This window comes from Triturus cristatus, chromosome 5_2 (genome assembly GCF_964204655.1).
Source record: "Triturus cristatus chromosome 5_2, aTriCri1.1, whole genome shotgun sequence".
Classification (NCBI taxonomy): Eukaryota; Metazoa; Chordata; class Amphibia; order Caudata; family Salamandridae; genus Triturus; species Triturus cristatus.
Window position 1 is genome coordinate 27,319,177 of NC_140588.1, and position 1,153,433 is coordinate 28,472,609.

Below are 1,153,433 nucleotides of genomic sequence, written 5' to 3' on the forward strand. Positions count from 1 at the left end.
CCTCTCCCTCAACTGGCTGAAAATGAGTTACTTTAACTTTAGCACGATATTTCTCTTGCTTCTCCACTAGGTATTCCAGTCTGTAGAAGAATCCCAAGGGAACGTCTTCTATCTTTTCGTTCAGACAATTGTTGGGGTAACGAAGAAAGGCAACCTTTGTAGCAAATAACTAACAAAGTGAGGGGAACGAAAATGGAAAATACAGCCCTGTGTGGTTTTCTTAAACAAGCCTATCTATGTACCATCGTAATTTAATTATATAAAACCTGTGCAGGACTGACTGTGTGATAACCCACAAACTGTCTTGTTTTGCAAGTTTCACCCGGTTTCTGGCCTTAATAAAGTACAGAGGGGAACACCTTTCAATATATTAATGTAAGGAGTTGCATCCGGGTGTAAAAGTAGCACATTCCCCACACACAATTGAGGGTCTTCGTCCAAAGCTAAAGATGAACTGTTATGACCTTCTAAGCGTCTTATTTGATGATAGATGTTCCTGGGCCCCCCAGAGGAGGGCAAAGAGAAACGCCATGGCACGTTCCTCAGGTGTAGTACTCGATTTTGCCCAGAGGCTGGTTGCCAAACCAATGCAGGCAATGATAAATATATATAAATCTAAGTGTATTACCATTGCTAATTATGGATCTGATATCTGGGGGTATAAAAATTGTACAGAGCTTCAAATAGTGGAAAACACATTTTTAAGAAGTCTGCTTTCAGTCCCCCCAATCAACACCCTCGTACATAATCCATGAAGAACTGGGTATTGGCTATGTGACTGACCTAATTAAAATGTCCCCTTTTCTTAAATGGATTCCGATCTGGTGTAACCCAGAATTAGTGTTAAACCAAGAGTTCATCCGAGATTGTATTGCACTAGACAGGGCTAACGGTATCCCATGGCTTAGTCATGTGAAAGGAATAGCAAGGGTGCTAGGCCGCCCTGAGGTCTTTGATAACCCCAAAATAATATGTAAAAAAGATCTGGGGTGGGCAAAGACTTTGTATTTGCGTCTTTCATCTGTAGAAAGAGAGGCTATAGAGCTATTAAAACCAACAGTCCGTGCCCACCAGATCTTAAAAACCTCCTGTCTGATGGAGCCTTATCTGGATATAGTTACTAAGCCTCAACATCACTTTCTCTTGACGAGATTGAGGTTTAACCTTTTACACTTTTTATTGGTCGAACCCTTGGGCTGGAGCAAGCCAGAGGATCTGGGACCTTGTTCCTGCAACAGTTTTTCGAGGCAAGATACTCTGCATTTTGTAATGTTCTGTGACCACTATCTGCAGATTCAGAAGAGTTTTATTTTGCCAATTTTAAAAGACAAAGGTTTTTTGCAGGTTAGGCCAACTTTAACATATCTGCAGATGCTGAATAGCCCTTGGGAACATTTTAATATCTCTAGCTTTTTAGTTGCAGCAGTTAGAGAACGGAGAAAAAGAAATTACATTGTATGCGTTTTGATTTTATAATCATGATGGTTTTTTTTCCATCCCACAAGTATCTTATGTAATAAGATTGTTTGTTTCTCTGCGTAACATATTCTCCCTTTTATAATATGTATTGTACATTATATTGTTGAATTTTTAGATATGTATTTTTATCAATGATGGATTTTGTGTGTTATATAATTTTTATGTGCTGGGTATTTTAACATGCTTTTATGATTTTGAATAATCGAATAAAGTGATTTTGACTGACTGACTGACCTTCTATGGTTGTCATCATCACATCTGGACAAGTAGGGAGTGAGTTGGGTCTTTTCTTGGTTAGTTCTATACCTTTGCTACAATACATTGATTGTAGCAAAACACATTTGTGGGGTCACTTTTTGGAATGTTTCACTATTTATATTACCCCTCTGTCCCATATTCTTGTGTGTTCATAACAACTCTGCAGACCCCATGTTTTGAGCATCACAGTCATTTACAGTGAAGCCAATCAATATGGGCTTTAATGGAATTTTTTAGAGTAGATTCAATGTCTTCAAGTTTGCTCCTCATGGCATCTAATGTTATTTTGACAGAGTGCTCCAACAAATCAAATTTATTTGAGCCCAACTTTGCAAAATTAATCAAAATCCATGCCCTTTGGTTCTATGGGGTTCAACACATCCGGTTTAGCCCTCAATCCAAACCTACCCTGTAATTGACCCGGGCCAGGCAGTGATTTTTTGTGGGTGTGGCTCTGGCTTGAGCTTTCTTCCTTTCGGCAGGAGGCTGTGGGAAGGGAAGTAATAATAATGCTTAACGGGAAGTGTGATACATAGGGGTTAGCTGTCAATTGATTGGTCTCTGAGGCTTGATGGGCAGAAAACCCCAACCCCCTCCACTTTTCAAAACATCTATAGAGGGGTTTACTATAGTCTCATTTACTGCACACTGGGTAGCTACAAGCCTCTCCTCAGCTTGTATTTCATCATTTATCAAGCCCATGACCAAGGATAGGTAATTGGTGATTGAATTGGAAGTAATGATCATCTTACCAGAAAGGGTCCTCTGAATTCCTTTCCTCTTGCACATGGTAAACAGTCTTACTGTGTTTAATGTTGCAAAAGAGGGGTAGCCCAGCCTGGCCTCAGTCAGCCGCTGACGGGCACAGATGGGCATGCTCTTAGGTCGATCTTTGCCCGGGTGTATCCTCGGCTGCGGTGAACACCTGCTAATTCTATGCACCCAGTCGGCACAGGAAATGCTAGCTCTGCCTGATAGCGGTAAGGAATCCTGGGGCGTGTAGTCCTGCCCTAATCCATGCAAAATGTGCATCCCGCACCACGGTGAACATCCGCCGATTATGTGCATCTGGTCAGCACAGGGAATGCTGGTTCCGCCTCCTGACAGCAAGGAATCCTGGGGGGTGTAGTACTGCCCCCAATCCTGGCAAAATGCACATCCTTCACCGTGGCCAACACCCACTCACTATTTGCACTTTGTCGGCACAGGGAATGCTGGTTCTGTATCTCAACAGGAGGGAATCCTGGTTCACATAGTCATGCCTCCATTCCTGGTAAAATGCGTGACCAGGACTGCAGTGAACACCTACTGATTATATGCGTATGGTCAGTGCAGAGAATGCAGGTTCTTCCCTCTGGAGACAAGGAATCCTGGGGTGTGTAGTCCTGACCCCAATCCTGGAAAAATGCGCGGCCAGCACTGTGATGAACAACCACTGATTATATGTGTTCAGTCAGCGCAGGGAATGCTGGTTCTGCCTCCTGGCAGCAAGGAATTTGGGTGTGTGCAGCAATGTTTCCTCTAATTATGTTCCTCTATATACAGCAATGAATGGTCTCTGTGCACTGCAGCCATAGATATGCCCTATTCCATGGATCTAACAGCCGATGTCACAGGACCTTCTCCTCTTATCAGAGGTCACTTTCTTACACCATTTACAAGTAGTTGAAGAAGAAAAGCCTAAAGAGAATGATTACTGTTTTAGGCTGTCAACCTTAGCCCCTGAGATGGGGTAGAGAAAAGTAAAAGGGAGGAGAATCTGTGATCCATATTCAAATGCTTTACTTGGTTTTAATGTGTTCTAATGTGATTTCAAAGCTAGTGTGAAGTGGATAAGCCGAGCTCCTACTCCTTTACTTACATTGAGCCTTAAATCCCAGAAAAGGGTTATGGTCTACCTAATATTCATTGTACAAATGTCACAGCAGTGATATTTATTAGTGAACTCAATTGTTGTGAATGACTTGTTTGCATTGCATAGACCCAAAGGGCAGGGTTTTAAGCTTTAAGTAAGATATGTTTAGCTCGGAGGCAGACAGGAAACAGAACCACCAGCGCTTCAATTGGGATCAAAAAAGGTGTGAGTGGAGAGGTCTGTAAAGGGGCATTGCCAAAGAAGCATAACTAGGAATCCCTATCAAGGGTTTAAAACATGTGAAATAAAATACTGTTTTTCACACACTGTGCCACTTGACCTTTATTTGGCATCCTTTCTGTTAGTTTTATTTTATTGCATCCAGATATATAACACAACAATAATCAAAAGTGAGCCAAAACTTTTGATAAATGAGTAAAGACTTTAATTTGCTTGTCAATTCTGAAAATATTACACTGAATTAAAATGTAATAAGGTGAGTGGAAGGGGTAGTGGCCTTTGAAGTGTCACGTTCACTTCTTTTCTCACCTTCACATACCTCTGTTGTCTCTCAGTCAGATACACCCTTTTTCTCCCCAAATCTTTCTCACAAATCACCTCATTCTACTGCATCATTGTATTTTCACCTTCACCATGCCCTCTCTTTTTCACACTCACTTTCTCGCTCTATCACACAGCATTTTCTTTTCCTTTGGTGCTGTCCATATTTCAATAGCTGTGTACCTCCTTTACACACTTTCACACAAAATGTAAATTACAATTGGAACTTGTGTGAAAATTGCTATCTGCACTATGCAGAGACACCAAAGATTATTCAATGCAAACACTTTTATTCACTGACAGACACTGTAAGATTTTCATACTTCAATCAGTGTCAATTCCAGATCTCACAATTGGACCCAGACATGAAAAGCCATCCATAACATAAACAAACTCAACAGCTAGAAGGGACTCAGTATGCTGTATACACTATACAACAGATAATTGTTACATAAAAAACCCACAGAAACACTTTTGATAAACAAGTACTCTTTGACCCTTATTATGAGCAGCCTGATTAATTGCAATATGTGCAATAAGTGCTGTTACTGCACATATCACAATTATGAGTGTTGCAATACATATCAGCAGGTCAAATCTCCCTATTGGGGTTCACTATTTTTTGGTATTCAAAACTATGAGTGTAATTTTACTACCAGTAATTTTACGACTTCGGAGATGGAACACATTGTTTACAACGCACGCGTTACAACTCGTGTTATTACAACTAACTTTTCACAATGTGAAATTCATTACAACGCATGTCATTACATCGGATAATCCATTACAACACATTCCCCAAAGCAACACCCCAGCGGAGTTAGAATAGTAATTGCGTTGTAATGGATTATGCGTTGTAATGACATGCGTTGTAATGACATGTGTTGTAAGGGATTTTGCTTTGTAAAAATTAATTGTAATGACACCCGTTCTAACGTGTGCGTTGTAACGTGCCCTATTCGCGGAGACTCACCAGTCGGGTCAGAGAACTCCACACATAAATAGATAGGCGTGGCCTATATTTTTATGTGCGGAGATTTCTGCCCGACTGCGGAGTCTCCACAGTCATAAAATTACTGTAGTTTGTGAATACCAAAAAAGATACAAAAGTGTAAGCATACCTTTGTGATTTCAAACCTGTGAAATGCAAACAGGAAAGCATTGCTGACATGGCAGCATCAGACCCAGTTAAAGCCCTCGGAACTACCCATTTTATATAGTTTTTTGGAGGGAAATCACAAACACTGTAATACCTGTCTCTGTGGCAGTTGAGATTAGGATCATGTAAGCTGGACTCTTCTTTCCATCAATCAATTTTATCAGCAGAACGAAAGTTAAATTTATAAACAAACCATTCTTTCTTTTTTCTACAATGCACTTTGTGACAGAGCTTTGCATCAAATAATGAACACACTCAGTTGACTAAAAAAACTCACTTTAGTTTTCAGCAAAGCTTCCCTGCAGGTGTCCTATAAATCACACAGAAATGTAGGAAGTAGAGCACTGGCCTTTGCCTTCTTTTGCTTTGGGGCTGCTTGTACAGCAGCTGTAAAACCCCCACAAGTAAAAATCTTCACAGTGGCGGACTCACAGGTTAAAAAGGTGCGGAAGCATGGCACCATTCATCTTGCATTAAATAAAGAAAGTGAGATGCGTTCTTAAAGTGTGGGTCCCTGCCCGATGCAAATATAATAAATAACTACATTGCAAATTTAAGTTTTATCTCTGTAAGCCCTGAAAGTTTCGTACTGCACGGCATGTAGAGGGAGGCTGAACAGACATGCAGGCACACATCTTAGAGGGAACACACCTGGTGTGTAGACCTTCCCCAATCCTGGCAGAATGTGCATTGTGCGCCGCGGTGTGCATCCACTGACTATATCTGCCTGGTCACCACAGGGAATGTCGGTTCCATTTGGCGGCAAGAAATCCTGGCAAAATGCACATCCCACACATCGGTGAACATCCACTGATTATATGTGCCTGGTTGGCGCAGGGAATGCTGGATCCACCTCCTAATGGCAAGGAATCCTGGGGCATGTAGTACTGCCCCATATAGGAAAGTGCCCCTTTTTGACATGGTTACCCTCACTATTTGACCTGGTACTGCTTTATGACTGAATTGCACTAGGTCCATGCTAACCTGGTCCCCAGTGCTATTTCATGTAACACTTACAGCCGAGGCAAACCCCTAAGGTTGGCCACCTGAAGTGGACAGCTGAAGAAGGGTTTTACCATTATGAATGTGGTGAAATTAGGAATTCTGGGTCAGGATTATGCCCACTCTCTACAGGAAGTGGTCATATAGAGGGTTAAGTCACCCCAGGGGTAAGTAGGCCATTGGCTTCTACCCTACACTCTCCTTAACACACCTAAATTCAGTATTCATCAACACCAGATTAATCTCCCTGGGAACAGAAGAAGGACAAAAAAGATCAAAAACCACAAGAACAGAGGACCTGCTCTGAAACTGGCGCAAAGCCCTGCCTGGCTGCAGGTACCTTGACAACTGCAAAGACCCAACTTGTCCAAAAGCTGTCTACACTCCTAAAGCCTGGAGGACTGTCTAGCACCTCGACAACTAAGGAGCATCTCCCTTGGGGTGTATGAGTCACTCCCCGCATGCTGCAGGCCCTGACAGCACTTGTCTGGTACATCGTCTTTCTGACCATTGGGTCCAACGAGGGTGCATCACAACAGGAAGAGGTCCTCATGGTTCTAGGATGTCAGATGCATCTTCCTGCAAAGTTTGGAGACAGCAGGCCCTCCAGGAGCTGCCCAGCACCAATACCCTGGGTACCGGAACAGTTGCAGCAACCAAGGCTTTTTGAGTGTCCAGTCCAGACACCACCAATGCCAACTGATGACCTGTTGAAGAGGGACTTCAGGAACTATGAGAGCCTCACCAAGAGTAGTCCTGCAGTCCTGTTTAACAACCTTCTCCAGGTCAACCCAAGAAGTGAGAGCTAACTCAAGAGGCTCACTGGCCAAAACACGCCCACACACAAGCCCCACAACCTGAGTTCGAGTAAACCGATGATGTTCACTTGATCCAGGACCCTCAAGAGCCGAGCAGAGCCTGCCTTTGGGTTCTGCCGGACCTGTCCTCAAGTCCCAACTTGTAGCCTTTCTTTTGCAGGTACTTTTCCCATTGATTTTAATGTGTAGAGCTCGAGGCTACCAATGCGACAATCACCACTGCAACTGGACACACCAGGGCAGGTAAATACAAACTGATGGTGGTTTCTTAGACCATGGGCTCCTGTGCACCTTAAGCCTCAAAAGGTACCCTAAAGAACCACTTGCAAGTAACTGTATGCAGTGTGTGTTTCTCCCATAGGACAACATTACTGCATACTAGGGTCATACCTCAAAAACCATTATTTGAGTATTTTATTGTAATAATTCAAAATCTGTATCTCTAAAAGTACTTACCTGATTCTAATGTTTTGGTGTCTAAAATTATATAAAAATCTTTAATACATTGAAAAACAGTCTTTTTTGTCTTTCACTTAAGACGCCATTTTGCTTACCGCGCATAATATATACGATAGTTTTTCTTTTCCTATTTCATTCAGTGGCGGTCACTGCAGAGGACAGAGGTTGGTTAGTGTCCATTCAAATCAGGTAAGGTTCATTTACAGTTCTATTAGTTTAGGTTTGCGTGTGGGAGTTTTCTTATCATTTTAGATCTAGTATGGTTTTCATGTTTAGAAATCATTTTATTGAGTTCACATAGGCTTTATTATGCAAGAATGTTAGCATTACTTTTAGTTTTACTATAGGTATGCTTTACCTTGTTTAATTAGGTTAGGTACTATTGTTAATGTAATTTAATGTGTTTTTTTGACAGGGATGAGAATGTATTTGTTGAGGTTATTTTAGAGGACAGATGAAGACTTCATTCAGGTTAATGTTTTCTTGTTGCACCCCATTTGTTGTTGCTTTTTTTAAATGAATTATGTTAGGTCTATATTTCTAAAGTAATTCCTTTTTTTGATTTGTGTTATGCAGTCGAATCAATCACAATTTTTTCAGGTTTTAAGGGTTATTTCCACTAAATAGATGGATGGTCTTTATGGATGGATGTTTTTTTTAAGTATTTGGATTGTATAATTTCTTTGGGTAACTTTTTTGGATTAATGGCTGTTATAAAGGATTTTTTAAATACACTCTACTGATAACGTCGGGGCAGGATGAACTCTGCTCCGCTTATGGAGTTTGTGGAGATTCCCGCACTCCGCGTTATGCGGAGCTCGCGGAGTTCTGAAAAACTCCGCTTTGCATAGCAGAGCTGAGTTTTTTCCCTCGCTCTCGTTTGTCAAAGTCAAGTTGGCGAGCTTGAGTGAGGAAAATCCACCTCCCGGTAAGATTTTTCCTCGTTCGTGATCGTCAGCATCAAGTTGGCGAGCCTGAGTGCGGAAAATCAACTTCCCAGCAAGATTTCTCCACGCAGGGGGTCAGATTTCTGATTGCGAGTGGTTGCGTATGCTCACGATCGATCGCATTCAGAAACTGTCTGCTCGCATTGAGAAAGCTACTGCTCAAGTAAAAATCTACTTGAGCAGCCTAAAGGAAGCAGCGCCTGATTGCGCTGTGCATGGTGCCGTTCGCGAGGATTGCACAGTGCAGACAAGCACTGAAAATCACCCCAAACAGCATTTATCCAATGCACTCCGTTGCTTGCGGAGCTCCGTGTAGTGTGGCGGACTTGTTTTTGCACTTCGCAGCGTTCCGTGTAGCAGAACTCCACTACCTCCACCCAGGCTTAAGATACAGGTTTGGAAGTATCATAGGTTTTATCTAATATTTATGGGAGGGACTGTTTAATTTGTGTTATGTTAACCCTTTCGATGCTAGGTCTTTTCCCCCCTGTGCTAAGCCTTTTTTTTGGCTATTTGTGGTTAGTCCCCTGTAACTTTTTGTCCACATAAGATATCCACGTCAAATTTGAGTCCTTTTCTTCCAACATCATGGTGATTTTAAAGGTACCCATGGTTTATGGATTATCTTGGAGGGGACCCAGAAATTAGCCAAAATATAGCTACATTTTGGGATAAAAGTTCTGCAGAAGAAAGCGTCTGTTTTTATCCCTGCAAATAGTATCAACAAAAGGTTTGTGGTGCTGAAATCACCATCTTCCCAGCTTTCAGGGACAGGCAGACTTTTGTCAGAAAACCAACATTTTTTACACAGTTTTAGCATTTTACTGGGACATAGCCTATTTTTGCTACTTTTTGTGCTTTCAGCCTCTTTCCAGTTAGTTTTAGAAATGGGTGTTAAAGCAATAATGGATCCTGGAAAGCTATACATTTCAGAAACGTAGACACTTCAAGGTTTTTTATAGAAACTAACAGTTGAAAATAAGAAACATTTAAAATGAGTTAAAGAAAACAGCAATTTGTGCCAATGTTTTCACCTGTAACTTCTTCTAAGTATGAAACCATTATACTGTTACATCTGCTGGTCCATTCTGGTTGTGGGGATATATAGGACTTGTAGGTTCACTAAGAACCTGAGGAACCCAGAGCCAATAACTGAGCTGCGTCTTCCAATGGTTTTTCTATGAGCACCAGAACTATGTAATCACTGACTGCTTCCCAATTTAATTTTTTGTACTTCTCTTTTCTCCCATTTTCCTATTTTTCCATGTACTCTTTAGTCACCACAGGCAATGGTTTACAGGCATAACATTGATAATGTCCTGATGATGATCCTGTATTTTCTGTAAGGATCGAAACGCTGTCGACTTGTTGTCCACCCTATACACTTTTTTTTTTGTCAAAGATATGTTTATTAAAGTTTTGCAACATACAATCCGAGACAATGTTAACACAACATCACACGCAGGGGAAATAGACTAAATCAGCACAGTTAGGCGGCGTAGAAAGGGTGCAATATTCAACACACTGAAGCTCCATCCTTAGAGAGCAATCTACTTAACAGATACAGCGTCAAAATGTAAGGGAGCTAGGAAGCTGTCCATGCTAGTCCGCTTTGAGAACGAAAAATTATATAAAGAAGTCAACCTTCCACTGCAACAATAGATGCGCCATGGCATCTGAGTGGCATGTGTTACGTGAAACAAGCATAGAATCATGCAGAATCAAATCTCAGATAAAAACGAACAACAAAAACAAAAACAAAAACAAAAAAAAATGAAAATATCAAAGCTTCACCCAAAACCCACCCCCACCCTCCCCGTGGTGGCAGCAACAATCATAACATGACGGAGGCACTTGACACAAGAACTCTAATCAGAATTGAAAGAGGTGAAGGGACCGTATGGTGGAAGGACAGACAGCAGCTGGAAGGCCGCGTGAGAGGAAGGAGACTAGGGGGCCCTACCTGAATTCAAAATTCTTATAGTCATCCCTGAAGATGTCAGCCATGCGCTCCAAGCTAAGCAACTTCCATAGTCGCGTGTGCCAAAGGGAGATAGACGGAGCCTCCTTCCTCTTCCAAGCAGCAGCCAGCGTAATTTTAGCTGCTCCAATACAAAGCCACATGATCTTCTTATCTGCCCGAGTCTGATGTTCAAGGGAAGAGTCACGAAGCCCCAAAAGGACCCCAGCCATGGTATTGGGGATAGGATAACCCAACATATTTTTTATGTCTGCTAGTATTTCCTCCCAAAAGGGCCGAATAGTTGGACAGTCCCACCATATGTGCGAAAAGTCTCCAAGGAGCCCACAGCCCCTCCAGCATCTGTCAGAAGTGGCGGGAAAAATCGGTCTCAATTTGGAAGGGTGCAGATACCAGTCCATCAAGGTCTTCAAGTGCGCCTCCCTGAGTTCTACAGACTGGTTAAAATGGGTAATATCGGACCACACCTGTACCCATTCGACATCTGATATAGGACGGTGGAGCAAATCTTCCCACATGGACATATAGCGGGGGCGCGGGGCCAGAGTAGTTTTAAGCAGAAAGCTATATAAAAAGGAAATAGCCCCTTTCATGGAGCAAGTCTTAGTGAGGAAAGCTTCAAATTTTGTGAGGGGTCGAGTGGCAGCCTTCCGTACATGAGGGACAAGGGCCCAATGCATCAGTTGAGTAAAGTGGAAGTGTTCTGTAGCCGCTACTCCATAGTCCCGTTTACAGGTGTCAAAAGTGAGAGGTTCGAAGTTATAGAACAGGTGCATCAGAGCTAAACAGCCTCCCGTTCTCCAGGTGTCAAAGGGTCCCTCATGCAGGCCCGGGGGAAATGCCGGATTGAAATGGAGCGGCGTGAAGGGGGAGGGGAACGACGTCCACCGGTCATCGCCCGAGACGGAATCCCACACCTTCAGGGTGGTGCGCGTGGTAGTGCTGATGTATGTATTTTTAGGCCTATCCCGTCTGGGGCGCCACACTAGATCCCAGATAGTCCTCCCCGTCACACTGCGATCCATGTGTAGCCAATGCTTTTCCGATTCCCCCTTCGACCACTCTACCAGAACTCTCAGCTGTGCCGCTTTGTAATACAATTGCATATCGGGGAGTCCAACTCCCCCCTCTAGACGTGGGCGACGCAGGAGAGAGTAAGAGAAGTGGGCCCACCCCCCCTGCCAAATAAAGTGCAGGATCATGGCCTTCACTTTCCGGAAAAAGTCACGGTCGATCTCGATAGGCAGGGCCTGAAATAGGTAAAGGAGCTTAGGTAGCAGGGTCATTTTCATGGCGTGTATGCGTCCCAGCCAAGACAGGAAAAATGGTTTACATTTCGTAAGATCCTCTTGGATACTCGCAAGGATGGGTGTAAATCGGCGGCATAAAGCCCCTCAATCCTGGGCGTCAGGTGGACACCCAAGTAGTGGATGGAGGAGGTAGCCCACGACAGTGGAGTGAGAGACTGGAGTTTGTGATCCTCGGTTGGTGGAAGGGTGAGGTTGAGTATGTATGACTTGGTCAAATTTATTTTAAAGCCAGACACCTGCTCAAAGCGTGCAAGTTCTGACTGTAAGTGAGGGAATGATGTAGCGGGCTCAGAGAGGGAGAGTAAGACATCGTCCGCAAATAGGGAAATTTTATGGGTCTCACCGGCGAACGGCAATCCCAAAATGCCGGGGTGGGACCTAATCGCTAGCGCTAAGGGTTCGATACTGAGGGCAAACAGCAAGGGCGAGAGTGGACACCCCTGTCTAGTGCCTCTCGAGTGGCGAAAGGAGGACGATTGCACCCCGTTCACAACCACCCGGGAGTGAGGGTGGAGATAATTGGCTCGAATCATGGTAAGAAATTTTGAGGAAAAACCAAATGCCGTAAGAGTGTGGAAAAGATAAGGCCAGTCGACCCTATCGAAGGCCTTCTCAGCGTCCAAACCAACCAGCACCGCAGGAATGTGGCGCCTGGAAGCCTTTTCGATCAGGTGAATAATTAGACGGGTGTTGTCATGTGTTTGCCGACCCTTGATGAAGCCCGACTGGTCAGGGTGGATGAGGATGGGCATGAGGTCATTCAGGCGTTTGGCTAAGATCGAGGAGTATAATTTGGCGTCCAAGTTAAGAAGGGCAATTGGCCTATATGAAGCAAAGTGTTGGGGGTCCTTCCCTGGTTTAGGTATAACCGAGATTAAGGCTTCTGACATGGTGCCAGAGGAAGTGCCTTCTTCCGCCATAGTATTGAAGAGGCGGGAAAGATGAGGGCTAAGGTCTGGGGCGAATGCCTTATAAAAGAGAGCCGTGAAACCGTCCGACCCAGGAGCTTTGTGGGGTTTCAAAGCTTTAATGGCTGCGAGGACATCTTCTACTGTTATAGGAGCAGTAAGCAAATCATTCCACGCAGTTGACACCCGGGGAAGGGGCAGCGAGAGGAGGTAATCCCGTTGAGCGGTCGAGTCCAAGGTGTCCCCAGTATAGAGGCGTTCATAGAAAGAACCAAAGAGCTCCGCTATGTCCTCCTCTTTGTGCATAAGGTCCCCCATGAGACCCCTAATACCACCAATATAATCGCGCTCCCATTTCGTTTTCAACTGTCGGGCAAGGTGTTTACCTATTTTATTGCCCTGGGTATAGGAAAGATGTCGCAGCTTAAGGAGGGTGAATTCTGCCCTGTTAGCATATATAGCTCTGAGTTTGCCGCGAAGCGCCGTGAGGTGGCGCAGCATTTGTCTAGTGGGGTTTAATTTATAGGCACATTCGGTAGAGGCCAGTTCCGCCTCCAAGGCCTCTCTCTCGCGCGCACGCTGCCTATTCAATGCCGCGTTGAGGCCGATACACTCCCCCCTAATGATAGATTTAAAGGTATCCCAGGTGATGAATTCAGATGTGTCCGCCGGTCTATTAAGAGCAAAGAACTCAGTAATGGTTTTCCGCAGTTTGGTACAGGACTCCCTATCTCGAAGAAGTGATGGGTGAAAATACCATCTAGAAGTAAGCGGGGCAATCCCGCACCTGGTAAGGCTTATAGAGACTAGGCTATGGTCCGACACCGATAGGGAGAAGATCTTGGCATCCTGTAGGGCACCTTGCAAGGATTGATGAATAAATATATACTCGAGTCGAGAGTATGTACGATGGACATGGGAATAGAATGTATAGTCGCGTGTCTGCGGGAAAAGCGTGCGCCAAGCGTCTAAGAGGCCCAGATCCCGGAAGCGCTGTTGCATGTCCCCCGTGAAGGAGCCCAGACCGGAATGCTACACATGCGTGCTATCAAGGTCAGTCTGCCAAATCAAATTAAAATCCCCTATAAGGACTAAAGGCCCCTCCACAAACTCGGTCAACTTCCCCAAGAATGTATGTAAAAAAGCCGTCTGACCAGTATTGGGAGAGTATATTACAGCGAAAGTGCAAAGTTTCCCTCTCAAGCGCCCCTTAAGCATAAGCCATCGACCATCTTTATCACTCTGGACCCCCAACGGTTGAAATTGCATGGAGGCGCGAAACATGAGAGCCACCCCTCTGTGCTTCGTCTGGGCTGAGGACCTGTAAATGAGTGGGAAATGTTTGTGCTTGAGGCGCGAGTCCTCAGGTCTGGCTAAGTGTGTCTCCTGTAACGCCACAATATCGAGGTGGTGGTCGATAATATATTTCCAGACTTTGTGACGCTTTTGGGGAGAATTAAGGCCCCTAACATTCCAGGTACCAATAACAACTGGCATATCCCAAGAATAAAGTACTACCGCGTTCATCAAGCGTCAACAGCCCTCCTAGAACCATGGCCCCAAACCATCTGCCCAGCCACATGATATACCAGAGCTCGCCAAGTGTATCCCTTCGAAAGTCAAAAAGACCCTCCAACGTAGTCAGTAAAAAGCTGCCACCACTACCCTCCCAGCCCCACCCAATATTCCCTAGCAAAAGAAAAACAAACATAAACAAAAAACAATACCAACACTGCCGGTGTACCCCTATGGGGTCAAACAGATCCTTCAGGGATCAGGGAGGACAACAGGTCCGAGGACCCCATCCACGCCCACCCCGGTGAATGGTTCAATCAGAAGCATAATTGTGCGGCTACCTAAACAGATGAGAGAAGGCAGGACATACTACCAGGTCCAGTGGAGGCGAACACCGCCGCACGGAACAGCAAGGAGGAAGAAGACATATATCAGCAGTATGAACCACAACTTGTACTGAGAAGCAACACAACCCTCTCCCAACCAACATACTGCAACATAGAGAAGAGAGAGGAGTGGTCATTCATCTTACATCTGGAGTCCACAACGTCCACAATGTCTCTGCATCCTGCACCAGCGGCAGAAGCCACAAGGGCAGGCGGAGCAGTGGGGTTCCAAAGCGGAGCTGACTCAGTGCATCCGGAGGCACCAGCCCCCGTCACAAGACTTCCAGAGTCCCAACGGCGTCCGTCACCTTGGCACCCTGACAGAGGATTGAGGGGCGCAGATCATAGAAGAGACGGGGCGAGAATTATCTATGACTCCTGCGCGACCCAGCGGACCACGCATGAGTCGACGTAGGGCCTCGGGAAGATACTCCAGTCTTGCTCTGGGAAGGGGCACCCTCCTCAGGGGAGAGGCCCAGAAGATCCAGCCCTTCCTTTAGATCAGTAATGTGGCGCCGTTTGTTTTGAAATTCAAAAGAGAGACCAAATGGATAAGTCCATCTGTATCGAATTTTGTCGTTGCGGAGTTTAGTGGTAATTGGCCTAAGATGTTGTCTCCGTTCAAGAGTGGCTGGTGCGACATCCTGATAAATGGCGCAGGAATGGTTTTGAAAGGAGATGGAGTCCTTCGCCCTAGCGGCCTGAAGAACAGCTTCTTTAACTTTATAGGAATGAAATTTTGCAAGGATGTCGCGGGGGCTCTTCTTCTCTCCATGTTGCAAAGCCCCCACCGATGCTCCCTATCTAATTTTACGTGGAGAGACTGTGGGGCCAGAATTTCGGAGAAGAGACCCACCACAAAGGCCTCCAGATCAGGCCCTTCCGCTCCCTCCTCCAGGTCCCTGACCCGTATGTTCTCCCTCCGTGCCCTATTCTTGAGATCCTCCATCTTTAGCTGCGCATGCTGTAGTTGGTCCTTAAGGGAGCAGACCTCCTCTCGTAGGTCAGAGGAGAGTTGTGCGTGTTCCTGTTGCTGCGTCTCGAGGTCAAGGACCCTGGTGCCCACAGCGTCCACATCGTGCTGTAGGGAGGATAAGCGTTCTGACAAATCGGAGCGTAGCTGCTCCATAGAGGTTTTGATGTCATGACTGAGGTTGCTACGCAGTTCCGCCTTGAAGTCTTTGAACATGGTGAGAAGATCTGCTTTCGTGAGGGCCATTGCGGGAGGGTCGGCGTCCCCGCTGAACGTGGATTGTTTATCCGAAGTCGTAAAGAAGTCCGAAACCTTGCTTGGTGTCCTGCCTGTCGTCCTCTTAGGCGGCATAGGGCTTAGATCCCGGCGGTGCGCAGTTGGAGCCAAGGTATGGTAATTATGCAGGTGCCCCGTGAGATTGCGGCAGGCAGAGGCGCTTTAACTGGGGACCCTGGCACCATGAGCAGCATTCACCGCAAAAGCTTGATGATTCTACGTCCTGGGGAGCACGGCGATGCAGGCCACCGATGTGGCCCCGCTGGAAGGAAGTGAGCAGGCCTGAGCACCTCCTCCAAGGGGCAGAGGAAGCCTCGCAGCAGGACTCCCCCAGTCCGCAGCGATCCGGCCAAGGAGCCCCCAATGGTCACCGCCAAACTTCAAAGCAGGAGTGGAGCTGCCACAGCAGAACGAGAGGGGGAAGGGTGCAGGCACAGCACCAAGGCAGACACAGGCAGGGGCAGTATTCTTGGCGTACAATGCAGTCACATTACGGCACCCAATCGAAATACTCCGCAGGGCACCGCCCCAGCCATAGCCCTAAAGGTAGTCTCCACCATGAGAGGAGTGGGTAGCTCCGGGCGCAAAGACAATACTGCCAGCGGGAACCACCGCGAAAGGCAGTACGGCCACCATATTGAAGTCAGGCAGGCATAGCGTTATGGAGCCTCATCCTCCTCCACATACCAATCTCGCCGTCACACCTGCTCCCTCCGCAGCCGCTATGCCAAGAAGGAAGGGGTCCGCACCCTGCAGATGGGCCTCCGCCACCGCCGGATCGCAGAAGAGGCTCCGGGCTCCACACCGCTCAATCCGCCATGTTAACCGCCGCGTACCCTGCACACACGGCAGCCCGGAGACGAATCCGAAAGCTTCCGGGCAGCTCAGAGTCCTGCAGCCGCCCTGGAGATGCCCCGCATGTTCCCCCGATCGTCCATGCGATTCGCGGCACGGTCCGAGGCCGGTGGCCGCCTCAGTGTTCACCAGGACAGCGCATGGACCTGGAGCCGAGTCGGATTACGACCACTCTTGCCCGGCCACCCCCCCCACCCTATACACTTTTATTCAAATCCAAATACGGGTAATGGTGGCTCTACTATAAAAGGATAGTGATACCGTAATTGTTTTATACAAACTGCCGCACTTTGCCTGAGCATTTTCATTTTGTTTTTCCGTTTTATGTTATGTGAGCTTGGACGCAGGCTTGTGTCCCACTGTAAATATTTGCTTTGCAACTCACTCTTATACTTATTTCACATATTGCATAATAAAATTCCCCTATCCGACTGGATAGCGGCTAAAATATAGTACTGATTGGGTCTATATTGATTTACTCTATACATTCTCTCTATGTCTAGGGACCATTGTTTTTTTAAATAGTTGACTACACAAGGCCCCTGACGGGCCACAATTGGGTTCCCTTGTGCTTTTCACAACATGTATTATTGGGGGAGAAAAGGCCCTTGCCCATGGGGCCACTCCTCGGTCCCTGGGGCATAGTTGGTGGACTCCTGCTTGGGGAATGCCCTCCTGGGGCGATCCCCAAGCAGGGATCCGCTAGGGAAGGGTGCCATTGGAAAGAGGAGATTCTCCCCTTTCCAACGATTCCTCTCCCATGTGTTTTGGTGCTCGGGCTGAGATAGCCTCATGAGCACTGAAACAATGAAACTGAAACTAAGTTTCAGTTTTGTTTTCAGTGTAATGACATCAGTGCGCCATGTGCGCGATCGTCATTACAAGGAAAACAAAAAATCTGCCTCTGGAGGTTGAGGAAGCTCTTCCCATCTCCCAAGGCAAAAAAGAAAAAAAGGAAATACCTCTGCTGTTTACAGCAGAGGGGTTGTGTGCAAGTGTGCTCATGATGGAATGGTTCTGTCATAAGCAGATGAGCACTTGTGCTCATGATGGAACCATTCCATCATGCGCACTGGAGGGGTTAAAAGTCTTAGGTTGTTAATGTTTTAATTAGATTTGATTTTATGCATGATTCATTTGCATTTTGTTTAAGTAGTGTTATGTTTCTTTATGTTATTTATTGATGTGATATGTACTTCTTTACATTTGCAGAGATGTTATAGTTAGTAAATAAAATTTAAAAAACCTTAGGAAGACACTGTAAAAAAAAACAAGGTTATAGTTACCTGACCCATCTATAACTTATGCCCACACAGTGCATTGCTTATGACCTCACATATTACATTTCTCACTACAAGGTCAGTGACATCACTGATGACATCTCAAATGACATCACTGATGACATACGTGATGACATCATCCCTTGAGTGTATTTCATAAACATTTCTGAGACTCGAAGATATATACTAAGCTACAGCATAAGTTAACCTACTATTCTTTATGCACTAGCAATTAGCCATACTATTGACACTATTGACACTGACTATTGACACTAACTGTGTGGTTGTGTGGTTGTCTGTATCAGTGTGTGAGTAGATATCTGAGTGGCTGTATGGGTGCGTGATTGGGTGAGTGAATGCCTGTATGGATGTGTTAGTGGGTATGTGAGTAGCTGTGTGGGTGAGTGAGTGGCTGTACAGGAAAGTGAGTGGGTATGTTAGTAGCTGTACGGGTGCATTGGTGGCTGTGTGAGGGGCTTCATAGGTATATGAATACGTGTGTGAGTAGCTGTATGGGTGACTGAGTGGCTGTGTGAGTGATTGAGAAGGTGTGTGAGTGGTTGTAAGGGTTTAATATTGGTTGTGTGTCTGTATATCATTATAACTGTTTGTGTGATTGGCTGTATTGGTGAGTGAGTCAGCACATGAGTAGCTGTATGGGTGGATTTGTGGGCATATGATTGACAATATGAGTGAATTGATGTGAGAGTGGCACTATCAATGAGTGATTTATTATGTGAGTACTGCTATGGATATGACTGAGTGGCTGTGAGAGTGGCTGTATGGGTAAGGGTGAGGCTGTGTAAATGGCTGTATGGATGAGTGAGTAGCTGTTTCAGTGTGTGTATAGGTAAGTGAGTGGGTGTGATCAACTATTAGTAGCTGTATTGGAGAGTGAATGTCTGTGTAAGTGGCTTCAAAGGTGAGTGAGTGGGTGGTTGTATGGATGTGTGCATGGGTATATAAGTGGTCCTGTCGGTGTGTGAGTGGATGTGTGAGTAGTTGCATGGGTAAGTGAGTTGGTGTGTAAGTATCTATATATCTCTATAACTGCATGTATGAGTGGCAGTATTGGTGAGTGAGTGGGTGCATGAGTGGCTGTATAGTTGGGTTTGTGGGAATGTGAGTGACCGTGTGAGTGAGTTGATGTGAGAGTGGATATATGGATGAGTGATTGGGTATGTGAGTACTGGTATGGGTATGACTGAGTGGCTGCGGGAGTGGCTGTTTGGGTGAAGGGGAGGATATGTAAGTGGCTATATGGGTGAGTTAGTAGATACTTGAGTGTGTGTATAGGTAAGTAAGTGGGTGTGAGTGGCTATGAGTAGCTGTATTGGAGAGTGACTGTCTATGTAAGTGGTTTTAAAGGTGAGTGGTTGTATGGATGTGTGAATGAGTAAGTAAGTGGTTCTGTGGGTGTGAGTGAGTGAGTGGTTGTATGGGTGTGGAAGTGGCTGTGTCAGTGGCTGTATGGGTAAGTGAGTGGGTGTGTAAGCAGCCATATTAGTGAGGGAGTGGCAGTGTGAGTGGCTGTATGGGTGAGTATGAAGGTATATGAGTATCTGTTTGGGTGAGTGGGTGGCTATGTGATTATCTGTGTGGGTTACTGAGTTGGTGTGTGAGTGGGTGTAAGGGCGTATGAGTGGGTGTATAGGTATCTGTATGTCCGTATAACTGGATCTGTGAGTGGCTATATTGGTGAGTGAGTAGGTCCATGGGTAGCTATATGGGTGAGTTAGTGGGTGTGTGAGTGACAGTATGAGTGAGTTGATGTTTCAGTGGTTCTATGGATGAGTGATTTGTTGTATGAGTACTGGTATGGGTCTGTGGATGGGTATGTGATGGATTGTGTGTGAGTGGGAGTGGATGTATGAGAGGTGTTATGGGTGTGTTAGTGAGATTGTGAGTTCTATGGATGATGCCATTAGTGTTGTAATTTGAGATATCATCAGTGATGTCTATGTCATGAGTGATGAAATATGTGAGGTCATAAGCAGTACACTGCGGGTGAGTGAGTTATAGTTAGCTCAGGTAAGTATAACTGCTGAATTTCTATGGTTTTGTCCAAGTGAAATCTGAGCCTAACTATAACGTCCTTGTAACCTTTGTTTTTTTCATTAACTTTCTAAGGATTTTTAATTCTATGTCCTAACTATAACGCCCCTGTAACCTTTGGTTTTTTAAGTGAATTCCTAAGGTTTTTTTCATTGTATTTCTTAACTGTACCCTGTAAGCTTTGAGAGTGGGTGTGTGAGCGAGTACATAGATGTCTCAGTGGGTGTGTGAGTGAGTGTGTGAGTGTCTCAATGGGTGTGTGAGTGATTGAGAGGTCCTGGGAGTAGCTGCATGAGTATCTCACTAGATGTGTGAGTGGGTACATGGGTGCCTGAGTGAGTCTGTGAGAGGGTACATGAGTATCTGGGTGGGTTTGTGAGTGCCTAAATGTGTGTGTGAGACAGTCGCAAGTGCATGAGTGTCTGAGTGGGTCTGTAAGTGAGCGCATGAGTCTGAGTAGGTATCTAAGTTGGTCCATGAATGTCTGAGTGAGTGTCTCAGTGGGTTTGTGATAAGCCTGGGCAGTGAACTCCACTCTATTCATGGAGTTTGCAGAGTTTTTTGCACTCTCCACTCCGCGGAACTCGCGTAGTTCACAAAAACTCCACCCTGCGGAGCGAGTTTTTTCTTTGCTCGCACTGTCTAACGGTAAGTTGGTGAGTGAGTGAGGAAAATCCAGTGCTAGACTGCTTCCCAGTGAGATTTATAAACATGGGTGCTTGCAGATGGCCGCTACCACTTGCGTTGAGAAACCAGTTCCCATCGAGGAAACTGCAGCTCGAGTAGAACTTCTAATCAAGTGGCTGAAAGAAGCAGCACCCTCTTGCACTGTGCATGATGCCCTTCGCGTGGATTTTACAGCACGCGAAAAACACCCAGCGCTAAAAATCTGCATGAACGGCACAAGGTAACTTACTCCACTGTTTGCAGAACTCCATGTACCTTGGCAGAGAGTTCTACCAAGTCCTAGTCTGTGCGTAGGTGTAAGAGTCTCTGAATGGGTTTCAGAGTGCCTCCATGAGTGTGTGAGTCAGTCTGTGAGTGAGTGTCTGAGAGAGTCTGTGTGTGGATGCATGAGTATCTGAGTGGGTCTATGAGTAAGTGTATACGTTTCTCAATAGGTCTGTGAATGAGTGCATGAGTGAGTCTGTGGAGTGGGTGTGTGAGTCTGAGTGGGTCTGTGAGTGGGTATGTGAGTATCTGAGTGGGTATGTGAGAATCTGAGTGGGTCTGTGAGTAAGTGTCTGAGTTTCTGAGTGAGATTGTGAGCAGGTATAAGGGTTTCTCATTGGGTCTGTGAGTGGGTGCGTGAGTCTGAGTGGGTCTGTGAGTGGGTGTGTAAGTGTCTGAGTGGGTCTGTGAGTGGGTGCCTATGTTTCTGAGTAGGTTTGTGAGTGGGTATATGAGTTTCAAATTGAGTCTCTGAGTGGATGCATGAGTCTCTGAGTAGTTCTTTGAGTGGTTGTGTGAGTGTCTGAGTGCTGTCTTGTTTTCCCTCTTCTGTTCTGTTTTGCCTTTCTGCTTGTTTTTCTGCCCTCTGTTTTTCGTTTCCTGCTCATTTTCTCCCTTCTGTTTTGCCCTCTTCTGCTCTATTTTGCCTTTCCTGTTGATTTTTCTACCACCTGTTTCGCTTTTTCTGCTCTGTTTTGCCTTTCTGCTCATTTTTTTGACCTTTGTTTTCCCTTTTATGAGCCGCATGGACCAAATATATGATGTTACGATGCATACTTTTACCTCGCAGTTTTGCAATGCAAATACCATTACAACGCATACCATTACAATGCATGTTCATTGAAATATATTAAAACTACCATTACAACGCATTCCATTACAATGCATACTAATACAATGCATACCATTACAACGCATGATATGCTTTCATTGTTTATTAATAAAATTTCAGTTAGTTAATTTTTTTGCATCCATCTCCTAGGACAGGATGCAAGGAAAATAGGGGGTTTGGATGGGGTAGTGTTTTAATACACAGGTATTAATTTTGATACTCTGGTATTTTTATAGTACCTATTCATTAAAATACCTGGGTCTTAATAATAAAATCTAAAATGTATTTGAGAAAACTGCAAAACTTACACATATATTTACATAATTCTTTTTAAAATAAACAAAAATATCAGAGTCAAAAATATACATACTTTCAATTGGAAGCGCATAAAACTGCAGTCCTTCAACTATTTTTATTACAGTCCCTGAGCCAGCATCTACTCAAAATGGCTGACATTCTGAGAAGGAATGTCTAAACGAATATTTTTCCACATGACAAAATAAATATACATTCTGTCAGGTTGTGAATCACTTGAAAAAACTGCTACCAAAACATATTTTCTTTTAAATTCTCATTTACCCCCAAAACATTTATAAAAGAAGCCGTTCACCATTTTGTGCTCAGTTGTAAACTGACTCCCATGGTGACCACACACACAGAAGGAGTAGTAGGATAATTTTGCCGGCTTTCCAGTTGAACACTGCTATCTACAGACCAAAGTAAGTGTACGTTTCTAAGAAAACAGCTTACAAGTAATAACACCTAATTCTCAAGTACTTACAATATATTTGTAACTTATAACATTTACTGATTTTGAAAATCAGCCCCTAATCTACAGCAGATATTCATGAAATTATCTTTCCTTTGAAATGGAAGTGAATAAAAAGAACAGCATGTTTTTAAGAATAAAAAGCCCATAAGCAAAAAAAAAAAGATTAATAAAATGTTCATTTTGATATTAACAGAGATTGGACACACAGCAACACCAAATACCTACCTAGAACAAACAAACCTTTCCAGAATCAAATGTAAGTAAACTGTAAAAAATGATCTGAACAAAATAAAAACTTTATTGATATCAGAAATAATATATTAGCAGACACTGATCAGTGATATGTTTTAAAATTACTATTTTAACACCTTCATGACTTTGCCTCAGGGAACATGCCCAGGGAAAGTGCTGGATGGTGGTGGGGGCAAATGTACTATTTCTACCCCGACAGGTGCTTGCCTCAGGGAAAGTGCTGGATGGTGGTGGGGCAAATTTACATTTCCAACTCTGACAGGTGCTTGCCTCAGGGAAAGTTCTGGGTGGTGGTGGGAGCAAATCTACTATTCCTACTCCAACAGGTGCTTGCCTCAGGGAAAGTGCTGGATGGTGGTGGGGGCAAATTTACTATTCCTATTCTGGCAGGTGCTTGCCTCAGGGAACGTTCTGGGTGGTGGTGGGAGCAAATTTACTATTCGTACTGCAACAGGTGCTTATCTCAGGGAAAGTGCTGGATGGTGGTAGGGCAAATATACTATTACTACTCCGACAGGTGCTTGCCTCAGGGAAAGTGTTGGATGGAGGTGGGGGGAAAATTGATTGTACTTAAATGAGAATTTTAAAATTTTAACTGTAAATTTCACATTTTCATTTCTGCTTTTTGTAAAGCCTGCAATCAAACAATTGTCTTTCTTTACAATTCTCAACAATTCTCAACAGGTCAAATCATATAAACCAACCAGAGTAGAGGAACACATCCACAACTTACAATAATCAAAATAAGCCCATCAACACTGGGGAAGCCAAAGCATACAAGGTAAAAATGTTATCCAAAACCCCAATTATTTTGCTATTGTTGCAGATTTCAAGTAAAGAAGCATTTTATTTGAAAAAGTATTACTGCATTAAAAATTTGAGCCTCACAAACAAAAGCAAAATGACTTTTTTCTAGTACATAATAATCCATTTCTTTGCAGGCTATTTGCAAAACCGAAAGTTTTCAAGCAAAAAACTTATAACATTTCTTCACTTTTTTCAGAACTAAAGTTTCAAAAGCTCCAAACACCACCTAAAGAACAACTGAAAGAACAACCCAATGAAAACCAGCATCTACACCAGGACTTTCTAACCACATAACAGAAAAACCTAAAAAAGGTAACCTTTTTTATTCTGTCAAGTCTATCCAAAATTAACATTTTTTCATCAAAGGTATCAAAGCAGCAAGCAATTCCAAACCAACATTATCAAGCCAAAGCAATTAAATTCTGGTACAATTTTGTTAAATAAAAATGTAAAATAATTAATGTATACTAACCTTTTCACTTGCAGACAAAATATTTTTAAATGCAACCACAAACAAAATTACTAAAACATTTTTTTTCTCTTTTTCTTCTTTCCACAGAGAATGGTTGCAAGAAAACAAGCCAAATATTTGTAATCAAGCAGGGGAAATAGACTATTAAGTTACAGTGGCTACGTTTATTGTAAGGGGAGATATCAACTGAGCCCAGGTATTATTGGAGGTGTGTGCAGTATTACTCATCCCATTGCAAAGGCAGATCGGTTACTCTTGGTGACACTGTTGAAAGGACCACCAAGCATAACCACTCTGACTCTGCAATGCAGATAGAGGTAAGAGGTAATATAAATGAAATGAAAGCCATGGCATCCACCTCAAATGAACCCTGTGGCTCAGTTTTGAGGGAGTTATCACAAAACATTCCCACACATGTAGCAAGTTGTATGCCCACAATTCCCAGCCTATACAGAATTATTCAGCATAAAAAACAGGCAAGTAACCCCCACGTGTAACACCACAAACCTTCTCTGATATTAACCTTCCACGTGAACTTACTGTAACCGTTACCAATGAAACCTTTCTTTTGCATGACAACAAAAACCCTCTTAAAAGAATTCTAATCTTTAGCACACCCCATAATCTTGTTAAGTTAGAGAGTAGTGATATCTGGATGATGGATAGAATGTTTAAATCCACACTCCATCCATTCACCCAAATATACACTATTCAAGCCTACATTAATCATAGAGTAGTGCCCTTAGTGTACAGTTAACTCCCTAATAAACAAATCTCAACATACACTGAATTGTTGTCAGTGATAAAAGCTAAAACCATGAACAAAAGTCCTAGAAAAGTGTTAATTGACTTTGAATTACCTATGATTAACACAATTACCAAAATGCACACGGATACCCAAATTCAAGGATATTTTTTCCACTTTTCACAGGCTTTTTGGCAAAAAATTAAAAAAACATCCTTAGTTGAGGATTACATATCAGACAGTAAACTGCAATTTGAATTGAAGAAACTAACAGCACTTTGCTTTGTTCTTACTGACAGTGTAGATGAATACTACAAATCTATTACTGAATCTGACTATTTTATTGCAAATGAGGACAAATTGGCACCACTCCTAAATTACTTTGAAGACATATGGATTGGCCATCTAAGCAAGTCAGGTCGCAGGAGGAAGCCACGTTTCCATGTGAAGTGGTGGAACAGCTACTCGACCTGCTTAGAGGGAGGAGCAAAAACAAATAATGCCATAGAAGAATGGTACAACTCCTTCATCAAATCTATAGGTAAACCACATCCTAACTTCTATCATTTTTTGGAAACTTTAAAGACGGAGCAAAGTTTCCAAGAAATTAGAATTGTGCTATCATTAACTGGTAGTCTGAATCCACGAATTTCAAAAAGTACAAAAGAAATGTCTGAGCGACTATTGGGTGCAATTCAACAATTTTCATTGATGGTGGCTTCAGACTACCTAGATAATATTGCACACATCCTACATTTCTAATCTACAGTAACTCCTAAACCACCTTACTTGCCTGTTTTGACACAAATTTCCCTAATTCAATTGGCATTTTTCTAAAAAAAAATAATTATAAATTAAAAGTTGGTATTCTTACCTTCAGTTGTCTTCTTTTTTCAACTCTTGGACTTGCATAAGATCCCACATTTCACCAAGAGTCTTGAGCAGTCCTTTAATCCATAGTAAATAATCCATAATCCGTGATGTAAACCATGACCCAAGTTAAACTAACCAAAATGGACACAGGTTGGCAAAGCCATTATTTACAGCAAAAATTATGCTGAAAACTGTACTTTGCTCACCTACAAATAACGCATCCCCCCAAAAAAAAATCCCGAAAGAGAATACTTGTTCGGCAAAAAACGCAACAAGAAATCCATCGATGAAATCCTCTCTCGATCGAAATTCAGCATAAGTCGCAAAAACCATATATCCATGTTTTAAAAATATCCCAGAAAGTATTACTGCAATCCATGAAGTCTGTGTCCATGTTCCTTCATCCTATGCGAAAAAACGCAAAAATGCAATAACTTAATTTCAAAAACCTGTTGCATCAAAAACAAAAACAAAATATTGCTTTCATAACACTATTGTTTAATAGAAAAATAAATCACTCTTTAAAAATAATTTTATTAAACAAAAAGTGTTACAAAAGCAATCAACCCGACGTGGGCCTACAACTGCCACCTATTTAGGAAAACTTGTGTAAATTAAAATATACAAAAACATCAAAATACCAATACCCTACAAGCTCCCTTCTCTCTCCTTACAATAAGCTATGCCACCCTTAATCTATTTGTAATAATTAAAATTTGCCTTACCTGGACGCAGCTCTTCCTTGCTTCTGATCTGGACTGTGATGATCTTCGCAATGACGAAACTTACATACAAGCGGCAACGTCATCTCTTTTCGCAAAAAAGGACAATTTCTCTCATTCACTTCAAACAGAAACCGTGGGAAAACCTACAATAAAATATAAATCATATGTTACAATACAGTTTAAAATCTATGTTTATTTTAAATAATAATACAACTATTAAAGTTTTTCAAAAATTTTTTTTGATTATTTTATATAACTGTATCATATTTTTTTATTGTAATAAAATTACCTACAATACTATTAATGTGTCAATTGATTTTATTAACTATTACATTCTTTATTACTTACATTTATGTGTTTAAACATTATCAATGTCTATTTATGCAAACTCATGTTGTACATATATGCGTTTTTAATTTTTAAACTAAATTAATATACTTTGTTATGTTTAATGATTTTATTAAATTAAAAATAAAATATATATTAATTTTTCAATTATAGCTTATAATTAAAACTTTTAATCAAATCTCCCTCCTACCCAGAAACACCATGTGTTTGTCTGCATATCACTTTTATTAATGTTAATACCAACAATTAATTTAACAATTTTATAATAAAAAAATTATAAATTAAGTAATAATTAATACTCAAGTCTTAAAAAGAATACCGGAGTATTAATACACTCCCCTACCCAAATCCCCTGTTTCCCATGCATCCCATCCCAGAGGATAGGTGCCAAAACCTTTTTTTATAAATTTATAAGAAAATTATTTTAAAATATTTCTATCAATACAACTAAATATCAAATCTCAAATTTTAAAATGAATACCTGAGTATTAATACACTCCCCCACCTAAAACCCCTGTTTCCCAAACATCCCATCTCAGGGAATAAGTGCAAAGCACATTTAATACACATTTTCATGATACTTAAGTTTTATAAATAAAACCTGGGTATTAATACATTGCCCAACCCAAAACCAATCCCTTTTAATTCCATTTTTTTAATATATACCTTTTTTTTAAACTACAAACTTGTAAACTAAATATTAATTAATTCACAAAAATTAAATTGAATACCTGAGTATTTATAACACACCCAGTTTCCCAAGCATCCCATCCCTGGGAATGGGTGCCATACCCTTTTAATTAATATTTGGGATATATATTCATTTTATAAAAATAAAAACAACTGATAATAAAATTTTAAAATGCTCCCCCACCTAAAACCCCAATTTTAAACAGTACTTGGATAATAACCAAATATAAAAAATAATCACAAATAAAAATTTTCCTCACTTACCTACATTGCTCACCTTACAATGCGTCGTAATGGCATGTGTTGTAATGGCACATGCATTGTAATGGCATGCGTTGTAATGTCACCTGCATTGTAAAAGTCGTGTTGAAAAGGCATTACTATGTAATACCTGCACTGTAATGGACGTTTCCCACAGGGACCACCACCTCCCAGGGCTTTAGTGTTATTAAGCAGGGGGCCCGCTGAGACCCCCTTTATTGAGCTCCAAGAACCCCGGTGACTGCCACCTGCACAGGGCTTTATTTTACCCAAAGTAGGGGGGGGGCACACAGACCCCCCCCCAGGCTTTCATATGTCCCGGGGACCACCACCTCCCCAGCAATAACTTAAAAATTATGTGGGGCCTGCTCCTACCCCCTGGGCCCCAGGGAAACCACCTTCCCAGAGCCAAATACATTCTTTAAAGTTGGAGGGTGGCTGTGTGGCCTCCCTCTATGGCCACATTTAGCCCGGGAACCCCACTCCTCAGGGCCCAGCCTTAACTCAATAGGCCCGCATTGCTCTCACAGACAGGAAGCTGCTATACATGTAGCTCCCTGTCTGAGAGGGCAATTGTTTTATCTCTTTCCCTACCCGCTTCACAGCAGGCAGGGAAACAGACAAACCTCCACTCTCTGCAAGTGGGAGTAGTTTCATAGCTCCCACTTGCTGAGAGTGGAGTTTGTGTTTGCTCTGACTTGATGGGAGCAGTCAAAACTACTGCTAAGTCAGAGGAAACAGCTATGTCCTGGGATTGGCACCCCAGGACATAGCAGGAGGCAGCCCTTGGGGGGGGGGGGGTGGTCTGCAGTGCCATATATGGTCCAGGAGAGGGGCTGCTTGGCCCCCCTCCCTTCAGTAAATATTGTGTAGGTTCCGGGGTGGTGCTGGGCCACCGGGGCATAGAGGGTCTGTGCGGCACCCCATGCATTGTTGGATTTATTGCCCTGGGGAGATTGTGGTTCCAGGTGCTTGTAGTATGCCCAGAAGAGGGGTCTGCATGGCCCCCCTCCAAATTAAAATGAAAGCCCGGGGCGTTGGTGGTCCCCAATGCTTGGAGGTAGCCCAGGAGGGTCCTCATGACCCACCCCATTATGAAAATAAAGCCTCAGGGAGTAGGTGGTCCCTGTGGCTCTAGAAGCCTTAGGAGGGGGATCCATATGCCCCCTCTTCTTTTTTCTTAAAACCCCCAGGACATGGCCTACCTGGGGTCTCATTTCAAAACAAGCACAGGATCCCGTGCTTTTTGTTTTTTAAAATTTTCACCGGATTCGCAGATCTGCCATTATTTTCAGCGAAAAATTAAAAATATTTTTTTTTTGCCCTGGCAGGGACCCCAACACCAGAGCTAAGGGGTCAGGGTATTTCTACCCTTCCCCTTTTTCTTTATTTTCTACCTTTTTTCAGGGAATCAGCTGAAGCAGAGTTCCATGATGGCTGCCAAGATGGTACTTATAGTTACGACCTTGTTTCGTTGGGAAAAGCATTTTTTGAGTTGCCTATTTCTTTGGCACCGTTGGACAAATCTTAACAAAATCTTACCTAAAAAGTACCCTGGTGATTCTAGTTGTGCATGGAAGTTTTTAGGCCTGTCCATCAAGATGGAACTGAGAAAAAGGGGGGAAAAAAAGGGAGTTTCCACTGTTAATTATTATAGAGATTTTGAACACGACTACTGCACGAACCGCTGGACAAAACTATACCAAATTTGGAAGAAAGCTAGCTTTTGGTCCGGGAAGAATGATTTTTGTTATTTGGTTTAAATCCATTAGGTAGTTTTAGAGTTATTGAAAGAAGTCAAAATTTGTATAAATAGGGACGCGGACCCTTCACAATGCCTACGCGGAGCTTTGCGACCCCCCGCAGCTAGGCCATTTCAAGTAATGTCCAAATTAAGAAAACCCAAGTCCCTGTCAAAGTCACTCTTTCCAGCAGTGTCTATGGCCCAAATAACATAGCTGTGATCCACAATCCACACTCTAACCATTTTTAAGGAAGGAGCCCTACCACACAGGAGAAGACTGCACCTGAATGTGACAGTTGGTGAAATGAAAGGCAGTTAAAATGGAGTAGTGGACCTGGTTTAAGAAAATGGCATATTTGATAAGGTGGGTAGTTATTTTAGTAGCTAAAAATAGGTAGTGATTCTTTAGTTAAAGTTAATAAATCTGTGATTGGCTCTGGATAAAAGTAAGGGAAGTTATGCTATTGTGGATATGCTTATATTTTCAAGCGGTCAATCGCACTTGCTACAGTTGAACTTGAAGCTGGTATGCTCCTGTTAGAAAGGGCTGTGAACATCTAACTTACTGGTACAGTAGAGTGTTTGAAATGAGGGTTGCTATGGCAACTGTAGTAAAATAGTTTGGGGGAAGGTTTGCAAATGCACTATTGTTTGAAACTACAAAGCAGAGTAGTTTAGAGATAGCATATGTGATGAAGTGCAAATATTCTAATTCTGCACTATCTTAGAATTTGAAATATAGGTAAAAAATGATAGTGTTATCATTGGAAATGCTTTACCAGACTATGGTATGGATTCTCGATTCCGTTGCGAAGTTACATGGGGACCCGATCTGGGCGTCGCAATGGAGTTACGAATCCACCCACAGACACTACCAGATTGGGCTTCTCATCCGGAGACTAATAAAGGAAGAAAAAAAACCAATGAAAAGTAGTATAAGAACAGGAAAAAATAAAGGGAATGTTTTTATTTGCTAACTACACCAGTATCACTGGGAAAGGAGAAGGAAAAATTGCCATTACTGCTTCTTTCCATAAGAAAAAATTTGAAGTGAGAGTGTGTTAAGATTTGAGGATCAACAAAGTAAATTTTCAGGTATGATAATAATGGGGTGTTAGAAGGTGGTTCTGAACATCTGAGCCGCCCAGATGATTTTTTGCTTTTTGAACATTTATTTGTTGAGCTTTTACTGTGGGAGAGCCTCATAAGTTGGGACTCACTCACAGTGAACTCATGATGAGAGACACTGCATGTGGATTTTACCGGTGTCCCCCTGGTGAGAGTAGGCCACTGCTCTGCAGCCGGAGTACGGGGCACCGGGCTGGTTACATGCAGACACATGTGTACATGCATGTGCACAAGTGTAAGGGCTGCGCAGGGGAGATTCCTGGCGTGTGTAGCCCAGGAACAGCTACAGATTGAATGATGTGGCAAGAATTATGCAGAACTGGGTGGTGTCATGGAATAGGCTTTATACAATGGGAAGAAACATGTAAAGGAAAGTCAGTGTGCTTTACTGTTTTCACTGAAGGACCACTCCATTATTCTATGAGGATGGGGATCACATGGGATAGTTTCACTTCCCTATGGCATACAAATTCCAGACACGCACTAAAGTCCACTGTAACATAGGTGAGAAGAAGTATTCTGCTGAATTCAAAACCATAGGTGTACTGCTTATGGATCATCCCGAAATGTCATATTCCTCTGACTCAGCTTATAACCAGAGCCTGGCTGGGGCTGAACCTGCCAGGCTGGATTAATGACCTTCCTCCCCAAGCTGTAGCATCAGAGGCCTAGCCTTTCACGACAAACATTCCAAGGGCGAAGGTCTCCTCTCCAAAAGTGAGAGAAGATGGGTGGAGCTTCACGGTTATCCGTCAGCAGCTGTCACCTGGTGCAAGGCATCAAGCTGCTGTGGAGAGAATGCAGTAAAGGTGGAAGGGGCTTTCAGAGACCATGTGGCATGAGACCCCTGGACGACGCCATTTTGAACTAACCCAGAGGCCTGGGCAGGAAGGAAGGAGCAGGGGCAGAGAGGTGAGGTGTCGCTGTTTGATAGGGCAAGGAGAGACTTCCTGCCAACCCCCTCCAAATTCTTTTAAAAGAGCTTGCACAGTAAGAGGAGCTCTCTCTGAGGTGTGGTCAGCTGAGGAAGACTGGTGCTGGAGCCTGCGTCACAGGCAGTTGGAAGGGAAAACCTCCAGACTGGCCCAGGACCCTGACTTACACCACAAGGGGAGACCAGTGAGCAGTAGCCTGGGCCTCTGTGCAAGGAGAAGAGAGGCCCAGGAGGAGATCCGGGTGAAAGGCTGCGCAGGGAGCCAGTGAAGACCGTGCCCTGATGAATTCACACTCCCTGAGACAAGAAGGGTGAAAGAAAGTTCTCCCAGTGGCTCGGGAGCACCACCAGGAGCAAGAAGAGGCCAGAAGGAAGTTGATTGGCCGCCTGGGGGCCGAGATACGCCTCCCAGAAGGTAGGCGACCTTTGACCTCGGCGAGGACGGATGACAAAGCGCGTGTGGCTCTGCCACCGGTCCAAGATGTGCCCCTGGGGTGGGTCAGGTCCCGGGGTCTGCCCCCACAAGAAGCAAAGTCGGGGAGCACCATCGCACACCCCGTGAAATGGCCTAAAAAGGGGTGCCAGGAGCCCACCCTGGCCCCCGGCAGTTCTGGTATACAGGGGAGTGCTGTCGCACCCTTTGGGGAGAAGCTAAGCCGGGGAGCACCGTCACGCACCCCTATGAAACGGGCCACGTGGGCTGCAAAGAGCCCACCCTGGCTCCTGATGAAAACGGAGACAGGGGAGCACCGTCGTGCCCCCCTGGGTAACGTGAAAGGGGCCCGGGACCCGCAACTCCAGGCCCCAAAAGAGCAGAAGTCGGGGAGCGCCTTCGCACTCCCCGTGAAGGATTGGCCTGGGGCCCGGGAATCCATCTCCAGGCCCTGAATTGAAGGCGGAAGAGGGAGGAGTGCCGTCGCACTCCCCCATGCCAGTGGGAAGGCGGAGGGAGTGCTATCACACTCCCCCAAAGACCCGCCAGGTAGGAGGTAGCCTCATGTCTGCCCGCAGGGGTGGGCAGACCTGAAGTGGAGTGCCAACTCCTGTGGCAGCACACAAGGGTGCCTGCCAGACAGGGAGCCAGCGGGAGCCGCTCAGGGGTAGGCTCCCCGAGCAGCTCCCCACCAATCCGGCAATGCGGGGTGCCCGGGTGGGACCGGGCCCCCACGAAGAGAAGAGCGGCCAGGAGTGGGCTCCCCGAGTTGTGTACTCTTACCTGGCACAGGAGGGGTCCGGGTGATACCGGGACCCCCTAAGGATCCAGAGTGGCGTGAGGTTGACAACCATGGGGGCATGGCTCTCTCCAAGCAGTGGGGGAGCTGCTACTATGTTATGTAAGCGCCAGGAGCGCTTACATAACATAGTAGCAGCTTCGCCCCATAATGCTTTGCAGGTTCGGACCGGACTGCAAAGAAAAGAGGGTGTTTTTTTGCGTGTGGTGACCACAGGAGGATGCGGTCACCACCAAATGAGTGCAAAGGTACAGAGAGAGCTGCAGGAGCAACACAGTCTCCCCCAGCACAAAGAGAAAAGTCCCCCCCAAGTCTCTGGGGGCTCCAAAGAAATAACCCCTCAAGGGCTCAGCCAACAGTCAAAGCATCCTGAGGCTGGAACTTTTGTTCTACAGCTGGGGGTGCTCAGGGGACTGCACCACGTTATAGAGCGCTGAGCTGGGGATGTCTGAAGAAGGGCATCACCTGGAGGTGAAGAGGTGCAATTGCACAAGAAGTGCTTTTACCAATGTTATTTCTTTTTGAGGGACTGAAAGTCACATGTGTTATGTGAAGTACCTATGTAAGGTGAAGGCATAAGCCAAGTGGGGTTATGTTGCTGGTCATTCCTGCTAGGGTGTCTGGCTGTATATTCTTAATCCTGTGATTTTAACTGTTACGCCTTTACGGGCTTTAACTGCAATGCATTGTAACTTTTATCATCTATGATGAGTACTGCCATCCTAAGTGATGCCCAAACATGTATTCTTGCTAATGTGTTAGGTGAAGAACAATCCAGACTGTTGGTGACTAAGATGTAGAGGTTTATACTGTACGATCAGTATGAGATGCTCAGTCAGGGTTATGTGTCGCCTGGGCATAAATGGGAGTGGTGGTACTAGACCTCACCCCCCCTGCAGGAGGGGTGGACATGTTATGCAATGTCACAAAGTAATTCCAACAGCTTATGTATATTTGTAAATTGGTGCATAGTATTGAGTAGTGTGTGTGTTTAATAAATGTACTCTTACTTTTATAAAGCAAAGTACAGACTGGAAAATCAACTATTGAGTGTGATTTCTGCGTACTTGCAAATGGCCTTAGACTGCTTTGCAACGCAACCCTCTGAGAGTCAAGACCTACAATGGGGTGTTTGGGTCCCAGTGAAGGACAAATGTAGTCATGTTATTTTTGCAGGCCTCACAGATACTGCCTCATTTTCCAACATTGGGACATTGTGTTATATGGCCATTAGGGTCATGTAGACATTGATAAGTTAGCATGAGCTTTGCTGCCATGATGCTGCTTTTGTGCACGATACTACATGACTTTATTTTTGCAAGACTCTGTTTATGCCTTTCACATGAGAACTGTCTGCCTTTCACGTTCTCTACTGAGTCCCTGGAGTTTAATCTAAACACTTTGTGCAAGGTTGAGAGACAATGCCCCTTGTTACTCTGTTCTGGTCAGTCCCTAGTACCTAGACATAACATGCTAGACACAGCTGCACAGCTGGAGACTCGTGCGTTGATATTACGGGGATGCATGTTGTTTTAACATACACTTGGAGAGAGCCCTTTACATGGAGAAGAGCTATGCTGGTCCAATTATGTAAACCTTATATCTTGGCTTTAAGGTATGGGGTCTTCTGACAATGCCCAGAGATCTTCTTTTATATAAATACACTTCTTCCAGTCAAGGGGAGGGTGGTTAGGCCTTATAGTCCTTTATCCACAGTTTTTATATAATGACTTCCCCCTTTGTACTCTATGGGATTGTAACAATGCTAATTGTTTTGTGTTTTTACATTGTGCTGCTAGTAGTGGCTCGTATACTGTATTGTAGAGCACGATAGTTAAAATAAAATTTTTGAACTATTACAGTGACTCTGCCAATTCTTATTGTGGACAAGTACAAGTGAGTGAGTGAAAGGGTATGTAATTCTACCGCGATTCCTGAGAGAGTCAGGGGTGTTGTGTTCTGGGTTATCTAATCATTTGTAGCTTTGTGATATTGGAGGAGAACGAATGAGACACTATAGCTAGTCGGTTTTGTGATTTGGGTGGGTACTAAGGTGTTAGGTTGGTACACCCCTATACACTGAGGTCCTGTTTTCCTGTGCATAGTTCTGTGTAGGTGCAGAATCCCCGCAACATGGCGCCGCCAACGTTTGGTCTGGTTCTTATCTGTGAGACTCTTGAGTAGTGCTTGTGCTTGTCCACAGTCCCCTCACTTCTGTTTCCGGAGACAGCTGTGACGGTGTAACCTCCTATATTGATGTTTTATAGGTTCTTTCAAGCTTGACGCTTTAAAAGGCCATTTCTCTTTATTCTTAACCTGCTATTGCGCTGCCACCCTTAAGGTTGTCATTCTTTGTTGTTCATTATGGCCGTTGTAATTACTCCACCGAATCAGGCAGCAGTCACAGCTTATTTGACTCAAAATGGAGTCCTAATGCTGGTGTTTCGCTCATTTTTGTTGTTATAGAAGTGATTGCAGCTTACCGCTTCAAAGTGTTTTATTCTTGGGTCACCTTTCCAGCGGTGGATAGAACAGATAATTTGTTTCATGAATATACTGCCATGGCCTTTCCTCAAGTTTATCAGCCTTATAGGGCTCTCAAAGTTCCGCTAACGGCTTGCCAACACCAAATATGGTTTAAAGGCGCCCTTCCTCACCCAATACCGCCGGTCCGTTTTGGCCCTTTATCGATAGATGGGGCAACGTGGCCCGTTTTGGGTGGGTATACCCCACACCCAAGATATCTGACAACTGTAACGCTTGCAGAACTCCACATATTACATACTTCCTTGATACTGCTGCATAGAGCTGTTATACAGTTCACGTCTCGCAACTTTCAGGTGAGACCACCTGGTGTTTCTGTACAATCCGCTGGACCTGGTGGTGTAACCATCAGTCCCCTTATGGTTAATTCAGTGATGGGCAAGCCTCCTCAAAATAAGGATGAATTCCCTTATTGGCTTGCTAAGAAATTTGGACACACTCCTTTAGAGAAACACAGGATCTTAACAATAAGTTTGCCTAAAGACTTAATTCCTGAATTAGCTGTTTGTAACACCAGGGGCAAGGTGTTTGCAGTGGTGTATTCGAAGTGTTCTGGCACTCCCTCCATGACCGTCCTCCCTTCCATGATAAAAAGGGTTCAAGATGAACACGGAGCCGAAGCGGCTCTGAATTTGGGGATGAGACTGGTGGGGGTGTTCGATGTGGTGGCTGATATGATCCTTGCTAATGTCAAGGGTGATGCTGTAAGCTTGCAAGTGGCAAACCGCTTGGAGGCTGTCGCAGATGCAGACAAGCAGCGCGAATTACCAAAGATTATTGCACAGGCTTATAAAACTATAGGCCGCAATAGTCTGGGAGTTAAGTCTTTTACTCAAACGCAGCCGCAATCTAAAACTCAACAAAAAGCCCAGACTGATAAAGACGGGCGGCCGTTCTTTCCTAAAAAGAACTGGATAAATAAGAAACAGGGGCAGCAACAGCAGAAGCAAGGTTCGCATGCTGGTTCACCTACACCTGAGTCTTCTGAGCGTACTTATGATTTGCGCGACCGCAGAAAAATTAAGACTCCTGATCGATTTCAAGTCCCTGATCAGCTCTCTCCTTGATCTTTGCAAGACACATCGGCCTCTCACGGTGGTGGTGGGGAGTGCCAGGATTGTGGCAAAGGTCCAACCACTCAACAGGGACGAGATCAACCTCGAAAGTTTGAAGTTAAAGTCAAACAAGAGGACCTGCCTCGTTTTCGACACCCATATCAGAATAAAAAGGTTGTCGCTTTAACAGTGAGCTATGCCTCAGACGGTGAGAACGCGACTCCTGGACTGGACGTGGGCAGTGACTCTGCTTGACAGCGCGGCAGAGGTTACCATAGTGCGTGAAGCACTGCGACCCTGTCTGGAAGCGACAGCAACTGATACATTCATTATAGTAGAAACAGCAGATACCCGGGTTGCCCCCCTGGGTAGACTCTATGAGATTATTTTCCAAATTGAAGGTGATATACTGCGTCCAATCAAAGCGGTTTTCTGGGCGAACCTCACCTCCTCGTATGACATTTTGTTAGCGGAGGCTGATTGGCCTCCACCCTTTGTGTTAGACGCTTCTCGAGGGGAGGACGTGATACTTCTGAGTTTTTCGAGTTACATCCCTCGGGAACATGCAACGGCTTTCGCAGGTGAGTGGGCTTTGGCCCTTGCCCAGGCGGTGTACCGTAATCAGGTTGGCTTGGATATTGATTCACCAGCACATGAGATACCTATACGATCTATGCCACAACCGCAATATCCAATCAGACGTGAAGCTAAGGCTCACGTTTGTGACATTCTAACACAGTTACAGTATCAAGGTGATTGAATCATGTACATCACTGATGAATAATCCTCTCTTCACGTTATCAAAGCCTGACGGTTCATATCGCATTGCAATAGATTACCGAAATTTGAATAGTCATTGTCGCACTTTTGCAGTGCAAAACACAACCAGCTCTGCCCTGGTGAAGAATCTTGTTCATAAAAAATACAAAACTACGCTAGACATTTCCAATGGTATCTACAGTCATAATCTCTCTCCTGAGAGCCGTGACTTGACCACATTTACCGCCATCGGAAATCAGAAAAAATGTACGCGTTTGCCTATGGGGTACAAGAATAGTCCCGGGGCATTTGCTGCACGTGTTGTGTCTTTTTTGCATGACATAGATCCAGATACCTTCTCGTCCGTTGATGACATTCATCTGATGGACAACGAACTTATGCCGCATCTTGTCTGAGTAGACAGAATCATTTTATCATATGCCGACTATGGATACAAGTTCAATTTTGCTAAATCACACATCGCTCATTTGGCGGTACTCTTTTTGAGCTATGAGCTCAATAATGAAGGTAACGGGTTAGCCCCCCACTTCCTTGAGAAATGTGCACAATTGCAACCCCCTTCTACACTGACGAAACTTCAGTCTTTGCTGGGATTTTTTAATATCGGGAGGACATACATTCCCGATTATGCTCAGTGTAGCAAACCACTTTATGCGTTGATACAACCAACCTATTCTTCTGCCATCTGGCTTCCGGAACATACCTCTATCCTACATTCTTTGCAATCTGACATGCTTGCAACTAACTACTTGCTGACACGTGATAACCCCACGAACCTGGTGATACATATAGTACCAGGGGTGGTGGGTTTCACTTACTTGACATTCAATGAGGGAGACACAGTACTTATTGCATACAAATCACATTTGTACACTGCAGCTGAAATGCTTTTTTCAAATGTTGAATTTTTTTTGACAGCGGTCCAGATGGCGGTTCTGAAAGAACGCTAACTGGCGCAAGTTAAACGCATTCTTATGGTCACGCCCTTGCCTGCTTTGGATGCGTGACTAAGGCAAGTGTACCTAACTCTAAGGCACTACTTCCCCGTTGGATACAATGGGCTCCGTCATTGACATCCTCTGATTTCACATCTATCTTTGACCCTGTATTACAGACACAGGAGTTTTTACAGTATGAACATGTTCATCCTCCTCAGTTGTCGTTGCTTCCTTTGGATGAGTACAAATGTATCATTTATACCGATGGCTCGGCTCAACTGGCCACCGGCTCCAAACACGCTTATTCAGCGTCTTGCGCAATCGCTGCTGGCTCAATTATCAATGGAGAGTTTGTCTCCCATAGTGCATACACAGCACTTGGGGACTGTACAGCACAATTGGCGGAGCTGCGTGCTCTTGTTCTCGCTCTGGATTTTGCTGATCCTAATGTGAATACTCTTATTGTGTGCGATTCTTACTACTGTGTCCAGTCTTTTAATTACAACTTATTCTTTTGGTCTCAGAATGACTATCGAGACTCTAAAGGCAGCACAATTAAGCATAAAATGCTTTGGGTTTGAGTGGCAGATCTTAAACAACGTCTGCCTCTCACACATGTTATACATACTCTTAGCCATCAGCATGTGGGAGCACATACTCTTGTTAATTCTTTGGCTGATGAAGCAGCCAAATCTGCAGTAGCCACGTGTTCCATTGCAGCAGTTACAAGGTCCATGACTAAAATAGATAATGATATTCTGGCAGCGGTAGCTGCTACGAGGGAGGGAACTGCTTATCCTCAGGGTTTCCCTTCAAAGTACTCTTATCATACATCTCCTGAACAAGTACCTTATGCTAAGATTCCTTTAGTTGGGTATCAGCTGATTCCCAACTTGGACCGCAGACTTGCTTTGATCGGAGCCGCACAAGAGGGTGCTGGAGCCTGCGTCACGGGCAGTTGGAAGGGAAAACCTCCAGAATGGCCCAGGACCCTGACTTACACCACAAGGGGAGACCAGTGAGCAGTAGCCTGGGCCTCTGTGCAAGGAGAAGAGAGGCCCAGGAGGAGATCCGGGTGAAAGGCTGCGCAGGGAGCCAGTGAAGACCGCGCCCTGATGAATTCACACTCCCTGAGACCAGAAGGGTGAAAGAAAGTTCTCCCAGTGGCTCGGGAGCACCACCAGGAGCAAGAAGAGGCCAGAAGGGAGTTGATTGGCCGCCTGGGGGCCGAGATACGCCTCCCAGAAGGTAGGCGACCTTTGACCTCGGCGAGGACGGATGACAAAGTGCGTGTGGCTCTGCCACCGGTCCAAGATGTGCCCCTGGGGGGGGTCAGGTCCCGGGGTCTGCCCCCACAAGAAGCAAAGTCGGGGAGCACGATCGCACACCCCGTGAAATGGCCCAAAAAGGGGTGCCAGGAGCCCACCCTGGCCCCCGGCAGTTCTGGTATACAGGGGAGTGCTGTCGCACCCCTTGTGGAGAAGCTAAGCCGAGGAGCACCGTCACGCACCCCTATGAAACAGGCCACATGGGCTGCAAAGAGCCCACCCTGGCCCCTGATGAAAACGGAGACAGGGGAGCACCGTCGTGCCCCCCTGGGTAACGTGAAAGGGGCCCGGGACCCGCAACTCCAGGCCCCAAAAGAGCAGAAGTCGGGGAGCGCCTTCGCACTCCCCGTGAAGGATTGGCCTGGGGCCCGGGAATCCATCTCCAGGCCCTGAATTGAAGGCGGAAGAGGGAGGAGTGCCGTCGCACTCCCCCATGGCAGTGGGAAGGCGGAGGGAGTGCTATCGCACTCCCCCAAAGACCCGCCAGGTAGGAGATAGCCTCGTGTCTGCCCGCAGGGGTGGGCAGACCTGAAGTGGAGTGCCAACTCCTGTGGCAGCACACAAGGGTGCCTGCCAGACAGGGAGCCAGCGGGAGCCGCTCAGGGGTAGGCTCCCCGAGCAGCTCCCCACCAATCCGGCAATGCGGGGTGCCCGGGTGGGACCGGGCCCCCACGAAGAGAAGAGCGGCCAGGAGTGGGCTCCCCGAGTTGTGTACACTTACCTGGCACAGGAGGGGTCCGGGTGATACCGGGACCTCCTAAGGATCCAGAGTGGCGTGAGGTTGACAACCATGGGGGCGTGGCTCTCTCCAAGCAGTGGGGGAGCTGCTACTATGTTATGTAAGCACCAGGAGCGCTTCGCCCCATAATGCTTTGCCTGTTCGGACCGGACTGCAAAGAAAAGAGGGTGGTTTTTTGCGTGTGGTAACCACAGGAGGATGCGGTCACCGCCAAATGAGTGCAAAGGTACAGAGAGAGCTGCAGGAGCAACACAGTCTCCCCCAGCACAAAGAGAAAAGTCCCCCCCAAGTCTCTGGGGGCCCCAAAGAAATAACCCCTCAAGGGCTCAGCCAACAGTCAAAGCATCCTGGGGCTGGAACTTTTGTTCTACAGCTGGGGGTGCTCAGGGGACTGCACCACGTTATAGAGCGCTGAGCTGGGGATGTCTGAAGAAGGGCATCACCTGGAGGTGAAGAGGTGCAATTGCACAAGAAGTGCTTTTACCAATGTTATTTCTTTTTGAGGGACTGAAAGTCACATGTGTTATGTGAAGTACCTATGTAAGGTGAAGGCATAAGCCAAGTGGGGTTATGTTGCTGGTCATTCCTGCTAGGGTGTCTGGCTGTATATTCTTAATCCTGTGATTTTAACTGTTATGCCTTTACGGGCTTTAACTGCAATGCATTGTAACTTTTATCATCTATGATGAGTACTGCCATCCTAAGTGATGCCCAAACATGTATTCTTGCTAATGTGTTAGGTGAAGAACAATACAGACTGTTGGTGACTAAGATGTAGAGGTTTATACTGTACGATCAGTATGAGATGCTCAGTCAGGGTTATGTGTCGCCTGGGCATAAATGGGAGTGGTGGTACTAGACCTCACCCCCCCTGCGGGAGGGGTGGAAATGTTATGCAATGTCACAAGGTAATTCCAACAGCTTATGTATATTTGTAAATTGGTGCAAAGTATTGAGTAGTGTGTGTGTTTAATAAATGTACTCTTACATTTATAAAGCAAAGTACAGACTGGAAAATCAACTATTGAGTGTGATTTCTGCGTACTTGCAAATGGCCTTAGACTACTTTGCAACGCAACCCTCTGAGAGTCAAGACCTACAATGGGGTGTTTGGTTCCCAGTGAAGGACAAATGTAGTCATGTTATTTTTGCAGGCCTCACAGATACTGCCTCATTTTCCAACATTGGGACATTGTGTTATATGGCCATTAGGGTCATGTAGACATTGATAAGTTAGCATGAGCTTTGCTGCCATGATGCTGCTTTTGTGCACGTTACTACATGACTTTATTTTTGCAAGACTCTGTTTATGCCTTTCACATGAGAACTGTCTGCCTTTCACGTTCTCTACTGAGTCCCTGGAGTTTAATCTGAACACTTTGTGCAAGGTTGAGAGACAATGCCCCTTGTTATTCTGTTCTGGTCAGTCCCTAGTACCTAGACATAACATGCTAGACACAGCTGCACAGCTGGAGACTCGTGTGTTGATATTACGGGGATGCATGTTGTTTTAACATACACTTGGAGAGAGCCCTTTACATGGAGAAGAGCTATGCTGGTCCAATGATGTAAACCTTATATCTTGGCTTTAAGGTATGGGGTCTTCTGACAATGCCCAGAGATCTTCTTTTATATAAATACACTTCTTCCAGTCAAGGGGAGGGTGATTAGGCCTTATAGTCCTTTATCCACTGTTTTTATATAATGACTTCCCCTTTGTACTCTATGGGATTGTAACAATGCTAATTGTTTTGTGTTTTTACATTTTGCTGCTAGTAGTGGCTCGTATTCTGTATTGTAGAGCACGATAGTTAAAATAAAATATTTGAACTATTACAGTGACTCTGCCAATTCTTATTGTGGACAAGTACAAGTGAGTGAGTGAAAGGGTATGTAATTCTACCGCGATTCCTGAGAGAGTCAGGAGTGTTGTGTTCTGGGTTATCTAATCATTTGTAGCTTTGTGATATTGGAGGAGAACGAATGAGACACTATAGCTAGTCGGTTTTGTGATTTGGGTGGGTACTAAGGTGTTAGGTTGGTACACCCCTATACACTGAGGTCCTGTTTTCCTGTGCATAGTTCTGTGTAGGTGCAGAATCCCCGCAACATGGCGCCGCCAACGTTTGGTCTGGTTCTTATCTGTGAGACTCTTGAGTAGTGCTTGTGCTTGTCCACAGTCCCCTCACTTCTGTTTCCGGAGACAGCTGTGACGGTGTAACCTCCTATATTGATGTTTTATAGGTTCTTTCAAGCTTGACGTTTTAAAAGGCCATTTCTCTTTATTCTTAACCTGCTATTGCGCTGCCATCCTTAAGGTTGTCATTCTTTGTTGGTCATTATGGCCGTTGTAATTACTCCACCGAATCGGGCAGCAGTCACAGCTTATTTGACTCAAAATGGAGTCCTAATGCTGGTGTTTCGCTCATTTTTGTTGTTATAGAAGTGATTGCAGCTTACCGCTTCAAAGTGTTTTATTTTTGGGTCACCTTTCCAGCGGTGGATAGAACAGATATTTTGTTTCATGAATATACTGCCATGGCCTTTCCTCAAGTTTATCAGCCTTATAGGGCTCTCAAAGTTCCGCTAACGGCTTGCCAACACCAAATATGGTTTAAAGGTGCCCTTCCTCACCCAATACCGCCGGTCCGTTTTGGCCCTTTATCGACAGATGGGGCAACGTGGCCCGTTTTGGCTGGGTATACCCCACACCCAAGATATCTGACAACTGTAACGCTTGCAGAACTCCACATATTACATACTTCCTTGATACTGCTGCATAGAGCTGTTATACAGTTCACGTCTCGCAACTTTCAGGTGAGACCACCTGGTGTTTCTGTACAATCCGCTGGACCTGGTGGTGTAACCATCAGTCCCCTTATGGTTAATTCAGTGATGGGCAAGCCTCCTCAAAATAAGGATGAATTCCCTTATTGGCTTGCTAAGAAATTTGGACACACTCCTTTAGAGAAACACAGGATCTTAACAATAAGTTTACCTAAAGACTTAATTCCCGAATTAGCTGGTTGTAACACCAGGGGCAAGGTGTTTGCAGTGGTGTATTCGAAGTGTTCTGGCACTCCCTCCATGACCGTCCTCCCTTCCATGATAGAAAGGGTTCAAGATGAACACGGAGCCGAAGCGGCTCTGAATTTGGGGATGAGACTGGTGGGGGTGTTCGATGTGGTGGCTGATATGATCCTTGCTAATGTCAAGGGTGATGCTGTAAGCTTGCAAGTGGTAAACCGCTTGGAGGCTGTCACAGACGCAGACAAGCAGCGCGAATTACCAAAGATTATTGCACAGGCTTATAAAACTATAGGCCGCAAGTCTGGGAGTTAAGTCTTTTACTCAAACGCAGACGCAATCTAAAACTCAACAGAAAGCCCAGACTGATAAAGACGGGCGGCCGTTCTTTCCTAAAAAGAACTGGATAAATAAGAAACAGGGTCAGCAACAGCAGAAGCAAGGTTCGCATGCTGGTTCACCTACACCTGAGTCTTCTGAGCGTACTTATGATTTGCGCGACCGCAGAAAAATTAAGACTCCTGATCGATTTCAAGTCCATGATCAGCTCTCTCCTTGATCTTTGCAAGGCACATCAGCCTCTCACGGTGGTGGTGGGGAGTGCCAGGATTGTGGCAAAGGTCCACCCACTCAACAGGGACGAGATCAACCTCGAAAGTTTGAAGTTAAAGTCAAACAAGAGGACCTGCCTCGTTTTAGACCCCCATATCAGAATAAAAAGGTTGTCGCTTTAACAGTGAGCTATGCCTCAGACGGTGAGAACTTGACTCCTGGACTGGACGTGAGCAGTGACTCTGCTTGACAGCGCGGCAGAGGTTACCATAGTGCGTGAAGCACTGCGACCCTGTCTGGAAGCGACAGCAACTGATACATTCATTATAGTAGAAACAGCAGATACCCGGGTTGCCCCCCTGGGTAGACTCTATGAGATTATTTTCCAAATTGAAGGTGATATACCGCGTCCAATCAAAGCGGTTTTCTGGGAGAACCTCACCTCCTCGTATGACATTTTGTTAGCGGAGGCTGATTGGCCTCCACCCTTTGTGTTAGACGCTTCTCGAGGGGAGGACGTGATACTTCTGAGTTTTTCGAGTTACATCCCTCAGGAACATGCAACGGCTTTCGCAGGTGAGTGGGCTTTGGCCCTTGCCCAGACGGTGTACCGTAATCAGGTTGGCTTGGATATTGATTCACCAGCACATGAGATACCTTTACGATCTATGCCACAACCGCAATATCCAATCAGACGTGAAGCTAAGGCTCACGTTTGTGACATTCTAACACAGTTACAGTATCAAGGTGATTGAATCATGTACATCACTGATGAATAATCCTCTCTTCACGTTTTCAAAGCCTGACGGTTCATATCGCATTGCAATAGATTACCGAAATTTGAATAGTCATTGTCACACTTTTGCAGTGCAAAACACAACCAGCTCTGCCCTGGTGAAGAATCTTGTTCATAAAAAATACAAATCTACGCTAGACATTTCCAATGGTGTCTACAGTCATAATCTCTCTCCTGAGAGCCGTGACTTGACCACATTTACCGCCATCGGAAATCAGAAAAAATGTACGCTTTTGCCTATGGGGTACAAGAATAGACCCGGGGCATTTGCTGCACGTGTTGTGTCTTTTTTGCATGACATAGATCCAGATACGTTCTCGTACGTTGATGACATTCATCTGATGGACAACGAACTTATGCCGCATCTTGTCTGAGTAGACAGAATCATTTTATCATATGCCGACTATGGATACAAGTTCAATTTTGCTAAATCACACATCGCTCATTTGGCGGTACTCTTTTTGAGCTATGAGCTCAATAATGAAGGTAACGGGTTAGCCCCCCACTTCCTTGAGAAATGTGCACAATTGCAACCCCCTTCTACACTGACGAAACTTCAGTCTTTGCTGGGATTTTTTAATATCGGGAGGACATACATTCCCGATTATGCTCAGTGTAGCAAACCACTTTATGCGTTGATACAACCAACCTATTCTTCTGCCATCTGGCTTCCGGAACATACCTCTATCCTACATTCTTTGCAATCTGACATGCTTGCAACTAACTACTTGCTGACACGTGATAACCCCACGAACCTGGTGATACATATAGTACCAGGGGTGGTGGGTTTCACTTACTTGACATTCAATGAGGGAGACACAGTACTTATTGCATACAAATCACATTTGTACACTGCAGCTGAAATGCTTTTTTCAAATGTTGAATTTTTGTTGACAGCGGTCCAGATGGCGGTTCTGAAAGAACGCTAACTGGCGCAAGTTAAACGCATTTTTATGGTCACGCCCTTGCCTGCTTTGGATGCGTGACTAAGGCAAGTGTACCTAACTCTAAGGCTCTACATCCCCGTTGGATACAATGGGCTCCGTCATTGACATCCTCTGATTTCACATCTATCTTTGACCCTGTATTACAGACACAGGAGTTTTTACAGTATGAACATGTTCATCCTCCTCAGTTGTCGTTGCTTCCTTTGGATGAGTACAAATGTATCATTTATACCGATGGCTCGGCTCAACTGGCCACCGGCTCCAAACACGCTTATTCAGCGTCTTGCGCAATCGCTGCTGGCTCAATTGTCAATGGAGAGTTTGTCTCCCATAGTGCATACACAGCACTTGGGGACTGTACCGCACAATTGGCGGAGCTGCGTGCTCTTGTTCTCGCTCTGGATTTTACTGATCCTAATGTGAATAATCTTATTGTGTGCGATTCTTACTACTGTGTCCAGTCTTTTAATGACAACTTATTCTTTTGGTCTCAGAATGACTATCGAGACTCTAAAGGCAGCGCAATTAAGCATAAAATGCTTTGGGTTTGAGTGGCAGATCTTAAACAACGTCTGCCTCTCACACATGTTATACATACTCTTAGCCATCAGCATGTGGGAGCACATACTCTTGTTAATTCTTTGGCTGATGAAGTAGCCAAATCTGCAGTAGCCACGTGTTCCATTGCAGCAGTTACAAGGTCCATGACTAAAATAGATAATGATATTCTGGCAGCGGTAGCTGCTACGAGGGAGGGAACTGTTTATCCTCAGGGTTTCCCTTCAAAGTACTCTTATCATACATCTCCCGAACAAGTACCTTATGCTAAGATTCCTTTAGTTGGGGATCAGCTGATTCACAACTTGGACCGCAGACTTGCTTTGATCAGAGCCGCACAAGAGGGCATGGCTTCAGCTTATGACAGTGTGTAAGCGACAGTCTCAATTTTACAGCAAAGTTATTGGTGGCAACGTTTATATAATTATGTACTTTCTATGGTCGCGCACCCACCTCAAACACAGCTGTGTATTTCTAATCAGCCATTTGGCTGTGTATATCTTGAGCGCTGCTGTCCATCCTCTTCTGATACTGAGTATAAATATACATTTGTTGCAGTTGATTCGTGCACTAGACCTTTAGTTTGGCCACAACGCAGTGCTGACGCTCAAGATGTCATCAGGGATTTCCATTCTAAACAAGGTCCAGCGTTCACCTCTAAGGTGTACAAGGATGTGATGAAGTCCATGGGGGTACTGGTGCAGTTTTTGTCTCCATACAGGCCTGAGGGCAATTCAATTGTGGAGCGAATGAACCGTGCCTTAAAGCAATCCTTGACAGCTAGAGTCTTAGGTACTGGCAGGAACTGGCTGGCCCATTTGTATGGTGTTCAACGTGCACGCAATAATCTCCCTAGAAGACCCTTGGGAGGGCGAAACCGATATGAAATGCTCTTTGGCATTAAGATGTTTGTGCAAGACCTTGATGGTCCAGACATTGTGGCGGCTGCCGCAACTTTTGATGTTGATAATTATTCTACTATGTCACAGGAGCTACAAAAGACCCGCGACAGCTACGCAACTGAACATTTACCCTCTTCCAATGATGCAGCATTGCTGATTCCGGTTGCCAGTTGACTTCCCAAATTGGAGATCTGGTAAGAGAAAAGCTGGAGAACAAAAAAAAATGTGGTCCCTCTTATCGTGCACAGGTTCCGGTACTTGGATTGAAGGGTACTCGTACAGTTATTTTACCACCTTTACGAGGTTGCAAAGACAACAGATACATCTCAGTGGACAATGTCAAGTTATACCGTCTGGCCAATTCTGAATAGTGTAACACCTACTGTTTCCTGCAACACTATTTCTTTGAATCCGGTGGCCTTAGCAGAATACGTCAATTGGTGTGCTCAGACAAATTATACCATCGATGCTTTACAGGCATTGTTTCGAAATTACACTTTCAATGTCTCTGAAATTGATTCATCTGGATGGTTGGTGTGGCAAACAAATTCAAATGCATGTCAATTGTGTTTTTATAATGTAACACCTGATTTCACACAGACTAGACCGGATCTCTGTTATCCACTTACACATTCAGTCACCACATACTCAGTGGGTAAATGATGCCAACGGTGGTTAGAACATTCCACCTTATCATCAGTCAAACAACACCTCACACTCTTGTCGAGTGACATCAATTTGGCTGATTTCATCTTAAGACCTAGGACTCTAAGAGATTTATTTATGCCGCTTACAAAGAAATTTGCAAACTTTCGCATATTGAGGCTGCTCTTCGCCTCTGCCAAATTGATCAAGCCAATTTAGAAAAAGTCCTTGCCGTGGGCGACAATATCATCAATACACTTTCATCACGCATTTATACATTGGATAATATTGTTTCATCTGTTATTGATATTGTTCAAAGTGAAGCATCTGTGTTGTTTCATGGGCAAAATCAATTACGATCAGTTATGCAGTCTGCATGGACATTACAGACTCTCAAAATAGGAAAAGTCCCTTGGAATTATTTGAATGCTTCTGCTTTATTTTTTACCATTCAATCTGAGTGATAAACAGAGATTTATGTCCATGAAAGATGCTGCACACACTGTCACGCATTCAGCAATTGGAGTCCTTGCCATTCTGTGTGGTAGAAACAGATTCTGCTGTTTGGTTAATTCATGGGGTTATCTCTCTCCCTTTTTTGCTGTTTCAATTTAAATCATGCATGCAACATTTTCCGATTAGCCGTTTTGAACCACTGGGTGGTGCATTTCTCCATGTATTATGGTCCCTACCTTTCACTTACAGATGTCAGTGGGAGGATAAGGAAGTTTTTTTAACAGGGGAGGACTGCGATTCTATGGTGGGACATTCCCTAGCTTGTAAACACGTTAAGTTACACAGCGCTTGTAATGTATCACCACATAACTCCAGTCCCATCAATAATTCCCGCTTTTACCTTGGTTATTAACGGCAGTTAACTTATTGTGAACAACCAAGACTGCCGTGGTTTACAGGCAGGAATTCCGTATTTAATAAAAGTCTCACAACGTGTTACTTGTTGTAGCAATGTGCTTTTTCCGCCACCGCATGGGAGTGTAGATAGTTCCATTTGGCCTTCCATTCCGACTTTGAAAACAGATTTCAACAAATTAAGCAGGCTGAAAGCGCTATTATTCCAACAAGAAGTGGCTCTCACTTCAGCTTGAGAGACCTTTGAGTTACAGGTGGGTAGAACATCTTGCGAGATTCAGTCACTTCTGAACACCAACCTCCCACTTCATTTTGGGGACCTTATACATCGAATATTTAATGCATCTGAGACTAAAGGCCTTGCACATTTTTTTAAACATGTGGTATCCCGCCTTGTGACTTCCTTTCAGGCGATATTTGGAGTAATACCGGCTTTTATTCATTCTATTTTTTCCAGCGTCTTCAGAGGATTTCCTTTGTTATTAGCGTTAGCTGGTGGAATCCTGCTTCTTCTGTTCCTGCTGTGCAATGGATGCTCATCTTGTGGTAATGCACAGACCAGGCCAATTGCAACTGTACTGTGATCGAATACAACACATTTTTGGATGCTTGCCATTAGCAACGCTTGGCGTGAGTTATGGATTAACTTTTCCCTTTGCCTACTATTCTTGATTTCAAGCAGTGTTCTACTGTTGATGGTGCCCCTTCTATTGGGCTATGGATTTATATCTCTCTAATATGTCATGTCCAGTCCCAGATTTTATGTGTATTATACAGAGAGAGACCCCTTTTACCTGACCAAAGGGATAAGGTACTCTTAACAAGTTGTAAGCAATTTCCCTTTGAAATGCACCTAAAAAACATATACACTATAACCACATTCAAAGCTAGTATAGCATTCATAGAATGAAATGTCACAAAAAACCTTTAAAACATCTTACACATCAATTTAAGAAGTACAAAATATTTCTTTAATAAAATTACATAAAAAGACCATAAAGTAGATCCAAGAAAATACATTAATACATTCCATATATTCCATGAAATCTCTTAAATATATATTGTATCATTATATAAACATAAAGGACAAACACATATACAAGAGAAAACACAATTCCAGACTCCTAAATTAGTCTTTTATAAAAACATATCATCTGAATCAGTGAAAATATGGTCTGGTTCAACTTCTACTTGTAAAATACCAAGACCATGTTCCCTTAGAGATTATGTTATCCAAATAGCGTCGACGCGTTTCGATGTTTTTTGTCAAAATTCTCCCATCTTTTTCAAGACATATAAGTTCATAAGGTTTTCTCTATCTCTTGTTTCATCATTATTAGAGATCCTTGTAAAGAGTCTTTTTGTTAACTTCGATTTTATATTAAAAGTCGAGAGGAAATCCCATATTGGTGTCCGGTAAACCCAATCTTAAAAAGCGGACCTTCCGCCTTATATCCTTATACCTCGTAGATAGCCTCTAATATTGAGCGCTATCATTATATTTTGGCTCCACTTGTTAATGAGCTGCTTGTCCCCTTTTGTTGCTGTGGGATTCAAAGGCACTAAAGGATGCGCAGTTCTTTGCACTTTCCCCAGGATAGGAGCGTGTGGTTTTTCCACGTATTCCTATCTCCGACAGAGAAGCCTTCATTTCACTCGATAACCATTGTTGGGTAATTCCTTTCGACAAAAGTCCCAGATTTTAACCAGTTAATGGGTCACTTAGAGACTCATGACCAGCCTTGTTCTGGGTATGGCTGTATGGCACGTGCGGCAGCACTTGGAGCATTGGCTGAATGGGATATCTGTGCGGCTGCGCAGAACATCGTGCATCAGAGTTTCATCGAATTTCACACAAGTTGCCCGATTATGCTTTTGGAAGCATCAGACTATAAGGAGCACGTTTCTGCCTTCGACCTTCTTGAGTGGATGGCATCCCTGTTCTCTACAAATGATAGGGTTGACCTTTTGGAGGTAATTGCATTCTTAAGTTCATGTACTTTGATAGATTTACCTCCTCCTTCTAATATCATTTTCCTGGAGACGAAACTCTTTTTACACGTAAAAAACTTTTTTCAACTTTTTTTTTTCTTCTCCAACCCTTTTGAACTCTGCTTGGCTTTTTGAACTCTGTTTTGGTCTTCTTTCTATTTCCTATGACCTTACCGAGGGGAGGGTGTTATATGGCCATTAGGGTCATTGACGACATTGCTAAGTTACCATAATCTTTGCTGCCATGATGCTACTTTTGTGCACGTTACTACATGACTTTATTTTTGCAAGACTCTGTTTATGCCTTTCACATGAGAACTGTCTGCCTTTCACATTCTCTGCTGAGTCCCTGGAGTTTAGTCTGAACACTTTGTGCAAGGTTGACAAACAATGCTCCTTGTTATTCTGTTAAGGTCAGTCCCTAGTACCTAAACATTTCATGCTAGACACAGCTGCACAGCTGGAGACTCGTGCTTCGATATTAGGGGGAAGAATGTTGTTTTAACACAGACTTGGAGAGAGCCCTTTCCATGGAGAAGAGATATGCTGTTCCTATTATGTAAACCTTACATCTAGGCTTTAAGGTTTGGGATCTGCTGACAAAGCCCAGAGATCTTCTTTTATATAAATAAAATTCTTCCAGTCATGGGGAGGGTGGTTAGGCCTTATAGTCCTTTTTCCACTGTTTTTATATAATGACTCCCCCTTTGTACTCTATGAAATTGTAACAATGCTAATTGTTTTCAGTTTATGCATTTTGCTGCTAGTAGTAGCTCATATAGTGTATTGTAGAGCACAATAGTTAAAATAAACATTTCGAACTATTACAGTGACTCTGCCAATTCTTATTGCGGACAAGTACGAGTGAGTGAGCAAAAGGGCATGTCTTGCTACAGCGATTCCTGAGAGATTCTAGTGTGTTGTGTTCTGGGTTGTCTAATCAGTTGTAGCTTCGTGATTTTGGAGGAGAACGAATGAGACACTATAGCTAGTCGTTTTGGGATTTTGGGTACTAAGGTGATAGGTTGGTACACCCCTATACACTGAGGTCCTGTTTTCCTGCGCATAGTTCTGTGTAGGTGCAGAATCCCCACAACAATTGATAATGTATATATATATTCACTGAAAAAACCATGTTTTTTTCTGTGAATTTCTAAGGTTTTTTAAATGCTAATTTCTAACTATAACGTCTCTGAAACCTATGGTTTTTTCAGTGAATTTCAAAGCTTTTTTAAATGCTAATTTCTAACTATGACGTCTCTGAAACCAATGTTTTTTTCAGTGAATTTCAAAGGTTTTTTAAATGCTAAATTTTAAGTGTAATAATAGTTATACCTACTTTTTTGTACTGGTTTTCTACAGTTTTTTAACTGTTCATTTATAAATATTTTATTCATTAAATAACGTTATATATTTTTCTGAAAACTGCACAAAAGTTTTTTTTAAAAATTAAAACTGAATATTGTATAATTTTCTTATTTTCTTATATTTATATTATTTTCTGCTTTACATTTTTTTTCCTAATTTTTTTTGCAGTCGCGCACCCTAAGCGTACACATCACGGTGGGTGCGCGGATTCTAGCCGCCAATTTAAAAACGTTGTGAAGGATCCGCTTACGGTGTGTGACGGCTGCGTGTTTTTCAGTTACGTCATATACATTTAATATTACGTGATGTGCGTGATTGCTATGCGACCAGTCTGCGACAGGAGGCACCACGTCCACAGAGGCCGGAATCTGTCGTGTGGAAATTCTTCACTTTTCCACCTGGAGAGAAGAAAGTAAATGCGAGAAAGGTGGCGTGCAAAATTTGTGACCGAGTCCTGTCAAGAGGCAGTAAAAAAAAATACTCTTGTGGCACTGCTTCTTTGTACAAGCATCTCCGGACCACACAGCCTGTCAATCTTGCTCAGGAGGAAATGAGGTGAGCTGCTTTGAACCCCTCACCTGCTGTGGCAAGTACATCTGGAGCTTCCTCAGGAACACCTGGAATGGACATTAGGCCAGAATTCGCCTTTCTCGAGCAACACTGCGTGAAGTGTAAGAAACGTATATGCTTCGGTGATGCAGTTTGTGCTGCGCAATGCAACCATCATTGTTAATTCTTTTGTTTTTCTGTTTTTGGAATGATAAGTAATTCCAAATGTTTCCTGTTTTATTCGTTCTTTTTTTTGTTCATTTTTTGAAAAAACACCAAAAAATACAAAATTGTTCCAATTTTTTTTAAAAAATACATAAGAAAAAAGAAGGAAAAAAAGTTCTTATCAGAACTACCTTATCTGGTTAAAGAAAGAACTATAATTGCAAGGTGATGTGTGAAAGTTTGGTTGAATATATGTATACAGCATGATTGACTGAAAGAATCCATTAGTAGTGTATGGTGAATTTATAGGTGAAGATTTATGAGGAAGTACTGCAGCGTGACCCTGCAAGCTCTTTAGCTGCACTGCACTGTGGCACTTCCTAAGCACAGGGCTGTAACATATGTACAAGAATATGTTGCAACTCTGTGCTTCCCTCTGCACTTCTGCACAAACTGCAGACATGCGGTGACACAGGCACCCTTGCACCATGGAGCAAGGATGTCTGTGTCATGTGGAGATTGTTTTTGTGCAGGAAGGGACACCTTCCTGCACAAAAACAGTCAGTAGAGGCATTTTCCTCTTTCAATGTATGCTGTGGAATGCAGCATGCATTGAAAGAGGAAAACATGAGATGAAATTAAAACAATTCTCCTTGTTGCGCCTTGCTACACCAACTCTAGGATGGCGCAGCATTCACACACATCTCCAGATTTACGATTTCTCATAAATCTGGAGATGTGTCTTGTTCTATGGGTGTTGTGTGGGAACACCCACAGCAAAACCTATGGGACGCCCCTTCAACGCAAAGTTCTGTGTATGAAGGGGTTGTATTTACAAGGAGAGGAAAAACCACGCAGGGTGGCTTTTCCTCTCCTTGTAAATATGAAGGAGTGCCTGGCGCCATCTCTACGTTACAAAAAGTGACGTTCTGGTGGCGCAGGGTGCTTGTAAATCTACAGCAAAAAATCAAAATGGGGGTGAAAATGGACCACTTGTCCTGTGTAGCCAGGGTCTTAAGTTGCGTGGAGACCGTCCTAAAAAACCCTCATATACGTACACAGGCAAACGGGCGGTATATCTTGATTCTCTGCCATGGTGTACTGTAACAGCATGATCATTGGGTCTTTCCTTAGTCAATATGCTGACCTCCGCCAGGAGGAAGACCAACTGGTTTATCAGTAGTGGTTAGAAATGAAAAGAGGGTGTGTTCGTGGACTCTGATAAAGTGAAAATAAAATTCCTCGTGTCGCTACTGATGTGGGTTTTATTAAAAGAAGAGTGACGCGGGAAATTAAAAAATGCAGTCGTGCATGTGTAGACCAAGTTACTGGTCTGGCGCACTAGTGTTGGTCAACATGTTTCAGTCTTTTGGATCCTCTAGAGGCTTTCGTCAGGACTGGGGTTTTGAAGAGTGCTTTTTGACTCTTAGTGGTTAGGTGGGTACTCGCCACATCAACGTTTGTGAGGTCAAATCCGAAGTAACTGTACCTGGAAGGAAAGAATGGACATTATCACAACCTCTCACTGTGCTCATTTCGCGTAGAGGTTGCTGGTGCTAGTACAGTAATAAGGTATTCAGTGGTTCAATATTAGTGGCCAAATACCTAAAAACGTTGTCTGTACGTTAAGAGTGTGGGATACATTGAGCAATATTCAGGTGTGTATGAGCAAGAGAGGATAGAGCTTAAGTGTTGGTTAAAAGCTATGGTGCTAGGCAGTCGATGACTCAATCTTTCAGTCTACATTAGGGAAATAATGTTAACTTTTGAATGAGAAATAAAGAGCGCCACAACATAATACACAGATAGGTTATTTTTCAAGAATTAAGTTAGTACGATTGTGGAATATTGATCGTTGATGGTTGTGCATTAGTCGTGCATTAAAAAGTTTTGCCGTGGTCATTTGGTAATCGCTTCGAAAAAGTTAAGGTTACACAAGGAAGCGGCTTGTGTGTTGTCTAACAAATGCGGATCCCTGCTATACTGACAAATCGCTATTCCAAAAATCGAGCGGTTGTGCTTCTGTAGAATAAGCAAATGAACTTTAGGGGTAAACTGTAGGAAACAAAACGTAAAGACTTCTTTACCTCTCTAGTTCTGAAAGTGAACTGCTTTGGGTTACCGGAGAGCTCTATCAAACTCAGATGCTGTAAAAATAAATGTTAGATTAGTCATCGCTTACTTTGTGATCTCTGGCGTCTAAGCGAGTCCCTCGTGTGGGCTTACCGGTTTGGACAAGTACGTTGCTTGTTCTAGCTCTGTGAACGGTTAACCGGGTGACGCGGGCCCATTTCAGAGCTGCTCTTCAACTCCAATGATGGTAAACATAGTAGGAGGACTACTCCCGGTTGGCTTGGTTGGCATCAGTTGGTTGGCATACTGTGTTAGTAATAGTGTATGCAAATCAAGCGATTTGTTTAACTTGTTCTTATATGTTTAAATCGTACATTAGCAATGGGAGACCTTCATTAATGGGGATACGAGCCATGATGATTGACACTCTGAGGTACGGCCATATATGGCAAAGAGCAAATCTCTAAGGAGCAAATCTGATTGATATTACAATCGTCTAAGGGTAGATGGTATGCATGTGATATTACAGTTGCATGGATATAGTTTGCCATGGTTTTAGTAAGCAGATCAGAGGTGACCTATCTCACATTTTGATTTGTAAATGTGTTTCAAGGTGTTTCTGTAAGCTAAATGCTCCTCATGTTGGATCTAAGAAGTGAGTTTATGCATTGCGCGCGTGCTCATTAGAGGCTTAGACAATTTTTGGAGCACAACTTGTGTAAGCACTGGCCATTCATAGTGGTGGATAAATAGGTGAATGGTGGCCTCAGCAGGTCATGATGATCATGCTAGAGAGCGCCACGGGATGTTATCATTTAAACCCTCTGTGTCAGTTTTGAGACAATGCACCCAGCGTTGTTCTTTTTCAAAAAGGATTCGCTCTGCATTATTGTTCCTTGTTTGTATAGTTTCAAGTATCACCCAATTAAGGTCATCGGGTAGGTGATCTCGGTCTATAAAATGTCTACTAATTTTTGTAGTGGCTCTTTTGCATGTCACATAGCTCCTGTGTTCTATAATACGTTGCTTGGCTTTGCGGCATGTCATTCCTATGTACCTCAGTTCGCATGGGCACACAATCATGTATATCACATGGGTTGTGTTGCAGTTTGTGTGATTGCGTAATTCCCAATTGAAGTTGGGTAGAAGTTGTAGACTCTTGGTTATTTTGGTCAATTTACAAACTGAACATGAACCGCATGGATAGTGACCTACTACTGGATCCAGATTACAGGCTGAAGTGATTGTTTCTTTTCTCGTTGTTGTTCTTGGTCTTGTGTGTACGAGGACGTCTTTGATGTTCCTTGTCCTTTTAGTGGCAAATCTTGGTTTTGGCCACTGTAAAGTATTAGATGTGAGGATCCTCCAGTTCTTGTCGATGATCTTTTTAACTGTGTTCGATGATGTACTGTATGTTGTCACACAAGTTAAAAGGTCCTCTCGTTCTTGGCGTGGCGTAGCTTCAAGTAGACTGTCTCTCGGTTGATTACGAGCTCTCTTCTGACATTTTTTTAGGATGCTGATGGGATAATCCCTTCTCAAAAGCTTGTGTTCCAAATCGTTTGCCTGTTTTTTATAATCCTCCAATTGACTACAGTTGCGTTTTACACGTAGAAATTGGCTGTAGGGTAAATTATCTCGCAAGGGACGAGGGTGGAAGCTGTTGTAAGACAGTATACTGTTTGTAGTACGTTTTTGTCTGTAATGTGTTGTTCTCTGTAAAGATGGTGACATCCAAGAAGTCCAATCTCTTGTTGTCAGATGTACAGGTGAATTTCAAACAGTTGTCTCTTGTATTGATCCATGTGAGGAAATCCTGTAATGCATCTTGAGTGTCTTCCCATATCATAATGACATCGTCTATGTAGCAACGCCAAAGTTTCATCTTCGTGATGAAGGGGTTGATCTGATTGTGTATGTGTTGCTGTTTGAAGTTGCTGACATACAATCCAGCCACACTCGGTGCGAATGTACTGCCCATCGAAGTGCCATGGCATTGTCCGAAAAATGTGCCCTCATTTTCAAAATAATTTTTAGTGAGGGCCAGTCTGCAACACTCAAAGACAAAGTGTCTGGGTGTCCTATAGTTCCAAACTTCAGAGAAGAGAATCTCTTTCAGGGTCTCCAAGGTCTTCTGTTGTGGGAGACTCGTATAGAGACTCTCCACATCAAGTCCAACTAGGAGCATCGTGGTTTCATCATAAAATTGTCCATTAAGTAGGTTCAGGAGGTCTCGTGTGTCCTTGAGGTAAGTTGGAGTCTTCTGCACTAGAGGTTTCAGGAACTGGTCAGCGAATTGGGACAGGGGTTTCAAAACCGAACCAATACCCGAGATGATAGGGCGTCCTGGTGGCGGAACTCTGTTTTTGTGCGTCTTGGGTAAAGAGTAAAAGTAGGGTACTTTGGGCGATTTAGTCCTGAGGAAATCGGCCTCATGTCGAGAGATCCACTGATTAGTTACAGCCTCATCTACCATTAATTCAACCGTTCTCTGCAGCCTTTTGGTAGGGTCATCAGTTAGTTTTGTGTAACATTTTTGGTCTGATAAAAGCTCTAGACATTGTTGGTTGTATCCTTGTTTTGTGAGGAGGACAATGGCACCTCCTTTATCTGCTGGTTTGATAATGAGGTTTTCGTTGTTGCGTAGCTCGTTCATCGCTCGTTGTTCACATCTGGTCAGGTTGATACACGGTCTCTTTTCTATTTTTCCCATGTTCTCCACATCTTTCATTATGGCATGTTCGAAGGCCTGTATTTCCACTGGTACCATGTGGGTCGAAATATTGTACCTGCACTTGTGTTAGTGGCTAGGCCATTCCTTAAGTATATGACTAATAACTGGAGTAATTTCAGCGTTGCAAAGAAAGTGCATGCTAAATTTATTAGTGCTTAGGTATTGGCAGAGTGATAGGATACGTAGGTAGTGCTGGATGGTTGAATGGAGAAGTGCCTGGGACAGAAAGAAGAATTCCTAGACTGCATAGGTACTAACTGAGTATTTAAAAACTGTATCAAAGCTATGTAGCTGATTAGAGGTCTGCATGCATAGTGCACATAATATTGTAGCTGTACTAGTATTGGTGTGTCTATGGTTTGTTTCGAGAATGGTAGTCTGTATTTTAGGGTGTGAGGAGGTGCATCAGATGATCACGTAGATGATGTCATCAGTGATGTAATTTGAGATGTCATCAGTGAGTCATCAGTGATGTCACTGACCATGTCATGAGTGATGTAATATGTGACGTCATCAGGAGTGCATTACTTTAATCCAAAAAGCTGGCGGACATGCTGGCCTGGTCACGATGTGAAAATTCAGGAATTGATACAATAAAGAAAAGAAAACAAGTGTTAATATGCACACAATGTCATTTCAGCATATCTTGCCCCGTGACCGCCATACCTGTATGTTCGTCAACGTGACTTATTCATAATAAACATACTTAGAATTGTAAACATCAACATAAACAATGGGCTAAACCTTACTTTAAAGTAAAAGGCTATCGGCCATATTAATCTGGGCACGTTGCGTATTATAATGGTTCTTACATGAAAGAAAAGGAAAAAAAGGGGTGTTAATATACACACACCATCCCTAAAAAAAGTTCTAGCGATTATAGTTCCATTCCATTCACAGCTCATTAGTGATGTCATGAGTGATGTAACTGACCATGTCATGAATGATGTAATGTCTGAGGTCATTAGCAGTACATTGCGGGGTCGTAAGTTATAGTTAGCTCAGGTAACTATAACTGCTGAATTTCACTGGTTGTGCATGAGTGAAATCTGAGTCTAACTATACCGTCCCTGTAATCTTTGTTTTTTTCAGCAAATTTCTAGGTTTTTTTTTCAACGTTAGGTAAGAAGAATATCACAATGGATGGTGGGGGTTTGGAAGCAGGGCCTGGCATTGTGCTGCCCCCACCCAAGCTTGCTGCTCCTGCCTTCCCTCCTCCTAGCCATCCATTGTCCAAGTCCATGTCCCTGCTCCCTTATTACAGCCCTGTGTGGCCGTTGTTCTGCAACTGGCCTTCCTGCCTTCTCTGAACAGTTAGCTTGCTGCCCCATCCACCTCCTCCCTATCCTCTGTTGTCTGAATCCATGGACTAGCCTCCTCCCTCCTGCCATGCATGGTCTGATGTGCTGCCACTGCCCTCCATTTAGCATGATGTACCAGTCCACTCCTCCTGCCCTCCATTGCCAAATTCTATGCCCCATCATTGACCTCCTTCTTAGCCTCTGTGCTTAGCCTGCTGCCCCTATTCTCCTCCCCCCTTCCCTCCGATGTCTTTGTGCATGCCCCTGCTCCATCCTTTTTGCCCACCATGTTCCATGGACCTGCCACTCTTATCTACTCAGAGTGTTCTGTTGAGCTGCCACTCCCCTCCCACCTGCCTAGCATTGTCAGATGACTATAACCTGTCCCTGCCACCTCCACCCTGCCTGTCAAATTCCATGCCCCTATCCCCTTCCTCCTGTCCTGCATGGTCCATTTTATTGCCACACCCTTCTGCCCTCCCTGGTCTGTTGTGCTGCAACTGCTTCTCCTGTTTGCCCCGCGTGGTCTGTTGTGAGGACCCTTCCGCTGAACTCTCTTGTCTGTGCCCAGGTCCTGACCCTCCCTTCTATCCTCCATGGTCCTTTGTGCATGCCCCTGCATCCTCCTTCTTGCCCATCATAGCCATTGTGCTGCCACTAACCCTCCTGCTTCCCATGCATGGTCTTCTGTGCTGCCACGGCCCCTCCCACCTTCCCGGTGTGGTCAGCTAGCTGCCCCTGACCCCCTTCCACCTTCCCTCCATGGTCTGTGTGTATGCCATCATAGTCTCACTGTTGCTCTCCATGGTGTGTCTTGCTTCTAGTGTCCATCCTGCCTGACCTCCATGGTCATCTTGCTGCTCCTGCCCCACCCCCTTGCCCCCAGCCCTCTGTTTCCATGTGAAGACCACTATTCCCTCCCTCCTGGCTTGTCTGTTCCATTGTAATGCCCCTGATCCGTCCCTGCTGCCCTTTATGGTCTGTTATGCTGCAGCTTTCTCTCCTGTCTATCCATTAAGGTCAGCTAGCTACCCTTGCCTCTTTCCCCTCTGTTCTCCATGTGCATGGTTCTGTCCCCTCCCTATTGCTTTCTATGGATTGTTGTGCTGCACTCCCGTCTCGCATGCCCTGTGTGGTGTATTGTGCTGCTGCAAACCCTGATGCCTGCCCTGTAGGGTCAGCTTGGTGCACCTCTCCATGTCCCTCCTGTCCTCTGTTATCCGAGTCCATGTGCCTACCCCAATTCCTCCTGCCTTCCATGATCCAATGTACCATACTTACGAACATTTTGAACTTGGTAAGAGGGAGATTTTGAAAAAAAACTGGGGTATTGATTTTCCCCTTTGAGTTACATTTAAAAAGAGGAGATTGTAGACAGGAGACAGATCAAATAAAGCCCATTTGAGCTTAAAAACATTGGACGTTTCCTGGCTGAATCGGGTCTGTTGGCATCTATGGTTGTACTACCACTGCCTCTTTCTTCTGCCCACAATGGTCTATTATATTGCCACAGCCTCTCTTGCCAGTCCTGTATTGTTGGTTTGTTGCCCCTGCCCCCCTTTCCACTGCCCTCCATAGTCTGTTGTGTTGCCACTGCCCTTTCTGCCTGCCCAGTGTGGTCAAATTGTTGCCTCTGCACCCTCCTACCTGCCTTCAATTTTCAGAGTCCGTGCCCCTGGCCTCTGCCTCTCAACAGTATCCTCAACGCTCTCTGTGCCCAGGACGCTACGCTGCTTTTGGGGGCCTTGGATCGCCAAAACAACGGGACTGCGAGGACCTTGGAGCATTGCGCTCCGCTTACTCTGCTCACCTGCTCCTCTTCCCGCTGGCCTCTCCACCCACGCCACGCCTCGCGGCCCCCGCTGCGCGGGAGCCGCTCGTAGGCTTCTGCATTTAAAATCTTGGGTGGGGAACTTCAGGCTGGGTTTCCTCAACGCTCTCTGTGCCCAGGACGCTACGCTGCTTTTGGGGGCCTTGGATCGCCAAAACAACGGGACTGCGAGGACCTTGGAGCATTGCGCTCCGCTAACTCTGCTCACCTGCTCCTCTTCCCGCTGGCCTCTCCACTTCAGGCTGGGTTTCCTCAACGCTCTCTGTGCCCAGGACGCTACGCTGCTTTTGGGGGCCTTGGATCGCCAAAACAACGGGACTGCGAGGACCTTGGAGCATTGCGCTCCACTAACTCTGCTCACCTGCTCCTCTTCCCGCTGGCCTCTCCACCCACACCACGCCTCGCGGCCCCCGCTGCGCGGGCGCCGCTCGTAGGCTTCTGCATTTAAAATCTTGGGTGGGGAACTTCAGGCTGGGTTTCCTCAACGCTCTCTGTGCCTAGGACGCTACGCTGCTTTTGGGGGCCTTGGATCGCCAAAACAACGGGACTGCGAGGACCTTGGAGCATTGCGCTCCGCTAACTCTGCTCACCTGCTCCTCTTCCCGCTGGCCTCTCCACTTCAGGCTGGGTTTCCTCAACGCTCTCTGTGCCCAGGACGCTACGCTGCTTTTGGGGGCCTTGGATCGCCAAAACAACGGGACTGCGAGGACCTTGGAGCATTGCGCTCCGCTAACTCTGCTCACCTGCTCCTCTTCCCATAGCCCCGCCCCCCCTCATTATTTATTTCCGGTTACGTATTTCTGCAGCGCGGATCGCAGCGCGGGCGAAGCCCGGGACAAGGGCGGGACCGTTGTAGCCCGTTCGAGCCCGCAAGAGACCGGACCGGGCTACCTCCCTTTCATCCACGGACTTGTGTGTAGGTTCTAACTGGGCTCAATATTTACACTGTTGCATTGTTTGCTGGTTGCCAGAGTTTAGCGGGTACAGTGGGAGTTAGGCATTGCATGACATAGTTGTGGGTGCTCTGACGCTTTTTCTCCCTATATTCTGATTTTAGCGCAATGGCTACCAAAGTGGGCAGGAATCTTGCTCGTAATGACAACCTCACGGGCACCTTAGATAATTTCATTATCAGAGCTAACTCAGTGATAGATCAGGGCATAGTTCTTATGGAACGCAGAGTTTCGCAAGAACTTGCACAGGCCAGACGTTCTTCTCTGGGTCCTCTAGCCTCTGTTTGTACCCCCCGAGCCATCGAGGGTACTCCCAACTGCCCAGGCGCCAAATCATCCATACTCCCACTGACCCAATTCATAGATGACACACCACAAAGTGACACTACGAGCTGTGATGAATTATTAACTTCACCGAAAGCTAGATCCCCCCTACCGCTGTGTTCAGGGCCCACCCTGCGAAATAAGAAGGATAAAACTTTGATAATGCCTCCGAAAAACAAATCCAAAGCTCCTAGTGGGAAAAGAACCTATCCTGGGGGTACTAAAACTTCAAAGCGCCGGAATAATCTAACCACTGAAGCTCCCATTATGTTAAGTGAAGATTCCGAGTCATGTACCCCGCACCTAGCTGCCCCTACTGTTACGGTTGATGCAAGTGCCTCTTCCAACATCTCGCTTCAAACTGAAGGAGTTGCAACAATGTTGCAACTTAACTCATTGCTGCACACCCTACTCGATCCTATTATTAAAAGGTTAGATAGCATAACAACCCACTTGGCACAGCTTGAGACTGATATCAATGGTGCATTTGGAAACGTCCACAATACCACACATTTGCAATGCTCCTGCCAATGCACCCACAATAGTAGGACGGATGGGATAACACTAGCTGCACCTCCAAACCACCCAAATACTCAGCTACTGTCTAACCACCCTGCAACAGATCAGGCAGCTTCTGATCATATTGCCAACCCAGCACCTTTCCAACTCGAAGACAGGCTCACTAACACCCAACTACCTGTTCCTATTATTCCAGCATCTGTTCCTGCGGCAAAAGGTAGTGATAGTGGAAGATCGTCAAGAAGGGGAGATCTGGGAGAGGTACTTGGGCCCACTTTGACAATTGATTTACCTCCCGAATCATGCCCCCTTGTGGTCGTTCTCACAGGCGTCCCTGAAATTAGTGAAGCTACCACAGAAGATTTTAATTCCCTAAAGAATAAGACGATGCAATGGTTGTGTATCCACAGGCCTCTGCCCCCCCACGCTAGTAGTGAGATTATTATGGTCAGAAGGGTGGGTTGGATAGGGCTCACCCCTAAAACTATACAAGGTGACTGCGTCATAGTCAACTTCAGGGACCCCAGAACAGTGGAGTACATTTGCAGGTGGGGATCCTCCCACCTTGAAACCAAAATCGCAATCGCCCACTTACTTCTTTTTACCCTAGTGAATCTGCGGGACGGCAAGAAACTGAATGGACCCTTGTACCCCATTCCCGATGGGGGCGTGGCGGGAAAACAAGGCGAGAAGCCCATACCTTGCCCCGCCCTTCTATCCCCCTCTACAACAGGTTCAGCCAGTTAGATCAGGTGGACTGACTGATTAGGTCGATAGATGGAACCCAGGTTTCCAATCAGATTGAGGTAACTCGCGAAGGCAATATGCTTCCCTGTATCAGGGAGGTTCCTTCTCCCCCTGGAAGGATCAGCTCTGGCCATTCCTTAGAGAGTATTGGCTGTAGTCTCAGTGAGCAACACCTCACAGAAAAATCAGCCAACGTTAGTATTGCTCCCACGGACCCCATTGAATCTAATCCACCGGAGAGTTCATCCCATTCGCCTTTTCTTCTATCTTCACCCACAAGCCACGTTCAGCACATGACTATAACATCCTGGAACGTGGCGGGAATAAGCACCAAACTCAAGTGCCCTGAATGGGGCACCTTTGTAGATACCTTCGATGTGATCTTATTTCAAGAGACTTGGGCCAGGGAGGGAGCCCACAGACTGGGGTTTGTGGCCTTTAACACCCTGGCGCGATGGGGAGGCATTGGGAGGCCGTCCGCTGGCCTGATCACGTGGGTTGGTATCCACCTGGGCTGCAAAGCAGAATTAATTCAGACCAACTCAGCTGACATCCTATGCGTCTTACTGATATGGCCATCCTCCTTCAAACTAGCACTAATCAATGTCTATTCCCGCCCTACAGCACTGGCAAGGGAATCCAACACCATCAGGGAACTTTCAGCTTTTCTCGATTCTTTGAATCGGGAAACTCAGTATATAATTGCAGGCGATTTCAACTGCCACTATGAGCCCTTATCAGGGATGAACGAGGGGGCCCTGATGGAAGAGGATGAGTTCTGGGGAATCCCTCCCTGCAACTCTGCTCCTGCTAAGGCTTGGTCTCCACTAGCCACACAGATTATGTCCCTTACCCTCCACAATTCAGTTAGGGCGGTTAATGGTAGGAAACCTTCGGACATCCCTTCTAGGTGCACGTACAATAAAAAAGATCACGAATCTCACCTAGACTATGTCATGGTCGAGACCAGGCTTTGGCCAAAGATCGTGGATCTGGAGGTACTGCCCAGGACTGACAGCGATCATAATGCTCTGGTGTTAAAGATGGCATCCCCCCTTGTTTCAAGGCGACAAACCGAAGTGCCAACTGACACTGGCCTTGTTTTATCCAATAATAGGCGGCGAGTCAAATGGGCGAAACTGCGAGAGAAGAGGGATGCACTCTCCAGCTTATATTCAACTATCCTCCCTTTTCTCACCATGGCAAGGGACATCCTGATCGCAGAAGAGCATCCTGTTCCTTCTGTGAACTTGCTTACTCTTCACAAGGATCTGGTGGATACGTTAGCCGATATTTTTAATCCAACTGTAACTACCAACAAACCCATGGTGCCCCGCCCTTCCTCCTGGTATAATGCTGCGTGCAGGAAGTCAAAAACCAAACTGGTAAATGCAATTAAGGATGGTACTGAGAGCTCAACTATTCATGCTCTTAGACGCTCTTACAAGGAAGTAATGGAACAGGCAAAAATTGCCTGGGACTGGGAGCGCTGGCACAATCTTGCCTCTGCACTTACTAGTAAGGAATCGCGGAGATTCTGGGCAATTGTGAATAATGGGACTGCTGAACCCTGCAATGCAATAGAAGTAAATCTAGATCCTGGGGTTTGGGAATCCCACTTTAAGTCTCTCTATGCAGGATCCTCCGACCTAGACGTTCTGCATTTATATTCCTATATACCTGGAGACGATGAGGATGAGACCCTGGTTTTTACCCACGAGGATATCACCATTGCCCTGGGAAAACTGATGTGGGGCAAAGCGCCAGGTTTAGATAAACTTCCCGGTGACATGTTTAAGGATCAGCCCCTGATTTGGGCACCGTACCTGTGCGCTCTATTTAATACTATCCTGCGAGGCGCAGAAGTTCCAGGCTCATGGTTGGGAGCAAATACTTTACACATTACCTTTGGGATAAGTTTGTCCGCTTGTGCCAAGCTACCCAGGGGGTGAGCAGGGGTTATCTAAAGTGTGTATCCTCCTTACCCTGACAAGAAGCAAGGGTCCCTATTTGGACAAAGGTACCTACCTCTACCAACTAGAGACCCATATTTCTAACAATACCCTAAAGGAATGGCTTCATGCAACACTGGAGCCATGTCATTTCCAAACTATGATCCAGTTATAAAGAGCAAATCAGGATGTGTGTCAGTAAGAAGGTCGTAGATGTAATGCTTGTTTTTTTGGAGTGCTCGAGCATTTATAAGTGGGCAGTTTAGAGAATATGTTTTGGTGATGGTGTGACTTTGTTTTGTAGAAGAGTGAGCAGTGTTTTGTAGACTAGTATCAGGTGTGTCCTTAGTGCTGGTATTAGCTGTAAGCGGATAGCAATAGTGTTGCTGTTCTGTATCGTATTCCTCGTCCAGCAGGCTAAGAAGGCATTTTGGTGGATCTGTGTGTATAGGTGGTGGAGATGGTGGTTGATAGTGAGTTGGTGAGCTGTGTTGTTTTTGTAGAGTAGCCTTGTTGGTCAATAGACATGAAGATATGAAGTTGTGAAGAGTGGCATGATGCTTATTTTGTTTTCAGCTGTTTAGGGTTGAAGGTGTATGAGTTAAGAGTGGTGGTGCTGCATGTGGGTCATGTTATAAGGTTCTTAATTGTCCAATGGTTGAGAGGTGGTTAACAGAGAGTTGCTGTGATGCTGTATATGTGTTTGGTGTAGGGGATGAGAGAAAGATTGACAGTGGAGTTGGTTAATGTTGTGTATTATTTGTGTAGTCAGGAGGGAGGGAGTGGGTGTATGTTTCCAGTTTGCAATGGGAAGTAATATGGAATGCAATGGAAAGTGTGTGTGAAATTTTATTGTGCTGATGTGTGTGTTATGTTTTGTTTTTGAGGAGTAGTGAGAGGAGGTCATTATACATTTGTTTTCTGAGAAGTATTTGTACGTAAAAGTATTGTTGGCGAGTGGAAGTTACAAGGTAAAGGGGTGGTGATGTGTTTTGGAAATGAGTGTATGTGGTGTGTGAAGGGGTGAACAAGAGTTAAGAATGTTTGTGGTAGAATTGATTTCTAAAAGAGGTAATATATATTGAAAAGTGGAGTGTAAGGGTTGTGTGGTTGTGTTTCTTTGGTAAAAGGAAGAAGGGGTGTTTGTGAATGAAAAGATGGAAGCCTAAGTATAGGTTTGTTGGTGACAGAAGAGGGTCTGTTTGGAGTAATTAGAGCAGGGAGTGTGTGTCTAGATGGGATAAAGTTACGTATGGTGTGGTTTTAAGTTGTGTTGGTGATGAGTGGATTGGTTAGTGGTTAGGCTAGAGTGGTATTTTGTGTGTGAGTAAGGGTAAAAATGTCTGGTAGTTGAGGTAGAAGGGTGTATAGGTGTTGTTTGTAGGGTTTTGTAGTAAGTGCAGAGACTTAGCAATGTGTGATGGGTTTGTTTGTAGTAAATGAGTAGAGTACATTTGCTGTGAGTATATTAACCTGGTTGTGGATGAGTTAAGGTGGGTGCAGATCAATGGGAAAATGGCGTCTGAGTAGCGGCTGCACAGCTCAGCTCCGCCAGCTACGCCAGTCCGACTTTCAGATGATCTGGAATTAAGCACTGCCTGCCTTACTTACTGCTACGTGCGAGAGATTGAGATTGAGATTTTGAGCTGATTCCCGGCACAAAGGGTGGACAACATAGCAAATAAGTACAAAGGAGCAAGAAGTCCCCGATAAATGATATATGGATCGGGTTAACTACCTGCTGGTCACGGTAACTGTTGCTCGAAGCCGGAGCAGGCCACATGGCGGGAGGAAAGATTCTGCCGATGTATCAACAGTGGCTCTGACATCCTCAACCGACTCTGCCCTGCGGCGTTTTCCCTCGTCAGCTTCAGTGAGGTGCTCTCTATCGGTCATCCGCAGTCTTCTGTCAATTACAGCTGCAGCAGCCGGGAAGCAGAGTGAGGTCTTCAAACACATACTGCAACATACGAACTGAGCGAGACGCGGTGAGCAAAAGATACATTGTTTCCAGGATCACGAAAAACAACCAAGTAAGGATGACGGGGCGAGGTGTAAAATCTTTAAAAAAATAAAAATGCACTTATGCTTGCCTCTGCCTCTGCCACAAATCAAGACATTCAACCTATGCCTGATCCCACAATGGAGGCGGACCAGAAAAGACCTGAGACACGAGTGGCCAAAATTAGGGAGCAAGCGGAAGGTCTCAACTCTGCTGAGGGGAGCGATCGTACTGTCAAACAGGGTAAAAAGACACAACCCAAAAGCACTAAAATTCAGAATATGCAGCCACTAATTTCTAACATATTCGGTGCAAGAGAAGGGAGAGTACAGTCACATGAGACTGATGTAGGGTCCGCATTGACTGATCAAACTGCCCGAACTGATATCACTGCTCACATTGCTGCACTTCCTAATGAGGACGAAGCTGCAGAGCTGTCAGTGCCCTCTGTGAGCGAGAGTGAACATAGACCGCCTATAACTGAAGCAGTAACTGAAGCAGTAACAGATCCGGAAAGCTCTACCGAGATTGAGACAGAAACGGCGACCGATACTGCTGTCACCAAAAGGAAAACCAGCCTGGGTGGTCTGGGTGATGCTATCGAGGACGAGCCAAAAAGCTCATCTGCACCTGGATGCACCTTATCTAAGAAACTGGATAACATGGGAAACCCGCATAATACATCAGAGGACTCAGAGATTTCTGATACCGGCACCTTTCTATCCAGTGAAGAATTGAGACTTGATGGGGATAGCAGTGTGTGCAGCAATACGGACTCGGGAGCTCGATCAAGAACTGCGGCACAAAAAAAACTATTGACGAAAAAATCCAACAAACACACAAGGGGGGATCAAGGTGGCAACAGGGGAGCAACTGGCAGTTTGAGCAATGAGAATCCTGGAAACTCAGACAAGAAGAATTAACCTACTCTTTTTGAAGTGCTCCATTCAATTAAAAGCTTTCAGGAAGAAGTCAAACAGGATAATCGACGATCACGTCTTGCCACGAAAAACTGAAAGGAACAATAAGAAAAGTGGGCAGAACTTGCGCTGAGATTGTCGATAGAATGGCTTCAGCTGAAATCGCACGGAACACCTTGAGAAAGATGTTTTGACCTTAAAGACACAAGGGGACGAGCATGAAGGTATTGTTAAGGACTTGATGCTCAAAGTCGAAGAGCAAGAAAGTAGACTCCGACGAAACAATCTCCACTTTCTGGGGATCCCGGAGGGAGTGGAAGGGAGTGATCCAAGGTCCTTTATGATCACGCTCCTCAAAGGTGCCTTTCCAGAACTACAATCTTGGGAAAGGAACAAAGAGGTACAACGGTCTCACCGGTACCCCCTGACACCGTCTAAACGCACTGTGTCGTCAACACAATATCCACATGCTATGCTACTATACTTTGGTAACTTCCTTCTGCACCAGCTACTCTATGATCTAGCAAGACCGACTAACAAGAGAGCATTCAATGGCACTACATTCTTTACAAGGCCGGATTTTGCCCATGCCACCGTTGAGCGTAGATAGAGGTTGAAACAACTTTTCGCTCCCTTACAACATCTAGGAGCCACTGTATACCTTCAAAACCCTGCCCGCCTAAAGGTTATATATAAGGGGGCCACGCGAAGCTTCACGTCCGAAATCCAGGCTCAGCTGTATTTACGAGAAGTTACCGATGCTGGAGGGGGTAAAGCTAAAGACTAAGAGACTAAAAGATAAAAAAACTGGAGAAAAAAAATGAATTGCTATTCTCCTTTTTCTAAATGCCGGGAAAAGGTCTATTGAAAATAAGTAGGAAATAGACATATGGCAAGGCGGGCTTATAATAAGATAAAACTAGGTGTGGTGATGGGGCGGCGGGGGGTTACAGGGTCCGATTGCTCAGATATTTTCAATCCTGGCTCTTGTGGAGCCAGGTAGCCTCAATAGTAGGTGGGGGGTGGCGGGTGGAGGGTGGGGACAGAAGGGGGGAGGGAGCAGCTGCGGGGGGGCAGGGGTTGGCAACTTTTGAGTTAGTTTTTTTGTGTGTTTTCTCTCTTTTATGGTTTTGATTATAGGAGCTCAAAAAGCATGCAAAAATATAATGAGTAAGCTAAGAATAGCTACAATTAGCGGCCTTAATGACTTTAAAAAAACGGCAAAATACTGTGGCAGTGCTTTGCCTACTTAACTGGAGCTTTGAACGCTCTTTACTTATGAACAACGAATACTGTACACATATGAGATTGTGGATTCCTCAATATTTTAGAGAGAATTTAGGGAGCACAGGGATAGAGGTAGTGTGGGATGCACTGAAAGCAGCAATACGGGGAAAGTCACTTAGGTTTTAATTGTATAATAATAAAGAGCAATATCAATTATTAAGTGATAAATAGATGTGCCTGGCGAGGGTAGAAGAAGAATTGATAACAGTAATGCAGGGTGGGGGAGATCCTACAGACTCGCTTGCAAAAATAATGGTAGCTAAATCATCCCTTATGGAGATAATAGCAAAAAAAGCAGCAGATAAACTAACGGCATGGAGACAGGAAGCTTATGAATGCAGTGAGCAGGTTGGTCACCACCTAGCGACTAAGGCAAGAAAAAAAGCCACACGGAATTCAATTGCAGCCATTAATGATCCCTCACAAGGTAAAATTACAGATCCAGAAGGGATTTGCAAGGTATTTTATATATACTATCAAGATCTGTACCACGAGACCAATTCTGATAACTTGAACGACATTAAGATATATCTTGATCAACTCCCAGCTGCGCAATTAACTCAAGACGAACAGATACAAATGGTAGAGGCCCCTCAATGGATTGATATCTTACTATGCATTAATAGCCTCCCTAGTAGCAAAGCCGCTGGCTTAGATAATATCCCAATAGAATTTTATAAGACATTTTCGACTGAATTTAAGGGAGTTATGCAGCAGCTAATCAAACCTGTATATAAAGGGGGGAGGCCGTCTGAATCTTGGATACAAGCAAAAATAATAGTTTTCCTGAAAAAGAATAAAACAGCTCTAGAACCTGGCTCTTATCGCCCGATAACGTTGATAAATGCTGATAGTAAAATCTACTCTAAGATTCTAGCTGTTCGCCTGGCGTTGGTAATTCACAAAGTAGTATCACCAAGACAACATGGCTTTATTCCAGGACGTGGTACTATAGATCACATTAGAAGGGCTATATCACTCGTTGATGCTGCAAATATTACCAGGGACCCTACTGCGCTAATTTTGCTTGACACATAAAAGGCCTTTTTACAGGGTCTTCTGGCCTTTTTTATGGGAGACCCTGGCAAGGGCTGGAATTGGCCAAGGATTTATACAGGCATTTAAGATGCTCTATTCTCAACTCACAGCAAAACTTTATATAAATGGAGAATTTACAGACTCATTTAATATAACAAGAGGCACAGGACAGGGATGCCCAAGCCCGCCGCTTCTGTTTGCTTTATACCTAGACCATTTCTTACAACAATTGGAGGCTAATCTAAACATCAGCCCTATTATCTCCCAGGGCTGGGAAACTAAAGTATTGGCCTATGCCGATGATGTCGCTATACTGACTGCTAACCCGGGAATAACTATGATCGAGGTTGAGGCAGAGGCGGTGAGATTTGGACGACACTCAGGATATTCTTTTAATAGTACCAAGACACAAATTATGTGTAAGAATATAGCCATGGATAATGACATTAGACAGGTTGATAAGGCCACATATCATGGAGTCAATATTATGACTAATATAGAAAATATTGTTGAAGATAATATTGATCCTTTGATAGCTAAATCTAAAACTGAGCTATTTAGGCTGCATAATTTACATCTATCAATTATAGGTAGATGCAATATCATCAAAATGCTTTTCCTTCCTAAATTTTTAAATTTTTAAGAGCAATTCCATTAGAATTTCGCATCAACTGCTTGAAGAAAATTGAAGATTTGTTTTCGCGATTTATTTGTGCATATGAAAAGCCAAGAAGGGCTTATAAATACTTATTTTTGCCAAAAAAAGGGGTGGACTGGCTTTGCCAAATATAAGATTATATTATTGGGTTATTACTCTCTTGAGTAATCTAACCCTTATCAGGGAAAAACCAAAAGAAAGATCTCTAGAAGATATACCAACACCGATTAAACTAATAATGGGCAAAGAGGCATGGGGATGGGCTTGGAGATTCCTGAATGATTGCCACTATAAGAAGGTGCGTTTTAAGACATTGGCTGGTGGATTTAAAGCTATGAAACTGGTTCGTAAAATGTTGGGATTTGGTCGATTAAATTGCTATACACCAAGCTGTAATAACCCTAATTTGCCAGTAATTTAAAAAACTCTATAGTTAAAAAGTGGCAGGGAAAAGGCCTATCCAAATTGGGGGATTTTTACTCAGTAACAGATATAGTGCCGTTTGAAAATCTGAGGGAAAATTATGACCTAGACAGGAGGGATTTTTATAAATACCTCCAAATACGGGACTTCTTAAGCAAAAAATGTGGAGGTCCGAGTGGTTTTGGTAATAATTGTATTATAGACAATGTGAGAAAGATTAAGTCATCACCTATTAGAGTTATTTATGAGCTATTTAACTCACTAATGCCAGATGATTTAGAAGCTCGTGCAAGAAAGTGGAAAGAAGAAATAGGAATCTCTGAAGATTTATTTATACACTCAACAGAACTAGCGCAAAACATATTAATCTCGGCCCGACTCCAGGCCCAGTACTTTAATTCTTGCTTTTTAATTTATTATACCCCAAAGAGAATAGCAAAATGGGGGACAGGGAAAAGGACTTTATGCCCCCGATGCTCACTATATCAGGCGGATTTAAACCACATGTTCGCTACTTGTAGAGTTCTAAATAATTTAAAACAAGAGATTTCAACTTTTTTCAAGGAAGTGCTTGGCAATGATCTTTTTCTCTCTCCATCTTTGATTGGACTAGGAGTAGATTTGGATCTACAAGGGAAGCCGGGAGAAAAACTGGTGTTTATTGGTATGGCTATACTGCGACTATGCCTGGCCTCTGCATGGTTGGATCCAACTCCCCCAGGTTTTCATCAATGGTTGTTAAGCTTGACAGCTAATTATCATTTTGAGAAAGCTATTTATGAAAAAGAGTAACACGGGCTTGGACGAAAGGGCTAAAAATGTGGAAATCAATTAAATGGCTTGAAAGATAGAGGACTCAGTCAGTGGGAGGACTCCACCATCCTTTTTGCTTCTTCTTTTTCTTATGCAATGTATCGTTAAATCAGAGATAAGGGATGGCGCACAACTTCTGCAGGGTGGGCGGTGGAGTAATGGGTAGGTAAAAATCAATAATTATGCATGATGATCTTTATTCGCAATTTATTGTTCTTTCGTTCTATTTTTTTTATTTGTTTAAGTGTTAAATTGCTATGGAATAACAAATATTGACTTTTGTAACTATGACATCATGCAGCAATAAAAAATATTTTTTTTTAAAAAGGGAAAATGGGCAGCATTTCTGGCCCTAGGCCCGGTCAGTTCCGAACAGACCCAAACAGGCAATTGCCCTTGTCCCTTCTGCCCTTAGCACCGACGCCCGGGCCGAGAAGCCCTGAGCCCTAAGCTTAAATAGCCCTAGTGATCAGGTGACTCCTTCAGCCAATGGGAACCCTAACCAATCATACCAGTAGTCCTAGGACCAATGGGAGACCAGGCCCTTACAACCAATTACAGCCATAGTCCTAGCACCTAATCAGAAACAAAATCCTAAGCTCTAGGTCCAATAGAAAAACTAGCCTGGGAACCAATCCAAAACCCTAGACCAATCTGTCAATCAGAACAGTAATCCTAAATCCTACATATATTAGAATCACTAACCCAGGAATCAACCAGAGCCCTAGACCTATCAGCCAATCAAAACACTAACCCTAAGCCCAATAGATACACCAGACACAGCAGCCACTCAGAGCATAGAATCAATGTCCAATTGCAAACTTATATTTTTATTAAACATAATTTTATTAATTTTACAAATAGTACAACATACGAAGGACGACTGTCAATATCAGTAGTAGGTGTGCATTACAAAGGGCAGTGGCAAAGAACACAATATCATTGTCTATATTAAATATATCTGCACATTTCCAAAAACAATAAAAAAGAGTCAGACATCCGATCAGCACATAATGACAATAAAATAAGAGAAACACAAATTACATATCATGAACATGTGAGAAAGGAAACAGTCTGAGCATAAACAAGCTAATTACAAACTTATATAAGGAGTGTGTGACCTCAGGCAAAGGCTGTTGGCTGGAGGGGGTATTAGGGGGTTTCCTCTGCTGGTCTAAGCACAGTGCAGGGAAAACTAGGAGAGAAATTCAACAGTCACAGTAAGAAAAACCAGCAGTTTTAGAAGTACAGATGGCACAGACACAAAGAGTTCAATTTCAAGCAGTCATGGATAGAAACAACACAGTAGTTTTAAAGTATCAAGAATACACAGTACAATGCTATGATCTTGCCACCTTCTCAGTTTTTTACTCACCGGGCTGTTTAGGGCACAGAGAGGCTGGGGCTACAAGTTGGAGGTGACTGTCTTGGAGTTCCCTACTCAGACCTTAAGGACCTACAGATGTGGGAGGAGGAGGGCTCAGGGTTGTTTGGGAGCTAGATGGCCAATCAGGAAAACACAGGCTGATGGCCAGAGGGCAGAAAGAGCTGCTCCTGAAGTCAGAATCTCCTTGGATAAAGACTGTCTCAACCCATACTTTTCATGTCTTGTTTTAGACAGCACTTACATTTTTACACTATTGTATGAAAGTGAAGTATCTGTTACCTCTTATGGTGTTGCACATATCATGCAAACTAGAACTGGGTTTACAAACCTAACAGCTAAAGAATTTCTCTAGAAGGTGAAAAACAATGACAAAAAACTAAAACAGAACTTGTTGAATATTATAGCATGTCAGCAAGGTACGAATTAACATTGATTTAGAAGACACGAAGAACTAAGATTTATGCTGAGAAATATATGATTGTCTACTTGCTTTGTCACTTTAATTTGTACTGAATATATATGAAATAATTTATACACATTTCTACTTGAAGCAAATGATAATCCTCAAAATGTTGTCTCCAAGACAACTGCTAAATTATGATCTTTAGATACAGCAAATGTTTGCTGATTATTCAACCCCAAATTCCAAACTATGCTTAATTATTTAATCAACAAAAATCAAAATCCCTTGAAGAGGTACTTGATTTCTTTTGGATAAAAGGGAATCAAGCAAGAGATATATTCATATGCTTTTGTGGATTAAAGATGCACCAAAATTTGGATATAACTCAGATGAATCAGTGCTACATTTTATAGAATAATATGTCACTTGTGAGACCTCCAGTAAAGAAGCCAATTAAAAAACTGCTTGAAAAAGCTGTAAAATGTCAGTCACGTAAGTGTGGCAAATACTGCTTAAGGAAATTTTAGAAACAAATCAAAACATTATTGTAAATGTCATTTTGGTTTCCTACGACCTGTTCTAAAAAACAGGAAGAGTCAACAATTTGATGTCAACAGGAAAGTCACCAAAACATACATATAATCAAAAAAGAGACCAAGCATCACATCAGATGAATGACTACAACTCTATAACACTGCATATGTGGAACTAACATGGATATACAATTTGCTGCTGATAACTCTACTGTGGTAGCATGTTACATTACTTCCTACATTACGCAGTCAGAAAAAATTGATATGAAGGAAGAGTGGGAAGAAATATCAGAAAAGCACTCTTAAACAAAAAGGACTATACAGATTTAGCCTTCAAATGATTTCTAATCAAGAGGTCAGTAGCTATGAAGCCTCTGACCAATTAAGCTCTTCCAGTTTATATAGTAAATCCCAAGCAATTACAAGGCTTAGTTTAAGATTGTCATCACCTTGATAAAGAGTTCTGAAAAGCCTACTTGAAATAGAATGCCTTGCTCAATTTGACCCAGATTACAGAGACGTTGTTAAAACAAATCTAATGGACATTTACTACCCAACTAGAAGCACTTTGTTAGATAGTTTATCAGTTTATCACTACATGAAGTTGTTAAATTCTACACTTTGCAATAAGACGTGAAGATATCAATGCTGGAAAGTTCTATGTACAAGATACAAACTGATGTTAAATCACATTTTATTTGTATGGGATCATTATAATCACACATGTAGAGCACACCCACATATAATCCTTTATTGTGTTAACATGACGTGTTAGAGTTGTGAAATGTATTAACTTGATACGTGATGTGTTTAGGACATTTAATTTAAAAGTAACAAGGAGAAAATTGAGGTGGAAAGTAAATTTAAGTAGCAGAAAACATCAGCATGAACTATTTGTGTTGCAAACTGACAATTATCCATGTACTAAATGTGTTTATTAGTTGTGTCATTTTTAATGTAGGTGAATGCATTAATTGAAAGTGCCTTCTTTCCTATGCAAATTTGTCAAGCTTATTTGATGTTTTCTTATGTTAGCTAAACTTTGTAGGCCTGAATCGTAGTTCCCTGAAAACTCTCACTTTAGATTTAACAGTCTGAATTTCGTGTGTGCTGTGGAATTTATTCTTTCTCAAGTTTAGTGTAGCCGATGAATGAAGCGTTCTTGTTAGCTAGATTAATAATGTCTTTGTTTTAATAGTCAGGCAAGGAGAGAAGAAGTTTCAATCATGATGCTAGAGTCAATAAAGGAAAGTTGTTGTGCCTCACACAGGAGAAGGCCTGGGAACAAGGACAAATGGTTGCGAGAGAAGAACTCGGTTGTCCCATGGGAAACTACCTTTAGTACCGTACCCAAAGCAGACGGCGAGACCCACAATGAATCTTGAGAAAGTTACCTGCAATAATGTGATGTTGGGAGAAGAGAATGTGCCCACTTCTTCTGCCTTCGTTGATGAGCATCTGAGAACAAGCTCTGTCTTGGTAGCTTTAGGCTACATGACCCATTAAGTGTGTGGAGACTTCTCAGGAAGACTCCACAGGTTGACGTCTTTTACCTTCTTTCCTGAAGATGCTTAAGAAGGGATGTCATTTTAGTGTTAGAGTAGGAATAGATTAGTTTCTTTCACTCACCAACCCTCGATACAGGGAAACTTGGACTCATGTTTTCTGATCCTCTGCATCCTGCTTCTTGAATTGATTGTTTTGCTTATGCTACATCATCTTAATTGTGTACGCAGATTTGGCTTTATGTTGATTCCGATGTACTTTTACACTCTTGTCTTGAGGTGTCTCTATGTTCAGTTATTTTTGGCTTTGAAATAAATCAAACTAACTGTACTTAGTTGTTTGTGGTTACTATGTGCCTAAGAGGATTCTTTGGTAATTGATTGGCTTAATAACTAATTTTCTCCCCTCTATGCTTTCATGCTGCTCAAAAGAACCACCGGATTGTGTCTCAGATCCAGAACTTATTGGGGCCAGCCCTTTCAATACATCACTCAAAAGCAACACTTATTAATCCGCAAACTCAGTTGTGAGAAAGCAGATAAAAAATAATTGTACTTATTAGCACGTCTACAGCTTTTTAAACTGTGGTATAAGGAGGAAGATATTATAGGAATATTTAAGTCCTATTCAGCTGCTTTTGATGCATATAAAAATAAAATGACTGTTCCCCAATTGCAAACATACTTAGGAATGTTGGAATAAGGGATATCAGAAAAAAAGTAAATTAATGCAGAACTACTAAGTGATAATGCAACAAGTAATAACTATTCCATTTTAACATTGACAGACCCACTTGGACAATCAAAAATTCACACAATGAGGCTACTGTTGCAATAGGTGAGGTTCAACTTGCTATGGACGAAGTTCAGAAGGATATACATAATCTTGACTACCTCATGTCGAAATTAAACTCTGAACAAGTTCAAATATACCAAATTCGACAATCTGTAGTACATGGACTTGCACATGATAATGGATTAAGTCAATGTGGTAAATATAATCCTACTTTGCAATATAGTTCAGGTAAAGCTGGAACCAGGAAAAGCTTCCTAATAAATGTAATACCTGCTTACATCCACAAATTTACCAATTAAAATGTATCAAGTATGGTTATTGCACCAACAGGATTAGCAGCACATAATATCAAAGGAAATACGTTACATCACCTATTACTACTACCTTTGGGGCATGATAATAAAATAGAACGCTTAAAGTTAAATACTGATACTTGTCAAGAACTGTGTTGAGTTCTAAAAACAATTACAAGTTTTGATAGATGATCTCAGCATGGTTTCCAACTTAATGTTGGCTTTTGTTTACTTACTGATTCAAAAAGGAAATCTTGTGACATTCTCTTTGGAGGGAAACATGTGATTAGTTTTGGAGACTTATTACAACTTACTCCTGTAAAAGGTGATCCAATTTTCATAAAAGTTTTGCAAAAATAAACTCAGAACTCTCTTGGCAGTATAGGCATCGTTAAAATTTCTCATACAGTGAACTGACACAAAATATGAGACAAGCTAGTGATGAAGATTATGCCAAAATACTACAAGATGTTCACCTTGGAATTTTAACATAAGAGGCTAAAAAATAAAATATGCTTTTGAAAAGAAATATTAGTATTTTATTTCCAAAATTCATTCTCCTGCACAAGTAATGCATTATCTTCTTTCATAAGCATTGCCTATCGTTTGTTTGACGCCAACTCTACAAGAACATTTTCAAATAAATATGGAAACTCTACTTCTTGAGAAACAAGAAATCGTACATCTACCTTGTAAAGATACCCTAGAAAGTCATGGAGTAAACATTCCTATTACTAAAGCACTGTCTACAAAATTACCAAATATAGAAAATTAGTTTCACATACAGTAGGATTGGAAAAAGATGTATCTAAAAACTGTTGAGTTATTTTATGCCACAATTTAGATATGGAACATGGACTTGTCAATGGAGCTATGGGATATGTCCTTGATTTTTTAACATATCAATATAATGAAGCTATTGAATTTATTGTTGTAGAATTTGACCATATGGAAAAACTAAAACAAATGGTCATGGATCTGCAAGGTTCCTACTTATCAAAGATTTAAATATTCACAAAGAACTGTTTCCGTTTTACATAGATTATGCCATTACAATTCACAAATTTCAAGCACTGAGTTTGGATTATGTATAATTTAACAATGGACAAACTGTTTAAAAAAAGGGTATGGCATACATTGCTTCACGTTATATCAGTGTCACAGCTATATATTATAGACTTTTACAACACAAGAATTAATGCTGACAGTTCTTGTGTTTGCAAATATGATCGTTTATGAAGAACGTACAATCTTTCTCGTGGTGAATATCCATTTGTTTCTAAACCTAACATGTTTTTTTCAAAAGGAAAAAGAATGAGGAAAGCAATGACCCTGACGTAAAGGAAGGCTTTTCTACAAAAATACAAAAAATACATTCATGGAAATAAATGGATATCAGTTTATAAATGACAATGCTATTGACTGTAATAGTTGTTGTACTGTACAAGAAGTAGTACAACAACATGTCCATACAATTTTCTGCAGAACATGAAGTACTCTTCATGGGCCACTTCAGCCACCAAAGCATGTGTGCCACTGTACTGTTGTTGTCAGAGATATTGTTGATGTGTGTGCAGGTAATATTCAGTTCTCAATAAATCAACAGCAAGATGCTCAAGAATTCTATGTAGCTGTTCAACAAATAATTGCTAATCAAAGCCAGCCAAATATAGACGATTTGTGGTGTGAGCTACATTTGAGAACATAAATGATTACATTGCTTGAATTCTACATGTACCACAACTAAGCTGAAAGATTTGTTTATATAATGCCTGCCCCCACCCCTGGCAATTGCAGACTGGAAAAAGCTTTTAATTGAATTGACTGGAGCAGAAAAAGCACATAAGAAGAGAAAGTGCAAAGATACAAAGGCAGCAGACCCCCTTTTGGCCTAGGGGACAATCACCAAGACTTTATCAGAGTCTTCAGGAATGGCTTCTGGTACTGGAAGCGATGGAGGTGAGCCAGAACGCGCCCCTGTTAGAATGGAGAAATGTATTTGGTCTTGGCTGACACACAATGGACATTTACTATAAAGCTCTAAGACATCTACTGGAATATCTACATGCTTGGTGATAGAGAACACATACCAAAACAGCTTATTATGTACCACTATACACTGAGGAAAATGGAAGCTAATGGGGCGAGGGATGTGTTGCAATTCTGTTTAAAGAGGGGTTCTATTTTAGTTTTTTCTCCTTGCCTTGCTCTTGTTACTTACGTTGTATGTTTGACTTGCAAAGGTAATGTAACACTATCCATGGAAATATATACAAATATCATCCCTTAATGTGAGGAATTCCATATTAATTTATATTCTTTGAACGTCAGGGTTATACCTGATACATCTTAACCTAGATCATTGATGGGCCCATGGCAAGCTGACAACTCCACGGTCCACATATACCTGGACTACACTTTATCAGTACAATGCTGCAGATCCTCCTATCTGGAGGTCCAAAAATACCTGGGGGACCCCGACATCCAATACTCCCTGCAATACCCAGCGCGCCTCCGCATTCACTATAAGAAGGGTACAGTATTCTACAACACACCTGAGGTGGTGTGAAACTAGATTGACCAGCAAGGCCTTGCACATGGACCACCCACAATATCGATGGACTCTCCCCAGGCCTGGAAACTAGTGGAGCCCCATAGTGGATGTGTCAGAGGTCGGATACGCCGTCCAACAAAGGCCTAGTTGGCCCAGGAATGTGCACAGGCCATCAAAACGGCGAGACACATAGGTAGCCCTACATCCTCCCAAAAACTGGCCTCAGACTCGGACACAACAGTGGATCGGGCACTGCCCATCACAGCTTCACAGCTCGAGGCGCTGTCGGGGGTGGCCCAGCCTTCACCCCGCAGACGCACTGGGCTGAACATTCCAGAAATCTACTAGGGCTGCCACTGCAAAGACTATATGTTATGAGCACGCAAGCTTGGTGCCAGGCCGGGCCATAAGAGGCGGCACCCAGGCAATGTCAACTAGTTCCAATGCACCCTCTTCAGTGAGCGATAAGTAGCTGATATAGCACTAATATTGTTTCTATTTGTTTTATGCTATTTCTTTGTCTACTTGCCCTGCATTTTAGTGTGAATGGCCATTTGCCCATTGGCAAACAGGCCTGGGGTGGGATGTTGGGGAATCTTCTTTATTATATCGAACTCTTTATTTGTCCACGTAAAGTTGGGGAGAGGAGTTGGCCTAACGGCTAGGGCGGTCTACCTCGAATCTGGGGAACCGGGTTCGAGTCTCGGCAATGTCGCTGAACATCCTGTGATTCTGGACAAATTACTTAATCTCCCCGTGCATAATTATTATTTTATTTTTTAAAGGAATGTGTCCTCATGTAACGCAACTGGTGTTCGTGTAAAGCGTTCCGATACCATCGGGTCAAGTTTGCGCTATATGAAAAACTCCGTAAAGTGGGGTTGTTTGTACACTTTTAGCAGTACGCGCAGGGGGTGGGCTACGGGCAAGGGAGGACTGGATGTTTGAGGCCTGTTTTGCATTGGACATCCTCCTCACAACTGGATAAATGGTGGCTGGAGATTATGTTTTGTTGACCTGGAACATGAGGGGCTTGCAGGTTGTGCTAAACGACACAAAGTGTATCAATATTTACACAGTAACAGGATCACGTTTGCATTATTACAGGAGACACATCTCACCGCACAAACACTTGCATCACTCTGCAAGAGCTGGCGGGGTACAATCCTGGGCACTGCATACTCGGGATATGCCAGGGGCACGCTCATTTGGGTGGCACCTGGGACCCTGCAGTAGGTCACACACTGCGCAAGGCAGTTTTGTTACCATGGAAGGCCTCCTGAATGGGTCCCCACTGGCATTGGTGTCTCTTTGTGCCCCTAACTCAGGCCAATCCTCCTTTCTGAAATCACTCACGCCGTCCTTACTCGTGGACCCCATGGCCCCCATGTACTGGGGCAGTGATTTTAATGGGTAACAGGAACTTGACCTGGACCGCTCCTGCCCCCCCCTTCTGGGAGCGCAGTCCATCTGGCTGGAACAACACATGATGGAGTGGGTATCTAACATGCAGGTGCATGATGCATGGCGCAGCAAACATTCCCTGACGTGCACTTATTCGCACTTCTCAGCATTACATGACTTATACACTTGGATAGACATTATATACTGCTCGAAAAATGCCCTACACAGTATACTGCAGGCAGACTATTTGACACGTGCGCTTTCAGATCATAGCCCGCTACAATTGAGTTTATCCTGGGGTGCGAGATGACCTGCGATCTCAACCTTTGTGACTGCCGTACGCCTCGCTTGCTGATTCATCCTACCGTGCCACCCTTTCGGACTCCATCGACTCGTATTTCTTGATGAATGCTGGCACTGCTTCCTCAATGGGGTGGAATTGGACACCTTTAAGGCTGTCCTTTGTGGACACGCCATCAAAACCACATGCGGCGCCCGAAGGTCAGTGACCGATGCGTTCCAGACTCACGAGTCGGAGATACAGAGATGCAAGCAGCTAATTTCCACTGACCTTCGGGTTGGTCTCTCTCTGGGCCAGGCCCGCCTTGCATACAAGAGCGCAATGGACAACCTCTGCGCATTAGATTACAAGACATACTTAGCACGCAGACACAAGGAGAGAGACAAGGCAGGCAAGCTCCTCGTGTGGCTACTGAAGTCCGATACTTCCCAACCCCCCATCACTGCCATACACACCTCTGCCAGGACTCTTGTGAGCACGCAGGAAGCCATTAATCAGTCCTTTTATGAATATTACATTGCGCTGTATGCGGCCCCTGCATTGCATGACCCTGCTTCCATACAGGGCTTCCTTGCAGGGATACAACTACCGCAAATTACACCAGCACATTGCTATTCCCTAGAATACCCCACTGTGGTAGATGAGATCACAGAGGCAATCGGACAGCTGGGGACATGGAAGGACTCCGGGAACAGATGGCTGGCCGTCGAAGTTTTACTCTACCTACTCCGAACAACTAACCTCTCGTGTGGCCAGTATGTACATCAAAGCCTTTGAGAAGGGTGAACTCCCGCCCACTCTGAGGGAGGCGACGCTAGTGATTCTACCGACACCAGGCCGTGACCTTCTCCAAATGGCCTCATATCGCCCTTTGTCAATGTTGAACATCGACTACAAGATCCTCTGGAAATTATTGGCAAATAGGTTGATCGGGGCTGTCCCCCTATTGGTCCATGAAGACCAGAAAGGCTTTATACCGGGGCGAAGCACTGGCCTGAATCTGCGTCAACTTTTTACATTGTTGGAGTGGGCGAGGGGAGAGGCGGCTATGTCCTGGATAGCATCCTTAGACATCGAAAAGGCATTTAACACTTTGAGCTGGGTTTATCTGCTGGAAGTGCTGACAGGGTTCGGCATCGGCCCTAACTTTATACGGTGGATACAATTGCTGTACTACAAACCACAGGCTTCGGTGAAGACGGGTCGCACATTCTCCTCACCTTTCTGGATGCTGCGCAGCACACACCAAGGTTGCCCCCGGTCACCGATTCTCTTTGCCTTGGCCATGGAGCCATTGGCATGTAGACTGCAACAACGGGTCACAGAATGGGGCCTACATGTGGATAGTTGGTGGCACATATTGTCGCTGTACGCGGACGATGCATTAATCTACCTGCGGGGCCAGAGTGAGGTACTGCAGTTGATAATGGACCTCTTAAATGAGCATGCAGGGGTCTCCGGACTCTGAGTCAATTGGTCTAAATCGGTGGTGTTTCCGATGACACCTGTGTCACCATCCCAAAGACAAGCGGCACTGAGCACCCTGCTGGCATGGGCGTTTGACACCCACGTGGAGGCGAAGCCTACTCATTCCTTATTGGGTGTCACGAAACGCAGCACTTCTCGTAAGGGCCTGAATACATTTCTAGACCTAGCCCTGGGCCTCGCCAAACGTAAAATAGCCATGGCATGGAAAGCACCACTGGGTCCCAAAATATATTTGTGGTTGCTTGATCTTCACAGGGCACTGGTATCGGAGCATACGAACTCGCTAGCAAAAGCAGCGCAAGCGTCAGCAGCCCTGTGACCGAATCCCACTCAATGGCAAGACTATCTGACATTGATTGAGGCCAAGTTAACCGTTGCACGCCCTCCCTCTTAGGCCCAGTTATTAGCACGGGACCCTTGGCTCTCTCAGCTTCATGGGACCCACATCTGTATACATACGTACACGCCTCTGGCTGTCGGGTGTGCTGGGCCCCTGCCTCCTTCTCCTCTCTCCTCCCTTCTCCATCCCTGGCCCTCCCCTTCCCCCACCCACCCCCTCGGTGCATTTTCCAACAGGCAGACCACTGCACCCAATCAGCTACCATTGTTGCCCACTGATATACTCCACTGACAGGTACACTCTGGGCTGTATCTACATATGGAGATCGATCTTTAGTTCTTCTTTTTCAAGTTATTTTACTTTTTTATTCATATACAATTTCATTATGGAATTGCTCTGTGTAATAATGACAGGTTTTCCTTTGGTTCTTATGACTTATGCAACTGTTCGTAAATGTACCATGCCACAAACATGTGCGACGGCACGACTAACAAAGTGAACTTTCTTGCTTACTGATTGAGATTCCCCTGGCATCCCGCCTATGCCATTCAAATTATTGTCTTTGCAATGTTAATGTTGGATTATGTCGTCATGCAGATGCTATTGATGTTACTTTGTCAAAATCAATAAAAATCATTTATTTTAAAAAAACCTGGATCATTGATGCTCTTATACTTGCCTATGATGTCCATTTGTGTTCACTGTGCGAAGATGCTTATGCAATGCCATTGCAATGTACTGTGTTGTATATTCTCAAATGGTAATAAAGAATTTTTTTTACAAACTAATCACTGATCACAAATCAGTGGCATTTAAAACTTTAATATGTAATGCTGTGCATTCAAACCTTTGTCATAACTGTAGATCACAGTTAGTGTCCTCACTTTGTGTCACTATGGTCACAAAATATATAATTACCAACTTCACTACCATTCAAATTTAAGTTTCTGGTCAGACTTTAATTTGTTGTGCCATTATTTTTCATCGTGGTGAAACAAGTTTCATGTCACTATACAATATATTTTTAAAAAACTACACAGGAAGGACAGAATGTGATGATAAAAAAGTTTTTTTAAACACATGCTGTCCAAAAAATTCAAATATTGATACCTACTAATTCTTTATCCTAAATTTTAATTTTACATTAGACCTTTTCACAAAGGTAGAAAGGTGTTGTGGAATAGGCCTTACATCAAACAGTAGATATGTTATGATGTGGCAGAGCTTAGTTCATGACTTTTGGGAAAAACCCACCGATAGTGTTAATATAGCTTTTTAGATAACATGTGTTATTATGAACAGTTGGACAAGCACATTGCTTACGTTTCTTTTCAAAATCTATTAGATTTGTATTTTTGCCCAGTGTTTCATTATGACTATATAATTATGCTCATCTTCTCCTCTGTAGGTGCTAAGTGGTGACATCATTATGTGAAATTATTGTTACTCTTGTCTGAGATACACAAAAATACCTTTTTGTTGCCATACCTTTTTTAATTATGTTGATATTCCAAACTACAGCTATATTATGTCTGGCAACTTTGAAATAACACCTGTTTCTACAACTTTCTTTACTACTTCACACATGAAAACATATGCACATTACAATTATTACCTTTCACTTACCTTTCTGTCCATTTTCTACAACACATATATATGTCATACCTGTGAAAAAAGGGTTAGTCTTGGCAACAGCTCTTCATTATTTAAAGAATGTGATTAGTTCCTAAGGTAAACTTTTTTCTTCTTTTATGTGTTTTTACATTTTTATTCTTAATTTTCAGGTCAACAGGACCAACAAAACAAACAGAGATTCCCTAGGTTCAAGGCACAAAGTGCAAAGTTGGGTAAAATGAAACAAACCTTAAGGGGTTTAGGGAGGACAACTATGAAATAAGTTGCTTCACAATGTTCAGGTCTCTCTCTTCAGTTACATTTACTATATGGAATAGCCGACAGTACGTAGCAGTACTGTCCAACTGCTCCGCTATGTCCCTGCCCTATGTCAACCTCTGTACAGGGATGGTACCAGCAAGTGGGAAAGAAAGTGAAGCCAATGAGGGCGCTGGTGGTACATTGGAGGCAGCAGAGATAGATGGTGTTGCAGAATCTCCCTCAGCCGCAGCAGACAATGTTTGGGCAGCACATTCTTGAATCTCCCTTTCTCTTGATCTTTGAGCTCGTTGCCATCGTGCATAGACATAAGGTGCTTCTTCATATCCATTGTCCCAAATGAATATTGATGCCTGATTCCACATTTTACAAAAGTTACATATTACAAGTGGGGCATTAACTTTTTCCAACTGGTGGGAGAGTAAAAAAACTGTCACACCACGGACTCACGCTGCCTCCTCCTTGTTGTTACTACTTCATCCTCCTCTGCACCCAGGACTTCCTCTTCTGCCTCTCTATCCTGCTGTCCCTCCTGATCAGCTCCATGTCCCTGATCAGCCATTGTCAAGCCTAGAGAGAAAACAGCACCTCAGCAAAGAGAATAACTCCTTCCACTTCAGTACGCTGGAGGGTCATTATAAAATCAGGAAATACATTTCCCGTTTACCTCCATTGGTTGCACTGGTAGATAACCCAATAATGTTTACAATCGAGAGGTACCACAGTTCCATCGCAATAGGTTTTAGGCAGTACCGCAATACCAGCAAACTTGAAAAAAATGTGAACTAATATTTTCAAACACAGACACAATAATACATAAACACTACAAAAGACATGGTTGAAAAATCCATTCTGTAATGTTAATATTTACATACAATTAAAGGTAAAACTGTAGTTAGATTTCGGCTACATACATAGCCAAAAATCAACCAGTTGTACAAAACAGTACCCAAAGAACCACAGAACTCAGGTCTAATACAGTTGTTTATTTGAATATGCCTTCTACATGTCACATGCACATTATTTGCATAGACTTAACGTATCTGCAATGCAAAATACACATACATATTTCGTAATTCTATGTGTTTCACATATATAACGCACTCAAACAGTAAAGCACCTTCATCCTTATATGTTTAAAAACACTGAAATTCCATAAAAAACACAGAGGTTAGAGATTAGTTATAGTTAGGGGAACAATACTTTATTACTTCAACACAACCCCTACTTAAACAAGACAAACATAAATTATACAAACCCTGAATGCAGTGGCTGCTACCCAGTAGGTGATGGAGAGTAAAATTGACAGTTTCTATAGACTTGGTCATACTCTGAGATGAGCACCATCGTAAACTTACAGATAAGGTGAAATGTAATGCAGAGAGTCTTAAGGAAGAGGATCCTGCAGTTAAGCGACTGCATACCAATGTGGCTGACCTACTGTGCAGAGTGGAGTTCCAGGGTTGTCGAGCCAAGGATGCACACAGGCACAGTTGACACAATAATCTGAGGATCGCTGGTCTGCCAGAGAGGGTGGAAGAACTTGACATGGTGGCCTTCCTCGAGACATGGCTGAGGAGGGAGGTTGCGCCCCAGGGACTGTCATCTTTTTTTGCCCTGGAAAGGGTGCATAGGGGGCTTGCAAGGCAACCACCGGGAGCACCTCCTTGTCCTTTCGTGGTCAGGCTGCTCCATTACTGGGACAGGGACTTAATGCTGCGGAAAGTCTAGGAGGTATGTACCTTCCACATTGACCAGGCCATCATGGCAATATTTCCAGACTATACTGTGCTGGATCAGCAACAGCATGCCTCTTTCATTGCTGAGAGCAAGGGGATGAGAGAGTCCAGAGCCAAGTATATGCTCTTGTTCCCTGCCTGCCCCAAAGTCATGCTAGGGGGAAAATGCTGTTTTTTAGCCACCCACCAATGATGTGGAACTGGCATGGAATCCTACAAGGCCAGAATGGGAGGAGAGCAGAGCATGGAGCTGCCCAAATGGAAATGGCGGCAGAGGAGAAGCTGGGCAGAGAATAGTGGATTGCGCCCAGACCGTAAACACATTGAGAGGGATAGGGTGGCCGTATTGGATGCGGCACCCTCTTTGTAAAATTTATCAGGCCGATCATCGAAAGAGGTCAGTGCAACAACTTCATCTGAATATTTGGACTCTGACACTTTACCAGAGGAGCTTACAGATGGGCCGCAAATCACCCCCAGGATGGCAGATGACGTTTAATGTGAAGGCAGCTGCCTTATTGTATTGCGTGTCTTGTGAATGCTTCCTCACCCGAGGGAATGACCCGTCATGTGGTGCTGCACACGGCAGTTACCTGAGGGGCTGCTCAGGCAGACAAACCTTTGCATTACTGAGGTGCGTTGGTTCTGGATTCATATGATCCTGCACCTTTTCCATGAGGGGGGTCAGTGGCGGAGAAGCTTCCCAGCCAGAATAAAATGGATCCACACCTTCCTGTAAACTCCAGTGCGGCATGCTGGCATTGGGAGTTTGGGTTGTGTCACTTGTATTGGCTGTTGGTTTTGGCCGGGGCACCGTTGCGAATCTGACTTGGGGAGGGTCATTGGGAACTCTTTACTTGTTTATGCTCAGTCTGTGTACATGGTTGCGGCTGTATTTCCGTGGGGGTAGTGGGGACTAGACACAGCCACTTGCACTAGCCATGACAGAGAGGCCAATGCTATATGCGTTTCTTAAATGGAATGTCAGGGCAATGGCCTTGGCCAGTAAAAGATACAAAGTTCTATCCTATTTAAAATGTTGGGGCATGGATGTGGCTTTCCTCTAGGAGACACACCTGAAACCATTAAGTTACAGAGAAGAAGCAGGTTACCGATTTTACCAACTAGTTACTCTGCTTTCTCTAGAGGGGTTTAATATGGGTTAAGTCAGGATCCCCTTTGGAGACACTGAGGACACATGCTGACAAGGACGGTCAGTATAGGATAGTGGTGGGGAGGCATAATGGGCTTAGGATATTGCTTGGCAGCATTTATGTCCCTAATGTAGTCTAGATGCAGTTTCTTGCTGCACCGTCCCGAGTCCTGTCGCAGAATCCTGATGCTCTGATGGGGCTGGAGGGTGACTATAACAGCGTAGAAAACAGTGTTTGACAGATATACTCCACCCTTGGCAGATTCCCTCTTGGTGAGACTGCCACAAAGCCTGCACGATTGGCAGGACCACTGGCTTTTAAGGGATGTGTGGCACAACCTTAGCCCACGACTGAGAGAGTATTCCTTTTACACACCAATGCATAACTTGCATGTCCAGCTGGACACAGTGTTATGCTTGGCGAAGCCTGCTGTGTAGTGAACAGTACTGAGTATTTCAGTTGGACACTGTCTGACCATAATTCCCTGCGGGTGGACCTGTAATGGGGGTGCTTTATAGCACCTATACCTACCTGGAGGCTCAAACCTGGCTCGCTATGCAAACCCACTTTTAGAGACCCACTGGCTGAGGTGATTGCAAACTGTTTTACAGTGAATATGTGTATGGTGTCCCATATGATTGGTGAATAGGATGCCTTCAAGGTAGTTGTTAGGGGGCATTGTATCAGCCAGTTGGTGGCATTGGGGCACTCACTTCGGGCAGAACTATCCACACTGGAGTTGAGTCTCCGGCGAATGGAGATTGAAAGCGTGACTAGTCTCGAGGCCCAACAGACCCTGAGATAGGAGCACTTGAAGCGGGAGCACCTCAATAGAATACATGTGGAAGGTGGGTGTGCTGGACGGCTGCTTGCATATCTCATTCAACCAGGAGACTGAGGAAGTCCTATTACACAAATCACTGACTCAACGGGGCCAGATTTTATTCTCAAGCAGAAATCCACAATCTATTTAGTGACCATTATAGGAATCTGTAGGGAGCGAGCAATCCAATCTCAGAGGATATGATGGATATATTTGTGAGCAGTGCAACTCTCACTCAGTTGCCAGAAGGGGAGCAGGAGGCATTGGGGGTCCCTATTGGAGAGTCTGAAATTTGAGCTGCTGTACAGGAACTGCCATGTGGGAAAACTCCAGGGACGGATGGTCTGACAGTCTAATTTTACCAAATGTATGTGTAATACCTGTCAGCCTTGGGGTGGTCTTCCCCCAAACTTTCTGCCTGCTTGCATCCAATTTTGCTGAATTTTGTTTTGTTGGCCTTAGGACTCTGCATTTTACTACTGCTAACCAGGGCTATGATGCTTGTGCTCACTCACCTAAACATGGCTTATAACTAACTAGCATATTTAATTTACTTCTTAGTCCCTTGTAGAGTGGTATACCATGTACCCAGGGCATGAAAATTAAATACAACCAGTGAGTCAGCAGAATCTACTGGACCACCTTCTAACTAGCACTCTAAAATTACATCAGGCCTGCCATTGCAAACTGAATGCAGTGTTATACTGCCATTTTAACTTGGCATTTAAAACCCCTTGCCAAGTCTTCAACTCCCCTTTTATTACATCTAAGTCACTCCTAAGGTAGGCCCTAGGTAGCCCATAAGCAAAAAGAAAAAATTATGAACGGAATGCTAACAAATCAAACATTCAACCCCAGTCACAGATCTGAATTTAATCCATTGTGTTTTTTGCGCACCACGTCACCCCAGTTTGGACCCAGCCATATGCAAATCAGTCGTAACCCTGCTCCCCTTGGGACCAGCCCTGCCCGAACCACCAGACCAGGTCCCCCCTGGACTGGAAACAAGCATCCTGAGACCAGTTTCGGGTATCACCCCTCATCAGCCAGGCTAGTTTGAATCCAGTGGCACAGTGAGCACGGGACCCACATCTAGGAGTACCCTTCCCACGTAGCGTGACTAAAGCAAAAAGAGCAAACAGTGGACAGAATGCTGAACAAATAAAACATTCAGCCCCAGTCACATTCTGGGTTTAATCCATAGTTTTTTGCACACTTTGCCACCCCAGTTTGGACCCAGCCATATGCAAACCAGTCTTAACCCTGCTCCCCTTAGGAACAGTGAAGTACTGGGTATTCCAGACCCAGCGGTGCAGGGGCACACACCCTATGACTTCGGGGTTTCACCCTGTTCCGGACCTACAGAAACACAGAGTCTTCTGGGTGAAGTCAAAGAATCGTTTATTGGCTGCAGACCAATGACAGGTATCCTAGAAGTACACCAGCGTGTATGTTCTCAGGAGACTGCTGAAAATCATAGGAACGGACTTCTCCTTAAGTACAAAATATCATGCTCCAGGCACACATTCCTTGGTTTACGATATGGTCATATAAAAGCATACATTACAAACGAAAAAGCAGAGTCATGATGACCATCCCACATTCCAGTTGGCCAGCCCACAATGATTTACACCGGAAGGTTCAGATCCCATGTTTGAAGTAAATAGACCCCCCAATAAACATGAGCATCTCCTGTTTTGGGAAACAAGTCATAAAGCAGGAACAAGCAGGTGTGGAAGAGATTAGCCGGGGGATTGTGTAGAATGAAAGGGTTTTATGACGGGTCAAGCCCTGATACGAATCACAGGTAGAGAGAGGAAGGGGAGCTCGTGAGACCGGTTTGACCCGGGGCAGCAGAGCCAGCTGCCCAGGTCACAGAGAAGTCAGAGGGAGAGCCCATGTACTGTGAGGCCCGTATTAACTCCATCATAGCCTATGTGAGGGCAATGACAAGATGGCCACTGCTTCCAAAATGGAACCCGCGTAGTTGAGCAGAATAACGTGTACACAGTGCATTCGTAGCTAGAACGGCACATAAAGCACTCGTACGTGCCGCATTTACCATTTGCGGTTCGCTAATACCAAGATAGACAAGGGTAGGGCCCTGTCCCCTACGCGGTTCCGAAGAGCAAAGTACGACAGACCCTCCTTTTGCCCTTACATAGGCAATCACTATACTCATCTTAATCCGAGTCTAGGTCAATGTTCACGAAGTCATGGAGATGTTGCTGTAGCATCATCCTATTGCTTAGCTCGTCCCTCGATACAGGCTTCCTTACACATAAGGTAGTACAGAGGCCACATATCGCAGGAGCACACTGTATGCATAGACAGAACAGGAAAAGAATGGCTAAGATCATTCCAATGACCATCAGAACTTTCCAACCCCAGGCAGATATCAATTCCCAGAACCATCCCATCAGTGACCAATCTCCCTTATCCACGTGTATGGCTTCAGATATTTTATGGAGTTTGGAGATGGCTTGATACACTGTTGGAGCATTATCTGGTATGAAAATGCAGCAACTGGATTGGATGACCTTGCATACCCCACCACGGTCTGCAAGAATAACGTCTAGGACCATGCGGTTCTGCAAAGTCATAAGGCGATCCGCTTGGAGCTCAGCTGTCAGATTACTAAGGGCACCAGCCGTTACATTGACGGTGGATTCAACCACACGAGTCAGCTGTCTCAGGTTCCTACTATTGACCATCGGTCCCCAAAACGGCAGGAAACCCAAGAAGAAGTCTCCTGCTTCCTGACCGGCAGTGTCCTCCTTACTAATCACACCTCTCACAACTCTGGTCTTGTGATAGTCAGAGGCGGCAGTAAATGTCGGCGGTAGCAAGTTCGCAATATAACATGTGCCCGAGAAATCAGGGGGCAACCATGTATATGCTCGATCATGACAGATGAAATATGTGCCCTTAGCAGCCAAAAACGCAGGGGAAAACTGTGACGGGAAAGTGTACGTTTCAGTACAGTCACTTCTTCCCAGTTGAGCCCTAGGGTTCTTACCATTACCCTGTAAGCAGAACCGACCCATGTGGGGTACGACCCAGATTGGAGATGAGATTTTTCGCTGTCTTTCACCCAGACTAGTACTATACCCCGTCGCGTTCCATCCTACATAAGGTCTCAGCTCTTCTTTGGGAATGGATGAGTATGCATTAATGTCTCTACTCATATCGGCAACTCCTTTCATCAAAGCCTTATTATTGGTGATGGGTCTGATGGAACGCGGTGGGCGAGGGGAGTATGTATCTAGAGCATAGAGAAACATGGTTTGGAATGCCCATGACGATCCATTGTAACTGTACGGTAGCACCAGGTAGGGAATACCCTTGTTAGTGGTATGTGGCATTAACCCACAGACCCAGCAATTGGTCGTATTCATTACCAGTTGGTGCTGGTGCAAGAGTTGGATAAACGAGTTATTTACGAACTCTGATCGTCTGGTCTGTTCGTGCTCAGGCAAAGGGTGAAAAGAGTGAGAGGAGGCAGTAAAAAAGAAGTATAGGCTGTTGAGTGGGTGCAATGGGCTTTGGAGCAGAGAAAAACACACATCCTACAATAAACATCATGATACTACACAGTGTAAAAAGGCACAAAAAGACAAAACATTTACTTTTGACAATTCTACACATTCTGGCTTGAAAGTTCATTTCCTCAATCGGTCTCTCCATCTTACAAAACTCCATCCTCTACTCGGGCCGCTCGCGGTGGATGAGTTTCTTCTGCTAAGGAGTACGCCTGTCAGTCCAGGGAAACGCCCTAGACCAACCAGAACCGTCGACCTAGCGTCTTCGGCCTGTACCCCAAAGTCTTGGCACCGCGACCCTGCGGCAGAACCCGGATGGTGGTTCGAAAAACAAAAATCAAGAAAGTCCTTCAGATGGGAGAGCAAAAAATGTCAAAAGGGAAATAATGAGGAAATCTTTATTTGTCCATGGGCCTAGGTCTCAAGTTATAGCGGAGACGGCCAGGTGCCGTTTGGTCTTGAAAAAGAAGTTCAGGCTCAGTGGTGTCCAGTCGATTCGATGGCGGCACAGCTTCCTGCAGAATATTGTCACTCTCTTGGACTGAAGCTGTGTCTTTTAAGCGTGCGTCACTGAATGGTACAAAGCGAGGTACAATGTCTGTCTCTGAGTCGGCGACACCCTCTTTGACCCACTGGTCATATGGCAGAGGCAAGGGAACTACCTTGCAGTGAGTACCATGAATCCAGTGCTTCTTCCCTTTCACTCGCACTGCTGATCTTGTCGAAAGAAGAACAAGATGAGGGCCAATCCAGCGAGGTTCGTCGTTGCCCTTACGCTGGAAATTCCGTACCAGGACCCACGAGCCAGGGTTGATGGGGTGTCCAGGAGGTTCAGAGGCTTGGGGAAGAGTATCATGTACCTGTTGGTGCAAAACACGCAGTTTAACAGTCAAATCATACAGGTAATCGAGCAGTACTGGATGCTCTATTTCACTGAACTTCGTAGGCCTTGGCACACCCCATACGTTGGCCGGGCGGCCAAAGACTACTTCATAAGGACTAAGTCCCACTCGTGAGTGTATCGTCATTCTGGTGGACAAGAGTGCTAGGGGCAGAGCGTCAGGCCATTTAAGACCGGTGCTCGCTTGGATTTTAGCCAACTTGAGCTTTAAGGCTCCATTGTAGCGTTCAACCAGTCCAGCTGATTGGGGGTGATTTGCAGCGTGAAATTTCTGCCTTATGCCTAAACCTTCACATACATTCTTCATCACTTTACCCACAAACTCACTTCCGTTATCACACCATACCATTCTCGGCATTCCAAACCTGGGGAAGAACTCCTTCACAAGGGCTTTGGCTGTGGATAGGGCAGTGTTATCTTTCAGAGGATAAGCCTCTACCCATTTGGAGAAAGCACAAACAACCACCAATACATATTTTAGGTTGTTGCACCTTTCCATGTGAATAAAGTCCAGCTGCAAAACTTCGAATGGACATGATGGGGGTGCAAAGTGACCGGCCGGAGTTGGGGTTCCCCTACCAGGGTTGTACTTCAAGCATACCATACAATTCTTGACCACATTCTCTGCACACTTGGGAATCCCAACATTCTGCCATACTGGAGCCAACAACTTACAGATACCTTTCGTACTGATATGTGCCATTCCATGCGCCATAGTAACCACTGGAAGCACGTATGCATCAGGCAACAACCATCGCCTATGTTCTGTCAGGTCAATCCAACAACCATTCTCATCCAACTTACCCATACTCTCTCTCCACTTGCTTAACTCTTCTTCTGTAGCTTCAGCCTGAAGCGACTTCACACTCTCTATTGTGTTCTCACACATTCCCACATCATTAACCCATCTTGCGGGGCCTGCAACATACATTCTAGTCTTCACATTCTGTGCGGTTTCTCTCGCGGTCTCATCAGCAAACGCATTCCCACGTCCAACGTCATCTGTGACTTTCCTGTGCGCACTACATTTCATGATCGCAACTTGCAAAGGTAGGGTCAATGACTCAAGGAGATCATTCACCAATTTGCCATTCTGAATTTTAGCTCCATGCGACGTCAGGAACCCACGCTCTTTCCACAGTCGCCCAAAATTATGAGCCACGCCAAAGGCGTACTGGCTATCCGTGTATATGTTCACTCTCATTCCTTCAGACAACACACATGCTCTCGTGAGGGCGATCAATTCTGCTGCTTGGGCCGAATTATGTGGCACTCGTGCAGTTTCCACGACCGTGTGCAAAGTCGTGATAGCATATGCAGCAGTCGTGTCACCATTAGGGAGCTTGAAACATGACCCATCTACCCATAAAGTGCCATCACATTCAGTTAGGGGAGTATCTTTGAGATCTACTCTCCCTTTCGTCTCTTCTTCTGTTCTGAAAAGACAGTCATGTTGCTCAATCTCATCCGAGTCTGCTGGAATCGGCAATAATGTGGCTGGATTCAGCGTATTGCATCTTTTTATGTGTATGTGATTCGCTAACAGTGTGAGTTCATACCCTGATAATCGCGCACTAGTCAAGTGTTGTGTCTTGGTTCTATTCAATAATGTGTCTACAGCATGTGGAACCATAACGATCAATGTGTTGTCCATTACCAGACCAGCAGATTGTCGGATAGACATCGCTGCAGCAGCTGTCGCTCTCAGACAGCTTGGCAATGCCCTCGCTACAGGGTCCAAGGTTGATGAAAAATATGCGCATGGGCGCGGTCTGTCGCCAAAAGGCTGTGTTAACACTGACAACGCACAACCATCTTTCTCGTGAACATACAATGTAAAAGGCTTACTGTAGTCAGGAGTGCCCAACACAGGAGCTGAACACAACGCATTGCGCAATTCCACAAAACTTTTCTGGCACTCTTCAGACCATGGGATAGGATTCGGTGTGTCCTTGCATGTTAAAGCTAACAAAGGTTTTGCCAATAAGGAAAAACTAGGGATCCAATGCCTACAGTATGAGGTGATGCCCAAGAAAGCACGTACTTCTCTCTGTGTCTTCGGCACACTCAACTGTGCAATGGCTTGAATTCTTTCTGGGGTCAGTCTCCTTCCCTCCTTCGATAAGAGATGACCTAAGTAGGTCACTTCTTGTCAACAATATTGCAGCTTAGAGAGAGACACTTTGTGATGGAAAGCGGATAAATGGCGCAACAGTGACAATGTGGCTTCTTTACAGATCTTCTCAGTATCCGCGGCGATCAGTAAATCGTCCACGTACTGGATCAGGATAGCGCCACCAGGTAAAACAAGTGCATCAAGCTGCGCTTTCAAAGCTTGACTGTATATGGATGGACTCTCGCAGTAGCCTTGGGGAGCGCGTTTGAAGCGGAAGCTTCGGCCTCCCAAACTAAAACCAAAAATGTCTCTGCTCTCTTCTGCAATTGGGATACTAAAGAAAGCATTCTTTAAATCGATCACTGAAAACCATGCAGCAGAGGCTGGAATCATCGTTAACAAGGCAGTTATATCGGGGACAACCGGAAACTGAGGCACAACAATCTTATTAACCTCTCTAAGATCAATCACAAATCTGTAAACAGGTGGCTGTGAAGGGTCAGTTCGCTTTAAAACAGGTAAAATCGGGCTATTGCAAACGTTGCCTCTTGTCTCTTCGATCACACCCTTATTAATCAAATCGCTGACAATATCTAACAATGCTGTCTGCCCTTCATTAGAGATCTTGTACTGGGGAATACGTGGCAGTCTGACATTAGCCTTTAGAGTCACCACATATGGTGGTATTTCCAAGAGGCCCACATCATTGGGACCAGTAGCCCAAAGGGCATCCGGAAGGGATGACAATTCAGGTGGCATCGTGTTTTTAGACAAATACATTGGGAAACCACTTTCTTGCCTAATGTAAGTTGTACTCCCGAAGGAGAACAATACAGTGTAGCGTGCAATCTTTTCAACAAATCTAATCCCAGCAAATTCTCACCACAACCTGTTGTCAGGATTAGGGGTGCTTTCAGCTCGCAAGGTCCAACAGAAAGTGACATGGGACTGGAAATCGGGTTCCTAACTGGGGCGCCAGAAAAACCTACTGAAACATTTATATCGCCAGACAAAGGTGCGCCAGGGAGTTTTGAATGCATGATTGAACTCTTTGCAGCACCAGTGTCTAGCAGAAAAGGCTCCGTTACATTTGCTGTAGTCACCTCAACATACGGTCCACTCTGATCCACTGGCACTGAAACAACTCCCTCTCTCTATGGCTATGGCTGTCCTAGTAACCATTATTTTCTGCATCACCGTCCTCTACATAATAATCATTATTGTAATACTGTGCCGTATTACCAGTCGCGTTAGCTTGCTGATCAAAGCTATTAATTGCGCTTTGAGGCGGAAGAGGACGCGCGTTTTGGGGAACACTTCCACGCCCTCTGCCTCTAGGAGCTTGCTGACCACCTCTACCTCTGGCGCCATACGTGTTACCGTTCCGTTGCATTAATTTAGGGCAACTGTACTTAAAATGACCTTCCTCTTTGCAGTATGAACATTGGTTGGGACCTACCGGGACACGTGGTTGATAATACCCATTCATTTGCTGGTTTGTCTGAAATTGTTGGGGTTGGTGATAGACACCTTGGGGTTGTCTATAATTATTACCACCGCCACGTGGTGGATAGGCCTGCTGTAAAAGGACCTTTGTCTTTAGTTCCTTCGTTTTCTTCTCCGTCCTATCTTTCTCGTCCTTATCTCTATTCTCATAATACTGTGCAGTAGCCAGTATTTGCGCTGAAGAGGAAACGGCCCAAGAACTCTCTGAATCTTTCAACTTTTTACACAGGTCAGGAAGTAAATTCTGCACAAGCTTATCCACAAACAACCGTTGGCCACCCTCAGTACCCATATCTTGCCCACTGTGGTCAATAAACGTTTCCTCAAACCTAGTAAAGAAGTCTGACACTGTCTCATCTTTCTTCTGCTTGCATGCCGATAACTTGTCCCAATTTACGCGCATCGCAGGCATTATTGTCTTCATATACGTGATGATTCTACCAGGCAATTCAGCTACTAAAGGTTCTGGTTTCGCACCACCCGTTTGTCTAGCATCAGCAGCAACAATGTTAGCCCATGTATCCCCTAGTTCTGCATTGTGATCTACATTACGAATTGATCCCCATAGAGGCTGTGGAACAACATTACCAAACAACATATCTATGTCGGCCAGATTCATAACGCATGACCCTGCCGTCTGTGACAACTCTTTATAATAACCTGCTGGGTTTTTACGGGGATCAGGCAATGTCTGCTTAAGTGCTAACACCTCAGAGCGCTTCCATGGAACATGCACCCAAACACGTTGGAAATGCGCTGGCACAGCAGGATTATTGCCGACAGCTGCAACTGCTTCTTTCCATACCGGGGGAACTTCTCTCATAGGGTATTGTCGCGCTTTTGCCTTATTCCCCACAAGGACCTCTTGTTCAAACAATGACTGTTGCCAATCGTCATTCCTTAAGGACAATACAATCGCAACTGCTTTATCTACTTCGCGGTCCACAATTATACCAGTTCCAAAATCGCACCTCACTCTACACAATTCCTGCGGATTTGGATTTCTACCACTATCCTCCAATTCTTCACAGAGAATTTCGCACATTTTCTCAAACACATATCTCTGTTTCGGGGCATCCCATTGATGGAAAGTGTTAACAACCGATTCCACATCATACAGTGAAGGGAAAACGATCCATCTACGCGCCATGTGATCTATTACCTTTTTCTCATCGGGGTTAGGCAATTGGCTGCGCAACTGCTTACGCTGTAAACCAGGAGTTGCACCAGATGACCCAAAAAGAGGCGACATTAATGTAGTAACCACATTAGCTAAACGCTGTCGCGCTGAAGGAGAAGCTGAGGCGAGAACAGGGGGAAAAACAGAGGGAAGAAAAGAGGATGTAGAGACAGGTACTGGAGTGGTGGAAGGAAGAGTGTTAAGGGAGGCAGTTACTGGATTAGGCAAAGTCGCAGGAAGTGCGGGGGTAGTTGGGAGCACTACTGGAGGCACTTGAGAAGACTGCGCTACAGGAATAGGAACTGGTTGCAAAGCAACTGGCGGTTGCGGCAAGGATTGCAGTATATGCACTGGAGGCGGCATATTTACAAGCTGGGGAGGCGCCGTGGCAGTTTGAGCATACGGGGGTGGCGAACTCAATAAATGTGACATCAAGGGATCTTTCTCCTTTTCTTCTGACTCATCCTGCTTAGAATATGGCAAAGCTGGGTAACATTTGTCAATCCCTAACTTACGCTGCCTGTGCAATTGCTCATTCATTTGCTCCTCTTCATTGTCTTTAAATTGTACAGCTGCTTGCATTACTGACATACCTCTCTCTCTCTTATTCTTCTTCGCTAGCTTAATTTCCTTCTGTTTGGCTTCCTTTCGCCATAAGCGGAAAGAGTCAAACATCGCCGGCCGGGCTTTCTTCTTAAACAATTTAACTTCCAGATTATCTAGAATATCGGTATCAAAACTACCATTTTGGGGCCATTTTAAAACACCGTCTTTCCTGGTGTAGTGGATCCACACTTCGTTATATGCAATGGGGCCTACGCCATGTTTCACATAGAGCTCATAAGTTGGAGTTCCAACCGGAGGAACCGGACATGATTCCTCTAGCTGGAAATCTTTTCCACAACCCAAACAGAATAATCTACCAAATAGTCTAGAACCAGGCATCTTCGCTCACTAGTCTAGATCCAAACGTCAGAGGATTATCGATTACGATAGCCTCGTGAATACACGAGTCCTCTGGCTTTGGGGTTTGCAAACACCAAATCACCAATTACCAAATCAAACCAAACGATCCCGAGGGATACCAAAACAAATGGGAGACGCTCCACTTATACTTAACTGAATATTGCTGATCGATGACGTCACCAGAAGACTCTCTCGATTGTTTCGCTCTCTCAAACTCGTCAAGGGTCCAAAACAGGTCGATTAATCAGGGCAGCAGTCCTTCGTAGCCGTCGGGACGCGGAGAACCTCGCAGAAAAGACTTTCGGACCACGTCGACATGCAGGGGTCGATGAAGTGGCGGCCTTCCTCCGGAATTTCCGCACGAAGCTCCTCACGAACCTCTGGCTTGGACTGGTACCGCTGAAATCGGCCCCACGTTGGGCGCCAAACTGAAGTACTGGGTATTCCAGACCCAGCGGTGCAGGGGCACACACCCTATGACTTCGGGGTTTCACCCTGTTCCGGACCTACAGAAACACAGAGTCTTCTGGGTGAAGTCAAAGAATCGTTTATTGGCTGCAGACCAATGACAGGTATCCTAGAAGTACACCAGCGTGTATGTTCTCAGGAGACTGCTGAAAATCATAGGAACGGACTTCTCCTTAAGTACAAAATATCATGCTCCAGGCACACATTCCTTGGTTTACGATATGGTCATATAAAAGCATACATTACAAACGAAAAAGCAGAGTCATGATGACCATCCCACATTCCAGTTGGCCAGCCCACAATGATTTACACCGGAAGGTTCAGATCCCATGTTTGAAGTAAATAGACCCCCCAATAAACATGAGCATCTCCTGTTTTGGGAAACAAGTCATAAAGCAGGAACAAGCAGGTGTGGAAGAGATTAGCCGGGGGATTGTGTAGAATGAAAGGGTTTTATGACGGGTCAAGCCCTGATACGAATCACAGGTAGAGAGAGGAAGGGGAGCTCGTGAGACCGGTTTGACCCGGGGCAGCAGAGCCAGCTGCCCAGGTCACAGAGAAGTCAGAGGGAGAGCCCATGTACTGTGAGGCCCGTATTAACTCCATCATAGCCTATGTGAGGGCAATGACAAGATGGCCACTGCTTCCAAAATGGAACCCGCGTAGTTGAGCAGAATAACGTGTACACAGTGCATTCGTAGCTAGAACGGCACATAAAGCACTCGTACGTGCCGCATTTACCATTTGCGGTTCGCTAATACCAAGATAGACAAGGGTAGGGCCCTGTCCCCTACGCGGTTCCGAAGAGCAAAGTACGACAACAGCCCAGCCTGAACTGCCACACCAGGTCCTCCCTGGAACGAAAACGGGCATCCTGGGACCAGTTTTAGGGTAGCACCCCTCATCAGCCATGTTAGTTTGAATCCAGTGGCACAGTGAGCACGAGATCAGCATCTGAGCATACCCTTCTCACTTAGGGCGACAAAAGCAAAAAGAACAAATTATGGACGGGATGCTGAGCAAATCAAAAATTCACACCCAAGGAACAGATCTGGGTTTGATCCATTTTTTTTTTGCTTTCCACGCCACCCCAGTTTGGACCCAGCCATATGCAAATCAGTCGTAACCCTGCTCCCCTTGGGACCAGCCCTGCCCGAACCACCAGACCAGGTCCCCCCAGGACTGGAAACAAGCATCCTGAGACCAGTTTCGGGTATCACCCCTCATCAGCCAGGCTAGTTTGAATCCAGTGGCACAGTGAGCACGGGACCCACATCTAGGAGTACCCTTCCCACGTAGCGTGACTAAAGCAAAAAGAGCAAACAGTGGACAGAATGCTGAACAAATAAAACATTCAGCCCCAGTCACATTCTGGGTTTAATCCATAGTTTTTTGCACACTTTGCCACCCCAGTTTGGACCCAGCCATATGCAAACCAGTCTTAACCCTGCTCCCCTTAGGAACAGCCCAGCCTGAACTGCCACACCAGGTCCTCCCTGGAACGAAAACGGGCATCCTGGGACCAGTTTTAGGGTAGCACCCCTCATCAGCCATGTTAGTTTGAATCCAGTGGCACAGTGAGCACGAGATCAGCACCTGAGCATACCCTTCTCACTTAGGGCGACAAAAGCAAAAAGAACAAATTATGGACGGGATGCTGAGCAAATCAAAAATTCACACCCAAGGCACAGATCTGGGGTTGATCCATTTTTTTATTGCTTTCCACGCCACCCCAGTTTGGACCCAGCCATACGCAAATCAGTCTTGACCAAGTTCTCCGTGGGAAAATTCCAGCCCAAACTGCCAGTCCAGGTCCTTCCTGGGCCAGAAACAAGCAACATGGGAACAGTTTCTGGGTATCCACCCTCATCAGCCAGGCTAGCTTGTATCCAGTGCCACAGTGAGCAAGAGTCCCATGTCTGGGCATAATCTTCCCACTTAGGGTGACAAAAGCAAAAAGAACAAATCATGGATAGTATGCTGAAGAAATCAAAACTTCACCCCCTGTCACAGATCTAGGTTTAATCCATTTTTTTAGTCACCACGCCACCCAGGTGTGGACCCAGCCATCAGCAAATCAGTCTTGACAATGCTTCTCATGGGAAAATTCCAGCCCGGTCCTCCCTGGACTGGAAACAAGCATCATGGGACCGGTTTCGGGGTAAATGTAAATGTAAATGTGCAGGAATTTATATAGCGCAAATCACCAAGCGGTCTCTAAGCGCTTACTTAGGGAACCCGTCCTGGTATTCCCCTGTGAGATAACCCGGCAGGGCATCCGCAAGGTGAAAGCCAGGCATCCCGCCGCGAGGGGCCCATGTGGAGATTAAGCAAGCTATTGCCCAGAGTCGCAGAGTGTGAACCCATGAGTCGAGTATGCACTGGAGCGAGAATTATCGAGTCTATGGACATTAATGGACTCAAGACCCAGCCGAGCCGGGAATTGAACCCTGGTCCCGGGCTGACCTCTGCTTCCAGGTCTGCCTCCTCTAACCAGTGAGCCACACTTCTCCATGAGGGTATCATCCCTCATCAAGCAGGCTATCTTGAATCCAGTGCCACAGTGAGCACGGAACCCACGTCTGGGCAGCCTCTTCCCACATAGGGCGACAAAAGCAAAAAGAACAAATGATGAACGGAATGCTAAACATATCAAACATTCCGCTTCCCCCAGTCACAGATCTGGGTTCAATCCATCGTTTTTTGCTCACCACACCACCCTAGTTCGGATCTAGCCATTTGCAAATCAGTCTTGACCCTGCTCCCCATGGGAATAATCCAGCCTGAACTGCCAGGACAGGTCCTCCTTGAAACAAGCATCCTGGGACCGGTTTCGGGGTATCACCCTTAAACAGCCAAGCTAGCTGGAATCCCATGGCACAGTAAGGATGGGACCCAGGTCTTGGCACCCCCTTCCCACTTAGGGAGACAAAAGCCAAAAGAACAAATGATGGATGGAATGTTGAGCAAATCAAACATTCACCCCCTGTCTGCCTGCAGCCTGTCTCTGATTAAATGACTGGGGTGGGTGACAGCAGCACACAGTAGGAGCTTGGATGTGAGTTGATGGGCCATCCTGGGAGGATGGGAGAGAAAAGCTGGGCTCCGCCTCGCAATTACACCTGAATAGTCTGTGTCCAGTTATAACGTACAAGATCCCACTAACCTGAACCAGTTTGTCTTCCACAGGAACAAAGAGAATGTCCCCACACTCCCCAAAAACAGTTCCTCCCTGAGACATGAACAATTCTCAAATAAGATCACTGCTCGGGGAGATAAGGGGAAGAGTAAAAACCTCCAACCACTTCACTCTTCCCCCAGTAGGTAAAGCAGGTCACTCCAAGAGACGTGGCAGGAACTGGGGCAAACTGAAAGGGAACCAGACTTAAATTAGGGCCTTCTAGCTCAGATTGATAGGGACTATTAGATCAATTATAGTGTATCCACTTACCAATAATGTATCTCCCTGGGATTTGAAGACATATAGTAGAGTTGACAGCACTCTAGATGAAGGGGGATGGTAAATATGTTGTTACCAACACGTGACTCATTTCATGGTTAATGAGGCAAAGCCTTGGAGTAGACCTTACAAAAATGTACACCAAGCATGCTATGCATCAGTAGGAACCAGGAATCAGGAGCTTGTACATAGAGGAGAGACTGGCCTGAGGCCCAATAGTGGTGAAGACTGACTACAGTCAGGAAGGGCGGCAGACGACTGAAGGGCTGAAGAGAATCTAACAAACAGAACAAAGAAATAAACGCGGGCGGCTGGAAAAAGAGCTTGCGCTACAGAGAGTCTGTGTTTAGCTAGCGTCAGCTGTCTTACAACAATGTAGCAACAAGTGGCGGGTTGGACTAAATGTTGAAACAGTCCGAGGTTAGTAGCAAAGTAGCCACAATCCGCGGTAATGCGATGTATCCAGTTTCCTCGTATCCAGCGTCTTTGTATCAAATGTGGCAATTGATAATGGATTAAGCGTCAGGAAAACTCGGTTGCAAAAGTTTTGGGTCTAGAGAGTAACAAACGGGTAATTCAAGAATAAAAAAAAGGGGCGTGGAACCAGTCAGGAACAGGAAGCCAAGCAAAGTCCTGTTACGATGACGCCGTATTTGAATCAACAAGAGGAGTCAGGATAAATGCAACACCTCTCAATGAGGATAGTAAGGGAGTCTCTCAAAAGAGGGATTCTCTTTATACGTGACATGCAGCAGGGAGCCTATTTTCTGTTCCAGCTTATGGAACAAGTGGCCTGATTCCTGACACCAGTCCACACAGAAAGGGCTACATACCCCACTGTTGTCAGTCTGGAGCCAGGGCATAAAGGAAGGAGCTCTGTGCACTTCAAAAACCCTTCTTTGTAGTCTCCCCCACTTCAAAGGCACCACTGGGTATAAAAAATTGACCTCAGATACTGCTACTTCAGTACACTTCTGAACCTGTGGATACTCTGCCGGGAGGAAGGTCTGCTGTGCTGCTGAAGGACTCTGCTGTAAAGGAAGAACTGCTTTCTTGCTGCGCTGGCCTGATCCCTGCTGCCCTCCTAGTCTGGGTGAGAAGGACCTGCATCGCTTGACCCGCAGATCCCAGAGTGACTCCAAGGGCCAGTTGGCTAGCCACCTGATTTGAAGTCTCAGGGACATAAAAGACTTCCAACTATCCTGCTTCTGCACCTGGACTCTGCCATCCCACGCATCCTCTCTCAAACTAGTACATGGGTGCCGTTTTGTGGATCTAAACCGGCACATCACCCCTGTTGAGTGACCAGAACCGGCACATCGCCTCTGTTGCATGGATCGACCTGATGAATCATCTTTGGAACCACCACTTTGGGAAGCTACTCCCTGCTCAAGGTCTTCACATCTCCATCAGCGGCAGTCTCGATGACAATGCAGAGAACTCTGCATTGCATTCCCCAACGCTTATCGAAGTCAAGGCATCACTGCTACCGTATGGATCAGAACAGCGCATCCCCCGCACTGCGAGGATTTACACCAACACATTTCTTCAACATCGACGCATCACTTCAGCTGCATCCCACATCCTCCTTGTGAAAAGGCTTTTCGACATTAACGCAACCTACACTAAAGTACTTTTGCTCAACCGGCCAAGCCTGGTCCCTATAGCCGGCCCATGCTCCATTACAGTCTGCCTGGGCACAGCAACCAGAGGTGATGATATTCTCTGTAGACATATGAGTGGCATTCAAAACATTGCAGTGGCAAAACTTGTGAGCCGTCATGCGCAGGGTGGCATTGGGGAATGGATCGAATAGATGGGTTGGGCTGCTTTACGTGGACGCATGGGCATGCACAGACAAGTGTATTTCTGCTGCATTTGAGGTCCATAGAGGCACATGGCAGGATTGTCCTCGCTCCTCCATGCTATTTGCAATGGCAGTGGTGCATTTCGCTTGTTTGCTTCGGGAGGAAGGTAAAGGGAGAGGGAGCCCATTGCATGACAGGGAACACACTGTTTAACTCTATGCAGATGACATGCTCATCTATTAGAGAGATGCACACTGTGGTATCCTGTGCAGTATCTCCTGCTTAAAGGACTTTGACCAAGTTTCAGGCCTGCAGAGGAATTGTTTGAAAGTCTTGTGCTTTCCCTGTGTCCCCTGGGCTTGTGGAGCCCCTCGAGGTGGTATTGGCTCTTGGACTAAAGTGGGAGCCTAGGGCCCTCAAGTATCTGGGGGTTATGGTATATCATCTGCAAGAGAACTGGGGCCCCTGTACATAGGATATATAAGCTCTGACAGGGGATAATCAATAACATGAAAAGACATACCTGAGCACGGTGAATAACAATTAATGCGGGCAAGAGAATTCTAGAATTGAGACATTAATAATGGCAATAATTGTCAGAACTCATATCAAAACAACATGTGTTTATTTTTTTATCTAAGTTTATCAACAAAGCTTTGTATAAATATACATTTTTGATACATATTGTAAATTGTTCAAGTATGAAATGAATAAAAGATTCTCAAAATCATTCTATGTTGTCATACTTCATGTAATTATACGTAATTATATATAAGGCAACAGTATAGACATATATACATTGTTAATGATCCACTTCATCAAAGATTACATGATCAACAGCCTAAGATAACAATATTACGATGATGTGCAAAGACTGGCGGTATGTTGTCAGGCTATGCGCATTTCTGCAAGGCCTTCGTCAGGACTCCGTCACAGTAATCACTGAATGAAGTAATAGACAACATCAATAGCTAGAATTAAAATGCCCGCTATTTTAAGTGAATACAAGATCCTCTGTTAAAAGAACAGATAACAAAAAAATTATGCTTTTGATAAGAAAATTGTGTGTCTTGTTGGTATTGGATCGGTGAAAATAGTCCAGGGGAGCCAGAAAGATTTATGAGGTAAACATGCATCAATGTGGAGATGCCTTAGAAACAAGAAAACGTGACACGCATGCAGCATAGCCATGAGAGGGTGATGAATACAGCATGAAAGGTGCAAAGTAAAAAGATAACTGGTGAAGACAGGATGAAAGGCCCCTTATATCCCTCCAAGTGCCCAACCAAACTAAACCTATGTCCCTAGAGTGTTGATTATAGAGGACATACCTGTCAATCGATCAATGGTTTTGACTCAGCAAGAGAATATAAGAATCGGGGTTCACGGTGCAGATGTGTAAACAGAATCACCCTTACTAAATGTATAGGAAAAGGAGATATATGTGAAGGGCACTATCAGTATGTGAACCCAAAAACTGATGGGGGATGATAATTTCAAGATAAGATTACCTTTCAGATCTAGGCGTAGTTGTTGATTTAGAGGCCCCTTTTCCTTCTTGTATATCGATAGGTCGAGTGAAGTAAATTAATGGGTAGGGGTACTTCAAAATAGATAGGGGTAAAAAGAAAAAGAGGGGTATATTAAAAATGAAAAATCACCATTGCCCTGCTATCAAGTGTTCATAAGAATATTAGGGTGATGGTGTGAATCATTACCTGTCCCGAAATGGCTAAGTCATACGGCAAGTGCAGCTGTCTGTGTAGAGAAGACAACTAATACTGGACCAGAAGAATATAATGAGCAGCCATACCCTGTGGATAATAAGATGATGTAAATGAAAACAATGATGGAGTTATGTCCATGTGTATGGATAGAGGGAGGGTCTCAATACTGACCTATACAATGGCTTCTTATCTAATTGTAGGCAATACGTCCAGCGTATAGTAGATTTCTTCCAAATTTATCTGGATCACAAGTTGATGCACATATAGCTTAAAGTATTTTTCTTTATGTGATCCCTCAAGTGGGGCCAACACCACCATGCGGCTGGAATAGATCGAAATGTCGGTATGAGTCATTGGGATTTGAAAAATCCTATATATTTACATTTATAAAATATATCTTCTTTAAATAGATGTTCCATCCTTATTACCGAGGGCTAAATAGGAATGCCCATATTATAGTTATCTGCATATTGGAGCTAGGGGACACTCGTAAATCAACCGATCGAGTTAAGGTGGCGAAAAAAACCCTATATCACCCCGATGGTGTGTCCATGTTAATGCCTCCCTCATATATTAGGAATGGAACACCCTTACAGACAGTAGCTGGTTCCTATGTTACATAATGCGCAGGCCTGCCTAGAAATACTAGTGCCCTCGTGCAAGTGCCGACCCGTTTCAGAACTAAATAACGTGGGGATTACTGTCCGTAGCAAACTGGAACACTTTCCTTCAGAGACACCGGTTCATGTCAGTGCAAAGTCCCTGCCTTTTTTATGCAGACGCGCATGCGGGAACCTCTACAGAGTGATTACTTCCGGTTTACGAGGTGGAGATAGAAATGTTTGCAAAAGGCAAAATTTGTCAGCGCCATTTTGGAATGGTTAACTTTGTGTTTATCCTGATGCTCCGCAATATGAAAGTATGTTTGTTTTTTATTAATGCAAACATGTGTGAGAGTTTCTAAATAGAAGTGGTATCAAACTCTGCAGCCAAAGAGCAGGTTTAGTACCATAGTATGGACTGAAATCAATTCAAAGGGATATATACCTACCAGAAGGAATTGAGCTGAATGAAAAAGATACCAAATAGGAATCAACCCAATAGGGAAAAATTGTGTAAAGTAAAAAGGGGAAAAAACGAAAATTTACAAATTCTTTACATTCAATGACATAATATCTTTTCTTAAAATATCTGGAGATGCCGCTACAATATTGGTAAATAGAATATTGCTAGGCTAAAAACCATTATGTAAGTGGAACAGGCAAGAACTAACTGTTCTAAGATAAACCATTAAGTAATGGATATGAGGATTTATGTGGGAATAGTCCCCCAAGGAATGTAGGGACTCTCTATTTCCGTATATATTTTCAATTTCCTATATGTTAATCTATTTAATTAAATAGTTCAATGTAGACAGCAAGTGACTGGTGATAGTAAAAAGAAATAACCTATTTAGAAGTTGTATTTAATTGCTTGGTCCCACGGTATTTCCTGGTTCAACCTTGTTTTTCCTGTTCCTAAAATGAAAATCCAATAGACCTACCTGCGTTTTCGTATTGGTTCACTAGTTAATCCAGGTTTACTCTGGATTTTTTCTAGAATGTACCATTGTATGATGTCCGGGGTGTGGTTCTTATCAGTATAGTGTTGTATTAGAGGAGCCGCAGTTTTTTAAGTTCTTATATATGATCTATGCTCAGTTAAGCGTATATTGATAGCTCTAGCAGTTTCGCCCACATATCCCAGATAAAATGGACATATCAACAGATAGACCACATCTTCCGTCTTACAATTGGTAAAGCAGGTGGAAGGTATATGGTGGCCTTTAATTTGGAGGGTAGAGGCTTCAATTGCTAATGCACAGGCTTTACATGTGTTACATTTATGATTTCCAATGACTGGTCGTGAACCATCAATGGTTCTTTGTAAAAAGGTAGTTTTTAGTTCTCATTCTGGAATGGACAACATGATCCTTAAGATTTTTGTTTGCCTATATGCAACTAAGGGTTTTGGTATCTTTTCAGGATTTTGTTTGTGGATGTTCAAAATGTGCCACCTAGAGCATACCGCTTGCCGTATTCTTTCGTTTAGCATGGAGTGGCATCTGACAAAGACTACCAAGGAGTTAGTTTAGACGGTAGTGTTGTTAAGCAGATGTTGCCTATCATAGTCATGGGCTCTTTTCATTGAGCCCCTGACTAACCTCTTAGGGTAGCCTCTCGCTAAGAATTTTTCCTTCATGATGATCGATTTAGAATAAAAGTCTTTGATTCTGGTGCAATTACGCCATAGGCGTAAAAATTGGCCAAACAGTATGCTGTTTTTTTGTGCAGAAGGGTGAAAACTTTCATATTGCAGCAACGTGTTGCGTGCTGTGGGTTTGGTGTAATGGTCCCCAGCTAATGAGCCTACCTCATTTTTTATAGTAACGTCTAAGAATTCAATTTGGTTCTTGCTGACATTGCTAGTAAAATGAAAGTTGTGATCGCACAAATTGAGCCATTCAAAGAATTGTTTCAGATTTTCAGTCATGCCAATCCAAATGAAGAAAATATCATCTATATATTGTGACCATTTGGTCACAGATTCGAAAAATGCTATCTCATTATAGATTAACTTCTTCTCAAATAGAGATATGTATATATTAGCTACAGTCGAGGCGCATGATGCCCCATACTTACACCCTTTGTCTGTTTATATAGTTGGTTATTGAACTCAAAGACGTTGTCTTCTAGGACAATTTTAAGACATTCCAGTATGAAGATCTTTGAGCATTTGATATTGTACGTAGTAATGAACCAACTAACTGCCTCCAGTGCACCCTGTATCGGTATCTTGCTATATAATGCTTCTATGTCCATAGTGACCATGAGCTGCGTATTGCCATGGAAGGTGGTATTTTCAATCAAATTAATAATATGCCTCGTGTCTTGAAAATAAGCAGGTGTTCGGGGTACATGTGGACATAAGATGGCGTCGATGTATTTCGAGAGTGGTTCTGTGATGAAGCTAATGGTGGTCACGATAGGTCTGTATGGAGGATCCACTTCACTTTTGTGTATTTTTGGGACTCCATATATGCTAGCCATTTTTGGATGCTCCACATTAAGGTATGTCATCATCATAATATTGTTATCTTAAACTGTTGATCATGTAGTCTTTGATTCAATGGATCATCAACAATGTATATATGTCTATACTGTTGCCTTATATATAATTACATGAATGTTTTATTCATTACATACATGAACAATTTACAATATGTATCAAAAATATTTATTCATAAAAACCTTTGCTGATAAACTTTGATAAAAAAATAAAAAAATAAACTCATGTTGTTTTGATATGAGTTCTGACATTTATTGCCATTATTAATGTCTCAATTCTAGAATTCCCTTGCCCGCATTGTTATTCACCGTGCCCAGGTGTGTCTTTTTATGTTATTGGTTATGGTATATCATTCAGATAGAGACATCAGTGAGGACAATCTGGGGGGGGGGGGGGGGGATTGCTGAGTTTTCTCCAAGGTAATCTCGTATTTTGGAGGACACTGAGGCTCCCAATCAGGACTTGTATAGCATTGACTAAAATGGTCATGCTGCCTTACTATTTTGTTAACATGCTTATCTGGATACCAAAGGCATGGTTTCAGTCCTTCAATAGATGACTTATAGAGCTGATCTGCATACCCGAGTGGCTCTTCATACACTCTAGAGACCGATTGCGAGAGTGATGCAGGACCCCTGACTTTGAGCTTTGTTATTATGGGGTGCAGCTGCAATGGATCGCTCATTGGCTAGCAGGGTTTATTTGACCAAACTGGGGGACAATGGAACTAGGCATACAGAGGGGGCATAACTGTCCATGTCGTTAGCAGTTAAGCTGACACCTTCCTGCCAGATGCAGCTCCTTCGTATAGCTCTCCGGTGTTGGGGAATTACTTGCAGCAGAGTGGGACCGGCTCTATCTTATGCCTCAGTGATACCGCTAGTAGGGTTCCTGACAAGTAGGGATGGGTATTTTACTGCCAAAAGACTGTCTGCCTGGATGGCAGAGGATGTGGAGATGTTGTGGGACCGTTATGCTGAGGGCTCCTTTCACACAATGGAGGTACTGGAGACCTAGGGTGGCAGACCGGGTGCTCACTCTTTGACATGCAGGGTACTGACAAGGACACTACAACAGCTGTACGGGGCGGTGGAGCCCGAACCCCCTGCTCATGACCTACTGGAGACTTTATTGACTTTTGGGTGGGGTCATCTAATCTCCTGGCTTTACAAAACTGCACTGTTCATGAAGACTGATGATCTTCCCTGTCTATAAGAAAAGTCTTGTTTGGCAGGATATTAGCTGGGAAGGAATGGGACCAAGCCTTAGAATGCTCTTATACATACACCCGCAGCATGCAGTTTAATTTCGCACAATTCCGTGAAATACATAGAGCGTAAGGCTGGCCATCCGTGTTTGAAACGTCAGTCCTCCAGACGCCATGGGGAGAAGTCAGGAGACAGTTATGCGTTTGCTGTAAATCTCAGTGAGTTTCTCTTGCCTCCATTGTTCCATTATTTATTCTATCTCCATGCTCATGTTATGAGCACTGTGTATATTGGGATGCAAGCTGCTGCATTGGTTCCATATAAGGATCATTGCCGGCCTGTGTAGGCACCATGAGGCTTATCTACCCAGCTGACAAAGGGCCATCCGTGGTTGCTACCTGTGCGCATATGCATGCTTGATTGTCTGGATGTCTGTGTATGCTCTTTTCTTAAGATTTTTTGGGCATAGTGTGTGTGTGGTTTTATTTGGGCAATAAGTAATTTATATTCTGTTTGGTCTTTCTTTCTAGATGGCTGTTAATTAAATTGCTGTTCTCTGAGTTTTTCGAGATTGATGTTACTCACAAATTCATCTTTGGTCTAGGCTGTCTCCGTCTCCCCCACTTGCTTTATTGCCACGTTCTTTATGTTTTTAGCGCCCTGAAGAAAGTGTGATCAATTTTGTGGGTCTCCACTGAAATGTGTGTCGGCGCACTGCCAGGAAACAAGATTCGAGGATTATGATACTCGCTGGATAATATATAAGTGAAAAAGTTAAGAAACAATTGTTTCTACATGTTTATATATAAAATAATTGAGAATCACTTGTTGTTTATTTCACGTTAAAAGATGGCCGCCATGAAATAAGGCCATAAGATCGTTTTTTAAATCTAATGTTGATCACATGACACTTAATGGGCTTGTACATAAACAAGGAAGTTGTTTGGAAACACTGACATCGAAAAAGGCTTTTACACCGAAATGCGCCTGTTGGTGCGTGGTTAGTCCACACAATAGTAACTGCAGAAAATGTATCCGTGAGTGCGTCCGTATGTAACCCGCATTGCGCTACTGTGGAGAAATCCATACATATATATATATATATGTTCCAAAAAAGCTCCGAGCTTTAAAGCAGCACTCCACAAAGGTAAGTTGAACACAACCTTTATTGATGAAAGCGGCGCGAAAATGGCCCAATTAATCCTTTTCCCTGACGCGTTTCAGTGCTTCAAGCACCGTAATCATAGGGCGGCAGCTGGCAAAACATGAGATGGACTTCCACGTTTATTACCCTTATGGCACTCACTTTCAGGTAGGCGATATGCCGGGAGTAGAGGTCCCAATTCTTCTATTCAGGTATAGTCATTAATATGCCAGCGATTTTTCTGCCGATTTTCAGTCACTTTAAATTCACAGCCCTCCGGTGGGCCTCAGGCCATTTCAACCGCTTTCCTTTTTTGCAAACCCTTGTGCTGCATGGAGGCTGCAGTCGAATACTCAGCCCCACAGACCTTGTCCAATTGAGGAGGCGGTGCTTGCTTCCACGGCCGGAGGCGCCGTGTCATCACTGTTCCAAAAAAGCTCCGAGCTTTAAAGCAGCACTCCACAAAGGTAAGTTGAACACAACCTTTATTGATGAAAGCGGCGCGAAAATGGCCCAATTAATCCTTTTCCCTGACGCGTTTCAGTGCTTCAAGCACCGTAATCATAGGGCGGCAGCTGGCAAAACATGAGATGGACTTCCACGTTTATTACCCTTATGGCACTCACTTTCAGGTAGGCGATATGCCGGGAGTAGAGGTCCCAATTCTTCTATTCAGGTATAGTCATTAATATGCCAGCGATTTTTCTGCCGATTTTCAGTCACTTTAAATTCACAGCCCTCCGGTGGGCCTCAGGCCATTTCAACCGCTTTCCTTTTTTGCAAACCCTTGTGCTGCATGGAGGCTGCAGTCGAATACTCAGCCCCACAGACCTTGTCCAATTGAGGAGGCGGTGCTTGCTTCCACGGCCGGAGGCGCCGTGTCATCACTGTTCCAAAAAAGCTCCGAGCTTTAAAGCAGCACTCCACAAAGGTAAGTTGAACACAACCTTTATTGATGAAAGCGGCGCGAAAATGGCCCAATTAATCCTTTTCCCTGACGCGTTTCAGTGCTTCAAGCACCGTAATCATAGGGCGGCAGCTGGCAAAACATGAGATGGACTTCCACGTTTATTACCCTTATGGCACTCACTTTCAGGTAGGCGATATGCCGGGAGTAGAGGTCCCAATTCTTCTATTCAGGTATCTAAAAGCTCGGAGGCTCTTTTGAAATGTTGTTGCACGGCTGCTCCCGCCGTGAGAGACTGCACCACCGAAAATACCGTAGATAGGTCTGTGAAGCCGTGAATTGTCACAGCTTGTTTCCAGCGCAATGGATTTCTAAATTTGGGGAATGGAGGCACGGACCTGAGGCCCACCAGAGGGCTGTGCAAATATTAAAATGAACATTGGCAGTAAAACTATGGTTGGAAAACGGACCCCACCGAAGGGGAATAATTGGGACTACTACTCCCTGCATGCTGTTTACTGGAAAGCACGTGCATGATGGGAAAAAGATGTGGCAGTCCATCACTGGTTTTCCTTCTTGCATTCCCTATGATGAAGATGCCGGAGGCATTGAAACGTGTCAGGGATTTTTACTAATTGGGTCTGTGCAACCGTTCTCTACCAATAAAGTTCAGTGAACCAATCCACTGCGGAGTGCGTCTCTAAAAGCTCGGAGGCTCTTTTGAAATGTTGTTGCACGGCTGCTCCCGCCGTGAGAGACTGCACCACCGAAAATACCGTAGATAGGTCTGTGAAGCCGTGAATTGTCACAGCTTGTTTCCAGCGCAATGGATTTCTAAATTTGGGGAATGGAGGCACGGACCTGAGGCCCACCAGAGGGCTGTGCAAATATTAAAATGAACATTGGCAGTAAAACTATGGTTGGAAAACGGACCCCACCGAAGGGGAATAATTGGGACTACTACTCCCTGCATGCTGTTTACTGGAAAGCACGTGCATGATGGGAAAAAGATGTGGCAGTCCATCACTGGTTTTCCTTCTTGCATTCCCTATGATGAAGATGCCGGAGGCATTGAAACGTGTCAGGGATTTTTACTAATTGGGTCTGTGCAACCGTTCTCTACCAATAAAGTTCAGTGAACCAATCCACTGCGGAGTGCGTCTCTAAAAGCTCGGAGGCTCTTTTGAAATGTTGTTGCACGGCTGCTCCCGCCGTGAGAGACTGCACCACCGAAAATACCGTAGATAGGTCTGTGAAGCCGTGAATTGTCACAGCTTGTTTCCAGCGCAATGGATTTCTAAATTTGGGGAATGGAGGCACGGACCTGAGGCCCACCAGAGGGCTGTGCAAATATTAAAATGAACATTGGCAGTAAAACTATGGTTGGAAAACGGACCCCACCGAAGGGGAATAATTGGGACTACTACTCCCTGCATGCTGTTTACTGGAAAGCACGTGCATGATGGGAAAAAGATGTGGCAGTCCATCACTGGTTTTCCTTCTTGCATTCCCTATGATGAAGATGCCGGAGGCATTGAAACGTGTCAGGGATTTTTACTAATTGGGTCTGTGCAACCGTTCTCTACCAATAAAGTTCAGTGAACCAATCCACTGCGGAGTGCGTCTCTAAAAGCTCGGAGGCTCTTTTGAAATGTTGTTACACGGCTGCTCCCGCCGTGAGAGACTGCACCACCGAAAATACCGTAGATAGGTCTGTGAAGCCGTGAATTGTCACAGCTTGTTTCCAGCGCAATGGATTTCTAAATTTGGGGAATGGAGGCACGGACCTGAGGCCCACCAGAGGGCTGTGCAAATATTAAAATGAACATTGGCAGTAAAACTATGGTTGGAAAACGGACCCCACCGAAGGGGAATAATTGGGACTACTACTCCCTGCATGCTGTTTACTGGAAAGCACGTGCATGATGGGAAAAAGATGTGGCAGTCCATCACTGGTTTTCCTTCTTGCATTCCCTATGATGAAGATGCCGGAGGCATTGAAACGTGTCAGGGATTTTTACTAATTGGGTCTGTGCAACCGTTCTCTACCAATAAAGTTCAGTGAACCAATCCACTGCGGAGTGCGTCTCTAAAAGCTCGGAGGCTCTTTTGAAATATATATATATATATATACATGGCTGGGTGCACGGGTTCGAAATAAATTAAACTGCACCATATTTGGGTTTGCTGTGTCTTTGTTCGAGGAAAAGAACGATAAAGTGGCATTTCATGTGTATATATATATATATATATATATATGAAGGCAATCCTACTACACACAAGAAGAGGTATGTACACGAGGCAGGTAAGAATAAGACTTATTTATTGAGCTTCAGGTCTCCCACGACGCCGCATTAAAAGAGAGACGCATTTCGCCAGTAGGTTATAGTTAGGACCAGGTTTCCATAGGAAGAGCATTTTATGTTTTGCTTATAACTTTGGCATTGTTTGATGAATCTTCATGACATTTTTCAAACTAATTATTTGTTCATATCAGCTTCTATGTGGGAAGTTTGGGGGTGATTCGTCAAGGGGGGCTGAGAAAAAAGGGGGGTCCCAAAACATGTTTTCTCCATGTTAGTTTCCATAGGAAACTTTAGACAAGGGTACAGGTCGAACGGGTGAGCGGAATTGCACCAAATTTGGCAGGGAGAAGGGTCTATGTCTAGAAAGTACACTTTTGTTTATTTGGTGTAAATCCGTTCAGTAGTTTTGGAGAGATATTGAAATTTACAGATATCGATATTTGGGAATTCTGACATCTGATTGGCTGAGGCGTTACGAGCACGAGCTTGCTGCTTATTGGTTTTGAGCGCTGCGAGCTGTTGCAACTAGGAAGTGTTGGCCGCCATTTTGTGATTCCATTGAAGCGAGTAAGGGGGGAAAAAGGGCGAAAAGAGTAGGAAACAGAAGGATAGGAGCACTGTAACCTCAGTGGGGGAGTGTGAATTGAAGTAGTTACACCTACCGGTCTGAAAGTGCGGTGTTGCTCAGAGTGACATGGTGCTGAGATGAGATGGTGCTACAGTCAGGTATGAAACCTAGAGCCTAAATCGGGAGGTCATTGCTGTAAAGTGATGTGCTCTGGTGTTTTTAGGATACCTGTGGAAGTGGTGTTAGCAGGCGTTTATACCATACGGGAGTGGGAAGTGAACTACTGAGCTCTACCGTGCATTTATACTATACCAGAAGTGGGAAGCGAAGTACTACGCCTACCGGTGTGAAGACTCAGGGATCAAACCGAGTTTATTGTTGTAAAGTGATGGGCTGTGGGCGCTGTAGCATACTGGCCGCTGTAGTATAACTGTAAGTAGTGTTAGTATGCGTTTATACTATACAGGGAATTGGAAGCAAACTACTCACCCCTACTGGTCTGAAGACTTGGGGATTAAACCGTGAGCTCATTGCTGTAAAGTGATGTGCTCTGTGTACTATTTCAATGTACACAGTCATAGTACAATGTTAGTATGTAATGATACTATAATGTAAGTATGTAATGTTAGAATGTAGGGCTGTCATGAGGGGAATCTTAGGGAGTTTGTACACGGTGCTAGAGAAGACGGATGCCTTGGTGTCTGATCCTGTTGGTGGCTGTTTAAGCTGTCTTCTTTTCCTGCAAAAAATCTACTTTTTTTGGTGAACCTGTTTCTACTCATCCCAGGGTCGTGTGCTGAAGACCCCTTTTCTTGATGAGTCTGTTTCTACTCATCCCAGGGTCATCGGTTGATCGAACTATGCGATCCTACCTCTGGTAGGATTTATATTTTTTGATTTTGGGCTTCCTCTGCCTCTTCACTACACTCTGGTTGCTGTACCACACGTGTGCAAGTAGTGTTAGTATGCATGTTTACTAATTCTGTAGTTATGCATTAAACAAAGCATCATGGTCCCATGGAGCGCCACCTCCCAGGCGCAGGTCATACAATGTCCCGGGGTGTGCAAGCGCGGGACATTTATGTTTGCTGTTACAGGGCGGGAGCATTGCGTGCACCCTGTGATAGTAAATTTCTTGTTTGCCTCGTAGAAGCGAGAGGAGGAAAACCTTGCATCGTTTCAATAAAGCGGAACCGGATGGTAAAAATTGAGAAAAAAAAATGAAGCCGGGTCTCACCCGTTCATTTAAATGAGCACACTGGTGGGTAATGTTCCGGAACCATTCCTATTATTATATTGCCGGGTCTCTGCAGCACTGGGGATCTTAATCTGACATGTTCATTAGGCGCGGGAGGGCACAGAGACGTTTCACAGACTAGGGGATCGACACCGCCCCAGGTATTGTTTACAAATTGTTTGGGGGGTTTCGAGGCCAACTCAAGACTGGGGATCGGCAACCTCCGGGGCTTTATTTAAATATGGAGGGTGAGCCTCGCCAGCCCTTGAAGCCTCGGTGGTCCTAGGCAGTGCCTTATTGGTTCTGAAATCAAACGGCTAGTACTCATGGTGTTATAAAGTGATACACTCATAGAACTCTTGCCGTTGTACAATTACCCAGGATTCATTTGTGTAATAGTGTGTTGGTTTATATTTAGTAGGTGCACCGGAAAAGTAAACAAAATTTCCTTTATAACCTACTATCAACCGCCGATTTTCACAATAAACTACAGACAAATGTTGTCAGAAAAAGAAGACCCATACACTATTAGTAAAAAAAAAAACTTTTATTAACACAACACAAATAAATGGAAATGTAACTTTATTAGAACAACAGTAAAACATGAAAGAAGTGGGTGGGACTCCTCCGGAAGCAGCGTACAAAACCTGCAAGACAAGAAAGAAACATAAGTATGTGTGCCATGTCTAAGAGAAAAAGAAAGGTAGTGAGAATGAAAGGAGGAAAGTGAGAATGGGACAGAGAGCGAGTGGGTGGAAGGGAGAAGGGGAGGGAGAGTGAATTGAACAGAGGGAGGAAGAGACAGAGCGCCGGCCTACTGCACCCAGCCCTCACTGTTCACCTCCCGTCACCCCTGTGTCTGGGACGCTGGGGTCCGTGAGAAAGAGTGCGGTCCAGCAAGTCCTTAAAATGAAACAGAGATATGAATGAGGCCAGAGATTACATTATTATCTATGGCAACATCACTTGCCTGCACCTGTGCACCCAGGCTGCTGCACCCCAGCCCCTTCCCCCGCACTGTGCTCAATTGCAGCTCCTATGCGCCGAGGCTTGACTGCTCACCTGCCACAACTGGTGTGTGCAGGAGGTGCCAGTGCGAGCTCCAACTCGGGGGTGCCGCTATCAGGGTGGCCCACCAGGTCTCCGGTTGGGGACGGTGGAAGGCATCAGAATGCCCAGGGCATCATCACGGGGTGAGCACCCGCTCCACCCATTTTGGCTCCACTAACCCAGTGTCTGAAAAGGGGGAAAAAATCAATGTTGGAAACGTCTTGAGGTAAAAGAAGGTTTCTTTCAACGTTAATAGAGAACACCAGTTGAGTGCATCCTTCCTTCTTGAAGTACGATCTTCGAACTGTTAGTGGTAATCGTGGTTCAAAGAGGAGTTGGAGTGCACGGGAATACACAAGGGTAAATAATAATATGTTATGCCAACGTTCACATACAAAGGAACAGAGCGCATGCTAAAAATATAATGCACGTGTGTAATGAAGTGGCGCAAGCCTGTGTGAATGTACACTTAGTAATCAGCTCACTACAGTGCCCCAAAAGCCAACGCCACGTGTCTGTAGGGCAGCGCTGCCCGCTGGCTCAGGCCTAGAGTCCAGTCCAGTAGGTCCTTAAAATGAGACAGAGATGTAACTGAATGAGGTCAGAGATCACATCGGTACGCAGGGTAACATCGGTTGTTCGCACCTTTGCACACAGGCTGATGCACCCCACCCCTCCCGCAGCACTGTGCTCAACACGTGTCTGTAGGGCAGCGCTGCCCACTGGCTCAGGCCTACAGTATGGTCCAGCAGGTCCTTAAAATGAGACAGACATGACTGAATGAGGTCAGAGAACACATTATTAAGCAGGGCAATATCGCTTGTTTGTACCTGCACACCCAGGCTGATGCACCCCACCCGCCCGCAGCAACACGCTCAATTGCAGCCCCTGTGCACCCAGGCCCCACTGCTCACCTGCTGTCATTGTTGTGTACCCAAACACGACGGGCAGCAGTGTTCACAATTCAGGTGCAGTGTTGATTGCGACGATGGTGTACGTCTCATGGATCCCTTTTTTTAATTGCGCATTTTGATATGCGAGGTGGATGTGGCCATATCACCTGAGGCAGTGTAGCAGAACTGGGACATGTGGCATTGTCGTTATCCTATTTATACGTACGCAAAGTGGGCTGGGCTTGCGTACGCCAGGCGAGCGTAGGGGTGTGAATAATAGTTCCGGGGACCTGGGCGTTGTTCAGTTCCTGCCTGGCCAGGAAGTGTACTTATGTGTGTTTCTGTTGCAGTTTTGACGTCGCAGAATGCGCAATTTACATTAATGTAGCATGTACCGGGATGGCGGTAACTATCGCTAATGGGATGCTGTTCGAAAACATTGAATGGCCAACATCACATGTCGCTGTCAAAGTTGTGGATATGTGAAGACACTCATGTGAATGGTGTGCGGTATTATTGAAAGTGTTGCTATCGCGAAGCGCACACATGTGAATGTGCTCAGATGAAGGGAGGATCAGCAGTGAGGCTACATCATAAATAGTGATAACGTTCATTATAGTTAAGCAATGCATGCCAAACGTGAATCTGAAAGTCTCAGATATGACACACTATACTGGTAAAGCCTGACAACAGAGAATACAGCAATACAAATGTACACATTACTGTTTACTGTTTGTCACATGTGATCTAGGATGTGCCCTCTGCCCGTGGCTGATGATACCCCTTTGGGCCAGCAATACCCAGGCCAAAAGGCAGCGCAATAATGTGCACACACACACACCAGGGGCATCGTGTAACACACATTTGATTTTTGATGTAACGTTTGAGATGCATGGCGATCAAACTTGGAAGGCTAATGTACAGACCATGAAAATTGATCAAGATGATCGTTGCATGTTGTGTGTAGTAGAAGATATGGGTACATAGCAAAAAAACTTTTCAAAAAAGCTCTCTAAGCAGAAGGGGTGTGTCTTATCAAACGCTGTAGAGAGAATGACTAAAGTGGGTGGGGTCCTCCAACTGTTACAATGGGAAATGTTATGAACTAATCAAATGCTTGTTTTTAAGGTGACATGGCAATTGCGGATCGAGGGCACAAGGAGGCCGCACCCGACAAGATTTTGAGAAAATATATTTATCATAATATAAGTTTATTACAGGTAGAAATATATAAATATTTAAAATATTTTAGATTATCGCTTGCTCTCATATACAGTTTAAAGTTATTTAGATATAGTTTTGAGACATAAAAAAAATGAGGGAATGGCATACCCAGCGCGACACCATACGTCTCTGATGTAACACAGGGCCTATTACAAAAATGGGATAACCCAAAAAGTCAAGGACCTGGGTGCAATGTAGTACAAAAAACAATGGTCCTAGACCTTAATTCAGAGGTAGGCTATAAGTCCTTACTTAGTAACATCATTCAAATATTCTGAGCTAAAAAGGGTCAATTTGGGTAGCTCTCAATACTCAATACAATATTTATCCTAGAATCAAACATGCAACAAAACAGCATCAAAAATTCATATAGCATTTTATTCTTTTTATAATTTTCTTTTGTCAATTCTTTTCATCAAGGTTGCTCCAAGAGGAACGTGCAAATAGTGAGGGTGTTTGAGTATGAAAAAGTGAAAAGAGAGAGGAAGTATTCAAGAAATTGTGACATAAAATACTTAGAAGAATTAAACACTGGACTGGTTGTCAATCACCATCCAAATGGAAAACCTGGTCACGTTTATCAGTTTATGCAAAAGATGAGTTAAACAATTACAAGGTCAATTGGAAACCAATTCCAATATAGCACGTGGGTAAATGAACGTATCCCAGGTTCATGTGTATTTGGCGTCGACGTTTCGATCGTCTTAGTAGACTAATGAGGGAGTTTGAACCTTGGCCGTGCGGATCTTCATCAGGACTGGGGGGCAACCTAGATAGGTACTGGGCCTTGTCGAGTGCCCGCTATCATGCGTGAAGCGATCATCCTTGTTATTAAGGTACAGTGGTGAACATCGTATGGCTGGACTCCATTTATGAGATGCCACTGAGTGGGTTTAATTAAAAGCTTAGTTAAGTGGTGCCAATCCCCTAGAGTTCTTGATCTTGTAACCACAGCTGGAGTAGATGCCAAACTGGTGCCGCTATAATCCGGCAGTCATCCGTAACGCGTAGTGCTCGTGTTCAAGTCACCGCGCACTGCGAGGACGCCTAGTAAAGTTAAAACGTCAGCGTGACGGTCAAGAACTCTAGGGGATTGGCACCACTTAACTAAGCACGGTGCGTTCACGGTGAAAAACCTGAAAAAAAAATGTATAAATACATAACTTAGCATTTAAAAAACCGTACAAATTCACTGAAAAAACCATAGGTTTCACACACGTTATAGTTACGAATTAGCATTTTAAAAACCTTGCAAATTCACTTAAAAAACCATAGGTTTCACACATGTTATAGTTAGCTGGACATTTCACTCGTAAAAAACCAATGAAATTCCCCCGTTATAGTTAGTGCAGGCAACTATAACTCACGCGACCGCAATCCTCTGCTGATGACGTCAGATATTACATCACTGATGACATGTGTGTCTTTATGAAAAATAAATATTTGTAATATATGTATAGCTAAAGATTAATGGAAGAAGACATGGGCGTTATAGTTAGCTGTACTTTTCACTCGTACAAAACCATTGAAATTCCCCCGAGACATTCAGGGTAGGAGCGGAGCGTAGCGCCCCACCTATTTTGAAAAATTCGCAAGGATTCGTCGACCGGCGCAAAAGTTATTCAAAATAGAATGTTGCGGATTTTCTATGGAAACCTGGTCGCCAGTAGATAGTTATAGTTAGGACCGAGTTTCCATAGGAAATGTCAAAATTCTATTTTGAATAACTTTGGCGCCGATTGCCGAATCCTCGCGAAATTTTCAAAACTAATGGGGCGCTCTGCTCCGCTCCTACCCTGAAAGTCTCGGGGGGATTCGTCAAGCGGGGGCTGAGAAAAAAGGGGGGTCCCAAAACGCATTTTTCCCATGCATTTTTCCATAGGACGTTTAGACACAGCTACAGCCCGAACGGCTGAACAGAGTTACTTGAAATTTGGCAGAGAGGTAGTCCTCAGGTCAAGGAAGTGCCTTTTGTAGGTCTGGTGTAAATCTGTTCAGTAGTTCCTGAGAAAATAGCATTTAAATCAATATATATATCTGTGGCAGCTTACGGTGCGCTTACCGTGCGCTTACGGTAAGCTTACCGTACGCGTACGGTGACGTGCGCGAGCGCGATTCTGATTGGCTGTTAGATCTTAGTAAACATTCAAATCGGTCGAAACCAGGAAGCGGCGGCCGCCATTTTCTCTCTCGCACTCTGAGGGGGGGAGGAAAAACAAAGGCAAAAAACATGTAAAGGGGCTGTTTAGACAGCTCCTAACCACCTAGCCTTGATGAAGGTGTCCCCAAAGAACTCCAAAGGCCAAAAATTAAATTTTTTTTTTTTTTAAATCGCCGCTTACGCTTACCGTAAAAATTTTGAAAAAAAAAAAAATTATCCACACTCTCCCCACCCCGTGTGCAAATGGTGCCCGATTGGCACCATTTGTGCATGGCATATATTATTACAAAAAAAATAAAAGAATCCCTTTCACAACGAAGCACATAATATGTCCTCCATGTGCGCACGGTGCGCGAAGCGCATCGTGCGCACATGGCCCATCCAGCGTAACGTGGGCACGCGGTGCGTGTAGCGCACCGCGTGCCCACCGAGCGTGCACGGCACTAACTGCGTAAAGTGGGCGCACGGTGCGCAAAGCGCACCGCGTGCTCACTGTGCGCGCACGGTGCGCGCACGGAACGAACTGCGTTAAGTGGGCGCGCACGCCACGAATGGCGTAAAGTAACTTAGCATTTAAAAAAACGGTCAAATTCACTGAAAAAACCATAGGTTTCACACACGTTATAGTTAGGAATTAGCATTTAAAAAACTTTGCAAATTCACTGAAAAAACCATAGGTTTCACACATGTTATAGTTAGCTGGACATTTTACTGATAAAAAACCAATGAAATTCCCCCGTTATAGTTAGTGCAGGCAACTATAACTCACGCGACCGCAATCCTCTGCTGATGACATATGTGTCTTTATGAAAAAAAAATATTTGTAATATATGTATAGCTAAAATTTAATGGAAGAAGACATGGGCAAATAAGTGTCTAAATACAGTATTAGCATCAGCAGAGGATTGCGGTCGCGTGAGTTATAGTTGCTGCACTAACTATAACGGGGGAATTTCATTGGTTTTTTATCAGTAAAATGTCCAGCTAACTATAACATGTGTGAAACCTATGGTTTTTTCAGTGAATATATATATATATATATATATATATATATATATAAATGGTCTCTATGTGTTTGAAAAATAACTATTTCCTCTTCAAGAATGATTTATACCATCAAATCTGTGGAACCGCGATGGGCACCTGCTTCGCCCCCAGCTATGCTAATTTGCATATAGGCTGGTGGGAGGAGCAGGTGATCCGGGTCGAGTTCCAACAAGAGTGGGAGGAGAATGTCCTACATTGGAGTCATTTTATTGACGACTTGTTTATTATTTGGAGAGGAACGGAGGAGTCTGCGAAAAGCTTTATTAAGAGAATACAAACAAACTCTTTAAATTTACAATTTACAAGTTCAATCAGCAGTACTTCAGTCAATTTTTTAGATCTGACTGTTTACATAGAAGACTCCAAATTGCACACTAAGATGTATCGGAAACCGACAGAGGGGAACACGTTGCTACATGCAACGAGTTTCCATCCGCAAAATTTTATCAAAAGCATTCCGTATGGTGAGTGTCTTAGGACCATTCGTAACTGTAGTGACCAGCAAATCCTAGAAAATGAACTTGTAAATTTGGAACGACGATTCCAATCACGAGGTTACAAAAGGGAATATATTCAGGCTTCTATTGAACATTCAAAAAAGAGAACAAGGGAGGACATTCTGTTTCATGACAGCCAGAGTAAGATCAAGAGAAACAGAACACAGAATAATCAAGTGAGAATGATTACCTCCTTCAACCGACAACATGGTCAAGTAAGGAATATTCTTAGCAAGCACTGGCACCTTATCAGGAATGATACAGTGTTAGGTAAGCTAGTACAAAAAAGACCAGCTATTACTTTTAGAAGAGCTCGATCTTTCAAGCAGATGCTAGTCAGTAACTGTTAGAGGGCGACCTCAGAGGGGCCCGGAGGGGGCCCTGACTGCCCTGAGACCCACCCTCGAGGTATCGTAGCCGGGCACTGGCGGGAGACTCCTCAGGGGAGGAACCTCGTATCTAGGATCGTACACTCGGCACCACATGACAGATAGACACCACACGAGGAGTTCTTAAGAGCAAATCTTTATCAGATCGGAGTGGTAAGATCTTTATGATCAGCAAGGCAAAATATATACAAGTAGAGCACGGCTCACAAAGTCTTGGAGGGGGTTTAGGGGGTAGCGGGACAGTCTTTTTTGGGGGTATGGATCAAATGCAGGTGCGTATCCGGCGCACAGCTCACAATCCTCGAGCTGGGGGATACGCTTGTCGTCGTGGGGTCCGGCGGGACCAAGGGAGTCTGTGGGTGCTGCGAGATACTCAGCAGGCTCGGGTACAAGTTCGGAGGTCTTACGATCTTCGGGGAGCCGCGAGTCACTCAGCAGGGCTCAAGCACAAGTTCGGAGGTCTTACGATCTTCAGGGAGCCGCGAGTCACTCAGCAGGGCTCAAGCACAAGTTCGGAGGTCTTACGATCTTCAGGGAGCCGCGAGTCACTCAGCAGGGCTCAAGCACAAGTTCGGAGGTCTTACGATCTTCAGGGAGCCGCGAGTCACTCAGCAGGGCTCAAGCACAAGTTCGGAGGTCTTACGATCTTCAGGGAGCCGCGAGTCACTCAGCAGGGCTCAAGCACAAGTTCGGAGTTTGACGATCTTCAGGGAGCCGCGAGTCACTCAGCAGGACTCATGTGTTTCCAAGGCGAATCTGCCGGACAGTCCCAGAGCACCCCTTGTTATAGGGCGACTCCTCTTTGATGTCCGGAGTCGGTGCAGGCAGGGGTCTTGTCACCTGGGGGTCGCTTGTTGGGGGTTTCCTGCCATTGTCCTTTGATCCTTTCAGGGCCGGGTCGGGAGGAGCCCCAGACACCCAGCAGGCGTGGAGCCAGCCCTCGGGGAGGCCGGCGGGTCGATCGAAACCCACCTTCCCAGGGAAGCGCAGAGGTGTGAGGGAAACTGCTCCTCCCTTTCTCATCCCAAGGGGAGCGCGATGTCCTCCAGCCGGAGTGGCGCCTGTAGGCTAGGGTCGCGCTGGGGCCGGGCGGCCATCTTGGTGCATGAAGTGGGCACGCGGGCCCGGGCTGGCCGAAGGAGGAAGGCCACGGACGGGGGAAGTCCGGGTCGGGTGTGTGTGTTCTGGTGGGAAGGATCGGCTAGGCCAGGGGCTCGGGGCTGGTGTGAGGTGCAGGGGTCAGGTCTGACTATGTTACGAGGGCCGGGTCTAACAGTAACATGATTCCACAACAACAAAATGTACAGATGCACACATGGTTAAGAAGGAAAGAAGGGTTTTTAAAATGCACAAAATGCAAAGCATGTAGTCATGGGAAAAATACTTTTTCTTATAAACCTGGACTCTCCAAAAGAGAGAAAAAGATCAAAGGCCTGTTCAATTCAATTCAATTCAAAGAACCTTTATTCGGGTTTCATAAAATCCATAAAAGTACAACAAAGACAATTCATTTACACAATAACACAATCCATAAAAACACCACAATGAAAACAATTCATTTTCAAAAGTGCAACTCTCATAAGACAATTTTCAGGGATTTTCCATCATTTTGCGTGCGCGTACTATTAATCTAAAAAAAGTGCTAGTGCGAAAGATTAATTCGTCTGTATCCAGGGAGAATAATAATGAGCAAGATTCCCCCAAAGAAAGGGGTCTTAATTTTCTAAAATAGGGAGTTAAAAACCAATTAATATATTTTAGATAAAATTGACAAAAGAATAGGAAGTGGATATCATTCTGTTTACTAGTGCCATCACATGGGCATGGGTTATATTCTACTGTATGGTGATAACCCAAAGGGAAGGCCAACAAAAATTTTACAGAACCTGCCCTTAAACGAAAGAGCAAGGATCGTTCCCAATTAGACATGGGGAGAGTGAGGTAGAGTGGTAATGGATACCTACACAAATCATTCCCCGTGTATGTGACAACAGAAGATTTGAGTGACTCCCTCCCCATTCTTTCTAAATTAAAAAGTGCATAGAGTGCTTGTTTAACCACAACCTTATCTTTAGGCTCAATTCTAGTTGGTTCGGAAAAAAGGTCGCCTTTATCCACGGCACGCAATGTATTAGAAACCTCAGCTAGCCAAGGTATTAACAGGCCGTGGTCACATTTTAGGCAATCTTTTATGATGTTTTTTGTTAAGGTCGCTGAATTATTTATCCAAATCCTAATCCAGAATAGGGCTGGTCTAGCTCTAATGAAGTCACAAACATAGGGGAGATTTAATTCTTTATGGCAAATGAATTCAGAAGCGGAGAAAGGTGCACCCAATATTTTCCTGCAAAAACGATTTTCCTCACGCTGAATCCCTGGATTTCTCCCCGAGCCCCAGACCTCAGCCCCGTACGTGGCTACAGGAATGCACTGTAGTTTAAAAAAAATTAAAATAGCTCTAGTGGCACCTATTCTCTTCGGGCGTGGGAGGCTCAATATAGAATTGGTGGCTTTCGAGAACTTACCCATGGCGTGGGCAGAGTGCCCACTCCATGAGCCGTTCGCAGCGAAAACCAACCCTAAATACGGAAAAGAGGTTACGGATTCTAGTTTATCCGAGCCTACATTTATAATATTAAGCTTCCTTTTCCCAGGTCCACAAGACATAATAAAAGATTTTTTTAAATTTACACGCAGGTCTAATGTCTTCATATGTTGGACAAAAGTTCCAACAAGAAAACGAAGAGCATTAGGGGTGCGGCCCATAAGGACCGCATCGTCTGCGTATAATAAAACTGGTAATGGGTTCCCCTGAATAATTGGAACATCTCTCGTCACTTGTTTCAAGGCTTTGGCAAGACCGTTAATATAGATAATAAATAGCAGAGGTGCTAAAACGCACCCCTGCCTAACCCCCCTGCCTATTTTTATGGGTCCAGATACATCACCACCGGACCCGATCCTGACTTGTGCTTTGAGGTCAGTGTAGAGGTAAGCCAGAAAATTTACAAGAGCTTCATCCAGACCATAGTTAGAAAGCATAACCCATAATTTGGATCTATTAACTAGGTCAAAAGCGGATGAGAGATCCATAAATGCGAGATAGATTGGACTTGATCGAGCAACAGTATACTTATCAACAGTCAATTTTAAGTTTAAACATTGCTCCACTGTGCCCACGCCGCTCCTAAATCCCATCTGGCACGAGTCTAGTAGGTCTGTGTCTTCAGTCCACTCTATCATCCTATTATAAATAACTCGTCCAAGGATTTTTAAAGTGTTATCCAAGAGCGAGATTGGACGATAGTTAGCTGGATCTGACCTATCGCCCTTCTTAAAAATAGGAACTATGGTACTAGTGGCCCAAGTTTCAGGCATAGGCGCCATTGGCAAGCTGTTAAAAACATTAAGGAGAATTGGTGCCCATAAGTCCGTGTTATGCTTAATAATATCTATAGGAAGTCCATCGGGGGCCTTGTTACCAAGGCTCTCTTTAATAGGTGTGACTACCTCAAAGAGGTCAATCTCGAGGCTGCATAACTGCTCCGAAGTAGAAATAATTACTTCTTTGGAAGGAGTGGCATATATTTTAGAGAAATGGGCCTCCCAACTACTGCTAGTTATGTTACAGCTGATTGGGGATAGGTGTTTCCCCATATCTCGCATCTTCCTAACAGCTGACCAGAAGGAGCCGCTGCTCTTCAAATTAGCGCTTTTGACCAGCGTTTCCCACTGTTCTGTCAACAGTGCGGCCTTCCTTTCAGTTGTTTTTAATTTATAATTTTTCCTGGCCAACTGTACCTCTAGTGTGCACCTTGGTTTAGAAGACAGTGCCTTACGTAGTTCCCTATTTGCCATGGAACAAGTGGAATCGAACCATCTTGGTTCTTTCTCTGTCTTTGGCACTGGAACTGACAACAATTTTTTAATTACTAGACACAGTTTGCCAAAATCAGTGATTATTCTATTGTTGTTTCCATTTAAGAGTAAACAAGAATTAATTAATTCAGGATAATCATTCCGCACACTTTCTAAAATAGCTCCGCTATCAATTCCCCTCCATTTTAGCCGCAGGCCATCACTAGATGGTGTGATGTCTCTTGCGCCATTAAATTTTGCATATACAGGGCCGGGGCCTAAATGCAAAGTGATTGTGAGGGGATTATGGTCGCCAAATGATGTCTTTATTACCTTAGATTCCAGCACGCGATCCACTAAATAGGGGGACATAAAAATAAAGTCAATGGTTGAGCAACAATCTCTCCCCCTAAACGTAGGGACATAATCCATACCAGGTGATTGACACACTTGCATGGCATTACTAAGGGTGTGCTCACTTAGTATGTTTGCCAATTCAAACCCCCTTTTTGCAGCTTGGTCTATAATATTATTAATGTCCTTAGCCCAACATTTCTTTGTAAATTTAGCGTTCAAGTCCCCCCCGATTAAAATCCCTATCTCCTCCTCTGATTTCAGATTTGTTTCCAATTTCCGTAAGGTCTTAGAGAGTGCTATATAGTTCACGTTGGGTGTAGAATGAAAATCATTATTATAAAAATTAATTATGTAAATCCTGGATTTTTGTTTCAACTCAAGAACCTGGATATTCGGATTCCCTTCTGATAAGTCTTTGATAGTGCCTCCCATCAATGTGCTAATACCTATGAATAATCCTCCCACTGCACGGCCAAAAATAGGCTTACTTGAAGTTACACTGAAGCAGTGGTAACCCTCAATAAATAAATTGCTAACAGCCCATGTCTCCTGAAACATAACAATATCTTTATCATCCAATAGCTTGACCCAATGAGGGTCAAGCAATCTTGGTTCCAGCCCAGCGACATTCCAACTAAGAATTGACAGTTTGGAGCGTCTTGGAGCGCAAGAGGTATTATACCCACTAAGCTGCTTAAGTTGGGTTGGTAGGGTAATTATGTGCTCATATGTGGCTGGGGATAAAACCGGAGCAACATATGGTGCCATTATCTCATTTTCATTGATTTGTGAAAAATGAGGATTTTCCCCGGTGAAGATAGATACGTCTTCACTCTCTCCATCTCTTTTCCCCAGTCAATCCTGACATTCCAAGTTGGAAAGAGCATATTCAAATCGATTATGCGTTGGTATATTATATGTGTACCTTGGCTCATTCTGGGGCATATTAAGATTTTGCTTGAGCCTTTCATAAGGTCTCTCCCTTGGGTTGAAATAAGAGGGAGTGGGAAGAGGTAAATATGACATTTGATGCGATGGAGGTATAATCCAATGGCCTATTAAGCGACCATTCCTAGGATTACAATTGAAATCCTGGTGGGGGTATCCATAACCATTCATAATGTTGTAGTTCGTGCCGAGTTGATCTACTAGAAAATTAGACCCAGGATTAGAATTAAAATCAATTAAATGTCGGTAAAAATACCCAAGAGGGAGCAGGGTAGTATTGAATTCCCATGGTGAGGGCAATGGGGCTTTTGAAAGTGTGGATTGTACCCATTGTGGAGATCTAAAGTTTATGATTATACAATCCCCTTCAAACTTTTTTCTCAGTGGGCCCACCCACCCTACTCTTTGAGTGTGGATAATCTCCCCTGCTCCTTCCATTGGAAAATTACAATTTGCAGAAAGCCAATGAAGAGTTCTGTTTCTTAAACTTGTATGGTTTTTCCTCTTGGTTTTCCCTCAGTTTTGGGACATTGGCTAAGACCAAGACATATGCTCCACACTCTGGGGGTAAACTAATGCGTGCCGGAATCTGTCTCGTATTAGTTACTTCAATTATATCCGGCTTGGCAATCGAGGGGTCTTGGTCAACATCATTCACTTGTGTCGTTGATGCCCTGTTACTTCTAGCAGTGGTTTGATCCACTCCTCCAGAACTAGCTGCCTTAGTTGTTTTGATGTTAAGTGCCTGTTTAGGTGGAAGTTCTGTGTTTAATAGGTCTTTACTTGTGCTCGGTTTGGGTGATAAAGGAGAGGCATTAGTGTGCGCTATACTTTTCTTGTTGGCCTTAGTATAATGCGATTTATCTGTGTTGGTGTTAATTATCCCAGGGTGTGGTGTAGTTGTAAGGTTACGCCCTGTACCTAGTTTTAACACATGATCATCTAATGTCCTCAACCTCTTGTCAATATTAAGGACTTGTTGATTAATTGGTCCTAGGAGGGTTGTTATCAGGGTCTCCATTCTCCCCCAAAATCCTTCGTTCCCCAACATTACATTAGTTACTGTGGTTTGTTCATCCTTCTTGCTAAGATAGACTTCGCTATTACCATTATTTTGCTCTACAAAGGTAGATGGCCTCCGCGATTGATGGCACCCACCATTGTCTCTACGTTTATTTACAGCTGGCTCTATTTGTTTCCCTTTTCGCTTTGCTTTTTGTTTTCTTGCTTTCTGTCCCCTAGTTCGCATTGGTATGCTATCGCTTTTCTCCCTGTCTATAATCGACACATTGGTATCTGAGCATAGTTCTATTCCTTCCGAATGTACCTGCTCGTTAACTGGGGGTGGAATGGAATCAGCGCTCCTGTTAACACTTGATCTTAACATAGTCGGGGTTAGCGAAAGTCTGTTATCCATCAGGCAATGGTTAGGGGATGCTGTGTCCACATTTATGCAGTTCTTATTAGAGTCTGTACCTGGTAACCCCACATAAGATGTTATGTGCGATGTGGCAAGCAGGGAGTCCAGTGAATTATCCTGCAACAAAAGTGGTGGCAAGCTCGATGGGAGCGAGAGACGTCTTTCGGTATTTTGAATAGCAGAAGCCACAACGCCAATTGTCTTCTAGAGCATTTTGTCAATAGCGGTCAAACTGGGCAATGGGGTCGGGGTAGTAGCAGTAAGTGATGAAGTTGGCTGCTTGCGATTAGTTTTAGGCGCAGGTGGAAGACTTTTCCCCATTTTCAATGTATATCCGGGTAGGCTACACAACGCTGGATAATTCCCAACCACAAGTTATAATAATATACTCACAGAAGTAGGGATCTCTTACGGCTAGACCCACACCTCATTTGGTCCAGGGGGGGTGGCCCGGCCCGACCTCCTTCGACCCCGGACGGCCACAGACGGCCCGCCCTTTGCCCGGGCTTAGCCCGCGCGCGAGCCCGCGACGCGGGTCGAGTGTCCGGTTTTTAAGCCCCTCTGGGCGCGGTAGATTGGATCACGCTGCTTCCGGGGTGGTGACAGCCAGGGAACCTGGGCAATGTAGTCTCTTCCTCCCTCCGCACTGCGGCCACGAGATTGCTAACGCGGCGGCGGGAGGGAGGAGGCGGCAGGCACAGCAGAAATGGCACCACACAAGGGGAGCTGAGATTAGAGGCAGAACCCAACAGGGGCAATCAGGAAACCATGCAAAAGTGACACCCGCTCCACAGGGAGAGTGTCCGGTTTTTAAGCGCGTCCGGGCGCGGGAGATTGGATCACGCTGCTTCCGGGGTGGTGACAGCCAGGGAGCCTGGGCAATGTAGTCTCTTCCTCCCTCCGCACTGCGGCCACGAGATTGCTAACACGGCGGCGGGAGGGAGGAGGCGGCAGGCACAGCAGAAATGGCACCACACAAGGGGAGCTGAGATTAGAGGCAGAACCCAACAGGGGCAATCAGGAAACCGTGCAAAAGTGACACCCGCTCCACCGGAAGAGTGTCCGGTTTTTAAGCGCCTCCGGGCGCGGGAGATTGGATCACGCTGCTTCCGGGGTGGTGACAGCCAGGGAGCCTGGGCAATGTAGTCTCTTCCTCCCTCCGCACTGCGGCCACGAGATTGCTAACGCGCCGGCAGGAGGGAGGAGGCGGCAGGTACAGCAGAAATGGCACCACACAAGGGGAGCTGAGATTAGAGGCTGAACCCAACAGGGGCAATCAGGAAACCGTGCAAAAGTGACACAAAGGCCTGTTACCTTGTAAGACAGAATATGCTGTCTACGTTTTGCAGTGCCCGTGTGGCCTGCAATACGTGGGCAGTACAATTCACCCAGCACATGTTAGAATCCTACAACACCTGAGAGCTATTAGGAATGGTGACAAGTCCTATCCAGTGGCACGGCATTTTGATCTATACCATGCCAAAAATGTACAAGAGTTAAGCTACTTTGTGATAGACTGCGTGCCCCCTAATATCAGAGGCGGTAACCGGGAAAAAAAGCTCAGGAGATTAGAATCGCACTATATTATAGAACTGAACACGAAAGCCCCTATGGGCCTAAATACGGAAGAGGATCTGATAACACATCTGTAAACCTGTAGGTACACAATTTGACAATTAAGTAAAGGAGATACATGCTAAACTTCTTTAGAATCTGGTTTTAACTATTTTCTTTATATTTTTAATTTTATTTCAAAGTTTTTTTGCACATTTATCAGGTATTTCACGGGTAGATACATACATTTAGGCTAGTAGCTGGATCGGAATAATTCATGTGCCACAGTGGCCCATATAGGCCGAACTGTGACTAGAATTTTGTCTAGGACATAAAGGTTAGTGTTGGGTATAGCATTAACAATAAAAAGATATTAAGAGCAGACGTCATTGTGATTTAATTAGGAACACGCACGCTTGGTTAATTGGATATAAGCTGTTTTTATAAAAACGTGCAGAAAATGGGTTTATGCCCACAGGGGCGGAATAAATTTAAAATTCAAAATTCAACTAAATTGAATGATAATTTTGCTACGAGACAGCAACAATTTAATTGACGTTTTCATTGATAATTGAATGTGTCATACCCACCAGGGTTTAAGTGTTTTTACTCGTTTTAGCTAGTTATACCCACTAGGGTTGAATTGTCTGTGCTAGTGTGATCCAATAAGTAGAGTGCGTGTGACTTATGCGGTTGCATAAAGTTTTATTGAAACCAAAAAATGAATTTCAAGAGTTAGTCTTGCGGTCTGCTCAATACTTTAAATTTGTATTTGTTAATGTATAAACAACTACCTTACCAATGTACAAATACATGTAATAATTTTTCATGAAACGATCAGCTGAGACTAGAGATGTTCGAGATTGAGAACTACTAGTCTGTTGTTTAACACACTGCAATTGTAGTTGTATCACGTGATAATGTATTCATGCACTGCGGCTTAAATGACCGATTTCAAAATGGTTAAACTATTGGTGAACAAGCCTGCTGGGCAGGCGAAACGCGTCCTTCCAAGCTGTCCCATTAAAATATTTGGCCAGAACACAGCGTCATCAATCTTTGTCGTTGTGAGAAGGAAAGAGAATATTACGGACCCTTCCTGGGTGGTCCTTTTCGACGACGCACCCGTTGATCTGGTGGGCGGCGGCTGTACCAAGGAAAAGAAAAGCGAATATACATATGTATATGTATGCACTCAATACACAAACGCCCACAGGTCTTAATATTGAAGAAGATTTAATCACACATTTGTAAAGGACCTGTATAAATACTTGCAATAATCCCCCTAGACAGTGTTTTAAACTTATGAGTTGCCTTTTTGGTTTTTTTTGTATTGTACACACATTATTGTTATTTAAAATTCTTTTCTTAGTGTTTGGTAAGACATGTCCAATAGGTATTTTGTTGGAAGTTTGGGGAATGACTGCCCACTTGGGCTTAATTGTTAATCATGCCAAGTGTAATGAACGTGCTATCGAAAAATGATAGTCTGTTGATTCGAATGACAACCATATGGAACTGCGTAATACACGTGTTGTCAACGTTATGACTACATCTGCCATTATTAGTTGCATCAATCAGGAATGATCAGGGCACTTGCCCGCAGTTATTTCTTTGAGGAGGTATGACATGAGATGTGCCTTCACGTTGTTTGCATTTAATAACACTACGATTTGTATGATCAATTGTATTAACGAACCAAGAGTTTTCTTTCCCGTTGGACTACGAGTCCGTCTTCCATTGCACTAGTGTTGTAGTCATGTCATGTGACTTGTCACGAGCACAAGAAATTATGTAAATAAGGAGTTTGAGTTTAAATGAATTGTTGGTGATCAAGCCTGCTGGGCAGGCGAAACGCGTACAAATCGGCTGATTAAATAATAAACTTTTCGAGCCCGGACACGGCGTCGTCATTCTTTGGATGTTTGCGGAGGATTGGGTGATGTATATATATATGTATATATATATATATATATATATATATATATATATATATATATGTGTGTATATATTATCTACTGGCGGTCGCCAGTAGATAGTTATAGTTAGGACCGTGTTTCCATAGGAAATCTCAAAATTCTATTTTGAATAACGCCGGTTGACGAATCTTCGCGAAATTTTCAAAACTAATGGGGCGCTCCGCTCAGCTCCTACCCTGAAAGTCTCAGGGGGGGGGGGGGGATTTGTCAAGCTGGGGCCGAGAAAAAAGGGGGGTCCCAAAATGCGTTTTCCCCATGCATTTTCCCATAGGACCTTTAGTCGAAGGTACAGCCCGAACGGCTGAACAGAATTACTTGAAATTTGGCAGAGAGGTAGTCCTCAGGTCAGGGATGTGCCTTTTGCATATATGGAGTCAATCTGTTTAGTAGTTCCTGAGAAAATTGCATTTAAAAGCACATACATATCTATAGCCCCGCACCGTGCGCGAGCGTAATTCTGATTGGTTGTTACATGTCAGTCAACGTTCGAATCGGTCGAAATCAGGAAGTGTCGGCCGTTATTTTGTTTGTTTTCAGTGCGAGAGTGGAAAAGGAAGGTGGCGAACGTGAAAAGGGGACAGGGTAGGGAGTTCCTGACCCCCTAGCCTTTGTCAGGGGGTCCCTGAAGGACCCCGAAGGCAGAAAAAAACATTTACATTTTTTTTTTTTTTTATCGCGGGGGTGCGCGCACGGTGAAAAAATATTTAATACGTAGTTTATTGAAAAATAAATATATATAAAAAAAAATACATACATAACTTAGCATTTAAAAAAACGTACAAATTCACTCAAAAAACCATAGGTTTCACACACGTTGTAGTTAGGAATTAGCATTTAAAAAACCTTGCAAATTCACTTAAAAAACCATAGGTTTCACACATGTTATAGTTAGGTGGATATTTCACTCGTAAAAAACCAATGAAATTCCCCCGTTATAGTTACTTCAGATAACTATAACTCGCGCGACCGCCACTCTATCACAAGGATGATGTCATCAGTGATGTCAAGAGTGATGCCACTGACCATGTCATGAGTGATGTAATATGTGACGTCATGAGCAGAGGATTGCGGGCGCGCGAGTTATAGTTATCTGAACTAGTTATCTGAGCTAACTATAATGGAGGAATTTCATTGTTTTTTTACGAGTGAAATATCCACCTAACTATAACATGTGTGAAACCTATGGTTTTTTAAGTGAATTTGCAAGGTTTTTTAAATGCTAATTCCTAAGTGAATATATATATGTGTGTATATATATATATTCACTGAAAAAACCAGAGGTTTCACACACGTTATAGTTAGCTGGACATTTCGCTCGTAAAAAAACAATGAAATTCCCCTGTTATAGTTAGTTCAGCTAACTATAACTCGCGCGCCCGCAATCCACTGCTGATGATGTCACATATTACATCACTCATGACATGGTCAGTGACATCACTCATGACATCACTGATGACATCTCAAATGACATCACTGATGACATCACTGATGACGTCATCCATGTGAAAAATGACCACATCTTCACACACCCTAATATAACCTTTGATACACCGACTAAAAATTTAAGAGTTCCATTCTCAAAACCATACATACTGCAATACCAATAACTACATACCCAATTATTAACTCTTAGGTCTACATACACCTCCACTCATTCACCTGTACAGTCACTCATACTTACAGTCACTCCATACAAAACTATCATATGCATTTATACACTTATATAGACACTCACACACCACCAATCATCCATAGAGGTACTCTCACACCTAGTCAGTCATGCAAATAATCCCACTCCCATTTACTCACCTATGCAGTGAAACACACTCAAGTTCACTTATTCATAAAATTAGTATCACATTCTTACACTCTTATAGAATCATTGATACAAGCACACTCTCATCCATACAGTCACTTTCACAATCACACACTCTCATATCTACTCACTTATATACTCTTACACACACATATACTGCCTTTCACATATGTAGTAAGTTACAAATGTACTACTGAGATATACATTCAATCCCTAACACACCCAAGCAAACACTCACTCAACCATATAGTCCATCACAGATGCAGTCTTAAAACCATGCACCCATAGAATCACCCACTCACACATCTATGCATAGAGTGACACACACCCTACCCACACAAACACTCATGAACCCATACAGATACTTAGACAACCAATCAATTACCCATATAGAGACTCATATAGCTGTTCTCAAAACCATGCAGCCACTTATACACCAACATACAGACACATACACACATTTACACAGTTTAGTCACTAGTCTGCAGTAAGATACATTTAATGACTAACTTAAAGAATCATGTTATGCACCACAGAAAATCATCCATTTACACACTTGTACACCCACTCATTCTTAAACAGGCCTTTCCCTATCTATATTAAACATATTGAAATTTTTTAAAAACACATACTCACTGGATGATGTCATCAGTGATGTCATCAGTGATGTCATCAGTGATGTCATCAGTGATGTCACTGACCATGTCATGAGTGATGTAATATGTGACGTCATCAGCAGTGGATTGCGGGCGCGCGAGTTATAGTTAGCTGAACAAACTATAATGGGGGAACTTCATTGGTTTTTTACGAGCGAAATGTCCAGCTAACTATAACGTGTGTGAAACCTCTGGTTTTTTCAGTGAATTTGCAAGGTTTTTTAAATGCTAATTCCTAACTATAACGTGTGTGAAACCTATGGTTTTTTCAGTGAATATATATATATATATATATATTCACTGAAAAAACCATAGGTTTCAGGCAAGTTATAGTTAGGAATTAGCATTTAAAAAACCTTGGAAATTCACTGAAAAAACCATAGGTTTCAGGGGCGTTATAGTTAGCTGGACTTCTCACTCGTACAAAACCATTGAAATTCCCCCGTTATAGTTAGTTCAGCTAACTATAACTCGCGCGCCCGCAATGCACTGCTGATGAAGTCACATATTACATCACTCATGACATGGTCAGTGACATCACTCATGACATCACTGATGACATCACTGATGACATCATCCAGTGAATGTGTGTTTTTCTGAAAATTACATATGTTTTATATATGTATATCTCAAGGTCGATGGAAGAATAAATGGGTATATAAGTGTCTAAATGGATGATTTGTTTTTGAAAAATTGATTGTATAACTGACTGATTAAGTGTATCTTAGTGAATACATGGCTTAGTGAGTAATGTTTAAATGTGTAATGTTTAAAAGTGTCTCTCACTTTGTGTATAAGTGGCTGCATGGGTTGGTGAGTGGCTACATGAGTGTCTATATAGGTTATTAGTTGGTTTTTTGAGTATCAGTATGAGTGTCTGAGTGTCTGTATGGTTCGGTGGGGTGTATTACGTAGTGCCTATGTGCATGAATGAGTGACTCACTGTTTGTATGTGTTGAAGACAGCATGTGTGCAGGACTGTATGGGTGGATGAGTGTGTGCATGGGTGTGTTAGTGAGTGATAGACTGTCTCAATAGTGTCTTTATGAGTAACTACATATGTTTTAAACTAGTATATGTGACTATTGGTGTATATAAGTGAGTATATGTGAGAGTGAGAGATTGAAAGAGTTCCTGTATGAATAAGTATGTGTTTCTATAAGTGATTGTTTAAAAGACTAAGTATGTGTAAGTTTCTGTAGAAGTAAGTGTGGTGGTGTGTGTATAACTGTATATGCAAGTAAATGGATGTTTGATTCTTTATTAGCATGAGTGACTATGTGTGTGAGTAACTCTATGGATGAGTGGCATTGTATAACAGGATGTATAGGTGTGTGAGTACATATGATGAGTGAGTACATGTATGAGTGACTGTATAGGACTGTTGGTGAATGAGTGGATGTGTATGTGGATCTTAGAATTACTGAATAGGTTGTTGTAACTGGTATTGGTATGTCCATTGTTTTGAACATTGTAGTTTCTATTTTTGAATGTGTGTATCAAAGGTTATATTAGGGGAAGAGGAGGTCTGCCACTCTATCACAAGGATGCTGTCATCAGTGATGTCATTAGTGATGTCATTTGAGATGTCATCAGTGATGTCATGAGTGATGTCACTGACCATGTCATGAGTGATGTAATATGTGACGTCATCAGCAGTGCATTGCGTGTGCGAGTTATAGTTAGCTGAACTAACTATAACGGGGGAATTTCAATGGTTTTGTACGAGTGAAAAGTCTAGCTAACTATAACGCCCCTGAAACCTATGGTTTTTTCAGTGAATTTCCAAGGCTTTTTAAATGCTAATTCCTAACTATAACGTGCCTGAAACCTATGGTTTTTTCAGTGAATTTCAAAGGTTTTTTAAATGCTAATTTCTAACTATGCCTATAGAGATAGGACATGTGAAGAAAGAAGAAAAGACGCACAGAAAGAAAAAAAAGAAATGCAGAAAGAAGCAACAGAAGTCCTCAAAGACAAAGAAAAGTGCAGGAAGAAGGATAATGTGAGCAGAAAAAAGCCTTGTTGCAAAATCATCCTGTCCCCTCAACTTTTTCAGACGGATACTGGTGGTAACAGAGTCTGACTAACCAGTCCTAGAGCCAGTGCTATGTTAAAAGACACTCAGAATACAGTGAAAACACCTACATACACTAGGGAACACTATGCGTTGGGGTCCCCCTGTGATCAGCATGACCTCCTCTGTAAACCCCTAGTAATTAATAGGGCAGGGGATTAAAACTACCTCTTAAAATGCGCCACAGGGCGTGTTTGCACACGTCACCTCAGGCCCCGTCCCCTCACTTCCCCACTGTGTAAACACGCCCTGTGGCCGTTTTAAGTTGGGAGATTAAGTCCCCTTGAATCCTGAGGGTCCCTAGGGTCCAACTAGACCACTAGGTACCTCTAGTAAGCGCCACAGAGCTGCGTTGCAGAGAGATGTAAAAAGGGGCACGGCCTAGACCACCTCTCTGCAACGCAGCGGAGTGGTGCTTACTGGGAGCACCTGGTGGGCTAGTTGGCCCCCAGGGTCCCTCAGGATTGAAGGGGAATTATTTCCCCAACTTAAAACGCGCCACAGGGCTTGTTTGCACACGTTAACTTAGCCCCGTCCCCTCCCTTCACCACTGTGTGAACACACCCTGTGGCCGTTTTTAGTTGGGAGATTCAGTTCATTTGAATCCTGAGGGTCCCTAGGGTCCAACTAGCCCACTAGGTACCTCCAGTAGGCACCACAGAGCTGCGTTGCAGAGAGGTGTAAAAATTGGCACGGCCTGGACCACCTCTCTGCAACGCAGCTCAGTGGCGCTTACTGGAAGCACCTGGTGGGCTAGTTAGCCCCCAGGGGCCCTCAGGATTGAAGGGGAATTATTTCCCCAACTTAAAACGCGCCACAGGGCTAGTTTGCACACGTTAACTCAGGCCCCGTCCACTCCCTTCACCACTGTGTAAACACGCCCTGTGGCCGTTTTTAGTTGGGAGATTCAGTTAATTTGAATCCTGAGGGTCCCTAGGGTCCAACTAGCCCACTAGGTACCTTCAGTATGTGCCACAGAGCTGCGTTGCAGAGAGGTGTAAAAAGTGGCACGGCCTGGACCACCTCTCTGCAACGCAGCTCAGTGGCGCTTACTGGAAGCACCTGGTGGGCTAGTTAGCCCCCAGGGGCCCTCAGGATTGAAGGGGAATTATTTCCCCAACTTAAAACGCGCCATAGGGCGTGTTTGCACACGTCACCTCAGGCCCCATCCCCTTCCTTCCCCACTGTGTAAACATGCCCTGAGGCCGTTTTTTAAGTTGGGAGATTAAGTCCCCTTGAATCCTGAGGATCCCTAGGGGCAAAATAGCCCACTAGGTACGTCCAGTAAGCGCCATTGCAGAGAGGTGTAAAAAGGGGCACGGCCTGCACCACCTCTCTGCAACGCAGAGCAGTGGCACTTACTGGAAGCACCTGGTGGGCTAGTTGGCCCCCAGGGTCCCTCAGGATTGAAAGGGAATTATTTCCCCAACTTAAAATGCGCCACAGGGCGTGTTTGCACACGTCACCTCAGGCCCCGTCCCCTCCCTTCACCACTGTGTAAACGCGCCCTGTGGCCGTTCTAAGTTGAGAGATTAAGTCCCCTTGAATCCTAAGGGTCCCTAGGGTCAAACTAGCCCACTAGGTAACCTCCAGTAAGCGCCACAGAGCTGCATTGCATAGAGGTGTAAAAAGGGGCGTGGCCTCAGAACACCTGTCTGCAACGCAGCTCCCTGGCGCACACTGGAGATACCTGTTGGGCTAGTTGGCCCTCAGGGACCCTCAGTATTGAAGGAGAATTAATTCCCCAACTTACAACTGGCCAGGGGGCATGTTTGCAGAGTGCTGCAAGGAGGGGGCGTGGCCTCCAGCGCGATGCTGGTCTTTTATTTATTTTATTTTTTTAAGAAGGAGGGCTGTGTGGCCCCCCTTCTTTTTCTAATTTACTGGCCCTGGGGACCCCATCCCCAGGGCCTGCACCCTAATTTTTTTTGTTGAAAAAAATTAATTTGGCCCTCCCAAGGCCTTAATCAGCCCCGGGGACCCCAACCCCCGGGTCATGGCCTTTTTTTAATTTAAATTCTTTAGGAGGGGGCTGCATTGCCCCCCTCCTCAGGCCACTTATGGCTCCGGGGACCCCATCCCCCGGGGCCGGCCTTTGTTTTTTATTATTTAAAAAAAATATATATTTATAGAAACACCTAGGACATGCTGGACAAACCGTATGTACCTATCACCATGATGATTTGCGTGATATTCATTAAAAGGCGACTATGCATAGAATGAATCCTCATGGAATGTATTTACACCGCTAGTGAAGCTCTGACGTGTCTGACGCCCTACCGTGCCTAATCCCGGCGCCCCCACCGGTGGGTACTCTCCAAGTAGACACCCTTGTCGTTTATTTATACAAACATGGGTAGCTATTGACGGGCACATTTAATATACACGCACCCCAAGCCATTCAAAGGGGATTCGACAAAAATTCGACCAAACTATGCAAGAAACCCCCCTCACGGTTAATAAAAAACACATCCACCGCCGGATGTGTAATACTTTTTATTTTACTCGCTGGAAAGGAGACGAACCTCACTTGAGAGTCACAGCATGCTCCTGGCTGAGCCCAATGCTGTGTTACACCCACCAGTGCCCGCCCTCACACCTCTGTGTTGTATTCCACCAGCTAGTGCGTATGCTATGACACTCTCTAGCCCATGTGCACTGTAACACCACCCCGTGAATATGTCATGCCACACTTGCCTTCGCACGGGTTATATTGCCCCATCTAACGTGCCTTCCTCGATGTGTATGTTGTAACGCACAGCGCTATGCCATACATATTACAATCTGGGATCCATATCTTTGTCATAGTGCATTTGCAACGTTACACTCCCCAGCACATATTTTATATTACAACTTTAGAGACTAGTTATGTTACACAACACTGCCCTGTGCATATTACACTCCAAGGCGCATATCGCATAGCACGCGCTAGTGCCTATGCTATCTCGTGCTCTGCAATGAATCTGTCATTGCGCACAATGTATTGCATATTATATTTCACGCCCCGGTTTATCTTATATCACACTTTTTGTTGCATAGTTTATACCATATACTACATCTAGTTTTCATTTTCAATCGTGCTCTCAGGACTATGTCTATATAACACTGCGTCCACCTACCCTTTTCACGGGCATTACATTTTGCGATGGGGGTGGAGGGTCAGGGGGTGTTTCAGCCAAGTGAGCCCGGAGTCACAGTCACAAACATCCTCTTCTTCCTGAATAAAAGTGAGATTATGCTGCATACTTGTTCATATTTTAAGTAGTTCGCACAGACACACATTTTAAAAACAATAAAGTTCCTAATACCCACCTTCTCTGAACAGTTAGCTTGCTGCCCCATCCACCTCCTCCCTATCTTCTGTTGTCTGAATCCATGGACTAGCCTCCTCCCTCCTGCCATGCATGGTCTGATGTGCTGCCACTGCCCTCCATTTAGCATGATGTACCAGTCCACTCCTCCTGCCCTCCATTGCCCAATTCTATGGCCCATCATTGACCTGCTGCTTAGCCTCTGTGCTTAGCTTGCTGCCCCTATTCTCCTTCCTCCTGCCCTTCGATGTCTTTGTGCATGCTCCTGCTCCATCCTTTTTGCCCACTATGTTCCATGGACCTGCCACTCCTATCTACTCTGAGTGTTCTGTTGAGCTGCCACTCCCCTCCCACCTGCCTAGCATTGTCAGATGGCTGTAACCTGATCCTGCCACCTCCACCCTGCCTGTCCACATGCCATGCCCCTATCCCCTTCCTCCTGTCCTCCATGGTCCATTTTACTGCCACACCCTTCTGCCCTCCCTGATCTGTTGTGCTGCAACTGCTCCTCCTGCCTGCCCCGCGCGGTCTGTTGTGAGGCCCCTTCCCCTGAACTCTCTTGTCTGTGCCCAGGTCCTGACCCTCCCTTCTATCCTCCATGGTCCTTTGTGCATGCCCCTGCACCCTCCTTCTTGCCCATCATAGCCATTGTGCTGCCACTAACCCTCCCGCTTGCCATGCATGGTCTTCTGTGCTGCCATGGCCCCTCCCACCTTCCCTGTGTGGTCAGCTAGCTGCACCTGACCCCCTCCCACCTTCCCTCCATGGTCTGTGTGTATGCCACCATAGTCTCATTGTTGCTCTCCATGATGTGTCTTGTTTCTAGTGCCCATCCTGCCTGACCTCCATGGTCATCTTGCTGCTCCTGCCCTGCCACCTTGCCCCCAGCCCTCTGTTTCCATGTGCAGACCCCCTATTCCCTCCCTCCTGGCTTGTCTGTTCCATTGTAATGCCCCTGATCCGTCCCTCCTGCCCTTTATGGTCTGTTATGCTGCAGCTTTCTCTCCTGTCTGTCCATTATGGTCAGCTAGCTATCATTGACTCTTTCCCATCTGTTCTCTGTTGTCCATGTGCATGGTCCTGTCCCCTCCCTATTGCTTTCTATGGATTGTTGTGCTGCACTCCCGTCCCGCATGCGCTGTGTGGTGTATTGTGCTGCTGCAAACCCTGATGCCTGCCCTGTAGGGTCAGTTTGGCGCACCTCTCCATGTCCCTCCTGTCCTCTGTTATCCGAGTCCATGTCCCTACCCCAATTCCTCCTGCCTACAATGATTCAATGTACCATACTTGCGAACATTTTGAACTTGGTAAGAGGGAGATTTTGAAAAAAAACTGGGGTATTGATTTTCCCCTTTGAGTTACATTGAAAAAGAGGAGATTGTAGACAGGAGACAGATCAAATAAAGCCCATTTGAGCTTAAAAACATTGGACGTTTCCTGGCTGAAACGGGTCTGTTGGCATGTATGGTTGTACTACCACTGCCTCTTCCTTCTGCCCACAATGGTCTATTATATTGCCACAGCCTCTCTTGCCAGTCCTGTATTGTTGGTTTGTTGCCCCTGCCCCCTTTCCACTGCCCTCCATAGTCTGTTGCGCTGCCACTGCCCTTCCTGCCTGCCCAGTGTGGTCAAATTGTTGCCTCTGCACTCTCCTACATGCCTTCAATTTTCAGAGTCTGTGCCCCTGGCCTCTGCCTCTCAACAGTATCCCAATGAACAACTAGATTGCTAACATTCTATATTTATTACAAAAGTGTGGAACGCCTGACGTCATCTTGATGTAATCAAACTGTAATACCTAGAGTATTTCCTTTAGAAATTACATATATGAGAGGGTCTTATTTGCATCAAAAGTATGGTTATTGCTCTAAAAAACTAAAATGAGGACATATTTTCTGAGTTTTCAAATAGCGACAAAGAACTTTTAAATTATTTGTAATCTTTATGTTTTTTTATCCAGTTGTCCACTTGATTACATGTTGCACCTTGGCGAGAGGATGTGGTGTTACTTCCAGAGCTGCAGACTTTGCAACTGGGGAACCAGGTTGGAGTTTCTACATCAGCTCAACATTCTGTGATTGTGGTCAAATCACTTAATCTCCCCATGACTACAACCAAAATAAATTTGATCTTGTGTGGTGTAACCAATTCTCATGTAAAGCATTCCAATACCTGACAAGTCTGCACTATATAAAACTGCAAATACACAAAAAATAAGTGTTTTGCACACTTCTGTCATTGGGCTACATGTGGACTACATCTGGGTGATATTTGTGCTGCATTAAGGCACTTTTGTGTCTGGTGGCCATCTTGGGAGATTTATTTGTTATGAAGTTTCCTAATTTCCTGCAGTCTCCTCAGTAGGAAATGCTTTCAGTTTTTTAGTTTGATTCCATCAAGAAGGTATTCAGATATGTCACACATTTGCCATAAATTCTGAATGTTAGCACTCTAGTTGCTCATTAGATCACTGTAGTAAAGCTACTGCTCACCACGGAAGTCTGCTGCTGGTATTAAAAGTGCATGTTTCAGTCTGCATATCAGAATTTTTTAATGAAATAGAAGAGGATTTGAGAAGTCACTCAAAATGTGCCCTAATTTTTCTTTCTGCAGCACTAATCATAATTTCTATGGCAAAATGAACCCCCTCATTGTGTTCCTTTTTAAATTAAATGTTTTAAATGTTACCAGTTTATTCCAATCAAGATGGCTTCAGGTGTGCCATACTTTTGTCATAAGTAAGACAGTAAGCGCTCTAGTTGTTCTTAAGAACACTCTGGAACATTCTGTCATTAGGCTATACTTGGGCTACATCTGGGTGATATTTGGGCTACATTTGGGCTCTTTTGTCTCTGGTGGCCATCTTGGGAGATTTATTTGTTATGAAGTTTCCTAATTTCCTCATTTACTGCAGTCTCCTCAGTGGGAATACTTTCAGTTTTTTATTTTGGTTCCATCAAGAAGGCATTCAGATGTGTCACACATTTGCCATAAATTCTGAATGTTAGCAATCTAGTTGCTCATTAGATCACTGTAGTAAAACTACTGCTCACCAGGGAAGTCTGCTGCTGGTATTCAAAGTGCATGTTTCAGTCTGCATGTCAGAATTTGTTTATGAAATAGAAGAGGATTTGAGAAGTCAAAATGTGCCCTAATTTTTCTTTCTGCAGCACTAATCATAATTTCTATGGCAAAATGAGCCCCCTCATTTTGTTCCTTTGTAAATTAAATGTTTTAAGTGTTACCACTTTATTCCAATCAAGATGGCTTCAGGTGTGCCATACTTTTGTCATAAGTAAGACTGTTAGCGCTCTAGTTGTTCGTTAGAACACTCTGGGACATTCTGTCATTGGGCTATACTTGGGCTACATCTGGGTGATATTTGGGCTACATTTGGGCTCTTTTGTCTCTGGTGGCCATCTTGGGAGATTTATTTGTTATGAAGTTTCCTAATTTCCTCATTTACTGCAGTCTCCTCAGTAGGAAATACTTTCAGTTTTTTACTTGGTTCCATCAAGAAGGCATTCAGATGTGTCACACATTTGCCATCAATTCTGAATGTAAGGACTCTAGTTGCTCATTAGATCACTGTAGTAAAGCTACTGCTCACCAGGGAAGTCTGCTGCTGGTATTCAAAGTGCATGTTTCAGTCTGCATGTCAGAATGTTTTTATGACATAGAAGAGGATTTGAGAAGTCAAAATGTGCCCTAATTTTTCTTTCTGCAGCACTAATCATAATTTCTATGGCAAAATGAATCCCCTTATTGTGTTCCTTTGTAAATTAAATGTTTTAAGTGTTACCACTTTATTCCATTCAAGATGGCTTCAGGTGTGCCATACTTTTGTCATAAGTAAGACTGTTAGCGCTCTAGTTGTTCGTTAGAACACTCTGGGACATTCTGTCATTGAGCTATACTTGGGCTACATCTGGGTGATATTTGGGCTACATTTGGGCTCTTTTGTCTCTGGTGGCCATTTTGGGAGACTTATTTGTTATGATGTTTCCTAATTTCCTCATTTACTACAGTCTCCTCAGTAGGAAATACTTTCAGTTTTTTACATTGATTCCATCAAGAAGGCATTCAGATGTGTCACAAATTTGCCATAAATTCTGAATGTTAGCACTCTAGTTGCTCATTAGATCACTGTAGTAAAGCTACTGCTCACCAGGGAAGTCTGCTGCTGGTATTGAAAGTGCATGTTTCAGTCTGCATGTCAGAATTGTTTAATGAAATAGAAGAGGATTTGAGAAGTCACTCAAAATGTGCCCTAATTTTTCTTTCTGTAGCACTAATCATACTTTCTATGGCAAAATGAACCCCCTCATTTTATTCCTTTTTAAATTAAATGTTTTAAGAATTACCACTTTATTCCAACCAAGATGGCTTCAGGTGTGCCATACGTTTGTCATAAATAGGACTGTTAGCGCTCTAGTTGTTCTTTAGAACACTCTGGGAAGCTGCAGTAGAACACAAAGGAATCATTTCATTTATTAGTCTTTATTATCGATCATAATCATCATAAAAAGACATTTACAAAATGAGCGTTTTGTACAGTATGAGAAATAAAAATACATACAGGACACAGGAGAAGTAAAAACATAAATAAGCACGGGTCAACTGGCTATTGCCTCCTGTTTCTAATAAACCAAACCCACCCCAAAAATTTAGCAACTGCTACTACAATACATTCTCCCGTGTTGAATCTTAGGATGTTAAGGGCCTCAAGCCCCTGTCTGGTACCCAGGGTTTGACAAATGGGTTTGAGCCATTTGGCCCGGGGAGCGGCGTATGCTGGACAAACAAAAAATATATGGCCCACAGTTTCAGCACAGTCTAAGCACCAGCGACAGGAATCGCCAGTCGCACCCTTCCAATTTTTAGTGAAAGAATTGGTGGGTAAGGTACCAACCCTCAATTGGTGGTAGAGCTTCCTGTCGCTGGGCTTTGTGATAATATCCCAGTAAGCTTCTAGACATGGGGCATTTTTCTCCACAAGAAACCTGCCTGACAAGGACTCTGCTGGAACTCGGATTTGATGTTTTTGGCAAACCATAGTCCAATAGAGACTTTTAAAGACTTTTTTGGGGGGGAAGGAGTTGGAAACTGGGTCAGTCCAGAGAGCTCCCAGGCCCATGGATTCTAAATGTGAGCTAACTTGCTTAAACCACAAGATATTTCCTGCGCCCAGGATGGAACGGACGTCCAGGAATGCCTTGGCGTAGGGCTCTAATTCCGGAACTGTCCATAATCTCCTCCAAAAGGACAGTGGTTTAAACCTGGCAATGTCATCAAAGGAATGACAGCCAAGATCCAGCATAAGCGGTTTCACAGGTGTCGAGCTAGGGAGGCCCGTTAGTAGCCTAAAAAATTTATGTTGAGCTTTAACCAGTGGGGAAAGGTCAGAAAAACCCCAGAGTTCAGCACCATAAAGGATTGCTGAGTTGATCCTAGCATTATAAATTTTAATAACAGGACGTATTGTTTTCGTCTGGGATTGTTTGTGTTCTTTAACTAGACACCCCGAAAGTTGGGCAAATTTCAGTGAAAGAACATCTATTTGTGGCTTCCAACTCAATTTGTTTTCAAGGACGATCCCCAGGTAGGTCATCACTTGTGTACGTTCAAGTAAGTCATCATTCATAGTTACTTGACCTTTCGTACCTTTCCCTTTGTTGAAAACCATGTATTTCGTTTTTGAAACGTTCACTGACAGATCGAAGTCAGAACAGAAGTTAGAGAAAACATTCAAAGCCGTCTGTAAGCCGGACATAGTCTGTGATAAAAGCAAGGTGTCATCGGCAAACATAAGGAGAGGGATTTTTATACCTCCCAACGAAGGGGCGTCTGTAGGAGTGGATAAAAAATACTTCACAACACTGTTAATAAATAACAGAAACAGAGTTGGTGCAAGGACGCACCCTTGCCTGACACCCCTATTGACGTTAAATCTGTCGGTGACCTGTCCTTGCTTCCCCCAACGAACTATTGCGATTTTTTTTTCGTGCAGCCTGATTACAATGTGCAGAAGATCGGCGGGCATCCCTAACTCTGCTAAGACCGCCCAAAGTTTGGACCTGTTAACCAAGTCGAATGCTGACCGAAGGTCAACAAAAGCGGCATACAAAGTACCACCGCAGACATAGACTGTTTTCCAGATGATCAATTGAAACTTGAACGCCTGGTTGATGGTCCTAGTACAGGGTCTGAAACCAGCCTGGAGGGGCGAGATGATATTCTCCTGTTCTATCCATGACTCTATTCTAGCCAGGATCATCCTTGCTATAATTTTTTGAACAGAGTCAATTAAGCTAATTGGGCGATAGTTCCCCGGGGAAGAACGATCACCCTTCTTAAAGATCGGCAAGATCTCCGCGCCCCTCCACGATTCAGGGATGGCAGCCCCCTTTGCTATTGCAGTTGCCAAAAGAGCGATATAGGGTACCCAATTAGCACGGTCTGATTTGAACAGGTCTGCGGGGACACAGTCTATACCCGGAGCCTTTCCACTTGGAACCCTGGATAAAGCCAACTCTACTTCTTTGCAGTCAAATTTAAGGTTCAACAAGGAGTACGTGGTCTGAGATAATATGGGAATGGTCACCTCATTCGAATTCAAATCCGAGAACTGCCGTTCAAAATGTGTAACCCAAGTGTCGGGAGATACGTGATTGGAGGGGGTCTACAAACATAGAGTGTTGCCCCATTTCACAATGTGCCAGAACAGGGTCAGATTTTTATGATAACTGGCATCCAAGAGATCATTCCAATGATCATTATCCCATGCTTTTTTAGCCTTGGTTTTAGCTAAGCTATAATTTTTCCTGCCAGTCTGATAGTCGCCGGGTTTTTAGATTTAATGGCGAACTTCAATTTGCTGTAGGACTCGCGACAGGCTTTATTATACCATGAGTTGGTTTTGGGAATATGGGATCTCTTGGCCGTACAAGGTTTGGTAAACAGAGACTTAAGGTCTGAGAATAGAGTGTCATGGATGAGTAAGGACTCACCAATATCGTCCTCTCTACTCTGAAGAGTCTGGAGGTCTGCTACCGCACACAAAACTTTAGAACTGATCGCTGTTTGTGTGGCGCTGTCCAAAGCTACCTTTTCCCAGCGCACTCTCCGTTTATTGTTAGTTAGTAGGGCGCCGGCTGTGGTGATCTCAGAGGGATTATTTCTGCGGTCAGTGCAGAACAAAAAGTCTAAAACTAGGGGATTGTGATCACTCTCGGGCATGTCCTGGATCACCATGTCGCTTAATGTAGGCCAGAACTCGACTTTAATCAAAGCGTAGTCGATTCTACTACTACGTCGACCATCAGAAAAAGTGACCTTACCAGACTTGTCCTGTCAACTGACAGTCTCTGCCCTTGTTGGATGTACATGTTTTACTGAGAATGTCAGACTTCATTCTCACATGACTGAGAAAGATAATGTGAATTTACAGAAAATATGCTATCAGTTAGCTTATAGATCACCTTCCAAACCTCTGTGGGAAAAGCATGAGAAAATAGTTTTCTCTCAAACATGATTCATGATATCATAGCAGAAGGCTTTTTCACATGGTAACATCACCTTAGAACACACCACAATTCCTAAAATGAGTATGGTACCATCAACAAATGATTTATAATGTAACTAAAGTCTTAAAACCTTCTATTAACTGCAATGCTTTTTAATGAGGTGCTATCATGTATATTGGTCCCAAGATGGCTGCCAACACTTCTTGGATGAAGTGCTGACAGCCAATCAGATCTCACGATGAGATGTGTGGTTAGGCTCTGCCCAGATATATATGTGATTTTACTTTTGATTTTCTCAGGAACTACTGAACGGATTTACACCATTTAAGCAAAAGGCACATGCCTGACCTGAGGACTACCTCTTTGTCAAATTTCAAGTAATTCTGTTCAGCCGTTCAGGCTGTACCTTCGACTAAAGGTCCTATGGGAAAATGCATAGGGAAAATGCGTTTTGGGACCCCCCTTTTTTATCAGCCCCCGCTTGACGAATCACCCCGAGACTTTCAGGGTAGGAGCTGAGCGGAGCGCCCCATTAGTTTTTAAAATTTCACGAAGATAAGTCAACCGGCGCCAAAGTTATTCAAAATAGAATTTTCAGATTTACTATGGGAACTCGGTCCTAACTATAACTATCTACTGGCGACCGCCAGTAGATAATATATATATTACCTACTGGCGGTCGCCAGTAGGTAGTTATAGTTAGGACCAGGTTTCCATAGGAAATCCGCAACATTCTATTTTGAATAACTTTTGCGCCGGTCGACGAATCCTTGCGAATTTTTCAAAATAGGTGGGGCGCTACGCTCCGCTCCTACCCTGAATGTCTCGGGGGGATTCGTCAAGCGGGGGCTGAGATAAAAGGGGGGTCCCAAAACGCGTTTTTCCCATGCATTTTTCCATAGGACCTTTAGACACAGCTACAGCCCGAACGGCTGAACAGAATTACTTGAAATTTGGCAGAGAGGTAGTCCTCAGGTCAAGGAAGTGCCTTTTGTAGGTTTGGTGTAAATCTGTTCAGTAGATTCTGAGAAAATAGCCTTTAAATCAATATATATATCTGAGCCAGCTTACGGTGCGCTTACGGTGCGCTTACTGTACGCGTACGGTGGCGTGCGCGAGCGCGATTCTGATTGGCCCTTAGATCTTAGTAAACATTCGAATCGGTCGAAACCAGGAAGCGGCGGCCGCCATTTTCTCTCTCGCACTCTGAGGGGGGAGCTGATAAACAAATGCCAAAAACATATAAAGGGGCTGTTTAGACAGCGCCCATGCACATAACCATGTTAGTTGAGTCTTCAAAGATCCCCCAAGGCAAAAAAAGGTAATTTTTTATTTTTCGAAAATTTCGCCGATTACGCTTACCGTACGCTTACCGTACGCGTACGGTAAAAAATTAAAAAAAAAAAAAATCCACACTCTCTCCACCCCGTGTGCAAATGGTGGGCGAAGGCCACCATTTGTGCATGGCATATAAGAGCACAGCATTTCCCCCAAAAATTTCAACAGATTACCTATCACAAGGAAGCGCATAATATGTCCTCCATGTGCGCACGGTGCGCGAAGCGCATCGTGCGTACATGGCCCATCTAGCGTAACGTGGGCACGCGGTGCGCTAACTGCGTAAAGTGGGCGCGCGGTGCGCAAAGCGCACCGCGTGTTCACTGTGCGCGCACGGTGCGCGAAGCGCACCCTGCGCGCACGGAACGAACTGCGTTAAGTGGGCGCGCACGCCACGAATGGCGTAAAGTAACTTAGCATTTAAAAAACCGTACAAATTCACTGAAAAAACCATAGGTTTCACACACGTTATAGTTAGGAATTAGCATTTAAAAAACCTTTGCAAATTCACTGAAAAAACCATAGGTTTCACACATGTTATAGTTAGCGGAAATTTTACTGATAAAAAACCAATGAAATTCCCCCGTTATAGTTAGTGCAGGAAACTATAACTCACGCGACCGCAATCTTCTGCTGATGACATATGTGTCTTTATGAAAAAAAAATATTTGTAATATATGTATAGCTAAAAATTTATGGAAGAAGACATGGGCAAATAAGTGTCTAAATACAGTATTAGCATCAGCAGAGGATTGCGGTCGCGTGAGTTATAGTTTCCTGCACTAACTATAACGGGGGAATTTCATTGGTTTTTTATCAGTAAAATTTCCGCTAACTATAACATGTGTGAAACCTATGGTTTTTTCAGTGAATTTGCAAAGGTTTTTTAAATGCTAATTCCTAACTATAACGTGTGTGAAACCTATGGTTTTTTCAGTGAATATATAGATATATATCATGGCTCCTAGATGACTGGTTAAGCATCCTTCAGTTATGGTGAGATATTCCACCAACTAAACAGACCAGGCACTGTTCTTTTGCCTTGTTGTATTTTCCCCTGCGTTCCTGCCTGGTACTGGTTATACAGGGACCCTGTTATTTGTTTGCCTTAAACTGGGTTGCTAGTTATGACATGTATATTTCTCTTTACTTTGTGAGAGTTGACAATATGGAGGAATGCATGGCAATCATGATTTAGGCAGAAATAGTAGATATTTTAACATGCTAACAGTGATGATCCATAAGCAGTGCACTGATAAACACCATCAGAGGGGGATGGATGCACTACATGCCACATAATGTAATTCCTGCCTGTTGGCAAATGATTCATAAGCCATATGACTTATTGCATGTACTTGGATTGGTATTAACAATGTATAAATAACAAAAACCATTAAGGAAAGTTCTAAAAACAAGTAAAAAAGAAAAATCTGTATGGAGGTGTGTGCCTTATAGTATCCTGAAAGTAGAGTGTAACTGAAAAATATAAGTGATAAGTATAACTGTATAATTCATAATATTTGTTATGGTTAAGTAGGGTTTGTGTAGAAGTAATAAAGTATTGTTACTCTAACTTTTTGTTTTTTTATGAAATATATATCCACAGCTGCACACGCACACATACACATACAAACCACACACACATATAGTGAGTGGGTGTGTAAGTACTGATATGGATCTGTGAATACATTTGTAAAAGGTTGTGTGGGAGTGGAAGTGGGTGTATGAAAGGTTCCATGGGGTGTGAGTGGGTACATTAGTGATTTTTTAGATGATGTCATCAGTTATGTCATTTGAGATGATATTAGTGATGTCATCAGGGATGTCACTGACTATGTCATGAGTGATGTAATATGTGAGGTCATAATCAGTGGATTACGGGGACGCAAGTTACAGTTAGCTCAGCTGAGCCTTACTATAACGTACTTGTAACCTTTGGTTTATTCAGTGAATATATACATTCACTGAAAAAAACAAAGCTTACAGGAATGTTATAGCCAGGCTCAGATTTTCCATGCACAAAGCCATAGAAATTTGACAGCTATAGTTACCTGAGCTAACTATAACTTACGCCTCCGCAATGCACTGCTTGTGACCTCACATTTTACATCACTCGTGACATGGTCAGTAACATCAATGATGACATCCCTACTGACATCTCAAATGACATCACTGATTATATCATACACTCACACACCCATGCAACTACTCACCTACATACTCATCCACAGAGCCATTCACACACCCACTCATTCACAAATTCAGCCACTTACTTACCCATACACTCACTCACACATTCACTTCCTCACCCATACAGCTACTCATACACCCACTCACTCACCAATACAGCTATTCAAACACTCAGACACTCACCCAAACCGCCTCTCAACAGAGGCACTTACACTCCCACACAATCAATTACATACCCATTCAAACATCTATACAAGCACGCCCATGCCTATTCAGTTACCCATGCAGCCATTCAACAGCCACTCTCTAATACAGCCTAACCTCCTTCATAAGACGCATGGTAAGATACTTCAGTTTTAGCAGAGTTTACCTGCAGCCTACAATGAATTAATGTAATCAAATGTATGATTTACAATAATGTATAATTGACAACAAAATTAACCACTGGATTAACCACTAATTTTGGATTACAGATTAGGGGGTTTCTCACCTAAAACACTTCAATGCTTCATCATGGGCGGTAAGCACTATATAAATGAATTACAATACAATACTAATGGGGATCGATGATTAGGGGCACTTCTAAAATAAAAGTAGACATACTCAGTACACAGTTCTGTGAAGTTCACTACATCACCCTTGGAGGGAAAAAAGGTTGAGTCAATCAGTCTTGATGGGTTTCGAGCCCGCAGCTGTCTTGTCAGCTCCTTATCGCACAGGGTTTAGTAACAGCATGGGAATGCCTTCCAGTTTAAAGCAGAAAGTATGCAGCTGTTTAAAGAAGCAATCTGCAGAAAGAAGTCTCTTGTAGGGGAAAGTGGACTTCTAGAGGCACAGATTAATGAACAAGCGCTACATGTTTAGCGCTTTGGTTGACTTCTTGTGTAGCACCAATGATTAGCCTTTCAGTGTCCTACACAATTGATACCCACAGGCCACACGTGTCCAAATCCTTTTTATATATGTATTTGTAATTAATGGTGCTGTTTGCAGGCTCAGTCTTATGCTCGAGTCATATGTTAACAGTTACCCCTAGGCCAGCACTGTAACATCAAAGTGAGTGATACAAAATTCATGGGTCACCCCCCTCTGATGCCCCCACTACCCCCACATCATCATTCCTACTCATTCTGCTTATCAGTGAGGTGGTGGGCATCCTCTTAGCATTCTTACCTCCAATTACATGCTTTATGCCAAAAACAGGTGAACTTGGTATACACTGGGTGAAAAGTGTCTATGTTTGTTGAACTTCTAGAGATTTCCACCTGTGATTGTACACTTACTCTCCTCCAGCCTGTTCAAAATCGCTCATTCTCAACAAATGGTTTTGGTAATTCCCCTTTTAAGAGTGGTTTTAAAGCCTATTTAGTCGTCCAGGATAAGTATTTCAACAAATTAAAATAAGTGCAGAAATAGAAGAACACATTCACAAATAAATACTAACAACTGCATGATTGTGATATTGACCTTTCGCTATCAGCATCTAGGACTATTAGAAATGAATGCCCCCTGGACTTGGCCCATCAGGGGGCTGTGTTCTAATTAAGTGCGGTAAACCGTGCTTCTTTTAAAAAAAAATATTGCCACAAAGTCATCAATCTGCAGGGATGTCTGCTGCAAAACTTTTTTTTTATTATTATTTTTTGGCCCTAGTAGGGTCCTTGGGGGACCCCAGCACTAGGCTTAGGGGGATAGGATATTCCTACCCTTCCCCTTAACTTTTTTTAATGTTTTTGTTTTGGATTCGAAGTCCATTTGAGAAGTTGGCCTGATATATGCTGTCCACTAGTTATAGTGGGCACCCTGTATCAGTCCAAACAACCCCTTATGGTGAATAGGTTAAAGACAACCTTTATTGAAAGCTATCCTAGTGGTAGCTATAGAGAGCAGCCTTCAGGCTAAGTCTTGAAGGAATGTAAAGCAGCTTGTTTTACCGGTCTATAATCTCTTAAATGACCAAATGAAAGGACAATCACACCAGGTATATATTTAAAATATATGTATTTAAGATAAAACACACCCCTCTAGTCTCTTTATGAGACTGGAGTTCGAAGTACTTTAGTTACAAGTTTGCAATCAACAGTAATAGCACAAATCCACGTTTGGGCCCTAGGGGCGTACCAAACCATATACCAATAAAGTGGTATAATAACCACGACTGAACTAGACACAAGGCCTAGAGCCTGTAGAATCGCTGCGACCCCAAGGAACCATCCAAGGTAGTGACACCGGTTATCCAGGGGGGACGCGTGCAGTGTGAGAACACAGCCGCGAATCGCCGTTTACTTCTATGGGGAATGTCGCGATTGGAAATTTAGAGTTTAAGGACACTTAGAAGATATCTACGAGCGAACCCTTTTGGACTTAGAGGTGTCTAGGGCCAACACCCACGGGAGCACCGGAGTACTCGAGTTACCTCACCCAGGGAAGCCGGGTGCATAGGTGTCAAATGGTGTCGGGTTGCATTGCTGTTTTCAATGGAAGTTTCTCAGGAAGTGCTGCTGCCGTGAAGAGGAGAAGTGTCCAGAGAGATCCAAGCCTGGATCTAGGATGGAAGGAACCTGAAAGCTGAGGGGACAGAGTCTGGGTCACTTTACCAGTGACCAAGGGCACGATAGACCAATGCCCACAGATGTCGGGTGCTTCAGGTGAGTTGACGGGTGTCTTGACTCTTCAGCCGCGAGGTCCAGGAGGTGTAGATGATGACCAAGAGCTGGATTCAAGCTGTCCCACAAAGTTTGTCGAGTGCTGCGGTGTCGGCGACCAGATTGGACCCAACAAGCCTTGGCAACGGCAAGTCACTTGGAATCAGAGAAAGGACGTCGGTGCAGACCAGCAAGGTCTGGGGGACTCACCCAGCGAGGGTAAGTCGGGGAAACTAGGAAAGCCCAATCAGAAGAGGAGTTGCCTTCATGGAGACCCACTAGCCAATGGGCTAGCGATCACGAAGGAGCCTCAAGCAGTCGCACTGGAAACTGGCCCACGGGTCACTCGTGGAGTGGAGGCCCGAAATCTTCAGTAAAGGAGGTTCTCAAGGCTGGGACTACTCAGAGTCCAAAGCACAACTTCAAGGAAGACCAGGAAGAAGATGGATCAGCAAAAGATCATGGTGTCCAGGGGTCACGGTTTCAAGGAAGAGCAGGAAGAAGATGGATCAGCAATAGATCATGGTGTCCAGGGGTCACGGTTCCACGTCACCCACGATAGCCATGGGCCTCAGCTTTGCTGTGGACTCAGGGTAGCCTCAGGGAAGTCTGGAAATCCACCTCTGGTGATTCAAAGACTTCGGCATCCGGCGGGAGCTTCAGCGATGCAGACCGGTCAGTTGCTTCTTTGGTGCCTGCCAAGCAGGGGAGTCACTCCTTGACCCCAAGGGAGATTTCTTCAGTGTTCTAAGCAAAGTAGAACATCGAAGGACCAGGATATATATTGCAGAGTTTCGTCCAGGATAATCTAAAGTTCCAAGGACTGGGTTCCCATACTTATACTAAGTTTGGGGGTTGGACATACTCTAGGGACCCACCTATGGGAGGGTTTGTGAGGAGGGGTGGTTACACCCATTTCCTTTGTCCAGTTTCATGCCAGAGCAGGGGCAGGTAGCCCCTGCAACTGGTTTGAACTGGACTATGCACAGGAACACCAAGTGTGCTCCCAGTGCAGGACTTCAAAGCACCAGAGAGTGCTCCCGCCCAGCCCCAACACACATCTGCCTGTCTGGAGAGGTGGTTACACCTCCCTGGGACAGGAAACCTATTGTCCAGGCCTCCCCTGCTGGAGTTTCGGTCAGCAGCAGGAGGCCAGAGCCGTGTCTGTGGCAGTGGCATCCATTTTGTGATGCCAGGGCTGTAGAAAGTCTTTACCGGGTTAGACCAGTGTGAACATGTCTCTTCCTCTAGAAGGGTGGAATGCCACCCCGCTGCCAGAACTGGTGGGTGGTAGTATTCCAAAACGTTTGACACCAAACACGACATGTTTCCATGCAGCCAGTCCAAAGTTAGCATTTACCGCAAGGTTATAATGCACTTAAGAGTATATGGTCAGGCTGCACCACAAACAGCATCAGAGGAGGTACTCTGAATGCTGCAGAGGGGCTCTGCTCATGCAGGGGCACCCTCTCGCATAAAAACCAAGCACTCTGCCTTCAGGATTGTTAAGGCCTGCCATAGGAGTGACTTATAGGTTTTATATGTGTGTGCAATGGTAGTGATATAGGTAGCCTATACCACTGCAAGGGGTGCAAGCACCACCTTACCCAGGTTGCAGTAGCAGACCTGTGGTGTATTTTTGGAGTGCTTCTCAGGGGTGGCATAATACATGCTTCAACCCCTGGTAGGCCTCTGAGGTACCTATGCCCTAGGTACATAGTATACCATATACTAGGGGCTTATAAGGCACTCCAGAATCCAATTAGAAATGTACCTAATGTACATGGAAACCATTTTAGAGAGGAAGCAGCTAGGCAGGGGTCCTGATTAGCAGGGCCACAGCCAGACTAAGGTCGAAAAACTGTGAAACACCAGCAGAAAGTGGGGCTACCCATGTGAAGCAGATCCTACTCTCCTACAGTCCAAGTCCCAAGATGGCTACTAACTCCTCCCGGTTGAAGTGTTAGCACCCAATCAGATCTCTGCATGAGATCTGGAGGATTCATGGAGGGCTCGCGTCCCTAGACATACAAATTTGTTTTTCATTTAATAACTCTAAAACTACTGAATGGATTTACACCAAATTACAAAAAAGGGCTCTTTCGGGGCCAAGAACTACTTTTCTGCTAAATTTGGTGTAATTTCGTCCAGCTGTTCGGGCTGTAGTTGTGTTCAAACTCCCTATGGGAATTATCATGGGAAACACACTTTTTTGACCCACACTTTTTCTTAGCCCCCACTTGAGGATTATCCCGAAACCTTCTATATACAATACTAGGTCCTAACTCTATATATATTCCCTGAAAAAAACAGAGGTTTCAGTGATGTTATAATTAGGAACTAACATTTGAAAACCTTGGAAATTCACTGAAAAAACACAGGTTTCAGGGACATAATAGTTAGGAAGTAGCATTTTAAAAAACCTTAAAAATTCACTGAAAACAAAAACACAGGGTTCAGGGATGTTATAGTTAGGCTGACATTTTAGCCGTTATAGTTATAACTCACGTCCCCGTAATGCACTGCTAATGAAGGCACATATTACATCACTCATGACATGGTCAGTGACATCACTGATTACATCACTAATGACCTCTCAAATGACACCACTGATGGCATCATACAGTGAGTGAGTGTTTCTAAAAAGTTTAAGAATGTTATATATATATATATAATACATATATATATATATATATATATAAACATCCCTGCTTTCGAAAGAAACCAGCACGCACCCAAGGACTGCAGAAACAAGGCTTTTTTTTAATGTAAAGGGCCTCTCAGGACCCAGCAACCAGGAGAGACGTTTTTGGGCTAAATCAACAGACTTTATCAATCTGGTGAGCGCCATTTTCCTCTTACTATTTATCGTGTCAGATTAATAGACATAGTAAAAACACCTCATGTATGAAACACAAACTTGTGCATAAATCTTCATTGCATTATTTGTGCACAAATCCATTGATACCTATTAAAAACAACAAATCGCTTTGCACTAAAACATGAAGTACAAAATAACATATTTCATCTTTTAAAAACACCTTCTATAAATTTGCTTTCAAGATTGCCACAAAACCACCTCAGGTGGCACAAGAGCTGATTGCACTTCCAACACTATGACAACGAAAAAATGCCTAAATTATTTTCATATTCTGCTTGTGATTGCATAGGCTACACATCATAAAGGCATCACAACTCTTTCTGCTGAATAAAATATTCTTCAGAGTTAAAACAAATTAAGTGCAATAATTAGCCTTGCAGGGTTATGCTAAGCGTGACAGTACTGCACGCACACATGTATACATTAGTCATCATTAGAGCGTTTTAAGTGCCATACAACTAGTTCAAGTCTCACGAGGGACTGCTGTTCCCATAATGCCACAGTGAAGCATTGCCGTAATTTCAAAATCAAATATGGAATGGAATAAACGGATTTGAAAATAACATGCTGTGCCGTTTTCGCTTTGCAAAGCTACGAATGTCCAGCAAGGTCAAATGTCATTGGGGCCAATTCACAGAACTAATCTGAGACAAAATACTAAACTGTCTACTTTTGGTATTCACAAAAGACATTTAGTAGTAGTAAAGTTAGGATTTTGACATAAGTTAGGATTTTGTCTTAAGTTAAACTTAAGTTTGTCTTAAGCTTTGGTCTTGAGACAAAATCCTAACTTTACTACTACTAAATGCCTTGTGTGACTGACTGTATAGGTGAGTGTTTGAACATGTCTTAGTGAATGCATGGGTGAATGACTAATCTTTGTGAATGTCTGTATCAGTCTGTCAGTTGATGTGTAAGTGGCTGCATGGGTTGGTGAGTAGCTACATGAGAGTCTATATGGGTTAGTGAACGATTGTCAGAGTGCCTGTATGGGTGCCTGAGTATCTGTGTGGGTGGGTTGGGGGGGTGTGTGACTTCTTGCATGGATGTGTGAGTGGGTAATTCATTGGGTGTATGGGTTCATGAATGCATGTGCAAGGGGCTGTATGGGTCAATGAGTGTGCATATGGCAGTGCTCGTGAGTGAGTGCATATCTCAGTGGTATATGTGAGAGTAACTACCTAAGTGAAAGGCAGTATATGTAAGTGTTGGAATATATAAGTGACTATATGTGTGAGTGAGAATTGTGAAAGTGACTATATGGATGAGTGTTTGCTTGTGTCAGTTATTGTATAAGAGAGTAAATATGTGTTAGTATCTGTATGAATAAGTGAGGTGGTGTGTGTATAACTGTATAGGTGAGTAAATGGCAATGTGATTGATTATTTGCATGACGGACTAGGTGTATGAGTAACTCTATGGGTAAGTGGGAGTATGTGAGTGTCTGTATGGGTATATGATTGCATATATCAGTGGCTGTATAGATGAGTGACTGGGTGAATGAGTGAATGCATGAGTAAGTGAGTAGATGAATCAGTGAGTGGGTATATACTAACTGGTATTGGTGTGTATATGGTTTCGATAATGGTAGTCTGTATTTTAGAGTGGGTGTATCAAAGGTTGAATTAGGGTGTGAAGAGGTGAATCAGATATTAAGAGAATGATGTAATCAGTGAAGTCATTTGAGATGTCAGCAGTCATGTCACTGACCATGTCATGAGTGATGAAATATGTGACATCATCAGCAGTGCATTGCAGGGGTGTGAGTTATAGTTAGCTCAACTAACTATAACGGCCACATTTTTCTGGTTTTGTACGAATGAAATATCAGCCTAACTGTAACGCCCCTGAAACCTGTGGTTTTTTTCAGTGAATTTCTAATGTTTTTTAAATGCTAATTTCAAAATATGCCTACATAGGTGGGACATGTGCAGAAAGAGGAAGAAAGGCACAGAAAGAAACAAGAGAAGTGCAGCAACACCAACCGAAGTCCAGAAAGAGGAAGAGAAGTACAGAAAGAAGCAAGAGAATTGAAGAAAGAACCAACAGAGATGCAGAAAGAGGCCTACTTTGACTGTACCTTCCAAAAGACTCATACAAAATAGTCTAATCACAAATCCTTCTCTCAAGATGTCTTAAAGCTCACTGTTCTCTTGAAGGTTTACTCTTAATCGACCGCTCAGAATGTTAGGCCTACCAAATATAAAACAGCAATCCTAAGCATATAACTGTTGTAAGTCTGGTCAAGTTTGTGAAGATATGCATGTGTGTTTCTACTTTTACCTACTGACATGTTACATAGAAATAAACATGCAAATACTTGAATACCTGTATTTCAAACAGCATAGTTTGCAAAACATGCCAATGTGCAGTTCCTAAATGTGAGGGAGTGTTCAGGTTTGTAATAAAGAGCCCTCACACACACCAGAGAATGTCATGCTTCATTATTGGGCCTGCTCCTGGTCGGGCCGGCGCTGCAATGCCCGACGGGCACCAGCGAAGAGGCTCTTTAGCGGAGATATTTTTGGGGGAAGCCGTTGGATGTGTGAGGGTATGTGGACAGGGTAGTGTCGTGAGTGTGCAGTGTAATTTAAAATAGGTCTAGTACAGCCCTTGTCAATAATTTTTTTCTGGGGGTGCACTAACCTAATTAAAAACTAAAAGCCCGGCCTGGAGATAATGGTCCTAAAGGGTCTGTCTGGTGCATGTGGTCGACATGTTTCTTGCCTAAAAAGCCCCTAGTGGGTCTGGTGGCAATTTATCAGGACCATGGTATATAGGAGAAGGTGATCTCGACTCTTACACTACCGCAATGCTGGTTCTTGACGTTGTGATGTAACCAGCGTTGCTGTTTAGCACCAGGTCGATTGGCCTGAGTTCTGAGACCCCTGTTCTCTGAGGTCGGAGATGATGGGGTTGTGCAGCAGAGCGTGTCGTTGCTCGTACCGTAGGGTGGTGTGGTGACTAGCTGTAGTCCTACCCTTGCTCCAGTCCTTGTAAAACAGCATACTCTGTAAATATGTGTAAAAAAGGTGTATGTATTTCTTTCTGCTCATAATCATAATACAGGGTACATGGATATTTAATACCATATTTGAGGGGCTCTATAACACCTATATATATAAGACGTGTCTGCCTTTACAACTAAATGACAGAGCAGAACTGAGAACATTTAACCACCTATAGGATAAGCTACCCACTTTTTAAGCTACCATCTTCAGATGCATTATTTCATGTGAGAAAACATATACAAGTAGACATACCTCAGTCACAAGAGCACGCAGACCTTTAAATTTGACAGCTTGCACTTCCCATTTGACCACAGAGAGAGGCGAGAGAAGTATAGAAAGAAGCAAGAGAAGTGCAGAAAGAGTAACAAATGTGCAGAAAGAGGCAAGAGAAGTGTAGAAAGAGGCAAGAGGGGTACAGAAAGAGGCAAGAGTGGTGTAGAAAGAGGGAAGGCAGTGGAAAAAGAGGCAACAGGGGTGCAGAAAGAAGCAAGAGAGGTACAGAATGAAGCAAGAGAAGAGCAGGGTGCCGCTCGCAGGCTGGGACATTGTTTGTTTTAGATAAACCTCTTAACCTTTACCATTACCGAGGAGCTGGCTGGAACAGCGGGGCGAAACTGACAGGCGCGCTCATCGCGGGAGGCTGCCACTGTGTAGGGACTGCGAGGACCAGGGTGCCTTGGGCTAAAATCATCTAACGCACCTGATCCTCTTCCCGGACACACCTCCCTCTGCCTCCAACTGCCATAAAACGCCTCGCGGCCCCCGCTTCGCGGGAGCCGCTCGCAGGCTGGGACTTTGTTTGTTTTAGATAAACCTCTTAACCTTTACCATTACCGAGGAGATGGCTGGTACAGTGGGGCGAAACTGACAGGCGCGCTCATCGCGGGAGGCTGCCACTGTGTAGGGACTGCGAGGACAAGGGTGCCTTGGGCTAAAATCATCGAACGCACCTGATCCTCTTCCCGGACACACCTCCCTCTGCCTCCAACTGCCATAAAACGCCTCGCGGCCCCCGCTTCGCGGGAGCCGCTCGCAGGCTGGGACTTTGTTTGTTTTAGATAAACCTCTTAACCTTTACCATTACCGAGGAGCTGGCTGGAACAGCGGGGCGAAACTGACAGGCGCGCTCATCGCGGGAGGCTGCTACTGTGTAGGGACTGCGAGGACCAGGGTGCCTTGGGCTAAAATCATCGAACGCACCTGATCCTCTTCCCGGACACACCTCCTTCCGCTACTTAATTGTCCTCAGTTCACGCGTGAGCGGGACGCGTGCGGGGCGTAGTCCGGGGCGAAGCCCGGGCAAAGGGCGGGCCCGTTTAAGCCCGTTCAAGCACGGTCAAGACCGGACCGGGCCCCCTCTCTTTCTTGTCTCGCCTGTGAGGAGAAATTATGCCTACACGGTCGAGAACACAGCTATCAACCTCAATGCTCTCAGGTACACTGGACAATTTTCTTATCAGGGCTAACTCGGTGGTTAACAATGAATTGGTAATGTTGGAACAACGACTCTCGGAAGGCATCGAAAGTGCCAGGAGATCCTCTCTTGGCCTACTTGCAGCTGCAAGAACCCCGGAGAGATTGGATAACTCTCATACTGCCCTAATGAACAGCATTGATCAAACGATTGATTCGGTACTTCAGGATTTAAGATCTAGCTTAACTGTGGCACCGGACGTACCTACGGACCTGGGGAAGGAAATACCTCTAATCGTAGCTCATGGTTCACGGGAGGGGGCGATACCCAAAAGGAAAAGTGTGAGGAAGTTGAAGGGTGGGAAAAAGCCCAGGCTAGATACTGACGCCTCACCTATTGAGTTATCAGGCATTATTGAAACCCAGACTCTAGCACCCACATTAAGTTGCAATCAAACTCCCCAACCCCCCTCAGCCCCCAACAGAGCTGCTGGATCAGAGCGAGAGAGTGATTTGCTTGTTAGCTCCTTAGTAAATGCGCTAAAAGTCTTAATACACCCCCTTTTGGCTAAATTTGATTCTATTAATGACACGCTTATAGAAATAAAAAAAGCAACTAGAACTATTACTAACTGTTTGTTAAACAAAGGCAGTTCTATCTCCAAAACGAATAATGATGCCCAAAAACAATTACCAGAGTCCTTGTCCCTTAGGGGGGAAAGTTTAGGTGCTCCACCCAAACAGGCAGGAGTGGGGGTGGTTACTGACCAACAGGTTTTGGCTCAATCTCAGAATCGCCAACAGACTTCTGTCGTGCCCCCCCACCCTATCCAGAACTGTTTATCTGCCCAATCTAGGCCTGTGGACAACGCTGAAGAATTGAATGCCTATAGTGTCACAACTGGAAACAACACTAGTGCGCACGGTAAGCTAAGTAGGAAGGATGTGATTAACTTACCCCCCGGGGCGGCCCCCTATGTACTAGTGTTGGCTGGAATTCCTAAGTATACCAACTCTGATGCAGAAACCTATGACTCTCTTAAAAACAAAGTCACAAGTTGGTTAAATACCCATAGGCCACTCCCGCCTTCTGTAACCACGGCTGTTTTGCTGGTCAGGAGGATTAATTGGTTGGGAAATTCACTTAAACGTTATAAGGGCGATTGTGTCCTGGTGAACTTCAGAGACCCTAATATAGTATCATATATCCTTAATTGGAGGGGAAAACAGCGAGAGACCTGTATTCAACCTTTACCACTCTCCTATTTTTATCCCCCCTTAAATAACAGTGTATATACTGAGAATGTAGAAGGATGGACAAGGGTGGGCTCTCTTTCTTCTGTTTCTCGTAACTGTGATAATTCCTGGCTATATCAGCCTACTGCTTATAATGTCCCATGCCATAATAGGTTTAGCCCACTCGAAGAGGTGGACTGACTGCAGGCTGGATCTACTCCTACTGTAGATGAGTGTGATTTTGTATTAGCGCAGACTGAGGAGATTCCACCAACTGATATTACTAACAACGACCTCCCACGTATCTCAGTTAACGTTGGTATATCTGCCGACCTCCCATGTCCTCGTTCATCATTAAAGATCCTTTCCTGGAATATAGCGGGTCTCCACAATAAGCTTGATTGCCCCAAATGGGGCCTTTTTATAGATCAACATGACATATGTTGTTTCCAGGAAACATGGGCTAGGAATAACTATCATCGAGTAGGATTTGCCTCCTTTTTTATCCCGGCAACCTGGGGAGGTAGAGGCCGACCGTCTGGTGGCCTCACCATTTGGGTGGCATCTCATTTAGGTTGTACCGTTACCGCCCTTAGTACTGGATCCGATGATGTTCAAACTATAATAGTGAAATGGCAGGCTAGGGTACAGATGGCCCTGGTTAATATCTATTCCAGACCGACTAATTTTTCTGCAGAATCAAGGGCTGTGGAGGTTTTATCAACGGTACTGGCGGAGCTACCAGAGGGTATCCCTCTTGTGGTGGGCAGGGATTTCAATTCTCACTTTGAACCCTTAGAGGGATTATTAGATGCCATAAATCAAGAAGAGGATGACTCTTGGGATATCCCACAAGTAGCTGGTCCTACAGTGAGATCATGGACCCCATTGGCACTTCAAATTACCTCTTTATCGTTGGCCCATTCCATCAGAGCATGTAACGGACGCTCCAAATCCGATAATCCCCCGAAGTCGACCTTTAATGTATCGGGCAGAGAAGCCCATCTCGATTACATCTTTGTTAAGTGCAAGGAATGGAATCGAGTCTTGGACTTTCTGGTGTTTCCAAGGAGGGAAAGTGATCACAACCCTTTAATCTTGGATTATGCTTTGTTAATTTTGGGTCCCATTCAACCCTTGTTGACTCCAGACAGAACTGAGAATCTTGCCCTTTCCAATAATAGACGGAGGGTGAAATGGTCGAAATTGGTCAGCAATCCGGAGGACATCTCCAAAGTTTATGGGAAGGTTAGTTCAACTTTGGAACAAATTGCCGACCTTATTGAGTCTCAATTAGTTTTGGATATTAATAGTGAGATTGCTGTACATAATGATGCACTCTATGCAAGTTTATGAGATATCTTGAATCCTGTAGTTCCCCTAAAAAAACACCAACCCAGGAAACACGCATGGTATAATCGAGCTTGTAGACTCGCAAAAGCTGAACTAATGACTGCATTAAAGGAAAATGCTGAGCGAGATCTAATCAAATACAAACGGCGTACGTATTGTTATTTGATTCACCATGCCAAACTTGAGTGGGCTAGTCAGAACTGGGCCGATTTAACATCTGCTTTGGCGGAACGAGATTCTTTTAGATTTTGGAAAATTGTCACTACCGGTTCCATTGATATGGTGTCTGCTATTAGCCCGAATATTGCCCCGCAAGTCTGGGAGGATCATTTTACCCTTTTGTACAATAATCCAGCCCCTAGCTTAACTCCTCTTTTATCAGAATCCCCACTGAGGGATGATCCCACTTTTAATCCAATCACTTTTACCATATCTGAAGTCCTGACTGCTATCGCTGCACTCCCAGCAGGGAAGGCTCCTGGCCTTGACAAGGTCCCTGGTGACCTTTATAAACATGAACCAGAAGTCTGGGCTCCTTATCTTTTAATTGTATATAATGGAATCGCAAGGGGCATGAAGATTCCTTTTACCTGGCTGGGTGCGGAGGTGGTCCCTATCTATAAGAAGGGATCGCCTCTCCTCCCAGTCAATTACCGGCCTATCAGCCTTATCGATGTAGCCCAAAAACTGTTTGCCAGACTGATTATCAATCGCATACTGGACTGGATTGATGAGGAGGAGATCCTGAGCCATTATCAGGCTGGCTTTAGGAAATCTGTATCTACTATTGACCAGATTTTTAGGTTTAACATGCTCTACTGGAAAACTGTCATGGTTGAGGGTGGATCCCTATACACAGTCTTTGTAGATCTTCGATCAGCCTTTGACTTGGTCCCACGTACCAAGTTATGGGCTGTTCTTCGTGAATTAGGAATTCCACCCTCCCTTCTTGACATCATAATCCGATTACATACTGAAAACTTTGCTAAGGTTAGATGTGGGAGAGAGGGAAAATTATCATCTAGTTTCCCTGTCAATAGGGGTGTGCGCCAGGGATGCGTCCTGGCTCCTACCCTCTTCTGCCTATATGTAAATGGAGTTATCCCCTATCTAAATAAGGTTCCAAACAGAGATGCCCCAAAGCTCGCTGGAGTGGGGATTTCGGCAATTATGTTTGCTGATGACACCTTGCTACTTGCCAAATCCCCTATGGGTATCCAGCGGGTATTGGATGGGTTTGTTTCTTTTTGCCAGGACAGGGGCCTGGAAATCAATACTTCAAAAACAAAATTTATGATTCTGAACCCCCCGAAAAAATCCCGGCCAAACCCAACCATTGACGGAGTTAGTTTGGAGAGAGTTCGGGTGTTTGAGTATCTGGGAGTGACAATAAATGAAAACTTCACATGGACTCAACACCAAACCAAATCCCAATTAAAACTAACACAGAAAATTGGGGCGATTGGCAAACTCTGGAAAAACTCCTACATAAAACCAATTGGCCCACCTTTAGAAATTTATAAGGTACAGGCCAGAGCGGCAGCAATTTATGGGGCGGAACTATGGGGCAATAATTGCCTGCAATCATTTATGGTCGTCGAAAATAATTTTCTTCGACAATTATCATCTTTACCGGCTAGCACTCCACTTCTTCCCCTCAGGCTGGACCTAGGAATTAGATCCATTAAGGAGGAATTAGCCTTAAAGCCTCTAACCTTTTGGCGACGTTTATGGGCAACCGCCGAATTTAACACCTATAGACAAGAACTTTTGGATTTACTGAAGTCCCAAATTATACAAAATCTTCCTTGGATAAGGTATATCAAGACAGAGTGTGATAGGTTGGGTTGCCCTTCCCTATGGAGTTCTCCAGAAACTGCATCTAAGGCCATATCACGTAAAGCCCTGGTAACAATGTTTTATGAAAGAAATTGCTCGGTCTGGTTGACCTCTGATAACCTGGGCTCCATGACAAGATCTTTCATTTTAATGAAAGATTATTATAGGTTTGAGATGGTCCTGGATGATATTTATCCCATAACTTTAAGAAAAATGTATCTACAATGGAGATATAATTCCCTTCCCATCCGCGCTCTTACGAATAGATGGCGCCCCTCCACTGATCCTAATTGTCCCTCTTGCACTATTCAGTCTGAAAATGACCTCCATGTAATTTTCTTTTGTCCGCTATATACAGAATCCAGGAAAAAATGGATTATTCCCCTATGCAAAAGATGGGGTTTTAGAAAACACATGGAGGCATACCGAATACTAAAAACGGATCCATCGCCTCTAACCGTTTTTGCTGTCAGCAAATTTTTAGACGCAATGTGGAAAACAAGGAGAAAGTACTGTAAACATGATACCATCTAGTTTTACATTTGTCTGTTAGGACGAATGATGCTAATTGTGTCTGTTAACGTGATTAGTGGCTTTTCCAATTATAAGTGCATGATGGATATATCCTTTTTCTTTTCTTTGATTGTAATAACTATGAAATTTTATGTCACTCTGTGTTACAACTGTGGAATTTATGTTATTTTGTGTTATCTTTTATGACTCATTGTAGTCGAAATAAAGATTATAGAAGAAGAAGAAAGAAGCAACAGAGGGACAGAAAGAGGCAGGAGAAGTGCAGAAAGAGACAAGAGAGATGCAAAAAGAAGCAATAGAGATACAGAAAGAAGCAAGAGAAGTACAGAAAGAAGCAAGAGAAGTACAGAAAGAAGCAACAGGGGTGCAGAAAGAGGCTAGAGGGGTGCAGAAAGAGGCAAGAGAAGTGAAGGAAGAAGCAACGGAGGTGCAGAAGGAGGCAAGATAACGGCAGAAAGAGACAAGAGAGTTGCAGGAACAGGCAAGTGAGGTATACAAAGAGGCAACAGGGGTGCAGACAAAGGCAAGAGAGGTGCAGAAAGAGTCAAGAGAAGTGCAGAAACAGACAAGAGAGGTGCAGAAATAGCCAAGAGAAGTGCAGAAAGAAGCAACAGAGGTGGAGAAAGAGGTAAGAGAACTGCAGAAAGAGGTAAGAGAACTGCAGAAAGAGGTAAGAGAACTGCAGAAAGAGGCAAGAGAACTGCAGAAAGAGGCAAGAGAGGTACAAAAAGAGGGAAGAGTGCGGCAGAAAGAGGCAAGAAGGGTACACCAAGAAGCAATTGAGGTGCACAAAGAAGCAATGGAGGTGCTGAAAGAAGCAAGAAAATTGCAGAAAGAAGCGACAGAGGTGTAGAAAGAGACAAGAGAGGTGCTGAAAGAAAAAAGAGAAGTGCAGAAAGGGGCAAGAGATGTTCAGAAAGAAGCAAGAGCAGTAGAGAAAGAGACAAGAGAGGTGCAGAAACAGACAACAGATGTGCAGAAAGAGGGAAGAGACATGCAGAAAGAGGGAGGAAGGGTACAGAAAGAAGCAAGAGAGGTGAAGAAAGAAGCAAAAGAAGTGCAGAAAGAAGTAAGAGAGGTACAGAAAGAGGCAAAAGGGGTGTTGAAAGAAGCAAGAGAGGTGCAGAAAGATTCAAGGGAAATGCAAAAAGAAGCAAGTGAGGTACAGAAAGAGGCAAGAGAAGTGCAGAAAGAGGAAGAGGAAGAGGAAGAGAGGTGCAGAAAGAGGGAAGAGGATACAGAAAGAGGTAAAAGAAGTATAGAAAGAAGCAACATAGGTGCAGAAGAAAAAAAGCAAGAGAAGTGCAGAAAAAAGCAAGAGAGGTTCAGAAAGAAGGGAGGTGCAAAAAGTGGTAGAGATGTGCAGAATGAGGCAAGAGTAGTGCAGACAAAGGAAGAAAGGTGATCAAAAAGCAAGAGAAATGCAAAGGGCTTTCCGCAACGTTGTAACACTTGTCGCTGCATTTTTGGTAACGTTTGAGTCGTTTATGCTACAAACAAGTTTTTTTTTCAAATCTGCAGATTATGCAGCAGATGGTGGATTATGTGGCAAATGCGGAAAATATTTAATCAAGCAAAAAATCGGTGCAGCCAAACAGTCGCATAATTCCAGTGGCCCTGCTCATATCTCCAACTGGGTCCAGAAGTGCTCCTCAGTGGTTCCTTCTTTTTTTTTGTCTCATTGAGTTCATAGTTTAGCTTCTATGGAAATGAGGAAGCCTAAACCTGAGGTTACCACTCCACAACACAGACTACCATACCACATAATTACTCTCCATACACATAACCCCACTCTAAATAATTTCTTTACACTAAATACCACATACTTTCTATCCACATAATTTCACTGTACAACATACCACCTAATTCCAATCCACACAACGTACATCTACTCCACTCCCAAAAACATAAGTAAAAAACTTTCACGTTTACAACACCAATAGCCATAACTTTCGCAAATGTGAGACCTATTACATTGCAAATGCTTCTGAAACTAGAAGTCGCATTTGCAGAGAAGTGGAGAAGGGGGCTGGGCCTCTAACCAGCATTAAGGAATTACGCAGCGTAGGACTTACAGGAGGTACCAGGAGGGCTTCTTGGTCCCCAAAGTCCCTAAGAAGTAAAGTGAGTTCATCCCCCAACCAGTAGTTTGCCAGGAGGAGCTTTTGCATAGTGGTGGAGAAAGGGGGGTGGCCTCCAAAGACCTCTTAGCAGTCCTACTGTGTGGGACTTACTGGAGGTAACAGGAGGGGTAGTTGCCCCCAAGGACATACTGGCAGGCCAAATACCCCTCCTATTACTGCCAGTACGTCCCATAAGCAGGATTGGTAAGTTCTCATAGCCTGCCACGCCCCCCCCCCCCCTTGGCCAACACTTTGCAAAAGCGCTCCCTGGCGGGATTAAAGTTGCCTTTGCTGCTGGGGGTCCTTAGGGGCGCACTAGCCTATCTGTTACCTCCAGTAAGCCTCATAGAGTGGGATTGCTGAGAGGTGGGCACAGGCCACACACCCCTTTTCCACCACTCTGCAAACATGCCTCCTAGTGCGCTCTTGGTTGGGGGATGAAGTCACCTTGCCTCAAGAGGGTCCCTGGGGGCCAACCAGCCCTCCTGTTATCTCTAGTAAGCCCCAAACAGCTGGATTGCTGAGAGTGTTCGGAGGACACGCCTCCTTTGTACACCACTCTGCAAACGCACCTCCTAGCGCACTGCTGTTTGGGGGAGGAAGTCCACTTTAGTCCTGAGATCCTCAGGACACAAGCGGACATCATCGCGTCAGCAGCAGTATGCCAAGAGGCACGTTTGCAGAGTTGTGCAAAAGGAGTGTGGCCTCGGACCACCTCTCAGCAATACCACTGTGTGGGGCTTACTAGAAGTACCTTGTGGGCTAGTTGGCCCCAAGGACCCTTAGGATTCAAGCAGACTTAATCCCCCAACCCAGAACGCGCCAGGAGGTGCGCTTGCAGAGTGGTGCAGGGAGGGGGCAGGGCCTCCAGCGAGATGCCGACTTATTTTTTTGTGGAAGGGGGCTGTGTGGCCCCCCTTCCCTTAATAACTTTTGGGCCATGGGGACCCCATCCCCCAGGGCCTGACCCATTTTTAAATAAAATAATTTTAAAAAATGGGAAGGTGCCACGCAGCAACCCTCCCGAGGCAGATTTAGGCCCGGGGACCCCATCCCCCAGGGCATGGCCACTTCTTTGGAGAAATAAGAAAATACCTACAATTAAAGGAGGGGCATGCACTGCCCCTCCTTGAGGCCATGTATGAACCCATAGGTATACATCGTTACGAACGAAGTCCAGTTTCTTCCCTCCATCCTCAATGATGCCCCCGGAAGTATTAGCTTTTGAAGATGCAGTATCAAATGAGATTGAAAATCTACACACGCAGGGCGGAGGTTTCGACAACATGAGCAAGAGGGAACGAATAGCTCTAAAACAACTAAGTACAAGACCCGATGTGGTTATTAAACCAGCTGACAAAGGTGGAGCAACAGTGATACAGAGCATTTCAGCATATAGATCAGCCTGTACCAACCTGTTAGCAGATACCAAATTTTACAAACCCATCCACAGAGATCCTACAGCTCGACTCAAGAAAACCATAAACACTCTTACAACAGAGGCACTGAAACAAAAGTGGATAAACAAGAAGGAGCAGGATTTTCTGAACTGTGATGATCCTAGAACACCCATATTCTACACAATACCCAAAATCCATAAAGGAAGAATACCACCACCAGGGAGACCCATTGTGTCAGGGATAGGTTCCCTGTTGGAACCACTGTCTAAGTACACGGATTGGTTTCTCCGTCCTCTGGTGACCCAAATAAAATCCTACATCCAAGACACAAAACATCTATTGAACGTCCTTCGGGATGTCACATACGATCCAACACAGAACATGTTGGTAAGTCTGGATGTTGAAGCATTATACACCAGCATTCCACAAGATGTGAGCATCAGAGTGATTGAAACATATCTACGGCAAGGAGAATGGACCTGGGATGCACCAATAAGCTGGGTTATCACACTCATGAGTCTGGCATTGAAAGAGAACTTTTTCAGATTCGAGGATCAACTATACCTGCAAACACACGGTACATCTATGGGGAGCACATTTGCTCCCAGCATAGCATGTCTCTATGTAGGGCATCTGGAGGAGGAACATATATGGACCACCAACCCATATACCAAGAATATCAAAGGGTGGTGGCGATATATAAATGATATCTTGGTAATCTGGGAAGGGAATACTGATACACTGACCAATTTCCACACGTGGATTAACCAACTCAACCCACATTTGAAATTTACTATGACATCGAACCAAAATCAGATATCTTTCCTTGATGTAAAGTTAAGTGCAAAAAATGGGGGAATCACCAGTTCTTTATTCTCCAAACCCACTGACAAAAACAGTTTACTGCTCTTCAATAGCGCACATCCTCGATCGCTCAGGGAAAATCTCCCAATAGGCCAATTTTTGCGTATACGCAGAAACTGTGCCGATCTGGATGAATACAAAGTAGAAGCGGATAATCTGGCGAAGAAACTATATGAAAGATCGTACCCCAGAAAGATTGTTGAAAATGTGAAGAAACGGTCTCGTAATACACCTAGAGAGGCCCTACTTGAGACATACCCGAAGGAAGAACCAGATACTCTCATATGTGTTACGACTTATAACAGATCATCCAACGAGATCAAAAAAATTATCAACAAGAAGTGGACAGTTCTCACGTCCAATCAACTGAAATATGAGAAGCCAATGTTCTCTTTTAAACGGAACAAAAGTCTGAGGGATTCTCTCGTTCATACAGATTTGAAGAAACCAAAGACACAATCCAGGAAACAGACAACACTATGGAATCTACCAATGGTCACTGGACATTACCCATGCGGGACTTGCGTGGTGTGCCCATTTACAGAACAAACTAGAGAAATAGATCTGGGAATGTCATACCCGTGGGAACAGCGATCACACACGAATTGTAATACTGATAATGTCATCTATCTGATAAAATGTCCCTGCCAACTTATGTATGTGGGAATGACAGGAAGAAAAATCAAAGTGCGTATATGTGAGCATAGGAGCACGATCAGAAGGGCTATCACATCTACCAAATTGACTGCACATTACATAGAACAGAAACACACAGATTCAGATTTGTGGTGGACAATCATTGAGAAAGTAAATGGGGACGGCGATATGTCTAAAACCCTATTAGAACATGAACAACGATGGGTATATAGACTTAAAACCCACATTATTGGATTAAACGACTCAATGCCGTGGAACCAACTTACTCAGAGGTAATACTCAGAATGAATAGTACAACCGAAACATAACCCCACATTCAAACCTCATAGATATAGCCATACCCTGACTTGTAACCAAAAAATAATGTATACTAGTGAGTGAGTAGGAGTCTGCCCTGTAGCAACCAATGGCTAGATCAATTGTTTATCTATCTTTATTTGAAGACCAATATCTTTTGCGCCTCCACCGACGCGAACAGGTTGGGTGTCGTGGGTGGTTATGTATTAGAGATATATACAAATATTGATCTAACAACTAGCCTCTTGACTGGATCATTGCAAAACCAGGTGGTGGCCCCCTACGGGTATCCCATGAGACATATTTCCGAACTTTCAACCAAACTCTCAAATCCGAGTAGCTCGAGACATATCGAGATTACACACTCTCGTCAGACAGTCCAGGCACATGGATTTATACTGATCATCTGTAGTTATAACAGGTAATTGCGCCGGCTATTTTGCCACCCATACCGCCTCTGATGCACTTAGGTGAAATATGTATCGATATTAGGAATCGGCAAACACACATCAGTATAGTGATAAAGTTTCGTTTGAAAAAACTCTTTAAGAAAATATCAACAGACACGCACCAAGCCCACAAACTACATTTCCCATGAGTCTCCAGGAGAGTCGACGGATTCGGAGACAGGATACGGAAGTAGGCGGGGCAACAGTCAGTAGCGAAGTGGTGATTAAAAGCGTCCAAAAGAACCTGAACAGCACTCCAAGCAGTGGAACCACCACCGAATAGGTTGTTACAAGGGGCAGGACCCTTGATGGCGTGAGTAAATGCTGCTGAGTGACCACAACGCTAAGGTATGAGAAGAGAGCTGGTCCCCTCGCGGGATCCAGCGCCGAACATGACTCTAAATAGACTCTGTCTTTTTGCTTGTGTTTTTGTGTGTCTTTCTATATGTACGCTCACTTGATGACCATCCCTTCATGACTAACGGGGATACTTACATCTCATTGGGGCTTTGATACTTACGCTTACGATCACGAAGTGTTTGACTACAGGGCTACCCCAATTACGGTAGTCTTCCACTTGGAGTTGATACCCCTCAAAAAACGGGGTAAGAATGCATGTATGAGAGAGTGAGAAAGCATATATGTATGTAAGAGCGCGAATGGTGAGCATGTCATCACGCGATCATGTTACATGTACAGAGATATATATATAGATGTTTATAAATAACCACGGCGTTTTTTGCACATTTTATAGTGTTTGTTCACAAGAGGATTACACGGGTGCTAGTACGTTATCTATAGACCTACACCTAGGAATAAAAGGAGTTAGGATGCGGCATATAGCCGCCACAAAAAACCGGGTAACACACAAATAAGTATGTGTGAGAAAATCAGAGTGTTTTTTCACCCACCACCCGGAACTGTCTGGTGTTTTCACCTTGATTAAGTTGAAAAGCACGCCTGCAGACATGAACTTACCTGGAACTCCATATGTAACTATATGTGGTGTCTCTTTTCCCTCCCCTTTTTTCTTTTCCTTTTTTTGTCTCCTTGTTTCTCTACCTAGAGGGAGTGAAATACAAGACCAATCAATCTATGAGAATAAATGAGGAGTGTTAGTCGCCCTCATCCTGAATAGTGCAGGGAATTCTTCTGCCTTAAACTAATCCAGGGGGCATTTTTTCCGCCCTGAAGAAAGTCCAGCACCCTTTATGGGGCCTAGCAGGACTGAAACATGTTGGCTATAGGGTCTTAGGACCATAATATCCCATCTTGACCCTAACATTGTATTTTATTTTCACCACTGACAGTTCCAAGAATAACAGGGATACTGGGAACTGCTGTGGCTTTTAATCTTTATCCCCCTGGCCAAAAAACATCTTCATAAGAGCTCCCTGAGATATGGTCGAGCCCACCTCGACTTATAGGGGTCGAGGTGTCCCGATGATGAAGCATGACACCACTAGGGTGTGTGAGGGAATATAAAACAAAAGGAGTTGCCTCCTTCCCCACTGAATAGTGGTGTCCAGTTCCAATCTTCATTTAGGGGTCGTAACATCTGAAAACTCTAGGTCTGTTCTAATTTAACTCATAATCTCATCTCTGAGTTAGTGGTGGGGAGTACTTTTTGGTAGAACAGTGTGTAACCTGGGAGGGTGTACTCCTCCCTATTTTTCCTCTCAGCCCCCCTGTAAGTTCGGAACCCCTTCCTGCTTACATCAGTATTTAACGTGAACCCGGGATCCCCATCCCCCAGGGCTTTGCCTCTTTTTTTATTTTCATTCTATATTTTATAGGAGGGGGGCCACGTGGCCCCCCTTCTCTGGGCCACTTTTAGCCCCACGGTCCAGATCCCCTGGGGCCTGGCCTCACAGTGGGGACCGGGGGGGAAACCCCAATGCCCCGCGGTCCCTGCTGCCTCCCCGCCTCCGGCAGGAGCCGGCATTGCTTTTGGACAAAGGGAGCTGCGAACATGTAGCTCCCTTTGCCAAAAAGCAAATCTACTTTGCTTCATGGAAGCAAGAGCAGTTTTCCTGCTCTCGCTTCCATGAAGTGAAGCAGAAGTTTGCTATGGAAGGGCAGGAGCAGTGCTCCTGTCCTGCCATAGCAAACAGCAATGTCCCTGGGGTGGGTACCTCAGGACATTGCTGGAGGCGGCCCTGGGGGGTGGCAGTCCCCAGGGCCATCTATGGCTCCAGGATGGAGGCCGCATGGCCTCCATCCCAACTGGTTTAAATCCCCGGGGAGGTGGTTGTTCCTTGGGGCATGGGGTCTGCAACAGACCCCCGTATTTGCATAAAGTGAGCCTCCCCACACTTAATTTAAATTATTGAAGCCCCGGGGAGGTGGCGGTCTGTGGGGTTTGGGGGGCCTGTGAGGCCCCCCACCCAAAATAAATAAAAGCCCAGAGGAGGTAGCGATCCCCGGGGCATCGTCGGGGGGGCAGGATCCCCCATGCATTTTTATACAAAAGCCCCAGGAGATGGCGGTTCCTGGGTCTGCAGGGGCCCCCGTGGGCCCCCACAACATAATTATATATTGCCCCTGGGGCCTGGCCCGCCCAAGGACCTAAAACAAACGTGGGAGCCTGCGCTTCATTAAAAAAAAGAAAAATCAGCCAGATTCACGTGCTGTTCGCAAATCCCGCCAATTTTGTTTTTAAAATGCTTTTTTAGGCCCTGGGGGGTAATGCTGGCCTAGGGGGTCGGGGTGTTTCTACCCTGCCAACTTATCTTGTTTTTTTACCTTTTTTCTTGTGACTCGGTTCAACCAAGTCACAAGATGGCTGCCAACACTTTTTAGTTTGGAGTGTTTTTAGTCAATCAGAATAAAGCTCATGATCGGGAGGGTTCGTGGATCTACAGCAGTCACCAGATATCTATATCTTTCTTATTTTTGAATTTCTCATGAACTACTGATTGGATTTACACCATTTTAAAAAAAGAACGCTTTCTGAACCAGGAGCTACCTTTTTGCCAAATTTGCTGTAATTCTGTTCAGCAATTTGGGCTGTAGCCGTGTCTATAGTTCCTATGGAAATTCACATGGAGAAAATGTGTTTTGGAACCCCCTTTTTTCTCTACGTGATAATCTTATGCACCCCATACCCTAATATAACCTTTGATGCATCCACTCTAAAATACAGACTACCATTTTTAAAACAATAGACACACCAATACCAGTTACTACATACCCACTCACTAATTCCTAGGTCTACACACACATCCCCTCATTCACCCATACAGTCACTCATATATTCAGGCACTCATCAACACAGCACTATCATATGCACTCATAAACCTATACAGACACTCACACACTGCCACTCTCCGGCAGAGTTACTCACACACCTAGTCATTCATGCAAAGAATCAATCATACTCCCATTTACTCACCTATACAGTTATACACACACCACCTTACTTATTCATACAGATAGTAACACATACTTACTTTCTTATACAATCACTGATACAAGCACACACTCATCCATACAGGCACCCTCACAATCACTCACTCTCACATATATTAATTTATATACTCCAACACTCACATGTACTGCCTCTCATATATGGAGTTACTCACACATGTACCACTGAGACATCCATTCACTCACCAACACACCCATGCAGACCTTCACCCACCCATACAGCCCTTCACAGATGCACTCTTCAATCCATACACCCAGTGAATCACCTACTCACACATCTATGCACAGAGTCACATACCCCCCACCTACCCACACGGACACTCAGGTGCCCAAACAGATACTCAGACAACCAATCAATAACCCATATAGACACTCATGTAGCTACTCACCAACCCATGCAGCCACTTACACACCAACTGTCAGACTAATACAGACATTCACACAGTTTAGTCACTAACCCATGCATTCACTAAGACACGATCAATCACTCACTTATACAGTCGGTCATGCACTTACTAAATCATCCATTCAGACACTTATACACCCACTCATTCTTCAATACACCTTGTTGTATGTATATATATATATATATATATATATATATATATATATATATATATATATATATTCACTGAAAAAACCATAGGTTTCAGGGGCGTTATAGTTAGCTGGACATTTCCCTCGTACAAAACCCTAGAAATTCCCCGTTATAGTTAGTTCAGCTAACTATAACTCGCGCACCCCCAATGCACTGCTGATGACGTCACATATTACATCACTCATGACATGGTCAGTGGCATCACTGATGACATCACTCATGACATCTCAAATGACATCACTGATGATGTCATCCAGTGACTGTGTGTTTCTGTAAAGTTTAAATATGTTTAATATAGATAGGGAAAGGCCTAAGGAAGAATGAGTGGGTGTATAAGTGTGTGAATGGATGATTTAGTAGGTGCGTGACTGACTCTATAAGTGAGTCATTAAACGTATGCTACTGCAGACTAGTGGCTAAACTGTGTGAATGTCTGTATCTGTCTGTCTGTTGCTGTGTAAGCGGCTGTATGGTTTTCTGAATAGTTACATGAGTGTCTATATGGGTTATTGATTGGTTGTCTGAGTATCTGTATTTGTGCCTGAGTGTTTGTGTGGGTGGCGTGTGTGTGACTCTGTGCATTGATGTGTGAGTGGGTGATTCTATGGGTGCATGGTTTTAAGAGTGCATCTCTGATAGACTGTATGGTTAGGTGAGTGTATGTATGGGTGTGTTAGTGATTGAATGTATATCTCAGTGGTACATGTGTGAGTAACTACATCTGTGACAGGCAGTATATATGTGTGTAAGAGTATATAAGTGCGTATATGTGAGAGTGTGTGATTGTGAGAGTGGCTGTATGGATGAGTGTGTGCTTGTATCAGTGATTGTATAAGAGCGTAAGAATGTGGTAGTATTTTTATGAGTAAGTGAACTTGTGTGAGTATAACTGGATAGATGAGTAAATGAGAGTGTGATTAATTATTTGCATGACTGACTAGGTGTGTGAGTACCTCTATGGATGATTGGTGGTGTGTGAGTGTCTATATAGGTGTATAAATGCATATGATAGTCCTGTACTGAGTGACTGTAAGTATGAGTGACTGTACAGGTGAGTGAGTGGATGTGTGTGTAGACCTAAGAGTCAATGAGTGGGTATGTAGTTATTGGTATTGGAGTATCTATGGTTTTGAGAATGTACGTCTCTAAAATTTTCATTGGGTATATCAAAGGGTGTGAGAAGATGCACTAATTTATCACATGGATGACGTCATGAGTGATGTCAACAGTGATGTCATCAGTGATGTCATCAGTGATGTCACTGACCATGTCATGAGTGATGTAATATGTGACGTCATCAGCAGTGCATTGCGGGGGCGCGAGTTATAGTTAGCTGAACTAACTATAACGGGGGAATTTCTAGGGTTTTGTACGAGGGAAATGTCCAGCTAACTATAACGCCCCTGAAACCTATGTTTTTTTCAGTGAATTTTTAAGGTTTTTTAAATGCCAATTCCTAACTATAACGTGCGTGAAACCTATGGTTTTTTCAGTGAATTTTAAAGGTTTTTTAAATGCTAATTCCTATCTATAACTTATCTCTAAAGATATCATGTTTAATGATTTTCATTGGATTTCTATATTTTTCAATTTCAGTGTGTCAATTTCATTAATTATCTTTTTTTTAATACTTTTTTATCACCATTTTTGTAACTTATTTTTTCAATTAATTCTTTTAAAATTAAAAAATATTATTTGTTTTTATTGGGGGTTTTTTAAAATATTTTTTTATATTTTTAAAAATATTTTGTAAACTATATTTTCAAAACTTTATTTTTTATTTTTCCCCATTTTTTTGGGATCCGCGCACCCTATGCGCACCGTTCTCGATCCCTACGTGAAAGCATCCGCGCACGGCATGCGTTGGGTACGTGTTTGATGCGCGATTGCAATGCGACAGGTACGCAACTCCAAGCCTATACGCGACACGTACGATGTACGTTACACGACGCTTGCGTGCTTCCGCGATGCGTCATATGCATGTATGACGCGGTGGGTGCGCGGATCCCGCGAAATATTTAACATTTAAAAAAACATATATATATGTATTTCATGTGAATAGTAATTGAAGACAAACTCTAAACTACTCTTAAAAGTAATATATTTTTACATCTAATCCTATATTCCTTTTAAATTCAATTTCGCGGATGCGCGCTGGGTGCGTGCTGCGTAAGCGCAGGGTGCGTGGATCCCATGTGACCTGCAAAAAAAGAGATTTGATTGGTTCATTACACTTCCTGTTCCAACTATAGAAAGACCTCACCCATTTCAATCATTCTTCTTTGACCTTCTTTGGAAGAGCATCTCTTTGCAGAGAAGAAGCTTTTTTGACTAAGTTTTTACTTAGCTCAAACTTTTTTCAGAACAAATAATGGCTTCAGGGCAGCAGGCATCTCCTGCATCTCCTCATACATCTGAGGATGATTTTTTGGAAGAGCCACCACGCCCACCACGTTTTTCATCTGTGGTTTGGAAATTTTTTACTTATCCTGAGGGGAAACAAAGACCAATGCCACCTTGGTGACGTGCAAGATCTGCCAGAAGTGCTGTCTCGAGGGGATCTTAACAAAAAATATTCATGCGGAACAGCTAGCATGATGAAACATCTAAGGACCCTTCATCCGCTAAATCTTGTTCGGGAGGAATGCCAAAGGATGAGAGTCGTTCCTGCTCCTTCCGACTCATCGCAGCCGAGCACTTCAAGAGTGCATCCTTCAGCACAAAATTTGGACATCCATCCACAATTCCAATTTTTGAAAGTACTCTGCATTAAATGCAATGCGACTTTATGCTACGGGGAGCAGTCTATCGATCTGATCTGTCGCAGGCATGAATGTCACCATTGCTAGTTTTTTTTTTTCCCCAGAAGTTCATTGTTTTGTTCCTCCTGTTCTGTTTTTTCCTATTTTTTTTCCAGAAAAACCAAAAAAAGTAAAAATTGTTCAGAAACCCCCCCAAAAAATATAAAAGAAGAAAAAAAAAGTTCTTCTAAGAACTAACTTTCCTAGTTTAAAAAAAGAGCTATATTTCTTTGTTAGTGTGTGAAAGTTTAGATGAATGTATGTGTAGTACGTAAATGACTGAATGAATGCATTAGTAGCGTATGGTGAATGTATAAGTGCAGAACTATGAGGAAGTGCTGCAGCATCACCCAGTAACCTCTTCAACTGCAGTGTGCTGTAGTACTTCTGAAGCACAGGGATGCAACATATGTACATAAATATGTTGCAAATCTATGCTTCACTCTGCACAGCTGCTTAAACTGCAGCCATGTGGTGACAAAGGCACTCTTGCACCATAGTGCAAGGATATCTGTGTCATGTGCTGTTTGTTTTTGTGCAGGAAGACACACCTTCCTGCACAAAAACAATGAGAAAACGCATTTTTCTCCTTCAATGTATGCCGAACATTTTAGCATGCACTGAAGATATAAAAATGTGGAGAAATGAAAACAATTTTCCTTGTTGTGCTTTCCTACACCAATTTTAGAATGGTGCAGCATTCACACACATATCGAGATTTATGATAAATCTAGAGATGTGTCTTGTTCTATGAGTATTTAGTGCAATCATGCACAACAACACTTATAGACCACCCTTTCAACGCAAAGTGGTGTGTATGATGAGCTTGTATTTACATGGAGTAGAAAAAGTGCACAGAGTGCCTTTTCCTCTCTTTGTAAATATGAAAGAGTGTCTTGCGCAATAACTATGTTACAAAAAGTGACATATTTCTGTTTTTAAAATTGCTTGCGAATGATAGAAGGTAAGCACAGAGTTTTGTCTGCAAAGATGTTCAAAGAAGAATGATTGAAATGATTGCGGTCCTTCAATAGGTACAATGGGAAATATTATGAACCCCTCAAATCTCTTTTTTTGCAGGTCACATGATATCCGATTACGGTCAGATTTCAAAACTACATAGGTATAAACAGAGTGTTTTTAAAAACGTGTTTAAACTTTGTAGCTTCTTGCAGATCTCTCCAGTCTGCATATTGATACTTAGTTAAACTTACCTTCACATTAATAGAAATAAAAAATGGTATACATTTTTTTCAGATTTTCTTTGCAATCTAAATTGATGTAAATTGCTTATTTTAAAATTTTGGATCTGTGAAAGAAAAGAAAAAAATAGTTATAACATGTAATAATAATTTTTTTACAACACAGCATAATTTCCACAAAGTAATTTGTTTGCCTTTTTTGCTGTTCTCAGAATATATTGAATTTCACTGGAAATAGTGATTTAAATCGTACTCATCACTTAACAGCGGGCAAAAAAAAAACAATCAGAAAGATTGTTAAAAAAAAACAACATGTTATTCTCTGTAAAATTCCAGAAAATATAAATCACACATATATGAAATGCTTACGGCTAACAAAATGTTATAACTTTACCTTATAAAAACTGTAAATGTTGCCGCTTTAAAATATTCACCGAATCAATGACCACCAAAAAGTCCATAATTCAAACATATACCTTTCCTTGAGGCCAAATGGTATTTTTGCACTCCTTATTTATGTAAATTGTCCAATGGTAGTCCTATTAAATTATAATAATAAATTCCTCAGAGAATAAATTACCTTCCTAAAACTTTGACTTTAAAAATATTAGGTAGGCATTTTGTAATTCCCTAGGCAAACGTTGTTTGAAAACCAACTGGGAATCATTACAAAGTGTCCAGAATTTTGTCATATTTTAGATAGGCAGTGTAATGTCCAGATGTGGTGGAAGGACCATAATGGAAAATTATAGCAATTGCTACAAAAGTCCTTCTAGATATTGATAGTTGTGCTGCTACAAATTGCTTTATTAAAGTATCCAATTTTCTTCCGTCAGCTGTACAACGTTGCATCATTAAAATTATGTATTTGCCATATTTTGTTAAAAATAATGTGGATAACATTTCTGATTTACATTGGCTACACTCCATGTTTTGATTTGCACCTTTCACCTCTTCTATGCCCATGACGAGATAGTCTCGTCATGGAGCACAGTTGCGCTGTGCCCATGACGAGACTATCTCGTCATGGACCCCGCCCGCTAATGAAAGGCCCGGCACAGGAGGGGGAAAGGGCGGGGCACTGAAGGGGTTAACCAATTTATTGAAAGACACTGACTTACAGTCTGGTAATGTTAAATACAGAAATCTCTCAGTGTCTACATTGGTGCTACATGTATACATGCAATTTTCACAATAATGTTCCCATTTGTAAGAAAGGCCAAAAATATTTTCTATTTCTACACCTTCATTTTCAAAAATGGTAAGCATATACATTAAAAATTCCTGAGCGAGGAGGAGCCTAGCGCGCAACCAAGATGGCCGCGTAGGTGCGAGGCTCCCGAGGACCTCCGCGACCTCTTATGAATATCCTGAACATATCCTGTCCCAGATGAGGGGACTGTGTTGGTGAGCCCGAGCTGAGGTGGCGCCCGTTTTCCGCTTCCAAATCGGACCTCGGACGCCGACTCTAGCACCGATTGAGGTTTGCGGCCTTCTCCTAGCCGAACCCCGGATTTGCGGTGTGGGGCGATCCAGTGACGAAGTGAATAACAGCGGCGGGCAGGGCTTGGTGGCTCGCGTAACCCGCACTTTCACTTTTGCTTTCGCACCCTCCTTGCTGTATATGCGAGGTTGGGTCGCGGGGCTTTGTGTGTTGGTGTGGCCTCGCTGGGGGACCCTGCCTGCCCGCCGGCTGTGATCCGCCCCGCAGATCTGGGGTGGCACCCCCCCGGAGCCCGTGGACCGGCTTGCCCACCCTTCACGACGTGGCTGGTGCGATCGGGAGACTGGGACCATGGCCACGAAACAAGATGGCGATCGGGCAAAGGTAAAATCGACCCGGCGTGGTGCAGCCCATCAGTCCAACAGCATGGATCGCTATACCCTCCAGAAGGGATCTCCTGAGGTGCCACGCAGGTCCCCTGAGGGCCCTACTGATGCCCCCGATCTGCCCACGGATCTGACTCTGCGGGATGTCATGGGCGCCATCGCCGAGATGAAGGCCTCTGTGGGCCAGCGTTTTGACACACTGGCGCAGAAGATCGACTCGGTCCTCGTAGATGTTGGCCTTATAAGGGCCGATCTCTCCAAGACCAACGACCGAGTCGATTCTTTGGCCCACACCGCATCGGGCCTTACGACAGATGTGGCGGCCCTGCAAACGGAGGTGCGCCGGCTTGCTCGGGCGAGTGCGCTGATGGATCGTCGCCTGGAGGACTCCGAGAGTCGGGCCCGGAGGAACAACATCCGTATCATCAGGGTGCCTGAGGGACGTGAGGAAGCGGCGGCGGACCTTTTCGTGGAAGACCTGGTTGTTACCCATCTCCAGCCACGGGGGCTGAGTAAATTCTTTGCTGTGGAGAGGGCCCACAGGGTTCCCGGGGGAAGGCCTAAGGTCGGAGCCGCTCCGAGACCTCTCATCGCCCGGATTTTTAATTTTCGGGACAGAGACGCTATCCTCCAATCCTCCAGACTACAGGGACCGATTAGACTTGACAATATGGACATTAATTTCTATCCTGATTTCACCCCTGCGGTCCAGAAGCAGAGACTGAGCTTCCTTGGTGTCAAGCGCCGTCTTCGGGACCTGAATCTCAAATACGCCATGCTTTTCCCAGCTAAGCTGCGAGTGGAGGTGGAAGGTCGCACACACTTTTTTGATCGCCCCGAAGCGGCCGGGGACTGGCTGGATACTCTGTCTGGAGATCGGGATCGGGGTGGCGGGGTGGAGCGGCCGGGGGAGAGGGCTCGCCGGATCAAGACTGAGGGACTAATATTAGGCCTCGCTCGGGACAAAAATGATGCCACTTTTGACTATACGTCGGATTGCTTAAGTTCCCCTCCTATGGAGGTTGTGTGGGGTCTCTTGGGGGTTCTCCCTCCTCCTCTGGGGGTCTAGTTAGTTTAACTATCTATGGGGCGACAGGCACACTGCACGTTGGGGGGGCTGTCCGGGCTCATGCAGGGGTGCAGGGAGGGGGGAGTTTTGTTGGGGTGGGTGGGCAGGGATGGGGTGTTGTTCGTTATTGTCACAAGGCAACCCTTTTTTCGTGTTGGTTCTACTGTGCTCTCGGGGGGACGAAGGATGGTTTCTGTGTATGATGGGGGGTAGGGAACTAACTTTGTTGTCTTGGAACGTCAATGGACTGGGGGACAGGATCAAACGAGGTGTGGTCCTGCAGTATCTGAAGCGACTCTCGCCTGATGTGGTCTTCCTGCAGGAGACACACCTTATTGGCAATTCCTTCTGCGCCATGAATCGGCGTGGCTACCGCCTCGTGGCCCACTCGGGCTTCACGTCAGGTTCGAGGGGTGTGGGTATCATGGTAAAGAACTCGCTCCCGTTGGAAATTGATGAGGTGCTCCACGATGACAGGGGACGTTACACTGTCTTGGTGGGGAGAATGGAGGGCAAAGTGGTTGTCTTTGTGTCAGTGTACGTCCCACCGGGGTTGCAGTCGACCACCTTTGCAGATCTGGGGCGCCTCCTCCTTGGCCTTCCGGGGGGGCTTCTGGTGGTGGGGGGGATTTCAACGCGGTGGTTTCTGGGACTGTGGATCGTCACCCCCCTAGGGACCTCCCCCGGGCACAGGCGTGGCTATCCGGCCTCTTGGATACACTGGGATTGGTGGACTGCTGGCGCTTAAAACATCCCAAGCAGCTGCAATACACTTTCCACTCGGGGGCCCACGGTAGTCTCTCACGGCTTGATTATCTCCTTGTCCCGGCGGCCCATGTCGGGAGGGTGGGGGAGGTACGCCATTTGGCACGGGGTATCTCGGACCACTCCCCGCTAATGTTGCATTTTGATGTCTTTCCGAGGGCTGAGAGCAGGGTGGTCCCAATCAATTCCTGGTACCTGCGCGACCCCACCATTCGCGCTGACTTGATTAAATCCCTCCAGCGCTATTTCGAGGAGAATGTGGGGTCAGTGCCTTCAGCTATCTCCCTGTGGGAGGCCTTCAAAACAGTGCTTAGAGGGGAGGCCCTATCCCTTATTTCCCACGCCCGGAGGCGCGAGCGGGAGGAGGTGACCCGGGTGGAGGCTGAAATAACTGAGCTGGACGGTAATCTAGAAGATGGGGTGACGGATGCTACACTGCATGTCCTCCAGCTCAAACAGGCGGCTTATAGGGCCCTCGTTACGGAGGCGGCCAGGGGCCTTAGTAGAGAGCAGCAGGGGCGACTGTATGATGTGGGTGATAAGGCTGGTAAACTAATAGCGTGGTTGGATAAAAAGGAGAGAGCGAATCGTGTGGTCCCGCTGATTGAGAAAACGAATGGTGTGTGTGTAACTGAGCCAGAAGAAATTGTCTCCTGTTTCGCGGAGTATTTCCGCGAGGTGTATTCCCCGGTCTCTTCTTGCTCGGAAGAGGATTCCCGTGCCCTGCTCAGGGATATCGCGCTGCCTTCCCTGTCCGGGGAGGACAGGGTGTCGCTGGACGCCGCTCCCACCTCCGACGAAATCGCCCTCGCCATACGCTCGGTCGCTTCTGGCAAGGCCATGGGCCCGAACGGTATCCCTATCGAGTTGTATAAGCTGCGACCGGATACATTGGCGCCTCACCTCCGCGCAATGTTCCTCGCGGCCCACTCGCTGGGCTCCCTCCCGCTTGACCAGCGTCTGGCTACAATCGTGGTGATCCACAAGGAGGGGAGACCTCGGGATCGGGTTACTTCTTATCGGCCTATCTCACTACTGAATGCGGAGCCCAAAATTCTCGCCAAGGTACTCGCCAATCGGCTGGTCGGTGTGGTGGGAGATCTGGTTCATCAGGACCAGTCTGGCTTTATTCCCCATCCCAACACAGCCCTTAACCTGCGGCGCTTGCATGGGGTGCTCGCGCACGTCCCATTTATACGGGAACCGGCCATTTTGGCGTCCTTAGACGCCACCATGGCGTTTGACACGCTTGAGTGGCCATACATCTGGGCGATGCTTGCGAAGTTCGGATTTGGCCCAGGATTCATCAGTTGGGTCAAATTGTTGTATGCGGGCCCATTGGCGCAGGTGGTTGTGAACGGAAGAGTATCGGCCCCGTTTGAGCTGGGCCAGGGCACGCGACAGGGCTGTCCCTTGTCGCCGCTTCTTTTTGCGCTTGCCTTGGAGCCCCTGGCGGAGTGGCTGCGGTGGGAGCCTTCCATCCGTGGTCTCCGTTGGACCCCCGAGTATGAGGACCGCGTATCCCTATACGCTGATGACATCCTTCTGTACCTAGCCTCCCCACGTAAATCACTTATAGTGCTAGTTGATGTTTTACACTCGTTTGGTCGTAACTCCGGTCTCGTCATCAACTGGGCTAAATCGTGTGTATATGTTCTCTCTGGGGAGGCTCCTATTCTCCCGCGGGGCTGTCCGATCCAGGTCGCCCCGCAGGGATTTCGGTACCTGGGTGTCTTCATTACTCTGGACCCGGAGGCCCGGTATGAACGGAATCTGCTTCCCCCCCTCCAGCGTCTGCGGGTAGATGTCGCACGCTGGCGGCGCCTGCCGCTTTCGCCGCTCGGGTGGGCGGCATTGTTCAAGATGATGTCTCTGCCGCGTTTTCTGTACGCTTTGCAGAACACTATGGACTTGGTCCCGGCGCGCTACTTCCGTGAGGTGGAGAGTCTGCAACGCCGCCTGTTCTGGGACGGGAGGCCGCGCATTGCTCTGGCTAAGCTGACGCTCCCATGGTTTGACGGGGGGATTGCCCTCCCGGATATTAAACGGTACTATTGGGCCTCCCAGCTCGCTGCCATTAACCATGGCCTCTACGGGCCCGCCTTAAACCCGGCATTTGAAATGGACAAGATGCTCCTGCCAGGTGGCGACTACAATCGAGCGCTCTACTCTAGCGCGCCCGACGCTCGTCTGACGGGCCCCACGCGTGTCATGGTGCAAGTCTGGCACACGGCCAATGCAGCTATGGGGTGGAAGGACCGTTTGACCCGGGCATCACCACTATACGCGTCTGAGCGGTTAGGTTCCTTGTGGACCTCTAAGGGCTTCGAGAAGTGGGACATAATAGGTATCAGTAAAGTGGGGGATCTTTGGACGAGGGGAGGATTTAAAACGTTCGATATGCTGCAGACGGAATTTCAGTTGCAGGGCAGTGAATACTTTCGGTATTTGCAGGTCCGTCATGCGCTGGGCTCCGTCTTCTCGGACGTCGCCTCCATCCCGGAATATTCCCCCCTGGAGGATAGAATGCTGGATGGGCACGTCCCGGACAGTACGATCTCACTTATATACAAAAAGCTCATAAACGACCGCTCGGGCCTGTTGACTGCCCTTCGTGCGGCTTGGGTTGCCGACGGGCTGGAGTTGGACGACGAGGACTGGACTTCCGCGGTGGCCTCCCCGAAGGAGGTGGCCATACCGGCTCGCCTTCGCTTCGTCCAGCTCAAGATACTCCACCGGGTCTACATGACGGGGCCAAAGCTTCTGCGTATGGGCTATGCTGGAGATGGGTTGTGTAAGCGTGGGTGTGGTGCTTTGGGGACCTTTATGCATATTTTGTGGGAGTGCCCGGAGGTAGAGGGGTTCTGGCGTGGTGTACATGAGGTGCTGCGACTGGTTACGCATGTGGCGCTGTTGCCTGAAGCGAGGAGATGCCTGTTGAATGTGTGGGAACCGACTGATTACTCGGCGCCGCAGACGTGGTGGGTGACTCTGGGATATATGATAGCCAAGCGTGATATTGCTCAACTGTGGGGATCCCAGAGGCCCCCGACGGTCTCGGCCTGGAAAGAACACATGGACTGGTGCATGTTTCGCGAAAAGGTGGTGTATGTGGCGAGGGGTAAGCCTGGGACATGGGTGAAAGTATGGGGCCCCTGGAACGCCTACCGAGGGGGTATCTGCGCACCACCGCTGCTGCCTGATGCCTCGCCAGCCCCATCCCCTTAGCCGACTCATTCCCCCGCTGCCGGGCATTGGGTTCCCCCAGTCCTCGCTCTGTTCTCTTCCCCCTCCTCACACTTCTGTGTATAGTTGGGATCCCCCCTCTTGGGGAGCACGTACTGCTATTTTTGATTGTGGGTTGCCTTGTGGGTGTGGTTTTAATTTTTGTTGTTCTTAATTTAAAATGAAACCGCATAATGGGGCCTGGATGATGTGGCTTTGACATTGTTACCTACTGAGAAATGCTCCTCCTGTAATACCACGTGTTCCATAAATGTATGTCGTATGTTCCTACTTTGCTAGCGGCCGGCCGGAAGGTTGTGGGCCCATACTTGTATACTTTTAAGACCTGTAATAAACGGTTTAAAAAAAAAAAAAAATCCTGAGCATCTTGTTGGATATTTTGTGAAAATTGTGTAGAACCAGAACACACATCCAAAAGACTACACATATCTGAAACAGATTGTATTTTACTTGTATCTGTTGTCAACTTTTCATAAACAGAATGCAACAGAGAACAAAATCTTTTTTGCAGATTCTGCATAATTTGTTCTTGCAAACCTTCAAGAGAAAAAACAACATTGACCACTACATTAGCATAGCAGTTGACACCTGAACTATTTTCAAACTGATAACCAACAATCTCTTCTACAGTGTCCAATTTCTTTTTACTTGCAATCACAACATTATCTTGTTCTTTTCCCTTCTCGACACCTTCAGAACAGATATTCTCAAACCTTCTCTTTCGACCAACCACGCGCTTTTCAAATACAGGATATTGACCTAAATTTGGAGCATTCACCCTTCTTAACCTATTATACTCTTTTACACAGTTTGCATCTGCAGTAACCTTTGTCTCATCAAAATCAATCAAAAACAAACCAGATAATGTTCTGACTCGCGACAAAGCAACATATGCCATACCCTCTTTAAATACGGTAGATCCAATGTTCACCAAAGCACTGTCTACACTTAATCCTTGCGATTTATGAATAGTCACTGCATATGCCAGAGAAAATGGAAATTGTTTCCTACGGACATATAAATCTTTAACAAGCAAAAAACGAACTGAACAACGACCAATTTCTTCAACTTCTTCAATCTGATCAAATTAAATTTTTAAAAATTCAATTCCTTCTTTTTTGTGATAATTAACAAAATCGACCACTTTACCCATTGCGCCATTAACTAAACCTTTCTCTACATCCAAATTATGCCTTAAAATTACCCGACATTTTACACACGCATATAGTGTCTTTTCTAAACCAGCTGTTTTAGATATTTTTTTTTCTAAACAATCCAGTTTTGTTTTCAACTTTTCCGTCAAAATAATAGTGATTTCTTCATGCTGTATTTTATCGATGGCTTCCATTTTTACAATTTCTTCATTTTCCAGTTTCAATAGTTCTTCGTTGAATATGGTACACTTGTGCAGTGTTGGCATTAAGCAAATCACTGATTTATTTTGAGCAATTTTCATGTACACTTTTGCAGGAACTGCATTTTCATTTGGAAACACATTGCAAAGTAATCGACTCTCCAAAGCTTGTTTGCCTTGTTTTGAAAGAATTCCAATTCTTATATCTTGGAGAATACTTCCATATTCAGCATCATTTGCCTGTTGCATATTTGTTGTCAGTTCTTTGTATTCAAAATTACTCCAAATGTTCACATTACCAACACTGCCAAGAGACTTTCTGGTATCTTCATGGGCAAGTGTTTTAAATACCGGTTGTCCTTTTACCGGAGTCAGTTGTAGTAGATCTCCAAAAACTATGACGTGTTTTCCTCCAAATAACACGTCATACTCTGTTTTAAGAATTTGCTGCATTCTTAAATGCACAAAGACAAGCATCAAGTTTAAAACCATGCTCACCTCATCAATAATGAGAAGTTTCATTTTCTTCAGGACTCTTGAAACTTCACAACAAGCTTCTCCAGATAGCTTGTGGTATTCCAATTTGTTTTCATGCTCTACTGGCAGCATTAGTAAACGATGTAAAGTAATTCCTTTAATGTTATGTGCTGCCAACCCAGTTGGAGCAGTGACAACACAAAACAAATGCGACTCAGTTGTTTTCTGTAGATAACTTGTAATTACTTTAATTAAGAAACTTTTTCCTGTTCCAGCTTGACCACTCACATACATTCGGATACGTTGAAATGATGTACATGAGCACCCTCTCTTTTCATGAAGTAATCCATGGTCAATCTGCTCTTTCACTTGCTGATATATTTGTTTCTGTTCAACATTTAGTTGTTCTTCCAAGTTTCCTAACTGCATTACATCTTCTTGAGCTTGAAACATTGCTGTTTCCACCTCAATCATTGCAATTGCTGCTTCATTTTCAACAATTGGTTGTCCTAGTGGATCTTGACTCAGTGCAGCAGAATTTTGACTGTCTTGAGAACTGTCTCTAGCAATCTCAGCTGCAGTTGTAGCTTCTTGATCAATTTCATCATTCAACATTTTCACATAATTTGAAAAAGCACTGCATTGTATGCAATCTTTAGACGCATTAAATGAATCTTCATAGCTGTGAAAGTCTCCAAGTAATTCCAGTTCTGAACGCCATGGTTTGAACATTTGCAAAAGGGCTAAATAGTAAAATTCCCTTTTGACAGCAGTGTTGCAACTCAGTTTCCTGTGATTAATTGAATTTCCTTTCCTTTGTTTCACCAGACATCCTTCGGAACCAATCACTGCATATTTTCAATCGTTGATGTTTTCTGTAGTATTCCGTTTAAAAGTGTAGTTTTGCAGCACTTCATAGAGACACATGCTCTCAAGATGATGACTTCTATTTGGGTAGTATATGTCCAACATCTTCGTTTTCAAAATCTCTGTACTTTCTGGTTCTTTTTCTGCTAAATATTCAATTTCTTGAACAGATTTCAGTACCCGATTTTGCATTCCTGCAAGACCTAGACTCACCCAAATGATTCTTCTACTTTTGGAATATAGACTTGCAGATGATAACCTATCTGAACATTCATATGCTCCAATTTCACGATGCGATAACATCTTCAAACTGAAACTGTATAATTTCTTACTTAGAGTCTTCTCGTGAGAAATCTCTTCCCACATTTCTTTCAATTCAGTCTTTTCTGATTTAGTAATGTAGGACGTTACATATCGAGCAACAGAAATGGAATTGTCCACATCATACTGAATATCCATGTTAGCGTTCCACATGGATAAAATAACTGGATTGTAGTCATTTATGTATTTCGATTCTTCGCTTCTTCTTAAGTTGTAGGTATTTTTCGGAGACTTTCTTGTGATGGTATGTCGCATAGCTGACATAAAACTGTTCACTCTTCCTTTGGATAATTCAGGACGTGAAAATCCAAAACGACATTTAGTATAGAACTTATCCTTTGACTTGTACTTTCGTCGACAGTATTTTCCACACCGGTGGCTTTGGAATCGTAAGACTTGTTGTTTTAAGTTTTTATCTTCTCTGCTATTGGGTACAGCACATGTAGCATAATCTTCAATGAAAGACAATACAGTTTCATCTGAATCTGTTCCAAATTTAGGGGCGTCCTTGATCCATAACAACATATGTATATGAGGAGCACCTCTTGCTTGATACTCCTTTCTCCAAAAGAAATCCACAACTTCGCCAAGAGGAGGATTCTTTTTATTGCAGATGAAAGACATCATAGCCTCAAATCTATGATTGAAATATCTGCATACATTGACAAGATCCAAAGAGCACTATTCTCCAGGTGACTTGTATTCAATATTTTTTATATTGGAATTTGCCTCTCGAAGAAATTCAAGTAAATCATCCCAAGCATACTCAGCACAGCTTAGTGTAACAAACCATGTAGGAGTTCCCAAGTTCCGTAGCATACATTTCAGTTCTCCATGTTGACGGTACCAATATTCATTAGTCCCACACTGACATGCCATCAGATTAATCAACTGAGATTCTAAATGATCATCTCTCTGATGCACTTTATTCATAAAATCCTTTGCAGTTACCTTTTGAAGATGCATTCCAGTTTTTAAAATGTGATTTACTGCATATGAAAGTCCAGACAAGTCACTGTCAAACAGAAGATGAAACATATAAGGGATACATTGTCGAAATCTTGGATCTTCTGCATATAATCTTGTTGTCCGATATTCAGATGCAGGAATCTGCACAGGACGTTCATCATATCGTCCACCTTTTCCTGTTGGAAACAACTGCGGGAAACAACGAGCTTCCAAGCTCTCTTCCCATACACTCATGGGACTTCCTGTTGCTTTTTTCATTTGAAACAACTCAATCGTATTCCCCATCACCTCTTTGGAATGAAGTGGATGTACACTGTAATGTTCATAGATTTCTTCACATCTGGACATGTCCACTTTTTCTATTTGTCCACTTAATGTTTCAGTATCTTCTGCTAAATCTATTTCTTCTTCTCCAACAAACACATTTCTATAGTACTCATTATTTTTTAACAGATACAATGACGCCTTTTGCATTTTCTAACATCCACTAACTCTTGCCAGATTTTCTTATTCTTAGTAGGAACACCATTACCTAGAATGACTAGTGGCTCATTTTCTGCATGGTCTACACCAATAGTTTCAATATTTTTCCTTAAAGCTAATGGTAAATACACAACTCTTCCTTTCAATCCTCTTTGCAAGTCTGATGGAGGTAATTTACCTGTTTTAGGCTCCATATGAACAATAGCCTGAAACGGGTGAACACATTGAATGAGAATAGACTTGTACGTATTTAAATCTATCAGCTCTGGAGGAATAGCAACCAACTCTAGATTATTATGAACAGCTCTAGCAGGCATTTTATTCTCATCTAATTTGGTATAACAATATTTACAAATACACTGCTCAGATCCCAAATCAAAACAATCCTCTACCAACAAATACGTTGTAAATTCCATCCACTTATCATTATCTTCTATTTCACTTTTTAAATACAGATTGAAACCCCTAGTCTGATTTTTATAGTGACTTCGCCGACAACAAATACAAGAAACATTTGGTCTTTCACCTGAAATTACCTTAAACTTTGTGATTTCATCCTCAAATTTATTTGTAATTATGGGTTCTATATTGTCTTCAACATTTTGTTCTACTAATGTGTCAGTTTCTGCACTCTCTTGCTGAGGACCAAAGTAACAAAACTCAATATCATTACAAACCTTCTTCACATCTGATACTGACCCACGCAAAAGAGCACTGATCAACTCATTTAACTTTAGTGCTGGACTTTTTGCATAATACAATCTTCTCACTAACTTCCGCATTTGAGTATGATGTACTGCCAGCATCCTGAAATAGTGAAAAACACTGACAAACTTTCCTAGAAAGACAAGCCAGAGAGTGACCTTGCAAATCAGTATTTTTTCTCACTCTGCAAGGGTCTAGTCCTTGCAACACCTTAATCTTTTGTTTAATACTTTTTTTAGTATATGCTCGTAAAAAACGACATAATTTTTCAATAGATTCCTGTCATACACTGCAAATACTACTGCAATCCCAAGTGTACACAGGGTGTTTAGGACGTCTCCCTAAAACTTCATCAGCTATCACTTCTTCTGCATTACTTTCAACCATTTTCTCTTTCTCAATTGGACAACCATCTCTAACCTCATAACCTCTACCACTGGTGTCAACCGCATACAATAACTTTTCACTCTGTAAATAACTCTCTTCATTAAAAAAAGGCTCTGAACTGGAACTGTGTTTCCATTCTCCCAAAAAAAATCACAAATATTTTTTTTATGAATTACTCTTTTCCTCCTACTTTTGGCCTTCATTACATGGATTGGTTTATCTAGTGATCAGATTCTGTTTAATACTAAAATGAATAGTTTCCTTTTTACTTCAAAAGCCTTTTCAATAATGTTTTCAATATGCTTCTTATTTTTATAAAATAGAGCTCTCTTTTTATATATCTTCACATCTTTCAGCAAATTATGCACTACTCTCTTGTAAAATATTTTTATGCGTAATTCCTTATACTGATTTTGCCTTCTTTTACCATACTTTGTCTCCTTTGACTGACCATTTGTTTTTTTGCTTTTCCTCTTATTTTGAATTTTTTTCTTAGTTGAAGCATTCTCAATAGTTCCAGCGTTCTGTACATTCTGTTTGGTCCTACAAACATATTTAATAAATTGCTTTGTGATCTTACCAGAAGATTTTTTCCTTTTAGCCACATTATCTTGTACATTCAATACTTGTGGTTGATTTTTCTTCAAGTAATCTTCCTGTCTCTGTTCTTTTCTTTTTCTTTTTTTTCTGGCATGATTTCTCTATTTTAACGTTGAAAAACAGCATCTGTAAAAAAGAATCACAAAAAAATGTATATTAATAACTTACAAATGTATGCTACTCTATTACTGTAGAAACACATTTTATACAAAAAATTACTAAGAAACTATAGCCCTGAAGCACAATTGGAACAATGGTAAAGACACTACATGCAAAGTGCATACTACTTTGAAGCAGTTCATGCCCTAAAGCCTACCTCACTAAAAGACTACATGCTAACTGACTGAATGATTACAGTACTATAAGGAGACAAACTGGGTGAGTGACAGGGTGTTTGCTAGAAGTGTATGAATACTGACATGGATATTGATGGTGTGAAACACAAGTGTGTAGGTGATTGGAGACCTACATGCATAGTGGACATGTGTTTGAATCCATCCATATGTTAAGGCCTGTCTCAGTTCAATAGTACTTGGATACTGACTGAATGTTTTGAGTATTGCAAGGAGAGTACCAGGATGAATTTATAAGTATTTTTATTTTTGTGCAGTAAATACATTAGTACATAGTGGTGAATAAGTCACTAGAGAAGTATAAGGGGAGTGACAGGGTGTTTGCGGGAACTGTATGAATACTATCTGGGTATTTGAAGCTTTGAAAGACAAGTGTGTAGGTGGCTAGAGACCTACATGCATACTGGATAGACATTTGAAACAGTCCATAGAGTAACACTTGTATCACTCCAAAACTACGTGGAAGTGCATGAATACTGACTGGGGAATTGAAGGTGTGAAAAACCAGTGTGTAGGTGGTTAGAGGACTGCATGCATAGTGAATAGGCATTTGAAGCAGTCCATGTGCTAAGGCCTGACTCAATGCATGAGTACTTGGGTACTGACTGAATGATTAGAGTACTGAAAGTGTATAGTATGTTAGAAGACTGCATGCATACTGCACAGACATTTGAAGCAGTCTATGTGGTAATGGATGGTTAACAACATGAGTACCTGGAAACTGACTAAATCATTAGACTACTGCTAGGAGAGTGCCTGGGTAAAACTTTTACATTTTCAGTTTTGGCGCAGTGAAGAGAATAGTACATGGTTCTGAATCAGTCACTGGATGAGTGAAAGATGAGTGACAGGATGTTTATTCAAATCTATAAATACTGACTAGTTAAGTAAAAAACTGAAAGACAAGTGTGTAGGTGACTAGAAGCCTGTATGCATACTGTAAAGGGGTTTAAAGCAGTCCATGTTGTAAGGCCTGGCTCGCACCATGAGTACTTGGATACTGACTGAATGATTAAAGTACTGCAAAGAGAGTGCCTGGGTGGATTTATAAGTGTTTTGGATTTGGCGCAGTGAATGGATTAGTACATGGTGCTGAATGGGTCACAAGAGGAGTGCAAGGGGAAACATAGAGTGTTTGCTAGAAGTGTATGTATACTGACTGGGGCATTGAAGTTGTGAAAGACAAGTGTGTAGGTGGTTAGAGGACTGCATGCATAGTGTATAGGCATTTGAAGCAGTCCATGTGCTAAGGCCTGGCACAGTGCATGAGTACTTGGGTACTGACTGAATGATTAGAGTACTGCAAGGAGAGTGCCTGGTTCAAATGCTTCTCTCACAATGGTTACCCTAATGCACACAGACTCACAGTGTGCTTCTAGACAAGCAACACTATCCCTAGGAGTTTACCAAAACTCATTCACTACTGTGGAAGGGGTAAGGGGACTGCACACAATCTACATATTTCAGTACTGCACTTTAGTGTCAAAGCCTGACTCACTTTATCAATGCATAAGCAAAGACTGGCTTGTAATGCTACTAAAACTTGACAACATGACAGGTTTCAAAAGAGATATCTGTCAGCAAATACATGATGTTACCAAATGCTTCTCTCACAATGGTTACCCAAATGCACACAGACTCACTGTGTGATTCTAAACAAGCAACACTATCCCTAGGAGTTTACCAAAACTCATTCACTACAATGGAAGGGGTAAGGGGACTGCTCACAATCTATATATTTCAGGACTGCACTTTAGTGTCAAAGCCTGACTCCTTTAATCAAAGCATAAGCAAAAACTGCCTTCTAATGCTACTGAAACTTGACAACAAGACAGGTTTTAAAACAGTTATCTGTCAGCAAATACACGATGTTACCGAATGCTTCTCTCACAATCCTTACCCGAATGCACACAGACTCACAGTGTGATTCTAGACAAGCAACACTATGCCTAGCAGGTTATCAAAACTCATTCACTACTGTGGAAAGGGTAAGGGGACTGCACACAATCTACATATTTCAGTACTGCACTTTAGTGTCAAAGCCTGACTCACTTTATCAATGCATAAGCAAAGACTGGCTTGTAATGCTACTAAAACTTGACAACATGACAGGTTTCAAAAGAGTTATCTGTCAGAAAATACATGATGTTACCTAATGCTTCTCTCACAATGGTTACCCAAATGCACACAGACTCACTGTGTGATTCTAGACAAGCAACACTATCCCTACGAGTTGGCCAAAACTCATTCACTACAATGGAAGGGGTAAGGGGACTGCACACAATCTATATATTTCAGTACTGCACTTTAGTGTCAAAGCCTGAATCATTTTATCAATGCATAACAAAAACTGGCTTCTAATGCTACTGAAACTTGACAACAAGACAGGTTTTAAAACAGTTATCTGTCAGCAAATACATGATGTTACCAAATGCTTCTCTCACAATGGTTACCCAAATGCACACAGACTCACAGTGTGATTCTAGACAAGCAAAACTATCCCTAGGAGTTTACCAAAACTCATTGACTATTGTGGAAGGGGTAAGGGCCCTGCACACAATCTACATATTTCAGTACTGCACTTTAGTGTCAAAGCCTAACTCATTTTATCAATGCATAAGCAAAGACTGGCTTCTAATGCTACTAAAACTTGACAACATGGCAGGTTTTAAAACAGGTATCTGTCAGCAAATACATGATGTTACCAAATGCTTCTCTCACAGTGGTTTCTAAATGCACACAGACTCACAGTGTGATTCTAGACAAGCAAAACTATCCCTAGGAGTTTACCAAAACTCATTCACTACTGTGGAAGGGGTAAGGGGACTGCACACAATATACATATTTCAGGACTGCCCTTTAGTGTCAAAGCCTGACTCATTTAATCAAAGCATAAGCAAAAACTGCCTTCTAATGCTACTGAAACTTGACAACAAGACAGGTTTTAAAACAGTTATCTGTCAGCAAATACACGATGTTACTGAATGCTTCTCTCACAATCCTTACCCGAATGCACACAGACTCACAGTGTGATTCTAGACAAGCAACACTATCCCTAGCAGGTTATCAATACTCATTCACTACTGTGGAAGGGGTAAGGGGACTGCACACAATCTACATATTTCAGTACTGCACTTTAGTGTCAAAGCCTGACTCACGTTATCAATGCATAAGCAAAGACTGGCTTGTAATGCTACTAAAACCTGACAACATGACAGTTTTCAAAAGAGCTATCTGTCAGCAAATACATGATGTTACCCAATGCTTCTCTCACAATGGTTACCAAAATGCAGACAGACTCACTGTCTGATTCTAGACAAGCAACACTATCCCTAGGAGTTTGCCAAAACTCATTCACTACAATGGAAGGGGTAAGGGGACTGCACACAATGTATATATTTCAGTACTGCACTTTAGTGTCAAAGCCTGACTCATTTTATCAATGCTTAACAAAAACTGGCTTCTAAAGCTACTAAAACTTGACAGCATGACAGGTTTTAAAACAGTTATCTGTCAGCAAATACATGATGTTACCAAATGCTTCTCTCACTATGGTTACCCAAATGCACACAGACTCACAGTGTGATTCTGGACAAGCAACACTATCCCTAGGAGTTTACCAAAACTCATTCATTATTGTGGAAGGGGTAAGGGGACTGCACACAATCTACATATTTCAGTACTGCACTTTAGTGTCAAAGCCTGACTCATTTTATCAATGCATAAGCAAAGACTGGCTTCTAATGCTACTAAAACTTGACAACATGGCAGGTTTTTAAAACAGTTATCTGTCAGCAAATACATGATGTTGCCAAATGCTTCTCTCACAGTGGTTTCTAAATGCACACAGACTCACAGTGTGATTCTAGACAAGCAACACTATCCCAGGAGTTTACCAAAACTCATTCACGACTGTGGAAGGGGTATTCGGACTGCACACAATCTACATATTTCAGGACTGCACTTTAGTGTCAAAGGCTGACTCATTTAATCAAAGCATAAGCATAAACTGCCTTCTAATGCTACTAAAACTTGACAGCAAGACAGGTTTTAAAACAGTTATCTGTCAGCAAATACACGATGTTACCGAATGCTTCTCTCACAATCCTTACCCGAAAGCACACAGACTCATAGTGTGATTCTAGACAAGCAACACTATCCCTAACAGCTTACCAAAACTCATTCACTACTGTGGAAGGGGTAAGGGGACTGCACACAATGTACATATTAAAGCACAAATGCTTATCACAGAATGATTTCTACATGCACACACACTGTAGACAAAAAAAGTACTCCCTGCACTTTACCAGGAGAAATACATTAGTCTGATTAAAATCAAAATACAGCACATACATCCCCTCAAAATTAAATAACTCACCTTTCAAGTTGTTTTGTAGATTATGAAGTATATCAGTCACACACCAGATTTTCTTATACAGAATCTCTGCACTGTGCACCTGTCAGCAAAACCAAAGAATGGCAAAGTTTCCCTCTCATTTTCCACACATATACATGTAAACATCAAATCACATTCCTTCCCACATAAATCCAAAACCAAACACACATTTCTATTGGTTAAACATGTCAACCCTTTCCAAATGACATAAATTTGAACCCTACCCCCAATCTGCCTTCTGCCTGTTACCATAGAAACAGGTCATGGAACACTGAACTGAGCACACAGGTCACAAGTTCAGCACACAATGTTGCTAATCAAAACAGCAAGTGTGCTTGACTTTTCAACATATCAGCTTATCATATATAATGTTCCTTTCATTCAGTTTTTGTTAACCAATAAGAATCATGCGTTTAAAAAACAGAAACAGGCACGCTACCTTTCAGTGTAGAAGGTTGTCAAACAACCAATGATTTCTTGTCTTTTTTCAAAACTGCATCTTAGCCACCATTTTAGAAAATTCTTACTTTCCAAACTGCCATTGCATTTACAGAGACCACCTGAGTGCATCCAGACCTCCCTTCAAGATGCTTACAGTGTGGATTGTTGGACACAGCTATATTTTCTGGCGCCAAAGGTATGCAGAAAACAAAGGCATTCACAAAGACCTAGGTTTGCCAAATGTAGACATTAAATGGATTGGACAGAGAGGGTTAAAGTGGCACCAATTGATGCCATTGGTCAAATCCTTCATGCATATCCAACAGCCTGACCTCATAATAGGGCGCTGTGGTGGCAATGACCTAGGCACTTTGACTGGGGTAGGTCTGGAAATGCTTATGAAGGACACCTTTGCAGAACTGATTTCACTTTTCCCCAAAACTGCGTTTGTGTATTCTAACATATGCCAAAGGCAGAAATGGAAGTGGTCCAATCATTTTTGTCCACAAATTGAGAAAGCTAGGAAACATGTGAATAAATCTGTTTCTGCTTTTCTCCGAGACTATAGACTGGGGTCCATTTTCAATAACAATCTGCGCTTTCATATGCAAGAGCTGTATAGGAGAGATGGAGTACACTTTACTGATGAAGGAAACAGAGTCTTCCTCAACAACTTTAGACTCTGTATAGGTACTTACTTATAAGTACCAAAAACTCTCAATGAACACAACGGCTCTTTTTAGAGCCACTCAACAACAAAACAATTAAGCTTGATGTTTATCTCCCAAAAATGTCAATTTTTTTCCTTGGATCCGCGCACCCAACGCGTTAGGAACCATGCACCCAACGCGATACAATGGGCGCACCCTGCGCGCATTTTGCCGTTTAAAAAAAAAAAAAAAGGGGGCCCCAGGGGGTCCATCTGGGACCCCCTAAGCAGCTCTAGAGGGTCAGAGTATTTCCACTCTGCCCCCTTTATATGTTTTACACACTTATTCCCCTTACTTCTTCAGCCTCGCTTCTACCAAGGCACAAAATGGCTGCCAACAGTTCCTGGTTTCGAATGTAGAGAGACACTCGACAGCCAATTAGCATTCAGCGCGTGATCGGGAGGGTGCGCATTTGGTTCGGGGAGGGTGCGCTTACAGTGCGGGTAGGGTGCCCGGATCCTCCGAGGCCATAGATATCACTAACTTTTTACCCTAATTTTCTCAGGAACTACTGAACAGATTTACACCATTTATGCAAAAGGCACGAGTCTAAACTGAGGACTACCTCTTTGCCAAATTTGGTGCAATTCTGTTCAGCAGTTCGGGCTGTAGCTGCGTCAACAGGTCCTATGGGAAATTGCATGGGGAAAACGTGTTTTAGGACCCCCCTTTTTTCCCCCTCTTGACGAATCACCACGAAACTTTCAGGATAGGAGAGGACCGGAGCTGGCCAAAAGTTTGGAAACTTTTGCGAAGATTCGTCAACCGGCGCCAGACTTATTGGGAATAGAATGTTGCGGATTTCCTATGGAAAATAGGTCCTAACTATAACTACCTACTGGCGATCAATCCTTCCTTGATTAAAGATTGCGCCAAGCCCCAATTCATTTCATTAGCGTGCTTTATTTAACACTGGGACAGTGTTTGTCATTGCTTTAAATAAAGCATGCTAATGAAATGAATTGGGGCTCGGCGCAATCTTTAATCAAGGAAGGATTGATCGTTTGTTCTGGATTTGAAGGGGTCGCGACCCTGCCGGCAGCCCGCCACCACTCAAGAGGCAGAGATCAACCGCGAAATAAGGTTTGAGTGATATATATATATATATATATATATATAAAACATATTTAAACGTTACAGAAACACAGTCACTGGATGATGTCATTAGTGATGTCATTTGAGATGTCATCAGGGATGTCATCAGTGATGTCACTGACCATGTCATGAATGATGTAATATGTGATGTCATCAGCAGTGCATTGCGGGGGCATGAGTTATAGTTAGCTTAACTAACTATAACTGCTGAATTTCTCTGGTTTTCTGTGAGTGAAATGTCCAACTAACTATAACGTCCTTGTAACCTGTGGTTATTTCAGTGAATTTCTAAGGTTTTTTAAATGCTAATTTCTAACTATAACGTCCCTGAAACCTGTGTTTTTTTCAGTGAATTTCAAAGGTTTTTTTAAATGCTAATTTCTAACTATAACATCCCTGAAACCTGTGCTTTTTTCAGTGGAATAGACATATAGATACATAGATAGATACTCACTGAAAAAACCAAAGGTTACAGTGATGTTATAGTTAGGCTCAGGTGCAACTCGTACGAAACCAGAGAAATTCAGCAGTTATAGATAGCTGAGCTAACTTTAACTCCTGCCCCAATGCACTGCTAATGACCTCACATATTATATCACTCATGACATGGTCAGTGACATCATTTTGACATTTCAAATGAAATCTCTGATGATATCTCAAATGACACCACTTATGACATCTTCCAGTGAATATGAATATTTTTTAAAAGTTTATTAGTGTTAAATATATATACCAAAGTATATTAGTTAATCAGTGGGTGGATGAGTGCCTGTATGGATGATTCGGTGGGTGTGTGACTGACTGTATAAGTCAGTGATTAGGTGTCTCAGTGAATGTATGGGTGAGTGATTAGGTTGTGTGAATGTCTGTATCAGTCTGTCAGTTGGTGTCTAAGTTGCTGTATGGGTTGGTGAGTTGGTACGTGAGTTGCTGTATGGTGAATGATCGGTTGTCAGGGTACCAGTATGGGTGAATGAGTATCTGTGTGGGTGGGTGAGGGGCTCTGTGACTGCCTGCATGTATGAGTGAGTGGATGAATGAGTCAGTGGCTGTATGGGTTAGTGAGTGCATCTGCAAGGGGCTGTGGAGGTAACTAAGTGTTTATATGGCTGTGTCGATGAGCAAATAGATGTGTCAGTGATATATGGGTGAGAAACTGTATATTTGAAAGGCAGTATAGGTGAGTGTTGGGGTATATGAGTGACTATATGTGGGGGTGTGTGATTGTGAGTGTGGCTATATGGCTGAGTGTGTGCTTGTGTTACTGACTGTTTCAGTGAGAGATTATGTGATAGTGTCTGTATAAATAAGTGAGTGGGTATATGTATAACTATATAGGTGAGTAAATGGCTGTGTGATTGAGTCTATGGGTGAGTGAATAGGTCTGCGAGTAGCTCTATGGGGAACTGACAGTGAGTGAGTAGCTGAATGGGTGATTGAGTAGATGTGTGTGTAGACCTATAAATCAGTGAGTGGGTTACAATTACTGGCATGGAAGTGACAATGGTTTTGAGAATGGTAGTGTGGAAGTTGAAGTGGGTGCATGAAAGGTTATATTGGGGTGTGGGTGGATACGTCAAAGAGTCTGTGGATGATGTCATGAGTGGTCATTTGAGATGTCATCAGTGATGTCAGTGACCATGTCATGAGTGATGTAATTTGTGAGGCCATAAGCAGTGTATTGCAGGAGCGCGAGTTATAGGTGGCTCAGCTAACTATAACTGCTGAATTTCTCTGGTTTTGTATGAGTGAAACCTGCACATAACTTTAACTTTTTTTTGCATCATTCAGAAACTCTGTCCATTACCACCCCCTTTTTCCCAAATCGATTTTATCCACACTCAGTGTGGGAGGGTATGCTCAGACGTGAGTCCCTTGCTCATTGCACCATCAGGATTCAGGCAAGCCGGGCCGACGAAGGCTGTGATGCCAGAAACCGGTCCCCGGAAGCTTGTTTCCTTCCCAGTACAAGAATTGGCTTGGTAGTTTGGTTTGCCCTGTTCCCATCATGCACTGGGACAGGTACAGACTAATTTGCATGTAGCCAGGTTCTGAGCTGGAATGGTGCAGTGAGCTAAAAAACGGTGATGGATTAAAACCATGATCTCTTGACTTGGTAAGAGTATTCTGCATCATTCAGAAACTCTGTCCATTACCACCCCCTTTTTCCCAAATCGATTTTATCCACTCTCAGTGTGGGAGGGTATGCTCAGACGTGAGTCCCTTGCTCATTGCACCATCAGGATTCAGGCAAGCCGGGCCGACGAAGGCTGTGATGCCAGAAACCGGTCCCCAGAAGCTTGTTTCCTTCCCAGTACAAGAATTGGCTTGGTAGTTTGGTTTGCCCTGTTCCCATCATGCACTGGGACAGGTACAGACTAATTTGCATGTAGCCAGGTTCTGAGCTGGAATGGTGCAGTGAGCTAAAAAACGGTGATGGATTAAAACCATGATCTCTTGACTTGGTAAGAGTATTCTGCATCATTCAGAAACTTTGTCCATTACCACCCCCTTTTTCCCAAATCGATTTTATCCACACTCAGTGTGGGAGGGTATGCTCAGACGTGAGTCCCTTGCTCATTGCACCATCAGGATTCAGGCAAGCCGGGCCGACGAAGGCTGTGATGCCAGAAACCGGTCCCCGGAAGCTTGCTTCCTTCCCAGTACAAGAGTTGGCTTGGTAGTTTGGTTTGCCCTGTTCCCATCATGCACTGGGACAGGTACAGACTAATTTGCATGTAGCCAGGTTCTGAGCTGGAATGGTGCAGTGAGCTAAAAAACGGTGATGGATTAAAACCATGATCTCTTGACTTGGTAAGAGTATTCTGCAACATTCAGAAACTCTGTCCATTACCACCCCCTTTTTCCCAAATCCATAACTTTAACTTCTCCATAACCTTTGGTTTTTTCAGTGGATTTCTAAGGTTTTTGAATTCCATTTCCTAACTATAATGCCATTGTAACCTTTGATTTTTTTTTGTGAATTTCTAAGTTTAAAAAAAAATGCTGATTCCTCTCTATAACATCCCTGTAAACTTTGTTTTTTTCAGTGAATTTCTATGTTTTTTTAACTAGTAGTCACGTTTGAAGAGTGGTAGAGAAAGGGGGCTGGGACTCCGACCAGCTCCCAGGAATTTCGCTGTGGGACTTACCAGAGATAACAGGAGGGGTAGTTGGCCCCCAAGAATGTAATTGGGGGCCAACTACCCCTCCTATTACCTCCAGTCAGTCCAACACAGTAGGGTTGCTGAGACCTGAAAGGAGGCCCGCCCCCTTTATCCACCACTCTGCAAACATGCCCCTGGAACATTACTAGAAGGGGGATGAAGCCTCCTTGGCTATTGAGAGTCCTTGGGGACCAACTATCTCTCCTGTTACTTACAGCAAGTCCCACCCAGTAGGTGTGCTAAGAGATTTTTGGTGGGCACGCACCTTTTCTCCACCACTCTGCAAATGCACCTCCTGGCACACTACTAGTTAGGGGATGAAGTCTCCTTGGCTCTTGAGGGTCCTTGGGGGCCAACTAGCCCTCTTGTTACCTCCAATAAGACCCACACAGGTAGATTGCTGATTGGTTTTCAGAGGCCACCCACCCTTTCTCCACCACCCTGCAAACACACCTCCTGGCATACTACTCATTGGGGAAAGAAGTTCACTTTAGTCCTGAGGCCCTCAGAAAGGAAGGCGACCTCATTCCCCATCAGCAGTACACTGGGAGATGTGTTTGCAGAGTGGTGGAGAAAGGGGGCATGGACTCCGACCACCTCTCAGCAATCCCACTGTGTGTGGGTTACTGGAGCTAACAAGAGGTCTTGTTGGCCCCTAAGGGCCCTCAGTAGCCAAAGGGGACTTCATACCCTGAACAGGAGCGCACCAGGAGGTGTTTCAAGAGTAGTAGAGAAAGGGGGGAATCCGGTGAGTTGCCAGCTTTTTTATATTTTAGGAGGGGAGCCACGTGGCCCCACTACCGGGCCAATTTCAGCCCGAGGACCCAATCCCCCGGGGCCTGGCCTTTATTTTAATTTGTTTTTGTAAATCAAAGGGTCGGAGATGAGCAGCCCCTCTCCCAGGTCATTATCAGCCCCAGGGACCCCATACCCCAGGCTTGTCTTTCTTATTTATATTTTTAAAGGGAGGGAGGCCAGGTGGGGCCCCTTCCCAAGGTTATTATGGTCTCAGGGACCCCATCTCCTTGGTCCAATCCTTTTTTTCCATCAAATTTTAATTAAAAGGAGGGGTGAGCAATGCCCAGGGGACCCCATACCCTTGGGCCAGGTCACTTCATCAGGGACCACGGGCAAGCCTGAAGGCTCCCACAGTGCTTGCTGGCTCCCTGCCCCTCCCGGACCAGTTTTGGCCCAGGGGACCCCATACCATGGGGCCAGGTCACTTCATCAGGGACCACGGGCGAGCCTGAAGGCTCCCACAGTCCTTGCTGGCTCCCTGCCTCCTGCAGGAGCCGGCATTGCTTTTGAACATAGTGAGCTCCTGACACGCAGCTCCCTGTGAATAAAAGCAAAGTGCTCTGCTTTGAGCAAGCAAGAGCAAAATGCTCATGCTTGCACAAAACAGAGCACTGTTTTCTATGGCATGGTGGAGCAGGGCTCCTGCCATGCCATTGCAGACTGCAATGTCCTATGGGGTGGGCACCCCAGGACATTGATGGAGCGAGCCCTAGGGGGTGGCATTCCCCAGGACCATGTAGGGCTCCTGTATGGGTGCCCCGTAGATCCCTCACTTTGTTCAAATTTGCACCAATGTGATGTTGGCCCCCAGGTCCAGGGGTCTGCAATAGATCCGCTTAATAATTGCATTTGTGCCCCGGGGCTGCAGGGGAGGCCATAGGCCCTCTTCTGCATTTGTTTTTTTAATAAAGTATGTGCCCTGGGGAGGTGGCGGTCCTGGGATAGCAGAGGAGGCCCTATGGCCTCTCCGTACTACTTAAAATAAAAAAGAATGGGTGCCCCGGGAAGGTGGTGGTCCCCAGGGCAGGGGGTGTCCGTGAAGCACCCCGACATAACTTTTATTAGCCCCAGGGAGGTGGTGGTGGTCCACAAGCCAGGGGGTCTGTGAGGCCAGAATAGAACAATAAGGAAGCATCAGCCGTGAGGACATAACAATCAGCCTCTTTTAAATGCGGCTCCAAGCAGATAAGTCAAGCTTTACTACTTCTCTTGCTCTTAATGTTATTTAACTGCCATTTATTTACATTATCAATGTCTTTGTTAGTATTATTCAATCGCTAGCTGATTCTCTCTTGCTACAATACTTTTACTGCCATAATGGGCTAATTTAAACCGTTTTTGGGTCTTCCCCCCCCCTTTCCTGCTGCCGGTTTACCAAGCTCCTATTTTGGTCCTTGGTCTTCCTCACCCCCCCTACTCCTATTGAAACTGCTTTTTGCTTCATTCTTTCTCCGCTTTTCTAGCGTCTTTGCCAGACCTTCCCTTATTCCCTAAGGTCTCCGAATCTAAAGGCAGTGCGACCCTAGGCCTCCACTTCGAATCGTTTGTTTTTTCACAATTTATATACATTACCGACACCGCTTGTTGTAGGGAACGCTCTCTTTTTCTTCTTTTCGCGTTACTCCGATCCTGGCTCCCTTAACTCGATAGAGAGAGGAAAGTACCTTGGCAACACACGCGCAACGTTTGCGCGTTGCCAGGGCACTTTCCTCTGTCTATTCAACAACGTTGTAACGTTGCAATGAGCTCGAGCTTTTTCTCATATCGCTCGTTATTTACAGGAACCGGTTAACCCCTACTCCTTCAATACCTCAGTATTTGATCAGCATTTTCATACTAAACCTTAGTTGTTACCAGTTTAACCCCCTTTGGAAGGCAAATCATTTGATTTTCTGAAGAGGTTACCCCTTGAATAACCTTACTATCTTCCTTTACAAATACATATATATAAAAAAAAAATTTAAAAAGTACTTTAGATTAATTAGACTTTATTAAAAAAAAAAAAAAAAGAGAGAAAAATATATATTACATAGAGAATATTCATATTTATTTATCAGTGATCATATTTTCAAGAGATCAGATATTTTCCTGATTCGTGTGTTCCTGATTAACATGTCTGATCTAGACTCGGATGAGGCTACTGCCCCCATCCCTAATTTGGAAAATGAGGCAATCAAAAATATGATTCACGACGAAATGAGATCTTGTATGTTGTCTACCTTATCAAAGGTGATTACTTCAAAAAGATCACTCCCCACTGAGGAGAATGAATCTCAACATACTTTTGGTGATGACGATCTCATTGAAATTCGGGGAAAAAGGTCTAAAAAGACTAAAAATATTGACTCTATCCCCAAGAGCACGAAGGGAGGTCTCAGCACCTCAAAAATATTGGGAGGTCATCGCACCTCAAATACTTCAGGTGTCCCTTGCGGCACAACTTTTAAAGGTGTCCCTTGCGGCACAAATTTTATGGGTGTCCCTAGCGGCACGAACTATCGAAGTGCTCACATATCTGATACACATCTTGAGCAAGATGATGATGATGACTTTATCGATGACGATGCCTCCGTTTTTCCTGATGAATATATCCTCGATCTAGATGAGGACGATGAGGATTTTAACTCTCAACCCTTAGACGATGATTTGCCTTCCTCTTCAAAGGACACCATCCTTGACCCTTTAGGCGGTGAGATGTTCTCTCCCCTTAACATTAAGCACCCTAGAAGCAACGAGTGGCTTCCTCAAGAGCACGTTAGTAAATTCATAACTAAGTGGCTAAGGAACACTCTGGAGAGAGACACACGTAGCTTACTAAGATCAGAATGCTCTAGACCCTTTATAGACAATAAGGTCTGCCAGACTCCAAATCTCGACCCTGAACTAATTAAATATCTTTTTAAACTTGGGCGAGATCCAAGGAAGGGCATGGAAAGATCTTTCAAAATTTGCCAAGATCGTTTATTAAACGTCCTCGGCCCTCTCGCTAAAATCATCGACGCCGCAGAAGATAGCTACCTTAATGGTTCAGTACTGAATACCGAGGCTATCCGAGGCTGGAGCCAGAGGGCACTAGTTTTCTTGGACAATGCTAATGCCAGCATCATTTCCGAGAGAAGGAGAATTGTTCTCACAAAAATCAGTCCAAAATTGAGCGACCTAGCGGATAAGGAGTCCACTAACAACCCTAAAGGGCTATTATTTGGCGAAGACATGATCAAGACCGTGAGCAAATACGTCTCTACCTTTACCGCTCTTGACAAGGCTAACCAAAACATGAAACGAGTTTTCAACAACTACAACCTTTTTGGCAGGGCCGGAAGAAGAGGCCAATCTTCCGGCCGTTTCAACCGAAGGCCATACTCCAGGTCCAGGGGTTTCGGAGGTAGAGGCTACCAACCCTCAAACACTCCTCAATTCTACCCCCCGAGGGGGAGGGGATTTCGCTCGAGAAATTTCAGAGGAAGAGGAACATCCACCGACTTCAACCCTCAAAGTGAGTACTCTTCCACCCAACCCCCCTTTCCCCTCTCCAAAAGGCTAATTGCAATTAGCCCCAGGGACGTGGCAGTCCCAGGGGCTGCGGGTGGGCCCACCTCCACTTCTAATTAACAATACCCCAGGGAGGTGGCATTCCCCGGGGCATTGAATAGCCTGAGGTGGGGGCCAGTGCACACACCTCCTATAATTAGCATACGCCCCTGGGACCTGGACCACCTGGCAGTTATTCCAAAGCAAGCGCGGGAGCCCGCTCTTGCGTTTGAAAAATATTTTGAAACAGATTTGCGGATCCAACGGCGAGTCTGTGGCAACATTTTACAAAAAACGCTTTTTACCCATGGCTGGGCCCCTCAGAGACCGCCCCCACCATATCTGGGGGGTCAGGGTATTCCTACTCTGCCACCTTTCCTTTTCTATTTTTACTTATTTTCTGGGACTCGGTGTATAAGTGGGTGAGTGAGTGGCTGTCTGGGTAAGTGAGTGGCTGTGTCAGTGGCTATATCAGTGAGTGAGTGAGTGAGTGAGTGAGTGAGTGAGTGAGTGAGTGACTTTGTCAGTGGCTGCATGGATGAGTGAGTGGCTGTATCAGTGGCTGTATTGGTGAGTGAGTGGCTGTGTCAGTGGCTGTATGGATGGGTGAGTGGGTGTGTGAGTGGCTGGGTGGATGAGTGGGTGTATGAATGGCTGAATGGGTGTATAAGTGGCAATATGAGTGAGTGGTTCTGTGAGTATGGGTCTGTGAATGGTTATGTAGGTGGTTGTGTGAGTGGGTGTATGAGAGGTTGTATAGGGGTGTGAGTAGGTATGTGAGTGGTTCAGTGCATGATGTCATCAGTGATGCCATTTGAGTGTCTGAAAAGTTTCAGCTCTCCGTCCATCGAGTCCTTGTGTTTGCTTTGTTCGCCTTAAGTTGGCAGGGTATGCCCAGATGTGGGTCCCTTGCTCATGCTCACTTTGCCACTGGATTCAAGCTAGCCTGGCAGATGAGGGCTTATACCCCGAAACCGGTCCCAGGATGCTTGTTTCCGGTCCAGGAAAAACATGGCTTTGCAGTTCGGGCTGGACTGTTCCAATGAGGCACAGGGTCAAGACTGATTTGCGTATAGCTGTGTCTGAACTGGAGTGGCAAAGTGAGCTAAAGAACGATGATGGATTCAACCCAGATCTGTGACTGAGGGTGACTGTCTGAAAAGTTTCAGCGCTCCGTCCATTATCTCCTTGTGTTTGCTTTGTTCGCCCTAAGTTGGCAGGGTATGCCCAGATGTGGGTCCCTTGCTCACTTTGCCCCTGGATTCAAGTTAGCCTGCCTGATGAGGGGTGTTACCCTGAAATCAGGATGCTTGTTTCTGATCCAGGGAAGACATGGCTTGGTGGTTCGTGCTGGACTGTTCCCATGAGGCACAGGGTCAAGACTGATTTGCATATAGCTGTGTTTGAACTGGGGTGGCAAAGTGAGCTAAAAACGATGATAGATTCAACCTAGATTTGTGACGGGGTGAGTGTCTGAAAAGGTTCAGCGCTCCATCCATCATCTCCTTGTGTTTGCTCAATCCCCAATGCATCATCCATTCTCTTACCTGGCTGCGTTATGTTGCGCTTGAGTTCCCGGTAAAGAAGGACTCGATTTGTCAAGCAGAACATCTGATACACTATTAAAGTCCCCAAAGAGGAGAAGTTTGCTGCTGCTAGGTCCGCCAAGGGAGCTGATAGCTTATGGAGGAAGGGGACCTGGTCCGGATTAGGAGCGTACACACTGCCATGTGTTCTCTCCCATCCCCAAAGTCGTACTGTTACCAGGAGATAATGGCCCTCCTTATCAGTGAGCGTACATTGGGGTTTAAATGGGACCCCTGCCCTCATCCATATTTGCGCCTGTTAGACCTGGCATCATTGGCGTGGATCTCTCATCCTCTCTACTCTCCCTATCTTTTATATTGGCTGGATTTAGATGTTCTGGGCGCCGTGCCACTGCTACTCAGTGCCACAGCGCAAATGCTCCCTGTATATAAATGACTGTATGAATAAGGATAACTATAATACCTACATCGTTGTAGCCTGTTTCAATAGTGAGTTACCTTCCATTTCACTGTCGCTACTGCGAAATGATCCATTCTCATAGGCCAGGATGGGCCGGTTAAAGATTTCTTTCTGTCATCCTATCGGGCCATAGGAACCTGATAGGACCCTCGAGTTTAATACGTATATGCTCAGGACATTGAGGGGCACCTTTTAGTAAGGACCGTTTATATATTGCATGTGTTGAAATACATTTTCTGAAAACGTGGTAGTTTCTTGCCTAAGCTTTACTGTAGGCCGTTGCACGTATGTGTATCGGCCGTCTGGTGTTGGAGCAGCAGGACCAGCTGGGTCAGATCTGGCTGGAGAGAGAGCCGCTGAGTGCCCGCCTGAATCGGAATTGAGACCTTCTAAACTTTTGCTAAACCTGTGCGGGCCGCTGCAGCTAAGAGAGAGCTGCCGCTGCTGAGAGCACGCCTGAATCGGAATTGAGACTTTCTAAACTTTCACTGAACCTGTGCGGGCCGCTACAGCTAAGGGAGCTGCCGCCTCTGAGAGCCCGCCTAAATCTGTATCTTCAAACCTTTCTCTGGATCCGTGTGGGCTGCTGCAGCTAAGAGAGAGCTGCCGCCACTGAGAGCCCGCCTGAATCGGCATCTTCGGACCTTCCGCTGAATCTGCGTGGACTGCTGCAGTCTAGAGAGCGCTGTGGCCACTGAGCGTCCTCCGTGGTACACGCCTGGTCCATTGCTGATCCCTCTCAGGTCGTCTCTCCCTGTATTTTTAGCCAACGCCTTTCTCATTCCTCTACTGGGCCTCGTGCAGCAGCAGGCTGGTGCTGGGCTGCATCCGGCTTTCCCATTCTCAGGGTCGACATAAGCCCATGTAGCGCCCTGCTCTCACGCTACGGTACCTGTCCTGTTGTAACACACAGGGGTAGCTTGGTTCTCGGTTGCAGCAGCCCGCTGGATTGACGTCCTTCACTTGGTCTGCTCCACGCTGCTTTCCTTCTCAGGGGCTTGCGGGTCCGCTGATGCAATGAGGCAACATGCCAGGCGCTCAGCTCCGCTCAGTATCTCTCCCATCCACGGGACAGCAGAAGGGCTTCAAACTATTACTGCAGTGCCCATAATCCCCGGCGAGTGCAAGCGGTGCTGCTATGTTGGAGCAAAGGCTCAGTCAGATAGGATTAGTGCAGGGCTGGCACGGAGCTATAGGCTCATGCGTCTGCCATCTTCAGCCGGTAAGCCACCTCCCCCTGTGTGTGCAATATAGTACTTTAAAAAAGCAATTTAAAATGCTTTTTTTAAATACCACATGGTTACCATTGACTATGAGTTGATGGTAATTGCATTTCCTAAAGGCCCAATTCACATTTAGGAAATCCTTTATACATGTGCTAAACAAATTGCAAATAGGAAATCCCTATTTGCGATTCCCTAAAGGCTATAGCACATATGAAAAGGTAGCTTTGCATTTCTTAATGGGGCAAAATTGCAATTTGGCCCATTAAGAAAAGCAAAAAGCCTTTGTACATCTGGCCTGTAACTCCTTCTCAGCCAAAAGGTAGCCTCTGGGCTATGCATTTTCCTGGCACAGCCAATACGCAAGGTATCCAGAAACTAACAGTCAACTTGTTCAATCCCAGAACTTGACACAATGCTGGGTATGCTTTTAGGTTTTAAAGGTTTAATTGTCCTTATATCTCTATTCATTAAAAAAGGAAAACAATATAGAAATAATCCATAAACATAATGAAGGAGTCGTCAGTTCTTTAAATGGAGCTGCGAGTGTCTCTCTAGCGTCGCTCGCACTATGACTGTCTTGTACGTGGAAGTTGTGCACTGAACAGACCAGCAAACCGACACACTGATGTCGGCCCCCAAAAGAACCTGGACTGGGGTTTGGGGAGAGAACCTCTACTGGGTTTATCTTTAGGCAAGACAGCTAGAGTCAAGTATAGCTCCTGGTCCGTGTTTAAGATAAATACATGTGGTGAAGGACTTTGTGTTATCGCTTATCATTTTTGGAGAGGCGACCACGCTGACATCTCCAGCTGCCATACCCCGTGCATTAAACAGATTGCGCAGCACTGATGAGGTGGTGGGTACATGAAATATGAGGGGCAAACATCACCTCTAGTCAAAAGTGCTAATTAAGTGCAGAATGATGCTGCTCCTACGTACAGCCCAGACTTGTGCCATCACTGTAGTGCACAACCCTTGATTTACACACATCTCGTGCCCCTGCAATGCATAGTTTTTTATCAATAATTTTACAGCAAATGTTGCACTAATATTATCTATGATGTGATGAATATGTCATGAGTAATGTAATATGTGGGGAAGTAGAAGCACATCGCGAGGGTGCATATTATAGTTACCTTTGGGCATAAGTTGCAGTTTCTTAACATAACTCTATAACTGCTGAATTACTATTTTTTACAACTATGTAAATACATTTTATTTTCACAATTATTATTAATTTACTTTCTAAAAGTAAAAAATCACAACTGAAGGTAATCTAATTTATGCACTGCCTTAGTAAATGCAATAAAACAAGCTTTGGCTGTATGGGTCTGTGAGTTGATGTGTGAGGGGTTTGTGGGTGTGAGTGGGTATGTGAGTGGATGTATGGGTCTGTGAGTGGATGTGTGAATGGTTTTGTGGGTGTGTGACTGGATGTTTGAGAGGTTTTCTGGGTGCGTGAATAGGTGTGAGAGTGTCTGTATGGGTTTGTGGGTGGGTGTCTGAGTAGTTATTTGAGTGGATGTATGATTGGCTGTAAGGGTCTATGAGTGTGTGTGTGTGTGGCTGTATGGGTTGGTGAGTCATGGTCTGAGTGGATGTATGGGTCTGTGAGTTTGTGTGTGAGTGGCTGTATGTATTGGTATATGGATGTCTAAGTGCCTGTGTGCATTGGTGAGTGGATATATCACTATGTCAAGGCACTTTGTACTCCCTGTATGACACAGAAAACAGGTGCACAAGGGAGCCTGGCGAAACCATGGCCCCAATGTAGGGTACAAAGGGTGTTACATGGAACACAGGTCCTTACTGCCCTTACTGTCTCAGCATAAGACATACAGGCCGCTCCATGAAGCAGTTTCCCAGCTCTGCAGTGCCGGAGCCTGGCCTCATTGGTGGCTGAAGCCCCGGACTCCACATCTGCTTCATATTTGAGATGTGATGGGTACAGCTCAACCAAACAGATTTGTATCTGGAGCTCAGTGGCCCCACTGTGGCAGATTCCAATCAGCAGGCAGACACTGACCCATCTGCTTCATCCTCTTTCTGTCTTTAGTGCCGGTCATGGTGCCTGTATCTCTCACTGCCTTCTTCATGCAAAATTATGACCTCCCCCCAAGTAAAGTGCCAACAAATGTGTCTATATATAGATCACAACTTAAACAAACCCCTTTCACCACTGTTCACTGAACAGGCGTGGGAGACCATGGTTGAGATGATTGTTTTTTTTCAGTAGAGATGGGGTCCTCGCTGAATCTGCTGCAATTATGTTTTTTTAAAACAATTTTGGCCCAAGTTGGGTCTTGGTGGGACTCCACCACCAGGCCAAGTGGGTGAGGGTATTTCTACCCGGCCCCACTAACTTATAATTTCTTTTGCCTTTTTCTTGGGCCTTTACTGAGTCCAAGTCCCAAGATGGCTGACAACACTTCCTGGTTGAAGTGTTGGGAGCCAATCAGATCTCACCATGAGATCTGTACTTAGGTTCTGCCCAGATATATATATTTATTTTTTCTTCAATAAATCCAAAACTACTTAACAGATTTAGAGTAACAAAAAATGATCTTTCTTGACCAAGATCTAGCTTTCTGCCAAATTTGGTGTAATTTTGTTCAGTGGTTTGGGTTACAGTCGTGTTCAAAATCCCTATGGGAAATTGAATGTGGAAAATGTGTTTGGGACTCCTCCATTTTCTTGTCCCCTGCTTGACGAATCACCTTCAGTGGACCTGGGAGATGGGCTGCATGCCCCCTCCCCCTTATTAATTGTGGCCAGGCCCCAGGGGGATGGGGTCCTCGCTGGGGCAAATCTGCCCTAGAGGTGGGCTGCATGCCCCACTCCCAAATTTTAATGTACTCAGGGGGATGGGTTACCTGGTGCTAAAATCAGCCTTGGGAAGGGGGCTGCATGTCTCCCTCCCACATTAACATAACAGTGGCCCCGGGAGAAGGGTTCTTGGGACCGAAATCATCCCAAGGAGGGGGACACTAGCCTACCCTCCCTAACAAATGAGCCAGACCTCATGAGATGGAGTCCCTAGGGTTGAAATTCACCCATGTCGGGGGACCCATATTCCCTCCCACTAAAAAAATGTGCCGAGGTCTGGGGGATGGGGTCCCAGGGATCCCTAGGGTCAAAAACAGCCCAGGGAGGGGGCCTGTGGGTTGGATGCCTTTAGGGAGTTGGCCAGGCCCTGTGCAGGGTTAGATGCTCACGGAAGACTGGTATAGCCAGGCCTTGTGGACAACCGCCCAGCCATGCGTGGTGGCAGTTGGATTAACATATGACAATAAAATATTACTTTACATTAAAAAAGACCCAGAAATTCACTGGAATAAACAAAGGTTACAGGGCTGGTATAGTTAGAAAGTAGCATTAAAAAACATAGAAAGGGGGCGTGGCCAACTAACATGGCGATCGGACATGTTCCTGATCGGCTCCGTCCCAGGCCCCGTTAAACTCCATCAAATAAGGCATAATTGCTGCATCCAGAAAGAGTATTTGCACTCCCCTGGACAGAGGGATGCCAAAGATCACCGGAGGAGCCGTGTAGCGTACCTGCGAGGGGAGGAAGCCACTTTGGAGAGTTGAAGGCTGTTAGAAATGGGAGTCTCTAGTTGACAAGGGCTTGCACCTTTGTTCAAATAGGGACCCTTCGTCCTAGTCAGGCTAAGGAAGTTATATTCCTAAAATAACCCCTGTCACCCCCTTGGTAGCTTGGCATGAGCAGTCAGGCTCATCTTAGAGGCAGTGTGTAAAGCATTTGCACATAACCAACAGTAATACAGTGTAAGCACTACAAAAGGACACCACGCCAGTTTAGAAAAATAGTCAATATTTTTATATACCTAAGACCAAAACGATAAAAATCCACAGTACAGTACTTTAAAAGTCTTCAGTTGTCACAGTATCCTTGAGAAACAGTTCCTTGATGTTGATAGCTCCGTCTGGGGCTATCACAGCGTCGTGAACAAACAAATCCAAACAGTTCTGGCTGACCGCGGCATCGTGGGTCAGCTACGGTGTCTGGAAGACCCGCAAACAGTACCTTTCAGAAATACAGGTCGTTGATGATCTCTCGTTGTCCCACATGTTGCAGGTCAATCTCCTCTCTGATGGAATCAGGAGCGCTGGCATCGGCAGGTGTCGGGTGCTGCGGTGCGAAGTGCAGCGGTGCGACGTGCGGTGCACTCAGGTCGCGGTGAGACCAGCAGCTCGGTGGTGGTGTCAGATGGTGTCGTCGGTGAGACCAGGGTAGCGGTGTGAGATGAAGGCGGTGCTCGTCATGGTGCTGGCAGGTCACGGTGCAGCAGTGGCGTCGTCGTTACTAAAGTACTGTCATCGACTCACGAACTGACGTTGATGGCACCGGCGCCGGTAGGCCAAGGCTGCGGTGCGGGATGAGGGCGGTGCGTCGTGTAACTTTTGGAGGGGGGCCCTCGAACCACAGTGCAAGCAGCGGCATCAGCAGCGTCGAGTCCGGCAGGGAGCAGCGACGTCGGGGATACCAAGGTGTCATACGTGAAACGAGGCGTTGCGGAGTGCGATGCCCACAGGTCGCGGTGCAAGGAGTGGCTCGGTGGCGGCGTCGACAGGCATCGTCGGTGAGATCAAGGCTGCGGTGCGGCATTACGGTGGTGCCCTCAGGACACGGAGTCGGCAGCGGCGTCATAGACGGCATCGGGCTTGAAGTCTTTGCTGTTCCTGAGACTTCTTGAACAGGGGGCAAGCTCTACCTCAAGCCCTTGGAGAAACTCTCAAAAGTAGATTGCAGAAAGTTCAATCCAGTCCTTTCACTGCTCAAGACACTGCAGGGCAACACAGCAAAGCACATAGGAAAGTCATAGTTCCTCCTCAGAGCTTCTCCAGCTCTTCTTCTTGGCAGTCTTCTTGAACCAAAAGAGTTGTAAAGTTCTGGGTCCCTCTTTTTATCCTCAATTTCTCTTTGTTCTCTGAAGGCAGAAAGGCCTTTGCCTAGTCCAAACCAGTTCTGGTCAGTCTTGGAACACTTTGTTGACAAGACTCCTTCTTTCCTTTCAAATTGTAGGCCAGGGACATCAGACGCACCACAGGAGGTGGAACCAGCATTGTGAAGGGAAGGCACAGCTCTATTCAGGCCCCAGGTGCAACTCCTCCCACCCATCTACATGTAGATTTTGCTATTCAGCCCTGTGCTTACTCACCCTGTCTCCTGGAATCCCGCAGCCCCTGTCACTCAAACTCCAAACAAGGTATTCACAACCTAGCAGAGGCAGGCTTGGATGGTTAGACAAGAAAATACCTACTTTCTAAAAGTGGTATTTTCAAACACAGCATGTTAAAACCAACTTCACTAAAAGATGTATTTTATCATTCTAAACTTGAATTTCTACCATGTTACCTGGGTCAGTTAGGATTATAGGATGTAATAATCAAACTGCCCATTCTGGCCTATGGGAAATAGGTAGCCTTGCAATAGTGAAAAAAGAAGTAGGCTCTAATTCACTATCAGGATATGCCACACATACCAGGGCATGTCCTACCTTTCACATACTATGCACCCTGTCCATGGGGGTACCTTGGGCCTACAAGAGGGGCGACTCTCATGTAGAAAAGGGAAGGTTTAGGGGCTCACAAGTGTGTGCACTTGCCAAGTCGACATGGCATCCCCAGGTTGCGCACAGGCTCTGCAATGGCAGGCCAGAGTTACACTTTACGGGCTGTTTGCGTGGGTGGCACAATCCAGTGCTGCAGCTCACCAACAGCATTTGATTTTAGGCCCTGGCACTCGCAGTGTACTTTACTAGGGACTGACACATACATCAAATAGGCCAATCATGGAAACACCAATCCATAACACAGTTTATACAGGAGCACTTGCACTTTAGCACTGAACAGCAGTGAGGAAAGTGTGCAGAATCATTACACCAGCAAAACAGAGGTCAGAAAGCAAAAAGTCAGGGGAAACACGTCAAAAGATGCCAAGTCTAACACATGTGCCCTCCAGCTGAAAGTAGGGAGAACTACCCAACCTCCTGGGAGTTCTCTTCACTAAGGCGGAAGAACCTGGACAGACCATCTGCGTTGGCGTGTTCTTTGCCAGGGCGGTGTTCCATCGTAAAGTCCATTCCCTGTAGGGAGATGGACCACCTCAGCAGTTTTAGATTCTCACCCCTCATTTGCATCAACCATCTGAGGGGCCTGTGGTCTGTCTGAACCCGGAAGTGAGTCCCAAACAGGTATGGTCTCAGCTTCTTCAGCGCCAAGACCACAGCAAACGCTTCCCTTTCCATGGCACTCCACCTCTGTTCCCTGCGGAGTAGTCTCCTGCTAAGGAAGACTACTGGCTGATCTAGGCCCTTTTCGTTCAGTTGTGAGAGCACCGCTCCCACACCATGCTCTGACGCGTCAGTCTGCACGACAAATTCTTTGGAGAAGTCAGGTGCCTTGAGCACGGGCGCCATGCACATGGCTGCCTTCAGGGCATCAAAAGCTTTCTGGCAGGACTCAGTCCAGATCACCTTCCTGGGCTGCTTCTTGGAAGTCAGCTCTGTTAAGGGGGCAACAATGGTGCCGTAGCCCTTAACAAATTTCCTATAATAGCCGGTTAGAGACCTAAGAAGGCTCTCACCTCTGTCTGGGTCTTGGGGAGTTCCCAAGCCGGAATGGTGTCAATCTTGGGATGTAGGGGCTCCACCTGGCCACTTCCTATCTGGTGTCCCAAGTACACCAAAGAACCCTGCCCAATCTGGCACCTACTGGCCTTGATCGTGAGGCCTGCACCTTGCAGAGCCCTCAACACTTTCTCAAGGTGCTGTAAATGTTCTTCCCAGCTGGAACTGAACACAGCAATATCATCCAGGTAGGCGGCACTGAAATCCTCCAGTCCAGCCAACACCTGATTGACCAACCTCTGAAAGGTGGCAGGGGCATTCTTCAACCCAAAGGGCATCAATCAAAACTGGTAATGACCTTCTGGGGTTGAGAATACTGATCTCTCCTTGGCTCCATCGGTTAAGGCAATCTGCCAGGACGAAGACGTTAAATCAAACGTGCTGAGGAACCGGGCATCTCCCAACCGATCAATGAGCTCATCAGCTCTGGGGATGGGGTGCCCGTCAGTCCTGGTGATGGCATTGAGCCCACGGTAGTCCACACAAAACCGGAGTTCTGGAGTGGCACCGGGTGTAGCAGCCTTTGGGGCCAAGACCACTTGGCTGGCCCAAGGACTGTTGGAGGGCTCAATCACCCCTAACGCCAACATGTTAGAGATCTCCTCCTTGATGCTGGCCCTGACCCGGTCAGTCAACCTGTACGTTTTCTGCTTTACAGGAGGGCTGTCACCAGTGTCCACGTCATTGGTACACCAGTGAGTAACACCTGGGGTCAGAGAGAACAGTGGGGCAAACTGTCCCAACAACTGGCAACAGTCCCCCTGCTGTTCTGGAGTCAGTGTAGGGGAGAGGATCACACCTTCCACTGACCCATCATGCTCCTTGGTAGACAGGAGGTCAGGGAGAGGCTCACTCTCCTCTTCCACCCCATCATCTGTCGCTAAGAGCATGCTCACTTCGGACCTCTCGAAGTGGGGCTTGAGGCAGTTCATGTGAAGGATTCTCAAAGGGTTCCTTGGAGTCCGCAAATCCACCAGGTAGGGGACGTTACTTGACATGGTCCTGTCCACTTGTCCTGCACGGCACAAGGTTCCACTGGGGCCATGACCCACACTTTTTGCCCAGGTTGAAACTCGACCAGAGTGGCTTTCTGGTCATACCACCTCTTCATTTCTTCCTGGCTTGCTTCTAGGTTCGCCTTAGCGAGTTTCCTGAAGCGGGCCGTTTGGTTTCTGAAGACCAGCATGTAGCTAAACACATCCCGGGGAGTTTTCCTGGGAGTTGCCTCTCAGCCTTCCTTTACCAAACTCAGAGGTCCTCTGACAGGGTGGCCATACAGGAGCTCAAAGGGGCTGTACCCAAGAGACTTCTGAGGCAGCTCCCTGTATGCAAAGAGAAGGCATGGCAAGAGGACGTCCCACTTATACCTCAAGGGTTCTGTTAGACCCTTGATCATGCCTTTTAAGGTCTGGTTGAATCTCTCCACCAGACCGTTTCCTTGTGGGTGGTAAGGAGTGGTGAACTTGTAGGTTACACCACACTCCTTCCACAGGGATGTCATATACTTGGATATGAAATTGGTCCCCCTGTCAGAAACCACCTCTCTGGGGAATCCCAAGCGGGAAAAGATCCCACTAATGCCCGGCCCACCACTGGCACCGTCGTTGTCCTGAGAGGGATTGCCTCTGGGTACCGAGTGGCATGGTCCACCAAGACCAGGATGTACCAGTTGCCCATGGATGTCTTGGGATCCAGTGGCCCCACAATATCCATCGCTACCCTTTCAAAGGGTGTTCCAACAACAGGAAAAGGTTGGAGGTGAGCTTTGACCTTCCTCCCACTCTTGCCACTTGCCTGGCAAGTTTGGCAAGACCTGCAGTGTCCATCTGACTGCCTTCGCATTTTGGGCCAAAAGAAGTGGATGACAAGCCTGTCAAAGGTCTTGTCCTGCCCCAAATGTCCTGCCAAAGGCACGTCATGAGCCAGACCCAGTAGGAAGGTCCTGAAGCTCTGGGGTACCACCAGCACACGGGCTGACCCAGGCTCAGCAACCTTAGGCTCACTGTATAGGAGACCATTCTCCCAGTAGATCAGATGTGACCAGGACTGATTACCAGCTGCCTGGTCTGCAGCCTGCCGCTGCAGACCCTCCAGAGCAGGGCACTCTTTCTGCTCATTGCAGAATTTCTCCCTGGTGGGACCCCCTTCTTGCTGCCAATGGGTCAGCTCAGAGATGTCTCCCAGTTCGGCTACCTGCTCCCCTGTAGGCAAAGGGGCGTCCCGATCGAGGTCCGCCTCCTCCCGGTCCGTGGGAACTTCAAACGCCGGTTTCCCACACCCCCTGCGCTTTCTCTTGGCAGGGACTTGGGCCATTGTTCCAGGCCCCACTCTGGCAACCCAAGCGAGACCTGAGCTCAACATCCTTCCATAAGGACTGCTCCAGGTCGTTACCTAGCAGACAATCTACAGGCATGGTAGTGCTCACAACCACCCTCAAAGGACCTGAGACCCCCCCCCCCAACTCAAAGGGAACCTGCACCACCACACACTGGCGCTCAGTTATCTACAGCAACTACTTGGTGGAATGCCCTTGGGACTACCTGCTTCTCAGAGACCAGGTGACACCGGACTGAGGTCACACTGGCTCCAGTATCTCTGAGAGCCTCTACCCTTTTCCCATTGATGGTCAGCCAGGTGCTATATTTCTTTGTGTTAGGGGACACCTGGTTTCCTGGGATCATCTCACTGTCCCCTAGTGAGACGAGGGTCATTTATGCGGGATCCCCACCCTCCTGTGGGCAACCCTCCTCCCCAAGCGCTACACTAGCCAACACCTTGGACTGTCCACCGGTGGATGGCTGTGTCCCCTTTGTGCACCTGGGGTCCCCCTTCAAGTGACCCACCTGGTCACATGCAAAACACTTGTGGAGGCCGGTCTCAACAGGCTTTTCTGTATAGACCCCTTTCTTCTTATCTCTTGGGGGATGGGAACCTTTACCCTGGGTACTAGTTTGGGGCCCTTTAGAGAACTCCTGTGCTTTACCCTTGTCCCCCCACTTTTCTGCTGGGGCCCCAGCCCACCTTTGGCTGAGTCTCCCCCAAATGCTTTCTTGTGGACCCTGGTACTCACCCAGCGGTCCGCCTCCATAGCAAGCTTCCTGGGGTCAGTCAGCTTACTATCAACTAGGTGCTGTAGAACCCCTGAAAATCTGTTACATTACTGCCCTTCAGCCAGCCATCCAGTGACCTACAGAACATATCTACACATTCCAACCAAGTGTTGGCCTTTTACTGGACCTAAACTGATCCCTGTACTTTTCAGGGGTGAATCCATACCTAGTGAGGAGAGAGTCTTTCATGTGAGCATAGGTGAGGTCCTGCCCCTTACCCAAAGCTATCAGAGTATCCCTAGTTTCTTCTGGAAAGAGAGGCCACAACCCTGCCCCCCAGTTCCTCTCAGGGACCCCATTCATATGAATAGACGACTTGTGCCCTTGAAACCACCTTTGTATGTCATCACCCTTTTTGTACTCTTTTCCTACATTCTTGGGGATGTGTACAATCCTGTCTGTGTGTGTTGAATGGTTGCTGCCACCATCTGAGCCGGTTCTACTCTTTAGCTCCAGTTGCTTGATCATTCTCTCATGATCTATTATCATCTTTCTTTCCTCCATGGCTATTCTTTTGTCTTCCCTCTCACTTTCTATTCGGAGTTTCTCCAACTCAAACTTCCTGGCTTCCCACCTGTCTTCCAGCTCCTCTGGGGACAAGCTACTGCTGCCTTTCCTGAGGGTGCCCCCCATCCCAAAAGCACATCCACCCTAGGAACGGGCTCCTCCACCTCTCCACTGAGAACACCAGATTGCCCACTGGCATGTCTGGCTGCTACCCAGGCCCTCAGTGCCTTTTGCAGCTCATCCTTCCTGGTGAGGCCTCTGACCTGGACTTTCAGAGTCTTGCAAATCGATTTTAACTCCTTTACAATGTAGGCCTCCAATCGATCCTCCTCAAAGGCAATTTCCATTGATACAATAGATAATGCAATTGATTCAGGCATGTTGAAGTAGCAAGTTCAAACTGACAAGATAAAAAATAGGCCAAAAAGAAAAAGAACCTGTATGTGGTACGTAATGGTCTGCGATATGGTAGTAGTGCACACCAATCACTGTAAGTCAAGTGCAAACACAAGTCCTATCCTCACCGCTGACAATCAATGTTAGAAATGGAGGTCTCTACTTGGCAAGGGCTTGCACCTTTGTCCAAATAGGGACCCTTCTTCCTAGTCAGTACACTCCTAAAATAACCCCTGCTCACCCCCTTGGTAGCTTGGCACGAGCAGTCAGGCTTATCTTAGAGGCAGTGTGTAAATCATTTGCACATAACCAACAGTAATACAGTGTAAGCACTACAAAAGGACACCACACCAGTTTAGAAAAATAGTCAATATTTTTATATACCTAAGACCAAAACGATAAAAATTCACAGTACAGTACTTTAAAAGTCTTCAGTTATCACAGTATCTTTGAGAAACAGTTCCTTGATGTCGATAGCTCCTTCCGGGGCTGTCACGGCGTCGTGAACAACCAAATCCAAACAGATCTGGCTGACGGCTGCGTCGCGGGTCAGCTACGGTCTCGAGAAGACCCTCAAACAGTACCTTTCAGAAATGCAGGTCGTCGATGACCTCTCGTTGTCCCACATGTTGCAGTTCGATCTCCTCTCTGATGTAATCAGCAGCGCTGGCATCGGCAGGCATCGGGTGCTGCGGTGCGAAGTGCAGCGGTGCGGCATGCAGTGCCCTCAAGTTGCAGTGCAAGCAGCGGCTCGGTGGCGGCATCAGACGGCGTCGTCGGTGAGACCAGGGTCGAGGTGTGAGATGAAGGCAGTGCTCGTCACGGTGCTGGCAGGTCACGATGCAGCAGCGGCGGCGTCGTTGCTGAAGTGCTGTAGTCGGTTGACGAACTGGAGTAGATGGCACCAGCGTCGGTAGGCCAAGGCTGAGGTGTGGGATGAGGGCGGTGTGTCGTGTAACTTTATGAGCGGTGCCCTCGAACCACAGTGTAAGCAGTGGCGTTGAGTCCGGCGGGGAGCGGCGGCATCAGGGATACCATGGCGTCATACGTGAAGCAAGGTGGTGCGGAGTGCGCTGCCCACAGGTCGCAGTGCAAGCAGCGGCTTGGTGGCGGTGGTGACAGGCATTGTCGAAGAGACTAAGGTTGCGGTGCGGCGGTGCCCTCTGCGGAGCCTTCAGGACACAGAGTCGGCAGCGGCATTATAGACGGCGTCGGGCTTGAAGTCTTTGCTGTTCCTGAGATTTCTTGAAGAGGGGGCAAGCTCTACCTCAAGCCCTTGGAGAAACTCACAAAAGTAGATTGCAGAAAGTTCAGTCCAGTCCTTTCACTGCCCAAGACAGAAGCAGCCACTGCAGGCAAACACAGCAAAGTACACAGCAAAGTGGTAGTTTCTCCTCACAGCTTCTCCAGCTCTTCTTCTTGGCAGTCTTCTTGATCCAAAAGAATTCTAAAGTTCTGGGGTCTGGGTCCCCCTTTTTATCCTCAATTTCTCGTTGTTCTCTGAAGGCAGAGAGACCTTTGCCTAGTCCAAACCAGTTCTGGCCAGTCCTGGAGCACTTTGTTGACAAGACTCCTTCTTTCCTTTCACAGTGTAGGCCAGGGACATGAGACGCACCACAGGAGGTGGAGCCAGCATTGTGGAGGGAAGGCACAGCCCTATTCAGGCCCCAGGTGCAACTCCTCCCACCTCTCTACATGTAGATCTTGCTATTCAGCCCTGTGCTTACTCACCCTGTGTCCTGGAATCCCCCAGCCTCTGTCACTCAAACCCCAGACAAGGAATTCATAACCTAGCACAGGCAGGCTTGGATGGTTAGACAAGAAAATACCTACTTTCTAAAAGTGGTATTTTCAAACACAGAATGTTAAAACCAACTTCACTAAAATATGCATTTTATCATTTTGAGTTCAGGCATACTAAACTCGAATTTCTACCATGTTCCCTGGGTCAGTTAGGATTATAGAATGTAATAATCAAACTGCCCATTCTGGCCTATGGGGAAAAGGTAGCCTTGCAATAGTGAAAAATGAAGTAGGCTGTAATTCACTATCAGGACATGCCACACATACCAGGGCAAGTCCTACCTTTCACATACAATGCACCCTGCCCATGGGAGTACCTTGGGCCTACCAGAGGGGCGACTCACATGTAGAAAAGGGAAGGTTTAGGGACTTGCAAGTGTGTGCACCTTCCAAGTTGACATGGCAGCCCCAGGCTGCGCACAAGCTCTGCAATGGCAGGCCAGAGTTACACTTTACGGGCTGTTTGCATGGGTGGCACAATCCAGTGCTGCAGCCCACCAACAGCATTTGATTTATAAGCCCTTGCACTCGCAGTGCACTTTACTAGGGACTGACACATAAATCAAATAGGCCAATCATGTAAACACCAATCCATAACACAGTTTATACAAAAGCACTTGCACTTTACCACTGGACAGCAGTGAGGAAAGTACGCAGAATCATTACACCAGCAAAAACAGAGTCAAAACAGAAGGTCAGAAAGCAAAAAGTCAGGGGAAACACGCCAAAAGATGCCAAATCTAACAAAGGCACTCGGCGCTCCTCCGGAGAAAATGGCGCCTCGCATCGCGGCGGACTCCGAGCGGCGCGCTGCTTAGGTCCCCGGGACTCCTGTTGCGGAAGCGAAGGACCAACCTGGCTCACCACAGCAGGTGAGGGCGCTCCCTGTGCAGATTGAACATTTTATTGCAACCCAAAGCTGTGGCGGAGGCGGCGGGAGGAAGCCCTGCTGCGGGAGCCCCAAATCTACAAAATGGCGGGCTCGGCCCGGTGAAGAAGAACAACCGGCGATGCACTGACCGCGTAACTGAGGACAGGCCGGCTCCTCGTAAGCAGGCCACACATCCCCTTCCCAGCGAGACACCATTAAGAAGCACACTGACGACAGACAGCAATGGGAGCCTGAGACTCCGGTACGCCGCTGCTGATGGAGGGCGAACCTCGTAGGCACCGATCCAATAACCCCCAAACGACAAGCGCAGCAAAAAGGGGGGGCAGATGTGTGTTGGCAGATGGGATCTAGCGACCGAGATGCAGTCACAGGGAGCATCGCTCTGGGTCCCCCATCCCGGTGAAAGTGAGGAGGCCTGTTGCCTGACCCTAACATGGCCACCAAGCTGGGGAGAAAAACACTCTAAAGAACAGCGAATGCACTGCGTGGGATGCTAGGCGGGTCCCCCTCCTTGCCTAGTATTGACAGGAAGACCCCAGAGCTATCCTAGGCCAGGGTACACAGCGAGGACGTTGAGTGGACCCACGGGGCAGATTGCGTGACTGCAGGAATGAAGACTGAAGAAGACCCCCTATGAGGCAAGATAGGCAGCTTGGGACTGTTCTATAAGCTCGGACGCTCTGCACTGGTTCTGTGAGATGGAGGGGGCGGCCTGGAGCTGACCGAGACGTGGCTCCCCTTATGCCACCCAAAAAGACCCCCAACAACAAGGTCTCCAATTATTTTGCCACCACAGGCACAGGAGCTGCAAGTGACGAGGCAACATCATCGACAGGGGCCATGGCGCTAACTAAAGTGGACCTCCTGTCTTCCCTGCAGGAATTTAAAAAGGAACTCCAGACAGAAATCAAGGCTGACATGGATGCCTCCTTTGAGTCATTCCGAGCAGAGATGAGGGAGAAAATGGTATCCTTGCAGGCAGATGTGGACTCGATGGGCACCGGCACGCTGGACCTTGAGGCAAAACATCAAGAGCTGGCCAATCGCCTCACACCCTTGGAAGAAGGCTCGGTGGATCTGAGTAGCCAACTGCGAGCCTCCATGCTTAAATGCGAGGACTTAGAAAATCGCTCTCTATGTGACAACATTCGAGCAAGGGGTCTGGAAGAAGATTGCAAGGGCCCAGACCTAGAGGCGTTCGTGGTGGGTGTGTTCTCCTCTGTATTGGGGGAGGACGGGCCTGAGGTTAGACTAGAGAGAGTCCACAGAGTGGGGCCGTGTCTTCCGGAAAGAATCGGAGGCCCCATGACATGCTGGCGAAGTTCAGCTCATTCAAGACCAAGGAAATGGTTCTCCAAAAAGCGAGAGCTACCGACAAGATCACTTTCCGAAATGCTACATGTGCACTTTATCAAGATGTGGCACAGGCCACGCTCCTAAGGCGCCAGCAGTTCCGCCCGATTACCGAATTCCTAAGGGAGAAGAGAACCAAATATCAATGGACATATCCCTTTGGAATAGCCTTCCAATGGGATAACAAATATCAACACTGCACTGAGTTCAAAGAAGCTGTAGACCTACTGGGAATCGAGTCCTCCTCCTCACCCGACATGACCTCTTCACAAGATAAGGAGGGTGAACAGCAGCACAGGCAACAAGGTGGAGCCCTGTGGCAGACAATGGGCTCAGGGGGTAAGAAAACCATGGATTGAAGCCATTGAATGGAAAGTCCTATGCTGCATAACACAAATCCCAGGGGGACGGAGAAATCCCGAACCGATAAGTCGACATTGGGAAGCCGGATGGGACGACGGGCCTGCAGCTTCCTTCGGAAAACGAAGCAATCCCGAAACGTTAAGTTGACTTTAAGGAGGTCGGTTGGAGCGAAGGACTTGCATTTATGTGGATTGAGATATGCTAGCGACAGGCCTCTTCCCCTGGGAGAGACCTGCTGGAGCCCAGGAGAGATGGATGGAGCGGAGGACTTGCAATCCACTTCCATGGGAGGGTTCCAGGCACCTAGGTGTTACAAATCGCCATGGACTCAGAGCCTGACACCAGGATTACGTGAGGGCACTAAGCCTGCTGCGAATGGTGGTGGGGACTGTCCTGTCTCTGCTGTGGTAAGGAGTTTTCAATAGGAGGGTGGTGAAAGTGGAGGACTTTCATTTATCCTGGTCATCTGTGGATCCGCCGTGACTCTTTGCTACGAATTCCTACTGCAGGGGTCTTAGACCATTTGTTGACTGCTAATTAGATGTATTCTATCACCAAGCATATGCCTTGATTTCTGCTGTTATAGGGGCTTAGGGAACAGGAATGGTAACGTTCCTCGAGTGCATCTTGGTAAGGGGATTCCCCTCTTGTTTGTTTTGGTTACTTAATTTAGTTAGATGTCATGGGGCCCTGTTTATATTGTTTATGGGCTGGAGGGACGGAAGGTTGGGGGTTCAGATGCTAAAGTTAGGCAGAGACACTCGTAGGGGGGACGAAATCCTATCCAGACACTAATGGCGGTCAGAACTATAACCTGGAATGCCAGGGGTTTGAACTCCCCTAATAAGCGCCAGCGCTTTTGGAAATACCTGCTTGATCACAATGTCCAAGTGGCGGCTCTCCAAGAGACGCACCTCAAAAAATCAGAGGAACATCGACTGCGCCATAAAGCTTATCCCCTCATATTTAGATCATCACACTCCTCAAAACAAAACGGGGTGGCGCTGATGTTTCATACAAGGATCCCGTTCCAAGCACAAGCCACCAAAACTGACAAAAATGGGAGGTTTGTTATGGTACGGGGAGAGCTTAGGGGCTGGCAATGCACATTTGCAGTCATCTATGCACCAAATACAGGCCAGCAGGACTTCATTCTCTCCTTCCTTATGTCCTTGGAGAATTTTGCACAAGGGGATATTCTGCTCTGGGAAGACTGCAATCTTGTCTGGGTCCGGGGGTTGGACTCGACTTACCCACAAAGAGCACCGGGAGGGGTTTTTGGTATGGCACTTAATTCACAGCTCTAACTCTTGGGGTTGGTGGATGTGTGGAGAGATGCCATCCCCACGGTTTGTGACTAATCTTTTTTCTGCATATCCCACAGAACCTACTCCCGCATTGACCATATTTTCATGAGCCAATCCCTGCTTCCGCGGTGCTGCAAAGACACTTTCAACCGATTTGCCTGTCAGACCATGTCCCCCTAGAGATGACGCTCAATTGGCCGAATCCACGTCCAAAGAATGCACGTTGGTATTTCTCCAACTTCCTCTGCAGGGATAGACTTCTCCGTGACGACCTCAGGAAAACTATTAAGGAAGGCTACTTCTCATGCAATCACATGGGACGCCCTCAAACAGTGGTCTGGGGTAAATGCATTGAGTTGGCCACTACCTTGAGATCACAGCAATGCGAGGAAAGCCTCAAGCTAGAACGGGACTTGGTGTCCGCAGAGCAGGTCCATAAAGCCAGTCCCTCGGTCCAGACCATGCAGAAAGTCACGGCACTTAAGGGGATACTTCAGGCCATCTATACTAATAGAGAGTAAAAAAACATCTTATGCCTACAACCCAGGGGGTATGAGGGAGGGAAAAAGTGGGGTCCCTGCTGGCACGTCAACTATGGGCCAAACAGGAAAGGGAATATATCAAACTCATTACAGATGAGGAGGGCATCTCCCACAGACAGAGGAGGGGAAGGCGCAGGTCTTTGAGAAATTTTACCGAACCCTCTACACCTCGGAACTCCCAGAAGTGCAGGACCAAATGGGGTATCTCGACTACTTGACCCTCCCTCAAGTTACAGCTAGCTCCAATGAAGACTTGGCAAAACCCATAACTATTGAGGAGGTGCAGAAGGCAATTGACTCACTTAAACTGCAGAAAGTGCCAGGGCCGAATGGCTTTTCAGCCCATTTCTATTGCACCTTCGCGCCGGAGTTAGCCCTCTTTTTAACTCTCCTATTTAACGTCATTGCCTCTACGCAACAAGTCACCACCTCCATGGGTGAGGCAATTGTGGCAGTGATTCCTAAGTCAGGCAAAGACCCCACGACCTGCTCATCTTATCACCCGATAGCTCTTCTGAATCTAAATGCTAAGATTTACTCCAAAATCCTGGCCACCCGTCTCGAATCAATACTTCCCGGTCTTAGAGAGCTGCGACTCATGCTCACCGAATTTTCAAGCATATTACCGAGCGGCTCAACTACGGGTGATCACGGAGTGGTTGCTGCGGGCCTCAGAGAAGCATTGGATTCATTTAGACAGACAGATAATGGGGCACACCATCTGGGATCTCTTATGGAAGCCAAAACAGGATAGACCACTAAACGCTTACATCAGTACACCCACTTCCACCAACTTAAAGGTTTGGGATGTCCTCACTAAGAGGTTACGCCTTACCCCTACACACCTATACATTTTAATGCTGCGTTCCCCCCTTGAGGGACCATTTGAGGCTTGGAGGGAGTGAGGATGTCACATGATTTCCCATCTAATTGACAACAGTGAATTTCTCACCTTCCGAGAATGCAAAACTCAATTTGCACTGACTGACAAAGAAGAATATCACTACTTGCAGTTGAAGCATTGGGTACAACAGCCCCTGGTGCGGCTGGCTGCCACCAGGGAGCTGCTCCCCATTGAGAAGTTTGCCCAGTCTGGGTCCACCTCCAAGGGCTGCATCTCCTTCTTATATGCTCTCATACACGCTCAGAGCCCCAGATCGGCCCTGCGTTTTAAACGCTTCTGGGATGCACTTTTGGATTCCCCCTTGAAGAGCACGCAATAGGAACATGTAAGTAGGGACATAGTGAAGTACAATCGCTCCATGTTCATAAGGGAGGCGCATTATAAGCTTATGTATGATTGGTACCTATACCCTAAGAAACTTCACAAGATTTTCCCCACTGTGTCGGATAGGTGCTGGCTGGGTTGTGGTCTATTAGGCGACTTCCGTCACATCCGGTGGGACTGTCCCTCCATACAACCTTTCTGGAAAGAAATGTTATCCCAAATTAAACTTATCCTAGGCTATCCTATTCCCAACTCTCTGGATCATACGCTGCTAGGGGTGCGAGACTCTTCATTGAAACGCCAAACACAGAGTGATAGGTCTGTTCTGTGGCTTTGTTTGGGGGCAGCCAAAATGGCAGTCGCGGTTGCGTGGAAAAAACAAGATGCATCATCTTTAACTCAATGGCAAGTGAGGTTGTGGAGGGCACTGGAGCGCATGGCCGATATTGTGGACGATGCTCGAAAAGGCTTCGACTATATCTGATCTCCACTGGTGAGCTACCTTTTGGAGGGGCTTCCCTTGATGGCCTGCACCCCACGGCTGAGAGCCCTCAACCTGTTTCATATCTAACCACACCGCAGCTATGGGGGCACTGCGCAGTGCAAAAGTCTCCTGAGTAGAAGATCCAGTAACCCCACTCCCGTGCTCACCTTTTTAGGTCTCGGCTAGCGAAGGCTGCGCTTGCGCAGTCTCGCTCGCGAGATTTAATGACTTGGAGGAGAGGGGCTTGAACCCGCCCCTCTTCTCCCCTGTTCTCCATTGGCTGGCGTCTTGAATGCTGGCCAGCCATTGGAGAAGAGGTCAGTCATTCCGATTAGGCCCCGTCCTTTTCGGATCGGGGGGCGTGTTTTTTGCAAGAAGTCTAATTATCTCCTCCAGCCAATGGCAGGAGGAGAGAAAAGACAAACACGCCCCCGAATCCGAAAATGCCGCTGCCTTTCTCCGAGGCATTTCTGCTCTGCCTCGGAGAAAGGCAGTGGTGTGCTTGCCTTTTGCTCTGCCTTGTTTATGATTCCGCCGATTAATAGGTTTTCGTAGACAATGTATTTCCCAATTCCAGCACTGGCGGTAATAATAATAATATAATGATCTACTGTGAAACGCTTCCGCATGTTAAAAAAATAACGCTTTATTTTTAAGGAGACTCCTATCATATTTTTACATGATGTTTGTTACTAGATTTACTTGCCAGCTATATTCAGGGCTCAACTCGTGCACCGATTCTTAGAGCCTAGCCAGACCCTTGGCACTCTCTGGCTCGGCTCACTTCGCCCTGTTAATTCACTATTTCTTCTCAAATTTGTCAAGTCGGTTAAAATACGCATTGCTAAGGCACTGTATTAGACAAACTCATATTTTGACAATTTCCTACTACCTATTCAACGATAAGTACTTCATATTCCACTGGTTCTAATCAAGCAACCTGGCGATCACTTTTGTTCCGTCATCGGAGCTGAATGTTAGCATTCTAGTTCTTATTTGGAATTAGTGTGTCATCGGTGCCCCTGGGGCACAGAGATTCTTTTAGCCTCCCGGGGTTTTCAACCAGAGCACAGTCTAGCCCTCAAATGCCGGAACCACTCCGTCTTTCTGGTTGGGACCACATATCCCAGGGTGCCCCCCTCGCGCTCAGTGGCAGAGGTCGGAGGAAGATGGCGGCCGCTGGAAAGACGAAGGAGCTGCTTTTGTTATAGAGGCCGCAGAACACAGGAGAGGGACAGGTTGCGGCATCCGGTGGCGGGGGTGCAGGCACCAGCGGCCCGGTAAGCGGTCGAGGGGACCTGGGAGGCGGCAGTCTACCTCACAAGGCCTTCCAGCTCTCTCGCAACTCGCGAGAGTATCCGGCAAAGGGAGGCGGCCTGCAAGTGGGCCACAGGGACAAATCTTCGGCTAACTCGCCGATCTACGGTCGGGCTTTCCTTCAGATGTACCTACATCGGTCATAGATCGCATTATGTGAGGTCAGAATCCTAATCGCATAACAAAAGCTGTGGGGCGAAGGGTGTACGCAAGCTTCGCTGAGGAGATCTCTGAGCCGGTTGTGTGACAGGGCTGCCGAGGTGCGCTTTGCTGAGGCACACTTTGTTGACATTGCCTCATCAGTTTCCTTTAGTTTTTGTTGTGTGTTTATTTATTAATTTTGGGATCAGTTTCTATTTAGTGCACGATAAACTGGTGAAGAGAATTTTGCCTCTGATTAACATACTACGTTCTTTATGAATGCAAGCACATATATCTCAACTTCCTGTTCTCATAGATACAGCTTCTATGAACAGATCTTTCATGGCCAAATCGGTTGATCAACACATTTGTCACATTTATCAGCAATCCCGTTTGATAATTTCAGCCATACTGCATCACAGTATGGAAATAATGTCCGTTTACTACAAGCAAATTCTGGTGGGGGCTGCACAAATGAGTGGAGACTCACAGAAGCTATTTTCTCTAAATTATTTACCCATTTAATGGCCTTAAACTGTGGTACTATCGTGTTCCCATTTCAATAATTTCTGCATTAGTTAAGCTGTCTCCAATGGCCTCTTAAAACGAGGATCGTAATGCTGAAAAAGTCAGCTGATAAGCTTTGGTGTCTGACTAATAGACAATGTCAAGCACAGCAGTGGTTACAAATCTCTTAAAAACCTGCCTGGAGAGAAAGACTTGTTTATATGGAGTGTGTCCCATGTCTTTTTGGTGCACAATGAAGTGAGCCGGGTAGTTTATGTCTTTACTTACACTCTTATACAGTTCAGAAGATGGTGTTGGGTCAGTATAGAAAGAAAATTCATTACTATTCTCAAATTTGCCAGGTTCTGAGTTAGATGATATATTCCTTTAGAAAATATGCAAAGGATGCTCAGAGATGGTTTATGTTTACCCATATGTCACTTGAACATTATTAATGCATACCAGAACTCCAGAGTGTTTTTTGTGTGTGCAGAAGACTGTAAGATAAAGGTTATAGTAACCTTTATTGAAAACACACTTGGCAGGGTAGTAACTTAATTTGGCCGATTCAAGCTTTAAATGGTAATGAAAATATACATTTCTAAAATGTCTGCTACATCATTCGGTGGCATTGCTTGATAGTTGTGTATTTAGAATCAAATAACTCCTGACTATAACTTATATGTAGATAGGAATCATTTTATGAATACTTGGGTGAATTTGCTTTACACATTCACAACTACATACTTCTCAAATTCTGTATGGTCATTTTCTAAGTGCACCCTTATTTTCTTATAATTTTCTTGATTGTTTATTTAAAAACTCAAGGAAATAGAGGTATAATTCATTCATTTTGTTGGTTCCCACACAGTTAGAAAAGAAATGATATTAAATCATCACTAAAGTAAGGAATTCTCTTAGATATTACGCTGATATACAGAAAAGGGCAGTTAATTCCAGATCCTCATGTAACATCTTAATTTTGCCGTAGAAAAATCGCCGGCCCTTTTGCAAGCTCCACCATTGTAGCTTTTTGCAGAAGATTGCTTAATCTCCGTCAGGTGCTAGCTTGTCAAAAGCTCACATGTATGTCATAACAGTTGACACTAAGTCCAAGCAGCTCCTCTTCAGTTCCTTGGACCTTTAATGTGTTTTCAACATTAACTATTCTGCCTAGTCAGTGTTCAGTATAAACAACAGGGGTATACACAATTAACCCTATGATACCTGGGTATAAGGAAGTAATTGTATATAAGAACAAGCATTTAAAATGCAATGGTCTCGGCATTGGTAAAGTTAGAGCTATTGGCATTGCTCATGACATTATTTTTGTTTGTTTTTGTTTTTAAAACATTTAAAGAAACGGCATTGTTATTTACAATGTCAATAGCTTAATCACTCTCAAATGCGAGACCTATTGCATTTGCACCCACACACAGAGCCACCTACACACACACTGATTAAGCTATTGACATTGTAAATAACAATGCCGTTTCTCTACATGTTTTAAAAACATAAACAAAAATAATGTCATGAGCAAGGCCAATAGCTCTAACTTTAACAATGCCGAGACCGTTGCATTGTAAATGCTTGTTTGTTTTTTTGTTCAGTTGCACCATCACATCACAGTTTTGTTAAATTTTTAGATGTATTTAAGTTTCCTTTCCATGTTACTCTCTAGGGAGGGTAGATTGACGCTCCTAAGCGGTGGACTGATTGCAACATGTTATGATTCTGATGCTTTCTAAAGTTTATTCACCACAGACCTCGTGACGCAGCTGTAACCTTCATGTGAGATCTGTAACTCTGGGCTGATTTTTTTAACACTGTTGCATATGTAATGCTTAATGTTTCACTCTCTAAGGAAAATTCTAATAAAAAGAATTTGAAATAAAAAACATAGAAATTCACTGAAACAATCAAAGGTTACGCAGACTTTATAGTTAGTTAATAGAATTAAAAAATCTTAGTAATTCACTAATATACCAAAGGTTACAGGGATGTTATAGTTAGGTTCTGATTTTACGCACACAAACCATAGGCTTTCAATTATAATTACAGTTATCTCAAGTAACTATATCTCATGCTCTATGATAACTTTGACTCGCGCACCTGCTATGCACTGCTATTTACCCCACAAATTACATCACTCATGACATCATCTACGACATCATTGATAATATCACTGCAACATTTGTTTTAAAATTATTGAGAAAACTCTGCATGGCAGGTATGCGAGTTATAATTACTTTGGTGCATGAGTTATTGTTACTTTAGATAACTGTAGTTACAACTGCTTAATTTCTGATTTTGTGTGTGTCAAATCTGAACATTACTATAACGTCCCTGTAACTTTTGTTTTTTTATTGAATTTCTAAGGTTTTTTAATTCTATTCCTAACTGTAATGCCCCTATAACCTTTTTTTTCCAGTGAATAAATATATATACGTTTGATCAAGGCCCTCCGGGGCTGAAACGCGTCATGGTTGCCATTCTGTGGAATAAATGAACTCAAAAGAGCTTACTTAGTGGTCCATGCTCCATTTCTTCGTATCAACGGCATCGCCAGTGGCAGGTGGAGTGCTTTGGATGGATGGATGGATATATATATATATATATATATATATATATATCGAAGAAACTTCCCAAATGTGCCGTTGCGCACAACAACAGGAACGGACAACTTCAATCACCAATGCTGGTAAATTGTATTTATTGGTAATAAATTTCGTGCCTAGTCCATGACGCGTTTCGAGCCACTCGGCCCTTGCTCACATGACTGCGTTACGTGCATAACAGTGCATTTAAATAGAAAACACCACCCAGCACCTGCAAACAATTAGATGGCATTGCGAAGGAAATAGAAAAAATACTAATACGTGCTAATTCATAGCATATGCATTTAAATATCATAGTCCCAGCACAATCATGGAAAAAAATGTTATAGCATCTCATGTTTATAAAATTACCAGATACAACACTGCAAAAATTAATATGCTTAGTGGTCATCTAATTGACAAAGAATATACGTAGTATAAATAGATTAAATCTGTCCATGGGTGTATAACACCAAGGGGCTTCTATACTTGCACATAATGCATGGTGTCAATACAACAAAGGAAAAAATATTGTGTAGACAGTGACTGGAAGTCAATGATACTGGGTACAAATACCCAATTAACCAGCAAATAATGTGTCTCTACGTAAAAAGAACTGCTATATAAACAAAGTATGGTACATTTAGAATAGTCAGCAGAATTGATATCCTATGCATAGTTCATACTGGTAATACAATCCACGTGTGGGAGAAATATGTACATGAGTAACATGATTAGTATGCCGTCATGATATAGGTGCTCAGTGCTGAAGTGTGAAAAATATGTGTGGAAAGTGCTAGTGATTAAAATTACAAGTTCTAAGTATCAGCCAAAAGAGTCACCGACTCCAAAATGGAGAGGGACTGAAGAGTACTGAATCAAATTTACAGAATACATATCTAAGGCTGATAATTGACCACAGGGATCCCCCTTAAAAACAACCCAAAATCTATTGTAAAACTGAAAATGAATGTACAGCTGTATTGTGATATATTGACCATAACAGTATCACTGCTGTAGATAGCTCAATTACAAGTCAACATCCAGATGTTATTGGGTGTTAGGTCAGTGTAAGTGTTCTTGTGACAGAGAAACCACAGGCATGAGACGGAGATAGAAAGATATCTGGGAATCAGAGATATGTATTGTTGGCCATAAAGTATAAGGGCATAACAGATAACTGATGGTTTTACCTCGTGTGCTCGCCAGAAGCTAATTAAAGAAAGTGATGCATATCTTCGCCTATATTGAGACCCTGGGGGTTCTTAGTATCAATCTCTATAATATAGCGAGATTCTAATTGACGCAATCGCTTTTCGCAATTGCCTCCCCTTTTCTGGCTTGGTACAGAATCAAGAACACAATATTTGAGACAATTGAGATTGTTGGCATGTACCTTTTTAAAATGTCGGGCCACCGGATATGCGGGATCTGAATTGACAATGGCTCGCAAGTGCTGGAGAATGCGAGCATAAACCGGCAGCTTAGTGCTGCCGATGTATTTCAGTCCACAGGTTCATTCTAACATGTATACCGCATATTCGGTTCGGCAAGTAAAGTGTCCTTTGATAGAATGACTTTCCGTAGAGAAGGCAGTGGTATAGCTGTCGGTGTTGATCCCAAATTTACAGGCGCGGCAAGAACTGCACTTGTAAAATCCCAATTTGGGAGATAACCAACTGCCTTTGGATGTTAATTCAGGACTAGATCTAACTAAGTCATTATGCATGGAATAAGCTTTACGGAAAGTGATGGTGGGCCTGCTGGGAAGTACCTGCTTAAGAGTGGAATCTGTCAAAGCAATAGGCCATTGTTTGTTGATGATGGTCTTAATTTCTTTGGCCTGTTTGCTATATGTGGTGATGAGCCTGCAAGAAACTTGGTTACACTGAGAATCATCAATAGGAATGGATGTAGTTGTATTCATTAAATCTACATTGTTGCTTAGTAAAGATAGTCTATTTTTACTGTTGGCCTTGTCTTTGGCAGATTGAAGTTTGTGAGGGTTGTAACCTCTCTCTAAGAACCTCTGTGTGGCCTCATTTTGATGGCGAACCAACTCGTTGGGGTCACTACAAGCTCAGCGTATGCGTAGATATTCACCGTAGGGGAGACTGGTGATGGTATGGGTTGGATGGAAACTATTAGCATGTAAGATGCTGTGACCTGCTGAGGGTTTGTGATATAGACATGTCTCTATGCGGTTATTCTTAATGTACACTTTGACATCAAGAAAATTACAGACTGAGTTGTCTTTGTTGGCTGTGAAATACAGATTAATGGTGTTCTTATTAATTCTGTTAACAAAGTCCTCAGCTTCCTCATGCGTACCGTGCCAAATGACAAAAATATCGTCAATATAACGCCACCATCGGATGACATGTTTGCTCCACAATGCCCCGTGTTCACGCTGTAGGACATGCTCCTCCCACCAGCCCAAGTGTAAACACGCGTAGCTGGGGGAGAAGCATGCCCCCATCGCTACTCCCTGTAGTTGTTGAAACAATATTCCATCAAATGTAAATACATTGTTATAAAGGCACCAACGGATCATTGAAATCAACATCTTATTGTGTGAATGGAATTCAATAGGTCTTTTGCTGAGAAAAAATTCAATGGCTTGAATTCCGTCTGGGTGCCGGATACTGGTGTAAAGTGAAGAGATGTCCAACGTTATAAAGCAATATACTGAGGACCAACTTTGATTATTCAGTTTGCACAAAAAGTCTTTGCTGTCACGTAAATATGTGGGTAGTTTGGTTACAAAATCCTGTAAATAATAATCAATATAACGAGAGGTATTTTCAAAAATACTTTTGTTGGCAGAGATGATAGGTCTATATATATATATATATCACGCTCACTCTCCGTCTTTCTTCCCTTGCACTCGCGATCGGGTGCTTCGTTGCGCGGTGACAGACACCGCGTAGATCTGCAAAATCCAAGGCTCACGGTACAAACATAAATGCACCAGCACTCACAGGAACGTTATAATTCCCAGATTTTATTGGGATCTCGTATACATGACCAGACGCATTTCGGCTGCCGCCTTTGTCAATAGTGGCCGGTGCCGACATGAGACAGGTTTAAATATACCGGTACTGATTAACATAAACAAAGGACACCTTGACTTGCTCCAGTCAAGATGTTGGCCATTACTAAACAGGTTATTCAGTAAGGGTCAAACACTGGTAATGTCAGTCAAAACTGGGAACATGTTTAAAGCACAGTAACATACTGCCCTGAATGGGCTTGAATGATGCACAAACCATATCTTTCTCCCACTTTGCAGTTATTGGATACAATTTATACTAAACAATAAACACTCTCGCCCTGAATGGGCTTATCCTTTGTTCTTTTCCACCTAATGTGGAAAATGCATGACCGACCCCTGTGCCTGAGCACCCTGATAAATTCTCAGTCACTTTGTCATATCAGTACCATTAAAACTCCCAAAATCACATTTATCCAGAAAGCATTACAAGTGCACAGCCATCTCTTCACCACTATTGAGACCTCCTGGTCTTTTTGTTTGATTATCAATAATGTACCGTGACTCCAATCTACGCAATTGTAATAGCCTGTTGCCCCCTCTCACATTTATGGGCACTTGGTCCATACAAAAGAAACTCAGAAGGATCTCTATTGCTCTGATGAAACACCTTAAAATGCCTCACCACCGGATAGGTGGAATCCCTGTTCTGTATGGCCCTGAGGTGTTCTTATCTTTGTGGGATGAATAGTTCTTCCGATGTAACGCAGGCCACATGGACATACCAGACAGTACACCATGTGGCTAGTGTTACAATTCATCAGACTTTTGATTTTCTTGGGTTCCCTCATTCCTGGCACTACATACTCTAGCACTTTTTTGCTATTTTTGCATGCCCTACACTTGCGACATGGGTAAAACCCCGCCAGTTTCCCAAACGGTGGTGCTCTACTATCATTCCCACAATGACTCTGGAATAGGGTACTACGCAGGGATCTTGCTCTCCTGAAAGTTATTAGGGGCGCCTTAGGCAAATCCTTCCCTATTACTGGGTCTGACCTCAGGATATGCCAATTTTTTGCAAAGATCCTCCTAATTTCCGAGGCATCCCCCGAATAGTCTGTAATCATCCTCAAACTGTTGGCTTTGACATCTTTTTCTTTTGCTTTCTGTACACTAGATACGCCACCAGCTATCAGGTCTTTTCTGGGTTCCCTTGCTGCCTTCGACATGGCCTCCTCTAGAGTCTCTCTACGGTAACCTCTAGCCTCAAACCTATTCATGCTGTCCTTAGCTGCTGTCTGAAAGTCACAGGGACGCGTGCAGTTCCTTTTTATTCTTAATATTTCACCATATGGGATACTAGTTATTGTTTTCCCAGGATGGCAACTGCTCGCATGAAGCACGGAATTCCCTGGGGTCGGTTTCCTGTGCAATGCCGTGCACAGTCTTCCGTCCGCAGGGAACACCTTCAAATCCAGAAAGTTTACCACCTCCGTGCTAACTTCACCTGTGAACTTGAGGTTGAGGTTATTCATATTAGGAACATCAATGTATTCCCTAGCTGATTGCTCTGTGCCTCTATAGACGATAAATAAATCGTCTATATACCTGTTCCAACTTAGAACCCTACGGGTCCATTGTGCGTTCTCCCCTGCTGCCCAGGCCACCTGCTCCTCCCACCAGCCCACGAAAAGATTTGCGGAGCTGAGGGCGAAGCAGGTGCCCATCGCAGTGCCACGTATCTGTTTAAATACGTGGTCTTGGAAAAGGAAGATATTATTCCCTAGGCAAAATTCCACAAATTCCAGTATCATTTTGTTATGCTCAGCTAGATTCATTGATTTAGTTCCTAAAAACCATCTCACAGCTTCTATTCCTTGGAGATGATCAATGCTCGTATAGAGACTTGAGATGTCAAGTGTTCTCATTACCATGTCCTCATCCCAAATCAAACTCTCAATCCTTGTCAGGAAGTCTTTAGTGTCTCTTATGTATGAAAAAAAGTTCTTTGACAAAATCAAAAAGGAAATAGTCCACAAACCTGGACATGTGCTCCGTCAAGCTCTCTTGGGACGAAACAATTGGGCGGCCTGGTGGACATGTCGCGTGTTTGTGCAGCTTCAGGAGATGGTAAAAAGTTGATACTCGGGTATGCATTGCATTCCAGAAAAGCAAACTCTTCCTTGCTCAGCATCCCCCTATGATACCACTTGTTCAGGAGTGACCGGTAGGCATTGATACTTTCCTCAAATACTCTCCCTGTCACTCTTGTGTAGCTTGTCCCATCATTCAGTTGTACAAGGGCTTCTTTTATGTAGTAGTCATTGGTCATCAGGACGACATTCCCACCCTTGTTGGACGGCTTGCAAACAATAGTCTTGTCCTGTTTCAGATCTGCAATCGCATTTCTCTGCAGTTCCGTGATGTTACCTCCGCCTTTCTTTTTATTATTTGATTTGCGAAGTTTGAGAAGGTCCTTGGTCACCACGTCCATGAAGACGTCTATGGAGTCAGCTGGCATTTATGGACAGAACCTCGATTTAGGCTTGAATGGGCTACCAGGATTGATTTGTATACCTCCTGTCTGGTTCACATTGAACACTGATGATGGAATCAATGATATAGGATTCCCTTCATCCGCCAGGTCCTCTAAAACTGCCAAAGTCTCAACATCACCAGCTGTAAGATTGTCTTCTCTGCTTATGTCATGTGTGACTCGATTTGAAGTGGGGCGCTCTTTGCCTTTGAAAAATTTCAGCAATTTCATTTTCCTACAGAACTTAAATAGGTCAATCTTAGTTTGTGTATACTCAGATGTTTTTGTTGGGCAGAAGCTCAAACCCAGTTGTAACACCTCCTCTTCTGCCTTCTTCAGTTTTCTTGGTGTTAGGTTTGCAACAGTGAACATTCCTACACTCATCTTTTGCTCCATTGTTTCTTGCTCCGAGTCACTCTTGGTGAGGCGCTGCTGGCGCTTGCGCCACCCACCTCTCCTCGTCCGACGTTTGCCTTCTTTTTTATTTGTTGTAATTTCTCCGGTGGCTTTTCTCTTCCCCCTTTGCCCCACGTTTCCCTGATGACTTGAAACTCCTCCAAAAAAGGGGCCAGTGCGGGGGCTGCGACTTGCGCAGATCCGGAAGCTCCACTTTCTCTTTCGTCTTCACTTTGTTCGATATCGGTGACCTCTGACTCCGAGGTTTCTCTGTGTTCCACTACAAACTTGCTTTTATCACTTAAAAGCTGCTTCCTTGGTTGGTCGTACCTTTTCGCAAATGTTAAGATACGGCCCTGTGAGTAATCCATCTCGTCCCTTTCGAACTTGTCTTGTTTCTGCTGCTTTATCTTTTGTTCATAAGCTTTGAGGCATTTTTTCATGGCCTCACGCAATTCATCCTGCTTGTTCTTGTCGCTGTCTTCGGCAATCTGTTTCTCCAATTCCTCAATATCACGCAGTATTTGTTCCCTGTCGCACTATGCAAACTTAATGAGAATGACTTGCATTCCCTTAGATGATGCCGCCGTGTGCTCTGCCCACTCCTTCGAGCAATAACGGGTTTGGGTTTTCATACGTGGCGACCGTATATATTCTTAGTCCCCGCGGTACCCTCTCGACCTCAATATAATTTTGGAGGGAGGTTGCCTCCCACCATTTACGGGTCTCACGTTCATACAATCTTTCTAATCGAGAGAATTGGTCTTTGAGTAGATTGGTGCCGGTAACTGGTGCGCGGCTGCCCCCGCTGTGCTCTCCATTTCTTTGTGAGTCTTTTTTCTTTTTGAAGATTTCCGTAGCTGCCTCACACCGTGCCTCCTCATCGAACATACTACTTGAGCGTGTTGCTCCTTAAGTGTGTATTTAAACGTTCCTTCGATCTGCCGAGTTCCTCCTCTGCTCAAACGCTCGGCCGAGCGTTAAATTGTAGCAATTTCACCGACTCCTCACTACGCATTCAACTTGCTTTTTGAAGCACCCGCTGCGCCGTTCCCGATGCAGCTTTTTCAGACTCCGGTGATACAATGTTGCACTGACTTGCTTCCTCGGCGGTGAAGGGAAATTGACACCACACTCACTCTCTATCTTTTTTCCCTTGCACTCGCGATCGGGTGCTCCGTTGCGCGGTGACGGACACCGCGCGGATCTGCAAAATCCAAGGCTCACAATACAAACATAAATGCACGAGCACTCACAGGAACGTTATAATTCCCATATTTTATTGGGATCTCGTATACACGACCAGACGTGTTTTGGCTGCCGCCTTTGTCAATAGTGGCCGGCACCGACATGAGACAGGTTTAAATATACCGGTACTGAATAACATAAACAAAGGACACCTTGACTTGCTCCAGTCAAGATGTCGGCTATTACTAAACAGGTTATTCAGTAAGGGTCAAACAATGGTAATGTCCGTCAAAACTGGGAACATGATTAAAGCACAGTAACATATATATATATATATATATATATATATATATATATATATATATATATATATATATATATATATATATGTATATATATATATATATATGAAGAAAAGGTTACCCTACGTTCAAGAGGCACTCGCAGGAGGTCCGTTTCCAGCCGGGGAAGAGCTCAAGGTTGCCACGTCACCTGACGCGTTTCGGGCTAAGCCCTTTCTCAAAGGTGTACTGCACACAAAACACCACCAAATGGAGCCCAGCATATTCCCTCGTTTTTATTGGTTTTCAGCATGATTACACTCAGGTGAGTCAATCCGCAGGCATTCTGGGACTGGGAGTCCATCATAGAACCCATGTGGGCTGCTGGTGTCTCGCAAGCACAGTTCTTTCAAAACACGGCTTCCACACAAGCATCTTTGCCGCTCCTCCTGCTCCACTAACCGCTATTGCCTCCAACAGCGGCGGACCCGCATCACGCAGTGGTGCCTCTCCCGACCTGGGTCAGGCCGTATTAATGTGAAGAAAAGATTACCCTACGTTCAAGAGGCACTCGCAGGAGGTCCGTTTCCAGCCGGGGAAGAGCTCAAGGTTGCCACGTCACCTGACGCGTTTCGGGCTAAGCCCTTTCTCAAAGGTGTACTGCACACAAAACACCACCAAATGGAGCCCAGCATATTCCCTCGTTTTTATTGGTTTTCAGCATGATTACACTCAGGTGAGTCAATCCGCAGGCATTCTGGGACTGGGAGTCCATCATAGAACCCTTGTGGGCTGCTGGTGTCTCGCAAGCACAGTTCTTTCAAAACACGGCTTCCACACAAGCATCTTTAGCGGAACGGCAAAGATGCTTGTGTGGAAGCCGTGTTTTGAAAGAACTGTGCTTGCGAGACACCAGCAGCCCACATGGGTTCTATGATGGACTCCCAGTCCCAGAATGCCTGCGGATTAACTCACCTGAGTGTAATCATGCTGAAAACCAATAAAAACGAGGGAATATGCTGGGCTCCATTTGGTGGTGCTTTGTGTGCAGTACACCTTTGAGAAAGGGCGTAGCCCGAAACGCGTCAGGTGACGCGGCAACCTTGCGCTCTTCCCCGGCTGGAAACGGACCTCCTGCGAGTGCCTCTTGAACGTAGGGTAACCTTTTCTTCACATATATATATATATATATATAGATATATATATATTAAAAACTTTGATAGAAAAGCAGACATTTGAGGTGAGCAGCTCTAGAGTGTCGCTGGTGTTGAGAGTGCTCTATACAGGAGCTGCTTTTCACCTAAACTACCCAGAGTTCACTGCTTCTTTTTTGCATATATATATATTCACTGAAAAAACCATGGGTTTCACACACGTTATAGTTAGGAATTAGCATTTAAAAAACCTTAGAAATTCAGTGAAAAAACCATAGGTTTCACACATGTTATAGTTAGCTGGACATTTTACTCATAAAAAACCAATGAAATTGCCCCGTTATAGTTAGTTCAGCTAACTATAACTCGCGCGCCCGCAATGCACTGCTGATGACGTCACATATTACATCACTCATGACATGGTCAGTGACATCACTCATGACATCACTGATGACATCTCAAATGACATCACTGATGACATCACTGATGACATCATCCAGTGAATGTGTGTTTTTCTGAAAATTAAATATGTTTTATATATGTATATCTCAAGGTCGATGGAAGAATAAATGGGTATATAAGTGTCTAAATGGATGATTTGTTTTTGAAAAATTGATTGTTTAACTGACTGATTAAGTGTATCTTAGTGAATACATGGCTTAGTGAGTAATGTTTAAATATGTATATATCTGTATCAGTCTCTCACTTTGTGTATAAGTGGCTGCATGGGTTGGTGAGTAGCTACATGGGTGACTATATAGGTTATTAGTTGTTTTTTTGAGTATCAGTCTGAGTGTCTGCATGGTTCGGTGGGGGGTATTACGTAGTGCATAGGTGCATGAATGAGTGGCTCACTGTTTGTATGTGTTGAACAGACCATGTGTGCAGGACTGCATGGGTGGATGAGTGTGTGTATGGGTGTGTTAGTGAGTGAATGACTGTCTCAATAGTGTCTTTATGAGTAACTACATATGTTTAAAACTAGTATATGTGACTATTGGTGTATATATGTGAGTATATGCAAGGGTGAGAGATTGGAAGAGTTCCTGTATGAATAAGTATGTGTTTCTATAAGTGCTTGTTTAAAAGACTAAGTATGTGTAAGTTTCCGTAGAAGTAAGTATGGTGGTGTGTGTATAACTGTATATGCAAGTAAATGTATGTTTGATTCTTTATTAGCACGAGTGACTATGTGTGTGAGTAACTCTATGCATGAGTGGCATTGTGTAACAGGATGTATAGGTGTATGAGTACATATGATGAGTGAGTACATGTATGAGTGACTGTATTGGACTGTTGGTGAATGAGTGGATGTGTATGTGGATCTTAGAATTACTGAAGAGGTTGTTGTAACTGGTATTGGTATGTCCATTGTTTTGAAAATTTTAGTCTCTATTTTTGAATGTGTGTGTCAAAGGTTATATTAGGGTGAGAGGAGGTCTACCACTCTATCACAAGGATGATGTCATCAGTGATGTCATCAGTGATGTCATTTGAGATGTCATCAGTGATGTCATGAGTGATGTCACTGACCATGTCATGAGTGATGTAATATGTGACGTCATCAGCAGTGCATTGCGGGCGCGCGAGTTATAGTTAGCTGAACTAACTATAACGGGGCAATTTCATTGGTTTTTTATGAGTAAAATGTCCAGCTAACTATAACATGTGTGAAACCTATGGTTTTTTCACTGAATTTCTAAGGTTTTTTAAATGCTAATTCCTAACTATAACGTGTGTGAAACCCATGGTTTTTTCAGTGAATTTGCAAGGTTTTTTAAATGCTAATTTTTTTTTTTTTTTATTTTTTTTATTTTTTTAGTACGCGTACCGTAAGCTCACGGTAAGCGTACGGTTTACGCAACGTCCGTAATTTTCCTACGCTGCTTGCGTATAGTTACGCAATTTGCGTAGCCGCGCGTACTCCGCGTGGGACGCGTACGCGTGTACGCTACACGCGCACGTTACGCGGAAGTGCCGGGAGTGACTGTTATGCGCATGCGCGCAAGCGCGTGTCTTTTTTACGCGCATGCGCACTTTTGCCGTAAGCGTACCGTAAGCGTACCGTAAGCGTACGGTAGGTCATGTGATCATGAAACACAACTTTTGATTGGTTGAAACTACTTTCAGTTCTAGAACTCTCCTACACCACACCCATTCCCCTCATTTCTGCTTGTGATCCCTTGGGAGAAGGAGCTGGTTTGTCTTTGGGATACGATGGCAGAACAGCAGAGCTCTTCTGAGAGTGAGGCTAGCACTAGCAGCACTGTCTTGAGGCAGAGATCGAGGAAACAAAAGCCCTCTTATGTATGGGATTATTTTACTTTTCCTGAAGGCCAGCAAAAGGTAAATGCACCCTTAGTGACTTGTAAGCTGTGTAAGCGTGTACTTTCTAGAGGTAATCCTAACAGGAAGTATTCCTTTGGGAATCACACCATGAAGAGACACCTCCAGGATGTACACAGAAGGACACATGGTCATCTTTTTGGAGGTAACTCTTCAGAAAGACGAGCCAGTACATCCACAGTAGCTCAGCCTGAACCATCATCTGCAGGGCTGACTCCTTCTTCTGCAGGTCAGGTGAGCCCTTCATCTGTGGGGGGAGAATCTCCTTTTGCTGGCCCTCTGGAAATGAACCCTCGATTTTGGAAGGTTGATATTCATTGCACATTTTGTAAAGATCTAATTTGCCATAGGGAGACCAGTGTTTCCCTAGTGAACAACAAAATAGATCAGCACATTTGTCGCTTTGAATAATTTTCCCATGCTTCCTTTCCTCTGTCCCTGCATGAACACAACGGTTCTTTTAAGAGCCAACCTTATCTTTCATCTTTTTTTTACATATGTTTTTAAAAACTTTTTTTTATTTTTTTTTATGTACGCGTACGGTGCGCGTACTTTTTTTTTTTTTTTAAAAAAAACACTAAAAATCATTTATCACATTACATTGTCCTTGAGAGACTACAATTATTATTATTGACTTACCATACTCACTGAAAAAATATTTATTCATTTGTTTTTTTAAAAAATAGTTTTCAAAATGTTTGTAGTTTTCGAAAATTTTCTATATCTATCTGGAAAAAAAGAAAAAAGTATTAATATTTTTAAAACATTTTATAATACAGTACACATATTTACATTTTTTTCCAAAAAATATTTTTGCCTTATTTTTGCTGTTTTCAGAATATATTGCATTTCACTATAAATTGTGAAAGCAATTGCATTCATCATTTTACAGCGGGCAAAAAAAAAATAACAATCACAAAGATTGTAATAAAAAAGCCCAGAATCTCTTTTTACTTAAACTTAACATTATAGAAATGCATAATATTCTAAAAAAATATCATCTAATACCAATACTTATTTCTTTAAAATACCGTCTGATATGTTTGTTTCAGAAGTATAATCACAATATGATATCTCAAATAACTCCAAAATACATCTGATTCCATTTCCTTTAGACCAAATAGTAATTTTAAATTTTTTTTTGGAATAAATTACCAACGGTAATCCAATAAAATTCTAAAGTTTAATTTGTCCAGATCTCACCGATTCTCTGTAACATTTTGGTTCACGAAAATTTTTTGAATAATTTATTAAGTCCACAATAGAAATGGTTACTTTTCCACATGGCCAAATAGTAATTTTTTAAAACATTTTTGAAAAAATTTCCAATGGCAGTCCAATAACATTCCAAAATTTAAAATGTGCAGAAGTTACCGATAATCTCTAAATTATTGGTTTTTCAAAGTTTCATTAAAAATTAAAAAAGTCCACATTACAATTGGTTATCTTTCCATTAGGCCAAATGATAATGTAAAAAATCTTTTTTTTACAAAATTGCAATGGTAATCCATTAAAATGGTAAAATTGTTTTGTCCAGATCTTGCCAAGTCTCTCTAAAATTTAGGTTTCAGGAAGATTAAATAGGAATTTGCTAAATCAAAAGGCAAACGTTGCTTAAAAACCAATTGGGAATCATTACACAGTGTCCAGCCTTTTTCACATTTAAGATAAACTGTGTAATGTCCAGAAGTAACAGTAGGTCCTTCATGGAAAATTATTGCAACAGTTACAAAAGTTTTTCCTGAAATTGATAATTGCTGTCCTGTAAACTTCTTTATTAAAGTATCCAATTTTGAACCATCAGCTCTACATCGTTGCATCATTAAAATTACATACTGTCCGTATTCCTTTAAAATTAATGTTGAAAACATGTCAGAATTACACTCACTACATTTCATGCTATGATTAGCATCTTTAACTAATTTTGCAAAAGTGACTGTTTTACTCTCTGGCAATGTCAAATAAATAAACCTTTCATTATCAACAATAGAGCCACATATATTATAACAATTATCACAACTATGTTCCCATTTATAAGAGAGACCAAAAAAAATGTCAATGGGAACTCCTTCTTCTTCCACTACCTGAAGAAAATACATCAAAAATTCATGTGCATCTTGCTGTTCATTTTGAGAAAACTGTGTTCGTCCTGAACATACATCTAAAAGTTTTCTAATGTCAGTAGCACTTTCTATTTGAGTTTTATCTTTACTCAGCTTTTGAAAAAGGAGACTCAGCTCTGAACAGAATCTTTTTCCCTGATTTACTATTATCTGCTCTTGCAAACTTTCCAGATAAAATGCAACATTCAGCACTACATTTGCGTAGCAGTTGACACCAGAGCTATTTTCAAAATGACATCCTACAACCTGTTCTTCATTTTCCTTTTTCTTTTTGCTTGCAATTACATCACTCCTCTTTTTTTTCCTCTTCTCTACATCTTCACTACAGATATTCTCATTTTTTCTTTTACGAGAAACTACACGTTTCTCCAACACAGGATACTGACCTAAATGAGGAGCATAGCTTCTTCTTAATCTATTATACTCTTTTACACAGTTTGTATCAGCACTAACTTTTGACTCATCAAAGTCTATCATGAATAAACCTGATAATGTTTTGACTCGTGACAAAGCAACATATGCCATACCTTCTTTGAACACAGTTGAACCAATGTTCACAAATGCACAATCTACAGTCAATCCTTGAGACTTGTGAATAGTTACAGCATATGCTAGAGAAAACGGAAACTGCTTCCTACGTACATATAAGTCTTTCACAAGCATAAAACGAACTGTACAACGACAAATATCTTTAACTTCATCTATCTGATCAAATTTTATTTTTAAACATTCAACTCCTTCTTTTTTCTGGTAATTAATAAAACCCACAACTCTTCCCATCGCTCCATTAACTAAACCTTTCTCAACATCCAAATTTCTCCTTAAAAACACTCTACAGTTCATGCAAACATATAGATTTTTTTCTAATCCAGCTGTTTTGGAGATGTTCTTCTCTAGTGAGTCCAATTTATTTTTCAGTTTGCCTGTTACTGTGACAGTAATTCTTCCATCCTCAATTTTGTCCACTGCTTCCAATTTCCTGATCTCTTCCTTTTCCAATTTCAAAAGCTCCTCATTGAATATTGAGCATTCACGTAGAGTTGGCATTAAGCAGATGACACTTTTGTTTTCTGCAATGTTCTTGTATATCTTCTCTGCAACTATTTCTTCCTTTGGAAATAAATTATGTAGCAGCCGACTCTGTAATGCTTTTTTGCCAACTTCTGTCAGTAGTCCAATCCTGATATCTTTCAGAATACTTCCATATTCTTCATCGTTTGCTTGCCTCATATTAGTAGTAAGTTCCTTGTACTCAAAGAAGGACCAAATATTTGTATTTCCGATGCTTCCCAATGACTTCTTCGTGTCTTCATGTGTCACAGTATTAAACACTGGTTGTCCTTTAACTGGAGTAAGTTGCAAAAGATCTCCAAAAACTATGACGTGTTTTCCACCAAATAACATGTCATAGTCTGTCTTCAAAATTTGCTGCATTCTTAAATGCACAAAGGCAAGCATTAGGTTTGATACCATGCTCACCTCATCAATAATGAGAACTTGCATCTTCTTCAATACTCTTGAAACTTCCAAGGATGCTTCTCCAGTTAGCTTGTTGAATTGTATTTTGTTCTCATGCTCCACTGGTAACATTAGCAAACGATGTAAGGTGATTCCTTTTATGTTATATGCTGCTAACCCAGTTGGAGCAGTAACCACACAAGACAAAGTAGAATCCGTTTTTTGCTGTAGGTAGCTTCTGATGACTTTTATTAGGAAACTTTTTCCAGTTCCAGCTTGTCCGCTTACATACATCCTGATTGGATGAAATGATGTGCATGAGCACTCTTTTTTTACATGTAGAAATCCGTGATCAATTTTGTTTTTGATCTCTTCATAAATTTGTTGCTGCTCTTGATTCAGTTGTCTTTCCAAATTTTCTAAGTCTATAAATTCTTCTTGAGCTTGATTCATAGCCGTTTCCACTTCATTCATGGCTATTGATGCTTCATTTTCAATGATTGGTTGTCCTAGGGGATCTTGACTGTGTGTTCCTGAACTTTGGCTGTCCTGAGAACTGTCTCTAGCTATTTCTGCTGCAATTGTAGTTTCCTGTTCAATTTCTTCATTTAACATTTGCAGATAAGTTGTGAATGTATTGCATTGTATGCTGTCTTTGCAAGCATTAAATGAATCTTCATAGCTTTGAAATTCTCCCAGTAGTTCATCCTCTGTACGCCATGGTTTAAACAACTGTAAAAGAGCCAAGTAGTAAAATTCTTTCTTGTCAGTAGTGTCGCAACTCAGCTTCCGGTGATTTATCAAACTTCCTTTTGTTTGCTTCACCAAACATCCTTCTTCACCAACGACTTTATATTTTCCATTATTGATGTCTTCTGCGGCTTTCCTTGAATAAATGTAGTTCTGCAGCACTTCATAGAGACACATGTTCTCCAGATGTTGACTTCTCTTGGGATAATATGTGTCCAACATGTTTGTTTTCAATATATCTGTACTTTCTGGGTCATTCTCGACCAAATATTCAATTTCTCCTACAGATTTCAGTACCCGATTTCTCATTGCTGCAAGGCCTAAACTTGCCCAAATTATTCTTCTTGACTTCGAGTAGAGACTTGCAGAAGATAACCTATCTGAACATTCGTAGGATCCAATTTCTCGATGCGATAACATCTTCAAACTGAAACTGTACAGCTTCTTACTGACAGTCTTCTCGTGAGAAATCTCTTCCCACATTTCCTTCAATTCTGTTTTTTCTGATTTCGTAATGTAAGACGTTACATATCGTGCAACAGCAATGGAATTGTCAGCTACATACTGTATATCCATGTTAGCGTTCCACATGGATAAAATGACTGGGTTGTAGTCATTTATATTTTTTGATTCTTCTTTTCTTTTAAGGTTGTAGGTATTCTTAGGTGATTTTCTTGTGATAGTATGTCTCACAGCTGACATAAAACTGTTTACTCTTCCATTTGAAAGAACAGGTCTAGGAAATCCAAATCGACATTTAGTGTAGTATTTTTCTTTGCTCTTGTATTTCCGTCGACAGTATTTTCCACACCGATGACTTTGGAAACGTAAAACTTGCTCCTTTAACTTGTTCTCTTCTGTGCTTTTTGGTATAGCACATGTTGCATATTCTTGAATGTAAGATAACACTGCTTCATCAGCATCTGTTCCAAACTTTGGGGCATCCTTGATCCACAACAGCATATGAATATGAGGAGCACCTCTTGCCTGGTACTCTTTTCTCCAAAAGAAATCCACTACTTCTCCAAGGGGTGGATTTTTTTTATTGCAGATGAAGGACATCATAGCCTCAAATCTATGATTGAAATATCTGCAAACATTAACCGGATCCAATGAGCCCAGTTCTCCTGCTGTCTTGTATTCGATGTTTTTAATGTTTGAATTGGCCTCTCGTAGAAAATCCAGTAAATCATCCCAAGCGTACTCGGCACAGCTTAGGGTAAGGAACCATGTTGGTGTTCCTAAATTCCGTAACATGCATTTTAGTTCACCATGGCGTCGGTACCAATATTCATTTGTCCCACGCTGACAAGCCATCAGATTGATCAGTTGTGTTTCCAAATGATCATCTCGGTGCTGCACTTTCTCCATAAAATCCTTAGCAGACACATTTTGTAAATGTACTCCACTTTTTAAAATGTGATTTACTGCATAAGACAGTGCAGACAAGTCGCTTTCAAATAAAAGATGGAACAAATAAGGAATACTTTGTCGAAATCTGGGATCTTCAGCATATAGTCTTGTAGTCCGATACTCTGAAGCTGGAATCTGTTCTGGACGTTCATCGTATCGTCCTCCTTTTCCTTTAGGAAACAGCTGAGGAAAACATCGAGCTTCCAAGCTCTCCTCCCATACACTCACAGGAGTTCCTTTTGCTTTCTTCATCTGAAAGAGATCAATATTGTCTCCCATAACTTCTTTCGAATGAAGAGGATGTATGCTAAAATGTTCATAAATTTCTTCTTCCTTTGACTTGTCCACTTTTTCAATTTGTCCAGTTGGTGTTTCTGTGTCTTCTTGAAAATCTTCTTCTTCTTCTTCTTCTTCTATATAAATTGATTCATACCATTTGTTATTTTTTTTCAAATACAAATTTGCTCTTTGTACTTTCCGCACATCTACCAGCTCCTGCCAAATCTTCTTATTCTTTGTAGGTACACCATTAACCAGAATAATTAATGGTTCAGTTTCCAAAGTATCCGCATCAATAGTTTCCATATTTTTTTTCAAATCCAAGGGCAAATACACCACTCTACCTTTTAAACCTCTCAGTAAATCTGAAGGAGGTAATTTACCAGTTTTGGGCTCCATACGTACTATGGTCTGGAACGGATGAACACATTGAATGAGTATAGACTCATATGTATTTAATTCAGAAAGTTCAGCAGGAATAGCATCCAATTCTAAATTATTATGTACAGCTCTGGTCGGCATTCTATTTTCCTCTAACTTGTTGTAACAGTATTTACAAATACGCTGATCTTCACCCAATTCAAAACAATTTTCTAGAAATATATATGTGGCAAAATCCTTCCACTTATAATTATCTTCATTTTCACTCTTTCTGTAGAGATCAACATTCCTAGTTTGTTTTCTATAATGAGTTCTGCGGCAACAAATACAAGTAACATTTGGTCTTTCATTAGAGACTATTGCAAATTTTGTTATGTGATCATTAAATGTCTTACTTACAGAAGGTTCTACATTCTCTTCCACTTCTTCCTCATTTACTGTGTCCTTCTCTGCACTGTTTTGTTCAGGACCAAAGTAACAAAACTGAATTTCATCAACAACCTTCTCTACATCTGATACCGTTCCTCGGAACAGAGCCCTATTCAATTCATTTAACTTTATTGCTGGACTTTTGGCAAAATACAACCGTCTCACAAACTTTCTCATTCCAGTATGATGAACAGCCAGCATCCTAAAATGATGGAAAACACTATTGCACACTTTTCTAGATAGACAAGCCAGAGAATGACCCTGCAAACCAGTATTCTCTCTCACTCTGCATGGATCCAGACTTTGAAGCACCTTAATCTTCTGTTTTACACTTTTTTTACTATATTCTCTTAGAAACTCTCGAAATTTGTCAATAGATTCCTGACGCACAGTGCAAATACTACTACAATTCCAAGTGTACACTGGGGCTTTAGGACGTCTCCCCATTGCCTCATCTGCCATCACTTGTACCTCATCTCTTGGAACCATTATCTCCTTCTCCATTATGCAACCATTTGTTACTTCGTATGAACGACCTCTGGTGTCAACTGCATGCAGCAAACTATTACTTTGAAAATAGCTCTCTTCATTAAAAAAAGGTTCACTACTTGAACTATGCATCCACTTTCCTAAAAACACTTTACAAAAGTTTGTTCTGTTCACTACTCTTTTCCTTTTGCTATGTGATTTCAGTACATTAACCATTTTGTCTAATGTACGCATCCTATTCAAAATTAATATGAATAGTTTCCTTTTTAATTCTAATGCCTTTGCTGCAATGGCTTCAATTTCTTTTTTTCTCTTGTAATATTTTGCCTTTTGCTTATATTTCTTCACATCCTTTATCAAATTGGACATAACTCTTCTCTGAAACATTTTTCTACGTATCTCTTTAAACGCTGTTTTTCTGTTTATGTAAATCTTTTCAGTTGCAGAAGGTATATTTGCATTAACTAAATTCTCAATTTTTTCCTGTTCTCTTCCTTTTGTAACATTCTTTCCAGTACAGACATTTTGTACATTTTTCTTTGTTTTGAATATATTTTTAAGAAATTGTTTTTTCTGCTTACCAGAAGATTTTTTCTTTTTCCCAACATGAGCATCTTCTACTAACTTTGGTCCTCCAGTTGTCTTCAAATATAGTTTTTTTTTTAGCGTTTTTTGAACTCTGGATTTTGTAGGCATCTTAAATTTTGTTCACTGCTCTTCAGCAATACCTGAAAAAAACGAAAAAAAAAATCCTTTATTGTATTTAAATATATTACTACATTTCTTTTCACAATAGTCACAAAACGAAATTTCTTTGCCAATTTGAATGCACACAAACTGCTCTTTTTTTTGGGCAAGTGAAAATCACTTTTACAAACTGTCACATTATGAAACCACTTTTCAGATTTTTTAAAAAGCCCATGTCCAGAGTGCTACACTCCAGCAAGGGCAACCAGCCTTAGTGATGCTGAATGTATTTGCATTACAGACTGAAACCTGAAAACCCCACTCGCTTGTAAATACTGTGCATGACTATACATGGCAAGCACATGGGTGTGTGCTAAGACTCTGCTTCTTCCCCCAAAAATTTGCTCCCCCTTTCCATCTAATGCAACTGTGAAATCACCAGAGCAAGACGCAATAAATCTCTGCCTATAATTCCTCTCTGCACACAGAGTCATGTTTTCACATTAGTCCCAAAACGAAATTTCTTTGCCAATTTGAAAGCACACTTACTGCTCTTTTTTTTTTCGGGGCAAGTGAAAATCACTTTTTACAAGTGAAAATCACTTTTACAGACTGACACATTATGAAACCACTTTTTTTGATTTATTTAAATGCACATGTCCAAACTGTTTTTTCAGACCACCACCATGTGTATTCTCGGTGACTGCCTACACTCCAGCAAGGGCAACCAGCCTTAGTGATGCTGAATGTATTTGCATTACAGACTGAAACCTGAAAACCCCACTCGCTTGTAAATACTGTGCATGACTATACATGGCAAGCACATGGGTGTGTGCTAAGACTCTGCTTCTTCCCCCAAAAATTCGCTCCCCCTTTCCATCTAATGCAACTGTGAAATCACCAGAGCAAGACGCAATAAATCTCTGCCTATAATTCCTCTCTGCACACAGAGTCATGTTTTCACATTAGTCCCAAAACGAAATTTCTTTGCCAATTTGAAAGCACACTTACTGCTCTTTTTTTTTTCGGGGCAAGTGAAAATCACTTTTTACAAGTGAAAATCACTTTTACAGACTGACACATTATGAAACCACTTTTTTTGATTTATTTAAATGCACATGTCCAAACTGTTTTTTCAGACCACCACCATGTGTATTCTCGGTGACTGCCTACACTCCAGCAAGGGCAACCAGCCTTAGTGATGCTGAATGTATTTGCATTACAGACTGAAACCTGAAAACCCCACTCGCTTGTAAATACTGTGCATGACTATACATGGCAAGCACATGGGTGTGTGCTAAGACTCTGCTTCTTCCCCCAAAAATTCGCTCCCCCTTTCCATCTAATGCAACTGTGAAATCACCAGAGCAAGACGCAATAAATCTCTGCCTATAATTCCTCTCTGCACACAGAGTCATGTTTTCACATTAGTCCCAAAACGAAATTTCTTTGCCAATTTGAAAGCACACTTACTGCTCTTTTTTTTTTCGGCGCAAGTGAAACTCACTTTTTACAAGTGAAAATCACTTTTACAGACTGACACATTATGAAACCACTTTTTTTGATTTATTTAAATGCACATGTCCAAACTGTTTTTTCAGACCACCACCATGTGTATTCTCGGTGACTGCCTACACTCCAGCAAGGGCAACCAGCCTTAGTGATGCTGAATGTATTTGCATTACAGACTGAAACCTGAAAACCCCACTCGCTTGTAAATACTGTGCATGACTATACATGGCAAGCACATGGGTGTGTGCTAAGACTCTGCTTCTTCCCCCAAAAATTCGCTCCCCCTTTCCATCTAATGCAACTGTGAAATCACCAGAGCAATACGCAATAAATCTCTGCCTATAATTCCTCTCTGCACACAGAGTCATGTTTTCACATTAGTCCCAAAACGAAATTTCTTTGCCAATTTGAAAGCACACTTACTGCTCTTTTTTTTTTCGGCGCAAGTGAAAATCACTTTTTACAAGTGAAAATCACTTTTACAGACTGACACATTATGAAACCACTTTTTTTGATTTATTTAAATGCACATGTCCAAACTGTTTTTTCAGACCACCACCATGTGTATTCTCGGTGACTGCCTACACTCCAGCAAGGGCAACCAGCCTTAGTGATGCTGAATGTATTTGCATTACAGACTGAAACCTGAAAACCCCACTCGCTTGTAAATACTGTGCATGACTATACATGGCAAGCACATGGGTGTGTGCTAAGACTCTACTTCTTCCCCCAAAAATTCGCTCCCCCTTTCCATCTAATGCAACTGTGAAATCACCAGAGCAATACGCTTTAAATCTCTGCCTATAATTCCTCTCTGCACACAGAGTCATGTTTTCACATTAGTCCCAAAACTAAATTTCTTTGCCAATTTGAAAGCACACTTACTGCTCTTTTTTTTTTCGGGGCAAGTGAAAATCACTTTTTACAAGTGAAAATCACTTTTACAGACTGACACATCATGAAACCACTTTTTTTCATTTTTTTAAATGCACATGTCCAAACTGTTTTTTCAGACCACCACCATGTGTATTCTCGGTGACTGCCTACACTCCAGCAAGGGCAACCAGCCTTAGTGATGCTGAATGTATTTGCATTACAGACTGAAACCTGAAAACCCCACTCGCTTGTAAATACTGTGCATGACTATACATGGCAAGCACATGGGTGTGTGCTAAGACTCTGCTTCTTCCCCCAAAAATTCGCTCCCCCTTTCCATCTAATGTAACTGTGAAATCACCAGAGCAATACGCAATAAATCTCTGCCTATAATTCCTCTCTGCACACAGAGTCATGTTTTCACATTAGTCCCAAAACGAAATTTCTTTGCCAATTTGAAAGCACACTTACTGCTCTTTTTTTTTTCGGGGCAAGTGAAAATCACTTTTACAGACTGACACATTATGAAACCACCATGTGTAACTACAACAAAAACTATTTCCATTTCTATTATTCATTTCTTAAGTTACCACATACATCCCCTCTCAAACTGTAAACTCACCTTTAAAATTAGTTAGTTGTGAAAGAAATGTGACACTCAAACAGCAGATTATCAGAGCCAGGATCTCTGTTGTGTTCACCTCTCTCCTCTCAGCAGAACCAGATAATGGCAAACTTTCCCTCTATTTTTCCACACATATACTTGTAAGTTTCAAATCTCAGTGCTTCCCCCTTTTTTTCAAATGAAATCACACATTTCTATTGGTTGAAAACCAACCCTTTTCCAAAAGTACCCTTCCCCCAACTTGACTTCTGCCTAGTACCCTTCCCCCAACTTGACTTCTGCCTGCTACCATAGCAACAGCTCATGGAACACTGCTGTGTTGAGTTAGGTCAGAAGTTCGCCAAACAACGTTTCAATTCCACAGAGCAAGAGTGCTTGACTTTTCAAACCTAACAGCAAATCCATAGTACTGTTCTTTTGTTACACATTTTTTTTTACCAATACAAAACATGCTTCTATTAATTTACACATACAGCCTAGTTTTTATTCTAGAATGGTATGAAACAGCCAATCAGTTCTTTTTGTTTTGAAAAAAATATGTATGCCTCCATTTCCAAACTGTCTTTCTTTTCATATTGCCATTCTACTGAAAGACACCTCCTGAGTGCATCCAGTTCTCCTTTGAAGATGTTCACAGTGTGGATTGTAGGGCACAGCTATGTCTTCTGGAGTGAAAAGTTTGCAGAGAAAACAGGTATGGTGAGAGACCTTGCTTTGCCAAATGTAGACATTAAATGGATTGGTCAGAGAGGGTTAAAGTGGCACCAATTGATGCCATTGGTGAAATCCTTCATTCAAATCCAACACCCTGACCTCATAATAGTGCACTGTGGTGGCAATGACCTAGGCACTTTGACTGGGGTAGGTCTGGAAATGCTTATGAAGGACACCTTTGCACAACTGTTTACACTTTTCCCTAAAACTGCCTTTGTGTTTTCCAACATATGCCAAAGGCAAAAATGGAACTGGTCCAATCATTTCTGTCCACAGATTGACAAAGCAAGAAAGCACGTCAACAAATCTGTTTCTGCTTTCCTCCGTGACTATGGTATGGGTGCCATTTACCACAACAACTTGCGTTATGACATGCAAGACATTTATAGAGGAGATGGTGTGCACTTCAATGATGAAGGGAACAGAGTCTTCCTCTTGAACCTTAGACTCTGCATCGGTACTTACTTGTAGGTACCACTTAAAAAATGACTTCATAAACACAACAGCTCTTTTTAGAGCTCCCTAATATCTAAACTCTTAAATCTGCTTTTCATTTATTTTTATTTTTTTTTACCGTACGCTTACCGTAAGCTTACCGTATGCGTACCCCGTGATTTTTATTAAAATCAATAAATGTTTTTTTTGTACTTTTCTGTCCTTCTTTGACCCCCTTACAAATGTTAGGGGGTCTGTAACTCTCCTCATTGCCCCCTTTCCTTGTTTTCACTCTTTTTTTTCAGAGTGAAATACACAAAATGGCGGCCGCCGCTTCCTGGTTTCGACCGATTCGAATGTTTACTAAGATCTAAGAGACAATCAGAATCGCGCTCGCGCACGCCACCGTACGCTTACCGTAAGCGTACGGTAAGCGTACCGTAAGCGGGCTCAGATATATATATTGATTTAAAGGCTATTTTCTCAGAATCTACTGAACAGATTTACACCAAACCTACAAAAGGCACTTCCTTGACCTAGGGACTACCTCTCTGCCAAATTTTGAGTAATTCTGTTCAGCCGTTCGGGCTGTAGCTCGTTCTAAAGGTCCTATGGAAAAATGCATGGGAAAAACGCGTTTTGGGACCCCCCTTTTATCTCAGCCCCCGCTTGACGGATCCCCCCGAGACTTTCAGGGTAGGAGCGGAGCGTAGCGCCCCACCTATTTTGAGAAATTCGCGAGGATTCGTCAACCGGCGCCAAAGTTATTCAAAATAGAATGTTGAGGTTTTCCTATGGAAACGTGGTCCTAACTATAACTACCTACTGGCGACCGCCAGTAGGTAATGTATATATATATATATATATATATATATATATATTCAAAACGTAGTTCACTGGTCTCCCTGCCGCTTTCGCGGTGGCGGGCTCGAGTGAGGTAGCGATCCTCCTATAAAGTTTTCCAATAAGCCTTTTCGTGTTCAAAAAGCAATCTCGAGCCCAGCTCCATAAGCGTGATTTCTTTATTTAGAAAATGACAGATAAACAAACGCCCGACGCGTTTCGGTGCAACCGCACCTTGGTCACGGGTACTCGACAGTTTGTAAACAGTGAAAACATATAGTGTTTAAACAATAACATAAAAGTAGGACTACCTGCCCCAACTCAGTTTCAAAGACGTTCAAACATGGCATCCATTTTGAAAAGGTCAAATTCCAAATGTTCCTATTTAATATACATTGCTGTTGTGACGTAAGTGCGGATGCACAGATTAAGGTTGTTGAGAAACACTTTATTTCCTTCATCTGTGAAGTGAACTCCATCTCTTCTGTAGATGTCATCCATATCAAAACGTAGATTGTTGTTATAGATGGAGCCCATCCTATAGTATCTGAGGAAAGCAGAAACAACTTTATTGGCATTCTTCCTAGCTTTCTCAATCTGTGGACAGAATTGATTTGACCAGTTCCATTTCTCTTAATTGGTATATATTAGAGTATACAAAGATAGTTTGAAGCAAAAGCAACATCTATTGTGCAAAGGTATCCTTCATTAGTATTTCCAGACCTATGGCAGTCAATGTGCCTAGGTCATCGCCACCACAGTGCACAATCATGAGGTCAGGGGTTGGGAGATGCAAAAAGGTTTTAACCAAAGGTTTCAATTGGTGCCACTTTGATCCTCTGTGCAATCCATTTATATCCACATTTTGCATACCTAGATCTTTGTCAATACCTCTGTGTTTAGCATACCTTTTGCCCCAGAAAACATAGCTGTGCCCCACAATCCATACTGTAAGCATCTTGAAGGGATGTCTGGAAGGAATGAAAAGACGTCTATAGCTGTGGTAGTCAGTTGGTAGAATGAGAGGTATTTAAAATGGTGGAGAAGATGGTGTTTTTGAAAAAGCCAATAAGTGATTGGCTGTTCATCAACATTGTGCACTCAAAAATAGGATGTATGTTATTTTGCTCAAAAAGCATATTTCTGAATAGTTACAGAAAAATGTTTAAAAGGTACAGTAGATAGGATAATCTAATATTTAGCAAAAGTAAACCACACCTGCTCTTTGCATTAGTAAGCTAGTGTGCTGAACTTGAAAGTATGGTGAACTTGGGACCTTCTGGTACAGTTCAATGATGCAGAAAGTGTTACTATGGAAACTAGGATTGAGCAGAATGGGGGAAGGGTTGAAACTTAACTGTGGCTTTAAAACATGAAATGCTAACTTTTATATAACTGATATGCTACTGCAACACGTTTTCCCAAATCAGAACTATGTTTAGAAGTAGTGTGATGTTAAAAAATAATAGTAGTATTATTGGAAATAGGTTTTTGAACTCTGGTAAGGGTTAAAGGCACCATCGGGATGCTCCACTGCGGCACCGCAGTGTAGTCGTGACTCCAGAAAATTACAGAACCAGTTTGCGCACTTTTAGAAGACAGTTAAAAAGGGTTAATATGTCTAACCAATAGATATGTGTTTCACAATTTGAAATACTGAAGGAAGCAATTTGATTTGTTAATTACATTTATTGTATGCAGAAATAGAGGGAAAATTTGCCATTACTGGTTTTACCTTGTTGATAGTTCTGCATTACATTTATTGTGTGAGAAAGAAAATCTTTTATGAGTTTCTGATATTTCATATTCTGCAATACTATTACAGAGGTGAGGTACACATTTCTAAGGTGTGTTATGTATTTATATAGTAGTGCTTCACTCTTTGTAGTGATATTTTTAGATTTGAAAAGCATTATTTTCAAAGTTTTGAAATTATTAGAGAAGTGTGATGTTTGAAATATGTTACGAAATGTACAGATGTGTATTGTAGTTTGTTTTATTGTACTGAAATGATGATTGAAATAGTTTGTGCATGCTAATATGTGTACATTGGTAGATGGATTAGTGATTATGGTAATTTGTATGAGCGTGTGGAAAGGTATAGTTGAAGTACGCTGCATAATTTTAGGTATCTCTTTGAAACAGGAATTGCAGTTTGTCAAGTTTTAAGGTCTGTATGGTCTTCTGACTGAGCTATGTCTCTACTTGCACATATATTCTCATACTTGTTATGTATCTGAAGATGCTAGATGTATAAAACACAGATATACGTCTATTTGTATGTAGGAAAAAGTGCAGATACATGCATGTATGCTTTCTGGAATATGGTGAGACTTACAACAGACACATGCAAAGGGTTACTGCTTTATATTTGGCTAGGCCCAACACCCTAACTAGTTGCGGAATTGTGAAGGTGGAGCTCAAATGTGAAGTTTAAGGCATGTTGGTAGAGGAATTACTGATTAGGTTACTTTGTATGACTCTGTGGAAAGGTACACTTGAAATATGCCACAAAAGTTTAGGTGTCTGCCTGAAATGGGAAGTGCAATCTGTGAAGTTTTAACGTCTGCATGGCCTTGTAACTGAGGTATGTGCCTACTTGCACATGTATTGTCATACGTCTTACGCATTTGAAGATGCTAGACATATAAAACACAGGTATACGTCTATTTGTATGTTTCTTTTATATATGTTGGCACTAGCAAAAGGTACAGACACATGCATGCATGGTTTCAGCAATATGGTGAGACTTACAACAGATACATGCAAAGGGTGTGGTACTGTAAATTTCGGAACCATGTTGGTAGCATGGTCCCACCATGCCGATTTTGGTATCAGTAAACCGCAAATGACTAATGCGGTATTTATGAGTGTTTTCGTCATATTTCACCGATGAATGCACCGTGTACACGACACTACATATCGAACCCTCGGGTTCCATTTTAGAACGGTAACCATTCTGTGGTTGCCCTCACATAGGCAGCGAATTGAGGACATACCTAGGCCTAAAGGACACGCACACCTTCTGATGCCTTCTTAGTGACCTGTGCAACCTGACTCCACTGCTCGAGGTCAGTCCTGTTCGGCCGGTTCCATTTTACTGCGGCCAAATGGGATTAGCACCAGGGCTTGACACACCATAAAGTCGTCTTTCCCACACGAACCCTGGCCAATCTCTTTCACACCTGACTCTGTTTCCCACTTTATGGCTTATTTTACGAGTAGGAGGTGCCCGTTTTATTGGGGTCCGCTGAAATCTGATGAAGGTTCTGAGTCTCGCTGGGTAAATAATTATGTGCTGACCGAGCTGAAACGTGGGATTATCATCATGACTTTGCAGTTTCTTTGAAGCGAAAATATGTGAACGACCACTTGTAAAATAGGGGCGGTGTTGCCCAGAGCGTAATATTGTGTATATAAGAAAAGACTGGTTTTTGGTTGAGAGCAGTCTCCTGAGAACATACATCGTGTTGTACTTCTCGGATACCTGTGATTGGTCTGCAGCCAATAAATACGATCTTTGACTTCACCTAGAAGACTCTGTGTTTCTGTGATTTGAGACAGGAAGAACTCGAAGTCTTCGGGTGTGTTCCCTGGCACCTCTGGGTTGGTTCTGAAAAACCCAGTACTTCAGTTGGCGTCCAACGTGGGGCGATTTCAGCGGTACCGGTCCAAGCCAGAGGTTCGTGAGGAGCTTCGTGTGAAAATTCTGGAGGAAGGCCGCCACTTCATCGACCCCTGCATGTCGACGTGGTCCGAAAGTCTTTACTGCGAGGTTCTCCGCGTCCCGACGGCTACGAAGGACTGCTGCCCTGACTATCGCCCTGTTTTGGACCCTTGATGATTTGGTAGAGCGAAACGATTTAACGAGTCTTCTGGTGACGTCATCGATACCTCAGTTAAGTATAAGTGGAGCGTCTCCCAGTTCTTAGTTTGGTTCTTAGTTTGGTATCCCTTCGGGATCGCTTTGATTTGGAACTTGCAAGTGCCAAAGCCGAAGGACTCGTGTATTCACGAGACTATCGTATTCGATAATCCTTTGAAGTTTGAAACTAGACTAGTGAGCGACGATGCCTGGTTCTAGTATATTTGGAAATTTGTCTTGTTTGGGTTGTAATAGGGACTCCCGATTAGAGGATTCGTGTCCGGTTCCTCCAATTGGAACTCCAACGTATGAGCTTTATGTAAAACATGGCGTGGGCCCCATTGCGTATAATGAAGTATGGATCCGATACACCAGGAAAGATGGTGTTTTAAAATGGCCCCAAAATGGTAGTTTCGACACAGAAATCCAAGATAACTTAGAAGTTAAATTATTTAAAAAGAAAGCCCGGCCAGCGATGTTTGATTCTTTCCGCCTATGGCGAAAGGAAGCCAAACAGAAAGAAATTAAACTAGCGAAGAAAAATAAAAGAGAGAAAGGTATGTCGATAATGCAAGCAGCCTTACAGTTTAAAGATAATGAAGAAGAACAAATGAATGAGCAGCTGCACAGGCAACGTAAACTAGTGATTGATAAATGCTACCCAGCTTTGCCGCCCCTTCAGCAAGATGCGTCAAAAGAAAAGGAGAAAGATCCCCTAATGTCACATTTGCTGAGTTCACCACCCCCGTATGTGCAGAGTGCTACAGCACCTCCACAATCCTTAAATGTACAGCCTCTAGTTAATTTGCCGCAAGCCTTCCCGCAGCCGCCAGCTCCCCCTCAGCTGGCTCCTATGCCTCTCAAGGGCCGCCGGTTTCGCTGCCTATCTCTTCTGCGCTCCCTGCGACTTTACCTAGTAGATCAGCTGCCTCCCTCAGCGCTCTTCCTGATACGACCCCTGTACCTGTATCTGCACCCGTTTCTCTTCCCTCTGTCTTTCCCCCTGTTCTTGCCTCAACTTCTCCTTCTACACGACAACGAATAGCTAGTGCAGTCACTAGTTTTATGTCACCTCTCTTCGGGTCATCTAGTACGACCCCTGGTTCACAACGTACGCAGTTGCGTAGTCAGCTGCCATGTTCTGAAGAGAAAGAAGTATTAGACCGCATGGCACATAAATGGGTTGTTTTTCCTTCAGGATATGATGTGGAATCTGTTGTAAACGTTTTTCATCAATGAGAAGCACCAAAACAGAGATACGTTTTCGAGAAAATGTGTGAATTCCTCTGTGAGGAATTGGAAGATCATGGTCTAGATTCAAGCCCGCAGGAGTTGTGTCATGTACGGTTCGATTTTGAGAAAGGCACGATTGTGGGACGCGATGTTGATAGAGCAGTTACGACATTGTTGTCCTTCAGGAACGGGGATTGTTATCAGTCGTTGTTCGAACAGGAGTTCCCTGTAGGGAAAAAGGTAAAAGCACGCCAATATCAGATGCGTGAGGTTCCTCCAGTTTGGAGACCTGGTGATGCAAATGCTAATCCACCTGTTCTGCCACATTTTTAGCGTGTTTGGGTACACGTGCCATGGAAGCGAGGTGAAGTGATAGCGCTTAAGCAGATATTGCCTGACCCCCATAAAAACCCTGCAGGATATTATAAGGAGTTATCACAAACCGCAGAATCGTGTGTCATGAATTTAGCTGACATTGATATGTTGTTCGGGAATGTTGTTCCGCAGCCTTTGTGGGGATTGATTCGTAATACAGATCATGCTGCAGAACTAGGTGGCACATGGGCTAATATCATTGCTACAGACACTAGACAAGTTGGTGGTGCGAAACCTGAACCCTTAGTAGCAGAACTCCCTGGTAGAATTATTACCTACATGAAGACTATAATGCCGGCGATGCGTGTGAATTGGGATAAATTATCCGCATGCAAACAAAAGAAAGACGAAACAGTGTCTGATTTCTTCACCAGGTTTGAAGAAACATTTATCGACCACAGTGGTCAAGACATGAGTACGGAAGGTGGTCAACGGTTATTTGTTGATAAATTTGTGCAGAATTTGCTCCCCGAGTTGTGTAAGAAATTAAAAGATTCAGAGAGGGGAGGAGGAGCCTAGCGCGCAACCAAGATGGCCGCGTAGGTGCGAGGCTCCCGAGGACCTCCGCGACCTCCTACGATTATCCTGAACATATCCTGTCCCAGATGAGGGGACTGTGTTGGTGAGCCTGAGCTGAGGTGGCACCCGTTTTCCGCTTCCAAATCGGACCTCGGACACCGGCTTGAGCACCGACCGAGGTTTGCGGCCTTCTCCTAGCCGAACCCCGGATTTGCGCTGTGGGGCGATCCAGTGACAAAGTGAACAACAGCGGCGGGCAGGGCTTGGTGGCTCGCGTACCCCGCACTTTCACTTTCGCTTTCGCACCCCCCTTGCTGTCTCTGCGAGGTTGGGTCGCGGGGCTTTGTGTGTTGGTGTGGCCTCGCCGGGGGACCCTGCCTGCCCGCCGGCTGTGATCCGCCCCGCAGATCTGAGGTGGCCCCCCCCCGGAGCCCGTGGACCGGCTTGCCTGCCCTTCACGACATGGCTGGTGCGACCGGGAGACTGGGACCATGGCCACGAAACAAGATGGTGACCGTGCAAAGATAAAATCGACCCGGCGTGGCGCAGTCCATCAGTCCAACAGCATGGACCGATATACCCTCCAGAAGGGATTTCCCGAGGTGCCACGCAGGTCCCCCGAGGGCCCTACTGATGCCCCCGATCTGCCCACGGATCTGACTCTGCGGGATGTCATGGGCGCCATCGCCGAGATGAAGGCCTCGGTGGGCCAGCGTTTCGATACACTGGCGCAGAAGATCGACTCGGTCCTCGTGGATGTTGGCCTGGTAAGGGCCGATCTCTCCAAGACCAACGACCGAGTCGATTCTTTGGCCCACACCGCACCGGGCCTTACGACAGATGTGGCGGCCCTACAAACGGAGGTGCGCCGGCTTGCTCGGGCAAGTGCGCTGATGGATCGCCGCCTGGAGGACTCCGAGAGTCGGGCCCGGAGGAACAACATCCGTATCATCGGGGTGCCTGAGGGACGTGAGGAGGCGGCGGCGGACCTTTTCGTGGAAGACCTGATTGTTACCCATCTCCAGCCACGGGGGCTGAGTAAATTCTTTGCTGTGGAGAGGGCCCACAGGGTTCCCGGGGGAAGGCCTAAGGTCGGAGCCGCTCCGAGACCTCTCATTGCCCGGATTTTTAATTTTCGGGACAGAGACGCTATCCTGCAATCCTCCAGACTACAGGGACCGATTAGACTTGACAATATGGACATAAATTTTTTTCCTGATTTCACCCCAACGGTCCAGAAGCAGAGACTGAGCTTCCTCGGTGTCAAACGCCGTCTCCGGGACCTAAACCTCAAATACGCCATGCTTTTCCCAGCTAAGCTGCGAGTGGAAGTGGATGGTCGCACGCACTTTTTTGATCGTCCCGAAGCGGCCGGGGACTGGCTGGATACTCTGTCTGGGGATCGGGATCGGGGGGGCGGGGGGGGAGCGGCGGGGGGAGAGGGCTCGCCGGATCAGGACTGAGGGACTAATATTAGGCCTCGCTCGGGACAAAAATGATGCCACTTTTGACCATACGTCTGTTCGCTTAAGTTCCCCTCCTATGGAGGTTGTGTCGGGTTTCTTGGGGGTTCTCCCTCCTCCTCTCGGGGTCTAGTTAGTTTAACTATCTATGGGGCGACAGGCACACTGCACGTTGGGGGGGCTGTTTGGGCTCATGCAGGGGTGCAGGGAGGGGGGAGTTCTGTTGGGGTGGGTGGGCAGGGATGGGGTGTTGTTCGTTATTATCACAAGGCAAACTTATTTTTGTGTCGGTTCTAAGGTGCTCTCGGGGGGACGAATGATGGTTTCTGTGTATGATGGGGGGTAGGGAATTAACTTTGTTGTCTTGGAACGTTAATGGACTGGGGGACAGGATCAAACGAGGTGTGGTCCTGCAGTTTTTGAAGCGACTCTCGCCCGATGTAGTCTTTCTGCAGGAGACACACCTTATTGGCAATTCCTTCTGTGCCATGAATCGGCGTGGCTACCGCCTCGTGGCCCACTCGGGCTTCACGTCAGGCTCAAGGGGTGTGGGTATCATGGTAAAGAACTCGCTCCCGTTAGAAATTGATGAGGTGCTCCACGATGATAGGGGACGTTACACTGTCTTGGTGGGGAGAATGGAGGGCAAAGTGGTTGTCTTTGTGTCAGTGTACGTCCCACCGGGGCTGCAGTCGACCACCTTTGCAGACCTGGGGCGCCTCCTCCTTGGCCTTCCGGGGGGGCTTCTGGTGGTGGGGGGGGATTTCAATGCGGTGGTTTCTGGGACTGTGGATCGTCACCCCCCCTAGGGACCTCCCCCGGGCACAGGCATGGCTATCCGGCCTCTTGGACACACTGGGATTGGTGGACTGCTGGCGCTTAAAACATCCCACGCAGCTGCAGTACACTTTCCACTCGGGGGCCCATGGTAGTCTCTCCCGGCTTGATTATGTCCTTGTCCCGGCGGCCTATGTCGGGAGGGTGGGGGAGGTGCGCCATTTGGCACGGGGTATCTCGGACCACTCCCCGCTCCTGTTACATTTCGATGTCTTTCCGAGGGGTGAGGGCAGGGTGGTCCCAATCAATTCCTGGTACCTGCGCGACCCCACCATTCGCGCTGACTTGATTAAATCCCTCCAGCGATATTTTGATGAGAATGTGGGGTCAGTGCCTTCGGCTATCTCCTTGTGGGAGGCCTTCAAAACAGTACTCAGAGGGGAGGCCCTATCCCTTATTTCCCACGCCCGGAGGCGCGAGCGGGAGGAGGTGACCCGGGTGGAGGCTGAAATAGCCGAGTTGGAGGGTAATCTAGAAGATGGGGTGACGGATGCTGCACTACATGTCCTCCAACTCAAACAAGCGGCTTATAGGGCCCTCATCACGGAGGCGGCCAGGGGCCTTAGTAGAGAGCAACAGGGGCGACTGTATGATGTGGGTGATAAGGCTGGTAAACTGATAGCGTGGTTGGATAAAAAGGAGAGAGCGAATCGTGTGGTCCCGCTGATTGAGAAAATGAATGGTGTGTGTGTAACTGAGCCAAAATAAATTGTCTCCTGTTTCGCGGATTATTTCCGCGAGGTGTATTCCCCGGTCTCTTCTTGCTCTGAAGAGGATTCCCGTGCCCTGCTCAGGGATATCGCGCTGCCGTCCCTTTCCGGGGAGGACAGGGTGTCGCTGGACGCCGCTCCCACCTCCGACGAAATCGCCCTCGCCATACGCTCGGTCGCTTCCGGCAAGGCCATGGGCCCGAATGGGATCCCTATCGAGTTGTATAAGTTGCGACCGGATACACTGGCGCCCCACCTCCGCGCAATGTTCCTGGCGGCCCACTCGCTGGGCTCCCTCCCGCTTGACCAACGTCTGGCTACAATCGTGGTGATCCACAAGGAGGGGAGACCTCGGGACCGGGTTACTTCCTATCGGCCTATCTCACTACTGAATGCGGAGCCCAAAATTCTCGCCAAGGTACTGGCCAATCGGCTGGTCGGGGTGGTGGGAGATCTGGTTCATCAGGACCAGTCCGGCTTTATTCCCCACCGCAACACAGCCCTTAACCTGCGGCGTTTGCATGGGGTGCTCGCGCGCGTCCCATTTATACGGGAACCGGCCATTTTGGCGTCCTTGGACGCCACCATGGCGTTTGATACGCTTGAGTGGCCATACATCTGGGCGATGCTTGCGAAGTTTGGATTTGGCCCAGGATTCATCAGCTGGGTCAAATTGTTGTATTCGGGCCCATTGGCGCAGGTGGTGGTGAACGGAAGAGTATCGGCCCCGTTTGAGCTGGGCCGGGGCACGCAACAGGGCTGTCCCTTATCGCCGCTTCTTTTTGCGCTTGCCTTGGAGCCCCTGACGGAGTGGCTGCGGTGGGAGCCTTCCATCCGTGGTCTCCGTTGGACCCCCGAGTATGAGGACCGCGTATCCCTATACGCTGATGACATCCTTCTGTACCTAGCCTCCCCACGTAAATCACTTATAGTGCTGGTTGATGTTTTACACTCATTTGGTCGTAACTCCGGTCTCGTCATCAACTGGGCTAAATCGTGCGTGTATGTTCTCTCTGGGGAGGCTCCTATTCTCCCGCGGGGCTGTCCGATCCAGATCGCCCCGCAGGGATTTCGGTACCTGGGTGTCTTCATTACTCTGGACCCGGAGGCCCGGTATGAACGCAACCTGCTTCCCCCCCCCCAGCGCCTGCAGGTAGATGTCGCACGCTGGCGGCGCCTGCCGCTTTCGCCGCTCGGCCGGGCGGCATTGTTCAAGATGATGTCTCTGCCGCGTTTCCTGTACGCTTTGCAGAACACTATGGACTTAGTCCCGGCGCGCTACTTCCGTGAGGTGGAGAGTCTGCAACGCCGCCTGTTCTGGGACGGGAGGCCGCGTATTGCCCTGGCGAAGTTGACGCTCCCATGGTATGACGGGGGGATTGCCCTCCCGGATATTAAACGGTACTATTGGGCCTCCCAGCTCGCTGCAATTAACCATGGCCTATACGGGCCCGCCTTAAACCCGGCATTCGAAATGGACAAGATGCTCCTGCCAGGTGGCGACTACAATCGAGCGCTCTATTCTAGCACGCCCGACGCTCGTCTGACGGGCCCCACGCGTGTCATGGTGCAAGTGTGGCACGCAGCCAATGCAGCTATGGGGTGGAAGGACCGTTTGACCCGGGCGTCACCACTATACGCGTCTGAGCGGTTAGGCTCCCTGTGGACCTCTAAGGGCTTTGAGAAGTGGGACATAATAGGTATCAGTAAAGTGGGGGATCTCTGGACGAGGGGAGGATTTAAAACGTTCGATATGCTGCAGACGGAATTTCAGTTGCAGGGCAGTGAATACTTTCGGTATTTGCAGGTCCGTCATGCACTGGGCTCCGTCTTCTCGGACGTTGCCTCCATCCCGGAATATTCCCCCCTGGAGGATAGAATGCTGGATGGACACGTCCCGGACAGCACGATCTCACTGATATACAAAAAGCTGATAAATGACCGCTCGGGCCTGTTGACTGCCCTTCGCGCGGCTTGGGTTGCCGACGGGCTGGAGTTGGACGACGAGGACTGGACCTCCGCGGTGGCCTCCCCGAAGGAGGTGGCCATACCGGCTCGCCTTCGCTTCGTCCAGCTCAAGATACTCCACCGGGTCTACATGACGGGGCCAAAGCTTCTGCGTATGGGCTATGCTGGAGATGGGTTGTGTAAGCGTGGGTGTGGTGCTTTGGGGACCTTTTTGCATATTTTGTGGGAGTGCCCGGAGGTGGAGGGGTTCTGGCGTGGTGTACATGAGGTGCTGCGACTGGTTACGCATGTGGCGCTGTTGCCTGAAGCGAGGAGATGCCTGTTGAATGTGTGGGAACCGACTGATTACTCGGCGCTGCAGACGTGGTGGGTGACTCTGGGATATATGATAGCCAAGCGTGATATTGCTCAACTGTGGGGATCCCAGAGGCCCCCGACGGTCTCGGCCTGGAAAGAACACATGGACTGGTGCATGTTTCGAGAAAAGGTGGTGTATGTGGCGAGGGGTAAGCCTGGGACATGGGTGAAAGTATGGGGCCCCTGGAACGCCTACCGCGGGGGTATCTGTGCACCACCGTTGCTGCCTGATACCTCGCCAGCCCCATCCCCCTAGCCGACTCATTCCCCCGCTGCCGGGCATTGGGTTCCCCCAGTCCTCGCTCTGCTCTCTTCCCCCTCTTTAGACTTCTGTGGATAGTTGGGATCCCCCCTCTAGGGGAGCACGTGCTGCTATTTCCGATTGTGGGTTGCCTTGTGGGTGTGGTTTTCTTGTTGTTCTTAATTTAAAATGAAACCGTATAGTGGGGTCTGGATGATGTGGCTTTTGACGTTGTTACCTCCTGAGCATGCTCCTCTGCAACACCACGTGTTCCATAAATGTGTGTCGTATGTTCCTGTCATTGCTAGCGGCCGGCCGGAAGGTTGTAGGCCCATACTTGTATACTCTTGAGACTTGTAATAAACGGTTTCAAAAAAAAAAAAAAAGATTCAGAGAGTTCTTGGGCTATTTCTTCATCAGCGCAAATACTGGCTACTGCACAGAATTACGAAAATAGGGATACAGATGAGAAGGATAGAGCAGACAAGAAAACAAAAGAATTAAAGACGAAGGTTCTTTTACAGCAGGCTTACCCGCCACGTGGAGATCAGAATAACTATAAGCAAGGTCAGAGTAACTATCAACAACCCCAACAGTTTCAGAGTAACTCGCAAAGGCTCGGGTATTCCCAACCGCGTGTTCCTGTGGGTCCCAATCAGTGTTCGTATTGCAAACAAGAAGGTCATTTTAAGTATAGTTGTCCTATATTGTTGCAGCGCACGAATAATGCTTATGGCGCGAGAGGTAGAGGTGGTCAGCAAGCTCCTAGGGGTAGAGGGCGTGGGAATGTTCCCCAGAACGCACGTCCTCTTCCGCCTCAAAATATGATAACCAGTTTTGATCAGCAGGCCAATGTAACTGGTGGGACAGCTCAGTACTATAATAATGACTATTATGCAGAAGATGGAAATGCGGAAGGTAATGATTACTAGGACAGCCGTAGACAAAGAGAGGGAGTTGTTTCAGTGCCAGTGGACCAGAGTGGACCGTATGTTAAGGTGACTACAGCGGGTGTGTCAGAGCCTTTTCTGTTGGATACTGGTGCTGCAAAGAGTTCAATTATGCACTCAAAACTCCCTGCCACGCCTTTGTCTGGCGAAATGAATGTTTCAGTAGGTTTTTCTGGCGCTCCGGTTAGGAACCCGATCTCTAGTCCTATGCCCCTTTCTGTTGGACCTTGCGAGCTGAAAGCACCCCTTATCCTAACGACAGGATGTGGTGAAAACCTGTTAGGATTAGATTTGTTAAAGAGATTACATGCAACATTATATTGTTCCCCCTCGGGAGTACAACTTACACTGGGTAGGGAAGTGACTTCTCCAATGTATTTGTCAAAGAATAAACTGCCAGCTGAATTGTCGTCTCTTCCGGATGTCCTTTGGGCTACTGGTCCTAACGATGTGGGTCTCTTGGAAATACCGCCATATGTGGTCACTTTGAAAGCCAATGTTAAATTGCCACGCATTCCCCAGTACAAGATCTCTAATAAAGGTGAGAAAGCGTTGTTAGCGATCATCTATGACTTGATTGAAAAGGATGTAATCGAAGAGACAAGAGGCAACGTTTGCAATAGTCCCGTTCTGCCTGTTTTAAAACGTACTGACCCTTCTCAGCCACCTGTTTACAGGTTTGTGATCGATCTTCGAGAGGTAAATAAGATAGTTGTGCCACAGTTTCCAGTTGTCCCTGATATAACTGCCTTGTTAACTATGATCCCAGCTTCCGCTGCTTGGTTCTCAGTGATTGATTTAAAGAATGCTTTCTTTAGCATTCCGATTGCAGAGGAAAGCAGGGATATTTTTGGTTCTAGTTTAGGAGGTTGCAGCTTCCGCTTTAAACGCGCTCCACAGGGCTACTGTGAAAGTCCATCAATATACACAGTCAGGCTTTAAAAGCGCAGCTTGATGCAATTGTTTTACCTAGTGGTGCTACCCTTATTCAGTATGTTGACGATTTACTAATCGCCGCGGATACTGAGGACATTTGTAAAGAAGCTACATTGTCATTGTTGCGTCATTTGTTTGCCTTTCATCACAAAGTGTCTCTCTCAAAACTACAATATTGTTGACAAGAAGTAACCTACTTAGGTCATCTCTTGTCGAAAGAGGGAAGGAAACTGACCCCAGAAAGAATTCAGGCCATTGCACAATTGAGCGTGCCAAGAACACAGAGAGAAGTGCGTGCTTTCTTGGGTATTACTTCATACTGTAGGCAGTGGATCCCGAGTTTTTCTTTGCTGGCAAAACCTTTGATAGCATTAACATGCAAAGATACACCGAATCCCGTCCCATGGTCTGAAGAGTGCCAGGAAAGTTTTTCAGAATTGCGTAATGCATTATGTTCAGCTCCTGTGTTGGGTACCCCCGACTACAGTAAACCTTTTACATTGTATGTTCACGAGAAAGAAGGTTGTGCGTTGTCGGTGCTGACACAGTCTTTTGGAGACAGACAGCGTCCATGCGCGTATTTTTCGTCAACTTTGGATCCAGTAGCTAAGGCATTGCCAAGTTGCTTGAGAGCCACAGCGGCAGCAGCTGTGTCTATTCGACAGTCTGCTGGGTTAGTAATGAATAACACGTTGATTGTAATGGTTCCACACGCAGTGGACACGTTATTAAACAGGACCAAGACACAGCACTTAACTAGTGCTCGATTGTCAGGTTATGAGTTAACACTATTAGCGAGTCATGTGCACATAAAGAGGTGCAACACGTTGAATCCAGCTACTTTATTGCCGATTTCAGCAGACACAGATGAGATTGAACAACATGATTGTCTGTTCAGAACAGAAGAAGAAACAAAAGGTGGATCTTAAAGATACTGCCTTGGTTGAGTGTGATGGTACCTTATGGGTGGATGGCTCGTGCTTCAAGCTTCCGAATGCTGAAACGACAGCTGCATATGCTATCACGACTTTGCACACGATTGTTGAAACTACACGTATACCACATAATTCGGCTCAAGCAGCAGAATTAATTGCCCTTAAAAGAGCATGCGTGTTGTCAAAAGGAATGATAGTGAACATATATACCGACAGTCAGTATGCCTTTGGCGTGGCCCATAGTTTTGGGCGCTTGTGGAAAGAACGTGGGTTCTTGACTTCGCATGGAACTAAGATTCAGAATGGTCAGTTGGTGAATGATCTCCTTGAGTCGTTGACCTTGCCATTACAAGTTGCGATTGTGAAATGCAGTGCACACAAGAAAGTTACCGATGATGTTGGTCGTGGTAATGCATTTGCTGACGAAGTTGCGAAAGAAACAGCAAAAGATGTTACTACTCGAATGTATGTTGCAGGCCCTGCAAGATGGGTTGGTGATGTTGGAATGTGTGAAGACACGATAGAGAGCGTGAAGTCCCTTCAAGCTGAAGCCACAGAGAAAGAATTGAGCATGTGGAGAGAATGTAAGGGAAAATTGGATGAAAATGGTTGTTGGATTGATTTGTCAGAGCACCGGCGATGGTTGTTACCTGATACATATGTGCTTCCAGTGGTCACGACGGCACATGGAATGGCGCATATCAGTGTGAAAGGGATTTGTAAGTTGTTAGTTCCAGTATGGCAGAATGCTGGAATTCCCAAGTGTGCAGAGAATGTGGTCAAAAATTGCATGGTATGTTTGAAATACAATCCTGGTAGGGGAACCCCAACTCCAGCTGGTCATTTTGCACCTCCAACGTATCCGTTCGAGGTTTTGCAGCTAGATTTCATCCACATGGAAAGGTGCAATAATTTGAAATATGTACTTGTTGTTGTCTGCGCTTTTTCAAGGTGGATAGAAGCATATCCCCTAAAAGACAATACTGCCTTATCCACAGCTAAAGCCCTTGTCAAGGAATTTTTCCCTAGGTTTGGAATGCCAAGAATGGTATGGAGTGATAATGGGAGTGAATTTGTGGGACGAGTGATGAAGAATGTATGTGAGGGACTGGGTATTTATTTATTTATTTATTTATTTTTTTACATTTATAGAGCGCTAACAAATACCCATGGGCGTCTCGGCGCTCGGCGTCTCGGCGGTATAAGGCAGAAATTCCACGCTGCAAATCACTCCCAATCAGCTGGACTAGTAGAGTGCTATAATGGCACATTGAAGCTCAAATTAGCCAAGATCCAAGCGAGTTCTGGTCTTAAATGGCCTGACGCTCTGCCCTTAGCACTCCTATCAACAAGAATGACTGTGCATTCAAGAGTGGGATTAGTCCCTACGAAATCGTGTTTGGCCGCCCGGCCAATATATGGGGAGTGCCAAGACCGACAAAATTCAGTGAGATCGAACATCCAGTACTGCTTGATTATTTGTATGAATTGACGGCTAAATTGCGTGTTTTACACCAACAGGTGCATGATACTCTGCCTCAGGTCTCTGAAGGTCCGGGACACTCCATCAATCCTGGATCATGGGGGCTGGTCAAAAATTTTCAGCGGACGACAAATGATGAGCCCCGCTGGACCGGCCCCCATCTCGTCCTTCTCTCGACGAGATCAGCTGTTCGAGTGAAGGGGAAAAAGAACTGGATACACGGCATTCACTGCAAGAGGGTCCCTTTGCCTTTGCCTTACGACCAGTGGGTCCAGGAAGGGATCGCTGACTCAGAGACTGAGAACGTGCCCCGTTTTCTGCCGTTTAGCGATGCACGAGTAAAAGGAACGCTTTCTGAGAAGGAAAGCGATGACATCTTGAAAGAAACTGTGCCACCGTCAATTCAATTGGACACTACAGAGCCTGAACTCTTGTTTCAAGCCCAAACAGTACCTACAAGAAGTCGGTACAATTTGAGGCCGAGAACTATGGACAAATAAAAATTCTTTTTCTTTGATATTTTTGAGTAGTGCAGCTCTCTCTTCCATCTGAGAAACTTTCTTATTTTTGCTTTTTCAAACCGCCATCCGGGTTCAGCTGTAGGGTCGCGGTGCCAAGACTTTGGGGTACAAGCCGGAGACGTTAGGTCAACGGTCTGGTTGGTCTAGGGCGTTCCCTGGACTGACAGGTGTACTCCTTAGCAGAAGACACTCATCCGCCGCGGACAGCACGATTAGAGGATGGAGTTTTTCCAGATGAAGAGACACGCTGAGGAAATACATTTTAAGAGCAGAATATGTAAAGTAATGAATAGCAAACGTTTTGTAATATTATCTCTGTTTGTCCTATTTAGCATGATGATGTTTTCTGTAGGTTATGTATTATTGTCTTTTCAAGTACCGTTTACACCCACTACACAGCCCATACCTCCTCCTACTGTTTCCTCACACTCTTTCCACCCTCTGCCTGAACACGAACACGCTAGACGTGCTGAGTTCGTAAACAATTCGTTTATTCAACTCCTGCACCAGCACCAACTAGTTATGAATACGACAAATTGCTGGGTGTGTGGTTTGATGTCGCATACCATTAATAAGGGTATCCCATATCTAGTGCTGCCGTTTAGCTATAATGGGTCATCATGGGCATTCCAGACTATGTTTCTTTTTGCGCTTGAAACCTACTCCCCGCGACCACCGCGTTCCACTAGACCTAGCACGAACAATAAGGCCTTGATGAAAGGAGTTGCTGATATGAGTAGAGATATCGATGCATATTCATCTATTCCCAAGGATGAGTTGCGAGCTTATGTGGGTTGGAACGCGACAGGGTATAGCATTAGTCTGGGCGAGAAACAGCGTAAAAGTTCATCCCCGATTTGGGTCGTACCCCACATAGGTCGGTTCTGTTTACAAGGCAATGGTCAGAATCCAAGAGCTCAATTAGGGAAGAGTGACTGTGCTGAAACGTACACTTTCCCATCACAGTTTTCCCCTGCGTTTTTGGCTGCCAAGGGTACATACTTTGTTTGTAATGATCGAGCATATACATGGTTGCCCCCTGATTTCTCGGGCACGTGTTATGTTGCAAATTTGCTACCGCCGACATTTACTGCCGCCTCTGATTATCACAAGACCAGAGTTGTGAGAGGCGTTGTTAGTAAGGAGGATACTGCCGGTCAGGAAGCGGGAGACTTTTTCCTGGGTTTCCTGCCGTTTTGGGGACCAATGGTCAATAGTAGGAACCTGAGACAACTGACTCGTGTAGTTGAAACCACTGTTAATGTAACGGCTGGTGCCCTTGGTAACTTGACAGCTGAGCTCCAAGCGGATCGCCTCATGACGTTGCAGAACCGTATGGTTCTAGATGTCATACTTGCAGACCGTGGTGGGGTATGTAAGGTTATCCAATCAAGCTGTTGTATTTTCATACCACATAACGCTCCGACAGTCTATCAAGCCATCTCCAAACTGCATAAGGTTTCCGAATCCATTCACGTGGATAAAGGAGATTGGTCGATGATGGGGTGGTTCTGGGGACTGATATCAGCTTGGGGATGGAAGATCCTATTAGTCACTGGGACGATCTTGGCCATTCTTTTCCTGTTCTGCCTATGTGTACAGTGTGCTCCTGTAATGTGTAGCCTCTGTATTACATCATGTGTAAGGAGACCTGTATCAAGGGACGAACTAAGCAATATGATGATGCTATAGCAACATCTTCATGACTTTATGAATGTAGACCTGGACTCAGATTAGTATGAGTATAGTTATTGCCTATGTAAGGGCAAAAGGAGGGTCTGTGGTACTGTAAATTTCGGAACCATGTTGGTAGCATGGTCCCACCATGCCGATTTTGGTATCAGCGAACCGCAAATGACTAATGCGGTATTTATGAGTGTTTTCGTCATATTTCACCGATGAATGCACCGTGTACACGACACTACATATCGAACCCTCGGGTTCCATTTTAGAACGGTAACCATTCTGTGGTTGCCCTCACATAGGCAGCGAATTGAGGACATGCCTAGGCCTAAAGGACACGCACACCTTCTGATGCCTTCTTGGTGACCTGTGCAACCTGACTCCACTGCTCGAGGTCAGTCCTGTTCGGCCGGTTCCTTTTACTGCGGCCAAATGGGATTAGCACCAGGGCTTGACACACCATAAAGTCGTCTTTCCCACACGAACCCTGACCAATCTCTTTCACACCTGACTCTGTTTCCCACTTTATGGCTTATTTTACCAGTAGGAGGTGCCCGTTTTATTGGGGTCCGCTGAAATCTGATGAAGGTTCTGCGCCTCGCTGGGTAAATAATTATGTGCTGACCGACCTGAAATGTGGGATTATCATCATGACTTTGGAGTTTCTTTGAAGCGAAAATATGTGAACGACCACTTGTAAAAGGGGAACAACCTTCACAACGCAACTTTTACAACGCACTACACTTACAACGCATTTTTTACAACGCAAAATCCATTACAACGCACTACACTTACAACGCATGACACTACAACGCATTTTTAAAAACTACCTTTACAACGCATTCCATTACAACGCCTACCATTACAACGCATAATATTACACTACACTATCCAACACTCACCCTACTGTTGCACCCCCTGGAGTTAGAATAGTAATTTTTACCCCTATACTATCCAACACTTACCCTACTGTTGCACCCCCTGGAGTTAGAGTAGTAATTTTTACCCCTATACTATCCAACACTTACCCTACTGTTGCACCCCCTGGAGTTAGAATAGTAATTTTTACCCCTATACTATCCAACACTTACCCTACTGTTGCACCCCCTGGAGTTAGAATAGCAATTTTTACCCCTATACTATCCAACACTTACCCTACTGTTGCACCCCCTGGAGTTAGAATAGTAATTTTTACCCCTATACTATCCAACACTTACCCTACTGTTGCACCCCCTGGAGTTAGAATAGTAATTTTTACCCCTATACTATCCAACACTTACCCTACTGTTGCACCCCCTGGAGTTAGAATAGCAATTTTTACCCCTATACTATCCAACACTTACCCTACTGTTGCACCCCCTGGAGTTAGAATAGCAATTTTTACCCCTATACTATCCAACACTTACTCTACTGTTGCACCCCCTGGAGTTAGAAAAGTAATTTTTACCCCTATACTATCTAATACTTACCTTAAATGCAATTTAATATTATGCGTTGTAATGGTATGCGTTGTAAAGGTAGTTTTTAAAAATGCGTTGTAGTGTCATGCGTTGTAAGTGTAGTGCGTTGTAATGGATTTTGCGCTGTAAAAAATGCGTTGTAAGTGCATGCGTTGTAAAAGTGTGCGTTGTAACGACATACATCCCTTGTAAAATAGGGGTGGTGTTGCCCAGAGCGTAATATTGTGTATATAAGAAAAGACTGGTTTTTGGTTGAGAGCAGTCTCCTGAGAACATACATCGTGTTGTACTTCTCGGATACCTATGATCTTTGACTTCACCTAGAAGACTCTGTGTTTCTGTGGTCTGAGACAGGAAGAACTCGAAGTCTTCGGGTGTGTTCCCTGGCACCGCTGGGTTGGTTCTGAAAAACCCAGTACTTCAAGGGTTGCTGCAATATATTTGGCTAGGCCCAACAACCTAAGTAGTCACAGAATGCTGGAACTGCAGCTCAAAAGTGAAGTTTAAGGCATGCTGGCAGAGGGATTACTGATTAGGCTACTTTGTATGAGTCTGTGGAAAGGTACACTTGAAGGACAACACATAAATCTAGGTGTGTGTTTCAAATGTGAAGTGCAGTCTGTCAAGTTTTAAGCTCTGTATTGTTTTGCTACCAAGGTATTTCACTACTTGGACATGTATTATCATACATGTTAAGAATTAGATGATGCTAGATATATAAAACAGAGGTATACATGTATTTGTATGTTTCTCTTACATATAATTACACCTAGCAAATGTATGTATGCTTACAGGAATATGGTGAGACTTACAACAGAGACATGCAAATGGTTGCTGCTTTATATTTGGCTAGGCCCAACATCCTGAGTGGTAGTAGAATGGTGAAGCTGCAGCACAAAAGTGAGGTTGAAGACATTTTGGTAGAGGGTTTATTGATTAGGCTACTTTGTATGAGTCTGAGAAAGGTACACTTGAAGTACGCCGCAGAAATATAGGTGTCTGTTAGAAATGTGAAGTGCAATCTGTCATGTTTTAAGGTCGGTATGATCTTCTGACTGAGCTATGTCTCTACTTGCACATGTATTCTCATACTTGTTATGTATCTGAAGATGCTAAATGTAAAAAACACAGATATACGTCTATTTGTAAGTTTGGATTATATATGATGCCACTAGGAAAAGGTGCAGAGACATGCATGTATACTTTCTGGAATATGGTGAGACTTACAGCAGACACATGCAAAGGGTTACTGCTTTATATTTGGCTAGGCACAACACCCTGAGTAGTTGCAGAATGGTGAAGGTGGAGCTAATTACTGATTAGGCTACTTTGTATAAATCTGTGGAAAGGTACACTTGAAATATGCCACAAAGGTTTAGGTGTCTGCTTGAAATGGGAAGTGCAGGTTGTGAAGTGTTCAGGTCTGCATGGCCTTGTGACTGAGGTATGTGTCTACTTGCACATGTATTGTCATACACAGTTATAAGTCTATTTGTATGTTTCTTTTATATATGATGGCACTAGAAAAAGGTACAGACACATGCATGCACGATTTCAGGAATCTGGTGAGACTTACAACAGAGACAAGTTTGCTGCTTTATATTTGGCTAGGCCCAAAATCCTGAGTAGTAGCAGAATTGTGAAGCCTCAGCAGAATTGTGAAGCCTCAGTGGAATTGTGAAGCCGCAGCAGAATTGTGAAGCCACAGCAGAAAACCGGGGTTGAAGACATGTTGGTAGAGGGATTACTGATATATGATTCCACTAGCAAACATGGTTACAGGAATATAGTGAGAATTACAACAGAGACATGCGAAGGGTTGCTGCTTTATATTTGGTAGGGCCAATACTCTGAGAAGTCGCTGAATAGTTAAGCTGCCACATAAAAGTGACAGAGGGATTAGTGATGAGATTACTTCATATGAGTCTGTGGAAAGGTACACTTGAAGTATGCCGCATACAATTAGGTGTCTCCTTGAAATGGGTAGTGCAGTCTGTTAAGTTTAGGGGACTTCATGGTCTTGTATCTGAGGTAAGTTTCTACTTGCTCATATATTTTCACATGTGTTATGTATCTGAAGATACTAGACATATTCAACGTAGGTATACATCTATTTGTATGTTTCTTTTATATATGATGCCACTTGCAAAAGGTACAGACACATGCATGCATGCTTTGAGAAACATGGTGAGCATTATAACAGTGATACAGGAAGGGTTGCTGTTAAATTTGGCTAGGCCCAAGATTTTAAGCAGTTGTTGAAAACTGAAACTGCAAGAGAAAAGTGAGGTTTAAGACATACTGGCAAAAGGATTAGTGATTAAGCTAGTCACTATGAGTCTGTGCAAAGGTACAATTGTAGCAGCCCACCTAAATGTAGGTGTCTCCTTGAAATGGGAAGTGCCGTCTATCAAGTCTAAGGGACTTAATGATCTTGTGAATGATGTATGTGCCTACTTCTATATCTATTGTCTGATGCTTGTTCAATACGCAGATGACATGTTTTATGAGCAGAAAGAAATACATACCCTTTTTTTACACAAATTTAGACAGCATGCGCTCTGAAAGACAGGCATTCAACTTTGTCACTGTTATATGTCTCACCATATTTCTTAAAGAATACATACATCAGTCTGTGCGTTTTGGATACCTGTGTTTCACAGTGTAAGGTCTCTAAATTTGTGTAAAAAAGTCTATGTATTCCTCTCAGCTCATAAAATATAGCACCTGAGTATTGAATAGGTTATTTGAAAGGCTCCCTGACAGCTATATACAGAAGACATTAGAGGCTGTGTGACCAAATGATAGAGGAGAACTGAGAAATGTGTCCACCGGTATCCAATCCAACCAGGTTTTCAAGCTACCATTTTCAGATGAATAATACATGAGACAATAGATGTAGAAGTAGACACATTCCTCACTCACAAAAGCACGCAGAGAATTATAAATTTGATAGACTACATTTCTCATTTCAAGTGGACACATAAACTTATACGGCCTACTTCAAGTGTATCTTTCCACAAATTCATAGCAAGTAGCCTAATTTCTTATTCTTTTGTCACCATGGCTTAAACCTCACTTTTCTGTTGAAGCTTCAGTTTTCACCAACTGCTGAGATTCTTGGGGAAAACTAAATTTAAAACACCAATCTGAACCATGTTATTGTTCAAAGTTGCGTGTTCTTGTGACAGGTTTGCTATTGCGTAAAGTAAAACATTCAAAAAATGTATGTGTTATGGAGACATTTGCAATGTAATTGAAAGTATTTGTTTATTTATTGTTATGAATATTAATATATAATTATTCCAAAATTATAAAATTATTTAACAAACTATTGAAACTTGTCTTTGTTTTTCGGATATTTACATTTATTGGTAAATAACATTGAGTGGGAAAAAAATCAAAAGAGAAGACAAGAAAAAAACAGTACTATTGAAAGGAAAGAGAAAAGAGGAAATTAGACGAAGTGCAAAATGTCACACTGAAGAAAAAGAGTTCTGGTAAGAGAACTAAAGAGTCTGTTAAAAGACTTTTACCAAATGTGAAGCAATTTGAAAATATTGAAAAGAAAAAGAAAAGCTCAACAAGAAATCAGAAGGAAAGGCAAAAAGGAGATGATGAAAGAAAATCATGTTATGGGAAAAGAATGCATGTTGAAAGAAGGCTGAAAGAACATAAAGACATATGGAAGATAATGTATGGAAGTAGAGTACTACAAAATGTATTGAAAGATTGTAAAAGATATAAAAGAAGATCAGTAGCTTATAAGAAAAAGCAACAGATTGAAAGTGCAGTTGATAAAGCGTTTGAAAAAAAAGAAAATTATTTATATTAATAGAGAATGAAAACATTGAAAAAAACAATGCTGTTTATGGAGGAGAAAAGCTAAAGAAAACGACTGGTTAATAGAAGTAACTTTTGTAAACGTTTTCCCTAGTGAATGGAAGCAAATTTCTAGTATGGAGCTTTTCTTTAATAAATAAAGCTATTTTCACAGAACACATTAGTTCATGCAGGTGATACTACTGGTTGATGCTATGATGTGAACGATGGTTCTCCAATTCCAATAGAAAACATTGTTCCTAGGAATGTAGAAGAAGTAATGGCTGGAGAAGTTCATGGGAGACATACACAAGTTCCTGTATTTAAGTGGGATTGTAGCAGTGTTTGCAGTTTTCAACGGGAGTCTATTGGCATATTACAGATTTTTTACGACAATATGCAAAACAAAAGTATTAAACAGAAGATGTTATAAGGACTAGTTCCATGTAAAATAAGAAAATATATAATTTTCAAGGTCATTCTCTAACTTGTCTTTCAGGAAAAGTCTCCCAAAGTACTTATCATCATTTAAGAATGTTAGCTGTACACCACTCTGAAATGCAGACGTTGGTAAGGAGACTGTTCTATGTAAAAACTCCTGCATGGTTCTGTATCAGTTTTAGAGAAAGTTTGTGATGATATACAGTTTTGTTTTTATGGATCAGAAGGCGAATTTAGAGAAACTGAGAGTTTGATAAGTGTAGACATTGAAGAACAGGAGAAAGAGATTAATATTGATGAGTTTGCGGAAGAAATTACAAAGTTTAAGACATTTTCATCTGAAAAACCAATCTTTGTATATATTGTCGTCATTCTCAATGTAGAAGTCAATCTAGGATTGTTGATTTATATTTAAAAAGTAAAAAAGAAAAAAATTATAAATGGCAGCAATTTGGTGTTTATTTGTTGGTAGAAGGTCAGTTTGAATTGTGTGTTGATCAAGTTATTGTTACAACAAATAAGAAGAAAACAAAATGCCAGCTAGAGCAGTACATAAAAACTTAGAGTTGGTACCTATTCCTCAAGAACTGAGTGATTTCAATACATATGAGTCTATTCTTATTCAGTCTGAACACCCATTTCAGGCCATAGTTCGTATGCTGCCACCAACAGATTTACAAAAAGGTCTGAAAGGAAGAGTTGTCTACTTACCTTTAGATTTAAAAAAAAACACATTGCAACTATTGGTGTAGAAAGAGAAGAAAAGGAGCCTGTAGTTTTTCTAGTAAATGGTGTACCAAAAAAGAGCCAAAAAATCTGGCAAGAGTTTGTAGATGTTAGTAAACCTCAAACGGCTACAGTATACCTGAGACACAATAACATTTATTATGAGTGTGAATGTTGATGAAGACGTAATATGCTTAGAAGATGAAACAGTAATTTCAGCTGGACAAATTGAAAAAGTACACAAGTATAGAACTGAACAGATTTATGAACATTATACAATACATCCTCTGCATTCAAAAGAAATTATTGGAAACAGTATTGAGTTATTTCAAATGAAAAAAGCAAAGGGAAGTCTCATGAGTGTATGGGAAAAAGTTTAGAAGCCTGTTGTTTTTCCCAGCTATTCCCCACTGGAAAAGTTGGATGATTTGATGAACAAGATGTACAGACTCCAGCTTCAGAATACCTATCAACAAGAATATTTTGTGAAGATGCAAGATTTCGGCAGTGCATTCCATATATATTTCATCTTCTGTTTGAAAGTGATTTGTCTGCACTTTTTGTATGCAGTGAAGCACATATTAAAAGCTGTTACTGCAAAAGACTTCATGGACAAAGTTGAACAAAAAGATGAGAATTTAGAATCTCAGTTAATTATTTGATGGCGCGCCAACGTGGTACCAATGAGTATTGGTATGATCATCATGGAGAACTTAAATGCATTTTAAGAAATCTAGGTACTCCTACATGGTTTGTATCACTTAGCTGTGCTGAATATGCATGGGAAGATTTACTTGAATTTCTATGAGAAGCAAATTTAAATATTAAAAACATTGAATTATACTTTAAACAAAGGTTTCAAGCTATGATGTCATTTATCTGAAATAAAAATAATCCACTTCTTGGAGAGGTAACAGATGTTTTTGGGAGAAAGTAGTACCAATCCAGAGGTGCTCCTTATATACACATGCTATTATGGATAAAGAATGAACCAACATTTGAAACTGATACTGATGAAACTGGTTTGTTTTTCATCGACCAGTATGTTACATGTGCCATTCCAAGAGATTGAGGAGAAAAGAGCTTGAGACAACAAGTTTTTATGGTTTCAAATTCATCGATGTGGGAAACACTGCCGACGAAAATACAAGTGTAAAGAAAAATGTTATACAAAATGTCATTTTGGATTCCCACGTCCTATAATATCTTATGGAAGGGTAAATAGTTTTTTGTCAGCAGTAAGGCATACAATAACTTGGACATTTTCCAAGAATACATACCACTTAAAAAGAACAGAAGCTTCAAAGTACATTAATGACTACAATCCAGTTATCATGAAAATGTTGAATGCAAACATGGATGTTCAGTATGTTGCAGATAATTCAATTGCTGTTGCTCGCTATGTTACATCATTTATTACCAAATCTGAGAAGACAGAGATGAAAGGAATGTGGGAGGAAATTTCACAAGAACAAAGTCTTAGCAAGAAATTGTACAGCTGCAGCTTGAAAATGAGTTCCCATCGAGAGATTGGACCCTATGAATGTTCAGATTGCTTGAGTTCAGCCAGTTTATATTCAGTCAAGAGGAACCATTTGGATAAGTCTAGGTATTGCTGCCCCACAAAATAGAGTATTGCAATCGCTACGAGAAATTGACTACTTAGCAGAGAATGAACCAGAAAGTACAAATATTGTTAAAACTAATGTGTTGGATACATACTATCCCAAAAGGAGTCCACATCTTGAAAACCTATCTCTCTATAAAATACTTAAAAATTACTGTTTTAAAAGAAAAGTTACAGAAAATATAAAAGAAGAAAAATATGCACTAATTGGATGTGATAGATATTTAGTGAAACATGCCAAAGGAAATCTTATTAACCACAGAAAACTCAGTTGTGAAAGTCCAGATAAGAGGGAATTTTTCTATTTAGCACTTCTGCAACTCTTCAAGCCTTCGTGTAGTGAAACAGAATTACTTGGAGATTTTGACTGCTTTGAAGATTATTTTAATGCAAGTAAGGATAGTATTCAGTGCACAATTTTCCCTACATATCTACAAATGTTAAATGAAGAGATTGAACAAGAAAGTACTATTGCAGCAGAAATAGCTAGAGAAAGTTCTCAAGATAGTCAAAGTTTTGGTCCACTAAGTCAAGATCCACTGGGGTAACCAATTATTGAAAATGAAGCAGCAATAGCCATGAATGAAGTAGAAACTGCAATGCAACAAGCACAACAGGATATTATTCAGCTGGAAACGTTCGAAGAACAACTAAATATGAAACAGAAAGAAATATACCACAGGTCAAATAACAGATACAACATAATTTACTAAAAGAATGCCAATGTTCTTCATTTAAACCTATTCTAATGTACATCAGCGGTCAAGCTGGAACAGGAAAAAAATGTAATTAAAGTTTTGAACAGTTATGTACAGAATCACATTTATCTTGTGTTGTAACAGCTCCAACTAGATTAGCAGCACACATTAAAGGGATTACTTTACATTGATTACTTATGCTACCAGTTGAGCATGATAATAAATTAGAATATCAGAAGCTATCTGGAGAAGCTTGTAATGAAGTCTCAAGAGTTCTGAAGTAAATGAAACATTTAATCATTGATGAGGTGAGCATGGTCTCAAACTAAATGCTTGCCTTTGTACATTTGAGAATTCAACAGATCTTAAAAATAGATTACAATGTTCTGTTTGGAGGAAAACATTTAATTGTATCCGGAGATCTAGTACAACTAACTCCTGTAAAAGGACAACCTGTTTTTAAAACACTTGTTCATGAAGACACTAGGATATCTTTAGAAAGTATTGGAAATGTGAACATTTGGTTATCTTTTTAATATAAAGAACTTATTAAGAATATGCGTCAAGCAAGTGATGAAGATTATGGAAAAATTATTTTAGACATAAGAATTGTTGTCTTGACGAAACATGGTAAAGAAGCTTTAGAAAGTCGGCTATTAATGAACTTGTTTACAACTGGGAACACAGCACCTGAAGTAATGTACAACATGCTTGGAGAAAAGCAGTCTATAGTTTGCCTAATGCCCACACTGCAAGAGTGTTCTACATTTAATCAAGAAGTTTTTAAACTGGAAAAACAACAAATAGTGGAAATTGAAGCTATTGATAAATTTGAACACCAGGGAGTGACTATTCTTCTCACAGATAAACTACAGGCTAGATTGAATTATTTGGAAAAGTCTGTTTCTAAAACTGTGGGCTTAGAAAAGACTTTACATGTATGTATAAACTGTTGGGTAATTTTACGCCTTAATTTAAAAGTAGAAAAAGGTTTAGTAAATGGAGCAATGGTAAAAGTTAATGATTTTGTAAAATTTCAGAACAGAGATAGAATAGAATTTTTTTATTAAAAAATTGGATCAGATTAAAGAGGTAAGACAGATTGGGTGTTCTGTTGTATTTTTTTTGCTTGTAAAAGATTTGTACGTTCGGAGAAAACAGTTTCCTCTGTCTTTAGCATATGCAGTAACTATTCATTAATCTCAAGGTTTAAGTATACACAATGCTTTTTTAAATATCGGACATACAGTGTTCAAAGAGGGAATGGCATCCGTTGCATTATCTTGAGCAAGATAATTTTCTGGTTTGTATTTGATAGATTTTGATGAGAAAAAGGTTAGTGTTGATGCAATTTGTGTGAGAGAGTGTAATCGTTTAAGACTCCATACTCCTGATTTAGTTGAATATGCCATGTATGAGAAAACGTGTAGTGTGTCCGAAACGGAAATATGGCAAACATTCACCTGAGGTTTAAAAAAAGAAAATAATTGAAAAGAAACTTGAAGGTGTAAAGAAAAAGAAAATGGAAACTGTGGATGACATTGTAGGATACCAGTTGGAAAATAGTTCAGGTATCAACTGTTATGATAATGTGATTCTGAATGTTGTGTTTTATCTACAGGATCTTCATCATGAAATCATGGGAAATTGTGAAAAAGATTCAGTTCTTTACTACATCATCTATTTCAACAGTTGGTAATGGGCAGAAGTAAAGTCCATACTGCTTCTGGCAATCGGCATCTTTTGGATATATGTACTGGTTCATAGACATTTACTCTCAATATACAACAAGATGCACAATAATTTCTAATGCTTATTCTTGGAGTATTAGAACATGAAAGAATACAGATTGAAAACTTATTTAGACTAAGTTACAGATGGGATCATAAATGTGAAGAGTGTTCATTTACTTCCAGCACTGTGATACAAACTGAATGATTCATATACTTGACGATACCAGACTGCAAATCAGTACCTTTTAACAAATTGATAAAAACAGCCAATCAGGGCATGAAATGTTCGCATTGTAGTTCAGAGATGTTGTCTACATTACATACAGAAAGATTTGGGAAATATCTCATTTTAATGCGACAACATTGTCGAGCAAATGGAAGAAAATTGGAAACCAGATTTAAACAGTTTAATAGAAGTCAAATATCAATTTTAGGAAGAACTCACACAGCAGTGGTTATTATTTTCCATGATGGACATACTACAATATCTGGACATTATACTGAGCATTTAAAGTGTAATAAAGGATGAACACATTGCAATGATGCCCACTTGGAATTCAAACCTAGATTGCCTTATGAATTACCATGTTCATATTTGATATTTTTTAAGCCAAAGGTTTGAATACATCATTCGGCCTATTGGGAAGATGTGAAGAGAAAGTAGACTGCAAACAATAAGTATTTAAAATTAGCATTTGGAATATTATTTGCACTAATTAATATTGCATTTGGGAAATTGGGTTCAAAAGGAAATAGTTTATATATTTGTTGTGTATATTGCACCAGATGTAAATGAGAATCTACATTTTGGCAAATGGATTTGACATAAATAATAGAGTTAATGTAGATGAAGGAAGTAATTAACAAAGGGTACATAGAAAAACAAATAGCTACACAAATTGCAAAAAATGCTCAAAGCTGATTTTTTTTTTCTACAATCAATTTGATTGGTTTCCCCCCGCTGTTCAATCATGATACTACATTGAAATCACTGTGTATGGTGAAGTTAAGTGGAATCTGAGAACAGCAAAAAAGGGAAACTTAAAATATCTAAATTTATGTTGTGTTAACTTAAAAATATATTATAATTTCTGTAATATATTATCATTAAATAACAGTTTTTCTTCTTCTTTATAGTAGGTAGTGTTGAAGTTTGAAAAGAGTTTTAATGCTGTTTTTGAAAATACTACTGTAAAATACTTCTACTGAGTAATGTATCTAAATTACGTAAAAGGTAAAAATACATAATATAATATGCATGATAACATGAAAAAATGTTTAAAGTTTATTTATGTTATTTGTTTCTAATATAAATAATGTTGATCCTTTACACTATTTGCAAACTATCATCATGTTGCTGATGTAATCAGCCAGATAGTCATTCTTTCACACAAACGCTGCCTGTGCTCTCATCTATTCTCTCTAGCATAACTATTGCACTAATAGGATAACCCAGGCATTTTCCTTGCATTCTTCCTTTCACACAGGTACAACCCATGCACCTATCTAATCACACAGGCACTAACGCTGTGCTCATACAATCACTCCGGCACTACTCTTGTAATCAACCATTCACTCAGGTACTACCCATGCACTCATCCATTCTCTCAGGTACTACACATGCACTCACGTAATCACCCAGGGATTACTCTTGCACTCATCCTTTTACTCAGACACTAACCATACACTGATCTAAGCACCCACACATTACTCTTGCAGCTATGTAATCAACCAGGCAGTACCTCTGCACTTACAGAATCACCCAGGCACTGCCAATGTACTCATGCAATCACTCAGGAACTATTCTTGCACTCAACCATTCACTGAAGCACTCCCATGCACGTATGCAATCAAGGAGGCACTACCTATACACACATCTAATTGGTCAGGCATTAACCATACATTCATGCAATCACCCGGCACTACTCTTCCACTCAAACATTCACTCAGGTACTACCCATGCACTTATCTATTCACTCAGGCACTACCCATGAACTCAAGCAATGAACCAGGCATTAGCCTTACACTCATGCTTTCACTCAGGTACTTCTCATACACTAATCCAATCACCCAGGCACTACCCCTGCACTTATAGAATCACCCAGGCACTACCTGTGCACTCATTGAATCACACAGAAAACTACTCTTGCCCTCAATCATTCACTCAGGTACTACTCATGCACACATCCATTCCCTCAGCCAGTACCCATGCACTCATCCAATCATGCAGGCACTAGAGTTGGACTAATCCATTCACTCAAGCACTACCCATGCACTCATCCATTCACTAAAGCACTACCCATACACTCATGCAATGACCCAGGGATTAGCCTTGCACTCATACTTTCTCTCAGGTATGTCCCAAACACTCATACAATCACCCAGGCACTACACATGCACTCATGTAATCACCCAGGCACTACTTTTGCATTTAACTATTTTCTCAGGCACTACCCATGCACTCATCCATTTTCTCAGGCACTACCCATGCACTCACTCAATCACCCAGCCATTACTGTTACAGTTACCCTTTTACTCAGGCACTACCCATGCACTCATACAGTTAAGGAGGAACTACCTATACACACATCCAATCAGTCAGGCATTACCTACGCAATTGTACAATCGCACAGGCACTAGTTTTGCACTCAACGATTCACTCAGGCAATACCCATGCACTCATCCATTTCCTCAGGTACTACCGATGTACTCATACAATGACCCACGGATCACTCTTGCAGTCATCCTTGTACTCATGCACTATCCATGCACTGATCTAAGTATACAGATTTTTTTAAGCCAACATTTTGAATACATCATTCAGCCTATTGGGAAGATGTGAAGAGAAAGTTGACAACACTGCAAACAATTAGTATTTATAATTAGTGTTTGAAATATTATTTGCGCTAATTGATATTGAATTTGGAAAATTGTGTTTAAAAGGAAATAGTTTATATATTTGTTGTCTATATTGTGCCAGATGTAAATGAGAGTCTACATTTTGACAAATGTATTTGACCTAAATAATAGAGTTAATGTATTTGAAGGAAGTAATTAACAAAGTGTACATAGAAAAACACATAGCTAAACATATTGAAAATTATGCTCAACACTGATTTGTTTTTTGTTCTACATTTAATTTGATTTTTTTCCCCTGCTGTTCAACGATGATACTGCATTGAAATCACTGTGTACGGTGAAGTTAATTGAACTCTGAGAACAGTAAAAAAGGGAAACTGAAAATGTTATGTAATTCTAAATTTATGTTGTGTTCTTAAAAATATAATATTATAATTTCTGTTATATATTATCATTAAATAACAGTTGTTCTTCTTCTTTATAGTAGATAGTGTTGAAGTTTGAAAAGAGTCCTAATGCTGTTTAGGAAAATACTACTGTCAAATACTTCTACTGAGTAATGTTTCTAAATTACTTAAAAGGTAAGAATACATCATATAATATGCATGATAACGTGAAAAAATGTTTAAAGTTTATTGATATGTTATTTGTTTCTAATAAAAATAATGTTGATCCTTTACACTATTTGCAAACTATCATCAGCCAGTCATCCTTTCATGCAAACACTACCTGTGCTCTCATCTATTCTCTCTAGCATGACTCTTGTACTAATAGGATAGCCCAGGCATTACTCTTACAGTCATCCTTTTACTCAGAAACTACCCATGCACTCATACAGTTAAGGAGGAACTACCAATACACGCATCCAATCAATCAGGCATTACCTATGCAATCGTACAATCACCCAGGCAGTACTTTTGCACTCAACAATTCACTCAGGTAATACCCATGCAGTCATCCATTCCCTCAGGTATTACTGATGCACTGATACAATGACCCACGGATCACTCTTGCAGTCATCCTTGTACTCAAGCACTAGCCATGCACTGATCTAAGCAGGCAGATATTACTCTTGCACTCATGAATTTACTCAGGCACTACCAATGCACTTATCCAATTAGCCTGGCAGTACTTCTGCACGTATGCAAGCACACAGGCACTACCCATGCACTCATGCAATTAAGGGGGCACTATCTATGCACACATCCAATTAATCAGGCATTACCTATGGAGTCATACAATCATCCAGGCACTACTCTTGCACTCAAGCATTCCCTCAAGCACTATCTATGCACTCATCCATTCACTCAGGCCCTACATACGCACTCATCCAGTCACACAGGCACTAGAGTTGGACTAATCCATTCACTCAAGTACTACCCATGCACTCATGTATTCCCTCAAGCACTACCCATACACTCATGCAATGACCCAAGCATTAGCCTTGCACTCATACTTTCATGCAGGTATTTCCCATATACTCATACAATCACCCAGGTACTACCTGTGCACTCATGCAATCACCCAGGCACTATCCCTGTACTCATGCAATCACTGACATACTACCCATATACGCATACACTCAGGCACTACTCTTGAACTCAACCATTCACTCAGGCAGTACCCATGTACTCATCCAATGAACCAATCATTACTCTCACAGTCATCCTTTTCCTCAGCCACTAACCATGTACTGATGTAATCACCCAGACATTACTGTTCAATTCATAAACTCACTCAGGCAGTACTTATGCACGCATCCAATCACCCAGACAGTACTTTTCCAATTATATATTCACCCAGGCACTACCCATGTATTCATGTAATCACTCAGGCACTACTCTTAAACTCAACCATTCACTTAGACACTACCTATGCATCTTTCAAGGCCCAGGCATTAGCTTTGCACTCATTCATTTATTCAAACACTACTCTTTCACTAAACCATTCACACAGGTCTTACGCATACAATCATCCATTTACTCTCCCACTAATTAAGCCCACATCAAATCACCCAATCACTATTCTTTTACTTATTCATTCACTTATGTATTATGCATGTGCTCATCCACTCACTGAGACACTACTTATACACAACTCTAACATTGACCATACACACATTCATACAGGCAATTACTTTTACTACATACAATTTTTCTATTTTTAAGCAGTTTGGGTGGTTCCATAAGAACCTTTCTTTAGAACAATTTTATATTTTTTGTATTTTCTGATTATTATTTTTTAGGTTGTTTTTCATTTATTTTAAACAAAAAATAAAGTGAAAGAGTCCAACTCTGCGGTTTCTTTTGAACGAAGAAACACAAGGAACAAAACAAACAAACAAAAAATTACATTTGTGAGCTCTGAGGAGTGTTTTGATGGCGTCTATCGAGAGCTCTCCAACACACAGAGTTGTCAAACATTTTCGGCAGTGAATGCCAGTATCCGCCAACTCCGGAACAATGAGAATTCAAGACAACCCCTGCAGAAGTTGATGGTTGTGTTCCATCATCATTGGCTGCTTCTTCCCTTCTTCAGCCCTCCACCTCTCGTGAAAGATAAACAGGGTGTATTGTGTCAAGATGCTTCTTCAGGGAAGAATACCACATGAGTACTTCTTTTCAGATCTTCTTGAGAGGACTTTGTGGCAAATTGAACAGGTGACCTTGCAGGCGTTCACCTTTCCTTCCCCTTCAGGCACAGTGAAGAAAGCCCACACAATACTTTCCCTGCTCTTCTTTACTGGCTCGTCCACCTCTTCCACTGATGCCATTTCTTTTTGGAAAATATGAAAAACAGCCCAAAAAATATGAAAGTAACAGAACCTACAAAACAGGTAGTCTTCAAGCCAGACATACCCAAAATGAAAGGACTATAAGAGGGCTTGGTTCCACCCACCAACTAATGAAAACCTCTATAACCAATAAGAAGCTTTCTTTCTATGTGACATTGAGTTGCGTAGGGGTCGCGCATACGTCATGCACCATTAAAATGTACTAAATGTAATATAAACAGTAAATTATTATTAGGATATCGTGTTTCAAAGTATTTCAATGAAAAAAAGTCGTTATGCAAAACAGATATTTAAACTTGAAACATTCACATTTCATACTTTTGAAATGATGCCGAGTCGCGTCCCCTACGCGACCCCGTAAAATGTGACAGCAGGATTCGCAACCCCTACGTGTTTGGTGCGCGATGGTGCAGCGTACACAAAAATATGTTTTAAACATCTTAAAAATATTGCACAAGAACACTGATACAAATTTTTAGGATTGAATAATAAACCTCTTTTTTTTTAAATATATGATTTCAGTGAAAGTATGTATTTTAGGGTTACATTTGTGTAACAGATTCATGCAGCCAAAGGGTAGATCCACGTCCGGTACCCGATAACTTTGTGTCCACAAAAACCTGGTAAAAATATTTTAAAACAAAATTGTAACTTCTTTATTCCTATTTTTATGTACTCAGAAAAAAATCTCTATGTCAAAAAAATATATTAATTAGTTCTAAATATGAGTGATATCCATATAAGGGATCCGCGCACCCACCGCGTAGGGTCGCGTATGGTAGGCGACCCATTTTTTTATTTTATATATATATATATATATATATATATATATATATATATTACCTACTGGCGGTCGCCAGTAGGTAGTTATAGTTAGGACCACGTTTCCATAGGAAAACCTCAACATTCTATTTTGAATAACTTTGGCGCCGGTCGACGAATCCTCGCGAATTTCTCAAAATAGGTGGGGCGCTACGCTCCGCTCCTACCCTGAAAGTCTCGGGGGGATTCGTCAAGCGGGGGCTGAGATAAAAGGGGGGTCCCAAAACGCGTTTTTCCCATGCATTTTTCCATAGGACCTTTAGAACGAGCTACAGCCCGAACGGCTGAACAGAATTACTAGAAATTTGGCAGAGAGGTAGTCCCTAGGTCAAGGAAGTGCCTTTTGTAGGTTTGGTGTAAATCTGTTCAGTAGATTCTGAGAAAATAGCCTTTAAATCAATATATATATCTGAGCCCGCTTACGGTACGCTTACCGTACGCTTACGGTAAGCGTACGGTGGCGTGCGCGAGCGCGATTCTGATTGGCTCTTAGATCTTAGTAAACATTCGAATCGGCAGAAACCAGGAAGCGGCGTCCGCCATTTTGTCTACCGCACTGAGTGTTATGTATCAAACATGATGGCCAAAAACATGTTACGGGGATGTTTTGACAACTCCCTCTCACATAGTCATGTTGAGGGAGTCCCCAAACATCCCCCAAGAGCAAAAACGGCATTATTTTTTTTTCGGCAATTTCGCGGGGTACGCTTACCGTATGCTTACCGTAAGCGTACGGTAAAAAAATAAAAATAAAAAAAACACTATCCACACTATCTCCACCCCTTGTGCAAATGGTGGCCGAAGGCCACCATTTGTGCATGGCTTATCAGAGCACAGAAATTTCACAAAAAATTTCAACAGATTACCTATCACAAGGAAGCGCATAATATGTCCTCCATGTGCGCACGGTGCGCGAAGCGCATCGTGCGTACATGGCCCATCTAGCGTAACGTGGGCACGGCACTAACTGCGTAAAGTGGGTGCGCGGTGCGCGAAGCGCACCGCGTGCTCACTGTGCGCGCACGGTGCGCGAAGCGCACCGTGCGCGCACGGAACGAACTGCGTTAAGTGGGCACGCACGCCACGAATGGCGTAAAGTCACTTAGCATTTAAAAAACCGTACAAATTCACTGAAAAAACCATAGGTTTCACACACGTTATAGTTAGGAATTAGCATTTAAAAAACCTTGCAAATTCACTGAAAAAACCATAGGTTTCACACGTTATAGTTAGCGGAAATTTTACTGATAAAAAACCAATGAAATTGCCCCGTTATAGTTAGTGCTGGCAACTATAACTCACGCGACCGCAATCTTCTGCTGATGACATATGTGTCTTTATGAAAAAAAAATATTTGTAATATATGTATAGCTAAAAATGTATGGAAGAAGACATGGGCAAATAAGTGTCTAAATACAGTATTAGCATCAGCAGAGGATTGCGGTCGCGTGAGTTATAGTTGCCAGCACTAACTATAACGGGGCAATTTCATTGGTTTTTTATCAGTAAAATTTCCGCTAACTATAACATGTGTGAAACCTATGGTTTTTTCAGTGAATTTGCAAGGTTTTTTAAATGCTAATTCCTAACTATAACGTGTGTGAAACCTATGGTTTTTTCAGTGAATATATATATATGTATATATATACATATATGTATATAAAAAAGATAGTTATCATAAGAAAAGAACAAAACAACTTTCATACTGTTAAAAGCAATCATACAAAACTTAATTTCGCAAAAAATACTTTAGAGATGTGCAAAACATTTTTTTAAATGTTTTCATTTTGAATTGAATATTCTGTTATATTATGTTAACCTGTCCAAAATTACAAACAAGAAAACAATGTTAATTCAAATAAATAACACAATAAATGTTTGATCAGCTATGTTATATATATTTCTAAAAACTGGTTATAATTATTTTTAAACTTTATAGAAATACTTAAAAAAAATAGACAAAAAATAAAATAATTGCCACACACATCTTTTGATAAAGAAAATGGTCTAAAAAACCTTAGAAATTAACTGAAAAAACCAAAGGTTTAAGGGACGTTATAGTTAGGAATTAGCATTTAAAAAACCTTTGAAATTCATTGAAAAAACAGTAGGTTTCAGTGACGTTATAGTTAGGGATTAGTATTTAAAAGAAAACTTAGAAATTATTTGAAAAAAACAGAGTTTTCAGGGAAGTTATCGTTAGGAATTAGCATTTTAAAATACTTTAAAATTCACTGAAAAAAAACAGAGGTTTCAGTTATGTTATAGTTAGGCTGGTATTTTATTCATACAAAAGCAGAGAAATTCAACTGTTATAGTTAGCTAAACTTTCTATAACTCATGCCACCGCAATGGACAGCTGATGATGTCACATATTACATCACACATGACATGGTCAGTGACATCACTGATGACATCACTGGTGACACCTCAAATGCATTACTGATGACATCATTGATGACGTCATCCACTTAATATCTGATGCACCTCCTCACACCCTAATATAATCTTTGATACACCCTCTCTAAAATACAAACTACCATTCTTAAAACTATTAACAAACTAATACTAGTTAGTACATAGCCACTCACTGATTCATAGGTTTACACACTCATCCACTCACTCACCTATACAGTCACTCATTCACGCATTCACTAATCAATACAGCCAATAATATATAGACTCATATTCCCATACAGACACTCACACACTACCACTCACCCATTGAGTTACTCACACACCTAGTCACTTACCCAAATAATCAATCACACTGCCATTTACTCACCCATACAATCATTCACACACTACCTCACTTATTCATACACATATTAACACATACTTTCTCTGTTATACAAAGACTGACACATGCACACACTCATCCACACAGCCACTCACACAATCACTTACTCTCACATATAGCCACTTATATACTCCAACAGTCAGATGTACTGCCTTTCACATCTGTAGTTACTCACACATATATTACTGAGATATCCACACACTCACCAACACAGCCATAGACACACTAAGACACCCATAAAGCCCCTTGCGCATGCACCGATGAACCCATACACCCAGTGATTCACCCATATAGACACTCATGTAGCTACTCACCAAACCATGTAGCACTTACACACCAACTGAAAGACTGATACAGATACCCATAGAGATTAGTCATTCACCCATACATTCACTGGGACACGTATAATTACTAGTTATAGAGTCTATCACGTACCTACTGAATCATCCATACAGACACTCATACACCCATTCATTCCTCAATACACCTTGGTGTGTGTATATATATTTTTTCCAACAAACATCCACCAGGGATAAAGGAGCACTCTGCGGGTTCAAAATTTCTTCATTAAAACCAAGTAGACGCGTCTCAGCGACATTTCCTTTCTCAATACTGGTTAACAAGATTGGTATCAGTTGCGAGCCTTTTTAATTTAATCTGTTCTCATTCCCATTGGGTGATGTCTCCTAGCAAGAGAAAGTAGAGTGACATTATTCAAGTCAGTAACATTAACATCCGCCATCACAGTGTGTTGAATTTTGTATTTGTTCATTTTAATAATGGAATTATGCGTTCCCCTTTGCAATATTTAGTAATGTTTAAACCATAATGGATCTCAAATATGGCATGACTCTTTGACACACTGTCATACTGTACGATTATAGTTCTCCTGCCACTTCAATATTCACAGGCTCAAGCAATATCGATTTGCATCCCTCGTACGGCTGCATTTCTAACACGATAGGGCACGTACCTGTGAGCACCAGTTTTTTAATAACCGACACTAAACATTTAGTAATGTTCCAACCTTGAGTCAGCAGGGATGCCTTTTATTTAGCTGGCAGCAGTTCTAACAGTCCTTAAAGTAATCATTCTACAAAGGCCACTTGATTCCTGTTGAACACTTTGCAAAACGGGTGCCTCCTTCGTGATAAGTGGCCATCACATAAAATTATTTTTCAACAAACATCCACCAGGGACATAGGAGCACTCTGCGGGTTCTAAATTTCTCTATTAGAACCAAGTAAACACATTTTGACAACATTGCCTTTCTCAGTACTGGTTAACAAGATTGGTATCAGTTGCAAGCCTTTTTAATTGAATCTGTTCTCATTCCCATTGGTTGATGTCTCCTAGCAAGAGAGAATGGAGTGACGTTATTTAAGTTGTTAACATTAACATCTGCCATCACTGTGTGTTGAATTTTAAATTTGTTAATTTTAGTAATGGCATTATGTGTGCCCCTTTGAAATATTTAGTGATGTTTAAACCATAGTGGATCTCATATATGGCACGACTCTTTGACACACTGTCATATTGTGCGATTACAGTTCTCCTTCAGCCACTTCAACAGCCACAGGCTCAAGCAATATTGGTTTTCATCCCTCGTATGGCTGCTTTTCTAACACGATAGGGCATGTACCTGTGAGCGCCAGTTTTAGTAACTGACACTGAACATTTAGTACTGTTCCAACCTTGTGTCAGCAGGCATGCCTTTTATTTAGTTGGCAGCGGTTCTAACAGTCCTTAAAGTAATCATTCCACAAAAGCCACTTGATTCATGTTGAACACTTTGCAGGATGGGTGCCTCCTTCGTGATAAGTGGTCATCACGTAAAATTATTTTTCAACAAACATCCACCAGGGACATAGGATCACACTGCGGGTTCCAAATTTCTTCATTAAAACCAAGTAGACATGTTTTGGCAACATTGGCTTTCTCAATACTGGTTAACAAGATTGGTATCAGTTGCAAGCCTTTTTAATTGAATCTTTTCTCATTCCTATTGGTTGATGCCCCCTAGCAAGAGAAAGTGGCATGACGTTATTCAAGTCAGTAACATTAACATCCGTCATTACAGTGTGTTGAATTTTATATTTGTTCATTTTAATAATGGAATTACGCGTTTCCGTTTGAAATATTTAGTGATGTTTAAACCATAATGGATCTCATATATGATACAACTCTTCGACAAACTGTAATATTGTGCAATTAAAGCTCTCCTGTATCCACTTCAACATTCGCAGGCTCAAGCAATATCGATTTGCATCCCTCGTCCGGCTGCTTTTCTAACACGATAGGTCACGTACCTGTGAGCGCCAGTTGTAGTAACCGACACTAAACATTCAGTAATGTTCCATCTTTGTGTCAGCAGGGATGCCTTTCATTTAGTTGGCAGCGGCTCTAACAGTCCTTAAAGTAATCGTTCCACAAGAGCCACTTGATTCCTGCTGAACACTTTGCAGGACGGGTACCTCCTTCGTGATACATGGCTATCACGTATAATTATTTTTCGACAAATATCCACCAGGGACATAGGAGCACTCTGTGGGTTCCAAATTTCTTCATTAAAACCAAGTAGACGCGTTTTGGCAACATTGCCTTTCTCAATACTGGTGAACAAGATTGGTATCAGTTGCGAGACTTTTTAATTGAATCTTTTCTCATTCCCATTGGTTGATGTCTCCTAGCAAGAGAAAGTAGAGTGACGTTATTCAAGTCAGTAACATTAACATCTGCCATCACAGTGTGTTGAATTTTATATTTGTTAATTTTAATAATGGAATTACGCGTTTCCCTTTGCATTATTTAGTGATGTTTAAACCATAATGGATCTCAAATATGGCACAACTCTTTGACACACTTTCATAACCTCACAACTGGACTATGGTAATGTCCTGCATCTCGGAGCCACAAAGAGAGGACTATTCAAACTACAGCGGGTGCAAATCGCTGCAGCTCGACTGGTGCTTGGTTTACCCAGAAGAGCGAACACTGAGAAGGCCTTGAAAAAACTGCACTGGCTGCCAGTGGAAAAAAGGGTCACCTTTAAGGCAATGTGCTACGGCCATCGCATCCTCACAAAACGCGGCCCTAAATATCTTCATCCATTACTAACCGAATACACCCCTGGTCGGAGTCTGCGGTCCTCAGGGAAAGCCCTGGTGAAGGTCCCAAGGATATACAAAGCCAGACTGGGAGCACGTTCTTTCAGGTACCTGGCAGCAAAAACGTGGAACACTCTGCCAATAGCCCCAAGGACAGAGCCATGTGAGAACTATTTCCGCAAACAACTAAAAACCTGGCTGTTTACCAGTACAGAAAAATTCATAGATGTATGGCAAAAACCTTTTTTAGATTATAGCAGCACTTCCCTCGCCTATGTCTCAGCGCGGGGACACAACGTTTGGTGTAACCAGGCGCTCTACAAATGAAATAAACTAAACTAAACTCATATTGTGCGATTAAAGTTCTCCTTTACCCACTTCAACATTCGCACACTCAAGCAATATCGGTCTGCATCCCTTGTCCGACTGCTTTTCTAACACGATAGGGCACGTACCTGTGAGCGCCAATTTTAGTAAACGACACTAAACATTTAGTAATGTTCCAACTTTGTGTTAGCAGGGATGCCTTTAATTTAGTTGGCAGCGGTTCTAACAGTCCTTCTAGTAATCATTCCACAAGATCCACTTGATTCCTGTTGAACACTTTGCAGGACGGGTGCCTCCTTCATGGCCATTGCGTAAAATTATTTTTCAACAGACATCCACCGGGGACATAGGAGCACTCTGCGGGTTCCAAATTTCTTTCTTAAAACCAAGTAGACGCATTTCTGCGACATTGCCTTTCTCAATACTGGTTAACAAGAATTGGTATCAGTTGAAAGCCTTTTTAACTGAATCTGTTCTCATTCCCATTGGTTGATGTCTCCTAGCAAGAGAAAGTGGAGTGACGTTGTTCAAGTTGGTAACATTCATATCCGCCATCACAGTGTGTTAAATTTCAGATTTGTTAATTTTATTAATGGCATTTTGCATGCCCCTTTGCATTATTTAGTGATGTTTAAACCATAATGGATCTCCTATATGGCACACCTCTTTGACACACTGTCATATTGTGCGATTGCAGTTCTCCTTCAGCCACTTCAACATTTGCAGGCTCAAGCAATATCGATTTGCATCATTCGTACGGCTGCATTTCTAACACGATAGGGCACGTACCCGTGAGCACCAGTTTTTAATAACCGACACTAAACATTTAGTAATGTTCCATCTTTGTGTCAGCAGGGATGCCTTTTATTTAGTTGGCAGCGGTTCTAACAGTAATTAAAGTCATCGTTCCACAAAGGCCACTTGATTCCTGTTGAACACTTTGCAGAACGGGTGCCTCCTTCGTGATAAGTGGCCATCACATAAAATTATTTTTCAACAAACATCCACCAGGGACATAAGAGTACTCTGCGGTTTCCAAATTTCTTTATTAAAACCAAGTTGACGTGTTTCTGCAACACTGCCTTTCTCAATACTGGTTAACAAGATTTGTATCAGTTGTGAGCCTTTTTAATTGAATCTTTTCTCATTCCCATTGGTTGATGTCTCCTAGCAAGAAAGAGTGACGTTATTCAAGTCAGTAACATTAACGTCCACTATAACAGTGTGTTGAATTTTATATTTGTTCATTTTAATAATGGAATTACGTGTTTCCCTTTGCATTTTTTAGTGATGTTCAAACCATAATGGATCTCATATATGGCACAACTCTTTAACAGACTGTGCGATTACAGTTCTCCTTTATCCACTTCAACATTCGCAGGCCCAAGCAATATTGATTTGCATCCCTCGTCCGGCTGCTTTTCTAACATGATAGGGCATGTAGCTGTGAGTGCCAGTTTTAGTAACCGACAAAAAACATTTAGTAATGTTCTAAACTTGTGTCAGCAGGTATGCCTTTAATTTAGTTGGCAGCGATTCTAACAGTCCTTAAAGTAATTGTTCTACAAAAGCCATTTGATTCCTGTTGAACACTTTGCAGGACTGGTGCCACCTTCATGATAAGTGGCCATCACGTAAAATTATTTTTCAACAAACAGCCACCAGGGACATAGGAGCACTCTGCGGGTTCCAAGTTTCTTTGGTAAAACCAAGTAGATGCTTTTCAGTGACATTGCCTTTCTCAATACTGGTTAACAAGATTGGTATCAGTTGCAAACCTTTTTATGTGAATCTGTTCTCATTATTATTATTATTATTATTATTATTAATTAGCATTTATTGTGCACTTAGCTACCCTGAGGTATCCTAGCGCTAGCAGCAGAACAGAGAGGAAGATTTGGAGGCTTACTGGTTAGTATCCTTGGAAGAGCCAAGATTTAAGACGCTTCCGAAAAGTGAGATGGTGAGTTTCTGCACGCAGGTGCAGGGGCAGCGTATTCCAGAGCCTCGCTATATTGTAGGAGAAAGAGCTACCCCCACTCCTCATCCTTTGGATTTTAGGGATAGCGGCTAAACTCAGGCTAGCAGAGCAGAGGGATTTCCTGGGAAGATAGAAGGTGATGAGGGACCCGTTAATGGATGGGCCTTTCCCCAGCAAAGTCTTATGGGCTAAACAGAGGGATTTAAATGTCATTCTCCCCAGAATGGGCAGCCAGTGTAGAATCTTCAGAACTGGTGTAACCGATTGAGTTCTGGGAATGCCAAGCAGCAGCCGAGCAGCGCAGTTCTGGATGACTTGCAATTTCCTTGTTGTGGAATTGGGTTCTCCCAGGTACATGGAGTTGCCGTAATCCAGGCGAGAGAGGACCAGAGCCTGGACCATCATTCTCCTGGCCCCCATCGGGAGGAGGGGAAGGACTCTCCTCAGCATTCTGAGGATACCATAGAAAACTCTCGACACTCCCACAGCTTGCTGGTCAAACTTAAGAGATTTATCGAGCCAAACGCCCGGGCTTTTGATCTTGAACCTAGGGGTCGGAGTGGATCTGAGGCATGTCAGACAAGCAATTGTGAAATCAACATAGGACAAATTGCCCAGAAGCATTACATCAGTTTTATCTCCATTAAGCCTGAGACACGAGTGTTGCATACAAGTTGCCAACTTCTCCATGCAATATTTCAAATCAGAGGGAGAGTTGTGCGGATGGTTTAGGGACACTACCAACTGAGTATCATATGCGTATGAAACAATTTTCATACCATACAGCAGAATAATGTCTGCGAGCGGTCTCATGTACACATTAAATAGAGTAGGACTCAGAGAGGATCCCTGAGGTACTCCAAAACTGAGCGATACCGGTTTTGAAGTAGTTTCTCCTGCGAAGACCTGGAATATTCTGCCATTTAAATAGGATCTAATCCAAGAAATGGCTCCACCTGACACGCCGGCTGTCTTAAGTCTATTGGGAAGTATGTAAAAATTAACTGTGTCGATAATGGCACTAAGGTCGAGGAAGATAATGGCCACTGCTCCTCCCTGGGTGATTATTTTTTTCGATTCGTCGACTACTGCCAGGAGTGTGGTTTCAGTTCCATGTTGAGGACGGATCCCAGTCTGAGAGTGGTGCAGTAGACTATGAGTTTCTAAAAAGCCGGAAAGAACCAAATTAACATTCTTCTCCAGGATGTTACAGACCATGGGCAGCAAGGAAATAGGACAATAGTTACTCAATCCGTCAGGGTGTAGGCTTGGTTTTTTCAATAGAAGCCTTCACCATGGCATGTTTCCAGGAGGGTGGAACTTGACCAGTGGTGATAGAAAGATTTATAACATCCAGGATAACAGGAAACACAACCTCTTTCACTTTACACAGGTGGTGGGGAGGAGCTGGATCAAGAGGGGAACCTGACTTTATTTGACCAAAAATTCCCGACAAAGTATCCAGGTCCAGGATTGGAAAGTTCTCCAATATGTGCTTAATGTGGTCGAATGGACCACTTATGACTGAAACGTCACTAGGACATGGAGAACCAGGGAATGTGTTATAAATAACCTAAATTTTTCCATGGAAGTATTCCGCAAGTTCATTGCAGCGATCTGCGGATGCCATAGAAATATCAGGAGACGGGAGCTCTCAGAGGCTCTTTGCAATGCAAAATATTTCCCTAAGGGCATTAGCTGTTGAATTGATTTTTTCTTCATAATAAAGCCCCTGAGCTTTTTTGATTTCAGATTGACAGAGTTTTATGGACTGTCTATATTTTATTTTAGTGAGCTCATTATAGTCCTTTCTCCATTTCCTCTCCATCTGTTTACAGGCCTGTTTAAGTAGCCATAGCTTAGGCAAGTACCACGGAGAGATTTTCTCTCTCACCCTGCAGTGGGTCATTTTGGCAGGGATGTCTGTATCAAGTGAGGACTCCACCCAATGTGAGAATTTATTGGATGCTGAAATAGGACTAGAGCCAAGAATAGGTTTTGAGCTGTTAAACGCAGCAGACCAGGACTCCACCCACCAAGAGCTTGGACCAAGGACAAACTTTCCTGGTGCGAGGTTCCATAACAATATGTTGAGTTGGATCCTTTAAAAAAATAGGGATCAATGATCTGACCAAGGCACAGGGGTGGGTGCTCCCACCGATAACTCATTGTTGTTGGTAAAGATGTGGTCTAGGGTATGGCCTTTATTGTGAGTGGGGCCTATGACTTTCCCACTGGTTGATGTCGCATAGCAAGAGAAAGTGGAGTGACGTTATTCAAGCTGGCTTTTGTGGAACGATTACTTTAAGGACTGTTAGAACCACTGCCAACTAAATTAAAGGCATGCCTGCTGACACAAGGTTGGAACATTACTAGATGTTTAGTGTTGGTTACTAAAACTGGCTTGTCTAGAATAAACCACCCCTTGCACTTTATGGATTTGGCCTCTGATTTTTGCGTGGAAGGAGTGTGCGCTTCGTAGCGTTTGATGCTTGGTGGAATTGGAAGACAGACAGGGAGTTCTTGTACCCTGGCATGCACCGCTGCGGTCGAGTCCTGGTGCTCATGACGACTGTGAGTTTAATTTATATATATACAGTGGTGCAGAGAGGGTGCAGGGCCTGATGTGACAAGTGTGCAAACGCGGCCTGTGGCGCGTTTTAAGTTGGGGAATTAATTCCCCTTGAATACTGGGGGTCCCTGGGGGCCAACTAGCCACCAGGTACATCCAGTATGCACCACAGAGCTGCGTTGCAGAGAGGTGGTCTGGGGCCACGCCTCTTTTTACACCTCTCTGCAACGCAGCTCTGTGGCGCTTACTGGAGGTACCTGGTGGGCTAGTTGGGCCCCAGGGACCCTCAGGTTTCAAGGGAACATAATCCCCCAACTTAAAACACGCCACAGGGTGCGTTTGCAGACTTGTCATATCAGGCCCCGCCCCCTCACTGCACCACTGTACAAATGCACCCTGTGGCGCATTTTAAGTTGGGAGATTAATTCCCCATCAATCCTGAGGGTCCCTGGGCGCCTACTAGCCCACCAGGTACCTCCAGTAAGCACCAGGCAGCTACGTTGCAGAGAGGTGATCCAAGGCCACACCCCCTTTTTACACCACTCTGCAATGCAGCTCTGTGGCGCTTACTGGAGGTAGCTGGTTGGCTAGTTGGCCCCCAGGGACCCTCAAGACTCAAGGGGATTTAATCCCCCAATTTACAATGCACCAGGGGGCACGTTTGCACAGTGGTGCAGGGAAGAGGCGTGGCCTGATGTAACAAGTGTGCAAAAGCACCCTGTGGCCCATTTTAAGTTGGTGGATTAAGTCTTCTTGAATCCTGAGGGTCCCTGGGGCCAACTAGCCCACCAGGTACCTCCAGTAAGCGTAAGGGAGCTGCATTGCAGAGAGGTGGTCCGAGGCCATGCCCCTTTTTACACCTCTCTGGAACGCAGCTCTGTGGTGCTTACTGGAGGTACCTGGTGGGCTAGTTGGACCCCAGGGACCCTCAGAATTTAATGGGGCTTAATCCCCCAACTTAAAACACACCACGGGGCGCGTTTGCACACTTGTCACATCAGGCTCCGACCCCTCCTTGCACCACTGTGCAAACGCGCCCCTTGGCGCATTTTAAGTTGGGGGATTATTTCCCCTTCAATCCTCAGGGTCCCTGGGGGCCAACTAGCCCACCAGGTACCTCCAGTAAAAGCCAGGGAGCTGCGTTGCAGAGAGGGTGTCCAAGGCCACGCCCCCTTTTTACACCACTCTGCAACGCAGCTCTGTGGCATGTACTGGAGGTAGCTGGTGGGCTAGTTTGCCCCCAGGGACCCTCAGGACTCAAGGGGATTTAATCCACCAATTTACAATGCACCAGGGGGCGCGTTTGCACAGTGGTGCAGGGAGGGGGTGTGGACTGTTGTGACAAGTGTGCAAATGCACCCTGTGGCGCGTTTTAAGTTGGGGGATTAAGTTTCCTTGAATCCTGAGTGTCTCTGTGGGCCAACTAGCCCACCAGGTACCTCCAGTAAGGGCCAGGGAGCTGCGTTGCAGAGAGGTGGTCCAAGTCCACACCCCCTTTTTACACCACTCTGCAACACAGCTCTGTGGCGCTTACTGGCGGTAGCTGCTGGGCTAGTTGGCCCCCAGGGACCCTCAGGACTCAAGGGGACTTAATCCCCCAATTTACAATGCACCAGGGGGTGCGTATGCACAGTGATGCAGGGTGGGGGCGTGGCCTGATGTGACAAGTGTGTAAACGCGCCCTGTGGCACGTTTTAAGTTGGGGCATTAAGTCCCCTTGAATCTTGAGGGTCCCTGCAGGCCAACTAGCCCACCAGCCCGTCCAGTAAGCGCCACACAGTTGCGTTGTAGAGAGATGTAAAAAGGGGCGGGGTTTCTGACCACCTCTCTGCAACGTAGCTCTGTGGTGCTTACTGGAGGTACCTGGTGGGCTAGTTGGTTCCCAGGGACCCTCAGGATTCAAGGGGAATTAATCCCCCAATTTAAAACCCACCAGGGGGTGCTTTTGCACAATGATGACGGGAGGGGGCAGGGCCTGATGTGACATGTGTGTACTTATCTAATCACTCCCCCAAAACCCAAGCACTTATAAATTCACCCTGCACTCTCCTTGCAGCACTCTAATCATCCAGTCACTACCCATGCACTCATGCAATGACACATGCACAAACTCATGCATTGCTACAATACCCTGAGCACTACCAATGCTGTCCAGCCATCGCCCTGTCACTACTCATGCACTCCTCCAATCACCCAGAGAGCACCATGTACTTATTCAATCACTCCGCCAAAACCCAAGCACTTATAAATTCACCACGCACTCTCCTTGCAGTACTCTAATCATCCAGTCAGTACCCATGCACTTATGCAATGACACAGGCACTAACACATGCACTGCTACAATCCCCTGAGCACTACTGATGCAGTCCAGCCATCTCCTTGTCACTACCCATGCACTCTTCCAATCACCCAGCCAGTTCCATGTCCTTATCTAATCACTGCACCAAAACACAAGCACTTATAAATTCCCCATGCACTCTCCTTGCAGTACTGTAATCATCTAGTCACTACCCATGAACTCATGCAATAACCCAGTCACTAACACATGCACTGCTACAATCCCCTGAGCACTACTGATGCAGTCCAGCCATCTCCTTGTCACTACCCATGCACTCCTCCAATCACCCAGCCAGCACCATGTACTTATCTAATCACTGCGCCAAAACACAAGCACTTATACATTCACCATGCACTCTCCTTGCAGTACTCTAATCATCCAGTCACTACCCATGTACTCATGCAATGACCCAGGCACTAACACATGCACTGCTACAATTCCCTGAGCACTACTGATGCACTCCAGCCATCTTCTTGTCACCACCCATGCACTCCTACAATCACCCAGCCAGTTCCATGTCCTTATCTAATCACTGCGCCAAAACACAAACACTTATAAATTCACCATGCACTCTCCTTGCAGTACTCTAGTCATCCAGTCACCGAACATGTACTCATGCAATGACCCAGGCACTAAAACATACACTGCTACAATCCCCTGAGCACTACTGATGCAGTCAACCCATCTCCTTGTCACCACCCATGCATTCTTCCAATCACCCAGCCAGTTCCATGTCCTTATATAATCACTGCGCCAAAACACAAGCACTTATAAATTCACCATGCACTCTCCTTGCAGTACTCTAGTCATCCGGTCACTACCCATGTACTCATGCAATGACCCAGGTACTAACACATGCACTGCTACAATCCCCTGAGCACTACTGATGCAGTCCAGCCATCTCCTTCTTACTACCTGTAGGAGAGTAGGATCTGCTTCTTATGGTTACCCCCACTTTTTGCTGATGTATCACTGTTTTTCGACTTTAGTCTGGCTGGAGCCCTGCTATTCAGGACCCCAGCCTAGCTGCTTCCTCTCTAAATGGATTCCTAGTACCTTAGGTACACAACAGATTGGATTCTGGGGTGCCCTTATAAGTCCCTAGTATATGATATACTAAGTACCCAGGGCATAGGTACCCCAGAGGCCTACCAGGGGTTGCAGCATGTATTATGCCACCCCTGGGAAGCCCTCCAAAAGGACACCACAGGTCTGTTACTGCAGCTTGGGTAAGGTGGTGCATGCACCCCTTACAGAGATATAGGTTCACTATATCTCACCTATCACTGCACATATAGACCTATCAGTCACCCCTATAGCAGGCCTTATCAATCCTGAAAGCAGGGAGCTTGGTTTTGTGTGAGAGGGTGCCCATGCATGAGCAGAGCCCCTCTGCAGCCTTCGGAATCTCTTCTCCGGATTTGTCTGTGATGCAGCCTCACCATATACTCTTAAGTGCATATAACCAAACAGTAACTGCTAACTTTGGACTGGCTGTATGGAAACATGTCGTGTTTGGTGTCAAACACCTTGGAATCATACCCCCACACCAGTAACTGGTGTGGGAGTATGATCCCACCCTTCTAGAGGGAGAGACATGACAGCACCGGTATACCCGATACCAGCTTAAAAGAGCCCTGGCATCACAAAATGGATACTGCAGCCACAGACAAAAGTCTGGCCTCCTGCTGCTGACTGAAACTCTGGCTGGGGAGGCCTGGACAATAGGTTTCCTGTCACAGGGAGTCGTTATCACCTCCCAGACAGGCTTTACTCCAGCTCAAACCGTTTGCAGGGGCTACCAGCCCCTGCTCTGGTGCAAAACTGGACAAAGGAAATGGGTGTAGCCACCCCTCTTCCCAAACCCTCCCATAGGTGGGTCCCCAGAGTCAGTCCAACCCCTTCCTTGCGTATAAAGAAGGAACCCCTGACTACAGGACTTTAGATAACACCTGGACGAAACTCTGATACAGAAATCCTGGAACTTCGACGATCTACACGACTAGATGACTGAAGAATTTCCCTTGGAGTAAAGGAGTTACTCCCCTGCTTGGCTGGCACCAAAGATGCATCTGACAGGTCTGCATCTCCGAAGCTCCTGCCGGATGCCGAAGACTTTGCAGCCTAGGAGGTGAGTTTCCAGACTTCCCAGAGGCTTTCCTGAGTGCCCAGCAAAGCTGAGACTCATAGCCTTCGTGGGTACCATGGAACCAGAACCCCTGGACACCGTGCACATTTGCAAGTGCATCAGCTTCTCGATGTCCTTTGAGGCTGTGCATTGGGTTACTTGTGCCCAGACCCGAGCACCTTTTCCACCGAAGATTGCTGGTCTACACTCCACGAGTGTTCCGTGAGCACGCCCTTTGTGTGCTCGCTTGAGGCTCCTTCGTGATCACTGGTCCGTTGACTGGTGGGTCCCTGTGACGGCAACTCTTACTTTAATTGGGCTTCCCTGGTTGCTCCAGATGTGCCTTGACTCTCCATCGCTTGGGGAGTCCCCAGGACCTTGCTGGTGCGCACCAAAGCATCTTTCCTCTTCCCGTGTCGGTTGCTGTTGCCAAGGCTTGTTGTGTCCAATGCGGGTACCGACGCTGCAGCACTAGACATCCTTTGTGGGACAGCTCGAATCCAGCTCCTGTTTGTCCTCAGCGCCTCCTGGCCCTCGTGGCTGAGGAGTCAAGCTTCCCCTCTTCTCACCTGAAGCACCTGACATCGGTGGGCATTTGTCTAGCATGCCCTGGTCACTGGCAAGTGACCCAGACTCTGTCCCCTCTGCTTTCAGGTTCTTCACATCTTCAGTCCAGGCTTGGATCCCTTTGGACACTTCTCCTCTTCCCGGCATCAGCACTTTTCAGTCTCCTGCCATTGAAAACGGCAATGCGACCCGACACAATTTGACACCTATGCACCCAGCTTCCCTGGGTGAGGTAACACGAGTACTCAGGTGCTCCCGTGGGTGTTGGCCCTAGAACCATCTAAGTCCAAAAGGGTTTGTTCCTTGTCCACCTCTAAGTGTCCTTAAACTTTAAAATTCTAACCGCAACTTTCCACATGGAAGCTAACGGGAGCTCGCGGCTGTGTTCTCACACTGCACACGGCCCCGTGGGTCCCCTGTATCACTACCTTGGGTGGTTCCTTGGGGTCCCAGCGATTCTACAGGCACTAGGCCTTGTGTCTAGTCAAATCGTGGTTCTTATACCACTTTCTTAGTATATGGTTTGGTCCGCCACTAGGGCCTAACGTGTATTGTGCTAATTTACAGTACTATTTGAAGTGTAACTTGTGCTTTTGCCTCTGCCATCATAAAGAGACTAGAAGGGTGTGTTCAGTAATAAATACATATAATATATATATATATTACCTACTGGCAGTCGCCAGTAGGTAGTTATAGTTAGGACCTATTTTCCATAGGAAATCCGCAACATTCTATTTGGAATAACGTTGGCGTCGATTGATGAATCTTGGCGAAATTTTCCAAACTTTTGGCCAGCTCCGGTCCGCTCCTATCCTGAAAATTTCACGGTGATTCGTCAAGCGGGGGCCGAGAAAAAAGGGGGGTCCCAAAACGCGTTTTCCCCATGCATTTTCCCATAGGACCTGTTGACGCAGCTACAGCTCGAAGTGCTGAACGGAATTACACTAAATTTGGCAAAGAGGTAGTCCTCAGTTCAGACTCATGCCTTTTGCTTAAATGGTGTAAATCCGTTCAGTAGTTCCTGAGAAAATCAAAAGTAAAATCACATATATATCTGGGCGAAGCCTAGCCACACATCTCATCATGAGATCTGATTGGCTGTCAGCACTTCATCCAAGAAGTGTTGGCAGCCATCTTGGGACCAAAATACATGATAGCACCTCATTAAAAAGCATTGCAGTTAATAGAAGGTTTTAAGACTTTAGTTACATTATAAATCATTTGTTGATGGTACCATACTCATTTTAGGAATTGTGGTGTGTTCTAAGGCGATTTTACCATGTGAAAAAGCCTTCTGCTGTGATATCATGAATCATGTTTGAGAGAAAACTATTTTCTCATGCTTTTCCCACAGAGGTTTGGAAGGTGATCTATAAGCTAAACTGAGAGCATATTTTCTGTAAATTCACATTATCTTTCTCAGTCATGTGAGAATGAAGTCTGACATTCTCAGTAAAACATGTACATCCAACAAGGGCAGAGACTGTCAGTTGATTCCTTTGTGTTCTACTGCAGCTTCCCAGAGTGTTCTAAAGAACAACTAGAGCGCTAACAGTCCTACTTATGACAAATGTATGGCACACCTGAAGCCATCTTGGTTGGAATAAAGTGGCAACTCTTAAAACATTTAATTTAAAAAGGAAAAAAATGAGGGGATTCATGTTGCCATAGAAAGTATGATTAGTGCTGCAGAAAGAAAAATTAGGGCACATTTTGAGTGACTTCTCAAATCCTCTTCTATTTCATTAAAAAACTTCTGACATGCAGACTGAAACATGCACTTTCAATACCAGCAGCAGACTTCCCTGGTGAGCAGTAGCTTTTCTACATTGATCTAATAAGCAACTAGAGTGATAACATTCTGAATTTATGGCAAATTTGTGACACATCTGAATGCCTTCTTGATGGAATCAAAGTAAAAAACTGAAAGTATTTCCTGCTGAGGAGACTGTAGTAAATGAGGAAATTAGGAAACATCATAACAAATAAGTCTCCCAAAATGGCCACCAGAGACAAAAGAGCCCAAATGTAGCCCAAATATCACCCAGATGTAGCCCAAGTACAGCCCAATGACAGAATGTCCCAGAGTGTTCTAACGAACAACTAGAGCGCTAACAGTCTTACTTATGACAAAAGTATGGCACACCTGAAGCCATCATGATTGGAATAAACTGGTAACACTTAAAACATTTAATTTACAAAGGAACAAAATGAGGGGGTTCATTTTGCCATAGTAATTATGATTAGTTATGCAGAAAGAAAAATTAGGGCACATTTTGACTTCTCAAATCCTCTTCTATTTCATAAACAAATTCTGACATGCAGACTGAAACATGCACTTTGAATACCAGCAGCAGACTTCCCTGGTGAGCAGTAGTTTTACTACAGTGAACTAATGAGCAACTAAAGTGCTAACATTCAGAATTTATGGCAAATGTGTGACACATCTGAATGCTTTCTTGATGGAACTAAAATAAAAAACTGAAAGTATTCCCACTGAGGAGACTGCAGTAAATGAGGAAATTAGGAAACTTCATAACAAATAAATCTCCCAAGATGGCCACCAGAGACAAAAGAGCCCAAATGTAGCCCAAATATCACCCAGATGTAGCCCAAGTATAGCCCAATGACAGAATGTCCCAGAGTGTTCTTAAGAACAACTAGAGCGCTTACTGTCTTAGTTATGACAAAAGTATGGCACACCTGAAGCCATCTTGATTGGAATAAACTGGTAACACTTAAAACATTTAATTTAAAAAGGAACACAATGAGGGGGTTCATTTTGCCATAGAAATTATGATTAGTGCTGAAGAAAGAAAAATTAGGGCACATTTTGAGTGACTTCTCAAATCCTCTTCTATTTCATTAAAAAATTCTGATATGCAGACTGAAACATGCACTTTTAATACCAGCAGCAGACTTCCGTGGTGAGCAGTAGCTTTACAACAGTGATCTAATGAGCAACTAGAGTGCTAACATTCAGAATTGATGGCAAATGTGTGACACATCTGAATGCCTTCTTGATGGAACCAAGTAAAAAACTGAAAGTATTTCCTACTGAGGAGACTGCAGTAAATGAGGAAATTAGGAAACTTCATAACAAATAAATCTCCCAAGATGGCCACCAGAGACAAAAGAGCCCAAATGTAGCCCAAATATCACCCAGATGTAGCCCAAGTATAGCCCAATGACAGAAGTGTGCAAAACACTTATTTTTGGTGTATTTGCAGTTTTATATAGTGCAGACTTGTCAGGTATTGGAGTGCTTTACATGAGCATTGGTTATATCACACAAGATTAAATTCATTTTGGTTGTAGACATGGTGAGATTAAGTGATTTGACCAGAATCACATAATGTTGAGCTGAAGCAGAAACTCCAACCTGGTTCCCCAGTTGCAAAGTCTGCAGCTCTGGAAGTAACACCACATCCTCTCCCCTAGTTGCAACATTTAATCAAGTGGTCAGCTGGATAAAAAAACATAAAGATTGCAAATAATTTAACCCCTTGCATGCCCGCCCCTTTCCCCGCCCAGTGCCGCGCTTTGTATTAGCGGGCGGAGTTCATGACGAGCTGGACTCGTCATGGGCACAGCGCCACCGCAGCCCATGACGAGTCCAGCTCGTCATGGGCACTGAAGGGGTTAAAAGTTCTTTGTCGCTATTTGAAAACTCAGAAAATATGTCCTCATTTTAGTTTTTTAGAGCACTAACCATAATTTTGATGCAAATAAGACCCTCTCATATATGTAATTTCTAAAGGAAATACTCTAGGTATTACAGTTTTGATTACATCAAGATGACGTCAGGCGTTCCACACTTTTGTAATAAATATAGAATGTTAGCAATCTAGTTGTTCATTGGGATACTGTTGAGAGGCAGAGGCCAGGGGCACGGACTCTGAAAATTGAAGGCAGGTAGGAGAGTGCAGAGGCAACAATTTGACCACACTGGGCAGGCAGGAAGGGCAGTGGCAGCACAACAGACTATGGAGGGCAGTGAAAAGGGGGGCAGGGGCAACAAACCAACAATACAGGACTGGCAAGAGAGGCTGTGGCAATATAATAGACCATTGTGGGCAGAAGGAAGAGGCAGTGGTAGTACAACCATACATGCCAACAGACCCGTTTCAGCCAGGAAACGTCCAATGTTTTAAAACTCAAATGGGCTTTATTTGATCTGTCTCCTGTCTACAATCTCCTCTTTTTCAATGTAACTCAAAGGGGAAAATCAATAACCCAGGTTTTTTTTCAAAATCTCCCTCTTACCAAGTTCAAAATGTTCGCAAGTATGGTACATTGGATCATGGTAGGCAGGAGGAATTGGGGTAGGGACATGGACTCGGATAACAGAGGACAGGAGGGACATGAAGAGGTGCACCAAACTGACCCTACAGGGCAGGCATCAGGGTTTGCAGCAGCACAATACACCAGACAGCGCATGTGGGACGGGAGTGCACCACAACAATCCATAGAAAGCAATAGGGAGGGGACAGGACCATGCACATGGACAACAGTGAACAGAGGGGAAAGAGGCAATGGTAGCTAGCTGACCATAATGGACAGACAAGAGAAAAAGCTGCAGCATAACAGACCATAAAGGGCAGGAGGGACGGATCAGGGGCATTACAATGGAAAGACAAGCCAGGAGGGAGGGAATAGGGGTCTGCACATGGAAACAGAGGGCTGGGGGCAAAGGTACAGGGCAGGAGCAGCACGATGACCATGGAGGTCAGGCAGGATGGGCACTAGAAACAAGACACACCATGGAGAGCAACAATGAGACTATGGTGGCATACACACAGACCATGGAGGGAAGGTGGGAGGGGGTCAGGGGCAGCTAGCTGACCACACAGGGAAGGTGGGAGGGGCCATGGTAGCACAGAAGACCATGCATGGCAAGCAGGAGGGTTAGTGGCAGCACAATGGCTATGATGGGCAAGAAGGAGGGTGCAGGGGCATGCACAAAGGACCATGGAGGATAGAAGGGAGGGTCATGACCTGGGCACAGACAAGAGAGTTCAGGGGAAGGGGCCTCACAACAGACAGCGCGGGGCAGGGAGGAGGAGCAGTTGCAGCACAACAGACCAGGGAGGGCAGAAGGGTGTGGCAGTAAAATGGACCATGGAGGACAGGAGGAAGGGGATAGGGGCATGGCATGTGGACAGGCAGGGTGGAGGTGGCAGGGACAGGTAACAGTCATCTGACACTGCTAGGCAGGTGGGAGGGGAGTGGCAGCTCAACAGAACACTCAGAGTAGATAGAACATGGTGGGCAAAAAGGATGGAGCAGGGGCATGCACAAAGACATCGGAGGGCAGGGGGAAGGAGAATAGGGGCAGCAAGCTAAGCACAGAGGCTAAGTAGGAGGTCAATGATGGGCCATAGAATTGGGCAATGGGGCAATGGAGGGCAGGAGGAGTGGACTGGTACATCATGCTAAATGGAGGGCAGTTTGTAAATGCGACAATATCCCAGCAGGATATACTGAAATTATTTAAAAAGGTATGTACAAGACATTACAAGGAACAAAAGAGAGGAAACTCAAAGTTATTTTTTCAAAAGCGCCAATCGGCGTCATATATTTTGATAGATCAAAAGAGCACAATAGGGTATCAAATACTCTGGCAACACTAGTGAAAAAGTGTACAAGGTGCTCGTGCTAGTGAAACAACGGCGCTAGTGACAACGTGAAAAAACAACACAACAGCCGGCGCATGAAGGCAATATATACAATACAGGGTCCATATAACAATTTACTCGATAGTAAGATTGGTAATTTTCTTTTTCAAATGAACCAGGTTTGTGTGCGCCAAGAACGTTTAGGCTGGTGGGTAATGGTCAACGGCGTTTCGATCCTGCCAATTTAAGGATCATCATCAGGACCTGGGTTGCTTAAATTGGGAGTGCTCTGTAAAGAAATAATTAACGAATCAGAGCGGCGGCCAGGAGACAAGAAAAGGGGAGAGTGTGGGCAAGACAATGCCAAGAGGGATGAGGCATGTAAAGGAAAGAGGGGGGAGGGGGGGAGGGGAAGAACGGAGAAAAGGGGAGAAAGAGAGGCGGGACGGGGAAAAGGGAAAAGATAGAAGTGGAACAGGCAATGACTAGAAGCCTACCTTGTGCATGGGGAGAGGGCTGAGTGTTCAGCAATAGGTGAATATGAATGTGGAGGGCATGGGGAGGATGTCTCCCTCGGAAAGCTGTGGAAAGGGAAGGATAAGAGAAAAGTTAGAAGGAGGGGTGGAAGTGAAAATACAGAGGAAACGGAGGCGGCAAGGCTAGATGGACTCACCGAAGTAAAAAGGAACTTCGCGGGAAAAGCAACCGATGCAGGGGGAAGACCGGTATGCAGCCTAAGAAAGGGGGTAGAGAGGGGGGCAGAACGTTACCGGCTGTACAGTGGGGATGTGACTACGAACGATCAAAGTAGAATGGAGCCGCAGTCAAGGATCTGGTCGCGTAGTTGAATGGCGATCAACAGCAATTCAGGAGTGAATCCAGAACGGGAGAGAGGACTAGAGGAGCCAACTACATGTGCACCACCTAGGTCGATTAGTGACAGTGAGACGAGCAACGGAGCTGCCTAAATGAAGGCAGACTGGGCGTGACGCGGAGCCGTCGTCTATTGGACGGTGCTAACGGGAGGCGGGGAATGAGTCAGCGTTCTGGTAACAAAGGTGGTGGGAATGCAGCCCGGTTGCTAAGGACGCTAATTGGACGGGAAAAAGGTAGAAGAAAGGGAAGAGTTGGACGGGGTTGCTGGGGATCGAACCAGCATGGTGACGGACAGGGAAAAAGGCAGAAAGGGGGGCAGACAAGGGGGAAGAAAAGGGGGGGGGGGGGGAAGGAGAGATTGGTTTTGCGGATAAAGGGAAGGAACAAGAGGAGGTAAAGACTGACCTTAACACCACCACAGTTATGTAAACAATAATGCAGGAACAAACATCATGGAGATAGAAATCAATTCATTAGTAGAAAACAACAAGGTTAAAAATATGAACTACCATTCAGAGACAGAGGGCAAGGGATTTCAGGGTCTGTAAGGACATCGGACAAAGGATCCGGGAGGGTAGAGTAACAAGGTATGGTATGGAAGGTGTATAGGAAGGGTTGCATATCAGGTAGTGTAATGAATGGTACCATTCCACTCATCAATCGTGTTCAAGCCATGGTGTACGGAGTTACAACGAGTTATCCATTTGCATTCACTCTTGTCAAGGAGAGCTTGAAGGTTTCCACCTCTGGGTGGCAGGCGGGGCTGCTCAATAACTTGCCATTTCATGTCCAGAGCATCATGATTTTGTTCCAGATAGTGTGAGACCAAAGGTGCTGTAATGGTTTTACAGTTAATTCTGCTCTTGTGTTGGATGATCCTTTTCTTAATCATCTGAGTAGTTTGTCCAATATAGACTAGATGACAAGGGCATTCGATGGCATAGATCACATTTTGTGAGCGGCAGTTGGTAAATGTGTTCAGGGTATGTGCTAGCGTCCTTAGCAACCGGGCTGCATTCCCACCACCTTTGTTACCAGAACGCTGACTCATTCCCCGCCTCCCGTTAGCACCGTCCAATAGACGACGGCTCCGCGTCACGCCCAGTCTGCCTTCATTTAGGCAGCTCCGTTGCTCGTCTCACTGTCACTAATCGACCTAGGTGGTGCACATGTAGTTGGCTCCTCTAGTCCTCTCTCCCGTTCTGGATTCACTCCTGAATTGCTGTTGATCGCCATTCAACTACGCGACCAGATCCTTGACTGCGGCTCCATTCTACTTTGGGTAAGCTTCTAATAGTCATTTGATCGTTCGTAGTCACATCCCCACTGTACAGCCGGTAACGTTCTGCCCCCCTCTCTACCCCCTTTCTTAGGCTGCATACCGGTCCTCCCCCTGCATCGGTTGCTTTTCCCGCGAAGTTCCTTTTTACTTCGGTGAGTCCATCTAGCCTTGCCGCCTCCGTTTCCTCTGTATTTTCACTTCCACCCCTCCTTCTAACTTTTCTCTTATCCTTCCCTTTCCACAGCTTTCCGAGGGAGACATCCTCCCCATACCCTCCACATTCATATTCACCTATTGCTGAACACTCAGCCCTCTCCCCATGCACAAGGTAGGCTTCTAGTCATTGCCTGTTCCACTTCTATCTTTTCCCTTTTCCCCGTCCCGCCTCCCTTTCTCCCCTTTTCTCCGTTCTTCCCCTCCCCCCCCTCCCCCCTCTTTCCTTTACATGCCTCATCCCTCTTGGCATTGTCTTGCCCACACTCTCCCCTTTTCTTGTCTCCTGGCCGCCGCTCTGATTCGTTAATTATTTCTTTACAGAGCACTCCCAATTTAAGCAACCCAGGTCCTGATGATGATCCTTAAATTGGCAGGATCGAAACGCCGTTGACCATTACCCACCAGCCTAAACGTTCTTGGCGCACACAAACCTGGTTCATTTGAAAAAGAAAATTACCAATCTTACTATCGAGTAAATTGTTATATGGACCCTGTATTGTATATATTGCCTTCATGCGCCGGCTGTTGTGTTGTTTTTTCACGTTGTCACTAGCGCCGTTGTTTCACTAGCACGAGCACCTTGTACACTTTTTCACTAGGGTTGCCAGAGTATTTGATACCCTATTGTGTTCTTTTGATCTATCAAAATATATGACGCCGATTGGCGCTTTTGAAAAAATAACTTTGAGTTTCCTCTCTTTTGTTCCTTGTAATGTCTTGTACATACCTTTTTAAATAATTTCAGTATATCCTGCTGGGATATTGTCGCATTTACAAATATTTACCCAATCTCAGTTGGGTCTATGGGTATAACTCCTGTGATTATTCTACTAAATGGAGGGCAGTGGCAGCACATCAGACCATGCATGGCAGGAGGGAGGAGGCTAGTCCATGGATTCAGACAACAAAGGATAGGGAGGAGGTGGATGGGGCAGCAAGCTAACTGTTCAGAGAAGGTGGGTATTAGGAACTTTATTGTTTTTAAAATGTGTGTCTGTGCGAACAACTTAAAATATGAACATATGCAGCATAATCTCACTTTTATTCAGGAAGAAGAGGACGTTTGTGACTGTGACTCCGGGCTTACTTGGCAGAAACACTCCCTGACCCTCCACCCCCATCGCAAAATGTAATGCCCGTGAAAAGGGTTGGTGGACGCGGTGTTATATAGAACATAGTCCTGGGAGCATGATTGAAAATGAAAACTAGATATAGTATATGGTATAAACTATGCACCAAAAAGTGTGATATAAGATGAACCAGGGCGTGAAATATAATATGCAATACATTGTGCGCAATGACAGATTCATTGGAGAGCGCGAGATAGCACAGGCACTTGCGCGTGCTATGCGATATGCGCCTTGGAGTGTAATATGCACAGGGCAGTGCTGTGTAACCTAACTAGTCTCTAAAGTTGTAATATAAAATATGTGCTGGGGAGTGTAACGTTGCATATGCACTGTGACAAAGATATGGGTCCCAGTTGTAATATGTATGGCATAGCGCTGTGCGGTATAACATAGGCATCGAGGAAGGCATGTTAGATGGGGCAATATAACCCGTGCGAAGGCAAGTGTGGCATGACATATTCACGGGGTGGTGTTACAGTGCACATGGGCTAGGGAGTGTCTTAGCATACGCACTAGCTGGTGGAATACAACACAGAGGTGTGAGGCACTCGGCGGGCACTGGTGGGTGTAACACAGCATTGGGCACGCTGTGACTCTCAAGTGAGGTTCGTCTCCTTTCCAGGGAGTAAAATAAATAGTATTACACATCCAGCGGTGGATGTGTGTTTTATTAACCGTGAGGGGGGATTCTTGCATAGTTTGGTCGCTTTTTTGTCGAACCCCCTTTGAATGGCTTGGTGTGCGTGTATATTAAATGTGCCCCTCAATAGCTACACATGTTTGTATAAATAAACGACAAGGGTGTCTACTTGGAGAGTACCCACCGGCGGGGGCGCCGGGATTAGGCACGGTAGGGTGTCAGACACGTCAGAGCTTCACTAGCAGTGTAAATACATCCCATGTGGATTCATTCTATGCATAGTCGCCTTTTAATGAATATCACGCAAATCGTCATGGTGATAGGTACATACGGTTTGTCCAGCATGTCCTAGGTGTTTCTATAAATATATATTTTTTTTAAATAATAAAAAACAAGGGCGGGCCCCGGGGGATGGGGTCCCCGGGGCCATAAGTGGCCTGAGGAGGGGGGCAACGCAGACCCCTCCTGAAGAACTATAAAAAAAAAAGGCCATGACCCAGGGGTTGGGGTCTTCGAGGCCTATTAAGATCTTGGGAGGGCCAAATTTATTTTTTTCAACAAAAAAAATTAGGGTGCAGGCCCTGGGGGATGGGGTCCCCAGGGCCAGTAAATTAGAAAAAGAAGGGGGGCCACACAGCCCTCCTTCTTAAAAAAATAAAATAAATAAAAGACCAGCATCGCGCTGGAGGCCACGCCCCCTCCTTGCAGCACTCTGCAAACGCGCCCGCTGGCCAGTTGTAAGTTGGGGAATTACTTCCCCTTCAATACTGAGGGTCCCTGAAGGCCAACTAGCCCAACAGGTATCTCCAGTATGCGCCAGGGAGCTGCGTTGCAGACAGGTGTTCTGAGGCCACGCCCCGTTTTACACCTCTATGCAACGCAGCTCTGTGGCGCTTACTGGAGGTACCTAGTGGGCTAGTTTGACCCTAGGGACCCTTAGGATTCAAGGGGACTTAATCTCTCAACTTAGAACGGCCACAGGGCGCGTTTACACAGTGGTGAAGGGAGGGGACGGGGCCTGAGGTGACATGTGCAAACACGCCCTGTGGCGTGTTTTAAGTTGGGGAAATAATTCCCTTTCAATCCTGAGGGACCCTGGGGGCCAACTAGCCCACCAGGTGCTTCCAGTAAGCGCCACTGCGCTTCGTTGCAGAGAGGTGGTATAGGCCGTGCCACTTTTTACATCTCTCTGCAACGCAGCTCTGTGGCGCTTACTGGAGGTACCTAGTGGTCTAGTTGGACCCTAGGGACCCTCAGGATTCAAGGGGACTTAATCTCCCAACTTAAAACGGCCACAGGGCGTGTTTACACAGTGGGGAAGTGAGGGGACGGGGCCTGAGGTGACGTGTGCAAACACGCCCTGTGGCGCGTTTTAAGAGGTAGTTTTAATCCCCTGCCCTATTATATACTAGGGGCTTACAGAGGAGGTCATGCTGAACACAGGGGGACCCCAACGCATAGTGTTCCCTAGTGTATGTAGGTGTTTTCACTGTATTCTGAGTGTCTTTTAACATAGCACTGGCTCTAGGACTGGTTAGTCAGACTCAGTTACCACCAGTATCCGTCTGAAAAAGTTGAGGGTACAGGATGATTTTGCAACAAGGCTTCTTTCAGCTCTGCTGTTTGTTCTTTCTGCACGTTGTCCTTCTTCCTGCACTTTTCTTCATCTTTGAGGACTTCTGTTGCTTCTTTCTGCATTTCTTTGTTTTCTTTCTGTGCGTTTTTTCTTCTTTCTTCACATGTCCTATCTCTGTAGGCATAGTTAGAAATTAGCATTTAAAAAACCTTTGAAATTCACTGAAAAAACCATAGGTTTCAGGCACGTTATAGTTAGGAATTAGCATTTAAAAAACCTTCGAAATTCACTGAAAAAACCATAGGTTTCAGGGGCGTTATAGTTAGCTGGACTTTTCACTTGTACAAAACCATTGAAATTCCCTCGTTATAGTTAGCTCAGCTAACTATAACTCGCGTGCCCGCAATGCACTGCCGATGACGTCACATATTACATCACTCATGACATGGTCAGTGACATCACTCATGACATCACTATATATATATATATATATATATTAGTAGGCAACTTTAGAGTAGGTAGTGCATACACCACACCTCACTAGTGATGTCTTCAAGGCCAGGAACCAGTGGTTCCTAGCCAGAAGCCAGTGGGCTTCTACCATCCAAGTATAACAACCTCCCATTCTTGGAATTGAGAGCATTGTGTAGTACTAGGAGATTGAAAACAGGGAAAAGTGCAAACACCCAATGTGTCATAGAGGTACTCCTGCTAGATAATCTCAGAAGGCCTTCAGGGTCTGAAGGGGTAGGCAGAGTGGGTGGGGCAGCAGATGGAGAAGGGCCAAGGGGTAGCAATACCCATGACCTGACCCCCTGATGCTGACCAGGAAGATGACAATGATCTTGACCTGGATACAGCAACTCCTCCTGAGGATGAAGATGAAGGCAACAATGGCCCTCTCTTTACCCCACCTGGGAGAGTTGAAGGTGTGCCTAGAAGATCCAGATCTCCTTCCCAGTAGTCTGTCCATTCTTACACATCTATAGGGACCTCTGTTTCCTCTCATAGGAGGGAATCCTCTCATGAGAGAAAAGAGAGACTGCTCAAGTATGAAGAAGCTCAGTTTAGGATTAGAAGAGAGCAGTTGACTTTAGACAGGAACTCCCTAGAGCTTCAGAAAACTAGAAGGAAGCGGGGGCTAGAGCCCCATGGTGGCAGCAACATCCCTAGTGGTAGTGAAAGGTCTCATGACCATAGAAACCTAAGCAAGATTGTTCCTCCCTACCAGAGTGGAGATGACATCCACAAATGGATTACTACACTGGAAAGGGCACGTAAAGCACAGAGGGTCCCCCAGGAGCAGTGGGCAGCAATCTTGTGGCGCTCCTTTGCAGACAAAGGTAGAGATAAGCTCCTCATTGTTAGAGAGGAGGATACTGATGATTACCAACTCTTGAAAAGTGCCCTAATTGAAGGGTTTGGCCTAACCACTGAGCAATATAGAATGAAGTTCAGGGATACCCAAAAGGCACATTGTGCTACTAAGGCTCTGGGGGCTGGTTACTTGGCAGTAAGGTGTGTGATGTTAAAGGATTGTACAACTTAATTATGGGGGAGCAGATCCTTAATAATTGTCAAAATCAGCTATTGCATCAGTACCTGGTGGACTCTGATCAGACCTCTCCCCAAGAATTGGGAAAGAAGGCAGACAAATGGGTCAGAACCAGGGTGAGGCAGAAGGTTCAGAACCAAGGAGGTGACCCAAAGAAGCAAGATTCTAAGAACTCTGACAAGGGTGGGGAAAAGGGTAAAGACCAGAAGTCTTCTCAAGGTCTCCAAAAATCTTCATCGGGGGGGGGGGGAGCCCCAATCTAACAAAGGTAAAGGCCAAAAGAAGCCATGGTGTAAAATCTGTAAACAGAAGACCTACTGGACCAGTGACTGTACAAAGTCCAAAGACTCAACTCGCAGCTACTATTGGTGGTACTAAGAATGAGGGTGTAGTAGGGTTAACCCTGGTTTCTGAGATGGACTCTGGCCTAGTCAGAGTTCCAACTCAGGCTGTCCTGATCTGTGATGGAGGCATGGATATGTCCTCCTTTGTGAGTCCCAGTAAGTGGGGCAAATACATACAGCAGCCTTTGATTAATGGAAACAATGCTTTTCCATTCAGGGACACAGGAGCAAGTGTCACCATGGTGACAAAAGATCTTGTGGATTCTGGGCACATTATACTTGGTGAAATGTACCAAATGACCAATGCTAGCAATGTCAGGACAGACCATTCCTTGACAGTTGTTAATTTCTCCTGGGGAGGGGTAACTGGCCTCAAGAAAGTTGTGGTAAGTGAAGACCTACCTGTTGAATGCTTGCTTGGCAATGATCTTGAAACATCAGCTTGGGCTGAAGTGGAGCTCAGGACACATGCAGAAATGCTAGGGATCCCTGCACATTTATTTGCTATGACCAGGTCACAGGCCAAAATGTCAAACACTGACCAGGCCCTAGATTCTGGAAGAATGAATCAGATGCCTCCCAAGAGGAGGAGCAGTAGGGTTAAGGCAGTGCTTTCCCCCCTGACTCAGAATACAGATCAGTCTCCTGAGGGAAATGATCTTAGTCCTTAAGAAGGAACTGTCCCAGAGGAGCTTGAGCCTGATCAGGTTGAGTTCTTGGGGACAGGGGGGCCGTCCAGGGCAGATCTGAACCAGGAGCAGCAAAGCTGCCCCTCTCTTGAACCCCTCAGAAAGCAAGCTGCTGATGAGGCTGCTGGGAATGTTAGTGGCACCCATAACATTTATTGGGATGATGATCTCCTATATGCAGAGAGTGGAGACCCCAAGCATGCTGCTTCCAGTAGGTTGGTAATACTTTTGAAGCTTAGGGGCTTCCTATTGACACTAGCCCATGATATTCCCCTAGCAGGACACCTGGGCTAAAATAAGACTTGGGACAGAATTGTTCCTCACTTTCATTGACCCCACATGTCAGAAGACACCAAGGAGTTGTGTCGCTCCTGTGTAACCTGTCAAGCCAGTGGGAAAGCAGGGGGAACCACAAAGGCCCCCCTAATACCACTACCTGTGGAGGGGGTTCTCTTTGAGAGGGTGTGGATTGAAATAGTTGGTCCCACGGATCCTCAGACAGCATCTGGGCACAGATTTATCCTGGTGGTGGTTGACCATGCCACTAGGTACCCAGAAGCCATTCCACTTAGGACCACTACAGCACCTGTGGTGGCAACGGCCCTCTTGGGTATATTCTCAAGAGTGGGCTTTCCTAAGGAGGTAGTATCAGACAGGGATACAAACCTCATGTCTAGTTACTTGACGGCAATGTGGAAGGAGTGTGGAGTGAATTATAAATTCACCACACCCTGTCACCCACAATGCAATGGTTTAGTTGAAAGGTTCAACAAAACCTTAAAGAGCATGATCAAAGGTCTCCCAGAAAAGCTTAGGCGCAGATGGGACATCCTTTTGCCCTGGCTTTTATTTGCCTACAGGGAGGTGCCTCAAAAGGGGGTTAGTTACAGCCCTTTTGAACTTTTGTTTGGCCATCCTGTTAGGGGTCCTTTGTGTCTGGTGAAGGAGGGATGTGAGTTACCTCTCAAACCCCCTAAACAGGACATAGTGGACTACATACTTGGTCTCCGCTCCAGGATGGCAGAGTATATGAAAAAGTCAACTAAAAACCTTGAGGCTAGCCAGGAATTGCAAAAGGCCTGGCATGACCAAAAGGCTGTGCTGACTCTTTTCCAGCCAGGGCAGAAAGTCTGGGTGTTGGAGCCTGTGGCCCCAGCAGCCCTCCAAGACAAGTGGAGTAGCCCCCATACAATTGCTGAACAGAAGGGAGAGGTTACCTATTTGGTGGAGCTTGGAACTCCCAGGAGTCCCCATAGGGTACTCCATGTCAACAGACTAAAACCATATATTGACAGGGCAGACATTGGCTTGCTCATGGCTACTGATGAGGGACAGGAGGAAGAGAGTGACCCACTCCCTGACCTGCTCTCTCAGAACCCTGATGATGGATCAGTAAACGGTGTGGTCTTGGCAGACAGCCCCACTGTCCAGCAGCAAACTGACTGCAGAAAAGTTCTCAGCCAGTTCAGACATATGTTTTCTCTGAGTCCAAGTCAGACCACCTGGTGCACTCATGACATGGACACTGGGGACAGTCTGCCTGTTAAAAATAAGATTTACAGGCAACCTGATCATGTCAGGGACTGTATTAGGACAGAAGTCCAAAAGATGTTGGATTTGGGAGTCATTAAACCCTCAGATAGTCCTTGGGCTAGTCCAGTAGTCCTTGTGCCTAAACCTCACACCAAAGTTGGAAAGGGAGAGGTGAGGTTTTGTGTGGATTACAGGGGTCTCAATGCAGTTACTAGGACTGATGCCCAGCCCATCCCAAGGGCAGATGAGCTGATATATACTTTGGCCTCAGCCAAGTTTCTAAGCACATTTGACTTGACAGCTGGCTACTGGCAGATCAGACTAGCTGATGATGTAATGCCAAAGACAGCATTTACTACCCCTAGTGGGCATTATCAATTTGTGGTAATGCCCTTTGGTTTGAAGAATGCACCTGCCACTTTCCAAAGGTTGGTGAACAAAGTCCTTACAGGCCTAGAAGACTATAGTGCAGCATATCTAGATGATATTGCTGTCTTTAGCTCCACCTGGGAGGATCACATGGTCCACCTAAGGAATGTTTTGGAGGCCCTGCAAAAAGCAGGTCTAACTATCAAGGCTACCAAGTGCCAGACAGGGCACAGTCAGGTTGTGTACCTGGGCCACTTTGTAGGTGGAGGCCAGGCTCAACCACTACAGATCCAGACCATAATGGACTGGGTTGCTCCCACTACCCAGACTCAGGTGAGAGCTTTCTTAGGCCTGAATGGGTATTACAGAAGATTTGTAAAAGGTTATGGATCCATTGTGACTCCATTGAATGACCTTACTTCCAGGAAAATGTCCCAAAAGGTTCAGTGGACAGCTAGCTGTCAAAAGGCATTTGATGACCTGAAACAGGCCATGTGCACTGCTCCCATTCTGCAAAGTCCTGATTACTCCAAAAAGGTCATTGTGCAAACAGATGCATCTGAGTTGGGGGTTGGGGTTGTACTGTGTCAGTTGAATGATGAAGGTCAGTATCAGCCAGTAGCTTTCATTAGCAGAAGGCTGACCCCCAGAGAGAAACGTTGGTCAGCCCTTGTGAAGGAGGCCTTTGCTGTGGTTTGGGCTCTCAAGAAGTTGAGGCCATACTTGTTTGGTACTCACTTCATTGTTCAGACAGACCATAAGCCCCTTTTATGGCTAAAAGAGATGAAGGGTGAAAACCCCAAACTTTTAAGGTGGTCCATTTCCCTACAGGGGATGGACGATACAGTGGAACATAGACCTGGGAGTAACCATGCCAATGCAGATGGACTCTCCAGATATTTCCACTTAGAACAGGAAGACTAAACTGGGCAAGGTTAGTTTAATGTCCCTGCGTTGGGGGGGGGGGGGTTGTGTAGGAGAGTAGGATCTGCTTCTTATGGTTACCCCCACTTTTTGCTGATGTTTCACTGCTTTTCGACTTTAGTCTGGCTGGGGCCCTGCTATTCAGGACACCAACCTAGCTGCTTCCTCTCTAAATTGATTTCTAATACCTTAGGTACACTACAGATTGGATTGTGGGGTGCCCTGAAAAGTCCCTAGTATAAGGTATACTATGTACCCAGGGCATAATTAACCCAGAGGCCTACCAGGGGCTGCAGCATGTATTATGCCACCCCTGGAAAGCCCTCCAAAATGACACCACTGGTCTGCTACTGCAGCCTGAGTAAGGTGGTGCATCAGTCACCCCTATGGCATGCCTTATCAATCCTGAAGGCAGGGTGCTTTGTTTTGTGTGAGAGGGTGCCCATGTATGAGCAGAGCCCCTCTGCAGCCTTCGGAATCTCCCTTGGAGCAAAGGAGTTACTCCCCTGCTTGGCAGGCACCAAAGACGCATCTGACTGGTCTGCATCTCCGAAGCTCCCGCCGGCCGCTGAAGACTTTGCAGCACAGGAGGTGGGTTTCCAGACTTCCCAGAGGCTGACCCAAGTCCCTGGTAAAGCTGAGACCCATAGCCCTCGTGGGTGCCGTGGAACCGGAACCCCTAGACACCGTGCACATCTGCAAGTGCATCAGCTTCTCGACGTCCTTGGAGGCTGTGCATTTGGGTTACTTGTAGCCCAGGCCCTGAGCACCTTTTCCACTGAAGATTGCTGGCCTACACTCCACGAGTGTTCCGTGAGCCCGCCCTTTGTGTGTTTGCTTGAGGCTCCTTTGCGATCCATGGTCCATCAACTGGTGGGTCCCTGTGAAGGCAACTCTTACTTCAATTGGGCTTTCCTGGTTGCTCCAGATGTGCCCTGACTCTCCCTTGCTTGGGGAGTCCCAAGGACCTTGCTTGTCCGCACCACAGCATCTTTTCTCTTCCTGCATGGGTTGCTGTTGCCAAGGCTTGTTGTGTCCAATCTGGGCACCGATGCTGTAGCACTCGACATCCTTTGTGGGACAGGTCGAATCCATCTCCTGGTCATCCTTGATGCCTCCTGGTACACGTGGCTGAAGAGTGAAGCTTCCCCTCTTCTCACTTGAAGCACCCAACATCGGTGGGCATTCGGCTATCGTGCCCCTGCTCACTGGCAAGTGACCCAGACTCTGTCCCCTCTGCTTTCAGGTTCTTCACATATTTGATCCAGGCTTGGATCTCTTCGGACACTTCTCATCTACCCGACAGCAGCACTTTTCAGCAAGCTGCCACTGAAAATGACGACGCGACCCGACACCATTTGACACCTATGCACCCGGCCTCCCTGGGTGAGGTAACACGAATACTACAGTGCTCCCATGGGTGTTGGCCCTGGAACCATCTAAGTCCATAAGGGTGTTTTCATAGTCCACTCCTAAGTGTCCTAAAACTTTAAAATTCTAAACGCAACTTTCCCCATAGAAGCTAACGGGAGCTTGTGGCTGTGTTCTCACACTGCACACATCCCCCGTGGGTCCCCTCTGTCACTACCTTGGGTGGTTCCTTGGGTCCCAGCAACTATACAGGCTCTAGGCCTTGTGTCTAGTCAAGTCTTGGTTCTTATACCACTTTCTTAATATATGGTTTGGTTCGCCCCTAGGGCCTAACGTAAATTGTGCTAATTTACTGTGATATTTGAAGTGTAACTTTTGTGCTTTTGCCTCTAGCCTCATAAAAAGACTAGAGGGGTGTGTTTATAAATACATATATTTTATATCTATACCTGGTGTGGTCTCCTTTCATTTAGCCACTCAAGATATTATAGACTTGTAAAACAAGCTGCTTTGCATTCCTTCAAGACTTAGCCTGAAGGCTGCTCTCCATAGCTACCACTAGGATAGCTTTCAATAAAGGTTGTCTTTAACCTATAATCAATCAGGGGTTGTTTGGACTGGTGCAAAGTGCCCACTATAACTAGTGGACAGCATATACCAGGCCAACTTCTCACACTGACCATGTCATGAGTGATGTAATATGTGACATCGTCAGCAGTGCATTGCGGGGGTGCGAGTTATAGTTAGCTGAACTAACTATACCAGCCGAATTTCTCTGGTTTTGTAAGAGTGAAATGTCCAACTAACTATAACGTCCCTGAAACTTCTGTTTTTTGCAGTGAATTTCTAGGGTTTTTAAATGCTAATTTCTAACTATAACGTGCCTGAAACCTATGGTTTTTTCAGTGAATTTCAAAGGTTTTTTAAATGCTAATTTCTAACTATAACGTCCCTGAAACCTATGTTTTTTTAGTGAATATATATATATATATATATATATATATTCAAAAACACGGGTCCACCAGCCGTTGCTCCTCAACGCCACGGGTGCTGCTCAGCGCATGGAGGTTTGAGCAATTCAATCCCAAAACCACAGGCTCTCTCATCAAAGGAACCTTTTCAATAGAGCGCACACGGGAGCCTTCTGCAGTTTACAAGCAAGTTTTCAATTTATTTTCGTCCTTTTGCATTAAGTCGACAAACGCGTTTCGGCGTGACCGCCTTCGTCAGTGTCTACTTAGCCACTTCAAAATGTGCATTTTAAATAAAGTTGTGCCATGTAACTAATAAAAATAGAAAGTGATTTGTGTTTTGAAATAATGATAAAAATAAAAGAAAGCACAAATGAAAACAAAACTATCGTTTCTGCGGCGGCCATTTTGTAACAGTCATTCTGTCTTCATTTCCACTGGATGAGGCAGGCCAAATATTTCATTTTATCAAGACTGCCTATGTTGTCATATATATTAACATTGCTTTCATTAAATGTACATGATAATTCACCCTCTTCATATATTACTTTCTATTTTGAATCAGCAGCACATGACAATTTATTTCAACACTTTCAACTTTGAGTGTTACCATTGCCTGCCATATTACTTTTCATTAAGCCCTGTATGGGCTGGCTATTCCGCAGCATTAGTCTATGTGATTTTGTATCTCAAGGGCATGACAATTAGCAATCATAAAACAAATTTCATTATATCGATAGTCCTATATGTATACATTTATGCATCGTTTGCATATATGACTATACCTACTATTTACATGAATATTCAATAACCAAAATACCATCTTTTCAATTCATACAGTCAACTTATTACTTAGATTCTGTAGAACCCCATATCTAGCCTATATGGAACCACATTTCTTCTTCATTATTGAGTCCTTTAGGAGTCTTGGTTTGCATTTTGATAATGTATTTCGATTCCAGTATGCGCAATTTCTTCATTCGATCTCCTCCCCTCATTTTGCAATCTGATCTAAACAGAAGAACGCGAGAAGATTGCTTTTGCTGTTGTGTTCCCTCTCAAAGTGGCATGCAACGGGATAATTCTGATCTCTGTTATTTATCGCCCTCAGATGTTCTAAGATTCTTTTCTTTGCAGGGTGGATCGTACTGCCCACATATTGCTTGCCACATGGGCACACTAAACAATAAACCGTAAAATCTGAATTGCAATTTAAAAGTTTTGAAATTGGGGTTCTTCCTTTCTTTCCTGGTATCTGATAATCTTTTACTTTGTGGCTATGTTTACATGCCTTGCATTTCATGCAAGGGAAGAAACCCTTGATGGATATCGGTTTCTTCTTTCTAGGTAGGTAATGACTGTTCACCAAATGATCTTTAATGGAATTCCCTCTTCTATACGTTACTAGGGGATTATCAGTTAATTTGCTTCCCACTACATGATTGGATTTCAGTATCCTCCAATTCCTTCTGAGAATCTGAAACACTTGAGAAGATTTCTCACTAAAATTAGTGATCATTCTGATTTTTTCATCTTTGCATCTTTCCTTGTCCACGAGTAAATGTTGTCTCTCTATGGAATTGCATTGGAGTTCAGCTTTCTCTAGGATGCCTTTACAATAGCCTCTTTTTTTTAATCTTGATTTGGCCTGGCTAACTGCTTTGGTATATTCGGAGTTGGTAGAGCAGTTATGTTTCATTCTAAGAAACTCTCCTAGGGGTATATTATTAACTACACTTCTCTGATGACAGCTTCCTGCATGGAGGATGGTGTTTCCTGCCGTGGGTTTTCGATAAAGTGTTGTTTCTATGTTGTTTCCTTCTATATATACCCTCAAGTCTAGATACACTACCTCCTCCTTGCTGATGCAGCTCGTAAATTGCAAGTTTTGGTTATTGGTATTCAAAGCTTTGATATATTCTTCTGCATCGCTCTGTGGACCACGCCACAAGATGAACAAGTCATCAATGTACCGTGTCCACAGAGCGATATTATCCATCCACTTTTCATTGGTACCGGTCCAGGCCACGTGCTTCTCCCACCAGCCCACGAACAAGTTCGCGTAGCTGGGGGCGAAGCACGTTCCCATCGCCGTACCATGCTTTTGCAAATAAATTTGTCCAGAAAATACAAAGATGTTATGTGTTAAACAGAATTCAGTTAGCTCCATTAGCATCTCATTGTGTTTCCGATACTTCAATGGTCTCTTACCCAAGAAGAAGTCAATTGCTTCTAAGCCTTTTACATGATTTATAGAGGTGTATAGGCTGGCAATATCCAATGTTATCAATAACATATTGGGTTCCCATGATATACCCTCTATGATGCGCAAAAAATCTTTCATATCACGTAGGTACGAGGTCTAGTCTTTCACCTTTGGAGAAATAAAATGGTCAATATATATTGAAGTGTTCTCCAATAAACTGTTCTTTGATGATACGATCGGCCGTCCTGGAGGCCACACTGTACTCTTGTGCACTTTGGGCAGATGGTAAAAAGTCGCCAGTTCCGGCTGCTCACATCTTAGGAAGTTCCAATCATCCTGATCGAGAGTCCCCTCATCTCTCCATTTAGTGATCAGCTCATGGAAGTCCAATATGCTCTTATCATACTGTTGTTTATTTATGGGAGTGTAATGCTCCATTTTGTTAAGTTGGGAGAATGCTTCATCCTCATATTGTGTCTTCTTGAGGATCACTACGTTGCCCCCTTTATCTGAGGGCTTGATGATGATTGTTTCGTCTCCTTTTAGTTCCTCAATCGCTTCCCATTGTTCTCGCGTCAAGTTCTTTCTTCCGGCATTGAAATTCTCTTTTTGAAGACTTTTTAACTTCTCAATGACCACATCATGGAACGTGTCGATCGCATCATATACTGTTCTTGGAATGGTTTTGGACTTGATTTTTAAATTGCTCTTGCATCCTTTCTGTATGATGCCACTTTGTTCCAACCTTTGGGTAGTACCCATATCTTGTTGCTCATCTTCAAGTTCATGTAGTAACAGGATAGTTTGTAAATCAGTTCCTGTTAGTTCTTCCATATATTCCTTTTCCTCCGGCATTTGTGATTGGCCTTTCTTGGGATATAATGAATGCAGCTTCATCAATTTGATTTTTCTGATTAATTTATAAATGTCGATACGTGTCTGCGTGTAATCAAAAGTCGGTGTGGGGCAAAATGTAAGGCCTAATTGAAGAATGCTTAATTCAATTTCCGTCAAGTTTCTATCTGACAGATTGATTACAGTTTGCTCCTTCTCACTCAATTCAACCGCCCCCCCCCCCGTTTGCTGCGTGTCACAATTGGGGTGGAACGTTCCATTTCTGCCCTTCTTGCCCCTATATTTATATATATATATATATATATATATATATATATATATATATATATATATATATATATATATATATATATATATATATATATATATATTCACTGAAAAAAACATAGGTTTCAGGCACATTATAGTTAGGAATTAGCATTAAAAAAAACCTTAGAAATTCACTGAAAAAACCATAGGTTTCGGGGGCGTTATAGTTAGCTGGACTTTTCACTCCTACAAAACCATTGAAATTCCCCCGTTATAGTTAGTTCAGCTAACTATAACTCGCGCGCCCGCAATGCACTGCTGATGATGTCACATATTACATCACTCATGACATGGTCAGTGACATCAATCATGACATCACTGATGACATCTCAAATGACATCACTCATGACATCACTAATGACATCATCCAGTGAATGTGTGTTTTTCTGAAAATTGCATATGTTTTATATATGTATATCTCAAGGTCGATGGAAGAATAAATGGGTATATAAGTGTCTAAATGGATGATTTGTTTTTGAAAAATTGATTGTATAACTGACTGATTAAGTGTATCTTAGTGAATACATGGCTTAGAGAGTAATGTTTAAATATGTAAATATCTGTATCAGTCTCTCACTTTGTGTATAAGTGGCTGCATGATTTGGTGAGTAGCTACATGAGTGTCTATATAGGTTATTAGTTGGTGTTTTGAGTATCAGTATGAGTGTCTGAGTGTCTGTATGGTTCTGTGGGGGGTATTACGTAGTGCATAGGTGCATGAATAAGTGACTCACTGTTTGTATGTGTTGAAGACAGCATGTGTGCAGGACTGTATGGGTGGATGAGTGTGTGCATGGGTGTGTTAGTGAGTGATAGACTGTCTCAATAGTGTCTTTATGAGTAACTACATATGTTTTAAACTAGTATATGTGACTATTGGTGTATATAAGTGAGTATATGTGAGAGTGAGAGATTGAAAGAGTTCCTGTTTGAATAAGTATGTGTTTCTATAAGTGATTGTTTAAAAGACTAAGGGCCTCATGTAGGTAGCCAAATACCGGCCGGTAACGGGCGAAATTCGGTAAAAAACCCGTTACCGACCGGTATTTAGATAGTTGAGATGTAGGAGGCCAAAAACCCATATTCGGTAAATATGAATCGGTAAATAACGATTCAAATTTACCGACTTCAAAAATACCGCTTCAAATTTACCGAATACATATTTTCCGAATCGGTAAATATGAAGTGGTAAATATGAAGTGGTAATACGGAAAAATGATATGTATGTAAATTCGGTAATTAAGAAATCCTTCAAAATCGGTTAATAAGAGTCGGTAATTAACACTGATAGAAAGCAGGTGGTAATTTTCAACAGTGCATTTAAGCAATCCCAAAATGCAACAGCATGGACAACATGGCCGCTCTGTATGTCATTGCAAGGCGGCTACGTCTACAGGCTGCAGGACTGAGGATATGGAGACGGGAGGAACGCATCTACAGACAGCGCATCACACTCTTCCAACTGACTGACGCAGAGATACATGAAAGGTACAGGCTACACCCCCAAACCATCATGGACCTGATAAGGGACCTGCACCCACTCCGGGACCAGCCAACAAGAAGGGCGCATGCCATACCACCACATGTGCAGGTGCTCTGCAGCCTACACCTACTTGCATCTGGCAGTTACCAGGGGGTGATAGCTGCGGTGGGCGGTGTATCCCAGAGTTGCCTGTCCTGTTTCTTCAGGAAGTTCCTGGATGCCATGATGCAGAGAATGCACCACTACATCAGCTTTCCAAACACACAGGCTGAACTGCAGAAAACTAAAACTGACTTTTATCACATGGCACAGTTCCCCCATGTCATTGGCTGTATAGATGGCACACACATCCCAATCTGCCCACCAGCTGCCACTGAGCACATCTACAGAAACCGAAAGTCCACCCACTCCATCAATGTGCAGGTAATCTGTGATGCAGGGAACATCATCACTGATATCGTTGCCAAATTCCCTGGGAGCACCCATGACTCCTACATCTTCCAGAACAGTGGGATCTACACACGACTGCTTGCGGGAGAATTTGGAGAAGGATACCTGCTAGGTAAGTAACAGTGACGCTACATAGTACTCAGTGCAAATCATAGTGTATTGAGGCATGTGACTGATGTCTCCCTTTTACTCACCTAGGGGACAGTGCATATGCCGTGCGGTCATTCATCCTCACTCCCTACCTACACCCATCAACCCAGAGTGAGAGACGATATAATGTGGCACACAAATCTACTCGCAATGTGGTGGAGCGCACGTTTGGACTACTGAAGAGCAGGTTTCGCTGCCTCCATAAGAGTGGAGGTGCACGCCAGTACACACCCATCCTCTGCTGCAAGATTATTGCCACTTGTGCAATGCTGCACAACCTTGCCACAAAGAAAGGCACAGAGGTCGAAATTACATATATTGAGGACAATGATGATGAGTCTGCACATGCAGAGGCCAACGCAGCAGGAGTACAAACAGCAACAGATGGAAGAGTGAGACGGGCAGAGATCACATCCAACTATTTCTGAATGAGTAAGGGGACACAGCCTGTAGTTGGATGCCATAACGTAGTTTAATCAGGCAGCACTACGCCACAACACAAAGGAAATTGTATTCCAACAACAATGAAAAATAAAATTTTGTGAGTTAAGGGTTACTTCACCCAAATGTGACATTGTTTCGCATGACGCATTAATGTTTGCGCCCACGCACAGCAGTGCGGGATGAAATTGAGGGGGCGTCCTCACTGGCTGGGGTACCAGTGGCACCACGTTGACGCCTGTTGCTCCGACGAGTGTCTGGGACAGGGGGGGTTATGCGGGGTTATGCTATGGGGGTTATGCTGCTCCTGCTGGTCGTGTCTTCTGTGTCGCCAGCATCCAAAGCGCCAGCTGCTGCAGACTGGCTGGTGAGCAGCACTTCTAGTGCACTTGTGACCCTAACCATCCCCCTGGACACATCTGTGCTGCACTGTGCAAGGCCCTCCTGCATCGCCACAGAGCGCCTGCAGATCAGCGATGTGGCAGTCGCCAGCCGATTCACTGCCCTCGAGGTCTGATCCTTCCTCTGATGTCCCCTGCGCCGTGTGGCCCTGTCCTCATCGAACTTTGAGCACAGCAGCATGATGGATTGGGACATGTCCCGCATGCCCGCTGCCATATCAGCAATGCCCCCTGCCATGGTGGTGATGCCCTTTTCAATGTTTCCAAAGGTGTTGTTCCACCCCTCCTTCTAACTTTTCTCTTATCCTTCCCTTTCCACAGCTTTCCGAGGGAGACATCCTCCCCATGCCCTCCACATTCATATTCACCTATTGCTGAACACTCAGCCCTCTCCCCATGCACAAGGTAGGCTTCTAGTCATTGCCTGTTCCACTTCTATCTTTTCCCTTTTCCCCGTCCCGCCTCCCTTTCTCCCCTTTTCTCCGTTCTTCCCCTCCCCCCCCCCTCCCCCCTCTTTCCTTTACATGCCTCATCCCTCTTGGCATTGTCTTGCCCACACTCTCCCCTTTTCTTGTCTCCTGGCCGCCGCTCTGATTCGTTAATTATTTCTTTACAGAGCACTCCCAATTTAAGCAACCCAGGTCCTGATGATGATCCTTAAATTGGCAGGATCGAAACGCCGTTGACCATTACCCACCAGCCTAAACGTTCTTGGCGCACACAAACCTGGTTCATTTGAAAAAGAAAATTACCAATCTTACTATCGAGTAAATTGTTATATGGACCCTGTATTGTATATATTGCCTTCATGCGCCGGCTGTTGTGTTGTTTTTTCACGTTGTCACTAGCGCCGTTGTTTCACTAGCACGAGCACCTTGTACACTTTTTCACTAGGGTTGCCAGAGTATTTGATACCCTATTGTGCTCTTTTGATCTATCAAAATATATGACGCCGATTGGCGCTTTTGAAAAAATAACTTTGAGTTTCCTCTCTTTTGTTCCTTGTAATGTCTTGTACATACCTTTTTAAATAATTTCAGTATATCCTGCTGGGATATTGTCGCATTTACAAATATTTACCCAATCTCAGTTGGGTCTATGGGTATAACTCCTGTGATTATTCTACTAAATGGAGGGCAGTGGCAGCACATCAGACCATGCATGGCAGGAGGGAGGAGGCTAGTCCATGGATTCAGACAACAAAGGATAGGGAGGAGGTGGATGGGGCAGCAAGCTAACTGTTCAGAGAAGGTGGGTATTAGGAACTTTATTGTTTTTAAAATGTGTGTCTGTGCGAACAACTTAAAATATGAACATATGCAGCATAATCTCACTTTTATTCAGGAAGAAGAGGACGTTTGTGACTGTGACTCCGGGCTTACTTGGCAGAAACACTCCCTGACCCTCCACCCCCATCGCAAAATGTAATGCCCGTGAAAAGGGTTGGTGGACGCGGTGTTATATAGAACATAGTCCTGGGAGCATGATTGAAAATGAAAACTAGATATAGTATATGGTATAAACTATGCACCAAAAAGTGTGATATAAGATGAACCAGGGCGTGAAATATAATATGCAATACATTGTGCGCAATGACAGATTCATTGGAGAGCGCGAGATAGCACAGGCACTTGCGCGTGCTATGCGATATGCGCCTTGGAGTGTAATATGCACAGGGCAGTGTTGTGTAACCTAACTAGTCTCTAAAGTTGTAATATAAAATATGTGCTGGGGAGTGTAACGTTGCATATGCACTGTGACAAAGATATGGGTCCCAGTTGTAATATGTATGGCATAGCGCTGTGCGGTATAACATAGGCATCGAGGAAGGCATGTTAGATGGGGCAATATAACCCGTGCGAAGGCAAGTGTGGCATGACATATTCACGGGGTGGTGTTACAGTGCACATGGGCTAGGGAGTGTCTTAGCATACGCACTAGCTGGTGGAATACAACACAGAGGTGTGAGGCACTCGGCGGGCACTGGTGGGTGTAACACAGCATTGGGCACGCTGTGACTCTCAAGTGAGGTTCGTCTCCTTTCCAGGGAGTAAAATAAATAGTATTACACATCCAGCGGTGGATGTGTGTTTTATTAACCGTGAGGGGGGATTCTTGCATAGTTTGGTCGAATTTTTGTCGAACCCCCTTTGAATGGCTTGGTGTGCGTGTATATTAAATGTGCCCCTCAATAGCTACACATGTTTGTATAAATAAACGACAAGGGTGTCTACTTGGAGAGTACCCACCGGCGGGGGCGCCGGGATTAGGCACGGTAGGGTGTCAGACACGTCAGAGCTTCACTAGCAGTGTAAATACATCCCATGTGGATTCATTCTATGCATAGTCGCCTTTTAATGAATATCACGCAAATCGTCATGGTGATAGGTACATACGGTTTGTCCAGCATGTCCTAGGTGTTTCTATAAATATATATTTTTTTTAAATAATAAAAAACAAGGGCGGGCCCCGGGGGATGGGGTCCCCGGGGCCATAAGTGGCCTGAGGAGGGGGGCAACGCAGACCCCTCCTGAAGAACTAAAAAAAAAAAAGGCCATGACCCAGGGGTTGGGGTCTTCGAGGCCTATTAAGATCTTGGGAGGGCCAAATTTATTTTTTTCAACAAAACAAATTAGGGTGCAGGCCCTGGGGGATGGGGTCCCCAGGGCCAGTAAATTAGAAAAAGAAGGGGGGCCACACAGCCCTCCTTCTTAAAAAAATAAAATAAATAAAAGACCAGCATCGCGCTGGAGGCCATGCCCCCTCCTTGCAGCACTCTGCAAACGCGCCCGCTGGCCAGTTGTAAGTTGGGGAATTACTTCCCCTTCAATACTGAGGGTCCCTGAAGGCCAACTAGCCCAACAGGTATCTCCAGTATGCGCCAGGGAGCTGCGTTGCAGACAGGTGTTCTGAGGCCACGCCCCGTTTTACACCTCTATGCAACGCAGCTCTGTGGCGCTTACTGGAGGTACCTAGTGGGCTAGTTTGACCCTAGGGACCCTTAGGATTCAAGGGGACTTAATCTCTCAACTTAGAACGGCCACAGGGCGCGTTTACACAGTGGTGAAGGGAGGGGACGGGGCCTGAGGTGACATGTGCAAACACGCCCTGTGGCGTGTTTTAAGTTGGGGAAATAATTCCCTTTCAATCCTGAGGGACCCTGGGGGCCAACTAGCCCACCAGGTGCTTCCAGTAAGCGCCACTGCGCTTCGTTGCAGAGAGGTGGTATAGGCCGTGCCACTTTTTACATCTCTCTGCAACGCAGCTCTGTGGCGCTTACTGGAGGTACCTAGTGGTCTAGTTGGACCCTAGGGACCCTCAGGATTCAAGGGGACTTAATCTCCCAACTTAAAACGGCCACAGGGCGTGTTTACACAGTGGGGAAGTGAGGGGACGGGGCCTGAGGTGACGTGTGCAAACACGCCCTGTGGCGCGTTTTAAGAGGTAGTTTTAATCCCCTGCCCTATTATATACTAGGGGCTTACAGAGGAGGTCATGCTGAACACAGGGGGACCCCAACGCATAGTGTTCCCTAGTGTATGTAGGTGTTTTCACTGTATTCTGAGTGTCTTTTAACATAGCACTGGCTCTAGGACTGGTTAGTCAGACTCAGTTACCACCAGTATCCGTCTGAAAAAGTTGAGGGTACAGGATGATTTTGCAACAAGGCTTCTTTCAGCTCTGCTGTTTGTTCTTTCTGCACGTTGTCCTTCTTCCTGCACTTTTCTTCATCTTTGAGGACTTCTGTTGCTTCTTTCTGCATTTCTTTGTTTTCTTTCTGTGCGTTTTTTCTTCTTTCTTCACATGTCCTATCTCTGTAGGCATAGTTAGAAATTAGCATTTAAAAAACCTTTGAAATTCACTGAAAAAACCATAGGTTTCAGGCACGTTATAGTTAGGAATTAGCATTTAAAAAACCTTCGAAATTCACTGAAAAAACCATAGGTTTCAGGGGCGTTATAGTTAGCTGGACTTTTCACTTGTACAAAACCATTGAAATTCCCTCGTTATAGTTAGCTCAGCTAACTATAACTCGCGTGCCCGCAATGCACTGCCGATGACGTCACATATTACATCACTCATGACATGGTCAGTGACATCACTCATGACATCACTATATATATATATATATATTAGTAGGCAACTTTAGAGTAGGTAGTGCATACACCACACCTCACTAGTGATGTCTTCAAGGCCAGGAACCAGTGGTTCCTAGCCAGAAGCCAGTGGGCTTCTACCATCCAAGTATAACAACCTCCCATTCTTGGAATTGAGAGCATTGTGTAGTACTAGGAGATTGAAAACAGGGAAAAGTGCAAACACCCAATGTGTCATAGAGGTACTCCTGCTAGATAATCTCAGAAGGCCTTCAGGGTCTGAAGGGGTAGGCAGAGTGGGTGGGGCAGCAGATGGAGAAGGGCCAAGGGGTAGCAATACCCATGACCTGACCCCCTGATGCTGACCAGGAAGATGACAATGATCTTGACCTGGATACAGCAACTCCTCCTGAGGATGAAGATGAAGGCAACAATGGCCCTCTCTTTACCCCACCTGGGAGAGTTGAAGGTGTGCCTAGAAGATCCAGATCTCCTTCCCAGTAGTCTGTCCATTCTTACACATCTATAGGGACCTCTGTTTCCTCTCATAGGAGGGAATCCTCTCATGAGAGAAAAGAGAGACTGCTCAAGTATGAAGAAGCTCAGTTTAGGATTAGAAGAGAGCAGTTGACTTTAGACAGGAACTCCCTAGAGCTTCAGAAAACTAGAAGGAAGCGGGGGCTAGAGCCCCATGGTGGCAGCAACATCCCTAGTGGTAGTGAAAGGTCTCATGACCATAGAAACCTAAGCAAGATTGTTCCTCCCTACCAGAGTGGAGATGACATCCACAAATGGATTACTACACTGGAAAGGGCACGTAAAGCACAGAGGGTCCCCCAGGAGCAGTGGGCAGCAATCTTGTGGCGCTCCTTTGCAGACAAAGGTAGAGATAAGCTCCTCATTGTTAGAGAGGAGGATACTGATGATTACCAACTCTTGAAAAGTGCCCTAATTGAAGGGTTTGGCCTAACCACTGAGCAATATAGAATGAAGTTCAGGGATACCCAAAAGGCACATTGTGCTACTAAGGCTCTGGGGGCTGGTTACTTGGCAGTAAGGTGTGTGATGTTAAAGGATTGTACAACTTAATTATGGGGGAGCAGATCCTTAATAATTGTCAAAATCAGCTGTTGCATCAGTACCTGGTGGACTCTGATCAGACCTCTCCCCGAGAATTGGGAAAGAAGGCAGACAAATGGGTCAGAACCAGGGTGAGGCAGAAGGTTCAGAACCAAGGAGGTGACCCAAAGAAGCAAGATTCTAAGAACTCTGACAAGGGTGGGGAAAAGGGTAAAGACCAGAAGTCTTCTCAAGGTCTCCAAAAATCTTCATCGGGGGGGGGGGAGCCCCAATCTAACAAAGGTAAAGGCCAAAAGAAGCCATGGTGTAAAATCTGTAAACAGAAGACCTACTGGACCAGTGACTGTACAAAGTCCAAAGACTCAACTCGCAGCTACTATTGGTGGTACTAAGAATGAGGGTGTAGTAGGGTTAACCCTGGTTTCTGAGATGGACTCTGGCCTAGTCAGAGTTCCAACTCAGGCTGTCCTGATCTGTGATGGAGGCATGGATGTGTCCTCCTTTGTGAGTCCCAGTAAGTGGGGCAAATACATACAGCAGCCTTTGATTAATGGAAACAATGCTTTTCCATTCAGGGACACAGGAGCAAGTGTCACCATGGTGACAAAAGATCTTGTGGATTCTGGGCACATTATACTTGGTGAAATGTACCAAATGACCAATGCTAGCAATGTCAGGACAGACCATTCCTTGACAGTTGTTAATTTCTCCTGGGGAGGGGTAACTGGCCTCAAGAAAGTTGTGGTAAGTGAAGACCTACCTGTTGAATGCTTGCTTGGCAATGATCTTGAAACATCAGCTTGGGCTGAAGTGGAGCTCAGGACACATGCAGAAATGCTAGGGATCCCTGCACATTTATTTGCTATGACCAGGTCACAGGCCAAAATGTCAAACACTGACCAGGCCCTAGATTCTGGAAGAATGAATCAGATGCCTCCCAAGAGGAGGAGCAGTAGGGTTAAGGCAGTGCTTTCCCCCCTGACTCAGAATACAGATCAGTCTCCTGAGGGAAATGATCTTAGTCCTTAAGAAGGAACTGTCCCAGAGGAGCTTGAGCCTGATCAGGTTGAGTTCTTGGGGACAGGGGGGCCGCCCAGGGCAGATCTGAACCAGGAGCAGCAAAGCTGCCCCTCTCTTGAACCCCTCAGAAAGCAAGCTGCTGATGAGGCTGCTGGGAATGTTAGTGGCACCCATAACATTTATTGGGATGATGATCTCCTATATGCAGAGAGTGGAGACCCCAAGCATGCTGCTTCCAGTAGGTTGGTAATACTTTTGAAGCTTAGGGGCTTCCTATTGACACTAGCCCATGATATTCCCCTAGCAGGACACCTGGGCTAAAATAAGACTTGGGACAGAATTGTTCCTCACTTTCATTGACCCCACATGTCAGAAGACACCAAGGAGTTGTGTCGCTCCTGTGTAACCTGTCAAGCCAGTGGGAAAGCAGGGGGAACCACAAAGGCCCCCCTAATACCACTACCTGTGGAGGGGGTTCTCTTTGAGAGGGTGTGGATTGAAATAGTTGGTCCCACGGATCCTCAGACAGCATCTGGGCACAGATTTATCCTGGTGGTGGTTGACCATGCCACTAGGTACCCAGAAGCCATTCCACTTAGGACCACTACAGCACCTGTGGTGGCAACGGCCCTCTTGGGTATATTCTCAAGAGTGGGCTTTCCTAAGGAGGTAGTATCAGACAGGGATACAAACCTCATGTCTAGTTACTTGACGGCAATGTGGAAGGAGTGTGGAGTGAATTATAAATTCACCACACCCTGTCACCCACAATGCAATGGTTTAGTTGAAAGGTTCAACAAAACCTTAAAGAGCATGATCAAAGGTCTCCCAGAAAAGCTTAGGCGCAGATGGGACATCCTTTTGCCCTGGCTTTTATTTGCCTACAGGGAGGTGCCTCAAAAGGGGGTTAGTTACAGCCCTTTTGAACTTTTGTTTGGCCATCCTGTTAGGGGTCCTTTGTGTCTGGTGAAGGAGGGATGTGAGTTACCTCTCAAACCCCCTAAACAGGACATAGTGGACTACATACTTGGTCTCCGCTCCAGGATGGCAGAGTATATGAAAAAGTCAACTAAAAACCTTGAGGCTAGCCAGGAATTGCAAAAGGCCTGGCATGACCAAAAGGCTGTGCTGACTCTTTTCCAGCCAGGGCAGAAAGTCTGGGTGTTGGAGCCTGTGGCCCCAGCAGCCCTCCAAGACAAGTGGAGTAGCCCCCATACAATTGCTGAACAGAAGGGAGAGGTTACCTATTTGGTGGAGCTTGGAACTCCCAGGAGTCCCCATAGGGTACTCCATGTCAACAGACTAAAACCATATATTGACAGGGCAGACATTGGCTTGCTCATGGCTACTGATGAGGGACAGGAGGAAGAGAGTGACCCACTCCCTGACCTGCTCTCTCAGAACCCTGATGATGGATCAGTAAACGGTGTGGTCTTGGCAGACAGCCCCACTGTCCAGCAGCAAACTGACTGCAGAAAAGTTCTCAGCCAGTTCAGACATATGTTTTCTCTGAGTCCAAGTCAGACCACCTGGTGCACTCATGACATGGACACTGGGGACAGTCTGCCTGTTAAAAATAAGATTTACAGGCAACCTGATCATGTCAGGGACTGTATTAGGACAGAAGTCCAAAAGATGTTGGATTTGGGAGTCATTAAACCCTCAGATAGTCCTTGGGCTAGTCCAGTAGTCCTTGTGCCTAAACCTCACACCAAAGTTGGAAAGGGAGAGGTGAGGTTTTGTGTGGATTACAGGGGTCTCAATGCAGTTACTAGGACTGATGCCCAGCCCATCCCAAGGGCAGATGAGCTGATATATACTTTGGCCTCAGCCAAGTTTCTAAGCACATTTGACTTGACAGCTGGCTACTGGCAGATCAGACTAGCTGATGATGTAATGCCAAAGACAGCATTTACTACCCCTAGTGGGCATTATCAATTTGTGGTAATGCCCTTTGGTTTGAAGAATGCACCTGCCACTTTCCAAAGGTTGGTGAACAAAGTCCTTACAGGCCTAGAAGACTATAGTGCAGCATATCTAGATGATATTGCTGTCTTTAGCTCCACCTGGGAGGATCACATGGTCCACCTAAGGAATGTTTTGGAGGCCCTGCAAAAAGCAGGTCTAACTATCAAGGCTACCAAGTGCCAGACAGGGCACAGTCAGGTTGTGTACCTGGGCCACTTTGTAGGTGGAGGCCAGGCTCAACCACTACAGATCCAGACCATAATGGACTGGGTTGCTCCCACTACCCAGACTCAGGTGAGAGCTTTCTTAGGCCTGAATGGGTATTACAGAAGATTTGTAAAAGGTTATGGATCCATTGTGACTCCATTGAATGACCTTACTTCCAGGAAAATGTCCCAAAAGGTTCAGTGGACAGCTAGCTGTCAAAAGGCATTTGATGACCTGAAACAGGCCATGTGCACTGCTCCCATTCTGCAAAGTCCTGATTACTCCAAAAAGGTCATTGTGCAAACAGATGCATCTGAGTTGGGGGTTGGGGTTGTACTGTGTCAGTTGAATGATGAAGGTCAGTATCAGCCAGTAGCTTTCATTAGCAGAAGGCTGACCCCCAGAGAGAAACGTTGGTCAGCCCTTGTGAAGGAGGCCTTTGCTGTGGTTCGGGCTCTCAAGAAGTTGAGGCCATACTTGTTTGGTACTCACTTCATTGTTCAGACAGACCATAAGCCCCTTTTATGGCTAAAAGAGATGAAGGGTGAAAACCCCAAACTTTTAAGGTGGTCCATTTCCCTACAGGGGATGGACGATACAGTGGAACATAGACCTGGGAGTAACCATGCCAATGCAGATGGACTCTCCAGATATTTCCACTTAGAACAGGAAGACTAAACTGGGCAAGGTTAGTTTAATGTCCCTGCTTTGGGGGGGGGGGGTTGTGTAGGAGAGTAGGATCTGCTTCTTATGGTTACCCCCACTTTTTGCTGATGTTTCACTGCTTTTCGACTTTAGTCTGGCTGGGGCCCTGCTATTCAGGACACCAACCTAGCTGCTTCCTCTCTAAATTGATTTCTAATACCTTAGGTACACTACAGATTGGATTGTGGGGTGCCCTGAAAAGTCCCTAGTATAAGGTATACTATGTACCCAGGGCATAATTAACCCAGAGGCCTACCAGGGGCTGCAGCATGTATTATGCCACCCCTGGAAAGCCCTCCAAAATGACACCACTGGTCTGCTACTGCAGCCTGGGTAAGGTGGTGCATCAGTCACCCCTATGGCATGCCTTATCAATCCTGAAGGCAGGGTGCTTTGTTTTGTGTGAGAGGGTGCCCATGTATGAGCAGAGCCCCTCTGCAGCCTTCGGAATCTCCCTTGGAGCAAAGGAGTTACTCCCCTGCTTGGCAGGCACCAAAGACGCATCTGACTGGTCTGCATCTCCGAAGCTCCCGCCGGCCGCTGAAGACTTTGCAGCACAGGAGGTGGGTTTCCAGACTTCCCAGAGGCTGACCCAAGTCCCTGGTAAAGCTGAGACCCATAGCCCTCGTGGGTGCCGTGGAACCGGAACCCCTAGACACCGTGCACATCTGCAAGTGCATCAGCTTCTCGACGTCCTTGGAGGCTGTGCATTTGGGTTACTTGTAGCCCAGGCCCTGAGCACCTTTTCCACTGAAGATTGCTGGCCTACACTCCACGAGTGTTCCGTGAGCCCGCCCTTTGTGTGTTTGCTTGAGGCTCCTTTGCGATCCATGGTCCATCAACTGGTGGGTCCCTGTGAAGGCAACTCTTACTTCAATTGGGCTTTCCTGGTTGCTCCAGATGTGCCCTGACTCTCCCTTGCTTGGGGAGTCCCAAGGACCTTGCTTGTCCGCACCACAGCATCTTTTCTCTTCCTGCATGGGTTGCTGTTGCCAAGGCTTGTTGTGTCCAATCTGGGCACCGATGCTGTAGCACTCGACATCCTTTGTGGGACAGGTCGAATCCATCTCCTGGTCATCCTTGATGCCTCCTGGTACACGTGGCTGAAGAGTGAAGCTTCCCCTCTTCTCACTTGAAGCACCCAACATCGGTGGGCATTCGGCTATCGTGCCCCTGCTCACTGGCAAGTGACCCAGACTCTGTCCCCTCTGCTTTCAGGTTCTTCACATATTTGATCCAGGCTTGGATCTCTTCGGACACTTCTCATCTACCCGACAGCAGCACTTTTCAGCAAGCTGCCACTGAAAATGACGACGCGACCCGACACCATTTGACACCTATGCACCCGGCCTCCCTGGGTGAGGTAACACGAATACTACAGTGCTCCCATGGGTGTTGGCCCTGGAACCATCTAAGTCCATAAGGGTGTTTTCATAGTCCACTCCTAAGTGTCCTAAAACTTTAAAATTCTAAACGCAACTTTCCCCATAGAAGCTAACGGGAGCTTGTGGCTGTGTTCTCACACTGCACACATCCCCCGTGGGTCCCCTCTGTCACTACCTTGGGTGGTTCCTTGGGTCCCAGCAACTATACAGGCTCTAGGCCTTGTGTCTAGTCAAGTCTTGGTTCTTATACCACTTTCTTAATATATGGTTTGGTTCGCCCCTAGGGCCTAACGTAAATTGTGCTAATTTACTGTGATATTTGAAGTGTAACTTTTGTGCTTTTGCCTCTAGCCTCATAAAAAGACTAGAGGGGTGTGTTTATAAATACATATATTTTATATCTATACCTGGTGTGGTCTCCTTTCATTTAGCCACTCAAGATATTATAGACTTGTAAAACAAGCTGCTTTGCATTCCTTCAAGACTTAGCCTGAAGGCTGCTCTCCATAGCTACCACTAGGATAGCTTTCAATAAAGGTTGTCTTTAACCTATAATCAATCAGGGGTTGTTTGGACTGGTGCAAAGTGCCCACTATAACTAGTGGACAGCATATACCAGGCCAACTTCTCACACTGACCATGTCATGAGTGATGTAATATGTGACATCGTCAGCAGTGCATTGCGGGGGTGCGAGTTATAGTTAGCTGAACTAACTATACCAGCCGAATTTCTCTGGTTTTGTAAGAGTGAAATGTCCAACTAACTATAACGTCCCTGAAACTTCTGTTTTTTGCAGTGAATTTCTAGGGTTTTTAAATGCTAATTTCTAACTATAACGTGCCTGAAACCTATGGTTTTTTCAGTGAATTTCAAAGGTTTTTTAAATGCTAATTTCTAACTATAACGTCCCTGAAACCTATGTTTTTTTAGTGAATATATATATATATATATATATATATATATATATATATTCAAAAACACGGGTCCACCAGCCGTTGCTCCTCAACGCCACGGGTGCTGCTCAGCGCATGGAGGTTTGCGCAATTCAATCCCAAAACCACAGGCTCTCTCATCAAAGGAACCTTTTCAATAGAGCGCACACGGGAGCCTTCTGCAGTTTACAAGCAAGTTTTCAATTTATTTTCGTCCTTTTGCATTAAGTCGACAAACGCGTTTCGGCGTGACCGCCTTCGTCAGTGTCTACTTAGCCACTTCAAAATGTGCATTTTAAATAAAGTTGTGCCATGTAACTAATAAAAATAGAAAGTGATTTGTGTTTTGAAATAATGATAAAAATAAAAGAAAGCACAAATGAAAACAAAACTATCGTTTCTGCGGCGGCCATTTTGTAACAGTCATTCTGTCTTCATTTCCACTGGATGAGGCAGGCCAAATATTTCATTTTATCAAGACTGCCTATGTTGTCATATATATTAACATTGCTTTCATTAAATGTACATGATAATTCACCCTCTTCATATATTACTTTCTATTTTGAATCAGCAGCACATGACAATTTATTTCAACACTTTCAACTTTGAGTGTTACCATTGCCTGCCATATTACTTTTCATTAAGCCCTGTATGGGCTGGCTATTCCGCAGCACTAGTCTATGTGATTTTGTATCTCAAGGGCATGACAATTAGCAATCATAAAACAAATTTCATTATATCGATAGTCCTATATGTATACATTTATGCATCGTTTGCATATATGACTATACCTACTATTTACATGAATATTCAATAACCAAAATACCATCTTTTCAATTCATACAGTCAACTTATTACTTAGATTCTGTAGAACCCCATATCTAGCCTATATGGAACCACATTTCTTCTTCATTATTGAGTCCTTTAGGAGTCTTGGTTTGCATTTTGATAATGTATTTCGATTCCAGTATGCGCAATTTCTTCATTCGATCTCCTCCCCTCATTTTGCAATCTGATCTAAACAGAAGAACGCGAGAAGATTGCTTTTGCTGTTGTGTTCCCTCTCAAAGTGGCATGCAACGGGATAATTCTGATCTCTGTTATTTATCGCCCTCAGATGTTCTAAGATTCTTTTCTTTGCAGGGTGGATCGTACTGCCCACATATTGCTTGCCACATGGGCACACTAAACAATAAACCGTAAAATCTGAATTGCAATTTAAAAGTTTTGAAATTGGGGTTCTTCCTTTCTTTCCTGGTATCTGATAATCTTTTACTTTGTGGCTATGTTTACATGCCTTGCATTTCATGCAAGGGAAGAAACCCTTGATGGATATCGGTTTCTTCTTTCTAGGTAGGTAATGACTGTTCACCAAATGATCTTTAATGGAATTCCCTCTTCTATACGTTACTAGGGGATTATCAGTTAATTTGCTTCCCACTACATGATTGGATTTCAGTATCCTCCAATTCCTTCTGAGAATCTGAAACACTTGAGAAGATTTCTCACTAAAATTAGTGATCATTCTGATTTTTTCATCTTTGCATCTTTCCTTGTCCACGAGTAAATGTTGTCTCTCTATGGAATTGCATTGGAGTTCAGCTTTCTCTAGGATGCCTTTACAATAGCCTCTTTTTTTTAATCTTGATTTGGCCTGGCTAACTGCTTTGGTATATTCGGAGTTGGTAGAGCAGTTATGTTTCATTCTAAGAAACTCTCCTAGGGGTATATTATTAACTACACTTCTCTGATGACAGCTTCCTGCATGGAGGATGGTGTTTCCTGCCGTGGGTTTTCGATAAAGTGTTGTTTATATGTTGTTTCCTTCTATATATACCCTCAAGTCTAGATACACTACCTCCTCCTTGCTGATGCAGCTCGTAAATTGCAAGTTTTGGTTATTGGTATTCAAAGCTTTGATATATTCTTCTGCATCGCTCTGTGGACCACGCCACAAGATGAACAAGTCATCAATGTACCGTGTCCACAGAGCGATATTATCCATCCACTTTTCATTGGTACCGGTCCAGGCCACGTGCTTCTCCCACCAGCCCACGAACAAGTTCGCGTAGCTGGGGGCGAAGCACGTTCCCATCGCCGTACCATGCTTTTGCAAATAAATTTGTCCAGAAAATACAAAGATGTTATGTGTTAAACAGAATTCAGTTAGCTCCATTAGCATCTCATTGTGTTTCCGATACTTCAATGGTCTCTTACCCAAGAAGAAGTCAATTGCTTCTAAGCCTTTTACATGATTTATAGAGGTGTATAGGCTGGCAATATCCAATGTTATCAATAACATATTGGGTTCCCATGATATACCCTCTATGATGCGCAAAAAATCTTTCATATCACGTAGGTACGAGGTCTAGTCTTTCACCTTTGGAGAAATAAAATGGTCAATATATATTGAAGTGTTCTCCAATAAACTGTTCTTTGATGATACGATCGGCCGTCCTGGAGGCCACACTGTACTCTTGTGCACTTTGGGCAGATGGTAAAAAGTCGCCAGTTCCGGCTGCTCACATCTTAGGAAGTTCCAATCATCCTGATCGAGAGTCCCCTCATCTCTCCATTTAGTGATCAGCTCATGGAAGTCCAATATGCTCTTATCATACTGTTGTTTATTTATGGGAGTGTAATGCTCCATTTTGTTAAGTTGGGAGAATGCTTCATCCTCATATTGTGTCTTCTTGAGGATCACTACGTTGCCCCCTTTATCTGAGGGCTTGATGATGATTGTTTCGTCTCCTTTTAGTTCCTCAATCGCTTCCCATTGTTCTCGCGTCAAGTTCTTTCTTCCGGCATTGAAATTCTCTTTTTGAAGACTTTTTAACTTCTCAATGACCACATCATGGAACGTGTCGATCGCATCATATACTGTTCTTGGAATGGTTTTGGACTTGATTTTTAAATTGCTCTTGCATCCTTTCTGTATGATGCCACTTTGTTCCAACCTTTGGGTAGTACCCATATCTTGTTGCTCATCTTCAAGTTCATGTAGTAACAGGATAGTTTTTAAATCAGTTCCTGTTAGTTCTTCCATATATTCCTTTTCCTCCGGCATTTGTGATTGGCCTTTCTTGGGATATAATGAATGCAGCTTCATCAATTTGATTTTTCTGATTAATTTATAAATGTCGATACGTGTCTGCGTGTAATCAAAAGTCGGTGTGGGGCAAAATGTAAGGCCTAATTGAAGAATGCTTAATTCAATTTCCGTCAAGTTTCTATCTGACAGATTGATTACAGTTTGCTCCTTCTCACTCAATTCAACCGCCCCCCCCCCCCGTTTGCTGCGTGTCACAATTGGGGTGGAACGTTCCATATCTGCCCTTCTTGCCCCTATATTTATATATATATATATATATATATATATATATATATATATTCAGTGAAAAAACCATAGGTTTCACACATGTTATAGTTAGCTGGACATTTTACTCGTAAAAAACCAATGAAATTGCCCCGTTATAGTTAGTTCAGCTAACTATAACTCGCGCGCCCGCAATGCACTGCTGATGACGTCACATATTACATCACTCATGACATGGTCAGTGACATCACTCATGACATCACTGATGACATCTCAAATGACATCACTGATGACCTCACTGATGACATCATCCAGTGAATGTGTGTTTTTCTGAAAATTAAATATGTTTTATATATGTATATCTCAAGGTCAATGGAAGAATAAATGGGTATATAAGTGTCTAAATGGATGATTTGTTTTTGAAAAATTGATTGTTTAACTGACTGATTAAGTGTATCATAGTGAATACATGTTTTAGTGAGTAATGTTTAAATATGTATATATCTGTATCAGTCTCTCACTTTGTGTATAAGTGGCTGCATGGGTTGGTGAGTAGATACATGGGTGTCTATATAGGTTATTAGTTGGTTTTTTGAGTATCAGTCTGAGTGTCTGCATGGTTCGGTGGGGGGTATTACATAGTGCATAGGTGTATGAATGAGTGACTCACTGTTTGTATGTGTTGAACACAGCATGTGTGCAGGACTGTATGGGCGGATGAGTGTGTGCATGGATGTGTTATTGAGTGAATGACTGTCTCAATAGTGTCTTTATGAGTAACTACATATGTTTTAAACTAGTATATGTGACTATTGGTGTATATATGTGAGTATATGTGAGAGTGAGAGATTGAAAGAGTTCTTGTATGAATAAGTATGTGTTTCTATAAGTGATTGTTTAAAAGACTAAGTATGTGTAAGTTTCCGTAGAAGTAAGTGTGGTGGTGTGTGTATAACTGTATATGCAAGTAAATGTATGTTTGATTCTTTGTTAGCATGAGTGACTATGTGTGTGAGTAACTCTATGGATGAGTGGCATTGTGTAACAGGATGTATAGGTGTATGAGTACATATGATGAGTGAGTACATGTATGAGTGACTGAATTGGACTGTTGGTGAATGAGTGGATGTGTATGTGGATCTTAGAATTACTTTAAAGGTTGTTTTAACTGGTATTGGTATGTCCATTGTTTTGAACATTGTAGTTTCTATTTTTGAATGTGTGTGTCAAAGGTTATATTAGGGGAAGAGGAGGTCTGCCACTCTATCACAAGGATGATGTCATCAGTGATGTCATCAGTGATGTCATTTGAGATGTCATCAGTGATGTCATGAGTGATGTCACTGACCATGTCATGAGTGATGTAATATGTGACGTCATCAGCAGTGCATTGCGGGCGCGCGAGTTATAGTTAGCTGAACTAACTATAACGGGGCAATTTCATTGGTTTTTTACGAGTAAAATGTCCAGCTAACTATAACATGTGTGAAACCTATGGTTTTTTCACTGAATTTCTAAGGTTTTTTAAATGCTAATTCCTAACTATAACGTGTGTGAAACCTATGGTTTTTTCACTGAATTTCAAAGGTTTTTTAAATGCTAATTCCTAACTATAACGTGTGTGAAACCCATGGTTTTTTCAGTGAATTTGCAAGGTTTTTTAAATGCTAATTTTTTTTTTATTCTTCAATTTTTTCAAACATATTTTTTATTTAATTTTCTTACCTTTTATAAAGACTATGCTTTAATTTTTAAAATCCTTAAATATTTTTTTTTAATATATTTTTTAAAATAAACATGTAAAATTTATTTCCAGTTTTTTTTTTTTTTTTTTTTTTTTGGTACGCGTGCCGTAAGCTCACGGTAAGCGTACGGTTTACGCAACGTCCGTAATCTATCTACGCTGCTTGCGTATAGTTACGCACTTTGCGTAGCCGCGCGTACTGCGCGTGGGACGCGTGCGCGCTTACACCACACGCGCACGTTACGCGGAAGTGCCGGGGAGTGACTGTTATGCGCATGCGCGCAAGCGCGTGTCTTTTTTACGCGCACGCGTACTTTTTGTCGTAAGCGTACCGTAAGCGTACCGTAAGCGTACGGTAGGTCATGTGATCTTGAAACACAACTTTTGATTGGTTGAAACTACTTTCAGTTCTAGAACTCTCCTACACTACACCCATTCCCCTCATTTCTGCTTGTGATCCCTTGGGAGAAGGAGCTGGTTTGTCTTTGGGATACGATGGCAGAACAGCAGAGCTCTTCTGAGAGTGAGGCTAGCACTAGCAGCACTGTCTTGAGGCAGAGATCGAGGAAACAAAAGCCTTCTTATGTTTGGGATTATTTTACTTTTCCAGAAGGCCAGCAAAAGGTGAATGCACCCTTAGTTACTTGCAAGCTGTGTCAGCGTGTACTTTCTAGAGGTAATCCTAACAGGAAGTATTCCTTTGGGAATCACACCATGAAGAGACACCTCCAGGATGTACACAGAAGGACACATGGTCATCTTTTTGGAGGTAACTCTTCAGAAAGACGAGCCAGTACATCCACAGCAGCTCAGCCTGGACCATCACCTGCAGGGCTTACTCCTTCTTCTGCAGGTCAGGTGAGCCCTTCATCTGTGGGGGGAGAATCTCCTTTTGCTGGCCCTCTGGAAATGAACCCTCGATTTCGGAAGGTTGATATTCATTGCACATTTTGTAAAGATCTAATTTGCCATAGGGAGACCAGTGTTTCCCTAGTGAACAACAAAATAGATCAACACATTTGTCGCTTTGAATAATTTTCCCATGCTTCCTTTCCTCTGTCCCTGCATGAACACAACGGTTCTTTTAAGAGCCAACCTTATCTTTCATCTTTTTTTTACATATGTTTTTAAAAACGGTGCGCGTACTTTTTTTTTTTTTTTTTTTAAAAACACTAAAAATCAATAAACACATTACAAGGTCCTTGAGAGACTACAATTATTATTATTGACTTACCATACTCACTGAAAAAATATTTATTCATTTGTTTTTTTTAAAAATAGTTTTAAAAATGTTTGTAGTTTTCGAAAATTTTCTATATCTATCTGGAAAAAAAGAAAAAAGTATTAATATTTTTAAAACATTTTATAATACAGTACACATATTTACATTTTTTTCCATAAAATATTTTTGCCTTATTTTTGCTGTTTTCAGAATATATTGCATTTCACTATAAATTGTGAAAGCAATTGCATTCATCATTTTACAGCGGGCAAAAAAAAATAACAATCACAAAGATTGTATTAAAAAAGCCCTGATTCTTTTTTTACTTAAACTTAACATTATAGAAATGCATAATATTCTAAAAAAATATCATCTAATACCAATACTTATTTCTTTAAAATACCGTCTGATATGTTTGTTTCAGAAGTATAATCACAATATTATATCTCAAATAACTCCAAAATACATCTGATTTCATTTCCTTTAGACCAAATAGTAATTTTAAAATTCTTTTTTGATTAAATTTCCAATGGTAATCCAATAAAATTCTAAAGTTTTATTTGTACAGATCTCACCGATTCTCTGTAACAATTCCTTTATTGTATTTAAATATATTACTACATTTCTTTTCACAATAGTCACAAAACGAAACGAAATTTCTATGCCAATTTGAATGCACACTAACTGCTCTTTTTTTTGGGCAAGTGAAAATCACTTTTACAAACTGTCACATTATGAAACCACTTTTCTGATTTTTTAAAAAGCCCATGTCCAGACTGCTACACTACAGCAAGGGCAACCAGCCTTAGTGATGCTGAATGTATTTGCATTACAGACTGAAACCTGAAAACCCCACTCGCTTGTAAATACTGTGCATGACTATACATGGCAAGCACATGGGTGTGTGCTAAGACTCTGCTTCTTCCCCCAAAAATTCGCTCCCCCTTTCCATCTAATGCAACTGTGAAATCACCAGAGCAAGACGCAATAAATCTCTGCCTATAATTCCTCTCTGCACACAGAGTCATGTTTTCACATTAGTCCCAAAACGAAATTTCTTTGCCAATTTGAAAGCACACTTACTGCTCTTTTTTTTTTCGGGGCAAGTGAAAATCACTTTTACAGACTGACACATTATGAAACCACTTTTTTTGATTTATTTAAATGTACATGTCCAAACTGTTTTTTCAGACCACCACCATGTGTATTCTCGGTGACTGCCTACACTCCAGCAAGGCCAACCAGCCTTAGTGATGCTGAATGTATTTGCATTACAGACTGAAACCTGAAAACCCCACTCGCTTGTAAATACTGTGCATGACTATACATGGCAAGCACATGGGTGTGTGCTAAGACTCTGCTTCTTCCCCCAAAAATTCGCTCCCCCTTTCCATCTAATGCAACTGTGAAATCACCAGAGCAAGACGCAATAAATCTCTGCCTATAATTCCTCTCTGCACACAGAGTCATGTTTTCACATTAGTCCCAAAACGAAATTTCTTTGCCAATTTGAAAGCACACTTACTGCTCTTTTTTTTTTTTGGGGCAAGTGAAAATCACTTTTACAGACTGACACATTATGAAACCACCATGTGTAACTACAACAAAAACAATTTCCATTTCTATTATTCATTTCTTAAGTTACCACATACATCCCCTCTCAAACTGTAAACTCACCTTTAAAATTAGTTAGTTGTGAAAGAAATGTGACACTCAAACAGCAGATTATCAGAGCCAGGATCTCTGTTGTGTTCACCTCTCTCCTCTCAGCAGAACCAGATAATGGCAAACTTTCCCTCTATTTTTCCACACATATACTTGTAAGTTTCAAATCTCAGTGCTTCCCCCTTTTTTTCAAATGTAATCACACATTTCTATTGGTTGAAAACCAACCCTTTTCCAAAAGTACCCTTCCCCCAACTTGACTTCTGCCTAGTACCCTTCCCCCAACTTGACTTCTGCCTGCTACCATAGCAACAGCTCTTGGAACACTGCTGTGTTGAGTTAGGTCAGAAGTTCGCCAAACAATGTTTCAATTCCACAGAGCAAGAGTGCTTGACTTTTCAAACCTAACAGCAAATCCATAGTACTGTTCTTTGGTTACACATTTTTTTTTACCAATACAAAACATGCTTCTATTAATTTACACATACAGCCTAGTTTTTATTCTAGAATGGTATGAAACAGCCAATCAGTTCTTTTTGTTTTGTAAAAAATATGTATGCCTCCATTTCCAAAATGTCTTTCTTTTCATATTGCCATTCTACTGAAAGACACCTCCTGAGTGCATCCAGTTCTCCTTTGAAGATGTTCACAGTGTGGATTGTAGGGCACAGCTATGTCTTCTGGAGTGAAAAGTTTGCAGAGAAAACAGGTATGGTGAGAGACCTTGCTTTGCCAAATGTAGACATTAAATGGATTGGTCAGAGAGGGTTAAAGTGGCACCAATTGATGCCATTGGTGAAATCCTTCATGCAAATCCAACACCCTGACCTCATAATAGTGCACTGTGGTGGCAATGACCTAGGCACTTTGACTGGGGTTGGTCTGGAAATGCTTATGAAGGACACCTTTGCACAACTGTTTACACTTTTCCCTAAAACTGCCTTTGTGTTTTCCAACATATGCCAAAGGCAAAAATGGAACTGGTCCAATCATTTCTGTCCACAGATTGACAAAGCAAGAAAGCACGTCAACAAATCTGTTTCTGCTTTCCTCCGTGACTATGGTATGGGTGCCATTTACCACAACAACTTGCGTTATGACATGCAAGACATTTATAGAGGAGATGGTGTGCACTTCAATGATGAAGGGAACAGAGTCTTCCTCTTGAACCTTAGACTCTGCATCGGTACTTACTTGTAGGTACCACTTAAAAAATGACTTCATAAACACAACAGCTCTTTTTAGAGCTCCCTAATATCTAAACTCTTAAATCTGCTTTTCATTTATTTTTTTTTATTTTTTTTTACCGTACGCTTACCGTAAGCTTACCGTACGCGTACCCCGTGATTTTTTTTAAAATCAATAAATGTTTTTTTTGTACTTTTCTGTCCTTCTTTGACCCCCTTACACATGTTAGGGGGTCTGTAACTCTCCTCATTGCCCCCTTTCCTTGTTTTCACTCTTTTTTTTCAGAGTGAAATACACAAAATGGCGGCCGCCGCTTCCTGGTTTCGACCGATTCGAATGTTTACTAAGATCTAAGAGCCAATCAGAATCGCGCTCGCGCACGCCACCGTACGCTTACCGTAAGCGTACGGTAAGCGTACCGTAAGCGGGCTCAGATATATATATTGATTTAAAGGCTATTTTCTCAGAATCTACTGAACAGATTTACACCAAACCTACAAAAGGCACTTCCTTGACCTAGGGACTACCTCTCTGCCAAATTTTGAGTAATTCTGTTCAGCCTTTCGGGCTGTAGCTCGTTCTAAAGGTCCTATGGAAAAATGCATGGGAAAAACGCGTTTTGGGACCCCCCTTTTATCTCAGCCCCCGCTTGACGGATCCCCCCGAGACTTTCAGGGTAGGAGCGGAGCGTAGCGCCCCACCTATTTTGAGAAATTCGCGAGGATTCGTCGACCGGCGCCAAAGTTATTCAAAATAGAATGTTGAGGTTTTCCTATGGAAACGTGGTCCTAACTATAACTACCTACTGGCGACCGCCAGTAGGTAATATATATATATATTCACTGAAAAAACCATAGGTTTCAGGCACATTATAGTTAGGAATTAGCATTAAAAAAAACCTTAGAAATTCACTGAAAAAACCATAGGTTTCGGGGGCGTTATAGTTAGCTGGACTTTTCACTCCTACAAAACCATTGAAATTCCCCCGTTATAGTTAGTTCAGCTAACTATAACTCGCGCGCCCGCAATGCACTGCTGATGATGTCACATATTACATCACTCATGACATGGTCAGTGACATCAATCATGACATCACTGATGACATCTCAAATGACATCACTCATGACATCACTAATGACATCATCCAGTGAATGTGTGTTTTTCTGAAAATTGCATATGTTTTATATATGTATATCTCAAGGTCGATGGAAGAATAAATGGGTATATAAGTGTCTAAATGGATGATTTGTTTTTGAAAAATTGATTGTATAACTGACTGATTAAGTGTATCTTAGTGAATACAAGGCTTAGAGAGTAATGTTTAAATATGTAAATATCTGTATCAGTCTCTCACTTTGTGTATAAGTGGCTGCATGATTTGGTGAGTAGCTACATGAGTGTCTATATAGGTTATTAGTTGGTGTTTTGAGTATCAGTATGAGTGTCTGAGTGTCTGTATGGTTCTGTGGGGGGTATTACGTAGTGCATAGGTGCATGAATAAGTGACTCACTGTTTGTATGTGTTGAAGACAGCATGTGTGCAGGACTGTATGGGTGGATGAGTGTGTGCATGGGTGTGTTAGTGAGTGATAGACTGTCTCAATAGTGTCTTTATGAGTAACTACATATGTTTTAAACTAGTATATGTGACTATTGGTGTATATAAGTGAGTATATGTGAGAGTGAGAGATTGAAAGAGTTCCTGTTTGAATAAGTATGTGTTTCTATAAGTGATTGTTTAAAAGACTAAGGGCCTCATGTAGGTAGCCAAATACCGGCCGGTAACGGGCGAAATTCGGTAAAAAACCCGTTACCGACCGGTATTTAGATAGTTGAGATGTAGGAGGCCAAAAACCCATATTCGGTAAATATGAATCGGTAAATAACGATTCAAATTTACCGACTTCAAAAATACCGCTTCAAATTTACCGAATACATATTTTCCGAATCGGTAAATATGAAGTGGTAAATATGAAGTGGTAATACGGAAAAATGATATGTATGTAAATTCGGTAATTAAGAAATCCTTCAAAATCGGTTAATAAGAGTCGGTAATTAACACTGATAGAAAGCAGGTGGTAATTTTCAACAGTGCATTTAAGCAATCCCAAAATGCAACAGCATGGACAACATGGCCGCTCTGTATGTCATTGCAAGGCGGCTACGTCTACAGGCTGCAGGACTGAGGATATGGAGACGGGAGGAACGCATCTACAGACAGCGCATCACACTCTTCCAACTGACTGACGCAGAGATACATGAAAGGTACAGGCTACACCCCCAAACCATCATGGACCTGATAAGGGACCTGCACCCACTCCGGGACCAGCCAACAAGAAGGGCGCATGCCGTACCACCACATGTGCAGGTGCTCTGCAGCCTACACCTACTTGCATCTGGCAGTTACCAGGGGGTGATAGCTGCGGTGGGCGGTGTATCCCAGAGTTGCCTGTCCTGTTTCTTCAGGAAGTTCCTGGATGCCATGATGCAGAGAATGCACCACTACATCAGCTTTCCAAACACACAGGCTGAACTGCAGAAAACTAAAACTGACTTTTATCACATGGCACAGTTCCCCCATGTCATTGGCTGTATAGATGGCACACACATCCCAATCTGCCCACCAGCTGCCACTGAGCACATCTACAGAAACCGAAAGTCCACCCACTCCATCAATGTGCAGGTAATCTGCGATGCAGGGAACATCATCACTGATATCGTTGCCAAATTCCCTGGGAGCACCCATGACTCCTACATCTTCCAGAACAGTGGGATCTACACACGACTGCTTGCGGGAGAATTTGGAGAAGGATACCTGCTAGGTAAGTAACAGTGACGCTACATAGTACTCAGTGCAAATCATAGTGTATTGAGGCATGTGACTGATGTCTCCCTTTTACTCACCTAGGGGACAGTGCATATGCCGTGCGGTCATTCATCCTCACTCCCTACCTACACCCATCAACCCAGAGTGAGAGACGATATAATGTGGCACACAAATCTACTCGCAATGTGGTGGAGCGCACGTTTGGACTACTGAAGAGCAGGTTTCGCTGCCTCCATAAGAGTGGAGGTGCACGCCAGTACACACCCATCCTCTGCTGCAAGATTATTGCCACTTGTGCAATGCTGCACAACCTTGCCACAAAGAAAGGCACAGAGGTCGAAATTACATATATTGAGGACAATGATGATGAGTCTGCACATGCAGAGGCCAACGCAGCAGGAGTACAAACAGCGACAGATGGAAGAGTGAGACGGGCAGAGATCACATCCAACTATTTCTGAATGAGTAAGGGGACACAGCCTGTAGTTGGATGCCATAACGTAGTTTAATCAGGCAGCACTACGCCACAACACAAAGGAAATTGTGTTCCAACAACAATGAAAAATAAAATTTTGTGAGTTAAGGGTTACTTTACCCAAATGTGACATTGTTTCGCATGACGCATTAATGTTTGCGCCCACGCACAGCAGTGCGGGATGAAATTGAGGGGGCGTCCTCACTGGCTGGGGTACCAGTGGCACCACGTTGACGCCTGTTGCTCCGATGAGTGTCTGGGACAGGGGGGGTTATGCTGCTCCTGCTGGTCGTGTCTTCTGTGTCGCCAGCATCCAAAGCGCCAGCTGCTGCAGACTGGCTGGTGAGCAGCACTTCTAGTGCACTTGTGACCCTAACCATCCCCCTGGACACATCTGTGCTGCACTGTGCAAGGCCCTCCTGCATCGCCACAGAGCGCCTGCAGATCAGCGATGTGGCAGTCGCCAGCCGATTCACTGCCCTCGAGGTCTGATCCTTCCTCTGATGTCCCCTGCGCCGTGTGGCCCTGTCCTCATCGAACTTTGAGCACAGCAGCATGATGGATTGGGACATGTCCCGCATGCCCGCTGCCATATCAGCAATGCCCCCTGCCATGGTGGTGATGCCCTTTTCAATGTTTCCAAAGGTGTTGTTGAGGCCACGCATCTGTCGCTGTACGGACACCATTGCCCTTGCCTGGACGCGTTGTATTTTCACCATGGTGCCCTCAAGACCTGAGAACACTCCATGGCCCTGCCCAAGGGGAGGTGGACTCTGCGGCCGAGCCCTGCGGCGCCGTCTGCCAACTGTGTGTTCTCCCTCAGACTCGGAAGGCACACTGGCATGGGTTACATCCTGGGGTACAGTGGACGTTTCCGGGCCCCTCGACTCCTCGGATGATGAGTCGGTCACATCCAACCTGGCTGCAGGACGCCTCCTCAACCTGTGCAATTCAGGAGGGGAAGATGGTGGTGAAACCTGCAGGACTGGGGATGCTGGCAGGAGCGGCGATGCTGGCTGGGGTGGTGTAACTGCCTGTGGTGCCGTTCCCTGGGCGGAACTGGTGGTGGCCTTCTCTGTGCTGGGTGTGTGGTGTGCCTTCTCTCCCTTCTCATGGCCAGTTCTGTGCGCAGTAGTGCCTGTGGACAGAAAAGCAACAGCAGCTAAGTGTACCTGAAGCTTTTTCTTGATGACATGACAATACAATGTCTAGACAGTATCTCAATGTCCTCGTATCATGTTTGGCCTTTCAGGGACTACATCTCCCATGATGCATTGCAGGCATGCACTAATACCTGTACTGGAGTGGGATTCTCATGGCACACTTTGGGAGTTGGGATAGGGGTAGGGGGGGGCACATTGCTGTGCAAGCGTCTTACCTTGTTTGGAGGTGCCTCTGGCGGAGCTGTCAGTGTCCCCAATCCCCACGATGCTTTCTGGCTCAATCGTTGTCTCCACTAGCTCCTCCAGTTCTGTCAGGGCTGGTGCTCTGTTGCGTCCACCTCCTGTCTGGCTGGCCTCTTTTTTTAATTCTGCCACCTTCCTCTTTGTGATGATGCGGATGTCATACCACCGCTTCTTCAGGACATCGATGTCCCGGGGGGTCACTCCCATGGCATTCACCTGTGCCTGGATTCCAAGCCAGATCTTTCGTTTTTCTGACTCAGGCACTTGCTGTGACAGTTTCCCAAATAGTTTCTGGTGCTGCTTCACGACCTCCTCCACCAGAACTTGCAGCTCCTTTGGGCTGAATTTGAGCTTTCGCTTCCTCTCCCCTCCTTGCCTCTCTGTGTCCTGGCTGGCCATTCTTGCAGTCTCCAGGTCTGAATCTGGCAGTTGCTCTCTTCCTCTCCTCAGCACTCCCAGCCTCTCCAGAGTCTGCTAATTGTGTGCACCTGCCTGGGTGTGGCCCCTCCCTGGTTAGGTGGGGTTGAGGTTGCACAGGATTGGCTTCTTGAAGTCATGTGTTTTTGAACTGCCGATTCGGTATTTACCAAATCGGTATTTACCGAATCGGAATATACCACGTCGGTATTTACCGATTCGGAAAATACCGCTTCGGTATTTACCGATTCGGAAAAAACCGCTTCGGTATTTACCGATTCGGTAAATTCCGATTCATGTTTACCGAATTTTACCGATTCGGTAATGTTTACCGATTGTTGACCTACATATAACTTACCGATTCTTAAATACCGATTCGGTAAAATTCGGTATTTAAGAATCGGTAAAATTAATTTACCTACATATGGCCCTAAGTATGTGTAAGTTTCTGTAGAAGTAAGTGTGGTGGTGTGTGTATAACTGTATATGCAAGTAAATGGATGTTTGATTCTTTATTAGCATGAGTGACTATGTGTGTGAGTAACTCTATGGATGAGTGGCATTGTGTAACAGGATGTATAGGTGTATGAGTATATATGATGAGTGAGAACATGTATGAGTGACTGTATAGGACTGTTGGTGAATGAGTGGATGTGTATGTGGATCTTAGAATTACTGAATAGGTTGTTGTAACTGATATTGGTATGTCCATTGTGTTGAAAATTTTTGTTTCTATTTTTGAATGTGTGTATCAAAGTTTATATTAGGGGAAGAGGAGGTCTGCCACTCTATCACAAGGATGATGTAATCAGTGATGTCATTTCAGATGTCATCAGTGATGTCATGAGTGATGTCATTAACCATGTCATGAGTGATGTAATATGGGACGTCATCAGCAGTGCATTGCGGCCGCGCGAGTTATAGTTAGCTGAACTAACTATAACGGGGGAATTTTAATAGTTTTGTACGAGTGAAAAGTCCAGCTAACTATAACGCCCCTAAAACCTATGGTTTTTTCAGTGAATTTCTAAGGTTTTTTAAATGCTAATTTCTAACTATGCCTACAGAGATAGGACATGTGAAGAAAGAAGAAAAAACGCACAGAAAGAAAAAAAAGAAATGCAGAAAGAAGCAACAGAAGTCCTCAAAGACGTAGAAAAGTGCAGGAAGAAGGATAACGTGCAGAAAGAACAAACAGAAGAGCAGAAAGAAGCCTTGTTGCAAAATCATCCTGTACCCTCAACTTTTTCAGACGGATACTGGTGGTAACGGAGTCTGACTAACCAGTCCTAGAGCCAGTGCTATGTTAAAAGACACTCAGAATACAGTGAAAACACCTACATACACTAGGGAACACTATGCGTTTGGGTCCCCCTGTGATCAGCATAACCTCCTCTGTAAGCCCCTAGTATATAATAAGGCAGGGGATTAAAACTACCTCTTAATACGCGCCACAGGGCGTGTTTGCACACGTCCCCTCACTTCCCCACTGTGTAAACACGCCCTGTGGCCGTTTTTAGTTAGGAGATTAAGTTCATTTGAATCCTGAGGGTCCCTAGGGTCCAACTAGCCCACTAGGTACCTCCAGTAAGCGCCACAGAGCTGCGTTGCAGAGAGGTCTAAAAAGTGGCACGGCCTGCACCACCTCTCTGCAACGCAGAGCAGTGGCGCTAACTGGAAGCATCTGGTGGGCTAGTTGGCCCCCAGGGTCCCTCAGGATTGAAAGGGAATTATTTCCCCAACTTAAAACGCACCACAGGGCGTGTTTGCACACGTCACCTCAGGCCCCGTCCCCTCCCTTCACCACTGTGTAAACACGCCCTGTGGCCGTTTTTAGTTGGGAGATTAAGTTCAATTGAATCCTGAGGATCCCTAGGGTCCAACTAGCCCACTAGGTACCTCCAGTAAGCGCCACAGAGCTGCGTTGCATAGAGGTGTAAAAAGGGGCGTGGCCTCAGAACACCTGTCTGCAACGCAGCTCCCTGGCACACACTGGAGAAACCTGTTGGGCTAGTTGGCCCTCAGGGACCCTCAGTATTGAAGGGGAATTAATTCCCCAACTTACAACTGGCCAGGGGGCACATTTGCAGAGTGCTGCAAGGAGGGGGCGTGGCCTCCGGCACGATGCCGGTCTTTTATTTATTTTATTTTTTTAAGAAGGAGGGCTGTGTGGCCCCCCTCCTTTTTCTAATTTACTGGCCCTGGGGACCCCATCCCCCAGGGCCAGCACCCTAATTTTTTTGTTGAAAAAAATTAATTTGGCCCTCCCAAGGCCTTAATCGGCCCCGGGGACCCCAACCCCCGGGTCATGGCCTTTTTTTTTTTTATTCTTTAGGAGGGAGCTGCGTTGCCCCCCTCCTCAGGCCACTTATGGCCCCGGGGACCCCATCCCCCGGGGCCGGCCTTTGTTTTTTATTATTTTTAAAAAAATATATATTTATAGAAACACCTAGGACATGCTGGACAAACCGTATGTAGAATGAATCCACATGGAATGTATTTACACCGCTAGTGAAGCTCTGACGTGTCTGACACCCTACCGTGCCTAATCCCGGCGCCCCCGCCGGTGGGTACTCTCCAAGTAGACACCCTTGTCGTTTTTTTATACAAACATGGGTAGCTATTGACGGGCACATTTAATATACACGCACACCAAGCCATTCAAAGGGGTTTTGACAAACATTTGACCAAACTATGCAAGAAACCCCCCTCACGGTTAATAAAATACACATCCACCGCCGGATGTGTAATACTTTTTATTTTACTTGCTGGAAAGGAGACAAACCTCACTTGAGAGTCACAGCGTGCTCCGGGCTGAGCCCAATGCTGTGTTACACCCACCAGTGCCTGCCGAGTGCCTCACACCTCTGTCTTGTATTCCACCAGCTAGTGCGTATGCTATGACATTCTCTAGCCCATGTGCACTGTAACACCGCCCTGTGAATATGTCATGCCACACTTGCCTTCGCACGGGTTATATTGCCCCATCTAACGTGCCTTCCTCGAAGCCTATGTTATAACACACAGCGCTATGCCATACATATTACAATCTGGGATCCATATCTTTGTCACAGTGCATATGCAACGTTACACTCCCCAGCACATATTTTATATTACGACTTTAGAGACTAGTTAGGTTACACAACACTGCCCTGTGCATATTACACTCCAAGGCACATATGGCATAGCACGCGCTAGTGCCTGTGCTATCTCGCGCTCTCCAAAGAATCTGTCATTGCGCACAATGTATTGCATATTATATTTCATGCCCCGGTTCATCTTATATCACACTTTTGGTGCAAGTTTATACCATATACTATCTAGTTTTCATTTTCAATCTTGCTCTCAGGACTATGTTCTATATACCACTGCGTCCACCTACCCTTTTCACGGGCATTACATTTTGCGATGGGGGTGGAGGGTCAGGGGGTGTTTCTGCCAAGTGAGCCCGGAGTCACAGTCACAAACGTCCTCTTCTTCCTGAATAAAAGTGAGATTATGCTGCATACTTGTTCATATTTTAAGTAGTTCACACAGAAACACATTTTAAAAACAATAAAGTTCCTAATACCCACCTTCTCTGAACAGTTAGCTTGCTGCCCCATCCACCTCCTCCCTATCCTCTGTTGTCTGAATCCATGGACTAGCCTCCTCCCTCCTGCCATGCATGGTCTGATGTGCTGCCACTGCCCTCCATTTAGCATGATGTACCAGTCCACTCCTCCTGCCCTCCATTGCCCAATTCTATGGCCCATCATTGATCTCCTGCTTAGCCTCTGTGCTTAGCTTGCTGCCCCTATTCTCCTTCCCCCTGCCCTCCGATGTCTTTGTGCCTGCCCCTGCTCCATCCTTTTTGCCCACCATGTTCCATGGACCTGCCACTCCTATCTACTCTGAGTGTTCTGTTGAGCTGCCACTCCCCTCCCACCTGCCTAGCATTGTCAGATGACTGTAACCTGTCCCTGCCACCTCCACCCTGCCTGTCCACATGCCATGCCCCTATCCACTTCCTCCTGTCCTTCATGGTCCATTTTACTGCCACACCCTTCTGCCCTCCCTGGTCTGTTGTGCTGCAACTGCTCCTCCTGCCTGCCCCGCGCAGTCTGTTGTGAGGCCCCTTCCCCTGAACTCTCTTGTTTGTGCCCAGGTCCTGACCCTCCCTTCTATCCTCCATGGTCCTTTGTGCATGCCCCTGCACCCTCCTTCTTGCCCATCATAGCCATTGTGCTGCCACTAACCCTCCCGCTTGCCATGCATGGTCTTCTGTGCTGCCATGGCCCCTCCCACCTTCCCTGTGTGGTCAGCTAGCTGCCCCTGACCCCCTACCACTTTCCCTCCATGGTCTGTGTGTTGCCATCATAGTCTCATTGTTGCTCTCCATGGTGTGTCTTGTTTCAAGTGCCCATCCTGCCTGACCTCCATGGTCATCTTGCTGCTCCTGCCCTGACACCTTGCCCCCAGCCCTCTGTTTTCATGTTCAGACCCCTATTCCCTCCCTCCTGGCTTGTCTGTTCCATTGTAATGCCCCTGATCCGTCCCTCCTGCCCTTTATGGTCTGTTATGCTGCAGCTTTCTCTCCTGTCTGTCCATTATGGTCAGCTAGCTACCATTGCCTCTTGCCCCTCTGTTCTCTGTTGCCCATGTGCATGGTCCTGTCCCCTCCCTCTTGCTTTCTATGGATTGTTGTGCTGCACTCCCATCCCGCATGCCCTGTGTGGTGTATTGTGCTGCTGCAAACCCTGATGCCTGCCCTGCAGGGTCAGTTTGGTGCACCTCTCCATGTCCCTCCTGTCCTCTGTTATCCAAGTCCATGTCCCTACCCCATTTCCTTCCATGATCCAATGTACCATACTTGCAAACATTTTGAACTTGGTAAGAGGGAGATTTTGAAAAAAAACTGTGGTATTGATTTTCCCCTTTGAGTTACATTGAAAAAGAGGAGATTGTAGACAGGAGACAGATCAAATAAAGCCCATTTGAGCTTAAAAACATTGGACGTTTCCTGGCTGAATCGGGTCTGTTGGCATGTATGGTTGTACTACCATTGCCTCTTCCTTCTGCCCACAATGGTCTATTACATTGCCACAGCCTCTCTTGCAAGTCCTGTATTGATGGTTTGTTGCCCCTGCCCCCCTTTCCACTGCCCTCCATAGTCTGTTGTGCTGCCACGTCCCTTCCTGCCTGCTCAGTGTGGTTAAATTGTTGCCGTTGCACCCTCCTACCTGCCTTCAATTTTCAGAGTCCGTGCTCTTTGCCTCTGCCTCTCAACAGTATCCTAATGAACAACTAAATTGCTAACATTCTATATTTATTACAAAAGTGTGGAACGCCTGACGTCATCTTGATGTAATCAAAACTGTAATACCTAGAGCATTTCCTTTAGAAATTACATATATGAGAGCGTCTTATTGGCATCAAAATTATGGTTAGTGCTCTAAAAGTCTAAAATAAGGACATATTTTCTGAGTTTTCAAATAGCGACAAAGCACTTTTAAATTATTTGTTATCTTTATGTTTTTTTATCCAGTTGACCACTTGATTAAATGTTGCACTTAGGGAGAGGATGTGGTGTTACTCCCAGAACTGCAGACTTTGCAACTGGGGAGCCAGGTTGGAGTTTCTGCTTCAGCTCGACATTCTGTGATTCTGGTCAAATCACTTAGTCTCCCCATGTCTACAACCAAAATGAATTTGTTCTTGTGTGATGTAACCAATGCTCATGTAAAGCACTCCAATACCTGACAAGTCTGCACTATATAACACTGCAAAAACACAAAATAATAAGTGTTTTGCACACTTCTGTCATTGGGCTATATTTGGGCTACATCTGGGTGATTTTGGGCTACATTTGGGCTCCTTTGTCTCCGGTGGCCATCTTGAGAGATTTATTTGTTATGAAGTTTCCTAATTTCCTCATGTACTGCAGTCTCCTCAGTAGGAAATGCTTTCAGTTTTTTACTTTGATTCCATCATGAAGGTATTCAGATATGTCACACATTTGCCATAAATTCTGAAAGTTAGCACTCTAATTGCTCATTAGATCACTGTAGTAAAACTACTGTTCACCATGGAAGTCTGCTCCTGGTATTAAAAGTGCATGTTTCAGTCTGCATGTCAGAATTTTTTAATGAAATAGAAGAGGATTTGAGAAGTCACTCAAAATGTGCCCTCATTTTCTTTCTTCAGCATTAATCATAATTTCTATGGCAAAATGAACCCCCTCATTGTGTTCCTTTTTAAATTACATGTTTTAAGTGTTACCAGTTTATTCCAATCAAGATGGCTTCAGGTGTGCCATACATTTGTCATAATGAAGACAGTAAGCGCTCTATTGTTTTTAAGAACACTCTGGGCCATCTGTCATTGGGCTATACTTGGGCTACATCTGGGTGATATTTGGGCTACATTTGGGCTCCTTTGTCTCTGGTGGCCATCTTGGGAGACTTATTTGTTATGAAGTTTCCTAATTTCCTCATTTACTGCAGTCTCCTCAGTAGGAAATACTTTCAGTTTTTTACTTTGATTCCATCAAGAAGGCATTCAGATGTGTCACACATTTGCCATAAATTCTGAATGTTAGCACTCTTTTTGCTCATTAGATCACTGTAGTAAAGCTACTGCTCACCAGGGGAAACTGCTGCTGGTATTGAAAGTGCATGTTTCAGTCTGCATGTCAGAATTTTTTAATGAAATAAAAGAGGATTTCAGAAGTCAAAATGTGCCTTAGTTTTTCTTTCTGCAGCACTAATCATACTTGTTATGGAAAAATGAACCCCCTCATTTTGTTCCTTTTTAAATTAAATGTTTTAAGAGTTACCACTTTAATCCAAGCAAGATGGCTTCAGGTGTGCCATACGTTTATAGTAGGACTGTTAGCGCTCTAGTTGTTCTTTGGAACACTCTGGGAAGCTGCAGTAGAACACAAAGGAATCAACTGACAGTCTCTGCCCTTGTTGGATGTACATGTTTTACTGAGAATGTCAGACTTCATTCTCACATGACTGAGAAAGATAATGTGAACTTCCAGAAAATAAGCTCTCAGTTTAGCTTATAGATCAACTTCCAAACCTCTGTGGGAAAAGCATGTGAAAATATTTTTCTCTCAATCATGATATCCCAGCAGAAGGCTTTTTCACTTGGTGAAATCACCTTAGAACATACCACAATTCCTAAAATGAGTATGGTACCATCAACAAATGATTTATAATGTAACTAAAGTCTTAAAACCTTCTATTAACTGCAATGCTTTTTTAATGAGGTGCTATCATGTATATTGGTCCCAAGATGGCTGCCAACACTTCTTGGATGAAGTGCTGACAGCCAATCAGATCTCAGGATGAGATGTGTGGTTAGGCTCCGCCCACATATATATATGATTTTACTTTTGATTTTCTCAGGAACTACTGAACAGATTGACACCAGACCTGCAAAAGGCACTTCCCTGAGCTGAGGACTACCTCTCTTCCAAATTTCAAGTAATTCTGTTCAGCCGTTCGGGCTGTACCTTGGACTAAAGGTCCCTATGGAAAATTGCATGGGGAAAACGCGTTTTGGGACCCCCCCTTTTTTCTCAGCCCCCGCTTGACGAATCCCCCCGAGACTTTCAGGGTCGGAGCGGAGCGCCCCACCTATTTTGAAAATTCCGCGAGGATTCCTCAACCGGCGCCAAAGTTATTCCAAATAGAATGTTGCGGATTTCCTATGGAAACACGGTCCTAACTATAACTATCTACTGGCGACCGCCAGTAGATAATATATATATATATATATATATATATATATATATATATATATATATATATATATATATATATATATTCACAGAAAAAACCATAGGTTTCAGGCACGTTATAATTAGGAATTAGCATTTAAAAAAACCTCAGAAATTCACTGAAAAAACCATAGGTTTCAGGGGTTTTATAGTTAGCTGGACTTTTCACTTGTACAAAACCATTGAAATTCCCCCGTTATAGTTAGTTCAGCTAACTAAAACTCGCGCGCCCGCAATGCACTGCTGATGACGTCACATATTACATCACTCATGACATGGTCAGTGACATCCTCATGACATCACTGATGACATCTCAAATTACATCACTGATGACATCACTGATGACATCATCCAGTGAATGTGTGTTTTTCTGAAAATGAAATATGTTTTATATATGTATAACTCAAGGTCGATGGAAGAATAAATGGGTATATAAGTGTCTAAATGGATGATTTGTTTTTGAAAAATTGATTGTGTAACTGACTGATTAAGTGTATCATAGTGAATACATGGCTTAGTGAGTAATGTTTAAATATGTAAATATCTGTATCAGTCTCTCACTTTGTGTATAAGTGGCTGCATGGGTTGGTGAGTAGCTACATGGGTGTCTATATAGGTTATTAGTTGGTTGGTTTTTTGAGTATCAGTCTGAGTGTCTGAGTGTCTGCATGGTTAGGTGGGGGGTATTACGTAGTGCATAGGTGCATGAATGAGTGACTCACTGTTTGTATGTGTTGAAGACAGCATGTGTGCAGGACTGTATGGGTGGATGAGTGTGTGTATGGGTGTGTTAGTGAGTGAATGACTGTCTCAATAGTGTCTTTATGAGTAACTACATATGTTTTAAACTAGTATATGTGGCTATTGGTGTATATAAGTGAGTATATGTGAGAGTGAGAGATTGAAAGAGTTCCTGTATGAATAAGTATGTGTTTCTATAAGTGATTGTTTAAAAGACTAAGTATGTGTAAGTTTCCGTAGAAGTAAGTGTGGTGGTGTGTGTATAACTGTATATGCAAGTAAATGTATGTTTGATTCTTTATTAGCATGAGTGACTATGTGTGTGAGTAACTCTATGGATGCTTGGCATTGTGTAACAGGATGTATAGGTGTATGAGTACATATGATGAGTGAGTACATGTATGAGTGACTGTATAGGACTGTTGGTGAATGAGTGGATGTGTATGTGGATCTTAGAATTACTGAAGAGGTTGTTGTAACTGGTATTGGTATGTCCATTGTTTTGAAAATGTTAGTCTCTATTTTTGAATGTGTGTATCAAAGGTTATATTAGGGTTAGAGGAGGTCTGCCACTCTATCACAAGGATGATGTCATCAGTGATGTCATCAGTGATGTCATTTGAGATGTCATCAGTGATGTCATGAGTGATGTCACTGACCATGTCATGAGTGAAGTAATATGTGACGTCATCAGCAGTGCATTGCGGGCGCGCGAGTTATAGTTAGCTGAACTAACTATAACGAGAGAATTTCAATGGTTTTGTACAAGTGAAAAGTCCAGCTAACTATAAAACCCCTGAAACCTATGGTTTTTTCTGTGAATTTCTGAGGTTTTTTAAATGCTAATTCCTAACTATAACGTGCCTGAAACCTATGGTTTTTTCTATGAATTTCAAAGGTTTTTTAAATGCTAATTTCTAACTATGCCTAAAGAGATAGGACATGTGAAGAAAGAAGTAAAAATGCACAGAAAGAAAAAAAAGAAGTGCAGAAAGAAGCAACAGAAGTCCTCAAAGACGAAGAAAAGTGCAGGAAGAAGGATAACGTGCAGAAAGAAAAAAAAGAAGAGCAGAAAGAAGCCTTGTTGCAAAATCATCCTGTACCCTCAACTTTTTCAGACGGATACTGGTGGTAACTGAGTCTGACTAACCAGTCCTAGAGCCAGTGCTGTGTTAAAAGACACTTAGAATACAGTGAAAACACCTACATACACTAGGGAACATTATGCGTTGGGGTCCCCCTGTGATTAGCATGACCTCCTCTGTAAGCCCCTAGTATACAATAGGGCAGGGGGATTAAAACTACCTCTTAAAACAGGCCACAGGGCGTTTTTGCACACGTTAACTCAGGCCCCGTCCCCTCCCTTCACCACTGTGTAAACACACCCTGTGTCCGTTTTTAGTTGGGAGATTAAGTTCATTTGAATCCTGAGGGTCCCTAGGGTCCAACTAGCCCACTAGGTACCTCCAGTAAGTGCCACAGAGCTGCGTTGCAGAGAGGTGTAAAAAGTGGCACGGCCTGGACCACCTCTCTGCAATGCAGCTCAGTGGCGCTTACTGGAAGCACTTGGTGGGCTAGTTAGTCCCCAGGGGCCCTCAGTATTGAAGGGAAATTATATCCCCAATTTAAAACGTGCCATAGTGCGTGTTTGCACATGTCACCTCAGGCCCCGTCCCCTCCCTTCACCACTGTGTAAACACGCCCTGTGGCTGTTCTAAGTTGAGAGATTAAGTCCCCTTGAATCCTAAGGGTCCTTGGGTCAAACTAGACCACTAGGTACCTCCAGTAAGCGCCACAGAGCTGCGTTGCAGAGAGGTGTAAAAAGGGGCTTGGCCTCAGAACACCTGTCTGCAGCGCAGCTCCCTGGCGCATACTGGAGATGCCTGTTGGGCTAGTTGGCCCTCAGGGACCCTCAGTATTGAAGAGGAATTAATTCCCCAACTTACAACTCGCCAGGGGGCGCGTTTGCAGAGTGCTGCAAGGAGGGGGCGTGGCCTCCGGCACGATGCCAGTCTTTTATTTATTTTAATTTTTTAAGAAGGGGGGCTCTGTGGTTCCCCTTCTTATTCTAATTTATTGGCCCTGATGACCCCATCCCCAGGGCCTGTCTACTAATTATATTTTTTTGACCCCAATCCCCAGGGCCGGCCACTGTTTTTTATTATTTTTAAAAAATATATATTTATTGACACACCTAGGACATGCTGGACAAACCGTACGTACCTATCACCATGACGATTTGCGTGATATTCATTAAAAGGCGACTATGCATACAATGAATCCACGTGGAATGTATTTACACCACTAGTGAAGCTCTGACATGTCTGATGCCCTACCGTGCCTAATCCCGGTAGACACCCTTGTCGTTTATTTATACAAACATGGGTAGCTATTGACGGGCACATTTAATACACATGCACACCAAGCCATTCAAATGGGATTCGACAAAAATTCGACCAAAACTATGCAAGAAACCCCCCTCACGGTTAATAAAACACACATCCACTGCCGGATGTGAAATACTTTTTATTTTACTCTCTGGAAAGGGGACGAACATCACTTGAGTGTCACAGCGCGCTCCTGGCAGAGCCCAATGCTGTGTTACACCCACTATTGCCTGCTGAGTGCCACACACCTCTGTGTTGTATTCCACCAGCTAGTGCATATGCTATGACACTCTCTAGCCCATGTGCACTGTAACACCACCCCGTGAATATGTCATGCCACACTTGTCTTTGCACGGGTTATATTGCACCATCTAATGTGCCTTCCTCGATGCCTATGTTATAACGCACAGTTCTATGCCATACATATTACAATCTGGGATCCATATCTTTGTCACAGTGCATATGCAACGTTACACTCCCCAGCACATATTTTATATTACAACTTTAGAGACTAGTTAGGTCACACAACACTGCCCCGTGCATATTACACTCCAAGGCGCATATCGCATAGCACGCGCTAGTGCCTGTGCTATCTCGCGCTCTCCAATGAATCTGTCATTGCGCACAATGTATTGCATATTATATTTCACGCCCGGTTCATCTTATATCACACTTTTTGGTGCATAGTTTATACCATACACTATATCTAGTTTTCATTTTCAATCGTGCTCTCAGGACTATGTTCTATATAACACTGTGTTCACCTACCCTTTTCACGGGCATTACATTTTGCGATAGGGGGTGGAGGGTCAGGGGGTGTTTCTGCCAAGTGAGCCCGGAGTCACAGTCACAAACGTCCTCTTCTTCCTGAATAAAAGTGAGATTATGCTGCATACTTGTTCATATTTTAAGTAGTTTGCACAGACACACGTTTTTAAAACAATAAAGTTCCTAATACCCGCCTTCTCTGAACAGTTAGCTTGCTGCCCCATCCCCCTCCTCCCTATCCTCTGTTGTGTGAATCCATGGACTAGCCTCCTCCCTCCTGCCATGCATGTTCTGATGTGCTGCCACTGCCCTCAATTTATTATGATGTACCAGTCCACTCCTCCTGCCCTCCATTGCCCAATTCTATGCCCCATCATTGACCTCCTGCTTAAACTCTGTGCTTAGCTTGCTGCCCCTATTCTCCTTCCCCCTGCCCTCCGATGTCTTTGTGCATGCCCCTGCTCCATCCTTTTTGCCCACCATGTTCCATGGACTTGCCACTCCTATCTACTCTGAGTGTTCTGTTGAGCTGCCACTCCCCTCCCACCTGCCTAGCATTGTCAAATGACTGTAACCTGTCCCTGCCACCTCCACCCTGCCTGTCCACATGCCATGCCCCTATCCTCTTCCTCCTGTCCTACATGGTCCATTGTACTGCCACACCCTTCTGCCCACCCTGGTCTGTTGTGCTGCAACTGCTCCTCCTGCCTGCCCCGTGCGGTCTGTTGTGAGGCCCCTTCCCCTGAACTTTCTTGTCTGTGCACAGGTCCTGACCCTCCCTTCTATCCTCCATCGTCCTTTGTGCATGCCCCTGCACCCTCCTTCTTGCCCATAGTAGCCATTCTGCTGCCACTAACCCTCCCACTTGCCATTCATGGTCTTCTACGCTACCATGGCCCCTCCCACCTTCCCTGTGTGGTCAGTTAGCTGCCCCTGAACCCCTCCCACCTTCCCTCCATGGTCTGTGTGTATTCCATCACAGTCTCACTGTTGCTCTTCATGGTGTGTCTTGCTTCTAGTGCCCAACCTGCCTGACCTCCATGGCTATCTTGCTGCTCCTGCCCTGCCCCCTTGCCCCCAGCCCTCTGTTTACATGTGCAGACCCCTACTCCCTCCCTCCTGGCTTGTCTGTTCCATTGTAATGCCCCTGATCCGTCCCTCCTACCCTTTATGGTCTGTTATGCTGCAGCTTTCTCTCCTGTCTGTCCATTATGGTCAGCTAGCTACCATTGCCTCTTGCCCCTCTGTTCTCTGTTGTCCATGTGCATGGTCCTGTCCCCTCCATCTTGCTTTCTATGGATTGTTGTGCTGCACTCCCGTCCCGCATGCCCTGTGTGGTGTATTGTGCTGCTGCAAACCCTGATGCCTGCCCTGCAGGGTCAGTTTGGTGCACCTCTCCATGTCCCTCCTGTCCTCTGTTATCCAAGTCCATGTCCCTACCCCATTTCCTTCCATGATCCAATGTACCATACTTGCGAACATTTTGAACTTGGTAAGAGGGAGATTTTGAAAAAAAAACTGGGATATTGATTTTCCCCTTTGAGTTACATTGAAAAAGAGGAGATTGTAGACAGGAGACAGATCAAATAAAGCCCATTTGAGCTTAAAAACATTGGACGTTTCCTGGCTGAATCGGGTCTGTTGGCATGTATGGTTGTACTACCATTGCCTCTTCCTTCTGCCCACAATGGTCTATTACATTGCCACAGCCTCTCTTGCAAGTCCTGTATTGTTGGTTTGTTGCCCCTGCCCCCCTTTCCACTGCCCTCCATAGTCTGTTGTGCTGCCACGGCCCTTCCTGCCTGCTCAGTGTGGTTAAATTGTTGCCTTTGCACCCTCCTACCTGCCTTCAATTTTCAGAGTCCGTGCCCCTGGCCTCTGCCTCTCAACAGTATCCTAATGAACAACTAGATTGCTAACATTCTATATTTATTACAAAAGTGTGGAACGCCTGACGTCATCTTGATGTAATCAAAACTGTAATACCTAGAGCATTTCCTTTAGAAATTACATATATGAGAGCGTCTTATTGGCATCAAAATTATGGTTAGTGCTCCAAAAGACTAAAATAAGGACATATTTTCTGAGTTTTCAAATAGCGACAAAGCACTTTTAAATTATTTGTTATCTTTATGTTTTTTTATCCAGTTGACCACTTGATTAAATGTTGCACTTAGGGGAGAGGTTGTGGTGTTACTTCCAGAACTGCAGACTTTGCAACTGGGGAACCAGGTTGGAGTTTCTGCTTCAGCTCGACATTCTGTGATTCTGGTCAAATCACTTAGTCTCCCCATGTCTACAACCAAAATGAATTGGTTCTTGTGTGATGTAACCAATGCTCATGTAAAGCACTCCAATACCTGACAAGTCTGCACTATATAACACTGCAAAAACACAAAATAATAAGTGTTTTGCACACTTCTGTCATTGGGCTATATTTGGGCTACATCTGGGTGATTTTGGGCTACATTTGGGCTCTTTTGTCTCCGGTGGCCATCTTGGGAGATTTATTTGTTATGAAGTTTCCTAATTTCCTCATGTACTGTAGTCTCCTCAGTAGGAAATGCTTTCAGTTTTTTACTTTGATTCCATCATGAAGGTATTCAGATATGTCACACATTTGCCATAAATTCTGAATGTTAGCACTCTAGTTGCTCATTAGATGACTGTAGTAAAACTACTGTTCACCATGGAAGTCTGCTCCTGATATTAAAAGTGCATGTTTCAGTCTGCATGTCAGAATTTTTTAATGAAATAGAAGAGGATTTGAGAAGTCACTCAAAATGTGCCCTAGTTTTCTTTCTTCAGCATTAATCATAATTTCTATGGCAAAATGAACCCCTCATTGTGTTCCTTTTTAAATTACATGTTTTAAGTGTTAGCAGTTTATTCCAATCAAGATGGCTTCAGGTGTGCCATACTTTTGTCATAATGAAGACAGTAAGCGCTCTAGTTGTTTTTAAGAACACTCTGGGACATTCTGTCATTGGGCTATACTTGGGCTACATCTTGGTGATATTTGGGCTACATTTGGGCTCTTTTGTCTCTGGTGGCCATCTTGGGAGACTTATTTGTTATGAAGTTTCCTAATTTCCTCATTTACTGCAGTCTCCTCAGTAGGAAATACTTTCAGTTTTTTACTTTGATTCCATCAAGAAGGCATTCAGATGTGTCACACATTTGCCATAAATTCTGAATGTTAGCACTCTTTTTGCTCATTAGATCACTGTAGTAAAGCTACTGCTCACCAGGGAAAACTGCTGCTGGTATTGAAAGTGCATGTTTCAGTCTGCATGTCAGAAAGTTTTAATGAAATAGAAGAGGATTTGAGAAGTCACTCAAAATGTGCCCTAATTTTTCTTTCTGCAGCACTAATCATACTTTTTATGGAAAAATGAACCCCCTCATTTTGTTCCTTTTTAAATTAAATGTTTTAAGAGTTACCACTTTAATCCAAGCAAGATGGCTTCAGGTGTGCCATACGTTTATCATAAGTAGGACTGTTAGCGCTCTAGTTGTTCTTTGGAACACTCTGGGAAGCTGCAGTAGAACACAAAGGAATCAACTGACAGTCTCTGCCCTTGTTGGATGTACATGTTTTACTGAGAATGTCAGACTTCATTCTCACATGACTGAGAAAGATAATGTGAATTTACAGAAAATAAGCTCTCAGTTTAGCTTATAGATCACCTTCCAAACCTCTGTGGGAAAAGCATGAGAAAATATTTTTCTCTCAATCATGATATCCCAGCAGAAGGCTTTTTCACATGGTGAAATCACCTTAGAACATACCACAATTCCTAAAATGAGTATGGTACCGTCAACAAATGATTTATAATGTAACTAAAGTCTTAAAACCTTCTATTAACTGCAATGCTTTTTAATGAGGTGCTATCATGTATATTGGTCCCAAGATGGCTGCCAACACTTCTTGGATGAAGTGCTGACAGCCAATCATATCTCAGGATGAGATGTGTGGTTAGGCTCCGCCCACATATATATATGATTTTACTTGTGATTTTCTCAGGAACTACTGAACAGATTGACACCAGACCTGCAAAAGGCACATCCCTGAGCTGAGGACTACCTCTCTGCCAAATTTCAAGTAATTCTGTTCAGCCGTTCGGGCTGTACCTTGGACTAAAGGTCCCTATGAAAAATTGCATGGGGAAAACGCGTTTTGGGTCCCCCCTTTTTTCTCAGCCCCCGCTCGACGTATCCCCCCGAGACTTTCAGGGTAGGAGCGGAGCGGAGCGCCCCACCTATTTTGAAAGTTTCGCGAGGATTCGTCATCCGGCGCCAAAGTTATTCCAAATAGAATGTTGCGGATTTCCTATGGAAACACGGTCCTAACTATAACTATCTACTGGCGACCGCCAGTAGATAATATATATATATATATATATGATGTGACACGAGTGTGACAACTTGTGTCTGTGGCAGGCATGCCCCCAACAACAATGTTTATGAGGAAAAGAAGATTTCTTTAAACTGCACTCCATGAAGTAAAACTGTTTTATTGTCGGTACAAACAATGGGCTTCAGCTACCAAACCTTTTCAGAGGAAAAAAAAATGTACTTGCACCAATAATAAAATCGGATTATTTCATGTATTCACAGTAATTATTGTATCCTTTATACAAAATGGTGCCTTGAATTAGGTTGTTGTGCGTTTAGGTATAATTTTGAGAGGCTAGTGGTATGTTTAACCCCTTCGCCGCGGCAGGAATTCCGCCGCGGCGCTGGGGGGTTTGGGGGAAGTTGCGGTGCCGCCGTGCTCGTGATGGAACCACTCCGTCATGAGTCACGGGTGAGCTGTGCTCATGACGGAGTGGTTCCGTCACGACTCCGCCCACTGCACTAATCGCCCGCACAGGCGGGGAATTCGCGCCGCGTGTGCGGAGCGGCCGCCAACGGCTGCAGCATGACGGAACCACTCCGTCATGAGCACAGCGCACCCGTGGCTCATGACGGAGTGGTTCCGTCATGAGCACGGAACGGGTTAATATCTGCACATCTCTATTTACCAACTATATACCATTTACCATCCTTGGACAATACAACAACATTATTTATCTGATATGTGCGCTACTGTGAACAAACAAAACACAACCTACTGTGACATCCAAACCATAATAAAAGAGAAAACAAACTACTCACCCAACAAAATAGTTACGCATTTTGCATTTGTTATTTCAACACGAAGTGCATCCAAATACCCAAATACACTACTGTTATTTTCATTACAACAGATCCATCTACATAAAATCTAGACAAAGTATAGAATAATCAGCCAACAGCATGTTCCAATGACAAATTAAAAAGCTGTTCCTTTGGTCTTCGTACCACCTACAGAATTAGCTAACTTCTATGAATAACAAATAGAATTTGAGTTTTAGGTGAGTAGTTTGCTTTCTCTTTATTTAGTTTTGGATTTCACTGTTGGTTGTGTTTTGTTTGTTTGATAGTACTGCAAGTATGAGGGAAATGTTCTTGTGGTATTGTCCAAGGATGGTAAATGGTATATAATTGGTAAATAGAGATGGTCGGGTGTTAAATGCACCACGATGAACCAGATGGGAGACTAAATTAGGGTTGCTATGCCTTTTTTCCTTTTTCTGCTGCAAAAATTTTATTCTCTCTAATTCTTGAGGTTTTCATATAATATGAAATCAATGTTTTTCTTGGGTAACTCTTAGAGGGCGAGGGATGTCTATTTCTGTCAAACACTTTCGAACAGTGTTAGCAAATCTTTCAGTTTTTCTTTTTTCTAGATTCATTTTCCTTTTTTGGCTAGGTATCATTGATAGTTGGCCTGTAGAGTGATTAGGTATCATTTTATTCAAGGTATTGGTCCACGTGGAACTGTGGAACTTGTAGAGGTTTCTTTTATTAGTGGATCTCAATGTCTGCCATTTTGGTGGATGATTATGTTCAGTACCATTCTCCCGCTAAATATTTACAGAGGTGACCCTTCCATAGAAACCATTGTAACAATATTACCAGTGTCTATATTATGTGCTACTCTGTATTTGCTGTACATGTTGCTTAGTTAAGTAAGAAAGCAGGGGTTGGCCTTTTAGCTTTTAGAGACTTCGTGAAAGTGTCTTCATTAGATCTGTTGGGATCTGTGGTTCATTCACAAATATGAAAAACAGTTTAAATATTATATTCATTATATTAATCTCACCTTGACAACCCTAATGATGCCAACACAGGCAACATTCTTGAAAGCATGAACAACATCAACCTTACCCAGCTTGTCACTGGCCCCACACACATCGCAGGACACACGCTGGATCCCATCTTCAAAGCCAACAACAGAGTCAAGTACAACCATGCCACCGAGCTCACCAGGATGGACCACACAATCATCCACTTTACCATTGTAGCAGAGCCAGCGCCGCCAACAGACCATTCAGCACCTCACACAACAGCTGGAACAAAGTATCTGAAATGGACCGATGCCCTCAACACCGCCCACCGCGACACCTCCACCAACCTTGATCAGGCTGTCAAGAACTTCACCACCTAGATCTCTGCCTGCGCCAACAGCGTCACCCCAACTAAACTCAAGAGATCCAAAAAAACATACCAGCTGGTACACCGCAGAACTGAGAACCACAAAACGCAACTGCAAGCAACTGGAAAGGAAATGGCACAACAGCAAGGAGCCCGCAGACTGGACCACCTTCAAGACCTTGCTCAACCAGTACCACCGACTCGTGAAAGAGACAAGAAGGAAAGCCATAGCCAACTGCATTGAAGCCAGCTCCAACTACAGCAAAGAACTCTTTAGCATCGTCAAAGAGTTCTCCAACTCCTCAATGACTGAAAACATCATCATACCCTCCAAAGAACTCTGTAACACACTGGAGGACTTCTTCCATGACAAGATCACTACAATCTACAAATACTTTGATCCCCGACCCACCACCACCAAGATCCTCAGCCTCCTCGCTCCCACAGACTCAACCTCCAAACACAATATCAGCGCCAGGGACCAGCTCACAACAAGGGCACCACCAACATCATGCACTTAGTCCACTCAGGAGCACCCACAGACCCCTGTCCCCGCCACATGTTCAAACTTGGTAGCAGGACCATCAGCACCAAGCTCACAGCCATCTACAACACATCCATCACCTCTGCCACCTTGTTATATATATTATGTTTTGTTATTTGTTTCTTAGTATAGCGTAAACTCGAAACCGCATATGAAGGTGATATGATCTTTCATATAAAAGTTTGTCATCCAAAAGTATACCCAAGTTCCTGGCCATTCTACTGGGCACTGGGCTGGGCCAAGTTCGGCCAGTCACTGGTCGTTCTTCAGTAGAGCTGAGCCTTTTCAAACAGAAGGATCTTTGTTTTGCCCCAATTGGTGATATTTGTGCGGCATCCAGATGGCAATTTTTCTCATGTAGGTGACAAAACGATGTTTGACACTCTCTATGTCCTACCCCAAGGAAATGTCCAGCTGAGTGTTGTTTGTGTAAGAGAAAGTTAAAACCCACATGACTTAACTAGTTGTGCTGGGGGGCAACATGGAAGTTGAAGAGCATAGGGCTCAAAGCGGAACCCTGTGGGACCCCCTTGTCCAAGGAGATGGTGTTAGAATGGTAGATGCCGATATAGACTGTTTGGGTCCTGTCTTTAAGGATACCCCTGAGCCAGTCGAGGACGGGGCCCTGAATGCCAAACTGATTGACATGCTGAATCAGGATGGAATGTAAGATGGTATCAAAAGCCGCCGAGAGGTCAAGGAGGACCAGCAAGGCGGGGTTTCTGGCATCCAGGGAAAACCTGTGATCTATTACTGCAAGTAGAGCAGTCTCAGTACTGTGGAAAGCTCTGAAACCTGATTGAGAAGTGTCCAACAAACCATTGTTCTCCAAATAAAAGAGATGTTTGTTGATGTGGGTCTCCAGAATTTTAACCCACAGAGGGAGGAGCGCTATGGGGCAATAGTTTGCAGGGTCCTTAGGGACTGCTTCCCAGGTGAGTGGAAACACGCTGAAGTCAAACCCCTCCTTAAGAAACTGTCCGCTGATACCAACGAGCTCTAAAACTACTGGGCAATCACCTTGCTTCCCTTTCCCTCAAAAGTCTTTGAAATGGCCATCAACAGCCAACTCATGGATTACCTTGAGAACAACGATCTTCTGGACGCATCCCAATCTGGATTCAGCACAACCGAGAGTACCGAAACCACCCTTATCATAGCCATTTACGACATCAAAACCCTCCTAGATTAGGGAGAAGCAGCTGCCCTGATCCTCCTTGATCTTTCAGCAGCCTTCAACACGATTTCTCATCACACCCTGATCAAGAGGCTTCATTAGATCAGAATCCAAGAAGATGCCCTCAAATGGATCGCATCCTTCCTCACTGGAAAGAACACAGAGAATCTGCCTTCCACCATTCACCTAGGATTCTAGGAACATCATCTACAGCATACTAAAAAGTTCATCCCTCAGCCCTACTCTGTTCAATACCAACATGACCTCCCTGGCCAATATTGTCAGAAACCGCGGACTGAACATTAACTCCTATGCAGAAAACAGCCAGCATATCCGTTCTTTTTCCAATGACCCTTTCATCACAAGGGCAAATCCACCTGTGCATGACCAGCGTCATAGACTGGATGCAAAACAACAGCCTCAAGATCAACACAGACAAGGATGAAGTACTGATCTATGGGAACAACACCTCCCCGTTGAATGGCTCCTGGTGGGCTGCCACACTGGGACCCACTCCCACCCCCATGGGCCACACCTGGAACCTCAGCATCATCTTGGACAGCAAACTCACCATGAAGAACCAGATCAACGCTATGTCCTCCGCCTGCTTCCTCACTCTGCTCATGCTCCGAATGATCATCAAATTGCTCCCAGTATCTACCAGACGCACTATCACTCAAGCCCAAGTCACTAGCAGCTTGGACTATGGAAATACATAGTAATCACCGCACACCTCCTGAAGAGACTACAAACCATTCAGAAAGCAGCAGCCAGACTCATCCACGATCTGTCCAGACTGACCCACATCATCCATCACCTGAAGAAACTCCACTGGCTCCCCTTCTGCAAGAGATGCCAATTGAAGATCTCCACTTACACATACAAAGCCCTGCACAACCAAGAACCAGCATATATCAACCACCGCCTGAGCTTCCATAAACCCTTAAGATTCCTGCAATCTGTCTTCCTCCCCCTTGCTCACAACCCTGGCATCCACAGAAGAAATACTGGAGGACGCTCCTTCTCCTATGTCACCGCAAAGTCCTGAAACAATGTCCTCTTCCATCTTCGGACTTCAGCCTCCCTTCAGAAGGGGACTCAAGACCTGGCTATTCAACTGAGGCCCCTGAGCAGCTAGGATCTCAGCACCTGGATACCCTTGCAGTAGTTTTCTTTTGCCTTTTTGGAAATTTGAAATTTAAAACCCTTTTTTTAAAAATTTGGATTCTTCTGAGAACATTTTTTTGCCCCACTGCAGTATGGATGTTAAAATAAGGGCAGTGAATGGGGAAGTAGTCTCCCCTGAGCTCAGCATTCCGAGCCCTGTATTACCCCTTAAAGGACCACTTAATCAACGAGACCGTCGAGCATAGGATGCACATTTTGGCCTGACTGGATAGGCTGGGGGGGGGCCAAAGGCATCGACCCGGGAATGTCTACTTTGCCAGAAATTTGCCCCTTCTCAAGAGCTGCGAAGATGAGCAAACAAGATGTCAGCCATCGTCTTTCTGAACTGAAGTGGTCCTAGAGCTCCCAATCTCCCCTCCTTAAGCTGCTGGAACAGGCAAATCATGAGCCGAGTGCTCCCAGAAGCCCATATGAACTCCCTAATTAGCCTATGATCAACTACCGGACAGTGAGCGGGGCAGTGAGGAGTCGGTAGGGCCATGCAGGCTGAGGCACCAAGGGCATCATTCTTTGGGTCAACCTGATTCTGAAACAACAGTAGGAGGACATTTCAGCGAACGTGAGCTGGAAGGATCCCAGCACAGCAGCATTTTGTGAATCCCATCACCAGCAGAGATTAAGCTGGAAACAACGTGAGCCACCTGGCTGCTGCCTACTCGGCACTGTTGTCTGGAGGGTGAGAAACTTCCTCGCAACAAAGTTGTGTGAGTGCCAATATCTGCTGTGCTGCTATTATGGCCTCCACCACTAACAACATTGGCCTAATAGCCTAAATGGAATTGCTGGGCTCCTCTCATCATGATTTACAACCCACACAGGCCCTTATTCCAATGCCCTAAGGGGTCGGAGAGAGCTCCAAACCACGAGCAAAGGAGGACACCAAGGCTCAAGATCTTGGGGAGTTAGGGAGGACCTAGAGGCGAAGACACCATACTCAGCCCCCTGAGGACAGATTGTACCCACGAGAGGAGTCTCCATATCTAGCCTAAGTCCTGGCTTAGATGTGAAGAGAGACTAGTGTTTTTCATTGAGCTGCAAACTGCTGCAATAGATACTCTAACTAAAGTGGGTTTGCATACTAAGGGAACACTTTGTAGGCCTCACTGCTAGCTACAGACTATGCCAAAGTGAAAGGATGCTTCCTCACTTAGGCTCTGCTCTTCCAAAAAGTAAGGAGAGGTCCTCCAGTAACGGTCTCGGGGCACTAAAACGACCACACCACAACTGGAGGCCTGCTTTAGAAGTACCCGTAAAGCTCAGATCATGGTGGCTAACAAGACAAAAAAACCTCAATCCTCCACCATTAGAGACTTGCTTTAGAAATCCGATGCTTCACAACCACAAGAAGGGGGGGTTTCCAAATTCAGCTTCCAAGTCACACAAGAGGCCTGATCCCAACACGCCAGTTACCAAAGATGACATCCAGACACTCACACTTTCAATAGAGCCCTGACTGACCTCGACCACTCTGTACACCAAACCGACTCGCGTTTAGAGCACGTAGAAAGCACAGTAGCAAACCATGCCCAAGAAATTATTGATTGCACTATAAGCTTGGAGAAATGGAGCATGAACACTTCTTGTTACAAGATAAGCTTCACATCTTATAAACCCAGTCCATGAAGAAGAGAATTATAATTAGGGGCATTTCACCAACAATCACCTCTGTGGACTTGAAAGCCTATGCTCAAGACCTTTTTGCCCATATACTTCAGCCGGCTGAGTTCATCCTAGCTCTCCGGGACAATAATCACAAGGTTTCTTCCCCTTATCAGCAACAAAGGAATCTCCCTCCAGATGTACTCACCTGAGTTCACTACATCTACATAAAAGATAAGCTTTTAAGGGTGGCTCGCTGACACGAACCAATTACATTCCAAGGAGACACTATACTACATTTCCAAAATGTCTCAGCCCAAACGTTGGCAAGATTATAGGACTTTAGTCATATTACCCAGCATCTCCAAAAAGAATAGTTATCCTATTGCTGGGAACTCTCCTTTTGACACCCTTTCACCTACAAGAAGCATCATGTGGTGAGAGTTCTGTCAGAGGCACATGAAATCATGAGCCTTCATTCAACCTCATTATCACACCAGGCTTATGATCCTGCACACTCCAACTTGACGGATCATGGTGGTGATTGTCGCTTCCAACCTACAGGATCATCTTACAAGTAAAATCAAGAACTTTGTCGCCAGGGGGAGAAAGAGAACAGTTGGTCATCATGGGAGGAAGATGTTCTACCAGAGATATGTGACATATAATCACAAGAACATCAGATCTCAACAGACTGAACAATGGTCTAGATGTAAATGTAAATGTTGTAGACTTGTAAAGCGCACAGCTACCCCAGCAACGGGGTGTCCCGGCGCTGTAGACCGCTGGGGAACCCGTCCGGGCTATCCCTGTGAGATGGTCCCTTTCTGGGTATCTCCAAGGTGAAACCAGGCATCCCCGGCGTCTGTGGGGGGCCGTTGTAGAGATGAGGCAAGCTTAATGCCCAGAGTTGCCGAGTGTGTTCCTGGTTAGAGTAGGTACCGAGGTGAGAATTATCGAGTCTGTTTTGACCCTGGTCCACAACCCTGCCGCGTCGGGAATTGAACCCTGGTCCCTGGCCGATTCTCTGCTTACGGGTCTGCCGCCTCTAACTTGTGAGCCACACCTCTAACAGTTTTCTTACAATCTATGAACAAGGGAGTAAGGGCACCCGAAGTATACCGAGGAGCAAGCCCCTAATTCTTTTCATCACTTTTTTCTGTTTTATGAACACTGTCCACTTATGCCTCTGTGGCTGAGTCACATATCTCAACTCTGTTTCAGGTCATAATCTGTTCCAAGTTTTCCCACTGGTGTTCTATGTCTGTTTTCAAAAGATCCCCCAATATTTTCAAGACAAGGAGACACAAGCAAAGGTCACTACCATTAACTGCACAAAAACTATGAACTATCCTTTCTATTGCACTAGTCGCACTGCGCAACAACTCATTAACCACCATTTACTAAGCAGTCTTGCTTAGTTTGCAAGGCCTTAACCTTCCAATCAAGTGCCAAGCACTCCTGCTATGGCTCAAACAGAAAGAGGTGGATGTTGCACTACTGCAAGAGACCCACCTTCTTAAGGCAGCCACTAAATAGCTACGGTCTTACTGGTACCCCATGTAATTCCATGCTTCCTACACACATAAAACATGAGGGGTGGAAATCCTTATGCGCAAAGACCAGACCTTCCATATTGACAATACATACACAGATCCAGATGACCACCAGATGTGTATTTGCTGTAAATTGCGCTCATCCCCATTGACTATTATCTCCCTCTATGGCCTCAACAAGGATAAAGAGAATGTTTATGCCTCTCTTTTTCATAGAATTTCTAATTTTGCTACACGCGATATCATAATGGGGTGACCATAACTCCCCCATGAGCACCTCTGTAGATCATTTCCACTCTATGCATGGTGATTGCTCACTGGCTCAGGTAATAACAGACTTGATTCTAGTGGATGCTTCACATCACCAACACCCCTGCGAGAAAGACTATACATTTTATTCCAATGTCCACAGACCTCACTCTTGATTTGATTATCACCTAACTTTTAGGAGCCTGCTATCTAGACTGATAGATTTGAATATCAATGTCAAATCATTGTCTGATCATGCCCCACTCTGGTTGCTGCTGAGTTTCGTAATATCGTAGAAACCATTCCCAAAGCTATGGATAATACACAACATGACTGAGTGATACAAGCCTTGGTGAATGTATCAAAGAAACAATCAAACATTATTTTGTAGAAAACCACAATGGCGAAGTACCCCCCTCTTCTCTTTGGGACAATGCTAAGGAGTACTTAGGGGAGAACTCTTTTCCCATACTGCCACATTCGAAGATCAGGCCAAACAACACAAAGCAGACCTAGAATTGCAACTACAACAATCTGAGGCCCAACATAAACAGGAGGGATTGTCCAGAACCCTGAGAGACTTGCCTAGAATTGGAAGGGAATTTGAACAAATACAAATGAAGGAAGCGTCCTTTCTCTATCTTAGCAAAACGTATTAAGAAAAGGGTAATAAGAAAAATAGACTAATATAACATAAGCTTTGAATAGCCACAAAGCGAACCCACATAAAAAGCAATAGAAAAAGAGGAAGGCCTGATTGTTCAAGATACATCGGAGACTCTTTCTGTTTTCCAATGATATTACTTAACTTTTTTCCATGCCCAGATGCTAGATGGGCACCTACAAGTTGAAAATCTTAGAGACTATAGGCCCAAGCACTTTGAGACAGAAATGCACCTCTTAGAGGAGGACATTTCGATTTACGAGGTACAAGAGGCACTCACGCGATTGCCACTCAGAAATCCCCAGGCCCGGATGGCTTTGCAGCCTCTTTTTACAAGGAATATGCCTCCTTATTAGTCGAACCACTCACAAAGGTTTTAATTATTTTCTAATGTCAGGGATGATAATGGATATTATGTTGGGATCTGCCCTCACTCTTCTCCTGAAACCCCCAAAAATTCTGACACTTTGCATATCATATAGACATACTGACCTTCTAAACTGTGATGAGAAAATATTCACATTAATACTAGCTAGCAGGCTACACCATAATTGGCTCCACCTTGTCTCAGTTCAACAGTCGGACCTCATTGAAAATAGGCAAGCAAATCATAATATCAGATTGGTGGTGGCGCTTATGGACATTGCCCAGTGACAGAACCAGTCGATGACCCTTCTCTCACTAGATGCAGAGAAAGCCTTCAAAAGGGTGAACTGACTGTATGTATCGAAGTTGACTGGTAAAATCCACATCGGCTCCAAAATGACAAACATTTTTTCAGGTGAACTACCTAAAATGAACAACAAAATTAAGGTCAATGAGGAATACACACCAAAGATTACTTTATCAAGAGGGACAAGAAGGGGTGCCCCTACCTCAATTAATTGTTTGCATTATCTATGAAACCCTTTGTAGCTAATATTGAAAGAAACCCTAACATCCATGGAATGAAAGTGGGAAATAAGTAACATAAACTTGCCTTGTTTGCAGATGATATCCTCTGATTTGTGACTAACCAAGAATGAATGATACCTGCATTACAAGCGGAAATGTACCGCTTTACACAAGTGTATGGCTTCAAAATCAATCAAGACATAGGAGTGGCAGATCCACACAATCACCCACAAGAGGCATTCCAACAAGGGAGGGTTTCGAGAGGACTGAGACAGCTATTAGATACTTAGGGGTTAACCTACAGTCATACACTTGGACACTATACGAGAGCAACATCCCCCGACTAATCACTGCCCCTGTTTAAAGACCTACATCAGTGGGGCAAACTTAAAATTTCATAGTTTGGTAGGTTGAACTGCCTGGAAATGATATCCATGCCATGCCTACTCTATATGCTACAAACACTTCCCCTCATGATACCTAAAACAATGCTGTTGCTAATCCGACGAAAAATGCTTAACTTTGCATGGCAAGGCAAGTCCCAAGAGTGGCACACTCAATCCTATCACGCCCCATAGATGAGGGAGGCCTAGGATTCCCCGACACTATAGCCTACACTTTCAACTACACTCATCCATAGACTGGAATCATAACCCAGAGAACAAGCCCAGATAAAAGTCAAACTAACATTCCTGGCCATTCCACTTGAAGACCTATTATGGCTGCCACACAAGATTTAGTTGTGATCCAACTCCCTCCTCCCCACTAAAAATACATGATTATTGGCAAATAATACTCCACAAATGAGCCTTTATTCCCTCCCCACCCCATCTGACCACACTGGTTAACAGCCTAAACTTTCCCTATGTCATAAAGGATCTGATGTTTCATACCTGGAACCAGGGTGACCTCTCCTCCTTAAGGACTTCTTCAATGCTGGTGATCTCTGGACAAGAGCAGACTTAATTGAAAACTTTAGCCTGAAGAGATGCAACGTCTGTAGGCTCACACATGCTTTAAATTGGGTCTGGAAGAGATCTATTTGAGACGAACTGTCCATAGATAAGACATCTGTAGAATCACTATTTAGCAGCTACATTAGACAGAGAGGCGTTTCGGGGCTTCATAGCCATATCCTGGCCCTCACTATTCATACGAAACTCACCTATGCTACTCAATTGGGGAGCAACTTGGGAACTGAAATTTTGGAGGAGGCCTAGAAGACTATTTGAGAGCTGTGAAGTCCTCAATGTGCATATGTCACAAGGAAAATGCCTATAAAATACTGACACAATGGTACCTCACCCCATATTACTGCATAAGCTGTTTGGCAGCCTTGACCTATGTTGGGAGGGTTGTGGTGAGCGGGGCACCCTACTGCACACCTGGTGATCATGCCTTCATATACAGCCCTTCTGGCATGAAATTCTCATAAAAATATGTAGTATAACAAATGTCCCCTTGCCCTAGGGCCCACTCCGCATTCTCCTAGGAGATCCTAGAGAGCAGAGATGATATCCTATGGCCGCCCCAATAGGAAAGCTGCATTACCACTTATTGTTAGCTGCTCGCTTAGCATTGCCTAGCTGTGGAAACAACCACATGCTCCAACACTCAACATGTCGTGGGGAAAAGTATGGACCATATATGCCATGGAGAAACTATCCGCACTGATACTTGATCAGGTCCACAACCTTGAGAAAATGTGGTGTCCATTTGTCACTTATATGAAATGAGAAGAGTGGGTGGCATCCCCATGAAAATGTCTAGGACTCTGATGCTTGGCATTTGTGAAGTTTCCTCCTACGAAGATGATAACCAGACTAAAACCAGCACTTAAGTAAGTCATGCACGATGCGAACTGCCCAACACTTGTAATGGAACCTCATAAATATACAACGCATCAGAATATGATTTGGGCGAATAGAAATGTATATGTCTTTATTTCTACTGATTATTTCATATTCTGGTATCTGTAAAATGCACATAGCAAGTAACAGTGTCTTCTTTGTGTGTATCCTCCATCCTTAATAACCTTTAAAAATAAATTTGTAAAAATAAGAGAAAATAACATTATTTGTATGTGTTTGAAAAATACAGCAAAGAAGGTTCCTTTTTTGCTTTAATAGTTTTTGATTTATTAAAGTGTTTATACTTACTGTTTTTAATATTTTTTTATATATTTGGACAGCACGGCATGCTTCTGTCTTCGTTTGAGGTGCAGGCATAATAAAGGTTTATTTTTCATTTCTTTTATAGAGCTTTGTTAATTGTTTCTTTGTTCTGATTTGGTAACTGTTGTTATTTTGAGTCTGGTCATGAGGTTTTTGTTTTCTTTGGTGTTTTCCATATTTGGAAAATGTTCATTTATGTTATGTTGTTATGCAGATTTGTAAAGTGCATTATCACCCTGGAGGGTATCCTGCACTGTAGATGTGTGCCGGTGTATAAGCTTATTTCTCAGTGACTTTTTGGTATTATGTATAATATTTTTTGTCAATTCCTTTATAAAAATTGATATTTTTTGTTTGTTTTATCAATATTTTGTTTCTCTTAATCCAATACATTTCAATAATTTTCTCTGTTTTTGTAATGTTGATAGGTGGTCGATATTTGCTTATGTCTGTATTTTATACATTAATATTTTGTTAATGCCAAAATTGAGAATCACAGTATTAGATTTGTTGATATTTTAGTATTTTATGTTCAGCCTATTCAAAGTTGATATTGTGGTTATCTATATTTTTATGTATGGCTTTCATAAAGAGTCTCTAACATCTATTCCAGTTTCTGAATCTCATAACTCACTGCGGTGACACAGTGACAGTTGATAACATATAGAATTATAGATGGGTAACAGTGAATCACAGGGATGTTTTCCACTGAGGGGCTCTAAGTGGCTTTAAATAGACAACAATAGCAAATCTCAAGTTGTCTATGATGTTACTCAGAACCCAAGGTTATAAACATCTCCACAATTCAACTTTTGCCCATCTATGATATTCTGTTATGTATGGCTCCCAAAATCATCTGCCCCTGCTTTCAACTGCTATGTAGTGGCAAAGGAGTAATCGGTAAAACATACATAACATGGCCTCTGTTATGTATCCATGTCCGAAAGGTTAAAAAAAAAAACTACCTGCCATTCTTGACCAACCCTAACCACCTTTCCTGCCTTCCTTCCCCTTCCTTCAGCTGAACTTTCTGTTTTCAGTCCAAGCATTCATGACATCACAACAGTAGGTAACCTCGGTTACCTCGGTAAAAAACATTCTTGTAGTTCACTGTCACCCATCTATAGTTCTATATATTGAATAAATCCTGTTGTAGTTCAATAAAATTGTAGTCAATACTAAGCAATACAACTGTCTTATTATACCTGCGTTTCATGCTGCAGCCCTGGTTTGAAAGAGGTGAGGAACCTCAGGTTATTGGACTGGGCTCCAGGCAAGGGCCCTTGGTTGCCACCACTTAAAACTGTTTCGTATTAATCTACTGCTTAAATCAAGCACACAAATATACTGTCACTATAATTTAATGTTCCATTAAGCATGTTGCCTCAAGAAAATTCTAGATTCTTGGGCCTGCTTTTAGTAAGACTCACTGAAAAGATGTGTATTAAACTTTCACATTGTCTCCTTTTTCTCAGGATTTCTTGAATTGGTCCAGTCTTTCTATCATTCTAAACAACCCTAATTAGCTAGACACAGCCACATTACAACTTTAGACTTTGGAAGTCATCTACAAGTATACTTTGAGGTTTGATTTTTCATAAATACTTGTGTACCTCGATGTATCAAATGACGTGCAGAGTTTTTCAAATATATCAAAACTTGACTTCACAAGATTCAAGCCAGCCCCTCTAATGATGGAGTAACAAATAATAAAGTTCAAAATTAAAACTTTCATTGGTCGCAGCGGCCGCTAAAAAAAGTTAGCATTCAGAAGCATTGACAAAACAATTATTGATTGATTGATGATGTGCAGAATGCATTAAACATAGCTTGTTTGGGATGCAGAGAAGAATAAACACAGATTAAATGTTCGGAGGAATTCTGCATATTTGATTGGCTCTGGGTTATTCCTAGCACTCTAAAAATGTTAGCCCAGCTGTAACACTATCTTAAAAGCTATACTGACTAAACCATGTCCAAAATTATGGTTTCTTCCATTTTGGGTTAAAGCATGAATTATTACCCGAGACTATCATAAGAATATGGTTCTTTTATCTCATCCTCTCTTATGGAGGCATTTGATCCTTTTGTGGAATCTCAAGTTTTGGCTGCTATTAATAAAATAGTTTAGCCAAGGCTTCCGGACCAGATGGCCTTCCTGGTGATCTGTTTCGAGCTGATCCCCAAGAGTGGGCCAGGTATTTTATCATCTTGCTTAACGCCCTTCTTAAAGGATCCCCCGTCCCCGAATCATGGAAGGGGGCGGAGGTGATGCCAATATTTAAGAAGGGAATTAGGGGAGACCCTGCTAACTACCGTCCCATCAGTCTTATTGATGTTGGCCAGAAGATAGTTGGCAGGGTCTTGTTAGAGAGAATCCTGTCATGGGCCAGCGATAATAATATTCTATCAGACTACCAAGCGGGTTTTAGAGCAAATACGGGTACTTCTGACCAGGTTTTTAGGCTCCTTCTTTTATATTGGAAGGTGGTCTTGATTGGCAAGGGCAGTCTTTATTTGGCATTCATAGATTTAAAGACCGCCTTTGACCTAGTCCCCTGCGATCGCCTGTGGCAGGTCTTAAATGAAATGGGTCTTCCGCTGCCTATCCTAGATCTTTTGATCCGTCTTCATGTGGGCAATTATGCCCGGGTGAGGTGGGGTTCTCAAGAACAGAAAACTGATAAAATCCCCGTCAATAGGGGAGTCCGCCAGGGCTGTGTTATGGCCCCCACCCTATTCTCTTTGTATGTGAATGGGGTGGTAAGCTTCCTGTGGGAAACTCCAGCTGATGCCCCGACCCTGGCGGGTGATAAAGTTCCTGCATTACTTTTTGCCGACGACACCCTGGTAATTTCTAAAACACCGGCAGGGTTGCAAAAACTTTTGGATAGGTTTAAGTTGTTCTGTAGTTTGAGAGGCTTGACCATTAATACTTCGAAAACCAAACTTCTCTCGTTTAACCCCCGTAGATCCCTTAAAATAACTTCTACGCTGGATGGTGTTCCGCTAGAGCTTGTCAATACTTTTGATTATCTAGGAATTAGAATTTCAGATAGACTAAGTTGGAGACACCACATTGACAAAATGCTTCTTAATCATAAGCGGGTCACGGGAGCAATTGGGAAGGAACATCGCTCTTCGCAGAGCAGGCCCATTGCTCCTGCCCTTGTGATTTATGCTGCCAAAGCTGTTACTTCGGCACTTTATGGTGCCGAACTTTGGGGCTTCGACAATGTCGACGAAATTTCTAGATCTGAAAATAAATTCCTCAGGGACTTGGTCTTGCTCCCAAGGGGTACTCCCCTTAAGCCCCTGATGAGCGATATGGGCAGGCGCTCATTTAGGGATCTTGCTAGACTACGTCCCTTGCTCTTTTGGGCCCGTTTATGCCGTACCCCTGAGCTATCTAAATATGTTGATGGCCTAAAAGAAGTGATCAGCTTGACGGGCTCATATAGGATTGGGTGGTTGTCCAATATTAAATAAGCTTTCTGCTCAATGGGTCTAAGAGAAGTTTGGGAGCTTGAAAAACATTTGAGTAAGGTCGATTTTAAGAAGGCCTATTGGACTTGGATTGACAACCTGGAGTATAGTACTCCCAATGTAGGTAGCTTGACTGGGGACTTCTATTTACATAAACAGGTGGTTAGGCTGGAGCACTATTTTGATTTCATCCAGAAACCTAGAGATAGGACACTCTATACCCAGTTTAGGTTTGGTACACTCCCTACTCGCGAGTTTTTCAGCAAATGGCCCCCCCCCCCCATCAAACTATTGCAAACTGCCCATGTTGCAATGGGGAGGTTGAAACTATAGCGCACCTTTTGTTCGAGTGCCCTGCCTACAAAAACCCTCGTGCAAGATGGCTCAGTCCCGTCTATAGGCAGCTAGGCACTGCGAACTATCTTGTTGAACTTAGAATTTTACAGTCAGATACCAGTCCACTGCTGGCATGTGGAGTAGCCAAATTTCTTGGCTGGTCATGGATTATTAGATTTAGGTCTCTACGCTTGCTGATATAATATTTCTTCTTTTTAAAATGTATTTATTCATGACTGTTTTTTAGACTGTCGTTTGTCTTTTTGGGGGGTAGTAATGTTTGGTGTAGCAATGTATCCCTCATTTTATGATTGCTCCCTTTGTAATTATATTCCTTTTATCTTCTTTCCTTTTTAATTCCAGTTACTTTATTTTTTATAACACATTTGTATGCTTTTATGATATGTTTTTTATCGAAATAAAGCTTTGATGATGATGACATAAGAATATAAGGTACTGTTTTGCAAACTACAATCACATAAGCTAACATAGAGTTGAATACCATGAAAACATTTGAAAATACATTACATTCTACTTCTTGACTTTCATTATAGTGGAGCCGCTGTTTGAAACCTGGGAATCCTACTGTGATCTCATAGGGTGTGGAATCCTGTCTACTTGCCAAAACCTGAGCGGAGGTGCCCTCTGGATCAAAACTTGTGCGAGGAGAGCAGTCGCAGGTGAGACCACCGCCACTAGGGACTAAAGTCCCACAATTTCTGCCGTGCAGCACAGGTGGAGTTGATTTGCAACGCTCTGAAGGTGCCTTGCACACCCACAGCGCGGGAGCCACTATTTGAAACCTGGGATGCCTGCTGTCATCTCTTAGGGTGTGATAACCTGTCTACTTTCCATAACCTGAGCAGAGGTGCCCTCTAAATCAGAACTTGAGCGGGGAGAGCCGTCGCGGGTGAGACCGCCACCACTGGTGACTCAAAGTCCCACAATCCCTGCCGTGCAGCAAAGGTGCAGCAAAGGTGGAGCTGATTTGCAAAGCTCTTAAGGCGCCTCGCACTCCCGCAGTGCAGGACACGCAGGGGCCGTGCTCAGGCAAAGCCCGAACCAAGGGCAGGTACGTCCTGTACCTGCCAGCGCCAGGAAGAGGCAGGGCAGGGCCAACCCCTTTGGCCTCGGTCCTTTGCAGTACCATTTGCTTGCCGGTAAGACCTCCCTGTTTACCCCCTACTTTCTTTACTTCTCACCCGTTTTCCATGGTCGGAGCTGGACATTGATTAAAGTGTCCAGCTTGTAGTCATAAGCTGAACTCTGCTTCTTAAAAACTGCAATAGACGTGGAACCAAAACACGATGTAGTCGGGTGGCGCGAGTCCATTCTAGAACCTTTGTATTTAGTGAAGCCACGGAAAAACTCAAAATCTTGACTGTTGTAAGCGATCCATGTATGACTGAGGTTGTTTTAAACGGGCCAGACAGAGTGTTTAAAGAAGAAAGAAAGTATTCATTGTTTTTGAAATTTCATCTCTAGTTTTGCTATAATGGCGATGCGGAAAGCCACAGAGGGCCCAGAAAAGGGGAAATCATCAAAAATAAGGAAAAATGCATCTGAGAATTGCACTATAAAAAAGATTGATGACTTGATAGAATAAGTCGAGTCATTATTGAATAGTAAACTGTGTTATATGGTGCAGAACTCTGGGGCTACACAAGACCAGAGAACCTAACGCAGGTAGAGAACAACTTCCTGAGACAGCTGCTAAAGCTCCCACGGAGCACACCGTTAATTCCGCTCCGATTAGACCTGGGCCTTATGACAATTGCTGATGTAATCAATTTTAAACCCTTATTGTACAGGCGTCGCCTGTGGGTCACCCCAGAACTCTTATCATACAGGGAGGAAACAAGAGAAGTAATGAACCTAAGGGGGGCTGCCAAACTCCTGTGGCTCGCGTACATAAAGCATATGCTGGTCTGTATGGGGCTGGGGGAACTTTGGACTGATCCTGAGTCTGCCTGCTCCTTACTCCCTAGGAAATCCTTAAAGGCCCATTATGAAGAGTATAAAATGGCACAGCTTCATAGTTGCCCCCGAGTAGGCAAGGTAACCTCAGCCTTTTTAGATATCAAAGATAGGTTTAGCCTTGAGCCAGCCCTGGATGACATCAAGCCGGCAGTTGCTAGAAAGCTTTACCTCCAGTTTCGGCATGGGGTTCTGCCTCTCCGTTGTTTCACATACAACTGGGGGGGTTTGCAAGTTTTGAGGTGCCCGGCATGCGATTGTCCAGAAGAGTCAGTACTCCACGTGTTTTTTAGCTGCCCTGGCTACTACAAGGCAAGAAAACGATGGCTGGTCCAAATCTGTAGAAACCTTGGTACTAGACGTTGCTCTGAGGCTTTCAGGATACTGAAAAATGATTGCAGTATCCCGATTGCTTACTCAGTGGCAGATTTCCTATTTTCCATGTTGTGTACACGCAGGATATTTATAAAAACACCCCTAAAATAGAGCCAGGAAGTTTGTTTCTCGTCGGTCTTAAAATTAGGCCCTGTTTTTAATATGATTAGATTATATTGAGCATGTTTATTGATCCATTAATCATGCTATAGGGAAATTGTTGTAATTTATTAATCTACTCCTGCAATTATTGTAGAAGAGAAATAATTATGTGTAGAAGTAGCCTGCATTGTGGGGGGCTCTTAGTGCTAGGACCTATCATCTGTAGTAAAGAATATTGATCATCTTTTTTTAGAAATCCTTTTTAAGTAAATTATTTATTTATTTGCATTATGCACTTTCCAAAGGTGAATCCTTGTTCCTTGCCTTGAATAACCCTCTGTGATCTTCACTCCTTTTTGTCCTCCCTTCGTGAACCTATAAGAATTGTAGTCATTTTTTAACTGAGCATGGAATCCATTCACTTCACATGTGTGCCAATAGTGTTCATAATTGATTTCCTTTTTTTTTTCTTTTAACCATATGTAATTGATCTTTGATGTATCTTTTTATGTATCAATGTGTATTGTATCTGTACTTTTGAGGTCATATTGACTGAAATAAAGTTTTTTTTAATTGAAATTGAATAGTAAACATAAAATAGCCAATAAGCAGAGATGTAAAATCAAGGCCTTTTATAGAAAAAGCGAGGTGAATCCCCAGAACAATAGTATTCATAGACCAGGTGAAACACGAGCAACTATTGAGATCGCACCATCCAAAATAGTCACCCTGAACAGAATCAACGCAGCCCGCCGAAAGAGACCCAGAAATGTTACAGGAATTAAACCAATTTGCTGTAGGGGGCTCAAACTGTAGTGTCAGGGGCAAGGAGGGTACACCGACAATAACGTGTTCAAATAAGTATTCACCACTAGCCTCTGCAACATTGTTAGATGATGGAAGCATTCCATTTTTATCTCAAAATCCTAACCAAATTTTGCGCCCACAACATATTAACCAATAAGATCAAATGAAAACAAACCCCGGTTCTCTTAGTGAGCATGAACTATTGGCTGACAGGGCACAAAATATTACCAATGCTCAGCTGATAGCAGTGCTAGTGCAGAGGCTAGATGTACTAATGTAAGAAGCTGCCAATTTGAAAATACTAATTGGGAACCTTATAGCTAAAGATAACACAGGAGGAAGGATGCAATGGAGGAGGTGCAAGGTTACAATAGAATGGCTCAGGATGACCCCCAGGTCCTCAAAATTACAAAAGCAAAGGACACAACACTATAGCTTCAACAGGAATTTGGCAGGAAGTGCTAAAGAGAATGTAAAGCCCCACTGGCAATAGTTGGGACGGGAAGAAAATAGGTGCAAAGTCAGAGAGAGGGGATATTCAAAAGATAAGGTGGAATATTGGACATCAAATTGATAATAACAAATTGTATTACAATTATAATAGTGGGGCATTTCAACTTGCCTGTAGGAACTATAATAAAAACGGAAACAGAGAGCAGGATCGACAAATAATGCAGATGATGCAATGCCCAAACAATAGATGAGCAGATCTTAGGCTGAATTCAATCAGTCACACATCTAACGATAGATCTAGATTAGTGGACCGGAAAGTCTTTATGACTAATGTCCCTAAATTAACTCTTTCCTCTTACAGGGAAGATGAAGCTTCATTAAAAAATAAGGTTATATATTGGACAAGATGGGGGCGTGGCTTCATGGCTGCGTATACGGGCTTTGAAAGAGCTCCATGCGGCTGCCCAATATAGATTAATATCCTGAGGTATCCTGGCTTCCAAAAGCAAGGGAATTGCTCCCTAGGGAGCCGTGAGATTGTCTGCTGTTGGATGAGGGCTGAACGGACCCGTGTACACCGGGGCTGCGAACGCGGAGTTCGGGCCCGGGCGACCGACTGGCGCCATCTTGGGAGTGGCCTGAAGAAGATTACGCAGAGGCGCTGGACCTACAGCTTTAACAGGCCCCACTGTGAGAGGGATAACCGTGCAGCAGTCCCCGTGGGAAAGGTGCTGCCTACTTTGCGGGAATTGAGGTGCCAGACAGTCCAGTGCCGGTTTGTGACTGAGGCTGGCCCCGGGACGGGCAGGCACAGTACGGTAAAGTGCTCGGCATTTGGGGCTGGACCCAGGAGCTGGTTAAACCCCTGCTGGGGTGGAATCGCGGTCTAGACCTGCAGCGGAGGTCGACCTAAGGCAGGACCGGTGGGAGTGAGATGGAACAAATGCGCTCAGAGACGCACCCTGTGGGCCCGAGATACAGTGGCACATCAATGGAGGAGCTGTCTGGGAAGATTTAAATGAGCGTGGCCGGTGCTGCCCAATCACGGGCCAGCCGTTGTTAGTGCACTCCCATGGATGAGTGTAGCCTGGACTGGAGACCCCCTCCCTTGATTGCGAGGTAAGGCTGGCGAATCCTGGAAGAGGGGGACCCTAGGGAGAGCAGCCTGAGTCCTGTTGTGTTCGGAGACATCTGCTGGAGGAAGGCCTGTGCAGAGGGAGAGACGACCCGGCCCTCCCCCCCTCTATGGCTTGGAACATGGGGAGAGATTCGAAGGGGGTCCCCCCTGGGAAGCCTTATATAGGTGGTTGATATCGGGCTGATTGGACTCGCTACCTTGGATGTCAACGGTGTAGGGAGGTGGCTGGGAGGTTCTCACTCCAGAAACGAGGCATAGTAGAACTGTCCGCATTATAACTGGAATCCTGGATATAAAATCCCATATATTCGTGTTAAGGAGTGGAGTACTTCATGGGAGAGAGTGCAGGACCTTAGGTGGGATTTGAACCGATGGGAAGAAATACAGACTGGCTTCATTTCCCCCTGAGGAGGACCATATATACAAACTCGCTGCAACTTGTGGAACAGTATGGGGAAAGATAAAACAGCAAAACCGCAATCTAACAAGATATCGAACTATGCTCAGCCCATATCCAACGGTATGGAGAACAGGAGTGAGGACTAAATAATGGAAAAGCAAACACTAGAAGAGGCCACCGAAGACGCACCAACACTGATGGATGTTATCCGGGCCGTTCAATCCATCAGAGACGATATGATCAAGAAGATTGATGCTGTGGCCATAAAAGTTAATCTACTGAGGTGCGATCTCAGGAAAGTCTCTGAAAGAGTGACGACCACTGAGAAAAACACAGAGGCCCTCAAGGAAGATGTTAAGAACCTTAGTGAGACAGTGGTGGAGGTCAAGCGACAGGTGATCAAGCTCGATGACCGGGCAGAGGACTCAGAAGGTCGCTCCAGGAGGGGGAACCTAAGATTTGTGGGGTTTCCAGAGAGAGCGGAAGGGCCGGACGTGGGTTTGTTCTTGGACGATTGGATCACTCGAGAAATGGCTCCCAAACACTTGTCGAAGTTCTTTAGTGTGGAGCGGGCACATAGAGCGTTGGTTGCCCCCCCCGTCAGAAACTCTATACCCAGAAGGCGATCCCCTCAGAAGCAGATGACTAAAACCCCAAATCCCTCTAACCGAAGCCAGTGACAGTGAACAAGCTACTGCCCCCTAACTTCAGCTCGGGGGAAAGGGGAAGTGGAAGACATAACAAGAGAGACTGCTTCCAGACACTGGATCCTCTCGAGTTGTGTGGTACTTTAAAATTTGGAACCACATTGGAGGCAGGCCCCTACCCTGCCGAATTTGGTATTAACAAACTGCAAATGACAAATGCGGTATGTACAAGTGTTTTTGTCATGTTTAAACCAATGAATTCACCGTATATATATATATATAATACTACACATTGAACCCTTGGGTTCCATATTAGAACAGTAGCCATTTTTGTGATTGCCCTCACATAGGCTGTGTGCTAAGGCCATGCTTAGGCCTAAAGGACACGTACACCTTCTGTGACTTCTCTGTGACCTGTGCAAACTGACTCCACTGCCCGAGGTCAGCCCTGTCCAGCCGGTTCCTTTTACTGCGGCCAAATGGGATTAGCATCAGGGCCCGAGGCACCATAAATTCCTTCTTCCCACACGAACCCTGACTAATCTCTTTCACATCTGACTCTGTTTCCTACTTTATGGCTTGTTTTACGGGCAGGAGGTGCCCGTTTATTGGGGTCTACTGATATCTGATGAGGGTTCTGAGCCTTGCTGGGTTAAAAGATTGTGGGCTGAACGAACTGGAATGTGGGATTGTCATCATGACTCTGCCTTTTCTTTGAAGCCAAAATATGTGAATGACCACTTGTGAAACAGAGGCGGTGTTGCCCAAAGCGTAATATTCTGTATAAAAGAGAAGACTGGTTTTTGTTCTGGAGACTGCCTCATTCAGTTGCTAAGGCTTCTGTGCGACGTAGTCTCACTCATTTGAGTTTAATAAAGATGTCTTTTCATATTTCAGCTTCTTTGCCAAGTTCTTTGTTATATTACCATGAGAATGTAATTTTATAATACTACGCCAACATGGAAAACGAAGTCATAGGGTGATACCCCTGGCAACGCTGGGGTCCTAAAATCCCCGGTACTTCAGCTGGCGCCCGACAGCGCGGCATCAATACAAGTGACTATCTGGAGGAGCGATCTTGTCAGGGGACAGAAATCTACTGGGAAGAACAGGACAGAAATCCACTAAGCAGGTACTCTGAGCACCGAGGTTCTGGGGGATTCTTTGTCTCTGCAGCCCAGTATATCTCTGATCTTTCTGACTTTGACTCTCCAAAAGATGTCACTCCCGATTAGAACCCTTTTTGGCGTGAGTATTATAAAAGACGTTTGGTTATGTAGAACTTGACAGTTAGAATTTGGATAACCTTTTGATTAGTAAAAATAAGAATTAAGTATAAGTGCTTTGGTTCTTTGTCTTTGATTTGGTTATCGCAATTACCAAAGCCGAGGGGTTGGTTTCTTGGTTTGTTGATTTGGTCATTGCAATTACCATACCCAAGGGTCTTGCATATTTGCGAGTGTATTGGTAGAGATAAACCCTTGAAATTTGAAGCTAGATTAGTGAGCTATAAGATGCCTGATCTTAGCAAGTTTGAAATGTAGCTTTGGAACTGTGAAATTTGTGTTGGCCAACTTTTGGTTTGTATAGGTTTGGATATGCGAATTGCAATTTGTGTAGGCAGGTAATGAGGAGATATTTCTCCATTTGGTTTAGTTGAACGGTGCACGTACGAAAAATACCTTAAGCACCATTTTGATTATAATACTTGCGTTTTCCGCAGTATTTTTGACATGCCTGTTTGTAAGCTCACATGGAAAAATGTGTTGCTTTTTTGGAAGGTACCATAGTTAGAAACGGTTAGATTTGAAAACATATTTCTTCCTTGGTGATTTTGTATCCCCAGGGAATTAAAATATGACATAATACAAAACAAGGATCCTTCGTTCTGCGCAGTTTTCTGAATAAAGATATGCAGAACGATTTTGTGTGGTGTTCTGCTAGGCAAAGCTAGTGAATTGAGCGCATTCACTACTTCTTGGACATACATCTGTCTGTTGGGCTGTTTATGCAGCCTTTTGGAATACTATTGAGAAGCGTTTCTTGTAAATATGACTTACAACTAGTATTTGCAAATGGTTTGGTTCAAGTATAGTCTGTGAGCTGTTCTTTCTTTCTGTCATGCGTATTGATTTGTAAGTCAACTGTGTGTTTAAATGTCTATGTGGTTTTCTCATTAGTGCAACTTCTGTAAGTAAATTGCGACGGCGCTATTTATGAAAAATGGCTAAAGCGCGCTGTATTGTCTGTTTGACGCCCTTTCCGTTTATGTCTGAAATGAGCTCAATGTGTGTTTGTGGGTCTTCTGATGTTTTCAGTCTGTTAAGTAAATTGCTGGTTAATTAATATCAAGTAGAAACTTAGAAAAGAAATCCAGAAATGAACCATGTGATGTGCTAAAATAGCTATATGGTGCTCTTTAATTTATAGAATGAGCGTTTGTTAACATATACAAAACTGCCGTTAAATGCTTAAAGGATAAAATTAGAAACACATTCAGTAGATATAAATAAGGCCCCAAAAACGAAATTATGTATTTTTGCAAAAATAAAATAAATTTACAGCACTTTCCTTAGATGCATTGTATTAGATGTTCACAGGCAAACTTTTCAGCTGCAGTATATTTGATAGAAATGTTCATTCAGCCAGCACCTTCCCAGCTGAACACGGGTGGAATTTTGCATAACCGTCCTTTTAAATGAAAGTGGCGCAAAAATGTGACGCGTTTCAAGTTGGGCTTATGCGCTTAGGCTTGTGAGGTAATGTGTCCAAAATGATAGGCAAGAGATGCAGCTTGCTTGTTATACATGGAATTATCACAAAAATTAATAATTGGGATTTTTTTTAAAGAAAATTATTAATCATGGAAAAATTATTTTAAAAAAAATAAGTGCTTTTCAAAATCGTTTTTTGATATTTATAAAGCTTAATACTCATACTATGACCTCCTAGCATTAAAATTTGATTTAAGTTGTGTTGCATCACTTAAATGACAAGCATTCGCGTGTACAATTTTCCCTTGGCGCAGGCGCAAACAAGCTCATTTTTATAAAGTATAAGTTATTATTTCCAATGCCTGACTCATGGGTTATGTAATAGACATTCTGGTAATGCATATTATGCAAGAAAATTGTAGGATATTCATTTTTTAATGCCTGAAATATCAAAGTCGAATTTGGGTAAAAACACTGTTTAAACTGCATTTTCTTTCATTCAGAGTACTCAGGCTTCAGTAAATACATACATTTAGGTTTGATATATATTTACAGGTTGTGCCTTCTTATGATTCAATGAGTCAATGTGCCAGTACAACGGCTTGTTTCAATATCAGGGTTGAAGGTTCTAACTTCAACTGGGCCTACTGAGAAGTTCATTAATTTGAGGTTGATGAAATGTGTACCATTGCATAAGATTACAACGAGCATTCATTCTAAAAACTGGTATGTGTGTTATTACGTTTTGTGAATTATTCACAGTACATGTAGTTTAATAATCTGGGAATAGAGATAATTTTTTTAGCGCCTAAAAAGGAGAAATTATTTTACAAAATAGAGTGAATTATTGCAAGGTAGGAGGAATTAGGAAGGCCTTCTGGCTTTGACAAATTCAGAGTGGCAGAAGCTGGGGGCTAAGGAGAGCTGCAGAGGCTGGCTCACGTTACGCTGCTGAGATGCTATCTTTAGTTTTCCCGTAAACAATGGAGTAGGCTGCCACGTTGACATTTATGACCGTTTAAATTAGGGCCCTGCCTCTGTGGAATGCAGAATGACCTTGCTACACGGGCCTCTAAAGGTGGGGTTTCTGGTTTCTCCATAACAACATCACTAAAACTAAAGAACTTAATTCCAAAGGGAAAATATAGAAAAGGGGTTTTCTTTGAAAGCCCAAACATCATGTTAAATGCTTTGCAGAACAGATACATTTGTGTTATTTAACAGAAAACGAAGTGTTGCATTAAGTCTTAGACAGAAAATAAGATGCAGCCCACTTCTAAAATTTTTAAGGCTACATGCCTAAGTGAGAACGTATCGCCAATTAAGACTTCTTTTTCACAGTGGAAACTGTAGGTGCCAAATTAATATGGAGTGTCATGTAACGATTTTTACTTTCAGAAAGGTAAAACTACGGTGGCTTGATGTTGCCAGGTAACTGACGAGAGGGTAACAGTTAAGTAATGGAAATTTATTTTTGTGTATTTGGTCCTAACATGAATTGTTCTTGCTGGTCCTGTACGTTAGAAGAGAAACAGTAAAGTTATATTTGACAGCAGATTTCCATTGCCTGGTGATCTGCTATCAAAAGGAGGGTAAAGATTTTAAACCTGACAAATTAAACAGGCCCGTATATTGGGTTTTGGGCTGCAGGTTTACAGTGCATAAAAGTACATGACATGGTGTTGTGTGTCACCGCTTATTTACATATGCTATTGTTTTGTCTATGCTTTTTGTGCTTGATATACAGCAAGTATATCTGATGGCTTGACGTTTTGTGCGTTTTTATTATTTTTTGCATGTTTTCGTTGTTTTTGTTGCTGCTTTTGATACGATTACAAGTTTACCTGTGTTGTGAGGGGATGGTCATGACGATGCCCATCGCTACGCAACAGTTGGTTGAACTTGTTCTGGTTACTAAATTCCACAGCTAATGATATTTCAAGCTGTGAACATGAGAGACAACACTTTACCAGTGCATGTCTATTTGGCTATAATGGTAAGGAAAATAAAAGAGATATACAGGATCGAAGTGTGTCACCTGTAGTTAGTCACGTTACTGCCCCTTCCCTTAAAGGAACAGGCAGCCCTACGTTTATGTATCCTTGATTGGACCCAAGGATGAAATTATAGATCTGTGACTCAAGGTGGCCTAATTTCTATATTACATTAGTTAATGATGTTTTGCTTCCTAAGTAGCCTATGGCTTTTGTTCCTTAAAAGAAAACTAAGTTTTCATTTTTCCCTGAAGAAGGAACTGGAACATTACCTAAGATTACCGTATATGGTGTAGCCGCCAGCAGTAGAGTTAAAATGTATGTAACTTTGGCCTTTGTGTATCACCAGTACTCTTGGTGTTGTGTCACATGCCTGACTATCACCCAAATAATTTTTGGTCTTCCTATAGATTTTTTTTTTCTTTTGTTACTTCTCCCCTGACCAATGTCGCATCATGCTTAGTTATTGGGGATTTTAGTTGTGTCCTAGTTCCAATTCCCTTTTCCGTATTCCTTTCACCAGTCAGCCCATTTATTATTGTAGGTGTATTGTTCAGGTACACACTTCCAGACTGCGGGCCCGATTCACAGAACAAACTTAAGAGTAAATCCTAAACTTACTACCATTTTGGTATTCACAGAATGCACCTAGTACTTCTCGTATTCACAGAATGAACTTACTACTTTTGCTATTCACAGAATGAACTTAGTACTTTTGCTATTCACAGAATGGATTTACGACTACTAAACTTACGTCCGCACTCGGGCCGGAAATTCCGGCCCGGAGGCGGAGCTTCCGGCCCGGAGGCGGGGCTTCCGACCCGGAGGCGGGGCTTCCGGGCCAGAGGCGGAGCTTCCGGGCCGGAGGCGGAGCTTCCGGGCCGGAGGTGGAGATTTCGGCCCGGAGGTGGAGATTTCGGCCATAGCTAAATCGGCCGGAATCCCCACCTCCGGGCTGGAAGCTCCGCCTCCGGCCCGGAAGCCCCGCCTCCGGGCCGGTAGCTCCGCCTCCGGGCCGGAAGCTCCGCCTCCGGGCCGGAATTTCCAGCCCGAGTGCGGACGTAAGTTTAGTAGTCGTAAATCCATTCTGTGAATAGCAAAAGTACTAAGTTCATTCTGTGAATAGCAAAAGTAGTAAGTTCATTCTGTGAATACCAGAAGTACTAGGTGCATTCTGTGAATACCAGAATGGTACTAAGTTTAGGATTTAGTCTTAAGTTTGTTCTGTGAATCGGGCCCTGCATGTTTATGTATAATTCCCTTTTGTATGGCCAGACTGGTTTCCAAGAATTTTCCTTAGGCCTGCTTCAATGTTTTCCAGCCTGACTGTCAGGGTAGCGATAGACTGGTTAACTGACTCAAGTATATTATATTATAGTAAGACAAGTTTTCCATCCCAATAGGAGATAACCTACGTTTACTTTTTTTTGAACATGACGAATTTTCGATGTCTATTTTTAATGTGGTTTTTACCCTTTTGTCCCTGCTGCTTTAATTTTTGGTGGGATCAGATGTGTTCTAATCATGCAAATATCAGGACCCTCTAGTTCTTGTCTTTTGTTTGCATATTTGACTATTAGCCTGTGTATTGCATATTGCGCCTGATGTGAAAATGTTCTACATGCCCATGATAATTTGTACCATGTGATTTCTCTATTGAGATGTTCTGGATAAGGAATTTAGGAACACCTAGATGTAATCATTCAGAAAAAAAATGTGTTTGCCCCGTTAGACAATGCCACCATATGTGAAGACATCCATTTAGATAGAATCCTCGTGTAGTTATCTACCTTTAGATGATGGAGGCTCTCACACGGAAACCAAATTGAAAAGATTAGAGACACTGTTTTGCCTACTGTCTTTATATTTGTATTGCTTTTTGAGAATGACAGTATATTCTAGACCAAAATTGTCCCATGGCGTGTGGCCACTCATTTGAAACTCGCAGACCACCGGTTTGCAGTCCCCTTGTTAAAGCATCGCACTTGCTTCATCAGAAGGCGTTCAACATCAGAAAAGAAGGAGGAGCTGGTTTTGCCACAGAACCAGAATTTCAGTGCACAAGAGCGCCTGTCATGTGCTGGTAACCTCTGACAGTGTGCAGTCCCTTGAGCCCCTTGGCCTGAGTTTTTGGCCACACACACCCCCTCTTTTCCTTTGCTCCAATGGAAGTGCAGTGCACCGGCGGATCCCAGATTGACAAAAGGCACTAATTCTAGGGCCCATGAAAGAGCAGCCTGAGCGTCCTCTGACACCGAATGATGAGTGTTGGATCCTGAGAATGGTCCCGGGTCTGCAAAAGATGATCTGTGCCCATGACCAATGAAGAGCATATTATTTGTAGTGTCTGCAGCAGAGGAAAGACACAGGTGCACTGCCTTGAGACATTGAGACTCTCGAGTGAGCTGTGGGTGTTTGCCAGGAGGGCACTCCAACTAAGCAGTACTTTTCTCATGTAAGGCTTGAATAAAGAGGCCCATGCGAAAGAAAACAACAGAAGAAGATTTGATGGACAATAGAAGCCTGCCAGAGAGGCTTTTTGAACGGACTCTGGGCATAGGTGGTTTCACAAGAGGTTTCCATGTGATTGTATAGAGTAGGTGTTAAGGAGACTGATTGTTTTGCTGGCATTGTTTTAAAGTACTATTCTGTTTAGTAAAAGCAGAATAAAGTCAATTTTCTGTGGAAAGAGTATTTTCACCTCAGAGCATTGATGAGGGTCACCACTGTTTCACCTGAACATATAAAATGCATAGGAGCCCTAAAGGTGTTACTAGATCATTTTAGGACTTGCTTTCTGCTTAGGGTTGTGAAAAATTATTATTTCATTTGTAATAGTGGTCACTACTTTCTCCCGTTGCCTATATGTTCTTAATACCGTGTTTTCTAGAGTTTTTTTAAACATGACGTTGTCATTTATGGGTGGGATTGTTTTACTCTACCCAATTGACTTCTGCACCCGCTTCCCAACCTATGTCCTTTCCTACTACTGCTTCTTTGCATTCTTTTCACCCTTTTCCCGAACATGAGCAGGTTAAAAGATCAGAATTCGTAAGCAATTCTTTTGTACAGCTTCTGCATCAACACTAGTTAGTAGTGAATATCACTAATTGTTGGGTGTGTGATCTTATGCCACCCACTACAGATAGAGGTATTCCTTATTTTTTCCTGCCATATGAGGCCTATGTGCTACTACATGTGTAAGGAGACGTGTCCCGAGAGAGAGTTGCTAAGTAATAGGGTGATGCTACAGCAACATCCTCATGACTTTATGAATATAGACCTGGACTGAGATTAGTATGAGAATAGTTATTGCCTATGTAAGGGCAAAAGGAGGGTCTGTGGTACTTTAAAATTTGGAACCACATTGGAGGCAGGCCCCTACCCTGCCGACTTTGGTATTAACAAACCGCAAATGACAAATGCGGTATGTACAAGTGTTTTTGTCATGTTTAAACCAATGAATTCACCGTATATATATATATAATACTACACATTGAACCCTTGGGTTCCATATTAGAACAGTAGCCATTTTTGTGATTGCCCTCACATAGGCTGTGTGCTAAGGCCATGCTTAGGCCTAAAGGACACGTACACCTTCTGTGACTTCTCTGTGACCTGTGCAAACTGACTCCACTGCCCGAGGTCAGCCCTGTCCGGCCGGTTCCTTTTACTGCGGCCAAATGAGATTAGCATCAGGGCCCGAGGCACCATAAATTCCTTCTTCCCACACGAACCCTGACTAATCTCTTTCACATCTGACTCTGTTTCCTACTTTATGGCTTGTTTTACGAGCAGGAGGTGCCCGTTTATTGGGGTCTGCTGATATCTGATGAGGGTTCTGAGCCTTGCTGGGTTAAAAGATTGTGGGCTGAACGAACTGGAATGTGGGATTGTCATCATGACTCTGCCTTTTCTTTGAAGCCAAAATATGTGAATGACCACTTGTGAAACAGGGGCGGTGTTGCCCAAAGCGTAATAGTCTGTATAAAAGAGAAGACTGGTTTTTGTTCTGGAGACTGCCTCATTCAGTTGCTAAGGCTTCTGTGCGACTCATTTGAGTTTAATAAAGATGTCTTTTCATATTTCAGCTTCTTTGCCAAGTTCTTTGTTATATTACCATGAGAGTGGAATTTTATAATACTACGCCAACATGGAAAACGAAGTCATAGGGTGGTACCCCTGGCACCGCTGGGGTCCTAAAATCCCCGGTACTTCAGTTGACCGCTCTCCTATTCTTCACGGGAGCTGAAGAGGTGACCCTGAAATAGAAGTTGACATTTCATATAACCTGTTTACCTATCAACTACAATTTCTAATTCTTTTTCTTTTTTATCTGGTCATTACCTGCATCTTATTATGGAATTGCCCCTCTCATGAATGTTTTGTCTATTTAATCGTTTTATCTGATTAGATGGAAGAATCAAAGGAAAGACGTGTGATGTTCTTATGGAAATAGTCTTTCAGAGTCTTTCTCAAGTATCCTTCTCATGTAGGTACTTTTTCTGATTTATGAAATTTCCTTTTAATATTTAAGTTTGTAGGTGGCAAAAAGTCTCTTGTAAATTATAAGTTCAACAATCCCGAGGACAGGATAGATGACTCACTGTACAATCTCCTTTTAGTCAAAATGACATTTTCAGGGTAATTCTCCTAGTTGCCACAGTTCGTAAGGAGAAAATTACCACAGTTTTTTCTGTCACAAAAATATGAACTCAGTTTAGATACGCTTACTTGGATTTCTAAGCGCTTCTCTTCACAGAAGCTGCTTCCTCAAGAACCCTGAAAAACTCGTGATAATTCTTCTTCTCCAATGCTCCACGAAGGTCTACAGCCAACTCTCCTACCTTGAAAACGCTGTAGCACTTACTCCTGCTAAAGAATTTCAAAACTCAAGTTATAGTGTGAACAGGGAAAAAGAACAGACATTAGCTCTCTGAACTTCCCTCGAAAAAACAGCAAGGCGCCCCAACTGGGAAAACAAGATTCTCCTCAGAAATTCTCAGAGCGAGAGAAAACGCTCCTGACTGGATTAGTTTTTTAGTTGAAGTGCGCAGCGCGAAACTCGCGCATGCGCGATATGCACTTCGGAACGTCTCGTCATCAGGATCACTAGACCGCAACCTCAACAAGGAAGTAAGGGCGATCGGAAGCGGGCAGTTCTTGCGGAGTGCTTTAGTTCCCGCAGAAAGACACGCAACACCAATCTCCAACCTGGATTCCACCTTCTTCAAAGAGGATATCGCCTGTGATGAATAATGCGCGCGAAGGGAATCCTGACAGTACTCCCCACCAAAAGGCGCTCCCTCAACTTAGGTTTCGTTGGGTTAGCTTTGTGGAATTCTCGAATGAGTCTTGGAGCATGAACATTAGTGTATGGTTCCCATGATCTCTCTTCAGGACCAAAGTTCTTCCAATCAATCAGATAATACAATTTACCTTTTCTAAAGGTTGAATCTAAAATCTTGTGTCCCTCAAATTCTTCAATAGCCTCTATTAAAACTGGTTTTGGTAATGCCTGAGATCTTAAATTAGGTGGACTTTTTTTTAATAAGGACACATGAAAGGTAGGGTGTACTTTTAAGTAAGGTGGCAAATGGATCTTGACTGTTACTGGGTTTATCACCTTATCTACCAGAAAAGGACCAATAAAGCGAGGTTGAAACTTTCTATTCTCTTTTAATCTGAGATTTTTGGTAGATAGCCATACCTTGTCCCCTGAGCAAAAAACTGGGCCAACCCTTCTTTTTTTATCAGCCTGAATCTTGAAGGAGGTTTTTGCCTTAGTTAAATTCTGTTTAACTTGTATCAATGACTTCTGCACTTCTTTTACATATTCCTCTACTGCAGGGACTGGACTCTCTTCCTTCTCTAAAATTAAACTTGGGTGTCTACCATAGTTTAAATAGAAAGGGGAATTCCCAGTGGAGGAATGTTCAGCATTATTATAGGCAAACTCAGCTGCCCACACCAATTCGGACCACTCTGCCTTTTGATCTAGTAAATAGAGCCGAAGGTACTGCTCTAATTCTTGATTGACCCTCTCTGTTTGGCCATCTGTCTCTGGGTGGAAACTAGTGGAATAACGAGAATCTATTCCCAACTTTCTTGTGAAGGCTCTCCAAAAGTGTGAAATAAATTGGGAGCCACGGTCTGAAACCAAAACTTTTGGAATTCCATGTAACCTTACAATATGCTGAGAAAATAGCTGAGCCAATTCAGGAGCCTTTGGAATTCTTTTGAGTGGAACAAAATGTGCCATTTTAGAAAAAACATCTACCATTACTAGAATGGTATTAAATCCTTGACTTGGGGGAAGATCAACAATCAGATCCATAGAAACCGTATGCCAAAGATAAGGCGGAGTGGGCATCGGCATTAATAACCCTTGTGGGGCCATTCAAACTGATTTTCCCCTAAGGCATCGCTCACAAGTGGAGACGAACTGTCGTATCTGAGGTCTCATTCCTGGCCACCAAAAATTTCTTTCCACTAATTCTGTGGTTTTGCGGATTCCTTTGTGACCTGCAAGCAAATCATCATGGCAATTCTTCAACGCCTTTTCTTGAAGAGTCTTTGTAGGAAGAAATAGACGATTGCCGAAATATGGTAACCCTTTCTTAATTTCTCTGCCCTTCTCTCCTTGAACCCATTGAATCATCTCATGTCTGGTCATTGACTCCGGTATTGCTGCTGAAAAATCTGAATAGCTTGCTACAGATATTATCTTTTCCTCAGATATGATAGGTTGGGACTCTAGAACTCTTTCTTGGGACTTTGAATTGATTCTGGAGAGTGCCTCAGCTCTAACGTTGCTTGCTCCAGTGCAAAATGTGATGACAAAATTAAAATCGGCAAAGAACAACGACCAACGTAATTGTCGAGCTGATAATGTGTGAGCAGACTTAAGAAACTGCAAATTCAGGAGCCTAGCGCGCATCCAAGATGGTCGCGTGAGCACAGGGCTCCCCGGACCCTCGCTGCTCCTCGGAATTTATCCTGAATCTATCCTGACCCGGTTGATGGAATCTGGGAGACGAATGCTGGCTGAACACTAAACTCCTTTCGGAAATCAAATCGGACCTGGCAATCCGGAGTTATGGTGGTTTAAACTTTTGAGGCCCACCCTACGGCAGTGCCCGATGCGAGGGTGATCTGTGGAGCCGGGGCGTAGTTGAACAACAACGGCAGCGGAGCGGTGCCAGTGGCCGTCACATCACTTTCGGTTTCACTTTTGGTCTTTGAGGGGCTGGACTGTGGACTTGCCTGGTGCGACTGGGCTTCCATTTTGCCTTCGCTGGATGCCGGTGGCTTCGTCTGCTGCCAGTGTGCTCATTGACAGTGGTCCCTTCGCTCTGCCATATTGCGGCCTGTGGTGCGACACACGTCTGCCTGGTCTGTGCCACCTCGACGCTTCCTCGGTGGTCCCCTTCGGCGATCGAGGTTCTCATGGGAGGCAGGGGAGACCCCGAGAGGCGTAAGACCAAGACATCCCTACGTGGGGTACCGGTCCAGACGAACAACATGGACCGCTACACTCAGGGTAAAGGATCCCCCGGGACAGCCAATGTCCCCCCGGATGACACCAGTGGTGGCCCGTCCGTTTCTCCGGATCTGTCCCTGCAGGACATCATGGGCGCCATTATGGGCATCAGAGAGACCATCGCTACACAGTACGAGGCCTTGGCCCGTAAAATCGACACGGTGGCCATTGACATTACCCTAATCCGGGCGGATCTCTCTAAGACCAACGAGAGGGTTCAATCGCTGGATGTGCGGACGTCCTCCCTTGGGACGGACGTGTCGGACCTGAAGGCCACTCTCGGCGATCTCAAGTCGGCCAATGATCTGATGGCCCGGCGGCTGGAAGACTTCGAGGGACGGGCCCGCCGCAATAACATCCGCGTCATAGGCGTTCCGGAGACCTCCGATAACCGCCCGGTTGATCTTCTGGTCGAGGAACTCATCCTCGAACATCTTGCTCCCGCTGGCCTGAGTAGGTTTTTCGCTGTGGAACGGGCCCATCGAGTCCCAGGTGGCCGGCCGCGACCGGGTGCCCCCCCGAGGCCTATCGTTGCGAGACTTTTCCACTACAGAGACCGAGACGCGATTCTGCAGGCCTCACGGGTTCATGGCCCGGTCCGACATGAGAACTCGTCCATTAACTTTTTCCCGGACTTCACCCAACTTGTCCAGAAACAGCGGATGGGCTTCCAGGGGGTGAAGCGGCGTCTCCGGGACCTCGGTCTCAAGTACTCTATGCTTTATCCTGCAAGGCTCCAAGTGGAACATGAAGATCGGACTACCTTTTTTGACTCTCCTGTGACTGTGAGTGACTGGCTGGATTCGCTGCCAGACCGGGGTGACCGGACTGGGCCCTCTGCCGGTACCGAGGGTGGTGGGTCTCCTTTGGAGTGACTTATGGTCCCTGACTCTGCCAGGTTGTACTGTTCGGCTGGGTTCTACTTCTTTTGTGCATTTTGTTTCACTATGTTGTGTGTGGGGAGCGGGCGGAGACGGGTCCCCTCCCTCCTCCGGGGTCTTTTCGTAGAATGGGGTTTGTAGGGCGACAGGCACACTGCAAGTTGGGGTGGTTTGAACCGCAGGGGTGCAGGGTGGGGGGTGTTGGAGTTGGGGGGGGGGGTTGGTGGGTGGGTGGGGTTGTTTGCATTTGTGTTTTTTGTTTTCAAGGCGAAGTATTGGCTATGGTTCATCCTTGGGTGTTGAGCTCTTTGCTAGGGGGCCCTTGATCTACTGGATGGGATGGGGGGGACGGGTTGAGACTGATGTCTTGGAACGTCAATGGATTGGGGACCGTATCAAACGGGGTGTTGTGCTGCAATATCTGCGTCGTTTGACTCCTGATGTGGTGTTCTTACAGGAGACGCATCTGGTTGGCAACGTTTGTCGGGCTATGAACAGGGGGGGATATCGACTTGTGGCCCACTCTGGTTTCACCACTGGTTCGAGAGGGGTGGGCATTCTCTTGCGAGCTTCACTTCCGTTGGAGATCACCAGGGTGGTCCCAGACGATAGAGGGCGCTATGTGGCTCTGACTGGGAGGTGGGAGGGGCAGTCCCTTTCCTTGATCTCAGTCTATGTCCCCCCGGGCCTCCAGAACTCCACCTTCTCAGATTTGGGTCGTATGTTGCTTGGGCTTCCTGACAGTCTTCTGCTTATGGGTGGGGACTTTAATTCGGTTGTCTCGGGTGACCTGGACCGTCATCCGCCCAGGGCCCTCCCTGCTGCCCAGGCGTGGCTGGGCGGGCTCCTGGAGACCTTCGGTCTGGTGGACTGTTGGAGGTTAATGCATCCGGCACAGTGTCAGTACACCTTTCACTCTGGGGCCCATGGGAGTCTCTCCAGACTGGATTATTTCCTTATGCCCGCGGCCCAGGCTACTCGGATTCGAGAGGTCAAACACCTGGCCAGGGGTATTTCTGATCATTCCCCACTGTGGTTGCTTTTTGACACCGGGTCGCGGTCCGCTGGGCGGATCGCTCCTATTAACCCTTGGTACCTGCGAGACCCCAAGATCCGTGATAGCCTGATTAAGTCGATTGATCAATATTTTTCTGAGAATGAGGGGTCGGTGTTGTCCTCGGTGTCCCTGTGGGAAGCTTTCAAAGCAGTGCTCCGCGGGCATGCCCTGTCCCAGATAGTGGAGGCCAAGAGGGTCAAGAGAGAGGCGGTTGTGACGCTGGAGACTGAAATATCGGGCCTGGAGGCGGCCTTGGAGGCGGGTTTCACCCCGGATGGGCTGCATGCCCTCAGCCTGAAGCAGTTTGAATATAAGTCTCTCGTCACTGATGCTGCCAAGACTATATATAGGGAGCAGCAGGGCAGGTTGTATGACGCCGGAGACAAGGCGGGTAGGCTGATTGCCTGGTTGGATAAGAAGGAGAGAGTGAATCGTGTGGTCCCGGAGCTTCGGGTGTCGGATGGAGTGTGTGTGACTGAGCCTGGCGAGATTGTTGAGTGTTTTGTTGACCACCTCCGTGCAGTGTACTCCCCGGTGTCCGAGAGAGATGAGGACGACTCTCGTCTTCTGCTTTGGGATATTGCCCTGCCCGGCTTATCCGTCGATGACCGCGAGCTGATGGATGCCCCTTTGTCTGTCGAAGAGATTGCTACTGCGATTCGCTCCCTCCGCTCGGGCAAGGCTATGGGCCCCAACGGCCTGCCGATTGAACTATATAAGTTGCGCCCGGATAAAATCGCGCCCTTCCTCCGTCATATGTTTCAGGAATCGCTCGAGAGGGGTTCCCTTCCTGACGACCAGCGTCTGGCTACTATAGTAGTGATTCCCAAGGAGGGTAAGCCACGTGACCGCTGTGCCTCCTATAGGCCTATTTCCCTGCTGAACGCCGAACCCAAAATCCTTGCTAAGGTCCTCGCTAATCGCTTGCTGAGCGTTATATGTGACTTGATACATCCGGATCAATGTGGCTTCATCCCACATCGTAATACCGCTCTTAACTTACGGCGTCTGCACGGCGTCCTTGCTAGGGCTGAGTACTTGGCTGAACCGGCCATATTGGTCTCCCTAGACGCCACGATGGCCTTTGATACCATTGAATGGCCATTTCTTTGGGCCGTCTTGGCGAAGTTTGGGTTTGGGGAGGGGTTCCTTGGCTGGGTGAAGCTCCTTTATGCTGGACCAATGGCTCAGGTGGTTGTCAATGGGCGGGTTTCTCGGCCTTTCGCTCTCGGGAGGGGAACTAGGCAGGGGTGCCCGTTGTCCCCGCTGCTCTTTGCTCTCGCCCTAGAGCCGCTCGCTGCCTGGCTCCGTTGGGAGCCCTTGATTAGAGGGCTCCGGTGGGCCCCGGGCTTCGAGGATCGGGTTTCGTTGTACGCGGATGATATTCTCTTGTATCTCACCTCACCGCGGAAGTCGCTCAATGTTCTCTTTGATGTCCTTACTTCCTTCGGGAAAAACTCGGGTCTGATAATCAACTGGTCCAAATCTTGTGTGTATCCTATCTCTGGTGGGTCTCCTCTCTTGCCGCCTCGGCTCCCGCTCCAAATATCTCAGTCCGGCTTTAAATACCTGGGGGTGTACGTTTCGTTGGATCCGGCGGTCCGCTATGAGCAAAATCTCCTGTCTCCACTTCGGCGTTTGAGGGCAGATACGGCTCGGTGGTGTAAGCTGCCCTTGTCTCCGCTTGGTCGCGCGGCGCTGTTTAAAATGATGTCCCTTCCCAGATTCCTTTATGCACTCCAGAACTTCTTCGATGTCATTCCTGCGGCCTACTTTAGGGAGGTGGAGAGTTTGCAGAGGAGACTGGTTTGGGACGGGCGATCGCGTATCGCGTTGGCCAAGCTGACTCTTTCCTGGTATGACGGGGGCATCGCGCTTCCTGATATTAGACGGTACTATTGGGCCTCCCAGCTGTCTGCCATTAACCATGCTACGTACGCTCCTGGTTCGAACCCGGCATATGAGATGGATAAATTCCTGCTCCCCGGCGGTAACTATAACAGAGCGCTTTACTCGCGGTCTGCTGGTAGGGCTCTTACGGGCCCTACCAGGATTGCGGTCCGTGTATGGAAGGCGGCTAACGTGGCGATGGGCTGGAGTGAGCGTTTAACGTGCGCCACTCCTCTATTCGACTCAGACCGCTTGGGAAACCTCTGGACAACGAAAGGCTTCGAGCGCTGGGATACAATCGGCATCAGCAGAGTGGGGGACCTGTGGGTTAAAGGTGCAGTTAAATCTTTCGCGGCGCTTCAGCGCGAGTACGAGCTTAGTGACAGAGAGTTCTTCCGTTATGCACAGGTTCGGCACGCCCTGCTTTCGGTCTTTGGGGAGGGGACCACGGTCCCTTCTTCTTCGCCTCTCGAGGACCGCATACTCGACGGTCACGTCCCCGACAGTACTATTTCCCTGATTTACAAAAAACTGATAAACAATCGGGCTGACCTCTTGGTGCGTCTTCGGGAGGCATGGACGGGAGATGGGGTGGAGCTGGACGATGAGGACTGGCAGACTGCACTGTCATCCCCTAAGGAGGTGGCTATCCCGGCCCGTCTCCGCCTGGTCCAGCTTAAGATTCTCCATCGTGTATATGTGACGGGCCCCCGCCTGGTCTCGATGGGGTTCTCAGACGACGGACTCTGTAAGCGTGGCTGCGGGCTCAGTGCTACTTTTCTCCATATCCTATGGGAATGCCGCGAGGTGGCGGAATACTGGCGCCGGGTGCATGATATTATGAGACGAGTCACCGGGGTCGCTCTGCTGCCGGAGGTGCGTCGTTGTGTGCTGAATGTATGGGAGCCCAATGACTGCAATGCGGCTCAGGCTCACTGGGCGGCCTTGGGGAACATGATTGCAAAGAGAGATATTGCGCAGCTTTGGGGTTCCCAGCGGCCTCCCACCGTGTCCGTCTGGAAGGAAAACATGGACTGGTGCATGTTCAGGGAAAAAACGGTGTATGTGGCCCGTGGTAAACCGGGGGCTTGGGGTAAAATTTGGGGGCAGTGGAACGCGTATCGTGGGTCTATCTGTGCTCCCCCTTTGGTAGATACGTCCGGGGTTGCCTCGTCCCCCTGATCCTTGAGGGTTCCTTGTGCATCTCGTACTTCGGAGTACAGATTTGGTTCTCTCGTTGCCCCCCCTCCCTCTCACGTCTTCTTTTCTTGACCGCCCTCGGGTGGTTGGGTGTTGACTCCCCCGGCTGGTGTTCGCCGCCCTTCATAAGTCGTCTCGCCTTGTTTGTTGTATTTTTTTTTTGTATTTTTTTTTTTTGTTGTTATTTATACTAAAAGTGTGTATTCTGATTTCCTTTATGTGCAGTCTGATTTACTGTGATAGTGCGGAGCCCCTGTGGGCTAGCCATTGTTTACTGATATGCTGGAACACTTTGACTACTAGCGGCCGGCCCTGGTGGTTGTAGGCCCGTGTTTGTAACCCATTTTATGCACAATAAAATCTTTTCAAAGGAGAAAAAAAAAAAAAAACTGCAAATTTCGATGATCTGTAAACACAGTGACTTTGTGTTTGGCCCCCAACAAATAATGTCGCCATTCCAAAAATGCACTTTTTACAGCTAGCAATTCTTTATCTGCAATTGGATAATTGCATTCTGGCGGCGTCAATTTTCTGGAGTAATAGGCCACCGGATGTAACTGGCCAGTATTTGGATGACGTTGCGATAAAATTCCTCCAATTGCCACATCGGAGGCATCAGCTTCAACATAGAATGGACCTTCAGATCTTGGGTGCAAAAGGACTGGAGCCCGAGTAAAGGAATCCTTCAAAAATCGAAAGGCTTCTTCAGCTTCAGGACTCCAAAAGAACTTCACTCCCTTCTTTAAAAGAGAAGTAATGGGTGCCACTTTGTGAGAGAAATTTGGAATGAATCTCCTATAAAAATTTGAAAACCCCAAAAAACTTTGAATCTCTTTCACATTTGTGGGGGACGGCCAATCTTGCACAGCTTTTACCTTTGTAGTATCCATACTGACTCCTTCAGGAGAAAGGACAAATCCCAAAAACTCAACTCTTCCCACATGAAATGCGCATTTTTCCAACTTGACGTAAAGATGATTCTCAAGCAATTTCATGAGAATGGCTCTCACATGCTGCACATGTTCTTTTAAGTCTTTGGAAAAAATCAAAATGTCATCTATGTAGACGACCGCCACTCTATCCAAAAATTCTCTTAAGACATCGTTCACAAAATGCTGGAGGCAGCTGGAGCATTGCACAACCCATATGGCATTACTTGATACTCAAATAAACCAAAACGAGTTCGAAATGCTGTCTTCCACTCATCTCCAGGAGCCACTCGGATCAGATGATATGCTCCACGCAAATCCAACTTGGTATACACTTTGGCATCTTTGACTTGATCCAGCAACACAGAAATTAAAGGCAGTGGATAACAATTCTTGACTGTAGCTTGATTTAGTGCTCGATAGTCAATGCAAGCACGCAGATCACCATCCTTCTTAGGAATGAAAAATAGAGGGGACGAGACTGGAGACTGAGACGGACGGATGAATCCATTCTCTAAATACTGATCCAGATAAGTCTTTAAGAATTGATTCTCTTTCTCTGTGAGAGCATAAATTCTACTACAAGGAAGAACCGCTCCCGGCTCGATTTCTATTTTACAGTCATATGGACGATGAGGTGGGAGTCTTTCTGCTTCCTTTTTGTCAAATACTGAAGATAAATCCTGGTATTCGAATGGAATTTCCTTGGTCTTAACAGCAAAAATTTGTACAGGATGATGGAGCACCAAATTTTGAACTGGAGACCCTTGAATTGATTCTGTTCTTTCCTTAAAACAATTCTCAACACAAAAAGGGGAATCCATTATGACCGTTCTCTTACTCCAATCTATACGTGGATTATGTTCAGTTAGCCAGGGGAGCCCCAAAATCAACTGGAATTGGGGGGCATCAATTAAATTGAATGTAATTTGTTCCGTGTGACCATTCAACCCTGTTAACTGCAACCACTCGGTCTCATGCGTGATTGGCCCAGAAGACAAATTAGTCCCATCCACAGCTCGCACTGCCTCCAAATATTGCTTTTTAACGGACTTTATTCCAATCTGCTGCGCATATTTGATATCACAGAAGTTCCCAGTGGCCCCAGAATCAATCATCACGGAGACCTTCCTTATTTCCGTATCACGAAACTTTACTGTGAAAGAGACCACTAAATGAGGTGCCGCCGATTGCAAGGTGTTAACTATTTGTTGAGTCTCTGGAGTTGTCTTGACAATTGCTTCCACCCGAGCAACTCCGTCTACGGGTGAAGCTGACCTTTTCCTTGTTGAAAGGATTTTGGCTTCTTAGGACATTCTCTCACAAAATGTCCGGGTGACCCACAGTACAAACATAACTGGGCGTTTCTTCTACGCTCTTTCTCCTCTTTTGTTAGTGGGCCTCGACTGAACCGATTTGCATTGGTTCTTCTGTAGATACACTCTCTGTGGTTTTATGACCTTCAGATCTTACCCGATCAAAACGAGGAGGCGGAGGGCGAAAATCTTTTCTCCTCTCATGACGACGTTCACTTAATCTGTGGTCTATTTGTAGCACCAGATCAATTAACTTCGAAACTTCTGTGGGTCTACGAGGAATTTGAGCCAGCGCATCTTTAAGCTCATCCTTTAATCCTCGATAAAAAATGGCAGCTCTTTTTTCCTCTGGCCAATTTGTTTCCACAATTAATTTGTTAAATTGAGCTAAGTATCCAACTAAATCTCTTGTCCCTTGTTTAAGTTCAAGTAACTCGTCCGTTGCTTGGGACGCAGATCGTCTATCAAAGATTCTTAAAAACTCACTCTTAAAGTTCTCAAAATTGTACAAAACAGGATCATTTTTGGTGACCAAAGACATTGACCAAGCTGCTGCATCACCATTCAGATACGACAGAATAAATGGCACTTTAGATTGATCCTCAGCAAAAATCACAGGACGACACAAAAAATGTAAGGAACACTGTGTCAAAAATATTTGCGCTCTTTGAGGATCTCCGCCAAACCTTTCTGGAGACGCTAAGGGAATAATGGGTGAAATAGCATGAATAACTTGAGTGGAAATATCTGCTGCAGATGACGTACTAGGCAATGGTTGAGGACCTTTGAAAACTGAGCCTGAAGCTACCAACTCATCTAATGTTTGTCTAGTTTGGATGGACTCTTGACTAGACCTTCTAACTTCCTCTCTCAGGGATTTGTTCTCAATTAATGCAGTGTTTAATTGTTCCTGCATATTGCTCAAAATTGTTGTCAAGGACGTTAAATCAAAACCTTCCGTCATTCTGCCCGTGAGGGGATCTGTAATCCTCAATAAAGAGGTTTCGGCACTTCAATCTGTCAGAAACTCTATACCCAGAAGGCGATCCCCTCAGAAGCAGATGACTAAAACCTCAAATCCCTCTAACCGAAGCCAGTGACAGTGAACAAGCTACTGCCCCCTAACTTCAGCTCGGGGGAAAGGGGAAGTGGAAGACAAAACAAGAGAGACTGCTTCCAGACACTGGATCCTCTCGAGTTGACCGCTCTCCTATTCTTCACGGGAGCTGAAGAGGTGACCCTGAAATAGAAGTTGACATTTCATATAACCTGTTTACCTATCAACTACAATTTCTAATTCTTTTTCTTTTTTTATCTGGTCATTACCTGCATCTTATTATGGAATTGCCCCTCTCATGAATGTTTTGTCTATTTAATCGTTTTATCTGATTAGATGGAAGAATCAAAGGAAAGACATGTGATGTTCTTATGGAAATAGTCTTTCAGAGTCTTTCTCAAGTATCCTTCTCATGTAGGTACTTTTTCTGATTTATGAAATTTCCTTTTAATATTTAAGTTTGTAGTTTGCAAAAAGTCTCTTGTAAATTATAAGTTCAACAATCCCGAGGACAGGATAGATGACTCACTGTACAATCTCCTTTTAGTCAAAATGACATTTTCAGGGTAATTCTCCTAGTTGCCACAGTTCGTAAGGAGAAAATTACCACAGTTTTTTCTGTCACAAAAATATTAACTCAGTTTAGATACGCTTACTTGAATTTCTAAGCGCTTCTCTTCACAGAGGCTGCTTCCTCAAGAACCCTGAAAAACTCGTAATAATTCTTCTTCTCCAATGCTCCATGAAGGTCTACAGCCAACTCTCCTACCTTGAAAACGCTGTAGCACTTACTCCTGCTAAAGAAGTTCAAAACTCGAGTTATAGTGTGAACAGGGAAAAAGAACAGACATTAGCTCTCTGAACTTCCCTCGAAAAAACAGCAAGGCGCCCCAACTGGGAAAACAAGATTCTCCTCAGAAATTCTCAGAGCGAGAGAAAACGCTCCTGACTGGATTAGTTTTTTAGTTGAAGTGCGCAGCGCGAAACTCGCGCATGCGCGATACGCACTTCGGAAGGTCCCGTCATCAGGATCACTAGACCGCAACCTCAACAAGGAAGTGAGGGCGATCGGAAGCGGGCAGTTCTTGCGGAGTGCTTTAGTTCCCGCAGAAAGACACGCAACACCAATCTCCAACCTGGATTCCACCTTCTCCAAAGAGGATATCGCCTGTGATGAATAATGCGTGCGAAGGGAATCCTGACACCCCCCTAGGCCTGGAGCGCCTCTGCGTGCTATAATTGCAAAACTATTTAACTTACTGGATAGGGATCTTTTGCTTCAGCTTTCCCGCAGCGGCAAACGGTATTTCTTTGAGGGACATTCATTAACAGTATACCCAGACTACACCCAAAGGGTCCAGGAACAGAGGAAAACCTTCATCATATTGAATTGGCGACTTAGAGACTTGAACTTAAAATATAGCCTCATGTTCCCGGTTAAACTCGGGGTGGAGAGTGAGGGGGCAGCGGTGTTCTTATTCTCGGCAGGGGAAGCGAGTGATTGGTTGGATACCAGGGCCCCTTATGGGAGACCCCTGGTCCCTTCTACGAGTTCCATTGGGACACAGTCCTCACAGTCCTCCTCGAGGGGTCTAAGGCAGCTTGCACGTCAGAAACCACAAAAAAGAACGTGTGAGTCTGTGTCGTATCACGGTCAGGCAGGACGGCACACTACAGGTCTCTGACTCAGAGGTGGTTACAGATGCGGCGGACATGATACCGGACATTAAGCAAGGGGCCGGCGGGCCCGGCAGTGGCCACAAATGAACTCCATGCACTGAACATTATGCGCTGAAATGTACAGATACGTTTTGCTTTGTATTATAGATAGGATGGCAATTGTACATATCTGGTCTAAGCTGTTACATTGCAGGTCCTGGAGACCTACATTTTCTGATTGAGTACGCGGCACCCCTGCATGTTCCAATAAGTTTCGCCTTTATGGCCTATTCTTAAATTACATCAGATATAGGTTGGGGGTCCGGTAGCCTATTTGTTCTGTTGGGAGTGAGGGCAGCTGCTGGAGCAGTGACATCCCCACTAGAGACCAGGCCCGTCGGGGAGGCTTGAGAGTAATCTCGTGCCCCGGCGTCACCAGTTCTCTTGCACAGCGTTTATTAGACACAATTATTGACATCTTAGACAACGCTGGCTTGGGTCAATGCCTTAAGCAGGATATACTGATCTTGAAGTGTCTTAGGGGGGGTAGGGGGCGGTTTGGGGCGGTGTGTATTGTTTGGTGTGGGGAACAGGAAATGCGAATACCAATTTATACTACTGCCCAGGGGAGGGAGGGGGTACAGGTTTGTTCAGTTCTTATAGGATGGTTTTGTTATGGGGGAACCAATAACTTGGATACACAGGCTGAAGAATAGATAAGATGGGTGCACTGCCTCAGGAATAAACACGTCGGGTGCTTAATGTCATATCGTCATGATAGTACAAACGTTGAATTTCCGTAACTGGAATGTCCATGGGATGGCAGACCTAGAAAATCGTTGAAGCATACATGCCTTCCTGAAGAGATATAGGATAGCAATAGCGGGACTACAAGAAACACATATATGGGGAACACATTACTGAGCCTACGAAAGAGATGGAGGGAGCAGATATATGCCACATCATACTCTGGTTTTGCTTGAGAAGCACTTATATGGGTGGTGCCAGGGGTCTCATTTCAACACCTCCAGCATGACCTACATCCTGATGGATGGTATGTTATCCTGTTTGGAAGATGGGAAGGGAGGGAAATATGCATTATCAATGTCTACGCCCCCAACTTGGACTGCCCTGATCTCTTCTCAACAGTATTGAAGGCCGCAACACAGTACTTAGGGGCTGGGGTCCTTCTCTTTGGGGATTTTAATTGTATATTCAATGGGAACTTGGCTAGGGAACCACCTAGAGACTACACTAAACCCCGCATGCTGAGATCTCTCACTGTTATCCTTCAAGGCATGCAACTTCGTGACGAATGGAGACCGCGCAATCCCACAAAAAGGGACTTCTCTTGTTATACCCCAGCAGCTAATACCTTCTCTCATATTGACCATTGTTGTCTTTCCGCTGGCCTGTCCGCTGCCACGCAGGCCATTTCCTATTTACCATGATATCTATCCAACCATGCACCATTATTGTTGACGCTGTCCAGCAGACCGGGACTTCCACCTATTCCACTATGGCGGCTTCGAGCCGATGTCCTTACGGACCCCCCATATGTACAAACCGTGACGGAGGCACTTGGTCATTACTTTGGGGAAAACTGGGGATCCACAACTGCTAGATCCATGGAGTGGGAGGCAATGAAGGTCGTTATTAGGGGGCTTTGCATGAGGACTACTTATGAAGTCCGGCAGCAACTTAGTGCTGATATTGACACTTTAGAAAAACGATTACAGACCCTACAGTATACACTCTACAAGACTACAGCTGACATGACAGAGTGGACGCGACTCCGAGGTGACCTCCTCGAAGCTTGGTCATGCTTGGAGAAGCACAATTATACCACCTACAGGCAGAGACTGTATATGGAGGGGGACAGATCAAGAGCGCTCATAGCACGACTCATCCGCACAGAGACAGTGTTGCAGCTCAGCAATAGTATGGGAAACGAAGTATGTACCCAAGATGTGATTATACAAGATTTTTTGACTGTAGCGCAGACTAGGCCGCAGACATTGCAGGACTTTTTAGGGAACATAACACTTCCTATCCTTGAGGAAGAGAACGCTGAAACCCTAGGAACTCCACTCACTAGGGAAGAAATATTAGCACTGATCAAAAAACTAAAACCAGAAAAGTGCCCTGGGAGTGACGGTCTCCCCACTGAATTTTATAAAACGTTTGCCCCACAGCTAGTAGATCACCTGCTGGAGGTGTATAATGAGGCTCTTGATAGGGGGGTCCTTCCTGCTACCATGATAGAAGCAGTAGTGTCGTTGATCCTGAAGCCAGATAGGGATCCCCTCTTCCCAGGCTCCTACAGGCCCATCTCTCTTCTGAATATTGATGAGAAAATTCTGAGTGGTGCTGTAGCGGCTCGACTATTACCGTGCATGACCCGATCGGTCCATCCAGACCAGGCTGGGTTTGTCCCTGGCCGGGACACTACGTATAATCTGCGCAGACTTGCACATGTCTGGCACGCGCCGCACCTACGGGAGGAGGACTGGGCTCTGAGTCTCCTGGATATCCGACAGGCCTTTGATTCTGTTGAATGGGATTATATGTGGATGGTGCTTGGTCAGATGGGGCTGGGAGATAGCTACTTGAGATGGTTAAAATTTCTATACAATAAACGGCTCGGATCCACCTTTGCAATCAGGTATCAGATAGCTTAGAACTGGTGAAATATCAGGGCTTTGCCTTAACCTGGGGAAGTCTAAACGTTTCCCAGTGGGGAGCCTGGAGGACAAGGAGGAGGGCAAGTTTCCCATGGTGGGGATGACCTGGGTTAGAGACTCGGTACGCTATTTTGGGGTCAGGCTGGGATACACACAGGAGGCCTACGTAGAACGCAATATGGGGAATTGTGTGGAAGGCGTCCGTAAATTGATCAAATTCTGGAGAGATCTGCCCCTGTCCCTGATGGGATGAGTATCCTTAATAAAAATGGTGATTCTCCTGCGCTGCTTATACACTATGCAGAACTCCCTCTACCATACTCCATGGGCGTACTTCCGAAGCCTGGATCGTCTATTGGTTGATCTATTATGGGGGTCCAAAAGGAAAAGGGTGAAACTGGATACACTACAGAGGACGTGGGAGCAGGGAGGACTAGAGGTCCCTAGATTGGGCTTTTATGACATGGCAACACAGCATCAACACGCCGCTCAGTGGCTAGATGAGAACGACAACTGTGAGAGACGGTTGCTGGAGGGTACTCATGGGGGAACCCCACTTCCAGACCTCCTTATGATGGGATCCAGAGTGCCAGAGGAGTTCCCATATATTATCAGACATGTGGCCGCAATCTGGGAATCCGCAATTAAAACTGCTGTGAAACAAGTGCCCTATGCCCCGGAGGCCCCGTTGTGGGTGGTAGTACTGTTTAAACAAATAAGTCAAACCATGTCCATTCTCAGATGGACGGAGGGAGGCTGTCATGCAATGGGAGATTTATATTTGGGACCAAAGTTCATTACCAGGGACGAGACGGAATCTATGTTTGAGTTAGGTAGGGGGCAATACCAGCAATATGCCAAGATCTGAGCGGTCGCACGGGAGGTGTGGCCGATGTACCTGGAGGAGCCACCCATTGCCGCCACGCTTCAGGTTCTTGTGACATTGGCAGGAGGCCGTAGGCTGGTATCTTACATTTATAGGGCACTGAGGCTGGGATGCGGTGCTGGGAGAGCCCCTGGCGGACTCAGAATGGCAAAAGGTACATGAAGCGGTTAAACGCATAAGTTCTAATACCAGATTCAAACTTACACAATTCAATATAGTACATCAAACATATCTGACACCAAGTGTACTTCACAAAATATAGCCGGATCACCCCGCTAGATGTCCCAAGAGTGGTTATGGCAACGCCCAGTTCTTGCACATGATATGGGATTGTCCAGAGCTGTGTCTCTTCTGGAGATCGATACTGGAGAGTTTGCGTCGAGTGACGGGGTGGATGCTACCCCAGTCTATTAAAGAGGTGTTGCTGGGACTTCTCCCTAGGCCAAAAGGGAAAAAGAGTACATGTAGATTCCTCAAGTTGGGGTTGGTTCTAGCCAAGAGAAGGATTGCAATTAGTTGGATGAGTCCGATGCCCCCCACGGTGGAGAATTGGGCCGGGGACTTGCGGGAATGGGTGACGGCAGAGTTAATTCGGATGAGACATGTTCCAAAGGATGATAAACTAGAAGACGATGCGAGGGCCTGGTATGTCATGATCCTGGAGGTCCCCACGGGGGAGGGCCTCACCTCACAAGTGACAGGAGAACAAAATATTGAATGTGATAGACCGGACAAGGCAGCAAGACCACAGGCCTCTCTTACCCTGAGTACAGTGTAGAAATGTCTGCACAAATACATAATCTGGCTTGTATTGCAGGTATCGTGATTGAGGTTTTTCTGATGTGACTCGGGTGGTGGGATGGGTAAGTTAAAAGTTATTATGTTATGTTTTCCTAATGAGAATGACCTCCATACGTTCTAGTACACTACTGAGTGTATTGACACAAGATTTTGGGTATGTGCAATTATTTCTTGATGAAATTGTATTATTTCCTAAAGAGGTTACCTTTTATACATAATTGTTTGCAAATGTGGCACTTTTTCAGAAAGTATTGTACTATGTTTGAATGGCTACAACTCAAAATAAAAATATATTAATATATATATTGGATAAGATGTAAACGCAGATGCCTTTCACTAATTTGTTCTGATATAATAAAAGCGGAACGTTTATCAAGTAAAAGTGAATCTTTGACACTGTACTTCTTGTCTTTAAAACACAGAGTGTATTTGATAATTTGATTGCTCTGGACTTAAGAGCACCCCTAAACTCGAGTTCCTTGGTGAGATTCAAGTTAAATAGACCCATCACTGAATGAAGAGAAAGACCACCATTGTTTGCAGATTCCGAAAAATCATCCAAACTTACCCAGACCCAAAACAACCTGGAGGTTGTCGATGCTAAGTGCACTATTCAAAACAATTCTTGCCTGAGTCTCCCTTTCTCCTCCCTGCAAATGTTGTGTTCATGCATCTATAATTGTCCAGTATAATTATACCAGTTGAGATTTGTTGTCCTTTACCTACTGCACAAACTATTTAACCACACAGTGATGAGGAACCTCAGCAATATATGAAACGCCTAATATGTTGGAACATAGCAGGGCTGAAACAAAAATTAATAGATCCTGGTTGGCAAGAGTACATGAATCAATATGATCTTAGCCTATTACAAGAAACCTGGGCTCTGGATCCACCAAATTAGCTGGGCTACAGGACATTTAGCGTTAACACAGTTCCTTCAACTAGAAGCTGGCCATCAGGAGGCCTAGTTATATGGGCCAAAATCTCACTAAAGATAGAAATCAACCAATTATAATTACCATATTGAGATATTATTGGGATAACAATAAAAACACAACATAAAGCAGATATTTATTTGCTTAATGTTTACAATAGACCTAGAGTAACTAGTGTGGAATCTCCAGAGATAGAGCTACTGGACAATTTCTTGAGTTCTATTGACCCTAGTATATCAATACTTATAGGTGGAGATCTCAATCGCAAGTTTTAGCCAGTAGTGGGCTTGGAGACCATTCTAGAAGAGGAGAATATGGCAAGAGGAATCCCACCATTGGAGGCTGGTACCCCTCCCTGTTCCTTGTACAACTGCAGTAATCCAATTGGTTCGACTTATCTCTGGACAAGGATTGAGGGCCTGCAATGGTAGGCTGTTATTGGACAGCTCGCGTGTATATACTTTTAAAAGAGGCACTACTAAGAGCAAAATTCATTATATATTGGCCAGTGTTAACATATGGAGCAGATTAATAGACCCAAAAATTGAGCCAAGAAAAGACAGTGACCATTACCCATTATGTTTACAATCGGAAGGAACCCTTCTTGAAACTTAGGAATTGGGGAATAACTCCATCAACAGGAATCCATTACAACTGCTGGTCAGTAATAATCGTAGAGCATTAAAATGGCCATCTATTGTAGGCAACTCCGAAATCATGACAAAGATTTATAATACCTTCTCAGATGTCTTATCCCCCTATATAAGTACTGCTCTATGTAAGATCCCTATTATGCAGATTCATTGCATTATGGTAGAGAAATTGAAATTGCTCCTGAGCAAAATTCCTTGAAAGCATGAGCCATCGAATACCATTAAATATCTCCATCACAATCCTTGGTTTACTAAGGATTGCCGGGAAGCAAAGCACCAATTGTTGGAGGCTATTATATCTAATAATATAGTGAAAATAAGAGACAGTAGGGCAAAGTACAAGAAATGAATAGTACAATCAAAAAAAGATTGGGTTGATCGCACATGGAATGAATTGATTGCAGCCGCCTAAAGGAAGGCTCATGCTGGTTTTTGGAATGCACTAGCTCAAGGAGATAAAACTAGTAACTCCGGTCTGGACCATTATTTGGACCCAGGCACTTGGAGCAGTCACTTTTTAGCTATATACTCGATGTTGCAGTCCCAGTAGCTAACGATTATCCTATTAAGGGAACGTACCCCCTGGAAATTGCCTGTCATGATTTAAATACTACCTCTTATTTTGAAATAGATGCTACAGTGGCAGCAATAGAAGCAGTCAAGCCAGGGAAAGCCCCAGACCCTGATAAGATACCAGGCAACCTTTTAAGGCACGACAAAACAGTCTGGGCACCGTATGTAAATTTACTTAGTAATGCTCTGGCCGCAGGGGCACTAATACCAGATTCATGGAAGGGGGCTGAAATAATTAATATTTTTAAGAAAGGCAATCGTCAAGATCTTGCTAATTATAGGCCAATAAGCCTAATGGGTGCTCTACAAAAGGTGTATGCAAAACAGATTCTATCCAAGTTCAACAATTGGTTGGAAGAAAATAATATTCTTTCACAATATCAAGCTGGGGTTTAGAGTAAAAACCAGCACAATAGACCAGGTTTTTAGATTATTATGCATAGTCTGGAAGTACACTAATTTAAAGGGAGGACACCTGTACATAGCTTTTATTGATCTTAAAATCCCAGGGAGTCCCGGTTGATCTTCTGATACAGATCGTATGGCTTAACAAAGTTAACTACGCAAAAGTTAGATGATGGCCCAGGGGAGAACTCATGGCAGCAATCCCAATAAAAAGAGGAGTAAGGCAGGGATGTGTATTAGCACCAACCCTCTTTTCCGTATATGTAAATGATGTTGAGCATCGCCTTCAGGGTTGTAACCATGACTCTCCAAAGCTAGGAGGGGTGTCAGTACCAGCATTAATCTTTGCTGATGATACGATTTTGATATTACAAATACCTAAAGGTCTACAAAACCTCTTAGACTGTTTTAATGACTTCTGTATGTTAAAAGGCCTTGAAATAAACTCAAATTAAACGAAATACATGACAATAAATCCACATAAATCCTTTAAGAAAAACATCTTTGTCAAGCAAACAAAATTTGGAATATGTAGCCAATTCCAAATATTTGGGTATCATCCTGGATTTGAAATTGTCATGGAAACCACACATTCAAAAATCTAAGATTGCTTTGCTTCAGACTTCCATGGCAATTGTGAAAAAACAACAGAATAGTATGTTAAAGGCAGTGTCACCTGCCCTGGAAGTCTACAAGTACAGGGCTCAATCCACAACCCTATATGGCGCAGAACTTTGGGGGGCTAGCAGTCAGAACATGCTTGCTAGGGAGGAAACAAATTTACAATAATGTTACTACAACTACCAGTACATACACCTATGATCCCCATTTTTCAAGACATAAACATTAGGCGAATTGAACACCAAGCCGCAATAAGACCCTTGTTGTTCTGGGTCCGTTTGTGGACAACGCAGGAACTCAAAAGCTATAAAGAAGGGTTAATTGAGTTGCTAAAACTTGATTATAATATTGCACTCCCATGGATCTGATATGTGTGAAGGTGGCTTTACAAACTAGGCCTAAATAGCTTTTGGGATGCCTCCCATTCACTGACATACTCGTCAAAAATAGCTTTGAAAAATACCCATTGGATGTATATAGAAAACAGCATACACCACTCCCCAACAATAGGAAGGTTGGCGTCACAGTGTATATCTATAAAACCATTTTTCGAGATATGCATATATGAAATACAACCACCAGTGGCTAAGTCACTATACATGATGTTCCGATTTGATATTTTACAGATGAAATGTAACACATCCAAGTGGTCGTGTAACAATATAGATGGCAGGGAAGTTTCCGGCACCTTGTGTTTTCAAATTGCTGTTGAAAATGACTCGCACATATTATTTTTTTGTCCTCTATATGCCTAAATGGATCAAACCAATCTGTTTTTTTTTTTTTTTTTTTTTTGTCCTCATTTGCCAAATCCTTATGTGTGAAGAAGGAAATCCGCCAACCACCATTTTGTGCTATCTTGTCCTGCCCACCAAACCCTTTAGTGTGCTATGGACAATTGCACAAAAAACAAAAGAAACAAATTGGCGGGAGAAGGAGCAAACAACACACAAAAAAGGACGACCTTCAGAAACTCCATCTAGGCATATTTCAACCTGTTTGGACCAGAAAGACGAATGAAGACCCTTGTTATAGGTCCATGGAGCAGGGAAGCTGGCATAATCATAGGACCCGGGGGAAAAATAAAAAAAAATAAAAAAAAAACCCGGGAGACCTACTTCCACTGTATCAAATAGTCCCAAAAGGCAATTTTCTTTTTTTTCATGCTACAGGGTCTAGCCAGGTCTACTTTAGAAACTTCATATAGGGACGATAACCATCCCATATATGTTGGAGGAGCTGTGTCCACCCAAAATCTGCAAATCTGTCTCCTAGCCAACAGGATTGAAAAAAACAGGAAGGATCTGGCAGGCCCTAGGATATTTTCGTCAAGCCCAAAGAAAATCAAAGGGAGAGTATTACTAAGAGTGATATTTAGCATAGAAGATAGTGCTTCTATCACCTCTTCCCAAAAACGACTAATGGCTGGGCACTCTTTAAACATATGAACATCCGAGGCCTCAACTAGGTCACATTTGTTGCATTTTTTTCCATGTTGAAATTTGGCTAACTTTTGGGGGGACAGATAAGCACGATGTAAATTGAAAAGATGGTTTCGCCTCAACCAGGCTGGCTTCATGATTTTATATAGTAAACTAAATGAGTTTGACCACAGCTGCTGGCACTGTTCGCCGATGTTACTGCCCCATAACACCTCAGGGAGGGTTGTGTCGTCATCTATCTCCTCCAAGATCGCCCAATACCAACATGCGACCTCCTTTCCCCCCCTGGCCTTGTCACCAATAGGTTTTCTAAGTTGCTGTATTTTCCCAAGGAGACTCCCTTTCTTTTCAAGGCCTGAGCCCAGCTAGTCAGCTGTACATACTTGAAGTAAGATAGACCTGGCCCGACTTTCTCCCGCAAAGCCTCCCAAGGTAGCATTGAACCACCAGCTATCAGCTCTCCCCAGTTAAAAAAACCGGCTTCCTTTATTGGACCTGCCAGTCTGTCTTTAAGACATAAGGGAGTACCTGGTGAATCCCATATATGTGCTAAGTTGGAAAAATAACACAACCCTGTTCTATTTCTGATTGTGGACCAACTCCTAGCCAAAGATTGAAGAGTTTTTAATTTTATTTTTTTAAAGAATTTCTGGTCTCCAAACTTAAAAAGAAAGCAGTCAGATGGAAGATCAGACCCCTCCAACATAGCTCGGAACATCCTCCCTCTAGAGTTGTCCTCTGATGTTTTTAGGAGCATTCTAGAGTAGGATAGTTGGAACGCCCAGGCATAGTATTGGATGTCTGGTGACGTAAGGCCTCCTTTCTCTCTCCTTCTCCTCAGCTTTTTCCAGGCCAATCTCGAAGCTCGATTCATCCAAATAAAAGAGTTAATACCTTGTTGACATTTAGATATTTGTTTAATGTCAAAAGCCATAGGGATAGAGTTAAACAAAAAGGTATATTTGGGTAGGATAGACATTTTTATAAGGTTTGTCCTCCCAAAGATGGATAAAGGGAGGTGATTCCATGCCTTTAGTTGTTTCTGACATTGCTTATATACTCTGTCAAGATTAAAGGTGGTGATTTTGCTTATATCTTGGGTAATTCTAATTCCAAGATACCGCATGGAGGGCACTACCTCCACCTGTGTGTTGGGAGAATTCCATGCCATAATTTCTGTTTTCTCTGAATTTATGTGGTACCCAGAGATTTTACCAAACTCCTCAGCTTTTCTAATCACAGAGGGGAGAGCCAAGTCGAGGTTTGATGTCATAATGAGTATGTCATCGGCATATAGGGCAACCCGCCTTTCCCACCCTCCAAAGCTAAATGATGGAATACTAGCCTCCTCTCTAAGAATCTGTGCAAAAGGTTCAATATAGAGGTTAAAAAGGAGAGGGGAAAGTGGGCAGCCCTGCCTTGTACCTCTCGAAATTCCAAAAGACTCTGTTAGAGAATTGTTTACATTGAGTCTTGCCGTCGGGGCCTTGTATATAAGTGAAATCATGCGGCAGAAATTTTCGGGCAAATTGAATTTCTTCAAAACTGCAGCCAGATAGGACCAGTTTACTCTATCAAAGGCCTTAGTCGCATCCAACGTAAAGGCAGCCAGAGGCAGAGAAAAAGTGGTGGCGATATCAATTGCCCCTACCAGATCGTGTGTGAGGTCAGCTAAGTGTCTGCCCTTTATAAAGCCCTTTTGGTCTTCATGAACTAAAGAGCTTATCGCCTTCCCCAACCTAGTTGTCATAAAAGCCGCAAAGATTTTATAGTCGTTGTTGAGAAGCGAGATCGGGCGATATGACCCACAATCCTTCAAGTCTTTCCCTGGTTTAGGTATTAAGACCACCGTGGCATCATTCCAGGATTTTGGAAGGTCCCGGCCCTTCAAGAGGATGTTATTAAAAACAGAGGCCAAAACCGGGGTGATCTCGTCTATGAGGGCCTTATAGAATTCCCCTGGTAACCCATCAGGGCCTGCTGCATTTCCCCGCTTTACCTGCCCCAAAGCCTTCCTGATTTCTTCAACGGAGATCTCATTCTCCAACATCTTACTATGCTCTGGGGATAACTTTGGCAGGGAAATTTGATCTAACCAGGCCTCCCTCTCTGCCTTGTCTTCCCGGATATCTTCCTTATAGATTTTCTGAAAGAAGTCCCGGAAAGCCCCGCCTATTTCATCCTTAGTAATACGGGTAACAGCTTCCCCCTCCACCTTAATCTCTCTGATATAGTTTCGAGCTTGGTCGGATTTGGTTTTCCAACCTAGTATTTTTCCAGCAGCCTCACCAAACTCAAAATGAGAGATTTTACTCGCCTCCCACCTTCTAGAGACCCTAGTTTGTAATACATTTTCTAGGTCCAACTTTAACTCTCTATGTCTTTCGTATAGTGCCCCTGATCTAATTTGGGGGTCCAGGATATTTTCAATGCTCTTCATTTCCCTCTCCAGATTGTCAATACCTTCCCTATATTTCTTCCTTCTATAGGAGGCTCTATGCGTGATACTCCCCCTCCAAAAAGCTTTTAAGGCATCCCACATAATATGCAGATCTGTTGAGCCTATATTTGCCTCCATAAAATGAAGTGTCTCTGATCGTAAAAAGTTGACTTCCTCAGAATAGTGCGGTCAAATGACCAGGAAGTATAGCACTGTTTGTGCTCAAGCTTCAATACAAAAGAGATGGCCGAATGGTCGGAAAGATGTGAGGGAAGGTAGGAAATGTCTACCAATAGCTCTTTCAAACTAAAACTAAAGAAAGCATAGTCTATCCTAGACACGTGATTGTATTTAAAATTCCGAAAAGAGACCTCCAGTGTGTCCCCAGCCTTTTCCCTCCAAACATCTGCGAGCCCCAATTGTGACATTGCTATTAGGAGGTCTTGTCTAGATCTTGATAAAACACAGGCTCTGGATTTGGGAGACTTATCTAGCTTTGGGTCTAAGACGATGTTGAAGTCACCCATCCAAATAACTGGGTCCTGGAAGGCCAATAGATTGTCTCGAATAGTATTTAGATGGGAGGAATCATCCTGATTGGGGCCGTAATACCCGGCCAGTGTGAGGAGAAAACCATCCAACGTTACCCTTACAATGAGCCACCTACCACTCCTATCTTCCCTATACTCAATGATTTGAACCTTAGCTTGTTTTTTAAAAATAAAAAGCACCCCCCTAATATTTGCTGATTGATCTGTGCAAATAAAACTGTCTACCCATTTTTCCTTTTTCAAGAACTCTGTTGTTTCACCCTTGAGGAGGTGTGTCTCCTGGATGACAATGACCTGCGCCGGGGAGTCCTTCAAATACTGAAAGATCTTTTTTCTCCTGCTCCCAGTACGCAGGCCATTGACATTCCAAGATAGAAAATTTTGCTGAGTCATTTCGTCCAGCAGTCACCACCCCCCCCTTCCTCTTTCAGGTTTCCTACAACTAAGTTGGCATAACTTTCCCTACATTTATTTGTATAATCTGTTATAACATGGGAATTAGGTCATATCTAAAAGCATTAACAATTTTAAAAACTGACACATCCCAGAGAATAGTTTTTGGCCTAAGGAGATATGTTTTTTGCTGTAAGCCTAGAACGTAAGGGGAAGAGCTTGAAATGTTAACGTATAGTGGTTTGTTTTTATTGCCAATCTTAGTATAGTGTGTATATATATATATATATATATAAAGTTACTCAAACTCCTCGAACCTCCGCGGTGATGTGCACGCAGCAGCAGCAGCGGCGAACAGAGGGAAACGGACCCCGATTACTGGCAGGTAGATTTTTATTCTGCTCCTTCTCTCAGTGACGCGTTTCGGGCACAGCCGAGCCCTTGATCACACACTGGTAACAGTCCGCCATTACAATTTAAATATGCTAAGTGAGTTTGCTTACTGTGTCACGTGATCATAGACACAGAAAACAGATTTCCGCAAAGACAGATTACGTGAAGTCACTTAAACAATCGCCATGAATTTAAATACATCTATTGTTACTAAATTTGTGTGCACAATATTGCTGTATAAATACATATAAAAGCATCACTTAAAACATATATCAGTTGGTCCAAATTTTAAATTAAAAAATTGAACATGACCTGAATGCAAATACATATGATTATATTTACACATCAACACTGGAATGGATAAAAGACGTAACACATTGTTAAAAACTGTCAATAAATAGGATATAAAATATCGCTAATAAAACAGTATCAATATAGTGCCACAAAATCCAGACATGAACCAGCGAGAGTCATATATGTGAGCTATTAAGTATCAGCCTAAATGCTTGCTATGATGTAATTATGGCCCAATTGTTTTCATATCATGTCATAATACGTCATCTGAAAGAGATAAAAAAGTGCCATTAAATATGTGCAAAAAATTACTAACGCTATCCTGTCCTCAAATGTCATCTCCATTAAAAAGGATATTCTAGTGTAAGTAAAACCCATAACAAAATCTAAAAAGCCAAAATGTGCAAAATCTCCTAAAGCAGCTGAGGTTCCATAATGAGTATTATGTACAGACAAAAACATTGTCTACTCCTAGAAATAAGTTGCCCGAGAGGGAAGGAGTATATAGGAAATAAATAGGGAGGTGACTAAAATAAATCAGTGCATGATGTAAGATAAAAAAATCTGAGTTTAGTAGTCTCGATATCACCAGGGTCACGACAACATGTTCCTAGAGGAAATTGTGCATATCCTCTGTTGTGTTCAACCCATGTGGTGCTTTACTATCTAGTTCTAGAATAATGCGAGATTCTAATTGTCTTAGCTTCTTTTCTTTGTTGCCACCCCTCCTTAGGGGGGGAATCGCATTAATTACAAAGAACGAGAGGCAGCTCAAGTCATTGTCATGTTCTCGTTTAAAGTGTCTGGCTACAGGATAAGATGAATCATTATTCACTATAGCCCGGATGTGCTGCAGGATCCTGACGTGTACCTGTAGCTTGGTACTTCCCACGTAACGCAAACCACAGGTGCACGTCAGGACGTACACAGCAAACTCAGTGCGGCAGTTATAATTCCCTTGGATGGCACATTTCTCATCCGAGAATGGAGTGGTGTAATGAGTAGTATTAACATCAAACTTGCACGCCCTGCACGAGGAACATTTGAAAAAACCTTTCCTTGGTTTTAACCAAGTGCCAGTGATTCCTGTCTCTGGACAACTTTTGACTAACTGGCTCTTCATTGACTTCGCTTTTCTGTAAGTGATAGTAGGAAAATTAGGAAGGCGTGGTCCCAGTACCCCATCCGTAAGTACAATAGGCCAATTTTTCTTTATGATTGATTTGATTTTTCTCTCCTGTCTACTATATGTTGTAATTAACCTAGGGCAGCTATCAACTCCAGTTTCACCGGCCATTTGAACTGTCTTGTGCAGAAGAGTATCTCTTGGTCTATCTTGGGACTTGACAAGGGCACGTGTCAAGGTTTTGTCACTGTACCCTCTTAGCCTTAATCTTTGTATTATATCATTTGTGCACTTATCGAGTTGTTCCGCCGTGCTGCAAATACGTTTGATCCGCAGCATTTCACCGAACGGAATACTATCTATCAAATGCTTGGGATGGCTGCTACTAGCATGTAGAGTGCTGTTGCCTGCTGTGGGCTTCCTGAATAAAGTTGTTTCAAGTTTGTTGTTTTCGACCAGCACTCTGACGTCGAGAAATTCAATTGTGGTTGCACTGATTTGGGAGGTGAAATGCAAATTCATACAATTATGATTGATAGAGGTAATAAAATTGATTGCACTCTCCTCATCCCTTCTCCAAATCAAAAAAACGTCATCAATGTAACGTAGCCAATGTACCACACGATGACTAAAAATTTCCAGATATTGTTTCTTTAGGACCTGTTCCTCCCACCAGCCAACATGTAAACAAGCATAGCTGGGGGAGAAACAGGATCCCATAGCCACGCCTCTCAGTTGTTTAAAAATTTCATTCCCAAACAGAAAAAAGTTATTGTTCAGACACCAGGCTATCAAATTAATCAGCATTTTGTTGTGTAGGAAGAATTCACCACCCCTAGAGTCAAGAAAATGGTTGACAGCATTAAGACCATTTGTGTGATTGATGCTTGTATACAGTGATTCGATATCTAAAGCAATCAATAAAAAACCCGTCTCCCATGTAATGTCTTTAATTTTGTTTAAAAAGTCACCAGTGTCTTTGATGTAACTGGGAAGCTTTTTCACAAATTCTTGTAGAAAAAAATCTACATACTGGGAAATGTGTTCACTGACACTGTTGATGGCCGAAATGATAGGTCTTCCTGGTACTGGCCGGATTAGTTTGTGTACTTTTGGAATCAAATACATCGTGGGCATCACAGGGAAGTCAATGTCTAAACATTTGTATTCAGATGATGAAATTAGACCCTCCCTTTTGTATTGTAGCAGTTGTTTCCTTAATAATTCTTTGGCCTGATTAAATTCTTTGAGATTTTATTTCACATAGCACTCATGATTGTTCAACTGTCTTCTTGCTTCTGTGATATATTCCTTTTTAGGCCATAGAACAATGTTGCCACCTTTATCGGATGCATTGATAATAATTTCGTTGTTTTTGCCTAATTTGGTCATAAATCGGTCATATTGGTTGTTTAAAAATATATATATATTCACTGGAAAAAACCATAGGTTTCAGGGGCGTTATAGTTAGCTGGACTTTTCACTCGTACAAAACCATTGAAATTCCCCCGTTATAGTTAGTTCAGCTAACTATAACTCGCGCGGCCGCAATGCACTGCTGATGACGTCACATATTACATCACTCATGACATGGTCAGTGACATCACTCATGACATCGCTGATGACATCTCAAATGACATCACTGATGACATCACCCAGTGAATGTGTGTTTTTCTGAAAATTACATATGTTTTATATATGTATATCTCAAGGTCGATGGAAGAATAAATGGGTATAGAAGTGTCTAAATGGATGATTTGTTTTTGAAAAATTAATTGTATAACTGACTGATTAAGTGTATCTTAGTGAATACATGGCTTAGTGAGTAATGTTTAAATATGTAAATATCTGTATCAGTCTCTCACTTTGTGTATAAGTGGCTGCATGGGTTGGTGAGTAGCTACATGAATGTTTATATAGGTTATTAGTTGGTTTTTTGAGTATCAGTATGAGTGTCTGAGTGTCTGTATGGTTCGTGGAGGGTATTACTTAGTGCATAGGTGCATGAATGAGTGACTCACTGTTTGTATGTGTTGAAGACAGCATGTGTGCAGGACTGTATGGGTGGATGAGTGTGTGCATGGGTGTGTTAGTGAGTGAATGACTGTCTCAATAGTGTCTTTATGAGTAACTACATATGTTTTAAACTAGTATATGTGACTATTGGGGTATATAAGTGAGTATATGTGAGAGTAAGAGATTGGAAGAGTTCTTGTATGAATAAGTATGTGTTTCTATAAGTGATTGGTTAAAAGACTAAGTATGTGTAAGTTTCTGTAGAAGTAAGTGTGGTGGTGTGTGTATAACTGTATATGCAAGTAAATGGATGTTTGATTCTTTAATAGCATGAGTGAATATTTGTGTGAGTAACTCTATGGATGAGTGGCGTTGTGTAAGAGGATGTATAGGTGTATGAGTACATATGATGAGTGAGTACATGTATGAGTGACTGTATAGGACTGTTGGTGAATGAGTGGATGTGTATGTGGATCTTAGAATTACTGAATAGGTTGGTGTAACTGGTATTGCTATGTCCATTGTTTTGAACATTTTAGTTTCTATTTTTGAATGTGTGTATCAAAGGTTATATTAGGGGGAGAGGAGGTCTGCCACTCTATCGCAAGGATGATGTCATCATCAGTGATGTCATCAGTGATGTCATTTGAGATGTCATCAGTGATGTCATGAGGGGTGTCACTGACCATGTCATGAGTGATGTAATATGTGACGTCATCACCAGTGCATTGCGGGCACGCGAGTTATAGTTAGCCGAACTAACTATAACGGGGGAATTTCAATGGTTTTGTACGAGTGAAAAGTCCAGCTAACTATAACGCCCCTGAAACCTATGTTTTTTCAGTGAATTTTTAAGGTTTTTTAAATGCTAATTCCTAACTATAACGTGCCTGAAATCTATAGTTTTTTCAGTGAATTTCAGAAATGCTAATTTCTAACTATGCCTACAGAGATAGGACATGTGAAGAAAGAAGAAAAAACGCACAGAAAGATAAAAAAGAAATGCAGAAAGAAGCAACAGAAGTCCTCAAAGACGAAGAAAAGTGCAGGAAGAAGGATAACGTGCAGAAAGAACAAACAGAAGAGCAGAAAGAAGCCTTGTTGCAAAATCATCCTGTACCCTCAACTTTTTCAGACGGATACTGGTGGTAACTGAGTCTGACTAACAAGTCCTAGAGCCAGTGCTATGTTAAAAGACACTCAGAATACAGTGAAAACACCTACATACACTAGGGAACACTATGCGTTGGGGTCCCCCTGTGATTAGCATGACCTCCTCTGTAAGACCCTAGTATATAATAGGGCAGGGGATTAAAACTACCTCTTAAAACGCGCCACAGGGCGTGTTTGCACACGTCACCTCAGGCCCCGTCCCCTCCCTTCACCACTGTGTAAACACGCCCTGTGGCCGTTTTTAGTTGGGAGATTAAGTCCCCTTGAATCCTGAGGGTCCCTAGGGTCCAACTAGCCCACTAGGTACCTCCAGTAAGCGCCACAGAGCTGCGTTGCACAGAGGTGTAAAAAGGGGCGTGGCCTCAGAACAACTGTCTGAAACGCAGCCCCCTGGCGCATACTGGAGATACCTGTTGGGCTAGTTGGTCCTCAGGGACCCTCAGTATTGAAGGGCAATTAATTCCCCAACTTACAACTGGCCAGGGGGGAGTTTGCAGAGTGTTGCAAGGAGGGGCGTGGCCTCCGGCGCGATGCCGGTCTTTTATTTATTTGATTTTTTTAAGAATGAGGGCTGTGTGGCCCCCCTTCTTTCTCTTATTTATTGGCCCTGGGGACCCCATCCCCCAGGGCCTGCACCCTAATCTTTTGTTGTTGAAAAAAATACATTTTGAAGGGGGCCGTGTGGCCCCCCTCCCAAGGCCTTAATCGGCCCCGGGGACCCCAACCCCCGGGTCATGGCCTTTGTTTTTTTTTTATTCTTTAGGAGGGGGGCTGCATTGCCCCCCCTCCTCAGGCCACTTATGGCCCCGGGGACCCCATCCCCCGGGGCCGGCCTTTGTTTTTTATTATTTTAAAAATATATATATTTATAGAAACACCTAGGACCTGCTGGACAAACCGCATGTACCTATCACCATGACGATTTGTGTGATATTCATTAAAAGGCGACTATGCATACAATGAATCCATGTGGAATGTATTTACACCACTAGTGAAGCTCTGACGTGTCTGACGCCCTACCGTGCCTAATCCCGGTGCCCCTGCCGGTGGGTACTCTCCAAATAGACACCCTTGTTGTTTATTTATACAAACATGGGTAGCTATTGATGGGCACATTTAATACACACGCACACCAAGCCATTCAAAGGGGATTCGACAAAAATTCAACCAAACTATGCAAGAAACCCCCTCACGCTTAATAAAACACACATCCACCGCCGGATGGGTAATATTTTTTATTTTACTCTGTGGAAAGGAGACGAACCTCACTTGAGTCACAGCGTGCTCCTGGCTGAGCCCAATGCTGTATTACACCCACCAGTGCCCGCCGAGTGTCACACACCTCTGTGTTGTATTCCACCAGTTAGTGCGTATGCTATGACACTCTCTAGCCCATTTGCACTGAAACACCACCCTATGAATCTGTCATGCCACACTTGCCTTTGCACGGGTTATATTGCCCCATCTAATGTGCCTTCCTCAATGCCTATGTTATAACACACAGCGCTATGCAATACATATTACAATCTGGGATCCATATCTTTGTCACAGTGCATATGCAACATTACGCTCCCCAGCACATATTTTATATTACAACTTTAGAGACTAGTTAGGTTACACAACATTACCCCGTGTATATAACACTCCAAAGGCGCATATCGCATAGCACGCGCTAGTGCCTGTGCTATCTCGCGCTCTCCAATGAATCTGTCATTGCGCACAATGTATTGCATATTATATTTCACACCCCGGTTCATCTTATATCACACTTTTTGGTGCATAGTTTATACCATATACTATATCTAGTTTTCATTTTCAATCGTGCTCTCAGGACTATGTTCTATATAACACTACGTCCACCTACCCTTTTCACGGGCATTACATTTTGCGATGGGGGGTGGAGGGTCAGGGGTTGTTTCTGCCAAGTGAGCCCAGAGTCACAGTCACAAACGTCCTCTTCTTCCTGAATTAAAGTGAGATTATGCTGCATACTTATTCATATTTTAAGTAGTTCGCACAGACACATATTTTAAAAACAATAACGTTCCTAATACCCACCTTCTCTGAACAGTTAGCTTGCTGCCCCATCCACCTCCTCCCTATCCTCTGTTGTCTGAATCCATGGACTAGCCTCCTCCCTCCTGCCATGCATGGTCTGATGTGCTGCCACGGCCCTCCATTTAGCATGATGTACCAGTTCACTCCTCCTGCCCTCCATTGCCCAATTCTATGGCCCATCATTGACCTCCTGCTTAGCCTCTGTGCTTAGCTTGCTGCCTCTATTCTCCTTCCCCCTGCTCTCCGATGTCTTTGTGCATGCCCCTGCTCCATCATTTTGCCCACCATGTTCCATGGACCTGCCACTCCTATCTACTCTGAGTGTTCTGTTGAGCTGCCCCTCCCCTCCCACCTGCCTAGCATTGTCAGATGACTGTAACCTGTCCCTGCCACCTCCACCCTGCCTGTCCACATGCCATGTCCCTATCCCCTTCCTCCTATCATCCATGGTCCATTTTACTGCCACAACCTTCTGCCCTCCCTGGTCTGTTGTGCTGCAACTGCTCCTCCTGGCTGCCCCGCGCGGTCAGTTGTGAGGCCCCTTCCCCTAAACTCTCTTGTCTGTGCCCAGGTCCTGACCCTCCCTCCTATCCTCCATGGTCCTTTGTGCATGCCCCTGCACCCTCCTTCTTGCCCATCATAGCCATTGTGCTGCCACTAACCCTCCCGCTTGCCATGCATGGTCTTCTGTGCTGCCATGGCCCCTCCCACCTTCCCTGTGTGGTCAGCTAGCTGCCCCTGACCCCCTCCCACCTTCCCTCCATGGCCTGTGTGTATGCCATCATAGTCTCACTGTTGCTCTCCATGGTGTGTCTTGTTTCTAGTGCCCATCCTGCCTGACCTCCATGGTCATCTTGCTGCTCCTGGCCTGCCCCCTTGCCCCCAGCCCTCTGTTTCCATGTGCAGACCCCTATTCCCTCCCTCCTGGCTTGTCTGTTCCATTGTAATGCCCCTGATCCGTCCCTCCTGCCCTTTATGGTCTGTTATGCTGCAGCCTTCTGTCCTGTCTGTCCATTATGGTCAGCTAGCTACCATTGCCTCTTTCCCCTCAGTTCTCTGTTGTCCATGTGCATGGTCCTGTCCCCTCCCTATTGCTTTCTATGGATTGTTGTGCTGCACTCCCGTCCCGCATGCCCTGTGTGGTGTATTGTGCTGCTGCAAACCCTGATGCCTGCCCTGTAGGGTCAGTTTGGTGCACCTCTCCATGTCCCTCCTGTCCTCTGTTATCCGAGTCCATGTCCCTACCCCAATTCCTCCTGCCTACCATGACCCAATGCACCATACTTGCGAACATTTTGAACTTGGTAAGAGGGAGATTTTGAAAAAAAACTGGGTTATTGATTTTCCCCTTTGAGTTACATTGAAAGAGGAGATTGTAGACAGGAGACAGATCAAATAAAGCCCATTTGAGCTTAAAAACATTGGACGTTTCCTGGCTGAAACGGGGCTGTTGGCATGTATGGTTGTACTACCACTGCCTCTTCCTTCTGCCCACAATGGTCTATTATATTGCCACTGCCTCTCTTGCCTGTCCTGTATTGTTGGTTTGTTGCCCCTGCCCCCCTTTCCACTGCCCTCCATAGTCTGTTGTGCTGCCACTGCCCTTCCTGCCTGCCCAGTGTGTTCAAATAGTTGCCTCTGCACTCTCCTACCTGCCTTCAATTTTCAGAGTCCGTGCCCCTGGCCTCTGCCTCTCAACAGTATCCCAATGAACAACTAGATTGCTAACATTCTAAATTTATTACAAAAGTGTGGAACGCCTGACGTCATCTTGATGTAATCAGAACTGTAATACCTAGAGCATTTCCTTTAGAAATTACATATATGAGAGGGTCTTATTTGCATCAAAATTATGGTTAGTGCTCTAAAAAACTAAAATGAGGACATATTTTCTGAGTTTTCAAATAGCGACAAAGAACTTTTAAATTATTTGTAATCTTTATGTTTTTTTATCCAGTTGACCACTTGATTAAATGTTGCACCTAGGGGAGAGGATGTGGTGTTACTTCCAGAGCTGCAGACTTTGCAACTGGGAAACCAGGTTGGAGTTTCTGCTTCATCTCAACATTCTGTGATTCTGGTCAAATCACTTAATCTCCCCATGTTTACAACCAAAATGAATTTGATCTTGTGTGATGTAATCAATGCTCATGTAAAGCACTCCAATACCTGACAAGTCTGCACTATATAAAACTGCAAACACACAAAATATAAGTGTTTTGCACACTGCTGTCTTTGGGCTACATCTGGGTGATATTTGTGCTGCATTTGGGCTCGTTTGTCTCTGGTGGCCATCTTGGGAGATTTATTTGTTATGAAGTTTCCTAATTTCCTCATTTACTGCAGTCTCCTCAGTAAGAAATGCTTTCAGTTTTTTACTTTGATTCCATCAAGAAGGTATTCAGATATGTCACACATTTGCCATAAATTCTGAATGTTAGCACTCTAGTTGCTCATTAGATCATTGTAGTAAAGCTACTGCTCACCACGGAAGTCTGCTGCTGCTATTAAAAGTGCATGTTTCAGTCTGCATGTCAGAATATTTTAATGAAATAGAAGAGGATTTGAGAAGTCACTCAAAATGTGCCCTCATTTTCTTTCTTCAGCATTAATCATAATTTCTATGGCAAAATGAACCCCTCATTGTGTTCCTTTTTAAATTACATGTTTTAAGTGTTACCAGTTTATTCCAATCAAGATGGCTTCAGGTGTGCCATACTTTTGTCATAATGAAGACAGTAAGCGCTCTAGTTGTTTTTAAGAACACTCTGGGACATTCTGTCATTGGGCTATACTTGGGCTACATCTTGGTGATATTTGGGCTACATTTGGGCTCTTTTGCCTCTGGTGGCCATCTTGGGAGACTTATTTGTTATGAAGTTTCCTAATTTCCTCATTTACTGCAGTCTCCTCAGTAGGAAATACTTTCAGTTTTTTACTTTGATTCCATCAAGAAGGCATTCAGATGTGTCACACATTTGCCATAAATTCTGAATGTTAGCACTCTTTTTGCTCATTAGATCACTGTAGTAAAGCTACTGCTCACCAGGGAAAACTGCTGCTGGTATTGAAAGTGCATGTTTCAGTCTGCATGTCAGAATTTTTTAATGAAATAAAAGAGGATTTGAGAAGTCACTCAAAATGTGCCCTAATTTTTCTTTCTTCAGCTCTAATCATAATTTCTATGGCAAAATGAAATCCCTCATGTGTTCCTTTTTAAATTAAATGTTTTAAGTGTTACCAGTTTATTCCAATCAAGATGGCTTCAGGTGTGCCATACTTTTGTCATAAGTAAGACAGTAAGCACTCTAGTTGTTCTTAAGAACACTCTGGGACATTCTGTCATTGGGCTATACTTGGGCTACATCTGGGTGATATTTGGGCTACATTTGGGCTCTTTTGTCTCTGGTGGCCATTTTAGGAGACTTATTTGTTATGAAGTTTCCTAATTTCCTCATTTACTACAGTCTTACTTTGATTCCATCAAGAAGGCATTCAGATGTGTCACACATTTGCCATAAATTCAGAATGTTAGCACTCTAGTTGCTTATTAGATCACTGTAGTAAAGCTACTGCTCACCAGGCAAGTCTGCTGCTGGTATTGAAAGTGCATGTTTCAGTCTGCATGTCAGAATTTTTTAATGAAATAGAAGAGGATTTGAGAAGTCACTCAAAATGTGCCCTAATTTTTCTTTCTGCAGCACTAATCATACTTTCTATGGCAAAATGAACCCCCTAATTTTGTTCCTTTTTAAATTAAATGTTTTAAGAGTTACCACTTTATTCCAATCAAGATGACTTCAGGTGTGCAATACGTTTGTCATAAGTAGGACTGTTAGCGCTCTAGTTGTTCTTTAGAACACTCTGGGAAGCTGCAGTAGAACACAAATGAATCAACTGACAGTCTCTGCCCTTGTTGGGTGTACATGTTTTACTGAGAATGTCAGACTTCATTCTCACATGACTGAGAAAGATAATGTGAATTTACAGAAAATAAGCTCTCAGTTTAGCTCATAGATCACCTTCCAAACCTCTGTGAGAAAAGCATGAGAAAATAGTTTTCTCTCAAACATGATTCATGATATCACAGAAGAAGGCTTTTTCACATGGTAAAATCACCTTAGAACACACCACAATTCCTAAAATGAGTATGGTACCATCAACAAATGATTTATAATGTAACTAAAGTCTTAAAACCTTCTATTAACTGCAATGCTTTTTAATGAGGTGCTATCATGTATATTGGTCCCAAGATGGCTGCCAACACTTCTTGGATGAAGTACTGACAGCCAATCAGATCTCACGATGAGATGTGTGGTTAGGCTCCGCCCAGATATATCTATCTTTTTAACTCTAATTTTCTCAGGAACTACTGAACTGATTTACACCATTTAAGCAAAAGGCACGAGTCTGAACTGAGGACTACCTCTTTGCCAAATTTGGTGTAATTCCGTTCAGCAGTTCGGGCTGTAGCTGCGTCAACAGGTCCTATGGGAAAATGCATGGGGAAAACGTGTTTGGGGACCCCCCTTTTTTCTCGGCCCCCGCTTGACAAATCACCGTGAAATTTTCAGGATAGGAGGGGACCGGAGCTGGCCAAAGGTTTGGAAACTTTCACGAAGATTCATCAACCGGCGCCAAAGTTATTCCAAATAGAATCTTGCAGATTTCCTATGGATAATAGGTCCTAACTATAACTTCCTACTGGCGACTGCCAGTAGGTAATATATATATATATATATATATATATATATATATATATATATATATATATTATCTACTGGCGGTCGCCAGTAGATAGTTATAGTTAGGACCGAGTTCCCATAGGAAATCTGAAAATTCTATTTTGAATAACTTTGGCGCCGGTTGACTTATCTTCGTGAAATTTTCAAAAATAATGGGGCGCTCCGCTCAGCTCCTATCCTGAAAGTCTCGGGGTGATTCGCCAAGCGGGGGCTGAGAAAATGCATTTTCCCATAGGACCTTTAGTCGAAGGTACAGCCCGAACGGCTGAACAGAATTACTTGAAATTTGGCAAAGAGGTAGTCCTCAGATCAGGCATGTGCCTTTTGCATATATGGTGTCAATCTGTTCAGTAGTTCCTGAGAAAATTGCAGTTAAAAGTACATAAATATCTATATGCGCGCACCGTGCGCGCACCAAATGTCCGCGAGCGTAAATCTGATTGGTGGTTAGATGTCAGTCAACATTCCAATCGGTCGAAATCAGGAAGTGTCGGACGCCATTTTGTGTGTGACTGTGAAAAAGAAAGGTGGAGAACGTGAAAAGGGGGCAGGGTAGAGAGTTCCTGACCCCCTAGCCTTTGTCAGGGGGTCCCTGAAGGACCCCGAAGGGTGAAAAAAACATTTTTTTTTTTCAAAAAATTGCACGGTGCGCGCGCCCCCCAGCCGCCATTTTGAGTTTTAGAGGCAGAAGAGAGCTAAAAACACAAGTGGAGAACGTGAAAAGGGGGCAGGGTAGAGAGTCCCTGACCCCCTAGACCTTCTCAGGGGTCCCTAAAGGACCCCTAAGGGTGAAAAAAACATTTTATTTTTTTTCAAAAAATCGCGGGTTGCACACACGGTGCGCGCACCCCCAGCCGCCATTTTGAGTTTTAGAGGCAGAAGAGAGCTAAAAACACAGGTGGAGAACGTGAAAAGGTGGCAGGGTAGAGAGTCCCTGACCCCCTAGACCTTCTCAGGGGGTCCCTAAAGGACCTCGTAAATAAAAAAAAAACATTTTGTTTAATAAAAAAAATTGCCGGAGCGCGCACGGTGCGCGCACCGTGAAAAACCCTTACAAAAAAAAACATTTTAAACTGTTTATAAGTTTATAGAAGATATTAACTATGCTGTTCAACTTTATGCAAATTCAAAAAGGTGAGCCATTCCATATTACAGGATACAGTCAATCTATAACTATATACATAGGTAGTTAATTGTAAAATAAATATATAAAAAATATAATAATACATACATAAATTAGCATTTAAAAAACCTTACAAATTCACTAAAAAAACCATAGGTTTCACACACGTTATAGTCAGAAATTAGCATTTAAAAAACCTTGCAAATTCACAAAAAAAAACATAGGTTTCACACACGTTATAGTTAGGAATTAGCATTTAAAAAACCTTGCAAATTCACTGAAAAAACCATAGGTTTCACACATGTTATAGTTAGCTGGACATTTCACTCGTAAAAAACCATTGAAATTCCCCCGTTATAGTTAGTTCAGCTAACTATAACTCGCGCGACCGCAATCCACTGCTGATGACGTCACATATTACATCACTCATGACATGGTCAGTGACATCACTCATGACATCACTGATGACATCTCAAATAACATCACTGATGACATCACTGATGACATCATCCTTGTGTAAGAGTGGCAGACTTCCTCTTATCCTAATATAAACTTTGATACACACATTGAAAAATACAAACTAAAGTTTTGAAAACTATAGAGATACCAATACCAGTTAGAACAACCTATTCAGTAATTCCAGAAAGACACATATTCACTGGATGATGTTATGAGTGATGTAATATGTGACATCATCAGCAGTGGATTGTGGTCGCGCGAGTTATAGTTAGCTGAACTAACTATAACGGGGGAATTTCAATGTTTTTTTACGAGTGAAATGTCCAGCTAACTATAACATGTGTAAAACCTATGGTTTTTTCAGTGAATTTGCAAGGTTTTTTAAATGCTAATTCCTAACTATAATGTGTGTGAAACCTATGTTTTTTTTGTGAATATATATATATATATATATATATATATATATATATATATATATATATATTTTTTTTTTTTTTTTTCAAGCAATGGGGTTAAATGCTGGAGCGCACAACAGCGGGTGCGAGCGCTGGGCCAAACCCTGGCCAGATTCAATTTTGTCACAAAAGGCGCCGCACTCTGGAACCGTAGATTTTGCAAAAGGACTTTATTGGTTCATAAGCCTCGTCTGTCAACCGACGCGTTTCGGCCTTAACGGCCTTGTTCACGGTAAGTGACACTACTTGCAGCTGTTTTTTTATACCATTTCCTGTTAAACAATTAATCCCATAGGTTTCTGGGAGTTGTAGTTCTATTTAAACATTAGTCACATTCTGACAGAGACCTTTAACAGTGAAGGAAGCTAGTATATAAAAATAATAGTATAGTACTCTACGTTTTATATACTGATAAAGCTATTGCATATCTGTAATTAACAAATATACTGGAATATACATTTGAATGGGAGGGTTCACGTATAGTACGTATAGATGTCTGAACTATTGTTTGTTTATAGTTCAAACATGTATTGTGTATTCAAATGACATAGCTATATTTTGGAATATCCCTTGGAGAGAGGGTAGAGGCTGTCAAATTGATAAACAAATCAAATTGAAAAGTAAACATTCATCACTTAAAAAGAAATTTCTCATTTTTCTAAAAAATTATAAATCAAAAATTGAGCGTCTTATATAATTCTTTGTAAGTCTATAGATGCACATAAAATTCCTCATCAACATTCATCCCTTTGGGGTGCTTCGTACGTAATCTTATAATGTACTTAGATTCCAATTGACGTAGTGTCTTTTTACGGTCACCCAAACGTTCATTTTCTGCCACTGTGTCTATTGCAAAAAAGTTCATTTTCAGCCAGTCTCCATTTTGGCATGTCAGAAGATGTTTAGCCGTCGCGTAGGTTGTGTCGCGATTTTTTACAGCACGTATATGTTCAAGAATTCTCTTTTTCAGCATACACACTGTGCTGCCTATGTATCTCATTCCGCAATTGCATTCAATGCAGTACACTACAAATTTAGTTGTACATGTGATCCTGTTCTTGATTTCAATTTTTCTGCCATGTGGATCTCTGATGTCTTTTTTGTTGGTTGCAATTTTGCAAGCCTTGCAGTGATTGCATTTTCTAAATCCAGTCTGTTGTTGAGTGAGCCAATTAGTCATAACGGTCTTTGGTTGAAAATGGCTCTGAACTATTAGGTCTTTGATAGATGGAGCTTTGCGGAAAGTAATGAGAGGTGCTGGCCCAATGATTTGGGCTAGATCGCGGTCTTGTTGGAGTAGTGGCCAATATTTTTGAATTGTTTGTCTAATTGTATGTGCTTCTTTGCTGTATGTCAAGATTAATCGTGGACTAGATTGTGTTGCTATATTTTTGTCTTGGGATTTGTTGATTAGAATTTCAGTCCGTGATAGTTTGTTCACCTTGTCTTTGCTCTTGTTCAGGTCTCGTTGTTTGTATCCTCTATTGGCGAGTCTCAGTGCACTTTTGGTAATTTCAAGACAAGCGTCATCATCTTTTGAGCAGTTTCTTTTCATTCTCACAAATTCGCCAAAGGGGATACTTCTAATGAGTGCCTTAGGGTGAAAACTGTCCGCATGAAGGATACTGTTGGTTGCCGTTTTCTTTCTAAAGAGAGTCGTGTGCAAGTGGCCTTGGTCTACATAGACCGTGATGTCCAGAAAATCTATTGATTGTCAATTAGTGTTGCAAGTGAAAGATAAACCAATGTCATTGTTATTGAGTGTCGTGAAGTATTGCATGAACTCCTCCTTTGTTCCATTCCAAATTATGAATAGATCATCGATATATCGTGACCATAAGACAATCTTCTCCAAGGCATTTTGATTGGGAGGACCCCACGCTATCTCCTTCTCCCACCACCCCATTGTGAGATTGGCATAGTTTGGTGAGAAAGACACACCCATGGCACAGCCGCAAATTTGATGATATAAATGATGATTGAAAAGAAAGATGTTATTTTCAAGGCACATTTGTATCATTGTGAGGAGCATGGCAGAGTGTTCAATTTCTCTGATTGGTCTCTGTTTCAGAAAATATGCACACGCGTTAAGACCCACTGAGTGTTGGATAGACGTATATAAAGAGACCACATCAATTGTTACCAAGAGGTACGTTGGATCCCAAGTGGTATTGGATAAAATGCGTAAGAAGTCTCCTGTGTCTTGAATGTAAGAGTTCAAATTGCGAACCATGGGAGCTAGATAGTGGTCTACATACGAGGAAATGTTCTCATACAGGGAATTACACGAAGACACAATGGGTCTGCCTGGAGGGTTGTTTAAAGTTTTGTGGATCTTTGGCAGAAAGTAAATCGTGGGTATTGTGGGATTTTCCACTAAAAGGAATTTACATTCATCCATATTGATCAGGCCTTGTGATTGCCAGATCTCCAGGTTTTTGCGAACTTCCTCAATCATTTTGTAGATTGGATTTGTATGTAGTTGAATGTATTTCTGAGAGTCATTAAGTTGTCGGTATGCTTCATCAGTGTAGTCCTGTACATTTTGAATAACAATGTTGCCGCCCTTATCTGCGGGCTTAATGATAATATTGGCATTATTGGCAAGTGATTGTAATGCACGATTTTCAGATTGTGATGTATTTTCTCTTGTTTTAAGGTTTCTGGACTTCTCCATGGTATCTATTTCATGCATGACAGCTTCAGAAAAAGAGTCAATTTTGTTACCTGGATAAAGTTGTGGACAATACTTCGATTTGCTCTTTAAGCCACTGGTAGAATGTTGAGTGGTGTCAATGTCAAGTTGTTGTAGCATTTCCAATTCAGTATTATCCTGGTTCTGTTCGGTGTGTACCAAGTCAAACAGGGTTTTGAGATTAGGTATGTCTTCAATTAGTAAGTTTGATTGCTGGTACATTGTTTCAGAACTTGGAACAGACTGATCGTCGATAGGGTCACTAATCAAGGGAGATTTGTTGGCAAATGACTTGGCAAGTTTTAGTTTGCGTATGTATTTATACATGTCTATTTTAGTTTCTGTAAAGTTAAAGTGCTTTTGAGGGCAGAAGGAAAGTCCTTTGTTTAGAATTTGATGCTCCGTTTCGGTTAGGGTGTGGTTGGATAAGTTTATTACCAGGTTCTCTTGTTCTATTTCTTGGTTATTGTTGATGTTTTGTTTCTCAACCAGTATTGTTTTTTTGGCCCTTGATCGCCTGGTTTTTCTGTGACTGATGAAGATTTTGTATCTCCTTTTCCAGATCCTCTGCCTTTTCCTCTGCCCCGATTTCTTCCTCTGCCTAGTCCCCGATTTCTGGATAAATTCTGATCTAGATTGACCAGACGCATTTCCTCTAAAAAAGTGATTGGACCAGTGGTAGTTGTATTGCCCAGTGCTTCATTATCACTTTCGGTGATGTCGGACTCACTACTTGGCTCATCTCGTGTTGTCAAAGGTTTTGATGCGAAGTTTTTCTTGAGAGTCTCATATCTTTTAGCGCGAAATTAGCAAAAGCTGGGAAGCCTTGGCATTGCAGAAGTACTTGGAAGTAGATAGAGTACCGCGTGGGTTGAGAATATTCACAATGCCTACTCACCCCGACACAAGAACAGACATGTTGGAGGAATGGGGAGCAAATAATATGGCCTGCAGTCAAAACATGATGCGGATTTTAATTAAATACGCCGAAAAGGATCTAGAAGAAATTCATGAACTTATCTCCAAATTAGAATCCCAAATCATTGTACTTAACAAAGAAGACACAACCAAACTACGTACGGAAATGGAAGACCGCCTGGAAAAATATGAGGAGGAAATCCAATAAAGGAAACATAGAAAATTTCTTCGTGACGAAACAGATTACAAAACAGGCCATATACTTCGCATCAAAACCTTTGACAACACGAGATGAGCCAAGTAGTGAGTCCGACATCACCGAAAGTGATAATGAAGCACTGGGCAATACAACTACCACTGGTCCAATCACTTTTTTAGAGGAAATGCGTCTGGTCAATCTAGATCAGAATTTATCCAGAAATCGGGGACTAGGCAGAGGAAGAAATCGGGGCAGAGGAAAAGGCAGAGGATCTGGAAAAGGAGATACAAAATCTTCATCAGTCACAGAAAAACCAGGCGATCAAGGGCCAAAAAAACAATACTGGTTGAGAAACAAAACATCAACAATAACCAAGAAATAGAACAAGAGAACCTGGTAATAAACTTATCCAACCACACCCTAACCGAAACGGAGCATCAAATTCTAAACAAAGGACTTTCCTTCTGCCCTCAAAAGCACTTTAACTTTACAGAAACTAAAATAGACATGTATAAATACATACGCAAACTAAAACTTGCCAAGTCATTTGCCAACAAATCTCCCTTGATTAGTGACCCTATCGACGATCAGTCTGTTCCAAGTTCTGAAACAATGTACCAGCAATCAAACTTACTAATTGAAGACATACCTAATCTCAAAACCCTGTTTGACTTGGTACACACCGAACAGAACCAGGATAATACTGAATTGGAAATGCTACAACAACTTGACATTGACACCACTCAACATTCTACCAGTGGCTTAAAGAGCAAATCGAAGTATTGTCCACAACTTTATCCAGGTAACAAAATTGACTCTTTTTCTGAAGCTGTCATGCATGAAATAGATACCATGGAGAAGTCCAGAAACCTTAAAACAAGAGAAAATACATCACAATCTGAAAATCGTGCATTACAATCACTTGCCAATAATGCCAATATTATCATTAAGCCCGCAGATAAGGGCGGCAACATTGTTATTCAAAATGTACAGGACTACACTGATGAAGCATACCGACAACTTAATGACTCTCAGAAATACATTCAACTACATACAAATCCAATCTACAAAATGATTGAGGAAGTTCGCAAAAACCTGGAGATCTGGCAATCACAAGGCCTGATCAATATGGATGAATGTAAATTCCTTTTAGTGGAAAATCCCACAATACCCACGATTTACTTTCTGCCAAAGATCCACAAAACTTTAAACAACCCTCCAGGCAGACCCATTGTGTCTTCGTGTAATTCCCTGTATGAGAACATTTCCTCGTATGTAGACCACTATCTAGCTCCCATGGTTCGCAATTTGAACTCTTACATTCAAGACACAGGAGACTTCTTACGCATTTTATCCAATACCACTTGGGATCCAACGTACCTCTTGGTAACAATTGATGTGGTCTCTTTATATACGTCTATCCAACACTCAGTGGGTCTTAACGCGTGTGCATATTTTCTGAAACAGAGACCAATCAGAGAAATTGAACACTCTGCCATGCTCCTCACAATGATACAAATGTGCCTTGAAAATAACATCTTTCTTTTCAATCATCATTTATATCATCAAATTTGCGGCTGTGCCATGGGTGTGTCTTTCTCACCAAACTATGCCAATCTCACAATGGGGTGGTGGGAGAAGGAGATAGCGTGGGGTCCTCCCAATCAAAATGCCTTGGAGAAGATTGTCTTATGGTCACGATATATCGATGATCTATTCATAATTTGGAATGGAACAAAGGAGGAGTTCATGCAATACTTCACGACACTCAATAACAATGACATTGGTTTATCTTTCACTTGCAACACTAATCGACAATCAATAGATTTTCTGGACATCACGGTCTATGTAGACCAAGGCCACTTGCACACGACTCTCTTTAGAAAGAAAACGGCAACCAACAGTATCCTTCATGCGGACAGTTTTCACCCTAAGGCACTCATTAGAAGTATCCCCTTTGGCGAATTTGTGAGAATGAAAAGAAACTGCTCAAAAGATGATGACGCTTGTCTTGAAATTACCAAAAGTGCACTGAGACTCGCCAATAGAGGATACAAACAACGAGACCTGAACAAGAGCAAAGACAAGGTGAACAAACTATCACGGACTGAAATTCTAATCAACAAATCCCAAGACAAAAATATAGCAACACAATCTAGTCCACGATTAATCTTGACATACAGCAAAGAAGCACATACAATTAGACAAACAATTCAAAAATATTGGCCACTACTCCAACAAGACCGCGATCTAGCCCAAATCATTGGGCCAGCACCTCTCATTACTTTCCGCAAAGCTCCATCTATCAAAGACCTAATAGTTCAGAGCCATTTTCAACCAAAGACCGTTATGACTAATTGGCTCACTCAACAACAGACTGGATTTAGAAAATGCAATCACTGCAAGGCTTGCAAAATTGCAACCAACAAAAAAGACATCAGAGATCCACATGGCAGAAAAATTGAAATCAAGAACAGGATCACATGTACAACTAAATTTGTAGTGTACTGCATTGAATGCAATTGCGGAATGAGATACATAGGCAGCACAGTGTGTATGCTGAAAAAGAGAATTCTTGAACATATACGTGCTGTAAAAAATCGCGACACAACCTACGCGACGGCTAAACATCTTCTGACATGCCAAAATGGAGACTGGCTGAAAATGAACTTTTTTGCAATAGACACAGTGGCAGAAAATGAACGTTTGGGTGACCGTAAAAAGACACTACGTCAATTGGAATCTAAGTACATTATAAGATTACGTACGAAGCACCCCAAAGGGATGAATGTTGATGAGGAATTTTATGTGCATCTATAGACTTACAAAGAATTATATAAGACGCTCAATTTTTGATTTATAATTTTTTAGAAAAATGAGAAATTTCTTTTTAAGTGATGAATGTTTACTTTTCAATTTGATTTGTTTATCAATTTGACAGCCTCTACCCTCTCTCCAAGGGATATTCCAAAATATAGCTATGTCATTTGAATACACAATACATGTTTGAACTATAAACAAACAATAGTTCAGACATCTATACGTACTATACGTGAACCCTCCCATTCAAATGTATATTCCAGTATATTTGTTAATTACAGATATGCAATAGCTTTATCAGTATATAAAACGTAGAGTACTATACTATTATTTTTATATACTAGCTTCCTTCACTGTTAAAGGTCTCTGTCAGAATGTGACTAATGTTTAAATTGAACTACAACTCCCAGAAACCTATGGGATTAATTGTTTAACAGGAAATGGTATAAAAAAACAGCTGCAAGTAGTGTCACTTACCGTGAACAAGGCCGTTAAGGCCGAAACGCGTCGGTTGACAGACGAGGCTTATGAACCAATAAAGTCCTTTTGCAAAATCTACGGTTCCAGAGTGCGGCGCCTTTTGTGACAAAAAAAAAAAAAAAAAATATATATATATATATATATATATATATATATATATATATATATATATCAGTGAATGATGTGTCTGTTGCACTTGCACGTTGCCATTCTTACAAACCAAACCCTACCTACTCTGTCAGAAAGTGAATAATGTGATTGTTGTATTTACAAATTGGCATTATAGTATTATTTTGGGATGTATCTTGGACCGACAATCATTTTATATATGGTAGCATTTGTAAAGGTTTTTTATTTATTTGACATATTTTAAATGTATAAATTGTATCTTTTATGGTTTGTTAAACCGAATAAAGATATCTACTACTACTATAGTGAAGTGCAGAGATGTGTGTAAAAGCAATGGACTTCCTGCTATCAGTAAAGCATTTAAAGCCCGCAAAGGATCTGATTACAGGTAGCAATGCTCTTAGGAGCAGAAATACCTCCTTTGTACAAAATGTCATTTGGTACCTAAGTAAGTACTAATACAAATACTCGTCATCCAAGCAAAAGAGGTAATGTCAACTCCAGAAATTCTTAAACAAGGAAAGAACAGCAGTGAGTGAACAATTCCTCAACAATGTTGCTTTTGAAATGATGACTTAGCGCCCGCATAGATGCGGAATTCTATGTCTTTCCGGACTTTGTTTTTAAGGTGGAGCAAGATGGCGGCGGCATAGAACTTCGCTGCGGAGCCCCTGCATTTCCCTCCCACAGTGGCGGAAGAATGGAGAGCCTCCCTATGGACTAGGTGAACTTACCCGATGCTGCTGACCTCGGGCGGGACTGCTGGTGGTGCCGTGGTTTCCATCCCAGTTGCTGAGCCTCTGGGGGCCGGCTGCTGTGCGGAGACTGGGACGGAGACGAGGATAGTGAGACGCAGAGCAGCAGAGGACACGCCCATACAGGCGGCGGGATCCCTGTGATGCTCCGCTAGAGGTTGGGCTGAGCTCCTGCTGGCGGCAAGTGGCGAAATTATCAAGAAAGCACAGAGAGGCTGAGAACTAGCGCATGTTTATTATATGCTTTGCCTTGCTTGTGTTTTTTATTTTTTGGTTTACATTAAAACTAAACCTTTGTTACTCCTGATGTACGGATATGGACCTTAATACGTATTTGTTCCCATCATGCTGCCGAACCTCCGGGATGTCGGCTGAATAGCTGTGTACCATGTTGATGTAAATAAAGGTTTTAAAAAAAAGAAAAAAAAAAAAAAAAAGAAAGCACAGAGAGCTTTCCAAAGCTGGCTTTTAGTTATAAACTTTCGTATAATGCCACCAAAATCGACGCGGAAACCGCGTGAGCAAAAAGAGTCTGCTGGGATTAATCCGGCTTTGATGTCCCCTGCAAACATGGAAACACCAGTAGGTAAGCCCCCGGAGAACCGAATTACTAAACAACAAGACTTGGGGGCTAAGCGGAGGGTGCCTCATGATAGATATCAAACTGCAGGCAAAAAAGGTGGCATACTAATGGTCGCAGAAGAAGGAAAGGGGACACAGGAAAGTAATATTATAAATAATGTACCAACAACACCTCAGCCGGCTATTACAGTGTTTATTAAAACCCGGGACGGAGCGATAATCACAGATTCGATCTTGCTCAATTTGCCACCTAATCTGAACCCAGATAACTGCACATTGGGTATTGATCACTCTTCTGCTGAGGCAGGGTCACAAGAGTCACTAGCTGCTAATTATCTTAGAAAAGATATACCCTGCAACCAGAGGCCGGAGACTCAGGATGTGGGACCTAATATTCCAGCTTTAATACAGGCACCTTCACCTGTTGTGGTAAAAGACCCCCATGCTCTAGGTTACAGGGATGGAGGCATTTCACACGAGGTCCTGGGCAGTGGTACCATGTCTGACAAGCCAACTGTAATGGATGCTATTTCTGAGGCTACTTCAGATGGCCCGGATAAATGTTATTCTCCGACGGAGGATTCACGATCAGGGACCTCTGAATCAGAGGTAGCATTCAGTGATTCAGATCATATCGACACTACTTCAGGGTCTAGTACAGTTGAAGCGCCCGAAACATCCCGGAAACGCCATAAAAAACTTACAGAGGTCTACAAAAGGGGCTAAGGGACCTAAGGAGATTCAAAGAAAAAAAAAGAATGGTGCTTCTGGCGCTTAACCATGTTGCCAGGCTGTCACTAATTGTGGCATGATCTTATTAAGACGGGATGCAAATATTTTAGAGTATAACTTTGTGTCACTATTTAATAATGTGATGGGTCTATAAGAACCCAGGTTCAGAGGATCCTTCCCCTTTTTAAAAAAAATAATGATATTGGCGGCCCCCCAAGATGCTGGTGGTGCTGCCCCATTCCTAACTTCTTTGAATAGCCCCAATACCTCGGGCGCCACCTCGCTAAAAAAAATCTTGTAAAATTCTAGTGGTAAACCATCCGTACCAGTGGCCTTGCCTGATGGAAGGTCTTGTACAGCTAAATAAAGCTCCTCTTGCGAAATTTCTATACCCAAGGAAAGTGCTTCCTCCTGAGATATTTTTATTTTCGGTAAGAATTCATTTTCATATGACCTCTCTGTTTCCTCTAATATATCAGCAGCAGTGTATCAGTCCTCGTAATCATTTTTAAAGGCTTCCCTAATTTCTATAGGGTCCGTGACTATGTCTCCCTGAAGCTTCCTGATCCGTTTAATATGACCCATAGCTATTTGTTGCCTCACCTTAACTGCTAGTATTCGACCAACTGTCTCACTATACTCATAGCATTGTTGCTTTTTCACCAGAATCTTCCCAGCTGTTTTATCCAAATAAAAATCATTCAGTGAAGCTTTGGTCACCATTATCAAATCAGTGACCTTTGTGTGATCCCCACCTCTGTTAACGGTCTCAATCAGTTCCTTATCTAAAAAAGCTATTTTCTGATAATAACCTTTAACTTGTTCTGAGCTCTTTCTCTGCTTAATCAAACTGTATCGCAATGTCTCCCCTCTGACAGAGGCTTTAAAGGTATCCCAGATTATTCCCGGGGATGCACTATCTTTATTGAAATAAAAAAACTCACCAATCCATTGTTTCATATGACTCACATAATCGTGGTCAGTGAGTAATGCTCTCTCAAAAGTCCACTTATTCTGTCCTACTCTCGCTCCTGACACGGGAAATTCAAAAACCAAAGGATTATGATCCGACATTATCCTTGGAAATATATCAATCCTAGCATCCTTCATGAGAGAGGGAGACACCAAAAAATAGTCTAGTCTAGCAAATTTAAGATGAGGCGCAGAGAAGTAAGTATATCCAAACTCTGAATTTCTAAAACTAGGCCACACATCCACTAAGCCAATGTCTTTAATCAAATTTTTGAGTGCATTAGATGATTGAGGTTTACGATTCCTATTTACTCCCACTGCTTGATTGATCATATATTTTGTTCCATTAATGTTAAGATCACCACAGATTATATAAGGTTCAGGCCAGGACGGAAGCTCCAAAGCTAGAAAATTTAACATCGAAGGGTCATCTAAAACAGGGGCATAGATTGAACACAGAGTAAACAAACCAGTTCCACTTCTAACTTCCATAATTATCCATCTGCCGTGTTTATCCACATTTTTTCTCACTCCTGTAATATTTTTATTTTTTAACAAAATTCCCACCCCTTTAGTCCTAACATCTTGTGTATTTTTATAATCATTACAAGCTATATGAGTCTCTTGGAGACAGATCAAGTCTGCATGTAAAACTTTAAGGTCTTCTTGAATTCTTCTTCTCTTGGCCCCGTCATTTAGGCCGCAGATATTTACAGTTTCAATACGCAGTTTAGCCATGATCATTAGCACACAGCCCCCCCAAAATGATCCTACAGTTCGTATACAGATTATTAATCTCAATCAAAAGTGTCTGTATAAAATCATCATGAAAATTATTATATATCTTTTTCCCCCTTGCCCACTTAGTGCCTTTCAAATATTTTTACAAATTACTTTCAAATAACTCAAGCATACAAAAAAAATACAACAATTTTTGTATCTGTGGTTTGCTTTCAGCCCCAGAGGAAAAACCCAGTGTCTCCCACCCACCCCTACTCCCCCTCCCTTGAACCTTATGACCCTCCCCCCACCCCCTCCCTATCAGAGCAGCCAGACCACACCGGTCTGTATGATAGGGCGAACGTTGAACGCCATGGAGCCTCCAACACCCCCCACTTTGTTTTTTCTCTTTTTGCCTCCCTTTTTTTTTTCTTTCATTTAGCCAAACATACTACTCCCTATGCTACTCAGAGTCAACTATTATTTATAGAGAGAGATTAAATAAAAATATTCCTCCTAAGTCTTTCTCTTCTCCCCCTGAGCTTGTACCAAGTACTCTTTAGCCTGAATTTCAGACGTGAAAAATCTAACAGCCCCTTTAACAATCGTTTTTAACCTTGCTGGGGCCAACAAGAAAGCTTCAAACCCAGAATCTTGAAATGGCTTGATTAACTGCCTTAAGCGCCATCTGCGCTCCACAGTTATGTGGCAGAAATCAGGACGTACGAAAAAGGAGGCCCCTTTAAACTGTCATCTAGTCTCCGGGCGGGCTTTCTTAAAGATGGCCTGTCTCAAAGAGAAATTACCAAAAAATACCAAGATTGCCCTCGGTTGACCAGTATCTCTATTAGGCATGTTATGGCGAACAAAAGGGAACCTATGAACTCTCTGGATCTCGTGATCCCAATCCCAGCCGATGAGCTCTGGGAAGAACTCCTTAAAGAGACCTAACATAAACCCCTGAATATCTTCCCCCTCCATGCCTTCCTTAATCCCCAGGACTCGAAGATTATTTCTACGCTGGCGATTTTCTAAGTCCTCCAGTTTCCACATTACATCAGACAGTTGAGTTTCATGGGTCTTTGTTTGCTCTCTCACAGCCGCCAGAACTTTCTCAACAGCAACAGTTCTTCATTCCATAGAATCCAGCCTTTCACAAATTTCACCACATGTACGTCCTACTTTTCGGATAGCCCCTTCCAGTTTTTTTGTGCCCTGTCTTGTCTTTTTCCCATCTGCTCTAGTCTCTGCCTGATGATCTTTGATAGTCTCCAAAATAAGGCTTGCTATCGATTTATCCATTGTTGTTATGGGTTCCCCTAGATGTTCAGAAGACGGAGGAATGCCACCCAAGCTTGAAGCTTGTTCAAGAGGGCCGATTATACCAGTGTCTGAGTAATCCCATTTTAGGCCATTTAGGTGCTTTAGGCGCCTGGTTGTATCTGGGGGAGATGTCCTCTATACTCAACAATGTTGATTTGCATCCTCCCTAACTGTCTTGTTTTAGATCCTATCATATGCTGTACACTGATGGCGTTGTCTTGATCAGTCACACAAAGGTCGACCTGCAACAGCCACATATGCAGCAAAGCACAGGCTCCAAGTTAACCTCAGCAATTTAAATTATGCTAGTCAACTCAAGAAGATCCTCTCCATCAATGTTTTATCTGTCTGGCTCAGGACTGGAACACGTGACAGAATATATTTACTTAGGTGCAGTCTTAAATTCAATTGGCATGTTTAACAAGCAGTGCAGCTCAATTCAAAGGAAATACAACTCCCTTATATCTATCTGCCTTCTGCTCCTTTAGGAACTCTCTAAAAGACCTGTCATTCCATTCGTTTTTGCAAGTCATGTCTGCTATACACATTCCCTATATAGCATATGGTGTGGAGTCCCTTAGAGGGAAAGCTGATAAAATAATAGACAAAGCCGCAATTGGGTCTTATCAGAGGGGGTTTAATCTCCCACATCATGCCTCACCAGCTCAAATACGCCTGTAGTTCAGCCTGTGGAGTCAGAATGTAAACGGTATTGGAGCGTTCCTGAAAATCTCTTACAAGTTGAAAAATGAGCAGAGTTCCACACTCAGCAGCATTGTGTGGAAAGCTCTTTCCGACCCACGAAATACTTAGGCACATGACTATTTAAATCAGGCTTTTATGAAGTTTCAGGCAGAGACTCTTTGGACCTTAACACTCACCCAGCCAAACTTGAACAGAGCCATAAAATCAACAGAGACAAATCTCTCCTATTTAAACAACAGAGTGATACTGTCAAAGAGGTCGCATGCCTGGATGACCATAGGCTCTTACAATCTTAGGCATGTTATGGCGAACAAAAGGGAACCTATGAACTCTCTGGATCTCGTGATCCCAATCCCAGCCGATGAGCTCTGGGAAGAACTCCTTAAAGAGACCTAACATAAACCCCTGAATATCTTCCCCCTCCATGCCTTCCTTAATCCCCAGGACTCGAAGATTATTTCTACGCTGGCGATTTTCTAAGTCCTCCAGTTTCCACATTACATCAGACAGTTGAGTTTCATGGGTCTTTGTTTGCTCTCTCACAGCCGCCAGAACTTTCTCAACAGCAACAGTTCTTAATTCCATAGAATCCAGCCTTTCACAAATTTCACCACATGTACGTCCTACTTTTCGGATAGCCCCTTCCAGTTTTTTTGTGCCCTGTCTTGTCTTTTTCCCATCTGCTCTAGTCTCTGCCTGATGATCTTTGATAGTCTCCAAAATAAGGCTTGCTATCGATTTATCCATTGTTGTTATGGGTTCCCCTAGATGTTCAGAAGACGGAGGAATGCCACCCAAGCTTGAAGCTTGTTCAAGAGGGCCGATTATACCAGTGTCTGAGTAATCCCATTTTAGGCCATTTAGGTGCTTTAGGCGCCTGGTTGTATCTGGGGGAGATGTCCTCTATACTCAACAATGTTGATTTGCATCCTCCCTAACTGTCTTGTTTTAGATCCTATCATATGCTGTACACTGATGGCGTTGTCTTGATCAGTCACACAAAGGTCGACCTGCAACAGCCACATATGCAGCAAAGCACAGGCTCCAAGTTAACCTCAGCAATTTAAATTATGCTAGTCAACTCAAGAAGATCCTCTCCATCAATGTTTTATCTGTCTGGCTCAGGACTGGAACACGTGACAGAATATATTTACTTAGGTGCAGTCTTAAATTCAATTGGCATGTTTAACAAGCAGTGCAGCTCAATTCAAAGGAAATACAACTCCCTTATATCTATCTGCCTTCTGCTCCTTTAGGAACTCTCTAAAAGACCTGTCATTCCATTCGTTTTTGCAAGTCATGTCTGCTATACACATTCCCTATATAGCATATGGTGTGGAGTCCCTTAGAGGGAAAGCTGATAAAATAATAGACAAAGCCGCAATTGGGTCTTATCAGAGGGGGTTTAATCTCCCACATCATGCCTCACCAGCTCAAATACGCCTGTAGTTCAGCCTGTGGAGTCAGAATGTAAACGGTATTGGAGCGTTCCTGAAAATCTCTTACAAGTTGAAAAATGAGCAGAGTTCCACACTCAGCAGCATTGTGTGGAAAGCTCTTTCCGACCCACGAAATACTTAGGCACATGACTATTTAAATCAGGCTTTTATGAAGTTTCAGGCAGAGACTCTTTGGACCTTAACACTCACCCAGCCAAACTTGAACAGAGCCATAAAATCAACAGAGACAAATCTCTCCTATTTAAACAACAGAGTGATACTGTCAAAGAGGTCGCATGCCTGGATGACCATAGGCTCTTACAATCTTTTAAAGCCTCAACTGTACCTTGGCGAACTGTGTGGTCTAAAGGCAAAACTCAGTCTGCTGAACTATCGGTTAGGCAGCTTCTCCACACATTGCAACCTGCTGGTCTGGAGACGAAAAAAAGTTGGAAGGTAGACATTTGTCACATAATCTGCACCTGTGCTGCCTTATTGCCAAAGCGGAGAGGGCTGTTGAAATACCTCATCATAAGAATCGGAGCTCGCACATACAGGCAGGCAATAATAGCCTGCTTACAAGGAGGTAACATAATGCTTTGCTAGAAATTCCTGAAATTCATGACCCTGGCCGAATCAAATTTGAGCGAGCTGGCACCACACAGCACGGGCACTTAATAATGGCCACTTCTGCCACATTCCATCCACATAACACAATCCCCCTGTGCGTTTGTAGTTGGCACTGCACAGCTGTGCATCAGGCCTGTCCTGCCTCTAAAAGTGATGTTGGGGCTTCTATATCTACGCCACCTCTTCACCCTGACATCAGTTTCCTTCTGATCTCTGTCTACGCTGCCAGACGCAGAGTCCAAAAGACAGAACATTAGGCTGTCAAATAGCTTGGCTTGTAATGGTTGAATGTTATGGGTGGAACACCAGAAAACAAAGTTCTCCCGGGATCCTCCATATCCCATTTTGGTGGCAGGACACCTGTCTACCAGGATGACACTAACCACTTCAGGAGGAAGATCGAAGACCAATCTCCTGTTGCTGATCAATCTGCACACATGGAGGTGTAGGTTGTGCTAGCTCAGGTGCAACATGTGACCCTGGTCAAAATAGCATACAGGCAGCTAACCAGCAGTACCATAAGAATATTAAGAAAGCACATGCCGCCTTTTTTGAAGAAAACATAAAGAGGGCTTCTAACTCCTCAAAGGAGCTGTTTAAAATTGTAAAATCTCTCACAACAGTTAAATCAGGCACCCACATTGCTCAATATTCAAAAGAAAGATGTAAGGATTTCGCCACGTTTTTCAAGAGTAAGGTGGAAAAGATTTATAATTCCCTTGACTCAAATATGAGCCAGATTCCGGCAGCAACCACAGTCCCTAAGAGCATCCAGGTACTTCCTTTTAGCACAGAGCAGACAACAACCCTCTCTCCCCCAGCTATGTTTTTGTACCCTAAACTAAGCGAAGAACAGGCAGGTTCCCTTCTATGGAACATTAAATCAGGGTCCCCTATAGACCCTGCACCGCTACACATTCTTGCTCAAGGGGGGAATTGTGTTTTGACGCAACTCACCAGCCTCATCTCTCTATCTCTTGAAAAAGAGATAGTCCTTAAAAAGTGGAAGCATGCCATCATAAAACCGCTATTAAAAAAAACCTCAACTAGACCCCGCGGTCATGGCAAACTATTGGCTGATCTCATTACTGCCCATTTTGGGAAAGATCGCGGACAAACATGTGAACAGTGCTATTTCACAGTTTCTGGAAGATAATGGCATTTTACACCAGACCCAGATGGGCTTTCGGCAGGAGCATAGTACGAAGTCAGGTCTACTTATGGTCACCGAAAAATTAAAAAGCATACTAGATCAGGGAAGGGCCGCGGATATTGTGTTATTAGATCTATGCACGGCCTTCGACGCGGTAGACCACAAAATTCTGGTTAATAGGCTCAAAAATATTGGGACTAGAGGTACAGCCAACCAATGGGTGGCTTTGTTTCTGAGTGACAGATCTTTTCAGTGTATGGAGGCCGGCATCTTGTCAGACACTTTCTCAGCCCCTTGGGGAGCACCTCAGGGATCCTCCCTGAGCCCGACCCCTTTTAATGTCTATATGAGCCCAATGGCTCACATAGTACAGGAGTTTGGACTCTCCATTGTGTCATATGCTGATGACACCCAATTAGTGGTGTCAATAGCCGACTCTATTAGTTCCAACCATAGGCAACTAATTGTGTGTCTGGAAAAAATAGGAACATGGATGGCTGATTGCAGTCTCAAGCTGAACGGGGACAAAACCGAACTCATGATCCTGGGCAGCAATTTCAGCCCTCGCTTAGAGATCCCTTGGCCAGCATACTGGGGCACCCCCAACTCCAAAATGCTCCATAAAAAATCTGAGTATGTGGCTCGATCAGAATTTAACTATGGAGGCTCTTGATCCGACTTTCATAGGAAGAAATTCATACTCTATTATAGACCACATACTAGTATCTGCCCCCGCTATCTGTCTATGTGGCAATCTTAGTGTTGTATCCTCTTTATTTAGTGATCATAATTTGCTAAAATTATCCTTTTTCTTTTGGGGGAAAAGGAATTACGTATTTGATACAGCAAATTATATAAACCCGGCTGGAACAAACAGGGTCAGAATTACAGGTTTGATAATGAGGAAAATAGTAGTTTCTGATCAATGGGAAATTACATACTGTCTCCAGAACGAAATTACCCCACTGTTAGTGGTAGAGTACTTTGGCACCATTACAAAATTGATTATATCAATTTTGACAAAGATCCCTGGGCACTCATGTAATAAAAAGAGGGGGTGGTTTGAAAGTGCCTGCATGAAAGCCCTACGGGCTTGATGCATGCCCTGTCTAAATCACCACGGAACCTATTACTTATTCAATCCTTACGGTGCAAGTATAAATTACCTCTATCCACCCGGAAGAAGACACTTAAGGATGAGGCATGGGAAAACTTTGTTACTGCTGCAAAAACTAAAAACAACAAACTCTTTTGGGACAACCCCCCATTCCTGAAGAGTGACAATATCCCAGAATTCTGCTCTTTTGTCTCAACAGATAATGGGTGAACAATTTCTCTGAAATTTATAATAATAACGGGGAAACAATGGAGGCACAGGAAGCGATGTTCATGAAGAGTGAAGAAACCTCCCCCTGAACATCACTAATGAGGAAGTCATCCAGGTAATTCGTGCAAGTGCCGGGGGTCGGGCCCCAGGGCCGGATGGGGTCCCAGTGGACGTGTTCAAATATGCCCCTACTTTATGGGACCCATCCTAACTAGAGTGTTTAATACAGCCACAGATCTAATCCCGAAGACATGGGGAGATTCTATTATTATACCAATATTCAAAAAGGGGGATAAAGAGGATCCTAGAAATTATCGTCCAATCTCGCTTTTAGATACTGTCATGAAAGTGATGAGGAGGGTCCTGTTGTTAAGACTGGAGGAATAGGCAAATGAATACTTTGTTTTAACCCCGGTGCAGTATGGGTTCAGAAAGCGAAAAGGGACCGTTGAGCAATGCACCAACTTAGCACTACTTATCGGCAAGTATACCAGGGCAAAGGCAGACTCTCTGTATTTCTGCTTTGCTGATTTTAAGTAGTGCTTTTGATCTGGTGGACCACAATTTGCTCGGGTCAACCCTTAATCTCAATGGGAGCACCAAGGGCTATTATTGGGTTTCTCTCCCGTCTGTATGAGAATTTATTTAGCAAAGTTTTCTTCAGCCCACAGGGGGAATGCACATCTAAATTTAAAGTGGGACGGGGGATACGACAAGGATGCGTCCTAGCACCAATATTATTCTCCCTATTTATTAACAGGATAGATGATTATCTGTAGAAGATACAGTCTGATGCCCCTATGGTGGCAGGCCGTCCGATACCTGTTTTATTATATGCGGACGACGCTGTACTTTTAGCAAGAACTCCGATAGGTCTTCAGAGATTGATGGACACATTCTCAGCTTTTATGATACAAAAGAAAATGGTTATAAACAAATCCAAAACATACACTATGATTTGTGGGCCCAAACCAAAACCTCTTAAAACATTTTACAATTGAAAAAAGCCCTATTAAGACTGGTAATTCCTTTTGCTATCTTGGTATTTCCTTCACGGATAATGTCTCTTAGACACAACACATTTCAAATACTAAAGCAAAAATGAGCAGGACAACTCAGGGAATTTTTAAATTTTCTTCCAAATTGGGGAACAGGCCAACGAATGAGATGGTGGCCCTACACAAAGCCAAAGGAGTAAGTTTAGCCCTTTATGGGGCAGGGCTTTGGGGCCATGTAAAAAGCAAGGACCTGCAAACACTTGAAAATCTTTTCCTGCAACGCCTGTTATACCTGCCACCATCTGCTTCGAATACTATTGCACATTATGAGGTGGGTCACCAGTTTTTAGAAGATCTCCTACTGGCCAGACCACTGTTATTGTGGGACTCTATTTGGAAAAGGGAAGAAACTGATTTTACTAAATCGATTATTTTGGACTGTCTTAAATTGCACAACACACTTAAAATCCCATGGTTGCTATATATTAAATCTGACCTAGAAAATCTGTATATAACATCAGTATGGTCAGAAACCTCAAAAACCTTGTTCTATACCAAGAAGGAGATTAGGGATACTTTTTTACAACATAGGTTGGACTTGAGATCTAAGGCTGAGAAGGATAAATCTACTATCTCCCTGTATATATATCATACAGCTTAGATGCAAGTACTAGTAACTATTTGACATATGTGTCTTCTGCCAGCACTGCTTTGTGCTAATTAGACTGAGATGCGGCATAGTTCACCATCTCGTAGCCTTCCCTAAAATGAGGTCTCATCCGACGGAAGAGTTTTTATGCCTGTGCGATAATAAAAGCAAACAAAGCACATTGCACTTCATGTTGTTTTGTAATTTTTATCAGAATTGTAGATGTTTTTATTTAAAACCATTGTTTGTCACCCACAATATTAGGTCACACAAAGCTGCTATGACATTTTTAGTGACATTGGGTGACTCCCTGACTTGTTATAGTGTTGCCTTGTTCATCCTGAAAGCAATTAACTGGAGGAAACAATTGAATATTGTAGAATGGAACTGATATGATTTTATCACATCTATAGCTGATTTTTTTCGTATGTAACAATAATGTTATGTCTCTTTTCTTTGACGTCCTAATATGAGAGGCGGTATGGTCATAACTTAAGAAATTGAATTTTAATAACTCTGATTTTATTTGTTCTAATATGTTTTAAATGTAATATGATTGTACTTTTGTGACTACCTTTTGATATTAGAATAAAGATATTGAAACGAAACAAAACTATGGAGATGCAAACCAAAAAATTGGCGGGTGTATGTTTTGGAATCCTTTGGATGATTAGGAAAATTCTGAGCTAAATCCCAGAGAACTCAAGAAGGACGGTGGTACAAGCCTTGGTGGTCTCGAGACTCGATTATGGCAACTCGCTATACCTTGGGTCACCTAAATACGTCACCAATAGGCTACAGGTTGTACAGAACGCGGCAGCTAGACTGCTTCTCAAGATACCCAGGAATCAGTCAGCTAGAGCGCCCTTGAGAGAGCTGCGCTGGTTTCCCATGCAAACCAGGATCAAATTCAAGTCCCTCTGCCTCGCACACAGAGCCATGCATGGTAGAAGCCCAGCTATGATACGAACGTTGAAATCCCCTATTCACCCCGCCTCTGTCTCAGATCAGGGTCGACGTTTTTAATGTTCACCACCAGAATTAAGAGGTCAAGGTGGGGTGGCAGATCATTCTCTCACATGGTGTCGAAACTCTGGAACAGCATGGACCCAGAGTTGCGACTGATTGGAAACTAACAGTCTTTTAAAAAGAAACTCAAGGTTGGCTGTTCCCCTACCTCTCACTCCAGATAGCTACCTTACCTGTTATAGTGCTGGGATGCCTGCGCGTAGCCATGCGCTCTATAAATACCTAAACCTGGTGTTGCGACAGGAGGTCCTCCTGAACGGGCAGCTGATCAGAGTACATGTGCTCATGGTCAAAAGTTCTGAGTACCACACTCTCCTCATCCAAAGTGGGGCTACTAAGATGGCTTGGGCCTGGTGTTTCTTGATCTTTTTCAGTGCCCTGGGCAGGAGAAGTTGGGGCTGTAATGCATACAGAACTCCTCTCCCTAGTTCAGGCAGAAAGTGCCTCCGAGGGAGAACCATCTTTGGAACTCAAATGCGTTTGGACACTGCGCATTCTCTGCTGTGGAAAATAGATTAAGCCAGGGTGCTACCCATTGCTGTAAGGTGCCCTATGCCACCTCTCAGTGTAAGTGTCATTTGTGACCCACTAGGCAAAGGCGATTCCGTTTGTCCGCCATAACATTTAAAGTTCTTGACAGGTGTTGGGTGACCAGGGAGAAGCCCTCAGCGCTTAGCCACTTCCAGAGACCTAGCTCCTCCTGGCACAGGACCCATGACCCTACATTGCCCTGTTTGTTGCAGTACCACATGGTGGTTGTGTTGTCTATGAGAACCCATATCTGTTCCCTCTTGATAGTTAGGAAGAACGCCTTCAGTGTTAAATGAATAGCCTGCAATGCAAGCAAGCTGTTGAGAAGGCAAGTCTCTGTCAGAGACCAGAGTCCTCTGATTGCCACCTCTCTAAAGTGGCCTCCCCAGGACAGCAATGATACATCCGTCATGAACCTTAGCTCTGGGTGGGGCAGGGAGAGGAGTCTGTCACTGATCCCAGGGCTGTTCAGCAACCACATCTGCAGGTCTTTCACAATCTACTCCGACACCACGATGGATACTGAGAGGTCCCCATGGTGCTGTGCCCACTGAGAATCAGATCCCACTGCAGAGCACACATGTGCTACCTTGCATGGTCCACTAGTAGGATTCAGGAGGCGAAGAGGCCACAGAGCAGCTCTCACTGAGACCCACGTCACAGGTTGAAACATTAGGATCAAAGCCCAAATGTCCTGTGATTTGTTAAGATGGAGGTAAGGCTGGGAGGAGCACTATGTCCAGGATGGCTCCAATGAAGAGGAGCCATTGTGAAGGAGTCAGGTGTGACTTTGGCACATTAATGAAAAAGCACCGCAAAGTCAACTGGTTGTTTGCCATCTGTAGGTGGCTTATGACTGAGGCATGCCAGCTTTTAGTAACTTTTTTTAAATGAACTTTTTTATTGAACAGTTGCACAGTGAGTCAATAAGGAGAGGCGTAAACCACTGTAGTTTCAGACATCAATTAAATCATCAGTTAATTTACATTTACTTTCTTTAGAGCTCAGTGTTCCGCAATAAGCAATTCAGATATGGACTACCCACTTCCCACCCTCCCAATCAACCCGAGCCAACCTCAAGCTTCTCTGTATTGGACCCAGTTACCCCATATTTTCTCAAACTTATGGGGCTGCCCCAGCTCTGGTATACCACACGCTCCGCAAGTTGACACCACTCTAAGTCATTCTTCCAGTCTTTGATCCCAGAGGGCTGAATGTCCCCTCCCCGCAAATGATTTCACAATATTTCATTTAGTAACCACTGCCGCTAACATCAGCCATATGTTAAGCTACCAGGGCCATGCCTCTTCCCCAGAAATTCCCAGTACCAGCCATCTAGCATCCAGTGGAACTTCAAGGCCAATGATAGCAGCCATAACAGGTTTGACCTCCCTCCAATAGTGTTAAATATCGGGGCATTGCCAAAGAATATGGAAGAAGGAGCAAACTGCACCACAACTTCTCGTACAGAGGGCTGAGTCGTACCGGCCCATGCGGTGTAGCACAGATATAGAATAGTGGGATCTATGTAGAATGCACAATTGTATAAGATGGAAACAAGTCCCGATAGCTATTTCCCTGGGGCTCTGGATGGCCTCCACCCAGTCATTGTCTTCTATAAGCCTGATGTCTTGTTCCCAAGCTTCCCTTAGTGAACGGAGTGGGTCCAGCAAGTAATTCATTATTTTCCAGTACACTAAGGAGACTGCCTTATCAGGCATGGGGTCTAGTAGTAACCGGTCCTCCAGGGGCGAAGACTCCAGCAGCTGTTCCCCCTTCGGTAGATGGCACCACAGTACATGTCTCAATTGTAAGTATTTAAATTGCGATTGGATTGAGCAAAACACTGCCAGCTGACTCTACGGCCACAAACTACTGATTAGCAGTGCGCTATCTGAGCTCTGGGTCTTCTTGTCTTTGCTGCCAAAAATGAGCCCTGCCACTCAGGACCTTGCTGGGGATTAAGCCGCTACATCAGATAGCCGCTGGGGACTTCGGGGACCATAATCCTCTGCAGGCCCGCCAGCTGGGGATTAAGCCGCTACACCAGATAGCCGCTGGAGACTTCAGGGACCATAATCCTCTGCAGGCCCCCCAGCTGTTCCACCTTAGGCTATTTAAACAGCATTGCTTTCTCACTGCCCAAGATGCGCGTGGGCCACACCCGGGTAAAGCCCGAGCCCAGGGCCGGCCTGTCCTGTGCCCGTCAGCCACAGGAGGAGACAGGGCAGGGCCACCCGCCTTGGCCTCACATTTTATATCGTCAACAGATACTTAACCAAATCTGTAAACTTACTCTACTTTTGAGTACTGTTAGGAAACTCATATCTGTGGCGGGTGCTAAATAAGACCAATGCTTGCACTTGTACCCTTGTACTTTCAAGACCTACGCAGGAACTTAGAAGGTATTGCCCCCTTATATTTTGGACAATTGCGAAATTGAAGGAAGAACCATTGAACTGTTCGCTGATAAAGTCTACTCACCCTGAGTAATCTGCCAAAAGTGAGAACTTCTATCTATTTGTATCGGGATTTGCTCGAACTGGTTTTAGTCAAATATTACAGGGGGACATGCCATTTCACTTGAAGCAGTATCTGTCACGTCATAGGGTATACATGGTATGGTATATAGTATCCTCCTTTTGTATACTGATTCACTTAGGAGGTCTACAATTGGTGACATAGCAAACTCTCACTGCTGTCTCAATTGTAGGAGTAGATTGGGTGTGGGATGCACTGCAGATATTTGATAGCCTTAATCATGGGTAAGTGGAAAGTCTCAGACATTTTGTCAGGCAAAGGTAAAATACCTAAAATAAGGAAAGTGCAGCAGAGGGTTGTACCCTAGCTGTCATTGATGATTTAATCGAGGAGGTGGGGTCATATATTGAGTGATAAGTGTAAGACAGCCAGTACCCAGTTTGAAAATCACATCCTTTTACAAAAAATGTGAGGGTGTGCTTCAACCAGCAAATGCTTAAGGTACCATCACTGTGGAGATTGCACAAAAAGAGGCCAGGCCCTCGCTTCTGACATCCCCCCTACCCCTTTGGGTGACACTGATAGGACTCAACCAAGCAACTAGTCCTCAGAAGGAAGCACATCGACCATCCCATAGATTTGCAGCGTTAGACCCATCTATGACACTTAAGGATAGTGAAGCCCAAACTTTAATAAACCTGCTGATAATAAAAATCATTATACTCTTCAAAGCCCACCTAATCTCTGCCCTCTACGTGAATCCCGAGATCAGTTAGTTTAACACACTGTAACCTAAGCAGCCCGCCAGTGATGGAGCTTTAGCAGAGACCAGATATCTTAACAAAAGAGTTTGTTAATCTAAAAACAGTGATAGAAAATCTAGTAACTCTAGGAAATACTCAAAGGGCTACTCGAGATAGAAAAGCATTATGCAAACTTAAAATCTTCAGTCAATAATTGCTCCTGGCCATGTGAGACAGTCAAAACCACCTGTATGTGGACTGACATCTGACAATAAGACTTGCATGCCAGTTAAACACGATGCGACTGGAGGGGCGGGGTCGAAAATATGTAATACAGGAGCAAGACGTCTGAGTGATTTAAAATCACAAAAAGAGTGGGCAGAAGTGGTATACCATAGAGACCGCAGGATGCCCCAGTAGAGCCATTTTTCGGGTAGTCCCTACGGCCGTGCAAGTACAAAGATAAATCATGTTTCCAAATTTGAAGGAAAGGGTTGTTAAACACTCATGCACATCCGAACCATATGCACCTAGAATTCAAACAAAGTGGTTATGTGAAGAATTACCAGTGCAATTCTGGGGAATTAGAAGTGCTTATAACCAACATCCCTAGGTTAAAGCCAGTAGACAGGGAAGATGAAGACTCACTCATAAACAAGGCGACTCACTGGATTACAACCAATTGACAGTGTTTGTCAATAGTATGATCTGATTTAAGTAGGGCTGAACGTCTGATGAGCGATTAGGGAACTCTTGACACCACTTGCCTTGTTTTTAGAGCCAAGAGTCTAGTCGATGGATTGATTGCACTGGATTTAAGAACTAGCCCACCCCCAAATTCCAAGATAAGATTCAAGATGAATAGGACAACTAGTAGAGTAAAACATAATCAAACAGTTCTAACACAGTCAAAATCTCATTCTAGTCGTAGCCATGGACAGAATGATTTAGAGTTTGTTGACTGACTTACAAGGCCGACTGCCTTAAGTACCTACAATGAAAAACTGTTACAGTACACCCATACTCTATACCTAGTATTATAGAAGATTTATTTATTTGATTTGAAGAGTTTTATATAGCGCTGGCTAGATCCGGAAGTATCAGAGCGCTTTACATGATGAATATCGTTACAAAATAACAGATTTACATAGTTACATGAATTACTAGAGAAAAACATAGAATAGAGGAAAACAGTGTTACCTAAATACATCTGTTAATAGAGCAAATTAGATAACATAGAAAACAAGTCAAAAGGGGCATAGATGGTAGGGGGGGGAAAGTACAGGGGTTTTAATACAGATCAAGTCTGGGAGACCGGACAAGGAGAAGAGAACTTCAGGGGTTAACAAAAAAATCAGATTAAGCGAGTTGAACAAAACGGAGAGGTTCCAGGGATCAACAACAACCAGTGCTGGACTTCTTCCCTGAGATGGGTAGACAATTAGAAATGGAAGGGGTGAGAAGGAGGGAGTAAAAGGGTGCTTCAGAGGGCCAAACAAGAAGAGAGGGGTGTAGCAGACTCAGAGGGGGACGACATAGCGCTGGCTGGACCCTGAGGTATCAGAGCGCTTTACATGATGAATATATAGTTACACAAGTACAATGTTACATAGTTACTAGAGAAAAAAACATTGAATGGAGAAAAACAGTGTTACATAAATACATCCATTAATAGAGAAAAGTAGATAACATAGAAAAACAAGTCATAAGGGGCAAGATGGTAGAGGGGGAGAAAGTACAGGGGTTTGAGTACAGATCAGGTCTGGGAGAACCGGACATGGAGAAGAGAGCTACAGGGGGTACCAAAAAAAGTCAGATTAAGCGAGTCAAACAAACCGGAGAGGGTCCAGGGATCAACAAAAACCAGTGCCGGACTTCTTACTGAGACGGGTAGCAAATTAGAAATGGAAGGGGTGAGAAGGAGGGAGCGAAAGAGTGCTTCACAGGTCCAAAAAAGAAAAGAGGGGTGTAGCAGGCTCAGAGGCAATGGTCACTTTGGCGGCACAGGTCACTGACCAGCGGAATGAATTAATCAGGGGGACTGTCAAAAACCGCAAGATGGAGGATCTAGGACAAGGACCCCGATAGCTTCGTAAACAAGATTGCGGCATTGCAGGAAAACAAAAATCCGAACAAAATGGCAATAATGAAACCTACCCCAGAAACAGGGCTGAACGGAGGCCAAGCAACAGTGGTTCAGTGTATCAGTTATTTTTTTCCGGTCAGGAAGGCAGTAGTGGGTCCCAAGAGGGCACTCGTACCCCGACTCGAGAAGTAAAAAACAAGCTTGGGGGCAATTAGATCGTAGTGCTGCAGAACTCCCCCAGCTGCATCCATGTTGGGGGAAACAACACTCGCTTGTCCCAGTCGCTAATACGGAAGGTGAAGCCGGGGGTCAGGCCACTGCCATCCCCTCCATTGCCACCCAGGCATCGCCATCCGGCGTCGGCAGCTTGGAATTACATCCATCATCGGCCGATCCTCGGTGCATCATCGGCAGGTGGGGCAGAAGGAAATGGAGAGAAGAATGAAAGTGCACCCAAGGACTGGCTGGGTAGGTGACAGCCGAGAAGGTGATCCCCAGCCAGTTTCCCCTATAGCTACCTAGGTAGCTATACCGGGCATCAGTCACAATGCTAGGTCTCCACGGTCGTCAGCACACACACGGTTCCTCAGAGGTTGCAGAGGCAGGTCTCGAAGTTAAAACCTGGGAAATAGGAGAATCTGGGGACCGGAGTCAGTAGAAGCCCAGGTGAGCGAAAGAGGTCCACGGAGGGGGGTAGGCTCCAGGAGATTTGAGCCAAAAAGGCAGAGAACGTAATCCCCGATACCCTCAATCAAGAGCAGCAGGGTGCTGGTGAAGTGACTGATCCCTGTTGAAATGGAGTACACGCCCAACCCAATCTAGTAGTCAACACATTTAATGAGACACTACAGCCAAATAAATGTGTAGTTTCCTGGAATATAGCAGGGTTAAAGCAGAAATTAATGGACCCTGAGTGGCAAAAATAAATGGACCAATTCTGTTTTATTTTTCTCCAGCAATCCTGGCTACTAGAGCCACCACACAAATTAGGCTATAGAACATTTTGTGTAAACTCAGTACCCTCAGTGAGGGGCAGACCATCTGTGGGCCAGGTGACATGGGCGAAAATCGTTTTAAAGGCAACAGTGGAGATACTAGAAACCCCCTCACCTGACATAATCTGCCTAAAGATAAAAATGCAGAATAGAGCCATTGTATACTTGTTCAATGTCTATATTAGACCAAGAACTGCTAGTATGGAGTAATCTGTGGTAGAAATATTAGACAGTATTTTAGGTTCTTTAAGTCCTGAAGTTGCAGTCATTATTGGTAGCGATCTAAATTGTAAGTATGAGCCTATAGTTGGGCTGGAATCTATCCTAGAGGAAGAGGACACTGTGAGAGCCATTTCTTTACTAGATGCAAGCACTTCTTTTCCTTGTACAGTAGCCGCCTTGCAACTTTCCTGCTTTGCATCTGAGCATGGGTTGCAAGCTTGTAATGATAGGATTCCACCAGAAAGTCCAAGTACAATCACATTCAAAAGAGGCGCCACTATAACATGAATCAATTGTCTAATGGTGAGCGTCACAAATTGGGGTAACCTAGTTGATTTTAAAGAAGACCAAAGAGAAGAAACTGATAATTTTCCACTCTGTCTAGAGATGTCAAGGACTCTTTTTGAGTCCCGGGCACAGGATATGGCTAGAAATGTGATACAGCCTATCACTAGCAACAACCGTAGGTTAGTTAAGTGGCCTTCAATCATGAACAAGCCAGAAATGATGACAGGGATTTATAATATATTTTCAAGTTTCTTATCCTCATTTGTAGATAGTTTACCTCATAATATTCCTATCAGTCAAATACATTGCTCTGTGGTTGAGAAGATTAAACCGCTTTTGACCAAGAACTATACGACCCATCCGATAAAGGGCACCTTTAAGTGCCCTCCCAGGAACCCATGGTACTCCAAAGACTGTCATATGGCAGAGACAGTTGTTAGTAGCTTTGAAGACAAAAAATATAAGAGTCTGTAAGAGATGCCAGGGCTGACCGTAAGAAAACACTAGACCAGGCTGTAAAAGATTTGAATGAGGCAAACTGGTGTGATCTGATTCTTGAAGCAAAAAATAAGGATGGCTCTACTTCCTGGAAAATAATGGCCCATGGCTTCAAAACCAGCAATACAAGTCTAGAGCACCATTTAGACCCAGACACTTGGCACAGGCATTTTACTTATTTATACTCTGACACAATCGTAAATCTGCAAATCGCACAAGGTCCTGATAACTCTGGAACTAATAGGACCATAACATACTTTCCCCACTTTAGCCTAGATCAGATCAGGGAAGCAATAGACTCTATCAAAGCACAGAAAGCCCAAGTCCCTGATAAGATACCAGGGGACCGTTTGAGATATGACAAGGCAGTATGGGTACCATATGTTAATCTCCTCTGTAATGCAGTGGCCTAAGGGGCACCAGTGCCAGAAACATTTTACCAATTTATAAAAAGGACAACTGGCAAGAACCTGCCAACTACAGACCTTTCTAGGTCTAATTGATACCTTTGCATAACGTCTATGCCAAGTGAGTTTTGAAAAACCAACAAATTGTACAGTCGAAAATGATATTTTTTCACCATATCAAGCAGGATTCAGAACAAGAACAAGCAAACTCGATCAAGCACTTAGACTGCTATGTATAGCACAGAAGTTCACTAAACTGAGGGGGGGTCACTTATATATAGAATTTATTGATCGAAAAACAGCTTTTGACCTTGTTCCAAGGGGTCAATTGTGGGACTCCATGTAAATTCAGGGTGTACCGGACGAGCTCTTGGCGCAGATAGTTAGACTGCATCAAGACAACTACACCAGGGTTTGCTATGGCCCGGGAGGTGACCTTACAGATGCTATACCTATTAAAAGGGAATTAAGACAGGGATGCGTGTTGGCACCGAGTTTATTTTTGTTATAAGTTAACAATGTTGTGCAACACCTGCAGCAGTGCACACATGACTTCCCAAAGCTAGGTGGGGTCCCAATACCTGCGCTACTATTTGGATATGATAACATCCTTTTATCACAGATTCCAAATGGGCTACAAAGGCTATTGGACAGCTTTAGCAATTATTGCAATACAAAGGGCCTTGAAATCAACTCTAGCAAATCAAAGTATATGGCCATAAGACCACATAAGTCCTTCAGAAAAAGTATCACTATTGATAATCAAATCAAATCAAATCAAATCAATCTTTATTCGGGAGCCAAAAAGGCAACCATAAAAGTACATAGAAAAACAGTTGACAAAAGCTTCAAGGTTTTCAGCGTAAAAGAAGCAGACATATTAAAACCAAAGAAAATATTTAAAAAGTAATTTAACAAGTCACAAATTCTGCCTATGTCTCACTACCAATTTCAAAAAAATAACTGTTTGTTTAGCAAACAACTCGGTGTCCAGTAGTTGCAAGACAAGGAAGGCGGGACGACATCTGCGTAAACCCCAAATTTTAAAAATCGGGGTTAACCACTGCTTTCTCAAGTCGTTGTAAAAATTACAAAACATTACTGTATGCATTGTGGATTGAGAAGAACTCATATCGCAGGGACATGGTTGAAGATGTCTTTCCCAAGATTTAGAAATAGGAAAGGTAACCGAATGGTGAAAAACATTCAGTCTAAGCCTTGTTAAAAGAGATTTCTCATAATCAGTAATGTTAAAAGTCAGGTAGGGCTGAATTGAAAGAGTCGTTTGGGTCAGTAAGGAGTATTGAACTGTGGGTTTGTGGGCTTCGCTAGTTAACCTCAGGGATTCAAGCTGAGCGAGGCACAACTTTTTAAATTGCTTCCTAGGAATTTCAGCAATTTTCGAGGGGGAAAGATAATACTGGATCATGCCCAGATCACCTAAGAATCTCTTTACATAAGCAATCCATCTGACCTTATGTACTCTATCCAAGGCCATACAGTCTTTTATGAACCCTTGGGTAAAGGTAGTGTCTATAGAGGTCCAAATGCGGTGCCATAGTAACAAAGGTTGGATCCTTATTAGATCTGCTACAAAGGGCAATCCTACTTCTAAATGGCATACATAGGTTGAGGTAGACCGCGGGACTGCAAGAAGAAATCTTAGGAATCTGTTTTCCACCCTTTGGACCTCGTCAATCATAGCGTAGCCCCACACACCCGCCCCATAAATTACGCTACCGATGCATTTTGCCTTGTAAATTTCCAGGAGTTCAACAGTGGGTCGTCTACCTAATTTGCTCGCGAAATTGACCAAAGCGGCAGTTGTTCTTGCAAAAGTGAGTTTTCTAGACTCAATGGCACTCTTCCAGGAGGATGTTTGATTGAAAACAATACCCAAGTATGGGTACGTGTTAGTACTCTCTATTTTTTGGTGATCTACAGAAATAGACATTTTGTTCTTTTTCGATGACCCGAGGGACATTATAAATGTTTTTTTACTGTTAATCCTCAGGTCCAAGTTCTCCATAAATGAATGGTATTTCGTGAGGGAACGCTGCAGTTCAAGCGGGGTACGCGCCAGAACTACAGCGTCATCCGCGTAGAGTAGGGCCGGTATGGGACGATTGTTTATGGTGGGGAGGTCCTTTGCCCCGGATAACATGGCTTTCTCCAAGCCGTTTGTGTATAAGTTGAATAAAAATGGGGCCAGGACGCATCCCTGTCTAACACCGCGCTCTACTCTAAACGGTTTTGTCACCTCACCCCCCAAGCCATATCTCACGCGGGCTGTAGCATCTGAGTACAGTCCGCGCAGGAAAAGTATTAGGGGCTCCTCTATTCCCATATTCTCTAGGATGATCCACAGTTTGGGGTGGTTGACACAGTCAAATGCTGCGGAGAGGCCCACATATGCCAAGTAGAGGGCCCCTCCTTTAGCACTAACATTTTTGTCTATCATCAAGGAGAGGTTAAGGGCTTGCTCTGTAGTACCCAAGCCCTCGCGAAAGCCATACTGAAGATCAGAAAGAACTTTATTATCCAGTGCCCATTGCTGCAAGCGCTCTAGGATAATACGACCGGCCACTTTCCCGAGTGAGTCTAATAGAGAAATAGGTCGGTAGCAGGATGGCAAGTGACGGTCCCCCTTTTTAAAGATGGGGACAAGAATTGATTTAGTCCAGGAATCAATGGGGCCTACTGCACAAGAAGCTTGTAAAACCCTCGTTAAAATTGGAAGCCATAAGTCCATCATGAATTTAAAAAAGTCAATTGGGACCCCGTCGGGGCCCGGGGCTTTACCATTTTTGCTAGCTTTTAAGGCTTGTTCCACCTCCTCATATCGAATATTAATTGACAGAGGGAAATTCGGGGTATATGATCTGGAAAGTGTTAAAGGGCCAGCAGTTGAGGGAAGGCTGAATATCCGCTCAAAATATCCAAGCCAAGTTTGTTCGTCTATTGCAACCTCAACTGTTGGTTTTGGCGCAGAATCAGTTAGAAAAGGGGATTTCACAACCTTCCAGAAGGCAGTGGTGTCCCCAAGAATTGATGTTTTATGTAATTGATCCAGGAGTTCTTTCTTTAGGTTATTTTTCCTATACCTTAAAGCTTGTTTATATTTAATTCTGGAGGCTGCAATTTCCTTGCTGTACCTTGCCTTATTTTGGAGGACAGTTTTTAAATTCTTGTGCGCCTTGGAACAACAAGAATCAAACCATCCCTTAGGTTTTCCATTTTTTTTCTTTACTAATAGGGCATCCTTTATTGCAATCAATAGAGTTGCAAAGTTATCCATGATTCCCTTGTTAGAAATGTCTGGATCAAGACATTTGTTGATCACTGGACCCAGTTTTTTGACTAAAGATATTGTAATAGCCATGGGTTCAACCTTTTCCCATCTTAGTGAGTATCCGTTCAGTCTATCTAAGGTTAGATTATTTTGGGCTAAAGTTCCCTCAATATTAAACCTCTCTCGAGTATTAGGATTTTTTAAAACAAGACTAATAGGATAATGATCGCTAATGGCGATATTGTGTGTTTTGCAGTTAAAGAGATCTTTACCTGCTGCCATCGAGAGAAATATAAAATCAATGGTGGATGGCCTGCCTCTTCCATTAAAAGTTGGTAACACGGGTGTGGGTGGATTCAACAAATTATTAGCTAGTGTAAGATCTGTTCCACTCAATATCTCATTCAAGAGATATCCAGTGGAGGTGTGCGCGAAGTGAGGTATTGGATCATCATTCTCATCCACTATGCCGCACACTATATTATCACTATGAGTACAAAGATTTTGATTAAAATCCCCACCCCATATTAGAACTAACTCCTTGTGGGTTTTTAAAAGTATTTCTTGAAAGTGACCATGTAATTCCTTAGTTACATTCGCCAAATCGGAAGCAGAAAGATTATTATAAAAATTCACTAGAACTAAGGCTTTACAGGTATTCCAATGAAGAAGAAGAATTTGGAAATTTGCTTTCAGCGCTATTGGGACTATTGATGTAAAACGGAGGGTGTTAGAAACAAAAATAGTCAGGCCCCCCTTGGCCCTGCCAGAGGGAGAAGGTAAAGCTGGGGAAAAATATGTTTTGAAGCCCTGGAGATGTATTTCAGTGGAAGCCCAAGTTTCCTGAAAGCAGAGGATATCAAAATCCTGAATGAAAGTAAGCCAGAGGTCGTTCAAAACCTTTGAACGGAGGCCAGCAACGTTCCAAAATAAAATATTAAGCAGTGAGATATCTTTATGGGTCACTCCGTCAGGAAGCAGTCTTGACGAATCAACCTGATTAAGAGACTGAACAATGGGTGAAGAAAGGGACCCAGATGTTTCAAAGCCCTCAAAAAGATGGTCCGACTCTACACTAACGGGAAGTGGATTACACATGGGCATAGCTGACAAGCCATCTGATTTAAGTCAATCCACTCTCTCCAGATCAGAAAGTTGATCATAATGATTGAAAGTCGGAATATTATAACATAGTCTGGGGGCCTCATTTCTAGCCAGAGCTGTTAAATCACGAAAGTGTATGTCTGATAGGTGGGAAAAAGGTTGGGGATAGAAGAAAGTCAGATCCCTAACTTGAATCTTGGTATTGGCACTAGATGGAAAAAAATTACAGATATGGTGGATCACTCGCCTATCCCTGAAGTTTATTACGATACAATCTCCTGAGATATCCTTTGGCCTGTGGCCCACCCAACTTAACCTTCTTGCGAATAGGATTTCTCCGGACATAGAAATGGGTAATGGTCTATTCGTATTCAACCAATGAGCAACTTTATTTCTTAGCTCAGAAAAAGTTTCTAATTTGCCCTGTAATAGCTCTGGTACCCCAACTAGGACAACAGTGTAAGGAGTTGATTGTGGGGGTAAATCAATATGTGAGAGAGACTGCAACGGGGTTGGTTGTGTGGAACGGTCCCTAGAGGGACCTAGGGTATGAGTGGTATTTGTTACACGGCTTACGGGCTCAGCGTCCCTGTATGGGCCAGCTGCCCCTGTTGTCCTGGGTTCGGAAATCCCCAAGGGAGCTGATAAAATGTTAGTGGGCGGGATGGACAATACCGGAGTGGTAGAGCGACTTGGTGTTGGTCTTTTTTTACCAGAATGTGAATCAATTTTTTGTTTATCCTTGGGGTGTAGGTTAGTTTCCGCTTGGCCAGAACTAATATTAAAAGTGTGCATTATTTTTTCCATATTGTCCATTTTTTCCCCTAAACATTTTACCCTTTCCATGAGTGGAGACATTAAGGACTTCATAAGATGTTCAATTCTTTCCAATAAATTCTCATTTGAAAAGTGGGAAGGAGCTGGGATAGGTAACTGATCAGGAATATTTACGTGCAAGCCATTATCCTGGGACGGTTTAGCTGCACTCAAGGTTACATTTTTGGTTGCTTTTTTCCCTCTCGTGGCGGGGGATTTCGGGGTTACCTTTTTATATTTGTTATCGCCAGTGGCGCTTTTCCGAATTGTAGCAGGCTTTGCCTTTTTTATATTAAGCCCATCCCTAGTGGAATTTTTTAGAATGGACCTGGTTTTTTGCCCTCTTGTTATCACCCTCGGAGTATGAGGTAGTGGAGTTACCGGGGGGGTTGACCCCAAGGAAGAATTTATGGGTAAATCACAAAATGAAGTTAGGGAAACAGCTCCTGAATGGGGAAGAAAGTCCGTAGGCAAGTCATTGGAAAAAATGGTAGGGGACTGAGATAATCTGGGTAGATCTGGGGTTACGGCTGGGGGGTCAATAGCAGTGATAGATAAAGCAGGCTGGGTGGTGGCAGCTGATTCAGGTTACGGGGCTGCTGGTCCTCGCAGTCCCGACCTCAGCGTCAAACCGCCAGCAGCTTTCAGAAGGGTCCTTGAGTCACACACAGTAAAACTGGAGATTCAATAAAAAAGGCAGGCTTCCAAAGAGTACACAAGACTCCCACGGCGAACGGCTCCCGCGAAGCGGGGGCCGTGAGCAGTTATGTAGTGGCTGGCAGCGGGGGCGGGAAGAGGATGCAGCTGATTCAGGTTACGGGGCTGCTGGTCCTCGCAGTCCCGACCTCAGCGTCAAACCGCCAGCAGCTATCAGAAGGGTCCTTGAGTCACACACGGTAAAACTGGAGATTCAATAAAAAAGGCAGGCTTCCAAAGAGTGCACAAGACTCCCACGGCGAACGGCACCCATCAACAATCACCCTGAAGCACCCCGAAGCAAAGGAGGACGCACGCAGGAGGACGCCGCAGCAGCAGTCCTGCAATCCTGCAGCTCCACAGCTCCACCGCTCACCGCAGCATGTGAAGCATGAAGAGCGTCTCCCTCGCGATGCACCTGGAAGTGCTGGGGCACTGGGGCACTGGGCGCCAGCCACGAAGAAAAGACAGGCAGCTCCTGCAGCGATGGGCAGGCTTTTCTAGGCAGGTTCTCCACAGCACATCGCTCCCCGCAGGCCTTCCGCGGCTCCTGCCTGCCGTCGTACAGCTTTTCGCGGCACCCCCTGTGGCTCCAGCCGCGTTCACACTTCGTTTTCAGTTCTCCCCTGCTGGGCACTGGGATAATCAATATCTGGAGTACGTGACGAACTTTAGTTATCTTGGCATCACAATAGATGCAACATTGTCTTGGAAACCGCAAATCCAGAAATCCAAAGTTGTTGTTTCGAAGGTGTTTTGATGCTAAATGCTCTCATCGCCCTGTATACTGACACCTGGGTAAAAATAAGAGTTATCTCTGGATGGTCAACAACCAACAAAATCATGACCAACAGAGGTTTAAAGCAGGGATGCATATTGGCTCCACTACTCTTTAATTTGTATCTAGCAGACCTGCGCGAGTGGCTGGCTCTCTCTCTAGCATTTCCACCTAGAATCGCATCTACTAAAATTTAATCAATGCAATATGCAGACGATACGATTCTTGATCAAACCCAGGTGGACCTTCAAAGAATCCTAGATTCCCTGGCACTGTACTGTAAAACAAACGCTTTGGAGATCGACATCGCCAAAACCAAGGTGATGATAGTCTATAGACTACAAGCAAGAAAGTACTCCTGGTATATTGAAGGGAAATCAACAGAGCTAGTGGCCGCATATAAATATCTGGGAATCTGGATAGAACACAGAGGGAGACCGGCTCCGCACATCGCTGCAATGCAAGGAGCGGCCCGCTGCCTGGAGGGGGCCTTCCTAAGAACCAAGAAAGCCCTCCATTCTCCAGTTTTCTCACCACTAATCAGAGTGATGGGTGCCAAACTTCTACTCACCATAGCTTTTGGCGCCATAATCTTCAAAGATAAAATGTTCACCTAGTTAGATAGAGCACAGTCAGCCTGTTTCCACAGAGTGTTCGATCTACCCAACTCGACCTCTCATGCCCAAATTCGAATGGAGTTTTGCATGTCATCCCAGCACTGGATTGTGAAAGCAAAATTTTTTACCTACTGCTTAAAAAACAAAATGGCTCGTGACTTCACACTAAAGAGCTGCACGTGGTCTCTGTTAAATAATCCTAGTACCTCCTGCAGTCAATTTTTAATATTGTGTTTGGACGCACTAGAAGCTCAAGATATATGGGCAAGTTCGCTGCCCATGGGGGTGGTTGCAAAAGTCCTGACCAAACAAGCGAAGATCTTGTCAGTGGAACATGATGCAGCAGTCATGAAAAATCTCTCCCATGGTAGCTGTGCGTCAAAACTCTATGACCATAAAACCCTAACACACTATCTGTCATCCCCCATGAAGCCACCAGTGAAACACCACCTAATGAGATTACGTTTTGGCCTAACCCCCTGATGGCGTGCAAGTACGGCCGGAGGTACAAGGCAGACGCGCCCTCTCAGTGTCGATTTTGCAGCAATGGGGAAGAAAATCTAATTCACGTCTTGTGCATCTGCAGAACCTTATTCCCCTTGCGAACCTTTTGGTTGCGTCCAATTTGGCGGATCCTCAACTTGCAGACATGTCAAGGAGCCCTAGAGGAGTGTATGAAGGGTGACTCAGCTCAGATGACGGCCCGTTTTGTAAAATACATGTCTGAGATTAACTCTATTCTACCAGTAGATGACCGGCACGAACTTCTGCTGTGCTAGCTACAATCCCTTTTTTAACATGAACCATTGTTTAATTGAGAACGGAAAGTGCTCCTAAGTTTTCTTTTGTATGAATTGCAATGATTTTAATTAATTGTGCAATAAATAAATTATCATTGGTGCAGAATTCAATGGCCATTATAAAAAAAACACCAAGCCACTAAATCCAAGGCAGCAACACCAGCCCTGGAGGTTTATAAATATAGGGCTCAAACAGCAGCTCTTTATGGGGCGGAATTGGGGGGGGCAACCTAGGTACACTTACTGTAGACGAAAATAAATTTGTAGGGATGTTGCTTCAGTTGCCCATAAGTACACCAATGATACCGTGTACTTTGATGTTGGTATTCAAAGATAAAGAACATCTAGCTGTATTGAGACCCCTACTACTCTGGGTTCGTTTATGGGTCACGCAGGGACTTATTTGCTATAAAGAAGGACTAAAAGAAATGTTGGATCTTGATGGCCATGTCACTGTCCCTTGGTTTTGTCATGTGAAGATCTGGTTGAACATGTTAGGGCTAAGCAGGTTTTAGGATGCTCCCAATTTGTTAACAGTTAATTCTAAGATGTTCTTAAAATGAACCTATTGGGAATATGTTGTAAACAGAGTTTAGTGTAATTCCAGTTTAGGCAGACTCCCTGCAAATTTGTGTTAAATCATTCCCTCGCTTTGAATCATATTTAGATATTGTACAACCCCAACTTCCAAAATCCTTATACATGTAGTTTCCCTTTGGTGTTCAATAGATTAAATTGAATATGACTAGATGGACATCTGGACCTTTCATTGAGGGAGAGGCTTATTGCACATTATGCACTTTAAATGTAAAAATCTTGCACATGTGTTATTTTCTTGTCCAGTTTACGCTTCCTTGAGAAGGAAGTGGATTAAACCAACATGTCGTAATATGGGGACTAGGAATTGCCAAGAAGCACTAATAATAATAACTTCAGATAAATCAAATCAAAAAATCAAATCAAAATCTCTGACTATAGTCTTTGGTCTTTGCCATAAATTTTATTATACAGCCCCTCTGTGACTGATTTTATTCAAATATGTTCTATCTTTTTACTTGTTTTATGTAATCCTCTTTTATTGCGTTTTACCGAATTTATGATGAGCTCTAAAGGTGCTGGATCAACATTGGAAACTGTGTTGAACTTCATTGTATGAAATGTTTTACACATGCTTTTTATGTTTTATAAAAAAAGCGAATTGAATTGAATTGAAATTGCTCCCCACCCCCATGTCATATTCCATCTGAAGGTACGCAAAGGACATGATTGCTCCCCCCTCCAGATATCCCCCAGTCTTTTAGTCCTATCAGACCTTATCTAATTAGGCTCCTCAGTTTTTTCAGCTCTACAGGGTGTTTGCTGTCCCACAGTGGAGTTGTGGCGGTCAGTTAACTCTCCCACCCCAGATGCCTAGTGTCTTCATGCCAAATCTTAACAACTGTTCGTGTGTGGGTCGGCAGTTTACTCAATCAGGTCGCTACCGCTACCGAGAATAGTCAGAGATGCCGCACCCCAGATGGGCTGTCTTGCTAAAGTGGCCCACGTCACTGTGATGGGTAAGAATATAATTCAGTCAGGAAAGGCTACCGTGTCTGGCCCATAGGTGAGTGTACTGTTTCTCACACAGATGGTGTGCCCGCCAGAGGTCCACCAGTCCCATAGAATTCGCAAAGGAATGAGTTGGCTCCCGCCCTGCACCTCTCCCCTCTCAGGCCACCAGTCTTGCCCCGGAGCCATCATGTCGTTCTTGTTGCCACCTAGGATCCGGGTGCCCATCGGCATATCTAAGAGGGAGGCGCTGAGCGCAGCGAGTGTCCCCCTGCAGCTTAGGTGGTGCTTATACTGATTCCATGTTGATCGCATAACCCTCCCAAATACCTGTCTGTAGCATGTATCTGCCCATCAGGTCGAGCCACGTCCGGCCAGGCCTTAGGAGGATGCCTGTGCCCCTTGATCAAGAGGTAAAACCTGCTTGCGCCACCAGAGTATACCCCCATCTGTCCAGGGTCTTGCAATGATGGCCTTTTAAATGGGTCTCCTGTAAGAGGCCTAGGTCCGGGCATGTCGTCGAATGTACTGGAGCACCAAGGTACATTTGACCTTGGAGCCCCAGCCATTCACCTTCCAGGACAGGATTTTGAATTCAGTGTCGGTCTGTGTCCCCATGTGATGTGAGACTGTAGGGTCTGCCATGTGCCCACCACCTTCCCAAAGTCTTGTCGCCTCCTCCACCTGGCCCGCCCTGTAGCCACAAATATTCCTGATATACTGTGCAATTACTAGAGTATCAAACACAAAATAAATTCCTGTAAACTTCCCCCTCCCTGCTACACTGCACTGTGGTTCAAGAAATGCCGACCACCATCACAATTTGCAGAGCGCCTGTCGACCCAAGCTGAACAATGAACATTTTAAGGGTAGTCTGCTCCGCCATTACCTTAGTCAAAGCCCAAGACACTCATAGGGCCTTGTGCAACCAGGTGTAAGATCAGTTCTATACAGTGCCCGTGCATTGAATGATCGTACCATCCCTGTCTCACCCACATCCCCGTGCACTCAATGATGAACCATGAACAGTATTATTCCCTGAGACCATTTGCCACAGACTGGAGAGCACAGCAATGCCCTTCTCTCTCTATTTAGCCCCTTATGCAGGCGAAAGATTAAAGTCAAAGTAATGGTTCCCAATAGGCGGACTGCCCAGTCCGGCTTGACCCCACTCTCCATGACCACCCCCTAAAGTTATACAGTTAGATAGAACAGATTGTCCAGAGCAACCAACAAATATATGAAAAAAGTGTTTCCAAGTCTTCTTGCTTTCAGGTTAGTTTATTTCTCCAATCCACAACCATCAACGATCTTCAATAGCCAACCATCAACAGTCTTCAATAGCCAATACGTGTTTCGTCAGATTGATGTATAGGCATCACTGACTTCATCAGGTCTACAAATCAAATATATCATAAATCCAGATTAGAATAACATCTCATTACATTGTTCCCACCACCTAAGACACCCAGGTGCTCAGGTTTATGGGACATGTGCCCAGACATTTTAGTTCTTAATCTCTGAACTTCCCATTCAAAAGGTGAGAAATATATCAGTTTTAACTCATAAACTGAATTATTAAATCAAATTTTGTGTTATATTAGTGCCACTGCTGCGATCCCAAAAGATTTGTCATTCGTAATATGTGATACACACGCCTCTCTTTATAGTCCTTGTGTGTAGTATAGACATCATGCCTGAGAAATTCATAATCTGGCTCACCTCATTTCCGAGTATCGTCACGTGTTATAGTGGATTGATGACTTACACTATTGAGGTCGATTTTATCGACGACTGTATAAGGATTTGGACAGGCACCACACTTAGGCTGAAAGAGTTTTTGGACTTTTTAAATGACACTGAATACAACATGTCATTCACCAAGGTTAACAGCAACACAGAACTGGTCTTTTTGGACGTAGAACTGTATGTTTCTGGAGACCGAATACACAGTAGAATGCATTGAAAACCTACATCATGTAACTCCCTTTTACACGCAAGCAGCTCACACCCCAAGTGCCAAATTGACTCCCTCCGCTTTGGGAAGATGCTTAGGGCACGCAGGAATTGCAGCCCAGAGCACACATTTGAGGAGAATTTGATAGATATGAAAAAACACTTTGTAACACGTGGCTATAGCGAGGAGGTGGTCAGCAAGGCTGGTAATAGAGCACGAAAGCTTGACCGCTCTGATACTTTGAAGGAGAAGAAGGGTGTGGGCAAGAACACAAGAGGAGGCCTGATTAGACTGATCACTAATTAGCATCCCTACTCCCATGAACTGTATAACATACTTAAAAACACTGGACGTTGCTGACATCTGTCAGGGATCAACAAACGTTTGTGAGGGCTCGGCCAAGTATTATGTACAAGAAGGGTAACACAATACGAAACATATTTAGTCCTAGTTACACGACACCACGTGTACGGGAGACATGGCTACACACAAGAAGCAATGGTTTCTATAAATGTGGTCATTGCACTATGTGCAAATTGGCTCTAGACAAAGTTACAGAGTTTAGCTATAATGGATCGCATAGATTTCCAATTAGAACACATATGGACTACACAACAAAGTATGTGGTGTACGTACTCATATGTGAGTGCGGACAGATATATGTAGGGAGTACAATCAGACCAGTATGGGAGAGTATTACAGAACACTTTAGAGCAGTGAAACAGAGGGACATGAGGTATCCTATTGCCCAACATATGAATGAATGCACATCACAAGGGAGACATGTCCCACCTTCTGAGGAGCCTCCATTGGCTCCTGTAAGGAAAAGAATAATATTTAAGACTCTGCTTGTTACACAGAAAGCCCTATACGGGGCAGGACCAGGTTACATCAAACATAGGATTTCTTTCTATACCACACACAGAAATCATCCCTCCTCTAAACTGCTGCTAGCCTTTATCCCCCGGTTTAAAAAGATTAGGTCGGGAGGTAAAGCTCTCTCCTATCTTGGACCCGTCCACTGGAACAAAATGCCCCTCCATCTGAGAAACATTGAATCCACACTCTTGTTTCGAATAAACAGAAAACCTGGCTTTTCTCTTGGCCCTAACCCTCTTACTCACTGCTACCACTAAGTTTAGCTCCAGGACACTCCTTGGAGTAGCAGTGCGCTCTACAAGTATCCCCACATAAACATAAACATTTACAGTTTAAATTTCATTGATTGCAAATGGTGCCAATTAGTCACAGAGGGGGCAAATGGGAACTCGTACTGAGACAATGCGAGGCCCGGTGGATAATGATCTTGAAAACTGTGGATAGGGGGCTTAACATGGATCACGTGATGCAATATTTTTTGGGTACATAGGACTGCGATGTCAAGGACGGTAACTATGATCATTGGACTTCTATTTGTAGAATGTATATAGGCAGGTTTTTATTTGTTGTGGAACGGCATGCAAAAGATGAATTTGATTTACATTATGGTTGATGTACCAACATAGTTTGGAATAATATGATGATACCTCTTGGTATAATTTCTTATAAGACTTACCACCTTTATTTAGAGGAAATTGGATTCTCTAAATTTGACTTTTGACATGTAAGGGAAATTGATTGTTTGGCTCACTCGTCACAACAATTACGTACTTCTGCTATTGTCTCTTGCTCTAGTGAACACGGGGACAGGAGTTAAATGAGGTCTTGGTGTACCAACATATTTACATTTCCAGATAAATGCCCAGTGAAACATTCAGGTTGTTAATATTACATTTAGGATCATATTTAATATTATTGGAGCGGGACCTGGTCTCCAGTAGTACCTAGTAGGGACTTGCCTACTTCAGGCACAATCTGGGCGCAGTTATGTTTCGGTTTTCAAGAGATGATAGTGGTGAAAAAGAATAGAGAAAATATAATAATACTCAGTAATTAAATGCTATTGTGTAGTGCAATTTTAAGTTGTGGTGGAAAAGGCTTTGGCTACAACAGTTCGTACGTTCTTTATACCTATATCTACTGATGGTATATAAAACGATATGTACCAGTATGGAATCCGTGTGGGACGTGCACGGGATGTGTACACTGAGTAGCCATCTTATTGTGACCGCGGAAGACGCAGGCGGCCATACCGGGCAAAATTAATGTACGAATGAGTAATACGAGCGTGTGTCCAGTAAGATATAATGTATGTTCAGTTATGTGACACATAGCACAGATATATACTGAGCTAAAGATTGGTTCCTCAGAATGGTAGCTGTGGATGACGCTTGAATTTAACGCCCGCCATTTTGGTATATCGGATACATTCATACAATGAAGTAAAGGGCTGACATCTTGGGAAAGTAGGTACTGATATGCACTCTGATGGCTTGATTATATGTGTGCGAACTACGATACACGTTCGGAGTACTCCGAGATGAGTATATGAACATTAGTCTTGTGTACGTTGCAAAGGATGGCGGAGGGATATGCTAATAAAGGTTGATCGAGCCACAACTCAGGATACTATACAAGGAAGAAACAACATGGTGCCCGTTTACCACTCCAGGTTGGATAGTCCGAGGAGTACTCTCCTTAATGCAGGTATGTGGGGCTGTCTTTAAACTCCAGCTATTGAGAGGAATGTTTTTTTTTATATTCTTGAAACCGCTGGTCTTGTGGGCTGTTAACTTGATCGATATAGACATATTGAATGTTAGGGTCCTGTAAATAAGATAATCTACAATAAGGTTAGCATAGAAATATATGGTTTATAGAGTATTGCTGGGATGTACGTAATTATCTAATGCACCCATGTTGGTTGCAGGTGAAGACGAAGCAACATGGTAACTAGTGCATACTGATGAGGAGAGAATCAGAGTTTTGAGGTGAGATGTCGTTTACATCTACTCAAGATCATACTTTGGTTATATTAGTAAGTGAATGCAATATATCACATGGCACATTAATACGTGATTTGCATTAATTAGGTACCACTTTTAGATAATTACACGTGACGATACTCAGAAATGAGGGGAGCCTGATTACGAATTTTCTAGGCATGATGTCTATACTCCACACACAATGGCTATAAAGAGAGGTGTGTGTATCACATATTACGTATGAGAGACCTTTTTGGGGTCTCAACAGTGGCACTAATATAACACAATATTTGATTTAACAATTCAGTCTATCAGTTAAAACTGATGTATTTTTCTCCTTTTGAATGAGAAGTTCAGAGATTAAGAACTAAAATGTCTGGGCACATGTCCCGTACACCTGAGCACCCGGTGTCTTAGGTGGTGGGAACAATGTAATGAGATGTTATTCTAATCTGGACGTATGATATATTTGATTTGTAGCCCTGATAAAGTCAGTGATGCCTATACATAAATCTGACGAAGACTGTTGATGGTTGGCTATTGAAGATTGTTGATGGATGTGGATTGGAGAAATAAACTGACCTGAAAGCAAGAAGACTTGGACATACTTTTTTCTTATATTTGTTGGTTGCTCGGAACAATCTGTTCATTGTATAGACTGGGTTTTCTCAGTTATTGTGGGAGCGCCAGTGGCCGCTCTCTCCCTTGGAGCACCAAAGGTTGTGATAATGTACATTTATTGTGGGAATACCTAAAAAGTTTGCAAAAGTGGCCTTGCCACGTTCTAGTTTGATTTTATACAGCTAGGTACTCATCCCACTTCCAGCAATGGCTCTCATGACACTTCTTCCTCCGCCTCATCGTTCCACTGGCTGTAACTGAGTGTCGGGGAATCATCGCCCAGTTGACCCAGGGTGCCATCTCCTGCCTGCCCTTGTTATCCCCACATATCCAAAGTATGCCAGCTATCCAAACAGTCCAACACTTCCGCTGGCAATGTGAAGAACCAAGATTTCCCCTCTGCTATAACCCGTAGCTTAGGAGGAAAGAGCATCATATACTACAAGTCTTTCGCATGAAGTGCCCTCTAGACTTCCCTGAAACTGTGACTCTGGCGCTGTACTTGTAGTGTGAAGTCTGGGGAAAAAGTGCACAGCTGAGTTTTCATATTTCAGATCCCCTAGTGAGTGAGCCACCTGTAGTATTGTGCCCCTGTCACAGTGTTTGGCGTAGGCATCAAGGCCCTATATGCCACTTCGATTGAGAAGAATTTGAAGAGGTGCTTAGGAGGGAGGAAGTTGGTGATCAAGTCTTCAACGAAGAGGTCAGTACTGGGTCCCCTCAAACCCACCGGAACCCCAACCACCCTGATGTTGTTCAGTCAAGCCCTGCCCTCTTGGTCCTCAATTTTAGCCAGCAAAATCTCCTGCTGTTTCGTGAAGTAACAGACCTGTTCCTCCAGTGCCTTGGATGTGGATTGTAAGCTGTGGGTGTTGGATTCAGCTGTTGTTGCTTTATCGGACACTTTCTGGAAGTCCGCTCGCAAAAGGCTGGCATCTATCGTGACTGCATCTATCTTAGGTGATAGCAAGGTCTTCAGGTCCTGGATAGCTGCCATTGTGGCTCTCAACTGGACCCCCGGCTGGCCCGGTCCCCCTTGTAGACTGTCTGGGGACCACATACTTGTCCATTCTGTTCAACTGCAGTGGTGCCTGGCCCCTAGGTTTCACCATTAAACCTTGCATGCAGTATTAGACCTAGTGGTTGATCAGTGAGGGCTGGGGCATGCCCCCGCGTCCCACTAACCGGGTGAACCCTGCAGCAGTAGCCGTCCGGTCCCCCACTATTGATCAGCAGGGGAGCTATACCTCCTCTCCTGCTTCACAACGGTCTGGCTTTACGAGGATGCCGAGCTGGGGCACAGTTCAGAGAGCTTGCTCCGGTACTCTCCGTAGGCGGGCAGAGCCATCCCACAAACCTGTTCATAGATAGAAGTAGGGATGGTCCATCTGGAGCAACCCCAGATCAAAGGCCTTTCTAGCCCCAAGGCTCACTCCAGCACCGCCTCTCTCGCCGTCAGTCAGCACACTACAAGTACCTGTCAAAGCCTCCTCAGTTGCTGTCCGGGTTTCTGCCTGGTACTGCCCTTCCTTCAGTCACCACTCATGCTCCTTGAGTAGGCTCCGGGCCTTGCCACGAGGTTCACCTGGGGACCTCACTTCCCCTCCAGGGATTAAGGGGACTCGCGCTTGATGCAGGTTGCGTTGCTGGCCCTTCATTCGGTGAATTCTCACTATTTAGGATGTGCTAGAGGCATCCAGGATTCTGCTTTCCGCCACAGCTCTGTCCCAGTCATTTGCCCTCCTGCGACCAGGGCCACAGGATGTCAGAATATTGGCACCTAGACTCTTGCCTGTGGTCCCTTGCACTGGACGGCCGCACTCCCTCCCGCGTGGTCTGCCGATGCCCAGATATCGAGGGAGGAGAGATCGCTTTGTCACTACCAGTGTCTCCGGGCCCTCACCGGCCCCACCTCTCAGGCTTCTTTTGCACTCCTGTCATTTTCAGGTCTCAACGCACCGGCCTACTTCCTGGGCAGCCGCGTTGCCTCCCATGCGGCCTGCCAAGCGGCAATATGAAATCGTCCGGTGGAGAGTAACGCGCCTCACCATAACCGCAGCTTCCCGAGTCCCCTTTGGTCACTCTGCTCGAATCCCTGCTCTGCACTCCACCGCTGCCTTATTGACGGCTGATCGATCACCGTTTCAGACCAAGCTTTGTGAGCAAATCCTCTATAGTCTGATACCGGCATGGGCTGGCGGACTCCCCCCCCCAGACTCAGGTCGGGGCACTACTGTGCTGATGGGCCTGGATATGTTGCCGGATGGTGGGTCTAGAGTGTCGGTCTCATCAGAGCTCCTCTAGGTTACGATCATCTTTGCTGGAGCTAAGCCACCCCCTCCTACTTTTAGGAGCTTTAGTAGTTTTTGAACATCTGAGGTACTTTCGTAAGGCCAAAGAGAAGCATCCAGAATTGAAAGTTCTCTTGGTCTAACATTCGTGGGATTGCAAGATGGGAATCTGAAAATAGGCGTCTTACAAATCCAACACCATCGTCCAATCCCCAGGATCTTGGGCAGACAGAACTTGGGACAGGGTGGGCATTTTCCATTCTAGAGAAAAATGTTTAGAGGGTGCAGATTGAGGATGGGAAGAAGACCCTCATCATTTTTGGCAACAGCTAATCCCGATCTATGCTGCAAGCGCCCTCCCTCCAGCTCCCTTGGCCAAGAGAGATTTAACTTTTCCTCAGAGTATGGACAAGTAGTCCTCCAGGAGGTGTTGCAAGTATAGATTGAATTTCCAGGGGTTGGGTCAAAGAAGTGTAGGAAGTAACCATGTTTCCCTAATTCAGAGCACCCTTAGGTCAGGTTCAATGCTCCTCCATCCAGGTAAGTGAAAGGGGATGCTACCTCGCACCAGGCGATCATGTGCTGCTGAGGGAGAGTTAAAGCAGTTTTGCAGCAGCTGCGGGGGGATGTGGTTTGGGTAGATCATTGCGCTGGATGTCTCAATGCCATCAGACTGCTCCCCTGCCTCGACCTCAAAAGAATTGTGAGGCCTGTGCTGGTGTTGCCTCTGCTGCTATCCCCTGCAGAAGCTTTGAAAGGGGCAGAATTGCTGGGGGAACTACCCAACTGGCAGAGTGAGGCCCAGAGAGTGTGCTGCAGGCTTGCTCTTCTTAAACCTTTTTAAGGCCCAGTCTGCCTTCATTCCAAAAAGGGGAGAGCCATCAAAGGGAAGGTCTATTAGTTTTAGTTGGACATCATTAGAAAAGTCTATGAAGCGAATCCAGGCATGGTGCTGAAGTAACACACTGGTCTGGTGCAGATTGCCCTACAGAGAGACAATAGGGTCCACGCACAACAGAATGGAGTATTTTGCTGCAGTCTGACCATCTTGAATAAACCACAGAAGTGTAGGCCAGAAGTCTGGGACAGATGCCAAGATGTCTGCCACTCTGACCCACAAAGCATGTGAGTATCTACCCTGGAGGCAGCTAGTATTGACTGAGTACAAAGCTGGCAGAAGAAAAAACATCTGCTTGGTGAATGTCTCCATGTGCTTCTACTCTCTGTCTGGCGGAGTGTGTCAGAAATGCATGGGGACTGAGAAAACTTGTGGACACTTGCACCGCCAGACTCTACTGAGTGGGATATTGCAGGAAAAAAATCTTGTTCCCCGGAGGTAGGTCTATGATTCCTTGTTACATGCCTATTAAGTGGAGGGCAGGTTACTGCCTTTTCCCAGGTGCCCATCAGTACATCAGTAAACGCCTCATTAAAAGGCAGAAGAAGTTCTTGACTCGTTTGTCCTGGATAAAGGACATCAGTATGGAAATATATTTCTTGAACTCCGTTGTGGGCAAGTGAGATCTAAAACCTACCCCACCCTCCTTATCACTGTAGCGAAGAAGGTGGACTCCACTGTGGTCATTGACAGGTAAGGGGAGAATAAACTAGTGTCTGGAGAGGTATCTAGGCCACTGGCATCCTGCAAGTCTAAAAATAGGTTTCACGTCATCATCTGGGGTTTCATCATCAGCAACATCGCCATTTTGTAGCTGTGAGATTTCAAGGACTTTACGTGAATAAATGCGGGTTGTCTGGGTTTGTATTTGAGTTTCTGACTCAAAACTGTTGTCTCTGCTTCCAGCATCAATGACATAGGTGCTGGCATCGAGCAGCCAGAATTGGTCCTGACATCAAAGGCGGAGTCGGGCATTGAGCTAGTGCCAAGTGGAGCCTCAGATTGAGGTTTAGTGGCATAGTTGGCATCGCAGATGAATCTGCCAGCGATCAACTAACTAGAGGCCACCTCAGATCATTGGAGCCTGATGGCATACCGGAGAGGTCCAGAAGAGTAACAAATAATTTATCACAGGCCATTTTGTGTTCTTGAACCTACTGCGGCATCATCGATGGCCCAGGCATGTTGGAGTGCATTGGGAGCAATGTTGGGAATTTGTTTCAAATTCGGGAACAACTCTATGGACTGGAAGTACACAGGCATGACTCCGAATGGTGGGAGTGACAGGACGATGGGGATCCATGCTTGAATGTTTTGCTCTTTTTGACTTAACTGAGCTCCATGTCTTCTACGATGAACGCTTGTGCGATCGGCCTCAGGAGCAATAGTGTGTCCACACCTTTAACTTCTAGTGAGATCCAGTCTTCTTCTTCTTCCTTCAGAGTTTTGCAACAGCAAATGTGGCTTCTAGGTCTGGTCAGTTTATTTTTGCGCAGCAGTTACACGAAGCCGAGTCATGCTTGGAGCAGAGACAGACAGAATGGGTGTCTATCACTGACATCTGGCAATGGAAGTCCCTGCACTATTTGAACCCTGTACTTCTTGACTGAGTTATGTCCCTTGCACACTGGATAAGTTTGGTGGAAGATTTCTGTCAAGCTAACACCATTCGAAGGAGGTCTGGATCTATGAAAGAAGTTGCAGAAAGAAAGGAACTGACATCAGCCCGCAGAGTTGGCGCAGATGTAGTGGCCCTATGTCACATCCTAGGTGGGACAGACCTGAAGCGGAGCCACACAACACCACCTACCAATGCACAGGGGGATTGAATTAAAAAATTATCTGGGTCCAGTCTGGTGCCTGGGGAAATTCACATAGTGAGAAATCTGTGGTTAGAGATCTTTGTGCATGTGGAAGCAATAATCCTCATACCATTCCTGATTCAGGGCAAAGGTATGCACGTGTCATCCAAATGGCCCAAAAAAAAAGAATGACCAATTCATGTTGGCCTAATTATCAAAAAAACTATTTTACATTTTGATTGTAATAATGAAATATGAGCGTGAATAACTGCATATCAGAATCTTTTATTATTGCAAGAATTAAATACTGAAGTATTGCTGTGATGAGACAACTCTCAACAATCCTGAATTTTCCCAGCACACCAGTTTTTGGGTCCTCCATTATCAAGCTGACATCTTGCTTAGGCGTCTGACTCTGACTCATTTCTTGTCTATCCACAGGGCCGAATTTGAAGTGGTCCTTTTCATTGCGATCCCTATGCAAACACGTGTTTGAAAAGGGATCACAATTACAATTGGCTGGTCAAATGTGTGGTTAAGACCATATCATCTATCGACTTAGGTTGTTACCTATATAACTTTGTATATATTCCTTTTTCTTTTCAGAGCGCTTCTTATTCTTATTGTTATTCAAACGTTTACACGGTTTTGATTTAACCAGCTGCTCTGGAATTATGCTTTACTGATATCATACAGATAAACATACATATAAAGATACGAATCAATTATATCCTTTAACCACAACTACACTTTAGTAATTTAGGTTCTTTTGCCTCTACAGGCGTTTTTACTGGTCATCACACATAGGGATCACTTTGGAAGACCCGGCTGGGTTGCCTCGGCGATTTGGATATCATATCAGATTTATACATCTGTAACAGTAGGCATGATTCGATTTTAGGTGAATAATCTTCTATTTTATTCCTTCTTGTACTCATCAGTTTTTTTAACAAACCCCCCCTTTTAGTTTGTGATAATACTGGGATGCCATCTCTATACTATATAAATAAATCTGGTTTCTCTGTTTACAGCATTTTTTATCCTCCATATGAATGTTTGACTTTCCATACATTCATGGTTTGCCATTTTCAACAAGTAGGTACAAAAATACCATTGTACCTTACTGCATATTTTCCCCTTTTTGTTAGTCTATAGGTCTATCTGTATTTTTGTCTTTCCTTCATAGGTAATTGAGGTACCTTGGGTCCAAACATTGGTTTTTGGTTACATTTGCATACCTCTTCGAGGTAAGCCCGTGCCACTCAATCCGTTGCATTTTTATATCAATTTCCAGTATTCCCTCCTTTTTTTCCATCTTTTTCACTACCCACTATTCACATTTATTGAGCTTGTTATTCACATTCTTCATTCGGTTGGTACTATGGGTCTTATCTTTTTTAGATCAATTCTATCCTTTATCTCTTTTTCATTGAGATGCTCTATATTTTCTTTGTCAGTGCACAGACAGTTGCATGCCTGATTTACACAGAAAATTGTTTTTATCATCATTGGTTTTATACGTATTATGGTGTTCAGTATAGGCTTGTTAGACTCAGTGTACTTAGTTGTATGCATTGATGTTATATATTGTGTCTATTTATGTTTGTTCAGGTTGCTGTGGCTGTCCTGAAGAAAGCGCTTACAAGCCGAAAGGCGCGTGGACAAATAACAAGAACTTGTCTAAACATCTAGCCACATTTTTTTTAATAAGCACAAATATATTCATTTTGATATGTTTTTATGTCGTATGCTTGAAATTTGTATATTGTATTAAATTTTTGTGCATGCATTATATATTTGTTATTATGTTGTCAAATGGAATATGTCGCAATATTTTGGATCAGATTGTGTTTTTATGAATTTATAAGAATAAAATGTATATTTTAATCTAAATGTTTAGTACACTGAGTTACTTCATATATCAATGAATTGTATTAGGTCCTTGTTTGACCAGCTAATTGCCTAGGTACTTATTGTCTTCAGTTCTCTTTTCCCTGCCCTAGGACACATCGTGCTCTGCAGGGGGTCCCTCTTTTTCTCAATTAGCAATCGGTAATTAGCGGGTGCGAAAAGGTTCGCACCTTTTGGTAAACTTGTGGAACCTGCTAAAATTTAACAGGAGAAAACAATTAGGTGCTTCAATTACTGCATCTGACACAGGCCACTCTTAATCCAGCGTTTAGTATATGATCGAGTTCAGATCAAAATCTATTGACTCATTGCTCCCACCTCACCAAAGAATGCTTATTATATTCTGTACTGAATTCAGAAAATCTCGATCCACGTTGGTAAGCAATAAAAACGCAGTTGAAAAGGCTCTGTAAAGGGCTTTAGTACTGCTGGACAGAGCTACCTTATTAGGATTGTTAAGGGTAGGGATTGGTGTGGAAGCCATGTGGGTACCAGCGTTAACAGAATCATGATAGTGAAGGCCTGATGAAAAGATCAACAGCAAAAATGCTCATTCAGACACTTTTCTAAGTGAGAGACAGATCTTCAAAGTAAATCGACTACCTACCACCCTGTGTTTAGGCAACATTGCCCAGAAATATTTTAGACATCCCCTTCCAAGGGTCGAAACCACATAACCATCACTTTTACCTTGCTCGACTTCATTTTAACATGGTTACCCTCAAAGAAGAGTAGATGAAAAGGAATTGTTAGAGAACGTATATTGCACAATTAACACAATTCACGGCACTTGTGATTAATATGAAGAGAGAATGTGCATATAAATATAACTATTCTAGGACTTAAAATTGCAAATGCAAAGCATCCCGTGTTCTCAAAATGGACCTTCGAAAAAGGACAGGTAGTTATAATTTGCAGAATAATAGTTCTACATATTTATGACTTCCTGGAACAAATAGCATAATCCACTGGGCCAGTCTGGGGGGCTTTCATGAGCATATCATCGTTTGATAGTAAGGAAAGTTCAGGAACTGACCAGAAAGAATTTTTTTTTCAATTATTATAATTATTTGGAATGAAAAGTCTCTATAGGAGTAGGTGTATAATCACATTTCACTAATTTATGGGATGACTATGCTCAATATTGTAATGTAATATAACCTTTCACAATAGTCATTATAAATTGCAGATTGTAGCGCCTATGCAAAATTAAATAGTATTACTGTGAAAACACCCAATTAAAAGTGTTGTAGGACTGGATTTAGCCAAACTACACGATGCCTCATGTTCTTGTGACTTTTCTTTTTTTTTTTTATTTAAAAAGTTTTTATAACGCAGTGGTTCTCAAACTGTGTGCCATGGCTCCCTAGGGAGCCGTCATACCTAGCCAGGGGAGCCGTGCACCAAGCACTTTGATGCACTTAATCTTGAAGGGTCTGTTTGTTGGCTTTAATTAATCTAATTAGACTTAAACGCATGATGTTGATGATTAGTAAGTGACATGCCTAAAGCTGTAAACGTAGTGCTTAATTGATGGCATGTTGAGGGAGATGACCACCATTTTTCACTGGATACCCATGTTCTAACACTCCCAAAGTAAGCGGAACATGCCTGATTTATTTTGTTAGACTCGTTAATAGTTTCCAAATGCATTTTACACCAATGCAAGTTATCAGAAAATTAAAGTTGTCCTGTCAATTAAATACACTAAGTATTATTAAGTATTGACATTTGTACTTGAATCATAGGTACATCCAGTACACATTTCTTTCAGTACACAGACATTTCTAGACATGCCTGCTCTCTCCTGGAGCAGAGGGAAGTAAAACACCATATAAGGCATAATGTCAACTTTTGGAAGCAAGAAAGAGGGACGTTTAAAACAAAAAAAGAGGAATGTATTTTACTTGCATTGAGTTGGAGGCAATTCTAGGGAGGAGACAGCAAAAATAAAGCTGTATGTGGTTTACAAAATCGTGAGTCACCCTGCTGAGACAGATGTGCTGGCACGTATGTAGAAATGGAAGTGTATGCAAATATTCTTCAAGTTCAGAAACACTTTGGCAATGGGGCCTACATGCATAGGGCTGCTATCTAGCACTGTAAGTGGGATAAAAAAGTTTGAGAGGGGACTCTAAAAATGCTATGGGCAAAGAAGTGTAACTAGGAATATTTTATTAGAGGTGCTGCCGTGGTAATACGAAACACCCTGCGTATATTACCTTCATCAGCCTCATCCCAATAATTTTCAGGGAGAAAAATGCAAGTACTCCTGAGGCCGGGCTTACACCGCCCCACCCTCCCCCCCAAAAAATAACAGTGGGGAGCCATGGGCAATGGCCTATGGGTCAAGGGATCCGTGGCTCCAAAAAGTTTGGGAACCACTGGTATAACGCAAACAAGACCCAATGGGGTATCAGAGCTCTTTACATAGGCAGGTTGACAGACAAAAAGGGGTGAGAATAGGGGCAAAGCGAGAATAAAATACAATAACAGTAATGTACAACGGTAATAACAGGAATGTAGAGAAGGATGTCCGAGCCATACCATTCCAGAATATCATGTTGGCCGGGTCAGCACTTTAGCCCAAAGAGGAAGTCATAAGTAGAATTTTCACTTCCCCTTTGAAGGACTCTGTTGATGGAATCAGTCTAATTTCCATAGGTAGGGAGTTTCAGATTCTCTGAGGACACCTGAGAAGGCACGAAAGTAGGTTTTTGTTTTTTTAAATGTGTTAGCTTTCAACAGCAAGGTGCTGGAGCTCCTAAAGGAGCGTGTACCTCTCGAAAGGACTAGCTTATTTGCAAGGTACAGAGGAGTGTTGAAATGAAGGGCTTTGTGGGTCATGCATTGAGTGAATTAACTGCATTGAGCTTAATTTTAACACCTACTGCTGAATTCCACGAGCAATCAAGTTTGCATTGTGTTCTATCTCATTATTAACAAATATATTTCAGGCATGCATGATGGGGCATTTGGTGTGTCCGCCATCTTAGGCTGTGTTAGTATGGACGTTATCTATGGTGTCCAAAACGGGCTATGTATATTATGGGTGTGTACATATTTGGTCCATGAATAACATAGTTTGACTTATGTAAGAGTGTAGGAGTTTAATTATTATTTAGATTTGGATCATCATGCTGGTTGTGTAGTGGCAAGTGATTACAAATTTTCGTATCATGAAACATTTTCAATGTTCTGGTACCAACGATCATATATACATTTTTCTCAGTGTGTGGCAATCTTTTGACACGAGTATCATTTCAGGTACAAAACAATATTATCATGCATTTTTACTGGATTTATGACGTGCAGTTACATCGCGGTCGTTACAACGACTGCGATGTTACTACGCTATGCCATTACAACGCAAGTCTTTACATCGACTTGCGCTAGATGGCGTGCTAACATTAGAAAAGCGTAATTTACTATTCCAACTCCAGTCCACTTAACAGTAGGGAAGGTGTTGGGATAGTAAACTACACTATTTGTAATGTTAGCATGCCATCTAGCGCAAGTCGATGTAAAGACTTGCGTTGTAATGGCATGCGTTGTAAATCCATTTGCGTTGTAAAAGTTTTGTTATAATGGTAGTGCGTTGTAAAAGTTGCGTTGTAAAGGTTGTTTACCATTTTTACTGTAACTCTCAGTTTTCACAATTCTGTGAGGAGTCTGGGTCACTAAAACATGGTAGCTGCGTATGGTATTAAGGTAAATGTATTGGTTACATATAATATCGTAATTCATGACAAGTCTGGGTCATCAAAACACAGTCACTACATATAGTATTTTGCAACTGTAGTAGTCACCTAGAAAGTAAAGTAACTCCTGGTCCACGTTGAGACCATGTTCCACAGTCTGCAGTTTCATGATCCACATAGCTTCTCTTCTTCTCACGGGCCATTCCCTGTTCCCACCCCTAGGGTCTTTGGGCACATGCTCAATTCCGTAGAACAAAAATCTCCTGTGCGATCCCTGTGATTGGCATTCATTAATGTGTTTTGTAACCGGATATCTGGCATCACCTGTTTTTACAGCTCTCATGTGCTCCCCTACTCTGGTGCCGATCACGATCCGGCAAAAAAATTCCCCGTACGACTCGTATCCGGTCTTTTTACCGTACGAATCGTACAAGTGCCGTACAAACTGCCAATTACGATTCGCATGGGAAAAAGTCCATACGAATCGCATTGGGAATTATTCCCCACACGTCCTCGGGTCGGAAAATGTGTCCGACACGTCCACGGACGATTTACCGTACAAATGTGAAAAGTGAAGTCCGACCGCGGAATTACGATCCATCCCGTGCGTCCGATGTTACAACCGTATGGAAAAAACACCGTCCGCACCGAACTCCCATAGCAACCATGGAGACATGTGCATACGTGCCGAACACCCCCCCCAGCCCCCGTAGGTTCGAGTCGAACCCCCCCAGCCCCCGTACGTTCGAGTCAAACCCCCCGTGTATGTACACCCATGTACGTGTCGAACCCCCGTGTATGTACACCAGTGTATGTGTCGAACCCCCCGTGTATGTACACCTGTGTACGTTCGAGTCGTACCCCCACCCGTGTATGTACGGTGCGTACCCCCAGCGGTACGCACCGTACATACACAGGTGGGGGTACGACTCGAACGTACACAGGTGTACATACACGGGGGTTCGACACGTACACGGGTGTACATACACGGGGGGTTCGACACGTACACGGGTGTACATACACGGGGGGTTCGACATGTACACGGGTGTACATACACGGGGGGGTTCGACACGTACGTACGGGGGCTGGGTGGGGGGTTTGACTCGAACATACGGGGGCTGGGTGGGGGGTTTGACTCGAACGTACGGGGGCTGGGGGGGGGGGGGCTGTCGGCGCGTACCGGGCCACCTACTCTGGTCGTTTCACGCCGTACTTCGCTTTTCCGGCACCCAAAAGGGTGCCGTGAAAATGTTGCCGTCCGGACTGCTGTCGGTTCGAATCGTACTTCCAGGGTCGTGAAACGCTGCCTGACAGCGTCCCGACGTCACGTCTCAGCATTCCCGGATCACATTCGTACGTATATTTTCGACGGTCGGTGTTTTGTACGATTCGTACGGAAATGGTGTTTCCGTGCGAATCGTAATTCCATGTTTGTAATGTTTTACAACCGGGTATGAGTCGGACGGAGAAAACGCTCCGACCGACGGTTCGTACCCGGTTTTTACCGGATCGTAATCGGCACCTCTATCTTTAGGAGCACATATTGTGCTTCCTACATATAGACGGTCACACTTACATGCTATCATATATACCACAAACTTTGTGTGACAGGTGATGTTCATATGTATGTTGCATTCAACCATGTTTCTGTCCATGAATGGTTTTGTCTCGTCCTTAGCCCACCTGCACATTTCATAATTACCACATTTGTAAAACCCATGTGTAAGTTGTATAAGCCAAGTGTCCTGCTGGGAATACTAATTCAAATAAGCATGTAAATAGAACCTTGTTTGACAAGCGGTTACACTAATACAAGTCTATACACTGACTACGGTTCCTTAAACGACGGGAACACACCATATTTGCCAAACCTCACAAACTGATCACCAACGGAGTGGTAGTGACAACAGAAAGAACGCATTTGAGCATATAATATGTAACTCACTTGTGGCGCAAATCACTTTTAATAATATTATAAAACTCATTTTCACTGTAAACTGATAAAAATCTCAACATAGAGATTGAACATATTGCCCGGACCATGTGTCCAATGTATAAGATGGGTTTTAATTTTTATTCCGCCCTGTGGAAGTTGTTGGCTAGCACACCCATAGACAAAACACTTGTTGGCTGGCAGAAGAATCAAAAAGACCCAAATAAAGAATTGGAGAATGAAAGAAACGACTGAAGACTCATATGTGTTAATATTGTTGTGTGTGCTGACACACCTGTTCTAGTTGTTTTACCCATGTGTGGGATGCAGGGATGGCGTCCAGTCTCTTTTAGCACTGCACTAATAATATTACTTTATACCTTGGTGTACTGTGTCGTGAGCGCCAGATTCCTCATTCTCCTCCTAACTTACAGCCCATGACATCCAGAAAAAGAATTAAGGTGTAGATGCATTGGATTCACCTCCCTCCTCCAACTAATATATTACTATTTCAATGGCACTGCATGAAAGAACGTGGCAGGTTATTCAATGCATGCGGCTTATACCTCCACAGCTTACTGACTCTTATCTTACCAGAGGAGGTTAAGTGGCAGGACAAGTACAGTACTCATGAGGAATTGCCCTTTCACAGACACATGTGACATGTGCCAATGTAGCAGCATCAACAAAAAGGCAACAAAGCCAATAGGATATCAGGGGCATGGAACCAAGACCCCTGTGTAACCAGCCCAGTACTGAACTGATCAAGATAAACACATAAAACTGAAATATCAAGGGGCTACAACTGAGCAAAGTATTGTCTTGACACTGAAAACATATGTAGCAGACTACACACTGTTGAGTGGAAATGGGGAAACCAAAACAGCTAAAAGTTTGTACACATCCGACTACTGCAGAACATTTGCCAGAATGAGTGACACAATGCCCACAAGCACCCAGAGGCATTTTACTGATAAAGGAAAAGGTGGACAAACTAGAGTACACACTTCAAGCCATAGCAGACCTGAAAAAAATATTTGAAAACAAAACAGCTTCAGTAGTGACAGGTCTAAGACTGCTAGGAGCAGATCAGAGGACGTTGGCAGAAAGACAGACTCATCAAAAGTACTCCAACAAGCGGAAGAAGATAACGTTCCTGAAATACTGAGCCGCAGACTTGTAAGCATTAGAGAAGACCACACCAGACTCCACTCCCAAAAGACATGAACTATTACATAAAAGCTAAAAACAAACTACTGCAAGAAAGAGTAGGACTTTTTTTTTACTTCTTCGAATATATAACCCTTCAACATTCAGGAGACAAAACAGGTCGACTGGTTGCAAGACTGGCATATACAGACGTCCTGCAATCAACCATCACAGCCATTTGCCATCCAAAAGCCCAAAGTGCATGCACAGGTGGATATGAATGGAGTATTTGCCTCATACTACCTACAATTGTACTCACTTCCAGAAGTACAGAAACAAATTGTTTATTGACGCATATGTGCAAGAAGATTCTCTACAAGCCATATGAGCAGACCTAAAGAAAAATCTTCCTCCGATCAAACTGACGCAGTCATCTATTTACTAGCAACTGGTAAAATGCACAGTATGAGGCCCATCCCTAGAGTTCTATAAGACGTTCCAAAAGCAACTGGACAAATGACTATTGGACATATACTTATCAGCATGTAATCAATCAATCAGAATTTATAAAGCGTGGCTAACCACCCGATAGGTGAGAGAAAGGTACATTGTCTTCCCCAATTCATGAAGAAATATTAGTATTACTGCTGAAACCCAACCAACCCTCAAGGCAGCATGTCATACCGTCCACTATCAATGCTTACCCTGGATTGTAAAATGTTGAGGACATCATCAAACAGAATATTAAAGGATCAACATAAGAGTAAACCTTGGTACTCTAATCGGTTCAGATTAATTCATAAATATAATCTCTTATTGTTACATGAGTCAAATTCAATGAACAAAAATTTTTTTTTACTTGTTGTTCAATTTAATAAAGATATGGAACATACAAGTTTGACAATGTGTTTGAAAGCAAATCATTTCAATAGCACTATATTTCATAGATGGAAGGCACAATTCAGTAATCCTCCTGTAGAACATTGGACCGGCAGCCGACACGTGTTTCGTTACAGAGTAACTTTTTTCAAGACTTAGATGAGTATTGAATCAAACTCAGAAGTAATCCATAGACGTTCAAAGTCTTCCAGTTAAAAGTTGACCAGTTACCTATTTGTTTATTTTGTATCTCTAGCCCGGAACGGTGGTGGCACCACACACTTTCAGTGGATCCAATATTTATCTTCAGTAGCTAGAATAACTTGCGTCTTATCGCATCGTATAACAACCAAAATTCCTGTGCAATAATATGAAAAGACGAAGTTGTAGGCCTATTATATGCCCCTGTCCATGCGAATTCCGCCGTATGTAGTGGCTGTCCCGAGTAGGTCATCGACAACCTGGTCAACTTTTAACTGGAAGACTTTGAACGTCTACGGATTACGTGTCGGCTGCCAGTCCAACGTTCTACAGGAGGATTACTGAATAGTGCCCTCCATCTATGAAATATAGTGCTATTGAAATTATTTGCTTTCAAACACATTGTCAAACTTGTATGTTCCATATCTTTATTAAATTGAACAAGTCCAAAATTGTTTTTTGTTCATTGAATTTGACTCATGTAACAATAAGAGAAATATCTATGAATTAATCTGAACCTATTAGAGTGCCGAGGTTTACTCTTATGTTGAACATTTACACAGGGTTCTTTTAGGACCACAGTGGTTTGACACCTTAGGGAGTGGGGTGTAGGCCATTAACCTTGAGGGGCACCAATACTGTAATGTACATTTGGAATGCTTACAAAGAGTGATGGTGCTACCAATAAGACCACCACTACCATTTGTAAATATTGTGGAATATTAAAGGACTCCAGCATCTAATTCATTATGACTAAAATGGGTTAATCCCCGGGAGAAGCACTTCTTCTAACATTCGCCACTGTTTCACGAACTAAATCGCACACCAACAAAACTCACAGGTTCAGAGGTGGTCTCCATCAACATGGAGAAAGCTTTTGACCCAGAGACTGCAAATAACAACATCTAACATTGCAGAAGATGTAAGTTGGCAGAGAAATAAGCAATTGAAATCAATTGCTATAGTCAGACCCCTCGACCCAGGTGAAAAGATATATCGGACTCGCCAATATGGCAAGGTATCAGGAAGAGATGTCCCTCTGCCACCCTATGTGTGCCCTGGCTATGGAACCATTGGCTTGTCACTTGAGACAGAGAAGTGACAGTACTGGGAAAGACATTAATTGGTACACACATATCATACCATTGTAAATTGATAATCTCTTGTACATGGGTGATGGGAATACAGGGCTAACATTAATCCTACAGCAACTATCACAGTTCAAGAATACTTCTGGCCAACAGACTAAAAATGTGAAATCCTGGCTTTTCCCACAAACTGAACGCACAAATGAACTATGTTTATCATGCAAGTTGCAGACCTTTAGATACCTTAGGATCATAGTGTACATGGAGCCAGCAGCTGTAATTGCTGGGAAGCTTAGCTGAGTTCTGGCCATTACCAGAATGTCCATAGTCCTATGAAAGAAGTTACTGCTACTGGTGATTGTGCGAGTAGCATTCACTAAAATGGTGCTACTAATTGTATATTTCTCTGCAAATTTACCACTGAAACTCACCAAGCCATTGTTATGGGATCCCAACGTCTCATTGATGAAGTTGATCTGGGGATCGGGTAGACATAGGATAGCACTGGACAAGCTGAATTTATCAAATGATGAAGGAGGCCTAGAAGCACCTGATTTCGAGTCTTACCCCTTAGGCATCAATGCTAGTGGGTATAAACTGGTTGAACTCGACAGGTACCCCAGAAGTAGGGTATATCTGAACAGAATTGGTCTTCACCGCTCTAACAGAATACATATTCAAGACTCGGAAAGAGGCCAAGCCCAACTCGATTCTTTTCTTGGAGCACCTGATTTTGAGTCTTACTCCTTAGGCATTAACTCCAGTGGGTGGCAAACTGGTTGAACCTGACAGACACACCAGATGTATGATATATTTGAAAATAATTGGCCTCCACCAATCTAGCAGAATACATATTCAACATTTGAACACAGGCCAAGCCCAACTCAATTATGTTCAGAATAGCTAAACACAACTAGTATAGGTATGTGCATAAAAATGCCAAAGGTAAGCTATGTGCTCCTGAACTTCCAATGTGATCCCTGTCAAGATTCAGACAAGTAGCAGACATGAGCAAACAGGCAGCATGGTCCAAAGTGTTGATGTTTCGGATGGGACAATTAAATGACTCTGGCACATTAATGACACTTGGGGAACTTGGTAAGGCACATGGGCAACCATTCATAGCACATAATGCTTTGAACAAAGTGATTACGGTGGTATGGGGTAATACTGACAAAGAACCAGAAGATGACAGGACCCAGCAGATACTATTCTGCTAGGGAAAACAAAGCAGAATTATCACCACATCATAGAGATGCATCCGGGGAAAAACCAAGCGAGACTTGGGAAGCCTGCAGGACACATAGAAATAGGACATAAGCAAAGAAATAATGGACGAGACTGTCCACTATTCTCTAACACGTGGCCAAAGTCACAAGAAATACTAGCCTGAATTTAATACAAGTATATGCATTGTACCCATTTGGCTCCAGTGCATGTACACACCATGTTTCCTACCAGAAAACATACATTCATTAGATCATAAGACAGACAATAGGCATATCCCATAGTCTAGAATTTTGATTTGGGGATCACAGCACATATTACCACTCTAGTGGGAAAACAATCCTCTGCAACCGCATTTCACTGGAATCAATGGGCAGGCCCATAGCAGGTAAGTCAAACTACAATTTTTCTCAGCTATGATTCCAACAAAAAGCGTGCTGTTCATAAAGTCGCCGCTCACACCTGACACTGAGGGGCCGATTCTGATGTTGTTCGGAAGGGCTCCGAATCGGATTTGGGTTTCCAACCGAATTGTACACATTTCCCAATGACCAAGTACGATGCCTGGAAACCAGTAGAGCTGTCCAACATGGTTCTGAAAGGCATTCGGACAGCTTGCGTCTTTCAGAGCTGAATTGTACAGCTCTATGGACTCGGTTTCCGAACGAGCGAGTACGATGCCTGACTCGGACAGCTGTTCCGAATCAGCTTCTCTGGAATGAATTGGCTGCCGGAATCTGTCTTTGGGGGCCCCTAGCATGCTCCCCTTCATCCGGGGCCCTCCGAATCGGGCCCGTGGGGGAACCCAAGGGACACCACTTTCCAACCATGCACAATGTGGCATACACCATAGGGTGCCTGCCACAGGGTGCACAATTTTCCCCAACCACCCCTTTCTTTGATAGGAGACTGTGCTCTCATTCAGGACACAGCCTCCCATTGAAGTCAATGGGAGCCCACCTGAATCATATCCGGAGGCATCTGGATACATCGTACTCGGTCGTTCAGACACCCCCTATCCCAGTCGTACGAAAGCATTCCGGAACCGATCCGGTCAGAAGGCTTTCCGAACGAGATAGAAATCAGGCCCTAAGAAGTGAAACTCAAACTATATGAATGAGCACAGGGAGAAGACAGTGTGATTAGATGCTGATGAAAAATGGTAGGAAGAATAATAAACTGGGTGGGGTAGAACTCATTGATAATGTCACTTGTCAGATGACAAGCCACGTAAACACAGAGCAGATAATCCTAAACTAGTGATGTAACACACAGGATCAACCAGTAACCCACAGATCATTTCAGGAGCCCGAACATACACTTAATTAAAATGAATGAAAAGCGATTTGCCTCTTCTATGCCCCAAGATGTTAATATATAGTTCCCAGTTTGAAAGAAATACACTTTTATTGCTTCTTGTTTAACTTTTTCTTTTTCCTCTGTTCTTTTAATAATTGTTTATGATACATTTTACATGCCTACAAGTATATTGGATACCTAAGAATAGCATACTGCACATAAAATCCAAGCAATGTATTGCTCACATTTAAACTCAATAAAACATTTAAAAAATATATTTCTAATGGATCCCGCACCTTTTTGACTCTAACTAGTCCTTTCAGTTGGAAAGTAGGTTGAATAAACCTGTGTCAATGACGTTGCTTTGATGTAAAACCTTTCAAATTCATACTACTCAGTGACTAAGGAAAACATCGCCATTCAGGTGACGGTTTGGTATTTGAGACAAATCAACATGTTCATCTTTTTCAGCAAGGACGTTTATGTTATGTTATGTTACTAGGTATTTGTTGAGCGCGCGGCTACTCCCAAGAGTGTCCCGGCGAGTATCCTCAGTGATAGAAACACAGATTATTCAAACCTGCACTAGCATGTCCACATGAGGGGCCAAATAATACATAAAGCGCATTTTCCTTGATTGCGCCGGTTGCTTCTTTTAAAAGGTGCACCTGGAGCAATCAAGGACAATATGCTGTATTAGGATGAATGTGCTGCCCCAAGGGCAGTCGCAAACTCGTGGTGCCCTGGGGTCAGCGCATTCATGTGAAAAATGGAGCAGCTGCTTTGAAGCCACTCCGTGTTTCACAGTGCAGGAGCCAACCCACCTGTACTTTTAAGGGGTATTAGAGATCCCCTTGCAGGCGGGTGCAGTAAGTGAGTGCACCAGCCTGCAAGGGGATCTGTGAGGAGGGTCTATGGGACCCCCATTGCCCCCTCCAAAGTGCTGCTATCAGGTGGAATACTGTCAGTGTGACTCCTGACAGTTTGCTGCTGCGTCCGTGTCTGTAATATGGTGCGGGCGCAGAGACAAAGGGATTCCCTCATTTGCATGCGGGTGTGGCCTCATGCAAATGAGGGAATGCCCTCTGATGATAGGTTTGGTGCTTTATGTGCGCCAGCTCTATTGGTATTACAGAAGGGGATGCACAAGCGTCTGCGGTCCTTTTGGTAATACTAAAGTGCCTTGGGGACACGCAAGGTGGGTGAAAATGCCCAGGGCACATCGGTAAGATGGCTCCTGTTTGTGGGAGAACATAATGTGCTTTTACAGGTATCCCTGGACCTAGTGCTGGAACTGGAAAAAATACTCTGGAAACCCATAAATTGGGGGTGAAAGTGTGCCAGAGGAAAGGTGGTGGAGTCACAAGGCGCAGAGCTTGAAAAGCAGTCTGACAGTCGAATATATATTTATTTTTTAAAAATTCAGCTGCGAAGAAATTGGCAAAAAGGACATATGTGACAGTAAATCTGTTCTAAATTACTTAATTGTTGACAAAGAGGCTGCATTGTAAAATATCTTACGGGGTTAAGACACATGCTGCAGATATCACTGTGTACCCAGCAATTCTGAGTGACTGTAATAGCAGGAAGATAACTTTAGTGGTTAACAAAATTCTAGGAGAGTTCTCTGTTTTCTCCAGTCACAGTTTTGACTTATAAAATGGCGTAGAGTGGTAATGTGCCTGCTGCAAAGCATATCATGTACCATGCAGATCAAATATTTGTATTTTAGTTAGATAGGTAAGTGGCCTCCTGCTATTGACACTGAGATCATATTGTTATTTCCAGTTCATAAGTTGCAAGCCTTCTAATATAGCACAGGGATCTATTTACTGACATGAAGAGTTGCATTTAAACTGTAAGTAATGGGTTTAGATCCTTATTGCACTTTTTTCAGAATCTGTTGATATTTTAAGATTGCAAAGAAGGGTTACATTGGAAAATAAGAAAGTGTTGTTAGTACACAACAAAGATCACTGTGTTATATTTTATATCCGGGCTTTTTGTTTCTCTTGCCTATTCACTCATAACATAGAATGTCTACAAGTATGGATGATTTGTGATTCCTACAACTTATAACCCTTGTTTTCTTGTGTAACATTTTCTGTAGATTTATTTTTTTATTTTACGGAGTTTTATATAGCGCTATCAGGTATCAGAGTTGCATTACATGAGAACACATTCATTTTTGTTAGGCACGGGGAGATTAAGTGATTTGCCCAGAATCACAGGATGTTCATTGTCATTGCCGAGACTCGAACCCGGTTCCCCAGATTCAAGGTCGACCGCCCTAGCCGTTAGACCAACTCCTCTCCCCAATATTGATTTACACACTTGAATGATGTATTGTGTATCTGAGTGTGATGTAAAGTGCTATGACACTCTACACTGGGATGAGTATTGCTATAAAATAGTAGGTGCCATTTCAATCAATATTTGTGTCATTCTTTATACAGGCGTGTAAAACTGGCATTCTTACAGAGCAAAGTGCATCTCTTACATAGGGAGTTGAACAAAGTTAAAAACCTACCAAATCACAGTTCCTCTTAAGTACTTGTGAAGTGGTAACAAGCTGTGTGCCTTTGTTTCCTTCCGTTGCATTGGCGTCTAGGTGTTAGGATCCAGATGGTTCCCAGTCAGGTTGAAACTCTAACACAAGGGGGGTTGTTTGCCCTTTAAATCAGGCCATTGTTTTGGGCCAAGCTGGATGCTAAAATAAGACAGTCGGCTTTCTGCCTGCAGGGTTGCTGCTCTGAACTGAATGCAGACAACATGCTGAATTATTTCCCGATGTTGAAAAATAAAACCAGGACAAATTCAGCATATTTCCCTGCATCAGCCAGATTCCAGATATAGCTGTGGGAACCAGAATCCGCAGGGATCCACCTATTTTCCCGCACTGCCTGGACCTCTTTAAAAAGACAGGCTCTTCTGAGAGACATGGTGGTCTGTGTCTGGGCGACACATGGTACTCTTAAATTTTGGCCCGGAGTGTGAGGAATACTTGTTCAATCTTAGGTTCTTAAGATCAGAGGTTATGTCAACAGGCCTCTTCTTCTTTATTTACAATATACCTAACCAGCATGGCATTTCTACTGTAGATTTTTCTCTGGTGCTTTCGATACCAATTATGATTTGCTTCATAGTACATACGTGCATGAATGTCAGACAATTTTAATTAAATTAAACACTTTGTGGTGTGATTAACACGTTGATGGATCCATTGCCCCGTCTTCTCTTACTCAGCCCAGTCCATAACTGCAAATTTATGACTTGCTAACCTGAAGGCAACTCAAATCGAATAGAGCAAGAATGGTCAAACTTGATATGCTGGGTCGGAAATTTTGAAAGAGTGAGAGACACGGAAGTGAGTTCTACATTTCATTGTGATAGGCAAGACTATTTCTGAATAACATTTGAAAAGTTGGCCGCCATAATAGGAAAATTACGAGATCAATAAACTTTATAGAAAAACATTGACAAAACAAATTAATTGGAGTTTTGAATAAAAAATAAAGAACAACGGAAAGCTTTTTTATAAACTGAGATACATGTAATACATTCACATGCGGACTGACTGCAATTGACAGAGAAGGAATTATGTACTAAAGATAATACAAACAAAAGTAAAAGTATTGAGTGTGAAAGCAATGCATCCGCACTGATTTTCTACGCGTCCTGCCGACTCATATATCGGCCTCCCCTCTATCTTGTGCAATAAAACGCGGTGTGAGGCCAGTTAATTTATTTCTATCCGGTTCGAGCGCGAAGTATCAAGATAGCCCATTCTGGGGCTTTACGCCTAAAATCTCTTGTCCGTATCTGAAAGATATATTTAGAATTTTATTTGGTGATATTTACTTGAAATTTGACCCCCTGGAGTCGGTGTGTACTGTTCCTTGAGCTATCCATCATTCAGTTTAAATGTCATTTTAATATTTGCATGCACTCTTAATACCTCACCAGTGCATTCTTGACTACATAGAAAGGAACAAAATGTGGCTCTCCTGATGAAGGCGCACTGTAGCGTTGAAACGCGCGTTGAAAAGATCTGTCATAGCCAATACTTTTTCTGTTTATATGTAATCATGTCTGTTGCATTATATATTGTTTTGTACTAATTTGTGTCTTCATTTGTTGTGTATTGTATATTTTGCGTTATTCATTGAAATTATGTTGCATCATTTGTACCATTTGCGAGATAGCTTTTGTATTTTAAATTAAATCAAATTTATACATGGTTTTATTTAGGTTGTGTGCACTGAGTTCCCATTCGTAAATGTTGTTGCTGTTATAAATAGCCATTGAATGAAGTTACTTGACTGCCTAGGGTGTTTGTACTCAAATTGAGTGTGAAGACATTCAGGTTCTCGTTTCCTCCAATTTCAAGTCGGGAATTTGTTTCCCCAATACATGTATCAACAAATGTCACGCTGAAACATATTCGGCTCTACTAACATTGTATTCTAGAATGCAAACATCTGGTCCAAAGCAATCTCATGTTACTCATTGGGACAATACTGATAACTTGGACACTTACTTGAGAATAATCAAACTCTGTAGGTGTGGTGTCTGTGAAGGCCTGTACCATGGTGTGCATCATACTGACTGGAAGCGAGGAGGGAGATAGTTTTGAAGGTTCCTGTTGTAAAGGACTCTTTGGCTTAGAAGGCAGGCGACCTCTCCTACCTTTAAGACTATCAGTACGGACAACTGAAAACCAAAACATAGTTTATGTCATATTTAAAAGTGAACATATAATTACACAGCTATACGTGGTTCAACGCGCAAAATGTTCATCAAATTAAAAGTTTTTTTTGTAACATTAAGGTTTTGAACAGGTTCCTCGTAAAGATCTATCACAGGTTAAAATAAAAACACTCTTTAGAACATTAGATAGCGTTTGTCCTAACAAAAGCAGAAAACTGATTTCAGACCCCGAATATGGAAAGCAGAACAACCCTTGAATGAAATCAAACGTTTGTCACATGGCATTACTTTGCACCTACAAACACTACACAGTATAATACAAATACATCATATACCTATACATTATAAACCACCGTGTATTCTGATATGTTCACACAGTTATCTACCTAAGTTGAATACGTGAGCAAATAATTACAGTACTGGATGAGATTGCATAATTGTGCAGTGCATTAAAATTCTTCGGATGCAATGAATAAATGATACACATGGTGCCTTTATGAAGAGAACGTTCAAGTGCATCCTCTCCGCAAGACTCATGGCGCTACCTATCCCAGAACTTAATGGAATCTGGAAGTCGCTTGCCAATGCTGGCCAGTGCAGATTAAGCATCACAAGAGAGGAAACATTAGAGAATCTAATATGCATTTGCCCGTCTCTTTTAAACGCATGTCGCACTTTATTAAAGGCAGTATCCCTAACTCACGGAGTGTGCACCTGTAAGGGAGCAAAAGCAACACTCTACTGCACAGAAACCCTGGTTGTGTTGGCAAGATTTGGCAAATTCATGGCCTTAACTCAAAGTCTGTTAATTGTTCAATCTCCCCAAAATGACGGCGTAGTACACAAGCTATAAGACTGAAGTAACTTTATGGTCGAAAAATGGAACTTAAAAGTTTGTTTTTTGCACTAAGATATTGTTTGGCCCTGCTACAGCACGATGCAATTTTCAGTTGTGGTCCTAACTCGGCAAAGCTAACATGTGTAGTATGCTGACACATACAATTCATGGGGCTCCAACAAGAAGACACTGTGCAATATGATTTACAGATCAAAGATTTATTCAGAATAGTGGGTTTCCGAAAGATATGTTAATCGAGTTTTATGCACTGCTAATGTTATCACCTATGATATACCGTTTGATGTTTTAACAAGAACAGTGGGTATATAATTGAAATGTCACCAGTGTTTGATGTGCCGCTGCTTTTGTAGCAATTGTAGTTAATTGAAGAAATGCAATGATTACCTTGCCTTACCAATGCACCGGTAAGCACTGTGATGCATAATTGAAAGGGTATCCATGCTCCATTCCTTGTTACCAGCAGCATCCGCTGCATTTGGCTTCAGCTCCCACGGTGAGCAGCAGGACAATCCCCAACTGTTGCAAGGTCCAGTTCACATGGGCCCACCCACAAAGAGCTGTGCACCCGCCTACAGCAGTGATCACAGCCACTGGTCAACGTGTATATTTTCACAAGGCACACCACGTGTGCTTTCGGTAATTGACATGAGGAGGGCCTCTTGGACTATCTTTGTGCCCTGACAAAGGCATCACTAGAGTCAATGCATGCAGCAAACCATCTTACAGTGTTCGGTAAAGGGACATGCACAGTCAGCAGCAGAGTATTCCTCCTGTGCAGGGGGAAGTTCCTCATACAAACGAATACCCCCTGCCAAAAACACCATACTTCGTATTACAACAGAGACTGTAAGCTCATTCTGAAGTACCACAGAGTGGAGGTGCACGTTAGAGACCAACACTGAAGGCTGCACACCCAAAGGGCACATTACAGATTAGACGCTTTGTCCCACTTCGCACCTTAACCGGGTGACGTTGGTGCATAACACGACAGCATGCCTGATCAGTGAATACTTTTTTCAGAGGTCAGGCATGCCTGCACACAGAACAGCGCATTGGTGAATGGCAGACCAGCTGTTTGAAGCTTGCAGACCACGTTTCAAAGCAGGCGGAACCCAGTCTGCATTTTGAAGGGGGGTTAGAAATCACTTGCATGTGAGTGCAGTGAGTGATCGTACACTTTTCAGGAGGAGGCCTGAGGGTCCCAGGAAGTCTGGTGCCACTCTCCCAAGATAGCTCTCTATGTTGCGTACAGTTAGAGCATCTTCTGAAAGCCTCTTTGCCCCTTCGCCCACATATATAGCATAGCCTAGGTATAAAGGCACAGGATTACTTAATTTACATGGGATTACACCCTCATGCAAATGAGGGACTGCCCCCTTGGGATCCTGCCGCCACACATTTAGCTCTGGTGAAGTTTATACTACAGAAGGGGCTATAGAAGGGGCTGCACAAGCTTCTGCGATCCTGATCTGTAATACCAATGTTCCCCCTGGGCACTTTGCGTAATGTGGCCTCCGTGAGCACTTTGTAATAGTTTGTAATGCTGCCAATAGACAAGACCAAGTCCTCAGTGTAAATTCTCCAATTGACAATATCATAAATGTCAAAAAATGGCACACAAAATTGGTAAAACCAAAGAGGGATTGCATATTTGAAACATGACTAGAATTAAAACAAGACAGTGATAATAATACAATTGTGCTCATATGCAGGCAACTTTTCCTGCTGGGTGAAATTTGTAGAAGGTGACTTTAACTTACTTAAATCCCACAAATTAAGGCATGGAGGGTCGTACATAAATGCAATTTTCTAGTATTTATTTAATCTATTGTTTGAAGAAGACCTAAATGTCTGCCAGATTTCATACAGATTTGTGAAACATCACAAAGTTTTTTTAATTTTTTTAAATGAAACATCTTTTCAACAAATGGCAAAAAATGGCAGAAATTGTATCACTGATGAGATCTGAGATGAAATGACCATTGACATTTATGATCAGATCATACCTGACACAATATATTCACAGCAATACACTAAGAAAGCTGCCACAGGCACAGATTTCCATGTGTACTCCTAAAAAGATCCTGTGACATTCCCAGAAGGATCCTTCCCGATATGCGGTGTTCTCTATAACAGGGAAATCCAAAGAGGGGGAATTAAAATGTACCTAACTTTAGTACAGGTGAGTGTTAATTCAATTAAGGACATGGAGGTGAGTATTATGTTTTGTTCCTTTGCTTTATTTTAACAGCAGTCATTTTAAAAACACAACAAAAGTACTTTCCCCATGAACACCAGGGAAAAGGAAAAAGTCCAAGTCCATAAGTCCTTCCTCTCTGCCTGTAGCCTGGTCTAACCTTGCTACTTCCTCTCTGTTCATTCCTTCTCCAACTTCGTGCGAACATGCCTTTATCGAACTTCATGGGTCTTGCTTGAAACCCTCATTCCCTTCAAAGCAGTCGGCATCAGAAACCATTCCAACTATGATCGGATCATAAGCACAACCGCCAAACAGACACAATCTGCTATGCAAACTTGACTTTAGGAGCACAAATTTTACAATGAAACTATAGTCTTCATTTAATCATAAAACCACCTCACTAACACCAGAATCGGGATGGTTCACGGCCATAATGATCGCCAGGTGGGATAATCCTCACCTCTGTGTCCTTAATAGAATTGAAACTTACATGTACTAAAGCTAGGCACATTTTCATTCTTGTCAGGACTGGAGGCTCGGATAAAGCCAGTTCAAAGCTTGTTCACCACCAACTGGGCCATTTCCCACACTGGCTTAAAATAAAACCTCTTAAAGGTAGAGTCCGAGGACCAGTCGGCAGCACGCATAAGATATTCCTGTGTTCACAATATTTTATTAGACTTTTTTATATTACACAACATACAAAAAAGAGCTCCAAAAAGATACAAACGTTAATCCAATAATACAATGTGGATAAAGATAAGCATTCTACTTTATAAATAAGAGATTCATGATTATATTATAAAGTACCTACAAAACAAAATCATATCACTGCAGTGAAAAATAAAAAGGACAACAGTGTAAATTTATAATAATAATTTACAGAGCTACTAAGCTAAAAGTTAAACCTAAACATAAATAGATATACTGAAACTAGCACATACTAACGATTCAACATTCAATTATCCTCAATTGATTTCCAAAAATTGATATAGTTCGAATTATTTGAATTATACCAGATAATGTCAAATTAGAACCCTTTCTTGCGAAAATTATCCAAGCCCACCATGCATGAACTGATAATGAAGGTGAATCTTTCCAATTAGTAGTAATTGTCTTTACAGCTGCGGACATTAAGAAATCAAAAAGTTTGTTATTCAGCAGGGGTATTTTAGTGGTGAGAGAAGAGGCTTTGCAAATAACTATTTTATATGATAAATTATCTAATACATTCAATATACGAGTAATCCTTTGCCAAACTTCATCCCAAAACATCTTAAACAAAATGACAATCATATAACATATGTCTTAATGATCCCATATCTTAAGAAAAATTCCAACAAGTGAAAGAAATTAAAAGTTTGGCATTATATAATTTTAAGGGAGTATATAAACAATTAAAAAGTATAAAATAATTAGTTTGATATAATGATACAGGCAACCAGCCCGACATAGAATTCAACTAAATCTTTTTCCGTGTGTCCAAAGATAAAGACAAATCTAATTCTGCATTCCAAAAGGTAGAAAGCAAATTGATATTACCTCCATCAAAATTATTTAACTTTTGATATAATAAATAATAATAATAAATCATTTATAAGGTGTCTGGTTACACCGACTGGTGCATCCCCTCGCTAGACCCAGCTACATGCGAGGCTTGATTCCATGCGGAGATAAGTAGGTAGTGTGTTCCAATTTTTGGCTGCCAGATGGCCAAATGAGCGCGCACCCATTCTGGCCCTTTCGAACTTTGGGGCTTTCAACAGGTGGACTCCTGTTGATCTCTGATGACGTGTTGGGTTGTAAGGGATCAGGAAATCATGCAGGTAGCTAGGTCTCTTTCCCTGCAGACTCCGGTGACAAAAGCCCAAGACTTTAAAGAGGATTCTTTTGCCAATGGGCAGCCAGTGAAGGGCACCTAGGGCTTTCACAGAGGAAGCTTTCTTCGGTAGCTTAAGGACTAGGCATGCTGCCGCATTCTGAATGCTCCCAAGTAGAGGACATTTCCATAGTCCAGTTGCGAAGTAACAAGAGTGTGGACTAGGGTCTGTCTTGCTTAGATGGTGAGGATATCCAACGTTTTCTTTAAAATTTTGAGGGTTCCAAAGCATTTTGATGTGACCTTCCTGGTTTGGGTCTCAAAGGATAGTTTGGAGTCGAGCTAGACTCCCAGATTTTTTAGTTCTTCTTTAGGGATAAGTGTAGGACCCAGCCTCTGGGTCCACCAAGCTGAGCACCAGATGGAAGGGGACTTCCCTATGACCATAAACTCAGTTTTACTGCCATTCAATTTCAGGCAATTGCTTGGCAACCTGGAAGCGAGGTCTTTTAAACAAGAAGAAAACTGGGTAGCTGCAACATCTGAGTTTTAGGAAAGAGTGACAACAAGCTGAGTGTCGTCCGCATAGGACACAATGGTGACATTGTGTTTTTCCACTATCTCCGCCAGGGGTCCGAAGTAAAGGTTAAAAAGAGTTGGACTGTGGGACCCCTCAGGAGAGTTGGTGCTTTTGGACATATGTGGGTGCTGTGCAACCTGAAAGCTACGATTCAGTGAGAAAGAGGCCATCCACTTTAGAGCTGCTCCATCCAGCCAACCTGACCATAGTCGCTGCAGGAGCAGTTTGTGGGATTCCGTGTCAAATACACTACATGGGAAGAAGATGCAATTGTTTGGAGATACACTTCTAAATCAGAAGAAACAATGGAAGGAAAGCGATTCAGAAAGAGTCAAAAATAGAGTTACATAGCAATTCATATTTAACAATATCTGATGGTTGCAGATGAAATCTTTGTTTTCAGTCCTCAAAACTTAAAAAGGTATTATTATAAAAAACTATCTTTAAAATAAAAAATGCCCGCTCTTATCCATGAGTTCCGAACTTTTGGGTGACAAACTCATTTTAATGATGGGTTGTACCACAGCGTTAAGTTCAATGTGTTAGAAATAGAACATTGGAAAACAGTATCTAAATTGTGTAAAATAATCTGGTAGATTTCAACATTACTGATTTCTTCAAAAAAGCAGAAAAATTGGACATTGTAAGTAAATCAGCTAGAGGAAAAGGTGATACTAAATTCTGTTCAATACGAAGCCATGCAGGTGAATTATTAACATCTAAATGCTGAAACCATAAAATACTTTGTTTTAAAATAAAGACTTTATGATACTTTAGAAAATCCAGTAAACCAAACCCTCCATTGAGTTTAGACAATTTCAATTTTTTGTAACTTAACTGAGGCGATTTATTATTCCAAATACATTTAGACAAGTAGTTAGCTATAGTCTTATAACATTTAAGAGGGAGTTGAATAGGTATCACTGAAAAAAGATAAAACAGTTTGGGAGCCAAAACCGTTTTAACTGCATCCATTCTTCCCCACGAAGATAAACACAAGGAGGACCACTTTTGAAGTTTAACCTTAATATACGCCAAAGTAGATTCAAAATTCAGAGTCAAAGATTTTTTTATGTTGTTAGCAAATAATATACCTAAGTATTTAAGTTTATCTTTTTGCCAAACAATATCTTAATTAGTGAGCATGTCAGGTGAGCAGTGAATATTTAAAGGAAAAAATTCTGTTTTGTTACGGTTAAGTTTATAACCTGAAATCCTAGAATAAACATCAATTAAATTCAATAATGGAGTAATAGCTGATTTAGGGTTAGCAACATATAAAAGAATTTCATCAGCATAAGCTGACGTTTAAATAGGGAATTTGCTTAGTCGAAGGCCTTCAATTTCTGTGCAATTTCTAATAGCAATTAATAGGGGTTCAATTGCAATAAGAAAAAGTAATGGAGACAATGGGCAGCCTTGCCTGATTCCTCTAAAAAGGCAAAACTTCCATGAGAGCCGACCATTAATAAAAAGATTAGCAGAAGGACTAGAGTAGAGTGCTAAAATCATACAAATAAACTAGGAACCAAAATTGAAAGCAGACGGAGTGCGAAAAAGGTATTGCCAATTAATTTAATCAAAAGCCTTTTCGGCATCTAATGCTAGAACTCCAGCAGGAAAATGCAATATTGCTCCAGCATCAATTGCGTGAAATAATAGTCTAATATTATTTGTCGAGTGTCTCTTTTTCATAAAGCCAGACTGATCCACATGAATAATAACAAGGAAGTATACAAGCTAACCTGGTTGCAGCAATTTTTGCATATAGTTCACCGTCTTGATTTATTAAAGAAATACGATGGTAATTGCTAACCAGAGAAGGGTTTTTATCTGGTTTCGGGAGAACAAAAATCAGAGCTTCAGTAAACAACCCTGAAGTAGACCCTGTAGTACTAAAATGCAAAAACAAAGAAAGCAGGTGAGATGAAAATTCCTTATAAAGTTCCACAGGAATACCATCCGGACCCGGAGATTTCTTTAATTTTAGCGATTTGATAGCTGAAATTATTTCCTCTACAGTAATAGAGAGATCCAATTTAGTTCTATTGGTTGTGAGAATTTAGTTAGACCACGGCCTTCCAAAACTTTATCAATAGGAACTGTATCAGAAGAAGGTGGTTTATTATATAAATCCGAATAATATTTAATAAAGTCCTTAATTATATCATCATTGTGTGAAGCAATTGAACCATTTGGAAAGTGAATAGCATTAATTTGATTTTTGTCATTTTTATACAGAGATAATTAGCTAAAAGCCTACCATATTTATTAGCCCTAAAACAAAATTTTGCTTTGTTGTTAGAGATTTGCATTCTAGCTCTATTGCTTAGAATATATAACAAAGTTTCTGTAATTTTACCTTATATTGGAGGTTGTTAGAGGTAATATAAAGACGTTCAAGTTTAGCTACCTGTTTACCCAATTTTCCAATTTTAGTGTTACATAATTTATTTTCATGTGCCATAATGGAAAAAGCTTCACCTCTAATATGTGCATAAATGCGTCCCATTGGTTAGTAGTAGACGTGGAGCCTTCAGTGTTGAATTAAAAATACTCTTGAATAGCCGATAAAAGCTTAGGTTTGTTTTTGTCATTAAGAGCAACGTCGGCATTCATACGTCAGCGACCTTGACTATGTTGACTGGAGTCGCCAGAAAAATGCAGAATAATAAAGCATGGTCAGAAATATCTATATTCTGCATAGTAGGATTAGAAATTGAGGAAATTAGTTTATAAGAAATTAAAAAAGAATCCAACCTAGAATAGGAATCATGAGGATTAGAAAAAAAAGTAAACTGTTTATCAGTAGGATTATGCAGACACCATATATCAACCATATTGGTAGTATTAATAAAAGATTTGAGAGAGAAAAACGCTTTTGGAGGACGAAATTTAGCTTGGGACATTCTATCCAGTAATGGGTCAGATATAAGATTAAAATCCCCTCCGATAATCCAAGGAACATTACCCAATTTAAGAACCTCTGAAGTAAATCTGGACCAAAAGTCAGGGTCATCATGTGTAGGCCCATATACATTAATTAGGTGGGAAACCTTATTGTAAAATTTTAATATTGGCTATAATGAAACGACCTTCAGAATCAGAACGTTTATGTGAAATCTGAACTTGTAATTTTTTTGCAAAAAGAATTGCTACCTCATTTTAACTATTAAGAGCCGGAGATTAAATAACATCCCCTACCCATTTTTTATTCATATAGGATAAAACTTTATCATCTACATGAGTCTCTTGAATCAAACAAAAATCTGCTTTATGCCTAAATAATCTAAAACCTTAGTGTGTTTAACAGGGTGCAGTAAACCCATATCATTAAATGAAACAATTTTATTACCATTAACACTCGACATTTTGAAAAAAGAAACAAGGTAGAAAAAAGATAGATAAGAAAGATAGAATAAAAAAAATAGTAGGGTGGCCAACCAAGATGGCCGTGCGGAAGTGATCGGCGAGGGCTCTGTGGCATTTTTCGGAGTAAGGCTGGAAATGAGCACCCAGCTGGACCTGGAGGGGTGCGGCAAACCGGGGAGAACATCCCGCTGGCACTGAGTGACGACGGGGGAGAGGACACGGAAGGAGCGGAGCAACAAGCGAGGGATCCACGAGCCGGGACCTCTGGCGGTGTCACAGCCTGCTGCGGGACACCCACACAGCGGTGTGTGGACAGTGCATGACTCTAGGGCTGAATGCCGGAAGACCAGAGAGAGCGGGCAGAAGAGTTCTACATTGGGCACTCGCCGGATCCAAGTAAGGGGGCAGAACGGCCGTTTGCAGCAACAACCACGTGACAAAAGGCCCGCGCACGAGATGCGCTGGGGTGGTCTGCAGCCGGGCCAGGACAGTTCACTGAGTACTTGCCGGGACAATGGTAGCACCCCATGCAGCCCGCTAGGGACTAGAGCTTGGCCCGGAAGCAGGGACTGCAGTGCAAGGGGCATTTTGATGCGAGAAATGGCCGCAACAATCTCCGTGCCTGACCTTAAGATCGCGGATCACAGGGAGGAAGGTGCGCCCCTTCCCTAATGCGGAGCTACCATGGGCCATGAATTAGCATTCACAGGACTGCCACAACACTGAGAAGCGACCATCCAACCACTGGGATGTCCCTTTGGGGGAGATGGTGATTCCCCTGCGGGGGACTATTGCTACAGGTTCTACTCATCACGTAGTGCTGAGAAGGAGGCCAGTGCGCATGGAGTGAACAAGAGGCTTCCAAGAGAGGTGCTGAATTGACCGGCCGCTGGAGTGGGGACGGGGTTGCAGTGGTCCCGGGCAGTGGGATAGGTCTCACGGGTGATGGCAACGAGGGGCAGTCACCCCCGCACTGGTCTATACGCCGCCGAAGAAGGCCCAGAGCAACAGGGTCTCTAACTACTTTGCAGCATCAGAGACAGAGACCTCCTCTGCCCGCAGCCCTGATCCTTAAAACATGGCCCTCATGAAAGAAGACCTGCTCCTCTCACTGAGGGATTAAAAAAATTAGTTGAGAGAGGAACAGACCTGACCACCTCCCGGGTGGGATTGCGGTCCGACATCAACACACGTTTTCTTGCTCTACAACAAGATGTGGATGCTGTGGGCACACAAACGCTAGATTTGGAATCCTAAGTCACTGACCTAGAGGGGAAAACACAACGTCTGGAAAACACGGTTGACTCACTTAATGATCAGCTCAAGATGGCTGCCTTAAAAAATGAGGATCTTGAAAACATATCCAGCAGGGACAACGTACACATTCGGAACCTGCAGGAAGGGGTGGAGGGGCCGGATTTAGAGGCTTTCACCCTGGGTCTGTTTGCGGAGCTGATGGGGGAGACAAGCCCCAAAGTGAAAATAGAGTGCACAGAGTTGAGCCTCCACCTCAGGGCGCAAAACGTCGCCCAAGAAATGTGCTGGTCAAATTGCACTCCTACAAAGTAAAAGAAGCAATCCTCCAAGCAGCCTGGAAACTAAAAGAAGTATTGTTCCAAGGGGAGACTTTTCTGCTCTTTCAAGATATTGACCCTGCAACATTAGCGAGGCACGCTCAATTCAAACCCATCACGGACAATCTCCGACAAGACAGCATCAGATACAGATGGACTTACCCCTTCGGCCTAGCATTTGAACTACGCAATAACCCTCGGCATGTGACTGACCTCCAAGAAGCGAGACGAGCACTGGGCCTGCCACAGCAACTGGGACAAATGGAGGCGGAAGGGGACGGCGGAGCGCCAAGTCCACGGCCCACTCAGGGGGACGAGGCCCAATGGAAGACAGCACGCCACCAAAGGTCACCGAAGAATTGAACATAGCAGACCTCAGAAGGATGATCTACAGTCCCGCAAAAGACAGAAGACCTCACAGACTGCAGTACTTGATTGGGGACTACCAAATGTTCGAACTGTGAGGTACTTGGGGGGATATGTGGGGCTTGGCTGGCCCACACCGGTGTAGCTCAGATTGGTTCCCCCCTGTTCTTTCCTCCCCTAGATATAATATCCAGTTAAACGAAGGAATGCTGTAACAGGTGAGGGTCTGATCCCTAGACACTTTTTTCTAAATGTTATCTGTGGTGATCAGTGGGGTTCTGTTATTTGGTTAAGGGGGGTCCAGGGGATTTTTTCTTTGATTGTAGTACAATGGGGGACGATGAGAAGGGATTGGCAGTATCAACGCAGAGGGCTGCCTCATGGGCGGGAGTGGCGACAGCAAGGTGGAAGAGAGGAGAGAACGAGTATGGTATAGGGCATCCACGCACAGCGAAGGGGATCTGGCAGATATAGATAATGGTTATCACAACCCTCACATGGAATGTAAGGGACCTTAACTCCCCTACAAAAAGACAGCGATTGTGGAAATACGTCCTGGACAAAAAAGAATGATGTGGAGGTTCTGCAGGAGACCCACCTAAAAAGGACAGAGGAACATCGCCTTAAACATAAACAATATCCACTCATGTATAAATCCTCAGCATCCACACAACACAATGGGGTGGCGCTCTTCTTTCACTCCTCCCTGCGTTTTGCTCGAGAGGGATGCAGGAGGGACAAAGAGGGGAGGTACCTCATGTTCAAGGGTTGCATATTGGGTCGGCTACGTTTGCTACAGTGTATGCTCCTAACACCAATCAACCCAGGTTCCTGCACGATTTCTTGAGTACCCTGGATGGTTTTGCAGAGGGGACAATCATCCTAATGGGGAATTTTAACCTGACATGGGAAGCAGACATGGACAGCACACATCCCCAACGTTTACTCACAGGCAGCTTCCCCAACTCACTTAAGAGCGCCTTCGTAGATTTGGGTCTCCTGGACACATGGTTCACATTGCACCTGAATTATCGGGACTACACATTCTTCTACCATTCACACAGAACCTATTCATTTTTGGATTATATCTTTGTGAGCAACTCTCTGAAGCAGGCCCTACGATCAATGACAACGTATGAGATAACACTCTCTGACCACGCACCAGTATGCGCATGCCTTGACTGGGAGATGCCCCCCACCCCCAAATATAAGTGCTGTTTTTTTCCACAATCACTTTTAAGGGATAGAGTACTACGTGATTCCCTTTGTGAGACTATTAATGATTATTTTTTTTTTAATAATGACTCGAAAGACACCTCTCCACTAAATAATTGGGACGCCTTTAATGCGGTTTTAAGGAGGCAATGCATAACACTTAATTCTGCCCTCAACAAGTTATGGATAAAGGACCGCCAGGCTTTAGAAACAGAATTACAAGAGGCAGAGAAACTTCATAAAGAAAGTCTCACATGGGTTCTGCAGAGAAAAGTCGCAGCTTTGAGGGGGAAACTTAACGCGATTTACAATAATCGAACGGAACTCTCCCTGCTCCGCTTACATAGAACCACCTATGACCATGGCAACAAGATTAGATCCCATTCAGCAAGGCAGTTGAGAGGATACTGGGAAGGCCCAGGTGTTTGGGAAATTCTATCGAGACCTCTACACAGCAGAGACTGCTCCAGAAGCGGCACAGTCTGAATACTTGCAGACTATAACACTCCCCAGAGTATCAAAAGGCCAGAATGCTCTACTGAGCAGCCCTATCACAGACGAAGAGGTCCAGACTGCCATAAAAGGTCTCAAATATCACAAGTCTCCAGGGTCTGATGAGCTGACGGCCCAATTTTACAAAGCCTACATGGCAGAGTTAGCACCACAGCTTGTACACTTGTTCAATTACAGGGCGAGCAAGGGCAGGGTTATGGACTCTATAGGGGAGGCTCTGGTCTCTCATATTCCTAAACAAGTTAAAGATTTGAGACAATGCGGGTCGTAACGACCAAAAGCATTCTTAAACCTGGACGGCAAACTATATTCAAACATTGTAGCCACTCGACTGGACGGTTTACTCCTGGATTTGATCCACCAGGATCAATCGGGGTTCATTAAATGGAGACAAACTCATGATAATATTCAACGGACACTTCATCTAATTGAGAAAGTCTCAAAAAGAAGATACCTGCTGTCCTTCTGGCACTGGATGCCGAGAAGGCATTTGACCGAGTGGATTGTGGGTTTCTTTTCCTCACATTGAAGAAATTTGGCTTCTGCAATAACTTTTTAACAATGGTCAAGGCGAACTATTCCTCTCCAGTTGCTAGAGTGTTGGTAAATGGGGTGAGCTCGGAGGTGTTTCCGTTGGGATGGGGAACACGACAGGGGTGTCCCCTCTCACCTCTACTGTTCACGGTCAGTATAGAACCCCTAGCAGCCACGATCCCGCAGAACCCCTCTGCGGAATACGATTTGCAGGGGTCGACCAGAAGGTTTCGCTCTTTGCAGACGATATCCTGCTCTCACTGGCTGAGCCCTCTATCTCCCTTACAGCCATATTGGATGATTTGCAACTCTTTGAAGAGTTAGCAGGGTTTCGCATTAACTTATCTAAGTCACACCTGCTCAATCTGACTGCCTCCCAAGTGATGGTGGAAGATCTAACTGGCTCAACACCTTTTCAATGGGCTTCACACGACATACCTAGGCATTCGACTCACCCCCACACTAACAGAACTGTTTCGCGCCAACTACCCCAACTGCTTTATCAATTAAAGGCAGATTTAAAGAGATGGGCCCCTCTATACTTGTCTTGGCTGGGGAGGATCCACGCCATTAAAATGTCAGTTCTCCCTCGCCTTCTCTACTTATTTCAAGGGCTCCCAATTGACGTAGACTGCAGCATCTTCTCTAGCCTATGCCCTTTACTGACACAATTTATTTGCTTAAGAGGGACGGGCGAGACTATCCTAGAGGGTGCTCCGGTTACCTAAAGCCGAAGGAGGTCTGGCACTACCAGATTTTACTTTATACTACAAGGCCACGCAACTACGAGTCATCCCGGAGTGGTCTGCCCGTCAATTGGACAAACACTGGCTCCACATGGAGAGAGCGCTCATGTAGACGTATATATGGGACGTGTTGTGGAAACCAAGAAAAGGCCGACCGCCAAATGCCTATCTGAGCACCCCTACGTGTACCACCCTCAGGCTATGGGACACGATTACAGGAAAGGAGGGTCTGACATTCATCCCGTCATTCTTTACACCAATACACTTCAATCCGGCATTCCCTACGGATCAGCCTCTTTGAGGCCTGGAGAAGGTCTCGGATTTATTTCATAAGTGGGATGTTCAAACCTTTTAGAACTGTGCCCGGGATTTTCAACTCCCCCCCCACAGAACGCTACCGCTACAACCAGCTGAGCTCACCCCCATTGAGAAATTTGCGAAATGTAGGAGTGAGACAAGGGGTAACTTTACCTTTCTGTACAATCTATTGCTAGACACTCTACACACACCTGAGCCCCGACATAAACAACATTGGGAGGGCGTCCTGAACAGTGACATCACGGAAGCTCAGTGGTCAGGAGTGGCCAGAGCCATCACAAGATTCAATCACTCAATGTGGCTTAGGGAAGCGCACTATAAAGTGCTATTTGATTGGTACCTACACCCGGCCAAACTTAAACAGATATTTCCCCAAACGTCAGACCGATGTTGGAGGAGATGTGGGCTTTTAGGTGATTTTCAGCATATTTGTTGGGATTGTCCTAAGATTAGGCCATTTTGGGCAGAAATACTGGCCCAGCTTAAAGGAATCTTGGGCTACCCCCTACCAGAGGACCCGGGATTTATGCTGTTGGGTCTGCGTAGTGAGTCTCTACGACACCAGACACATGGAGCTAAATCCATCATGTGGTTAGGTCTTGGAGCAGCCAAACTGGCTGTAGCGGTGGAGTGGAAGACGACAGAGGCTCCCTAAATGACTCAATGGCACTCTCATTTGTGGAGAGAACTGACAATGGAACGTCTGGCTGATATTCTGGCAGACTCCTAGAAAAACTTTTAATTTGTGTAGGGCCCGTTGGTGTCGTATCTTTCGGAGGGTCTTTCCCTGTATGCCTGCCCGGCCAGAACAAGGGCACTCCATCTGTTTCATTTTTAAGTATGCCGCCCTGGGGGGGGATGCCTGAGAGATTATGAACTCCCCAATTACTAACGGGGTACTTTCACCCCATATCTGGACTACTCAAGCCCCTAGTTGTACTACAGTTTGTTCAATATTTTGGGGATTTTGTCGTTGGTGAGATGGGGGAAGGCGCTACGCGCCTTGGCAGGTTTCATTTTACAGTGAATTTATAGAGCTATGTTTCCTTACTCCTCACCGCAAGAAAACTGTATCCTGGAAATAGCAAGTAGTCTGTATCAAGGAGTATGGTTACTGTAAGTAATGCATATAAGTATTGTTATGTACTATCTGGAAAAAATTAACAAATCCTTGACAACAAAAAAAAGAACAGTAGCTCTAATATCAATATATAGATGACACAAAAGACACCAACCAACAAGAAAAATAATGACTATACAACATAGAAACATATAGAGAACTCCTGAATCGAACACACAGATGCCATGAATGACTTACTCAACATGCCCTTAAAAGATACTCTAATCAATTAAATATGCTAGCAACAAGCCCGGCCCACTGATACGTCTTCGACAGCTGTGGGAAACAGACCTGGGAAATTTAGAGGACGATGACTGGCAAGAAGCCATTTCCTCCCCTCTGGAGTTTGCCATCCCAATGCATTTACGATTCATTCAGCTGAAAATTCTATACAGAACATATCTATCAGCTCACATATTGGTCAGGCTGGGTCGTCGCTCGGATCCTCGCTGTCTCAGAGGATGCATAGCCGAGGGTACCTTTCATATAATCTGGGAGTGCACAAAGCTTCAACCTTATTGGGGGAAAATTGTCTCGACACTGGCGAGGGTGTGTGGGAAGGCCGTCATTCACTCCCCACGACTGTGTTTACTAAACGTGTGGGACGCCATAGACCTGACTCATACAGAGCACACATGGGCGTCCCTGGGGTTTGTCCTGGCTAAACGGAACATAGCTCAGGGGTGGGGATCCGGAGATCTACCTAAATATTCAAAATGGGCTAAGGATATGGACAATGTCATGATCGCAGAGAAGGGCGTGTTTAAGTATAGAGTTTGTCCCTCAATATGGGATCATAAGTGGGCGACCTGGAACAAATCCCGTTCAGATATATGTATCTCTCCTTCGATTTAATTGCGGGAAAATGTCTTGGATGGAGATTCCCTTATTGCCTCATGTCAATTTTACGATGTGCTCTCATTTGTAAACTTGCTCATGTATCATTCTTTCTCCACGCTATTGCTATGTGGCTTTGTGATCTATCACCATATCATCACAACTGTTTAATAAAAAGATTTAATTAAAAAAAATATGCTTGCAGCAAAAATTCAAGCAACAATAAGGTCAGGTAGTAGTCTCATTTGTTTCCATAGATGACTGTGACTGTAGATCGAAAAAGCGGCGAAGATCCTTAGGATGTTGAAAAGACTTGGAAGACCCATCTTTCCAAATTCGCATAGTGGAGGGATCAAATAAACCATATATAACCAGCATTTCTCAGCCTGAGATGAAGATTCGCAAATTCTTTACGAATGTTGACCGTAACTTTAGCAAAGTCTTGATGAATAAAATGTGCATTCCCTTTGACCATTAATGAAGGAATATCTCTGGCAGCCTTTCGTATCAAAATTAAATGGCGTAAAACTTGAAAATCACTGGACTAGGCTTATCTTGTCTTGGGTTGCGATAAGAAGGGATTCTGTGTGCCTTATCAATCTCAAAGTTTTCAGGAAACCTAATACGTAAAAGACCAGGAAGTAGGTTTTTCTAAATAAACCCTGCAGTCATTACCCTCCACATCTTCTGGTAAATTAAAAATTCAGAGGTCATATTGTCTAGGGGTTGGGGTACCCCTTTGATTGGCATGACCTACCCTATAAGGCCCTAGTACTTAAAAGGGCAAGGGGATTGAAACTACCTATCAGTCCCTAGCATATAATAGGGCATGGCAGTTTAGAGGCCAGCAGCTCTTTCTACACCTGCATGTGTGCACTGCTGAAGCTGGAGGTCAGTTTAAAAGTGGCCCTGTGTTGCAAAAAGGGTTAACCTACGTTTGGGCATATTTGGCACCCCCAGGGTCTAATCTAGGTGTCCGAGGGGTGGGGGATCAGGTATTTATAAGGAGAACCCCTTATAAAATTGAGTTGTATATGCCCTGGGTTAAGTGAAATTGCACATTTCACTCCCCACATTGTGATAAAGTGCTGCCCAAACTCAACTTTGGTGGTAGGAGCACTGTGGAGGGATGATCTGCAAAATTGCTACATATTCAGGACCCCTAAAGTCTCCCCTAGTTGTTCCTGTGGTGGGGGTCCTGTAGATATATGTAGAGTACGTATAAAATATGTTTTTATAAGCCCAGGTGCTGGAAAAATGGCCGTCATTTTTCCCATTGCAAATCCCCTGCCACATAGGTTAACATGGCAGGAAGTTATTAACTAATAACTCTTGATAAGAGATGGCTAAAAATACCATTCAAAGACTTCCTAGAATAGTATTAATAAATTCAACAATATGAAATTGTTGAATTTCTCCTACAATGTACAGACAAGAAGTTATAAGACTTTCTTGTTTGTAAGCCCAGATTCAACCTTCCAGTGGTCTGTCCTGATTGGTCAGAAATATGTGGATTAGCCAGGCTTCTTTGAAGAGGTGATAAAGAGCCCTGGTAGGGCAGTGTTCTGTTACACAGGAATGCCAGAGCAGGGAAAGGAGTTGTAAACAATGGACTTCATGGGAAGTGGAAGACATCAGTGGCATTAATGAACCCAGACCAGATGCTAGGCTTAAGGAAGGAATTGGGAGATGCAAGGGGGAGAGACTATGGAGATTAGCCATCCTAGTGATGTGTTTAGCCAACTCTTCTGTCCCTGCTGGAAAATCAGTGATTATGAATTTGGAAGAATTGGTACACTCTGGGACAAAATAGTGCCACACTCTGCAGGAAGTAGTCATACCTTTGGGTGGTACCCTGCAGCCCATTGGACAGGAGTGACCTCCGGCTTGATCCAGAGAAATTGCAATAAGTGTCTGAGAAGGGCAGAGCTCCTCAAATCTGCTGGTTGAAAGCTAAGACAGCAAGACGGGCCATGGTGGAAGTTTGATGTGCATTTCCTAAGGCCTGCACTCAGAATTCTGCACCTTCGGCACCATCTGAAACTACAGCCTGTGGATTAACTCCCTGTAAAAGGATTAAAGAGTGGACTCCCTGCAAACTACAGTTTAACAGAGCTCACCTAGAACATCACCACCAAGGATACTCAACCTGGAGAACTACCAGTGGATTTGTAGGGGTTTTGTCCAAATGGATTGTTGGAACTGAAGTCCTCAACTTTCATGGACCATTTTGGAGATTCCATACCCTTGGAGTGAGTTTGAGACACTTTAGGACCCTTCAGGAAGAAGTTCTAGAAGTTTGGAGAACTTTGGAGCAACTTTGGAAAAAAGCTCCATAGGGTATCGACTCAACCTGGCCAGCCAAGCCGCCTGCCTTTCAACCGCGAGCCGGCCTGCCCTCCAGGTTCGTCCCGCTTATAAGCTCCGTAGTTCCTACTTCCAGAGTTTGACTGGGAGTAGGCAAAATCTGTGGCCGGCGAACCCTCACTCAATCCGGCCTGGTGAAGAACATCGAGGGATCCCCAAAGAAAAACTCCAGAAAAGATTCTAAGTCCGAAGGTAAAAACTGTGACCAAGGCCTACCACAAGTGGTAGCCGAGCATGGCTCAATCATGGTCGGCCTGCAACTTTGACTTTGACCCGGTCTATCGCGGCCAGATGTCCCGATAAGGCGCTATAGGTTTCTATTCATATCTCCGGTTCCCTATATTGGAATTTTGTCATTTTGGTGTCATTTGGAAGCTTTAAATATTTACTATTTTTATAAATTGGTGTTGAATTTTTTATTATGCATTGTGTCTAAATTATTTACTGAATTGGTGTTTTTAAATGCTTTACATACCTGTCTTTGAAGTTAAGCCTGCCTGCTCACAGCCAAGCTACCAGGGGTTGAGCATAAGAATAATTTTCTAAGACCTATTCTGAGACCTATACTGTGTTAGTGGCCTTATTGCCAGTGTCAGATATACATTTGAACCTACTAATAATCCACTTTCCAACAGTGGCACAGACTGTGAGTACGTCAGTCCCTTCCTGAGATGGTAGGCTTTGAAACGCTGCATTGCCTGATGGTGTAAGGGGCCAGGAAAGATGGCCTGAATTGAGGAAGAGAGGAGGCTCACAAGACAAACCAGCTAGTGCAGAGACGTATGGGATTTGGCCAAGGTTTGCCACAGCTTGTGCCTGATCATTGCCATTTTCCAGGCTGGGAGGCTCAGAGAAGAGGAGACAGAGTCTATTGTGGATCCCAGAAGGGTTGCACATTAAATCTGGGTTAGAAGAGATTTTTTTTTTGTTTATCGCGAATCCCAACCCCTGCAACAAGTTCACTTTCATCTGTATGTGCATAGTCAGCTTCTTGGGGCTTTGAGCTAGGAAGAGCATATCGTACAGATACACTATCATTCTGATGACTTGCGCTCTTAGGGATTCCACAGCTGGCCTGAGGACCTTTGTGAAACACCACGGAGCCAAGGATAGCCTGAAAGGCAGAGTGGTGAACATGAAAATCTGCCTGCCCCATCTAAACTGTAGGAAACGACGGCGTGGGGGTAATATCAGACCATGAGATAAGCATCCTTCAGGTCTAATGAACTATGTAATTAAGAGGTCTCAACACATCCCTGAGCAGGTGGATACTTTCCATTTTGAATTGGCGGTATACCAACCACTCGTTGAAGTCTTTCAGGCTGATCACTGGCCTCCGACCCCCATCGGGTTTGTCTACCAGGAAAATGTGGCTGACAAAACCATTGGGGTGTTCCTCAGAGCAAAAAATCACCCCTTTCTTGATGAGGGCAGACACCTCCTTTTCTATAAAATTCCATGTCATTCCAGGAAAATGAAATGGGACAGGGTTGCCCACCTGGCGAGGGCAACCTTAGAACGCCACCTGGAAGCCCTGTAATGTCTGGAGCACCCAAGAATTGTTGGTAATAGAAGCCCAATCTGGGAGGAAGAACGCTAGGCAGCCCCCCACTCGCAGCAAGCAGATGGCAGAATACTCACCTTTTCCAGAGGCGTTCTATTGACCTCTATAGCCTCCACAGCCTCGGAACTTCTCTCCTCTTGTAGGGTAGAACGTGTTGAAGTATGTGCTGTCTTAGTATTGCCCACGCCCCGATCCTTGTCCCTTGTCAGCGTTGGAATATGAGTAACAGCAGGTTTAGAGCCCCTGCCGCGACTGGCCCCTTGGAAAACCCCAGGGGTAAATACCCTCCTAATGTTGGACTGGGCCTTGTCAAGGGAGGTGAACATCACCACAAACTTGCTAAGTTCCTTGATGAAAGGGTCTCCAAACAACCACCCTTGGGCCACCGCTACAGCTTACGAAGGGACGAGGTCTCCCTTTATTAAAAAGGATTGATGCAGCTCTGTGGAGAGTGCGCAGTTGGCATTACCTAAGAATATGATGGCGTGCTGTGCCCAACCTGACAACACCTCTGGAGAGATCAAAGAGCCCGAAGCCTTAGCCTCCTCAGCCATGTCGAAGATCTTGGTCGATACCCTTCTTAGGGTCCTTAACAACTTCACCAGAAATGTAGCCATCTGTGGATTGATATCCGGTGTATCCGGTGTAAGGGCCACCTTGCCATCCAAGAGGGGGCAAGGTCATTCCGCCGGGAGGCGAATGCGAGCGTCCTTGTCCTTGTCCATGAGTTTGCGCAGATGACTCACATCATACTTGGCCAGTTTGTCTCGGGGACCCAGTCCGCAGAACTAGGGTGGACAATGTTGTTCGTGTATAACATATCTGAAGTGCCCTACAGCGCCGGGGTGGAAAGGGGAGCGGGAAGCCAAGGTCTGCAGGGACCCGCATCATCATCGGTATCCCTAGCAGAATCCACTATGTCCTGGGGCTCTAGGGTGGTGGGGGGTCCAGGAAACTCTCTGGGGGGCTGACCGGGTCCGGTTGTGGGGGCGCTTACACCAAAAATGCCTGCTTTAGGCACAAAGGTGTATCTATGTCCATCCCAGAATTACACTTCCACTTCGGGGTGCTCCCTCCTGGGGTGCTTGGGGGCCTTCAGTGGGTCAAGCTTGGATTTAGCCTATTTGGCGCACCACCCACACAACCTGCACTAAGAGGCGCTGCTCTAAGGGCTCCATGGTCTGGTTCACTGCCCTATCTATGGAATCATCCACTGCCTGATAAAAATCATCATCCTTCTCATGGTACTGATCTTGATCTGACTGCATGGCATGCACATTCTGTGAGTGCTGGGGAACATAGATTATGGCATGCAATGCGTGTACAGTTTTTAGGCTGGGAGGGGTCAAGGCTGATATTGGTGGGCAGAGGCACACAATTGGAGGGCTAAGCCCTTGGGACACTCTCGCCCTTGGCTAATATGGGCTAGTGCCACCAAAGACAGTGTCCGACACAGAGCTCATACAGACCCCGCCAGGCGTCAGGAGCAAAATTACAACCAGACCCCATAGGGTCTGAAATAGAGTAGGATCTTCTGTGCAAATGCACATTTTTATTTCCGAACAGAAAATATTTTTCATGTGTAGAAACCCTTTTGCCTATACTCCAATCATATCTGTAAATAATTCCTTACCCTTCATCCTCTCCAAAGGGATTTATGTCAGCCCATGGCTAGAACAAATATCCAATCCTTTGTGGAGTGGAACGAGAGGAGTTTATCATTGCAGACAAACAGCCATGTTTGTGGGTGTTCACAAATGTCGAACTCCACACTTATGGTGGACCTCTCCTCACATGTAAATATATTTAGGCCTGCCAGCAATCCCCTAGTAAATTCCTGACAGGCATAAAAAAAGTTATTTCATTGGAAACTTTAACCTTTGTGTCTAGGACCCAGGACGTGTACAAAGGCAACATAAGCCCCCTTGCCTGATTCAAAAGGTAAACTTACATTTTGTGCACATTTTTTTGCCATTCACAAACTGTGAGTTAATAGTACGTTTATGACTGCTTAGATTCTGCAGCCAAGATGGAGAACTCAGCATCTAAAAAGATAGGGCAGGCCTATCTTTTAATGTGCGAAGTTCTCTGCCCCACCTGCGGAGTCTCCACAGTTGTATACTTACTCTAATCTCATAGTTTGTGATTAGGAAAAAGAATAGTAAACTTACACAAAAGTTTAAGTTTACCTTTGAAAATCAGGCCCCCAATCCACACTGTTCACAGCCAAAGAATATGCACTGCTGTTTGTGTGGACATATGGTGAAGGACTCAATCTACATCACAAAACACCTTGTTCTTACAGTGGTGCTATTAACATTATTTTAGATGTCATCACTGATGTCATGTGTTAAGTCATAAGCAGTACATAGGGTAACAAAAGTTACAGTATGGGTAGCTGAATATAACTGGGGTATTGCAATCGTTTAAAGGTTTTGCATTGTCATTTTTTCATAATTTGTGTTTTTATTATAAGTTCTAAGGTTTTTTTAAACAAATAATAATTTATTATAAGGAAAAAAAACTGTCACTTAACATTCACAAAGTTTTTTTAGAGATTGTTTGCTCTTTTATGATATACTGCAACCAGGTCCACCTCATGGAAAGCAGTGGAGCACAACACAGGTGCACGTCTTGCGCCTGGCCACTGTCCATTCAAATTAGGTTGTGAAAAGCCTTCAGCCATGACGTAGCACGCTCTGGGCACAGGGTTAGGTCTAAGGACCGGCCCTGCAGCCATCCCAAGCACAATAAGCAGGCTGCGCGTGGCCTTTGGCCAAGTACTACAGCAACCTCTGAACACAGGGTCCACAGAGAAACCATGCAGAAACATAGCTGGGCATAGAGATTCTATGTCAGGACCGGTGGCTTCAGATTATGCTTCTTCTTACTTTACTGCAAAAACACAACAGCCAATCGTGTTATCGTAAACATTACAGTAAACACAACAAAACTTCATTTCCCATGATCTGCTCTATGACATTAGCACGTGTTCCACCAATCAGGGCCTGGGAAGGCCTATAATATCTGCTATCCACCATATCCTTCCTCTTTCTTTGTTACTCTAGAAGCCATGCGATAAGTGTTTCCTGATCTGATTTATTTTCTTGTAAATTGTTATGTGATTACATGTTGTGCCTTATTAGGTGCATTTGGACGTTGCTCTGGCATTTGTTATAATTATTGCTCCCCTGGTAGCTAGGTGCTTCTTACACGAGCTTGTGATCTCTGTATCTGTGCTCCCAGTAGCCAACACAATATTATCTTACCCGTTTGTTTTTAGATGTACATAGCAGCCAAAACAATGCTCTTCAGAGTTCCACAATAGCCTTTTTACCAAGGCCTGACAATATAGATGCCAAGCGTCAGGCCGGGGATTTGGCCAGGCTTCATACACAGATTCCGATCTAAGATGCAAAGGGGATGGAATAACAGCCTGTTTTATGATGAACTGTTCATATTATTGTATATGAAATATGTAAATATATTGTTCTTTTCTGGATGTTTTAATATCCGAATAAAGATACTTTGATGATGAACAGCCTGGGTCAGACAACTTCTACTGTTCCAGAACCCAACATGGTCAAGGCTGTTTAAATAGGACCAACTACCGAGGAGGAGCAGCTGGGAATGCAGACTCCTCATATTCAGGTACCCATAATTCCTCCTTCAAAGGTCATTTTGGGGAGCAGGGTGCGTCATTTCCTCCCCAGTTGGCACCAGATTACAACCGATCATTGGTTATTAGAGACGGTGCAGGGGTTCAAGCTGGAGTTCTACAAAATGCCCGTAGAACATGCGCTTCCTCCTCCCCAACTTTTTTCCCAACAAGAAATGCACTTCTTCAGTGTAGAGATTCTAGAACTCATGAGAAAAAAAGCAATCATATTAATGCAACCTCATCCCGAGGTTTGTCAGCATGATATTTCTAGTACATAAGAAAGGGGATGGTTACAGATCGGTTCTGAACCTCAAACAATTCAATGCTTGGATGATTTATCACCATTTCAAAATGGAAGGCATTCATCTGTTGAAAGACCTTCTTCATTAAAAAGATTGGTTAGTCAGGCACCACCTGAAAGACATGTATCTTCCTGCTGCACAGGGGGTTTCTTCAATTCCAATGGGGCCCACATTTTCATGTGCTTGGGCTTTCATCAGCTCCTTGGTGTTGCACCAAATTGATGTGGCTGAAGTAGAGACCCTCAGGCTCAAGGGTGTAAAATGAATATTTATCTGGATGACCAGATCATAATGGCTGAGGATCGGGACAAGGTCCTGCTCCATCTAAACTGCATGCTGCAGTTTTTGCAAGACTCCGGATTCCTTATCAATGTCCCAAAATAGAGTCTTATCATCTCCCAGTCTCTGGAATTTCTTGGATTCCAGTTAGATTTGGTTCAAGTACATCTGAAGCTTCCTGCTCAAAAGAATTGAGGCCAGCTCTCTCTGATCTCTTGTCTCCGACAGTCTCTTTGAGAGTCCTTGCCAGGATTGTGGGGCTATTAGAGTCATCCATCTAGGCGATATTTCCCGGTCCCCTCATTTACTGGCACCTTAACTGCCTAAAGATCCTCCATCTGCGGAATAGTTTATGATACTCAGAGCAGGACTACCTATAGAGGAGGTCAAAATAGAAATGACTTGGTGGCTGGACCATAAGGATACTTGAAATGGCAGAGCCATATTTGGCAGTGTCCCAGATCTCATTATGGGGACCATGTATGGCAGATCTTTTGTCTCCTGTTGAACCCACAGCTTTCAATCTTCTTTAGCTGGAGGCTGGATCCCCTAGCTTGGATGGTTTCCTCCAGAACAGATGGGGCAATATCCATTATGCGATTCCCTCCTTCATGATGATCCCGACTGGTGTACCTGGTTGGTTCTTGTGACCCCTTGATGAAGAGCTCAGCCCTGGTTCCCTCTGTTACTGGAAATGTCATGTCAGAATCTGATTCAGATTCCAACCTTCCAGAACCTTCTCCCTGACCCCTTAGGGTTTCCTCATCCTCTATTTTAATCAGGCCAGCTGACTTTGATGGCTTGGAGGAGTTCAGAAGATGTTGGCAAATGCCCCATCTTTCGGAGCAGGCTTCACTCTATCTCAAACAGTCCTGGGCTTCCAGGATTCACAAATGATATGCTTTGTCATGGAGGCGATGGGTTTGTTGGTGTGACGAACAGGGTGTGGATCCCTTGGGAGCAGAATTGCATCTGATCATTAATTTGCTGTCATAGTTAGCAGACCAAGGATTGGCTTAGAGATCGTTCAATAATTTTTGCTCAGCTATTTCTGTTGACTCTCATCCTTTGGATGGTAAACCGGTAGGGGAACAGCTCTCACTATGTAAGTTGTTAAGGCGCACCCGTTTGATTCAACCTCCTCCCAAGCCGAAATATTCAGTCTTGTGGAATGCAGATGTAGTCCTTAGTTTCTTGATATCCAGGCCAGCTAATGAAGATCTGTCCAGGAAGCAACAAGCAACGCTTATGATACGTTTGTGCCTCATTTCATGCAGAAGACTATCGGATGTTTATGCCCTGGACTTAACGGGTTGAGCTTTCTCACCTTCTGGGGTGATTTTTAAAATCTCTAATCGCACTAAGACACATTCATGCTGCATGAGTTACCCAGCTTTTCCAGACAACCATAAGCTTTGTGTGGCACGCTGTTTAAAAGCTTATAAGGATTTCACCATGGAGTTGCACCAAACCACTGTCAGGCAATGGCTTATTGCTTTACAGAAGCCTTTTGGGACTGTAAAATCAGCCACCTTGGCCAGATGGGTTAAATGGTTGCTATCAGAAGCAGGTATAGACATTTCCTTATTTGAGGCGCACTCAGTGAGCGGTGCAATGGCCTCCAAATCTTATTAGCTGGGGTCCCATTTGGAGCACCTTATGGTGCCTGCTATTGGTCTTCAGACGCTACTTTTAAAGTTTTTGATCACAAGCCAATTTTTGATTCTGTTTCTGTTATTGTGGGTCAGGTTTGAATAAGCCTAATCTGAAGTCTCTGGTCCTCACATAAAATAAAAATATTTATAATTAGAACATCAAAGAATTTTCAGTTCTATTAAGGACACAGAGGCAAAGATTATCCCACCTGTAGGTATTTTACCGCATTGAGGTAATGCTCATTTGATTAGATTAGTATGTTCAAGTGCAATGTTTAATTGTAAGCTACTGCCCACCATTGCTATTACTGAGAAATGCTTGCGTCATATTATAGATTGCTAATTTCATTCGCAGGCTCATACGGCATACAAGGTTGAACGCCAGAGTTATCTTGGTTGAGATATTCCAGTTATTTCAGAAAGATCTGGCTTCCCGTCACAGGAAGCAACTGGATGGCATACTCCACTAAACAGGGAGAAGATCAGTTGGTTGATGTTTTGCAGGAATTTTCTGAACTTTTATCTTTTGCAAATGTTATGGTTCTGTTTTGGCTAGGATTCTGGCAAAGAAAGAGGAAGAACATTGGGGATAGCAGGTCTTAAAGGCCTTCCCAGGCCCTGAGTGGGGGAAAGGTTGATGATGTCGTAGAGCAGATCTTTGGTAATTACGTTTTGCTGTGATTACTGCAATGTTTACTGTAACATGATTGACTGCTGTGTTTTTGCAGTAAAGTAAGAGAAGCACAATACTCGCTTAGCCAAAGTCAAGGCAATATGGGCAACATCCACTGAACATGGGCAAAAGCTGTACGCAGTACAAAACCACCACCCTCAGCAGGTCAGGCGCAGGAAACTGTGTAATATGACTTAATATTACCAAAATGTGACCTCCTGTAGTAAAATATGGGCAAACAGAAGCGGCTCGCAGGGAAGCCTAATGTCCCTATCAATCATCATCCAGGGACCACACTGGACTCCTTCCCAGTCCATGCTGTCAGCGTGATATCAAAGGAAATTGAATTGGCACAAAGGCAGCAGTCTTAGGGTATTTCTCAAATTGTCACTATGTCTATGAAGGGAGGAGGGGTCATCATCGAAAATGGGCACTGCCATGCCGGCTATCACTGACCGTTTTGTGATAAGCAGCAGTTGTGAGCCATAGGCGAGGAAAGGAAGGAAAACGAACGTAGGCCCCATCCCTGGTAACCTGGAAAAACAGGACTCTAACTTCCATGAAAGAAGGAAGGAGCATGCTCCCAGCAGGCATTTGCAACTATGGCAACTATTACAAATTCTGAAATAACCATAGGGGGTTTATATCCTATGTGGGAGGAAATCCTGGCTTTGCTGAAAAGTATTGTGACCTCTGCTATCGCACCCCTGGTGGAAAGGATCAATATCTTGGAAGGGGCTATTAGGGGTTTATCAGCTAGTTTAAAGCCCCAATCCACATTTCTACCTCCTACTTTACCCCAAGTCCAAGTTCAAGCTTTCCCTGCCAGTGGTCAGACTTCCCAGGATGTCAACTGCATTCCAGCGCTTAGACCCTTACCATTGGGAGATTTTACCCCCTTTGCAGTAAACAACGTGGCAAACAGGTCCGCCTTGGCTCTTGGGGAAAGATATGTGCCCAAAATACATTAGTCCACTGGCAGTCCTACACATGAAAGTCCTACTAGAGTCAATAGTGCTAAAAATCCACCTGCTCAGCCCAATCCCATAATATTCCGACAAATCGTGAATTTGCCACCCAAATGTTGCCCATATGTAGCAGTTTAGGTTGGCGTTCCACCTGCTCCAACTTATAGGGAGGAGTCATACATGGAACTAAAAATTAAAGGGGCATATTTACAAGGTAATTGCGCCACCAGAACATCACTTTTTCCGATGTTCCAGTGGCACAATACCCTGCTCCATAATTACAAAGTGACGTTAAGCCACTTTGCTTGACTTAAGGCCGCTTTTTAAATATGGTACGTTTTCATGCCGGTATCTGTGTGAAAAGGGCATGCAATGGGTGTCGCTGTAGGCATTCCACCACAACTTCCATTGCTTTTTGACGCTGCCCCAGATTTACAAGGATGTGTAAGTCTGAGGCAGCGCCAAAAACTAACGTCATTTAAAAAGAGGTGTTAAATTGACGCAACGAGGGTAAATACTTTTATTTCTCCTTGTTTTTGCTCTTTCCATGTGTGTTGCATTCTGCAGCACACACAGGAAGAGCAAACCACCTTTAAAGATTGTTTATGTGCAGGAAGGTGTCCCTTCCTGCACATAAACTATCATTCCCTGCAACACAGACACCCCTACACCATAGTGCAAGGGTACCTCCGTTGCAGGGATTGCACCAAGGGTATCTGTTTTGGCGTTAGTCAGCTTTTTTTAGCGTCAGCGCAATGGAAAACACAATACGGCACATCCCTGAATATTGTAAATGACACAGCACTGGAAAATTGGTTCACTCAGAACACTGCCTTTGCAATCCGGGAGTACAATGACATCTTGCTAGTAAGGAGAATGGGTTGGATTGGCTCGTCCACAAAATCAAACAAGGGAGAAGGTATTGTGGCAAATTCCAGGAACGCAGATCTTGCACATCGTTTGGTGGAAACTGGCATCAGGTTTGACAGTGGGGGCACATTTGTAACTCCAAGTATCCCTGAGACGGGATCAGGTCCTGGAAAATTATTTAGGGACGAAGGGTCTTTTCTGTCTGAATGGCAGAACTGAATCAGATTGCCCAGCAAAGAAAACATTTAAAACAGGTACACAAAACTGCCCAATAGATTATATTTTTATGTTTGCATGGAATTTCCCTCTCGTGAGGGAATTTAAAATACATTGGAAAGAAAGCAGTGATCATAATTCCCTGCAAATAAAGATCCAAAGGAGCTCCCCGAATCCCCGAGAAATAGTAATTGCTCAACAAATTGAATATCCTAAAAGAGTGACTACTAGATTAACAGAAGAACATATGGGAAAATTTGAGAAATTCCAAGAGAAGATTGTTCTTGGAGATATAGGGGGCCAGACTCTGGATTGGTATGAAGGAAAGATAGTACAAGTAGTGCAGTGCCTCCGAAAAGAACTAGAAAATATTTAAAAAATCATTATATAATCCCTGTTGGCCAACCAAAAGGGTTTTCTGTGGATTGTTTAAAGAAAAAAAGAGAAATAAGGAAAGTAACAAGAATAATAGGTAAAAAACACGATTACAAGAGGCAAAGCTACCTTAAAAAATTGAGAAGAGAGTATAAAAAGCTAACTGTAAATACAAAAAGAGCGTATAAAGATAAGTGCTGGGAAAATTTGTTAGACTCTATTGAATCAATAAATATAAAACAATTCTGGAAGCTGGTAAAAGCCGCAGCAGGCCACCAAGAGGGGGAGATGAACTGCGTGGTAGATGAGGCAGTGTGGGAGAAGTACTTGAAGGATTTGTATGACCCTCGGAGGGATTTAGAAGTAGTAGAGTCCCAGCCTTGGCAAGAGTTAATGGAAGAATTAAGATCAGACTTCACAGAAGAGAATGTAAAAAATACTATAACCAAGCTGAAACTAACACGAGCAGCAGGACTAGATAACCTCCCTGCAATTATAATAAAGTCCCAGCTGAAGTGGTGGGTGAGATTTTTTATTGTATGTTTACGGTTATCCTAGAGGTAGGGAAAATACCTAAAAATTGGAAGGGAGCTGTAATAAGACCAGTTAATAAAAAAGGTAATTTGAATGAACCACAAAATTATAGGTTGATTAATTTGTTAGACATCGGGGAAAAAGTTTTTTCGAAAATTATATTAAATAGATTAAAGGACTGGGCGGAAGAATTATTGATTGTGCCAGTTGAACAAGGGCGCTTTAAAGAAGGCCATTCCACGGTTGATCATTGCTTTGCCCTGTGGGCAATAGCATGTAAGTCAATAGAACAAAATGGTAAACTATGTTGTTGTTTCGTTGACTTTAGAGCAGCATTCGACTCAGTTGATCGGAATTCCCTGTAGCAGACCCTAGAAAATAAAAATATCCCGCAGGTCTATTGGCAGTAATAAAAGAGCTGCATAGTGGTAACTGGGCACAAATAATTAAAGATACAGAAGGGTCATTGACGCCCAAAACAGCAATAAAGAATGAGCTGAGACAGGGATGCGTGTTGGCTCCGTTGCTGTTTGCCTTATTCCTAGCAGATTTACCAACCACTCTAGAAATTGTAAGAAGTGCAAGCCCGAGAATGGATGGAAATAAAGTGCCCTGCCTACTATATGCAGATGATCTGGTAATTCTGGATCAAACTGAAATAGGCCTGCAAAGAAAACTTAATGTCTTTAAAGAATACTGTGAAGGGAAATTTTTAACTGTAAATAAGACAAACATTTTATGCTTTGGGAAAAAAGACATTAAATTTAAATGGTTTTTAGGTGATTTGAAATTGGAAACGGTAAACGAATATCGCTATCTTGGGATGTGGTTCGATAGGTCCTTAAAATGGTATACTCACTTAGAAGCTCAGAAAGCGAAGGCTTTCTCATCGATCTGTGAATTGAAAAAATGTAATAGAGAATATGGGGATATGTCCCACAGACCAGTGCTCAAAGCCTTCAATGCAATGGTACCCCCACAAATGCTCTATGGGGCAGAGGTCCTTTGTTTAAACGGTAAAGAGGACTGGGACCGAGAGGAAGGGAAGTGTCTGAAAACAGTGCTGTCTTTGCCACTTTCGTCGATGGTCCAAGCTATAAGAACCGAGATAGGTACAATTGCTTGGAGCGTGCAGAAACAAATGTCTCTAATTAGATTTTGGAAACGTTTAGATACAGAGACAAATCAAAAGGTATCCCAATGGTGTAGGAAAGAGATCCAAACTAGTAGTTTGAAATGGGCTAAGAAGTCAAGGAAGAAAATATTATCGGTCTGTGAGAATATAAAAGTGGAAATTGACCGAGATTCCCTGCATGTAGATTTTACAAAAAGTGAGCTCAGAAAGTACAGCCAGGAAGTATCTAGACGAGCAGATATGGAATATCTGTACAGAAGAGGGGTGGGGGGTTCCGGCTGGTTCTCAACATGAAGGGGTTCAATTCCTTTGTCCTTTACCGTCACTTCAAGATGGAGGGTATCCATCTTCTGGTGGATCTCTTGAGGCGGGCTGACTGGCTAGTCCGCCTCGATCTCAAAGACGCATACCTTACGGTGCCCATTTTTCCTCCCCATCGCAGATTTCTACAATTTCAGTGGCGCGGCAGGTGCCTCGAATATTTGGTCCTACCTTTTGGTCTTTCCTCGGCTCCGTGGTGTTTCACCAAACTCCTGAAGCCGGTGGTAGCGCATCTCAGGGAGCAGGGTATACGTTTTATAATCTATCTCGACGATATTCTGATTATGGCTCCCTCAGCGCACATAGCATCACTTCACCTGCAGCTAGCGATGTCACTATTAGAGAGTCTGGGCTTTGTAGTGAACAGGGAGAAGTCGGTTCTCACTCCGACGCAATCCCTGGAATTCCTGGGATTTGTGTCAATACGCAGTCGGCACAATTGCTTCTGCCCAAACAGAAAATCAGGGACCTGAAGAAGGAATTGAGAAAGACTCTGGACAGACAGGTAATGTCCCTGAGGGAGATCGCTTGTCTGGTGGGCCAATTAGCATCCTCCATACAAGCGATTTTCCCGGGCCCTCAACACTATCGCGCTTTACAGCGCTTAAAGATCAGACATCTCCAGAGGGGCCTCTCTTATTCAGACCTTGTCCCACTCACGGAGAAAGCCCGAGTGGAAATCCAATGGTGGTTGACCCATGTGGAGACATGGAATGGTCGGGCGATCTTCGGATCTCACCCCGAGGTGATCATAGAATCGGATGCCAGCAGGCCGGGCTGGGGAGCCCGCTGCGGGGAGGTCACTACGGGGGGCAGATGGTCTCGCCAGGAGTTGGAACTTCATATCAATTGTCTCGAGCTCCTGGCGGGCTCGTTTGCGATTCGCACCCTCTCCCCCAGAAAGGTTTCATGCTGTATTCTGTTGAGAATGGACAACATTTCAGCTGTACGCTATATCAACAAGCTGGGGGGTACCAGATCCCCGATGTTGGCGGAGATAGCCAAAGACTTTTGGCATTATTGCCTAGCGCATCAGATATCGGTGATTGCAGAATACCTTCCGGGGCGAGACAATGCGGTGGTGGATTGGCAATCACGCCACTTGAAGGATTACAGCAATTGGAAACTCCATCCATCTCTGTTCCATCAGATCCAATCACTGTGGGGCCCCTTCCACACGAATCTTTTTGCGTCCAGACTGAATTGTTAGTTGGAAGCGTTCTTCAGCCGGAGGCCGGATCCCTTGGCGAGAGCAACGGATGCATTCACTCAGGATTGGTCCCTGAACCTTCAGTAAGCATTTCCCCCCTTTGTTCTGATACCCAGGGTGGCGATTCAAGTTTCTTGGCAGGTAGCGGAGATTGTGCTGATTACTCCGATTTGGAAATCGCAGCCGTGCTTCCCAGTTCTCCTGGAGATGGCGTGCGACTGCCCGCTTCACCTCCCTTACTTCCCTCAGATACTCCAGGACCCTCAGGGAGAGCTCCACCCGCTAGTTCTAGCGGGACAACTGTCCCTGATGGCCTGGAGGCTTTCCGGCAACAGTGGTCGTTGCCAGGAATTTCGGAGCAAGCTTCCACCTTTATTCAACAAGCTTGGGCCGCTTCTACCAGAAAGAGATTACTGATCGACCTGGAAGGCCTGGTTGGGTTGGTGCTTGGAGAAACACCTGGATCCCGTGGAAGCAGATCTCTCTCACATATTGAATTTTCTATCTCAAAAGGCCACCGGAGATTTATCTTACAGATCAGTGAATAATTTTCGTTCCGCCATTTCAGCAGGGCATTCGCAGCTGGATGGCCAGCCGGTAGGCATGCACCCGGTGGTGTGTAAGCTTCTGAAAGGAATTTGCGTCTCCAATCCACCTAAGGCTAAGTATACTTCTTTGTGGGATGTTTCAAAGGTTTTGAATCTGTTTGATGCATGGCCTAGTAATTAATTATTATCTCGTAAACAGTTGTCAGCTACACTTGCCATGCTGTTATGTTTATCCTCATGCTGCAGGGTGTCAGATGTTAAAGTGCTTCATTTGGAGGGCAGGATTTTTTCTCTTCGTCCGTCTGGTTGTTCCAGGTTACTTATTGCATTACAGAAACCGTTTAAACCTGTGACTTCCGCTACTATTGCCAGATGGCTGAGATTTGTTATGTCAGAAGCAGGCATTGATGTTAATCTGTTTGGTGCACATTCAGTCAGAGGTGCTATGGCCTCCAAGTCGTTCATGCTGGGTACCAGTATACAAGATATCATGAAAACGGCCACCTGGTCTTCCAGCTCTACTTTCAAGCAGTTTTATTATAAACCTGTAGGCGATGTAGCCTCTGTGGTGTTACATAAGCGTTAAACTACCATAATCTGAAGCCTCCGAGCCTGTAATAGAATAAAAAATTAGCTAGCATTCGCGCCAAGAATTTTCAATTCTATTAAGGACACGGAGGCGAGGATTATCCCGCCCAGGGACAACTGAATATTTGTGATGATTCATAATGTCATGTTACCCACCCTGATTTATCAGTCAATGACAATTATTACGAGTATGATATTTCTGTTTCCGGCGCTGATCAGAAAGGAGATTAGACCAGATTGTGGTCCTCAGAAGAGTTTGTTCCATGATCTTCACTTTTCAGTTCTACGTTTCCTGTGGTTCCATCCTCTCAGAGTGGTTTGGATGTTTCGCCGTTGTTGTCGGACTTATGCTAATAGACTTGGACTCTGCTCGTTGGGCAAAGAAAGAGGAGGTGTTCCGGTGAGGACTGTTATATAGAGCTAGTCTCTATGGTTATTGTTTTCTTACAATAAGCATTCTGGGAATGTTATGTTATATGTTATCATGATTCTCATTGGCTGCTGTTGGTTTGCAGTAAATGAAAGAGAAGCATAGTCCTCGCCCTCATGTCCTTAATAGAATTGAAAATTCTTGGCGCGAATGCTAGCTCATTTTTTATTCCCCTCTGCGCCCGACGGGGGTACAAAAGAAATGAAAATATGTGAACTCTAAGCAAGTATTTTTAGACTTACAAACTATTAGTCAGACAAACAGCTCATGCTGTCTTGCGGATACCACTTATCCTGTCTGCATATGCGATAGTTTTACCAAGATAGGCAAAATAGTATTAACAGATAAACCCCGGAAGTAAGTCACCCCGTCCAAATTTGGTTTAATCCCGATGGCACAAATGCTCCCAAAACCCTAAAAAGAGTTACCAATGTAATACAACGAGACCCAGTTGAGGTTAGAGCAGCAAGAAGAGATTATAAGCAAGTATGGAGACTAGAAAGGCAGACATTTGGACGAAAGCGTGGGACGATTTGGAGCGTGCAGCTCTTTAAAAAGACAATTGGGCCATCTAGGAGATTGTGAACCGTCCCTTTTTTTCTGACATACCACTTCAGAAATATAATGCCATATATTGGATCAAGAATGGGTCGAGTATTTCACACACATTTTTAACCCAAACTGTAGTGAAACAAGTACCCAGGTACCAGTTAATCCCCCGGCTCCACCCTCAGCCCTCTTAACATTTAGTAAATCAGTCACAGTTGGTGAAGTGCGTAGAGCCATCCTGGGGAAAGGTGCCGAGCTTAAACGGGGTCCCAGGTGAGCTTTTTAAACTTAATTTAGACTTCTTAGCCCCCTTGGTCACAAATGTCTTCAGAGCCATATTTAATGGGGACTGGTAGAGCCATGGAAGGACTCCGCAATAGTCCCCATCTTTGAAAAACAGAGAGAGAAACTCCCCTCATTATAAGCCTATCTTGTTGCTCCATACCTCAGGTAAAATATTCAGAAGGATAGTTCTGGCAAAATTGGAATGCTGGGCGGAAGAAAAATCTTTTTTCTCAGAAGCCCAATGTGGGGTCCACCCGAGCTTTGGTACCACTGAGCAAGCCCTAAATATGTCCCTGATTTTAGGTAAATATATGAAGGCCAGGAGTGGGGCCATACACATGGCCTTTATGGACCTACCCTGTGCCTTTGATCTAGTGGACAGAGATACCCTATGGGTTGTCATGGGGCAAGTAGGGGTGACCCGGCCATATTGCATGTTTTAAAAAGCCTTAAGTGTGACACCTATATGCGAGTACGTTATACCCAAAAGGGAGAACATACGCCCCCTCCATTCAAGTTAGTCAGGGTGTCAAACAGGGTTGCATATTGGCTCCTTTCTTATTTTTATCCTATATTAATGCCCTGGATGCCTTTTTAACTTCTTGTACACTTAACGTCCCCAAAATTGGTTCCCATCTAGCCCCTGTACCTTTGAACACGGAAGACATGCTTTAATTGCTCATACAGCAAACAGATTACAAGCACTTTTAGATGGTTTTATTAATTTTATGCAAGGGCTGAAGGTTAACCATGCTAAATCCTACGTTATGACCCATGGCCCAATAAATACAAGGCCAAAAACATTTTTTGTTGGGGAGACTCCAATTTTGAAGACAAAAAACTTTAATTATCTGGATATCTTATTCAATGACAATATGAAGTGGGAAAGATTATTAATCCAGAGGTCTCAGTCCATAAGGGCGTCATGCAATCAAATTTTTTTTTGACACTCAATTGTATTGGGCTCTAATAAGCAAACAGATAGACACAACAGTTCATAATATAGGGACGAGCACTGCTTGACATAGACGATGCGTGATATGCAGAGAGGTCCACTCTTACAATACTTTTGAATAGCAATACATCCGGAACAGTAATCCAAAGAAGACAGCTCCCCATATCCCTTTCCCACTTACTAACCCAGTAGGCCCAGCTATTTGCCCCGCACTCGTTTGTATTTGGCCAGACATCCCCTTGCCTTGTACACCGGCTGTTCCTGTGCAGAGCACCAATCCAGCCCTTTACGCAGCTGGGAAATTGTGTGTGGGGGGTTCTTCCGACTAGTCACTATGTCCCTTTTGGCCACCACGGTGGCCGTGCCCAGAAATGCTTTGTCGGCCTTGGAGCCTCCTATTCCTTCCAGCACCCCCAGTAGCGGGGCTTGGGGCGTGAGTGGAACCTCCCAACCCAGAGCCCAATTCAATTCACCAAGCACCTCTGCCCAGTATTTCAATATGATAGTGCAGGACCAAGTCATGTGATAAAAGTCTGTGGGTGCCTTTGCACATTGTGGTCAGCCTGCTCGTTGTAACCTGGTTGGGGTGAGATATGCACAGTGAAGGTAGTAGAGTTAGATCAGCCTCAGCCTGGGCGAGTGATCACATGGAGGGCCATAAGGGCACCCTGCCAGTCCTCGTCCTCCATAGACCCCAACAATCATTCCCTTTGAGCTCACAAATGATCTAATGTGGTGGAGGAGTTATTGACAAGGAATTGTAAATCTGGGAGACCCCTCCCCTCCCAGCTCTCCGATAGGAAGTTTGGCCCCTAAAGGACTGGTTTCAGGTAGAGTGCTACCCCTGAGAATGCACATCATGATAGAGTGCCAAAGCTGTAGGTATTTATAAAACTGCGTGGTGTTAAGGGAGTGTGCAGATCTTGAAAGGAACGAAGTTGACCTTCCTTTCAAACATCACCAATCTGAGTGATACCAATTAGGTCCGATTTTTTTTAACCCCTCCAGCCTTGCCACATCTCCTATCCATGTACCCCGCCACAAAGGTGTTTAAAGTATGAGTATGGCCTTCAATCCGGTGTACCGTCACGCTGAGTGCCAAGCAAGGAGGACTGCTATGGTCAAAGCAGGGATAGTGTTGGGAATTGGTGATCCATAAAGCATTGCTTGGATCTGTGAGAACCCCAGAGTGTCCAATTCTATTTGGTAGGCCAGGTCTGACCATCCCCTAGATAACCAATCATTAGTCACCAAGGGGTGTGCAGCCATGTAATAGTAAAATAGGTTGGTCATTCCAATCCCACCATCGTGTGGAGCTTTTTGGCAGTGGGTCAGCACCAGTTGCGTTCTTGAGTTTCCCCAGAGGAACGAGGTTGTCATTTTATCCAGGGCATGAAACCATTGAAGTGGGAGATGGAGAGGTATAATCTGCAATACCGTTAAGAATCGGGGGAGTATCATCATCTTGTATAAGGCAATTTTCCCCATCGGGTTGAAAGGGAGAGCCTGCCATTTCTGGTTGTCTTTGGTCTTCTTTAGTGATGGGGCAAGGTTGAGGGACCAGGCTAGTCAGGGTGGATTGCCCCCCGAATCCCCATTCAGCGAATATTTGTTTGGCCGGTTTAAAGCCTCAGGCCTGATGCTTCCCCAAAGAGTTCTAGGATTAACAGACAGCGGGGGCCGGATGAATGGAATCTGCCATGAACTGAAGCACGTTGTCCAGATATAGGGCGATACGCTTTTAATGGGATGTGTTCTTACACCATCCCTGGATTTGGACATCACATCTAATTAGTCGGGCTTGTGGTTCTATTGCTAGAGCAAAAAATAGGGGGGAGAGGGGGCAGCCCTGCCTCATTCCTTGACAGATAGGGGATTCTTCCGAAAGAACCCCGTTGATCAGGACCCGGGCCAATGGATTGGAGTATAACCAGGGCCGGACTTCCTACCGGGTGTTTTTTGCTGGGGTGGCAGGGTGGGGTGCAGGTTCACTGCTGAGGGGCTGATTTTGTTGCTGGGGAGCTGACAGTGCTTGTAAATGAACAGTGCCAAACAAATAGCATTAAACCATACTTTTTTAAACATTTGTTTTGCATTGTTTATTAAGGAAAGCCTGAAAACCAGTCCAGCCTTGAGTATAACACCTTTAAAAACCCTCTAAAGTAAGGTCCAAACCCTGCCCGGACCAACATGGCTTCTAAGTAGCGCCAGTCCACAGCCTCAAAGGCCTTTTTGAAGTCTGTCAGTAATAGGGCTAGATATGGTGGGATGAGATTACGGTGGGCCAAGGCCACGTGCAGGCGTCTCAGGCAATGCCTCGTACTACCGCGGGGCAAGAACCCGCACTGGTCAGGATGTATTAAGGTGGAGAGTACATTCTTAAGCCAGGCAGCGAGGATCATGGCATAAATTTTGACATCAGTGTTAATAAGTGAGAAGGAAGTGGAAGTAAGGTTCGCTTTATGGATGACTTCGATTGTATCCATGTCAATGTCTCATTGTGGTACTTTGAAATTTGGGACCGCGTAGGAGGCAGGGCCCAACCCCTGTCTATTCCGGTATTAGCGAACCGCGAATGGTCAATGCGGTATGTACAAGTGCTTTGTATAACGTTTTAGCTATAAATGCACTGTGTATACGATGTTATACATTGACTACGTGGGTTCCATCTTAGAGCGGTGGCCATCTTATGGTTGCCCTCACATAGGCTACACATTACGAACAAGTACGGGCCTTTAGAACACATGTACTTTCTGTTTGACTTCTCTTTGACCTGTGCAGCTTGGCTCCGCTGCCCCAGGTCAGTCCGGTCCCACGAGCTCCCCGTCCTACGGCCACCTGCGATTAGCATCAGAGTTTGACACACCATAAAGCCTTTTCATCCCACACGAGCCTCCGGCTAATCTCTTTCACACCTGACTCTTCCTGCTTTATGGCTTGTTTTCCAAACAGGAGATGCCCGTGTTTATTGGGGCCTATTGATATCTGATGTGGGATCTGAGCCTCGCTGGGTAAATAATTGTGGGCTGGCTTAACTGGAATGTGGGATGGTCATCATGACTCTGCCTTTTCGTTTTTAATGGATACATGTAGATGATCATATCGTAAAACAAGGAATGTGTGCCTGAAGCATGATATTTTGTATTTAAGGAGAAGCCCGTTTCTGTAATGTTAAGCAGTCTCCTGAGAACATACATTGTGTTGTACTTCTCGGATACCTGTAATTGGTCTGCAGCCAATAAATCGATCTTTGACTTCACCTAGAAGACTCTGTGTTTCTGTTGGTCTGAAACAGGAAGAACCCGAAGTCTTAGGGTGTGTTCCCCTGCACCGCTGGGCTTAAAATTCCCAGTACTTCAGTTGGCGCCCAACGTGGGGCGATTTCAGCGGTACCAGTCCAAGCCAGAGGTTCGTGAGGAGCTTCGTGTGGAAATTCTGGAGGAAGGCCGCCACTTCATCGACCCCTGCATGTCGACGTGGTCCAAAAGTCTTTTCTGCAAGGTTCTCCGCGTCCCGACGGCTACGAAGGACTGCTGCCCTGATTAATCGCCCTGTTTTGGACCCTTGACGATTTTGGTAGAGCGAAACAATCGAGAGAGTCTTCTGGTGACGCCATCGATCATCGATATTCAGTTAAGTATAAGTGGAGCGTCTCGCAGTTTGTTGGTATCCTTCGGGATTTTTGGTATCCTTCGGGATCATTTTGATTTGGAGCTTGCAAGTGCCAAAGCCAGAGGACTCGTGTATTCACTAGACTATCGTAATCGATAATCCTTTGAAGTTTGAAACTAGACTAGTGAGCGAAGATGCCTGGTTCTAGTGTATTTGGAAGATTGTTTTGTTTGGGTTGTGGAAGGGATTTCCAGTTAGAGGATTCATGTCCGGTTCCTCCAATTGGAACTCCAACTTATGAGCTTTATGTAAAACATGGCGTGGGCCCCATTGCATATAATGAAGTATGGATCCGATACACCAGAAAGGACGGTGTTTTAAAATGGCCCCAAAATGGTCGTTTCGATACAGATATCTTAGATAATTTGGAAGTTAAAGTGTTTAAAAAGAAAGCTCGGCCGGCGATGTTTGATTCTTTCCGCCTATGGCGAAAGGAAGCCAAACAGAAGGAAATTAAGCTAGCGAAAAGGAATAAGAGAGAAAGAGGTATGTCTGTGATGCAAGCAGCTGTGCAATTTAAAGATAATGAGGAGGAACAAATGAATGAACAGTTACATAGACAGCGCAAACTAGGGATCGATAAATGTTACCCTGGTTTGTCACCCCTTATGCAAGATGAAACAAAAGAGAAAGATTCCCTAATGTCCCATTTGATAAGTTCGCCACCCCCGTATGCGCAAAATGCCACAGCACCTCCACAGCTTGTAAATGTGCAGCCTCCAGTAAATATGCCACAAGCCTTCCCACATCCGGGAGCTCCTCGTCAGCTGGCTCCTATCCCTGCAGTGCAGCCCTCTCAAGGGCCGCCAGCTTCGTTACCTGTTGCCCCCGCGCTTCCTGCGACTTTGCCTAGCACATCAGCTGCCTCCCCTGGTGCTCTTTCTTACACTACCCAGGTACCTGTATCTGAATCCGCTTTTCTTCCCTCTGTCTATCCCCCCGTTTTCGCCTCAACTTCTCCTTCAGCACGACAACGACTAGCTAATGTAGCTAATGTAGTTACTAGTTTAATGTCGCCTCTCTTTGTGTCAACTAATGTGACCCCTGGATTATAACGTAAGCAATTACGTAGTCAGCTGCCTGGTCCTGACGAGAAAGAGGTGTTAGATAATCTGGCGCATAGGTGGATTGGTTTCCCTTCACTCTATAATGTGGAATCAGTTGTTAACGTTTTCGACCAATGGGATGCCCCAAAACAGAGATATGTCTTTGACAAAATGTGTGAATGCCTCTGTGAGGAATTGGAGGATCATGGTTCAAGCACAACCCCGCAGGAATTGTGTCGAGTACGATTTGATTTCGACCTGTCTTAAAACGAACGGACCCTTCACAGCCACCTGTTTACAGATTTGTGATTGATCTTAGAGAGGTAAATAAGATTGTTGTGTCACAGTTTCCAGTTGTCCCTGATATAACTGCCTTGTTAACTATGATTCCAGCCTCCGCTGCATGGTTCTCAGTGATCGATTTAAAGAATGCTTTCTTTAGCATCCCAATTGCAGAGGAGAGCAGAGACATTTTTGGCTTCAGTTTAGGAGGTCGAAGCTTTCGCTTTAAACGCGCTCCACAGGGCTACTGTGAAAGTCCATCAATATACAGTCAAGCTTTAAAAGCGCAGCTTGATGCACTTGTTTTACCTAGTGGTGCCACCCTCATTCAGTATGTGGACGATTTGCTAATCGCCGCGGATACTGAAGAGATTTGCAAAAAAGCTACATTGTCATTGTTGCGTCATTTGTCTGCCTTTCATCACAAAGTGTCTCTCTCAAAGATGCAATATTGTCGACAAGAAGTGACCTACTTAGATCATCTCTTATCGAAGGAGGGAAGGAAACTGACCCCAGAAAGAATTCAAGCCATTGCACAATTGAGCGTGCCAAGAACACAGAGAGAAGTGCGTGCTTTCTTGGGCATTACTTCATACTGTAGGCACTGGATACCAAATTTCTCTTTGCTGGCAAAACCTTTGTTAGCATTAACATGTAAAGACACACCGAATCCTATTCCATGGTCTGAAGAGTGTCAGAAAATTTTTTTGGAATTGCGTAATGCATTATGTTCAGCTCCTGTGTTGGGTACCCCTGACTACAGCAAGCCTTTTACATTGTATGTTCACGAAAAGAACGGTTGTGCATTATCAGTGTTAACACAGCCTTTTGGCGACAGACCGCGTCCATGCGCATATTTTTCGTCAACCTTGGACCCGGTAGCGAGGGCATTGCCAAGTTGTCTGAGAGCCACAGCCGCCGCAGCTATGTCTATTCGACAGTCTGCTGGACTGGTGATGGATAATACATTGATTGTAATGGTTCCACATGCTGTGGACACATTGTTAAACAGGACCAAGACACAGCACTTAACTAGTGCGCAATTGTCAGGATATGAATTGACACTGTTAGCAAATCATATACACATAAAGAGATGCAACACGCTGAATCCAGCTACATTATTGCCGAGTCCAGCAGACCTAGATGAGATTGAGCAACATGATTGTCTGTTCAGAACAGAAGAAGAGACGAAAGGAAGAGTGGATCTTAAAGATACTCCCCTGACTGAGTGTGATGGTACCTTATGGGTGGATGGTTCGTGCTTCAAGCTTCCGAATGGTGATACGACTGCTGCATATGCTATCACGACTTTGCACACGATTGTTGAAACTGCACGTGTGCCACAAAATTCGGCTCAAGCAGCAGAATTGATTGCCCTTACAAGAGCATGCGTGTTGTCTGAAGGAATGAAAGTGAACATATATACTGACAGTCAGTACGCCTTTGGCGTGGCTCATAGTTTTGGGCGATTGTGCAAAGAACGTGGGTTCCTGACTTCGCATGGAGCTAAGATTCAGAATGGCAAGTTGGTGAATGATCTCCTTGAGTCATTGACCCTACCGTTACAAGTTGCGATTATGAAATGCAGTGCGCACAAGAAAATCACTGATGATGTTGGTCGTGGTAATGCATTTGCTGATGAAATCGCGAAAGAAACAGCAAAAGATGTGAAGACTCGAATGTATGTTGCAGGCCCTGCAAGATGGGTTAATGATGTTGGAATGTGTGAAAACACGATAGAGAGTGTGAAGTCCCTTCAAGCTGAAGCCACAGAGAAAGAGTTGAGCAAGTGGAGAGAAAGTACGGGTAAATTGGATGAGAATGGTTGTTGGATTGATTTGTCAGAACACCGGCGATGGTTGTTACCTGATGCATATGTGCTTCCAGTGGTTACTATGGCACATGGAATGGCACATATCAGTATGAAAGGAATTTGTAAGTTGTTGGCCCCAGTATGGCAGAATGCTGGAATTCCCAAGTGTGCAGAGAATGTAGTCAAGAATTGTATGGTATGTTTGAAATAAAACCCTGGTAGAGGAACCCCAACTCCAGCTGGTCATTTTGCACCTCCATCATATCCATTTGAAGTTTTGCAGCTAGATTTTATCCACATGGAAAGGTGCAACAACCTGAAATATGTATTGGTTGTTGTTTGCGCTTTTTCAAAATGGATAGAAGCATATCCCGTAAAAGACAACACTGCTTTATCCACAGCCAAAGCCCTTGTGAAGGAATTTTTTCCTAGGTTTGGAATGCCAAGAATGGTGTGGAGTGATAATGGGAGTGAATTTGTGGGTCGAGCGATGACGAATGTGTGTGAGGGGTTAGGGATCAAGCAAAAGTTTCACGCTGCAAATCACCCCCAATCAGCTGGATTAGTAGAGTGCTACAATGGCACTCTAAAACTCAAGCTGGCCAAAATCCAGGCGAGCTCCGGTCTTAAATGGCCTGACGCTCCTGCTCTAGCACTCCTGTCCACCAGAATGACTGTGCACTCACGAGTGGGACTCAGTCCATACGAAGTGGTTTTTGGCCGCCCGGCCAATGTATGGGGTGTGCCAAGACCGACGAAATTCAGCGAAATCGAACATCCAGTACTGCTTGATTATTTGTATGAATTGACGGCTAAATTGCGTGTTTTACACCAACAGGTGCATGATACTCTCCCCCGGGCCTCTGAAGCTCCAGGACACCCTATTGATCCTGGCACATGGGTTCTCATCAAGAACTTCCAGCGAAAGAGCAACGATGAGCCCCGTTGGATTGGCCCTCACCTCGTACTTCTATCGACAAGGTCAGCGGTTCGAGTAAAGGGGAAGAAGAATTGGATTCACGGTGCCCACATCAAGAGGATCCCTTTGCCTCTACCATATGACCAGTGGGTCCAGGAGGGTATCGCCGATTCTGAAACAGACACTGTACCTCGTTTTGTACCATTTAGTGATGCACGCGTAAGAGGCACAACTTCAGCACAAGAAAGTGACGATATTTTGCAAGAAGCTGTGCCACCGTCAATTCGATTGGGCACCACAGAGCCTGAACTCTTGTTTCAAGATCAGACAGTACCTGGCCGTTTCCGCTACAACTTGAGACCAAGGCCTATGGACAAATAAATATTCTTTTCCCTTACCTTTTTGTTTTTGATATCATAGCTCTCTCATCTGAAGGACTTTCTTGATTTTTGTTTTTCGAACCACCATCCGGGTTCAGCCGCAGGGTCGCGGTGCCAAGACTTTGGGGTACAGGCCGAAGACGTTAGGTCAACGGTTCTGGTTGGTCTAGGGCGTTCCCTGGACTGACAGGTGTACTCCTTAGCAGAAGATACTCACCCGCCGCGAGCGGCACGATTAGAGGATAGAGTTTTTCAAGATGGAGAGACCCGCCGAGGAAATGAACTTTAAAGCGAAAATATGTAAAATAATGAAGAGCAAACGTTTTGTATTTTTATGTCTGTTTATACTATGTTGTATGATAGTGTTTACTGTAGGATTCGTAATCTTCTCCTCTCAAGAGCCCTTTGCACCCACTGTACAGCCTATACCTCCTCCTACTGCCTCCTTGCACTCTTTTCACCCTCTGCCTGAACACGAACAAGCTAGACGATCAGAGTTTGTAAACAACTCGTTTATTCAGCTCCTGCACCAGCACCAACTAGTCATGAATACCACCAATTGCTGGGTGTGTGGTTTAATGCCACATACCATTAATAAGGGTATTCCATATCTAGTGCTGCCGTTTAGTTACAATGGATCGTCATGGGCATTCCAGACCATGTTTCTCTTTGCATTAGATACCTACTCCCCGCGACAACCGCGTTCCAGCAGACCTAGCACAAATAATAAAGCTTTAATGAAAGGAGTTGCCGATATGAGCAGAGATATCGACGCATACTCATCTATACCCAAGGATGAATTGAGAGCTTATGTAGGGTGGAACGCGACGGGGTATAGTATTAGTCTGAGTGAAAGACAGCGAAAAATGTCATCCCCAATTTGGGTCGTACCCCACATAGGTCGGTTCTGTTTACAAGGTAATGGTCAAAATCCAAGAGCTCAACTGGGAAGAAGTGACTGTACTGAGACGTACACTTTTCCGTCACAGTTTTCCCCTGCGTTTTTGGCTGCCAAGGGTACATATTTTGTCTGCAATGACCGAGCATATACATGGTTGCCCCCTGATTTCTCGGGCACATGTTATATTGCAAATCTGCTACCGCCGACATTTACTGCTGCCTCTGACTATCACAAGACCAGAGTTGTAAGAGGCGTGATTAGTAAGGAAGATACTGCCTGTCAGGAAGCGGGAGATTTCTTTTTGGGTTTCCTGCCGTTTTGGGGACCTATGGTCAATAGTAGGAACCTGAGACAACTGACTCATGTGGTTGAATCCACTGTTAATGTTACGGCTGGTGCACTTGGTAATTTGACAGCTGAGCTCCAAGCGGATCGCCTCATGACTTTGCAGAACCGCATGGTTCTAGACGTCATACTTGCAGACCGTGGTGGGGTATGTAAGGTTATCCAATCTAGTTGTTGCATTTTCATACCAGATAACGCTCCAACAGTTTATCAAGCCATCTCCAAACTGCATAAAATATCTGAATCCATACACGTGGATAAAGGAGATTGGTCACTGGTGGGGTGGTTCTGGGAACTGATATCTGCCTGGGGTTGGAAGATTCTGGTGGTCATTGGAATGATCTTAGCCATTCTTTTCCTGTTTTGTCTGTGCATACAGTGTGCTCCTGCGATATGTGGCCTTTGTGCTACATTATGTGTAAGGAAACCTGTATCAAGGGACGAACTAAGTAATAGGATGATGCTACAGCAACATCTCCATGACTTTGTGAATATTGACCTAGACTCGGATTGATGTGAGTATAGTTATTGCCTATGTAAGGGCAAAAGGAGGGTCTGTGGTACTTTGAAATTTGGGACCGCGTAGGGGGCAGGGCCCTACCCCTGTCTATTCCGGTATTAGCGAACCGCGAATGGTCAATGCGGTATGTACAAGTGCTTTGTATAACGTTTTAGCTATAAATGCACTGTGTATACGATGTTATACATTGACTACGTGGGTTCCATCTTAGAGCGGTGGCCATCTTATGGTTGCCCTCACATAGGCTACACATTACGAACAAGTACGGGCCTTTAGAACACATGTACTTTCTGTTTGACTTCTCTTTGACCTGTGCAGCTTGGCTCAGCTGCCCCCGGTCAGTCCGGTCCCACGAGCTCCCCGTCCTACGGCCACCTGCGATTAGCATCAGAGTTTGACACACCATAAAGCCTTTTCATCCCACACGAGCCTCCGGCTAATCTCTTTCACACCTGACTCTTCCTGCTTTATGGCTTGTTTTCCAAACAGGAGATGCCCGTGTTTATTGGGGCCTATTGATATCTGATGTGGGATCTGAGCCTCGCTGGGTAAATAATTGTGGGCTGGCTTAACTGGAATGTGGGATGGTCATCATGACTCTGCCTTTTCGTTTGTAATGGATACATGTAGATGACCATATCGTAAAACAAGGAATGTGTGCCTGAAGCATGATATTTTGTATTTAAGGAGAAGCCCGTTTCTGTAATGTTAAGCAGTCTCCTGAGAACATACATTGTGTTGTACTTCTCGGATACCTGTAATTGGTCTGCAGCCAATAAATCGATCTTTGACTTCACCTAGGAGACTCTGTGTTTCTGTTGGTCTGAAACAGGAAGAACCCGAAGTCTTAGGGTGTGTTCCCCTGCACCGCTGGGCTTAAAATTCCCAGTACTTCAGTATGGAAAGCTTCCCCTCTTCACTGCCTCCTCATACAGAGCCTGAAGCTGCGGTGTCAAAATCTCCCTGAGTGCCAAGTAGTACCCAGCTGGGTAGCCATCAGGGCCAGGAGTCTTACCTGTAGCCAGTGCCAAAATGGCTTGGTTTATCTCCTCCCGTGAGATGGGTTGGTCATGCATCTGATTATTAACCTCCGGCAGCAGCGGGAGCAGAGCCTCCTGCAATTAGTCGGATTCGGAATTTGAGCCCGGTATCAGCGCTCTGGAGTAAAGACGTTTGTAGCAAATAAAGGAGCTTACCTTTTTTGTCCCCACATCCATAGACAACGGGCTGTGGAGGATCTCCACATCTGTTTGGCTGATTCTAGGGAGATATGATGAATTTCCTCGCATATGAGCTCGAGCTGGTAGGATTCAATATCTCCTGCCGCTGTGCCCATGGCCTGTGTGTGTCCAACCGGATTTCACTGGGGGAATGTAGACCGTGATCAGGTTGAGGGTGGATCCCCCCCTTTTCAGGTGAGGGCCAGAAAGTGTCCTTGAGGGTCATGGAACTCTTGAGTAACTACATAAGGGAAGGAACGGCAGAGAAGGAGTGCTACTCCTCGGGTCCCGAGTGTGAATCCAGCATGGAACACCCTGTCAAACCTTTGGCGGGCTAAGAATGGACAGTGATTACCTAGTAGGTGAGTTTCCTGCAGCATAACGGTGCTGGGGGCGGACCGGTGTGAGAATTTCGAGACCGCAGAGTGCTTCACCCTGTCCAGGAGTCCATTGACATTCCAGGAGAGTATGCACAGGGGTTCCAGGTCAGGGTGAGGTGTCTACATGGGTGCTGTCTTTAGAGGGATTGTGAATTCTGATCCAGGGCGCTCTCAGGACTGTGCGTGTTAGGTGTATGGGAGGGGAGTAATGGCTTATCGCTGGTCCAATGACAGTGTGCGGGTGGTGTAAACATGTTGTGTCATGTGTCGTGAACAACAGGGAAAAATAAAACCAAAGCATGCAAACAAATGCCCAAACTGTCCCCCCATACTTCTTCCCTTGAAACATCCATCTCCCTCGCAAAAAGAACCGCAACAAGTTCAACCAGTGTGGTTAGAGAACGGAGTGATGTAACCCTCCATATTGTAGGATTCAGAAATGTTCAGGAGTCCAGAATTGCTGATGGCCAGCAAGATTGACATGAGGCTGCTAGTGTTACCTTCGGGAGCTTCAGTTAATATTGCTGGAGTGCGAGAAAGGTCTATGTCTCGGACTCCTTCCATCAATGGGGTTGGGAATCGACTCCGGGGTGTCTGTTCGCACAGCTCCAGTTCCTGCAATAGATCTCACTGCCTTGCCTTCACAGGAAAACCATATGTTCTTCTCACAGTAGCTCTAGGCAATGAGGATGTCCTCCTTTGTGCGTTGCATCCCTGTCAGGACTTGGGGCGTCTCCGTTGCGGTTTTGCTGCCCTCCCCATTGTGCCACTGGGTTGCACCTGTGTGAGAATGAAGAGACCATGCTGTGTAAGGTAAGAGGACGTTCCTCTGCGGACCAGTTCCATGCCGCTTCAGGGGAATCAAAGAAATGGCTTTTGTTGTTGAGAATTACCTTGAGACAGGCAGGAAATAGAAGATTGAGTGCTCGCAATTTCTGCTTGACCGCGGTGTAGGATCGTTGCTGTGCTTGTACGCCCCAAGTATAGTCCAAGAACATCATAACTTTATTTCAGCGATAGGAGAGGTTGCACTGAGAGCATGCCTCCTGCAAAATGACATTTCTATCTTTGAAGCTGAAGGTCGGCGACTGGCTGTGCCAGGAGGAGTGGGCCCGGATAAGGTAGCAAGAGCCTGTCAGGCTTGCTGATGGCGGCATCGGGTTGCTGTCAAGGCCACAACTGGCGATTCTGAAGGACTTGCAGGAGTACTGTTCCAATGCGGGCATCGGCAGCCACAAGAGCGGAGCATGTGGGCCTGAACCGGCAGGCCGGGTTAGCGCATGAAATGTGCGAATGAAGTGGAGCTCGGCAGAGGTGACTGCAGACAGGTATGTGGCAAAGGCGTCGGCTACAGCAAGCAGGGAGGTCACCGAGCAGTAGAGAGATGCGAGTGAGACCACCTGGGGAAAAACACAGAGCACCTGATTAGTGGCCATGTACTAGCTAACACTGACGTGCGGGAATAGAGAGGCGCAGCAACAGACAACAAATACAGGCCTGTTGCACGGAGGACTTGCCGTGGGAGTGGCACCAGGGAGGCCTGGAATTTTTATGAGTGGCTATGGTGGAGGCACTTGTAGGAGAGTAGGAACTGCTTCTTATGGTTACCCCCACTTTTTGCTGATGTTTCACTGTTTTTCGACTTTAGTCTGGCTGGGGCCCTGCTATTCAGGACCCCAGCCTAGCTGCTTCCTCTCTAAATTGATCCCTAGTACCTTAGGTACACCACAGATTGGATCCTGGGGTGCCCTTATAAGTCCCTAGTATATGGTATACTATGTACCCAGGGCATAGGCACTCCAGAGGCCTACCAGGGGCTGCAGCATGTATTATGCCACCCCTGGGAAGCCCTCCAAAATGACACCACAGGTCTGCTACTGCAGCCTGGGTAAGGTGGTGCATGCACCCCTTACTGAGATATAGGTTCACTATATCTCACCCTATCACTGCACATATAAACCTATCAGTCACCCCTATGGCAGGCCATATCATTCCTGAAGGCAGGGTGCTTGGTTTTGTGTGAGAGTGTGCCCATGCATGAGAAGAGCCCCTCTGCAGCCTTCGGAATCTCTTCTCCGGGGTTGTCTGTGATGCAGCCTGACCATATACATATATAAGTGCATTATAACCAAATGGTAAATGTTAACTTTGGACTGGCTGCATGAAAACATGTCATGTTTGGTGTCAAACACCTTGGAATCATACCCCCACACCAGTGACTAGTGAGAGAATATGATCCCACCTTTCTAGAGGGAGAGACATGTCAGCATTGGTATACCCGGTAACAGCTAACAGAGCCCTGGCATCACAAATTGTATGCTGCTAGCCACAGACACGAGTCTGGCCTCCTGCTGCTGACCGAAAATCCAGCAGGGGAGGCCTGGACAATAGGTTTCCTGTCACAGGGAGGTGTTACCACCTCCCAAACAGGCCATAGTGGATTGGGGCTGGGTGGGTGCACTCCAACAGTGCTTTGAAGTCCTGCACTGGGGGCGCATTTGGTGTCCCTGTGCATAGTCCAGTTCAAACCGGTTGCAGGGGCTACCAGCCCCTGCTTTGCTGTGAAACTGGACAAAGGAAATGGGTGTAGCCACCCCTCTTTCCAAACCTTCCCATAGGTGGGTCCCCAGAGTTAGTCCAACCCCGTCCTTGGGTATAAAGAAGGAACCCCTGACTACAGGACTTTAGATTACACCTGGATGAAACTCTGATACAGAAATCCCAGAACTTTGATGATCTACACTACCAGATGATTGAAGAATCTCCCTTGGAGTAAAGGAGTTACTCTCCTGCTTGGCAGGTACCAACAAAGCATCTGTCCAGTCTGCATCTCCGAAGCTCCCGCCGGACTCTGAAGTAATTGCAACACAGGAGGTGGGTTTCCAGACTTCCCACAGGCTGACCCGAATCCCCAGCAAAGCTGAGCCCCGTAGCCCTCATGGGTACCGTGGAACCAGAACCCCTGGACACTGTGCACATTTGCATGTGTATCAGCTTCTCGATGTCCTTTGAGGCTGTGCATTGGGATACTTGTAGCCCAGACCCCAAGCACCTTTTACACTGAAGATTGCCAGCCTACACTCCACGAGTGTTCCGTGAGCCCACTCTTTGTGCTTTCGCTCGAGGCTCCTTCGCGATCCCTGGTCCGTTGACTGGTGGGTCCCTGTGAAGGCAACTTTAACTTTAATTGGGCTTCCCTGGTTGCTCCAGATGTGCCCTGACTCTCCATTGCTTAGGGAGTCCCCTGAACCTTGCTGGTCCGCAACGAAGCATCTTTCCTCTTCCTGCGTGGATTGCTGATGCCAAGGCTTGTTGTCTCCAATCCGGGCACCAACAGTGCAGCACTCGACATCCTTCGTGGAACAGCTCGAACCCAGCTCCTGGTCATCCTCAACACCTCCTGGTCTATCGTGCCCCCGGGTCACTGGCAAGTGACCCAGACTCTATCCCCTCTGCTTTCAGGTTCTTCACATCTTCGATCCAGGCTTGGATCTGTTCGGACACTTCTCATCCTCCCTGCAGCAGCACTTTTCAGCAAGCTGCCATTGAAAACAACGACGCGACCCAGCACCATTTGACACCTATACATCCGGCATGCCTGGGTGAGGTAACACGAGTACTCTGGTGCTCCCATGGGTGATGGCCGTAGAACCATCTAAGTCCAAAAGGGTTTGTTCCTAGTCCAATCCTAAGTGTCCTTAAACTTTAAAACTCTAACCGTGACTTTCCCCATAGAAGCTAACGGAGCTCGCAGCTGTGTTCACACGTCCCCCGTGGGTCCCCTGTGTCACTACCTTGGGTGGTTCCTTGGGGTCCCAGCAATTCCACAGGCTCTAGGCCTTGTGTCTAGTCAAGTCGTGGTTCTTATACCACTTTCTTAATATATGGTTTGGTTCACCCCTAGGGCCTATGGTATATTGTGCTAATTTACTGTGATATTTGATGTGCAACATATGTGCTTTTACCTCTAGCCTCATAAAGAGAATAGTAGGGTGTGTTCAGGAATAAATACATATATTTTATATATATACCTGGTGTAGTCTCCTTTCATTTAGCCACTCAAGAAATTATAGACTGGTAAAACAAGCTGCTTTACATTCCTTCAAGACTTAGCCTGAAGGCTGCTCTCCATAGCTACCACTAGGATAGCTTTCAATAAAGGTTGTCATTAACCTATCATCAATAAGGGGTTGTTTGGACTGGTGCAAGGTGCCCACTATATCTAGTTGACATCATATACCAGGCCAACTTCTCACAGCACTGACTTGAACCACCAATGACAAAGGTGGAAGCGAACACAGCTTGGTATGCCTAACAGATACTGTACAGTTGAAGCCGGTAACACAGCTCACGTGTGAAGAGAGCCAGGCGACATGAGGTGTGGGCACTGCCTAGGCCGTAGAGAGGCTGGCAGTAAAGGCCTAACTGGTACCATTGGCTCCGTTCAGACAAGAAGAGTACGGCCTGGTGAGAGCACCATACTGGAACACGTTACGAGCCCAAAGGCGGCGTGGAAGCTAGATAACATAGACAAGCACCGTTTACAACAGAGACCATAGACCAGCACCATTTGCATAAATATTGACCTGAACGGGCCGCTAGCACCCCTCTGGCCCGCGAAGCGATGTGCGGCACCATGGGGAAGCCCCGGACTAAATCAGTGGGAGCCCCCCGGCTCAGGAGGACAACCCCCAGACTTCGTAAAAACCAGTTGCTCAACTCCAGCTGCCTGCAGACACAGTGCAAGAGCAATTGTCCAAGATCCTGTGGGCCATAGCAGATACTAAGGCCACCCTCCACCAGTATATCAGTAAGGTCTCGGTAGGTCTGGGGCTCTTCCGCAACGAAAATTAGAAGTTATTGGAACGGGTAAAAATTGCGGAAGCAACAATAGATGGTGACGTTGCACCAAATCCTAGACCTAATTTACTGTGATATTTGATGTGCAACATATGTGCTTTTACCTCTAGCCTCATAAAGAGAATAGTAGGGTGTGTTCAGGAATAAATACATATATTTTATATATATACCTGGTGTAGTCTCCTTTCATTTAGCCACTCAAGAAATTATAGACTGGTAAAACAAGCTGCTTTACATTCCTTCAAGACTTAGCCTGAAGGCTGCTCTCCATAGCTACCACTAGGATAGCTTTCAATAAAGGTTGTCATTAACCTATCATCAAGAAGGGGTTGTTTGGACTGGTGCAAGGTGCCCACTATATCTAGTGGACATCATATACCAGGCCAACTTCTCACAGCACTGACTTGAACCACCAATGACAAAGGTGGAAGCGAACACAGCTTGGTATGCCTAACAGATACTGTACAGTTGAAGCCGGTAACACAGCTCACGTGTGAAGAGAGCCAGGCGACATGAGGTGTGGGCACTGCCTAGGCCGTAGAGAGGCTGGCAGTAAAGGCCTAACTGGTACCATTGGCTCCGTTCAGACAAGAAGAGTACGGCCTGGTGAGAGCACCATACTGGAACACGTTACGAGCCCAAAGGCGGCGTGCAAGCTAGATAACATAGACAAGCACCATTTACAGCAGAGACCATAGACCAGCACCATTTGCATAAATATTGACCTGAACGGGCCGCTAGCACCCCTCTGGCCCGCGAAGCGATGTGCGGCACCATGGGGAAGCCCCGGACTAAATCAGTGGGAGCCCCCCGGCTCAGGAGGACAACCCCCAGACTTCGTAAAAACCAGTTGCTCAACTCCAGCTGCCTGCAGACACAGTGCAAGAGCAATTGTCCAAGATCCTGTGGGCCATAGCAGATACTAAGGCCACCCTCCACCAGTATATCAGTAAGGTCTCGGTAGGTCTGGGGCTCTTCCGCAACGAAAATTAGAAGTTATTGGAACGGGTAAAAATTGCGGAAGCAACAATAGATGGTGACGTTGCACCAAATCCTAGACCTCACGACCAGAGCGGACATGCTTGAACGCAGAGCGGAAGACGCAGAAGGCCGCAACAGACGAAATAATATCCGCGTAGTATGCCTGCCTGAAAAAGTAGAAGGTGAAGATATGATTGGTTACCTCGAGAGCTGGCTCCAGACGGTAGTTGCGCCTGAAGAGCTGTCCACTTTTTATACCCTGGAGAGAGCACACCATGTCCCAGGGTGACCTCCAGCAACAGGTCGACCCCACGCCCAGTGGTGGTCAGACTGTTACACTATAAGGACAGAGACCTGCTCCTGTGGAAGGTGAGATCAGATGGCCAGTTCATGGTGCAAAACAGTAGGGTCTCCATATTTCCGGACTACACGCTCGAAGTGCAAAGACGAAGAGCATCCTATCTGGAAGTAAAGAAAGTCCTGCGCGACGAAGGGTTCCAATATTCATTGATGTTCCCTGCCTGCCTACGCATAGTACTCAATGGGATATCCCATTTCCGTGATGACCCCAAAATGGCCTGGAACTGGTTGGAAACATATAAAGCTGGGAATCCGATGGGAGATGGTAACCAGGCGCGGAGACAACCTGGAGACCAACAGAAAAGACCCAGGCATCATGAATAGTGTGGAGGCTTCGCCTGGGGTGAGATTGGGCTCAACTATGGGGACGGGGGGGTCGAAGGCCTCTGAAAGCAGCAGCATGATATTGCCAACAGTCACCCTTGAGACAGCAGATGACATTATTTAACAACGGATTGGAGAGTTGCTGGACATGGCCAGTTGAAAAGGAGAATTGTATGCAAATGGACTCTGTGAAAGCTGAGTGGGCCCAGATAGACTGAATCGGACTGGTGCAAAAACAGGGCGAGTTGCTGAACTTACTTACTGGCTGAACCCCCCTGACGGATGGGCACCACTGTGGTTCCCACCTTACAACTGTAGTTAGTGCTTGAGACAATGTTTCGGCAGCTGACCGTTGTTGAACTGCTCTGGGAGAAGGGAGTTGTACGTTATGGGGAGATATTGTGGGTTTTTTTCAGTTTTGCGTGCCAATATCCTTCCTGTTCAGTGAAAGTGGTCAAAAAGTAGTGGCAGACTCCTGGGAGCTGCATGTTGCTTAGATACCAGCAGGCATGGCAGTAGACTCAAGTACTATTAAATTCCTCACTTGGAATGTGAGGGGACTTTTTTTCGTCATTTTTTCAATTAAGGGAATTTTAACAAACTGTTGTCCTATTCCTGACCCCATTTGAGCCAGACAACTGCAGATTTGAAGATATTAAAAAAATTCTTGTTTACCTAAACCAAATTTCTCCTGTAGATCTGAAAATGCAAGAAGTTGGCCTTTATCAAACTAATCCCCTACACAGCATAATCCTTTTAAGCCCCATCTCAATGTTACTTGATCCCGGAAGATTATGGGGAGCAACCCGGGAGCGGAGAAGGGGGTATAGGCGTTAAGATTTAAAACATGTATCTTACGTTTAATTTGTTTCCACACTGCGTATGCAGCCTTAAGTATCTTAAATTTAGTTTTTTTAAAGTAACTGGGCTCAATTACCCTAACTAGGCAACAATTGGTCTCATCTCCCAGCCCAAATTCATAAATAGATGGTCTATGAAAAAGGGGAATCTCCACTTTAGCCCCAACTATAAGGGGACCCATAAATTGCATCATAGCAGCACAGTAATACATCATAAAATGTGGGGTACCCCAACCCCCGCGGTGTCTTGGTAAAACCATCTTTTTATATGCCCTTCTCGGTCTTCGGTACCCCCAAAGAAATCTGGAACATATCCTCTCTAATTTAATAAAACACGTAGAAGAAAACTCTAGGGGGATTGTTCTAAACATATAAAGACATTTTGGTAAGACAGACATTTTTAACACATTGCATCTCCCGTGGAGAGATAGGTGAAGATGATCTAGTCTTTCCAATGTTGCATTCACCATCACTGGGGTAATATTCAACTCAGGAATCTTGTCCACTTCCGATGTAATTTATATTCCCAGATCTGTTACTTTGGGAACGATTGATAGATTTAGCGGGGAATCTGTACCTGAGTAAAGAATCTGGGTTTTCTCTACATTTAATTTGCATCCGGAAAAACAACCAAACTGGACAGCCAATGACTTAATTGCAGGTAGCGCAGTAGCAATATCACTGGTGAGTACGACTATATCGTCAGCATACGCCAATGCTCTATACTCAATACTGTTAAAACTTACTGGTTTAATATCCATGTGCTGGGTTATTATATTCAAAAATAAATCAATATATAATGCAAATAAAAGAGGGGAACTGTAACGCCCTGAACGTCTCAGGATCGTTTAACAGACACGATAATGAGAACGCAACCACTTGTGAAGGTTTAGTTATTTTAATGAAGGCAAAAATAATACAAGGAATAAACAAAGGTTATAGTCACTGGAATCCTCCAAGCTAAGTACGTTACCAGCCCACAGCACGGATGGTCCTAACCGTCCTCTGCATATACGCCGATCCCGGCGTATGCCAACAGAGGGCAGAAATGAAATGGCCGACAATGCCAATCGGTAGGCTGTGAGGGGCACGAAGAGTGTTGGGGAGAATCGAGGAGTCAGGGAAACACCCAGCCGGGGTCTCTACCTGAAGGGAGCAGCCGCTCAACCTCTTCCTCAGACTGCACCGGGACGCGGAGTCACCTCCTGGTGATGTGTCACCGATACCCCAATCACAAGCAAAGAAGACTGAGCCGAGAGCAGCCGCTCGATCGATCCTGTGGACTCCCGAGTCTGTAACGCGGCAAACACCTCCTGGTGTGCGTTACAGCTGGCAGTCCCTGTATCTCTGGTCGGGCTGGGAGTTACGACTCCAACCAGCAAAAGCGCCACTGCGCTTTGACTCAGCCGAGTCAAAAAGCGAAGCTCAATGGTTATCCGGTAGAGCTTCCGGGTCCTTCACAGGTGACGATGGGGCAAGACACGGCCCAGGGAGTAACGACTCGACCTACCTCCGTTCTTGCCTTACTGGAGCACCACTCCGGAACACTGCTCTTCACTAAGCAGGTACGTCGGTGTAAACACAATATCCGACAGCGTTGTACCTCCCGGTTCCTCCCTTTATAGGGCGTGTTTTCCTTGAGTTATGTAACAGCTCTCCTGTTTACATAAGGGCGTGTTTTCCTTGAGTTATGTAACAGCTCTCCTGTTTACATAACCTCTCAACCGCTAAGCATCCTGGGAGATGTAGTCCGTTTTCGCTGGTTACCGTTTTCCTCCCCTCGCATGACAGGAATTCTTGACAGTACATCCTCCCTCTCAGCGGCTCCCCACGGGTCCAGCGCTGGCAGGAAAACGCCGATGGAACAAGGAGACCAAGCGCGGAGCATGAACCCCTTCAGCCGGTTCCCATGACTGCTCCTCCGGGCCATAGCCTTTCCACGCAACCAGGTACCACAGATTCCCCCTGCGCCATTTGGACGCCCGTATGCACGACACTTCATACTCCACCTCCGACTCCACGCATACCGGCCTAGGTGTCCCAGACGGCTTGGAGGGTGCTGGTTTGAGCAATGATACATGAAAGACAGGGTGTATCCGCAATGACTTGGGCAAGCACACCTTCACGTTCACGGGACCCATACACTTGGTAATTCGATAGGGGCCCATGTACTTGGGATGGAACACACTGTTCTTTCGAAACCTCATGTTTCTTGTGGATATCCAGACGTAGTCTCCAGTGCGGTACAGTGGCCCGGGCCTTCTCTTCCTGTCTGCCGCAGCCTTGTATCTTCTCTTGGCCTCTATTAGGACAGCCCTTGAGCGCATCAACGTGTCTTTTATGTGTGCCACCCTGTCCGCTGTGGCGGGAATCCTGTCCTCTCTGAACGGATGTAGAAATGGCAAGAACCTGGGATGTTGGCCATAGTTGCTATAGAACGGAGATGACTGTGTGGAGCTGTGCGTGGCGTTGTTATAGGCTATCTCTGCAACCCATAGCAAGTTGACCCATTCTTCCCTGCCCTGGTCCACAAAACATCGCAGATACTGTTTGAGCGTTTGGTTCAGGCGCTCGGTTTGGCCGTCCGTTTGAGGGTGGTAGCTGGTGGACAGGGCGGTCTTAACATGCAGCGCAGTGCACCAAGTCTTCCAGAATTGCGCAGTAAACTGCGACCTCCGGTCCGACACGATCACCCCAGGTAATCCATGCAGTCGTACCACATTCTTTAGGAGTAGTGACGCCAATTCCCCGGCCGTAGGGACTCTCTTGCAGGGGATGAAGTGCCCCATTTTCGTCAAGTAATCCACCACCACCAGTATTGCCGTCATCCCCTGGTCTACCGGTAGGCCCACCACGAAGTCCAGTGATATGCTATCCCATGGTCTATCCGGGGTCGGAAGTGGATGTAAGAGCCCTTGGGTTCGGCCATGGTCGGCCTCCATGGTAGCACACGTAGGACACTCCTGTCCCCACCTCCTGACATCCACTCTCATGGTTGGCCACCAGAAATGCCGTCCCATGCTAGCCACCGTTTTTTCAAAGCCCAAATGACCTGCGCACGGAGAGTCATGGCACCAGATGAATGCTTGTTTCCTTAGCCTAGGCATGGGTATCAATAGGCACCTGCCCTTCAGGGGTATCCCGTCCTTCAGCTGCCATTCTCTGTGACTGAGGAGCCACCTCCGCCATGCGAATGACCTGATCCCTCTCTTTATTCCCCTCAGGAAAGTATCCGGTTGGATAACCCCCAATACCATCCTCGGGGAAATGATGGAATGCTCGGTCGCAGGCAATGGTTCCTTAACTGCAGATTGACGGGACAGGGCGTCCGCCTTCCGGTTTTCCGTCCCCGGCCGATATGTGATGCCGAAGTTGAACCCCGCAAAGAAGATCATCCACCGCAGCTGTCTGGGAGAAAGGTGTCTTGTGGCCGTCATGAACTGTAGGTTCCGATGGTCCGTGTACACCGATACCACATGTCTTGCCCCCATCAACCAATGCCTCCATTCGGTGAAGGCGTCCTTGATTGCGAGAAGCTCCTTCTCCGCAATATGGTAGTTGCGTTCGGCGTCGTTGAGTTTGCGGGACATGTACGCAACGGGATGAAGCTCCCCTGTGTCGTGGTTGCGTTGGGACAAGATAGCCCCCAGCGCCACATCCGATGCGTCCGCTTCCACCACGTAGGGGAGATCCGGATCGGGGTGAGCCAACACCGGCGCCTTACCAAAGGCGCTTTTCAGGGCCTCAAAGGCTTTGTTCGCTTCAGGGGACCAGACAAACTCCTTGGACTTCCTCAGTAGCTGTGTGATTGGGGCCACCAATCCTGAAAATCCATCTATAAACCGCCTGTAAAAGTTGGCGAAGCCAATGAAACTTTGGACGTCCTTCACGCTTTGGGGCACCGGCCATTCTTTCACCGCCTTGATCTTTCGTTCTGCCATCTCCTGTCCCTCTGGACTCAGCATCACTCCGAGGAATTCCACGGATGTGACGTGGAAGTCACACTTGCTGAGTTTACAAAACAGCATGTTTTCCCTCAGCTTTTGGAGCACAGCTTTGACGTGGTGTACGTGCTCCTCCACACTGGACGAATAGATGAGGATGTCGTCGATATATACGACCACGTAGATATCCAACTCCTCTCTGAATACCTCATTCAAAAAGTACTGAAAGGCTGCCGGGGCGTTGCACAGACCGAACGGCATGACGAGGTACTCAAAAAGGCCGAACCTGGTCTTAAATGCGGTCTTCCACTCGTCTCCGTCCCTCATGCGCACCAGATGGTATGCCCCTTTCAAATCCAACTTGGTGTAGATACGAGCTTTCTTGACCTGTTCCAGAAGTACACTGATGAGAGGCAAGGGGTACCGATTCTTTACGGTTATCGCATTCAATGCCCTAAAGTCCACACAGGCTCTCAGCTCCCCATTAGCCTTCGGGATGAAGAAGAGTGGCGAGGCGGCCGGAGACTTGGACGGGCGGATGAATCCTAGCTTGAGGAGTTTATCCAGGTACCCCCGGAGATGCACGTTTTCAGGCTCCGTCAGGGCATACAGCCTGCCGCTGGGAACGCTGGCCCCTGGCACCAGGTCGATCTGGCAGTCAAACTGTCTATGTGGTGGTAGCACTTCCGCCTTCACCTCATCAAATACATCCTCAAAACTGTGATAAGCCTGGGGGAGAGCCACATCTTTTTCTGCCGCTGTAGCCACCGTCTGACTCCCGCTCTCATCTGCGTCAAGGGATTCCGTTCTTATTCCACAATGCAGGATGCAATACGGTGACGTCAGTTCGATGCGATGTGTTGGCCAATCCACAGAGGGGTTGTGTTTCTGTAGCCACGGCAATCCCAATATGACGCCATATTGGGGCGCTCGGATGATGTTAAAATCGATTTGTTCCAAATGGTTCCTCCCACATCTCATCGGAAGGACCCCCGTGTGCTGCCCGATGGGCCCCGTCACCAATCGCCTTCCGTCTACAGCATAGACGTCTTCGGGTACAGCTTTGGGAAGAAGCACTAGCCCTAGCCTGCATGCCTCGTTGTGGTCCATAAACATGCCAGTGGCCCCTGAATCCACCATGGCCACAACGGGTATCCACTGGTCATGCACTCCAACGTGCACCGTGAGAAACAGGTGTCGTTGTCCCTTAGTGACCGAGTTGGAAAGTGAAGGGATGGATGAGTGACTCCGAGATGCCCCTTCTTTGGTCTGGGAGTCCTCTAGTTTTCCGCCGGTACGTCCACCACGGCTGTTACCGACCGGTTGGCCCGATAACGTGACGTCTTCGGTTTGGCAGGGCATTCACGTACGTAGTGGCCTTTTTTGCCACAATATAGGCACAATCCTTGTTTACGGCGTGACTCTTTCTCCGTGGCTGTGAGGCTCGCTCGTATTGCGCCGATGTCCATGGGTTCTCCCTTGGATGCGGTGGAAGTTTCAGGACTTCCCACTGTCACATAGGATGGAAGGGATTTTCCTTTTCTCCCATGATCCCCCTTTCTTTCACTTAGCCTATGTTCCAGCCGTAATACCAGGTTGATAAGGCCCTCACATGTCTTGGGTTGTGGGTCAATATGAGCCACGGCGTCTTTGAGCTCATCGCACAGCCCGTGATGGAAGAGCGCCGTCTGTTTAGCAACAGGCCACTTGGTTTCCGCAACCAGCCTTCGGAACGCGTTGAGATACTGCACCAGGTCGTTGGATCCCTGTCTCAGCTTAAGCATTTCACGGTCTGCCGTGTACGAGTCAGCCCTTCTGTCGAAGACCTTCAGGAATTCCTCGCGAAAAGCACCCCAATCACATAAGATGGGGTCGTCCCTGCTCACCAGAGGTACGGCCCATTGTGCCACGTTTCCAGCCAAATAGGATATAAGGAAAGACACACGAGCCTGACTCGTGGGGAACGCCCTAGGTTTGCACGATAAATGTAGCGCCACTTGTGTGAGGAATACCTGCACTGTGTTAGGATCCCCACTGTACCTCTCTGGTGTTGCCAAGGGGACGGCTACCGGCATTTCCACTACTACCGCAGGGGTCTGGTTCGTGAGGGAGGTGCTGGGCGTGAGCGGGTCCAATTGGATAGCATCCAGTCTGGCTTTTACATCGGCTGTTTCTTGCCTGGAGGCAGCTAATTCAATTTGCATGGTCGCTAAAGCAGCCAGCACATCATCAAGTGTTGCCATGTCTGTTATCGACCGGGAGACAGTTAGTGTTATTAAGGTCGGATATTTTGTAACGCCCTGAACGTCTCAGGATCGTTTAACAGACACGATAATGAGAACGCAACCACTTGTGAAGGTTTAGTTATTTTAATGAAGGCAAAAATAATACAAGGAATAAACAAAGGTTATAGTCACTGGAATCCTCCAGGCTAAGTACGTTACCAGCCCACAGCACGGATGGTCCTAACCGTCCTCTGCATATACGCCGATCCCGGCGTATGCCAACAGAGGGCAGAAATGAAATGGCCGACAATGCCAATCGGTAGGCTGTGAGGGGCACGAAGAGTGTTGGGGAGAATCGAGGAGTCAGGGAAACACCCAGCCGGGGTCTCTACCTGAAGGGAGCAGCCGCTCAACCTCTTCCTCAGACTGCACCGGGACGCGGAGTCACCTCCTGGTGATGCGTCACCGATACCCCAATCACAAGCAAAGAAGACTGAACCGAGAGCAGCCGCTCGATCGATCCTGTGGACTTCCGAGTCTGTAACGCGGCAAACACCTCCTGGTGTGCGTTACAGCTGGCAGTCCCTGTATCTCTGGTCGGGCTGGGAGTTACGACTCCAACCAGCAAAAGCGCCACTGCGCTTTGACTCAGCCGAGTCAAAAAGCGAAGCTCAATGGTTATCCGGTAGAGCTTCCGGGTCCTTCACAGGTGACGATGGGGCAAAACACGGCCCAGGGAGTAACGACTCGACCTACCTCCGTTCTTGCCTTACTGGAGCACCACTCCGGAACACTGCTCTTCACTAAGCAGGTACGTCGGTGTAAACACAATATCCGACAGCGTTGTACCTCCCGGTTCCTCCCTTTATAGGGCGTGTTTTCCTTGAGTTATGTAACAGCTCTCCTGTTTACATAAGGGCGTGTTTTCCTTGAGTTATGTAACAGCTCTCCTGTTTACATAACCTCTCAACCGCTAAGCATCCTGGGAGATGTAGTCCGTTTTCGCTGGTTACCGTTTTCCTCCCTTCGCATGACAGGAATTCTTGACAGGAACACAGGCACCCTTGCCTTGTACCCCTACTAATACAAAATGATCCAGACTCTTGTCCAAAAATGTGTGTAGTTGCTTCCGGACGTATATATAGGGTCTTAACTGCTTGGATGAACTGAGGACAAATCCCTTTCCATCGCAAGACATCCCACATGTATTGCCAGGAGACCGTGTCGATTCGGTTGCCTGAGCCCAATCTAAGAGGGCTATTACTCATCTCACTTGATCGGCGGTGTCCCTGCCGGGAATAAACCCATGCTGGAAATTAGATACTAAAGGGGTAATAGCCATTCCTAAGCGGTAAGCCAACCTTTTAGAAAAGATCTTACTGTCTGAATTTATCAATGAGATGGGCCTATATGACGATGGATACAACTCGCGTTTTTCCTTTTAAAAAAAAACCAATAACAGTAGTTTTTCGGCAACAACCTGTTGCTGATCACTGTTGAGCGGAAAGAAACAGTGTCATAAGTTCCGGTCAAAGCGCTTGACGAAATGTCTTATAGAATTCAAGGGGGATGCCATCCGGGCCAACCGCTTTTCCTGTTGCTAAAGACATTATTGCTCCCTCCACCTCCTCCCAGGTTATACATACTGCTAACTTCTCGTTTTGATCTTGAGTAACTTTATTTGTTTCGATTTCGAAGCTAAATTCCTTCATCTTCTCAACTGCCTTTATTGTTTCGTCCTCTGTATATAAGTTGTGGTAGTACTTACAAAAAACATTTAAAACTTCACCTGGGGAATCCTGGATCTGGTTCAGATGGTCCTGTATCCTATAAATTCGATTGGTTATCTCCCTCTGCTGAAGTCTCTTCGCTAAAATCCTACCAGAATTTTCCCCCGCTGCATAAATTTGGGTCCTGTACGAAGCCAATTTTGCAGCTATTTTCGTGGGGAAATGTTGGTGAATTTCATTTTTAAAATTGCGATGGCTTTTAAAGTTACTTCAGTATTTTGTTGTCTGATTATTTCCCCCATTAGCTTTATTTCTAATAACCTTAACTGATCCATCCCTGCCTTAATTTCCACCATGATTTTACACTGTTTGGCTATAGAATAGCTGAGTGTTTCTCCTGAACCCCGGCCTTGAATGCATCTCAAACAATGAGGTCTGAAGCTGTACCCCGGTTATTTAAAAAAGAAAGCCTTGATCCAATCACCCATATACCCGCAATATTCGGGATCAAATACAAGTTTCCGTTCAAAAGTCCATGCCTTCGGCTGGGCCCTAGAACACATTTCATCTTCTAAGATTACCGGGTTGTGGTCTGAGATGATCCTGGGTGTGATCTCTATCGTAGCACTCATAACTCTATCAGCAGAGATAAAAAAATAATCCAAGCGAGCGTGTTTTCTATGAGGAGCTGAATAAAAAGTAACTCCAGGCGCATCTTTCTTATGAGTGTGCCATACATCGGCCAGCCCGAGTTCTTTGAGTAGATCTTGAGTGGCATTAAAAACTTTGGTTTTCTTACCCCTATATGGATGGTCACTTGTAATATCAAATCCACTCTCCAAATGAAGATTGAAATCCCCACAAAGGATTAAAGGGGATGGCCAGAACACTAACTCGACACTCAAGAAATGCATCACCTTTGGGTCGTCTAAAATAGATCCATAAATAGAGAATATCGTCAGTGGAGAGCCATTAACAAGTATTTCAGTAATGGCCCAATGCCCCAAGACGTCCTCTTTTACCCGCTTACAAGCACCCAGGCCATGTTCAATCAATATCGCAACCCCTCTAGTAGTTGAGCTCTGTCTAGTACAAGCAAGTATATCCATACCCAGGTCACTCAGCCACTTTCGATTATTCCAAGAAATGAGTTTCCTGTACGCAGAGCACATCGATACTCATGACCTGCAGAATTTGCGCCATCACCCCTCTTTTCTTTTTATCGTTTAGACCACATATATTCCACATACAAATGGATAGTTTACTGGTCATTGTCATAACGTAAGAGTTAACAGATCTCGTCTGCACAGCCTATACCCTAGGCTATTCTTCATAAAAACTAAAACAATCATTGCCTCTCAAATAGAAATAAGTACCATAACCACAATGCAATATAGACATTAAAAGCCAAACGTGCCTCCCCCACCCCCCTCCCTCCACCCCTACCCCTTGCCCGCCCAAAGCTACCCCTCCCCCCACCCCTCCCCCTCCCAAATGAGGCATAAGGACTGAGTCCTCTATGATGGGAAGCGGATTAAGAACTCTCCCCCAGGCCCCCTCCCCCCCCACAAAGAGAAAAACCAAAAGGAAAAAAAAGAGAAAAACACTACAGGCATTCATAAGAGGGAGCTCCCCCTTATTGACTGGATACACATTTGCCCGATTAACTCTCAATCCTCTTCAAATTGTGCTCAGAAATTCCTTTGCTACTATTTCTGATACAATTTTTTTTATTTTTTCCCGGTGTATAATTTTTTATTTGGCCGGACTGAGAAGAAAGGCCTGTACCCCCTTTGCCTTAAAAAGTGGAATCATTTGACAAAGATGCCACCTCTTTTGGACCGTGGCCAAACAGAAATCCGGGCGAACAAAGAATTTGCATCCTTTACCACCTCACTTCCTGTCCAGCCGTGCTAAGTCATATATTGATTCCCGCAACAAAAAATTACTAAGACAAATCAATATAGCCCTTGGTTTTTCGGTTGACCCCCTGCTCTAGCTCGCTGATTAAATGGGAACCTATGCGCTCCCTGAAGCTCTACTTCCCACTTCCATTGTTTAAGTTCTGGAAAGGCTTCTGAAAATAATTGTATTACAAACTGCCTAGTGTCTTTCCCTTCCAGTCCTTCAGGTATTCCCAAAATTCGTAAATTGTTCCTCCTGGAACGATTTTCCAATTCAGTGAGCTTCCAACTGGTATCATCTTTTAAAGCCTGCAAAGATGCTATTGTGGCCTTCTGCTGCACAATCCCTGTCTTCCATTGCTGATATTCTTGCCTCTGCTTCCCCGGTTCTTGTGGATATCTCTGTACATGTCTTTGCAACTCGGTGCACTGTGTTTTGCAATTTTCAGACGGCACCCTGGGTTCGAAGTCCCTCCACGCTAGTCTCTTCCCGGTTGGCCATTATGATTTGATATATAGTTGAGAGGGTGATTTCTCCTTCTGTTGCCTTGTCTGCACCTGCAATTTCTCCAGAGTTATTGCCCGGCCCTCCATTCTTATCAAATTGGGGGGAAAACGAGTAATCCCACACAAGGGATCCGGCTGTACCAAGTGTCTCTTTCATCAGAGGACTAGAAGTTTCCTTTTGTTTCCACACGGTCCCCTTATTTGCAGAGACCTCCAAGCTCAATTCCTCTTCATCCAGCTGGTAACTACTAGTATCACTCTTGTCGTCTACCCAGTCTCCCACGAGGCTATTGTTCTCGGAAGAGTTAGAGGGGTCAAAACATTGAGTAAAACTTTCCCCCAGAATCCTCAGAATCTACATTCTTAACTGCTTCTTGTCTCGATGATCAATGTTCTGCAGGACCTTAGTCTTACCCCCCTCCCCTGGTGTCTACCTTCAGCATTTTGATTGCCTGTATTTGGATTTCTGTTCTCCAGGATCTGGTCGTCACCAAGGGGTTGAGTACAAGACATTGCTGTTTGTGAAGGCATACGTGTCTCAGGTTTTTTTACCGGCTCTTTTATATTACTAAAGATTATATTTCCAGCTGCTGGCGCCTCTCTCTGACAAGAGGTAGCTTGGAGAGCATCAGTCCCCTCACCCACCATCTAGTCGCTCCGCAAATCTCTGCTTACATCCTCACTGCTGCCCTGAATAGCCCCTTCATTATTTACAGTCAAGGTTAAAGGCATTGACGTTATTGGTGTCTGTAACGTTACTTCTGCTGCAACATTGTTACCCGGAATAGTCATTGCCGTCTCGTCATACTCCAAGAAAGATACAGTTGTTCCAGCCTCCACCAGGCTCTTACCTCTGCCCATTTGCTTTCTAAATATCCCGGGAACCATCTGGAGTTTCCGAGTGATGCTGCCCCCTTTCTGCGTAAGACCAGAAGAGGAGCCATTAGCTCCTCGGCGTGTTCCGGCATCTCCTCCTCGACCTAGGGTGGATTTGATTGAAGTTTCCATGGGGGACGAAGCAGAGGAGGCTGAGACTGAGGTTGTGGCTGCTGCCGCCCCCCGGGTCTTAGCGCCTTTGTTTACTGTTTACGGGGCCATTGTAACCACTAGTGAGCGCAGTGATAGTTCCGCAAGCCGCCAGCACAGAGAACTTAAGCTTCGCTGATACGGCGTGCACAGCAAAGCAGGATGCCGCGGTCCACAAACCCCGGTGAGTGTAGTTTTCGATGGACTTAGAAGCCAGTATTGCCACAGCATTTCATGTGGAAGTTTTTTGTTTTGATCACGATCAGCTACCGAAGCCTCCAAGATAGGAAAGAGAGAGAGCTTCCGTAACCAGCTCACTCGGTCATCGATGTGACCGCCAACTTGCCTCTGTACGCCCTCTACATGACGAAAAAAAAACAATAGGTCAATTTTACCGACAATTAGTGGAAGTATTCCCGGATGAACTGGGTATATGGAAAACAAAATGGGAGAATAAACTGAGTGTTGAGGATGTAAATTTCATGAAATCTCTTGATCTTGCTAACCAGGTTTTAATGACTGGAAGATTACGTAGTTAGCATTACATGGCCCTTTTTGATTTATATTACACTGCTGGTAAAATCGCTAGATGGGGTGCAACGATGGGGGACAAGTGTAATAGTTGTGGATTACTGGCTGTGAATTCGATTCACATGTTCTTTTCTTGTCCTAGATTGGGGGTGTTTTTTCAAGAAATTGAGAACTTTTTAGATATAATACTTGGATCCCCGATCATAATTACTGGAGAACTAGTAATTATCGGTGTAGGGTCAGATAGGGAGGTTGATATAAGATCGAGATCCACAACTGCTACTGTATTTATCGCTATGGCGCTGGTGCATGCCTGTATTACTAATGAGTGGATTAACCCTGACCCACCCACTTTTATTAATTGGCGGTCCAGATTTTTAGCTACGAACAATCTAGAGCTATCAATTTATAAGACTAAAGGGAGAAGGAAAAGAGCCATGGGTTGTAAAATCTGGTCTCCAATATCAGACTGGATCCAAAGAATTTAGGATAGATATGTGAAGATTCATGAGTAGATCTATTGTTTTTACAGTCAAATTTATTTAGCTGTAATCAATATAAATTTGTGTTGGGCGTTATATGGTCTAATTGTGAAAAAAGGGGGACCGATAATATGTAAACGAGACGAATTGTATGGATGAATAATTATTATTTTGTCTGAGGAAACCCAGCCCACTCCGGGCCTGACAGATTATTTGTTTTTGCTTATCAAGATATATATTGTTTATGAAATGTATCATAACCTTGCAATCTTATGGTGTATATATTGCTTCGACTAAAAGGGTAAAAAAAAATCAATATTTTTTTTTATTTTTTTTAATGGAATGTGAGGGGACTGGGCTCAATGACTAAAGGGTGTGCTGTGCATAGCTACCTGAGGAGGAGGGGGAGTCAAGATTGCCTTACTCCAAGAAACGCACTTGACACAGAATGAAGTTACGAAGCTGCACAAACGGTTGAGGGGGCTGCTCTATGCCACAAGTTAATCAGCATTTGCTAGAGGTGTCCTGGTGTGGATAAGGGCTGGGGTTCCTTGTGAAGTCACTGACACCAAGATAGATAAAGACAGGAGGTATGTGCTATTGCGTGGGAAACTAAATGTTAAGAATATAACCAAAGGAAACATATATGCTCCAAACTATGATCAGTTAACTTTCCTGCAGAAGCTCTCGGACCAACTGACAGATCTGCCGTCAGAAGCCACAATAATAGGGGGTGACTTTAAATGTGTGCAAGATGTCGGTCACACCCTCCGCTACTCGGGAAGCAATTGCACCGCACAGCAGCAGGGTTTCGGGTCTGGGGCGGCCACTGGGGTCTAGTGGACACTTGGAGGGTATAGCATGCAACAGTAAGAGAATACTCCTTTTTCTCCCCTCTACATCAGCTGCACACTAGTCTAGACACATTTCTTTGCTTCGCAGACATTAATGAGACAGTCACACATTCCGAATACGTGGGGCACTTGTTTGGATAATAGCCCACTGCTACCTTTTCATCGCCCACCGAGAAATAGACCTCCGATTCCGATGTGGCTGTTTAGACCGGAGATGATGGAAGATGGCCCCATCAGGGAATCTCTGATCTCTTGCATTTACACTTACTTGGCCACAAATGCGTACTCTGCTTCCTCTGTGCTAGTGGAATGGGAAGCTTTCAAAGTGGTAGTATGTGGCCACTGTTTGAGCCAGTCAGTCAGAGTGCCAAGAACGTTGTGTAGGGAACTGGATGAGTTCTCTACACACTTGATAACAGGCAGGGGATGGATGCCACAGCCTTGGAGGATCTCTCAGATGTTATAGCTCAGTATAATGAGGCACTAGAACAACTCCGGAAAAGCGATTACAAACGTTATCTGGCCAGAGCCCATGACGAGGAGGGCAAATCAGGCCGACTATTAGCGAGGTTGATTAAACCGGAGACGCGTGGATCCCATATAAAACATATTAATAATGGGGCGGACACTACTTTATATGACCCAGAAGAAGTAAATACCCTCTTTAGGGAGTATTACGAAACACTGTATGCGGCCCCAGCCCTCCTAGAAGAAGTTGGAGAATTCCTAGCGCCCCTGCAGCTACCAAGACTAGACGAACATTTTATAAAATCATTGGGAGGTCCGGTGACACTGGCAGAACTAAGACACGCTATGACATCAATGACCACAGGGAAGACACCCGGCCCTGATGGTCTGCCAGCTGAATTCTACTCAACATTTGTCTCTAAACTGGCACCCCACCTGGAAACATTGTATGCCACATCACTAGAACTGGGGCAACTCCTGACCACACAAAGTGCCATTGTGATCCCGCTTCCGAAGACTGCCCCCTTGAGGACCCGAGTAGGGGACTACCGACCGTTATCCATGCTTTAAAAAAAATATATATTTATGTTTCTTTTCTATTGTTTAAGGTTACTGAATATATACAATAAACAATACAATAATTGTTGGTTGCATAAAAACTTTGTCATCCTCAACATAGAAAACCCCCCTATTCCTTTTATTTTGTGATGGTTTATTTCAATGCCATTGCTCTTACATAACAACTACACATCCCCTTTGGATCTAAAAGTAATGAATGACCGGGTGTCCCCTCTATGTGAGTCTCTCCTCATAGCTAACCACAGATGTCACCTGAGTTACTTGTGTTGTGGGTTGTCGATTATCCTCCCGTAACTCAAGCCCAAAGTGCAGCCGCCATGGACCCCATATTTTGCAAAATTTCCTGGGGCATCCTCTACTAAGGTACGTGGTATGTACATCGGCCATGTACAGGTCCATTCCTATCATCCATTCCTGGCCTGTGGGACTCTCTGCCACCCTCTATAGTCTGGCCACATCCCTCTTAGCCACCACCAGTCCTAGGGAGGGTAAGTTCAGTTGGGCCCTGGTAATGTTCACATCGCTTGGGATTCCCAGCACAAAAAATCTTGGTTTGACCGGCTGTGTCACGCCTAGTACTGGCCCTAAAGTCTCAATTATCTTCGCCCAGTATGTCTGCAACTCAGGACATGCCCATATTGTATGGAAGAAATCACTTAAGACCGTTTTGTAGGTGGGGCAGTATGGTGACTCTGCCTTTTCCATTTTGTGTAATTTGTCCTTATCATAGTAAATTCTGTGTAAAACCTTGTATTGTATGAGGCGTAGCCTCGCCTTAATAGCTTTCTCTCTGGGGTTTATCAATGCTGCCTCCCAATCTATGTCTTCGAATGGCCCGACATCTTTCTTCCATCTAGCCTGCAGCCCTCCCAGTCCGTATGGCATGTTATTGCTATTAGTTTTGTATGTGAAGGAGACGGCCTTACCTACCAATTCTTCCTGTGGGAGCCTTACCTCAAGTGGGGCGTAATCTGGAAGGTGTTTGCATTGGATACTCTCTGCCTGCCATGCGGGCGCATTTCTGCATACTTGATAAATTGGGATTTGTGCAGGTTGTATTCCTGGCTAAGCATCGTCCATGTTTTAAGTTCCCCCTTGTTCATGATGACCCCTATTGTGAAGATGCCCAGAAGATCCCAGGCCTCAAACCCTTTTAGTTTGTGTAGTTCCTTGAATCTATTCCCTTCCCATAGCGGAGTGATCTTTGTGATCCCGCCCGCCCAACCCATAGTTTTGGTCACTCTCATCCATGCAGCCAATGTGACTTGCGTTGCGGGCAGTAATTGGGAGCCCCCTTTACCCCGATAGAGATAATGTCGGTATGTATGTGGTGCCATTTCTTCCCTCTCTAGGAGGACCGTTATCCATGCTTAACCTAGATTTTAAGATCCTGAGGAAGGTGCTGGTGATGAGCTACTCCCACACATACCCATGCTAATCCATGCTGACCAAAATGGATTCATCCCCTCATGAAACACTTCATACAATCTCAGAAGACAATAATCCATTCTATACCACCCAGAGGCCAGTACACTCGAGCACGCTGCAATTTTATCGATACATTTCGAGAAGGCTTTTGACACAGTTAGCTTGGAGGACCTCTTTGCATGTATGGAGCGGATGTGGCTGGAGTAAAAGTGGGTGCACTGAGTTAAAACACTATGACTTCCCAACAGCTAGGGTTCAAACGGGGGGAATATTCTCTGCCCAATATAGGATCTTCTGCCGCATGAGACAGGGTTGCCCTTTGTCGCCAGTGCTGTTCACGCTAGCAATGGAGCCATTGGCGGCTCTCTTCCGCCAAGGTGGTATGGGACTTGGGTTGATGCTCGATGGGAGACAGCATATTGTTTCCCTATATGTGGGCGACCTCATGGTTAATTTACGGGAGGCAGTGGCCAGATCAGACACGGCATTGCGGTTACTAGATAGATTTTCTGCTCTGACAGGACTGCGAGTAAATAAGAAAAAGACCTATCTTTTTCCGGTGGCGGGACCGCTCCTGAGCCCCATGCGCTCCAAACAGACCTTAACTGGGCTCCAACCTAGAATAAATACCTGGGCATACACGTCTGCTGTAGGAAGGTGGAATCTGACTACATGGTTGCCCCCACTTTTGTTCTGGTGTTTTGATGTTTTTTTTTACTTAGTTGGCTGGGAACCTGCTATTCAGGTCCCCATTCTAGCTACTTCCTCTCTAAATGGATTCCTAGTACCTTAGGTACACAACAGATTGGATTCTGAGGTGCCCTTATAAGTCCCTAGTAAATGGTATACCATGTACCCAGGGCATAGGTACCACAGAGGCCTACCAGGGTCTGCAGCATGTATTATGCCACCCCTGGGAAGCCCTCCAAAATGACACCACAGGTCTGCTACTGCAGCCTGGGTAAGAGATATAGGTTAACTCTATCTCACCGATCACTGCACATATAAACCTATCTGTCATCCCTATGGCAGGCCTTATCAATCCTAAAGGCAGGGTGCTTGGTTTTGTGTGAGAGGGTGCCCATGCATGAGCAGAGCCCCTCTGCAGCCTTCGGAATCTCTTCTCCGGGGTTGTCTGTGATGCAGCCTGACTATTTACTCTTAAGTGCATTATAAAAAAACGGTAAATACTAACTTTGGACTGGCTGCACGGAAACATATCGTGTTTGGTGTCAAACACCTTGGAATCATACCCCCACACCAGTAACTGGTATGGGAGTATGATCCCACCCTTCTAGAGGGAGCGACATGACAGCACCGGTATACCCGGTACCAGCTTAAAAGAACCCGGGCATCACAAAATGGATGTTGCAGCCACAGACACGAGTCTGGCCTCCTGCTGCTGACCGAAACTCCGGCAGGGGAGGCCTGGACAATAGGTTTCCAGTCACAGGGAGGTGTTACCACTTTCCAGACAGGCTTTAGTGTATTGGGGCTGGGTGGGTGCACTCTGAGAGTGCTTTGAAGTCCAGCACTGGGGGCACATTTGGTGTCCCTGTGCATAGTCCAGTTCAAACCGGTCACAGGGGCTACCAGCCTCTGCTCTGGTGGGAAACTGGACAAAGGAAATGGGTGAAGCCACCCCTCTTTCCAAACCCTCACATAAGTGGGTCCCATGAGTTAGTCCAACCCCTTCCTTGGGTATAAAGAAGGAAACTCTGTAACCAGAACTTTAGATATCCCTGGATGAAATACTGAAACTGAGTCCTGGAACTTCGACGATCTGCACGACGCCAGATGACTGAAGAATCTCCCTTGGAGTAAAGGAGTTACTCCCCTGCTTGGCAGGCACCAACGAAGCATCTGACCGGTGTGCATCTCCGAAGCTCCGCGCCGAACTCTGAAGTAATTGCATCACAGGAGGTGGATTTCCAGACTTCCCCGAAGCCGACCCGAGGCCCCAGTAAAGTTGAGACCTGTAGCTGTCGTGAGTAACATGGAACCGGACCTCCTGGTCACCGGCCAGATTTGCAAGTGCATCAGCTTCTCGATGTCCTTTGAGGCTGTGCATTGGGTTACTTGTAGCCCAGACCCCGAGCACCTTTTCCACTGAAGATTGCTGGCCTACACTCCACGAGTGTTCCGTGAGCCCGCCCCTTGTGTGTTCACTTGAGGCTCCATCGCGATCCCTGGTCCGTTGACTGTTGGGTCCCTGTGAAGGCAACTCTTACTTACACTGGGCTTCCCTGGTTGCTCCAGATGTGCCCTGACTCTCCATTGCTTGGGGAGTCCCCAGGACCCTGCTGGTCCGCACCGAAGCATTTCCTCTCTTCCTGAATGGGTTGCTGTTGCCAAGGCTTGTTGTGTCTAATCCAGGCACCGACACTGCAGCACTCAACATCCTTTGCGGAACAGCTCGAATCCAGCTCCTGATTGTCCTCAACACCTCCTGGTCCTCGTGGCTGAAGAGTCAAGCTTCCCCTCTTCTCACCTGAAGCACTCGACATCGGGGGGGCCTTCGTCTATCCTGCCCCTGGTCACTGGCAAGTGACCCAGACTCTGTCCCCTCTGCTTTCAGGTTCTTCACATCTATGCTCCAGGCTTGGATCTCTTCGGACACTTCTCATCTGCCCGGCATCAGCACTTTTCAGTCTCCTGCCATTGAAAACGACGACACAACCCAACACCATTTGACACCTATGCACCCGGCTTCCCTGGGTGCTGTAACACGAGTACTCCGGTGCTCCCGTGGGTGTTGGTCCTAGAACCATCTACGGCCAAAAGGGTTTGTTCCTAGTCCATAAACTAAGTGTCCTTAAACTTTAAAAATCTAACCACGACTTTCCCCATAGAAGCTAACGGGAGCTCGCGGTTGTGTTCTCACACTGCACATGGCCCCTGTGGGTCCCCTGTGTCACTACCATGGGTGGTTACTTGGGGTCCCAGCGATTCTACAGGCTCTAGGCCTTGTGTCTAGTTAAGTCATGGTTCTTATACCACTTTCTTATTATATGGTTTGGTCCGCCCCTAGGGCCTAACGTGTATTGTGCTAATTTACTGTAATATTTGAAGTGTAACTTATGTGCTTTTGCCTCTAGCCTCATAAAGAGACTAGAGGGGTGTGTTTAGTAATACATACATATATTTTATATATATACCTGGTGTGGTCTCCTTTCATTTAGCCACTCAAGAGATTATAGACTGGTAAAACAAGCTGCTTTACATTCCTTCAAGACCTAGCCTACAGGCTGCTCTCCATAGCTACCACTAGGATAGCTTTAAATAAAGGTTGTCTTTAACCAATCATCAATAAGAGGTTGTTTGGACTGGTGCAAGGTGCCCACTATAACTAGTGGACAGCATATACCAGGCCAACTTCTCACATCTACCATTCTCTGACTGACCTACGCGAAGGCAACCTCGACAGAGCACTCCGCTTGCTCAGATCCTGTGTAGCGTTTTAGAGTTCATTGAAGTTGCCAGTGATGGCGCGCATATCGCTGACCAGGATGGTTATGTTGCCCAGCCTACTCTATTATTTTGGGAAACTCCCTCTGGTGTTACCCAGAGGTTGGGTTGTCCCCCTGGATTCACTGGCGCGAGACTTAATATGGGGAGAGAGACGTAGGAGAGTCTCACTGGCGACATTAAGGTGCCCACTAAGCAATGGGGGGCTGGGAGTGCCCAACTGTGAACTGTACTACCTGGCTTCCCAGCTGCAGTGCCTGGCAGGAGCCAATGCGGAGGGAATGTTCATGGGAGACCTAAGTGCCCATCCCACCCTAGTATTAGCCAAGACACTGGACCATAGAGTCGTAACCCCCTACAAGCTGACCCTACATACTACAGCATTACAATGCTGGAAGAAGAGCTTGGCTAAACTGCCTGTGACCCCCAAATACTCACCCCAGCTCCCCTTTCACTTCGGAGCAATTGATAGAATGGGAGGGAGTGGGTCTCGAGATAGTGGGTGACTTCTACTGGGAAAGGACGTTGATTCCCTTTGTGGAACTGACAGAACAATATCGGCTGCCAGTGGGCCAGTTCCTGCAGTATGAGGCCCTAGTTTGTACCTTTAGAGAATTATGGGGAGGAGGAGTGGAACCGGAAACACATCCCCTGCTCCATGCGCTATTCACCATGGGAGGGATGGCCACCAAGTGAAATGGTTTTCCATGACGCTGGTGGAGGCATCATTCACGACACTGCCCAAAATCAGGGAACGCTGGGATCAAGCGTTAAACAAACAATTTACAGACCAAGAATGGGACAAGGTCCTGGCTTCCCCAAAGTCCATATCGTGCAACACGAGACTAAATACATCCAGTTTAACTAAGTCCATATGACATACCTGACACCACACAGACTCAGAATGATACATGGGGGGAAATGTGGGCGTGTCCAAGGTGCGCTCAGCATGATGTGGACTTTGTCCACATGGTCTGGAGTTGCCCAACATTGACCCCCTTCTGGGCTGAAGTAGTCCAACAAACAGGGGCGGCACTGGGGAGGGATCTAAGTAACACTGGGGAGGCGTGCCTTTGAGGCCTTTTTACCCGCCCGCTGAAGTGGAAGGTAGGAAACAAATTTGTTGACCTGGCCATGGCCCTTGTGAAGAGACAAATAGCAATGGCGTGGAAGACCGACACAGGACTACGAATAGAAAGCTGGAAAAGGGACCTCGCAAACTGGGCAGAAGCAGAGACAAGGGTGCTTCTTAGGGAGGAAGCAAGAGGGGTACGTAAGAAGCCAATAGCAGACCAATGGAAGGAATTGGTGAGGGCCTGAGAGACCCTAGACCTTGAAAACGACAAGACAGACAATAAAGGAATAGCAAGGTTCTTAGATAGACCACCTGACCATGTATAGAGAGAGGAGTGGTAGCTCAGTCAGAGAAGCAAAACCTAAGCAGGAGAGGATACATAACGGTGGATGGGCCATACCCAGGACCCGAGTGGCCACTGCGGAGACCAGAACTGTAGACATGGCGTGTCAAGTGTAGACCCCACACACACCCCCAGACCCTCCAAAGCACTGATTGGTAATAAGAAGATCACATGTGGAAGCAGGATAGGTACAAGTTGTAAGGCACAAAGTTCTCAGTTAAGCTTACAACAGGAATTGATGAAAATTGGGTATTGGTAAATGCAGGTGTAAAATGAGTGCTGATAGTGGGTACAAAAACTCCTGGGGAATCAGAGCTAATATGTAAAATATTGGAAGCTGAGTCAAAACGAAGTAGAAGATCATGAACGTAGTCGTAAGGAGCTGGAGCTAAGGAGTAGCTCAGATGGTGGCAGCAATTCATCAGTGCAGGCAGATAGGATTGTGCACATCCCCAATAATGTAAGAAAAGTATTCAAGAAGAGGGATGACATAATGTAAATGTAAATTGATACTTGTATAGCGCACTACTCACCCGCAAGGGTCTCAAGGCGCTTGTACAAATACCGCTGTGGAACCCATCCTGGCTTTCCCTGTGAGGCGTCCACTCCTGGGCACCCCCAAGGTGGAGACCAGGCATCCTTAGCGTTGTGGGTGCCGTTGTGGAGATTGAGCAAGCTATTGCTCAGAGTTGCAGAGTGGGACTACATGATTGGAATAGGCACCGAGGCGAGAATTATCAAGTCCGTTGAATTTTTGAGCCCAAGACCCGCCGAGGCGGGGAATTGAACCCTGGTCCCGGGCTAGGCCTCTGCATCAGGGTCTGCCGCTCTAATCATTGAGCCACACTTCTCCACATACAAAGGTGGTTTCAGAGTTTTGAGGCATCTATCCACATGAATGGGGTCCCTGAGAAGAACTGCGGGGGCAGCATAGTGGCCTTTTTTTCCAGAAGAAGAAAGGGATACTTTAGTGGCTTTGGCTAAGGGGTATAACCTCACCTATGCTGACATGAAGAAGGCCCTTCTCACCAGGTATGGTCTCACTCCTGAAAAGTACAGGGATCAGTTTAGGTCTAGTAAGAAAATTAATGCCAACACTTGGTTGGAATGTGTGGATTCGTTTTGCAGGTCACTGGATGGCTGGGTGAAGGGCAGTAATGTGAAAGATTTTCAGGGGCTCTACAATTTGATTGCATGTGCGCCTTTGTCTAGTCTATGTTTTACAGAGCTGGGCCTGCACTTGTTTGATAGTGAGCTGACTGACCCCAGGAAGCTTTCTATGGAGGCGGACCGCTGGGTGAGTACCAGGGTCTACAAGAAAGCGTTTGGGGGAGACTCAGCCAAAGGTGGGCAGGGTCCCCAGCAGAAGAGTGAGAGAGACAAGGGTAAAGCTCTAGAGTTCTCTAAAGGGCCCCAAACTAATACCCAGGGTAAAGGTTCCTATCCCCCAGGAGACAAGAAAGCAGTGGTCTCTTCAGGAAAGCCTGCAGAGACCGGCCCCCACAAGTGCTATGCCTGTGAGCAGGTGGATCACTTGAAAGGGGACCCAAAGTGTCCCAAGAGGGCACAACCACTCACTGGTGGGCAGACCAAGGTTTTGGCTAGTGTAGCGCTTGGGAGGAGTGGTGCACGGGAAACATCGTTTACATCGCATTCAGTACACCGCGATGCTGTTACATCGCGGTCGTTACAACGAACGCGATGTAGCCACGCGATGCCATTACAACGCAAGTCTTTACATCGACTTGCGCTAGATGGTGTACTAACATTACAAATAGTGTAGTTTACTATCCCAACAGCTTCCCTACTGTTAAGTGGACTGGAGTTGGAATAGTAAATTACGCTTTTCTAATGTTAGCACGCCATCTAGCGCAAGTCGATGTAAAGACTTGCGTTGTAATGGCATAGCGTAGTAACATCGCAGTCGTTGTAACGAATGCGATGTAACTGCACGCGTTGTAATGACTCGCGTTGTTACGTCATACATCCGTGGTGCACACAGGAGGTTGGTGCTCCTGCAAAAATGACCCTCGTCTCACTAGGGGACAGTGAAATGGTCACAGGAAACCAAGTGCCTGCTAACAGTAAAAAAATACAGTTTCTGGGTGACCATCAATGGGAAAAGGGTAGAGGCTCTCAAAGATACTAGAGCTAGTGTGACCTCAGTCCGGTGTCACCTGGTCTCTGAGGAGAAACTAGTCCCCGGGGCATTCCACCAAGTAGTTGCTGTGGACAAATCAGAGCACCAGTGTATGGTGGGGCAGGTTCCCTTTGAATGTGGGGGTCTCAGGTCCCTTGAGGGTGGTTGTGAGCCCTACCATGCCTGTAGATTATCTGCTAGGTAACGACCTGGAGCAGGCTTTGTGGAAGGATGTTGAGCTCAGGTCTTACTTGGAGAAACTTGTGTTGCCAGTGTGGGCATGCTTAACCACTCTGGCGGCTGGAAAAGGTGATCAGAAGGACCTGGAGCCTGAAACAGTGGCCCAGGTTCCTGCCAAGAGAAAGGGCAGGGGGCGTGGGAAATCAGCCCCTGACGTTCCCACGGTCCGTAAGGAAGCTAACTTTGAGGGGGACGCCCCAGCACCTAAAGAGGAGCAGGTAGCTGAACTGGGGGACTTATCTTAGCTGACCCATTGGCAGCAAGAAGGTGGTCCCAACAGGGAGGATTTCTGCAGGGAGCAGAAAGAATGCTCTTCTCTAGAATGTTTGCAGCAGCAGGCTGCAAACCAGGCAGCTGGTGATCAGTCTGGATCACATTGGATCTACTGGGAAAATGGTCTTCTGTACAGTGAGCCTAAGGTCGCTGAGCCAGGGTCAGCCCGTATGCTTGTGGTACCCCAGCGCTTCAGGACCTTCCTGCTGGGTCTGGCTCATGACATGCCTTTGGCAGGACATTTGGGGCAGGACAAGACCTTTGAGGGGCTAGTCACCCACTTCTTTTAGCCCCAAATGTGAAAGCAGTCAGATGGACATTGTAGGTCTTGCCAAACTTGCCAGGCAAGTGGTATGAGTGGGAGGAAGTCTAAGGCTCCTCTCCAACCTTTTCCAGTTGTTGGAACCCCTTTTGAAAGGATTGGAATGGCCATTGTGAGGCCACTGGATCCCAAGACAGCCATGGGCATCAGGTACATCCTGGTCTTGGTGGACCATGCCACACGGTACCCGGGGCAAGCCCACTCAGGACAACAACGGCACTAGTAGTGGGCCGGCCGTTAATGGAGCTCTTTTCCCGCGTGGGTGTCCCCAGAGAGGTGGTTTCTGACTGTGGAACCAATTTCATATCTAAATATATGACATCCCTGTGGAAGGGGTGTGATGTAACTTACAAGTTCACCACTCCTTATCACCCACAAAGTAACGGTTTTGTGGAGAAATTCAACCAAACCTTGAAGGGCATGAGCAAGGGTCTAACAGAGCCCATGAGGCATAAGTGGGACATCCTCTTGACATGCCTCCTTTTAGCATGCAGAGAGGTACCACAGAAGTCTCTGGGGTTCAGTCCCTTTAAGCTTCTGTATGGGCACCTGTTAGACCTGGCACCATTGGCGTGGGTCTCCCTTCCATTTTTCGCTGTTGTCTCCTCTGTTTTTGCTGGTGTTAGATGCTCTGGGCGCTGTGCCACTGCTATTCAGTGCCACAGCGTGAATGCTCCCTGTGTAAAGATGACATGTGAATTGGTATATCCATGATTGGCTTATTTGCTTTGACTGTTAGTCCCTAGTAGCGTGGCCTGTGTGTGCCCAGGGCTGGTAAACCAAATGCTGCTGGTGGGCCTGCAGCGCTGGTTTGCGCCACCCACAGAAGCAGCTTGTAAAGTGTGTCTCAGACCTGCCACTGCAGAGTCTGCATGCCGTCCAGAACTGCCATCTTGGCTGTGAAGTGCACCCACTTCCCATCCTCTGAACCTTCCCTTGACATCATGTAAGCCACTCCTATGGTAGGGTGCATTGAATGTGTAAGGTAGGACCTGCACTGATATGTGTAGCATGTCCTGGTAGTGAATTACACCCAATTTGGTTTTTCACTACTGTAAGGCTACCTGTTCTCCATAGGCCAGAATGGGCAGTTTGACTATTACACTCTATAGTCCTAACTGACCTAAAGAACATGGTAGAAAAACGAATTTAGTATGCCTGATCTCAGAATATTAAAATACATCTTTTAGTGAAGTTTTTTTTTATTTTCTGTGTTTGAAAATACCACTTTTAGAAAGTAGGTATTTTCTTACCTAAGCCTTCCAGTGTGCTCTGCTGTTATGTGTATTGGCTGTCTGGTTTTGGAGTGACAGGGCTGGGGAATTCCAGGAGACAGGGTGAGGTTTCCCAGTGGTGAATAGAGAGATCTGCATCTAGATGGGTGGGAGGAGTTGCACCTAGGACCTGAATAGGGCTGTGCCTTCCCTCCACAATGCTGGCTCCACCTCCCACTGTGCATCTGATGGCAGACCCCCTCTTTCTGAAAGGAAGGATGCAGCCTGGTAAACAAAGTGCTCCAGGACTGGGCAGAACTGGTTCTGGCTGGGTTCAGTGACTTGTAGCTTCTGAGAACAAAGACTTTTGGGGTATAAATATTTGTGCTGAAACCCCTACAATTTGTATTGCTCTTGGACAAAAAGAAGAACCTCTGTCCATGTAACTGAAGGAATCTGCAGGAGAGGACTATCCTTGTGCTTGTGTGCTGTTTCTTGGATTGGCCTGCAGTGGTTACTACTGGACTTGGAAGAAGAGGAAAAGGACTTTGAAGGAACTTTTATTTCATCTTGCTACAGCAATCACCCAAGGGCTAGAAGAGAGCTAGCCTCCTGCCGGAGTCTCAGGCACATCAGACTCCACCACCAGCCTCCTGATTCCTCCCAGCAAGGATTTCTATCTGCAGGTGAGGCTCCTGTGAGTTCCAGGGCCTCTAGTTCTACTATAGAGAAGAGAGTGCTGAAAATCGTCGCTAACGCCTGTTTGCGTGCCGCCGCAGCTGAAGAGCATAAGAAAAATCATCGCGCTGCTGCCGCTGAGGGCTACCTACCGGAAATGATCGCGCATGTTTGCGGGCCTCCAAGTGCTCGCTAACCCAAGGTCATCGCATCGAGTTCATTGCTTCACAACATCGCAGCACGGACGCCGTGCGTCCGCCATTTTCATCGCATTAGGATCGTCGCTCCCTCGCGGAGCGCCATTTCTTTTCATCGCAACAAGATCGCACACGCAACAGGCTCGGCGCATCATCCTCCCTCGCGGCAAGGATTTCAACGCATCGCCGGCTTAGCGTGGAGAAGTTTGTCGCTTTGTCCCGCAAGCTTCTGCAGATCAGCGCATCATCCTCCCTTGCAGTAAGGATTCAACGCATCGCTGGTCTCGCGTGAGGAAAATCCTCGCTACAGCTCCTTTGCGACATTTTGGTTGTTTTGCTACAGAATCCAGGTACTTTGTAAGTAAAAGGGTCACAGAGACCACTGCTTTGAACTGAACTCCTCTTTGCACACTTTGAACTATTTTTGCAGCATTTCAAGAATAATCCTATTTTACAGTATTGTGGCTTTGATAAGTCTATATATAAAGATACTTATTTTTCCATAATTACTTGTGTGGTGTCCGTTTGTAGTGTTCTTCACTGTGTTACTGTGTATGGTCATAAATGCTTCATACACTGCCTCTGAGATAAGCCTAGCTGCTCGTGCTACGTTACCACAGGGTTGAGCAGGGGTTATCAAAGGGTGTAGCCCACTTACTCTGACTTAGGAAGAAGGGTCCCTACTTGGACAGTGGCCAGCCATTGCCAACTAGAGACCCCCATTTCTAACAGCACCCTGTGAGAGGACCTCTTAATTTGGTCAAGGAAGGCTCGAAGGTAGCTCCCAGTCTGCAAACTCTACAGGATGTATTTAGCTACATGCTGGCCTTCAGGAACCAAACTGCCCACTTCAGGAAACTCGCTCAGGCGAACCTGGAAGCAAGCCAGGAGGAGATGAAATGCTGGTACGACCTAAATGCCACTCTGGTAGAGTTTCAGCCTGGCCAGAAAGTGTGGGTCATGGCCCCAGTGGAACCTTGTGCCTTGCAGGACAAGTGGACTGGGCCTTTAGAGGTGGTTGAGCGCAAAAGTGAGGTCACCTATCAGGTGAATTTGCAGACTCCCAGGAACCCTTTGAGGGTTCTCTATGTGAACCACCTCAAGACTCACTTTGGTCCGAAATGAGCATGCTCTTGGAGACAGATGATAGGGTGGACCTCTTCCTGACCTCCTGTCCACTAAGGAGCACGATGGGTCAGTAAAAGGTATGATCCTCTCCCCTACACTGACCCCCAGAGCAGCAGGGTGGCTGTCACCAGTTGTTGGGACAGTTTGCCACACTGGTCTCTCTGACCCCAGGTATACCTCACTGGTGTACTCATGACGTGGACACTGGTGACAGCCCTCCTGTAAAACACAAGATTTACAGGTTGACTGACCGAGTCAGGGCCAGCATCAAAGAGGTCTCTAAGATGTTGGCATTAGGGGTAAAAGAGCCCTCCAACAGTCCTTGGGCAAGCCCAGTGGTCTTGGTCCCAAAGGCTGCTGCACCTGGTGCCACTCTAGAACTGCGTTTTTTTGTGGACTACCGTGGGCTCAATTCCGTTACCAGGACTGACGCACACCCCATACCCAGAACTGATAAGCACTTTGATTGGTTGGGAGCTGCAAAGTTCCTCAGCACGTTTGATTTGACATCTGGGTACTGGCAGATTACCTTAACCGATTGGGCTAGGAAGAGGACAGTATTGTCAACACCAGAGGGGCAGAATCAATTCCGGGTGATGCCCTTTGGGTTGAAGAATGCCCCTGTCACCTTTCAGAGGTTGGTCAACCAGGTGTTAGCTGGACTGGAGGATTTCAGTGCCGCCTACCTGGATAACATTACAGTGTTCAGTTCCAGCTGGGAAGAACACTTGCAGCACCTCTGGGAAGTGTTGAAGGCTCTGCAGAGGGCAGGAGTCACTATCAAGGCCAGTAATTGCCAGATCGGGCAGGGCCCTGTGGTGTACTTGGGACACCAGGTAGGAAGCGGCCAGGTGGTGCCCCTATAGCCCAAGATTGACAACATTCTGGCTTGGGAGCCCCCCCAAAACCCAGACAGAGGTGAGAGCCTTTTTAGGTCTCACTGGTTACTACAGGAGATTTGATAAGGTCTATGGCACCATTGTTGCCCCCTTAACAGAGCTGACTTCCAGGAAGCAGCCCAAGAAGGTGATCTGGACTGAATCCTGCCAGAAAGCTTTTGAACCCTGAAGGCAGCCATGTGCATGGCACCCGTGCTCAAGGCAGCCAACTTCTCCAAGGAATTCATAGTGCAGACTGACGCTTCAGAGCATGGTGTGGAAGTGGTGCTCTCACAACTGATTGAAGAGGGCCTAGACGAGCCTGTAGTATTCCTCCGCAGGAGACAACTCCTCAGGGAACAGAGGTGGAGTGCCAGTGCCATAAAAAGAGAAGCTCTTGCTGAGGTCTGGGCACTGAAGAAGCTAAGACCCTAACTCTATGAGACTCACTTCCAAGTTCAGACAGACCATGGGCCCCTCAGATGGTTGATACAAATGAGGGGTGAGAATCCAAACTGTTGAGGTGGTCCATCTCCCTACAGGGAATGGACTTTACGGTGGAACACCACCCTGGCACACAAACACCAATGCTGATGGTCTGGCCAGGTTCTTCCACCTTAGTGAAGAGAACTCCCAGGTAGTCGGGTAGTTCTCCCTACTTTCAGCTAGAGGGGACATGTGTTAAACTTGACATCTTTTGGCGTGTTTACCCTGTTTTTTTGACCTCCTGTTGTAAATTGTTATTATGGATTGGTGTCTCCACGATTGGCCTATTTGATTTACTATTAAGCCTCTAGTACAGTGCACTGAGTGTGCCAGGGCCTGTAAATCAAATGCTACTAGTGGGCCTGCAGTACTGATTGTGCCATCCACAGGAGTAGCCCTGAAAAGGTATCTCAGACCTGCCACTGCAGGGTCTGCGCACAGTTTGTAACTGCCATGTCAACCTGGCAAGTACACACACTTGCCAGGCCATAACCATCCCTTTACTTACATATAAGTCACCCCTAAGGTAGTCCCAAGGTACCCCTGTGGGAAGGGTGCTGTGTATGTTAAACGTAGGACATGTACTAGTATGTGTGACATGTCCTGGTGGTAAATTACAGTGTATTTTGTTTTTTCACCACTGTAAGGCTATCTGTCCCATAGGAAAGAATGGGAGTCTTACGTATAACATCTTATAAGCCTAACTTCCCATTGAGCAAAGATAGGGAAATGGAGTTTAGAATGCCTGGACTTAGACTGTAAAAATGCATCTTTTAGTAAAGATGATTTTTATGTCCTGTATTTCCTGAATGAGTCAGGCTGGGCTGAATAGACCTGGGCGGCATTCAAAGTAGTGGGAGGAGTTTTCACTAGCACCTGAATAGGCTTGGTCTGCATTCAGAGTAGTGGGAGGAGTTTTCACTAGCACCTGAATAGGCCTGGTCTGCATTCATTTTAGTGGAAGAGGATTTCCCTTGCACCTGAATAGGCCTTGTCTGCCTTGCACAAAGCTGTCTTCACCTCTTGCCAGGAAGGTGGGCCAGAGAGGACAGAACTGGTTTGGACTAAGCACAGACACTCTGCCTGAGAGAACAAAGAGAAACTGATTATAAATATGAGGGCCCAAACCCCAGAATTTTAGAACTCGCTGGAATCAAGGAACCTGCCAAGAAGAAGAGCTGGAAGAGCTGCCAGGAGGAGTACTGCCCCTTTTCTGTGTTGTTGCTTTGTTGGGTTGGCCTGCAGAGCGGCTTATGCCTTGGGCAGTGAAAGGACTGGACTGGACTGAACTTTCTTTTACTTGTGCTGAGTATCTCCAAGGGCTGGAGGTAGAGCTTGCCTCCTTTCTTGAAGTCTCAGGGACTGCAAAGACTTCACCAACCTCTGGGTCCCGCTTCTGGAACCGCTGTTTCAGTTGCTACAGAGAAGTGAAATGCAACCGACTCCGTCACTGGCTCTGTGTCCTGTCGGCACCGCAGAAGGCATTGTTCGCATCTCGCACCGCAACCCTGGTCTCACCGACGACTGACGCCATCGAGCCACTGCTTGCACCGGGACCTGTTGGCACTGCACTCCACACCGCCTTGCTACACTTCGCCATCCTGGTCTCACCAACGCCATCGCTGCTGCTGACTTCAACACTCCTGACTGCATCGTGACTGGGGGCATCGCTCGTAATTCTCATGACACACTGCATCATCCCACTCAGCAGTCTGGACTGACCAACACCAGCTCCCACTAACCGGATCTATAGCTTGCACCACAACCTGCCAGCACCACATCGAGAACTGCCTCACCCTTCACCGTAAGCCTTGGTCTCTCCAACGCCATCTGAACAACCGTCACCGAGCCGCTGCCTGCACCACATCGAAAGGGCACCGCACCCTGCACCACTTCCATTTTGCAACGCGTCTGCGACAATTGCCACAACTGGCTCGCACCAACGTGCTAGCCGCAACGAGAAATGTACTATTACCGAGTCTGTCCACGCTTTCACTGGCCAGAACCGACACGGTCAGCTGGAACTGTTAGACTCTGTTGTTTTCTGCATCGATGCAGCCCCGGACAGAGCTACCGACTCGTACGAACTGTGTTTTTGAGGTATTTCTGCAATTTTAAGGATATCTTGCAAAGTATACATGTTTAAGTACTGTATGATGGATTCTTCTCGTTTTGGTCTTGTTTTGGATAAATAAAAATTATGGATATTTTTCTAAACTGGTGTGGTGTCCTTTTGTATTGTTTTCACTGTATTGCTGTTGATTATGTGCGAATGCTTTAAACACTGCCTCTGAAATAAGCCTGACTGCTCGTGCCAAGCTACCAAGGGGATGAGCAGGGGTTATTTTAGGAGTGTAACTCCCTTACCCTGACTAGGAAGAAGGGTCCCTACTTGGACAAAGGTACCTACCTCTGTCAACTAGAGACCCCCATTTGTAACACTTACTCCCCTATACAATCATACATACACCAACTCACTTATTCCTATAGATACTAACACATACTTACTCACCTATACAGTCACTGACACAAGCACATGCTCATCCATACAGCCATTCACACAGCCACTCACTCACTCATACAGTCACTTATACATTCCAACACTCGCATATACTGCTTTTCACATATGCAGTTACTCACCCACATGACACTGACACAGCCATTCAGTCACCGACACAGCCATATGCACACTCAAACACCCATACAGCCCCTCACAGACACATTCATGAACCCATATAGCCAGTGAGTCACCCACTCACTCATCCATGCAGGGACTCACACAGCCCTTTGTCCACCCCCACACACACTCATACACCCATACAGGTACTCAGACAACCAATCAGTAACCCATATAGCCATTCATGTACCTACTCAACAACCCATGCAGCCACTTACACACCAACTGACAGACTGATACAGACATTCACACAAATTATTCACCTACTCATACATTCACTGAGACAAGTATAATCACTCACTTATACAGTCAGTCATGCACCCACTGAATCATCCATACAGGCACTCATACACCCACTGATTCATCAATACACCTTGATGAGTATATATTTAACACTCATAAACCTATTAGAAACACTCATAGTCACCAGATGATGTCATCAGTGATGTCATCAATGCTGTCATTTTAGATGTCATCAATGATGTCACTGACCATGAGTGATGTAATATGTGAGGTCATAAGCAGTGCATTGTGGGGGCGCAAGTTATAGTTAGCTCAACTAACTATAACTGCAGGATTTCCCTGGTTTTGTACAAATCAATTGTCAGCCTAACTATAACATACCTGTAACCTTTGTTTTTTTCAGTGAATATGTATATACAAAGCAACACGAGGGGATGTTGGATGGAGCACTGAAACTTTTCAGACACTCACCCCCAGTCACAGATCTCAGTTGATTCCAGAAAAAAAAAAAAGAAAGAAAAGGAGGGCAGGGTAAAAACACCCTGGCTCCCTAGGCCTCTTGGTGGGGTCCCACAGAGACCCTGCAGGGGAAAAACAATTTTATTTTAATTTGTGGGAGTGGCGCTAGAGCCATGACTGAATTTGTTTTTATAAAATGAAGCACAGACCCCAATGCTTCATTTGTAATCAGCCCCCGGGTGGGCCAGGTCCTGGGGTAGGTGTATATACTTAGGAGCGGGATGAATGGGGCCCCTCCATGAAGCATTAAAGCCTCAGGGACCACCACCTCCCTGGGACATTTTGAAAATTGTAACAGGGTTACCCTTGGGACAGCCACCTACCCAGGGCATATTATTATTGAATGCGGGGAGGGACTGCATGGGTCCCCCGCAGCATCGGGGACTACCACCTTCCTGGGGCTGTGTAATGCATTTGAGGGGTTCGCTCGGCCCCCCTCCAGGAGCTATAGATGGCCCTGGAGACCGCCACCCCCTATTGCCAGCTTCAGCAATGCCCCAGGGTGCCCACCCCTGGGACATTGCAGTTTGCTATGGCTTGCTCCTGCCAAGCCATAGCAAACATTTCTCTGCTTTGAGTAAGCAAGAGCATGTAAAATACACTTGCTTACTCGAAGCGGAGCAGAATTGCTTTTGGACAGAAGGAGCTGGATATTAGCAGCTCTGTCTGTCCAAGCAATGCTGGCTCGGGTACAATGCGGCAAGCCGGCAGGGACTGTGGGGACTTTGAGGCTCCCCTCGTGGTACCCAACAGAAATGACTCGGAGCCCTATGGGGGACCAGGGCATACAGTACTGTGGTCAGGCCCCGTGGGAGTGGGTCCCCGGGGGCAAAATCAGTCTGGGAGGGGGACTGCGTGGCCCTCATTTGACGTTTTTTTTTAAAAAAAGGGAAGGGCAGGCCCCAAGGGATGGTGTGCCCAGGGCCACAATCAGCTCAGAGAAGGGGGTCCATGCCGCCCCCATCCCCCAATATTAATAATAATTTTTCCATGTGGATGGATTCACGATCCCGTTGCGCCGCTCAATGCAGCCCTCAATATAACGTTGCAAAGGAGTTGTGGAGCTATCCAAATTGTATAAATACAAAAAAAATTAATATTAATTCACTCAATAATGTATTGAGTCACATACTTACTCAAACACTCACACATGTACTCACAGACTAATTCATAGAGTTATGTACTTACTCATGGATCCAAACAGACACTGATGCACCCACTTACAGAACCGCCTGAGACACTGATGCACCCAGTTACAGACAGTGCTGCACTCAGTTACAGACCCATTCAGACACTGACATGTTCACTCCCTGACCCACACGGACACTGACGCACCCAGTCACTGACCCACTCAGACAATAAAACAGTCACTGATGCACTCAGCCACAGACCCACTTAGTTTTTAATGTTACCAGTCCGAGACCCACTCAGACACTAATACATCCACTCACACACTCACTCAGACAGTGACTCACCCTCTGAGACACTGATGTATCCACTCATAGAGCCACTCAGAGATTCAGATACTCCCTCACAAACCTACTCAGACACTGACATACCCACTCACTGACCGTTTCAGACACTGAAGCACCCATTCACTGATCCGCTCACAGTCACTGATATGGCTAGTCACTGACTAACTCAGACACTGATGTATGCACTCACAACTCCACTTAGACACTGATGCACCCACTGACAGGTCCAGTCGGACTCTGACGCATTTTGTCACAGACCCACTCAGACAGTTGTAAAGCCTATCAAAGATGTCTGCAGAGTGAAGCACACACTTACATTCACATTTATACACTTACAAAACTACTTAGAAAAACATTTTAATATGTATGGAGTTAAAATTGTAGTTAAAAATTTCAAATGTGTTCTTGTGCATTGAGTTCATGGTTTTGCTTTGTGGATGTGTGATGGGGTTGCAACTCCAGGAAAAATATTTTTGAGAAATATAGTTTCTAAAACAAATATACTTTTCAGTGTTGGGCTGAAGGGTGGCTCTGAGAAGAACCTTTGTGTTCATTATGGGATTGTGACAGCTCCATGTAAGTGCGGATGCACAGTTTTAGGTTGCTGAGAATTACCCTGTTACCTTTATCTGTTAAGTGAACTCTATCACTTCTATACATTTCATGCATGTCAAAATGTAGGTTGTTGTTGTAGATAGAGGCCATGTTATAGTCTCTGAGGTAAGCAGAAACAGTTTTATTAACATGTTTCCTGGCTTTGTCAACCTGTGGACAAAATTGATTTGACCACTTTCATTTCTGTCTTTGACACATATTAGAGTACACAAAGACAGTGTGAGGGAAAAGCGACACCAGTTGTACAAAGGCATCCTACATTAGGATTTCGAGCCCTACCCCCAATCAGTGTGCCAAGGTCATTGTCATCACAGTGCACAATTAAGAGGTTAGTGGGTTGGAACTATAACATGCTTTTAACCAAAGGCAGCAATTGGTGCCACTTTAATGCTTTCTGCCCAAACCATTCAATATCCACCTTATGCAAACCCTAGTCTTTAGCGATACCACTGTCTCTAACAAACTTTTATCCCCAGAAAACATAGCTTTGACCCAAAATCCATACTGTAAGCATTTTGAAGAAAGGAGCAATAGGAATCAGAAGACGTCTGTAGTGAATGTATCAGTTGGTATAATGAAAGGCACCTCAAATGGAGGAGACATTATGGTTTATGAAAAGGAGATAAGTGATTGGGTGTTCATAAAAATTTCATACTTAAAAATAGGTAGTATCTTACTTTGAAAAATGACTATATTTCTGATTGGCTATGGGCAAATCTTCAAAAGGTCAAATACACTGGCTATGCTAACATTTGAAGTAGTCAACCACAGCTGCTACTGTTGAATTGAAGCTGGTGTGCTGTAGTTAGGATGCTTTACGTTTGTCTTACTGGTACAGTAGAATGTTTCATGAACTCTTGCTATAGAAACTGATTTGAATCAGTGTGGGGGAAGGGTTTCAAGTACAGTGGGCCTTTAAAATATAAGATGCAGTACTTTATATTTTTTATAAGTTGGGAAATTGAATTTTCTCAAATCAGTAGTCCTTTGAATGTGAAATGTTGTTCAAAAATGATAGTAGTATTGTTGGAAATGGCTTTTTGAACTCAGTCAAGGTTTGTGACTCCACCGCAAAGTTACACGGGGGTCGCGCTGGGTGTGCGATGGAGTCGCAACTCCAGCAAGTTACACAACCATATTGGGTTTCTTTAGAAGAGAGTGATAAAGGGTTACTATAAGTGTTGTCATTTAGTTCCTATAAACCTATATAGGATCTGCACGTTTAGACAACATAAACTGTGGGATAGGGATCCGGACTCATTCCAGACACCCCCACCGGATATGTTCCCCTGTATACCAGCTATCTCACAGTGCCACCATGAACTCCTCTTATCAAGGAGAAAATAGTTTCGGGAAACTATCGAACATGACAACCCTGACCCCTCAGGGATCATGGAAACAGTGCAGTATTTTTTGCTCAGTCACTTGTTCTCACTTGGTCTCAGAGACATACACAGAATAAACGATTGGGACGTTTTCAATAAGCATTTATTGAACCAGCCTCCTTCTAGTGTAAAGTATGTGTGCTGTAACAACCATAAGACAGAAACAGATATAAACGATGGTAAGCACCAAACAAGTAGATGGATGGTAGATTTCTGCCATAGTGCTAAAACAATAGATATACCCAGGTATATAGATACATGACAATAAAAATATATACTCCTATGATGCTAACCCTAACAAGATGTACCTGAATGTACCTAGCATGTTTGTAGGTGTATAGCAAAGAATCCCCCTAGGAAATAATCGGCCCCATTACCTGGTGTGAGAGAATGAAGGAGCCCCGTCTTGGTCTCAAACGGACAACCTGCAAAGGGATGTCAGACCACTGCGGGCTTGAGTATCTGCATGCAGGAACCTCAGCGATTTGCGTCAGTGTGTCAGCATGGATGTCTTTTTCCTCTCCCTGCCCAGCACAGATATGGTGCTTATGTGCCCAAAAGCTACCCTCAGCCATTCTACCTTGCTGTGTCATGTCGGCCAAGGATGATAAAAGGAATGACCCTTATACATAGTTATTATGCAGAAGCTGCAGAAGATGGTAGTCCCGCTGTGATTCTGAGAATCCTCATGCATACTAAATGAGGCTAGTTTTCTGAGAAAACCTCAGGACATTTATGCAGCACCTAACTAGGTAAAAGGTCAGTACAAACCTGTTATGTAGTACAATGGTACGGTAAATGTAGGTGAAAGGTTAGGTGGCTACCCAAGCCTATACTGGGGGACATTACAAATCATAACACCCACTCCTCATCCGACCAGACGGTATACTAAAAAGGTAATGTCCTTTCAATTAATCATAAAACATTGTTTAAGAATGTTCAGAATAAATATTTCTAAAAGTTTATAAAAATGGGGGCGTGGCTTGGTGGTCTAACATGGCAGACGTGCTCTAGCGAGGCTCCCATAGCCTGCCATTAGTCCATTGAATATCCTGCAGTTTAGTTGTGCATCCTCCTGTCTCGGTGCTTGCGGATGCCTGAAGAGACTGTGCCACGGCGATTTAGGGCCCTTTGGAGTCGCCCTAGTGGAGTTGAATCACAGAGACCCAGCAACGTGATAGCCTGATAGCCACGGGAAGCGCCACCAGCCTCTCCGGCGCCAGCTTTATTGCTGACCTTCATGCCTGGAACAGCGGTGATGCAGACATGGACCTGGACCAGCTGGATCCCTGAAGATCGGATCAGGTTGGGGCATGGGGCTTGGTCTGTCTCCCACAAGCCTACGGCCTCGGCGAGGCCTGATTGCCGGTCGGGGGGCCTCCCTGTTGTGGCCACGTCCATGGCGCTTGGGCTTGCTGAGCGACGCTGAGTGTGGACGGAGTGGATGCCCCCTTCTTCGGAACCCGGCCAAGCCGATAGATCTGGCCTGGACTTCGCTGCCTGCCCGGTGAGTGGGGACTGTGGGGCGGTGGAGAGGGCCGCTGTCTTGGGCTGCGTGGCAGCCCCTACATAGCCAACAACAAGGAGTGCGGGGCTGCGGCTGCTTCCGTCCGCCTGCACTCGGTGGCCTACTACATTGCGGCGGTGAAAGCAGTGTAAACTTTGAGCCCCGGTTCCATTTTAGACTTGGTTGAAGAGGGTGTGTCGGCGGTTGAGTCGGACCGCACCTGGGAGTGGTGGTGTTGCAGCGGCTCCCGGACCCGCCCGGCCTGAACTGATGTGCAGGACTTTCCTCTGCGACGGTTGCTGAAGCCAGAGACCTGCTGCAGGGCTAGTATTGCAGAGATGGGGGCTGGGCATTGACAGTGAGACACTGGGGGACACATATTAGGCCCAGGCTTGCTGAGAGACCATTACCCAGGCCTATGCTACACAACATGCATTCTACTGGAGCCACTGGTGCTCTGCTTAGTTGGCCATGCGTAGCACCTACTACCATTCCTCCTTACCTGAGTGGCCTACTACGGATTTGATTTCCTCCTGGGTGCTGTGCCTGGCGCTGGCTTTGAGGGAGCCCTGATCTACGGCCTGCATCATTGTCGTACTGGTGACCGGGGGCTGTGCTTGGACGCCCGTTAGCGGCGGTTGGGGTGCCTACCTCATGGAGGCGGCCGGATGAGGTTTGGTGTGGCTTGTGAGTATGGTGGTCCCACCTGGGCTTGCCCTCCCCCTGCTGCAGGCCCCATACCTAGTGCATGCGCCCAGCTCCTTCCTACAAATGGAGCAGAAGATAGCTGTGTCGCAGTTTGTGGATCGGGCCCCCCCTTCCTCTACCTTTCAGTGCTCTATCATGGCAAAGGTCAAGCCACCTGGTGCATCCTCCAAACAATGCACATTGGATAAATATACTGGGTCAGTGGCCTTAAGACCTTCGCTGGGTGGCCCGGAGGTGTCTATGCCTGATAATGTGGCACTATTGGCAGCAATCACGCAGTCCAGAGAAACACTGGAGACCAAGATAGGTGTTGCAGGCGCAGAGGTTATGCTACTGTGGCAAGATCTCCTGAACATATTGCAGAAATAGAGTCCCGAATTTCAAACGTGGAAGAAACAGTGGGCACGTTAAAGAAAAAAGTGACTACCCTTGTGTAAGGGAGGCCTTGGGACCGCTGCCCGAAACCCCGTTACCTACTGGGGATGGAGGTAGTAGCACCAGGATACGAGGAACATCAGGGGAAAGCAAGGGTTAAACCGTTGCTCCCGACCTCTCCCCTACAGGAAGGAGGAGGTGGCTATCAGGAGGAGGACCAATCAGGAACGCCGGGAGGAGAAAAGGCAGACCCAGAAGACGCGGAGGAGAGGGAGGAAGGAGACGACCGGGCGGAAGACGGAATAACGGAGGAAACCTTGGAGAGACGGTGCGGAGACACAGGAGACAATGAAGAAGAAGAGTGATGCTAAGAGTGGTGGATCCCCCCCTTCCCCAGGAGGTGCGAGAAGGCCACCACAACTCAGGAGATTTGCGGCCAGGAAGGTGAGTGAACCGGGTTGGAAGGGCAGATTCCTCATCAAAAGGGAGGGTGCCTCGAGGGTGTGGGGAGGGTGAAACAACTACAGAGAGGGTGGGACGGAGAAAAGGGGTAATTGGCTGATATCCGTATGTTTATACGAGCCGCCTCTTGCAATCTGCATGCCAATAACCTCACCAGTGTGCCTACCATTTTTTTGATTAATGTGTCCACTCAGTATAGCGTCAGGAAAAAATCGCATAATCCATGTAAGTGAAAAAGCACGGTCTTGAAGTTCTGTTGGCCACATTACTCACCTCATTCTTTAAGAAATACCGGCACTGACGTAAGTGTACCGAGACCTCTTTTGGGCAGTAAAGATAATATAACCCAAATAGGGGCTGAGCTAATTCAGGACCTAAATAGAGGTCAAAGCGTAAACCAGGGGAACCGAGACATTTGGTATTCTTGATTATTTTATTTCCCTCTATGTTTCTTCTTTTGATCACTTGGCCATAGTGACTGTTAGGAACAAACCCCCCCCCCCCACTTTCTGGTGTGATGATGGATACTATCCAACCTCCTGACACTTAAACTGTAAAATCCGAGAGTTTCACCGTCCTTTTGTTTTTTCCTTTGAGCCACCTGGGGACAGACACCAGAAGAGAGATACCGGGAATCCAGGAGAGAAGGAACCGTGGAACCAACTCCAGAATTATAACTCCTGAAGAGCACCTTATTGCATGTCACGTTTTCTTTAATAAATCATAAAAATTAAGAGACACACCAGGCCTCCTAGCTTTTATTTCCGACCCGCACTCCCACAGGTGGTGTCAGAAGTGGGATCTAAGGAAATGGAGGCAGTCATGAATAAGAAGGCCGTAAACCAGGAAAGACTAGGAAAAATAATGCAAAAATTCTTGGCAGTAGCAGAAGAAGATAGAGAGAACCTGCATAAAACTCCTACTGAGCAAAGCCATACCCAAGAGACGGTAATTGGTAAACTAGCGGATACCATAGGACAACAGCGGACTCATCCCACCTTTCCCTCAGTAGCTATGCAAAAATATGTCAATGGGGAAGACCCGGATTTTTTTTTCTCGAGTTTTTAAAGAATGGCAAGGGCTGCCACCTGGCCTCTAGATAAAAGGGGGCAATATTTGGGCCCCCTCTATCGGAGGATTTACAAGCAGCATACCAAGCGGCCAATCCCCTTGGGATAACCCCACACGACGAAGTAAAAAGAAGCATCCTAGAACCTTTGGGAGTAGATGAAGAGACCTACAGGATATGCCTGAGACAAATACGAGAGGGCCCCCAGGAAACATCAAGAGTCCTGTATTATAGAGTTAGAGATATGACGGATCGGTGGTTGAAGCCTATCACATCTACCAAGGAAGAGATAATGGAGTAGGTGTACCTTGAACAATATTTATCCCCTTTACACCCTCCCATCCAGAAATGGGTACAACAACACACTCAACTAACACTGGAAAGGGCAGTGGAGATTGCCAGCGCATTTAGCAGAGCACAAGAGATAAAGAAAGGACAAGAAGAAACTCCATAGAGACAACAAGAAAAGGGAATCGCTCCCATGAACCTTGGACATCCCACCCAAAAGAAAGCAGAAACTGTGACCCTCTTGCCAGGAACAGTGCCCCAAATTCCCCGACCCCCGCCTAACCCCGGGACCACAGTGCTTTCACTATGGAATGTGTCGCCATATTGCTCGAATATGCCCTCAGAAAGAAGAACCCATGGAACTGGGGGTAACTAGGACCCTTCTCTGTACCCCAGAAGGACATAGGGCTCCACCATATCATCGTCAAATATCAATCAATGGAGAACCTAGGGAGGCTCTAATAGATATAGGATGCCTTCAAAGCATATTGCGACCCCATGCCATACCAGGGGGAGTACAAAATACCACGGGATATGTGAACATACAGTGCGTACATGGAGACAATAAAACATACCCCACTATGGAAGTAAGCGTTCAACACGAACCTACCACCAAACCTGTTACCCTTAAAATAGGGCTTATTCCTAAGTTACCGGAAACCCTACTGTTAGGCAATGATTATCCCTATATGGAAGAATTAATATAAACCAGTGGGACTGACGAAGATTACTGGAGAAAGACAGCCCCCTTTTATCAGGTATCAGACGAAGAATGGCCACCTGCCAAACCCAAGAAAAGTAAAGGACAGAAAAAAAGAGAGAAGAAGGAATGACCAATATTGCAGTAACTCATACTAATGGGACCTCTATGTGGGAAAGTGACCAAAGGTTCCACGCAGCACAGAGGGAGGACCCAACACTCCAGGAAGCCTGGAAAAGAGCAGGAGAAGAAGAAGATCCAAAGCAAGTAGGTCCCCAATTTTTTAAGAAAAAGGGGTTGCTCTATCGGAAAGCAGGAAGGGACCATAAACCACAACTCTTAGTACCCCAGGCGTTCAGAGAAAAGGTATTATTCTTGGCACATAGTCATCTTCTAGGGGGACACTTTGGAGGGGAAAAGACCGAAAAAACCATCCTGAAGCAGTTCTACTGGCCTGGCATCTATTACCAGGTCCGCAAGCACTACAGGGAATGCCTGACTTGCCAAAAGAATAGCAGATACATTCCCCCAAAAGTTGCTTTATACACTCTTCCAATCATAAAAGAACCTTTTTCAAGGGTGGGAATGGATCTGATCAAGCCCCTACTTCCCTCGCATAGTGCATATCGGTATGTTTTGGTTATGGTTGTTTATGCCACCCAGTTTCCAGAGGCTATCCCTTTACGACAACCTAACAGAACCCAGATAGCGAAGGCCATGATTAATGTATTCTCTAGGGTGGGATTCCCAAAAGAAATAATAATCGATCAGGGAACCCCTTTTGTCTCCCACCTAATGAAACAAGTGCGCCTGCAGTTAAATATAAAACAAATATGTACTGCTGCTTACCATTCTCAAACAGATGGATTAGTAGAGAGGTACAATGCCACCATTAAGACAGCCCTAAAGAAATTATTAGAATTATAGATCCCGAAAGTGGGAGGACATGTTGCCCTTGGCCCTCTTTCCCATCAGGTGTAAGCAACAAAAGAGCACGGGGTACTCCCCTTTTGAGCTTTTATATGGGCAACAACCCCGTACACTACTGGACATGGTAAAAGAGGAAAGGGAGGAAGAAGCAGAAGGAGCTAAACCACTCCCAGAATATGTATGGAACCTAAAATCTCATTTACATCAGATTAGGAGTATAGTCAAGGATCACCTAGAGCAGGCACAGGAAGCACAAAATAGACAGTACGGTAAGAAAACCACAGAACGTACCTTGAATGTAGGGAACATGGCTCTATAAATGATGCCAACTTCAGATCATAAACTAATAGGACACTGGCAGGGTCCCTTTAAAGTCCTTGAGAAAATCACTCCGGTCACATAACGTCTGGAATTAGACCCACAGAACATAAAGAATACCCAAATATATCATATTACTCTATTAAAAAAATGGGAAGGTGCCAGACCTGCCCTAATGGGGAAGATAGAGAACCACACACCTTTATTCCAACAAAGTATTGATCCTGACTTACCTGCGCCTCTCCAGCAGGAATTGTGCAAAAGATTGACCCCTCTGCAGGATGTTTTCTCGTTGACTCCAGGGAAAACCTCCCTGATTCAACATGCCATACACACCTGCCCAAGGAAAAGGGTACAACTACGACCTTACCGTATACCCGAGTCCCGACGAGAAGCCATTGAAAATGAGGTGCAGCAGATGCTAAAAATGGGGAAAATTGAACCCTCTAAGAGAAGTACTCAAAAGGGGAGCCCGTTTGAGTACTTTCAGTACAGCAGCACGTCGTCCCTTGAAAGGAGCCCATGAGGCACAAAAGCACTCTGTCACTTTACCGGCGGGTGCCAACGAACCACAGTTCCCTTCACTTCCTGCGCCGGGGGCGCCAACGCGAATAGACCGCTCCAGGTGTCGCATAAAAGTGGCTGTTGGCTCCCGCAGCATGGGACGTACGTGGGCGTGCTGGATAAGGCTGGGCTGGGCCAGGTCTCTTGGCCTCATGGAAGAAGCACAGGGATATTGCACTGGTGAAACTACTCTACTCCCAAGGTAAGGAGATGGGGAAGCGCAAAACAGTTATGCCCTCTGCCAAGGATCGCCCTTTAACATCTTCAATCACAAATTTTCTGACAAATGCAATGGGGGCGATAACAAGCGAAATAGAGTCTGTGGAGGAGAGACTGGGGGCCACACAAAGAGCATTCCACAGCAGTATATTGACTGAGCTACAGTTGTAGCAGGACGGTGCGCTGGAGGGCAACACCAAGGGTGATGGTCCAGGGAGCACGGATGGGAATTTAGCACCTAATGTCTCTAGGACTGTAGTTAACACAAGCATTATACAACATGGAGGATTTGTTGATACATTATGTCCTCCTCCATCTAAAAAAACTAAGGCAAGAGGCAAGGACAAAAATGTTGCATTGCCCTCGGTAACGCGAAAGAAAACCCCGGTGCTCCCCACAAGGAGAGTGACGAAGGCCTTAGCTCCAGATACTGCCCCTGGCACTAGAAACATTGAACATGTAGGGGATTTTATTGTCAACTACACAGCTCATCAACTTATTGGAGGTCACTATCAAATCATTATTTGAACCACTTATGGGAGTACTGAATAGCATTTACATGTCTTTAAAAATATTAATTGGTGCTAGTGCAGCAAAGCTAACATCTGGTCCAGGCTCTGTTCTTGATTTCACTACTAAATCAAATCAGGACATACCCAAAGTGATGCCTCCCTATTTGGTATCTACAGCTACAAACTGTGTTACTAACACTTCTTTGATTGCACCACATCAAGCAATATCACAAATAGATGAGCTGTGATGGTCAGACAGATATAACAGCCAGGCGTAAGGAAACTGGAAGGCTAAATCCTGTAGACAGTTAACATAATGCAAGCAAAGGTGGTGATCTTAAGGACTCTAAAAGAATACTTCATCTCCCGCCCGACGCTACACATTACGTCGTCGTAGTGGATTGGAAGCAGCTTAAGAACAAAACTGTACACTGGTTGACAAAAGCTGCGGACTGGACATGTAGCGATGACTTGTACTGCGAAATAAATAATGTTGAACGTGTCTCATGGGTGGGCTCACAGTCAAAAAAGGAAATTGGCAACTGCATTATCATTAATTTTAAGGATAAATCCCTGGTACATTGGTTCATGGATAGGCTCCTTTGGAGAAATAACGTAAGGGGCCCCATTGAAGCAGTACCATTGGGTTACTTTTACAGGCCATCAACAAATAGAGGCTCCGGGTCTGAACCTGTTAACATGTAATCTGTTTTTGCCATCCCAACTTTTAATCGTTTTTCACCTTTAGATTATGTGGATTGACTGCATTCTCCAGGCCTGAGCTTGTGTGGAGTTAAAAATGATTCACCTTATATACTGCCTAGCATACAAGACCCTGGGGTGGACAATTTGCCTTCTCTATTTCCTATTTTGGAATATTGCAGGCTTGTCGTGTAAATTGGGAATTAATGAGTGGGTTGCCTTTATTCACAACTATAGTATATAATGCCTACAGGAAACATGGATGCGAGACATTGTACACATAAATGTTTTTTTCTCCATTCATACACCAGCAAATGTCTCCTTAGGTGGTCATGCAAAGGGGGGATTACTGACTTTGGTTTCAACAACTTTCAATGGCAGATTAGTAAAGATTAAGACTGACTCACCGCATTTTCAGATTATTAACATCTCTCGTAGGAAAAACCTGACACTGGTTCTTGTAAATTTGTATCACAACAATTTTAATGTTACAAATATCAGTATTGCTCAAGAACTGGACAATGCACTGTCAAACCATATTGAATACAGATTTTGTAGTGCTTTGGGGTGGCGATTTTAATTGTAAACTGTGTTCTTTGTCAAAACAGGCTGCATGCCACTTGGTGGCTGGGGCGACTGACGGCAGTTGTCATTTGAGTCATAATCCCTGTGGGACTATTTTTAATTCACTGTTGTCAAAATTTTCATTATTCCTTACCGTGGATCTCATAAATTCTGTAGGTACTGATTTAGTTACATACACTGGGAGAGGTCAAGTCACCTTAATTGATTTTATCGCTCTCTCAGAATATTTTAAACCTCACTCCTTGACTTTTAACATCCATAAAATTTGTTATAGCGATCACTACCCTCTATCTCTAGAGTTAACGACCCAATGTTATGATCAAATTGCCACAGTTAGATCAGGGCCATTATCTTACGTTAAGAACAAGGGGTTACTTCGGAAGTGGTCCACTATAAACTCTGACTTGGTCTTATGTCAAATTATAACAACTAATTTGACGCAGGTTTTAGATTATCTTGAAGACACCATAAATCCTTCAGTCATGGTAATATCTATTAAGGCAATAACAGAGACCATAAATGTTGCATTGACTAAAAAAAATAAGTCTAGTATACAGAGCAACAAGAGGTGGTTCAATAGTGACTGTACTTTCTTTCATAATAAATTAATTAAGGTATTGAAAGCAAAACCTCGAAATATATCCGAGGTAAAGCAGTCATGCATTGAATATAAGCAGGCACTAGAGAAACGATAGCTAGAAATCAGATATGAGGCTTGGGAAAAACTCCGCGTGGCCTGCCAAAGCAGAGATTCTAAACTCTTTTGGAAAACTGTTAATCAGGATTATTTTAATGGGAGTAATAGTAGCAAGATCGAGGTGGCAATTATGCCTGAGATTTGGGTCGAAAATTTTTCAGGTCTCTATAAAATTGGCAGTGAACCCGAGTTTAGTACTAATTTCAACTATGAGGCATCAACCCTGACACCGCCTACATTAGACTAGGTGAACAGGGCCTTAACACAGACTGTGAGGAATAAGGCCTCAGGCCCTGACGGCATTCCCGCGGATCTGTTCTTAGCTAACACTTCCTCGTGACTCCCGCTGCTAACAAATATTTTAAGATGCTATTTGGTTCGGGGACCCCCCCGATTCCTGGAGATCCGCAATAATTGTTCCTATCTTTAAAAAAAGGTGATAGGGTGGATCCCAAATGTTACCGGCCAATATCCCTAATTGACTGTACCTGTAAAATCATGGGCAGAGTAATTTTAGAAAGATTGGAGGCATGTGTAAAAGAAAACGGTAAGTTTTTGGACATCCAATATGGTTTCAGGAGAGGCCTCGGCACCGTTGAGCAGTGCCTCACTCTGCACCTAGTCATAGGAAAATATACTTTAGCCAAGCCTGGCTCCCTTTTTTTAGGGTTCATGGACTTGACATCTGTCTCTGACTGGGTGCAGAGAGGGAGGCTCTGGGAGAAGATGCTGGTAATAGGCATCGAACCGGCTATTGTGCATTTTTTAGCAGCTGTGCACCGGGATGTCAGGGGGAGAGTTCGTTATGGAGCTGGTGGGGAACTTACTGCCCCAATTGAAATGAAACACGGGGTACGCCAGGGCTGTGTTCTTGCTCCATTTTTATTTTCTCTGTATATTAATGACCTAGAGAGCCACATTAAAAATGGGAAAGTGGACGTTCCTCAGATAGACCGCAGGTTGTTACCGTCATTATTATATGCAGATGATTGTGTTTTAATGTCCATAACTGGGGTGGGGTTGCAAAGGCTTTTAACTAGTTTTAATAACTTCATGAATGGCCTTGGCCTGAAGATAAATGTGGCGAAATCCCACATCATGGTGGTGGGTAAATCCCCTGCAATTTTAAAGACCGTGTTTCATAAATAAAGAGAAATTGCTTTATGTGCCCAACTTTTCTTATTTAGGAATTCTCTTTGATTTAAAAAATATTTGGTCGCATTTAGTAGACCAGGGATTTTAATCAAAACCTGGAGGCAATTTTCAGGTTTACAAAAAACCCATTAAGGTAATGACAGAAATTTATAAAGCACGTACGTGTGCTGTCGCCCTGTATGGTGCCGGAGTCTGGGGCTTTTGTGATGTTGAATGCCTCCAGAGAGCTGAGAATACGTTTTTGAAATGTCTGTTGAGTGTCCCAAAAAGCACTGCTGCCACTATTTGTCACAGCGAACTCAGTGTGATTTCCCTGTCCTTTCGTATACATTTAGCTCCTTTGTTATTGTGGCGTAACATCTGGGTAAAGGAAGAAGCTGTTTTGAATCGTGCTGTTATTACAGACTGCTTAAAATTGGAGTGGGTGAGTAAAATTCCATGGATCTCTTATTTTAAAACCCAATTGGAGACCTTGGGACTGTTGGATTGCTTCGACAACCCTGGAAATATTGCCAAAACATCAAGAGCAAAGCTAAAAAGAGAATTTTTAGCTTACTCCTATTCGTCGAGAGGTACACGGGAGATGACCAAAAAAAAGGGTTGTTGATCACTCACTTCTAGTCTGTTCTCCAGGTATCGAGCCTTATCTTTCTTTTTACCATAGTCATGCTAAATTGTACTATTTTATTAGGTCCAGGTTTGGAATCTCTCACTTTTTGGTTTCATATCCACGAAATGTATACTCTGACGCTAAATTGGATTTATGCCCCTGTGATTCAGAATTTGCTCAGAGCACGCTGCATTTTATGTTCTTTTGTAAACTTTATATCAAACAAAGACGTGCCTTTTTAAAACCACTTTTAAAATTCCTAAATATAAGAAAATGTCGGTCTGCTTTGCATTAACTCCAGGTTTTAAAATACGAATTTATTTGCCTAATGGTTTATAAACCTATTTCTTTCGCAGTTTGGCTTCGAAATATCGTTGGAAAATGACTTTTTATGTATTTATTATTCCCACAGCGATTAATGATGAAATTTGAACTTGAAAAATTTCGCAAATATGCATTATGCTTGTAGATGCTCCTTTATCTATGGAACGCTAATCCAACATTTGTATTTTATTACGTTTTATTACATTTTATTGTGTTCTATCAAGAAATGTGTTATCTTTGTGATGCATTCTTTTATGGCTGGCTGCAGCCGAATAAAGATTTCTGACTGACTGAACCCTCTAATAGTGAATGGTGCTCCCCCATTGTGATAGTACCCAAACCTGATGGTTCTATCAGGTTTTGTATAGGCTTCACAGAAGTGAATAAAATCTCTCAATTCGATGCCTATCCTTTGCCATGAGTAGATGAAATGATCGAAAGATTAGGGACGGCCCAGTATATAAGTACCCTTGAGGTATGTAAAGAATACTGGCAGGTACCGTTGCGAGAGCCGGACAAGGTAAAAACAGCCTTTTCTACACCAGGGGGTCTATACCATTTTACCATGCTTCCTTTAAGGTTACATGGTGTTCGAGCAAAGCAAGCTTTCAAAGATACTCAAACCCTGTACCATGTTTTCCACCACCTACATTGATGATATAATCATCCACAGTGATTCATGGGAAGAACATCTAAATCATCTCTACAGAGTGATACAGGCACTTAGGGAAGGAGGAATGACAATAAATCCAGCTAAAAGTCATCTAGCTAGACAATCGGTGAAATATCTTGGATATCTCTTGGGCGAGGGTTACATTAAGCCACAGGAAGAAAAAGTAGCGGCAATCACTAACCTGCCCTTCCCTGTCAACAAAAAAGACCTACGGGCCTTCTTGGGCATCCTGGGTCATTATAGGAGATTTATACCCTCTTTTTCCCAAACAGCAGCCCCTTTAACAGATCTCCTTAAGAAAGAAGTGAGAACCGAGAAAGAACTCAAACAACCGTCTACCAAGACCATACAATCCTTTCTTGAGCTAAAACAGGCCCTGACAACCAAGCCTGTACTCCTTAGTCCGAATTTCACCAAACCCTTTATATTACAAACAGATGCCTCAGAGTATGGCATAGGAGCAGTTCTGTCCCAACAGGATTCCAAAGGGGACAAAAGACCGATTATCTGCATTAGTAGGAAGCTATTCCCTAGAGAAAAAAACTACGCTGTGATCGAAAAGGAGGCTCTGGCCATCAAATGGGCCATATACTCCCTGAGATACTACCTTGATGGACGGGAATTCACTCTGTATACAGATCATGCCCCGTTGGAATGGCTCTCAAGAAAAAAGGACATAATGACCGAATACTAATATGGTTTTTAGCTTTATAACCCTATATATTTACTACACCCACAGAAAAGGGAAAGAACAAACAAATGCTGATTATCTCTCCAGATGTCGCCTGGACCCTTTTCTTATAAACAAGAAAGTTAGGGAAGGGGGATGTGAGGAAGGCCTTGGGACCGCTGCCCCGAAACCTCGTTGCCTCCTGGGGATGGAGGTAGCAGCACCACGATACAGGGAACATCAGGGGAAAACAAGAGTTAAACCGTTGCTCCAGACCTCTCCCCTACAGGAAGGAGGAGGTGGCCATCAGGAGGAGGACCAATCAGGATGGAGGAGAAAAGGCAGACCTGGAAGACGCAGAGGAGAGGGAGGAAGGAGACGACCGGGCGGAGGACGGAAAAACGGAGTAAACCTTGGAGAGACGGTGCGGAGACACATAAGACGACGAAGAAGAAGAGTGGTGCGAAGAGTGGTGGATTCCCCCCTTCCCCAGGAAATGTGAGAAGGCCGCCGCAACTCAAGAGAGTTGTGGCCAGGACGGTGTGTGAACCGGGTTGGAAGGGTGGATTCCGCATCAAAAGGGAGGGTGCCTCGAGGGTGTGGGGAGGGTGAAACAACTATGTTTTTATGAGCCCCCTCTTGCACTCTGCATGCCAATAACCACACCAGTGTACCTACCATTTTTTTGATTAACGTGTCCACTCCCTATAGCGTCAGGACAAAATTGCATAATCCATTTAAGTGAAAAAGCACGGTCTTGAAGTTCTGTTGGCCACATTACTCACCTCATTCTTTAAGAAATACCGGCATTAACGTAAGTGTACCGAGACCTCTTTTGGGCAGACAATATAACCCAAATAGGGGCTGAGCTAATTCAGGACCAGAATAGAGGGGGGAACCAAGACATTTGGTATTCCTGATTATTTCTTTTTTCCTATTTTTCTTCTTTTGATCACTTGGCCATAGTGACCGTTAGGAACAAACCCTCCCCCCACCCACTTTCTGGTGTGGTGACGGATACTATCCAACCTCCTGACACCTTAAACTGTCAAATCCGGGAGTCTCACCGTCCTTCTTTTTTTCCTTTGAGCCACCTAGGGACAAACACCAGAAGAGAGATACTGGGAATCCAGGAGAGAAGGAACCGTGGAACCAACTCCAGAATTATAACTCCTGAAGAGCAACTTATTGCATCTCAAGTTTTCTTTAATGAATCATAAAAATTAAGAAACACATCAGGCCTCCTAGCTTCTATTTCCGACCCACACTCCCACACCTTGAAACACTCACCCGTGACTTGGCAACACGAGTGGAGGACGCAGACGACCATACCCGCAGGAAAACTCTCTGCTTCATTGGATTTCGGAGGGATGCGAAGGGAATAGTGTGGAGGAGTTCCTCGCCTCGTGGCTCAGAGGATGGCTTGCACCAGATGCACTTTCCTCATGCTTTGTGTTGGAGCGCGCCCATCGAGCGCTGCTGCAGAAGCCGCCGCCGGGGGCTCGTCCTCGCCCAATAATCATCTGCCTCCTTAACTATAAGGATAGAGACACAATCCTACAACAGGCAAGAGTGAAGGATTCCCTTACCTATGATTCCCAGCCCATTTTAATATTTCCAGACTACACAAGACTTGTACAGCAGCGCCGACAGTCATTTCTTGAGGCTAAGGCCCATCTTAGGGTTCTCAAGCTCCCGTACTTCCTGCTGTAGCTGGCCCGCCTGCGGGTGGCGGACAAGTCACGCACCTACTTCTTCGAGTCTCCGGAGGAGGTATTCCAATGGCTTGAAGAAACTGTGAAGTTTAAGCCTCATACTCCACCCCGGATTGACTCGGACTCCTCATCCAGTGGACCCGGACGCAGTTCCCTCGCGACAGATGGTAGACAGAGACATTGTTCGCGCTCTAAGAAAAGATTCAAGACTCGGAGTAAATCCCGCAAGAGATCATCTGATGATCTGGCGGAACCCTCAGCTTCTTAAACAATGCATCTCCGAGAACTGTAACTATTCAAGCTATATGACACCTAAACAATATCTATGTACAGGCTTCATTGTATAATAAGCTCCTGATCCCTAGTTTTCACTATGTTCAGGAGCCTCATACTGGGGATCCGTTGGCTGATTGTCGCCACTACCCACTGTTGGGGCCTTGTGCTATATCATGCCGCGACAGATACTTCAATGTTTGTGAGGTATTGGGATGGGGGTTATTTGGGGAATTTGATTGGGAATTTTTGTTGTTTTCTATTAATGCTACTGTATCTCTTTATACGTGTGATTTTGGGATTGCAATTGCCACTCATCCAGCCGTACTCATCTATATGTTTCAGTGCCAGTCATGGTGCAAGACCCGACTGGGAATAGAGGTAGGGAACTTCAAGTTATTTGTTGGAATACCAACGGCCTTCTTGATCAAATTAAAAGGGGCGCTGTGCTGCGGCAGGCCAAGTGCTACAGGGCTGATATCTTATCCATACAGGAGACCCACCTAATGGGCACCAAGACACCTTACTTGGGGAGGTTTGGTTATGTAAAAAATGTACCATGTCGGATTCACTAGAGGTTCCTGGGGGGTTGCTATCCTCATACATCATAGCGTCCCCTTTATACACAGCAAAACATGGTCCGACCCCCAGGGTAGGTTCATCGTGATATATAGAACATTGTACGGGGAGCCCATGGTTTTGGGTAGTGTCTATTCCACCCTCTCACATGGGCCCTTGTGGAGTGATTGACAACACTCTGGACCAAACTCCCACCAGGCCTAACATTGGTTGGGGGGATTGGAATGATGTGCTATGCCTGTCCAAGGATAGGTGGCGTGCCCCGGTGTGAGTGACGGTGACCCAGGATTCCAAACTACTATCCCTGGTTCAGGGTCTGGGGTGGGTAGACTCATGGGGGACTCTGCACCCCACCGCACTTGAATACACATTCCTTTCCGGAGTCCGCAAGTGATTTTCTCGCCCTGACAACATTTTCCTCTCTGCGGGCCACACCCACCGGCTACTCACAGCTGACATTTTCCCTAGGGGCCTGTCAGACCATTCACCAGTCTCCTTGCTCTTGTCTCTAGATCCCAGGCGCTCCCAGTTCCGGTGGCACCTATCGCCATGGCTACTGCATGACAAAAAACATAGATCACACATTCATGGGTCCGTAGCGGAATATATTTTACAGAACACGGGTACGGTTGATTATCTCATTATTGTATGGGAGGCAATGAAACCCACACTTAGGGTAGCAGACATTGCTTTTTGCACCGCAAGACGTTGACAGCGCTGTGATAAATTATTGCAAATGGAAGCCCAGTTTCTTACCCTGGAATGCGGGAGTGGGGACGAAGAGGGACATATTGCGCGCAGACAATTGCTGAATATGCAGCAGACGTACACCAAAGAGATCCTGGATGACCCCCGGTTTTGCTGGCTAGCCACCTGCAGCCGGATATACCAGTGGGGGGACAAATCTAGTACATTGCTACACTGTCTGTGCCAACAGGCATCACGCCCCCAGGCACTCCCGAGCATGCAGAGTTCGGATGGGTCAACTCCTACAGACCCGTCACTCATTGCTGATTGCTTTGCCTCATACTTCAAAGAATTATATGCTCCTCATGAAACCATCTCTGCAGAACTCGTCCAGAAATTTGTTGATGACTTTCCTCCTCTGATGAGGTGTGGGAGAGGTTAGATGTACCCTTGTCGGTTGAGGAATTACTGACCGCACTACTCGATATGTGCGCTGGAAAGGCGCCCGGTCCGAGTGGCTTCCCCTGTGAATTTTTTCAGAAGTATCATCCGCAATTGTTAACTCCTTATTTGACAGCTCTCAAGGCATCCACGGAAGGCGGGATTCTCCTGCCGGACTGGAGGCATGCGGAGATTGTTGTATTCTTGAAGCCGGGTCGACCCCGGAACAATACTCGTCTATATCGCCCGGTATCTCTGCTCAATGTAGTGGCCAAGGTGATCGCCAACTGCTTGGTCCCCCATATCGCGGATTTGGTTCATCCAGATCAGGCAGGCTTTATACCTGGCCGCACTACAATACATAATATCAGACGTGCACACAACGCCATAGCTGCAGACTTGGGGGCCCAGCTGTGCTCCTCCTTGCAGACATGAATAAGGCTTTCAGGTCTCTCTTAGCTGGACCTATGTCTTCGCCTTACTCGGTCGTCTAAATATTGGTCCTCGTCTGTTGAATGTTATCCGTCTGCTCTATACCGCCATAACCGCATCGGTCTGAGTAGCTGATTCGGGTTCCAAGCGCTTCCCCATCGGGCTCGGAACACGCCAGGGGTGTCCACCCTCCCCATATATCTTTGTGCTGGCTATGGAGCCGCTGTTGGCTTGGGTGAGAATAGATGCGCAGGTGCTTGGGTTTGAGTGGGCACCGGGAGTCTCCGACCGCATAGCACTGTATGCAGACGATGTGTTATTGTTTCTCAAAAATCCTGATCGGACTGGTCCGCACCTCCTTATGCAAATTTTTGGGGAGACCTCAGGCCTCTGTATGAATCAGGGGAAATCCTTTTTGTAGCCGCTGCGGGCCAGGATCGATAGGGCGACTGGTCGCGGAGGTAATGGTGGTTCTGGATGACTTTAAATATTAGGCGTGTTCCTTTTGTCGTCCCAGACTGAGGCATGGGAGAAGAATCTTGCCCCCTTGTGGCCACAGGTGAGCGATCAGACATCTGTGCGGTTCCACATGCCCCTATCTCTATTTGGCAGATCTGCCATTTTTAAGATGATCTCCCTACCCCGTCTCCTCTACCAACTTCAAAACTATCCATATCCAATTCAGTCAATGTATTTCTGTCAGCTAAATGCCATTTTGGCTCGCTTTCTATGGGGGGGGCGGTGCGTCACGAGTGGCCACGAGGACCTGTTTCCAATCTACATATTCCGGGGGAGTAGCCACCCCGGCTGTTCAGGCATATTATATGGCCGCAAACCTCCTCGTTCTCAATGATTGATGGTATGGTGACCGAAGAGACCTGGCATACGCTGTGGAGCGATGGCGACTGGGAAATACTGCCCTGCATACGGTCCTTTACTCTGAAGTGTTGCTTAGGGGACTGCCGCCCGCGACCACTACGGTCATCAAGATTTGGAAATCTGCACTTCGCACAATGGGTTGGTGGGGGAAACGGGGGGCGTGGCTAAGCACGCGATGGAAGCGGACGTGCCCGGGTAGAGCTCCCGCTCGAGCCCTCCTGCCCCGGGCCGTTTCTCCGCTACAACGCTCCTGAATATTGCTCGTTTTGGCCGGCGGGCCCTCCACGGAGCCTTCTCCGTCACCTGGCCAAATTTGCAGAGCATCGGCGGTGGAGAACCGCGCCGACCCCACAGGCGGGACTGCGGCCGTTCTGCCGAACGCGCGGCCGCGGCTCGCGGCTACGCAAGCCCGAGGCGCTGCCCTATCCCCTGGGCCCACGGCTGCAATTTGAGGAGGGGCTGCTGCGGCGCTGGGCGTCGGCCTACGGCCGCGGCGAGGGCGGCCTGGTGAAGTGAAAGCCGCGCCTGGACTCGTCTGGGGGCCCCCCTGTGGCGCCACGGAGAGGGAAGCGACAAACTGGGACACCCCCGAGACCACGCGACCACACCACTGGCGACGCCCGGACTCCGGGTGAGACGCGTGCCTGGACCCCGGCGACGACTGCCTACGCGTCACGGGTAGCTGTCGCGCCCTACGCGGACTGGAGGTGCACTGGGGGAGCGGCGGAGGAAGCCCCCGGATCTGAGAGGGCGCACACGGACCTAACTTCTTCCCCCCCCCCCCCCCCGCACTGCAATCAGCTGGGACAGAGGACGCACTGAGGCGGCTTCCACCTTTGGAGTTGGCGATTCAGCAACACGGCGCACCAACACACGCTGCCGCCGCCCGTGGGCCCTGGAGCCACTGTGGGAGTGCCGACCTGGGCCTTATGGACACACACACGGAGTGACCCCTGCGCCACGAGCTGAGGTGCGGGACGGCGCGGGAGAAGGGACACAGGAGTGCCCTGCGGACTGGAGGGAGACACTGAGCGCTGCCCCGGCTGCGACCGGACCCCCCACTGGTTGGGACCCCTGAACACGTGGCGATGGCGGCGCGGCCTGGCTGGCTGAAACGGTGAGACAGGGCGAGGTGAGCCGCTCCCCCCCCATTGGAGTGGGGCATCGACGGAGCAGACCCCCCTACCCCTCGACGGCGGGGGGGACGCCTTGCACACGCTGCCGGCTCCATGCCTAAAGGGGCGCGAACCCGCTCCGGACCGGGAGCGGCAGTGGAGAGGAGGCGGCACGAGACGACGACGCCCGCGATGGACACTGACCACGTAACGGCGAAATTGGACAGCGTCCTTGCGGCCATGGAGAGGATGGAGGAATCGCTGCAGCAGACACGCACCTCCCTGGAGACCCGCATAGACAGTGTGGCAATCGACCTGACGCACCTCAGAGCCGATCATAAAAAGCTGCAAACGCGCACCACCGCGCTGGAAGGCGCCATGGCAGAGGTCGAGCCAGCGACGAAACGGACAGACGCCGGGGTACAAGACCTTCTGCATCGGGTGGAACTGTTAGAAGGAAGGGCTGAGGATGCGGAAGGCCGGGCACGAAGGAACAATATCCGCCTGGTAGGCCTCCCGGAGAGATGGGAAGGGGCGAATCCTGTCCGCAAGGTTGAGGACTGGCTACGGGGCCTACTACCGGATAACACACTCTCCCCGCACTTCGTAGTGGAAAGGGCCCACCGCGTGCCCGCGAAACCACCTCCTCCGGGCTCTAACCCCAGGCCATTTCTCCTCCGAGTCCTCAATTACAGAGACCGCGATGCCATCCTGCGAGGAGCCAGAACCTTAGGGGACATCACCATTGACAACGCGACAGTGATGTTCTTCCCAGACTACACGGCGCGAGTGCAGAGGCAGAGGCACTCTTTTCTACCGATCAAACGACGACTGCGCGAAGCGGCCCTCCAGTATTCGCTACTCTTCCCGGCCAAACTGCGGGTGGTGGCGCACGACAAAACCCACTTCTTTACGAGCCCCGAGGAAGCGGAGGCCTGGCTTGATGGCGGAATGCCAGGCGCGCCACGACGGACGGCGGGAGCAGGCGCGATGGAGAGACCGAGGGGATCAAGACGACGACACCACCGCAAGTCGCCCACGCCGCCGCCAGCCGGTGGGCCGTCGGGCCGCTCCCCGCCAGTGGACCTCGTTCAACAGGAACAGCGGGACGCCCTGCGCAGGGTGGCCGAGATCAGCAACTCCCCGACGTCGTTGGCTCGGCCAGACGCCAGCCCGACGGTACACTCAACAGACGACGAGGCGATCTACGGCATCCCGGACACACAAGACTCTGGAGGGCCCCCGGAGGTCACACCGCAAACGGCGGACCTCTTCGGCTGAGGCGCCCCGGTGGTGGGCTGCCGCCTGATGCGAACCGCTGACCTGCCGGAATCCCTGCTGGGTGGCCCCCTTACGAGACTGAACTTGCTGAAGGGCCCTGGCGCCTCTGCCGACGACACTATGGGGGGTCCGCCCATGGAGCCAGACACTGTGAGTACATTTTCTACTTATGGCCGCACGGCCTGCACACCCGATTTACAGGCATGCAGAGACGCCTTTCGGTGCCACATAGTCGACTTGTTACTACTGACGTGACTTGAGAGGGGGCGTGTCCGTGCCCCCCCCCCCTCCTCCGCAGGCGCTCAAGCCCCCCGCTGGCCTGCTGGCCGGGCACACAGCTGCTACGGCCTTGAACTATGGCCCTCAGACGCCTGCCGGCCGACAGCGGCATATACGCAACACCCGGGAGGCATGCGAGGCGCTTCCAAACCTGTATTGTTTCCATTGTTGCTCGGAAGATACTTTACCCACCCCCCGAGACTGTATAGTTCGTAAGCTCGCTTGAGTGTTTGGACGGCGACCTGTTGTACAGCCGACCTTTTGGTATTCTACAAACTCTCTTTTAGTTGCCATGTTCCGGCTTTCTATGTACCCTTTCTTCCCTTTCCCCTCACCCTGCTGGAGATCACGACACTGCACGCACATCACTCGTTTTAGCTGCGCGGCGGGAGCGGACCGCTGGCCTTGGGGGACCCTCGAGATGGGGAATGCGCTCTTGGGGGCTGAGGGAAATCCCCATATACAGGACTGCCATGGCTAGCACACAAATATGCACCTGGAATGTCAGGGGGATGCACACACCGGCTAGGCGCTACCATATCTATTCGTACCTAAAGCGGCACAAGGTTAACGTAGCGCTGCTCCAGGAGACCCATCTGAACGGGACTGAGGTGAGGGCACTCCACCGTAGATGGCGAGGGCAGCTGTACGCTACGGAATACTCCTCATTTGCTCGCGGAACACTGATATGGATTCGCCCAGGGACCCCGTGGGAGGCCACAGACACTGCGATAGACAGCGAGGGCAGATACACGGCCGCGCGAGGCAGACTAGATGGCCAATCTATCACACTGATATCCCTCTACTCCCCAAACGTTGAACAGGCTGGCTTCCTGGCGCGGCTGTCATCGACTATGGCAAATTGGCACGACACTTCGTGGATTATAGGGGGCGACTATAACTGCACCTTAGACACCACGCTGGATCGCTCCTTCCCGCCCCCAGCGAACGCCCCTACCAGGGGAGCCACGAAAGCGCTGCTGGAGTGGGCCGCGCAATGGGGCTTACACGACATCTGGCGACAGCGCAACCCAGGGACGCGGACGTACTCCTATTACTCTGGCGCTCACGACTTACATGTCCGCCTCGACCGCTTCATGGCATCCACAGACCTCCTACCTCATGTGACGGACGCGCAATACATGGGCCGCACACACTCAGACCACAATCCACACTTCATGTCCATAGCCTGGGCCCGCCCACACCCCCCTGTCCCCACATGGCGCCTGCAGCCAGCGCTGCTGCTAGATGCGGCATTTCGCGCTGCCCTACTCGAGCGCACCGCGCAATACTTTGAGGACAACGCTGGCACAGCAACTGACTCGAGGGTGGAGTGGGACGCCTTCAAGGCCGTGATACGAGGCCACTGCCTGCACACTCAGGGGCAGATAAGACATCAACTAGAGAGAGACCTTACCAAGCTGGAAGCGAACTTGCTTGTGCAGGAGGGGGAGGCTGCGGAGGGAGACGGGGGTCCACTACATGATGCCCACATGGAACATGCGCGCCTCCTGGAGCGACTTCGCAATGTTAACTATGCGGCGCACTCGGCGAGGAATCACCGCCTTGGTGATAGACCAGGCAAGCTTTTAGCGTGGCTGATTTCGCGGGACGCCCGCTCTACACCAGTGACGGCTATACTGGGCGAGGGGGGGGAACTGGTGTACACGCAAACTGGTATCCATGACACTTTTACTGTCCACTATACCACATTGTACCGCTCCCGACTCGCGGTCCCTTACACTGCTATCACAGACTATCTCTCCCCTCTGCCGATGCCGCAATTGACTATTGCTCAACAAGATGAACTCGGCGCTCCACTGGAGGCGGACGAGCTTAGAGAGGCCATCTTTCAGCTCTCCAACGGGAAAACCCCGGGCCCGGACGGGCTACCGGCTGAATTCTACAAGGCTGGCTCGGACATCCTCATCCCGGAGCTCCTGCGAATGTATGCGGCGGCGGCGGAGGGAGCTGCCCTGCCCCCGACGCTGAATGAAGCCACGCTGGTCTCTATACTTAAGCCAGGCAGGGACGGCACGCGGGTGGGCTCTTACCGCCCATTGGCTCTCCTAAACACAGACTATAAAATCCTTGCTTCTGCGCTGGCTAGGAGGCTGGCCCCTCATGTACCCGCTCTTGTGCATCGGGACCAAAATGGATTCGTCCCCACACGCCATACCTCCTACAACATCCGCAGGCTCTTCCGGGTACAGGCATACGCCATGCAGCAGTGGCCAAGGGCGGGCTGCCTGATACTGGACTTGGAGAAAGCCTTCGACTCCGTTGAGTGGCCGTACCTGAGGGCAGTAGCAGAGAAATACCGGCTGGGGGGGGGGCTATAACGCCATGATCGCCCTGCTCTACAGTGAGCCGACCATCCGGGTCTGCACGGGCCGCATCCTCTCAGACGCCATCCGGGTCCGCAGGGGCACCCGCCAGGGCTGCCCGTTGTCGCCGTTGCTGTTTGCACTGGCAATGGAGCCCCTGGCTGCGACACTTAGGGCACACGGACTGGAATGGGGAATCCCATTGACGGATGGCCTACATACGGTGTCCCTATATGCAGATGACCTGCTGCTATACGTCAGAGACATGACCGCCATCCCTGCCTCCCTCGCTGACGTATTCCGCACCTTCGAAGCAATATCGGGCCTGAGGGTTAACTGGGCTAAGTCGGGAGCCTACCCCTTTGGCCCGGAGACACCTGAGTGCGACGTCCGACTGGGGGGGGACAGGCTGCAGTGGTACCCCACCACTTTCCGCTACCTGGGGATTCGGATCTACAGAGCCCCGGCGGACGTCCTCGACGGGAATCTCCTCAGAGCGATCACATCTGTGCGCACGCAGGTTAGCTACTGGAACACCCTGCCCCTCAGCGTGCCTAGCAGGGTGGCACTGACTAAAATGATAGTGCTGCCCCGCCTATTGTACTATTTCGCAAACCTGCCCTTGTATGTACCTGTCAAACTATTCCGCGACCTGGAGGTATTGCTGCGCAACCTCATCTGGAACAAGGGGAGGCCGCGTGTAGCGCTGGCCAAATTGTACATGCCCACAGACTCTGGGGGCCTAGCGGTCCCCAATATGGAGCTATATTATCTAGCAGCGCAGATGCAGTGGGTGGCGGGGTGGCTGAGCGGCAAGCAACTAGAGGACACTGCCTCGCATGTGGCTGCCTGGACGCGGACGCAAGTCCACACACTGTTCCATCCGCTGACTCGTGCGCCCTGCCCCTCCCAGATTTACCTGGCGGTGGCGCGCAGGTGCTTCCAGAGGTGCCTTCGCCTCACACGCGCGGCCACGCCGTACGCTCCAGAGTTACCATTACTGGGAATGCCTGGCCCGACGGGACCCCTCACGGAGGCCCATTTGGCAGGGTGGGAACAGGCAGGTGTAGATACACTAGGTGACCTGTATGAGGATAGCGACTTGCTGACGTTCGCCGCCCTGGCTGAAGGCACGGCGCTCCCGGCAGGGCAGTTCCTCCTGCATGCCTCCCTCATGCAGACGCTCTCGGCTTCTTGGGGTGACATGGCGACGGAGCCGCCGACACATACCTTCATCCAATATCTGCATATTATGGGAAATGGCGCACATGTCATACACTGGCTGGTGCAGGCGCTCCTCGCGCATTCGCGACTGTCCACCTCGATGCTGAGGGAGCGCTGGGCGACGGACAGGGGCAGAGACTGGACAGATAAAGAATGGGCGATGATACTGGCCAGCCCGACCAATGTCCCACGCAACCCCCGCTTCAAACTCATACAATACTACATACTACAGCGAGCGTATCTCACTCCCGAGAAGATCAATAGGTATTTCTCGCGGACGGATGCCGCCTGCCCACGGTGCTCGTCACCTGGAGCGGACCTTTTGCATATGCTCTGGCATTGCGCTGGCGTACAGGCATACTGGAGCGACGTGCTGTCACTGATAGAGCGTGGCGCGGATGGACGGCTGCCGCGCACGTGGGAGGCATGCATCTTGGGCCTGTACAAGCGCACAAAAGCGAATAGAGTGCAGGCGCGCTTCTGGGACATGGGGCTTGTAACGGCCAAACGCTTGCTCACCAAGCATTGGAAGGCGCCGACCCCCCCGCACATCAGACACTGGAGGGCATCCTTCGTAAACTGGGCGCAAGCGGAGAGTGCAGTGCTCCTACGTGAGGAAACTGCGGGACTCAGGCAGTTCCCCATCGCCCAACTTTGGGATGGCCTCCTTGCCACCTTTCAGACGGCCTGCCGAACCCGTGGGATAACCTGAACACTAGGTGGGCACCGATACACTACTAGCGGGATGGCGACATCTCTGAGACCCTGGCGGGGATAGCTCCCGGCCCCCTCTGCCTGCTTATTCCCCTGGCGCATCTCGCATACTGTGCGGCAGGTTACTACTGTCGGATATCTCCTACACTGCGTTATGGCGCGCGCGTGGGACTTACCGCCGCTGCTGCTCGAGAGGGCGCGCGCACTACTGAGACATGGGCACACCCAGGGAGCCAGAGTCATCCTGCCCCGCGCAGACGCCCCCTGCTGGACGCGGAGGGACACCTCCCTCATGCGAGCGGGCAGTCCTAGACTGCGAACACAAACCGCTGCGGACCCTGGGCCCCCCCCTTCCGATGGCCCCCTGGCCCCCTCCCTCTCCCCCCCCCCTCTTCTTCTTCCCCCCCCCTCGCGACCACCCGCTCGACGCGCTTCCCACACGGCCCGGTTTCGCCCCGCTGGACAGCTCCTATCTCCTCTCACACTACTGCAGGCGGATCTCCACTTTCCCCCCCCCCCACCCCTCTTATTCTAGCCCCCACCCGAGTTTTCGACCCTGGACCTGATCCCTACGTTTATGTTGCACACCCGGGGAGCAGTTCGGCGACTGGCTAAGCTCCCTGGCAGAACCCGTGCTCCATCACAGCAACGGCCGCCACGCGCATCCTTGCGTGCTATGCTGCAACCTCCTTGTCGCGCTCCAGCCCACGCCACGCATGGGCCACCGGGACTCCGATGCCCGCAAATCAGGGCACTTGGCGGACAACCCGGCGCCCAGCACACTTCCTCCTATGAGCCTAGGGGCTAGTTGACAACGCTGCGCTGCGGGCTGATACACAGCGCCCCCCTCACTCGCAGACAATGCGCTTTAGATGAGAAGCGACGCGACAAAAAACAGAAAAGCACCATTGACTCGCTTATACGCAATGTACACACCCGATTCCTCTACATATGTTCAACTGAACTCCGCCGCCGGACCTCCGGGTTGTCGGCTAAATGGCTGTGTCTAATCATCTGACTGTGTGTGTTCAAGCATTGCCGACCTGAAGCTCTGGCACGGGACTGTACATTGCCAATTGATGCAACTATGGTTAATAAAGGTTTTCAAAAAAAAATAAAAATGGGTTGGTGGGGGAAACACACGCGGGAGACTCCCTTGTAAAACAATGGGCAGCTACCACAACTGGCGCAACTGTCTGGCTTTCGGGGCTGGGAAACCTTTGGAATAGATACAGTGGGCGTGATTATTGTGAGAAGTTGGCCTGGCATATGCTGGTCACTAGTTATAGTGGCCACCTTGCACCAGTCCAATTCGACTCTTGGTAGATAGGTTTAAAGACAACCTTTTAAAGAAAGCTATCCTAGTGGTAGCTGTGGAGAGCAGCCTTCAGGCTAAGTCTCTGAGGAATGTAAAGCAGCTTGTTTTACCTTATAATCTCTTGAATTACCAAATGAAAAGACACGACACAGGTATATATATCAAATATATATGTATTTATTTCTAAATATACTCTACTAATCTCTTTATGAGATTAGAGCCAGGTAAACATTCAAAAGATCAACAGTTCTCAATAAATTAAGCACAAATATGGCTGTAGCCCTAGCGGCGTACCAGACCATATACTAAAAAAATCGTGTAACAAACTGGACTTGCAAAATGAAGAGGCCTAGTGCCTTGGGAATTGCTGGGGCTTCACTTCTGCAGTGTTAGCAGGTAAGTAATCAGCCCACAGGAGACGCGTGCAGTGTCTAAACACACCCGCGGGTTTCCTATACGTTTCAATGGCAAATGTCGCGGTTTGTAAATTACAGTTTTAGGGCACTTCGCAAAAGTCAACAAGCAAGCAACTTACAGGGTAAGTATTTCGAGGGCCAACACACACTTGGGCACCGGAGTGCACGAGTTACCTCACCCAGGGAAGCCGGGTGCATAGGTGTCCTTTGGTGTCGGGTCGCGATGCTGTTTTCAATGGAGATCCTTGAAGACTTGCTGCTTGTGACGACTGGAGAGGTGTCCGCTGGAATCTGAAGATGGATTGGAGTTGCAGAAGACCTAGAAATTGAGGGGACAGAGTTCAAAGTCACTTGCCAGTGACCGGTGGCCAGCAAGATGGATGACCACAGCTGTCGCGTCTCTTCAGGTTCATGATGGTGTTTTGTCTCTTCACTCACGAGGACCAGGAGGGATCAAAGGTGACCAGCAGCTGGCTTCGGAGGTTCCCACAAAGTCTGCAGCTGATGACGGTGTCGGCACCCGGATTGGAGCCAACAAGCCTTGGCAACTGCAAGTCTCGTGTAGAGTGAAGATTGGCAATGGTGCAGACCAGCATGGTCTGATGGACTTACCCAGCAAGGGTAAGTGAGGGAAGGCCTAGAGCAACCAGGCGAACCCTTGAAGTCAATGTGGAAGTCTTCAGGTGAGTTACTAGCCAACGGGCAAGCAACCGCAAAGACGCCTTTGCAGGAAAAGTTTACCAACAGCCCACGGTCACTCGGGATGGGGTAGGCCGCTGATTTTCGGTACTAGACCTGCTCGGGACTTGGACAATAAGTGGTCCAAAGCACAACTTCGTTGGACGTAGATTAGGGCTTGCACTTGAAATCAGTGCACGGTTCCCTGGTATTGCTATTCCTCATCACTCGTGGGGTCCAGATGCCACAGCTTCGCTGGGGACTCAAAATGGCCATCGAGAGGTCAGGAAATCCGCTTCAGGGGATGCAGGGACTTCGGGCTCCGGCGGGAGCGGTAAAGTTTACAACCGTTGTCGAAGAGTTTTGGTGCCTGCCAAGCAGGGGAGTCACTCCTTGACTCCAAGGGAGATTCTTCCGTCTTCCAGAGATAGTGGAACATCGAAGGGCCAGGATTCTTCTTTGTAGAGCGTCGTCCAGGTGTAATCTGAATTGCATTGGCAATGCTTGGTATCTTATAGTGAAGATAGGGGAGGGACTAGATCTATGACCACTCCTCTAGGAGGGTCAGGGTAGGGGGTGGTTACACCCACTTCCCTTTGTCCAGTTTCACGCCAGAGCAGGGGCAGGTAGCCCCTGAACCGGTTTGAGCTGGCATATGCACAGAGGAGTCTACTGCTCCCCCAGTGCAGGACTTCAAAGGCACTCTAAGAGTGCACCCACCCAGCTCCAATACACTAAATCCTGTCTGGGAGGTGGTAACACCTCCCGGTGACAGGATACCCTTTGTTGGACTTCCTCCACTGCGAGTTTCGGTCAGCAGCAGGAGGGCAGCCCGGTGTCTGTGCTGGTGGCATCCATTTTATGATGCCAGGGCTCTAGAAGATTTCTACCGTGTAGTACAGTGGGTACATGTCGTCCCCTCTAGAAGGGTCGGATCCTACTCCCACGCCAGTTACTGGTGTGGGGGTAGGATTCCAAGTTGTTTGACACCAAACACGACATTTTTTGATGCAGTCATTCCAAACTTAGCATTTACCGCGAGGTTATAATGCACTTAAGAGTATATGATTTAACCGCATCCACATGCAAAAACAACAATTGATGGACAGAATGCAGAACAATGTCATACATTCACCCCAGTACAGAGATCTGGGCCTAAATCCATCGTTTTTTTGCTCACCATGTCATTCCAGTTTGAACCCAGCCATATGCAAATCAGTCTTGACCCTGTGCCCCATGGGAACAGTCCAGCCCGAACTGCCAAGCCAGGTCCTCCCTGGACTGGAAACAAGCATCCTAGGACCGGTTTCGGGCTTTCAGCCCTCGTCAGCCAGGATAGCTTGATTCCAGTGGCATGGAGAGCAAGGGACTCACGTCTGAGCATACCCTTCCCACTCGGGGTGACAAATGCAAAAACAACAATTGATGGACAGAATGCAGAACAATGTCATACATTCACCCCAGTACAGAGATCTGGGCCTAAATCCATCGTTTTTTTGCTCACCATGCCATTCCAGTTTGAACCCAGCCATATGCAAATCAGTCTTGACCCTGTGCCCCATGGGAACAGTCCAGCCCGAACTGCCAAGCCAGGTCCTCCCTGGACTGGAAACAAGCATCCTAGGAACGGTTTCGGGCTTTCAGCCCTCGTCAGCCAGGATAGCTTGATTCCAGTGGCATGGAGAGCAAGGGACTCACGTCTGAGCATACCCTTCCCACTCGGGGTGACAAATGCAAAAACAACAATTGATGGACAGAATGCAGAACAATGTCATACATTCACCCCAGTACAGAGATCTGGGCCTAAATCCATCCAGTTCGGGCTGGACTGTTCCCATGAGGCACAGGGTCAAGACTGATTTGCATATGGCCATGTCTAAACTGGGGCGGCGCAGTGGGCAAAAGAACGATGGATTTAACCCAGATCTCTTGACTGGGGGAGAATGTCTGCATTGTCAGCATTCCGTCCATCATTTGTTTGTTGTAACGCTTTTCGCCCTAAGTGGGATGGGTATTCCCAGACGTGGGACCCGTGCTCACTACGCCACTGGAGTCAAGCTATCCTGGCTGATGACGGCTGATAGCCAGAAACCGGTCCTAGGATGCTTGATTCCGGTCCAGGGAAGACATGGCTTGGCAGTTCGGGCTGGACTGTTCCCATGAGGCACAGGGTCAAGACTGATTTGCATATGGCCATGTCTAAACTGGGGTGGCGTAGTGGGCAAAAGAACGATGGATTTAACCCAGATCTCTTGACTGGGGGAGAATGTCTGCATTGTCAGCATTCCGTCCATCATTTGTTTGTTGTAACGCTTTTCGCCCTAAGTGGGATGGGTATTCCCAGACGTGGGACCCGTGCTCACTACGCCACTGGAGTCAAGCTATCCTGGCTGATGACGGCTGATAGCCAGAAACCGGTCCTAGGATGCTTGATTCCGGTCCAGGGAAGACATGGCTTGGCAGTTCGGGCTGGACTGTTCCCATGAGGCACAGGGTCAAGACTGATTTGCATATGGCCATGTCTAAACTGGGGTGGCGTAGTGGGCAAAAGAACGATGGATTTAACCCAGATTTCTTGACTGGGGGAGAATGTCTGCATTGTCAGCATTTCGTCCATCATTTGTTTGTTGTAACGCTTTTCGCCCTAAGTGGGATGGGTATTCTCAGACGTGGGACCCGTGCTCACTACGCCACTGGAGTCAAGCTATCCTGCCTGATGACGGCTGATAGCCAGAAACCGGTCCTAGGATGCTTTATTCCGGTCCAGGGAAGACATGGCTTGGCAGTTCGGGCTGGACTGTTCCCATGAGGCACAGGGTCAAGACTGATTTGCATATGGCCATGTCTAAACTGGGGTGGCGTAGTGGGCAAAAGAACGATGGATTTAACCCTGATCTCTTGACTGGGGGAGAATGTCTGCATTGTCAGCATTCCGTCCATCATTTGTTTGTGTTAACCGCATCCACAAACAGCAGTAGAGAATAGACTCTGCTAGCTGCAGAGGGGTCCTGCTCAGGCAGAAGCACCCCCTCACATAGTAAACCAAGCACCCTGCCCTTAGGATTGTTAGGGCCTGCTAGAGCGGTGACTGATAGGTTTATATGTGTGTGTATGGTGAGATATAGGAACCTATACCTCAGTGAGGAGTGCTAACACTACCTCACACAGGCTGCAGTAGCAGGCCTGTGGTGTCAGATTGTGAATGCTTCCCAGGGGTGGCATAATACATGCTGCAGCCCCTGGTAGGCCTGTGAAGTACCAATGCCCTAGGTACCTAAGGTACCATATACTAGGGGCTCATAAGGTACCACAGTATCCAATCACTAGTGCATCTAATATGCACACCAATCATTTAAGGTAGTAAGCAGATAGGCTGGGGTCCTGGATAGCAGGATCCCAGCCAGACTAGTCAAAAACCATTCAAACACCAGGAAAAAAGTGGGGGCAACCATATAGTCAGATTCCACCTTCCTACATAACCCTCCCCCCCAAACAAAAGGAGATAAGGCTAACCTTGCCCAGTTAAGCCTTTATTTCCTGAGTGGCCATATAAGGAAGAACCTGCACTAGCATGGTTGCTCCCTGTCTCATGGTCCACTTGGGAAATCCTACCCCAAGGGGTTTTGGAGTTTCTCCAAAGTCTAGGGAAATTACCTGTATTGTTTTCTGGTACAGAAGTAGGCGGGTGGGGTGTCTGAGTGTGGAAGTGAGGCCCATTTGGGGTGGTCTCAACTTCCTCAGCACACTGGTCACCATGGAAGCCTTTCTGTCCATGACTGTGTCATATCTGGCCCTAAGGGTCAACCTCTGGCTGCCTACAGCTGGGGGTTGGGTCCCTCTGGTTGGAGTAGTGGAGGGCATTGGAATGTTTGGGGCAACTATGCCCCAGGTTTCCCTGTGCCCCACAAAGTCCATCTGGGGGGTACCTGTACCTAGGGGTAAGGGGGATCCCTCGGTTTGTAGAGGAATATTCACCTGGCTAGAACTACTCTGCTGGGTGTCCCTAATCTGCTGATGAGGGGGTTCCTCTGGTCAGGGGTCCATAAAGGGTCCACTGACCTACCTGACCTCTGCAACCCTGGGCTGACTGAGGCAGGGTAGAGAGGGGCAGGATACCTGCTCCAGACTGGGTGCCACCTTGGAAGGATCCCCTGCCATCAGAGTTGTGGCCAGGACAGGCCTGACCACTTCTGGGGCAGTTACTTCACAAGGGGCAGGGGCAGTTCCCTTAGAAAGCTGACCCTTACCTTTAGTCTGGTGGGGGGAGGACTGTTCCTCACCCCCTATGCTCTCTGTTTGTGTGGAGTGATCCATAGTTTCAGGCTTCACTCCCCTTAATTTCTCCTGGGGTGGAGGTGAGGCCCTCAGGGTCTCATCCACTCTCTCAGGGATGCCTAACATTCTTAAATGGGCATTGTGGTCTACCTCAGCCCAGGCTGAGATTTCCAGATCATTCCCCAGTAGACAATCCACAGGCAAGGTTGGGGACACTGCCACTCTCTTTGGGCCAGTGACCCCTCCCCAGCTGAGATTTACCACTGCCATGGGATGGTCTGTCCTAATTCCATCAATATTGGTCACCTGGTAGCTAAACTCAGGTAAAAGCTGTTCTAGGGGCACTAGTCTCTTTGTCACCATGGTGACACTAGCCCCTGTGTCCCTGTAGGCCACAGCCTTCTGACCATTGATCATGGGCTCTTGTCTGTACCTGCCCAAGATATTGGGACTCATGGTAAAGTTGGCAAACCCCATGCCACCATCACAGACTAGAGTTGCTTGGGTAGGGGACCTAGTTAGGCCAGATACCCCTGAGTTCCCCAAGAAAACCCAACTAAGTTTTTGGGTGCACTCCCACCACCTGGGGGATTACTACTGGTAGTAACAGGAGGTGTTGGAGCTACAGTGGGAGGAACATTTTCTTTATTGCCATTCTTTGGACAGCTGGAGTCAGTTTTCCAGTGTCCTGGTTGCTTGCACACATGGCAATATGGTTTCTTATTGGAAGAGGAAGGATTTTGGGACCCACCCCCAGAACTGTTTTTTTGGGGCCCTTCAGAGGACTTTTCTGTTTTATTATCCCCACCTTTCTCTTTGGGCTTAGTGGAATCTTTCTTCTGGTCACCACCTTGGTTCTTGGGCCTAACCCTGGTTCTGACCCATTTGTCTGCCTTCTTTCCCAATTCTTGGGGAGAGGTCAGATCAGAGTCCACCAGGTACTGGTGTAAGAGTTGGTTTTGACAATTATTAAGGATCTGCTCTCTCATAATCAAATTATACAATCCTTTAAAGTCAGTGACTCTACTGCCAACTATCCAACCCTCCAGAGCCTTGGTAGCACAATCTATAAAGTCCACCCAATCCTGAGTCTGTGCTTTCTGGGTGTCTCTGAACTTAAACCTGTATTGTTCAGTGGTTAAGCCAAACCCATCTATTAATGCACTCTTCAGGGATTCATAGTCATTAGCATCCTCTTCTCTAACAGTGAGGAGCTTGTCTCTACCTTTATCTGAAAAGGAGAGCCACAAGATTGCTGCCCACTGTTTTTGGGGTACCTGTTTAACTTTACAGACCCTCTCCATAGCAGTTATCCATTTGTGGATATCATCCCCACTCTGGTAGGGAGGAACAACCATGGACAGGTTCCTATGGTCTGGAATGTAATCTCTGCCTCTAGGGACACTGTTGCTGCCACCAGGGGTATCTAACCCCTCCTTCTTAGAAGCTCTTTGGAGCTCGAAGGCTTCCCTATCTAAGGCCAATTGCTTGGTTCTGAGGGCAAGCCTAGCTTCCTCATACTGGAGCATCATGAACCTTCTTTCAGAGGAGGACTCCCTGGGAAAGTTGGAGTTCCTCTGGTGAACAGATTCTCTTCCAGAGTGGTATGAATGGTCAGAGTCCCCTGAAAGGGACCTAGGCCTTCCTCCCACTTTGTCAGTTCTCTTAGGGAGAATTCCTCTGTTCTTTTCAGACCCTTCTGGGTCTGGCCCTTCACCCACAGACTCCAGGTAATCTTGATTTTCATCATCAGACCCAGAGACTATGTTTGAACCACCCCCTGATGCAGACCCACTTGCTCCCAGAGCTTGTCTCAGGTCATCTGCTACTAACAGATCTATCAGGTGTTGTGATGAGGGACTCCTGCCCACCCTCAGTTGTCTTTCAAAGCATAAGGCCTTCAGTTCAGTGTAGGCTATATCTTTGTACTGAGATGGGGTGGACCCACTGGCTCCACCATGGTGAGACATACTAGTGTTGTGCAGTGTTGTACTACCTACACTAGTTGAGGCCTACTGGACCTAGCTTGAGCTGTAGCAAGGGTGTGCTTATCCCTTTACAAACAGCTCTAAGTTCAGTAGAACTTATTGATACTAGCTTGACTTTATATGTACCTTGAGTACCTTTAGTGGTTTTCAGTTAGTAATTCAAATAGAGATTTTCTGGTAAAACAATGGCAAGCTGGAATTCCACACGCTGCCCACCAATGTGAGAAGTTGGCCTGGCATATTCTGGTCACTAGTTATAGTTTCCACCTTGCACCAGTCCAATTCGACTCTTGGTAGATAGGTTTAAAGACAACCTTTTAAAGAAATCTATCCTAGTGGTAGCTGTGGAGAGCAGCCTTCAGGCTAAGTCTCTGAGGAATGTAAAGCAGCTTGTTTTACCTTATAATCTCTTGAATTACCAAATGAAAAGACACCACACAGATATATATATCAAATATATATGTATTTATTTCTAAATATACTCTACTAATCTCTTTATGAGATTAGAACCAGGTAAACATTCAAAAGATCAACAGTTCTCAATAAATTAAGCACAAATATGGCTGTAGCCCTAGGGGCGTACCAGACCATATACTAAACAAATGGTGTAACAAACTCGACTTGCAAAATGAAGAGGCCTAGTGCCTTGGGAATCGCTGGGGCTTCACTTCTGCAGTGTTAGCAGGTAAGTAATCAGCCCACAGGAGACGCGTGCAGTGTTTAAACACACCCGTGGGTTTCCTATACGTTTCAATGGCAAATGTCGCGGTTTGTAAATTACAGTTTTAGGGCACTTCGCAAAAGTCAACAAGCAAGCAACTTACAGGGTAAGTATTTCGAGGGCCAACACACACTTGGGCACCGGAGTGCACGAGTTACCTCACCCAGGGAAGCCGGGTGCATAGGTGTCCTTTGGTGTCGGGTCGCGATGCTGTTTTCAATGGATATCCTTGAAGACTTGCTGCTTGTGACGACTGGAGAGGTGTCCGCTGGAATCCGAAGATGGATTGGACTTGTAGAAGACCTAGAAATTGAGGGGACAGAGTTCAAAGTCACTTGCCAATGACCGGTGGCCAGCAAGATGGATAACCACAGCTGTCGCATCTCTTCAGGTCAATGGTGGTGTTTTGTCTCTTCACTCACGAGGACCAGGAGAGATCGAAGGTGTCCAGCAGCTGGCTTCGGAGGTTCCCACAACGTCTGCAGCTGATGACGGTATCGGCAACCAGATTGGAGCCAACAAGCCTTGGCAACTGCAAGTCTCGTGTAGAGTGAAGATTAGCAATGGTGCAGACCAGCAAAGTCTGATGGACTTACCCAGCAAGGGTAAGTGAGGGCAGGCCCAGAGCAACCAGGCGAGCCCTTGAAGTTGATGTGGAAGTCTTCAGGTGAGTTACTAGCCAACGGGAAAGCAACCGCGAAGACGCCTTTGCAGGAAAAGTTTACCAACAGCCCACGGTCACTCGGGACGGGGTAGGCTGCTGATTTTCGGTACTAGATCTGCTCGGGACTTGGAAAATAAGTGATCCAAAGCACAACTTCGTTGAACGTAGATTAGGGCTTGCACTTGAAATCAGTGCACGATTCCCTGGTATTGCTGTTCCTCGTCACTCGTGGGGTCCAGATGCCACAGCTTCACTGGGGACTCAAAATGGCCATCTGCTTCAGGGGATGCAGGGACTTCGGGCTCCGGCGGGAGCGGTAAAGTTTGCAAACTTTGTCGAAGAGTTTTGGTGCCTGCTAAGCAGGGGAGTCACTCCTTGACTCCAAGGGAGATTCTTCCGTCTTCCAGAGATAGTGGAACATCGAAGGGCCAGGATTCTTTTTTGTAGAGCGTCGTCCAGGTGTAATCTGAATTGCATTGGCAATGCTTGGTATCTTATAGTGAAGATAGGGGAGGGACTAGCTCTATGACCACTCCTCTAGGAGGGTCAGGGTAGGGGGTGGTTACACCCACTTCCCTTTGTCCAGTTTCACGCCAGAGCAGGGGCAGGTAGCCCCTGAACCGGTTTGAGCTGGCATATGCACAGAGGAGCCTACTGCTCCCCCAGTGCAGGACTTCAAAGGCACTCTAAGAGTGCACCCCCCAGCTCCAATACACTAAATCCTGTCTGGGAGGTGGTAACACCTCCCTGTGACAGGATACCCTTTGTTGGACTTCCTCCACTGCGAGTTTCGGTCAGCAGCAGGAGGGCAGCCCGGTGTCTGTGCTGGTGGCATCCATTTTGTGATGCCAGGGCTCTAGAAGATTTCTACCGTGTAGTACAGTGGGTACATGTCGTCCCCTCTAGAAGGGTGGGATCCTACTCCCACACCAGTTACTGGTGTGAGGGTAGGATTCCAAGTTGTTTGCCACCAAACACGACATGTTTTGATGCAGTCATTCCAAAGTTAGCATTTACCGCGAGGTTATAATGCACTTAAGAGTATATGGTTTAAGCGCATCCACAAACAGCAGTAGAGAATAGACTCTGCTAGCTGCAGAGGCGTCCTGCTCAGGCAAGGGACTCACGTCTGAGCATACTCTTCCCACTCGGGGTGACAAATGCAAAAACAACAATTGATGGACAGAATGCAGAACAATGTCATACATTCACCCCAGTACAGAGATCTGGGCCTAAATCCATCGTTTTTTTGCTCACCATGCCATTCCAGTTTGAACCCAGCCATTTGCAAATCAGTCTTGACCCTGTGCCCCATGAGAACAGTCCAGCCCGAACTGCCAAGCCAGGTCCTCCCTGGACTGGAAACAAGCATCCTAGGACCGGTTTCAGGCTTTCAGCCCTCGCCAGCCAGGATAGCTTGATTCCAGTGGCATGGAGAGCAAGGGGCTCACGTCTGAGCATACCCTTCCCACTCGGGGTGACAAATGCAAAAACAACAATTGATGGACAGAATGCAGAACAATGTCATAAATTCACCCCAGTACAGAGATCTGGGCCTAAATCCATCGTTTTTTTGCTCACCATGCCATTCCAGTTTGAACCCAGCCATATGCAAATCAGTCTTGACCCTGTGCCCCATGGGAACAGTCCAGCCCGAACTGCCAAGCCAGGTCCTCCCTGGACTGGAAACAAGCATCCTAGGACCGGTTTCGGGCTTTCAGCCCTCGTCAGCCAGGATAGCTTGATTCCAGTGGCATGGAGAGCAAGGGACTCACGTCTGAGCATACCCTTCCCACTCGGGGTGACAAATGCAAAAACAACAATTGATGGACAGAATGCAGAACAATGTCATACATTCACCCCAGTACAGAGATCTGGGCCTAAATCCATCGTTTTTTTGCTCACCATGCCATTCCAGTTTGAACCCAGCCATATGCAAATCAGTCTTGACCCTGTGCCCCATGGGAACAGTCCAGCCCGAACTGCCAAGCCAGGTCCTCCCTGGACTGGAAACAAGCATCCTAGGAACGGTTTCGGGCTTTCAGCCCTCGTCAGCCAGGATAGCTTGATTCCAGTGGCATGGAGAGCAAGGGACTCACGTCTGAGCATACCCTTCCCACTCGGGGTGACAAATGCAAAAACAACAATTGATGGACAGAATGCAGAACAATGTCATACATTCACCCCAGTACAGAGATCTGGGCCTAAATCCATCCAGTTCGGGCTGGACTGTTCCCATGAGGCACAGGGTCAAGACTGATTTGCATATGGCCATGTCTAAACTGGGGCGGCGCAGTGGGCAAAAGAACGATGGATTTAACCCAGATCTCTTGACTGGGGGAGAATGTCTGCATTGTCAGCATTCCGTCCATCATTTGTTTGTTGTAACGCTTTTCGCCCTAAGTGGGATGGGTATTCCCAGACGTGGGACCCGTGCTCACTACGCCACTGGAGTCAAGCTATCCTGCCTGATGACGGCTGATAGCCAGAAACCGGTCCTAGGATGCTTGATTCCGGTCCAGGGAAGACATGGCTTGGCAGTTCGGGCTGGACTGTTCCCATGAGGCACAGGGTCAAGACTGATTTGCATATGGCCATGTCTAAACTGGGGTGGCGTAGTGGGCAAAAGAACGATGGATTTAACCCAGATCTCTTGAATGGGGGAGAATGTCTGCATTGTCAGCATTCCGTCCATCATTTGTTTGTTGTAACGCTTTTCGCCCTAAGTGGGATGGGTATTCCCAGATGTGGGACCCGTGCTCACTACGCCACTGGAGTCAAGCTATCCTGGCTGATGACGGCTGATAGCCAGAAACCGGTCCTAGGATGCTTGATTCCGGTCCAGGGAAGACATGGCTTGGCAGTTCGGGCTGGACTGTTCCCATGAGGCACAGGGTCAAGACTGATTTGCATATGGCCATGTCTAAACTGGGGTGGCGTAGTGGGCAAAAGAACGATGGATTTAACCCAGATCTCTTGACTGGGGGAGAATGTCTGCATTGTCAGCATTCCGTCCATCATTTGTTTGTTGTAACGCTTTTCGCCCTAAGTGGGATGGGTATTCCCAGACGTGGGACCCGTGCTCACTACGCCACTGGAGTCAAGCTATCCTGGGTGATGACGGCTGATAGCCAGAAACCGGTCCTAGGATGCTTGATTCCGGTCCAGGGAAGACATGGCTTGGCAGTTCGGGCTGGACTGTTCCCATGAGGCACAGGGTCAAGAATGATTTGCATATGGCCATGTCTAAACTGGGGTGGCGTAGTGGGCAAAAGAACGATGGATTTAACCCAGATCTCTTGACTGGGGGAGAATGTCTGCATTGTCAGCATTCCGTCCATCATTTGTTTGTTGTAACGCTTTTCACCCTAAGTGGGATGGGTATTCTCAGACGTGGGACCCGTGCTCACTACGCCACTGGAGTCAAGCTATCCTGGCTGATGACGGCTGATAGCCAGAAACCAGTCCTAGGATGCTTGATTCCGGTCCAGGGAAGACATGGCTTGGCAGTTCGGGCTGGACTGTTCCCATGAGGCACAGGGTCAAGACTGATTTGCATATGGCCATGTCTAAACTGGGGTGGCGTAGTGGGCAAAAGAACGATGGATTTAACCCAGATCTCTTGACTGGGGGAGAATGTCTGCATTGTCAGCATTCCGTCCATCATTTGTTTGTGTGAACCGCTTGCACAAACAGCAGTAGAGAATAGACTCTGCTAGCTGTAGAGGGGTCCTGCTCAGGCAGAAGCACCCCCTCACATAGTAAACCAAGCACCCTGCCCTTAGGATTGTTAGGGCCTGCTAGAGGGGTGACTGATAGGTTTATATGTGTGTGTATGGTGAGATATAGGAACCTATACCTCAGTGAGGAGTGCTAACACTACCTCACACAGGCTGCAGTAGCAGGCCTGTGGTGTCAGATTGTGAATGCTTCCCAGGGGTGGCATAATACATGCTGCAGCCCTTGTGAAGTACCAATGCCCTAGGTACCTAAGGTACCATATACTAGGGGCTCATAAGGTACCACAGTATCCAATCACTTGTGCATCTAATATGCACACCAATCATTTAAGGGAGTAAGCAGATAGGCTGGGGTCCTGGATAGCAGGATCCCAGCCAGACTAGTCAAAAACCATTCAAATACCAGGAAAAAAGTGGGGGCAACCATATAGTCAGATTCCACCTTCCTACAATTATACACGGCGACACTTTAAAGTCTTTCCTAGAACTTCAAACGGAGTATGATATGCCCCATACACAATGCTACTGCTATCTTCAGTTTAGACATGCCTTCCTCACATATCTATCACAACAACTGAAGATACCTGAATTCAATCCCGTTGAGGCAAAGGTCTTTATGGGTGAGCTGGGGGGCCATAAAATAACTCAAAGTGTTGTGGGCGTGTTATTAATAACATGCCCACAACACTGCATAAAACTGAAGAGGCATAGCAACATGATCTGGGCTCCTTAGACGAAGATGATTGGGTGGTAGCTTTGGAATCTCTGAGTAGTGCAGTAATATCGGCTCGCCTACGCCTTATCCAGTTTAAAAATCTACATAGAGCCTATTACACTAGACACAGACTGTGGCGGGCTGGCTTGATTGCATCCCCACATTGCTTGCAGCGTGGGTCTATAGCGGGTACTTTACTACACATGGTATGGTCCTGCCCAATACTGTTGAGGTTCTGAAGGGGAGTGATTGCGTGCCTATCTAAGGTTTTGGGGTGGGATGTTCCATTTTCTCCATGACTAACCATGCTGCATATCACGGAGGAACTGGGTGGTAACAGGTGCAAGCATCACCTATTGTTCCTTGGTCTTACGCTAGCTAAAAGAGACATCACCTCGGCTTGAAAATAGGAATCTTCACCTCTGATTAGGGTCTGGAAGAAGGGCTTGTACTTTTGTATGGGTCTAGAAATCCCGGTCTTCGAGGTAAGAGGGTGCCCTCTGAAGCATTTTAAAATTTGGAAAAGGTGTGCAGACTATAGAGGAATATATCTGGAATCTCCTTCTCCCCTCTCTACTATTGAAGAACAGTTGATATGAATATACTGGACTGGAATTTACACAGCATTCATACTGGATATGGGTGTGGGTGGCTGTAACTCTCCCTATTTATGAGATGTCTTTACTTTTCCGGTAGATATTGCATGGCACTGTTATTTGTTTTTCTAAAGTGTTACTTCGCAACGTATTATTTGTATGAACGATATTCTAGTATTATTGAAAATGTTGATATCAGTCTATGTCACCCTGTATACATATGGCAGATGGGTGTTGAGGCATCAACTTCGTCTTGGCTGTCAACAATAAAATTATGTTGTGATAAAGAAAGTTTATAAAATGCCAGAATTTTTTTTCTAAAAGTCATTGTTGAGGTTCTTAACCAATCTAGGCATAAGTTCCCAACACTGTATGATGTCACCAACCCCGGATGTTCTCGTTCTACATAACTTGAGTGAGGCCTATGGATACTACACCCTTCGGTGGTACCCTTGAATCTTGACTGACACCTATTTGTGTCGATATACTAAACTAAGTGGGGTCTGATTAATTGTGTGAAACGTCATGCATGATGTCATCTAGTGTATCCTCACCATTTGCTGTATAGTTTTGCCATCACTCAAAGTGTGAAAGCAAGGGAATACGAGGTGTGTTCAAGTCCTTAATCTTGGCTAACCCAAGACAGAAAGTCTGCTGCACAGTGTCGTTCAGGAAGATAATTTGTTATGGTATGAGGCATGCTCTAAATAGTGCCTTAGTTCCCTGAAACTGCCATTCTTTAGTATCCCAGAAAAGATTTTATGTCTATAGTGTCTTTCCTTAAGTCGAAACCCTGTTCAGACAGTTGGGCAATAAAGGATGCACAGTGTATCTGTTTCGTATTAGTGAGCATATTTTTCTTTGCAGATGCAGGTGCAAGCCTAAAATAATAATATGAGCGTGGAGCTGATGTATTGAACCCTGAAAAATAAGCAAACTTCTGTGCAAACGTGTTTGAACTACCTTTCGGTGGTGTTGGGCAATGTTCCCATTGGTGGTACGTGAAAACATTACATGGTGCACTTCTTTTATGCATAAAATGATGACCATAGTGTTGGTAACAATACGTAGTGTCAAAATCAAATGAATCATCAGACATTTCACTTTTCGAGAATGCAGCAGAGTGTTCAAATTCAGACAGCATACTATTTGCAGTTTCAAAATCCCAATGGTCAGAGTGTGTACTGGAGGTGATGATATCATTTAAAGAAATTTTAAATACATGTGGTATATTTTTTTAAAGTTCAGTGGGACCAAATACATCATATGAAACTCTATCCCAAACTATTCCGTCGGGAACTGGAACTGCTGTAATGTTCACGTAGGACAGGTCTCTCTGTTTACGATGAGATGATGTATGAGGTTTGAGTACCAAGTTCACATGTGATGCACCGGAGTGTTCTGGGAGAAAATGTCCATTCACGAGCAAGGAAAAGACAGTGACTAAACCTATCCAGTAGAGTAGGAACAGAATACCAGTTGCTATCCAGAGCTTCAGCTATGGTGAGACTAGTTATGTCTTTATCAGCCAAAGGTAGAAATCATGAAGTTGTTTTTTGCGGGAAACTGCAGCTGGCGGTGACTCAGGTTCACTTGGATCAAGAGAAAAGGTGTCAAAATCGATGAAGTCGCCTGATGCAGTTTGATCTATCTTTGGTAGCTCACCAGGTTTTGTTGAATTTACAGATGTCTCCTGTAGAGGCATATTGATATAGATGTTGGTGGTAGGCCGAATTGATATCTGTGTTTCATTTGTGCTTTAATGTTCAATTTCAATAGGAACGAGTTCCATTTCATTGCTTGTAACACCATTATTACGTATGGAAGACTCTTCAAATGTTATCAGTCTTTCTGTCTGAACCTCCTGTATGGTAGCGAGAGGAGAGCGCAAATACCCAGGAGCCCACACGGCCTGCTATTCACTATCGGCCACATAGTGTGGTTTGATCAGATCAATGGAGATGAATCTCTTTTCTTTTTTTGCCGGCAAGGGGCAGAAGAATTACTGTTCTTGTTCCTTCAACAGCCAGGACAGGCACAGCCGTTCTGTAGGATGGCCAAAATTCTTTCTTGTCCACAATCTTTTCTCTGACCAGATGCCCGACTTTTGGAATCCAGACAGTTCTTGCCGTGACTGATTTTACTTCCCCTGTGGCGGTGCGTTTTACTTCGACGTTGCTTTGTAGTGCCCGGAATTCATTGAGTTCCTGTAAAACAGCCAAACGATTATCGATGTCAAATGGTTTTTTATCCGCCACTGTGCTGCCACAATCGAAGTCCTGTAACCACATTCTTGTCCCAAAAAGGACTTCATAAGGAGAACGGCCTACTAGGGAACTTCTTGGCATGTTATTAGGTGCCCTATGGACCCCATATTGGTGATTGATCCAACTACCACCGGAGGCTTATACCCTTGCTGTAAAGGATTGCTTTAAGTCCCGGTCTTTCCTTTCCAAAATTGAATTTCCCTCGGGACGATACAGAGAAGAGTACCGCAATGCTACACCCAAACATCCCATGGCTTCTTTGTTTGCCCAAGAGCTAAACGCGGGGCCACGGTCAGAATGTAATGTGCCAATTGCGTATGTCCTTATGAAGGCTCGCAAATCCTTTATAATTGTTCAGGCATCAGCCAAGTGCTGAGGCCAAACCCACAGAAATCTAGAGCATGAATCCACTGCCACCAATATGTACTTGTAATCCCCATTGGATTGCAAGAGGTCTGTCTGAAATTAGTAGCGGTGTTTGTGGTGGGTGTGCTACAGTTGAAACCTTCATCTGCTGACAGATGTCACACTTAAGGACAAATGCTTTTGTCTGTTTTGTTAATCCTGGCCACCATTAGCGTTGTTTCAGTAGTGAAACTGTTACAGTAATCCCTGCGTGCACTGAACCCAGACCCTTGTGTGCAGCTAGAATCAACCTAATCTGCAATCTATGTTTGGTATTACTCTATCCCCCACTCCTGGAATTTGAGCATACGTAATATTTTGCGCATCTAACTTGTATGAGTACTTGAGTGGAAGGCCTTCTGGCAAGGCTGAGCTGTTTTTGCATGAAGCAATGACAGCTACCATTATCTGTCCGTCTATTCTCGTGCTAAAGTGATTGCAGCTACAGCAGCAGTTTGCACTGCCGCCTTGGTGATTTCAACAGCCAGTGAATTCCCTTCAACGCGCACGCCAACATGTTGATGACTTAGCGTATGAATCATGTGAGCCCGCTGCAAGCCTTTTTTCAGCTCTGCCACTTGTTCCCAAAGCAGTTTATGCTTTAATGTGTAATCTTTTGTGTCTTAAAAACCCATTCTGACCCCAGTAGTGAAGATATTCATTATAAGACTGGACACAGTAAAATTAGTCACACACTATAAGTGTGAGGAATTCCCTATCCGTATTTATTAGTTCCAGTAAAAGTGCCTTTAATTCTGCCAGCTGTGCCGTGCAGTCTACTAAAGACTGGGTCTTCGCACTGCTAGGACAGAACTTGTCTTCTGGCATATGTCCTTTTACAATCGCACAAGCTGCGCTATATTGTTGTTTACTTCCTATGGCAGGCTGAGCCAAACCGTCAGTGTAAATAATGTTTTCATACTGATCTAGAGGCATTATCTCATTCGGGAGAGAATATTCTTGTTTGTACTGCAGAAATGCTTGTGTTTTTAATGTAGAATCCAATTTGCAGTCTACATCTGTTGCAGTGAGGGAATTAGCCCATTGTATCCGTTGTGTATGTAGTGCTTTTGCGTTTTGAACACTAGCTTTTGTAGCAGCCTCTAAGACCGGTACCGGAGTAACGACAATTATTTATTTCCCCTGAGCCAGTGCTCTTTCTCTCACTATAGCAGTCTGTTCTGCTGTTAAAATCTTTTTCAGTAGATGCAAAGCGCATCGCAGCATTTGTGAACAGATGTGATTTGTATGCAATGGGTACAGTGTCGCCTTCATTGAAGGTTAGGTAAGTGTACCCTGATTGACCCGCATTTACACGGATCACCAAATACGTAGTATTTACATTTGTGTGCAAGTGCTTGGAAGCTATCATGTCAGCTTGTAAGGAACAAAGGATATCCATGTGTTCCTGTGTCCAATGTCGAATTAAAAAAATCAGGTCTGATTAGATCCTAGAAAGGTTTTACTTTTTCTGCTTAATCCAAAATGTATGTTCTGCCAAAATTTAGGAATCCCAAGATGGATTTAGGTTTTTTAGTCTTTGGAGGTTGGAGCAACACACACTTTTCTAAAACGTTAGCTGCAAGGCTTTTTCCTTCACTTGAGAGCTCATATCCCAAAAATAGGACATTGAGGTGGGCAATTTTAGATTTTTTAAAGTTAAATTTGTAGCCCTCAGAGGCGAACCCCAGAATTATGTTGTTCACTCCGGTCAAATGATCCAATACTTTATCATACGACAGATAGATATCATCTACATAGGACAATGCCTCCTCATCAAAAGTTTGAAGCAACTCTGTTACTCTTGCTGAGAATAGCCCAGGTCTATTCTTATACCCTTGGGGCAGTCGACATTCTTGATGCTGAGAGCCTAGGGCTGAAAATGCAGTCACATATCTCCTTTCAGGATCTATATTTTGGCAGAAAAATCCATTTGAGATATTTAGTGTTTTTGTGTATTTTTTCTGCACAATGTTATTCATTAATGCGGCACTGTGTGCATTCTGTACTGCAAAAGTCTTTGTGCATGTATTCAAATGTCTGTAGTCTAAAACTAGATGATATGAATTATCAGGTTTCATTAGGGGAAACAAAGGATTATTCATGGGAGAGGTGCAATTCTCTATTACCCCTTGGTATTGAAGTTGATCCCTGACTTGTTTTTTGTGTCATGTTTTATTGGGTACTGTGTCTCTGTGGAGATGGAGTATTTTGTACTGGGATTACATGGTGAGGTTACTCAGCATTCCACCCTTCATGATTGCGGTATAATGGAGGAGCAAGTGCTACCGCCCACTCCTGCGCGTATAAATATTTTAAAGATTCTGGAACGAGGTTGGAGAAAGCTGGTAAAACTACAATGTGTCCCATTAATCCATAACAAACTCAGGCGGACAATCTTTTACTGCTAAAAGGATGCCATATTAAAAAGACAGGTTCTCCCAAAAGAGACCTTCAATTTTCCTAGGTTTGTCCCACTCCATTTGAAGTGTTATTTCATATAACCAATGTGGGATACTAACCCTAGTATCAGGTGTTTCCACTGTGATATGTTAATTCAACACTGCTGTCACCAGAAATTCCAGTAGTTCTGATGAGCTATTGTCACTTCTGCTGCGCTGTCTAGCATTGTCAGAGCCCACTCCCCATTAAGAAGCTGAGCAGCTTGGGCATTTCTCACTTTAAGGCCAGCTATTTTCTTCTTTTAAAATTGAGGTTATTAATTTTGGTTTATCTTCGTATTTGATATGGTAGTCTAAAGTATGATGTGAATCCCTGAACTTGTTTGTTCTTCTGATCTGTGTTCTGACCGTTCTCCCCTCTTGGAGTTTATTGATGAACCCTGAAAGGAACGAGAGGAATGTATATCAGTATCCTGATACCTGTCAGGTTCTTTAATGTTATCATGATTCCTAAGGTTGTCCCTCCTTTAGGAGGACTCCTGTTGAGGAGACCCACCCCTTGAGTGTAACCTATTCTCTCTATTTTGTTTTTTATCATCCCATTTCGTTTTTGAAGAAGCAGGTGCTTGTTTGGTGTTATTCTTTTCAGGACCACACATGAGTTGAGGTTTTGTTGCTCTAGCTCCCAAATTATCTCTACCTAATTGGGCATTACATCTTCGATATTTTTAGGTAATTCATGCTCCTGTTGTGCAGGAGTGAAATCCCTCAGGTGTTGGCGTATTGCCACCGCTTCTGCCTCTCCTTTTATGTTTGACAACACAATTGTGGAAACCTGGGCAAAATGTTCTTGCAATTTCATCCCTAAGTTCAGAGCAGGTTCTGCTCCATACTCATTCTGTATCTGTCTTAATATGTCTGGTTTTACTGCTATTGAAGGGATACCATAAGTTCTGGTGTAGATGGCAGCGAAAGCTGTACCCATAGAGGTACAGACCTCTAGTAGAGGAGATATCTCCCTTGGCAAGCAGATTGTTAGCATTCTGTGTTTTTCTTGAGGGCCTGTGTGTGGGAACACTGCCTCTAACTGTGTGATCTTTTGAGCTATCCAGAATGGCATCTACTTGCGTTTAGTGAGCAATCTACCCATAACTGCATTCAGCGTTTGTGTAGTTATTTAAGTTGCAGTGTCGTGTATTTGCCCTGCTGGTGTAACCCTTGTCGGTTGAAGTGTCTGTGTTCTCATAATGAACTGTGTCAAATTTCTGTAAAGTTTTATTACTTCTTTGTGTAGTGGACGTAAGTCTGCTACTGACATTGTGTCAATATCCGGATGCGGCGTGTAAGACGCTAGGACCAGCCAAGTCGCTCCATCTCTGCTGAGCAAACCAAGTCTTACTTTATCTGTTGTGTATGGTAGGGTGTCTTTAAAACAGTTTATATGCTCCTGGCAACTGAGCAGAACTTCAATGTCCTTGTACGGACAATATTCTTCTGGTATTTCATCTGGAGTATAAGAATGAAATGTTCTTGTGCGTGCATCTGCAGGTGTGAATTTGACCCATGAATAGAATACCTCTGTCGTGAATGACTTAAGTACCTCAATCACAAATGTTACAGTCCCACCTAATGCTGAGACCCCAAACTCTTCTAATTTTAAGCAAAGTGCATTTCTGACATTTTCTGAAATGTTTATCTCACCATCCTGCTCCTCATCCCCTGCTGCATTCGCATTTGATGATGGCGCAGCGTCGCCTTGGACAGATATTGTTGAAAATAGTTGCAAGGAAAAGGGGTAAGGTTTTATGCACAGTGTAGGGACCCACAATCCTTCAAGCTTGAATAAACCTACAGCCAAAACATACGAATTGCCTACTCACCTGTGGCAAATTTATCCCTTACCACTCCAGACATCTCTGTCTATATGTGAGTAGGGGTCTTCTGAGAAAGCAAGACTGAACTTCTTAGATTTGACGTTGAATAAGAACCAAACCAACGTTGGCAACGCCATATCGTATAGCTCCTATAAATCTATATAGGATCTGCGCGTTTAGACAACTGTGGGACAGGCGTCCGGACTGATTCCAGACACCCTCACCAGATATGTCCACCTGTATACCAGCTAGCTCACAGTGCCACCATGAACTACGCTTACCAAGGAGAAAATAATTTCAGGCAACTATCGAATATGACAGCCCTCACCCCTCAGGGATCGTGGAAACAGTGCAGTACTTTCCGCACAGTCACTCGTGCTCACTTTGTCTCAGAGAGATACACAGAATAAACAATGGGGACGTTTTCAATAAGCATTTGTTGAACCAGCGTCATTCTAGTGTAAACTATGTGTGGTGTAACAACCATAAGACAGAAACAGATATAAACGATGGTAAGCACCAAAAAATAAATGGATGGTAGATTTCTACCATAGTGCTAAAACAATATATATATCCAGGTATATAGATGCATGACAGTACAAATATGTACTCCTACGAGGCTAACCCTAACTAGATGCACCTGAATGTACCTAGCATGTTTGTAGGTGTACAGTCAAGAATCCCCCTAGGAAAGAACCAACCCCATTTCCTGGTGTGAGAGAATGAAGGACCCCGTCTTGGCCTTGAACAGACACCCCGCAAGGGATGTCAGACCATTGCGTGCAGGAGCCTCAGTGTCTCGCGTCAGTGTTTCGCGTCAGTGTTTCAGCGTGGAAGTCTTTCTCCTCTCCCTGTCCAGCAAAGATATGATGCTTATATGCCCAAAAGGTCCCCTCAGGCTTTCTACCTTGCTGTGTCATGTCGCCCGAGGATAACGAAAGGGATGACCCTTATACATGGTTATTATGCAGAAGATGCAGAAGATGGTGGTCTCGCTGTGATTCTGAGAATCCTCATGTATAATAAATTAGGCTAGTTTTGGGAGAAAACCACACAACATTTATGCAGCACCTAACTAGGTAAAAGGTCGGAACAAACCGGTTATGTAGTACAATGATACAGTAGATGTATGTGAGAGGTTAGATGGTTATCCAAGCCAATATAGGGGACATTATAAATCATAACACTGTCCAATAGAAAGTCTTTTTAGATTTTGAAAAAATGAAGGGTATATTTTGAATTGCTACTTACATTTACTTCTGTGGAAAAAGAGAGGGAAAATTTGCCATTAATGGTTCTTCCTTATTGAGAGTGGTACATCACATTTACTGTGTGAAAAAGAAAATTATCCAAGAGCTTCTGATAATTTTAGAATCTACAGCAAAACTGCACAGGTAAATTACAAATGTAGAAGGAGTGTGATCTATTGTGTAAGTGATTTTACATACTTTTTAAACTATGACATGAACTGTTTATAGAAGTTGTAAAGCATTTAATCTGAGAAAAATATGTATTGTATTAACTGTCTCGTATTGGTGTCAATAATGGTATATCTATGTAGTTTAATATGCTTAGAGAAAAATGTAGATATCTGGAAAGGCACTGACACTAACAGTCATGCACAGGTGTCGCTCTTTCATCTTGTTTCAGGTCTGGCACTGCTTCTCTTTGTCTCTAATGAAACTGGCAGGAAAATGTGAGGTTTAAAATATATTCCCAGAAGTTTTAAGTATTAACCTAGTACATATAACTTGCCTGAAAAGTACTCTGGAAGTAGACTGTGAATAGTGATGTATGTATTTAAAAGAGAAAATATATTCTGTCAATTTAGAATATCTAATACCTACATTTTCTTACTCATATTTGTTTAAAACTATACAGACTCTCACCCAGTTACATAACTCCAGAGTGTTTCACATCTTAGTGTTCCGAATGATACCCAGAAAGTGATCCATGCAACTTTTTTTAAACACATTTACAGAGCATACAGTCTGAAACAGAGGTAGTCTAATACCTACAGCCTACTTTACCAAAAGGCCCTGACACACTCATTGAGATATCTGGAAACATGCTGGCATGACAGGAATTGGACTTCCATTTCAGGTTAGGCCTGGCACAAGAAGGTCTGTGTCTCTAATGAAAATGGTAGAGAAATTTGAATTTTAAAATATATTCCTAGGTGTATTAAGCACTAGACTACTACATATAACTCTCCTTAAAGGTATACTGCAAGTAGGCCGTAGATAGTGATATATGTACTTAAAACTGAAAAGCAATTCTTTCAAGTTTGAATGTCTGACCTCTCCCATTTCTTAGCCATATCTGTACTTCTACACGTAGTCTGACATCTATGGTGCAGCTGATGACCCTAACTTAAAAACTATACAGTCTCTCATACCGCCGGGCAAATATTCACTAAGTTACTTCACCAATTAGTCCCAGAAGCACAGATCTCTTTCGTAAGCAGGCCTAATAGAAGCAGTAGAACACACAGGTTCATACCCCAGTGTTTTGTATAATACTCAGAAAGTGATCCCTTCAGCTTTTCCACACGCATTTATAGAGCATACAGGCTGAAACAGAGCTAGTCTAATATCTACAGGCTGTTTCACATGTGTCATTTCACCCCTAAAAGGCACTGACATAGTCACTGAGGTATCTGGAGAAGTGCTGACAGTAAAAAGGTTGATATGCACATGACTCAGCCTTTCATCTTGTGTGAGGCCTTGCACCGGAAAAATATGTGTTTCTAAGGAAACTAGTAGAGAAATTGGAGGTTTAAAACATATTCCCAAGTGTATTAAGCACTGTCCTACTACAAGTCAGCCATTGATAGAAATGTATGCACTTGAAACTGAAAATGTATTATGTCAAGTTTGAATGTCTGACCTCTAAAATTTCTCAGCCATGTTGGTGTTTCTACATGTAGTCTGACACCTATGATGCAACTAAAAACCCTAATTTTAAAACTATGTGGCTTCTGATACCCACAGTATAAAGCATTTGACTTGAAACAAAAACTGTTTATATTAATTTTAAACAGAATGAAAATACTGGATAAAACAGTGTTGAGTATGAAGAGGAAAAGTAAAAAAAGAACTTGTGAATAAAAGTAACTTTTGTAAAATATTTAGAGCAGAATGTAAACATACATCTAGTACAGAGCCTTTCTTTATTAAAGAAAGCTATTTACAAGAGAGCATATTAGTGCATGCAGTTGAAACAAGTGCTCGATGTTATGAAGTAAAGGATGGTATTCTGGTTGAAAAAGAGGAAATAGTTCTTGGGAATATTGAGGAAGTCATAACAGAAGAGGTACAGACAAGACGTAGACAGGCCCGTTTATAAGTGGAATTGTGGCAGTATTTGTAGTGTTCGACAAGAGTCTATTGATAAAATCACATACTTTCTACATGAATTTTCATGCAGTAGTTTGAAAAATAAAATTGCAATTGTTCAGCAATTAGATCCAAACAAAGTGAGAAAGTATAGCAATCTGCAGGAACATTCACTTGCATGTTTGTCGAAGAAAGTATGTCAAAGTGTTTTTCCTCATTTGGGAATGTTAGCTGTTCATCACTCTGAAATATGAAAGTTTGTTAGGAAAGTTTACTATGTAAAAACTCCAGCACTCTACTTGGGAGATTTGAATACAGCTCCTTTGCATGGTAGAATAGCAGATGTGGGGGGCGTGGCTTGGCGCGTCAAGATGGCGGTCGCACTCTAAGAGTGCTCTGGACCCCTTCGTCATCCGCGCCACGATCCACTGCCATCAGCCCTTCTACAACTGCTGCTCAGTCGCCGCTGCCTCCACCTTGATCAGCGCTACACATTGAGGGGTCGGACACAGCCCTACCTGCCTGCAGAGGGTGATCACGACTCCGGCCTTCGGTGTGCCTGTGCCGAAGATGGCAGCGACCATCCCCTGATGCTCTCTCCTTTGACGGCGCCTGGTGCAGCGGCCTCGGCCCAGCTGTAGGCGGAGACGCCAGCGCCGTGCTCCTGTTTCCCTGCTGGGTGCTCGACGCACCGGAGACCGAGTACTGGAGGGCCCTGCGTCGGCTCTCCTTCCTCGCCCGGCTGTGCCTTGCATCGCCAATGTTCAGGCCTGCGGTGCCGGAGGCGGGAAACCCTGCTGAGGAGCATATCTGCCGGAGGATCAGCCGCGAACTCGAGCGGCGGGCCTTGGTGCCTGTGCTCCCTCCGCCACGCCTGGACCTGTGCCTGGGCTCTGAGGCCCCCGCCAAGCTGCTGCTGCGGGCTGGGGCTGATCCTGCAGATTATGGAGCCCGGAGCGGGTGATCTCCGAGGCCCTCCAAGGGGACTGAGCCAAACCAACTGCAGAGACGACCTGCGGGGAGGCCTGGGCCCGTTTTCACGTCTGCGGCTGGGCTGCCACTGTGGCCGTGTTCTTTGGGCTCTGGCCCCTCCCCCCAACGGCGGACGTACAACCTGCAGTTTCCCGCCAGTGCCCGGTGTGCAGCCTAATCCCGTGGGGCCTCTTTAGGGCACTGAGCCTGCCCCGGGCAGCATTGCCTGACTGCTTGACCTGCCTGGAGCTATGGGTGTGGCCCCCTACATGATCGGATGCCGTCAGGTCACTGTTCATTGCTGAGGCTGTCGGGCCTCCCACGACTCCTTGCCGGTGCCCCGGGATATACAGCCGGGGCCTACCTGTTGCGACTGGTCTGGATGGATGCTGCATGCGGCCGGCCACTCCACCGCCGATTGGCCCCTGGCATTTTAAAAGATTGACTGCTCTTCAGGCTGTGGTTGGCGGACCGTATTAGAGGTGGGTGCCTGCTTCCCTGCACGAGGGGTCTCTCAGCATCATCCACGTGCCCCCACCCTCCCCCAGATCTACGATATTGTTCCCGGGGCACACCAGGTGTTGAAGACCACCTACTGGGAGGTGGAATCGGCTGCACCTATCGAGCGGCACGGGGTCCTGGGCATGGACTCCCTCCGTGACTCCCTCCTCATGGCCCTGGCTCAGCTGCGCCCTCCAAACCACTGTGGGGCCCTGCACTAGGAACCGCGCGGCCTGTCTTGTACCTCTGACCCCTGCAGCACCCCCAATACTCTTGACGGAGGAAGCAGTATCGGCCGCACCCATCGAGCGGCGTGGGGTCCTTAACATCGGGCCCTCCCCACCGATTCCTCCTCGCGGCCTTCCATATGGTGGGCTCTGATCGGGCCCTGCGAGTCCCGGTCACTTGAACTTGGGTTTCTGACTCTGGGACCCTGCCAAGGGCGGCGCTCCTGCTTCTGCAGGGGACTTGTGGTGGGAGGCGAAACTGGCCGCATCCATAAAGCAGCAGGGGCCCGAGGGGCGGGCCCCCTCAGTTGTCCCCCCTTCCTTCTTTCGACCTGGTGGCGCCCTTCCGGACTGAGTAAAGCATCATTCTCCAGGGCTCTGCCGCTATTTCGGGCGGTAGGGGCAGGATGTCCAGACTTGTTTTAACCTGTGCCTCAGCACTGGTACCCGGGCCTAAGTATCGACGGCTCGGGTGCTGAGCCTCTCCCGGGGGGAGTCGCCTGCCTCGTGATCCCATATCCTCCCTGCTGACCGGACATTCAAGCTCCTACACCCACTACCAGGATGGGTAGGGACCATGCCCTGAAGACACCCGCTACACAGACTAAAACCAAAATGGACCAGTATACCACCGCTGAGCGGAACCCAGCAGAAGGAGCTTCTGGAGGTTCCTCCCTCACCGGGGGAATCCTTTCGACCATCCTACAGGCTATCGGTACCTCCCAGGCCTCAGTGGAGAGCAAGATTGGCGAGGTCCGGGTGGACATGGCCCTTTTCCGCCAGGACCTTCGTAACGCCACGGCGAGGATCTCGGAGGCGGAGTCACGCCTCTCCACCATTGAGGACGAGTTGGGACAGCTGAAGACCCAGGTGACCCGCCTGCAGAATCACACCTCTGAATTACAACGCCATGCTGAGGATGCCGAAAATCGTCCGCGGTGAAACAACTTACGCCTCATAGGTTTCCCTGAGGGTTTGAGCAGGGCCAAATGGACACCTTCGTGGAGACATGGGTGAAGTTGTGTATACCCAAAGGGGCTCTCTCTATGTGGTTTGCAGTTGAGCACGCCCACCTCTACCTAGCGCCTAAACCTCCTCCTGGGGCCCCATCCTGTCCCATCATCGTCAGGATCCTTAACTTCCGAAACAGGGAAGCCATCCTCAGAGAGGCCCGGGCCAAGGATCCCCCGAAATACCAAAATAACACCATTATGCTCATCCCCGGACTAAACGAGGGAGGTGCAGACACAGCATCGCATGTATGCAGACAACAAACAAAAGCTCCGCACTCTGGGACTGCGATATGGTCTTCTCTTCCCGGCCCGTCTATGTGTCATCTTCCAGGGCAAGACAATCTTTTTTGACACACCGCAGGCTGCCCGAACTTGGCTCACTGAGGAGCGACCTCTGCGGTCGCGGCCTGTTTCCTCTCCCACCCTGTCGGGCCCTCAACAAACACATCCACATTCTCCCAAGCCACAACGGAGACACACCCGGTCCCACAGGAGGGGAATCAGTGGGGGGAAGTATCACAATCACCGGGCCTTGGGCCCCGGCTGTCGAATTCCTCTGGGACTCCCCCGGCTCTTGCCAATCACAGCCGCACCAACTCCTTGGATGAACTAAGCCGGGACCCGGATCCACCTGGGACATTGCGACCCGCCTTGTCAGACTCCGACCTTTCTAGAACCCCCACGCTCCTGAGATCTGGTGATGATGTGGGGATCTGATTTGTGGAGGCCCACCGGGCCAGTACTGAGGCAGAACTCTTGCGATACTTAGCACTTCAACCTAGCTGAAGACATCATGACATCCGTCACTATGGAGGGGTCCATCATTGCCCTGATCTGTCCTGCTAAACGTTTTAGCTTAGCTATTTGTTATTGTTAACCTATTTTTCTTTCCAGGGTGACAGATGCTTCGGTTCTGGAAGTATAGGGTGGGGGGCACTGGGAGGGTTGGGGGAGGGCTGTTGTCCTCCGACTTGCTTTTGTTCTGGCTCCATTTGAGCCATTGTTTTCTCTTTTTCGCGGCAGCCTGCAATTACACATAACAACGCCATTGACAGACAGCACATTACCTTGCAAAGGCCATACCTTTACTTCCTTATCGACAACCCATTTGCATATCGCACCGCCATCGCCAGACAACATATCACTCTGCACATGACACACCTTTCCGCCCTGATTGCGGTCCACTGCTCCTCCGGGAAACAGGGCCCCTCTGGTTCGCTCCGCTTTCACCTCACAGGTGACCCGGATGACCAGCAGTAGGTCCCTCCACGTTCTGCCTTGGAACGTGAATGGTTTGTTGGATCGCATCAAACATGCAGCGGCCCTCAAATATGCCCAGCACCACACACCTGACGTTCTCCTGTTCCAGGAGACCCACCTCCTGGGAACCCACTGCCCATTTCTAGCGAGATACAGGTTTGACAGGGTGTGGCATTCCGGCTTTACACGAGGTTCCCGGGGAGTGGCCATAATACTTCGGAGGGGTCTTCCCTTCACTCCTACATGTGTGACGATTGACATGCAGGGTTGCTACATGGTCTTATCCGGTAGGCTCGAGGGCTACACCCTGAACCTAGTTTCAATATACGTTCCACCTGCTACACTTCACTCCACTCTCCAACACCTCACGGCTATAATCTCCGCCCTGCCAATAGGTCAGACAGTAATCGGGGTTGATTTTAATGCAGTTATGCAACCGTCGCATGACGCTACTGGAGAACCGTCCCCACTGCACCTATCCCACGCCGAGAAACTGTCGGACTGGTTGGCTGCTCTTGGTCTGTGTGACGACTGGAGGATTTGGAATCCCCGGGGAAAACAATATACCTACACCTCGGCGGCCCATCACACTCACTCCCGCATCGACTTGCTCCTCCTGCCGGACACCGACTGCCAACAGGTTTCTAACATTTCTATTCTCCCCCGCAGAATTTCGGACCACTCAGCCATTTTGCTATGGCGGATGGTCTGGCGACTGAATTCTTGGTTCCTACAAGATACAGAGATTAATGAAGCACTTGCGGTGGAGCTGCGACATTATTTCCTTATTAGCAAAGGTTCGGTCCCCTTCCCTGGCACACTCTGGGAGGCCGGCAAGGCCACCATACACGGCATAGCCAGAGGCCTAGTACATGCGAAACGTGGGCGCAGACTGTTCGCCTGGCCTAGCTTGAGGTGGAGGCCATGCATCTGGAACTGACCCCCACACTTACGGTGGAAGCCCAGCTTCCTCGACAACTGGCAGCAATCTGTGATGAAATCCGGCAGATTTCCCTCGACTCAGCCAAGATGCTGTGGCGCTCCTCTGTGGCCCATGTATACGGATGGGGGGACAAGAATGGGAAACTGCTCCATAACTTGGTGTCCTGCCCCAGAGCCAATAGAATCGTCCCCTGCCTTATCCAGGCAGAATCGACAAACCTCGACCTCTCCTTTACACTAGAGGAGATAGAAGGGGCCATTTCCTTGTTGAATCCTGGGAAAACACCGGGACCAGATGGCTTCGAGCAGAAGTACTACGTGGCCTACAGAGATTTGTTGGTGCCCCATCTGGCAGAACTCTTCCAACATGTGGCCGAGGAGGGCTCCTTTCCCCTGAGACCGACGTGGCCACTATCGTGGTCATCCCGAAGACCCAGCCACCCTCTTCCTCCTGTGCAGACTACCAACCGGTTTCTTTAATCAATACTGAAATGAAGATTTTTGCCACAGGCCTGGCCCAACGGCTCCGTCCCCTTTTGCACAAACTGGTCCACCCGGACCAATGTGGCTTCATGCCGGCACGCGGCACTCAGCACTGTATACGGCGCCTCCTTCTCGCCCTGGCTCACCGCCTCACCCTAACACCATACCTGGCACTGCTGCTTATAGACTTTGAGAAGGCCTTCGATACGGTTGACTGGACCTATCTAAAAGATGTCCTTGTGGCAATAAGGGGTCGGCCCTCAGTTTCGATGCCTCATCCAGGTCCTGTATTCCAACCCCAAAGCCATGGTCCTAGCCAATGGTGCCCTCTCAGAGGCATTTCCAATCCGGAGGGGCACACGTCAGGCCTGTCTCATACGTAACGACCCCCAAGTCCGGGCTGGTCCTGGGACCCCCACCAAGTGGACAAAATCGCCCTATAAGCGGACGATGTCCTACTTTACTTGGCTGATCCGGACTGCTCCGGCCCCCGCTGCCTGGAGGTGCTCTGAGCTTTCGAGAATGTCTCGGGCCTGCAACTCAACCCATCTAAGTCCACTCTGATTCCCCTACATCTTTCCAGGGCTTGCTGGAGGAGACACTCATTCAAATACCTTAGGATCCGGGTGACTCTGCTCCCTAAGCAGGAATGGGCACTCAATATTACTCCCCTGGTCACGAAAGCCAAAACAGACCTCATGCGCTGGCAAACGCTACCGCTCAACCCCCTTGGAAGAGGGGCACTGTTTGAAATGATGATTCTCCCCAGCTTCCTCTACATCCTTCAGAACACCACCCTTCATCTCCCGGGTAGTTGGTTCCGCGACTTTGATGGGGTGATTACAAGGTTTTTTTTTGGGGGGGGGGAGGCCACGTATCGCCCTGGCCCGCTGCCGGAACCCACCCTTTGACGGAGGCATGGGTATGACAAATCTTCACTGTTACTACTTGGCTACCAGACTCCTTGTCATCCATGACTGGTTCTCTGGGGGGTGGTTGACCCGGCCTATCGGACTGAACTTAGAACCATGGACTTCCCGCAAATGCAAGCCTACTTATACGGGGCTCCCATCCCACAGGCAATCCCACCAATCAATAGAGCGGCCCTCATGGCCTGGCGCTCCACTCTGCGATACACGCGCTGGGAAAAGCGACTCACTCAGCATACACCCCTGTGGCAGGACACGTGGCTGCGCGAAGCATCGACCCTCGCAGATTTTCGGCAATGGGATTACGTGGGGATCTCACTCCTTTGAGATGGCTGGGTAGGGGATCACGTCAGGGCCTTCTCCTATCTACAGCAGCACCATTCCCTTCACACCTCCCAATTTTATAAGTACTTACAACTCCGTCACGCCCTCACTGTACACATCCCAACGGGCACGTCCCTGCCTGAGTTTAGCCCGTTGGAGGCACAGGTTATCATGGGAAACCTAGGATCAGCAGGGGTGTCACGTATATACCGATCCATAGTGAACAACGGTCCAGCTTCCCTAGACCCGCTGCAGACCCACTGGGAGGGATGGTTGGGCCCCCTAGACGAGGCTGACTGGTGTGACGCTCTCATGGCTCCCAAAACCCTTACGACCTCCTCTAAACTCCATCTCATTCAACTTTACTATCTTCACACGGCCTACCTCACCCCTGAGTGCTTGCATACAGCAGGACTGCGCCCCTCTCCAGACTGCACACGATGGGGTTAGGCTCCGGCCGACTTCTACCACATGGCCTGGTTGTGCCCGGGCCTTGCCCCATTATGGTCGGGAGTGAAATCGGAGCTACGCAGACCCTGGGATGGCAGGTTCCCCACGATCCCCTGTGTCCTATTCTGGGGGTGTTTGATGGATTGGACTGCTCTAGAGCCGACAAGCTCTTTCTGGGCACCGCAATTGCTGTGGCCATGCGAGATATTGTGGCGGCCTGGGCTCAGGCCAAACCCCCTACCCTGCGAAAGTGGCGCCGAGGAGTGGACTGGTGTGCGGCCCAGGAGGAATCTCTCTTTGAGGCCCGGGGGTGTCCTGGGAAGTTTCACAAGATATGGGGCAAGTGGCTAAACTTACTGTTTTAAATTGTTTGCTCTGACTTTCATGCTCCAATGTATTTCAGTCGGGATGTCTTGTCTGCTTACCCCTATCAGGGCCTTGACTCTTACTGTCTGTTGAAACATAATCGGAGATTTACCATGCTCACTGTGTGCTGTCATTTTGTTAGTTCGTTTCTTAAATGCCAATAAAATCGATTATCAAAAAAAAGAATAGCAGATGTACAAAATGTTTATGATGTTCAGTTTCCTTTTTTTAGGCCTGAAGAGGAGTGTAGGGAAAGTGAGGAGTTATCATCTACAGCTGCAGTAAAACAGGACACAGAGACTACTATTAATAACTTTGCAGAAGAGATTAGAAACTTGAACAGTTTCTTCTGAAAAGCCAAACTGTGTTTGTATTTCATGTAGAAGCACTCACTAAAAACAAATCACGATTGCACTGTTGATTTGTATTCTAAAAGTGAAAAAGAAAACAATGATACCTGGTAACAATTTGCTGCTTATTAGTTGAAGAACGATTTAGTGTGTATTCTTGAGAAGTAAATACTGTTATAACAAATTAGTAGGAAATAAAATGCCTGCTAGAGCTCTATATAACAACATGGGGCCATATGTATCAAAAAAAAGTTTTGCGATTCTCAAATTGCGATTTTTAGCGAATCGCAGTTAGAGAATCGCAAAATGCAATGTATGTAGGATTTGCAAAAAAGTTGGCGAATCCTACATATTCCTAATTTGCGAATCGCAAAATTAGATTCGCAATTAAGGAATACCTTCCCATTCATTCCTATGGGCTAGGAGGCCCATAGGAATGAATGGGAAGACATTCTCAATTTGCGATTACCGATTAGAGAATTGCAAATTGAGAATGCAATTTCAAGGTTGCACGGGTGCGAAAAGGACACCCTGTTGCACCCCTGAAATATGCATGTGTGCACATTTTGCGCACATACATGCCCTAAGGGCATGTATGTGCGACATATAGCACTTTTAAAAAATCAAAAAAGTGCTTTTTTAAAGAAAATCTCAAAATACGACTAACTTGAAGTTGGTGGTAATTTGCAATTCCTTAAGGCCAAATAGTAAATTTCTGGTGCTTCCAGAATTGCATTTAAGGAATCGCAATTTGCAATTCCTTAATTGCAAATCTCTATTTTGCGATTGCCTTTTGGGATGATACATCCCAAAAGGCTTTTTCCAATTCGCAATCGGGCCGATTCTGAGAATCTGCCCATTTGCAAATGGGAAAAAGGCTTGATACATATGGCCCTTAGAGTTGGTACCTATTTCTTAAGAATTAGCAGATTTAAATGTTTATGATGGACTGGAACCTGCAAACCCCCCCCCCCAGTGCCTTGAGACCCTCACGGGTGAGTAGTAGCGCTTAACAAATGCATGATATGAGTCTATTCTCATTCAAACTGTACCCCCATTTCAGGTAATAGTTTGTTTGGAGCTTAAAACTGAAACGTTGTCACTCACTAATCTACAAAAAGGCCTAAAAGGTAGCACTTACCTTCAGATTTTAAACAGAATACTACAACTGTTGGTGGAGATAGAGAGGATAATGAACCACTTGTTATTTTGGCAACAGTTAGTAGACATTGGTAAAGTTAAAAATACAAAATTATACCTGGTATAAAATGATGTTTTTTATAAGAATGTTGATGTTGTTGAAGATGTGACATATGTGGAGGAGGAAACATTTTCTACAAGTGTACAGTTTGAAAAAGTAGATAAATCCAAATCAAAAGTTTTATGAACATTACAACATCCATCCTCTACATTCAAAATAAGTGATTGGTGATGCTATTGAATTATTGCAAATGAAGCAAGCAAAATGAAGACCCAAGAGTGTGTGAGAGAAAAGTTTGTAAGCTCGGTGCTTCCCACAACTGTTCCCCACTGGAGAAGGTGGACGCTTTGAGGTCCGACATGAACGATACCTGCATCTGAATACCGGTCAACAAGATTATATTCAGAAGACCCAAGATTTTGACAAACTATTCCCTACATATTTCATCTGCTATTTGAAAGTGATTTATCCAGTCTTTCATATGCTGTTAGCCATATATTTAAGACAGGACTACATCTACAAAATATTTCTGAAAGAGAATTTATGGACAAAGTTAAAGAAAGAGATGAAAATTTAGATTGCAGTTTAATTAATATGATGGTGTGCCAACAAGTGCTGGTATTGTCAGCACAGAGAACACAAATGCATGTTAAGAAACCTAGGAGCACCTACTTTCTGACACTCAGTTGCGCTGAGCATGCATGGGACGATCTGTTTGAGTTCCTGTGAGAAGCAAATTCAAACATCAAGAATACTGAATTAAAGACAAATGTTGGCAGGTATTTCAACCACCGGTTTGAAGCGATGATGTCTATCATCTGTAAGGTGAGGAGTATCAAGCCTACATTTGGGACAGATAGTGATGAGGCTGCCCTGAGGTGTACAGAACAGTAGATAACACGTGCCATCCCAAAAGATGATGGAGAAATCTCCTTGAAACAACAAGTAAAATGGTTTCAAAGTCACAGATGTGTTAAATACTGCCATTGTAAATACATAGCTACAGGTAATTTTTTACAAAATGCTGTTTTGGATTTTCAGGATCTGTGATTTCACAAGGAAGAGAAAACAGCTTTCTATCAACAGTAGGACAAACAGTCACTCGAAATCAGCAAAAAACACAAGAGGAATCATTTGGAAAAGCCTAGGGCTTGTAAGCACATGAAACACAGTATTGCAGTCTTTACCAGAAATCCAATACTTAGCAGAGTTTAAGCCACAAAGTATTGTCAAAACAATTATGTTCGATACATACTATCCTAGAAGAAGTCCACATTTGAAAAAAGTGTGCCTTTATGAAGTACTTCAATATTACAGGTTTAAAAAGAATGTATCAGGATCCAAAGAACAAAAAAAAAATACGCAGAAGTTGGATTTGATGGATGTTTAGTCAAACTTGCAAAAGGAAATCTAATCAATCATCGAAAACCCAGTTCTCAAACTACAGAAAAGAAATAATGTTTCTATTTGGCACTTTTACAACTGTTCAAACCTTGGAATGATCAAATAGAGTTGCTCGGAGATTATGATTCCTACGAATATTTCTTAATGCTGTGAAAGAAAGTATTCAGTGTTCAGTTTCTTTTTATTTGAAAAGTTAAATAATGAGATTAAACCAGAAGAAACTATTGTAGCGGCAATAGCAAGAGAAAGTTCACAGAGTAGTCACAGTTCAGACCCACTGAGTCAAGATCCACTTGGATAACAATCATTCAGAATGAAGTAGCAACGAATGAGGTGGAAACAGCAATGGAACTAGAAAGACAGGAGAATATTGATTTTGAATGTTTAGAAGGACAACCGAACCGTGAACAGAAAGAAATCTTTGGAGAAGTAAGAGAGAAATTACAACAAGGCTTCCTGCATGAAAAAAAAGAATTCCAATGCTCATCATTTGAAGCTATTCTATTATACATCTGTGGTCAAGCTGGAAAGGGTAAAAGTTTCCTAGTTAAAGTTCTCACAACTTATCTACACATGACTACAGAATCAAATCTATCATGTGTAGTAACTGCACCTATTGAATTAGCTGCACACAACATCAAAGGGATTACTTTACATCGACTACTTATGCTACCTGTGGAAAACGATAATAAACTAGAATACCAGAAGTTATCTGGTGAAGCTTGTTACAAACTCTCAAGAGTCCTCAAAAAACTGAACCTTTTAATGATCGATGAAGTGAGCATGGGCTTAAACTTAATGCTTACCTTTGTACACTTGAGAATGCAACACATATTTTAAACAGAGTACGACATACCGTTTGGAGGCAATCATTTAAATGTCTTTGGAGACCTAGTGCAACTAACTGCTAGACTCATGCAATCGACCAGGCAATACTCGTGGACTTATGTAATCACCCAGGTGCTACTCAGGCACTAATTCTATCACACAGGCAGAACTTATGCACTCATATAATCACCCAGACAGCACTTATACAGACATACAATCAACTAGTCACTACTCTTGCACTCAATCAAATACCCAGACACTAGTCATGTACTCATCCAATCACCCACACACTACTAATGCATACATAAATTACTCAGACACTACTAACGCAGTCATGCGATCACCCAGGCAGTACTCATACACTCATCCAATCACCCAGGCACTACCAATGCGCTCATCTAATTACTCAGGCAGTACTCATGCACTCATCACACATACATGCACTATTGCATTAATCCATCCGATCACTTTCACAACATATAATTTTTCTTTTTTTAAACAGAATAGGTGGTTCAGTAAGAACCTTTTTTAAGAACACTTTAAGGCCTTTTTGTATTTTGCAACACATTTTTTGTGTGTGTTTTTATCAGAGTAATATTAGCAGATATAGACTGCTCGCCAACACATAAAATAGATTGGCCTTTTCTGCAATCAACTCCAGCAGCAAAGGTTACAGGGACGTTATAGTTTGACTCAGATTTCACTCATACAAAACCATAGAAATTCAGCAGTGATAATTAACTGAGCTAACTATATCTTACACCCCTGCAATGCACTGCTTATGAGAAAACATATGACATCACTCATGACATGGTCAGTGACATCCTGGGACCAGGACGTTTTTGAATTTGGGAGGTGGGCTGCGTTGCCTCCATCCCAGGCCAATTTCAGCCCTGAGACCCCATCCCTTGGAGCCCAGCTTTTTTAAAGGTATTTATTTTTATTTAGTGGAGGTAGGCTACGTGGCCCCCCCTCTCTAGATCGATTTCACCCCAGGGACCCCATCTCCCGGAGGCCCCTATTTAAAAAAAAGAATTATTTCTAGTAGGGTGCAGGCAGGCGTGCGGGCCTACCATACATAATAAGAAGTGCCCCGGGGAGATGGCGGTCCTCTGGACATTCGTAAGCCCTAGGATGGGGGACCTGTGCCCCCCTCCTATATGTATGATATGCCCCCAGGACCAGGTAGACCCGTGGGTTACTTAAAAGCAAATGTGGGAGCCTGCACTTCATTTTTTGAAATGTTTATATAGTTATAGTTAAGACCTACTTTCCATAGGAAGAGCATTTTTGTTGCCAATACCTTTGGTGCTGTTTGATGAATTTTCACAAAATTTCCCAAACTAATCCAATGCTCACTTCAACTACAGTCTGGAAAGTGTTGGGGTGATTTGTCAAGCAGTGGACAAGAAAAAGGGGGATCCCAAAACGCATTTTCCTCATGTTAATTTACATAGGGACTTTAGACACGACTACAGACCGAACCACTGGACAGAATAACACCAAATTTGACTGTAAGGTAGATCTGGGTCCAGAGTAGTGCCTTTTGATAATTTAGAGTGAATCCATTCAGTAGTTATGGCGATATTAACTGAATTCCAAATTTGTATATCTGGGGGCACAGCTGCTCCATGGATCCGACAGTCCCCGCACTGTAATCTGATTGGCTGAAGTGTCGGCAGCCTCCTTGGGACTCAGCTACAGCCAAGTCCCACCAAAACTTAAAAAAATTAGAAAAGGGGGCAAGGTAGGAATACCCTAACCCCCTAGATTTGGTGGTGGGGTCCCAGAGGGACCCCTCTAGAGTTAAAAAACATTTTTTTTTCTATTTTGCTGTGAGATCACAGGCGGATCCACGGATTCATGGCGAATTGGAGAAAAACAAGCATAGTCTCCCGCGCTGGTTTTTAAATGAGCAATCGGGTGGGCCAGGTCCTGGGGCATTTTTTTAAAAAAGGATCGGGGCTAACTGGACTCCCCTCCTAAGGTTCTTAGAACCCTGGGGACCACCACTTCCCCGGGGATTTATTTAGATAATTATGGATCCACGGCTTATTACAAGTCCCAGGGACCACCAACTCCCTGGGACCAACTATAAAAGGATTGTGAGGCGTACCACCACCTCCCCATGGGCAAATCACTTAAACAACTGGAAGAGGGGGCGCACGCTCCCCGCTCTTGGGCAATATACTGTCCTGGGGCCACCACCTCCCCAGAGCTGGCTCGTGCACATCAAAGAAGGGAGGTCACACGGTTCCCCTCCTGGAGCCAATAATGGCCCTAGAAACAGCCACCCCCGGGGCCGGATCCTGCTATGTCCCAGGGTGCCCACCCACGGGACATAGCAGTTTGCTCTGACTTGATGGGAGCTTTGGCAGCTCCTGTCAAATCAGAGCAAACACGAACTCTGCTCTCAGCAAGCAAGAGCTGTGAAACCGCTCCCGTTTTTTGAGAGTGGAGTTTTCATCTGTTTCCCTGCCCACTGTCAAGTGAGCAGAGAAACAAAATGATTGTGACAGGGAGCTGCATGTTTAGCAGCTCCCTGTCTATGAGAGCAGTTCCGGCTCCTGCAGAAGGTTGGAGCTGACTGGGACCGCGGAAACCAATAGGCTCCCCCCGTGGTCCTGGGGTAAAAAGAGGAGAAAGAGACAAAATAAAGTTCAGAAAAAAGCACAAAGAGGTAGTATAAGGTCAGAAACTAGTAGAAAGAGGCATAATAAAGGTCACCACTGAGCATTAGGAGGCAAAATATAGGTGAGAAATGAGCAGAAAGGGCAGAACAGAGGTCAGAAACGAGTAGAAAGAGGCAGAAAAAAGGTCAGAAATAAGCACCAAGAGGCAGAATAAAGGTCAGAAATGAGCAGAAAAGGCAAAATAAAGGTGACAAGCGAGCAGAAAGAGGCAGAATAAAGGTCAGCAACGAGCAGAAAGTGGCAGAATAAAGGTCAGCAATGAGCAGAAGGAGGCAAAATAGAAGCCAACAACAAGCAGAAAGTGGCAAAATAAAGGTCAGCAATGAGCAGAAAGAGGCAAAATAAAAATCAGAAATGAGCTAAAGAGGCAAAATAGAGATCAGAAACGAGCAGAAAGAGACAAGATAAAGATCAGAAATGAGCAGAAAGAAGCAAAATATAGGACAGAAATGAGCTGAAAGAGGCAAAATAGTGATCAGAAAGGAGCAGAAAGAAGTAAGAGAAAGGTCAGAAATGAGCAGAGAGGCAAAAAAAAATTATTTAGGGGAGGTGGGCCACATGGCTTCCCTCACTAGGTCGATTTTGCCCCAGGGAACCCATCTCCTGGCCCCGCCTTTAAAAAAATAAAAAATAAATGATTACGTAGGGTGCAGGCGGGCGTGCTGGACCTTCTGCATTCATAACAAGAAGTGCCCCGGCAGGTGGCAGACCTCTGGACTTTCGTAGGCCCTAGGATGGTCTCCCTGTGACCCCTCCTATTTTTATAATATGACCCCGGTGTCGTGTAGTTCCTAATAACATAGGATCTGTGCGTTTAAATAACATAAACTAAAGGATTGGTGTCCAGACTGATCCCAGACACCCCCAAAGGATAGGTTAGCCTTTAGACCAGCTAGCTCAGAGTGCCACTATAAGCCCCCTAATCTTACCAAGGAGTGAATATTGGCAACTAATGAACATGACAACCCTCGAACCTTCAGAGATCATGGAAACAGTGCACTACTTTTCACTCAGTCAATCATGCTCACTTAATCTCAGAGAGATACACAGAATAAACTATGGGGATGTTTTCAATAAGCGTTTATTGAACCAGCATCATTCTAGTATAAAACATGTTTGCTGCGACAATGATTAAACAGAAACAGATATATAGGATTACAAGCACCAACAGAGTGAATAAAAGGTAGAATTCTACCATGGTGCGAAAACAGTAAATATATGCAGGTATATCGATACATGGCAGTAATCGAGCGTACTCCTAAAATGCAAACCCTACCTAAGTTTACCTAAGAGTAACCAGCATGTATATGGGTGTAAACCCAAGAACCCCTAGGAAAGAGCCAACCCCATTACCTAATGGGAGAGAACAAAGGACGCTGTCTTGGTCTCGAGTTGGACACCCTGAAAGGGAAGTCAGACCACTGTGTGCTGGAGCTTCTGCATGCAGGGACTTTAGCGTCTCGTGTCAGCATAGAAGCTTCTCCTCTAGTTGCCCAGTGAATATGTGGTTCTTTTATACCCAAAAGGTACCCTCAGGGGTTCTACCTAGATGGGTAATGGTACTGCGGGTCTGTCGTTCAAGGATGACGATAGCGGTGACTTTTGTACAGAGTTATTATACAGAAGATGGTAATCCTGCTGTGCATGTCATAGGCAGGGGATTAAGATATGATACTAAGAATCCTCAAGCATATTAAATGAGGTTAGTTTTCAAAGAAAACCACACAATATTTATTCGGCACATGACTAGGTAAAAGGTCAGCGCCAGAATCGTTATGTAAGGCAGGGTAGGACAAATGTAGGTAATAGGTCGTGCAGCTACCTAGACCTATATTGGGGTACATTGGGGCTCATAACACCAACTCCTTGTGAGAAAGTGCCCTCTTTCTGCATGGTATGCCCCCACTTTTTGCTGAATTGCTGATGTTCTTTGACTGAGTGTGCCCAGGGCTCCTGCTAATCAGGTACCCAGGGCATATGTTCCTTCCCTAAAATTGCATTGAAGGTTAAACCCAATTGGCATCTATGGCCACATGTCAGCCCCCGGTAAATGGTACCACAGGTACCCAGGTCACTGTGACCAGAGAAGGCCTCTAAGGGCTGCAGCATTAATTGTGCCACCCTTAGAGGTCCTGTACCCTGACACACCCACAATGCCTTTGCAGGCTGCATGTCTTGGTGCAGAACAAAGTGAAGAGTCGACATGGCACTCATCCCTGTGTGCCATGCGCATAAACCACTGCCCTGGCATAGATCAGTCACCCCTCTAGCTGGGTGCCCTTTGCCAGTGGTGAGGATACAGTTGCACGAGCCCTGTACTACTACAGTACCCAAGTCCATTCCTGGGCACTGTAAGAGCAGTGCTGCCATTAAGAGTATATTTGAGCTGGGAGTTTGTCATTAAGAACTCCACAGCACCATAATGGCTACACTGAAAACTGGGAAGTTTGGAATCAAACTTCTCAGCACATTAAACTCACACTGATGCCAGTGTGGGACTTAATGTAAAATTGTAAAATGCACGACAGAGGGCATCTTAGAGATGCCCCCTGAAACTCGACCAACTTCTAGTGACCTGACTGAGTGGCTGCTTAGGCTGCCACCAACAGACATGTTTCCGGACCCCTGGGTCAAGAGCTTGCTGCTCTCGGCGGCCTGAAACAATGCACATCCTGGGACAACGTCCCAAGCCTCCTCTCCCAGGATGGGCAGGGTTCACAAAGGGGAAGCTTCAAAGGCATGCCGCCTTTGTGAGCCTCCCAAGACCATTTGCTGCTCTCAGCAACTGGTCCCCTCTGGTTCTACCCCCAACTTTGGGCGGGAGAGACGGTGGTAAAAACAAGTGAGGGAAAGAGGTGCGCCCACCTCTGCCAACTCCACCCCTCAGGTGGGGGAGGCGAGGTGAAGCACAACTCTGAGTCCCTACCATCTTGAGGATGGGGACCCAACCAACCAGGGACAGGCTCCTGCCTCATCCCAGTGGAGGGTGGCACAATAGGAATGTACCCTCCCCAGGGAAGGGACCCATTGGTCCCTGCCCTTTACCTACCTGTAACGCCCCTAAATCTAGTATTTAGGGGGCACCCTGAACCTTGCTTCCTCAGATCCAGAAACGACAATAAGAAAAGAAGAAGAAGGACTGAACAGCCGTGCAGCCAGCTAACATGAGGAAGACGCCCACTGACTTGGCCCCAGCCCTACAGGCCTGTCTCCCCTCGAACCTGCTCCTGCAAAATCCTGGTGTGCCCTGCAGCCAGCAACCTCGAAAACCCCGGAGGACATGCCTGCCTTCACTTCCAAAGACTGCTTCTCCCTTGAACACCGGATTTGTTCAACTGCAACCTCTGGCAGCAGCCAGAGACCACCAAGCCAGCCCACTCTGCACCCGTCGAACCCGGCCAGAGCGGAAAAACACCACGAGGAGGTCACCCCGGCAATCCTGACCCGAGATCCGGTGACCCCTGACCGGCTTCAAGCCTCCAGCTGATGCCTGCAGCCTAAATCCAGAAGGCCCCCCTCACCAGGACCAGGAGCTGGTAAGAAGATCCGACCCCAAAAGGCACCCCCGCACCCGATGCCCCACGGCCTTGTGTGCCCAAACCAACGGTGCCTAACCAACCCTTAACTTCCCAACTTACCTCTCAAAGTGGTGGTCGCACCCAGAAGTCCTTTGTCTACCTGCCTGCAGTGCTTTTGCAAATTCAGAGGTTCTCCATAGAAAATAACTGGGCGCCCAACATCGAAACAGCACTCTGCACCCAGCCACCCCAGTGCTGCTGAGGGTGCACCTTTTGTTACCCCATTTGCCCTGACCTAAACTCTAGGAGCTTTGCTCCCACAACCCAGTGGCCTGCTTGCCAGCAGCCACCACCCGTTGGCCTCCTATTGGATAACATTGGGCCTCAACACTGCACCCGGCCGCCCTAGTGCCGCTGAGGGTGTAACAAGAGTGCATCACTGGCCTGAGTCTGACCCCAGAACCTTAACTCTCACAGTCGATAACTTACCTGTGAACCGATAACCTGTTTTTCCTCCATAGGATAACATTGACAATTTTCTTCCTAAAAGTATTTAAGTGTGGAGTTTTAAAATCTACAAATATTCTTTAAAAATTGCACGAATAATCAAAACTTATTTACTTACCTGTTTGCAGGATATGTCCCAGTGCTGAATCTCGGTATCCGACACTGAGTTAGAAAAGTAAAGTAAAAAGTAACTTACCTGTAATTTACTGAAAAAGCCTATTCATTTCATGGTACTGTATTTGCTAAGTATTGCAACCTACTGCATCCCCTGTAAATCAAACAAAGAACAATTCCTATTGCATTTTCAAACTGTTCTACAATCAGCAACTTATTACTGTAAAGTATTTAATGCTTACCTGTGCCAGGCTTGCTTGGTTCTAAAAATAAAACAGTATATTTTTTTTATACAAAAACAATTGGTCTAGAGTTCAGTCCTTGAGTGTGTGAATTCATTTGCTGACTGCCTGTGTACATCAAATGTTTAACACTGTCCTCTGATACTGCCTTACTGCTCGACCACTCTACCACAAATAGAGAGTAAGGTTCTATCTAACTTTAACCTCTGCCTACCTCTGGGGTCACCTGGTCTCTATACACATTTACCTCATTTTGGTGTAGTATATATAGAGCCAGTTTCCTACATTGGTGGGTCAGCGGTGAGATACACAACTTGCATTTGTTGGACTACTTGGTTACCACCTGAGCAGACAACAGAACTCTTAAATTGCCTTTAGAATTCTGATTTTTTCAAATTGGCATTTTTACAAAACTACTAAAAGCCTTATTAGGGCCTTGTTCAAGTCCCTTTACAATTTTAGAAAATAAAAAGTCACTGTAGTCAAGGGTAGAGAGGTTAGAACCTTTTTGTTAGAATGTCTCAAAATAAGAACCCAGCTATTATTGAAGATAACCATAATGACATACAGGGCATGGCTGTGGAGCTTGACCTCACCCATTACCTTCACTTATCTTTCAAGGAAGTAAGGTCCTTATGTAAAATTAAAAAATATACCAATGGGCCCTCATCCAACCAAACAAAAGCTCCAGGAGCTGTGGGCTGAGTATTCAAAGGCCCAGCCCTCTGAAAATGGTGATGACCAGTCAGAGGGAGAAGGAGAATGGAGAAAGGTACCCACCTCTACCACTTTCTAGGAAAGAAAGGAACCCTGTTCCCTTACTTCCAAGAATCAACCCATGGGGACCTAGAGGCCACACAGGGGATTCGGGTTCTGATGAGGACATTGAAGACAGCCTCAATGAGGAGGACAGCCTTTTAGCCAGGCTGACCAAAAGAGTGGATCTAGAGTCCAGACTCCTAGCTCAAGAGAGAGAAAGAAAGGAGATAGGTTTAGCACCCATCAATGGTGGCAGCAATCAAAATAATAAGGATAAAGAGCAATCTTATGATCCTAAAATCCCCAAAGGGATTGTCCCTAAATTTGAGGAAGGTGATGACATCACTAAATGGTTCACAGCCTTTGAGAGGGCTTGTGACATGGGAAAGGTGAAGAAACCTCTCTGGGGGCACTCCTGTGGGAACTGTTCTCTGGTAACTGCAGAGAGATTCCTGACCCTTTCAGGGCCAGATGCTGGGTCTTATGACCTCATGAAGAGAACTCTGATTGAGGGATTTGGACTCACAACTGAGGAGTACAGAATTAGATTCAGGAGGGCTCACAAAACCCAAAACCAGTCCTGTACTGATTTTGTAGACTACTCAGTAACGACACTAGATGGTTGGTTAACTGGACACAATGTGCATGACTTTACTGGAATGTACAACTTGTTTATGAAGTAACATACTTTAAGTAATTGTGCAAATGAAAAGTTACATCAGCATTTGGTAGACCTAGGTCTAATTTCTCCCCAAGAATTGGAAAGGAAGGCAAACCACTGGGTCAAGACCTGAGTGACTAAGACAACCACTGGGGGTGACCAAAAGAAAGGGGTTACAAAAGCTCCCCAGGGGAAAAGTGGTGAGAATCCCCAAGATAAAAAGTCTGAGTCTTCTAAAGGGCCCCAAAACCCTGCACAGGGGGTTGGGTCCCAAAACTCTTCCCAAATTGGTCCTAGGTATAGGGGGGAGACCTTTGATCCTGCAAAGGCCTGGTGTAACAACTGTAGAAAGTTGGGACACTTAACTAGAGACAATGCTTGCCCTAGCTAAAAAGGCCCCTAGTCCTACAGCTACAGCTCTCCTGGCTTAGCAAGTCTCCAGATGGGATCAACAGTGTGCCCAGAGCAAATCAGGTTGCACACTGAAGCAGTTCTAGTTTCAGAGGGGGAAGTTGAGTTTGCCACTATAGCTGTGTGGTCACCCAACTTAAAGAAGTACTTACAATACCCTTGGATTCATGGAACTAGGATAGAGGCTCTGAGGGATACAGGTGCCAGTGTCACTATGGTGAGGGACACACTGGTTTCCCCTGAGTAATACTTGATTGGGCGTACTTACCCAGTCACCAATACTGGCACTGTTACCACTAACCATGCTATGGCGACATTAGACTGGGGGGGTTACTGGCCTGAAACAGGTAGTGGTCTCTCCAAAGCTACCATCTGCATGTCTGCTTGGCAATGACCTGGAAACCTCAGCCTGGGCTGAGGTTGAACTAAAAACCCATGCAGAAATGCTGGATATCCCTGAATTGGTGTGTGTAAAAACAAGAGCACAGAGCAAAAGGCAGGGTGAAAAAGAATTGTTGGAGCCTGAAAGTATGGCCCAACCTTCCAAAAGAAAAGGTAAGAAGACTGGAGAACCAGCTTCTGTTCAGCAAAAGGATCAGGACCCCTCTCCTCAGGGAGAGGACTTGGACACCCCAGAGGGAACTGAGCCTATGGAGTTAGACCATTACCAGGTTGAACTCTTGGGCCCAGGGGGACCCTCTAGGGAAGAGCTGTGCCAGGGGTACTCTTGAAAGCCTGAGGCAGCACGCTGTTTCAGAAGCAAAGGGAGTTATCAGTGGTACCCACAGAGCTTATTGGGAAGAGGGATTACTGAACAGGGGTGCCGTTCGTGGAAGGAGCTTTAGCGTGCATTTTTTAATTGTTGAATTTTAAATACCACGGAGTGCTGCCATTGGAGGTGTCGCCCAAATCGCCACTGGTGACTGTTGTCAGAGGGAAAGAGGCAAACAAGGGACTGCGAGGACCAGCAGCCCTGTGATTGGAACCAGCTGTGTTCTCTTCCCGTACTCCAGCCCTCTTGCCCTGACGCTATAAGACTGCTCACGGCCCCCGCTTCGCGGGAGCCGTTCGTGGAAGGAGCTTTAGCATGCATTTTTTAATTGTTGAATTTTAAATACTACGGAGTGCTGCCATTGGAGGTGTCGTCCAAATCGCCACTGATGACTGTTGTCAGAGGGAAAGAGGCAAACAAGTGACTGCGAGGACCAGCAGCCCTGTGATTGGAATCAGCTGTGTTCTCTTCCCGTACTCCCGCCCTCTTGCCCTGATGCTATAAGACTGCTCACGGCCCCCGCTTCGCGGGTGCCGTTCGTGGAACGAGCTTTAGCGTGCATTTTTTATTTGTTGAATTTTAAATACCACGGAGTGCTGCCATTGGAGGTGTCGCCCAAATCGCCACTGGTGACTGTTGTCAGAGGGAAAGAGGCAAACAAGGGACTGCGAGGACCAGAAGCCCTGTGATTGGAACCAGCTGTGTTCTCTTCCCGTACTCCCGCCCTCTTGCCCTGACGCTATAAGACTGCTCACGGCCCACCGCTTCGCGGGACACGCGCGGGCGCGCGCCGGGCCCGTCTGAGCCCGTCCGAGATCGTCGGAGAACGGAACGGGACCCTCTTCTAACATTTGTTGTTCAAGGGTTACAAACGGTCTACTGTGGGTAAGGTTTAGTCCCTATTTAGTAACTGAGATTGCCGTCAGTGTATTGTGATTGTTAGTTTATCGCAACTAATGGATAAACATGCCAAAAGGGATGGTTCCACTATGCAATTGTCTGGGGGAGTTCTAATGGGAACTCTAGATAACTTTTTAGTGCGAGTACAATCGGCGCTCGCTAAAGATATAGAACTAACTGAAAAAAGACTCTCATTAGACACCCTTTGTGACAAGAGGTCCTCTCTGGGAAGTATGGCCAATATAAGGTCACCATCACGTCGACAGTCTGTTATATCGGATTCACTGGATTCAACATCTCCTCTGGTGGAGGAGTGTAAAGAAGATATAATGATATGCACTCCAACACTGATTGAAACTCCGAGTGAAATTGCTGATATCTTGAGTATTAGCAAAGTGGCCCCAAACCCGAAGCCTTTGTTAAGCATAAAGACCCGCTCTGCTAGTACCACAAAAACGGGCTCTGCTCAACAACAATCAGTCCCAACTTTGACAAAAAAACGTAGGGTAAATCAACGGACAGTCATTGGGAAAAAAGTTAAGCCCGACCTTGTTTCTGCTGTAAGGAAGGACACTGCACCTTGCCCAAAATCTAAAATTACTGAAGTGAGGGCAAACCCATTATTGCCCTTGGGGAACAAGATTATGGAAGACACAGATTCATTGTTCTGGAACAAATTGGAAAGTACCTTAAAGAACTTATGTGAACCGATTTATGAAAGGTTGGGCTCCATAGAAAGTAGGCTTGTATGTATGGAACTTTCACTTGCCTCGGCCCAGCCACGGGGGCGCAGACAGGGCCCCGGTTCTCAAAAGGAGTGTTCTAGTGCGACAGGCCTATGCTCTGAGATTAAATCTCCCACTATCGAACTAGTATGTGGTATTGAGAATAATAATCCCCCTATTCCCCAGGAGATTCAAGCCATTCCAGTTGCTGACAACCTATCAAGAGTTGATCATCCCCCACCACGTGAAGTGCCATATAGCTCTGGGGATGATAGAGATAGAATTGATAAGCAGCCTATACCTGCACAGCCCCTAGTACAGGCTTCGGCAGATTTAATTGATATACATCTCCCTCCCGAAGCAGCCCCTTACGTGGTGGTTCTGACAGGGGTTCCACCCCTGGTGAATGGAACAAGGGAATTATATAGGGACTTAAAGAATAAATGTATATTCTGGCTTAATGCCAAACGACCATTGCCGGCCCATATGTGCGCCGAAATTCCTAAGTCGATAAAGGGGGATTGCATCATTATTAATTTCAGGGACAGACACTGTGTGAAATATATTTGTTCTTGTCCCCAAGATGACCCCTCATCTTTAATAAGCACTATGCCACTGTCCTATTTTTACACTCCCATGCCTTTGACCCCAGGAGGGCTAATACGTGGGGGATCTTTAATAAATGGACGCACTTTTGAGGACATAAGGACCATTAATAGATTTGATGTGCTATCTGGGTTAGCGGACTGCGACTGACAGAATGTTAGAAGTGGTTATTTTAACCACGAAAAGATATATGCAGTCCCAGGGACAGAGGAGGTTTCAAAGCAAGGAGTGCTGCTTTTAATGGATAGTAATAGTGGTGATAATGGGTTTCCTGCTCTAAAAAACACTACTAGGGTGGGGGAATGGGGTCCACAAACTGTGCCTCATAGAGAAATGTTAAGTAATGAGGTTAGTTTATCTTATCCGCATGGTGTCGCTACTCCCACGACATCAAATATTGAGAGCGTTGAAGGGGCAAACAACACTGTAGGTCACATATCATTTTTATCTTGGAATGTGGCGGGTGTGGGATCTAAACTATCATCATCCCTTTGGTCAGACTTTATCAGTGAGCACGATATTTGTCTCTTTCAGGAGACATGGTCAACAGAGCCTGTGTTCATGCTGGGCTATTTGAATTTTTATGTTCCAGCTGAGAAAAGGCCCAAAGGCCGGTCTGTGGGAGGCTTGGTCATTTGGATCAAACAGAGTCTTGAATGCAATATCCAACCTATCCCAATTTTGAATAATGACATCTTGGGATTTAGGTTGAATTTCCCGCTAAATTTGAAAATTGATATATATAATGTGTATGCTAGGGGCTTACCAGGTGGGAAAAAATCGAAGGTGGTATTAGCATTAGACACCCTTGTTGAAACTAGATCTATTGATGGGCTTCCACTGATTGCGGGTGATTTTAACACGACCTTTGAGCCACTAGGGCCGCAAGTCTCGCTCTTAACTGAAGAGGAGGACCTTAGATGGGGGGTTCCACAGCTCGAGATAAAGACAGCCAGTAAATGGACTGAGGCGGCCCTGTTTCTGAAAGGGTTTTGCCTGGGCAACCAATTAAGGGCAGCTAACGGCAGAACCATATCAGATAGGATGCGTAGTAAAACTTATGATAATGGCACCAGGGCAAGTAATATAGATTACCTTTTGGTCCACCTGAGGATGTGGCACACTCTAGTGGACATGGTGGTCAAGCCTCGAATTGAAAGTGACCACAACCCACTAGTCGCTACTTTTAATCTGGGTTTGGGAGATAGAACGGATCGAGCTTCCGAAATGGCAGGACTAGCAACTGCTTTATCAAATGATGAGCGCCACCTTAAGTGGCATAAAGTTGCAGAGCATCCTAGCATATTAGATAGCATTGAGTCCAATGTTGAAGAAGCGTTGACTTCAATGATGGCAGGTGGTACTACAAGTCAATCTTTAGTTTTAACTGAGAAAATACATGAAAACTTATTTGTTAAACTTAAATCTTACTTTTGTAGACCTTTCTCAGTAAAACAAGTTCCTAGAAGCAAACAGGAGGATTGGTTTAACGCCTCCTGCAAACAAGCCCGTGGAGATTTGGGCGTCGCTCTCAAATCAAAAGAACCAAGCATGATTAAAATAGCCCGTAATACTTACAGAAGGGCTCAATGGAAAGCAAAAAAAGAATGGGAAGAGAGCGAGTGGCAAGAGCTCAAGGCAGCATGTATTGATAAAAACCAGAAAAAGTTCTGGGATATTTTTAAATGGAAGAGGGGTGAGATCATTGACAGTCCGCACAATCACGTTCCTCAGAGCTCCTGGGTCGAATTTTTCAAGCCACAGTACGCAAAAGGTGACGAGGAAGCAAGCACGTTCTGCCAGGGGAAGGTGTTTTACAACAACTCTGTCTTTAGTTCTGAGGAGGTTGATAGGGCCTTGGATACGGTAACACAAAGACGCGCACCTGGTATGGATTGTATCCCTGCTGACGTATTTCTGCACGATAGGCCAAGATGGCGTTTATATATTACCTACTTAGCTAACGCTATAGCCCAGGGAATGGCTATCCCACAATCCTGGAAAGGTGCCGAAATTGTTCCGATATATAAAAAAGGGATACATCGCTGGCTAGCAACTACAGGCCCATTAGTCTGATTGACGCTATGCAAAAAATTATGGGCCGGCTGGCCTTGGGAAAAATCCAGGCCTGGATGGAGGCTAGTAATGTCCTGAGTCCTCTCCAGGCTGGGTTTCGTCCCAAAACCAGCACTATAGACCAGGTCTTTAGGTTTATAGTCCTATATTGGGCTCATTGGGCCACGAGACACGCCTACCTGTGTTGGCCACGCCCCCCCCTTCAGATAAAAGCGCGTGCTGACTTAACGCCGCATTGATACTGAAACCTCCTGAGGCAGAAAGCCGGGAGATGCGCTAGGCGATAGCGTTTTAAACTGTGTGATCTTGTGTTTTCTTTAAAAAAAAAGCTTACCGAACCTTTGGCATTATTCCTCAGATCCAGGCATCCCCGTACAGCGGAGTCAGCGCTGACACGGGCAACGCCTCTCTGTTGACGCCATTGCCTTCGAGCTCATTGGGCCACGAGACACGCTGTGTTGGCCACACCCTCCCTTAACTCCCCGGCAACCCCATAAAACATGTGCTATTGCCGGAAGCGCAGCGAACGAGCGCAGCGGGCGCGACGATTGCGCGCCGAAGGCGCGCTTAAGGCAAGCTCGTCTGCGCTCGTCCGCGCTAGGCAGAGCACAGAGCTAGACACTATAGATATTGACATCCCCCTCACGCATAGATACTCAAGGGATGCTTTGCTACGTCTTAACAAAGAGGTAAAAAGCCCATGCCTACACTCTGTCACTGGGGATAGCTCTTCCAACCACTGCCGTTACTGCCCGTACAAATGTACATCCACCGTGTCTCAACCTTCCTCCTCCACCCTTATGCGCATGGCCCTGATCAATTGCAGATCACTTCCCAAGCACTCAATAGAAATCTACCACACCCTAGAGAATCGTAAATTAGACGTTCTTTTTCTAACAGAAACCTGGTTGGGACCAGACTCCGACCCAGACATCGTCAAATCCCTCCCTCCCGGCTTCCTGATTCAACATGTGGACCGTTCTAAAGGGAAGGGAGGGGGTATTGCCATAATTTATAAAAACCATCTTTCCTGCCGAATGCAAGGCAGCCCCCTCCGTGATTGTGAAAATGTTTTATTCTCCATTCAAGTCTCCCCATGTAGATCTCTATCTGGAATTCTTATCTATCGCCCTCCAGGACCCATGGGCCAGTTCAGTGAATCTCTCATGGAACATACTTGCACACTTTCTGCCATCCATTCCACTTTCATGATCCTAGGAGACCTGAATATACACTTTGATAAAGAGGAAGTCAAACCATCCTCCGACCTGATAGCAGATCTTGAAACCCTTCAGCTCAGGCTACAAAACAGACAACCGACCCACTCACTGGGCCACTTGTTGGATCCTATCTTTTCCAACATCAATGATCTCACTATCCTGGACCATACCCCGGTACCATGGTCTGACCACTTCTTAATCTCACTGAATTGGCGGCCATATAACATCCTACGTCCTAAATCTCCACCTAATAAACCCACGCGCTCTTGGGCGACCTTAGACCCAGAAAAATGGAAGGCAAACCTAGAGCGCTCTCCCCCGAATCTTGTATCTAACCCTATTCTTGCCGATACAGAATTTTCGAAATGGATAGGAGAGTCACTGGACAAAACCCTTCCCAAAAAACTTTCCTGTAAGCCCAGAGTTAAAATTACCTCTCCATGGTTTACTCAGGAAATGCGAATTCTTAAAAAAATCTGTAAGAAATCGGAAAGAGACTGGAGGAAAAATTTCGACCCTACTAAAGAGATCGAATACAAACAGACCATCCTCACTTACAAAAAGGCACTCAAAATCGCCCAAGTTAAATATTTTGAGGAAAAAATCAAATCATCTACCAATTCATCAAGGGAGACGTTCCAAATTGCTAAAAAACTTCTTAAAGCACCGGACCCTCCCCCTCTAGTAGAGCCATCAGCTAACCGATGCAATGAATTCGCTGAATTTTTTGACTCTAAGATTAGAAACATTCTTAACTCTCTTCCGTCACAAACTTCTGACGCTCCTTCCATCTCTAATTTATCTAGTTTCACTCCCCATGCTACAACATATCAACTGTCCAAATTCACTCCCTTGACAGCAGAAATTCTCTCCCCAATACTACACTCAATTAAAAGTGGATCTCCAACTGATCCCGCACCATTTAATATCCTAAAGTTAGTTGCGCCTACCATTCTTCCTTATCTAACGAATTTGATCAACATCTCGCTTACACAAGGCGTTCTTCCACCTAGTTGGAAAAAAGCAACTGTCAAAGCCCTTATTAAGAAATCTCATTTGGACCCGCTAGACCTAGGTAATTTTCGGCCGATCTCCTTGCTCCCAGGCAACAGCAAGATAGCCGAAAAATATGTTAATCACCAACTTTCCAAATACCTTGAAATGAAAGGTCTTCTGGAGCCGTCTCAGACGGGATTCAGGCCCGGCCACAGTACAGAGACTGCGATGTTGGCGGTTGTCGAAGAAGCAAGAGAAATCATCGACTCAGGGGGATCAGTGGCAGTGATCCTCCTGGACCTGAGCGCAGCCTTCGACACCGTCAACCATTCGATACTGGTCCATAGGCTCAGAGATCTTGGAGTCGCAGGAACAGCCCTGTCCTGGTTGGATTCCTTCCTTAACGATAGATCCTTCCAGGTAGTAGATGGCAATTTTACCTCAAGGTCCACTGCTATCAGCTGTGGGGTCCCTCAGGGCTCGTCCCTGAGTCCGACCCTTTTTAATGTTTACATGTCCCCCCTGGAGAAAATCGTTGCCCCCTTTGGAATTAAGCTTTTAACGTATGCTGACGATACCCAATTGGTAGTCTCCTTAAGTCAGCAAGACCAATCCCTTACCAACCTCCACAGCTGTCTTAGCTACATAACCAATTGGATGAATATCTCACATCTTAAACTTAATAATGATAAGACAGAGATAATGGTTCTAGGCAATCATTCACTTTACCAACCTAAATCCTTGTGGCCGCCCTGTATGGGTACGCCACCTAACCCAAAAAAGGAAATCAAGAGTTTAGGAATTTGGCTAGACGAAGGCCTTAACTTTTTCACCCAAGCAAGAAAAACGGCAGGTGTGTGTCATGGCCTTCTACGGACCGCTAGAAAAATCCTACCACTGCTCCCAACGCAATCACAAAAACTTTTGATTCACGGCCTTGTGCTGTCCCGCCTGGATTACGGCAATGCCCTCTATTTGGGCGCCCCTAAAAAAGTACTCTCAAAACTCCAGATAGTACAAAATGCTGCCGCTCGTCTTCTCACAGGAACCCATCGTCGCTGCTCAGCTAAATCTGCTTTGAATGCCTTGCATTGGTTGCCGATCCAAGAGAGGATACAATTTAAGACACTATGCACGACTCATAAAATTCTGCTTGGTAAGGCCCCACCCATCTTAAAAAACCTTATAACTCCTTATAGCACCAAGAGAACGTTACGCTCTTCACACTGTAACTTGGCATCCGTACCCAGAATCAAGAAGGCCCGCTCTGGAGGTCGACTCTTTGCGTACAATGCTTCTAACCTATGGAACTCTCTGCCCCTGGACATCAGAGCCCAGCCCTACCTTCTTCTATTTCGTAGGGCACTCAAGACCTGGCTGTTCCCGTAAGGCTTCCTCGCGCTTGGTTTCTTTATCCTTAGTGCTGGGACGCTTACGGGCAGCCATGCGCTTTATAAATCTGTAAAATAAATAAATAAATAAATATTGGAGGACAGTGGTCCTAGAAAAAGGGGTTTTGTACGCAGTGTTTGTCGACCTGCGGGCGGCCTTTGATCTAGTTCCGCGTGACAAGCTGTGGCGAGTACTGGAGGAGCTGGGGATGGCACCGGAGTTGCTGGCATTGGTGGTCCACTTGCATGAGGACAACTTTGCCCGGGTCCGGTGGGGACGGCAGGGAGAGGTTACGGAGTCTTTCCCCGTAGAGCGAGGAGTACGGCAGGGTTGTGTTTTGGCACCGACCCTGTTTTTGCTCTTCGTGAACGGGGTGGCCGAGTTCCTCTCCCGGGCCCCCTCGGATGCTCCTGCTATGGCTGGTACTCGCGTCCCAGTCCTCATGTTCGCGGACGACACACTGCTGATTTCCAAAACTCTGAGTGGCCTGCAGCTTACCCTCCGGCGCTTTGAAGAGTTTTGCTTGCTACGTGGCCTGGAACTTAATGTTGCCAAGACTAAGTTTATGGTCCTTAATGGCCCTAAACCGTGTAGGTCTTACAAACCTTATAAAGGAGTAATCCTTATGAATGGCTTTCCTTTGGAGCAGGTTGACGCATTCACTTATCTGGGAGTTACGTTACAAAAGAACATGTGTTGGAAAAGTCAAATAGATTTGTCTATATTGAAGTTCCAACAACAGACAGGCTTCCTTTTAAAAAGATTTAAAACCTCGCAGACACAACCAATTGGCCCACTTCTCGAGATCTACTCGATGAAGATTCGTAGCTCGTCTTTATACGGGTCCGAGTTATGGGGGTATGGCAATAACCCAAAACGTCTGAATGTCATGGAGAGCGAGTTTATCCGGAAAATCGTCGGGGTGCCACAAAGTACTCCTTTGTTACCACTTTTTTGGGACCTTGGTCTGAAAACCCTACTAGATACAGCCAATCTGCGTCCTCTGCTGTACTGGCGTAGGGTATGGACAACCCAGGAGCTCAAGCATTACGCTTTGGGCTTAAAGGAAATCATGGAAAAAGATCCCATTTACAAAATTGACTGGTTGAGGTCTATAAAAATGTTACTATATAAACTGGGATGGGGAAATCTATGGGATGATCCCCCAAATGCGATCTTCCCATCAAAAGAAACTGTGAAGGCAAAGTATTGGGAAATGATCGGGTTGGAATCATCCGTGAAGGGGATTACATCCCACCTAACAGCTAGATTCCTAGAATTTAAGGCCTACCCCAGACAGGAATTGTATTGGGGCCTGATCGAAGTACCAAGTGATCGCAAGCTCTACTTTCAGTTTAGGATAGGTACCCTCCCAATCCGCATATTTACATCTAAGTGGGCCAAAGGGTCTCAGGACAAATGCCCAAATTGCGGGGACATGACTGAAACTCCGAGTCATTTTGTGTTTTTTTGTCCCCTTTCTGTCCTCCCACGGAAAAAATGGGTATTACCTGTGTGCCGGCTAATAGGAATCCGAAGGCACGAGGAGGCTTTAAGAATCTTATGTTCAGATCCGAGCCCGAAAATTGCTATAGCAGTGGCAAAATACATAAAGTGGGCTTGGATAATACGATCCAGACAGATTATTGCTAAAGAGTCCACTGAATAGGCCCCTTAATTTATTTGTCTATGTAACCAATTATGTCTAGCATATTCTTAGTCAAGGATATTTTGTTGCCTAGATTGTTTTTAGCAGACGAGGATCAAATATTGCTGTGCAATTATGAAATGGATTTACTCCTTTGGATGCATAGGCAATAGTATTTTATTTATTAAATATGGTGAACATTATTGCTTTAGGCGCAAGTACAAATTCATACTGATTATCATGTTTTGTTCTAATTTGTACTGATGTAAAATGGTAATGTTTGTTACTTTTATGACTTAAATGTCGAAATAAAGTTTCTGAAATGAAATGAACAGTGAGGCAAGAGACCCCAATCCTGGAGCCACCAGGAGAGTGGTAGTGCCACAGAGGTACAGGGAGTTCCTCTTAACTTTAGCTCATGACATTCCCCTAGCTGGACATCTGGGCCAAACCAAGACTTGGGAAAGGCTAGTTAGCCACTTTTACTGGCCCCAGATGTACCAAAAGGTGAAGGAGTTTGTCAGCTCCTGTGTTACCTGTCAAGCCAGTGGCAAGACCGGTAGCCACCCAAAGGCCCTCCTGATACCACTGCCTGTGGTGGGGGTTCATTTTGAAAGGGTAGGTGTGGACATAGTGGGTCCACTTGAACCTCCCACAGCATCAGGGAACAAATTCATTCTAGTGGTAGTGGATCATGCCACTAGGTACTCTGTGTAGGAGAGTAGGATCTGCTTCTTATGGTTACCCCCACTTTTTGCTGATGTAACACTGTTTTCGACTTAGTCTGACTGGGATCCTGCTATTCAGGACCCCAGTCTAGCTGCTTTCTCCTCTAAATTGATTGCATGTACTTTAGGTACACTCCAGATTAGATTCTGGGGTACCCTTATAAGTTCCTAAAATATGGTATACTATGTACCCAGGGCCTAGGTACCCCAGAGGCCTCCCAGGGGCTGCAGCATGCAATGTGCCGCCCCTGAGAGACCATTCAAAATGATACCACAGGTCTGCTACAGCAGCTTGTGTGAGGTGGGGCATGAATAGATATAGGTTCACTATATCTAGTCTATATCATTGCACATATAAACCTATCAGTCACCCCTATGGCAGGCCTTATCAATCCTGAAGGCAGGGTGCTGGGTTTTATGTGAGAGGGTGCACCTGCATGAGCAGAGCCCCTCTGCAGCCTTTGGAATTTATTTTCCGGGGTTGTTTGTGATGCAGCCAACCATATATATTTAAATGCATTATAACCTCGCTGTAAATGCTAACTTTAAAACGGCTGCATAGAAACATGTAATGTTTGGTTTCAAACACCTTGGAATCATACCTCCCCGCCTGTAACTGGCAGGGGAGGTATGATTCCACCCTCCGAGAGGGACATATGTGAAATACCGGGCTACACTGTGCCAGCTTTCTCGGCCTGGACATCACAGAATGGATGCTGCCAGCAAGAGACACGAGTCTGCCCTCCTGCTGCTGAGCCAAGCTCGAGCAGGGGAAGGCTTGACAATACGCTTCCTGTCACAGGGAGGTGTAACCACCTCCCAGACAGGCTTAAGTGTATTGGGGCTGGGTGGGTGCACTCTGAGAGTGCTTTGATGTCTGCACTGGGGGCACGTTTGGTGCCCCTGTGCATAGTCCAGCTCAAACCGGTTGCAGGAGCCATTTGCTCCTGCTCTGGCGTGAAACTGGACAAAGGACATGGGTGTAGCCACCCCTCTGTCCTGACCCTGCCATAGGTGGGTCCCCAGAGTTTGTCCCACCCCTTCCTTGGGTATAAAGTAGGAACCCCTGACTACAGGACTTTAGATTTTACGTTGACTAAACTCTGCTATAGAAACCAAGTACTTCGACCATCTGGTTGACTGAAGACTCTCCCTTGGAGTAAAGGAGTTACTCCCTTACAAGGCAGGCACCTTACCGCATCTGACTGATTTGCATCTCCCGTGCTCCTGAGGACTCCGAAGATTTCTGCAAGCCAGGGGGTGGGTTATCAAGGCCTCTGAGGTTGATCTGTGCTCTCAGCAATTCTGAGGCCTGTATCCCTCGTGGGGACCGTGCAACCCAAACCCCTGTGCACCATGTACTTTTGCAGCAGCATATGCTTTTCTGCGATCCCTGAGGCTGTGCTTTGGGCTACTGGTAGTCCTGACCCCGAGCAGTAATCCCACTGAAGAATTCTGGCCTACACTCCACGAGTGTTCCGCGGGCTGGTATTTTGTAATTCAGCTCAAGGTCCCTTCGTGATCCCTGGTCCATTGTCCTGTGGGTCCCCGTGAAGGTAACTTTGACTTTCCATGGGCTTTCCTGCTTGCTCCAGATGTGCCCTGACTCCCCATAGCTTGGAGAGACCCCAGGACCTTGCTGGTGCCCACCAAAGCATCTTTCCTCTGACCGCGTGGGTTGCAGTTGCCAAGGCTTGTTGATGTCAATCCAGACACTAACCCCCCCAGCACTCGACATCCTTCGTGGAACAGCTAACCTCCAGACTTTGGTCATTGTCGACGTCTGCTGGTCCCTGTGGCTGCAGAGTCAAGCTTCACCTCTTCTCACCTGAAGCACCCGACTTCGGTGGGCATTCCTTTATCGTGCCCTTGGTCTCTGAGAAGTGACCCAGACTCTGTCCCCTCTGCTTTCAGATTCTTCTCACCTCAGATCCAGGCTTGGATTTCACTGTACACTTTTCATCTTCCCGGCAGCAGCACTTTTCCACATCACGCCATTGAAAACAACGAAGGTTCCCGACATCACTTGACCCCATGCACCCGGCTCCTCTGGGATAGGTAACACGGGTATCTCGGTAGTCTCAAGGGTGCTGGCCTTAGAACCTTCTATATTTAACTGGGTTTGCTTAAAGTCCTCTCCGAAGTGTCCTAATCTTTAAAATTCAAACCGTGACTTTCTCATAGGATTGTACCGAGCTCGCGCCTGTGTTCACACACTACACCCGTCCTCCGTGGGTCCCCTCTGTCACTACTTTGGGTGGTTCCTTGGGGTCCCAGCGATTCTACGTGCTCTAGGCACTATGTCTAGTCAAGTCGTGGTTGTTATACCACTTTCTTAGTATATGGTTCGGTCTCCCTCTGGAGCCCTCTGTGTGTTGTGCTATTTACTGTTGTTCTAGTGATTTACTATTGTGTGCTTTGTTCTCTAATCTCATAAAGAGGTTAGTAGAGAGTGTTTAGTAATAAATACATATATTTTATATATCCCTTGTGTGGTTCTCCTTTCATTTGGTCATTCAGGAGGTTCTGATCTGGTAAAACAGGCTGCTTTACATTCCTTCGAGACTTAGCCTGAAGGCTGCTCTCCATAGCTACCACTAGGATAGCTTTCAATAAAGGTTGTCTTTAACCTAATCATCAATAAGGGTTGTTTGGAGTGGTACAAGGTGCCCCCTTTAATTAGTGAATAAAAAACAAAAGTGGGACGACCCAGTGTCCCTCAGAACCTGGGTATAACGTTTATAGACAAGAAATGGTTCTGTCGGGTATATGATTTATCATTGTGCATACAAGTCACAAGAAAACAAAATTTATTTTGTAGATCACACATGGAAAACAAACCTGACCAACAGTTAACAGTATCTGAAAGAATCAGAGTAGCAATGTTTGTGTACAACTTCGTATTTATCAGAATTAATTCATTCAGATGTATCAAATTTACACAAAATATACAAATAAGGCTGTTTACAGATATATACATATGGTGCTCATGTGACAAGGTGCTTAGTGCTCAACTTAGTGCGATATGTACAAGGTGGTGACAGGAATTATGTACATGGGAAATGGAAAAGAACTATTGTTAAATGCTAGGCCAGAGAAGACAACCAAACAACCAACAGGCTGAAAAATGCTTCTTTTGATATGTGTGGTTTTGGTAAATCTGTGCCTAATGATATCGTCGACGTTTCAACCCACGATGTGCTCCCTTCGGTAGTCACTACGGGTCTTCATCAGGACAAGAGGGGGAGGGAAGGGAATTCAGTAACAGCCTATGGAAAGAGGACACGGGACAGTCAGGTTTGTGTGGCACATGGTGATTGGCGTGCAGAGTGGAGAGAAAAGGTGGCAAAACTCACCAAGACTGAGCCCGAGTGAATTCAGGTATAGGGGTTATTGAACCCTCTGACAGCCCCTGGGCCAGCCCAGTGGTTCTAGTCCCCAAACCTCACCCACAGGGTTGAAAGAGAGAAATTAGGTTTTGTGTGGACTATATAGGGCTCAACTCTGTCACCAAGACAGATGCTCACCCTATCCCAAGAGCTGATGAGTTGGGTGCAGCCAAATTTCTAAGTACATTTGACTTTACTGCAGGGTACTGGCAAATTGGCATGGCCCCTGGAGCAAAAGGGAAAACAGCATTCACCACACCGAATGGGCATTATCAGTTCATTGTTATGCCCTTTGGTTTAAAGAATGCCCCTGCCACCTTCCAGATGTTGTAGTGTAGTTCCTATATCCCGGATAGGCTCTGCGCATTGGAATAATATACACTATAGATTTGACATAGGACTGAGGTCAGTATGTCTCTATCGAGTACATTAAACTTAATTACTTGTGTGTGCCAGCTAACTCAGAGGTCACTAGAAACTTCTCGAATAAACAAGAAGGGATTAGTTTCTGACAACCGCATAAACATGACAACTTTGTTTCCCTTAGAGTCGGAAAAATCTCAGAACCGTAGAAACAATAGATAACAGTTTCACTCAGTCAATCGTGCATGCTTCGTTTCTACAGAGTTGCACAGAAATAGAGAGACGGGCGTTTAAATAAAAAGGGTTTTTGAACAGTCTGATTTCTCTTGCAAGAGATATGAACTGCTACAATCGTAAGACAGGCAGCGAAGTACAATATGTACAGAGTTAGCAGTAAGATAAAATAATACTGCATTAGCATGGTTTGTAGCTATGACATATATTAACCCCTTCCCCGCTCATGACGCAACCGCTCCGTCATGAGCCACGGTTGCCGTGTGCTCATGACGGAGCGGTTCCATCATGCCACGACCGTTGGCGGCCGCTCCGCCCATGTGGCGCTGTTTCCCCGCCTGTGCGGGGGGACAACGCAACTGGGCGGAGTCATGAGGGAACCGCTCCGTCATGAGCACAGCTCAACCATGGCTCATGACGGAGTGGCTCCGTCATGAGCACTGCGCCACTGCGCTGCCCCCCCACACACCCCAGCGCTACAGCGGAATTCCCGCCGCAGCGAAAGGGTTAATTAAAATACATGCATAAATAACCCAGGGTAAAAGGTGAATACTCATCTAATGCTTCTAAATAGTTCTACCCCAGTGTACCTAACCTAAGTGTAGCATGAGGTAAGAAGTAGGTGCTGTTTTCTAAAGTACAGCTAACTATAGCTATAATTTTAGTTTTGCCAAGAGTTGCCAAAAGTTTCTCTAAGTTCTAGTCTGCTCCATACCTTAGAATGTGCGAGGTTGGAATCTCTTTTCCGGGATTCGATATCTAACACCCCGCAAGGGGAGTTAGAAACACTGGAGCTGGATTCTCTGCAAAGAGGATGACAGCATCTGGTCGGTGCGTCAGGCTGGAACTCGATTTCCTTCCGAACTTGCAGTGGCGAACCGCAAGTAGGCAGTCGAGCTGGATCGTGCCAGAACCGTGGTTTGCCAGGGCAAGTGCAGGTATATTTATACCTTGAAGGTGTTTAGGAATGCCTGTATTGAGGTAAAAAATTCAGGCATCGGAACGTCATGAATGAACCCCTAAGGAATAGATGTTCATGCATACTAAATGAGTTCTTGGAGAAATCAGTATCCAAGCAAGGGAAATTCCTAAAGGCTTAAGCGCCCGGTTTTCCAAGAACTCGTTGCGACGTGGATGACGGATGTAGGAGACCATGCCTGTATTTGGTTAGCATGGACAATGCCTAAATAAGGGCTGGATTTTCTATGCTTAAATAAGGGCAATGTGAATTGTATCTATATAAGGGCATAAATCTGGAAACCTATATACGGAATCTAAATCTACACACAACACCCACTCCAGTTTCATATGAACGACATTACTAAATCCTAAACATACTAAGCATGTCTAAAAGAGAATATCGCATGATAATCTAAAACATGCTAAAACATATCTAAAAACATATGTCCTAAAAATGCAACACAAACCCATTGCTATGCATAAGGTGCTGTACATATTAAAAGCAATGTTTCATTCTAAGCATATGCGTGTATTGAAAATGCCATCAAGAATGAATCATAAATATATACATTTGATGAAATGGCTCGTTAATACAGAAGAAAAAGGGCTGAAACATAATGTCCCTGGAAGATTTTCAATGAATTCTATTCTCTATGAATAGTTCTACTATAAGCAGATTACTGTGCCAAAAATGAAAAACACAAATTTGGAAACAAAAATTAATCATAAGAAAAAGTTCCAAAGTCAGTCCCTTGTTTGAAAAGAATGAAGGCCAAATTCAGAGTTTCTTCGGTCACTGTGTGCCTGAATCAAAAGTCAGTATGTGGGCCTCGAGAAAACATGAAATCTTCTATTTCTGTTGACAAAATGTGTCTACCGTTGTAGGTGAAAGTTGGAATACCTCATTTAGAAGATTAACTGCACATAGATGTGAACTATCGCCTTCAGCATTGGTCGCATCAGCAATGTTCAAATCAGATGCTACCTGCATGCCCGTTGTTTCCTCACGTACCTCAGCAGTAGCAATTTGCGTCTGTGAGATCTCAATGAATGCCGTCATCAGGATTGGTAGCCGCTGGGGATAACACAGATCATGGGCCGTTACTGGATCCAGCAGAGTATCGATATCCGTAGGCACGACTGATGGGAGTGTTAGACAGATGTCTAGCACGCATTCTTCATCACAGAGCAGGCAGTGTAGAACAGGTAAGATGCAATCTTGCCAGATTGGTCTGAATGAGAGAAACCATGTGATATTTAATGCTCGTAGATGAGGTAAACCCAAAATTTGGACGATGCGCTCACGACACTTCATCTCCAAGAGACCTCTCTCTATGGTGTCTGGAGTGACGCTGGTGATTTGGCTTGCCATATCGTAGCAGTAGGAGCAAAAATAGGATCCCTGCAACGAGTGCTAACAGTCCTGCACACACGTTCTTAAATACATGTATAATACCACTCGTACCAGACATGTTTAAGATACGACCTAACATTTCTGAGAAATGTACAGGGCAGTTTGTATACAAAAGGGTATGTATCTCTGCAGAAGTCCTTGCAACTTGGAGATCATAGGTTTCTTTGGCCGAGGTCAGTGGCACTGTTTTTTGTAAAAGAATGGCTTTCATTCTGCTTAGAGTATCAATTCGTATAGAAGCAATGTTCAGTGAAGGCCATAAAAGAGACTCCCTGACTGTATCTATTTGTGGAAACAAGACTTGCATACAGCAAGAGACCATTGACGTAACCGTAACTAGATATGGAATACCTGGCAACATGCCACAGCAGCTGTGATCATTCAACATAATGTATCTCCCATTAGAAAGTTGGCCAAAAATTGGATTAATCACTGCAGCCGGTGAACCTTGCAGGTGACAGGATAAGTTTGTAGTGGAACCATCACCGGCCCCGTGTAAGTCAATACCCTGACAGAGGAGAGAACCGCTTAGTGTGTGTTCACAGTTTTCACCGCTTAGAAACACTTCACGTTCCCCACTCCAACATCTATGTGTAAGGTAATTCCCAGGATGTCTTGATGTATCCTTTCCCCAACCTTTCATATTTGCCAACTGGTTTATATTTTAGGCAATACTGAAAATGGAAAGTTGTAACAGGCAGAGTAATTTTACCATGTGTGATCCACTCAGTAGCTGTTTTTTCTGCCACCGTGAATGGTCATTTTTCCAGTTTTTCAATGCTCAGCATAGTGTAGTCTGCTCCCCTTTGTGCCAGTCTGATCTGTTTATCAGTGAGATTGAATTCTGAAAACAGTGACATAGTATTGATTAAACGCCAAGGCACATAGCATGCACGCAGGTTTTGTAGCGTCCAGCCCAATAGCATGATAGAACGTAGCTGAGACTGACCATGTTGCAACATGACCAAGTCTTGTTCCATGATGTCTATGATAGAAGACACAATGCTGTCCACTGAATATATTCTGGACGACAGAGTCGTTGACACATTGTCTACTACAAAGAGACTTTTCTCTAAATAAATACGATCAATTTCTCGTATTCATTCTGCCGTCTCTGCTTGGGTAACCTTCCATGCTTCATTATAAGCAGAGTAGATACCAACATATATGAAACGTTTTTGAAGCCGTTTTCTTGGTCCTAGCAAGATTTCCTTAAGGTCTGCGCCTTCTTGAAGTAAAGTTAGGTGTTGTTTAACATCCTTCAGTGTAGCTTTCTGTAGCCAATCAAAACAGAGTTTCCCCACACTGTATGTTGTTACTACCCCTGGATGCTGTCTTTGAACATAGCGTGGGTCTCGCCTATTGATAATGAAACCCTGTGTTTTATTCAGGAAACGATCTTGACAGTTATTCGTATCTGTGGGCCAGAGCACCCATTTTTTTCATTCTGGATCTGATCTATTGTGATGCAAAATATTATGTACGTCGACCTCCCCCCCGTGTAGTGCTATTACTTGCAGGTATATGTATGGTCGGTGTGTTCATGTCTTTGTTCCTGGCTAATCCAAGGCAAGACGTTTGCTGGACAGTGTCATTCAAAAACATAATTTGCTCAGTGAAGATACAGGCTCTAAATAAAGCTTCTACCCCCTGTACTTGCCAATCTTTTGTACCCCAGATAGTCTTTGTCTCAATGTTGTCTTTCCAAAAGTCGAAACCTTGTCTAGACAGTTGGGCAATAAAGGCTACAGAATAAATCTGTTTTGTAGTAGTCAACATATTTTTCGTTCCTGTCTTGTTCACATTTTTAAAGTAAAACGTTTCTGGATTAGACAAATTGTAGCTTGAAAAATATGGAAATTTCATTGCAAATGTTTTCGAACTACCCTTTGGAGGTGTCGGACAATGTTCCCATTGGTTATGTATAAATACATTTCTAGGCATTGTAGATTTATGCAAGAAATGACCATAGTGGTTATAACAATACATTTGTTCATAGTCCGATGAACCCTCTAAATATTCATGATTTGTGAATACAGTAGACATCTCTAGATCAGACATCATGTTATTAACAGTCTCGAAGTCCCAATCATCAGAAAAGGTACTAGAGGTAATAAAAATCACTTAATGAAATCTTAAACAAATGTGGAATCTTCAAAAGCTCAGACGGGCCAAAAATGTCATATTGAGTTTGGTCCCAAACTATGCCATCATGCATAGGAACGGCTGTGATATTCACTGCTGACAAGTCTCTTGCTTCACGATGTGATGATTTGTGTGGCTGGAGAAGTAAGTTCACTCTTTTACTTGCTGTGTCCATTTGAATATATCTTCCATTGATCAGCATACTCAGAGTTATTACCAGAGCTACCCATAGTAGAAAGATGAATATTCCCAAAACAATCCATGGTTCAATCCATGGTGAAAACAGATAAGTCTTTTTCAGGAGATGAAAAAAGTGTGTTGCTTGTTCTTTGAAAGTTCTTTTTGCTGGTGTCGTTTCAGGTTTGCTTGGATCCTCAGAAAACATATCAAAGTTCATGAAATAGCCAGAGGCAGTTCTGTCAATGGTTGGAATTGCATCAAGATTTGTTGAATGCGCTGGAACCAGTTGATCACTTGTTACTTCGTTGTAGACAGGTGTATCAGGACAAACTGTTATTTGGGTTTCAAGAGGGACAAGTTCCATAGCTTTGTTGCTTAGTCCTTTACTTCTCACTGCAGAATCTTCAAAGGTGATGAGTCTCTCAGTTTGAACCTCTTGGATTGTAGCCAGCGGAGTGCGTCTGCTACATTGGCGGAGTCCACTTGGCCTACTGCTTAGTATCGGCCACATAGTGTGGTTTGATCAGGTCGATGGACACAAATCTTTTCTCCTTTTTGCCAGCAAGGGGCGGCAAAAGTACTGTTCTTGATCTGTGGATTGCTAGGACAGGTACTGGTTGTCTGTAAGAAGGCCCAAATTCCTTCTTGTCCGCGATCTTTTCTCTGACTAGATCACCAAGCTTTGGGATCCAGACAGGCCTTGCTGGGACGGCCGGTTTTTCCTCAGTGATGGTTGGCTTCAGGAGCACGCTGCTTTGTTTTGTTCTCAGTTCATTTAAATCCTGTAAAACAGCCAAACGATCTTTGTTATCACATTTCTTATTTTCCATATGCCTCGTATATCAAGGTCCAGTACCAACATTCTAGTTCCAAATAGAACTTCATACGGAGTGACTCCCCCAGAGAACTTCTTGGCAAGTTATTACGTGCGCGTTGGACCCCATAAAGGTGTTTGACCCACCCATCACCTGAACCTAATACCCTAGCTTTTATAGACTGCTTTATGTCCCTGTTTTTTCTTTCCACAACAGGTTTTCCCTCAGGATGGAATGGAGAAGAATACCGCAATGCTACGCCCAAACTGGCCATGGCTTCTTTGTAAGCTCGAGAGCTAAATGCAGGACCCTGATCAGAATGTAGTGTGCCAATTGTGTATGTGCCTTTAAAGACTCGCAAATCTTTTATAACAGTTCGAGCGTCAGCCGAGCGCTGAGGCCACATCCATAGGAACCTTGATTTAGTGCTTGTGGGAGTGCATTTGTCCAAGAGGACGCCTGCACCTAGTATAATGCCGTCTAATAATGGTGTCTGAACTGGGCTGGCTATGTTGTAGTCCGGTATCTGGTGGCGTTCTATACTGCGATCTCTATTGCAGTCTATGCATTTGTTGATAAAGATGTGTATCAATGTATTCATTCCTGGCCACCAGTACATCTCTTTTAGTTCTAAAATTGTTTTAGAGATCCCCTGATGTGTCAGACCCTCTCCCAGATGTGCTTCGTAAATCAAAGCTGCTCTTCGTTCCATGTTTGGTATTACCCTATCCCCCACTCCAGGGATTCGAGCAAACGGAACATTGTTCGCATCAATTATATATGAGTGGAAATTTTTTAGGTAATGCTGCACCGCTGCCTTTGCTTAAAGCATTAACAGCCAGCATTATTTCACTGCCTATTTTCGTTTTTGAACAAGTGATTGCAGCTACGGAAGCCGTTTGCACAGCCCCTTTCGCGGCTTCATCAGCCAATGAATTCCCTTCAACGTGAACGCCATCACGTTGATGACTCAGCGTGTGTATCATGTGAGTCTTTTGTAGTCCGTTTCGCAACTGAATTACTTGTTCCCAAAGCATTTATTGCTTGATTGTGCCACCTTTTGCATCTTTGAAACCGTTTTGAAGCTAATTCTGTAAATATTCATTGTGAGATTGAACACAATAAAAAGAATCGCACATTATGAGTGTGGGGAATTCACGATCCGTGTTTTCAAGTGCCATTTTAAATGCTTGTAGTTCAGCTGAGCTGTACAATCTCCAAGAGATTGCGTTTTTGTGACCATTGGTCTGAATTTGCCATCGCGCATACGACCTTTAATGATCGTGCAAGCTGCAGTGTAAGCTTGTTTACTCCGCGTAGTGGGTTGTGCAGATCCGTCAGTATAAATTATAAATTCGTACTGATCAAGAAGGAGAATTTCAGTTGGCAGAGGACATTCGTGTTCATATTGCAGCAATGCTTTTGTTTTCAAATAAGGATCAAAAACATATTCAGCATCAGTTGCAGCATAGGAATTAACCCATTGTATCCATCTCAGATGTAAAGCTTTTGCATTCGGAATGCTAGCTTTAGTAACTGCCTCTAAGGCTGATACAGGAGTCACTATCATTATTCGTTTCCCTTGTGCTAGAGCTCTTTCTTTTGCTACAGCGGTTTGAACTGTTGTCAGAATTTTTTCTGTAGAAGTGAATTTCATTTCTGCTTGTGTATACAAGTGTGATTTGTATGCAATTGGTACTTTTTCACCTTCGTTAAAAGTAGGTGAATCCGCATTGACCCGGAATGATTCGTATCACTAAGTTGCGTACGTTTACGCGTGTTTGCAAGTGTTTTGTTGCTAACATATCTGTTTGAAGTGAACGCAGAATTTCTGTGTGTTCTTGTGTCCAAGTTGTGGCTTTGAAATCAGGTTTGAATAATTCGAAGAGAGGTTTAACCCTCTCTGCGTAGTTTAGAATGTATGTTCTTCCAAAATTCAGAAAACCTAGAATCAACTGTAAGTTCTTCAGCGTTTTGGAGGTTGGAGCAGGGCACACTTTTCTAAAAAGTTGGCTGCAAGGCTTTTTCCTTCACTTGATAGTTCATATCCTAGGAAAAGGACGTTGAGATGGGCAATTCTGGGCTTTTTAAAGTTGAATTTGTAACCCTCAGAGGCGAAGCCCAATATAATGGTGTTCACCCTGTTCAAGTGTCTGTCCAGTTCATCGTCTGTCAGATATATATCATCAAAGGTATTGAAAATGTGTTACCCCTTGGTGATAATAATTCGTTAAACGATTAAATTCAATGTTATTCACACCCCAAATTTTAAGCCCACGTGTTAGAACATCACAAATTCAAAAAACCATAATAGTCACTATATTTCAAAAGAATATTTGTATCAAATTTAGACATAAAACTGTCTAATATTTTAAAATACAATACATGTAGCACAACCTCACAGATAGTAACCTCCTCTATCGAGACATTTAGCTATAACACACAAATAACAGAGAGACAACAAAAGGCAATGTTTTTTGTCATTGATTTACACATCCATTCTGAAAAATGATCTTTTCTTCCTAAACCTTTTCTATAATTTTATCTCGTTAGGTGAACTTCTTCCAACGGATTATGTTGATATCAGCGTCGACGCGTTTCGATGGCTTTATTCAATATTCCATCTTTTTCAAGACCCAAAAATGTATGTCTCTCCTAACAATTTTCCCGGTGTACAATGGATCATTTAAAAACATTCGGGTTCACTGAGGGTCAATTTAATAGGCTAATAAATCAAAACCCACGAGGCAATGGAAAATCTACGATCAACAATAGTAGCCATGAACAAATAATGAAAATTCTTAATCTAAAAAAGAAATTGATTAGGACAGAACTCCATGCTGACTTTTTAATTGAGTACTTAAAGGCTGGAGTAATACCGATTGGTTTACGTATTAGAAACAAACCAGGACTTTTTATTGAAAATCAGAAGTTTTTAGAGGTTTGGAGTCATATAGCCAATCGCTGCAGTAGAGATTGGCTTATTCTAATTATAGAGACCGCACAAGAAATCATGATTATAGAGCGGAAACAAATAGAGAAGTTGGAAACTGCATTAAAACAGAACACAGCTGTAGAAGAGGCCAAAAAGAAAATAGAAGAGTTAGAATCAGAAATTAATGGATACAGGGAATATCTTATCAATAAAAAGATGAATAAACTCAGAAAAGATATTGATAAGTTTAGTGCAGAACTAGTATACCCCTTCCTGAATAAAGAGTACTATAATAACAAAAGGGAACAAAGGTGGGAGAAACCCTATCCCCAAAGACAAGTATACTCAAGAGGAGGTCACAAGAGAATCACATTCTCTGAGTCTTCCGGCTCAAGCAGTGAGGAAGATCAGATTAGCGAACAGCCCAGTAGGCCCATGGCAAATTTTGAACAAGAGCCTTTTTTAGGGGGACGCCAAAACCGAGGTCAGAGAACCTATCGGAATTATACCAGAGAAGAACCGATGAGGAACCATCCACCTCAAAATTAATCAGCCCAAAATTATTTAAAAACCAGGAATCAAAGGTATTGGAGGTAGAAGAAATTCCTATTTTTAACCTCTCTGAAAGAATTTTGACAGGTGAGGAACAGGAAGTACTTGGGAAAGGGTTTAGTTTTGCTCCCACTGCTTCACCAAATAAATTTGAGCTGGAAAAAGATATGAGGAGTTTCTTTAGAAAAATCAGATTAAACAGGTTCTTTTTAGATAAGACGTACGAACCAGTTTACAATAGGACAGGTTTTAAACCGATATCTACTTTCACCCCAAACTTGAACCAAGTGGACAAAAATGTAGAATTGTTCGAGAAAATAGTAGAGATAGAAATAAAAAATAGCTTTGAAATGAATCACAACCAAAACAATAATCTCCAATTGAATCAGAGGAAGGCTCTAAAAACATTACAAGATTGTAGTCAAATCACGATCAAACCCGCCGATAAGGGGGGTGGGTTGTCATTTTCAATACAATTGATTATGAAAATAACATGAGGTCACTCTTGAACGTGTCAGATCATTATATACGGGCCTCCTCTAGAATTATCGATGTACTAAAAAGAGAAGTAGCTAACATTTTAAACAAAGGAAGAGAGGAAGATCTGATAAGCAACAATGGATGTAAGTTTCTTTTTAATAACAATCCTATTATCCCCGCAATTTATGGCCTTCCAAAAATACACAAAAATCAAACTAATCCACCAATGAGACCAATTGTAAGTAGTTTGGGCTCCCTTTTGGAGCCATTGAGCAAATATGTGGACTTTTTCTTAAGGCCAATTGTCCAAAGACAGAAATCATATTTAAAGGACACAGCTCATGCCATTTCAATTTTTGAGGGACAGGGCTTCGACAGGGTGACCCAATTCTTGGTCACCCTGGATATCGAAGCTCTATATACAAATATCCCACAAGATGATACTCTCAATGTTATGGCATCTATATTACAGCAAGAAGATCTTAGCGAGGGTCATCAGAGTTTTATTTTGAGCTGCATCAGGATGGTCCTAAAACACAACATCTTTTTGTTTAAGGATGAACTCTACAAACAAATCAAAGGGACCAGTATGGGGGCCACATGTGCCCCCAGTCTGGCCTGCCTTTACGTGGGCCATTTTGAGGAAAGACATATATACAATGAGATGGCACCGTACTATGAGAATGTCTTTCACTGGCACCGTTTCATAGATGATATCATCTTTGTCTGGAACGGTGGCAGAGAGGATCTGGCAACTTTCTTGGAATGGCTGAATTTGGGCGATGACGATTTGAAATTTACAGCTAATGTCAGCGATACCAGTGTAGATTTTTTGGATATCAGATTAAAAGATGCACAAGGTCAGTTGGAATTTGAGCTCTTTTCTAAGCCAACTGATAAAAATACCCTCCTGCAGTATAATAGCAATCATACCTGGTCACAAAAAGATAATATCCCCTTTGGGGAATTTTTAAGGCAGCGCCGAAATTGTACTAGCCTCACAGATTTTTACCATCATGCTGAGATAATGCAAAAGAAATTAAAAGATAGAGGTTACCCTAAAAGACTAATCAGACATTCCCTAAAACGTGCGAGGTTTTATAATAGGGATTATCTTCTCGATATGAACAAAGACAAAAAAGATAAATCTTTAGAAAGAATTGTCTTTGTCAGCCAGTACTCAGGTTTGAGTAATAAAATCAAAAATATAATCAATCGAAATTGGAAGATTTTAAATAATGGATTTCCCACATCTTTAGCCAAGCCTCTTTTTTCATTCAGGCGCAATAAAACCATTAGGAATGCCTTGGTGAAAACTTACAAAAAAACAGATAATAATATCCAACATACTCTACAAAACCAAAAGGCTGTAGGTAATCACAAATGCGGGACTTGTTCCATTTCTCCTAATTGTATTGAAGGTAAAACCTTCAAATACACTGAGAAAACACTAACTGCAAAGACACTTAACAACTGTCGGAGCAAAAATGTCGTATACCTGCTGATCTGCCCAAGTGGCCATGGATACGTGGGTGAGACCAGTAGGGAATTACGTCTCAGACTTTTGGAACATCGGTCAGCTCTGAAAAATAACAAGGAGAATGCACCAATGACAGATCACTTTTTTAAATTCAATCATCAATATAACCAGTTCCAATGGTATATATTGGAGAAGGTTTTTGTAAGTAGGAGGGGAGGTAACCTGAACGCCATTAGAAAAATGAGGGAGCAATGGTATATGTGCCATTTAGACACAATTGAAAAGGGTATGAACAAAAAGGAAGACTGGATGAAAATTATAGCCACTCAATTAGTAGGAAAGGAACAGCAGGTTTTGTTTTTAGAATTTTATTCTGTAATTATATTAACATATAGTTACACCCTGGAAGCACGTACTGATCATATAAAAATATCACGCGCGATATCAAAAATTGGTTGTAATTATAAGCAATGATAATTGAAGATGTTGGATTGTGATCCGATTGTTTCTTCTTTTTTCATTTTTTTTCTCTTTCCAAAGAGTAAACTAATATAATCAGTGTGGAGACAAGCCGCCAAGTGTAGTCAGCGATCCACTACTTTGTGTATTTGCAAAAAAACGGATAGTGTGGCGGGGTTAATATCGTATACTTAAAGTAAAGGGTAATACTGTCGCGTAATAACATTTTGGGTAATAAAGGTTTCCCCGGGTATAAGTTAAAAAAGGTTGCCAAGTAGTTCCGGGTCACAACAGGCAGTGTAAGTGCCATTTGCGCGATAGCACAGAGTAAACTAAAAAGATTAGAAAAATATGCGAGTGGAACCACTTCCGGGTTGGATAATTTGGTATAAGCTTTGCGTGCATGTGAAAGTGGTAGTCTGGCGGTAGGGCTAACACCATATATTTTAAAAGTAAAAAGGAACACTGTCCGTAATCAACTTTATTGTTCAACAAAGGTTTTTTCCGGGTAAAAGTGGGAAGGATCTTTGAGTACTTCAGGCAGGCAGTGAAAGCACTACCCGCGCAGAAGCGTTTTAGCCAAACGAAAAGGAAGGCAACTACATACAAATGAGACCATTTCCGGGTTAGACAATCATGCATACGTTGGCGGTAAACAAATACTTGGGTCCGCCTTCCCGATAGAGAGTACGATCGAATTGGACATCCAATGGATACACCTGTGGAGGATTCTTCTCAACACAAACTAGCCGATGGGGTAACAACTAGACGGGTATTTAAAGCAACCAGGTAAGAGTTTAGTTTAATCTGCCTTTCGTTTGGAGGACGGGATACCACACAGAAATAAAAACGGTACGGAGTCTAGATAATGGGCTAATAATAGAGATTAACTCCAAACATCCTTTTAAAAAAATCGGCATAGAGAATTAAAAGAAAACATCTTTGTACTTGTTTGATGTATTTTAGATTTTCAACATAAGGACTGCCTAAGACAATTTGGGGCTGGAGGAACGAACTCCCTTTTAGATTGCCCAACATTAATGAGAAGAACATGCATTTGTGTGCTGATATGGTAGGTTTCACTAATATAATTTGTGTTTAGAGGGGTGTCATTATTCAAAAGAAGGCAAAAGGTTTAATCAATAGGCTGAATGGGTTTTGTTTTTCCTTTATAAATAAAACAGGTGACAGAGTAAGATTAGAAATAAAAGTGGAGGCCGGTTTCTGATCTGAGTCACGTGGTTACAGAGCTACAAACAAGTGGACAATATTATGCTAACTGGCCAGGAAAAAATCCACACAATAGTTGATGAAATCTATAGAATTATAGATAGTTTAGGTATATGGTAATTATAATAGGATTTCCCTTAAATTAAAAACAGTGGATGATAATTAAATTACAAATAAATAGAGATGTCTAGCATGAATTAAAATTAAATGAATGCAAACCGTTCTTTTCCTTCAAAAAGGAGAGAGAAATGAAACTGATTGGCATATTATTGCTCTACAGATTGCTCTAGGAAAGGAATGTCCTTAAAAATCAGACGAACTTCAGAGAAGTAAGGATATGTCATAAGGTAATTGTTCATTTTGAAAAATGTTCTTTACACTTGAAATATTTAATTGAATAGGAATATGAGGCTTTAAAAATAAACTGAACAATTAGGACTCCCTTTTAAGATAAGATCATTATCTAAGGACAATAAACACAGAGCCTATTTGATAGAACAACTATGAATAAACATATGAATTTTAGAGGGTGTATGAAAACACAAAATAGGACTGTAAAAACTGAGTCATATGAAAATGATGCTATTATCACTGTTTAATAATTAAGATATGATAAGAGAAGGAATGTATAAATTAGTAATATGAATGTAAAGAATTTAATATGATACAATCTATCAACAGGGATGTGAAACTATGGTAACCACCCAGTGCCAAGTATAGAAGAGACATACATTTTTGGGTCTTGAAAAAGATGGAATATTGAATAAAGCCATCGAAACGCGTCGACGCTGATATCAACATAATCCGTTGGAAGAAGTTCTCCTAACAAGATAAAATTATAGAAAAGGTTTAGGATGAACGATTGAGAAAAGATCATTTTCAGAACGGATGTGTAAATCAATGAAAAAAAACATTGTCTTTTGTTGTCTCTCTGTTATTTGTGTGTTATAGCTAAATGTCTCGCTAGAGGAGGTTACTATCTGTGAGGTTGTGCTACATGTATTGTATTTTAAAATATTAGACAGTTTTATGTCTATTTTTAATTGCATTGGTATTGTGTTCTTAATAAATTTGATACAAATATTCTTTTGAAATATAGTGACTATTATGGTTTTTTGAATTTGTGATGTTCTAACACATGGGCTTAAAATTTGGGGTGTGAATAAGATTTAATTTAATCGTTTAACGAATTATTATCACCAAGGGATAAAAAAATTTCACTACCTTTAGTAGTATCCTAATCCCCTGGTTGTAAAGGGGTCTCTCTCATTTCTTTTTGACACCGATATATATCATCGACATATGAGAATGCCTCGTCATCATACATTTGTAGTAACTCTGTTACCCTTGCTGAGAATAACCCCGCGTTGTTCTTGAACCCCTGTGGGAGTCAACAAAATTGACGCTGGGTCCCCATTATTGAGAAAGCGATCTAATATCTACTTTCAGGTGCAATATTTTAACAAAATAAACCATGTGAAATGTGTAATGTGGTTTTGTACTTTTTACGCACAATGTTATTCATTAATGCTGTACTGTGTGCATTTTGCACTGCAAATGATTTACAATATGAGTTTAGGTGTCTGTAATCCAAAACTAGACGATATGTATTGTCTGGTTTGGAAAACAGGAAACAAAGGATTGTTCATTGATGAGGTGCATGTTTCAATCACCCCCTAGTATTCAAGTTGATCTAAGATCTCCCTGGACTGTTTTTTAGCTTCTTGCTTAATTGGGTACTTCCTTTGTGCAGCTGCTTGATTTTTTAACTGGATTTTGTGGTGAGGTGAGTCCTCATCCCATCCTACATGATTTTTATATAATGCTGGGGCTTGGGCCACTGCCCATTTCCTGGCATAAGTATATTTTAAATGCATTTGAACATGGTTACAGAAGGCTGGCATAATGATATCTTCGCCATGTGGGCACTCTCTGACAAACTCTGGTGGCCAGTCCTGTTCTGCTAGAAGTATATCATAACCCCTTGAAAGATGCTCCCAAACAAAAGCTTTCACTTTTCTTAGAATGTCTCCCTCCATCCGGAGTGTTATTTCATATAACCTATGCGTAGAACCAACCCTGGTGTCTGCAGTTTCAACCCGAATGTCCTCATTCATGTCCACTGTCTCCAGAAAGCCCTTCAGGTTCTAGCGAGCTACTGTAACTTCTGCTGCACTATCCAACATTGTCTGAACCCATTCTCCGTTCTTGAGTTGCGTTCTCAGAATCCTCGGCATGTCTGATCTTTAGACCTGCTACCTTCTTCTTGGAGAATTTAGGTTTTTGTTTGTTTTTCTGAATGTGTTGATCGTCTTTGGACTTCACGCGTTCTTCTTTGTTCTCTGACCGTCCTCTTCTTTCGGATGTCTGTGATGATATCTGAAAGGTACGAGAGGAACGTGTATCAGTATCTTGATATCTGTCAGGTTTCTCAAATTATCCCTATTCCTGAGGTTGTACCTCCTTTCAGAGGGCTCCTTTTCAGGAGACCTACCTTGGGATTGAAAACGCTTCCCTTTGGAATGCTGTTTGCTATTTTCCCACTTCCTTTTAGAAGAGGTAGGAGTGTTTTTAGGAAAGACCATATCAGGACTTTCAGACAGTTGTGGTTTAACTGGTTTCCCCCCCAAACTGTCCTGGACTAATTCTTCATAGGATTTTTCAATTATTCTGGCTAGTTCTTGTGGTTGTTCTGTTACATCAAATTCCCTTAATTTCTGGTGGATTGCCACTGATGCTGCTTCTCCTTTAATATTAGATAATATTATTGTTGAGACCTGGTCGAAATGTTTCAGTAACTTCATACCTAAATTCAGAGCAGGCTCTGCCCCAATTCCTTTTGAATTTGTTTCAGGACATGTATTACCGCCATGGACAGAACACCATGTGTTTTTGTGTAGATTGCAGCAAAGACTGTGCCCTAAGTGGTGCAGTCTTCTAGATGTGGTGTGATCCCCATTGGTAAACAGATTGTTATAATTCTGTGTTTCTCATAAGGGCTAGTATTAGGAAATACCGCTCCGATTTGAGTTATTTTTTGAGCTATCCAGAATGGAATCTGTTCACGTTTTGTGGGCATTTTACCCATGACTGCATGTAAAGTCTGTGGAGTGATTTTTAATGTATTCCCCTGATGAGGGGCTGGATTTTGAATTGTTAATGGTGGTTGGACTGTGAAAGTCCGCATGACATATTGAACCAATTGTCTATAAATCTTGATTAGCTCCTTGAGTTGAGCTAGTAGATCCACATCTGACATTTCTTCAATGTCAGGATGAGGTGTGTAGCCGAATTGGAAGGACGGTGCACCAGAATGAAGTCCGATAGTTCCAGATGTATTCCAAAATATATCCTTTATTTTTTTACTTAAAATTTGGACACCAGCCAACGCTTTTCGTTCCAAAAGGAACTTCGTCAGGGCTGAAAGTGCTTAAAAAACACACGAAGTGCGAAATACATAGAACAACACATACATAAATATAAACAAAGTACATACAAATATAATCACATATATAACATATACATTAATAGTATTGGCAGAACGGCTCACTAGAATAACAAAAAAGATTTGTTATCAAACAGAAGACCTAATTAGCAAACATTTCTTATAATCATTATCAAAATCCTTTGTGGAAAATACTATATGAAGCAAAAGAAGGAAAGAACAAAGAGTGGAAAGAACCACAGTAGAAGACAAGAATAGTCAAAAATAATAATGCAGAAATATCCAGGCCAGAAACCATCTTCAATACTGTAATTGAAGTATCAGCAAGGCGAAAAAAAATAATCAAAGTATACCGATAAATTCAAAGAAAAAAGACAGATAAACAAAAGAAGTAAATTATCACTTCATTTGATTCACGGGGTATGTGTCCAACCAAGTATACATCAGAAAAGAAAAAATAGTACTCTCACCTAAAGTTTCTATATCCAGTTTCACTCAAACGGTATCCAACAATCTTTGGGATCCTCAAGAATTATCATTTAATAAGTATCAGGTTTTTTCAAAGTATTCGGTTCTAAATAGAAAAGATACACAAGAGTCTAATAGACAGACATCAGGCAGACCATCAAACCCTACGGCTCAATATAGAAAAACCCGAATGATGATTCACCCATTATGCCCAAGTTGTACCGGACCTGGTAGGGATCCCACACTAATGTGAAGCCCACTACAAAATGTTTTTGGAACGAAACGCGTTGGCTGGTGTCCAAATTTTAAGTAAAAAAATAAAGGATATATTTTGGAATACATCTGGAACTATCGGACTTCATTCTTGTGCACCGTCCTTCCAATTCTGAATTTCTTTATCTGGTTTCCAGTGGAGTGTAAGTGCGGCACACTCCGGATGAGATTGCACATACATTTTACTTAACTATTCACTGAAGAAGCTGAGGTGCAGAACCTTGGTCAGCCACATATTTGCTTTTTCATTGAGGTGTGTAGCCGGCTAAAATCGGCCATGTTGCTCTTGGTCTACCTAGTGGACCGAGCCTGGTAATGTGATTGTAATGTTTTAGGGCGCCTTTAAACCAGAGCTCATGCTCCTGGTATGTGAGTGGAATTTCGATATCCTCGAAATGAATATATTCCTCAGGTGGATCATCTTCTTTATAGAAGTGAAACAAGTGTGTTACTGGATTTGATTCTTGGAATACTATCCATGAAAAGAATACCTCTGTCAGGTGAGATTCATGTGCCTCTATCTCAAAAACTGCTCTACCACCTCTTGGTGTTAAGCCATGTTTTATAAGTTTTAGAGTGATGTCTCTCCTTACATTTGGATGGATGATTATAGCATCCTCGTCGGTTTCTTGAAAAGCAGTACGATTAAACGCTGCTGTGACTTGGTCAGCCGCAGCTCCACCAGTATCGGTGTTTGTGCCGTTTTCGGTCATTGTTTAATGAAAGTTTCAGAGCAAGTTTCAAGGGCACAAAGATAAGGTGCACAATATTTTGGAACACTGTATCCTTCAACGTTGAACAAACCAAACAACTAATACATAGGATTTTTGTCCTACTCAGCTATGGTGGATATTATCCCTACAAAAACACACCATATGTGGTCTGAGGGAATTTTATAGACTCGATTCGGATCCCCCTATTCTTTTAATCACAAAACAATACGTATAATTCGCGGTCTACAATACTAGCTGCTAATCTAGATAACTTTCTAGAACAAAGAGCGCCAAAAATGCTCTCAGGCTGAGTGTGACCAAAGAGGATCAAGCAAAAGTACAAAAATTAGTAAACAGAAAAGAAAAGGACCCATTCAGGCTTGTTGGAATCCCATCATTCACCAAAGTGACCATTGTCATCATTTGGGGTTCCAACCAAACTCTCCTCTGTCCTCACTATTAGGAATACTGAGTGACTTGTGTCCTCTATTGGATCTTTTCAGATAGAACAGAGAAAGCATATAGTGAAGTTAGAACTTGTATCTGGCCCTTAGGGGTATTTCCAATTAGAAAAGTGCAGTGCAAAAAGAAGAAAAGTGCATAATTAAAATAGGATTTCCAAGAGAGAAAAACCCCTTTTTGGCTTTTTTATACTCTCTATTGCATTCCTAAGTAAAACCAGTGTAGAAAAAAAGCAGTTCAAAGAGTTCACTGCTTATAAATGGTCGACATGTTTTAGCCAATGGGACAACTGTCCACGGCTTTCTTCAGGACCTCACCATGAATTTCTTCGCTACTGCATTGTGTATAACGTGAAAAATAAAAATATTTTTAAATATACATACAAATTGGGTTTAGTATACCCTTGTTGTCTTATGCTGATCCTCTGCATCTACAAGATGTATAGGACATCTGTAAAACAATAAGATTACAACTTCAGTCAGAGTGCATCTAGACTTCTTAATCAAAAAAGCAGCTGTATACAAAGAGAAAACATCACAATAGTATGAAAACTCAAAAAGCTCACCCGTAGAGTACGAGGACTAGACCTCACCTCACCCAGCACCAGCTCCAGTCAATGAGGCCCCGCTCTAGATAGCATCCATCAAGCACCCAAAAGCAAAGGGGATACAAGATTTCATTTAAAACACAGAGACAGATAAAACCCTAGGATTGGTTAGTTTTAACACACCTCTTATCATCGCAGGTTTCAAGTAAAGGAAATGTATAGAAACCTCAATTTTCAGAGAGTTTCACCGTTCGTTGACTCACTAATCACTGTAGACCCTACCACTCACACACCTTCACACACTACACATAGTGGTTACACCAAGTGCTCCCGCGTAGTCGTTGGTTAGTAGCACGCCGCGCTCCGTAGAGGAGTGCGAAGACCCCTGTGATGAAGCATGACACCAAGGGCCCTTTTGGTGTGTGAAGGGTATTTTAAAAACACAATGTGCCTCCTACCACTGTAGGATCCACATCGCCCGCAAAACCATACATTGCTTTACACCTTTGAATTGTTGCGGGTGGATTCCTTTTGTTTAGTAATTATAGGTGGGGAGATTGAATCCACTCCCTATGTCCCTCTGGACACTTCCTCTCTCCACTCCCTCCTTTGATATTTACGATATTCAGACAGCACACAGCTGTGGGAGTTTTTTGCCGGTATTTCCGGCTGCAATAACTCTGAATACAATGCTGACTAGTAGTAGGTGACAGTGTACCTCTCCTACTATAGCTTCTTTAGTAAAAGTACCCATTTGGTGTTTTTATACACTTTTGGACACATTTAACACACACACACACGTTCACTTCAGTGACAACGAACTTCTGACTAACTATGGCCGATGGGACAGGCCTTACCTTCGGGGAAGATGAAATCGACAGGTTCTTAGCAGCAGTAAATCCTTTCGAAGGACTAAGCAGCACTGACACAGGGCCAAGCACTGCTGACTGGGATGAATTGGTCAACCTCAGAAGAACGCAGATAAAAACAGCACTGCATGGCCTATTCATGACCGAATACCTAAGGGCCAACGCGGCGCCCCAAGGTCTGATTGTTCGCAACGAACCTTTCATTTTTCAAAATGACAGGGTTTTCAAAAAGGACTGGTCACTCATCTCGTGACATTGTACCAAAGACTGTTTAGTCCTGATTATAAAAACCGCCACCAGAATAGCACAGAAACTTAAAATAGATATTCAAAAATTGGAGGTACAACTGAACACTTACCAATCTCATTCAGATCTAAAAAAAAACGCCTTGAGGAACTGAGCCAACAAATGACAGAATTTGAGGTCACCCTCAAACAAAGTAAATACAATAAATTGAAAAAAGATAAAGAACGCTTTTCCCACGAAAACACTTACCCATACACAAGGGACGATTATGTACAAAAAGAATTCAACAGTGATCAAGACAGTGATGTCTCTGACACCAGCTCCAATAGTTCCAATTCCAGTAACAAAAACACCTCTAGGTACCAGAGAGGGGGTCAATGATACCAACGACCATACAACCCCAGACAGAGGGGCTGGGTTAACTAACCAGGACCGCCAATTTATGCACAGTACCCTTATGGACCTCCACCAATGGGGGGGGCCCTTTCCCACATTGGGCACCTGAATATGATCAGAACTGTTACGGACCACCTCCTTTTTTAGGATCGCGCCCAGGACCCAGACGAGGCAGGAACAGGAGAGGCAACAGTGTACACTGGACAATAGGGGAAACAGAGGACTGCCGCGTCTCGACGCGGAGCATGACCAGCTCAACCAACAATCAGCCATCCACCAGCAAGAGGGGCAACTAGTGGTAAACATCACCACACAGGAACTAACATCAACGAGTCTTGGAGAAAGGCTTGGGTTTTGTACCTACGAACAGGCTGGACAAATTCAAGATCCATGCAGAAATGCAGGAATTCATTAGGAAATTGGAGCTACGGGCTTTTTTCAAGCAGAAAAATACCCAGGCTTTTGAAACATCGGACACTGGCTTACGACTGAAATCATCATTTACCCCACCCGATACAACATTACCAATTGAAATACTGACCTTTGAGAAGGCAGTGATGGAAGACCTAGGAAGAATCACGACTTCCTTTCAGAACACCACCAAATTGGAAAAAGTAGCAATACAGCAACTGTCAGACAACAAAGAGATTACAATCAAACCAGTGGACAAAGGTGGTGCCATAGTTATCCAGACATCAGTATCTTATGACAACTAATGCAGGAGACTTCTGAGAGACAGAAGGAACTACGCGATTACACAGGAGGATCCAACGGAACCATTGAGGATTAAAATCACTGGGATGGTGGAAGAAGCCCTGGCGCATGACTGGGTGTCGAGAAAAGAAGCAGATTTCTTAATACAAAAATCACCCAGGACGCCATATTTCTACCCGATCCCCAAGATACACAAAAACCTGGAGCAACCACCTGGTCGTCCGATAGTGTTGGGTATAGGCTCCATCCTGGAGCCCTTGTCTAAATTTGCAGACGCTTTTTTACCCCCTTTGATTAAAAAAAAACTATACATATTTGAAAGATACGAAAGCTGTACTGCAGCTATTACAAGGACTCACTTTCGATCCTGAGAGACAGCTACTCCTAGGTCTTGATGTAGAGGGTTTATACACCAGCCTACCCCACGACAAGACACTCAACATCATTGAGGAAGTCTTATTTTCAAACCCATGGAAGTACCAAACCCCTAGGAACCTAGTCATGGAGTGCATTACCCTAGCCTTAACCAAAACTTTCTTCCAATATGAAAACACACTGTATGTTCAAAAACTCGGTACCAGCATGGGAAGCACATTCGCCCCAAGTCTGGTAGTGCTTTATGTACACCATTTGGAGAGTAGCAAAATTCTCCACCAGGACAATCCTTTCAGGCACAACATCGGTACCTGGAAACGTTACATAGATGAGGTGCTAGTCATTTGGAATGGGGACATCGAATCAACGGTACAATTCATGATGTGGCTAAATCAGCTGAACCCTTTCCTCAAATTCACCAGTACTGTATCAAGAGACCAATTGGTTTTCCTAGACTTAAACATATACCCAGAAACAGATGTCTAAAAACCACCACACATTTCAAACCCACGGCAAGAAACTGTTTGCTACTTTACGACAGCTATCACCTGCGCCATCTACGGGACAATCTCCCATATGGCCAATTCCTCCGTCTGCAGCGCAACTGCACTAACCTCAAAGACTACAAAAAACAAGCTCAAGATCTTAAAACCAAATTGTCTCATAGGAATTACCCTACCTCCATCATAGACAAAGCTATGAAAAGGGCACGCAATAACAACAGGGAGGCATTGCTGGAAGACAAGGTGCCAAAAGACCCAGACGCCAGACCTATTTGCGTGACCACATATAACACCCATTCCAACAGGATATCGAAAATTGTGACCAAACACTGGAGAATCCTTAACTGTGGAGTTCTCAATCTTGAAAATCCAATGTTCGCACACAGAAGAGGCAGAAATCTCAGAGACATGATTGTCCACACTCGACCACGAGCTGATCCAACCGTAATGACAAGAACTCCTCTTCTACAACCAATCCAGGGCCACCACCCATGTGGCAATTGTAATACTTGTCATCTAACCAGCAAGAGTTCTAAGATCAAATTCAGGAATGGCAGTGAATGGGAACAGAGGAAGTTTACCACCTGCAACAGTCGCAATGTCATCTACATGATAACGTGCCACTGTGGTTTGTAATACATTGGCGATGACATCACGGCCGGTTAAAGTCCGCATCGGAGAGCACAAGAGCAAAGTTCGGTGTAAAAAGAGCACCACGAAAATGGCCACACATTACCTGTCAGAAACTCACGGAGTTAATGACCTCCGATGGACAGTAATAGAACAACTAGCAACAGACCGGGGTCTTTTAGAAAAAGAACAATGCTGGGTTTTCCGTCTGGATACCAACACCGTAGGTCTTAATGATAATATACCGTGGAACCTTTTCATTTGAACTGGATGTCTCTGTCCACATAAGTAGGTAACCATGGCATATATCTATCTTTTGGAAGTATGTACATCATGTAGCATATCTAAGGAATTTGTGATCAAATGATATTTTTTCCCCCTCTGGGGCATATGACAATGACTGATAAAACACCCACTAACTTGATGGTGGCCTTACGCTTTATGCCAACCTTTCTCAATTTTTTGCCAGTATTTTCTATTTTTTTAAAACATTGAGTTAGCACCATTCTAACTCCCAAAGCGCTAATATTTGCGCACCCCCGTTTTCACATTGTTCGTTTCTAGGGTGCAGTACTATGACTGTTATCTTTATTTTGCACATAACTTCTTTGACGATCAGCACCTAACCTCCCAATAGCGCTGGAGTTTTTTGGACATTAAAGATATATTTTAATAATTAGATATTTTTAAGCGTACTAGCTCCATCTACGCGTTTTTAATATCTGATATCTGTACCCCTTTTAGTGCTTCAGCACTTGCATACCACTGTGTCTCTCAGTCTGGGCTTGAATCTTTCCCTTCCGAAAATGCGCTCATACAGCATTACTTCTACCATGAAGCGGTCCGTTTTCATTTTCGGCATGACCAGCGTTATGAGCAGATGCATGCGCAGAGCAACTGAGCGCACTTTTTTTTAACTCAATTCCGCCTCTCCCCGTAGCGGCTTAACGCTTCACTACAGCGGTCTAGTTTTTGTATCTGTCCTTGTAACTCCACGCTCGACATCGGGCTTGCACATGGACATTCCAATACGCACGTACCTACACTTAATTGGCCAATTAAGTATAGTATTAACACTGACCGCCTCCCGATCTCTCAGTATCCACGGAGCCACGGAGGGGACGGTCGGTTGAGGTAGTATCCTCACATTCGTAAGTACGGCATAGCCACTTGAACTAGACCACGATCTGCATTCACCAAGTAAGTGAGGATCTCTCTGTTAAAATACAGTTCCTTTTCCTCACAGAGTGCTCATTAGCACAGCGTTTCCTCCCAGGCTCATGAGGCATTGAACTTCTGGATAGCAAGTATGCCATCTTCTTCACACAGTTTTCGCCCATTCCTTTTTCCTAAAAACGTTTACTAATAGTCCCACATAGTGTGTGTGCTTTATGGTACATGTTGTGTATGTCTAGTCTTTGTCCACTTTTTTTTACAGGAAAAACTGCACTGCCACTATATAGTTTTTCTGGTTCTTCTTAAACACTGTATATATCACTTTTCAGGTCACGATCTTCACGACTGGAACTATTTATCTAGCTAAATGTATCTTTATACTTTGTGGTTTCTTCAGAAGGAGATAGAAATATTCACTTTGCCGCCTAACCAATTGAGCCTAATAGGCACACTACATATAAATTACACTTAGCATTCCCTATGTTTCTCAACGGTATCGACTGTCTTCTGTGAGTAGGGTAGGTATCTGTGTACCCGTCCTGAAGAAGAAGCTTTTGGCTTCGAAACATGTTGACACAGACACACAGGAGGTGTCGTACATTAATATGTTAAGCCTCCTTTCCACTGCTTTTAACAATACCAGCAAAGGCGTTTATTAAACTTTTTCTAGTCCTCATTTGCCAGGTATTTTTTAATATTCACTCACTAATCACTGTAGATCCTACCACTCACACACCCTCACACACTACACATAGTGGTTACATCAAGTGCTCCCGCGTATTCGTTGGTTAGTAGCACGCCGCGCTCCGTAGAGGAGTGCGAAGACCCCTATGATGAAGCATGACACCAAGGGCCTTTTTGGTGTGTGAGGGGTATTTTAAAAACACAATGTGCCTCCTACCACTGTAGGATCCACATCGCCGCAAGACCATACATTGCTTTACACCTTTGAATTGTTGCGGGTGGATTCCTTTTGTTTAACAATGCTGACTTCATCAATAATTAGTAGCTTAATTTCTTTAATATTCTTGCCACTTCATGACAAGCATCACCAGATAATTTTTTGTATTGTAATTTGTTGTCATGTTCAACAGGCAGCATTAACAATCAATGAAGGTAACTCCTTCAACATTATGAGCAGCTAAGCCTGTTGGTGCAGTGACTACACAGAACAAATTTGAATCTGTTGTCTTCTGTAGGTAACTTGTCAGTGCAATAATCAAGAGGCTTTTTCCAGTTCCAGCTTGACCACTTATGTACAATAGAACTGGCCTATATGTAGAACATGCACACTTTTTATTCTCATGGAGAAATCCATGTTCTACTTTATCTTTTACCCCTTCAAAAATGTCTTTCTGATCTGCATTCAATTGCTGTATTTGTAATTTAAGATCCACAGTTTCCCCTTTTACTTGAGGCATTGCATCCCCACTTCATTCATAGCTATTGCAGCTTAATTTTCAATGATTGGCTATCCAAGAGGATCTTGACTTCCAGGTCCTAAAGTTTGACTGCTCTGAGAACTCTCTCTCAGCAGCAATTGTTTCATCTCGTTCAATCTCTTCTCTCAACATTTGAAGATACACTGGAAACACACAGCACTCAATTGTGTCTTTCACAGCGTTGAATGAGTCTTCATAATAGTCAAATTCTCCAAGTAGCTCACTTTCAGTTTGTCAAGGCTTAAATAGCTATAACAAGGCTAAAAAGAAAACTCTCTTTTGTCAGGAGTATGGCAACTTAGCTTTCAATGGTTGATTACACTTCCTTTGTTATGTTTTATCAAATATCCTTCACATCCAGCCACAGCAAATTTATCTTCATCTATATTTTCACTGACATTACTTCTGAAAGTTTCATCTTGAAATATTTCATAAAGACACATCCTTTCCAGATGAAGATTTCTTCTTGGATAGCACGTATCCAGCATGTTACTCTTCAGAATATCTGTACAATGTGGCTCAAATTCTGCAAGATAATGAATTTCAGGAAAAGACTTTAGTACTCTGTTGCGAGTATTAGCAACCCCTTAACTCACTCATAGAACTCTTCTAGATTTAGAAAACAAACTAGCTGAGATTAACCGATCTACACATTCATAGGAGCATATATCTCTGTGAAAAAGCATTTTCCAACTAAAAATGTGCAATTTCTTCGCAAGACTCTTCTATTGAATTCTCCTCCCACATCTCTTTCAACTCAGTTTTCTCTAGCTTTGTTATGTAAGATGTAACGTACTGAGCAACAGCAATTGAGTTGTCTGCAACAAACTGTACATCCATGTTTGCATTCTACATCTTCAAAATCACAGGATTGCAGTTATTAATGTACTTGGAGGCCTCTGTTCTTCTTAGGTTATATGTATCTTTGGGTGATTTCCTTGTAAGTGTATGTCTAACTGCAAACAAAAATCTTTTGACTCTTCCTCGTGAGATGCAGGTCTTGGGAATCCGAAACGATATGAGCAATACAATTTTCCTTTTGCTCTGTATTTTCACTGACAGTATTGTCCGCATCTATGATTTTGGAATTGTAGAACTTGTTCTCTTAATATGTTGTCACTACTCTTGTTTGGGATGGAGCAAGTTACATACTGCTCAATAAAAGACAACACAGACTATTCGCTGTCTGTTCCAAACTTTGGGGCATCCTTTACCCACAACAGCATGTGAATATGGGGAGCACCTCTGGCTTGGTAATCTTTACGCCAAAATGAAAAAAAGCCATCATTGCTTGAAATCTGTGATTAAAATATCTGCAAACATTTGCAGGGTCTAGTGAACACAGTTATCCTGGCCTCTTCACATGAATGACTTTTATATTGGAATTTGCCTCCTGCAAGAATTCTAGCAGGTCATGCAATGCATGTTCAGCACAACACAGCATCAGGAACCAAGTAGGTGCTCCATGGTTCCTCACCATGCACTTGGGTTCACCATGATGCAGATACCAATATTCATTTGTCCCTTGCTGACAAGCCATTAGGTTTATTAAATAGTATTCCAAGTGCTCATCTTTTCCTTGAACTTTCTCCAAAAGTTCTCTTGCTGGTATAATATTTAAATTAACTCCTGTTTTTAGAATATATTTGACGGCATATGAGAAGCCAGACAAGTCACTCTCCCATAATAGGTGTAAAAATATATGGAATTTATTGACAAAATCTAGGATCTTCTGCATAAAGCCTACTACCTCTATACTCAGTTGCAGGTATTCGCACAGGCCACTGATCATACCTGCCACCTATTCCACTTGGAAAAAGATGTGGGAAACATTGAGCTTTTAAACTTTTTCTCACACACTTAATGGAGCTCCTTTTGCTTCCTTCATTTTAAACAGCTCAATGACATCACCAATAACCTCTATAGAATGCAAAAAGGTAAATGTTATAATGTTCTGTTCTGGACTGATCCACCTTCTCAATATGACCTGTTGATGGAAATGTCTGGAAATTTCTGATCTTCCATATGTGTGATATCATGCAGGCTTTTCACATTTCTATAGTAAACATTGTTTTGTACCAGATAAAAAGTTGTTTTTTAACTTTGGTATCATCTACTAACTCCTGCCATATCTTCTTGTTCTTGGTAGGCACATCATTTACAAGAATTACTTGTCCTTACTCTAAATCTCCATCTACCCCTACTGTTCCAATGTTTTTCTTGACATCTAATGGCAAATACACTACTACTTTTAGACCTTTTTGCAGCTCTGTTGGGGGTAACTTGCCTGTGTTTGGCTCCATTCGTACTATAGCCTGAAATAGGTGTATAGTTTGGATAAGAATGGACTCATAAATATTTAAACCTTGAAGTGCTTCTGGAATGGGAACCAGTTCTAATTTTTTATGCACAGTTCTAGCAGGCATTTTTTTATCCTCTAATTTATTGTAGCAGTACTTACATATAAATTGTCATGTGGACAAGTCAAATCTTTCTTCTGCAAATAAGTACAGTACAAACTTTTGACGGTTATCATTATTCTCTATTTCACTTTTTAAACATAAGTCAACAGTCCACGTTTGATTCTTGTAGTGAGTGTGTTGATAGCATATACAAACATACTCTGGTTTTTTAGCACATGCTGTCTAAAATTTTGTAACCACTTCTTCAAAGCTATCAACTGTAGTCCGTGTTTTGTTCTACAACTCCTCCTGTTATCAACTCTTCAATTTCCCTACAGTCCTGTTCTGGACCAAAGAAACGAAACTGCACATCATCACAAACCTTTTCTACCTTAGCCACAGTACCATGCAAAAGTGCGCTATTCATTTCTTCTAAAGATAAAGCAGGAGTTTTCACACAGTACAGCCTCCTAGCTAAAGTTTGCATTGTTGACTGGTGTACAGCTAACATCCTAAAATGATGTAAGGTGCTTTGTCGCACTTTCTTTGATAAACAAGCTAGGGAGTGTCCCTGCAAATGTGTATGCTTTCTAAGCTTGCAAGGATCCAAACCTTGTAGAGTACTTATTTTGTGTTTTAAACTTCACCTTGGAAATATACGTAGGAATTTCCTTTAATATATCAATGGATTGCTGTCTAATACCACAAGCACTACTACAATTCCATCAGTATACAGGGGCCTGACTATGCCTCCCTTGTACCTAATCTGCAATAACTTCTTCTATATTTCTAGGTACCATCACCTCTTTTACTATAGGACTGCCATTCTTCATTTCATAATATCGTCCACTTTCATCAATAGCATGAACTAATCTGATATTCTAGAGATAGCTTTCTTCATTAAAGAAAGGCTCTGTACTAGAAGTATGTATCCATTCTCCACTAAAAACTGTGCAAAAGTTACTTCTATTCACTACTCTTTTCTTCTGTTTTTTTCTCCTCATGCACAGCACAACACAACAAGAGTCGTCATTCTATTTAGAATCAAAATGAAAAGCTTTCTTTTCAACGCAAAGGCCTTATCAATTACTCTCTCAACTCGTTCTTTCTGCTTCAGTGCAGCTCTCCTACTTCTATACTTTTTCAAATTTCTCAGTAGATTTACACCTACTCTACTAAAAAACATTCTGGCTCGGAATTCCTTAAACGGATTCTGTCTCCTGGTTAAGGTGCGAACATGTTTTTTTACCGTCTCTTCTGTTTTTGCAATGTACACGTTGTCCACTCTTATTGTTTTTCATAGTAATAATTTCATTTTCTTTATTATGTAACCTTTGCAAATGTCCACATATATGTTTAGGAAATGACTTTGTCCTCTTACCAGTAGCTCTTTTTTCTTTCACCACTTTTTCTGCATGTTGCCCCTTTTGTAACTCATTTCTGCAACGATACTGTAGTTGCTTCTGTTTCTTTTTCATCTGAGCTTTTGTAAACATTGTAACTTTGTGTAGTTATGTAGATATTCTTCTGTATAAAAAAAACAAGTATTTTTAAATTTCTACTCTAGCAAATCTACCAACTACTTTACTACTGACTTACACATAATACAAAAACAGTTTATGTTATGTTGCAGTTTTAAATCTACAAATGATCCTATATATTTTACTACATCCACTTACTTCAATACAACAAACCCAGAGCAAAACACAAAACTTTATTTATTAGTTATGTTTTCACATTTTAGCACCCAGTTGTATAACACAGCCACAGCATATCTCACTTCTCACTTATACAGGGTGAAAGAACAGTTTATCCCTTCTGTAGTACATTTTAAACTGAACATTAAGGCAAAAAGGCATATTTACAAGCTGCATGCACTTTCCAGAGCGTCACTTTTTTTGACACACCGCGTCGTAATATGGTGCCCCATTTTTACAAAGCCACATAAAGCCACTCTGCATAGCTTTTCATTGCCTTATAAATACGGGTGCCTTTCAGAAGGCACTTTGATTGAAATAAGCATCCCATGGGTGCTGCTGTGGGTGTTTCCATGCAACACCCAGGGATTCTGCCACATATCCATATTTACAACAACTTGTAAACCTGGTAATGCATCAGAATCCTACACGTCTCCAGGATAGGTGTACAGAGATGCAATGAGGAGAAATACTCTTCTTCCTTTTTTCCTGTTTCTATGTGTGGTGCATTCTGCGGCACACATACAAAGAGGAAAATACCTCTCGTAATCATTTTTCAACAGGAAGCCGTCCCTTCCTGCACAAAAACAATCATCCCCACTACACTGGCACCCTTTCACCATGGTGCAAGGGTGCCTCTTTTGGCGCCTGGCAGCCAGCTGTGCACCAGCATAGGAGAGAGCATAGGGATCCATCATATTATTGTAAATATGAGGCGCCCCTGTGCTTTGAAACTAATGCAGCATGGCGGAGCCAAATGGCTTGCGGCTCCGCCCTGCATTACTTTCTTGTAAATTTAGCCCAAAGTATACAAGTACATACAGTGTCTCAACACTATAAATATGAAACACAACATAAGAGCTATTGGATTCCTCTCTACCACTATGTTAGTGGTGTATTTAGTATCTCAGTACTGTTCTACTTAAATGTATCAGATTTAAATGTTGGGAAATGGTGCATATAACAATCCGCACATTAATCTCTATCAAAGCATATACCTCACTAATACTTCCAACTACATCCAAGAGTTTGTCACAGCTTGCATATATAATTCTCCAGATGGTTCTACAACACTACATATTGTTCGGTAAAACTTGTAAAAACATGTATTTGTGGTTGAATACATGAATACTCCCTGGATGATTGAATTGGTGCATACATAGACCTGGGTGATTCTTTGAGGATACAGGTGGTGCCTAGATGATTCCCTGAGTATATCAGTACTCCATGGGTCGTTTCATATACGCATAGTTACTGCCTGAATGTTTGTATGAATATATCACTACTGTCTGGGTGTTCGGATGAGTGCGCGAGTAGTACCTGAATCATTAGATAAGTGCATGACTAATGGCTCAATAATTCAATAAATGTATAGATAGAGCTTGGATGATTAAATGAGTGCAACTTTAGTGCCTGGATGATTACACGAGTGCATATAGTACATAGGTGATTTATAGAGTGCATGGATAGTGCATACATGATTGTTTAAGTACATGCATAGCACCTAGTAGTTTGGATAAGTGAATGACTAGTGTTTCAGTGATTGCATAACTACATAGCTGCTGCCCATGTGTTTTTGGTTCAGTGAACAGGTAGTGCCTAGGTGTTTAGATAACTACATGGGTAGTACCTGGATCATTTAATAAGTGCATCAGCAGTGCCTGGCTGATTACATGCATGCATGACTAATGTCTGAGTGATTGCATGACTCCATTGTTAAAGCTTGGAGATTGAATGAAAGTAAGTGTACTGCTGGGATGATTGTATTACTGCAAGAGTAGTCCCTCAGTAATTAAATGAGTGCATAGCTACTGGATGGATAACAGGTTCACTACAATGGTACTCTCTACGTGATTAGATGAGTGCATGAGTAGCACCCGAGTGTTTGATTGAGTTCATGTGCGTGCCTCAGTATTTCAGTATCTGTTAACCCTTTCCCTCCCTTTCAAATAGAGATTCCTATCTATGTGTCTTCGAAATGTATTTGGATGATCGTGTAGAAATCGTGGAAACAAAACAGCCTTACCCCAATACAATCTAGGCTCAGTGAACCTAACAACCCAGTGGAACCAGTAGGTCACAAGTTCACAGCACAGAAGGAACATGCTACTTCCAAATGAGATACAGCAGGTGTGGTTTACTGCACAGATTCAAAAGTATATCAATGTCTTTATTAGATTTCTTTTTTTAAACAAAAAGCCAATAATAAGACTCATTCCTAAGGCATCCAACACACTACCTAATTGTATTCACTTCCATGTTGACAGCATCCAATGAAATATATATATATATGTATATATATATATTCACTGAAAAAAACATAGGTTTCAGAGATGTTACAGTTAGAAATTAGCATTTAAAAAACCTTAGAAATTCACAGAAAAAACCATAGGTTTCAGGGGTGTTATAGTTAGCTGGCCATTTCACTCGTACAAAACCATAGAAATTCCTCAGTTATAGTTAGTTCTGATAACTATAACTCACGCGCCCGCAATGCACTGCTGACGATGTCAAATATTGCATCATTCATGACATGGTCAGTGACATCACTGATGACATCACTGATGACTTCTCAAATGACATCACTGATGACATCATCCAGTGAATGTGGTTTAGTTTGAAATTTAAATATGTATTATATATATACCAATCTGTATTGAAGATTGAGTGGATATATAACTGGATGGAGGATTTAGTAGCTGTCTGACTGTCTGTTTAAGTGAGTAATTAAAAGTGTCTCACTTATTACATGGATTAGTAACTAAACTATGTGACTGTGTGCATCACTGTCTCTGTTGTTGTATAACATGCTGCATCAGTTGGTCACTAACTACATGAGTGTGTATATTAGTTATTGATTAGTTGGGTGAGCATTTGTATGGGACACTGAGTTTGTGTGTGGTTGGATGGGGTGTGTGTAACTCTATGCATAGATGTGTGAATGGTTGATTGACTAGGTGTATATTAATTTAAGAGTGCATGTGGAAACAGTTGTTTGGGTGACTGAGTGTATTTATTTGTGTGTTGGTGAGCGAATATATGTTTTAGTTGTACATCTTCAACAAAGTAAAAAAATAAAAGGCATTGTATGTGAGAGTTGGTGTATATAAATAAGTATGTATAAGAGTCAGTGATTGTGAGAGTAACTATATGAATGAGTGTATAATTGTAATGGGGATTTTTTAACATATTAACTATGAGTTACTATGTGTTTGAATAAATTAGGTGTTGTTAGATAATTGTGTGAGTGAGTAAATGTAAGTGTGATTAATTTTTTTCATGAGTGAGTAGGATGACTGCATAATCGACTAAGATGACTGCTGATGTGTCAATGTCTATATATGTGTATAAGTGCATTTGATAGTGGTCTATTAATTAGTGACTGCATGTATAAATGATTCTGTTGTTGAATGGGTAGTTGTGTGTGTATAGATTTAGGAATCAGTGAGTGGGTATGTAGTAACTGGTATTGGTGTGTCAATGGTTTCAAATATGGTACTCTGTATTTTACAGTGAGTGATGAAAGGTTATACTAGTGTATGGTGTATCAGATTGTCACGTGGATGATGTCACCAGTGATGTCATCAGTGATGTAATTGACCATGTCATGAATGATGCAATATGTGACATCATCAGCAGTGCATTGCGGGCGCACGAGTTATAGTTAGCAGAACTAACTATAACGGAGGAATTTCTATGGTTTTGTACGAGTGTAATGGCCAGCTAACTATAACACCCCTGAAACCTATGGTTTTTTCTGTGAATTTCTAAGGTTCTTTAAATGCTAATTTCTAACTATAATGTCTCTGAAACCTATAGTTTTTTCAGTGAATTTCAAAGCTTTTTTAAATGCTAATTTCTAACTATAACGTCTCTTAAACCTATGTTTTTTTCTAGTGAATTTCAAAGGTGTTTTAAATGCTAATTTTTAAGTGTGATAGTAGTTATAGCTATTTTTTTGTACTGATTTTCTGCAGTTTTTTAACTGTGTATTTATAAATATTTTATTAATTAAATAACATTATATATTTTTCTGAAAATTGCAAAAAAAACTTTTTTAAAAATCAAACTAAAATATTGATTAATTTTTTTATTTTCAGTTTTTTAGTTTATTATATTTATATTATTTCCTTTAAAAAAAATCCAATTTTTTTTCGGAGTCGCACACTCAAAGCGTACTCATCACGATGGGTGCGTGGATTCTAGCCACCATTTTAGAAAAGTTGTGAAGGATCCGCGTACGGTGTGTGATAGCTGCGTGTTTTTCAGTTACATCATATACATTTAATATTACTTGATGTGCGTAATTGGTATGCGACCAGTCCGCGACTCCTGCTCCCGCGCATTCGTGACACATGCGCATTACGGTACGAGATGCTATACATGCTGGGGCGCGCTGGGTGCGCAACTCCTGCAAAAAAAAAATAATACACATAATGGGGCAAGAGATTATCTAAGATATTCATAAAAATAATATATTTGTACTTATAATAAACAGGTAAGCAGAGCTGCTTTAGAGCCATAGAACCAGGTCAGCAGAGCTGCTCTAGAGGCAGAGAACCAGGTCAGCAGAGCTGATTTAGAGGGATAGAACCAGGTCAGCAGAGCTGCTTTAGAGCCAGAGAACCAGGTCAGCAGAGTTGCTCTAGCTGACACTGACACTGACTGACACTGACAGACACTGATTGACTGACACTGACTGACTGACACTGACTGACTGACACTGACTGACACGGATTGAATGACACTGACTGACACTGACTGACTGAGTGACACTGACACTGACTGACTGACACTGACTGACACAGACTGACTGACACTGACTGACTACTCTCTACTACTCTACTACTCTCTCTACTTCTCACTCTCTACTACTCTCTCTACTACTCTCTACTACTCACTCTACTACTTGCTCTCTACTACTTGCTCTCTACTACTCACTCTCTACTACTCTCTACTACTCACTCTACTACTCTCTACTACTCGCTCTCTACTACTCCACAACTCTCTACTAATCTCTCTCTACTCCTCACTCTCTACTCCTCACTCTCTACTACTCTCTCTGCTACTCTCTCTCTGCTACTCTCTACTACTCTCTCTCTACTACTCACTCTACTACTCACTCTCTACTACTCTCTACTACTCACTCTCTACTACTCACTCTCTACTACTCTCCACTACTCACTCTCTACTACTCCACTATTCTCTACTAATCTCTCTCTATTACTCACTCTCTACTACTCTCTACTACTTACTCTCTACTACTCTCTCTATACTACTCACTCTCTACTACTCACTCTCTACTACTCTCCCTCTACTACTCTCTCTCTACTACTCACGCTCTACTCACTTTCTACTACTCACTCTCTACTACTCTCTACTACTCACTCTCTACTACTCTCTCTACTACTCACTCTACTACTCACTCTCTACTACTCACTCTCTACTACTCACGCTACTACTCACTCTCTACTACTCACTCTCTACTACTCACTCTCTACTACTCTCTACTACTCACTCTACTACTCAATCTCTACTACTCTCTACTACTCAATCTCTACTACTCTCTACTATTCACTCTCTACTACTCACTCTACTACTCTCTACTACTCACTCTCTGCTACTCTCTCTACTACGCTCTACTACTCTCTACTACTCACTCTCTACTCTGTTACTCACTCTCTACTCTCTACCGCTCTACCTCTCTCTCTACTACTCTCTACCTCTACACCCACACATATGCACATATATATATGCATATATATGCATATGCATTTATACATATGTATTTGTGTGTATATCTATATATATACATACATATATAAACATACATATAATCTGCATATCTATATAAATACAAATATAAATGCATGCATACATATACATATATGCATACATATGCATGTTATGTACATGAAAGATTGAAAAACACTAATACAAGCAAAGCTTAAAAGCCACCTAATTACAAACAGGATTGCTTTAACTTAAACGAGGGCGAGACCTATTGCATTGTCAATGTTTCTTTACTTTGGTTCCATCAAGAAGGCATTCAGATGTGTCACACATTTGCCATAAATTCTGAATGGTAGCACTCTAGTTGCTTATTTGATCACTGTAGTAAAGCTACTGCTCACCAGGGAAGTCTGCTGCTGGTATTCAAAGTGCATGTTTCAGTATGCATGTCAGAATCTTTTAATGAAATAGAAGAGGATTTGAGAAGTCAAAATGTGCCTTATTTTTTTTTCTGCAGCACTAATCATAATTTGTATGGAAAAAAGAACCCCCTCATTTTGTTCCCTTGCAAATTAAATGTTTTAAGTGTTACCACTTTATTCCAATCAAGATGGCTTCAGGTGTGCCATACTTGTGTCATAAGTAAGACTGTTAGCGCTCTAGTTGTTCTTTAGAACACTCTGGGACATTCTGTCATTGGGCTATACCTGGGCTACATCTGGGTGATATTTGTGCTACATTTGGGCTCTTTTGTCTCTGGTGGCCATCTTGGGAGACTTATCTGTTATGAAGTTTCCTAATTTCCTCATTTACTACAGTCTCCTCAGTAGGAAATACTTTCAGTTTTTTACTTTGATTCCATCAAGAAGGCATTCAGATGTGTCACACATTTGCCATAAATTTGGAATGTTAGCACTCTAGTTGCTTATTAGATCACTGTAGTAAAGCTACTGCTCACCAGGGAAGTCTGCTACTGGTATTGAAAGCGCATGTTTCAGTCTCCGTGTCAGAATTTGTTTATGAAATAGAAGAGGATTTGAGAAGTCACTCAAAATGTGCCCTAATTTTTCTTTTTTCAGCACTAATCATACTTTCTATGGCAAAATGAACCCCCTCATTTTGTTCCTTTTTAAATTAAATGTTTTAAGAGTTACCACTTTATTCCAATCAAGATGGCTTTAGGTGTGCCATACGTTTGTCATAAATAGGACTGTTAGCGCTCTAGTTGTTCTTTAGAACACTCTGGGAAGCTGCAGCAGAACACAAAGGAATCAACTGACAGTCTCTGCCCTTGTTGGATGTACATGTTTTACTGAGAATGTCAGACTTCATTCTCACATGACTGAGAAAGATAATGTGAATTTGCAGAAAATATGCTCTCAGTTTAGCTTATAGATCACCTTCCAAACCTCTGTGGGAAAAGCATAAGAAAATAGTTTTCTCTCAAACATGATTCATGATATCCCAGCAGAAGGTTTTTTCACATGGTAAAATCACCTTAGAACACACCACAATTCGTATAATGAATATGGTACTATCAACAAATGATTTATAATGTAACTAGAGTCTTAAAACCTTCTATTAACTGCAATGCTTTTTAATGAGGTGCTGCCATGTATATTGGTCTCAAGATGGCTGCCAACACTTCTTGGATGAAGTGCTGACAGCCAATCAGATCTCATGATGAGATGTGTGGTTAGGCACCGCCCAGATATATATGTGATTTTGATTTTGATTTTGATTTTCTCATTAACTACCGAACGGATTTACACCATTTAAGCAAAAGGCACGACTCTGAAACAAGGTCTATCTTTCTGCCAAATTTGGTGTAATTCCGTTCAGCAGTTTGGGCTATAGCTGCGACTAACGGTCCCTATGGAAAATTGCATGGGAAAAACACGTTTTTGGACCCCCCTTTTTTCTCGGCCCCTGCTTGATGAATCACCCCGAGACTTTCAGGATAGGAGTGGACCGGAGCGGGCCACGAGTTTTGAAAATTTCACGAAGATTCGTCAACCGGCGCCAAAGTTATTCCAAATAGAATGTTGCGGATTTCCTATGGATAATAGGTCCTAACTATAACTACCTACTGGAGACCGCAAGTAAGTTATATATATATATATATATATATATATATATATATATATATATATATATATATATACACCTCTATTTTAACTGCTTTTCCTTTGCAAAATTACCTCATTTAGCTCCAGCCTTCTCCTGACTATTATTGCTCCTTCACTTCAAGATGCTTAGAGTATAGATTGTAGGCCACAGCTATATCTATTGGGCTAAAGGGGCTGCAAAAAAGAGAGGTATTGACAGGGACTTGGGTTTGCCAAATGTGCAGATTACTTGGTTTGGCCAGAGAAGGTTAAAGTTTCATCAGTTGCAGGCTTTGGTTAAATCCATTGTGGATTTCCAAACTCCTCATCTCATGATTGTGCACTGCGGTGGCAATGACCTAGGCACATTGACTGGGGTAGGGATAGAAATGCTAATGAAAGAACCTTTGCCGAACTGATATTGTTTTTTCCTCACACCGTCTTGGTGTACTCTAATATATGCAAAAGATAGAAATGGAAGTGGACAAATCAATTCTGTCCATAGATTGACAAAGCCAGGAAACTTGTTAATAAAACTGTTTCTGCATTCCTCAGAGACCATCGCATGGGCTTTATCTATAACAACAATCTGCGTTTTGAAATGCATGGAATTAATAGAAATGATGGAGTGCATTTTACAGATGAAGGCAACAGGGTGTTTCTAAGTAACCTGAAGTTCTGCATCTGGTCTTATGTGTAGCTGTCATACACACACAACCAACACGACTCTTCTCAGAACCACCCTAGTACCCGAAATATTGTGATTTCGTTTTTGAGGATCTTCGCAACGAAGTAGCGATCCCCTTGGACAAGTCGCAAAAGTGGAAAACAAAAGTAGACATTCAATGACCACCAACACATTCAAAAATAATATGTAAAAAATATATATTCTGAACATTGCATTACACATATTACTATACACATACTTATTTCAAAGAATGTTTAAACTCCTATTTTTGTTTCTTTAAAAACCATCTTTCAGACCTATTTTTCATTTTTGCGGTTATTCGGGACGTCGCAATGAAGTTGTTAACCGCAACGATTGTGCCTTTTCCAGAAAGTCTAAAACACATATATCCACACATACTACTGTATTTTACACACTAGGGGTTTCTTACAGTATTCTCTAAAGTCATGTTTTTGTAGAGAGATTCCATAAAAACCATCCATAAAACCTATTTTATCTTTTCGCGGTGACTCCAGAGGTCATGTTGACGTCAGTAATCGCGATGCCCATGGACACGTTGTGAAAGCAGAAAACAAAAGCAGACATTCAATGGCCACCAACACATTAGAAAATAATATGTAAAAAAATCCATTGTGACAATTGCACTACACCTATTACTATGTACGTACTTCAATCAAATCATATTTAAACTCATATTTTTTCACTAAGTTTCTTTAAAAACCATCTTTCAGACCTATTTTCTGTTTTCACAGTTATTCAGGATGTCGCAACGGTCGTGACTTTTCCATAAATTGAAACCAAATATATGCACTCATATTACAGTATTTTACACACTAGGGGTTTATTGCTGTACACGTCAAACTCATGTTTTTCTAGTGTATTTCTAAAACAACCATCTCTAAAACCTATTTTCCGATTACTCAGTGAGGCTGGAGATCGCAATGACGTTGATCGTCACGAACCCCGCGGTTATGTCGTGAAAGAGGAAAGCAAATGCAGGAACTCAGTAGCCGCCACCACCGCATTCAAAAATTATAACTATATAATTAATTCTAACCATCACAGTAGATAACTCACCATATATATAACATTATAAAAAGATTTATCAGAATCTCAATATCTCTATCTATCAATATCTCTATAACAATGTGTATTAATGATTCACTGATATATTTTTTTATATTTCACTCAATAGTTGGTACACGGGGGCTTCCCCTGGCTGTCACAACGTTGTCGCAAATATCGCGCAACATTTAAAAAAAACATTTGGACACATAACTTGTGTCACTGACAACCCCATTTCTCAACCATGGGGTCAGAGTATCGCCACCCTGACCACTTATGTGGGCTTTCAGCCCCGGAAACCATTCCTGATAGATAAAATGGTGGTCACTACTTTCTGTTCAGGTTGCGTCCAGCCAATCAGCGCATTCCCGTTGGTGTGTACATTCGCAATTAATCGCAAAATATCCGTGACCAGAGATATCACTATTTTAAACTTACATTTCTTATCAATTACTGAACAGATTAACACCAAATAAGCAAAAGGCACTTCCTTGAACTGACATCTTCCTCCTTGCCAAATTTGGTGTAAGTCCATTCAGCAGTTCGGGCTGTAGGTGTGGCTAAAGGTTCCGATGGGAATTAACATTACAAACGCAACCTTTTTTCAAGCCCCAAATTCTCAGTCTCCCGTCCACTGACCTTTTTGGAAAATTTCATGAAGATTGGTCAAACGACACCAAAATTATAGGCAAGTCAAAAAATGCTTTTCTTATGGAAACTAGGTCCTAACTATAACTACCTACTGGCAACCGACAGTTTAATCTATTACGTTTAGAATATTACTCATGTAATATATAACACACATGTAAATGATTTCAAATGTTTGTTAACATATGAAGTAAAGTGCAAGGTCCCCTGTACCTAGGATATAACATATGGTTTTATGTACATAAATAGTAACATATGTAGTTAGAGGTTTAAGTGACACACACTTATAGTGCTAAATGTTCAGTTGTACATCCACTCTCCAATCTGGATTTGAATCTGATATAAGTTAATGCAAAAGGAGAGAGCCACTAATACAGCCCCTAACAGAGTGTAGGGAGCATCTAAACACACAAAGAGTCAACTGCTATCTATGTAGTACTAATGGAGGCAGTTGCATACTACCTTAAATAACCTATTAGTAATTAACATACCCAGAAGAGAATCCATGCTGCCTGTTACATATATATTTTTAGAACATTACTGTAACAAAGAAATCAAGTTTTGTTCCATTAAAGTTAGTCATAAATGGAAACACACCCCCATAGGGAATGATACACTTATTTATTTATAAAGTTTTATATCCTGCAAACATGATCAGTGAGGGTATCAGAGCAATTTAAAGGGGGAAGGAGTAAAAATGGGTAAAGACATAAGTATAATCTAAAATACAAGATACATACAATCAGAGAAGAATAACAAATTGAGAAACATGACCTCTATAAGAGATCAGCAGGATAGTAGTCATTCTCAGCATTATCAGCAAATGAAAAATATACAAGGGTAAGATCAAGCAACACAGGGTATGATCTTAGGCCAACCATTTGCTCATCAGCAATGTCACTTCTTTTTTTAAAGAGGCGATGGACAAAATCAGACAGATTTCCTTCGGCAAAGAATTCCAAATTTTCATGGCGATACCCGAGAAGGCATGTTTTTTTTTTGTGGAAAATCTGTGGTTTCTGCAGCAGGGACCTGGTACTTCGTGGTGATCTACATCCGCCTGATAATTCTAGATTTTGAGCCAAGTACCTGGGAGTATTGAAATGTGAGTCTTTATGAGTCATGCAAGCAATTGTTTGTGGAATTCTTGCCTCATAAGGGAGCAGTTCAGGGATTTCAGATCAGAGGAGATGTGGTTGTTTCTTTTTGTTCCAGTGTCAAGTCTGGCAGCAGCATTAAGAGAGGCCCGTAGAGGGGCAAGCTTGTATCTGGGCAGGCCACTGAGTGTAGCACTTCTGTAATCGAGCCTGGGATTGACTAGGTCATTTTTTAAAGGCTGCCATGCGATCACGAACTTTGATGCACTGATGAGATATGTTGTTGCAATTTGGTACTGAATGAGATATTCTATCCTCCTAGCTGAGGCATTTTACATATTGGTTAAATCTTAATTTAAAATGTTATGATGTATTATGTTTTTATCATTTTTGACATTATGATAGAAATGTACAACCCAGACTGTCTAAGACAGGCTATAGTGCATTCACAAGTCCTTTGTGACAACCTAGCAGTATTTTTTTAGAAAAGATCAACAGAATCCTAGATGGTGTCATTCCTCGAACATGGGACATATTCCCTTGGTGGTTCAGAAATATAGTCCAAATCCATCAATACCAGGTGATGTGTCGGAGATAGTCTTATGCAAATTTAACAACTTTGAACCCCGCTCTGAGGAATGTTTTCATGCTTTGGCCATGACCACTCCATTGGGCTCACCTCTGGATCCTCTGCCAGTTAAAATCTGGAACAAACAGGCAGAAGTATTGTTTACCATAGTCAGGCAAATATTTTGTCAATCTTTGCAATCAGGCGTGCTGCCGTCTGTCTGGAAGAAAGCGATCAGAACCCCTAGTTTGAAAAAGCTGTCCCTGGACCCATCCAATCTGAGTAAATATAGACCTGTCCCTCTCCTGCCCTATCCGGTTAAAATTTTGGAACGTCATGTGAGCAAGTTATTAGCTCAATATTTGGAAAATAACAATTATTTGGAGGAGGAGCAATTTGGATTTTAGTCTGGTCACAAGACAGAATCGGCCTTGATTACATCAATGGATGAGTTAAGATGGCAGGGTCGATGAGGGACGATCAGCCATGCTGATTTTATTGGCTCTCTCGGCTGCTTTCAATACGGTCTGTCATACCACACTTTAGGCCTGGTTAGCGGCTATTGGGGATGGCAGAACAATCTTGTACTGGTTCTGTTCATAGCTATTGGACAGATGTCAGGCAGTTGGTCTCCTTCCAATCCGTTCCCAGTTCAGGGCGATTAAGTAGAGAGTGCCACAGGGCTAATCTATTAGCCCGATTTTGTTCAACATCTATCTGGCCCCTTTGATCATGCTTATTAAATCCCATAAGGTGACCTGGTCGACTATGCTGCCAACAAGGGAAGAGATGTGGTGCCGCGGCCAGGGAGACTGACTCCGGAATCTGGGGATCACGGTTTGATCCCCGGCGCCGGAGCCAGATTAGCCCAGCACCATGTGACTCTGGGCAATAGCTTGCTTAATCTTCCCGACGGCACCTAGCTCCTTATGGGTGATTGTTTGCGCTTTACAAACGTGGATTATTATAACACGTTTATTATTATAATAGCGTTTTCTTTCGTTGGCATGCAATCAGCAATCTTCCATCTTCCAGGATTGCATGAGGGACATTATCCAGTGGCTCAGCCTAAATTCCCTAGAGTTGTATGGGAATGAGGCTGAGCTGTTTTGCTGCTCAGCCAATTTAGTCCCGATTGTACTTCCTGCTAATTTCTGGCCTGGGCCTGTTGTCCCTTTTAATTCAGTCCAGAATTTAGGAGTCATTTTGGATGACAAACTTAGTATGGAGAGTCACGTGAATAAAACTGCAGGTATTTTCTTCGCGCTCCTGAGAACTTTGCAGAAGATTCTGCTGGTGCTACTCCATTCCACCAGAGTCTTGGTAGTTTGTAGTTATATTCTTAGTCACCTGGACTACTGTAATGCTCTTTTGTTGGACACACCTGAGTATTTATTATATTGTCTGTCGAGGGTTCAGGTTGCAGAAGCCAAATGTGCCCTGAACAGACCTAGGAGAGCTTCTGCTTCCTTGCCATTGAAGGATTTACATTGGTTAACGCTAAAGCAAAGAATTCTGTTTGAATCACTGTGCATCGTGTTTAAAGCTCTTTAGGGGTGGGGTCCTGCTCTCCTGCAAATGGGCTGAGAAGGTACAATCTTAGTAGATCTCTTCGGTCTTTGTCAGCCAATTTGGTATGTGTGACCAAGTTTAGGAAAGCCAGGCAAGATGGCCGGATCTTTGTGCGACCAAGTCATGGAATTCTTCTCCTCTTTCATTAACCTCTTCGGTGCTCATGACATCTCCCGGCCGTCATGAGTCACGATGGGCGTGTGCGGACGACGGCCGGGAGACGTCATGACCACGCCCGTGATCGGAATGTCAGCACTGCGAGAGCGCTGCGGCGGAATTTGCGCCGCAGCGAAGAGGTTAAGGTCCTTAAACGATCTGTTACAATTCAGGAACGCTCTAAAGACCTGGCTGTTTCTTAAGTAATTGGGAGTCTAGGCTTTGTTATCAACCTTTTGATGCACTCATTTTTACTATTTTTGTTCTCTCTGTCAAGGGTTTTTACCTCCTGCATGCTCTAGTTATCTTAATCGTTTTGGAGGCTAGCGCAAGGATAACAGTTACTGACAGAGCGCTTTATAAATTCAATAAACAAAATACAAATAAAATAATGAACGTTAGAGGATGTCAAGGGGTCTGCAAGAGGTTCCATGAATAAGTTGAAGAGAATAGTTGAGAGGGCAGATCCCCGTGTGACCCCCAGGGTGATCGTAGTAGGCTTGGACTGAGATTGGATAACCTTGACTCTTTGGGTTCTGTTATGAAGGAATGAAATAACCCATTGTAGGACGTTCCCTGATAACCCTATCCACCTTTCATGGTTTAGTAGATTGTCGTGTTTCACAGTATCGAACATAGACAATAAGTCGAAGACGATAAGAAGACAAGCTTCATTATGACCCAACATTGTTAATATGGCATCCACTATGTGTGTGAGTGCTGATTCTGTTCTGTGACTTTGACAGAAGCCTGACTGGTGTAGGTCAAGGAGTTTTTCATGTTCTATGTGGTTGCAGAGCTGAATCTGGGCACATTTTTTCAATAAGCTTCACCAGAGTGGTAATGTTGGAGACTGGGCGGAAATTATTGAAGTTTGAACAATCTGCAGTTGTTTTTTTTAAGATGAGGGTTACCTGCCCTACTTTTAGGTGGTCAGGGATAGTGCATTGATGGAGTGAAGCATTTGCAATCTTGGTCCATAAAGGAAGGATAGATGATTTAAACTCCTTAAACATAAACAGTTGATGAAGTGGTGGAAGGTTTCAACACTGTAAGCATGTAGTGAATGTCACTTTCCTTGAAGGGAATGAATGTGTGCCAGGAGGCATTCTTTTGGGGGGAATGCCCAGGGTGACCAACAGGAGCAAGAGACCGTGAGGGATGAGGAATGGTGAGTAAGATAGTCAGCAGGAGCTCCCTCGCTGTCTGCAGCTCATTTTTAATAATTTCATTTTTTTCCAAGAAGAATGAGGCAAAATCCTCACAATCTGGGAGTGTTTTGGACCCAGCACCAGGAAAGTTAAGTTGGTTGTTTGATTGTTGCTTGACAATTTAAAAACTTTTTTTGTCTATTTCTGGCTTGGTCAAGTTGAGTTCTAAAGAAGTTAACTTTTGAAATTCTGATTCTTTTAATATAAGTGTTCTTAACTGATCTATAGCCTTTTCAGGTGCTCCATGGATTTTGAGGATCTCCAGGCTATTTCCACTAGTCTCAAATTGCATCTTCAGTATTAAGGTTTTAACTGAACCAAGGTTTAGAGACTTTGGTGGATATGTTTTTTAGTTGTAGGAGGGCGATCACCCTCAATTAAATAACCCAATACTATCTAACACACCCAAGAGGCAATCCGTGCTGCCCCTGACATATACATTTACAGAGCCATACAGTCACGACAGAGCCAAGAATGTAGCAACAATCTTACTTAGCTGGTGAGAAGCCTCATTTTATGCCCTGTTTATTTCCTTGTACCTAGCACCTTCGTGCTCTTGGAGGAGGAGGTGCCTGGCTCCTCTTTTCCAAGATCTCAGTACCATTTTAGAATCTTCCTCCAAACTTTACTCTGCTGGGAGATTTTAACTTTCATCTTAAGGATCTTACTGATAACAGCACTAAGATTATTCTCAATCTCACAGCCAGTTTTGGTCTTTCCCAGGTAGTCGTAGGAGGTACCCATTTGGCTGGGCACTGCCTCAATGGTATCTTTACCAACAATATTTCAATTTCTGATATTAGAACCTTATCATTACACTGGACTGACCATCTAGCAGTAAGATTCAATCTTTTGCTAGTGCAGACCCTTCAACAGGGCAGAACATCCCCCAAGAAACTGCTTCGACATCCTTTGCATAAGATACAGCCAAATCTATTTACTGGCACTAGCAGCTTCATTACCTTTAATACCTGAGGGCATTCATACCACAGAAGACAACTATGTATCTTGGCTTACTTTAGCTGTCAACTCACTGGCCCCAGCAAAGGCCTCTGTTTCCAAGAGACACCTTCCTTCGGCTCCTTGGTACACTGATGCCCTAAAGGAACCCCAAGCAAAAATGCAGAAAGCAAGAACGTAACTGGACAAAAAGAGTATCTTGATTCAGAAAAGCTTAGATATAAGCATGAACTTGCAACCTACAAAACTTTGATTATGAAAAAAAATTCTTTTTACTTCAGCCGAAAGATCGGGAATGCTAAGAATTCAGTGAAAGAATTAATTCTCGTGGTAAAGAAACTCACAACTACAAAGTGAAAGATATACAATCTTGGCAATCAAGAACTCTGTAACGACATAGCTGGCTTCTTTCTAAATAAAGTTAAAGAAGTTTTTAATAGGTTCTCCTCTATTAATGGCCCAGCTCAGACAGCACCAACATTTCCCTTTAAGAAACCGGATACCATTCTCTTCTTCAAATTCACCAATCCTTCTGTAGAGCAGGTCACCTCTTTTTTAAAGTCCACCAAATCTGTTTCTCCCCTTAACTCAGGTAAAACTGAGGTCATCCTATTTGGGAACTCATTGTCTTTCTGGTCCCGGTCCTGGTGGCCACCTGAGTTAGGAGCCTTGCCTAACCCAGTTAAGAAGGCACGCAATTTTGGAGCGATCATCGACCACAGACTTACCTACAGTGATCACATAATCTCGGTCTCCTCATCCGTTTTTCACACCATCAAAATATTAAAAAAGACTCTTCCTTTTCTTCCATCCTCATTACAAAAAACTGTTGTTACATCTATGGTACTATCTAAACTTGATTAGTGCAATGGTCTTTACGCTAATTTACAAGAACAACACCTTAGTAAACTTCAGATGCTGCAGAACGCAGCTGCACACCACCTTCAAGCTGTTCCCAAATTCAACCCATTGACCAATGGACTAAAGCAGCTTCTTTTGTCTCTAGCACTAATGGAGGCAGTGATACACTCACTTAAATAACCTAATAGCAACCAACTCACCCAAGAGTCAATCCATGCCGACCATTACATATACATTTACAGAGCCATACAGTCACAAACAGAGCCAGTGATGTAACAACACACTTACTTACATATGGAAAGACACCCCCCACATAGGGACTGAGACACTCATTCAGATATCTAGTAAAGAACTGACACTACCAACTCACCCATCCAGAGAAGTAGCCCTTTAAACATGTCTCAGGCCTGGTACACTTGAGGCTGTGCTTCTAGTTCTACTGCTAGGCCGACTTGGCATTTAAAACCCCTTGACAAGCCGTAACCTTTTGTTCTACTACATAAATCTCACCGCTATTATAGCCTGTAGCTGGGGCATAGTGTGTGCTCCTATGTGCATAAAAGCTAAAACATGTAGTTATAGGTTTCAGTGAGCTACATGCACACTTACAGACCCATATGCTCAGTTATACATTCAGTATTTCACCCTGATTTCAATCTCATATAAACACATACAAAAGGGAAGACCCACCAATACACCTTCCCGCACAGACTCACAAGCATCTAAACATTCACTCACATGCACAAACACAATTCTTATGTACCTAGCACTAATGGAGGCAGTGACACACTCACTTAAATAACCCAATAGTAACTAACACCCCCAAGAGGCAATCCATGCAGTCACTTACATATACATTTACAGAGCCATACAGTCATAAGAAGAGCCAGCAATGTTCCAACAAACTTACATATATATGGAAACACAATCCCACATAGAAACTGAGACACTCATTCAGATTTCTAATAAAGAACTGACACTACCAAGTCACCCATCTTGGCGTACTATTAGACAGCAGAGGCTTGTTTAAACCCCAACTAGAGGCCATCCGACGGAAGGGCACAACAATCTCCCTCTCTACGAAGCCCCTGAAGAAAGTTCTCCCTGATCGATCACTGGATCCCCTCCTACAGGTGATCAGAGCACGTCTACAGCCAATGCTCACATACGGTAGTGAACCCATGCAAGGGAAAGACGCGACCGCTCTAGATAAAATAATCAGCAGGGCATACAGGGCAATTTTCCACCTGCCGAACTACGTGTCTCCCGCCCAAATCCGCCTCGAATTTGGTCTCCAGAGACAAACGGTGGAGAGAAGAGGCGCCTACATAAAAAGTTGTCGCAAAATCAGAGGCACGGAGCAAGGATCTTTAAACGCCCACCTCTGGACTGAACTGTCAACTCGACTGAACTCACCCGCCAAAAAGTATTTACTAGAATCACTGGAATACCTGGAATTAACAAACCTTTGGGAGTCATCCATAGACAACAATAGCTTCAAAAAGGTGGTAACAAAAGTAAATAAAATTATATCATCCATAGAAGATAAAGAAACTCTGGCCAAGAGGGCACATGGATGGGCTGTGCTGAAAGATTACAAAGCTCTTAAACTGCAGGAATACCTGAAAACGGGTCTCACGCGGAAGACAAAAGGCAAATTTCTAAATCTGCGCTTCGGCATCCTACCAATTCTCCCTCACTTGGCACCTTGGAAAAGGGGAGCAGAAGAATACCTTTGCCGTCTTTGCAGAACAGGGAAGGAGGACTTAATACACCAACTGGCACATGCATCAACAATGCCATTTGCGATTCCTTAATAGCGAAAAATAAGGATTCGCTAATAAGGAATAGCAAAAGGCTATGCATGTAGAAATCGCTTACAAAATAGTGATTCCTAAACATTCCTTAATTGCTACTCGCAAATTGCGAGTCGCTATTAAGGAATACCTCCCCATTGATTCCTATGGGCCTAGAGGCCCATAGGAATGAATGGGAGGACTTTCTCAATTTACTAATCTCAATTAGAGAATCGCAAATTGCTCATGCTATTTCAAGGGTGCTAGGGCGTCAAAAAGACACCCTGTTGCACCACTGAAATCTGCATATGAATACATCTTGCAGTTATTATTATGATGATGTTAATGCCCCAAGGGCATGTGTGTGTGTAAAATGGAACTTTGAAAAATGCACTTTAGTGCATTTTTCTAAGTTTTTGCAAATTACCATGAAGTTCAACTTCATGGTAATTTGCTCCCCCTATTAACGAAATCGCTAATTTTTAAACTTTCATGCATTGCATTTAAGGAATCTCAATTTGGGATTCCTTAAATGCAATCGCAATTTGAGGAATCGCTATTTAGAGATTCCTTAAATAGCGATTTTTGCATTTGGGATGATGCATCCCAAATGCAAAAATACCGGTCGCAAAGGGGCAGATTCTGCTAATCTGCCCGTTTGCGAGCAGTTTTCACGTTGATGCATATGGCCCATAATTTGTATCTGCCCAAACCTGATGGATATAAGGTGCACCTTACTCTGAACATTATGGAACCAAAAGGGCATAACATGCTGCAGGCAGGCTATGAAGATATGCTTTAAACCTGAAGAGGTCCAGCTAAACTGCAGACTAACAAAGTACTTTGACATAGTGGCCAGAAGATTTAAGAGCTAGCCATATCGCACAGTGAAAAACAGCATGAAACAGCTTGACAATCAAATAATGGAACCGTCTGTTAAGGATCTGGCTAAGCCAAATCATGCACCGGTACACTGAGTCACATTGACTTTTTAAATTCAGAGAAGGACCATACAGATAACGCAACTGAGACAGATGGTTCTTACAGGTTTAAAACACCTCCTTCTTTTTACTCTAATAACATATGTGTAAAACAAGCTTAATGATTTTTAATGATGGAAGTTTTTAACATTGTGAGTTTTAATTAACTGTGCAATAAAGCTATTCTATTCTATTCCATCCAGAGACGAAGCCCTTTAAACATGTCTCAGGCCTGGTACATCTAGTTCTACTGCTTGGCATTTAAAATGCCTTGACAAGCATTAACCTGCTGTTCTACCACATATAACTCACCCCTAAGGTAGCCTGTAGCTAGGCCATACAATACGCTGCTATGTAAATAAAAGTTAACACATGTAGTTTGTTAGCTACATGTAGACTTAGACATGTAGATGTAGCACTATTGCTAGATCGACTTGCCATTAAAAACTCCTTCACAAGGACTAGCCTGCTGTCCTACCACATATAACTCACCACTAAGGTAGGTTGTAACTAGGCTATAGGGCATGCTGTTATGTGTTTAAAAGGTAACATATGTACTTAAAAGCTTCAGTGAGCTATGTATGCACTTACAGGGCCTTATACTGACTTTGTACCTCGAGAAATGCTTTGGAAACTATTACTAGCCCCTGCAAACTTGGCAACTCCGTTAGCTAGGTTGCACAAGGAAAACTATTCCAAGATTCCCCATTCTGCGCGGGGTACACCAAAGTTGCATACTCCCACCACCATTATTTTCCTTGTATGCCAATGAAGTGGTTAAGAGTCTAAGGGAATGTGAAAATGATGCTCTGGTCCTGAATGGCAGAAAAACACCTATCTAGCTGTTCACATACGATTCTCTACTTATTTCCAGGTCCCCAATGGGCTTCCAGAATTTACTCAACACTTTTTTGGCTTTCAGAGTGGCTGGGGGCTTGGAGCTTAATATAGAGAAAACCAAGTTTATGGTTTTTGGTAAGAGTAAAAGCTGAACAAGAGCATTCAGAATTGCTGAGAAACCGCTTGAGAGTCTAACCACCTTTGACTCCTTAGGGGTTAGGTTGATAAAAGTTATCTTCTCCTCTGTCACAAACCTAAATCTATATTACGGTTCTAAAGACAGACCCAGATCTGACCACTAACCCCCACACTAGAGGTCTACCGGGCAAAAGCTCAGAGCACTGCTCTCTATGGAGCAGAGATATGGGGCCATGTAGACACTCACCAGTTGGCGGTATGTAAGAACGCAAATGCTAGATCCCTTATCTATATCCCGACTAGACCCCCTCTTATCCCATTGTATTTTGATCTTGGGATGAAGAGAATTGGGAATGAGGCTTCACTAAAATCCATGATGTATTGGTTACTTTTATGGACCACGCCGTAGCTAAGTGTCTACAGAGAGTCTCTGAAAGAAGTCCTAAAGAGCAGTGGTGCTAAACAGATCCCATGGCTACTGTAGCAACTTGGGATTGGCCGGCCTTTGGCACTGTCCAGAGAGGAGTAGTAAAAAAGATATGGTAAACGTAAAAACAAAGTACTGGGCTCATTTGGCTGATCTGTATGCCATGAGTACGACAGTAGGATGCTTTACCACTCAGTTCCTAAATTTTAAGTCATACCCAAGGTTTGAGCATTTTTTAGATCTGATTTTGTCTCCACTAGCAGAGATTCTGTATGTGAGATTTTGTTTGGGCTGTCTACCATTAAGATCTATTACGTGGGTCCCCAAACAAGCCTCAGTTGTCTGCCCTGTGTGCGGTACAGCCCTGGAGATCGACAAACACATTTTGTTCTTTCCTACTGAATACTAGCTCCCTCAAAGAAGTTGGATTCAACCAATTTGTCAGAATCTGGCAACCAGACATTATTGGGTTGCTCTCAGGATTCTGAGGACTGATACATCCAATCTTTGCTGTGAGCAGCTTTTTATTGAATATCTGGCTAAGGCGACAGAAGTTTGTAACCTAGATTGGCGGAGAGGTTTCTTTTTATTTATTATCAGGGTTGTAATACTCTCAAGGAAAAGCCACAGGTTTTCCCTATGAGACAACTCTCTACCTTTTTTATTATTCATATAATGCACAGAGTGCTTTAATTATTTGTGAGAAGGATATTGTCTGTAGTTCTCTGAAATTGTTTTTAGGAGGTTTTATATTTATGCTGTATTTTATCTGGAATTTGTGAAAGTGTATTTTTTAATATTTGATTGTTATTTATTGTTCCTGTATACTTTGATGGTTTGTATAAAACCAAATAAAGTTATTATTATGATGATGTTAATGACATATACTTTCAGTGTTCTACATTGAGTTGAATATTATGTAACCACATATGATATGGGATAAGTAGCAATACATCCCTCCAGACAGTGATACAAGCAGCTAAACTACAATGTTATAAAATAATAACATAATATATATTTATGATGTTACATTTTTATATTATACAACAGAAAATGTATACTCTATTTTCTTATCAGACATCTACTTTGTTTCAAACAGAAGATTTAAAGGAACGAAGGAGAAAAGCTCAAAAGAAAGACTACTATTTGAAAAAGTCTCAAAATAAAACAGGACATGATGGACAGAATAGACTCCAGGAAAATAAATCTGCTGATAAGAGAACTGAGCTTTTTTTTCATACAGTACTTAGAAAATGAAAAAATATTGGAAATGATTTGAACAAACCAAAACCTTTACCAACAACTCACAAACAAAAAGGAATATCTCATATTCAAAGTGGAAAGTGTTATAAACACAAAAATCATCTAACAGCAAGAAAGAAACAGTACAAAGAGATAAGAAGAAGAATGTTTAGAAGTAGGGTAATACAACATTTTGTGATATTTTTTTTTTTGCAAAATCATTTTTATTGGCATTTCTTATTTCCACCCTGTACACACATTACATATCCTTCGAGAATAATCATCTTACAAATTGTATTCCTTGTCATTTTGTAAAGCTGCACTTCAATATTTGACACATACATCATTTGCTTAATTGTCACTGTTGACATGGGAAAGCATACTGGTTTGAAGCATGTATCTATAGGAAAGTGCCTATGGTATGTACTGTGAGCTTAGCGCTAGCCTGCGGCGCTAGCACTGTGATTAACATCTTGTAATGTTTGCTAAAACAAACTGAACTCTATAACCGGGGTGACTTTAACTGGGGTACACTGTATCTGAGGCAATGCCGTGCAACAGGGACCGATAAGCTGGTGCGTTCTAATTGGACTGTGAACTGTGTGTGCGGTGGGGGGGAGGGGCGGGAAAATCAATCTAGGGGGACTACATGTACTGCATATCCTCAGCTTTCAGCCCCACCTCACTGTACCTCTACTCCGTGGAGGCACTACATCGGGCAGCTCCATGACGTGCCTCTGCTATGGAGAATCGAATGCTTTGTGACAATGGCACCTCTGTTGTTTCCTGATTACAGGAATGCAGTAGGATGGCCCATTGCAGGGAGATGGGGTGTTTGTGGAAACCCTTTATTTCTTCCGATCAAAGCACCTCTTCCTACGAGGCGCCCCATTTGTTGACCGCCCCCATCCAGGCCGCTAGCGATGGCCCCTCGGGTGCCCTCCAGTGCATTGCTATGTATCATTTAGCTAACAGAAGCGCCAGGGACGTGAAACGTGACTCTACGTTTTGGTGCTTACGGCATTTGGCAATGCCCAATGTGCAGGCCTTCCATGTGTTAATATCAGTAAGCCCTGTGACTGTTAAAGGGTGGCATGGAATTTGGTCCAGTATGCTCGGAGCACTGGGTAGTCCCAAAACATATAAAGAAAGGATGCATTGGGTTCTAGGCATCTTGGACATGTAAAGGGTGTGTCTGGATAGTAATGTTGGAGCTTCTCGGGGTTAGGTAGGCGCGGTGTAAGATGTGCAGTTGTATGTTTTTAAAACAATAGTTGCGGGACACTTTTTGGGGGAACTCCAGTGCGCGCTCCCACTCTTTGTCGTGGAGTGGTCTCTGGATCTCAGCCTCATACTTCTCCCGGAGTGGCACAAGGGTGGTTGGGTTCAGTGCAGGCACCGCTTTGTATATCCAAGTTATCAGATGACGCCCTGGACCCATCTGTAGTATTGTGTGTATCAATGGAAGTGTGGGGGGCTCAGTGTCTATTGTGTGTCACATACGACGGCAGTTTTCCAACAGCTGCCTATGTAAAATAAATTGCTCTCTGGGGAGAGCCATGTCGTCTACAAGTTCTGCAAATGTCTGTAGTTGTCCATTCGCATAAAAGGCGCCCGCTTCCGTGACTGAATGTTCCGTCCACTCCCGTAGTGCCCGCTCTGTATAGTGCGTGCGACCTCTGGGAAATCACACCTGTGGCAGGATGGGGGAATACATGGGAGCTTCACGGTTCATTCTGTGTACACATTTCAGGCCGGTAAGCGTCACCGTTACCTGGAGTGGACACTCTCGTATTGGGTCCACCCCGGCAAAAGCATGCAGAGTATGGCCAGAGTCAGAATTAACCCAGTATCTGTGGCTGTTTCCACTAGCGCACGACCTGCTGTCCATCTTGACACCCATTGAAACTGAGCAGTGAGAAAGTATGCCTCAAAGGATGGGGCACCCAGCCCCCCCTGGTCCATAGGCAGCTGCAGTTTGTCGAGGGCAATTTGTCTGCACCCCGATCCCCAGAAAAGGGTTCCAAAAATGGTGTCCAACTCCCGGAAGAAGGAGCGTGGGGTGACCACCGGGAGGTTAGCGAAAAAGTATAGTAATCTCGGGACCAATACCATCATGGCAACTGCAATTTTACCAATGGTAGCCAGGGGAATATCCTTCCAGAAGTTCACGGACGATCTGATACCTGCCATTGCCCTGCGATAATTCCCTTCATACACGTCCTGCGGCGTGCGATACAAGCGAACGCTTAGGTAAACGCCTAGGTATCGTACTGCTTGGGGGCTACACGATACACGATACTGCTTGGGGGCTACACGATACACTTACTCCGTCTAGTTGCACTGCCCGAGGGGCAAGATCGCCACTGCTTCATCTTCTTGTAGATCGTTGAGTATGGGGGTAAGATCCGACATGATGTCACGGATGTAAATGAGCACCGTGTCTGCAATAGGGATTCCCCAGCTCTCGCCCTCTTTGCGGAGATGGATCGCCAGCGGCTCCATCACCGTTGCAAAAAGCTGAGGGGAGAGTGGGCAGCCCTGACGTGTACCCCTAAGTGTTGGGAACGACGGCGACATATGTTGCCCGAGTTTCACCCTAGTTGTTGCAAATTGTGTTAACTTGGTGTATACAAGTAAGCGGACCCCACTCCCATCCTCTGTATGACCTGAAGTTGGTAGGGCCAAAGGAGATTATCGAAGGCCTTCTCCAGGTCCAGGACCAGACACGCCACCCGAGGAAAGCACTCATTGGATCCGGTCCTGGACATGGAAAAGGCGTCTTATATTTTAGGAGGTGTTTCTGCCCGGCAAAAACCCGCACTGGTCGGGGTGAATTAACTTTGGGAGGACTGTGGTGTGTCTGTCCGCCAATATTTTCCCATATATTTTATAGTCTGATGGCAAGAGAGCTATGGGCCAGTATGAACCCATGTGCTGCGGATCTCGGTCCGGCTTGGGGAACGAGACTATTACCGATTCACACATAGATTGTGGTAGCCCACCCTCATCTGGAGCTGCCTGGAACTGCTTTACTAATTGGGGAACTAACTACGTCGCAAAGGTGCGGAAAAAGTCTAGCGGAAGGCCATCTAGCCTGGGGGCCTTACTTGTGGCCAATGCCTGCAGTGCTTGTTTGGTCTCGGACATGGTTCTGGGCTTGTTTACGGTACGCCTGTCGCTGTGTGCTATGCGAGGTAGAGGATACCTATTCAGGAACCTGGTGAGTCGCTCTACGTCTACTGGAGCCGGGGCTGCATAGAGCTGTGCATAATATTGTTGAAATGTGTCTAGGATGGAGGCTTGCAAATGCACTATAGTGCCTGTTTTGGTATGTATCGTCGTTATCAACAGGGAGGTTGTGTCCTGCTTCACCAACCATGCCAGCAGCGCACCCTCCCTATCTCCTTCTCTATGCACTCTAGCCATGTACTCCCTAAAATTATATTTGCGAAGATCCGCTAGTGCTTCCGCGTAAGCGGTTTCGGCTTCCGCTTCTTGGGCTGGTGTGGCTTCATTTTTGGCTGCTGTTTGTGTCAGGGTGGAAGGTGCACTTTCTGTTTTGTGGATTCTGCGCTCAAGGGATTCACATACTCCTGTGATGTTTTGTATACATGTGCCCCTAATAACGACCTTGAATGCATTCCATTCCGCAGCTCGGGTGGTGGCCATACATAAATTCTTACAGAAATAGTTTTGTATGTGTACTGCTTGGGTTTACTTAAATATCGGGTCATCCAGACATTCTTTGAGTAGACGCCAGGCGGGGACTGGTGGTCTGGGTGGGCGCCACGCGAGAGTAACTATATGAGCGTCATGATCTGACAGGAGCCTACCCATATACTCAGACTCCGTGATTGTGGGCAGGATGGAGGGGGAGCAAAGGAAGCTGTCTATTCGGGCCTTGAGATCGTGTGGCATTGAGTGGAACGAATAGAGCCATGTGTATGGGTGTTTAGAGCACCAGGCATCTGTTAGTGACCAGAGAGCTGCCCAGGCTGCGAGGCGTTTGGCTTGCACTATTATTGGAGAGGCCTGGTGGGGGAATAGGATCTATCCAGCACCGTGTTTTGCACAGATTTATAGTCCCTTCCCAGGATCCATGGTGCTTGAGTGTGCGAGCATAAAGGGAGTGAAAGCGCGTCCCGGAGTCCCAGCATAAGGACGTATCGGCCCTCATGGTCTATAGTTCTGGATAGCTCTTGGAATGGGACCCCTGAACATACCCATATAAGGGTCCCTCGGGCGTAGGCCGAATATGTGGTAGCACAGAGTGCACTGCGGCAGTACTTGCGCAGTTTGCCAATTTTTCTGTGGTCAGGTGGGTTTCCCGCAGTAGCGCATTTTGTGCATTCTGCTGTTTATGTAGACGTAGATTGAGTATCGCTTGCACGCTCTGTGCATACCTCGCACATTTAGTGCAAGGATGGTAATTGTTCCTTTATGTGCCATTGGGAATGGGGGGGCTTTTGGGGGGAGGGGGCAGTGGGTCGCGTCACCGAAGTTGATCTCGTCTCTCCCCCCCAATCCGCCTTTGCTTGCCTGCTTCAGCTATGGCCCTTTGGTGATGGAAATATGATGGTACTGTGTTGTGTAGCAACATGGGTAGGGATAATTGGGATAGGGAAACAGCCCCAATGCTGGGGACCTCTCGCAACAAGCGATACATCCAAACTTACTCTTATATAAGAACAGATCTTTAACATAGTGTGGGGGTGGCATCGCACGCCGGCGAGGTAGCGCTCATACCCCATTTTTTGATATATATATAAACCAGTATAAGAGAAGGTCAGCAGCTTATAAGCAAAAACAACATATAGCAACTACAGTAGATAAAGCATTTGCCTTGAAGCAAACATTGTTTATATTAATATTAAACAGAATGAAAACACTGAATAAAACAGAGTTAAGTATGAGGAGAAAAAGTCTGACAAAAAAGACATGAGAATAAAAATCACTCTTGTAAAATCTTTAGAGGTGAATGAAAAATACATTAGCACTGAGCCTTTCTTTAATGAAGAAAGCTAATTTCAAGAGAACACATTAGTGCAGGCAGTTGAAACAACTGGTTATTTTATGAGATGAAGGATGGTATTCCTGTTGCACAAGAGGAAATGGTTCCTAGAAATGATGAAGAAGTGACAGCTGAAGAGGTACCGGGAAGGCATAAACAGGCCCCTGTATATAAGTGGAAATGTACCAGTATTTGTAGTAGTTGACAAGAATCTATTGATATAATGAGGCATTTTATATGTGAGATTTCATGCAGAACTTTGAAGAAGAAAATTTCAATTTTGCAAGGGTTAGATCCAAGCAAAGTGAGAAAGTATAGTAATTTAAAGGGACATTCACTAGTGTGTCTATCCAAGAAAGAATCCAAACCATGGTTCAATGACAGCCTAAATGCAGACTGACGTAAGCTCAGACTAGCCAAACGATCATGGAGAATTGTACCTGTTAGACCCGGCCCTCGTAATATAGCTAGACCTGACCCCTGCACCTCACACCAGCCCCCAAACCCACGGCCTAGCCGATCCTTCCCACCAGAACTCGCACGCACCCAACCCGGACTTCCCCGTCCGTGGCCTTCTGCCCTTCGGCCACACTGGGCCCGCGTGCCCACTTCATGCAACAAGATGGCCGCCCGGCCCCAGCGCGACCCTGGCCTAGAGGCGCCACTCCGGCTGGAGGACATCACGCTCCCCTTGGGATGAGAGAGGGAGGAGCAGTTTCTATCACACCTCTGTGCTTCCCTGGGACGGTGGGTTTCGATCGACCTGCCGGCCTCCCCGAGGGCTGGCTCTACGCCTGCTGGGTGTCTGGGACTCCTCCCGACCCGGCCCTGAAAGGATCAAAAGACAATGGCAGGAAGGAAACCCCCAACAAGCGACCCCCAGGTGACAAGACCCCTGCCTGCACAGGCTCCGGACATCAAAGAGGAGTCGCCCTATAACAAGGGGTGCTCTGGGACTGTCCGGCAGATTCGCCTTGGAACACCTGAGCCCTGCTGAGTGACTCGCGGCTCCCTGAAGATCGTAAGACCTCCGAACTTGTGCTTGAGCCCTGCTGAGTGACTCGCGGCTCCCTGAAGATCGTAAGACCTCCGAACTTGTGCTTGAGCCCTGCTGAGTGACTCGCGGCTCCCTGAAGATCGTAAGACCTCCGAACTTGTGCTTGAGCCTTGCTGAGTGACTCGCGGCTCCTCGAAGATCGTAAGACCACCGAACTTGTAACCGAGCCCTGCTGAGTGACTCGCGGCTCCCACAGACTCTCTTGGTCCCGCCGGAGCCCACGACGACAACCGTATCCCCCAGCTCGAGGATTGTGAGCTGTGCGACGGGTACGCTCCTGCATTTGATCCACACCCCCAAAGACTGTCCCGCTACCTCCTACTCCCCTCCAAGACTTTGAGAGCCCCCGCTCTGCTTGTATATATTTGCTGTGCTGATCATAAAGATCCTACTACTCCAATCTGATAAAGATTTGCTCGTAAGAACTCCTCGTGTGGTGTCTCTCTGTCGTGTGGTGCCGAGTGTGCGATCCTAGATACGAGGTTCCTCCCCTGAGGAGTCTCCCGCCAGTGCCCAGCTATGATACCTCGAAGGTGGGTCTCAGGCCAGTCAGGGCCCCCTCCGGGCCCCTCTGAGGTCGCCTTCTAACATTGGTGGCAAGCGACGGGATTCGGGTCCATAATCTAGAGATCGTACCGTGAACGGCTGACGCACTACCGACAGAGATGGCAGAGGGAAACACCGGGGTTCTCATAGAAGACGACGCCAGTACCGTGTTCCAGGTGGAACAGCTGGAAGAGTACACTCACAAAGAACTAAAACAATTCTGTAAGGAACTCAGAATCGCTACCACTGGTCTCAACACCAAAGAAGATATGCAAAAGGCACTGAAAGCTTGGGTGGATTCTGGAGCCTCCCGGCCAGAAGGAGCGGGGGAGCCCCACGACGAAGCTGGACCCTCCCAAGGAGAACGCAGCAGCAACCAGGTGCGAGGCTTCGTACCAGACGGGGGCCTATCCCCGGAGGAACTCGCAGACAGAGAAAAAAGTCGCCATCACGAGCTTGAATTAGCCAAACTCAAAATCGAGGGCGAGCTGAAATTAGCCGAGAAAAAGCTAGCAGTAGAACAATTACGAGTACAAGGAGAACTAGAAGAGAAGAAACTCCAACGAGAACACGAGGGAAAGAAACTTCAACTGGAACATGAACGCAGCCTGAAGGAAATAGAACTGAAAGCGAGAAACGAAGAAACGCGGCCCCCGGGGAACCGGGAGGCGGCCGCCCCAACGGAACAGAAGGTCCACATCCCCAAGGATGTGGTCAAAGAATATTACAAAAATGATGACATTCAGCAGTGGTTCCGGGCCTACGAGGTCGCCATGACCTTACATCGGGTCCCACAGAAGGATTGGGGGGCTGGGTTGTGGGGACGATTCCTGAGCGAAGGGAGAGACACCCTACTCGACCTACCCACCTCCATGCAAACATCCTATGAACACATGAAAGCGGCCCTCCTCACAAGGTACGGCCTCACCCCGGAGATGTACCGCCAGCGGTTCCGGGACTGCAGGAAGATCCCGGGTACCACCTGGGTGGAATGTGTGAATTTCTTCAGCCGCGCCTTCGATGGATGGATCAAGGGCAGCAAGGTAACCACCCTGGAAGAACTAACAGACCTTATGCTGTGGGAACACCTGGCGGCCAACTGCTTTGTGGAACTCCGCCAGCATCTGCTTGATAGCAAGCTCACGGACCCAAGAAAGCTGGCTGTCGAGGCGGATCGCTGGACCAACACCCGGGTCTCCCGGGGCCCTGTAGGAGAGTACCCCTGAGCCAGTCAGGGACCACCCCGCCAGAGAGGGGGGGGAAACCAGGCAGGGCAGAGAGAGTCCCAGGCTAGTCCCCCGAAGTCCCAACCTCCACCTTTCCCGGCACCCCCACCAGCTGTATCCGGCCCCCCCCTTAGACGGGGGGACCGGGTAACCATCACTTGTTTCCGTTGCCAGAAGCCCGGGCATTATGCCAACGACCCTGAATGCCCCATGGCCCCACGCACCACCCAGGCAGCACCCCCTGCTAGACAGATAGCCAATGTAGCCCTGGGGGAGGAGGTTGAGGAGGCCGAGGAGTGGGAACCCGCCACTATGGCCCTAGTGTCCTTAGGAGATAGAGAGATGGTCCCTGGGAGCCTCCTGCCCTCTAACACAAAGAAATATGGGCAGCTAGTCACGATCAATGGCCACCAAGTAGAAGCCCTCCGTGACACCGGGGCCAGCATCACCGGTGTCCTTAGCCATTTAGTACACGAAGACCAGGTCCTCCCCAACGTCTTTTGTCCTGTCCTTTCAGCCGACAACACAGAAAGCCTATGTAAGGTAGCCCTGGTGCCCTTTGAGTGGGGAGGGGTGGTCGGTAAACTGAAGGTTGCAGTGAGAACCTCCCAACCCGTAGACTGTCTCCTGGGGAACGACCTGGAAAGTTCCCCCTGGGGACAAGTTGAGCGCAAGACCCATCTAGGGATGATGGGCCTCTCTGAGTGGGTGTGCGCCACCACTCGATCCATGGCGGCTCGACTGACCCCCCTGAGGGAAGTCGACGACGCCCCGACCCCTGAAGATAGGATGGTCCCAGCCGAGGGTCCCCCCATGTCCCCACCAGAAGAGTCGATCGCCAGTGATGAACCCCCGCCTTCCGACTCCACCCCAGTCACCGAGTTCGGCGATCTGCCCGAATTAGCCCAGTGGCGCCACGAGGGGGGCCCCTCCCGAGAAGAGTTCTGCCGAGAGCAGGCTACCTGTCCCTCCCTGGACGGGCCCCGGCAACAGGCAGAGGCCCAGGCCACAGGCGACCAGACGGGGACGCACCGGGTGTATTGGGAGAATGACCTCCTGTACAGCGAACAGAAGTCGGTGGAGCTAGGGTCCGGCCGGGTGCTGGTGGTGCCCCTACGCTTCCGAAACCTCCTCCTGGGCTTGGCCCACGATGTCCCCCTCGCATGCCACTTGGGCCAGGACAAAACGTACAGTCGCCTCGTGACCCACTTCTACTGGCCCAGAATGAGAGCAGATGTAGGAGCCCACTGCAAGTCCTGTCCCACGTGCCAGGCCAGTGGAAAAAGCGGAGGGAAGAGCAAGGCTCCCCTCCAACCCTTCCCTGTCGTCAGTACCCCTTTTGAGCGGGTCGGGATCGACATTGTAGGGCCCCTGGACCCCCCAACTTCCCAAGGGCACCGGTTCATCCTCGTCCTGGTGGACCATGCCACCCGTTACCCTGAGGCCATCCCCCTGCGCACCGTCACAGCCCCCGTGGTGGGCCGGGCGTTGATGGGAATCTTCTCCTGCATGGGTTTCCCCCGCGAGGTCGTGAGCGATCGCGGTACCAACTTTATCTCCCGGTACATGAAGTCCTTATGGCAACAATGCGGGGTGTCCTATAAGTTCACCACCCCGTACCACCCCCAAGGAAACGGCCTGGTAGAGCGGTTTAACCGAACTCTGAAGGGGATGATCGCGGGCCTGGAAGAGCCCCTCCGGCGTAAGTGGGACATCCTGCTCCCCTGCCTCCTATTCGCATACGGCGAAGTTCCCCAGAAATCCTTGGGGTTCAGCCCCTTTGAGTTACTCTACGGGCACCCCGTCAGGGGGCCCCTCAGCTTGGTCAAGGAAGGCTGGGAGGCGGCGCCTCGAGGCCCCCCCCGAGATGTGTTCAGTTACGTCCTGACCCTCCGAAATCAGACTAGAAGGTTCCGAGAGATGGCCGAGGCCAACCTGGAGGCGAGTCAGGAGGAGATGAAGCGCTGGTACGACCAGAACGCCACTCTGGTCGAGTTTCAGCCGGGCCAGCAGGTATGGGTCATGGCCCCCGTGAAACCCTGCGCCCTCCAGGATAAATGGACCGGGCCCTTCAAAGTGGTTGAGCGGAAGAGCCAGGTCACGTACTTGGTGGACGTCCAGTCCCCCCGGGACCCCCTCCGGGTCCTCCACGTGAACCGCCTCAAGCCCCACTTTGTGCGAACGGAGCTGAGCCTCCTGCTGGCCACTGATGATGGGTCCGAGGAGGAGTCAGATCCTCTCCCCGATCTCCTGTGCACCAAAGAGAAGGACGGCTCCGTAGAGGGAGTGAACCTCTCCCCGTCTCTCACTCCCCAGCAGCGTGAGGATTGCCGCCAGCTCCTAGGGCAGTTTCCGGACCTTTTCTCCCTGGTCCCCAAGGTCACCGACTGGTGTGTCCATGATGTGGATACCGGGGACAGCCCACCCGTGAGACATCGAGCCTACCGAGTCCCTGATCGGGTCCGGTCCTGTATCCAAGCCGAAGTCTCGAAAATGTTGACCCTCGGCGTGATCGAACCCTCGGACAGCCCCTGGGCCAGCCCCGTGGTCCTGGTCCCAAAAGCAGCTGCCCCCGGGGTCGCGCCAGAACTCCGCTTCTGCGTGGACTACCGGGGACTCAATGAAGTCACCCGAGCCGATGCCCACCCCATTCCCCGAGCCGACGAGCTCATTGACCGGCTCGGGGCTGCTCGGTTCCTCAGCACCTTCGATCTCACCTGCCGCTACTGGCAAATTGCGCTCACAGAAGGAGCCAAGGAGCGGTCTGCCTTCTCCACCCCGGATGGGCACTATCGTTTCGCGTGATGCCCTTCGGGATGAAAAATGCCCCGGCCACCTTTCAGCGACTGGTAAATAGAGTCCTGGCCGGGCTGGAAAAATTCAGTGCCGCATATCTCGACGATATCGCAGTTTTCAGCTCTGAGTGGAGTGAGCACCTCCAGCACCTTCGGAGGGTGCTGACTGCCCTGCGCCAGGCAGGCCTCACCGTGAAAGCCAGCAAGTGCCAGATTGGGCAAGGTTCGGTAACCTACCTGGGGCACCAGGTCGGAAGCGGGCAGCCCAAAATCTACAGCCCAAAATCGACGCCATCCTAGCCTGGGAACCCCCCACTACCCAAACGGAGGTCCGAGCCTTTCTGGGCCTCACGGGCTACTACCGGAGGTTCATCCGGAATTACAGCAGCCTGGTCGGTCCCCTCACGGGACTCACGTCCAAAAAGCAGCCCAAGAAGGTGCAATGGTCCCCTGCCTGCCAAGAGGCGTTCGAGGCCCTGAAAGCGGCCATGTGTACTGCCCCCGTCCTCCAGGCCCCCGACTACTCCAAAGAATTTGTGGTACAAACTGATGCCTCCGAGCATGGCATCGGGGCAGTCCTCTCCCAGGTGAATGACCAAGGCCTAGACCAGCCCGTAGCCTTCCTCAGCCGAAGGCTATTGCCCAGGGAACAGCGATGGAGCACCATCGAGCGAGAGGCATTCGCCGTAGTCTGGGCCCTCAAGAAACTACGCCCTTACCTGTTCGGCACCCATTTCAAGGTCCAAACCGACCATCGCCCCTTGCGATGGCTCATGCAGATGCGAGGAGAAAACCCCAAGCTACTGCGGTGGTCAATCTCCCTCCAGGGGATGGATTTCACCGTGGAACATCGCCCTGGGACTGACCACGCCAACGCCGATGGCCTCTCCCGGTTCTTCCGCCTCAGCAAAGAGAACCCCCAAGAAGATGGGTAGTTATCTCCGGCTTTCAGCTGGGGGGGACGCATGTTAGACCCGGCCCTCGTAATATAGCTAGACCTGACCCCTGCACCTCACACCAGCCCCCAAACCCACGGCCTAGCCGATCCTTCCCACCAGAACTCGCACGCACCCAAACCGGACTTCCCCGTCCGTGGCCTTCTGCCCTTCGGCCACACTGGGCCCGCGTGCCCACTTCATGCAACAAGATGGCCGCCCGGCCCCAGCGCGACCCTGGCCTAGAGGCGCCACTCCGGCTGGAGGACATCACGCTCCCCTTGGGATGAGAGAGGGAGGAGCAGTTTCTATCACACCTCTGTGCTTCCCTGGGACGGTGGGTTTCGATCGACCTGCCGGCCTCCCCGAGGGCTGGCTCTACGCCTGCTGGGTGTCTGGGACTCCTCCCGACCCGGCCCTGAAAGGATCAAAAGACAATGGCAGGAAACCCCCAACAAGCGACCCCCAGGTGACAAGACCCCTGCCTGCACAGGCTCCGGACATCAAAGAGGAGTCGCCCTATAACAAGGGGTGCTCTGGGACTGTCCGGCAGATTCGCCTTGGAACACCTGAGCCCTGCTGAGTGACTCGTGGCTCCCTGAAGATCGTAAGACCTCCGAACTTGTGCTTGAGCCTTGCTGAGTGACTTGCGGCTCCCTGAAGATCGTAAGACCTCCGAACTTGTGCTTGAGCCCTGCTGAGTGACTCGCGGCTCCCTGAAGATCGTAAGACCTCCGAACTTGTGCTTGAGCCTTGCTGAGTGACTCGCGGCTCCTCGAAGATTGTAAGACCACCGAACTTGTAACCGAGCCCTGCTGAGTGACTTGCGGCTCCCACAGACTCTCTTGGTCCCGCCGGACCCCACGACGACAACCGTATCCCCCAGCTCGAGGATTGTGAGCTGTGCGACGGGTACGCTCCTGCATTTGATCCACACCCCCAAAGACTGTCCCGCTACCTCCTACTCCCCTCCAAGACTTTGAGAGCCCCCGCTCTGCTTGTATATATTTGCTGTGCTGATCATAAAGATCCTACTACTCCAATCTGATAAAGATTTGCTCGTAAGAACTCCTCGTGTGGTGTCTCTCTGTCGTGTGGTGCCGAGTGTGCGATCCTAGATGCGAGGTTCCTCCCCTGAGGAGTCTCCCGCCAGTGCCCGGCTACGATACCTCAAAGGTGGGTCTCAGGGCAGTCAGGGCCCCCTCCGGGCCCCTCTGAGGTCGCCTTCTAACAGTACCCTCCATCAAACATCTTAAAACCCTGAAATCATTGAGGAGCACTGACAGCAAACGGATCAGAATCTCGAAAGCAAACTTCTTTAGACACCAATTAGATAATGCTAGAAATCGTCCAAGAAAGTTATTCAATCTTATCAAGCTACAATCCAATGAACAACCCAACTTTACCACTACAGGCTCTAATCCACAGCTGAACTGTGAGGACTTTGTCTCGTTCTTCAGGGAAAAAACATCAAAAGTGATCTGCAAACAGGTACAGAGCAACTCACTCTCACACCTCATATTACCTCACATCTGCTGGCGATCAATAAGCCACCATGCCTCTCTGCCAAGATCCCCTTCACAATGCCTCACGGAGCACATTCAAAACCCTTGATGAAAGCACCATTCTCAAAATACTAACAACACTAAAACCCTTAAATCACTTCAATGATCGCTTACCAGCGAATATCTTCAAGGAGAGCAAAATGCCCCTACTCCCTCTCTGGACCAAGATAATCAATGCCTCACTACTCCAAGGATCGATCCCTGACAGCCTTAAAACTGGGCAGGTTACCCCTATTTTGAAAAAACCCACAGCAGATAACACAAACCCCAAACAATTTTCGTCCAATCTCTATCATGACGACACTGGTGAAGCTCCTTGAGAAATGTGTCCATGTACAACTGTGCAACCACAGCGAACAATTCAGCCTCCTAGATCAATGCCAATCCGGCTTCTGCCAGGGCCATGGTACTGAATCAGCGCTCACTCATATAGGTGATAATGTTGGATCAGAACGAATCCTACCTTCTCATCCTCCTCAACCGTTCATCAGCCTTTGACAAAGTCAAACTCGACAGCCTCTTAGACCTACTTGAAAGTAGGATGGGGTAATCAGGGTCCATTCTTGACTGCTTCACCTCTTTTATCCACAACAGAACCCAAACAACAAAGATCACTATCTAACCCCGCACAGGACACACTAGAAGTTCAACAGGGATCCTCTCTCTCGCCCACTCTCTTTAACCTACTCATGGAACCTCTAACTAAACTGCTGAATTCATCCAACATTCACTATCACATGTACACTGATGATAACCACTGTACCTAAAAATCTCTTCACCCAAAGACATAAGGACTCTAAACACAACCCTACAAAAACTATTGGGGCTCTATCTCAATGCACGATCCAACGTCAAACATGTACTAGAGGTCTGAAGTCTGTTAGACACAGAGAAACTGGATATCTGTTTTATAACAGAAACATGGCTACACTCTACAACCCCTCCAGATGTGGCAACGGCCTTTCCCCCAGAGTATAAACTAATTAGTCTAGACAGAAATAAGAAAAGGGTGTGGTCTAGCAATAGCCTTTGGTGCAAGATTAAAGATCAGTACAGTAGAATCTTTCACCTCTGACTGGATCGAACTTTGAATGTTTAGAATAGAGAAACTAAGGAAGGGATCTTGGAGAGGTGCTCTCGTATATAGACCCCCCCAGTCCAAAAACATTTCAGTAACCGCTTGATTGAACACATCGCCCCTCATATACTAGCAGCAGACAATTTTCTTCTCATAAGAGACTTCAATTTACATGCAGAACTTTCTACTGATACGGACACCAGCCAGTCAATCACCAATCTCAACACGCTAGGGCTTGTACAGAGGGTGATCGGACCCACACACACTGTAGGATACACCCTAGACCTCCCATCCCCCTGATCTGGTCAGACCACAGTCTTTTCAAATTCCACATAGAAGCTGGAACCTCTCAAGGAAAAACTATCCTAGAACAGAAATTGACCAGGCCATGGAGAAAAATCAGCCAGGCATCCTTTTCCACTAATTTTAGTCCTCCTATCCTGGAAGGCCTAGAGAATATAGACCTTTCACTATACGTCTTTGAAAAAGCAATTGGACATAATAGCACCTGTGTCAAAAGTCAGTAGCAAAGTCAACTGTGCAAGGCCAAAACCTCACCTTGGTTTACAGACTCTCTAAAAATTGACAAAAAGGCAAGTAGGAAAGTGGAACGCAAATGGAGAGAAACAAAGGCGATGGAGGACAGAGTAACCCATAAACACACCTACAGGCATTATTTAAATAACATTAAGGGAGAGAGGAAAATTTACATTATTAATAGAATTGACAAGGCAGCGAATTCTCACAAGGAACTATACAGAATCCTAAAAGAATTTACTAACCTCTCAACTTGTCAGAGCGTCAGCCCATCCTCACAAAACTGGGTTGACAAACTCTATCTTTCTTGAGGAAAAATAGACAACATTTACAATCCCTTTCCTAAACACAGGATAGAAGAACTGAACATTGAGGCTGACTGTATGAATGTACCAAGTACAGTACATTTTTATGTGTTCTCTGAACTAACTCAGGAGAAGGTCAGAATTGCGCATAAAAGGACCAAATCAAGTTCTCCTGACGACCTTGTTCCTCTTATCCTGTCAATTCTATCTCCTGCACTACTTAATAGTCTTTTAGATCTTTTTAACATGTATTTAAATTTGGAGACTGTTCCTATCAAAATGGAAATCAGCAAGGGTCTAACCAATTCTCAAAAAACAATCTGCAGATCCTAAAGAATTTAGTAACTATTGGCCAATCTCCCTGCTACCATATTTTGGGAATGTAATTTAATCCCTGGTAAATAAACAACTGACAGCCTATTAAGAAAGACAAAAACTGTTTGACCTTTCCCAGTCAGGCTTCAGGGCTGGCTTCAGCACCAAAATGGCCCTGGTAGAGGCAGCTGACAACATAAGACTCTCTTTAGATGATGGGCAGTCAGCAATGCTGGTCGTATTGGACTTATCGGCTGCCTTCAACACCATCTCTCACGCAATCTTATTACATAGGCTAGACGAGATAGGAGTCGGACGCAATGTCCTCAACTGGCTGAGAAACTACTTGAAAGGTCGAACCACCACTGTAGAACAAGAATCTCAAGTCTCCCGCAGTGATAAAGGAGTCTCCCAGGGATCAGCACTCAGCCCCAAGCTATTTAACATTTATATATCACCATTGGCAAGGGTAATCAGATCATATGGGTTCAACGTAATCTCGTTTGCAAAAGATACCCTGTTGTTAATTACCCTAGGACCTGATCCTGAGGATACCAGAACAAGATTTTAAAACTACATGATTCACATAACCAACTTGATGCAAAATACCTACCTACAGCCCGACACGCGCAAACCTGAGGTAATTATCAAAAAAAATTAACAGAGTTTTATATAGCGTGAACTTGACCCGAATCGGGTATAAGAGCGCTTTACATAGCACCAGTTGCGTTACATGAGGACACTTTCATTTTTTTTGTTAGGCACGGGGAGATTAAGTGATTTGCCCAAAATCACAGGATGTTCAGCGTCATTGCCGAGACTCGAACCCAGTTCCCCAGATTGGAGGTCGACATCCTAACCCATGCCGTTAGGCCAACTCCTCTCCCCACTCCTCAATATTATTTGGAAAAGCACAAGAACTGTGGTCAAATGACTGGTGGCCAACGAGCCTGGGCCTCTGTCAATCCCCTAAATCCATGGTACGAAACCTAAGTGTAATAATAGATGACAAGCTGTCCATGAAGGACCATGTAAACCATACCCTAGCCAGCTGATATGGCATCATGCGAATGCTACAAAAGATTTTCCAATGGATACCTTTGGAACTCAGGAAATCAGTGGTTCAGGGTTTGAAAATCAGTCGCCTAGACTATGGAAACGTATCAATGGCATCCATTAACAAAGAGCTATTTACAAGTCTCCAGGTGTTTCAGAACACCACTGCAAGACTGGTGTTAAATCTTCCATCTTGGTCCCCATCTGTCCCCAGTTTGAGATCACTACATTGGCTGTTTCAAGCTCATTTGTATTACACAGTCCCTTTACGGAAAAGGGACGAGTTATCTAGCTAAGAAACTCAACTGGTATGCACCACAAAAAAAGTCTCAGGTCAGGAGGAAAATATTTATTTATCCCCTTTAGGGTCTAACCAGCTAGACATGGGGGTAGATCTTTTTCCTATTTAGCCCCTAAACAGTGACATGAGCTTGCAACGTACCTCCGAGCCATCACAGACCACAGATAGTTTAAAAACAGAGCTGAAAATCTGGCTGTTTTAAACTTCTTTTATGCCATGGCTACTTCCTCAATTGATGCCGCTACAGCAACATGAGACTCTTCTAGGTGATATGTGCGCTTAATACATAATTTTAACAATCTTAACAAAATTGGCTTACTTGTAACCAGCTGAAACTGAACGCTCTCAAAACAGAATTCCTCCTTACTGCCCCACCCAGACACCCACCGGATTGGTTAAAACAACTCACAGCTTTTAACTGCTTAACATACATCATAGACTCAACAAGATCACTAGGAATAACGCTTGACAAGAACCTGAACATGTAGGATCACATCAGCTCTATTACCAAAGGAGTGAACTTGCAAATGAACACCTTAAAGAAAAGTAAACCCTTCCTTCCCCTTTATGACTTCAGGTCAGCTGTACAAGCCCAGTGATTCCCAGGTTGAACAATAGAAATACAACCCTCTGCGGTCTTCCCAGATGCAAACTCTCTACACTAAGGGCCTCTCTTAACTCTGCTGCTAGACTCATCACAGGATCCAAAAGAAACATTCACATCACTCCTGATCTGAAATCCTTAAACTGGCTCCCATATGAGGCAAGAATTCACTTAAAAATCACATGCTTGACCCACAAAACCTTACACTTCAACACCCCAAGATACTTAGCACAAACTTTTGAGCTGTCGGGTGGATGCAGAGCTTCTAGAGGCAGTAGCACCCTACGTCCGAAACCACCAAAATTCTATAAAAAGAAAACATATAACAAAGCATTCTCATGCAATGCACCAAGAATCTGGGACACCTTACCACCTGAAACTAGACTGAGTCCCTCAACTGCTTCATTAAAAAAAAAGTTAAATGACACTGATGAACTAATTTGTCCCATATAATCCACAATTTCCACTCTTGAACACTATGTATCTACTTATTCTCACACGCATAGTGGTCTCTCTTGAAGGCTTCTATCATAATGTTTTCCCCCTTGATAATATTGTTGTTCTTTATATTCCCTATCTCATTAACCCCTTCAGCGCTGCGCGGATTTCCGCGCAGTGCTGAAGGTTCTGAGCGCGGGCGGGGCCATGACGGAACGGTTCCGTCATAAGCACAGCCCAACCGACGTGCATGACGGAACCGTTCCGTCATAAGCGTCGAAGGGGTTAAACACAGTAAAGGGACCTAATACCCGCAAGGGTCATATTCACGCTATATAAAACTTTATAAATATAAAAAATGTCACAGTGTTTTTTATCACTTCAGAATGTTAGCTATTCATCACTCTGAAACGCAGAAGTTAGTTTGGAGGCTTTACTATGTGAAAACTCCTGCACTATATTTGGGAGAAATGACTACAGCTCTTTTGCATGGTAGAATAGCAGATGTAGAAAAGGTTTGTTATGATATTCAGTATCGTTTCTTTGGGCCTGAAGAGGAGTATAAGGAGAGTGAAGACTTGTTTTCTGCAGCTGTAATAAAAGAGGACACAGGGACTACTATTGATAACCTTGTAGAAAAGATTACAAAGTTTAACACAGTTTCCTCTTAAAAACCAAACTGTGTTTGTATTTGTTGTCGACGCACTCACTACAAAAGTCAAACTAGGAATGTTGATTTGCATTTAAAAGGAGAAAAAGAGACCAATGATAAGTGGCAAAGATTTGGGTTTTTTTATATGTAGAAGAACAATTTGACTTGACCACTCGTCAAGTTGTAATTACTGTTACAACAAGTTTGAAGAAAACAAAATGCTAGCTAGAGCAGTACATAACAACTAAGAGTTGGTACCTATTCTTCAAGAACTAGCAGATTTAAATGTTTATGAGTCTATTCTAATCCAATGTGTACACCCATTCCAGTCCATACTTCCTATGGAGCCTAAGACAGGAAAGGTACCACCAACTGACAAAAAGGCCTTAAAGAAGGAAATGTGTACTTACCTTTAGATTTTAAACAGCATATTAAAACTGTTGGTGTAGCAAGAGAGGATAATGAACCACCTGTCATTTTAGTAAATTGTGTGCCGACAAAGAATACAAAATGTCTGCAAGAGTTAGTAGATATTAGAAAAGTTAAAAATGCAACATTATCCTTGGTACAATATAATGTTTTTTATAATGTTCTTGAAGATACAACAGATGTACAAGATAAAACATTATCATCAAGTGGACAGTTTGAAAAAGTAGATCGATCAAGATCAGAAGAGATTTAAGAACACTAACGCATCCATCCTCTACATTCAAAAGAAGTGATTGGTGATGCCATTGAATTTCAAATGAAGCAAGCAAAAGGAACTCTCATGAGAATATGGGAGAAAAGTTTGGAAGCTCAGTGTTTCCCAAGTGTTCCCCACTGGAGAAGGTGGACGCTTTGATGACCGCTCTGTACACATTCAGGTATTCACCCCGTATTCTGGTGCATCTGAATATTGGTCAACAAGTTTATACTCAGAAGATCCAAGATTTTGGCAGTGTATTCCCTACATATTTCATCTTCTGTTCGAAAGTGATTTATCTGGTCTTTCATATGCTGTTAAATATATATTGAAGACTGGAATACATCTACAAAATCTCTCTGCAAGAGAATTCATGGATAAAAATCATGAACAGAAGAAAACTTAGAATATAGCTTAATTAATTTTATGGTGTGCCAACGTGGAACCAAAGAGTATTGGTATCTTCGTCATGGTGAACTCAAATGCATGTTGAGAAACCTAGGAGCACCAACTTGGTTTGTAACACTCGGTTGTGCTTAGTATGCTTGGAATGACCTGCTTGACGTCCTGCAAGAAGTGAATTCAAACATAAGAACATCGAATTAAAGATAGCTGGTTAACTTTGTTACTTGGATCCCACCAATGTTTGCATATATTTTAACCACAGATTTCAAGCTATAATGCCTTTCATCTACAACAAAAGAAATTCCCCTCCTGGAGAAGTAGTCGATTTCTTTTGGCATAAAGAGTACCAAGTCAGATGTGCTCCTTATATACACATGCTTTAATGGATAAAGGATGCACCAAAACTTGGGACAGATAGTGATGAGGCTGTCCTGTCTTTCATTCAACAGTATGTTATATGTGCCACCCCAAAAGATGGTGGAGAAATCTCCTTGAAACAATAGGTTTTATGGTTTCAAAGCCATATATGTGGAAAATACTGCTGTCGAAATACAGATGCCACGGTAAATCTTATACAAGATATTGTTTTGGATTCCCATGACCTGTCATTACACAAGGAAGAGTTAACAGCTTTCTGTCAGCAGTAGGCCAGCAGCCAAATAAAAGTATTACCTAAAAAGAACAGAAGCCTCAAAGTATATGAATGACTATAATCAAGTCATACTGAAAATGTGGAATGCAAACATAGATATACAGTTTGTTGCAGACACCTCAATAGCTGTTGCTCATTATGTCACTTCATACATTGCAAAATCAGGGAAGTCAGAGATGAAAGAGATGTAGGAGGAGATTTCTGTGAGAAATTGTGCATCTTCAGTTTGTCCACCTTGTGAGATAAGGATTCTGCGCAGCAGCCAGGGAAAGGGGCACCGGACTGGTTACATTTGGACACATGTACACACATCGGGGCTGCGCGGGGAAGATTCCTGTTGTGCGCAGCCCAGGAGCTGGTACAGATAGAATGGTGTTGAAGGGATTATGCAGTTTTGGGTGATGACATGGAATAAGCTTTATAATGTGGGGAGACACGTGAGGGATAGTCAATGTGCTATACAGTTTCACTGTACGAACACTCTATTATTCTCCAATGGAGACAGAGGCCAGTGGGGTAGTTTCAGTTCCCTAGGGCCTACAAACTCCAGACATGCACCAAAGTACACTGTAAGTTGCGTAAAAATAATTATTCTGCTGAGTCCAAAGCCATATCTGTACTGCTTATGGGTCATCAAGAAATGTCATATTTCTTTGACTCAGCCCATAACCAGAGCCCGGCTGGGTGTGACCCTGCCAGGCTGAATTAATTACCTTCCTCCCCAAGCTGTAGCATCAGAGGCCTAGCTCTTCACTGCAAGCATTCCCAAGGGCGAAGGTTTTTTCTCCACGAGGGAGATGGGTTGAACCTGCAGGGTATCAAGCAGCAGCTGTCACCCGGTGCCAGGCACCAGGCCTGCACCGGGCCCGGGCCATGAAGTCAGCAAGGGGAAAGGGGGCTTTTCAGAGACCATGTGGCATGAGACCCTTAGACGATGCCATCTTAAAGTATTCCAGAGGCCTATGCAGGAAGGAGGGATCAGGGGCAGAGAGGTGATGTATTACTGCAGGATAGGGCAGAAGTGCCTTCCTGCCAGCCCTCTCTGATTTCTCTTAAAAGGTCTTGCACAGGAAGAGGAGCTCTCTCTGGGATGTGGTCTTGCTGAGGAAGACTGGTGCTGGGGACTGACACCAGGGGCAGTTGGAATGAAAAAACCCCTGACTGCCCCAGGACCTTTGAGGGAGTCCAGGGCCAGTAAGAAGAAGCCCAGGGCCTCTGTGCAAGAAGAGGAGAGGCCCAGCAGGAGAGCCAGGCGAAAGTCTGGTGCAGGGAGAAAGTGAAAACAGCCCCTTGCTGAGTTCACCTTCTTGGGGGCCAGGAGGGTGGCAAAAGGTGCTCCAGGAACTAGGGCTGGCCACCAGGAGTGAGAAGAGGCCAAGATTGTTGAAATCGGCCCCAAGGGGGCTGAGATATGCCCAGAAGGTATGCGACCTTTGACCTTTAATTTGACCGATGACGAAGAGCGTGGAGCTCCGCCGCCAGTCTCCAATGTGCCTCCGGGTGGGTCAGGTCCCAAGGGCTGCCCGGAGAAGAAGGTGGTGTTGGGGAGCACCATTGCGCCCTCGGGAATGTGTCTACGGGGCCCAGGCTTTCAACCCTGGGCCCCAGCGAAGTAAAGTCGGGGCGTGCCATTGCACTCCCTGTGAAATGGCCCCCAGGGGCCCAGGAGCCAACCATGGGCCCGACAAAAACTGAAGCCAGGGAGCACTGTCGCATCCCCCGTGAAGAGGTTTCAGAAGCCCGGGACCCCATCTCTGGGCCCTGCAGAAGAAGAAGTCAGGGAGCACCGTCGTGTTCCCCATGAAGGTGGGCTGGGGCCCAGGACCATATCCTGGGCCCCGGTGTCAGAGGTGAGGAGGGGGGAGTGCTGTTACACTCCCCCGCAGCAAGAAGAAGGACCGGAGGCCCTGCCCGACCCGCTGCTGAGTCCGTGTCTGCCCGCAGGAGCACGAAGACCAGAATGAAGAGCCGGTCCCCTAGCAGCACGCAAAGGTGCTGGCCAGGCACGGAGAAGGCAAGAGCAGCCAGGGATGGGCTCCCCGAGCTGCTCTCCAACCTACCTGACTCTGGGGGCCCGGGCACCCAAAGCGATGGGAATGCGGCATAAGGCCGCCAACAAAATCAGCAGGACTCTCCCCAGAGCAGCGGGAGATCCGCTGCTAGAATATGCACGTGCTGAAAGCAAAGTGCCCCATAAATCCTTGCAGGGCCTGGGGAGGCCTGAAGAGAATAACAACTTATTTTCAGTGTGTGTTGGCTTCCGTAGGATGGGGTCACTGTCATTTGTTTGCAAAGGTACAGGGGTACTGCAGGGGCAACATAGACTCCCCCAACACAAAACTGGAAAGTCCCTACCCTAAGTCTCTGAAAACTTAAAGGAAATAACCCCTCAAGGGTTCATCCATGTTTTTAAGCCTACCTAATGCTGGGACTTTTGTACTTTAGCTGGGAGCTGATGCTTAGGCCTACACTGAGGTGTGAGAGACTAAAGATGGATTGTCTTCGTGGATTCATCACCTAGAAGTGGAAAGGTGTAATTGCACAGGTGGTGCATTTACGAATGGTGTTCCTTATGGGGACTGGAAGTCACATGTAATATGTGATGTGATAAGTAAATTGGAAATATGTTGATAACCAGCCTAGCCAGTGTGCCTGATTGTAATTGCATAGCCATGTGATTATAAATGTGATGCCTTTTAGGGGCTGTGATTGACTTGCATTATACCTGTTATCAGATATGATAAGTACCTGTCATTCCAAGTGATGCCTAGACATGTATTCTTGCTACTGCATTAGTTGAACAACCAGACTGTCAACCACCGTGATTTAAGTCTGTATGTTGTATGGTCAGTATGAGATGCTCTCAGTCAGGGTTATGTTTCACTATGGCAGTGGTTCCCATTATAAAAGCTTGTTGAAATATTGGGGTGGCCTGCCACTGGGGTGGTGCCAGTGGGAAGGGCCCTCGCTCAAGGTTATGGTCAACCCACTGCATTTGAGGGCAAGATGATGTTTATACATGTGGGTGGTGGTACTAGACCCCCCCCCTGCGGGAGGGGTGAGACTGGTTTGCAATTTCAAGAAGTATTTCCAACAGCTTATGTATATTTTTAAATTGATGCAAAGTATTGAGTAGTGTGTGTATAATAAAGGTACCATTCCTTATTATAAAGAAAAGTACAGACTGGACAATCAATTATTGAGTGTTATTTCTGCGCACCAGTAAATGGCGATTACTAGCCCATACCACCTCCCTTGAGTAAGCCTTCGACTGCTCTGCAACGATACCCTCTGAGAGTCAAGTGCTACAATGGGGTGTTTGGTTCCCAGTGAAGGACAAATATAGACCCAATTATTTGTGCAGGCTTCACAACTAATGCCTCATTTTCCAACATTATGCCTCTATTAAGTACTTCAAAACTAATGGTATAAAAGGAATGTAACAGAAAAAATGTATGCTGTAATTGGATGTGACGGGTGTTTAGCCAAATATGCTAAATATGCTAAAGGAAATCTTATTGACCATAGAAAAGTCAGTAGACAAACTCTGGATAAGAGAAAATGTTTCAATTTAGCATTTCTGCAACTTTACAAGCCTTGGCATGCTGAAACAGAATTACTTGGAGACTATGACTGCCACAAGGATTCTTTCAATGCTATAAAAGACAGTATTCAATGTCAAGTCTTTTTTATCTATATATCAACAGCCCTTGCTTCGCAGAACCAGTTAATCCATCAGTTTGCCAACATATCACGTCAGATCAGTGGGTCTCTCACTTTGAAAAAGTTTATGATGTAGCCTGTCACGGCGAGTGCAGTGTAGATATCCCTCCCTGTGTGGCGGCTCCGCCCATTAGTTTTTCTTTGGAGGAGGTAGCCTCAAGTATTGAGCTCTTGGCATCAAATAAGGCCTCAGGCCCTGACGGTATACCTCCGGACCTTTTCCACAATAACACCGAGGTCAGGGCTCCCCTATTGACACAGATTGTTTAAAAAAAGAGCTGAAAATCTGGCTGTTTTAAACTTCTTTTATGCCTTGGCTACTTCCTCAATTGATCCCGCTACAGCAACATGAGACCCTTCTAGGTGATATGTGCGCTTAATACATAATTTTAACAATCTTAATAAAATTGGCTTACTTGTAACCAGCTGAAACTGAACGCTCTCAAAACAGAATTCCTCCTTACTGCCCCACCCAGACACCCACCGGATTGGTTAAAACAACTCACAGCTTTTAACTGCTTAACACACATCATAGACTCAACATAATCACTAGGAATAACGCTTGACAAGAACCTGAACATGTAGGATCACATCATCTCTATTACCAAAGGAGTGAACTTGCAAATGAACACCTTAGAGAAAAGTAAACCCTTCCTTCCCCTTGATGACTTCAGGTCAGCTGTAGAAGCCCAGTGATTCCCAGGTTGAACTATAGAAATACAACCCTCTGCGGTCTTCCCAGATGTAAACTCTCTACACTAAGGGCCTCTCTTAACTCTGCTGCTAGACTCATCACAGGATCCAAAAGAAACATTCACATCACTCCTGATCTGAAATCCTTAAACTGGCTCCCATATGAGGCAAGAATTCACTTAAAAATCACATGCTTGACCCACAAAACCTTACACTTCAACACCCCAAGATACTTAGCACAAACTTTTGAGCTGTCGGGTGGATGCAGAGCTTCTAGAGGCAGTAGCACCCTACGTCCGAAACCACCAAAATTCTATAAAAAGAAAACATATAACAAAGCATTCTCATGCAATGCACCAAGAATCTGGGACACCTTACCACCTGAAATTAGACTGAGTCCCTCAACTGCTTCATTAAAAAAAAAGTTAAATGACACTGATGAACAAATTTCTCCCATATAATCCACCATTTCCACTCTTGAACACTATGTATCTACTTATTCTCACACGCATAGTGGTCTCTCTTGAAGGCTTCTATCATAATGTTTTCCCCCTTGAAAATATTGTTGTTCTTTATATTTCCTATCTCATTAAACACAGTAAAGGGACCTAATACCCGCAAGGGTCATATTCACGCTATATAAAACTTTATAAATATAAAAATGTCACAGTGTTTTTCATCATTTCAGAATGTTAGCTATTCATCACTCTGAAACGCAGAAGTTAGTTTGGAGGCTTTACTATGTGAAAACTCCTGCACTATATTTGGGAGAAATGACTACAGCTCTTTTGCATGGTAGAATAGCAGATGTAGAAAAGGTTTGTTATGATGTTCCGTATCATTTCTTTGGGCCTGAAGAGGAGTATAAGGAGAGTGAAGACTTGTTTTCTGCAGCTGTAATAAAAGAGGACACAGGGACTACTATTGATAACCTTGTAGAAAAGATTACAAAGTTTAACACAGTTTCCTCTTAAAAACCAAACTGTGTTTGTATTTGTTGTCGACGCACTCACTACAAAAGTCAAACTAGGAATGTTGATTTGATTTAAAAGGTGAAAAAGAGAACAAATGATAAGTGGCAAAGATTTGGGTTTTTTTATTTGTAGAAGAACAATTTGACTTGTCCACTCGTCAAGTTATATGTAAGTACTGTTACAACAAGTTTGAGGAAAACAAAATGCTAGCTAGAGCAGTACATAACAACTTAGAGTTGGTACCTATTCTTCAAGAACTAGCAGATTTAAATGTTTATGAGTCTATTCTAATCCAATGTGTACACCCATTCCAGTCCATACTTCCTATGGAGCCTAAGACAGGAAAGGTACCACCAACTGACAAAAAGGCCTTAAAGAAAGAAATGTGTACTTACCTTTAGATTTTAAACAGCATATTAAAACTGTTGGTGTAGCCAGAGAGGATAATGAACCACCTGTCATTTTAGTAAATTGTGTGCCTACAAAGAATACAAAATGTCTGCAAGAGTTAGTAGATATTAGAAAAGTTAAAAATGCAACATTATCCTTGGTACAATATAATATTTTTTATAATGTTCTTGAAGATGCAACAGATGTACAAGATAAAACATTATCATCAAGTGGACAGTTTGAAAAAGTAGATCGATCAAGATCAGAAGAGATTTAAGAACACTAACGCATCCATCCTCTACATTCAAAAGAAGTGATTGGTGATGCCATTGAATTTCAAATGAAGCAAGCAAAAGGAACTCTCATGAGAATATGGGAGAAAAGTTTGGAAGCTCAGTGTTTTTCCCAAGTGTTCCCCACTGGAAAAGGTGGACGCTTTGATGACCGCTCTGTACACATTCAGGTATTCACCCCGTATTCTGGTGCATCTGAATATTGGTCAACAAGTTTATACTCAGAAGATCCAAGATTTTGGCAGTGTATTCCCTACATATTTCATCTTCTGTTCAAAAGTGATTTATCTGGTCTTTCATATGCTGTTAAATATATATTGAAGACTGGAATACATCTACAAAATCTCTCTGCAAGAGAATTCATGGATAAAAATCATGAACAGAAGAAAACTTAGAATATAGCTTAATTAATTTTATGGTGTGCCAACGTGGCACCAAAGAGTATTGGTATCTTCGTCATGGTGAACTCAAATGCATGTTGAGAAACCTAAGAGCACCAACTTGGTTTGAAACACTCTGTTGTGCTTAGTATGCTTGGAATGACCTGCTTGACGTCCTGCAAGAAGTGAATTCAAACATAAGAACATCGAATATAAGATAGCTGGTTAACTTTGTCACTTGGATCCCGCCAATGTTTGCAGATATTTTAACCACAGATTTCAAGCTATAATGCCTTTCATCTACAACAAAAGAAATTCCCCTCCTGGAGAAGTAGTCGATTTCTTTTGGCAAAAAGAGTACCAAGTCAGATGTGCTCCTTATATACACATGCTTTAATGGATAAAGGATGCACCAAAACTTGGGACAGATAGTGATGAGGCTGTCCTGTCTTTCATTCAACAGTATGTTATATGTGCCACCCCAAAGATGGTGGAGAAATCTCCTTGAACCAATAGGTTTTATGGTTTCAAAGCCATAGATGTGGAAAATACTGCTGTCGAAATACAGATGCCACGGTAAATCTTATACAAGATATTGTTTTGGATTCCCATGACCTGTCATTACACAAGGAAGAGTAAACAGCTTTCTGTCAGCAGTAGGCCAGCACCCAAATAAAAGTATTACCTAAAAAGAACAGAAGCCTCAAAGTATATGAATGACTATAATCAAGTCATACTGAAAATGTGGAATGCAAACATAGATATACAGTTTGTTGCAGACACCTGAATTGTTGTTGCTCATTACGTCACATCATACATTGCAAAATCAGGGAAGTCAGAGATGAAAGAGATGTGGGAGGAGATTTCTGTGAGAAATTGTGCATCTTCAGTGTGTCCACCTTGTGAGATAAGGATTCTGCGCAGCAGCCAGGGAAAGGGGCACCGGACTGGTTACATTTGGACACATGTACACACATAAGGGCTGCGCGGGGAAGATTCCTGTTGTGCGCAGCCCAGGAGCTGTTACAGATAGAATGGTGTCGACGGGATTATGCAGCGTTGGGTGATGACATGGAATGAGCTTTATAATGTGGGGAGACACATGTCAATGTGCTATACAGTTTCACTGTACGAACACTCTATTATTCTCCAATGGAGACAGAGGCCAGTGTGGTAGTTTCAGTTCCCTAGGGCCTAGAAACTCCAGACATGCACCAAAGTACACTGTAAGTTGTGTAAAAATAATTATTCTCCTGAGTCCAAAGCCATATCTGTACTGCTTATGGGTCATCAAGAAATGTCATATTTCTTTGACTCAGCCCATAACCAGAGCCCGGCCGGGTGTGACCCTGCCAGGCTGAATTAATTACCTTCCTCCCCAAGCTGTAGCATCAGAGGCCTAGCTCTTCACTGCAAGCATTCCCAAGGGTGAAGGTTTTCTCTCCACGAGGGAGATGGGTTGAACCTGCAGGGTATCAAGCAGCAGCTGTCACCCGGTGCCAGGCACCAGGCCTGCACCGGGCCCGGGCCATGAAGTCAGCAAGGGGAAAGGGGGCTTTTCAGAGACCATGTGGCATGAGACCCTTAGACGATGCCATCTTAAAGTATTCCAGAGGCCTATGCAGGAAGGAGGGATCAGGGGCAGAGAGGTGATGTGTTACTGCAGGATAGGGCAGAAGTGCCTTCCTGCCAGCCCTCTCCGATTTCTCTTAAAAGGTCTTGCACAGGAAGAGGAGCTCTCTCTGGGATGTGGTCTTGTCGAGGAAGACTGGTGCTGGGGACTGACACCAGGGGCAGTTGGAATGAAAAAACCCCTGACTGCCCCAGGACCTTTGAGGGTTTCCAGGGCCAGTAAGAAGAAGCCCAGGGCCTCTGTGCAAGAAGAGGAGAGGCCCAGCAGGAGAGCCAGACGAAAGTCTGGTGCAGGGAAAACAGCCCCTTGCTGAGTTCACCTTCTTGGGGGCCAGGAGGGTGGCAAAAGGTGCTCCAGGGGGCTAGGGCTGGCCACCAGGAGTGAGAAGAGGCCAAGATTGTTGAAATCGGCCCCAAGGGGGCTGAGATATGACCAGAAGGTATGCGACCTTTGACCTTTAATTTGACCGATGACGAAGAGCGTGGAGCTCCGCCGCCAGTCTCCAATGTGCCTCCGGGTGGGTCAGGTCCCAAGGGCTGCCCGGAGAAGAAGGTGGTGTTGGGGAGCACCATTGCGCCCCCGTGAATGTGTCTACGGGGCCCAGGCTTTCAACCCTGGGCCCCAGCGAAGTAAAGTCGGGGCGTGCCATTGCACTCCCTGTGAAATGGCCCCCTGGGGCCCAGGAGCCTACCATGGGCCCGACAAAAACTGAAGCCAGGGAGCACTGTCGCATCCCCCGTGAAGAGGTTTCGGGAGCCCGGGACCCCATCTCTGGGCCCTGCAGAAGAAGAAGTCAGGGAGCACCGTCGTGTTCACCATGAAGGTGGGCTGGGGCCCAGGACCATATCCTGGGCCCCGGTGTCAGAGGTGAGGAGGGGGGAGTGCTGTTACACTCCCCCGCAGCAAGTAGAAGGACCGGAGGCCCTGCCCGACCAGCTGCTGAGTCCGTGTCTGCCCGCAGGAGCACGAAGACCAGAATGAAGAGCCGGTCCCCTAGCAGCACGCAAAGGTGCTGGCCAGGCACGGAGACGGCAAGAGCAGCCAGGGATGGGCTCCCCAAGCTGCTCTCCAACATACCTGACTCTGGGGGCCCGGGCACCCAAAGCGATGGGAATGCGCCATAAGGCCCGCCAACAAAATCAGCGGGACTCTCCCCAGAGCAGCGGGAGATCCGCTGCTAGAATATGCACGTGCTGAAAGCAAAGTGCCCCATAAATCCTTGCAGGGCCTGGGGAGGCCTGAAGAGAATAACGACTTATTTTCAGTGTGTGTTGGCTTCCGGAGGACGGGGTCACTGTCATTTGTTTGCAAAGGTACAGGGGGGACTGCAGGGGCAACACAGACTCCCCCAACACAAAACTGGAAAGTCCCTAACCTAAGTCTCTGAAAACTTAAAGGAAATAACACCTCAAGGGTTCATCCATGTTTTTAAGCCTACCTAATGCTGGGACTTTTGTACTTCAGCTGGGAGCTGATGCTTAGGCCTACACTGAGGTGTGAGAGACTAAAGATGGATTGTCTTCGTGGATACATCACCTAGAAGTGGAAAGGTGTAATTGCACAGGTGGTGCATTTACGAATGGTGTTCCTTATGGTGACTGGAAGTCACATGTAATATGTGATGTGATAAGTAAATTGGAAATATGTTGATAGGCAGCCTAGCCAGTGTGCCTGATTGTAATTGCATAGCCATGTGATTATAAATGTGATGCCTTTTAGGGGCTGTGATTGACTTGCATTATACCTGTTATCAGATATGATAAGTACCTGTCATTCCAAGTGATGCCTAGACATGTATTCTTGCAACTGCGTTAGTTGAACAACCAGACTGTCAACCACCGTGCTTTAAGTCTGTATATTGTATGGTCAGTATGAGATGCTCTCAGTCAGGGTTATGTTTCACTGTGGCAGTGGTTCCCATTATAAAAGCTTGTTGAAATATTGGGGTGGCCTGCCACTGGGGTGGTGCCAGTGGGAAGGGCCCTCGCTCAAGGTTATGGTCAACCCACTGCATTTGAGGGCAAGATGATGTTTATACATGTGGGTGGTGGTACTAGATGCCCCCCTGCGGGAGGGGTGAGACTGGTTTGCAATTTCAGAAAGTATTTCCAACAGCTTATGTATATTTGTAAATTGATGCAAAGTATTGAGTAGTGTGTGTATAATAAAGGTACCATTCCTTATTATAAAGAAAAGTACAGACTGGACAATCAATTATTGAGTGTTATTTCTGCGTACCAGTAAATGGCGATTACTAGCCCATACCACCTCCCTTGAGTAAGCCTTAGACTGCTCTGCAACGATACCCTCTGAGAGTCAAGTGCTACAATGGGGTGTTTGGTTCCCAGTGAAGGACAAATGTAGACCCAATTATTTGTGCAGGCTTCACAACTAATGCCTCATTTTCCAACATTATGCCTCTATTAAGTACTTAAAAACTATTGGTATAAAAGGAATGTAACAGAAAAAATGTATGCTGTAATTGGATGTGACGGATGTTTAGCCAAATATGCTAAATATGCTAAAGGAAATCTTATTGACCATAGAAAAGTCAGTAGACAAACTCTGGATAAGAGAAAATGTTTCAATTTAGCACTTCTGCAACTTTACAGGCCTTGGCATGCTGAAACAGAATTACTTGGAGACTATGACTGCCACAAGGATTCTTTCATTGCTATAAAAGACAGTATTCAATGTCAAGTCGTTTTGTATCTATATATCAACAGCCCTTGCTTCGCAGAACCAGTTAATCCATCAGTTTGCCAACATATCACGTCAGATCAGTGGGTCTCTCACTTTAAAAAAGTTTATGATGTAGCCTGTCACGGCGAGTGCAGAGTAGATATCCCTCCCTGTGTGGTGGCTCCTCCCATTAGTTTTTCTTTGGAGGAGGTAGCCTCAAGTATTGAGCTCTTGGCATCAAATAAGGCCTCAGGCCCTGACGGTATACCTCCGGACCTTTTCCACAATAACACCGAGGTCAGGGCTCCATTATTGACACAAGTTCTAAATGCGGCGGCATCAAAGGGGACATTGCCCTCCTGGTCCACCCCCATCTTAGTCCCCATTTAAAAAAAAGGAAACAATGATAACCCACAATCTTACCACCCAATCTCCCTCATTGATGCCGTAGTTAAGGTCCTAGGTCGGGTACTCCTATCTAGATTGTCTTTGTGGGCTACAGATAACCATATTTTATCGGAAGTTCAATATGGCTTCCGAGAAGGTCTGTCAACCACGGACCAATGTCTCAATCTTCACCTTCCGATTTCTAAATACACGGTGGCCCAACCGGGTGCCATGTATTTAGCTTTCATGGATCTTGCGTCCATTTTTGGCCGGGTAAACCGGTCTAAGCTTTGGGACATATTAACTTCTCTGGGAGTGGAACCTTGCATTGTCCATCTATTGATAACACTCCATGCCCACACAACAGCGGTATGAGATTTTCCAATGAGGGAGACCTGTCCAACCATTTTAATTGTATACGAGGGGTGCGTCAAGGCTGCATCCTAGCTCCTTTTTTATTCTCGGTTTACATTAATGGCCTCAAGGCTGCCCTTCTGGCCCTCCAGTCAGACTCCCCTAGAGTAGGCAGGAGAGCGTTGCCAGGTTTACTCTATGCCGACGACGCAGTGCTCATGGCCCGTACAGGCCGGAGCCTGTAGGTTTTATTAGATTGCTTTGTGGCATTTATGGACAGGCTGGACCTGTCCATGAATTATACCAAGTCCCATGTCTTAGTGTTGGGTCCCCGAGGGCTCCGGAGAAAAAGCTTTAAAGCCAGTAACTATCACCCTTGGTAAGATTCCGGCCTTTCCCTATTTGGGAGTGTCCAAATGTATTTCTAGATTTGTATACGGTAGTGAAGTCTGGGGGTACGTGTCCCCGCATAGGTTACAGGTGGCGGAGAATAATTTCTTGCGTCGGACCCTATGAGTCCCCCAAGGCACGCCAGTCTGGTCTGTGCTTGAAGAGCTAGGGATTGGTTACATGTCGGATGAAGGGGCAATCAAACCTCTAGTGTGCTAGATAAAAACATGGATTTCTGACCATAAGAATTTAAACCGTTTGATCGTATCGGATTGCCTGGCATTGGAACATGGCAACATAATTCCTTGGATACGATGCGTAAAGGAGTCTTTCCAGTCTTTAGGTCGGCCAGACATTTTCTTTGCAGATGACTCTTTAACTTTGGGGGACGTTAAAATTATAAAAGACTTGAGAGGGCACCAAGCAAGATGGTCGCATTTGCTTGAGGCTCTTGCTGTGCGGGTTAGGATCTGACAATCATCCTTGTCATCTTGGCACTTTAGAGCGCTAAAAGCAGAGATTTGATCATCGGAACAGCGCAGCTTCCCACTATGCCCAAAAACGAGGACATACCTGCTTGCTGTGCTCCTGAAATAGTCATCAGACCTCTGCGACCGCAGCTTACAAAATGGCAGCGGAGCGAGTCAGCTGAGCCGTGCCGGGCGGCACTGAGGAGATTAGCGGGAGCGGCTTGCTTGGAATCGCGTCCCCACGGGAGACGCCCGTGTGAGGAACCTTGCTGGACTCTGTGTGTGAGACTGCGTACAGCGCCCCCCCTCTCGGCACCATGCCTGTGGTCCTTGGACTGGACCACCGCGGCCCTGCGGGCCTCAGCGGCGAGGTGCGACCAGTGGGCGAACTGGCTTGAGACCAGGAGGCGAGGGTGCGACGATGGAACGGCGAGTGCCTGATGTTCCCCGGGGCCGGCTGGCCTTTCCGTGCAGTGACGACTGCGGTGCGCACCTAGCGCCGCTCTGCTGGGACTGGACCGGGAATTGATTGGCGGCCCTGCAGCCTTGCGGGGCCCGGACGCTCACTCCGTTGCCCTGCAGCCCCGGCTGGGCCAATGCTCTACGTTACATAGGTGCTTGACAACTTGTGCGGCGAAGGTGCAGATCGCCGTATGAAACTGCCCAGGCCCCACTCCCGGCAAAACATCAGCACCGAGTGGAGGTGAACACACCATAATGCGGCACCCCCTGCGGACTCTGAGAATAACTAGACTCGCGCTCCTGGGCCGGGACTTGTGCCCGGCGCGGGTGCGAGAGCCCGCTCTGCTAACTGGGATCCGGTGATACCTGCGTGACGCCCTGCCATGCTGTTCCCCCTCTAGGGGAAAATTGCTTCCCGGACTTTTTAGGTGCGCACTGGGGGTGTCGCAAGCGGGAACGCCGACAGAGGCGGGCTATTGAACACAATACTTGGATCCTTTGTACCCCCATGGCCCCCCTGCTGTGTACTGAGCTTTAGGAGTGCGTGTGCGCGTCTGGCCCTCTCCAGACTTAGGCAGGTCTGGTGGCCCAGCATCGCTGCTTGCCCCCGGGGGCCGGGCGGTGGCACCCACGGGCTGCCCTGAACATTGAGTGGGACCTACTGGAGGAACTGGCGAGGGCGGGGCTGAGAGTATATACCCCAACACAGGGACGCTGCCCAAGCATTTTCACCGGCCCTGGCACGGACTATAAGAAGCAGACACTTTCTAAGGTCACTAGACCGACCCTTCTGCTGCGGTGCTTGAGAGGAGCATGGTGAGGGAAGCGAGCGGCCCGGGGGATCCCCCTCCTGATTCAGACACGCCAACTGCGGTTTGCGCCGCCGCCCTAAGAGCTTCTTGCCACCCCTACAAGTGCTGGATGACAGCCCTTTGGCCTTATCCTCTGGGACGAACCTAATCTCCAGTCGCCATGAGGAAACCGGATGGGCGCCAGCCGAAGCTTAACTTTGAGGCTCGGAAGAACACCCGCTCCCAGGCGGAGCTTAAAGATGACCATGAAGAGGCGCCGGCACCCTCTACTGCAGACCTGAAAGACATGTTACTAGCCGTGCAGTCCAGCCTGACTTCCATAGAATCCAAAATGGACTCCATGAATGCTAGACTAGAGGCTGTCACGCATAGCGTAGACAAACATGAGGACCGTCTGACGGAGGCGGAGCAACGTATTTCGGACTTGGAGGATATCTCCACTGCAACTACGACTCGCACGCTGGAAATGGAGCGGGTCCTAAAAGTTATAATGTCCAAAAATGAGGACTTAGAATCCCGCTCCAGGAGAAACAACCTCCGCATCCTAGGAGTGTCAGAATCAACGGATACCGGCAGGATGGAGGAATACATTGTGGAGAGGTGTGTCTCACTGGTTAGAGGCGGCCGACCCGTAAGCAGGGAATCGGCCAGGGACCAGGGTTCAATTCCCGACGCGGCAGGGTTGTGGACCAGGGTCAAAAACGGACTCGATAATTCTCGCCTCGGTACCTACTCTAACCAGGAACACACTCGGCAACTCTGGGCATTAAGCTTGCCTCATCTCTACAACGGCCCCCCACAGATGCCGGGGATGCCTGGTTTCACCTTGGAGATACCCAGAAAGGGACCATCTCACAGGGATAGCCAGGACGGGTTCCCCAGCGGTCTACAGCGCCGGGACGCCCCGTTGCTGGGGCAGCTGTGCGCTTTACAAGTCTACAACATTTACATTTACATTTACATTGAGCGCCTCCTCATTGCGCTGTTTGGAAGGGAGGCCTTCTCGCCGGTTTTGGTGGTTGAGCAGGCTCACCGTTCGCTGGCAGCTCGCCCGGTTCCTTGTGCCACGCCCCGCCCGATAATAGCTAGGGTACTCAATTACCGTGACCGGGACAAGGCCCTCCGCCTTTCAAGGGAGCCCGGACAACTCCGCTTTGAGGGGATGAACATTTCAATATATCCTGACTTCACCATGGTTGTCCAAGAACAGAGGCGGAAATTTCTCCCCGTGAAGAAGAAATTGCAACAACTCAACCTACCCTACGCAATGTTGTTCCCCGCCCGCCTCAAAGTAACGCACCATGGAAAATACCACTTCTTCAACACCCTGCAACATGCGCAGGACTTCATCAAGACCTTGCTGAAGCCAGCCGCAAGCCATTCTTCCCCACCCCACCGCCCAGCCGGTGGAGGTGCTACTTCAGATATTGAATGAACAGATGCTGCTCCGCTTTTAGGGACGGACATTGCCCTACGGAAATGGGCCAGGCATTAAGCACATCGGAAACTTATTGGATTCCACTGCAGATTGTGCGTGGCCGAGACGGAGCGGAGTGCCCCCCTGGCTATGCGCAACCGCCACTGCCCCCCCGCAGACAAGAACTCTTTTGACTCCGGCCATTGCGATCTAGAGGCCTTGGCATGCATAAACTGCAACCTACCCACATCCCACAACCTTGGCCTGAAGAATGCTAACTGATGCATCCTGCTTCTTCACCGTCTCGCTGGCGAATACTGTCAGGCCGGACGACTGCACCAGTAACCGGAACGAGATGAACCTACATGTGACAACCCGAACGCCCTCGCAATAGCGAGGAAGACTGGTCGCCCTCTGGATTCCACCTATCAGGTGAACCCTTACCATTGTTGTTGTTCTCTTGAAAGTTATGTTGCCATTTAGACCAATTTCCCCTGTTGGGAACATGGCGCTAAGGGGAGGGAGGGAGGGAGGGGGGCAGGGATGAGGACCACGGCAGGATTGGGATGCTGATGGGGGAGGGGGTTTCTTGCATACCCGCTTGAGAGGAATATGACCTCATGACATGCCACACGCCACTGTTCTGTTAACTGCTTACACGCCTAGATATCGACGCCAACTCGACTCATATCCACGCTGAAGAATACGTAACTTAAGCTACTACCATGACAGCCTGTTCTAGACCCCCCACATATCACTTCCTTACTTGAAATGTGCGTGGCCTGGGAGAACCCCGCAAACACCGACACATATTATCTTACTTAGACCGTCATAATGTTCATTGCGCGATTCTGCAGGACACACACTTCAGCCCTGCCACCCCCTCCACGTTCGCCTCTCGCTGGGCCAGTCATGCATGTTTTTCCTCCTATTCATCATATGCCCGGGTCACATGTATCCTTGTAAAGAAATCCCTTCCATACACCCCCATAGGTTCCATCGTAGACAAACAGGGCCAGTACACTATCCTCTGGGGCAGACTAGCCGCTTAATCCTTTACATTCGTATCCTGCTATGGGCCTAACACTGATGACTTTGGGGCAAGATTCTAGAAATTGGATCTACACACGTGATTTGGGGAGGCGATTTTAATGTTACAGTTGACCCCACACTGGACCGCTCACACCCACAACCACATCACTATTCCAACTCACAATCCACCCTGAAAATGATTGTTGCTGATCATGAGCTGATAGACGCCTGGCGCCATCTGCACCCATCAATGCAAGAGTAACCTGTTACACCACGGCCCGCTCTTCCTGGTCAAGGATAGATGCCTGGCTCGTCACCAAGGGCCTCATCCCCTGGTTAGCACACGCTTCCCATCTTCCCCGGATGTACTCCGATCACTCCTCAGTACTCATCACTCTCACTCCCCCGCAAGAGGACTCGCCCTTCTTGGCCTGGCGCCTCAACCCGCTATCCAAAGCGCGACGAGGCCTCCGGGCAGTTACGCGCTATATAAATATAATTTTTCATTTCATTTCATTTTTCATCCTTGCTCGACCCAGTATTCAAACAGGAACTTGAACAGGAGATCACCGATTTTTTCCCTCGGAATGAGGATTCGGTGTCGCAATACTCCAGGGTGTGGGAGGCATTTAAAGTTACCATTCGGGGCCTGTGCATTGAAAAGAGCGGGGGGATCTTGAGAGACATCCGATCCACTCTGCGTCGATTGGAGACAGACTTCAAACACATTGAGGCCGAGTTACAAACTGCCCCTACACCTGAGTTAGAGGCTCGGCTGCATAGTGTACTCACTGAATATCAGGAGACCGCTGAGAGTGAGTGTAGATTCAAAGGGAAGTATCATAGAGCACGTCAATATGGAGAGGGGGACAGGCCGGGAAAAGTACTTGCGTCCTTAATCCGTCCTCCAAAATTCTCAAACATAGTCCTCGAAATTGAAGATGAGGACGGCCAATTGCATAGAAACCCGTCTGATATTGTAGAGACTTTCCGCAGGTTCTACAAGGGTCTTTATAAGGCTCATAGAACTCATTCAGCGGACTTCACCCCATTCTTTGATGACACCGCGATTGCCTGGCTGAGCGATGGACAGAGGAAATTTCTTCTGGAACATCACGAGGATGAAGAAATTATATCAGCCATAATGCAATTGCAATACGGAAAAGCGCCGGGGCCGGACGGCCTCCCAGCCGAGTTTTATAAAACATTCACCACTTACTCATCCCAGTGCTGAGGCATGTCTATGAAGAATCTTGAGAAACTGGTATACTTCCCCCCTCTATCGGTGACGCACGCGTCATCTCCCTACCTAAACCAGGTAAATCGCCCACATACTGTGATTCGTACAGGCCTCTCTCTTTAATAAATGTTGACGCAAATATTTTGGCTAAATTAATCGCCACCCGCATTAGTCCCCTCATGACTGCCTTAGTGCTCCCTGACCAATCAGGCTTCGTACCCACCAGAGGCACCTCTCATAATCTGCGCACGTTGTTTGCGCTGCTCCAGGATATTGACCCCGACATGAATGCTGCGGCTATATTTCTGGACACCACTAAGGCGTTCGATTCCCTGGAATGGGATTATCTCGCCTTTGTCCTACAATGCATGGGATTCCCCGCCCCCTTCATGGCCTGGATAGACCTGCTATACTTGGGATTACGAACTAGAGTAATGGTTAATGGCGTACAGTTGTCTCCCTTCACGATAGTACAGGGCACCCGTCAGGGGTGCCCCCTCTCACCTCTCCTTTTTGCCATAGCAATCGAAGCCCTTTGCGGCCAAAGTCAGACAATATTTCCGTGAATATGCACTGATCTATCCAGAGAGGCAGATTCTAATCTCTTTGTACGCAGACGACCTTACGTTGTTTCTGCGAGATCCTGCTATCAGCCTCAACCCCATTCTCCGCTTACTCATCCTATTCGGCCGTTTCTCTGGGGTCAATGTGAACTGGGGGAAATCCCAGCTATTCCCTCATACAGATTCCACCACACGGTTTGAACCTGACTACCCCCTTGCATGGTGTGCAGACACAATCACATACCTTGGCATCAATGTCTCCGGCTGCCGCGATGAGCTGATGTGTTCCAATTATGGATGCGCACTAGACCTACTGACTGATAAGATCACCAGATGGATTGCGCTGCCCCTCTCCATGGCTGCCAGAGTGTCTCTGATCAAAATGGCAATATTGCCCAAATTGCTCTACCTCTTCACCAATATCCCTCATGCTCGTAGTTGACACTTTTTAAAAAGCAGTAAAACCCAGCTGATCTGTTTGGTGTGGGGCGGAAAGCAACCCAGGCTGACATGGGATGTTCTCACGCGTGCCTTTGATGCCGGAGGATTCGAAGTCCCAGATATAGAAGGAGTAGTTTCTTACCTGTAACTCCAGTTCTGTAGTAGGGGTATCTCTGTTATAGTCATAATCTATGAATAATCCCCGCCCATGTGCGGGGACCCCGGAGCAATCAAAAATATCTCTTAAACTGTCCCGCATTTGCAAACCTGCAAAGACACTTAAGAGACAGACAAAATAATACAGCCTAATCACAACAAGGCTGCACTGGCCAGCACTTCCTCTGAAGTGAACACAAAAGCCAAAATAAAGTTTAAATGTCATTTTTATTCACATCTGACATCCTCCTTTATTACCACACACTCCCTTCACCAAGATCCCTTTAAACAATAGAGAGGAAGGGGTGGACAGACAAGCCCTATAGGCTGTCATTATGTGTCTGCTAAAGGGATACCGTGCCTTTAAGAAACTCTCCAGAGACCCCCGGTATTCCAGGATGCACAGCCAACACAAGTTACTTTCAGTTCTTTTTGAAGGTGTATAACAACAGGCCTGATACTATCAGGTTACTCCACCGGGGAGGAGGGAGGGTCGCTTATGACTATAACAGAGATACCCCTACTACAGAACTGGAGTTACAGGTAAGAAACTACTCCTTCTGTAGTAGGGGATCTCTGTGTATAGTCATAATCTATGAATAGAATGGCAAGCCCATCCCAACCAACAAGCAGCGGTGGAGTAAGCCCAACCACCAACAAATCACTGTGCAAACAAATTCCTCAGCGAAGCCTGTCCAACCTGCGCATCTGCCCTAGCATCAGAATCCAGGCAGTAATGCTTCGTAAACGTATGGACCGACTTCCAGGTGGCAGCCTTACAAATGTCAGCAATGGGAACATTCCTAAGCAAAGCTGTAGTAGCAGCCTTGCCTCTAGTCGAATGTGCCGTAGGCTTACCCCCCAATGTCTTATTAGCTTTTTGGTAACAAAGCTGAATACAGGAAACAATCCATCTGGAAATGGACTGCTTTGAGGTAGCTAAACCAGTTCTTACCGAACCATAATTAACAAACAGTTGATCCGACCTGCGGATATCTTTTGTCTTATCCAGGTAGAATTTCAGTACCCTACGTACATCAAGTGAATGCAGAGACCTCTCCGCCGGAGAGGAAGGATGCTGAAAAAACGTAGGCAAAGTTATCATTTGATTTACATGGAAATCTGATATCACCTTAGGCAAAAATTTAGGATGGGTACGCATCACTACTTTAGAAGCATGGAAAACAGTATACGGCTCTTGACAACACAGAGCCTGAATCTCACTCACCCTCCTGGCCGATGAAATGGCCACAAGGAAGGCAGCCTTCCAAGACAAATGCTGCAACGAAGCCTTATGGATAGGCTCAAAAGGCTCCCTCATCAATCTAGATAACACCACATTCAATTCCCATGGTGGAGAAGGTCTTCTAACAGGGGGAAACACCTTACGCAAACCCTCCAAAAAATCCTTAATCACAGGGATTCGAAAAAATGAGGTTTGAGAAGGGCCTTTCCTATACGCAGTCAGAGCTGCGAGATGAACCTTAATAGACTGAAAATTAAGCCCAGATTGAGCTAACTGCAGCAGATAAGGCAAAATAACATCTTCTTTACAGGATGTAGGGTCAAAGTCCTTTGCCTTGCACCATAAGCAGAATCTCTTCCACTTATAGGCGTAGGAAGTCCTCGTAGACGGTCTCTTCGCCTCTTTCAAGATCTCCATACAGTCCTGAGGTAGGTTCAAGTGTCCATACTGTACTAGCTCAGGAGCCATGCTGCCAAACTCAAGGACGAGAGATTGGGGTGAACCATCTGTCCTCCGAACTTCGTGAGAAGGTCCGGCCGACACGGCAGGCGTCTGTGTGGCAGAACAGACCGGTGAAGAAGGTCGGTGAACCACCATTGCCTCGGCCACTCCGGAGCAATCAGGATCATTCTGGCTCTGGATTGCGACAGCTTGATCAGCACCGCCGGGATCAGGGGAATGGGTGGAAAGGCGTAGAGAAAGCTGTTGGACCAGCTGATCCATAGGGCATTCCCCAGCGTCCCTGGTTGGTAGTACCTGGACGCGAAGTCGCGGCATTTGCTGTTTTCTGCCGTAGCGAACAGATCTATATCCGGAGTGCCCCACTCTGCGAAGACGTCTCTTAGCACGTCATCGTTTAGCACCCACTCGTGGTTCTCTTGAACGAGCCTGCTGAGCGCGTCTGCTTGGGCATTCTGCACCCCCGGCAGATGGGTCGCCGTGATCGTCAGGTTCCTGGCCACCAGCCAGTTCCAGATCGCCTGTGCCTCCCGAGACAGGGTGCGTGAACGTGAGCCCCCCTGCTTGTTGAGGTAATACATGGTCGTAGTATTGTCCGTCTGAACCAGCAGGGAGTTCGTCCTGAAGGAGGGATGGAACGCCTTCAAGGCCAAGTGTACCGCTCTGAGTTCCAAAAAGTTGATATGGTAAGTCGTCTCCCTCTGCGACCATATCCCCTGAATCTGAAGAGGGCCCGAATGCGCTCCCCAGCCCTGGAGAGACGCATCGGTCACTATGGTCTGGACCGGAATATCCTTGTGAAAAGGAGTCCCCTTGCAGACATTCTCTGGGGCACACCACCATTTCAGAGACTGCCGAGCGTGTTAAGACAACTGGATCTTGTCCTCCCAACGCCCCCGCCTCTGGTCCCATTGGTCCTCCAGACATTCCTGGAGGGGCCTCATATGCAGACGTGCATTGGGGGTGAGAAAGATGCAAGAAGCCATCGACCCCAGTAAGGAAGACACCGTCCTCACCGTAGGAGAGTGGGCTGAGATGAGATGCCGAGCCTTCCCACGGATCGATAAGCATCTCTCCTCCGAAGGACACACGCTTGCGTTCAAGGTATTGACTGAGGCCCCCAAGTACTGGAGACACTGCACAGGGATCGGCACTGACTTCGACATGTTGATGTGCAGTCCCAGGCGATGCAGCAAGGCAGCTGTCTTGTTGAAATGGCACTGGGCTTCCTGGTAAGTGGACGCTTTGATCAACCAATCGTCCAGGTATGGATACACAAACACCTTGGTCTTCCGCAGGTGTGCCGCGACCACTGCCATGCACTTGGAGAACGTCCGTGGTGCAGACTTCAGGCCAAACGGGAGTACTGAATACTGGTAATGGTTGTTGCCTACCAGAAACCTCAGGAACTTGCGATGCTTTGGTGCGATCGGCACATGAAAGTAAGCGTCCTGCAGATCTATGGCGCACAGCCAGTCTCCTCGATGCAACTGAGGGTAAATCTGATGCAGGGACAACATACGGAACTTTTCTCTGCGGATCCACTTGTTTGCTTGACGCAGATCTAGAATAGGCCTGAACTCGTTCTTGTCCTTTTTTCTTACGAGAAAGAACCGTGAGTAGAGACCTCTTCCTTTTTGCTGCAAAGGAACCGTTTCTATCGCCCTCTTTTTTAACAGAACGTCTGCCTCCCGCTGGAGCTCCCTCACCATGTAGGAGGAGCGCACTGGTGGAATCTGTGGAGGCGGGCTGGTGAAACGAAGACAGTAACCATTGCAAACAATATTCAGCACCCACTTGTCCTGCGTTATTGTCCTCCACTCTGCCAGGTAGTGTTGAATACTTCCCCCCACCGGAGCGGGTAACGGATGAGGGGGAAGTAACTTTTCAGGGCTTCGACCCGGCCGGGCCTTTGTTCCCCGACGAGGACTGATGCTGTCCTCTGCCCCTCTGGCGCTTCTGAAAGGACTGCCTCGGGAACTGCTGTTGTTGCTGGGGCTGTTGTTGGTGGCCCGACTGACGCCCTTGACCTCTCTGCTTGGCGTAGCGCCTGCCCGAGGATCGGAAGGACCTCCTCTGCTCCTTGGGCCTCTCCAGCCCCACCGCCTTCAGGGTTTCCGCCTCAGCCTTCATGCGGGCCATCTCGTCATCCGCATGCGACCTGAACAGCGTCGTGCCAGAGAATGGTAAATTGGCGATCTTCTGCTGTGCTTCAGGCTTGAGCGGGGTCAGCCGCAGCCAGGAATGCCTCCTCATGTGTATGCCGTGGCAGTACCCATGGGCCGCCAGTAGCGACACATCCCCCGCCGCACTGATGATCTGATTAGAGACCATCATGCCCTCGTTCAGCACCTCCTGAAAGTCCTCCCTCTTGTCTCTAGGCAGAGAGGCAGCGAACTGTTGCAGGGAGTCCCAAAGAGACCTGTCATAGCGCCCCAACAGAGCGGAGGCGCTAGCGGCCTTCATCGTAGTGGCCGACGTGGAGCACATCCTCCTCCCCAAGGAGTCCATTTTGCGACTCTCCTTATCCGGAGGAGCCGTGGATGAAGGCGTCGTAGAGTGTTGTTTACGAGCCGCCGCCACGATAACAGAGTCCGGCGGAGGATCCACCCTGAGGAACGCCGGGTCCGAGTCAGGAGCCCTGTACTTTTTTAGCAGTCTCGAGGGCGCCGGTTTCACCACAGCCGGCATCAAGAACACCTCCATTGCAGGTTCCTCCAACCCCGGAACCAACGGGAGGAGGGGGCGCGACAGATGAGCCTTATGCAAAGTTTCAAAGATCACAGAAGTAGTGGGAATAGGGGTAGTGACTGATATCCCCAACTTCGCCGCCCCTCTCATCAGCACCTCCTGGAACGTGGCAATGTCATCCACCGGCGAGACGCGGGTAGGAGGCGTCTCCGACAGCGAGGGCGAAAACCGTCCAGTCCCAGAAGAGTTCGTGCCCCTCGAGCCTCTGGAACGAGACCGATACCTCTGTCGTCCATGTCCCGAGCGAGTGGACGATCTGCGCCTACTCCGTGATCGCCTGCGAGGGCGAGAGCGAGATCTCTGCCTGTGAGGAACCCTCGGGGGTGGAGGCGGTGGCTGCGGTGGAGATGCAGGCAGCTGAGGCACGGGCAGAGGCAGCGGAGGAGGGGGAGGAGGAAGAGGAGGAGGAGGAGGAAGATCAGGCACCGGTGGAGGAGCCGGTGGAAGATCGGGCGCAGGAGGCAGAGGCGGCTGCTGGGTACGCAGCGGGGACAGATGTTCCGAAGCCCCATCACTCCTTGCAGGAGAGCCCGCACCAGAACTGTCCGGGCTCGCGGCCACTCTCCTCTTCTTGGCGGGCCTGTCCCGCGTGGAAGCCACCGACGGGGAACGTCCGCGTCTCCCCGATCCCCGACTGGAGATCGTAATCACTGAGGACGTGTTCCCCGATGTCCGTGACGTCGAACTGTACGTCGACCTCGTCCGGCGTCTTTTAGCCCTCGACGTCGAACGCCGTCTCGCAGTCGAGCGTCCTCTCGACGTCGAACCATGCCTCCTCGACGTCGAACCATGCCTCCTCGACGTCAAACCACGCCTCGACCTCCGTCGCCGCGGCGTCGACTTCTGCCTCGACGTCGCCTTCTGGTGCTTCGACGTCGAACGCTGGTGTCTCGACGTCGACGTCCGGTGCCTCGACGGCGACCTGTGCCTCGACGGCGACCTGTGCCTCGACGGCGATCGTCTCCGCCTGGACAGCGGGCGCCGGGATCTCGGCGTCGACTCCGTCAGCGTCGAGCCGTGGGTCGACGGCGACGGTGGCGAGTGAAGTCTTCCATGGGGCTCGGTACGACGTCGATGGGGTGTCGACGTCGACCGTGACACCTGCGACGTGTCCCTCTCTCGACGTCGAACGCCGAGGCTGCCGCGACCCAGAGCCCTGGATCGACGGTGAACATACCGGTGCCTTCTCCCTCGCCGTCGACGTCGTCGCCTTCGACGTCGAACGCGACCTACCAGCCGGTAGGCGCCGTTTCTGCTCCCTGCCCTGCCCGGAGGTCCCTCCAGGGGCTGAAGCATGGGCGGAGGAGGGAGAATGAGACCCTCCATGCCCCGAAGTCCCACCGGTCCTCTGCTGCTCCTGTCCCTGAAGGCGAATCTTCTCCCTGTCCCTCAGGGTCCTCTTTGAAAAGGTTTTACAGATGGCACATGTAGCTGGGACATGTGAGGGCGACAAGCAGAGGATACAAACATCATGTGGGTCCGTCTTGGCCTTTTTCCTCCCACACTCAGGGCAGTTATCGAACAAAGCCATGCTAAGAGTGGGCCAAAACTGCTCCAGATTGCAGGCAGTAGTAGACAAAGGCTCTAGACGTCGAATGAAAACACTATTTATCCAAAAAATCCAATTTTATCAAATAAACCACCCAAAAGGGTAGAGCTCAAGCTCCAAGGTCCTGCTAGCAGGAGCCGGAAAGAAGAACTGAAAGTAACTTGTGTTGGCTGTGCATCCTGGGATACCGGGGGTCTCTGGAGAGTTTCTTGAAGGCATGGTATCCCTTTAGCAGACACATAATGACAGCCTATAGGGCTTGTCTGTCCACCCCTTCCTCTCTATTGTTTAAAGGGATCTTGGTGAAGGGAGTGTGTGGTAATAAAGGAGGATGTCAGATGTGAATAAAAATGACATTTAAACTTTATTTTGGCTTTTGTGTTCACTTCAGAGGAAGTGCTGGCCAGTGCAGCCTTGTTGTGATTAGGCTGTATTATTTTGTCTGTCTCTTAAGTGTCTTTGCAGGTTTGCAAATGCGGGACAGCTTAATAGATATTTTTGATTGCTCCGGGGTCCCCGCACATGGGCGGGGATTATTCATAGATTATGACTATACACAGAGATCCCCTACTACATCTGTGCCCAGGCTCACTTTGCAGCCTACTGGATGCACCCCCCCTTACATGCCTCACCTAGTTATAGAAAATGGATACATGGCCCCCACACCTTGCACAGCTTACCTAAGCACTCCTGCAGTCCCCAGACACATAGCCTCTACCACTGTACAATGCACCACCAGTGTCTGGAGAAATCTGGCACATAGCCTTAAATGCCCCGTACTCTAGTCGCCACTAGCGCCGTTACAGGAGCGGCACGATCTACCGGTCACGCAGGAGGAGGGTTGCCGCCGCATGCTGCGCAAACTGTTCTGCCTCACTTGGGGTCAACTATACACACACGGGAAGTTCTGCACCAGTGAAGAATTATTTGGCACCACATCTCTCACTCCCTTGGAGCGATTCTATTATGTGAGGTTCAGACAAGATATGCGAACCCTCACTCAATGCTTCCCGCTAGAACCTCACGTTATGCTTCCTCTTCACACTCTCTTACAGCAGACCTCCGCTGAGCATGTAGTGTCACTGCTCTATCACACTACTCAAGGGGAACGGGAAGGAGACCCTGCTCTAACCAAGTGCAAATGGGAGGAAGAACTGGAGCATCCTCTCACGACCGAACAGTGGTTCTTCTGCTGCCGCCAGACTGGCGATATCTCCGCCAATAGTAGACTACGCCTCATACATTACAAATATATTCACCGACTGTATTATACGCCAGCTCACCTACACCGTTTGCACTTGCGAGACAATGATCGCTGCGATAGATGCGGAGCTTTGGGCGCTGACTTTAGGCATTTAGCCTGGGACTGTCCGCCTGTACGTGAATATTGGAGGGAAGTCCTTCACGCTTCAGACAAAATGACGGGTACACACGTGCCCGATGACCCCCTCACCGCTCTCCTGGGTTACACAGAACAACTCCCCGCCAAGATACGCCTCCTTAGCTCTCCTTTTGGCGAAATGACGAATTGCCTGCCGATGGGGAAGGGGCCGTGCTCCCAAATTCAAAGACTGGCTGAACGACCTGATATATTGCCAGGAACAGCTACACACCTATGCTGACCTTATGCCACCCTCCTCTCGCCCACGAGATATTTGGGCTCCTCTCCAAACATACCTCTTGGAACATACTGACACCGTTGACATGGTCTCTGACCCCGCCAAGAAGAGGACATTACACGAGACGTGGAGGGGCATTGCGAGGCAGAGGGTTCCCTAGGGATTAGGGTGCATTGACTGCACTGCTTTGTTGGGGTTTTTGACTATACACTCTGGAAAAATATGCTTGGGTGGTAGAAAATAGCTAAAAACAGAATTGGCAATACTTGGGCACAGTAGGCAAATGATGGCGTTATTATTGTGGCTATTTGACTTCAATGTTTAATGGTACCTGTTTGAGACCTGTGTTGATAGCCGACCACAATGTTTGCCCACCTGACCCGGCCGTCCCGATGAGGTTGTAGGCAGCTTGCTGTGTTCCTTCACTTACCGCCGTCAGCAAAGAATGTATCATATTGCAATGCCGGCCCGCTGGGATGAAGGCACCTTGCTGTGTCAGTTCTGAACGTTGTCAATAAAGGTCTTTTTGAAAATTACAAAAAAAATAATAATTCTCAACTGTGAACCGTGAAAATACCGAGCTTAGTAAACCCTCAGTAAGGGCCTATACAATGTTAGAATCAGTTCCAGGCATTGAACCACACCTTTCGGCCCTATGCAGTGTACATGATAGATTCTTAATTACACGCTTCATATTCAATCAGCTCCGTCATCCTTTAGCATCCCCGGTGGGCTTTTTTCTCCCGCTAGACCAACGTGGTCCCTGTGGCTGCGATCTTTGATCTCCTCAGGACACGTTACATTTTATATTATTGGACACATTTTTATCATTGCCTAGACAACGCTTCCTTCGGCCATTTCTAAAAAGTTTGAAGTTTAGGCATGCTAAAGTGGCACTTTTGCACTTACAGTTGTTACCTAATCCCTTCACACTAAGATTTTGCGGGCCGCCTACAGATCTAGGTTATCTATAATTGACTGAACCTGTGCGGTCTGCTTTGGTTAAGACCTTTTATCATATGGGTGTGGATACTTCTGGCCATTGGAGTTTTATCATGTTGTACTGTTTTAATCTCTTTATGATGTCTTAGCTGTTTGAACTGTCTTTTTATCTACTATGTGATGTACCTTTTTTCTTTTTGTATGAATGTTCGATTGTATCTTTTAGGGATGTGTTGCACCCGAATAAAGAAATATTTATATATATATATATATATATATATATATATATTTGAGAATGTTAAACATGAAATTGAACAAGAAGAAATCATTGCAACTGAAATAACTAAAGAAGTTATCCAAGTAGCCAAAGTTCTGAACTATTGACTCAAGATCCTCTTGGTCAACCAATTATTCATAATGAAGCAGCAATAGCCATGAATGAGGTGGAAACTGCAAAAGAACACGCAAGACAGGATACTATTGATTTTGAACAGTTAGAAGGACAACTTAACACTGAACAGAAAAAAAACCTGTAGAAGTAAAGGCGCAAATACTACATGGCTTCCTGCATGAGAAGAAAGAATGTGAATGCTCATCATTTAAATCTATTCTATTATACATTAGTGGTCAAGCTGGAACAGGAAAACGTGTCTTAGTTAAAGTTCTCACCAGTTATCTACACAGGACTATAGAATCAAATGTATCATGTGTAGTAACTGCATTAGCAGCACACAACATTAAAGGAATTACGTCACATTGACTACTTATGCTACCTATTGAACATGATCAACTGGAAAAACTGAAATTATATGGTGAAGCTAGTCATGAAGTCTCAAGAGTACTGAAAAAACTGAAGCTTTTAATCATCAATGAGTTGAGCATGGTCTCAAACTTAATGCTTGCCTTTGTACACTTGAGAATGCAACACATTTTAACAACAGAGTACGATGTGCTGTTTGGAGGAAAGCATTTAATTGTCTTCAGTGGCCTACTGCAATTTACCCGTGTGAAAAGGGCAATCTGTTTTGAAGACATTTGCTTATAATGAAACAAGGAATTCTCTGGGAAGCATTGGCAATGTAAATATTTGCCTGAACTTTGAATATAAGGAACTAGTGAAAATATGCAACTAGCATCTGATGTGGAATATGGTAATATTCTAAAGGACATAAGAATAGGTGTTTTGTCAAAAGACGGTAAATGAGCTTTAGAAAGTTGACTAGGCAAGAAACTGTTTACATCTCAAAACACACCAGCACAACTAATGTATAATTTCATTGCAAAAGACAAATCCATAGTGTGTTTAATGCCTACGCTGCAAGAGTGCTCCAACTTTAGCGAAGAACTACTGAAATTTAAAATCAGCATTTTTTGGAAACTTCAGCTATCGATAAAATGGAACACCAGGGAGTAACAATACTACTAACTGAAAAAAGGCATGCAAAATTAGATTCTTTGAATAAGTCAGTATCGAAGACTGCAGGTTTAGAAAAGTGTTTATGTATCTGTAAAAACTGTTGCGTTTTCTTGTGGCGTAATTTGAATATAGAGGAAGGGTTAGCAAACGGTGATATGGGTGAAGGTATTGATTTCATTAATTTTCAAAATAGGGATCAGATAGTATTCTTGGCTGTAAAATTTGATCAGATTGATGGCATAAAGCAAATTCGGGGATGTGCTGTATGTTTTTTGCTTGTAAAGGACGTATATATCTGAAGACAGCAGTTTCCAGTGTCCCTAGCATACACTGTAACTATCCACAAATCTCAAGGTTTAAGTGTAGACAGACCTTTTGTGACCATCGGTACTAGTACCTTTAAAGAAGGAATGGCATATGTAGCATTGTTTCAAGCAAGAACATTGTCCAGTTTGTATTTGAGGGAATTTGATGACAAAAAAGTTTGTGCTGATGGAAGTTGTGTAAAAGAATAAAATCGATTAACAAGTCTATATGCTCCTCACTTCAGGCAATATCCTATTTATGAGAAATGGATATGTCCAAAACCAAAGCATACAAAACACTCAACTGAAGTCCAAGAAAAGAAAGCCAACAATTACAATGTACAAGGTGCTAAAAAGAAAAAACTGGAAACTGAGGGAAGTATTGTAGGACACCAGTTGGAAAACAGATGAGGTATCAACTGCTATGCAAATGTGGTTTTCAATGTAGTATTTAACTTACCATATCTGGTTCATGAAATTGAAGAAAACCATGATGGTTCTGTTCTGCACTATACCCTTTACACCGAAGTTTACTCAGTGACAGAATCGGAATACATTTTGCTTCAGGCATTCAAGATCCTTTGGATACATGTAGCAAATCAGTAATATTTAGTCTCAACATTCAGCAAGATGCATAGGAATTTATAATGGCCATACTTACAGTTCTAGAAGAAGAACAAGTAAATATTGATGACTTATTTGGACTAAACTACAAATGGAACCATGACTGTGAAGATTGCTCATTTACATCTACTACTGAAATAAATGCAGAACGATTCTTATACTCAACACTACCGTATGAAAGTCAATTTTCTCCAACTCAATGCAGCTAAGTCTGAGATAATGCTATTTGGCGAAGCCACGGTGAAGGGGTCCCCGAGCTGGTGGCCAGAGGAATTAGGTCCCACCCCATGTCCCAAACAGGTGGTAAAAAACCTTGGAGTTTGATTGGACCACAAACTCACTCTGGGAGACCATGCTTCTTCCACCGTTGGAGCTTGCTTCCATAGCCTCAACATGCTCAGAAGAGTCTTCCCCTTCCTGCCACTATCAACCAGGAAAACCTTGATCCAGGCTCTAATCGTAAGCCACCTGGACTACTGTAATGCGCTGATGATTTCAGCCAATAAAAGTGCCTTAAACAGACTCCAAGTGGTCCAGAACACCGCGGCCCGACTGGTGACCAATGCCCCCCAAGAACCGCTTCCCTCCATTTGCTTCAAAAACTACACTGGCTACCAATACAGAAAAGGTTCAAATTTAAGATCTGCTGTGTGGCATACAAAGCCGTAAACAGCCTAGGCCCCAGCTACGTAAATGATAAATTTGTCAACTATGTTCTCTCCAGACCCCTCCGGAGCCAAAAGCCCTGCTCCAAGTCCCGCGCTTTAAAAAATCCCACCAAGGTGGTAAGGCCTTCTACCATCTGGACCCACACTACTGGAACGAACTCCCCTTTCACATGCGTCAATGCATGGATTACCTGGCATTCTGAAAACAGTTGAAAACCTTGTTGTTCTGATCATCCTTTATCAGCTCATTTAGGCGATCCTAGCGCAGAGATACCCGGGCGCTCTATAAGCAAATAAATAGAAACAAATAAATAGATTGTAAAACAGTCTCTTTTGGCAGATTGATTAAAATCGCAAACCATAATATGGCATGCCAAATTGTAGATAAGAGGTAATGTCTACATTGGAAATACAAGGAAGTGGAAAATACCTTATATCAATGCTGCAATTATGTAATGAAGATGGATCTAAGCTCTAAACTGAATTACAAACTTCAAAGCAGGTCAAATATCAATTTCTGGAAGAATCTTATACAACACTAGCTATAATTTTTCATGAAGGACTTAATGTAACATATGGACACAACACCATCTATTTGAAGAGTGACTGCGGATGTAGGCATTGCAACAATAGCAACCTTCAATTGAAAGCAAAACCGCCATTCATACAGAATCCATACCTCTTCTTTCTTCAACCAAAGTTCTAAGGACATCATTCGGCCTACTGGGGGTGATGTCTTTAAAAAAACTGTACAAAACAACTGTTGTTTTATGTTCTGCAAAAGACTTTCTATAAGAAGCATACATAACACTGTCAAATAACACATAAAAACTGAAAGAACAGAATGGAATTCTAGCAACCTTCAAATGACACCAAAAATGCCTTTGAAAATACAAAATTAATATATTTTCTTTTTTCAACCAAAGTTCAAAGTACTATTTCTACAAAGAAAAAGTGTTTTAGACATCATTCGTCCTACTAGGCGTGATATTTTAAAAACGATCTTGAAAATTCATAGTACTGTACCAGGTATAATAATAATAGAAAATATTTTAGGATGCATTTGTTTTCACTACTAGACTAAATCTAGATAAAACAACTAATTATCAAATTCTAGTGAGTGCAAGCATAGCACCACATATTTACAATGATGTACTGTGCACTTGTGTTTTATTTGTACAATCTATACAATTGTTTTTCCGCTCTGTTTGAAGATGATGCTACATACAAACCGCTGTGTATGGTGAAGTAATATGAAAGCCGAGAACAGTAAAAAAGGATAATAATACTTTTATCACATTGCAAAATAGTGTTGTTGTATAAGAAATTTGTATTGTTATAATAGTTTATTTTTGGAGATCACATACTAATATATTTTTCTGTCTTTTCTTTTTAATAGTGCAGACAGTTCAACATTTTAAGATACCTCAAAATACGATTTCTACTATTAACATATAGATTAGACAGATTAATGGAGAGTATTTTCATACAATAAGTGGTCTTCTAGTAGCTTATGTTGACTTTTTTGACCTATTTTATAAGTAAATACCAAGACGACGTTGCAGCACAACTACATACTCAAGTTCAAATGTACCAGACCTTGATGGGTGACTTAGTAGTTCCAGTTATTTAGTAAATATATATAAATTGATGTTTCAGTTGCTATGTCGGTGTGTTTTCCACATATGACTAACTTTGTTGGTGCATCACTGGGTTCCTTTGTTACTGAAATAGGCTCTAAATCTATCTGTAAACAGCAGCATACGTAGTCTTCTGGGTCGCTTTATTATTATAGGGTTATTTAAGATAAACTACAATCGCCTCTATTACTGATAAATACATGGGTGTAGTGTCTCTGCAGATGTCTAAATGTTTACATGGTAGTTAGTAATTTCACATAGCTACATCCACATATACTCAGTTATACCTCTATTCGCACATATAACATCACTCATGACATGGTTACTAACATCACTAATTATATCACTAATGTCATCTCAAGTGTCATTACTGATGACATCACTGATGCCATCATCCACAGAACCATTTATACATCTACTCACACCCCCATACAAGCTCTTGCATGCCCACTCACATACCCACACAACCACTCACATACCCAATTCACAGTTCCATGCAACTGCTCATAAATCCAGTTCCTCACATATAAACCATCTTGCCCAGCTATTTACTCACTCTTACAAACACTCAGACAATCAGCCACTCACCCCTATTTTTATTCATGGTACCAATCGCTCACACAAACAATCACTCACACAGCCACACACTCAGCCATACAGCCACTCTCACATCCAGTGATTGACCTATACAGCCACTCACACACCCACTCATTCACCCATACAGCCTCTCATCACAGCCACTCAGTGACCTATACAATCAATCCCATATTTACTCAGACATCCACATAACTGCTACCATACCAATTCACACTTCCATACAAGTTCTGACACATCAGCTCACTTACCCATACAGCCATTCAGATATACTGTCTAGTACAAACATTCTCACAGCAACTCCCTTAACCAAACCGCCACTTGAAGACTCAGTCACTCACCCATACAGCACATTTACACAACCACTATCTCACCCATACAATCACACATACATCAATTTACTCACCAATACAGAAACACTCACACACTCACCAATACAGCCACTAAAACCCACTCACCCATACAGTTACTTATACATCACAGAAGAAACCGTACAACAAAACATATGCACACTGTTACAAACATACAGTCAATATATATATTGTCTTTTTTTTAACCAGAATAGATGGTTCCAAAAGATTCTTTTCTTAAAACAATTTCAGTTGTTTTTGTGTTTTTTTGTTTTTCTTAAAAAATTAAACAAAAACAGGCACAAAAAGCTGTGCTTTAAAAGGCCAAACAGTTTTTTTAACACCAGTGGCTGATGATTGTCTCCAGCATCTTGGCAACAATTTGCCCCCCAGCACTTAAGATAGTCTGGCACTTTGGACAGAACAGTTCAGCCTTGGCGAAGTCAGGTAAAGTTAGAGGCATGTTCAGGACTTGTCCTTGACTCGATCTTCCAGCTTCCTCATTCTCCTCATTTCTGCTCTGGCAAGCAAAGTGCTATTCCTTTTTTTTAAATGTTTATACATAGATGATGTCCCACAGGAGAATTTCTGAATGTTATCTTCCTCTTCCTGCTGAAAGTCTTCTGAAGCTGTCATATTTTTTTGAAGCAAGCCAGGAAAACACCAAAACACTTCAAAATAGCTGCTCCCTCAATATTTGTGACTATTTGCAGCCACACCCAAATATAGAAGAAAGGGGGTGGGATGTTTCTTTCTTCATGATGGAAGGCTGTTTTACCTATCAAATCCTTTTATTTTTGTGTCTCATGGGATGCGCGACCCGTACATAGCTCCACCACATCTGTGACACGGTTCAATAAAGGGTATTACATTTAAATTTAAACTAACTTTTCCCACACATTACCGTATTTCATTTTACTATAACTATATCAATTCAATTAAATTTAGTCTTTATTGCGATCGTTCAGATCATAAAAGACACATAAAAGTATACAAAAGAACACAATTAAAAGTCTTAGATGAGGACATGATCACTAGGATAATAAAACATAATGCATCCGAATAAATAGCAGCAAATAAGTATACTAGCATGGTAAAAACAATCCATTAAAAGAACACGTGATTCATTATAAAAGTCAAATCTTCGTAAAATATTGTACTAACCTTGAAAACAAGGAGAGGGGCTCAAAGAGTCCAAAGGGTCAGAGCTCCTATGTAACTAAATAGTTAAAACCAGACTTTTTGCCTTTGGAAATCCTTTTATACACTTAATCTTCCATTCATCAATCATACCACATATGATGTTTCACTATTCTCCCAAGATTAAAATTAAAAAACTCCAATCAGAGTATATAGGCCCTCATGTGCATAGTTAATAGATAATATCACGTAAAAGAAAGAATATACAATAAAATTACATGTCATAATAAACATTTGGGCATTTGCATAGTATAATAAACAGTATCAAAGATTTTTTAATAAAATTTTTAAAAACACCTAAGTAGTCAGATAAACACTAATTCATAGATAAGGAACCTCTCTGGACCGGGAACTAACAGACAGTGAAATTTGTCTTACAACTTGTTAATTTGAAAACTTATGTAGTCAGCACACCACAGGGGAAAGGCTTCCCTGTCTTTTTTGTAGTTGCGGACTCTCTTCAAATTTAACAAAATCTTCTACGTCGACACATTTCGGTGGCTTTATATAATTAAGGCCACCTTCCTCAGGACTAACAATTTTCTTCCCTTATCCACATTGTTCATTGATATAATTATAGTTCACCTAACATGGAAAGATAAACATAAAATAAAAACCAATCTCATTACTCTTAACAATGTTTCTAATATTGTATTGTATTGTATTGATTTTTGTATAGCGCGATTGCTGCCCAATGGGCGTCCAAGCGCTGAGCATGAAGACAGAACTGGGTAATGCGAAGAGGGTTTAGAGCTCGGTGGACCTGGTAAACAGGAAGGTCTTCAACTGTTTGCGGAAGGAGAGTAGGTTCGAGTTAGTCCGGAGTTTTAAAGGAAGTGAGTTCCACAACTTCGAGGTGTTTAGGGAGAACATCCTTCCTCCGGTCCTAGCTCTCCTTACTTTGGGTACCATGGCCAGGAAGGCCTCCGTAGATCGAAGGTTTCTTTTTGGAAGGTAATGGGTGACTAAATTGTCATTAATTGCTGGTCCTGTCTTCCAAAAAGCCCGGTGGGCAATGCATAATGCCTTGAATGCCACTCTCTGCCTCACTGGCAGCCAGTGCAGGCTATTTAATGCGGGTCTCGCTGACTGAGTTCGTGGAATCTGTAGCAGGGTCCGGGCAGCACAGTTCTGTACCACCTGTAGCTTTCGTAAGGTCATCTCGGGGGCTCCCACGTATAAGGCGTTGTTCGAATCTAGCCGGGACTGAATCAGGCCCTGTACTGCCACTTGTTTGGCTTCCATTGGCAGAAGAGGTAGAACTTTCCTCAATGTTCTAAGTAGGCCAAAACAAGTGGCGGATAGCTTAGTGGCCTGAGTGGAGAAAGAGAGACTTTTGTCAAGCCATACTCCTAGGCTTTTTACACTTTCCTTAGGGGTAGGAGGGGTGCCCAGGCACGGAGGCCATAGGGAGATGAAGGATACTGGTGAAGCTGGGCCCAGGAGCATGAGCTCGGTTTTATCTCCATTAAGTTTTAGGGAGGAGCATGTCATCCACTCCTTGACATCCTCTAGACATTTCATCAGGCCTTCCGAAGTTTGTCTGGTACCCTCTTGAGCCAGCGATACCACTAGCTGGGTATCGTCAGCATATGATATGATTTTGATACCGTATGGTTCGACGACCCCAGCCAGTGGTTTCGTATATATGTTGAACAGCGCAGGGCTTAAAGAAGAGCCCTGCGGCACCCCACAGCTTAGTGATTTTCTGGCTGATACTGTTTCCCCGTCAAAGATCTGAAAAGACCTGTTGGTAAGGAAGGAGTCAAACCACCTTAAAGCATCGCCCGTTACTCCGATATTACGTAGACGGTTCAGCAAGGTGGCATAGCTGACCGTATCAAAGGCTGCACTTAGGTCAAGGAGGATCACTGCCACTGATCCTCCCCGATCTAGTATCCTTCGTGTTTCTTCGGTAACCGCTAGCAAGGCGGTTTCAGTACCATGCTTGGGTCTGAAACCTGTCTGGGTAGGGTCCAAAAGCAGGTTGTTTTCAAGAAATTTGACTAGCTGGATGTTTATATACTTCTCCAGGACCTTACTTACCCAGGGGAGTAATGAAATAGGGCGGTAACCTACTCTGATTGATTGATTGATAGTGTTTGATAGTAAACAAGAATATGGTCCGAATTGGTTGATGTTGAACTAATGGGTCTCCCCTTCATGAAGCGCATTAAACGTGTGTATTTAGAGGATTGTATACAGAATGGTTTATGTTGATCTAGAATAAAATGTACACATGCGTTGCAGCATTATAAGAAATTTTAATTTTATTTTAATGTCTGAGGGTTATTAGGATTAATAAATAAAGTATATACTGTTGTAAAGAAGAGAAAGATAGGTTCACCTTACTTAATAAATAAGGGTTGATGTTACAATTGTAACTGGGATGTATTAAAAATATAGAAATGCCCTATTAGAAACATTGTGAAGAGTAATGAGATTAGTTTTTATTTTATGTTTATCTTTCCATGTTAGGTGAACTATAATTATATCAGTGAACAATGTGGATAAGGGAAGAAAATTGTTAGTCCTGAGGAAGGTGGCCTTAATTATATACCCCACCAAAACACGTTGATGCGGACGATTTTGTTAAATTTGAAAAGAGTCAGCAACTACAAAAAAGACAGGGAAGCCTTTCCCCTGCAGGTTGCTGTCTAAATAAGTTTTCAAATTAACAAGTTGTAAGACAAATTTCACTGTCTGTTAGTTCCCAGTCCAGAGAGGTTGCTTATCTACGAATTAGTGTTTATCTGACTACTTAGGTGTTTTTAACATTTTTATTAAAAAATCTTTTATTGTTTATTATATGTAAATGCCCAAATGTTTATTATGTCAAAAAAGAGAAAAACGGCTGGTGCGCACTTAGTACACCAATGGAACTTTTTTAACTATAAACTTGACAGTGTAGACAAAAGGTAATCTAGTTTTTTAGTGTGCACGTCCTGAAGTGGTTCCACCCTCCCACTATAAAGACAGCTAAATATAATCTAGAGCATATGTTCTAGACAGGATGTGCACTGCTGAAGACGCTCAAATGAGCGTGTATGATGCTAGTAACACAGAAGTTTAAATGTGCTATTGAACGTACTTTTAACATAACATACCAAACATATAAAGTTAAGGTGTTCAGCCTATAAACCATAAATAAATGTCCATCTTCTCATTGTGTTGTCTTTATTAACACTCCATTGAAAAGTCCAAATTAACAAAAATTCTGCTATCCTTGGAATTCGTAGGATTGCTTGAGAAACATCCAAAACAATGTTGCTGAGCTTTAAACGTCAATCCCAATGCATTTCGGATGTGATTATCCACCCTTCGTCAGGGGATATCTACAATCAAAATCACATAACATTACATGTGTATTCCAAAAGATGAAATGAAACACTAAAACAAATAGATGCTAAGGCCTCTAAAATTAAGGAAGAAATTTAAATTTGTGTCGTTAGTAATGAGAAAAGGTTGCGTTTGCACACTAAAAAGTCATAATTGAAGTTATTTAGAAAAGACTGTGATACCGGGGCTCACTTAGAGCGAATACCTGAGAGAAAAAAATCAACGATATGAAGTTTCAAGGGCTCGCCAAAAATCGCAATGTGTAAAAGACCTGTGAACCCAACAAAATGGATAAATCAAAATTTGAGATGCTATAAAAGCATCGTATTACAAAAAGTGAGATGCCACATACAAAGGGCTGATAACAACTCACCATATCGTTGTGGTTCCTCTGTTCTGAAAACAGAGCAGAAGGCCACTGGCACAGCGTGATGGCGCTACCGTGTAACAATCCAAGCACTCGTTCAGTCACAAAAGTGCCCGTGTATTCGTACTGCGTATTTAAAAGGTGACTGAAAAAGTGAAAAAAATAAGTGAACGCTGCTAGTTGAGCGAGTCAACGAGTATAAGAGCTATCAATAGACATGCTCGACTACGAAATAGAACTAAAACGGGCTTACCATGAACTATACGGAGTGCACCAAACTTTTCGAAATAAACGCCGTAGCTGAAAAAGCGAAAAAATGAATCAACACTGCTAGTTGAGCGAGTCAACGAGTATTGCTCAAATAGCGAAATAGAACTGAAACAGGCTTACCATGAATTATATGGGGTACACCAAACTCTTCTAAAAGGACGCCGTGATGTTAGTGCTATTGTGTGATGTCTCCTATTTACTGAGTGAAACTGTATCGGGCGTACGTGCGCTACGTCAAAGTAAATACTGAAGAAGGACTCAGATTAGTACGTGGAAATGAAGCTTCAGCCATATTAGAGTGGTGAGTGAGTAACATTCCGCGTGCCTGCCAGAAAGTATCTTACATGTAAGGATAAATGTTAGAACACATCAACGAACAATGTTATGCCCATTGACTAAACAGTGTATACAAAAGGAAACATACATTTAGTCCAAAAAATGTGTTTGTGTCACCATAACCTAGACAGTTGCATTTACTGGGCTTACAATCAATACTTTATCTGGATGTAATCCACACAATTGTCATATGCCAAGTTTCAATAGATTCATTAACAAGATGACCCCGTCAGAACCAAAAAACTCTGCATGAACAACTGCTTACTCTTGACTCAGTAAACGCTAAATATAAAACAATTTCACAATGTGAATTTACTGTTCTTATATTACACAGTATGTGATCCCTGATGGATATATAAGAGCTCTTCACAGACAACTACATTATAATAGTGCAATAAACAATACATGAGAAATCAATTTAACATGTAAATTATGAATTGCATCAATACAAAAATATTATTGAGCACATTGCATCTTCTAACCATAAACATCATTTCAATTTTTGCCGACATAAATGTAAAATGAAATAAACAAAATAGTCTCTGCCTTCATGTAAATCCTGAACTCAGAGATCAGTGCCAAATAGAAAGTAAACGCAGGATAAACGTTAATAAACAAACTTCCAAATGTTAAACTGTGCTTCTCCCGCAATATGGCTCTTCGAATGCTGATCTAAACCCACTGGTCCTGTTTCTTATAACATATCAGCAATGCACATTCCGACTGTTTAGATAATTCATCACTCTTAGAGACTGGGATGATACCGGCATCTCACATATAAGCCAGCTATGTCATTTATTCAGGTCTGGTTTTCATTTACATAAATCAGACATAATAGTGATTCTTAGGATTTTAATTTTAATTTTATTCATCTACTCACAGTGGGTTTAGATCAGCATTCGAAGAGCCATATTGCGGGAGAAGCACAGTTTAAGATTTGGAAGTTTGTTTATTAACGTATATCCTGCGTTTACTTTCTATTTGGCACTGATCTCTGATCGGGTTTAAGGGGTGTATTCTGGGAAAGGCCAGTTCGATTCCTCACAAATTTATTCTGAGCTAAAGTGAGTGGTGAGACGTTCTCAAAGCCGCAGAGTTCTGCACCATAAAGGGTAGAGGCCAAGACCTTGGTATTGTAAATCTTTAGAACAGGGCCTATCGGCTTGGTGTAGGAACGCCTATATTCACTTAATAGTGGTCCTGTCATTTGTGAGTGGTTAAGCGCCCGTAAGTCTATCTGGGCTTCCAATCTAGCTTTCTGCCCAATGTGATCCCCAGGTAGGTTAATACATCCATTTGTCCCAATAGGGCCTCATTCATAAAAACCCTACCCTTAACCGCCTTGTGCTTGTGCGGAACAATGAACTTGGTTTCATTTACATTCACCTTCAACTCATGGTCTCTGCAGAAGTCCTCTAAGCGGCAAAGCGCTTGCTGCAACCCCATTGGAGTTTTTTATATTATTAGGCCCCCTTGGCGTACCCCTTTCAAAATCGAAAATCTGGGAGTGGTATTGCCCTGGGTACCCCATCGTACCTGTGCAAAATTAGCTTTGTGCAATATGGCTGTAAGTGATAAAGGTTCCTGGGGCATGCCTAAGTCTTTCAGAACTGTCCAGAGCTTATTACGTGGGACCATGTTGAATGCTGATTTTAAATCAACAAAGGCGGCATTAATAGTGCGGCCAGCTAAGATTACGACACGCAATAAATTAAAATAAAATAAAAGACCTGATCAATGGTACTTCCATCCATGTGCCCTAAATCCTGCCTGCAAGGGAGATAATATATCGTTTTCATCGATCCATGACTGGATTCTATTTAACAATAGCCTGGCCATGATTTTTTGTGTAGAATCGATTAAGCTGATAGGCCTATAATTACTGGGGCTAGAGCGATCCCCCTTTTTATAAATTGGTAAAATTTTAGCTCCTCGCCAGGAATCAGGTATGTTTGCTCCACTTGCAATCGCATTCATAAGCAGCTGTATATACTGTAACCAGTTATCTTTGTCATGAGTGAACAAGTCCACCGGGATGCCGTCGGAACCTGGGGCCCTACCCCTTGGTGCTGCATTCAAGGAAATTTCCACCTCACTCTTTGTAAAAACAATACCGAATCTGGCTGTGATAGTTGGAACAGATCATCACCAGCATTGCTAACTTCAACAGAAAATTGCTTCTCGAAGGAGACCCACTTATCTGGGGCGACATGGTTTTGGGGTGCATGACCCGTTCCCACTCTGCCCCACTTAACTAACTGCCAGAATGTTTGCATATTCTTCTCTTTACTGGCTTCCAGAAGTTTTGAGACATAACTATATTTAAACTAAAGTAAAAAAAAACAATTACATTCACATATAAGTATTGTAAAAAATACGCCGGCGTCACGTACTCTACGCGACGCCGGATATATGTGCCGCGGCAGTGCGCGATGGTGTCACGACTCCTTAAAATCTTATAAAATATCCATTCAAATGTTTTCTATTTAATAATACATTACTTTCTTTACACGATTAGTAAACCTCTAAGTTAAAACTAAACCATAGAAGTATGCATATATATGTATTATTTTTACTAAAACTTTGTCGGAGTTGCGTCCCCTTAGCAACTCCATAAATACGAACCACAACTATGCGCAACGGCGTCGCAACTCCCTAAAATCTATTTATATCACTATAAACATAATGTTTAGTCCTTACTACAGTTTTATATTTATTATTTTACTAATTCTCTAACCTCAAACTAAATACTACTATTCTCTCTCTTTATATTATCATTCTCCACAGTACGCAGGAGTCGCATACCATACGCGAAAGATAGTGTCGAGTACGCAACTCCTAATTTTTTCTTTAAAAAAAGCTCAAATTACTCTATATACAACTCACAACCAGTGTTTTTTTTAAACATATTCAGTAGCATTTAAAACAGGTCATTTCGAAAACACTTATACTTAGGCACTCAATTATACATAACTTCATGCAGAAATGCTCCTATGCATGCAATAAAACCCTCACAGATGTACTCGTGCACCCAAGCACACACTAATACATAGTATCATACAATCACTCTTACCACTTGCAACTTAGAGCAAGATAAGGAAATAAAAAACGATTCACTATTAACAACAAAACTTACAGAAAACTTTTACTTGTGATATAAAATTATTTAAAACCATAGAAATTCAGTGGAAAAAATAAACATTGCAGAGAAGTTATAGTAAGTAAATGGGATTAAGAAAACCTTAGAAAGTAAGTGAAAAAATAAACGTTATAGATTTGCTGAGAGCTGGTCGAAGGCCCCGTCCCCTTTCTCCGCCACTCAGCAAACATGACTGCTTGTAAATAAAACATAGAAATTCACTGAAAAAAACCAAAGTTTACAGGGGCATTATTGTTAGCCTCAGATTTCACGCACAAAAAACCATAAAAATTCTATACCTATAGTTAAGTTGAGCTAACTATAACGTACCCCCCAAAATGCACTGCTTATGACCTCACATATTACATCACTGATAACATGGTCAGTGACATCACTGATGACATGGTCAGTGACATCACTGATGACATCTTAAATTACATCACTGATGACATCATCCACTGAACCACTCACACACCCACTCACACCCCTATACAACTTCTCGTATGCCCACTCACAAATCCACACACCAGTCAGAGCCATTCACAGACCCATATAAGTACGCATACATCTACTTACTCATCCAAAGAGCCACTCTCTCACTCATACAGCCACTCACACAACCACTCACTCACCCCTTACAGCTACTCATACAACCATTCATCCATAGAGCTACTCACATAGCCACTCACTCTCCCATACAGCTACTACACCCCCACATATTCACCTATACAGCCACACATACATACATACATCCACTCACTCACCCATATGGCATCTCAACACAGTTACTCACTCACCCATGCAACCAACACCACATTCACTCAAACCCCCACACAACCACTTGCAAACCATTCACTCACCCATACAGCCAGACAACCTTTCACTAACTCATACAGCTGCTCATATAACCAGTCACTCACCCATTCAGCCAGACACTAAGCCACACGCTCGCCTATAAAGCCATTCACACACCCACTTATTTATGTACACACTCACTCACACAGCTACTCCCTAACCCATACTGCCTCTCAACACAGCCACTCACTCACACATACAAGCACTCACTCAAACACCCACACAACCACTAACATACCCAGCAATACATCCATAGAAGTACTCCCACATCCACTCACCCACCTATACAGCCATTCACACACTTACTCTCCAAATCAGCCACTCACACACCAACTCACATAACCAAACACCCATTCAAAGAGCCACTCACTCACTCATACGCCCACTTATACATCCATTCACTCACTCATTTACTCATTCTGACATCTACCCACTCTCCCATACAGTCACTACACATCCACTTACCCACCTATAGAGCCACTCACACCAACACTCACTTGCCCATACAGCCACTTACATCCCTACTGACACACCAATAGAACCACTCACACTGTATCTCACTCACCAACACAGCTAACACACCCACTTGTACAACCATACAGCCACTCACACATCCATAAATACAAGGACACAGTCACACAGCCACTCATGTAATATATGTTAGAAGCAGCTATCACTCAGTAGTAGTGCACCTAGTATAATAATTTAACTTTTGTAGTAGGTTACTAGATATGTTTAACAATCATAAACACATACACTCACTATATGATGTTATTTGAGATGTATGAGTGATGTCACTGACCATGTCATGAGTGATGTAATATGTGAGGCCATAAGCAGTGTATTGTGGGGCATAAGTTATAGTTAGCTTAGGTAACTATAACTGCTGAATTTCTATGGTTTTGTATGAGTGAAATCTGAGGCTAACTATAATGTCTCTGTAATTTTTGTGAATAGATGGATAGATGAATAGATGGATAGATAGATATGGGTTCCACTTACCTTCTTATTGTGACTATGCGTGGCAAAGGCTTGCGTTGTATCGGCATACAACCTCCATGAAGACCCTCATCCCTCATGGACTGAGATGGCATTTACCTCAGAGGAAGGATCAAGGACTGCCAATAAGAATGCAGAAACAAAGGGAAGTTCAGGAGCTTCAAAGAGCTGCCTGTGAATGGGCTCCTACAACTGTAAAATAGATTTTAACCCTAACGGGGACTATGCATTCATGGACTTGAAGCATTGCATGGGTATAGTACATTTAAAAAGGAATCAGGGTGTCTGTGCCCGTAAACATGGTTTGTACATCTTGTACAGTATTACTAATCCTATTGGAATCGGAGTTATGAGACTCTGAATGTCCAGAGAAATTGGGAATTACCTCAGGAATCCGAGATACTGCACCCAAATCTCATTGTAATTCACAATTTTAATACCAGTTTTCCATCAGTGGATTTTACCAGATTTTAACCTAGTGAAATGTCCAGCAGAGGGAGAATTACAGGAACTAAGCTTTATTACAGGAGATGTAGTTCAATGTCACCAAAAACTCCTGATAGAGGGTAGATCTGGATTCCTCCTACCCATTTAAATGTGCCTGGTAGTCCCAATATAAACCAATGAGTTAATGACAAGTGCCAAAGTACCTTGGTGCTTTTAGCATTTTCACTTGGTGCAAGGTACCGTCAATAATGTGCCTAAATCATTTTGATCCCATTTTGCCTATTTTATTACCTTGTTTGTAATATTCAACATGGAAGCTACAAGCACATCAAGCATGGTGGTAAGTGCCTGTAGTTATATGGTAGGAAGTGCAATTTGCATTCATTTCCTAATGGGTGTTCAAGTGCAACTGGATGCAAATTTTATTTGTGCCCGTTTAAGAAGCTAGAGCAACACTTTGCCATGAAAGCCACTTAAAAGCACATGTATAGAAAAGTAAAACAAATCATAAAAGCGAGGAAGATATTTAGGAAAAGCCAAAGTGACTGCCTGTTAGGGCAGACATAAGGAGGGGGCACACAACCACTTCAGGCCATTTTCAGACTGGTTTTCTCCTGCACCCAAGGATGTATTATTAGCTTTGTCAATGTGGTAAGAATAATGAAGAAGTCTCAACAGAGTATACACAAATATATTCAAGTTCTCATTATTCTTGCAGACATGCAGATCCGAGAAGAGACTTGGAGCCCAATGTACTAAGAGTCAATTCCCAAAACGGTCTTAAATTGCGAACTGACTTTTTGTGAATTGACTCAGATTTTGAAAACTGACCTATGTACTATTATGTCAGTTCACAAAGTTACCATTCGCAGGAAGTCGCAGATTAACCTGCCTAATGACTAATAATTCAGCAGGTTTCAATGTGCATCCCCTATGATTGGCTACAAACACGGGGATGCCTGCAAGTGACAGCTAACCTCCATCCTTGTGTTTCTATTCCAAAACGGGAAAGTTGTTTTTGTAAAGCAGTTCAAGTTCCTCAAAGGAACTAGCACTGATTGAAAGAAATTTGAGTTCCTCATTTGGGAAAATATCAGGGAGAGGAGGCAGTGTTCACCTCTACCACTATCTACTCTTCTTGAAACTGCAAACAATATTCCCAAAGGAGAAGGGGTCCAAAAGAGACCCCTTCTCCTTTGAGAATTGGTTACTGCCGCCATTTAGAAGTCATTAACCGATCAATGACTTGCAAATGGTACCGTGGTCGAATTGCAAAATTGCAATTTTGAAGGAGCGCAATTTTTAAGCCCCTTCTAAATTGTGATTCGTTATGTACAGCCATGCACATATCAATACAATTTACAAACAAAAAACCTTGAGTTAAGGAAGCAGAACAATCTTTTTCCAGCAGCATATTACACCTACTCTTAAAAAACATGTTTTCAATGTTCCTATGTTTATACCATACTGTATACTGTTAAAATAAATAAGCGTCTGTTTGCTATCGAGTTACGTCTACCATTTTTTATAGAGTGAAGTCATAAAAAATATCAAAACGAAAAACAAAGGGGCTTATTTACAAGCCCCTTGCGCCACCAGTATGTCATTTTTCCCTTTCGGCTTTGAGTGCGTGTTTTTTTTAAACAGAGCTCCTAATAGGCCAAAGGTGGGCGCATTGCTCCGCCCATGGCCTATTGGTATCTGTTACGCGCACCAGTGCCCATGTGGTTTCAATTATCGTGCCCAGACACCGGTGCGATAATTGAAAACATATGGCTCGCTGTGGCGCGCGAGCGCACCACTAACGGGCGTGTTTGTTTTTTTTTACAATGGCAATCGCTTTCGCGATCGCTTTCAGTGCCGCTTGTTCAACTAGCCGAAGGTCTGCAAATAAGAGAAATCTGTTTAATCTCATTAAAAAGTTAATGTTTTGTGTGAATTATCTGAAGAACCCCTCCTGCTGGCTGCGGAGGTTTAGAGGTTCACAAACTTTCCAGGGTGAGCATCCACTTAGGCCCCATCGGATGGAGGGGGGGCACTGCCTTTGATGGGTAAGGCGGGTGGGGATGATTATGGTGCCTGTGTGGCACGATGCATGGCTTGTGCAACGCTCTGCACGCGTGGCACCTGTCCCGGGGCCTGTGCACGGTGCTGTCTCCGGGGCTCTCCGTCTCCTCACACTCACCGTGCGTGCACTGGGGGAGCCCTGGCCTCCTCGGATGTCAATGCATTTCTTCCCGACCGGCACTCTGAGATGTTTCCTTATTTGGGAATAATCCACCCTCCCCTGCCAGTGGGTCCAAACGCAGGCCTTGTTTGAAGCCAGTCTTTAGAGGTTTTCAAGTCTGTGCCACATCATGAGGCCTTCCCTCTCGTGTTGCACCCTCACCGCCTGCCGCCACATCTCTCTGCCTCAAACACATTTAAGGCCACTGTCCAACCCTCTATGTTGCAGGTACAACATAGTCCTGTGCACACATACAAAATAAAATGCATAAATGTAATGTTATACACAAGTGATGAGTTCAGAGTGCTTAGGTAATACTGGAAATTCTTTATTCTTTAAGAGAAACGCAACCAGCCGACACGTGTTTCGTCGGGGATGAGTAATCCCACGACTCTTCAGGGCTGGGAATGATACAAACATATTGTATAAGCATATAACACGGGGTGACTGTAGTTAATGAGCGTTTAACATCTCTATTGTTAGAAAGAGGGTCACCCCAACATAAGTGGAAACCCAACACTAATAGAAAACCAAATGAAAGAACAAAGATTCTTATATAGGTGTACATGGTTGACAATACATCATAGTGTGTTAACCTTGACGAATTCATCAAGTAACTAAACAAGTTAGACAGAGTGTAACCGCTGGGTGAGAAACATATCAGGACATCATGGCAAGTGAAACCCGAGTAAGAATTAGTGTAATACAAGTGAAACAATAAAGACAAATAGAAGAACCAGTGACAGATACTGTAAAACGCTGACGTCGAGTGAAAATAGAGAAAAAAAAAAGGAGGAAAGAAAGGAGTGAAAAGAAGGAAAATAAAAAAATGAGAGCAAAAAAGTGAGAGGCAAGGAATCGAGAAGATATTTAAAAACTAAAATCAAGGTACCTCTGCACACTCGCTCTATGTTGCAGGTATGGCTTTCTACTGGTCCTTTTCAGATTTGAGCGAGCCATGATTGCCCCCCTCACACACATATATCACCTGCTATTGTTACTACTAAAATCTCTACTCACTCCTGGCTGTTACTCCTTCAAATCCTCTGTTTCTCTCCTTGTGTTCGTTCACACACTCCTTCAAACTCTGCCATTACCTCACAACATCTGTGCACATCACTCACGCTCATACTTAAAAGATCTCCACGGCTTTTCCTGTCACCCAATCACTCTCTCCAGGCACCCTTGCCTCCACTGCTGTTACTGTAACATTTCCCACCTAGCTGTTTCTAGCTCCCTTCATATTTGTCCCTACCGGTATCTACCTTTGACCCTCCCGCCTCACTTGTACTATTCTTACTCGTAACTCACTTGTACTACTCTTACTCGTAACTAAGTCACTGGTACCTGCAACTTCCCAGGAATGTTACCTTCCCGTATTTGATCCATTGATACATACCAACTGTGACCTATAACCAGCTGCATCTGCCTGTAGCTCTTCACACATATGCATGCATGCTTTATCTGTACCCCTGTCTGCTGTTAGTTGTAAATACACGTGTTAATCGTGCTGAACCCTGGTGATCCAAGCAGTCATCTGCCTACCCAGCCCTAGGGACAGGGTTTGCCTTTTTTCTGTTCTGAGGCTGCTGCATGCTATTTCCTGTAGTTTGAGGTCGGCCTCTGTTTCCTTATGGTTTGTAGGAGGTAGGACCATAGCAAAGAAGTTAAAAAGACCAGGACAGTGGCTTTCCACATTTTTACTGCAATTGGCATTGTAGTGAGCTTCCCTTGTAGTGCATGTGCAATCTGCTTTCTCGTACAGTTGGACTGAATTATTGGAAACGTTCATGACAGTCTTAATTATATAAATAATGCTGGCCCCTTAGTTGGGTTTAGATTTTTTTTGCACATTTACTTTCTTGTAAAGAAGTGCAAAGAAAATGCTCAATGAGAGGAGTTAAACAACACTAGAATATGTTGTGAGGGAAGAAAGTATAGGCACTTTTTAGCCATGGTGTTTTATGATATTAGCAAGCAACTTATGTGAGCACTAAAACACTTTGCATCAATGCAGAACTTCTTTCACAAGTTAGAACAAGTCTTGTCTCGTCAATAGCTGCTGCTGCCTTGCTTCAAGATGTAGTCCACCTACTGCAGCTCTGTTACCCAGGCTTACTTAATCTGTGTTAGCATGTTGTTTATCACAGTTAAGTAGTAAGTAGAGACAGTTGTGAGCACCACTAGTTTGGTACTTAGCATTGGATCACTTTGTGTTTGTAGTTACACATCGGTCATAGTTCTACATGGAGAACTTTTGCAGGCATGTGACCCAGGGTTTTCTTTTTTTTTTTGGTCTCTCTTCATGTAGTCATGTTCACTCACATGACAGCTGTCATTAGTCGTCTGTGTGACATTTTTTGAGGCCTGTAGCATTCTATCTGCATTGTGACTGTATTGTATGGTATATGGTAGTTTCAGATGTGGGTCTGTGAGATTCTGGTTAAAGCTTGGACGATGTATGTTGGTAAGTCATTAATCACATCTGAGGGTGTATTGCGGAGTGGTGGAGCAGGAGCCCTGCAGAAAATCAGCATGGATCCTGGTTATCTAGACCTGCTGTTTCCACGCCTTATTTACAGTTGGTTGAACTACTAGGTTTCCTATTGCCGGAGCTTCTGCTGGCTCTGCTTTTAGAAAATTTTTACCTGGCGGACACTACAGAGCTGCCAGATCAGTAGTTCAGAAGGCCAGCCCTATTTAAGATGGGATTTCAAATGCAGATTTTTCCCAACTCAGGAGCACCATGTGAAGCCTGCTACTCCTCGCCATTAAAAGTGTTCTATGGCCTCCACCCACATTGTGCGCAAAACGATTGAAACAGAGAAACAAAAATAATGGCAAGTGAACCACCATGACATGGTAGCTGATCCAGCATTGCTTTCTAACGTAGGTGCTCCTGCTGTTACAGTGGAAATATTTTCCTTTGAAATACTCCACTGGAGCAGTAAGGAACTAAAAATATGAAGAACAGGCTGGCGGAATGCTACCATATCCTAAATCATTTCTGTACTCTGTTATATATTACCTAAATGAGACCTGTATGTGTATTGTCTCAGTGACCCCCTTCTTGTCCTGCCATTAAGAATCCTGAGTCCCAAAGCTTTGCATGTTTGTAGTTTCTTCATATGGCTGGCAGTTGTGTCTGGGCTTTTTCTTTTGAGTGGTAATGGATACTTTGGGAGTGTTGGTTTCTAGGGTGTTGCATTATTATTAGCAATGCCATTAGCTCAAACTTTAATAATGCGAGACCTTTTGCATTGCAAATGCTTGTCTATTTTGGCACTCAGCAGCGCAGCAGGAAGGCTTGCTGTGCTGTCGTGCCTCAAAATATAGCAAATGGGGCCCAAAATGTATGTTAGGTTAAAGGACTACTTTTCAAGAGGTTGTAGAACGTCAAAGGCTAAAAAATGACTATACGATTAAGCTCGCAGATACTGGTTTACAAATGTTTTGCTAAAATGTGCCTATTAAAATATAATTTTAAAGACAAGTTTAAAATGAGTTGTATATGTAACAGGCAATAGATATTTCGAAATGGCGGTGGGACATGATAATGCATTTCCGGTTTCTCGAATGGCATCTTCCACATGACTGTCACATGTGATATCCATTACAATGAGATGTCTAGAAAATCAAGAAATAAAATCCCATGTCTTATACAAATAAAAAAGAGTCATCTAAAATAAAAAAACAAACTCTTGCAAACACGACATCATGAGCATTAACTCTGATCAATTAATAAAACATTGTATCCAACCTAAAAACTCTAACTGCTATAGAAATATAACATTTTACATTGCATGTTAAATTTGCAAAGACAACAGGCACTAAAGTACCATGAGATCAAAGTCATTAAGATAAAATTGTAGTTATATCTTTCTATATTAAAAAAGTTGAATCGCAGCTTCAAGAACAGGATAAATCATCAAATACCTTCTTTAACCATACCAACACTGAGACACTTCTGAAATCTACAGTACTGGCAGCGGTTCCGGCGTCTCTTGTCCACTGGACAGTTTTTACTTGCCAAACATACATATCTTGCATTTTTTTGTACTGTTCTCTGGGGAAGAAATGTACACAAAATATTCAACTGAGCCTGACGTGAAGTATTTTAATTACAATATGAAATGTGACAGTGCAATTTGTATAATTTCATAAAACTAATTTTCTTACATCATGGCCTGCAGGCGAAAACACAATTTTATTAGTGTTAGCTGCTGAGAACGAAATTCATCTTGTTTTTTTCTGAAGCAAGTCTAAAGAGACAGCCAATTTTGAATGATAAAATCATATCTGAAATTACCAGGTCATTGCGTCATATTTTTGGGCATTACATTATCTCCTATTTAATATCCCTTGGGGAACAATTTTCTACTTGGTCATTCGCCTGATTATTACTGACCTTATTAAAATGAAATACACGTTAACTTTGATTTGCACCTACAGAGGCGTTACATTTTTAGAATTAGAGAGCAGCAAATGATATTACAAAGAGAAGGCTGGAAATGGTCATTAAAAACAATCATGGATGACATACTTGACATTGCAGTGCGTGATTCTGGAAAAAAACGCACATACGGAAACATGCTATGCAGAAACTTTTGCCACAAATCTGTTTCTTCAAACTTTGCCAACTGAATGGAATTCCCAAGATGGTGAATCTATCCCGATGTATGACGTTCATATGGAAAGAAAATCTCAAACACTTCCTTCCATGTTCACATAAAACCTCTGCACCCTTTCTTCTTTTTCCCTTTTAACAATTTGTTGTGTTTGTGTGGATGCCTCCCATGCATTTCTCTTATCCCCTATTTTCTTTTCCACCCTCTTTCTTTAACCAAGTTGATTGCCCCCCCTTCTGTCATTTACACCTGCCCTTATCTAGTAACTCTTGCCTATGTCGTTGTACCTCTACTCCAACCTACACCATAGTACTTCTACCCATGACTATACTCTCGTACCTCTCTCCATACCATGCCACATTCAGCTCACCAATGCAGCACTACTTGTACCCCCTCAGCACGCTCATACATCTGTCTGAAGAGTAATCCCTCTGCTCATACCTCTACCCTTTTAACTCTACGCCTAAATATGCCCTATTAACTCTACGCATCCTATATGCTAATACCCCAACACGTAATCCAGTGCACACACCCTAGTACATCCAACCCTGCACAACCCTGGTACCACTACTCTTATCTATACCTAGGGCCACTGGATTTCCAAAGCCCTGACATTTTCTTTATAGTTATACTTTTGCACCATTTACTCCATAATTCATCACCTACTGCATAATTTGCAGATTTTAGCAGAAACAAATGTATTCTCATTTGACCGGATTAAAAGTTACTAAGAACACAGCAACGGTTGTTGCAGCACAGTGGAAAGCCCTACGCAACGTTTGACTGGTCACTTTTCAGGTGCTTATTGCTGGCTTTGGACATTAAATTTATACTAATGAAGCAACATTTCTGTTCAGACAGTGTTTACATATGTGAAAGTGAACAACATAATTAATGATATAACAAAATGTGCTGCATTCCATTACATAATTAAGTTAAGTTTGTAGATTTATATAGCGCAGCTTATCACTCATGAGGGTATCCAGAAGCTGTCCATTGGCACGGGGAGATTAAGTGATTTGCCAAGAATCAAATGATGTTGCTCCGAGACTTGAACCCGGATCCCCAGCTCCCGGGTCGACAGCTCTGGTTGCAGCACAACATCCACTCCCCACAAAATTTGCATCAACCCTGCCATATAATTAGATTGGGCAGCTATACCCTTTACCACGTCAGTACCTTAATACCTCTACTCTTTCTCTGCACCTATTCCACCAGCTACACCCCAACAGCTATTCCCCACTTATAGCCTTCTACCTCTATTCCCCACATACCATATATTTCTACTCTTGATGTATGCTCTACCAATTATGGAACCTGAGTCCTTCTATCCATGCCATCTCCATTGCTCCTGACCTTCTCCGTACATGTTTTTTATAACATTTTATAGCCACCATATCCCAATTTTCTAGTATTTTTGGGTCAAATGTCCACACGTATTCTGAGGAATATGTTTTTCTTTACTTTTAAAAGTCGCTAAAATGAAATTTCACTAACCTATGGTTGTTCAGGCTTGTGCTTTACATTTTTTTGTTTTGCAAAAATGTAGAGCTGTTTGCCATAAAACAAAAAGAACTCCAACTTAATCACACATCTGTGCCTAATAGAAGACTTAGGGCACTCTGGAGGATGCAATACTCCATCACAAACATGGCAGATGTCCCACCAGCCATATTGCAAGTGTTTTTTACCCTATGGTACTTGTAATATAGTGAGTATCTGTCAAGTTTAGACGGAGCATCCCATCCGTCAAACTCTAAATAAGGCTTAATTCATAGTGGGTGTTTGATTCTCAGCCATGCAGGTTATTTAAGTTTGCCATTAAGCCATTATTAAAAGAAAAACAGTTGAGGAGTGTTCCTTTTGTGTAAAATGCTATTTTGTGATCCTTTTTATCTGACATATTCTGAAAGGATAAAACAAAATAATTTTAACATAGATATTTATTGGAGATTCTATGAGAAATACTATGAAACGATACGGATGAGAGACGTATGGTGACCGTATCTTTGTGGAAGTGTGTTCCAAGATGTGTATTAATACCAACCAAAACATATATGTTTTTTAGAAATTAAGTTCCACTTAAATATGAAAATGTCCAAAGCTGAACACTTAGACAATCCTAATCTGCAAGTTCTTTTTTGTATGTCAATGTAAATTAGAGTGTGGAAATACATGCGTTTCATAGGCATCGCTGACCAACAACAAACAACAAGGCAATGTGAATATAAAGGAGTACTCCTGTTCGAAGACAAACACTAAATGAAATACTGGACAAACAAGAAGTCCATTTTTTACCCCTGTCAGTACGGTTTCAGGTCCAAGATCAGTACTGTAGAGCAGTGTCTCAACCTTAATTTATTGATCGGAAAGTACACCATAGCACAAAGCTCCCCCATATATCTGGCATTTATGGATTTGACCACATCGTTTGAGTATAAACCGTTCGAAGCTGTGGTCCACTCTTTAGGCTCTTGGCAAGGATGAAGAACTTGTGCACTTTATAGCTTATTTGCACAAGGACATGAAGGGCAGAATAAGAATAAATATGCAAGGGGAGGTGTCTCGGGGCATAGGAAATTTTAGCGCCACTTTTATCTATCTTATACATAACCGATCTCCACCCTTTTTTATTATCCGTGACCCCTGATGTCCCTAAAGTTAAAGGCTCATTCTTACCAGGAATATTATACGCCGACGATGCTGTACTAATGGTTTGTACCCCGAGGGCTTTACGACAGCTAATACAAGTTAATACAAGGCTTCGTACATTTTATTAAAACACTGTACTTACATACTAATTTTAATAAATCTTATATAATTACTTGTGGCCCCAAGAAACATAATCGGTTTCACTAAAAGTGGTAAGTCCACTCTCAATTGTACCAACACCGTCTCCTATTTGGGATTCATTTTTGCTGACAACGGCTCTTGGACTGCACATATTTGCACAAAGTAGCAATAAATTATCAAGCGTGATCAACTCACTATTTAGCTCACCACAACCTAGGAGGGTTAGAGCTCTTCTCCCACTCCTGTAGGTTTTTAAATTGCAATGCCCACCGATAGCTACATATGAAACTGAGATATGGGGTATTAATAAATGCAACTCAATTCAAATAGAAGAAAATAGATTTTGTAGAAGAGTCCTAGGGTCCCCAATTCTACCTCCAATTTTATCTGCAACAAAGAATTGAACATCCCTTTTATTGAAGTCTATATTTATGTTCGCCCCTTGTTTCTTTGGCTATCAATATGGAGAAACCCTAAGGCAAGCCTCAATAGAGATATTATTTCAAATTGTCTAGCTTGCGAGAAAGGCAGGATTAGTCCATGGCTGGCAAAAGTGGAATCACGTCTACAAAAGATAGTCTGTAAACAGTGGCTTGAAAATCCTGATGATCTAAATATTACTAGCAAAAACAACTTCAGGGCAGGCTATCCCACATGCACTGCCGCTGAGTGAGGTGTCCAACCCCATGTCCCACAATTCAACCCCGGCATGGTCTTCTCTTCCGGATATGAGGAACCAGGCACCACCAATTCTGTTGCTGCCGCTGCTTGAGCCATCAGGAAGCGCTGGGGCTCAACACTGTGGGGGTGCAGTGGAAGGCGCTGACATGCCGGCAAGGAAGGCAAAAATAGCTGTTTGACGGCAACCGCACCCTATATGAATTTGACCGCCTTTGCGTTTTCTCTGGCTGTCAGCTGGGCGTCCCTACCCGGGAGAGTTCCAGTATAGCCCTGGCTGGTCTGGCTGGTCGAGATCTTTGTTGCTGTCCTGCTGTTCCGTTGTGTGGTGGTCTGTACCGCAGGGGAGGTACCTGGTACCATTCATTGCCTTTGCTGGATATATTGGGAGGAAAGGAAGGTCATGGATGCCGGTTGGACCAGTTTTCACTCTAATATCTCACCCATTGATCACAATCATCATGGTAAGCTTCCTTGAGAGTCCCTAAGGGGTATTTCTTGGTGTTTGCCAGCCTCTTGCTCTTGTGCTTCATAAGTCGGCATCCATATTTATGGACTGGGATTCACTTTGTCTCCCCCCAAGGTGCAGTCAACCATCTAACTTATTTGACTCTAGTACCTCTTTGCTGGACACTAGATAGTGACCATGCAATTCCAAGGCAGCATTGAGGGGCTATCAGGTTTCACATTTGGGCAGCCATCCAAGGTAGTCATTATCAGAAGGGCACCCTCGTAGTGGGTCTGCATGAAGATCCCTCTCCCCTTAGTCCACCCTAAGGCTTAAAGGAACTCTTCAGCCCATTATAATGGGAAAGCATCTAAAAATCTTCAACTGAATGATGAATGCGGATACTGCTGCTGGCCTCAAAACTTAGACACAAACCGCTCAAATGAAGATAGCATCAGCAGCAGCCTTCCACTAATGTACAATCTGGGTCCCCCTCAAGTCTGCAGGTCACTGCTCCCTGCTTTGATCATGTGGCCCTCTCAAAAGAAAGCGGTACTCAGAAAGTCCCTCCGGAACAGAATGCCCTCATGGCCTTGCAGCTGCCGCTCCCAGCCTTCTACACTAGATGCAAGGAAGGACATAGCCCCACAAGAACAAGCCCAGGCCAAATCAGACAGAGTAATCGAGATGCCTGTCCAAAATCAGGTGCAAGGGAATGATTCGGTTGTACAATGGGATACGAAAACTGTGTTAAACCTTATATTGGATGAAATAAGAGAATTAAAAGCATCACAAGCAACTGAGATTGCATCTCGCATTATTGTTTGATGAAAATAGAGGAAGCAATTGAAAGCCTTCCAGCCAGACAGCAGAAGGCAGAGTTCAGGATTTTGCATCTTGAGGATCAGATAAACATATTGCAGCAGCAAGCTGAACTAGTGAGGACATTGGAGAATAAGATTGATGAACTAGAAAACCATTTGTGTCGCTCTAACCTACAATTGGTAGGAGCACTAGAAGGCTGTGAAGGGGCCCACACCCTGCAATGGGTTGAGAAATGCATCAAAAAAATGTATTACCAGAAATCTCAAGAGATTGGGCAGATACGAGAGCACACAGGGTACCGGCTCACCCATATCCAAATTCAAATTTGCCAAGGACAGTTTTGGTGAACTCTGTAGACTATCGCATCACAGAACAGATACTTTCTAGAGCCATCCAGAGAAAACAATTGTCTAACAACGAAGTACCCTGTTGTCGAATCTTCTTCAATATGTCTGCAGCAGCAGCACGCTGAAGAAAGGACTTTGTAAAGCTCCTATACTTATTTAAGGCCCTGGGCGTGCAGGCAGCAATAGCTCTACAATCTAAACTCCAGGTTTCAGTGAAAGGGAAATTTCACATGTTCACAAACATGGAAGAAGCTCAAGAACTGCTGCAAATAATTTCTACCAAGAGAGGGAAAAGGGGGGAGATATTTACTATTAGGATGAAATAGTGGGATGGGGGTTTTCACTGTGGGTGCACCAACAATGCACCCAGCTCGGGCGTTCACTCTGATGCCCACCCAGTGAGGGTTGAGAGGGTTGTTGTGGGCAATACCCATTCTCCCAGGAGTGGGAGGGGAGGTGAGTGAGGGTGTTGGTGGTGGGGAGCACGTCTACCAGAGAAGAGCAGAACCATAGACGAGAATGTAATGTCAGGAATGTTTTTGTTTACGAGGCTTCAACTGAAGGAAAGGTTCTTGGGAGATGGGGCTTGACATATGAATAATATCAGTCAAACGTTAATGGGTTATCAAATAAACAAAAGTATGGGGCCTTAATCAGATGGTCAACCTCTTTTTAACCATAAATCCTGTTTTTTCAAGAAGCTCATTTAATGAGAAATACTCCAAAGCTTCTTATTCCCAATAATTATTCAAATGCATATTTCGCTTTTGCCGGCTTGGCTATGAGAGGTGTTGCAATCTACTTTGAATGAGGGGTAGACTGGGAGATCATACAAGTTCAGAGAGATCCCCATGGTAGATGGATTTGGATTACAGCAGGGGTAAATGGTATTTTTATTTAATTTTGTGAATTATTATTATGCCCCGTTTCCAGATGATCCTAAATCTATCATCAAGATCAATGAACTGGCTAGAGGAGCGGTGGGTCCTATAATTTTAGGGGTGATTTAAATTATATTCAGGATTTCGCAAGGGATACCTCTTATAAAACAAAAAAACTGCTTAAGCCAATTACAAAAAAAGTATTGGATGTCATGACACCAAATTATCATTTGATTGATCCATGGCTCTGAGCCCACCAGGGAATGTCACAATACACTTACTACTCCCGACAAAGCCAGTCTGCTTCTCGTATAGATTATTTTGTTATCCCTCGTTCCATTAGGTGTCTTGATTCCCAAATATGGGCAAATTCCTTTTTAGATCATTCACTGATTAGTGTGAAGATAAAAATAGAAGCAAGACAAAGGGAAAGGTCCAGGTGGCAGATGGATCCTCTCCTTCTCTCTAACCAGGAATGGTTAATAAATACTAATAAATGGATTGAAGATTTTTTTTCAGATAAAATAGGGCACCGAAACACTTTTTTCTGATTGGGGTGCTTTCAAGGCATCCATCAGTGGGTAGAGGGTGGTCTTAATGGCCGCACAAACTAAAATTCAGAGGGCATGAATAACCGAGCACCATCTGGTGGGCGATACCGCCATACAGATGGAGGTATGTTCACCGTGGGAGCAAACGGTGGGGAACCTGCAGCTGGCCAGTGCCAAACAAGAGCTAAGGACATTTTTTGTAACAGAGGAGATAAAGAGTTCGGGGTTGCATCACCAATGGGTGTACAAAGGAAGCAATAAGCTGCATTAATTACTGAACTGCAGGAACCCGGGATGGGGGTTTTTGCCTCTGAAAAAGAAAGGGTTGTGAAAAACTTTTTTGATCATTACAATAAGCTCTATGCGACCAGATATATGGCTTCGAAGGAAGCAATTCATCAGTATTTTTTAGATATCAATCAACCGCATCTGTCAAGTATCCAGGCAGAGGATTTAGTGGCTGATATTACAGCACTAGAAATTCGTCAGGCTTTAGCCTCAATGCCATCTGGAAAGCCCTGTGGGAATGGTGGCCCGCCAATAGAGTTTTACAAAGCATTTCAAAAAGAGCTGATACCCTTCGTAGTAGAGCTTTCTAATTTTGTCAAAACAGGCGGAGAGGTCCCTCCAATTTTTAAGGAATCCACTATCGTCAGCTCCGTAAAAAGGGAAATAATCCCTGTGACATGGACTCATACAGACCAATCAGTCTATTAAAAATTGATTATAAAGTCTTAAGGAAAATATGGGCAAATCAAATTATGCCTGCTGCCCGGAAGGTTATTCACAACGACCAGACTGGCATCCTGGCAGGAAGGTAAATGTCTTTTAATACATGCTTTAGATTTTTTTAACAGCAATCAGATACCTGCACTTATAATGATGGTGGATGATGAGAAAGCATTCGACCATGTCAATTGGGTCACCCTTTTTTATAGTCTTAAGAGGGTGGGGTTTCCTAGTCTAATTACCAATATGTTACGCAATATATGTGAAGGAGCACAGGCCTAGGTTTTTGTGAACTCCAACTTGGCCGGAACCGTAGATATAAATCAGGGGAACTCGGCAGGGCTGTCTCTTGTTGCCTGTACTGTTGACTTTTTTTATTGAACCTTTGGCAGTCAGAATAAGGGGAAATCTGGGTATGGTAGCACCAATAGAATGCAGGTCCAAACTAAAACTGTTCTCTGATGATATTATATTGTAATTCAGGCCGGAAGAACAAAATATGACAATGATGTTGTCCGAACTCTCGCAGTTTCAATCATAGGGAACAAAATGAATCATAATAAAACAGAAGTATTTATGTTCAACTCCTCCCTGGTATCTTCAACGCCATGCTCTTTCCAGCAACCCAATTCACTACCTGGGGGCATATGTAACTAGATTTATTAGATAGATGAACACTTCTCCCTCTAACACTCATTGGCCAGGTGGCTCTTATAAAAATGTCAATCTTACCTTTATTAGTTTTTATATTCATGAATGTCCCAATAAGAATCAGTGCAGCATATTTTAAAGAACTAGAAGCCCTTTTTGACAGTTTGTCTGGAACAAAAAGGCCCCCAGGGTAAAATATTCAGTTCTGCAATTGGAAACTAATCAGGGGGGACTGGCATTGCCCCAGATGAATACCTATTGAGAAGCCTCTCTCCTAGACAAATTGGTTTGCACAATTGAGTTAAAGGGATCCTTAGATAGCTTCTTTTTTGGATAAAAGGGTGAAGGAAGTTGGATCACAGCTTTCGGTCTTCATAAGTACAGCTTAACTCCCAAACAAAACTAGGTATAAGACACTACAAGAGTAAATTATGAGACTCCAGTCATTATATTCTATAAATGCTATGGCGGCGGTTTATGAATATTTGCAGCTAAGGGAATGTGAAGTCTTAGGTTTACATATACAGTCCAGCCACTTAAAGCTTTGGAATGCAGACGGCTTTAGCGAGTTGGGCCACTTTTTGCTGGGAGGGAGAAGCATTACCTGGCAGAGACTTTAAGCTAGGTGCACGGACTGATGCACGTTGTTTTTGGGGGGGATTTCTACAGATTCCGTACATAGTGAAAAAATATTGTCCCGCGTCCAGTGTTGGCCGATCACCACTAACAGCTGCCTTCTTTAAAGCAAGGCTAAGAGGGGTGGGCAATCTGGTACAGATTTCTGCAGAGTCAAGGGGAAAGCCACCTAATAAAGATTTTTGGGGACAAATATACTGAGACAACCCAATGCTCCTTCTCTGAGGCCGCTTGGCAGATGATCTCAAAACTCGGTAGCAAGGAAATAAAGGCTAACAATTTTAAGCAAATGTCATTGTTTTTCACAACAATTTTTTTTGTTTATATAAATCTTGTTATTAACAAATAAATCAAACATTGCGGTACAGCAAGCCTTAGGATTTCCTGGTTACATATGTGGGTGTAGACATTTACGTTCGGTACATTGTCACTGTTATAATGTTTATGGTGATTCCTGGATGTCCGTGTCTGGCAATTGGGGGGGGTTACATATAGATCCTCGATAAACATTCCAAGCATTCCAAATGGAGGCCCACTTGCGGGGACAGCCCCTCGATTCACAACAAATTTTAATTATTTTTAAAGGTACAATATGGGTGGGGCCCGACCAGTACATTACATATAATGCAAAAGACATAGTGTACCTGATTTTATCATTCCATAACAACTTGGTCTGTAGAACACCAGGCCGGATAATTAACAAACTTCACACTGCAAATGTCATTTTTGTTGTCATGATGGATGGCTTATTATACTTCTAAAGCCCTCCATAGAATGTATCCTGAATTGGAAGATAGATGCTTTCGCTGTCAGCAAATAGGAGCAGGAGTTTGGCTCTATACTTGCTTCCCCTGCCCAATGTTGGCCCAGTTATGGGACAAAATATTTGGTGCTCTCAGTAATGGCTTGCAAAGTCGAGTCGCACCAGAGGCCGCAGTGGTGCTCTTTGGCAGGTCTAGGCAAACTTCGTCAAAATTAAAAGGGGGGAAAGGTTTTATTGTGATAGCCTCCTTAGTGGCACGATCATTGATTCTGCAGAATTGGAGGACAACTAGAGTATTTACATACTTAGAATGGCATTATAAAATGACTCGTACAAGGAAATTTGAAGAGGCCTATGCAAAGAGGATTGAAGCGAATTATTTTTATGGTTTTATTATAGATGAAATAAATATTTTATAATTTTTTTATCGTGATTGTCATGAAATGTCAGTTTTAACATTGTTTGCAATTTTAAAATGTACTTTTATGGATACATCTCTTTCTGAATAAAGATAATATTGATCAAATATTTGTGACACTGTAATATACTATTTACGTGAAGGAGTATTTCCAGATATGCATGTTAATGGGGTATGTTCACAATCTGATTAATTCGGCCAAATATACCATTCTCACAATATTTAGAAACGTAAATACATCAATTAAAACTTTTTTGTTGAACTGCAAAACAATCCAATAATAATACTGGGAATCGGTGGTGAACACCACGAATGAAGTATTAAAAAGCTTGTAAAGGTTATCAATTCTCTGCATGTCGTGTGTGTTCGTTGATCATATGATTCCTGAAGGGGCCAGATTCACTTAGACCCACATAGCAACACAGTACAATGTATTGTGAGCTGCCTTGCCTTTTGTCCAACAAAGGATTGACCAGTCCCTCAATGTACAAAGGGCTGTGCATGGACAGTGGAACACACATCGACATCTTTATTAATGTCAATGAAGTAGATACTGGTAGTGTATCTCCTATCCCACTTTCCACTCCCATTCTCTTGCCACTTCCAAAAGATTGTACTGTGTGCAGTGCTATTTGAAGTGACAGTGCCCAACTGTGTATTGCAAACTATGTATATGCATTTGCAAAGTCAGTTGCGCTTGCTTTCAAATGCAAAAAACCTTTTGTTGTCAGCTTAACTCCCAGAGGGGAAAAGCGTTCTTTATTCATGCACCATTTTTTCCTTTCCATGTTCAAATGATGATGAAAATCAGTGTACATAAGTTTTGTATTTTAGAACTTTTTTCACATTTACAAGTCAATCTCACGGCCAATTACTATTCTTAAGGCTAAAAGCATTGGATGATTAAGTTTTAATAATTACATGTACTTTGCAGTTCAGCACGCACGTTCTAGCTGAATGAGCCATTTTACTGTAATCATGCAAACTACCTTGATTGTAATGGAATGTTGTAGCGTTCAATCTGCAAATCTTCAGGCAGATTATAAACCTATATGCTGTATACATTTGTATGGCAACACGTGCATATATTTAAATTTCTAAAACCATATATTTATATTTGTGTGATTGTTGTGAAATATATGGATCTGGAGAAGCATCTGAAGCTCATTCATGGAATATGGCATCTTCAAAACATGTAGATTTTATTTTTGAATGAATATTTTGTTGGGCTATTACCATCACTACAATATTCAGAAACTAGATACCATTCGGAAACAAATGCTTCCTCAGTTCACAGTTACAGACTGTCCTCATCTTACCTTAAAGAAACCTTTGCATCCTTCGCAGGTTCTGACACCGTAGTGTTGGCAGGCGGCATTGTCTCCACAAACAGCACATGTGCCCTCCCCAGATGAAGAACTCCTGCTCTGAGGTGAGGGGAGGCCGCTGTCTCCCTGCAAGCTTGGATCTTGATTTAGTGCAAGTGGTGTAAAGGAAAGACCAGATCCTGTGGCCAATTGAAGAGGAAAGGAATACGTTTCCATAACTGGCTGCCCAGTGCATCTTTCAGTAACAATTGGCAAGTTGTGGGCCGGATCATAGCACATACGGGATCCAGACGTTGGAGTGTGAGGTGGAGAGTGCTTAAACTGGAACAATGGAAATCGCGGTAGAGACACTTTAACTGGGGCGTCCATCAAAATGCCAGTGGTCACACTAGTCTGCGTTTGTGGCAGTAAGTGAGGTTCATTCCAGATAGACGTTTGATGAGTTGAAAATCCAGGGGTTGATGGTGTGGAGGGCGGGGACCGTTTAAAATAAACTGAGGTGCTGGGCATGGTATCATCTGTTTCTGTTGAAATAGAGGAGTGGTAGCTATTTACAGAAGTGTCTTCCATTTTGATCAGGGGTCTGTGATTTGAAGACTGCATTTGGTACAAACAAGAGGGTTTGAAGTCATATGTTCCAGAGTAACTTTCCATGAAGGTACTGAAACTAGGTAGGGATGTGGTAGCTGTTGCTGTAACCTCAGAACTGCTTAAATCCATGCCAAATTTTGTATAATCTGGGTTCGTGATCTCAGAGCTGAAGTCTGACTCATAAATATATGGTTGAGTTGCATAATTGGATCCTGGTGGTGAAGGGCTATACTTTGCTTGCACACAGGGCATATCTAAAAATAGAAAATATTTCATTTACAACATATCCAATATTTGGAGATATGTACAATACTTAAAAAACAAGTTAATTTAATTGCCAAACCACACACAGGCGTCAACGTAAGATTATAAACAGCATATACCATGTTAAGTCAAAATAAGTGTCTGAGAATTTCAGCATCACAAAAATACAAAAAGGTCAAAGATATTATTGCATTAGTCACGTTATTTTGAGCTTGGTATGGGTGGTTTTAAATACATTTTGTAAAACAAAATCAAAAACAAGTAAAAACATTGAATAAATTGGAATGATTATTAGCTAGTTATGTTTTCTCTTGCCAGATTCTGATACATTGCAAGAATATTTTACACTATGGTCCTGAGTCACTAAGCCATGCCTGCATGTAGGTTCAAATTACACGTGCAAGTCACTTGAATTTAATGCAGAAAATTCACAACAGGTGGATCTGCCCTTTTAAATCATTTTACCAATGAATACTAGTAACCCCCAATGGTGTAATACTATGCCTGCATAAACCCCATGCCAAGACGGGGAAGTGAAAATATTCAAACCTGTTTCCAGCCCATTCAGACCATGAAAACGGACGGATACTTAGTCCGGTCACCTGTGACAGTAGCGTGTTAATTTCTCAAATTTCTAAATCTACATCAATGCGAGCAAGTAATCCTGTGCATAAAGATTTTATTGTCAAATGGGCCCAAACAGTCTACCAAGAGGCTTTGCTCTGCGTACATTTTAACACACCTTTTAAATGTTGCACTTGACTTCAGTGCCTCAGAATGAGCAAATTGGAGTTTACAGTACTTTCAACATTTCTGAGTGACAAAAATTATTACCAATTTAAAGGGGCCTTTTACAAAGAAGATCATAATTCCTAAAGATCTTAGCAAAAGTAAGTGAAAACGTATGAATGTAATAACTAAAATTTGGATTTCCTCAAGTGAATGATCGGCAAGCAGAAACCAGAGAGTAGTGTAGTGAAAAGGGCCCACTTTATTAGGACAGGACTGTCAGCTAAATTTCTTATAACATATAGAAACTTTAATTCCCCACCTCACTAATACAATCAAACGCATCCAGACTACAAACACCTTCATTCAAAATATTCACTATTTTTCACAAACAGTCCCACCTTTTGCACACTGTACACCTTCTCACTCTAATGCTCCCCAGTGCCTTCTGTTGCTTGAATATGAAATACCTTGAAAAAACAAAAAACATGACGAGTTTGGCAAAACAGGAACAGTTGGTTTAATTAAACTCTTCGGCCACGAGTACAGTTACAGAAGCAGGGCAGAGGACTGTCTCCAAGTACAATCAATCTGAGCAAGGTTTTATACATTTCTTTGGATATCATATTGCGTTTCTGTCGATCTTTTTTTATAAAGAATGAGGGCCTTGCCTTTGGAGTCATAAATAGGGTTCCTGAAAACAAATGCCGGTGGGCCTCGGCCTTGCATAGACACAATGGGAGCAAGTGGGTAACGTGTCCAGATGTCCCACATGAGGGGCGTGTGATGCCTGCGTTTACTGTGTTTTCTGTGTCCTGATTGGCTATGTGTTCTTAACTTCATGTAGCATCTGATTTTATGGTGTTTTTGGGAATGCGCACAACCCTTCGGCCACGTGTGCTTTATTGGGGCCAATCTCCCTGGACCATTGTGGTGTCACTGCACCTATCTGTGGGATTGATCTGAGTTTCCTGTTTTCTAGTTTGTCTGCCAGTTAGGTGCCACCCCGCCTGTGACCTGTCAATCAGTAACCTCAAGCCTAGGTCTGAGAGCCTGCCTTACCATGTATTTCTGAGTCGGGGTTGACAGAGAGTTCATGACAGGTAAATTCGATAATTGAGATGCAATTTTGTTCTTAAACATAAATGTATCATTATGAACACTGACATCGACTTTTTCAATATTAACACTTCTCTTTCCCTCCCTGCCTCCGAAAAGGCCAGCCTGGGGATGCCTCAGTACCCTTGGACTAGTGCCACAAAACCTCCTCTACCCGCCAACCAGGAAAACCGAACCTTGATGTGTTCTTGCACCCCCCTTTTTCTTTCTCAACACACCGCCAGCAATCTGCCTGTAAAGAATTCTACCTACCCTAGAATCAAAAGCATAACTTGAGTTTAAATGTCTCAACTAGGAAATAACAAATAAAGTTGATGTTCATAGAAGGCAGGTCTACTCCCATCCACTCTAAACAAATTGAAGTCTACCGGCAGTGTATACTCATGCTGCATGATGCATAAAACCTGCAACTTGCAAATAAAGTGCATCTCACAGTTAATCTTTCTCCTCGCCCTGTTAATGGCATTCTGAATGCCCCGACACATTTGCTGCTGCACCAATTTTGTCTACATTAGAAACGTTTCATTCCAATACTTTCAAAAACACATTGAATGTGTCTTAATGAGCAACTGACCGGTTAATTGAACTAGGTCATTCTCCCACCCAAATGAATCAAAAACAAGCCCGGACAGACGATTACCTTCCAATTCAGCCAGCCAGGAAAGCAAAAGGCTCCATTCAATTCACATTCCACCCACAATTTCAAAGTAAACAAATCCTCTCTCAACACTAGAGACTTTTCAAATAGCCACATCTCTGCTGTTTGGCTGCCCAAGTCACCAAAGAATGGCTGATGATCTAGACAGTCACCAATCACAGACCTGAAAAGAAGTCTAAAAGGAAACAAACACAAAACCACACTGACCTTTTTGTTACTATCCAACCAACTCAGGAATGAGGTATTACTCACTCCTTGATGCACATCTACTCAACCTTCTTATCTCACCCACCGCGAAGTTCAACCTGTCAGCCCCAGTAGCTGCCCCTATAAAGAAAGAGTTCTTACCACTCCAGCCTCTAGATTGAACTGCAAAGAACCTGCCTCAAAATTAGCAACAGCTTTCTGCCTACTCCCATCCTGATAGCAAAATACGTCACCCTCCATATCTCTTCTCGCCTCTCCAAAATGCAGCAACACCCCTAAAGGGATTAGCACAATTCTCTAATCACAGATATAGGACTCATCCTCTCACAAAACCCTAATTAAACAAAATGCCTCCATTTCCTATCAAACCCAGCAACTGTGATACTCTGAACACTCTCGAAAACATAATCAATCAAAAAAGGGAGTTGTTCCATCTGTTGCACATGGTGCATAGGATGAAAGGAGAAAAAGAAATAAAAATGTATTTTTAAAAAGAATCCTCACTCACCAACCTAGTTGGTGACATGCTTTATCATAGGGTCCCCACCCGAGTGGCCGAATGCCTTTTGGGTGTGCTACAACGCCTGATTACAGCGGAGCTGGTTTTTTGGTGGTGCAAAGGTGAGAAGTGGTGAAAAAACTTAAAATTGCCTTTATTAATCCCTAAAATTGTAATATTGGGATATGAAGGCAAGCTTATAAAACCAGGGTGGATGTCCTGTCAGGTGCAATTTGGCATGTGGCATCCAATAAGTGCAATATGTGACAAAACTAAGGGTGTGACTGTAGGAGAGTAGGATCTGCTTCACATGTTTACCCCCACTTTTTGCTGGTGTTTCACTGTTTTTCGACTTTAGTCTGGCTGTTATTCAGGACCCCAGCCTAGCTGCTTCCTCTCTAAATTGATTGCATGTACTTTAGGAACACCACAGATTGGATCCTGAGGTACCCTTGTGAGTCCCTAGTATATGGTACACTATGTACTCAGGGCATAGGTACCCCAGAGGCCTACCAGGGGCTGAAGCATGTATTATGCCACCCCTGGAAAGCCACCCAAAATGACACCACAGGTCTGCTACTGCAGCCTGGGTAAGGTGGTGCATGCACCCCTTACTGTGATATAGGTTACCTGTATCACTACATATATACACACATATAAACCTATAAGTCACTCCTATGGCAGGCATTATCAATCCTGAAGGCAGAGTGCTTGGTTCTTATGTGAGAGGGTGCCCCTGCATGAGCAGAGCCCCTCTGCAGCGTTCGGAGTCCCTTCTCTGCTGCTGTTTGTAATGCAGCCTGACCATATACTCTTAAGTGCATTATAACCTCGTGGTAAATGCTAACTTTGGGATGGCTGCACGGAAACATGTCGTGTTTGGTTTCAAACACTTTGGAATCCTACCCCCCTCCCCCGCCAGTTCTGGCGGCGGGGGTAAAATTCCACCCTTCTAGATGGAGACACATGTACCCACTTGTATACCCGATAGAAACTTAAGAGAGCCCTGGCATCACAAAATGGATGCTGCAGCCACAGCCACGGGTCTGGCCTCCTGCTGCTGACCGAAACTCCGGCAGGGGAGGCCTGGACAATAGGTTTCCTGTCACAGGGAGGTGTAACCACCTCCCAGACAGGCTTATGTGTATTGGGGCGGGGTGGGAGCACTCTCTGAGTGCTTTGAAGTCCTGCACTGGGGGCACATTTGGTGTCCTTGTGCATAGTCCAGCTCAAACCGGTTCAGGGGCTTCCAGCCCCTGCTCTGGTGTGAAACTTGACAAAGGAAATGGGTGTAGCCACCCCTCTTTCCAAACCCTCCCATAGGTGGGTCCCCAGAGCTAGTCCAACCCCTTCCTTAGGTATAAGTAAGGAACCTCTGTAACCAGAACTTTAGATATCCCTGGACGAAACTCTGAAGCTGAATCCTGGAACTTTGATGCTCTACTCAAGTCTAGAGGACGGAAGAAATCTCCCTTGGGGTCAAGGAGTGACTCCCCTGCTTGGCAGGCACCAACAAAGCAATTTGACGGTCTGAAGTTCCGAAGCTCCTGCCAGACTCCAAAGTATTTGCAGCCCAGGAAGAGGATTTCCAGATATCTCAGAGGCCGACCCAAGTGCCCAGCAAAGCTGAGACCCTCAGCCCTCGTGAGTAGCGTGGAACCGGAACTCCTGGTCACCGTGACCTTTTGCAAGTGCATTGACTTCTCGACGTCTCCTGAAGTCGTGCTTGGGCTGATTTGTAGCCCCCACCTCGAGCACAGAATCCACTGAAGATTGTCGGCTTAGTCACCCCGAGTGATCCATTGGCCGCCATTTTATGTTTTGTCTTAAGGTCCCTTTGCGATCCCTGGTCCGTCGATTGGTGGGTCCCTGAGGGGGTAGCATTGAATTTCCTTGGGCTTCCCTGAATGCTCCAGACATGCCCCGACTCCCTACCAAGTGGTGAGTCCCACAGACCTTGCTGGTCAGCACCGAAGCATCTTTCTCGTTTCTGGGTGGGTTGCTGTTGCCAAGGCTTGTTGTGACCAATCCGGGCTCCGACGCTGCAGCACTCAACATCCTTTTTGGGACAGCTCGAATCCAGCTCCTGGTCATCCTCGACCCTCCTGGTCCTCATGGCTGAAGAGTCAAGCTTCACCTTCTTCACCTGAAATCATCGCCTTCCTGGTCACTGGCTAGTGACCCAGACTCTGTCTCCTCTGCTTTCAGGTTCTTCTCATCTTCGATCCAGGCTTGGATCTCTTCGGACACTTCGCATCTTCCTGGCAGCAGCACTTCTTCACCAGCTCCCATTGAAATCGCCGACGTGACCCGACACCATTTGACACCTATGCACCCGGCTTCCCTGGGTGAGGTAATACGAGTACTCCGGTGCTCCTGTGGGTGTTGACCCTAGAACTTCCTAAGTCCCAAAGGGTTTGGTCCTGACTCAATTCTAAGTGTCCCTAATCTTTAAAGATATAAACGCAGTACTCCGCAGTCACACGATTTCACTGATAGCTGGCCATAAGAAGTCGGAGAGGCAACAGCTGGAAGACTTAGAACGTGACGTGGCCGAAGCAGAGGCAAATCATGTTCTGGACATTACCGACGAAATGACACATAAGTTAGGGTTAGCGCAGCAGGGGTATGCGACATTTGCGTATGAGAAAGCAAAGGCCAAGCTCACAACTACACGGCACACTGTTTACGAAATGGGTGATAAGGCGGGCAAGCTTCTCGCCTGGTTGGATAAAAAGGATCGGGCCAGTAGATGGTAGCCCAACTCTGGTTAAACAATGGAGAACTGACCTCAGATCCACAACGCATAGTAGACGAGCTTGCCTCGCATTATGAAGCTGTATACATGCCCACAGCTACCAACACCATTGAGGATAACCTGGCCTCTCTCAAAGATATTCGCATGCCCACACTACCACATGACACCGCTCTGGAGCTAGACACCGACCTGACCGCTGATGAGCTATCCTTCTCCTTAGCCATTGGTGCGCTCCAACCCGGGAAGGCCCTCGGACCCAACGGCATCCCGGTGGAACTTTATAAAAGAATGGCGACTCAGCTTATGCCCCACCTGCTTACCATGTATAAGGCAAGTCTGGAAACTGGCGAACTCCCCAGAGACCAGCGATTGGCGACCATAGTTGCAATCCATAAACCGGGCAAACCACCGCAAGAATCCACGTCTTACAGACCAATATCCCTTATTAATGCGGAGGCAAACATTTTGGCCAAGGCAATTTCAACCACACCTCCCTGCACTGATCCATCCAGGTCAGTCAGGGTTCATGCCCAACCGTAATATGGCCCTAAACCTCCGGAGGCTACAGGGGGTCATGGCGGAACGCCATTCATTACAGAGGATGCTGTCATACTCTTGCTCGACGCATGTATGGCATTTGATATGGTCGAATGGCCTTTCCTTTTTGCCGTTCTGCGGCATATGGGTTTTGGGCCCAAATTCTGCAACTGGATACGTCTGTTATATGCGAAACCCATGGCACAAGTGGAAGCAAATGGTCGGACTTCCAGGGACTTTCCCCTGGGTAAGGGAACAAGGCAGGGATGCCCGCTGTCTCCACTCTATTTGCGATAGTCTTGGAGCCTTTGGCGGCCTGGGTACGCCAAGACCCGGGTTTTAGAGGGCTTAAGTGGACTATGGGCTGGGAAGATCGCATATCACTATATGCAGATGATGGGCTGCTCTATATGGCATCCCCATCGCGATCCATTAACTGTTTGCTGGACATCTGTGCGACATTCGGCAGAGCTTTGGGGTACACAATAATTGGTCGAAATCACTTCTTTATATTCTTCATGGCCCCCGCCCAGACAGTCACACAACTGTGATAGCCACTTTGCGGAACGGGGATTCATGTACCTTGGCATATACATTACCACCATGAGACGCGATTCACAGAAGAAAACCTTATGAAGCCCTTGGCCAGATTCCACCGCGATGTAAGACACTGGCGCTCACTACCTCTTACCCTACTGGGAAGAGCAGCCCTCTTCAAAATGATGGCGCACCCCAGATTTTTATACGTACTACAAAACACCCCCTTCCTGATCCCCCCTCCTGGATTCAAGCAAGCCTGACTGAAGACGGCAGAAATGCCAGAAAACGGTCCTAGGAAGCTTGTTTCCGGTCCAGGGAAGACATGGCTTGGCAGTTCGGGCTGGACTGTTCCCACGAGGCACAGGGTCAGACTGATTTGCATATGGCCATGTCTGAACTAGGGTGGCAGAGTGGGCTAAAGAATGGTGATGGATCAAACCCAGATCTGTTGACTGGGTGTGAGTGTTTGATTGGTTCTGATGCTCCGTCCATCACCACCCCCTTTTGTACCGCTTTGTTCGCCATAAGTTGGCAGGGTATGCTCAGACGTTGAGTCCCTTGTTCACTTTGCCACTGGATTCAAGCAAGCCTGGCTGAAGACGGCTGAAATGCCAGAAACCGGCCCTAGGAAGCTTGTTTCCGGTCCAGGGAAGACATGGCTTGGCCGTTCGGGCTGGACTGTTCCCATGAGGCACAGGGTCAGACTGATTTGCATATGGCCATGTCTGAACTGGGGTGGCAGAGTGGGCTAAAGAATGGTGATGGATCAAACCCAGATCTGTTGACTGGGTGTGAGTGTTTGATTGGTTCTGATACTCCGTCCATCACCACCCCCTTTTGTACCGCTATTGATGGATTTAGTCAGTAAGTTGGACTCTGCACTGTAGGTGGTTACACAGGTGAGTGGGATATATTTTTCAGATCTAACTCTCTCCTCTAATAAAGCCTCTCGTGGTTGATTCCTGGCGCGTTTCTGGAATTTCATCAGTATTTTATTTGGGTTTTCCCGGTTCACCAATTTCTGGGAGAGGGCATCTGCTTGGGTCTTGTAATCCTGTAATTTACAGCAATTTCTCCCTAGCCGTAGACATTGCCCATAGTGCAAGTTTTCCTTGAGGGCCCTCGGGTGAAAACTATCGAATTTCAGGAGATTATTTTTGGCAGTTGGCTTGTGATAGGTTTGGTTTCAAGTCTGCCCTGCTCCTTTGTGATCGTTATTGTTCATCAAAGGTGTGTGTAAATTTTACATTAGGATCACAGTTGTTGTCCATAGAAAAAAGTCAGACAAGGTCTGCTTTGGTCCTTGCCAAACAACAAGGACGTCGTTGATGTATCTCTTCCAAAAGGAGATGAAACTGCTGAAGGGGCTGGTTTCATTAAGGATGAATTTCTTTTTCAAAATTATCAACGTACAACCCTGCCACACTAGGGGCGAAAGTGCTCCTCATTGAAGTGCCATTAACTTGAAGGAATAAGTCTCCTACAAACTCAAAAAAGTTTTCTTTGAGTGCCAGTTTGGCACATTCAATTATGAAGTATTTAGGGGTTTTAAACTTCCAGTTGGTTTCCACTAGAACTTTGCTGATGACTTCAATAGTATCATCTTGTGGAAGGCTTGTGTACAAATTCTCTATGTCCAGGCTGACTAAGATGGTAAGGTCATTGTCAATATTAATGTCTTAACAGATTCAGCAGGCTCTTAGTATCTTTGAGGTAGGTGGTGGTTTTCTGGATAAGAGGTTTGAGAAAGAAGTCACAGAAGCGTGAGAAAGGTTCCAAGAGGGAGCCTATACCTGAGACAATTGGGCGACCCGGGGAGGCAGTCGGGTTTTATGTATTTTTGGTAGTGTGTAAAAATAGGGGATTTTCTCATCCCCTGTTTCCAAAAATGCAGCCTCCTGCTTGGAAATGTGGCCACTAGTTTTGGCGTGGTCTACCAAAGTTCTGATCTTCTTTTTAACCCTTGAGTCGGATCCACTTTGAGTGGGGAATAATCCTTTCTGTCGTCCAAAAGACGGCAGCATTCTTTTTGGTAGTCAATCTTGTCCTGTAGAACCACACCCCGCCTTTATCTGCCTGTTTAATCACTATGGTTGGGTTGTTTTTTAGTTTGTTCAGGGCCGTTGTTTCCTCTTTGTTCATATTTATGAAACTGTCTCTGTCCTCCATTTTTTCGATATCATTGAACACTGCCTGTTCAAAGGTCATGATCTCCAAAGGAGTGGTGTGGGGGGGGTGGATAAAAGGCGGATCTTACCCGTGACCCCGTTTCACATGAGTTGGTAATGGTATCCTTAGAGTCTTGTTTCTCAAAAAAAGGTTTTTAGTCTGAGCTTCCTAAAAAAGTCAGCTAGTTCACAGTGAAGATTGAATTTATCTAATCTAGCTGTTGCAACAAAGCCCAAACCTTTGTTTAAGACATTTTCTTCTGTGGTAGTAAGGGTGAGTGTGGACAGGTTAGTGATTAAACTCTGTGACTGCTCGTCCTTGCTTGTGGCTCTCCTGTTTTGCTCCGGGTGTTGTTCCCTACTGAGTCGTCCTCCTCAAAAGTAAGACGTATCATAAACGTACAACCAGTAATCACTGGTAACCACTGTACTCAGCATCATCCTGTAACATAAACCACATTATGCACAGTATCACATTTAGGCGTGAAATACATTCTGCGCCAACCTCACCAGCATAAACACATTATGCAACCATCTCATAAGTCTAAACACATTAGACCCTAACCTCCTAAGCATAACTCACATTAGGGGTATAACACAGTAGGAAATAATGTCACCAGCATAAACCACAGTATGAAAATACCCTCATGCATAAAACCACACTTAGAGGCATAAAACAGTAGAGAATCACATTTCCTAGTATCACATTAGCACATACCCTCCTAATAAAAAGCATCGGAAAGGCATAAATTACATTAGGGCCTGGCGCCCTACAAACCTAACAGTCCCACTGGCCAACGGGCCTTTTCAAAGGGGTTCCAATGCCCTCTGTCCATAATGTCAGGGCTGCTGCCTATGCAGCGGAATCCAAAGTTTGCCATTGCGCTAGGGCAAAGGAGTGCATCTCACTCCTCTCTCAAAACTTGCCCCTAAAGAACTGTGGCCTAAACGTGGCAGCTGGCACTAAGTGCTGCGCAGCTGTAAATCCCATGAAGGCACTGGCACCACTGTGCCTCCTGTCCCACTCAGGGACTCTCTTGCAGAAATGTGTCCAAATGGGCATGGGCCCCTCAGGGCCCCTCTCTGGGCCCTATGAATAATGCGCCCACGTGGCAGCTGCCCGCTACGGCGGCGCAGCTGTGACATAAGTAAAGAGGTCCCCGGCAGCTCTGTGCCCTCAGGACCCCCATGGGTTCTAAAACCAAAGATGCCCTCCGTTGGAGCCACACGGGCTCTGAAATCTGCACCTCTGGGCCTCAGGGGAGCATCTACGAGGCAGGCACGAGAGCATGCCTCAACACACACCCCCCTAGGTTCCACTCACCGGACTCTGTGCAGAAGACACAGGAGAGCCCCCACTCCTTGGGGGCTCTCTCTCCTTCAAGGCGGCAGGGGCAGGCACCGACAATGTTCCTCGTGCCCCGGCACCGCAATCACCATACTGCGGGGCTCTCCCTTCCACATGGGAGCCCCGCCGAACCGCCGCAGTGCCTCTCCTTTCTCCCAGCCGCTTCACCTCTTCACCCGAACCCCCTCCTGGGACCTGGGACTTCACTGTGGAGCCCGCTAGGCTCTGGCCGGCACTTTCTCTTTTTGCTTCCGTCCGCACGGCCCCACCCACAACCAGGCAGGCCGCGGATCGCGGTCTTGTTTTCTTCTTCATGGCAGCAAGGAGGGATACGCTCCCTCGGCATAAAACAATATAAAGTGGGGGGCACCCGCTAGGGCGGACAACGCGGGGTGGGCACCCGCATCCAAAAATCAGCATAAAGCGGGGTGGGCACCCGCTCATCAATTAAAGCCAAAGAGCGGGGTGGGCACCCGCTAGCAAGCACACCAGCGGGGTGGGCACCCGCAAGCATGTAAAAGCATAAAGATCAGCAGAAATACGGGGTGGGCTCCCATTAAAGGCACAAGGCGGGAGAATCCCTACGCTGGGGATTCCCTCTATAAGGGCTGCAGCCAAGCACTGCGAAGCCCATACTCCTTATCAGCTGGGCAATTAAAAGATAGCACTCTCAGGCGCTAGAGGCAAAAATCAAAGATAGCGCTCACAGGGGCTAGGAGCCACAGCTCCTTAGCAAAAAGTCCATGAGAGTTTCAGGGGCATAGCTGGGCCCAGGGAGGCCAGCACACAGGGCTCTCCAGCAGGGAGGCAGCCTCCATGGCGGTTCCTCCTGGGCCCCAGCAGCAGCAAGCCCTCTCCGACAGGAACAGCACACCAGAACAGACTGAACAACTTCATGGGGTCACAGCCCCTATATTTATATCACCAAATCCTTTGTCTACAGTGCAGGGCATGGGGGAACCAGATGCAACTGGTTCAGGGGGGATTTGGAACACTTTGTTTAGCAAGCTCCTCTTCTCCTTTGTCAGGTGGGGGCTAGGTGATCAGACACACCACAGGGGATGGAGCCAGCATTCACTAGGGCAGGCACCATCCTATTCAGAGTCAGGGGATTCCCCCTGCCACTAGTCTTAGCCCAGGCGTCCCATTCAGCCTGGCGCTGACTCACCCTGCCCCTCCTGGAGCCATCCACACCTCTCAGCTCCTGTCACTCACAAGCCAGACATGCAATTCACATCAGGCAGGCAGACGCATAACACACAGAAATGCCAACTTCTAAAAGTGGCATTTCTCCACCAGTCATCATAAATCAGCACACACATTGTGCAGCATTTATTCTCACGAACTCATACATACTAGACTTGACCACACTGCTCCTCTCATACCAGGAATTACCACTGACACACACTGATCAGGGAATCCCCAATGCATTCCTATGGGAGGGCAGGCCAACTTCACCAAATGTACACAGAGAGCGCACGCACTTTACACTGGACCACAGTGCTAAAGTGCCCAGAGGCCTAAAACCACCAACACATGTCAGAACTTAAGGCAAAAAGTTTAGGGGTGAACCTGCCAAAAAGGCCATGTCCAACACAAGCCCTCTTTTTAAAGGTAATAGGACACAGTGTTTTCTGTATTCAGGCCATGAGGAAGCCCCTGAGCGTGTGAAACGCGTCACCGAAATAAACATTTGGAATTGGTATTGTGGAGTGTGAGTCTTTTACGTAATTTGTGGCACCTTACAGATTTCTACCCCGTTGACATTGCGACAGGTCCTGCACCCGTGAACTTGCACCAATCCCACCAGGTGGATGTGGCCCGGCTGCTGCATGAAAACTTCACATATTACATCATTCATGACATGCTCAGTGACCACACTGATGACATCTCAAATGACATCACTGAGGACATCCCCCAGTGACTGTGTGTTTCTGTAAAGTTTAAATATGGTTATATATATATATATATATATATATATATATATATATATATATATATATATATATATATATATATATATATATATATATATATATATATATATATATATATATATATATATATATAAGACCAACGCTTCTTCCCAAAAGAAAAGAAAAGCACGGCACACTCCGGAATCTTGTGAGGCTTTATTTAGGTCAAATTTCGCTTTGCTGGCAGTCCATGAGAAACAGACGTCAACATGCTGGCAGTTCATGAAACAATAGCATATGCGTTTCAGCGATTAGTCGCCTTCGTCAGTGCCGGTTCCATAGAGTCGTCAGCAAACAGTACAGCTGTTGTTACTCCTGTTCAAAAATTATTATTTTTTTTTTGTTTTTGTTTTGCACATGCCCCTCCTCCACATCATGTGCTATTGCAAAGCGGCGACACTCCCACAGGCAGAAGGATGCTGGGACTTGAAGTCCGAGTGGGCGAAGGAAAAATTTCCAAAACGCTACAAACATCAAGTGACGCTCCCATGTCAATGAGCACGGACCACAAACCCGCTCGAGTGCCCACGGGAGTGTGAATCAAATACCTCACTGGTTCCTTAGTCAGGCACACTGTGTTGCCTCCTCTCTCCCCAATACAGTCCGTATGGCCAGATGGCGGTGCAGCTGTTCGGGGGGGCGCCTTGTATTGCCTGAGAGCAAAAATTTCCACAATGCCGGTTTCCCCAAGGTGCTCCAAATCGAAAGGGTGTTCCGTTTGTCCGCCTCCAGCCTGCGGACTAAACACAAAGACCAACGCTTCTTCCCAAAAGAAAAGAAAAGCACGGCACACTCCGGAATCTTGTGAGGCTTTATTTAGGTCAAATTTCGCTTTGCTGGCAGTCCATGAGAAACAGACATGTCAACATGCTGGCAGTTCATGAAACAATAGCATACGCGTTTCAGCGATTAGTCGCCTTCGTCAGTGTCGGTTCCATAGAGTCGTCAGCAAACAGTACAGCTGTTGTTACTCCTGTTCCTGTTTAAAAAAATTTTTTGCACATGCCCCTCCTCCACATCATGTGCTATTGCAAAGCGCCGACACTCCCACAGGCAGAAGGATGCTGGGACTTGAAGTCCGAGTGGGCGAAGGAAAAATTTCCAAAACGCTACAAACATCAAGTGACGCTCCCATGTCAATGAGCACGGACCACAAACCCGCTTGAGTGCCCGCGGGAGTGTGAATCAAATACCTCACTGGTTCCTTAGTCAGGCACACTGTGTTGCCTCCTCTCTCCCCAATACAGTCCGTATGGCCAGATGGCGGTGCAGCTGTTCGGGGGGGCGCCTTGTATTGCCTGAGAGCAAAAATTTCCACAATGCCGGTTTCCCCAAGGTGCTCCAAATCGAGAGGGTGTGCCATTTGTCCGCCTCCAGCCTGCGGACTAAACACAAAGACCAACGCTTCTTCCCAAAAGAAAAGAAAAGCACGGCACACTCCGGAATCTTGTGAGGCTTTATTTAGGTCAAATTTCGCTTTGCTGGCAGTCCATGAGAAACAGACATGTCAACATGCTGGCAGTTCATGAAACAATAGCATACGCGTTTCAGCGATTATTCGTCTTCGTCAGTGCCGGTTCCATAGATATATATATATATATACCAAGGTGTATTGAAGAATGAGGAATGAGTGGGTGTATGAGTGTCTGACTGGATGATTTAGTAGGTGCGTGACTGACTGTACAAGTGAGTGATTAAACGTGCCTTATTGAATGCATGGGTTAGTGACTAAGCTGTGTAAATGTCTGTATCAATTTGTCATTTGGTGTGTAAGCGGCTCCATGGGTTGGTGAGTATCTATATGGGTTATTGATTGGTTGTCTGAGTATCTGTATGGGGGTCTCTGTGGGTGGGTGGATGGGGGTTATGACTCCCTGCATGGATGTGTGAGTAGGTGATTCACTGGGTGTATGGGTTCAAGAGTACCTCTGTGAGGGGCTTTAGGGGTGGTTAAGTGTGTGTATGGCTGTGTTGGTGAGTAAATGGATGTCTCAGTGGTACGTGTGAGTAGCTACATATGTGAAAGGCAGTATATGTGAGTGTTGGAGTTTATAAATGACTATGTGTGAGAGTGAGTGATTGTGAGAGTGGCTGTATGGATAAATGTGTGCTTGTATCAGTGATTGTATCAGAGAGTAAGTATGTGTTAGTATATGTATGAATAAGTGAGGTGGTGTGTAGATAACTGTATAGGTGAGTAAATGGGAGTGTGATTGATTCTTTGCACGACTGACTAGGTGTGTGAGTAACTCTATGGGTGAGTGGCAGTGTATGAGTGTCTCTATAGGTATATAAGTGCATTTGATAGTGCTGTACTGATGAGTGACTGCATGTATGAGTGACTGTATAGGTGAAAAAGTGGATGTGTGTGTAGACCTAGGAATCAGTGAGTGGGTATGTAGTAACTGGTATTGGTGTGTGTATAGTTTTGAAAATGGTAGTCTGTATTTCAGAGTAGGTGTATCTAAGGTTATATTAGGTTGTGAGGAGGTGCATCTGATTATCACATGGATGATGTCATCAGTGATGTCACTGACCATGTCATGAATGGTGTAATATGTTACGTCGTCAGCAGTGCATTGCGGGGGTGCGAGTTATAGTTAGCTGAACTAACTATAACGGACAAATTTCTCTGGTTTTGTACGAGTGAAATGTCCAACTAACTATAATGTCCCTGAAACCTATGGTTTTTTCAGTGAATTTCAAAGTTTTTTCAAATGCTAATTTCTAACTATAACATGGCTGAAACTTATGGTTTTTTCAGTGAATTTCTCAGGTTTTTTCAATGCTAATTTCTACCTATAACGTCCCTGAAACCTATGGTTTTTTCAGTGAATTTCAAAGGCTTTTTAAATGCTAATTTCTAACTATAACGTCCCTGAAACGTATGTTTTTTCAGTGGATTTCAAAGGTTTTTTCAATCCTAGTTTCTAACTATGCCTACAGAGGTAGGACATGTACAGAAAGAGGAAGACAGGTGCAGAAAGAAGCAAGAGGTATGCAGAAAGAACTAACAGAGGTGCAGAAAGAGGCCTTGATGCAAAGTCATCCTGTGCCCCCAACTTTTTGCTGACTGGTACTGGTGGTAACTGACTGACTAACAAGGCCCGGAGCCAGTGCTATGCTGTAACACTCTTAGAATACTGTGAAAACACCTACATACACTAGGGTACACTATGGGTTAGGGTACCCCTGTGATTGGCATGACCTCCCCTGTAAGGCCCTAGTACATATTAGGGCAGAGGTATTAAAACTACCTCTAACTCAGAGGTGCAGAAAGAGGCAAGAGAAGTACAGAAAGAAGCAACAGAGGTCCCAAAAGAGGCAAGAGAGGTGCAGAAAGAAGCAAGTGAAGTGTGAAAGAGGCAAGAGAGGTACAGAAAAAGGAAGGAGGGGTGCATAAAGAATGAAGATAAGTGCAGAAAGAGGCAAGAGAATTGCTGAAAGAAGCAACAGAGCTGTAGAACGAAGCAAGAGAAGTACAGAAGGAGGCAAGTGAGGTCCAGAGAGAAGCTAGAGCAGCGCAGAAAGAACCAATAGATGTGCAGAAAGAGGCAAGAGGGGTGCAGAAAAAGGTAGGAGAGGTGCACAAAGAGGCAATAGAGGTACAGAAAGAGGCAGGAGGGGTACAGAAAGAAGGAAGAAATGTACAGAAAGAAGCAACAGAGGTGCTGAAAGAGGTGCGAACGGTACAGAAAGAGCAAGAGAGGTGCAGAAAAAGCAACAGAGGTGCAAAACGAGGCAAGAGAACTGCAGAATGAACCAACAGAGGTGCATAAAGAGGCAAGAGGGGTACAGAAAGAGGTAGGAGAGGTGCACACAATTGCAAGAGAGGTACAGAAAGAGGCAGGAGGGGTGCAGAAAGAAGGAAGAGAGGTGCAGAAAGAGGCACGAGAATTGCTGAAAGAAGCAACAGAGTGGTAGAAAGAAGCAGGAAAAAGGCAGAAAGAGGCAGGTGAGGAGCAGAAAGAAGCAACAGCAGTACAGAAAGAACCAACAGAGGTGCTGAAAGAGGCCCAAAGGGTGCAGAAAGAGCACGAGAGATACAGAAAGAGGCAACAGAGGTACAGAAAGAGGCAAGAGAGGTGCAGAAACAGGCAGGAAAGGTGCAGAAACAGGGGTACAGAAAGAGGCAAGAGAGGTGCAGAAAGAGAAAAGAGGGGTGCAGAAAGAGGGAAGAGATCTGCCGAAAAAAGCAAAAGAGCTTCAGAAAGAGGCAATAGAAGTACAGAAAGTAGTAACTGAGGTGCAGAAAGAGGCAAAGGGGGTGCAGAAAGAGGCAAGAGAGCCTCAGAAAGAGGCAAGAGAAGTGCAGAAAGAGGGAAGAGAAGTGCAGAAAGAAGTGACAGAGGTGCTGAAAAAGGCGCAAAGGGTGCAGAGAGAGCAAGAGAAGTACAGAAAGAGGCAACAGGGGAACAGAAAAAGGCAAGAGAGGTACAGAAAGAGGCAGGAGGGATGCAAAAAGGAGGAGATGTGCAGAAAGAGGCAAGAGAATTGCTGAAAGAAGCAACAGAGCTGTAGAAAGAAGCAAGAGAAGTGTAGAAGGAGGCAAGTGAGGTGCAGAAAGAAGCTAGAGCAGAGGAGAAAGAACAAACAAAAGTGCAAAAAGAGGCAAGAGGTGTGCAGAAAGAGGCAGGAGGTGTGCAGAAAGAGGCAGGAAAGGTGAAGAAAGAGGTAACGGGTACAGAAAGAGGCAAGAGAGGTGCAGGAAGAAGGAACAGAAGTGCAGAAAGAAGCAACAGAGGTGCTGAAAGAGTCACGAACCGTGCAGAAAGAGCAAGAGAGGTGCTAAAAGAGGTGCAAACGGTGCAGAAAGAGCAAGAGAGGTGCAGAAAAAGCAACAGAGGTGCAAAAAGAGGCAAGAGGGGTGCAGAAAGAGGTAGGAAAGGTGCACAAAGAGGCAAGAGAGATACAGAAAGAGGCAGGAGGGGTGCAGAAAGAAGGGAGAGAAGTGCAGAAAGAGGCAAGAGAATTGTTGAAAGAAGCAACAAAGGTGTAGAAAGAAGCAAGAGAAGTGCAGAAGGTGCCAAGTGAGGTGCAGAATGAAGCTAGAGCAGCGCAGAAAGAACCAACAAAGGTGCAAAAGAGGCAAGAGGGGTGCAGAAAAAGGTAGGAGAGGTGAACAAAGTTGCAAGAGATATACAGAAAGAGGCAGGAGGGGTACAGAAAGAAGGCAGAGAAGTGCAGAAAGAAGCAACAGAGGTGCTGAAAGAGGCGCAAAGGGTGCAGAAAGAGCATGAGAAGTGCAGAAAGAGACAACAGAGGTACAGAAAAAGACAAGAGGTACAGAAACAGGCAGGAATTTGCAGAAACAGGCAGGAAAGGTGCAGAAACAGGGAACGGGGGTGCAGAAAGAAGGAAGAGAGGTGCAGAAAGAGAAAAGAGGGATGCAGAAAGAGGCAAGAGATCTGCAGAAAAAAGCAACAGAGGTGCTGAAAGAGGCAAGTGAGGTGCAGAAAGGGGCAAGAGATCTGCAGAAAAAAGCAACAGAGGTGCTGAAAGAGGCAAGTGAGGTGCAGAAAGAAGCAAGAGAGGAACAGAGTCAGGCAGGAAAGGTGAAGAAAGAAGCAAGAGAGGTGCAGAAAGAGAAAAGAGGGGTGCAGAAAGAGAAAAGAGGGGTGCAGAAAGAGGCAAGAGATCTGCAGAAAAAGCAACAGAGGTGCTGAAAGAGGCAAGTGAGATGCAGAAAGAAGGAAGAGAGGTGCAGAAAGAAAGAAGAGAATAGCAGAAACAAGTAACAGAGGTGCTGAAAAAGATAGAAAAGTGTGCAGAAAGAGCAAGAGAAGTGCAGAAAGAGGCAACAGAGGTACAGAAAGACGGAAGAGAGGTACAAAAAGAGGCAGGAGGGGTGCAGAAAGAAGGAAGAGAAGTGCAGAAAGAGGCAAGTGAATTGCTGAAAGAAGCAGCAGAGCTGTAGAAAGAAGCAAGAGAAGTACAGAAAGAGGCAAGTGAGGTGTGAGAAGTTGGCCTGGTATATGCTGTCCACTATTTATAGTAGGCACCCTGTACCAGTCTAAACAACCCCTTATTGGTTATAGGTTAAAGACAACCTTTATTGAAAGCTATCCTACTGGTAGCTATGGAGAAAAGCCTTTAGGCTAAGTCTTGAAGGAATGTAAAGCAGCTAGTTTTACCAGTCTATAATCTCTTGAGTGCCTAAATGAAAGACACCCCCACCAGGTATATATATAATATATATATGTATTTATTTCTAAACACACCTTCTTAGACTCTTTATGAAACTAGAGGTCAAAACACATACGTTACACTTCAAATAGGACAGTAATAAGCACAAATACACATGAGGCCCTAGGGGCGAGCCAAACCATATACTAAAATAGTGGTATAAGAACCACAACTTAACTAGACACAAGGCCTAGAGCCTGTAGAACCACTGGGACCCCAAGGAGCCACCCAAGGTAGAGACACAGGGGACACAGCCGCGAGCTCCCGTTAGCTTCTATGGGGAAAGTCGTAGTTAGATTTTTAAAGATTAGGGACACTTAGAATTGAGTCAGGACCAAACCCTTTGGGGCTTAGGAAGTTCTAGGGTCAACACCCACGGAAGCACCAGAGTACTCGTGTTACCTCACCCAGGGAAGCCGGGTGCATAGGTGTCAAATGGTGTTGGGTCGCGTCGTCGATTTCAATGGGAACTGGCGAAGAAGTGCTGCTGCCGGGAATATGCGAACTGTCCGAAGAGATCCAAGGTTGGATCGAAGTTGAGAAGAACCTGAAAGCAGAGGGGACAGAGTCTGGGTCACTAGCCAGTGACCAGGAAGGCAAAAGGCAGATGCCCCCCCCAATGTCGGGTGATTTCAGGTGAAGAAGGTGAAGCTTGACTCTTCAGCCACGAGGACCAGGAGGTGTCGAGGACGACCAAGAGCTGGATTTGAGCTATCCCATGAAGGATGTCGAGTGCATAGTCGGTGCCCGGATTGGGCACAACAAGCCTTGGCAACAGCAACCCATGCAGAAAGGAGAAAGATGTTTCGGTGCAGACCAGCAAGGTCTGTGGGACTCACCATTTGGTAGCGAGCCGGGGCACATCTGGAGCAACGAGGGAAGCCCAAGGAAATTCAAAGTTACCCCCTCAGGGACCCACCAGTCGATGGACCAGGGATCGCGTAGGGACCTCGAGACAAAAAACAAAATGGCAGCCCATGGGTCACTTGGGGTGAATAGGCCGAAATTCTTCGGTGGATTCTGTGTTCGAGGTGGGGGCTACAAAACAGCCCAAGCACGACTTCAGGAGACGTCGAGAAGTGAATGCACTTGCAAAAGTGCACGGTGATCAGGAGTTCCGGTTCCACGCTACTCACGAGGGCTGAGGGTCTCAGCTTTGCTGGGCACTTGGGTAGGCCGCTTAGATGTCTGGAAATCCTCTTCCTGGGCTGCAAATACTTCGGAGTCCGGCGGGAGCTTCAGAAATGCAGACCGTCAAATTGCTTCGTTGGTGCCTGCCAAGCAGGGGAGTCACTCCTTGACCCCAAGGGAGATTTCTTCAGTCCTCTAGTTTTCAGTAGAGCGTAGAAGTTCCAGGATTCAGCTTCAGAGTTTCGTCCAGGGATATCTAAAGTTCTGGTTACAGAAGTTCCTTACTTAAACCTAAGGAAGGGGTTGGACTAGCTCTGGGGACCCACTTATGGGAGGGTGTGGAAAGAGGGATGCTACATCCATTTCCTTTGTCCAGTTCCATGCCAGAGCAGGGGCTGGAAGCCCCTGAACTGGTTTAAGCTGGGCTTTGCACAGGGACAGCAAATGTACCCCCAGTGCAGGACTTCAAAGCACTCAGAGAGTGCTCCCACCCAGCCCCAATACACATAAGCCTGTCTGGGAGGTGGTTACACCTCCTGTGACAGGAAACCTATTGTCCAGGCCTCCCCTGCCAGAGTTTTGGTCAGCAGCAGGAGGCCAGACCAGTGTCTGTGGCTGCAGCATCCATTTTGTGATGCCAGGGCTCAATTAAGTTTCGACCGGATATACCAGTGGGTACATGTCTCTCCCTCTAGAAGGGTGGAATTCTACCCGCGCCGCCAGAACTGGCGGGGGGGGGTAGGATTCCAAAGTGTTTGACACCAAACATGACATGTTTCCGTGCGGCCATCCCAAAGTTAGCATTTACCGCAAGGTTATAATGCACCTAAGAGTATATGGCCAGGCTGCACTACAGCATCAGAGAAGGGACTCCAAACGCTGCAGAGGTGCTCTGCTCATGCAGGGGAACCCTCTCACATAAGAACCAAGCACTCTGCCTTCAGGATTGATAAGGCCTGCCATAGGTGTGATTTATAGGTTTATATGTGTGTATATATGTAGTGATACAGGTAACCTATATCACAGTAATGGGTGCATGCACCACCTTACCCAGGCTGCAGTAGCAGACCTGTGGTGTCATTTTGGGTGGCTTTCCAGGGGTAGCATAATAAATGCTTCAGTCCCTGGTAGGCCTCTGGGGTACCTATGCCCTGGGTACATAGTATACCATATACTAGGGACTCACAAGGGTACCTCAGGATCCAATCTGTGTTGTACCTAAAGTACATGCAATCAATTTAGAGAGGAAGCAGCTAGGCTGGTGCCCTGAATAGCAGGGTCCCAGCCAGACTAAAGTCGAAAAACAGTGAAACCCAGCTCCCTTGGATGAGGAGGATGACAACAATGCTCCCCTCTTTGTCCCTCCAGGAAGAGTTGAAAACAGGGTTAGAAGGGATAGATCTCTCTCAAGGGAGTGTATCCAGTCTACCTCATCTATAGGGACCTCTTTTTCTTCTCACAGAGGGAGGGAAACCTCCCAGGAGAGGAGAGAGAGACTGCTGAAGTATGAGCAAGATATGTTCAACCTCAGCAGCAGATGGCCCTAGATAGGGAAGCCCTAGAGCTCTACAGAGCTAGCAAAAAGGAGGGACTAGAGTCCCTTGGTGGCAGCAATTTCCCTAGAGATAGGGAGAGGTCTTATGACCATAGAAACCTAAGTAACATTGTCCCTCCCTACCAGAGTGGGGATGATAGCCACAAATGGATAACTGCCTTGAAGAGGGCCTGTAAAGTACAGAAGGTCCCCCAAGGGCAGTGGGCAGCAATCTTATGGCTCTCCTTTGCAGACAAAGGTAGAGATAAGCTCCTCACTGTAAGAGAAGAGGATGATGATGATTACCAGGTCTTGAAAAGTGCACTGATAGATGGGTTTGGCCTAACCACTGAACAATACAGGTTAAAGTTCAGGGATACCCAAAAGGCACAAAATCAAGACTGGGTGGACTTTGTTGACTGTGCTGCTAAGGCTCTGGAAGGTTGTTTATTGGGCAGTAAAGTGTGTGACTTCATAGGATTGTACAATCTGATAATGAGGGAGCAGATTCTTAATAACTGGCAAAATCAGCTGTTGCACCAGTACCTGGTAGACTCTGCTCTGACCTCTCCCCAAGAATTGGGAAAGAAGGTAGACAAATGGGTCAGAACCAGGGTAAGGCAGAAGGTACACAACCACGGTGGTGACCCAAAGAAGCAAGATTCTAAGAACTCTGACAAGGGTGGGGACAAGGGTTAAGACCGGAAGTCTTCTCAAGGGCCCCAAAAATCTTCTTCAGGTGGGGATTCACAGGCTAACAAAGGGAAAGCCCAAAAGAAACCATGGTGCAAAGTCTGTAAGCAAAAGACACACTGGACCAGTGATTGCACCGAGTCCAACGAGAATAATCCAGCCCGCACCAATGCCCCTAAGGCACCTACTCCCCCTAGTGCAGTTACAATTGGTGGTGGGAATACACAGTCAAGGGGTTTAGTAGGGTTGACCCTGGGTAATGAGTTGGGCTCTGGCCTAGTCAGAGAAACCACTCAGGCTGTTCTTGTCTGTGATGGGGGCATGGATATGACCCCCTCTGTGAGTCCCAGTAACTTGGGCAAGTACAGGCAACAGCCTTTAATCAATGGATTACAGGTTTTGGCATTCAGGGACACTAGAGCAAGTGTCACTATGGTGACAAAAGATCTTGTGGATCCTGGGCAGATTATACTTGGTGAAATGTACCAAGTGACCAATGCTAGCAATGTCAGAACAGATCATTCTCTGGCAGTTGTTAACTTCTCCTGGGGAGGGGTAACTGGCCTTAGGAAGGTTGTGGTTTGTGCAGACCTACCAGTTGAATGCTTGCTTGGCAATGATCTAGAGACTTCAGCTTGGGCAGACGTAGAGCTCAGGACTCATGCAGAAATGCTGGGCATCCCTGCAGCTGGGTTTGCTGTGACCAGGTCACAGGCCAAACTGTCTGAAACTGAACAGGCCTTGGATTCTGGAAGAATTGACCAAGTGCCATCCAAGAGGAGGAGCAGAAGGGTTAAGGCAGAGCCTTCCCCCCTGACTCAGAAGGAAGATCAGTCTCTTGAGGGAGATGATCACAGTCCTGAAGAAGGAACTGTTCCAGAGGAGCTTGAGCCTGATCAGGTTGAGTTCGTGGGGACAGGGGGTCCTTCCAGGGCAGATCTGAGCCAGGAGCAGCAGAGATGCCCCTCTCTTGAACCCCTCAGACAGCAAGCTGCTGCTGAGGCTGCTGGGAGTGCTAGTGGTACCCTTAGGTTGTACTGGGATGACGGACTCCTGTACTCAGAGTGTAGAGACCCCAAGCCTGGTGCCACCAGGAGGTTGGTTATACCTCTGAAGTTCAGGGGCTTCCTATTGACACTAGCCCATGATATCCCTTTAGCAGGTCACCTGGGCCAGAATAAGACTTGGGAGAGACTGGTCCCTCACTTTCACTGGCCCCACATGTCTGAAGACACAAAGGAGTTTTGTTGCTCTTGTGTAACCTGCCAAGCCAGTAGCAAAGCAGGTGGCACTACAAAGGCCCCCCTGATACCACTACCTGTGGTGGGGGTGTCCTTTGAAAGGGTAGGGATTGATATTGTTGGTCCCATGGATCCCCAAACAGCATCTGGGCACATGGTTTATCCTGGTAGTAGTGGATCATGCTATCAGGAACCAAGAAGCTATTCCCCTTAGGACCACTACAGCACCTGTGGTGGCAAGAGCCCTGTTGGGAGTTTTCTCAAGAGTGGGTTTCCTAAGGAGGTGGTATCAGACAGAGGTACCAACTTCATGTCTGGATACTTAAGGGCAACGTGGAAGGAGTGTGGAGTGACTTACAAATTCACCACACCCTATCACCCACAATGCAATGGTTTGGTTGAAAGGTTCAACAAAACCTTAAAGGGCTCCCAGAAAAGCTTAGGCGAAGATGGGACATTCTCTTGCCCTGCCTTTTGTTTGCATACAGGGAGGTGCCACAAAAGGGGGTTGGCTACAGCCCCTTTGAACTTTTGTTTGGTCACCCTGTCAGGGGTCCATTGTGCTTGGTGAAGGAAGGATGGGAGTTACCTCTCAAGCCCCCAAAGCAAGACATAGTGGACTATGTACTTGGTCTCCGCTCCAGGATGACTGAGTACATGAAAAAGGCAACTAAAAACCTTGAGGCTAGCCAGGAACTGCAAAACGCCTGGCATGACCAAAAGGCTGTACTGACTGTTTACCACCCAGGACAGAAAGTGTGGGTGTTGGAGCCTGTGGCCCCAGCAGCTCTCCAAGACAAATGGAGTGGGCCCCACACTATTGTTGAACAGAAGGGAGAGGTTACCTACTTAGTAGACCTAGGAACTCCCAGGAGTCCCCACAGGGTTCTCCATGCCAACAGTCTAAAGCCATATGTAGACAGGGCTGACATGGGCTTGCTCGTGGCTACTGATGAGGGACAGGAGGAAGAGAGTGACCCACTCCCTGACCTCCTCTCACATAACCCTGATGATGGGTCAGTTGATAGTGTGGCCTTGGCAGGTAGCCTCACTGCCCAGCAGTGATTGCAGACAGGTGCTCAATCAGTTCAGAAACATGTTCTCTGACTCCAAGTCAGACTACCTGGTGCACTCATGAAGTGGACACTGGGGACAGTCTGCCTATTAAAAAATAAGATTTATAGGCAACCTGACCATGTCAGGGACTGTATCAGGACAGAAGTCCAGAAAATGTTGGATTTGGGAGTGATTGAACCCTCAGATAGCCCTAGGGCTAGTCCAGTGGTCCTTGTGCCAAAGCCTCACACCAGTGGTGGGAAAAGAGAGATGAGGTTTTGTGTGGACTACAGGGGTCTCAATGCAGTCACTAGGACTGGTGCCTATCCAATTCCAAGGGCAGATGAGCTTATAGATACTTTGGCCTCAGCCAAGTACCTTAGCACATTTGACTTGACAGCTGGCTACTGGCAGATCAGACTAGCTGATGATGCAAAGCCAAAAATAGCATTTTCGACCCCAAGTGGGCACTACCAATTTGTGGTGATGCCCTTTGGTTTGAAGAATGCACCTGCCACTTTCCAAAGGTTGGTGAATACAGTTCTCACAGGTCTGGAAGCCTACAGTGCAGCTTATCTAGATGATATTGCTGTCTTTAGCTCCACCTGCGGAGGATCACCTGGTCCACCTAAGGAATGTTTTGGAGGCCCTGCAAAAGTCAGGCCTCACTATCAAGGCTACCAAGTGCCAGATAGGGCAGAGTCAGGTTGTGTACCTGGGCACCCTTGTAGGTGGAGGCCAGGTTCAACCAGTGCAGAGCATAATCCAGACCATCATGGACTGGGTTGCTCCAACTACCCAGACTCAGGTGAGAGTCTTGTTAGACCTGACTGGGTTCTATAGGAGATTTGTCAAGGGGTATGGATCAATAGTGACACCCCTGAATGACTTAACTTCTAAGAAAATGTCCAAAAAGGTTCAGTGGACAGCTAGCTGTCAAAAGGCATTTGATGACCTGAAGCAGGCCATGTGCACTGCTCCCATTCTGCAGAGTCCTGATTACTTCAAGAAGTTCATTGTCCAAACAGATGTATCTTAATTGGGGGTAGGGGCTGTACTGTCACAATTGAATGATGAAGGTCAGGATCAGCCAGTAGCTTTCAGAAGCAGAAGGCTGACCCCTAGAGAGAAACGTTGGTCAGCCATTGAGAGGGAGGCCTTTGCTGTGGTTTGGGCTCTGAAGAAGTTGAGGCCATACTTGTTTGGTACTCACTTCCTTGTTCAGACAGACCATAAGCCCCTCTTATGGCTAAAACAAATGAAGGGGGAAAACCCCAAACTGCTTAGGTAGTCCATTTCCCTACAGGGGATGGACTTTACAGTGGAACATAGACCTGGGAGTAACCATGCCAATGCAGATGGACTCTCTAGGTATTTCCACTTAGAACATGAAGACTCAACTGGTCAAGGTTGGTTTAATGTCCCTGTGTTTGGGGGGGTTGTGTAGGAGAGTAGGATCTGCTTCACATGGGTACCCCCAATTTTTGCTGGTGTTTCACTGTTTTTCGACCTTAGTCTGGCTGTGGCCCTGCTAATCAGGACCCCAGCCTAGCTGCTTCCTCTCTACAATGGTTTCCATGTACATTAGGTACATTTCTAATTGGATTCTGGAGTGCCTTATAAGCCCCTAGTATATGGTATACTATGCACCTAGGGCATAGGTACCTCAGAGGCCTACCAGGGGCTGAAGCATGTATTATGCCACCCCTGCGAAGCACTCTAAAATGACACCACAGGTCTGCTACTGCAGCCTGGGTAAGGTGGTGCTTGCACCCCTTACTGTGGTATAGGCTACCTATATCACTACCCTTGCACACATATATAAAACTTATAAGTCACTCCTATGACAGGCCTTAACAATCCTGAAGGCAGAGTGCTTGGTTTTTATGTGAGAGGGTGCCCCTGCATGAGCAGAGCCCCTCTGCAGCGTTCGGAGTACCTCCTCTGATGATGTTTGTGGTGCAGCCTGACCATATACTCTTAAGTGCATTATAACCTTGCGGTAAATGCTAACTTTGGACTGGCTGCACGGAAACATGTTGTGTTTGCTGTCAAACACTTTGGAATACTACCCCCCACCAGTTCTGGTGGCGGGGGTAGCATTCCACCCTTCTAGAGGGAGAGACATGTTCACACTGGTCTAACCGGTAAAGACTTTCTACAGCCCTGGCATCACAAAATGGATGCCACTGCCACAGACACGGGTCTGGCCTCCTGCTGCTCACCGAAACTTTGGCAGGGGAGGCCTGGACAATAGGTTTCCTGCCCCAGGGAGGTGTAACCACCTCCCCAGACAGGCAGATGTGTATTGGGGCTGGGCGGGAGCACTCTCTGGTGCTTTGAAGTCCTGCACTGGGGGCACACTTGGAGTCCCTGTGCATAGTCCAGTTCAAACCGGTTGCAGGGGCTACCTGCTCCTGCTCTGGTGCAAAACTGGACAAAGGAAATGGGTGTAACCACCCCTCTTTCCAAACCCTCCCATAGGTGGGTCCCTAGAGTATGTCCAACCCCCAAACTTTGTATAAGTATGGGAACCCAGTCCTTGCGACTTTAGATTACCGTGGACGAAACTCTGCAACATACATCCTGGACCTTCGACGTTCTACTTTAACTAGAAGACTGAAGAAATCTCCCTTGGGGTCAAGGAGTGACTCCCCTGCTTGGCAGGCACCAAGTAGCCCCAGCCTTGAGCACCTCCTGCTTCGAAGATTTCTGGCCTCCACTCCACGAGTGACCAATGGGCCAGTTTCCAGTGTGACTGCTTGAGGCTCCTTTGCGATCGCTAGCCCATTGGCTAGTAGGTCCCCACAAAGGCAACTCCTCTTCTGATTGGGCTTTTCTGGTTGCTCCAGACGTTCCCCGACTTACCCTCACTGGGTGAGTCCCCCAGTTCTTGCTGGTCTGCACCAGCATCATTTATCTATTTCCAAGTGACTTGCCGTTGCCAAGGCTTGTTGGGTCCAATCTGGTCGCCGACACCGCAGCACTTGACAGACTTCGTGGTATAGCTTGCATCCAGCTCCTGGTCATCGTTTAATGCCTCCTGGAACTCGTGGCTGAAGAATCAAGACACCCGTCAACTCACCTGAAGCACCCGACATCTGTGGGCATTGGACTATCGTGCCCTTGGTCACTGGTAAGTGACCCAGACTCTGTCCCCTCTGCTTTCAGGTTTCTTCCATCCTAGATCCGGGCGTGGATCTCTCCGGACACTTCTCCTCTTCACGGCAGCAGCACTTCCTGAGCAGCTTCCATTGAAAACAGCGACACGACCCGACACCATTTGACACCTATGCACCCGGCTTCCCTGGGTGAGGTAACTCGAGTACTCCGGTGCTTCTGTGGGTGTTGGCCCTAGGCACCTCTAAGTCCAAAAGGGTTCGCTCGTAGTCATCCTCTTAGTGTCCTTAAACTCTCAATTTCCAACCGTGACTTTCCCCATAGAAGTTAACGGCGATTCGCGGCTGTGTTCTCACACTGCACGCGTCCCCGTGGGTCTCCTGTGTCACTACCTTGGGTGGTTCTTTGTGGTCCAAGCACTTCTACAGGCTCTAGGCCTTGTGTCTAGTTCAGTCGTGGTTCTTATACCACTTTATTGGTATATGGTTTGGTACGCCCCTAGGGCCCAAAAGTGTATTTGTGCTATTACTGTTGAATACTGACTTGTAACTTAAGTACTTCAAACTCCAGCCTCATAAAGAGACTAGAGGGGTGTGTTTTATCTTAAATACATATATTTAAAATATTTACCTGGTGTGGTTGTCCTTTCATTTGATTATTCAAGAGATTATAGACTGGTAAAATAAGCTGCTTTACATTCCTTCAAGACTTAGCCTGAAGGCTGCTCTCCATAGCTACCACTAGGATAGCTTTCAATAAAGGTTGTCTTTAACCTATCACCATAAGGGGTTGTTTGGACTGATACAAGGTGCCCACTATAACTAGTGGACAGCATATATCAGGCCAACTTCTCACACACCAGCAAAAAGTGGGGGTAAACAGGTGAAGCAGATCCTACTCTCCTACATGAGGTACAGAAAAAAGGTAGAGGAGCGCAGAAAGAACCAACAGAGGTGCAAACAGAGACAAGAGGGGTGCAGAAAAAGGTAGGAGAGGTGCAGAAAAATGTAGGAGAGGTGCAGAAAGAGGCAGGAGGGGTGCAAAAAGAAGGAAGAGAAGTGCAGAAAGAAGGATGAGAAGTGCAGAAAGAAGCAACAGAGGTGCTGAAAGAGGCAAGAGAACTGCAGAATGAACCAACAGAGGTACAAAAAGAGGCCAGAGGGGTGCAGAAAGAGGCAGGAGGGGTGCAGAAAGAAGGAAGAGAAGTGAAGAAAGAGAAATGCTGAAAGAAGCAACAAAGGTGTAGAAAGAAGCAAGAGAAGGGCAGAAAGAGGCAAGTGGGGTGCAGAAAGAAGCAAGAGAGGTGCAGAAAGAATGAAGAGAAGGGCAGAAAGAGGCAAGACGGGTACAGAAAGAGGAGAGAGAAGTGCAGTAGGAAGCAAAAGGGGTGCTCAAAGAGGGAAGACGGGTACAGAAAGAGGAGAGAGAAGTGCAGAAAAAGCAAAAGAGGTGCTCAAAGAGGCAAGTTTCTCAAAAAAAGGTTTTTAGTCTGAGCTTCCTAAAAAAGTCAGCTAGTTCACAGTGAAGATTGAATTATCATCCTGTAACATAAACCACATTATGCACAGTATCACATTTAGGCGTGAAATACATTCTGCGCCAACCTCACCAGCATAAACACATTATGCAACCATCTCATAAGTCTAAACACATTAGACCCTAACCTCCTAAGCATAACTCACATTAGGGGTATAACACAGTAGGAAATAATGTCACCAGCATAAACCACAGTATGAAAATACCCTCATGCATAAAACCACACTTAGAGGCATAAAACAGTAGAGAATCACATTTCCTAGTATCACATTAGCACATACCCTCCTAATAAAAAGCATCGGAAAGGCATAAATTACATTAGGGCCTGGCGCCCTACAAACCTAACAGTCCCACTGGCCAACGGGCCTTTTCAAAGGGGTTCCAATGCCCTCTGTCCATAATGTCAGGGCTGCTGCCTATGCAGCGGAATCCAAAGTTTGCCATTGCGCTAGGGCAAAGGAGTGCATCTCACTCCTCTCTCAAAACTTGCCCCTAAAGAACTGTGGCCTAAACTAGGCAGCTGGCACTAAGTGCTGCGCAGCTGTAAATCCCATGAAGGCACTGGCACCACTGTGCCTCCTGTCCCACTCAGGGACTCTCTTGCAGAAATGTGTCCAAATGGGCATGGGCCCCTCAGGGCCCCTCTCTGGGCCCTATGAATAATGCGCCCACGTGGCAGCTGCCCGCTACGGCGGCGCAGCTGTGACATAAGTAAAGAGGTCCCCGGCAGCTCTGTGCCCTCAGGACCCCCATGGGTTCTAAAACCAAAGATGCCCTCCGTTGGAGCCACACGGGCTCTGAAATCTGCGCCTCAGGGGAGCATCTACGAGGCAGGCACCGAGAGCATGCCTCAACACACACCCCCCTAGGTTCCACTCACCGGACTCTGTGCAGAAGACACAGGAGAGCCCCCACTCCTTGGGGGCTCTCTCTCCTTCAAGGCGGCAGGGGCAGGCACCGACAATGTTCCTCGTGCCCCGGCACCGCAATCACCATACTGCGGGGCTCTCCCTTCCACATGGGAGCCCCGCCGAACCGCCGCAGTGCCTCTCCTTTCTCCCAGCCGCTTCACCTCTTCACCCGAACCCCCTCCTGGGACCTGGGACTTCACTGTGGAGCCCGCTAGGCTCTGGCCGGCACTTTCTCTTTTTGCTTCCGTCCGCACGGCCCCACCCACAACCAGGCAGGCCGCGGATCGCGGTCTTGTTTTCTTCTTCATGGCAGCAAGGAGGGATACGCTCCCTCGGCATAAAACAATATAAAGCGGGGGGCACCCGCTAGGGCGGACAACGCGGGGTGGGCACCCGCATCCAAAAATCAGCATAAAGCGGGGTGGGCACCCGCTCATCAATTAAAGCCAAAGAGCGGGGTGGGCACCCGCTAGCAAGCACACCAGCGGGGTGGGCACCCGCAAGCATGTAAAAGCATAAAGATCAGCAGAAATACGGGGTGGGCTCCCATTAAAGGCACAAGGCGGGGGAATCCCTACGCTGGGGATTCCCTCTATAAGGGCTGCAGCCAAGCACTGCGAAGCCCATACTCCTTATCAGCTGGGCAATTAAAAGATAGCACTCTCAGGCGCTAGAGGCAAAAATCAAAGATAGCGCTCACAGGGGCTAGGAGCCACAGCTCCTTAGCAAAAAGTCCATGAGAGTTTCAGGGGCATAGCTGGGCCCAGGGAGGCCAGCACACAGGGCTCTCCAGCAGGGAGGCAGCCTCCATGGCGGTTCCTCCTGGGCCCCAGCAGCAGCAAGCCCTCTCCGACAGGAACAGCACACCAGAACAGACTGAACAACTTCATGGGGTCACAGCCCCTATATTTATATCACCAAATCCTTTGTCTACAGTGCAGGGCATGGGGGAACCAGATGCAACTGGTTCAGGGGGGATTTGGAGCACTTTGTTTAGCAAGCTCCTCTTCTCCTTTGTCAGGTGGGGGCTAGGTGATCAGACACACCACAGGGGATGGAGCCAGCATTCACTAGGGCAGGCACCATCCTATTCAGAGTCAGGGGATTCCCCCTGCCACTAGTCTTAGCCCAGGCGTCCCATTCAGCCTGGCGCTGACTCACCCTGCCCCTCCTGGAGCCATCCACACCTCTCAGCTCCTGTCACTCACAAGCCAGACATGCAATTCACATCAGGCAGGCAGACGCATAACACACAGAAATGCCAACTTCTAAAAGTGGCATTTCTCCACCAGTCATCATAAATCAGCACACACATTGTGCAGCATTTATTCTCACGAACTCATACATACTAGACTTGACCACACTGCTCCTCTCATACCAGGAATTACCACTGACACACACTGATCAGGGAATCCCCAATGCATTCCTATGGGAGGGCAGGCCAACTTCACCAAATGTACACAGAGAGCGCACGCACTTTACACTGGACCACAGTGCTAAAGTGCCCAGAGGCCTAAAACCACCAACACATGTCAGAACTTAAGGCAAAAAGTTTAGGGGTGAACCTGCCAAAAAGGCCATGTCCAACACAAGCCCTCTTTTTAAAGGTAATAGGACACAGTGTTTTCTGTATTCAGGCCATGAGGAAGCCCCTGAGCGTGTGAAACTCGTCACCGAAATAAACATTTGGAATTGGTATTGTGGAGTGTGAGTCTTTTACGTAATTTGTGGCACCTTACAGATTTCTACCCCGTTGACATTGTGACAGGTCCTGCACCCGTGAACTTGCACCAATCCCACCAGGTGGATGTGGCCCGGCTGCTGCATGAAAACTTCACATATTACATCATTCATGACATGCTCAGTGACCACACTGATGACATCTCAAATGACATCACTGAGGACATCCCCCAGTGACTGTGTGTTTCTGTAAAGTTTAAATATGGTTATATATATATATATATATATATATATATATATAAAGACCAACGCTTCTTCCCAAAAGAAAAGAAAAGCACGGCACACTCCGGAATCTTGTGAGGCTTTATTTAGGTCAAATTTCGCTTTGCTGGCAGTCCATGAGAAACAGACATGTCAACATGCTGGCAGTTCATGAAACAATAGCATACGCGTTTCAGCGATTAGTCGCCTTCGTCAGTGTCGGTTCCATAGAGTCGTCAGCAAACAGTACAGCTGTTGTTACTCCTGTTCCTGTTTAAAAAAAATTTTTGCACATGCCCCTCCTCCACATCATGTGCTATTGCAAAGCGCCGACACTCCCACAGGCAGAAGGATGCTGGGACTTGAAGTCCGAGTGGGCGAAGGAAAAATTTCCAAAACGCTACAAACATCAAGTGACGCTCCCATGTCAATGAGCACGGACCACAAACCCGCTCGAGTGCCCGCGGGAGTGTGAATCAAATACCTCACTGGTTCCTTAGTCAGGCACACTGTGTTGCCTCCTCTCTCCCCAATACAGTCCGTATGGCCAGATGGCGGTGCAGCTGTTCGGGGGGGCGCCTTGTATTGCCTGAGAGCAAAAATTTCCACAATGCCGGTTTCCCCAAGGTGCTCCAAATCGAGAGGGTGTGCCGTTTGTCCGCCTCCAGCCTGCGGACTAAACACAAAGACCAACGCTTCTTCCCAAAAGAAAAGAAAAGCACGGCACACTCCGGAATCTTGTGAGGCTTTATTTAGGTCAAATTTCGCTTTGCTGGCAGTCCATGAGAAACAGACATGTCAACATGCTGGCAGTTCATGAAACAATAGCATACGCGTTTCAGCGATTATTCGCCTTCGTCAGTGCCGGTTCCATAGATATATATATATATATACCAAGGTGTATTGAAGAATGAGGAATGAGTGGGTGTATGAGTGTCTGACTGGATGATTTAGTAGGTGCGTGACTGACTGTACAAGTGAGTGATTAAACGTGCCTTATTGAATGCATGGGTTAGTGACTAAGCTGTGTAAATGTCTGTATCAATTTGTCATTTGGTGTGTAAGCGGCTCCATGGGTTGGTGAGTATCTATATGGGTTATTGATTGGTTGTCTGAGTATCTGTATGGGGGTCTCTGTGGGTGGGTGGATGGGGGTTATGACTCCCTGCATGGATGTGTGAGTAGGTGATTCACTGGGTGTATGGGTTCAAGAGTACCTCTGTGAGGGGCTTTAGGGGTGGTTAAGTGTGTGTATGGCTGTGTTGGTGAGTAAATGGATGTCTCAGTGGTACGTGTGAGTAGCTACATATGTGAAAGGCAGTATATGTGAGTGTTGGAGTTTATAAATGACTATGTGTGAGAGTGAGTGATTGTGAGAGTGGCTGTATGGATAAATGTGTGCTTGTATCAGTGATTGTATCAGAGAGTAAGTATGTGTTAGTATATGTATGAATAAGTGAGGTGGTGTGTAGATAACTGTATAGGTGAGTAAATGGGAGTGTGATTGATTCTTTGCACGACTGACTAGGTGTGTGAGTAACTCTATGGGTGAGTGGCAGTGTGTGAGTGTCTCTATAGGTATATAAGTGCATATGATAGTGCTGTACTGATGAGTGACTGCATGTATGAGTGACTGTATAGGTGAAAAAGTGGATGTGTGTGTAGACCTAGGAATCAGTGAGTGGGTATGTAGTAACTGGTATTGGTGTGTGTATAGTTTTGAAAATGGTAGTCTGTATTTCAGAGTAGGTGTATCTAAGGTTATATTAGGTTGTGAGGAGGTGCATCTGATTATCACATGGATGATGTCATCAGTGATGTCACTGACCATGTCATGAATGGTGTAATATGTTACGTCGTCAGCAGTGCATTGCGGGGGTGCGAGTTATAGTTAGCTGAACTAACTATAACGGACAAATTTCTCTGGTTTTGTACGAGTGAAATGTCCAACTAACTATAATGTCCCTGAAACCTATGGTTTTTTCAGTGAATTTCAAAGTTTTTTCAAATGCTAATTTCTAACTATAACATGGCTGAAACTTATGGTTTTTTCAGTGAATTTCTCAGGTTTTTTCAATGCTAATTTCTACCTATAACGTCCCTGAAACCTATGGTTTTTTCAGTGAATTTCAAAGGCTTTTTAAATGCTAATTTCTAACTATAACGTCCCTGAAACGTATGTTTTTTCAGTGGATTTCAAAGGTTTTTTCAATCCTAGTTTCTAACTATGCCTACAGAGGTAGGACATGTACAGAAAGAGGAAGACAGGTGCAGAAAGAAGCAAGAGGTATGCAGAAAAAACTAACAGAGGTGCAGAAAGAGGCCTTGATGCAAAGTCATCCTGTGCCCCCAACTTTTTGCTGACTGGTACTGGTGGTAACTGACTGACTAACAAGGCCCAGAGCCAGTGCTATGCTGTAACACTCTTAGAATACTGTGAAAACACCTACATACACTAGGGTACACTATGGGTTAGGGTACCCCTGTGATTGGCATGACCTCCCCTGTAAGGCCCTAGTACATATTAGGGCAGAGGTATTAAAACTACCTCTAACTCAGAGGTGCAGAAAGAGGCAAGAGAAGTACAGAAAGAAGCAACAGAGGTCCCAAAAGAGGCAAGAGAGGTGCAGAAAGAAGCAAGTGAAGTGTGAAAGAGGCAAGAGAGGTACAGAAAAAGGAAGGAGGGGTGCATAAAGAATGAAGATAAGTGCAGAAAGAGGCAAGAGAATTGCTGAAAGAAGCAACAGAGCTGTAGAACGAAGCAAGAGAAGTACAGAAGGAGGCAAGTGAGGTCCAGAGAGAAGCTAGAGCAGCGCAGAAAGAACCAATAGATGTGCAGAAAGAGGCAAGAGGGGTGCAGAAAAAGGTAGGAGAGGTGCACAAAGAGGCAATAGAGGTACAGAAAGAGGCAGGAGGGGTACAGAAAGAAGGAAGAAATGTACAGAAAGAAGCAACAGAGGTGCTGAAAGAGGTGCGAACGGTACAGAAAGAGCAAGAGAGGTGCAGAAAAAGCAAGAGAGGTGCAAAACGAGGCATGAGAACTGCAGAATGAACCAACAGAGGTGCATAAAGAGGCAAGAGGGGTACAGAAAGAGGTAGGAGAGGTGCACAAAATTGCAAGAGAGGTACAGAAAGAGGCAGGAGGGGTGCAGAAAGAAGGAAGAGAGGTGCAGAAAGAGGCACAAGAATTGCTGAAAGAAGCAACAGAGTGGTAGAAAGAAGCAGGAAAAAGGCAGAAAGAGGCAGGTGAGGAGCAGAAAGAAGCAACAGCAGTACAGAAAGAACCAACAGAGGTGCTGAAAGAGGCCCAAAGGGTGCAGAAAGAGCACGAGAGATACAGAAAGAGGCAACAGAGGTACAGAAAGAGGCAAGAGAGGTGCAGAAACAGGCAGGAAAGGTGCAGAAACAGGGGTACAGAAAGAGGCAAGAGAGGTGCAGAAAGAGAAAAGAGGGGTGCAGAAAGAGGGAAGAGATCTGCCGAAAAAAGCAAAAGAGCTTCAGAAAGAGGCAATAGAAGTACAGAAAGTAGTAACTGAGGTGCAGAAAGAGGCAAAGGGGGTGCAGAAAGAGGCAAGAGAGCCTCAGAAAGAGGCAAGAGAAGTGCAGAAAGAGGGAAGAGAAGTGCAGAAAGAAGTGACAGAGGTGCTGAAAAAGGCGCAAAGGGTGCAGAGAGAGCAAGAGAAGTACAGAAAGAGGCAACAGGGGAACAGAAAGAGGCAAGAGAGGTACAGAAAGAGGCAGGAGGGATGCAAAAAGGAGGAGATGTGCAGAAAGAGGCAAGAGAATTGCTGAAAGAAGCAACAGAGCTGTAGAAAGAAGCAAGAGAAGTGTAGAAGGAGGCAAGTGAGGTGCAGAAAGAAGCTAGAGCAGAGGAGAAAGAACAAACAAAAGTGCAAAAAGAGGCAAGAGGTGTGCAGAAAGAGGCAGGAGGTGTGCAGAAAGAGGCAGGAAAGGTGAAGAAAGAGGTAACGGGTACAGAAAGAGGCAAGAGAGGTGCAGGAAGAAGGAACAGAAGTGCAGAAAGAAGCAACAGAGGTGCTGAAAGAGTCACGAACCGTGCAGAAAGAGCAAGAGAGGTGCTAAAAGAGGTGCAAACGGTGCAGAAAGAGCAAGAGAGGTGCAGAAAAAGCAACAGAGGTGCAAAAAGAGGCAAGAGGGGTGCAGAAAGAGGTAGGAAAGGTGCACAAAGAGGCAAGAGAGATACAGAAAGAGGCAGGAGGGGTGCAGAAAGAAGGGAGAGAAGTGCAGAAAGAGGCAAGAGAATTGTTGAAAGAAGCAACAAAGGTGTAGAAAGAAGCAAGAGAAGTGCAGAAGGTGCCAAGTGAGGTGCAGAATGAAGCTAGAGCAGCGCAGAAAGAACCAACAAAGGTGCAAAAGAGGTAAGAGGGGTGCAGAAAAAGGTAGGAGAGGTGAACAAAGTTGCAAGAGATATACAGAAAGAGGCAGGAGGGGTACAGAAAGAAGGCAGAGAAGTGCAGAAAGAAGCAACAGAGGTGCTGAAAGAGGCGCAAAGGGTGCAGAAAGAGCATGAGAAGTGCAGAAAGAGACAACAGAGGTACAGAAAAAGACAAGAGGTACAGAAACAGGCAGGAATTTGCAGAAACAGGCAGGAAAGGTGCAGAAACAGGGAACGGGGGTGCAGAAAGAAGGAAGAGAGGTGCAGAAAGAGAAAAGAGGGATGCAGAAAGAGGCAAGAGATCTGCAGAAAAAAGCAACAGAGGTGCTGAAAGAGGCAAGTGAGGTGCAGAAAGGGGCAAGAGATCTGCAGAAAAAAGCAACAGAGGTGCTGAAAGAGGCAAGTGAGGTGCAGAAAGAAGCAAGAGAGCTGTAGAAAGAGGCAATGGAGGTACAGAAAGTAGGAACAGAGGTGCAGAAAGAGGCAAAAGGGGTGCAGAAAGAGGCAAGAGAAGTACAGAAAGAAGCAAGAGAGGAACAGAGTCAGGCAGGAAAGGTGAAGAAAGAAGCAAGAGAGGTGCAGAAAGAGAAAAGAGGGGTGCAGAAAGAGAAAAGAGGGGTGCAGAAAGAGGCAAGAGATCTGCAGAAAAAGCAACAGAGGTGCTGAAAGAGGCAAGTGAGATGCAGAAAGAAGGAAGAGAGGTGCAGAAAGAAAGAAGAGAATAGCAGAAACAAGTAACAGAGGTGCTGAAAAAGATAGAAAAGTGTGCAGAAAGAGCAAGAGAAGTGCAGAAAGAGGCAACAGAGGTACAGAAAGACGGAAGAGAGGTACAAAAAGAGGCAGGAGGGGTGCAGAAAGAAGGAAGAGAAGTGCAGAAAGAGGCAAGTGAATTGCTGAAAGAAGCAGCAGAGCTGTAGAAAGAAGCAAGAGAAGTACAGAAAGAGGCAAGTGAGGTGTGAGAAGTTGGCCTGGTATATGCTGTCCACTATTTATAGTAGGCACCCTGTACCAGTCTAAACAACCCCTTATTGGTTATAGGTTAAAGACAACCTTTATTGAAAGCTATCCTACTGGTAGCTATGGAGAAAAGCCTTTAGGCTAAGTCTTGAAGGAATGTAAAGCAGCTAGTTTTACCAGTCTATAATCTCTTGAGTGCCTAAATGAAAGACACCCCCACCAGGTATATATATAATATATATATGTATTTATTTCTAAACACACCTTCTTAGACTCTTTATGAAACTAGAGGTCAAAACACATACGTTACACTTCAAATAGGACAGTAATAAGCACAAATACACATGAGGCCCTAGGGGCGAGCCAAACCATATACTAAAATAGTGGTATAAGAACCACAACTTAACTAGACACAAGGCCTAGAGCCTGTAGAACCACTGGGACCCCAAGGAGCCACCCAAGGTAGAGACACAGGGGACACAGCCGCGAGCTCCCGTTAGCTTCTATGGGGAAAGTCGTAGTTAGATTTTTAAAGATTAGGGACACTTAGAATTGAGTCAGGACCAAACCCTTTGGGACTTAGGAAGTTCTAGGGTCAACACCCACGGAAGCACCAGAGTACTCGTGTTACCTCACCCAGGGAAGCCGGGTGCATAGGTGTCAAATGGTGTTGGGTCGCGTCGTCGATTTCAATGGGAACTGGCGAAGAAGTGCTGCTGCCGGGAAGATGCGAACTGTCCGAAGAGATCCAAGGTTGGATCGAAGTTGAGAAGAACCTGAAAGCAGAGGGGACAGAGTCTGGGTCACTAGCCAGTGACCAGGAAGGCAAAAGGCAGATGCCCCCCCAATGTCGGGTGATTTCAGGTGAAGAAGGTGAAGCTTGACTCTTCAGCCACGAGGACCAGGAGGTGTCGAGGACGACCAAGAGCTGGATTTGAGCTATCCCATGAAGGATGTCGAGTGCATAGTCGGTGCCCGGATTGGGCACAACAAGCCTTGGCAACAGCAACCCATGCAGAAAGGAGAAAGATGTTTCGGTGCAGACCAGCAAGGTCTGTGGGACTCACCATTTGGTAGCGAGCCGGGGCACATCTGGAGCAACGAGGGAAGCCCAAGGAAATTCAAAGTTACCCCCTCAGGGACCCACCAGTCGATGGACCAGGGATCGCGTAGGGACCTCGAGACGAAAAACAAAATGGCAGCCCATGGGTCACTTGGGGTGAATAGGCCGAAATTCTTCGGTGGATTCTGTGTTCGAGGTGGGGGCTACAAAACAGCCCAAGCACGACTTCAGGAGACGTCGAGAAGTGAATGCACTTGCAAAAGTGCACGGTGATCAGGAGTTCCGGTTCCACGCTACTCACGAGGGCTGAGGGTCTCAGCTTTGCTGGGCACTTGGGTAGGCCGCTTAGATGTCTGGAAATCCTCTTCCTGGGCTGCAAATACTTCGGAGTCCGGCGGGAGCTTCAGAAATGCAGACCGTCAAATTGCTTCGTTGGTGCCTGCCAAGCAGGGGAGTCACTCCTTGACCCCAAGGGAGATTTCTTCAGTCCTCTAGTTTTCAGTAGAGCGTAGAAGTTCCAGGATTCAGCTTCAGAGTTTCGTCCAGGGATATCTAAAGTTCTGGTTACAGAAGTTCCTTACTTAAACCTAAGGAAGGGGTTGGACTAGCTCTGGGGACCCACTTATGGGAGGGTGTGGAAAGAGGGATGCTACATCCATTTCCTTTGTCCAGTTCCATGCCAGAGCAGGGGCTGGAAGCCCCTGAACTGGTTTAAGCTGGGCTTTGCACAGGGACAGCAAATGTACCCCCAGTGCAGGACTTCAAAGCACTCAGAGAGTGCTCCCACCCAGCCCCAATACACATAAGCCTGTCTGGGAGGTGGTTACACCTCCTGTGACAGGAAACCTATTGTCCAGGCCTCCCCTGCCAGAGTTTTGGTCAGCAGCAGGAGGCCAGACCAGTGTCTGTGGCTGCAGCATCCATTTTGTGATGCCAGGGCTCAATTAAGTTTCGACCGGATATACCAGTGGGTACATGTCTCTCCCTCTAGAAGGGTGGAATTCTACCCGCGCCGCCAGAACTGGCGGGGGGGGGGGGTAGGATTCCAAAGTGTTTGACACCAAACATGACATGTTTCCGTGCGGCCATCCCAAAGTTAGCATTTACCGCAAGGTTATAATGCACCTAAGAGTATATGGCCAGGCTGCACTACAGCATCAGAGAAGGGACTCCAAACGCTGCAGAGGTGCTCTGCTCATGCAGGGGAACCCTCTCACATAAGAACCAAGCACTCTGCCTTCAGGATTGATAAGGCCTGCCATAGGTGTGATTTATAGGTTTATATGTGTGTATATATGTAGTGATACAGGTAACCTATATCACAGTAATGGGTGCATGCACCACCTTACCCAGGCTGCAGTAGCAGACCTGTGGTGTCATTTTGGGTGGCTTTCCAGGGGTAGCATAATAAATGCTTCAGTCCCTGGTAGGCCTCTGGGGTACCTATGCCCTGGGTACATAGTATACCATATACTAGGGACTCACAAGGGTACCTCAGGATCCAATCTGTGTTGTACCTAAAGTACATGCAATCAATTTAGAGAGGAAGCAGCTAGGCTGGTGCCCTGAATAGCAGGGTCCCAGCCAGACTAAAGTCGAAAAACAGTGAAACCCAGCTCCCTTGGATGAGGAGGATGACAACAATGCTCCCCTCTTTGTCCCTCCAGGAAGAGTTGAAAACAGGGTTAGAAGGGATAGATCTCTCTCAAGGGAGTGTATCCAGTCTACCTCATCTATAGGGACCTCTTTTTCTTCTCACAGAGGGAGGGAAACCTCCCAGGAGAGGAGAGAGAGACTGCTGAAGTATGAGCAAGATATGTTCAACCTCAGCAGCAGATGGCCCTAGATAGGGAAGCCCTAGAGCTCTACAGAGCTAGCAAAAAGGAGGGACTAGAGTCCCTTGGTGGCAGCAATTTCCCTAGAGATAGGGAGAGGTCTTATGACCATAGAAACCTAAGTAACATTGTCCCTCCCTACCAGAGTGGGGATGATAGCCACAAATGGATAACTGCCTTGAAGAGGGCCTGTAAAGTACAGAAGGTCCCCCAAGGGCAGTGGGCAGCAATCTTATGGCTCTCCTTTGCAGACAAAGGTAGAGATAAGCTCCTCACTGTAAGAGAAGAGGATGATGATGATTACCAGGTCTTGAAAAGTGCACTGATAGATGGGTTTGGCCTAACCACTGAACAATACAGGTTAAAGTTCAGGGATACCCAAAAGGCACAAAATCAAGACTGGGTGGACTTTGTTGACTGTGCTGCTAAGGCTCTGGAAGGTTGTTTATTGGGCAGTAAAGTGTGTGACTTCATAGGATTGTACAATCTGATAATGAGGGAGCAGATTCTTAATAACTGGCAAAATCAGCTGTTGCACCAGTACCTGGTAGACTCTGCTCTGACCTCTCCCCAAGAATTGGGAAAGAAGGTAGACAAATGGGTCAGAACCAGGGTAAGGCAGAAGGTACACAACCACGGTGGTGACCCAAAAAAGCAAGATTCTAAGAACTCTGACAAGGGTGGGGACAAGGGTTAAGACCGGAAGTCTTCTCAAGGGCCCCAAAAATCTTCTTCAGGTGGGGATTCACAGGCTAACAAAGGGAAAGGCCAAAAGAAACCATGGTGCAAAGTCTGTAAGCAAAAGACACACTGGACCAGTGATTGCACCGAGTCCAACGAGAATAATCCAGCCCGCACCAATGCCCCTAAGGCACCTACTCCCCCTAGTGCAGTTACAATTGGTGGTGGGAATACACAGTCAAGGGGTTTAGTAGGGTTGACCCTGGGTAATGAGTTGGGCTCTGGCCTAGTCAGAGAAACCACTCAGGCTGTTCTTGTCTGTGATGGGGGCATGGATATGACCCCCTCTGTGAGTCCCAGTAACTTGGGCAAGTACAGGCAACAGCCTTTAATCAATGGATTACAGGTTTTGGCATTCAGGGACACTAGAGCAAGTGTCACTATGGTGACAAAAGATCTTGTGGATCCTGGGCAGATTATACTTGGTGAAATGTACCAAGTGACCAATGCTAGCAATGTCAGAACAGATCATTCTCTGGCAGTTGTTAACTTCTCCTGGGGAGGGGTAACTGGCCTTAGGAAGGTTGTGGTTTGTGCAGACCTACCAGTTGAATGCTTGCTTGGCAATGATCTAGAGACTTCAGCTTGGGCAGACGTAGAGCTCAGGACTCATGCAGAAATGCTGGGCATCCCTGCAGCTGGGTTTGCTGTGACCAGGTCACAGGCCAAACTGTCTGAAACTGAACAGGCCTTGGATTCTGGAAGAATTGACCAAGTGCCATCCAAGAAGAGGAGCAGAAGGGTTAAGGCAGAGCCTTCCCCCCTGACTCAGAAGGAAGATCAGTCTCTTGAGGGAGATGATCACAGTCCTGAAGAAGGAACTGTTCCAGAGGAGCTTGAGCCTGATCAGGTTGAGTTCGTGGGGACAGGGGGTCCTTCCAGGGCAGATCTGAGCCAGGAGCAGCAGAGATGCCCCTCTCTTGAACCCCTCAGACAGCAAGCTGCTGCTGAGGCTGCTGGGAGTGCTAGTGGTACCCTTAGGTTGTACTGGGATGACGGACTCCTGTACTCAGAGTGTAGAGACCCCAAGCCTGGTGCCACCAGGAGGTTGGTTATACCTCTGAAGTTCAGGGGCTTCCTATTGACACTAGCCCATGATATCCCTTTAGCAGGTCACCTGGGCCAGAATAAGACTTGGGAGAGACTGGTCCCTCACTTTCACTGGCCCCACATGTCTGAAGACACAAAGGAGTTTTGTTGCTCTTGTGTAACCTGCCAAGCCAGTAGCAAAGCAGGTGGCACTACAAAGGCCCCCCTGATACCACTACCTGTGGTGGGGGTGTCCTTTGAAAGGGTAGGGATTGATATTGTTGGTCCCATGGATCCCCAAACAGCATCTGGGCACATGGTTTATCCTGGTAGTAGTGGATCATGCTATCAGGAACCAAGAAGCACAAAAGGGGGTTGGCTACAGCCCCTTTGAACTTTTGTTTGGTCACCCTGTCAGGGGTCCATTGTGCTTGGTGAAGGAAGGATGGGAGTTACCTCTCAAGCCCTCAAAGCAAGACATAGTGGACTATGTACTTGGTCTCCGCTCCAGGATGACTGAGTACATGAAAAAGGCAACTAAAAACCTTGAGGCTAGCCAGGAACTGCAAAACGCCTGGCATGACCAAAAGGCTGTACTGACTGTTTACCACCCAGGACAGAAAGTGTGGGTGTTGGAGCCTGTGGCCCCAGCAGCTCTCCAAGACAAATGGAGTGGGCCCCACACTATTGTTGAACAGAAGGGAGAGGTTACCTACTTAGTAGACCTAGGAACTCCCAGGAGTCCCCACAGGGTTCTCCATGTCAACAGTCTAAAGCCATATGTAGACAGGGCTGACATGGGCTTGCTCGTGGCTACTGATGAGGGACAGGAGGAAGAGAGTGACCCACTCCCTGACCTCCTCTCACATAACCCTGATGATGGGTCAGTTGATGGTGTGGCCTTGGCAGGTAGCCTCACTGCCCAGCAGTGATTGCAGACAGGTGCTCAATCAGTTCAGAAACATGTTCTCTGACTCCAAGTCAGACTACCTGGTGCACTCATGAAGTGGACACTGGGGACAGTCTGCCTATTAAAAAATAAGATTTATAGGCAACCTGACCATGTCAGGGACTGTATCAGGACAGAAGTCCAGAAAATGTTGGATTTGGGAGTGATTGAACCCTCAGATAGCCCTAGGGCTAGTCCAGTGGTTCTTGTGCCAAAGCCTCACACCAGTGGTGGGAAAAGAGAGATGAGGTTTTGTGTGGACTACAGGGGTCTCAATGCAGTCACTAGGACTGATGCCTATCCAATTCCAAGGGCAGATGAGCTTATAGATACTTTGGCCTCAGCCAAGTACCTTAGCACATTTGACTTGACAGCTGGCTACTGGCAGATCAGACTAGCTGATGATGCAAAGCCAAAAATAGCATTTTCGACCCCAAGTGGGCACTACCAATTTGTGGTGATGCCCTTTGGTTTGAAGAATGCACCTGCCACTTTCCAAAGGTTGGTGAATACAGTTCTCACAGGTCTGGAAGCCTACAGTGCAGCTTATCTAGATGATATTGCTGTCTTTAGCTCCACCTGCGGAGGATCACCTGGTCCACCTAAGGAATGTTTTGGAAGCCCTGCAAAAGGCAGGCCTCACTATCAAGGCTACCAAGTGCCAGATAGGGCAGAGTCAGGTTGTGTACCTGGGCACCCTTGTAGGTGGAGGCCAGGTTCAACCAGTGCAGAGCATAATCCAGACCATCATGGACTGGGTTGCTCCAACTACCCAGACTCAGGTGAGAGTCTTGTTAGACCTGACTGGGTTCTATAGGAGATTTGTCAAGGGGTATGGATCAATAGTGACACCCCTGAATGACTTAACTTCTAAGAAAATGTCCAAAAAGGTTCAGTGGACAGCTAGCTGTCAAAAGGCATTTGATGACCTGAAGCAGGCCATGTGCACTGCTCCCATTCTGCAGAGTCCTGATTACTTCAAGAAGTTCATTGTCCAAACAGATGTATCTTAATTGGGGGTAGGGGCTGTACTGTCACAATTGAATGATGAAGGTCAGGATCAGCCAGTAGCTTTCAGAAGCAGAAGGCTGACCCCTAGAGAGAAACGTTGGTCAGCCATTGAGAGGGAGGCCTTTGCTGTGGTTTGGGCTCTGAAGAAGTTGAGGCCATACTTGTTTGGTACTCACTTCCTTGTTCAGACAGACCATAAGCCCCTCTTATGGCTAAAACAAATGAAGGGGGAAAACCCCAAACTGCTTAGGTAGTCCATTTCCCTACAGGGGATGGACTTTACAGTGGAACATAGACCTGGGAGTAACCATGCCAATGCAGATGGACTCTCTAGGTATTTCCACTTAGAACATGAAGACTCAACTGGTCAAGGTTGGTTTAATGTCCCTGTGTTTGGGGGGGTTGTGTAGGAGAGTAGGATCTGCTTCACATGGGTACCCCCAATTTTTGCTGGTGTTTCACTGTTTTTCGACCTTAGTCTGGCTGTGGCCCTGCTAATCAGGACCCCAGCCTAGCTGCTTCCTCTCTACAATGGTTTCCATGTACATTAGGTACATTTCTAATTGGATTCTGGAGTGCCTTATAAGCCCCTAGTATATGGTATACTATGCACCTAGGGCATAGGTACCTCAGAGGCCTACCAGGGGCTGAAGCATGTATTATGCCACCCCTGCGAAGCACTCTAAAATGACACCACAGGTCTGCTACTGCAGCCTGGGTAAGGTGGTGCTTGCACCCCTTACTGTGGTATAGGCTACCTATATCACTACCCTTGCACACATATATAAAACTTATAAGTCACTCCTATGACAGGCCTTAACAATCCTGAAGGCAGAGTGCTTGGTTTTTATGTGAGAGGGTGCCCCTGCATGAGCAGAGCCCCTCTGCAGCGTTCGGAGTACCTCCTCTGATGATGTTTGTGGTGCAGCCTGACCATATACTCTTAAGTGCATTATAACCTTGCGGTAAATGCTAACTTTGGACTGGCTGCACGGAAACATGTTGTGTTTGCTGTCAAACACTTTGGAATACTACCCCCCACCAGTTCTGGTGGCGGGGGTAGCATTCCACCCTTCTAGAGGGAGAGACATGTTCACACTGGTCTAACCGGTAAAGACTTTCTACAGCCCTGGCATCACAAAATGGATGCCACTGCCACAGACACGGGTCTGGCCTCCTGCTGCTCACCGAAACTTTGGCAGGGGAGGCCTGGACAATAGGTTTCCTGCCCCAGGGAGGTGTAACCACCTCCCCAGACAGGCAGATGTGTATTGGGGCTGGGCGGGAGCACTCTCTGGTGCTTTGAAGTCCTGCACTGGGGGCACACTTGGAGTCCCTGTGCATAGTCCAGTTCAAACCGGTTGCAGGGGCTACCTGCTCCTGCTCTGGTGCAAAACTGGACAAAGGAAATGGGTGTAACCACCCCTCTTTCCAAACCCTCCCATAGGTGGGTCCCTAGAGTATGTCCAACCCCCAAACTTTGTATAAGTATGGGAACCCAGTCCTTGCGACTTTAGATTACCGTGGACGAAACTCTGCAACATACATCCTGGACCTTCGACGTTCTACTTTAACTAGAAGACTGAAGAAATCTCCCTTGGGGTCAAGGAGTGACTCCCCTGCTTGGCAGGCACCAAGTAGCCCCAGCCTTGAGCACCTCCTGCTTCGAAGATTTCTGGCCTCCACTCCACGAGTGACCCATGGGCCAGTTTCCAGTGCGACTGCTTGAGGCTCCTTTGCGATCGCTAGCCCATTGGCTAGTAGGTCCCCACAAAGGCAACTCCTCTTCTGATTGGGCTTTTCTGGTTGCTCCAGACGTTCCCCGACTTACCCTCACTGGGTGAGTCCCCCAGTTCTTGCTGGTCTGCACCAGCATCATTTATCTATTTCCAAGTGACTTGCCGTTGCCAAGGCTTGTTGGGTCCAATCTGGTCGCCGACACCGCAGCACTTGACAGACTTCGTGGTATAGCTTGCATCCAGCTCCTGGTCATCGTTTAATGCCTCCTGGAACTCGTGGCTGAAGAATCAAGACACCCGTCAACTCACCTGAAGCACCCGACATCTGTGGGCATTGGACTATCGTGCCCTTGGTCACTGGTAAGTGACCCAGACTCTGTCCCCTCTGCTTTCAGGTTTCTTCCATCCTAGATCCGGGCGTGGATCTCTCCGGACACTTCTCCTCTTCACGGCAGCAGCACTTCCTGAGCAGCTTCCATTGAAAACAGCGACACGACCCGACACCATTTGACACCTATGCACCCGGCTTCCCTGGGTGAGGTAACTCGAGTACTCCGGTGCTTCTGTGGGTGTTGGCCCTAGGCACCTCTAAGTCCAAAAGGGTTCGCTCGTAGTCATCCTCTTAGTGTCCTTAAACTCTCAATTTCCAACCGTGACTTTCCCCATAGAAGTTAACGGCGATTCGCGGCTGTGTTCTCACACTGCACGCGTCCCCGTGGGTCTCCTGTGTCACTACCTTGGGTGGTTCTTTGTGGTCCAAGCACTTCTACAGGCTCTAGGCCTTGTGTCTAGTTCAGTCGTGGTTCTTATACCACTTTATTGGTATATGGTTTGGTACGCCCCTAGGGCCCAAAAGTGTATTTGTGCTATTACTGTTGAATACTGACTTGTAACTTAAGTACTTCAAACTCCAGCCTCATAAAGAGACTAGAGGGGTGTGTTTTATCTTAAATACATATATTTAAAATATTTACCTGGTGTGGTTGTCCTTTCATTTGATTATTCAAGAGATTATAGACTGGTAAAATAAGCTGCTTTACATTCCTTCAAGACTTAGCCTGAAGGCTGCTCTCCATAGCTACCACTAGGATAGCTTTCAATAAAGGTTGTCTTTAACCTATCACCATAAGGGGTTGTTTGGACTGATACAAGGTGCCCACTATAACTAGTGGACAGCATATATCAGGCCAACTTCTCACACACCAGCAAAAAGTGGGGGTAAACAGGTGAAGCAGATCCTACTCTCCTACATGAGGTACAGAAAAAAGGTAGAGGAGCGCAGAAAGAACCAACAGAGGTGCAAACAGAGACAAGAGGGGTGCAGAAAAAGGTAGGAGAGGTGCAGAAAAATGTAGGAGAGGTGCAGAAAGAGGCAGGAGGGGTGCAAAAAGAAGGAAGAGAAGTGCAGAAAGAAGGATGAGAAGTGCAGAAAGAAGCAACAGAGGTGCTGAAAGAGGCAAGAGAACTGCAGAATGAACCAACAGAGGTACCAAAAGAGGCCAGAGGGGTGCAGAAAGAGGCAGGAGGGGTGCAGAAAGAAGGAAGAGAAGTGAAGAAAGAGAAATGCTGAAAGAAGCAACAAAGGTGTAGAAAGAAGCAAGAGAAGGGCAGAAAGAGGCAAGTGGGGTGCAGAAAGAAGCAAGAGAGGTGCAGAAAGAATGAAGAGAAGGGCAGAAAGAGGCAAGGCGGGTACAGAAAGAGGAGAGAGAAGTGCAGTAGGAAGCAAAAGGGGTGCTCAAAGAGGGAAGACGGGTACAGAAAGAGGAGAGAGAAGTGCAGAAAAAGCAAAAGAGGTGCTCAAAGAGGCAAGTTTCTCAAAAAAAGGTTTTTAGTCTGAGCTTCCTAAAAAAGTCAGCTAGTTCACAGTGAAGATTGAATTATCATCCTGTAACATAAACCACATTATGCACAGTATCACATTTAGGCGTGAAATACATTCTGCGCCAACCTCACCAGCATAAACACATTATGCAACCATCTCATAAGTCTAAACACATTAGACCCTAACCTCCTAAGCATAACTCACATTAGGGGTATAACACAGTAGGAAATAATGTCACCAGCATAAACCACAGTATGAAAATACCCTCATGCATAAAACCACACTTAGAGGCATAAAACAGTAGAGAATCACATTTCCTAGTATCACATTAGCACATACCCTCCTAATAAAAAGCATCGGAAAGGCATCAATTACATTAGGGCCTGGCGCCCTACAAACCTAACAGTCCCACTGGCCAACGGGCCTTTTCAAAGGGGTTCCAATGCCCTCTGTCCATAATGTCAGGGCTGCTGCCTATGCAGCGGAATCCAAAGTTTGCCATTGCGCTAGGGCAAAGGAGTGCATCTCACTCCTCTCTCAAAACTTGCCCCTAAAGAACTGTGGCCTAAACTAGGCAGCTGGCACTAAGTGCTGCGCAGCTGTAAATCCCATGAAGGCACTGGCACCACTGTGCCTCCTGTCCCACTCAGGGACTCTCTTGCAGAAATGTGTCCAAATGGGCATGGGCCCCTCAGGGCCCCTCTCTGGGCCCTATGAATAATGCGCCCACGTGGCAGCTGCCCGCTACGGCGGCGCAGCTGTGACATAAGTAAAGAGGTCCCCGGCAGCTCTGTGCCCTCAGGACCCCCATGGGTTCTAAAACCAAAGATGCCCTCCGTTGGAGCCACACGGGCTCTGAAATCTGCACCTCTGGGCCTCAGGGGAGCATCTACGAGGCAGGCACCGAGAGCATGCCTCAACACACACCCCCCTAGGTTCCACTCACCGGACTCTGTGCAGAAGACACAGGAGAGCCCCCACTCCTTGGGGGCTCTCTCTCCTTCAAGGCGGCAGGGGCAGGCACCGACAATGTTCCTCGTGCCCCGGCACCGCAATCACCATACTGCGGGGCTCTCCCTTCCACATGGGAGCCCCGCCGAACCGCCGCAGTGCCTCTCCTTTCTCCCAGCCGCTTCACCTCTTCACCCGAACCCCCTCCTGGGACCTGGGACTTCACTGTGGAGCCCGCTAGGCTCTGGCCGGCACTTTCTCTTTTTGCTTCCGTCCGCACGGCCCCACCCACAACCAGGCAGGCCGCGGATCGCGGTCTTGTTTTCTTCTTCATGGCAGCAAGGAGGGATACGCTCCCTCGGCATAAAACAATATAAAGCGGGGGGCACCCGCTAGGGCGGACAACGCGGGGTGGGCACCCGCATCCAAAAATCAGCATAAAGCGGGGTGGGCACCCGCTCATCAATTAAAGCCAAAGAGCGGGGTGGGCACCCGCTAGCAAGCACACCAGCGGGGTGGGCACCCGCAAGCATGTAAAAGCATAAAGATCAGCAGAAATACGGGGTGGGCTCCCATTAAAGGCACAAGGCGGGGGAATCCCTACGCTGGGGATTCCCTCTATAAGGGCTGCAGCCAAGCACTGCGAAGCCCATACTCCTTATCAGCTGGGCAATTAAAAGATAGCACTCTCAGGCGCTAGAGGCAAAAATCAAAGATAGCGCTCACAGGGGCTAGGAGCCACAGCTCCTTAGCAAAAAGTCCATGAGAGTTTCAGGGGCATAGCTGGGCCCAGGGAGGCCAGCACACAGGGCTCTCCAGCAGGGAGGCAGCCTCCATGGCGGTTCCTCCTGGGCCCCAGCAGCAGCAAGCCCTCTCCGACAGGAACAGCACACCAGAACAGACTGAACAACTTCATGGGGTCACAGCCCCTATATTTATATCACCAAATCCTTTGTCTACAGTGCAGGGCATGGGGGAACCAGATGCAACTGGTTCAGGGGGGATTTGGAGCACTTTGTTTAGCAAGCTCCTCTTCTCCTTTGTCAGGTGGGGGCTAGGTGATCAGACACACCACAGGGGATGGAGCCAGCATTCACTAGGGCAGGCACCATCCTATTCAGAGTCAGGGGATTCCCCCTGCCACTAGTCTTAGCCCAGGCGTCCCATTCAGCCTGGCGCTGACTCACCCTGCCCCTCCTGGAGCCATCCACACCTCTCAGCTCCTGTCACTCACAAGCCAGACATGCAATTCACATCAGGCAGGCAGACGCATAACACACAGAAATGCCAACTTCTAAAAGTGGCATTTCTCCACCAGTCATCATAAATCAGCACACACATTGTGCAGCATTTATTCTCACGAACTCATACATACTAGACTTGACCACACTGCTCCTCTCATACCAGGAATTACCACTGACACACACTGATCAGGGAATCCCCAATGCATTCCTATGGGAGGGCAGGCCAACTTCACCAAATGTACACAGAGAGCGCACGCACTTTACACTGGACCACAGTGCTAAAGTGCCCAGAGGCCTAAAACCACCAACACATGTCAGAACTTAAGGCAAAAAGTTTAGGGGTGAACCTGCCAAAAAGGCCATGTCCAACACAAGCCCTCTTTTTAAAGGTAATAGGACACAGTGTTTTCTGTATTCAGGCCATGAGGAAGCCCCTGAGCGTGTGAAACTCGTCACCGAAATAAACATTTGGAATTGGTATTGTGGAGTGTGAGTCTTTTACGTAATTTGTGGCACCTTACAGATTTCTACCCCGTTGACATTGTGACAGGTCCTGCACCCGTGAACTTGCACCAATCCCACCAGGTGGATGTGGCCCGGCTGCTGCATGAAAACTTCACATATTACATCATTCATGACATGCTCAGTGACCACACTGATGACATCTCAAATGACATCACTGAGGACATCCCCCAGTGACTGTGTGTTTCTGTAAAGTTTAAATATGGTTATATATATATATATATATATATATATATATATATATAAAGACCAACGCTTCTTCCCAAAAGAAAAGAAAAGCACGGCACACTCCGGAATCTTGTGAGGCTTTATTTAGGTCAAATTTCGCTTTGCTGGCAGTCCATGAGAAACAGACATGTCAACATGCTGGCAGTTCATGAAACAATAGCATACGCGTTTCAGCGATTAGTCGCCTTCGTCAGTGTCGGTTCCATAGAGTCGTCAGCAAACAGTACAGCTGTTGTTACTCCTGTTCCTGTTTAAAAAAATTTTTTGCACATGCCCCTCCTCCACATCATGTGCTATTGCAAAGCGCCGACACTCCCACAGGCAGAAGGATGCTGGGACTTGAAGTCCGAGTGGGCGAAGGAAAAATTTCCAAAACGCTACAAACATCAAGTGACGCTCCCATGTCAATGAGCACGGACCACAAACCCGCTCGAGTGCCCGCGGGAGTGTGAATCAAATACCTCACTGGTTCCTTAGTCAGGCACACTGTGTTGCCTCCTCTCTCCCCAATACAGTCCGTATGGCCAGATGGCGGTGCAGCTGTTCGGGGGGGCGCCTTGTATTGCCTGAGAGCAAAAATTTCCACAATGCCGGTTTCCCCAAGGTGCTCCAAATCGAGAGGGTGTGCCGTTTGTCCGCCTCCAGCCTGCGGACTAAACACAAAGACCAACGCTTCTTCCCAAAAGAAAAGAAAAGCACGGCACACTCCGGAATCTTGTGAGGCTTTATTTAGGTCAAATTTCGCTTTGCTGGCAGTCCATGAGAAACAGACATGTCAACATGCTGGCAGTTCATGAAACAATAGCATACGCGTTTCAGCGATTATTCGCCTTCGTCAGTGCCGGTTCCATAGATATATATATATATATACCAAGGTGTATTGAAGAATGAGGAATGAGTGGGTGTATGAGTGTCTGACTGGATGATTTAGTAGGTGCGTGACTGACTGTACAAGTGAGTGATTAAACGTGCCTTATTGAATGCATGGGTTAGTGACTAAGCTGTGTAAATGTCTGTATCAATTTGTCATTTGGTGTGTAAGCGGCTCCATGGGTTGGTGAGTATCTATATGGGTTATTGATTGGTTGTCTGAGTATCTGTATGGGGGTCTCTGTGGGTGGGTGGATGGGGGTTATGACTCCCTGCATGGATGTGTGAGTAGGTGATTCACTGGGTGTATGGGTTCAAGAGTACCTCTGTGAGGGGCTTTAGGGGTGGTTAAGTGTGTGTATGGCTGTGTTGGTGAGTAAATGGATGTCTCAGTGGTACGTGTGAGTAGCTACATATGTGAAAGGCAGTATATGTGAGTGTTGGAGTTTATAAATGACTATGTGTGAGAGTGAGTGATTGTGAGAGTGGCTGTATGGATAAATGTGTGCTTGTATCAGTGATTGTATCAGAGAGTAAGTATGTGTTAGTATATGTATGAATAAGTGAGGTGGTGTGTAGATAACTGTATAGGTGAGTAAATGGGAGTGTGATTGATTCTTTGCACGACTGACTAGGTGTGTGAGTAACTCTATGGGTGAGTGGCAGTGTGTGAGTGTCTCTATAGGTATATAAGTGCATATGATAGTGCTGTACTGATGAGTGACTGCATGTATGAGTGACTGTATAGGTGAAAAAGTGGATGTGTGTGTAGACCTAGGAATCAGTGAGTGGGTATGTAGTAACTGGTATTGGTGTGTGTATAGTTTTGAAAATGGTAGTCTGTATTTCAGAGTAGGTGTATCTAAGGTTATATTAGGTTGTGAGGAGGTGCATCTGATTATCACATGGATGATGTCATCAGTGATGTCACTGACCATGTCATGAATGGTGTAATATGTTACGTCGTCAGCAGTGCATTGCGGGGGTGCGAGTTATAGTTAGCTGAACTAACTATAACGGACAAATTTCTCTGGTTTTGTACGAGTGAAATGTCCAACTAACTATAATGTCCCTGAAACCTATGGTTTTTTCAGTGAATTTCAAAGTTTTTTCAAATGCTAATTTCTAACTATAACATGGCTGAAACTTATGGTTTTTTCAGTGAATTTCTCAGGTTTTTTCAATGCTAATTTCTACCTATAACGTCCCTGAAACCTATGGTTTTTTCAGTGAATTTCAAAGGCTTTTTAAATGCTAATTTCTAACTATAACGTCCCTGAAACGTATGTTTTTTCAGTGGATTTCAAAGGTTTTTTCAATCCTAGTTTCTAACTATGCCTACAGAGGTAGGACATGTACAGAAAGAGGAAGACAGGTGCAGAAAGAAGCAAGAGGTATGCAGAAAAAACTAACAGAGGTGCAGAAAGAGGCCTTGATGCAAAGTCATCCTGTGCCCCCAACTTTTTGCTGACTGGTACTGGTGGTAACTGACTGACTAACAAGGCCCAGAGCCAGTGCTATGCTGTAACACTCTTAGAATACTGTGAAAACACCTACATACACTAGGGTACACTATGGGTTAGGGTACCCCTGTGATTGGCATGACCTCCCCTGTAAGGCCCTAGTACATATTAGGGCAGAGGTATTAAAACTACCTCTAACTCAGAGGTGCAGAAAGAGGCAAGAGAAGTACAGAAAGAAGCAACAGAGGTCCCAAAAGAGGCAAGAGAGGTGCAGAAAGAAGCAAGTGAAGTGTGAAAGAGGCAAGAGAGGTACAGAAAAAGGAAGGAGGGGTGCATAAAGAATGAAGATAAGTGCAGAAAGAGGCAAGAGAATTGCAACAGAGCTGTAGAACGAAGCAAGAGAAGTACAGAAGGAGGCAAGTGAGGTCCAGAGAGAAGCTAGAGCAGCGCAGAAAGAACCAATAGATGTGCAGAAAGAGGCAAGAGGGGTGCAGAAAAAGGTAGGAGAGGTGCACAAAGAGGCAATAGAGGTACAGAAAGAGGCAGGAGGGGTACAGAAAGAAGGAAGAAATGTACAGAAAGAAGCAACAGAGGTGCTGAAAGAGGTGCGAACGGTACAGAAAGAGCAAGAGAGGTGCAGAAAAAGCAAGAGAGGTGCAAAACGAGGCATGAGAACTGCAGAATGAACCAACAGAGGTGCATAAAGAGGCAAGAGGGGTACAGAAAGAGGTAGGAGAGGTGCACAAAATTGCAAGAGAGGTACAGAAAGAGGCAGGAGGGGTGCAGAAAGAAGGAAGAGAGGTGCAGAAAGAGGCACAAGAATTGCTGAAAGAAGCAACAGAGTGGTAGAAAGAAGCAGGAAAAAGGCAGAAAGAGGCAGGTGAGGAGCAGAAAGAAGCAACAGCAGTACAGAAAGAACCAACAGAGGTGCTGAAAGAGGCCCAAAGGGTGCAGAAAGAGCACGAGAGATACAGAAAGAGGCAACAGAGGTACAGAAAGAGGCAAGAGAGGTGCAGAAACAGGCAGGAAAGGTGCAGAAACAGGGGTACAGAAAGAGGCAAGAGAGGTGCAGAAAGAGAAAAGAGGGGTGCAGAAAGAGGGAAGAGATCTGCCGAAAAAAGCAAAAGAGCTTCAGAAAGAGGCAATAGAAGTACAGAAAGTAGTAACTGAGGTGCAGAAAGAGGCAAAGGGGGTGCAGAAAGAGGCAAGAGAGCCTCAGAAAGAGGCAAGAGAAGTGCAGAAAGAGGGAAGAGAAGTGCAGAAAGAAGTGACAGAGGTGCTGAAAAAGGCGCAAAGGGTGCAGAGAGAGCAAGAGAAGTACAGAAAGAGGCAACAGGGGAACAGAAAGAGGCAAGAGAGGTACAGAAAGAGGCAGGAGGGATGCAAAAAGGAGGAGATGTGCAGAAAGAGGCAAGAGAATTGCTGAAAGAAGCAACAGAGCTGTAGAAAGAAGCAAGAGAAGTGTAGAAGGAGGCAAGTGAGGTGCAGAAAGAAGCTAGAGCAGAGGAGAAAGAACAAACAAAAGTGCAAAAAGAGGCAAGAGGTGTGCAGAAAGAGGCAGGAGGTGTGCAGAAAGAGGCAGGAAAGGTGAAGAAAGAGGTAACGGGTACAGAAAGAGGCAAGAGAGGTGCAGGAAGAAGGAACAGAAGTGCAGAAAGAAGCAACAGAGGTGCTGAAAGAGTCACGAACCGTGCAGAAAGAGCAAGAGAGGTGCTAAAAGAGGTGCAAACGGTGCAGAAAGAGCAAGAGAGGTGCAGAAAAAGCAACAGAGGTGCAAAAAGAGGCAAGAGGGGTGCAGAAAGAGGTAGGAAAGGTGCACAAAGAGGCAAGAGAGATACAGAAAGAGGCAGGAGGGGTGCAGAAAGAAGGGAGAGAAGTGCAGAAAGAGGCAAGAGAATTGTTGAAAGAAGCAACAAAGGTGTAGAAAGAAGCAAGAGAAGTGCAGAAGGTGCCAAGTGAGGTGCAGAATGAAGCTAGAGCAGCGCAGAAAGAACCAACAAAGGTGCAAAAGAGGCAAGAGGGGTGCAGAAAAAGGTAGGAGAGGTGAACAAAGTTGCAAGAGATATACAGAAAGAGGCAGGAGGGGTACAGAAAGAAGGCAGAGAAGTGCAGAAAGAAGCAACAGAGGTGCTGAAAGAGGCGCAAAGGGTGCAGAAAGAGCATGAGAAGTGCAGAAAGAGACAACAGAGGTACAGAAAAAGACAAGAGGTACAGAAACAGGCAGGAATTTGCAGAAACAGGCAGGAAAGGTGCAGAAACAGGGAACGGGGGTGCAGAAAGAAGGAAGAGAGGTGCAGAAAGAGAAAAGAGGGATGCAGAAAGAGGCAAGAGATCTGCAGAAAAAAGCAACAGAGGTGCTGAAAGAGGCAAGTGAGGTGCAGAAAGGGGCAAGAGATCTGCAGAAAAAAGCAACAGAGGTGCTGAAAGAGGCAAGTGAGGTGCAGAAAGAAGCAAGAGAGCTGTAGAAAGAGGCAATGGAGGTACAGAAAGTAGGAACAGAGGTGCAGAAAGAGGCAAAAGGGGTGCAGAAAGAGGCAAGAGAAGTACAGAAAGAAGCAAGAGAGGAACAGAGTCAGGCAGGAAAGGTGAAGAAAGAAGCAAGAGAGGTGCAGAAAGAGAAAAGAGGGGTGCAGAAAGAGAAAAGAGGGGTGCAGAAAGAGGCAAGAGATCTGCAGAAAAAGCAACAGAGGTGCTGAAAGAGGCAAGTGAGATGCAGAAAGAAGGAAGAGAGGTGCAGAAAGAAAGAAGAGAATAGCAGAAACAAGTAACAGAGGTGCTGAAAAAGATAGAAAAGTGTGCAGAAAGAGCAAGAGAAGTGCAGAAAGAGGCAACAGAGGTACAGAAAGACGGAAGAGAGGTACAAAAAGAGGCAGGAGGGGTGCAGAAAGAAGGAAGAGAAGTGCAGAAAGAGGCAAGTGAATTGCTGAAAGAAGCAGCAGAGCTGTAGAAAGAAGCAAGAGAAGTACAGAAAGAGGCAAGTGAGGTGTGAGAAGTTGGCCTGGTATATGCTGTCCACTATTTATAGTAGGCACCCTGTACCAGTCTAAACAACCCCTTATTGGTTATAGGTTAAAGACAACCTTTATTGAAAGCTATCCTACTGGTAGCTATGGAGAAAAGCCTTTAGGCTAAGTCTTGAAGGAATGTAAAGCAGCTAGTTTTACCAGTCTATAATCTCTTGAGTGCCTAAATGAAAGACACCCCCACCAGGTATATATATAATATATATATGTATTTATTTCTAAACACACCTTCTTAGACTCTTTATGAAACTAGAGGTCAAAACACATACGTTACACTTCAAATAGGACAGTAATAAGCACAAATACACATGAGGCCCTAGGGGCGAGCCAAACCATATACTAAAATAGTGGTATAAGAACCACAACTTAACTAGACACAAGGCCTAGAGCCTGTAGAACCACTGGGACCCCAAGGAGCCACCCAAGGTAGAGACACAGGGGACACAGCCGCGAGCTCCCGTTAGCTTCTATGGGGAAAGTCGTAGTTAGATTTTTAAAGATTAGGGACACTTAGAATTGAGTCAGGACCAAACCCTTTGGGGCTTAGGAAGTTCTAGGGTCAACACCCACGGAAGCACCAGAGTACTCGTGTTACCTCACCCAGGGAAGCCGGGTGCATAGGTGTCAAATGGTGTTGGGTCGCGTCGTCGATTTCAATGGGAACTGGCGAAGAAGTGCTGCTGCCGGGAAGATGCGAACTGTCCGAAGAGATCCAAGGTTGGATCGAAGTTGAGAAGAACCTGAAAGCAGAGGGGACAGAGTCTGGGTCACTAGCCAGTGACCAGGAAGGCAAAAGGCAGATGCCCCCCCAATGTCGGGTGATTTCAGGTGAAGAAGGTGAAGCTTGACTCTTCAGCCACGAGGACCAGGAGGTGTCGAGGACGACCAAGAGCTGGATTTGAGCTATCCCATGAAGGATGTCGAGTGCATAGTCGGTGCCCGGATTGGGCACAACAAGCCTTGGCAACAGCAACCCATGCAGAAAGGAGAAAGATGTTTCGGTGCAGACCAGCAAGGTCTGTGGGACTCACCATTTGGTAGCGAGCCGGGGCACATCTGGAGCAACGAGGGAAGCCCAAGGAAATTCAAAGTTACCCCCTCAGGGACCCACCAGTCGATGGACCAGGGATCGCGTAGGGACCTCGAGACAAAAAACAAAATGGCAGCCCATGGGTCACTTGGGGTGAATAGGCCGAAATTCTTCGGTGGATTCTGTGTTCGAGGTGGGGGCTACAAAACAGCCCAAGCACGACTTCAGGAGACGTCGAGAAGTGAATGCACTTGCAAAAGTGCACGGTGATCAGGAGTTCCGGTTCCACGCTACTCACGAGGGCTGAGGGTCTCAGCTTTGCTGGGCACTTGGGTAGGCCGCTTAGATGTCTGGAAATCCTCTTCCTGGGCTGCAAATACTTCGGAGTCCGGCGGGAGCTTCAGAAATGCAGACCGTCAAATTGCTTCGTTGGTGCCTGCCAAGCAGGGGAGTCACTCCTTGACCCCAAGGGAGATTTCTTCAGTCCTCTAGTTTTCAGTAGAGCGTAGAAGTTCCAGGATTCAGCTTCAGAGTTTCGTCCAGGGATATCTAAAGTTCTGGTTACAGAAGTTCCTTACTTAAACCTAAGGAAGGGGTTGGACTAGCTCTGGGGACCCACTTATGGGAGGGTGTGGAAAGAGGGATGCTACATCCATTTCCTTTGTCCAGTTCCATGCCAGAGCAGGGGCTGGAAGCCCCTGAACTGGTTTAAGCTGGGCTTTGCACAGGGACAGCAAATGTACCCCCAGTGCAGGACTTCAAAGCACTCAGAGAGTGCTCCCACCCAGCCCCAATACACATAAGCCTGTCTGGGAGGTGGTTACACCTCCTGTGACAGGAAACCTATTGTCCAGGCCTCCCCTGCCAGAGTTTTGGTCAGCAGCAGGAGGCCAGACCAGTGTCTGTGGCTGCAGCATCCATTTTGTGATGCCAGGGCTCAATTAAGTTTCGACCGGATATACCAGTGGGTACATGTCTCTCCCTCTAGAAGGGTGGAATTCTACCCGCGCCGCCAGAACTGGCGGGGGGGGGGTAGGATTCCAAAGTGTTTGACACCAAACATGACATGTTTCCGTGCGGCCATCCCAAAGTTAGCATTTACCGCAAGGTTATAATGCACCTAAGAGTATATGGCCAGGCTGCACTACAGCATCAGAGAAGGGACTCCAAACGCTGCAGAGGTGCTCTGCTCATGCAGGGGAACCCTCTCACATAAGAACCAAGCACTCTGCCTTCAGGATTGATAAGGCCTGCCATAGGTGTGATTTATAGGTTTATATGTGTGTATATATGTAGTGATACAGGTAACCTATATCACAGTAATGGGTGCATGCACCACCTTACCCAGGCTGCAGTAGCAGACCTGTGGTGTCATTTTGGGTGGCTTTCCAGGGGTAGCATAATAAATGCTTCAGTCCCTGGTAGGCCTCTGGGGTACCTATGCCCTGGGTACATAGTATACCATATACTAGGGACTCACAAGGGTACCTCAGGATCCAATCTGTGTTGTACCTAAAGTACATGCAATCAATTTAGAGAGGAAGCAGCTAGGCTGGTGCCCTGAATAGCAGGGTCCCAGCCAGACTAAAGTCGAAAAACAGTGAAACCCAGCTCCCTTGGATGAGGAGGATGACAACAATGCTCCCCTCTTTGTCCCTCCAGGAAGAGTTGAAAACAGGGTTAGAAGGGATAGATCTCTCTCAAGGGAGTGTATCCAGTCTACCTCATCTATAGGGACCTCTTTTTCTTCTCACAGAGGGAGGGAAACCTCCCAGGAGAGGAGAGAGAGACTGCTGAAGTATGAGCAAGATATGTTCAACCTCAGCAGCAGATGGCCCTAGATAGGGAAGCCCTAGAGCTCTACAGAGCTAGCAAAAAGGAGGGACTAGAGTCCCTTGGTGGCAGCAATTTCCCTAGAGATAGGGAGAGGTCTTATGACCATAGAAACCTAAGTAACATTGTCCCTCCCTACCAGAGTGGGGATGATAGCCACAAATGGATAACTGCCTTGAAGAGGGCCTGTAAAGTACAGAAGGTCCCCCAAGGGCAGTGGGCAGCAATCTTATGGCTCTCCTTTGCAGACAAAGGTAGAGATAAGCTCCTCACTGTAAGAGAAGAGGATGATGATGATTACCAGGTCTTGAAAAGTGCACTGATAGATGGGTTTGGCCTAACCACTGAACAATACAGGTTAAAGTTCAGGGATACCCAAAAGGCACAAAATCAAGACTGGGTGGACTTTGTTGACTGTGCTGCTAAGGCTCTGGAAGGTTGTTTATTGGGCAGTAAAGTGTGTGACTTCATAGGATTGTACAATCTGATAATGAGGGAGCAGATTCTTAATAACTGGCAAAATCAGCTGTTGCACCAGTACCTGGTAGACTCTGCTCTGACCTCTCCCCAAGAATTGGGAAAGAAGGTAGACAAATGGGTCAGAACCAGGGTAAGGCAGAAGGTACACAACCACGGTGGTGACCCAAAGAAGCAAGATTCTAAGAACTCTGACAAGGGTGGGGACAAGGGTTAAGACCGGAAGTCTTCTCAAGGGCCCCAAAAATCTTCTTCAGGTGGGGATTCACAGGCTAACAAAGGGAAAGGCCAAAAGAAACCATGGTGCAAAGTCTGTAAGCAAAAGACACACTGGACCAGTGATTGCACCGAGTCCAACGAGAATAATCCAGCCCGCACCAATGCCCCTAAGGCACCTACTCCCCCTAGTGCAGTTACAATTGGTGGTGGGAATACACAGTCAAGGGGTTTAGTAGGGTTGACCCTGGGTAATGAGTTGGGCTCTGGCCTAGTCAGAGAAACCACTCAGGCTGTTCTTGTCTGTGATGGGGGCATGGATATGACCCCCTCTGTGAGTCCCAGTAACTTGGGCAAGTACAGGCAACAGCCTTTAATCAATGGATTACAGGTTTTGGCATTCAGGGACACTAGAGCAAGTGTCACTATGGTGACAAAAGATCTTGTGGATCCTGGGCAGATTATACTTGGTGAAATGTACCAAGTGACCAATGCTAGCAATGTCAGAACAGATCATTCTCTGGCAGTTGTTAACTTCTCCTGGGGAGGGGTAACTGGCCTTAGGAAGGTTGTGGTTTGTGCAGACCTACCAGTTGAATGCTTGCTTGGCAATGATCTAGAGACTTCAGCTTGGGCAGACGTAGAGCTCAGGACTCATGCAGAAATGCTGGGCATCCCTGCAGCTGGGTTTGCTGTGACCAGGTCACAGGCCAAACTGTCTGAAACTGAACAGGCCTTGGATTCTGGAAGAATTGACCAAGTGCCATCCAAGAGGAGGAGCAGAAGGGTTAAGGCAGAGCCTTCCCCCCTGACTCAGAAGGAAGATCAGTCTCTTGAGGGAGATGATCACAGTCCTGAAGAAGGAACTGTTCCAGAGGAGCTTGAGCCTGATCAGGTTGAGTTCGTGGGGACAGGGGGTCCTTCCAGGGCAGATCTGAGCCAGGAGCAGCAGAGATGCCCCTCTCTTGAACCCCTCAGACAGCAAGCTGCTGCTGAGGCTGCTGGGAGTGCTAGTGGTACCCTTAGGTTGTACTGGGATGACGGACTCCTGTACTCAGAGTGTAGAGACCCCAAGCCTGGTGCCACCAGGAGGTTGGTTATACCTCTGAAGTTCAGGGGCTTCCTATTGACACTAGCCCATGATATCCCTTTAGCAGGTCACCTGGGCCAGAATAAGACTTGGGAGAGACTGGTCCCTCACTTTCACTGGCCCCACATGTCTGAAGACACAAAGGAGTTTTGTTGCTCTTGTGTAACCGGCCAAGCCAGTAGCAAAGCAGGTGGCACTACAAAGGCCCCCCTGATACCACTACCTGTGGTGGGGGTGTCCTTTGAAAGGGTAGGGATTGATATTGTTGGTCCCATGGATCCCCAAACAGCATCTGGGCACATGGTTTATCCTGGTAGTAGTGGATCATGCTATCAGGAACCAAGAAGCTATTCCCCTTAGGACCACTACAGCACCTGTGGTGGCAAGAGCCCTGTTGGGAGTTTTCTCAAGAGTGGGTTTCCTAAGGAGGTGGTATCAGACAGAGGTACCAACTTCATGTCTGGATACTTAAGGGCAACGTGGAAGGAGTGTGGAGTGACTTACAAATTCACCACACCCTATCACCCACAATGCAATGGTTTGGTTGAAAGGTTCAACAAAACCTTAAAGGGCTCCCAGAAAAGCTTAGGCGAAGATGGGACATTCTCTTGCCCTGCCTTTTGTTTGCATACAGGGAGGTGCCACAAAAGGGGGTTGGCTACAGCCCCTTTGAACTTTTGTTTGGTCACCCTGTCAGGGGTCCATTGTGCTTGGTGAAGGAAGGATGGGAGTTACCTCTCAAGCCCCCAAAGCAAGACATAGTGGACTATGTACTTGGTCTCCGCTCCAGGATGACTGAGTACATGAAAAAGGCAACTAAAAACCTTGAGGCTAGCCAGGAACTGCAAAACGCCTGGCATGACCAAAAGGCTGAACTGACTGTTTACCACCCAGGACAGAAAGTGTGGGTGTTGGAGCCTGTGGCCCCAGCAGCTCTCCAAGACAAATGGAGTGGGCCCCACACTATTGTTGAACAGAAGGGAGAGGTTACCTACTTAGTAGACCTAGGAACTCCCAGGAGTCCCCACAGGGTTCTCCATGCCAACAGTCTAAAGCCATATGTAGACAGGGCTGACATGGGCTTGCTCGTGGCTACTGATGAGGGACAGGAGGAAGAGAGTGACCCACTCCCTGACCTCCTCTCACATAACCCTGATGATGGGTCAGTTGATGGTGTGGCCTTGGCAGGTAGCCTCACTGCCCAGCAGTGATTGCAGACAGGTGCTCAATCAGTTCAGAAACATGTTCTCTGACTCCAAGTCAGACTACCTGGTGCACTCATGAAGTGGACACTGGGGACAGTCTGCCTATTAAAAAATAAGATTTATAGGCAACCTGACCATGTCAGGGACTGTATCAGGACAGAAGTCCAGAAAATGTTGGATTTGGGAGTGATTGAACCCTCAGATAGCCCTAGGGCTAGTCCAGTGGTCCTTGTGCCAAAGCCTCACACCAGTGGTGGGAAAAGAGAGATGAGGTTTTGTGTGGACTACAGGGGTCTCAATGCAGTCACTAGGACTGGTGCCTATCCAATTCCAAGGGCAGATGAGCTTATAGATACTTTGGCCTCAGCCAAGTACCTTAGCACATTTGACTTGACAGCTGGCTACTGGCAGATCAGACTAGCTGATGATGCAAAGCCAAAAATAGCATTTTCGACCCCAAGTGGGCACTACCAATTTGTGGTGATGCCCTTTGGTTTGAAGAATGCACCTGCCACTTTCCAAAGGTTGGTGAATACAGTTCTCACAGGTCTGGAAGCCTACAGTGCAGCTTATCTAGATGATATTGCTGTCTTTAGCTCCACCTGCGGAGGATCACCTGGTCCACCTAAGGAATGTTTTGGAGGCCCTGCAAAAGTCAGGCCTCACTATCAAGGCTACCAAGTGCCAGATAGGGCAGAGTCAGGTTGTGTACCTGGGCACCCTTGTAGGTGGAGGCCAGGTTCAACCAGTGCAGAGCATAATCCAGACCATCATGGACTGGGTTGCTCCAACTACCCAGACTCAGGTGAGAGTCTTGTTAGACCTGACTGGGTTCTATAGGAGATTTGTCAAGGGGTATGGATCAATAGTGACACCCCTGAATGACTTAACTTCTAAGAAAATGTCCAAAAAGGTTCAGTGGACAGCTAGCTGTCAAAAGGCATTTGATGACCTGAAGCAGGCCATGTGCACTGCTCCCATTCTGCAGAGTCCTGATTACTTCAAGAAGTTCATTGTCCAAACAGATGTATCTTAATTGGGGGTAGGGGCTGTACTGTCACAATTGAATGATGAAGGTCAGGATCAGCCAGTAGCTTTCAGAAGCAGAAGGCTGACCCCTAGAGAGAAACGTTGGTCAGCCATTGAGAGGGAGGCCTTTGCTGTGGTTTGGGCTCTGAAGAAGTTGAGGCCATACTTGTTTGGTACTCACTTCCTTGTTCAGACAGACCATAAGCCCCTCTTATGGCTAAAACAAATGAAGGGGGAAAACCCCAAACTGCTTAGGTAGTCCATTTCCCTACAGGGGATGGACTTTACAGTGGAACATAGACCTGGGAGTAACCATGCCAATGCAGATGGACTCTCTAGGTATTTCCACTTAGAACATGAAGACTCAACTGGTCAAGGTTGGTTTAATGTCCCTGTGTTTGGGGGGGTTGTGTAGGAGAGTAGGATCTGCTTCACATGGGTACCCCCAATTTTTGCTGGTGTTTCACTGTTTTTCGACCTTAGTCTGGCTGTGGCCCTGCTAATCAGGACCCCAGCCTAGCTGCTTCCTCTCTACAATGGTTTCCATGTACATTAGGTACATTTCTAATTGGATTCTGGAGTGCCTTATAAGCCCCTAGTATATGGTATACTATGCACCTAGGGCATAGGTACCTCAGAGGCCTACCAGGGGCTGAAGCATGTATTATGCCACCCCTGCGAAGCACTCTAAAATGACACCACAGGTCTGCTACTGCAGCCTGGGTAAGGTGGTGCTTGCACCCCTTACTGTGGTATAGGCTACCTATATCACTACCCTTGCACACATATATAAAACGTATAAGTCACTCCTATGACAGGCCTTAACAATCCTGAAGGCAGAGTGGTTGGTTTTTATGTGAGAGGGTGCCCCTGCATGAGCAGAGCCCCTCTGCAGCGTTCGGAGTACCTCCTCTGATGATGTTTGTGGTGCAGCCTGACCATATACTCTTAAGTGCATTATAACCTTGCGGTAAATGCTAACTTTGGACTGGCTGCACGGAAACATGTTGTGTTTGCTGTCAAACACTTTGGAATACTACCCCCCCACCAGTTCTGGTGGCGGGGGTAGCATTCCACCCTTCTAGAGGGAGAGACATGTTCACACTGGTCTACCCGGTAAAGACTTTCTACAGCCCTGGCATCACAAAATGGATGCCACTGCCACAGACACGGGTCTGGCCTCCTGCTGCTCACCGAAACTTTGGCAGGGGAGGCCTGGACAATAGGTTTCCTGCCCCAGGGAGGTGTAACCACCTCCCCAGACAGGCAGATGTGTATTGGGGCTGGGCGGGAGCACTCTCTGGTGCTTTGAAGTCCTGCACTGGGGGCACACTTGGAGTCCCTGTGCATAGTCCAGTTCAAACCGGTTGCAGGGGCTACCTGCTCCTGCTCTGGTGCAAAACTGGACAAAGGAAATGGGTGTAACCACCCCTCTTTCCAAACCCTCCCATAGGTGGGTCCCTAGAGTATGTCCAACCCCCAAACTTTGTATAAGTATGGGAACCCAGTCCTTGCGACTTTAGATTACCGTGGACGAAACTCTGCAACATACATCCTGGACCTTCGACGTTCTACTTTAACTAGAAGACTGAAGAAATCTCCCTTGGGGTCAAGGAGTGACTCCCCTGCTTGGCAGGCACCAAGTAGCCCCAGCCTTGAGCACCTCCTGCTTCGAAGATTTCTGGCCTCCACTCCACGAGTGACCCATGGGCCAGTTTCCAGTGCGACTGCTTGAGGCTCCTTTGCGATCGCTAGCCCATTGGCTAGTAGGTCCCCACAAAGGCAACTCCTCTTCTGATTGGGCTTTTCTGGTTGCTCCAGACGTTCCCCGACTTACCCTCACTGGGTGAGTCCCCCAGTTCTTGCTGGTCTGCACCAGCATCCTTTATCTATTTCCAAGTGACTTGCCGTTGCCAAGGCTTGTTGGGTCCAATCTGGTCGCCGACACCGCAGCACTTGACAGACTTCGTGGTATAGCTTGCATCCAGCTCCTGGTCATCTTTTAATGCCTCCTGGAACTCGTGGCTGAAGAATCAAGACACCCGTCAACTCACCTGAAGCACCCGACATCTGTGGGCATTGGACTATCGTGCCCTTGGTCACTGGTAAGTGACCCAGACTCTGTCCCCTCTGCTTTCAGGTTTCTTCCATCCTAGATCCGGGCGTGGATCTCTCCGGACACTTCTCCTCTTCACGGCAGCAGCACTTCCTGAGCAGCTTCCATTGAAAACAGCGACACGACCCGACACCATTTGACACCTATGCACCCGGCTTCCCTGGGTGAGGTAACTCGAGTACTCCGGTGCTTCTGTGGGTGTTGGCCCTAGGCACCTCTAAGTCCAAAAGGGTTCGCTCGTAGTCATCCTCTTAGTGTCCTTAAACTCTCAATTTCCAACCGTGACTTTCCCCATAGAAGTTAACGGCGATTCGCGGCTGTGTTCTCACACTGCACGCGTCCCCGTGGGTCTCCTGTGTCACTACCTTGGGTGGTTCTTTGTGGTCCAAGCACTTCTACAGGCTCTAGGCCTTGTGTCTAGTTCAGTCGTGGTTCTTATACCACTTTATTGGTATATGGTTTGGTACGCCCCTAGGGCCCAAAAGTGTATTTGTGCTATTACTGTTGAATACTGACTTGTAACTTAAGCACTTCAAACTCCAGCCTCATAAAGAGACTAGAGGGGTGTGTTTTATCTTAAATACATATATTTAAAATATTTACCTGGTGTGGTTGTCCTTTCATTTGATTATTCAAGAGATTATAGACTGGTAAAATAAGCTGCTTTACATTCCTTCAAGACTTAGCCTGAAGGCTGCTCTCCATAGCTACCACTAGGATAGCTTTCAATAAAGGTTGTCTTTAACCTATCACCATAAGGGGTTGTTTGGACTGATACAAGGTGCCCACTATAACTAGTGGACAGCATATATCAGGCCAACTTCTCACACACCAGCAAAAAGTGGGGGTAAACAGGTGAAGCAGATCCTACTCTCCTACATGAGGTACAGAAAAAAGGTAGAGGAGCGCAGAAAGAACCAACAGAGGTGCAAACAGGGACAAGAGGGGTGCAGAAAAAGGTAGGAGAGGTGCAGAAAAATGTAGGAGAGGTGCAGAAAGAGGCAGGAGGGGTGCAAAAAGAAGGAAGAGAAGTGCAGAAAGAAGGATGAGAAGTGCAGAAAGAAGCAACAGAGGTGCTGAAAGAGGCAAGAGAACTGCAGAATGAACCAACAGAGGTACAAAAAGAGGCCAGAGGGGTGCAGAAAGAGGCAGGAGGGGTGCAGAAAGAAGGAAGAGAAGTGAAGAAAGAGAAATGCTGAAAGAAGCAACAAAGGTGTAGAAAGAAGCAAGAGAAGGGCAGAAAGAGGCAAGTGGGGTACAGAAAGAAGCAAGAGAGGTGCAGAAAGAATGAAGAGAAGGGCAGAAAGGGGCAAGACGGGTACAGAAAGAGGAGAGAGAAGTGCAGTAGGAAGCAAAAGGGGTGCTCAAAGAGGGAAGACGGGTACAGAAAGAGGAGAGAGAAGTGCAGAAAAAGCAAAAGAGGTGCTCAAAGAGGCAAGAGGAATGCAGAAAGAGGCAAGAGCAGTGCAGAAAGAACCAAGAGAAGTACAGAAAGAAGCAACAGAGGTGTTGAAAGAGGCATGAAAGGTGCAGAAAGAGGCAAGAGAAGTGCAGAAAGAAGCAACATAGGTACAAAAAGTGGTAAGAATGGTGCAGAAAGAGGGAAGAGAGGTACAGATAGAGGCAAGTGAGGTGCAGAAAGAGGCAAGAGATCTGCAGAAAGAAGCAAGAGAGGTGTAGAAATAAGCATCAGAGGTGCGGAAAGAGGCAAGAGGGGTACAAAAAGAAGAGAGAGAAGTGCAGAAAGAAGCAAAAGAGGTGCTGAAAGAGGCACGAAGGGTGCAGAAAGAGGGAAGGTGGGTGCAGAAAGAGGCAAGAGGGGTGCAGAAACAGGCAAGAGAAGTGTAGAAAGAGGCAAGAGAATTGCTGAAAGAAGTAACATAGTTGTAGAAAGAAACAAGTAAAGTGCAGAAAGAGGCAAGTGAGATGCAGAAACAGGCAAGAAAGGTACAGAAAGAGTGAAGACGAGTACAGAAAGAGACAATAGGGGTGCAGAAAGAAGCAAGACGTGTGCAGAAAGAAGCAAGGAAAGTGCAGAATGAGGCAATAGGGGTGCAGAAAGAGGCAAGAGAAGTGCAGAAAGGAGCAACAGAGGTGCAGAAGGAGGCAAGAGAACTACAGAAAGAGGCAACAGAGTTGCAGAAACAGGCAAAAGGGGTACAGAAAAAAGGGAACAGAGGTGCAGACAGAGGCAAGAGAGGTGCAGAAACAGGTAAAAGGGGTGCAGAAAGAGGCAAGGGCGATGCAGAAAATTGCAAGAGAGGTGAAGAAAAAGGCAAAAAGGGTGCAGAAAGAAGTAAGAGGGGTACATAAAAAGGCAAGAGAGGGGCAGAAAGAGGGAAGAAGGATGCAGAAAGGCAAGAGGGGTACAGAAAGAAGCAAATGAGGTGCAGAAAGAGGCAACAGATGTGCAGAAAGAGGGAAGAGAGGCAGAAAGTAGAATAGATTTGCAGAAATAGGCAAGAGAAGTGCAGAAAAAGAAAGAAATGTGCAGAAAGAAGCAACAAAAATGCAGAAAGAGGCAAGAGAGGCGCAGAAGGGAGCAAGAGAGTCATTAGTAAGAAGTTAATACCCACATTTAGCAATAAGCAACAGGTGACCATTCTAGGTTTGCAAATGGCCTTCCACCAACCTGTAACACTTGTCGTAGCATTTTTGGTAACCTTTGAGCTGGAAACAAGGCTATTTTTGTTCAAATCTGCAGATTAGGGAGCAGATGATAAATTATGTGGCTAATGCCGAAAATGTATAATCGTGCGAAAGTCGGTGCAGCCAAATAGTCACATAATTCCAGTGGCCCTGCTCATACCTCTGACTATGTCCACAAGTGTTCATCAGTGATTCCTTCTTTTTTTGTCTCACTGAGTTCATAGTTGAGCTTCTATGGAAACGAGGAAGACTAAACCTGACGTTACCACTCCACAACACAGTCTACCATACCACATAATTACTCTCCATAACACATAATCCCACTCTCCATAATTCCTATACACTTAATACCACATACTTTCTATCCATATAATTTCACAGCACAACATACCACATAATTCCACTACACACAACGTACATTCATTCCACTCCAAAAAACATTAGTAAAAACTTTTACATTTACAACACCAATAGCTCTAATTCTAGCAAATGGGAAACCTATTACATTGCAAACACTTCTTTAACTAGTAGTCGCGTTTGCAGAGTGGTGGAGAAAGGGTGCTGGGCCTCCGACCAGTGCTCAGGAATTCTAATGTGTAGGACTTACAGTAGGTACCAGGGGAGCTTCTTAGCTCCCAAAGTCCCTTGGGAGTAAATTTGGACTTCATCCCCCATCCTGCAGTCTGCCAGGAGGTGGTTTTGCATAGTGGTGGAGAAAGGGGGGCATGGCCTCCGAAGACCTCTTAGCAATCCCGCTGTGTGGGACTTACTGGAGGTAACAAGAAGGGTAGTTGGCCCCCAAGGACATCCTTAGGGGCAAACTACCCCTCCTAAATCCTCCAGTAAGTCCCACACAGCAGAATTGCTAAGTTCTCATAGCAGGCCACGCCCCCTTTGCCCACCACACTGCAAACGTGCTCCCTGGCACACTCTTGGATAGAGATTGAAGTCCTCTTCACTGCTGGGGGTCCATTAGGAGCCGACTAGCCTACCTCTTACCTCCAGTAAGCCCCACACAGTGAGATTGCTGAGAGGTGGACAAAGGCCACACCCCCTTTACCCACCACTCTGCAAACGCACATCCTGGTGCTTTCTAAGTTGGGGTATTAAGTCCCTTTCATTCCTGAGGGTCCCTGGGGACCTACTAGCCCACCAGGTACCTCCAGTAAGCGCCACACACCTGGATTGCTGAGAGTGGTCTGAGGCCATGCCGCCTTTTTACACCACTTTGCAAACGCGGCTCCTGGTGCACTGCAGCTCGGTGTATGAAGTCCACTTGTGTCCTGAGGTCCTCAGGACACAAGAGGACCTCATCACCCCACCACCAGTGCGCCACAAGAGGCGCGTTTGCAGAGTGGTGTAAAAAGGGGCGTGGCCTAGGACCACCTCTCAGCAATCCCACTGTGTGGCGCTTACTGGAGGTACCTGGTGGGCTAGTTGGCCCCCAGGGACCCTCAGTATTAAAGGGGACTTAATTCCTCAAGTCAGAACGCGCCAGGAGGCTGCTAACATGCAGCTCCCCTTGCCCTAAGGCAATCTGCTTTGCTTCGTGGAAGCGAGAGCAGGTTTCCTGCTCTCGCTTCCACAAAACAAAGCAGAGTTTGCAATGACAGGGCAGGAGCCACATTGCAAACTGCAATGTTCCAGGGATGGGCACCCCAGGACATTGCTGGAGCCGGCCCGGGGGTGGCAGTCCCCAGGGCCATCTAGGGCTCCAGGAGGGGGGCCGCGTGGCCCCCCTCCCTGCAACTACAAAGCCACGGGAGGTGGTGGTCATCGGGGCTTAGGGGGGCCCTCGAGGCCCCCCTCATTATTTAAAGAAGCCCCGGGGAGGTGGTGGTCCCCGGGGCTTGGGGGGGCCTGTGAGGCCCCCTCATTATTTAAAGAAGCCCCAGGGAGGTGGTGGTCCCCGGGGCTTGGGGAGGCCCGTGAGGCCCCCCATTAATTATATAGCCCCAGGAGGTGGTGGTCCCCGGGGCTTGGGCAGACCCACGAGGCCCCCCTCATTATTTAAAGCAGCCCCAGGGAGGTGGTGGTCCCTGGGGCTTGAGGGGTCCTGCGAGCCCCCTCTCATTATTTAAAGAAGCCCTGGGGAGGTGATGGTCCCTGGGGCTATAATATAGCCCCGGGATACAGTGGTCCCCGGGGCATGGAGGGCCTGTGAGCCCCCCCTCATTATTTAAAGAGGCCCCGGGGAGGTGGTGGTCCCCAGGAATGCAGGGGGGGCCGCATGCCCCCCACATATAATTAAGTAAGATCCGGGTAGGTGGTGGTCCCCAGGGCTGCAGGGGCCCCCGCAGGCACCCGCATACATTATAAATATTGCCCCTGGGACCTGGCCCACCCGGGGGTTTGAGTACAACGAAGCGTGGGAGCCCGCGCTTTTTTTTTTGTTTTCTCGGCCGGATCCGCGAACCCAGCGCGAATTGGACCGATTTTTTTTTTTATGCCTTTTTTGGCCCTGGGGGTCCTTGTGGGACCCCCTGAGCAGGCCTAGGGGATCGGTGTGTTTGTACCCTGCCCGCACTTTCTTGTTTTTTTAATGTTTTTTCACCCTTGTTCTTGTGACTCGGTTACCGAGTCACAAGATGGCTGCCAACACTTCCTGGTTTGGAATGTTGACAGCCAATCAAAATGAAGCTCGTGCTCTGGAGGAGTCGCAACTCCTCCTCGGTGCTCAGATATCTATATTTTTATTTTTTAAATTTCTCAGCAACTACTGAACGGATTTTTACCATTTTAAAAAAAAGGTGCTTTCTGAACCAAGAGCTACCCTTTTAGTCAAATTTGGTGTAATTCCATTCAGCAGTTCGAGCTGTGGCCGTGTCTATAGTTTCCTATGGAAATTAACATGGGGAAAACGTGTCTTGGGACCCTCCCTTTTTTCTCGGCCCCCGCTTGATTAATCACCCAGAAACTTTCCAGACAAGAGCTGACCAAAGCAGTCCATTAGTTTTGAAAATTTTACGAAGATTCGTCAAATGGTGCCAAAGATATTGGCAAAAGAAAAAATTGTTTTTGAATAGAAACAAGGTCCTAACTATAACTACCTACTGGCGACCGCCAGTAGGTAAGATATATATAAATATATATATATATACACATTCACACGTATATACATGCATATATATCATATACATATATATTATGGAACGCTTAGCAAACAGTTTTCAGATTTGATGCATGCACAAGTAAAACCTATGATTTTCTTTTTTTTTATTTGTTTATTGGCATTTCAAAACAAGCCAACACAAAGATACAACAACTTAGTCAGTTGTGCAAAGCAATGACACAAGCAATATATCGGTAATATGCAGTATTGTCAGCACACGGTACGGAAACCTTTCCCCAACCTATCTGGTACCATGCATTGGAGTCCAAGTTAAACAAATGCAAGATCAGTCAGGAAGCCAGGGCATTTCCAATATGAGGGGAACAAAACCAGACAGCCACACAATGCAGCTCCTTAAACGATGCAGCCCATGTAACTTCTAATCCATGTCTACTTCAGACAGCTGCCATCCACTAAATGCTTGGCTATACTCCCAAAGAGCTAGACCGTTCCGGGGTGTCCTCCTCGACCTCCCTCGTACCCAGTCCAGAATCGGGCCCCAGATATCCCTTGGCCTGGATGTGGATGGCATTAGCTCCCAAAAAGTTGTTTATTTTTTTGGTTTTTTTTAGTTTTATAAAGCACGAACTAGACCCAAGAAATCTGGTATCAAAGCGCTTTACATGAGCACCAGGTCCGTTACAGAAGTACGCATTCATTTTTGCTAGGCACAGGGAGATTAAGTGATTTGCCCAGAATCACAGGATGGTTTAGCGTCATTGCCGAGACCCAGTTCTCCAGCTTCGAGGTCGACCGCTCTAGCCGTAAGGCTACATTCTCTCTGTTAATTGTGTATGGCCAAAGGTGACATCCTGTAACCAAGATGCTACACTGGACACCCTCTTCCTATTCCAATGAATAGCTTCCCTGTGCTTGGCAAAAAGCAAAAGCATTGCATGCAATTTCCGCGTCTCGGCGGGCGTGTCTTTTACATAACCCAGTAGCCCAGCAATCGGGTCGGGTCGTTCGAGGTACCAATTATATCGTGGACTGTGTCAAAATTCGCAGCCCAGTAATATAGCAGGGGGGGCAGCTCTATGCCATATGCAGGTGCGTTGCCGGTCCAAAGCCACATCTTCAGCAGCGATCATCTGTCCTGATCCCCATGCGGTGCAGCTGGGTAGGAGTTCTGTAAAAATGATGGATGTATTTTAAATGAATTAAGCGTAGTTTGTAAATAGGAGAAAGCATAGTAAGTTGGCTACAAGAGAAAACCCACTGTTCTTCCGTTATTTGATTGTGAAGCTCCGAATTCCTGCCTTGGAGAGTTTTCGGAATAGTTAGGAGAGCGGTGTGCTGCGTGTTACTGTACAGGCGCGTTATGAGTCTCCAAGGGGAGGTAATCTGAATTATGTTTTCTAGTGCTATCAATGTGGGCGGGGGAGAGGGGAAAGTCGTGTGTATTCGCCTGCAGGATGCCCTGAGTTTATAATAAAGAAACCGCTCAGAGAAGATCCCGGCCCTCCACTCTGTTGTTCCCAGCGGGGATCTGAATGTGTCCTCAGGGTATAGATCTGCAAATGTATGCAGTCCCAAGTTTCTGGCTGTTAATCTGCTGGCGCCCTCCGACTTCGCAGGGATCATGGGGTGATGCGCTAGGGGGATGGATGGGGCATATAATATTTGCAGATGAGCTCTATCTCAAAGCCTGTCTCATGCTCTCCTCAAAGTTTCATTCATATCAACGCTGTCTCGCGACCGTCGGTAGGGCCCGTAACCTGCCGCCCGGAGAGGCACTGGTGTTGCCACATAAAGCTCAACTGCCACATGCGGCTGAAACGGGGCAGGATGTAACCAATACTGCAAGAATTGAGCTTGCGCGCAGTAAGCATACAGCTGGAAATCAGTAGCCCCAGCCTGCCCTGAATCAATGGCGATGTCAGGAGTTCCTAAGACATCCGTGCTTGGCGACCGGCCCACACCATGGATATAAATATAGAGCGCACAGAAGGGGGCGCTAGAGGGCGCAAAGCAAGATGGCCGCACTTGCGTGGGGATCTTGTTGTTCGGGTACCAATCCTTACAATATCCTCTCCATCCTGGCACATACAACTTCTAAATTACAGCCCTGACGCTGCTGACGGAGCCGAGTGACGAATATCGCCTTTCATGACGGTGATTGTACCTGTAAGCTTGAGCTTTGGATCATCGGCCTGCGAGACCGCGTTTCTCACTCTCAAGGCGGGAGAAGTTCACTGCACCTAGGCAGGGGAATCTGCTGTGACCTCCTGCTGAGCCGCCGCCACTGTGGGCATCGTGAGGAGGGGTCCATCTTCTTGCCTCCCCACCTGTGGCCTCGACACCTGCCCGGACTCACGACCCCCGAGGCCTGGTGTCCTGCGGCCCTCCGGGAGGCCGCGGTGGTGGAGACTGACTGGAGGCGGGGCCGGGCTGGTGACGAGGTGCGGTGTCACCGGTGATCGCGGACGGCTGAAGCGCCCCCCCTTGTGCACCCGGGAGGGGGGGAGCGCCCTCACCGGTAGCCCCCAACGCTGAGTGCAAGTGGCTGAGGAGATCGGCGCCTGGTCCTCCGGATCCCCGCGAGGCGGGGTGCCCGGCAATTGGAGCGGACTGGCCTGTGGGAGCTGCGGCCTTCGGGAGTGGCGGCGCTGGGTCCTGGGGTAAGTGCCCCATTGCCTGGGGGCTGTGAACTTGGGAGAGCCTCTGGGGCGGCGGGCCCTCTTTGGGGCCCCTGTAGAGCAGGAGCCAGCTCGGAATCCTGACGCTCCCCCACGGCGCCATCTGGAGTCGCGGGCCGGCATAGTGGTCTGGTGGCTCCCCGCTCTGAGAGGGCTGGAGCGGTCTGTTTTGACATATCTGAGCTGCCTTTGCCTCTGCCGTGGCGCCGCGCGCTCGGGGGGAATACGGGGGCCCCCCAGATCTGCGAGGATCCCCAGTGCACTCTTATTGGTGACGAACCCACGGCCTTTGATTGCTTTGCTCCTGCATTGATTGTCCGGCTCGGCTGGAGGCGAAGAGTGCGGCTGCACACCTTAGCAATTGTGGGATCGGCTGAGCTTCGTTGCCCGGTGTTCTACCGCTGGGCGCCACGGGTGGGGGGACTGGGCTGGCCTGCTCCTCCTGGATTATTGGCTTCGGAGCACCTCTTCCCGCTCAGGGTTGATGGGACGCCTCACTTGGGTCCCAAGAACAATGCCACAACGTCTGTGACACCATTGGCTTGACCCACGCTACACTGATACTCCTTGGGGATAGCTTGGAGCTCTTGGACTCGTTTCGGTTTGTGGGTCCCCCTGTTCGAATCGCCATGGGGAAGCCAGACGGTAAGCAATCTAAGCTTACTTTTGAAACCCGAAAAACTCCCCGCACGCAATCAGACCCTGAGGGAGACTCCACCGAGGCCCCTGCCCCGTTGACCGCTGATCTGAAGGAGCTGCTGTTGGTGATGCAGTCGAGCTTGACATCTATAGAATCCAAAATGTATTCCATGACGGCTAGGTTGGATGGCGTCACACATAGGGTGGACAAGCACGACGACCGGCTGAATGACGCGGAAAGGCGCATTTCGGACTTAGAGAACGTGTGCACTGCCACCACCAGCCGCACATCAGAGATGGATAAAGTATTGAAAGTGATCGCTGCAAAGAACGAGGAGTTGGAATTGTGGAGGAATAACCTCCGCATTCTTGGTGTGCCGGAGACGACTGCCACAGGAAAGCTGGAAGAATATGTGGAACGACTGCTGGTAAAACTCTTTGGCAGAGAGGCATATTCATCGGTCCTCGTGGTGGAAAGGGCACATCGGTCACTGGCGAGTCGCCCCCCCCAGGGCCCCACCGCGCCCTATCATCGCCAAAATGCTGAACTATCACGATAGAGACACTGCGCTGCACCTGTCTAGGGAGAAGGGGCGTCTCCAACACGATGGCATGGACATCTCCTTATACCCCGACTTTACTATGGCGGTGCAGGAGCAGAGGTGCAAATTTCTTCCCGTTAAGAAGAAGCTTCAGCAACTTAACATCCCATATGCTATGTTATTCGCCGCCCGCCTGAAGGTAACGGCTCAAGGACGTCAACATTTCTTTACCAACCCACAGCACGCTCAGGATGTCATTAAAACGTTGCCTAGATCACCGGCGGGCAGTCCGTCCCCAGGGCGGTATGAACGGGAAAATGGAGGGTCATCCGATGGTGAATAGCATCACCCCCCGCAAACGATAGTCGTCTTGATATGGATATCGAAGCAGCCTCTGCAACAGTTGAGATCCGCGTTCTTGTGCGAACCCTGGCCGGCAACACATGCCCCTGATGTGACACTGCAGCTGTGACCACCACACGCATATAGCTGGATAACTTAGCAATAGGTGCCTCATGCCTTGTGTCCTATCATTCCAATCATCGCCAGTGATCTGCGGGTGGTGCTGAGTGTGGGCGCAAAGGGGGTGAATGAGCAGCAACAGAACTCTTTGGTCACAATGGTGTTAAGATAACCTGGAGCTGCTTCTACGGCTTCGCACCGTCCTGAGCGGCACACTGCTTAATTGTAACCACCTCACGGACTGACTGCTGGAACACGTTAATCGTTCCGTCAAGATGGACCCATGATGATATACCCCAACACCCTCGCTACTGCGAGGAGCACCTGGTCGCCCTCTGGCTACCGCTCACCATGTGAACCCTATTATTGAACCTAAGTGAAATGTTGGGGATAGCGTCTACTCGTCCCCAGTTGGGACCAAGAGTTATGGGTTGGGGGGGCGTGGGAGGAGCAGGGCACAGCAAGTTGGGGTTGCTGTTGTAGGAGGGGGGCGGGCTCAAAGAGGGTTTGTCTTGTTATTATTTACCGCTACGCTGAGTTTGATGTACATTGGGTGAAAGTCTCACATTGCCCTACGCGCTTTGCTTTATTCCAACCCATCATGGCACATTAGCAATGGAGTCTAGCCCCGGAACACTCAAGTATAATATTTTTACTTGGGATGTGCAAGGGTTAAACAATCCCCGGAAGTGTCATCACGTGCTTGCATACCTTGATCGACACAACATGCACTGTGCTATGCTGCAAGAAACACACCTATCCTCCAACCCAACTCCCTCTTTTGCCAAGCGATGGGCGAATCACTGTGGGTTCTCGTGTTACTCGTCATGTGCTCGGGGCACTACTATCCTGGTCAGGCATACACTGCCATACACCCCCATCGGCTCCCATGCTGACACGCAAGGCCGATTTAATATACTATGGGGCCGATTATTCGGACAGTCTGTTACTATGGTCTCATGCTATGGACCGAATGTGGATAGCTCAGAGTTCTTTCGGGTTTTGTGGGGAAAAATTCAGGATGTGGGCACCACCCATCTAATATGGGGGGGAGACTTCAATGTAACTCTTCATCCACACCTGGATAGGTCACATCCGCAATCGCAGCACTATACTGCCGCGCAACTAGCCCTTAAACAAATAGTTGAGGAACATGCCCTATAGACCCATGGAGGACCCGCAATCCATTATCTTGCCAGGGCTCTTGCTACTCGTCGGCTCATGCCTCTTGGTCGCGCATTGATTACTGGCTGGTGGATAGGGGATTGGATATATGGACTGCGTGTACCTCGTATCTGCCCGAACGCATTCAGACCACTCTCCTGTATTGTTAACCCTTATCCCACCGCCAGCGAAGTCTCCATTTCTCTCGTGGCGCCTTAATCCGCAGTCTCTTTTGGACCCTGTGTTTAAGGCTGAGCTAGAACAGAAAATATCGGATTTTTTCATCCGTAACACCGGCTCGGTCTCCCAATACACCACTCTCTGGGAGGCTTTCAAGGTGACAGTCCGCGGTCTATGCCTGGCAAAGAGTGGGGGAGTATTGAAAGACATTCGAACTCGCCTTCAAAAGTTAGAAAAGGATATTCGCAATGCGGAGTTGGCTCTTCAGAATGAGCATTCTCCGCCGCTGCAAGCACACCTTCATACACTGCTTACAGAATATCAAGTCGCAGCTGAGCGGGAATGCTAATTTAGAGGCAAATATCACACAGCTCGCTGTTACGGGAAGGGAGAACGCTCAGGTCGGGCATTGGCATGCTCCATCCGGCCCCCCGCTTTGCTAATACAGTGTCAGAAATTACAGACGAGGATGGCCTAACTCATAGAAATCCCTCAGAAATACTTGGGGTATTTAAAAGGTTTTATAAAATTTTGTATTCTACGCAGCGCCAGGCCCCGGTAGATTTTGATACCTTTTTTGAGGATACTGCCATTGCATGGCTGGGTGATGGCAAGAGGGAATACCTCTTAGCACACCATGAGGATGAGGAGATAATCTCGGCCATTATGCAATTACAGTCGGGTAAAGCCCCAGGGCCGGACGGCCTACCGGCCGAGTTTTACAAGCTATACCGGCACCTCCTTATCCCGATCTTGAGGCATGTGTTCGAGGAAGCCCGAGAAACGGGTATTTTGCCTCAATCAATGCGCGAGGCACTTATAATCTCTTTACCTAAACCGGGTAAATCGCCCACGCAATTAGATTCGTACAGGCCCCTATCCCTTATCAATGTCAATGCTAAAATCCTGGCCAAGTTGGTTGCCAACCGTATAAGCCCTCTTATGCCGAGATTGGTCCTCCCGGACCAGTCTGGGTTTGTCCCGACCAGAAGTACGGCCCATAACCTACGCACTTTGTTCACTCTGCTTCATGACGTAGATCCCGAGGAAGACGCGGATGACGTATTTCTAGATGCCACGAAGGCATTTGACTCGCTGGAATAGGACTACCTGTCATATGTGTTTGTGCGCATGGGTTTTCCATCACCATTTCTCACCTGAATTAATCTGCTATACACTGGACTACGCGCTACAGTGATGATCAATGGGATGCGCTCGTCCTCTTTTTCGCTGGCCAGGGGCACCAGACAGGGGTGTCCGCTCTCTCCCCTATTATTTGCCTTGGCTATTGAACCCCTTGCCGCAAAAATACAGCAGCATCATCGTGAGTATGCGAAATCATTTACCCAGAGAGACAGATCCTTATTTCACTATACGCGGATGAAATCACGTTATACCTGCGTAAGCTGGCTCAAAGCCTGAATTCCATACTGAGGCTATTCATCTTGTTTGGGCAGTTGTCAGGAGTAAACATTAATTGGAGTAAATCCCAAATGTATCCCCTTACAGCTTCCACTGCTAAATTCCAGTCGGACTTCCCCCTTCAGTGGTGTGATACCACCCTCACATATTTGGGGATAATTATATCTCGCACTCGGGAGGAACTTATGTGGGACAATTATGGGCGAGCCTTAGACTCTGTCACTGATAAAATAACTAGCTGTATAGCGCTGCCTTTGTCAATGGCCGGCAGAGCGGCGTTGATCAAAATGGTTATATTACCCAAACTTTTGTATCGCTTCGTAAATATCCCATATGCCCCCAGTCGTCACTTCTTCTCAGCGATTAGAACTCAGTTAATACGTCTTATATGGGGGGGAAAGCAGGCCAGGTTAAAATGGGATGTCCTCACACGCCCCTTCTGTGCAGGAGGATTTTCGGTCCCAGATGTGGAGCTGTATTTCAGCTGTGCACAGACGCAGCATGCCGCCTACTGGCTGAAGCCTCCCCCTTTTATGCCCCATTTGACCATAGAAGATGGTTACATGGCCCCTATGCAGAGTACGGCATATCTAAGCATTTCCAGGACCCCACATAGTCTTGCAACCACTACAGTCCAGTCCACGGTAAACGCCTGGCATGATCATGCAAAAGCAACTCAATGCACACTATTATATTCTCCACTCTTGCCTCTTTCGGGGCGGCAGGATCTCCCGGTCATACAGGAGGGCGGCTGCCGCCGACTCCTTCACAAACTTTCAATTCGCACCTGGGGTCACCTTTATACGGAAGGGAAGTTTCGTACCAGTGCGGAGTTTTTCAAAGATAGTACTCCCACCCCCCTGGACAGATTTTATTATATTAGGATACAGCAGGATGTGAAGGCCGCCACCCCTACGTTCCCCGCCGAACCTCGGATTATGTTTCCCTTGCATGTGGTCTTGCAACAGGATGTCCCTGCCCATGTACTTTCGCTACTTTACCGTACAGTACAGGCGAATGGGAATTACTACCCTCCCTTGGCCCGTGCTAGATGGGAGGAGGAGCTGGGGTACCCCCTTACCGAGGAGCAATGGACGTATTGCTGCAAGCAGACTGGTGAGATCTCTTCCAGCAGCAGGTTCAGAATAATACATTACAAATTTGTTCACTGGTTATATTATACACCAGCGTGACTGTTTAGGCTGAAGCTCCGAGATAACGATCGATGCGAGAGATGTGGGAGGGAGGGTGCGGACTTTAAACATTTGGCATGGGATTGCCCCCCTGTACAGCGTTACTGGGCAGAAGTGCTCGATGCACTGGACCTAATGATCGGCATACACATTTCTAGAGACCCCATGACTGCGTTGTTGGGCTACACTGCCCCCATTGCGGCCAAAATGCGTAAATACTCCTCTCTTGCTTTGCTCCTTGCTAAAAGAAGAATTGCTTATAAATGGGGCAGAGGCAGAGCTCCGAAGTTTAAGGACTCGATTCAGGACCTTATTTATTGCCAAGAGCAACTTAATACCTATGCAGATCTCCAGCCTCCCTCATCGCGTCCCACTGACATTTGGGCCCCTTTGCAAACCTACTTATTGGAGCACTCCACTGATACTGACACGGAAGCCCATCATTTTCTAATTTTAAACTGCATTGCTGAGGTCACTGCGTCCCGCACACTGACAGATGGGGGGAGGATGCAGCGACACTTCTGCCTGTATAGGCTAGGAGGCCTTATCACCTTTTCCATACTCCTTTTAGAACACAGCTTTATTAGCGGTACTGTTTTTTTGTTGGTTACGGTCCGGTTGACCGTTCGTGTGTATAGCTAAAATACCTATACAAATGCTATTATCCGTTTAGCATGATGACTCCACTAACGCGGCCGACCCGACTGGGTTTTAGGCGGCTTGCTGTGTAACCCATCTCCCCCACCTGTGAAGCAATAGTATGTGTATATCTGGAATGTTGCATTGCCGGCCCGATGGTGGTTGTAGGCGACATGCTGAGTTGTATATTTCTTTCTCTTGAAATACACAATAAAGGTTTCAAAAAAAAAATAGAGAGCTCACAGTATTAAAAAAGGCTTGGTTGAGGGAGATTGGAATGTTAACAAAGAGATATAAAAATGTAGGCAGAACAACCATCTTGGCTATGATTTATGATATTTGAATCATATTACACACTTTTAACACCTTCCATTGCATACCAGTCACAAATTGTTAACTGATCAAAATCACCTATGTAATCCCAACTTTTAACATTGACTCTTTGCAGCGATAGTTAAGAAATTGCCACAGACGTTTCATCTCATTCTCATAGGTCTGGTAATGGCACATCTGGCAGAGGCCCAAATTCCATTTAGCTCTCAGTCGAAGGGGGCATTTTTATGTTATTGCCATGCGTGCATTGAATGTACCACCAACATACATTTTCATTGTATACAGGATTCTGCCCTGCTGGAAGCAACCAAAACCAGAACTCTTAGCTGGATTCAGCAACAGCAAGTTCATCATATGGTTTACATAAGCTCACCAAAAACTGTATTTCTCTCCGTAGAAAGAAGTAGTTTATCTCTTTCTGCATATTAAAATGTTTTAACACGTATGATATTTTTCTTGTGCCAAATCGCAAGTCTTTGCTTTTAAAACACTCTATATACCATCTTTTACATTATAGAAAATCTGTTTAAATGTTCAGGCTCCTGAAAATATCCTCAAAAGCGTGAGGTGGCCTAAGTAAGCATGGAGTAATTAAATTGATGCAAGACAATTTGAAAATGGTTTTATGAAAAGTATTTCAAAAGTGAGAACACCTTTTATGAATATTTAAAAAACAAAGCAACTGAAGGCAAATGCCCAATGACAAGAGTTTTGTCAGAGAATGAATCAGATAAATGAATGCAGTGGGTACCAATGGCCACATAAGGATTTAAAAGAGATCATTTAGTGTAGAGAAAAGTAAGTATTGTTTTAGTTAATGCTTAAGCAGAATAGGGACGGCGGGTCTCTACATTAACAAAGTCTTAAGATGGCGGCTTGCCTTACCTGGGCGGTATCTTGCTTGCTGAATGGTGCTGGTAGCTCGCCGGCTTGCTGGAGTTGCTCGTACCTGAGGAGGCCTGGCCGTCTCAAGGATTTCAGAAATTGAAGAAGGTGGAAGATGCGAGCACGGTTCCGTGGTGGAATCTGCTAGAGAAGCACAAAGAAGAAATTCTCACCATCACTCACTTGTGAATTGCTTCGTTTCTTTATATGGTATTTCTCTGAGAATAAAGGACAGCTTGTCTTTCCCCATTAAACGTTATGTCAGCTCCAAGAACACTAAGGTGTATTTAGTGAAAAATAAGGTGATTACCTTTTTAAGGCATTTAATGTAAAGAAAGAATCAGCCTTGCCATGAGTGCTTGAAGCATGCAAACTCAGAATAAGGAAATATGTTTAACGAAAAATAGGATGGGGGTAAAAGCAGTTAATGGAAAATTTCTAAACATCAGTTTGTTAACATTTCTGTGCAAAAAAAGAAAGTTCTGACAAATGCATGTCCCTGCATTATACAACGAAATCAACATTTGAACATAAAGAATGAGCCCCAAAGCACTTTCCAAAACAAACTCGCGTTTCAATTAGAACGAATCTGCTGCAGCAGAGCCCGGCCACGTATGCACACCTACCATTCCATCCAGGTCACGTGACCTTTCCCAGGATCCCGTCTAACCTCTCCAACTCCCAAAACGATTGAGATTAGAACCCAATCTTCTTCAGTTTAGAAAATCACTGAAGACCCTCCTCTTTCCTCATCCATAAAACTCCCCCACTGGTGATACCCTCGGAATTTCAGGTTTAGCGCTGGGATGCTCTAGGGTTACTACGCGCTCTACAAAACCTTTAAATAAAATAAATAAATAACTCAGTCAATTCTAGTTTATGTTGGTTAAAAAAAATTCATTCAAAGTTTATTTTATTCACTCTGCTAAAACAGCCATGCAAAAATCTTCGCGACATAAATACAAATGATTAACGAAGTTTAAGAGTGACCAATAAACTGTTAGTACATAAAAATCGGAAAGGGGAAAAAGTCAATAAGAGCCCAGAAGTATTTTATTGACAAGACAGCAGTTTGGGTTATCTCGGATTGCCTCCTTGTCAAACGCCATTCTGCGTCTATATCTGCAGCAAAGGATAGATATCTCAAGAATCTGACCACTGGCACTATGTCACGACTTCATGAACACGTGTCTCTCCATACTGTATGAATAAGGGGATAAACAATCAAGGGGCCATTGGTTGTGCGCAATAGATCACAACTAGGAAATTGTCTCTCTAACAACCTTTTGCAGGTGCATTGGCCAGACTTGTTTCTTTGCTAGGCCATTTTACAACAAATGCTCCAATGGGCACGGTCCCATGACTAGATATCAAGTATAATGATCTGCATTACTTGGAAATAATTGTGTTTAAATCGGTCTCTAGGTTAGACCGCATTTTTCATGTTAAATCCTTTCCATGAAGTGTACCACCAGGGGCACTATGAGTAAAGGCAATCCATTTGGAGCTTTCCTTGATATTTACAATCTCTGGGCGGGTGCATTTGGTTCAGCTGGATTTTCCCAGTAACTGCCAAAGACAATTTACTTCAGGATGCTTTGTATAGGTCTGGCCCAAATCACACCTACTTCCAATCCTAACGATTTTAAGGGGATCAAGCAATAGTGATATCCTCATGAATTGCTTTTCAATTTTCCTACGCTTATTTGCACTGCTGTAAACCCGACAGTTTTAATCTTCTGCACCTCAAGGAACGCCTTAATAGAGTCTCAACCTAGTTTGTGTTTGAACTATTAAGATGAATCATAACATTAGATTATACAAAAATACACGTTCTTCAATTCTAAAATACTAGCTATACATTGCACAATGTATAAATACTTAAAAACAAGAGATGTACCATCAACTGTATGGAAACAATATCATTACAATTTACCGTGTTAGGGGAAGCACTACTTCTTGAATGCTGCCACTCCAGTGGATGCACTACACGTATATTTTCCTAATCTTATACCGGTGACTGATTGTATCACTTTTAAATTTGACGTAAAAATCCAGACATTTTATATACCCCTTGCTAAAACTGCAGATCAATGTAATTTCCTAACGTTTGGCCTCCTATACAGCTACATCCCCTTGGTTGATAACAAAGGCAATAGAAGTTATATATCGAACATTCTAGCATTATCACTTATTTAAAACCATAGCATAAATACAACACAGCACATTTCTCCTAAACAGGTCTGTATATGAGAACTTTTTAGGACGATAGCAGCGTGAAAGTCATGCCCTCAACTGTGTGTTTATTCTCAGGGAACTGGATTCATCAGTTACTTCTGTTTCTTATCTCTAACCCAAAAATAGGTTTGTATTAAGACTACGGTTTCGTAAAAAAATTCTGGATCATGAGAGCACATAGCAGCCTCTATTGTTTCATTGAAAGCCCTGATACTTAGATCCTCCATGTTGGCATAAGCAAAATCTTTAGTTTTCTCTGGTACCAAGGACATATGTACATAGAGTAGACCAAACCCTTGTCCAATTCAATTGGGTACATGCAAGTTGGAACCAATTCACCCCCTTGTCACACCAAATTGCACTATTAGCTAAAAGTGGTCATTTCCATGGTTTTGGTTGGGTGAGAAGTTCATGGTTGTTCATGGGGTAATTATCATCGAATACGCTTCCAACCCATTTGATGTCACAATAGGAATAGAGTCATTTAGAGACTGATCACATTGCTACTTAGAATCCCTCCAATTTAAAAATGGTTTGCAGCTTCTTTTAAAAGTGATGAAACATGTTTTCAGGAATGGAAATAGGATTATCAAACCAATGAAACAAATCTAACTCAGCTAGTGTTTGTTTTAGCACTATGAACCATGGAAATTTGAGCAATTAACACCTTGCTGCAATTTCTTGGGTGATTTGTCTGGTCATTTGCTTAATCTCCCATTGTGAGAATGCTGGTCACTTTTTTATGATGTGCTGTATGCATGTTGCCAGTAGGAGATGTACACATACTTCATGTAAGTAAGGACTTGAACCAGGAAGTTAGATGAGGTTGTGCATTATAGAGTAATGGCATGAAACAATGTGTGGCATCCAGTATCAGTATCAAAAACTCTTTATTCGATCAAAATTTAAAATGATCATAAAACAATAAATACATACATATCCCAAATTCATAAAATGGCATCATTAAAAATCACTCATGTTACAACATATCATAAAAAGGATCAATTACTGTTCTAGGAACCTCTCACAGATCTCGTAACCATCCCCTTTCTCTTCTTCAAACAAGCCCATAAAAAGAGGCCATTGAGAAACAGACAAACGGGTCAGTTAAAGATTTTAAAAAGTATAAGGCCACCCGACATTGTGTAAACCTCATCTTATTTAAAATCGGCATCAGGTAGGCTTTTCTTTCCTTTTGATATAATGTACAGAAAAGATCTAAACGTATCTCCGATTGAGTTGATGCATTATCACACGGGCATACACTTAAATCATTAATGCTATAGGAGTTTTCAGGATAGCCTAGCATACACACTATCAGGTTACTTCTAAACCTTAAGAAAATGTATCTATGCTGTGGGATATTTACTACCACTGAATTCAGTTCGATTTTAGGTGGTATCAAGTTACACACGCCTCGTGTGGACAAGTGGGATGGAATTGGAGTAAAGAGATCGCCAATAAATCTAGGCATTACCTGAGTGCATCTGTTTTGCAGGGCATGACATGACTCGGCACATACGCAGATGTTTTGAGGAGCTCAGGCACCAAAGGCTCACAGTAGCATAGGCTGCAGGAAATCCAAAATACACTTCTACCTTGAACATACATTTGGAGATCTGCACTCATTGGCAGGGGGACAGTACTCATCTCTTTAGCCCACGTTACATCTGAGAGGAGAAGCAAGGTCCAGGCAATATTTGTGCTTTTATTCGCAAAGAATTTTCTGTGAACAGACGAGACCTAATCATGGCATGCTCCAGGATGTATTACATTAAATTGTACCTATTCGTGGAGAAAACTTATTGAATTTGGACATTACTGTCCAAAATAGCCCTGGCAGAGGTATTGTTTCAAGAGAGTTATAACTGTTAATTACACACCTGAGGGTGTCATTGAGACAGACGATCTTGGAGCATAATGGAAGTAACCAAGTGAAAAAAGGCGGGGAGTTTTTTTTTTAACCCAAATATATAAAGTGTTGCTGTGATAATGTGACATAGAGAATGGGCCGATAAAATGACTCACTTTCCAGACGGCACGGGAATTTCCCTCCTGGAGGTTGAATACAGCACAATGTATTCACTTCTGGTTTCAAGATAATTATCTGTGAGTTACACTTTGATTGTGTGACGAAAACCAGGGTAAATGGTGGACATTTGATGGCGGGGAGCGATCAGGGCATATTCTCCCCTCTCTTTGGGTTTTCTCAGAAATACAGTTTTCATTTGTAGCTCAGCCTCTAACCTTCTCGTTATATATGAACCCTCCGTCCCCTTGCAATGAAATAGCAGCAGGGCCCCTCCTATCTGAGATTGATCTCCATGGAAAAGCTAGCTCAAGAAAAAGATATTACCAAGACTCTCGAGTCGGTATCTAGATAACAACACTTGCGTTTTGCAAAACAATATTTGGATGCATCTTTTTAAACCCCTCCCTGGCCACTCAGGAACCGCCCACCAACACGTTGCATTTTAACCCACTGGGGTGACCGCCCCCGTGTCCAGCTTCATGTTCCTTATAACTAACAGCCCCCAATTGAAATCTTAAAAGTCTGTGTTATTGACGCGTTCTTACTTTTCTCGTGTCATCATTACTAATACGCGTTCTCTGTCTTCGGTTTATTGCAGATCTCTTTGATTAGTTGAACTGTTCTTCTCTTGTCTTGCTCCTTACAACAGTGCCTGAGGCCTCTTCTTGGCCATGTCGCTCACTCCCTTCGCGGTTGTCCATACATTTACTTCGTAATCACTGCGTTCGTTGCCTTTGCTAGACTGCGGTCACTCAAGCAGGCCTCCCATCCACTGAAACGCTCGGTTTCTAAGGAATAGGCATAGGCCCCTCAAATATGCTGATGGTTAGGTCTGCGGCTCGTTCTCCTCCCCGTTCACACTCTGTTCTGCCAGCCGTGGGCTCTGCAAACAGCGGCGGGTAGTAAATCAGACCATGAGGAGTACTCCTGCCAAGGTGCCTTTCTTCAGACATGAACCCTTCGGCATTCGGGCGCGCATAAACCCGAAGGAATGCGACGCCTCTGTGAAATACGACGTGGCCACGCTGGGCGCTCGCAGAAGTTTCCTAGCGCTCAATGCTGTTGCCTAGCTCGAAGTATGCAGCACGGAGGCAGCGCTGATCACCCTCAGGCAAGAATAAGCATGATGCCAACATTATTCAGGGTGGGCTCCTCTCCACCCACGGGCACGGCCCTATAAAGGTGTGAGGAGCGCTCTGCGCACCAACCCAGGTCGAAATCCTCTCGCGCCACCGCCCATTATTCAGGGTGGGGTCCTCTCCACCCACGGGCACGGCCCTATAAAGGTGTGAGGAGCGCTCTGTAAGGCTGGGGGGGGGGGGGGGGTGTTGCGTAGCGGCCCGCCCCTTGGAGGGCGGCCGCCTTAGTGCCACAGGAAGGCACAGGGGTGGGAGGGAGGTCGAGTCCCTGGGGTAGTCCAGGGGAGACCCCAGCAGATAGCTGCTTTCGGCGAGGAGGAGACAGGGGCACCAACCCAGGTCGAAATCCTCTCGCGCCGCCGCCCATTATTCAGGGTGGTGTCCTCTCCACCCACGGGTACGGCCCTATAAAGGTGTGAGGACTAGGAGTGCTTTGCGCACCAACCCAGGTCGCAATCATCTCGCGCCGCCGCCCATTATTCAGGGTGGGGTCCTCTCCACCCACGGGCACGGCCCTATAAAGGTGTGAGGAGCGCTCTGCGCACCAACCCAGGTCGAAATCCTCTCGCGCCACCGCCCATTATTCAGGGTGGGGTCCTCTCCACCCACGGGCACGGCCCTATAAAGGTGTGAGGAGCGCTCTGCGCACCAACCCAGGTCGAAATCCTCTCGCGCCACCGCCCATTATTCAGGGTGGGGTCCTCTCCACCCACGGGCACGGCCCTATAAAGGTTTGAGGAGCGCTCTGCGCACCAACCCAGGTCGAAATCCTCTCGCGCCACCGCCCATTATTCAGGGTGGGGTCCTCTCCACCCACGGGCACGGCCCTATAAAGGTGTGAGGAGCGCTCTGCGCACCAACCCAGGTCGAAATCCTCTCGCGCCACCGCCCATTATTCAGGGTGGGGTCCTCTCCACCCACGGGCACGGCCCTATAAAGGTGTGAGGAGCGCTCTGCGCACCAACCCAGGTCGAAATCCTCTCGCGCCACCGCCCATTATTCAGGGTGGGGTACTCTCCACCCACGGGCACGGCCCTATAAAGGTGTGAGGAGCGCTCTGCGCACCAACCTACTTGAAACCCTCTCGCGCCACCGCCCATCAAAGAGCGAGTGTGCTTCACGACAGGGCACTCCCGATGACGCTACAATTGCATCTGTACCGTCTTTACTTGGCACCAGGGAAGTCCACAGCGCCCACCCCGCCAGATCGGACAACAAGAATGGCGAGATGTAGCGGAGGCTCAGAAGTGCCCCGCCGGGAAGGAGGAGGGGGTCTGCAGGCCCAAGAGCGGAACCAAAACCATGTACAGCGAGGTCCTATGTACAAGGGCCGGGCTGATCTTTGAGAAAATAAATCCCCAAAGAAAATGAAATTGGTCTTTTTTTTACTTTTTAAATACAAATATTGTCACTCTAATTTCCTGTCTTATTTTAAGTGCCATTTTATAATAGGCATTGCTAAACTCCATTTGCAGTTCCACCTTTCCATTCAGAGGTGTCCTGAGATGTGCAACCACAGTGAACAGTGAGGGGACCGAATTTTTATTATGACGTTTGTTCCCTATTTGGTCCCGATGGCGGTAACAAATAAATTTTTTTTAAAAAAGCATTTGCCATCGACAGCTTTCTCGGGGATGGCACTTTGACGAAAGATGGTGCTTAGTAGCGACCAGATATTATGGCTCAAGATACAACATAACCATGCAAGAATAAACCCCAAACTCGTCCTGTTCAGCTACTCTCGGGTACTGAGTACTGCACTTCTGTAGTTTGCACTTTTGCACTTACTGACAGCACATAAGACCTGTGGGCAATACTTTTAATCGGAGTGTACCAGCCCTTTTCAGTAGCGACAGGTATGCAGAGGTAGTTAAATTGAGGGTGAACACTAGAGGCCAGCTGTACTAAGAATTCTTGTGGTCACAAAGGGTCCAAAATGCAAAAGTGGACCCTTTGTGACAGCAAAATGGCCTTTTGTAATGCACAAACACAAATTGCAATTTGGTAACATTACATACTAAATTGGTGTTTGGAAGGAGTATGCTTAGGGCGTCCCTTCCAAATAGCGATTCAGAAAGAGAGGTATTCATGTTTTTTGACCAAAATTCAGGCGCAAACAATTAAGGGGCTTATTTACAAGCCTCTTGCGCTACCGGTGCGTCAATTTTAATATGGGAAAAAGTGACAAACTTGCAAAGCAAGAGGCTTGTAAATAAGACCCTAATATCTTACTACCGACACCAAAATAGTGGTTACCCATTTGCACATGGCAAGAGGTCTCCAAGGGACCCCTTCCGCTTTGTGAACGTTGACAAAAACATTTTTAAGACTAGGTAGTGGTCCACACTGCCTGGTCTCAAAAATCGTTGTCAAACTTTTAGTTTTGTTTTTAAACACATCCCATTTTACTTTAAGGAAAATTGACTACATTTAAATAACATTATTGTTTTATTTAAAAGCATTGACAGACATGGTGGTCTGCTGACCTCAAAGGCCACCATCCTGTGGTGACAGAAACTCATACTAGGTAGCAATTTGCAATCTACTTAATTAATATTCATGAGGTATGTAAAATTGCAACCCACTATAATTCAGTATTTTGTGAACCAACCTATTGGTACATAGGTTAGTTCACAGAATATCACACTGGTCGCAAGAAAACTGGTCTCAAATTGTGAACATTTTTTTGCGACCAGTGTTCAGTATATCTTGCCCTTAGGGCCAAATGTACTAAGGCATTTTGAGGTTGCAAAGGGCATGATTCTTAAAAGTGAACCTTTGCAACTGCTAAACGGCGTATTGATATGTACTAAACGCAAACTACAATTCAGTAACATGCTACCGAAATCACAATTTGGGTTTGCAACTGCAGAAAGAATCACTATTTGGAAGCAGGGTGTGTGTCCCTTCCAAAGAGCAATTCAAAATAGGATGTTATACTGTTTTGTAACTGAAATCCGGTGGCAAAATCTTAATATTTGACGACTACTAAAAGGTAATGTTAACCTATTCGCAAAGGGGAAAGGCTCTGTGAATGTTTAAAAAAACATTTTTTAGGAGTTGGTAGTGGTCCATGGAGGCACTGCTTATAAAAAATGATGTGAAAGTTTTCAGTTTTATTTTTTATCACATCCCGTTTTTCTTGCAGCATTTTACTATATATAAATAAAGTAGGTCGCAGTACAACCCACTGTGAATGGTGATTTTGCAAATCGACCTAGTACATAGGTCGGTTTGCAGAATCGATTTGCTAAAGGCTAGTCTGAAAATTGGCCCTTATTATGGAACAAAAGTTCACTGACATACGTATCGTCAATGCAATGCAGAGTTGGTGAGACACTATGGAGCCCTGAATGGTGTTACCAGTTTACCTTATGAGTATAAGTAACCATCGCACTGCTGGGTATGAGTTCAGTCCCTCGCTGCCCGGGCCAGAAGGCGCGTGAGCGCGCCCTGACAGTAGAACTCTAGTCACAACTGTATGCCACTAAGTGTGTAGGAAATGAAGGACAGAAAGTCTCAGGTTCCGTTTTTGACAGGGTGTGTGGTAGCACACAGCCGAAAAAACGGGCTGTATGTTCGGAAAGTCTCGAAGTCAGTATAAAGGAAAGGAACCAGACTTACGGAAAACGATGCCACTTGGATACAATGAGACAAGGCCAATAATGGGCACACCCGATAATCACCCTGGGGCGGCCAAGGTGACGAGCCGCGTGCAGATCACACCCCTACAAGAGGCGAATCAGACTGGCCAAAGGATGGGGCATTCGCCCCTCCTCGCGCACTCCGAGCAAGCATCATTGCCATGACAACCGGCACAAGCGCCTCTGCTGTGCACCAGCCGTACCCTTCAGGAGCTGATCCGGGATACTGCCGCTACGACTACAAACCGACCGAGCCAAGTGGTGTAAAAGGCACGACAGAAATCAGTAAAAGTTTGGCGGGGGCCTGAATCCCCAGAGATGCTCTCCTAACATACATTGCATGTCCCCGTTAGTCCGCTCATCTTGCTAGCGGATCCAGTCACACCTACTTGGCTCCTGAGAGGATTCCGTCTTAACATGGGGAGTGAAGTCGCCTCTCTCCAGATGCGCGGTCCTCAGCTGTCCAGGCACAACCTCAAGTGTTCTTCCACGGATTGTGCAGGAGGCACACAGGGCTGGGCTGGGGCACTCGCACGCGGCAGAGGACGGGAAGAGCCTTGAACTGCAGGATGCCCGTTTAGGTGTATGTAAGGTGCTGGCCGACAGAGGCTGAATTCAGAAGTGCCCAGCTCTGCTGCCGGTTCGCGCGCTCTCCAGCTTTTGCTCCTCTTGGACGTCATTTATGCACGATGAGCCCTGGCAGCCCTGCATGGACTGGCTGGAATGCAGGACGTCAATAGTGACAGCCACGCTGGACTGACGTCAACACGCCCTCACCCCCCGTAGCTCTGAGCTGGTGTCAGTCTTTCTCCTTTGTGCTGCACACTGTGCCATACGCGAGGGAGGGTTTATGCTCACCTCGCTGCATCTGCACAACATGCTAAATCTTAAGATTAATAATAAAACCAAGATCAAAAATATAATGAGAAGCACCCCGCGCAGCACATGGTTGATGATAACGATACGGTTTTAAGCAAAACATCATTTACAAAGTGCCTAATAACACAGCAAGCGAAAACTTTTTTTAAAGAAAGAAACAGCAACACGAGAAGGAAAAATGTTGTGCCTCCTCAGAGTATATGAAAGCGCTCCTGTTGGGGAAGACGGGAAGCAGCACAGACCACTGACAGCAGGACTGTGTGAAAAAGGCCGCTTTATTTACACAGGTGCACATCACAAGACAACCTAGGCTGTTGCCTCACAAAAATAAACCTCGCTATGCAAATTATCTCACCTATATTAAGCTACCCTCCTCCCCTAAAATCTCCCTTCCCCACAACAACTGAATATAGTAATATTGTACCTGCTCCAGAAACTGTAACCTGTAAACTCTTCAACCCTTTACTACAACTATTATCCCCTACTCAAGTAGACTTCCTACATAACCTGAACTTCCTGTGACAACCTGGCACGAACTAATCTCCCGTTCCCTTTCTGCCTGAATTGGCGCTGTCACCAAGAATAATCTCTGTTAAACAATGGTAACTTCTCTGCCAACCGCAACCCAGAAAAAGGGGAGGTGCCCCTTACCTTTTTCTGCCCCCCTGGGCGCTGTCTATCTAGTAGATGTTCAAAGCCTTAGCCAACTCCAATTTCAGCTGCCTGAGATATAACTCGATGCTCATAAAGGACATATGTGTGTAGTCCGCTCTATAAAATTTCTTGTCTTCAAAACGTAAATCCATATGCGCCACTCACCTATGCCTGACTCCCTAGAAAAAGCCCGCATTTCTTTGTTGATCTTTAACCTTGCTTTACCTATAGGTGCTGGGCGGTGTGCCCCTTTCCAAATCCTCTGAGGAATGAACTCAGTCCATATTACGTGGCAACCTGCCCAATGCCTGCTGATCTACTTCAAGTTTTCTTTCATGTCCTTTCCCAGTGCTAGCCCTTTCGTACTACCAAATCATTCTCTCCTAAATGTAGGAGAGATATATCGGGAGACTTACCACCTACCAACATTCTGTTCAAACAAGGAAATAACTCATTCCACAGCATTCCCTCTTTCCAGTGCCAAGAGATAGTGCACATGCCAATGTTTTACCTCAAATTTGACCCATGAGTGCTGGACTTGACATGCTGCTCAGCCCACTTTATGAAGGAGTGTCCACAACCCATATATTCAAACCGATCTCCAATGGCCCAGGAACAGAACCTGAAAGACAAAAACAAAATATGACAACCTGTTCGCTACTTAGCAAATCTCTTCTTCTGCACGAACATAATGTTGGAAACAGCTGAGGACTAACAGCCCAAACCCATGATCCTTTCTTTACTCCACCCCTGCCTACCCACCTCGGTAGCCAACCCGATTCTAAAGGAATGGGACCAGAAGCTCTGAGTGTCTAGCCCAACATGCACTAGTGCTTTAAGCAAAATTGCCAACAACTGGAAAGCAGAGACTGATTTCCTGTCCAAATACTGAAACAGATCCTGCCTCCAGGCACAGCCCGCCACTTCAGTGACAGACCCCACCGCACGGGGCAGAAGTCAGCCCCAGCATAAGCGGGTAATAGAACACTTTTACCCTGACCCCTTTGATCCGTCTTTGACTTATATAGCCACACTCGTAGCCCTGCTTTACTTTCACAAACGTCCTCGCAGAGTAACCCTTGGGTCCCCTTACCCCCCCCAATAGTTCGGAGACTTGAAACGCTCCAGAGAACATCCACAACATTAGTATGGAAAACAGCACTGTCTGAGTTGCAAACACTTGGCAACTTGGCAAGCATTCTGGACAATATGCTCAATGTCAAAGGTTTCCTCTTGCCACCAGACTGACCCCGCTCCCTTGAGCACCCTTCCAGAATCCTTCTCCCCAGTTCACCGGCAGAAGGTGCATAACCTCACCACAACTTACCCATGAAAGCAATACCCGCTAACTTCCTCGAAATCGTCACCCTGGACTGTCCTTTTTCTATCAATCTCATCATGAATTGTGCTACATCCTCCACCCTGGCCCACAAGTCCGATCTATGTCGTGCCCTCACAGCCAACAACTCGACCCAAGCCTATGAGTATTGGGCTTTTGTAGATGCAGCTAACGACTCCTCTACCAACTGAAGCATCCTTTTTTTTCTACTGTCCATAAGTGCTGCAGCATTCTGGTCCTGACACTGTCCGCCTCCGTGGCCAGTCCATGGAATCTCTCCCACTGTGAACAAGACAAAGCATCCGCAATGTTATTGTCCACCCCTGGCACATGCTGAGCTCTAAACACCACATCTAACTGTAGACACTTTAACACAAAGACTCTCAGTAACTTACATACCTGAGAATCCATTGCTGACTACCTGTTAACGACCTGCACTCCTGACATGTTGTCCACCCTAAACAGAACCTTTGAGTGCTTGAATTGGTCACCCCACAGCACAATGGCCACAAGCAAGGGGAAAAATTTCATAAAAGCAATACTGTGGCCACCCTGTTTGCAAGCCTGCAGCCATTCCTCTGCACACCAATGCCCTTGCCAGTATAGACAGAAACCAATGCCACGTGGCGCGCCAGAGAAAATTTGAGCGTCCCAGTCAAATTCTTCAAATGACACTAAGGGACTCCTGTTAAAGAAATGCAGAAAATATCTCAACATCTCAGCATCCTCAGGTCTTTTTTCACCCCCAGCTGGCAATCCTATACGATGATGCGGAAATGGGAGCCCTGAAAGAGCCAAACCCAGTCTCCTACAAAAATCCCTCCCCACTCTCATCACCCTGCATGCAAAATGCAAGTGTCCCAACAAAACCTGCACTTCCTTCATTGTGATTTTCTTTTCCCCCAACATGGAGTCCAGCAATTGCAGCATTGGGCCATTTCTTATCTTCAGGAACCTGGCTTCCATTACACTGGAGTCAATTTTAATTCAGATGAATGAGATCACTGCAGTGGGCCCTACCGTCTTTTCCTGTGCCAAAGGCATCCCCAGGCCCCCATCAGCTCCTGAAAACTTGACAGTGTATGTTGACAGTCCATGGTAGTGGGGCTCCCCATAAAAAGAGGTCATCAAGGTAGTGTGTCACATTGACATGGCCCATACATGTGATAAACATCCATTGCAAAAAGGTCCTGAAGCATTCAAAAAGGACACACGAAATGGAGCAGCCCATGGGTAGTACTTTATCCACGTACCATTTTCCTTCAAACTGTATCCCCCAACAGCTGAAAATCAGCGGGGTGTACCAGCAACAAATAGAAAGCTGACTTAGTATCGCTGTTTGCCATCAGCGCCCCGTCCTGCTTCCTCCACCAGAGATAAGGCCACGTCTACCGATGAGTACGTGACGGCCACCTGCTCTTCAGGACTAAAGTTATTAACTGACTAGCCCTCCAGCCAAGACAAGTGGGGAATAAGTTGCAATTTGCCTGGTTCCTTCTTAGGAACCACCCTGATAGGGGACACAATTTTAGTCCTCCATTGGACAATCATCAAAAGGGCCAGTGATCCTACCTTCTTCAATTTCTTTACCCAACTTGCCCCTCATTGCCTGCCCAAGCTCACTGGCTAATTTCAACATCTCACCCTTGGCCCCTGGTAACCCAGTCTGAAACCCCATGTAAACCCCTGCAGTAAAACTCTGAGCCTCATCCTGTCTGTCATATGTTGCAAGCCAAAAACCCAGTCTCTCTAGTTTGGTAAGAATACAAGTCCTTCCCCACAGGGCCATGTCCTGACCTGTAGCCCGTGTCTGTCCCTGCTGCCCCCGCTGTATCCCTGATGTTGACCATGCCATGTTGAGGCCTGACACCCCTGTACCAAAGCAGTTAACCAAGGCGTGTCTGCCTGCATACTTGGAGCACTCATGGCAGAATGTGTAATATTCCCTCATGCAGCTCCCTTTATTGTAATCCCAGCAGGTGCCAAAATTGTTGGCCTGGCCTCTACCTGCTCCCGCCACCCTCCTCGGGTGGAGCACCCCTATAAGGGCTGATACACAATCGGCAAACTGCTTGCCGTGAAAATTGTTTTACCAAACTTAGCAGGGCCCTTTGTATGCTGCCATAGGTCCATGTCAATTTCACCCTACTGAGCCTCTGTATCAAATGCAATGTGGGCCCTAAACTCCTCTTCGTACTGGACCCATGCATACCCACCATAATTGATTTGCGCCTTTCTAATCACATCCATATATTTAAACATTTGCACGGACCTTTCCAGTTATTTTTCGCAGTATACAATAGCATAAATGAGGATAGCTGCTGTCCAATTCTCACTAGTGAATGGGACCTTGGGACGCTTGGAGAGTTAAAATTCTACCTCTTTGGACCGTTCTTTTGACCATAGCTCCCTGTACAGCAATTTCATCATTCAATATGTCCACCTTTCCATATTTTTTTTTTAGTGGTCGCCATGAGATGCGCTCCTAAAGGCTTTGACGTTCTCATATAAGGGAGATTCTTAATTTTCAGCTCCATACTCTCCAACTTTTCTGTCTTCCCCCACCTTCTGTCTTGCTATCCTGTGTGGTGTCCCTCTCATCGTCTACATCTTTGCTGGACCCTTTGATGGGTAACCCTGCTTTTTTCTTACCTGACTCTGCTAACCCTACCTCACAGGAACTACCCTGTCGTTTGACCCCTGTACATGCGACATCTGTGTCCCACGTGTGATCATATGTCCCCACACCTGTATCTAATGCATAACGACCTTTGCTCAAGGAGGCCTACCCACTACCCTGGGGTGAATTTGCCTCCACTCCCACTGATACCATCATAGGGGTGCATGTACTGTCAGGTGCCTTACCTGGCACCAAAGTCGGTGCACTCTCATGGACCCGCCGTTTCACCAATTATGGTCTCCTCTGGGTTTCACCAATTCCACCTTGATGGTGTCGGAAACCTGAAGCCTGCAAGGCACTACAGCGGGAACGGTTAGTGGCAACCCCTGCCCTTCCTGTTGCTGCCTACCATCCCCCTCTACTATTTGCAACTCATAGTCATCACACCCTTCACCCTCCTCAAGACTCTCTCCATCAAAATCCAGTACACTTATATCATGTTGCAATGCTGCATTTTGTGACCACCCACGCTGAGGGGCCGTATATTGCCCTCCCAGGCTATCTGCTGACACAGACCTATACCTCTTCATGGAAGTACCGTCAGGGGTTTCACTCCACTCTCCTGCCTGTTGCACCACCGAGGTCCTGCCAGACCTTCCTGGGGCAGTGATCTTGCGGCTCACAGACGCCTTCAAGCTAGCTGCACAGGGCCGAGCCTTCTCTTCACCTTGGGGCCACTAAGTCATACAAAGCTCTCTCGAGTCTGCTACCACCAACTTCACAGCGACCTGTGAGTGATAAGGTAGGCCCGGTCAACTGGTATGTTCCCACCACTGAAAACCCTGGCCCTCATTTGAGCCCCATCCACCATCCCCCACCTAGACCCCTCCCCTACATTACTCTCCTCCTTAACAAATAGCAAGTCTTCTGCATTGCCACTCATCCCTTCTTGCCCCACCCCTCCATTGATTGCTCTACCATATACCCTCAAAAGGGGCCTCGCATCATTGCCTACTACAGATCAACATGCCCATGGCCCTAAGATGTCCTCTGTACCACACCCTTGGTCCTCATTCCAACTCACCTCTGCAGCCACCACTACAGTCAGCGCACCCTTAAAGGGGACCCGCTCCCCCTTCTATCACCTGCCCCCTTATACAGGGGGTTCACCCCGCACTTCCTCCTGTGCCATCCTGCCCTCTGCCCTATAATCTCTGTTGGTCCATATTGTCCTCACCCCCACAGGTGCCCTGTCAAGCCAGGCACTGCTTTCTCAATCTATGAGGTTCTAGTTGCCACTGTCTGCCCCAACCCTGACTGCCTCCTCCTCCAACCCCATATCTAGCTTTTGAGCCTCCTCACTCTCCAACAATAGCTCCTGGTAACCTACCTAAAATCTAATTCCTGTCCCTCACCCTCCCTGTCCTGCCCCTGTTCCACTGTATCCAACAATATGCTGTCACCCCCCCCCCCCAGCCCCTCCCTCCTCCAGCGTATGCCTGCACGAGACAAAAGGCCTCCCTGGCCCACACATGCTTCATTCCTTCTCCCTTTGCATTGCAATGGAGCTCGAAGCCTCATGCCTTGCGAATAAGGCCTTGCGCCCTTCCCCTGAGTCAGAGCTCCTAGCAGGCAACTCCTCCCTCACAGTATGCTTCTCGGCGGCTATTGCTGGCCAGCCTGCACCTCCCACAGCCTGCCTCACTGTCCCTACTGCACTGCACCTGAGCTGCCTTCTGACTTGAGAGTGGCCTGTTCGTGTGGACAGCGTGCTGCAGAACCCATGGGGCTGGACTAAGCCAGTGACCCATATGTTGGTGCCAATTTATTAAAGGCGACTGACAGTTTACTCATGAATAAACGCCTGAAATTATGTGATCTACTAGCACTGATGTTTAAGCCTTCTGCCAATTAATGTGGCTTCTTAAAATTATTTGAAGGAATAGTCTGTTCCATTATTTCACCTAATCTTGGAGCCTTTGAATTTATGCAAAATCTCTTGCGATTATAATTCAGCATTTCCTCTTGATCATTTTCGGGGCGGACTTCCTACGATCGTTGTACCTTCAATTGGGTCTACTTTAACAATAGATGATTTATTGACACTGGTACAGATGTTCATATAATTACCGTTTGTCCTGATGATGACCATTTAGTTTCACCATGGTTGAAACTCCGTTGATGCACATATGTGGTCAAAATTGAGACGGACGCATTGTTTGCTTTGTGTTGTTTCAGTTTTGTCCTGTACTTCTGATTTTTGTAAACCTTTTCTCCTCAGCCACTTGTCTGTTTACACATTTCACTGTTCATAGGTCTTTGTTTGTGTATTGTGTTGAGCGCCTTTTGTCTTATATGTTTTAAGATTGAATTATTTATCATTGTTAATAAAACTTTTTCTATGAATTGTGTATATTTAAACATTGGTTTTCTCTTTTTTCTCTTTTCGGTTTCCTTTTCTGTGTCTTCATTGGTGTAATTCTCCATATTTTTCATATTATAATGTTTTCTTTAGGTTTTTTGTTTAAAATTTGATGCATGTATTGTGTTAACTTGAACCCTTGTTAGGATTCTAGTATTGTTTGCCCCTGGTTCAGGTTTTCAGGGCTGCCCCTGTTGTTAATAACTGTTTCCCTACCTGGGCACTACCACAATCGGGTCTGGTGTGGGGAAGAACACGCCATGACCACCGCTGGGACCCACTCCGTGGCCTTCCTCTTGGGGCACCCGCCACGCTGCTTCACCCCCTCTGAGAGGAGATCCAAGTGCCCTGCAGCCTCCAGCAGCCCTATGGCCTGCACCACCATCATATCGCCGGATAAGGTCATCACAGTAAGTCACACACTCGCTAACAATAAGTAGCAGAAAAACTCGAATTCCAACTACGAAGCACAAACTACAAAATGGTCATAAAAACTATTACTGCCTAGGTATCAGTGACAGTGTTACCGGGGGCGTGGCTAGCCAACCAACATGGCGGATGCAACCTTCTAGTGCTCCATCCCTCAATCCCCCATTATCCGCCAAACTTCTCCTGTAAGCGCCGCCTGTGTCCCTGGAGGCCAGATCTGGGCACCGGACGACGCACTGCATCCATTGCAACCTGTGTTGGGCTAATTTACCCAGCAGGAGAGCGGTGACCCGGGAGTGGATTGTGAGGCCCGGCTGGCAGGGAGGCTGAGCGCGGACATGTTGTGCGAGAAAATGGCCACCCGCTCCGTCGCTCAGTGAAGGGGCAAATGGCGCGACTGAACCCTGGAGGCGGCCCTGCATATCCAGCGGACCGGAGCTGTGCAGTGAGCCCTGGCGCAGTGTAGCGGGCAGTGATACGGAAGAAGCAGAAAGCGGAGGCGGCAGACAGGACACGGTGAGCAACCCCCCCGTGCGGGAGCAGGAGGCACTTAAGCAGCGGTATACAGCGGGGACTCCCCCGCGCTCCTGCCTGCGGCCCTCTGCTGCCTGGGATGCCGCGCACTGCCGGCATCTGCCACAGGAACCCGTGGGCGGTGGGCTGCATGGTGCTAGCAGCCCATGAGTGACTGCAATGTGTGGCGAGACCTGCAAGACCCCACGAGGCACAGGAGAGCAGCGCTGTGACAGCCCACAGCCAACACCCATCGCGCTGAGCAACCTCACGGCTGGGCACTGGGCCAGGGTTTGCATGAGACAACGGCTGTAGAAAGGACCAACTATAGGTGGGGGCTACGTGAGAGAAGCAGGTCGGGGCCTCTGAGACACGCGGGGGCGCAGAGAACTGTGTTCGCCATCGCCACTGAGCCCAGAGAGAGTTTGGCTCCACCACTGGGGTTGCGGATACGGGGCCTGCAGCGGACGAGTGAACCTGGGAGCCTGGGTCTGGCGAACCAGTGGGGAGCTGGAGAGGCCATGTGTTGAATGGGCAACCGGCCCTGTCAGTGTGAGGCAGAGGCCCTGGTAACACCGGAGATGTCAACGGATGTCAGGGGATCCGAGGGGTGCTGAACGGCTGCTGGTGTGGCGGGAGGTGCGGATAGGATCCATATCGCCGTGGCAATAAAGCAACGTGGGGCTAGCCACTGCGGACTCAGCAGCACCTAATTTAATCACCTGGCCACAATCTCCTGACCCCCAGGAACACCACTTGCGACGGGGGTGATGGCTGAGGACCCGCGGGCCAAAGATGCATGGCGCGCATAGCCCGTGAGGTGGGGCTGTATACGCTGCAGGGTGGAGTAGGTGTGGGATAGGTGCACCCGTGGGTGCCACGACCTCGGAATCATCAGCAGCGCAGGTTGAACCCGGGCCCCAGTGCATTGCGACCCCTGGAGTGAATCGGCTGTGGCAAGGGGTGTGTGGCTGCAGGGCGGCAGAACCGCGTAGACTCCTGCGAGGAGAGGTTGGACCTGAGCCGTGGAGAGAGGAAGTGGGCGAAAAGTGGTGGCGGCTGCGGCGGGCCCAGGTTGGGGCACCCAAGCGTGCTTCGTCACTGGGTTACGTCAATGCTGGGGGTGACACCACGCTGTGCGCCAGTGCGCGGACTGAGGCCATTGCATCAGCAGTGACTAGCGAAGACATAGAACACGGAAGGCCGCCACCGGAAGATAGAACCCGGAACCCGCCGCCGAGCGGCTGTGTCGATCGCCTACGTGCTGACACATCTGACACTTGCCCCCAATGCCCACGGCGCAACAACTCATGATGGGCCGGATGAGAGCCAACCTTCAGAGGGGGACCCAGAGCATGTCCTGCTTGGACCCCGCCAACATGCCTGCGGGAGGAGGCCCGGTGACAGCAACCACGGCACTAGAGGCCAAAATGGACTCAGTACTGGCAGCGGTGGAAAAGATCGGGACCGTGCTAGACCACACAAGGGCATCCCTAGAAACCAGGATAGACAAGGTCACCTCGGACTTCACCCTACTCCACGCACATCACCGCAAGCTGGCGGACAAAGTTGCCACACAAGACCAGGCATTGACAAAACTTCAGCCCATAACGCGGAATCACGCAGCTGCACTACAAGATCTGATAGACCGCGTGAATGAACTCAAAGACAGAGCAGAAGATGCGGAGGTACGCTCCCGACACAACAACGTTCATGTAGTGGGTCTGCCGGAGGGTGAAGAAGGGAGACACCCGGAGGCATTCATAGAAAAATGGTTGCGTGAGCTACTACCCCAGGGATCACTATCAGCGCAATTTGCGGTCGAGATAGCCCACCGCATGCCTGCGCAGAGGCCTAAACCAGGAGCTAGACCACGCCCATTCATCTTCAAGCTGCTCAATTACAGAGACGCGGTTCTCCGCGAAACGCATAAGTTGAATGGCCTCCAAGTGAGAGGAAACCAGGTTATGCTCTTCCCAGATGACACAGCCTCAGTACAGAGACGCAGGAGCAATAACACAGCGGTGAAGCGTGAACTTAGATCTCTGGAGCTGCCATATTCACTGCTATTTCCGGCCTGCCTGAGAGTGGTCACGAAAGAATGGACTAGCTTCTTTGACTCCCCGGCAGATGCGTGGGATTGGCTGGAGGAATCAGGATTGTGGACAGGAGCGAGGCTTCTGGCCACGGACGGGGGCGTCTCCATGAGTAACAGGCCCAGGAGGCGGTGAAAGCGCAGACCCCCAAGAAACGCAAAGTCGTCGGCTGCGGCGCCCAGTCCAGAGAAAATGAGGAAGGAACGGCAAGAGGCGCTGACAGCGGTCACGACCCTGGGGACTCCACCATCCACGGACAGACCAGGCTTCTTCACTCGGGAAACACTGGTGGCCAGCAACTCCTCGTCCCCATCCACAGAGATCTCCGAAGAGTTCAACCTGCCAATGATAACTCCACAAACTGATGACGGTATCGTATGAAGAGTGGCTGATGTGGAAACAGACGGCATGAGAATCTCACGCAAGTAGAACTATGTTTGTTACCGTGTAGGACATCGTTAGCTGGCCTGGGAAACACTGGGTCCCCTAGACAAACCAAGCCATGTACCACGCAATGTGCAGGGCCAGTAACAGTGCGCCTGCTATAGTCCGTAGCACACAGACTGTGGGTCAGCATGCACCCGCCCGGCCCAAGTGGCCAAACCAGCAACGTACGGGACCTATGCGATAACATTCCAGACTAGGTAGCTGGCGCAGCAGACACACTGGAACTGAGGGGGTGGCCATTCTACAACAACACTAGTACACACACCCCATAGGCAACACGTTGGCCTAGTTTATATCACTCATTTGTTGTATGAGGTTTGGACAGACATCACGCAATGTCCGCCCCAGATGTTATGTTGTTGTTGTTTGCAGTATTCTTACTGTTGTTGATTTTATTGCAGCACATCGGCATGTTCACACATGCCCCTGGCTTCCGTACCCTGTGGTGCCTCTGACCCCTAGCGTTCTCGTCACCGAAACCCCAACATAAATGACACGTGCTGACATAGTCACATGGAACATACGTGGTATGTACACGCCTACTCGACACTACTCCATTTTTGCGTACCTTCAGAGACACTCTGCCGCAATCGCCCTCCTGCAGGAAACACACATGACCAGAGAGGAGCTAGACAGGCTGCATAAGCGCTGGAGGGGACAAATATATGGCACAACATACTCGGCACATGCGAGAGGCACATTAATTTGGGTGAGAGCGGGTACTCCATTCCTTTACACAGAATCGGTGGCAGACCCCGAAGGCAGATTCACTTTAGTGAAGGGAACACTCAGTGGCCAACAGATACTGCTCGGGTCCATGTACGCCCCAAATACGGGCCAACCCACGTTCTTGGCACAGCTATCCGCTACACTGACCCCATATGTTGGACTCCCCTGGCTGCTGGGCGGGGACTATAACTCGGTACTTTATGTACACATGGATAGATCATTCCCACCCCTCCGGGCGATGACGGTTGGTTCGAATGCGTGGGCGCTTTCGGGCTGGCTGACGCAGTGGGCGTTACTGGACCTGTGGCGAGCTCCTCACCCTACTGACCGTATATACTCATACTATTCGCGGTACACAACTTGCATGTGCGCCTCGACCGGATAGTGGGGTCCCAATCATTGCTTCCACTCGTTGAGGTAGCGGAATATCTAGGACGTACGCACTCCGACCCCAATCCCATGACACTTCGGTCGAATTGGGAGCCTGGCTGCCCCCCCCGTGTCCACTTGGCGTCTCCAACCAACTGCACTGGAAGACCCAGAGTTCCACGCTTCCCTTGAAAGAATGGTTCTTAAATACTTTGAACTCAATGAGGAGTCGGCGAGCTCCAGACTAGTGGAATGGAATGCTCACAAAGTCGCTGTTAGGGGACACTGCCTAGGCGCCACATGGAACATCCGCAGGCAACTGTCGCTATCATTCAACCATCTTGAAACATGGCTCTTACAATAGGAGTAGGAGGGAGAGGGTGGGGGTGAACAATCTGCACTGCTAGAAAACCTTAGGACGCAACATGCGGAACTCATAGAAAAGCTACGGTGCCACAACTACACCGATCACACGGCCCGCACCCACGCCACAGCGGACAGGGCAGGGCGCCTGCTGGCCTGGCTGCTGAAACAGGAAGATAGGCACACTCCAATAGGAGCAATACGCACAACGGAGGGGAACCTTGTGTTTACACAGAGGGAAATACACAAAGTAATGTCGGATCACTATTCCCAGCTCTATCAATCCAAGGTACACTGCTCCAGCCCGGACCTAGAGAGGTTCCTCGCACCTCTTCAATTGCCCATAGCTACAGGGGAGCACCGGGAGGCACTTAATGGTCCCCTCACCCTAGAGGAAATAAACGAAGCCATAGGGTCGATGGCTTCTGGGAAAACACCAGGCCCAGATGGCCTGCCGGCCGAATACTACAAGGCCTACTGGGAGCCTCTGACACGGCACTTACATGCCCTGTACTCCACGGCTCTGGAGAGGCACACACTCCCCCCATCGTTTCGGGAGGCCTACCTGGTGTCCCTGTTGAAACCAGGCAGAGACCCGGAAAGTTTAGGGTCATACAGACCATTGGCGCTCCTGAACGTGGATTATAAAATACTTGCTAAAGTGCTGGCGGAGCGGTTGGCACCAGTGGTCCCCGAGCTGGTTCACGCTGACCAGAACGGGTTCGTGCCCAAGCGTAGCACTTCGCTGAATCTGTGAAGATTCTTTCGAGTGGCCACGGACGGGCTGAGGGACTGGCCTAAGGCGGGATGCCTGGTGCTCGACCTTGAGATGGCCTTCGACTGCCTAGAGTGGGGATACCTAGCGGCGGTGCTCTTACGGTACGACCTGGGCTTGTGGTTCCTCCAGATGGTCAACTTACTATACAAAAACCCCACATTCAGAGTGCGGCATGGACCATATATGTCAGACGCCATCCCTATCCGTAGGGGCACAAGACAAGGGTGTCTGCTGTCACCTCTCCTCTTCGCTCTCGCCATTGAACCACTGGCAGCGGCCATATGCGCATTGTTGGGGGACGGCATACCGCTGGGAGATGCGACCCACCAGGTGTTGTTATACGCGGACGATCTCCTTGTCTTTGTGAGAGACGTGGGAGATATACCGGTCCAGCTGGAGCGCATGCTGCGTGACTTCGCCGCTCTCTGGGGCCTCCGAGTGAACGCCCACAAGTCCTGCCTCTACCCTTTTGGAGGAGACACACGAGATCCGGGCTATGTTTTAGAGGGCACGAGGGTGCGGTGGAGTGCGGACACCTTCCGCTACCTCGGTATCCAGATCTATTGTCAACCGACAGATCTATTTGACGGTAACCTGGGACGGGCAGTGCCGGCCATTAAGTCACAAATGAACTTTTGGAGCACGTTACCCCTGACAGTCACAGGCAGGGTGGCACTATCTAAGATGGTGATCTTACCTCAACTACTGTACTACTTTGCTATCCTACCCCTATATATCCCAGCGGCCTTCTTTGCCACACTCACTAAGTTGCTACGGGACTTCCTATGCGGCAATGCGCGTCACAGGCTAGCGCTGGCGAAGCTATACCTGCCCACTGATCAAGGAGGACTAGCTGCGCCCTGTTTCGAACACTACTACTTGGCTGCACAACTGCAGTGGATAGCCCGTTGGCTCGCTGACAGAGGACGTGAAGACACTGCAACTAGAGCCCCCCCCCCCACTCTCTCGCATCTATCACCAGACTTTTCCACCCGGTCTCCAAGGCCCCGGTGCTTATAGATGCTATCGTCGCTGCCTGTATCTCACCAAGATGGTGTCCCCGTATGCGCCGGCCATACCACTAGCGGGCTCCCCCAGCAGGCCCGGGGTGCTTACAACACTTGAGCTCGCTGACTGGCATGAAGCTGAAGTACACACATTAGGAGACCTGTACCGAGACGGCAGGCTCATACCCTACGAATCTCTGGTAGATCAATTGGGGCTCCCACCGGGACAATTTCTACGACACCGTACACTCATCGCGACATTGTCCTCTAAATGGGGGGAACTGCAAGAAGAACCAACTCAAAACCTTACCATTCAGTACCTCCATGTTATGGGACGTGGTAGGCACCTGATCTGCTGGTTTGCAGCGTCTCTTCGTGTGCACGCAGTGATAGCTCTAGACCTGCTGCGCCGCAAGTGGAAGGCAGATCTGGATCGGCCGATAGAGGACATGGAATGGGAAAAGATACTAAAAAGCCCAACACGCATTCCTAGGAACATGCGCTTCAGGCAAATACAACTATTTATTGTCCACAGGGAATACCTCACGCCTGAAAAGATAAACAGGTACTTTCACCGCACAGATGCGCTGTGCCCCCGATGCATGGAGGCAGGGGCTGGTATGATACACATGCTTTGGGGTTGTCACAGGCTGAGCAATTATTGGCAAGCTGTAGGCGATGCACTGCACACCTGTACAGGCCGAGTCATACCCTTTGAATGTCCAGTTTATTTATTGCATAATTTCCGTAGATCCAAGACCACGACGGCATCCTCTCGCTTCCTAGACCTCGGGCTGGTGGTGGCCAAGAGGCGTCTTACCAAGGAATGGAAGGCCCAAGAGCCACCACACACATGGGTATGGAGACATTCACTCACAGCGTGGGCTAAGGCGGAAGGAATCGCCATTAGGCGGGAGGAGACACTTGGGTTACGGAAGACGCCCATTGCCGGGCACTGGGAGGAAATGCTCCAACCCCTTATACATCTGAGGGGTGAGGACCTGGGGGGCCAACCGAGGAGTGGAGGAGACACCCTGACAAGGGGGAGGGGGGCCCTGACGGCAAGTGCCCGCAGTGATGAGTAGGGGTACGCATGCCACCTGACAGCAACAGTGCGCTATGGCACGGAGGATTGATGCAAGAGTAGACCCTGAGGGGGAGGGACGGGGGGGAGGGGGAATGCAAGGCAGGAAGAGACAGGGTACAACACATACGCCTGAGAATCGATGTATCCTGCTGCTGTTTGCTTTTGCTTTTTAATGGTTGTTTTCTTCTGTTCATAACGTCTGTACACTTGCCCGAACTGTTTGATCCGTCAAGACTCTGCACAAAGGGAACAAGGGAACCAAGCCAAATACACGCAAGCTGTTATCCCTACGGAACTTGTACAATCTGCCGAGAATCAATTTACAGCTGCGTCCACAGCGCCTCCAAACGAATGTTTGATGTAGGCTGCCCAGTTACTATACAGATTATCTTGTGTAGAAAGATGGTTCACTGCCAGGTCAACTGTTTGTGATGCATGTTATTTTTCATGATGCTGTATTCTTGTGTAACACAAAAGGAAAATTAAATAAAAACAGATTAAAAAAAAAATCAGTGACAGTGTTACCAACAAAATGGTGGCTTGCATCTACAAAATGCCCATCCATATACCTCTTAGGCTACAAAAGTAGCAGAAAAATTGCCCAACCCTTGAGCAGTCGTCAGACTGCTCCACATCCTCAAACTACCCAGGGGCAGACCTCTCTGCAGTCGGCAACCCCTCAAATCCCCATTGTATTAACTAGTTTCTGCCACAGAGCATTTCCAGCATTAGTGAGTATAATAAATGGGCTTGACTTTGTACAGATTCTTTTTTCAAAACATTGAAGCTTTGAATATAAGCCAGACCAATTGAAAAATCTGAAAAGCTTGACGATAATAAAAAATATCAAAGAAAAGTGAATAATACAGAAAATGAAATGAGAGTACAATATGTATGGAATATTGAAGACAATTGTATTTTGTTTGGCTTTCACAGTTGTTAATAGTATAGGAAAAGCCTCTTTTGTAAATCATGAATGGTGGCAAACTATTAAAGCCTTATCTATTTCTCTTATTAGCGACAGCACATGTGCTCAAACTTGTGATAGAACACTTTGCACCGTGCAAATATTGAGACAAACTCAAGTCCAGACTGCACTCACTCCGATAGATCTTTATTTCCGACTGAGTCTAACATCATAATCAATATGTTTTGATAATGCAATGCATATTAGGCTTCTGAAAGATGACAGAGTATTTGATTTGCTAACCATGAAGGTTTTTTAAAGGATTAGTAAAGTTACAAATTTAAATGATCAAATTAGTTGAGATTCAATAGCAAATACACATATACCTTATGCGTTGGAAATTGGGTTACTGGTTAATTGGGTTATAAGCCCAGGTCAAGCAATAACCACAATCCTAGTCAGGGTAAGGCACAAGCAAACCCTAAATTATCCCATGCTCACCCTCTGGTAGCTTGGCACAGAGAGGTTAGGCTTAACTTAGAGGCAATGTAAAGTATTTGTGCAACACTTCGAACAGTAAATCAGTGGAAACACCACACAAAAAAGATCCCACACCAGGTTAGAAAAATAGAGCTTCATTTCATAAATAAAACAAGACCAAAACAGCAAAAATCCAATAAGTAGAACATGAGATATTGAATTTTTAGGTACAAAATAGCACCTAGAAACAAAAAGCACTAGTCGGGATATCTGGTTGTGTCAGACAAAAACAAAGTCAAACGTTCAGGCCAACTGCGATGGAACTCGGGCCGCGATGCCAGAAGGGCAGGATGGGCATTTCACTGCACTACGTGGCAGGCACCACACGGTGCCTGATACTTAGTGCTGTGAAATGTAGGGGGGTACCATGGGTACCACCCAGTGCACCCACATCTCCCCCAACACAAGGGGGGCCCGTAACGGGCCCCCATAACAAATCCCCATCAGCCTTTCCATGATGGTATCGCCGCCATGGAAAGGCCGACTGTAGCCAGCATCCTAATTTGGTGGACGGTGCCTGTTAGGCACCGCCACCATTTTGGGCTATCTGGACCGTCCGCCAGGCAATCTATATGATTGCTTGTGGCGGTCCTGTGGCGGACGGTCTTTGCGGGATAATAGCGGTCCGATTGGCAGTGACAGGCCTTCCGCAATCGTAATCGGCTCCTTTATCTTGGGGAGGAGTAAGAAGTGGTTGGTACAGTTGATCTCAGTGCACAGGAAATAACTATCAATCAGGGCGAGATTTTTGCTGGTCAAAGTCTCACTTGAAATGAATGGTACAGATAGGTATAGAAAGAAGATATTTCGTAATACCTTTTGAATAAAAGATCTTTTTCCATTTTAGCGCAACAGAATTTTTTTTTTGTTGAAATCCCTTGTACTTGCTTTGTGACTTTGCTTAGAAAAATGCGCTGAAGAGAAAAAATTGCAAAGGAGGGTGATCTGCTTAAAGGAGTGAGATTGACGTCAAAGTGTGCAGCACTGGCATTACTTAGTTGGTGTAAAGCAGCGCTGGGATTGGTTAATTACGTCACAAGAATTATATTATTGGGTGTTTTAGCTAAACTAGGATATTGGGAGAACTTTATTTCATGGTTTCACTGAGAATTATTTGTAAAAACTACATCTAGACAAAAACTGATTTTTTTAAAGCTTTACGTAAATTGGTAGGGGGAGATGTGACCATACCAGTTAGAGAAGGAGAATAAGTACCACCTGAGGATACACCAGGAGGATCACTGACATAATATCGATAGCCAAAATATCCCCATACGCAATATCAACATAAAAATATCGATAGCCAAAATATCGACATCCTATCTTTATAATGTAATGATTAAAAATATCCAGAAAAAAATATAGATGTAAAAAATATCGATGTACAAAATATTGGGTTTTTTTATATATAAAAAATAATGTTAAATAAATTAAATAATAAAATTAACTTAAAAAAATATTTAGATGTAATGCACATTTTACCAAATATAATAAATGTAATGTAAAAAATTTAAACATACATATATAAAAAGTAATATATAAATATATATTTACTTTAAAACAATTAATAAACAAATAATTTTTATTTATGTTAAAATGTTATAAATATATAAACATTTACAAGTAAATATATATATATATATATATACATACACCTATAACATAAAATCTAATAAAAAAATATATAAAAAATTAAAACATTAAAATATTTAATAATTGTTAAACTTACATTTTCCACTCCATTGAGTGCAACAGTAGGGAAAATGTTGGATAGCGTAGGGGTACAAATTACTATTCCCACTCCACTGAGTGCAACAGTAGGGAAAGTGTTGGATAGCGGAGGGGAAAAAAATACTATTCCCACTCCAGTGAGTGCAACAGTAGGGAAAATGTTGTATAGCGTAGGGGTAAAAATTACTATTTCTATTCCAATTACTACAACATTAGGGAAAGTGTTGGATAGCGCAGGGGTATAAATTACTATTCCCACTCCAGTGAGTACAACAGTAGGGAAAGTGTTGGATAGCGTAGGGGTAAACATTACTATTGGTACTTAAAAAGAGGAGGAACAGGGGCTGTTTATGACAGGTCCAGCATACATAGCCCAGATACACTCGAATAAATAAGAAAGTATGCTGTTCCTGGAGAGAATTATTGGTGAGTAAAGAGATAAATGTGTCCCCGAGGTCAGGAGGAGAATCCTCCTTTAGGAAAAAGACCCTCACACACCCGGCAGACTAGCTGTCATATGTCGTCAGCATGTGGCCCAGATGTTAAGTGTCATCATCGGGTCTGCTCCGAATCGGGGCGGCGCTGCAATCCCCGATCGGCGACCCCAATGGCGCCTTTTAGTGGAGATCTTTATTCCATAGTTGCCGGTGGGTGAATGCAGGTGAGGGCCTTCAAGTGAGAAAGTGTGTGGTGAAGGGAGTGTATTAAAAATAAGTAGTGGGGAACCTGAATAGTGTTTATTAAATGACTGGGGTCCCACTCTTATAATAAAAACAATAGAGTGCGTAATATTACAGTTAGATTGACTGTATTACGCTGTGGTCATAGATGGTCAACATGTTTCTTGCTTAAGTAAAGTAACCGCAATTCTTCAGGACCAGGTGATTCACACACTTATTGGTAGTGGTAGTGGCTACTGTGGCACTTACCACACATACAGCACCCTAATAAGTGGTGACTAGTGCAGGTTAGGTAAAATGCCTGAAAGAGAAAAATATACAGGGACACAAACATACATGTAAATAACAATCGCAATGCGACAAACATTATAGATCTTATCTCTTAACAACTACGATAATCAGTTGTCATGCAATTTCACTATTGCCAAGTGTTCAGCTATAAGGTGGTACTAGTTGTGAACACCCTTTAGAAGTGGACTAAAACGAGAGTATTTAAAAATTGACCAATTCCCACTGTGACTGGTGCTAGGGCAGAAATTTAAGAACGCCGGATGCGGGAGGTATTTAGTGGCATCAGGGCAGAGGTATCAGTTAATTTGGTTCGACCACTCACCCTTAACTGCAGGGCTGCGAGATCCAACGAGCTGGCGCTGGAGGCAGACACCGGATAGTACAGTGTCCTAATGGTACAAAAAGCGGCGACCGGAGGGGAGGGCAGAAAGTGCAGCCGCAAGAAGATAGAATTGAGAGCTGTTCACTTAGTAGCTTAATCATATAGCATGGAAATCCGCACAAGATGAGGACCCAGGCACTGGGACCCACGAGAGAATACTTACAGAAGTCCGTAGTACAGGACGCCTATCCACCTACCCTTGATCCACGCCGACTCGGGGGACGAATCTCAGAACTCCCGGAGGGATTATCTAGCGTAGACCAGCCAATCTGATCCGCGTGCCAATTGGTACGTCAGAGAGGTGCTGGCGGAAAGACTAGTGTGCGAGGTTTACTTCCGGTAGAGGAAGAGAGATGGATGTGGGCGTGTAGCAGGACGTGCCGCGTAAACAACAGGAAGTGATGACGCGGAGTCACATGTAACAACAACAGTGTTACGTGAGGAGCCCTTATTGGTTGCTAGAGCTGGGGTTGCTGTGGTAACCTTGTGATGTCGTGTCAGTCCGGAATGCTTGGTATGGACGTAATTCCACGATTCGAGCCGAGAAAACATATCTATATATATGACAAATGCGTATTGTTGGCACCTGATGTAATGTAATCATTGTGTTGCCAACTCGCATGTGTTGCGTTGCCAGCTCGAATGTTAGGGAAACTGACATGCATGTATCATAGGATATCTATAGGTATCTGATGTAAAGTAATCATTGTGTTGCCAACTCGCATGTTTGGGAAACTGACATAAATGTATCAGAGGATGCCTATAGGTACATGTGTTAATATGCTATGGTGTCTAAGCGTCACAAGCTCAAACGAGGGTGGACCCAAACAGGTATGGAACGTCTATTGGAGACAGCTAGTTCTGTCACGTCAAATGTTTGTAAGGCTGCTCCACGGGATGTCCTCGTTCAATCCATCGGTATTAGAAGACAGTCTCATCACCCACCTCTGCTCCAGGGTGAATAGTTTTGTTTTAGCGACATTTTTAGGGGACTGGAGAACTACCCACTTGAAAGAGTCAGGGGAGTGGTTATTTTCACAGAAGTGCTTGGTCATCCTAGTGTTCATTTTTTTGCATCGGAAATTACTCCGATGCTCAATGATTCTCGTCTTCACTGGTCTAGTCGTCATCCCTATGTAGGGTAGATTACACGGGCAGGTTATCAGATACACGCAGTAGGCAGTGTTACAGTTAGTGTGCGTTCTGCATTCCCACGTGGTCCCGTTAGGAAAGACGATGTCCTTGGTTATTTTAGTTTGAGGACACACCACACAGGAACCGCAAGGGTAGTGGCCCCTGACAGGAGGAAGGTTCCATAAAGTCGATTGAGTGGTATTCACTGGTGGTTTGGGTTTGGGTCTAGTATGTTATGTTATTTGTTATGTTATTTGGTATTTTTATAGCGCACAGCTGCCCCAGCAAAGGGGCGTCCTGGCGCTTTGACAGATGCTATAACATAACACACAGTAAAAGAAAAGAAATTAACTAGATACCGGGAACAGGAAGGTTTTAATCGCCTGCCTGAAGGTGAGCAGATCTTCAAGAGCTCGAATGTGTACAGGGAGCGAATTCCATAGGCCTGCCGCTAGCACCCTAAAGGAGCGGCCACCCATTCTGCTCAACTTGAAGCGTGGACAGATGGCCAGATGAAGCCCCTCTGATCTCAAGGATCTCGAAGGCATATAGGGCGTAAGAAGAGGAACAAGTGCCGGCGGCGAAAAAGATTTCAGAATTTTAAAGGCCAGGCACAGCGCCTTGAACTTAATTCGCTGTCTGACCGGGAGCCAGTGCAAGGCCGTGATGGTACCAGACACTGAACAATGTCTGGGAAGGCCCACAATGGCTCGTGCCGCGGCGTTTTGTACTCTTTGGAGCCTAGAGGCCTCCGCTTGATTCACCCCTAACAGCAATGAGCTGCCGTAGTCCAGCCGAGAAAGTATTGAGGCCTGGACTACAAGCTGTCTGGTAGGGGGATCAAAGTACTTTAAGACCGGCCTGGTACCACGCAAAATTCCGTAGCACGTGGCAGCCACCTTCTTGGTGTGATCTCTGAAGGTCAGCGCAGAATCTACCCATACTCCTAAATTTCTCACTCCAGCGGCTGGAATAGGAGTGACACCAAGCTCCGATGGCCACCACTGATTTCCCCATAACTCCGCGTGCTTCCCTAGAACCAACACCTCCGTTTTGGTGGCATTCAACTGAAGGCAGTTGGTGCGAAGCCAGCCGGCTACTGCCAAGAGACCCGCACGGAATCTGGGGGCCTCCACCTCAGGGTCTTCACTAAGTGTCACCGCTAGCTGTGTGTCGTCCGCATATGAGGCCATCGTGAGACCCCACTGTTTGACGACACCAGCCAACGGTTTCACATAGAGGTTGAACATTGTCGGGCTCAACGAAGATCCCTGTGGTACCCCGAGCTCCAAAGGATAGGTGGCAGATTGACCAGGTGGTATAGCCACTTTAAAGGAGCGGTCTGCCAGAAAAGACCGAAACCACTGGAGAGCGACATCCGTCACTCCCGCCTCCTGTAAGCGTTGGATAAGTATATGGTGGGACACAGTATCGAAGGCAGCGCTTAGATCTAATAGTATAAGCGCTGCAGTATGACCTGAGTCAAGTACCTGGCGAAGATGTTCCGTGATGTAAAGTAATGCCGTCTCGGTACTGTGTCCTGACCGGAAGCCGTTCTGACTGGAATCCAGAATCTGGTTACGAACCAGATGCTCGGACAGAACAGAGTTGACATGGGCTTCAGTTACTTTGGCGATCCAAGGCAACAGGGAGATAGGTCGATAGTTTTCTGGCAATCGGGGGTCAGAGTTGGTTTTTTTTAATATCGGAGTGACCACTGCCTGTTTCCATGCCGCGGGTACCGTTCCGCAAGACAATGACATATTGATGAGATTCAATATGGGGTCACGGCACAGCGGGGAAAGTGTGTTAATGAAGGCTGGCTTTAACGGGTCCGTAGGAGAGCCTGACTTGACCTTAAGGCTGAACCTGTCAAAGGCCTCAATAGACAGTTCAGGTAGAATGGCCAAAGGCTCAAGATCTGTCGTGACAGGGGTAGAAGCCAGTCGATCCTGGTGGAGTGTGTCGAACCCATGATAGATTTTTTCCACTTTCTCCACAAAAAAGGAGGCCAATTTATCACAGTGCGAATCTGTGCAAATCACCTCTGATGAGGATCTGTTTTTCATAAGGTGCTTCAGTACCTTGAAAATCAATTTTGAAGGATTGGGGCTGGTAGCAAATTCATGAGCGTAGAATGCAGCTCTTGCTCTGCAGATAGCTCTATGATAGAGCTTCAACTCAGTGAAATACCGAGTTTTCAGCACAGGGTCATAGGAACGTCTCCATTCCCTCTCTGTTTTTCGGCAGGATTTCTTCAATTCTGCGAGAGACTCATTATACCAGGGGCTCGGTGTTTTTGTCCGGCCTTTCGACCACCGCAGAGGTATAAGAGAATCCAAGGCATCTGTGATCCAAGCGCAGAACTGTTGATATCCTTGATCCACATTAGTAAAGGTACTCAGAGGTTTTCGCTCTAATATACCGTAGAACTCTTCCAACGTAAGCTTATGCCAAGGCCTTTTAAGAATAGGCCTGTCTGTGGGGATAAAAGGCTTATCAAGGACCGGACAGAAAGCTTCTACTAACAAGTGATCAGTCCACCCCATCAACCTCGGTTCTGACAGCCTTAACCCATCTAGTGTGGAAAAGAAGGGGTCAAGAATATGGCCTCCCGAGTGGGTTGGAAGGGTAACGAGCTGAATCAGTTGGAGAGCTTCCAGATCCGCCAACAAGGAACTCACGGTAGTGGAAGACCCATTATCGAAATGTATCAATCTCTCCTTCAAATTGGTGGTGCGTTTGAAGGCAAAACGGGGGTTCGGTATTGTAAGTTCCCCGGTGTGGAGGATACCCCAATGTTTGTTAATGATTTTCTTGAGTTGTGAAGAGTTAGGAGTGTAGGTAATCACACAGGTGAGGCAGTCGTCAGTTTTTTTCTCTCTTGGTTCAAGTAACCCTTCCCTGTTATTGTTACGGGCACGTTTGTAGGATCTCTGGATGTCCCGGTTCTGGTACCCCCTCTGGAGAAGATTGGTCATAAGGGTTTTGGACTCCTTTTTAAAGTCAGTAACAGCGCTACAGTTCCTCCTAATACGGAGGAATTGACCAAAGGGTAAATTTTGTTTGAGTGCCCCAGGGTGGTAGCTGTTGAAATGTAGTAGACTATTTCTGTCAGTAGGTTTGCGATGTAGTGTGGTGCTCATTTGATGATCGTCTAGTATGATCAGGAGGTCCAGAAAGGGAAGCTGGTGGTCAGAGATGGTACTCGTGAATTTTAAATATGGATTTAAAGTATTTATCCATTGGCAAAATTCATTGCAGTGTGCCTGATCACCCTTCCAAAGGATCAAAATATCGTCAATGAACCTCTTCCACAATAGGATGTTAGCTCTATAGGGGTTCGATTCATTATGGATGGCTCGTTCCTCAAATGCTGCCATGTAGAGGCAGGCCACACTAGGGGCAAAGGTACTCCCCATCGACGTGCCCTGTGTCTGATGGAATAATTGGCCTTCAAACTCAAAAAAGTTTTCTGTTAGAGCTAGAGTGGCACATTCAATAATGAAAGGGCGGGGGGTAGGTGATACCCATTCTAGACTACTCAGTGCATCCTCTATAACATCAAGGGTAGCCCTCTGGGGGATATTTGTATAGAGGGCCTCAACATCAAGGGTGATGAGGAAGTCAACCTCTCCCTGATGTTGGGTGTCCTCTAGAAGCCTGAGTACATCGGTGGTGTCTCTTAGGAATGAAGGGGTGCTTTGGACTAGAGGTTTGAGAAAGTAGTCTGCAAACTGGGAAAGGGGTTCCAACAGGGAACCAATCCCAGAAACAATAGGTCTCCCTGGGGTCGGATTAGTGCCCTTATGTATTTTGGGGAGACAGTAGAAGTAAGGAGTTCTAGGTTCGCCAGTGACTAAAAAGTTAGCCTCTTTTTTCGTGATCCAGCCCTGAGTTTTGGCATGGAAGACCATGCTCGTGATCAAGGTCTTGAGCCTGTTGGTGGGATCCTCTTGGATGGGAGTATAGTATTTCCTATCCCGTAGCTGGCGTTCACACTCAGTGCGGTAATCACAAGTTGACATGATTACCGTCGCGCCACCCTTATCTGCTTGTTTGATGGTGATCAGGGGGTCGTCATTAAGTGAGCGTAGTGCTGCTTCTTCCTCGTTAGTGATATTGTGGAAAGTCGCAGCAGGTTTGACTTGCTTCCAATCTTTAAGAACGGCCTGTTCATAAGTTAGCACCTCGTTAGGGACCATCCCGCTATGTGGTGTAAAGGTAGAGGGTTTATGGAGGCCAGAGTCTTCACATTGACCCTCTGGTCCATCCTGAAAGTAAGCTCTAAGACGTACTTTGCGAAAAAAGGCCTGGATTTCACACATTTCTTTAAAGTAATCGACCTTAGGTGTAGGTACGAAGCCCAGACCCTTCTCAAGTACCCGCCTCTCTGTGTCATCTAGAGTGCGGGAAGAGAGGTTAACAACTAGCGTCTCTTGTTCTGGGCTTGGCTCCTGGTCTCCATAGATGTTGAGGGTTGATCCTGCCAGTGCACTTTCTTGTCGTCTCCTCTTCTCCGCCCTCTTCCTCTGCCCCAGCCTCTGCCTAAAAAAGGGGGGCCTTGTTGGTAGATGGGAGGAGGCGGAGGGGGACCAGATTGGAAGTTGGGAAAGTGCCAGAATGGTGGGGTCGGCTGATATTGTCCCTGGAACGGGATCATTGGGTAGTGGGAATAGTTCTGTTGTCTCTGTCTATTCCGATTGTTAGAGAAGCTGCCCCCACTAGAATCGCTACTCGTATTGGAGTTGCGTCTGGAACCACTAGACTCCTCTTCAGAAGAGTAGCTGTTAAGCGTTGATGTATAATCCGCCTTAAGGTAGGGGTAAACCTTTTCCTTATCAAACTTTTTTATATCTTTTTGTAGTTTGGTAATTTTCTGTTTCATTAGAAACTCTTTGTTCTCCGCTATTTCATTGTTGATTTCAGACAATTTAGTTTTAAAAATTGCCGTGGTTAAGGTGACTTTAACAGCCCCCTCCGCATTCTGAATTCTGATCAGTAGAGCATCAGCTAGTCTCTTGGATGTATTAATTATTAGAATCAACCAATCCCTGGTGCATTTCCATGACACCAGGGACCATTCCTTTTTGAAGATCATATCGTCAAGAAAGAGGCGGGGAAATTTTTTTACAATTAACCCATTCGGGGCGATGTTGGCCCTCAGGTATTCTGTCATCATCGCTCCATGCAATGTGATTTTAAGCCATTCCCGTTTCAGTGTGGTAAGGGTCATAAGGTCGTCTGATTGGGCTCCAGAAGTGGAACTGTTATCAGGCCCCAAAAGAGACGGAGTTCGTAGAATTTCTGCAGCTATGTCATCGCCAAAACTCAAACCTTGGCAATCATCCATGGTTGAGTATAAGGTTAGTCTAAGACGGAGGGGCAGCCAATATACCCAAGATCAGGGGAAGGGTATGTATAACACAACAAAAATATAAGGCCGGTAGATAATCTAGTGCCTTATGTAGTGTAAATGGACCAAGGCTTCAAAATAATGAGTGTCCCTGGTATCCTATGTAGTTCCTACGGGATGACCCCGTGCAAAACATGGTACTTAAAAAGAGGAGGAACAGGGGCTGTTTATGACAGGTCCAGCATACATAGCCCAGATACACTCGAATAAATAAGAAAGTATGCTGTTCCTGGAGAGAATTATTGGTGAGTAAAGAGATAAATGTGTCCCCGAGGTCAGGAGGAGAATCCTCCTTTAGGAAAAAGACCCTCACACACCCGGCAGACTAGCTGTCATATGTCGTCAGCATGTGGCCCAGATGTTAAGTGTCATCATCGGGTCTGCTCCGAATCGGGGCGGCGCTGCAATCCCCGATCGGCGACCCCAATGGCGCCTTTTAGTGGAGATCTTTATTCCATAGTTGCCGGTGGGTGAATGCAGGTGAGGGCCTTCAAGTGAGAAAGTGTGTGGTGAAGGGAGTGTATTAAAAATAAGTAGTGGGGAACCTGAATAGTGTTTATTAAATGACTGGGGTCCCACTCTTATAATAAAAACAATAGAGTGCGTAATATTACAGTTAGATTGACTGTATTACGCTGTGGTCATAGATGGTCAACATGTTTCTTGCTTAAGTAAAGTAACCGCAATTCTTCAGGACCAGGTGATTCACACACTTATTGGTAGTGGTAGTGGCTACTGTGGCACTTACCACAAATACAGCACCCTAATAAGTGGTGACTAGTGCAGGTTAGGTAAAATGCCTGAAAGAGAAAAATATACAGGGACACAAACATACATGTAAATAACAATCGCAATGCGACAAACATTATAGATCTTATCTCTTAACAACTACGATAATCAGTTGTCATGCAATTTCACTATTGCCAAGTGTTCAGCTATAAGGTGGTACTAGTTGTGAACACCCTTTAGAAGTGGACTAAAACGAGAGTATTTAAAAATTGACCAATTCCCACTGTGACTGGTGCTAGGGCAGAAATTTAAGAACGCCGGATGCGGGAGGTATTTAGTGGCATCAGGGCAGAGGTATCAGTTAATTTGGTTCGACCACTCACCCTTAACTGCAGGGCTGCGAGATCCAACGAGCTGGCGCTGGAGGCAGACACCGGATAGTACAGTGTCCTAATGGTACAAAAAGCGGCGACCGGAGGGGAGGGCAGAAAGTGCAGCCGCAAGAAGATAGAATTGAGAGCTGTTCACTTAGTAGCTTAATCATATAGCATGGAAATCCGCACAAGATGAGGACCCAGGCACTGGGACCCACGAGAGAATACTTACAGAAGTCCGTAGTACAGGACGCCTATCCACCTACCCTTGATCCACGCCGACTCGGGGGACGAATCTCAGAACTCCCGGAGGGATTATCTAGCGTAGACCAGCCAATCTGATCCGCGTGCCAATTGGTACGTCAGAGAGGTGCTGGCGGAAAGACTAGTGTGCGAGGTTTACTTCCGGTAGAGGAAGAGAGATGGATGTGGGCGTGTAGCAGGACGTGCCGCGTAAACAACAGGAAGTGATGACGCGGAGTCACATGTAACAACAACAGTGTTACGTGAGGAGCCCTTATTGGTTGCTAGAGCTGGGGTTGCTGTGGTAACCTTGTGATGTCGTGTCAGTCCGGAATGCTTGGTATGGACGTAATTCCACGATTCGAGCCGAGAAAACATATCTATATATATGACAAATGCGTATTGTTGGCACCTGATGTAATGTAATCATTGTGTTGCCAACTCGCATGTGTTGCGTTGCCAGCTCGAATGTTAGGGAAACTGACATGCATGTATCATAGGATATCTATAGGTATCTGATGTAAAGTAATCATTGTGTTGCCAACTCGCATGTTTGGGAAACTGACATAAATGTATCAGAGGATGCCTATAGGTACATGTGTTAATATGCTATGGTGTCTAAGCGTCACAAGCTCAAACGAGGGTGGACCCAAACAGGTATGGAACGTCTATTGGAGACAGCTAGTTCTGTCACGTCAAATGTTTGTAAGGCTGCTCCACGGGATGTCCTCGTTCAATCCATCGGTATTAGAAGACAGTCTCATCACCCACCTCTGCTCCAGGGTGAATAGTTTTGTTTTAGCGACATTTTTAGGGGACTGGAGAACTACCCACTTGAAAGAGTCAGGGGAGTGGTTATTTTCACAGAAGTGCTTGGTCATCCTAGTGTTCATTTTTTTGCATCGGAAATTACTCCGGTCGCCGCTTTTTGTACCATTAGGACACTGTACTATCCGGTGTCTGCCTCCAGCGCCAGCTCGTTGGATCTCGCAGCCCTGCAGTTAAGGGTGAGTGGTCGAACCAAATTAACTGATACCTCTGCCCTGATGCCACTAAATACCTCCCGCATCCGGCGTTCTTAAATTTCTGCCCTAGCACCAGTCACAGTGGGAATTGGTCAATTTTTAAATACTCTCGTTTTAGTCCACTTCTAAAGGGTGTTCACAACTAGTACCACCTTATAGCTGAACACTTGGCAATAGTGAAATTGCATGACAACTGATTATCGTAGTTGTTAAGAGATAAGATCTATAATGTTTGTCGCATTGCGATTGTTATTTACATGTATGTTTGTGTCCCTGTATATTTTTCTCTTTCAGGCATTTTACCTAACCTGCACTAGTCACCACTTATTAGGGTGCTGTATGTGTGGTAAGTGCCACAGTAGCCACTACCACTACCAATAAGTGTGTGAATCACCTGGTCCTGAAGAATTGCGGTTACTTTACTTAAGCAAGAAACATGTTGACCATCTATGACCACAGCGTAATACAGTCAATCTAACTGTAATATTACGCACTCTATTGTTTTTATTATAAGAGTGGGACCCCAGTCATTTAATAAACACTATTCAGGTTCCCCACTACTTATTTTTAATACACTCCCTTCACCACACACTTTCTCACTTGAAGGCCCTCACCTGCATTCACCCACCGGCAACTATGGAATAAAGATCTCCACTAAAAGGCGCCATTGGGGTCGCCGATCGGGGATTGCAGCGCCGCCCCGATTCGGAGCAGACCCGATGATGACACTTAACATCTGGGCCACATGCTGACGACATATGACAGCTAGTCTGCCGGGTGTGTGAGGGTCTTTTTCCTAAAGGAGGATTCTCCTCCTGACCTCGGGGACACATTTATCTCTTTACTCACCAATAATTCTCTCCAGGAACAGCATACTTTCTTATTTATTAAACATTACTATTCCCACTCCACTGAGTGCAACAGTAGGGAAAGTGTTGGATAGCGGATGGGAAAAAAATACTATTCCCACTCCAGTGAGTGCAACAGTAGGGAAAGTGTTGTATAGCGTAGGGGTAAAAATTACTATTCTCACTGAAGTCAATAGAAAAGTAAAAAAAACAAAATGTCAACTACGATACCATTCCAATTACTGCAACATTAGGGAAAGTATTGGATAGCGCAGGGGTAAAAATTACTATTCCCACTCCAGTGAATTAAACAGCAGGGAAAGTGCTGGATAGCGGAGAGGTACAAATTACTATTCCCAATCCAGAGAGTGCAACAGTAGGTAAAGTGTTGGATAGTGGAGGGTTAAAAATTACTATTCCCGCTCCACTCCAGTGAGTGCAACAGTAGCGAAAGTGTTGGATAGTGAGGATGTAAAAATTAATATTCCCACTCCAGTGAGTGCAGCAGAAGGGAAAGTGTTGGATAGCAGAGGGGTGCAAATTACTATTCTCACTCCAGCGAGTGCAACAGTAGGTAAAGTGTTGAATGCAGAGGGGTAAAAATTAATATTCTCACTGAAGTCAATAGAAAAGTAAAAAAAACAAAATGTCAACTACGATACAAAAAATTTTAAAAACAAAAACAGAAAACATTCAAATAATAAAAATTACAAAAGATAGAAACATATTATAATGGTAAACAAATCTAAGAAAATTACCTGCACACATTATTTTATAAAAATTTAAAAAATAATTTTCAAACAACTATATTCAATAGAAATTAATTATAATCAAAAACATTGTTACATAAAATTAACATTTTTTATTTCCTACCCTATACCACCACACAATTCGCAAAACACACATCTAAATTTCTAAAAAAGTGTAGTCCATAATTAACATAATTAATTATCAAATAAACAAATATTATTAAAAAACACATTAAAACAGTTGAAAATGTATTTACTCACCAAACATTACCACTATAAAACCAAAATCCACACACAAAATAAAAGTAAACAATTACCATAAATATTTATCAATTCATAAATGAATAATAATGAGCAACTAATTAATAAAACCTAAAATACTTTCCACCCTCTACCGCAAATAATACCACAACAGACACCCAAAAATCACTACACAATTTCCATAACTATTTTATATTATTAAATTATTATCAATTAACAACAACCTATTAATAAATTAAAAATAATTTACTTACCACCCTTTACCACTATAAACCCCACAACTCACATCTCAAATTAATTACCCAATTGCCATATATAATTTTAAATTAATTAATTACCAATATTTAACAATTAATTAATAATTAACTTTAAATAAATTACTTCCCACCCTATTCCCCTATAAATTCCACCACCCATTCCTAACAAATGACACAATTAACATAATTAATTAACAATTTATTAATTAATATCAATTAACAAACAATTGATAAATAACTATTATGCAATTAATTCCCACAATTAACACTATAAATAACTTAAATAAATATTAATATATAAAAATTATTATTAAATGTATTCAAATTAAATTACTTCCCACCCTATTCCCCCATAAATCCACAACCGGCTCCTTCAAAAATGATACAATTAACATAATTATCAATTAATTAATAAGTAACAACTAATTAATAATGAATTAATAATACATTAATTCCCAAAGTTAATGCTATAAAATCTTAATTTAATAAATACTAATAAATAAAAATAATTAAATAATTTATTATCATTGAATTACTTCCCACTCTATTCCACTATAAACCCACAACCCACTACTAAAAAAAATAACACAATTAACGTAATTACTAATTCATTAATAAAAACAACCAATTAATAATTAATTAGTAATAAAATAATTCCCACAATTGACACTATACAATCTAAATTAAAGTAAGAAATAAAATCTAATTAATTCATTATAATTAAATTACTTCCCACTCTATCCCCTATAAACCCACAACCTGCTACAGAACTAAACGCAACATTTAATTAACATAAAATTAATCAATACTAAAAATTTAACACATATATTAAAAAACAAAAGCAATACTTATACAAAAAAATAGATCACATACTTTCAAAATCCATAATAAAATACATAACACTAATTTAAACATCTATATTTTAAACAACAATATTTTTGCAAACGATATTACTGACTTCGATATTTTCAGAAACGATACTTCATACCTTAAAGTCGATATTCTTGACCACGATATTCTTGCTGTCGATATTCCTGTAACTCGATATTTGTGTATGTCGATATTTAAAACTCAGTATTCTGTCTGTGCACCACACCAGGATGCCTATTAATAATGGACAAAGGATTACACCCATGTATTTGGCCCCCTCAATGGGATAAAATCACAGAGCGAGATGAAGCCTTAAGGTTTCCTAGGTAGGAGACATTTAGGGGCCGATTCCAATCCTGGAAAAAGGCCGTACGAATCGTCGTACGGAGCGTTTTCTCTGTACGACTCGTACCCGGTAAACTGTCCCTACAACCTAGGAAGTACGATTCGTACAGAAATCCTATTTCCGTACGAATCGTACAAAAGACCGTACGTGTAAAAAAAAACTACGATTCTGATCCGGAACACGCGACGTCCGGACGTATTCAGGCAGCGGTTTCCGGCCCAGCAAGTACGATTCGTCCCTACGTCACTCCGTACGGCTCTTTTTTTATGGGAGTCAAACACAGCCGGAAAAGCAGAGTCCGACGAAAACCGCTACGCAACGAAGCCCTGGTACGCGACGTACACGCCATGAACCCCGTCGTACGTGTCATCCCGATCCTCTTGGCATACGACCTGGTGCACAGCACCAGACGCACACGCCGCAGAAGGTGAGAACAGGGGCCAGGGTGGGGGTGAGGGGCAGGAAACAAACCCCATACTCAAAGCCAAACCTATAATATGGAGGCCATACATTACCACCAGGGTCTGGTCACTTGGGGGGGCGTGCGTACCGCAACAACGGAAGTGGACGTGTACGGTGCGTTGCACCCGTACCCCTACGGCACCATTAGAACAGTGATAAGGACTGTACACACGTAATGAATGCGTGGGTACGGTGCGTACCACACGTACCCCTATGGCACAGTAGAACTGTGATACGGACCGTACACACGCAATGAATGCATGGGTACGGTGCATACTACACGTACCCCTACGGCACAGTAGAACAGTGATACGGACCGTACACACGCAATGAATGCGTGGGTACGGTGCGTACCACACGTACCCCTATGGCACAGTTGAACAGTGATACGGACCGTACACACGCAATGAATGCGTGGGTACGGTGCGTACCACACGTACCCCTACAGCACAGTAGAACAGTGATACGGACCGTACACACGCAATGAATGCGTGGGTACGGTGCGTACCACACGTACCCCTACGGCACAGTAGAACTGTGATACGGACCGTACACACGCAATTAATGCGGCGTGGGTATGGTGCGTGTCACACGTACCCCGTTACGGCACCAGTACATTTGGGATACGAGGCGTACACACACCAGGAATGTGGGCTTAGAGGACTGGCCCAGCATGTTACCTTCATATTGGTGTGTGTGTAGGTCCAGGCCAGCAGTGTACTGCTCCAAGGGGGTGCGTGGGTGGGTGCAGAGGACTCCCAGCAGTGGCCTACAATATGAGGGGTGGGTGCATATGACTCCCAGCAGTGTCCAGACATATGAGGGGTGGGTGCATATGACTACCAGCAGTGGCCTGCAATATGAGGGGTGGGTGCAGAGGACTCCCAGCAGTGTCCAGACATATGAGGGGTGGGTGCATATGACTATCAGCAGTGTTCAGACATATGAGGGGTGGGTGCATATGACTCCCAGCAGTGGCCTGCAATATGAGGGGTGGGTGCAGAAGACTCCCAGCAGTGTCCAGACATATGAGGGGTGGGTGCAGAGGACTCCCAGCAGTGTCCAGACATATGAGGGGTGGGTGCATATGACTACCAGCAGTGGCCTGCAATATGAGGGTTGGGAGCAGAGGATTCCCAGCAAGCAGTGTCCAGACATATGAGGGGTGGGTGCAGAGGACTCCCAGCAGTGGCCTGCAATATGAGGGGTGGATGCAGGGGACTCCCAGTAGTGTCCAGACATATGAGGGTTGTGTGCATATGACTACCAGCAGTGTCCAGACATATGAGGGGTGGGTGCATATGACTACCAGCAGTGGTCAGAGATATGGGGTTGGGTGCATATGACTCCCAGCAGTGGCCTGCAAAATGAGGGGTGGGTGCAGAGGACTCCCAGCAGTGTCCAGACATATGAGGGGTGGGTGCATATGACTACCAGCAGTGGCCTGCAATATGAGGGGTGGGTGCAGAGGCCTCCCAGCAGTGTCCAGACATATGAGGGGTGAGTGCAGAGGACTCCCAGCAGTGGCCTTCAATATGAGGGGCGGATGCAGAGGATTCCCAGCAGTGTCCAGACATATGAGGGGTGTGTGCATATGACTACCAGCAGTGTCCAGACATATGAGGGGTGGCTGCATATGACTACCAGCAGTGGCCTGCAATATGAGGGGTGGATGCAGAGGACTCCCAGCAGTGTCCAGATATATGAGGGGTGTGTGCATATGACTACCAGCAGTGTCCAGACATATGAGGGGTGGCTGCATATGACTACCAGCAGTGGCCTGCAATATGAGGGGTGGGTGCAGAGGACTCCCAGCAGTGTCCAGACATATGAGGGGTGGCTGCATATGACTACCAGCAGTGGACAGAGATATGGGGGTGGGTGCAGAGGACTCCCAGCAGTGGCCTGCAATATGAGGGGTGGGTGCAGAGGACTCCCAGCAGTGTCCAGACATATGAGGGGTGGGTGCATATGACTACCATCAGTGTCCAGACATATGAGGGGTGGGTGCAGAGGACTCCCAGCAGTGGACAGAGATATGAGGGGTGGGTGCAGAGGACTCCCAGCAGTGGACAGAGATATGGGGGGGTGTACATCATTATCAGATGACCACACCTACATGGTGGTATGGACGCATCCCTAACTTTGGACTATGATTTTAGTGCTATTACAACACATCACTCACAGCAGTGTCCCACTCCCAGCAGGATGGATGTCTTTCACACACTGCATGACACACCACATGTGGGTGTGAGGACATATAACACATGCATACCCACCCATGGCGGATGCAGCACAATACACACCCTGATTTCATGCCAACAGACTGTATAGTCATGTAACTGCATACAAAACTAAGATAGCCAAAGGGAACACACACTGTCACGCACATCCCAGGAGTGATAGGAATGTTCAGGTGCTGGTCCATCCACCAAGATGTTGTCTCTCATGGAAGCAATCGGGTTCAATTCCACTAGATACAATGCCCACAATTGTGAGTCAGGTGCTCAAATACCCTACAGAACAAGTACCATTTGTGTGGTAGGCCGTGATTACACACATGCATAGTGCTGAAAAGGGCCAATTTGTCCCTGAAGGCATTCCTACATACCCAAAACACAAGTACAGTGATTAGCAAGGATGGCACAGACAATTCAGCAGGAGACATCGGTGAGCAGGCATGGCCATTGTTGAAGGTATCCCTCACCAACAAAGGAAATGTTGACACAGGTCAGCACAACAATTGTGCAACTGTTTGCAGGGAAGATGTCAGGTGCCACAGAGGAAGGAACACTCCTTGGGACAATGTCTCCAAACAAAAAGAACACACACTACCAATGATTCTTTGCAGAGACATTGTGATGGCACACAGATACCATGGTCCACCTCATGACCATCATACAAAAACATTTCTCAGAACCCTAACACATTACCAGAACACCAACTCCAGGAGCCTCATCACCAACGTCAAGTACCTGAAATGCAATAGTGTTGAAAGTAAAAGAAAAGGCTTTATTCAGCACCAAAAAACAATTAATTAAAAAGAGACTATGTACAAAGGGCAATGGCCAGTCTATTCCTGAAGTCCAAGGGTGGACGTAGGGGACCGCGTCCACTCCTACCTTGCCTGCACAAAGGAACCTCAAGGTTTGTCGACCGGGGGGGCATCATCAGTGGCAGTACCAGGCACCGCAGGGACAGGAGGGGGAAGGGTAGGTGTTGCGGGTGCAGGGGGGGATGTCTCCACCACAGGGGGTGGGGCAGCGCCGCAGGTGGATGCGAGCTCGGCTCTGCACACCGCTGCCAGTGCCTCCATCCGAACCCCTGCACCTGAGGATTCCCCAGGGTCAACAGAGGGTGTGTTGGGTGAGGGATGGGGTGCAGCGCTCTTGGGGGAGGGGTGGACATGGTGGGGGACTCAACTCCTGTGCCTGGGGACTTCCTCGCCCGCTTGTGGAGTGGTCGCTCAGTGGGGGCGAGGTCCAGCACACTCATATAGATCTCCTTGGGTGAGAGTTTGGCAGGGGAGCTAAGGGGAGTGGTCTTGGAGGAACAGGGTTGTGAGGACTGCGGACTGCGACTGTGGCTGCGTGTATGTCGTCTGCCCCCAGACCCTGTGGGTGTGCCTACATCTCGCTGAGTGTGCATGCCAGGAGTTGTGCGTTGTGCCTTACTTGGGGGTGTGCTGGATGTGTCTGGTGGGGTGCGTGCCCGTGACTGTCTGGGTGTGCGTTGGGCAGGCATGGGAAAGGGCAGTGTGGATGGGTCCGGGGTAGAGAGGGGGATGGAGCGCTGCAGGAGAGAAACTGCTGCCGTCAGGGAAGAGTCCGTGGACCGCAGAAACCTGCGTTGGTCAGACATCGTTGCTGACATGCCCTCCATGAACGACACCATCCGTGTGAGCAGTTGAGTGTGTCCATGGAGGAGATTCAGCACCGATGCCTGCCCAACCTGCAACTGCCGCAGTATGTCCACAGACTCCCCACTGAGGGCAGCAGGGGGTGCGGTGCCTGGGCCGAAGGAGACATGGTGGGCCTCTGCACGGACAGAAGGGACGGGAGCAGCTGGGAGGGCGGAGACGGTAATGGAGGAGGCGGGGACAGATGTGGGGATGCTGCCAGTTTGTGTTGCAGCATCCGCCTCCTCAAGGATGTCAGCATCGGACCCGTCGGCATCATAGCTGCTCTCGCCTCCAGACAGGTCCTCCGACTGATTCCCCTAGCCCTCCGTGCCACTGGGTCCTTCTGAATCCACAGCACTGGTGGCACTGTCGCTGGGTCCCTCCTCCAGGTCCATGCAGGTGTCTCCCTCGGTTGCGAATTATGATGCTGTGGGCAAGGAGAAGAAACCGAAATGCATCAGTCACCTGTATACATCTGACACATGAGCACAAGAACAATTGGTCACAGTGCATATCAGGCAATGCATCATGAGTAACAGCTAGATAACTCCGCGCATATGTAAGCCCTGTACTGCCCAGTTGGTAGACCCACTATGCCACTTGGACACCAGGAAACAAAGAACACAAAAGGCCACAACTTGAATGAGAAATACACTGAGAAGCTAGTGTCTGTGAACCGGTGAGCACAGCATACAATGAAGTCATGCCAACTCTTGTTTACCCTGAAAGAAACAGTAGTGGTGCACCCAACGTAAACTGACACACCTCAATACTCAAGGTGTCACCACACTCATAGACCTGTAGGTACTTTGAAACACAAAACGAAAAAATGTTGCTACCTTGGGACTCACAATACTTTACACAATCGACATGTTTTGAATGTGCCAATTCGCCATTTCGTGAAAAGAACACTCATGTGCCTGCATGAAATATGTCGCACAAGGCAGTGCACACAAAAGTACATTTACACTGTCATTGAAGAAGCTGGCACCTTTTCTAAGAAGCCACTGTTAGAAATAAATGGTGTTGCAGAAAGTACATATACATGGGCCCACGGAGGTCTTGATGTCTTGAGACTCGTCAGTTTGTATCACCAACAACAAAGGAGTCTCACAAAATCAAGAGCACTGTGGGAACATGTATATAGAGAATCTGCAACACCATTTAATTCTAACAGTGGCTTCTTAGAAAATGTGCCAGTGTGTTCCATGAAAGTGGAAATGTCGTTTGGTGTGCACTTCCTTGGGAGACTTTTTTCATGCAGGCACATCAGTGTTCTTAACACAAATCATCAAATTTCCACATTTAAAACATGAAGAACTGTTGACAAGTGCTGTGAGTGCCAAGGTACAATATCTTTTTACTAACAACTTGAATTATGTCAGTTGTCACATGGCCATCCGTCACCTGATTACACAGTTGGCTACACATATGACCTACTGCCTGTCATCTTGAGTGGCACACATGTCCACACCCAGGACAATGCATAAGCTAATGGGCCTGCAATTGGGTTGAAAAAAAAGCCTAGCTGTACTGTGGGGACACCCTCATGGCAAACCAGAATATACACACAGATGTCAGCACACAAAGTCCAAACTGCGTTGCATCTGAACCACACACTGGTGCAAAAAATGTATGAGCAGAAATCATATTTTTTAAAAACTGACACAGGCTGCAAAGCACGGACATTAAGCACTGGCCACCATCACAGGGGCACTGCACGGTGATTCTTTGTACAGCCAAGTCTCACACACAAGTCAGACCTGGCAATGAAAAATCAGGGTTGCACAAGTATGCCTCTCCCGCACACCCCATCCCATACCGGAGTCAATGTGATTGATACAGATCAAGAAGTGACACCTCTTATTCAGGGTTACAATAACTGTGCTGGAAAAATAGCTTCATTCACACATCATCACCTCGTGGGGCCAGCAACACATATTTGTGACAAACAACCATCAACAGATTGTTGTGAATAGCCACACAGGCACTGCCCAATGTGAGTATGCACAAGCAAAATGCTGTATCCCTGTCCAGTGGACACATGTAGCACACATTAGCAAAATACTAACTAGGCCAGGGAACAATGCCACAGAGGCAGACCTATGCTGAACCCACAGAGAATGTGCACAGTGTTGGATGACAGACATGATTAGGAGGCCAGGGTGTTTCAGGGGACTGTAGTGGGCACACTTCTCCGTGGTCCTGGAATGAGCTGACTGTACCATGTTCAACCGTCATGGCAATATGCATATCTCCCACTCATGCACATCATGTCTGAGGCCACAACATTGGTCATGCATGCTGCAAGGGTGTTCAGTTGAAAGCTCACACTCCTATGTTGAGAATCATCATCAGTGACAACAAATATGGACCCTCAACATAGTGAACAGGTCATGGCACAGGCAATGTACCAACACAAGTCACAGACCACCCTCCCACATGATGCAGAAAGCAATGTGCACTTAGATTTTCTGGCACCCTAGATGACCATGTGCAAATGTGATTACACACAGACCAGGGGACACATGTCAAGGAGGGGAAGGGATGAAAAAGAGCACCAGGTGACATTGGGGAACCGAAAATGCACTGCACATATAAACTCTGGGAGTGTATCCAGGCTACAGAGCACTTCCAAAAGCTGGCGACACATAACACGACAAACAGCCATGTACCTACCCCCTCCTTGCTGCAGTCTCTCCTGTAACTTCCTATCGAGCTCAGGGAATACCACTGCCAGGACACGTTTCATGTGGGGGGTCAGGCGTCGGCAGCCGCCGTGGGGGCGAGGACTGTCGAGCCCCAGCTGGTCAACAGGTTGGCATGAGGGGTGCGACACACTCACTGATAATGCCACACACTGTGCAGCACATGCAACAGCAGGCTGAAGGCCAGCACGTGGCAAGCAGTCACATGTCCCACTCCACTGACGCACCATCAGCATACTAGACAGACACACCCAAGCACAGATCACTCACCTGTCATTGACAACAGCGGATACAACGCTCACTCTGCACATGTGCCACTTGCCAGTGGGGTGTCACAGGTGTCATGCTAGCTTTGCAAGTCAGACACACAGCATGGCTTACTTGTCACATCAGATGGGTTGATCTGTTGCCTCCTCCATGCAGCAGTGGTGCAACACTTCACATTGACACTCACCCACATGACAAGGAACATTCACACACATCAATGTCCATGAGGTCGTACACATCATTTGGCCACTCTCACCACAGGTCCACTCAACTCATACACATCTGTGGGTACAGTCACCTGTCACACCGGGGGGACCACTGAATCACCTCAGGACAATAGGAAAAAAAGCCACCAAGGATTTGCCAGGCTGAAAGTGTCATGCACTATGCAGTGAAAGTCACAGTAAGCCCAATGCAAGCGAGGAGTGCACACAGGAACTACATCATGCTCTGCATGAGAGACATCAGCATGTCCTCCCCTGGGACCCACTCTAAACAACATTACATGTCTGTCCCACCTGAACACAATATTGACAGTCACACAACAGGTGCATAGGCAAAGGTAGTGGACTCAGCACTCACCTGTTCCCCTGGGCTCCCATACAGCTTGGTGTACTGTGGGAGGAGGCAGTCCAGCAAGGCCTCATTCTCCTCCTGGGTGAACGGCTGGGCCCTCTCCACAGTACGTGACATGGTCCAGAGGAAGCAGAGATAGCAGCAGTGTGGTCGACTGGAAAGTTATTCAGGCAAGTGCCCTCTCATGGGTTCTGGCTGCCTTATATCTGTCTTGCTGAGGGGCATTCATTTAGAGGAGTACATAGTGATTGGTCAGACTCATTCGCATCCTACGTTTACTCCAATCCCTTTAAACATACACCAATGACTTTAAACATACACCAATGACAGCATTCGCATCGTTCAAATTTTGAGCATCATGTCAAGTCAACAACCACTTTGCAACATTGTATTTTGTGGCCAACTGACTGTTCCAGGACACATGATCGACACTTTTCAACTGAAAACTCTGTCTCCATGACAACCAGCATGCATTTAGGGCCTAATACTTGTCCCTTATGTGTCCCCTATGTAATTTTGAAATCCACACACAGGTACGGTGCGTTTCACACGTATCCCTACGGCACAAGTACAATGGTGAAACGAAGCGTACACACGCGATGATAGCGGGTGTACGGTGCGTTTCACACGTACCCCTACGGCACAAGTACAATGGTGAAACGAAGCGTACACACACGATGATAGCGGGTGTACGGTGCGTTAATTACACGTACCCCTACGGCACAAGTACAATGGTGAAACGAAGCGTACACACGCGATGATAGCGGGTGTATGGTGCATTTCACACGTACCCCTATGGCACAAGTACAATGGTGAAACAAAGCGTACACACGCGTTAATAGCGGGTGTACGGTGCGTTTCATACGTACCCCTACGGCACAAGTACAATGGTGAAACGAAGCGTACACACGCGATGATAGCAGGAGTACGGTGCGTTTCACACGTACCCCTACAGCACAAGTACAATGGTGAAACAAAGTGTACACACACGATGATAGCGTGTGTACATGCGTTTCACATGTACTGGTACGCACTAGTTCACACGGACGGGTACACACTAGTAGTACAGTGCGTTTGACACCTACGGGTACGCACTGGTTCACACGTACGGGCACGCACTAGTAGTACAGTGCGTTTGACACCTACGGGTACGCACTAGTTCACACGTACGGGTACGCATTTCACACGCTTACAATGGTAATACAGGCGCACACATGCCAGGAATGGAGGGCTATGAGTCGCACAAGGATGTCCATCAAGTACTTGTCATTGCATACTGTTATGTGCAGGCCCTAGGTGTGGCAGCCAGTGATATTGCACAGGTCATCTCATCTAGTTGCACAATTGATGTGTGATGACCTGTGGACACATGTCGTGTGATGGGGCACTATGTGGCACACATCACCTTGACACTTGCCACGTGTGTCTGTAGTCCAACTGTGTCATGCACAGCAGCAGTGGGATGGCACAGTCATCACCACCCGCACCTGTATCCTGATGCCAGGGACACTCTATCAACTGACATGTCACGATCTGCGTGCCCCTTTGTGACTATGTCAGGTGTGTGTCATGTGTTCCCATGAGCTTGATGTCAGTGTTCCGTCAACTGCATCTGCTGTTGGTGCATCCAACATGGGTCTGTGTGGAGATGGGCATGGGACACATCTACGCACACCATGCCACATGTGGATTCCCACCGTGGTAGGGTCTGTGTGCATCGGACATCATATTTTCCCAGTCATACATGTCTGCGTTGTCTCAATGGCTGTGTCTTTCTCTTGTCACGTGTACCCCTTCATCGCAATGCGTTTGATATGTACATTTGACATTCCTTGTGACCTGTGCGTGTGCCTTGCAGTCAGCTGTGTGGATGAGATGACACCCTTGCAATGCAGCTATGTGGTTGTGTGTCACTCCGGTGATATCTGTGGCTCTTCACTCAGACTGGCCACCAACTCATTTCAGGGCATGTCATGTAGACTTGACAATCAACAGGTGTATCTGGCTTGTTGTAGGAGTGCCAGCAAGCTGGCATATGTGACCTGTATGTATTGCACACACCCGACTCCATAGTTACCTGATGTGTATTAGCAGTGTAGCATGTGCTATGTTCATTGACATTGATATTGGCAGACTCTCAATCTTCATTCTTACAAACAATGTCTTGCAGGGCACAGCCTGTCCCAAGAACAATGACAGACTTGGGTGCCATGAGGGAACGTGCCTGCATCCGACGTTACAGATTCACTCAACAGTTGACTGAGGACTTGACCGACAGGCTGGCACCACACCTCCAACCGCGACACAGGTTACTGTGCTGACCCCAAAGATGAAGGTGATGGCAGCCCTACATTTTTTTGCCACAGGTATGTTTCAATTCACCATATCTGATGTTGGTGGCATGTCACAGACAATGTTCAGCCGTGTCCTGCGTGATGTTTTAGCAGCCATGTTGGAGCACCTTGATGAATTCATCACATTTCCTACTCCTGAGGAGTTGACAGATGTCAAGGGTGATTTCTATGCCCTGGGAGGGATGCCCCATGTCATTGGGTCCATTGATGGTACACATGTGGCTTTGGTACCACCACAGGCACAGGAACAAGCCTATCGCAATAGAAAACATTACCACTCGATAAATGCCCTTGTGGTGTGTCTTGCTAACATGCTGATTTGCCATGTCTGTGCACGTTTTCCAGGATCAGCACACGATGCCTACATCATGAGGCGTAGCAGGGTGCCACAAATGATGCTGCGGCTGCACAACGAACGAGCATGTCTTGTTGGTGGGTATACTCTGTTTGTCCTGTGTGTTGTGGTATCTTTGGCTCTTACGGCATCTGCTGACCCACTTTTTTACATGATGTTTCCATGTAGGGGACTCTGGCTATCCCAACATGCCATGGCTGCTGACACCTCTCCGCAACCCAAGAACAGCTGCAGATCACCGGTACAACAATGCACACGGGCAGACCAGGTGAGTGATTGAGAGGACGTTTGGACTCCTAAAGAGCAGATTCCGGTGCCTGGACAAGACAGGCGGGTCCCTCCCTTATGCTCGTCCCCCGCACCGGCCTACACGGGCCGCCCTTTCAGGCCGCCCGGGGACCCCTCCTCCCTTCGGGGCCCCCCTTTGGATTGTACCCGTTTTTCTACACCGGCCTCAGCGGCCCCCTTTTCCAGGCCGCACAGGGACCCCTCATCCCTTCGGGGTTCCCCCCATGCTTGCTCCACGCACCAGCCCACGCAGCCCGGCTCCCTCCGGCCTCGGCCCCAGCGAAGCCCCGACATCGAGGCACCAGGATCTGGCCAGGGGGCACCGCATGGCCACTTCACCACTCCCGGAGGAGAGTTTCGATGGGACCCCCACCGTCCCTCAACACCTAGGCGCGATCGTCCTCCGGCCTCACCGGGCCTGGCGCCTCTCCCGCTGGGCATCTGACCTCTCCCAGCCCGGCCTCTCCGCCCCCCCAGGCGCAAGGGTCCAGACATCAAAGGGCTCCAGACCTATATCTGGGGCAACCCCGCAATGGGACAGCAGTTGTATCCCAGAGTCAAGAGCCCTGCTGATGGAATCGCGGCTGACCCTACGGAGAAGAACTCTTGCCTGACACTGTACCACAAGCCCTGCTGACTGCGTCGCGGATCCACCTTAATTGAGACCAGGAATCTCACGGAACATCGGGGCCCTGCTGACGCTGTCGCGGCCCAACCTCGCTGAAACCTCCACCAGAGCCCTGCTGACGTCGTCGCGGCTCGAGCTGAACTGAACCACCTTAAGAGCCCTGCTGACCTAGTCGCGGCTCAAGCTCCACGAACTGATCGCCAGAGCCCTGCTGACGCCGTCGCGGCTCGACCACTCCGAAACCCGGAGTCCCTACAGCTTGAGGATCAAGAACTGGGCCTAAGGTACCCTCGTACCCAGCTACTACTAAAACTGTCCCGCTACCCCGTCCCTACCAAAGACTTTGAGACTCTTGCGGATCCCTCGATCCCCCCTTGTATATATCGATAACCGTAACTTCCTAAATGCTGATAAAGAATTGCTCGACTTGATAAACATCCTCGAGTTCTGTGTGGTGGTGTTACTGTGCTAGTACGGGATAGGAGAAGGACCTCTCCTAGGAGGCTTCTCAGCAGCGCTCGGCTACTTTGTACAGTGTGGGGGCCCCCCGGGGTGGTCTCTCCGACTCCCCCGAGGTCCGCCTTCTAACATTTGGTGGCCAGCGACGGGATCCGAGCCGAACGCAGATCGTACAAGCAAGTAACCCACTCGCTATCCATCCAGACGAACAGAGACCAAGAGCAACCAGGAAACCACCGCGACCATGGAGTTCCAAACAGAACGATTGGAAGAGTACACGCACAAAGAGTTAAAACAGTTCTGCAAGGACAAGGGCATTGCGACCACCGGCCTAGGTACCAAGGAAGAGATGCAGAAAGCCCTGAGAACCTGGATAGAGTCCGAGGCGGGTCCCTCCCAGAGGGAAGGTCCCCTGCCCCTGAATGCAGCCACGCCACCAGCACCGACCCCAGCGAACGGAGGGAGAAACAGCCTGGAAACCAGCCTCTCCGCGGAAGAAATACGAGAGCGGGAGAAGGTCCGGACCCATGAGCTAGAGCTCGCACGACTTCGGCTGGACGGCGAACTCCTACTGGCCGAAAAGAAATTGGCCATGGAACAGCTACGGCTACAAGAGGAGATAGAGGAGAAGAAGCGGCATCGAGAGCTGGAGGAGAAAAGGCTGACCCTCGAACACGAGCGGGGCTTCAAAGAACTCGAGCTCAAGGCCCAGAAGGGGGAGACCGGCACCCCCAGCAATAGAGACGCTCTGCCGCCCACCGAAGCCAAGGTCCATATTCCCAAAGATGTCGTCAAGGATTACTATAAAAACAACGACATCCAGCAGTGGTTTAAGGCGTACGAGGTGGCCATGACCTCCCATCGGGTACCCCGGAAGGATTGGGGTGCCGGCCTATGGGGTTGGTTCCTTAGCGAGGGCCGAGACACCCTACTCCAGCTCCCGGAAGAGGTGATGACCTCGTACGGCCATATGAAGGAGGCCCTGCTCACCCGCTATGGACTAACCGCGGAAATGTACCGCCAGCGTTTCAGAGACTGCCAGAAAATCCCCGGTACCACGTGGGTAGAGTATGTCGACTTCTTCAGCAGGGCCCTAGAAGGTTGGATCAAGGGGAGCAAGGTCACCACCTACGGGCAGCTGGTCGACCTCATTATTTGGGAACACCTCTCCAACAACTGCTTCGTGGAGCTAAGACAACACCTCCTCGACAGCAAGCTGACCGAGCCGCGGAAGCTCGCCGCCGAGGCCGATCGATGGGTCAACACCCGAGTTCCCCGGAGCCCGATGGGGGAGTACCAGCGAAACCCCACCGGACCCCCCCGCCAGCGTGGCGGGGGAGGAGGGTCGAACAGGAATCGGGACATCCCAGCCGGGCCGCCCCGGAGTCCGCCTCGGGGGCCGCCTCCGCAACACACCTCCCCGAACCTAGTCCGAAGAGGGGCGACGCCAGCCAAAACCGGACCCCGGCCCACGATAACCTGCTACGGCTGCCAACAAACAGGACACTATGCCAGCGACCCTGCCTGCCCCCGGAACCGACGAAGTGGGACCAGCGGGCCCCCGCCCCGACAAATAGCGGCTGCCGCCCTGGGAGAGGGGGAGGAAGAGGAAGAACCCCTCGACGGGGGGTCCCCTGAGTGGGAGCCGGCGGCCATGTCCCTGGTCTGCCTGGGCAGCCGAGAAATGGTGCCCCGAACACCCATCCCGAGCAACACCCAGAAGTACCAACAGTGGGTCACTATCAATGGACGACGGGCCGAAGCCCTCCATGACACCGGAGCCAGTGTCACCGCTGTCCGCTGCCACCTGGTGGCCCCCGAACAGATCCTGCCGAATGTGCTATGCCCCGTCCGGATGGCCGACAACAGCGAGAGCATGTGCCAGATGGCCCAGATTCCCTTCGAATGGGGAGGGGTGACGGGCATGCTGAAGGTGACTGTCCGCGACGACGCTCCGGTGGACTGCCTCCTGGGGAACGACCTCGAGAGTTCCCCTGGGCTCAGGTGGAGTGGCGAGAGCATCTCCTAATGCTAGGACTACCCGAATGGGCCTGCGCCACCACCCGGTCCATGGCCGCCCAGGCCCCCCGTTCGTCCATGGCCGCCGACACCGTCGAGCCCGAGGGGCCCGTGCCACCACCTGCCTCCAGCGAGGAAGAAGCAGACACTGATGCCAGATCCACGGTGCCCCCCCCCCCCCGGACGAGATCGCCTCTCTCGGCACACTCCCGGAGCTTGCCCAATGGCGCCACGACGGGGGCCCCACCAGAGAACAGTTCTTGCAGGAACAGAAGACCTGCCCCTCCCTTGAAGGAGTCCGGCAGCAAGCGGCCGCGCAGGCCAACGGTGACCCGACCGGAACCCACTGGGTCTATTGGGCCGAAGGACTACTGTACAGCGAGCAGAAGATTGCAGAACTGGGGGCCAGTCGAGTGCTGGTGGTCCCCCTGCGATTCCGGGAGTTCCTCCTTAACCTGGCACACGATGTGCCCCTCGCCGGGCACCTGGGGCAGGACAAAACCTACAGCCGCCTGGTGACCCACTTCTACTGGCCCCGGATGCGGAGGGACGTGGACAACCACTGCCGGCCCTGCCAGACCTGCCAAGCCAGCGGCAAGACGGGGGGACGGGTCAAAGCCCCTCTCCAGCCCTTCCCAGCAGTCAACACCCCATTCGAACGGGTCGGAATAGACATCATAGGGCCCCTGGATCCCCGGACCGCCCTGGGTCACCGCTTCATCCTGGTCCTCGTAGACCACGCAACCAGGTACCCTGAGGCCATCCCGCTTCGAACTGTGACAGCCCCGTAGTGGGCCGGGCCTTAATGGGGATCTTCTCGAGAAGTGGTGAGCGACCGAGGTACGAACTTCATCTCTAAATACATGCGGTCCCTGTGGCAGCAGTGCGGGGTCACGTACAAGTTCACCACCCCATACCACCCTCAGGGGAACGGACTGGTCGAGCGGTTCAACAGAACCTTAAAAGGCATGATCAAGGGCCTGGAAGAACCCCTACGGCGGAGATGGGATGTCCTGCTGCCGTGCCTCCTGTTCGCCTATCGGGAGGTCCCGCAGAAGTCCCTGGGATTCAGCCCTTTCGAATTGTTGTATGGGCATCCAGTCCGAGGACCCCTCAGCCTGGTCAAGGAGGGCTGGGAGACGAAGCCCCGAGATGCCCCTCCCGACGTCTACAGATACCTCCTGACCCTACGAAACCAGACACGAAGGTTCCGAGCCCTGGCCGAAGCCAACCTTGAGGCCAGCCAAGAGGACATGAAAAGATGGTACGATCAAAACGCCTCTACCATCGAGTTTGAGCCGGGCCAGCAAGTCTGGGTCATGTCACCGGTTGACCCCTGCGCCCTCCAGGACAAATGGACCGGGCCCTTCAAGGTGGTGGAAAAGAAGAGCCCTGTCACCTACCTGATCGACATGGAGTCTCCCCGGAACCCCCTACGGGTTCTACACGCTAACCGGCTCAAACCCCACTTTGCCCGGACCGAACTAAGCCTACTGCTAGCGACCGATGACGGGGGCGAGGGCGACTCCGAGCCCCTACCCGACTTCCTGCGGACCAGCGACCACGACGGGACCATCGAAGGCGTCCAACTCGCCTCCTCCCTGACCCCGGAACAGCACCACGACTGTCAGCAACTGTTGCAGCCCTTTGCGGCCCTCTTCTCCCTCACTCCGGGGGTGACTCCATGGTGTGTCCACGACGTCGACACTGGGAACAGTCCCCCCATGCGACACAGAGCCTACAGAGTACCCGACCGGGTGCAGGCCTGCATCCAGGCTGAGGTGGCGAAGATGCTGGCCCTCGGGGTCATCGAGCCCTCCGACAGCCCGTGGGCCAGTCCCGTCGTCCTGGTGCCAAAGGCCGCCGCACCAGGCACCCCCCCGGAGCTACGATTTTGTGTGGACTACCGGGTCCTGAACGCTGTTACCAAGACCGATGCCCATCCTCTTCCCCGGGCCGACGAGCTCATCGACCGCTTAGGGGCAGCCCGCTACCTGAGCACTTTTGACCTCACCGCCGGGTACTGGCAGATCCAGCTCACCCCCGGTGCCCAAGAGAGATCCGCTTTCCCCACCCCTGATGGGCACTACCACTTTCGGGTGAAGCCCTTCGGCATGAAGAACGCCCCGGCCACCTTCCAGAGACTAGTGAACAAGGTCCTGGCCGGGCTAGAGGCCTTCAGCGCGGCTTATTTAGATGACATTGCCGTATACAGCAGCCACTGGGCTGAGCACCTGGGGCACCTCAAAGCAGTCCTGGCCGCCCTCCAAAGGGCCGGGCTCACGATCAAGGCCAGCAAATGCCAGATAGGCCAAGGATCGGTGACCTATCTGGGCCATCAAGTAGGGAGCGGTCAGGTGGCTCTCCTCCAACCGAAAGTTGATGCCATCCAGGCGTGGGAACCCCCCACCAGCCAGACAGCTGTCCGGGCCTTCCTGGGCCTCACCGGGTACTACCGGCGATTCATCAGAGACTATGGGAGCATTGTCGGCCCCCTCACAGAGCTCACGTTTAAAAAACAGCCCAAGAATGTACACTGGACCCCCCGCAGCCAGACGGCCTTCGAGACTCTCAAAACAACGATGTGCACTGCCCCCGTGCTACAGGCCCCTGACTACAGCAAGGAGTTCGTGGTGCAGACGGACGCCTCCGAATATGGAATTGGGGCCGTCCTGTCCCAGGTAGATTTGGAGGGACTCGACAGACCCGTGGCCTTCATCAGCCGACGGCTGCCGCCCCGGGAGCAGCGGTGGAGCACCATCGAGCGGGAGGCCTTCGCTGTAGTGTGGGCCCTCAAAAAGCTCCGGCCCTATCTCTTCGGCACCCACTTCCGGGTCCAGACCGACCACCGGCCCTTGCGGTGGTTAATGCAAATGAGGGGCGAGAACCCCAAGCTGCTGCGATGGTCCATCTCGCTGCAAGGGATGGACTTCTCTGTTGAACCCCGGCCCGGCAATGACCACGCCAACGCCGACGGCCTGTCCCGCTTCTTCCGCCTCGACGAGGAGAACCCCCAAGGAAATGGGTGACTCTCCCTGCCTTCGGCTGGGGGGGGGGACGCCTGTTGGACGCGGCCTTGTGGCGTGGTCTTAACCCTCTTGGATTGTGCTCGTCCCCCGCACCGGCCTACACGGGCCGCCCTTTCAGGCCGCCCGGGGACCCCTCCTCCCTTCGGGGCCCCCCTTTGGATTGTACCCGTTTTTCTACACCGGCCTCAGCGGCCCTCTTTTCCAGGCCGCACAGGGACCCCTCATCCCTTCGGGGTTCCCCCCATGCTTGCTCCACGCACCAGCCCACGCAGCCCGGCTCCCTCCAGCCTCGGCCCCAGCGAAGCCCCGACAACGAGGCACCAGGATCTGGCCAGGGGGCACCGCATGGCCACTTCACCACTCCCGGAGGAGGAGAGTTTTGATGGGACCCCCACCGTCCCTCAACACCTAGGCGCGATCGTCCTCCGGCCTCCCCGGGCCTGGCGCCTCTCCCGCTGGGCGTCTGACCTCTCCCAGCCCGGCCTCTCCGCCCCCCCAGGCGCAAGGGTCCGGACATCAAAGGGCTCCAGACCTATATCTGGGGCAACCCCGCAATGGGACAGCAGTTGTATCCCGGAGTCAAGAGCCCTGCTGATGGAATCGCGGCTGACCCTACGGAGAAGAACTCTTGCCTGACACTGTACCACGAGCCCTGCTGACTGCGTCGCGGCTCCACCTTAATTGAGACCAGGAATCTCACGGAACATCGGGGCCCTGCTGACGCTGTCGCGGCCCAACCTCGCTGAAACCTCCACCAGAGCCCTGCTGACGTCGTCGCGGCTCGAGCTGAACTGAACCACCTTAAGAGCCCTGCTGACCTAGTCGCGGCTCGACCACTCCGAGACCCGGAGTCCCTACAGCTTGAGGATCAAGAACTGGGCCTAAGGTACCCTCGTACCCAGCTACTACTAAAAACTGTCCCGCTACCCCGTCCCTACCAAAGACTTTGAGACTCTTGCGGATCCCTCGATCCCCCCTTGTATATATCGATAACCGTAACTTCCTAAATGCTGATAAAGAATTGCTCGTCTTGATAAACATCCTCGAGTCCTGTGTGGTGGTGTTACTGTGCTAGTACGGGATAGGAGAAGGACCTCTCCTAGGAGGCTTCTCAGCAGCGCTCGGGTACTTCGTACAGTGTGGGGGCCCCCCGGGGTGGTCTCTCCGACTCCCCCGAGGTCTGCCTTCCAACACCGTCATTTTTGGTGATTGGTCATACATTTTCTCGTAGTGACCCATGAGTTACCTGACACTCCTTCCTTTACATACACCTGTTGCACTGTGCCTTTCTGACCTCCTTGTCTGTGTGTGCTACTTTTTGCCTATTTTCTCACCCCTTCCGCCTGCTGCTGCATCACCTGCGGCACCGCCCCGCTGAGTGCCCTTATTCTGCAACCCACACGCCTCCAAAATGCTCCTCCCTTCCCCCTCCACCCATTCTTAATGCAGCCAGCAGCTTGTCTGTGCCACTGTTGCGCCAACGCCGTGCCAAAGGCAGGACCGTCTGCGCCTGCAAAGTGCACAGTGCCCGAGCCTCTGGTCTTTGCATGACACACGTCACACAACAGGCTCATGCTGCAGCCAACCTCCAAGCAATGTCCTCCACACAATCATCCGCCTGCTATCAGGCAACCCCTAAGCGCACACATGACACCTTCGCATGGTGAGTGTGCAACTCCAACTGCCTACACAGCACTGCCCAGCCTACCAGACCCTGTCAGAACAACCAGGTCATGTGCCTCCTACTCCACACCCGCTCCGTCCACCAGCACGCCATTGGACTCTGTTACCTCCTCAACACAACAGGCCCACACATCACCTTCATAACCTGGACATAACCATCCTCAGCAAACGACTTCTTCATTGCCATCTCAGACGCATACAAGATCACCCGCAGGGACGGCACCAACAATCCCAGAGGATGAATTGGAATTTATTCACAAGTACACCCTCAGAGTCACAAATCCGGGTTTGCAGCAACTCCCTGGCAACCCTCAGAGTACCACTCATCTACAGATATCCAGGCCTACATCCACAATTGCGCTAAGCCATCAACACGTACATCAGCACGCACACCCTCACCTCCACAGGCTACATGTGGCTGGGGGCCAGTAACTTCTGGCTGGAGGAGAACCACACCACCATCCATCATTGGTCCATCAACATTTTCGACGTCTCCGACAAGCAACACACTGCCCCACACCCTGCTAACGATCCCCCAAATATGCTTGATGTAAGTCACCACATACAAGCTGTGTGGGACACTCAGAACAACACCAACGCAACACCCTGAAACCTCACGCACTGGATCAACAACTGATCCAACAATCTTGCCACATTGACAGACTTTCCTGTGAAGCACAACAATAGTTAAGGCACCTGGGACAAAGCAGACCTACTGGACTCCTACAGACCTGCAACACAAAGAGCCATCATTTACCTTACAGGCCTGGAAAATACCACACACAGACATCACCATATCATCAGCAAGGACAAGTGGAGATCCTTCAGCTAGTGCTGAGACACCAAAATACACGACATCAAGGAGCTCATCAGCATTGTGAGTGAACTGACAGCAGATCTCCATCCAAGACACCCCACCCTTGCAAGGCAGATCACATCCCTTGCAACTTTGTACCACTGCTAGCTCATGGCCATACACAACAGCCTTGGAACACAGAGGCAGACAGCACTATTATCCGCAGGACAAACCCCCCTCAGGTTCTAGACACCAGTCAGCAGCAAGTACACCACCGGGCTCATGTGCACCATCCACTCTGGCTCTCCATCAGGCCCCTTCCCACACAACATCTCAACCACATCATTCCCCATCCTTGAAGCCCATGTCCAGCGCGTCCTGAATGTCTCCTTTGAGTTAGCCACATTCCATGGGTGCTGGAGGCCTACAGAGACCCAGGCCCTTCTTAAACAACGGACGGCAGTACCGCAGGATCTCCTGGTACATCACCCTGCTTCCCTACCCAGCAAAAGTCATCCGGAAGACGCTAAACAAGCAACTGACACATTTCCTCCACGCAACCAGCTCCAGGCAACCGGCACCAGACCATATTCCACAGTAATCACACCACTGCAACCGTCATCATTGCCATCACCAATGACAACTTTGCCCTGCTAAACAATGGTGAGCCCACCCCCCTTGACCTCTCAACGGCATTGTACACCATGTGCTACCACACTGTCAGCTCACACATCTCCAACACTGGTATCCAGAGGAGGGCCCAGGATTAAATCAGAAAGTAGTTCACCAGCAAGGCCCAGGGAGTCGGCCTCCACCCTGCAGCATGTAGTACACTGGGGTCATGTGGCACATGCCCCAGGGCTCTTCTCTCAGCGTGACAATCTTCAATGTCTCCATGACCCCCCTCTCCACCATCACATGCGCACACGACCTCATCATCATCTCGTATGCCATTGACACCCAGCTGCTCCTCAAACTCACCAAAGAACCAGCCATTGCCAGATCCAACCTTCAAGAAGGCATGAGATCCGTTGACGAATGGCTGAACATCAGCCACCTGAGGCTGGACTTGGACAGGACTGAGGTCATCATCTGAGGATTGTACCCTTACGGCTGGGTCAACTCCTTGTGTCCCACTGGTCTGGGCACCGCACCAGCACGGAGTGGCCACGCACGCAAGCTGGTGTTCATCATGGACCCATCGCTCACAATTACCATGCAACTCACCACCATTTGTACCTCATGCTGCAACACCCTCCGCATGCTGCAAATGATCCACAGATAGATCCACTACAAGGCAAGACAGACCGTCCCCCAGGACCTGGGAATCCCTCCCCGGGCACATCAACATGACCCATGACCTGTACACCTTCATGATACTCTTCCAAATTGGTCTGTCTGAGCAGTATTACAAGCCCCCCCTCAGCAGCTTGAGGCCATCACGGGTGAGTATTGGGCTCCATGTCTGTATTTGGTGATACATTATGACCCATGTGTCTCCTCGACCTGACTCAGATCCAAGTGTATGGATGGCTGGAGTTAGTTCCACACTCAGGCATACTTTGACATATCCCCACACGTATGTTGTGGACTCATGCTAAATGACTGCAACATAACATTTCACGTATTCATTATTTAATTATAGCTCTGTGGCGTGATTTGTGCACTGAAAAAGGTGCAATGCAGGGACCATAGAATCCAAAGTTCACAGGGGGAGATGGGATCCTTGCCATTTGAAGTCATTAGAGTCCAGACCACAGTGTTTGGCATCATTAGTCAGACTGTGACCAGCAGGTCCATGTGGCAGATGATGTCAGTCAATGAGGTGATGCAGTCGCACATGAAGGCCAGGTGCCAGGCCAGGTGACCTGGGAGATGTGGATGTGCCGCTGTCTCTCACTGTCTTTGCCGTGGACGACCAACCTTCCTCAGGGGACCCTCAGATGCAGGCCTTGACGATGCTTGGGACGCTCCCAGTCGGACGAATCCTCCTCCTCCTCCCTCCCTGTGGCTGGTGGTGGTCTTCACCTGGTGGCACAGGGAGGGTTGCCGATGTTGTCGGCAATCCGACGGAGTGAATGGCTTATGTCCCTTTGCACCGCCAGGAGCTCAGCCAGTCTTGCCTCCATCCGTCCTTGGGGTTCTTGTTGACTGGCGTGTTGCTCGGCCTGCTGGTTCTTAATCTCTGTGAGGGTCACCACTACCTGGCTGAACTCCCTGGTGTCACGCCGGTATGCCTCCATGATGTTGTGTATGTGTGACATACCGGTCCCTTCAGCTGGCTGGTCAGGTTCTCGCCTCCGCCTGCCTCCACTCCCACCACCCTTGCCCACACATGCCTGGCCTGCCGTTGTGGGCACATCGGGTCTACGGGACCCCTAAGGGATGGCAGTGGCAGTGTTGTCTGCCTCCTCCTGTGTGCCCGGAGCTCCTTGTCCCTCCTGGTCAGACTGGCTCAGTTGTTCACTGCGGGCAGGGCTCCTCGGTGTCTCCTGGGATGTGGCAGGAATGGGGGTGGTAGTTGGCACAGATGGTCCTGAACCAGGTTCTGCAGGGGCTTGGACACCAAAGGGTCCAGGTCGGTCGGGGTCATCCACGGAATGTTGAGAGGCATCGCTGCCGGTGGGATCAGGTTCCTCCCGGGCCTGTGACTGTGATTCTTCCCCCCCATTGTTGGGGGGATATTCCTCACGTTGCCCTGTGTGTGAGAGACAGACAATGTTTATGCTGTATCATGCAACATGCACGTTTGATACACATTTAAGTTGGCACTGTTCCTCCAGGTAGTTGTATGTGCCTGGCATTCTCCTCAATGTTCATTTGTGGATGGGTATGTTGCTGGGGACAGATTGATATGTTTTCCTGAGTCTTTGACATGTTTATTTTTGGCTTGGATGCTTCTTTGGCTATGTATTGGTGTGGTTGTATTACATGTCCATTGTGACAGTGGGTAAATCCATTGCCTGTCCCGGGGGTGTCTGCTTGTGTAAGGGGTGTGTGTGACAGGGCCTGCTGGTGGGTGTAGTGTGATTTGGCAGTGGGGCTCCAAGGTGATGTAGCTGTCCCCCCATGGAGCATGCTGCCATGACAGTGAGTGTGAGTTCCTGTCCTAGATATCTGACCTTGTTGTCTTGGTGTTTGTGTTTGCACTGGTCACAGGAGGGCCTTGTGCTGCCTACACCCGGGCCGAGTGTGAGCTATCTTGTCAATACTTTCCCAATCCCTGTGCATTGCGCATGGTGCATGGGTATGTACCTGGGCCATATGGGATGAGGGCAATTGTGTCTGATTTGGAGTTCAACAATGTGTTTTGTGCCACCCACCCTCCCAGCATACCGGACATCCATTCTTGGGTTGCTGCTTCGTGTAGCATGGGACATAGCATGGCCTTGCTTTCTCAATGGAGCATACACATGTTAGTGGCATTAGCGTTATTTTTGACTGGCCAGTGAGGGGTTGGGGGTAGTTGCGTGCATTTGGTGTAGTTGGGGTGTGGATGCCATTACCCCCATGTTACCTAAGTTGTTTGTGTACTCACCAGGCTCTGGAAGTCCTTGCAGTTCATGTACTCCCACCGGCGGAAGCAGGGCCATCACCTTCTCCTCCCAGGGATTGAAATGTACTGGTCTGCGGGGCACACCACCTCCAGTGATGTTGCTCTGGGCGTAGTCATCATTCATTTTGCGCTTGACCGCCCTCCGCAGATCGTACCACCTGGCTTGGCATTCATTCCTGGTCCTTCTGATGGGTGCAACAGCATTCACCCAATCGACGATCCTCTGCCACAGGCGTGATTTTTCGGCTATGCTGGTCTGTCTGACCAATGTTCCAAACAGCTGTGGCTCGACTCTGATGACTTCATTGACAAGGATCTCCAGCTCCTCCCTTGTGAACTTTGGATTCTTGTCTGTGGGCATGGTGTGGGGTGAGGGTGTGGATGGTTGTGGGTGTGTGGGTCTGAATGTGACGGTGTGGGTGTGAATGTGAAGAGACGGTATGTGTGAAGGAGGTTGTATGAAGGTGGATATGTTAAGGTGGATGGGTGCAGTTGTTGGTGTGTGCTCTCTAGCTGCAGTGAGTCTGTTGCAAAGGCACATGGTTTGTGTGTGTGGGCCCTTTTTATTGGTCCATTTGTGGGTGGGCCTCAGTTTGAATTTTTGGCGGGTGTGTTATAAGGGGTGGTTGTGAGTTTACCCCTCTGTTTGCCTGTTTGGATGTGTCCAGGTCAGTCATTTCCATTTTTAGTGCACTGTAGATGTGTTTTGTGGTGTTGTGCGAGTCGCATAGACCCTCCTTGTGCTGTTTTACAGTGTCCGTGGTTCAGTACGGTACAGGGGTATGAGTCGTACAGGCACACCCCCCCATGCGTTGTGTATGTACGGTGCGTACACGGCCATTGCTATGTACGGTGCGTACACCGCCATTGCATATGTACGGTGCATACACCGCCATTGCTATGTACGGTGCGTACACCGCCATTGCTATGTACGGTGCGTATACCGCCATTGCTATGTACGGTGCGTACACGGCCATTGCTATGTACAGTGCGTACACCGCCATTGCGTATGTACGGTGCGTACACCACCATTGCTTATGTACGGTGCGTACACCGCCATTGCATATGTACGGTGCGTACACCGCCATTGCTATGTACGGTGCGTAATACAACATTGGTGCGTACAACAACATTGCGTATGTACAGTGCGTACACCGACATTGCATATGTACAAGTCATTCCCCGTGTGTGGGACGTTTTCCATACGATTCGTAAACCGGTATGCCGGTCCAGATCGTACTTGTACGCTCAGACTGTATTTTTACGATTCGTACGTAAAAGTGTCCGGGTCCGTCTCGTACAACTTTTCCCGCTACGATTTGTACGGATCGGGGCGATCCGTATGTACTTTTTCCCGTACGAATCATACTTCACGGGTTGGACGTGACTTGTACGATTCGTATGGAAAAAAATACGGATACGAGTCGTACGGAAAAAAAAAATACAGGATCGGAATCGGCCCCAAAATGTACACAAAAAAATTCAAAGCACAATTACCACAATTAAATATCAATTAAATAAATAATATTAAATAAAAAATAATCATTAAGTTATTATAATTAAATTACTTCCCACCCTATACCTCAATAAACACATAACCCGCTACAGAACAAAAAACACAAAACATAATTAAATTAAACTACTAAAAATGTAACATATATTAAAAAACAAAAAATACAAAACAATTACATCATACAAATTTAACATATATACAAAAATACATAAGTAAAAAAACAATATTTTAAACAACTTATTTTTGCAAACAATATAATTGACTTCAATATTTTAAAAATCGATATTACTTACCTTAAAATCGTTACTCTTGCCATCGATATTCTTGCTGATGATATTTTCAGATCACAATATTTAGACTCTATATTTTGGTATGGGGATATTTTTTGTTTAGATATTTTGTCTGAATATCCCAGTTACTAAAAATGATCTGCCAATTGAATTACAAGACACTGTTTTATCAAAAGTATGGGATTGCTAAAAAAAAGACATCGGATTTATAAAAGGCGTAGAACCAGTCTGAATCACAGTGAAACCAAATACTGAGTTCCCAAGGATCTCACAATATAATTTTACTCCTGATACAATTGCTGGGATTATTCCTATAATTGACTCAATGATTGAGCAAGGCATCTTGAAGGAGATAATGGTAAGTACATGTAATTCACCTATTATGGGCCTGCAGCAGCCGAATGGCAAATATAGGATAGTGCAAGACCTTAGGAAGATCAATAACATTGTTGTCCCATGTTGTCCTTTGGTACTGAATCGAGCTGTGATATTATTTCAGATTCCATGTGAAGCTGAGTGGTTCTCTGTCACTGATTTGTGCCAAGCCTTCTTTTCAATACCCTTAAACGAGGATAGTCAGTTTCTTTTTGCTTTCCATTTTGGCAGTAGTTTTTTAGCACAAGGATATACGGAAAGCCCCTCAATTTTCAATCAGATTCTCAAAAAGAATCTAGAGTCTTTGGTGATGCCTCATCATTCAGTTTTAGTACAATATATTGATGACCTACTGATGGCTTCTAATACAAAAGTGGCTTGTACAACTGATACTATTGAGCTACTAAACCACTTAGCTGAGAATGGAAATAAAGTATCTCCGACAAAATTGCAATTCTGTAATCAAGAAGTTTTGTATCTAGGACACCACATTGAGAAAGGAATAAGGAAAGTATAGCTAGTGAGAATCTCTGCAATTCTGAATATGAGTCCGCAAACCTTTCAGAAAGAAGTCTGCATGTTTTTGGGAATGGTAGGGTATTGCCAGCAATGGATCCCTAACGTTTCCCCGACAGTCAAACCTCTCCAGAGGTCGACACACAAAGAGTTGTCTGATCCGGTACTATGGGATGACAGTTGTATGAATGCCTTCACAGAATTCCGAGAAAGTCTCTGCTGTGCTCCAGTGCTGGGAATGCCTGATTGCAACAAGTGTTTTGTACTTTTCTACAGTAAAAGAGAAGGCTTTGCATTGTCAGTATTAACTCAAATGCAATGCCCGCAGACCTGTGGCTTATTTTTCGGCTACAGTTGATCCTGTTGCTGCTGCTTTGCCTAGATGTCTGAAAGTGGTTGCCTATACTTTTGTGAGTGTTGAACAGTGCAACAGTATTGTAATGGGACACCCATTAACTGTGGTTGTGCCTCATTCAGTTGAGGTGTTGCTAACTTGTACTCAAAACCAGTACCTCACCAATAGTTGGCTCACTAAATATGAGCAGATACTTTTGGGCACAGAGAATATCACCCTTAGAAGATGCACTATGTTTTAATCCTGCTACTCTGTGGCCTCTGCCTTGAAATGAAGTTGTGACTGATGAAGTTGAAGATGATTGTTTGTATGTGTCTGAGTTGTGCATCAAACCTCGACCTGATATACAGAATGTGCCATTGTCTTAATTAGATCATGTGTTGTTTTTGAATGGCTCATGTTTGAAAGATTAGGAAGGAACTCTGAGAGCTGCGTTGGTAGTTTGTACTGTTGCTGGTATTGTGGAAACATCATGATTGCAAGGTGTGTATTCTGCTCAAGTAGCGGAACTGGTTGCTTTGACGAGGGCTGGCTGGGTTTCAGACCAGCTAAGGGTGACCATTTTCCCCTACACAACACAAAATCATATCAAGTAACCCACACAGCCAATGATGAAAATTAGTTGAAGAAGCACAACTTACACATCAATCTAAGGTGCATGAGAATTTATCTTATTTAACACTTTATGTTATCTTTTCACTGTTTTCCTTTTAATGATAATCTTATCCATTTGGTACAACCAATTGTTAGATTTGGGGGTCTCTAGTTGGCAGAGGTAGGTACCTTTGACCAAATAGGGACCCTTGCTTCTAGTCAGGGTAAGGGGATACACTCCTAAAATAACCCCTGCTCACCCCCTTGGTGGCCTGGCACGAGCAGACAGGCTTATCTCAGAGGCAGTGTGTAAACCATTTGTGAACATATACAGTAACCCAGTGACAACACTACAGATGGACACCACACAAGTTGTATTCTAAAAATAAGTATTCTTTATATAGACTTATCACAAAACCATAAACGACAAGAATCCAAAATACTATACATAAAATGGTAGAATTAGCTTAGTTCTCTTTAGATGTTAAAATGTGACACTTGGAGTTCAATGTACCTTTGGATGCGTAACGTTATACAACGAAAGTGTTGCAGGGAAGGTGATGCATCGGTTCCTTACACGCAGGAACGGTGATGCATCGGTTTCCTACTGACCTTCCATGGCAATGCAGCCCGCAACGCCGTGATGCAATGAAGATCCGGTGCAATGAAACAAAGATGTCGTCTTCTTCTTGATGCGACATGATGCGTGCACGCCCGACAGCCGTGCGGTGACTCAACAAATCTTCTGAGCCGCGACAGGCCCTGTGACACTCTTCTCCGGTGATGTGAAACGCTTCGGTGATGAGATGCGAAAGCTGCAGCGGCAACACCCTTTCTTCAGTGATGCGACGACAGCGGCTGCGGCAGCGACACGCTTCTCCGGTAATGTGAGACGCTTCGGCAATGCAATGCGACAGCTGCAGCGGCAACACCCTTCTTCAGTGATGCGACGACAGCGGCTGCAGCGGCGACACGCTTCTCTGGTGATGTGAGACGCTTCTGCGATGCGAAGCTACAGCTGCAGTGGCGACACCCTTTTCCAGTGATGCGACAACAGCAGCTGTGGCGGCGACACGCTTCTTCTTCGTGAGTCGCGCTACCAGCTCCTTGCGACACGCAGTCCCTCAGAAAGCCCAACACAACTGCAGGCCCTTTCAAAGAACTCTTGGGGAGCTGGTGTTTGAAGTCTGTTGTCCCTGAGACTTCAGCAGAAGGCAAGCTCTTTCTCAAAACCTTGGAGATCCTTCACAAGTTGATGAAAGTACACACAAAGTTCCTCTCTCCTCTCTATGGCAGTTAGGCAACCACTGCAAGCCAATCCCTCAAGCTTAGGGATAGTCTCTCCTCAGTCTCTCTGGTTCCTCTCCTCAGCAAAGGTTTCTTCTTGTTTCCCAAAAGTGATGTAAGGTTCTGGGGTCTGGGTCCCCCTTTTTATACACAGTTTCTCTTTGTTCTCTGAAGGCAGAGAGGTCTATGCCTAGTCCAAACCATTTCTGGTCAGTCCTGGAGCACTCTGTTTACATGACTCCTTTCCTTTCACAGTGCAGGCCAGGGACATCAGACGCACCACAGGAGGTGGAGCCAGCATTGTAGAGGGAAGGCACAGCCCTATTCAGGTCCCAGATGCAACTCCTCCCACCCATCTACATGCAGATCTTTCTATTCAGCCCTGTGCTGACTCACCCTGTTTCCTGGAATCCCCCAGCCTCTGTCACTCAAACTCCAGACAAGGAATACACAACCTAGCAGAGGCAGGTTTGGAGAGTTAGACAAGAAAATACCTACTTTCTAAAAGTGGTATTTTCAAACACAGAACGTTAAAACCAATTTCACTAAAAGATGCATTTTATTATTCTGAGTTCAGACATACTAAACTCGAATTTCTACCTAGTTTCTTGAGTCAGTTAGGATTATAAGATGTAATAATCAAACTGCCCATTCTGGCCTATGGGGAACAGGTAGCCTTGCAATAGTGAAAAACAAAGATGGCTGTAATTCACTATTAGGACATGCCACACACATTAGGGCTTGCACTACCTTTTACCTACAATGCACCTTGCCCTTGGGCCTACCATAGGGGTGTCTGATATGAAGAAAAGGGAAGGTTTAGGGACTGGCATGTGGGTGCACTTGCCCAGTCAGCATGGCAGTACTAGACTGCACACAGGCTCTGCAATGGCAGACCTGAGACACACTTTTACAGGTTGCTTCTGTGGGTGACACAACCAGTGCTGCAAGCCCACCAGCAGCACTTGGTTTTCAGGGCCCTGGGCACCCCTGGTGCACTGTACTAGGGTCTGACAGGTAAACCAAACTATCCAATCATGGAATCACTAATCCATACATCAATTTAACATAGGGAGCATACTCACTTTAGCCCTGATCAGCAGTGGTAAAGTGCCCAGACTCATAAAACCAACAAAAACAGGTCGGAGAAAATACAGGAGGAAGGCAAAAAGTTCAGGGATGACAACAAGATGTCTACACACTGCCCAAGCCCTTCCATCTATTAGGCCTAAGAAGCCCTGTAAACCATTTTACATATGAGGCCATTGCAATAACGGGCCTTTGAAATTTTATACGGGCGCCTTGTTGATTGTATCCTTTCTTGAATTTGTCTCCTTGTAGATATTTTAAACTTAGGCGGAATTTGCGAAATGAACTTTCGCAAATTATCGCGAAAATGCTGCAAATCTCCGCAAACACGCCGGAAATATCGCGAAGACGCGGAAGTTTTATTCCCGCCTGTTCGCGGTATTTTTTGCGTGATCGCGGGTCGCCAACTTACCCATGCGGTTGCTCACGGGCGCGGCCATCTTGTTTTCACTTGTCACGCCCTCTCGCGATGCTTACTTCCTGTTCCGGGTCGCGCAATGCATGTTCGCGCCCGTTCGCAGTAGTTATTTCCTGTTCGCGACCGCTTTTACTTGATCGCGTTGCTTTTTGCTTGCTCGAGGAGAAAATATCGCGCGAACTTGCGCACGTTGTCGCAATGGGCGCAGCCATCTTGTTTTTCACTCTATTGCATGGTTCTGGGGCCTGATTTTGAATCCTCCCAAAATCTTTTCAATCCTTTGTTTATAGTAATCTTTCTTACTTATTATTTCTCTAACTATTTTCCTGCTTCTATATTTTTGGTTTTTGTCTACTTTTTTTTTGTTTTTTAGCTACTTTTTCTCTCTTTCTATTGCCTGCTATTCATTTCCTTTACTCCTTTATTTTTTTTACCTTTTCTTTCCCGCCCCGTCCCCAGAACCATGTCTAAGGGTAGGGCTGTTCGCCGTCGCAGCCAGAGCCGCGACCGCCTTCCTTGTGGAAGGCGGCGCCCAAAAGGGGTGCAGGCACGGGCCTTATTTGGGGAGGTGGAGTTGGCTGCACTAATTTTCTTTGTGCAGCGCCACCTCCCCTCAACCCTGGCAGCAGGTGGCAGGCCTGGGTCTGGGTACGGCCTCCGGGAGCGTCGGCAGCGGTGGGGGAAGGTGCGCCGGGCAGTGTCGCGCTTTTCTGGGGTCCGGCGCGCCCAGGCGCAGCTGACACACCGGTGGTCCGATATCCTGGACCGTGAGCAGGACCTGCTGGACCTGCTAGGAGTGGAGGTCCCGGGGCTTGGTGAGTACCTATTTAATTATTACAACTTTGTGTCTGTTCTTCTGCTCTGTGTTATATATTGCGAATAGCTTTTTTTCTTTCCAACCAGCTAGAATGTTGCTGCTTACAATACATTCCAGGTTAATAACGTTTAAAAGTCTTCTGTGATTATGACACAGGTGCTCTTCTGCGCTACTACTAATCTTACTTGTTTGCAGCTTTGCGTTTGCGCTTGCTTAGCGTGATTCTTTATGAGTTTATTTTAGAGAAATTAAGTTACGTAATGCTACAGTGACTCTAGTCCACTCCTTACTTTGTCCTGTCACTAATAGATAGGGGCGGATTGATACTTAGGTTTAGGTACTTTGTAGGAGCTTCTAATTTGTTAGTGGTATGCGTGATGCCCCCTCACTCAGTTACGTGACGTGCTGCTAGTACGGCAGTCTTTATTAGAACCTTTTCTAGTTTGTTCAATGAGTGGTGGTAGGCTTAGCAGTTAGCACTAGCAGATCAGCATCAATCCATCAAACCAAAATTTGGTGTATACAAAAAATGTAGTCATGTGTCCTCCATGATTTGACCATATGCATTGTTGAGGAATACAGTGGAAATGCATACTTAATGTACAATTGGCATGCCTGGAATAGGTGGGCTAGGTTGGGTGGTACGTTGTAATTAGGCTTAGTTGTAACTTAGTATTCTGGAATCAGAATAGAAGACTGGATTACTGTTGATAAATAGTAACTTAAGTAGTCGAACTGCGAATCCCCCGATATTACTTGTTGACCAGATGAGATCGGTCAATTTAGATATTGCAATTGTTGTTTACATAAGTGTTTTTTGACCGTTGTTGAAAAATATTGTATTTGTTTGACACCATCCATCAATGTTTGTCCCTTTCTTATATCTTTCCTGTTCATCAGCACCCAGGGGCAGACAGACAGGGAGTGGGCAGTCGGTGGGACAGTCAGAACACCACCAGGAGGACACCGCTGAGGGCTCCTCTGCTGGCCCCAGTAAGTCTTCTTGTTTTTAATATTATTTCTTATTCCATAACTTTTACTGCCCCATATTTTTCACGAACTATTGTTTGTTTCCAAATGCTATTTTTTTTACCACCAATTATCCTTCGATCTGTACGGTTTCAAAAATCTTATCCCTGCCTCCGCTATGATGACTCTCAGTACTACTACTACTACATACTATCGGTCTGTCTGTACTGTAGTAGCTAGTCTTGCCCAGTTGGCCAGTGCCACTCTTTATGTGAAAGGTTGTAATATAAAACTCATATTCACCAGTAGCTCGAGCCATTGAGTCCAATCCTTTGGGTCATCGTCTTGTACTACTTTTACTCTTATTGATCTTGAGTCTTTGTTAATCTTGAGGCTTTGAAAATTCACAGCAACAACAGCCCTACCAGATTTATTACTATTTCGATATGATAGCCTATAGGACATACTACTACTGTTATAGGGATCTTGCACATACACAGACATTTGCACCAGAAAATAGGATGTTGGTGATGGTAGGTTGGACCTTCCTCGCACACCTCAATCAGAAATTCCGCACCCACCACAATTCCACTGCTTGACTATAGTACTGTCTTGTCATAACAATTAGGTCTCGGAACCCTCCCCCCAAGATACCCAACAAGTAGACAACCCAGAACATAACACACCCGACCTCTCAGTCGTGGAAGCAATGCACATGCACGCCCTTACTTTAATTTGCTCACTCGTGTAAGTTAGTCCACACCAAATACCACCAAGTCTATGTAAGTTCAAAATGTTTATTTCAAATTGAGAAGCTCTGTACACTGTTTTATTATAAAATGCAGCACCAACCAGAAAATCAATAACATTAAAACAATATACATTGTTACACTTATACAGTTGGGAATTAAATCATGATAACTGAACAGTGGTGGAAGGCAGCACCACCATCCCCTAGGAATTTAGTTTATATAAATTTATAAATGAAGATGTGAGTGAAGGGACCCCTCACCTTAGAAGAACCTAGTACTGGTAGTTGTTGCATCATTCAGAAGCTCTGGTTCGTAGAAGGGAATCTTCCGTCTGTAATGCGAAAAATGAAATGATGTGCGTTAGTATATTACAACTTGGAAGCATTTCTCAGCCGTGCCAAAAAGTGTAGCATTTATGGATAAGCAATATGGACTAACAGTAACAGTAGTACACCAGTCTTCCTAAAAAAGTGGCTTGTTAATGTTTTTGTTGACCGCTTGTATGCAGCGCGTAGACTAGACAGTAGCAGTGTGAGGCAGGTCATGTGGGCTCAAAGGTGTCTTATACAAGAAGCTGCAAGGTAACGTCACATATGCAAAAATAAAAGACACAAAGGTAAAATGGTAGCATGGCTAGGGCTAATTAAGCAAAGGCTACAATGATCATATATAACTATTAGTGTCTACTCTACTACTACCTGATTTGTACTAGTGATGTATGTTAGTATTAACTCATTTTTCAACCTTGCTACTGATCAATAGGGGGGAGGTGTATATGACGCCTAATAAATGTGTAATGTTTTCTAGGCGCACTACCGACCACCATTGCCGGGGCCAGCGAAGGCGACGCGGACGGCGAGGATGCGGCAGTTGCTGCAGATAGCAACGGAGCGGTAGGGGGAGTGGCAGCACCAGTGGCAGGCGGTGGTAAGTTAGATTCATAATCCTTAACTATTGTTGAACTTGACAGTACACTCACTGCAAGGGTGTACTGTATGTATATGTATACTGTACAGTTGTGACTTAGGGCCCCATTAGGATGGTGGGCGTATTGCCCCCACCGGGCCGGCTGGAATTCACTGCCGACACCGCAGGGGCAAACCTCCCGCCATCCCTGTAGAAAATATTCAGACCCCCCACATGTCGACCAGGCAGAAAAGGGTTCAATATGGAGGTGGTGTCTCTCTGAACACACCGCCAGACATATAATCTGCATTTTGGAATGCCTTTGCGTGGCGGCATTGCCGTCCACCACGGAAAGGCATGCAGACATTGCAGAGTATGCTTGGGGGCCCCCATGGAGGGTACCTACCTATGCTATGGTACCCCCCCGTCTTTCAAAGCAAAACGTGACAGGCTCCGTGTGGGGCCCGTCATGTTGTGCTTGGAAAAGCAGCACAACATGTATTTTTAGCATTGCTTTCGGCAACGCCAACCAGAATGTAAAAAAACAGGATGCGCCCGCCACTGCGCCGGGCGCATCATCCTAATTAATTGTCCCCACAGGACCCCCACCCTTTTTAGCGTGAGGATGGCGGGCGGACAAAGTCCGCCCGCTATCCGATGTCGTAAGTAAGTATGAGTTGTTGGAGACGTTTGAAGAGTGAACTAGAAGACTAGAATTCCCTTTAATTGGCATAGGAGCGGGAGTATTGAGTAACCAATGGCCTCATCTATCTGATTTCAACTCCGCTTTGAAAGTTTTATGGAGAAGAGCACCTGGTGCACTGTTCAACTAAAAAGTGAAAGACGGGTGGAAGGAAGAAGGACGGGCGAGATTTAAAATGTTATGTACTACTGTGCTTTATAGTGCTACTCTACCATGCCACTATGTGTATAAATAATTAACTTGTCTAACTGTTTTTCTAAGAGTATATTTTACAATTGTCATGTTTTTTTCTTTTTGATACACAGCTACTCCGAAACAAAATCGCAAGGAGTTGGCCGCCAAGGCACGGCGCCGGAAGCTGGAGGCAATCCAGCGGGAATACCGGCGGCTGGTGGTCCTAGCCGAGGAGGAGGAGGAGACTGCGGCAGCAATTGTTCAAGCCTCCTCCAGTGCCCCGGGCCCCAGCCACCGCCCATCAGCGGTACGGCGCCACCGTCTGGCGGCTGCCCGCCGCCACCGTAGTGCCATCTCTGGTGCCCCCCCCACTGTGGCTGCAACTGCCGCGCCCTTAGATGCCGCGTCACCCGTTTAGAGGGCCAGATGCGTGTCCTCCTTGAGTCCCGCCCCACCACTTAGTCCATGTCATCCTGTTCTGCCCCTTTTTTAATTCTTGTTTGGGTGGGTAGGTGAGAAATTGTTTGGGCGTTACAGACTTTTTTCTACTATGGACATTGGTTGGGGTTAGGGAGGGGGGTGGGTCAGCTTTTGTGGGTTTAGTTTATTTTTGTTAGGGTAAATTAAATATATTTTTCTATGTTACATGCAATGTTGTTAATGTTTTGTAGGTGGGGTAACTGTTTTACATCACACTGTTTCCTTGCTGGTGCATGGCCACCCATAGCCTGTGCTTGATTTAAATAATTGGCTAACTGTATAAGACACAAACAGATAGATGCGACACACCTCACTCATTGACTTGTCCTTCTAGTACTTTCAGTCTGTCCTCTAGTCTATGCATTCTTTGGACTGGTGTGTGAAAATGAAATCATTGACAACATGTCCATTATTAATTCTGCCTCCCCCAAACTTCTCTCTTACCGGTGCTTGGTGTTTATGTCCAACTGTGGCACAGCACTGGCTGCATGGTGAAGATGGTTTCCTTTTTCATACCTGCCATGATTGGGGTGGTGGTGGTGGTAGTGGTAGCATAGCAGTAGTAGTAGACACTGGCAGGGCGGCAGCATTTGCAAAAAAAGGAGACAGTCAATCGCCTTTGAGAGACTGTTAGAGGAGCAGTAGAATGAAGTACAGTACAGAACTTACCGAGCAACAATAATATGCTCAAATATTTGACAAAAAACATAATGGTGGTCGGGATAGCCTACTAGACAGAGTTACAAACTATAATTGTGTCGAGTCACTTGACTAGGCCTACAGCCTAACAGTTAGTGCTGTATATGAGGAATGACAACAAACAAATTCAATCAATGCCGGCAATTCATGCTGAGGTATATGTTCCTTTATTAAATAAAATAACCTCTGATATTATCCTACTCATGGGTGGCCAAGCAGAAGAAGATCATCGCTCTGCCTTGAAATTGAAGTAGTGTTGCTTTCACCACATCCGCAAGTGTGTGATTAAGTATTGGTGTACATTTAATTTAGTTACACCTCGACAATAAGTCACACAGCCCGGGGGAAGAGGGTTAGGGTTTGTTGAATGGATGGGAAGGGGGTTTTTGGGAAAGGTTTGACATAGAAAAACAGTATGCATACATAGACAAACAAACGACAATCATTGAAGACTACCATATCCATATGTTAAGGGAGAAAAAGGCAATGCATGCATGATGATGAGAGACCCGGATTACATACACTTCTAGTTCTTGTTCTGTTGTTCCGGCCTTAATACTTTTACAGATAGCAAATAGAAATTTTAAATATTGGTAGGGAAGAATCGTAAACACAGAGCAAACCTAATGATGATGATAACAACTCCAAGAACACACTGTTGTAAAGATTGTATACAAAATATTAATCAAATTATTTAAAAGAAAATTAAAGTGGATACTGTTACTGTGTTATCCTGGTAAAAAATGTGGACTGGATTTGCATCTCGGCATTCCTCTTGCTCCTCTCGTCCATCAATCTTGGGTGTGTCGCCTCGCCACTGCCCGGCTGGAAAAAAAATGTTGATTTATTGGTAAGGTAAGTATGCATTGTAATGTTTTACAAAGTATAGGGCAAGGCCCGGCCTGTAATTGTAGATGGAAAACCAAAGGGGATATTGAGAAACAAAGTTGAAAGAAATGCACAAGTTATGGCGTAGTGCAACAAGAACACTTTCCGAGGTGGCATGTATGCATCATCTCTACTCTAGTCTGTTTCCAGCATTGACCTTCAACAGTAACAGGAGAGAGCAGGCCCACAGTGCTTAGCAGTAGCACATCCTACGTTAACACTTTAGAGTCCTTTTTTTTCTCTCAAAGAGTTGGACAAACGCAAAGCACATTATCCATTCCAAACATAGCATTTTACAGTTTCAGTTAGTAAAATCAATGCACTGCAGTCATCCCACCGCTACACTCTATTCCACTTCTACACAGACATTTGGGTCTGCTGTGGTTGTTGTTGACGTGTTTACCTTTAGGCTTTTCCGTTTTATGCCTCCTGACTTCATCATCATCATCTCCGATACTTTTACTGACTGACTGTGAAGATCGGCCTGCAGTATAAGTAAGTAAGTAAAATTTTTATGACACAACAAGAGTATAAATATTACTGACTTGAGTCATTCTTTAGTGTGTACAGAAAGATAGATTACTAGTACACTTTGACTTCACTTTGTGCACAACAAACAGACAACGAAAACACAAAGACCAATCGCTCAGAGTCAGGTGTCCAATGCATGCCATTAATTGTCATTACCTGTTCCTTCTCATCTTAAGTTAACGGGCCGTCTATTTCGCCATCATCATGATGGACAGTGCTGTTGTGTCAATCATACTCATTGCGCAGACTGAGTGAGTCCCCTTCTTGTATTGAATTAAAAGCAATGTATCACCTAGCTGTAGGAGAAGTACAAATTTAATATTTGCAATAAGGGGACAATTGAATTTACCTTGAGTTAAGTTTAGTGTGTTCTGTAGAAAGTTGTTTAGTGGCAGTGCACAATTACATAAATCCATGCACAACAAACACAACAAAATCTAAATCATTCAGTCTGTGACTCTGCGTCCAATGCATGGTATCAATCATTACCTGTTCCATCTTATTTTCAGTTAATGGCCAGTCTCTCTCGGCTCTGAAAGGAGGATAGCTATAGTAGTCATCTGATTCATGCTCCACTTCTTTGGAAGGACTAGGAAAATTTGAATTTGTTGTTGTTATTTACCATCATCCAATCATCATTCATGAGGGAAATGGAATTGAGCAGGAGATTCAGAATTATGGAGCGGAGGAGCTGGATTGGGAGGACTGTACGGTCAAATTGCAGACACCTGAAACTTGTATATTAAATTAGAAGAGTAGAAGACGGTGGTACTGGATTTGTTGTGATTCACAAGTTTGTAACCGGAACGACAGACACACAAACAAAGGGGGAAAAAAGGGAGGAAGACAGTAAGTGCGAGCCTAATTGTCAGGGAAGTATAGCTCGTCCTCAAACTCTGAGGGTTCAGCCAGTAGTAAGTAATCATCTGACACAATACTTCCATCACCTGAGCCGCTGTCCTCATCTTCCTCCATTGCTTCATGTATTGTGTAATTCGGTGGTATGAAGTGCTGATTCATTTTAATCATTGTTAACCTCTCCACGTTTTTTGGCAAGAGACTGGTCCTTCTCAATGTTACAATGGAACCAGCAGCACTGAACACACGTTCGGAAGAGACACTTGCGACAGGGCAAGCCAGATAGCTTATCGCCTGCCTGCTGAGCTGTGGCCATTCAGACCTTTTCCTATACCAATACTGCAATGGGTTTTGATCAATGTACACCTCTGTTGGGTCGTCCAGATAGGCCTGGACAATCCGCTCAATGTTCAGGGTTGCTGCTGGTAAGCTTTCGTGCTGTTTTTTCTGTGCATCAGCACTGTGCCTATTAAGGCCTAACTTTACATACCAATCCTGTAATGATAATGATTGTACTCGGCCTAATGATCCAGTTATTGTTTCTGTGGTCGATAGTGATGGTGAGTGTTGTGATTGTGATCCAAATGCACTGCCCTCAGCCGACGAAGTTGCACTTGATCCTGCATGGCCTGCTTCAGTACTTCTTGTGGGTTGATCTTGCGGGCTTTTAATTAGCAGCCGTTCGTTTTCCAACTTACTGGCTGCTTCAGCTATACAACTTTTGTAGCGGGCAACATCAATGTCGGAAAAAGCAAAGAATGTCTTCAGTCCTAATTTTGCACGTGGATCCAGAATTGTGCCACAAATGTAATGTTCTTGTGACAAAATTTTATTTTGTATCCTTACATTTTCAGCTAAGCGCCGGGATAAGCTCTCCACCAAGCCATGGGCTTGCCTTCTGTCCTCTACACCTTTGTATGATTCAGACACATTATTCAGCTCATGCTCTGGCATTTGCAATAATGGGATAGCTTGGCCCATTGTACAGTCCTCCTTGCTGACTTCACGTGTGAAGACCTCAAAAGGACACAGCATCTCAGTCAGGCATTTAATTAGGGTCCATTGATCCATCTCAAGGTTCATGCCTTTAACACTAGCATCCCCGCTTCTGTTCCAGACATATTCATGGAGTGACCTGTACTGTTCGTATAGACGATCAAGCATGTAATACGTTGAGTTCCAACGTGTTGCCACCTCCTGGATGAGTGCCTTGACTGGCATCCTTTGTTCACGTTGGATGATCCTCAGCTGCTTCCGAGCTTTAAAAGAATGGCTGAAATAAGTGCATATTCTTCGGCAGATGGCCAGTAAATTGCTTACTATGGGTTCTTTTTTCAGAAAGTCTTGAACTATAATGTTTATGCAGTGCGCCAAACACGGAGCCCTGAAATAGGAACCAAGTTCCATGGCCTTAAGTACATTACTGCCATTGTCTGTGGCAACAAAACCAATACCAAGCCCTTTGGGCCGCAGCCATTCCAAAACCTTGCTGCAAAACTCGTGTAAAATGTTTTCAGCCGTATGAGATTTCTCCATGGCGAACATGGCTACAGTTGCATGTTTCCGAGTACCTTCAAAAATCGCAGCTGTGTCAACAACACCTCGTGCAGATAGCTTATCTCTAACCCCCACAAAAGAGATCCAGTGTGCAGTGATGCACATGTAACCTGTGGCTTGGCAACTGGTCCACATGTCTGTTGTCAGGTGGATATTGTGCACACCACTCTGCTGCAAAGCTTGTCCAACCAATTCCAGCACATCATGATGTAGTGCCGGAACAGCAATTCTTGCAAAATAGGACCGGCTGGGAACCTTCCATTTAGGGCAGATGGCAGATACAAATTCAAGGAAACCCACCCCTTCCACAAATGAAAAAGGAAGAAGGTCCAGCGCTAACATTTTAGCCAGCTTCGCATTGTACAATCGTGCCGTTGGGTGGTTGCGTTGGAACTGCCCCTCCAACCTAAACATGCTCTCAATGGTAGGCTGGATTACTTTCCTTTGTGGTGCTGTTTTCATTAACCCACTAAGGCTCAACGACACAGATTGTCTCATTGAGGTACTCGGTCGCCTTGGTGTCTCACCCTGACTGAGTATGGCTCTTACTGCGGTGCCACTCTGATGTTACTGAGGAGGATGTGGGCGTTACCACTGCACTACTGGGGACAGGGCTAGAAATGCCTCCCTCTTCTTCACCTGCCACCGCAATAATATCGCTCCCTGATTCATCCTGACCAACTTCAATGGGTTGAGTTTTTCTACTTTCTTTTAACTTAAGTAGGTGATCCTCCCACACGATAGTGTGGTGTATTCTTAGATGACTTGCTTGTCCTCCGGTACCATAGTTTGTACCAAGCTTACCACGCCGAACACCTTGCCGACAAATTGAGCATATTGCAACGTTCTCCTCCTTGGCGCTAACAGAAAAGAAGTCCCAAACTGGGGAGGAGAACTTTCTGGCACTGCTGGATGTGCCACTTTCAACACCAGATGAACTGGAGGGGGTGCTTGAAATGTGACCCTGTGCACCTAGACTGTGACTTTTACTACCACTACCTACTGAGATGGTTGAGCTGGATGTAGGTCCCTGCCGGGCCTTGGAAAATATGGCAGCTGGAGGTAGTGGTGGTGTAACCTGTGTTGGTGATATCCGTGCTACATCCCGCTCAGTAGCAGCCTTTCTGGATAGGGTGAGAATGTTGGTCTCCAATCCCTTTGGGGCGGGAGTAATGTGCGTGATGACTGGGTCGTCTTCATCAACATCATCACCCCCCTCTTCTACATCTACCTCCATAACTCTAAGTTTTTCTGGGACCTTCATTTTCAGAAGCATTGTCTTGTGGCGTATATCACTCTCAGACTGAGCTGGTGGGAGCCAAGTGGCATCACGATCATCAGAAGCGGGGCTTGAAGAAGAAGATGATGGACTAAGCCTCCTTTTCCTTGCTGGTGGTCTAGAAGACAATAGATCTTCTGAAACAGTGGTTTCACTTTGCTCCACTTTGTCTGCAGGAAGCTTGATTTCCTGAAATGCCCCTACGTCAGGAGCAACAACTACTATGGTGGGCTGTTGCGGTCGCTGCTGTTCTTGTTGAGGCGGCTGCTGCTGTTCTTGTTGCGGCGGCGGCTGCTGCTGTTCTTGTTGCGGCGGCGGCTGCTGCTGTTCTTGTTGCGGCGGCGGCTGCTGTTCTTGTTGCGGCTGCACACTGATCTGCTGAGTTTGCGCCTGCGTTGAACTTGATTGTGTAGTACTTTGCGGTAATTACATTTCTTCAACATCGCTGCTCGTTAGTAGACTGGCTACCTCTGCGACACTAAAGCCCTTGGGCCTAGGTTGGTAGGGTTGGACCGCTGTGCTGCTCCCAGCTTGGTTCCCGGACAACGCTGCTGCAGGCGTAACTTATTTGGTGCCAAAAAAAACATTGGCCGGCACACCACCAGTTGTGGTTAATGGCACTTCCTTTTTCTGTTCCTTCTTCTCACCGGCAACTTTCTTGGTACTGGACCTGGTACCTTTCTTTGGGGCCATCTTCTTCAGATGTCAGGCAGGATGCAGATGCACAACAAGTTCTGGTCACACGTGGACGTGATGCGCAGCAGGACTTCTGTCTGGCTGGCAGTACAACGGGTAGCCGGGTGATGCTGATGACACCTCCTACTCTGTCTTTTGTGCACCTAAAAGCAAATAAGCCAGGAGAAGAACATCAGTGAAATGTTGCATTTGTTGTTGTGGTTCAGTTACTTAGTACTGTACTAGTGCAAACAAAAGATAGTTTAGCCATTTATGACTTTTTTTTTAACTAGGGCTATGTTATACTACTGTGTACAGCCACACACTACACAGGAAGGATAGGAAAGTTAATAATAACCACCAAAATAAAAATGTAATGGAAGTGGGGTGGACCCTATTTGCCACTAAATTATTTGAGCATCTCAGCATTCATGGAGCTGCTGCTGGCAAAGGGGGTGGATGGATGGAAGCAGTAAGCCAAATAGCCATAGGAAAACCATGCAGGCCTATGGCAAAAGCAGGACACTAATAACTCCCAGTCCAAACACAAAAAAAGGCCACCATCCACATGGACACTCACAAATCACAAACAAGCCGGGGGCCTGGGAAACACCAGGAGCTGACAAAAGGCCTATAAAAGCCAGGTAAAGGATGCATGCTAAAGCACACTGTTCTGCCTTTTTAACGCAACAAGATGTAAATACGACATTCACAGGCCCCAAAAAGGTCTGCAGGGTGCATGCATTGCACACCAACACACCAGTGACCAGACACATACAACAAAAGCATGTCTTTAAGACAACCAACATCAGAAAGGCCACCCCCAAAAAGCACACTTCGCCAACTCAATCCAATGCCATCCATGCCCTAAATGAAGTCTAAATTCAACAGACCACACAGAAAACACTTGATTAATAAAGCTGTGGCTACCTGCTCTGATCCTAGTGGATGAAAGCAGGCCTGTTGGCAGACAAGGCCAGGCAAGCTTGCAGGCCTAGGCTTCAAAATGGGCACCAGCCACATGGCCAGGCCCAACAACATCAGAAAGGCCACCCCCAAAAAGCACACTTCCCCAACTCAATCCAATGCCATCCATGCCCTAAATGAAGTCTACATTCAACAGACCACACAGCAAACACTTGATTAATAAAGCTGTGGCTACCTGCTCTGATCCTAGTGGATGAAAGCAGGCCTGTTGGCAGACAAGGCCAGGCAAGCTTGCAGGCCTAGGCTTCAAAATGGCCACCAGCCACATGGCCAGGCCCAACAACATCAGAAAGGCCACCCCCAAAAAGCACACTTCCCCAACTCAATCCAATGCCATCCATGCCCTAAATGAAGTCTAAATTCAACAGACCGCACAGAAAACAATTGATTAATAAAGCTGTGGCTACCTGCTCTGATCCTAGTGGATGAAAGCAGGCCTGTTGGCAGACAAGGCCAGGCAAGCTTGCAGGCCTAGGCTTCAAAATGGCCACCAGCCACATGGCCAGGCCCAACAACATCAGAAAGCCCACCCCAAAAAAGCACACTTCCCCAACTCAATCCAATTCCATCCATGCCCTAAATGAAGTCGAAATTCAACAGACCACACAGAAAACACTTGATTAATAAAGCTGTGGCTACCTGCTCTGATTCTAGTGGATGAAAGCAGGCCTCTTGGCAGACAAGGCCAGGCAAGCTTGCAGGCCTAGGCTTCAAAATGGCCACCAGCCACATGGCCAGGCACAACAACATCAGAAAGGCCACCCCAAAAAAACACACTTCCCCAACTCAATCCAATGCCATCCATGCCCTAAATGATGCTTGAAAATGAAATACATTCAAAAAACACCAAAAGGAACAGTTGCTTCATCATGCACACACCCATGAGGCCATGCCCATGACTAGCTCGGGCCTACTACTACTACCCACAACATTTTAAAAAAAAGGAATGATGATAGATATCAAAAATAAATTGTAGTTCCAACAACTGCAATGCCCACAATAAAACAGACACAACAACCACTTACTTGTAAAATATCCTATTCCAAAAATCCTCAAATCCAATTGCAATGATGCAGCAGACAAAAAGAGTGATCTTTCCAGCTCCAAATCCAAAGGCAGAATGAGCAGGAGATGGACAAAGCACTGGGAGGAGCCTGCTGGACAGGAACAGGAAGTTGGAGATTCTGTGTCACTTCCTCCCTCTCCCCACCTTTTAAAAAAAGGACTCCTTGCACAAAAAAGGACAGCCAAATGTCAATGTGAGGAGTTGTTTTCATCAAAAATCAGCATTTGCAGAAGGCTTCATGCTGCTAGAGCTTATATTCCTCTCCAAATTGAAAATTTTACATGTTCGAGTTCTCGAGCTTCACATTACTTCCGCCGGATGTCGATGGCGTGTCGAAAATGACATGATCGCGTTCTCTTGCTCCCTGTCACATTGGATATGACGTGTTCGGGGTCTCTTTCTCCTGTTCGCGTTCGATTAGACGTGCCCGTGTCCTCACCCTCTCGCTCGCGGTGTAGAATGACGTGTTCGAGATCTCAATCTTCTCATACTCGCGCGGTGCATGATCGTGAGAAGAATGACGTGATCGCGCGACAATGCGAGCGCAAACTGTTGCGAGACAGCGCAAAATGGCTACCAACAATCCAATATCTCGTGGAGAACGCGACCAGGTCGGGAAAACTTGTCAGCGAACGCGGGGATTCAGGTAAGGCGATCGCACGCACGCAAGAATGTATTTTTTTACAGCGCCAGCAAGAAACAAATTATCGCTAAGCTGCGGAATGCGGAAATTTTGACATTTTCGCGCTTTCCGCGGAACGCGAAGATGCCAAATTATCGCAATTTCCGTGAACGGAACGGAATTTTGGCCCAGGCCTACTCTAAACACCTTACTCTGTAAAGAAACGATTTTTGCTTCTTGTCATTTGAAACTTCCTTACGCACGCAGATCATGCCTTTCCACAACATACTCCTTTCAAATACGATTGATCAGCAGTATTTAAGCAACTTTTTCAGTTCAATACACTGGAACTCTGATATAAACTACATTTACCATGACCACCCAGTTGAGGTAGGAAGTCTGTAACCGGAGCTTCACTTGACGATTACTTCTGGGTAGTCGCGTTCCGACATACTGCAGCAAGGTGTATGACTAACTGAAGCGGATCTTTGAAAACTATTTTGGCCACCAAACACGTGAACTAGTAAGTGTCTTTGAAACAACTATGGTCTGTATATACTACACAGACTTTTACAGTCTTTTTTCAGTCTTGGCTGCGTTTGTTCAACAAGTCATTCCTGTGACAGCCGCAACACAGTGTGCGAATGTGCACCGCTCAGCCTGGTGAGCGATGTCGTTTTTAAGAGTGGTGGCGCCCAATTAGACTTTGAGGGCGATAAGTTGAAAATTGGTTTCTTTTTTCACCCTGTTTTTAAACCTCAGATAAGAGTGTGGTTATACAAAAGGGTAGAACAGCACTGGACTGTGTAAATATATTGGTTGAATTTACGAATAGCACATTTTATTTGGGCTGCACTTGGTGAATAGTAATTTAGACACCAATTTTATGCCTTGAAGAATGATTTGAATATTTTTTCATTTTATTTAGACGGAAAGAGTTTGTTATTTTTTGCCCTGATGTTGACCTCCTATAAAAGCTTGTAAATTGCCCCAATCCTTTACGAGGTCAAAACCCGTTGGCATTTTCTTCTGGGGATTCATAAAGGAGTACTACCCCAATATTAGAACATTGACTATGCCTGACAAGTATCCAATAGTCAAAAAAGGACTATAAATTTGGTTTGGAACAAGCTGAGTGTGGGAAGGAAACATTAACCGCACAACCCCAGTCATTTTGGTTAAGGGGCCCTGAAAAGATAAACATGGGTTATGTTTGAACTCATTGCCAACAACCCACGTATTTTCATTAGATATTGTGTTTTGTTATGTTATGTTAATAAATGTGTTAAGCGCGCTGACCAGTGGATTATGCCAGTATCTGTTAGACGAAAGTGAATATTTCTCAGATAGCCAGGTTTTCAAGGCTTTCCTAAAGGCAAATAGAGTTGGGAGGGTTCTGATGGAGAGAGGGAGTGCATTTCAGAGTTTGGATAGCTGCCCTAAAGCTACTACCACCCCAACTGGCCTTGAAGACTCTCGGAGTTGCTAGCAGTTTAGCTCCTTCGGAGCGCAAATGCCTTATTGGAACATACCAGTAGAGTAGGCGTCTCAGAAACATGGGGCCAGTATTCTGAAGTGCTCTATAGGTAATGCAAAGAGCTTAGAAGATAATGCGGTTCCTAACTGGGAGCCAGTGCAGCTTATACAGATGATTTCGGACTGACGAGTGCCTAGGGATAGCTAACTGAAGACACGCAGCCGCATTTTGGATCATTTGCGTCTTATTGAGTTGTTTTTCAGGTAGGCCAATATACAGACCATTACAATAGTCGAGTTATGGCGGGATCAGCGAAGAAATCACTGTTTTTCTGCTGTCTGTGGGGATAAAAGGTAGTATTTGTTTGGTGGTTTTCAGCAAGAAAAAGCTTGATGAGACGACAGCATTTACCTGTGGTTTAAACTTCAATTTGTCATCGATGATCACACCAAGGTTCTTTGCCTTAGTCACTGGAATAGATGCCGATCCCAGTTCGTCCGGCCACCAGCTCTGGGACCAGTTAGGCAAAAAGTTGCCAAAAGTGATTACTTCTGTTTTGTCTGAGTTTAATCTGAGATAATGTTCGTTCATCCAGGAACTGACTGCCAACATGCAATCCTTGAAATTGTGCATTGGTGATGCGGAGTTTTTTGATAAAGATAATACAATTTGTGTATCATCTGCGTAGGATGTCAACGCTAGAACGAAAGATCTTATTCTGATACATAAATGTTAAATAGTGTGGGGCTTAAGGATGATCCCTGAAGAACTCCACATGGGAGGACGAAAGGTGGAGACTCGTAGCTTCCCAAGGCTACTGATTGTATTCTGCCTGACAAAAACGATGAAAATAGTGTAAGTGTTTTTTCAGAAATACAGATGGAAATTAGACGTCTTAGCAGAAGATCATGGTCGACAATGTCAAACGCTGCCAATAGGTCGAGCAGAATCAGGGCGGCCGCTCCCCCCCCGAGTCCAAAGTTGCTCTAATTTCGTCTGTGGCTTTGATTAAAGCTGATTCCGTGCTGTGTTCTGCTTTGAAACCGAACTGTGTTTCATCTAAATAGTTATGTTTTAGTAAATAGTCTGTCAGGTTTTCGTTCATGACTTTCTCCACTAATCTGGCAGGTAGAGGAAGACGAGAAATTGGCCTTTAATTATTGGGTTGTGTAGGGTCGAGGTTGGGTTTTTTCAATGAAGGCCCTACAGATGCCTTTTTCCATTAAGTGGGGAAGACACCATGCGAAAACATAGCATTAAAAATATCGGTAATGCAGAAAGCCAACATCTCGGGAGCTTACTTGAAGATGTTAGGGGGAAGAGGGTCATGATGGGAGCCCGATTTAGCCTGTTGAATAAGAGTGGCGATCATTTCATTTGTGACTAATTCAAATTTAGGGAAGCTAATGGCATCGGAAGAGCCAACACTAGTGAAGGTGTGATTGTCTGGGCAAGTGTTGGTGTCAAATAAGTTGTAGATTTGCTTCACTTTCTTTAAAAAGTGTTGTGCTAGAGAGTCACAGAATTTATGTGATGGTTCAATGGAATTTTTGTTTCTAGGGAACATGATAGTTTTGAAACCACTGTACTTTCAAATAATTTGCTTGTTTTGTGTAATGTTTTGTTTTGACCCATGTAAATTTGTAGTTTATATATTGGTTGTACCAAATGGATAAGATTATCATAAAATGGTAAAACAGTGAAAAAATAACACATTGTTAAATGAGATAAATTCTCAAATTGTCAAGTTGTGCTTCTTTAACTAATTTTCATCATTGGCCGTGTGGGGTACTTGATATGATTTTGTGTTGTGACATTGATCCCTCCCTACTTATTAGGCCTTACTGTATCAAACCCCTTTGCGTCTCTACATTTTCACCTACAGTCAGTAAGGATTTGCCATCGTACATGACTCTGGGCAGTTGTGGTCATGGCATGGGCTCATGACTTCCTCTGGTTCGCCAATACAAAACAAAGAAAGGGTGAGGAACCGTTGCAGTTGCTTCAATTGCCTACCCATATTGCTGTGGTAAAGTGCGTAGCCCATAGAAAAGGAGTGACTACGTGACAGTTGGCAATTGCTATGCTGAAGAGATAGCTGAGAATTGTGCTTTAAACGCACATACATTTAATGGGGCTATCACTAATGAAACTTCAGATGTCATAAATTGCAACCTACTGTTAGCAGCTGTTGATACCTGGGAGGCAGTCAAAAGGTTATAGGAGGAAGTGCCAGAAGCAGAACAACAAGGTCAGATTAGAACATATTGTTCTAAAAGAAATGAGGATGATGTTTGAGTTTCAACTGATGGAAGACCTGTGTTACCTGATAGTTTACTACCACCCATGGCTAGACATTATCATGGTCCCTCACACAGAGGAAGTGATGCATTGGTACTTTCATTCAAACAGACTTGGTTCAATCCAAGATTTGGGCTGATGGCTAAGAATCTTTGTCACAGGTGTGTAGTGTGTCAACAACAAAATGCTGGAAAGAAAAGTCCAGTCATCATGAGTCATGTACTGAGATCGGGTCTCTTCAATCGAATGCAAATGGACTTCATTGAGATGGCTGTTTGCAATGGGTTGAAGTGTGTTTCGGTGATTGTTTGTATCTTTTCAAAATGGGCGGAAAGTTATCCGACCAGAAGAAATGATAGCCTCACATTAGCTTAATTGTTATTAAGAAATGTAATTTCATAATTTTGCTTCCAACTTCTCTTGAGTCAGATAGAGGAACTCATTTAAACAATAAGGGCCACGAGATTTTATGTACAGCACTACAAATTGAGCAGAAGCTCCATTGTAGTTACCGTCCAGAGGCTTCTAGATTGGTGGAGAAGCTCAATGGGGCTAAAAGGTCAAAATTGGCAAAGGTGTGTGCTTCTACGTCTTTGAGATGCCTGATGTATCACCTCTGGTGTTAAACATTCTGCAAAGTACTCCAGACAGGAAAACAGGATTGTCGCCCCACGAGATCACCTTCAGGAGGGCGATGAGACAGCCAGTTGTGCCTGCGAATACTCTCGTAAATATCACAGATGACTTGATATTGGACTACTGCAAAGGTCTGGCTCATGTGGTATGTTCTGTGTCTCACCAGGTTGGACAGCCACAGCTGCAGCACAACAGGAGCAGTGCCATGAGCTCAGTCTGGGTGATGGTGAAGAGGCATCTATGAAAGTCATGCCTGTAACGATGTTGAAAAGGGCCTTTCCAGGTGATTCTGATCACCACAACTGCTGTGAAGTGCAGAGGTCTACCAAACTGGGTACATGCTGCTCATACTCGCAGAGTCCCATGTCCCGTTGATGATAAAACAGTACCTGTTCCTGATATGCCGGTGGTTACAGTGAGCCAGAGGGATCAGGTTAGTCAAGCTGTTGGGGACCAGCAAGAAGCTGGGACAGCATTTGTTTGGCCTGAGGGGGCCCAGAGAGTCAATTCGTGTTGGTACAGAAGGGTCACAGTCAGTAGAGTTGACTACAAGACATACATACCCTAAGAGACCCTAGCAAAGGGCCTAGTGTAGTAAGAAAGCAAGTTGTACCCAGAGACCATTGGCCCAGAAGAAGCAACATACTAGGATGCTGCCTGACTGAAGGGCGAGTACCACACGCTATTCCTGAATAATCAAGTCAGTCTGAACAAAGCAAGAGTGATGATGATGGTACAGCTGTAAGGAGATCAAAAAGAAAAAGAGTACCAAGTCAAAAGTACTCCTCACCTGAATGCGCTTATTTAGCAGCCAATGACTGGGAACAAGCATTTTATAAGTTTTGCTAAAACAATTTGACTCCACCTGAACCTCCTTGAAGCAAACTGTGTAATCGAGCTGATTTGCACGCTATCTTGCCTCAAAATTAGAAACACTTGATCAGCACTTTGCCGTCTGTGCCAAAATTGCTCAAACGATGCAAGGCAATTGCAGCTAATTTTATGTTTAAAAGGGATCTGACATTTGAGAATTCACAGAGCCTAACATTGTAATCTCTCTTAGATGCAAGCTTATTTTTGCAGGTATATTTGTTATTTCAATTATGTTAGCTGGATTGTTTATTATTATGAAATTAAATCATTATGTGCTTATAGAGAAGGACCAGCTTAACAATATTTCTCAAGCTCCTTCATCTGTTAACACTGATTGGCTGATCAAACTTTGCACGTACACTTAAAGAAAGAGGATTGTTCAATAAATGTATATACTACATTGCTCTTTGAATATGTAAATACTATGGAAGCTAAGAATTGCTATGTTTGCATGCAGTTGCTTACCTCAGTTGCTGAGGGGGTGACATACCACCACATTCCTTTAACTTATGGAGTTTCATGCAGTTTATTAACAAGTTTATTTTATGGTACTGATCAGCTATAACATTACTATTCAAACTATGACTTGATCGTTTCAGGAATTTCTGTACTAAAATGATTAGATCAACATCCTGAGGCTAACTCAGATGAGACAACGGCTTATTTCTTCAAACCCACTTAATCATTAGACATGGCTTATACACTTAGAAATATTTTAACTTGTAGAATAGGAGATACAGAAAATAAATTCATGAATACTGTAGAGGAGAGACACAAAAATGCTCCACAAGGGAACAACCTGAAAGAGTGAAAAGAGGTGGAAGTGCAAATGAAATAGTGGGAAATATTTTTGATGCTTTGATACCTTCTATCGGAGTAGCACTAAATTCTTATAAAATTAGAAAACTTTCTACAGGAGTTCATAGATTAGTTAAAATACAAGAGGGGGATTTTCAGCTAAATATATTGCACTGATTTCTATTTGTTCAATGTTAATGCAAAATAGACTTGCTTTAGACATCCTTCTCGCAAAAGAAGGTGGAGTATGTTGGATGTTAAAGGGAAAACCAATGTTGTACCTTTATACCTGACATAAATAAAGACTTAAATGGTTACATCAAAAACATTACAGATTGAGACAAAGATCTGAAAGGGCTAAAACCAGATGGTGACTGAGAATCAATAAGTAAAGGATTTTCAACAGTCAGCAAATATCTAGGAAACCTAGGAAATAGATTAGTGGTTAAAATCGAAGGACCTCTAGTGGTAATTTCTCTGTGCATATTGCTGATGACTATCAAATTGTTTAGGCGTACACAAAAGAAATAGGAATGAAAAGATCAAGGGCTGAAGTTGAGCTAGAAGATAGTCAGAGTAAATATTACGATGAAAGGAAGGTTCTGGAGCAATCTATATGCAAAAGACTTTAAACAACGAAAGTGTGATCTGTGACATCTGATTAGTAATTAGTGTGATGGCTTGATTTGCTATCAAAGAACGGATTGATACAGCGTGAACGCTAATCTTACCTTATGTAACATATATCCCGGATGTGACAATGATAGCATACATAAAACATATGTGCACTTTGCACAAGATTGAAAAGACTCAATGAAGAAATAAGAAACTTGCATCACAAGAACTGTAAATGTATGCTTTGTTGAGAAATAGAGAAAACTAAACTATGTGATTAACTTTCTAACAGTTCATATTCATATACGTTGGAATTTTAGTAAAATGAATAACTCACAAAATTTACAGTCCATAATCATGCAAATTAATTAATACATGATGTATTCATGCACTATTGAGATTCATTCATAAGAGTATGACATCTTATGATAACTACTAAAATGCAAAGGCCTGAAAACCTGTTCCTTCAGTCTCATTAAAATGTGCCATTGATAGATTGAAATGATGGTGCAAAACTCTCACCTGTTGCAATAGAAGAGTAAAACTTTGCACACATGTTGTTTACAACCTTAGTGACTTAGATTTCCTAAAATGAATTTATTATCTATATATTTATCTAATGTTGCAACATATAGATCCTTAATGTGATAATAGGACATAACTAGAAATGAGCATTTACATGAACTATATATAATGTTTTGATTGCTTGACTAAAATATTCAGCGAATTTACTTGCAATATTTGTACCACGGTATACATGCATTTATGTATTTTGTTTAAATGGTTAAATTCAATTACTTTATTTGAAGCTTACACTTCTTCCATAGGCTCAGGAGAAGGCAGGCAGGGCTGCCCTCCTGACGACACCTTCAATTACTAGAAAAGGACACTAGTGGTAGTGTACCCAGCCTAAATTTTATACACAGACACCTAGTACATGGAGGGTCAACCTCATTGAGAAATTTTTCAAACTCTGGTTCATACTAGTGGTTTAAGAGGAAGTCAGCCACAATGCCATGATCTGTAGATGGTATACGTTTCTAGCATTTGCTATCCCAGAACACTAGTTTAACTTTTTAGCAGAGGAAGTAGTAATAGACTCTGTGTGATACCAGAGATCAGGCAATCCCAATGCATAGAGGGACTCTTTTACATACTTTAGCCATGGCAATACAATAGTACTCCTAGGTAAGCCAAGGATTTCTTTCAGCACAGTTCTAAATGGATCCAGCTCGGGGGTCATCCAGAATCTAAGCCATTACAAGATTGGTTTCAGCCAGACATGGGTAGTAATTGGTTGAATATCCAGGTCAACTCTAAAGAAGACCAGGGACATACTTTGGGGGAGTTATAACACAGCCCTTAAAAACGTATTTTCAGCCAGCCCTACAGCCTCTGAATTGGTATAGCCCCAGAGCTCAGAGGCATAGGTGGCAGCAGCCGCTGCTTTAGATCTCCCAATATCCAACAGTCGAGACAGTGGGTGGAACATGGTATTTTTCTCCAAAGTTCATTATGGCAGCTGCTCTGTGATTCTAAAGAAGCACACTCTTAGTTAACTGGCTACTCTATGGTCTACAGCCAGATAGGCGAGTACCCAAGTAGGCAAAGTCAGCTACCAATTCCCCCCCCTCCAACCACCACTGTAAACAACGTTTACCCCGAAACTTTTTCCCCGCTTGGAATCACAACGCGGTCGTTACAACGACCGCGTTGTGATTCCGCATACCATTACTCCGCAAGTCCGAAGAACGACTTGCGGAGGGGGGCGGGGAGGTGTTGGATTTAAAATCCAACACCTTCCCTAGTGTCCGCACAGACTGGAGTTGGAATAGTAAATTATACTATTCCAACATCCAGCGCCCCCCCCTCCGCAAGTCGTTGTTCCGACTTGTGGAGTAATGGTATGCGGAATAACAACGCGGTCGTTGTAACGACCGTGTTGTGATTCCAAGCGGAGAAAAAGGCGGCGGAATAACGTCGTAGATTCAACCACCACTTCCCACAATATTTACGATGAGGGTATATGCAATGAAATTAGTTTTGTTGGTGTTTATAGCTGAACCATTGTTAGTGCTGAAAAGATGGAATCTATCAAGCAGGGCTTCCAGTCCCTTGGGGGTTTTTGAGACCAGAAGGGTGTCATCCGCGAACAGCAGTGTGGGGATCTTTATGCTACCCAGGACCAGGGAATCATTTCACAGTCCATCAAGAACTCTACGCAGTTGTTTATGAATAGCAGAAAAGGAGTTGGGGCTAAGACGCATCCCTGCCTGACTCCCCTGTCAGCAGCTATGCAATGCTTTTTTTTCTCCATTAGGGACCCATCTAATTTGGGAATAATTTCTAGTGTGGAGTCGCACTACAATTTCAAGTAATCTAGGGGGAAGGTCCTGGTCCCTCAGAACAATCCTGTCTGTTTATAGGAACCAGATCAAATGCCGCCTTAAGGTCCACAAAGGCAACGTAAAGACTGCCTATGTTAATCTCCATAGTTTTCCATTTAAGTATTAGGAATCTGAAGACTTGGTCTAGAGTACTAGTTTTTGGGTGAAAACCTTCTCGAAACTGAGACAAGATGTTATGGTCTTCTATCTAAGCATCCAGGTGGGCCAGAATCTGTTTACTAAAAAACTTTTGCACTGTATCATTCAAGCTTTTGGGCCAGTAATTGTCCGGGACGGATTTCAAGCCTCTCTTGTGGACTGGGACTATTACTGCAGTGGGGAATTGGCGCACCAGCCAAGACGGCATTTAAAACTTCATTTAGATATGGCGCCCAGACGTGTAGTTTGGATATGAACATGTCCCTAGGAATCTTGTTTGGGCTTGGCAGCTTTAATCTCGCAGATAGCTTGCTGTTTTTCCACAAAGTGAAGGGCATTATGGAATTACACAAAGGCCGCATAAGAACAGCGGATTTAAAGCTTAGGTCTACAGTCAGCTGCTCCAGGTTAGTTGAAACAGTGCCAGCGTTAGTGGCACTCACCGGACCATAAAGAGATTGAAAGTGAGCAACCCAGTCCTTGGGTAGGATAATAGATTCTTGAAACATTAAAATAGTTTCACCTCCATGGCTAAGTATATGCAAGAAAGATACCTGAATCTTATTCTGGATAGCAGCTAGAATGTCACCCCTGTGAGAAGTTGACCTGGTATATGCTGTCCACTAGTTATAGTGGCCACCTTGCACCAGTACAAACAATCCCTTATTGATGATAGGTTAAAGACAACCTTTATTGAAAGCTATCCTATTGGTAGCTATGGAGAGCAGCCTTCAGGCTAAGTCTTGAAGGAATGTAAAGCAGCTTGTTTTACCAGTCTATAATCTCTTGAGCAGCTAAATGAAAGGAGACCACACCAGGTATTTATATAAAATATATGCATTTATTCCTAAACACACCCTGCTAGTCTCTTTATGAGGATAGAGGTAAGAACACATAAGTTACACTTCAATTATTACAGTAAATTAGCACAAATACACGTTAGGTCCTAGGGGCGAGCAAAACCATATGCTAAGAAAGTGGTATAAGAACCACGACTTGACTAGACACAAGGCCTAGAGCCTGTAGAATCGCTGGGACCCCAAGGAACCACCCAAGGTAGTGACACAGGGGACCCACGGGGGCCGTGTGCAGTGTAAGAACACAGCCGCGAGCTCCTGTTAGCTTCTATGGGGAAAGTCGCGGTTAGATTTTTAAAGTTAAAGGACACTTAGAAATGGACTAGGACCAAACCCTCTTGGACTTAGACAGTTCTAGGGTCAACACCCATGGGAGCACTGGAGTACTTGAGTTACCTCACCCAGAGAAGTCGGGTGCATAGGTGTCAAATGGTGTCGGGTCGCGTCGTCGTTTTCAATGGCAGCTGGTGAAGAAGTGCTGCTGCCGGGAAGATGCAAAGTGTCCGAAGAGATCCAAGCCTGGATTGGAGATGTGAAGAACCTGAAAACAGAGATGACAGAGTCTGGGTCACTAGCCAGTGACCAGGGGCACAGTAGACGAATGCCCACCAATGTCGGGTGTTTCAGGTAAAAGAGGTAAAGCTTGACTCTTCAGCCACGAGGACCAAGAGGCATCGAGGATGACCAGGAGCTGGATTCAAGCTGTCCCACGAAGGATGTCGAGTGCTGCAGCCCAGATTGGACACAACAAGACTTGGCAACAGCAACCCACGCAGAAAGGAGAAAGATGCTTTGGTGCGGACCAGCAAGGTCCGGGGGACTCCCCAAGTGATGGAGAGTCAGGGCACATCTGGAGCAACCAGGGAAGCCCAATAAAAGTAAAGGTATTATTCTCAGGGACCCACAAGTCGACAGACAAGGGATCACAAAGGGACCTCGAGAGGAATCACAAAATGGCATCCCACGGGTCACACGGAGTGGGCAGGCCAGCAATCTTCGGTGGATTCACTACTTGGGGTCTGGGCTACAAGTAACTCAATGCACAGCCTCGAGGAACGTCGAGAAGCTATTGCACTAGCAAATGTGCACTGTGTCCAGGGGTTCCGGTTCCACGGTACCCACAAGGGCTATAGATCTCAGCTTTGCTGGGGACTCGGGTCAGCCTCTGGGATGTCTGGAAACCCACTCCTGTGTTGCAAAGTCTTCGGCGTCCGGCGGGAGCTTCGGAGATGCAGACCGGACAGATGCATCTTTGGTGCCTGCCAAGCAGGGGAGTAACTCCTTTACCCCAAGGGAGATTCTTCAGTCATCTGGCGTTGAACAGATCATCAAAGGTCCAGGATTCAGTTTCAGAGTTTCGTCCAGGAATATCTAAAGTTCTGGTTACAGAGGTTCCTTCATTATACCCAAGGAAGGGGTTTAACTAACTCAGGGGACCCACCTATGGGAGGGTGTGTCCAGTTTCGCGCCAGAGCAGGGGCTGGCAGTCCCTGCAACCGGTTTGAACTGGATTATGCACAGGGACATCAAATGTGCCCCCAGTGCAGGACTTCAAATCACTCTCGGAGTGCACCCACCCAGCCCCAATACACTAAAGCCTGTCTGGGAGGTGGTAACACCTCGCTGTGACAGAAAACCTATTTTCCAGGCCTCCCCTGCCAGAGTTTTGGATCAAACCCAGATATGTTGACTGGGTGTGAGTGTTTGATTGGTTCTGATGCTCCGTCCATCACCACCCCCTTTTGTACCACTTTGTTCGCCATAAGTTGGCAGGGTATGCTCAGACGTGAGTCCCTTGCTCACTTTGCCACTGGATTCAAGCAAGCCTGGCTGAAGACGGCTGAAATGCCAGAAACCGGTCCTGAGAAGCTTGTTTCCGGTCCAGGGAAGGCATGGCTTGGCAGTTCGGGCTGGACTGTTCCCATGAGGCACAGGGTCAGACTGATTTGCATATGGCCATGTCTGAACTGGGGTGGCAGAGTGGGCTAAAGAACGGTGATGGATCAAACCCAGATCTGTTGACTGGGTGTGAGTGTTTGATTGGTTCTGATGCTCCGTCCATCACCACCCCCTTTTGTACCACAGAGTTTTGGTCAGCAGCAGGAGGCCAGACTCGTGTCTGTAGCATCCATTTTGTGATGCCAGGGCTCTTTTAAGCTGGTACCGGGTATACCGGTGCTGTCATGTCTCTCCCTTTAGAAGGGTGGGATCATATTCCCACACCAGTTACTGGTGTGGGGGTATGATTCCAAGGTGTCTGACAGCAAACACAACATGTTTCCATGCAGCCAGTCCATAGTTAGCATTTACCGTTTGGTTATAATGCACTTAAGTGTATATGGTCAGGCTGCATCACAGACAACCCCGGAGAAGAGATTCCGAAGGCTGCAGAGGGGCTCTGCTCATGCATGGGCACCCTCTCACACAAAACCAAGCACCCTGCCTTCAGGGTTGATCAGGCCTGACATAGGGGTGACTGATAGATAACTATGTGCAGTGATAGGTGAGGTATAGTGAACCTATACCTCAGTAATGGGTGCATGCACCACCTTACCTAGGCTGCAGTAGCAGACCTGTGGTGTCATTTTGGAGGGCTTCCCATGGGTGGCATAATACATGCTGCAGCCCCTGGTAGGCCTCTGGGGTACCTATGCCTTGGGTACATAGTATACCATATACTAGGGACTTATAAGGGCACCTCAGAATCCAATCTGTTGTGTACCTAAGATACTAGGAATCCATTTAGAGAGAAAGCAGCTAGGCTGGGGTCCTGAATAGCAGGGCCCCAGCCAGACTAAAGTCGAAAAACAGTGTTACATCAGCAAAAAGTGGGGGTAACCATAAGAAACAGATCCTACTCTCCTACAACCCCCAAATTGAAGAATCCCAAGAAATTGTAGCCTGTTTTATAGTCTCTTTGTATCTAGCCCTAGCTACTTGGATATGGGTTTGAGAACCATTTTTGATGCTTTTTATCAAAGCGAATTTAGCTGCCCTGCGAATTTAGCTGCCCTGCCAAGAAGGGTTGTCTCTGGGTCGAGAATTGCATCTGGGGATAGAACCATTTTTCCCTCAGTGTCTCAAAACAACTATCATGTAATTTTATGACAGCTAGCGGAGGGAGATCGGGATCACTTAGTGCAGATAAAACAGTGTTTTAGCTATGGTATAATTGGCCAAGAATGGTATTAGTAGTAAAAAATGGTAACCCATTTTACATTCCTCTTATTATTGCTGGTGGTCAGATCCCCATTGGGCAGGCCAGAGCCAAAGGCAGTAGAACCTAGGCTACCCTGAAGGGTTAGGAGCAAAGGGGAAATGGTGGCCTTCATACCTAGGCTGAATGTCGCTGAGAGCTGACCATAAGTAAAGATCTGGAAGGAATTAATCAATATTGTTCCTATGCTCTCCCCTCCTAAGTGTGGCTTTTCTGGTTATATCTTACAGGTTATGGTCATTGCAAACTCTTAAACAGCATGACAGGGAGAGATCAATCATGTTTAGTACGGCTTTAGAGTTAATTGTTATACAGGAGCCTAGTTGCTTGGGAATACCCCTTTGCTGGTCTTCCTCACCCGCTATGTCCCTAATTAAAGCTTAGGGCTCAAAGTGTGTGTTGACGTCACCTCCAACTATAATAGCCATGGTTCTGCTGGCCGTTACAAAGCATTCTCTCAGCTGTGCTATAACCACTGATTGCACAGTTTGTGAGGCTTTCCTACTATAAACATTATACAGGAAAAGTGTTTTGCATTCCAAGAACGTAACGCAACCCCTAGAATGTCATGGGGTTAATGTTTCGTTGTTTTGCCTCACAATCTAGTGAGGAGCTAACCCATGTAGCCAGGCCCCCGAGGGTCTGCCTGTAATTGATCCCAATGCCGGTATATGGAAAACTTTGAAGCCATTCCTCTCAGATGAAACTAGATCCCAGGTCTCTTGGAACATAATTATATCTAACTTGTTGATGTAGTCCCCCCAGTCCTCATGGGACAATTTACCACTCAGGCCTGCTATGTTCCATGTCATTATTGCACGGTTAGTGGACCCTAGGGGACCGGCATCGGTCTGGTCAGTCGGATCACTTTGAGGAGATGTTGATATTGATAGTGGGATACTAGCAGATGGGCTGGTGCATAACGTTTACCCTTGTCTAAGACTGTCCCTAAGTCAGGGTCATGGGTAGACAGGTATTGGCTAACTCCTCATCCTTTTGGGCATAGGCCTGCATTGGTCTCAGTTGGGAATTGTTAGAGCTGGCACCTTGGCGTGGGTCTCCCTTCCATTTTTGCTGTTGCCTCATGTGTTTTTGCTGGTGTTAGATGCTCAGGGCACTTTGCCACTGCTGTCCAGTGCCACAGTGCAAATGCTCCCTATTGTAAATTGATGTATGAATTAGTGATTCCCTGATTGGTTGGTTTGGTTTACCTATCAGACCCAAGTACAGTGCACCAGGAGTGCCCAGGGCTGGTAATCCAAATTCTGCTGGTGGGCTTGCAGCACTGGTTGTGCCACCCACAGAAGCAGCCTGTAAAAGTGTGTCTAAGGCCTGCCATTTCAGAGCCTGTGTGCAGTCTGGTACTGTCATACTGACTGGGCAAGTGCACCCACTTGCCAGTTCCCAAACCTTCCCTTTTCGTCATGTCAGACACCCCTATGGTAGGCCCAAGGGCAGGGTGCATTTTAAGGATAAGGTAGGACATGCCCTGGTGTGTGTGGCATGTTCGAATTGTGAATTACAGCCATTTTCGTTTTCACTATTGCAAGGCTATCTGTTCTCCATAGGCCAGAATGGGCAGTTTGATTATTACATTTTATAATCCTAACTGACTCAGGGAACATGGTAGAAATTAGAGTTTAGTATGCCTGAACTCAGAATGATAAAATACATCTTTTAGTGAAGTTGGTTTTAACATTCTGTGTTTGAAAATACCACTTTTAGAAAGTAGGTATTTTCTTGTCTAACCATTCAAACCTGCCTCTGCTAGGCTGTATATTCCTTGTCTGGAGTTTGAGTGACAGAGCTGGGGAATTCCAGGAGACAGGGGGAGGTAGCCCAGTGGTGAATAGAGAGATCTGCATCTAGATGGGAGGGAGGAGTTGCACCTGGGACCTGAATAGGGCTATGCCTTCCCTCCACAATGCTGGCCTCACCTCCTGTGGTGCGTCTGATGTCTCTGCCCTGCACTCTGAAAGGAAAGAAGGAGTCATGTAAACAAAGTGCTCCAGGACTGACCAGAACTGGTTTGGACTAGGCAAAGGCCTCTCTGCCTTCAGAGAACAAAGGAAAACTTAGTATACATAGTGGGACCCCAACCCAAGAATTTTAGATCACTTTGGGAAACAAGAAGAAACCACTGCTGAGGAGCGGAACCAGGATGAAACTGAGGAGAGACTATCCTGGAAATGGGGGGATTGGCCTGCAGGGGTTGCCTACTGCCAAAGAGAGGAGAAAGGAACTTTGTGTGTACTTTTGCTCAACTTGTGAAGGATCTCCAAGGGCTTGGAAAAGAGCTTGCCTCCTGCTGAAGTCTCAGGAAGAACAGACTTCAATTACCAGCTCCCCAGAGTTCTTTTGAAGTGCCTTCTGCTGTTTTGGGCCTTCTGAGGGACTGCATGTCGGAAGGAGCTGGAAGTGCGACTCACGGAGAAGAAGCGTGTCACTGTCGCAGCCGTCACATCACAACAAGGGTGTCGCCGCAGTAGCTGTCGCATTGCACCGCATCACGAGAAGCGCCCCACAACACCGAAGAAGCGTTTCGCCGTCGCAGCCATTGTAGCTGACACATTGCACCGCATCAGGAGAAGAGTCTCGCATCGAGGAAGAAGCGTGTCGCCATCGCAACTGCTGCCGTCGCATCTTGGATGACGCCGCTCTAGCTGTTGCATTGCACCGCATCAAGAAAAGCACCTCGTATCCACGGAGAAGCGTGCCGTCGTCGGAACTGCTGCAGTTATCGTATCGAGCGGAAGCGTCTCGCAATGTCAGAGAAGATTGTCGCCTCCAAAGCCGCTGTCGTCGCATCACTGAACAAGGGTGCCGCCGCTGTAGCTGACGCATCGAGTCGAGTCTTCTCGCACCATCAGAGAAGCGAGCTGCATCAGGAAGATCTTCATGTCTTTATTTCTTTGCACCAAACTTTCATTGCATCAACATTGTTGCAACACTTTCGTTGCCCTGAGTGTCGCATCTAAAGGTACATTGACTTAAAGTGTTGCATTTAAGAACTAAAGATAACTAAGCTAAATTCTACCATTTTAAAGTAACAGTATTGTGGATTTTTGTCGTTTATGGTCTTGTGGTAAATCTATATAAAGAATACTTATTTTTTTTTATATAAAACCTGTGTGGTGTCCATCTGTAGTGTTGTCACTTGATTACTGTATGTGTTCACAAATGCTTTACACACTGCCTCTGAGATAAGCCTGTCTGCTCATGCCAAGCTACCAAGGGGGTGAGCAGTGGTTATTTTAGGAGTGTACCCCCTTAACCTGACTAGAGGCGAGGGTCCCTATTTGTCATAAGTGCATACCTGTGCCAACTAGAGACCCCCAAGTCTAACGGGAATTATCTAAGTCATGCTGAGTAGTTGGCTCTGGGATGCCTGCTGAAGCCTGCAACAAGAAGTCAATCTACGTCAGCTAGAGAAAATAGCGGTGCAAAGCAATTGAAGAAAGTGAGCTCCAGTGGCTGCCTTTGGTTTGGTCTAGGTAGCTTGGGCCTCAGCAGCAAGGCCACAGTGCTATAAAAGTAAGAGGGTGGCAAAAGCTAAATCTATTTTGAATGGAACTGGCCCCTGTGGGCCTGGAACACCAAGCCATCCAATAGTTGATGGCACGAAAGTTATTTAACAACATAACCCCCATCAAAACATTTTTGCCGTGGCCCCACCCACCCAACCCTACGGACCATCAAAATATAATTAAAAGTACAGATAAATGTATTAGAACAGAAAAGTTAGCACCTGGTAAAAAAGTTTCTTTTGCATGGTCAGAATGACAGTTGTCAGAACCCCATTCTGAGGGTCACGGGGCAAGCAAGGTGGTGGTGGCCTTTTTCTCCTGACGACCTGGGACCCACCCTACTATGGATCAAGCTCAAATGGGTGAAGCACCCACTTCTGCACCTGACTCTCAGTCAGGTAGCTTCGCGCGAGCAGTCAATGCTCCCTCGGAGGAAAGTGTGAATGCAGAGCAGCGAACACGACTCATAACTCAATGTGCATGCAGCACACATAATAAATTAATGTCCAGTCAAATGATTCTTTTGTATAAAAGTAGTATTTTAATTCAAATTCTACACATGCACAGGTAAACAACATTCAATAAGCAACAAAACAGTCCTCTATGAGGTCAGCACCCGAGTAGCTGTGAGGACTCCCGCCAGGCTACCCAGTTCCCATCTAATGGGTGTGTTATTATTCCCCACTCACATACAGCAAAATTCAGGGAATGTAAACTACTAGGCCCTATTCATGGGGTTTCCCCCTCCTGGACTCAGTCAATAAGGTATAGTCACTTAGATTTCAAGTAGGGTTGCAAAAACCAAAGGCAATATATCCCCCAGGGCCTGGTAGTCCTAGTTCTCAGCTTATCTGCTCTGGAGGTACAAACCCTGGCAGCGGTGCAGTGTGGTCATGGCCCGGGCCGGCAGGTGCCTGCCCTCTCTCCTGAGCCATGCTTATCAGCACCCAGATGATCAGAGTTGCTCTGGCTTCAGTCACACACAGTAGGTCATGTTCGTCCTTTGTCCGGGGATGGTGGCAGTATCTTTGCTCTGGCGGGGCTCCGATGGTGTCTCCTCTGTCATTGGGCTTCCTCAGATACAAAGCCTCCCTTGTCTTGGTTGTAGTCGAAATTTCGGTCACAGGCAACGGCCCGGACCTCTGACCTCAGTGCTTTGAGTGGCCCCTCCTGGGATACAGGGTCACTCCAATGAACCTCAAGGTCGAGTCAAGTTGGCCTCAGGTTGCCTCCACAGTGGCCCCTTCTGGCACAAAGCATCGCAGAACTTTCGCGCACACGGATGATGGACTGATCGATGTCACAGTTTATTGGCACATGGTGGCCCATCCTGGCATACAGGATAGCCAACTTCCACAATGCTGACATGGGCTACAGCCTGATTGATGCTGCAATGTCCTGGGTGCACTGAGGCCCCACCTGGCATTAGGAGTCACCACTCTTCACAACTTGGCACACGGGCAACAGCCTTATCGGTGCGGCACAGCTCCTCACACCTCGCTCAGGAGCACCACAAGTCTGGGCTCTCCTCTGGATCTTGCTCCCTCCAACAAGCTCCTCTCCCTCACAGGCACACCGGTCTTGGTGGGCCGACAGGTACTGGTGCTCCAGACTCCAGGGCAGGCGATCTTGGTTTCCCTGGGTGATGTCCCCTCACCCAGCAGGGAGACTAACAGGCGAGTCCCCTAGTCCTGGTCCCAGGCAGAATTCTTGCAGGGCTTCCCCTCATCATGCAGCCTGGCTGCCTGCTCAGCAGAAGACAAAGTATGAGGATTCAGACTCCCCTACTTATAGTTCTTTCCAAGACACAAAATGTGATTTAGGGTATGGACCTTTGACGTTTTATGTTGGGTTTCTGCTTCTTAGATATGGACATCTCTCCCCTTAATCCTTCCTTCTGAAAGGTGTCTGTCACAGCAGACAGCACTCCGAAGCGGATTAATCCATAACAAGATTCATGGGATTGACCAAAGTTCACACCATGATCTCAGCCACAGCCATCTGTGCATCAAAGGTTAATCCAGGTCCCTCAGCCCTACCTTTTTTATCCCCTTATCAGCCTTAGCTCCCTCTTCCTGAGATGTGTTCAGGCCCTTTCCTTATGATCTGTCACTGAATCAAAGACCCCTTTAAAATGCACACAGAGAGCCTGGCTCACCCTTACCCAGTGCTTGTACCACCCAGCTTACAGGAATGTAGCAATATACAATTCTGTCTGGGAAATATTCCTCTACTCATGTTTTCAGCAAGCAGGTCTGGGCTTCTCCAAAATGGAACCTAAGATCCTCCTGGCAATGTACTAGTGCAGGCATTTTTGCACTCAGCTTACATTGACACCACACTCCATTGTCTTGGATTTTTGTTCTCATGTACTGAGCTACCACCAGCATTTTCACATGCAGCACACACAGTTAGTCTGCGCACACTGTTCAATACTACAGTCTCTCTGTACTGCACCAGAGTGTGTCACTTTAAACACCCTCTCCCAACACACACACATTTACTATGTGCACATTGTTCCACACTGCACCCTCTGTGCAGTGTATTTCTTGCGTGCTCACATGCACTCAGCGCATGTTTGTACTACGCAGGCACTTCCAGAAGACCTAAAAAAGTCATACATACGTCCATTACTAAAGAAAACAAACCAAGACCCGCTTGACCCCGACAACTAAAGACCAATTTTAAATGGACTTTTCCAGGGTAAACTGGTAGAAAGAGCTGCATTCGCCCAGATGTCCCAATTCAATGAAGATCATTTCATACTTTCAGACTTCCAAACAGGATTCCGTCCAAGAAGAGGCACCAAATCTGCCCTCATTGCCATCTGGTATGACCGTAAGAACATAGTTAACTGGAACAGGGTTGCTGCACTACTTCTCTTGGACCTCTCAGCTGCCTTTGACACAGTTGACAATGACACTTCAATACAAAGACTCTACGAATCTAGCATAGAGGGGACTCCTCTTTCACATCCTACCTTCAAAACAGAGCAAATGTCATCCACATCCTCCCTTTCTCATCCAAACCATACTCCACAAAAGCAGGGGTCTTTCAAGGCTCTATAATCTCAGTCATGCTTTTCAACATCTACATGAAGTCATTACCGGCACTGATCAATCAATTTCACCTCATATCCTATAACTAAGCAGATGACACACAAACACTCCTTAAACTGGAAAGTCTCAAAGCCATTGGAAATTGACAAATTTTCAGTTGCCTCAGAGCCGTTGATCAGTAGATGATATGGAGCCATCTCAAATTGAATGCTTCCGAAATGGAAATATCCACATGTGGCGATGGAAAAATTATGACCCAGTCGCCGCCTGGCCTAAAGATCTGAGAACACTGCCTAAAGTATCTAAGGAAGTAAGAAACCTCAGAATTACTATGGGCTCCGAGGTATCAATGAATGCCGAAGTGGACAAACTAGCAAGATGAAGCTTCATTACTATAAGAACGCTGCAACACATCTGCCCCACCTGGTATTTCTATACAAGGTCCAGGCTACTATCTCTCTTGTTCTGTCTAAACTCGATTACTCCAATAGCCTCTTCCATGATCATCTTTAACAATAAAGAAAAGACTACAACAGATTCAGAACTCTGTTGCCAGACTACTCTTACATATAAAACCACAAGCCCACATTTCCCCTGCCTTGAAGGCACTACATTGGTTACCGATGGCCTGAAGATCCACATTCAAGCTGCTTTGTATCACCAACAAAGTGATACATGGAATAGGGCGTCTCTTCATCAGGAATAAAATCACCAAATACATTCAACAACGCAACCTCCGCTCAAGACTGGCACCTCGCCTCAAAACCCGACTCATCCCAAACCTCAATCTACTACTCTCTCCAATGCACAACCTTATTTCTCACCCTATACCTCTGTCAATATATCCTCTTCCTCTACTATCTGACTCACCCCAAAGCCCATTCTATTACTATGATCCCCAAAATAACCCTTTCTAGACTCTTCCCTACTCTACCCCTCCTTGCATCATCTCAAACCTCTTTTACTATTCAGATCTCCAAAATAAGCCTTCTAAACCCTTCCTTCTGACTCTTCCTCTCTCCCCTCTACTCATCCAAACCTAATCCTGCTATGATCTCCAAATAAACACTTTCTAGGCCCTCCCTCTTCTATACCTCCACTATCCTTATCAATCCAACTAAGAGACTCACATGTCCACCACTCAATTTTTTTTCATATTTTCCTATACCAATTCATCACTAATCCTGTCTGGGTTCCGGAATCGTATGCTACTCATAGAAAAGCGCTTTGACACATCATCAGGGGCACCAAGCGTTATATAAATGCAAACCCTTCTCTCTTCTATCCTTCCACTATCCTTTTTCAATCCAAATAACAGTCACATATCTACCCTTCAAACTAATTTCACATTTCCCTATACTAATTTACCACTAATCCTTTTTGGGTTCCAAAGTAGCATGTTACTCGCCGAAAAGTGCTTTGACGCCTTGTTGTGAGGGGTTCTATGTAGATGCAATTACATTTACTTCTACATCCACCTGGCCAAGGGTGAGTTAAACACACAGCAACTGAACCTTTAGAAATGTGAGTGAGCCTGTAAGCCTCACTCCAATGACTGAGGGTAAAAAGAACCTGGTCACTACTATTAATTATCTCACAGTATGCTGCCACCACCACGCTTGTGCTGCTCAACTCCTGGTGAAGGTAGCAGCCTTCCACCACTATGAGGGTAGTGCTTTGGGTGCCCCCACCGGTCCAACAACACAGCAATCCATGAGATAGACCTATGCCATAACGCACACGCATGATCCGTGTGCACCTATGGCAGAAAAAATTCAGCATTAGGGATCCAGACAACGACACATGTGGGCACTCAGGGCAGGGGTACACCTCGTTGTCAAGCAGAGGACTTTTAAGTCCCAACACCAGTGTAAACGGCACATACAGGCTCTGCTATGGCAGGACTCGGACATGGTTAGCGGGCTACGTAAGTGGGTGGCACCAGCAGTCCTGCAGGTACACTAGAAGCATGTAATTTACAATCCTTGGGCATATGGTTTGCTCTTTACTAAGCACTTATAAATAAATTAAATATGCCAATTGGGTATGAACCAATATTAACATGTTTAGAGGAGAGAGCACATGCACCTTCGCACTGGTTAGCAGTGGTAAAGTGCTCAGAGTCCTAATACCAACAAAAATGGGGTCAGAAAAGTGGAGGAGGAAGGCAAAAATGTTTGGGGGTGACCCTGCAGTAAGGGTAATTTCCAACACACAGTCAATATATTTCAAAGCAATTCAAAATCATAAATGCAAAGACAAACTGTTATAAAGGTGTCTCAAATAAAATAGAGAAAAATCAGATTCCCATAAAGGGCACACTCTACACTGTTAAGCAAGGAAAAATCAGGCATACTGCGAGCAATCAGAATAAAGTTGTCAGCATGAAAGCCTCTGAAAGGCAATAGAAAGCATCTGCTTGCAAGTAAAGGTAATTCTATCTATGAGTAAGGTAAAGCTTCTCACAATAAGGAATGGGCATTCAGTCTACATTACATTAGTTTAAATCATTCTTTTCTGACAATAGGCTACACCTACACATAATTCCTAGGAAGGGAACCAATCAGGTTTGAGGAATAAAGCATAATCATTAGTTTCAAATGCATAAACACAATTCCAGCATTCTAAATGTTCTTCAGACTCCAAATATCTACAACATAATGAGATACATTCAGTTCGGACTGTTCTCTGAAGATGCTCATTAACTGTAAGAATTGCATGAAATAAACCTTCACATGAAAAAGAGAAAACACATGATCCATCATTTGAAGTTGCTGGTACAGCTTTCTCCTGAAATGAAAAAAAAGAAGATACATGATGAAGACGAAATATGTCAGTATAACGTCAGCGATCTTACAATGTGGCCTATGTTAACTACATTAAATTAAACATAGAAAATGCACATTAAATACATGTGTGTATTGCATGTTAATATCATGATGTGTGCAAAACATTTAATTCTGAAACATTTCTGTAAAATTCTTCCTCTGACGACTCCAGGAGTCATCATACATTACACCTATAATTCTCTTCGAAACCTCACTTAACATAACAGTTGTCGACTTTTACAGCTTGCTTCAAATCACATAGTTCTTGGTATATGTGGCTCTGCAGCTCTTCAAGCTCTACCTCAACTCATTTTTTTTTTCTCATTCAATTTCATCAGTTGCTTTCCTCCATTGAATTTTGACCTACCCTCTGCAGTAATCATTTTTATTCCCCTTATTAAAAGAAACAGACATATCACACAAAGTAAAATTATTAGTATTGGGGTTAGTATATTTCCTACCAGTCCATACCAATACCGCTAAGCCATATACTAACCGCAGAAAATCCTTTCTATATTGCTTCCCAGGCACTGTCTCTTGCAAGTCCTACAAATATCTGGAAAACATTCGAAATGATAGTAACAAATGTGTTAATTTCATCACTGGTGTTAGGAATGTACTTACAGCACTGTTAGATGTGTAAATTGAGACAGACTTCATGTACCCTGTTTCGCTATTAGGATATCTCAAAAGCAAGCCCATTCTGTAAAACTATTGCCCTTATTGCTACAAGCTCACAGTTAATAGCTGTTAAAGTCCTGGCAGGGTTAGTAGCGAGGCGATCAATCAAAGCAGAACTTTTCTAATATCACACAATGATCTTTTAAAATAACAAACCGAAGTAATCAACCCACGCGTGGAGCCTAGACTACACTTCCCAGCCTCCCTGGTGCTCCAACTTTAGCTTGCAAATGCAGGGTGAAAACTCAATATAGCAGGAGGGACGTCACTGGTGCACACCCCTTGCGACAATCCTACCTGTTTCTGCTCAAAACCCCAATCTCCTCCACCGGCAGTCAACATGTCAGGCTCAAAGGATACAGAATAGGTAACACGCAGGGTGTGGAGTTTGGAAGAAGTATGTCTCGGGCACATCTCATGGGGACAAGCTTTTCTGCTAGACTGCCGACTTTGGTGCTGGAAACCAGGGTTCGAGCCTCGGGGTCGCGTCCACATCCTGTGATTCTGGGCAAATTACTTAATCTCTCCGTGCCTGAATATGTAATGTAAATACGGTGCTCATGTACAGCGCTCCAATTCCTTCGGGTCGAGTTCGCGCTATATAAAAAAGATGCAAAAAAAAAAAAAAACTGAACCGGTGTGAAAATAAACTTATCGATCTCTTCACAGCGTGTGACTACAGGTTCCACCCTCCTCCCGAGACCATATGGAGCCTTGAAATGTAATTTAGCAGTGTAGCTCTTGATACTTAATCTAATCGTTTTGCATGCAAGTGTTTTCACACCTCACGATGCACTGTATTTCCACATGACAATGAGTCTCACTCAAGTTTGTTGACAGCAATGAGTGGTGGAGTGAAGGGAAGTCACGAGTGTGCACGCCTTGCCACCAGCATTATGTACGATTATAATTAAGAAATGTGGTACATGATAAGGTGAAAAAGTTATAAAATGTGTCCTTTTTTCTTTCTCTCCATCGCAGACAAACATAGGGAAATTCCCATTTACGGTTTGTACATACATGCATGTTTCTAAAGTACTATAATTTTACACTACTATACAGCATTTTAGCTTGGTTATTTACCATTGTAAACAAGGGATTATAGTAACCTGTATCTTATTTATCTTGTTACTTTCTCCCTAGCTGCTCAGCCAGTGTCAATGTGATGCATGGAATGCTGGTGTGATGGTCTTGAATGGAATGTTTGGGTGCCTGGATGCTTGAGTGTGACAGTTGGAGTATGGGCTGAGCAGCATGCAGACTGCTCCTGGTGGGGCTGTATCACAAGAACTCAACTACTTGTAACTGTAACTAATAAATCTACTTGAAACTACATCTTGGCTACAGACCTCATCACTACAGATTTTTGGCGACGATCTGGAAACACACCCATGCGTTCTACTGGATTTACAGGAACTGTTAAAGGAATGGACACACAGGAAACCTACAGAACCTAAGGCAAAAGTGTAAACTCGGAAGAACCAGGCATACCAGCCCCACCAGTGTCCTTTTCAGTGGCCAGCCCCAGCCTGGACATGCTCATTTGTCTACTAAATTAAATTTAATGCAAGTGGAATGTTGGTGTGAGACTTCGCACTTTCACATTTCTTCTATGGTACATCCACATCGATTTAAACATGGACAAGCTTTACAGATGTTTTGTGGAGAAGTCATATATTGCCAAGGACTGCAAACTCAAGTACAGCACAAGCTCCATCTATCTGCCAGTTTTGGATTTAAGTATCGCAGTCTTTGACGGTTGTTTTTCTGCCTATAATGTGTCACAAGCTTGTTTGAACTTGCCATCTTGCATTTTGTGTTTGAAAACAAATTTATCAAGCAGAAGAAAAAACGTTAGTCAAATGGGTCCTGATATTGGCGGCCGGAGCGGGAGATTTGCAGTGGGATTGCTGCAGATCTGGTCTTACTATTCCCCTTGGTTTCCGCGAACAGGATAATTTTACAGTCACACGCACACACATACATCACACGCTGGTGGGGCCCATAACACCAACATTCATTCAAATCAACCTATCCACGCCTAGCAAGGGAAAAATACCTCTTCCTGATTTCTCTATCGCATTACACACTAGACCAAACCTGCCTCAATTGAGGTCAATCGAATCTATAAGGTGCCTTAGTTTAAACATTCCTAATTACTATAAAACATTTTGATAATAAGACAGTGCACTGAAAGAATCACCCGACACTTTACTTAAATTTGTTAAGCTTTATCTAAATTCGATTTGCAAAAAAAAAATCATCACAGCAATATCGTCCTTTCATATTTACCTAGTCTGGCTAAGTGTTGTCCTCTAAGTCAGAACATGGTCCTCTGAAAACGGCTAAGTCCCAATCTATAGAGTCACCGTCCTCTCCGTCAGCATAACCTCAGGATTCTGTAGTCAGGAAAAGAGTAGCCTAATGCCCTCTCTGGTCTACCTTTATTTATACCAAAATTTACATTCTTCATGTTGCAAAAATCACATTGGGGTCCTCTAATTGGTCGAGAATACATCATCCTAGTCCATTCTGAAACACTACGAAAATTTCACACCTAAGTCCTGTGTCAAATATCGAAAAGAAATCAACAGTTTATTAAGAAATTCTGCAACATTTGACGGATGTGTCTCTCCCGGAATGTATAACATTGTTTCTTGCTCCACGGGGACATGTAGAGTTCACCAATTGGATTTTATCAGGATACGACTTTTCAGAAAAGTTCCCATGGCGAAAACAGTGTCCTTTCATAGGTTCAGTTTGGAAGGAATAATGTTTTGAATTTGTATCCATTTGGTACATTCAGGGTCTTTGGCAGACAGCCCGGTATGACCTTCTTTTGGTACACTGATGTCAGGTCATCTGCAGTTCGCCGCTGCTGAAACTCGCGCAGGCGCACTTGCATCTCCCCTCTCGGGTGTCAGTCAGAATACACAAACTCTCACAGAAACCATCTTAGAATGGCCAACTTAAGCAAAGGAAATACAAAAACGTAATTAATACATAGAAATAATGAAAACAATGTTAATCCCCATATGTGTGTGCATTTATCTAGCCATTTGCGACATCCAAAGCCATTAATGCGTGATTATTTAGGCATTGCTTTTCCCGCGTGTATTTCTTCTGTTAATAGGGTTGATTAGTTCACTTTCACTTCAAACTATTAATCGTTAATTAATCACCTAGTCATTTTAATAAAACATGCAAGAATGGAGTGGGTACAAACATTATACCTGCTCCAGCAGGATAACCCTGGTTTAAACACCCATTTTCTTTTTCCCTCGCCCGGATCAATGGGTGTTTAACTGCTGTGCTGCGTTTTAAATAAAACAGTGGCACAAGTCATGTGTAGCGCACACACCTACCGTTACTATGCAGTCCCGGGAGGAGACTCTTCAACTACATTTTTGTTGCTAAGCAGCTCCTTGGGCTGCTGTGGTACACTCTGCTACTCGGACGCGCCTTGGGCCACCCGGCACAGTGTTGTCTGCATGCCGCCATCTTTGGGTTTTGGGTACAGGCAAGTACGCGGTTGATCTTCATCTCATGTTTGTTCAGGCTGTCGTTCTTGCACGACTTTGCTCAAAGCAACATCAAGCTCAGCAGTCACCGGACTCAACCTGGTTGAAGTGCGTTGTATCCAGGTGACAGGAAGCATGTACGTCGAGTGCTCCAGCTGAGTAAGTGACGTCGCTGGTGTATCACTGTATTTTTGTTGTTATTTTCAGCAAGCTTTTCAAATTTATTCTAGCGCGCAGCTACCTCTCATGTCAGGATAATGTACTGCAATAACTTATCCAAGAAGATTGTGCCTTTTCTGTACACCGGCACGCACACCATCTTTGGGGCAAACAGAGCGTGTCATCTCTCCTACTAATCTACAGTGACACGCACACTGGATTGTGTCTATTACATGTACATTGGGGTCTGGTGTGGTTTTGTCTAGGTGACACACACATGTGTTATTGTATTATGTTCTTTTCTCTTAAAATTTGAATGGGGGTTATGCTCACACTTCATGTTTCTTTTCCTAAAAACCTATTGTCGTGGGGTGTTGCATTACCATTTTACCACGTTGTATGTCTTATTTTCTGACTCTTGCACAGGTGGTTGTTTATTTTTGTTCATGGACTGTTCTTTCAAAGCAATGTTTTAGGTGGCTCAGGTCCATATTTATTTTTTAATCGGTATTCCCTTTATAGACGGATAGTATTGGGTTTTAGTTCCATTTCCTCGCATAAAGTCATTTTTACTTTTCAGAAGGGGTGGCTTATGGGGTGTCATTCCCTTTTTTAGTCTCGCCTGACCCAGCGCATGCACTGGTCTGGCGAGACTTATTGAGAGGGCTCCAAAAAGTGCTACCAGGCCAGCCTAGAGCTACAGTGCATATGTGCGGGCGCGCGCACCACGCTTGACCGCGATTACTTTCACTTTCGCGGCCGCTTTGATGTTTGATCGCGATCACTTTCGCGGCCGCACGGCCGCTTGGCATAGCCAATGGTTCTCGTTTTTGGGACCTTATAAGTATTTAGGTATGCAACTGTTGCATGGCTAAACACTTATGTTTTTTGAAAATTATTTTTTATTGGCATTTAATAATATACATGTACATTCATCATGTTTCACATATATGACTGTAATATATAAGTAGCATAGTAGACCTTCGTCGATATAGAGAGTACGTTTACATCTTGGCTAGCATGGATGCGGTCTGTGTTATAGCAGGTCTTTGCCGGTTAAAAAGAGAAACTGGGGGGAGAACCGAACTGGGATGTGCCATGGGGTTCTTAGTGCTGGGGTCAGGCGCATACTGTGGGTCCGCTATTGCCTACTCTACCGTGCAGCTGCTATTCGCCTAGGAGGTATCGGGTGTGTAGGCTGATGTGGAGGGCCGTGGAGTATTCCTGCCGGGCGAGGATGGACCCGACGGGTCTAGAGGTAGCGTGGACAGTTGTGGAGGGGAATCTCCTACCCTGGGAGCCTGTACAGTGTGAGGCTGTGTGGTGCCAGGAGCATGTAAGTCGGTGACCGGGATCTCCGGGATCTGGGATTGTCTGAATTGGTGTAACAGGAGCACCCATTCTAGGGATATTGGGACCTTACGGATACCTTTGGCTTCTTCCTCCCGGATTGCGTCCTCCTTGGCCGCCGCCCACTTAAGAACCGCTCCCGCCCATGCCGCGATCGGAGGACCAGATGGCGCCCGCCAGTGCATGGCTATACAGCGTTTGGCCAGTAAGTGGGCTAGGAAAGCAAAGCGCATTGATATTATGTGTTGTTTCCTTCGCCCGAGTATGCCGAGTGCGCAGCCCTCCCAGGTAGTCAGGTGAGTCAGCCCGGTAAGGTCCCTGAGCGTCGAGTGGATAGATGACCAATAGGCCTGAATGCCTGGGCAGGTCCAGAACATGTGGGAAAAGGCTGCATCCCCCGCCTGACAACGAGGGCAGAGGAAGGTCGTGTCGGGATAGAAGCGTTGAAGGCGCGCTGGCATTAGGTAGGCCCTATGTAGGATGTGAAATTGTATGTTCTTAAATCGGGCGTTCCTGGAGACCTTTTTGGGGAATTCTATCGCTCTGTCCCACTCGCTATCATGAAATGGTCGCCCCGCTTCTTCCTCCCAGAGGGCCCGTAGGGATCCCAGTAGTGGGGGTGTCAGTTCTCTAATCGATTTGTATAGCCATGTGGTGAGATGGCGACCCGGTCCCATTCGCAAGATTGTGTGGAGAACTGGGTGTGTGGGAGGTTCCCCCAATGTGAGGTCGGAGTATGGTCGATAGCAGCCGAGGAGTTGGCGGTGAAGCAAGAACTGTCCTGGGGGTAGGTCATAGTCGTCCATAAGCTGTCGGTACGGTCGGAGTTGTCCCCCTTCAAACAGTGTCTCCGCCTCGGCGATGTCTCTAGACATCCATTCCTGAAGCATGGCAGATGTAAAGAACCCCTCGCGTCTAGGCCAGCCGACTAATGGTAATAATGGTGTGTATGGGGGGCGGTCTGGCGCCATGCGATGTATACGCTGAATGCACTTCCGGGCTATGTCTACTTGTAGGGGGTAGGTTCGCGCAGGGCGGGATCCTGGGAGAAGTAGGCGACGCAGCTCCGGCATGGACACGTGACCCGCGGCCGCACCTGTTTCAAGTGTGTATCTGTCTGCCTTCCAATATGAGAGCCACTGGAGCTGCGATGCTAAAAAGTAGGCTTCAAATGATGGCGCGCTGAGCCCCCCTTGTGTCGTGGGTAACTTCAGCTTTGCCATGCCGTCCTTTACCCCATATTAAAGAACTGAGGAGTGTGTCCAAGTCCTTGAAGAAGGAGCGAGGCGGGATAACCGGGAGATTAGTGAAATAATATAAAAGCCTCGTGACCAGTATCATCTTTGCCAGAGCTACCCGGCCTATCGGGGCCAGAGGGAGACTCCGCCAGAACCCAATGGAGGACCGTACCCTTGTAGAGGTCGACTGGGGACTGATATAAAGTATCCCGAGATATCGGGGACCCTCTGCCGCCCAATGTATTTTCCGGTCCCCGATCCAGACATCCTGTGAGGGGGCGTCCGAGTGGAGGGGGTATACCATCGACTTGTCCCAGTTCACTTTTAAGCCTGAGGCCTCCGTGAACTCCGTCAGAGCGGTCTCGAGTGTGGTGAGATCCACCGTCACATCTCGCAGGTATATGAGGAGGTCATCTGCGTACATGGATACACAGTGCGTAACGTCCGCTAGTGGAATACCCTAGGCTTGCCCGTCCTGGCGGAGCCGGATAGCCAAGGGTTCCATTGCGAGCGCGAATAACAAAGGTGAGAGGGGGCAACCTTGTCGCGTGCCCCTGTGTATTGCAAATTCCGGGGAGATGTAGCGGCCGAGACGGACCCGAGATGTAAGGTCGGTGTAGAGCAGGCGAGTGTAGGCTAAGAGTGTGGGACCCAGTCCTGCCCGTCCGAGGACGGCGAAGAGGAACTGCCATGTTAGGGTGTCAAACGCCTTTTCAAGGTCCAGAATTAGACACGCCGCCCGAGGGAAGCGATCGCCCAGTTGGTCCTGGATGTGAAAGAGGCGCCAGATATTGTGAGAAGTATTCCTTCCCACATTGGTCAGGATGGACCAGCGGGCGTATGATTTGTGAGTATCTGTCTGCTAAGATTTTCCCCAGGATTTTGCAGTCCGCTGTAAGTAGTGTGATGGGGCGATAGGAGGCTAGGAGTTGGGGATCCCGGTCAGGTTTCGGGAAAGTCACGATCACCGACGATCTCATGGAGCGAGGCAGTTCACCGACTCTGAGTGCCGAGTCCAGCACCGCAGATAAGCGGGGAGTCAGCAGAGGGGCAAAGGTGGCATAGTATTCGAGTGGAAACCCGTCCAGGCCTGGGGCCTTACCATGGGCCAGGGCTCGTATCGCGCCTGTAATCTCAGTGGTTTGTATCTTTGCATCCAACCCTTTCCTGTCGTCAGCAGACATCCGGGGTAGGGAAAGAGGGTCTAGGAAGTGGTCGACGGCCCCTGGATCAAGAGATGGGGGAGCAGTGTAGACCGCCGAGTAATGGTGGTAGAAAGACTGGAGGATCTCATCCTGGGATTGCACCAAGGTGCCCTGGGAAGTTATGATCGCAGTGATGGGCCGGACTTCAGCATCCTGTTTGGCGAGCCATGCCAAGAGTGTGCCCGTTTTATCATGGTCCTTGTGCATTCGGGTTGCATAAGACCTAAAATTGTGATGTCGAAGATCCACACACGCCTCCTGATATGCCGATTTGGCTTGGGCGACCTGGGTCGCCGTCACCACCGACTGATCTGCGGCTTTTGTGGCCGTGGCCAGTCATTGTTCCGCCTTCTCTAGGGCTTGCTCCAAGGTACGTCTTATCCCGACCCTCTGCCTGATACATTCCCCGCGGGCTACCACCTTGAAACCGTCCCATACGACCAGGGTCGATGATGCAGTCCCTGCATTATGAATAAAGTAATCTGAAATGCTGCTTTGGTGTTTGTGTGTGAAAATCTGGTCTGTGAGGCATTCCCGTGTTAATCGCCATGTGGGGACAGGGGGATGTGGGGGTCTCCACTGGAGGCTAAGAAGGTGTGCATCATGATCTGAAACGACTCTGCCCAAATAGTCCGAGTGGCATATTTGCGGGAAGAGTGTTGCGGTGCATAGGAACCGGTCGAGTCTAACTCGCAGATTGTGTGGGATGGAGTGAAAAGAGTAAATGCGGGTCGGAGGGTGGTGGAGTCTCCATGCGTCCGTGAGCGACCAGTGTGCGACCCATGCTTTAAATCGCTCGATTTGTCTGTAGGTAGAGGAATGCGGGAGTGGGGAATGCGATCGGTCCAATCTCGGGTCTAGGATACAGTTATAGTCCCCGCCTAGTATCCAGGATACATGCGTGAATTGGGCTAGAGAATTTGTGAGTCGGTCCCAGAATTTGTCCTGATCGACATTCGGGGCGTATATACTTCCCAAGAGGACAGCCCTCCCATCTAAAAGTCCCTCCAATAGGGCAAATCTGCCGTCGTCGTCCACCACCCGACTAAGTTCCCGGAATGGGGTTCCCGGGCGGATCCATATTAGTGCCCCCCGGGCAAACGAGGAGTATGTTGTGGCGCAGATAAGTCTGTGCCATTTTACTCGTAGCTTGCCCACTTCAGTTGAATTAAGATGGGTTTCCTGTAGGCAGAGGATGGACGCTTTCTGTCGCTTCGCATAGGCGTATATCTCATAGCGCTTACGTGGGGTGTGTAGACCACGTGCATTGAGCGTGAGGATATTAATGTTTGTGTTGTTCGTCAGCTGCGCCATGAGTAGTAGGGTCTGCGTGTGGGTCGGGTCAGGCGCCCGCTGGGCAGGGTTTTTGGTGGTCTCCTAGGGATGCGCCGCGCTCAGGGAGAATAGGCAGGTGGTGGGTGCGTCCAAGCGGACAGTCTGTGACATGTGGCCCCATGGCAGGGTGGGACATGTTTGAACCGGGAGATGAACAACGCATGGGGGTGCGGGAAACTGTCCCAATACATAGGACTCATCGTTTAGGAAACGGTGTGTCCAAACTTCCTCCCGTAACACGAGGGAGGATAACTGCTCTATCTGATAGGGGGTGACGGCGTGCAAGTGCGAGGACACCCGGTGAGAGGGCATGTAGAAAGGGCAATGCGTGTCTTGTGCAGGGTGTCGGCCCCTGTGTGTGAGACAAGGTGCATGAGGTGAACATCACATAGAAGGATATTGTGCGGCAGTCTGTGTGCCCGAGCCACATCAGGGCGAGGTAGGGGAGGTCAGTCCGTCCAACAGCCCATCCGCGGTTTGCGGGGTGGCGTGGGGGAGTGCTGCCAGGTCTGCTCCTGAGATGGTGCCATCGCTGTCATTTTCGCCGTCTGAGGAGAACATATGTGGAGGTCGGTCTATAGGCTCTGAAGGTCGTGGGGAGCGTAGATCGATAGCTGCTTGCAGGGCCTCACGTCTCTCTCGCATTATTTGTTCAAGGTCGGGCGAGTCATGAGTGCCACTCGTTGACCTGGGCTCGGAGTTACGGACCTTCTTGGGGCGTTTCCGAATGCGGAAAGTTTTGAGAGGCGAGCCCCTTTGGGGATGAGAGTTGGGCGCTCGCGGGCAGTGCTGGTCTGCCCAGTCTTGTGCGGCTTCAACGGATGTGAAGAAGAGGGAGGCCCCGTTATGGAGGATCTTTAGGCGGGCTGGGAAAAGCAGAGCGTATTGAATCTGATTGTCTCGTAGTCTCCGCTTTACGTCCAGGAAGGAGGATCTCTGCTGTTGTACTGCTCGGGCATAATCCGGGAAGATCATTATTTGGTTGTTCTCCACCCGTATTGGTGCTGCCAGTCTTGCCGCCCGGAGTACCACGTCCCGATCCCGGAAGTGTAAGAACTTGGCTAAGAGTGGCCGAGGCGCGGCACCAGGCGGGGGCCTCTGGGCCGGCACTCTGTGCGCTCGCTCTATGGAGAAAAAGGCTGTGCGGTCTGAGGGCGGGGTGAAAGATTTCAGCCATGTGTCCATATAGTCTATGGGGTTTCCTTTCCCGATGCCCTCCGGTAGTCCCAGCACTAGGATGTTGCAGCGTCTTGAGCGACCTTCCAAATCGTTTGCGCGCTCCTCCACTGCAGCTAGACGGGTGAGGACCCCTTGGAGTGTCGTCTGGTGTTCTTTCAGCATTGGCTGTATTTCCTCTATCGTCCGTTCCTCTGTGCGCACCCGGTCAGCCAATTTACGGTGATCGTCACGGAGAAGGTTGACATCCGTCGCCAGGGTACCTAGGCGCTCCTCCATTGACAGACGGGACAACTCGATGGCGGCCAGGACCTTATCCAGTTTATCCGATATTGAGAGGTCCGTGGGGGACGCCGTACCGGGGGTCCAGGTTGAGGCCTTTGGCATGTTCTCCGGGGCTGTCTCCGGGACCGTACAGTGTGGCGCAGGCCTTGATTTCCCCATCTTGACTTCACATGAGGTGGATGGGCCGGCGTCGTCGGCCAGGTCTCAGGAGCTCGCAGTGGCGCCAGGGGTCCGCTAAGGGCGCGGCGGTAGAGGATGACGAGAGCGGTACCGGAGGGCAGCGGCCCGGGCCAGTACGCTGGGTCTCACGCCGCAGGCAGGGCACAGGAGTCACCGATGTCAGATCTTAAGAGCCACTCGCACGGCACCTCCAGCTGCAGAACACCCTCTCAAAGAGCACGTCTGTCTCCGATGCCGCGGATGGGGACCCTCTTGCGGTGCCCGCGAACTCCGGGGGCGCACTCCACCGGGCTCAGAAGCAATCCTCTCTGCGGCCGTGTAGATCAAGTCCCCTCCGAAAGCCCCCGACAGAGGCGAGTCTCCCACGGTCCCCCAGGGTGTAGTCGACGAGGCCTGATCGTGTGTGATGGGGGGGCGTGGGCTCGCGTCACGCTTCCCCAGAGTCTCTGTCCACGTTGTCTCCCTGTGTGACCACTGTGCCCGGTGTCTGGGAAGCCCCCTTCAGGGTGTAGGGCTCGTTGCCTCCTTGCGTTGGTGCGGCCTGTCACGCCGGCGCCCCTCGATCACCAAGGTCCCCCGGGGCCCCCAGGGGGCTCTCAGGCAGTCCGCTGTGGGTAGGCGGCGAGTGAAACAGGCGGGAGCGCACCAACCCTCCCGGGTGCCGCCGAGGAGGTCGTCACTGTGTCAGTCCTGAATGCAGTGGCCTCACTGGTAGTGTAGGAGAGGGTCCGGTGTCCTCTCGGTGGCCATTTTAGGGTCAGGCAGGCTTCGTGGGGGAAGATCGAGATACCCCCAGGTCGCGTTGTTCCCGCAGAGTCCCAGCGCTTCCCCTCAGCCTCCCCAGGAGCTGGTCAGCGGTTGTACCTGGGGCTCTTGTTGGCAGTTACCGGATCCACTTCTGGCTCTCAGCAGACACTCTGCACCCAAGATGGCGGGTCCGCCCAGGGCGACGATGTTCCACCGCCTCGCGGCGTCCCGCCTCGGTATCCCCGGGTCCGCTCCTGGCTCTTCCCGGTTAGGTAGCCTTGAAGGGACAACGCGATGCGCCGCTGTCCCCGGCGTCTCTCCCCACACCGTTCCCGTCTCGTTCACGGGAGTCTCGGCGCCATCTTAGGTCCTGGGCTGCGGCGGTGTCGAGTCCAACCAAGTAAAGCCTCTTTCCTGAGGCTCGGGACACAATCAGGCGTCCCGCTGCACTGCATCATCATTCAGACATAGTCCGGTGCTCTTTGAGCCGCCGAGCACCCGCTGCGACGCTCCATAACGCTGCAGAGAGGTGCCCAAGTGCGGAGCCTCAGCTATGCACGACCGCCATCGTGGCTGGCTTAGCCACGCCCCCATGGCTAAACACTTATAAGGTCCCAAAGGCGAGACCTATTGGCTATGCCAATGCTTGTTTATACTATTACTGAGATTCAAAGTGCACTTTCACATCCGATTCTTATATGGAGAATTTGTGTACTATTTTCTTCTACTATGTTTTAATATTTGCTTTAGGTGAAGAACCAATAATGCACCCACTGTATCTTTCTCCAGGTAGGTGTCTCTACATATAGACACTTTGCCCATTTGATGTATGCGCCTATCTTAACAACAAACGTAGCATGCCCAAGCCACCAATCCCTGTGTTTATGTGGAGGGTCTTTCATTATTCTCAAATAAACACATCATATGGTGATTACCAGCTCCCTAGCATGCTCCACGGCTGGCACCTTGAATCAGCTCCCCTCCACGGAAAGTCAGACCGAATAACTCCCAATCGAGCAAGCATTTTATTCACGCGCCCTTTAATCTTTCCTATTTCAACTTTTATTTCAGCCTTCACTTACAGAATGACACAGAACAGCTTTACCCATGTCGTGCCTGAAGGAGTCACTATAATTTAAATCAAGTTCTGCTACCAGGAACCTCCTTTCGCACAATGACCTGGTATAAATGTGCGCCAGAAAACCAGCTTCCAAAAGGAGAGTGGACATGTGCTTGAAAACAATAGTTTTCACAGATACTTTAGTCTGCTTTTACACCACTGTTTAGTTCGAAGACACTTGCACTGACCTGCAGCCTGAGCATTTCACACAAGGCAGTTAGGACAACTGTGAAATATAGAAAATAGCCACTGTAAACTCAAAAATGAAGAATATAAGTCTTCAACGTGTTAAGAAACCCACAGACTGATTTGGACTTGCTGACTCACCATTTTGTTGGGAAATCGGACAAGGACAGGTTGAATCGGCACCCCAGCAATAAAGGCACCTGAAATAAAGCAGAGAGGTTGTGAGAACAGTGGTATTAAACACATCATACATTGGCTTTTCTGTCCTTAACAGATTCCTGAACACACTCACAGGTGTATATAATGGAAGGTTTATAAGTTGTACAAACGTTCAGATAAGAAATATGTTAAAGACATTTATATATGGAAGTTTTTGTGAAGAAACACCACTTCTGTACACTGCCAATTAACAAGGTTAATAAAACAAACTACAGGAAAGCAGATCAGGATTGAAATTGCTACTCCCAATCCTGTCTCAGCCAAAGTAGCAATTATTTTTCTCAACATGACTTACCATGTAGTCTGCGTGCATCGTGCCTCTAAATCGGTAAATTGAGGGGGCATGTCCAACTTTGCAACCGTGTAGAAGCATTTTACTGGAGCTCCGCTGCACTCTTCAGGCCACGAATGGCCGGGGACCTCCCTGGCGGAATAAGAGGCCTGTTGAGCGGGGGGAGTTGCTGGTACACACAGCCCACCTGCTGGAGCCACACTGCAGTGTGGAGCGACCCTCTTTTTAGGTCGAGCCTGGCAGCAGCGTGCATGCTCTGCGAGGCATGCTGCATTAGGGTATGCATTGGAAGCCCCGCCCATATTTTTCATTCTTTTGTGTCATTGACCTTCGTAAATGCTGGCTTCTGATTCATACATAGGCTTGTTAGTCACTGCTTGGTACCGCCTTGTCTCCATTTGTTACCTCCCATTAGGACTGGCCCCTTTTAGGTCTCACAGACCTGCGTTGCAGCGCGCATGCTCTGCAAGGCTTCTTGTAATCAAGCAGATATCAGAAGTGGAGTCTAGGCTCCGCTCCTTCTTTCCATTGGCTTGCGCCATCGTTGATGCTAAACGTTGGCTTTGGATTGTGAGTGAGGCTTTTTAGTCCCTCCTTGTTACCGCCCTGTCTCCTTTTGGCCCTGCCCACCCCAACTGGATCGTTTGCTTGTGGCGTTACACCCACGGTCTCCATAAGTCAGTGAGCACTTTTTTTTTGTTATTTACAGCGCGGTCCTCTTTCACTTTAGGGACCGCCTTTGCAGCTTTCTATAGCGCGAACTAGACTCGAAGGTTTTAGAGCACTTTATGTGAGCACAAACTACATTGCACATCACATTCGCACCAGTTACGTTATGCACAAGGTTGGATCCATTCGTTTTTATTTGTTAGGCAGAGGCGGATTGCCCGCTTCCTGTCAATCACTCCCCGTACCATCCAACCACATTGCACTATGCCCCCCATCATCGCTTGATCAACCACGTCATTTAATTGCTCTGTGTATCTATCCCTCCCCTCTTATCTGATATCCCCCAATCCCCTCCATGTCCTTCTTCCAAGGGGCATGCTGTGGATTGTAAATTTATAACCCCGCAGGACGCGCGAGCGGTCTCATCTCACACCCTTACTCAAATGTGTGAGCACTGGCTGCAATACTGGGAAATAAGGAAATATGCTGCGAGTATAAGGCTTTGTGAATCGGGCTCAGCGAAATTAGAGAAAGTTCTTCTGTTTACAAGCAAAGTATGCGGAGGCAATTGTTAGTTTAGGCTGACAGCTGAGACCTGCTCTGCCTTTTCAATCTCTGCTGTGATTACAAATTGACGGAGGACACCCTGCCAAGGTCAACAGAGTGAATGAGTTGTGCTCTTCCACCGAGCAGTGCATTCCTTGCCCATGAGGTAATCCACCTAATAGTGTGGTAAGTGCAGAGATTCTGGAGGTCTCCGTGTTTGCGTCTCTGTGGGAAACAATGCATTCTTTCTGTTCAGGTCTGCGCCTCTATTTTTATTAGTAGGCCGCTTTCTAATGTGCGGCCGCTCCGTGGCAAGCACAGTGTGTGCAAAGGGCAGAGTAGGACTGGGCATGCAGGTATGATTTTACTGGTCCTTAATAGCAGGCCAAATGTCTCACTGCAGAGGAACGCAGGCCTGGGTTTAGAACGCTGCGTCGGCCGACACTGCAGAAGTGGTACTTTTCATCATCCTACAGACACCCGTCATTATACAACCCTCTAATAAGCATTTTCAATGCAATAGGTGAGAGTTTAAGGTATTAGTATTGTAAATGACAATGCCTTTTATTTATGTTTTAAAACCCAAAACATAAATAAAAGGTATTGTCATTTACAATGCCAATAGCTCAAACTCAAGTAAATGCGAGACCTATTGCATTGAAAATGCTTGTTATATTAGCTATGGGTTTTAGTCCGATCCACATAGCTTTCTTTATGAGTTGTTCCCATAAAGTGCATGTTACATTAGGGGCAGTTAATTGGGTTTCAGTCCCCTGTTCACAGTTTTTCACTGTCTCCTGTTTCTAATGGGTATGAGTCTCATGTTTTCTATTGCTCTGTTTACGCAACTGACCTCCACATAGGGGTTCTAATGGGTACGAGTCCCATTTGAACTATTGTTTGCTCACACTACTAACCTCCACATAGGGGTTCTAATGGGTAAGTGTCCCATATTTTTCTACTGCTCTGTTTACGCTTCTAACCTCCACATATGGGGTCTAATGGGTACGAGTCCCATGTTTTTCTATTGCTCTGTTTACTCTACTAACCTCCGCAAAGGGGTTCTAATGGGAACGAGTCCCATGTGCACTGTCGTGTTTTTTCCACACTTCTAGCTTTACTTACGGTTTCTAGTTTATGGTGTAGTCACCCTGTGGTTCGTGTACATTTCCCCTAACTATTTTCTTAGGTTGTTGTTGGGTGTTCCATGTGGTTTCTGGTCCATCTATTCACATGTGTTATTGGGAAAGTACTTTTGGGTGTCCTTCATCTATTTTTACTGTTATTTATTACATTTTACATACGAGGAGGATGGGTGGGTGATATTATGCATATTTGTACATGCATCTCCTCCATATTGTTTCTATTCTTCTTGAACATCTCTTGTATATTTTCTTTTCTAATTTTTTCTCTTCTGTCTAAACATTCCATTTAATATTCTCTTGTACTTACTCTTGCGTATCTCCTGTGTATTTTCTTTCATGCTCACGCTAGATTTTCTTCGTACCTGTGCTATGATTCTTTCATGTTTGGGTTCATTTTCTTCTTGCTTTTTCTCTACTGTTGCTCATTCTATTTCTTGGGTTCCCCTTGTTTGAACCTTCCTCTTTTGTGGTTTCTATTTTTGTGTTGTGGAAGAAGGGAAGCCATGCAGTAACCTGTATCTTATTTATCTTGTTACTTTCTTCTCTAGCTGCTCAGCCAGTGTGAATGTGATGCATGGAATGTTGGTTTGATGGTCTTGAATGGAATGTTTGGGTGCCTGGATGCTTGAGGGTGACAGATGGAGTATGAGCTGAGCAGCAGGCAGACTGCTCCAGGTGGGGCTGCATCACAAGAACTCAACTACTTGTAACTTTAACTAATACATCTACTTGAAACTACATCTTGGCTACGGACCATATCACTACAAATACTAGACAGCATTTTAGTTTGGGTATTTACCATTGTGAACAGGTGATTACCCATGTCGACATATGACGTTTTGGTCATATCACACCCTGAAAATGCCACTTTTTAAACCTGCTTTTAATCTTGCCAATCATAATAAAGAATAAATTAGAGGAACCTTTAACTATAGATCTCTTTAGAATAAGTGCTCCGCTTACAAACTGCATAGAACCCACCCACCTACATTAGGTGTAGTGCGTTAGGATCTGATAATGTAATATGCCACAGGTGGTACCTGTAGATGAGGTCCTTTAATAATAATCTAAAAGATTCTTAGCCCCTCTCATAAAACCACCCATCGTGGTGTCCAAGGTAGGATAACTCTCTCATTTTGATAGGAACGAATCCTGAAATTATTCAATACTATACATGCAGAATGAATCATCGCACCAAAGATTTAATCTACTACTTGAGAAGCACTCTTTCAAGGGTCACTGCTCATTTATTATTTACAAAGAAACAATTACAGGAGTAGGACCCATTAACCCAGGTGAGACCGGGCATGCATTTATTATTTACATCATTAACATGATACAATTTAGGAAACACTAGAGCTAGGTAGCAGCTAGCAATCGAATTTGCAAGAAGTTACAAACAAGCGTTCTTCCCTCACACATGATAAATCTTAAGAATAACAAGATCCTTTCTGAAAATATTTGCTCCCCTGTAACTTCCAAGCTTTGTACACATTCACTCCAACCCAACATTTGAAGATTCCTAATTTGTTCCTTTTATCTCAATACACAACTGTCCTTCCCTTTAAAAATCAAAATGTATCTTTGGTTGTATTCCTGCTGCTTTCACCTTTTCTTCTTCCATTCCATATTATCTCCTCTCTTTGCCTTCATCTCAATCGTTTTTCTCCTTTCTTCCAATTCCTCAATACAATCCTCTTCAGTCTTATCAGCTTATAAGTAATTTTATCTTTGTGAAATTACGAAACGTTAATTTGTGTGACAGCCCTTAAATAATGACCCAGTCTCTCCACCAACTTTGCTCAAGTGTTTAGATACAGTGTTCCTACATATAGGCACATAATCTAGAAGAAGATTGTAGTTTGAAAAATAATGCTCAAAGGGGCCCTGTAGATAGAAGCTGCTCATTATTACATTACAAGGCAGAAATAGGTGAGCAGTAAATGGCGATATGTGACACCCACTGCCTTGGACACAGGCAAGTAGGTACAAATGTAGCAATCATGCACATGCATCACGAACACATTTTCAGAGAAATTTTCCTCAGACCCACCCCTATGTAAAAATTGTATGTTAAATCTATGCTTCCCTAGATAAGTTAAACCAGGTTTAGTGTAGGTAGAAGCATGCTCAACAGAAAAAGTTAGACCCACTAATAGGCTGATAATCACAAAAACGAAGGCAATTGCCTCTAATGTTATTATCACTCTACTTTTTTCAACAAATTGAGCACCATGGTTTTTTTCAAGTCAGATTAAAAAAATAAAAAATAAAAAAGCTAAAGCAAAATTCTACTTGTTTTTACTATGCAAAACAGCAAAGCTTCAATTCATTCTATGTAAGCATGTCAATTTAGTTGACTTCCGTTATTGAATCTAACCCTTCAGTAAGTTTTCTCTAATTAGGACAACCCCACTCTTCTACTGAAGCCTGGGCAATAATAATTTTGTAGGATATTGCAAGCATAAACAGAAGTCTTCAGTGTCTGGCCGTGTGTCACTTGAACTCAGTCAATCAAAATAAAAAAAATCAGTCAATCTTCACTGTGGTAGCACTATTTATGGAGGCTTTTCAAAAAGCCTCTGTTAAATATCGGTCCCATGGGGTTTCCATTCTGGCCCACTTTCAGCAAAGTAAGCCCTTTCAGGGGCTGAGTACCTTTGGCTATACATTTGTTGTCTCTTTGGGCTTCTGACTGCTGGATGCTCGCTGTTATTGTCACTGTTCACTCATCTCTGTTTCTTCATTGATAGTTCTGGAATGCCTTCTCCTGACACAACAGCTCTCAGTCTCTCATCCCTCTTTGGCCCCTTTTTTTTTCTTTGCTCTCCTTTGGTAGAATTGTTTGCACTTACTTCGAGCTTGGGGTGCACACTTACAGCTTCTGTGGCTTGGTTCACTGTGGCTACAATTGAAACGTTCACCACAGGGTCTGCACTTGTCTTGAGGTGACTGAGACACTTGTGAACAATCTTCTCTTTCGTCTGAGCATTCATGTTGTACTGGAGTTTGACTCTGCAAATCAATGGTTGCTGCAGTCACTTCTTCACTGGCTTGTCTCACTCTCTTTGTGTGTGAAGCATTAATCTAGCTCGGGATATACACACATTTCATCATGTGTTCGAAGTTCAACACCATCTGGTGTGCTTGTCTACAATACCCTCTCACCAGTTACCGGAGACGTCCGTGGTGTGAGGTCTCAGCCTCGTATATTTGATTAACATATGTTTTTCAAGCTTGAATTTTAAAACGTTCTTCTTTCTATATTGACCCGCTAGTGCACCACTGTTCTTTTGTCACTTTTCCTGCTTCTCTTATGGCGGTCGCTATTGCGACGCCCAACTGCGCTGCCATCACAGCTTACTTGGCTCAATATGCAGTCCCTAATGGAGGGGCTGATTTTATTTTTGTTGTTGAGGCGGATGCAGCATACCGCTTCAAGGTTTTCTATTCTTGGGTTACCTTTCCGGCAGTGGATAGGAATTAATTTTTTCACGAATATACTGCCTCCGCTGTCCTGCGGGATTATCGCCCTTATCGATTACTTGAAGTTCTAGCTTGGCAGCACATCATCTGGTTTAATGGTGCCCTTCCTCACCCTGTTTCTTTGGTCCGTTTAGGCCCCTTTTCATTCGATGCGGCCACATGGTTTACACCACATCCAAATTACCTTAATGTTCCAATCGCAGAGCTAAGACAATTGCATACATTGTTGATACATATACATAGGGCGGTAATACAGTTTATGTCAAGTAATATTCAGGTGGCTCCGTCTGGAGCTGCTGCTCAACCAACTGGACATGGTGGTGATTTTGTTATTAGTCCCATCATTATTAATTCAGTGATGGGTAAACATCCCCAGAATAGGGATGATTTCCCTTACTGGCTTGTAGAAAAAGTTGAGTAACTCGAAGCTGTTTTTCCACATACTAGGCCAGTGGAGAAACACAGGATCCTTACCATGAGTTTACCTAAAGGACTTATTCCCATCCTGGCTGATTGCACTACCTGGAGGAAAGTGTTTGCGGCGGTACATTTGCTGTTTTGGCAACGCTTCCTTGAGCGTTCTTCCGTCCGTACTTAAAAAGGTTGAAGATGAACACGGGGCAGAGGCTGCCCTGGAGTTAGTGATGAGATTGGTGGGGTTGTTCCCTATTGTTTCTGATATGATCCTTGCCAACATAAAGGGGGAAGATATTAGTTTACAGGTGAGTCAGCGCCTAGAGACGGTTGCGGACGTCGATAAGCAACGTGAATTGCCAAAGATTATTGCTAAAGTATATAAATCCTTAGGGCGCAATAATGTGAGAATTAAGCCTTTTACACAAATGCAATAAAGGACCCAACCTGGGGAGGACGGGCTTCCCGTCTTTCCTAAAAAGACGTGGAATAGGAATAAGCGGAAGCAAAAATAGAATCAGGGTTCGCTTTCTGGTTCACTGACACCTGAAGCTTCTGAGCGTAGATATGATTTGCGTGACTGCTCTAAAATTAAGACACCGGAGAGGTTTCAAGTTCCTGACCCGCGCTCTCCTCTTTCTTTACAGGACTCATCGGATTCACAGTCCGGAGGTGGAAAGCGCCCGAATCGTAGACAAGGAAAGACCACTCAGCCGAGACGTGATCCACCACGCAGTTTGACATTAAAGCCAGACCGGAGAGACGACCTCTTTTCGAGCCCCATTTCAGAAGAAGAAAGTTGCCACTTTAACAGTGAAGTATGCCTCAGACGGTGAGAACCCTGCTCCTCGTTTGGGGATGGGCAATGACACTCCAACAGCGCAGCGGAAGTTACCATAGTGCTGGAGGCACTCCATCCTTGTCTGGAGGCGAGAGCAACTGATACTTTCATTACGATGGAAACAGCAGATACACAAGTTGCACCCCCTGATAGGCTTTATGAGATAGTCCTCCAAATTGAGGGTGATATTAAGCAGACAATTAAGGGAGTCTTTTGGTACAAGCTTACCTCCTCTTATGACGTTTTGTGTGCAGAGACAGATTGGCCTCCTCCATTATTTCTGTCCTCTTCCAGAGGGGAAGATGTCGTTTTTCCTGTTATGTCTCTGAAGAGGCTAAACAAGCTAACGCTTCGGAATGGGCTTTGCCACATGAAATTGCTTTACGATCAATGCCACAGCCACAGGCTCAATATCCAATCAGGTGTGAAGCAAAAGCATGCGTCAGTGAAATTTTGACCCAATTGGAACATCATGGTGTAATCGAACCCTGTGTTTCATCTATGAATAATCCTCTTTTTCCGATATCGAAACCGGATGGTTCATATTGTTTAGTTTTGGATTACAGACATTTAAACAGTCACATGCATACATTTACAGTACAAAACACACACAGCTATGCGTTAGTAAATAATATTGTTCGCAAAAAATATAAAACAACACTGGATATTTCCAATGGGTTTCTTAGTCACAATTTGGGTCATGGTAGCTGTGACTTAACCGCATTTACAGTGGTCGGCAGTCAGCAGCAATTTACATGTTTGCCTATGGGCTATAAGAACAGTCCTGGGGCTTTTGCTGCACGTGTTGTGTCTCTTTTACACGACATTGACCCTGATACATTCTCATACATCGATGACATTTATCTGATGGATGATGAGTTAATACCGCATCTTGTGCGTGTGGATCGCACCATTCTCTCTTTTGAAGACTTGGGTTACAAATGTAATTTTGCCAAGTCACACATCACTTGTTTGGCTGTACTCTACTTGGGTTACGAGCTCAACAATGAAGGTAGGGGGTTAGCCCCCCCACTTTCTAGAGAAGTGTGCACAATTGCACATTGTCTATATTGAAAAAATTACAATCTTTGCTGGGACTTTTCAATTACGGGAGGACTTACATTCCTGGTTATGCCCAGCGTATCAGACTGCTTTATGCGTTGATACAACCCTCTTTTTCATCTGCCAGCTGGCTTCCGTAACATACTACGATTCTTCGGTCTTTGCAGTCTGATCTGTTTGCTACCAACTTCTTGTTAACATGTGATAATTCTACAAACTTGGTCATAAGAATTGTGCCAGGGGCAGTAGGTTTCACTTATTTGACATTCAATGAAGGTGACACAGTACTAATAGCATATAAATCGCATTTGTACACATCATCCGAAATGCGATTTCCCACAGTTTAATTTTCTTTTGACTGCGGTCCAGATGGCGATTCTGAAAGAACGCTCTCCGGCGCCGGGAAAACGCATTCTTATGGTTTCGCCTGTACCTCCTTTAGAAGCAATGACAAAAGCGAGTGTTCCGAATTCTAAAGCTTTGCATCCGTGTTGGATACAATGAGCGAGTTCTTTGACATCGGCTGATGTCACTTTTATCTTTGATACCTCCTAGCAGACACAGGAGCTTTTACAATATGAACATGTTCATCCTCCTCCGTTGTCGTTGCTTCCTTTGGATCAGTACAAATGTATTATCTATACCGACTGATCAGCTCAACCAGCAGTCAGTTCAAAGCAAGCTTATTCAGTGGCTTGCGCTATTGTGGCTGGTTCAATAGTAAATGGGGACTGTACGGCTGCGTGCTTTGATTTTAGCTCGAGAAATCGCTGATCCCGATGTGAATACTCTTGTTGTGTGAGATTCCTACTACTGTGTGCAGGCTTTCAATGACAATTTGTTCTTTTGGTCTCAGAATGATTATCGAGATTCTAAAGGTAGCGCAATAAAGCATAAAATGCTTTGGGTCCGAGTGGCATAACTTAAAGAACGTTTACCGCTCACACAGGTTATACATACTCTTGGCCATCAGAGTGTGGGAACCCTTGCTGTTGGTAATTCTTTGGCTGATGAGGCAGCCAAATCTGCAGTTGCCACATGTTCAGTAGCAGCAGTTACTAGGTCCATGACCAAGATTGATAATGATGTTCTTGCTGCGATTGCTGCTACGAAGTTGGGACAGACTTCCCACAAGGTTTTCCTTTCAAGTATTCTCATTGTTTGTCCCCTGAGCAAGTCCCATTTGCTAAGATTCTGTCCATTGGGGATCGGCTGATTCCCAACAAAGACCGCAGACTTCCTTTGATCATAGCCGCACATGAAGGCATGGCTTATGCACATGTCAGAGTTTCGGCGACTGTTTCTATTTTACAGCAACGTTATTGGTGGCGTGGTTTATACAAACAAACCCGTAATTATGTAATATCTTGTGACATTTGTCAACAGATTAAACCATCTACGGTTGCACATACACAGCTATACATTTCTAATCAACCGTTTGTTTGTATTTATCTTGATCAATGCGGTCCTTTGACGTCCGATACTGCATATAAACATATTTTAGTTGCAGTTGATTTGTGCACTACATTCCTTTGGGTTTGGCCACAACGCAGTGCTGACGCTCGAAATATAATTAGAGATTTGCGTGTCTTTGTAGGGACTTTTGCCTGTGGCACATTCCATTCTGACCAAGGCCCTACGTATGCCTCTAAGGCTTACAAGGACGCAATGAGGTCTTTGGGGGTGCTGGTGCACTTTTCGTCGAATGACAAAGCAATTTTGACAGCTAGCGCCTCGGTGACAGGGACTGACTGATTCATTTGTATGGGGTTCAACGTGCACTAAATAATCTCTCAAGAAGATCTCTGGGTGGGCAGACCCCATATGAAATTCTCTTTGGCATTAACATTTTTGTGCCAGACCTTGATGGTCTAGACGTTGTGGCGGCTGCAGCAACATTTGACGTAGATAACCATTCTACTATGTTACAGGAACTACAAAAGACCTGTGACACACTGACTAAGGATGATTTACCTTCATCCACTGAAGCGGTGGTGCGGATTCCGGTTGGCTTCCTAAAGTTGGTGATCTAGTATGAGAAAAGCTGGAGGTCAAAAAAGAATTTGGTCCCTCTTATCGTGCACCTGTCCCAGTTCTTGGATTGAAGGGCACTCGTACAGTCATTTTACCTCCTTTGCCTGGACGCAAGGATAACCGATTTATTTCAATTGATAATATCAAGCTACACCATATGGCCAATACTGAATATTGTGACTCCAAGTATTACAAGCCAAGCTGTTTCACTGAATCTGATGGCTTCAACTTCTTCGACTAGTACCTGCGTTATGGAGGGGGAGTTGGAAACTTATATTGACTTCTTGCCTGTTGTACCTTCCTCTTCCGCCAATGTAAACGTCAGGTATGATTCTCCTCCTTTTGAGGTCATCATTGACGTTCCTGACAGAGTTATACATCATCCACCTGATGCTGCACAGCCTCCAATGTTGCGATTGGGAGCAAGCGGATATTACATGGGTTGTACAAGTTTCTCTTACGATTCATGTTCTTCGTCCACATCTGTGTCAACTCCACAGATGCATGCCAGTCTTTTAATTACCTGGTTCAAAAAGTCTTACCTGGTCCCACCCTGGACATCCATCTGGATGGAGCTCACACTTATCTTCCTTTTCATGTGGATTGGGTTTGTAACAGTGTTCTTCTTGCTCATCAATGGTCATTATTTGCCAAAACGCTCTGCTGTGAAGTTGGTTGATGGAGTTCTGGCTCCCTATACATCGTTTATCCAAACAAGAGGAACCAGGAGCTTTGTTATCCAGGTCCTGCACACGTACTCACAAACGTAAACTGATATAGCAGACTAGTGTGCAGTCCCCAAGTGTGGGAGGGAGATTTCAGGTCTGTGATAAAGTACCCTCACACACCCCGAGGGATGTCATGCTTCATCATTGAGCTTGCTCCTCGTCAGACCAGCACTTCAATGCCCGACGGGCATGCGCAAAGGGGCTCTTTAGTGGGGATCTTTTGTTGAGGAAACCATTGGGTGCATGTGGGTGGGTGAACCAGGTAGTGTAGTGAGAGCAGGGTGATAATTAAAATAGGTCAAGGGTAAGCCCTATAGTCCAAAAAAAATTCCCAGGGTGGACTAACCTAGCAAATAACAGGCAGCCCTATCTGGATGCAATGGTCCTAAAGGGCATGTGTGGTGTGGAAGCTCGACATGTTTCATGCCTAACACAGCCCCTAATGGGTCTGGTGGCAATTCATCAGGACCAAAAGTGAGTGGAGAAATTCTCTTAACTCTAACACTACCGCAATACTGGTTCTTGAAGTGACGCAATGGAGTTGTAACCAGCTTTGCAAGTAAACACCAGGTCCGCTTGACCTAATGTTATCATGGCCTGAAAAAGTGATAATAAAGAAAGTTTAAATAAAATTTGAGGCAGAAACACTGCGGCACTTAATTGTCAGAGAATGAAGAACCTAATAAGGGTCAGGCAGCGATGAGAAGCATCTTGCCCACATGGGGAGCACAATTCTGTCCCCGGTGCGGAGCCTCATCGTGTTTCTATCTTAAATAGTGGCGTGATTGAGAAATCCGTTGTGCTCATATTAACAAGTACTACTGTTGTCCGTGTCTCTACACAGTGCGTTAGCTGTTCCACATATAAATTTATTGAGGAGTCAACCGTGGGGACACAGTGAGTGAAAAACTCCATCTGTACAGCCATTGAGTAGCCAAACAAGAAGACACATTACAAGACTAACACACATAGAGATAGTGGGTGGAAGCAACTAAGTTGTTGCAGTATATGTTTAAACTTGTCCAAATTGCAAAAACGGGGTTTGACACCATACCCGTAGTTCCTGCTTTTAACAAGTACACACATATTTACATTCACGTGGTTTCAGACATAAGCGTAGTTTTTAATCAGGCAAAGTATCTCGTGGTGGTGGGCAAAGCAAGTAAAATAAGCGCGTACTTAGCGGTGTCCGAATCGGACTGCTGGTTAACCACTCACCCATTAATAAGTAGGTCTAGGCTGACGGGACATTTTCAGAGCACGTCTATGCTCACAACCTAAGACAGAATGAGGATATGTGGAGAGTACATAGGAACAGTGGTCCCAGAAAACGATAATACAATCTTAAAATCACAACATAAATACAAATTCAAGACTGAGACAGAAAGTATATGCTGCACATGGTGTTTAATTCACACTGAGCATTGATCTGTTATTGACATTGTTCACATATTATTATATACAATGATATCCCTAGGTGGGGATAAAAGGGGAAGAGAGGGTGGGGTGATTGCGATTCAGGTGAGGGTAGGGTAGTGACTGCAAATGTGTGGAGTACATCAAAACAATATATCACTTTGAAAACACGTGGCTCATTCATCGAGCCTATTAGTCACAATATACAATATACACCCATACAGTCATGATCTGAAATATTAACACAGTACTAAATCTCTGTTGTTCAAGCTGGCTTGATTGAAAAATGTCGACGTTTCGACCCCATGGCTGTCCCCTTCAAGGACCAGTGTATGTAAAGTATAACGCAATCAATCGCAATTGAAAGCCTTTTCAAGCGGCCATCCGAGAGAAACCTCACATGTCGAGTGTTTCCCATTGGAAAACACTCGACGTGTGAGGTTTCTCTCGGATGGCCACATGAAAAGGCTTGCGATTGATCGCGGGGCAAATGTGCTGCCCATTGAAGTCCCTTGAATTTGGTGATCGAGACGGTCCACAAACTGAAAAAAGTTTTCAGTCAGGGGTATGTTTGCACATCCCATGATGAAACTTATGGGTGTTGTGGCTGTCCAATTTGTTAATCTCAGGATGTCCTCTACAACCTCAAGTGTTGCTTGTTGAGGAATATTTGTGTAGAGGGCCTCCACCTCTAAGGTGACGATTACATCCAATTGGATGCTCTCCAAGTTCTTGGCTTCAATCAAGTTTAAGACATTCCTTGTGTCTTGAATGAATAAGGGAAATTCCTTGACCAGTTTTTTAAAGTAGTGGTCACAGAACTTTGGGAGGGGTTCTAGGACTGACCCTACGCCCGATACTATGGGCCTTCCCGGTGGTGGCCGTGTTTCGTTGTGTATCTTGGGAATGGTGTAGAAGCAGGGCAGTCTTGGATTGTCATTGATGAGGAAATCCGCCTCATTCTTGCTAATCTATCCTTGGTTCAAGGCAGCTGACTCAATGGATTTTATTCTTTTGATCAAGCGTGTGGTGGGATCATCCAGGAGGAAAGTGTAGTACCTTTCATCAGTTAGTTTGGGGAGGGATTCATTCCTATAGTCTGTTGTTGACATTATATCAATTGCTACCCCTTTATCAGCCTCTTTGATTGTAATTGTGGTGTCATCGGCCAAGTTGCGGATTGCTTCATTTTCCTGCTTTGATGGGTTATGGAAGACTCTCTTCGCACGGTTCAGTAAGTTTTTTAACGACTGCTTTCTCAAAGGTGAGAATCTCTTTTTTTTTAAATTCATATTTTACTTTATTGGTCACAGACACAAATAGAAAAAGTACATGTCATTTTGTTTTCAATTACTCTAAAGACAATTGCAGTAAATACAGATGGATATAAGCACTAAATACAAAAACAAATATCATAACAAATAATACAAAGTTTACAAAGGTGAGAATCTCTGGTGGAACCATACTCGCGTTGAGGTTGTAGAAAAGTAGTATCTGCTTCTTAAGGTTACCCTCACTTTTTGCTTGATGTCTCACTGTTTAATCAGGACCTCAGTCTATCTGCTTTCTGTCTTAAATTGTCATGCATGTACTGTGGTACACTTCAGATTGGATACTGGGGTACCTAGTATATGGTACACATGTACCCAGGGCATAGGTACCCCAGAGGCCTCCCATGGGCTGAAGCATGTATTATGCCACCCATGAGAGGCCATGCAAAATAGAACTTGAGGTCTGCTACTGCAGCCTGTGTAAGATGGTTCTTGCACCACTTACATTAGATATAGGTTCACTATATCTAATTGTCACTACACTTAAAACTTATAAGTCACCCCTATAGGAGGCCTTAACAATCCTGGAGGCAGGGTGCTGTGTTTTATGTGAGAGGGTGCCCTTGCATGAGCAAAGCCTCTCTGCAGCCTTCGGAGACCACTCTCCCAGGTTGTCTGTGACTCACCTGGACATATAGGTAGAGGTGCATTATAACCTCGCGGTAAATGCTATCTCGAAAACGGCTGCATGGAAACATATCGAGTTTGGTATCAAACACCTTGGAATCATACCTCCACACCAGTAACTGGTGTGGGAGGTATGATTCCACCCTTCTGAAGTGAGCTTCGTGGGGTCACTGGTTTTACCGGTGCCAGCCTTCTCAACCCAGACATCACAAAATGGATGCTGCCGACCAGAGACTCATTTCTACCCTCCTGCTGCTGAGCCAAGCTGGAGAAGAGGAAGGCAGTACAATAGGCATCCTGTCACAGGGAGGTGTGACCACCTCCCAGGCTGGATTTAGTGTATTGGGACTGGGTGGGAGCACTCTGAGTGCTTTGAAGTCCTGCACTGGGGGCACATTTGGTGTCCCTGTGCATAGTCCTGCTCATACCAGTTCTGGGAGCCATTGGCTCCTGCTCTGGTGCAAAACTGGACAAAGCACATGGGTGTAGCCACCCCTCTGACCAGCCCCTCCCCTAGGAGGGTCCCCCGAATTTGTTCAACCCTCTCCCATGGGTAGAAAAGGGCATACCTGGCTGTAAGACTTTAGATTTTACGTGGACAAGATTCTACAAGAAGAAACCACTGACCTTCGACCATCTGGACACCTTGGACTTCGCTGGACCTCGACTGGGCTTGACTTCATCCCCCTTTCCGTCTGAAGCTTAGTTTGTGCCTTTGCTCCATACAGGCTCCGTGCAGGACCTATGGTGCACTTAAGACAACAGAAGAATCCCCCTTGGAGTGAAGGAGTCACTCCCCTGCTTCGCAGGCACCTAACCGCAACTGACCGGTCTGCTGCTCCTGAACTCCTGAGGACTCTGAAGATTTCAGCAACACAGGAGGTGAGTTTCTGAAGGTCCCTGAGGTCGATCTGCCCTCTCACTGAATTTGAGGCCAGTATTCCTCGTGGGGACTGCATAACCCGAACCTCTGTGCACCGCGTCCATTTGCAGTTGCATATGCTTGTTGGCGATTCCCAAGCTTGTGCATTGGACTCCGTGTAGTCCTGACCCTATGCAGTATTTGCACCAAAAAACTCCAGCCTCCTCGCACTGTGTGCTTCGTGGGCTGGTACTTTGCAATCTTGCTCGAGGTCCCCTCCTGAGGGTAATCTTGATTTCTCTTGGGCTTTCCTGGTTGCTCCAGATTTGCCCTGACTCCCCATTGCTTGGTGAGTCCCCTGGACTTTGCTGGTCCACACCGCAACCTGCTTGACCTTCCTGCGTGGGTTGCTTTTGCCAAGGTTTGTTGGTGCTCCCGCCGGTCACTAACCCCTCAGCAGTCGACATCCTTTGGGGGACAGCTCACCTTCAGCTCCTGGTCATCCTCGATGTCTCCTGATCCTCGTGGCTGCAGAGTCAAGCATCTCTTCTTCGCACCTGAAGCACCCGATATCAGTGGACATTCGTCTCCCGAGCCCATGGTCACTCTGAAGTGACCCAGACTCTGTCCCCTCTGCTTTCAGGTTCCTTCCTTCCCGAATCCAGGCTTGGATTCCACCGGACCCTTTTCACCTTCACGGCAGCAGTACTTCTTTACAGCCATCCATTGAGAACAAGAAGAGTTTCCGACGCTACCTCAGACCTATGCACCCGACCCCCCTGGGATAGGTAACTCTGGTACTACAGTATCGACGGGTGGGGTGGCTCTTCAAACTCTTAAGATCCAGGGTTCGCTCGAAGTCCTCCTAGAAGGACCCTTAAACTTTAAAAGTGTAACCGCGACTTCCCCATAGAATTGTACGGAGCCTGCGGTCATGCTCCCACACTGCAACTGGCCTCCGTGGGGTCCTGTTCTACTCGCCTTGGGTGGTTCCTTGGGGTCCCACAGAGATCCTACGTGCTCTAGACCTTAGTTTGATCTCAGTCGTGACTGTTATACCACTATTTTAGTATATGGTTTGGTCTCCCCCTGGAGCCAACTGTGTATTGTGCTACCTACTACTATTCTATTGAATTCGTATTGTGTGCTTTGTGTTCCATCCTCGTGTAGAGTATAGTGGAGAGTGTTATATTAATAAATACATATTTTTATATAACTACTGTGTGGTTCTCCATCATTTAGTCGTTGAGGAGGTGATATTCTGGTAAAACAAGCTGCTTTACATTGCTTTAAGATTAAGCCTGAAGGCTGCTCTCCACAGCTACCACTAGGATAGCTTTCTAAAGGTTATCTATGACCTCATACATCATAAGGGTCATGTGAATTGGTACAGGGTGGCCACTTTAATTAGTGGACAGCATATACCAAGCCACCTTCTCACATTGGAGTGCAGCGGTTGGGATTCAAGCTTGCTATTGTTTTACCAGATAAATCTCATTGAGTAATTAACTGAAAACAACTAAAGTAGTAGGCACATATAATACTTCAAGATTAGAATCAGTAGGTTCTACTGAACTTGGGGTTGGGTAAGTTAAGGCTCTAGCACTTCATTTCTCCAACCTAAGAAAGTTTAGTTCCCACTAGGTTAGGTAGGTGCATACACCACACCAAGTAAGTCTTCTAAAGGAGAAGCCAGTGGCTCTCTGCCCTCTAGAAACAATGGCCTCTCATTTAAGGATTTGAAAGCCCTGTGTGCTTCTAGGAAGCTGAAGACAGGGAGAAATGCAAACACCCAACGTCTCATTGAGGTGTTACTCTTAGATGACCCCAGGGTCTGATGAGGTAGATAGAGTGGGTGGGACAGGGAATGAAGACAGGCGAGGAATTTACACCTTTTTCGACCTAGAATCAAACGCTGAACAGGAGGATCAAAATGAATCCCCCCTGGATAACCAAGATCTTACAGGAGGTGGGGGAGAAGGCCCCAGTGGCCCTCTCTTCACTCCACCAGGAAGAGTACAGAGTTTACCCAGGAGATCTGGATCTCCCTCTGTAGAATCTCACCATTCAGGAACTTCTATAGCGACTTCCATATCCAGTAAGAGAGATAACTCTTATGATAGACAGTGCCAATTTCTAGAGCTTGAGAAAGTTAAGCTTAGGCTCAGGCAAGAGCAATTGGCACTAGATAAGGAATCCTTAGAACTCCAGAACGCTATAAAGAGATTGGGACTAAAGTCCCATGGTGGCAGCAACAGTGTCCATTGGGTTAAGGAGTATACTTATGACCATAGGAACCTGAGCAAGATAGTCCCTCCCTACCATGGTGGGGATGACATCCACAAATGGATAACTGCTTTAGAGAGGGCATGTAAAGTACAGAAGGTCCCTCAAGAGCAGTGGGCAGCTATCTTGTGGCTCTCCTTTGCTGACATAAGGTAGAGATAAGCTCCTCACTGTTAGAGATGAGGATGCTGACAATTATTCAGTTTTAAAGAGTGGTCTCATTGACGGGTTTGGCTGAACCACTGAACAATACAGGATTAAGTTCAGAGACACCCAGAAGGCACAGACTCAGGACTGGGTAGACTAAGTAGATTGTGCTACTAAGGCTCTGGAAGGCTGGTTGCTTGGCAGCAAAGTTAATGATTTCAAGGGATTGTACAATTTTATTATGAGGGAGCAGATCCTTAATAATTGCCTAAACCAGTTGTTGCATCAGTACTTGGTTGACTCTGATCTGACTTATCCCCAAGAATTGGGTAAGAAGGCAGACAGATGGGTCAAAACCAGGGTGAGGCAGAAAAATCAAACCAGTTGTTGCATCAGTACTTGGTTGACTCTGATCTGACTTATCCCCAAGAATTGGGTAAGAAGGCAGACAGATGGGTCAAAACCAGGGTGAGGCAGAAAAATCAGAACCAAGGTGGTGACGAAAAGAAGCAAGATGCTAAACCTGCAGATAAGGGTGGGGAGAAGGGTAAAGACCAGAAGTCTTCTTCAGGGCCCCAAAAACCTGCATCTGAGGGTGGGTCACAATCGAACAATGGAAAAGGCAGAAAGAATTCTTCCTTTTTCCTGTGTATGGAAAAGACACATTGGTCTAGGGATGCCAATTGTGCCAAAGCCAAGGATCCTCCTACCACCACCACTGCCCCTAAGGCAACTGTTCCCCCTAGTTCAGCTCCAAGTGGTGGTACTGGAAACAAGGGTATACTAGGGTTAACCCTAGGAACTGAGATGGGTTCTAGTCTGTGATGGAGGCATAGATATTGCCTCCCTATTTGTCAGTCCCAGTAATCTGGGCAAATACAGACACTCCCTGTGGAATGCTTGTTGGGCAATGATTTAAAAACTTCAGCCTGGGCTGATGTGGAACTCAGGACACATGCAGCAGTGTTGTGCATCTCTGTAGATGTGTTTGCTGTGACCAGGTAACAGGCAAAAATGTCTTCCACTGAACAGGCCCTGGATCCTGGAAAAATAGACCAGGTGCCTTTCAAGAGAAGGAGCAGTAGGGGTAAGTCAGTGTCTTCCCCCCAGATTCAGAGTGAGGATCAGTCTCCTGAGGAAGATGATCCAAGTCCCTGTGAAGGAACTGTCTCAGAGTAACTTGAACCTGATCAGGTTGAGTTCTTGGGGACAGGGGGTCCTTCAAGGGCAGAGCTGAGTCAGGAAGAGCACAACTGTCCCTCTCTTGAACCCCTCAGACAGCAAGCTGCCGATGAGGCTGCTGGGAGTGCCAGTGGGTCCCACAGGATCTATTGGAATGAAGGACTCCTTTACTCAGAGGGTGGAGACCCCAAGCCTGGTGCTACCAGGAGGTTGGTTATACCTCTGAAGTTTAGGGGCTTCCTACTAACACTGGCACATGAAATCCCATTAGCAGGACACTTAGGCCAAAGTAAGACCTGGGACAGGCTTGTCCCTCACTTTGACTGGCCTCACATTTAAGAGGACAGAAATTAATTTAGTCGCTCCTGTACCACCTGTCAAGCCAGTGGTAAGGCAGGTGGTACCACAAAGGCCCTCCTGATACCACTACCTGTGGTGGGGGTTCCCTTTGAGAGGGTTGGGATTTACATAATTGGTTCCATAGATCTTCCAACTGCATCTGGGCACAGATATATACTAGGGGTGGTGGACCATGCCAGTAGGTATCCAAAGGCAATACCCCCTTAGAACCACCACAGCTCCTGTGGTGGCCACCGTCCTCCTGGGAATGTTTTCCAGAGTTGGTTTCCCTAAGGTGGTCTTAACTGGCAGAGGTGCAAACCTCATGTCAAGTTACATCACTGCTATGTGGAAGGAGTATGGAGTGAATTACAAATTCACTACACCTTATCACCCACAATGCAATGGGTTAGTTGAGAGATTTAACAAAACCCTGAAGGGCATGATCATGGGCCTCCCAGAAAAGCTAAGGCGAAAATGGGATGTCCTGTTGACCTGCCTTCTGTTTGCTTACAGAGAGATTCCTCAGAAGGGGGTTGGTTACAGTCCTTTTCAACTTCTGTTTGGACATCCAGTTAGGAACCCCTTGTGTCTAGTGAAGGAGGGATGGGAGTTACCTCTCAAACCACCTAAACAAGACATAGAGGACTATGTACTTGGTCTCCGCTACAGGATGACTGAATACATGAAGAAGGCATCCAAAAACCTTGAGCTAGCCAAGAATTACAGAAAGCTTGGTATGACCAAAAGGCTGTTTTGACTGTGTACCAGCCAGGACAGAAGGTATGAGTGTTGGAGACTGTGGCCCCAGCAGCCCTCCAGGACAAATGGAGTGGACCCCATACTATTCTTGAGCAGAAGGGAGAGGTTACCTACCTGGTGGACCTTGGAACTCCCAGGATCCCCTACAGGGTGCTCCATGTGAACTGGCTCAAGCCATATGTTGACAGAGCAGACATGGGCTTGCTCATTGGCTACTGATGAGGGACAGGAGGAAGAGAGTGACCACCCATTCCCATGTCAGGGACTGCATCAGGTCTGCGGTCCAAATGATGCTGGAATTGGGAGTAATTGAACCCTCAGATAGCCCTTGGGCTAGTCCAGTAGTCCTGGTACTCAAACCTCACACCCAGGGTGATAAAAGTGAGATGAGGTTTTGTGTAGACTACAGGGGGCTCAATGCAGTCACAAAGACTGATGTTCATCCTATTCCCAGGGCAGATGAACTTATAGATACTTTGGCCTCAGCCAAGTTTCTGAGTACATTTGACCTCACTGCTTGTTATTGGCAAATCAGACTAGCTGAGGATGCCGAGCCCAAAACAGCATTCTCAACCCCTAGTGGGCATTATCAATTTATTGTAATGCCTATTGGTTTGAAGAATGCACCTGCCACATTTCAAAGGTTGGTGAATAAAGTTCTCACAGGCCTGGAAGACTACAGTGCAGCTTGTCTTGATCTTGCTGTCTATAGTTCCTCCTGGAAGGATCACCTGGTCCACCTGAGAAATGTTCTGGAGGCCCTGCAAAAGGCAGGCCTCACTATCAAGGCCACTAAGTGCCAGATAGGGCAGAGTGAGGTTGTGTACCTGGGCCACCTTGTGGGTGGAGGCCAGGTTCAACCATTGCAGAGCAAAATCCAGACCGTCATGGAATTGGTTGCTCCAACTACCCAGACTCAGGTCAGAGCTTTCTTGGGCCTGACTGGGTACTACAGGAGGTTTGTCAAGGGATATGGAGCCATAGTGACCCCCTTGAATGATCTGACCTCTAAGAAAATGCCTAAGAAAGTTCAGTGGACAGTTCGCTGTTAAAAGGCATTTGATGACCTGAAGCAGGCCATGTGCACTGCTTCCATTCTGCAAAGTCCTGACTATTCCAAACAATTCATTGTTCAAACTGAAGCATCTGAGTTGGGGGTAGGGGCTGTGTTATCACAACTTAATGAAGAGGGTCAGGATCAGCCAGTAGCTTTTATAAGCAGAAGGCTGACCCCCACAGAGAAACGTTGGTCAGCTATCGGGAGGGAAGCCTTTGCTGTGGTTTGGGCTCTGAAGAAGTTTGGCACTCACTTCATTGTTCAGACAGACCATAAACCCCTCTTATGGCTTAAATAGATGAAGGGTGAAAACCCCAAACTTTTGTGGTGGTCCATTACCCTACAGGGTTTAGACTATACAGTGGAACACAGACCTAGGAGTAACTATGCCAATGCAGTTGGACTCTCCAGGTATTTCCACTTAGAAAAGGAAGACTCAACTGGTCTAGGCTAGTCTCATGTCCTTTCGTTTGGGGGGGTTGTGTAGGAAAATAGTATCTGCTTCTTATGGTTGACCACACTTTTTGCTTGATGTATCGCTGTTTTTGACTAGTCTGACTGGGATCCTGCTAATCAGGACCCCAGTCTATCTGCTTTCTCCCTTAAATTGTCATGAATGTACTTTGGTACAATCCAGATTGAATACTGGGGTACCCTTATCAGTCCCTAGTATATGGTACACATGTTCCCAGGGCATAGGTACCCCAGAGGCCTCCCATGGGCTGAAGCATGCATTATGCCACCTATGAGAGGCCATGCAAAATGGAACTCGAGGTCTGCTACTGCAGCCTGTGTAAGATGGTGCTTGCACCACTTATATTAGATATAGGTTCACTATATCTAATTGTCACTACACTTAAAACGTATAAGTCACCCCTATAGCAGGCCTTAACAATCCTGAAGGTAGAGTGCTGGTTTTATGTGGGAGGGTGCCGCTGCATGAGCAAAGCCTCTCTACAGCCTTCGGAGACCACTCTCCCGGGTTGTCTGTGTCTCAGCCGGACATATAGGTAGAGGTGCATTATAACCTCGCGGTAAATGCTATTTCAAAAACGGCTGCATAAAAACATATCGAGTTTGGTATCAAACACCTTGGAATCATGGGTGTTGGAGGTATGATTCCAGCCTTCTGAAGCGAGCTTCGTGGGGGTCACTGGTCTTACCGGTGCCAGGCTTCTCGACCCGGACACCACAAAATGGATGCTGCCGGCCAGAGACACATTTCTGCCCTCCTGCTGCTGAGCCAAGCTCGAGCAGAGGAAGGCAGCACAATAGGCATCCTGTCACAGGGAGGTGTTATCACCTCCCAGACAGGATTTAGTGTATTGGGGCTGGGTGGGTGCGTTCTGAGAGTGCCTGAAAGTCTGCACTTGGGCCACATTTTGTGGGCCTGTGCATAGTCCAGCTCAAACCAGTTCTGGGAGCCCTTGGCTCCTGCTCTGGCACGAAACTGGACAAAGGTACAATAAAAACTATGTTTAAAAAATAAAAACTGGACAAAGGACATGGGTGTAGCTACCCCCCTGTCCTGCCCCTCCCCTAGGATGGTCCCCGAATCTGTCCAACCCTCTCCCGGGGGTTCAAAATGGCTTCCCTGGCTGTAAGACTTTAGATTTTACGTGGACAAGATTCTACAAGAAGAAACCACTGATCTTTGACCGTCTGGACACCTTGGAGTTTGCTGGACCTCGACTGGGCTCGGCTTCGTCCCCCTTTCCATCCAAAGCTTAGTTTGTACCTTTGCTCTATACAGGCTCTGTGCAGGACCTGTGGTGCACTTAAGACAACAGAAGAATCTCCCTTGGAGTGAAGGAGTCACTCCCCCTGCTTCGCAGGCACCTAACCGCAACTGTCCGGTCTGCTGCTCCTGAGCTCCTGCGGAGTCCGAAGATTTCAGCAACACAGGAATTGGGTTTCTGAAGGTCCCTGAGGTCAATCTGCCCCCTCACTGAATTTGGGGTCAGTATTCCTCGTAGGGACAGCATAACCCGAACCACTGTGCACCGCGTCCATTTGCAGTTGCATTTGCTTGTTGGTGATTCCCGAGCTTGTGCATTGGACTCCGTGTAGACCTGACCCTGAGCAGTATTTGCACCAAAGAACTCCAGCCTTCTCACACCGTGTGCTTCATTGGCTGGTACTTTGCAATCTTGCTCGAGGTCCACTTGCGACTCCTGGTCATCCGGCCTGTGGGTCCTCCTGAGGGTCATCTTGATTTCTCTTAGGCTTTCCTGGTTGCTTCAGACGTGCCCTGACTACCCATTTCTTGGTGAGTCTCCTGGACCTTGCTGGTCCACACCATAAACTGCTTGACCTTCCTGCTTGGGTTGCTTGTACCAAGGCTTGTTGGTGCACCCGTCGGGCACGACCCCTCAGCAGTCTACAGCCTTCGTGGGACGGATCACCTTCGGCTCCTGGTGGTCCTCGACGTCTCCTGATCCTCGTGGCTGCAGAGTCAAGCATCCCTTCTTCGCAACTGAAGCACCCGACATCAGTGGGCATTCGTCTCCCGAGGCATTGGTCACTCTGAAGTGACCCAGACTCTGTCACCTCTGCTTTCAGGTTCCTTCCTTCCCGAATCCAGGCTTGGATTCCCCCGGACCCTTTTCACCTTCACGGCAGCAGTACTTCTTCACAGCCCTCCATTGAGAAGGATGAGAGTTTCCGACACACTTCATACCCGGCTTCCCTGGGATAGGCAACTCTGGTACTACGGTATGCACGGGTGGGTTGGCTCTTCAAACTCTTAAGTTCCAAAGGGGTCGCTCGAAGTCCTCCTAGAAGGGTCCTTAAACTTTAAAAGCGTAACCGCGACTTCCCCATAGAATTGTACGGAGCCCGCGGTCGTGTTCCCACACTGCAACTGGCCTCCGTGGGGTCACTGTCTACTCACCTTGAGTGGTTCCTTGGGGTCCCAGAGATCCTACATGCTCTAGACCTTCTCTTGATCTCAGTCGTGACAGTTATACCACTATTTTAGCATATGGTTTGGCCTCCCCCTGTAGTGTAGTCCTAATAGTACCCTGTCATGCAGGACCTACGCTGTTTAGGGATAACATATACTGTGGGTACTGTGGGTCCGGTGGCATACTGACTCCGTGCACCCCCGTCACATATGTTAGCCTATGGTTTGCATTAGCTAGCTCGCAGTGCCACTAGACTCTCCTGCTATCAGAGAGATTAGTTTTTGGCAACCTCAGAACACAATAACCTCAGACTCGTGGAAACAATATACTACTTTTCACCCAGTCACTCGTGCATGCTTGTTTTGTTCTCAGAGAGATACAGAGAAGAAACAGTCAAGCGTTTTTACAATAAGAATTTATTGTACCTTTGCTCTTCTCATGTAAAATAAGTGCGCTGTTACGACTGTAATACAGTAGCAGAGATATAGAACCAGCAGTACAGTGAATAAAAAGAAATAGTATTGTTCTCCCATTTTTCAATTAGTCGTGAACATATACAGGAATAGGAAATGCATTTATAAAATAAAGTGCATACTCCTAAGATGCCCGACTAGATGTATCTAAGTGTACCTAGCATGTAAGTAGGTGCTATAGAGCCTAGAGCCAAGAATCCCACTAGGCTTTAGTCGGAACCCCATACATGAATAGTGAGATTGTGGGACTTCATCCTGGACTTGAATTGGACACCCTGTAAGGGATCGTCAGACCACTGTCAGCTGGAGCGATGGTAAGCCGGAGCCGCAGCGTCTCTGGTCAGTGTGTCGCCCTCGAAGTCTCTGTTCCCTCCTGCTTTCTGACAGCAAGAGATGCTGTATTTATACAGTCTCTATGTACGTGTGTTACCCATTGTTCAGTATGAGGATTACGTTGGGGATTAAACCTTGTGCGTAGATGGGAGAGGTGAAGTGTACCCCCTGGAGAGTGTACTCATCAATTATTCATGTGCGCTAAGGATGACGTCTTAGCAATATCGATTTGGAAAAACCCACCCTCGGCATGGAACTAGGTGAAAGGTTTAGTCCATAAAAGGCTGCAGCCCTTATAAGGCGTGATGTCCATATAAGGCATTCTGTCCTTATTTGGAGTTATGTCCTTATAAGGCTCGTTCATATGAAATAACGGGAGCTGATGTAGGGAAAGAGTACGATGTTCCCTGGACCTATATTAGGGTACCGATATGAAATATAACACCCACTCCACCTTATACTTGACAATAATAATACACATCATGAGATACTTATTTTCATAACTGTGTCAGTGTATAAAATTATCAAGCAGTCATTAAAAAAGTTTCTAAAAACGTATGAAATCATTTAAAAATAGTTTAAAAACGAGAAAAAAAATTATGTTTGTAGAGAAAAATGTTCTTTGGTAATGTTTGATTTCGTCGTAAAGTTCCGCAAATCACAGTTCCAAATGAGTCTGAGCTCGCTACGAACTTGCCTTCAGTCTTCTTGCCCGTTGTTTGGGGACCGCCATCGCCGGAGTCATCGGAACGGAGATATCGGACTCCACTTCCCTGCACCCCCCGTGTCGCGCATGCCGCCGACGCGATTGTGCAGCGCCAGGAGGCGTACAAAAGGATTCCCGTGCTCCCGCAGTGCGGGAGCTCGCTACGAACTTGCCTGCAGTCTTCTTGCCCGTTGTTTGGGGGCCACCATCGCCGGAGTCACCGGAGCAGAGATATCGGACTTTACTTCTCTGCACCCCCCACGGTGCGCACGCCGCCGACGCGATTGTCCAGCGCCAGGAGCCGCACAAAAGGATTCCCGGGCTCCTGCAGTGCGGGACGCGCGTGGGCGTGCCCGGGCCGCACCCGGGCAAAGGGCAGGCCCGTCTGCGCCCGTCTGCGGCCGGACGCGGCAGGGCAGGGCCACCCCCCTTGCACGATGGCATACATCAACGTGTGTAAACTGGTAAGAGAAAGACATCTTTTGTTTGTTCCCCTGTTATCCAAAAACTCTTACATGGATTAAAGATGGGAAAAAGGAAATTACCATTAAAGGGGAAAGTGCTCCCAAAGAGTGCGCCAATTACCAAATACTTGAAAAATGCTGTGGGGATTATTAATAGTGAAACTGTCCATGTCGAGGAACAATTGGCAGCTACACAAACAGCTCTTTATGCTGCCCTAAAAGAATCTGTTCATGAAGGCGGGAAGTCCGCAGCCACAAATGTGTCTATTTTGGGGAACATAGGGGAGGAAATCGAGCTGATAGTAGACAACATCTCTGTAAAAGAAACTATAAATAAAAAACCTAATCCATGCATGTTAAATACATCCCTGGAGATTTCGGTTTCAACAGATGATACGCTCTCAACATCTCCCCCGCCCAAAAAAAAGAAGGAAGGCCTGCGACCCATAAATAATGTGGCGGATCACCTACCAATATATTCCAAAACTAAACCAAAGCCCAAGCAAAAAAAGGGTGACAAAAATCCTGGGACCCTAAGGGGGGAAAACACCCCTATTATCTCAAAGACACAAGATCTTGAGACATTATTTAAAAGACTCCATGGCAAACTGGACAGTATAGAAAGACGCTTAATGTCAGAGATTAAATTGTTACAGAAAGACATGGCTTTCTTAACGGAAATGGTGACTGAAATCTTACCTTCTAAGTCTTCGAATAAAATTACCAGTATGTCCAAACCCACTAAGCCCATTTCTATGTCGATGGAAAATGTCAGAGAAAACAGGGTCAAAACTGTTATCCACCCTTCTAATCAAAGTCAGGACACTCTTGTTGTAGGGGAAGTATTGACACTAAAAACTCCACCTTGCCCAAGGCCGCATAAAGTTGATATTCTACCGGCCACAAGGGAGCAGCAAAATATACAATCAACTAGGATGAATAGAACCAAAGATAATAATGACACCCAGGGGACACTAAATCTTCCACCACAGGCGACTCCTTGTGTTATTATCTTAAATAATGTTCCAAAACCAGTGGTAACTCAGAAGGAAACATATGAGTCTCTGAAAAATCAAGTTGTTCATTGGTTTTCTGTTAATGAGGATGTCGGGGTGAATACATTGCAAGAAGCCATAATTATGATAAGGAGGGTGAATTTGGTGGGTAATTCCAGAAAAACATCCTGGGGGGGGATTGTATTGTTGTAAATTTTCAGGGTGAGAATTTGGTGGGGATTTGCAGAATGTTTTGCAAAATGATGAAATTGGGTATACTCCTGAAAATGCTATTCACATAGTGGCTGTTCCATTGGGATATTTTTATAGGCCTAGCTATAGTAACGCCTATTTAACCACTAGTCAATGGCCATATTTTCCACAATCCATACCACTGCACAATAGATATTCAGTCTTAAGAAGATGCAGTGATGTAGATTGACTTAGAGGGGGCATTGCTAGGTCACTTGAAACGAAAAGGGACCAAACTACTGAAATGAGAGTGGGAGCAGTTGGCGCTAATATGATCACACAAAGGGAGCCAAATCCCCTGAATGTCACCTTGGATTATTGTGAGGGAGATATTGATATATCTAATTTAGCTCAGATTATAGAACATGATGATTTAATAGTATCATCGCATAAACGCAATCAGGATAAACAAGTGAATTGCAATATTGCTTATATTCCCACTCTTAACATAAGTAGAGCTAGCCCGGGCAAATATCAAAGAGAATCCCTAAATCTAATGACATGGAATGTCGCAGGGATTAAAAATAAAATTAATGACGAGGCCTGGCTGAAAACGTTAAATGGGTGTGCGCTAGTTTTACTCCAAGAAACATGGTCCACGGAACCTTTTTTCATAAATGGTTATCAAATTGTCTGTACAAATGCCAGTCCATCTAGGGCGGGACGAGGAGGTTTAGCCACCTTAATTGCTACCACATCGCCCTTGAAGCTTATGAAAACACATATATCATCAGAATATTATCAGCTCTTGCGTCTGCAATTGGTAGAAAAGCAGGCTGTCATTATAATTTATTTATATAACAATGTATTTGATGGGAGGAGCCAAGATGGCGACCGGGACGGCAGCGTAGACTCCCGGCTCCGTGAACCTCCGCATCCCGCACGGATATCCTGCACGAGATCCTTAACCTGTGCTACGCGGTCGTGTCTCTGAAGGAGAGTGGCACCCGACTGTGTGATTCCGAAGTTTCTGGCTGCGGTATCGCCGGAGAAATGGGCATTTGAACTCTGCGGCCTGTGCGGCCCTGGAGCCGGGACCTCGAGTGGACGCCGTGGCCGGGTGGTAGTTCAACAACAGCGGCCTGTTGTGGCTGGGTGGTGTCGGTCCACCGGAGCGGTGCCAAACTCGGCCTACATTTCGTCGTGACCGTCTCTACTGCCTAGCGTGGCGGACCGAGTGCATGCTCGGGGGTGCAATGCTTAGACCCTCCGGTGGCTGCCCCTGCCTTTGATGGTGAGCTGCCCGGCCGCCGCCCGTATCCTGCCCTGATCATTGTGGGCCGCCCCCGAATTTTTACGGGAGCTGTTCCGTAGTGGGGACGACTGTTGCCCGTGACCACGCAACGGATAACTTTTCGCCTGCCCCCGGAACCCGGTCACCAGCGACGTGGACATCGAGACGCTTGTCCCAGGGTCCCGGCCCCGGTGAGGGTCGGGCATACTTGGCGGCCATCTTGTTGCGATGAAGCCTACCATCCTGTCCGCTGGGTCGCAGCGGGATTGTGAGAGTGCAACTTTCGGGAGTGTTGCGGCGCGATCGCAGAGAGCTGTGCCGGGGTACGGCGACCTCCTCGAGGCCCTTGGTGCTCTCCATTCCTCCTTGATTCATGGTGTCGGGGTCTTGGGGAGTAAGCTCGACGGGGTGGCGTCGGCGCTGGGGCAGTGGCGGCCCGCCTGTCCGCACGTACACAGGGACTACCCACACTGCGCACAGGAGGACACTTTGGCGGCCACCCCTGAGGTTAGTGCACAGCTGGACACTCCGGCCGATATGCTACAGTGTGTTCGTCCAGCGGAGGACCTGATCTGCCCCGGAGGCATTAGACCTGAGTGGGATGTGGTAGCCTCGTCCCGTACGTGCCCTCCTGCGACCCAGAGACAACTCCAGCAACTATTGTCTGCTTTGGCTGATTCTGCCTTCCTGGACCTGGAGTGCGGTGTATATCCTTGGGCAGCACTGGGAAGCCGGTTTCTCCACGCTGCGGACTGTGTTGATGCTCAGAGACTTCCACCCCACCTGTGTGCGTTGCTCCTCGGACGTTTTTGGACAATCCTCTACCTTGGAACATCGGATATGGTGCTGGGTCGAGGGGTAGGCATGGGCAGACTCCCGAAGAGTGGTCAGGGATGAGGCTGATCCTTCAGGGGTGGTCATCTAGTGGACGGGCGGGCTCAGGGGTTGCGTGCTCTCCTGGCATAGCTAACAGCATAATAGGTGCGTAATGCTCCCCATTTTCTTTGAGAAGACAGATTTTGTGCCGTGTATTGCTCACTTTGGGGGAAACTTACCGTGCGGGTGGGAGAAGCCGGGGGTATGTTTTGAAGGCCCTCCTCCAGTTTATTAATAATTTCTCTACCCCCCCCGTCTGGTGGGGTTCTTTTCCTACTTCTTTTTCCCTATTCTCCTATATTTCGGGTCTGGTTCCAGGGCGACAGGCACACTGCTGGGGGGGGGGCCGTACTCATCTGCAGAGGTGCAGGGTGGGGGGTTGGGGGAGGGGGTTCTTTAGTCTTTTATCTCTTTTCCATGGCCTCCTTTTTCTTCTCTGATTCTTTTCGTTTTTCTTTTCTGGGATCAGTGTGATACGCCTCCTTTGCTATGACTCGTTGCCGCTCCATGTGTACCACAATTTCCGGGGTGCTCTCCGGGAGTTCTGGCGTGGGACTGCAGGCGCGACTGCTTATGATATTCTTCCCCATCCTGATGTACTTGTGCTTGCGCCATTGACCTAATGGATTGCTATAAATCGCTTACGTTTATTACCCTGCATACCTGTACCTGTTGTTTGAAATTGTCTGGCACCTGATCCGTCTGCCTTGTTTCATCATAAAATGAAAACCTTTTTCTCCTGGTGCCCTACCTACGCTGTTTACAGTATAGCATTACGATTCTGCTCCCCGAAGTGCTGCCTGTGTTTACACTTGCCTGTTTCTGCTCTGACTGCTTAGCGGCCGGCCCCGGGGGGTTGTAGGCCCATACTTGTTCTTGATTGAACTGTCAATAAAGGTTTTCAAAAAAAAAAAAAAAAAAAAAAAACAATGTATTTGATAAATCAAAGAGTAAAGTAATTGGGAGTCTTGAAAAAGATTTGTATTATTTCCTTGAGGGGATAGATTGTGACTATGTATTAATATGGGCAGGGGATTTTAATTGTGGTATATGTACCTATGAGGTAGGGGAGCCCTGTGGATATTGCGATCATCTAGGAGACCGGATACCCCACTTCCCCCACGACCCATATGGGGAGTCCATTAATAATGTGGTGCATAAACATGATTTGCTGATTTTGGATCCCTCCGTTGGAGGGGGGAATCTACTTTATTAACATATGTAGGAGTAAGGTCATCCTCAATTATAGACCACATTATTGTGTCAGCAAACTGTAGTGAACTGGTGGAAAATGTACTGATTAACCCCAGTTTATTCAGTGACCATCACCCATTAACAGTTTCACTAAGATTAAAACTCAGCCAAAAAGGACAGGGCAAGAGAATGGGAAATTATATTGAAACACATGGAGTGTAATGGAGTGTCAATAAAATGGTCAGGAGTAAACCCGGCCCTATTTATGACAAAACTAAAGGAAAAAATACAAGATGATATAGAAATCTGTCTGGATAGCACCGCCCAGAGTCAGGAGACTATAATTGCTTTTAATAAAATTTTAAGCGAAATTGCGGACGATTTTAGTAATAAAAAACAGTATAAGGCGTGAGATTCTAACCCGAGATGGTTTAACCATGAATGCTCTAAGCTGAATGGGGATTTGAAGCTGGCATTAAAACAATCACCCAGAGATAGTATAAGAGTCTGTACTCTGCGGAAATTATACAAAAATACCCTGCAAGAAAGGAAAAGGGAGATCTGTGAAGGAGCGTGGGAGAAATTAACTCAGGCTGCGGAGCTAAAAGACTCAGCCCTTTTCTGGAAAACAGTTAATCACCCCTTTTTTATAGATAATACAACTGTAAATACTGATATCGTGGTACCCCCAGATGACCGGGTGGTCCACTTTGAGGGGATTTTTAACCCAGATGGTGCAAAAATAAGTGAGATTAGAAAAGGAAATTTTATAATGGTAGAACCCGTCAACTCTTTACCAATATCGCCAGATGAAATTGAATTAGCTTTACAAAAATGTGCGAATGGTAAAGCTGCAGGCCCGGACGGAGTACCAATAGATGTTTTTAAGCATGATAAAGACTTCTGGATACCCATCTTAACAAATGTTTCTAATGCTACTATTGGGGGCTTTTTACCAACTACCTTGGTTGAAAGTATCATCGAACCAATTTTTAAAAAAGGCGATAGAGGAAAGCCAAATCGCTACCGCCCAATATCTCTCCTTGACTCCACGTCAAAACTGATGGGCCGTATAATGTTGGAAAGGCTTGAAATTTGGGCCAACGAGGAGAAAATACTGACTGATGTACAGTATGGTTTTAGAAGAGGAATTGGGACGTTAGAGTAGTGTTTAAATTTAGAATTAATTATAGGGAAATACACTTTGGCAAATGAAGGGGTGCTACACCTCTGTTTTGTCGACCTTACTAGTGCCTTTGATTTAGTTAATCGCAGCAAACTATGGCAAACACTGAAAGGGTTAGGGCCCCCCCGGATATAATCATATACCTATCACAGATCTATACCCATCTAACATCTAGGGTACGATATGGAAAGAGGGAGGAATGCACACCTGATTTCAGTGTAAAAAATGGCATCAGACAGGGTTGTGTATTAGCGCCCCTCCTTTTTTCTCTATATGTCAACAATGTAGATCCTTTTTAACAAATTCTTAGTGCAGATGCTTCGAAAGTTGGGACTCGTATAACCCCTGTACGGCTTTTTGCAAACGACACCGTCCTCATATCAAGGACGGCGAATGGCCTACAAAAGCTTATAGAAAATTTTGCCCTGTACATGACAAGGAAAAATCTGAAAATAAATTTAAAGAAAACTTTTGTAATGACATGTGGGGGCAAAAATCCAAAAAATAAACAACACGATGTAGGTGGAGTTTTAATCAATAGAGTCTCATCTTTCTCTTATCTGGGGTTACTTTTCAACAAGAATTGTACATGGAACTCCCATATCGATTTATGTAATATGAACTGTTTAAGATCAATAGCGAGCATTTTTAGATTTTCGGCGAAGATAGGAAACAAACCTATCCGCGAAATCTTAACACTCTATCGGAGAAAATGTATTTCAGGGGCCTGTTATGGAGCTGCTATCTGGGGCAGGTCTAACATCACCTCCCTTGAGAATCAAGAAAATAAATTTTTAAAAAGATTATTGGCAGTCCCTCATGGGACCGCAAACTACATAATCCATAAAGAATTATCAACTCCATATATTAGTGATACAATAAATATTGCAGGTTTCACCTTTTGGTACGGCATCTGGTCTAAGGACGAAACAAAACTCACAAAAGACCTAATTATGGACTGTCTAGTACTTGATTATAGCAGGAAGATTCCTTGGCTGGAGTATATTCACAATATTTTAAAACATTGTAATCCTGACATGGACAGAAGTGACCCTCTTCCTATATTGGAATTTAGTAAACAGGAGCTTAAGTACAAATATTTAAAACTAAAGGAAAATGAAAGAGATCGATCTGTCAGTCAAAAACACACTGCCATGTCATATTGTGAACGACCTTTTGTGAGGGGCCTAGAGCCGTACTTAGTACTGGTGAAAAACGTACAACAGAGATTTAATCTCACTAGGCTAAGGATGAATACGTTACACTATTTAGTTGCTTTCCCTAGAGTGGAAAAATGGTGTCAGAAATTACCGAAATGTCCTTGTGACGGAAAATCCAAGCAATCGACGATGCACTTTATTCTCTTTTGTAGTTTTTATAAGGATATCCGGAAATCAGTTTTAAAACCCTTTTTAATTACAAATATGCATTCAATTTTGTATGTAGTTTAGAAAATGTGAAAATTATAAGTACTGTGATCCGCTTCATACAGCTTGCAGTCAGGAAACGAAAAGATTATTCACATCTTGATGCATTGCTGTATGAAAACTTGGATGATCATTCTTAAATATTGCTTTGTTTTTATTATCGATTAATTGCCAAAAATGTTCACTCTGTATTCCAGGTCTCACTATGTATTTCTTGCACCAGCACTTTATCTCCCGTGACTGAATGTATTAACCCCTGATTAGCCTGCAAATCTTTAGCCCCCATTATAAACTCCAAGATCGATTAATGATGGTCATACGGACTTTTCTGATAATATATGTCACAAATGTGTTTTAAATAGCTCTTTTTCTGCATAAAATATTTGGAATAATAATGTAAATTTAGGAATGCCTTTTTTTGATAGAATGCTTTTATGGTGAGATTTGTTGCACCAAATAAAGCTGATTTTGATTTGATTTGAGTCCGATCACACAAGTTGAACTACTGTAAGCGTACTTAGAAGGCCATGCTTTCTGATAGTGTCAATTTGAAAAGTTATTTTGAAAAAGAAAGGGAAGGAAAAAGTTCCATATTCGTTCCCAGCACACAGTGAGCCAGATTCAGATTAAATGTCCTGGCTGGGAGACATAACATTATTGTTGCCTGCTACAGTAGGGGACAAACATTGCAATACCTCGCATAGCACGTCAAGTGTGCATAGATGCAACTCCTCATTGCCAGTAGCTGTTGTGTAGGTTTCCGGTACCGGATTCGAAACCTCGGTGTCAATGCTGGGGCTAAAATTTAATTCAGTCGTGAAAGGCACCTGTGGCTCCTCAAGGAAGGCATGCGTCAAGATGGGAATACGCTGGGGACAGAGCTCTGCATGGGACCACAAAGGTTACAGCCTGGAGTCTACGTCTGCTGGCGTCTCCGTCAGAGGTGTCAGATAGATGTCCAACTCGCATTCGCCTCTGCACAACAGGCATCGGTGCAGTCCTCAAAGACTGGTCTGAAAGCTAAGAACCAAAAAGCACTTAGTTCTTGTAGGCGAGGTGCACCGAGATGCTGTATCATGCGCTCACGGTAATGTCTTTCCAGGAGAGCTTTCGCAATCTCGCTGGCGGATGGTCCGTCCATTTAGCAGCAGGTAGACGATACTCAGGATTTCCGCTACAGCAAGCAGTATCAGAGGTAGACCCCTGAAAATGCTTCCAATACGGAGTGTATGAAGTTAGGAATAACTCCGAGGATAGTCTGGAAAGTGCTAAGGAATCTGGATCCTATGGTCTTAAATAGGTGAATAATGCTACTCGTATCAGACATGTTAAAGATACGTCCCACCATTTCTCATAAATATTGGGGGCAATTTGTTCGAATTAGCGCCTGAATCTCTGTTGAGGTCCTTGCAACTTGAAGTTCAAAGGTTTCTCAAGCGGAGGTTGTTGGCTTGGTTTACTGTAAAAGCATGGCTTTCATTCTGCTCAAAGCATAAAACTGTATCAGCTAAACATTCAGTGAACGCCATACTAGCACCTCCCTGACTGTACTTGTCGGAGGAAACAATACTTGCATACAGCAAGTAACCCTGGTGTTCACGGTAACAAGATATGCAATGCCTGGAAGCATGCCACAGCAACCTTGATCGTTCAGCATCAGGTAACTCCCATTTGAAAGTAACTCAAACACTGGCGATATTATGGCAGCTGGTGTTCCTTTCATGTGGCAAGACAGATTTGAAACTGAACCATTACAGGCTCCGTACAAAATGATATCTTGGCACATGAGAGAACCGCTTAAAGTGCTCTTGCAGTGAGTACCACTAAGAAACACTTCTCGATCCCCACTTTGGCATCGAAATTTATATGGTAAATCCCAGGATTTCTTGATGTATTCTTTACCCAAGTTTTCATATGTGCCCGCTTGCCTTTGCTCAAGGCAATACTGAAACTGGAAAGTAGAGACCGGGAGAGTGATTTGGCCGTGGATTAGCCACTCAGTTGATGGTAATTCAGCTACTGTAAATCGTAGCCTATCCAGTTTTTCAATTTGCAGCATTGTATATTTAGCTCCCCTTTATGCCATTTCTATCTGTGGTTCAGTTAGATTGTATTTTGAAAACAGAGACGTACTGTTTATAAAACACCAAGGCACAAGGCCTGCACGCAGAGATTGCAGCATCCAGCACTGTGATTGGCCGTGTTGTAATATGGCTAAATCCTGTTCCAATATGTCAATAACAGAAGATACAATGTTGCCCAATGAATATACTCTGGAGGTCAAAGTTGTTAAACCATTATCCACCACAGCAAAAGCTTTTTCTAAGTTAATACGGTCTATTTCCTGTATTCTCTCTGCGGCTTCTTGTTGGTAAATCTTCCAAATTTAATTATAGGCAGCATAAATGCCTGCATATATGAAACGTTGTTGAAGTTGTTTTTTAGGTCCTAGTAAAAAGTCCCTGAGATCCATGTCTTGTGAGAGTAAAGATAAATGTTGTTTCACTTCTGTAAGTTTGAGGTTTCTAGCCAATGAAGGCACAACTTCCCCAACACTATATGATGTCACTACCCCTGGATGGTCAGGCCTATGCATGTCCAGTCCCTCGGTGATGTGTAGGAACCTTTTATGACATGTGTTTGTGTCTAAGGGCCAAACCACCCACTCCTTCCAATTCGGGTCTGTTCTATTGTACTTTAATATGTCATCAATTGTTGCCCCTTCATTTGTAGAAGAATTCTGCCACCCATGTGTTGATGTAGAAAACTTTGGAGTGTTCAGGTCCTTTGTCTTGGCTATTGCAAGACGGGATGTCTGTTGCACAGTATCATTTAATAAGATCATCTGCTCTGGAATGAGGAATGCTCTAAATAGTGCCTCTGTACCATAGACTTGCCAGTCCTTTGAACCCCAAATCGATTTTGTGTCAATTTCGTCTTGCCATAGGTCGAAACCCTGTTCAGACAATTGGGCAAAAAATGAAGCAGAGTAAATCGGTTTAGTGTTTGTTAGCATGATTTTCAGTGCTGATGTTGGTGCAACCTTATAATAGAATGAGGCTGGATCTGTGATGTTAAACCCTGAAAAGTATGCATATTTCTGTGCCAACGTTTGTGAACTACTTTTTGGTGGGGTAGGGCAATGTTTCCACTGATTGTATTCAAATAAATTCCTAGGTGAAAGGGATTTGTGCAGGAAATGATTACCAAAATGTTGGTAACAGTGCAATTTGTCATAATCTGATGAACCTTCTTACATTTCATTGTTAGAAAATGCAGCAGTTTTCTCTAAATCTGATAACATGTTATTAACTGTTTCAGTGTCCCAATCATCAGAAAATGAACTGGAGGTAATGAAATCACTTAATGAGATTTTAAATACATGATTAATTTTTTTAAGTTCGGTCGGTCCGAATATGTTGAAATCAACAGTGTCACATACTATACCATCAGGTATAGGAACGCTGTGATGTTCCCTGATGACAAGCCTCTTTGTTCACAATGTGATGATGTGTGTGGCTTCAGGAGGATGTTGCCCTTTTGGGCTGTGGAATATTGTTGCAGATAATGTCCATTAATAAGCATACTAAAAGTCAATACTAAACCTAGCCATAAAAGAAAAAACATTATCCCTGAAATTACCCAGAGTTCAATCCAAGGTGATACCAGGTATGTCTTTTGAAGAAACAGAAGAAAGTTCTTTAATTCTTGCTTGAACGGTGTCTTGGCTGGCATCGTTTCCAGCTCGCTTGGATCCAGAGAAAACATATCAAAGTTAATGAAATAGCCAGAAGAAGTTTGATCAATCTTTTGAATTGCATCGGGATTTGTTGAAATGTCTTTTTCCTCTTGACGAGGAATGTTGATATAAACATCTGTATTAGGTCCAACTGCGACTTATGAATTAGTCCGATTTTCAATTTGAATTTGAATGTTTGGTTCAAATGGAACAAGTTCCATAGCATTGTTGCTTAGTCCTTCATTCCTTACAGGTGGCTCTTCAAACGTGATGAGTCGTTCTGTTTGAACTTCTTGGATTATAGCTAGAGGAAGACGTCTGCTACATTGGAGTCCACTAGCCCTACTGTTTAGTATCGGCCACATAGTGTGGTTTGATTAAGTCAATTCAGACAAATCTTTTCTCCTTTTTCCGGCAAGAGGTGGGAGAAGCACAGTTCTTGTTCCGTGTACTGCAGGGACTGGTACAGGTTTTCTGTAAGAGGGTCCAAATTCCTTTTTGTCTGTAACTTTCTCGCTGACAAGATCCCCGACTTTTGGTATCCAGACAGGTCTTGCCGTGACTACCTTGACTTCTTCAGTGGCGGTCTGCTTTAAATGGACATTGCTTTGTTTTGTTGGATTCTTTTAGATCCTGTAAAACAGCCAAACGATCATGGATATCAAATGGTTTTTCATCTGCCACTGCGCCTTCACAATCAAGATCAGGTACCCACATTTGTGTCCCAAAGAGGACCTCATATGGAGTGACACCCCCTAGAGAGCTTCTTGGCTGGTTATTTAATGCCCGCTGTACCCCACACAGGTTTATGACCCAACTACCGCCCTTACCTAATACCCTAGCTGTTAAAGATTGCTTTAAGTCTCGTTTTTGTCTCTTCATAACAGAATTATCCTCAGGATGATATGGAGATGAGAACTGCAATGCTACGCCCATTCCTTCCATGGCCTCTTTGTAAGCCCGAGAGCTAAACGCAGGGCCACAGTCAGGGTGTAACGTGCTATCTGCATATGTAGACTCGCAAATCTTTTATAACATTTCGAGCGTCAGCAGAAGACTGAGGCCATACACATAGGAATCTCGAGCATGAATCCACTGCCACCATGATATACCTGTAAGCCCGTCCATTTGTAAGGGGCCGCAGTGGTCCAAGTACACACATGCGAGAGGTTTGTCTGACTTCAGTAATGGCGCCTGTGCTGGGCTTGTAATGGTGGAGCCTTTCATCTGCTGGCAGATGTCGCATTTCAGGACATAGTTTTTAGTTTTCTTGGATAACCCTGGCCACCAACAGCGCTGTTTCAGTGAAGAAATAGTCGCCGTAACGCCTGTGAGTGCAGAGCCCAAACCCTTGTGTGCAGCTAGTATTAACCCTTGCCTACGATCCATATTTGGTATTACTCTATCCCCCAACTCCAGGAAACTGAGCATATGGAATGTTTTGTGCATCTAACTTGTAGGAGTAGTTTTGAGTGGAATTTTTTTAGGTACTGCTGTTGCGTGATGCATTGGCAGCTTCCATTATATCTCCGTCTATTCTCGTTTTCTAACAAGTCAGCGCAGATACGGAAGCTGAGCGAACAGCCCCCTTTGCGGCTTCATCAGCAAATTAATTCCCTTCAACGTGTACGCCATCATGTTGATGACTCAGTGTGTGGATCTTGTGAGTCCTTGGTAGCTCGGATTTCAGTTCCACAACCTGTTCCCATAGCATTTTGTGCTTAATTGTGCCACCTTTTGCGTCCTTAAACCCGTATTGTTCCCAATGTTGTAAGTACTCATTGTACGATTCTAACCAGTAAAAAGAATCACACACGATTAGTGTGGGGAATTCGTGATCCGTATCTACCAGTGCCAGTATTAGTGCTTTTAATTCTGCCAACTGAGCCATGCAGTCTCCTAGAGATTGCGTTTTTGTTCAACTAGGATGGAACTTGCCATCACACATGCGACCTTTAACGATAGCACATGCTGAAAATATTGTTGCTTACTCCCTATGGCAGGTTGCGCAGATCCGTCAGTGTATATAATATATTCATACTGTTCAAGAGGCAAGATTTCCTTAGGTAGAGGATATTCTTGTTCATATTGCAGGAATGCCTGAGTTTTTAGGCTGGGATCAAATCTGTTTTCAACGTCTGTTGCAGTAAGAGAATTTGCCCATTGTATCCACCTGGATGTAACACTTTCGCATTTGGGATGCTGGCCTTTGTAGCAGCTTCTAAAGCTGGTACTGGAGTCACTACAATGATGCTTTTCCCCTGAGCCAGTGCTCTTTCTCTTGCCACTGCAGTCTGAACTGCTGTCAGGATTTTTTCTGTTGAAGTGAAACGCAATTCTGCATTTGTGTACAGGTGTGATTTGTAAGCGATTGGTACAGTTTCTCCTTCATTAAAGGTCAAATAAGTGTACCCGCATTGACCCGCTATTATTCGGATCACTAAGTGGTGTACGTTTACGCGTGTTTGTAAGTGTTTTGAAGCGATCATGTCTTCCTGGAGTAAACGAAGAATGTTACTATGTTCTTGTGTCCAATCTCTGACTGAAAAGTCAGGTTTTATTAATTCAAAGAAAGGTTTTTCCCTTTGTGCATAATCTAAAATGTATGCCCTGGCAAAATTTAGGAATCCTAGTATTGATTGTAAATTTTTCAATGATTTTGGAGGCTGGAGCAGCGCACACTTTTCCAAAAAATTAGCTGCCGGGCTTTTGCCTTCACTTGACAACTCATATCCTAAAAATAGGACATTGAGGTGGGCTATTTTCAACTTTTTAAAGTTGAACTTGTAGCCTTCTGCGGCAAATCCCATAATAATGGTGCTTACCCTGGTCAAATGCCTCATCAAGTCGTCGTCAGTCAGATAAATATCATCCACATAGGACAACGCTTCTTCATCAAAATTTTGAAGTAACTCTGTTACTCTTGCTGAAAATACACCTGGGCTGTTTTTATACCCTTGTGCAAACTGACAGTACCCTTGTGCCAACTGACAGAATTGTTGCTGGGACCCCAACGCACTTAAGGCTGTTAGATACCTGCTTTCAGGCGCTATATTTTGACAGAAAAATTAATTTGAAGATATCTAGTGTGGTTTTATATTTTTTGCGCACAATGTTATTCATTAGTGTGGCACTATGTGCATTTTGGACAGCAAATGTCTTTGTGCATGAGTTTAAATGTCTATAATCTAAAACTATACGATGTGTATTATCGGGTTTTGAAATGGGAAACAAAGTATTGTTCATTGGTGAGGTACATTTTTCAATGACCCCCTGGTATTCAAGTTGATCTAAGATCTCCCTGACCTGTTTTTTAGCTTCTTGCTTTATTGGGTATTGCCTCTGAGCATTAGGTGAAACTTTTAACGGGATCACGTGGTAGGTTGAGTTCTCATCCCAACCTGCGTGATTTTTGTACAATGCTGGAGCTTGGGCTACTGCCCACTCCTGTGCATATGCATGTTTTAGGTGAACGGGAACGTAGTTGGAAAATGCAGGAATAATGATACTTTCTCCCCTGGGGCACTCAATTACGAATGCAGGCGGCCAATCTTGTTCTGCTAACAGAATGTCATAACCAGATGATAGGTTCTTCCAAAAAAGAGCTTTCACTTTCCTGGGCTTGTCCCCCTCCAGCCGGAGTGTTACTTCAGGTAACTATTTTGGGACAGTCACCCTGGTGTCTGGTGTTTCCACCGTGATGTAATCATTCAACTACGCTGTCGTTACTTCTACTGAGCTGACTAACATCGTCAGAGCCCATTCCCCGTTGTGTCCTCAGAATTTTGGGCATGTCTGATTTTCAGACCAGCAACTTTCTTTTTCTAAAATTGAGGTTTTGGAGTTTGCTTATCTTCTTTCTTAGAAGTAAAGTCTTGAGCACGCTGCTTGTATCTGGACTGTGTGCGCTCCGCTCTGTGTTCTGACTATCCTTCTCTTTTGGAGCCTTTCTTCGAGCCCTGAAAGGAACGAGGGGAACATGTATCAGTATCCTGATAACTGTCAGGTTTTCTAATTTTGTCCCTATTCCTAAGGTTGTACCTCTTTTCAGAGAGCTCCTGTTGAGGAGACCTATCTCGGGACTGAGATCGCTTGTCTTTAGAGTTTTCTTTTTTATCCCACTTCTTTTTAGAAGAAGTAGGTGTCTGTTTAAAAGTGTCCTTTTCAGGACTGCCCTGTAGTTGAGGTTTCAATGCTTTTCCACCCAAACTATCCCTGCCTAATTCTGCATACGCAGTTTCAATTATTTTGGGCAGTTCATTCTCCTATTCTAATGGAGTGAATTCCCTTAGGGGTTGGCGGATTGCTACTGATGCTGCTTCCCCTTTAATGTTAGCTAGTATTATGGCTGATACCGATTTATAGTTGTTTAACAACTTAATCCCTAAGTTCAGGGCAGGTTCTGCTCCATAGTCGTTTTGTATTTGTCTTAATACATCCGGTACTACTGCTAATGAATGAATACCATGTGTTCTGGTATATATGGCAGCAAAGACTGTACCCCAAGAGGTGCAATCCTCTAACTGTGGTGTAATCCCCATGGGCAAATAGATTGTTAACATTCTGTGTTTTTCAAATGGTGTTGTATTTGGGAATACTACTTGTAACTGGGTTATTTTCTGAGCTACCCAGAAAGGAATTTGTTCGCGTTTAGTGGGCACTTTGCCCATTACGGCGAGTAATGTTTGTGGAGTAATTTTAGTACCTGAGCTCTGTGTAGGAGCTGCAGTAGGTGTAATTACTGTTGCTTGGACCGCTAGTATCCTCAAGACAAAATGTGTCATGTTTCTGTAGAGTTTTATCAACTCTTTGTGTTGAACAAGTAGTTCATCCTGTGCCATTGTGTCAATGTCTGGATGTGGTGCATAGGTCGCTAATATCGGCCATGTTGCTCCTAGAATCCCTAAAGGACAAAGCCTTGCTCTTGTTTTTATGTGTGGTAGCGCGCCATTAAACCAGAAAATATGTTCCTGGAAAGTAAACGGAATCTCAGTCTCCTCAAAAGGAGTGTAGACCGCTGGAATGTCATCATTATGTAATAATGAAAGGTTTTTAGGTCTCGCCTGGCGAACGCAGCGCTAGCGAGATCTATTGTTGCTGACTTGCCTCGGAAGTGGGACAGGAGATGTGCACACGCAGGCTTTTGGCGGATTTGAGTTGGTGTACGCGCTTACAGCCACGCGGCGTGCACATCTCCTGTCCCCCTTCCCTCACAAGCCAGCATGAAGTTTCACTTTCGATTGCCATTAACCCCATGGTCCCCTCCACAGTCCCGTGATTCCCGCTTCCTCTTTAACACAAGAACGTCTGGATACCTGCCCCCATAAACCAGCCCTCCCGCAGACGGAGCTCAGGCAAGAGCGCAACTTCTGCCCCCCACCCCCATTCCTCGCCGCCTCACCTCTGGGGGCAGACTGGTCGCGGTGCTCTGCCGGTTGTTGTTGGTTCTCCGGCCCCGGCCCTTGGGTGCCTTCTTACCCTTGGGCTTCAGAGCGGCGCTGCTCTCCAGACCCGAGCAGAAGAGCTCGGCCATGCGGACCTCCATGGCGCGGCTCCGACCCCCGGACTCCCCGCCCCCCACCCGGCAGCAGCGGCTCAGTTCCGCAGGCCCTCTGACACCAGGCCGGAGCCGGGCCTGGGAGATACACAAGGGGGCGGGGCCACAGCGAGCGCACTAGAGCATTTAAAGCACTGCTTCGGCTGGCACTGATTTCGATGATTGCTGCGGGATCACATCAGACTTGCACAAGATCTCTCCCAGGATTCCTGCCAGGTTCCGAGCGCACACAGGTGGGTGGCTGAGCGCTCTGCCGTAAGAAGACGCCGCGCGGCCTTTCATCGCCATCTACCGGTCGCTGCAGGAATAAGGTAGTATACCGCGTCTCTCAACCAGGCGCTTCAATGAGTAATTAGTAAGTAATTTTTTTTGGGCATATTTCTATAGCGCGAACTCCACCCGAAGGTATTGGAGCACTTTACATAGCACTGTATTTACATTACACATTCGGGCTCGGGGAGATGAAATGATTTGCCCAGAATCATAGGATGTGGACGCGACCTCGAGGCTCAAACCCTGGTTTCCTGCACCAGATGCGGCAGCGCAGCCGACGGACCACATCCTCTCCCCAAAACCTTCAAGATCCGAAGCGGGTGCCAAGCCCAAGGGCCACTGACCCTTTTCCGATAGGTAGCTACAATGGTTTTCACTGTCCATATTTAGGCTGCGTTTACTGCTAGTTCATTTGTACCATTACAAGCTGCAATGTTGCTGTCTGTCATCGCGCGCACAGATAGCTTACCGTTACATACTTGAAATTTATGTCCGCAACAGACAATGAAGAAGTATTGTATTGTAGTTGCATTTATATAGCGCCCACTACCCCCAGCGAGGCATCGAAGTAGGTGCTTTTTTAATGTAAAAGGTATACACTTGAGATATTTGTTGTATTTTTCCCACGTTGCAATAGATAGTATACAACATACTCTACTGATCTACAAATGACTCCACCACCTTCCCTAGAATGACATACGCTTTTGTTCACAAGCCATTTCAGACCTGCACGTTACCTTAGTACCTGTTCATTATCTTGTTTTCCTTGCTGACAACTCCTTCATCCAACACAGAAAGGAGTAGCACGTAACCGTTTTACCGTGCCTAGGACGTCTTTTTTCCTGTTCTGTTTATTCGGTGCTGTGGCCATTGCTGTTAGGGACTGTCCTGTATGTTACGCAATCGAAATAACTCATGTAAACGTAAAATAGCTTTGTTTAATATTCATTACGTACGTTATGTGAGTGTGCACCTGTGGTTTCAATTCGTTAACGAGGATGACTCGGTAGTGAGTCAGCGACGTAAAACAGAACCCCCCTTTTATTGCTTTCCCATCATAATTTTACCTTGTTTGGAACTTTGATTTTTTTCTGTGAAAGATACGTGTTTTATTAGTAGCACACATATTATGTCATATGGTTGTAACCTTGACCTCTCTGAAGCCAGCTGTTTTTCTGAGTGTAACTTCTGTTGAACATTATAACTGAAAAAGGATAACCTCAAAATGTATATGTAAATGTCAGTGTGCTGTATGAAATTCAACTGACTAAATGAGGCATTTTAAGGTTTTTGCAACATAAACTTCTACAACAGATATCCAGGTGCTTTTACAATAGGGTGCCAACAAGTCGACACCTATTGTTTCAATTGTAGGGAAATATTCAAGATTGTGTTATCTTATCTATTGACCAAATATAAATCAAAATAAATACAAAGAAGGGGGTTATCTGAGGGAAAAGGACGAAAACAATGTGCACAAAATGTTTCATACACTAACGTGCACATATAAATGTAACATATGAATTCAGTGCATTTAACATCTTCACTCGTGGGAAAGGCAAATATCATAAACAAAATTAGGTTATGTAATGAAATCAGATTATATGTCTGATGGTTTTGTAGTTCTACACTTCTTAGCATACAGCTGAAAGTCCCAATATGAGGAAGTGCACAGAACATCTATATAAAAGCATTTGCAGTGCAATAGATCTCGCATTTACACAGGTTTGAGCTATTGACATTGTAAATGACAATGCCTTTTATTTTTGTTTTCATTTTTAAAACATACATAAAAGGCATTGTCATCTACAAAGCCAATAACTCAAACTCTCGCAAATGCGAGACCTATTGCATTGCAAATGCTTGTTGTTACAGCATTGGCTGCTGGGAATATAAGCCATGAGTAGAATACCTCTGTTTTGAAGTCTTCGTGTGCCTCTATCACGAATATTACTACACCTCCTCTGGGTTGTAACCCATGGTTGAGTAGTTTAATTGTTAAAGTTTGTCTTACTTTGGGTGCAATTTCTATTGCATCTGGGTTGACCTCACCAGTCTGATTAGGTCCTAGTTCAAAACTCCTTCCTCGTCCGCCATCGTGTTTAAGACACGGAATTATTGCCCAAGGAAAGGATAAAAAGTTTTTATGCACAATTTTGGAAAATTTTCCTTTCAAGCTTGATTATCCAACAGCCAATACATAGGATGTCTCGCCTACTAAGCTATGGCAGAGTTTTTCCCACTTACTCCAGACGTCACTGGGTTTTGTAAGTAGGGTTTCTGAGAAATAAGCACAACTGGGCTACTCAGATTCTACTGTTGAGTAAGTTCAACTTCAATATACCACATTGGGCGCCATGTAGTGTAGTCCTAATAGTACCTAGTCATGCAGGACCTAGCCTGTTAATGGATAACATATACTGTGGGCCTGGTGGAAGACTGACTCCGTGCACCCCCGCCACATATGTTAGCCTAGGGTTTGCATTAGCTAGCTCGCAGTGCCACTAGACTCTCCTGCTATCAGAGAGATTAGTTTTTGGCAACTTCAGAACACAATAACCTCAGACTCGTGGAAACAATATACTACTTTTCACCCAGTCACTCGTGCATGCTTGTTGTGTTCTCAGAGAGATACAGAGAAGAAACAGACGAGCGTTTTTACAATAAGAATTTATTGTACCGTTGCTCTTCTCATGTAAAATAAGTGCGCTGTTACAGTAGCGGAGATATAGAACCAGCAGTACAGTGAATAAAAAGAAATAGTATTGTTCTACCATTTTTCAATTAGTCATGAACATATACAGGAATAGGAAATGCATTTATAAAATAAAGTGCGTACTCTAAGATGCCTAACTAGATGTACCTAAGTGTACCTAGCATGTAAGTAGGTGCTATACAGCCTAAGCGCCAAGAATCCCACTAGGCTTTAGTCGGAACCCCATACCTGAATAGTGAGAGTGTGGGACTTCGTCCTGGACTTGAATTGGACACCCCGTAAGGGATCGTCAGACCACTGTCAGCTAAAGCGATGGTAAGCCGGAGCCGCAGTGTCTTTGGTCAGTGTGTCAGCCTCGAAGTCGCAGTTCCCTCCTGCTTTCTGATAGCAAGAGGTGCTGTATTTATACAGTCTATGTACATGTGTTACCCATTGTTCAGTATGAGGACGACGTTGGGGATTAAACCTTGTGCGCCAATGGGAGAGGTGAAGTGTACCCTCTGGAGAGTGTACTCATCAATTATTCATGTGTGCTGAGGATGACGTCTTGGCAATATCGATTGGGGAAAACCCACCCTCGGCATGGAACTAGGTGAAAGGTTTAGTCCATAAAAGGCTGCAGCCCTTATAAGGCGTGATGTCCATATAAGGCACTCTGTCCTTATTTTGAGTTCTGTCCTTATAAGGCCCGTTCATATGAAATAACGGGAGCTGATGTAGGGAAAGTGTACGATGTTTCCTGGACCTATATTAAGGTACCGATATGAAATATAAAACCCCTGGGTCCCACTATTGAATTTATATTGTGTCAGACACACTCTTCTTTGGAATGCGATCCCCTTAGAGGCAGATGACCTTGCCCCAGACCCTTCCTGCCGAAGCCAGTGACAGGTGTCCACAACTGTCACAAACTGCAGCTCGGGGGAAAGGGGAAGTGGAAGACAAAGCAAGAGAGACTGCCTCCATCCAGACACTGGTTCCTCTCCTATACTCCAAGGGAGGAAGGGGAAGATACCTGTGAGAGAAGCACAAACAATTACCTCTCCTAACCTTTTAATCCACAGTCTAAATAATCTCTCTTTCATTTGTGTCTTTTACCTGTGCCTATTTGAGGAATAGCTCCTCTCTTAATTGTTTTGCCTGTATTTGTTATACATCTGATTTACTGGAAGAACCCCTGGTAATAGCTTGTTGTCAGTTCTTGTTTTCACACACTTTTAATAACAAGCATTAAATTCTCCTAAAAATAGAGTCATTCAGTTTTTTCCTCGGGTTTTCTCCTTGTGGCATTAATCTTTTTTACACTAGTGAAGAATTTGTTTTTAAATCCTGTTACGCAAAAAAAACGCAACACTCCATTTCTGTATTGTCTTTCTTAGTAAGTTCGCTGTGCCTGAATTAGAAAACCTTAACCTCATGACTGCGAGGCAAGGGAAGTCTCCAGACTGCCAAAATCTTGAGGAACTGTTAACAGAACTTCTCCCTCAACTCTTGGGAAACTTCGTGACCAAGACGCGATGAATTCTACCCAAATACTCTTACTTGAAATTCAGAGTGCTTCTCTTCACAGAAGCTACTCCCTTGAAAAGGCTGCTTCACTCGCTAACTTCTTCTCTTTTCTCGCTCCAGAGCTCTCAGCGGAAACCACTCCTCAACTGCTTCAGCGGTAGTGAATCTATTTGCTAAGGGAATTTTTACTATGGTTAAAAATACATCATTACATAGAAAAAACTACAAAGCCTTATTAACTTTCCTTTTGAACAAGGCCACAGTCGCGGAACTGATTTCTAGTTATATTTTCTCTTTGACTAGAATCTCCTTCAGTTGAAGTGCGCCGTGCGATAGTCACGCATGCGCATTAAGCACTTAGAAATGTCTTTAGAAGGAACAACTAGACCGCACCTCTACATGAAGTGACTGCGGTCAAGTTTTGGCCACCATTAACGGAACGCTTCAATACCTGCAATATAGCACGAAGAAAGGCTCTCCAGCCTGGGTTCAGTCTTTTCCAGCTTGGGTACTTGCCAGCAGGTAATTTAACAGAGGTGGGAACATATTGCCTGTGCCAGATACTAGAGCACATTAAGGGGTTCCTGACAGTACCCTGTAAAGATCCTCCAAAGACCAAAGCAGAAATAAATAATTCTTTATTCAAGTTGTAGATAACACCCAGCCTGCTAGTACCACCTTCAGAGCAGACACAAGAATAACTGCTTCACTAAGTCAAATAAATACATTCCATAGTGAAGCTTGGTAATCAAAGATTCCAGAACTCTGAAACATCAGAGGCAGGAATAAATTACAATGGCTGACAATGTAAATAACAAAGTAAGAGAAAAGTAAATGCATAGTACAGGATATCACACATCTTCCTCTCAATAACTAAACATGAAAAAAGGAAATACCTTTAAAAATTAATGCTTAATATTGTACAAAATCATCTAGATATTTTGGCCTGACACGTGTTCTAAAATTTCTCTCCTGTATTAGGTCTTCTCCACCAATTTCTTTGTTAGACTGAAAACTGAGTAAGGCCAGAAGGAACATTAGAAAGTTTAGCAACTCTGTTCAAGTTGCAGACCCTATGATCTTCTATTCCTATGGCATTCTTGAACACTTTGATTACTTTCATGGGACGTAAGAACTTGGATCCCTCAGAGGCTGATGTCTTACGAGGGTTGCAAACTTTAACTAAGTCCCCAACTCTCACAACAGTTTTCTTAACTGCTTTTCTTCTGTCAAATATTCCTTTATTCATGTACATATTTTTAATCTCTTTCTCAATGCGTTCCTTGTCTCCATTCATGCAGAACCAGAAAAACCTCTGGGTATCCATGAAGGACACAACATGGTGGAGGGTTTACGCTTACGAAAGAGCTCAAAGGGTGTCCTACCTGTAGAAGAATGAGGAGATAATCTGTAATTTTTTACTTTATTTTGAATCTCTACTTCCCAAGGGATATGATTTCAAAGAGCTCTCTGAATAGTCTCTTTGACAACTCTGTTGAACCTCTCAACAATACCATTTTTTTCTGGATGGTAAAGTGCTGACCTTTTGTGCACAATCCCCCTATCGTCTAACAATTTAATCATGTCTTTGGAGGTGAATTGGACACCATTGTCAGAGAGTAGGGTAGACGGAAAACCTTCCCTTTCAAATATGTTCTCCAGAAACAGTATTATATCCTTGGTTTCTATTGAATTAGCTATTCTTATCTCAGGCCACCTGGAATAAATATCAAGAAGCACTATGACAAACTTGCCTACACTTGTGTGTTTGATAGGCCCCAAGATGTCAATAACTACTTCCTCCCAAACTTCTTTAGGAAGTGTACTCAATGACGTTAGGTTGTACACTGGGTTTTAAAATCTTTCATTTCGGTTACCCTCATTACAATCTCTACCAATCCTCTCCACAAAAGTGTCCATCCCAGGCTACCAGTAAGTTTGCCTAAGAATCTCCTTGGTTTTGGAGATCCCAGGATGGCTTCGTGAGCGAAGTCTACAAGTTGCGACCTTAAAGAAGTTGGTGGAATGAGTCTTGTGCCTCTCATCAAAATTCCATTCTGACATGCCAGTTCATCCTTAACCCGAAAGAAACCACTAAGAGCTTCATCAACCTTTGCATTCTTGACCCAATTCCCGGCAATGCCATTACATACCGATTGAAGAGACACATCTTTTGAGAGCTCATCTTCCCACACTTCCTTCTTAATGATACTCTCATTGACAAGGCAGACAGCAAAGTCATCAAAATCGTCCCTTTCATCCTCAAACACCCCAATTTTCGGTGTTTATCAAACGCGAACAGCAATCTGCTAAATTGTTCTTTGCATCAGGAATATAAACCACTGTAAAATTAAACTCTTGGAGAGCTACTACGCACTTTATTATTCTGGAGGAAATGTTGTCAAGGCCCTTTTTTTGGAATATTTCCCTCAATGGTTTGTGGTCTGTCTTAGCAGTGAAGAAAGTTCCCCAAAGAAATTTACGCAATTTCCTTATTGCCCAGAAAATACCCAAGGCTTCTTTCTCAACCATGGAATAGTTGAGTTTGGCTCCCCTTAGACCCCTGGACAAAAACAAAATGGTTTTTCTATTCCTCCATGATCTTGTAACATTACAGTACCCAATCCTGCAGAGCTGGCATCTGTCATGATAACAATTTTGTGGCTAGGCTCAAAGCTGCTCAAACAAGAAGCATTAGATAACATCTGTTTGATCAAAACAAATTCTTTTTCACAATCATCATTTCAAGTGAAAGTTACTCCTTTCTTTAGGAGCAGCCTCATATTTTGTGTCTTGTGTGTAAAATTGGGAATTAATTTAGCATAATATTCAGTCATTCCAATGAATTTTACCACTTGTTCTTTATTGTTAGGACTGGCCATGTGAAGGATCATGTCTACAAGTTCCTTCTTGGGATCTATACCTGAACCAGATATTTTATGTCCAAGATAATCTATTTCTGCGAGATTGAATTTACATTTTTTTGCTTTAAGAGTGAGACCATTAGCCTTCAGTATCTTTAAAACTTGTCTCACTCTGTCATCGTGTTCTTCCTTGTTACAACCATAAACAAGCATGTGATCTTGGTATATCTTTATACCCTTGATTTTACAAAAACTGTGTTCCATCATCCTTTGAAAGACGGCAGCGGCAGATATTAGTCCAAAGGGCATTCTAAGGAACTTGAAAGTCCCAAAAGGAGCAATAAATGTCGTTACATTTTGCGTGTCTGGGTGTAATTTCACCTGATGGTACGCTGAAACCAGATCTAAAGACGAGAAGAATATGGCTCCTTCCAAGAGAGACAGCATCTCAGAGATGTTAGGTAGGGGGTAATGGTCAACAATGACACATATGTTGAGTTCTCTCAAGTCTATGCAAAGTCTGGACTCTCCATTACTTTTAAGCGCCATGACCACTGGAGATAACCACTCTGAGGCTTCAAACTCTGTGATTATACCAGCACTCAGTAGTTCTTCTAATTCTACTTTCATATTCACTTTGACTTTAATGGGAACATCTCTAACTTTACTGATGACAGGTACAGTATTTTTCTTCAAGATAATTTTGTGGGAGGATTCCTTTGAGACACCCTAGATGTTCATTAAAGACCAACGGAAATTATTTTCCAAATGAAATGCCAGAATCACACAAATTGACTCCGCTCAACGAAAGTTGCGTATCACTACTGGCATGGGTTTTCAATAAAACCGATGGGGTTTCATTGGAATCTAAATTAGAGGTTCTGAATATTATTTCTTCCACATCACAATCTTCAGTATAACCAATTTCATGAACCATTTGTTACCTATATTAGAACGACAACATTTAGATACATGGCCCTTTCTTTTACATTTCATGCACGTTGCCTTCCATCCAATGCACCCCTTAAAATTGGCTACATGACCATGTTCCCCACACCTATAGCATGTAACTTGAAATTTCTCAGTGTAAGGAACATTTTTGTTGAAATTACTCTTGGTAGGCAACGATTTGGTTGAGTCATTTTTGTTTTGATGAGTGTTTGTAGTACTATTTTGTTTACTCTTAGAATCATAAACTCTATCTACTTTATCTTCTTTATGTCCCTCACCATTTCCTTTTTTGAGTTCCGCAACACATGCCTTGGTGTGTTCGCACGATTTGGCAATTGTAATTACCTCTGACAAAGAAGGATTGTCTTTATCCCAACAGGACTCTATAGCTTTATCCAACGAACACCCTAGCATAAATTGATCTATAAGTCTCTCCTCATAATTAGCTCCAAAATTACATGTCAAAGCTAATTTTCTCAGGGTAGTGATATATTCTTCCACACTTTCTCCAGGCCTTTGCATGTGATTCCCAAAGTGATGTCTTTCTAAGACAGTGGATACTTTAGGTAGAAAATGTACTTTTTTAAACAAATTTCATAGTCGTTTAAAATATCTGCTTCTGATGTGGGTATATCTGGTAGATGTTGAAAAACCTCTTGTCCTTGACAATGAAGGAGAGACATCTTCCTTTCTGCATTAAGTGACATACCACAAACACACGAGTAGTGTGAAAATACATTTTTCCACTTTTTCCAGGGAATATTAGGTTCACCTGGACTCATTAGAAAAAAAGGAGGAGGAGGAACGTTTTGCATTTTGTTAACAGTAAACCCTGTAAAGAAAATTAGTTAATTAGAATTAAACAAAGAGCAACAAGTCTTAATGAGGTGAGCGTGTCACTGTGAAAACAGGCAATTAAAATGAAAGTGTTGTCAAAGAACCTGTAAAGAAAATTACATAAGATTACACAAAGTATGACCAAGATATGTAAAGGTGAGCCTGTCAGCGTGAATACAGGCAAGCAAAGTAGAACGTAAATATCCTTGACAATAAAGTGTGCCTGTCACTGATCAGAATTGGAATGATTCCTACGCTGAATAGAATGTCATATTGTTAATGTTGAATTGAGTAGATTATTTTCCTTAAAAAAAAAAAAAGAATTCTAAGCTCATTGGTCCGAATAAAGAAAAGTTCCGAAGTGTCCTTTCAAAGATCTATGAGGAGAATGTTGAAATAATAAGGCACAGTTCCAGAGTAGACGTTCCAAATTCTCAAAAGAAAAGTTAGCAGACCAGTGTTTGATCCTTTGTGAATGACAGAAAGTGAGAAAAATGACTAGTCAATGATGACTTCCTGTGCAATGGTGTGACGTGCGATAAAAGCTCGAGGAAAGCTTGGAATGTCAAACAAAGATGCGCCGGGCTCCTTTAAAGGTAAACAACTAGCGCTAGAATAAACAGTCCCGCTGTAAATGGCAGTTGATTAGGGAGCTCAAATACAAATAAAGTTCTAGAAAACAGTTGCGCTGCTTCTTCAAAGGCGAACTGTAAATGACTGTTGAATAGGCAGCTCAAATACCAATAAAGCTCGAGAAAGCAGTCATGCCGCTTTTCAATGGGAAACAACTTGCGTTAGAATAAACGGTCGCGATGTGAATGTCAGTAGATTAGAAGGATCGAAATAAATAGAAATTGAGAAAACAGTTGCGCCGTAAATGTCAGTAGCGATGTCTCCAAACACCCAATAAATCTCCTCAAATGCTCAAAACAAACTTTCACTCAGTAATGCAATGTCGAGCACACTGCAGCATGATGTTGAGCAGACATTGAGGTCAAAAGGGCACCAGATGCAGTCAGTAAAGACTCAAAAATATGAACATGCATCAGAACTCCACAAATGTACGAGACACGGGCACAGTTTAGAATGAAGATTGAAATAAAAATCAGCACACAAGCTTCCAGGCTTTCACGCAGGCAGTAAAAAGTATGAAGTAAATCGAAATTTAAACGCTCGAGTACTTAGAAGTAGACAAAGATGTCAGAGACGATTAATACGATACCAATAGGTTTTTTAAAGTCTTCTTGAAGTCTTGTTTTGTAGTACTTCGAGAAAAAGTGGTTTAAATCATCTAGCGTTGGGGTGAGTAGAGGTCCAATGCACGGTGGGTTCTTTCAGATCGTCGCCATTGTAAAGATCCTCCAAAGACCAAAGTAGAAATAAATAATTATTTATTCAAGTTGGAATTAACACACCAGCCTGCTAGTACCACCTTCAGAGCAGACACAAGAATAACTGCTTCACTAAGTCAAATAAATACATTCCATAGTGAAGCTTGGTAATCAAAGATTTCAGAACTCTGAAACATCAGAGGCAGGAATAAATTACAATGGCTGACAATGTAAATAACAAAGTAAGAGAAAATTAAATACATAGTACAGGATATCACATACCCCCGACCCAAAAACGTTCCCCCAACTTTGGTTTTGTTGGGTAGGCTTTGTGGAATTCTTGGATGAGTCTTGGAGCATGAATGTTAGTGTACGGCTCTCACGATCTCTCCTCTGGACCAAAGTTCTTCCAATCAATCAGATAGTACAATTTACCTTTCCTAAAGGTTGAGTCTAAACTTTTCTGTACTTCAAATTCTTCTGTAGCTTCAACTAAAACTGGTTCAGGTGGTGCATGAATTCTCAAATTAGGTGGACTCTTTAAGTAAGAAAACATGGAATGTTGGGTGCACATTTAAGTAAGGCAGTAAGTGAATTTTGACTGTCACTGGGTTTAACATCTTGTCTACCTGGAAAGGGCCAATAAAGCGGGGCTGAAATGTACGACTCTTTTAATCTGAGATTTTTGGTAGCGAGCCACACTTTGTCACCTGGGTAAAAAATTGGGCAGGCTCTCCTCTTTTTATCAGCTTGGGTTTTGTAAGAGGCCGTTGCCTTAGTTAATTTCTCTTTTACTTGTATTAAGGACTTCTGTACTTCTTTTACATATTCTTCAACTGCTGGGACTGGACTCTCTTCCTTCTCTAAGATTAAACTTGGGTGCCTACCATTGTGTCAGGAAGTCACTGATCCGAATGAGGGAGAGCCAGAACTAGAAGGAAGAGACAATACTCCACCTTATATCTCCCCACTCATTTATTTACAGTCTGTATGGAGTGGAGAGGTAGCAGACGTACCTGTCAGGACTCCAAGATTACAGATAAGTTTAATTGCGCATCGAAGACTCAAAGTTTGTACACCCCAAGCTATGGAAGGTACATGGGTGGAGCTGACTCGGAAATGACGCCGAAAAAGGCCACCAGAAACGAGTAGCTGTTAGCGTTCTAGTGTTTGGCAGAGAATGCGCTGGAATCCTAGGTGAGGCTCGTGCTGCTTAGGAACTGCGCACTTCACCAAGAATTCTAGAGAGTCAGGAGCGCACTTTAGAGCGCACTAACAAAAAGAGTTTTAGTGTTGGTTTGAAGGCTTTTCATAATCAAGATTGAAGGGCATTCGGAAGACTGTAGATATGAGTTAGTAAGCCGAGTTCAATGAAGTTGAGTGATGTTTGAGGAAAACAGCAAGTCTCAGTTTTTGTGAAGATTTCATACCGAGTCGTCAGGGAGAGGAAGCAGCGTCTACAGGAGCATCTGAAGAGAGAAAAAGAAAACAAAGCTAAGTTAACAAGTGTATATTTGTCACGTCAGAGAACTGAAGTAAATTACTGATAGCTATAGAGTTATAGAACTTACTGTGAGGAAAGTGGCTTTTTAGTATTTCCGCACAGAGGTCACGAGTAGTAACGGCAAGTCCTGAAAAAACGAAGAGAGAATTGCATTACATGTTAGAACGCTTGAGCAACTACAAATAATTAGAATAAGATAAAACAATACTTACCACAGAAATAAGTCGTCGGACAGTAGCTTAAGAACAGAGTAAAATACCACCACGAAAAGAATAAGAAGAGAAAACACTATCAGGCACATGCATCATCATAGGGTTTTGCGATTCCTTAATAGCGATTATTAAGGAATCGCAATTAAGGAATAGCAAAACCCTATGCATGTAGGAATCGCTAAAGAAATAGCGATTCCCACAAATTCCTTAATTGCGACTAGCAAATTGCGAGTCGCAATTAAGAAATGTCTTCCCATTCATTCCTATGGGCCTCCAGGCCCATAGGAATGAATTAGAGATTGCGGGAGCAATTTGCGAGTACCAGTAGGTACTCGCAAATTGCTCCCGCAATTTCGATGGTGCAAGGGTGTCAAAATGACACCCTATTGCACCCATGTATGTTCACTCTGCACAAATGTTGCATACACACATGCTCTAAGGGCATGTGTGTGGGCAACATGAAACTTAGTAAAATGCAAATAAGTGCATTTTTCTAAGTTTTCGCAAATTACCATGAGGTCCAGCCTCATGGTAATTTGCTCACGCTAATAGCGAAATCGCTATTTTGTGAACTGTAATGCATTGCATTTAAGGAATCGCAATTAGGGATTCCTTAAATGCAATTGCTATTTAAGAAATCACAATAATTTGCGATTTCTTAAATTGCGAGTGGCAAGTTGTTTCATGCATCGCAAAAGCTATTTTTGCGATCGCAAACGGCCGATTTTTGCGAATCGCGCCGTTTGCGATCGCAAATAGCTTTGATGCATGTGCCTGTATATACACAGATGAATAATTACAAATAGGAAAAGACCTCAAACTCAGTAAGTAGAATACCAAATTAAAATAAATAATACCAAGTTAAAAGAGAGCAAAAGTTCTTAACAGATAAATGTAAATATATTGCAGGTGTGCAAAAAGAAAAAGAAACTGTGAACTAAGGCAGATACCAAGGAAGATAAAACATAGAAGAGTGTAAAAGAAAAATAGGAAAGTAAATAAGAAGCACAGGGAGAAAGATTCACATGAGGCAGATAAACTTTAGATTTTAGCTGTTTCCTTTTTAATTGCAGACGAAGAATTTAGTTAAGGAATTAAAAGGCACACGCAGAAAAGAAATAAAAGAAATAGAAGAGAAGCTGAGTTCTGGAATTGACATGGTAAGGAAGTAAGGCAATAGGGGTTAAGAGATAGAGGTTTAAGGACTAAAAGTTTATGATAACAATAACTCTTGTCTACAGGTTACCTCTTCAGCAATAGAAGTCTGCTGGACGGACTCCTGAAGGAAGCCGCTGAACAGTCTCTTCTCTCTTTTGTTAGTTTATCGATTTTCCCCCTTCCCCCAAGATAGCCACTCTAGAGACTTGTCACACTAAGCTCTGGATTGCTGTCGGGGTGGATTTGGGAACTAGCATCTCTGTTCCTGTGTAGTAGAGTACAGTAACTAGAGTTTGACAGAGTGAAGTGCCCACGTTGCATTTTACACCCGAACAGAGATGGCTGAGGGAATAGACGTACAAGGTTTAGGAACTATATAAGATACCATACAAAAAGAGTTAAGTGCAGTCCGAGAGGAAAACCAGAGCCTCAGATTAGAAGTAGTAAATTCTAGAAAAGAAACCGCAGAATTGGCGCAAAGGCTTAGACAACCTTTTGGTTCAGGGTCGGACGCTCAAGCTTCATTGACAGAAGGGACTAATAGGATGACAACTCAGGCAATTCACTCCCTCTCACCCGTCATTCCATTAGCGGCACCCGAGCGTTTTAGTGGGGTTCCGCAGAAGGCTAAAATATTCATTACGCAGTGCTCATTACACTTCATGTGACGCCCTTCCATTTTTCCAGATGCTCAGTCTCGAGTGGCCTTTGTGTTGTTAAACCTAAGTGGCGATGCAGCATCCTGGTCTTTGCCTCTGATTTCAAAGGACGATCCCATATTGCGGAATTATGAGAACTTCAAAGAAGAGTTTCTTCGAATATTTACAGAAGGCGGATATCCCAAGCCGTAGACAACGAGCTACTCGACCTGAAACAGAAGAACCGCGATATGGTCTCTTATTTGGCTCAATTCAATAAACTAGTGGTGGAAACCAACTGGCCTGAGAGTAAGAGAGCAGCGGTGTTTTATCGAGGTTTAAGAGATGAGTTAAAGGATGCATTGGCCGGAATACCCAATAGACCCACAGAAATCTCAGCGTTGGTGGACTTAGTGCTGGAAATCGATTTCCGTCATGGGGAAAGAAAAGGTGAAAAGAGGAAAGATTTCAAGTCAGTGATTCCAAGATTTGATCGAGTCAGGTCGGAAGGAGGACGAAGCAATGAAGGTCAGCAGGGCATCGAACCAATGCAGATTGGTACTATACGGGGTCCTCTTTCCAAAGAAGAGAAGGAAAAGAGAAGAACCAACACTCTTTGCATGTACTGTGGATCGGGAGGCCATTTTGTACGTGCTTGTCCAAAGAAACCCAAGGGAATTTCCAAGCCGAAGGAAAACTAAATGCACCATCTGTTGGAGGAGTTGAACAGGTGGATGCGATTTTCGATCAGACTCCAAAAGAACATAGAGTGGCCAATACTCTACAGTCCGCAGCGTCACATCTAATTTTATCAATGGAAATAAGATTCAGACACGTGACGCTGAGGGAAGTCTCAGTGATGATCGACTCAGGAGCCACCGGAAACTTTTGCGATCTAAGGTTTGCAAGCAAGGTGGGAATCGAAGCCATCAAGAAGTTCAAAGCTGAGCCCGTTAGTTCTGTGGATGGAACCAATCTGTCCTCAGGTCCAATAATCAGTCACACAGAATTAATTAATCTGATCTCAAATGACGGACATGAGGAGAAGATCCAGTTTAACTTGATCGATGCCCCCCCAATTCCAATTGATCCTTGGGCTTCCCTGGCTTACTGAACATAATCCAAAAATCAACTGGAGTACCAGAGCCATTAAGATGGAATCAGATTATTGTCTGGGAAATTGTTTTAGAGGTCAGCTGAAGGAGCAAGAGGTGAATCCTGCACATTCGTTGTGTCAGACGGGAGGATCAATTTGTATAATCCATGTACAAGACATACCAGAGGAATATCGAGATTTTGAAGACGTTTTCAATGAAGTGGAAGCAGAACAATTACCACCCCACAGACCTTATGATTGTAAAATTGAGATAGAACCCGGTTCAAATCTACCTTGCAGCCGTGTGTATGCCCTTACGGAAAAAGAACACCATCACCTAAAGGAATATTTGGATAAGTATCTAGCAAACGGCTTCATTCGGCCCTCTCAGTCCCCAGTCTCCTCGCCCCTATTTTTTGTGCCAAAAAAAGAAGGAGATTTAAGGACTTGCATCGACTACAAAGCCATCAATAAGATTACAAAAAAGAACCGTTATCCATTGCCGCTAATATCTGTTTTGCTAGATCAAGTGAAAGGAGCAACAATTTACACGAAGTTGGATCTGAGGGGAGCGTATCATCTGGTGAGAATGAAGGAGGGCGATGAGTGGAAGACAGCCTTCAGAACGAGGTTCGGCCTATTTGAATATCAGGTTATGCCCTATGGGCTATGTAACGCTCCAGCAGCCTTTCAACACTTCATTAACAACGTATTGAAGGAATTCATCGACCAGTGTGCACTGGTGTACATTGATGACATCCTTATTTACTCTGAGAACAAGGAAGAACATCAGGATCAGGTTAGAAGGGTCTTACAGAAGTTGAGAGAAAACAGACTGTTTGTAAAGCTAGAGAAGTGTGCATTCAGTGTCTCTCAGGTTGAATTTTTGGGTTTTGTAATTTCACCAACGGGCATTCTTATGGACCGCAAAAAGATCGAAGCGGTGATAAATTGGAAGTCCCCCGAGAGCGTCAAAGAAGTACAAAGCTTTATTGATTTTGCCAATTTTTACCGGAGATTAATTGGAGAATTTTCGCATAAGATTTTACCACTCACCCGTCTATTGAAAAAAGTGGTCAAATTTGAATGGACAACTGAAGCTGAAGAAGCCTTCCGATCCCTAAAGGAAAGTTTTACATCAGCCCCAATCCTACAACATGCAGATCCGACTGAACCATTTTATGTGGAGACCGATGCCTCAGATCAAGCGGTGGGAGGAATTTTGTCCCAACGAAGCAAGCAAACGGGGCAGCTGCATCCAGTCGCCTATAGGTCACGAAAATTAACTCGGCAGAAATAAACTATACAATCACAGAGAAGGAGCTATTGGCCATAAAAGAGGCATTCACAGATTGGAGACATCATTTAATGGGGGCACAGCATCAAGTCACTGTATACATAGACCATAGAAATTTAAAATTTCTAAAAACAGCCAGAACCTTAACACCAAGACAATTGTCATGGTCGCTATACTTTGCTGATTACGATTTCGTCATTACTTATCGACCAGGGGCCCAGAACGGAAAAGCAGATGCCTTGTCTAGGATAGACATACAAAGAAAGAGTATGCTGTTCCTCCTGGTCAGGGGTGATTCTGTGAAGTACACAATCTACCCCGGGTGGAGATAAAGTGAAAAATGAAAAATGATGTCATGTGGAGACGCTTCACAGATGATATCCTAATTTTCTGGAATGGGTCACGCACACAATGTGATGAATTCTGCCAGTGGATCAATTTGCAGAACCCCTATTTGAAATTCACGAGCCACATTTCTACGACCCACATAGCATTTCTGGACCTTGACATCAGATTGGCTTCTGGGGGACTAACAACCAGCCTTTACAAAAAACCTACTGATAGGAACAGCCTCTTACTCTACAGCAGCCACCATCCTAAGGCACTGAGGGACAACTTACCTTTTGGTCAGTTTCTCCGTCTTAGGAGAAACTGTAGCTCAGTAGTGGACTATAAGAAAGAGGCGGATATCCTAGCGACCAACCTAGGAGACAGAGGTTATCTGACTAACACAGTACAAAGAGCAATGAAACGCGCTAGGAACAACCCCAGAGAGGCACTTCTAGAGACCAGGACGAGGGAACAAACTGACATCCTTACCTGTGTTACCTCGTTCACCCCAGCATCCAATGAAATGAAAAAAGTGATCAAAAACACTGGGGGATCTTATCTTCTGGGAGCTGTCCATTCCTCAACCCAGGTTCGCATTTAAGAAGACCCAGAATCTCAAAGACATTTTGATCCACACAAGGCCAGCCAGAAACGAAATACAGAACCCCCAGGGAACACTATGGGGGCTCCCACCAGTCGTTGGACATTTCCCTTGTAGCAATTGTACCTCCTGCAAACAGACGATAACCACTAAGGAGATTACCCTTTCTGATACCTTCACATGGGCACTTACACGCCATACGAATTGCAACTCCACCAACTGCATTTACCTACTGAAATGTCCCTGTGGACTAATATACATAGGGATGACGACACAAGCTATTAAAACACGCATCACCGAGCATAAGAGCAATATAAGATGTATGAAGGAGACCACCAAACTGTACACCCACTTTAAGAGTTTACACCACACATCAGACTCCCTTAGATGGGTTGTTTTTGAGTCACACCCGAGAATCACATCTCAGGCACTGTTCAAACTCGAACAAAGATGGGTACACAGACTAACAGCTGATAGGAGAGGATTGAATGATGATATACCATGGGGTGCACTGACGCACTGAGAGGATTACACTGCTTCTACAGTATTATGATTTAGTCTACACTCCTGTGACTCTCCGAATGTGAAGTGGGGTTGTCCAGATATGAATGGATACCTACCTCCGATTGGTTTACAGTATACGCTAGATTTCCCTTGTGCGCTAACGCTGTGCCGGTGGCTCTAGACACACCCTGTTTCCAATTCACATCTCTCATCCTTGTGTGCGACGCCCACAACAAACATGTCTCCTTCTGCTGTGCAACCCGCACATCAAGAATTAACTAACACAGGGCCTTGTACATTATAGCTCCTTCTCAAGAGAGTGACTAGATTCCAACTGGGCCACTCTCACTGCTTAAAGGATACAGATACTGTCTCTACTCTATCCGGTTCTTATTAAGTACCCCTTTCCAAGATGGCGCCCACAGTCACGTAGAACCTGGGCGGGTCTTCATACACGAATCACATGACACTGGACGCCCAATTAAGCAACACATTCTCACCTGTCTCAACCGGTTTATAATGGAGCGCTGGAAAGTGAACATCATTTCCCGGTTTCGGCGGAGCGGGTAGGTCCGACGACCACCTTGGGCATCAGAAACGTGAGTAACTGCTTGGACCACGTAGCCATTGTCGAACTGTGGTCTCTGGACGCGTGGGTGGACAGGTGAGCGCTGTTTTGGGGTGAGCTGACTCTGACGCTGACATGGGCTGCCTGCTCTCGTGGGCGGCCAGTCAGGCACTTGGGGTGGGGCTCTCCTCGGACGGTGTTCCTTGCTGCCTGCTGGCTTGGGGACCATAGTCTGCATGTCCCTAGCTGCACCTTGCGCACAGCAGGTGTACATTGTTCATATACTCTCCGAGTTGAGATTATTTTTACTGTACATTACAGGAGGCTACCACGCCATCCCAAAAGGCTCGCCACGCACCGATTGGAGCGGTACTAGTTTAGCTTTTAGGTGAGTTATATGACATCATCACCGCGATTTAGGTTTTACCTGAACTAAGTTTTTAAAGACTGTCTTGACACTGTGTCACATACTGCATCCACTAGTGCATGATCACTATATCCGAGCGCATTTGCTTCCTATATAGTGCATGCACACGAGGAGTCTTCAGCTCCATCACACTAATGTACATTTATGATAAAGTGATTTTAATTGATTTTTGTTGGCCTTCTATGCTTCTTCCCTTTCTTCTAGGCCACTCCATTGCGAAAGTGATAGATTAATTCACACTTTCTTAGGGCAGACTTGACTAGGTACATACACATATATGTGAGACCCTGTCATACACCCTCACGATTGTAGATAGTTTGCACCACACTGGTCCTGATGAATTGCCGCTGGATCCTCCTGACCATTAGGCGAGAAACATGTTGACCATCCGAGCTGAGCGTTGTTAGTCCTTGACTTAATGAGTCCAGACTACCGCCACTCACACTGTTTTTAAATAGGGTGGTTTACTGACCTAATAAATGACGTTTTTCAGACTACTCAACCCTTTTTAATACACCCACCAACATCTACACCTACCTGGCCCTTACTTGCACTCATCTTACGGCAAGGAACAAAAGATCTCCGATAAAGAGCCCCTTACACGGTGCCCGTTGGGTATTGCAGCGCCGACCCGACGAGGAGCAAAACCCAGATGATGAAGCATGATACCTAGCTTGCTGGGTGTGTGAGGGTTTTAGTTCCACCCTTGTGGGTCCCCCACTCCCTTTACATTTTTTGACATCATTTTTCATTTTTCACTTTATCTCCACCCGGGGTAGATTGTGTACTTCACAGAATCCCCCCTGACCAGGAGGAACAGCATACTCTTTTTTTGTATGTCTTTCCAGGGCATGTACGCTGGACCTCATTAAATATAGCCCACCCATTTTACTTCCTCTCTTTTGTTTAGTTGTCTAGGATAGACACAGAAAATCAAAAGACACCTCTAGGAAATCAATCCATTATCCCAAGTGAAAAGATTATTGGAGCAATCAATTCAGTTGATCTTGAACATGGTATCTCTGACGCAATGGATGAAAAGACCTTGAAAGAGTGGGCGAAGAAGGAAGGAAGAGAAGTTCGGAATCAGTTGCCCTACTTCCAAGGAGCTCTGTATATTCCCACAAAAGAGTTGCAGCAACAGATTATCAAGGAATGCCACGATGCAAAGTTGGCAGGACATAAGGGAGAGGCAAAGACCAGAGAACTGATCCAGCGACACTACTGGTGGCCTGAAATGTCGAAGAGTATTGAGCAATATGTTAAGACTTGCGAGATTTGTGCTCAGGGAAAATCCGAAAGGCAGGCCCCAAAAGGTTTACTTATGCCCTTACCCACTCCACCTTATCCTTGGCACACTGTTACATTAGACCTCATTACTGACTTACCCCTTAGGCAGGGCCACAATACCATCTTAGTAGTGGTAGATTCCCTTTCTAAAATGTCTCATTTTACAGCTTTAAAGGGAGTGCCAACAGCTAAGCAGTTGGCGACTCATTTTAGTGCTCAAATAGTGAAAATACATGGAATCCCTAAAATAGTAATCACAGATAGGGGTCCACAGTTCATTTCCCACTTTTGGAAATCTTTAATGGAAGGGTTGGGTACAGAAGTCAGTTTTTCCACCAGTTACCACCCAGAAACTGATGGTCAAACCGAGAGGGTGAATCAAGAACTTGAACAGTATTTGAGATTGTTTCTTTTGAAACAAGAATGAAATTGGTCGGACTATTTGTGGGCTGCAGAGTTCGCCCATAATAATGCAAAGAATGTTTCCACTGGGTATTCCCCCTTCTTTATGAATTATGGAAGACATCCCAACTCAACCCTCAGGAAAAACCGAGATCTCAGTTCCAGCGGTGGAGGAGATCGTAACACAGTTAGATCAGGTACATAAGAGGGCAATTGAAAATCTTGAACTAGCTAAAGAAAAATATAAGAGTTATGCAGACAGAAAGAGACGAGTAGGCCCCTCATTGGAAATAGGAGACAGGGTTTGGTTAAGTACTAAGAATTTGAGACTAAAAGGTAATCGGAAGTTTCAACCGAGATTTATTGGTCCATATCTGGTAGAGGAGAAAATAAATCCGGTGACTTACCGAATTCAATTGCCACCAAGGTTGAAAATACACCCAGTTTTCCACATATCCCTGTTGAAGAAGGCTCCAGAAAACCTACGAAAAAACCTGCCTCCAAGCCCTCTTCAGCTAGAGACTGGTACTGAATTTGAAGTCAAGGAAATTCTAGACTCCAAAATGCAAAAAGGGAAGTTATACTATTTGGTGGACTGGAACGGTTATGGGCCCGAGGAAAGATCTTGGAACGAGATGAAGATGTCCATGCTCCAAGATAAGTTAAGGCCTTTCACCTACGATCTCCAACTAAACCCCAGAGGAGAGAACCTACCTTGTTGGAGGGTACTGTCAGGACTCCAAGATTACAGATAGGTTTAATTGCGCATCGAAGACTCAAAGTTTGTACACCCCGAGCTATGGAAGGTACATGGGTGGAGCTGACTCGGAAATGGCGCCGGAAAAGGCCACCAGAACCGAGTAGCTGTTAGCGTTCTAGTGTTTGGCAGAGAACGCGCTGGAATCCTAGGTGAGGCTCGCGCTGCTTAGGAACTGCGCACTTCCCCAAGAATTCTAGAGAGTCAGGAGCGCACTTCAGAGCGCGCTAACAAAAAGAGTTTTAGTGTTGGTTTGAAGGCTTTTCATAATCAAGATTGAAGGGCATTCGGAAGACTGTAGATATGAGTTAGTAAGCCGAGTTCAATGAAGTTGAGTGATGTTTGAGGAGAACAGCAAGTCTCAGTTTTTGTGAAGATTTCGTACCGAGTCGTCAGGGAGAGGAAGCAGCGTCTACAGGAGCATCTGAAGAAAGAAAAAGAAAACAAAGCTAAGTTAACAAGTGTATATTTGTCACGTCAGAGAACTGAAGTAAATTACTGATAGCTATAGAGTTATAGAACTTACTGTGAGGAAAGTGGCTTTTTAGTATTTCCGCACAGAGGTCACGAGTTTTAACGGCAAGTCCTGAAAAAACGAACAGAGAATTGCATTACATGTTAGAACGCTTGAGCAACTACAAATAATTAGAATAAGATAAAACAATACTTACCACAGAAATAAGTCGTCGGACAGTAGCTTAAGAACAGAGAGTAAAATACCACCACGAAAAGAATAAGAAGAGAAAACACTAAATACACAGATGAATAATTACAAATAGGAAAAGACCTCAAACTCAGTAAGTAGAATACCAAATTAAAATAAATAATACCAAGTTAAAAGAGAGCAAAAGTTCTTAACAGATAAATGTAAATATATTGCAGGTGTGCAAAAAGAAAAAGAAACTGTGAACTAAGGCAGATACCAAGGAAGATAAAACATAGAAGAGTGTAAAAGAAAAATAGGAAAGTAAGTAAGAAGCACAGGGAGAAAGATTCACATGAGGCAGATAAACTTTAGGTTTTAGCTGTTTCCTTTTTAATTGCAGACGAAGAATTTAGTTAAGGAATTAAAAGGCACACGCAGAAAAGAAATAAAAGAAATAGAAGAGAAGCTGAGTTCTGGAATTGGCATGGTAAGGAAGTAAGGCAATAGGGGTTAAGAGATAAGAGAGGTTTAAGGACTAAAAGTTTATGATAACAATAACTCTTGTCTACAGGTTACCTCTTCAGCAATAGAAGTCTGCTGGACGGACTCCTGAAGGAAGCCGCAGAACAGTCTCTTCTCTCTTTTGTTATTTTATCCATTTTCCCCCTTCCCCCAAGATAGCCACTCTAGAGACTTGTCACACTAAGCTCTGGATTGCTGTCGGGGTGGATTTGGGAACTAGCATCTCTGTTCCTGTGTAGTAGAGTACAGTAACTAGAGTTTGACAGTACCTGTCACTGTATCAGAAGCCCCAAGTAAAGACTGCGGGCCCTTTAAGAAAGACGTTGCTTCCACCCACGTGGTAGGTCACGTGAGTGAGGTGGAAGTCTCTTATCAGGAAGAGGAAGATCGTAGGGGAGCGCACGAAGCAGAGCAGGAGACGCTGGTCAGACGAAGGAGCAGCAGAGAGGCGGCATCCGGGGGAGGCGTATTCTTGACGTGGAGCTCCGAGGACAACAAATAAAAGGCGAGCATCGGGCCAACAGAAGCGAGCGACGACCACCCGTCGCAGAAACATGCCGAAGACTCCAGCCTCGGAGGGTCGTGGATCTCACAGGTGCGTGGGCGCTAGAGTATATACTGGAGAAAAGGGGGGGACTCGGGAGAGACAGGGCGAGCAGCGGGGAAACGCGCTGAGGAGAAGCAATATTCTAAGGCGACTTCCTCCTTTCCTTTCTTTTGTTTGCTCCCATCCTGGTCACGTCTTCTCCCCCGCCCCCCTTGTCTACATTTCTTTTGGGTCTCCACTGATGTCTATGGCATAGCACAGTAAACAACACCCTTGGTTTTGGTTGTGGTGGTCCCACACGCCCCTCCCTATAGCATAATATAAACAAAGGTCCAGAACACTTACCTGAGCCTTCTCTTCTCTCGGAGGGAAACCGCTGGCCAGGAGGACATCCACCAGGGAAAGCTTCACGGAAGACCCTGAAAGAAAGAAGAGGAGGAATTAAGAGAAACCTTCCTTCAACCCAAAAACTTGTTACTTTATTTGCTCGTGCCCACGTTTATAAATAAATAAAATAGAACCTTCAGACACCGACTGTATAAGTTATTTTGGTGCCACCACAAATCCTTCCGCATAATCACGAAGTATCACACATAGTTTAAATAGAAAGGGGAATTTCCAGTGGAGGAGTGCTTGGCGTTATTATAGGCAAACTCTGCTGCCCAAACTAACTCTAAACACTCTGCCTTTTGATCAAACAGATAGAGTCGGAGATACCGTTCTAGGTCTTGGTTGACTCTCTCTGTCTGACCATCAGTCTCAGGATGGAAACTAGTGGACTAACAAGTATCTATTCCTAACTTTTTAATGAAGGCTCTCCAAAAATGCTAAATGAATTGTGAGCTGCGGTCTGAAACCAAAACCTTTGGGATTCCATGCAATCTTACAACGTGCTGGGAAAACAACTGAGCCAATTGAGGTGTGTTGGGAATTCTTTTGAGTGGGACAAAATGTGCCATCTTGGAAAAAGCACCAACCATTACTAAAATGGTATTGATCGACAATCAGATCCATGGAAACTGTATGTCAAGGATGCGGTGGGGTAGGCATTGGCATTAATAACCCTTGTGGGGCCATTCGGTCAGATTTCCCTTTTAAGCATCACTCACAAGTGGACACAAACTGTCGTATCGGAGGTCTCATCCCTGGCCACCAGAAGTTTCTTTCCACTAACTCTATGGTTTTGTGGATCCCTTTGTGGCCTGCAAGTAGATCATCATGGCAAGTTTCAGGGTTTTTTCTTGGAGTGTCTTTGTTGGAAGAAACAAACGATTGCTTTGGTAAGGTAGTCCATTCTTGATTTCTCTGTCTTCCTCTTCTTGGGTCCATTGAATCATCTCACGACTAGTCATTGCCTCTTTTATTTCAGATGAAAGGTCTGAGTTGCTCGTGACTGATAATTTTTTTTCCTCTGGAATGATAGACTGGAGCTCTTTGGCTCTTTCTTGGAAGTTTGAATTGATTCTGGAGAGCGCATCTTGTAGTTATTTGCTAAGCAGTTATCTACTTGTCTAAGCTATGATGTCATCTATTGGGTTATGGAATGTTGGTGTTTGAATCCAAGGGGCTGCTGCGACAGTTCCCTGGAGGCTGTGGAGACGAACGGTTATTAAACATTGTGTTCCCACACATACCTGTTCTGTGGTGATTACATCAAATTTTTAAATGAGTATTTTGCAAATTACCGGTAACATCACATGAGGTTTTCTTTGCACTCAAATCAGGATCATGAGAATCAAACAAAGAACTGCATGATGTATTATTAGTTGACCCAACGTTTATAAGAAGACCCCACTTTCTCATCTAAGCAGGACACATGTCAAAAGTGGCTATTCTTCCACACAACAATTCAAATGGACTTTTACCCATGGCTTGGCCAGGAGTTGTGCGGTACGCCCATAACATGCTTCCTTAATGTCAACTCCATTAGATAGAGCCCACTGCACACACTCAACCAGGATACGATTCATGCGCTCAATGAAACCATTGGCCTGGGGATGATATAAAGCCACACGGCGGTGTAAGATGCCAGACTGGGATAGAAACTCTAACATATCTTCTGAAGTAAATTGCACCCTGTTATCCGAAACAATCTCCTTGGGAAAACCTTCCCTATAAAACAAGATTTGTAAAAAAACGAATGACCTCCCTGGTATTGGGATCAACCATAAAATGGACTTACCACCACTTGCTATGATAGTCAGCAACAACCAACGCAAACTTATATTTATGGGGAAGAGCATTAAAAGGCCCTACAAAATCCACAGCTAACTTCATCCACGGTTCAGTGGGTGGAACAATCACTTGCACAGGGGGAAAGGCAATCTTGATGACCTTATCACTCGTGCAATAAATGTTACACTCCTTAACCACCTCATCAATCTGTCTGTCCATTGAAGACCACCAATAGACTGAGCGAATTCTTCTCTTAGTGCTGGTTTGTCCCAAATGACCTTTGTGACCCAAATTGATGATGCGTGACCTCAAGGATTCCGGAGATACAAACTAGTCCCCACACAAAATTAACTCCCCACCGTCCAATGTAAGTTCAACAGAAATCTTTGAAAAGGTTTGAAGTTCAGCATCAAGATGTTTCTCCTTAGGCCAGCCTAAAACAATGTGTTCTTTTACCCTCCTTAAAACTGAATCTGTTTGCATAGCTTAGAACAACTACTCCTCAGAGAAACCTCCCACACCACAAACATCAACAGCCACAATCAAACATTCTTCATCTTAGTCACCCTGAAATAACTCCTCTTGAGCCAGGGGAAGGGGTGATCTTGAAAGAAAATCGGCCCTGATATGTTTCCCACCAGGGATATGTGCAACATCAAAATTGTACTGCAAAAGCTTTGAACTCAATCTCGCTAACCTAGGAGTATGCTCTTTAACAATGAGACCGTTGAGAATGGGAATAAGTGGTTTGTGGTCCGTAAGCAACTTGAAGGACAATCCCCACAGAAAACACTTAAATCTTTTAACAACAGGCCAATAACTCCCTTTCTATTGCGGAGTAGTTCGACTCACTAGGACGCAAAGCTCGAGAAGCAAACCCAATTGTATGCTCCTTACCATGTTTCACTTGCGTAATCATACCACCCAAACCATCTAGACTAGCATCAACCGATACAGCACATTGTAAAAGTGGATCAAAAGGTGTGAGTACCTTACACGTACCTAACTCTTCCTTAATGCGAAAAAACTCCTCCTGGCATGCCTTATCCCACACAAAAACAACCTTTCTCTTGAGAAGTTCACGTAAATGAACAGTCTTGGCAGCAAAATTGGGGATGAATTTAGAGTAAAACTCGCACACAGCCAGGAATGAGGAAACATGTTCTTTAGATACTGGACAAGGAGTATTCCGTATGGCGTCAATCAACCCTTCTCTAGGTTGAATTCCTTGACCTGAAATACGATGTCCCAGGTATTCAATGGACTCCTGCCCAAACACACATTTCTGCTTGTTAGCTACAATGCCTCTACCCTGTAACCTTTGTAGAACTTTAGAAACCTGTTTGTCATGAGAATCTCTACATCTCCCAGCAACAAGAATGTCATCTTGAAAGACATCAGTGTCCTCCAATCCCTCTAGAACACTCTCCAAGATGCGTTGAAAGGCTGAAGCAGCAGATGCAAGCCCAAAAGGCATTCTCTTAAATTGAAATGTGCCAATAGGTGAGACGAAAGCAGTCACATGCTTACAACTTGGGTCCGACTCCACCTGATGGTAGGCAGATGAGAGATCTATTTTTGAAAAAAACTTGCACCCAGCAAATTTCGCAAGAATTTCATCAATTCGGGTAAGTGGATGGGAGTCCACCCAAATCTCTTTGTTGAGACTCTGCAAATCAATGGACACTCTCAAACTTTGATCCTTCTTGCGGGCAACGACCAATGGAGACAACCATAAGGATAATCCCACAGGTTCAATGACACCAGACTCACATAATTTTTCACACAACAAATCATCTCTCACACTATACGGCACATTCCGCAGTTTGTGTTTCACCGGGGTAGCCTGCTCCTTCACTTTAATGCAGTGCTTAAAACCTTTAATGCACCCCAAACCATCAGCAAACGCACTCTTGAACTTATCACACCATTATGTCACACACTCAGGTTGTTGACATTCATCGACCACTGAGACTTGTTCCTTGGTACCTGGTCTAAGGGTCATACCAAACAAACCTTGATGATACCACCCCAAAATGTTGAGTCCTTTCTTTGCCACATACACCTTCCCAATACTGCGCTTCTCTTTAAAGACCAAGCTAATTTAAAAAAAACCTTGAAGCTCAATTCTTCTGCCTTCATAGGATACAGGGTTCCTGTCAGGTGCTTCAAGAGGCTGGTTCTGCCAAATACTCTCAAACAACTCTTCTGTGATCGTGGGCATGCGTGCCCCAGAATCAACCAACAGTTGAATGGACTTCCCATCCACTATTACTTACACAACTGGATCTACACACTCATCTGCATCATCTTTGACCACTACAATTAAATCCTTCATGGAACTCACAATCTCACCCATTTGTTCACCATTGTCAAGATCCTCATGAACAGAGTTAACCGGATTCCCTTTTGACATACACATCTTCGCAAAATGCCCAACCTTCCCACATTTGCGACACAAAACATTCTCGCAAATACGAGGGTTGGGAAAGTGCGGAGAAAACCCACATCTTGTACACACATTCTTTTTAGAGTTCAACTTCTTCTCAGGTCTGTAGGAGGTGTTCTTGTTTCCACGCATTACATTAACTTGTTTATCTGTTGACTCCTTGTTCTCCTTTACTACCCCAACATTCATTTTATCAGGTTTCAACTCGTTAGATGCTAACTGAGACAGTGCAATACTTTTTTACAATAGTAATAGTCTCTTCTAATGATGGATTTTTTAAATGTTAATAACTTCTGTTGCACTTTTTTGTCTTTGCAATGTGACACAACTTGATCCCTTATAAGTTGCAACGTAAACTGTTCAAATTCACATTCAGATGCGAGAATACGTAACACGACAACATAAGATACAATGCTTTCATCATTTTCATGTTCTGTAGTAAAAAATGTATGTCTCGCCACAACCAGACTCCCTTCTACATCAAATTACTTTTCTAACATGGCCAATGCTTGATCAAACTCGTTGAGAGGTTCTTCACCTTCTGCAACATCCGGAGGAGGTAAGTGTTCTAAAACAGCTTGACCCTCTAAACCTAAATTGTGTTCCAAAATAAATCTCCTGCGTTCTGCACTGAATCTAAAACGCCCCCAAAGCTCCTAAAAACTTCGTAAAATCTCTATACCAAACCTTCCATCTTACAGGAGGGTCTCCTGGAAGATGTAAAAATGGAGGGGGTGCTTGGCCACTTTGCATTATGAACAAAAAGAACGCAAAATAATAAAAATAAACAAACACCTCAAAACAGAAAATAGTAGTGAGCCTATAAAATAATACAATATTTTAGAGTTACGCAGTGCACTTAATCAATATTTCAGCAGAAGAACTACATTAGTTTTAGAGTCACACGGTGCACAGCAATAACAACTGATGCGGGCTTACAGGATACTTATGCGCCACAGAATCACCTGAAGATATTATTTACTCTTTTATATAAGAAAAAAAACATAATAATGCAGTAGAAGAACAAAATGAAAGTACTTGAAAATCGTTGCCCCACACTAGACGAAAGTCTAATAGCCGTGGACACACTTCTTCAATCCAGCAGGATAGACACCATAGATCGCCGATGACAGGAAACTCCACACGAGAAGCGCTGGTTGCGCGAAGCACTCCACACGTCAGGCACTGGTTACTGGTTGCCAGGGAAACACCGCACACGCTGAGAACTCCTATTCTGCGTCAGACGCTTGTTGATATACGTTCATCACCAGGACCGCGCACGTCACCCTTGACACGTCAGGCCACCAACATTCTGTCACGTCATCATTTGAAACAGGTACTCACTGGGGAATGTCAGGATTGACGTTGAAACACTCAGGGTAATGATAGAGAAAAGTACCTGAGTAATGAGACACTCCGCACTTTCACCTTGACTCCCACGACGCTCATGGACGTCCCCCGATGCTTGCACAATGTGGCAGCACACCGCGAAAGCATGTTCAGACACGGTTCACCTAACACCAGGACCGACGTCCCACGGATGTTGACACAAACGTGAACCCGTGCCAAAGGATAGCTTGAGGCAATGAATCTTTGAGCCAACAACCCTCAGCAGACTTGACAGCTACTGCACCACCAGCAGAAACGGGAAAACTCCACATCTGACTTTACAGCAGCTGCCCAATGCACACGTGGGTGGAGACGTCGAACGGTCAGACCAACTCGTAACCAAATCTGATGTAATCACCACAGAACAGGTAAGTGTGGGAACACAATGTTTAATAACCATTCATCTCCACAGCCTCCAGGGAATTGTTGCAGCAGCCCCTTGGATTCAAACACCAACATTCCATAACCCAATAGATGACATCATAGCTTAGACAAGTAGATAACAGCTTAGCCGATTACTACACATCTGCTCTGGCGTTACTTGCTCCTGGCTGAAAAGTGATCACAAAATTAAAGTCAGCAAAAAACAAGGACCACCGCAGTTGCCTGGCGGTTAACGTGCGAGCTGACTTGAGGCATTGCAGATTTCAATGGTCCGTAAACACAGTGACTTTGTGCTTGGCCACCAATAAATAATGCTGCCATTCCAAAAATGCACATTTAACAGCTAACAACTCCTTATCTGCAATTGAGTAATTACACTCTGGCTGGGTCAACTTCCTGGAATAATAAGCCACTGGATGAAACTGGCCTGTGTTCGGGTGACGTTGTGATAAAATTCCTCCAATGGCTACATCTGAAGCATCTGCCTCAACATAGAATGGATCTTCAGTTCTTGGGTGCAACAAGACAGGGGCTTGAGTAAAAGATTTCTTTAAAAATTGAAAAGCCTCTTCAGCCTCTGTGTCCCAGAGGAACTTCAACCACTTTTATTAAAAGATAAGTGATGGGGGTCACCTTGTGAGAGAAGTCTGGGATGAATCTCCTATAAAAGTTTGAGAACCCTAGAAAACTTTGGATCTCTTTCACATTTTTTGGAGATGGCCACTCTTGCACTGCCTTGACTTTAGTAGAATCCATGCGGACTCCTTCAGGAGAAAGAACTAACCCCAAAAATTCAACTCTCTCAACATGAAATGCACATTTCTCCAGCTTTACATAGAGGTGATTCTCAAGCAATTTTGCGAGGATGGCTCTCACATGTTGCACATGTTCATTCACAATGTTTGAAAAAAATCAGAATGTCGTCTATGTACACGACCGCCACTCTGTCCAAAAACTCTCCTAAAATGTCGTTCACAAAATGTTGAAAAGCGGCTGGAGAGTTGCATAACCCGTATGGCATCACTTCATATTCAAATAATCCATAACAGGTTCAAAATGCCGTCTTCCATTCATCACCGGGAGCCACTTTGATTAAATGATATGCTCCCCGCAAATCCAATTTTGTATACACCTTGGCATCTTTAACTTGGTCCAACAACACAGAGATCGAGGGAAGAGGGTAACGATTTTTTACTGTTACTTGATTTAGGGCTCTGTAGTCTATGTAAGTGCGAAGATCGCCATCTTTTTTAAGAATGAAGAATAAAGGAGAGGAGACCGGGGACTGAGAGAGGCGGATGAAGCCATTAGCTAGATGATGATCTAGGTAGGTCTTTAAAAATTGATTCTCTGTTTCTGTGAGGGCATATATACGACTGCAAGGAAGCACCGCTCCCGGCTCAATCTCAATCTTGCAGTCGTAAGGGCGATGGGGGGGGGACGGGGGGGGTTGGCTTTTCCGCTTCTTTTTTATCAAATACAGAAGATAAATCCTGATATTCCAACTGAATTTCTTTGGCTTCCACTGTACAAATCTGAGCGGGAGGATGATGCACCAAATTTCGAACTGGCAAATCATGGGTAGATCCTGACCTCTCCCCGAAACAATTCTCTGCACAAAATGGGGAGTCCATGACAACTGTCCTCCTGCTCCAATCGATGCGTGGGTTGTGTTCAGTCAACCAGGGAAGACCAAGAATCAACAAACTGGGGGGCATCAATTCAATTGAATGTTATCTGCTCTGTGTGACCATTTAAACACGTTAACTGTACCAACTGGGTCTCATGACTGATTGGTCCAGAAATAAATGGGAACAACAAGAGAGCGAGGAAAAGAAAAACTTGTCCTCTTCCCCAAACAATTTGACAAAACAAAATGGACAAGTTTTATGATTCAAAGCAAACTTTTTTTGCTGTCATTGTTGTAATAAACGTGAAAGGAGAGAGAGCACAACTGCTGTGAAAGAAACCCCTCACCCACCTACCTAGTAGGTGGCATGCTTCATCATCGGGGCCCAACTGGATTGTCTAGCACAATCCAGTTGTGCTACAACGCCTGGGATACAGCGGAGCAGGGTTTTGAGCAGAAAGTGGCGTGCTATGTGTGATGTGTTTAAGAGTTAAAAAAGTCTCTGGGAGATGCCCTATGGAAAAACTTTTATTATAAGGGTCCCAGGACTAATGTAAAAAAGTTTTGCGGGATATGTAATTAGGAATGTTATTTTCCTGATATCCCTTGTAAATAAGGTCAACTAGTTTCAGCCTTCTCGATGGTTCTAGAGGCTTTCGTCAGGACCAGCAAAAAAATGTGAATGGCCGTATAAACAAGGTATAGGCCACGTGTAAATATCAGCACACACCCTAAAGTGTGCTGTGAGTGTAGTGGTAAGGTACTCACAGTAACTCCGTTTGAGATTACCTGAAAATGAAGAATTAATTTAGATATGGAGAACAGTTGTGAATCATGCATATACACTAGATGCATGCTCCTTTCAACTAAAGGCTAGTGATCTGAAGCCAAATGACTTTGTGGGTGTGCATGAACACTATAAAGGCTTGCGTGGCTACAATGTGCCCCAAAAGTGTAAACATACACAGGGGATCCGTGAGTGAGTAGATATTGTAATATTGGGGCACACGGTGCGCATACTCTTTATCCATTGTGTGCGTGCCTATGGCGGAGTCATACAAATATTGCACATACTAGGTGTGACTATGCAAGTCATGAAGAAACAGGGGGCCAATATGCTAAGTGGTCAAGTGCGCGTGTAGTATGGTGATTGTTTGTTGACATGGTGGCGTATATTAACATGGTGTCCACTATATGTGGAGTTCAACAAACGGACACAAATAAATGAAAATGAAAGACAAACAACAGCTTAAGTGACAAACAACATGAAAGACGGTCTCACTTGAATAGAGAGGTAGTTATGCCTCTGGGATTAGATCGCCGTATGATTCTCCGCTTGACCTTAATGGAAAGGAGAGGTAATGGCGGGGAGAATTGTTTGTAAAACGCCTAGCGGTAATGAGCATTACCGTAATTGATTGAATCGGCGTAACTTTCTGGGTCTAGACGGAACCAAAGAACAAGTTACTTACCTTCGGTAACGATGTATCTGTAAGAAACATTAGTTAGTTAGATTCCTCACCTTAGAATATCCCCAGGCGTCAGACTGGATCCGGAAGATTTTTCATCAGCAATACCCCTTGCGCGTCGCTAGGCGTCGTCTGCGGCTCCGCGTTCGTCGTCGGCGTCGTGCGCCGGGATGACGTCGGAGTACTTAGACGCCGCCCTCGCGCGCTGACGTCAGTTCTTGTACATAGCCTTCCGCGCCAGGAACGCAGAGCCATGCAAAGACCGACACTGGTGCCAAAAATAAAATCTAGGGGCCTGAAAGGACAACCTTAACCCTAGATGTCAGTTCGCAGAACGGGGAGGATGGGAGGGTCGGTGAGGAATCTAACTAACTAATGTTTCTTACAGATACATCGTTACCGAAGGTAAGTAACTTGTTCATCTGAAAGAAACACGTTAGTTAGATTCCTCACCTTAGAATAGATACCCAAGCAATACCATCCCCGGTGGTGGGTCTGCGAACCAAGATCACACCAGAAAGTCCTGGAGGACAGAACGGCCAAAGAAGCCATCCCTCCGGACTTGGCTGTCAAGGCAATAATGCCTGGCAAACGTGTGTAGCGAAGCCCACGTCGCCGCCTGACAGATGTCCTGCAAAGGGACTCCCCGTCCCAAGGCAGTAGTAGCCGCCGTGGCCCGAGTAGAATGGGCGCGCAGCCCAACAGGAGGGTCCTTTTTAGCCAAGGAATAGCAAATTTTTATACACAAAACGACCCACCGAGAGATGGTTCGTTTGTGCACAGCTTTCCCCTTCTTAGCGCCCACGTACCCAACAAAAAGCTGGTCGTCCACCCGGAACTGTTTTGTGCGGTCCAGATAAAAGGAGAGCGCACGTTTTGGGTCCAGACGGTGGAGCCTCTCTTCCTCTTTGGAAGGATGCGGAGGCGGAAAGAAGGTGGGCAAGGTGACAGACCGCCCAAGGTGAAATGGAGTCACCACTTTAGGAAGAAAGGAGGGACGAGGCCGAAGGACAACCTTGTCCGGATGAACAGATAGAAAAGGAGGCTTTGAAGATAAAGCCTGGAGCTCACTCACCCGTCTAGCCGAGGTGATGGCTACCAGAAAAGCAGTCTTTAGAGTTAGAAGACGAAGAGGGCAATTGTGAAGAGGCTCGAAGGGAGCGCACATCAGGAATGTCAATACCAGATTCAAGTCCCACTGAGGCATTACAAAAGGGACAGGAGGGAACGTGTGTGTAATGCCTTTGAGAAAGCGTGTAACCACAGGGGACTTGAAAAGAGAAGGCTGATCAGGAAGCCGCAAGAAGGCGGAGATGGCAGCAAGATAACCTTTCAGGGTGCCCAGGGCAGAGCCCTGCCGGGCCAGAGAAAGAAGGAAGAGGAGAACCTCAGAAAGAGGGGCGGAAAGGGGATCCACAGCCTTTGCTGTGCACCATGCCACAAATTTGTTCCACCGGCAGGCGTATACCGACTTTGTGGAGGGACGCCTGGCTGCCAGAATGATATCACAGACTTCAGGAGGCAAGTCAAATGGCATCAACTGCCGCCGCTCAATCTCCACGCATGGAGGTGGAGGCTGGACAGGTTCGGGTGGAGGACCGTCCCCTGCTGCTGCGACAGAAGATCCTCCCGAAGGGGCAGACGTATCGGGGGATCGGTCAACAGACTGAGTAGCTCGGGATACCAGTATCTTCGTGCCCAATCCGGAGCCACCAAGATGACTTGGGCCCGGTCGTGCCTGATCTTCTTCAGCACTCTGGGCAGAAGTGGTATAGGCGGAAAGGCGTACAACAGACCGCAACTCCACTCGTGACGAAAAGCGTCGCCGAGCGAGCGCCGCCTTGGAAATTCCAACGCGCAGAACTGCTGACATTGCGCGTTCTCTTCGGTGGCGAATAGATCTAACCAAGGCTCTCCCCACTGCTGAAAGAGACCTTGCGCCACTTCGGAGTTCAGACGCCATTCGTGATCCATCATGCACCGGCGGCTGAGTTCGTCTGCTCTGGCGTTCAGAGAGCCCGCCAGATGTTGAACCACTAGGGTGACGCCCTGGTGTTCCAGCCACGTCCAGAGGCGCAGAGCCTCCTGACAAAGGGTCCACGACCCCACCCCGCCCTGTTTGTTGCAATACCACATGGCGGTGGTGTTGTCCGTGAACACCTGCACGACACTTCCCCTGACAGAGGGAAGGAAGGCTTTCAGTGCAAGCCGGATCGCTCTCAACTCCAACAGGTTGATGTGGAGACGAGACTCCGCCGGAGACCAGAGGCCTCTGATCTCCGCCTCCCCCATATGGCCACCCCAACCCAGGAGGGACGCATCCGTCACTACGACATGCTCCGGTTGGGGAAGGGAGAGGCTCTTGCCATTGACCCACTCGCGGTCCGTGAGCCACCACTGCAACTGCTGTGCAGTGCCCTCCGAGATCAAGACATGGTCGGACAGGTTGCCGTGATGCTGGGCCCACTGAAACTGCAGGTCCCACTGCAGAGCCCGCATGCGCCGCCTGGCGTGATGCACTAGTAGGATGCAGGAGGCCATCAGCCCCAGAAGCCGCAACACTAGCCTGACCGAAACCCGGGATAGAGGCCGAAAGATGGGAATCAGGGCCTGTATATCCCAGACCCGCTGTTCCGGTGGATGGACCCGGAACTGCGCCGAATCGAGAACCGCTCCGATGAAGAGGAGCTCCTGAGAGGGACTCAGGTGTGACTTCGGCACGTTGATGGAAAACCCCAGCAAATGCAGGAGATCCGCCGTAGTCTGGAGGTGGGAGACGACTGCCTGGGGCGAGCCCGCCTTCAACAACCAGTCGTCGAGATAGGGGAAGACTGAAACCCCTGATCTGCGCAGATGAGCTGCGACCACCGCCAACACTTTCGTGAACACCCGAGGGGCACTGGTGAGGCCGAAGGGGAGCACGGTAAACTGAAAGTGCTCTTGGCCCACCGTGAACCGCAGGTAACGCCGGTGGGCCGGCAGGACGGGGATATGGAAATATGCGTCCTGCAAGTCCAACGCTACCATCCAGTCTCCAGGGTCTAGGGCAGCTAAAACCTGAGCCAACGTGAGCAACTTGAACCTGTCCTTTCGGAGGAAGGCATTGACGTTCCGGAGGTCCAAGATAGGGCGTAGGCCCCCTTTGCCCTTCTTGGGAACCAGAAAGTAGTGGGAATAACAACCACGACCTACTTCTGGGCTCGGAACGCGCTCGACGGCCCCCTTGGCCAAGAGAGCCGAAACTTCCTCGATTCAAATGATCCCCCGAGATACGGTGGTGCTGCGGTGGCATGGCTGGAGGGGTCGTCTCGAAGGGGAGGGAGTAGCCCCTTCGGACGATTTGCAGCACCCACCTGTCCGATGTTATGGACCGCCAGTGGAGCAGGTGATGGCGAACTCTGCCGCCCACTGGCGTGGTATGGGCCTGAAAGCTCGGACTAGGAGGGCTTTGAGGCGGATGCTGCCGGGGTGGAAGTGGGCTGACCACGTCGGCCTCCATTTCCGCCACGGCGGAAGCCACGTCCGCGACCGCGCGCAGGTTGGTTCTGCGGCTGGTGGCTTTGCGGACGTGAGGAGGCGCCCCTTCCTTGGCCACGAAAGGGGCGAAAAGCGGAGGTGTGCGCCCGCGGAGCCGAGAGGCCCAAGGACTTGGCCGTAGCCCGGGAGTCCTTAAAGCGGTTCAGCGCACTGTCCGCCTTCTCACCAAACAGGCGAGTGCCATCAAAGGGCATGTCCATGAGGGTGGTCTGGACATCCCCGGAAAATGACGTGGACCGCATCCAGGCGTGGCGGCGGAGCGCCACCGTGGTTGAAATCGCCCGACCCAGCGAGTCCGTGGTGTCAAGCCCACATCGTATGGCGTGCCGTGCTGCATCCCTCCCATCGGCCAAAGCCTGGGTAAGACGCGTCCGGACCTCCTCCGGGCACAGGGGCAGCACGTCCTCCACTGTATCCCACAGGGAATGGGAATAACGGTCCAAGAGACAGGCGGTATTTAAGGACCGCAGGCCCAAACTAAGGGACGAGAACAGTTTCTTGCCAAACTGCTCGAGTCTCTTGGAATCCCGGTCCGGCGGAGCGGTCGGGAAGGAGGATTGGGAGGTAGAGGCCTGGATAACCAGACTCTCGGGGGTGGGGTGTTGGGACAGGAAACTGGGGTCGCCCGGAGCAGGGCGGTGGCGCCTGGCAACGTTCCTATCCACAGGAGGAACTGTGGAGGGCTTGGACCAGGTGCCCTGCAGAACGTCAGTGAGGGCCTCGTTGAACGGCAGCAGAGGCTCAGTGGAGCTTGCTGAGGTTTGAAGCACCTCAGTGAGGATGTTAGTCCTCACAGCCACGGCAGGCAACTCGAGCCCAAGGGCCTCGGCCGCCTTGCGCAGCACCACAGAAAATGCTGCACCCTCCTCCGAAGCCACGGTCGGAGGAGAAGTGAATCCAGTGTCTGGCGAGGTGTCCAGCCCACTGGCCTCCCCCAGTTCATCTGCCCAGTCCTGAGAAAGCTGTGACTGAACAGCCAGAGGGTCCTCGAACCCCTCCCAGTCGCCCCCTTCTTCCGATTCCTGATAAACAGGAGGAATGATCGGAACCGGACTGTAGAGATGGTAGGACTCAAGCGGCGTCGGATGCGGCGTCGGTCGACGCCGCGCCGGCGCCGGTTCCGGATGAGGGCTAAACTGGGGTGTCGGCGTCAAAGGCGTCGGCGGCGCCGGTGACGGCGTCGGTGGTTCAGGCGTCGGCGCCGGTGGAGGAGTGACTAGGTCAACCGGCGTCGACTGGGGCCCAGGCATGGGCCCCGCGGGGACCTGCGGCGTCGAGACCGGAGTCGTCGACGGCGCCGGGGCTGGAGCCGCCGGCACGCGAGGTCGCCCAGTCGAGTCCGCGGGGCCCGAAGGCGCGCCAGCGGGCGTCGACGGCGGGGCCAGGCTCCTCATGGCCGAGAGGAAGGCACTGATCTCCTCCGGCGCCGCGTCAGTCCCAGGGACCGGAAGGTATGGGGGCAGACGCGGCACCTGCGGCTCCGCCGGAGCCGCGGGGGTGGAACCACCCTGACCCTCGGCCGAGTCGCGCGACCGGCGAGGGGAGTCCAAAGAGCGGTGTCGCCTCTTGGACTTCTTTGAGCGTTTGGACTTACCAGACGACTTGGAGCCGGACGATCGATGGCGTCGGCTAGGGCTCCGCGAGCGATCCTTGGACCTCCTCCTGGACCGGGATCGCGCACGACGCGGAGCCGAGTGGCGAAGCTCGAGAAGCTTGCGGGACCGCTCCCGCCTAGCCTTCGAAGTCAGGGCCTGACAGTCGTTGCACGACTCCGCGTCGTGGTCGGGGCCTAAGCAGTAGAGGCACCGGCGGTGGTGATCGGTCACCGACATCAGTCGATGACAATCCTCGCAAGCCTTGAACCCAGGCATCCTACCGGCACCAGATGTCGACAGACAAGGATCAAAAATGATCAAAAAAGATTTAGTCAAAAAAGACTAAAAGGGGTAGCTCTCCCGGATCTGCGCTTACTGGCGCGGAAAAAAGAAGAACTGACGTCAGCGCGCGAGGGCGGCGTCTAAGTACTCCGACGACGTCATCCCGGCGCACGACGCCGACGATGGACGCGGAGCCGCAGACGACGCCTAGCGACGCGCAAGGGGTATTGCTGACGAAAAATCTTCCGGATCCAGTCTGACGCCTGGGGATATTCTAAGGTGAGGAATCTAACTAACGTGTTTCTTTCAGATAGGTCGATCAATATTAACCCGTCCTTGTCTTGTACTCACAGTTGTAAGGGAGGAAAGGTCCGTAGTACCTAGGACGGTGATCGGGTCCGCTTGTTCAGCGCCGATATGGAAATGGGGAGTGGTTAAAGAAGCAGGCAGACAGGAAGTTGCGTGGTGCGGCTCAGAAAGACTAGAACGCCGTGTCTGCGAGTGGTGCAGACGTAGCCTATGTTTGATGGAAATAGAAGAAATATATGAATGAGTAAATGAAATAAAAGAGTATTACTCGATGTCACGTGTTGAGAGTTCTTTGTTAAAACAACACGAAATTCAAATTTAGAAATATGTATTTCCGTCCCAGTGTGGTGCAGCTGAACAGTGTTGGTAAATACATGGCTGCATACGGGACCTGGTGGGACAGAGCTGCGAGCCCCTCAATATTTGTACTTTAATAACAGGCATGTGTCTGTGTGATTACATACGAGTCGATCTATGCCTGTATGTTACAAAGAGAGAGTTTAGAGAAATATGTATTTCAGTCCCTCTATGGTGCAGCTGATCAATGTTGGTAAATACATGGCTGCATACGGGACCTGGTGGGACAGAGCTGCGAGCCCCTCAGTATTTGTAATTTGATAACAGGCATGTGTCTGTGTGACTACATACGAGTCGATCTATGTCTGTATGTTAAAAGAGAGAGTTTAGAGAAAGGATAATAGCTGCCTCTTAGAGCTGCGTTTTGAGTTCTAAGTGTAGCGGTACTGTGTACAGTGTACAGATCAGATGGTAGCTACGGTGAAAAACGTAGGAGTCTGCACAGTGTCAAAGAACTCTCAACACGTGACATCGAGTAATACTCTTTTATTTCATTTACTCATTCATATATTTCTTCTATTTCCATCAAACATAGGCTACGTCTGCACCACTCGCAGACACGGCGTTCTAGTCTTTCTGAGCCGCACCACGCAACTTCCTGTCTGCCTGCTTCTTTAACCACTCCCCATTTCCATATCGGCACTGAACAAGCGGACCCGATCACCGTCCTAGGTACTACGGACCTTTCCTCCCTTACAACTGTGAGTACAAGACAAGGACGGTTTAATATTGATCGACCTTTTGGTTCCGTCTAGACCCAGAAAGTTACGCCGATTCAATCAATTACGGTAATGCTCATTACCGCTAGGCGTTTTACAAACAATTCTCCCCGCCATTACCTCTCCTTTCCATTAAGGTCAAGCGGAGAATCATACGGCGATCTAATCCCAGAGGCATAACTACCTCTCTATTCAAGTGAGACCGTCTTTCATGTTGTTTGTCACTTAAGCTGTTGTTTGTCTTTCATTTTCATTTATTTGTGTCCGTTTGTTGAACTCCACATATAGTGGACACCATGTTAATATACGCCACCATGTCAACAAACAATCACCATACTGCACGCGCACTTGGCCACTTAGCATATTGGCCCCCTGTTTCTTCATGACTTGCATAGTCACACCTAGTATGTGCAATACGTGTATGACTGCGCCATAGGCACGCACACAATGGATAAAGAGTATGCGCACCGTGTGCCCCAATATTACGATATCTACTCACTCATGGATCCCCTGTGTATGTTTACACTTTTGGGGCACATTGTAGCCACGCAAGCCTTTATAGTGTTCATGCACACCCACAAAGTCATTTGGCTTCAGATCACTAGCCTTTAGTTGAAAGGAGCATGCATCTAGTGTATATGCATGATTCACAACTGTTCTCCATATCTAAATTAATTCTTCATTTTCAGGTAATCTCAAACGGAGTTACTGTGAGTACCTTACCACTACACTCACAGCACACTTTAGGGTGTGTGCTGATATTTACACGTGGCCTATACCTTGTTTATACGGCCATTCACATTTTTTTGCTGGTCCTGACGAAAGCCTCTAGAACCATCGAGAAGGCTGAAACTAGTTGACCTTATTTACAAGGGATATCAGGAAAATAACATTCCTAATTACATATCCCGCAAAACTTTTTTACATTAGTCCTGGGACCCTTATAATAAAAGTTTTTCCATAGGGCATCTCCCAGAGACTTTTTTAACTCTTAAACACATCACACATAGCACGCCACTTTCTGCTCAAAACCCTGCTCCGCTGTATCCCAGGCGTTGTAGCACAACTGGATTGTGCTAGACAATCCAGTTGGGCCCCGATGATGAAGCATGCCACCTACTAGGTAGGTGGGTGAGGGGTTTCTTTCACAGCAGTTGTGCTCTCTCTCCTTTCACGTTTATTACAACAATGACAGCAAAAAAAGTTTGCTTTGAATCATAAAACTTGTCCATTTTGTTTTGTCTGATTGGTCCAGAAGACAGATTTTTTCCGTCCACTGTTCGAACTGCCTCCAAGAACTGCTTTTTCATAAATCTTATTCCAATCTGCTGAGCATACTTGATTTCACAGAAGTTACCGGTGGCCCCAGAATCAACCATCACGGAGACCTTCCTTATCTCAATACTGCGAAATCTTACAGCGAAAGAAACCATCAGGTGGGGAGCGGCAGATTGCAAGGTATTCACTATCTGTTGCGTTTCTGGAGCCGACTTGACTGTTGCTTCCACCCGTGCAACTCCTTCTATGGGTAAAGCCGACCTTTTCCCTGCCAGGAAGATTTAGGCTTTTTGGGACATTCTCTCACAAAGTGCCCTGCTGATTCACAATATAAACATAGCTGAGCATTTCTTCAACGCTCCTTTTCCTCCTTAGTCAATGGACCCCTGACCAACCCAATTTGCATTGGTTGTTCTGTGGAAATACTCTCTGCAACCTTATGACCTTCAGATTTCACCCGATCAAAACGAGGAGGCGGAGGACGAAAATGTTTTCTGTTCTCATTGCAACGTTCGTTCAGTCTGTGATCTATTTGTAGCACCAAATCAATAAGCTCCGAGACTTCTGTGGGTCTACGGTAAATTTAGGCCAAGGCATCCTTGAGCTCGTCTTTTAAACCTCTATAAAAAATGGCAGCTCTTTTCTCCTTTGGCAAATTAGTTTCTACAATCAGTTTGTTAAATTGCGCTAAATATCCCACATGAGCTCTAGTTCCTTGCTTGAGCTCTAGTAGCTCATTGTCAGTAGCTTGAGAGGCAAATCGTCGATCGAATATCCTTGAAAGTTCAGTCTTAAAGTCTTCAAAATTGTACAACACTGGATCATTCCTGGTGACCAGAGACATAGACCAGGCTGCTGCATCACAATTCAGATACGACAGAATAAATGCCACTTTAGATTGATTCTCAGCAAAGATTACAGGACGACACAAAAAGTGTAGGGAATACTGTGTCAAAAAGATTTGCGCCCTGTTAAGGTCTCCGCCAAATCTTTCTGGAGGCTCCAAAGGAATAATTGGCAAAATAGTGTGAATAACTTGAGTGGAAACATCTGCTGAGGATGGTTTACTAGGCAAAGGTTGGGGTCCCTTAAAAACTGAACCTGACGCTACCAACTCATCCAACTTTTGTCTTGTTTGGATGGATTCTTGACTGAACCTCCTAACTTCCTCCCTCAAAGACTTGTTTTCTACCAGAGTGTTATTTAATTGTTCCTTCATATTGCCCAAGATAGTAGTTAAAGACGTTAAATCAAAGTCTTCTGCCATTCTGCCCAGGACGGGATCTGTAATCCTCAATAAAGAGGGGGGCACTTCAAACTGTCAGACACACTCTACTTTGGAATGCGATCCCCTCAGAAGCAGATGACCTTGCCCCAGATCCTTCCTGCCGAAGCCAGTGATAGGTGTCCACAACAGTTACAAACTTCAGCTCGGGGTAAAGTGGAAGACAAAACAAGAGAGACTGCCTCCAGACACTGGTTCCTCTCCTATACTCCAAGGGGGGAAGATACCTGCAAGAGAAGCACAAACAATTACCTCTCCTAACCTTTTAATGAGCAGTCTAAATAATCGCTCTCTCATTTGTGTCTTTTACCTGTGCCTATTTGAGGAATAGCTCCTCTCTTAATTGTTTTGCCTGTATTTGTTATACCATCTGATTTACTGGAAGAACCCCTGGTAATAGCTTGTTGTCAGTTCTTGTTTTCACACACTTTTAATAACAAGCATTAAATTCTCCTAAAAATATAGAGTCATTCAGTTTTTTCCTCGGGTTCTCTCCTTGTGGCATTAATCTTTTTTACACTAGTGAAGAATTTGTTTTAAAATCCTGTTGTGCAAAAAATGTCTCTTCCGAAAACTCAACACTCCATTTCTGTATTGTCTTTCTTAGTAAGTTAGCTGTGCCTGAATTAGAAAACCTTAACCTCAAGAGTGCGAGGCAAGGTAAGTCTCCAGACTGCCAAAATCTTGAGGAACTGTTAACAGAACTTCTCCCTCAACTCTTGGGAAACTTTGTGACCAAGATGCGATGAATTCTACCCAAATAGCGCTTACTTGAAATTCAGAGTGCTTCTCTTCACAGAAGCTACTCCCTTGAAAAGGCTGCTTCACTCGCTAACTTCTTCTCTTTTCTCGCTCCAGAGCTCTCGGCGGAAACCACTCCTCAACTGCTTCAGCGGTAGTGAATCTTTCTGCTAAGGGAATTTTTACTATGGTTAAAAATACATTGTGACAGAAAAAACTACAAAGCCCTATTAACTTTCCTTTTGAACAAGGCCACAGTCCCGGAACTGATTTTCAGGAATATTTTCTCTCCGACTAGAAGCGCGAAGGGAAAGGCGCTCCTGACAGGAATCTCCTTCAGTTGAAGTGCTCCGCACGATAGTCGCGCATGCGCATTAAATACACTTTTAATAACAAGCATTAAATTCTCCTAAAAATATAGAGTCATTCAGTTTTTTCCTCGGGTTCTCTCCTTGTGGCATTAATCTTTTTTACACTAGTGAAGAATTTGTTTTTAAATCCTGTTGCGCAAAAAAAACGCAAAACTCCATTTCTGTATTGTCTTTCTTAGTAAGTTCGCTGTGCCTGAATTAGAAAACCTTAACCTCATGACTGCGAGGCAAGGGAAGTCTCCAGATTGCCAAAATCTTGAGGAACTGTTAACAGAACTTCTCCCTCAACTCTTGGGAAACTACGTAACCAAGACGCGATGAATTCTACCCAAATACTCTTACTTGAAATTCAGAGAGCTTCTCTTCACAGAAGCTACTCCCTTGAAAAGGCTGCTTCACTCGCTAACTTCTTCTCTTTTCTCGCTCCAGAGCTCTCAGCGGAATCCACTCCTCAACTGCTTCAGCGGTAGTGAATCTATTTGCTAAGGGAATTTTTACTATGGTTAAAAATACATCGTTACATAGAAAAAACTACAAAGCCTTATTAACTTTCCTTTTGAACAAGGCCACAGTTGCGGAACTGATTTCCAGGAATATTTTCTCTTTGACTAGAAGCGAGAAGGGAAAGGCGCTCCTGACAGTATCTCCTTCAGTTGAAGTGCGCCGTGCGATAGTCGCGCATGCGCATTAAGCACTTAGAAATGTCTTTAGAAGGAACAACTAGACCGCGCACCTCTACAGGAAGTGGGTGCAGTCGAGTTTTGGCCCCCATTAACGCAACACTTCAATACCTGCAAAATAGCGCGAAGAAAGGCTCTCCAGCCTGGGTTCAGTCTTTTCCAGCATGGGTACTTGCCAGCAGGTAATTTAACAGAGGTGGGAACATATTGCATGTGCCAGATACTAGAGCACATTAAAGGGTTCCTGACATTGTGTGCTTTGTGTTCTATCCTCCCGTAGAGGATATTAGAGAGTGTTATATTAATTAACACATATTTTTATAAAACTACTGTGTGGTTCTCCTTCATTTAGTCGTTGAGGAGGTGATATTCTGGTAAAACAAGCTGCTTTACATTCCTTCAAGATTAAGCCTGAACGCTGCTCTCCACAGCTACCACTAGGATAGCTTTCTAAAGGTTATCTTTGACCTCATACATCATAAGGGTCATGTGGATTGGTACAGGGTGTCTACTTTAATTAGTGGACAGCATATACCAAGCTACCTTCTCACAGGGGGTAAACGAGGAAGGATTTCGTAGGCCAGAGTCCCCAAGAAATTGTGTAATTCACAATTAGTTCTGAAGTTGTCAATTCTTGGTGTAGAGACAAAACCCAAACCTCTGTGCAGGGCTTTCTTTTCTAGGTCGCCGAGGGGTCTCGTGGAAAGATTGACAATTAGCTTCTCTTCCCCGTGTGGCTCCTGAGCTCCATGTGCTGTTGTTGGGGTTGGTCCAGCCATTGGACCCGTTTCATTTGGTTGTAGCCTCCTCTTCTTTTGTCTCTCCCTCTGCCCCAGCCTCTGCCTAAAAAAGGTTGGGGAAAGGGGGTAAACGGTGGCTGTGGGCCGTGTGGAAAGCCTGGATGTTGCCACATTGGATGTCCTTGGTAAACAGCCATCCCATTGCCGAACATCGGGTTAGCGGATCCTCTTTGGTGTTGTTATCCACCCAAACTATCTGTGCTCGAGTTGCTGTCATTCGAGGAATTCCTTCTTGTTGAAGATTGACTATCCTCTGATGAGTTCTCTTCATATGTCATGCAGTAATCCTTTTTCAGGTAAGGGTAGATTTTTTCCTTACTAAACTTGGTGTTATCTTTTTAAAGTTTTGTGGCCTTCTATTTCATCAGGTAATCTTTATTCTCTGCTATCTCGCTGTTAGTTTCTGCCAGCTTTGTCTTGAATGCCTATATGGTAATATTGGCTTTTAGAGCTCCTTCTGCCACCGTGATTTTGATAATCAGGTCGTCCACTAGGGGCTTGGCTGTTTTTATAATAAATACACGCCAGTCCCTAGTGCATTTCCAGGCAACTAGGGACCATTCCTCCTTGAATTGTTTATCTTTCAAAAAGATTCTTGGCACATCGGTGACAATAAGCCAGTTTGGAGCTATGTTAGCTCGTAGGTAATCGGTCATTATGGCGCCATGCATAATAATCTTCATTAGTTGTCTTTTTATGACACTGACGGTAGTCTAATCACTGCCGTGGCTGCTGGATGATGCCGCCCCATCTGGGTCAAACAGTGAGGGGGTTCTGAGGATTTCTGATACAAGATCATCGCTAAAAGAGAGACCTTGGTTGTTCTTCATAGTAAGGCTCTGAGTGGAATAGAGCAAATGCAAGGGAGAGCACGAAAAGTTACTCCCCTGTTTTCAGTGAAATTTCCTACTGAAATATAGACGGATAAAGTCCCAATCCTTCTCTCCTTGTAGGAGGTGACACCGCAAATATCGCTCCCGACACTGGTTGACCTTTTCTGTCTGACCATCGGTCTGAGGGTGGTGAGCCGTAGAGAGACGTACATCTATCCCCATCATGCTATTCAGCACTTTCCTGAAACGGGACACAAATTGAGGGCCCCTGTCTGATACAATGACGGAGGGTAAGCCATGAAGACGCACTATCTGTTGAAGAAACACACAAGCTAGTTCTTTGGAAGTAGGTAGTTTCTTTAAGGGTATAAAATGGGACATCTTGGATAGCATATCGACAACGACAAACATGACAGTGTGCCCTTGTTTAGTAAGGAGGCAGTTCTACAATGAAGTCCATAGAAATGGAGTGCCATAGGGTAGGCGGTGTAGGTAGAGGAGATAAGAGACCGACTGGTACTTGGTGGGTGCTTTTGCTTTGTGCGCAAACATAGCAATCTCGTACATACAAACGCACATCTTAGTTCATGGATGGCCACCAAAAATATCTTTTGAGTAGGGCAAGGGTTTTTTTGTATGCAGGGTTACCTGCTAGAGCATGTGTATGACACCAACCCAGTGCTTGTGCCTGAAGAGATTGTGGAGGGAGAACTAAGCCGCCTTGAACAAAGACCAAGTTGTTACTCCTGACCCCGTTGTGTTTAGTTTCAATGTTCCTTAGTTCATCTGATTCATGTGCAAGGGCCACTTCTTTCATACATGACTCTTCTGAGAAGGTACCCCCTAATACACGATCAGGATTCAAGATGAAAGGTGGGTCTTGTGCACTCAGCTCGTCAGGGAAGTCATAGCCAAAACGGAATAGGGCATCTGCCTTGCCTGAAACTGGATGACGTAATCAAAATCAAAAAAAAAAATGGGTCCATCTCAACTGTCTCATAGATAAGGCCTTGGCGGCCTTCATGAACTGCAAATTTCTGTGATCGGTGATGATAGTTACAGTGTTCAAAGCTCCAAGCAGATACTGATGCCATTTTTCGAAGGCCCTTTTTATGGCCAGTAACTCCCTATCCCCTACCGAGTAGTTTACTTCAGCAGGAGTCAGCTTATGGGAATAGTACGCTATGGGATATAGATGTCCTGTCTGTCTGTCTCTCTGAGACAGCACTCCTCCTATAGCAACTTGGGAGGAATCCGTTTCAAATAGAAATGGCTGTAAAGTGGCAGGATGCGCCAGAACAGGGGCGGCAACAAAGGGCTCTTTTAAACAGGTAAAAGCTTTTTCAGCATCAGGTGGCCAAATGAATGGCATCCCTTTCTTCAGGAGTCTGGTGATGGGAGTTGTAAGTGCTGCAAATCCTTGTATGAATCACCTATAAAAATTGGCAAAGCCCAGAAATCTCTGCACTTCCCTTACAGAACAAGGATAGGGCCACTTATTGATGGCAGCAACCTTTTGGGGATCCATAGTCACCCCTTGTGCTGATAAGACAAAACCTAAGAAGGCGACTTCAGGAACATCAAAGTCACATTTGTCTAGTTTAATGTACAGGTGGTTATCTCTGTGATAGGTTAGGACACTCTTTACATGTCTGGCATGGTTTTCCATGGAGGAAGAGTAGATCAGGATATCATCGATGTAAGCAATGGGGTTTAAATCCAAGGTCTCTCTTAATACGTCATGGATAAAGAATTGAAAGGCTACGAGGGCGTTGCAAAGCCCAAAGGGCATTACTAAGAACTCATACAGCCAAAATTTTGTTTGAAAGGTTGTCTTCCATTCATCTCCTCCTCTTACTCGAACCAAGTGATACGCACCTCTCAAATCCAACTTAGTGAATATAGAGGCTGTTTTGATTTGGTCGAGCAGAGTTTGAATCGGAGGCAAAGGATATCGGTTTTTAATAGTTACGCCATTAAGGGCTCTATAGTCGATGCAACATCTAAGACACCCTTTCCGTTTTGGTATAAAAAAAAGAGGGGAGGACACTGCAGATCGAGAAGGACAAATTAATTCTTCTTGCAGCATGTCGTCCAAGTACTCCCTCAAATACGTGTTCGCTTTTTCAGTCAAGGCATATATGCGACTACATGGGATTTTAGCACCGGGTATCAGGTTTATACGATAGTCATATGACCGATGGGGTGGCAGAGCAGAAGCTTTCTCTTGGTCAAACACGTCTTTGAACTCCTCATAACAGTCCGGTAATACAGGTACTGTACAGTCGGTACTACTAGCCACCTGTTGCATTATTATAGAAGGCTCCAGACAATGGTTCTTACAGTACTCTGAAGCAAAATCTATGGTATGCTTTTCCCAGTTAATGTTCGGGTTATGTTTCATCAACCAAGGGAGACCAGTGATGGCTTGGAACTATTGTGAGGAGATGATATCCAAATGAATGGTTTCGTTGTGTTGGTCTAAAAGTAACACGTGTAACTGTGTGGTAGTATGTGTTATAGGCCCAGACTTCATATGACTTCCGTCAATGGTCTTCACAATGTCCACGGTACTTTTTGATTCTGTAGGGATACACATGATCTCTACCCAGGCTGAATCTATAAAGTTTCCTGTGGCATCTGAATCTAGCATAAGTTGAACGTCAATGCTTTAATCACCCCAACTGAGCTGAGCAGAGAGAAAAAAAAGTGTTGTAGAGGATAAGAAGTAGGTCCTAACCCTACCAAGTGGGAGACCGGTCAGCCTGTCTCATCCGAGCGATTCATCTCCACCATGCTCGGGTGAATCAGTTTCCCGACTCCATACGTTTCTGGGGTTTAGCTCGGCAATCCCTTAAAAAACGCCCTGATTTTCCACAGTAAAGACACAAATTGTTGGCCCGTCGTCTCTGCCTCTCTTCCTGACTTAGGGGCCCTTTAATGCTGCCTATTTGCATGGGTTCTGAATCCTCAACGGGTTTCTCTATTTCTGGTTTCCTTTCTCTCACAGCAAGATACTTGGAGTCAGTGCGTCCTTTCTCCCTTTTTCTCTCATGTAGGTGGTGATCTAACTTTACGGCCAAATCAAATAATGCATCACAGGATTCGGAAGGGTCAGCCACCTGTGCCAACATGTCTTTTAGTTCATCCCTTAAGCCTTTGTAAAAGACAGCACTATGTTTGGCTTCCAGCCAACCAGCTTCGCCCACCAACCTGTTAAAAAAGGAAACGTAAGACATAAGATCCTTGTTCAAGGTTTAACAACTCAGTATCCACAGACTGCATGAAAGAATCTGTCGAATAAATGTCGTAACTCCTCCTTGAAAGCTCGGTAATCGTACAACAGGGGATCATTTCTGTCAACTAAGGGAATTGACCAAGTGGCAGCTGTCCCACCCAAGTATGATAAAACAAAAGCCCCACCCCCACCCCCCAAGGGACGCTTGGCATGTGGTACGTTTCTGGGACACACAGGATCTAGTCTACCAAACAGAGATCAGCCTGGGGACGGATTGACTGGGGTGATGGATAGTTTGGGTTTGTAGACTTGGGATTCAGGGACCTGCAATGCCATATACTACCTTCTGGCTGTGCAGAGCTATCTAGATCCCTTGAGAAAGACTGCAATATTTGCTGTGTCTATTGTTGTATATAAAGTTAGTTAGACACACGATTTACTATATTTCATGTTGTGTGCATTTGCAGCTGGGCACCACGAGATGGTCAAGGAGCATGGAGAGCATGACTGTATGGTGCACATGTGTTTTATGGTGGCCTATGGTTTGTGATAATTTGTAAAGAGGTCTGATAACACTAACATGACCTTTTCTAAACAGTTTCACGTTTCCCTCTGAACAGAAGAGGGACGTTGAATATCGGGACACACAGTTCCAGTGGTGGCTTGAATACCTTCTTTATTTTACTTTTATCACCTTTTTTTGCAGAGTGACTGGTTATTTAGGTCCTGACGAATGCCTGTTGGCAGAAACATATTGACCTAACACACTAGGGTATATCTGGTGAATCCCTATCCGTCTCTCGTTTAAACCATGTCGCTGTGACCACCAAATAAAGTTTCAGTGGATTCAGACAGACATTTTTATATCACACCCTTCTGCACTCTGCCCCTCATTCACTTTGTCTCTATGCTCATCTTCGGAGAAAAAGCACCTTAGCTCCTCCCCTAGGGGAGTCGTAGCCCACACTACGGTGTGAGGAGGGAACCCAAATGATGAAGCATGTCACCTAATGGTGAGTAAGGGTTCTTGTCCTGAGGGATATCTCCCCCTATAGGTCTCTATAGGACACTCGTCCATCATATATCTTTCTTTCTCTCTCTCCTAGGGCTTAGCTACTTCTTTGAACCATTAAGTAAAGTTATTCAGTGCAAATTAATCCCCCAGGCTGTTTACGCCATAGAGGACCTGGCTATGAATAGACGGGTCTCATGGGAAAGCTTATAAGGTAGTTTTTTGAAGTTGCTCCTTGATTTATCTAAAAATTTGATTATTCAAGCCGTAAGGTGGGAGCTAAGATCTGTAGCCTGGAATGCACTGGCAGATGCCAGAGTCTTTCGTTTAGGCCTGGGCGGTGAACTTCGCTCCGTTCGTGGAATTTGTAAAGTTTTCTGCACTCTGCAGAGCTTATGGAGTGCAGAAAATTCCGCTTCGCGTTGTGCAGTGGAGTTTTTTCCCCTCTCGCAATCGCGAACGGTAAGTTCGCAAGCGTGAGCTGCCGCTCGGGTAGAATTTCTACCCGAGCGGCAGGAATACCAGCACAAACTGCAGTTCACACTGCACTCTGCCACTCGCAGAACTTTGCAGTTTTTTGTAACTTTGCGGAGTTCCACGTAGCAAAACTCCGCAAACTACGCCCTGGCCTGCTTTCGTTTTTATTTTTCGATTAAAAGTATGGCTCTAGGTGACAAGCTGCCTGTACTAATCTTACCTGAGATATTGCCAGTTCTCTCTGGAACGAGGAACCCTGTGATAATGTTGAAGTGGATGGGGGTCCTTGACATGCAAGCTGTGCAAATCAGTCAAATAAAGGGCACCCTTAGGCAATGTGATATTAAAACCAGTTGAGGGAGGACTTTCAGTATCTCAAGGGTAAGAGTTTGATTATTCCTTTCCTAGCCTTGCAGGAGAGTATGGACCTTTTTCCATATTTGTACAAAATTCCTATTAAGTTAATACTAAATGAAATTCTGCCGCTAGGAGTTGACCCCGGTTGGTTTTTACTAGGGCTAAAAACAAAATAGCTGAGAATCAAGGCCAATCTGTTAGGCCCAGCTCCACAGAATCCAGTCGCAGCAAAAAGAAAGGTCCACCTCCTGATATTACCAACACCTCTAAATGAGACTATCCAAAGGGTATTCGAACTATCAGGCGAGGGAAAGGAAGGGACAGCATGGGAACAGAACCTGAAACAACAAATATACAGGGTTAACAAAGTAATATAGTCTACTCTCATTTACATTTCGCTGGAGGATGCATATATATATATATATATATATATTCACTGAAAAAACCATAGGTTTCACACATGTTATAGTTAGCTGGACATTTTACTGATAAAAAACCAATGAAATTCCCCCGTTATAGTTACTGTAGGCAACTATAACTCACGCGACCGTAATCCTCTGCTGATGCTAATACTGTATTTAGACACTTATTTGCCCATGTCTTCTTCCATTAAATTTTAGCTATACATATATTACAAATATTTTTTTTTCATAAAGACACATATGTCATCAGCAGAGGATTACGGTCGCGTGAGTTATAGTTGCCTACAGTAACTATAACGGGGGAATTTCATTGGTTTTTTATCAGTAAAATGTCCAGCTAACTATAACATGTGTGAAACCTATGGTTTTTTCAGTGAATTTGCAAGGTTTTTTAAATGCTAATTCCTAACTATAACGTGTGTGAAACCTATGGTTTTTTCAGTGAATTTGTACGGTTTTTTAAATGCTAAGTTACTTTACGCCATTTGTGGCGTGCGCGCCCACTTAACGCAGTTCGTTCCGTGCGCGCACGGTGCGCTTCGCACACCGTGCACGCAGTGAGCACGCGGTGCGCTTCGCGCACCGCGTGCCCACGTTACGCTAGATGGGCCATGAACGCACGATGCGCTTCGCGCACCGTGCGCACATGGAGGACATATGATGAGCATCGTTGTGACAGGTAAAATATATGTTTTGTTTAGCTCTATTAAGCCATGCACAAAAGGTGCCCTTTGGGCACCTTTTGCACACGGGGTGGGGAGAATGTAGATATTTTTTTTATTTTTTATTATTATTTCTTACCGTACGCGTACGGTAAGCGTAATCGGCGAAATTTTCGAAAAAAATTAAAATTGCCTTTTTTCACTTGGGGGATCGTTGGGGACTCCCTCGACATGGCTAGGTGCTTGGGAGCTGTGTAAACAGCCCCTTTACATGTTTTTGCACTTGGTTTTTCAACCCCCTGTCAGAGTGCGAGAGAGAAAATGGCGGCCGCCGCTTCCTGGTTTCGACCGATTCGAATGTTTACTAAGATCTAAGGGCCAATCAGAATCGCGCTCGCGCACGCCACCGTACGCGTACGGTAAGCGCACCGTAAGCTGGCTCAGATATATATATTGATTTAAAGGCTATTTTCTCAGAATCTACTGAACAGATTTACACCAAACCTACAAAAGGCACTTCCTTGACCTGAGGACTACCTCTCTGCCAAATTTCAAGTAATTCTGTTCAGCCGTTCGGGCTGTAGCTGTGTCTAAAGGTCCTATGGAAAAATGCATGGGAAATACGCGTTTTGGGACCCCCCTTTTATCTCAGCCCCCGCTTGACGAATCCCCCCGAGACTTTCAGGGTAGGAGCGGAGCGTAGCGCCCCACCTATTTTGAAAAATTCGCGAGGATTCGTCAACCGGCGCCAAAGTTATTCAAAATAGAATGTTGCGGATTTCCTATGGAAACGTGGTCCTAACTATAACTACCTACTGGCGACCGCCAGTAGGTAATCTATATATATATATATACCTGGATATAACTACAGCAGGTAGTACTGTACTTGGACCTCATCGAACGTTATAAAAACCAAACTTTCTACCTGAAATGAAAGTGCTGGGGCCCAATTTTCTTGTTTACCATTTGCCTCCAAGAACCCACTCTGGCCGATTGAACCTTTTTACTTGCCCAATAGCGTGGAGGGAGCAAACATAATTATCAGAGAATACTTTCCGCAATTTGACATAATTAAGGACTCGAGACCCAATCTCTAGATTTCTCGGGATTTTATTATCAACATAAACATCTGCAGATAAAGGCACCTCAATACAAGGCACAACAGGTAAAAAGGCACTAACACAAATGCTACTCTACGAAGAATCCGCATACGACTAAATATAAAGAGAAGTACAAATTCTAAAAGCGTGAGGTAGATAACTACCAAGCCAATGTCGATATTAGGAATCATTAAACCAAAGCATCTCTGTCCCTACTCTATGCTAGATGACATCCCTACTTAGCGTTCCCTTGAGACCCAAGAAACCATGGAAAGGTGTCAGAAGTGAAACTCCCTAAGAAGTCTTCACTTAGTGAGATTTCGATCTAAAGTTTTCCTTCTAGCTCCTCGCCCACCTCTCTTCTCTGCTCTGGGCTACTCTGTTCTGCTCAACCCTCGGGGTGCTGTCCCTAATACGAAACCCCAAAACATAGAACACGCCCTCTAGCACACCTCCTCGGCCAGGTCTTCTTCCACTACTTTTCTGTCCTGCTCTGTCCATCTTCCATCGTCCATCGTCCATCAGCTTGGCCTTGAGACCCAGACACCGTCAGCCCGAGGAGTTGCGATTGGCACATTCCAATGCACTCCCATGTCTGGCTTTCTCCATAATTCAACTCTTAGACAAAGACCGCTTCTACTAACGAACCAACTGTCCTTGCACCTGCGGTGAGATCATGGGATGGAGAAATACTTCGCATCTTTTAACTTTACAATTTACTGCAGCCTAAAACCTTTAACGGAATAAATCACTTACGGCCTACCGCATTTAGCTAACATAAGAAATTCCAGGCCTTTCTTCTCAACGATATATGTGAATTCAGGCCTCTTACTAGGTTAAACACACTATTAAATTACAGTCTAACATTAGTACCTTTACCTTCACGTACATGGATAAACGACATACATGAATTAATTCAATCAAGTTACACGTTTAGCCCAATACATTGCATTAAACGGGAACTAATCGTTACACATTTCACTGAATATATTCACAATGTAATTCACACTTCTAATATTGCTATGTTACGATATAACTGATACATTTGCTTAATACATTGTATACGATACATCTAAATATGCATTGATTATGTGCGGGTGCCGACTAACAGTGAATATGATGCACCCCTACAAATTTCAAACTCTTTAGGCGCTACATCAGTTCCCCCCTTTGATCACAACTGTCATCACACCATCATTCTCATTCCTCCTGGAATAACGCTGATCTAAACTGCAGTTGCTACCACCCCACCATGTCGGATCCCTTCCATCCTTTTAAGATTCTGATATTGACGGTCCTGCAATCTCGCCATTCTCTGCTCATTCGCTCTGAGGGCTCTTTCGGCACTATTCCCTCTGTACCACTTCCATGCTCTTACGAGTCCCCACAAACAGATCACACATACCACTGCAATTATGATAGGCTTCAACACAGATCCAAGAAATCCCATTCCCAAGTTCGCAAACCAAGTTCCCACGCGACCAAATCCTTGACCAATCTTTTCCCACACATTCTCTTCTGTCAGATCTAGTATTTCTTTGTGAATTGTGGTAATTGACAATGTATTTCTCCAGATCCTTACTATTGTCTGGAATATACGTGCAACATTCTTGAACCTTCAACAATTTACAGACTCCGCCCTCTTTTGCCAATAATACGTCTAACGCAAGTCGATTCTGCAAAACCATATTCCGTATCGATAAAATTTCTCCATTCACCAACAACAATGACCTCGCCGAATTCATTGACAATTCATCCACCACTGTCGCCAACCTTCTTATTTTCACGTCATTCAGGACCACGCCCAAACTAGGTATAGTCGCTCCATATATATCATCAATCACTACTCCTGCACTCACAGCTCTACGCACTATAGAATGACGGCCCGTCTCTAGCATGTTCAGATCCTCAGCATGATAAATCTTTGGGAAGATGATAGCCAGGTAACATGAACCATACGAATTCGCAGGCAATCTCACATAGGCATTCTTCCCACAAACAAAATACACGGTCGGAATCACCTGTACCGGGGCTTGCAAGAAATTCTTGGCAGAGTCCTCCATGGTAAAAGTATGATCACACGTACTCTGTCCCACTGGAACCTTCTCATAATAGGTTTGAGGACGAGCAATACACAACTTCCCCTTCTGTACTTCATCTAATGCAATTGGTCCATAACTTCCCTTAGATTTGTGCAATCTCTCCTCATCCGTCCAATCCACTGGACTATCTCCTGTATTTCGTGTCTGAGTCAGTTTTCTGTACCTATCCTCTATCTGCGCTATGAACTTCTTTTCTGTCTCGGACAACCAGCATGTCAAATTATGTCTATGAACATAAGCTGTATCTAGCTTCACAGTTGGTATGAAATACTTCCGAAGCCTATCTTCTGACTTGTAGTAATCATACTTATTCAAATGCTTGTATGCCGGTACTTCAGGAAGTACTGTATCGTAATTTGAAAAGAAATACTCAAACTGTCTTCGGTCATAGAACAGACTAAGCAATAAGCTACAAGAAATCCCATATGTCAATGGGAGATGATGATACCTAATACCTTCGTCTACTGAAGCAGGCAACTGCATGCACACAACAGTCCTTCGCATCCATCGCATCAACATACTCATACAACAGCTTCGCATAAGCATTGAGTTTGAAATCGGCTCGAGACAAGTCTATATGAAACATACGACTCTCCTCAAGCATCTGAGCTCTCTGATCTCTACCAGTGACCCCTCCCTGTCTCGGAGTGGTAGGTGTGGGTGTTCCCTGAACCTCCCACTCCTGTCTATGGGCCACCATGTATGAAGTTACTACTACTGCAAATATAACAGCTATCACTACCCCTAACAATGTGCCTATCACTATTTTGGCCCTACGGTGGGTACTTCCAGGTTCCGCCATCTTGGAAATGTTTTCAATGTTCAGTACAGTCTCTGTTGACACAAGTCTTTATCTCATCCAGCAATGTTCAGTTCAGCTACTCCCTTTAACCGGGGAAACCTCTAGCAAAGTCCAATTTCTTATCTTTTCTGTCTGGAAGGCTTCCCTAACTCTTCTTTGCCCTCCAACAGAAAGTCCCTAATTTTATTCTTCTTCCACTCAGGCCTAGGTTATCTTCTTTTCAAACTTTATATACACCAAATTTTCAATCAGTCCAGAATAACCGTGGGTCCCAACAGCTGTAGGACCCCTTGCAAGATTTCGAGTTTAAGGGTTGTCAGTTCTTGGGGAGCTGGTATAACTGCAAAAGTTGGGAAGTCCAGCGTTTCCAAAATCAGACCACGGATGATGCTCAGAAGTGGCGGATTCGGAATATTGATGGTCAAGATTCCTTCGATCTCCAATCCTGGGATCTTCAACAACACTTCCACTCTCGGAAACGGAGTATTGCTGACCAGTGTGATCGATCTCAGTCGTCCCGTAGTCAGTAAACCTGCCATCAGTCACTGAATAAGCCCACTCTGGTGAGGCGTACTTCTGGCATGGCACTCTTGTTCTTTTCGATCGCCTCAAAGCACCTTGGGGTTGATCTTCGTCACCTTGCTCTACTTCAGATTCTTCAGAAACTGGGGCAAGATCTGTTCTCGGTGCCGATCTCAAGTTTACCCGTCTGTGACTCACGGGCCAAACCCTTTCTGCTTCGGTGGCACCTCCAGTTTCCCTACTGTTACCCTGTGCACTACTTTCTCCTTCAGCAGGATTTGACTCGTCACTGCCCACTGCAGCTCTTTCTTCTTCTACTTTCGAGTCGGCTTCTGTGTTATTTTCACGTTCTCTCTCGGCTTGGTTTAGTGCACAACCAGCTGCGTCAGCAACCCCTACAGCTTGACTGGCCCTCTCAGATGGCTCTGCCACCTCAGCTGGGTTTTCGTTCTCGAGAGGGGCCGTTTCTTCCAAGGGTGCTGGAACTCTACGGGTATGGGAGGCGTGTATCCAGTTCGGAAGTCCTCCACACTTCACTGCTGTATTCGTAATCAATATGACCTGGTACGGTCCGCGCCAGCGAGCATCCAGACAACTCTTCCTCACGTGTTTGCGCACCAGTACCCAGTCTCCTGGGCACAAGTCATGGCACAGGTCACTTACAGCTGGAACCGTTGCTGTCTGCACCTGCTGAGACACAGAACGGACCACGTCAGCCAGGCCTTTACAATAGTCCAGTATGATATCATCAGTGATATTAATCAAAGCAGTAGCAGGTATTGCTGGCAAGCGCATCGCCCTCCCCATAAGGATCTCGTGGGGTGATAATCCAGTCCTCCTATCAGGGACACTATGGAGACTCATGAGAACCAAAGGTAATGCATCTGGCTACTTCAGGGATGTCGAAGAACACACTTTTGCCATTCGGGCCTTCAGAGTCCCATTAACTTGCTCCACAATCCCAGAAGCCTCTGGTCGGTAACTACAGTGCAATCTTTGATCTACATTCAAGGCAGCACAAAGCAGCTTCATGATTTCACTGTGGAAGTGCGTTCCCCTATCTGATTCAAAAGAGGTCGGGAAACCGTACCTCGGGATTAATTCCCTCAATAGTAACTTAGCTACAGTGAGTGTGTCACACCTACTTGTCTGGTAAGCCTCCACCCACCTGGAAAAGACGCATACTAGGACTAATATGTACCTCAACCCATTACACTTCGGCATTTCAATAAAATCCAGCTGCATCCTGTTAAAAGGACCACCGGACCTACCTATGTGACTCAACGTCACAGCAGTCCTCTTTCCTACATTCATCTGTTGGCATGTGACACACCTCTGGCACACAGCTTCAGCTACCGTCCGAAACTTTGGATTGTACCACGTCTGACGAAACACTCGCATCATTGCGTCCCTGCCAAGATGCACAGCACCATGTATCAACCTCGCCATGGGGTTCAGCAAACATTCTGGTAACACAGCTCGTCCATCACTCGAAACCCATACATCTACATCCAGCTCTTATCCAGCTGTCCCGCTCCTGATTAGAGACTCCATCTTGCAACTGTTTCAATTCCTCCCATGAGTCTGCCATAGCTAACATTACATCATAATCTGTTATCTCTTCGCTTTCCACAACATAGCTCTCGGTAAAATTACATCCCTGCTCTGCACAAAATCGAGCAACTTCATCTGCGTAATTATTACCCAATGACACAAAATCGTTTCCTTTAGTGTGTGCAGAACATTTAACAACAGCAATTTCATCTGGGCCTTGCAATGCTTCCAACAATTGTCGTACATAGTCCCCATTTCTGATGGGTGAACCAGAAGATGTCATGAACCCTCTCTGGGACCATAGCTGTCCGAAATCGTGAACCACACCAAACCCATATTGGCTATCTGTGTAAATCGTTACACGGATCTTATCAGCGGCCAAACAGGCATGGGTCAAGGCAATAAGCTCAGCCACCTGCGCGGAGTATACTCCTTCTAAACAAGCGGCTTCAACCACCCCTGTGATGGTACACACAGCAAACGCTGCTCTCAGTCGACCAACACTGTCTCTTAAACATGAACCGTCCACAAAGAAAATCTCGTCTGAAACTTGGAGCGGTTCATCGACAATGTCAGGTCTCGGTTTGGTGCATAGTTCAGTCACATCGAGACAATCATGGTCCTCACAATCTTCATCTACATCTACATTTGGAATAGGCAACAGTGTAGCAGGATTTAAAACAGAACACCTCTTCAGCGTCACATTGTCTGCAGCAAGAATGACTTGCTCATAACGAGTCAGCCTATTATTCGTGAGGTGCTGTGTTTTAGTCCTAGTCATCAACAATTCAACAGAATGTGGCACATGAACAGTAAGCGGATGACCCATCACAATGCTCTCACATCTTTCGATACTGACACCCGTTGCAGCAACGGATCTGAGACATCTGAGACATCCGGGCAACGCAGAAGCTACTGGATCTAAAGTAGCTGAAAAATAGGCAACTGGTCTACGGACACCTCCGTGACTCTGAATCAACACTGCTAATGCGCAACCTTCCTTTTCGCAACAGAATAAAGCAAATGCCTTGTTATAATCTGGCATTCCCAAAGCTGGTGCACTGCATAAAGCTTCTCTCAGCCTCAAGAATGACTTCAAGCAGTCTTCGTCCCATGGTACCGGATTATTCACATCCTTTCGCGTCAGCCGCTGTAAGGGCTTTGCTTCAAAGGAAAAGTTCAGAATCCACTGGCGGCAATAGCCCACCATTCCCAGAAACATTCTGACTTCTCTCTGAGTCGAGGGAACTGGCATTCTCAGAATCGCATCAATGCGATCTGGTGACACCTTCCTTTTACCTTTCTCAATTCGGTGCCCCAAATACTGTACCTCGCTCAAACAGTATTGCAGCTTGTTTGGAGACACCTTGTGACCATTTCAACAGAGCAACGGTATCAATTCGGCAGGCGTCTTCCGTTTCCGACGCAACAAGCAGGTCGTCAATGTATTGCACTAAAACAGAGTTTTGTGGCAACACAAGACCCTCAAGATTTTTCTTCAAGATCTGATTAAAGATAGATGGGCTCTCTGTATACCCCTGTGGGATACGACACCACGTTAACTCGCGATTTTCCAGCCGAAATGCAAAAAGAAATCGGCTTTCTTCATGCAGGGGAATCGAGAAAAAGGCTTGACACAAGTCAATCACTGTGAACCATTCAGCTTCATATGGGATCTGAAATAGGATCACAGATGAATTCGGTACCACTGGACAACATGGGACAACTATTTCGTTTATTTTCCGCAAATCTTGCACAATCCTAAATTTCCCACTTGGTTTCTGTAGTCCCATGATAGGCGAATTACATGGGCTACCCATAATCTCCATTAGTATTCCCTGCCTGATCATAGACTCAATCACAGGTTTAATCCCTGCAATAGTTTCAGGAGATAACTTGTACTGGGGTGTCCTCGGAAACTCTACGTTCGGTTTAATCTGGATCTTCACTGGGTCTACTCCCTTGACTAAACCAATCTCCTCTCCACTAAGGTCCCATACGTCAATAGACACTGAGTCCCTCAGATCAAGTGGAAGCGCCTCCACCGTCAATGCTGGGTACATTTCCACACACACACGCTGATTTGCAACCTTAAAGGTCGCGTCATCGTCTCTCGTTTCCACCTCCACTCCTTTCGGGGTACAGTAAATCGTGCAGTTGAGCTTGCACAATAAATCTCTCCCTAGCAAACAAACCGGACTAGAATCGTACACTACAAACTGATGTCGATCACTAAAATTTCCTATCCTGATCGGGATTGGCTCCGTCAGTGGACTAATCAGTTTCTTATTTGCCACACCAACCACCTGGATACTTTGTCCGGAGAGAGCTAAACCTGGGACCACTGCCGACCTTATAGTCGATCTTGTAGTCCCCGTATCAACCAAAAAGGTTGTAGGGTGACCGTCAAGATCTGCTTGCACAAAGGGTCCTTTCAGATCTACCTCTAGGATGGCTCTGAGGATGCAATCCTTATGTCTCTTTGATGCTAACAGACTAATATTGTTTTCCTCGCTCACTTCAAACATTGGCATTTGCAAATAAGTTTGAGCTCCTTGCTGTACATTCTGTATTCTGGGTGGCTGGGGAACTTGCATCTGCGGAACACCAGTCCCTGCTTTTACCATTCTAGGTCTAGTCACTGTCTGTATCGCTTCCGTCCCAGGGACCTGAACTATCTCCACTTCCGGCTGTATCAGATTCCATGGGTTCAGGGGACACTCGCGTCTCCAATGTCCGACCTGGTGACACTGATGACATGCTGTAGTCTTTTTCAATGTCGCCACATCCATGCCTGTTCTAGGGTCTATTGGCCTTGGCCTTCCCTGCCCCTGAACATTCCGATTTCCCGCCTGATAATTTCCCTGTCTCCTCACCAACGCTCCCCCATTAGGCTGTCCCTGAGCGGTTTGCATCTGAACAAGCAGCAAATTATCTTTCAACTTCTTATTTTTTGATTCGATCTCCTCTGTGCAATATCGGGCGTACCGCAAAATCTCATTGACGGGCTTGTTCTGCCAACAAATCAAATGCTGCTGTATCATGAGACTAACCTCTGGTTTCAATCCCAACACAAACTTTGAGACGAACTGTCCCATATCCTTAGTCTCCAACACATCTAGGCCACTATATTGCTTAAAAGCCTGTAAAAGTCTCTCGTAGAACTCATGTACCATCTCCTTAGGTTCCTGCACTGTCCAGTCTATCTTTACCCAATCAATATCTTGGGGTGAAACCTTCTCCTTCAACCAGGCGATCACCCGATCATACATCCTCATTACTGCTGATGACGGGCCATTTGTGTATGCATTTCTCTCAGGCTCGTAAGTCGGCCAATCAACAGCAATCTTGCATGCTGCCCACAAATCTCCCGGGACTACAATATCAAATAAGGTATTCAGGTCAATCCACAATACCTTTGAAATCTTAACAAAGCGATCAACCTGCTTGTACCACTCTGCGGGCTTCTCCCTAAGCCGGGGAAAATCGTCATCCTCACATTCCTGGTCCTGCGACCTCCTTTCTTCTGATATATCCCTTGGAGCGGATCGATCTCCGAAAATGACCTGCTCTCTCTCTGCTATCCTTACTCTGGGGTCTTGGCCTCTCAGGGGTGGTACCCATCATCGTAAATCTGATCCCGACTCTCTCAGAGACCTCGACCTCTCTGTTCTCCTTGTCCCCTAGATGAATCTGACATGGCTGGCAATGGTGTACTCCATTCTATAGGGTTCGGAGTCCGGGCCATTGCACCCGCTAGGCCACTTTCCGCGACCTCTCTCCTACCCCCCTCGGATGTCTGTTCTGGATTTTCGCCCTCCTCTGTATCTGGATGGTAAATTGAAATAATGGGTCCAATGGTAACCGGTACCTTAAAAGCATCCGGTGACCTCACATCTCTCTCGACCTTTACGCTTGCCTCGGACGGGCTCCTTGTACCCTCTGTTCCTATCGAGAGTCTTCCTTCTACTCTCATCTCTGGGTGGATGGTTACCCCTCTAGTGTCTTCTATCTGAATCAATGTCCCCTCGGGGACCTCTGGGTTATACGGAGGTGGTCTCTCTGACAACAATCTTTCCGATAACTCATCATCTATCTCACTCTCATCCTCTTCTTCTGGCTTTACGTTCTTTACCCCCTCCGATGTGATCAATAAGGGATATAGTCTATCTCCTTCTATCGCCTGCACTCTCCACCTTTTCTCCGCTGCGTCCCATCTGGCATCCTGGTAAGCCCTGATCGACTTTTTCACCCTCTCCTGATTCCTTCCTCTATCCCTGTCATGCGCTGCTCTAATCCACGCATGTAGTGCTTCGAACTGTGTTGGCCTTGGCATAGGTCGTAACCCCGCCATCACAGACTTCAACTGGTACAACACTGCTAGCCTGAACGAGCCATACCTCGGGAATGCTAATTCCCCTTCACCTTGTGTCATTTTATGCCAATTCTCAAGCCAAATTATCATATGTAATCCCACATTCTTTGCCATATAATGTGCGGGGATATCCTCAGGAGGGGCTTCTTCTTCTTCTCGAGTAACCACATGCTTGTCGCCCCTACACATTTCTCGAAAAACCTTAAAACACTTCATGATGGACAAAATTCGATCTCCCACACTGTTTTACCACTTGGTGTCGAACCCTCCAATTACAGTGCGACTAACACCAACCGGCCTATCACAGCGCGGCACTCTGACGTCACCTTCCTTCGTTCGCAGCAGTTCCCTTTCCTAACGCTTACATCTCACACCCGCATTCGTCCCATTCATACACTGAAATAACAAGTTACTTCTCTGGCTGTCCGTCCACAGCCTCTGACTGTTCGTCCACAGTCTCTCGAAATTGTTGACCTCGGTTGGCAACTGTCTGTCCCCGTCCGACCAGACAGATCGCCTCTGATAGGTTACAAGTACTCAACTTCACATACAGCAACCCACGACCAGCGTCGAGTTGTCATGCACTCACACATTCGCTCCCCCTATCTCGGTCCAGGTGATCGATGGTACCTCACGATCTCCTTTGGGTGGTCAACAAAATCTACCACGGGTGTCTTCTACACCACAATTCCCGGGCTGCGCGCGCTCACAGCCTGATCTCATAATCACTCAACATTCACTCCAACTCCGCAAGACATCACACAACAAATCAACACCGCAATCTACAACATCTCATCCTATTCATACTCACTCCAAGGACTGCTGCTTCCTGCCGCACTGCTACTCGCCGTCAATGTTCACCATCTGCCGTCGTCTGCTGCTCACCATCTGATGATTCACCATCACTTATCTTATATGGGTCTCAAGGATCACTTATCTTAATCTAATCGTCCCTCGCTATCGGAAGTAACCATCCGTCTCTGCTACCAACTGCTGGTGCCCAATTTTCTTGTTTACCATTTGCCTCCAAGAACCCACTCTGGCCGATTGAACCTTTTTACTTGCCCAATAGCGTGGAGGGAGCAAACTCAATTATCAGAGAATACTTTCCGCAATTTGACATAATTAAGGACTCGAGACCCAATCTCTAGTGTTCTCGGGATTTTATTATCAACATAAACATCTGCAGATAAAGGCACCTCAATACAAGGCACAACAGGTAAATAGGCACTAACACAAATGCTACTCTACGAAGAATCCGCATACGACTAAGTATAAACAGAAGTACAAATTCTAAAAGCATGAGGTAGATAACTACCAAGCCAATGTCGATATTAGGAATCATTAAACCAAAGCATCTCTGTCCCTACTCTATGCTAGATGACATCCCTACTTAGCGTTCCCTTGAGACCCAAGAAACCATGGAAAGGTGTCAGAAGTGAAACTCCCTAAGAAGTATTCACTTAGTGAGAGTTCGATCTAAAGTTTTCCTTCTAGCTCCTCGCCCACCTCTCTTCTCTGCTCTGGGCTACTCTGTTCTGCTCAACCCTCGGGGTGCTGTCCCCAATACGAAACCCCAAAACATAGAACACGCCCTCTGGCACACCTCCTCGGCCAGGTCTTCTTCCAGTACTTTTCCGTCCTGCTCTGTCCATCTTCCATCGTCCATCAGCTTGGCCTTGAGTCCCAGATACAGTCAGCCCGAGGAGTTGCGATTGGCACATTCCAATGCACTCCCATGTCTGGCTTTCTCCATAATTCAACTTTTAGACAAAGACCTTTTCTACTAACGAACCAACTGTCCTTGCACCTGCGGTGAGATCATGGGATGGAGAAATACTTCGCATCTTTTAACTTTACAATTTACTGCAGCCTAAAACCTTTAACGGAATAAATCACTTGCGGCCTACCGCATTCAGCTAACATAAGAAATTCCAGGCCTTTCTTCTCAACGATATATGTGAATTCGGGCCTCTTACTAGGTTAAACACACTATTAAATTACAGTCTAACATTAGTACCTTTACCTTCAAGTACATGGATAAACGACATACATGAATTAATTCAATCAGGTTACACGTTTAGCCTAATACATTGCATTAAACGGGAACTAATCGTTACACATTTCACTGAATATATTCAAAATGTAATTCACACTTCTAATATTGCTATGTTACGATATAACTGATACATTTGCTTAATACATTGTATACGATACATCTAAATATGCATTGATTATGTGCGGGTGCCGACTAACAGTGAATATGATGCACCCCTACATATTTCAAACTCTTTAGGCGCTACATCAAAAGCATTAACTATAGTACATTCACTCCTTTCATATAGTTATATATATGTCCAGTCGTCTTTCATACATACCCAAAAACAGTTTATAAGCCGTCATATAAAGTAGCCACAGGAAGAAGGAGAATATAAATGAACACCCTAGCAATTAGATTCAAAGCTAATGAGTATTCTGGGTAGAATCTACAAAACAAATTTGAACAAAGGCAACATAAACTACTGTCTAAATGAAGAGCCTCAGCAGTAGTTATTGACACTTTTCTTATGAACTATGTACCATCCACAGTTGGTCATATAACACAAACCATTTGTTTAGTTAATAATGTATATAAACATTCAATGGTTTTTCTTAGGATCAAAACAGTGTCAGAGCGTCGACGTTTCGGTCTCCTTATCCACCAGACAATTCCACGAGACCATCATCAGGACAACAGTTGCACCATGTATCTAATGTGAAAGTACATACATATAAATAACACATACCAAACATTTATATTTCATAAAAGACATATGAATCACAATTATTATGATTATACAAGTCCGAGTTCAACTTTAAGTATTGTCACTACAGTGAAGGAAGACAGGTAAATAGGTGTGAGCCGAATCCACCACCCCAAGAGTGTAAAGGTACGAAGTCCCCACACTGAATGGCCACCAATGGAACACGTGAACCACACTATATAAAAACCATGTAACATGACCAAAAGTGCCACTAGTTTACCAACACAAGTGCAACTTAACGTGTATCAAACACTGTTAGGAAGAAACACTTACTTCCTTATTCTAACTTTCAGTGTCGTTCTCTTATCTTGTAATTCATAGACACACTGAATATTAAAAAGACACACTGAATATTAAAAAGACAACAATGAATACAACCAAAGAACCTCAAAACGCCATCACCTAAATCATAAGCCAATGAGGCACTTGTAAAACAACCGTTTTTTACTTACTAGGGAGCAGCCGCTTAAGACGGTGTTTATATACTCTGAAACCAAATGAAGAAATCTAGTTGTTAAAACCTTTCAAGCAATGTAAGCCAACTATCACAACTATCTACCAGTTCTATTTGACACAGAAGGCACTTACTTCGTTTTACACCAAGACAACTTCTCCAGTTCAACTCGCCCACAGGAGTCCGAGCAACGAACTCGTGTGAAGGCGGAAGTGTATTTATCACCTGGTCTTAGTCAAAGCCATGGCTAAAGAGTCGGCCATCTTGGAATGTGGTTGTCCATAGGAAGTGTTGCAATAAATACCATCTATTTACTCGTATTTACTGAGCGCCATGGGCTCAGATGGTCCAGCATGGATTCAACTTAGCTACAATGTAAAACACAATGTAAATAACGTGCATACCACCTAATTCAAAAACAAGCCAGAAAATCCTAATAGACATATTATTAATATGCATAGGTATCGTGCTAATAATTGATTAAAAGTGACCCAGCATCTCGATGAAAATAAAACTTTAACTTTATACCGGAGACCAAACAGATCGGCCATATTGAATAAGGTGGCCCGTGTAGAAACGACTTCTGGATCAAAAAGTGTGTTGCAAATAATTAATGTACGACAATTCCGTTAGTCTCTATAATGGCAATGTAAAAAGAGGAATATTATGCCAAGCAATCACGCATCAGATTGGCAACAAAGCAGCCATTTTAAGAGTGTAGTAATACTATGGTCCAGAGCCCGATGTCAATAAGTTGATAAAAGCTTGAAAAAATAGAAAAACTAAACTCAAGGGGTCATAATTCACAAGCAGGTGATTATTATATTGAATTAAGCCGGATGTTATCACTGTGCCATACAACGATCAACTGATCAGTATACCAGGACCAAACTCAACAGAGGGTGTCCCATATAAATCAGCCAAGGAAACAGTTTCCAAATGATACAGTTGTACTATAAGCAGAATATAAAGGGATCACCATACAACTATGCCGGCCAAATCGTTCAGAGTGTCGCCAAGGTTTGCCATTCAATAAAAGAGTTTAAACCCGTCTCAACCGTTTTAGCAGACCAAATCCACCTGTTTTCCTTCAGAGTAAGTAATCGGTCCACATTCTGTCTGCGTTTGGTGTTCTTTATTGACTCAAGTACAAACCACTTCATGTCTGAAGGGGTATGGCCTTTTTGCATATAGTGCTCCACCAAAGGTGCTGTGATAACTTTGCATCTAATGCGTGATTGGTGTTGAATTATGCGTTTTTTAATCTCTTGTGTTGTTTTTCCAATGTAAAAGAGCGCACAGGGGCATTCTATGCAATAGATCACTTTTTTGGTGAGACAGTTGGTATGCTGGCGTAGTATCCATTCTTTGCCATTTAGGACACAGGATTTTACTACAGACGTTGTGGGACATGCAACACAATGTCCACAGGGATAATGACCAGTCAAGGATGGTAATCCCCACAGGTTTGTCAAAGTCACTGGGACAGGCTCTCTATAAGCTTTCACAAGAGAGTCCCTCAGATTACGAGCCCTCTTGAATGCAAACCGTGGCGTTGTCAGCTGTGGTTCTAACTTCTGGACTAAATGCCAATTCTTTGTCACTATCTTTTTGATTGTATTGGATTCTGTGCCAAATGTTGTGACACACGTAATGGTTTCTGATGTGGAGACTGGTACTTCCTTAGCTTGCAGAAGTGCCTCCCGATCATAGTACCATGCCCTTTTCAGGGAGCGTTTAACCAGTCTGTATGGGTAGCCCCTCATCATCAATTTAGTCTGCAGTACTTTTGCCTCTCTGAAATAATCCTCCCGTCTGGTACAGTTTCGTTTAATTCTGAGAAACTGTCCAAACGGGAGGTTATCTCGTAGGTTACGGGAATGATGGCTGTTATATTCAAGCAGTGTATTTCTCGCCGTCGGCTTGGTAAATAGACTGGTGGCTAACCTCCCGTCATCATTCCATATCCGTAAGTCTAAGAAATTAATGGCCTGATCATCATGTTCCAAAGTAAATTTAAGATGGTTATTTTGTAAGTTTAACCATACATGAAACTCATCTAGTCGGGCCACTGATCCCTCCCATACCAGAAATACATCATCAATATATCTGAGATATTTCTTTATCTCGTTTGCAAAAGGATTATTCTTGTAAATTACTTCCTCCTCAAAGGCGGCCACATATAGATTCGCTATATCGGGAGCAAAAATTGCTCCCATGGTGACTCCCTTGATTTGGCCATAATAGTCGTTATTAAATAGGAAGTAGTTTTCTTCTAATGCAATTTTTGCACATTCTGTGATGAAGTCTGATGGTACTTGGTGGGGGCGACATCTTTGTTCTAATGTAGCATGAATCACATCCAGGGCCTCGCCCTGGGGTATATTCGTGTACAGGCTTTCTATATCCATCGTCACGAGGATATTTTGATGTTTATTGAATGCTTGACCTTCAACTGCCACAATCACCCACAATCAATTTTTGCTCCCGATATAGCGAATCTATATGTGGCCGCCTTTGAGGAGGAAGTAATTTACAAGAATAATCCTTTTGCAAACGAGATAAAGAAATATCGCAGATATATTGATGATGTATTTCTGGTATGGGAGGGATCAGTGGCCCGACTAGATGAGTTTCATGTATGGTTAAACTTACATAATAACCATCTTAAATTTACTTTGGAACATGATGATCAGGCCATTAATTTCTTAGACTTACGGATATGGAATGATGACGGGAGGTTAGCCACCAGTCTATTTACCAAGCCGACGGCGAGAAATACACTGCTTGAATATAACAGCCATCATTCCCGTAACCTACGAGATAACCTCCCGTTTGGACAGTTTCTCAGAATTAAACGAAACTGTACCAGACGGGAGGATTATTTCAGAGAGGCAAAAGTACTGCAGACTAAATTGATGATGAGGGGCTACCCATACAGACTGGTTAAACGCTCCCTGAAAAGGGCATGGTACTATGATCGGGAGGCACTTCTGCAAGCTAAGGAAGTACCAGTCTCCACATCAGAAACCATTACGTGTGTCACAACATTTGGCACAGAATCCAATACAATCAAAAAGATAGTGACAAAGAATTGGCATTTAGTCCAGAAGTTAGAACCACAGCTGACAACGCCACGGTTTGCATTCAAGAGGGCTCGTAATCTGAGGGACTCTCTTGTGAAAGCTTATAGAGAGCCTGTCCCAGTGACTTTGACAAACCTGTGGGGATTACCATCCTTGACTGGTCATTATCCCTGTGGACATTGTGTTGCATGTCCCACAACGTCTGTAGTAAAATCCTGTGTCCTAAATGGCAAAGAATGGATACTACGCCAGCATACCAACTGTCTCACCAAAAACGTGATCTATTGCATAGAATGCCCCTGTGCGCTCTTTTGCATTGGAAAAACAACACAAGAGATTAAAAAACGCATAATTCAACACCAATCACGCATTAGATGCAAAGTTATCACAGCACCTTTGGTGGAGCACTATATGCAAAAAGGCCATACCCCTTCAGACATGAAGTGGTTTGTACTTGAGTCAATAAAGAACACCAAACGCAGACAGAATGTGGACCGATTACTTACTCTGAAGGAAAACAGGTGGATTTGGTCTGCTAAAACGGTTGAGACGGGTTTAAACTCTTTTATTGAATGGCAAACCTTGGCGACACTCTGAACGATTTGGCCGGCATAGTTGTATGGTGATCCCTTTATATTCTGCTTATAGTACAACTGTATCATTTGGAAACTGTTTCCTTGGCTGATTTATATGGGACACCCTCTGTTGAGTTTGGTCCTGGTATACTGATCAGTTGATCGTTGTATGGCACAGTGATAACATCCGGCTTAATTCAATATAATAATCACCTGCTTGTGAATTATGACCCCTTGAGTTTAGTTTTTCTATTTTTTCAAGCTTTTATCAACTTATTGACATCGGGCTCTGGACCATAGTATTACTACACTCTTAAAATGGCTGCTTTGTTGCCAATCTGATGCGTGATTGCTTGGCATAATATTCCTCTTTTTACATTGCCATTATAGAGACTAACGGAATTGTCGTACATTAATTATTTGCAACACACTTTTTGATCCAGAAGTCGTTTCTACACGGGCCACCTTATTCAATATGGCCGATCTGTTTGGTCTCCGGTATAAAGTTAAAGTTTTATTTTCATCGAGATGCTGGGTCACTTTTAATCAATTATTAGCACGATACCTATGCATATTAATAATATGTCTATTAGGATTTTCTGGCTTGTTTTTGAATTAGGTGGTATGCACGTTATTTACATTGTGTTTTACATTGTAGCTAAGTTGAATCCATGCTGGACCATCTGAGCCCATGGCGCTCAGTAAATACGAGTAAATAGATGGTATTTATTGCAACACTTCCTATGGACAACCACATTCCAAGATGGCCGACTCTTTAGCCATGGCTTTGACTAAGACCAGGTGATAAATACACTTCCGCCTTCACACGAGTTCGTTGCTCGGACTCCTGTGGGCGAGTTGAACTGGAGAAGTTGTCTTGGTGTAAAACGAAGTAAGTGCCTTCTGTGTCAAATAGAACTGGTAGATAGTTGTGATAGTTGGCTTACATTGCTTGAAAGGTTTTAACAACTAGATTTCTTCATTTGGTTTCAGAGTATATAAACACCGTCTTAAGCGGCTGCTCCCTAGTAAGTAAAAAACGGTTGTTTTACAAGTGCCTCATTGGCTTATGATTTAGGTGATGGCGTTTTGAGGTTCTTTGGTTGTATTCATTGTTGTCTTTTTAATATTCAGTGTGTCTTTTTAATATTCAGTGTGTCTATGAATTACAAGATAAGAGAACGACACTGAAAGTTAGAATAAGGAAGTAAGTGTTTCTTCCTAACAGTGTTTGATACACGTTAAGTTGCACTTGTGTTGGTAAACTAGTGGCACTTTTGGTCATGTTACATGGTTTTTATATAGTGTGGTTCACGTGTTCCATTGGTGGCCATTCAGTGTGGGGACTTCGTACCTTTACACTCTTGGGGTGGTGGATTCGGCTCACACCTATTTACCTGTCTTCCTTCACTGTAGTGACAATACTTAAAGTTGAACTCGGACTTGTATAATCATAATAATTGTGATTCATATGTCTTTTATGAAATATAAATGTTTGGTATGTGTTATTTATATGTATGTACTTTCACATTAGATACATGGTGCAACTGTTGTCCTGATGATGGTCTCGTGGAATTGTCTGGTGGATAAGGAGACCGAAACGTCGACGCTCTGACACTGTTTTGATCCTAAGAAAAACCATTGAATGTTTATATACATTATTAACTAAACAAATGGTTTGTGTTATATGACCAACTGTGGATGGCACATAGTTCATAAGAAAAGTGTCAATAACTACTGCTGAGGCTCTTCATTTAGACAGTAGTTTATGTTGCCTTTGTTCAAATTTGTTTTGTAGATTATGCACGTTGGTGCATGAAATGAAATATATGTTCTAGAAGAAATCAATTTCAGACAAAAATAATACAAAAAATAAATTTTGATTTGTTTGTATTCTGTTGTACATATCTGAGTTTTTGTATAAATTAAGCTCAATACGGTGACTGTTTAAATAACTAATTGCTTTAAAAACAAATCCTCAAGGATTATTCTAGTATTGACACGTTATACCCAATTCCTTGGGGTTGAATGGGTTGCCCTATTGTGTAGTATTATTCTGGGTAGAGCCACTCTCCCTTTTCTTTGGCCAAGAGCACAAGAAAGAATGAAATCATACGGGGTTGCCTTCACCTCCGTATAAGTAGTATGCAGTTCCCAAGGAAAATGCTTATGTAAAGTACATTCAATGATGCAAGTGACAAACGTTAGCGGCAAGATTCCACTGATGAGTAGTACATTTATGTCCAAAGAAATGGAAAGTACATATCCAGCATACAACGGTAATACGCGGTTTGACCCACCGCTGTATTTCGCTGTTTAAAAGATTCAAAAAGGAAAGAGCTGAACACAAATGGCAATACGCGGTTTGAACAATGCCGTATTCCGCTGTGTGATCCAATACTGCAAACCTAGAACAGTAAAGAGTACTCAAAGCAAAAAGGAAACGGCAATACGCGGTTTTGCCCACTGCTGTATTCCGCTCCAGGGACCAACTCTCACGAGTACTCACGGACTTCCTGGAAACCTACGAGTTTCAGAAATTGGATCTCCAGAACACAAGACCCTCCAACGATGCCTTCCTGCAACCTTCCTCTCTCAGCCGAGAGAGAACTCCGAGCAGAACAGATTACGCGCAACTTCCTGCGTGACGCCTGTATCTAAACTCCCCAATCGCCGGCAGGTTTTCTGGGAAGTGTAGTTCTTTTGGTGTTTTGTAGGCGCTGCTTGCACGAACCCTGACACAATCCCCCTGTAAGCGAGGTAGGAAATATTCAGGGAGTCATTTATTGATGGACTGTGCATTTCTCCTGGGGGAAGGAAGAAGATTCTCCGACCTCTCTTTAAAAGGAATGGGATACGGGCGAGAGGAATGGGTCTAAATTTTATTTGTGGCCTTGGTTATCAGGATGTAGCAATTGCTAATGGTCAATATTTGCATCTGGTATGAGGATTCCTTCCTCTTAGTGTTCATGTTGTGATGACAAGCTGCTATGTATACTGCACTTTGTTTTTATTTGAGCAAAATGATTTTTTTTATGTACGTGTGATCTGAATAGAGTTTTAGCGTGAGAGAATTAAATGTTTTTATTGCTTTATCCCTCATAAACCAAAGTCATTTATTGGTTGAATTGAGCTGCGAGTAGTGAAATTTTGATAGTTTTATAGTTGCTTATATAAATGAGCTTGGAAATGTGCAATATTTCTGTAAGAATGTATTTCTTGGAAATAAAGTATTTTGACTTGACTTATGCCAAGCATTCTTCTCCATTCCTCTGCATGAGGACAGTCAATAGTGCTTTGCGTTTCAGTTCCAAAATAAAGCCCTCATTTAGTGTCAAATTCCACAAGGGTATACTGAAATTCCCTCAATTTTTTGTTCGATTCGAAAGAAAGATTTTCAAAATTTAAATTTGCCTTGTTATTCGGCCTTGGTTCCACACTTTGTTGACATGCTTGTGACCTCAAGGACAGAAGATGACTGTAAACTAGATACATTTGCACTTTTGAATCCTCTTGGTGACAATGATCACAAGGTCTCACCTACAAAGATGTAGTACTGTAAAAAACGTCACATTGAAAAGGGAGCGAGGAAAGTCTCAAAAGAATGAGTTTCAGCCATCGTGAAGATGAATTCTCCAACCACCTAGTGAGGTGAGAATGTTCCTGTTAATAGATGGCTTCTGTCGTCAGTGGATTCTAAACTTTTCCCTGACTTTGAAGCCTTTAATAAGGCTAATTTACAGTGAAATCAAAAATCCAGTACCATTTTGGACAAATGCATGAAGGCCTTCTGGGAGATAAGAGAAAATTTGTGTAATGCACTTGCCCGTGGAATGCTGGATTATGACAAATGTATTTCTCTATTGTCCCGAAAAGAGTGGGTGCTCTTTGTCATTTTTGACACAATAACATGGAGGAGGAGTGAGGCCTGTGACCTTTTTTCTGCTGTGTTAGCTCCAGTAGCCATTGCTCTTCTAGTTACATGAAATCAATTGCAGCTGTTTCCATTGCAATTGAACAAAAAAAATGGATTGTAATGAGGTATACACTGATCGTGTTTGTTACTCATTCAGTTGAACTTTTGCTGACCAGTATCAGAACTCAGTACATGACAGACAGCTGCCTCACGAGATCTCAGCAAATCATACTGGCAGCTGAGAAAATCTCAATCAGAAGGTGTAATTCATTAAACCCTACAAATGTGTTTCCTGCTTCAGACAGAAATGGATACAGCGATGATGAGCTAGAACATGACTGTGTCAGTGTTACAGAATTATGTATGAAGCCAAGACCAGATATCAAAGACGTTCCTCTTTTAGTGGCCGATTTAATTTTTTTGTGTACGGTTCTGGTTTGAGAAACCATCGTGGAGCACTAAGAGCTGCCAATGCAGTCTGTCACATTTTTTAAATCATTGATAACCTAACATAACTTCAGCACATGAGGCAGAGTCGATTTCACGGACAAGAGCGCGTTACTTGGCAGACACATTTAATGTGATTATTTACACAGACATCCAGTATGGGTTTGGAGTGGTACATGATTTTGCGCAGCTATGGTCACAAAGGAGTTTTATGATATCCTGTGGTGTCCTCATCAAGAATGGTTTCTATATTCTTGATCTTTTGAAAGCAATATAACAACCAGGTGTGATTGCAGTGGTCAGGAGTATGTCTCATAAGGCTGGTGACGACACGGTAACTGTAAGAGAGTAGGATCTGCACTTATGTTGACCCCACTTGTTTTCTGATGTTAACACTGGTTTCTGGCTATAGTCTGGCTGGGTCCCTGCTAATCAGGGCCCCAGTCTCTCTGTTCTCTCTAAACAACTTGGAGTGCATATTAGATGCACTAGTGATTGGATACTGTGGTACCTTATGAGCCCCTAATATATGGTACCTTAGGTACCAAGGGTATAGGTACTTCACTGGCCTACCAGGGGCTGAAGCATGTATTATGCCACCCCTGGGAAGCAGACTAAATCTGACGCCACAGGCCTGCTACTGCAGCCGTAGTGTTAGCACTCCTCACTGAGGTATAGGTTCCCTATATCTCACCATACACACACATATAAACCTATCAGTCACCCCTAAGGCAGGCCCTATCAATCCTGAGGGCAGGGTGTTTGGTTTACAATATGAGGGGGTGCCTCTGCATGAGCAGTATTAGACAGGGGCCAAACCCAATATACCCTTGAGGGCTTGGGCAGATAGATACGAGAAGGTCAATGTGCCAACAAGGGATTTTGTTTTAGAGTGATCTGTTAATTGTGAATTTCAAAGATTTGAATCAATAGGCATGTTAAGATAAATTAACATCAATGTGAAATCAATTCAATGAACTGGACATCATAAATATATAATGATAACAACGCACACGGGGGTTTCTTTTGTGATTTAAACACAATAATTTTTATAGTTTTATCCAAAGTAAAAAGAGTACAAAAGAGACATAAATTAGAGCAATATATCATGAAAACAGGGGACGGAATTAAGTCCTCATTTCATCTAGATACACACATCTATTCCTGAATAGTTTGAACAGAGATGAAACTCTTTTTGAGCATACAATCTACTGTACATCACAAATAAACTGGAATTAGATGGTAAAGTCGACGTTTCGGTCTTGGGTGGTGTCAATCCGTCAGACCATCTTCAGGACAATGATTGCTTAAACAAGGACTCTTAGAGGTCTCAGTAGCGTTCTCACGTAACTTTGTTTAAAATCATGTGGGTATTTACACATGTAGAACTTGGCATCAGCAACTGCCAGATCGTACTAATACGGGAGTCAATCTTGCCGTAGTTTTATTGTTTTCTGTTGCTAGTCTTTAGAATGCAAATGTGGTCCGTCTGATTCAAGACAGCCTAATTGTACACAGCTCTGTCATGTGCTTTTCAAGGATGGCTGTGGTTACAATTCAACACAGCTGAGAGTATTCTGACGTTAGTCTTCAGAAAACAGATGGGGGTCCGCCTGCATCGAGCAGGGCCCCTCTGCAGCTGGCAGAGTCTATTCTCTGTGGCTGTTTGTGGATGCGGTTAAACCATATACTCTTAAGTGCATTATAACCTACCGGTAAATGCTAACTTTGGAATGACTGCATCAAAACATGTTGTGTTTGGTGTCAAACAACTTGGAATCATACCCCCACACCAGTAACTGGTGTGGGAGTATGATCCCACCCTTCTAGAGGGGACGACATGTACCTACTGTGGAAACACAGTAGAAATCTGAAAGAGCCCTGGTATCACAAAATGGATGCCACCAGCACAGACACAGGGCTGCCCTCCTGCTGCTGACTGAAACTTGCAGTGGAGGAGGCCCAACAATAGGCATCCTGTCACAGGTAGGTGTCACCACCTTCCAGACAGGATTTAGTGTATTGGGGCTGAGTGGGTGCACTCCTAGAGTGCTTTGAAGTCCTGCACTGGGGGAGCAGTAGGCTCCTCTGTGCATATGCCAGCTCAAACCAGTTCAGGGGCTACCTGCCCCTGCTCTGGTGTGAAACTGGACAAAGGGAAGTGGGTGTAACCACCCACTCCCCTGACCCTCCCAGAGGAGTGGTCATAGAGCTAGTCCCTCCCTTTCTTTTAGTATAAGATAGGGAACCCTTGCCATTGCAAACTAGATATCCCTGGATGACGCTCTACAAGAAGAATCCTGGCACTTCGACAATCCACTACCTTTGGAAGACAGAAGAATCTCCCTCCCTTGCTTGGCAGGCACCGAAAACTTGAATCAACGGTCGCAAACGTTCCCGCTCCCGCCGGAGTCCGAAGTCCCTGCAGCCCCGGAAGTGGGTTTCCTAATATTTATTTTATTTGAATACTGTCTGGGGAGTGGCCCATTAGGCAGGGGTAGTTACCATTTTGGGGCAATTTTTATTTTAGTTTGAGCAGATCAGATCCCAAGATAGGACACAAAACCTAAAACACTAAGGAACAAGCTTCTATGTGTGTGTGAGGGGGGGGGGGGGGAGGGGAGGAGATCTGCCCCTTTGGCAAGGGTCGCTCCCATCTGGTGGTGACACATTTTTTTACCTTTGTGGTTTTGTGCCTCCTCCCACCCACCCCCACCCCCCAAAAAGGGAGCAGATCAGGGTCTATTGATTCTGATCTGTCACCCAAGAGCATTCCTCAGTGTCCTCTAGTGTTCTAAGATCTGTATTGGTGAATTAATTGTTTTCCCTTCTTTATTGTAGTGCAAATAGTTTGACTTTGTCGGTAGCGAATCCTGCTCGCAGTATCGGTATTGGCAGATGTGCAGTTTGTGCAGTTGCATGTGTTTGTTAGGCAAACTTTTTTGTAATATTTACTTTGAATGAGTATCATTATGCTGCCTATGTTTTTGTATTGTCATACTTTTTGCATCTTAAGCTTATTTTTCTTTGTCTTTCAAAATAACATATGGATTTATGCAAGTTCTAAAATGTTTTATGTGTAATTTGTTTGCTTTTTCCTTTCTAGTGGGATATCTTTGGTGCTTGGTGCGTCCGTGCAGAGTAGAAGCAGCTGATCCAAGTAAAGCGGTCTGTAGCAAGTGGAAGGTATCTTTTTGGAGTATAAAGTTTGTGCTGTGGTTTGTATTGATAGTTTTTTCCCCAAAACATTACATGACTATAGTTCTATTTACAGTTTGATTCAGCCATTTGTTGAGTTCTAATTTGACACAGCGTTGTTTATTGTTTTGTTGTTTATGTACACTACGGAAGAGGTGTGGCGCCGCGGCCAGGGCGACAGACTCCGGAATCTGGGGATCACGGTTTGATCCCCGGCGCCGGCGGCAGATTAGCCCAGCACCATGTGACTCTGGGCAATAGCTTGCTTAATCTTCCCGACGGCCTCCAGCGCCTAGAGACCCTTACGGGTGATTGTTTGCGCTTTACAAATGTGGATTATTATTATTCGGTTAGTTTCATTAGTAAGCATTATGGCTCCTCGCAGGCTGATCGTCCAGCAGGAAGTTAGTTTGGTTTTTGATCTGGTCTCTGAGCAGGTCTTTAAGATTGAGTCTGCATCTGAGGCAGAGGAACAAGTGCAATATTCTGGAAGAGAAATATCTGTCCTAGAGGAATCATCTGATGACTAATCAACTATTAGTGCTGATGGGGTGCTGCTTCAAGAGGAGGAAACTGGTAGCCCGGTAGTGCAGCAAGAGCAAGCTGGATTGCAGCTAGGGACTGGAAGGCTTCCTTTTGGATGTGCCAAATCCGCACTTGTCTCTAACATGGTGCAGACTGTTTTGCCTGCCTTTAGTGGTGTTGCAGGATGTATAGTTAGAGAACTGTTTGCCCATCAATTTGTTCCAACTGTTTATTTATGATGTGTTTTTGGATGATATTGTTGACCATACTAATTTGCAAGCAGATCAGTTTTTGCTGGACAACAGTGCCACCCTAAGGCCCAGTCTGGAGTTACCCAGTGAACTCCCACAAGCCTCCATGAGATTAGGCTGTTCTAAGGTTTACCTTTTTTGATGGGGTTGCTAAGGAAGCCATCATAGCCTTTAAAATGGTCTACTAGTCCCTTGATGGAAAGTGCTAGATTTCCAGCAACCATGAGTTGAGATTGGTATTTGCTTCTCCAGCGGATGCTGCATCTTATTGGGATAATGCTACAGCATTGCCATAGGATCACCCTTATTTTGACCATCTCTTCAAAATTTAACCTGTCCTTGCCCAGTTAGTTGATTGTTTCTCAAAGATCTATGCTACGGGGAAAGATAGACCTGTAGATAAGTCTCTGGTACTATTCAAAGGATGTTTGGTTTTTAGACAACACATTCCCAGCAAAGAGCATGTTATGATGTTAAGCTGTATATGCTGTTTGAAAATGTCACTGGATATGCGTATGATTTCAGGGTATGCACTGGTAGGGATTCTTCAAGTGAATCCCCGGTTGTCCTTCCACTTTTGGAGTCAGTCTTACAATTGAGAGGGATCTTGACATTAGACTTTTTAATAAAGGTCACCATTTATATGTCAACAATTTCTACACAGATGTGCAATTATTTAAGGAATTGTTCAAAACGGGCAACGTGGCACAATCCGATTTAACCATAAATGTTGCCCTGTAGAGCTAGTGTGTAAAAAAAACTTCACAGGGAAGAGAGCATTGAGTTGCGCATTAAAGAACGTTTGGTTTGAAATATTCAGACAAGAGATGTCCACATGCTCACAACTATTCACAATGAAAGCACTTCACCTGTAAATGGGGTCAGATAGCAGAAGTGCCCAAACTTGTACATTTTAGACTCAAAGGTTGGACTACAATGCGGCTCCAAAGTTATACATTTGGAACAAGAAGTTGATAATACATTTGTTTCATTTGGCACCATTTAAGGTGTATGCTATTTTCAAAGATTGTTCTCCAGATTCCAAGATGAGATTTTTACAGTTTCAACAGTCTGTAATAGGCAGCCTTGTTGCATTCAAGTACACAACTGTTCCGTTCCTAGAATTTGAGTGGTGGAGGATGTGGCTAGACTGAAAGATGACCTTTCCCAAATACCTTTTTCCGAAACCCAAAAATACCTTCATTGTCGGAGACGTAGATTCTGTGTCCAAAGAGGAATACAAGAGGAAAATATTATGTACTGCCCCAGGTGTCCTCCTTATCCTAGCCTACACATGCCCACATGCTTTAAATTGCACCATACACACCTCAAATATTGGGAGCAACCATGAGAGTAAAAGGGAACTCCTTGTGGTCTGTATTCCTATATATTTTCTGTTTAGATATCCTGTTGGCAGTAGTTTGATGTGCTTAGTCACACACGTTGCATATGTAGCCATAGTTGGTGGTTCATCTTCTACAATTAGGTTGTTTTTTCCTACATTAAAAAAAGTGCTGTTTTTAGTTGGATGTTTTTATTTTTTCCTGTCTGTGCTTTGCGTTTGTAATCTGTTAATTGTGGGAGTGTTTTAGAAATAAAAGTGATGTGGAGCTTCATGGTGATGTCAGAGTAGCATTAGGCTGGAGGAGCGTGTGGACTCCCGTTTGGATGGTGGTGTGTGAGAACTGGGAGTGATTGTGGACTGGCGTTTGGCTAGCAGTGTGTGTGTATGTGCAGTGCCTTGCTGCTGGTCACTACACACAGCCCACATACTCTGCCAGCCACCAGGCAGTGTGTCAGTCAGGTGGGCGTATGAAAGTGATTGGCACTTCAACAGCGCCGTTTATTTATGTGCGAGCCATCAGCTGGCTGTGTGAATGGTTTTGAGAGATGCATGCAAGGTGTAAAGCGGTTGGTGCCTTGTCATAGCTTTACAGCCCATGATCTGTGAGTCACTGGTTCAGTATTCTTAAATTTCAATTCTCTCATTAGCAGCGATTTCTGTTTTCATTTTCATGAAATCTTTTAATAAAATTTACATTTTTAACTTTTCACTCACCCATGTACCAAATTTAACCAGTGTGTGTGTACTTGAGTAGCAGATGGGTGTGAAGTAATAGTAGTCTTTTCTGACTTTAACTGCCAGGGTGTATATTATCTCTAAGGAAAACCTATCAACCCCAGAATACTACGAGAACAGGATCCTGATGGCAACCAACAAACAAAAAGAAACATTCAAAATCCTTAAGAAATTGAGCCAAAAACAGGTACCGGTTGCGCCTTCTAGCCAGGAAACATGTAGTAAATTCCTATCCTTCTATTCGGATAAAGTACAAGATATCCTGGCTGACATTAAAAACTCCCCCTTTAAGCTTCCCCTCAACGTGGAGGTGGAGACACAGGAAAATAGGGCTGAGCTGATTTCCTCCTTTCAGCCCCTCGATCTTGAGACCCTGTGATGCATCGCAACAAAAATTAAATCAGGCTCACCTGCAGATCCGTGTCCACCGAGGATTTTTAAACTCGCTCTCCCAGCGATTGAGGAAGAAAACCTCGCCTTGATGAACCTCTCGCTGGAAACAGGGAAAGTTCCCACACAGTTCAAAGAAGCTAGAGTAATTCCCCTTCTTAAAAAGACAGGAGCCGACGTCTCTAACATGAAGAATTTCAGACCCATATCTCAGCTTCCTTTCCTGGCAAAAATTATGGAGCAACATGTCCTCCAAACTCTCTCCAGTTTCATGGAGATCCATCATCTGCTTGGGTATAGACAGGCTGGATTCAGGGCCCACCACAGTACGGAGCTGGTGATGTTATCCATACTGGATGAAATTAGGATTAAAGCAGATAATAAAAAGCCATGTGTCCTAGTCCTCCTAGACCTGTCGGCAGCATTCGACATGGTCAACCACTCACAACTTTTGAACAGAATAAAAGACATCGGCATTGGAGGGTCTATCCTCCAATGGATCAAGTCATTTCTGGCAGACCGCACCCAAAAAATCCAGATGGGGGACTGGGTGTCAGAGAGGGGGTCGATCCCCTGCGGTGTTCCACAGGGGTCGGCACAATCCCCCTCCTGTTTAACATTTACCTCAGACCCCTGATTAAGAAGCTTGCCTTGATGAATTGCCAGGTCTTCAACTATGCGGACGATACGCAAATTATTGTCCAAATAGTTGGCAGCCCTCAAGCCCACACCCGGGTAAAAGATATTTTGAGATATGTGGTCAGTTGGATGACCGCTAACTCACTCAAGATTAACCCAGACAAAACGGAGGTGCTGGCTGTCACTAATGACAGCAATCCCTGGAACTCCCATTTCTGGCCAGACAAGCTGGGTGTCATCCCTGTTCCAGCTTTGGTGGTAAAAAGTCTGGGAATAAAGATGGATGCCAAACTCTCCCTGACAAACCAAATCACCACAGTTTTCGGAACCTGCTTGAGCCTACTCAGGCAGCTGAGGAGACTCTCCCCCATCATCTCCTTTTCAACAATGAGGACAGTAGTGGCTGCCTTGATCCTGGCCCGGCTTGATTACGGGAATACGTTCTATATCAGACTACCAGACTCAGTGTTGCACAGACTCCAGGTGGTAATGAACGATGCGGTCAGGCTGATCTTCAAACTACCCAGGCATACTCGGGCCTCTCCCCTAATCCAACAATTGCATTGGTTACCCATCAAGCAGACGGTCAAATTTAAAGGCCTCTGCATTACACATAAGGCCTTGTTTGGGCAAGCACCCAAGTACATCAAGAAACGCCTGGAGAAATATACCCACTGTCGCACACTAAGGTCCTCCACGGAAGGCCTTCTAAAATGCCCACGATTTCACTACTCCTCTAAAGGTGGTCGAGCCTTCTCCACCCTTATGCCACAACTCTGGAACAGGCTGCCAGGTCAGCTTCGTTCTGAAAGCTGCCTCCTGCCTTTCAGGAAGAAACTAAAGACCCTCTTATTCACTGAAGCCTGGGCATAATTCCCCTTCTTGCAATACAGCCCCTCCTGGAATTCCCGTAGATCTGCTCATAGCGCTTAGAGACCTGCCGGTTTTAAGCGCTCTATAAACTAAAATTAACATAACATGATATTCTTGCAAACTAGACACTAGGGGACAGCAGTGTGGTGTGCCTCACATGGATCCCACAAAGTTTTCTTACCCAGACGCCATTGCAAACCTCAAACAGTGGGTAAAAACATAACTTTCCTTCGTATTTCTGTGAAGGAAAGTATTTGAGTCTGTGGGGAGTGAAAATGTTCCTACCTCCGGCATTCCCACATGTCTCCAGATAAAAAATGGTACCTCGCCTGTGTGGGTGGTCCTAGAACATTTTCCTTGCATTTCTGTGACAAAGTTCCTGAAACAAACGGAATCCGCAAAATTCCTACCACCTACCGTTACCCCACTTGTCCCCATAAAAACACTGCCCCACTTGTGTGGCTTGGCCTAGTGCCTGTGACAGGAACGGATTAAACTATGGCCAATGGGAGTTCTTGCAAGGGAACTCTCATTGACCTTAGTTTTATCAGTTCCTGTCGGTGCTTGGCCCAGCTCTCTGCTTAGTATAAGGAGAACATTTCACACACATTTTCACTCTTTATATTTTACCAGATGAACTGCTGCATATTCGGTACATAATGAAAAACCACTGAAAGGTGCAGCTCAGTTGTTGGCTCTGGGTACCTCAGGTTCTTGGAGTACCTACAGACTATATATCCTGTGTCTAGAAGGGTCTAGTGGACGCAACGGTATATTGTTTTTTTATAAATCGCTCATCGCGACAAGAAGTTTACAGATAAAAACAAGGCCACAAACAGCTGTTTTTCCTACTCATTTTAATATATATTTTTTTATTATAGCAGTTAGTTTCTTTGAGAAAAAAGCCTTGAGGGATCCACACAAATGACTCATTGCTGAGCTCAGAACTGTCTCCTTTACAGAAATCTATAGCTTTCCCAGATCACCCTTGGGTTTCAGATTTTTTTTCCCTATTTTTCCCCAACAAAAACTATAATTTAGCTATATTTAGGCTATTTTCTCGAATCCCTCCAGGGGAATCCACAAACCTTGAGTACCTTTAATATCTCCAGGAGATTCGAAAAAAAGATGCAAAGATGCAAATTTAGTGTGGATACCTTCTCTGGAAAAAAGATATGGCGGCCTACTACCTCCTAACAGCCAAAAACAGCTTAGCATTCCAAGGGTAAAAGGCTTAGCAAACAAGGGGTTAAATGTCAAATTGCCTTACCATCTATGTATCATCACAGATTGATGAATATTGACTCAGCTAGAGAGGCTGGCAGAACAAATTAGTTATAAAAACAGTGAATCATTGTGAATGAATGCAATACAACAGGCAGCGGAAGAGACTTGGACGTCCACAACATTACTGACCCCATGGTGGAAACTTTTCTTCGAGAACAGTAAGAACAAAGTCAATGGACATAAACATGACTGCTTGGCTGTGTGCTGCAGAAATAATAGAGAGTGAACGAGCAGAGTGAGAGCTCAATTTTGAACAAGATGGCATTGAAGCCTGAAATCTAGTTAGCATAGGCCAGCAAAAGGCACTTTAACCACTAACAGCAAACTTGTTTCAAAACCAATAACAAATAAGTGTACACATGTAACTTGGAGTTTAAATTCAAATTCTCCCTATTGGTAATACACAAATTCATAATTCACAAAACCTCTTTCATGGCTCCATCTGGGATCTTTTATTTGGCCCTTCTTTCTGCCTCGGACACAGCTACAATGCTTATTGGTTAGCCAGGTCCCAACACTTGCTGCTGAGTGGCCATTTAGTACTGTTGGCATGCAATAGGGAAGGCAGTCTGTGCCCTTCCGTGCAGAGGGCTGGATGTGCCGTCAGTCACATTGCTCAAGGTCATCTGCAGGATATAGTAGGTAGTTTTGGACGGGTTAGCACCAGCGAGTATCTCTTACCAAATTTTCCTGCTACTGCCAAATCTTCTATGCCTGCTCCATCATCACCCTTCTCTTGAGTATAACCAGGTACCTAACTAAGCTACTTCATCTCTTTGTGCTTGTACTTCCCCGTTACACCTCTACTGTATATCTCCAGGGCACCACAGTAACCACAAAGTCTTGTGGCATATGCCACAGCTTATGGCACCCCTAGTTAATTAATGCCAAGGCAAACATGCATTGGATATTGATGAGATCCTAGGAGATGAGCAAATAAACATTTGATTTGTTACAGTCCTTGACCACTAGGACCTCCTTACTGGCCTTGGCTGCAGCATGCCCTCCTAATTTCAAAGAATTGCCTACACTCTATTCACACTGACAAAGGTCTCACTACTTAATTGAAGGAACAGATTCAAATCTCTGTTCAACTTGGACTCTCTTCAGGAATCACTATCCCAACCTCTTGGTCTCTCGTGTCTTATGCTCTCACTCACCTAAGCTGTGGCACTCTAATTTGTCAATTCTTCTGCAGATTTCCTTGCTCCACTTATCCCAAGCCATTCCCGGTTTTTAGCCATTGGGGACTTTGATATTTGGGATGGATGGACAGGACAATCCCAGGGGATCGTCCTTTCTGGACACCATAAAAGGCTTTAATATTCATCACCAAGTTACTGTCCCATACACCAGGCATTGTCTTTGGTCCCCCTGGTGTGAATGTGGTCAACCTATCCCAAACAGACGTGAAGAGATCATGATCTTGTGCCATTCACTATCCTTACAGCAACTCAAGTCACTTCTGACCACTGGGACTACGGCCCTTATGCTCAGAAGCGTGTTTGGTCTAAACTGACTTCTGAATCCTTTAAGAATGTTTCAGCTTCCACCGCCTTGCCTATTTCTATCCATGTTTTAGAAGCCTCCTGCTCCGTTTTAAATACCGCAATCAAGACTTATAACTTTTAGGTTCAAAATACTCTAGACGTGGCACTCCCCTCCTCAGTCTGCTCTCATAATAGGACTCGCCCAACAGCCCCATGGATCAAATCTCGCCTCAGAGGGGTCAAACTCCTCTGCATAAAACTAGAACCAACATGGAGAATGGATTATCTCCTTGAAAATAAACCTATTTAAAAGCTCAGCTATTAGACTATACATAGCTGGTTGGAGTCACCAAAGCACACTTTTATGCAAACAACATTTTTGCAGCTAAAAGTTGAACAGAAAGATTTTTAAACTTGTGAATTCATCTGTATAGCCAGAATACATTTCTTCCAAAATTCAACCCTCAGCGGCTTTGTTAGGAGCCAATTTTTTTTTTTTTTTTTAATCTACACTGTCGGAACTTTCTGGGCACTGAACAGAGCCACTCCAAGGATTCTGTATCATATGGTTTCTCCTTGCCACATAAATAAGATTTACCTTTTGGAATTCTCATATTTCCTTTATCAAGCTACTTGAACTATGGCATTCTACTTCCTCCCTCCCTCCTGAGATCTTATACAACAGATCTTCATTGCTGGTCTCCTCTCCATCTGCAACAAGTGAATATAACTAGCAAAGATTCTGGAAGTATGGAAATATTCCCTTGCCATTCCTGTGTTTGAAAAAACCCAATGGAGATTCGGAGGCCGGAAGTAACTTTCGCCCCACTTCCCGACTGTCCTTCCCTATCAAGGTACTACAAAAAGGCTATTAATAAGATGTCCCACTTCTTAGAATCCATTATCTTTTTGGAGCCTGCTCACTAGGGCTTCTGTCCTTTCTATAGCACTTAATCCATGCTGGTGTCAGTGCTGGATGTTCTTTGAATGTTGGGGGACCAAGTAAAGCTGTTGCTCTGGTACGGTTGCATCTTTCGGCGGAATTCAACACCATCTCCTATGAACAGCTTATAGCAAGACTTTTTTAAATAGGGATGCAGGGCTCAGGCCTCGCTTGGATTAGGGACTTTATCTGCCATAGGTCCCCATAGTGTACCTTGCCCCTTTTAGATCAGAGTGCCAAGCTATTGCCAGTGGGTTTCTCCTTAGCTCCACCCTTTTTAATGTCCATGTTTGACCTCTGACATAATTCATTCGTTCTATTGGCCTAAACCTCATGAGCTACGCATACAATAATGAAATTCTGCTATCTCTACACACCTATGAGCAGGTGGATTCTTAGAAGTGCATGACCCCAATGGTAGACTAGATGGGCAAAAACTGGCAAACACATGGACAAGCTCCTATTTTGATAGTTTCTTGTTCTAACTCTGCATCTATCCCTGCTATAAGGCTTTGGCCCCATCTAGGTTAAAAACCAACTCCTGCCCTCCCGTGACTACCTTCCCATCCCTCGCCATTTTCATAGGTATGTACTATGTACCATTTCATACTAATGACCATTGTATGAAGTTGCTGTACCCGACTGTTGGATGATGATTACCCATGCTA

General features: G+C 45.1%; 1 protein-coding gene and 1 long non-coding RNA gene across 2 annotated transcripts; both read right to left on the minus strand.

Annotated features, from left to right (window-relative positions):
* Nucleotides 1-85,365: 85,365 nt before the first annotated feature.
* LOC146822611 (nuclear receptor subfamily 4 group A member 3-like) lies at nucleotides 85,366-913,860 on the minus strand. Its single transcript, XM_085606781.1, has 6 exons — nucleotides 913,611-913,860; nucleotides 904,169-904,312; nucleotides 822,719-823,572; nucleotides 810,988-811,117; nucleotides 514,733-514,905; nucleotides 85,366-85,640 (listed from the first exon to the last, which is right to left on the minus strand). Exons 3-6 carry the CDS (start codon nucleotides 823,568-823,570, stop codon nucleotides 85,635-85,637), a joined length of 1,161 nt encoding a protein of 386 aa, XP_085462907.1. The 5' UTR covers nucleotides 823,571-823,572; nucleotides 904,169-904,312; nucleotides 913,611-913,860; the 3' UTR covers nucleotides 85,366-85,634.
* Nucleotides 913,861-1,014,901: 101,041 nt separating this feature from the next.
* On the minus strand, nucleotides 1,014,902-1,025,916 carry LOC146822612 (uncharacterized). Its single transcript, XR_014961807.1, has 3 exons — nucleotides 1,025,649-1,025,916; nucleotides 1,025,276-1,025,334; nucleotides 1,014,902-1,015,600 (listed from the first exon to the last, which is right to left on the minus strand). It is a non-coding gene; the product is annotated as an uncharacterized LOC146822612 (long non-coding RNA).
* Between the last annotated feature and the right edge of the window lie 127,517 nt (nucleotides 1,025,917-1,153,433).

Excerpts from the sequence above, each read along its gene's own strand:
- LOC146822611 (XM_085606781.1), bottom strand. The coding sequence starts at position 823,570 with ATGCCCTGTGTGCAAGCAAAGTATAGCCCTTCACCACCAGGATCCAAT. Across the intron at positions 811,118-822,718 it reads GATGCAAAGGTTTCTTTAAG|AGAACAGTACAAAAAAATGC; the intron begins GTAAGATGAGGA and ends TTTCTTCCCCAG. Across the intron at positions 514,906-810,987 it reads TGTTGGTATGGTTAAAGAAG|TTGTCCGTACTGATAGTCTT; the intron begins GTATTTGATGAT and ends TTTGGTTTTCAG.